At 43.9% G+C, this 1,041,396-nt stretch overlaps 2 protein-coding genes, 1 long non-coding RNA gene and 1 pseudogene across 3 annotated transcripts; 3 read left to right on the forward strand and 1 right to left on the reverse strand.

The window, feature by feature from the left end:
- Positions 1 to 37,636: 37,636 nt before the first annotated feature.
- LOC147711229 (uncharacterized) lies at positions 37,637 to 38,392 on the forward strand (annotated as a pseudogene).
- A 156,263-nt stretch (positions 38,393 to 194,655) lies between these two features.
- Positions 194,656 to 974,800, forward strand: LOC147711230 (synaptotagmin-15-like). The gene is made up of 8 exons (XM_086922014.1): positions 194,656 to 194,807; positions 315,734 to 315,944; positions 432,156 to 432,298; positions 533,960 to 534,252; positions 661,964 to 662,134; positions 883,949 to 884,069; positions 964,795 to 964,977; positions 974,136 to 974,800. The coding sequence occupies exons 1-8, from the start codon at positions 194,801 to 194,803 to the stop codon at positions 974,273 to 974,275; spliced, it is 1,269 nt and encodes a 422-aa protein (XP_086778140.1). The 5' UTR covers positions 194,656 to 194,800; the 3' UTR covers positions 974,276 to 974,800.
- Positions 427,788 to 428,099, forward strand: LOC147711231 (mitoregulin-like). The gene has a single exon (XM_086920125.1). It carries the CDS (start codon positions 427,894 to 427,896, stop codon positions 428,062 to 428,064), a length of 171 nt encoding a protein of 56 aa, XP_086776251.1. The 5' UTR covers positions 427,788 to 427,893; the 3' UTR covers positions 428,065 to 428,099.
- On the reverse strand, positions 556,843 to 605,303 carry LOC147711232 (uncharacterized). The gene is made up of 3 exons (XR_015295670.1): positions 605,174 to 605,303; positions 604,643 to 604,718; positions 556,843 to 556,938 (listed from the first exon to the last, which is right to left on the reverse strand). It is a non-coding gene; the product is annotated as an uncharacterized LOC147711232 (long non-coding RNA).
- Positions 974,801 to 1,041,396: the final 66,596 nt, after the last annotated feature.

The following is a 1,041,396-nucleotide window of genomic DNA, read 5'->3' on the forward strand; positions in this document are numbered from 1 at the left end:
CCTTCGACAATTTATCATCATCCGTACCTTCCCCTTTTGGCGGAACATACAAAGGTGCGGCTTCACGCATAGGCATAACATGCAATGCAAAACTCTTATCTGAACCACGGAGAGAACACTCTTTGGCCTGCCCATTTATCTCCAATTCGGCCTCCTTTTGGCTCTTTTTCCGTTCCTCCCTCAATCGGATTGTCTCATCCCGCAGCTTGATCAATTGCGTAAACAGGCCATCAACATCTGAAAGATCAAAATCACCTTTAGTCAAATTTTCACGATACACTGACAATGCTTTGGGCTCAAACGTATCAGAAAGGTCACGATATGCGCCTACAACTTCATCCGCCAGACTAGACAAAAAGTACATCAATTCAAGATCCGACCACCCTTTCTTTTCTGTTAACAATTGCTCCTGAGTAATACTACGCTTATTCACTTTACGAGCCCAACTGCGTAGGTGAGCGGACCTTTCCGCAGTGAACCTGAGAGCGGATATACCCTTCTTGTCCGACTTATCCCGTCCGTCGTCCCCTGAATCCTCATCCGGAGCCGTCGGCGAAACATAAGGAGGCGGTGACCATTCTAACAAAGAAAAATCATCAATTTCATTATTAAGGACAGGATAGAGTGGTCGACGAATAGGAAATTGACCAGTCATTTGCAATTTACGTTCCCGTTCCTCCCTTTCTTTCTTCTCCTGAGCCTCCTTTTCCTCAAGCTGTAAAGCCTTATCCCGAGCAGCCTTACGCTGCTCTTTGTCCGCCAAGGCAACTTCACGCTTCATTCGCTCACGCGCCGCTTTCTCCCACATTCGCACACAATCAAACATATTTTGTCTAGACCTACGTTGAAACAAACATTGCTCTACAAATTGTATTTTACTTAAATCAAACGACCCGTGTAGAGGCCATTGCAATTCAGGATCGGCCTTGGTGTACTTATGCCATAATTTACTGTACATAATAGGGGGAAGGCCAAATTTTATATACATGTCCCTATTTGGTGTTCCCTCTGGGGGAGCCGGCTGTGCTTCTGCTAATCTAATTGAGGTACCTTCTCCAAGACAACACATTCCTCGGAGTGTGCTGAAAACAGGCATGTTCAAAAAGTATCACGAAAACGTGACACTGCACAAAATGGCACTTACAGTTCTTCACACAAGTGTGCCGCTCAGGGGAAAAAACAAAGTTAGAGAAACATCTCTACATGCCTGCCTATGTGAAGTGCACTACACATATAAGTTCAAAGATCACAAATTCACAATGTTAGCTAACTCAAATCAAAGACGTAGATCGTAGGACTTCGGCAAGCGTCCAAGGACTGCCTTACCGATCACAAATCACAGAATTTCAGTAAGCGTCTGAAAACTACCTTACCGAACACAAAGCTTACCCAAATTCCCAAATGTCCAGATTCCAACTGCCAAGGTCTTGTAAGCCAAATCAGCCAAACAACACTTTCTCAGCGATGCAGACACTTCGGAAACTCAGTCGGAGACCGGCGCCACCTGGAAGGTCAGATCGGAAGGAAAGGAAAAGACACCGTGGCAGCCAAGACTCGGGTCACTCGTGGCAGCGCGCGTCCATGGCGAGTTTCCAAGCCTTCGTCACGACCTTTCCTTCGGGCATCCGAGTCGCCGATGAGTCCCTTCGTGGTCGCCAATTGAAGTAATTCGGGGTTCCCAAGGCCTACACACTCCAGAGATAACCCACTTACACTCAAGAACTGTTGGCACGGAAACTGTAAAAGGCAAAGAACAAATTTATTAAGACCCCATGGGGTGGTGGTACACTCAAACAGCACCCTTCGGTAATGCAAGAGGTATCACACCGAACACCGGTGTGACCCCGTTTATATACAGTTTTGGGGCAATAAAAGATAGGCGGCACAAGTTAAGACACATTTAAGGACATATATGGTCATGTTTTGGAATACTGCCAGCTCATTGGAGGGGGCACAACTCCGCTGGTCAGTTTGGTGCACATTCCAGAAGGTTTACGGGTCAGTGGGAACTGCGCATGTGCGGCTTGACCAGTACTAAAAATAGCCTGTTGCTGGGCAGATAGAAGTGGTCAGCGGAACGGACAACGGACTAAAGGGCACGCCAGCCACGAGGCCGCTCATGATCTAAGATGGCCACTGCAACATTCAAAATGGCGTTTTCTTATATAGCCAAGTTAAGGAGGACAACGTGTAGGTTCAGCTAATCGCTAATGCGGCCGGGCCAATTACAACACTGCCGAAAATGAAGTAGGGGCAGGTCAGGAAACAAAGCAGATAAAACACGAACCGCATAAAAGGTCCTTCACTATGAGCAGGTGCGTGGAGGAGTAATGAAAAGGTGGCACGAAGGAACGTTCCATAAATGTCAAAATTGTGGCTGGTGGGTGCTGGGAGCGCAGCTTCATACCCTTGTCGCCAAATGTAGTAAGAAGGCTCAGGATATCGTTGAAGTGAGTAAGCTGTTCTTTAATAATTATTCAACAGCACCCACAACCAGACATTCCCGCCACATACTAGGATCTCTGACAACCGATTAACGTTGTCAGAATCCTGGCACACCTCGTTCAGAATCAGATCATGGAACCATATTTAAAACACTACAATACAAGAGCAAGGCATCCTCGTACTCAGGTCCTGGCATGAGGATGCTCGCAATGGCAAAACACTACAGTTTACTAGCTAGGATGAGGTTATGTCACTTATGGCAACATTTATTTTCTCAAGTTATGATGGGTTAGAAACTCATCTAGTTGCGCACTGTGCACTTGGTGTTTTCCTGCGCCTTAATCGGTTGAACTCGTAAACCATTCGTATTCACAATTATTTATCAGTTATTTATTTTCATAATCTGAATACTCAACACACCATAACCATATTCATTGCTTGTACTTTTGTTCACATTCAATTACATGTATTCAGTACATTTTCTGTTTATGCCAACATTTTAAATTATAACCATTTGTTACATTTCACAGTATTCACTGCCATGCCCAATGCATTTTGGTACCACAAGGTACCTTCATCAGGGGATGATCTGCAAAGATATAAAATAAACATGTATGAGTGTTTTGTACGTTATTGCCCATGGGTGTGTCTTCTCTCAAATGTTGTAATGTCATACCTTTAAATTGTCAGGTCCTACCTGATCTTCAATGGTCGATGTAAAGCACCCTGTCAACACATAATAGGATACTTCAAACATAGCTCAAGGTCACATCATTAAACGTGTCCCAGCTTTTTGCTATCCCGACATACCTGTGAGATTATACTCTGTCAACCTAAAACGACAAAAACGTATAACATATGTTGAGTTATACCGTTCAAAACCCCTTAGTTCCACCTTCCAAGATTGAAATCATTCTGGCTAAATACCTGTCTGTTCCCCCGTCGATGCTCGTCCAAACCGCTACTTTGTGCATTCTCCGTGTTGAAAAACGCTGAACTGGCGCCATAATCAGTCTTTCCATTTACTCTCTACTGCTGTACGATAAACACAAACGACGCACTATTTCCCGAGTGTGCCTCTGTGAACAGCTTTTAACCGCCGCCATGTTATAATGTATACCGGTACTGTGATGTCTCATATGCTATAACAACTTGCCGACTTTATCAAGTTGTGTCAAAAGATATATTACGTAATTCTTCTGTTTTGCCTGCCAACTCATCACGACGAATATTACCTAGTTACGATAATTTTTAAAAACGGTATATCAACCATGTTGTTCTGATCTTTTCATTTGTGTTTTGCGCAAGCTGTCATTCACACCCATTGGCGCCCGACTTCCGGGCCCGATATATTAACTTTAAACAAGGTGCGCATGAAGGAAGCCAACCATATGATTTCCCAGTTACGTTTTCTGATCATTGAAAAAGTGGCGATAAAAGCAGGGATTGATAACCGACAGAGACTTCTACAGCGTGAGTTATATTGGATTAAATACCTCCACACAATGCACCCAACTGGGCTAAATGACAAATATGACCTCTCATGTTATCTATAGACTGTAGTAATTTAAGTTCCCTATTAAGTAGAGCGAGGCCATGACACATGAATAGTGTTGAGTTGACCTGGCAATGCAACATGATGGTTTAATACAGTGAGATGTTTCTGTTCCGTATCCTTTCTCTGTACAGCTTTTACCTGTAAGCTGTTCTCAGAAGCGCTATGGAGACCGCTTCTGGTGATGTTCCTCTTTTCTTTTTTACCCTGAATGCCTTCATGAGGGTGCACTTACATTGACTCAGGCACTTCAGTACTCGTGGCTTCTTGGGAGATGATGCCTTGTTGGAAAGCATTTTTTTGCAATGTTTTCCCCCCAGTTTCTGCTATAAATCGTCCGTCAGGGCTTCCCAGTATCCTATCACCCTTGGGTGGGCCTCCCCCAACAAGCATGCTTCCTACGTTGATGCCCACGCCTGTAATTTAGTTCTGAGCTTAGTTTTCCATTTTATTCTTTTATGTGCTCTCAAGCGTTCTTCTCCTGTGGGTTAGCCCACTACTTTCTGGAGGTCTGCAGATTCCATTCCCAAGAGGAAGGTAACACATAGAGGCTTATGGTCACTTTCCCCGCTGTCGTCAACCATGAAGTTACTCAAATTATTGGCCAACTTCTCATTAGTTAGAATATAGTCAATAGTGGATATTTTTTTAAAGGTTGGTTTAGGGCACCATGTGGGTGAGCGTAGTTTCTTCGTACGATAAGTCGAGTGGAGTTTAAAGCTTTTAAGAAGAGAGAGCAACAGGCCAGCCTTGTGCACCTCACTTAGCATGCATGAGGCCCTTTCCAGTCCTCTTGACTTGAAATCACCAGCGATGATCACATTGTGATGCTCATATTGAGTAATACTTCTTTCAGTTTGGTGATTAGGAATTCCATACTCGCTTGTGTCAGTGCCTGATTGATATAGCAGTTTATTAACAGCAGGCGAAGCGGCTGACGGCTCACCCTGAGCCCGTCAATTGTCATGGCTTGCAGGTCTGGAGAATTGACTCTTATTTCTGTTATTTTGGGCATGGCTTGAAAAGATTGAGAGACCCCCTGATGGCCGTGTTTATGGAAGCCGGATATGAGGGTTAGTGATATTGCCCAAGTTTCTCAGCAGTATGTGATGTTCCCTTTTGCAAGGTAGTCCAGTGTTTCCTTGATCCCTGCGCTTTTATGTAGCCCTGCAATGTGCCATGAAATAAGAGTTAATTCTTGGTGGAGGTCAGTGTTTAGTGGTTGATGTTGATCTTCTCGCCCCACTATTTTCCTTCCTACGCAGCCAAAGATTTGTCTCTGGCTAGGAATGCTGTTGCCAGTGATCCTCCCTTGTTGCCTGAGTAGTTTGGCCCATTAGCACTCTCCACTAATTATCTCTATGAGAGATAGAAATATGTTTATTGGTATACTTGGTCATTCTATAGTATGTTCCCTCTGCGGTCTGTTGTGGTTTGTGCCCTACAGAATTGATGCTGCACCTTCCCCTCATTATGAGGAATGAGGACGAGTGGGTATTTCAGTTGTTTAAGTTCTTTTGCATCTATGCACCAGCTAGCTAGTTGCTGGGCTACAAGAAGAACTGCCGATTGGAGATTTTGTTAACTAAATCCCAGGAGAGGTGAGTCGCTGTGACTATCTCCATATGTCCTTTTGAACTTTACCCACTCCAGGTTTTCCGATGTAATCTGAGACAAGGATGCGATATGTCCAAAATGTTGGAGGATGTTGGATCTGTTTAGAATGTCATAAAGGCCTTTCATGTGATACCTGTGGGTGAGTACCACCTCATGTATTGTGGGCATTTCCTTGGGACGTTGTGTGTCCCGTGTTCACGTGTTAACCCCCCCTCCCCAGTGCTCGGGCTACTTGGACCCAGACTTGGGGTGGGGGGATTGTTGGGAATTCGCCACTGTTGTTCGCCAACAGTCCAATTTGTGCTTCCAGCCCAGCTGTCTGTCTGCTTCTGCTCCGTCAAAGGGAGTATGCTGTACCCCTTCTGGCCTTTCTGATCCTCTGGTCTCAAAGGGTTAGGAGACCTTGTTTGTGTGGAGGCATCCTTCTTTCCCAGGCTAACCCTGTGTGTTGCCACCTGACCTGGGTCTGGTGTTTGCCTTATTGGTTGTTAGGCTGCCTGATGGCTGCTTTGTTGCATTGGAGCATCTGTTTCTTTGGCTTTATCTTCCAGAGATCCCCAGGTCCTGTTCTGCTGTTTAAAGTTAAGATTGGGTAAAGTGGCCTTGGGTTGCTTTTCCCCTCAGGTCTGTGGCTGTTCAGCATTGCCGGCATCATTGATCTTCTTTTCTTTTTCGATCTCTTCATCTGTTTTTTCATCTTTTTCTTTGCCCTCCTAGATAAGAAGGCATCTGTCCTTGCTCCGGCTGCCCCCACGATGGTCTCCTTCAACTCTGCTCCTTCTTTTGTGTCCGGGCTCACCAGGATTTCCTTGCTGTCACTCCTGATTGGGGATGCCGTAATCTTTGAGCTTCTTCTCTCATTCTTGGAGTCCTTTGATTCTGGGCTCATGGTTGGGCTATGTTCTCCTTTAAGTGCCATTGGGTGTTTGTCCCCTACCATTGGCTTGAGTGATCTGAGTGTTGTCAATGGGTCCACCTTGCTCTTGGCTAACGCTACTTTGTCCCACTATATTTCCAGCAGCTCTGCCTAGTTTTCTAGAATGTCGGCACATGAGCTTGTGTGTGCTATCATGGCCTGATTATGGATGAATGTTGCCTCCAGCTTTGCCAGCGTGTTGCCCTGGGTTCGCCAGGCATTGGGCTATTGGTTGAAGGAGATCAATTTGGACCGCCATTTTTGTTGATTGACAAAACAGAGTCTTTGCTATTGACTTTTGTGCTTCTCTGATGGTTTTCAAATGGCGGTCATCTTCTTGGTCTTTCTGGCCTGTTGGTAGCCGCCCCCGCTCCCAAGGTCTTTTGCCTCTTTCCTTCTCCCAATGGGATTTGGGTAAGGTCCAAGGCCCTTTCTGTTGTTAGTTCTAATTTTTGTAGAAAGGAGTTGGTGAGATCTTCTATCTCCGGTGAGTCGAACTGTCGGCAATGAATAGGTGAGGTGGTTGTAACTGCTCGTGGGGTGGTTCGCGCTGATTCTTTTCCATCGTTGTCCTCTGCCTTATTCTCATCCTGATGCCAGTGAATCAGGGCTTCAGTCAATAAGAGGTCGTTTGCTGTATCAGTTGGCTTCCTGACGATTTCTGCGGGTTTTATATGCTGCTGGGTACTCCTAGGCACAGTTTCATTGGCCCTTTCATAGACACCTTTGCTGTTCTTCAGCTCATTTGCCACTTGACACCCACAGAGAGGGGGCTGAGCAAGTGCTTTCTTTTCTTGTGCTTCCTGTTCCTGGTTCCCGTCTCCGGGAAGCGGGCAGGTTCCTTGCCCAAGAGTGGAGCTTCCAGTGAGAGACGGTTCCATATGCTCTGGGTTGGGCTCCAGTGCTTGGGGGTTGTGTAATGTAGCCTCATCTACACTTTCTGAGGACTTGTCCAGGATTGGTGGGCTGCCTGATGCTTGAAAGTAATGAGTTTTGAGCCCTTGATGTGGAGGATGTTTGTGGGAGCTCACTGTTGTTGGCTCCTGATTGAGGAACTGAGCCGTAATTCTTGTGACACTTGTTGTAGGACGTAATAGCGTGCTCTCTTCTGCTTTCATCCCTTTTTGACAGTTCGGTCTCCTTTTCAGCATTATTCTTCATCTCCTGAGTGGGCAGGGTATTGGGGTTTTGTCCCCCTTTCTTTTTAGCTCCCTTCTTTGTGCGCTACTAGCTCCCACCAACGTTGCTAAACAGCCCCTTCTGACCCTTCGGGTGAGACAGCACACATCGGTGTTTTCAACTGAAATTGAATCTGTTTGCCTGTTAGCGGTACGTTTGCTTTATGCTGCCACTGCTGAGATGCTGTGGAGGCTGGATAAAGGACTGACTGGCAGAAAGGATACCATGGAGCAGAAGCAGGGTGCCCCTGGCCCCTACAAGCCGCACCCAGACTGTCTGGGCCACCTCCATAGGGCTGCCAAAGGGCACCCTCTTGGGGCGCCTCTCTAAGGCCACCACACTCGCTCTGAGGCCCAGAGGATTATCCCAGGGTTGAGGCAGACAATGGGCAACAGGTAGGCGGGAGCAGTCTATGTCCAACTGACCGGACTGTGTACACTGGGAGAGATGGTGCGTAACTGGGCTGCGCCTGAGGGTAGCCCAGTGACAGGGTGCAACAATCCTCAAACTGCTCCCCCCACCACTGGTATCCCAACTCCTGCTCACCTGTGGTGGTGCTGGCCATGGTGCCTGCGATACAGTCGGGACCAACACTGTCACTGAACCGCCCGGAGCTCTCCCCCGCTGCTCCTCCACTACTGCCAATGACCCCCTGTGCTATCTCATTCTATCATCTACCGCTGTGTTTCCAAGGTGCTCTGGTCTGATCCGGTGGCTTTTGCATTTCTAAGTGCCTCGGCCCCTATGGTCTTCAACCTGCCCGCCCTTCCACCGAACTCCTCACTTTTCTGGGGGTGACTGCGGGAGTGGAGGCGGGTCGCAAGTCTCGGAAAGCGTGATTGTGTGGCGTTATCCGCAGTGTTCGCTCCCCGCCGGCTCAGCTCCCACATGCACTCTTCTGCAAATGTCAGTGACTGCTACTTTATTTATTTCTGTGGTTGAAGTTTTACATAAAACAGTGCATTTTGGATTGTTTCACTTTAGCGCCTTAAAATACATCAATGCTTTGAGTGGTCTTTATTAAAATTATTGAACCACACCCTTTCTGCTGTGGCAATTTTTATTAATGATTCCAGAGACAAATTAGTTGCCTTGTTTCACCCTACATAAGCGTTCTATCTTTTAGATGGAGCAACCTTATGGTCTATTAACCCATACACAAGAAAGGTAGCTTGACGGTACTTATCCTGAACTATTTCAAGGAGCTCTCAAATGTGGTAATCACGGAAAGGAAGGCACAGAGCAGAATTTTTTTTGCCTAGGGTCACGCTGTTAAGCCAAGCTTGGAAGCTGGGCTTGAAACCAGGTTTACTGATTAGACATTGTGCAATTCAGATCCTCGATGGACATCAAATTATTTTCCCCTTTTGACCAGATGAAAATGTTATTAGTGACCAAAGGGGCAAGTGAGTTGCCTTAAGCCTCCACAAGGAGGCCTTCTTTATTGTCATAGTTAGAGCAACATTATGCTCCATAAAACCATTTACAGTACACACCCTAAACTTAATTATTTCAAGTTGCTCTCAAATGTGATGCAACTCATTTTGTCCTAGGTCCTATCAAATCTGACTAGCCTGGGGATGTTATGAAAGGGCATTCAAATTGTCTTTTGTGTTTTTTTTTATAAGATGTAAAAACAGAAGTAGAAACATCTGTGTTAATAGAACAGCTACACCTTAGGCAGAAACACTTAAAGCATCCCTCCTTTAAAGAACTGGTACAGTTAGGGTAACAGCACAAGCAGGTACAAATCGGTAACAGCAGTGCAAGCTTTAGTTCCTCCCGAATAGAAACAGCATTGTAATAGCAAAGCAAGCTTCCCTCTCTCACAAAAGGCAATAGGTGCAATCTTCCATTTCTTCAGAACAGATCCAGCATTGCAGAGTTGTACAAACCCTTATCGATCACAGAATATGAACGGTTAAGGCACGAGTGACATGTAAATTACAGACAGATGTTTAGAATAGGTGCCTAGCTCACTTATAGGAATGTATAGGTGGATGAAGGAGTGACTATACAATTTCTGACACCATTCTCACTAGGTGATATTCCACATTCCGGTGGGGTCACTTCAAGTCCTGTTTTCATGGATTTTTTTGTTTCCATGTATTGAGAAATTGCAGTAACCTAGCAGGTCATTGTTGTTTGGAGCAACCTTGCAACACCTGTGGTTACTATGCACTAGACAGGCACACATATGTCAAACTTTTTGAAAACGTGCTGAATGTGTGTGCTTCAGGCAGTGTGTAATCCCAGTATTGGTGCTGTACCTGTTCAAAATGCTGAAAGCCACCAGTGGTTCCAGGCCTTGAACTGACAGTTAGTACTGAGGGGAAAATACGATTTGATCAAGCACATTTGATAGAGAATCGTGGTCTCCATATTTACTCCTGATTAATGAATGATGTTCATGGCATGCTTAACACCAAAAGGTGCAACAGTGTCAGGTGAAATAGCCTAATGTCTACATTTAACCCTCAAATCCATATAGATGGCCATTGATGATTGGAAAGTTCACCAATATAAAATGTGTCTGTTAGTGATTACATCCAAGCGTAGTGCAGCAAGGTCAGACACATTTTCACAAGATTTACATTAAAGAGACTAACAAAGCGTTTATGAGGTTTTCTAAAGAAACCTAATGTAACCTAGTTACACGTGTCCTGTCCTATATCTGATTTCGATATCTTACTTGGGGAACTGATTGGACACCAATTCCTTCTCCCTATCCTGATTAGAAGTACTTTAAAGATGGCCACCAAGATGTGCTCACTGACTACTCATACATCACATGCATCCAACGCTCAACTCTCTGCACTCCATAGTCTACAATACCACACTAATCTAGGAATTGTGTGTTCTAGCAGTGTTACGGTGTGTGCCTTCTGTGCAGGGTCTAGAGCAGAACCTTTGCGCCTGACTACCAGAGAAGAATAGTGGTACAGTGTTAGCTCCAAGAATACTGGTATTTTGTTCCATTGATAACACAGACGATATAGTATTAAGGACTGTTGTGCATCCATGTTTTGTGCATTATTTACAACATGAAGCATGTGGGTTTTCTCTCGATTATACATGTACAAACTGATATTGTATTGCTGTCTTTAAAAAAGATTTCTTATGATGCACAGAATGTGTGTTTTCCTGACCCTTGTTAAATAGACTCGATTTTGAGCCTAGTAGCTATGTTTTACAAAATGCATGTTGTGTTTGTTTGTTTCCATTGTCATATTTCAAGCTGTTCTTGAGGAATCTATCAAGGCCCAGTCACAAAACTGTAACTTTACTTCAAGGTTCTTCTACGAGCTCACTGTACCCTATTCATTCTTAATAGCTTGTTGTGTTCATGTATCTTGTTTGTTTTACCATCTGTAGATGGCATTAGCATAGAGGGGGCAGAATCAATATTCATGTTGTGGGATGGTCCTTAGGGGCTAAGGCAATAGGATGCTTAGTGAAATTCTGCTCTGATTTGCTGAGAATTTTACACATTTGATCACACCACGGAGATTCTGCATTTTTGGTGATTTCATATGAGAAAATAATGTATGAAAATCCTCAGTTTTTGCAGTGAGCCAGGCAACTTTGCTATGCTGCTAGGGATGCTATCCATTTCTCTCTTGATTTTGCTGCCCACTTGGGACTTAGAATATTTTTAATTTAGCATTTCTCTTTAATGTCCTTTTTGCTGAGAGCCTTCATGGCAATTTGTCAGTACTGCCTCTTTTGAATTTTTGTAATGAAACCGTATAACTTTTTTGCTGATCTAGACCTCAGTTATTGAGTTGGCCTTTTACTTAATTGACTGTGTTTTTGATATATTTGATGTGTTGGGAGTTGCCTTACCTCATGGACACATTGCCTCATGAAATTGAGGTTTAACACTATCCTGATTGATTAAGTTGTGGGCACTCTGTTGAGGTGAAGTTTTGACGTGTCAGAATTCTGGGGTCCCCTTCCCCTCAATAGTGAAGATAATTTTAAGTATTTATTGACGTAACAACACATGGCAGTAATCCCTAGTCCACCCAGCTCCCCAGCTGGCACCACGTAATCCTCATAACGTAATCCTCACTAGGCAAGATCATAGAACATACAACTTGGAACAACACAGGGTTCTATAACACATCAAACCAGAAGACATACCAAGTACAACATATTTCCAAGTGTAATCTTCTTGCTTATGTTTCCCTGATTTTATATTATTTAGGATCAGGGAATTACATTATTGTAATCTTAAATGTTTTTCAAGTAGAAGGAAATATCTAGTTCCTGAGTGACCAGTATATTTTCTTAGGCCTTCTGTCCATGTCCAGTCTATTTATCAGCTACATGCTTTCTGTGAACATTTGGTAGCCAAGAACATTCTGCTGCTTAGTTGATGCTAGGCATGGATCATATATTTTAAGATGTTTTAATGTCGTAGTTAGTGCTTAATATGTACCGCTGGTTACTGTCAATGGAGACTGGCACTCATTTTTGGGGACTTGTGTTTTTCCCATCAACACCATGCTTTGACCCAGAACAAACGAAAGGAAGGCAGAAAGGGAGAAAAAAAAGAGACGGTGTTAAAAGGAGAAAACATGGATTAAACAGAACCTTCTGGTGGGACATAAAAGGCTTAATTGTAGGGTGATGGAAGAAAGCAGAATAAGGTGGAATCCAGAAGATGCAGCGCTTGTATTTGGTTACCTCAGCATTTAGCAGCACTGGTGGTGAGCTCCTATGAACATTTGGCACTTCTTTTTACACTGCTTGAATTGTTTGAGAAAAAGTATGGAAGCGACGTCTTACATCGTGTCAGCTATAAGTCAATGCAAAAATAATTTGCGGAACGCTCTCTTCTATTAAAATGCTATGAAATTAAAAGTGTCATGAGTTCCCCATAAATTTTTAATCCTGTGGAAGTTTCTAGCCTCTCATCACTCCTTTTGCGAACTTGTTCTATAAATGAAATCCCAATCTTTACCAATGTACACCTACCCTGGCTCTCTAAACTTAAACGGAAGCCCTTCCCCACATCCGTCTTCAGTATAAAACTGGAATTAAAATCCCGCTCAGTTGAAAGTTTTTCTTGCTTTAACTCTAGAAAATGCTAGCAAATATATTGCCTACCTCTCTCTCTTGTTCTGGGTCAAAAATCTGATGATGGAAAATAAGGCCCGGTTCCAAAAAATGAGCACTGGTTCCTGTAACCACCTTGTTCATTTAAACACTCCATCATCAGAAGACAGGAATATAGAGCACAACTAATCATATCAATCGACATCTTGATACATTTTTACAAGTTTGCTTGCAAATTTGTCCCAGATCCTCTGGCAAACGTATATATGAACCAATTTACCAACACCAGCAGGAAAGTCAGACAGGCGCCTCTCATGACTTAAGTGGAGATGAGGCTTATTGGACAATATTAACTCCAGTCAGAGACTACATGATTACATGAGTGAGTTCTGGAGCCACTGTTCCCCACAATTAACACACACTAGATCCCACTCTGTATATTTTTAAAAGGCTTTATTAAATACTAGCTTACCCGTCGCGCGTCGCGCAGCAGAAAGGACATTTAAGGAAACTTGTTATGATAACATTCAATTTACAATGTGTCGTTTTTAGTGAAACTTATTCATTTTAATATGGAAAACATTTTAAAGTGTTGTTTTAATTCTGTTTATTCGAGTGCTTGTGGATACACAATATTTTTTGGTTTTCCGTCTGGTGCGTACACAAATAAATCAGAAGGTTTTCCGACGCGTGAGCTGGCCACATACAGTTGTCCATGTGAGAAGCACTGATTCTCCAAATCTAGTCCACACACTTGCAGCGATTGTCCTTGTACTTTCTTGATGGTCATTGCAAAAGCGAGTCGCACCGTAAACTGTAAACGTTCAGTATTGGAAAGATTATGAGGGCCCTAGGGGGCCGGGGGGGGCGATATTTACCACATTTTTCTTTTTTTTTTTTTTGCCAGAAACCTTTGCGGGAGTGTACTCAACAACTTTTAACATATTTTTTTTTTGCCAGAAACCTTCGCGGGAGTGTACTCAACAACTTCCCAAGGTTTCATGGCGATCGGATGAATGGTGTAGTAATGCATAAAGGACAAACAGACGTAGATTAGAACATTAGAATGTTCGGAGCTCCATTGAAAACAGTGGATTGCTCCGTGCTTCTAATGGCAGGTTGAAGCCTGGAGCTCCAACATTCCAAATGATTGTTCACAGCAGTTGCTGTGAACAAAAGCCCTCATGGAACCTGAGGAAATTTCAGTCCCCTCGGACTCTGTGAGGCCTTTGTTTTACAAATTATAACATTCTGCTCTCTAGTGGCGAATGTTCTAACCAGGCTCCAGTGCCAGCCTTAAAACTGTAACATGTTCAATTGTAATCCAATTGGCAAGGACTTTAGTGCCCCTGTAAATCCCTGGTAAATGGTACCTATGGTACGCAGGGCATGGGTACTAAAGATGGTCCATATGGGCTGCAGCATGTATTATGCCACCCAAAGAGACCCACACAAAAACAGAATTTAGACTGCCATTGTGCGATGCTTGAAATGGCGCAAGCTAATCTGAAAACACAGCATTGCACACCCCCTGTGTGCAATGCCCAAGTACACTGCATGTCTTATATGTAAGTTACCAATACACAAGGCCTTAGAGCACATAGTTTGGGTGCATCTTATTACATGTCAGGGCAAATCTGTATGAGCAGTTATGCCCCTGTGATTTATTCTTCCATTACTAAGACATTGCAAGTGGTTAGGAAGCCATGTCAAAGGTATGTACTGGACAATGATCAATACAAGTAACCCTCTACATAATGGCTTCACTGAAAATGAAGGTGTTTGCTATCAAACACCTCATCTCAATAACTGTATACTCATGCCGTTATCAGATTTATTGTGATATGCACCCAAAGGGCACATTAGAAGTGTTCCCTGTAAACCTACTAGTCCTCTAGTGTGTTGGCTGACTTGTATCATCTAGCCTACCACCACATACAAGTTTCTGACCCCTGTAGGAGCGAACCCGTGCACTCAGAGGCCAACAACAATGCTGCTCCGGCAGAAGGTGTTCACACCTCCTCCAGCAGGATTTCTAGTAATTTAGTATATCAGGGTGAATGGCTTCAAAGCCTCTGCCACTTTTGCTATGTGATCCCAGCCTTCCCCAGACCTTGAGAAATTCACTTCCTGCCCTGGGGCCCATTTAACACCAGAGCAGGTGGGAAATTAGCTAGTCAGTGTTACACTTGCAGGCTGGGCACACCCCTAAGTTGGGCCACCTGAAGTGGGCAGTCAAATAAGTGTTTTACCATCTTGGTTTTGGTGAAACTAGGAACTCTGGGTCAGGATTATGCCCACTCCTTGTAGGGAGTGATCATATCAGGGCAAGGTTGCCCATTGGCTACTACCCTACACTCCTGTAAACGACCCTAAATTCAGCATTTAGATGTCCCCTTATCACCAGACAGACAGATTCAACTAACTGTGAACAGAAGAAGGATGAAGAAGAGACAACATCGCAAGAACAGAGGGCCTCCTCTGAAATTGGTGCCAAACTTTGCCTGGCTGCTTGTACCTTGACAATTGCAAAGACCTGATTCATCCAAAAGCTGTCCATCCTTCCCTACACTTGGGGGACTGTTCAGCACTTTGCCAATCATTTAGTATCTCCCTTACAACGGAGGAGCCATCCTTCTGCATCTGCAGACTCCGACTGCAGCTGCCCGGTCCCATCGAGCCCACCGAGAGAGCAACACATCAGGAGGAGGTCTTTTTGGCCCTGTCTCTCCATTGAGTATTGAGATGCTAGACCCTCTTGGCGCCTCCCTGCACCAATACCCTGGGTTTCAGAGTATCTGCATCAACCAAGGCTTGTTTGTGTCCAAACTAGACACCATCACAGAGGAAGACTGATCTGCATGTCAAGGGACTTCAAGGACAGTGAGAACCACAAAAAGAGTGGCCCAGCTGCCATGTTTTCCCTTCCTCTGCAAAACCGACGACAACCGTGATGGTCCAAAACGCAAGTGGCCAGCTTGCCAAGTAGCTCTGCACTCAAGTCCCATAGCCCAAGTTCACGGAAACTAATTGCATCCCCTGGATCCAGAGACTCCGACGAGGAAAGACCTCTTTTGAGTTGTGCAAATACTTTTCCCCAGGTCCACACTTGCAGCCTTTATTTAACATGTGTCATTGACTTCCAGGGTGTAGCGCTCAAGGCTACCAATCCAGTCCTGTTTAAGGACAACAAGGGGCCCCAAGTGAATTAGCATCGGACCTCGGGGAACATATTTTGTGAAACAACAACGGTCCATGCAAAAGAATTATATGCAAAGCAATGAATATAGACTAAATCAGTTCTATATTTGGGGCGACATGTCCAGCCGGACAGAGGTCTTCAATTTTTTACTCAATTGAAAATTTATACACAGGAATACCTTCAACAAATCACCAGTGTGGGGCACAGCCTGTACCCAAACACAGTCAGATCAGTACAAAAGGTAAACAGAGGAAAAGAGCAGGGCTTTTCAAGGCAAAAAGCTGCGATTTCTGTAAAGTATTGGGTGTACAGAAATATTAGTTAGACACCATTACATATAACGTATAATTCAAGCATTTGTATATGGTGTACAAGAGTCAACGGCGTTTCGGTCCCACTACTTAGTCATGGGGACCATCATCAGGACATTTATATTTGCCTTTAAAATTATAAGCCTCTAATGCCGGGGGGGGGGGGGGGAGGTTACCCCGGTCGGCACGGGCTATGAAATTGAAAGCCTGGGGAAGCTGCCCAGAATATCCAGTCCAGCATCTCTGCACCCGGACACATCAAGTAAGCCCAAACTGTCGGTGGTTCTCTGGGCATTGCTCCCCTAGCACCGTAAGTCGAAAATGGAATCCCCATACTTCAACTGCCAGTACTATTTAGCTGTATATGTCTTTCCTCCAATAGGATATCTGTACAGCGTTTGAGGTTCATACCTCCAAAAACGTTATTTGACAATTTTACTGTGTTCTTGTAAAATTCCTAACTCTGAAAGTACTTACATGATATTGGTGTCTAAAACTACATAAAAGTATGTGTTATTTTTTAAAATTGATCTCATATTTGTTCTTGAGTGTGTGTCTCATTTAATGACTGTGTGTGCAACAAATGCTTAACAGTCCCCTCTGATAAGCATAAGCTGCTCGACCACACTACCACAAACAGAGCACTTGGGATTATTTAAGCAAGCCCCTGTAAACCAATGAGGGTGTCTGGACTTTTTGGAATGGTGTGCCCCTACTTTGGCCCACTACATAAAAAGGAAGGTTCCTACAGCTTACCCCATTTCAAGACTCCAATAGCATTTGATACCGCTTCTCACAGACAGTTTCTGATTTGCAGTTGATGTTTCAGTAAAGAATCATTCTATGTAAGTCAACCAGGGTCCTGTCCCTCCATCACTGAAAGACAATATCATCCTGAAACTGTCCACTTGACTAACATCAGGATTCAGGATCAAACAGTAGAGATGCTTGCTAATCTTGATGAGTGTCATCCTGTAGTTTTGTGACGATGAAAGGAAACCAACATCTACAGAGGTGTCCTGTGTAACTAACACCACTCCAGGAAAGAGCTAAAACAACACAGGTATTTCTATGGTGGGGGAGGTAGAAATTGCACCTTACACTGCTCCATCCTCCATGCCAAGCCCCCTATTCGCTAACAGGACCAACATGCAACATGCAACAATGCAGTGTGCCACCTGGGTAACAAAATAAGGTTGAATTCGAAACTAATTCTCTAAGATAAAGAAATCTGAACTGTCCATTTGTAGTGGGTAAAACATTTTTATGTGGCCTAAATACATACTCCATATGACTCTCAAGATTTGTATATGGCCCATTATTGTGATTGAAACCATCATGCAAATTCCTGAATTAAATCACACTATTTCCAAAATGATATTTCTTGGGTGCTGTTGATTTTTTTTAGCATTATTCAATGGGGATTGATATACCATTTTTTGCTGGAAGTCTGCATCCTTTACTTCAGTCTGGTGGCTAATTTCTTGTTACACATTGGTTGCGTCATGTTGACCGTACCGTGAAAGGCGCCTCTCTGGTAGTTTTTTAAATTAATTAATTAAGACACAATGTGGATTCCTTAGTAATTAAATACAATGACATTTTAATCAAACCATGTGACCCCCTCCCCACGGACCACTGCCGACTCTCAAAAAATGAAAAGGAAACTTTTTCTTTTTCTTTTTTAAATGCATCCCATTTTCCTTTAAGGAAAATGGGCTGCATTTCAAAATAAAAAACTGCTTTATTTAAAAAGCAGTCACAGACATGATGGTCTGCTGATCCAGCAGGCCATCATCATCCCCTTGAGTGTTAGCCATTCCCAATGGGCCGCAAATTAAGGCCTGCCTCATTAATATTAATGAGGCTGGTCCCGTCCGACCCATTGGGAATCCCGAATAGTGTAAAACACACTGTTGTACATACTTGTTTGCGATTTCCAAATTTGCTATTAGGAAATTGCCAAGCGTAGTCTTTGTACATCTGGCCCCAAATTACCAACAAGCTCCTCTTGTTTGTCCCCACCCCTTCCCTTTAGTAGAATGCAACAATGTGCTCGCCATTTTTCAGGCTGATGGATAGTTTTTTTCCTTATAATTGCTTGTTGAAAAACGATCTGAAATCCTTGATGGAGGGGAATGCATCATTGAGTTGACTGTCCGAGATGAGTGAGTACTTTCTTGTAGCCTTGGGGTCTGAGAGCATAGTCCATGGATCTTCCTTTTAGTTGCTGCTGAGTATGCAAGGCACCAAATTACCTACAAGCTCCACCCATTTGGTCCCACCTCTTCAACTGTAGCATTAAGTAATGGTGCTGGCTCTAGCTGGGTTTTCCACAGGGCCTGTCCCCAGGACAGGCCCTATTGCCAGTCCCTTGCTGTGCACGACCAAAGGTCATGCGCAGTGTGGGACTGGCTTCCTGTGTGGGTTTTGACTCAGGGCCTGCAGACACCCCCTTGGCGTGCACAGATGAAGGCCATGCGGGATGGGAGTTGGTTTTACGTATGGTAATATAATGTTACTTTATGTTAAAAAAAAAATACTAGAAATTCACTTAAAAACTCAAAGGTCAAAGTAACGTTATAAGTATATATGATAAGTAGATCCATTTTTTATTTAAAGAAACCTTAGATATTCACACAAAAAACAAAGGTTAAAATAATGTTATAGTTAGGTAAATAAATTAGTTACAACATTAACGATTTGAACTGCAAAAAAACCACAGAAATTCAGTAGTTATAATTATCAAAGCCAACTATAACTTGCGCACACGCCATGCACTTCCAATTGACCTCACATATTACATTACTCATGACATGTTCTTTGACATAGTTTATGACATCAGTGATGACATCTCAAATAAAATCATTGATGACATTACTGATGACATCACCGATGACATCATCCAAACTTCTTTTGTACACATTACTCTATAAACTAGAATGGCATTGGTGGCCTGAAAGTAAGTACAAAAAAGGTCAGAAAAATATGGATCATCATTAATACCATCACAGATAAGACTCCCTTAAGTGTAGCAAGCATGCGTTATGTGCAGAATTGGCCCTATGACATAAACTTCACGGGTAGCCAAGTTCACATTAGCAATCAACCAAAGATATAAGGGAAACCCTCATTGCAAACAGTGATCTATATGTATGCAACTATTCAGTGAAAGCCATGTTACTCAAGATACTCAATGTCTCCAACCCTACATTGAGAAATGAAGTTGATATGGGTAGACAAGTGGGTCATTTAAGCAGTGTTTACCAATGGAGAGAGTTTACTCTGTACCACACTGTTACAGACAGTGAAACTTTCATGAGAAATACACCACAGAGTATTAAAAGGTACTAAGAACAGTGTACACTGTATGCAACCCTTGTCAAAACAGACACTTTTCGCTTAAAATAACCAAGGTCTGAAGGGTCTAAAGATTATACTACCTTCAGTATTCATACTGTGGTGAAAACTTTACAGATAGCCCATCTTCCGAAGCAAATGAAGCACAGTTACATAGGTCAGCACTATTATGTAGGAATGTTCATGCTGTGACGATTCTGTCTAATACCTCAAGGCGGCTTACATTACATTACTTGGTACGTAGTACATAAACTTGTGTGGAATATACTGAACACACGTCGCCAACTGTCACCTGTACACAGAGTTACTCTTCAATGCAAAGATTATAACATGTTCAATAGCTCCACACACCAGAGACGTATTAGGAGCATATTTGTTTTATAAACAAAACACATACTGATCAGTTGGACACAAGTTGTACAAAAGTAGGTAGAAAGTAATATGGTAGCTACCAGTTACTGTGTAAACTATAAAACAAATAAGTACACTCTTTGGATGATTTTATTATTGATGTAATTTGAGATGTCATTAGTGATGTCATAAATTATGTCACAGAACATGTCACGAGTGATGTAATATATGAGTTCATAAACAGTGCATGGCGGAGGCGTAATTTATAGTTAGATATGTTAACTATGACTGGTGAATGTGTTGTTTTTGTTAAAAACATTAATGTTCTCAATGACATACTCACCTCACTAACATTACTTTAGCCTTTGTTTGTTTCAGTGAACACACACATATACATATATATGTTTGTGTATATATGTATATATATATATATATATATATATATATATATATATATATATATTTTTTTTTTTTTTTTCACAATGCGATCCCTTTGACTCCAGGTGCTCAATTACTGGTGTTCTGCATAGGGGCCGGATTCTGGCCCAATACGACAATTTTACATCAAGGGAAGCGGCACTCAAGATTTGGTTGTGGATTGTGTTTAAGGACTACTGTTAGTATGTGAGTTCAGAAAACATGTTCATCTACAGTTTTGTGAAAAGTGAGACTGTTACTTTTGTTATGCATACATTCATTTAAGTGGGCCCAGGCATTTTATACTACAGAGTAGCAGAGTCTGGTGAATTGACCTTACTGTTATCTCTGTTGTGCTTCTCTTTTCAGAAGTTGAAATGCTATTCAGGACAGTCTCAGCTGGACATGAAGTCTGCCAACTAGAACTAGTTCAGGATTCCAGACAGGCAGGATTCCAGGCAGAGTGCCAGGAGAATACAGGAACCGGGATCAATGCAGGTAAGAGTAAATCTAGATAGCAACCATGTTCCAGCATGGAGGTAAAATGACAAGCAAAAAGCTGAAGAATGGGTATGGTTTAAATACAGCAACTCCCAAGATGCCTGCCCAAGTTTTGCAAGACATTGCAATCTTACACAATCCTGTATAAAAGTCCTTTAGAAGTCTTACAATTGCAATTCCCATAAGAGGTTGAATCCTTACAAGACTTGAATAATGAAGACCACTAAAGGCCTGTGAGTGCACAAGCATCAGGTCAGGACTCCAGGTTACAAATTAAGGGCTCAGGAGTCAGGACAAATCTGGGTCCAGGGACACCAGGAAACACTACGATTGTCTAAGACTATCAGATGGATCCTCTTTTGCAGGCGGCGCGGGACACCGAGGCAGACCATGTAATAGGCTTTTTGGGGATGTGGTAGAGCTTTGGCCAAACAAAGTTATGAGGATGCGCATGGGCAGAATGGAGGCAGACTGCTCAGGCCATAACAGTCCCATCACGATTGCAAAACCATTGTTGCAGTCTGTCACTATCAAAATGTGCTCCCTTGGGCTACCAAATGCAAATAATCATTAGAATCCTTTAAGCATATTCTCCCTTGTACACTTTCCCATAGCAATAAGTGGGTTTTCTTCACCTTCCGAATGCATGGTTCCTTAATCTGAGCCTTTGCCTGTCAGTTCGAGTCCTGATCTCTCTCCCTTAACCCTTAGCAGTGCCTGCTCCTCCCTTTTGTTTGCCTTGCAGTTCTGATCAAAACAACTCTCCCAATGAATGTGGATTATTCCTTTTCTGCTCCCATAGTAAAAGGTTTATAGATATAGCTATTAATGTCTCATAAGCCTAGAGGATCTCTAACAGAGAAGGTCTGAAGGCAAAATTCCAGCCAGTTATCCTACTCCTGATCTAACAATGCTAGAAGGTCACTCTGTCATAATTTACCACTCCTCAATTTTGACACTTCTGATTCCCAGCTACCTGCTAACACAGAACACATATATTTCCATCAGCATTATCCGATCCAATTGTTTGGTGTCCATGCAATCTTAGTGCTAAGGGACTATGGTCAGGGTCCCCCAGAGGAACCACCTGCAGATCTGCTAACCTTCCTCAATAGTTTAACGAGGTGGAGGCAGAATCAATCATTTGAGTTTCAGTATTCATAATATACATCAGGTTCGAAAGAGTATCTCCTGTTAACTATTTTTTAACCAAAATGAATAAGCAGTGATATAACTACAAGAGTATCTCTATCTGTCTCAGATGCAAACAGTAATGAGAATGAAATTGCTAAATACTCCTCTACAGTCCCCATATTCCCTTCCAGAAAGTTGGCATTAAACATCACATCTCATTAATAGGTGTTATCTCACCTGAACGTATGTAGTTTTGCATGCCTGCATGAATGCAGGAATATTATTGCACATTGAAGACCAGATTTACTAAGAGTTTGCAGGTTCGCACCAGCAAAACGGTAAGAGGAATTTTATGCTGGAAATGTGCCCTTTTCTCAGATCAAGTAGTACTGTCCTTTTTGCACCTCTATGCATCAATGAGGCATTGCTTGGTGTAACCTCGGTAAATTAGAGTAAGCACCCACAGTTTTTCAGGCCAATGTACTAACCCTGCACATAGAGACGATGCTTTAGGCATTTTATTTCACTTTACTGGCATGCAAAGGTTGCACCTAAAATTTAGTTCTCCTGGTAGACAAAGCAGAAACCTAATCTAAACTTACAAGCTTTGCCTCTACCAAAGGAATTAGTTGAGTAAGATTCTTCTGCAAATTTAATGTACCAAACACTATTCCCAACTTTGTACACAAGGGCGGCTCCTCCTCAGGGGTGTAACACAGGCCCCCGCAGCCCCCGCGGTGTGGGGGGCCCCCTACGCTCCAAGAGCCCCCTCATTCATCGGAGCCAGCAAGCAAACCTCTTGACGGCTTCATGAATTAAATGGTGTGCAGTTGAACACGCCCGACTCCCCTTAAATTAAATGGTGCGAGCATGCTGCAAGTCCTCTGCCAGATCATCTGTGAATTTGGCTCCTCTAGCCCCCTGGATCAGCAGCCATGGCCCCCAGGCAGAAATCTCTGCCGCTCAGGCAGGACACTCATTTAACAACGTATCTGCCCTCCATGTGTGTTTGGAGGGCAGCGGGGGCACAGGCTTGTGTCTGGGGATGAGAGCTGCAATGCCCCTGTCTTTAAAAGACATAGCTGACAAGTTTATCAGACTCAGCTCACCGTTGACTGCAGCACCGTCTGTGCCACTCCCTCAGTCCAGAGAAAGAGGCTTGGAACCTGCCTACCTTTGTGATGCCAGCAGGGCCAAAGAGTCAAGCACTGCGCAGCATTGAGACACACGCAGTGTAGCATCCAAGATTTCCCATCAGTAAGTAAGTAGCAAGGCCAAAAGGGGCATCTAACTAGTTAGAGTGTCTCTTTTGAGAGGTGTAATTTGGTATTTACCTATGAAAAGGAAGAGTTTGGATTTATTTATAAGCCTTATGGTAAAGTGTATAGAGTCAAACATGGTCAGGCATTGTTATTTATCTGTAGTAGTGCAAGCAGGTGCAGTGGAGCAGGTGTAAAATTTAGGATGTGTATAGAGGCGTTTTCAAGGAGAGTCTATTAGTGACATTCCATTCGAGTTGTTTTGTAGCAGTTTCAAGATCTCTTTAAAGCTTCTCATTGCTCGTGTCATTTCTAATATTCCTTTACATACACTTTGCAGATTTCTTTTGATCGCGAAAAATGTCACTCATAGTCGTTGAATGTCCCTCATAATTACACTGAAATTATGAAAATGTCACACATGGCGATCTGAAACCTTGGCAGCTATGAAGGCTATTCATCTTGGCCGCTGGCTATGCTGGTGCTGGGCATGTAGCGGAGTACCAACTGGGCCCTGGACCACTTGCTTCAGGGTAAGAAGGTCTTGACTTCCTTGGTGTGCTATGCAGCAGCGTTCATGTGATGGGCAGGCTGCCTGTCGTCACCCCCTCATGAGTACATGCTCTGCTGCGGCGGGGGCACCGGCCGGTGCTGAGAGACTTCACAGAGGAGCCGTGCGGGCGGGGTGTAAAACTGGGGGAGTCCAGCTGGCACAAGGCAGTAAACGTGATTTCTCTTGCTTTGTTGTGAGTCACACGCGGGCTGGCACACAAACCAAGTGAAGGGAAACCCAGTGAAGCTCTCGCACTTTCACGCTCAAGCCTCTAGTCTAGGGTTTCTTTTGCACTGCAATGCACTTCTTAGCTGGAATTAATTGGGCAGAGGCCAGGGCAATGGAGTAGGTATCCTTACTGGGTTTTTGCAATGCCAATCCGCGCCCTTCCCTTTTTTCCAGTGCAGGGACATGCATGAACAGGGTGCCATGACAGCAGTGACGGGGACTCCCAGGCCTGGCACTGTGCTGATGCCCCTGCCGGTTCACAGCAGCTGACCCAGTGGTGGGGAGTGCAAAGATGCTGCACCAGTGATCCTTTGCACCAGCACAGGGTCGAGCATCGCCCAGCCCTTTCCTACCAAGCAAACACGTTGAAGCCTGCTCTGGTAGTTAAATGAGATTTTTGACTACTAGGCGCTCACACACAGCCCCATGTGGCAAAGTCACTCGTCCTTGAAAATGAAATTGGTGTGAAGTCATCGACTCTTACAAAACAAGCTGTTCGTTTCAAACCTGCGCTAGGCTAGATTTCGACTGTCATCCGCGTTGGACATGCAAAGCAAAGTCATCATGCCAAACTGTAAGGTGGCCCACCCAGGTATAGAATCCTTTGTTGTACTTTAGTGGGGAACAGAAACTCTCCAGAATTGAGGGGGAGGGGGTGCAAAGACTCTGTCCCCCGCTTCATACTAACAGTTCGAGTTCTTTGCAGTGTGAGTGGGAGTAAAAGTAGAACCGAATATTATATAGTAGGCCCAGGGCATAACACAGGCCTCGCCTTGCAGGGAGGAGGGGTGGGGCGTGCTCCTGGGAACCCCTCATCAGCGGAGCCAGGCCTCTTCATTAATTAAATGATGTGCGGCGTGCGGATATCTCCACAGTCTTCAGGGTGGGGGCTACAGATTAGCATGAAGGCGAGAATTGGGTCTGTAGTGAAATACAAATGTTATTGTGAAGGTGAGAATTCGATTATGATCAGGAAAAGCAGAAAAAGAAAATCTAAACCAAATGATTCAAACTACTGCTCAAATCAACACATAAAGACACTTTCAAACTATTTACAATCAAACCTTTTGATTTGAACGAGATGCTGTTCAAACTAATTGCTTCTACTAGTCACAGAATCATAAATGCACCAGAAGCTTTCGATCTTTTAAGTCTTTTTGTTGATGCAACTCAAATGAACTAACATTGTATATACACTATCAAGAGGTGCTTTACAAATAACACGTATACACACAGGCAGTAAGCGCAATGTAAACACCAAAAAAGCAGATGCACAATAGAGAAGCACGTCTGCAGTAACCCAAAAGGGCACTAAAAGGCTTTTTTTTTCTAGTTTTATATAACACCAACTCGACCTGAAGGTATCAGAGCGCTGTACATAAGCACTGGTTGCGTCACAGACAGACACCTTCATTTTTTGTTAGGCACATGGAAATGAAATTATTTATCCATATCAGGATGTTGAGCGTCCCAGCCGAGACTCGAACCCGGTTCCCCAGTTTCGAGGTCAACCGCTCTCTTTGATAACAATACACATACCCGAAAAGAATGATCACCAACCCTGCATACACTCTAGCACAAAGGCTCTATACCAACAATGCATGGACACTGTGTCATACACAAGCACGAAAACCCATCTAACAATGCAACACAAGCACTTAGAATCTATTTACTAAGGATGCTTATACCCATGGACACTAGAATAGTAAACCTATATAGGAAAACACTAAGAACATCTCTGCAAACACTGTATATATGAAAAGGTGCCCCATAATAGATACTAAATGCTCTGTCTGCCAGTAACGGGCATGCCAAAATGTAGACCTTTGCTTATAGCGCCATAGGTAGCGTAGAATGGATATTATCCTTTAGCAGTATATCTGTTCGAATGCGAAGGTCTATTCCTTCATACGCTCACGGTACATACAGAGGCCAGCTATCACTAAACACCACCTTCAAGAGACAATAGGGCTTTACACACTGCACATACTCACACACTAGAGACTTGTTCACTGCACAAAAACCATCACTGGGGGGAGAGAGGGTCATAATTGAAAACACCATGGGCTCTCACTTACTGCACACGAATAAACATATCGCGTACTGCAAGGAGGGAGCAACAGGACAGATGTCAAGGATTAGCTTTTAGCAGTTAAATTTGTTAATGACAAAAGTTTGCAACAACTTCGAATATTTTATGGGTTTGTACATCGTACTTGTCATAGCGTAAAGTACTTTAGGTAATGCATACAAATGTCTGTGTATATAACTCACACACTGGTATGTCAACAGATAATTATTACGTCATTGCTGTAACTCAGCACAACTTTGCTTCTTGCAATATGTTTTCAGCCTATATTTAACTGGCAAGTAAAAGTGACTTGTACATTTTAGTTAATCTTATAAACTAGGGTCCAGTTAGCAATTTCATTATGGCTGTCATTCTGAAAATGTTATACAATTTCAAACCCTAAAATCCCTTTGTGGCAGCATTCCTGCCCCGCCCTACATCCCTTCTGACTAACAATCTACACCTGTATTTCTGGGCCTCTTCTCTCAGCCCTGCATACAAGGTGCTCATGAATAACACTGTTAGGCAATATCCTGAGAGAGGGGTGTAGGTGGTAGACTGACATGGAGCAAGGAAATAGAGAAAGAGAAATTAGGGGGAACACCTTGATAAAGGGACAAATAGAAAAAGCGATTATGAGCGTAAGAAAAATTAAGGATGTGAAATAGCAGATGGGTATATAAAGGAAAGACAGAAAGAAAGACTGGAAGGAAAGAAACATGAAAGGAAATAAGTGAGAAAGGCAGGTTGGAAGGGTGAAAGGAATGATGAAAGAACTCCTGAATAGAGTAGTGGAAGAATTAATAGAGGGAATGTTGAAATGATGGATGGAAGAGTGAAATATCAATAGGTTAAAGGGTGAATAAATTGAAAGGTGAAGAATAGATAGATTGGGAAGAGTGAAGGATGAATAGTTTAAATAATGTGTATATTGTTCCCTGGATATAATGATTAATGGATGCATGAAAGAAAGGCTATAAATATGTATATATGAAATGACTACAGTCTTTCGATTGCATCTACCGGTCCGGGTTGCTGCACAGCAGTGGGAGCATGTCCCACTATAAAAATGCAAACAGCTCTGAGTCGTGGTCACACACTGATGAAAGCTCACATTCTGAGATACAGTTGCCATAGTAGTTTATTCAAAAGACTGACGTGTTTCTACCGGAATGGTCTTTGTGGTGTAATTTCTGATATTTATATGTGTTGATCGTTTTCATTGCTTAATTTTGCTCTCAAGAAAGTGTCACTCATAGTCGTTCAAATGTCACTCATAATTACACTGAAATTATGAAAATGTCACACATGGCAATGTAAAACCGTGGCAGCTATGTCCCCAGCAGCCCCCATTTTCCAGCCTCCAGGGGCCCGATCAGCGCTGTAACACACACAGGCAGCACTACACTCTCTTGCCGGTGGTGGTTGTACCAGGGAGTTGCCTCATAGCAGTCCTACCTCATAAATTAAATGATGCGTGCCAATTGCTGTGGGTGCAAGTGACCTGAGCTTCCAGGCCCTGAAACAAGGGTTATTGAAGGCAACTGCCTCGAGGCCAGAGACCATTTGCATATTTACAAACCTTTGTAAACTGGTTAAAGAGGCTTAGTTTTTTCTGGTTCCAGTACCCCCTGGACCCCCACTCTGCCTATTCCTTGCATTTGAAATTTACATTTACTGCTGTAGTGTGCGAATGCATTTCATGAAAAAGAATATAAAGTAGGGTTGCCAAAAGAAAAATGCCAGCCATCTGTTTAAAGAGCCTGCAAAGACCTCGTCTTGGCACTAAATAGGGTTATAAATGAAAAATTATGTTTTCATTTGGAATGTGACTCTTCTGTCTTTGTTCCCTTTAATTATCACTTTACACAAAAAAGGGGGGAGGGTCAGCTACTCATCTACCCCAAACCCCCTTGTTCAACATACTAAAACACAAAGAGGGGTAGAGAGGAAACAGAAGTGATTAACGTGCAGTGGCATAAGTTGTATTATTGAAACTGCCCTCACTCACACACAAATGTGTGTGACATGCTTCATCATCGAGTCTGCTTACTAAACCCCATGGCGTAGCCACGCACAGGATGGTGCATAGGGAGGGGGGAAAGACAAACAACATAAAAATAAATCAGAATGGTGTATATATGTGCTACAACCAGCGACTGGGAACAGTGATAGAGAAGTAAAGTGAAGAAAGTGGTTAAAACTGGCTCGTGGGTAACCTATAGTTCTCCAGTATTGGGGTGTCTTTCATTGATTCACATGCTTGGAATATTCTCTGTCGTCCAAGTGGGAGCCCCACGGTAAATAAAATAGCAATAAAAAAATGATATCTGTATATAAAAACATAATTACATACATTCCAAAACCATAAATACTTATAAGTACTAAGGTTAGCATTAACACATAGGAATACATAGAAGACAAGAAAACCTTTATAGCATATCCATGTCATAATGTTAGTCCAAAATACAGCCAATCAGGGGCAAGCACCCCTCTAGAACCTTCTCCTCAGAGGCTCAGGCCCTCAGATTTTCTTAGCACAAGAGTGACAAAAGAGTCTATGAATCTATGAAAGACACCAATTCTGGAGAACCACTGTTTACAGGAAAGTAACAATTGTTCTTCTCCAGTTTCGGGGTGTCTTTCATAGATTCACATGCTTGAATAGACTAGTAAGCAGTAATATCGGGCCGCAAGACAAAGTAACAGCGCATTAGCATGAAAATGCAATTAGATGATATAAACTGCCAGACCAATATTATTAAAAAGACTGTACAGGCGGAGGGAAGGTAAGAGGCTCACCTTATTAAAAAAGATTACGAAGCACCGTTTGGCCCACTGCTGTATCAGCTTTGTTGATCGTCTCAAGGCAATAGTGCTTCGTGAAAGTTTGCCTGCTGGACCCCGTGGCTGCTCAACATATTTGATGAAGCGGCACACAGGCAAACATGGCAGTAAAGGATGACATCGCCCTGGTGGAATGAGCCCTCACTGTAGACTGAAGAGGCTTGCCAGCCTTCTGATGACAGGAGGAAATAGTGGAAGAAATCCAACGTGCAATAGTTGGCTTGGTAACAGCATGCCCCTTACGCATGCGTCCATAAGCAGCAAAAAGTTGATCAGACCTACGAAAGGGTGCTGTCCTGTCGATGTAGAATGTAAGGCATTTTTTAACATCCAAAGAATGCAAACGCTGCTCCGCTGGAGATTGGGGATTAGCAAAGAAAGTCTTTAAGAACACTGGTTCATTGAGGTGAAAATCAGTTGGCACCTTAGGCATGAATGCCGAATTGGTGCAAAATACAACACAGTCCGATTTGAATTGAATGGTAAAGGCGTGGATATCACTCACGCGATGTGAGGAGGTCAAAGCAAGAAGAAGAGCCACCTTCCAGGTCAAAAATTTCAAATCCGCTTTGTGGATTGGCTCAAAAGGCGCCTTCATCAATTGCGCCAAAACAACAATGAGATGCCAGGATGGGCGGGAACATCCTGAACAGCCCCTTGAAGAACTGTTGAATGACTCTGGAAGAGTAGAGAGAGGAAGAACCATCCTGCTGGAAACGTGATATTGCCGCTAGGAAGACCTTCAAAGGTTCTAGATGGGTGCTGGTGCCTGATTGGCTGTAGTTTGCACTAACATAATGACATGGATATGCTATAAAGGTTTTCTTGTCTTCTATGTATTCCTATGTGTTAATGCTAACCTTAGTACTTATAAGTATTTAAGGTTTTGGAATGTATGTAATTATGTTTTTATATACATATATCATTGGTTTATTGCTATTTTATTTACTGTGGGGCTCCCGCTTCGACGGCGGGGAATATTCCAAGCATGTGAATCTATGAAAGACACCAAAACTGGAGAACCTCTGTTTACCGGTAAGTAACAATTGTTCTTCGCCTTTATTCCAGGGTCTCCCGCCAGGATAAAATAGTGCAGGATAGGCGTGTTATAGAGGTGAATAGGTACTCACAACACCCCTCCTTAAACTGCCAATGTCAACATGTTTCAACCATGTTGATATGCCCACAATGGAGGGTCACATCGGTCTTCCTCAGGACTTCTACCAGTCCCAGTTAAGCTACCCCCATTACCTTAGTCTGGTCAATTGCCGGGGTTCAAAGCCTAAAGATATCCAAGCGCGTGGAGGCAGTTCCCCTTACATGGGATACAAATACGAGTTTATCAATTTTGCGAACTCGAAATGGCAGAGGGCAGGGAGAACCCCTAAGAACACAACTGTTCCGAAGGTGGTTCACTCCAGTAGGGCCGTACTATGCGGCAGTGAAGAGGCAAGCCCTACTGGAGTGAACCACCTTCGGAACAGTTGTGTTCTTAGGAAGGGATGTATAGTGATGATGATCTAGGAAGGTCTGATGTACGATGGGACATTGAAATGGCTACTGTTGTATTGCATTTCAATACAGACAAGGTACACAAAGCCATCCTGGCCACAGCTGGTGGGAAAGCACCAGGTCCGGATTGCAATAAGGGAATTCTCTGTTCTGGCTAGTGCACAGGATAAGAGTGGCAATTCACCACAGGCTGCTCAGGACACTCCTAATCTGATTGATCTTGAAGAAAAAAGACTCTCCCTGACTGCTGGAAGAAGACCAATGGACTACTGTGTTGCGTAAACAAAGTCTCTGGCTAAGCACTTCAAAGTTTGTTTTCACACCCACGGGTGACAGAAGTGAACTTCGCTCAATGCACCAGTCCTTGCATGTGAAAGACAGGGTATTGTCGCCCTGAAGGAACCTACCCAATGCATAGCTGCATTGGGTCCACCGCTTTTCTGTTACTAACAGTCCCTAAGCAGGGATTCAGGGATGCACTGGGTATTTGAGAAGCCCAATTTCATTCTATACAATATCTTTCACACACTGCACTAAATAAAATACACTTTACCTAAAAAACATTTCTTTAAAAAGTCTCAACCAGTTGCTTTTACATCTAGAATAACCACTCTGAATATTATTAAAACAGCACAAAGGCATGTTGCGAAAAATTAGAAAAGAAATGACAATTTCTACCATAGTTAAAATGTCATCAGCAGCCTAACTCCCTAAAACCTAGTTCTGTGCTCTACACTGGAAGCGCAAGGAGCAGGGTAACTTGCGAGTTTCTTAGGAACTGCCCTGCATACCTGTTTACAGCAAAATACACTGTAGTTATCAGCCTTCAGAAGAGACTGTTCCTGAGGAAGGCAAACTCCTCACAGACTTGGCCTGGTATCAGGTTTCAATGCAGAACAAGTTGCAACAACATGATGGCAGTCTGCCAAGATCTTCTGGCAATATCTTGTGCGATAATGGCAGGTGAAGGACCTTCTTACCATGGGATCAGGCATCAGGTCTTTTAAATTGTATCTTATTTGACATTGGAATTTCTGACATAACCTTAGGAATTTCTGACATAATCTGTGTGCATCAAGAAGCTAGTCTTATATGCATTCTCATACAAAAAGGAGGTAAAAACATTAGGCAAAAATACTTCCATTCAGACTACACTGTTCATGTTATTTTTGTCTGACCTTGAAATAGATTGGTATTGTGGCCTGTGTTTTTTCGAGGTCATTGTCTGTGAATCAAGTGTTTTATCAATGTCATTGTCTGAATGACTTGACACTTTCTCAGGTTCTTGGAAAGTTAAGGACAGACAACATCTGCGTCAAAGGCAATCATGTTGATGATACTGCAAAAATAGAGAAAATGGGTTCTCGGCCTGCTCAAGATGGAGTCGGGCCTTATGAACTTTACGTCACCTAACTTCAGCTGGTAACCAGAGAATGAAATTCCTCTCCAAGAGTCAAGTGGTTGGCAGGAAGAGGGACACAAACTTAGAAAAACTCCTGATTCCAAGAAGGCCAACTGGCCAATGAGGACTGTACCCTACACAATTCTCAGCAGGTGAGAAACCTGGGGCATATTCATTAAGAAATCATGCAGCACAGCAAATCACCTCTCTGAACTGCGTGATAGGGACAGAGCAGGAATGCACCGTATCTAACATTATATGACACATTCCTGTATTTTCCCCACGCTGGGCACAATGTGCTGCCTAGCACCAATGCAGGCACCCTTTCACGGTGGTGCAAGGGTGCCAGTGTTGTAAACTGGATTTCTTGTGCTGGAAGGGACATCTTCCGGCACAAAAACAATCTTGAGAGGCATTTTCCTCTTTTATGTGTCCTGCAGAATTCAGCACAATTAGAAAGAGGCAGTAATCAGGAGAAATAAATAAAGATATTTCTCCTTGTTATGCCTCACCTGGGAAGGTGAATCATTTTGATGCATTCCCTGGTCTGCCACTAATGATAAATCTTGGAATGCTAGAAAATTCTTGTGTGGATGGAGGGAACACTCACGCTCCACGCATGGAATGCCTCTCGGGGGCAGAGTAATGCAACACAGCCATTTGCACTTTGTTGCATTACTCTACATGTATCAAGCCACGCAAGGCCATGCAAGGTGGCCTTGTGTGGGTTGATAAAAGTAACTTAAGAGTTGCGTCTCTCTTGAGCCCAATTGCATGGTGCAAAGGCGAAGCAAGTCTCAATAAATATGCCACATAGTACCTAAAAGGCTGCCCTAAAGACTTCAGCGCTGGAGGAGTAAGCAGGTAGAATTTTCCCAACAAGTGAAAAGCCGTGGGACATTTTTTCCACATCAAGAGGACTAAGATAAGAAGCTGAGGCTTCCCCAAGCAGGAAGCAGCCATGGCTGACAATAATGCCAAGTTAATCAAATTCTTAGCTTTTCACCCCTCTAGAAACTGGTTGAGTGGTACTTTGTGGTAAAGGTGTCCAACCTTGTGGATCGCTGCAAAAATACAACTTCTAGCCTTGCCTTGCTGGTAGTTTTTAGAAACAAAAAATGTTATTGAGGAGTAGGGCAATGCAGCAAATCTATCCGAGCTGGGAATCAGCATTTGGGGATAGGAAATACAGCTTTTTTCCACTCAGATTTCTGTGCCAAAATTAACAGCTCCAGAGGAAACTCAAGTTACACTGGGGCAAAATTACTAAGCACTTGCATTGCCCTTGCTGCACACAAGGCAATTGCAGGCAAGTTTTCTTGCTGCATTGCATGGCAATTTGATAAATCTGTCACCTGTATCTAACTTTGAGGGACCTTCACTGGAGTCAGCTTTAGATCTTGCCCTGCTGGAGGATGTTCTGCATCAAAACTTAGATTAAGACCCAAGGTAAAATCTTTTACTATTGTGTCCTGCTTGACCTATCCACCCATTGCTCCTTCATGCTTGTCCTGAAATCATGCCTAGATCCCAGTAAACTGAACATTTTAGTATGTTAGGGTATATAGTATATATGCAAAACAACATGCACATGCAGGTGTCTTAGGGCTATAAAAGTGAAATTCATGGGTGATGCTGAGATCCTTAGGAAGAGTGTAACAGGGAAGAGCAGCATTAAAGAAAATGATTACTTTCATATGAGGATTTTTTGATATGTGGAATATTTAGAATATTTGCAGAAGAGAAGCACACTTTACGATTGGACGTATATTTGAAGAATTTAGAAATTTAGAAACAAAGGGGCAGTTCTGGATAAACACTTGTAAACATGAGAGTTTTCAATTGGATGTTTTTGTGGATGAGCAACCAGTGAAGGCTGTATAAAATGGATTTTGCGGAAGAAAATGGAGGAGCTGGGAAGACAAATCTAGCTGCCTGGCTTTGAACAACTTGAAGTCTGTGCATTTGCTGAATAGGAATTTCAAGATTTAAAGAATTACAATAATCTATACTAGAGCCTATATTAGCTGAAATTGTAGGCCGTATACCTTCTTAAGAGAAAAAACATAGAATAGGTCTAAAGTTGCGAAAATCTCGTGAGCATGATGATACTACAGCTGAGATAAGGGTGTCCATTTTAAGTGTTAAATTAAGCTTGACCCCAATACCCTTGACTATTGACTTTGCATGAGGAAATGGACCTAAAGCCTAGGGCCAGGTAGAAGCAACCAACAGCTATTGCTTCAGTTTTATAAAGGTTTTTTAAGTCAGCATTGCAAAGGCACTCCATTAAGGCATCATGGCAAATGGTTAGGCCATTTAGATAGAAAGTTGGCTGTGTATCAGCTGCGTAGTGTAAAGAGAGCAACAACACTTCCTAACTAGTTGGGCAAAGAAGAATACACACATGTTAAATAGATAGGGTGATACTATGAAGCGCGGAGGGACTACACTTCAGCAAGGGGTTTGTGGAGAAAATAAGTTATTCAACATGACTCTTTGCCATGTTTCCTTAAGGAAATAAGAGAACCATTTAAAGACAGTTTCTTTAATATCACAATACTTCAGTCTGGAGAGCAGAATATCATGGTCTACTCTGGCGAACATAGTGGACGATTTTTCTTTGGTGCAGTGTGTTTTCTTAGCACGTCTTGATTCCAAACTTAAAAACTTAGGGGCATATTACCAACAACTAGCGATAATTATCGCTATGTTGGTTTAGCGGCGATATTTTTATCGCCGAGCTGCGGCGATTTTTATCGCTTAGGAACCTTGCTATTATCAAGGTTTATCTCCTAAGCGATAAAAATCGGCCGAAATGCATGAATATCGCTGAAAAGTCAGCGATATTCATGCATTACCGAGCTAATGCTCTTAGCCATGTTATCCACCTACCATTGGATAACATGGCTAAGAACTGCTCTGGGGCAGGTGTTAGCTTTTGGAGATATTCGCGCTTAGCGCGAATATCTCCAAAAGTTGGTAATAGGAGATAGCGATGTTAGCGACTGTTTCCAGTCGCTAACATCTTGGCACGCCCACTTTGCATGTCATTAGTGATAAATATCACTGACATGCAAAGCGGGGCCCAAGATGGTCGCTATCTCCTACTAGCTGTCGCTAACTGGTGTTACCGACAGCTAGGTAATAGAAAGATAATTTTATCTCCGCTTTCTTGGCTTTTAAAGCCAAAAAAGTGGAGATAAACCCCCTTGATAATATGCCCCTTAAATTGCTAGTGTCCTTTACACAATTTCGATAATTCTTATGTGTTTTTGAGTTTTACTATATTTGTTAGGTTTTGGAATTCAATAAAAAATTGCTAGTACTGCTCTAACTTAACACACATTTCTCTGAGTAACTGCCAGCTGTTTGTGAGATAGCCAGCAGGGTTTTCTCTTAGGAAGGTAGGGAGACCCGACTAGGATGTCTTTATTTAGTTGGTAATGGCATCCCCTTTCCAAATTGATAACCCACCTTCTGACATTGGGGATTGTATGGTGACAGCAAAGGGACAAAACTGCAACCATCTGCAGTTAATGTGAACTTGACTTGGGTAATAGAAGTCTTTTTTGGGCATACGGTCACAGAACACGCAGGGAAACCTACCAACTCAGCATTTCTGAAAATAGAGATAAAGGGTCATCAGGGAGAAAAATTTAAGGAGGCATTGCCTACTAACCTTTTGAAGCTGGGTGTTCTGTGATAGAAATATCATTGATTTTCACAGTTTTATGGCTTCCTGTTGTGAGTGTCCATAAATAAGCATTTTTGGGCAAAAATCCTTCCTAATCACTTAGCATTATAGATATTCCAGTAACATTTCTGGACACTAACATTCCTTTTTATTTTCATTGCCAAGCTATGCATGGTCATTAGAGATTGAAGCAGAGTGTCGACAACCCACCATAAAAACTCAGCAGCAAGGTTCACCCTCAACATCCTACCACGCACCCACATCACCTGGATCAATGACAGAATATCGACAGTCAGAATATCGAGGTACAAAAATATTGATGCAAAAATATTGATGTCCAGAATATCTAAGACCTATCTACATAATGGTAAGTACAAAAATATCAAATAAAAAATATCGTTGTGAAAAATATCGTTGTTAAAAATATCATTTTTGTTTAAGGTTTAAAAAAGAATGTAAAATAAAGTAAATAATACATATAAATAAAAAAACATAGTTAAACCTATTAGAAAATGTTTAAAATTATAAGTAATACATATAATGTAAAAAGAAATAAACATATATATGTATAAAATATTATATACATACTTACTTAATATTTATAAAAAATATTTGAATAACAAATTGTTAAAAAGCATATTAAAAATTATGAATACATATATACACATACATCAATAATATAAAGTAAAAACAAAAATCATTTATAACAAATTAATATATATATATATATATATATTTTTATCTTGCACACTAGGGAAAGTGTTGGATTGCAGGGGGGTAAACATTACTATTCCCACTCTAGTGAGTGCAACAGTAGGGAAAGTTTTGGATAGCATTGGAATAAAAATAACATATCCCACTCCAGTGAGTGCAACTGTAGGGTAAGTTTTAGATAGTGGAGGGTTAAGATTAACATATTTATCAATTAAATAATTATTAACCGCATGCATGCGGGCGTTATTTTGCTTGCACGCTGAGATTTTTAAAATCGCATGTTACGTGACGAGCTGGGCTCGTCATCAGCGTGCGAGCGGGCTACGCCATGACGAGCCCAGCTCGTCATCAGCATGCAAGGGGTTAAAATGAAATAACCAATTAATAATTAATTAATAATACAAACATTTACAAGTACTAATAAATACATATTAATAATTACTTTATTTTAATTAAATTACTTCCCACCCTATTCCCCTATAATCCCACAACCCTCTCCTAAAAAAGCACAATTCATATAATGAATACCCAAAATAAAAATAATGAAGTACATGTGCTATTCTTCTGCCCTGCCTACATCGGTTCTAGGAGCAAATGGATTAAACCCATGTGTTGATGTTGGGCATCAGATCTTGTAAAGAGGCGGAAAGAATACTTCAAACAGATACTGCACAATTAATTGCGTACAAAATACTGGAAAGATGTGTTCTACCACAGTTAACCCAACACTTGGAGAACATCAGGCTCCTTGACCCTCACCAATCAGGATGCAGCACTGAAACTGCAATCCTAAACGTCATAGACGATCTACACAAATCACTTGACTCAGACCAATGCTGCCTTCTCATTCTCCTAGACTTATCGGCCGCTTTCAATACAGGTGATCACACACTGCTCCTCAAAGTCCTTCAAGAAAGAGCAGGGATGGAAATGATGGTCCTAAACGGGTTCTCCTCCTTTCTACACAACCGCTCGCAAAGAATAACAATTAAAAACTTTTAATCCGACCCACTACCCGTCATCAGAGAAGACCCACAAGGGTCAGTACTCTCTCCCCAACTCTTCAATATCTACATAGAAGCCCTCACCACATTACTCAGGAATTCCAACATCCCCTTCCACCTTTACACAGATGACACACAGCTATATCTGGAAACCACCTCCATGGACGACATGCACAAACTAAATGGCACGCTCAAAGAGGTTCAACAATGGCTCTCACAGAACCACCTTAAGCTTAATCAAGAGAAAACTGAAGTTCTACTCATTTGCAACAGAGATGAAAACCCCCAAATCGAAGAATGGCTCAAAGCCGTCGATGCCCTCAATGGCACCCTCACGCCAACCGACTCGGTAAAGTCCCTAGGTATCACCCTAGACCCCAAACTAGACATGAAAAAACACATTTCTAGTTCCGCCAAAAGCGCGTTTCTCAATCTGAAATTTCTTTACAAAATAAAACCCTTCCTTCCTCCGAAAGACCTTCAACAGGCCACTCAAGCACTGGTGCTCTCCAGAATTGACTATGGAATCGCAGCCCTGACTGGGTCAGCCAAATCCCACCTAGGCCCCTTGAAAACCACCCTCAATGCCGCAGCTAGAATGGTCACAGGAACCAAGGAATTCGATCACATTTCTCCCGCACTCAAGGAGCTGAAATGGCTCCCAATTGAACAACGAGCCAACTTCGGAACAGCATGTCTTACGCACAAAGCCCTTCTCACAGGCAAACCAGAATACCTGGCCGCAAAACTCAAAAGGGCTGGCCAGTCAAGGAATCTCAGAAGCTCCAACACGCTCCTTCTCATTCCATTGAAATCTCAGAAACACAAAACCACAAGTAAATCCTTTGCGGGAAATGCACCCAAGATCTGGAACTCCACCCCCCCCCCACATTAGAACGACCTCCTATTTCCCGAAATTCAAGACCCTACTCAAAGCCCTCTTCCTTGAGCGCACCTGAACTTAACTGGAAGAACACAGGACACACCGGAAAAAACTCGACAACGCACCACATCCCAGTTGTGGTCAAAAGATCAGTTGTCTCAGAATTTTAATCACCGGGATTCTTCCACACCGTGTCCGACTTGATGGAATCTCCTCTCGCAATCAGCAAAGGAACTCCTCTGTTTTATACCCCGCAGCCGCAACCCTCCTGTTGACCACAAGAACTGTATGGTAATGGTATATGCAATGCTCTTAAGTTTACCAGATGTGTTTTCTGCCTTTGCCGTGAAGGCGCATTATTGTACCTGATGTGAAGCGCTCTGATACCCTTGGGTCCAGCTAGCGATATACAAAATTTATAATAAATAAATAAATAAATAAAAGCAGATACCTCTTTTCTGTAGACTTAATAGGAAAGAGAAGGGGACTGAGGCTTTAAATATTTCCCAAAATAAGTCCCAATTAAGTAGTAAACATAAAACCAGATGTAAAATATTTAGTTAAGTGGCATGGAACCTTGCTAAAAATGTAACACATACATTAAAAAAAGCTACAGTTATACCAAAAAATGGCATCACATACTTTTTTTTGCATAAATTTGTTTTTATTGATTTTAGTGACAATCATAAATACAGCACTGATTGATAAATTAACAAGTTACTCATACCATTGCATATTATACAGGGGTCTGTATCACACATATATTAATTGATAACATCTCTGTCTGTATATCTTCACATTTCCGGCTCCACCGTTGGGGATACGCATATGTCTCCACGATACACATTCCATTTGGACCATTTCCTGTCCCATTTTTTGGAGTATCCCCGGGCTATGATGACCTCCGTCTCCGCTATCATGCACCTATCCAAATCTTTCACCCATACGGAAGTGGAGGGTGGAGTTGTCCCCCCATCCCCTCGCCAGTTCCCACTTGACCATAGCGTACCCCAGTGTCACTAGCTTTTGTTCGATATCAGTAAGGTCAGTTGCGGCCCAGATGTTTAGTAGCCCCAAGTGCGGTGTCAGAACCACCTCCTTCCCCAATGCAGTCTGTATGTGGTGTGTGGCTCCTTCCCATAAATAACGGTAGTTCGGCAACCCCAGATAGTGTGGTAGAAGGTGGCTTGTTGCTTTCAACCCCTCAAACAGAGATCATAAGGTCTAGCTCCTATTTTAGCAAAGTTATCCCTGTCAAATATGACCGGTGTAGATTCTAAGCTGTATCAGTCTAAATCAAAATGTAATGGCTGCTTCTCTAGGGGACATAAGAGCCAGTCACCAGTCTTCATCATCAATCGGTCCCAAATCTCCCTGCCACTGCTCCCTAAGTTTACTAAAGATATCAGGCAGATTATTGCTGAGTTTTTTATATGTTAAAGATATGGCCTTGGAGTGTAGTGGACCATCTATCAAGCGATCTTCTAATGGCGATGATTCTGGTATGTCTGTGAAGTTTGGAAAGGCCGCCTGTAGGGCTTGTCGTATTTGCAGGTATCTGAATACTTCCCCTTGAGCCATTTGGTGGTGTCTCTGGAGTTCCTCAAACGTAAGTATCGAGCCTTTTTTTACCAAATCCTTTACTACTGAAATTCCAATCATGTCCCATTTGCCGAACCCAGGTTGGTAACACAGCATGCGCAGTTTCTGGGCGTACCACAGTTGCGTCACCTTGGTAAGGATGTTAGCCCAACCCAGTCAAGAGTTCACTTGATGCCAAATTCCCAGTGTGTGCGAGGTGGAATAGAATATCTATTTTTCCAATTGCATGAGTATAGAGCCCCTAAATAACTGGAGCGGTCTGTTTGGTACCTGTCCAGAGCCTAGGCAGGGTTGGTAGGGGGGTGATATATCCAATGATTTACAGCCACCAGTTGTGAGGCCCAATAGTAAAGTTGAAGGTCTGGTAATGCTATGCCTCCGTCATACCAATTTTTTGTTAGCTTCTTCATTGCCACCCTGGGGGCCCTACCATCCCACAGCAGCGTTCGGATCTCACTCTCCACTGCTGCAAAATTTGAATCTGAGACTCGGTTTGGACTGTTCTGAAGAATATACAAAAAGCTAAAGAATATACAAAAAGCGCAGAAAAGAGCTAACATTTTGAAGAGGGCAACATTGCCTACTGGGGAGAGAGGCAGGGACCGCCAGTGTTTCACATCTGTTCGTAGCCTAGCAAGCGGGGGTGCTAAGCTAAAATTATGAAAAAGAACCGGGTCTGGAGTGACAAAGACTCCCAAATACCGGAATCCTTCTCTAGCCACTTCTATTGTACAACTTACTGGAAAGCGAGGGGCCTGTCCCCGAAGCACAAACAACACTGACTTGCTCCAAATGATCGCATATGCAGAATATTCCCCAAAGTTTGTGAATATGTTTGGGACAGTATGTATGGATTTATAAGGGGAGGCGAGATATAATAGTATGTCGTCAGCATGTAAGGATAGTCGGTCTTCCTGGTCTTCTGCCCACCTCAGCCCTCGCACCATTACGTCCCGACGCACCTACACCGCCAGGGGCTCCAATATGTGGGAGAATATCAGTGGGGACAAAGGACACCCCTGTCTAGTGCCCCTTCTCAGTGTGAGCACGTGAGACATGTAGTTATTAACTCTCACTTGTCCCTGTATATCTTTTTATAGTAATTTTACCCAACCGATAAATTTGGGGCCCAATTCCACCCTGCTAAGAACTTCAAATAAGTATGGCCATTCTATAGAGTCGAATGCCATAGAGGCATCCGATGACAACACCACTGCGTCCTCCTTCAGGAATTCCCTGCGTGCCATCACATTATGGAGACGGCGTATGTTAAGAGCCGTATTTCTCCTAGGCATAAAACCGGTATGATCAGGGTGTGCTGAAGAGGAAATTACTTATTGAATGACAAGAACTTTGGCTAGGATTTTAGCTTCTACATTGAACAACAAAATAGACCTATACGAACCACAGATATCTGCAGGTTCCCTGCCTTACGGGTAACCGCAATGGTAGCCAGACGTTGATCTGCTGGCAACCGTCCCTTCTCGTAGCACATCACATACTTTTTACACACATACTAAAATACAGAACACTAATACAAATATCGATATTATTAACAACAATATTTTTACAAACGATATTACTGTATTCTGTGTACAAAAAACAATATTTCTTAACTTACTGTCGATATTCTTTTCAACTATATACTTGCTGTGGATATTCTTGTACCTTGATATTTCAAACTCTCTATTGTTGTAGTTCGAAATAAACAACTCAATATATTTTGTCTGTTCACCAATCACCTAACACCTCAAAAAGCTCCACTAGCTCCCTGTCTGCAATCACTCTTCAACTCCTCATGTGCACATACAAAGACTCACACAACATTGGCTTGATGTACCTTAAGTACTGCATAAGCTTCCGCAATCTTACCAGTCACCTCAGATCAGCCAGACTCCTACTCACACACATACCCACACATGCAGAACCAGAGACCGCAGTCGTGCCCTCCCCTATCTCTATCCCAAAGCCTTGAATGTACTACCCCTCAAATCAGAGCTACCTCCTCAGTTCTTGACTTCCACAGGAAACTGAAGACCTTGCTCTTCACCTAGCCACAACCCTGGCTCGGCCCAAACGTTCTAGTTGCAGCGCTAAGGTACCCTCCGTGGTAAATTGTGGGCTATACAATACAAGTAGAGATAACACACCCACTCTTCAGAAACAGTGAGCTTAAACATTTTATAACATTGTGCTTTGATCCTTGGGACAGACATTCCTAAGTTCCATAAAAATCATTTCAGAGCAGGCCATTCCGAATGCACTGCAAGTAGCGGTGTTTGCTGACAAAATTAAAGTGGTTGGATGATTATTTTGATCCACTGACAGGCACTGATAAAAAACCAGCATTGCCCTCGATGCCAAAACTCTCACTTGTGGTCCGTTTTAAACAGTGTTTGTAATGAGCCACGATTTAGAGCTCTGGAGTTGAGGCAGTGAGTCAAAGTTAACTTTAAAGAAAAATTAAAAAGTGTACTTATCCACTGTCTCGGTGTTCCTGTCTATCTACTCTTGGCAGTCTGTAGCTCCAGAACAGGCTCCCATAGCCTCAGGCAACTCTCCTCTACCAATACAGATGCTACTCTCAGGGTGTTCATAATGTTAAACAGCAGAAGAGAAGCACCAGGATTGGTTGGGGTTGGCTGCCTCAATGCTCCCTTATCCACTGGGGACCTATGCCTGCTCTCTACCCAGCTGTCCAAGACAGCTCGGGTTGGAGAAGTATAAAGTGTGCATGTCAGGCTTGCTGTCACATGACAACCAGCCATAGTAAAAGGAGCACTTTAAACTGAAGTGCCCATCACTCCTTCCTGCTGCTGCCAATCACCCTCCACCCGCAAACTGGGTTCGGGTTCCAGAACAAAAATGGTAATACATTAATTTCATTACCACTTAATTTTTCATGTTTGCTACGCTGAAAGCATGGGGTGGGGGCAACACTTCTCTGCCACAGTGGAGGAACCCCCACTGCCCACAAGACCAGTAACCAATGAGTTCCCACTATGTTCCTACTTATTTGTGTTAGCACAAAGGCATAGGCTCAAATATTATTGGTTAAGGAAAAATAATTGCTTTCAGATGGAAATGTTTCTGAAATAAATCAATGCCGGAGAAATGAATGCATCCATATATGAATGAAATGAAATTTGATTTGTAGAGCGCATGGCTGCCCGAAAGCGTCCCAGCGCTTGCTTAGGGAACCCGTCCTGGTATTTCCCTGCGAGATAACCCATTACTGGGCATCCCCAAGGTGAAAGCCAGGCACCCCGCTGCGAGGGGCCGTTGTGGAGATTAAGCAAGCTATTGCCCAGAGTTACAGAGTGGGACTCCATGATTGGAATAGGCACCGAGGCGAGAATTGTCAGGTCCGGGGAAATTTGAGCCCAAGACCCGCTGAGGCGGGGAATTGAACCCTGGTCCGGGCCAGACCTTTGCATCAGGGTCTGCCGCTCCAACCACTTGAGCCACACTTCTCCACTTATAATTTTTTGAAGTAGGATACAAATTCATGAACTGTTAAATTTTATTCTGAACTTCATTTTCACAAGGTACAAAGTGAAGCTAATGTGATGGACATGCTTTTGAGATTCCTGGAGCCTCATTGTAAAGTTCGAACATATGGGCAGTTTTTTTCACTCTGTGTTCTCGTTGTAGTCAAGAATACAGTTGGGCTTGTGTACCTCTGCCTATTGACCCCTAATGGTGACCAGAGAAGTCTTCTCATCATGAATTATAGTGAGAACATGGACTTCTTGTCCATCACAGAACTTCATAACAAGCTTTTGTTGGAACAGGAGGCACACTAATTAAGTGTTTCTGTGAAGAAATGATAAGTATAAAAAAATTTAACTTTTACGAAATGGGGAGCGGACGGAATCCCACACAATTTTCTCATTAATTTCCAAGAATGAAGGGTAATCCTCATGACTAAACTTACTGTTTTTTCCAGTGAACACTCTATGCCAACTTGTGTATGCAGTGGAACTTTTGCACAATGTACGTCTTAATGTCATACCAAGGTCTCGTACAGTGGCATAACGAACGTTTATGGCCCCCCCCTGCAATGTACAAAAAGGGCCCCCCGCTCTGGATTTTATCCGAGAGCTCAGACCTGAGTACTGTGCTGAGGGGGCCCCCTGCAGCATGGGGCCCCCCTGCACCACGGGGGAAACGGGGGGCCTGTGTTACGCCCCTGGTCTCATATAAGGTATATACTGTTTGCACAACAAGATTGAACAAGATCTAGGACTCATACACTGCTATGTCCTGCCCTGGAGTGTACACGTTCCCAGATTTCACAGAAAAAGACAAACCTTAAACAGCCTCTCAGAGCCAGGTTAAATACATGGCAATGCTGCAAAGTTATCTGTGTAAAGCAGCATAGGCTGCACACTAATAAAGGTCTCTCTATGTATCCTGTATAGGAAGGTAGGTTTTGCCACAAGTGGTCTAAAACACTAGTAGCAATGGATCTTTGGCTTATGTATTATTCCTTTGTTTATTGTTATGCACTAAAACGTTATCATCTCCCTAAATGAAGTGTGAGTCCACCAGTATACACTGATATGAGGTATAACGGTGGCTTTGAGGTCCTTCAAATACTGTTCATCAAACAAATTAGTATGCTCTAACATATCCTCCAGAAACCCATCATAAACAATAGGTTGAATATAGTTAATGGGCAAGTAATCTACAGCGTTTACTTTACATTCACCAACTCTAGAAAATGAGGGACATTTTGGCTGGAACCCTTTAGGGCCATGTCACATCAACTTACTAGCTGTGCGCTTTATAGCACTTTCATCAACTTAGATTGTTCCATAGTAGCACTTTCCCTCAAGAGAAGAGAGTGTGCTTGTGAAGGAATATCTCTGATAGCTTTTTCATGAAATACAGTGCGGGATGGTAACATGTGTTGGATTCCCTTGAGTTATCATCTGATGGAACTCTACCAAGGGCAAGTTCTCTTTTAGAATCTGAGCTATGATCCTCAACTTTGTGCGTGATCTAGGTATCCGGACCCTCTTCATAGGATTCATCCATTATTAGTCGTAAGAGCTGTGCATCACTAAATCTGCGACACAATCTTCTGAAGACAAGCTTTGGGAAAACTAGTAAGTCTGGCTCTCTCAAGTTGGTGCGATGCTTAACTTTATTATTTTGGCGAGCATTTATCTCAAAATTTAAAAAAATAAATAGTTCAAAACTGTCTTCTAAAAAATCCAGAATTCTGACAGGATACACATCCTCAACAGAAAACCCCTTTCCTAGACACGAACAAGAAAAATTGGTACATTGCTTGACATAAGCCTGCAAAGTAGAAGGACGCCGAGACTGTTGAATGAGTACAGCCACCACCTGGGAACATCAACCACTCATACGATTCTGCCATTCTAGAGCAAAGCCTGAAGATGCTTCAGCTTGAATACATGGAATGGAATCGGGGGACCCAACAATGGATAAGACCAATATGGAATCACCCAGCACAAGAGAACCGCCAACTCCAATAAGAGGGGAAACCAAGGGCACTGCCACCAACCTGGAACCACCAAAGCCTTGTCCCTCCTGATCTACTGCAACACAGACGAAATTAGGGGAACTCGGGTAAAAGCATTAAAAAGTCACAAAGGCCACGGGAAGTACATCACATCCGCCGTCAACTCCCCCAGGCAAGGCATAACGGTGTAAAAACAAGTGAGTTGGGCATCTTCCAGGGAAGCAAACAAGTCCACCTTCAGAGACCCAAACCTTCATCTGCAAACTCAGGAACACCTCCAGGGTCAAGAACAGGGAACTCATGGATGGAAAAACCCTTCTGAGACTGTCCGCAACCACATTCTCCCTGCCCAGCAAGTGAATAGCAGATAGGGTCCTCAATTCCTTCTCCGCTCAGGAGCAAATGACTGACTAAGACAACTGAGCAACTTCACCTTGCAACAGCCTTGATGATTCAAGTAACTCATTACAATCTGGTTGTCTGTCCTGACCTGCACATGTTGAGCTGCCAGGTGAGGCGCAAAAGCCAGGAGGCCCAAGTGAACTGCTTTCAGCTCCCTTTAATTGGAACGCAGAACCACTTGCCCTGAACCAACAATTCTCCCAAGGTAGCACCCCAGCCCAACAAATTGGCATCGGTCGTCACGACATGGGAAGGGACTATCTGGAACAGCAGACCCCGAGACAGTTTTCCCTCATCCAACCACCACCCCATATCCTCCCTGACCTGGTGAGTTACAGGCACCCCCTGGCAATAATCATGTCCACCTGGAACCCAGTGAGGCAAAACATGGTTGATAACTGGGTACATATACAAGCGGGCCCAGGGAAGAACCATCAGAGAGACAGCCATAAGTCCTTGTACCCTCAACAAATTGCTCACAGGAGGACAGGCCAAACACAACAATGATAGAATCTGAGACATCAGAGTCTTTTTCCTGGATTGGGGCAGGAACACTTTCCCCAACAGAGTCATGAACCTGGTTCTGATGAAAGTCTGATCCTGAGTCCGGGTGCGGCAGGACTTGTTCAGAGTCATCAGAATCCATGGTCTCCCAGCACCTTGCAGACCTCCATGACATTGCATTCCGCCTTGGGAGGTGAAGAGGCAGAAATCAAGAGATCATCCAAATACGGAAAAACCTTAATTCCCACAACAATGCAAAACTCCAATCAGGGGAGCTAACACCCTAGAAAAGACCCTAGGAGAGAAAGAAAGACCAAACAGCAATACCTTGAACTGGTAATGATGATCACGGACACAGAAGTGCAGAAAATGCTGGGACTCCAGATGGACCGGGACATGGTGATAAACATCCTGCAGGTCCAGGGAAGCCAGAAAGCCCCTCTGGTTGATCAACAGTAGAATGTGCGGAAGAGAGACAAGTTTGGACTTGACATTGGACATGAACTTATTACACCATTTCAGATCTAACACAGGACTGAGATTGCCTATATGTTTCTCGACTAGAAAGAGAACTGAATAAACTCCTGTTCGTTCCTGCAAAGGAGGCCCGGGAAAAAGCACCCCTTTGTCCAAGAGACTGCACACGCCATCCAAAAGCGCCTGTCTTTTCAACCCCTCTGGAGGACAAGGAATGACCTGAAAATTGTCTGTGGAGTACACCAAAAAAAATCCAAAACCCCTCTGTCAGCACTTGAAGCACCCACTGGTCAGGAACTGAGTGCTACCACAGACTCAAAAAGAGAGAAAGGCACCCCCCCCCCCACCTAAACTCGGTTTGCCGCTATATAGCCAGGGCTTTGAGACAGCGGAGGAAAAGGAAAAAGCTGTTGAGGGCCGGGACTTATCAGAGAAAGGAGCACTCTGGCCATGCCCCCTGCCACAAAAGGGGTGGTGAGACTTTCCCTGATGAGGTGGCCCAAAAGCCCGGTGGGAACTAAAGAATTTGGGACAGGTCTGTTTCTCCAGAGCTAGTAGTTTGCCATCCTCCGCACACTTCTTAACCATATCCTCCGAAGGTGGACCAAACAATTTCATCCCAGTAAAAGGGATATTCATCAGTAAACCCTTCTGGGCCGCATCCGCCTTCAAGACCTCAACCACATCTGGCAACGATCAGTGACAGAAGATCCAGCTGTAGTGGCAGCCGCTCCGAAAGAATAAAAAAAAATGTCAGATAAGAGCCAGACCTGCTGCTCTATCAAAGCCAAAGTCAGAGAAACGTCCTCCCCTTTGTCCATCAACTCTGCGAATGTCTGAAAGTCGTTAATCAAGGACTGGATAGCATTGTAGTGTAGGCCACCGCCCGGATAGCAAAATTGGCAGCAGAAAAAGAACGCCTAACAGCCACATCCACCCTTTTGTCAACTGGGTCCACAGGTGAGGCATCTTCAGAAATGCTCACCCCCTGGGAGGCCATCAAGGAATCCATCTTCAAAGAAGTAGGAAATTTTTCAGCAACGTCCTGCAAAAGATAAGGCTTTGCCAAGAAATGGGGAAACCCATGCTTATCAACATCTTACCACTCTGACTCTAACACCTTCAAAACAGAAGAATGGAGAGGCAGGTTCCCTCCTTTGGTACTGGGAAATAAATCTGTGTTCTGACTGACTTTAATAGTCCTCTATCTTCGTTATTCATTTTTAGAGCGGGCCTCCATACCTGAGTTGTTGCCAGGTGAGGTGAGGCATTCTCCCACGACAAGCTGTGTGAGTTACAACTATTAATATTTCTTTTACTGATCTGATGCGAAAGTAAGGTCCAATGAATGATCTACATATGATTAAAATATAATATATGTCTGTGGTTTATTGTTTGTATTTTTCTCTGTGTTTGTGTACTTCTGCAGGAAAGAATCCCCCTTTTTTTTGAGGACTTACTTCCTACCTTACGTCCTACCTTCCTGCGGATGGTAGGACGTATGGTACCCATTAATATATGTTTATATATGGTTTTTCACTTTAATATATATTGTTTTGCAGTAGTGTACCTTAGCGGTCCTGACGAAGGCCAATGGAGTAAATTTTTCCTAAGTTGGCTGAAACATGTAGACCCCTTTTGTCCAACTAATAACAGTTAATATTTCAAACTGTTTGCACCTGTTTTTAATCATTGACACCATGCATGATATTCTTCTAATAAATTCTTCCTCAATATTATGGTAGCCATTTTTAAATCACTTTTTCCTCTTTTCCACACTGTTTTTTCACTGCAAAACCAGTAGCCCACCACTATACACACACTTTTTTGGTGTGGTCCATCACTGGAGGTGTTGGATTAAGGTGACACACGACTAAAATTAGTGAGTCGCTTATACTTGGACCACCATCCTTTCCAAATCCCAGATGATGAAGCTCTGCCATTGGGTGGGCTGATGGGATTCATTACATTATGTCTTGCAGCACAACCAGATCCACCACAGACACATTTCTTATTCATATGTTTATGCACTAAAAGACCAGTGGTATTCTTTCTGTTGTGGTACATTGTTAGTGGGGGTTTGATACCATGAGGTCTTTAAAAATCCCTCCCCTGAGACCCCCTTTAAATACGTTGTTTCCTTGGTTTGATAGAGGAGGTAGCCATATCGGCAGGATAGGAAGCTAGTATGCTAACTTTAACTTTTCTGTGGGAGGTTAAAGCTCATGCGTGAATTACTGTGGCGAGAAAGACAGAGGAAGAGTTAATGTCTATAGTGTGAGAAGCTTGAAAATCCCCCAAAAATACACCCTTTCAATAACCTGTCACAAACATCCTTGTGGAATCTTTTTGAAACATGTAACATTCAAGGTTGCTTCTCAACCTTCAAGCATAACTCTGGATGTGTGCCTCACGTGAACGGCAACTTCGCAACAAAACATGCTCTTCCTGCAGTCTTCAAAATTAGAACGGGATGACAATGTGCTTAAAAGCAATTATGGGGAATATTTACAAGTCCCTATCACCACAGGCACGTCACTTATGACGACGTTCCTGTAGCGATCGGGGCTTTGCCTTATTTACAAGGCAGCGTTAAGCCACTTAACGGGGCTTAATGCCGCATTGTAAATAAGGCACCCTTTCACACTATGCTTAGCGTGAAAGGTGTGGGCAATGGGTGTTGTGGTGGGCGTTCCGCCACAACACCTATTGATTTGGGGACGCTACCCCATATTTACTAGGGGGGCGAAATATGGGGCACCACCAGGGAATACCTGGTCTTAACATGGTGAAACGAGGAGAAATGCTTTATTTCTCCTCGTTTTGGCTGTTTCTATGTGTGCTGCATTGTGCAGCACACATAGAAATAGCAAAAACCATGAATGATTGTTCATGTGCAGGAAGGTGTCCCTTCCTGCACATAAACAATCATTAAAAAAATGACGATTTGCAACTTCTGTGTGTGCTGCTCAATGCAGCCCATATAGGAGTTACAACTCACCATTTGTGATTGTTTATGTTCAGAAATGGGCACCTTCCTGCACATAAAACAATCGTTCCCCTAACGCCGGCAACCTAGCACCATGGTGTAATGGTGCCTGCGTTGGCGCTAGGCAGCTAAATCAGTGCCAGCGCTAGGGGAAACGTATAGGTGCACTGCATATTTGTAAATGCGGTGCATCCCTGCGTTTACAGAATGGCAGGGCGTGGCATTAGCAAGTTTTGCTTAACGTCAAGCTCCGTCATTCTGTTGTACATGTGTCCCTCAGTTTGCATTTTTGTGCTCTGAAAAAAGCACAGCAAATATAAATAGAGCATACACTAGGTCACTCCTCAGCCAGATCCAGTACCAGTGGAGGACAATGGTCAAGTCGAAAAACAATAATTAGTGGGGAAGGGACAGTCAATAGCTGAGTAGCAATAAACAATTAAGAAAGAACATAGTTTCAGAAGGTCCTATGAATAACAGGATCACATAAAAGTATCAAAGGCATAACAAAACGGAAATGAGTTACCCTTAGATAAAAAACAAGCAAGCCAACTAAAGCTTTGTTATTTTAGAACATGCATTTTACAGTGAGGCTCTGCACCCGTTCTATATATCGTAACACGTGCAGGCTGCTCAACGGTGAAGTATATTTTCTTCTTCAGAAGTGGATGTGCCATTACTGTTTTCGATGGCTTAGCACTAGGACTTAGTTGAATTGGCTCAGATCCTACAACAAACATGTCACTACAATGCTTTTTGGCAATATACAAACAAGCATATTACAAATCTTTGTTCATAAATAATTACTGTATAGCCGTAAATGAAAACTACACATGCATGAACAGGAGGGAAACTCTTCACACATTTCACACCTCACTATCAATTACGGATCTATCTGAAGACAGCTGCCACCCAACTCTATGAAGAAACAGGATGGGCCTGGGAGCAGAAGCGACAGCTAAGGTTCAAAAACAGCAGAAACTAATCATTGATAACATGAGAAGTTTGAAAAAGAAGAAGAAACTGTCTACTGGCCGATGGCTGGGATGTGGTGGTCCAATAGGAAATAATAACAGTGCCAGATTTTAATTTTTTTTCACAAAGTATCTTGTAGATGTGAAGTAGAAATGAAATGAAAATAGAAAGAAATATGGAAGTAAACTGGAAGAAAATGTCTTTCACTGCCAACAATTGCCACTTTACTCGAAATAACAAAAAGCAGCAAGCCCAACAGCAAGGCGGCATGAGGTGAGAGCAGCAGAGGCCTTTGCACCAGAGCGGGACCTGGGAGTGTGCTTTACATTGAGGTGGCAATAAACTGCTGTTCACAACCCGGGCGATGAGCAGGATCAACAAGAGAGCGCGGCTGCAATTACCGAGCATCCGGGCACCTCGATTGTAGCACCTCTGATCAAAGCACAACAGCTGGTCTTGTCTGGCTACGGCCAACGAGGAAATTAATGGAGGCAGAGTTAAAGGCAAAGTGGAATATGGGGTATGAGGATTGTTAAAGGGCAGGCACTGGACATTCAGAGGAGTAAGCCTGGAGCAAACTGACGAGACCCTGAACCATTTAAGAGCGTGTTTTTCTTAACCTGGAAACATGCTCTAATTAGAATCACATTTGCCGAGGGTGAATGTTTTAAAGATAATTGTTTCTTTACTTGTAATGCACTATGCTTCACAACCATCAGTTATAAAAAAAGAGTTGCAAGCACACACCAACTTTATAAGGTAAAGGACGAGGAACACAAAAAAACAGGCAACAGCAAACACATGAAAGAAATAAAGAAAATAATAGTGCTCCAAAATGAACAAATAGTCACTGAAAGAATAAACATACCAGTACTTGGCAGTGCTCTGTGGGAAGACACAAAACACAAAAAAGGGACAAAGAGGAAGGATTCACCACTAGCAAGCAAGCATTTTTAAAGGACAATCAAAAGGACGAATAAAAAGGCAATGGGCGGGCTGTAAGCCCACAAAGTTTATACAACATGTCTTGAAGAGACAGCACAAGCACTGCCTAGGCTCAACCTAAAAATTACAAATATATAGTGCCCCTTTGTAGGGTTTTGTGGCTGGGTCGCAGTAAGGGGTCGGAGACTGGATCTGGATAAATAAGGCTTTATTTTTGTAAAGGTTCTCTTGCTGCGTGAAGTAAGTCTTTCACTGGTATATATGGCTGTATCCGTTGTAACTGGTGCCCTCTGGGGAGTTTTGGCGTTCCTGCTTTTCTCCCTTCGACCAATGGGTACTGCTCCTCCTCGGTTTCGTCACCGCAGGGCATGCAGGAAATAAACATATAATGGCAGTCAGGACACAATTCTTTCTTTGTAATGCCCGTGGGGAACCAGGGAGTGATGGGAGCACCGCTGATAACATGTATTTACAACCAAGCTATATACACGGTGTGGCAGGTGAGCGGTTTGTGAGGATAGCGTGAAAGGGGTAACGGGAAAGAGGGGGTGGGACAGACTATGTACAAAGGGGACACAGGTAGTAGCAGGTCGGATGAGTTACTTTAGAGACAAGTCTCCCCGCCTCCCAACCCAGCCTGACACCCGCTGCCGTACCTGCTTAAGCCACACTCGTGGGGACGTTGGCCTCCAGGCACTGCAACTCCCTTGGGTGGATCTCCGCTCGCCTTCCTACTCCAGTACTCTCCTTCTTTTCCGCACGCTGCTCGTTCTTCACAACATACCGCAAACTCCTCCTGGTGATGTCACACGCCTTTCTCTGGACTTCCTCCCTTTTGGCCAATCCAATTGAACATGCGTCATCTGGGAGGGTGTCCTCTTCTCCCATATACGCCCAGTTAAAGGAGCCTTCCCACCTTTCTTCATCTTGTGAGGTCCATAGTGGCTGCTTGTCCGTATTCCACTCGTTCTGGTTTGGGTGGAGAGAGGGAGGGGTAGCAGAGTCAGCAACCCACCATTCTACAGATGGGGAAATCCCTTACACCCGCCTAGTTTCTACGTTACAGGCTTAGAACTACTCCAAAAACATGTAAACAACATGTGAACAAAATGAATGAAAAAAAGACCTTTACAAAGTTGACTGCACTTGGGGAGGGTGTGATAGCAAAATGAGCATAAATACATCAGGAAAAGCAAAACTCTGTACAGTGTCTGATTGCAGTAAACTTTTAAATTGATTTTAGAAGAGGAGCCACCCTAAACATTTCAAACTCTACAGTCTTCATAATTACACTTAGAAGAACAAAAATCACAATTAACAATAATTCACCTACCAATAAACAAACATCAAGATTGCTAATCCCGCAAACACTGCCAATGGTCAATTTCAGTCCTAAAAAATAGGTCAAAAAGCAGACAGCTGGGGTAACCATTGTCACACAAGTTTTTGTATTTATGAGGTATGCTCCTCCATTTTAACAGGGTTTGTAAATTGGAAAGCCAACAGATTCAGGAGTTACTTGACAAGATTAACTTTAGCAGACTCTAGAATGACCAAAGGGATAGGTGGATGACCCATTGACTAAGACATGTACTGGTTGAAAAGGAGGAAAACCCCAGATATTTATGAGTTCCTAGTAGATGTTATCATTCTTCACTAGAATTCCTTCTGAGAAATTCAGAGGTTTTCCAAGAAGTGTAAAAGGTAAATTTATTGCCACCCACTATAGGAGATGCACTCCTGATCCTGAAAACTGCCAAAAACCTAGCAGAATTTGGGTTATCTTGCCTATTATCTATGATTAATACAGATGTTAAAATTCTGAGGAAAAATCTGGCAAATACATGAATTAATGTGGGCAATGGAATATCTAGTCCACAAGAGGCACTATACATTATTTGAGACAGCTTGTCCATGACATGCTTAGCTTGAAATCAGAAGACGAATTTTGGTCCAGATGTATCAAGCTTTTTACCAGTCGCAAACGGGCCAATTCGCAGAATCGTCCTTTTTGTGAATGGTAATAAGCCTTTTGGGATGTATCATCCCAAAAGGTAATCACAAAATAGGGAATCGCAATTTGTGAGATTACCTATTTTGCGAAGGCATTTAGGGAATCTCAATTTGTAATTCCCTAAATGCAATGCAGGAAGCTGTTAAAAACTGTGGCCCTGCTTTAAAGAGTTGGAAATAACTACCAACTTCAAGTTGGTAATAATTTGCGAATCCTTAGAAAAATGCCAATTTTTGCATTTTTTCGAAGTGCCATGTGGCGCACACCCATGCCCTTATGGCATATATGTGCGCCACATGTGCACACTTACCTTTTTTGGGGATGCAGCAGGGTGGCCTTTTGACCCTCTATCACTCTTGAAAATTGCATTTGCAATTTGCGATTCCCAATTTGGGAATCGCAAATTGAGATTGTCTTCCTATTCATTCCTATGGGCCTCTAGGCCCATAGGAATAGATTTTCTTTTTTACCAGAGTTTTATATAGCGCGAACTTGACCCGAATCCAGTATGAGAGAGCTTTACATAGCACCAGTTGCATTACATGAGGACACATTCATTTTTGTTAGGCACTGGGAGATTTAGAGGCATATGTATGAAACAAATTTTTTATTGCAAACGCTGCGATTAGCAAAAAGCAACGTTTGCGGCAAAAAATTCTCAAAACGCGATGTATCAGGAAAATCGCATCGCAATATTAAGGCATCACAAAATTTGCGATTCCTTCATTTTGCGTAAGCATTTAAGAAATCGCAAATTGCAATTCCTTAAATGCTATGTATCAATCAGTGAAGTTGTGCGATTTCTCCTTAAGAAATTGCAAATTACCACCAACTTCAAGTTGGTGGTAATTTGTGATTTCTTTAACAAATGCACTTTTTGGCATTTGTGAAGGTGCCATGTGGCGCACATACATGCCCTTAGGGCATGTATGGGCGCCATATGCACACACATGTTCATTTCAGGGGTGCATCAGGGTGTTCCTATGACACCCTTGCACCCTTGAAATTATTCTCAATTTGAAATTCTAAAATTGCGAATCGCAAATTGAGAATGACTTCCCAGTCATTCCTATGGGCCTCCTGGCCCATAGGAATGAATGGGAAAGTATTCCTTAATTGCGATTTCGCAATTTGCTAATCGCAATTAAGGAATACTAAGAAATCGCAAAAAAATTGTGATTTTTTACATACATCCCTTTTTGCAATTCTCAAATAGCGATTCTCAAAAAAATCACTATTTGAGAATCTCAAACAGGGATTTTCATACATATGCCTCCCTGTGATTTGCCCAGAATCACAGGATGTTCAGCATTATTGCCGAGACTCGAACCCAGTTCCCCAGATTCGCGGTCGACTGCCCTAGCCGTTAGGCCAATTCCTCTCCCCAATTTGCGATTCGCTATTAAGGAATATGTAGGAATCGCAAAATTGTTTGCAAAACCGGCATACATTGCATTTTGCGATTCCATAATACTGAATCAGTAAAATTCGCTTTTATGGAATCACAAAATGTAATGTAGATACATCTGGCCCAATATGCCTTAGCTGTGTTAGCGATCGAACACACTTATGAACACGCTAGTTTTGGAGTACATATGTTTTTCTTGGAGAAGATGGGATTTGATCTGCTACATCTACAGCGTGTGAAATTGCTGTGTGCAACACCAACTAGAGTTTTGATGGCCTAGGAAGTATGGACAAGTCATGTGCTGAAGAGAGTTATGAATGTCCACATTCACAATGCTATGGCTGTGGAGCCAGTGTGGTGGCATTTGAGAGCTGCCTGGTGAGAGATTGTGCTATTACACAATTGGAGTCAATGCATGCAAATGATACAGTTATTAACTTTAGGAACACTGAGCAATTAGTGCTAATACATTAGTAGGAACTTACCCAGTTTGCAGAGATATTGGGACTAAATGTGAATTGTAAAAAAAACACGATTGTTTCCATTGGGAGGCTGAAGTGGCTTAAATAAAGACATAAATAAATAACTGTCTAGAAGTGAATCTGTGATGGAAAACTAAAGATAGTTATTGTGATGAGACGCAACGAAGAAACACCCTGCCCACTGTCGATGATGGCAAGGACTCTCTTGATAAAATGGTTTGTCTCGAGGGACCAGGCTCCAGGTCCTTGGTTCTACAGCGTCTATTCAAGGAACTGAACAATGCCTAACTTCTCTGGTATGTGTAGGTGAAGTATGGTGGAGTTTGATACTTTGATATTACTAGCAAAGTCTGGGTGCAGGGGTAGTTAAATAGCTAGATGAGAAAGAGAGTTGGAAGAAACAGTCGTTGAAGGGGTTACATGGTCAAGACTCGCTTAAATATATTCTTACGATGGAGAAGAACACTCCAGGTAACAGAGTGGTCAATGTAGTGGCAAAATGGCCCCCTTTTGTATTGGATGTGCAATTGCGATCGATAAGACCGTTCAGAAAGATTACAGAAGACGTGTCATAGCGAAATGGAGGGAGGGCAATTGCCAGATTAGTATGGAACACACTCCCTGAATCCACATAAGTTACACAGACAATGACAATGATGCTCAATTTAGTGGAAGAGGGAGATTGGTGTATATTCTATATTGAACCCTTAAACAAGACACAGTTGGTAGCAGTGTCATCATAAGGTTTTTGGGGGCCATGGGCAAGAAATATTTTCAGGGTCCCTCTTTGGAACAAATTAGAATTTTAATTATCCATTTTCTCCTACTTAAATCCCCATGATGCTAAATAATATTAAAGTATATGTTAATAACTTAGACAGAAGTATAAAAGAGGTGGGTGGCCCTGGGCAATTGTCCACTTTGCCTATGCTTTAAAACGTTTCTGATTGGTAGAGAAGGGTGTAGCCAAAGTCAAATTGATAGCGAATTGCCTAGAACCGATTTCAGAAAGTTAATGGGATAAAGCTTGCAAGTAAAAAAGTTATCAAGTAACACCAAGTTCAAATTTATTCAATGTAATTACTTGCATAGCACCTATTTAACTCTACAAAAGCTGAGTAAAATGTACCCTGAGTAAGCTCCCATGAGACAATCTTGGATTATCAAGGTCCAACGTTAACGTCCTGCAAATGACATAGAGCTGCCAGCGCATACAGGCCTTTTCATCAGAGGTTATTTTGAAGTTGTGCACAATTTCAGCTGAACTGGCACTGAAACAGTGCACATTAGGAATAGTCCATGAAAGGAACACGGAAAAAATACAATTGCGGCCTGGGGCTGTTCTGGCCAAAAGACGCATAGACAATCAATGGCTACTTTCTGAAGGACTAGTGCTTTGTAGCGCCTGGAGAAGGAACATGTTTAATGGGCTACAGCAGAAGAGAGCCAAATAAAAAAGTGATGAAAGATGAGAAATTAACCGAAGATGTGCTTGACTGGGTAGGATTTAGGAAATGTCAGATCCCCAGATACCTGTCAACTATGAGCTCAAGGGGAGCATCTGCTGAGTCAATAATGCCAGAAGAACAGGTGTTCTAACCATTATAGTTTGGTGCAGTGTAGGCGAAGGGAACGCTAGTAATACTCTTGAAAAACCTGGGGGCTTATTTATGAGTCCCTTGTGACACTTTTGCGCTGCGGTTGTGTCACTTTTCGTGACTCAGCGGCAGTGTAAATAATGCGCCATGTTGCACCATATTTACAAAGCGTCGCATCTAGGGAGATGCGTCACTTTGTAAAGACCTGCGCCACATTCTACCTGCTTCAGGTATAATGTATGTAGGGTGGGCATTCCCGCGCAAGAAAGCCTCATAGAAGTGGCGTAGTGAAATCTATCAGATTTGACTACGCCACTTCTAGTACTCAATGTTTCAAAATCGTATGCCTGCCTCAGAGCAGGCGTAAGGGTGACTCAGTGCAATAGGTATAGGCCTCCCTCATGCATTGCTGGAGTTGCGTCGTTCTCACGGCACAACTCCATTAATGCGTGAGTTTTGTACCAACAGATACGTCAAGATTCCTGACACCTCTGTCAATACTTGCAAAGCATCGTACAGTAAATACAGCGCATCCATGATGTCACAAGTAGGTCGCAGTGAAAAGTGTCACATCGCCGTTGTATCGCAGCTACGCAACACTTTTCTTAAATGAAGCCCCTGGGATAAAGTTGAGGGGAAAACATATGTTGTGGAGAGAACAATGTCATTGTTGGGAAACATATAACGGCTCAAAGAGTGGAAGGTGAAAGTCTGTCAGTCCTGTAGAATATGTAAATGTATACGAGATCAGTGGTTAAGGTGTTTGCTATACAAGCTACTGGTAGTTGAATTGACTTGTTAAACAAGTTGAAACAATCAAAATATTTTTTTTGAAGTGTCAAAAAGTGATTGCAAGGGTAAACCAAAAATGAAAAACGTCATATGTCCGTCTCAATTCACATACTGCGTAGTGCGTAAAGTAGCTCTGCAGTAGTACCTCCAAGTACTACAAAATGATATTCACAAACCGATATGCTCTGCCTGCACTATATTCCCTATGTGGAGGTCTCTGCCAAAGTGGCGGGAATCTCGGCACCAACAAGCCAGATTTAGGTGTAAATGGGAAAGGAACAAGTGGGAGTGGTTTGAAAATGAGTGACATTTTTTAAATGGGAGTGGTTTAGGGAGGAATAATGAGGGGTTTAGGGAGGAACATGCCAATACGCACACAGGTCCACAAAAGATTATGACCATTGCTATCCTTAGATCTATGGTGCGAGAACTGGTACCCAAAATCAAAACTAAGAAGAAAACTCAAGCCCCATTAAATGAAAACAAGATTGCAATGGGAAATAGGTCAACTTGGTTTCTTTAAAAACATTTGCCCTAGGAGAGCCTGTATTTGAGGTGAATCATCGTTCTCTGTGGTTATAATCAGACTCACCCACTCGCCGATATTTGAATCCTGAAATGATCACGAAATTTACTAGCTATGTTTGTGTCGTGCAGCTCAGCCATAGAGGAAATACCTCAGATAGTAGTTAGGGGTGGAAGAAAATCATAAATGGCCATAAAATTGCGTAATTTGGCTAATGAATGATAATGGTTTTGGACTAACCAAAATATTCACTATGCTTCATTTCTAGGTATAGATCCTGGATTTTGATGCCTGCAGGATGAGCGTGTGGAATCTGACAGTCTGTTTAACACTCCTGCTGGTGGGTGTGGTCCTGTGCAGTGCAGTAGATAGCCGGAAACACCGTGCAGCAGCACGCAAGACAGAACAACCTAAAACGCTAAATGGGAAGAGAACATTTTGGTACTACAGTATGCCTCCCTGGAGTCAACCCAGTACTCGCTGGGGTAGGACAACCACCTAAGGGCTTGCTGCACCTCTCTGGAATTACAGCGCCATCTCTTGTTGCCTTGAGGGCCTTTGTAATAGTAATAGTTAGAACTGGTGCTTCCTTTCAAGGGGCACAAGGCTGCTCCAGGTCTAGTCCTGGAGGATACTGGCAGACCTGAGCCACCTTTGCACCCACCTTCTTCCTCCTGCTCTCAATTGTTGATGCTCACCAACCACAATCCATCTCTGCTTCCATCCTCTCTCGCTCCTTTTCTGTTTTCTTTCCTACAACAATCTCTTGTAGCTGGAAAATGCAAAGGGACGTGCTCTGATAAAAGCATAGAATGAACTTGTAATAAATATTCTTAAAATATACTGATGTCAGGCCTTTGATATTGTTTAAAGAGAGTTTTTGTTTACTACTTAGCTGACAAGAACCCATTTTGAACGCTCCTCCTCTGAGCAATCAGCGGCCTCAGATCCTTTTGTGCTAATTCCAACAACAAAAAATCCCTACATTCACTTCTCTCCAACAGAGCACACATCACACAAACAAATCAGATTATGGGCTATGTTATAATATTGGAATTTGTTTAGTGCCTTACACCACTTTTTGCAGTCTTGTTAATGATCTAAAATGGCTCTTAAATTTTAATTGTTGACTGGAGTCTCACTTGGTTTGTAACGGTCTAAACACACAAAAATGCTGAAGTTGGGCTCTAATGGAGCTTCAGCAATATGTATCGCTATGCAAAACATACAAATTAAGTAATTATTAATTCATAAGTAGCCCTTGACCCCTGGTCACTGCACTACTCTCCCGCTGCTGCTGACATGTTAGTCAGCCCAGCATCTGTGCTTCCTGACACCACTGCCCCCAGTTAAAGTCCATCCTCCACAGGTCTGCTTTGCCTTCATTTCTGTGATTTACTTAGGTACTGGGGAGAACTGGATAATTTACTAGGTCATTTGCCTAATCTCTAATTTCAGGCTCTGTTATTCTATTGGTTATTTTTAGTTCAAGTAAAGAATTCCATTGGCCTAATTCAGCAGACCTTGTGGTATTACAAGTGGTATTAATATGGCTCACTTAGTCTGTCAGTGGGATTTCGCTCAATGTCACTGCCTCTGCTTGATCTTTGCCCTGCGCGTTCCTGCTGTTTTTTCATGCTCCGTCACTGATCCCGCCCCTGTCCTCCCACCTCCCCGACAGTCCTTCCCACTACCCAGGACTACTTATGAAGGCTGCTGTGTCGACGAGCCACCGGCATGCCAAAGGCAAGCCCATCTGCGCTTATCTGCGCCTGGACCACGCCCAGCTCCATGACCCCTGGTACTCCTGGTGCTCCACCCGGATCCAGCGGCGAGGGGTAGGTGCTAGCAACGCAGCTCAGGCATTCCCAACCTTGCGGTGGAAGATCTAACCTGAAGCTTTACCCGCTGGATACTGTTGTTATCTGACCATTATACTTTTTAGGTAATGACAGCTTAACACAGGTTTTCAATAGTAGAAGGGTAATATAGGGATAAATTTCCTTCATCCCAAGTTGTTGGTGTTCTGTACCCACACTATTGTACATACACTATGCATTAGGGAATTAGAGTAGACAGTTTCCCCCTATTTCAGATACTAGCTAAATAGTCCGATTGGTCCTGAAGAATCACTTGTTTAATTAACGCCAGCGAGAAACATGTTGACCGGACAGTAACACAATCTGGAGGATCTCTGGAAGCATAATATTCCAGCCCACTCCTCTAGAAACCCGTTTTTAATTAAAGCAGCGGACCACCTGAATAAATCATTCCCGGTACCCCTAGCTTTATTTTAATTCACCTGCCAACGTCTACTAATCCATTCTGGCCCCACACCCGCACTTCATCCATACAGCTGTTGGAAAAAGATCTCCGCCAAAGAGCCCCTCTTTGAGGTGTTGCCCGTTGGGTATTGCACCACCGACCCAACGAGGAGCAGGCCCAAATGATGAAGCATGACACCTGAAAGGGTGTGTGAGGGCATTAAATCCAACAAAATGGATTCCCAGGGTTAATTCCCCCTTACCCTAACAACATCTTTCACATCGTAAACTGTATTGGTTTCTTCCTCCTCCCTCTCACCAGGAACAGCACATCACTTTTGCATTAACCACTCCTTAGATACTACTACACCACGAGGAGCTCTCAGCCCTGAACCCCAAATGCTGCAACAACAACTGCATCACTTCCTCCCCAAGATCAACCAAGGTACCCTTCACATTCCATCACTGCTGCTTCTCTTGCAACACAGGACCACCTGCCTGAATAGGACACCGCACCACTTCCACACAGAACACCATCACCACCCTCTTCAGGACGTCGCCTTCAGCTACCCCTGCCCTCATCTCTTCAACCCTAACCACCCCAATAAGCTCACCACCTCACCAACATCTACAACATCTTCATCTCCACCAACACCTTCCTAGATAGCTAAAATACAGCAAAATCAAACCCCTCCTAAAGCAACTGTCAGACCTGACTTTTACCTCAGGTTTATACCCAGATTCTTTGCTTTGTGGCCTTTTGTTTCTGACCTGTTTTGTTGGTTTTATGACTCTGGGCACTTTACCACAGCTGGTCCGTGCTAAAGTGCATTTGCTATCCTTGTAAATTGTATGTATTGATTAGTGTTTCCATAATTGGTTGATTTGATTTACTAGTCAGTGCCTAGTACAGTGCCCTTTGTGTACCCAGGGCCTGTAAATCAAATGCTGCTAGTAGGCCTGCAGCACTGATTGTGCCACCCACATAGGCAGCCTGTAAATGTAACTCAGGCCTGCAATTGTAGAGCCTGTGTGCCATTTAGTACTGCCATGTCGACTTGGCAAGTGCACCCACTTGCCAGGCCTTAACTTTCCCTTTTCTTACGTGTTAGTAACCCCTAAGGAAGGACCAAGGTACCCCTGCGGGCAGGGCGCAGTGTATTTGAAAGGTAGGACATGCCCTGATGTGTGTGGTGTGTCCTGATAGTGAAGTACTGCCAATTTAATTTTCCACTAGTGTAAGGCTATCTGTTCCCATAGGATAGAATGGGGAGTTTGCTTATATTATCTTAGAAGCATGACTGTCCCTGGGAACCAGATGGGAGAATAACGTTTAGTATGCCTGAACTCAGAATGTTAAAATGCATCCATTAGAGAGAGTGATTTTTACATTCTGTGTTTGAAAATACCACTTTTAGAAAGTAGGTATTTTCTTGTTTAGCCACCAGTGTGCCTCTGCTAGAATGTGTATTGACTGTATGGCTTTGGAGTAACAGGGGCTAGGGATGTGCAGTGTCCCAAGAGAGTCTGGATGAGTTAGCGCTAGGCTAAATAGGCCTGGTCTGCATTTGGAGTGGTGGAAGGAGTAGCACCTGCAACTGAATAGGGATGTGCCTGCCTTTCACAATGATGGCTCCGCCCCCCTGTGGTGTGTCCAGAGCCAGCGCTCACACTGGCAATGGAGGTTGTTGTGCACTTGCAAAGTGCCCCCCAGAACTGGTTTGGACTGGGCACGGAGCCCAGGGCCAGAAGAGAACAATGAGATTTACTGTATAAAAAGAGGGGCCTAGACTTTTGGATCCCTGCTGAACTAAGTAACCTGCCAGGAAGAAGGACCGGGAAAGCTGGAGGAGGAGTACTGCCCCAATGCTGTGTGTTGTTGGGGTTGGCCTGCAGTGGTTGCTTCTGTCTTGGGTAGGGAAAGGACTGGGCTGTGCCTTCATCATCCTGCTGTTAGGGTTTTTTTCCAAAGGCTTGAAATAGAGCTCGGCTTCTGTTGAAAGTCTCAGGGATAGAAAATACTTCAAAGATCACTTCTGGGAATCAAGAGAAAACTTTGCCACGGAGAAGAGCCAGAGAAGCTGAGGAGGAATTCTGCCCCTGTGCTGTTTGCTGTCTGGGGTTGGCCTGCAGTGGCTACTTGCTGCCAAGGAAAGGAGAAAGTATTTTGCTGTTTGCTGTGTCCCCTGCTTGAGGAAGATCTCCAAGGGCTTGAAACTGTGTCCCTTAACTTCAGAACAGGAGGCAAGCTCAAAAACTTTACCACCAGCTCCCCTGAACTTCCTTGCTGAGAGTTCTGACCTGCTAAGTGGTGCCTGTTGTTGTTTTGGACCTCTAGAGGCTGTTGCCTACGGGGAGCTAGGAAAAGTAACGCAACTTCGATGCATCGCCAAAGAAATTGTGGCAGCACCTGGCCGCGGCTCGAGAAATCGCCGCACGGTGCATCAAAGCACCAATCTCCGGAGTACGAGATCACCACACCGATTCCGACGCAAGGCCTGCTGTGCGGCTGCAAGAACCATACAACATCACGGATCGTCTCATCACATTGCGGCGCCAAGTCTGTTGCATCATTGGGAGACGCTGTAAGAAACCGACGCTTCACCTCCCCACGTAGTAAGAAACTAACACATTACCTCCTCTCCATTGAGGAACCAACGCATCACCTCCCCTGCGCAGCAGTAAGGAACAGTTGCATCACCTCCCCCATAGCAAGGAACCGACGCATCACCTTCCCCAAGTGTAAGGAACAGACGCATCACCTTTCCTGCGACACTTTTTGTTTGTGTGCGCGGCGCGTCCAAGGTACTTTGTGTGAAAAGTGTTGCAACTGCAATTTGCTTTAAACTGAACTATTTCTACCATTTGAAAAATATTATGGATTTTTGTCATTTGGTCTTGCTTGGTTTAGATAAAGATGACTTATTTTTTTAAACTGGTGTGGTATCCATTTGTAGTGTTTTTACTATATTACTGAATGTTTTTACAAATGTTTTACACATTGCCTCTGAGATAAGTCGTCTGCTCATGCCAAGCTACCAAGGGGGCGAGCAGGGTTTATTTTAGGAGTGTATCCCCCTTACCCTGACTAGAAGGAAGGTTCCTTATTTTGACAACGGTGCCTACCTCGGCCAACTACAGACCCTCATTTCTAACAGAAACCATCCACCGAACCCAACAACCTCAAAAACTAGCGACCGGTCTCCATGCTCCCCTACCCAGCAAAAGTACTTGAGAAGGCCATGAGCCAACTGCTCACCAAACTCCTTGAGCATAGCCACCTACTCGAGATCTCACAGTCAGGATTCCACTACAATCACAGTACAGAGTGACCGAACTGATCACGGCCACAGACAACATCATAACCTTACTCGACTGTGGAGAAACTGTGGCCCTGATCCTCCTCTACAGCTCAGCGGCTTTTGACTCTGTCTTCCACCACACCTTCATTAAAAGCAAAGGCATCCAGCAGAATGCCCTCAAATGGCGGAGCACTTCTTGCACAAAGTGTTTGCGGTCAGCTATCGCATTAGTGTTGCTGTTCCTATTTTAACCGTCCTTTCTCTCACACAATATTTCATCTCCAGTTGGAAGGAGGGTGGGAGCACCCTGCCTCACATCCCAGCACTCAAGTTTCCCCAATACATCATTGTAAATGTAGTGCAAACTCGTACTTCAGAAGTAGTCTTTAATTTTTCACCCTTGGTGGTGCAGCCAGTTCTATGTAACTCTAGAAATGTGTTTCTGGATTAGTTCTTTCATCAGTAGAGATCAACAAGTCATTTTGGGGTGGCTGAAAATGCTGTCCAAAGTCTTCTCAGGTCTCTGTACCAGTCAGTGGGCGCAGGTGCATCAACACAAGCTCGTTAGCTCAGTAGTTCAAGGGAGCTTTTTCAAACAGAAAGAGGATAGGGGTACATTGTCCCACATCTCAGCCCTTAATGTGCTGCCTTCTGTTTGAAAAGGCTCCCTTGAGAAAGTTGCTTTCGCAATACATCAGTGCACAGCAGCCTCATCCCTCACAGGATGCACTCAAAGCATCCAACTGTCCCCTTCAACTCTGCCCCCAGTAACCTCATCTGTGGCATACCCCATTGATCATCCTTCAGACCCAACCTCTTGAACATCTGCATGATTCCCCTCAGAGAGGTCCTCAGATCCCACAGATTCAACATAATCTCCTATGCCAACGACACCCAACTAATCATCTCGCTCACCGAAGGCCCCGCCAACACCTGAATCAACTTCTGCAACACAATGACTAAAGTAGCTAATTGGATGAGAGACATCTGCCTCCAACTGAACTCGGACAAAACAGAAGTGTTGATATTCTGGAAGAACACCACTGCATGGGACCACACCTGGTGGCCAGTAGAACTCGGACCAACACCCACACCAACAGACCATGCGCACAACCTGGCCTTAATCTGTTTTATTCTCAGGGATTTAGATTAGTTTGCCCTATTGTGTGTTTTAATTTATTCAAAATAAATGAATTTTTAACTTTCATATGTTTCTGTTGTATGTAACTTTGACACTGTAAGGTTTAGCATTCTAAACCTCCACTTAGCTTTGTCTCAAGGGAATCCTCTTCTTCCTTGGCTTAATATTCCACATCCAACTGATCATGAAACACCAAATCAACGCAGTCACCTCCTCCTGCTGCCACACCCTTCGCGTGCTCTGGAAAATATTCAGATGGATCCCACTCGACACAAGAAGGACCGCCACTTAGACACTTGTCACCAGCCGCCTTGACTAGGGCAACACCCTCTATGCAGGAATTTCCACCCATCTCCCCAGAAGACTCCAGATCATACAGAACACCACAGCCAGACTGGACCCCCCAAACGGACCGACATCACCCCATACCTCAGAAACCTCCGCTGGCTCCCAGTTCAGAAGAGATACCAGTGCAAGATCCTCACACATGCCTACAAAGCCTTACACAAACAGGGTCGGTCCTACTTAAACCATTGACTGAAATTCCATCAGTCCACAAGAGTCATGGGTTCCACCTCACTCGCCCTTACCCACACCCCTCTGCCTTAACTGCAGTGGGGGGCCGCTCCTTCTCTTACAGCGCCGCCAAGACCTGGAATGGCCTACTCCTCTACCTCCGGACTGCACCCACCCTGGAGGATTTCAAATTGAAACTCAAGACTTGACTTTTTGACTAAGCTTCAGCAGCTTCAGTGTCCAAAAAGTCCCAGGGGTGACAGCGACGCACTGATTTATAAAAAATATTGCAATAAGATTACATGTCTAAGCTCTCCTCTGTTAGGGTTCTTGAGAATGGATAGATGCCAGGGCATGAGTCCTTGAAAAATAGGGTGCGCAGTCTAAATATCGACCTACAGTAATATTGAGTTGTAAATATCGTAGGGAAAGAATATCAAAATCAAGAATATTGACGACCAGAATATTGACCTGAAGGTAAGTCATATCGCTTTTGTTAATATCGAAGTTAGTAACATCAATAGCAAAAATATCAATGTTACTAATATCGATATTTATATTAGTGTTATGTATTTTATTATGTATTTTATATGTTTGTGTTTATATTTTTTGTTAAGTTTTGTACTGGTTTTTGAATATATGTATAACATTTTTAGAAGTTAGTAGTGTTTTTTAAAGTAAATTATGCGTGTTAGTACCGTAGCGGGTTGTGGGTTTATAGGGGAATAGGGTGGGAAGTAATTTAATCATAGTAAATTAATGAATTATTTTAGGAATTAGTAAATATTTTTAAGTAAATTTTGCATTTTAGTTCTGTAGTGGGTTGTGGGTTTATAAGGGAATAGGGTGGGAAGTAATTTAATAGTAATTAAGTAATTATTTATTTTAAATATTGTATTGATAATTAATTTATTGTTAAATAAATATTAACTGGTAATTAATTTTTATTAATTGGTAAATCATTTTTATTAATTGATTAATTGGTAATTATATTAAGTGTATTAATTTATTATTGAAGTGTGCTGTGAGTTTATAGGGGAATAGGGTAGGAAGTAATTTAATTCGAATTAATTTTATTGTTGGGTATTGATAATTAATTTATTGTTAATTAATTATTAATTGGTAATGCATTTTTATTAATTCATATTTTTTTGTTTTTGAAAAAAATGTATTGCTCATTATTAATAATTGGTAATTAATTCTTATTAAATATTATTTATTGGTATTTCTCAATAATGTATTGTTAATTAATTATTAATTGGTAAATACTTTTTGAGAGTTATTGTTTTTTAGTATTGAAAATTAATTTATTGTTAATTAATTTTTATTTGTTTATTCATTTTTAATCATGATTATTTATTGGTATTTATCAATAATGTATTGTTAATTAATTATTAATTGGTAAATACTTTTTGAGAGTTATTGTTTTTTAGTATTGAAAATTAATTTAATTGTTAATTAATTATTATTTGGTAATTATTCTTTATTATTTGTTTATTGTATTGCTAATTAATTTAATGGTATTTAATAACTAAATAATTATTTATTATTTATTTTTTTAATTATTTGTATGTTATTTTTACCCCTACGCTATCCAATATTTTCACCACTGTAGCACTCATTGGAGTGGGTATAGTACTTTTTACGTCTACGCTATCCAACACTTTCCCTACTGTTGCACTCACTGGAGTGGGAATAGTCATTTTACCACTACGCTATCGAACACCTTCCCTACTGATGCACTCATTGGAGTGGCAATAGTCATTTTAACCCCTACCCTATCCAAAAATGTACCTACTGTTGCACTCTCTGGAGTGGGGATAGTCATTTTTACCACTACACTATCCAACACTTTACCTACTGTTGCACTCTTGGAGTGGAATAGTAATTTTTACCCCTATGCTGTCCAACACTTTCCCTACTGTTGCACTCTCTGGAGTTGGAATAGCAATTTTTACCTCTACGCTATCCAACACTTTGTCCTACAGTTGCACTCTCTGGTCTGGGAATCGTAATTTTTACCCCTACTCTATCCGACACTTTCCCTACTTTTGCACTCTCTGGAGTTGGAATAGTAATTTGTATCCCTACGATATCCAATATTTACTGTTTTAGTTAATGTAGTGTATCATTTATTTTATATTTTTTTAATTTGTTATATATGTATTTTATATTTTATTTACAATATTGTTGTATGGTATCTATGTATTTATAATTTATAAAATGTATTTTAACAATGTATAAGTTATTACAATAAACATGTACCAATATTATTAAGTAAGTATATATATTATATTTTATATGTATATCTTTAATTCATTTTTACATTATATGTATTAGTTATAATTATTTTAAACATTGTAAAATATTTTCAACTATGTTTCTTGTATTTTATATGTATTATTTACTTTATTTTACTTTTTTGTAAAACATTTTTAAAAAAACGATATTTTTACAGAATATTTTTTTTTAATGATATTTTTGCACTTACCATAATGTAGATAGGACTTCGATATTGTTGACATCGATATTTTCCCTCTGATATTTTTGACGTCGAGAATTCTGTAGTCGATATTCTGTCAGTGATTTGAAAAATAGAAGTGGGGTTGGAAGGTGCACAAATTTCAAAGGTAATGTGCCATGAAGTGACTTCACAACTCTTTCATAACAATTAGTTGTATTAGACTATAGTATAGTCCTCACTAAGAATTGGTAATAGTGGCTCTGCAGGTTTGGTTAGGTATCTCATTTCATAACAAGAGTTTTTTTGGACTGCTTATAAATGTGACCCATTCAACAAATCTACAGGGAATTTGGCAAATAACTGACACACCTGGCTAAAATTTGGAATGGAATATGAAGTTTTCTGCAGATTTCCTCTAGCGGTGGGGGCTTCCGAGGGGAGGTAATAAGATTAAAATAGTTGTGCTTTACATTTTTGCTATCATAGGAATTGCAGTCTCCACTACAGAACGTAATTTCATGAAACATGACATGAAACTAGATATTTTATTTTTCATTTTTTTATTCAAAATATGAGTTTTACTCCTATTCATTCTGTAATTTTGACATATTTATGTTACAAAAAGGTCCTTGCACAATAGGGTTTTTCAGAATGGAGCGGCTGACGTGATCCACGCACGCCGCCGCTGTGCTTCCTGTTGTGCTGTAGCCCCGCCCTCAGAGGTGATGGTGGTGCCGAGACGCTGAGACGCTGAGAGACGCCGAGAAACGCAGAGAATTAGTCATTCTGCACCTAAAAGTTTGATGGTTCTGACGGAGCCCGGTGATTAACGGCCCTGTCCCTGCTCCGAGCCAGCTTCGGTCTTGAGATTGAATTCTCGGCAGACAAGACAAGACAGGTGGTGATTGATGTACACCGGAGAGGTATCGTGGGCCTTGCCCTGTCTCATTTTTCTTGACTCTTAGTGTCTGTATCTTGCTCTTGCTTAGTTCTGCAGCCCCTATTTACCAGTCTCTGCAGCTTTTCTGTGCTCGACCTCTGCCCTCTGACCTCCAGACCTCCAACCTTTGCTGCTCTGCAGTTCTGCGTGCAGCTCGCTGCTGGTTTGTCCTGTGTTGCCGTGGTTGTTATTTGCCCCTCTCATCTCCCTCTCTGCCCTTTAATTGATACTGAAGCTCTCCCGGGATCCAGCCTCAAGCAGGGGGTCTTTTTCACCGAGAGGTTGATGGTGATTTGAACCGACCTGTCCTGTCCCTGACTGCCATTTACACCCCTATTTTCGTCAACAACCATAAAAAGGGAGGAAGGGCATAGCGGCCACCGCCTGATTATGTCAGTAAGAGCGAGGGGTAAGCAGGCTAAGCAGGCTAAGCAGGACCTTGATCTGCTGAAATCAATTAACAAGACACTGCCTGCTGATAAAGGGGTAAAACAAAACAGGCAGAAAAATCAACAAAAGAACGCCCTAAGGCAGAAGACTGCTGAGATGCATTCAGACAGAAATAAATACGAAGTACTAAGAGATGAGAATGAGACTGAGGATAGCGAGGATATCGAAGTCAATGAGGCCGAGGTGGAGGTAGAGGTGGAGGTGGAGACAGGTGGAGATACGGGGACTCAGGACCGCCCCGACCATTCAAAGGAGCCAAGCTTGACAGTAGCTGCTGGGAAAAGTACAGTGAAAGGCAAAAAGGACGATCTGGAGACGGAGGAGAAAACCGTATGTGCTAAGATGACCTTGAGGGGCGCTGCAGTCAAAAAACCATCCACACCACAAGGCACTGGGAGCCAGTTAAAACAATATCCTCTTTTCTCAAAACCCCTTCTCCAACAGGGGCAACAGGGGCAGCTCTCAAGTACCCCGATGCGGGGTGGGCCAAAGTGGGAGGGGAAAAAAGATCCCCCGGGACAAAAGGCTCAAAGCACTGAAGGGGTACTAAACAACTCCACAATGCCTGAGATACCCGAGACAATTCCATCAAAGGGGGTAGATAAGGAGTTGGAGCATCCCGAGCACTCCGAGGACATCATATCTGCGGCTCCCCTAGCACTTACAACATCGGCTCTGGATACCAGCCAAAGCCCCGAGCTGATCATGAAAACCGCTAGCCAAGAGTTAAGCCAAGAGCTAAGCCTGCGGTCATCGCAAATATCAAAAGAGGATGACCTACTCTCCCTTCCTAACACCACAAAAACGAATTCCGTTGAATTTCTGCTTGCAACTATCCTTCAGGAACTAAGAGATTTTAAAGAATCTCAGGCACAGGAGATTGCGCAATTACACACTAGGCTCACAAAAATGGAAGAGTGCTTTGGGAATCTTCCTTCAAAGATCATTGAGGCTGAGACTCGGATCTCATCCCTGGAGGATTCACTGTCAACAATGCAGAAAGATCTATCAGCGGCCAATAGGGAAAGAGCCCAGTTAGTGGAAAAAATGCAGGACCTCGAAAACTACAATCGAAGATCAAATTTACGCCTGGTAGGCATACCAGAGGGGGTCGAAGATAAGGACGTAGTCAAGTGGTCGGAGTCTCTCCTGAAAACAGCCATACCGGAGCTCCAAGGCGACTTGACTATCACTAGGGCACACAGAGTCCCGGCATATAAACCCAATAACTTGAAATATCCGCGTACAATTCTACTTAACTTTTCAGATTTTAGGGTGAAGGAGAGAATTCTAAACACAGCATATTCCAAGAAATCATTCAATGCAGAAGGAATAAACAATTTTTGAATTTTCTCGGATATGTCCCACAGACGTCGAGACTTTGTCAAAATGATAGACTCTTTCAAAAGCAAGGGAGTCCAGGCTATGATTGTGCAACAGTCAAAACTCAAGGTCCTGGCTAAAGGGAGGTTCTTTATTTTTACAATTGTCCACGAAGCCCAGTCCTTCTTGGAAGGATTAGGAGGATAACCCAGCAGATCTCCAGCTGTATCATGCTCCTAACAGATTCAAGAGTTTAGTGTATAACAGCTCTGATCGTCATGGGGGGGGCTGCCCATAACAGGAAGCACAAAAAGGATGCAATGCAATGGCATCCAACAAGAAGAAACAGAAGGAAAGGACGGACGTGGAACACGGGGGGATGCGTCCAACTGAGGGGGGAGGAGGGGGGTCCGGGGTGGTGAAGGGAGGTGTTGCAAGGGGAAAAACGAGAGTTCAAATGCATTGTGTTTCTCTACATTTCTATGATTACAGTACGAGCAATGTTATTCTTTTTCATTTTTTATTTATTTTTTTATTATTTTTTTATTTTGCACAAATAATTATTGCACTTGCCATTTTTGCCCGTATGGATTATAATAAGTTGTCAAGTTTCTTCGAGTATATTTGCTTATTTTGCACTAGAGGGCTCTTAATCCTTCAAGCCTGTTCTGCTATTTGTATCAGCCTGCTGTTTAATTGCATATTTGCACAGTTGCTGCTCGTTTGCACATTTGTACATTGCAATTTAGATTTTTTTCTATCAATATCTGCTGCTGCTATTACATTTTTATGTATCACCTATCGGTTATATACGTCATTGTTGTTGTTTATATATTTATAGATTTGCACATTTGCACACTTCCTGAGGGCCTCGCCTATCATCTCGAGTATGCCCGTTTGCAGATTTGCACATCTAATCTCAGATTCTCTAGGAATATTTCTGTGAATATTTGCTGCTATTATGCTACCGGCCTATATTGTTATATACACTTATATTACCTATTGGTTATATTTGTTGCTGCTGTAGTTTTTTGTTCATTTGCAGATTTGCACACTTGCACATTGGCTGAGGGCCACGTTCAACATCTCGTATATGTTTGCTTGCATATTTCCACATTTAAATCCAGTCTCTTTACGAATACTCCTGTGAATATCCACTCCTATTATGCTATGGGTCTAGACTGCTATATATATATATATATATATAATTTATTGATTATACGTGTTGTTGCTGTTGACTCTATTTTTGTAAATTTGCACACTAGCGTATTAGTTGAGGGTCACGCCCGACATCTCGAACATGAAATAATATGGTGAAATTTATTTCTTTAAACGTTAACGGATTGAATAATGTTCGTAAAAGGAATGCTACTGAGTGCTGGCTGAAAAACCTTTCACCAGATGTCATCTTTTTACAAGAACCCATCATAAAGACCATGCAGAGTCAGCTAAACTCTTCAAAAGCTGGGTGGGCTATAATATATCTGCCCCTGCTGGGATGGCTCAGAGAGGAGTTTCCATACTAATAGGGAGACATGTAGGGTTTAATCTTGAAGGGTCTTGCACGGACATTAGAGGTAGATGGGCAGTTGCACACGGTAAATTAAATAACGTCAGTGTTATTCTTGCTACAGTTTATGCACCAATTCTTGACGACCCTCAAGTTATTCTACAAGTAAAACAGGCAATAACTGGTCTGCCCGGGCCAATAATCTGGGGGGGAGATTTTAATTTATTGCAAAACCCGCGATTGGACTCGACTAAGAAAGATCGTCGTCAGAATAAACCCCAAGTTGCCTTAGCAGTCCAAAGTTGTAAAATAGATCTTGATCTTATTGACCATTGGCGAAAGTTAAATCCTATCAAGCGCGAGTACTCATGCCACTCAGCAAAATACAATTCAGCGTCAAGGTTAGATTTTTTTCTGTCATCCCATGATTTAGTATTATACAATTATGCCCATCTACCTAATGCTTTCTCAGACCATGCAGCTCTTTGTATGGAGGTCAATCTGGGGAATCATGAAACTAGATCTAAAAGTAGATGGTTTTTTAATAAACTCAATCTTCTTGATCAACAATGGTGCACAGATATTGATGAAAGGATTGAGCAATTTTTTACACAGAATAGAGGTTCAGCCCCATTAAATATAATCTGGGATGCTTTTAAAGCAACTCTTCGTGGAATAATTACATCTAAAGAAATCCCTAAGTTGAGGGCAAAAAGGGAGGAGAAAATCAAACTCCAAACTGAACTCTCACAGGCAGCCCAAGAGCATTTTAGGGTCAGATCTAAGATCTCTGGTCACAAACTTAACATGGCAAAATGCAAAATGAAGAACTTTTATTATGAATTAGGCGAGACAAATAGCAACCTATATGCACAAAAAATATATGAAGAGAGTGAATATACAGGAAAGCTTCTGGCCTGGCAATCTAAAGAAAAGCAGGTTCACAATAGAATAGATCAGCTATTAGATCCTATTACTAAAATACAAGTTAAGACCACCACCTCTATTGGCGATCTGTTTTTAAAACACTATGAAGGAATTTATCAAGTATCTGAAGGGGCTACATCTGACTCTACCTTGGAAATTTTTTTAGAACAACTTGAAATACCTAAATTAGATCCTGAGGGCATTAATTATCTTACTCAAGACTTCACATTATTGGAATTAGAGGAAGTGATAGAGTCTTTCCCCAACGGCAAGGCCAACGGTGAGGATGGCCTTCCCATCGAATTTTTTAAAAGATTTGAGGGAACACTACGCAAAGAACTTCTGAAATTAGTTAATAACTTACTCCAAGGTGGTCCCCCACCGGATTCCTTCCATATAGCGGTGGTGGTCAGTATTTTAAAAAAGGGCAAGAACAAGGAAAATATAAATTCATACCCCCCGATTAGCCTTCTGAATACAGATTATAAAATTTTTACAAAACTTTTAGCAAACCGATTAAACAAAATAATAGGATCCCTGGTAGCTCATGACCAGTGCGGTTTCATCGCAGGCAGACATCTTCATTCCAACACTACATTTTTATTGGAGGCACTAGATTATTTTAAAACTAATAAGGTGAAGGCTCAAATTTGGTTTTTAGATGCGGAGAAAGCCTTCGATCTAGTCTCTTGGGATTGCCTGTTTGCAATTTTACGTAGTTTTAATTTCCCAAATGTTTTTATTTTTCTCTTACGACAATTGTATGTGAATTCTAGGGCACAAATTATCATTAATAATACAAATATTGGGTCCTGTAACGTCACTAGAGGTACGCGACAGGGATGTCCCCTGTCGCCAATTTTATTTGCATTATTTATCGAACCTCTTGCAATCGCCATCAGAAATATTAAAGCTGACACAGCCCCAATATTAGGAATGACAAATATAAAACTGTATGCAGATGATATTGCCCTTTTTATAGATTCTAAACCCTCTAGTCAACGGAGGATTTTAAAAACCTTCTCTGATTTTCAAAAGCTGGGGGGTTATAAAATTAATGTAAACAAAACGGAAATTATTCTGGTGAACTGCACTATAGACACTTTAGCTCCGGAATTCAGGCGGATATATAACACAAATCCCAAAAGATATCTTGGAATATTTGTATCAGATAGCCTAGACGACCTTTTTGCACTAAATTTTTTACCTTTATTAAAAAAGGTGGGCTCACTTTTAGACCGGTGGAATTTGTTACCCCTGTCTATTATAGGACGGGCATCGCTAATTCGTATGTCGGTATTACCCCTCTTTAATTTTCTTTTTTGTGCAATTCCCTGCGCAATCCAGGCCTCTTATTTTAAAAAAGTAGAAGCGCTGATTTCCTCTTTCCTATGGGCAAAAAAATCTCCCAGACTTGCACTGAGCACTTTGTATTTATCATCTACACAAGGAGGGTTGTCCCTCCCAAATATTAGAGAATATTATTTTGCGTCTTTTGCACATTATAGCCACAGGTTTTCTGTTTTAGATTTTCACGAGACGGATGATTTTTTTATCAAAAGGATGCTGCTGGAATTGAAAATTTATGACCCAGTAAGAATCACTAAAGATCCCAAAAAAGTACGCTATAAATCCCTGCAGTGGATCTTTAAGGTGAAAACTCAGTTTTTTAAGTTCTATGGATTACCTAATTTTAGCAGCAAGACAAATTTAATGAATTTTAGCTTAGGAGACGCTGGATGTATGGACAAATATATATTAACTATTTGGAAGGAGAATGGCTTCGAGAAAATTGAAGACTTCCTCTTGGGTAACAGATGGAAATCCTGGGATGAAATCAATAGTCAGTTAATCCATTCGCACTGCATGCTGAACTGGTCCTTCTTCAGGATAAATCCAAAATTTAGAGAACTCACTATAGGAAATCTATTTGTGAAAGAAAATATTTCCACTATCCTTAACAACAAAACACAAAAGAAAATGAGTATTTGGATTAAAACACTAAGAGAAGGTAAAGATCAGGACCTCTACAACAAGATTACTGAAAGATGGAAAAAGAAGGAAGATATTACAATTAATCAACATGTATGGGACAAAATAAATAAGTTTAATAAAACCATTTTTCGAGGAGCAAATTTTAAACGTATGCAATTCTTTAACAAATGGTTGATATATAGAACTCCGTCCTTTTTGCATAATATCTTCCCCCAAATAGCTGACAAATGTTTCCGATGTGAAGGAAAAGGCACGTGGAAACACATTGTTTGGGAATGCCCCAAAATCCAGGTATTATGGAAGGAAATAGAAAAATATCTCTCAATTGTCCTTAAAACTAATATTGTCCTGGATGAATTGACTTCCGTCCTAGGTTGCTCTTCTATTCACACCCAACACGATGAGTCCCTTTTTATAGCTTCTTTGATAGCTAAATCCCTTATATTACAGTCCTGGAAAACAGACCTTGTCCCATCTTTTCAAGCATGGAAGATAAAATTACTCCGAATCCAGGATAGGGAAAGAAAATATGCTTTAAGATCAGGGGCTCTGAAAAAATATGATACATTTTGGAGTGGGTTTGATCCTTAAATTTGCCTTGCTCCTATTCAATCGGATTTAAAATTGGTTTATTGAGTTTGTTATGCATATGCACGATGCCCTTTACAAATCTAGCTATGAAAAATTAATGGAGAAATCCCACAGGGAGTTTAAAGTTCCTATATTATCTTAATTCTAACAAAATCGTCTGATTATTAGTGAAAGTCTGTTGCCTGTTTGCTTTTACACAATTTTGCACTCTATAATTTAAATGTTATAACTAAAAACTGTATGGTTGTTTTCAAGATTTTTTTTTTCTTCTAGACTGTATTAATTGGATTTCAAATATGTTATGTCTCCTGTACTGTATTGTATTGTTATATATGAACTCTCAATAAAAAAATAATAATTAAAAAAAAAAGGTCCTTGAAGGGCTAAATTATACCTAGGAGTAAGAAACAAACAGTTCACCAGATTGCATGCAAAGGCATTGGCAAATAAACACTGGCTTTTCCTCCTTCAACGTTAACACCCCACTCCCCCTCCACTCCTTTTCCAATGAATCTACAGAACTTGTGAAAGACAGCAAAAAATGTAGGATCAGTTCCAGTACCTCAGATTTGGTACATGTCAATAAGGGTAATAGCAAATCAAGGACTGTATGACCCCGCCTTTTAGCTTTGAACATCCTTAAACTATCTGCAGAAAACATGACACACAAACAGCAAGCTGAACACACTAATGGGCATATTTACAGGGGGATTGCACCACCTGTACGTCACTTTTTTAAGTTCCGGTGGCGCAATGCCCTGCACCATATTTATAAAGTAGCGTTAAGCCACTTTCTGTGGCTTAACACAGCTTTGTAAATATAGTACCCTTTCATGCAGGTATTTGTGTTAAAGTGGTGTGCAATGGGTGTTGCTGTGGGGGTTCAACCGCAACACCCATTGCTTTTTGTGTCCCTTTCTGCACAGAAACAATCACTAAATAATGACAAGTTTGTTACTTCTATGAGCGTTGCAGAAACAGCATACATAGAAGGAGCAAATCGCCATTATTGATTGTTTACGGGCAGGAAAGGACACCTCCCTGCACATAAACAATCATTTCCTGCAATGCAGGCGCCCTTTCACTATGCTCCATATTGTTGTAAATAGGACACATCCCTGCGTACTGGAAACGGTGGAGTGTGACGCAATCAAAATTTGCCTCAGCTCCGTGCTCCATGGCCCTAAAACTATAAGCAAATATTAATGCAAATGTTCAATGTAATATATTAGACAGTGGTTGGTAGTGACTATGGGGTCCATTATGATGTTGCGCGGATTGCCTCCGCCAGGCTGGCGGTAGCCACCTCCGGCCTGGCGGAGGCAATCCGCCCGACACCTATGCCTAGATTCCCCCCCGCCGTATTAGGATGGCGGGGGGAGCGAGGCGGATGGAAAGACCGTCCGCCGCTTTACCGCCGCGGTCGCCTTGCGACCTCGGCGGTAATGGAATATTATGGTGGCGGCGTCCAATGGACACCGCCAGCCATATTACAATGGCCACATATAGGTGCCTTTCCGCGGCGGAAAGGCACCTATATGTGGCCATTGTAATATGGACACATATAGGTGCCTTTCTGCCACGGAGAGGCAGGCGGTGTTTGCTGCGGCTGCCCCCTGTGGGCCCCCAGGTGATGCCGGTTTAGGGGGAGGACAGGGGGGGTACCTTTGGTACCCCCCCACCTTTGCATGTGCAAAGTGGCAGGCACCGCACGGTGCCTGCCGCTTTGCACATGCAAATGCGTTCAGGAGTGTTTTGCATTATGGCGGGCGGTGCAGAGTGCACTGCCCGCCACAATGCAAAACATGGAGGATGTGCCCACCACAGTGGCAGGCACATCCTAATTCCCCCTACGGGACCCCCGCCCTTATGGCGGGCGGTCCCGTTCTCCGTTAGTTCTCCGTTAGTAGACTGTGGCAGTCTAAATTTAGTTGTGCACTTTAGTGAGGTTGTATAGGAGTGTTTTCGTTGTTTGACCTTGGTTTTGTGAGTTTGCCCCCTGGGTTTGTGGTCAATAAAAATTTTAGTGTGGCGTAACTAGACCGGACCTGGAGTGATGGATGGATGGTGTGAGTGGTTTGTGCAAGTGTTTGTGGAGTTTGTTTTCAGGTATGATTGAAGAGTTGCATTGAGTGTGTGTTTGTGTCTCCATAAGTTGTTGACTATTTTGAAATCTGTTTTTGTGTATATATCTTGTTGTATATATCTATGATGTACATATATAGAGCGTTGTTTGTAAGTAATTAAAAAAACGTTATGCCAAATAAAAAGATTGATGGCACTTTAAAAAGTGTGGAACTATATGTTTAGTTTCATGGGTCTAGATATCAAATAAGCGTATGAGTTGTGCTCAGTATTGGCACTTGTTTTGTTTTGTTCTTATTAGTAGTTTCAGCACTACCAGGTACTTGACTAGTTAGTTGTATGGTTGATGTGAGTGTGCAGCCACGTCACCATTTTAATTTTGAGTTGTCACTTGGCGAGAAACATTTTGATCTATCACTAATAAGAGCACTTAACCTGAGACATAACCTTAGCCCAGCGCCTTAATTATTGCTTTTACTTAGGGTAGGAGACCCATTGATTAAAGTTGTCTTCGTTGGTACTCCCAACCCTATTTTACATTCACTTACACACACTTTCATCTACACACACTAGGCCCCTCACCCCCACTTCACCTAAAGGCTGTTGGAAAAAGATCCACGCAAAAGTGCCCCTACTATAGGGACCCCGTCAGGTATTGCACCGCCGACCTTACGGGGAGCAGCCCGATGATGAAGCATGACACCCTACTGGGTGTGTGAGGGCATTATAATCCTATATAATGGATTTCCAACTTTGAACCACTCTGGTCGGGTTAGCTTGTACTCCCTTTGTCTGACTCTCACCTTATAGGAACAGTATAACCTTTTTCTCAAGTATATGAGAGGTCCCTGAAGGGCAGAAGCAGCCCTCCTTACAAGGCACACATTTTGATTTAGGTGGTGGTGATCAACCTACAGATTTACAAATCACGTAATCACTGTGTTAACTTGGATTCATAGCCATTACTTAACAACCTGGATCAGGTGAGGTTTAAAAAGAAATAAAATCCATGTTTTTTGAGGGGGAAGCAGATTTGTGAAATATGCAAGAATGCATGCAAGGCCCTGTGCCCTCAACCCTGTGCATACCTGCAGACATACCCAGCAGTTATACGCCCATGGGGTACACCGGAAGTGTAACAGGAACGCAATGCAAGCCAAACTCTACAACAACCCCCACTTTGTTTGGTCAAATGCCATGTGCACAGTGCATTATCACATTGGAGTTAGCATGCAGTATATCACAAAAACTGAAATAACTTTGTTAAAGGTAAGTTATGACGACCCTAGCTCATGAGTAACATTATTCTACAAACAGTCTCTAAAATTGACCAACAAAATACTGTTGAAATGAAGTTATGTTTACAATTTTCAGTCAAGTAACCACTGAAATTCACAAGTTATGGTTAGCTGTGCAACTATAACTCACACCCCTACCAAGGACAGCCTGCAAAATCACACACAACATTACTAATGACATATAAAATAACATCCTCAATTACATAAATGATAACATCTCAAATGACATAATTGAATACAACATTTATGAGTCAGTGATGTTGTCTTTGGGGATTTTATGTGTGATGTCATCAATATAGTCATTTGAGATATCATTGGTGATATCGTGTTAAGTTGTGTGTAGCTAGGAATAATTGGTGAAGTTCTGGTGTCATAATACACTGTCAGATGTTTACCAAGATAGCAATGTAAGACCATATCACACGTTATCTGTTATGTATTTTTATATTAAACATTTATTTTGGGATTGTTAGCTCGTGAAAGACATTTTTCAAACGCACAAATAATCATTGAAAAGAGTAAGTAAAATATTGGGCTATAATGTTAAGTTGTCTCCAATAAAAAGAGGAGAATAATAGTTATGGATTTACCACACTTGCCACATAATTTGCCCCTTCAATTGCAGATTTTAATAATAAATGTTCTTTTTAACTCAAATCAATCAAAACACTACTGCCTTCGAACGGTGCAGAATAATTTAGTAAACCCTGGCACATAATGTGGTCCTCTATTCCTAGTTAGCCCAACAATGGTAAAACTCTTCTAACCGATTTGAGGGTGGACATTAGGATGAAGAAATCCATTTGTCACAGGGACTCATGAAATATTTTCCATAAGTGTCTCTGTGAAATGTGGGGTTTTATATTACCATTTTGTGCAGTGCACAGTCTGTATTTGCAGTACATAATGTATGTCTATGGACACTAAGTGAGATAGTGTTTATATAGTCAGAGACCACAGGACTTGGTTTATATGAGCACAAAAACACTAAGACATCCCTAGGAGTCAGTAGACATACATTACATATCTAAATAGTGCAGTGCACATTTACTCAATGAGACCCCATATAATGTTAATTTTTCATGTCACAATGCATACACTCTGAAGTCTATGGATTATTGAAGTAAATGTCTGCTGCCTGCAAATTCATGTGTGGTCAAGATGGATAGATGATGCATAGAGTTAGTCGTTTCTTGTGTTGTGTTGTTGAGTTATTGCACTGTTTGTTGGTTTGGTTAAGGTATTGCCTTGAGCAGTTTTGGTTACTTTTGTAGTTATGAGTTGGAATATAATGTCGTTTTGTTTTCATAATGTGTTCATGCTTTCTTGTCCATTTTGTTGTTTGTGTTGTGCTGTTAAGTTGATTTTATTGTCCTCGTATTATATTATTGTGTAGTTGTGCTGTGTTTGTTCTATTTTCCCTCACTGTTAAGTAAAGTTATATAGTGGTGTTAAATTGGTCATATTGTTTTAATGAGTTGTGTGCATTTGCTGTGCTGTTATGATCCTTTTGTTTTGTTGGGTTTTTTGAGCTGTTAACATGTTCCGTTGAGGTAGGATGTGTTACTGTGGTATGTTTTTGTAGGATATAGGCTACGTTTTTTGCAGATACACATCATAGCATTGGTAACTGACGCTTATGTGGGTGTATGACAGTTGTCACTCTAGAATATGATGGTGCGTACACTAGAATATGATGGTGCGTGTGTTGTATTGCAGTCAATGCAAATGTGTAGCTTTGTGTGTGGATGGGTGCATGATGGTTGCCGTTTGGGCATATAATATGTCATAGGTATGGGTGGTGGCGGTGTAATGTTGGCTACACAGACCTATATTGCTGGCTTCATGGGCCTGCTGTACAAAAATAACCTTAACTCCAACTGTGTTGTCACTTAGGAATGCATAAATTGAGATGTGTTTGAAAGAATTGTTGATTATTCTTATACGTTTCTAAAAGGATACATGATGATGTGACTACAATCAAAGGGAGCCTGCCTTGTGTGTTTTTTAAACTTGCCATTTGTGCTGAGAATCCTTCCCCGTGAATACCTTGGTGGGACAGAAGTCCCAGAGATCTAGCGTACCTGTCCTGTACCTGCACCTGCACCAGTGATTGCCGCTACCACCCTGGGAAGGGACTGCAAGCCCCAGGGTGCAACTCTTTTTGTACAGGTGCCACGAGTGAGGGGGAGGCGCTTCTTTTTCCATCGCGCATAAAGTGCTGCCTCTCCCCCCACGGCACGGCCTGCGCTCGGTTGAAGCCCGGGCCAAGGGCGGGCCCGTCTGAGCCCGTCAGAGACCGAAAGAGTCCGGGCCGGGCCAGGTTATTTGACAGTTATCAGCTATATTTTTTTGTTAAGAACGTGTTGGCCTTACGCTGGTAATGGATTCAATTGTAATATAATCTTGTTCACATAGTGACTTGCGTTTACTCATAACAAAGCACCCTAACAGGCAGCGTCGGATTGGTAACGCGGGCACTCGGGCAATGCCCGAGGGGCCGGTGTCCGAGTCCCTGCTGAGGGCTGCTTTTTTTAGCAGTCTGGGGGGCGATTTGGGCGGTGTCCCTATTAGTGGAAAATCGCCAGCGGCCCAGTGGGTGTCTGAGTGGCCTTTCTAGAGGCAGATGGGCGCTCATTACCCCCGTTTAGCAACAGGAAGAGGTGTCACACTCCCTTTGTCTCGCTGGGTGAGGGGGGGGGGGGGCAGGGGCCCGAGTAGAAGTGGCCTCACTTGTTTTCAGGTGTGTTTCTCCAGTGTAAAATAAAGCGTGCATTTTTTTTACGCCTTCTTTTTAATGCAATTACACCGAAGCGTGATTTGAGGAAAGGCATTATGCAAATGGGGCCGAATTTTTGTGTGTGCCCGGGCCGATTTTCAATCCCAATCCGACCCTGCTAACAGGGAAGGGGGTGGTGGCAACATTGGATGCTTTCCTGACATTGGCAGAGCCTGCATTAATTCATCAAATTGCGCTAACTGAACGAAGCCTCTAGCTTGAGCCATTAACTGCCCCCCCACTTGCCATTGCTCACGCAGAAGCCAAACACAGCTCATGTGACAAATCCTGAGGTATCCACGTTGTTACGCTCCCCACAAACAGATCGAGAAAATCTTAAGACACCTGAGGCTTTGGAGACACTTCTCAAAGTAAATATACCCAATGTTACTACTAGAGGTCGAAATGCAAGAATCACTTAAGCTAAGAGCACTGCTCCTCATGTAAGGAAGAGAAAGGGATAGTGCTCCATTAGGCATAAAACACCTGAAGCCACGATGGGGGTGAGAGAGCTGAATCAGCATTCCGTACCCCCTACCAATGCTAGTGTAGGTAGTAGTGGCCAGACAGTTTTTGTGGGGCATGGTGGATAAAGATGGAGGAGATAGTTTCAAATTTCTTACAGCCTTTACTTATAAGGAAGGATTACTAGTATAGAAGGGAGGCTAATTAGCTTGGAAACCCGCTTAAACCTCCCACCTGTAGCAAGTGTTAATGGTCCTTTATGCAGTTTTAATGCCTCTCCTGCCATTATGACTGGTGATTGCGGCTTAAAACACCCCCAGGTTAATCTTCCAACTAGTGACCCATTATCCCATCAAGAATCGATCCATCAAGTTTCATCAGGCAATCCAGTACAAGCTAACTCTTGGAGCGCAGAAGGGGCTCATGCGCTAGCAACTCGTCAAAAGGGTTCTCACTACCGACAGGATGGATTTTGTGGTAATGATAATATCAGACCCGAACCCAGATGGTCAACAGTAGTCCAAGAGGGCTCTATAATGGGTTTGGGGATATGTGGTCAATCAAGGTTGGGTACTCAAAAGTCCATATGGTCCACAGAGCCCAAAGATATTACATCTGCCGTCGGAAGCTACCCCATACACAGTAGTGTTGGCAAATGTCCCCACGTTGACATCAGGAGATATCGAACAGTAGCCATTCTAGATAGGGTGGGAAATTGTCCAGTCAGAAGTAAAGGGATAAGTGTGGTTCCTTTGGGCTTCTTTTACCAAGCCCCCAGATTACCACAGAATCCCCCAGGGGAGGGTTTTTGCTTAGGGCAATCCCTGCATAGCTATACTGTACTAACTTACAATTATTTTGAACCCCTTAACAATCTGGAAGATATCGATTGACTGACTCCCTCTTCCTATGGTTTCCGGGAGCCGATTGCCCGCTCACCGCCTGGAGGATTTTTGCCACCGCGCCGTGTATTCAATGGATGGATGAAAATGGACTGATCTGACTTTGCGCTCGTGAGCACCCCGGCCTGCGGACCCTGGACCCGAGTGTCCCCTTATCTTATTTTTTTCTATTACTTATTGGAGCCTAAGGAGTCCTTTTGTGCATCAATTGCTTATTGCCTTTTTGATACCCTGTGTTGAGCTGGTCCCAACAGCTTCATTGTGTCCCACATATGCATCTGGTCAACCTGATGAAGGTGTGACCCACATTGGGTTAGACACCGAAACGCGCGTTGGCGCTGAATAACCTCTTGCTTCCGGATCTAGCTACAATCTCCGACCAAGAGAGCGCGCAAAAGTACTTTGTCAACTCTAACCTTTTGTATAGGACCCTCTAGCACTGTGGAATCTTTTTTATCTGTTTGTTGTTAAATTGTTTCTGACTGTTTTGGATGTATGAGTACGTATGTATTGCCAGATGAGTGCTTGCCATGAATGTTTGAATGTGGGACCATTTTATATGTTTTAATTGTATTATCATATTTCTGCCCTATGTCTCTGTTTTGCAAACTTTGGTCAACTATATAAATGCCAATATTAATAATATATTTTTTTATATATTGTGTAAAAGAAATCCTTTCCAACCTTTATTTTGAGAAATTATTGTATGTTAGCTTAGCGATGTTTTGACTAGTTAGTGACCCTTACGGGCACTGTTTATATTATCCGTAGACAGATTGATTGTTATTGGTCCCTCTTCCCAGCACTCAGATTCGAGTGTCAGATTGCAAACGAGCCATGAAGAGGGGTGTTCAGTTCAGGGCGCAAGCATGGGAAACATAAATGTGACGAAAAGAACACCCTATACTCAGAGGGAACCTGACTTTGTAGGGAGTAATAACGATCAAGTTTTGCAGGCTCAGTGTTCAGATCAAATGGCATATGGTATTAGCCCATGGGTGTTAAGTGGCATCAATCAGCATATTCCCATAGTTGCCCTGCCCAGAAGTCCCTTGTAATACCCTGTAGACCCTACATGAAGGATTACCTCATGGAATATCGCAGGGCTGCGCTCTAAAATCCAAGACCCGGCCTGGTGTGACGTTTTAGCATGTGTCGACATATTGGGGCTACAGGAAACATGGTGTTTAGACCTTATTCATATTAACAGTTTTAAGACGTTCAATACCTGTGCGGTTAAGGGTCTAGGAGGTAGACCAAAGGTTGGACTATGCACATATATTTCTAATACTTTGCTGACAGAAAGTATAGCCCTCTCGGCGGTGGGGGGGACGGTACTATCATATACTGGAACTCTCTTTGAGTCCAGTCCATTCTATGGTCCTGGTGAATTTTTATAATAATGCTCCACCGGGGGAGCTGGCCATGGTAACTAGGAAATGAATTGGGGTATTCACTGACATCCGTAATGTGGGTACCAAAGATTGTATGATAATTTTGATGAGGGCTTTCAACTCTACGTTGTGTAATCATGTTGATAGCAGAATATGTGGATTTGAGAACAATGCTGGGGATATAACTCACACTTTTGTCACACTCTGGCAGGCGATTTGTTTAATGAGCTCTTATTTTCTAACGATTTGGGCTTTTTAAATGATTTTCTAACTCCCCCTATACCTATGCCTAGTACTTTTAATGGCAGAGGGTTAACATCTACCATTGATTTTATGCTAGTTTCATGTACATTTGCACAGGGGGTGCTTTCCTTCACCGTCGGGGACAAAGCAATGAGCGACCACTTCCAGCTATGTCTTGAGGGTACGTTGCCTCCCCTTAGACATGGGAAGGTAAAAAAAATGACCCGGTACTAGGTAACTTTGAATTGAGCAGTGTAAATGGTTACCCCATACAGTGGTCTAAAGTCGATCCCGATGAGTTGGTTATGAAATTAATTAACAACTGCAAATTGGCTTTTGATAACTGTCTGTGTGAGACATCTTCTTCTGATATCTTTGTTCACTCTTTTGTTGCTATAGGTAGGGAGGTTAGGAATCTACTAACTGCTAAACATCGCAAAAAGCGCAAAGAGCATGGGTGGTTTGACAAAAAGTGCAGTCTAGCCCACTCAAATTTGAAATATGAGTTGCATAGGCAACCTAGATCCCCCAGTGGGGTTAAACAGGCCAACAGGCCAGGGCAGAGTATAAGCAGGCCATCTTGGATAAGAAATATATCCTTCGGCAGGAAGCTTGGGACACACTCCACACAGCGGCCTTACAAAAAGATAATGCGTGATTTGTGAGAGAAGTAAGGGCTCCCTTCTTACAAGAGGGAGATGGCCCATCTATTGAGATCGCGATATCTGAGGATTTTTGGATTAATCATTTCTCCAAGGTGTATTACGGGCAAGAACATTTAGATTCCCAATCACCCGTAACTCCTCCAGCTCAGCTTGATAAGATAGAGTTGCATGTTACCCTGGATGAAGTATTCAGAGCCCTTAGTCGTAGTCTCGGGGGCAATGCCCCAGGTCCAGATGGAGTGCCTGTTGACCTATTTAAATCTAACATGTCCCTTTGGGGTCCCATAATAACAGAAGTTATAAATGCTAATGTTAGGACATCGACACCATAAACCTGGATAGAATCTATCATCATTCCATTTTTAAAAAGGGGGACCGCCATGACCCGGGGTATTATAGGCCGATCTCTTTAATTGATTCAATGATAAAGGTGACAGGATGTGTGGTTCTGGATCGTCTGCAAGACTGGGCAGAAGACAATCAGGTAACTTCTGACTTACAGGATGACTTTCGAGAAGGTCTAGGCACTATAGAGCAAAGCTTAATCCTATCTATCTTTATAATTAAACATATACGAGCAAAAAAGGGCTGTACTTAGCGTTCGTGGACCTTACCGCAGCCTTCGATTCTGTACAGCATGGAAGATTGTGGGAGATCCTAGTAGATTTAGGGGTTGATTCAAATATCATAGCCCTTTTGCAAAGTTTATACAGGGGAGCCTCTGCTAGTCGCCAGGGTGGGGAACGTACTGGTTCATTCCCCATCAAGAGAGATGTCAGGCAGGGCTGTGTCCTGGCCCCCTTCCTTTTTAATCTATATATAAACGGCCTTGGCAAAGTATTGCTAAATGAGGGTATATATATCCCTCAAATATGAGGGTGATCTTTTCCAGCCCTCCTCTATGCGGACAATGCGGTCCTGATGGCACGTACACAAAATGGTTTGCAAAGGGCCCTGGATACCTTTAATGACTTTATGAAGGACCTGGGTTTAAGCATTAATGTCTCTAAGATATTTATTATGAGATGAGGTAAAGGGTTTCACAGGGTGAATGAAATTTTCCTGGATGGAAACAAGTTAGCCTCAACCAGGAATTTTACATACCTCGGCATCTTAGTAAATCAGAATGACACCTGGTCTCAGATGATAAACGCGAAACAACTACCGTTTACCAGAACAACGACAACCCTTGCCACCTGTGCCAGGAAACTAGGGAGGAAGCCGCCAGTGGAACTTTTGAAAATATATTAAGCAAAGTGCATTACTGCCACAATGTATGGGGCAGGAGTGTGGGGTTTTGTTAGCACCAAGCTGTTACAGCTGGTGGAGAATTCCTTTTTGCGATATATTTTGTCAGCTCCCCCATGCACGTCCTCATATATATGTCACGAGGAGCTGGGATTCCCTTATAGTTCAGACCTTATCAAAATGTAACCAATGTTGTTATGGCATAGGATTTGGACCAAGGAGCAGACTAAGTTGAATAGAGAGATTTTAAAGGACACATTGAGCTTGGAAGGGGCCATTAAGATTCCTTTGATTAAATACATATGTAACTTTATGAAGGATATAGGTCACCCGGAATACTTTGCTAACCCTTCTACCATGATGTCAGCATCGAGAAAGAGCATGTAGCTAAAAGGCCTTCAAATATTAAGTTCAATAATACTGGCAGATGAAAGGTTGAAACCTAGTGTAAGGCTGCATCAACTAACTCTCACCTGTTTGGGGATGTAGCCTTAATTGTTATTCGCTCCTGTAACTTTTGATAGGATGCTTTTAACGAGATTTAGACTGGGTGTCATTGATAGATTACTGTCAATACCAACTATGAACGACTGAACCCGAAATTTGATACCCTGCCTGTGTGATAACCACTCTGAGCAGTCTACGATTCATTTAGTTTTATTCTGTAAATCCTATACAGAGTTGAGGAGAGTGTGGTTACTTCTACACTTCTTTGGGCGTAAGGCAATGCTGCCCAGCTTTTATTAGGTTGCAATTTTTGGAAGATGAACATACTGTGTGGAGGGTGGCTCGGTTTTAAAAAAAGGCGCTTCAGCAGAGGAAAAGTATGGTATTTGATGTGTAAAGTAAGGGCAGTGTCCCTCCTGAAGGCGCCGGTTTTATTGTTGTTGTGTAAATTCATTTTAACCTGTTAACTTTATAATGACATTTTTATGTGTGTTATTGTATAGTGCTTTTATGGTTGGTATAACAACAATTGAATACAGCTTACAAAAGAAAAGAAAGACTACCATCTTGGAGAGGCATTAAACAGGTACATGCTGGTTGTGTGTGTGCATGATGGTTTGTATGCTGGAATATGATGGTGGGTATATTATGCTGGATGTGTGCAGGGAAAATGATGGTTGTTTGAGTGTATGATGTTGGCTGTGGATCTACAATTGTGGCTTTTCTGCATTTTCTGCTGGTGTATGTACGTACATATGATGTTAGGTGTGGGAATATGAAAGGGAGTGTACACTGCTGGTTGTGAGGTAATGTTTTTTTTTTTCTGCTAATGTACCCCTATTACATTTCATGTATTTTATACATTCGTTTATTTTAGAGCACATTTATTATGTATACATGCATACAGTATTTAATTTGCACATGTATATTTGGCTTATTATAGTTTGATTGTGCATCAACTGTTCAGAAACTTACTTTCGTATGATTTTTAATGCCTTATACAATTAAGTAAAAATGTAAAAAAGATTCTGAAAGGAGAATGTTTGACTTCTGAGGAGATTCAGTTCATGCAAGCAGAATTTAAATATCCCTAGAGAAGGCCAGGCTCATCAGAGACAGTTTGGCCTTATTGGCTTGCTGGAACACCATAACTAAACACAAAGACAGACAGCAACCTTCTAGAAGTATGGAACAATAGATCTATCGTTTGAGGAAGAGGCCATGGCAAGAAACTCAAATAGAGACTTTTAGTGCTTTAGCAGCTTAGATAGGGGCTAGAAAGGAGGGGAAAGTGAGCAAATATTGGTTCCATCATTCTATGAAATTAACTTCTGAAACAACTGTTACAGGGCATATTCTTAACACAGTAAGAACAATTTAATATATTAATGTATAGAGACATACCCCACATCTAAATATATTGTGAAACGTATACATACATACATACACATGTCAAGACAATATACTTATACAATTTTATATACAAGGAACAAATCCCACTATATGAACACCATTATGTACAAACATCTATTAATATTTACACATGCAAACATTCACATGTGTGTTGTACATACATAAATGGATAATTATTTTTATATCTAAATACGTTGTTAAGCACCTACATGTACCTTCCCTATAATCATATTGACATACAGTGATATGTATTATCTATATATATAAAAACGAAAATATGTCTGTCCTTTATGCATTATTACACCATTTATCCGATCGGCATGAAACTTTGGGAAGTTGTTGATTACACTCCCGCAAAGGTTTATGGCAACACAAAAAAAATAATTAATTTTTTTTTTAAATTGTTAAAAGTTGTTGAGTACACTCCCGCAAAGGTTTCTGTCAAACATTTCTTTTAAAATCGGCCCCAAGGGCCCTCATAATCTTTAGAATACTGAAATAGACAGCCAATTTGCGAGCATCGTCGACAGTTATGACCCCCAAACGGAAATCGATTGGTCAATCTACATCAGAAGCACAAAAGAAAAAGGCATTACGAGCTTCAGAAACAGACAAGCAACAGGAAGCAAGATTAGAAGCTGTTCAAATACAAACTGCTCAAGCCCGTAATTCTCAAACGAACGAGGAATGAGAATCAAGATTGGAAGCCGATCGAGTACGCACTGCTCAAGCCCGTTCTTCTCAAACGAACAAGCAACCAGAATCAAGATTGGAAGCCAATCGGGGACGCACTGCTCAAGAACACTTAGAAATGTTTTAAAAAATAAAATGAATACGTTTCAATAACAATGACACAATGTAAATGTAATGTTATCATAACGAGTTTCCTTGAATTTCCTTTCTTCTGAGATCGTAGCAACGTGCGACGGGTAAGCTAGTTTATCATATAAAAAACAGAACACACAAACCCATAAGCACCCATATGTTACCTTTATAATCTTTATATTATGACATACGTTTATATGTTAAGCATGAACATATAATTATCGAATCTTTTCAAATACATATGTCTTTTTTGAAGACCAAAAAAGATATATGTACCAGCATACACACATGTATACATTACACTTAATGTTATTTTTGTACAAATAATTGATCCTATATCTCTACAGCCATTTGTACCTGTAATATTTACATGGTCAAACATACACAGGTACCCTGGACTATGTTGAGCATAATTATACATTGTCAGGGACTGTCCGGGACTATGTGGGGGAACACAGTCAGGGACTTGGACAAGGACTAGGAACTGGGTAGAAGACGTACACAGAAAGGAGGAGTACAGTGCTGCCCAGGATCATACAGGGAGTCAGAGGAGAAAAGGGATCCAAAGGGGAAGCCTGTACAAGTGAACAAGATGGGTAAGACTCAGAAAGGAAGGGCACTCACAAGGCAATTTAGCATTCAGACTAACTACACCCAAGACGGACGTGCAAGCCATATATATAATACAACATTAACAATAAAGGGGGGTGTGGGGTAAAACACTCAGGAGCTCCACATGGTAAGACTGAAGCTCAGTAAGTTTCTTACCCGCAATTGCTGATACAGATACTGACTGCAAATACCCACATGTAGGATATGCATGCAAAGGCAGGGTCTGTGAAGCTTATACCTATAGTGATGTTATAAATGTAACTCAAAGACAAAACTCACAGTGAACAAGAAACACCACCTAGGTAGTCAGCTGAGCCCACACATCCTGGCGATCAAACAGGAACGCGCAAGGCAGTAACAGCAAAGGGGTAGAACTAAACACAAGCACAATAGAAAAGGAGCTAGCAAGGAGGAGTGCTTAACAGAAAAGGAAGGAAATGACAGGGCACACTTGGCAGAAAGCAGGTAACATACAAGGTAACAGAAGTAGGACAGCAGAATAGAAAGGCAGCAAACTAGAACTGGAACCAAGGAAATGGGAAGCAAGGCAGGGACTGGAAACGGATATACAGAAGGGGAGGCTACAAGGGTATACTAGAATAGTGCAGGTTAAGGAATCAAGAAAACAAAGTAGCAGAGAAGGCAGTGCTGGGGCAGGAACAAGAAGTGAGCTAAGGCTCAGGTGTCAAGGCAGCACAGCAGACAGTGCTGGTTCAGGAACTGGGAACTGCCAAAGCTTCAGGAGTCAAGGTAGCACTGCAGGCAGTGCTAGATCAAGAACAGGGAAATTACAAGAGCTTAGGAGTCAAGGTAGCACTGCAGGCAATACTGGTTCAATGAAACAGGACATAGCTGCATCTCAGGAAACAAGGAGTCAAGAGAGCACTACCAATAGTGCAAATCAGGAACAAGAAATAGCTAAGCCCAGGAACAAAGAATAACTATAGCTCAGGAACTCAGGAAACAAGGTAGCACTGCAGGCAGTGCTAATTCAGGTACAGGGAATAGCTATAGCTCGGGAACTCAGGAAACAAGGTAGCACTGCAAGCAGTGCTAATTCAGGAGAAGGGAAACTGCTGCAGTTCAGGAACAAGGAATAATAAGGCTATGGGATCAGGGTAGCACTGCAGGCAGTGCTAATTCAGGAACAGGGAAAACAGCAGCAGGCCAGGAACAAGGCATAATCAAAGCTCAGGAAACACTGGAAACAAGAATAGCAAAGGCTCAGGGAATTCTGGAACCAAGGATTGGTCTCACCGGTAAACAGCTACAATGACCAACCTTTGCCTGAAGGGAGCTGGGGCTTAAAAGAGCTCACAGTAATCACATGCAGCTGGTGTGAGCAGGCTAGCAGCAGCCAGCGACAGGTGAGCTGAATTCCTCCACCCATCCTTGGCCTGCAGGGGTGGAGACAAAGCAGTGAGCAAGGAATTCTGGGTAATGGAGTTTCAGGCATGAGTAGGTTGGCTTTAAGTCTAAGCAGGCTGGCTTTCACAAAACCCGGCATGGATTGGGAATGGATGTCAATTCCCAAATAGTGTCCAAATGGCTGGAAGTCAAGATATGCATGCAGGGGAGTGTTAGGATTTTTTTGAAAGAACAATGGTTCAAGGGTGGCCTAATAAGGTCCTGAGCGAAAGCATAGCGTAGGAATAATTCACGCTAGGGAGCTAAGGATGTAGGTACATATAGAATTATTTATTTTCTCTTTCAATATTTATCAAAAACGTTTCAGGTGCTCATATAAGTGACAAGGTGCATAACGTGACACAAGTGAACATAGTGAAAACGGAATGTCACACAACAACAAGGTAAAAGACCACATACATATATACAATGGGGGAGATATATTTCCTTGAGTAAGTCGACAACGTTTCGATCTGTATTATTTTAGATCATCATCAGGACTGGGGAGCTTCCTGAAACTGTGGAGAAGTAATTAAAATAAAAAAAGGAACCTACATTTACATTTTCTTAGCTTAGTGATTTTGGTGCTCCCAGTGGCAGGATACAATTCCATGCACAATACAATATAGTTGGGAAGGTGGCGCTTAGCAATAAACCAATGTGTGCTGTACTATTTTATTAATCAGGGGAAAGGGGGCGCTTAATGACATGTGAGCACTGATTTATTCTGACTTACTCTGTAGTTAGTATAGTCCTACAAGACCAAAAAACTCAATTCAGAATTGGTAAGGCATCAGCTGGTTGGCAGGCGTAATTTCTGGGGGATCAGAAAAAATTATGTCACATCGTAGTACTTATGGCGTAAGTTATTTGCGATAGTCATTGATGCCAGTGAATGCCTTTTATAATCGCTGTCTATTGCGAGTCGGTAGTGACTAAGAGCGGTGGCCCAAGGAAAGATCATTTCGTTAAACATGAATCTCATGGTTAGGTTATGCGATAATGATGGAGGAGCATCTATTAAATTATTTGGACTCGAGAGTCCAGTCATGTGAGCGGAAAAAGTAGTAGCATCACATACTTAAATTGATTAAAACCAACTAATCATAAGCTAAGAGACAGAGAAGTTGCCAACATTTTGGAAGTATAGACTCAACGCGCAATTGCAGGCAAGACTTACTAATTTCAAAGGTGTGTCAAAAAACAAAGTCTGGATAGTTCGGCAGAATAGTTTAAGGAGGGATCCTTGTGCCTAAAGGACAACATTTAAGGCATACATGTTATGATCTCAAGTTGGAGTATAAACAGCTAGAAGGAGGACAAAAACGCGGGCACTTACTACGTGATTTTTGCCTCTACGCTGTATTAGGGGTCCATTTAGTGATTTGGGAAACGTAACATCAATCGGCCAACTGCTTGCCAACTGCTTACCAGGAGCTGGGGCACATGAATGTGGTTGGGTGAGGAATGATTGCCGGGTAAAATTACTCAAAAAAGGGGCAGGGTCGCAAAGTCACTTACTTAATCAGGGCATGTAGGCTGCTGCGAAGGGGTCCGACTGCATGCCAATTGCTTGCCAGGAGCTGGGGCACAAGAATGAAGTCGGGTTAGGAATGGTTGCCGGGTAAAATTACTCAGAAACGGGGCAGGGTCGCGAAGTCACTTACTTAATCAGGGCATGTAGGCTGCTGCGAAGGGGGTCCGAGTACCTCGCTTCTAGGATTACTCACGCTCAATGCCCGATCGAGAGCGCGTTAAGAATACTTCCTGTTGGCACGCGCATGCATTCGGCTATATTCTATGCGCATGCGTGCTCGGGAGCACTATCTGAGCCGCGAGTATAGCGTGTCGAAAGCCGCGCATGGGCAGTGTAGTTTAGGTCATGACAGATTGTGGAGCATTAATGAATAAAGCACAAGCAGGAATTAGGAAATTGGAATAGAGTAATTGAGTGTTGCTATTAGGATCTTGCTTGAAATTGAAGTAATCAGGCAGATCGAATTTGCTGGGTGTAATGGAGTTAGGTGTGGGCGAATCAAGGTCATAGGTAGGGTGTGGAATAGTTTCTCAATAGTTATACTATTATCTGCATAAATGTATATCTTACAGAAATATTTAGAGCTTTACAGTATCAAAATTTTAAAAACATTTTGATGATAAGTAGTTTACTGCATGCAGCATGTTAGTAGAGATAATCAGGTAACCATATTCCATTCATCAAGGAAATTTAGTCCTTTCTCAATAGTCTTGCAATTGTAGATCCATTTGCACTCCAAGCGGTTCAGGATAGTTTGTTGATTACCACCCCTTGCATTGGGTGTTAGTTTGTCAATGACTTGCCACTTCAGGTCGTTTTCAGTGTGGCCAAATTGTATAGTTTTTCTAATTTTATTTCATTTTTGTAGTTAAAAAACTCTTTTTTTCTTTTTTTTATATCATGTTTGTCAGATTCATCAATTATAAAAATATATACATTTTACAGGGTGTTTGCAAAAATGTACAGTACATTTAGAGTTTGCAAATATATATCCTTAATACTTCAAATTCATATCCAACACAAGATCAATTAAATATGTACACCAGGTAAAGAGCCACACATACAACACATACATACTCCTAAACATCCATTCCATCACAAAAATAACAAAAAAAGGGGATTTCCTATAGTATTGGAACTGTAGTCCAATTAATGACCAAAGTCATTTAGATTTTAAAGGAAGAAGAAAGGTCGACGCGTTTCGGTGGAGATATCGCATTTGGGACCACCTTCATCAGGACCGCACAGAGACAATACAGCATAGGATCTCTGAACCTGGGGTGTAGATCTGGAACAATATGCACAAAAGAAATAATGTACCAATATGCCCTATAGTACATAATCTATTTTAATTTGCATTTGAGACAACAATATGGACCACAAACACACTCAAAGACCAATCAACTTTGCACCTACTTGTGAAACCTTATATCCCATAAAGCTCAGTGTGATACTACAGAATACAGGAAACAAGAGAAGGAAATTCATTTCTATGTTTTCTACTTCTCAAAAGGTGGTGGCATCTTATGGCACACTACTGGGACCCCTACTATGAGTACCTTTCCAGAGCATTTATAAACTATTGGGAATACACCTACTAAATTGCGCACATTTTAGCCCAATCTAATGTAAGGAAACCTCGACATTTACCATTTGTCAGTTGAACCTGGTCCCTAATGGTTACCTTAAGATTTGTAAAGGTCCACGAGGCCAGATTTGTATGTCTTTTATGGTGTTGAATAGAACAGCTGAATGCTGAAACGTATAATAATAACAGCAATTGTAGTTACACCCTCAACAAGTGTCAATATATACAGAAGCTACTAGCCTGTCTGCGAAGCCTTATTTTTACCTGTAGCAAATAAAAAGGAGCCGAATGCAGGAGACGGCTTATCAGTATCTCTAAACTTGATTTATTCTTCAGAAGGGTTGTGGAGTGGACGCCACATCTAAAATGAAGTAATTAAAAATATATGACATACATATTCCTACGGAAGAGGAAGCCATTGTTTAGAGAAATATATATAGGGCCTACTTACTTTAAAATGTTTTCCTCTTTTCCTCTTTTAAATGACACCTGATCCTCCTGGAACGATGTGTTTCAGTAATATGAATGCCTATAACGGGAACATTTGTAAAAAGATATATATAAAGAGGGAGGCCAACTATTGCGAGGACGGACTTTCAAAGTGGAGGGGAATACTATTAGTTCCATCTCCCTAACTATTTATTCATTGACCGACGTTATAAAACATGTACCTGATGAATGTACTTCCGAGCTGACGTCAAAAGAAGGTGCCGTCTGCCAATGTTAAATGCACCCCGCATAGATTGAACTAACTCTCCCCAAATGTTTGAGCATTATTACACGTTATAGAGCATGTAGCAGATGCATTTTAGAACTTGCATCAAAACGGCGGCCGTCTGTTAAACCTAGTTAATTACGGCTACATATCAAATTAAAGTATCACTAGCCCTTACTGAACGATACTATGATCCCTGTCTCCCATAAGGATACGACGTCTATTTTAGCAGCAATGCGACCTAGATATCCGCATCTACTTACATTTTATATCATCCAAAGATTCTCGTCCCCAAAACAAGCCGCCTCCGCCGACATCCGAGTTTAGCTCCGTGAGAGAGTGGATCACAAACCTCACTCTTAAATATCCCGCGGAAAGTCGGAAACACAATACAGCTGTGAGAGCTGCGTGCAATACACGGCCCTGGTAAAAACAAAAAAACGGACCAGACAGTATCGCCATCTTGGAGTGGTATCCACGAGATAGTGACATGCTGATGATCAATATTAAAACAACATACAATGGATATTGAACACAGAAAAAGGGATTAACCTGGTGTCAACATCTTAGATTGATATTGACAAGATGTTTTCTTAAATTCTTTGTTTGTAAAAAATAAAGTTAGAAATAAAGTTTGGAATAAACTAATAAATAAAAAACGGACTACCCTGCTGCCACCATCTTGGATTAGTATCGGCGAAATAATATCCTTGGGTCTGTATGAACTAGCAGAGAATTGAAACACGATTGTAAAAGTTTAAATGAGCCTCACTCATCCAAACCAATCGGTTACGGGAGATAGATACACCGGGCATGTATTATTTAATATCTACATTCGACACGGTGGTATATTGTCAATAAAGTATACACTTTTCACTAATGGCATAATGGGGTGCATACCCACTAGTTTTTATCTTTACAGTTACACAGTGGTGCAATGAGAGATTGATGGTAGCATCTCGGAAGTAAAAGCATGAAGCGGATATGGTATTAGTTTGACTACACATTACCCAAATTTCCACTAAAAGCCTACCCAAAAACTATTATATAATCCCTGTGACTATAAGTTGGCAATAGTCACCAAGGGTTAGTAATAATCCACTGGATTTCCTCATTCAACCCCTGTTTTACAGAGTCGAGGAAAAAATCCAGAAGCACTCACGTCGTTTGCGTGAGATATCCATCGAGATACCAACACTTCCCTTCACCTTTTCTAGAATGCACCAACGAACCTCATTTTCCAAGTGACCTTTTTCGTGGAAGTGTCTAACAAGAGGTGCTTCCATGCAATTGTTTTGGATTGCAGATTTGTGTTCGCTCAGACGGACACGAAATTCGCGTCCTGTTTCTCCAATATATACCATATTGCACGGGCAAGAAATACAATAAATTATATTTTTGCTTCGCAATTGGTAAAGTCCTTAAGTACAATCCGTTTATCCTTGTGTACAAAACAGTCTGTAACATGGGCTGTATCACATGTGTGGCAGCCGCCACATCTGTGATTTCCTACAACAAGTGGTAATCCTGTGATAGTACTTTGTCTCATCTTATTTGTACCTTCCACTCTTGTATGAACCAAAATATCATGTAGGTTGCGATTCCTACGGAATGCTACCATGGGTGGTTCTAAATTGGGCTCCTCATCTCCTACATTCAATATCTTCCAGTTTCGCTGGATGATGTTCTTTAGTTTAAAGTTAAATGGAGAGTGGTTCACCACACAGACCACTTGGTCTTTCTTAGTACGTTGATTAACTTCTAGTAGGGCCTCTCTATTATAATATTTCGCCCTCTTATAGGCATGGCGGACTAGACGATTAGGATAGCCTCTAATTAGGAGCCTGGATTTCAGGGCATCCCCATGTCTGTGAAATTCTGACATAGTACTACAGTTTCTTCGGATACGAAGAAATTCTCCGAAAGGAATAGAATCTTTTTGTATAGAAGGGTGGTAACTTTGATATTGGAGAATTGTGTTTTTGGCTGTAGGTTTTCGGAACAGGCTTACCTCCAAAACTGAATTAGTCCCAGATATGCAGATATCCAAGAATTCCACACTTTGTGAACTACTATTGGCAGTGAAAGTTAAATTACTGTCACTGGCATTAAGCCATAGCAGATATTCTTTTAGGGAATCTTCATCGCCTCTCCAGATCAGAAAAATATCATCAATGAAGCGCTTCCATATGACAACATTGTCAAAGAATGGAGCTACTTCATTGAACACATTCCTTCTCTCCCACTCCCCCATGCAGATGTTCGCTACACTGGGGGCACATGATGCCCCCATGCTGGTACCCTATATTTGTTGGAAGAGAGCCCCATTGAATTAAAAAAAGTTGTTAAATAAAACAACTTCCAAGCACTCAAGTATAAACCTATCAGGTCTGTCACCTGGGGTCCTGGAGAGGAGTTCGGCTACTGACTGTTACGCTTGACATTGAGGGATGTTAGTATATAACACCTCAATGTCAAGCGTTACAAGTATCTGGGTCTGAGGATCAAATATCATACCTTCCAATTTCGAGATAATATCGCCAGTATCACGAATAAATGAGGTGTAAGTCCGGGTCAATGGGCATATAAAGGAGTCCACAAATTTTGAAAGTGGCTCGGTGCTTGAGCCGATGGTTGAAATAATTGGCCGCATAAGGGGGTTGGTCACACATTTGTGAGTTTTTGGGAGATGTTGGTTGTGTTAATACTCTCTATTTATTTGGAGTATGATGGCTGTTGTGTTAGCAAATGATGGCCTACAGCTTTGGTTGCCTGGAAGTATGATGGCGGATATGTTGGTGCATGATGTTAGATGTGTGTATGGCCATTTGTTGGGTATAGTGATATATGATGAGTGTGTTGGAGTATGATGGTGGTGTGTTAGTTAGCATACGATGGTGGTGAGGTTGCCATATGATGTTGGTTGTGAGGCTATAAGATTGTGGGTGTGTTGGTGCATTGTGGGCTTGTGAACCTTTGATAGTGGGTATTTGAACCTAGAATGCTGCTTGTGTTGATGTCTGATGGTGAATGTCTCGGTGTAAAATGTTAGATGTATGGACAAATGGTTGTGGGTGTGCTGGCCCATGACTATAAGTGTGTTGACGTATTGCAATGAGTTTGTTAGCACATGACAGTAGGTGTGTTGACATAGGCTAGAGAGTGGGCTGGCTTATGATGTAGGAGGTGGGTCTGAATGGTGTACTGGCATATGTTGGTTAGTTGGATATATGGTGTGGGTATACTACATATGAAGGTGGTTGTGTGGATATATGAGGTAAATGGCAGGCTGTATGATGTTGGTGGTTGTGTGATAGTGGGTGTGCTGGTGTATGATGCTGGTTCGGTGGAGGTATCATGGTAAGTGTTTCCCCATCTTCCTTCACCTTCTTGGTGTACTAAACTACTTTGTCCCTGGATGTGGGCCCCATACCTTCTGCCACATGCCTGTGTGCTCTCCAACTCCTCTCTATGTGCCTCGCCTCTCTTCATTCCCTATATGCAGCCTGTGTATCCAGCCCTGTGTCAGCTCTTGAGCCCTTGGTGCCCCTCTGTGCGTCTCCATCACCACTGCAACTACTCTCCAGGAAATCTGCCTTTTATACATGGTCGCTCCAAATTGGTCACTTTAACTGGAGCCAATTTTTGTTTGCTGGCTTTAAAATTCTATGCATTTTACCCCTGCTAACCAGTAGTAAAGAGCATGTGCTCCTCCTTTAAACATGGTCAGAGATACTGGAATTATGCAATTGTGAGGCCGCAGCGATTTCTGCATAATCGTAGATTCACCACATTTGCCACATAATCCATCATCTGTCACATAATCTGCAGATTTTAACAAAAAAAACCTTTTTGTTCCAGTTCAAAAGTTACGAAAAATTGTAGCAACATGTGTTGCCGCACAGTGGAAAGCCCTTAGCAAAGCAGGACTGGTCACTTTTCTGTTGTTCAATAAGGGGTGTTTACAGTGGATCGATAGTGAGTGTGTACTTGCTAGGAAGGAGATAAGGAAAATAGGAAGTGCAAGGTGATCAGGCAGCCGTGTAAAGACAAATGATATCTACCGCTGTAAGAAAAGGGATTATGATGCTCTGGTGGTGAGACAGAAGCAGGCTTTATTTCAGTCGAATTAGGATCTGATGATTAGGACACTTCAGGAAAAGGCCATGAGGAAGTTCTGAAAGTTGGTCCAGAAGGGATGCGGTATGGCTGCCCCACTGGCAAGATGCATGGTGTCAGAATCAGATTGGGTAGCCTATTTAATTAATATTTAAAAGCCAAGGGAGTCAGTGGTGAGAAAGTGCTGGCCAATTCTTGGGGTGGAAGTTTTGAGGTCATTTTCGATTCAATCTATTGTCAAGTTGATAACCTCCCTAAATTTAACTAAGGCAGCTGGACCAGATAGCTTGCCAGCAATTGTTATTAAGTCAAAACCCTATGGTGGGCAGGATTCTTCTTCAAAGCTTTTATACACATAACCAAAACTGGGATAATTCCTCTGAGTTGGAAGGTCACTATAATTAAACCCATACACATAAAGGTGCTATGAACGATGAAGGTAATTATCGACTGATGAGTCTGTTAGATGTAGGTGCAAAATTGTACTCTAAAGTAATATCAAGGGCTTTAAAGAACTGGATAGAGGGAAACTGAATGAGTCCCATGGAGCAGGGAGGCTTTAAAGGTAGGCATTCAACAATAGATCATTGTTTCAATTTATGGGCTTTGGGGCAGAAGGCAACGGAAACAACTGGAAAATGATTCTTTTGTTTTGTAGATTTTAACTCAGCGTTCAAACTGCTTGATCGTAGTATACTTTGGACTGAAATAACACATCAGGGTATTCCAAATTGCTTAATAGCAATTATGCAGGAATTGCATACCAGGAACTGGGCCCAAGTGGAGCTTGATCTAGATGGGGCCCTCTCGGGGAGAATCCTGTTGGGAAATGGGTTAAGGCAGGGCTGTGTCCTAGAGTCCACATTGTTTTTTTTGTTCTTAGCTGACCTTCCGGGAGAGTTGGCAGCGGCTCATTAATTTTCCCCAAAAATGGGGTGTAGACATGTGTTGCACCTCTTCTACACAGATGATTTGGCAATTCTGGATGTGACTCAAGTAGGCCTGCAAAGAAAGTTGAATAAATGTAATCATTATTGTGAGGCTAATAAATTAAAAGTAAACATAGGAAAAATCTAAATAATCAGGATTGGGAAAAAAGTATGCATATAACTGCCAGTTAGGCAATAGTAGGGTAGAGGTTGTGTCCTCTTATAAGTATTTGGGTATGACATTTACTAGTCAGAGGAGTTGGACCTTGCATAAAGTTGGACCTTGCATAAAGAATTGGTGGAGACGAGGGCAATAGGGGGACTTGTTCATTTTAAAAAGACTTACGGTGGTCCTTCTTGGACCCCCCTTTTAACAGCTTATAACGCAATGGTCTCCACAGATTGCATCCACAGGGCTGAGTTACAAGACATGAGTATGGTGGGAAGTTGGAAGAGGTGTGAAAGTAAATGTTTGAAAAAACTGTTGGCTCTCCCCAAAGGTGCAATGTCCCAGGCGATAAGATTAGAAGGAAATTTGCAGACCTGGAACTTCTTAGCCAATAAAACAACTTTGTGTTTTGGTATAAACTCTGGGTCCCAATTGCACGGAAGATATCAGCCTTCTGTGGCATTGAAATAGGAAAGAGTGAATGACAGTGGGCTAAGAAGGTAAAGAAAAGATTAGAAGCCATCGCAGGAACCCTAAAATTAGAATTAAAAATAGCTGAGGACTCACAATTTTCTAAAGCAGAATTAAAAATTGCCTTTAAAAAAACAACTAGGTTGGATGATTTGAAGTATGTAAGGAACAAATCCTCTGCAAAGCATGTGCTAGATTCATGGGAAAATATGAATGCATTTCCGTATTTATCTGCACTTCCAGACACCCGGCTACGATTAGCACCATTGAAATTCCGAGTAGCATTAATTGTGCATTATATAGGAGCTGAGAAATGTGAATTTTTTTTTAGACCAAGAGAATAATTGCACATGTGGATTGCCTTCTAGAAACTTCAATGTTCATGTTTTAATTGATTGTTGTCATTTTTATAGGCTTTGTTCCTTGATTTTAAAACTTTTGTTTTTTAAATAATTGCTGCTACGATGCACTTGCACTTTTGTTAAAAATTGCATTTTTTTATGTGGCTTGTGCACTGGCAAAGGTTCTAAAAATATTTTTGGATTAGTGTCCCAATGTATTTAGGTGGTAAAGGTATGGAGATTTTAGCTTGAATAACAATGAATTGGTATTTAAACGGTTGTATATACACATGAAGGGGCCGGTTCCCATTCGGTAAAATCCAGTCCGAATCGCCGTACGGAGCATTTTTCATGTACGATTCGTACGCAGAACCGTACCCGTATGTATGATGTAGTAGGATGTGTACTCAATGCAGTTCTCCGTACGAATCGTACAAAAGACCATACGATTCAAGAAACCGTACGGATCGCACTCGGAACACACAGTACGCGACGTTCGTACGGATCGAGGCAGATTTTTACCAACCAGCAAGTACGATTCGTCAGGAAAACACTCCGTACGACTCTCTCTCTACGGGACTTTAAAACATCCATAAAAGCACATTTTGACTCTAAACGTGTGCGAAACGGACTCCCCCAGGTATGCAAGTGCACCCCATGATCGCAGGGGTACGGTGCGAACTAGTACGGTGCATCGGGGTATGGAGTGTAGGGGTACGGTACATCGGGGTACGGTACATCGGGGAGCGGTGCATGGGTGTACGTAGTGTAGGGGTACGGTGTGTAGGTGTACGGTCCTTAGGGGTGCTAACCTTATAGGTACAGTGCGTACCCCCATGATCGCAGGGGTATGGTGCGTATGTGTATATGTGGTTCTCTGTACGAATTGCTCATTTGCCGCTTTCCGTACGAATCGTGCTCTCGGTCCCTGGTCCGGATAGTACTTGGCGGGTCGTACTGCATGTTTACGATCCATACGGTTTACTGTGCGGTTCTATGTCGTATGGATTTAACCTCATTTTTCGTACGATTCACTGACATTCGTACGTATTCTTTTCCTACGGATCGTACTATGCGATTCGGATGGATTTGTACGATTCGTATGGAAACGGCTACGAATACGAATCGTCGTACGGATTTCTTTCGTGAATCGGAATCGACCCCAAAATGGTATCTGGTTTTAAAATGTATTTTTTAAAGACTGTGTCTAAACATGAATAAAAAGTATCCTCCACCTTTCTGTTGCTTATTACTATATTTGGGTATTAAACTGGTAGAAATGAGGTGCAACCAATGCCCAAACAATGTTATCAAATTTAAACATGCTGTAATAATGAATTATTACTATTGAAAAATGTGCCACATTATGCAGCATAATTTGCCTTTTCTTCCTGCATAATTTACTCAATCCTGCTGCATAATATGCCCTCTCCTGGCACATAATTCTAATGACCCTGAACAAGGTTGTGTTGGCATATTCATACATGGTATATTTGATGTGCCTATAAGTCCCTGGTATATGGTAAACAAAGTGCACCAACGGCTTGGATGTTAAGTGCCACTAGGGTACTGCAACACCTATTGCGCCACTCACTACAGTGGCAAAGAAAACATGGCTTCAGGCATACCCTATGTAGCTTGACCGCTGCAATTCAACCTGCCAAAATGACCCTTTTTGACAGGTATAAGCCTGCCTTATAAATATTAGTGAGTTACTCCTATGTAAGCCTTGTAGACCACATGGTATAGTGCATGATACTTAAATGTGGGGCGTGTAGAAAAAATCATTACCCTATCCAAGCAGTAAAATGGCCCACAAAGGTATTTTCACTGTGGCAGGTCTGGCTGTAATATGTACGAAACCAGACTATAACTTAAAATACTAATTCTGCATCTTGAAAATGGGGCCAGCAAAAAAAATCATTAAAATGCTATTTTTGAGAGTTATAAAAGCTCCAACTCAAAGATAAAGACAGATTTTTAATAAATGTTAAAGAAAAATAGCTGTTAGAAAGTTACCCTTTGCCTGCCTGAATTGTCAGAAGGCTAATTAGCATAAGCCTCTCTCAGCCTGTACACAGCCTTGAATTGCATTGAACAAAGTGTGAAATGCCTCCCAGGAGCAAACAATCAGCTGACTTGAATAGGCAGAGATGACTCATCTGAACTCAAAAGAATATTCAGAGTGGAAGTTATAGGCCTCCTTTTGATAGTACAGTGTCAAATCCTGCTTCACAGGCCTGTTGACCCATGTATAATACTCAGGGAGCACATGAAAGGGAAAGAACAAGATGCCAAGGCAATTCTTGTGGATCCTCAGTCTGGTTGCTAAAGGACTCTGTTTTGTCCTACCAGACTTCTGTCTCTGGCTTTGTTGTTGGGGGTACAGTGCCTGCCTCAAACTGGGTCTAATGTTAGATGTGGAAGGACACTCCCCAGACACACCCACTCCTTATAGCTCAGATTTACTGTGGCCAAAGACTTTGCCATCTTGGGAAATGCCCCACACATGGCATTTAAGGCCTGTTTGTAGTAAGGCAAACAGGAGCTACTGAAAGAAATGGGTAGGGTTGCCCCCGGGAAATTTACCCTATTGATTAAGGATCTATGAGTCACCCCCACCCACTAGCTTGTTCCAGGCATCAATGTGGCTTCTAAAGGCATCCTCTTCAGAACACTTTCTGGGCCTGCAGGAGGTCAGAAGAGAACTGGGCCTGTTGTGTATTGACCCGAACAGAGCCCCAAAGAACTGGACCTGCTTCCTTTTATACCCAGGAGAAAGAAGTGGTCTCCAAAAGTCAGTTGCTGACCTCCTCTGTGGCTATAGGGCGACAACAAGAAGCTGAAAAAGGCCTTTTCCTAGAAGTACCCAGCTGACTAGTGGCAACCGGACCTGGACTATACCCTGCTGTTGGACTCTGCCTGACACTGTGGTAGTCTCTAAGGGCCCTGCTGAGGTCCTGGATGGCTTTAGAAGTGTACTACTGTGGTTGATTGGGTCCTAAAAAACTAACGGCCTGATTAGAGTTCGGCGGGTAGGGTATTCCACCACAAACGTGAACGATATTCCACCTGCCGTATTGCAAGTATGTTATATCCAATGGCACTTGTAATACAGCAGACAGGATATGAATGTATGATGTTACAACACATAAATTTACAACGCATGCCTTTACAACGCAATTTTTACATCGCAACATCCTTTACAACGCACAACAATTTTTTTAAAACTACATTTACAACGCATTCCATTACATCCCATCATACCTTTATAATGCTTACCATTACATTGCATTTAAGGTAAGTGTTGGATAGTGCAGGGGAAAAAAATTACTATTCTAACTCGAGGGGGTGCAACAGTAGGGTAAGTGTTGGATAGAGTAAGGGTGCTATGCGTTGTAATGGTAAGTGTTGTAATGACATGTGATGTAATGCCTGCGTTTTAGTGACATGCATTGTAGTGTCATGCATTGTAGTGACATGCAATGTAATAGATGCGTTGTAGTGACATGCGTTGTAAAGGTTGTTGCGATGTAATGACTGCGTTGTAAATGTAGTGCAATGTAATGACTGCGTTGTAAAGGTTGTTTCCCACAGGATAGCCATCACGTTTGTTATGGAGTAATTCATCTGCTGAACTACAAATCAGCTGCAAAAACAACAGTTGATGGATCGAATGCAGAACAATGTCATACATTCACACCAGTACAGAGGTCTGGGCCTAAATCCATAGTTCTTTTGCTCACTATGCCATTCCAGTTTGAACACAGCCATATGCAAATCAGCCTTGACCCTGTGCCTCATGGGAATGGTCTAGCCCGAACTGCCAAGCCAGGTCGTCCCTGGACTGGAAACAAGCATCCTAGTACCGGTTTCAGGGTTTCACCCCTCTTCAGCCAGGATAGCTTGATTCCAGTGGCATGGAGAGCACAGGACCCACGACTAAGCATGCCCGGCCCACTCGGGTGACAAATGCAAAAACAACAGTTGATGGACAGAATGCAGACCAATGTCATACATTCACCTCAGAACAGAGATCTGGGTCTGAATCCAATTTTTTTTGCTCACCATGCCATTCCAGTTCGAATCCAGCCATATGCAAATAATCCTTGCCCCTGTGCCTCATGGAAACAGTCCAGCCCGAACTGCCAAGCCAGGTCCTCCCTGAATTGGAAACAAGCATCCTAGGACCGGTTTCGGGGTTTCACCCCTCTTACGCCAGGATAGCTTGATTCCAGTGGCATGGAGAGCACTGGTCCCACGTCTGGGCATACCCGTCGCACTCGGGGTGACAAATGCAAAAACAACAGTTGATGGACAAAATGCAGAACAATCATGCATTCACCCCAGTACAGAGATCTGGGCCTAAATCTATCGTTTTTTTGCTCACCCTGCCATTCCAGTTTGAACCCAGCCATATGCAAATCAACCTTGACCCTGTGCCTCATGGGGACAGTCCAGCCCAAACTGTCAAGCCAGGTCCTCTATGGACTGGAAGCAAGCATCCTAGGACCAGTTTCGGGGTTTCACCCCTCTTCAGCCTGTATAGCTTGATTCCAGTGGCATGGAGAGCTGGGGACCCACGTCTGGGCATACCCGTCCCACTTGGGGTGACAAATGCAAAAACAACAGTTGATGGACAGTATGCAGAACAATGTCATATATTCACCCCAGTACAGAGATCTGGACCTAAATCCATCGTTGTTTTGCTCAGCATGCCATTCCAGTTTGAACCCAGCCATATGCAAATCAGCCTTGACCCTGTGCCTCATGGGAACAGTCTGGCCCGAACTGCCAAGCCAGGTCCTCCTTGGACGGCAAACAAGCCTCCTAGGATCGGTTTGGGGGTTTCACCCCTCTTCAGCAAGGATAGCTTGATTCCAGTGGCATGGAGAGCACAGGACCCACGTCTGGGCATACCCGTCCCACTCGGTGTGACAAATGCAAAAACAACAGTTGATGGGCAGAATTCAAAACAATGTCATACATTCACCCCAGTACAGAGATCGGGGCCTAAATCTATTGTTTTTTTGCTCACCATGCCAGTCCAGTTTGAACCCAGCCATATGCAAACCAGCCTTGACCCTGTGCCTCATGGGAATAGTCCAGCCCCAACTGCACAGGGTCAAGACTGATTAGCATATGGCTGGGTCCAAACTGAGGTGGTGTAGTGGGCAAAAGAACGATGAATTTAACCCAGATCTTTTGACTGAGGGAGAATGTTTGCATTGTCAGCATTCCGTCCATCATTTGTTTGATGTAAGAACTAAAAATCAGGCCCTGAGTCAGAAGGTACCAGGATAAAACTGGTTGGTGTATACCACCCACTATCCATTATGGTCAGTTTGAAATTGAGCCTTAGTCCCAAAAAGTTACTCTGTTTTTCTAACTTATTAAGGGATTTTTATTGTTTTTATTGTGACTTTATTACTACTATTAGTACTGCAAAAATACTTTGCACATAGTCTTCAAGTTAAGCCTGCCTGCTCTTTACCATAGCTACCAAGGGGTTAAGCTCAAGTTAATTTAGTGGCTTTAGGGATTCACCCTGCCAAGGTCTGTGGTAATTAGGTACTCACCCCATCCACAATTCACCCCGTGACACAGTTACTACATTTTTAACCATCACAGGAAATAACAAGGGGAAATAAAGATATTTCTCCTTGTTATGCCTCACTGGAGAATCTGTAGCATTTTAATGTAGTCTCAGGTTTTCAAAACTTTGTTGATTTGAGAGGGCACCAAAATCTATGGGTGGATGTATGGGAACGCCCATGCTTCACATATGAAACGCCTCCCAAGTTGAAATGTAACGTAACGCAGTGCAAGCAGCTGCTTTGCGTTACATTTGCTTACAAAGCTACGCAATGTCACACAAATCAAACTCTGCATGGCTGGTAAATATTACCAAAGTCTTTGTGTTTTCAAAAAAAACACACATTCTTCATGAATATGGGCCGCAATTTCTTACAGTACTAAACAAAATGAGCTCTCCTTAGGAAGTTACATGAAAGTGAGGTAGGTATGAGAGGGAGCTAGATGATTGTGGGAGCCTGGGATGGATCTCTTTGTGGTCTATGACACTAGATCCATCTCCAGTTATAGGAGGAGTTGCTGGCAGCTCTGCCAGTGAGTGGTGTTTTAAGGATATGTATGTATGCTCCTGCTCTGTGATGACCTCACGCTTTATTGCTATTTCTGCTTCTATTGCGACTCATATCGAATTGCTGCAGATGGCTCAACTGTGAGAAGCTGGCCTGGTATATGATGTCCACTAATGTAAGTGGGCTTCTTGCACCAGTCCAGACAACCCTTATGGTGATTTAAGAGGTCTTAGACAACCTTAGAAAGCTCTCTAAGTAGTAACTGTGGAATGCAGCCTTCAGGCTTCGTCTTGAAGGAGTGTGGATCAGCTTGTTTTACCAGAAAGCAATCTTATAGTATAGATTAAATAAAAAAGAACCACACAAAGTATGTATAAAAATATGTATTTATTATATAACACTATCTAGTACGTTAAGGTATCTCCCACACGGAGATAGGCCCAAAGCATACAATACTTTAGCAAAGAAATCACACAGTAAATAGCAGTAAAACAAAGTGGACCCCAGGGGGGGACCAAACAATATACTTAGAAAGTAGTATAAGAACCACAAATTGAGTCAAGACAATGTCAAGAGGACGTTGAATTGCTGGGGTCCAACAGAACCACCCACGGTAAGCACCTAGGGACCCCACGGAGAGTGTGTGCAGTGTGTGAACAAGGCTGCATGCTCTGGTCAAGTCTATGTGCAAGTCGCCGTTGGATTTTTAAATATTAGGGACCCCTTCGGGGCGTGGCTAGCAGCCGATCATGGCGGCAGCATAAGGGACGAGCTCCGCGACTGAAGCGGCCTCTTCGTCGATCCGACATAAAATCCGTCACTTTTTCAAGCCCTACAGGAGGGTACCAGAACCCAGGACCGGGTGGAGTAAGCAGCGACAAGCGGCGACAAGATCCGACGTCTGCTGACCGAGATACATCGACGCATCGGATCGGCCTACCCCGACCTCCTGAACCGGGACCTCCCCTGGCTGTCGACCCGGCAGGAAGTGCATGCAGACCGGGAGACCTGGACCGGAAGGATCCGTGAGAAGATGGAGCCGACAGACCGAGTACACGCTGGAAGGCCGGAGGCACGGACCCACGCAGGCCAAGGGAGTGGTGATTAACGGCACAGTCGCTGGCACTCCGACCATCTCTGCGGTTGAAACGAGCGGTACCGAGAGTCAAAGAGACGGAGACGAAGAGGGCGTCCGCCATTTTCTGGATCGAAGAAGTCGCAACGCACCTGGTGATGATCGACGCCTCTCGCCTTCCGGAATTCACCACTGAGACCTGATCTTTGTCGAGCTGGACTGGGCAGGGTGTCCGCACCGCTTCACGCATCCTGGAGCGTAGGAACACGAGGAGCGCGGCAATCAGCGGTATGGCAGGAAAAGGCCCCAAGGGCGGCGTCACACAGACCCGCATCGAACGATATACCTCCGACAAGCCCACCGTCTCTCCAGCGGGGAAAAACCAAGGGGGGAAGACGGCTGACACTCCGGGAGGACAGAAGGCGACGCTAGACGATGTCATGCACGCTCTGGCCCAGTTGCAAACGACCATTGGTGCTATCTCCACGGATGTCACCCTACTCAGAGCGGACCTCCACAAGATGTCGGAGAAAGTTAAGAACATGGAGGTGGTCACAAAATCACTTGTGGAGGATGTCTCAGAACTTCAACGGGAAATGGGGAAGATGGCGCAGGACAATAGAATGCTTCGGGAGAAACTGGATGAGCAGGAGGGACGTTCTAGGCGAAACAACATCCGCATTATAGGGGTGCCGGAATCGGAAGGTGTAAAGGCCATGGATCTTTTCGTGGAAAGCCTAATCCCGGATGAACTGAAGCCAAAAGGGCTGTCAAATTTCTTTTCAGTGGAGAGGGCCCATCGGGTCCCAGGAGGTCAACCAAAACCGGGGGCAGCCCCACGACCCATAGTGGCCCGTTTGTTTAACTTCCGTGACCGGGACGCCGTCTTGCAGGCGACCAGAACCTCCCCTCCTCTTAAGATCCAAAACGCAACAGTCGCCATTTTCCCCGACTACACAGCGGAGGTCGCCCGTCGGCGACGAACGTTCTACGAGGTGAAAAAAGAACTGAGATCCAGAGAACTGCCATATTCCATGCTCTTTCCGGCGAGATTGCGGGTGGTGGCGGAGAACAAAACGTGGTTCTTCGATAACCCTGAAAACGTACAGGAGTGGTTGGAGGGCTGGAGACCAGGTCAACACCAGAGACGGACAAATCGTCCCAAGAAGGATCCAACTGGTTGTCACCGCCAGGACTCCCAGGCTTCGGGAGGGGGACCGGACAACAGTGATTCTTTGGGAGCAGAAGGCGGCAGGGAAGAGTTCGAGGAACAATGACCATCTGACATTCTTTTGATAATGAGACTTTAATGCTGCGTAAGCGCTTCCCGCCATTGGACACTGGGTGAAGGGCCTCCGAGGGTGTGAATGAGAGGCTGCCGGCAGCGGAGAGTCCCTCACCCCAGCGCGCAAGTACACTGTTTTGGGGATGGGGTATGCACTCTGCTCAGTTGGGGGGGCGGGCAGTTTTGAGTCCGTGCAGCAGGGGGGCAGGGAGGGGGGGGACGGGAGTTGGGTAAGTTTGCACTACGGGGCTTTTTGGTCCTGCAGGTTCATGTTCTAAGCACACGTATGTTTACTGGCATGTCTCATATAACTAAGAGCATCTGGTATATCCGGGGCAATGAGAGAATGGAATGTTGGATGAAGTCACACTTGCCCTACGCCTGCCTCCGCATGCCGCCTCGCCTTCGGCGGGAGGCTATCATGACGACTCACTGTTTTTCTTATGGCTGGAACAGATAGTCACACCGCACCACACCCTCTGCTTGTCATGTCATGGAACGTCAGAGGTCTAGGGGATAAGATTAAGAGGGGGCTGGTGCTGCAGGGAATTAGAAGACAAGGGCCTGCTCTCATTCTCCTACAGGAGACACACTTGACGGGGACGGCCGCGAAGGCTCTAGATAGGAGAGGCTATCACATGATAGTACACGCAGAGTTCACCTCGGGGTCCCGTGGTACAGATATCCTGCAGAAGAAATCGTCCCAATTTATTGTAAAGTCTACAGCAACTGATGCCCATGGCCGCTTCGCAGCAGTTCATGGGCAGTGGGAGGGAAAACTGTTAAACGTAGTCTCCGTGTACATACCACCTGCGCTACATTCTGAGGCTTTGCCGGACCTTGGTAGATTTTTGCTGACTCTTCCTGATGGGGACCTACTCATAGGTGGGGATTTCAACATGGCACTCACGAGCACCCTAGATCGGTTCCCCCCACGCACACACTCAGAAGGACACAGCAGGCTCCAGGCCTTTCTAGATGCACAGGGATTGGTGGACATATGGCGCACGCTACACCCTAATCAGCAGCAATACTCGTATTATTCGGCCACACACAACAGCCTCTCTAGGATAGACTATTTCTTCACATTGAGCAACGGACATCTTGCTGTGGCCGAGACAAACATACTACCGCGGGGCATCTCGGATCACTCTCCGCTCACTCTGACGATCACTACCACAGACACTAAACGACGAAGGCTATTCACAATCTTCCCTGTGTATCTTAAAGTTCCCCAGATCAACAAGGATCTGAAGAAGGCTACACGGCTTTACTTCGAGGAAAATAGGTCCTCGGTAGACTCCCCCTCTACGTTATGGGAAGCATACAAGACCGTGTTTAGGGGCCAGGCCATTGCCGTTGTTGCGAATCATAAAAAGACACACAGAAGAGAGGCCTTAGATTTAGAATTGGACCTCGAGAGGGCCAATACCGCACATATGGCAAGTCCTTCGGAAGACACGCTCCATGATCTCCAGGTCCATCAGCGTCGCCTTACTGATCACCTAAGGAGGATCACGGTGTCCGACATTGCGGTGACGCAACACAGGGTCTACGACATTGGGGACAAAGCCAGTAAACTTTTAGCGTGGTTGGACAAGAGGCAGGGGGGAGGGAGGAACATCCTACAACTTACTGACTCATGCGGCGTCGTCCACACCCACCCCAGCGAGATAGTGGAAGTCCTCGCGGATTATTTCACTGAAGTATATACCCCAGAGACAGTGGTGGGAGAGGGTGAGGTCCGGGTGGCCCTTGAGCACGTTCCCCTGCCGGAATTGACGGCGGAAGCGTCAAAGGACATAGATGCGCCCCTGACGATGGAAGAGATTCAGCTGGCCATCGGCGCCCTGCATCCGGGTAAGGCTATGGGCCCCAATGGGATTCCCATTGAATGGTTTAAAATCATGACAGAGTCACTGAGCACACCCCTACTTCATATGTATGAGGAATCTAGAGTGAAGGGTACGCTGCCGCCGGACCAACGGATGGCAACTATCGTAGCAATACCGAAACCGGGTAAACCCCCCAGCGAATGCTCGTCGTATAGACCTATTTCCCTGCTGAACCCAGAGGCCAAAATTATCGCTAAGGTGTTGGCGAACAGGCTATTGCCATGTCTACCTCAATTGATTCACCCAGACCAATCCGGCTTCATGCCACATCGCAGTACCGCCTTAAATCTCCGCAGGGTACATGGGGTAGTGGCGCGAATCCCGTTACTACGGGAACCGGCCACGATCCTTTCGCTAGACGCCAAGATGGCGTTCGACATGGTGGAGTGGAACTATCTTTTTGTAGTGCTCGCACGTATGGGTTTTGGCCCGGTATTTATCTCCTGGATACGCATGCTGTACAGAGACCCCATAGCCAAAGTAGTGGCTAATGGCCACATCTCCAGAACCATATCACTAGGCCGTGGCACGCGACAGGGGTGCCCGCTTTCACCCCTCCTTTTCGCCTTGGTTTTGGAGCTGTTGGCAGTTACGATTCGCACCACGCAACTCCTGAAAGGGATTCAATGGACCCCGCAATGGGAAGATAGAGTGTCCCTTTACGCGGACGATATGCTGATCTACCTTACAGATCTGGAAGAGAGCCTCCCTAATCTCCTGGCTCTCTGTACTGCACATGGGCGAGTCTCGCGCTACACCATTAACTGGGCGAAGTCCATAATTTTCGAGCTACGGGGACCACTTCCGCCACTCCCGGACTCCTGTCCACTAGAGCTGGCGCACACTTCTTTCAAGTATCTGGGGATTCATATCACCCGAGACGAGGCGGAGTTCACACGACTGAACTTACAGTCCCCCCTAATCCGTCTCCGTAGTGATGTACAACATTGGAAAGAACTCCCCTTAACGCTACTAGGAAGGGCAGCGCTCTTTAAAATGATGGCTCTGCCGCGCTTCCTATACGTCCTTGAAAACACTCCACATTTGGTGCCGGATAGCTTCCTCCAGAAAGTAACGGCGCAGATTTCAGGACTGCTCTGGGGCAACCAACCAGCCCGGATCTCACACACAAAATTGAATAGGGGGTGGTACGACGGAGGCATTGCGCTGCCCAACGTACAACTGTACTACTGGGCGGCTCAGCTTAAAATCCTTAATCAATGGTTACACGCCCCGCAAGAGGACCCAGCGTTTAAGGCGGACAGGGCACAACTGGGTACGAACAGTTTGTTGGCCCCACTATACCACCGTGGTGTAGCGGCAAAACTTGCTGGACCTACGAAACACACTGTTCGTCTATGGTACAAGGCACAGGCAAAGTTGAAATGGGATGGGACCATCACAAAACTTACACCTCTATGGGACGCAAAAGCATTGGGCCACCTGCGGCGCTACAAGGGCTTCACGCAGTGGGACAACATCGGAATCTCAACAGTAGGGGACATGTGGACGAGGGAAGGAGTAATTTCTTTTGCGACTCTACAAGATCAATATGAGTTGAGGGACTCGGAGCTCTACAGGTACATACAGGTCAGGCACGCACTGCAAGCGGCGATTCCGCCAGACACATCCCCACCAGAATCCTCCCCTTTAGAGGACCGCCTACTCACTGACTACTTACAGGAAGGGGCGACATCGATGACGTACCGTAAATTGGTTAATAATATGCCTGATCCACTGGGGAAACTGAAAGACAAATGGATGATGGAGGTGGGTGATCTAGATGAAACCGAATGGAACGCAGCCATGGCGTCCCCACGTGAAGCAGGCATATCCTCCAAATTCCGCCTGGTGCAGTTAAAGATTCTGCATAGGATTTACTACACTTGCACGACATTACATAAACTGCACAGGGCTGATCATCCTTATTGTCTCAGAGGTTGCGGGGGGGAAGGCTCGTTCATACACGCGATCTGGGAATGTCCACTGATTGTTAATTATTGGCGACGAGTTTTGCGCACCATAGCCCAAACACTACACACCTCACTTACTCTGGACTCGCGGCTGTGCCTCCTGAATGTCTGGGGGCCGACCGACCTCACCTTTTATGCAAAAACATGGACTACAGTGGGGTTGGTGATGGCGAAACGGGATATAGCACAGAAATGGGGGTCGGCTGATCTCCCCACACTGGCTCAGTGGATCCGCAACATGGACATGCTCATGCTGACTGAAAGGGCGGTGTATAAACTGAGGAATAACCCGCGTAAATGGAACGGGGTCTGGCAGCCCTGGAACTCCTACAGGGGGGACATATGTGAACCACTGGATGAGGACGATCTTCAGGGATCTGAGAACGAAGAAGACCAGTGACTGGGTATGAGGATGCCTGTTGGGCGGTATACACGGGGCGGGCGGGACTTGCATTTGGAGGTTGGTATGGGGAGGGTGGAATGGGACGGGGGGCATAGGAACGTCTGATTGGTCCCTTTAAAGATAGACTGTGATGCGAGATACTGAAGACACTACTTCATTCACATGCCGAGCTATGTGTGCACTGTTATTGGTTTAAGTTTCCTAATTGCAAATAACCAAACAAAAAAAAAAAAAACACAAAATGCAAACTGTAATTTGTACGATACATGTATATTCCTCTTCATCAAGTCACCCGAATCGCCGGGTCCACAACATGACTTCGAGGTGCTGTTACACCTTCAGCCGTTTCTCATGTACTCTGTAATGTGAAGAGACACTAAGAATGTATATGGATATGTGACTGATGAAGTCAATGGTAATATTTCTGTTTTGCAACAAAAATAAAAATTAAAAAAAAAATATTAGGGACCCTTCCCAGTGGACCCCGAAGAAACCCCGTGGATGACAGAAAGTTGGAGAGCCATCCCACCCATGGATACCGTGGTACCCAAGTTACCTATCCCAGGGAAGCCGGGTGCATAGGTGTGAACAAGTGTGGGAAACTGCAGTTGAACCCAATGGAGGACTTCAGGAAAGTGCTGCTGCTGCTGGAAGAGGAGAAAGTGTCCAGAGGAATCCAAATGTGGATTCTTGACGAGGCTTACCTGAAAGCAGAAGGAACAGAGTCTATCTTACTCAGGGGTGACCAGGAGACTTGATTTGATTTAAAAATGTGTAGAGCGCACGAATGCCCTGAGGCGTCTTGGCGCTGGGTCAGAAGCATAGACTCTAGGACTGCCCAAGTTGGAAATTGGGCTAAGCTGAGAAGAGCCAGGTTTTTACTGCTTTCCGGAATGAAAGTGATGGGCTACTTTTTATTTATAGTGGCAGCTGGTTCCAGGTCTTGGCTGTATGCTACAGGAAACTGCTCCCTCCCCATCTTAGTTGTTTAAATCTGGGGGTCCTGATCAGCTTCGCTTTGCTAGATATAAGATTCCTAATTGGTTCATATTGTTTTACGTTAGATTTAAAAAATTGGGAACCTGTAGTGTAGTTCCTATTTTCCCTATAGGCCCTGCGCATTGGAATAACATAAACAGCAGTTTAGACGTAGAAGTGCGGTCCTCCAGGTCTCTACTGACTATGCTAAACTTAATTGGGTTTGTACCAACTAGCTCAGAGGTCACTGGAAACTTTCTTGACTGAATAGGGAGTGATCAGCTCCCCTGGCTCAGACAAGAAGGGATTCAGTTTTCCAACAACCGCATAAACATGACAACTTTGCTCCTTAGAATAAGAGTCAATCTCTAGAGTTGTGTGAAACAATAGACAGTTATTTTACTCAGTCAGTTGTGCAGATTACTTTCACCATTATGCAGAGAATAGAGAGAAGGGCGTTTTCAATAAAAGGTATTATTTATTGAACAGTCTTTCTTCTCATGCAAGAGAAATGAATTGCCACAATTGCAAGACTTGTTATTATAAAAAGTGCGTACAGTAAAAGGAGGATGGCGAAATAATACTGTAAAAGCATTGATATGGTTTCTTAGCCATACAATGGTTAAAATGAATAAAATATATACATTCATATATACATTAGGCTAACGTACTCAACTGGTGCTTCTAACTACGCCTACCCCAATGTACCTGACCTAAGCCTAATGCTTGGAAGGGAGTAAGTAAGTAGCAGTTTAGTTAAGTTGGTTTTGCCAAGGATTTGCTTCAAGAATTCTCTCTAAGGGTTTAGTCAACACCATACCTCTGGAATAGAATGTTGGAGGTCTTGTATCTCCTTTCAGGACTCGATATCCCAGTCACTCGCAAGAGTAGGCGGGAAACGCCGGAGCTGGATTTTCTCGGCAGGAGAAAAGACAGCGTCTCTCTCAGCGCATCAAGGAGGAGGAGGGGCAGCGTCCGTGGGCTGCTTGCATCTGCTGGGCTCTGCAAGGGACAGCTGTTCTGCTCCTGTATTCACCACACCATCGTTATCGTAGTCGCGTTTGCTTAAGGCAACGTTGGTAATATTTATACCTGAAAGGTGCCTTGTTTGACGTAAGTTTTTGGACATAAGACGTCAATAAAGATGTCACTAGGAAGTGATCGTCCTTTCAGTGCTCATTAGAGTTCTATTACTAATCAAAACATAGCAAGCAGGGCTTTCCCAGGTTGCTGGGTTTTATCTTGTTGAAGAACTCGGAGTGTAATCTAGGAATCTAAGATAGTGGCTTCTGCTGTGTCATCTACTGTAATGAGCTGCAGAGGCGAGTTTCAGAAATATGGCTGAAAATATGGCTCCGATCGTTTATGCCATTATAGGGGTATGAATGGATTATAGCCTTATAGGGGCATAAGGTCACAGTATTGATCGGGGTCCTAGATTAGAACTCGACACCCACTCCATGAATTTATGTCCATCAAATTACTAAAAACTAAAGCAATAAGATGCATGTGTAACATTACCACCCCAAAATACATATTCGCATTTGAAATGGCGTATTCGAAATATATGGAAATATAGGTACTGTACGTCTTTAAGCATAGAAATCATTCAAAATTATAGCATATGTAATCAGTGAACGATTTTGCGAAAAAATTACACATGAAATATCTCTTTATACAGAAAAGAAGGGCGAGATAATTTCATCACATAGAAATGCAATTGCTGTAACATGTGCTAGAGGCTGAGGTAAAGTTATTTTGTCTCTAGATTTACCTAAAAATAGAAGTTCTGTTCTTTATGAATAGTTCTACTTTAAGCAAAGAATTTGTGCCAGAAAAAGGTAAATATTTAGAAAAATAGTTCAATTAAAAAAAAAATGTTGCTTGGTGAACGGGGGAATAGAGTTCCAACGCTTTTCAGTAGTTTCTGCTGATCAAAACTGAAGGCCGAATTCAGAGTTCATGGGAACGCTGTGTGTTGGAATGCTTTTCAAAAGTTATTGTTTCTGTTCAGGGGAGTACATCATATCAGACAGGCTCTCAAAGAATTGGTCTACAAAATCAGGTGACAGTTCGACCAAGTTCGATAATGCTGTAACTTGGCAGGTGTGAGAATGATTGCTATCATCGGTGTCTGGATCAGCAATGCTCACAGAAGGCCGTACCTGGGTGATGTTGCTTTTATTTCTTGCTCCACTGTCACCACCTAGTCATAGCACAGGAGTCTCAACGAATGCCGTCATCAGGATTGGTAGCCGCTGGGGACAACACAATGCGTGAGCCGTTACAGGACTTAGCAAAGTATCGATATCCATTGGTACTGCTGATGGAAGTGCAAGACAGGTGTCTAACACGCATTCTTCTCCGCATAGCATACATCGAAGCACAGGTAAGATGCAGGTCTGCCATATAGGTCTGAATGAAAGAAACCAGGTCATGTTCAGATCTCTCAGCCTGGCCAATCCAAGGACTCTAGTTATTCGGTCCCGGTAGCGTATTGCTAGGATCGTTTCTTCCATCCTTGCCGGAGTCATGTCTGTGTTTTGGCTTGCCATATCGGAGCAGGAGGTTCAAAAATAAAATACCTGCTACAAGTCCCAAAATCAGGGGTATGCCGCCAAAGACTGAATGGACAAAATTGGGAATGATTCCCAAAATTGCTTTGAATGGTGTTAACAGTCCCATAAAAATCGTCTTAAATATGCCTGGGATGCCTATGGCACTTGACATATTTAGAATTTGCCTAAGCATTTCTGTGAAATGCACGGGGCAATTTGTTGATAAAAAGGTCATGAATCTCCGAAGCCGTCCTTGCAACTTGGAGATCATACGTCTCTTTTGATGACGTGATGGGCACTGTTGTCTGCAAAAGCACAGACTTCATTCTGCTTAAAGTATCAATTTGTATAGAAGAGACATTCAAACAAGGCCATATGGGAGTCTCGGAGTCTCCAGGGCCGTTTGGAAACAATGCTTGCATACAGCATTTGACCATGGAAGTTACTTGTACGAGATATGCTTTCCCTGGCATAAGGCCACAACAGCTGTGATCCGTTATTAGAATGTAACTCCCGTTCGAGAGTTGCTTAAAGAAAGGCTCTATCTGCGTTGCAGGTGTGACATGTTGGTGGCATGAAAGGTTCTTTGAATTTCCTTCACAGGCCCCGTGTAAATTAATACCTTGGCACAAAAGTATACCGCTCAGTGAATGTTTGCAGTTATCACCACTAAGAAATACATTTTTGTTGCTGTCACTATAGCATGTGTGTGTATATGGTAATTTCCATCCTGACTTAATGTACCCTTTACCCAAACGTTCATACTGGCCAGTCGGTATGTATTCAAGGCAATTTTTAAATCGGAAAGTTGTTATCGGAATTGTGATAATCCCGTGTATTATCCATTCAATGACAGGACTTTCTGACATTGTCAATGGTAATCTCTCAAGTTTTTCGATGCTCAGGATTGTATAGTCTGCTCCTTTCTGTGCCAAGCTGATTTGTTTATCAGTAAGGTTAAAGATGGAAAATAATGACGTTGTGTTGATTAAACGCCAAGGCACATAGCCTGAATGAAGATTTTGCAGGGTCCAGCCTAACTGTACAATAGAACGCAATTGTGACTGGCCATGCTGTAACATTATCAAGTCTTTGTCTATTATATCTATGGCAGATGATACAATACTGTCCAGTGAATATATTCTGGAGGACAGAGTCATTAACCCATTGTCCACAACAGAAAGTGATTTTTTCCAAATTAATGCGATCAATTTCTCGTATTTTTTCTGCTGTTTCAATTTGTGTGGCTTTGCAAGCCTCGTTGTAAGCCGCATATATACTGGTCGCTCTGAAACGTTTTTGACGCTGTTTGCGAGGTCCCAGATCGAAATCGCGCAAATCAGCACCATCTTTAAGTAAAGATAAGTGTTGCTTAATTTCTGCCAGTGTGGATGATTCTAGCCATTCGAGGCACAGTTTCCCTACACTGTAAGTTGTTACTATCCCTGGATGTTGTCTCTGGGAGTATCTAGGGTCTGGTCTGGACATTGTTAACCCCTGTGTTTTGTTCAGGAATCTATCTTGACAGTTATTCGTGTCAGTGGGCCAGATTAACCACTTTTTCCAATCAGGATGTGTTCTGTTTAGATGTAAAATTTGAGATACGTCTATTTCAACCTCTGTTGTTGCATTATCAGGTATTGGCTTTGGAATAGACGGTTTGTTAAGTTCTTTAATCTTAGCTAAGCCAAGACAGGTTGTTTGGTGAATTGTGTCATTTAAGAACAATATTTGTTCTGGGATCATGCAGGCTCGAAATAATGCTTCTATGCCTTGTACCTGCCATTCTTTTGTACCCCAGATGGTTTTTGTTTCAATGTTATTTCGCCAAAAATCAAAACCAAATGTCATCATTTTTTCATAAAATGCTTCTGAATTTATCAATTTAGTATTTGTCAACATTGTTTTCAATCCTGTTTTATCTAATATTTTATAATAAAACGTTTCTGCATTACTTGTATTAAACCCTGAGAAGTACTGGTATTTCTCATAGAATGTTTTAGAACTACTTTTAGGTGGAGTAGCACAATGTTCCCATTGGTTATATTTAAAAACATTTCTAGGTTGTGCAGATTTATGTAAGTAATGGTCTCCGTAATGTGAGAAGCAGTACATCTGTTCATAATTGGACGAACCTTGTAAATAATCATGTTCTGTAAATTTTGCTGACAATACTAAATCAGACATCAAATTATTTATACTTTCAAAATCCCAATCATCAGAAAATGTACTTGGTTTTACAAAGTCACTTAATGAAACCTTGAACTGGTGAGGATATTTAAGGATTTCAACCCGACCATATACTTCATAGTCAGTTTTGTCCCATATTACCCTGCCGGGTATTGGAATGGCTGTGACATTTACTGTTGATAGTTCTCTTTTCTTCATGTGGGATGATTTGTGTGGTTTCAGGACTAAGTTGATGTTCTGACTTGCTGTGTCCATTAAACTGTAATAAACTTTCCTAAAATTAAAACTAAAATTAGGCATAGTAGGAGTATGAGTACCCCTGAGATAATCCAATGCTCAATCAATGGTGCATCCAGATATACTTCTTTGATTTGATGAAAGAGTTCTGTTGCTTTTTCTTTAAAAGTCTTTGTTTCTGGCGTTACTTCAGGGTTGCTTAGATCTTCAGAAAAGTTATCGAAATTGATGAAGTAGCCAGAGGCAGTTCTGTCAATTGTTGGAATTGTTTTCTCAATTTGTCTTTCGGTAGCACATTCTGATGCCACATCATTGTAGACTGGTGTTTCATGACGAACTGCTTCAATCTGTGTTTCAAGAGGCACGAGTTCCATGGCATTATTGCGTAGTCCCTCTCGGTGCACTGCAGGTTTATCAAATGTGATTAGTCTTTCAGTTTGGACCTCTTGGATTGTTGCAAATTTGGGTATTCTGTTGTTTCTTGGGAGTCCACTGAGCCTACTGTTGATTATAGGCCACATGCTTGTGGTTTTACCAGGTCGAATGATACAACTCTGTTCTCCTTTTTACCAGCAAGAGGCGGTAGTACTACTGATCTTGTTCGGTTGATTGCCAAGACAGGTACTGCTTTTCTGTAAGAAGGCCCAAATTCCTTCTTCACCGCTATTTTTTCTCTGACTAGATCCCCAATCTTTGGAATCCAGACAGGTCTTGCTGGGGCTGGTGGTGCCTCTTCAGTGGTAGTTGGCTGTTGTTTTAACTTTATGTTGCTTAAGGATTTTCTTGTTTCATTCAAGTCCTGTAAAACAGCCAAACGATCTTTGATGTCAAAGTCTGTATTCTTATTTTCTACCACTGATACCTGACTATCTAAGTCCTGAATGTGCATTCTAGTTCCGAACAATAGTTCGTACGGGTTGAAACCTTTTAGAGAATTACTTGGCAAATTGTTTAGACTAAGCTGGACACTTATTAAATGTTTGACCCACCCATCACCCAAACCTAATACCTTCGCTGTTATAGATTGCTTTATGTCCCGGTTTTTTCTTTCCACTACACTGTTCCATTCGGGGTGTGATGGACAAGAGTATCGCAACCCAACGCCCATACTGGCCATGCCTCCTTATAAGCTCGAGAGCTGAAAGCAGGACCCTGGTCAGAATGGAACATGGCAATTGCGTATGTGCCGATAAAGACTCGCAGATCTTTTATAACCGTTCTGGCGTTAGCCGAGCGCTGGGGCAACATTTTTTTAAGTGAGTTTTTAGTCTAAATGATATACAATGGGACGCATTTCTCTTTTTTGATTATGCGTATAGAGCGCCTTATGCTTTCTATTAGGGTTCCTGACACTACGCTGGCCGGTTCTCCACTGCGATCTCTGTTGCATTCTTCACAATTTTTTGCAAAATAATGAATATCTACGCTCATTCCCGGCCACCAGTACTCTGATTGTAATTCTTTCAGAGAGTCTCTGATTGTTTGGTGTCTCAGACCCAACCCCATATGTGCTTCCTGTAAGAGGAAGCTTCTCCTGTTCGTGTTTGGAATTACCCTATACCCACTCCAGGGATTCGAGCAAAAGGAACGGAGTTTGCATCAATTACGTATGCATAATTGAGTGGATACTTCACGGGTAGTGCTGCACAGTCGCCTTTTAAGGACGTCTGTACTGACAGCATGGTTTCCCCATCTATGTATTTTTCTGAACGCTTTTTTGTGGCTACGGAAGCCGGTTTACTTGCTTCCGCTATGGCTGTATTAGCCAATGAATTCCCTGCAACGTGAACGCCATCACGTTGATGACTCAGAGTGTGTATCACGTGAGTCTTTTGTAGTTGTTTTGTAAAAGAACTACCTGTTTCCAAAGCATTCTATGCTTGATTGTGGCACCTGTGTCATCTTTGTAATCATTTTTAACCCAGCTCTGCAACTTATTGTTATAAGAGTTGACGCAGAAATGCGAATCGCACACGATTAGTGTCGGGAATTCACGTTCCGCGCCATCTTTAAAGATCTGATTTCAGCTCTCTGAGCCGAACAGTTTCTCACTGATTCAGTTTTTGTTATTTTCGGTCTGAATTTACCGCACAGCCAGCGACCTTTAACAATCGCGCAGGCTGCATCGTAGGATTTGTTCTCTACGTTGTAATGCTGTACGAATCTGTCTGTGTAGATTATACAAGAGTATTGTTGGAGAGGCAGAATTTCGATTGGCAGAGGATATTCTTGTTCATAAGTCAAATCATTCAGTTTTTTCATGTGCGGGGCGAAATAGTATTTCACATCTTCCGCGCCAAGAGAATTTACACACTGTATCCATTTCGGATCCAGTGACACTGTAGACTGGTTTACTGGGCTGAATAGCGCCTCAAAGGCGGATTCCGCTGTGAGGACATTGATCCTCTTGCCATGTGCTAGTTCTCGTTCATTCGCTATTGCAGTTTGTACTGCTTTCACAGTATTTTCTGTGAGACTGAATGTTTTTTCTGCTTGTGTGTACAAGTGAGATTTGTAAGAAATTGTTACCGTTTCTCCCTCATTAGAGGTCAGGTACGTGAATCCGCATCTTCCTGGGATGACTCGGATTACAAGGTTGCGTGTATTGTCACGTGTATCTAATTTTGTTTTTGCTAACATGTCTGTTTGCAATGATCTCAAAATTTCTGTGTGTTTTTGAGTCCAGTTGATTGGTTTAAAATCAGGTTTAATTAGTTCATAGAGAGGTTTAACCCTCTCCGCATAATTTAGAATGTAAGTTCTTTCGAAATTCAGGAAGCCTAGAATCGATTGTAAGTTCTTCAGCGTTTTTGGTGCTTGGAGTACAGCGCACTTCTCTAAGAAGTTGTCCGCTAGGTATTTTCCTTCACTTGATAATTCGTATCCTAAAAATAATACTGTCAGATGGGCAATTCGAGACTTTTTAAAGTTGAATTTGTAACTCTCTGCTGCGAACCCAAGTATTATGGTGTTCACTCTTTTCAAGTGAGTCTCCAAGTCGTCGTCTGTGAGATAGATGTCATCGACATAAGATAATGCCTCATCATCATACATTTGTAGTAACTCTGTTACTCTGGCTGAGAATAGTCCTGGGCTATTCTTGAATCCCTGTGGGAGCCTACAGAAATTTACCTGTGACCCCATTACTGAGAAAGCGGTCAAGTACCTGCTTTCTGGTGCAATATTTTGACAAAAGAAACCATTTGATATGTCTAATGTCGTTTTACATTTTTTACGAACTATGTTATTCATTAGTGCAGCACTATGCGAATTTTGTACTGTAAATGTTTTGCAACATGAGTTAAGGTGTCTGTAGTCCAAGACTAGACGATATGAATCGTCCGGTTTGGAGACAGGAAACAAAGGATTGTTCATTTGAGAGGTGCATGTTTCAATCACCCCCTGATATTCAAGTTGATCTAAAATCTCCCTGACTTGTTTTTTAGCTTCTTGCTTAATGGGATACTGCCTTTGTGCCGTCGGTTGATTTTTTAACTGGATTTTGTCAGGAGGAGAGTCCTCATTGCATCCTACATGATTTTTATATAATGCTGGTGCCTGGGCTACTGCCCATTTCCTTGCATATATATATTTAGTGTGAATCGGAATGTGATTCGAGAAGGCAGGCATAATCATTTCTTCGCCACGAGGGCACTATGTAGTGTAGTTCCTATTTTCCCTATAGGCCCTGCGCATTGGAATAACATAAACAGCAGTTTAGACGTAGAAGTGCGGTCTTCCAGGTCTCTACTGACTATGCTAAACTTAATTGGGTTTGTACCAACTAGCTCAGAGGTCACTGGAAACTTTCTTGACTGAATAGGGAGTGATCAGCTCCCCTGGCTCAGACAAGAAGGGATTCAGTTTTCCAACAACCGCATAAACATGACAACTTTGCTCCTTAGAATAAGAGTCAATCTCTAGAGTCGTGTGAAACAATAGACAGTTATTTTACTCAGTCAGTTGTGCAGATTACTTTCACCATTATGCAGAGAATAGAGAGACGGGCGTTTTCAATAAAAGGTATTATTTATTGAACAGTCTTTCTTCTCATGCAAGAGAAATGAATTGCCACAATTGCAAGACTTGTTATTATAAAAAGTGCGTACAGTAAAAGGAGGATTGTGAAATAATACTGTAAAAGCATTGATATGGTTTCTTAGCCATACAATGGTTAAAATGAATAAAATATATACATTCATATATACATTAGGCTAACGTACTCAACTGGTGCTTCTAACTACGCCTACCCCAATGTACCTGACCTAAGCCTAATACTTGGAAGGGAGTAAGTAAGTAGCAGTTAAGTTAAGTTGGTTTTGCCAAGGATTTGCTTCAAGAATTCTCTCTAAGGGTTTAGTCAACACCATACCTCTGGAATAGAATGTTGGAGGTCTTGTATCTCCTTTCAGGACTCGATATCCCAGTCATTCGCAAGAGTAGGCTGGAAACGCTGGAGCTGGATTTCCTCGGCAGGAGAAAAGACAGCGTCTCTCTCAGCGCGTCAAGGAGGAGGAGGGGCAGCGTCCGTGGGCTGCTTGCATCTGCTGGGCTCTGCAAGGGACAGCTGTTCTGCTCCTGTATTCACCACACCATCGTTATCGTAGTCGTGTTTGCTTAAGGCAACATTGGTAATATTTATACCTGAAAGGTGCCTTGTTTGACGTAAGTTTTTGGACATAAGACGTCAATAAAGATGTCACTAGGAAGTGATCGTCCTTTCAGTGCTCATTAGAGGTCTATTACTAATCAAAACATAGCAAGTGGGGCATTCCCAGGTTGCTGGGTTTTATCTTGTTGAAGAACTCGGAGTGTAATCTAGGAATCTAAGATAGTGGCTTCTGCTGTGTCATCTACTGTAATGAGCTGCAGAGGGGAGTTTCAGAAATATGGCTGAAAATATGACTCTGATCGTGTATGCCATTATAGGGGTATGAATGGATTATAGCCGTATAGGGGCATAAGGTCACAGTATTGATCGGGGTCCTAGATTAGAACACGACAAACCAATCTCATGGAGAGCCTTGTATGCCAGGCAAGCTAACTTGAATTGCACCCTTTTCTCCATTGTAAGCCAATGCAGTTTCCTAAATCTGGTCTGTGGGCTTCCGGTTCGGACTTAGGGATGCCCAGAACTAGCCTAGCAGCAGCATTTTGTAGTTGTTGGAGTTTTAGCATCAGTTGATTTTGAAGCCCTGCATACAAAGCATTTCCATAATCCAGCCTCGAAAGGGCCAGCATGGTTACCAGGGTTTTGCATGTTTCTTCAGGGATAAACGGAAATAGCTTTTTTATCAGCTTCAAGATGTACCACACCGAGGAGGAAATTTTGTGTGTCTGGGCTAGAAATGTAAGTTTATCTTCAAATACAAAGCCCAGATTCTTAACTTCATCCACTGGTAATGGGCAATTGCCCAGGCTGTCAGGCCACCACTTCTGTGACCAGATATTGGGCGTTATCCCTAATAACATTACCTCGGATTTATCACCGTTTAATTTTAGACAGTTTAGTTGCATCCAGTGGTTGACTTGTTCCATGCATTTCCTAAACCTGTCCGCTGTTTCGTCTACGTTGTTGGAAATGGACACCATTATTTAGGTGTCATCAGCGTAGGAAACAGGGAGAAACCCACAGTTTCTGATGATAGCTGCTAGTGGGGCTACATATATATTGAAGAGGGTGGGGCTTATGGAGGAGCCCTGTGGCTCCCCCCACGGGGACTTAAAAGATCTGGATGTGCAATCCCCTATTTTGACTGTGAAGGTTTTATCTCTCAGGAATGATGCAAGCAATGCATGGGTTGAATCATGGACTCCCCGATCTGCGAGACAGGTCAGGAGTATATCATGGTTAACGGTATCGAAGGCTGCCGATAGGTCTAAAAGAATCAAGGCAGCCTTCCCGCCCGCATCCAGTACACACCTGAGCTCCTCTGCTGCCATGATCAGTGCTGTCTCGGTCCCGTGTTCTTCCCTGAACCCATACTGTGATTGGTCTAAGGCATGGGTGGATCTAAGGAACCCTGCCAGCTGTATGTTCAGAATCTTTTCCAGCACTTTTGCTGGAAAAGGTATTCTTGAGATCGGCCTGTAGTTTGCTGGGTCTAATGCATTAAGATTAGGCTTTTTCAGCAACGGTATAACAGATGCTGTTTTCTAGGCATCCAGGAAGCTGTTTGCCTGTATTATTTTATCAAAAGGTAGCTGGGGTTGTTTACTGAGTAACTCTGGGAACAGATGGAGGACCTTAGGTGGACAAGGGTCCGTAAGACCTTCTGACTTAGTTTTCAGTATTATTTGGTGTGTCTGTTCTACTGACGGGGTCACAAACCGGAACCCTGAGTCCCCAGCTTCTCTATACCCACAGAGGTTGGGATGTGCTTCTGTTTGTGACAATTTGGAGTGATTGGTGGTGCAAACAGATTTGTATACTGATTTCACTTTATTAACAAAGAATTGTCCCAGCGTGTTGCAGAATACAGTGCTCCCTTTTATTTGCTTGTTTGCATCGGAATTAGTCAATTTCTTAACTGTGTATAACGGTTCTTTACAAGAGTTTTTGGCCTCATTTATTTTCTTTATTAAATATGCAGATTTTTCTTTGAGAATTAATGTTTTATAGTTTGCCAATGTCCTACAGTAGGTTTCTTTAGCCCGTCCTTCATAGTTGGCCCTCTTTTTTCTTTCGGCCCTCCAACACATCTGCTTTTGTAGCCTTAATTTCTCAGAGAACCAAGGTTCTGAGACATTTTTTCTTCTTGAGTTTGTCTTTTTTATAGGAGCAGCTATTAGTACCTTGGATTTAATCCAGTTGTTTATTTGCTCGGTGGCTATGTTACAATAAGCGTTTAGTTCAGGGGTTGTCAGAAAAAGTTGTTCCTGTAGGTTGGGTGTGTTTATTTTAGGCAAGTCTCGGCATATATAGTGTCTTACTTGAGTAGGCCTTGTCATTATTGCCTGCTTTATCATCAAGGAGAATTTTATGACTTTGTGGCCTGACCAAGGAACAGGGATAATTTCACCAATCGTTAAGTTAGTGTTGGAAGAGAATATTCAATCCAGTGTGTGCCCGGCGGAATGGGTACCCTGTTGGACCACTTGTGTCAATGAGCAACTGGCCATGGTCTGCGAGATCAACAGCTTATTTTTGTCTGTGTCTTTTTCTAAGCGTAGATTGAAGTCCCCCAGTATAGTGTGGTCCGCCCCTCTTAAGCTGGATTCTAGGAAAGGGTCAAGTATTTGTGTCTGGGGGATTTTCGCTTTTGGTGGTCTGTATAGCCAAAGGCCTTTGAAGGTATAGTTTTTTTTAATAGAGATGTCAAAGGATAGAATCTCGTAGTCAGGGCTGCTACCTGTGGCCGATCCCCTAACTTGTAGGTCTTCTTTGTAAATGATGGCTAGCCCACCCCCTCTTTTTCCTATCTTATATACCTGCATTATGGAGTAGCCCCCCGGGTGAGCCAATGCCAGGTCTATATCTGAGGCTTCATCAGCCCAGGTATCTGTGATAAATAGTAAATCTAGATCGTGAGTTTCGATTAAGTTGGCTGCTTCAGTATTGTGCTTCACTAGGGACCGCGCATTAAGCAAGGCAGCTTTGATTAATTTATCTGTCTGCCGACTATCTTGTAGATATTGATGTGTTGATGCTCCACTCCAAGTGTGGTTAAAAGGGAGTAAACCCTTTAGTTTCAGTAATCAGGCATTTCCGGCCTTGAGCGGTCTATTCGCTCAGGCTGCACTTTCAAAGCCCAACTTAAATCGAAGGCAGAGCGGACGCGGAGTCTGATGATAAAGGACTGCTGCAGCTCTGCTGAAATCTATAATGCTATCTGATGCTGACAAAAACTGTGATTTTTTAAAAAAGGAAAATGTTTTTAAACTGTTTAATTGTTGTTAATTACCTTCTGCCCACTTGCACGAACTCACGCTGCACTTAAAACGTAACAGGCAGCTTGTCCCTAGTCACCCCGGTCTGTCACTGCAAGTGCCCTCTCGTACGGAGGGTGCGGAGGGGATTGAAACGGAGCACACTTCCGGAGCAGGGGCATTTCCGGCCTTGAGCGGACTAGTCGCTCAGGCCGCTCTTCCAAAGCCCTATTTAAATCCATGACAGGGCGGACGCCCTGTCGTGGACTTGGAAGACGAATGCTCTCCGATCTTGGGAGCTTCAGGAAAGATGAAGGTGACCTTGACTTTGCAGCTGCAAGGACCAGGCAAGACTGAGGACAACCAGAACCTGGATATGAGCTGTCCCACAAAGGATCTCGAGTGCTGATGGGTCGGAGTCCGGCGGGAGCACCAACAAGCCTTGGCAAATGCAACCCATGCCAGAAGTCAAGAAGGTACATAATTGGGACCAGCAAGTTCCAGGAGACTCACCACAAGCAGGGGTGCCAGGGGAGGCCCTAAGCAATCAGAGGAGCCTAAAAGAAACAAGTGTGACCCTCAAGTGGACCCACAGGCCAGAGGTACTGGAGTCATGAGAGGAACTCAAGCAGCTCACCTAAAAATGCAGGCCACAATGCACACGATGTGGTGTGGCTGAATAATCTGGACACTGGAGGTGCTCGAGGTTGGGGCTACTTGGAGCCCGAAGATCTTCTTGCAAAGAAGTCAACAAGCCTTTGCAACTACTCTCCTCAAACTTGGTGAAAGGGGTAAAGCAGGCCTTCGGGAGCGGGGGAAACCCACCACCTGTGTTGCAGAGCCCACGGCGTCCGGAGGAGCTCAGGATCTGCAGACCCAGTCAACTTAGATGTGGTGCATGCAAATGCAGGGGTGTGAGTCCTTCACTCCAAGGGACATTACGGTGTTAGTCCTTGATGAATCACAGGCCTTGGAAGGTTTCTGTATGATTCACAGGCACAGACGATGCAGCAGACTGGAAGGAGTTGAAGTCAGGCCCAAACAAAGTCCAGCAAAGTCCAGAGTGCCCAGACGGTAGAAGTACAGTGGTTTGAGTTCTGAATCTTATCCCACAATGAATCTACCGACCTACACCCAGGTAAGCCAATAAGTACCCTAAGGATGGGTTGGGGGGGAGATTCAGGGGGCCCTCCCAAGAGAAGGTCTGGACAGGGGGGAGGGTACTCTTATTGCCTTTGTTCAGTTTCGCACCAGAGCAGGGTCAACGGCTACCAGGACTGGTTTGAACTGGACTATGCACAGGGACACCAAATGTGCCCTTCAAGCAGACTTTCAGGTGCTGGCAAGCGTGCCCACCCAGTCCTAATACACTAAATACTATCTAGGAGGTGTTCACACCTCCCTGTGACAGTATGACTATTGTTCTACCTTATCCTGCTCAAGCTTGAAATGTGTCTCTGGTCAGCTGCAGCCATTTTGTGCTGTCCAGGACTAGTAGGCTGGTGCCAGGAACACTGAGAGAGAGCCTAATAGAGGGCTCTTCCAGTGCTTGGAATCATACCTCCCACACCATTTATGGTGTGGGGGTATGATTCCAACATGTTTAATACCAAACATGATAGGATTCGTTGCAGCCATTTTCGAGAAGGTCATCGCGCGATTACGCGGTGCCACTCTATATAGTATATGGCTGCTTCACTGACAACCCGGAAGAATGGACTCTGTAGGCTGCAGGGTTGTCCTGCTCATGCAGGTTCACCCTCTCACTTACACCAAGCACCCTGCCTTCAGGATTGTAAAGAAGTGTGGAGAAGTGTGGCTCAATGGTTAGAGCGGTAGACCCTGATGCAGAGGTCTAGCTGGGACCAGGGTTCAATTCCCCGCCTCGGCGGGTCTTGGGCTCAAAATTCCACGGACCTGATAATTCTCGCCTCGTGCCTATTCCAATCATGGAGTCCCACTCTGCAACTCTGGGCAATAGCTTTCTTAATCTCCACAACGGCCCCCACAACGCTAAGGATGCCTGGCCTCCACCTTGGGGGTGCCCAGGAGTGGACGCCTCACAAGGAAAGCCAGGATGGGTTCCACAGCGGTATTCGTACAAGCTCCTTGAGACCCTTGCGGGTGAGTAGTGCGCTATACAAGTATCAAATTTACATTTAAAGACCTGTTATAGGGGTGACTTATAGGTTTTAAGTACTGTGACCCTTAGATATAGTAAACCTATATCTTTAGTAAGTGATGCATGCACCAACTTACACAGGCTGCAATGCAGGCCTGTAGTTCCATTTTGAATTGTCGCTCATGGGTGGCATAATACATGCTGCAGCCCATGGGAGACCTCTGGGGTACCTATGCCCTGGGAACATGGTTACCATATACTAGGGACTGACAAGGGTACCCCAGTATCTAATCCGGGATGTTCCTAAGTACTGGACACAATAATTTAGGGAGAAAGCAGATAGACTGGGGTCCTGATTAGCAGGATCCCAGTCAGACTGGTCAAAAACAGCATCACATCAAGCAGAAAGTGGAGGTAACCATAAGAAACAGATCCTACTTTCCTACATCAAGTTTCTGGAATTACAGACCTCTTTACCTGAAATGGACTCCTTGCAAAGACTACTCATGATGAGAGTCACTGAATGACTAATATTGCGTGGACATATATGTATGTTTCTGAATGGTGGATTTTAAAAACCATAGGATCCTGCCATGTACACTGTAAATTGCAAATGTTACTTACAGGGGACTGATAAGCATTTCTGAAGGTGAAGCTGAAAGTCAGGCTTCATGTTAGCCAAGTTTAAGCATACAATAGAAACTAAATTACCTCTTCATGCTTCTCAGCATGTATGTGGCACTTTTCAACGACCTAACCAGCAGATCTAGACATGATTGACATACATATATAGAGAAAGTGAGAACAATGAAGTGCCATTGTTAGGAGTTTGCCAAAAAGCATTGTGATGGCAGTAACATCAGTCAGACTTCAATGAAACAACTTGCAGGGAATTTTCTGGGTCCTAGACTAGACAATTGTTAGAAAATGTGGGTAAAATTGTGCATCAAAAGCATATTTGAATGGAGTACCGACCAAAACCTCATAAGCTACAACTTTTTTCACTTTTTTTCCTTATCAACCCCATTGTTTGACTGATACTGATGGTTACTGATTCCTAATGTGCCCTGGGCTCTGGTAACCAAGCCCGAGCCAGTGCTCTGTTCAAAAGGTATATAGTAATTGGTGCCATTGCAGTTTGTTCAGAAAACCTACCTGTAAGTCCCGAGTATATGGTAGGGCATGTAGGTTTAGAGGGCTCAGTAAACTTTAAAATTTAAGTGTGCACTTCTGTGGTGTCTGGCATCATTTAAATGCCAGCCCTGCCTTTCAGACTGGTTTTCAAATAAAACTGTGTCCAAATTCGACTTTGGGATCAAAAGTACTTCCAAAGTCTAAAACTACCTTTTTATTACATATAAGTCACCCCTAAAGTCTGCCCTAGGTGCCCCAAGGGTAGGGTGCTTTGTAATAAAAAGCTGGGACATTATAAAAGATGTTTTAAAACCCTGGTGGGAAAAACAGCCAACATTGTTTTCCCCATTGTGGTGCTGCTGGCTCCATAGGCTAACGTGGGAAGGCTTTATTACATGTTTTTAAAGTCTGACCTTTGATAGGAGTGAGCTTCCAAAATAATTCAAAGTAACAAAATAATTGTTACAATAAATCCAACAACTTGCCAAGGTCAACTTTATTACAACTAATACAGGAACATCGTTTTGGGACTTGCTTTTCTGAATTTTCCTAAAACAGCCCTGATGCAGCCTCTTCTGATTAGCCAGCCTTTGACAACTTGAGCAAAGCTATTCCGTGATTAGATGTGAAGATGCCTGGGGCTAAAACAATGCAGCCATCTGGCGGGAGGAGATCTTCTGCCTGCAGATGCCAAGACAAGAAGGTGGCTGTGGAGATAAACTGTTCTTCAAAGGCAGATTCTCAGCTATTACAGGAGCCATGACTACCCCCACTTCCTTGATCCCAGCCCAGTTCAGAGCCCCTCTAATTAGATTAGGAGAGGGGCTAAGAGGGGAGTGTAGGGAAAAGTTAGCCATATTTGTGGGTTGGGTAAGCCAGACCTGAACTTCAAGGATAGATTTATTCCATTTAAATTTTTGTTGAGATGTGCAGTCTGGGACAGAACTATGCCAACCTTCCCCGGAAGTGGTCATAAAAGTGGGTGGCAACTTGAACCCCATTGGTTGGGGTGCCCCCCTCTTACCAGTCCAAAATATTGAATAAATATTGGAAAGCTACAATGCATCTCAGAACCCTTCCTGAAAACATCTGGAGAAGAATGCTAGCCATTCTGAACCTTTGGACTGCACAAGAGAGGACTGCACTCAGAAGGGCTTCGCCTGCTGCACTCTCAAGGATTCAGAAAAAGAGGACTTTGCCTGCCTTAAAAGTCAAAGGAGTGGACTTCCTGATAGCAACAGGTAGAAAAGAGCATGAAGAAGCTACCTGCAAAATCCAGAATAAGGCCAGCTCCAGCTAACCAGTTTCACCTGGATTTTACTTGGATTAACAAAGTGCATTGTAGGATTTATAGTCCCAGACCCCAAGAGGGAAACAGAGCTTCTGAACCCTTGGCTGGTGCTGTTGGAGCCCTCTGGACCCTTAAGGAACCTTTCAGAGAAAGATCTGAAAGTTTGGGAACTTTTTGTCACCTTTTGGGAAAATGCTCCATGAGAAAACCAGCATCAATGATGAGAGTCAAGCCGGCGACATAGAACCAGTACTCGGCCTGACAGGGCTGCTTTGCCATGCTGAAAGCTCCAGAGACCCTCGCTGTCAGCACTGAAGACAAAAACCTCCAGGGTTCACCGAGCATGGAGAAGTGCAGCCAGAGGCCTAAAATCAACAAGACCGAGATTGAGGCTCTGAGGGATATAGGATCCAGTGTTGCCATGGTGGTTTACAAACTGCTTTCCCCAGAGCAGATCCTAAATGATGTATTTCACCAGATTACCTATGCAGACAGCAGAACCAAGTTCCATCCCATGGAAATGGAGAGCTGGGAATGGGGGGTGTGACTGGCCCTGAGAAGATAGTTATACTATTCCCTATCCTACAGTGCCCTCCAGCGCAAGTCGTTGTAACAACTTGCATTGTAATTCCTGCGTTGTAAAGGTACTGTGTGGAAAAAGTTTCGTTGTAAAGGATGTTCCCCCCTGGAAGAGGGCCATTGTGTTTGGTGAGAGAAACTTGGGAAAAGCCTCTCGAGCAACCTAAACAGAATGTGCAGGACTATATGCCAGGCCTGTGGTCTCGCATGGCAGAGTATATGAGCAGAGCAAGCAGCAACCTGGAGGCCACCCAAGAGCTTGTGAAGCTCTGGTATCACCAGAAGGCTGCTATTCCTAATTATCAACCAAGACATTTGGTGTGGGTTTTGGAGCCTATGGCCCCTAGGACCCTCCAATACAAATGGACTGGGCCCTAGTCAATTTTGGTGAATAGGGATGGAGTCACCTGCTTGGTGGACTATGGAACTCACAGGAATCTCACAGGGTCCAGCATGTTAACAGACTGAAACCCCACCAAGACAGGGCAAAAAATTACCATGCAGATGGTCACTGATGAAAAAGCAGCGAAGGCGAGTGAGCCTTTGCCAGACCTCCTCTCCACCAATGTGTAAGATGGGTCAGTGAAGGGAGTTGTACTCTCTCCCAAGTTGACAGACCAGCAGCAACCATACTGCAGAAAAGTGTTAATGCAGTTTGTTAGGCTGTTTTCCTTGACCCCTGGGATCATTACTTGGTGTGTCCATTATGTTGACATTAGTGCCAGCCTACCAGTCAAAAACAAGCTGTACAGGTTGTCTGACCAGTTCAGAGCTAGCATTATGGCTGATGTCGCTAAGATGCTGGAGTTGGGGACAATTGAGACACCTGACATTCCATGGACCAGTCCAGTGGACTGGTACCTAAACCTAACCCCTAAGGGGGGGAGAAATAATGAAGGTTTTGTGTGGACTACAGATGTTTGAATGCAGTCATCAAGACTGACACTCACCCCATACCTAGAGCTGATGAGCTTATTGATGAATGGGGGCTGCATACTACCTGTGTACATTTAATCTGACCTTAGGTCAAAGGGAGTTTGCCCTAAATCCAGGAGCAAAGGAGAGTTCAGCATGTTCCACTCCAGATGGCCACTTCAGTTTAAGGTGATGCCTTTTGGTTTGAATAATGTCCCTGCCACTTTCCAAAGGTTGGTGAACAGAGTCCTGTCCGGGTTGGAAACAGTGGGCCCGATTCACAAAGCCAATCTGAGACAAAAGTCTAACTTTACGACTTTTGGTATTCACAGAGGTCATTTATGAGTGCTGTTTGGCTGGAATCTTTGGCTCAAGCCGTACTTTCAGGCTCGGGCCAGAATCTCTGGCTTGGGCCGGATGAAGTGTAATCAATTTTTACAAAAAGGAACATAGGGAGGTGAGATAAATTGCAGAGGAAGTCATGAAAATCAGATTGGGCAGGGAAAAGGGCAGTCAGACACTGCATTACATCCCAGAAAAGTTTGCTCCTTTGGATCATGGTACATGCAGTCCACAATGTGTGCTCCCCTCAGTGTTGGCTGTAGTGTTACACCACACTCAGTGTTGACTATAGTATTACACCAAACTATAGGAGATTTGTTTGGAACTATGGGACCATTGTGGCTCCCTGTCAGGACTCACCTCTAAAAAACAGCCCGAAAAGGTAATTTGGACGCTGGAGTGTCAGAAGGTCTATGACATTCTGAAAGGCGGTATGTGTTCAGGACCAGTGTTACTGGGCACCTGACTACACAAAGGAATTTGAGGTGCCAACAGATGCTTTAGAACAAGGGATTAGGGCAGTATTGGCAGACGTGAACGAGGAGGACCAGGATCAACCAATCATATTTATTAGCAGGCAACTACTCCCCAGAAAGAAAGGGTGGAGTGCCATTGAGAGGGAAGTCTTTGCTGTGGTCTGGTCTCTGAAGAAGCTGAGACCATTCCTGTGTGTTTCTCACTTTTGTGTTCAAACTGAACACAGACCTCTCAGATGGCTAATGCAGATGAGGGGACGAATCCTCAACTGTTGAGGTGGTCCATTTCACAGTGGAACACAGACCTGGAACTGCCCATGGCAATGCTGATGGACTTTCCAGGTTTTAACACTTAGTTGATGAGGACTACCAGGGTTTAGGTTAGTTACCCATCACCTTTTATCGGGGGTGTAGAAAAGTAATCCTTGTTACCTTGATCCCCCCATTTATTGCCCAATACTGGTGGATACTGACTCTGGATGTGCCCAAAGCTCTGCTAACCAGGCCCAAGGCCAGTGCTCTGTTTAAAAGGTATGAGGTAATTGGTGTCATTACAATTGGTAAAGACAACCTACCTGTAAGTCCCTAGTATATGTAGGACATGTCGGTTTATAGACCCAAGTGAACTTAATTCATGTACACCTGCACTTATATGGTGTCTGGTGTCATTTTAAAGCCAGTCCTGTCTTTCAGACTGGTTTTCAAATTAGACAGTGCCCAAAATCGACTTTAGGCTCAAAAATACTTCAAAGTCTAAAACAACCTTTTTTTTATATATGTCACTCCTAAGGTCTCCCCTAAGTGCCCCAAGGGTAGGGGGCCTTAATATTTAATAGCAGCAAGGATATTATAAAAGATGTGTTATATGCCTTTTTAAAGGAAAAACAGCCAAAGTCATTCCCCCATTGTAGTGCTGCTTCCTTCATAGGCAAACATGGGAAGGTTTTTATTAAACTTTAATAAAGTTTAACGTAAAAAAAGCAGCAGGTATATTATAAAAGATGTTTTATATGTCCTGGTAAGCGAAAAACAGCCAAAGTAATTCCCCCCCGTTATAGTGCTGCTTCCTCCGTAGCCTAACACGGGAAGGTTTCATTAAACTTTAATGAAGTCTAACTTTTGGCAGGAGTAAGCTAGCGACATAATTCAAAGAATCAAAATAATAGTTACAATAAATCCAACAACTTGCAATGGTTGAATTTATTATAACTCTTGCAGGAAAGAAGGTTTAAAACGTACTTTCTTGAAGTTATGTAAAACATCCGTGTAGCAGCATCTTCTGATTGGACAGCCTTTGACAGTCCGAGTGTGAGAAGTTGGCCTGGTATATGCTGTCCACTAGTTATAGTGGGCACCTTGTACCAGTCCAAACAGCCCCTTAGAGGTGATAGGTTAAAGAAAACCTTATTTGAAAGCTATCCTGTGGTAGCTATGGAGAGCAGCCTTCAGGCTAAGTCTTGAAGGAATGTGAAGCAGCTTGTTTTACCAGTCTTTAATCTCTTGAATGGCTAAATGAAAGGACAACCACACCAGGTATATATATATATCAAAGATATGTATTTATTCTAATTACACCCTACTAGTTTCTTTATGAGTCTATAGGTGAAAGAACATACATTACACTCAATATCACACAGTAAATTAGCACAGTATACATTGAGCCCTAGGGGTGTACCAAACCATATATTAAGAAAGTGGCATAAGAACTACGACTTGACTAGACACAAGGTCTAGAGCCTGTAGGTGGTGCTAGGTGGTGCACTAGCGAATGGCTGCCACTATGTGAGGCTCTCGCCGCCCGGCGACTCTACTCCTGCATTTCTCCTGGTAACTGGCACCCCCGGGGGCATCTGCATGCAGCGTTGACTCGGCGTGCCCCTCTAGCACCCGCCTACCAAACCTCCGCCCAATCGATGGCGAGCTGCACCTGTGGCCCGCCTGTGAATCCTCAGCGGGAGACGACTGCGGAGCTTGCCTTGCGCGGACGCCGGCTGTGGCGTTCACGCCAGTCCGTGGTGCCACACGATGGCGCAGGCCACAGGAAGAGAGGGCCTCTGCGCCCCGGACTGTGGCCGCTGGACACGAATTGGCCTGCGCGCTCGTGCCCAGTGCGGCATCGGCAGTGGACCCCCCCCTGTGCTCAAGGGGCAGAAGAAGATCTGCAGCAAACACCGGAGACCAGCGGTAAGCAGGGGGGCTCAGCTAACCCAAGAGGCTTTTAGGCCAGCATAACTGCGGTGGGCCCCGAGCCCTTGCATGCATGCCACACCGCCCCCCGTGCTTCCTCTCGCCGGGGGCCTGTGACTTCACAGCGGGTTCTGGGAGGCCAATGGTGGCCTGAATAGTTGGATCCTTTCGGTGGCGGTAGCGGGTCACAGGTACTGGCTAGGGCTGCTGCCTACATCTGTGGCCACTACCGGAACGTCTTGCTGGGGCCTGCCAGATTGCCCTGCCTGCCTTATAGCGAAGCATCCCTCAATAGAAGGCTCAGCTACCGGTTTGGATCGGGGGGGGGCCCTGAGCATGGACACTGCTCTTTCCTGTGACTGGGACCCCGGCTGGCCTAAATTAGTTCTGAGTCCTGCGAGGGCCTTCTGCATTGGAATACCATAGTGTGCCTGGTGCCCACTGAGTATACCGCCGCAAGGTATCGCCGCCATAATCCTGCGATTGCACTACCAGGGAGACACATCATAACGGAGCAGAGAAGCAGCTCTACAAGGTGCTGAGCAACTTCGCACCCATTTTCCTTATCTCAGGCGCCACTGCCATCCCGCATTAACTGCTACTCACTAGACCTCTGTGGACGGCTAACGGAGCAGGTTGCAGTTGCACCGGCTGACCGGGCGCCACCATGGGCAAGACTGATGCGCGCCAACCCAAACTCTTGTTTGGGACTCCCAGGAGACAAACCCATACGGGACAAGAGCCACCAGATCAAGTTGGCAGAAATGGGCCACTTGCTGCCCCATCAGAACAACCTACAGAAGTACAGGATATTTTGCGGGAGGTCCGCCAGCGCTTTGCAACGATAGCGGACAAGGTGGACAGGATGTCATCGTGAATGGGTGCCATAGTGCACAAAATGGACGTGCATGAAGAGCAGATTACAGAGGCGGAGCGGCGCATATCGGACTCGATGATGTGACTGCCAGGCATACCTCGCAGCTCTCTAGAATGGATAACCTGCTCAGAGTCATATCTTCCAAGAACGAGGATTTGGAAGTGAGAAGCAGGCGTAACAGCATATGCATTTTAGGAATTCCGGAGTTGACCATTACTGGCCGCATGGAGGAGTATGTTGAAAAAATGTTATTAGCTGCGATAGGAATGGAGGCCTTCTCTCCTGAATTTATTGCTGAGCAGGCGCACAGATCGCTGGGCCCTAGACCCAAGCCGGGAGACACTCCGAGACCCATAATTGCTAGACTCTTAAACTACAGATACTGAGATGTGGCGCTGAGGGCAGCGCGTAGCAAACAGTCACTGTCTTATGATGGCAACTCCTTTACTTTGTATCCTGATTTCACGCCTATGGTTCAAGAGGAGCGGTGGAAGTTCCTGGAGGTTAAAGCGATGTTGCGCAAAGCCCAAATTGACTATTCCCTCCTTTACCCGGCACGGCTGCGAGTAACTCATCAGGGGAGGCAACGGTTCTTCACAAAACCACAGCAAGTGGACACATTTCTCAAACACCTCAAACACTCAGCCAGACCTGGCCATGAAGAGGAAGAATCTCGGTGGTCACCATTGGCGGGAGCGGATGGAGAGGACCAGTAAATGTACCTTGGACTGTTGTAGACCTGAAAGCGGACTTTTGTAACTGTGAGTAGTATCATATATGCTAGGGATCATTGCCGTTGGACTATATGTAAACATTGACAGGTGTACCCCGGGTCACTAGAAGCTAGCTCGCGGTCCCCCTTTATGCTCGTTGGAGCCGCAGCATCTGCTGCGCATGCTCCGAGGGCGAGGGGTAGTTGTGTTGCCACCTAGATAGAGCCCCCACAGGGAATTTCCCCCGAATACCTTGCCACATAGTTATGGTAGGGGATGCTCTTTGTTTTTGGCTGGGTGAAAAGACAGGGAGGGTACATTATGCTGGCATGTTGGGGTTGCTTCAGTGGGAGGGATGGTAGGGTTGGAGGGGGACCGGACATTGAAAGTTTTGAGTATCGTTAGTACACACAGTTTTGAAGATAAGAGAATGCATATTACATTTGAAGATAATTAGAGCACAGAGCATGCCGCAATTGTTATTGGATATTGCATGGTGCGAGCTGGAAAGGCACTACACCGCATGACTAGTTTTTTTGTTATTATGTATTCATGGCCAATAACCCGGGAACGCAATTAAACATCCTCACGTTATGTCAGGGGGCTGGGAGACCCTAAAAAGAAAAGGCAAGTGTTAGCATACTTAGACAGGCACCACAAGCATATAGCGATGTTGCAAGAAACACACTTTTCACCTCAAAAAGCTACCACATTTGCATCCAGATGGGCCATGCACAGTGTTTTCTCCTCATACTCCACGTATGCTAGGGGCACAGCCATATTGATCAAGAAACAAGTGCCATTCCAACTGGTTGGGTCGTCCAGTGATGATCAGTGACGGTATTGCATGATTTGGGGGCGCCTGGGCCTAGAATCGGTCACATTAGTGTGTTGCTATGGACCTAATGTAGACGCCTCAGATTTATTTTTCTCCTTATGGGAGGCGGTGAGAAACGTTGGGTCCAACCATATCATATGGGGAGGAGATTTTAACGTTACGTATGCTCTGGATAGGTCACATCCCTCCCCTCATCATCGTACTAAAGCTAGCACCTTGCTCAAAAATATAATTGCGGACAATCACTTGTTGGATGCGTGGAGACACATACACCCCTCAAACAGGGAAGGTACACATTTTACGGCAAATGCTGCTACATGGGCACGGATGGACTTTTGGCTTATATCCCGGGGGCTTGGACCTGCAATTTGTAAAGTACAACACTTAGCTAGGACGTACTCCGATCATGGATCTGTTTGGCTTGCACTCTCTTCCACTGACTTCAGCCCACCACGTAGCGCATGGTGCCTTAATACACGCATGCTATTAGACACAGTCTTCCAAGAAGAATTACGGGATGAGGTACAAGATTTTTTCGCACGCAACAAAGGTTCGGTACAAAGTGAAGAGAACATATGGGAAGCCTTCAAGGTTACAATTAGAGGGTTCTGCATATCTAAAGGGTCTGCGTACTCAGGGACATTACCAATACACTTTGTAGGCTAGAGCGTGAACTGCAGACACTAGAGGCAACACTGTCGCGCACACCGGATTGTGACACACAGGAGAAATTCAGGACTAAGCTTAATGAGTTCATGGAAGAGGCGCAGAGAGAGACACACTTTAGGGGTAAACATTGGCAGGCTCGCCGCTATGGAGAGGGTGAGCGCCCTGGTAAAGCATTGGCGGACATAATCCGGAAACCGCCCTATTCTAACTACGTGGTAGAGATGGAAAGACCGGACGGAACGCGCTGCTGTGAAACCGCGAGTGTACTTGACGGCTTCACTAACCACTACGAAACCCTGTATACCCCCTCTGGCTCCCGAGACCTAGATTTAGATGCCTACCTAGGGGATGTTGCCCTTGGCAAGCTGAGTGACGTGCATTGTGCATTTCTGTGTGCACCGTTTGAACTGGATGAAGTTCGGGAGGCCATAATGGGCCTCCAATCCGGAAAAGCAACAGGAATGGATGGCATACCAGTGGAATTCTACAAAACGCATATAGATCTACTAGCCCCAATCCTTCAAGAAGTCTACGAGGAGTCTTTAGAGGTTGGCTCTCTTCCTCCATCAATGAGAGAAGCACTCATTATTTCATTATTGAAACCGGACGAAACAGCCCACTTATGCGGATCGTATCGGTCCCTCTCCCTTCCTTACTGTGATACCAAAATCTTAGCGAAGCTCATCGCTAATCGTTTGAGCCTTCTGTTGGAGCATCTGATACTCCCGGACCATTCAAGGTTTGTCCCAGGCAGGGCCACCTCCCATAATTTGAGAACCCTCTTTACGCTGTTGCATAACGTTGCCCCTGAGTTACCTTTGGCAGCAGTTTTTTTGGACGCCCCAAAGGGCTTTGACTCTATTGAATGGCAGTACATTTTTGGGATAATGACCCGCATGGGCTTCCCGCCTCTTTTTTTGTCTTGGATACGCCTCTTGTATCATCAACCGGGAGCAAAGGTGCTTATTAATGGACAGCTGTCACAGAGATTCTCGATTACTAGGGGTACACAGCAGGGGTGCCCACTGTCCCCATTGTTATTTATCTTGGCAACGGAACAACTGGCGGCGCGACTACGTCAGCACCACAACGACATGGCCCTGCAATGTAACATGAAACAGATATTAATCTCCATGTATGCTGATGATATTACCCTTTACGTGTGAGACCCGCAACATAACCTGAACACCCTTTTGAGAGAATTATTTGTCTTCGGTCGCCTATCCGGGGTTCAGATAAACTGGGGGAAATCTTGCCTCTTCCCACTGGCAGACTCGGTTGTGCGCTTTCCTTTAGACTATCCTCTGGAGTGGTGCGAGGATGAGCTCCGGTATTTGGGGATTGGAATTACCAGAAACAAGGAAGAGCTTATGAGACTCAACTACGGAGTAGCGCTGGCCCGCATAACTGACAAGTTAGATCGCTGGATAACGCTCCCGCTTTCTATGGCAGGAAGAGCATCGCTGATAAAGATGGTGATCTTGCCCCAGCTGCTCTATTTGTTTTTAAATATTCCATATTTTCCGGGGCGGCATTTTTTTAAATCCCTCAAATCTGAAATGATCCGATTAGTTTTGGGAGGCAAACAGGCCAGATTGAAAATGTCTGTCCTGACCAGGCCTTATGCGTCGGGTGGGTTTGGCATCCCAGATTTTGAGCTCTATTACATCAGCGCCCAGGCACACTATTTATACTTTTGGATTAGACAGCCCAAGTATATGCCGCAATTGACAGCTGAACATTGGCTGGTACATCCCATACGGATAGAGGGTGCCCTATATATGGTCTTGAATGCCCAAGAGTGCACACAGACCACAGTAAATGCCACGATCACAGCATGGCAGAGGATTGCACACTCTTTGACTCTCCCCCACTTTATTCACCGCTACTTCTATTGGCATATCATCCAGACATGCCCCTCTTAAAAGAAACCAACTTTCACAAACTACAGTTACCCACGTCCATCAAAACATGGGGGAACTTTATGAGAATGGTCAATTTTGTGACTCCGCTAGTGTGTTTCAGGGAACACTATGTACCCCACTGGACGTCTTTTTATATATACGCCTTAAACAGGGAGTAAGATCACTACATGCTGACTTTCCTGCTGAGCCTCCAATGCTCCTGCCGTTGCAGGTCCTGTTGCAACAGCCTTCACCTAGGCGTCTGGTTTCTCTGATTTACTGAGTACTACACACTCAACAATATGTAGAGGATTCACTGTCACGCTCTAAATGGGGAGCGGAGTTAGGAGTTGTGCTCACAGAGCAGCAATGGGAATATTGCTGTTCGCAACTGAACGCATATCAGCCAGCAGCCGGCTCAGAATCATACATTACAAATATCTACACCGATTGTTCCACACTCCGGTCAGTATGCATAGACACCAACTTCGCGATACAGATAGGAGCGATAGATGCCACGCGCCGCGAGCTGATTTCTTACATTTGTCCTGGGATTGCCCAGCAATACACGAATATTGGGGACTCGTTTTTACGGCACTCAATCAGATGACCAACACGCATATGGAAGCCACGCCATTGCTTTCTCTGCTGAGCTATGTCAAACAGGTCACATTAGCGCACCGCCGCTATACAGCCCTTGCATTATTGATGGCCAAGAGGCGTATAGCCTGTAGATGGAGCAGGGGAAGGGCGCCCAAATTTAAGGATTGGCTTAATGATATGGTTTATTGCCAAGAACAATCTGTTCTTTATGCTGAGCTTTTACCCAGTGCCTCTAGGCCCAGAGACATATGGTCCCCACTAACATCTTATTTGTTGTCCAGACCCAAAGAAAAGGCCCACTCACATGCTCCAATGTAGATAATTATGTATTCTTATTATTCACTTCAGCCCATAGGGTGCCTGACACTGGGGACAATGATTACATGATACTCTCGTCAGAAACCATGAACACGCTAGTGGGGCGCTGTGTCCTGTAAGGTCTCCTCGATGTTCCCTTCTTTCTCTCTTTATTTTGATCAGGCTTTCTTGTGGTTATACATGCCATGTAGCGTTGCTAAGTGTAAGGTGAAGTGCTGAACACTGAACGGTAACTACATGCTCCAAGTTTATGACTTATTATGCACTTTCTGGTCTTTCAGAGTTTTTTGTGCCTTGTTACCAATGCTGATAGCTGTCACATTGATACTCATTTAAACGCGGCCGGCCCGAAGTGGTTGTAGGCGGCTTGCTGTGTTAATACTCACTGCTTTATGGTTTATTGATTGATGCCTAATTATCACTCTAAAGCGCTGCCGGCCATACCATGTTTGTAGGCACTGAGCTGTGTTCACACTCTCAATTACCAATAAAGGTTTTTGAAAATTAAAAATAATAATATTAATAATTAAATAAAAATAAAAAAAGGTCTAGAGCCTGTAGAATTGCTGGGGCTACAAGGAAGCGCCCAAGGTAGTGACACAGGGGACCCACGGGAGATCCGTGCAGTGTGAGAACACAGCCGCGAATCACCATTAGCTTCTGTGCGGAAAGTCGCGTTTGGAAATTTAAAGATTAAGGACACTTAGGAGAGGACTTTGAGCAAATCCCTTTAGACTTAGGGGGTTCTAGGGCCAACACCAAAGGGAGCACCAGAGTACTCAAGTTACCTCACCCAGGGAAGCCGGGTGCATAGGTGTCTTTTGGTGTCGGGAATCGTAGTTGATTTCAATGTCGATCAGCTGCAAAGTGCTGCTGCCGTCGAAGTGGAAAGTGTCCGGTGTGATTCAAGCATGGGTTGAAGATGAGAAGCACCTGAAAGCAGAGGGGACAGAGTCTGGGTAACTTGCCAGTGGCCAGGGGCACAATAGACGAATGCCCACAGATGTTGGGTGTTCGGGGATTTCAGGTTGACGAGGTGAAGTTTGACTCTGCAGCCATGAGGACCAGGAGGCTTCAACGACAACCAGGACCTGGGTTCAAGCTTTCCCACAAAGGATATCGAGTGCTGCAGTGTCGGTGACCAAATGTGACCCAACAAGCCTTGACAACAGCAACCCATTAAGAGAGTGAAGAAATGCAGACCAGCAAGGTCTGAGGGACTCACCAAGTGGTGGAGAGTCAGGGCACATCTGGAGCAACTAGACAAAACCACAGAAAGTCAAAGTTGCCTTCTCAGGGGCCCACCAGTCAATGGACCAGGGATCGCAAAGGTACCTCAAGTGAAAACACAAAGGGCCAGATCACGGAACAATCGTAGAGTATAGGTCAGCAATCTTCTGCAGAAAAGGAGCTCAGGTCTGGGCTACAAGTAACACAATGAAGAGCCTCAAGGAATGGTAGAAGCTAATACACTTGCAAATGTGCATGGTGTCCAGGGGTTCCGGTTCCATGGTACTCATGGGGGCTGTGAGTCTCAGCTTTGCTGGGGACTCAGGTCGGCCTCAGAGAAGTCTGTAAATCTACCTCCTGGGCTGCAATTACTTTGGAGTCCGGCGGAAGCTTCAGAGATGCAGACCAGTCAGATGCGTCTTTGTTTGCTGCCAAGCAGGGGAGTAACTCCTTTACTCCAAGGGATATTCTTCAGTCATCTAGTCGTTTAGATCATCAAAGTTCTAGGAAATCTGTAGCAGAGTTTTGTACAGGTGTAATCTAAAGTCCTGTAGCCAGGGGTTACTTGCTTATACCCAAGGAAGGGGTTGGACATACTCTGGGGACCCACCTATGAGAGGGTTTGGAAAGAGGGGTGGCTATGCCCATTTCCTTTATCCAGTTTCACTCCAGAGCAGGGGCTGGTAGCCCCTGCAACTGGTTTGAACTGGGCTATGCACAGGGATACCAAATATGCCCCCAGTGCAGACTTCAAAGCACTCTTGGAGTGCACCCACCCAGCCCCAATACACTAAAGCCTGTCTGGGAGGTGGTTACACCTCCCTCTGACAGTAGACCTATTGTCCAGGCCTCCCCTGCCAGAGTTTCGTCCAACATCAGGAGGCCAGACTTGTGTCTGTGGCTGCAGCATCCCTTTTGTGATGCCAGGACTCTTTTAAACTGGTACCGGGTATACCAGTGTGTACATGTCGCTTCCTCTAGAAGGGTGGAGTTCTACCCCTGCCACCAGGGCTGGCGGGGAGGGGGGGGGGGGGGGGGTAGGATTCCAAAGTGTTTGACACCAAACACGACATGTTTCTGCGCAGCCATTCCAAAGTTAGCATTTACTGCGAGGTTATAAGGCACTTAAGAGTATATTGTCTGGCTACATCACAGAACAGCCCCAGAGAATAGGTTCAGAAGGCTGCAGAGGGGCCCTGCTCATGCATGGGCACCCTCTCACACAAAACCCAGCACCCTGCCTTCAGGATTGATAACGTTATATATAAAGGGTTGACCCATCGGCACTGGGACCTGGGTAATTCAATATTACATATATAGGGGTCCCAGTTGGAACAAATTCTAGAATTTGTTCCAACTGGGACCCCTATATATGTAATATATAATTCAGGATTGATAAGGCCTGCCACGAGGGTGATTGATAGGTTTATATGTGTTGTGATTTAAGGTAGATATAGGTAACCTATATCTAAGTAAGGGGTGCATGCACCACCTTACCCAGGCTGCAATAGCAGTCCTGAGGTGTCATTTTGGAAGGCTTCCCAGGGGTGGCATAATACATGCTGCAGCCCCTGGTAGGCCTCTGGGGTACCTATGCCCTAGGCACCTAAAGTATACTAGGGACCTCATAAGGGTACCCCAGTAACCAACCTGGAGTGTACCTAAAGTACTTGGAATCAATTTAGAGAGGAAGCAGCTAGGCTGGGGTCCTGGATAGCATGGCCCCAGCCAGACTAAAGTAAAAAAACAGTGAAACATCAGCAAAAAGGGGGGGGGGGTAACCATAAGAGCAGATCTTACTCTCCTATACTGATGCAAGCTACTTCCTGATTAGGTGTTAAGAGGCCAGGGACTGAAACAATGCAGCCATCTAGCGGGAGAAGATCTGCTGCCGGCAGATGCCAGGATAGGAAGGGGGCTGGGAGATAAACTGGTCTTCAAAGAGAGAAGCCCAGATAGCACAGGAACCTGGCACACCCCAGTTGCTTGACCCCGACCCCCAAGAACGAGTCCCTCTTATTCGATTAGGAAAGGGGCTGAAAGGGGAGGATAGGGAAACATCAGCCACACATATGGGTTGGGTTAGCCACACCTGAACTCCAAGGATAGATTTTCTCCATTTTTATTTTTATTGCGATGTGCATTCTGGGACAGAAATATGCCCCAATTCTCTGGAAGTATTCAGAACAGAGGATGGCAACTTTAACCCCATTAGTTGGAAGTGCTCCTTTCTTGCCAGCCCAAAATATGGAATAAATATGGGAGAGCTGCAATGCACCTCAGATCCCTGCCTGAAAACATCTGGAGAAGAAGGACTGCCCTGCTGGACCCTTGGATTGCACAGTAGAGGACTACACTCAAAAGGACTACCTCTTCTGCACTTTAAAGTTTTCACAACAAGAGGCCATTTCCTGTCTTAAAAGATAAAGGAGTTGACTCCCTGATAAGCAACAGGCAGAAAAGTGCTGGTAGAAGATATCTGCAACATCCACAATAAGGACAACTCCAGTTGACCAGCTTCACTTGGATTTTTCTTGAATTGACTATGTGCATTGTGGGACTTGGAGTCTCAGATCCCAGGAGGTAACCCAGAACTTCTGAGCCCTTGGCTGGTTCCGTTGGACCCTTCCCAACCGTTGAGAACCCTTCCAGAGGAAGATCTGAAAGTTTGGGAACTTTTGTCAATCTTTGGGAAAAATGCTCCATGAGAAGACGCATTGACGACGAGACTCAAGCCAGTGACATCAACTGGGACTCGACCTGACTGCGCACGTTTGCCACGCTGAAAGCTCCAGAGCTCCTCACTGTTGATGACAAAGACAAAGCTCACCAAGGTATCACGATTCAGCAGGCTGGTATCGTTGAATCAAAACCTCGATCTGAGGACCCAATTGCTTGACGTCAAGAGAAAAAGCTCCAAAAAAGTGACATAGTCAGAAGGTAAAAATCATAGCCGACTCAGGCTCCATCGCGGTCAGCCTGAATCTTTGACTTTGTCCCGATCCAGCATGACCAGTTTGCTGTGTGTGGCGCTTGTCACTTTTAGGTGCTAAAAAGCACATTTTCTTTATTTAAATTTAAAAAATCCTTATATATCCGGTTCCCTACATTGGCTTTTTGTCATGTTGGTGTCATTTTAAAGATAAGAATATTCTCTATAGTTCTAAAGTGGTGTTTGATTTTTATTTTATTGTGCCTTTTAACTTGGTGATATTAAATGACTTGCCAATGTCTCACCTCAGTTAAGCCTGACTGCTCATCAGCCAAGCTACCAAGGGTTGAGCAAGGATCAATTTATTGAAACTTGACTAGGACTTATTGGTGATTGTGGTGTCATTATTAGTTGTAGGCACCTACCTGCACTTACTAATATACCACCATCCAACATTACTTGAAAGCTACCTTCACCTTTCTGTTTGTTTCTCTAGCTCTCATTTTGCTTTTGTCTATCTCTCTTCTCTCTCATCTCCCTTTGTCTGATAATCTCTGTCCCCTCTGCATCTCTTACCCTTTTCCTCACGACCCCTTCCTGTTTTCTCCTGCACCTACAACTGTTCTCCTTGGTTTCTCTTTTATTTACTCTCCTTTTCTTTTCTTTACATTTCTTTCTCGCTCTCACTCTCTCATTCTTTGTTTTTCTTCCTCTTTATCAAGTCTCTTAGAACCTAGCACCACTTCTGTTTTGCCTTTAGTTTCCCTCGTAATATGATCATTCAATTCTTAGCCTCTCTGCTGTCATGGTTAACTAATGCTGGTAATGTGTAGTTTTCTGTGTAGTCTGTCGGACCAATCTGTTTCTAAGTACTCCAAGGATCCATTCTCAAACCAATTTGTGCATGCAAATTTAATTTGCAAATGGCTTGATTTACATGTACAAGGTATTCACAAAGAGTGACCTCACAACTGTTAATCCTTTTTCTTATGTGTAATATTTCTCTATAAATGTGTAATATTATGAATGAGTAAATCATATGATGGTGTATAAAATTGACGTTTGAGGGTGATGATTTTTGGAGCAAGATGGCGGCCGCTACTGCAGCCGAGTGAGGAACTGTGGCGTCCTACCCGAGGTCCGACCGGATCGCTGCTTGATGCTGCTGCTTTGTCTAAACCCCCTTTGAGCGGAGCCCCCTCGTTCTGCTGCTGGGTCGCTTCTGCAGCACCTGTCCGGGATTTGCTTGGTTCCGTGTGCTCTGTACGGTGCTCTGGACGGCGTGCACACTGCGGTCAGCTGAATGGTATCTGGAGCCGCGGAGCCGTGGAGAGCCGCGGAGTGTTGGTGAGAGGCGGGGAAAACGGTGAAAGCTGCAGGAGCCGTAGAGAGCCTCAGACCATAGTGGCGAGAGTGAAAGCCGTGGAGAGTCTCACTCCGGGGCAGAGGCAGAGGCGGAGGCGAAAGGCGGGGAGCGGTGGTGTGTGGTGAAGGCTGGAAAACGCTGAAGACATCGGTCTGCTGGAGTTTGCCTCTTAGAGCTGCAAGGCTGTGACGGGGGTGCAGAGAGTCTTTTCGTCGGCAGAAGTTGTAGCAGCTGCATGAAATGAATGAGGTCAAGACGGAGACGCCGGGATACATTGTTACAAATACCCAGGCGGTATCGTTACTCGAGCAGGATTGCTCTTATTTTCCGCATTGAAGGCATACCGGTTCAGGACCTTTCTAGTGGCATTAAGTAGTTGCAATAAGCCTCAAGGAATTTGCTGTTACTGCTCATTTCTTTGCTTGACTGTTTTTCGGTGCTGCCATATACTGTCATAAAGTGCTATATATATACTGCTAAATATTTAGACAGCCTTCTAAGCAGCAAGCAGGCAGCAAGAAACTTAAAACCCTTAAAGCCTCAAAGCTTATCGAAACAGCAATTTACAACAACTAATTCACTCTGGTTGCTGGCATCAGTATAAGGATATCTGATATAGCTACTTACCTGCCAACTACTAACTTATTTAGCTCTGCCATTGGATCATTATTTAAGCGACAATTATGGAGCCTAAAGGCAGAGGGACAAAAAAAGCTGTTATTAATTCAGCCAATGCCGCTAACATTACGTCCAGTGCTGCGGAAAATACTGTAATAGTGCCAACGTTAGAGCCTAATTCGCTTAATAGAGATATTTCTGAGACCCGAGCTCGTCAGCAGAATGGGGTCATTAAGGAGCCTGTAATACCCGATTTATTTAGGAAGAAGAATATAGCTGCTTCATCTAAGAATAGTACTCAGATGCCTGGAGGTCACATCCAAGGACCTGTCACTGATCCGCTTGGTGCTATTTCTAAGAACCATGGCGCAATTCTTTCAGTTCAGACTCCCTTAAATCTGATTTCGTCCACAGCTGGAGACGGAGTTGGAGGGTCTCCCTCCCTCGAAAAAGGCAACGACGATGACTTAGCCGAGCTCTGTCAAGCAGTGGAGGAAGTCAGGGTCTCACCACGGGTGAATGATCAACCTTCAAATGATGCAGAATCTATCGAATTTGGGGGTCAATTTTACTCCATGTCCGATGTGTCATTAACATCTGATGGGGAACTCGATGAGGAGTTGATTAACGAAGGTCATCTGCTTGTAAAAGACTGGGCTGATGACTGTAATCAAACTTCCGAGGAAGAACTTCTTGGCTCTGACTTCCTGGCGAACGAAAGAGCTCCTAACACAGTTCGCAGGGTTGTAGAGGTAAAAAATCCCGTCACAGGCGAAAACTCAGGTGTAATAGACCAACCGCAGTGGGAAGGGGCTGGAGCGGCATCAGAAACCCAGGCTGAATTCCCAGAATTATTGGAGGGAGATGAGGAGATTACATTAAAATCTATCTATAAGCTGCAGACCTCCATGTATAGATTAATCATGGCTCACAGAGAGGAGACCAAGGCAGAGGGGCTCCGCACACAAGGAGCTGTTCGTAAATTGCAGAATGTTGTTCGTCGCCTAGCTAAATCCAGCAATGAAACCAATTTGAGAGTACAGGACACCGAAGCTCGGATTTCTGTTGTGGAAGATGAACTCTCTACACAAAAAAACGTCAATTAAGGACTTGGAGAGTACTAGACAAGACATCGATTGGAAGCTGACCGACCTGGAGAACCGCGCATGGCGTAATAACTTACGCATATTGGGGATAGCTGAACAATCAGAGGGAAGAGATATCCGTCGCTTTGTTGTGGAGATGCTTTTCCAGATCTCAAAGGATGGGACTGGGATAAAGAAATTATAAGACCTCATCGCTTTCCCTTTAACCAAAAACGCGATTGGGGGGGTGGAAACAAGAACCTAAGAGCTATCCTCATATGCTTACAGAACTACTTACTTCGTGAGATTTTGTATGACTTTGCTAGACCCTCAAAGACTAATAATAATAATAACAATAATCATAATAATAAGGTAGTTTCTAAAGCGTCTGGTGACGCCTTCCCGGCGTGTCCCGCGCTGTGAAGAACAAGTAATCAGAAACAGACATCCCAGCTCCCACCGCCTATTCAGCTGCTTATAGATTATATAAGTATGTTTTTAGCAGAGTTCTAAATTTAGTTTCCGATTCTTCTAGTCTTAGGGATGTAGGGAGAGCGTTCCAGTTTTTTGCCACTACAGCTCTAAAAGAGCAGCCACCGAGTTTCGCTCTTTTTACACGGGGGATCGTCAGCAGACCCATCCCCTCTGAGCGTAAGGCTCTGGTCAGCTCATACCTAAGTACTAGATCCTGAAGATAGGGTGGAGCTTTATGTTGGAGTATTCTATGGCACATTAAGAGAGCTTTGAAGATCACTCTTTTTTTGACCGGTAGCTAGTGTAGGGCCGCTAATGCTGGTTTGGATGCTGATCTTCTGGGGAATCGTAGAACAAGATGAGCTGCTGTGTTTTGGAGGACTTGTAGGCGCTCTAGACTGTGTTCTGTGGCACCCAAGAACAAGACGTTCCCATAGTCCATCGGGATGTCACCAGCGCCTGAGTCATAGTGTGTCTGGCATCCAGCGGGAGTAAATCAAGGGTGCAATTTAGTGTTTTCAGAACCCCGAAACACTTTCCTACGAGGCGACGGATGTGGCCTTCGTAGGACAGAGTGGGATCAACCCATATTCCCAAGTTTTTGGCTTTCTTACAGGGAACAGACGTAGGACCCAGACTCATTGGCCACCAGTCTGGAGTCCAGCTCAGGTTGCTCCCACCCACAACCATTACCTCCGTTTTGGATCCATTTAGTTTCAAGCAATGTGCGTCCATCCATTCTGCTAGTGCTTGCATGCAAGCCTTAAAATTGGATGCCGCCGTTGATGGTGCTTGAGACAGAGAGATCAGCAGTTGGGTGTCATCTGCGTAGGAGACCAACTCTACCCCGTACGCTTGCACCACTTCGGCCAGGGGGGTCATGTACAGATTGAAAAGAGTTGGACTCAGGGCAGAGCCCTGAGGTACCCCCTGTTCTAAGGCCATCTCTGCTGATCTACAAGAGCCTCATTGTACCTGAAAGCTTCTGCCTGTGAGGAAGGACTTCAGCCACCCCAGTGTGGAGCTCGTGACACCCGCTTTGACTAGACACTGTAGTAAGATGGAGTGGGCTACAGTGTCGAAAGCCGCACTGAGGTCGAGCATCACCAAGGCCATGGTGTTGCCGGCATCCGCCCCCTGTCTTAGGATTTCAGTCGCTCTCAAGAGGGCCGTCTCCGTGGAGAAGCCCACCCGGAAGCCCGATTGAGAGGGGTGCAGGATATTAGTTTTCTCTAGATGTGTCATTAGTTGACAATTAGCCACTTTCTCCGCCACTTTGGCTAAATACGGGAGCAGAGAAATAGGTCTCAGATTCTCCAGTGTGTCATGGCTTATGTTGGCCTTTTTCTTTATGGGAAGCGCAGTTGCTTTTTTTCCAGTCCTCCGGGAGATATTCAGTGGAAAAAGAGATCTGGAGTATATGCCTGATGTACGGCTCCAGTACCGAGAGGCTTTCTCCCATTACCCTAGGAGGGGCCTGGTCTCGAGGGGAACCCGATTTGATTCCCTGATAGAGGCTACGGAGCATCTCTGGGGGAGGAACCGAGAAGAATCTCAATCCCCCTTTATGTGTTGTCTGCTACCCTGATTACTTCAAATTTAATTCCATCTTCAGGTTTATTGGAGAAGGTAGCATATATGTTCCTGACCTTTCCTGCAAAGTACGCAGCTATTTTGTTCGATTCAGCTACAAAGTCAGTGTCATGGGTGGTTGAAAGGGCTTGGAGCATGAGTTTTTTGTACGACTCGATTTTTGCCCGGTAACAGTGCAGCAACGCTGGAGGCTTAAACAGCTAATGGCACCAATTCAGTCTAAGGGGGGGCAAGTCTTTCTACTAAACCCTGCAAAACTTAAGGTTATGCATAAGGGGAAAACTATTTTTTTTGTATCTGAGGTCAAAGCACAGCAATTCTTAGATGCAATGTAGCAGAGATTGGATAAGGATTATACACTTATTCTACGCCCTTAGTGGATTGCCCCTTTTTCTTTCTTTCTTTTTTTTCTTCTTTTGCTGAGGGTAAGGTATTATTTGGGTCTGGTCGGCCCGGGCAGAATCACATAGTTCATACTCACTTTCCATCATTGAGGGCATTTGCCCTTAAGCTTCCGATAGGGGGGTTTTGGGAAGAGGGTGGGTTGGGGGGGGGGGGTGCTGGGGGGTTGTGGGTGGGTTGTGGGTGGGAGAGGGTTCATTTTTGGGTGCAAGGAAGTACAGCTGAAGGAAGGTCAGGATTTTTGTGTGGTTGGTGCCAATTTCTGGAATTTTCTGTTATTGCAAGCTTAATTGCAGAACTGTACTAATACAAGAAAATGGTTAAATTGATGATCTGCTCCATTAATGTTTGTGGTTTAAACGATAAAAGAAAAAGGGGTATAATGGCTCAGATGTTAAAAACTATGCGGACAGATTTAATCTGTATACAGGAGACCCATGTCTCTTGGGCAAATAGAGGATGGCTCGAGGATCTTGGATTGGAGGTTGTGGTGTGCTCTCGTCAAAGCTCCACAATAAGAGGGGTGGCCATTTTAAAGAGGTTTGGACTAGGTGAAGTTAAAAGAATTAAAGAAGATCCACTGGGACGATGGGTCATTGCCGAACTCAAACTTGGGGGATCGATCATTACTATTTGTTCGGTTTATGCCTCTACTGTTGACGACCCCACAGTATTACATCAATTAAGTGTGGAGTTAGCTTTATGGTCACCTCGGTTAATATTATGCGGGGACTTTAACTTGCATTTGGATGAAACATCTGATATTTGCGGAAATATTCCATATGCAGGGAGAAAGAAGAATGTATTTAAAGCAGTTAAGGGGATTGTTCAAGAACATAGATTGATAGATGTGGGGTATTGTTAGACCTGACATCATTGGCTTGAGTCTCTCCTCCATTTTTTCTGTTGGCCTCCACTGTTTTTCGATGTTTTGCTGGTATATGCTTTGGGCGCCGTGCCACTGCTGATCAGTGCCACAGCGCAAGGGCTCCCGATGTTAAATTGATGTGTTGATTGTATCCATGTTTGTCTTATTTGGTTTACTGTCAGTCCCTAGTCTAGTGCACCAGGAGTGCCGGGGCTTGTAAATACAAATGCCGCTCGTGGGCTTGCAGCACGTGTTGTGCCACCCACAAGAGCGGCCTCGTAAAAGAATCTCTACGGGTCGGTCATTGCGAGACCCACGTGCAGTCTTGTACTGTCACGCTGGCTGCGCAGGTATACCTACTTGCCAGCCCCTCAAACCTCCCCTTGACTTCATGTTAGTCACCCCTATGGTAGGCCTACGGGCAGGGTGCATTGTAGGTATAAGGTAGGACACGCCTGACCAAGTTGGCATGTCCTAATAGTGAACTACCGCCATCTTCGTTCTTCACTATTGCGAGGTAGCCTGCTCTCCAGTAGTTAGAATGGGCCGCCGAGATTATTAATGCTATGATCCTAGCTGGCTCGGGGAGCATGGTGCAATGTCGAGTTTGGTATCCCTGAACTCGGGGTTTAATTACGCATCCGTTGGTGTGGATGGTTTTTGGACTCTGGGTTCGAAAATAGCACTTTTAGAAAGTGTCTATTTTCTTGTCTAACTATTTCTGGTTTCTGCTGGTCTTGCGTGTGTGTGACAGGAGTTGGGTGGCTCCACAGGTCTGGATGAGTCAGTGTGGGATGAGTGGGACATTTGCGTTGAGAGTAGGGGGAGAGTAGTTGCTGATAGCCTGCCAAGCGGCTGATGGCTCTGAGCCTGCCGTGGACGATCGTAGCCCCACCTCCTGCCAGGCGGCCGATAGCTCTGCTCCTGCCAGTGTCAATGCTGGCTCCACCTCCTGCTGGGCGTCTGAGGACCCAGCCCTGCTCAGTGAATAAGCCAGGTGCGTCTGCCTGGCTCCACCCACAACAGACCCAGGATGTTGGGAAAGTCCCCGGCATGGACAAAGGGATCAAAGACGAAAAGGGGTATAAGAGGAGGACCCCTGAACCAAGAATTTAGATCACTTCTGACAAGGAACCCTGTAACCAAGGACAAGAGGCCTGCTGATCTGAGGACTTGCCTACCCCTTCTGCCAGTGTGCTGTTTGCTGGGGGGAATCCTGCAGTGCTTCTTTATTTTTGCCAAGGAACCAGGCGAGAGGAACTGTGTGTGTACTCTCACGCTTGCTAAGAAAATCTCCAAGGACTGGAAGAGTGCCAGTCTCCTGCTGAAGTCACAGGGCTAAAGGACTTCATCTGCTTAAAGTGCTATTTGCTGGAATCTGTGAACACAGCACCTCTGAAAGAACCAGCAATCGCAACACCGACGGACGTCGCCGAATCCAGCTCGACGTAGTGGGTAACGGCCCCAGTGTCCCGCTTCCTCGACGACCGGCCGCCGGGCCCGAACGACGCCAGCAGCAACACCAGTGAGTGGGAGTACGGCTCCAGCTCCAAGGGACCTCGTGTCTGCACCGCTGTTGATCGCATCGCCCTTGTGCCCTCTCTACGTCGTGAGCGCTGCTCACACTTTGCAACCGCATCATCGACAACGACGCCTGCTGAGACGTGATCGACACCGAAGACGCGACGCCGATTGCTCGACGCCGCTGATCATCGTGTGCTTCACTTTTCCAAAGGTACTGTGTTGTTGGGGGTCCGTGTGACTCCAGGGTCGACGTAGCGCTCCTCGCGGTCGACGCCGAACCTTTTGATTAACTTTGCCTCGACGTCGTGTAGCTCCCGTGTGAGTTACCTTGTTGCTAAGAACTGTGTTGCCAAGAAGAAGATTTGCTTTGATACTAAAGACTTTGTGCTAAAGAAGAAACTACCTTTGAACTATCCTTTTTCCTTCCCAAACGTATTTATTCCGATTGTGTACAGTTTTGTCGTTATTTGGTCTTGTGCTAAGCCTTATATAAAAATACTTATTTTTATAATACTACTGTGTCGTGTCCATTTGTAGTGCATTCACTTTATTACTGTATGTGGTCATAAATCCTTAACGCACAGCCTCCGAGATAAGCCTATCTGCTCTGCCAAGCTACCGAGGGGGTGAGCAGGGGTTTTCAAAGGGTGTGATCCCCTTGCCCTGACTAGAAAAGGTGTGTCCCTATTTGTCAGAAGTGTATACCTCTGCCAACTAGAGACAGCCGGTTCTAACATTGGTGGGTCAGCGGTGAGGATTTGAACTTTGCATTTATGACCCATGTCCAGTGATTAGTGAGCGCTACATAGTGAAAGCAGACCATAGCGCAGTCACAATCTAATTTGGAAGGATCCTGTTTTTGGTTCTCCGCTTTTCTGAAACTTGATTTTTTGAACACTGCCAGTTTTGACCATGAGTGACCCCGGAGTCACTACCCCTGTTGTTGTCGCTGAGGATTTCGACAGAGCGAAGATAAACGTCTACAGATTGGAGGAGTTGAAATTCTTTTGCAAGAAATTTAAAGTTCCTACCAAAGGTCTCAAGGCTAAGGAAACATATCTCAAAGCATTGCAGGCCTGGTTGGAGGCCAGAGATCCCACTGATTCGGTGGTGGTACCGCCAGTGGAAGGGGAAGAGGAGGCGCCAGTGAATGGGCCTGAGTCCTCTCCCGGAAGCAGTGTTTCCTCCAAAGGTCTTTCCCCTGAAGAACGAGAAGAAAGGGAAGGAGCGTGCATACAACATGGAAATGGCAAGGCTAAAGATAAATGGGCAGTTGGAATTAGAAAATGCAAGAGGTAGGAGAGAAGCTGATTTGAAGGCCAAAAGGTTAGATTTTGAAAGAGAGAAGTTAGCTTTGGAGCGTGATACCAAGTTGAGGGAGTTAGACATCCAAGCTAAGAAGTTGGAGTTGAATCCCTCTGGTGGCAGCATCCCATCTGGGCCTGCAGAAAGTAGGTTTTATTTCCCGAAAGATGTGATAAAAGATTATCATAAGAATGAAGACATTGGTCAATGGTTTAAAGCATATGAGTTAGCATTGTTGGCCCACCGGGTCCCTGAGAAGGATTGGGGAGCGGGGTTGTGGGGTCGCTTTGTGAATGAGGGGAGAGATACCCTGTTAGACATGCCTGTTGAGGATAGGATGTTGTATGCTCATATGAAAGATGCTTTAATGTTGCGGTATGGCCTAACCCCCGAGAAGTACAGGCAAGCTTTTAGAGAATGTAAGAAGTTGCCTGGTACAACGTGGGTTGAGTATGTGTCTTATTTTTGCAGAGCCATGGATGGTTGGGTAAAGGGCAGCAAAGTGGAAAGTTACGAAGCTCTTTACGATTTGTTTGCTTGGGAGCATTTGTCTAATAACTGTTTTCCAGAGCTGCGCCAGCACCTTATTGATAGCAAGATATCTAACCCTAGAAAACTTGCTGAGGAGGCGGACCGCTGGGTCAGTACCAGGGTCCACAAGGGTCCAGTGGGAGACTCAGCCAAAGGTGGGCAGGGTCCCCAGCAGAAGAGTGGGGGGGACAAGGGTAAACAGAAGGAGTCTCAGAAAGGGCCCCAAAGTAATCCCCAAGGGAACCAAGGGAAAGGTTCCCAGCCTCCCCCTGAGAAGAAGCCAGGGGCCCGACGGGTAAACCTGTTCATAGGGGCCCCCTAACCTGCTACGGTTGTGGGCAGGTGGGACACCGGTTTTATGACCCCCAGTGTCCCAAAAAGGATTCGAATGCACCGCCGCGTGCACCCCCCCATCAGTTGGCGAGTGTAGCCCTGGGAGGGGAGGAGATGGTTGTCCATGGTGGGAGGGGTCCCGCAGAAATGTCCCTGGTCTCGCTAGGAGACATGCAATTGGTCCCTCCACCCCCTCTGCCTAGTAACACTAGTAAATATAGGCAGTGGGTGACCATTAATGGCCATAGAGTGGAAGCTCTCAGAGACACCGGAGCGAGTGTGACAGCTATCAAGTGTCACTTGGTGTCCAGAGAGCAGGTGGTTCCCCACGCATTCTACCCTGTGATAGCTGCCGACAACTCCCAGAAAGAGTGTGAGGTAGCTCAGGTTTCCTTTGAATGGGGGGGAGTTTCAGGTACTCTTCAGGTTGCTGTGAGGCCCGCCATGCCTGTCGATTGTCTCCTGGGCAATGATTTAGAAGACTCCCCTTGGGCTAAGGTGGAGAGAGAGGCGCACTTGAAAATGTTGGGTGTGCCAGAGTGGGTGTGTGCAACCACTCGATCGATGACAGCGAGTAAGGGTGTTGATGGGGTCCCGGAGCCTGAAAGTACGGCCCAGGACCCAGCTGTGACGAGAAGAGGCAGGAGGCGCGGGAAACCGGCCCCCGTAGTTCCCGTGGTCCAGGAGGAGGTAGACCCTGAGGGGGATGCCCTGGAGCCCACAGGGGAACAAATTGTCGAACTGGGAGACCTGCCCGAGCTGACCCATTGGCAGCAGGATGGTGGTCCCTCCAGGGAGGAATTCTGTGCGGAACAGAAAGTGTGCCCTTCTCTTGTGGGCATGAGGCAGCAGGCCTCAGCCCAATCTTCAGGTGATCAGTCAGGGTCACATTTTGTGTACTGGGAGAACGACCTCCTGTATAGCGAGCCTAAGGCTGCTGAGCCTGGGTCAGCCCGTGTGCTGGTGGTACCCCAGTGCTTCAGAGCCTTCCTACTGGGTTTGGCTCATGACGTTCCGTTAGCTGGACATCTGGGGCAGGACAAGACCTATGACAGGCTTGTCACCCATTTTTATTGGCCTCAGATGCGTAGGGATGTAGACATCCATTGCAAAACATGTCACACTTGCCAGGCAAGTGGGAAAAGCGGAAGGAAGCAGAAGGCTCCCTTCGAACCTTTTCCAGTGGTCAGTACCCCCTTTGACCGGGTGGGCATTGACATTGTTGGGCCCCTGGACCCCAAGACAGCCCTAGGCAACAGGTTTATCCTGGTCTTGGTGGACCATGCCACGCGGTACCCGGAAGCCATCCCTCTCCGAACAGTGACGGCCCCCGTGGTGGGACGGGCACTGATGGGTGTTTTCTCCCGGATGGGGTTCCCCAGAGAGGTGGTGTCGGACCGAGGCACCGACTTCATTTCGAACTATATGAAGTCTCTGTGGAAGGAGTGTGGGGTAACCTACAAGTTCACCACTCCTTACCACCCTCAAGGAAATGGGCTGGTTGAGAGATTCAACCGGACCCTTAAAGGCATGATTATGGGTCTTGAAGAACCAATGAGGCTGAAATGGGACGTCCTCTTGCCATGCCTGTTGTTTGCTTACCGTGAGGTGCCACAGAAGTCTCTAGGGTTCAGCCCCTTTGAGCTCTTATACGGTCACCCGGTAAGAGGGCCTTTGAGTCTGGTCAAGGAAGGCTGGGAGCAATCTCCCAGGAAACCTCCCCAGGATGTATACAGCTACATGCTGGCCTTTCGGAACCAGACTCGGCGCTTCAGAGAACTTGCTCAGGCAAATCTGGAGGCCAGCCAGGAGGAGATGAAGCGTTGGTACGACCGGAATGCCACTCAGGTAGAGCTTCAGCCTGGTCAGGAAGTGTGGGTCATGTCCCCTGTGGAACCTTGTGCGCTCAAGGACAGGTGGACTGGACCGTTTAAGGTTGGGGAGAAGAAGAGCGATGTCACCTACTTGGTGGACTTGAAATCTCCAAGGAACCCCTTGGGGTCCTGCATGTCAACCGTTTGAAGCCCCACTTAGAAAGGTCCGAAGTGGGCATGCTCCTAGCTACGGATGCTGGAATGGAGGAGAGAGTGAGCCTCTTCCTGACCTCCTGTGTGCTAAAGAGCAAGACGGGTCAGTGGATGGTGTGGTCCTCTCTGACACACTGACCCTTGAGCAGAAACAGGATTGTCGCCACCTGTCGGGACAATTCCCGGATCTGTTTTCCTTGGTTCCGGGTGTCACTCATTGGTGCGTCCATGACGTTGACACCGGAGACAGCCCTCCTGTGAAGCACAGGGCTTACAGGGTGACTGACAAGGTCCGAGCATACATTAAGGAGGAAGTCTCCAAAATGTTTGCGTTAGGGGTGATTGAGTCCTCTAGCAGTCCTTGGGCCAGCCCAGTGGTCTTGGTCCGAAGGCTGCAGCGCCTGGTGCTTCACCGGAACTCCGGTTCTGCGTGGATTACCGAGGGCTCAATTCGGTCACGAAGACTGACGCGCACCCCATCCCCAGAGCTGATGAGCTCATCGATCGGTTGGGGGCTGCCCGGTACCTTAGTACGTTTGATTTGACGTCTGGGTCCTGGCAGATCGCCTTGACTGATGGGGCAAAGGAGAGGTCAGCATTCTCAACCCCAGAAGGGCTATACCAGTTCCGGGTGATGCCCTTTGGGATGAAGAATGCCCCTGCCACCTTCCAGAGGTTGGTCAACCAGGTCTTGGCTGGGCTGGAGGATTTTAGTGCCGCCTACCTGGACGACATCGCAGTGTTCAGCGCCAGCTGGGAAGAACCTTTGCGCCACCTCCAGGAAGTGTTGTTGGCCCTGCGCGGAGCAGGCCTCACAATCAAAGCCAGTAAGTGCCAGATTGGGCAGGGATCGGTGGTGTACTTGGGGCACCAAGTAGGGAGCGGCAAGGTTGCCCCCCTGCAACCCAAGATTGATACCATCCTGGCTTGGGCACCGCCCAAAACCCAAACTCAGGTGAGAGCCTTCTTAGGACTCACGGGTTATTACAAGAGGTTTGTCAAGGATTACGGTAACATTGTGCACCCCTTGACTTCGCTGACTTCTAGAAAGCAGCCACGAAACGTGATCTGGACTGATGCCTGTCAAACGGCCTTCGACACCCTGAAAACTGCAATGTGCACAGCACCTATACTCCAGGCACCCGACTTTTCGAAATAATGTATTGTCCAGACGGACGCTTCAGAGCATGGCGTGGGGGTTGTTCTAGCTCAGGTGAATGAAGAGGGCCGAGATTTGCCTGTAGCCTTCATCAGTAGGAGGTTACTTCCCAGGGAAACGAGGTGGAGTGCGATAGAGAGAGAAGCATTTGCTGTGGTCTGGGCGCTGAAGAAGCTAAGACCCTACCTGTTTGGGACTCACTTCCGGGTTCAGACAGACCACAGGCCCCTCAGATGGTTGATGCAGATGAGGGGTGAGAATCCGAAACTGTTGAGGTGGTCCATTTCCCTACAGGGGATGGACTTTACGGTGGAACACCGCCCTGGTACAGATCACGCCAATGCTGATGGTCTGTCCAGATTTTTCCGCCTTAGTGAAGAGTACTCCCTAGGTCAAGGGTAGTTCTCACAACATTTCAGCTGGAGGGGACACGTGTTAGACCTGACATCATTGGCTTGAGTCTCTCCTCCATTTTTTCTGTTGGCCTCCACTGTTTCTCGATGTTTTGCTGGTATATGCTTTGGGCGCCGTGCCACTGCTGATCAGTGCCACAGCGCAAGTGCTCCCGATGTTAAATTGATGTGTTGATTGTATCCATGTTTGGCTTATTTGGTTTACTGTCAGTCCCTAGTCTAGTGCACCAGGAGTGCCGGGGCTTGTAAATACAAATGCCGCTCGTGGGCTTGCAGCACCTGTTGTGCCTCCCACAAGAGCGGCCTCGTAAAAGAATGTCTACGGGTCGGTCATTGCGAGACCCACGTGCAGTCTTGTACTGTCACGCTGGCTGCGCAGGTATACCTACTTGCCAGCCACTCAAACCTCCCCTTGACTTCATGTTAGTCATCCCTATGGTAGGCCTACGGGCAGGGTGCATTGTAAGTATAAGGTAGGACATGCCTGACCAAGTTGGCATGTCCTAATAGTGAACTACCGCCATCTTCGTTCTTCACTATTGCGAGGTAGCCTGCTCTCCAGTAGTTAGAATGGGCCGCCGGGATTATTAATGCTATGATCCTAGCTGGCTCGGGGAGCATGGTGCAATGTCGAGTTTGGTATCCCTGAACTCGGGGTTTAATTACGCATCCGTTGGTGTGGATGGTTTTTGGACTCTGGGTTCGAAAATAGCACTTTTAGAAAGTGTCTATTTTCTTGTCTAACTATTTCTGGTTTCTGCTGGTCTTGCGTGTGTGTGACAGGAGTTGGGCGGCTCCACAGGTCTGGATGAGTCAGTGTGGGATGAGTGGGACATTTGCGTTGAGAGTAGGGGGAGAGTAGTTGCTGATAGCCTGCCAAGCGGCTGATGGCTCTGAGCCTGCCGTGGACGATCGTAGCCCCACCTCCTGCCAGGCGGCCGATAGCTCTGCTCCTGCCAGTGTCAATGCTGGCTCCACCTCCTGCTGGGCGTCTGAGGACCCAGCCCTGCTCAGTGAATAAGCCAGGTGCGTCTGCCTGGCTCCACCCACAACAGACCCAGGATGTTGGGAAAGTCCCCGGCATGGACAAAGGGATCAAAGACGAAAAGGGGGATAAGAGGAGGACCCCTGAACCAAGAATTTAGATCACTTCTGACAAGGAACCCTGTAACCAAGGACAAGAGGCCTGCTGATCTGAGGACTTGCCTACCCCTTCTGCCAGTGTGCTGTTTGCTGGGGGGAATCCTGCAGTGCTTCTTTATTTTTGCCAAGGAACCAGGAGAGAGGAACTGTGTGTGTACTCTCACGCTTGCTAGGAAAATCTCCAAGGACTGGAAGAGTGCCAGTCTCCAGCTGAAGTCACAGGGCTAAAGGACTTCATCTGCTTAAAGTGCTATTTGCTGGAACCTGTGAATCCAGCACCTCTGAAAGAACCAGCAATCGCGACGCCGACGGACGTCGTCAAATCCAGCTCGACGTAGTGGGTAACGGCCGCAGTGTCCTGCTTCCTCGACGACCGGCCGCCGGGCCCGAACGACGCCAGCAGCAACGCCAGTGAGTGGGAGTACGGCTCCAGCTCCAAGGGACCTCGTGTCTGCACCGCTGCTGATCGCATCGCCCTCGTGCCCTCTCGACGTCGTGAGCGCTGCTCACACTTTGCAAAAGCATCATCGACAACAACGCCTGCTGAGGCCTGATCGACACCGAAGACGCGACGCCGGATTGCTCGACGCCGCTGATCATCGTGTGCTTCACTTTTCCAAAGGTACTGTGTTGTTGGGGGTCCGTGTGACTCCGGGGTCGACGTAGCGCTCCTCGCGGTCGACGCCGAACCTTTTGATTAACTTTGCCTCGACGTCGTGTAGCTCCCGTGTGAGTTACCTTGTTGCTAAGAACTGTGTTGCCAAGAAGAAGATTTGCTTTGATACTAAAGACTTTGTGCTAAAGAAGAAACTACCTTTGAACTATCCTTTTTCCTTCCCAAACGTATTTATTCCGATTGTGTACAGTTTTGTCGTTATTTGGTCTTGTGCTAAGCCTTATATAAAAATACTTATTTTTATAATACTACTGTGTTGTGTCCATTTGTAGTGCATTCACTTTATTACTGTATGTGGTCATAAATCCTTAACGCACAGCCTCCGAGATAAGCCTATCTGCTCTGCCAAGCTACCGAGGGGGTGAGCAGGGGTTATCAAAGGGTGTGATCCCCTTGCCCTGACTAGAAAAGGTGTGTCGCTATTTGTCAGAAGTGTATACCTCTGCCAACTAGAGACAGCCGGTTCTAACATTGGTGGGTCAGCGGTGAGGATTTGAACTTTGCATTTATGACCCATGTCCAGTGATTAGTGAGCGCTACATAGTGAAAGCAGACCATAGCGCAGTCACAATCTAATTTGGAAGGATCCTATTTTTGGTTCTCCGCTTTTCTGAAACTTGATTTTTTGAACACTGCCAGTTTTGACCATGAGTGACCCCGGAGTCACTACCCCTGTTGTTGTCGCTGAGGATTTCGACAGAGCGAAGATAAACGTCTACAGATTGGAGGAATTGAAATTCTTTTGCAAGAAATTTAAAGTTCCTACCAAAGGTCTCAAGGCTAAGGAAACATATCTCAAAGCATTGCAGGCCTGGTTGGAGGCCAGAGATCCCACTGATTCGGTGTGGTACCGCCAGTGGAAGGGGAAGAGGAGGCGCCAGTGAATGGGCCTGAGTCCTCTCCCGGAAGCAGTGTTTCCTCCAAAGGACTTTCCCCTGAAGAACGAGAAGAAAGGGCGAAGGAGCGTGCATACAACATGGAAATGGCAAGGCTAAAGATAAATGGGCAGTTGGAATTAGAAAATGCAAGAGGTAGGAGAGAAGCTGATTTGAAGACCAAAAGGTTAGATTTTGAAAGAGAGAAGTTAGCTTTGGAGCGTGATACCAAGTTGAGGGAGTTGGACATCCAAGCTAAGAAGTTAGAGTTGAATCCCTCTGGTGGCAGCATCCCATCTGGGCCTGCAGAAAGTAGGTTTTATTTCCCGAAAGATGTGATAAAAGATTATCATAAGAATGAAGACATTGGTCAATGGTTTAAAGCATATGAGTTAGCATTGTTGGCCCACCGGGTCCCTGAGAAGGATTGGGGAGCGGGGTTGTGGGGTCGCTTTGTGAATGAGGGGAGAGATACCCTGTTAGACATGCCTGTTGAGGATAGGATGTTGTATGCTCATATGAAAGATGCTTTAATGTTGTGGTATGGCCTAACCCCCGAGAAGTACAGACAAGCTTTTAGAGAATGTAAGAAGTTGCCTGGTACGACGTGGGTTGAGTATGTGTCTTATTTTTGCAGAGCCATGGATGGTTGGGTAAAGGGCAGCAAAGTGGAAAGTTACGAAGCTCTTTACGATTTGTTTGCTTGGGAGCATTTGTCTAATAACTGTTTTCCAGAGCTGCGCCAGCACCTTATTGATAGCAAGATATCTAACCCTAGAAAACTTGCTGAGGAGGCGGACCGCTGGGTCAGTACCAGGGTCCACAAGGGTCCAGTGGGAGACTCAGCCAAAGGTGGGCAGGGTCCCCAGCAGAAGAGTGGGGGGGACAAGGGTAAACAGAAGGAGTCTCAGAAAGGGCCCCAAAGTAATCCCCAAGGGAACCAAGGGAAAGGTTCCCAGCCTCCCCCTGAGAAGAAGCCAGGGGCCCGACGGGTAAACCTGTTCATAGGGGCCCCCTAACCTGCTACGGTTGTGGGCAGGTGGGACACCGGTTTTATGACCCCCAGTGTCCCAAAAAGGATTCGAATGCACCGCCGCGTGCACCCCCCCCCCCCGTCAGTTGGCGAGTGTAGCCCTGGGAGGGGAGGAGATGGTTGTCCATGGTGGGAGGGGTCCCGCAGAAATGTCCCTGGTCTCGCTAGGAGACATGCAATTGGTCCCTCCACCCCCTCTGCCTAGTAACACTAGTAAATATAGGCAGTGGGTGACCATTAATGGCCATAGAGTGGAAGCTCTCAGAGACACCGGAGCGAGTGTGACAGCTGTCAAGTGTCACTTGGTGTCCAGAGAGCAGGTGGTTCCCCACGCATTCTACCCTGTGATAGCTGCCGACAACTCCCAGAAAGAGTGTGAGATAGCTCAGGTTTCCTTTGAATGGGGGGGAGTTTCAGGTACTCTTCAGGTTGCTGTGAGGCCCGCCATGCCTGTCGATTGTCTCCTGGGCAATGATTTAGAAGACTCCCCTTGGGCTAAGGTGGAGAGAGAGGCGCACTTGAAAATGTTGGGTGTGCCAGAGTGGGTGTGTGCAACCACTCGATCGATGACAGCGAGTAAGGGTGTTGATGGGGTCCCGGAGCCTGAAAGTACGGCCCAGGACCCAGCTGTGACGAGAAGAGGCAGGAGGGGTGGGAAACCGGCCCCCGTAGTTCCCGTGGTCCAGGAGGAGGTAGACCCTGAGGGGGATGCCCTGGAGCCCACAGGGGATCAAATTGCCGAACTGGGAGACCTGCCCGAGCTGACCCATTGGCAGCAGGATGGTGGTCCCTCCAGGGAGGAATTCTGTGCGGAACAGAAAGTGTGCCCTTCTCTTGTGGGCATGAGGCAGCAGGCCTCAGCCCAATCTTCAGGTGATCAGTCAGGGTCACATTTTGTGTGCTGGGAGAACGACCTCCTGTATAGCGAGCCTAAGGCTGCTGAGCCTGGGTCAGCCCGTGTGCTGGTGGTACCCCAGCGCTTCAGAGCCTTCCTACTGGGTTTGGCTCATGACGTTCCGTTAGCTGGACATCTGGGGCAGGACAAGACCTATGACAGGCTTGTCACCCATTTTTATTGGCCTCAGATGCGTAGGGATGTAGACATCCATTGCAAAACATGTCACACTTGCCAGGCAAGTGGGAAAAGCGGAAGGAAGCAGAAGGCTCCCCTCCAACCTTTTCCAGTGGTCAGTACCCCCTTTGACCGGGTGGGCATTGACATTGTTGGGCCCCTGGACCCCAAGACAGCCCTAGGCAACAGGTTTATCCTGGTCTTGGTGGACCATGCCACGCGGTACCCGGAAGCCATCCCTCTCCGAACAGTGACGGCCCCCGTGGTGGGACGGGCACTGATGGGTGTTTTCTCCCGGATGGGGTTCCCCAGAGAGGTGGTGTCGGACCGAGGTACCAACTTCATTTCGAACTTTATGAAGTCTCTGTGGAAGGAGTGTGGGGTAACCTACAAGTTCACCACTCCTTACCACCCTCAAGGAAATGGGCTGGTTGAGAGATTCAACCGGACCCTTAAAGGCATGATTATGGGTCTCAAAGAACCAATGAGGCGGAAATGGGACGTCCTCTTGCCATGCCTGTTGTTTGCTTACCGTGAGGTGCCGCAGAAGTCTCTAGGGTTCAGCCCCTATGAGCTCTTATACGGTCACCCGGTAAGAGGGCCTTTGAGTCTGGTCAAGGAAGGCTGGGAGCAATCTCCCAGGAAACCTCCCCAGGATGTATACAGCTACATGCTGCCTTTCGGAAGCAGACTCGGCGCTTCAGAGAACTTGCTCAGGCAAATCTGGAGGCCAGCCAGGAGGAGATGAAGCGTTGGTACGACCGGAATGCCACTCTGGTAGAGCTTCAGCCTGGTCAGGAAGTGTGGGTCATGTCCCCTGTGGAACCTTGTGGGCTCAAGGACAGGTGGACTGGACCGTTTAAGGTTGGGGAGAAGAAGAGCGATGTCACCTACTTGGTGGACTTGAAATCTCCAAGGAACCCCTTGCGGGTCCTGCATGTCAACCGTTTGAAGCCCCACTTAGAAAGGTCCGAAGTGGGCATGCTCCTAGCTACGGATGCTGGAATGGAGGAGGAGAGTGAGCCTCTTCCTGACCTCCTGTGTGCTAAAGAGCAAGACGGGTCAGTGGAGGGTGTGGTCCTCTCTGACACACTGACCCTTGAGCAGAAACAGGATTGTCGCCACCTGTTGGGACAATTCCCGGATCTGTTTTCCTTGGTTCCGGGTGTCACTCATTGGTGCGTCCATGACGTTGACACTGGAGACAGCCCTCCTGTGAAGCACAAGGCTTACAGGGTGACTGACAAGGTCCGAGCATACATTAAGGAGGAAGTCTCCAAAATGTTTGCGTTAGGGGTGATTGAGTCCTCTAGCAGTCCTTGGGCCAGCCCAGTGGTCTTGGTCCCGAAGGCTGCAGCGCCTGGTGCTTCACCGGAACTCCGGTTCTGCGTGGATTACCGAGGACTCAATTCGGTCACGAAGACTGACGCACACCCCATTCCCAGAGCTGATGAGCTCATCGATCGGTTGGGGGCTGCCCGGTACCTTAGTACGTTTGATTTGACGTCTGGGTACTGGCAGATCGCCTTGACTGATGGGGCAAAGGAGAGGTCAGCATTCTCAACCCCAGATGGGCTATACCAGTTCCGGGTGATGCCCTTTGGGATGAAGAATGCCCCTGCCACCTTCCAGAGGTTGGTCAGCCAGGTCTTGGCTGGGCTGGAGGATTTTAGTGCCGCCTACCTGGACGACATCGCAGTGTTCAGCGCCAGCTGGGAAGAACCTTTGCGCCACCTCCAGGAAGTGTTGTTGGCCCTGCGCGGAGCAGGCCTCACAATCAAAGCCAGTAAGTGCCAGATTGGGCAGGGATCGGTGGTGTACTTGGGGCACCAAGTAGGGAGCGGCAAGGTTGCCCCCCTGCAACCCAAGATTGATACCATCCTGGCTTGGGCACTGCCCAAAACCCAAACTCAGGTGAGAGCCTTCTTAGGACTCACAGGTTATTACAGGAGGTTTGTCAAGGATTACGGTAACATTGTGCACCCCTTGACTTCGCTGACTTCTAGGAAGCAGCCACGAAACGTGATCTGGACTGATGCCTGTCAAACGGCCTTCGACACCCTGAAAACTGCAATGTGCACAGCACCTATACTCCAGGCACCCGACTTTTCGAAAGAATTTATTGTCCAGACGGACGCTTCAGAGCATGGCGTGGGGGTTGTTCTAGCTCAGGTGAATGAAGAGGGCCGAGACTTGCCTGTAGCCTTCATCAGTAGGAGGTTACTTCAAGGGAAACGAGGTGGAGTGCGATAGAGAGAGAAGCATTTGCTGTGGTCTGGGCGCTGAAGAAGCTAAGACCCTACCTGTTTGGGACTCCCTTCCGGGTTCAGACAGACCACAGGCCCCTCAGATGGTTGATGCAGATGAGGGGTGAGAATCCGAAACTGTTGAGGTGGTCCATTTCCCTACAGGGGATGGACTTTACGGTGGAACACCGCCCTGGTACAGATCACGCCAATGCTGATGGTCTGTCCAGATTTTTCCGCCTTAGTGAAGAGGACTCCCTAGGTCAAGGGTAGTTCTCCCCACATTTCAGCTGGAGGGGACACGTGTTAGACCTGACATCATTGGCTTGAGTCTCTCCTCCATTTTTTCTGTTGGCCTCCACTGTTTTTCGATGTTTTGCTGGTATATGCTTTGGGCGCCGTGCCACTGCTGATCAGTGCCACAGCGCAAGTGCTCCCGGTGTTAAATTGATGTGTTGATTGTATCCATGTTTGGCTTATTTGGTTTACTGTCAGTCCCTAGTCTAGTGCACCAGGAGTGCCGGGGCTTGTAAATACAAATGCCGCTCGTGGGCTTGCAGCACGTGTTTTGCCACCCACAAGAGCGGCCTCGTAAAAGAATGTCTACGGGTCGGTCATTGCGAGACCCACGTGCAGTCTTGTACTGTCACGCTGGCTGCGCAGGTATACCTACTTGCCAGCCCCTCAAACCTCCCCTTGACTTCATGTTAGTCACCCCTATGGTAGGCCTACGGGCAGGGTGCATTGTAAGTATAAGGTAGGACACGCCTGACCAAGTTGGCATGTCCTAATAGTGAACTACCGCCATCTTCGTTCTTCACTATTGCGAGGTAGCCTGCTCTCCAGTAGTTAGAATGGGCCGCCGGGATTATTAATGCTATGATCCTAGCTGGCTCGGGGAGCATGGTGTAATGTCGAGTTTGGTATCCCTGAACTCGGGGTTTAATTACGCATCCGTTGGTGTGGATGGTTTTTCGACTCTGGGTTCGAAAATAGCACTTTTAGAAAGTGTCTATTTTCTTGTCTAACTATTTCTGGTTTCTGCTGGTCTTGCGTGTGTGTGACAGGAGTTGGGTGGCTCCACAGGTCTGGATGAGTCAGTGTGGGATGAGTGGGACATTTGCGTTGAGAGTAGGGGGAGAGTAGTTGCTGATAGCCTGCCATCCAGCTGATGGCTCTGAGCCTGCCGTGGACGATCGTAGCCCCACCTCCTGCCAGGCGGCCGATAGCTCTGCTCCTGCCAGTGTCAATGCTGGCTCCACCTCCTGCTGGGCGTCTGAGGACCCAGCCCTGCTCAGTGAATAAGCCAGGTGCGTCTGCCTGGCTCCACCCACAACAGACCCAGGATGTTGGGAAAGTCCCCGGCATGGACAAAGGGATCAAAGACGAAAAGGGGTATAAGAGGAGGACCCCTGAACCAAGAATTTAGATCACTTCTGACAAGGAACCCTGTAACCAAGGAAAAGAGGCCTGCTGATCTGAGGACTTGCCTACCCCTTCTGCCAGTGTGCTGTTTGCTGGGGGAATCCTGCAGTGCTTCTTTATTTTTGCCAAGGAACCAGGAGAGAGGAACTGTGTGTGTACTCTCACGCTTGCTAAGAAAAGCTCCAAGGACTGGAAGAGTGCCAGTCTCCTGCTGAAGTCACAGGGCTAAAGGACTTCATATGCTTAAAGTGCTATTTGCTGGAACCTGTGAATCCAGCACCTCTGAAAGAACCAGCAATCGCGACGCCGACGGACGTCGCCAAATCCAGCTCGACGTAGTGGGTAACGGCCCCAGTGTCCCGCTTCCTCGACGACCGGCCGCTGGGCCCGAACGACGCCAGCAGCAACGCCAGTGAGTGGGAGTACGGCTCCAGCTCCAAGGGACCTCGTGTCTGCACTGCTGCTGATCGCATCGCCCTTGTGCCCTCTCGACGTCATGAGCGCTGCTCACACTTTGCAACCGCATCATCGACAACGACGCCTGCTGAGGCCTGATCGACACCGAAGACGCGACGCCGGATTGCTCGACGCCGCTGATCATCGTGTGCTTCACTTTTCCAAAGGTACTGTGTTGTTGGGGGTTCGTGTGACTCCGGGGTCGACGTAGCGCTCCTCGCGGTCGACGCCGAACCTTTTGATTAACTTTGCCTCGACGTCGTGTAGCTCCCGTGTGAGTTACCTTGTTGCTAAGAACTGTGTTGCCAAGAAGAAGATTTGCTTTGATACTAAAGACTTTGTGCTAAAGAAGAAACTACCTTTGAACTATCCTTTTTCCTTCCCAAACGTATTTATTCCGATTGTGTACAGTTTTGTCGTTATTTGGTCTTGTGCTAAGCCTTATATAAAAATACTTATTTTTATAATACTACTGTGTCGTGTCCATTTGTAGTGCATTCACTTTATTACTGTATGTGGTCATAAATGTTTAACGCACAGCCTCCGAGATAAGCCTATCTGCTCTGCCAAGCTACCGAGGGGGTGAGCAGGGGTTATCAAAGGGTGTGATCCCCTTGCCCTGACTAGAAAAGGTTTGTCCCTATTTGTCAGAAGTGTATACCTCTGCCAACTAGAGAGAGCCGGTTCTAACAGGTATAAAAAAGGGGGGGAACTTTTGGCTGTACTTTTTTCTCTGCCCCCCCATCAAAGACACTTTAGGTTGGATTACTTCTTCGTTGCTAAGACTTTACATAACCAACTTGCTCAAATGGAATATGGGATGTTACTAAAAATGATGTCGGATCATAACCCCATCACTCTTAGTTTTGACTTAAACCTTCCACCCACCCCCCGGCCGTGGTCTTTTGATCCTAAGCTCCTGTCCGACTTATCCTACGTTGAGTATATGAATACTTGGATTCCTGAGTTTTTTTCTAATAACAAGGGATCCGCTTCTTCAGAGGTAGTTTGGGATACATTTAAGTGTGGGGTTCGAGGAGAAACTTTGAGCTATTCAATAGGAAAACAGAGGGAGACTCGAAAGAAAGAGGAAGCAGAAATGAATAATCTAAGACTGTTGGAGATTCGGTTTATGCAGGCTTGTAACAAGGGACTAGCCACAGATACTACTACTAAGGAGCTACTGGCTCTTATGGTTAAGATTCATCAAGGATTTGCTTTAAAGTTTGCTCAGCAAATTGCTGCTTTCCGAACGGAGGTTTACGAAGTAGGAGAAAATTCAGGAAAACATTTGGCCAAGAGGGCAAGGCAGAAAGTGGTGTTTGCTAGCATCGACAAAATTAATAATACTGCAGGGGCGATTGTTAACAAAACTGTTGATATACTTAAAGTGTTCTGTGACTTTTACTCTAAACTATACGCTGAGGATGTGGTGGGAGATTGTTCAGACCAGATTACTCAATTCACCGAATCTGTTCTGAATGATATCTTACCTACACAGGATAGTGAGAAGCTGGATCTGCCAATTACTTGGGAGGAGATTGAGCTGTCACTGCTGTCCTTAGTCTCTGGAAAAGCTGCAGGTCCTGATGCTATTCCCTTGGAGTTTTTTAAGCATTTTTGTGGTATTTTAAGATTAGAACTAGTGGATTTATGTTTAAGAGCCCAACAAGGTATCGCCCCTCCATCATTTCTCTAAAATTCTTGCCTCACATTATCCAATATTATTTCTCCGCTAGTTTCTAAATATCAACATGGTTTCATTCCTGCCCGTGACACAGCGGATCATATCCGACGGGTGATCACGTTTCTTGATTGGTCCCAGGCAACTCGGCCTAATGTTGGCCATGTATTTTTAGACGCTGAAAAAGCCTTTGACCGGGTTGCCTGGGGCTATCTGTGGGACGTGTTAGCCAGGAAGGGACTAGGTCCAGGTTTTCTAAAGGCACTTAAAACTATGTATACTGCTCCAAAAGCTTGTATCTGAATTAATGGCCAAGTTTCCCCTTTTTTTTTAATCACCAGGGGCACCCGCCAAGGATGTCCCTGTTCGCCTTTACTTTTTGCACTTTATATTGACCCTTTAATTAACCGCTTTATTTTGGAACAAAAGATTAGACCTATTTATTTGGCTAATACCAACTACCGAGCATTGGCTTACGCTGATGATATTATGATAACTACCACCGACGTCCAGACAGCTCTTCCGGCAATTAATGAACTTGCTAAACAATTTGGATCATTCTCCGGTTATAAACTTAACCTGGAGAAAACGCAGATCCTTTGCTCTGGGGATAACCCACCTCTGAATATTTCCACCACCCCAGAGGTCACATATTTGGGAATTAAGATTTCTTTGCCCATAGAGAAAATACCGGAACTTAATATATACCCGTGATAGCACAAATGAATACTATGTTACAGCGTTTAGATCACTTACACCTATCATTGTATGGTAGACTCAACATCTTAAAAATGCTGATCCTACCAAAAGTGCTGTATATGTACCGTACTATACCGTTGGAATTTCACTCTCTCTGTTTTAAAAACTTAGAAAGGACTACCTCCCGGTTTTTGTGGGGCTATAAACGCCATCGCAAAGCCCTCAAGAAAATGATACTTAGTAATGAGTGTGGGGGTTGAATGTCCCTTATTTCTTATTTTATTATTTAGCGGCTACACTACAATTTATTAGCCCTCTTATAATGGGAGATAGAGTAAATATACCCGTTTGTCAAACGCCAACGATATTCGAAATGATTATGGGAGGGAAAGTGAAAGGTAGTTTTCTTAAGGTTGTTGAGCCCAGTTACCATAAAATAACAAAGTATAAGACGCTGAAGGCAGCTTACGGAGCCTGGCAAAAAGTACGAAAGCATCTGGGCCTATCCAAATTAATTTTTTATACCCCATTAGTCTGGTCTTTTGCCAGCTATTTTCTGAGATTTAACGATGTATAGGTGGGAGCAGAAAGGACTACGATATTTGGGTGATTTATTTTTTAACGGCCAAATTGCTTCATTCCAGGAACTCGAGAACAACTTTTCTTTGGCAAGAAATGATTTTTTTTAATTTCTTCGGCTCCGAAGTTTTTTACAGAGTTATTTATCTACCACTTCAGCTAGAATGATAGAAATTCCTTTATTAGAACTTTTGCAGAAAAAAGCCCGTATAGGTTCTCTTTACTTAAGTCTGATTCAAGAATGTGGGGACGATATGGAACAGTGCCAGTCGAAATGGGCTAATAAATTAGGTATCCCTGGTATTGATGTTTTGTTTTCTATTAATTGTGCTTCAGACTGTTTGATTACAGGGATGATGAAATATCAGCATTTTATGTGCATACATAACCTTTATTATACTCCAAGAAAGGTTGCTAAGTGGAGTACGACCACTGGAACGAATTTCAGTCGTTGTGGGTTATATGCAGATGATGACTTGCACATGTTTTTTTCTTGCCCCAAACTTAGGGTGTTTTTTCAACAAATTGAAAGCTTTCTTTCTGTTGTTCTTAAATGTGATATTACGGTAACCACAGAGATGGTGTTATTGGGTATTGAGCATACTCCCTCTGGATTAAAGCCAGTATCTTATTTCTTATTTATATGTATGGCGGTAGCCAGAGCCTGTATTACCAGGGAGTGGATTAATCCAGATCCTCCTTAATTGTTTACTTGGCGTGAAAAACCATTGTTTATGTATAATATCGAGTCCGCTATTTATAAGTTAAAAGGGATCAAAAGAAGAGCTTTGGGGGAGAAAATTTGGGCACCTATTGTTGACTGGATCTAATCATATTGCTTTAATTTTTCAGTTTTGTATGCCGTATGTATTTAAGTTGGATTTCTTTCTATTTATGTATTGCTGTATTTCCTTGCAAGAAAACAATTTAAAACATTTTTTTTTAAAAGAGGGGGATGATTTTTAATGTTTACTAACTTTTTTCCAACCTATACCCACTCTAGAAACGGTCTAAGCATTTCTCATATAGGGTGCCAGGGAGAATTCTGTTTCAAATATGGGAACAGACCTGGAACACCTCCAAAGATAGGATGACATATAAAAACTGGTCTTTCCATTAGATAAATAATTTCCCTATGGACAAAAACACTACTGAAAAAAAGGAGAAAACAAAGTTAATAATTATTTTTAAAAGGCATTTATGTGTCTGTGCATTTTATTTTAACATGCTATTTCTCCTATTTCCTTGGTCAAAGATTAAATATGAGCAGGACATTGGTGGAGCTTTTAAAATGATATCCTGCTTAGAGGAAAAGATAGCAAAAGACACACAATTGATGGACGGAATGCAGAACAAATCAAAACATTCACCCCCTGTCAAGAGATCTGTGTTAAATCCATCATACTTTTGCTCAACATGCCACCCCTGTTTAGACCTGGCAATATTGTTGTTGTTGTTAAAGCTTTTATTCGACATTTTTGTCATAAAGCCAATACAAAATAAAATACATGTATTACACATAATATCATTAAAAACTGATTATAATAGATAAAACTTTACAGTCAATCATAGTGTGCAAATATGCGGGTAGGTGCAAAGTACGATTGTGCTATAGTACATCGTTCATATATTTTAAAGAAAAAAAAAAGGGGATGTATATGCCGGGTTTTTTTGACAAGACCAAGACAATTATTAAAAAACGGTTATATACATTTGGAAATAAATAATTAAAAGCCAGAAGATAAAATCAAAAACTTTTTCCCTAAGTTAACATTCCAAGTTTCTTTCTAATTATACAAACACCGTGAAGGTATCTACTCAACCCAAATACTATTAACCTACTGTTCGAGGATCTGAGTATGCGCTCTGCCTCTTTGTATGGGCGTACCCCCAAGTTTTTGCAAAGGGGTATAATCCATTTTTTTCGAGGTGCGACATATAGCGGGCAGAAAAAGAGGATGTGAGCCTCATCTTCTTTCAAATGCAAGTCACAACAGGTGCAATAAGGAACTTTACTTACACCTCCCCACCTATGAGTGTTTGCATTGATTTGTAGAACCCCGTACCTAAATTTGAGGAAGACAGATTTAGCCAGGGGGGGTTCAATTTCATCCATGAAACATTCAAATACGGGGTGGTCCTTAAATTGCAGGAATGTGCACGTTAGTGAACCAGTAGCATGATCATATATGTGTGTGTTCACATAGTTCCAGTAGGCGGATTTTACTTGGATTTTGCAGATATTTGGTGAAGTGATAGATATAGCTGGTGTTTCCCAGAAGTGTGATAAACCTATTTCTATGAGCCAATAAGATACATGTTTCAGCCACTTGATTGATTTAAAAGAGTCCAGCTCCCTGACTTCCAATAGACCTGCCCTATAGTCGGCTAGTTCCGGAGTTGACCATAGTCTCACCCAATAGAGCAGTGGTCGCAGCCAACATAGGAGGTTTGTACGTTTTATATTAATGTCTAAGTAGACCGGCACTATGGGTGTTCTTACAGGCAGTCTTAATATGCGTCTAAAGAACATATTTTCTTCAACATCAAACGTTTTTTTAGAGTATGGCCCCCAGATCTCAGCCCCGTACAAAGCAGCAGATTGAGCTTTAGCTTTGAACACCTCGATCGCAGGAGTTATGGCTTTGGATGTGCTCCCGCCGTGGATCTTTAGGATGGGGAATGAGTTCTGTTTGAGTATTAGCCTACTTTTGGCAAGTTGGTTTGACCAAGACATACTGCTGTCCAGCCTAATACCCAAATAGTCAAAAGAATCTACATATTCCAGTTTGGTGTTGTTTAGGGCCAGGTTTTTCTTAAATGATTTGGAGGGATTGATGGCCATATATTTTGTTTTGGACGAATTAATTTCCAACCCCTTCATCTCACAATAACTATTGAATTTATTTATTAAATTTTGCAGGCCTTTGGGAGTTTGGGATATTAGGATGGTATCATCCGCGAATAGTAGTGCTGTGACTGCCTCATTGCATAGTTTCGGTGAATCATGGTTGTATTGGGCTAGGTAGTGGGGAATGTCGTTTACAAACAGAGAAAATAGGGTTGGGGCCAGTACACACCCTTGTCTCACCCCCCTTTTTACTGGGATGGGTCGGGTGAGTTCTCCGTTTCTTCCCCACCTTACTTTGGCAAAGTTGTTAGTATGCAGTTTTATTATATTAACTAACAGTTCGTCCGGGACGCCCATCTTCTTTAAACATTCCCATAATAAGTGGCGTGGGACAAGATCAAACGCTGCGCGTAGATCCATGAATGCAACATAGATGCTACACTTCTTAATCTTAACGTATTTCCAGCATATACACATGAATCTATACACTTGATCCACTGTGCTGGTTTTGGATCTAAAACCTGCTTGGAATTTGGAGAGGATTTCAGAATCATCAATCCATATTAAAAGTCGATTTAAAATATGTCTGGCAAAAATTTTTTGTAAAATATCGATTAAACTGATCGGTCTATAATTACCCGGGTTATATCTATCCCCTTTTTTAAAGATGGTTACTATTTCAGCCCCTTTCCATGTTTCGGGGATCGGGGTTCCTAGTAAGATTGAATTACACAAATAGTTTATGTAGGGGCACCATACCTCGATATTGTGGGTGAATAAGTCACCAGGTAGTTTGTCCGGACCCGGAGCTTTACCCCCCTTAATTGCTTTTATTGCACACAAGGTTTCCTTAGTGCTAAATTGCACAGGATTAATACCCTGTACGGGAGTCTCAGTGTAACTATATTCGACCGGGTGCCCAACTTGGTCATACAAAGCCACAAAATGATCAAACCAGACCTTTTCATCCAGGAAGAAGTCCCTGTTGGAATTGCCTGTTTTGTTGTTTTTGGCTATTAAATTCCAAAAAGTGCATTGGTCATGTTGCTTAGCGGCACTCAAAAGGTCTTCCCATATTCGCTCATCCCATTCCCGTCTTGCAGTATACATAAGGTTTTTGTATGCTTTCCTACATTCTCTGACCCTCAACTGGTCTTTAGACTTCACGGCAATTATTAAATTAGTTTTGGCTAGATGACACTGTTTGTTGTACCATGGTGTCTCTAGTTCCAATTGCCTGTTTGTGTTGACTTTTTTATTTGTACAGTTTTTACTCAGGAGAGGTGTTAGTGATTCCACAAGGTGGTGATGCATTTTCAGGACCTCGTGGGATCCCAACCTTAAGTTTACATATTGGGGGATGATGTCTGAGAAGGTGTTGTAAATTCCACAGAGTGTCTCTTCCTTAGCTAGGATGTGAGGCCATTTAATTGCCTTCCTGTTGTTAGAGATGACTACCTCGGCTACCCCACTCTCACTTTCCATCCTGCTGTCATATTCCAAAAAGGGGTCAGGTGAAAGCCGTAACTGCAATGGAAAGTGGTCGCTCTCGGGTCTGTTCACGACCTTGAAAGCCAACAGTAAGTACCAAAGGCTAGTTGAAATTAGCATGAAGTCGATCAAGGAATTAGACGACCCCTTACTATAAGTATTGTTAGCCGGTTTATCCGGATCTAGTCGACCGTTACATGCCCGCAACCCATGGGAAACAGTCAAATCAAATATTTGCATGGCTGCCACTGTACATTGTGCATGCTTTCCATTGGCTAAGGGGGGAATTTCAAACGCTCTGTCTTCGTTTTCCAATAATTTTTCGAGCCCGTTTAGGGGCTCAAACTGGCAGTTGAAATCCCCACCTATGTATATTTTAGACTCGGGTTCTAGGTTAACCAGATAGGAACTGAGTTGTTCAATAACCAACGATAACTTATTTTTTGGAGAAGGTCTGTTATAGACATTTATCATATAAACATCTCCCAGGTTCCTGGTGGTTAACTTTACACCTAATAGGTCATTGGAGGCAAAATTTAAAGGTGATACCACAACGTCTAGGGATGTACTTATCCAGATTGTTAAGCCCCCAGAGGGCCTACCCCTTACTGATGCGGTTGCCCCCTTGAAAAACGTTTTGAAACCAAGCCTATGTACGATGTTAATAGCCCATGTTTCCTGCAAGAGAATAATTTCGTGCTCCTCCATAAAGGAGCTCCAGTTTCTATCCCCCAGATTTCTGGTCAGTCCTGCAATGTTCCATGACAGTATCTTAAAGTCTCGGATGGATTTGCAAGGATCTTGGTTGAATGGGTGGCTTCTAACCAAGGGTACACCCTCATTGGGATTATCCGGGGGTGCCAATAATGGCACCTGATTCCAATGTGTTTCGCTGGGCAATGGTGGTGTTTGAGGACTGTTACCCTCGGTGCTACCTTCTTCAATTGGGGCCCGCCCTTGTTGGTCAGTTGCGTTTTTTCCGGGTAATTCCCCTGGTTGCTTTGTTTTGTGGTTTCCGTTCCCAACATGCTGATCCTCAGAGAAGGAGTTAGTGATCGTGCTTGTAAGTACGACATCTTCGTGTGTTTGTCAGTTGCCCCACCATGACCAGTTGTTGTCAGACCCTGGGTTTGTCGGAGGTATCCTTCCGATTGGGGTCGGAGGGTCGAAGAAAGAATATTTGTTAGCCAACAGTCCTGGATGATATGGTACTCTGCTGTCTTGCTTCCATTGAATTGGGTAAAAATAACTAAGGTCGCAGGTCCCAATTCCACGATTGTTGCTTCGCGGCTGTTGACTATAAACAAGCTGGGCACCAGAGGGGTCTTTGAAGTTGACCAAAATGCAATCTCCTTCAATGTCTTTTGATCTTGTTCCTACCCAGCTAACTCTTCGAACCTGAATGACTTGGCAATTGACTGTGTAAGGTAAGGGTCTGTTTTCCTTGAGCCAATAAAGGGTCTTGTTTTTTAGCTCATCATATGTTTCTCTTTTGTTCGGTTTCAATGGTGGAACCCCAGTAAGAACTACCACGTATGGTTGGCATCCTGGTGGGAGATGGGCGTTAGGAACCCTTTTAGGCACTTGGGAGTCATTATTACAGTCAGATGTTTGGGCTCTAGTGTCGTTGCTAGTGCCCGCAGGTGACCTTACATTGGTTAATTTAGTGGGTACCCTGATTTCTGTGATACTTGTATTGGTTGGTTGTTTTGTTTTTCGTGGAGCTGGCTTTGGTGGAGCAGCCAGTTGCGTTCTATCGCTGGATGGTGGGTCTTTCCGGGGCACCTTACTAGATCCTCCCAGTACAGTGTTAGTCCTGTTTGAGTCCGATACCTTGTCCCTTTTTGCTTGGCGAGGAGGTGGGGCTGGTTTAGTTATAGTTGGGCTTGACTCAGTTCTTATAGATTCTTGACTAATCTTTGAGTTAAGTTTGATCAGTGATTTTAAAGCAAAGAAGTTATCCAGGGACATTTGTTCGAATTTGTCCAACCGGTCAAGTAGCCCTTTCAGTTTTTCTGTTACTGGCAACAATAAAGATGTCATGAGGGATTGAATCCGTTCTATCAGTATGTCAGGTACTGGTAAGTCTGCAGGGTTGTTGGGTGAATCAATAGTCATGATATTGTCGGCAGAATCTTTTAATTGATTACACTCAGGGTGGTCATTTTGTTCGATCCCGTTGCTAGTAGGGTCATTAGCTGCCGTTTTGCAGTGGGCTCCCACATTCATATAGTTTTTGCGAATTCTTTTTAGTGCTTTAATTCTGTAGGCTTTACGTGGCGTACCCGGTCTTTTCCGTTTTACTGCAGCCCTTCCTATCGTCTTGGGCGGTGATTGAATGGTGTGGTTTGAGGGGGTATCGTGTATCGTTATTATCGGCAGGACCGGCGGTACTGATGTTCCGCCATTTGTGGCCTTTCTTGTCCCGGTATCAGTTGATGCCTTACTTTGGGGTACCGGGTCGGGTGAATCTCGAAAAAATCGTTATTTGATCTCAAATCAATGACACAAGGTTGCATGTCGCCAGGGATGTGGGGAGCGGTCGTGGCAACTGGCAAGCCGTTGTTAGATGGAGATTTGGCCTGTGCAAGAGACCCCATAGAAGATCGTTTATGTGCCAAATATTCACGTGACAGTCTGCGTTCCGCTAGGATAATCTCCTTTTCAACTACTGATACAGCACGGGTAATGAAATTATCCATAGTCCCCAGCGTGGTGTTTCCCCCTCTCCGTGAACATCTACCTGAACGGGTAGTCATCGGAGAGTGTGTAGACATGTGCGGAAGCTTATTGCAGTTGGGTGTATTAGCGTCAGCCCTCCTTGCAATGGTCGACTTAGCTTACCGGAGAAGTCAGGGGGATGGCCCGTCCCGGCCCCTGCTGGCCCCGGACGGCCACAGACGGCCCGCCCTTTGCCCGGGCTTCGCCCGGCGTCCCGCTTGCGTCCCGCAAGACGGACCCACTTCTGATGATATAGGTTGGGCGGTGGGGGCGGGGCACGCAGGGGTGCGCTGACCGGATGTCTCGTGGTCAAGCAGGGACTCCTGGGATAGTGAGTCCCTGCCGCGCTACCCCTGCAGCCTCCACAGATGATTTCTTCTCACAGCGGCACCTCAGGCTCAGCAGGCTCGTCAGCGTTGGTGGGTCTCTGGTCTCCTCCCACAGCGAAGCGGCTCCCGCGCAGCGGGAGCGGCGAGCAGCAATCCTGGGCAAAACGAGGCTAACGGAGTAAGTGCTCTCCCACAGTGTCACCACGTTGCAGTACAGGGTCACACAGGGAAACGCTGATGCACGCTATTTACCAGGTATGCCGGTGGGGGCGGGGCACGCAGGGGTGCGCTGACCGGATGTCTCGTGGTCAAGCAGGGACTCCTGGGATAGTGAGTCCCTGCCGCGCTACCCCTGCAGCCTCCACAGATGATTTCTTCTCACAGCGGCACCTCAGGCTCAGCAGGCTCGTCAGCGTTGGTGGGTCTCTGGTCTCCTCCCACAGCGAAGCGGCTCCCGCGCAGCGGGAGCGGCGAGCAGCAATCCTGGGCAAAACGAGGCTAACGGAGTAAGTGCTCTCCCACAGTGTCACCACGTTGCAGTACAGGGTCACACAGGGAAACGCTGATGCACGCTATTTACCAGGTATGCCGGTGGGGGCGGGGCACGCAGGGGTGCGCTGACCGGATGTCTCGTGGTCAAGCAGGGACTCCTGGGATAGTGAGTCCCTGCCGCGCTACCCCTGCAGCCTCCACAGATGATTTCTTCTCACAGCGGCACCTCAGGCTCAGCAGGCTCGTCAGCGTTGGTGGGTCTCTGGTCTCCTCCCACAGCGAAGCGGCTCCCGCGCAGCGGGAGCGGCGAGCAGCAATCCTGGGCAAAACGAGGCTAACGGAGTAAGTGCTCTCCCACAGTGTCACCACGTTGCAGTACAGGGTCACACAGGGAAGCGCTGATGCACGCTATTTACCAGGTATGCCGGTGGGGGCGGGGCACGCAGGGGTGCGCTGACCGGATGTCTCGTGGTCAAGCAGGGACTCCTGGGATAGTGAGTCCCTGCCGCGCTACCCCTGCAGCCTCCACAGATGATTTCTTCTCACAGCGGCACCTCAGGCTCAGCAGGCTCGTCAGCGTTGGTGGGTCTCTGGTCTCCTCCCACAGCGAAGCGGCTCCCGCGCAGCGGGAGCGGCGAGCAGCAATCCTGGGCAAAACGAGGCTAACGGAGTAAGTGCTCTCCCACAGTGTCACCACGTTGCAGTACAGGGTCACCTGGCAATATGCAAATCAGTCTTGACCCATTGCCTCATGGGAACAGTCCAGCCCGAACTGCCAAGCCAGGTCCTCCCTGGACCGGAAACAAGCATCCTAGGACCGGTTTACTGGGGTGAATGCATGACATTGTTCTGCATTCTATCCATCAATTCTTCTTTTTGCATTTGGACCCCGAGTGGGACTGGTATGCCCAGACGTGGGTCCTGTGCTCTCCATCCACTGGAGTCAAGCTAACCTGGCTGATGATGGCTGAAAACCCGAAACTGGTCTTAGGATGCTTGTGTCCAGTCCAGGGAGGACCTTGCCTGGCAGTTTGGTCTGAACTGTTACCATTGGGACAGGGTTAAGACTGATTTGCATATGGCTGGGTCCAAACTGGAATGGCATGGTGAGCAAAAAACGATGGATTTAGGCCCAGATATGTGTACTGGGGTGAATGCATGACATTGTTCTGCATTTTGTCCATCATTTTTTCTTTTTGTAGATGAAAAGATAATCAGGAGCATTAGGGAAGTGCAATTCTTAATTTGTTGGTGTTTATCGTATGCTTTAAAAGGTTTCCACTGCCCCCTCCCTCTCGACCAACTGTGAACTGGCTTGTGTTGGCGTCTTTACCCTCATGCTTGGGAGGTACACGCGTTTGCACTGTGGGGAGGTACACATTCCTTTACTTTGACTGTTGCGCTAATCTCTTTTTCATTTATGTATTGTGATGTGCCTATTACCATCCTATGTGAAAGGTACGCCTAGTGACTTTGCACACAAACACTGTCTTCACTACCAGACACACCATACATCATCAGCATGTTATCTGCTTCCATATAATAGATACTGAGGAGCGACACCCTGGATTTTAATCTGAGTGTCTCTCAAACAATGTGTTTCATTTGATGCCAGTATATAATGTTTTTCTGACCAGTCCATCCTCGCTTTTTCCATCCTGCAAGTAAGGCACGCGCCGGCGTGTATATTTATTTGACCTTCACCTTTAAAATTAGCTTTAAACATTATCTTTTGACTCCAGATTCCTTTGCAGGTATAGACCACACTAGGGGGCATATTATCAAGCCAGGGTGATAAAATTATCGCCACTTTATCGGCAGGAAACTGCCGATAAAGTGGCGATAATGGGCTTGATAATATGCTCTACAGAATTCCAATGGAAGCTCATGTTAGATGTCTTCACATTTAACATGAGCTTCGATTGGAATTCCATAGAGCATATTATCAAGCCCATTATCGCCACTTTACCGGCAGTTTCCTGCCAATAAACCGGCGATAATTTTATCGCCCAGGCTTGATAATATGCCCCTAGGTTTTTTGCTCCTTTAACTACAGGACAGTCTCTAACGCACGTTAGACGTTTTTGGTCTTTTTTCCATTTTTTTGAGAACGCATCCAGCGTGAGACGGCGGGCGTGCGCGTCGGGTCCCTTGAGGATCGCTTTTTAAACTGCGCTGTCCGCTCCTAAAGCCGCTTCGACTTTCCAGACTTACGGCCCCCCGCCCCGGGACAACAGATGAATTGAGCCTGCAGGTATGTCATCTTTCTCCGTGATACACCCCGGAGTGTTACTCTACCCGTACCTAACTCCCTGTGCTCGGGTGGAGTGGTTGGCTAATCACGGGTCTCCTTTTGTATTCCCTAGGATTACGGCATGAATTATTGTGCTTAGGCAGGACAAAGTACAAAGCTTTATTTCAATATAATAATATCTTAAAAGCACATGACAGTTAAAATACAATTCATATTATTAAAAAACACTCAATAAATAGTTAAAAAGACAGTTTAAAACAGTATTAAACAATTTACAGCTTTGAGTTTAAAAGAAGTAAGGAACCAAGGATTGCATAGTAGAGGATTCGTCACATAGCTTTACATCTGATCACCCACGCCCAACTAAGGAATTTGGCTACCCCGCACGCCAGTAGTGTGTTAGGATCAGATTGTAAGATTCTTAATGCTGGGGCATAGCCTCTGGTCTCAAGAAGGCGACAGACAGGTTTTAGCCATTTGGATCTAGGCTTATTATGGGCACTGCAGACAAAGAAAACATGTGGGATAGTTTCCAGTTCGGTGCTGCAGTGCGGACAGGTGGCAGGCGTCTGGTGGGGGGGTTTCCATTTAGAGGTGCGTTCACGGACTAGTAGGGTTCCTATTCTAAACTGTACATATAATGCCCTATCTTTGGGTTTTCTAATAAAGTCCATGTAGGGTTCAAGTGAGGGTTCAGTTTTCTGCAGTCGAAACTCATCGGTGAGTCTGCCCAAGTTATCCGCTCTAGATTCCTGGGCGTCGACCCACCGCCAATAAGCCCGCTTGACTTCTAGTTTGGACAATGAAGCACCGGACTCCCATGCCACCCAAAGGCCGATGGCCGACAGAAGTTCCTTTATTTTGGAAAGCCAGGCTATTTTATGTGACCCTTGCAAGCTCATGATTTCTTTAAGGCCGTCTGCGTAGCTCTCTAGCGCTGGTGTACGCCACAGGCGAGCCCAATAAAGAAGCGGACGCAGAATTATAAGATCTTTGATAGATCTGCGTCCAAGATCGTATTGAATGGGCTTGCTAGGGGAACTCCTGGGGATGGACAACAGCTCCTTATAAAATTGGTTTTCAGCCATTACTAGCAGGTCAACATTACTAAAGCCCCAGAGCTCAGCCCCATACAGTGCGCTGCCTACTGCTTTTGCTGAATAGATCTCTAAAGCAGGGGCTATAGGTCTTGAAACTGAGGATCTATGCTCCCTCCTTATGGCGCCCACGACCCGTTTGTGGTTTAGGGCCATTTTTTCAATGTGGGGTTTCCACTTGAGTTGGTCGGATATCCTAATCCCAAGATAATCGAACGTTTTGACCCGCTCTAGCGGCTCTTCATTGAGAGTAAGCATGCGATTAGCTTTTCTACTGGGATTGAAATAAAGGAGCTTTCTTTTGGAAGTATTGATAACCAAGCCCCTTAAGTTACAGAAGACACAAAACCGGTCCAACAGTTTTTGAAGCCCCATGGGCGTTTTGGAAACTAGTAACGTGTCGTCGGCAAAGAGCATGGCGGGGACCTTCACGCCAGCCAGACTAGGGGCGTCAGCATCAATGTCAGTTAGAAAAGAAACCACCCCATTAACAAATAGGGAAAAGAGGGTCGGCGCCAGAACACATCCTTGATGGACGCCTCTGTTCACCGGAATTTTTTCTGTTAACTGCCCCTTCGTGCCCCCCCCCCGAATGCGTGCGTAGGTTCCATCGTGCATGCGAGCCAGCAGGTGCAGGATGGGCAGAGGGAACCCCATCTCGTGAAGGACCGCCCACAGCCGCCCTCGGGGGACCAGATCGAACGCGGTCTTTAGATCGATGAAGGCCAGGTACAGACCACCCTTGCTAATCGAGACTGTCTTCCAATGCAGTAGTAACAGCCTGAAAGCCTGGTCTACAGTACTTGTACAGGCCCTAAACCCCGCCTGGAAGGGGGAGATAATGTTGTTCTCCTCTGCCCAGGAGAGGATCCTTTCAAGGAGGACTCTGCCAACCACCTTCTGACCAGTGTCGATCAGGCTGATCGGACGATAGTTGGCAAGTCATGTCAAGTCAAGTCAAAGAATTTATATAGCGCACTACATACCCAGAGGGTTTCAAGGCGCTTGGGAAGGGGAGGAGGATTACTTGTCAAATATCCACGTTTTAAGTTGCTTTCTGAATGCTAAGTGGTTCTGGGTAAGGCGAAGGTAAGCGGGGAGTGAGTTCCATGTTTTAGCAGCCAGGTATGAAAAGGATCTGCCTCCCATGGTGGTCTTGTTGATGCGAGGTACAGTGGCGAGGGCTTGGCTGGAAGAACGTAGTTGGCGGGAGGGGGTGTAGAAGGACAGTCGAGAGCTGAGGCATTCTGGACCGATGTCGTAGAGTGATTTGTGTGCGTGGGTGAGCAGTCGGAAAGTGATCCTCTTATTGACGGGTAGCCAGTGGAGGTCTTTAAGGCGACCAGAGATGTGTTCGCTGCGTGGGATGTCTAATATGAGTCTGGCTGAGGCGTTTTGGATTCGTTGGAGTTTCTTCTGGAGTTTTGCGGTAGTACCTGCGTAGAGGGTGTTTCCGTAGTCCAGTCGGCTCGTGACCAGAGCGTGGGTGACTGTTTTCCTTGTTTCGGAGGGGATCCAACGAAATGTTTTTCTGAGCATGCGAAGAATGTTGAAGCAGGAAGAGGATACGGCGCTGACTTGTCTGTTCATTGAGAGTGAAGAGTCCAGGATGACGCCTAGGTTCCGTGCGTGGTCTGTCGGGATGGGTGCTTTTCCGAGGGCTTCCGGCCACCAGGAGTCGTCCCATGCGGAGGGGGATGTACCTAAGATGAGGACTTCTGTTTTGTCTGAGTTCAGTTTCAGACGGCTTTGTTTCATCCATTCGGCGACTTCTTTCATTCCTTCGTGTAGGTTAGTTTTGGCGGTGCTGGGGTCATTGGTGAGAGAAAGGATCAGTTGAGTGTCATCCGCGTAAGAGATGATGTTGAGGTTGTGTTGGCGTGCGATGGCCGCGAGGGGGCTCATGTATACGTTGAAGAGGGTGGGACTGAGAGAGGATCCTTGTGGTACGCCGCAGATGACTTCAGAGGCCTCGGACTTGAATGGTGGAAGGCGGACTCTCTGGGTTCTTCCAGTGAGGAACGAGGTGATCCAATCAAGAGCTTTTCCTTGGATTCCGATGTTATTGAGGCGTTGTAGAAGGGTGCTGTGGCAGACTGTGTCGAATGCTGCAGAGAGGTCAAGGAGGATGAGGGCGACTGTGTCTCCATTGTCCAGTAGAGTACGAATGTCGTCTGTTGCTGCGATGAGGGCGGTCTCAGTGCTGTGTTTTGCTCGGAAGCCAGATTGTGAGGGGTCGAGGGATTTGTTGGCTTCGAGAAAGGCGGCGAGCTGGTTGTTGACTGCTTTCTCGATGACTTTGGCCGGGAATGGAAGCAGCGAGATGGGGCGGTAATTTTTGAGTTCGGTGGGGTCCGCTGTGGGTTTTTTCAGAAGGGCGGTGAGTTCAGCGTGTTTCCAGTCTTCCGGGAAGGAGGCGGAGTTGAAGGAGCAGTTGATGACGTCTCGGAGGTGCGGTGCTATGACGGAGTCTGCTTTGTTGAAGATGTGGTGAGGGCATGGGTCTGTGGGGGATCCTGAGTGTATGGAATTCATCAGGCGGATGGTGTCCTCAGTGGAGATTGGGTTCCAGTCGTTGAGGGTGTTCACGGGGGGAAGATGATCAGCAAATGGTAGGGTGGGTTGGTTTCCGGGTTGGTTGTCAAAGCTGTTGTGGATGTCTGCAATCTTGTTGTGGAAAAATGAGGCTAGGGAGTCGCAGAGGGTTTGAGAGGGGGTGATGTCGTTGGAGTTGGCCGAGGGATTGGAAAATTCCTTGATGATGTTGAAAAGTTCCTTGCTGTTGTGAGCGTTGTTGTCAAGTCGATCCTTGAATGCTGTTTTCTTGGCTTTTCGGATTAGTTGGTGGTGAGAGCGGGTTGCGTTTTTGAAGGCGTCCTTGGTGTTGGTGGTTGGGTCTTTTTTCCAGGCCTTTTCAAGGGAACGGCAGAGTTTCTTGGACTTCTTGAGATCATCGTTGAACCATGAGGCCTTCTTGCTGCCAGGTTTGTTTTGACGTTTTTTCAGTGGTGCTAAGGTGTCAGCGGTGTTGGATAACCATAGGGTGAGGTTGGTGGCGGCTTCGTTAGCGTTAGAAGAGAGTGCTGGGGTGTTTTGAAGGAGCGATGCGGAGATTTGGTCCGTGGTGATTTTGTTCCAGTTTCTTTGCAGGGTAGGTTGGAGGTGGGTGCTGGGTTTTGGTTTGTTGTAGGTGAAGTGAACGCATCTGTGGTCAGTCCAGAGGAGGTCCGTAGTGTGGCTGAAGGAGACATGGTTGCTGGATGTGAAGATGGGGTCGAGTGTGTGACCTGCGATGTGAGTGGGGGAAGTGACTAGTTGTTTAAGTCCGAGGTTGGCGAGGTTGTCCACGAGGATGGCGGTGTTGCGGTCGTTGATCTTTTCGAGGTGAAAGTTGAGGTCTCCCAGAAGGATGTAGTCTTTGGAGGGGAGCGCGTGTGGAGTGATGAAGTCCGTGATGTCTTCACTGAATTTTGCTCGGGGTCCTGGTGGTCTGTAGAGGAGGGTGCCTCTGAGTGTGGTGTTGGGGTCGATGTGGATCTGGAAGTGAAGGTGTTCGGAGTTGGCGAGGTTGGCGTCAGAGCTGGTTGATATGCGGATTGATTTCTTATGGACGATAGCGATTCCTCCTCCTGTGTGGCTGGTACGGTCTTTGCGAGTGATCTTATAGTCTTCAGGGATGGCAATGGTGATGTCTGGTGCGGAGGAAGCATTCATCCATGTTTCCGTAAGGAAGGCGATGTCCGGAGAAATGGTGTCTAGTAGATTCCATAGGTCAATGGCGTGTCTGTGGACCGATCGGGTGTTGAGAAGGATGCATTGTAGGTGGTTGGGGTCGAGAATTTGAGGCGTGGTTGTAGCGGAGATGTTGTCGGTGCCGCTGAATTTGCAGGAGAAGCAAGAGAAAGGTCCATGGGTGTGTCCAGGAGCGGCTTGGACGCAGTTGGGGGCGCGACCGGGGTTAAGGGCTAGGAGGGTGGCGGCATCGTAGGTAATGCGGGGGGGCTGGGAGGGATGGGGGCCAGGGGGTATGGCGCTGGGCGCGGTCCAGGCGCGGACGGGCGTAGACGGGCTTACCTTTGGCGCTCCTTCGGCGCGGGTTGGGCGCGGACGCTGCGCGTGAACGCTGCGCGCATAGGCTTCTGTCATATATGGATGGTGGGAGGGGAGGGGCGAGGGAGGATCAGCTGGGAGGCGGGATCAGGTCGTAGGGGAAGGCTCCGAAGTACAACCACAACAACAACAAAATGGCGCGATGTTTAAATGGGGTCAGAGTCACAAACAGCGCGTATTCTACCTGCTCAGCGCACAACACTGTAAATAGTGACAAGCGGCAGCTAGAGGACTACAAGCGCGGTAATTAAATTTATTAAATTAAATGATATCCCCTCTAGCATTGAGTCGAGTGGCAGCTAGTGGAGTGCACAGCGCAATGGTTAATTGCTTCAACACAGGAGATCACAAGCGCGGTAATTAATTAATTAAATCCGCTTCTAGCGTTATCACAGGCAGCAGTAGCGAGAGGCACAGAGCAGTAAGCAGTAACGATACCAAAGCAGCAGCTTGGGGAGCGACCTTCTCTGAGCGCGTCAGGCAGACCCCTTGGCCCTTTCTTATAAAAAGGGATCACTTCTGCTCCCTTCCATGAGTTTGGGACTGGAGACCCTAGGAGGAGGGCATTGGTCAAAAAGGAGAAGAATTTGGACCATTGCATGGGGCTGGCACGGAACAGATCGGCAGGGATGCCATCCTGGCCCGGTGCCTTGCCTAGGACGATTTTACTGATTGCAGATTCTACCTCCCTCTGCCCTATTCGGTCCATGAATGGGGGTATATCATGGTGGGGTAGTGTGCATTCAGCTGTCGCTTCGGTATTCTCAGGGGCCCCTACCCCAGCATACAGTTTCCTAAAGTGGTCGAACAATTCCCCATCCGTGATGTGGTTAGGTGGTTGGTCTGATCCATCATCATTATTATTTCTCACTAGAGCCCAGAATCGTTCCCCATTCCTATTCTGGCTAGCCAATTTTAACTCTTCCCAGTGGGAATCATCCCAAGCCCTCTTTGCCGCTAGTATTGCGCGCCTGTACACGGCACGTGCTAGGCGAACCTCAGTTGGATCTCGGGTTTTGATAGCACAGACCAAATTAGACTTAGCCTCCCTGCAATCGTGGGTATACCACCTGGCAGCAGGCTTCCTACGTTTCAGGCTGCTTGTCCCACGTCCGTCATGGAAGAGGGCGGTCATCCTATCTATTGTCTCCTCATAGACCATATTGACCTGGACGGAGCCGGGATCATCGGCACAGAGTGTAGAAAGCTTCTCCGTCTGATCTTTAACGATTTCCCCCAGGGCATTGATCTTTTGCTCATTGATGGCAAATTTGTGCCATTTAATGAACCTTTTGCAGTTCGAAGGTACTATTTCTCTTGTCGCCATTGTTAGTCTATTGCTGGATGGGGGATTCCCCACATTTATCAGGTTGCACAGGCTAAGAGATAGGGGGTTGTGGTCACGATGGATAGAAGGGATAACCACCATATCCAACACTTGTTTCCACAGTCTCTTATCTACCAGAATGTAGTCGATTCTGCTGGGGCAACTAACTCTATTGTAGGTACACGCTCCGGAGAAGTCAGACGGAGTGCGTCCGTTCACTGCTACCAAAGCATGTTCCAACACCAAGGCATTTATTTGGATAGTGATAGGTGTCCACTTTTTGATCGGCGCGATTGTCAATTGCGGGATTCCCCATCTCGCGTCTTTCTCCAGTAGACCTGCCTCGCCGTCGACAGCCAACGGCTCAAATGTGCAGTTGAAGTCGCCAGCTATTAACGGCAGTGTATCCGGGGAACAGTTACAGAGTGAGTCTGCAAGTAGAGCTATGGTTGGAGATTTGCCCCCCCCGGTATACCTCTAGCATAGACGTTAAAGACTTCCAGAGTCCCTGGGGCTTGGGGAATCCGAATTGTTAACCTCATCATGCTGTGGGAGATGTTAGGGGATTGGGAGAACTTGCAGTTTAATGAGATTTTGACCCAAACAAGCAGACCTCCAGACGGGCGACCCCTTCTAGAGGGCGTTGCAGGGACATGGAAAGTGGAATAGCCGGGCTTATATACTGGTTCCAAGCACCATGTCTCTTGTAAAATACACAGGTCATACCTTTCTATCAATTCGTTTCAATCGGGGAGGGTTGTTTTATTCCCGAGACCTGCGACATTCCAAGAAACAACGCTCAAGTCTCTACTTTTACCATTGATGAGTAATGTGACAGGTTCAATCCCATGACCAACTGTGGGGATTGAAGTATTGGGACTGGCGGGAGCTATGAGCTCCTCGATCCCAGCATTACCTGTGTCCTGCGGTGTAGTACAATCTACCTCAATTCTTCTCTCACATAAGGAACAATCGTTGCCCTGTACTTTGTGGTTGTCATCCCCGGTTACCAAAAAGGTGGGCATTGGGTTGCCGCAGTCTAGGTTTAAGCTCTGTAAGTTACTAGTTTGGTTTTCTGTAGTTTCAGTTAAGGCTATAGGAGGGCAAGATATTACCGAAGGTTCCATGAGTCAATCAACAGCCTCCAGTGCACTGTACCTATTGTAACAGGGGATGGGAGGTTGGATGAACTGGGGGCCATACCATTCCTCGCTACGCAGACTACCTCCGTGGGTAGGCCAACCACCTCTGCGCTGTGACAAATTCCATCCTTCTGCTACACCACCACCTGGAATGAACCTGTTCAAGTCCCTACGGACCTCATTCCTCCTCCCTCCCCAGGTATGGTTGTTATCCCTCAGCCAGCTCCAGCCATTGTCCAACTGCTCCCCGGGCATATAAAAATAGGACAGCGGTCTAGCCACAATCGCAGTACCATTGGTTCCGGGTTTCCCCATGCATATGTGCTCGACAGTGCGAGGATCCTCGAAAGTCACTGCGACACAATCTCCCTGAAGGGCTTTTCTATTAGGACCCAACCAAGGGGCTCTCTCAACCATCAAGATGTTACTGTGGGTATTGGGTGGTAGTGGGTGGATGTTTGCTAGCCAGTGGCATACCTTATTTTTAAGCGCCCAAAAAGGTTCTAAAGATGTCGGGGCCAATTCCGGTACACCTGTCAAAACTATTACAAAGCGACAAGCTTCAGGAGGTAAGTTGATGTTTCGGCATTTCTGGCTCTTAGCGGGATGAGAAGAATCTGGTTTTGGGGTGGGGGCAGCGTGATTGTTTGCTTTAGTTTGGTTAGTGTGCTCAACTAATATGTGGGACCGGGCACCCCCTTTTTTGGACTCGGGGTTAGAAGTGGTCGGCAATGGAGTCTTAGGTGTGTTATTTTTTGCTACCACTGGGCGTTTATTGGCTGGTTGCGGGTTACTTGCTGGGATAGTGGCGTTAGTGGCGTTGGTTACCCTATTAGCACGGAGTGTGGCCTGGGGTCTTGGGTCCTTTTGTAATTCTTGTAGCAATTTTTCAATTCCTAGGAGCCTAGCCTCTAGGGGAGCTAGTAAGGTTTTAATGACATTGGTCAGGGCGTGGACTACAGGCTCATCCCCTCCGGCTGAACCTCCCGGTCTATAAGCTCCTGGCTCATCAGCTATAGAGCTGTCTTCAAGGATGACAGCCATGGTGTTGTCTAAGATGGTGTCATCTAGTATACTCAATGGTAAGCATAGAGCCTCGTTTCGTGGCTCTTCAATCCCCATATGGTTCCCGTTGGATACTCCATCTGGTTCCCTCTCCTCTTCTATTCTGTCTCTCTCGTTATTAGAGAGGCCAGTACTTCTGAGTTTTGTTCCGCTGGCTTTCTTGGTGTTGGGGATAATGGGCTTAGGTTGCCTACATTTCGGGATAGCCCCCTCCCGCTTCCCCCTCTTGCGAATGGAAGAATTATCGTGTTTGGGGTCAGCCAAAATGGCTGATGGGTTAGAATCAAGTTGAGTTTGGGACAGGGACGGAGAGAGGAACTGCGCATCAGGAGGTGTAAGGTCTAATACTGCTGACTGGCTGTTGGTATCATTATGGGTCTCAGCGTGGATCAGTAAAGGGTTATTAGTGCTTATGGAGGTGTTAGGTGTACGCACGGAACCGATATGGCCAAGAGATGACCTTTTGGCCGCTACTAGTTCTTGGGAAACTCTTCTTTCCATCAATACAATTCCTTGGTCTATTAAGGAGTTGGTGCGGGCGATAAAATCGTCAAGAGGTACAGTCAGTTTTTTCCTAGCGCCTGCCGCAGCCATGCTTCTAGTTTCCCGGCTTTCCATAAGCAATGAGAGATTCTGAAGGTGTTGGGTCTGTAAGCGGGAATAAGAAGGCAAAAAGGGTCCCACTTTCGAAACCCAATAAGGTATGTGCTTATCCCCGATCAGGCACTAGCAGAAGACACTATCAGAGGATAAATGTAACAAACGGGGGCTTACAGTTCTGTTGGATGTGGGTCCCTCTTCGGCCAGGGGCTCTGGCCCAGTCCAGTCTCTTCAGGCCTCTGAGGGCCACAGAGGGCCCGCCCTTTGCCCAGGCTTAGCCCGGCGCTGCCCGCGCGTGGTCCCGCGACGCGGGGGCTGTCGTTCTTTTTATGGCGCCTCCTGGCGCGGAACTTCACGTAGCGGCTTCCGCCACAAAGCCAGCTGGGAGTTGTAGTCTCCCTCCGCTCGGCGGCCGCTGATCACAAACTGCGGCCGCGGGAGGGAGACCGGGTGATGCCTTTGCTGTGTCCTGCCGCTACTTGACTTTCTCTGGCCCCAACTGCAAAGGTAAGACACTTGGCCCACTTGAAGCCCTGCGTGCATAGCAAGACTGCATCAAACGTATCCCATGACAGTTCTCCGATCATCACCCTGCCCCTATCCGGAGCCTTACTCCGAACTGTCACTATGTCGCCGAAGGACAGCACCACTTCTCCTACTCCAATCCGGGAGTGGGACTGGCAACCGTAGAACCTACCTAGGCCCCAAGGGGCAGTCGCAGCAGTTTTATGATCTTATGTCAAACGTTCCTAAGAAGTATTTCGACGTTGTTTATATAACGCAAAAGCACGTGCTGAATCCCCAGCCAATGAGAATGTCGGAAATCTGTGTGCTTAGGTAGCTATTTGAAATGAAGTCGCAATGAGGACGGTGACTTATTGAGCCCATCTCTCGTGAGTTGATTTTCACCTTTGGTTCTACCTCGGCCACTGTGCACTCCTAGTTGTTTTGATTTGTTTCTAATCGCTGCCTTACATTTCTGTTTATTACAATCCCCGCTACAGGCATTGATGTACTTTTTCTCCCGCAAATTATTTGAATTGATGTCCTTGCTCCAGGACCGGTGTGTGATTACATGACTCACTGCTTTTTAATTTAATTTTTCTCTTTCCACCACCACGTACTCTAGCTTTGTGGATCCTGTGTGACCAGTTTTTTAGTCTGATTTTTCTTTTTGAATGTTTCCGGCTCTAGGAAGTCTGCGCCCCCTCACCTGTCCTGAGGAAGACCCTCCTTTAAGGTCCTAACATTACCTATCTTGTTGTGGGGTTGAAATGTCCACAACCGGTCCACCTGCCAGCCTCTACCCTGAGCGTGATTTATACTGCAATCCTAGAAGCATGGCATAATGTGATTTATGTACATTCATAGTTTATGTGCCTGGCTCTGTTCGGAAGACAGGTTTAGAAACTGTTGCGATTAAGGTCGCCTGACCTTCACTATACCACTTCCCGAATCCTGCACTAATCTCCTCTCACAGATACCTCCCTTCCCTCACCCTATTAGGGCACTTTTAATTTTCTCAATAAACTGGGCTTCAGAGTAGCGTGCTTCTCGCCGAAAAAGCACTTCAATACCCCATCAGGGGTAGCAAGCGCTATATAAATGCAAACCTTTTTCCCCCTTCCATCCCTCCACTATCCTTCTCAATCTAAATAACTGACTAACATATCCACCACTCAAATTACTTTCATATTTCACTATACTAATTTACCACTTACCCTTTATGGGTTCCGAAGTAGCGTCCTACTCACTGAAAAAGCGCTTTGACACCACTTCAGGGGTAGTAAGCGCTATATAAATACAATTACATTACAATAAAATACCAGCTGACTAGGTGAGTTGGAAGGGGGAGGGCTGCCCAGAAAACAAGTGAGCGTGGGTCTGGATTTTGAGTAGAATGGATTGTCAAAAGAGAAACAATTGTGTTGCAGTGAGCCCGCTAGACGCCAGTGACCTGGTACCGCTTAATCTGCTGCACCAATGATAGTCATCCTTGTAGAAACGGTTTCGTACAATACAAGTTACGTTTTGAAGATAATGCATTGCAAAGGAGAACAGGACCAGGCACCAATTGCCTTTTCTAGCCACAAGAGGGAGACAGAGTTCGGCTGATCGGCGGGGGTGCACTCGCCCTACTTAGGTCCCAAGTCAGTAAAAGCACCTCATACTCTATGAGAAGCACACATCACATTACTCATGAGAGACAGAAGCCACAGGATGTGAGCGAGAACAGGGGAATAATTAACTATTAATTCTTCCTCTGACTGTTCTGGCCATCTCTCTCCTGCCACCGCATCTGAAGCCTAAGATGCTGGAAGGAGCAGGTGGCCCGAACAGGAAAGAGTATCAGCAGCCTATGGCCGCAAGAGAAACTCCTACGTCACAGAGCTGAGGGGGACTCTGCTGCCACCACCGCACACGGCTGCTTCCCTGCTCTGGAGGGCTGAGACAAGCGGCTCGCGGCTGTAAAATGGTGCAAGCTCGCCCTTCACGTTGAGGTCGACCAATTAGGGAGCAAAGGCACGCCATGGCTGGTAAGTCCCAAAGTTCCTATTTAGTTCAGCTCTGGGTATTTTCCTCCATGCTGTTGAATTGAGTGCACATCCGTTCCTCGGTGTGCATTATTGCAGGCAGTGCTTTAAACGGGCTGGTACTGATCGGTACTGAGTACCGGCACTTTTTTTTATTTTAAGAGGGAGAGCACTTGCCCTTCTCATGAGAGACATAATTCTTCTAATTGGAGAGGGGGTTTTGGGCTCTGGGTATTTGCACTTTTATTCTTAAAAGTCAGGTCTGCTCTACGATCGTGCAGTGAGTGTCCTTTGAACGGGCCTACTATGTTTTTAATGGGACAGTATTGGGAAGTTTCTGTAGAATTACCATCGGCGATGCAAGTAATAGAACAACAGTACCGGAACTTCTCTGTAGATCTGTCTGCTATATATCTAATGAGATGGCACTGGGACTTCTCTGCATATCGGCCGCCTGCTATTTTCTTTTGTAGATCTGTCGGGCTCTACACTCAGTGCGACAGTACTAAAACTTGTCTGTAGATCAACCGACAGCTATTTATTTAGTGAGACAGTACTGAAACAACTTTGTACATCTGCCATCTGCTATGCATTTAATGGGACAGTGCTGGGACTTCTCTGTGGATCCACCATCTGCTATACATTTATTGGGACAGTGCTGGGACTTCTCTGTGGATCCACCATCTGCTATACATTTAATGGGACAGTGTTGGGACTTCTCTGTGGATCCACCATCTGCTATACATTTATTGGGACAGTACTGAGACTTCTCTCTAGATCTACCGACTGCTGTGCCTTTAATGAGACAGCACTGACACAACTGTGTTGATCCGTCTGATTTACATTTAATGAGTCAGTACTGGGACTTCTATGTAGGTCTAGCGTCACCTGTACATTTAAAGGGACAATACTGGCACTTTTCTGAAGATCTTCTGGCTGCTATAGAGTTAATGGGACAGTATTGGAACATATCTGTAGATCTGCTGTCTGCTAAGCATTTAATGGGACAGTACTGTAATTTTTCTGCAGATCTGCTATACATTTAACAAGACAGTATTGGGACTTTTCTGCATATCTGTCATCTGTTAGCTATTTAATAGGTCAGTACTGGGCCTTCTCCATAGATCTAGTGTCTGCTGTACATGTAATGGGACAGTACAGCCATGTCTCCTTGGGTCTACCGTCTGCTATACATTTAATGGACAATACTGGAAAGTATCTCTAGATCTGCAGTCTGCTATATATTTAATGAGGCAGTACTGGCACTTACCCGTACATCTGCTGTTTGTGATATATATTTGATGAAACAGTAGTAGAATTATTTTGCAGATCTACCTCCTGCTATGCATTTAATGGGACATTAATGAGACTTCTCTGTAGATCCACCGTCTGCTATGCGTTTAATGGGACAGTACTGACACTTCTCTGTAGATATACTGTCTGCTATGCATATAATGGGACAGTGTTGGGACTTCTCTGTAGATACACCGTACGCTATGCATTTAATGTGACAGTACTGGAACTTACCCGTAGATCTAGTCTCTGCTATACATTTAATGGGACAGTACCAACACTACTCTGTAGATCTACTTTCAACTACTATTTAATGGGACAGTGTTGGGACTTCTCTGTAGATATTCCACCTGGTATACATTTAATGGGGCAGTACTGTCTGGAACTTCTCTGTAGATCTACCCTTTGGCGCGCATTTAATGGGACAGTAAGTACTGATGCTCCTCTGAAGATGTCAAATGTTTTTAAATGGGACCGGGCTGGCACTTCTTAACGAGGCTGTTTAATGGACCAGCACTGCCACTTCTTAGAAGGTCTCCGTGCAGTTCCTGTGACAGGACTGGCACAGCTCAGCAAAGCCGGGGGACTTTTAAATGACCTGTATCATCCTATGGAATCACAAGTCCATAGTAAACTTTCCAGAATTTGCTCTTAAACACGTTTGTGTATATTTAACGCCCAGATCAGGACTGCTGTAGGGTTAATTCGAGAAAACTGGTACTTCTGGGTAAAGATGAGGCAAGCAGTTCTCAGTGAGACTGCGATCTGCCAAATGTGACCCTCCCAGGGTCGGATTGGGAGAGTAAATAGGCCCCGGGACCAAAATAAAAGTGGCCCCCATTAGTAAATCAGATAGCTAAGATATGTTGCCCATGTTTACAAACTGGGGCAGTTTTCAACTCCTAAACACAGCCATAGAATTATTTTGCAGGTAATGGAAAACTGCATGGATTTGAGCTTGCTGATTGCAATGTTTGTGGTAATATCAGCGAAATAAACAGTAGAAACTGTCTCAGCAGACCTTAAAACAGACCAACAAACAGCCAGAAAACTGGCACACACACTGACCTTCCGACAATCCTCCTGGGACTGCCAGATTGCTCTATAGGCCAGTCCGACCCTGTTGCTTCTCCGCAGCGTAGATGTATGTTAGAACCAGTACTGCGCCTTAGGGGTGCTGTGCGCTGAATTGGGCGGTACTGGCCCTTTTCAGCATTGCTGGTGTTATACTTTTAAAAGTTTTATAGTGTCAATGCTGGCACTACTCAGTAAGGTTTCTATACGGTATCTTTAATACGGCAGCTCAGTGCATTCTGATCCTGGCTGTTACATGTCTATTAGTGCTGTACTGAGGCTTCTCAGTAGTGTTATCAAGTTTTTAATAGGGCGCTACTGACACTTCTGAGCATAATGTTGGAGTTGTGGGACAGAAAGTACGGTCAGAACTTTCAGGGGTAGCTGCTAGCCTTTGAGAGTGGTGGGGCAAGCGAAGTGCCCCACTGCTTCCCAAAAAACAAAATAAAACATCCCCTCCCTCCAAAAGCATAAATAAAAACAATTCAGCTGTGGTTTCTTCATGAGAGCGGGTGAGCGTCGCCCCCTCTCCCTGCTGCGAGCCGCACGTAGGTTCCAATTATGATGTTGGGCGGAAAGCCTCCTCCTGGCAGTCAGAATCTCCTCGACTGTGTCAGTACAATACGCTCAACAGATTACTATGCTCTCGTTTGGAAGGTAAACCGCACGGTCACTCTGAATCTGTTCTGACTGGCTCTCAAAGTATTCAAGTCAGTCGGAACCGCATCGTACACCCCTATGGCCAGCCTTTCCAACCTTGGGATTATGATGTCGGTTTCCAACAACCTTTCCGTGTTGGCCTATGTGACACAAAAAGGCAGTTGTGAAGTGGCTTTGGGGACCCCTAGCAGGGCCCCCTTCATCCTGCGGCCTCCAGTTGGGGGGTGAGGGGGTACCTAAGGGACCCCCTGTAAAACCCTACACTGTGGTGCAGGCCCAGTGGGGTGGCTACAACAGGGTGCAGGCTTTTACACACACTCCCCATAGGAACCTGTGTTGACAGGCAGAATACAAGCTCCCATAGGAAACAATAGGTATCCGACTGAATAGTCACATGATAATCAGATGGGCGGAACCACCGACCTAGAGTCGGTCGGTCCCAATTTAGAGTTGGCATCTGGCGGAAAGTTTTTGCTGACATTGTAATGGACCCCTAAATGTGATAAATAAAATAGTAATGAAATTATTTTGTTGTTGTTTTATTTTTCACTGAGGCATGCCACAGCTGCCAGCATGCACCTGAGCCGGGAGAAATGCGGGGCATGTCCTCTGCTGCCAATTGGCAGCATAGAGGACTAGAGCAGTGGCTGACTGGACATTCCAAAGTGAGCATGTCAGTTTGGCCAGCTGGCTTACGACGGCCAGCCTGACATGCACACTTTGGAGTTCTCCAACCCAGCTGTCTTAGACAGCTGGATGAAGAACAAGCACAGGTCCCCAGAAGGAGAGCAGTGTTTGCATTGGTTAGGGGAGTTCTTTGTGCATCTAACTAACTACAAAATAAAACATAACCACTACACCTACATTACAAATTTCTAATCAATAAAATAAAATAAAATGGTAACCACCGATGGGCTGCGCAATCCCCTCTGTGTTCTTCTGCAGTCTGATGCACAAAGAGCTCTCCTTAACCAATCCAGATGCTGCTCTCATGCTGTTAACCAACATGAGAGAAGAGTCAGGATTGGATGGAGCAGGTTTGCTGGGCGTTCTTTCTAGCCCTGAAGGTCTTTGCTTGCTCTCCACCCAGCTGTCTAAAACAGCTGGATTGGAGAGCTACAAAGTGCATTTGTCAGGCTGGCCGTCGTAATCCAGCAAGCCAAACTGAGAAGCTCACATTGGAACATCCAGTCAGCCACTGCTCTAGTTCTCTATGCTGCCGATCGGCAGCAGAGGATATTACTCACATTTCACCTGGCTCAGGGACAGATGGATGGCTGTGGCGCACTTCAGTGAAAAATACTATGCCAATGAAATATTTTCATTGACATTTTATTTTTCACATTTAGCGTTTGTTTGTACAAGCTTTATTCAAGATTATTTCTCATAAAAGCACAGCATAAAATTGAACATTACAGAATAAAAACATAACATTTACAGGTATAAATTCATATAGGCATTCTGTGCAGCTCATACAATATTAGCATAAAAAATTTACATGTGACAAAATAGTTTTACATTTTTAAACAGTTAAAATAAAAGGAAAACCTGATTAACTGATCCCCCCCAGAAATCGTCGCCTGATTGCCCAGGCCCATCCCAAGTATTTAGCTACCCCAATAACTATCGATTCCTGAGTTGTTGTACACAAAATTCTTAAAGCCACTGCACTGTCACGTGTCCCCAGGTTTTTGCATACAGGTGTAAGCCATACTCTCCTGGGTGATGAGTAGGCTTTACATACAAATAGAAAGTGGCCTACACTCTCCACAGCATTTTCACATACTGGGCATAACCTATTGGTCGACCTCTGCCAACCTGCCGTTAGTTTTTTTAGGGGAATAGATCCGGATCTTAGCTGGAAGACTAGCTTCCTATCCATTGGTACCGTAATAGTATCCCAATAATTTTCTAGGATAGGACAAATTTTTGTCTCCAGGAAGCGACCAGCCATAGAGTCAGACCTAACGTCTTTCAGCAGATTACCACCCACCCAATCCCAATATTGTGATTTGAGGGCTTCTTTGCTTGGGAAGACCTCTTCCACTGGGTTATTCCAAAGATTGGAAAACCCCAGGTTAGTTAACATGGCCCTTAGATTTTTAAGCCATTTTATCTTGTGGAAGATGTCTTCCTTAATTATCCAAAGAAAACCATCTGCATATTGTCTGATCTCTGGAGTTGTCCAAAGACGTCTCCAGTAGAGAACAGGGCGCAATCGCGCTCTATCGCTAATTGGGCGTCTACCCAACTCCAGGAACAGTGGTATTAGGGGGGTGCTCTGTGGAAGTCCTGTAATCCCTCTGAGGAACTTGTTCTCAGATGTCTGTAGGGCCGCAAGATTGTCCCAAGCCCATAACTCCGCACCATATAAGGTGGCACCTAAGACCTTTGCATCATACACTATAAGTGCGGGTTTAATCGGTTTTGTCTTGGATTTGCGGTGTTCTCCCCTCAAAGCACCTGAAAGCTGTTGATGTTTTATGGCCACTTTTTCCAAATGATGCGACCAGCCAGCGCCCTCTGCTATCTGTACCCCTAAATATGTGAACTCCTTAACAGTATCTAACTTGCTATTATTTAGAGTTACCTTGGGATAGATTCTATGGCGTGGGGTAAAGGCCATTAGTTTCGTTTTCCCCACGTTTACTTCTAGGCCGTGCTCTGTGCAAAAAATATCAAAAATATTTAATGCACGTTGCAGCCCTGCGGGGGTTTTTGACAAGATCAGGGTATCGTCAGCGAACATCAGGATCGGGACCCTGACGTCGGCTAACGAAGGAGCGTCTACGCTTGCTTCCAACATTCGCTTGACAATCCCATTAATAAATAATGAGAAGAGTAAGGGAGCCATGGAACAGCCTTGTCGGACACCCCTTTCCACGGGGAAGTCCGGAGTTGACTCGCCATTCCCACCCCACTGAACTCTTGCGAAATTGGATTCATGTAGACGCATAATTAGTGTGAGCAAATCAACAGGAATTCCCAGCTTTTGCAAGACCAACCATAGCTTAAACCTGGGGACTAGATCAAATGCCGCCCGCAGGTCGACAAACGCGACATACAGGCAGCCTCTTCCTAGTAAAACCGTCTTCCACCGCAGTATGGTAAAGCGGAAAACCTGGTCAATGGTGCTGGTTGCTCGCCTAAATCCAGCTTGGTATGGAGAAAGGGCGTTGTTGTCGTCAACCCAGTCCATAAGCTGGTTTGCAACCATTCTCCCCACTACTTTTTGCATGGTTGCTATTAGGCTTATGGGCCTATAGTTGGCAGGCAGTGAGCGATCTCCCTTCTTGTGAATGGGAATAATAATTGCACCTTTCCAAAGGTCGGGGACCACCCCCCCCTTGGCTAGGGCGTTTGCTACTAAAAAGATATACCTCACCCATCTCGTCATATCATACTTGAAGATATCCGGGGGTATCCCATCTAACCCTGGTGCTCTCCCACATTTCACGGAACTAATCGCGATTTCTACTTCTTTGGAGGAGAACAAATTGTCAATAGCATAGACTGGCGTTATGCCCTCACCTACCCCGGGGTGCATGACTTCGGCATATTGTGGTCTGAAGTAGTCAACCCAGGCATCTTCAGCTACATTATTTTCAGGCTTTGCTGGGCCACCTCCTCTACCCCATTTAATAATTTTCCAAAAGGTCCTGGAGTCCTTATTACTAGAAGCCTCTTTTAGCCCAGCCCAGTGGTCTTCGTCCCATTTCCTTTTGGCTTGAAAAATGGCCAATTTGTACAATTTCCTTGTCTCTTTTATTGCAGCACTGTCCCTGTTCCTAATAGCTTGTCCCAATTCCAGTCGTGCGGATCTACATTGGCGATTGAACCACCTTCCAACATCCTGGGTTTTCCTCCCTTTCTTACTCTTAGTCAAAAAACATGGTTTGAGGAGGGAAAATAACTTGTTGTGGATATCAGTGATATCCCTAGCCCCAGGAACTATTGGATCTGCCGCCTCCATTGCGGAAATTGCGCTATCCACCTCATGGTTGATATAGGTCATGGTTTCCTCATTAGCCAATACCCTTGGCCATTTTAGCCTACGTTCGTCGTTGCTCATGACTGGAATCTGATCATTCCTTAGGTGCAAGTTTCCCACTCCGACATTCCACCACCTATGGGTCACACAAAGGGGGTTATGATCACTTTCTACTCTAGGCCTAATGGCCATATCAATAACCCCCTGCCACAGCTGGAGACTACATATTATATAATCAATTCTGCTCCTGCTGTTACCGTTGTCAAAGGTACAACTACCCTCCTTGTCCCCTGGGGTTCTCCCGTTCAGTGCTCTTAGACCATGTTCCATACAAATAGCATTTAGTAATAGGATGTCTTTTGTCCACCGTGGGACGGGGTTTAAACATAAAGATGGTACTCCCCAAAGGTTGTCCTCATCCTTCCCTAAGGGATCATTTGTGCAGTCTAAAGGTTCAAAAGTCCTGTTAAGATCCCCGGCTATTATTACCCTACTATCTTGGGACTTGGTCTCTAAGGAGGCAGACAGCAGCTCTAGGGTGGAAGAATAGGTTGTATTACTGCCTCTTACATAAACGTTGTACAAATCCATTGACGAACCCTTATCTGTGGAGATTCTTAGCATTTGTAAATCGCTAGTTCCCAGGTCCAACATTTTGATAGTAATGTCCAAGTCCTGTTTTATCCATACAGTAAGGCCTCCCATAGGCCGACCCCTTCCACCTTTGGATGCTGGTATGGAAAAGTTTAAATAACCAAAACAAAAGAGGGGGTCACAAGCCCAGGTTTCTTGGAAACAACAAACATCAAACCCACTGATATATTCCACCCAAGATTGGGAGTCTAACTTACTACCCAACCCTGCAACATTCCAGGATAGAAGCGTACCAAAGCTAGACTCAGTCCCATCAGGATTGTTAATGTTGGAGCACACTTGGGAAATCATTGGGCTTTCGATGTTGTTGGTGACCTTCGCAGGATCATCAATGGTGTCAACTACCATGTTAGCTGTTGATAAGGGTAATTTCACAGCACCAGCATTTATATTTTCCATCCCAGTACCTCCCTCTGCAACAAAACTCCCCTTCTCTGTGTAACCAACAGTTAAGATTGTAACAGCAGTACCAACATGATCTTCACAGGCCCCCTTGGACTCATTGTTGTTCCCTCCATTACTACTACTCAGCTCTCTGGTGATTTGTCAACATCCCCATCCCGGGTCCTGCCATCCAGCATGAGTATTATAGTTTGTGCATGTGGTATAGTTTTGACCAAATAATGGAGCTGGTGTGGAAGTGATTGGCCATGGTACAGTGGGGGGATTTAGGGGTTCATTAAGCAGGCTAGTCAGTACACTGGTTGGGCGGGGGTAAAAAAAGGTAAGATCTACAATTCCAATACCTCCCTTGTTTGTACCCCATCCCTGCCTAGTTATCCATCCCGCCACCCTTGGGTCTTGGAAGTTGACCACAATACAGTCCCCACCCAGGCTATTCGGGGTATACCTTATCCAGTCTATTCTCCTTACCCCTATGATTAACCCATCAATGTCTCCTGGGAGAGGTCGATTCTCCCTTAACCAGTGCATGATCTTATTTTTGAGCATCTGGAAGGTTTCTCTCTGCCCTATAGGTAGCGGTGGAACATTTATAAGGACTGCTACATAGGGGAAGGAATCCGGAGTAAGATTCACTGGGGGTTTTCTGTGTGGTGGCTTTGTCAAGGGAGGTGGGATCGATTTGGAAACTGTAGGAACAGGGCGGGGTGCAGGTTTGTTCGACACCAACTGGTTATTAGTTGGTTGGGTTGGTACTAAAGCTTTACCCGCTGGAGGACATGCATTAGCCCCTTTCCCTCCACAGGATTGTTTGGAACTATCTGCTTATTGGTTACTTTTGTAGGTACTGGAGCTTTACCTGCTGGAGGACATACGGTAACCCCAGGAGATGGAATTTGTGACTGGAGTACCATAGACTGAGCTGGGTTTGTAGTGTTAGGCTGATGTTGAACAGGGCCTGAGTGTACCAAATCAGTAGATTTGGGAGTTGTGTTGACATTGGTGTTACTTGACTTGGAAAGTAATGGGGGGTTGGTTTGAGGCCTTCTTCCCTTGTCTTGGGTAACAAGGTTAATATTGCCCTGGTGCTTTGTACTTACATCCACCCTAGCATTAACTTTAATCAAAGATTTTGTGGAATAAAAGTCATCTAACGTTGCCTGCTCAAAGTGGTTTAACCTATCGGAAAGCTTGGCGATTTTATCCTCTATCGGGGTAAGTATTAGTCTAAGTAATTTTTCTAGCTCAGGGAGCAGATTTGCAAGTGATAACAACTTATCGTTAGTTGGTAAGGCAGTCTCAGGACAAATATTCTCTTCAGAGTCTGGGCTATCCAAAGGAGCAATGTTTGCGTTCGAAACACTTTCTATGCTATGGTTTTCTTCAATAACAGCCTCTCTAGTATTCACAGTTTTGTGTAGCTTCCTATGCTTTTGAGGGGGTTTGGCCACAATTTTACATTTTCTCAGTGGAGCAGTTCTTTTCCTTTTGGACCCATGCTTGGTTTGAGCCAGGATAGCCTGGGCACCAGAGTCAGGGAGCAATGTAGGGTGAATATGACTCCCACTGGAATTGTTCGATTCTGTAACAATTTCCTTATTTGTTACTTTTGCCTGTCCTTCAGATTGTTCGTTGGCAACTGGAAGATTTACAGAAGATAATGGTGTTACCAGGGCGGGATACGTTAGAGTTAGGTGCTTGTCCGTAGAATTTTTAAGTAGTTCAATTGATAGTCTGCGCTCTGCGCGCCTCTCGGCCAAGGATAACTCTTTGTCAATTGAAGATGAACGGTTAAAAAAGAATTTATCCAAAGGGCCAATTGCCAGTGGACCAATCTCAACCGGTGGAGTAGTCGAACGGGCGCTGGCAGTACTTGTTGAGGCAGACATTGCCCTACTTCACACCAATAGGATACAGTATATCAGATATCACTTACTGTAGAAGGAACTGTGGAGCACTTGTCAAGGGGATGGCCCAGCCCGGCCTCCTTCGGCCCCTGACGGCCACAGACGGTCCCGCCCTTGTCCCGGGCTTCTCCCGGCGCCCTCCCACACGCTCCCGCGCAGCGGTATTCACACGTTAATTTATGGCTCTTACGGTGATCACCCGGTCGTTGGGGGCGGGGCGGGGAGGGAGAGCAGCCCAGGTGGAACGGGCGGGGTTACTGGGACTCCTGGGAAATGTAGTCCCAGCCCTCTTGCTCGCAGCCCTCAGCCCCTGTCTTACCCCAGCAGCAGCTAACAGCCCACGAAGGAGAGCGCCCCTCTGCGAAGCGGGACCCGCGCAGCGGGTTCCGCGAGGCGTTGGTGGAGATGCAAGGAATCCACGGGCAATCCAAACAGCAAGGCAGGTTTGTCAAGGTGTCACATTTAGTGCAGATCGCAGTGGGTTTGGTGGAAGGCGACGCTCTCCCGCCCTCATGAAGAAACCGCCACTGACTGCATTTAGTGAACACCAGCTCTTCAAATGTTGTCCAAGCCAGTAGCGGCCGGCATTGCTCACAGGTGTAGAGGCGGCGCGAGGGGTCATGGGGGTGTCATGGGGGTTGTGTGGGGTGTCGCAGGAAAAAGAAATAAAATTAAACTTACCTTTCCGCCGGGTCCCAAGTCTTCTTTGCACCTGCTCTCCTGCCTCCGACAGGAACCGGAAGAAGACAGCCAGGCACCCTCCCCTAAGCCAATCACAACGCTGCAATTGCAGTGTTGTGATTGGTCGGGACAGCACCCAGCCAGGGGCTCGTGGGGTGGCCATGTTCTCTACGCAGGCTGCAATGCAGCCTGCATAGAGGAGGGCAGAGTGTGCATGACTTGTTTGGGCGGCCTGAGAGGGCCGACCAAACAGTCTTTGCACACTCAGGAGTGGGAAAACCACTCCTCCCCTGACCTGCTCAAAGAGCAGAGCAACACCACCCACCCGCCGGCCCAAAATTCCCAAAGTAAACATAAAATGGTAATAAGATATTAGCGAATGGAAAGGTGCATCTGCATAAGTCCAATAATGAGTCTGGAACCAGTACCGATAGTTACATCCAATATCAAAAAGATAAATCGAAAAGCCATTTTAAACTGTGTCATCAGTCTCCACAGTCGTGTTCATAGTATAAGGTAATGTGCAATTGCCACAGGAAGCTTGATAAGTGCCCTTGTCTGTAATCCCTATGGTCCCAATAAGTGAAAAGCCCCTGGTGCCATTGCTCTATTAAAAGGGGGCCGCCCGTGAGTATGAGAACAGATTATTGATTGAAATGGACCAGGTGATAGCAAACTATGTACCAAACTGCAGCCTTTTTTAAAACTAAGGTTTGGTACATCGTTTCCTATCACCTAGTCCATTTCAACCAATGATCTGATCTCATACTCATGGCAGGCCGCTTTTAATGGAGCAAATGCGCCCCGGGGCTTTTAACTTAATGGGACCATAGGGATTACAGACATGGACACTTATCAAGGTTCCTGTGGTGATTGCACATGACCTTATACTATGATCGCATGACAGTGGAGACTGATGAAGTTCATATTGACTTTTTGATTTATCTTTTTGATATTGGATGGAACTATCTGTACTTGTTCTATACATTATACGCTACACTTTCTATGCTCTGATGAAGTTCTAAACTCTGTTAGAACGTAACACGTTGGCCAGATTTTGTTATTTGGACCTGAGAAAATTTAAATAAACTTATGGGGCCAGATGTAGGAGAGAAAATACTGGTCGGTAAGGGCTGATTTCGGCCGTTATCGACCGGTATTCAGGATTTGGCATGTAGGGGCCATCATTTTACAGAATCGGTAAATTTACTGATTCGGTAAATTTACCGATTCTGTAAAATACCGAATCAGTATTTTTACTTATTCGGTAAATCCACATGTAGGTGACACTCCTAAGAGTGTCACAGGCCCTTAAGAATCAGTATTTTACCACCCAATCCAATTGGGTGGTAAAATACCGAATTCAGGTGTGCATGCACATCTGTGCATGCACACCTGTGCAATGTGACACACATACATGCCCTTAGGGCATGTCTGTGTGCCACATGGCAGACAAGTCCGGAATTGGGGTGCTAGAGGGTGTCAAAGTGATACCCCCTGCACCCTTGCAGGATTCGGTATTTACCGATTCGGTAAATACCGAATCGGTATTGCCCATTGATTCCTATGGGCTTTATGGCCCATAGGAATCAGTAAATACCGAATCCTACCGATTCGGTAATTCTAAAATTCGAATTACCTACATCTCCCCCCTTCATATTTACCGACTCTTAAATGCCGAATCGGTAAAATTCGGTATTTAAGAGTCGGTAAATATGAATTACCTACATCTAGCCCATGGTGTCTTGTTATACAAATTGGACTTTTTATTGGAAGTATGCAGGTGCACCTCTCCATTTGCTATTATCTTGGTATACTGCTGGCCATTGATACCTTACAGCTGCAGATACCGGATGAGTAGTGCACAGAACCCTATTGATCTTGTACACTGTGTTAACTAGGCGTTGTCTCTCCTGTCTACCGTTGTATAAAATGGTAATAACGAAAAATTATGACCATTTTATGTTTTGGCTTTCTCGCACTGAGAGAAATCAGTCGGACAACGCTCCTTTGCCCTAGTCGAGGAGCCGCCCCTGGTCCAAGCGCTTCTTTGGGGTTCCAGGCATTGTTTACAGACACCCGCATTATATGAGAAATAACAACCTAGGCAATTCATATTAACCTTGTCTGTACAATGATATGAAAGAGAGGTAACACATTAACAACTAAGGTTATGCTTTTTATTGACCTAGTTATATATGAAATACATGTTGCATTAAAAGATTTGTGTCAAAAGACCATTTAGACCAAATCACATTACTATATATAAAAAATAATATCACAAATTTATAAAGGAAATACAAAAAGTGGCATAACAATACAATCGACGCGCGTTTCGGCAAACCAGCGCCTTCTTCAGGAATTGCCACGTATTGCTAAAGAAGTAGATTTAGTAGATCCAATAACAAGAACACGACTTTTGTTGATAGAATGATAAAAAATATGTTTATATAATAATTTGATCTTTCATTTTCTTAATTTCCAAGTATAGTGGACTGCCTTTTAGTTGTTGAAACAGATTTGCTACAATGAGTCGAATAGTTACTTCTTCTAGCGATAATACATATGAAAACAGCGTCTTATCCCAAGCTGCGTTATCTAGAGCACTGTGATTGAATTAACTTATGCTCTTCAAACGCTGCTTTTGCTTTCTGGTGTATATGTTCCTACGATGAAAACACGACAGAACACAAAAGAGCACGAAGCGGGTAATCTGAATGACTGGATAGGCTTCGTAGATGAAAGTCAGATGTTAAGCATAAGACTGAGGTGTGTCTATAACTGATTTAACCTCCTGGTATATCGATAAGTTGACCGGCACGACGCTATGATGGTAATCGGCCAGAGATAAACAGGGGCAAACGGCGTCCCACGCGGAAAAAGAAAACGATAACGAGATAACGCTAGAAGAAGTAACTATTCGACTCATTGTAGCAAATCTGTTTCAACAATTAAAAGGCAGTCCACTATACTTGGAAATTAAGAAAATGAAAGATCAAATTATTATATAAACATATTTTTTATCATTCTATCAACAAAAGTCGTGTTCTTGTTATTGGATCTACTGAATCTACTAAATCTACTTCTTTAGCAATACGTGGCAATTCCTGAAGAAGGCGCTGGTTTGCCGAAACGCGCGTCGATTGTATTGTTATGCCACTTTTTGTATTTCCTTTATACATTTGTGATATTGTTTTTTATATATATTAATGTGATTTGGTCTAAATGGTCTTTTGACACAAATCTTTTAATGCAACATGTATTTTATATATAACTATGTCAATAAAAAGCATAACCTTAGTTGTTAATGTGTTACCTCTCTTTCATGTCATTGTACAGACAAAGTTAATATGAATTGCCTAGGTTGTTATTTCTCATATATTGTTCTGTCCCTGACCTAGGAATTTAAAGAATTTATGCTTCAGGGGGTCCTTTTTACATACACTACAGACACCCGCATTATTCATGGCAGCACATCTATTCCCTTATTGTGCACCCACATGTCTTTCTCACGGAGCGTGGGAAGTACAACTTCAATGAAATGCAGGCATCGTATAAGCAATACAGGCATTCAATGCAGGTTGGTCATTCTTGAAGAGTGGAGGGGTTGCTAAAGGTGTGCTGTTACTCCAAGTAAGAGCATCCACTCTTAGAGAGTACACAGACGGCTTAGGGAGCATAGGATTGTAAGGAGTCGGAGGATTCTTATGCTGTACGGACATTCCTAATGAATACAGTCATCATTACAAGTACAGGAATTCTTAAGGGATACTGGAATCCTAGGAAGATTAGGCTGCAGAGTACAAACATTCTTAGGAAGTACTGGCGTTGTTAGGGCGTGCAGACACAGTACAGTCCTCCAGTAGCACAAGCATCCATAGTGAGTACAAACATTTGAGGAGGTGCAGCTGTTATTCAGAACTGCAGTCATTCCTCTGCATCACATCTATTATGCATAAGTATTATTATGGGCATTTTAGTGCAAGTGGTTGGCGATGGTGGCCACTAGGAGTGATATGTATGGTTTGGCCACGCAGCTGTCACTAAATAATTATGAGAAAATCGCCAGGAGAAAGGCTTTGGCTCCACCAGCATGTGGGGATCAGGCGTACATGTTTTGATTGGGCAGAAGCTGTGTGCTTCCACAAAAAAAGTTATTGGACTCCACACAACTTTGACCATTTTGTTTATCTATCCAGCTGCATGAGCTTGAAATTTGAGTGGCACACCCATGATATTGTAATGCTAAAAAAGTGTCTTAGATAACTAGATAATATTTGGTGCTTTTCTTTGGCAGCAGCACAAACGGGAGGGCAGCAGTCTCCTTGTAATGCTTCCCACTGTCATACAACATTCCTATAAAGTCAGACCTATTGGCATTGCCAATGCTGGTTGAGGACTGGAGATTATTGTTTATCATCAGACTTTGACCCCAATCATGAACAAACTAGATAGAATGGTAGAGAAAAGGTAACAGAGGAACATGTACCAAAGGGAGAAAGTAGGGATGAGAAAGAATATGCAACAGTGAGATAAAGAGACATGTTATAAAGGAAAAAAGGGGAAAAAATTCCTTCAATAAAAATATTCAAAAAAAAAAAAAGAGATAAAGAGACAGAAAGTGAAGGATGGTTAAAGAGAGAGGCATGAGGAGGCAGAAAGAAAATGCAAACTGGTATTTGGCAGAGCTGGTTCTGGGCCCCTAAATAAAACGTTGGGCACCAGCCCTATTTTCTTTTTGTACAAATTATGTTTTGGCTTACTGGCATTCTGAGGAATTCCAGATATTTGCTATACATCTCTATATGAGGTCTAGGACTTCAGATATATTTAAAAAAATAATTTCTGCTCATGGTTTTGGTAATATTTCATTATTTGTTTCCTCTATAGCGCAGTTTGTAATGCACGTCTGAGGACTGCACAGTCATCAGCAGACCAAGAGGTCCAGTTGAATTAAAATAGTAAAGAAATGGGAAAAACAAAAACTTTTGCTGCATATATTTGTTTTATTTCATGTACTTAATTAACGCACAAATCTGTTCGGTGAGCACACAGAGTGCAGTGCACAATAACAGAGCAACTAATACAGTAGTCACTAACGCAGGTTTTAAAAGACAGAAGCACAAATGAGTATGAAGAAGAGAATTACGTGAAAATAAAACGTGGAAAACCCAAAGAAAACTCTCTTACCAAACCTGACTCTAACCCCGCCTCCACCCCATGCCATCCTTTTACGGAACAGCAAGTAACACAGCAGTGTAGAAAATACTCATGCCTTTCAGGCGCCACTTTTAGGTTTTCCATGGGAGGTGGCCTTGATGTGCCAGGTGTGTCCAGATGTAGGTTCCATACCCACTGTGCCACAGGAATCAGGCTACAATACACCTCAATGATGAGGCCCAGCAAGGCCTCACCAGTCAGGGGTTGCTTATGTTCCAGTCTAGAGGGTGCGTGACATGTCGGTTCCTGCTAGACTATTTAGGTCGAGCATTCGAGATCTCTAGTAATTACTTTAGTATATATTTATATGTGTATGTAGTTTGTGGGCTCTGGAGATCATCCCTAGGACTTGTCTGATTCCGTGTAGGGACTTTTTTTTCTGTTCAACTGCCTCTATATAAATGTCTTGATAGAAAACGACCAGTAGAGGTCAGTAAAATACCAGAATTGCTTTTTGCTGAGGGCCTATTTTTTATTATTCTGGCAACTGCCTCCACGTAACTTTCTTGATAGAAAACGACCAGCAGAGGTCAGTAAAATACCAGAATCACTTTAGCATTCTCTAGATTCCAGTCCATAGAAATTGTCTTCCACAAGCACCCGTAGAGAATAATATTTTTTTCAAATCTTGTATTTTCAGTGATATGACCACAGAAGGCCCTGATTTTATAATAAAAACAGAGCTTTGGGCAATGCCATTTCCAGCTGAAAGGCAATATTTCTATCCATGTGTTCCCATACCTAGTGTGTCACGCAGTTTGGTGCTTACTTTCCCTCCATGTTAAAGAACAGTAGATGTTTCAGCACCCAGGCTAATGTGCTGCATAGCTAAATACATATAAGGTCCCAAAGGCAAGACCGATTGCATTGCAAATGCTTTTTTACAGGAGAGGGAGCTAAGCTGCTTTGTTTTTTGTTTGCTCCTGTGTGAGGTGGCACTGTGCGGAAAAAAACATAAGGCCTGGAATGCACCCTTGAGTAATTACCAATGACTGTGATTAATTCACGTATTCCGTCTACCACTACTTTGTTGTTTTCAAGCAGTCCCTGTTTGGAAATAGAAAGGTCTTTATTTTATAATAGGGTAGGTGCAGTAGCGCTGGAAGACTATTCCAGAAATGCAGCTGCCCGGAAGAAACAGCCTTTCTTCGGTTTCAAAAAAGGTGTGATGATTTTCAGTTCTCCAGACAAAATATGACTGGTAAACACAGAGAAAAAAGTCAATTTCTCATGTCTTTTGTAGTGATTCAGTACCGACGCTAGGTAGTCATTTGTCACTCTTTATTGTTTCAGCTGTCGGTCTACAATTAATACATAAAATATTCACATAATGCAAAAACAATTAAAACTCATAAAACTACGGCCCCACACCCAATGTCTTCAGCCAATAAAATCTAGACTGGCATATAGTCAGTATACAACTCATTACCGCCAGCATATCACAGTGCAAATGCTTCATAAACATAAGAATACAACAGTATAATTTGATTTCCCTCTAAAAATTATTTCAATGGAATTTATCAACTAAAGTTACAAGCACGAGGCGAGATTCCCTCCCTTTTCATTGTTACATATCTCCACTGTCAATATGTGTACCTCAAATACATTACAATAGATGATGTAGTGTTCGTCCGGCAATAATCGGAGCATGGATTAACAAAGTTATGTACAAATTTAAAAGTATTTCTCCACTAATCGAGTATGCAGCTAGGTGACAATGTAGTGCCATGCAAGGTATACTCATACTGCTAAATGAGGAAATGGTACTTTATTAGAGTTATACTGTCGACTGCAGCCAATCAGATCTACTCATCACGGGTAACCGCAGTTCGCAACCTTGGGTTTCTCATCGATGAGAAACTTACAATGAGACAGCAGGCTGTAAAGGTGGCCTCCATCTGTTTTGCCACCTTGAGATGGCTACAGAAGATCCTGTGGATGTTGCCCCTTTCCACACGAAGAACGGTAGTCCAGGCGTTGGTTGTTTCCCGCCTGGACTATGGCAACGTCCTATATCTTGGATCCGACCAAACAACCATAAAAAGAACTCCAGGTTGTGCAGAACGCTGCTGCCCGACTACTCTGCAACGTTCCAAGAAGATCATCTGCTTCTACAGCACTTCGATACCTTCATTGGCTTAAAATCCCAAATAGAATTAAATTCAAAGCCCTGTGTCACGTTTTTAAAATCAAACACGGCTCAGCCCCAAAATACCTTCAGGACCTTATCCAGGCCTACAAACCCAGTCGAACTTTAAGATCATCACTTCACAGTGACTTTTCTGTCCTCAGATTTAGACTGGCTAAAATGGGAGGCCGTTCTTTCTCCCATCTAGGTCCTAAATTCTGGAATACTCTTCCTGTGTCCCTAAAGATAGAAACCAATTGTTGAAATCAATCAGGAAGCATTAGTAGAAAATGAGTAGTTTTAATGTCCAGCACAGCATCAGCAAGTACACAGATCAAAATCCACAGTACAACTGCTTCATGCACTTAAACCTTCTGGAATACAGGTGAGGTTGGAATCATAACATAACATGCAGGGAAGACATCAGTAGAACAGAGTGATGTCATACAAGCATAAATAAATAATTAATAATGAAAGGAAAGACAGGATGTAACACATCCCCCTTTTCCATAACAAAGATACACTAAACATAGTCTCTATATCTCAAAGGTCTGTTGGTAACCCGCACGTCACGTTTGATCCTTGAGGCGATGGTGTCTTGATTACCCTGCCCTGAAATATCAGAACACGGTAAATTCTTATCACAGGCACCATGAGCAGGATGGTTACATTTTGCAATTCTTTTAGTGTTCCATAACTTACCATCCTGAGTAATAACAGAATTAGAGAACACTTTCTTTACTTGTATGGGTCTACCGAACTTGGAGGAACCCTTAGTCATTAAACCAGGTTTCTTAATTCGTACCCAATCTCCTACAACAAAATCATGCATTTTGACATTCCATTTTTTGTTGTACCAACACATGGTCTTGTTCTGTTTCTCTTCGACCCTTTTTGCCGTATCATGTACACATTCCCTAGTTGATAATTTGTCTTGACATTTGTCCATAAGCCACCATGGACAAATTTTGGAGGCTGGATCTCTACCCTTCAATAATTTGAAAGGACTAATTCCAGTAGTAGAATGGGGCGTTATTCGATAAACCCACAACCTCTCTCTCAACTCACTCAACCATTCTCCACGTGTATTAATGACATCAGTGACATAAGATTTCAACACCCTATTGAACCTTTCTACTTGACCATTTTCATGTGGTTCATACAAAGATGTACATTTGTGCACAATACCATGTCCCTTCAGAAAGTTTTCCATCTCTAATGATTTCAACTGGACACCATTGTCCGTTACAAGAACAGAGGGGCAGCCTTCTCGAGCAAAAATCTCCTTGAAAAACAAAATAACAGCATTAGTGGTGGCAGAGGGAACAAACTTCACCTCTGGCCACTTAGAATGGAAATCAATTAACACCAATGCAAAACGTGAATTCTCTGGTAAGTTCTTGAAAGGTCCCGCAATATCAAAGGCTAATTTTTTCCAAGGCACCTCTGGCCATTTTGTAACCTTTAAAGGTGGAACATTAGTTCTAAGCATCTTTTCACTAGATATACACTCATCACATTCCCTTACAGTTCTGTCAATGAACGCATCCATTCCTGGCCACCGAAAAAAGGTCCTTATCAATCTCTTCATGGACGATATACCTGGGTGTGTCTTGTGAGCCAATTTAAGAATCATATCATGTATACCCTGCGGTGGAACACACTTGCCAGCTTTAAACAAAAAATCATTCTCCATTTCCAACTCATCAGCAACCTTAGCAAAAGGCAATAACTCCTCCCTAATCATATTTTTCCTGGGCCAACCCTCCATCACAAATTTTTTGAGAGCGCTCCACTTATCATCTTCACTAATGCACTTATTCCACATCTCCTCAGTAATCTCTTGAAACTGATCACCCAACACATCAGTAATAGATACAGAAAAATCAAACTCTCTAATCACATCAACACCATTTTGTCTACATGGAAGTCGAGAAAGAAAATCCGCTGTGACATTTCTTTTTCCTGGGACATATTCTGTACTGAAGTTATACTCCTGTAACTTGGATGATAATCTTGCAATCCTGGCAGTGGAATTCCATCCACCACCAGTGGATAGAATATTCACTAACGGCTTATAATCGGTTCGCAGAATAAATCTACAGCCCCAAACATACAAACGGAAATGTTCAACAGCCCACACACAGGCAAGAAGCTCCCTCTCGATCACTGCATACCTCCTTTCACAGTCATTTAGCGTCCGAGAAGCAAAGGCTACGTTCCACTCCTCTTTTCCTTCTCTCTGTGACAGAACACCTCCAAGACCATATAGACTCGCATCTACAGTTATAATGCATTCTTTCTTCATCCTGAAGGGTTTCAATGTGGGAGCATTTACAATATCCCTTTTTATTGACTCAAAAGCCTCCTGTTGTTCCTTAGACCATACATATGTCACATTTTGTCTCAACAAACTTCGCAACGGTTCCATTTTGGTAGCAAAACCTTGCACAAATTTGCTATAGTATTCACACATTCCTGTGAATGACAATAATTGATCTCTATTAACAGGTGATGGTGCTTTGAGTATAGCATCAACATTATTTTTCTTGGGAATAATGCCATCTCCAGATAAGGTATGTCCTAAATATTCAACTGAACGTTGGAACAGTTTACATTTGTGGGCTTTTAAGGTAAGGCCATGATCTTCTAACCTTTTGCAAACTTCATAGAGATGTCCTACATGGTCATTTTCATTCCTTGAAAAAATCAGAATATCGTCCTGAAAGCACTTAACATATTCATCTAAGTCTCTGAAAATCATAAACATGACTCTTTGGAAAACTGACGCAGCTGACGCCAACCCAAAAGGCATTCTAGTATATTGAAATAACCCAAATGGTGTAATGAATGCTGTCAATTTCTTAGATTCCTCTTTGAGTTCAATCTGATGGTACGCTGAACGCAAATCCAACGTTGAAAAATTTTTTGCACCTTCAAACATTGATACCACATATTGGGTAAAGGGTGACAGTCTATGACAATATTAGCATTTAGAGCTCTGAGGTCTACACACACTCTTAATTTTTGATCAGGCTTGCGGACCAAAACTATGGGGGAAACCCACTCCGCTGACTCAATAGTTTCAATTATTCCCTCATCTGACAATTCTTTTAACATGTCCTTTAGTTCTTGTCTCACACTGATAGGTACACCCCTTATTTTTTGCTTCACCGGTATAGCATTGTCTTTTAAGACTATTTTGTGTGAGAAACTCTTTAACCTCCCCAATTTGTCACAAAACACATTTTTAAAAGAATTGACAAGTTTTTGTTCTTCACCATCAACCTTAAAATTATCTTCCACTGTGGCTACTTCGTTATAAAGTGCATCATCACATAACATAACTGGTTCCTTAGCTCTCGGATTAAGTATAATGCCTAGCTTATATTGATCACGCCAACCAAGGACATTAACACCTTTTTTTGCAATGTAAAGCTTTATGTCAGCAGATCTGTGCTTAAAATGTATGGACACTTCAAAATAACCTTCAACTTCGATATGGTGTCCTTCAAAACTAACAGCCATGATGTCTGGTTGTTCCAACTTACTAATACTAAGATGGTCACTTAACTTTTCAAACAAATACTGTTCTGTCATAATAGTCCATGGTGAACCTGAGTCTACCATTAAGGATAACTTAACTTGACATATAATGAAGTCAGCATTAGGTGATTTTTTTATGTGCGCCGGAACCATATCAATTATTGATGTAAATGTAAATGTATTTGAGCTTATATAGCGCACAGCTACCCACAAAGGGTTTCCCGGCGCTTGCTTAGGGAACCCGTCCTGGTATTCCCCTGTGAGATAACCCCAGCAGGGTATCCACAAGGTGAAAGCCAGGCATCCCGCCGCAAGGGGCCGTTGTGGAGATTAAGCAAGCTATTGCCCAGAGTCGCAGAGTGTGAACCCGTGAGTTGAGAAGGCACCGGAGCGAGAATTATCAAGTCAGTGGAATATTTGAGCCCAAGACCCGCCGAGGCAGGGAATTGAACCCTGGTCCACGGCCGATCTCAGCTTCCGGGTCTGCCGCCTCTAACCCCTGAGCCACACTTCTCCAGACAACAAAACCCTTGTCTATTATGTCTGTAACCTGTAATGCATCTTGTGAATTGCTCTCATGAGTGGTTTCATTACTAGTGAGAACAGAAACTGATCCCTTAGAGGATGTGACATTTCGTTTGACATCTTTGCAAACACTGGTAAAATGTCCCATTCTACCACAATTTCTACATACCTTATTGAGAGCAGGACAACCAGGGAAGGAAGCTAAATGTGATCTATTTCCACATCTATAACACACAGACGTACTACCAAAAGTTCCCTGAAAATTCCTATTAGAACTTCCTCTGTAATTTTGTTGAAAACGTGAAAATTGAGGACGTTGATAGGTTTGTTGCATATAACTATCATTCTTGAGTTTAACATTACATATTTCCTCTTCAGTGGCCTTCTTATTAGCATTATCTTTAACAACCTCCATCCATTTCTCAGATTGTTCTAAAGCTTTGGCTTCTGAAATGGCCTCAGTTAACGTGGGATTACCCAACACCCACAATCTCTCCTGTATTTTTTTATTCTTAACATGCACTATGATTTGATCTCTGATCATTTCATCTGTTAACATCCCAAAATTGCAATGTATAGATAATGATCTCAAACCTGTAAGGAAATCATCAAAGTTTTCATCAGACTTTTGTTCTCTTGTATAAAATTTAAAACGATTAAGGGCGATACTGGTGACAGGTTTAAATCTTTTCTCTATACGTAATAAGGCCTCGTTATACACATTTAAATTGTCACCACTACCATCATTCTGTACTGTAACTTGAGGTAGAGACCTAAAGATATCCTGACCCTCTGATCCCAAGCAATGAAGGAAAATACTTTTCTTCCTTTCTGCTCCCATGCGTTCCCCATCAATTGCCTTCATATATGTAATGAACTCCTCTTTCCATCTTACCCATGGCATAGGAGGGTCACCTTTAGTTTGTAGAAATTTTGCCGGGGGGTCGAACTGCATATTTAATGATAACAATGGATGCTACAATACTGTATAAGGGCTAATCTAAGTACTTCAATAAATGATATCAGTTAAAATACCAGGTAAAATTGAACAAAAGGAGAAACACTGTAAGAAAACGATATATAACGAAAAGAAGTCTTGTTCCTATATAATAAACTAATATGGGTTAAATATGAATAAAATAGTAGTTAGTCAGCTTGCCGTGTGAAAATCTGTGTTCAAAATAAACGAAAAGGCAGTGAAATGTGACTCGTTTTCGGAGCTCCGTGAATAGTTGATTTCCGTAGTCTTGGCAACACAAAATGGCCGCCGACGTTATGACACGCAGCGTAAATGCGTGATGACGCGCTGATGTGCAGATACCAGATGATGAGAGCACTCGCGTAGGCAGGCGTCTTGGTAACTGGATACAAGGCAATGACGTGTCGTATCCTTGGCAACAAATAACAACAAAGCTCGAGGAGCTGCTAGCGAGCGATGGCAGAAGTTGCTCGTGTGCCGATCTCGTGTGCCAACTAAATGATGCAGATGGTGGTGTCCGTTTGAAATGGACGAAAGGTACAAAATTAATTATTTTGAAGTGGAAAAGTCACAGGAACACACGGTTTGAAGGAGAGCGAAGAGTACAGTTTAACACAGGCACGATGTGGTAAAAACGCTGTTTTTCCCCTTTTTTTTATCCTCAAGAAGAAACGACAAACACAGGAACAGCAGAAATAGGTGTAATCCAGGGTAATCCAAATTTATAATAAAAGAATACAGCCGCAGGTGCTATTAAGCACATATGAACAAATTTTGTAATTTAGAAACTGCCGCTGGTGCAATCAGAGCACATTTAGAAGAAAGTTTTTTTTTTTTTTTTTTAAATAGACACTCCGTACCTGTGCTGGTGAGATGACAGGAGTGTAGATAGGTTTTTTCCCTCGTCGCCAAAATATGTTGAAATCAATCAGGAAGCATTAGTAGAAAATGAGTAGTTTTAATGTCCAGCACAGCATCAGCAAGTACACAGATCAAAATCCACAGTACAACTGCTTCATGCACTTAAACCTTCTGGAATACAGGTGAGGTTGGAATCATAACATAACATGCAGGGAAGACATCAGTAGAACAGAGTGATGTCATACAAGCATAAATAAATAATTAATAATGAAAGGAAAGACAGGATGTAACACCAATCTTTTTCGTTTCCGTAAGGGACTTAAAACTTTGCTCTTCCAGCAGTAATATGTAGCCCTGTAAAATCTGCTCGCTAGTCTTTCTTCTTCAGTCTGTCCCTGAGCGCCGGGAAACCCACTGCGGGTAGCTGCGCGCTTTAGAAGTTTAAATAAATAAATAAAATCTCCCCTGCGTCAGTTTTTAATGGCGGATAATGTCTTTTTCATGCATGGCCAAACTGGCTATAAGAGCTAGGGCATTGAGTTAAAGTTAAGTTAATCATCTGTCCTAAAGCAGAACGATAATACAGACCTAATAGATAAAATTCTGCCCAATCTGAACAATGACTGAAGCCATCTTTTCCGTGCTTGTGCAGAAGAGGAAGAGGTGCAGTAAGTGATCCTACCCGCCAAACGTGCTGTCACAAACTTCCCTTTCCTTGGCACGCCATTCACATTTAACAAGCTATTCTGGTGGGCAGGATTCCCAATCTGAACTTGATGTACAACTTGTGTTTCTGTTCAGAATAAATCAAATCTAAATATAGCTTCCTACCCGGGCGCTGCCTACCTTCGAAATCAATAATAATCTAAAATGTTACCTGACTTTAATGGGGCGAGCTTCATTTTAGTGCAGAATAACGCTCCTTTAGAATTCCTGCAGTGTCCCAACCTACCGTGCTTGGATCAGTCCATAGATCCGCCACTTGCAGCGCATTCAGGGCCTCATTTATGAAAAGGGGGAAAGCAGCGATGCAACACTTTTCATAGTGCCATCCTTGCGACACCATAGATGCACCGTATTTACACTATGGCGCTCCATGTTACATGGATTACACAGATATTCCAGGAATCCTGACGTATCTGGTGGCGCAGTATTTGCGCATTGCTGGAGTGGGTCGGTAAACTGACGGAACTCCATCAATATGTCATTACACATTGGGCGAGTTCCATGTAAAAGGCCCTGCATCACTCCTTATGCCTCCTTGAAGCAGGCATAAGGATTGGGTTGGAGTCAAGTGGTGGGAGTGGCACAGTGAAATCTCATGGACTTTGTAAATAGGGCGCAGTGTGATGCAGCGGCGGCGCAAGCCCTCATAAAGGTTGGCACTATGAAAAGTGTTGCATCGCTGCTTTTTCTACAGCAATGCAACACTTTTCATAAATGAGGCCCTCAATGTCCTTTTCACACACACTGACCAACTCCTACGGCTTGAACTATGGAACATATCAAGCTCTTTCAAGGATTTTAGATACATTATTTCCATCAGATTCTCACTAACCTAATCCAGTATAACACTGGTTTTAAAGCTGCTTGTCAGTAATTGCCATAAACCTAAGCACTGCATAAAGTGCTAATAAAGGGGGTAACCAGACCCTAGTCTTAACAAAGCCCTCAAGAAGGTATTTTCTGCTGTTTGCAAATGGCGTAAACTTCGTATCCCCACAGCTCGGCCCCATAAATCGCAGCAGCTATTGATTTCTGTTAACAAATTTGAAGAATGGCGTTGATACTTTGTGCTCCTGCCTTGTGTCTGTATTTTAGAACTGCCTCAGAAGACTGTGTCAAAACTGTGCATGCTTCAGTATCTTGTCCCTCCAACCTAAGGACTCTGTAAACCATATCCCCATATAATCCTATTGTTTAACACACTCAAAATGCTTCTCTTAAGTCTGGGAAGAGTTCTCACACCAAGCTCTTCGTCTTATTGCAATTTTTCTTGCAATATATGCAATGCATTTTCCGTTTGGGCCAGTAGGACTGCATCATCAGTGAACAGCAAAATCAGGAACTTACGCCCAGCAATAATAGGGGCATCGAAAGGTTCCTCCATTAGTTTAACTACAACATAATTGAAAAAGAGACTAAAATGTTGGGTGGCTAACACACAGCCCTATTTACACCTTTTCCAACATGGAATAACCCACTGCAGGGGCCGTACCCGACTCTAGCTATTTTGTTATTATGGGGTATCATTAAAGCTCGCACAATATGGCCCCTTTTTCTGCCAGCTATCCCCATAACATTTTACGATCCACAAGGGTGAATGCTGATATCAGATCAATGCAAGGTAGTCGCGTAAGGGGGGGTGGTGATGGAGGGAGCATCTGAATCAATCAAACACTCACACTCAGTCAAAAGATCAGGGTTTAATCCATCACCGTTCTTTAGCCCACTCTGCCACCACAGTTCAGACATGGCTATATGCAAATCAGTCTGACCCTGTGCCTCATGGGAACAGTCCAGCCCGAACTGCCAAGCCATGTCTTCCTTGGACCGGAAACAAGCTTCCGAGGACCGGTTCCTGGCATTCCAGCCATCTTCAGCCCGGCTTGCTTGAATCCAGTGGCAAAGTGAGCAAGGGACTCACGTCTGAGCATACCCTGCCACACTTATGGCGGCCAAAGCAGTACAAAACGGGGTTATGATGGACGGAGCATCTGAATCAATCAAGCACTCACACCCAGTCAAAAGATCTGGGTTTAATCCATCACCGTTCTTTAGCCCACTCTGCCACCCCAGTTCAGACATGGATTTATGCAAATCAGTCTGACCCTGTGCCTCATGGGAACAGTCCAGCCCGAACTGCCAAGCCATGCCTTCCCTGGACCGGAAACAAGCTTCCGAGGACCGGTTTCTGGCATTCCAGTCGTCTTCAGCCTGGCTTGCTTGAATCCAGTGGCAAAGTGAGCAAGGGACTCCCGGGCTTAAGAACAGTGATGGATTAAACCCAGATCTTTTGACTGGGTTGGCTTCAACAATTCCTTTCGGTATCTAGGACCACATCTCTGGTTGTTTTTCTCGACTTCCGCACTGAACTTTGGTCTCGTGTGGTCTAGTTGTTGGATGTCAGCCGCTTGTTCCGGTTCGTGCTTCAAGTGGCTGGCGTTTTGAGTCGGCTCTTGAGAACGCAGATGTAATTTGTTTTTAGGATTCTGGATGCTGGACTAAGCTTCTCCCTCGCATATCTTTGGTTTTTTAGAAGGACGATACCGCAACTACTCCAGTCTGGTGCGCTGAAGGATTAAAGGTCAGTGCACTGACGAAGATATTATAAAGACACAAGGCTATCGTTTCTTTTTGTTCGTTTCTACAGTTGTGGACATATATCTACGACTACATATATAAGGGGACCCTTCTTGTTGGGGGAAATACTAGCGAAATCCTACCTGCGGGGGTCCCGCAAACATCCCCTGCCTCCTGCCTTCAAATGCTCCCCCCCGCCGCCGCTGCTGACATCACGGCCGCCGAGAGGGGAGAGCAACCACAACCAGAACTACAATACCCAGCGTCCCCTGCCTGCCTACGGGGGCACAGACTTGCCCCATCATACTGCTGCGCCCGGAGGCGCATAAGAACCAGTTGCTCCTGCGGCCGAGCGGGGGCCCTTCTTGTTGGGGGCAATACTAGCGAAATCCTACCTGCGGGGGTCCCGCAAACATCCCCTGCCTCCTGCCTTCAAACGCTATCCCCCGCCGCCGCTGCTGACATCGCGGCCGCCGAGAGGGGAGAGCAACCACAACCAGAACTACAATACACAGCGTCCCCTGCCTGCCTACGGGGGCGCAGACTTGCCGCATCATACTGCTGCGCCTGGAGGCGCATAAGAACCAGCTGCTCCCGCGGCCGAGCTGGGGCCCTTCTTGTTGGGGGCAATACTAGCGAAATCCTACCTGCGGGGGTCCCGCAAACATCCCCTGCCTCCTCCCTTCAAACGCTCTGCCCCGCCGCCGCTGCTGACCTCGCGGCCGCGGAGAGGGGAGAGCAACCACAACCAGAACTACAATACCCAGCGTCCCCTGCCTGCCTACGGGGGCGCAGACTTGCTGCATCATACTGCTACGCCCGGAGGCGCATAAGAACCAGCTGTTCCTCCCGCCTCGCGGGACACGCGCGGGCGAAGCCCGGGCAGGGGGCGGGCCGTCTGTGGCCATCAGGGGCTGGCAAAGGCTGGGCTGGGCCACCACCCTTGGCAGACCGTGTAACTACGTTACAAGTACCCTTATCCTCCTGGACTACTGTGAGTTTGTTATTTCCAATTGGGACACTTCTATCTTGTGGCTAAGGACCATACTGTGGCTAGACATCTAGGTACTGTGGGCTACGTATCCCTTGCGGACATATTACATCTGCTAAAACTTGGGGAAGAAAACACCTGCTGTGTCAGGACCAAGGTCCAAAGCGAACCCAACTACATCCAGCACTACTCCTCTCCCTAGTTTAACCGCCATTGACCGGATGCTGCAAAAGACCATAGGGGCTGTGGCCACGGCCATTGAAAACACAGAGAGACGTTTCTCGCTCCCCTCTAGTTTACCCACACTAATGCAACCAACCAATTTTAATCACCAGTTTTGGCCAACTCCCTTGATTCACTGCTCGCAGCCTCATATGCTGGGCTGCCCGGAGCAGAGAATCACGGGAACAGCCTAATTGAGGATCCGGTGTCACTAGATCATTCCCACATGGGCAGTAGGCTTTCATTCACCCCCAATATGAAGTCACAGAATACGAGTCAAGACCTTGCTTCCCTGGCTATTGATGATTCCATAATAATAGAAGGTCCAGAAGGTTTAGATGCTGATCCAAACACTGAATCATCTAACCTGGACAGGGTAATTATCGATAGTCTTCCAGCTAGAACAAGGGGGCAGAAAGCAAAGAAAAAATTAAAACACACAACCAGTGAGCAATATACAAGCAAACAAAAGGGCACAGGTAGTCTCACATGCAGGAAGGGGGTGAAAAACCAAGCAGGGCCGAGAAAAGATAAGGGTACCAGTCACTCCAACGACATTGACGCACCACCACCTGAGGATAAAACAGCGGGCTGTAGTGCAGGATTTTGGGTGAGAATGAGACTCTTGTTTCCACACTACTGAGTCCCATTTGTTTAAAGATAGTAAATATCGAAACAAAGATGTGCTCTTTAGAAGAGCAAGTAGTGAAACTTGTAGGATGCCAAAACACTTCTGGTGTTTTACCATGTTCATCACTACAAACATCAACTCTCAAAGGAGCATCATCTAAGCCCACCCAAAAGAAAGATGAGATAAAACTTAAAGAAGAAGTAGCAACAACACATCAGGGGCCTTCTAATATTGCAAGTAAAAATAAAACTATAGCACCCGCAAATGACAATTCTAACAAAAAGGTAAGTGCCCAGATTACCAGAAAGGGCACCACGCAAGGGAAACAGTCTGCTTCACCCAAAGAGAAAAGGGCAAACACCAGGGAGGGGAGGGGATACCAGTAAGGACTGGGCCCGAACAGCCGAAGGCTACAAGTCCCCCGGAAAAATCAAAGCGCTGTGACATACCATTGGTAATGAATTTACCACCTGAAAGTAGCCCCTATGTCACGGATCGTTGTAATGTACCCAAATTGCGGGAGGGACAAACGGAATCAACAGAAACCTTCAACAATAAAATTCTCTACTGGTTGACTTATAATTGTAGTTACCCCATCACAGGTATGGAACAGATATTACTTACCCAAAGAGTGGGATGGATAGGATCAGCACCGAAAACCTTTGAAGGAGATTGTGGTTATAAATTTTAGGTCACCGAACTGGGCGCATGCGGCTTTACTAAATGCCCCCCCACCGTCACGCAGAGAATTTAACATGACATTATTGCCTTTGGGGTATTTCTACAGACAATTAGGGACTAATCATCCAGTACCCGGACACAGACTTTTGGCCTCAAATACTTTAAAATGTGTACCCCCCCCATGAGTAGTATACCCATTACAAACCTGTATCCCGCTGTTTAATAGATATGAATGCCTATCCAGAATGGAGGAAAATGACTGACATACAATCATGGATAAGGCACCATCTGGGTTTGAGAAAGACGAGATGCACACATTTGGTAAGGGTTGCGGCAAAATAATTAGACAAAATCCCCAAATGGGGAATAACGGGGAGTGCAAAGCCGCTGGAATTAGCGAGAACAGTGTGACCTGCAAACCAGTTTTGGTTATCCTTGCTAAGCGGTTGGTAAAGGAGGGTGCTCTCATAAATGCTAACATAAACCCAAATCCTGATTTTAATCTAGAAGTGATACAGGGCATGGTCAGCGTAGAACAGGAGGGGTACACGTTAACCACCTGGAATATCGCAGGATTGAACAAAAAGTTAAACACCCCTTTTTGGAAGGAGTTTACTACCCATGGCAGAGACTTTGTCTGCCTACAAGAGACATGGTGCACCGAAGAGGTTATTGTAGAAGGATACACATCTTATTGTCTTAATGCTGTACCCTCTCGATTTGGAAGGTCTAAAGGGGGGCTGCTGTTACTTATATCAACTAAGCTGCTTGGTTGTAAAGTGATAAATTATACACCAATTGTTAATTATAGTCAAATCCTAAGACTAACGTTTGCGAAGGGTAGGGATCTGGTTTTAATAAACTATTATAATAATATTTTTAATAAGGAAAGAGAATCACCATTAGCACCACTTGAGAAGGAGTTAGACAGAGTACTGAATCTTCCTAAGAAACTTGTGGTTACTCTGTGGGCGGGTGATTTCAACATTCGGGTATGCCCAGCGACTTTGACTAATTCATGTGGTTTGATGAAGACCCATAGTACCACTATGGTAAAAGATGAGCATAACATACATTTTCCACACTGCAATTATGGTATGGCCCTAAATATACTCATGGCAAAATTTGATCTTGAGCTGTTGGATTGTTCAATGCAGAAAGGTCATATTAAATGCCCAACATTTACGGGGAGGACCGGGAATAGTAATATAGACCACATCGTAATTTCAGGTAACAGTTCCTTTAAAGATCTTTGGATAGAGGAGCAGGCGGTTAGTGACCATAATAGCATCTCCATAGTATTACTAGATTGGGGCAGAAAAATACCTAATACTGGAGACCGCCTTGTAGATATCATCCCTGTCCGTCCAAACGGGGCGAGAATAAAGTGGGATGGTGTAGATCCCCCGACGATTCAAAAAAAGGTGGTCACCAGATGTAGGGAAGCTATCGACTACTGCCTTAAAGAGGATGCTGTCTCTGAAATTTTATTAACAACTTTTTCAGAAATAATGAAATCACAAAACTGTTAACTAAAACCCCAAGAGCGAACAAACAGGGAGGTATGAGGTGGTTTAACCCAAAGTGCACGCAGGCATTACATCAGCTTAAAATAGCGTTAGGGTCTAAGCCCCGTAATCAATTGATCATCCAGGAGCTCAGAAAGGCCTATAAGCAAACCCTGCTGATGCATAAAAAAGAACTGCGGCAAGATGCCTGGGATAAGCTAAGCATGGCTGCCGATACTAAAAATAGCAAACTATTTTGGGACACTGTTAACAGTCCGTTTTTAAAGGAAAATTGCATTCCCGAATTGACATCTCATGTAAATTGCACTGAATGGGTCGAACATTTTTCTAAGAATTTTAATCCGGATAGGTTGGTTTTAACTTTACCTTTAGAAAATGATTTTACATGGCCAAGACTACCGTTATCAATTGGTGCTGAAGAGGTGAGGGAAGGGTTAATAAATAGTTAAGGGGGAAAAGCACCGGGCCCGGACGGTGTCCCGATAGATCTGTACAAGGACCTGATGGATTTATGGGCACCGATTCTGAAAACAATCTTTAACATTGCAGCTCTGGGAAATTTCCCTGTTACATGGGCACAATCACTCATTGTCCCACTTTTTAAAAAGGGTTCATGCTCGGAGGCACGTAACTACCGGCCAATCTCCTTGCTGGACTCCTCCATAAAAGTGATGAGCAGGGTTCTTTTGAAAAGACTGGAAACCTGGGCCGAAGAAAACAGGGCTTTAACACCGGTGCAATATGGTTTCCGCAAGGGTATGGGAACACTCGAACAATGCGTTAACTTAGATCTTCTCATTACCAAATACACCGTAGCCAAAGAGGGCAACATATTTATGTGTTTTGCTGATCTGAGTAGCGCGGTCGATTTAGTAGACCATTCCCTTCTGTGGAAAGTGTTGCTCGAATCTGGGGCCCCGGAGGAGATTGTATTTTTTCTGGTGAGAGTTTACGAGAGTTTGTCATGTAGTGTTAGATATGGGCCTACAGGAGAACGAACTCCCTTTTTTCCAGTTAAAAGAGGTATAAGACAGGGCTGGGTACTGGCCCCCTTTTATTCTCCCTTTTTATCAACCAATTAGCTACAGTTTTAAATAATACCCCAGCAGATGCCCCAATAATTGATGGTACAGTGGTGTCTGTTCTGCTTTATGCAGATGATGCTGTTTTAATTTCCCGCACCCCTTTAGGTCTTCAGCGGCTTATTGATGAATTTGCACATTTTATAAAAGAAAGGAAACTTTTAATTAACAAGTCAAAGACTTATACCATGGCCTGCGGGAGGTCAAAGAAGACATCAAGGCCTTTTTTTCTTGATGGTTCGAAAATACAAGCCGTTAAAACTTTTTGTTATTTAGGCATTACCTTTGACCAAGATGGAAAATGGGCAGGCGAGCAAGAAAATATTAAATAAAAATGATAAGGAATACTAATGGGATTTTTCGCTTTGCAAGTAAACTAGGGGACCGGAGGATAAAAGATATGCTGACCATCTATAACGCCAGATGTGTTTCGTCTGCTCTGTATGGAGCTGGAATATGGGGTCACTCCTCCACAGCCGAACTTCAAAAGAGCGAAAACTGTTTCTTAAAACGCCTTTTGAGTACTCCAGCGTCGGCCTCAGCCTATTTAATACACCAAGAAACTGGCCTCAATTATATAGCGGATTTAGCAGCTCTACGCCCATTGCTATTATGGCGTTCGATTTGGCATAAGAGTGAGACTGAGTTTACACAGAGAATAATCAGAGACTGCCTCAAACTATATTTTTGTTCTCGCATCCCTTGGTTGAGCTATATTATTTATTGGTGTAGTATTCTGTTTGATTTTAACATTCTAAAGGAGTCAGAATACACAATCCCCTTTACAAAGAAAGAAATCAAACACTCATTCTTATTATACAAAAGGGAAGAGCGATTAAAATTAATTAGGCATCAAAAAACGTTTATATTTTATACACAACTTGGACAAAAAAATGGGTTCCAGGCATACTTAATGGACGTGTCTAGATCTTCACACAGTTTTGTTTTGACACGCCTGAGGTTGGGGACCGCCCATCATTTAGTATCCTTCCCAGAAATGGGAGAAAGGTCCTCCACGAAATGTCCTTGTGACAATACTTCCAAGCAGAGTTGTCGCCATTTTTTAATATCTTGTAAATTTTATTCCTCCCTTAGGAAATTTTATCGGAAGTCTATTTTTCTGAAATATAATGTACGTAAAACAGTGGATGCAATGAATTTATTGTGTGCTCCCGAGAATACAGATATTTGTTTCCGGGTCACCTTATTTATACTAAAATGTAGAGCAGCCAGGAAATCAATAGTTTTGTAACAATTTGCAACTGGTATTTTCAGGAAAAGTATACGCTAGCCTTCATCCATGTGTATATAGTTGGTGCACCAAGTCTAGTTTTGACTTCAACATTATAGCAAAATTGGCTTTCACTTGCCTTTGTCTCTCTGTATGAGAAAATGATTATGCATACCATGCGTTGTACTGTTATAAATTTTAGCTTTCTTTTATGCACACGTCACTTTAGAAAATTCTTGGTAAACATGTTTAGCTAGAAAACTGTTTTAGTACAATCTTTTAATGAAATAGTTCTATTTTTATTCTCCTTTTAAATATTTATTAATAATGTTTCCCTTCAAGTGCTATCAATTGCTTGGAAATGAATGCTTAGATAAATATGCCATTAGTAAATAATAATAATAATTTTGTATTTTACAATTTTATGTAATTGCATGTATACCCTTTTCTGTCTATTGTCGCTTTTATGGTTGTACTACGCAAACCGAATAAAGCTTTCTGAACCTGAACCTGACTGGGTGTAAGTGTTTGATTGATTCAGACGCTCCGTCCATCACCACCCCCTTTTGTACTGCGGTGTTACTTAGGCACGCTCATTGCCCCTGGAGCCTTCCACAACTTCTTTCTCACTCAGCAAGCACTGACTGCAGACACCCTTTCACGCCGTATTGGGCAGCAGCAGTAAGTCACGTGACGTGCGGTGCTGATGCTCCGTCCATCACCACCCCCTTTTGTACCGCTTTTGGCCGCCATAAGTGTGGCAGGGTATGCTCAGACGTGAGTCCCTTGCTCACTTTGCCACTGGATTCAAGCAAGCCGGGCTGAAGATGGCTGGAATGCCAGAAACCGTCCTCGGAAGCTCGTTTCCGGTCCAGGGTAGACATGGCTTGGCAGTTCGGGCTGGACTGTTCCCATGAGGCACAGGGTCAGACTGATTTGCATATAGCCATGTCTGAACTGGGGTGGCAGAGTGGGCTAAAGAACGGTGATGGATTAAACCCAGATATTTTGACTGGGTGTGAGTGTTTGATTGATTCAGACGCTCCGTCCATCACCACCCCCTTTTGTACTGCGGTGTTACTTAGGCACGCTCATTGCCCCTGGAGCCTTCAACAACTTCTTTCTCACTCAGCAAGCACTGACTGCAGACACCCTTTCACGCCGTATCGGGCAGCAGCAGTAAGTTACGTGACGTGCGGTGCTGATGCTCCGTCCATCACCACCCCCTTTTGTACCGCTTTTGGCCGCCATAAGTGTGGCAGGGTATGCTCAGACGTGAGTCCCTTGCTCACTTTGCCACTGGATTCAAGCAAGCCGGGCTGAAGACGGCTGGAATGCCAGAAACCGGTACTCAGAAGCTTGTTTCCGGTCCAGGGAAGACATGGCTTGGCAGTTCAGGCTGGACTGTTCCCATGAGACACAGGGTCAGACTGATTTGCATATAGCCATGTCTGAACTGGGGTGGCAGAGTGGGCTAAAGAACGGCGATAGATTAAACCCAGATCTTTTGACTGGGTGTGAGTTTTTGATTGATTCAGATGCTCCGTCCATCACCACCCCCTTTTGTACTGCTTTTGGCCGCCATAAGTGCGGCAGGGTATGCTCAGAAGTGAGTCCCTTGCTCACTTTGCCACTGGATTCAAGCAAGCCGGGCTGAAGACGGCTGGAATGCCAGAAACCGGTCCTCGGAAGCTTGTTTCCGGTCCAGGGAAGACATGGCTTGGCAGTTCGGGCTGGACTGTTCCCATGAGGCACAGGGTCAGACTGATTTGCATATAACCATGTCTGAACTGGGGTGGCAGAGTGGGCTAAAGAACGGTGATGGATTAAACCCAGATCTTTTGACTGGGTGTGAGTGTTTGATTGATTCAGATGATCCGTCCATCACCACCCCCTTTTGTACCCCTTTATGGAAGCATCATCTCTGTTTGCATCTCAGCCTTTCTAAATCATGAAACATTCACTATTTAGGGAACATACAGAGTAGTAGACTCTCTGCGAGCCACGTATACTTGCAAAAAGATGCAATTTTGTTGTTAGATAAACAGTTTGATATCAAATCCCAGCCTTAAGTGGCAACCAACACAAATTGAACAAAAAATAAAGGGTTCAGATTGGAGCCTGGGATGCAAGGCAAGAAGTGAGAACCAACGGCTATATTTCTGATTCCCTAGCACCAATCAAGCAACTTTTATATTATGGGTTTAAAGGTTGAAACACACAATTACTGCTGCTGACTAACAGAACACTGTAAAGTTAAAACCATGGTACAAAACCAAAGCCTGCACAGCAGACTAGTGGGTGCCCCCAGACAAGAAAAGCTTAACTCGCATAGTAAAACACAATTAGAACAGTTCAAATGGATTGTGCTTGTCTAATGAGATCACAGTGAAAACTTATTACAGAAAAGAAAGCTGAGTGACTATGCATAAGAAACTACGGTGGAGCAAGTTTTTCCACTGTTAAACATAGCCGCAACTGAACATGGAAATAACAATCCTAGGCGCAAACACAAAAAAGTAAGTCGCGGTTGCACTATACCTAAAGCTAGTAGAAGCCACCCGGGCTTGAATATACAAAATAAACTTTTACCAAGGGGTGAGCATCATCTCTAAATCGCAGTTTTTAATTTACATGCAATGCCATCTGAATTGTAATGGATGGAGACATCACACCCTTCCACTGGATCGTTCAACAGTTCTATTAAAGATTGAAAACCATTAGCGACCAGATGCACCCCTGATGGACCCCACGATTAGGGGCAAAGAGGGCCATCTGGAGAACCCCAGCTGGGCAGATAAAATCTATCACAAAAGCCCTCATTACGAATTTCCAAGAGTGGTATCTAAAGTGGATAGGTCCGAACATGTACACATTTTCTGTCCTCCAGGGCCCAGAATTCCTAGGCCTGCAGACGATGAACACAGGGCCTTGTGAGGAGCTGCGAGAGTTTTGGTAGCTGCTTGGCCCGGACCTTTCCTGACCTTATCCTGTGGCATGGGGGAGCAGAAGAAGCTCCCCTCAGCTAAAGTGAAAGAAACTCTACCCTTCCCGCATCCCGCGTACCCTTTTACCATCGCTCACCAAGGAAAAACACTTCAACATTTACCACTTGTTTTAAGTGGGGGTAAATGTATATGGATTTAAGCCTCTTATTCCCCTGAAAGGTGAAAAACAGGTGGAATTGGACCTGGTATTCCCGGATCTGCATGTTATAACCAATCCGGGAGAATTACTTCTAATCCCAATTATCTCACAGGAAGATGCTGGTCAGCATCATACATTTTAGCAACTGTATCCCTTCATGAAGATAATTGGAAACTTAGAATTAGAGCTTTAAATCATTCTGAAACTGTGCTCCTTCAAACCCATAAGTGCATTGAATCCCCATTTGGACCAGTGTATTAAAAGATGCTGCGCGATGTAGCATAAGCAAGCAAACTCCTTCCCCAACATTATCCTGGAGGATGCTGCAGCCCATGATTTGGAAGCTGGCTGTCTTGGCACTGTAGAGGGGCTGAAGGGCAAACAATGTAGAGTTAAGTTCAGTCTTTGTAGGGTTGTGATGAGTAATCTGACTCTTTTGATTTCACTTTTCAGAATCACTCAGAACCGCCTTCTCAAAAACCTACCTGTTAGAAACATGGGACCTTGCTCAGGCAAATTTAGACCGGTCTAGGCTTAGCGAGATAATCAATATCATCGTGCTCAATCCTCTCAAACAATCCTTTGAGAAGGATATTTCTAAGTAAGGTATATCTAGATTAATTTAAGAAAATAGGATCAGGATGATGTTGTAACGTACAAGACTTTTCTGACAGCAAATTGTGGTGCATTAAGTTTGCATTCAGAGTTTGATTTAAGCTGTTACTGTTCCGCTACCTAGGGCTCTACAATCAAATATAAACTTCTTTTTTTATTCTCCCCTTTCCCTCACGTAGCCTTCCGCCTGTGTAAAGCCATAATTTATCTGGTTCACACCAGATGGACAGTTAGATGAATGTCCCCTTTCCTAAGTGTAGGTAAGTGTTTTAGGCTTTGTTCCTCAAAGAGAAGCAGCCTTTCTTTCTTTTAGATAAAATGGCTTAAGTTTATTTATAATACAATCCAGGAATGAGAAGGTTGCAGATCTCCCTTTCAGAAGATCCCCCAATCTTTGTTCTCCTTCCAAATCACATCAAAAGTTTCCATTCTGTTTATAACCATCACCTAGAATATGGAGCTCATGAAGAAAGTTGATGGTATTAGAGCAAGTGGCGAGGGGGCTTGCTTCTTCCCTAGCCAATAAGAGAAATGGGTGCATGCAGATAAAGCCAGATGATTCATTTGCATTTCTTGCGTTGTCCAAATAGTCATTTGAAGTTTGTTTTTTAAGCATAAATTATTAGATTCAGTGTGCATGTCTGTAGGAAGACTGTTTCAATGTTAAGCAATTAGGCAGAAAAAAGAGTGACCTCCCATAGGAGAATTTATGATTACAAGGATCTTTAGAATCTGCAATGACGATGGGAGTAGGGAGCTCAGAGGACATAGCTGGTGAGATAAGTTTAAATGAAGGCAGGGCAAGTGTCTAGAAGAACTTAATGAGCAATGCACAGGGATCTGAATAGGATACACATGTTTAAGGGCAGCCCTTTAAGGTTGGCCAAGTGGAGCGATCCAGAAGAAGTGAGGGCAGGAATAGCTGTTGCACTTAGAGTATGTTGTACATTGTGGTTGGAGGATTTAGGCAGGATTTAGGCAGACCTAGCTACAAGGAATTGCAGTAATGACTGATTGAACCGATGCCTTGTGGCAGTGAAGAGGGGGACATGGAATGACCCAGCCGCGCAACACCCATTGGACTCACCGGGCTTCATCTCCCCCCCGTCGTGTGTGGCAGCCCGGGATAAGACAGATCCCGGGCACATACGCAGCTGCACCCGATCGTTTAACAGGTCTTTAAAAGACCATTTGAATTCTAATTAGGCCTTGCTGTTGTTTCACCCTTTGTTGGAGGCCCTGCAGCTCCACTCTGCCTACTGATTAAAGGTTCAGCCCCCCCCCGAAATTTTTCCTTAGCCCCCCCCCCCCGAAATTCGGCTCTAGTTGCGACTCTGGAATGACCTACCTGAGGTAACATTTGAATTAGTCCGAGATTCCACCTAAATCGCCTGAAAGACAACTACAATCTGCATGTCATTGATGTAGGACATTAGCAGGAAACCAAAGAGGCAATGATGTCAGCTAACAGATGTTAAAAATATTTGGGCCTAGGGAAGATTCCTTGGGCAGCCACAGAAGGCAGGCTTTGCTTTATAAATAAAAGTGAGGAAGGTCCACTGACTCGACCAATCCTTAAAAAAAGATGGAGATTTATTGCAGAGCAATATCATGGATGCTGATAAAAGCAAATCATCGAGGATATGAAGGGAGACCCTGTTAAGTGCAGCACTTAAGTTAACAGGCAGTAGCTGCTCCTGGTGGGAGTGCTACTGGGTGGTGACGTGGGGCCGGGCAGGGGCAGGGTGGGCGGGGGGGGGGGGTAGTAAACACTGGAATAGGGATGAATGTAGGTAAGTTGACAAATCGCCAAATGCGATGCAGCGCGCACAACAAAATTCGTTTTATTGATTTAATTGTCAACTTACCTGCATTCATCCCTATTCCGATGTTTACTACCACCCACACTGCCCCTCCCCCGCCCCACGTCACCGCCCGGTAGCACTCCCACCAGGAGCCGCTACTGTAACAAGTATGACTGCTGCACATCCTTCTCTTTCCAGTATCCGGCGAAGGGAATAGGTCATTTATAAGGAAAATAAAGTAGCTTCTGTTTCATGCCAAAGTGTAAATCCAGCCTGGAGATTGAGCAGAAGGTTATCTAATTAAATGAATTTTAAAATTTGAGTATTGACATCCTTCTCTATGATTTTACAGGGAAAGTCAACAAGGAAATAAAGGGCATAAGTACAAGTTGTTAACGCCGCCTTAGAGTCACTTTTCCGATGGTTTTGCAGCAAGAATTTTATCGCCTTATGTACAAACTGCCGCTCACCTCTGTTAGCGGCAGTGTTCCTGCAAAATGTCAATTCTAAAGATCGCCACTTCCGTTAGCGATAATAACATGCAAAGGGGGCGTCCCTGTGCAAAATCGGCTGCTAACCCCACTTCGGGATATTTACAAGAGGATTCCTGAACTTTGGAGGAGCAAAAAAACTGCTGCTAACTGCAATTAGAGGCAGTTTTTAAGACCAGAAAATAGCGGGTCTTAGAAATGGAGATATCATTTGGGGCCTCTTTTCAGCAGGCTTTGGTATTGGGCAGCGCTGCAAGCAATGTTGCTGCGCTGCCCTGCAACAAAACTACAGGGCAGGAATGCGCACCATCAATAAGATAGTGCGCATTCCTGTGCTTCAGTCATGAAAGTGTTGAAGCGCTGCAACAATACAGTGTTGCAACACTTTTCATACCGCCTTCTTGCAACACTGTGGATGCGCTGTATTCACTGTACAACACTCCATGATGCAAGTAATGTCATATATCTGGAATCCTGACGTATCTGTCTGCGCTAAAGTCATGCATTGCTGCAGTCGTATCACAACCATGATGCAACTCCAGCAATGCATGGGGTCAGCCTTTCCTTGTGACACTGCATCACCCTTACGCCTGCCATCAGGCAGGCATAAGGTACTGACGCAGTGCCGTTCTTGAGGGGTGACACGGTGTCGGTGCAGTTGGAGATCTATCGGTGGCGATTGTGTGCTGCGGTGCCATCATCTGTAAGCGTTGGCGGAGTGGTGGTGCTGAGGGAGTTGATGAGACGTTCTTCGGTGGCCTTGATCCAGATGCGAGGGGGGCCGATGATGGCGGTGTGGTACGGTGGCCATGGTGAAGACGTGATTTATACAATGATGGACGGTCCAGGAAAGTCTGGTGATGTGGCTGAAGTTGAAGTTGCCACTGGCGGAGGAGACGTGCTCGATCATGTGTCCTGCTATGTGGCTTGCTGCGGTGACTTGCTACTTGAGTCTGATGTTGGAGAGCTTTCCCAGGAGGGGCTGGTGTTCTGGTCACTGGGGTTGTCCAGGTGGATCTTTAGTCCACCGAGTGGGATGTTGTTGGTTGATGGGAGAGCCTGGGGTGTAATGAGGTCAATAATGGTATTGGAGAATGAAGGTCCATGGCCCGGGGGGCCTGCAGATGAGGGCGCCGCAGAGGATGGGTTTGGGCCAGATCTAGAAATTGAGGTGTTCAATAGTCATCAGAGTGCATGGTCAGTTGGAGTGTGCTTCTATAGGTGATGGCAATGCCCCCTCCTGGACGGCCGGGGTGGTCCTTGCAGGTGATTTAGTAGCTGTCAGTGATGACAATGGTAATGTCCGGTCTGGAACAGAGGTTGGTCCTGGCAGGGAATGTGGTGTTCAGGGTAGATGGCGAGGAGGGTGCTGGCGCCGTAGCGGTGGGTGCTTTGTGCTGAGCATGTTCCAGGGGCAGACGGACGCAGTCGGGCTTGCCTATTTCTTGCCTTTGGCACGGGAAAAGTCCATTACAATGCCGGCATTAGATCATAATGCCTTTACAATGCAACCCCAACAACGCAAGTACAATTACATCGCATTCAATTACAACGCATTATGAGGTCAGTAAAGGAATATTTTTAAGTTTTAGGGTGGGTATGGGTTTTGGGTATCAGAGATTAAATTTGGGGTGTATTATAGGGTAAAGTTTGAAATTTGGGGTGCGTTTTGGGGTCAATTATGAAAATTGGGGTGTGCATTTGGGTCAAATATGATTTTTAGGGTGTGTTTTGGGGATCAAAGATGAAGAGAGGGAATAGTAATATTTAGATCTCCACTATCCAACACCTTCCCTACTGTTGAAATATGCCTAGTATTAGTATGCATTGTAAACTAGTGCGATGTAACTTCATATATACCTTAGGGACACCAGTGGTATGCCCGATGCGCATGGCCCCACAGCGGCTGGACAGCTGGAAGGTGGGAAACGCCGAAAAGGACACTGGATGGGGCGTGGATGCGGGGGTGTGTGTGAGCGGGTGCTGTAAATATTTAAATGAGAGAAATCTTACCTCAAGGCAGGGTCGTGTGTCTTTGCTGCTCCTGCTCTCCCTAGCCTGCTTCCAGGAACAGGAAGTAGGCAGCCAGACTCCCTCCCCTAAGCCAATCACAACGCTGCAATGCCGCATTGGGATTGGTCATTGGCGCTGGGACAAGGCGTTCAGCCAGGTGCTGGAGGGGTCGGCATGTTCTTCATGCAGACTGTAATGCAGCCTGCATTGGGAACACAACAGTTTGCATGACTGCTTTGAGCGGCCTGAGTGGGCCGACCAAACAGTCATTGCGCACCGAGTGGGCATGCCACTCCGCCCTTGCCCTGCTCCGTGAGTGCAGCAGCCCGATGCAAAGGAAACATAGTACGATTACATCAGGAAGTTATATAAATGTGAAGATTTTTCCTCTTCTTGCACTGCTTGAAACCAGTGGTGCGACACTGTTCTGCCATAGCGGATGAGCTGCCACTGGGGGTGAGTCATCTACAGTTGCTAGATCTGGGCAACTCGACCCCTGAGCCTTCTCAGTTACGGGTCCCACCTTCTACTTACCTCCTTACGTGGCGCAATCCACTGCACTCTCTCCAAACCTGTGACTTAGCCAGCAGGAGCCTCAGCCAAGTGGGATTTAACAAGCCTGGGTACAGCAGTTGCCAACAAGTCTGCTGGTGAACCTCCTGATGGAGTTGATGCAACACGGCCGCCTTAGGCTGGAAGTTGTAGCGCTCCCACCACACAAGTTCAGTGTAGCTCAGGGGCATCACCCTCCACAGTGTGTGGCCAGCGAAACATCATCCGTCCTGTGATGCAGAGAGGTGCCGTCCACGTCAGTAATCCCCTTCGTGCACCCCGGTGTAGTGGTGGACCGTAGTATATGAAGCACACCTCGCTACGTTGGTGTGCAGGAGCGCCTCTACCATTCACAGCTCCATATGGCTCAAGCCGGTCTTCTCACACAGGTCAGCAACGTGTCTCAATGCAACCTACCAGACTTCACCACCAGGTACGGGTGATCGCTGCACCTGAATGTCTACCGCCAAGGCTCATCGACTCCACAGCTCCTGCGCATCCCACTAAGGCTCCAGACGCAAGTCCAGCAAGGCACCCAGGCTCCAGACACAGGTCCAGCGAGGCATCCATGCTCCAGGCGCAGGTCGATCGAGGCATCCAGGCTCCAGACGCAAGTCCAGAGAGGCATCCAGGTTCTCGTCCTGGTCATCCTGGATGTTGGGTGCCTTGAGGGGGTTGTTGATGTGTTCTACACTTGGCCCTGGCTGCTCCATTCTGCATTTCATTTTTTTTGCCTATTTTCTATTGGAGGTCGACTGATAGGCTATTTTTTTTCAATAGAGGCAAAGAAAACTCACTTTGGGCTGACAAACGTTCTTTTTTTTGCTGCTAATGGTCCTTATGTTGGTTTTCGCCCGGTAACGCCGGAATTCCTATTGCCATCATGCTAATGTTAGCAGAAGTTTCCGCCCCCTATCCCTGGAGCTATCGCCATGTAGCGACGGCTTGTAAATACGTAGCTAACATGGCAATAGGTTTCAGCGGTACACATCGGTAAGAAAACTGCCACTAACTAACGTTAGCGATAGTTTCTCCAGTCCTTGTTCCTATGGCCCCTAAGTCTGTTATTATTCAGGGTTTTGGGCTTATTTTTATGACTTGTGACAGAGGGATAATTTGTGAAAAGGGACTTCCCAGTACAAGAAAAATCAAGGTGTGGTCCGGGATCAATAAGAATGTAAAAATTTTAAAATTACGAATAATGTCTAGAACCTTATTCAGGAAGCAATCTGAAGGCTGTATAGAGGGAAGCAGTTGAAGTAGGTTCCCTTTTTTCTTTTTTTTCTATGCTTAAAACTTTATGTAATGGTTTTTTGGTTTCTAAGTTGCAGGAGGAAAGAAGGTAGTTTTAGCTTTACTTATCATTTTTGTAGATTGTAATGTCAAACCATAGACTGCCCTAGCATTGGTATCAGCATTTTTTGGCATGTGCTTTCTAGAGGTTTGCAGTGTTGTTTAACGATAGTGAGTCTCTTGGTATATTAAGGAGCAGATGGGGAGGATTGAAAGGAGCATGATTTGGGCCAAAAAGGGGGGAAGCACATACCACAGACTAGCTTGTTGGTGTAAAAAAGGTCGCTTTATTGGAAAAAGGTGCACCTTACATACAAGTTCCCTTGACCATGCCATACAAAACTAAACCTCACTAAATATTGTCTTCCTACTTTACCCCCCCACCCCCTCCCCTAAACATGCTCCCCCTGCAACAATCATAAACACAACTTGCAATTTCCTAACCTTTCTACAACTACCTAACTAGGTTAACTTCTTATGTTCTTTCATAACTGTAATTAGACATCATTATACCACAACTGACCTAGGAAAAACGCCCCAAAGAAACACAGTGCACGACACCGGCACCTGTTTCAGCGACAACCCCAATACAAAATTCCCCCGATGTGCCTGCTCCCAAGAAAACTACCTACCTAAAAAAGTAATGAGCTATCCAACAGCAAACCCCGCAAAAACCAGTCGGAAGCTCGTTCCCTAGGGAGGGAGGGTGGGAAAAGCTAAACTGCCCAGTGTCCTCCCTGACCGGCTGTTGTGTCACAAACGGTATACACTCAAAATATTGAGTTTTTAATATCGAGTTACATTAATATCGAGTTAAAAATATAGAATGGACGCAATATCAAATGGACAGAATATAGACTACAAAAATATAGAATAGAATAGCATTAATATCGAATCAAAAATATAGAATGGACAAAATATCGAATGGACATATTATAGACAACAAAAATATAGAATGGACAGAATATAGACAACAAAAATATAGAATTTGGGGTAAGTAAGTTAATATAAATTTTTAATAGTATTCAATTTTTTAAAAGTATTATTTATGTTAGTATATGTGTGAAAAGTGTTTATTTATTTTATAATTAATTTTAATTAATTAATTTTATGGTATTCCATTTTTGCGTAATATAATTCCGTGGCGGGTTGTGGGTTTATAGGGAAATAGGGTGGAAAGTAATTTAATTATAATTAATTAAATATGTTAATTTATTTGTTGGTATTTATTTTGAATTAATTGTTAATTAATAATTAATTGGTAATTAATTAAAATATAATTGGTAATTATTTTCATTAATTGATAATTATGTTAATTTTATTAATGTATTTTCTGTAGCGGGTTGTGGGTTTATAGGGGCATAGGGTGGGAAGTAATTTAATTATAATTAATTACATTTTTACATTTGTTTATTGGTATTTATTTTGAATTAATTGATATTTAAATTTTTAATTGGTAATTAATGAAAATATAGAATAGGGTGGGAAGTAATTTAATTGTAAATAATTAAATTTTTTAATTTATTTATTGTTTTTTTGTTGTAATTTTTAATTATGTTTTAATTGTTAATAATTAAATGTTAATTGGTAAATAATTTGTATTACTAGGTAATTATTTGTAATATTTTTTGTTGGTATTTTTAATTGTTAATGACTTTTAAATTATTTGGATTTGGTATTAATATTTAATTTATTTTTATTCATATATGAAGTATTTATTTTCCCTACTGTGAATATTAATTTTTACCCCTACGCTATCCAACGCTTTCCCTACTGTTGCACTCACTGTAGTGGGAATAGTAGTTTTTACCCCAACGCTATCCAATGCTTTCCATACTGTTGCACTCTTTGGAGTGGGAATAGTAATTTTTACCCCTACGCTATCCAACACTTTCCCTACTGTTGCACTCTTTGGAGTGGGAATAGTAATTTTTACCCCTACGCTTTCCCTACTGTTGCACTCTTTGGAGAGGGAATAGTAATTTTTACCCCTACGCTATCCAACGCTTTCCCTACTGTTGCACTCTTTGGAGTGGGAATAGTAATTTTAACTCTCCCGCTATCTAACGCTTTCCCTACTGTTGCACTCTCTGGAGTGGGAATAGTAATTTTTACCCTCCCGCTATTCAACGCGTTCTCTACTGTTGCACTCTCTGGAGTGGGAATAGTAATTTTTACCCCTACGCTATCCAATGCTTTCTCTACTGTTGCATTTACTGGAGTGGTAATAGTAAATGTTACCCTCCTGCTATCCTATGGTAAAAATATATATTTTTATTAATATTATGTATGTCTATATATATATATATATATATATATATATATATATATATATATATATATATATATATATATATATATATATATATTATTTTTTTTCTTCTTTTTTTTTAAATGTATTTGTATGTTTATTTATTTTTAACTTAAATCAATTATTTATTAATTTTCAGGTTATTTAAGTATTTTAAGTATGTTTAAGTTAATTATATTTATTATTTCATTACTTTTAAGATATTTTAAAAATTCGATATTTTGACTAATTTTATTTTTTACATCAATATTTTTGATTCGATATTTTTGTACTTACCTGTTTGGAGATAGGAAGTCGATATTTTGGTATTCTATATTTTTTAATCGATATTTTGCTACATCGATATTTATGACCGATATTATGTCAGTGATCCGTCACAAACACAAGAATGGTGGTGGTGGCTAGTTATAAAAACCCCAAGCCCAATATTAGCCCAACCCAAGCCCAACAAGCCCAACACCAGCCCAATGTAGCCCAACCAGCCCAACCAGCCCACTAGGCTCTGGCTGCCAAGCCAAAAACTAGCCCAACCCCAAGCCCAACAAGCCCATAGCCAGTCCAATACCAGCCCAATGGAGCCCAACCAGTCCAATGGGCTCTGGCTGCCCCCAGCACAAAAACCCCTGGGGGGTAGGCCTCCCACTGGTCGCCCCCCAAATCCCTATTGGGTCAAAAAGGGGGGCAGCACAGACCACAGACTAGCTTGTTGGTGTGAAAAAGGCTGCTTTATTGGAAACAGGTGCACCTTACATACAAGTTCCCTTGGCCTGTGCCATACAAAACTAAACCTCACTAAATATTGTCTTCCTACTTTTACCCCCACCCCTCCCCTAAACATGTTCTCCCTTGCATCGATTATAAACACAGCTTGCAATTTCCTAACCTTTCTTCAACTGCCTAACTAGGTAAACATCTTAAGTTCTTTCATAACTGTAACTATACTTCTTTATACCACAACTGACCTAGGAAAAACGCCACTCAGAAAGTCGACCCCGGTGGCTTTGCGACCCACCCCACTAGGACTCCTGATGCTTCTGGTATCTGCACACCCCTATCGCCCTGTCCAAAGCCTCCTTCAACTGCACTATACAATTCCATACCAAAGCAGGACAGCTGCACCTCATCTTTCCTGAAGAAATACACTGCTGCATAGCGCTGCTCCGAATGTTCCATACTTCCAAACCCTTCTTTGTCGCAAAAAGTCTCATGACCCTATTAATTTTCCTCCACGCCCTATCTGTGGCCGCCGGCCGTTCAGCCCCTCTCCAACATCTCCTCGGTATAAACTCAGATCATATCAGATGACAACCAGACCATTGCCGCTGAATCTCCTGCAAATCCCACTTCATTTGTTTCAGCAACGCCAAGCCTTTGCATTGCACCAGATCATTTTCTCCTAAATGAATAACCAAAACATCTGGGCAAACTCCCCCTTTAACTACCTTACTCAGCACTGGAATTAACTCGTGCCACTTCATGCCCCCCTTCCCTTGCCAATAACAATGAAAAAGCCTAGGATTCAATTCTAGATTCAAAATTCTGGTCCTGTTCATATCGCTCCGCTCGTTTTACGAAAGAGTGTCCTAAGATGAAAATGGACAATCCTGCTACAGTCGGTCCTGCCACCTCACCTGAAAAGACACATATGTGAGACAAGCGACAAAAAATCAAGTGTCCTCCTCCCCGAAACCCCGCATCAAGATGTATGTCTTATAACAGTCCGATTTCCAGCGCCCCAGTCGCATCAAATCCTCCCTCCCCCACCCCTTCTTCACCGTGTTTGTTGCCACGCCTATACGAAAGCAGTGCGTCCCAAACAATCTGGGGTTCTCACACATAGCGCGAAGGGTGTACCGCAGAACCCAAAGTAGTTGTGCCACTGACACCCGGCTACCCTTGCCCGTCAAAAAAGCTCACCCGCCTCATCACTTGCCCTGGACGCCAGCATCTCACCCCACACCGTGGGGCACACTGCCCGATATGCCACGGTTCCCATGACAACCCACTTCCCCACTCCCTGTTGCTCAGTCTTTGAGCACCGCAAAAGAACCGCCACCTCCCTGGCCCGCAACTCCACCTCCCCCCACTGTACCCCCTGTTTTCCTCTTGTCCCCAGGAGCTCTGACACCCATAAAGCCCCGAAATACATCCACAACAGTAGCGTGTAAAACAGAATAGCTTCCTCTCTGTTGCGGCAAATCTTTGGCATGAACCATATGCCAAAAAAACAACTGATAAAGAAGGGTCTAGGGGACTATATTTATAGACCTATCAAGCTCATACCCCTCATGAACTATACTACTACAATAAGAAAACTTGAAGGTCTATAAGGTTGAGAAACAGAAAAATGTCGCCAGGAAACTTACACACCACTATCACGACTACCAGTGTAGGACCATCAGTTGTGAAAGAAGTCCTATCAGCCCACCCATATGGCGGAACATCGTCATTTAGGACTTTGTCAGCAGGATCTTATGTGGCCAAAGCCCAATGGTCTTTTGCTTGATGCCAGTAGATCCTATATGCTGAGAAAAAGATGGATCCTCACTGAAAGTGGTACTGATAGGGTGCAGTGCTATCACCGCGAAACCCACAACAGAACGCCCCCACACCCAACACAAAGCTAGACAAAGCTAAAGTCAACAAGTCAACAAAGCTAAACTGCCCAATGTCCTCCCTGTTGCGTCACAAACACCAAAATGGTGGCTTGTTACACAAGATGGCTGGTTATAAAAACCCCAAGCTCAAAACTAGCCCAACCCAAGCCCAACACCAGCCTAAAGGAGCCTAAAACCAGCCCAATGGGCTCTGGCTGCCAAGCCCAAAACTAGCCCAACCCCAAGCCCAACAAGCCCAACACCAGCCCAAAGGAGCCCAACCAGCCCAATGGGCTCTGGCTGCCCCCCCGGCCCAAAACCCCGGGGGGGCAGGCCTCCCGCTGGTCGTCCGCCTCCCCCAAAGCCCTAATTGAAAAGTTGCTACAGTGTTGAGAGTGGAATCTATTTAAGAGTGGTACATTTTGATGTTCACCTCCATCTCAATGTTGAAGCAATTATCAGGGAGGGAGAAAGAGTGTTTGTTAGTCTTGTAGCAAAAATTTTGCCCCATTGAAGATGCGTAGAAGTGGTGAAGTGGAATAGATTAATCCAATCTGAGGGAGTGAAGAGATTTTAAGGACCTCCTAGTCTGATCAGGGGAAAGCATAGGTGTAGAGCTATAAATTGGAGATTCTGGTACAAATATAGGATTGAGTATATGTCCTGACAGAAGAGTAGGAAGCTCAACAAATTGTTAAATGCCTGGAGAAGAAAACCCAAATAAGAGTAAGCTTGGTGTCAGGTTTGTGTGGTTGATCAACCCATATATTGAATTGCCTAAGAGGAAACTATGGCGAATCTGAAGAAAATAAGTGTTACATAAGCGGCTAAGGAACTACTAAAATTGGAGGCAGGGCTAAGAAAATGACGAATTGGGAGTCCTGAAATAGAGGAGGATGGATTGATTTTGGTATGAAGTAACAAAGATTTAGCAGATTTAAGAAGATCAACATCAAAAAGAGAGAGACATTTTTGGCCTGATTACGATGTCAGACGGACTGGAGTCGTCCGACATCGACCAGGAACTATAACCGAATGACCTCCTGCCGTCGGTTACAGACCTGCAAGTAGGATGCGACTGAACCCTGTTCGGTCGCATGCCTATACCATTCAATTGGAGCATGCTTTCCTAATGGAATGCATGCTCTCATTGAAAGAGCAGGGGTGCAGTTCATCCATGTACCTTGTGGCAGGCACCTCGATATGCCTGCAACCGGTTGCAGGGATCAACGGGAGGCATCACAGGTGCCTCCTTGGCCACCATTCAGCAGCCTCGCACCCATGGGGGCCCTGCTGGAGGCCCCCAAAGACAGTTTCCAACTGCCTTTTTGTGCCGGCAAGACCAGCACAAAAAGATAGTGGGAAATTGCCATCATACTACCTTGGCCGGAAAGAGCCGGCTGGGAAGTACTGAAGGGTATCCCGATTGCAGACGGGCTCTCCGAGCCGGTCGTAAGCCATCTGGAAAACCGAGTTGGATTCTTTTCCATCAGAAAGGCTTAGTCGTAAAGGAATCCAAACAGCACATTCCGATGCGGGCAGGAGTTCTCTGACTGACGGTTGGAGCACTTCCTGCCCGCATCGGAATAGGACCCTTAGAGTATCTTTAAAAACCAGAGTGAGGCAACCGCAAGGTTTGCAGCTGCGATACTGTCAGAGTATTATGTAACAAAGTGGCAGGATGATATCAATGGCAGGGCCAGAAAAATCACATAGCCATGTCACATTAAGAAAGACAAGCATTGGTAAAGCTGTTAGATAATGTTTCTTGTTTTGCCAATGTAGACATATTGGATTTTCCTTTGTATTTTGCTGATCTTGTTCTGCATCAGCAAAAAGAAAAAATGGTTATTGCCAATGCAGATTATCAGCAGCAAATACAAATTGCAGTGATTTATACAAGTGCATGCATCATCATGCAAGTGTATGCGTACATCATGGTGAAACAGCAGTTTGAGCGTAATGATGTATATAGGTGCATGCTTCTCCACTCATGTGCATGTACAGGTCATGACACTGTCATCCTTTTTTATGTTTACAGTTCAAAGTTTTGAAGGGGTAAGCTAATAAAAATAAATAAAATATGCACTAAACCGCATTTTCAGGAACAACTTGCCCAGAAGCAAACTGAACTTCTTGGGCCCTCCAAAAAGGTAAAATAAAATTGTGCGGGGAAGAACAATAGAGGAGAGGAAGGAAGGATCAAGTAAACGCCTCAGACAAGAGGTGACGAGGAATGGGCACGGGCAAGGGAGCAAATAGAAGGTAAATAAAAAGAAATCCAGATGAAGAAGCAAGAGACAAGTTGGGGCTGGGAAAACAACATGGAAGAGCCTGATTTGAAGGCAGAAGCAGCGTATGGGGTGTTGAAGAGAGAGCAAGAAAACACATGCATTTAGATGGAGTGCTAAAAGCAAAAGAAAAAAGTAGTTCTAATAGAAGCGGTGGAAGGATACAAGCCATCAAGTCAAGTGCTTGGTGAAGAAGCTAAGCACCAGGAGATGGAAAAACATAAGAAGCGGAGGGAAAACCATTGAATAACAGCAAGCAAATGCATAGTTGCCGAGACTGTCCCATTTTTGCAGGGACAGTCCCGGGAAGTTGGAAACTGTCCCGGGTAATATTGTTGCAGCAACTGTTCCTCTTTATTACACACAGGTACGCAAATAAGAACTTTGTATCTGCAGCAGCCCTGTGCTGCAAAGTGTCCTGGCAATTTAGAAGCGGAAAGAAAACCATTGAATAACAGCAAGCAAATGCATAGTTGCCGAGACTGTCCCATTTTTACAGGGACAGTCCCTCGAAGTTGGAAACTGTACCGGGTAATATTGTTGCAGCAACTGTTCCTCTTTATTACACAACTTTGTATCTGCAGCAGCCCTGTGCTGCAAAGTGTCCTGGCAATTTGTTTTCAAATGTTGACAACTATGCAAATGAAATTGACAGGAACACCAACCAATGGTCATGAATGGGATGACTAAAAGCCCACTGTACAATCTTGTATTGTCCACAGCAGGTCTTTCGACAACAGAGTGCTAAAGCTGGAACAATTATCTCCACAATATGTCTTTCCTAGACAGAGTTTGCCTTTCCTTGCCAGGTTTGAGGCAGCTGAGAAATGTTTGGCAACTTCAATTATCCTTGTTTTTTTATAGGACTGATGCCCCACCCCGTTAAACCTGTTGTGACCCTAGGGTACTGAGCAGCAGGTCCATTTATTGCAGTGGTACCCGGCTCTTATTGCGTTTGTCTTAATGTGTAGTGGGTGCTTACAAATGTGTGGGAATGCGTTAATATGTTTCTGCTCCTAGAAAGCTAATAGGCTAGGTCTTTATTAAGATGAATGAAGTTGTGCAGGTAAAGAAGTGTTCTCGGGTATTTAAAATTGATCTTTGAGTGATTTAAATATGCATATAGGTAAAAGAAGTAATAACCCAACTATAGAGGATTTGTAAGAGGATTGTGGATTCAATCAAATGTCATAAATTGTGGCCAGGTTAATGTCTTTACTTCCAATTGAAAGGTTAGCCTGCAAGTTACAGCTGAAACGGATAAATTATTGTGTAACATGTGGGGTCATCTATTAACATCACCTGCCATCTTATTGAGAACAGAACCACAAATTACAAATAGGCAACCTTAATTGACAAACGCGAGTTGGTGCGATGGGTGCCTGTGAGGGGCAGAAAGTGCAGCCAATTAATTAAAAAAAACTGTGGTCTGCACTTTCTCACATGAATCGCCATTTTAAGGGGGGGGGGGGTGCAGGTATTGTCTCTTTACATCCCTCTAATGAAAGTGGAAGGACCATAACCAGTTGTCCTACATGGTGTCCACCTGCTGGCAACTAGGTCACTCTGCATTTCAACACAAATCCTGCCACCCTTTTTAGGTTTGCCTCTTCCCGGTATTAAGGTAAAGGACGGCGTGTTCTTTTCTCCAGAGTAGTACCGATAAAGTATATGAATGTGGTTTAAAAATGTAGACTCTTCTAATCTAGAGTAAACTGGGTTGGGATTGTTTTGGCACTGATAATTGAGAAGTGAGACCGGTTTTGACCGAGATATATCTCCACCTGGCACATGGGACATTTGTCTGCTCCGATTCTCATTTTCAAAACAAGTTACAATGGTGAAACGATTGTGAGATTTGTTGTTCATTGGTGCAATCTGGAGAAGGCAAAAGAGAGAGAGGGGGACTGGCTTCTTGCTGTCTGTGGGCCAGTGAATGTCACACCTTTGTTGGAGCTCAGGAAATCATTAGCAGCTGTGACTCACAATCTTTACAAAGCTTGAAGGTCTGGCCTTAAAGCAGGCTATGAGCCCTCACATGATTCCAGCTTGATATTTCAGACCATGTCATTAAGTAGAGTTTCTCTTACTCATCACCTTACTTATCTAATGAGGTCTCCTGACCTCCAGTCAGGCGCCCTCAGAAAGCCACACGTGTATAATTTCGTTTTTTCGTTTTCTGTTAATTGGAACTCCACACCTGTTGTTATGGTGTAGATGAGTCCAGCTTCCCATCGAGCATTCTGACACATTTAAGTCAGAACGCAAGAAATAACCCACAGAGAGAAAGGCTGCAGAAGGACAGACAGAAGGTGGCAAGCAAGACAACTCAAATAATCCAAAGTAATCTTAACATTACTTCATTGCTTTCTTACTCAATATCTTTCTTTTCTAATCTGGATTGCTGCATGGGAATAGCCACAGGAAGGGTGCTTAGGGTGGGACCCCCCAAATTTCCGGCTTGATAGTTGGATCTGGGAAGCCTCGTCGGGTCTCCTATGACTTTTTTGTGTTTTTTTCTCACTATCTGATGCAAATAGGCAACATTTTACTCTTGTTCTCATTTCAAGTAGAGAAGAGGTTTTAACTTTTTCATTTTTAGTTCTGGGTTGACAGCAGAGCTGTCGCCGGACATTATTTGAACCGCCTGAAAAAGCTTTCAGGAGTACTAAAGAAATGTAGATGGACAGAAGTATATGTTTTAGTGGGCTGAAAGTGTGTGCTTCTACAGAAAAAGTGCTTACCCCAATCATTTGGTTATCAAGTCAGAGCTCTCTATCAAATCTAGCTGTTGTGCTGCATCAGAGCTTGGCCTTTCGGTAAAACACATGCCACCTCAATGATATATGTCTCCTAGATAATTAGATCATTATGGCTTTCTTTCTTGTCTGGGAGCAGCGCAGATGGGAGGACAGCCTCGGGTGCTGTGTTGCTGTAGTACAGTTCCAGCCACTTCACACTTCCTCTTCAACCATCATCGTCCGAGAAACCTTACTTAACATGGAACTCCTAGAGAGAATAGCGTTTTTTTCTTTCTAATACCTAGTTGAAAGATTTATGAGCTGCAGTGACTTTACCTAAGGTTCTTGTCTACCAAGAGTTAATATAATCATTGATTTTAATTTATAATATATTTTAAACAAATACATTACTTATATATTATATCGAATTTATGTCAAATGTAATATATTTACATCTTATATTAAGTTAGCTTAATTTAATTTATTATACTGCAATTTCAAACTACTCTTCCCTCAACGCTAAAACCCCTTACTGCTGCATAAGAATACCTTTCCCTGAACCCTACAACCTCCCAACCCTATCCTTCCCTAAACCCTACCAACCCCTTACTATCCGTTAATGCAATCTATCCCTGAAAACTCTAACTACCCCTAAAAGCTATCCTCCCGTGAGCCCTAAAAAACCCTGGAAACTCCTTAAAGGTACCCATTCCTGAACACTAAAAACCTGTTCCTACCACTTAATGCTACCCTTCCCAGAACCCTATAAACCCTTACTACTCCTTAACATTTCCTAATCCTGACCCCTAACGAACCGTACTGCCCCTTAACACCAGCCATCCATGAACCCTAAAAAAACACTATGGCACCTTAACCTCACCCTTTCCCAAACCATAACATCAATTTACTACACCTTGGTACTACCCGTCCCTGAACCATACAAATGCTTACTACCCTTTAACGCTAGCCTTCCCTAAACCCTAGAAACTCATTGCTGCCATTTAACACTACTTATCCCCAAACCCTAAAAAACCCTTACTAGCCATTAACGCTAATCTTCTGTGAACCCTAATAAACCCCTTACTTTTCCAAAATGATACCCTTCCCTGAAACCTACAAACCCCTCAGCTCTACCCTTCCATAAAGCCTTCAAGACCCTTACTATACCATTATGCTACTTAACCGTAAAAGATCTCACTATCCTTTAACGCTACCCTTCATTGCAGCTTAAAACCCTTTACTACCACTTAAATATGAATATATGACGTTATTCCGCAAACTATCACACCGCATACCAACACTCCGCATTCTTTACAACGCGGGTGCAATTACTCCGCAATACCATCACTCCGCAAATTTTTACCCCGCATATGACTTTACCACGCATGAAATTATAACGCAAATGCATGCATGGTGAAGGCATAAACTTAGTAAAAGAACTTACTACATATATATGTAGTAGTATATATATAGATATATATATTTTATTTAAATATATCTAAAAAAAAAATTTAATCTGTAATATATTTATAAATGTTCTCAAATATATATTTTATATATGAATATATTTTTAATTACACTTTGCACCCTAAAAACCAAACCCACCATGATCCCTTAAAGTACACCAGTACCCCAAAATCCTAAAACACCCTTACCCCTAAAAAATACTCCTGTACCCCAATACCCAAACAACCCTGAACCCTAAAAATACCCCTGCTCCACAAAACCTAAACCCACCCTGACCCCTAAAAATAACCCAGCACCCCAAAACCCACCCTAAAAATGGCCCTGTACCCCAAAACCTAAATACGCCCTAAACCCAAAAATACCTCTTGCACCCCAAAACCCAAACCCACCCTAAACCCTAAAAATGCCCCTGTATCCCAAAACCTAAATACCCCCTACACCCTAAAAATACCCCACCACCCCAAAACCCAAACTCACCCTAAACCCTCAAAATCCCCCTGTACCCCAATACCTAAACCCACCCTGAACCCTAAAATACCCCCCTGCACCCCAAAACCTAAATACCCCCGAACCCAAAAATTACCCCTTGTGCCCCAAAACACAAAACCCACCCTAAATCGTACAAATGCCCCTGTACCCCAAAATCTAAATACCCCAAACTATAAAAATACCCCAGCACCCCAAAACTCAAGCCCACCATTAACCCTTAAAATACCCCCTTCACCCCAAAACCTAAACACACCTGAACCCTAAAATTATCTCCTGCACCCCAAAACTAAAACCCACCCTAAAGCCTAAAAATGCCCCTGTACCCCAAAACCCAAACCCACCCTTAACCCTAAAAATACCCCACACCTCAAAACCTAAACTCGCCCTGAACCCTAAAAATACCTTTTGCACCCCAAAACAACCCTAAAAATGCCCCTGTAGCCCAAAACCTAAATACCCCTAAACAATAAAAAATACCCCAGCACCCCAAAACCCAAACCCACCCTTAACCCTTATAATACCCCCTTCACCCCAAAACCTAAACCCACGCTGAACCCTAAAATCATCTCCTGAACCTCAAAACCAAAACCCACCCTAAACCCTAAAAATGCCCCTGTACCCCAAAAGGCAAACCCACCCTTAATCCTAAAAATACCCCCTGCACCCCAAAACCAAAACTCACCCTGAACCCTAAAATTATCTCCTGCACCCCAACACCTAAATTCCACCTTAACCCTAAAAATACCCAAGCACCCCAAAACCAACCCTATTCTCTAAAAATACCCTGCGCATCCCATAACCCAAACCCACCCTCAACCTTTAAAATACCCCTGAACCCCAAAACCTATACCCCATCACCTCCGAAGTAAAACCATATACTTACCTTATACAAAAATATTAAAAACATATGCTTTTACCATTCATGCTTTTACAACAAATTTTGTTGTAAAACCATGTGTGGTAAAAGCATTTAAAATGTAATGGCATGCGTTATGATAGTATTGCGGAGTAATGGTACTATCGTGATAATGGTATGCGGAGTGAAGGTATGCGAAATGAAAGTTTTGTTGTGAAGATGGTTTACCCTTAAATATACCCATCCCTGAACTCTAAAATCCCTTACCACACCTTAATGCCACTCTGCCCTGAACCATAGAAAGCTATTACGACTCTTTTCTGAAACTTTCAAACACCTTACTACCCTTTAACGCTCACTTGTAGACTCTGCCTGCTGGAAGCAGGGGTACCTAAGGGTGAAATTCTGGGAAGAATTGGGACTACCCCTATAATTTCTCATTTATAAAGTGAACCGTTATTTCTAAGACCACTTCCCTCCCTCCAATTATCAGGGGCCCTGGTATCGAGAACTTTAGAAAGGAGTTACCCGTTAATATCAGAGACATTACTTTTAGGCCTGTCAAAACCCCTTTTGGAGGGCCACATGGTACGCAGGGTAACTGGGCCTAACTGTTTTAGTTGAGGCCTTTAACTCCTGATGCCCTGGAGCCCCACCTACTATGGATCCTGAGCGACTGCAGCAAGTATCTTTTCTGCACTGGACTCTCAGGAGTAGCTGTGGGTGAGCAGTCAACGGCTCCCTCAAGGGAAACTGTAGATACAGGTAAGTGAACAAAACTCATAACTCGAAGTGTCCACAGTACGAGCAATAAGAAGTATTTTTTTCATCTACACTTGCAAAGAAATAACGACATTCATGGACAGTAACACATTTTCCTTGAGGTCATGTCACTAGTCATTGTCAGGCAAATCACTGTCCAACCCTCCTTCTTGTAACGTGGTTGGGGTTATTCTCCATTCGCTGCTGGACGCACCCAGGGAATGCTTACTAGTAGGACGAACTAAAGAGTTCCCCTCCGACTCCTTTAGTAATTAGTCAAAAGTGTCTATGGTTCAGAAGCACCATTTGCTGCAAGTCCCCCAGGGCCCCAAAGGTCCAATTACAGTCTTACCCACTCTGGCAGTGAAGAAGCATTCAGCAGTGCAGTGAGGGCCCTCTCCATGGGTGGTCCCTAGTCCTCTTTGAGCACCGCTTCCGGTTCGTTCCATGATCTGAGCTGTTCCCGCTCAGCAAACATAAGGTAAGTCACCCTTCTCCTCACCTGGGTGGGGGGGGGGGGGTGAGGGGGGGTGAGGGGGAATATGATCTTTCAGCTTCCAACTGGACCCAGTGAGGGTTTGACTTCTCTGGCAGCAACCTTGCGATTCTCAGAAAATCTGTCAGATGCAGGACTCATTGTGCAGGCTTGGCATGCCAGTCTCAGCCGATATCCATCTGTCCAGGCAGCAACCAGACTCTTTCAGCGCTATCGCCCTCACCACGGCAGCACATCTTGGCATACGGGGCCACTGATAAAGGAAGACACAAGTCCTAAGGTTCCTGCTCCAATAAGTTCAATGGTGGCTCCCTTGGGCATAGATCACAGCAATGAGGAGGTACAAGCCTAACGCTCTATGCTCGTTTCACAGCTCAGATCACAGCAACCCTCTCCTGGAATATAGGGAACGCCGGACCATCCCTGACAGCGCACATAGGCAATGACCTTAACAGTGCGCAGCCATTCTTCTCACACCACACTCAGGGAGTCCTCTTGGTAGGACTCCCTTGTGGACTTTGCTCCCTTTAACGCCCTCATATTCCTCACAGGACACACAAGTCTTGGTAAACACCCAGGCACTGCTACTCCAGGTTCCAGGGCTAGTGGTCTTGGTTTCACTGGGTGATGTCCCCTAACCAAGCAGGAAAACTAGCAGGCCTTGGCCCCCAGTCCTGGTCACAGGCATTTTGCACTTTGCACTTTATATTGAAGTGCTCGATGAAAAGTAGATTCCTTTTTATTTATTTAACTGATTTTAAGATTAATGGTCAAAGGGTTCAAGTATTAATTGTGAAACTATATTAAGGCACTAGAGCACTTTATTATCTAAATTGTATACTGTATTCTGACTTTGATAAATATGCCTCTTGTATTTTGCACTTTAGTAAAGAATTTCATGCTTGTGTAACTGTAATTGTAACAGTCTATAAACCCATTTAGAGGTTTTTATCTAGGAGTTTTAGAGGGTCAACGTATTAGTTTGATATGATGCAACTACAGTATTGTTTGTTCTTTTATGATTCTATGAATCAAAAAAAGATGTTTTTGACTTGACTATACCTATTCAGCTCTATCCCCTTGGAACTGCCAGCTATACCTAGTTGGAAAATAGAGGCAATGTTCTCAAATGCAGTATCAAACAATTAGATGATCCTTAAAGTTTCCAACACTTCCACAAGACAGAGGTGGTTTGGCGGCTCCAAATCTGCTATTTTATTACTGGGCAGCGATCTTGCAACAGATGGGACCTCTCCTAATGGATAGGTCTAGAAGAGAAAATGATTTACCTTCAATCTATCATCTAGCTATAGACAATGAAGCCTTGGGTCTGTTTTTGAGGGAAATAGAACCTAGCTATTATAAAAAAAAAACAATTCAAATGCATGGAAGCTGCCTGGAGGGTGTGGATGAAAGTAAAAAAAAGTATTGAAAATCCCAAGATATAATAGATATACCCCGTTATGGTGATCATCACTGTTTCCAGTAGGATTGGATGATTATATGGCGAGAGGGTGGGAAAGTGCAGGTGTTGATAAAATTGGTCATTTATATAATGGGAAATCAGAGATTATAACATTTCCGGATTTGGTTAAACAAAAGGGGTTAGCTGAACGATCCCAATACAAATATATTCAAATTTGTAGCTGCTTTAAGACACTGCCACAAGGGACTTTTAATCATGATACTATTCCAGTATTAGGGATTACTATAATATTTTGTTGGGAAATCTTCTTGATGATATGGAAAACATCAAGACTAAATGGGCAGAAAAACTTGAAGAAGAAGAAATAGATTTGCATAGATCATTGGAACTGGCAATGTACGATGGGGGTACGGCTCGTACACCGATCGTACATGGGGTACGGCTCGTACTCTGATCGTACATGGGGTACGGCTCATACACCGATCGTACACCGATCGTACAATGGGGGTATGGCTCGTACACCGATCGTACATGGGGTACGGCTCATACACCGATCGTACATGGGGTACGGCTCGTACACCGATCGTACACTGATCGTACAATAGGGGTACGGCTTGTACACCCCATGATCTCAGGGGTACGGTGCGTACCCCTGCGATCATGGGGTGTACGGACCGTACGGTGTGTATGTGTTTGTGTGCTTTTCCGTACGACTCGCCCTTACCTGACGTGGACCGTACGAATAGCGTCCTTATACCCCGATCCGGATCGTACTCGTCGGGTCGTACGGCAGGTGTACAAGTCGTACGGTATGTGTACGAGTCGTACGGTTCATGGTTTCAGCCTTGCAATACGTACGGATCGTGACGATTCGGACGGATTCACGGAATACGGATCATACTTCACGACTCGGACGGACGGGTACGATTCGTACGGAGAGGGCTCCAGATACAAATCGTACGGACGGTTTTTTTCCCGAATCAGAATCGACCCCTAGGTGGCAATTAGCCCTTTGTGTGAGAAACAAGATATTGCATATTTAGGTGTGTCAGCTCCCCCTCCCTCTTCCTGCCCAAGAAGGACTGTCAGAATTCAAATGAATGCAATGAGTTCTCTGTCACACCTACCCTTCCTTTGTTTGCGGTTGCCTAGAGGGAATGCACAAAGTGTAGCTGTCACCCACCCCAGAAGAGCAGAGAATTGTCCACTTTCTAAAAGTGGCATTTCGAAAATAGTAATGTTAAATCCAACTTTCCCAGTAAAGAAGATTTATCATTACCATTTCAAAGATATGAAACATGATGCAGCTACTCCTTTCTAATCAGAAATGACAGCTTAAAAGTGTATCAAGGAATTCCCAATGCTAGCCTATGGGATGAGTAGGCTTACAGTAGAGAAAAATGAGTTTAGCTGTTTGTCACTACCAGGACATGTAAAACGTAATAGTAGTACATTGTCCTACCTTTTTCTTACACAGCACCCTGCCCTTAGGGCTATCTAGGGTCTACTTTAGTGGTGACATTTATTATAAAAGGGGAGTTTAAGGCTTGACAAGGAGTTTTAAACGCCAAGTCGAAGTGGCAGTAAACTCCACACTCAGGCCTTGAACTGACAGGCCTGAGAAAGGTATGAAAGGCCACTTGTATAAGGGGGCACAATCAGTGCTGCAAACCCACTAGTAGCATTTAGGTGGCAGGCCCTGGGAATGGGGTATGGGGGTCTTACAAATAAATGTGCTCATTGGGGATACACCAATGACACCAGGTTTAGGGGAGAAGCACATGCACTTTAGCACTGCTTAGCAGTCCTAAGGCCTAGAAAAAGATACAGCAAAAAGAGGAGGCCTGCAGGAAAACAGTTTGGGGGAAGACCACCTTAAGAATGATAGGTCTAGCATGTATACAAAGAGGTCCACATAGAGGTTACTAAAACCCTAGTAGATCATCTTTCAGGCCCTGCTGCATAGACAAGGGTTCTAAATCATTGGGATCTAGTGGCTCAGGTAATTTGACACAACATTGTCTGCACCTCTAATATAAGCAGCCCTCAGGACACCTGATAAATCTCTGCACATGCAGATATAATTTGAGCCAGAAACCCCAAAGGGTCTTGGAGCCTCACTGATTATTCACTTAGGCTTTGGTACTCTATTGCCTGTCCAGACAACCAAAGCCAAGCTGCACACAGAATCTGCAAACACCAACAAATCTTTCCAAACTACTTTGAGTTCCCTCAAGTTGAAGGACAAAATAAGATCCCCCAGAGTCTGATTTCAATCTGTAGCAACGGCATCCGTATTATGGATAGAAGGAGTTAGGTGGATTCAACTTCATCCCTTTCTTCTGGGTGTTTTTACACAACAACCACCAGAGACTATGGAAAATGGGCTGGCCACCAGGACAGGAAGAGAGAAACCCTAGGAAAGAGGAAAGCAGTGAGCCATGATGTGAAGAGAATTAGCTTCATGTGAAACCTCACCTGGGGAACCATGCAGATAGTGGTTGGTAATTGATGGTGAAGCCAGAGCCAGAAGGTCACAAGAACCTTTGCAGTCATAACCTGTAGGCAGCTGGACAAAACACCGACTCTCCAGTAGTCTTGAATGCGGCTGAGTGAAATCCACAGTCTGAAAGAAAGAAAGAAAGAGAGAGATAGAGACAGAAACAGAAAGATATAGAGAGAGAGGCACAGATGGAGGAAGAAAGAGAGAGAGAGTGTAGTGTAGTTCCTAGTTTCCCACTAGGCCCTGCGCATTGGAATAACATAAACAGTAGTATCGACGTGGAACTGCGGATATTCCAGGCCTCCACTGACTATGCTAAACTTAATTGGGTTGTGTTACCAACTAGCTCAGAGGTCACTGGAAACTTTCTTCTCTGCATAGGAAGTGATCAGCTTCCTTGGCACAGACAAGAAGGGATTCCGCTTTCCAACAAAAGTGCAACATGACAACTTTGCTCCTCAGATCAAGAGTCAATCTCTAGGGTCGTGTGAAACAATAGACCTGTATTTCACTCAGTCAGTCTAGTGCAGTTTACTTTCACGAGATGTAGAGAATAGAGAGACGGGCGTTTGTCAATAAAGGGTTAACATTTATTGCACAGTCTTTCTTCTCGTACAAGAGAAATGTATTGCCACAATTGCAATAATTGTTATTATAAAAAGTACGTACAGTAAGATAAGTATAGCGAAATAGAACTGTAAAAGCATTGATATGGTTTCTTAGCCATACAATGGTTTAAAAGTAATAAAACATATATACAGTCATATATACATTAGGCTAACATACTCAACTGGTGCTTCTAACTAAGCCTACCCCAGTGTGCCGGACCTAAGCCTAACACGTGAAATGAAATGAAATGAAATGAAAATGAAATGAAATGAAATGAAATGAAAAATTGCATTTGTATAGCGCATAACCGCCCTGGGGCCTCGCAGCGCTTGAAAAGGGGAGTAAGTAAGTAGCTTTAAGTTAAGTTGGTTTTGCCAAGGTTTGTTTCAAGAATTCTCATTTAAGGGTTTAGTCAACACCATACCTCTGAATAGAATGATGGAGGATTGGTATCTCCTTCAGGGGTCTCTCTCGATATCCCAGTCACCCGCGAGGGTAAACCGGAAGCGCCGGGACTGGATTTCTCTGCACGAGAAAGGCAGCGGCTTCTCTTCAGCGCGTCGAGGAAGGAGGGGGGACAGCGTCCGCGGGCAGCTGGAATCTGCTGGATGTCTTCGCAGAGGGACGGCTGTTCAGCTCCTTAAGCGTACTGCACCATAGTTCGCGCTGTAGCGGCGATAATGGTATCAGCAGCTTCACCACCACAGGATAGCAGGCTGCAGCGACAGAGTGCTAGATTTACCAACACAGGGTCATGCAGGCAGCCAGCATCAGCAACAGTAGCTTGCAGCTCACAGCTTACAGCTCTCATTGCTTAAGGCAACGTTGGTAATATTTATACCTGACAGGTGCCGTGTTTGACGCAAGTTTGCTGGACATAAGACGTCAATTAAAGATGTCACTAGGAAGTGATAGTTATCAGTTGCTCATTAGAGTTCCATTACTAATCAAAACATAGCAAGCGGGGATTTCCAGGTTTGCTAAGTTTTTATCTTGTTGAAGAACTCGGAGTGTTATCTAGGAATATCAGATAGTGACTACTGCTCTGTCATTGCACTAATTGGTCGCAAAGGAAGTGGCAGAGAGAACTATGCTGGAATGTGGCTCTGTTCGTGTGAGGCCAGAGATGACTTTTCAGAAAATCGCACTTGAACGGTTATGCCAATATAGGGAATAAATGGATTTATAGCCGAATAGGGGCATACGGTCACAGTATCGATCAGGAACCTAGATAAACAAGCAACAAGAGAGAGAGAGAGAGAAAGAGACAGGCAGAAATGCAAATGAGACTTGGCTTCTTTGATCAACAAGCCATGTGATCACAGTATATCTCTAAGGCTTTCTGTATCTCTGTTTTATGGCTCACAGTTGGGGCGTGAATCTGTTATTGATTGAAGTAGGTGTGGTCCTAAGTCCCCACCACATGAAGTGGACCTGAGGCTAAAGGGGAAATGCAGTTAACTCGAAATGCTGACCATGTACGTCAAATCTGAGATACCTCCAAAAATTGTGATAAATCAGTTCCATACAATGAGCATCTGGCAATTTGAGAATAGTCCTTGAATCTCTTAGATGGACTGTTGGGATTTCCTGCTAGAGAGTTTGCATCTTCAAGTGAATCCCTGGGATGAACCTGCTGTACCTCTTTGGACCCATCCCAAAGTAAAACCCACATATTCTTTTTATATAGCAGAAGACTTTAGAGAAAACCTTGATCCCAAATCCTCTCAAGACAGTGAAGTCAAGTCTAGAATCTCAGCTGCCAAGATCATTTCTTTAGATTCCCAGACCAAGGAGTTTGCAAAAAATACATAGTCCATAGACGGACACAGAAATTGATCCTGTATCTGTTGGAGGCAATATCTATCACCCACAAATCCATTGCTGTAGATTTTCAGACCTCTTCAAAACACCTGTTCAGGACCATCTTTAGGCTCTCTGAACACCGTATCGCCGCATAATTCAGGATGGAGAAGGATTATGCTGCACCACCTGCCACGAAAATTCTGACTTTCAATAGTAAGACTGGAAACCAGTTCAGGAAGCCATGTGAGGAAACCAGAGATAACATAAAGACACTGATTTCAACCTCGCTCTTCAGATTGCCAGGCATACATCCCAAAGTTGAAATCCTTCTTCACCATTTTTTCCAGCTCAGTGCAAAGGGAATATTAGGCAACAAATTCTTCTGTTCATCATCAGTGTGTCATTATCTTGCCCAGATGTTCTGATCACCAGGCAATCGTGGTACTACTTGTGAAGCTAGATCTTTATTAGTGTCAATCGCAATGTCAGGCATGTAATCCATCTTTTGCTCCATGACAGCTGGCAAGTCAGAGCAGGTTGCCTCCCCTGCATATCATCATACCATTGGAAAAAGTTCTGGTTCATCATCATGGTCAGGTACACAGAATGAATATAGATTCTGAGAAAACAATTCACCTTGTCATATGATCTCTTAAGAGTAGCCTCTCCCTAACTGATGCGCTGCACCCGTAGGAGTAAAATCTTCCACTGCCCTCTATGTCCTGTCACCAGGTTAGGAAGCATGGAATCCACAGACATAATATCTTCCATACAACTCTCAGGCCCCTGGTCTCTAACAGCACCACGCCCCTCATTGAATGATGAACAGGCAAAGAGAAGTTGACGCTGCATAATATTTATCAAACCTGCTGTGTCAAATAAAAAGAAAGTTAAAATGTTTTCTGTTTTCGACTAAAACCACTATTATAGGTCCTTAGACACACACCACTGCCTCGCAGCTTTTAGCATTCCTCAAGAAGAGAAGAGGAGCACATCCTCCTGCAATCCAGAGAAGTTGGAACAGCCTTATCAGCAACTGCCTTGAGTGCTTAAGACGAGGCAAGAAGAGCTGGGTCAGCAAAAGAATATCTTCTTCTGAAGAATTACCTCAGCTCGGAGAGGGGAGAGGTCTAACTGGAGACAGACTGTGCCCTTCATTGTCAACCCTTTACCATCTTACAAAACTTCAACACCTGAAAAGAAATGTCACAGCATGTAGCAAACCTTTGATTTAGAAATCAGGAAGACCATAGCATAAAGTAAGATGGGAAACATCTATTATAACGCAGGCATTACAACGTAGTGCCTTTACAATGCAGCCAGTACCGTTATGTTACCACGAGTTCCATTACAACGCAAGTCATCATTACAACGGCTTGTATAAGGAATACTGTGTTAGAATGGTGTTGGAATTTAAGTCCAGCATCTTCCCTACCGATACACTAACTGGAGTTGGAATAGTAATGAAAACTATTCCAAAGTCCAGCGCATCCCTAAAGCAAGCCGTTGTAATGACTTGCATTGTAATGGAACTCATGGTAACGACACAGTCGTGGTATTGACGACATTGTTAAGCCATGCGTTGTTTTAGAATGCATGGTAACAGATGCTTTTCAATTAAAATCAGTACAAGCTTTCAAAAGCACACTTATCCAACTCTCAATCACCTACATAACTGAAGCTCTAGAGCCAGTTGTTAGAAATGGGGGTCTCTAGCTGGCAGTGGTATGCATCCTCACCACGTAGGGACACTTCCTTCCAGTCAAGGTAAGGGAGTTACACCCCCAAGGTAACCCCTCGTTACTTATAGGTTTACTATATCTAAGGGTCACTGCACTTAAAACCTTTAAGTCACCCCTAGAGCAGGCCTTTACAATCCTGAAGGCAGGGTGCTTTGTTCTAAGTGAGTGGGTGCCTCTGGATGAGCAGGACACCCCTGCAGCCTACAGAGTCCATTCTCCCGAGTTGTCAGTGAAGCAGCCATATATAACTATAGAGGGCCATTATGCAACAGCGTGATGACCCACTCTAAAACAGCTGAAACAAACCTTATTGTGTGTAGTGTCAAACATGTTGGAATCCTACCCCCACACTGGTAACCGGTGTGGGAGGTATGATACCACCCCTCAGAAGCAACCTTCGTGGCGTTCCTGGTGTTCCCAGTGCCAGCCTTCTAGCTCCGGACATCACAAAATGGTTGCTGCCGACCAGAGACACATTTCCACCCTCCTGCTGCTGAGCCAAGCTCGAGCAGGGGAAGGCAGAACAATGGGCATCCTGTCACAGGGACGTGTGACCACCATCCAGATAGGATTTAGTGTATTAGGGCTGGTTGGGTGCTGAAAGTCTGCATGAGGGGCACATTTGGTGTCTCTGTGCCAGTTAAAACCAGTCCTGGGAGCCGTTGGTTTCCCCTATGGCACAAAACTGGACAAAGGACATCGGAGTAACTTCCCCCTGTCCAGACCCTCCCTTGGGAGGGTCCCCTGAATATTTCCAACCCTCTCCTGTGGGTACTTAAGGGCCTACCTGGCTGTAGGACCTTGGTTTAATTTTGGACAAGATTCAGAACTGAAATCACTGCACCATTTGGGCACTCTGGACTTTGCTGGAATTCGTTTGGGCCTGACTTCATATCCCTCTCAGTCTGCTGCATTGTCTGTGCGTGTGCACCATACATGATGAGTGTAGAACCTGTAGAGCAGCCAAGACACCTGGTGATAATCTCCCTTGAAGTGAAGGAGTCACTCCCCTGCATTCACGGGCACTGCAACGCTGCTGACTGGTATGCAGATCCCAAGCTTCTATGGACTCCGAAAGGCTCAGCAACACAGGAGATGGGTTTCTATGTCCCTTGAGGCCTGAGCTGCCCTCTCACTGAGTTTGAGGTCAGAATCCCACATGGGGGCTGCAATACCCAAACCACTGTGCACTGTGTACTTTTTCAAGTGCATGTACTTGTTGGCAATCCTGTGACAAGTACATTGGGCCCCAATCTCCAGCAACTTTTCCTACAAAGATCTTAAACCACCTCGCACTGTGTGCTCCGTGGCCTGTTGTTTTGTAAAGCTGCCCGAGGTCCTATCACGACTCCTGTGCCTCTGGCCTGTTGGTTCAATTGAGGGTCATCTTTAATTTCCTTGGGCTCTCCTGATTGCTCGGGCCTGCCCTAACTCTCCTGCTTATGGTGAGTCTCCTGGACATTGTCCTCACTCGAGTCGTGGTTCTTATACTACTTTTTAGTATATGGTTCTGTCCCCCCCTGGGGCCGCTGTGTATTAGAGCTATTTACTGTCATTCCTGTGCTTTAGTATTGTGTGCTTTGTGTCTAGCTCCATGTAGGAGATACTGTAACGTACTAGGTAGTGTTATATAATTATATAATATATAATAAATACATATTTTATATAACTACTGTGTGGTTTTCTTTTCATTTAATCTATACTATATCTATAAATCTATACTATAAATTTGCATTCTGGTAAATCAAGCTGCTTTACACTCCTTCAAGACTAAACCTGAAGGCTGCTCTCCACAGCTACCACTTGGATAGCTTTCTAAGGTTGTCAGAGACCTCTTAAATCGCCATAAGGTTTGTCTGGACTGGTGCAGGGTGACCACTTACATTAGTGGACAACATATACCAGGCCAGCCTCTCACAATAGCGGAATGAAGGTGACAGTTCTGCTGCACGCAGGACAAGTGTTGCATCGATTCCTTACTGCGAGGAGAAACAATGTGTTGATTTCCAGACATGGCTCCTTACTGCGGATCGATGCAGTGGAAACTTGGCACACAAGTGTGATGCTTGAGCAAATCCAGGTGCTGTGGGTTGATGAGGTGGCAATACAGGCGTTGTGTCGATTTCCACAGGCACAGAAAGGTGATGCGTCAATTCCTTCAGCTGCACAGCAGGGTATGCGGGGGTCTCGGATGTCAGATACTCGGATGCTCTGGAATCGGGCTGCAGCGGTTCATCTGGCTGTGAACAGGCGCTGCATCGATTTTTCAGCCGCATCGTGGCAATGCATCTGTATTTCAACAACACAGCAAGCTTGCGGCAGGAAAAATGACACTGGAAGGGCAATGCATGGATTTTAGGTTCTTGAAGCAGCAAAAAAAACGCCAAGGGCCCGAACTGGATTTGGCATCACTTGGCAGGTCAGAACTCCCAGCAGAGGAGTTCAGGGAGATGCAGCTGAAGTCGTTGATGGCCCTGAGGCTCCTAACAGGAGGCAAGCACCCACTGGCCCTTGGAAAATCTTGACAGGTTGACATGGCAGTTTAAAACTGCACTTGCAGGCACTGCAGTGGCAGGTATGAGACAGAGTTACAAGACTACTTCTGTGGGTGGCACAACCAGTGTTGCAAGCCCACTTGTAGCATTTAATTTACAGGCCCTGGGCACACACAGTGCACTTCACTAGGTACTTACTAGTAAATCAAATATGCCAATCATGGATAACCAATCATAATCACAGTTTACACAGGGAGCACTTGCACTTTAGCACTGATCAGCAGTGGTAACGTGCCCAGAGTTCTCAAACCAGCAAAACTGAAGTCCAGCACACAGTCAAAAATACAGGAGGTAGAGGCATAAAGACAGGGGAAACCACACCAAGGATGCCAGGTGCAACACCAATAGTATGCACTCTCTTGATGTTTTATGTGGATGACCTGTTAAATCCAAACGCTGTATGCCGGACTTCAAGTGTGGTGAACAGGAGTCCTCAAAAACATGTAAACAATGATGGTGACTGGCAATGGAAAAGTCCCTACCCAAGGTCATACCCTGGCCTTCTCATTAAGAACCTTGCATTATATGACAAAATGTGTGTTGAAGGACAAACAAAATATAACGCTGGGTGTGGTGGATTCTTCCATGCTTGTAGTAGCTATTTATTTATTAATGTATACATTTTTATATAGCACAGACATTACTTAAAGATGACAGAGCACTTTACAGTAGAACATAGATAAGGTCCAAAATTACAAAATAGCTCCAATAATTAGAAAAGCAGATAACAGAATTACAATTGTTCAAGGACGTAAGGAGTGTAGATTGTAGCAAAGAACAAGTTGCCCTCTTACACAGTCTAATGAAATGGAGATAGTGCAAAGGAGGGCAATGGCCCGGGGCTAAGCTATAGAGGTAGTAGAGCACGTTCCCACTGGAAATGTAATCTAAGATGTTATTTACTAAAATGTCTTGAAGGGGGAAGGTATTCCAGCTCTATTTTGAAGCGTATTTATCCTAATAGAAGTCGAAAAAGACTATAGAAGGAAGCCAGGCCACATTACATAAGCAAGGTTAAGAGGAGGAAACTAGGAACCACTGTACTTTCTGGACTGCCTATCTGGCATGCCATGCCATTCCATCCCTTCTCTTTCTGAACAAGCCTGATGGCTCGAGTCTAGCTCAAAATGCTACGTCCCAGCAGGTTCAATGCAAACTTACATCATTAAGAGGTTGAACAATTGAGTGTAATTATGATGGGTAATAGCTACTTCAGTTAGTAGTAGCAAAGGACAATTCAGTTTTCAAGATCTAAAAAAATGAGAAAGCATACATTAGAACTGCATGTTTGTGATGTATACATTCCACTTACAAGGTAAACAAAACAGCATTTCAGTATGTCTTTCAACGTTGCACATAATAGATTTGGCAACTCTCCAAGTCAAAGACTATTCTGAAAATAGATTTAATCTCTCCAGTGAACTCCAATTAAATACCTGTCAGGCCCACTGACCTTAACCTAACCATATCTTGGGGCACCAGTCCAACACGTGAATAGATTAATTCTTCAAGTTGTCTGAAGTCCTGCCCCATCAATCTCACTGGCTATTGCCCTTTTGCAAGTGTCTGTCTCAGACACAGACAAGCAAACAGGGACAAACATAAGCGACTTGGCAACTATAGTAAAAAAAATGGATTTTTTGTTGAAGTGGATGGAAGTAGTCTTCAAGTAATAATAGTACTACTTCTTACAACGTTGAGGTAGGTCTCAGTAATTTAAAACTGAACTCAAACCATGGTAGCTGTAGCACAGAGCAGACAGGCTTAACTTAGTAGAAATTTGTAAAGCATTTATCATAACCAAAATAATAAAAATGTTGAAGACAAAACACAATAAAAACCCCACTACAATTTATTAAAAAAACAGCTAGATTTAATGAGCAAATAGATACCAAAACAAAAAAAATCAGACATAAGAAATCAGAGATATGAATTTTCACAGTTTCAGATGTTTCTAGCACCAAAAAGCACAAAGGTGTGTATCTAGTCATGCTAGACCGGGTCAAAATCTAACGTTAATGCTGACGGCCATGGAGCATAGGTCAGATACAGGGGCCTTGTTAGGCCTGGTGAAAGTTGTACCTTCTGACTTAGAAACGTCTTTGAAAGTTGAAAATACTCTATGGGGAAAGGCAGTAGGTGGTGGCCAAGATCGGTTCCACAAGGCTGGATAGCCGTTGGACAAAGTCCTGGTGAAGCCATTTACTTTTTGTGGGGAAATTCAGAGTTGGAGAAATTCAAAATTTGCGTAGAAGGAGGAAGCCTCGGTGGGCCAATACTTTTGGCGCTGCCACTGGATGAGGATTTCTACCTTCAGACTTTGAAACTTTTTGAGAGGTCAGGATCCTTTCAGTGGGGCAAACCAGAAAGTTGAGTCCGATCCGCAGTGCAATGTCGGTAGCTGCAGCTCCGTGGAGATCGGTGGCTGCATCTAGTTCTTTTATTAAAAATGCTTAGAAATGTTTCCACGTCTCACTTTTAGAGTTAGGCTAGAGAAATACGCTCTGACACTTCTACAAGGGAAAATGACCTTAGGGACACCACTTGAGGCTCAGCACTCACTCCAGAGGAAGCTGTCAGGAGGATCCAGGGCAAGTCCAGTTGGAACTGGTCAGCTGGGCTGTTCAGGAAGGTGGGCATTGTGCAGCTTTTGAGTCCCTTGAGCTTAACAAGAGGCAGGCCAACTAGTTCTTGAAATACAATCTTCTGTCCTGGGTTCAAGTTGGAGTGGCATTTATCTCCACAGGTTACAGTATGGGAAGTCCTCTTTCTGAACTCCAAAAGAGGGTTTAGCAAGTGCGGTCTTTCTCCTGTCCTCCTCAGGTCCAGCAGTGTTCTGAAGAAGGTATTCAAGTGCGCCACTTTTATGCCTGCCTGACATTTATAGGTGGGGTAGTGGGGCGCTCGGAACAGAACACCTGGCTCTTTGAGCTGTAGCAGCACCCCACCCCCCTCCTCAGCGCCTTGGGACCCTCACGGGTAAGTAGCGCACTCTGCAAGTACTTTGATTGATTGATTGATTGATTGATTGATTGATTGATTGAACATGTAACCGGGCATCCAGCAGAAGTTGTGCTTTGTCTGCAATCAGCATACTATGAACTCCCTGGCTACCCGCTTAGGTCCGAACAATAGGACTTAAAGGTACTACTAGACCTCCCTCAAGACCCTATCCCTCAACGGTCTATAATTACAGAGACACATTAAGTCTATATCACATTTTCCATCCTTAATTCTTTTCACTCTAGGTCCTGAAGAAAGCCCACCTGACCCGCATGAGCAAATATTGAGGCTGAAACATGTCGACCTTTTCACGGACAATTTTAAGTGCGGGTGATTCCTAATTAATCCCCCTACGCACTGAACTGATTCTTAACCAACTTCGAACCCAGAGCCATTAAAAATTTTGAATCTGGCTATACGAGTCTTTTAAAGAAACTTTGCTGTGAGATTCACCACGAAAAACCCCTGTATTACTGATCTCTACTACTCTAACCAGGGGAATACCTCCGGGTGGAGGAAGCATAACTACTAACCCTATGATGATGCTGCACGTTTCTAAAGAGTAAGGCCGAGAATCAAGATATACCGCCTCCACCAATCTCTGTACGTGAATGAGGTTTTTTATCGGTACAGTGTACGAAAATTTTTAAAAACCCTGGTTACGCAGGACAAGTGATCCATTCCCCATTGGATTTTTTGACTTCTACTGTCTCTTAATCACCTGTTGTTATTACCTGTGTCTTTCCCTCACCTTTCTCAATCTCCCTTTCAGGTGTTGAAGTCTATTGCTAACACAATTGGTCTTCTCTTTGTCTGTCACCCGGCTCTTTACTGTCGCTCTTGCACTTACAAAAACACACAGCTACCTGTCTTTGTCTTTCTGTCAGTGATCTGCCACTCTACAGTGTCCTCCTCCTGTCTTCTTTCTGCTTCCCCTGGTCATCTTCTCCTATTTCACTCTCTCTCTCTCATTCTGTCTCTTCTTTCTCTCATCTGTCTCACACAGATTTTTTTCTCTCCCCGTACATGCTCAAGAAAAGCAAGAGACACGGAGACGCCATTTTACCTCGACCCTCTCCATTAAGAAAATAAATGAACTATATTTCAAAATCGTTGCTTTCTGGCATGAGGTTGTTTTTCATGCCTTCTTGAACTGCAACATAGCTAAAGTGCACGTCAGAGTAGAACGCCCAGCATACGAATGATGGTGCCATTGTCAAGTTTCGCATGGACACATTTTGATTCACAGTAGCTGAGTGTTGCACTCCTGAAAACATTTATTCTCCTAAACAGTCTATCTTAATAATTGCTGGTTAAACAATGCTCATGAGCTCCGTGTTTAATTCGTGTTGCTAACATTACTTTTTGGACATTGGATGTCAGGGGTCGCATAGGCAGTGCCAGAGGTAGCAGGGGGCAAGTCAGGGGTTGTAGCTGCGTTGGCGGCCCCTAAATGACATCCAGGCCCCCGGGCCATCCTGTCAGGCGGAGGACACTTTGTTCTCTTCCCTTAGAGCCATTCACACATTGCAGCAAGCTGTTAAGTGACAGGTGGGGATCAACTCTGAAAAGGCTACTAGAGGCTTTAGACAGGAAAATGGCAACCACCTGAAAGTGTCATTTTAAAAATAGTAGTTATTTAAAATCAAACTAGACCAACAGTATGAATTTTAAATTCCTAATAATTTGAGTCCTTTCTATGATTCTAACTATTCCCAAACTGAAGTTAGACATTAAAAGCTGTTATAATGTAACCTAGGGTCCGATGTAGGTAATTCCTATTTACCTACTCTTAAATACCGAATCATACCGATTCGGTATTTAAGAGTAGGTAAATAGGAAGGGGGCAGATGTAGGTAAATCTTATTTTAGAATTACAGAATCTGTAAGATTCGGTATTTACCGATTTGGTAAATATCGAATCGGTATTTCCTATTGATTCCTATGGGCCTTGAAGGCCGTAGGAATCAATGGGAAATACCGATTCGGTATTTACCGAATCTGTAAATACCGAATCCTGCAAGGGTGCAGGGGGTATCACCTTGACACCCTGTAGCACCCCAATTCCAGGCTTGTGTGCCATGTGGCACACATACATGCCCTAAGGGCATGTCTGTGTGTCACATGGCACAGGTGTACATGCACAGATGTGCATGTACACCTGAATTCGGTATTTTACCACCCAATTGTATTGGGTGATAAAATACCGAATTCTGAAGGCCTGTAGCACTGTAAACAGTGCTACCTACATCTGGAATTTACCGAATCAGTAAAATTACCGATTCGGGGCACGATGTAGGTAAATCTAATTTACCACTTCTAAAATACCGAATCATACCGATTCGGTATTTAAGAAGTGGTAAATTAGAGGGGGGGGGAAATGTAGGTATTTCAGATTCGGTAAATACCGAATCGTTCTGATTCGGTATTTACCGATTCTGTAAATACCGAATCGGTAATGCCGATTGATTCCTATGGGCATTGCAGCACATAGGAATGAATGGGCATTACCGAATCGGTATTTACCGATCCGGTAATTACCGAATGTGGCAAGGGTGTAGGGGGTGTCACTCTGACACCCTCTAGCACCCCCAATTCAGGCACGTGTGACATGTGGCACACAGACATGCCCTAAGGGCATGTCTGTTTGTCACATGGCACAGGTGTGCATGCACACATGTGCATGCACACCTGGATTCGGTATTTTACCACCCAATTGGATTGGGTGGTAAAATACCGATTCTGTAAGGCCTGTGGGACTCAGAAGAGTCCCACCTACATCTCCAAGTTACCGAATTGGTAAAAATACTGATTCGGTATTTTACCGATTCGGTAAATTTACCGATTCGGTAAATTAGGGCCCCTACATCAGGAATGACCATTTGTCGGGCGGTAACGGCCGAAATCGGCCGTTACCGGTCAGTAAATGGCCACCTACATCGGGCCCTCTGTATTTTATAGAATCGGTAAATTTACCGATTCTGTAAAATAATGGCCCATACATCTCAATCACCAAATACCGGTCGGTAACGGCCAAATTCACGACCGGTATTTGGTGACCTACATCGGGCCCCTAGTATCTTGCTCCAGGGAAAAACAACTGGAGATTTTTCACTGCCAGCACATGTAAAACGTACGTTTACACGTCCTATTTTTTATATACCATCCAGACAGCAGTATGGGCATTTAGGGAGGGCTTTAAATGTGACTTTGTAGTATAGAAAAGAAAGGTTTAAGCCTTTAAAAAGGGTGATTTTAAAATGTTGAAATGGCAGTTTTAAAACTGCCATGCTAGGCGGCTGTGGCAGGCCTAGAGTCATGGTTTATATGGTCACCTTAGTGGTGGCACATTAATTGCTGCAGGCCACTAATACTATTTAGCTTACAGACCCTGGGCACATAGGATACAATATACTAGAGACTTACAGGTAAGTTAAAATGCCAATCAGGGGTTGGCAGCCAATTGTGCACATGTTTTACTGGTCAGAGCACATGCACTGGGCAAGAGACCGCAGCGCCTCAGTGCTTAGAGACCATACACCTGCAAGAACGACTAGCAAAAAGTGGGTGGGTGAAAGCACAAAAAAGGCATTTTCTTACACATATGAACATGGTCTGTCTTTACAGTATTCCGGCATCAGGCCAACTATTAGCCGCTTTGTGCCACACACTTAAAACCTACACAACACGAATTTGAACTATCCAGATCACTGGTTGTACACTCAGAAACCACTGGTGAATACCCATGTACCCGGTCCCAAGGTCAAAGCTCACAGAGCGCATTCACTGAAGGAGCGCCTAAAGATTGCGCTACAATTTATTATTTAAAGAAATCAAGTATTCATTACACTTGCCTGCATCTCTCCACTGAAGGCTTTCTTTCTGGACAACTTGGAACTGGTACCTATAACAGAGACCTCAAAAAAATAAGGGTCAAGCAGCCAACAAGGGTCTTCCTTTATTTTGTCCATGACGACTTTTCTGTGAATGTAAGTGTTTTCCCACAGAAGGCCCCGACTCAACAATGTTTGCCTTTCTAAAATATTGAATCATTTATGGTTCGATGGCTCTGCCTATTCGTTCATTACTTGCTGCCCCGACCCGAAGAAAAACTCAAACCACAAATCGACCCAAATCCATACATAGATTTGGGACGCATTTAGAAGTATATGATCTGGCTCTCAGTATTGAAGGTTATGCTGATGAATATAGCCATAGCTGTTTGTTACAGGCAATATTGTCAAAGTTGTGAAGGCGCACGTTGAGTTATCTGTGTGGGTTGGGGTGTCCTTCAGCCTGGAGCACATGCTATAAACGTGGACAGCTGAACCTGTGCACACGGTGCAGCAAACCACTTGGGTAAACATCGTCCTTTCACAGGTGCAGGTAAAGGGCGCTGTTCCCACACACTCTTGGCAGATATGAACTGAAGTAAATAAGTGCGTCAATGAGCTGCGCAGAGTCCCCCATGCTTAGTAGCGTAGCAAATGTTCTCTTGCGCACTATCCTTCACTTGAGTCCCCCTATGCCCCGCCATTAACGGTATCGTCCCCCATATCTTCCCAGCAAAAGCTGTGCTCGTCGCATGCTTTGGCGTGAGGAGGGGCGAGTGTAAGGCAGAACCTGAAGGCATGCTGACCGTTGTGTATATTGCACCATATAGAATAACGTAGGCCAGGCAGGGGTTATTTTGTAAAAAAATATATATAATATATATAACGGCAGCGAACCAAACCCAGGAGCCTGCTGCCGGCTTTGCTAAATTCCAAGGTCACCCAATGTCAATGCTGCCTAGCCTTGTGTCCATCTCGTGACTTTGTCTTCCTCCACGCTAAACCACTTTCTCTTTTCCTCCTCATTGCATAATGATTTTATTATTCGCTTTCTGTCATTGTTTTCCTATCTTTCTCTTCATCCTTCTTTCATCCTTTACTGCCTTTCACTCTCTTGCTTTAGGTCAAAGTCAGATGATGAAAAAATAGATGACCAAATATAAATGCCAATCCCAAAACCGTTTTAACTGACAAATAAAGTTATTCTGACTGACAACCCAAATCAAGCAGCCCATAGTCTGTGTCACCAGTTAGGAGCCACATACCCTTCCGTCCAAGCAAGAGGGGGGACGGACCTCCTAGGAAAAGGGCTCCCCTGTCCTGTTCCTTTGAGCAATTCCTATCAAAGGGGGGGACTCTTTGTGGACCTTCAGGGGAGGGAAAACCAATAGAAAGAGTCATAGCCAGGGTTAGGTTTTCAGAAGCAGGAACAACCCTTATCTAGTCATTTCATTACTCATTTCTGGTGCCCAGTAGATGTCGCTTGCTCAAGGTGCAACTTTCCCACCCAAACCTTCCCCTATGTTTTCGGCTGTTAAGTGTGTGTTTTTGCAAAAATAAGAAAAAAAACAAAGGTTGTGGACAAAAATATGCCATCTTTTGTAGATATAAAATGTTGATTAAGTGACTTTTGATGTGAGTTTTGGACTGGCTCAAAGTGAAGGTGGGCCTGAGAGCAGCCATTACATGTTAGCTCCAGGGTTTGCCCACATCTTGGTGTCTTCAGTTGCTAGGAGGGTTGTTAGGCTTAATAACAAGGCGCTCTTCCTATTCTTTGGCTTTATAATATATAGTCCAGGATTTGACACAATGTAAGCAACTGCTAGCATACCGTTAATTATGTTTATTGTTTAGCTTGGGTCAGTGTTATGCGCCCCAGGTATTTGTACTCATACAGAGGTGGTCATTACATTTTCTGATATTCCTCAAAATCTGATTTTATGCAGTAAAAGAAGTCACCCCCAGTATACATTGCGACAGTGGTCTTGCCTTCATCTTCGAGGTGTGAAATCTCAGTGAAGGGAAACTTTTACTCACTCCCGTCTACCCTCTTCCTGTTTCCATCTGCCGAACATGAATGTGGTTTGTTGACCCTCCCATCTTCTTCTTGTACGTAATTATGGTGTGGTGTACACAGCTACATCTACTTTTGGAAGCCGTGGTAGACTACTGTCATTTTGCAGCAAATAGGGGAATAAATTGCCAAGTTGTCATACTTATTGCACCTTCATTGATATCACAATTGCATTTGTGCAGAGGATCAAACCCCTCATGAGAAGCGATAGCTCTCTTTTGGGCATGAAGAGGCTACACAATGGGAGAGTGCTTGCTTGGGAGAGAGTTGTATTTGGAGTGCTATATAAGCTGGAAGCAGTTTGGGGTTGTGCTTGGGTGACTAGAGTGGAGCTCTGATTCTGTCTTGGGGCACAGTGCTTAGAGTGGTGGTGGGAATATGTGTGAGAGAACGCAAGCACTTAACATTAGTCAGGTGGTGTGAGTTACTGCAAAGGTCCCTTATGATTTTTTAGTGTGACTGTTGAACCATCAGTACACATGCTGTGCTGGATAGAGCAGTAAAGACAGAGGCTCTGTAGGATCTTGGAGGAACTGTCATGGTGGGAAATGGAGCAAGAGGCCCACAGGAAGGTCTTATAAAATATCCCTGCGATAAGCTCTTTTGGTATCAAGAGTGTTTGATGCTTTAAAGTGTCCAACTGGGAAGCTCTTATGGGGATGAGAGATGGATGTGTAGAGTGGTACAGGGATTCTGCACATACACAGAACTATGCGTAGGATTATGGGACCTCGGTGTATAGGGACTGTGCCTTCCTACCGCCTTAGTGCCCGAGAGCCCAGAACCGACTAACTATAGTGCCTCACTCGCTCTCCTACTCACAAATGGAGAAACCAATGATTAGACACCCTCTAGAACACAACACTTCCGGATCTCTCAGGAATTGCAGTAACAAGACACTCCTTTTTGCTCACACTCTCGTACTTGTCCACAATAAGATCGGAAAGAGATGCTAAGATAGTTTAAAATATGTATTTTAACTAATGTGCTCTAAAATGCAGTATATGTGCCACATCAATATTTTTAGAACAAAAGGAGGCTATGGAAAAACCACAGCCTACGCGGAGCACAGCTAAGGACAAAATTGTCTCAAAAAATTACACAAACACTTGTGTGTTCTAATATACTCTATTAGAATAGACTTAATCAATAATACATTACTTCAGTACAAATTTGCACAATTAATTCCAGCAAAACAAAATCCTGTGTTAAAGAAGTAGATTTTCCTAGTATAAACAGAAAAACAATCATTGAATTTATCTTCACATATATACAATGGGTTTCCAATGACAATCCTTGTCAGCAATACATTAGCACAGACAATCCCAATGCATTTCGGGTTCAGTCGGAACCCTTCTTCAGGGGATTAAGAATCATCACAAGTAACTTTGTATAATCTGATGTGTCCTCCATGGGCATCTACAACACAACAATTATAAGCGTATCACGCATTATATCTTAAACTGTTCAGATGTGTGTTTTAAAATAATATATTAGGTGTATAGGATTTGCACTCAGAGGTGAAAGGAAGGAAGAAGGGTGGACAAACAATCAGGCGTGTGGGCATGCTGTCCTCTGTGTGGCAAAGAGTACACGTGAACTGAGATCCAATAACATAAACCAAGTAGTGCACCTGTTTCCAAACGCTGTCTAAAACTGCAGAATCTTATTGGGAGGGAGGGGTGAGGGGGGGTGAGCCGGCACCAGACAAAATTGAGAGTGTGTAAAAGGCCGCTTTTATTGAAACAGGTGCATATTCACAATAATACAACCCTGGCAAAACGCCTCACAAAACTAGACCTCACTAATTAAAATATTTCCTTACAACCCCAAACGTCAGGCCCGCCCCTAATACGTCACAAACCCCGCCCCCACCCAGTACAACATCATTACAATTCAAACAATACAAAAACCAGCATAATCATTTAAACGTCATCCCAACGCAAAACATAACGTTACATTCCAAAAATTGCCCACCAACAACTTACGTTACCCAAACCGTTTAACCACCCCACGAAACAACTATTTAAACTTTTCCATCCATCACCCAATTTACCAAAAACCCAACAACCTTCATGAACCGTCTGACAAAGAATCCCCAATTTCCGCACAGCACCTGTTCCAAGCGACAAGTAACAAATGACAAAACCCCATATCCACCTGTTCCGGAAAAACGACCCGAAAAAGAAATAAATAAATAAAAGAACCCGAGGAAAATGAAAAAAGATCAGGAAATGCTGGGGAGGGAGGGAGGGAAAATTTTTCCAATTAAACTAATGAGCTCCCGGCCACCAGGTCATTCAGCCTAAAATGGTGGCCGGGAGGAGGAGTCAGGGGAATATATAACTGGGCTCCTTCAGTAGGAACCAAGGGAGCCCAAAAGAAGCCCAAAAAGAGCCCAATGCTGGCGGTCCGCAGACCCCCCCCCCACTAGCCCCTCCCAATCAGCCCGGGGGGGGGGGGGACCTCCCTGCGGTCGGCTGCCCCCCCCCCCCAAGCCCCCCTTACTATTCCTACGGAGACCACGTGACTCCCCAGTGTACAATAGAATGGCAACAGTAAACTCTTATCCTTCGCATAGAGGAGGAATAGGGTATGTTACTATAAAGCAAATACAAACGTTTGTTATATTGAGCCCCAAGGAAAAATGTAATCAAAGTTATGAAATTACTGAGTCAGAAATGCGTCCACAGTGAGTCTTACCCGACACTGCGGCAAACTTGATGAAAACCAATGCTCCTGTTACTTAAATATGTTCAATCAGATGTCCAACAATGCAGCGTTACACTAAAAGACATTACACAATGAAATTAGCGCCAGGAAATCCCAGAGCGGAACATTAGAGTATTTCAACAAGAGGCAACCGGAAGAGGTCTTACTCGACTCCACGGCCAACAGATAGTACAGCAAAACTTCCCGTCTGCCCAATATGTACTGTCTGTAAAAACGTGAGGGAATTAGTATAAAGTCTTTTAGAAAGACATTACAAAAGCTGTGAAGTAAACGTGCGACGCCGCGATCCTTACCGTGGCTGCAAGTGCCTAATGAACACAAACTCCTCGCTCCTAGTTCGCAATCAATGCCGGTAGCCATGGTACGTAACAGTACCCAGCATGCTGAGCGTTTTTAAAGGGACAATATGTGGAACACGCTGAAAAAAATTAAAAAAGACATCCCAACACTGTCGTAGGGATTTGTGGTAACGCACTTGCGTTAGCGCACTAGTGTTCCGCTAGGCGGAACAGGAAACGCGTCACGCGAAGACGGAAGGCGGCCATTTCTATTCATTGGCGCCGACCGCTTCACGTAGAGCAGAAGTGTAACCCCGGCGCTCCGTCTGTAATAAAGAATCACTTAAATCCAATGAGCGTAGCACTTCATATAAGATTCTATAATGGCGACGAGGCACCGGAATTGACACAGAACCCCGGAAGCAAGCTGAAGGGCACTTGAGGTCAGAGGACGCTGATTCCACCGGCAGACTCGAATTCCACGTGCTACATATCACGACGGAGCGTGGCAGAGGCCTACACCTGGCTCCACACGGCGCTCAACCCTACCGAAGCACACAGGAAGGCCCAGCAGAGGAGGTAGGCCTGCAGACACTCAGGGCACCAAGCGCCGCGGAGGCTCAAACGAGCGAGCGAGCGTAGCGACTGTGCCCGTGCCAACAGAGGCGAACCCAGGGGCAGTGGGGAGCACCACCCCAGGGAGTGCAGGACTAGCCAAGCAAGCTGGCGGAACAGAGTGAGGGCAGGGGAGAGTCTTCAACCACTCGCCCTGAAGAGTCCACAGGAGTGCAAGCAGTAGGAGGGGCAGGGGCGCAAACACTACCCACCCCTTCCAACGCACAACTAAGGGAAGACAGCGAGAGTGACCCGGAAGAAGGGGACCCCACCAGGCATAACGCCCCGGGCAGCCCCCAAGGGAAGACAGTTTCTGTCCAACCCACCAGGAACAGAGAGGGCAGAATGGCGGTACACTCGTCGTCCCTCACGCAACTGGTGCCGTTCCTGACCAACCCAGGGGAACCGGAGAGACAATGGGAGGACTGGAAGAGGTACTTCCTCAACTACCTCGACGCTTTAGAGGAGGAGGCAGGCGCTCCATACTCAAGTAAACGCAGAAAGAAAATCTTGCTACACAACCTGGGCCCGGAGGGGATAAGAATTTACGACACCATCGTGAAAGTAGAAAGAGATGCCGCAGACACCGATGTTTTCAGCCACACTATTGCTGACCTAGACGCACACTTCCGGCCTGTGGTTTGTGTCGCGATTGACCGCTACAATTTTTTCCAAAGGAAACAAAAGAGTAGCGAAACTGTAGATGAATATGTTGTTGCCCTGCAGAAACTCGCCATCTCATGCAAATTCGGCGCTCTACACGACGAGCTCATCCGAGACCAAATTATCATGCACACGTCGAGCTCCCATGTCCAGGAGAAGCTATGGGTAAACGGAGATGCCCCACTCAAAGAAATTTGGGCCATGGTCAAGAAAGCCGAACTATCAAAACGCTGTGCCCAAGCAGCTAAAAAAGACTCAGGAGGCACGCAGTCAGTGTGCCAGATATCGACACAACAGAAAGGGGAACGCCCGAGGCAAAAGGAGCCACAGAAAAAAACGGAGGGCAGAAAGCAGAAGTCCACATATCCCGCCGACCAGAGAGGAGCTAAGGGAGGACGTCTGAGTTGCTACAGATGTGGGAGTGTCAATCATCTTGGAAATGATAAGGCGTGCCCGGCGTTCCGAGCAAAATGCTCGTTTTGCGGAATATTTGGCCATTACGAGAAAGTATGCCGCCGGAAACCGAAAGGGACAACAGTGAAATTCTTTGACCGAGAACAGCAAGACGATACCAACGAATCTGAGGGAACTGATGACCAGGAGGAAATACTGTACATTGATGTCCAAGTATTGGAGATGGACGACTCGGGTAACGACAAGCCCCGATTGGACATGCACATTGGAGGTATACCGTTAGAAATGATAGCGGACAGCGGAGCCCCCATCTCGATCATCCAAAGGAAGGTATGGGAAGACAAATTTGCGTCCACGCACGGTGAGAAACTACGTCCAATGGACTTGCGTCCTGTCACGTACACTGGGCAGAAGATCCCAATGTTGGGGTATTGTCCCCTGTCGTTCGAGTTCAGAGACCGCCAGGCAATATGCAAACTGTACGTAGCAGAGAAAGGCCCCTCAGTCCTGAGCTGGAGAGGCCAGGGAGCCTTAGGGATCCAGTTGAATCCGGGTGGTATCGAGAAAATCCTACTTATGGACTTGGAGAAAAGAGACGATGTGGAATCATGGAGGAGGGCGTACCCAAGAGTGTTCAATGGCCAAATTGGGGAGCTGGCGAAATACAAACACTTAATCAGACTAAAGGAAGGAGCAACGCCAGTGGTGCACAAAGTAAGGAACATCCCGTTCAGGAGCAGAGAGGCAGTACAACAAGAGTTGGACAGACTCGAGAAGGAAGGGGTGATCAGAGCCATAGAAAGTGCAGAGTGGCTCTCCCCCTTGGTGGTAGCTCAAAAACCCAACGGCAAAGTCAGGCTATGCGTGGACCTGAGAGAATTGAACAAAAACATACTTGTTGACAAGTTCCCCCTGCCACGCATAAACGAGATGTTGTCAAAGACCAAAAACATCAAATGGTTTTCGACAGTGGACCTGTCATCGGCATACCATCAGGTCAAGCTACACCCTTCCTGTACACACCTCACCTCCTTCATCACACCATTCGGCTGTTACGAATTCCTAAGGATGCCATTCGGCCTAGCTTCGGCAGCCGCAGTCTTTCAAAAGATGATGCACAAATTGCTGAGAGGAGTGGTCGACGTTCAATTCTTTCAGGATGACATCCTGGTAATGGGGAAGTCCATGCACGACCACAATGAGAAGCTCCACAAAGTGTTCAAGATCCTACAGGACAACGGACTGACAGCAGAATGGTCTAAATGCAGATTGGGAGTGAAATCAGTCACTTATTTAGGTCACGAAATAAGTGAAGAAGGGATCAGGCCCAAAGCCGCCAACATGAAGGCCATTCAAGACGCACCTACCCCGGGCAAAAAGGAGGACGTTCGGTCATTCTTAGGAATGGCCGAATACTACAGCAAGTTCGTGCCACAATTTGCCTCCAAGACGCACCACCTACGACAGCTGCTCAAGGAGAGGAACAGATTCCAGTGGGGTCAAGCGGAACAAGAAGAGTTCGAGACTTTAAAGAAAGAGATGAGCGCCACCATCCCGCTCAAAGGATTCGATCCCCAGGCAGAGACAATCCTCACGACAGACGCAAGTGACCGAGGACTGGGAGCAGTCTTAATGCAACGTACTGAGAAGGAGATTTGCACACCGTCAGCTTCGCATCCAGGTCTCTAGCCCCCAACGAAGAGAAGTTCAGCGTGGTGGAGAAAGAGATGCTGGCAGTGGTGTGGGCCATGGAGAGATTCCGCCAGTACCTGTGGGGAGCGCGATTCTTAGTAAAAACGGATCACAAACCCTTAGTCCGTGTGTTGACATCAAGTGGCCATGCGCATGCCACACCTAGGATCGCAAAGATGACCCTGCGCCTGTTAGACTTCCTCTACGACGTGGAACACATCCCTGGACCACAAAACAAAGTGGCGGACTTTCTCAGCAGGGCAGCTGCCATGGAAGCGAGGAGTGACCAAGAAGAACAGGAATGGGCAGGCTATGTGGTCGCCACGATCAAGGAGGCAGAGAAGGCGATAAGTATGCAAGAGTGGGAGGAAGCATACAAAGAGGATGTTGATCTGGAAGCTATCAAGGGGTATGTAGTCCACGGGTGGCCAGAAAAGAGGCACCTAAGAGAAGAACTCCGGAGGTACTGGGAGGTCAGAGAGGAACTATCGCTAGCCGAGGATTCTATCTTCCTGTTGAGAGGAGACAAGGTGATACCACCCAAGGGAGTACTGGAACGCCTGATGGGACTACTACATGAAGGACACCAGGGCATCACCAAAACCAAAGCCCTTGCCAGACAAGCTTACTGGTGGCCGGCTGTCGATGCGCAGATAGAAAGGCACGTGAGACAGTGCGAATCTTGTGCCAAAGCAGACAAATCCCAAAACCTGATCAGACCACCCCTGGGGAAATTCCCCATACCGGATGGCCCATGGGAAGTGCTGTCAGTAGACATCTTAGGACCAGTCCTAAACAAAACAGGGACTCAGAAATATGTAGTAGCGCTGGTGGACAAATACTCCAAATGGCCAGAAATCGAAGTAAGAGAGAACATGGACACGGAGGCGGTGGTGAACTTCTTGCAGTCCACATTCCTAAGAGAGGGCATTCCAAAGATCATCATTAGCGATAACGGCCCTCAGTTCACTTCGACAAGATGGACAACCTTCACCGAAAGGAATGGGATAGAAGTGAAGCACCCACCCATTTAACACCCCGCAGGGAATGGCCAAGTGGAGCAGTTTAACCGCGTGATCATGGGAACCATCCAAGCGGCCATCAACGATGGGTTGGATTGGGAGAAGGAACTGGAGAAGATGGTGTGGGCATACAGGATCACCCCGGGCAGCACCGGGTACAGCCCTTTCAAGATTTTGAGGGGGAGAGAAGCGTTCACCAAGGACAATCAGGCGTGGAGGAAGTTGGTGATACAGAGCAGATGGTCTCCGGCGATAGTGAAAAGGAACCTGGAAAGAGCACAGGAGATCTATACGACTCACTTCAATAAGAACCACAAAGTGAAGAAGGCAGAGCTGGAGAAAGGGGACTGGGTAAGAGTCAAACTAGCAGTCCACAAGAAGAAGGGTGAGAGCAAGTTCTCGCCGCCATTACAAGTCTTGGAACCGTATGACCGATCAGCCTTGCTAAGCGACGGAAAGGTATGGTCACAGGACAGGATGGCCAAGTGCAGCAGGACAATCAAAGAGGAAGGCGACGCGGAAGATGGTCCAGAGAATGTCGGAAGAGATGGAGAAGAGGAAAGTAACAGAGGAAGGAACGTGGACGTGGAAGAAGGACAGCAGGAAGTAGCCGAGGAGGAAAATGGTGCAGGAGAGCGAGAAGAACAGAGAAGCGAAAGGAATGGAGAGAAGGACAAGGACATGACAGACAAGAGTGGTACTCAAGGTAATGAAAGCATGGAACAGGAGTGCAGAGAGGGAACGATGAAGGTGAGAACCAGAGTGGGAAGAGAAGTGAAGACGCCAGAGAGATTCAAAGACTTTAACATGGACTGGAAGTAAGAACTTTTATTGTTGAGTTACTGTGTGTAAAGGGGGGAGATATGTGGTAACGCACTTGCGTTAGCGCACTAGTGTTCCGCTAGGCGGAACAGGAAACGCGTCACGCGAAGACGGAAGGCGGCCATTTCTATTCATTGGCGCCGACCGCTTCACGTAGAGCAGAAGTGTAACCCCGGCGCTCCGTCTGTAATAAAGAATCACTTAAATCCAATGAGCGTAGCACTTCATATAAGATTCTATAGGATTCAACAAACTTTAAAATGCCCTTAGTGCTTAACAATGAATCAAAAGATAACGTGCAACCTGAATTCAGGCTGCCAACTAGTACGGGAAGATGAACAGGCCACAAGAATAATTATAATAATGAAGTATTCTTTTATAAAAAAATGCCAATCTGTTATAAAAAGGGGTTAAACAAACGTGATACTGCCAATGTACATAACAAGAAGTAATGAAGATAGCGTGTGGGTTCAGTAGAGATCAAACGCACCCTGGGTTCAGTCTGCCAACAAGTAAACAAAAGCGATCGAACCTAGAGGCTTCAGCTTATGCCGATCTGTAAGTAAAATGGGTTGATCAGGCGTAATGATGCCAATATATATCACAAGAAATAATAAAGATAGCGTGCAGGTTCAGTAAAGAACAAACGCACCCTGGGTTCAGTCTGCCAACCGGTGGTCAAAAGCGATCGAGCTATATAAAAAATCATCGTAAGAACGCCAGTGTGGTAATATCCAGAAGTAAAAGAAGTGAGCCATCACCTAGAAAAATCAAAGCATTGCCAGGAGGCTACAGCTTGTGTAGAAGACAAAAAGGAGATGTAAAGTGAAAAAGATGTGTACTGTATCGTTGTAATACGAACATAATGAATGGGCAGAGAGAGGGAGTGCAAATCCTTTACAAAAGTCTGTAGATAGAAATGGAATTAATACAAATTCAAAGAAAACACAGTAGCTCATAGTGATCATTGAGCCCCCCAGGAATCACTGTACCCAATACTTTTATCCAGTGTGTCTCCCTACGCGCCAGAGCAGTGTTAGCATCTATTCCTGAACTCAAAGCTACCTGTTCCAAGATAGTAAACCTCAATTGTGTGATGGTGTGTGAGGCCTGCAACCAGTGGGCAACCAGTGAAGAGCTAATATTTTTATTCCGGATCCTACTCTTATGCTCTACCATGCGCGTTTTAACTTTGCGTCTCGTTCTACCCACATAAACCAATCCGCATGGGCACTTAATCGCTTATATCACTCTCTCTGTGTTGCAGTCTGAAGTATGATACAGTTTTATCTTTCTACCTGTATGTGGATGCGTAAATATATCTCCTACAATTACATTTTCACATTGTCCACAATTGTGGCATTTCCTCATTCCTTTTGTAATCTGTTTCTCAACACTAGCGGTGGGTTTCAACATTTCACGTAGATTTTTGGGTCTGTTATGTGCAAATATTGGAGGGCCATGAAAAAGATTAACAAAATCCGGTTCTTGATCTATGATTTCCCAACGTTTCTAATTATAGTTTTGATCTGAGAAGCTTGTGTCGAATGCTTTAAGACAAAGACTTCATGAGTTTTAGGTTTTTTCTCAGCTGAGTTTAACAAGTCTTCTTTTGTTCTTAAAGCTACCTTCTGCTCTGCCTTTATCAAAGTCTGATCCCGATAACCTGCAGTTTTATATCGCATCAGTTGGTCGCACATCAGGTTTGTACAAGCTTCAGCATCTGATGTAATCCTCTTAATTCTTGTGAGTTGGGACACTGGTAGATGTTGTTTAAGAGAATATGGATGTGCGCTTGAGAAATGCAGCGCATTATTAACATCTGTAGGTTTCCTGTAAACTGATGTCATCAGACCGGAATCTGTTTTGCAAATTTCTATATCCCAAAAATTAATTTTCTCATTTTGAATATCATAAATAAATTTAATTCTCAGATTGAAGCTGTTTAATTCAACAATACACTCCTCCAGTAGTGCCCTTGATCCCTTCCAGGTGACAAGCATGTCATCAATATATCACAAAAATACTACTGCGTTATCAATCCATTTCAAATTTGTCAGAATGTGGTTATGTTCAAAGTGAGCCATAAAAGTGTTGTTTTTAGCATTGCAGTAAGGCCATATATCATGAAGGGAGATGTCAGTATACAAAGACTATGGAGAAAGGACTACAGTGCCTATGCTCCCTCCCTTTGGTAAGAAGAAGCATTATTATAAAATAGAAGATCTCTGGAATGTGTTAGGCCATAGATCGTTTTTGTACATCACATGTGCATGTTGCTCTTCTCCCTGGAAAGGTCCCTCTCTGAGTGTGTGTTACCTAAGCATGCATTCCCATAATATCAAGGTATGACTCTCCAGCAAAAATAGCGGCATTGGAATGTTTTGTTTAGGTGCTAGGGCCTGATCAGAACAGAATAACATGGGGCAATGTTTATCGACCTTGCTCACAATGTTCAGACTAAACTCCAGGAACAAGCATAGAACAAGCACAGCAGGGAGTTCTCATGTGAAAGGCATAAACAGAGACTTGCAAAAATAAAGACTTGTAATAACGTGCGCAAAAGCAGCATCATGGCTACCGGGCTCATGCTAACTTAAAGATGTCGACAATGCCCCTAGCGACCATGTGACAAGAGGTGTTGTATCAAGTCATACAAGGTGCCAATCATTATTGGATGCATGAGATTCTAATGTTTTATGTTATCCTTTCAAGGTAATTTATGGTGGATTGTTGTGTGAACTGTCTATTAGTACAGAGCAGATTGGTTTAGGAGGGTTGATGGTGGCTCACTGAATGTATAGGCATTGTGTTTTTTTTTCTGATTTAGGTTTATCCAGACTCAAGAGTTCTATGGGTCGAATGTGGGTTGAGAGGCAATCATCCGTCCAGACTAATTATAGGTAGCCACGACCTAGGTTTTATCTGGACAGCCAGAAGTATAAATCCAGTCAAAGGGCTCCATTGATTACAGTCCACAGTGGGAGATCCTATTTTAGTGGTTCTGCTGCTCTCTTTGAAACTGACCTCTTTCCTGTGCCGGCCAAGAAGTCCTCTTGCGAAGAGTTTATTATTCAGACCTCATGTGTTCTCCGGTTTTGAGGTGTAAGTCACCAATTTTAATCTGCATCGTTAGTTCAGAAAAATCCAAGTGTTTATTTCCTTAAGGATCTTCAGACGGTCATGGGTGCTTTGTAGCTTGGCAGGTAAAGAGTTCCAAAATGTTCCCGCCTGCTCTAAGAATGATATCCCACCAATAGTCTATTTCTTCTAGGGGGGGGGTGGTTAGACACGGTGTGGGTCTTTAGCGGAGAAAATCAACATATTTCCCAACTAGTTATTAATTCTGAGCAATGGTGTATTGAAAAATTATGCCTTGCCCAAACCCCATCCTACCCCCTTCCCCCGACCTCCCTGTAGAACGTGGCAAGGGGCCCTCTGCGGCTCCCATACCTCACAGGTATTCAAAGCCTTGGGCTAAAAGACCCCATGCGCCGCAGGGGACAGTGTAACCCTTTTTCCTGATAGAGATGTGGTGCTGGTATTTGCATCTTGGCAAACTCACAAAAGGCGAGCACTTTGTGAGAGAGGCCGAAAGGGCTGGGGAATAGTCATCTGCTACCAGGAAATATCCCGATTGCCCAATCAACCAGTCCTCCTCCGCTGTAAATTAATTCTCTGCTAATTTGGGATATTACTGAGCAATGTGCTTTAAAGAATATGTGGAAGGAATGGACCAATGTTATTATCATTTTATAATCAGATTATCATGAGTCATGCCAGCGAGGAAGCCACGAACCCGAGGGACGCAAATTAAATGACTTTACGGAGGACCATGAAAATATGCTTTTCAAAACCTGGTGATTTCTTCATTAAGAAATACAAGGCTATATTTCCACAATTAGTTTTTGAGGGGTTCTCTCCACCTCATTCCTCTGTCTCTTGTGTTTTTCTTTTGTTCTTTTAGGGCTGGGCGTTTTTGTAGCAATTGTAAGGGAATGTTTGGATACATCCATGTTTTCTCGGGTGAACAACGGTAATTGCTGTGGTATCTTTCAGCCGTCCACAGGCCCCTGCGAGGCTATTCCCAGCCTGCACTGCCCTAGCTTTACCGGGGCTAGTCTGAGAAGCTGATGGGAGGTGCATGAGCAAAGGGGCGCAGGACAGGAGTGACACGAGCCTTAGGGATCTGTAGGAAGGACACGAGCAGGGCCAGAAGAAGACATGAGGAAGGAGACAAATCGGTGATCAAGAGAGTAGCTTGGAAGTTCAAATACTCTCCACTTGGACCCAAACCTCTAGAGACACTGTACGAGCAAGACAATCACCCGACCCTCCTAGAATTGTTCCTATCATCCTTACATCATCCATTTAATTCTCCCACCCTTCCCTCCAGAAGTACACCTTTCAGTCCTTCCATCCTTCATGCATCCTTTCAGAATCCCAACCACCATTGGGATTCCATCTATCGATCCGTTCACACATTCATCCCTTCTTTCAACCATCCACCCACTCTCTCACCTTTCCCTCGTTCCATCCATCCAGTGTCGTTTTTCGCAAATCATTCTATCCATTCATCCTTTTTCCATTTTGTCATTGCACCCAACCATTCACCAATCCATCCATCCATCCATCCATCCATCCATCCATCCACCCATCCTTTCACCCGTTCTGTCATACTTTCATCATTCCTGTGATCCAGAATTGTACAAACACGTTATTCGTTCTTTTTACCCTACTCTCCTTACTTTCATTTTTCAATTTGCCTTTCCTTACCATGACTCTTTATTCTTCTCCTTTTCTACGTACCATAATTCTTTCTTTTTTCGCATTATTTTTCTTTTTTACCTTCCTATTCCCCATATTTTCTATTTGTTGCTCTCTGTTCTTTTTGGAAGCTCCCACCATTTCCCCCACCTCCCAACCCTATAATTCTATTTAATTCGAGCCTTTTCTGAGCTTTGTCTGCAGCCTTCAGACAGAAGTGACCAATATATAACGAATCAACTTTCAGTACGACCCAAATCACCAGATGATCTGCAAAAACAGAATATAGCCAGGTTGTTTAGAGATCAGAAAAATAAAAAAATCATAGGCTCAATTGGGTGATATTTTCTTTATTAGCGGAAAGTCCTGTCTTTATCAACAGAAAAAAAAGTCAACAAGTGTTTCGCGACTAATATGTGATATAACTCTCGCTTCTTCAGGGCCAACTCATTAATTTTACAAAACGGCTAAACAAATGGCAACAGTTTGCGAACCAAAGGGACTGGAATTCAAGAAAAAGTGACAAAATAAATAACAACAAGCATTGGCATAGCCAATAGGTCTCGTATGTGGGACCTTATAAGTGTTTAGCAATGCAACAGTTGGTGTTGAGGCACCAAGGATATTCTGCTGCCTAACTAAATACCTATAGGGTCCAAAAAGCAAGACCTATTGGCTATGCCGGTGCTTGTTTGCTTTTTGTTGCTGTTTTGTTTAAGTTGCCAGATCTACAATAGCTGGACATGGTTTTTGTTAACAGTTCTTTGCATCAAATAAACTTGTTTTGATTGCTCTGAATGTTGTTTCCATTCTGATTGTAGGAAGCAGTCATTCCTGTGGGTGTGGGGGCTGCCTAGCTGTGAGCATGCGCCGAACTTTGCAAATGAGAAAAAGCCTGGTGCAGGCGCAATTTACAAATGTGGAGTGAGTGAGCCCCAGGCAACATGACTCACTCAAACAGGAGTTCATGCACTGCACCTGCATACTCAGCATGGTTTAAGGAAACTCGACTCACTCACTCCCAGGCATCAAACACATATTTACCAAGAAATTCTGAGAAGAGCCTACCTGCTGCACTGACGGTTGGTGGTGTGTGTGCCTGGTGAAAGCGTGCACTGACGGCTGGTGGTGTGTGTGCCCAGTGAATGCATGCACCGACTGCTGGTGGTGTGTTTGTGCCTGGTGAAAGCGTGCACTGACAGCTGGTGGTGTGTACCTGGTAGAAGCATGCACCGACGGCTGGTAGTGTGTGACGGCTGGTAGTGTGTGTGCCTGATGAAAGTGTGCACTGACGGCTGGTGGTGTGTGTGCCTGGTGGAAGCGTACACTGACAGCTGGTGGTATGTGTGCCTGGTGGAAGCGTGAACTAACGGCTGGTGGTGTGTGTGCCCTGTAAAAGCGCGCACTGACTGCTGGTGGTGTGTGTGTGCCTGGTGAAAGCATGCCCTGACGGCTGGTGGTGTGTGTGCCCGGTGAAAGCGTGCACTGACTGCAGGTGGTGTGTGTGCCTGGTGGAAGCGTGAACTGACGGCTGGCGGTTTGTGTGCCTGGTGGAAGCGTGCACTGATGGCTGGTGGTGTGTGCCTGGTGGAAGCGTGCACTGACGGTTGGTGGTGTGTGCGCCTGGTGGAAGCGTGCACTGATGGCTGGTGATGTGTGTGCCTGGTGGAAACGTGCACTGACGGCTGGTGGTGTGTGTGCCTGGTGAAAGCGTGCACTGATGGCTGGTGGTGTGTGTGCCCGGTGAAAGCGTGCCCTTATGGCTGGTGGTGTGTGTGCCTGGTGGAAGCATGCACTGACAGTTGGTGGTGTGTGTGCCTGGTGGAAGCATGCACTGACGGCTGGTGGTGTGTGTGCCTGGTGAAAGTGTGCACTGATGGCTGGTGGTGCATGTGCCCAGCAAAAGCGTGCACAGATGGCTGGTGGTGTGTGTGTGCTTGGTGAAAGCGTGCACTGATGACTGGTGGTGTGTGCATGGTGGAAGCGTGCACCGACAGCTGGTAGTGTGTGTCGGTTGGTAGTGTGTGTGCCTGGTGAAAGCGTGCACTGATGGCTGGTGGTGTGTGTGCCTGGTGGAAGGGTGCACTGATGGTTGGTGGTGTGTGTGCCTGGTGGAAGCGTGCACTGACAGCTAGTGGTGTGTGTGCCTGTGGAAGCGTGCACTGATGGCTGGTGATGTGTGCCTGGTGGAAGAGTGCACTGACTGCTGGTGGTGTGTCTGCCTGGTGGAAGCATGCACTGACGGCTGGTGGTATGTGTGCCTGGTAGAAGCGTGCACTGATGGCTGATGGTGTGTGTGCCTGGTGGAAGCGGGCACTGATGGCTGGTGGTGTGTGTGCCCAGTGAAAGTGTGCACTGATGGCTGGTAGTGTGTGTGCCCGGTGAAAGCATGCCCTGACGGCTAGTGGTATGTGTGCCCAGTGAAAGCGTGCACTGACGGCTGGTGGTGTGTGTGCCTGGTGGAAGCGTGCACTGATGGCTGGTGGTGTATGTGCTTGGTGGAAGCGTGCTTGACTGCTGGTGGTGTGTGTGCCTGGTGGAAGCGTGCACTGACTGCTGGTGGTGTGTGTGCCTGGTGGAAATGTGCATTGACAGCTGGTGGTGTGTGTGCCTGGTGGAAACATGCACTGAAGGCTGGTGGTGTATGTGCTTGGTGGAAGCGTGCACTGACGGCTGGTGGTGTGTGTGCCTGGTGGAAGCGTGCACTGACGGCTGGTTGTGTGTATGCCTGGTGGAAGCGTTGCCGGACGGCTGGTGGTGTGTGTGCCTGGTGAAAGCGTGCACTAACGACTGATGGTGTGTATGCCTGGTGGAAGCGTGCACTGACAGCTGGTGGTGTGTGTATGCCTTGTGGAAACGTGCTTATTATAAGAAACAAGGGTCCTAAGGAGTTACAATTTGACAAAAGATAACAATATAGACCACAATCAGTACTATATTTTTCCAAAGCCCAGCCGGACGAGGAGTGGTTTATTCATTTCCCCAACCACATTTACATTTCATGATTATTCAGGAATAACACAGAGTTTCATTGACCTGAAGAGGGTCAAATATGAACATCAAAATAGGGTACAATCCTGTACCTATCCCAAGAAGGTAGAAAAAACCAAAAGAATCAAGAAAGGTAGAAGTAAGGAAAGAGGTTTTGCAGGCAAGTAAAAAATTCTTTGGAGCCAAAGAGTGGCTTGCGATTTAAGTAAACAATTCCGCAAATCACACTCAACAGTGTCAACAACTGAGTATGTACAATAAATTACATGTTACACTGTTTTAAAGCGTCAACGTTTCGATCCCTAAAGGCTCATAGTGACACGGGATCATCATCAGGACAATTTTAAGATCACTGCCTGTTTACAATACGAACCCCTTCACGGGTCCTTGGTCAGGGTCGTGATGGCATGATTGTTCCTCGTTGGGGAAGGTGTTGATTACAATTCTCTTTCCGGCTCTGGGAGCTGGTTGCTGGCTACAATTGGAAGCAGCAGTGGGTGGAAAAATGGAACGCAAGGGTTTCTTCCCGTTTTGTGGAGTAAGTTACCTACTTTATTTGATCTTGCGGCTCAATGCTGACTTCTCAATGGAAGCGGCGGTGGGTGGAAGGAAGAAACACAATGGTCTTCTCCCCCTTCGGTGGCAGCGCGAATCCGCTGAAGCGTGCACTGATGGCTGGTTGTGTTTTTGCCTGGTGGAAGCGTGCACTGACGGCTGGTGGTGTGTGTGCCTGGTGAAAGCGTGCACTGACGACTGATGGTGTGTGTGCCTGGTGGAAGCAGGAGCATTCACAGTGATAGAAGACACAAATTAAACTGACGAAGAGGAGGGGAAGAAGAGAGGCAGAGTGCAAGCAGAGGAGTATGATTCACAGATAGAAGTCACAAATGAAGCTGACCAGGAGGGAGGGGGAAAAGGAGGGGGGTAGTGCAAGCAGAGGATCCTGATTACAGCAATTACAGCACAGATGGCAGCTGTGCATGCGCACAAGCTCGTGAAGGCAAGCTGTAGGCCAGCAAAAGCCTCCGGTGGCACTTTCTGAAAGCCACTTACTAAATGTCTCGAAGAGACAGTGCAGGTACTGTCTCAGGCGAGACCTAAAAAGGAAAAACATAAAATTACTCTCAATGTTTTCTTAGCGCCTGGGAAGTTGTGCGCTACAAATGTTTCTGGAAGTCCCATCAAGCTCTTTACTACCCTCTTTCTTCTTAGTTCACCAGATTAACTGGTCAATGGCTACACCCATTACGTTGCCAAGCAGTGGGTTTACAATGCCACTGGGAGTTGCACAAGCGGACACAGGTGGGGAATCAACACCTAGCTAATGAGGGGCATTCGTGGAGAGGGTAGCAGATTGAACACAAACATCAAGTCAGTCTGGGCGGCTGTCACACTGAAGGCATGGTTGGGGAGGCATAGGGTGGTCAATTCAACCTTCATGAGAGCAATGAAAAAGAGGTCCTGGAGGTAGAGACTGTAGGCTGAGAGGCAGAGGGGTTTGAATCACAGGGGGGCACAGAGTGCATGGGAGGCACAGTAGGGCACGAGTGTGCATTTGAAGTACTGTGGGGCACAGCAGATGCTAGCTCTAAGTGCAATAGGTATGATCAACCATGGGCCGTGTGCCCACTGTGCCCCGTCCATCAATTGTGTGTCTTCTGCCACTCGGTATAGGTATGGGGGCAAGAAGGCAGAGTGCTTGGGGCAATTTTGGAACAGCACAGCAATAGCTGTAGAGGTATGGCTAGAGAGGCACAGTGGCAGGGCGGCACAGGGGTTTTAATTATGTGTATTAATTTATTATTTTGACAGTTGTTCATAGCATGAGCTAGACCCATGGGGTATCAGAGTGCTTTATGCAACAAATTAGGAATTTTAGAAATACATAAAGACACAGATCTGTGGTTGAGAGTACACTGGGTCCAGGCTGACCGATCACACAAAATAGCCAATCAGATTGTAGGTGTACCACAGACTTTTACCGGATAGTATGACTGTGAGTAATTGTGGGAGGAGGGAGTAAGTTCCTCATAGAAGGAGGTGGCGTTCCAAGAGTAGGTTTCTGAGCTTCATTTTGGGCCAGTCATAGGAGATCTTGTCCTGGTGTCAGGTAGGCTGAAGTTCCAAAGTGTAGGATGTTTGGCCAAAAAAGATTGCTTAATCTTTTTGGATTTTTTCAGGTTTCTAATTTTGAGGAGGAGTGATATTGCGCTACTTAGACATTGCTCCCACCTGAGCTTTGTAGCTTCCTTGCTAGAGAGCTTGGGATGACCTTGTGAACGTCTGTGTTTGTGTGAGGCAGGCTAGTTTGATGGAAGCCGGTTCAGGGGTATTAGGATGGGACCTACATGGTCACATTTCCTAGCTCTAGAGACCAGCCTGGCAGCAGCATGTAATGTAGCTTTGAAGAGGGCGTGGTCTATTTTGGGGATTCTAACTAAGCGATTGATTCCGATGTAGTTTGGAAGGGCTCTGACTTGGATTTGGGTTTGCCAAAACCGATCCGGAGCTCTTGTTTCCGACAGATTCAGACACACTTCTGAACAGCCAAGTACGATGCCTGGAAACCATTTGGGCTGACCACATTGGTTACGAAAGGCATTCAAGCAGGTCGAACCAATCTGGAGCCAATTCGTACAGCTCTATGTACTCGGGTTCCGAGCAAGCGAGTACAATGACCGATTCGGTTTGCCCAGAACAAAAAGGCTGCCAGAATAAGTCTTTGGGGGCCCATAGCAGGTCCCACTTCACCCAGGGCCCTCCAAATCGGGCCTATGGGGATACCAATGGGTCCCCTCTCTCCCACCATGGACATTGTGGCAGGCACCATGGGGTGCCCGGTACCCGTGCACGTGTTTCCCCAGCCAACCCTTTCTTCAATAGGTGCCTCTGTTCGCGTTCGGAACACAGGCTCCTATAGAAGTTGATGGGAGTCAATCAGACTTTAGCCCAGGTCACTAGACTGGGGGTGAGTGTTTGAAAAGTTTCAGCACTCTGTCCATCATTTAGTTGTGTTTGCTATGTTATCCCTAAGTGGCCAAGGGTATGCCCAGACATGGGTCCCTTGCTTGCTGTGCCACTGGATTCAAGCTAGCCTGCCTGATGAGGGGTGATACCCTGAAACCGGTTCCAGGATGCTTGTCACTTGTCAAGGGAGAACCTGGCCTGGCAGTTTGGGCTGGACTATTCCCATGGGGAGCAGGTTCAAGACTGATTTGCATATGTCTGGGTCCAAACTGGGGTGGCATGGTGAGCAAAAGAACAATGGATTTAACCCAGATCTCTTGACTGGGGGGTGAGTGTTTGAATAGTTTCAGCACTCCATCCATCATCTTGTTGTGTTTCCTACATTTGATAGCATCTTTTATAATCACTGCTGCTCCTCCTTCTGTTCTGTTCTGTCTGTCCTGTCTTTTGGTACCAGTATGTCTATTGCTGGTTGAAAGGTTTCATTAAGCTAGCACTCATTAAGATGGTGATGTCTAGGTTGTGTTAAAAAATCAGATCTGCTATTTCTTAGTGGTTTTTACAGCCCTTATGTAGGAAGCATTGTAGTGAAGATTGCAGCAGATGTGTTTGGGAGCCTAGTAGGGTCAATCTCTAACAGTCTGTTCTGTTGTGGCTTATGACTTTAGTTAGGGTACACTGGTGTTTCTTCTTTCTGCTTCTGATAGTGGGGCACCTCCTTGGTTGTCACTGGCTATATTTGGTCTGTAATAAATAGTATGGAGTTCTTCATTGTTATTTATGAAGAGTGGAGGGTTGGTTCTCCTTAACTTGGGGCTCCTTGTTGCAAGCAGTCTTCGACATGTGTTCTGTGGGGTGCATTGTTTGCCTATGTGAATATTTTCTGCTGTTTGTCAGGAGTGATGCTGTGATTGGCAATTGTGTGCCTGTATTTTTTGCCCATGTGAGGTTGTTGGTTTTGAATTCAACCTATTCCAAGTGGTGAAAGTGTGTGGGGTCTCTACTATTTGGTGGTGAGGTTGCATGTTAGGGGTTAAAGTGGGAGAGGTGGGTTGGGGTGACTGAGGTCAGTGCATCATTGTGGGAGATAGGAGGAAGGAAGAGTTGTAGCGGGCGTTCTTTGAGATGTGTGTAAGGTTGATTGTGTTATTGCATCTTAGGGGCAGTGACTCCTGTTGGTATTACTAAGGTGATGTTAGACTAAGGGGGGCAGGATGAAAGAGACAGTTATTTTGAGCTGTTGATGAGTGACATTTGTGGGACTCTGGGTTATGGCTATTAAGAGCCAGTATCATGAAAGCTTCACCCTAGGGGAGACGTTCCCTCATTGCACAGCTTGTTTTCCAGATGAGTGGAGTGATCCCATTCAAAACGCTTTAAACCAAAAATGATCAGACAATTGAATGTATCATTTTTTCTTCATAAATTCTTTTCAAAAAGAAGAAATTATGGAACTGTTACAGGAGCCAGCTTGTACCCCTTGTGCTACCACTGGGGTTCCAAGGGACCAAAAACTGAAAATAAGAAGAATATGGGGGGTTTACAGGCAGTTGGCTGCTCACAGGGGTTGGTCCACCTGTAGGTGTTGGACACAGAGGCAATCCCATGGCTGTGCATGGCCGGGTTGGCTGCCAGTGCCCTCCATCCAAGCCAACGTGCGCAAAGCTGAACATGGGGGGTTGGGCACAGGATCTGGTCTGCCAGTTCTGCCTCCCGCACAACCAAAGGCCATGAGCAGAGAGTAGGTTGCCAGATGGGGGTTGGCCCAGTCCCTGTGGCAAACCCCTGCTAGCAGCCAACTCCCCAGCAGGTGCCAAACACCCAGTGTGCATGTCCTCCAGCTGTGTGCTACACGGGGTTAGCCTGTGCGACCGGCGAGCCAGCTCCTGACATGTGCAGCCGGTTGAGTTGCCCCTGTCTCAACCCCCATAGGTGGAAAAGCCTGGTTTTAAGGTCCCCCAAATCCAGTTTGTTTCAAAGTTGGTCTGTGGTTGCTAGTATAGTGAGTTTAGCTAGACTGAGTTGTTGTGTCTTGTCTTGGAAGGCCACTAGGTGGCTGGAGTGAAACTTTGGAACGTGACTAGGTGCGGGTTACTGAAAATGGCATCTAAGGTCCTGCAATGTGTCTGAGATTGGGGAAGAGCTGTTCTGGGTTGTGTGTGTCTAGGCCAGCAGGGATTGTTCTTGGGTGGGTGTACAACGTTCATCAAACCATGTAGCCAGGCCGCCAAGGAATGCCAAAAAAACTATTGATGATCAGAATGCTGAACAATATCAACCATTCAACTCAGTACAGAGCTCTAGGCCTAAATCCATTGTTTTTTGCTCTTCCATGGCATTCCAGCTTAAACCCGGACATATGCCAAATCAGTCCTGACTCTGCTCCCCATGGGAACAGTCCAGCCTGAACTGCCAGGCCGGGTCCTCCCTGGACCCGAAACAAGCATCCTGAGACTGGTTTCAGGGTAATACCCCTTGTAAGTCAGGCTGGGGTCACTTCAGTGGCATGGAGAGCTCTGGACCAACATCTGGGTTTACTCGTCCCACTCGAGGTGACAAATTCAAAAGAAAAGTTGATGAACAGAATGCAGAAAAATATCAAACATTTGCCCCAGTACATAGATATGGTCCTAAATCTATTTTGTTTTTGTTATCCATGCCTTCCAGCTTGAACCCAACCATATGCAAATCAGTCTTGACACTACTCCCTTTGGGAGCATTCCAGCCCGAACTGCCAGGCCCTAGCGGGTCCAGAAACAAGCATCCTGTGACCGATTTCAGGGTGTTACCCCTCATCAGCCGGGCTAGCTTAACTACAGTGGCATAGAGAGCATGGGACCTACGTCTGGGTATACCCTTCCCACTCAGGGTGACAAATGCAAAAAGAACAATTGATGGACAGAATGCTGAATGTCAAACATTCACCCCAGTATGAAGATCTGGGCCTAATTCCATCGTTGTGTTGTTTCCCATGCCATTACAGTCTAAACCAAGACATATGCAAATCAGTCTTGACCCTGCTCCTCATGGGGGCTTGCTGACTTGCAAACACAAGGAGATGACGGACGGAGTGCTGAAACCTTTCAGACACTCAACCACAGTCACAGATCTGGGTTGAATCCATCATCGTTCTTTAGCTTACTTTGCCCCCCAGTTTGGACCCAGCCATATGCAAATCAGCCTTAACCCTGTAACTCATGGGAACAGTCCAGTCTGAACTGCCAGGCCAGATCCTCCATGTACCGGAAACAAGAATCCTTGGACCTGTTTCAGGGTATTACCCCTCATCAGTCAGCAGGATAGCTTGACTCCAGTGGCATGGAGTGCACAGGACCCACGTCTGGGCATACGCGTTCCACTGTGGGCCACAAATGCAAAAAGGTGAACAACAGAACAATGGATTGAACCCAGATCTTCTGACTGGGGATGAATGTTTGATTTGTTCTGCATTCCGTCCATCATTTGCATGTCTTTTGCTTTCTTGCTCCAAGTGCACTAGGTATGCCCGAACGTGGGTCCCAGGCTCACTGTGCCACTGGATTCAAGCTAGCCTGGCTGATATGGGGTGATACTCCTAGACTGGTCCCAAGATGCTTGTTTCTGGTCCAGGGAGGACCAGCTTGGCAGGTCAGGCTGAACTGTTTCCATAAGGAGCAGGATCAAGAGTGATTTGCATATGGCTGGGTCTAAACTAGGGTGGCATGGTGAGCAAAAGAACAACAGGTTGAAACCAAATCTATTGCCTGGGGTTGAAGGTTTGATTTGTTCTGCATTCTGTCCATTGTTCTTTTGTCTGTTGCTAGGTCACCAAGGATGCATTGGTTGGAAAAATTGAGTAAGAAGGTTTGAAACTGATTCTAGGAAGGTGTTTGGGAACGTTTATTGCCAGGTTATCTCCTCCAAGCATACCAACAGCACCATTTTTTAACGAATTTGGAGAACCCAGCGTCCCATGGGAGGATTGGGAGAAAATATTTGAATCATACCTTGTAGCCATCGGAGGAGAAAAGTTTAGTGCTTTCAGGAAACAGCACATATTATTACACAATGTGGGTCATAATGGAAGGAAAACATTTGAATCATTACCAGAATCGGATGTTGAGGAAGATGATGAAGATATTTACAATATCACATTGATAAAACTACGTATTCATTTTGGGGACAAAGTAAACATAGTGTTAGGAAGACACAAGTACTTCAGTCGTTCACAAGGCAAACAAGAAAGTCCTTCTACTTACATTACAGTTCTTAGAGGTCTCAGCAAACTATGTGAATTCCAGGATCTTAATGACTCAATAATCAGAGACCAGTTGGTACGTTGTACAAATAACAAAGAAATTCAAAGAAAATTGTCAGAAAGACAACCTGATCTACAAGAGGCAATTAAAATAGCCAAATCCATTGAGCACACAGCAATGTGCATAAAAGAAATACATTCTTCAGAACCCAATGATAAAGTGGCAGAAATAAACAACGTAGAAATAGAGTCAGAGGTCTGCAAAATCAAGAATGGCCCACCTAAACCCAAGAATGATAATTGGCGTAACCAAACAGAAGGTTCAGAGAATTTTAAATGGAAATGCTATTGCTGTGGAAGCAACAATCATTTGGCCAATAACCCAAATTGTCAAGCCAGAGCTGCTTGGTTCAGGAAATGTAACAAAAGAGGGCACCTAGCAAGAGTTTGTGGATGCCTCCCAAAGAAAACTGGGGGAAATAGGTTCACAGATGACAAAGTCCAAGTCAAGAAAATCATTCTACAAATCAATGAAGTCGAAAATAATGACCAACATAAGTATCCTGAATGTTATGTTTCTATTGATGGAAAAAACTGTCAAAATGTTCTCAGACTCTTGTTCTCCCTTCACCCTTGTGAACTTCTCAGACTTTAAGCCTATCTTGGGCAAAGAACAAGATAAACTTTGTAAAGCAGACATAGCTCCCAGTGGTTACAATAGAAACCCCATACCCATGAAAGGAATGTTCAAGTCTCTCATTTCTTTTAAAGACCGTTCCACAGTAGGAAAAATATATGTTGTAGAGAATGGGTCTAACTTATTAGGATGGCAACATCAAAGGGAACTAGGGATTACACTAGACCCCAATGATCCAGAACAAGTTTTGACTATAAATCCTCCAAATAACAGTGAACACATTGCTAGCGGGTTCCCAAAAGTATTCTCAGAGGATTTAGGATTACTTAAAGACTTTCAACATAGAATCCAGTTAAAACAGAATGCAAAACCGGTAATTCACAAAACCAGACCTATTCTCATCTTATGTGGGAACCTTTAAAAAAAGAGCTATCTAGATTAGAAAAATTAAACATCATACAACCCGTCAATTGCTCTGAGTGTGTGGCCCCCATTATCATCGCTAAAAAGAATCTTAGCCAAGACCTCAGAATGTGCCTCGACTTACGGGACTTAAACAACAACATATTAGTGGAAAGGCACCCGTTACCCCGCATTCATGAGATGCTAAGCACTATGGGACTGGCCATTCATTTCAGTGTTCTGGATCTCTCCATGGCGTACCATCAAGTGGAGCTACACCCAGATTCTAGGAGACTCACCGCGTTCACTACACCTATGGGAACATTCATTTTCTGTCGCATGCCTTTCGGGTTGGCCTCTGCGGCAGCAGTATTTAAGAAAATTATGCAAAATGTCTTGGAAAAAGTACCCAAGACGTTATGCTTTCAAGATGATGTTCTAATTTACGGTGCTAACATTAATGAACATAATGATATTCTAAGACAAGTTCTTTCTAAATTCAGAAATGCAGGACTCACGTTTAAAAAAGAGAAATGCCAATTAGGTTTGGAATCCGTTGAATAATTAGGGCATTGCATTTCTAGGGAGGGATTCAAACATAAACATTGTCTTCTGGAAGTAGTGCAAGATGCTCCAGAACCTACCAACAAAGATGAACTTAAGTCATTCTTAGGGTTGGCAGAATATATGGCGAAGTATGTTAATCATTTTGCTGACTTAATTGCCAACCTCAGAGAACTCACAAAAAAACACACTCATTTTCAATAGTCAGACGAACATCACATGTCGTTTTCAAAAGTAAAAGAGGGCATACTATCAGCTCCGTACCTGTGTAACTTTGAACACAACCGTAAGATTATTCTTACTACAGATGCTAGCAGAAAAGGTTTAGGAGCTACCCTCTTACAAGTCATTGATAGCAAGGAAAGAATTGTAGCGTTTGCCTCACGATCTCTCACTAGAGCAGAAATGAGCTATTCGGTAGTGGAACGAGAAGCATTAGCTTGCTTTTGGGGTGTGAAACATTTTACATTCTTTCTTTGGGGCATCCAATTTTGTATACGTACAGACCACAAACCTCTGATTTTTATATTCAACTCTAAAAATAACTCTTGCAACACTCCTCGCATAGCTAAGTGGATACTGGGGTTAGAGGGTTTCTGCTTTAGAGTTTAATGTGTTCCAGGTATACAAAATTCTGCAGCAGATTTTCTTTCTAGGAGTCCCATTTATAAAGAAGAACAATTTGAAACCCCTGAATACCCCATCTTCCAACTCAATCTCACTACCATTACTTTTCAAGAATGGTCAGAATGCATGGACACAGATAACACCATGACACAACTCATTTCTTACACCATACATGGTTGGCCAAATTCTCCCGATCATATAGGTGCAGACATAAAGAAATTCTGGGAGGTACATCATGAACTCAACATGGATCAAGGTGTTTTATTTAGGAACCACAAAATAATCCCACCTGAAACTCTTAGACTCAAGATAATTGACCTTGTCCATGAGGGCCACTTAGGCAGGAGCTTAACCAAAGCTAGACTATGGGACCGTTACTGGTTCCCCAATATGGACTCGATGGTGAAAACCAAAGTGACGAATTGTCAAACATGCACCAGCAGTGAAAAATCTAAGGTAACCATGAAAACCCCCATCTCACCGGTATCTATACCAGAGAAACCATGGGAAAAGATCGCATTAGACATAATGGGTTCCTTCAACTTCAGGGGGATAGTAAAACAGTTTGCACTGGTCTTAGTAGACTACCATTCACATTGGACTGTGGTGAAGATGGTCCACCAAATAATAACTGTATCTGTCATTCAATTCCTTAAAGACACTTTTGTCCAAGAAGGTATACCATCCTCCATAATCACAGACAATGGAGTCCAATTTACTTCTCATGCCATGACAGAATTTCTTGGTAAACTGAATATATCCCATTTGAGAACACCTCTCTACTGTCCCAGAGCTAACGGTCTGGTAGAAAGGATGAACTGTACGGTCAAGGGTTGCATACAATTAGCAAGTGTCAACAGAATTCCCACAGAACAGGCAATACAAGAGATGTTATGGGATTATCACACCACTCCTAACCAAATTACGGGTATCTCCCCTTTTTCTGCTTTAAGGGGAAGGAAACCCTGTACCAAATTCTTTCCGAACTGGTTGGGAGGGGTATCCCATGTCAGTAATGACATGCAAGCTTTTAAAGACAAGATAAGTACTCACCAAACCAAATATAAAACTCACTATGACACCAGACATGGAACCACTATCCCAGAATGGAGAGTAGGAGACTGGGTATGTGTTAAGAACCCCAGAGGGGGCAATCCTGAAACAAAATTTTCCAAGCCCATGCGCATAACAGCGATCAGAAGCAACACAGCTATATTGGACAATGACCAAATGTGGAGTATGGACAGATTAACTAAATCACAACACACACACAGCGAGCCACCTGATCACAGTCTCACCATAGAGTCCCACAATCAAAACCATCAAAACCCACACAACTCACCTACAACTCAAAGAACCTGCAAGACTCCGGGTTGACACAAACACTTTGTTATGTCCAAATAACGTTTTATCTTATTGTATTTTGCATTAGGGGGAAGATGTGTTACAACATGTATTTTTACTCTCATTTATAAAATACTACTTATATCTGTAATTTACATGTATGATATGTTTCTCCATGCTCACCCCTGTTTTCCCCTCAATGGTACAACCCTTTTTTTCCCTGGAGGCTACCGTAGAATGTTCAGTGAGAGGGTTGCTGAATGCTGGTGGAGAGAGGAGTCATGACATAAATAGTTGTTCATACCTGAAGAAGATTCTTCGTTTTATCAGTTGGTATTTAAAAAGGTATGCTTGAATGGCAACCTGTTCATTTTAATTTGATAGGAACACCCAATAAAATTAATAAAGGATTGTTCTGTGGGTGCGGCTGTCAATTTTAAATATCATTTTGGGTCATCTCATTGGAAGTGACCCTTTTCACTTCACTGCACTTGATTTTTATAATAATTTTTGTTTGGACGAATGTTTTCTTTTGACAAAATGATCACCAATGATGATAAAAGTGGGCACAACTGGTGAGTACCAACCAGCTGTTCCATTGGTGGTGTACACGTGAGGGGTCATTTGGTCTTTTTCACATTTTTTCACACTGGTTGTCACTGTGGGGTTTACACTAAGTCATTTGGAGAAACCCTTCTGTTGTTATGTGTGGAGGATTGTTTGTTGCAAAATGGTTTTGTAAATAAAGAAAGGCAAGGGTACGTGATGTGACTCCCTTTAATAATAATAAAAAATAAGGGTAGTATAACTCAGCTAAAGGCTGATATTCACACAAGTTAACTAAAAATTGAAATTAGCCTTGGATACCTAGTCTTTTTGATATTGAAGCTTCACAATTAAGACCAGGGAAAACCTGGTCTTACCCTGGCACAACATGAAGAAATGTTTCATTTCTTCTTGTTTTTGCTGTTTTCATGTGTGCTGCATTGTGCAGCACACATGAAAACAGCAAAAGGCCAATGATTGTTTATGTTCTGGAAGGTCTCCCTTCCTGCACATAAATAATCTTTTTTTTTTTAATGCCATTTTGCAACTTCTGTGTGTGCTGAAATAAGCAGCACACATACAAGTTACAAAACGACATTTAAAGATTGTTTATGTGCGGGAAGGGAGACCTTCCTGCACATAAACAATCTTACTGTGCACGCAGACCAGTGCTTAATTTGTGCTGGTGCTTTCCGGTGCTTAGCACCGGCACTTAATTATCAGGGCCGTGTCTACACACAATGCAGCACATCATTGATTTTGATAGCGCTGCCCTGCACAGAGTGTTACTGGTATGGTTGCTTGTGTCATTTAACTTGAAGTAACGTAACAGTAACACTGACTAACTACATATCTGCCAGGAAGGGTCCGACTTGGAAAGCAGCCCTACTATCATCATCTTCATCATGAGACTCGGCCTCGGGGAAACTTAAAGACAGTGTGCTGCTCCTTGAGTTGAATGTGAAAGTGAAACAAACAGAATGGACTCCGGATCGTCGCGCAATGCTGGGGCGCGTGTGTGTGTGTGTGGGGGGGGGGGTTCTGTGAAATAGTGCCAGGAAGAGGGTACTGAGTGAGTGACATCACTGGCCGAGTGCCTTCTAAAGTACCACTGCCTCGCCTGGGACGGTGTGCTAGCCTAGAGAGTGTTCTTCTGCTGTGCCGCGGCAAAATTAAAAAAACGTCCGGGAAGGGTCCGGGAAGGCGCCAGGCAGGAAGCATCACGCGGGACCCAGTCCCGACTCCCGCCTAATGGTTACGGAATCACTGAGGCAGTCAATAAGGCAGTCAATGTACTGGCCTCACGAGTACAGCACAGGTAAATTAACTTAAGTACTATGTTAAGTAGTAGACAGTAGCCATAATGCCCAGAATATGATATGGGGTGGGTTTTGGTTCTGCGGGTGGGGTAGGGGCTGTGCGGCATCGTATGCAGATTTTTTCCAGATTGCTATGCTCCAGGATACCCGCACGCGCACCACACAGCGAGTCTCATCCGTTCAAGGCAAGCCACAGCCAGTCACTGAGCAATACCAGGCCCAGTCCTGCCTAACGGTTACGGAAGCAGTCGGTCAATAAAGGGAGGCAGTGAGTGCAGTGTGTTCCCCGGCCGGTGCCTGGCCCACCACGAGTACAGCAGGTAAATTAAGTACTGACTGAGCCTAAGTTAAGTCGATACCATGCCAAACCAACGCTGTTTTGTGTTTTTTAGCGTGGTGGCATGACCGTCGTCAGGTCAACGTTGTGGGGGTAGCTGAGTCTGGCTCCACAAAATTTGCTGATCATGGATATGATGCAGACTGATGCACTCTGTGCACTGCCTGGCCTGGCCTAGTAGCCACCACCGGCCGTGCACTTCATTCATGATAGGGGCTGGCCCTGCTTGCTCGGGTTAAGCTAAAGTCTTACCTGCCTGGCTCCTGCCCTTGAAGTTTTGTCCCTCCCCTGCTTCAGAGTACTGGCTGAATCTATGAAGGCTGGCAAAAAACGGGCTCGCAGTCCTGGAATGCCCACTCTCGGCCCAGGGATGGCAGCAGGGAAGCTGTAAATGAAATGTTTAAAAAGTAGCTAAAGTCTGTTTACTCGTGGGTTTGGGATTACCGATTACTTCAACTTCTAAATGTAACCCCGCCCCTGGCCTCAGCACGTAGGGTCTTGCAGACCATAAATGAACTACTAGTCCCATAATGCTTGGTGCAGTTGTCAGCAAGACCGAGTGTAGGAGCGTGGATGCCTGACTATGGTTACCCCAGATTTTTTTGCCTTGTGTTTAGCTGGTTTTCGACTTAGTTGGCCTGGGACCCTGCTAATCAGGGCCCCAGGCTATCTGCTCTCTCTGTAAAATGGACTCCATGCACCCTAGGTGCATAACCAATCTGGTACTGGACACCTTATCAGCCCCTGTACAGTGCACTATAGGTGTCCAGGGCATAGGTGCATCCAAGGCCTACCAGGGGCTGCAGCATATCTTTTGCCACCCCTGACTGGTCCTTAAATTGACACAACTGGCTGATCACTCAGCTGGGGCAAGGTGGTGTAATCACCCCTTGCTTAGATATAGTATACCTATATCTAAACCTATATCTGGACACATATATACCTAGAAGTTGCTCCTATGGCATGCCTTATCAATCCTGGAGTCAGAGTGCTTGGTTTTATGTGAGATGGTGCTCTAGCATGAGCTGAGCCTGTCTGCAGCTGTTGGGACTGACTCCCTTAGCTGCTCCGGGATATTGCCATACCATATACTCTTAAGTGCATTATAATCCTCGCGGTTATGTGCTAACTTTGGTTTGGCTTTATCAAAACATGTCGTGTAAGGTGTCATACGATTTGGAATACTACCCCCTCGCCAGTCCTGGTGACGGGGGTGACATTCCACCCTTCTAGAGGGAGAAGACATGTTACTTTGCTAAAACGTGGTTAATTCTAACCAGAGCCTTAGCATCACAAAATGGATGCTGCTGCCACCGACACGAGTCTGACCTCCTGATGCTGACCAAAACTTGGCAGAGGAGGCCTGGACAAAGGGTTCCTGTTGCAGGGAGGTGCTACACCTCCCCAGACAGGAGATAGTGTATTGGGGCAGGGTGGGTTGAATGAAACTAGACACTGCATGGGGAGCACAAGGCTTACCCTTGCATAATCCAGTCAAACCGGTTCTGGGGCTCTCCAGCCCCAGTCCTGGCACGAAACTGGACAAAGGGAAAGGTGTGTAACCACCCGCTTCCCTGGTCCCACCCATAGGAGGGACCTAGCAGGTAATCCAACCCACAGATTTGGTATAAGAGTGGGAGCAGTGCCAGCGCACATCAGATTATCCTGACTGAAACTTTGATTCAGAACTCTGGACCCTTCGATATCCCACTCGACGTGGAAGACTGAAGAATCTCCCTTGTGGTCAAGGAGTGACCACCCTGTGCAAACAGGCACCATCCAGCGACTCACTGTTTGCTTTGTTGCAGTTCCCGCTGGAACTCGAGCAACAGAGATCGACAAGACCCAGTTATCCTGCCTTCCAACAGCCCGATCCACAGTCCCAGCGAATCTGAGACCCGTGGAGGCGACCTGAAGCGTGGGGCCGGCCATCTTGGAAAAACCACAAAGTGCTGACCGTGCAGCTCCGAGGCTCCCTCGATGCTGTGCATTGGGGTTTGAGAAGCCCCAGCCCCGAGCACCTTTTGCACCAAAGCTACCCCCTCCACACTCTCCGAGTGCTGCATGGGGCCCTTCTGCATTTTGCTGCTCGAAGCGTTGGTCCGGTCGCTTGCCCGTTGGCTAGTGGCCCCAGTACTGATGAACCTTTGAATTTGCTCTGCCAGTCCGGTTGCTCTGGACTGGCCCTCGCTTCCCTGAAAAGGAGCACCCGCTCTGACCTTGCTGGTCCGAGTAAGAAGCGATCTTCGAATCCTGCATGGGTTGCGCTTGCCAAGTTTTGTTTGCTCCAATTCAGAAGCCGACACCACCGACAGTGAGAACCTTTGTGGGACAGCCGTGATCCACTCCTGGACATCCTCGGTGCCCCAGAGTCCACGTGGCAGCGGAGACAAGCTTCACTACAACCACCTGATTGCGCCCGACATTGCCTGGTTCCTTCCTGGTTCCACCCTGGTCATGCTGAGTGACCAAGACTCTGTCCCCTCTGCTTTCAGGTACTATACATCTTCGATCCACCCTTGGATCCAACCAGACACTTCTCTTCTGGACGCCTGCAGCATCTTCATCTCCAGGCACCATCAGACTGCGTGACGAAACCCGACACACTTTGGCACCTATGCACCCGCTTCCTGTGGGTGAGGTAACTCGTGAACGCCAGTGCTCCTGCATTGGTATACACCTCTAGTGCCTAAGTCTAAAGTTTGGTAATTCTAGTCCAGTCAGAAGACTCCTTTAACAGTAACTTTGTAGCTTATACGCACCATTGACTTTGCATTGGTGCATGCGTGTGCTTTAAGCGCTGCACACGAGTCCCGCCGGCTTTTCCCGACTTTACCACTACTAGTCCCGAATAGCCCCAGCGATTCCCAAGGCCTCAGGCCTTACCACTGTTCGATTAGTGATACTTGTACCACTATTTTAGTATATGGTTTGCGTGGCCCCTGGGCCTCATCCATAATTGTGCAACTTTCATATGTTTTACTGTGCTTTTGTTAAAACGCTTTTGCTTCTAGACTCATAAAGAGTATAGAGGATTATTCTGAGAATAAATACATATATTTTTATAATATATAACTTGTGTGGTGTCCTTTCATTTGATATTACAGGATTGTGATTGGTAAAGCAGCTGGCTTCACATGCCCTCTTGAGTTTAGCCTTTAAGGCTGCTTAGTCCATGCTACCATTAGGATAGCTTGTCTATAAGGTTGACTTACAACCATCACCATAAGGGATTGTTTGGACTGATACAAGTGCCCCCAGAATTGGAGACATCATATATCAGGCCAACTTCTCACACCGAGAAATAGCAAGCTGACGCTTACTTGTACCATTATTCCAAAAATCCATGAATATAATACATTGGTCACATGAGATGTCAGGCATAGAGGATGATTGTGTGGCGCAATGGTGCTGGGAAGAGAAGGAAGCACCATTTTGATACTGGCAAAGGATAGGATTGCAACTTATAGTGGATGCACAGCCAAAGGCATAGCAATATTGTCTCTATGGCCACGAATCCTTTGTGGATGCAAACGGGATTATAATTGTATGCAAATCGCAGGAGCTAATTGCACGTTCACTATTCGTTTTTTTCTATTTAATTCTGTCACAGCGCAATCTACTGAGCGTCCCTGCCGAGACTCGAACCTGGTGCCCCAGCGCCAATGTCGGCAGCCCTGGCCGTTATGGCTTTCATTTCTATTAGTGCAGCCGTGCACTGCACTTTTCACCTCTACACCTTCATGAATTGTGTGTTACTGTGAGCTTTGCAGAGCAGGAGAGGAACCACATGTTTGCATGGGGGTCTGGGTCTGGACTCTGTAGGGCAATGAGCTCCACCTTGCACACAAATGGCTTGTGTTCCTGTAAGCTCCAACGTGCAGAGCTAACTCCGAAATCTGTGCAATTGTCTTGTGTTACTAGCATATGTGCAATTTCCTCCCACAAAATGCAACATAATCATGATAAGGCCCGAAGACTGTCTGAATCTTCACTGTGCATTGCGTGTGCAACCCTCAGACATACGTTTTCATTTATGTAGTGCACACCACACACTAAAATGTCAGTTACTACTTTAATCATGGCCCCCTAGTACCACTCCATGGCACACTGCTGTTATGCACCTAGTTACCTGTTAATTTATCTCAGGATTAGCCTGTCAAAGGGAGAAGAATGGAACTTATACTGCAAATCATAACATAAAGTATACGTAAGAACTTGTAAAGCACACATTCACCCAAGGGTATCTTGGATTTGAACAACAGATCGTTATAGTTACCCAGCTCAATGGTACTCATTTTATCGACCTCAGAATGATGAAAGGCATGGGACCTGCAGGATTTAAACCTGTGACCACAAAGACAGGAAATTAGAACCTCTAACTGTGGTGGATGACTACGCCCATGGCTCTATTCATTGCCTGCCATTTGAGCAGTTGCAAGTTTTAGTATTAATACACATAATTAGGCTTGCATTAAAAGATCAGTGAGACTGAGGAATTATCTTCACTCTCTTTTGAATGAGAGATTAATCGCAGACCGCGGATTCAAAAATGGTCCATTTATGCCCCCACTTTCACCCAAATAAGGAGCTAAGCTGAGCTCTTGTTTCAGGTCTGACTGCAGATATTATTCATGGCTGTGTACCTTCTCTTTGCTGTCCTAGAAATCTTGTCTTCTGAACTGCTGATTCAGTTTATTTACTTGCTAACTCTTCTAATGATAAAATTCCACATTTTGTGTTATATGGCTGTGTTGGCACACACAGATGCCATTCAAAAACCTGACATGCCTCATGCCTGTTTTAATCTGCCAAAATAAAGAAACATTTTTTATAGCCAAGACATGATTCTAACTTAAAACGTACAGCTAAAAGTCAGCATGTTTCTGGTAACAGTTTCTCCAAAAGCCCACCTTTCTCTTTGCATAGCTTATTTGGAGCTCTCTCATCATGCCCTTTATACCTAAATCTAACTGCTCCCTTCAGGTCATACTTGCATCAAAGACTAGTAAAATGACGTCCACCCCAGGGCATTTCTATGACTGTGTGGTTTGTCACTTAATTCTGGTAATACTCCTGTCATTAGAAAAGCTAGATGACGCAATACAAATATTAGCATATCACTGATTTATTTATTTGAAGTACTAGCAGTATATTTTATAGGTTGTGAACACCATCATAAAGAAGCTTATTTTTTTTGAAGATGTGTAAAATAGCTGTCTTTAAAAGCATACGCTTATTTAGTACGGTAAAACAGAAAATGACAGTTTGTGATATGTGCTAAGCATTCTGATACCCCAGTATTGTCCTTTCCCCAAATCAGCACATAGAGCACTGAAATTGTCCCTTTTTAATGCATTCGTGATTTTAGCTAATTTATTCCCTAATTGTGCTTAAATGCACTTTTGATTCAATCTTTTAAAAAGTTTCACATGGCATGGGAACCTCCTACCAAAATCTTACTATGAGGATGGCTCCTTTGCTGAAATTCAGATCAGGTGTTACATCTGACTTTTAGCAGTATCAGTTGAAGATGGGGGTGAAGCTAATAGAGTAAGTGGATGGAGCCAGTTGAGGAAGTGGGTGGAGCCAGAGAAGCGTAGGTGTGGCCTCCGACAAACATTTGAGCACCTGCACTTCATATTTTACAAATTAAGCACTGACGCAGACACCCTTGCACTATGGTGCAAGGGTGCTTGCGCTGGTTCTAGGCTGCTAAGTGTAGCACCAGCACAGGAGGAAAAACAGGGCTGCGCCCTATTCTTGTAAATATGGTGCAGCATGCATTTCAGAAGTGTGCCACGGTGCGTCCATTGGGGCGTGGGGCGTAGCCCAGCCGCCCGCAGCTCCCTCGGCTTGTTTCAACTTAAGTAAACTGAATCAGTTTACTTAAGTTCAAAGACGACGCAGAGGGAGAACTGTCTGACAATCAATCATGTCAGTCAGCATGACGTCGGACTGCCCACCCCCTTCAGAGACTGAAAGGGGTGGGTGGTCTGGCGTCATGCTGACTGACATGATTGTCACCAGGGGCAGCAGGCAGCAACACAAGTGGGCATGAGTGGGGACGGAGGGTGAATTTTCGCACCGTGCCCACTCATGCGCACTTGTGTTTTTTCCCTGTTTGCGCATGCCCATTAGGAGCCCCTCTGCCTCCTAATGGGGGTGCTGCGGACGAAGATTAACAGCGCCCTTTGCCATGCCTGGCGCTGCAAAAGGGGGTGGTAATGGACGGAGCATATGAACCAATCAAACACTCACACCCAGTCAAAAGATCTGGGTTTAATCCATCACCGTTCTTTAGCCCACTCTGCCACCCCAGTTCAGACATGGCTATATGCAAATCAGTCTGACCCTGTGCCTCATGGGAACAGTCCAGCCCGAACTGCCAAGCCATGCCTTCCCTGGACCAGAAACAAGCTTCCGAGGACCGGTTTCTAGCATTCCAGCCGTCTTCAGCCCGGCTTGCTTGAATCCAGTGGCAAAGTGAGCAAGGGAGTGGCTGGGCGAGGCTGCACTCCACTCCAGTGCCGTTCGTGAACATGGCGCTAAGGGGAGCAGCAGAGGTGGAGCGGACCAGTTGAGGTAAGTTTTTTCCTTTGTATATATGATATTTAACTCCCTTCCGGCTGCGACCCATCCCCGCGCAAACAAACTCACCGCCCCCCCCGCTCCCCTCCCCACGCGCGCCACGACTATTCAACAAAAGGTCAACTTCTCCCCAAAATCGCATTGTTTTCCCCTGAATGGAAAAGATAAATGAGAGGTCAGTGGTTTGGGAGGGAAGGTTAAGGAATGCAGGAGAATGAGGAAAGCCGTCCAGCCCTACGGTGAAACGAAATTCTCATGTTCTGTTGTGAGGGTGGGGAATTTTTATATTGGGTATGTTGAGGTTAGGAATGGCCAAAATAGGTTTTATAATTTTCACAAATGCGTAAATCTGAGTTCAGCAAATACCGACAAAACTGAACTGAAGCAATGTGTTTGTGAAAATTGTGTTGTTTTGCCTTCATTTTATTTTTCACAAGTTGTTTTGTTCTCAAGAACGATTTGTTTCTCCACAAATCGATTCATTTGTGACATAATTTGATGAATGCGTGTAAGCTTGTTTTCTTATTTGATGTATTTTCAGGGAAACGTTTCTATGCAAATTAGTAGTAAACATGTTGCCTTACGATAAGGAGACATATCCGCCTTGATTAATAACATTGGTAATTATTTTATAAAATGTAAACAATGCACCTATTCGTCTATCTCACTTCATTTGAGCCTTTGGCCAGTAGGCGACTGCCGAGCTCTGCACCTTGTCCATATACCCACTCAGTTATCCTAGGGGGCATTTCTTGTGGTATGCAGGATAACCGCAGTCATCAGCAGTAGGTGCAGTCACCCAGAGGGCTATCTTAATCGAGCTGACATCTCCTGCCTGCGGGTTTTGTGTATTTCTATGCAGTTAGTACAGCACAAATATCTTTATGGGGTGCAGGCCGGACTGAGTGGAGACCCGTTTTGTATCAGTACAGTAATTTTGAAAGCATCCACTGCAGAGTTCTCCCCACATCCAGTAGTTTCAATATTACTCTAATGATTAATGTTCTTCCTGTAGAAAGATCACAGTTTTGACTTATTTAAGGTAGCATAGAGGGTTCATATGCCTGCTGGAAATAACATACTATGCAGATTACAGAACAGCATTGTATGTGCATAGCTTAGTGGGTTTGCTGCTTTTGTCACAGAGGCCCTTCTGTTACTGTGCAGTTCATAAATTACAATTGTATCTAACACAGTAGCTGCATGCAGGCTACCTGGTACAGGTTAGAAAGTTATGTTTTTTTCTAAGTCTTTCATTTTCCTAATGTTGCTAAAAAAGGGTTAGTTTGGATAGAAATAAATTCTTATTAGCAAAGCTAACACTAACCACTGTGTTACGTCTGAATCCTGAGTTTGTGTTTCTCCATATCACCAAGCTCTCTTAAAAAATATCTACTAATATAGATGACATGTATTCTACACCTTGTAGTCCCCTTTGTCTTATGTAATATGTTCTATACAATTATTTACACAAATATGATTCATTGTTATCTCAAGTCTGTTATGCAGTTCTATGGTTATACTGAATAAGCAGCTATCTACGTCATTATCATATGAAATCTCTTTATTGATGTCATAACTACTGTTTCGCAATTGTTCTATTAACCTTCTCACTTTCTCAAAATTGTGTGAAAATGCAACGTTTGCCCACTCATTTAAATATGCTCTTGTGGGGAGAAGCCTCCCGAACCACCCTTATGGCGATCAGGCTTGCTTGCTACTCTCACCACAGGGCACTCAGAACTTTTACGTCTCACTAGTTTCAAATGTCACCAGCCACCACTGCAGAAGAGGCAGAGAGAGGCATTAAGCCAGGAAGGCTAACGACTCACTCCACTACTTCCCTTGTACATATGCCCCAGAGTCTCTTCTCCTGAGAGATGGAGACCTTCAAGCCACTGCGCTAGGTTCATGTTGCTTTTTGTTGCTCGGCCGTGGTGCACAAAGCTCTTCTGGACTTTCCATTGTACATAACGTACACAAGAAGGGGACTGCGGACAAGCCCTATAGCAGACAAATGCTGCAAGGTGCTGAAGGATGACTCAAGCAAGGCACACTCTGTATTTCATCCTTCTGAGAAGGGTAAATGATGTACTATACTTTAGGTTATAGTAACGTCGGTTCATCACAGTGCTGGAAATGGAAGAAGTGTAGTATTTGATGCTAAAATAATCAAGTTATTACTTACTCTCATATAAGAAGGTGGCTACTGCCCCCATCACCAGGGTATAGGAAAACTGACAGCTAAGATTATGAACACTGACAGAAGCCTTTTTATTGATCCTCATGGGTGAGCAATCTGATGGGCCTCTGTTTAATGCACTCGTCCCCCAATACGTGGGTTCTTTGTTCTTAAGTGCTGGTGTTGAGGCTTATGTGTGGCATGCCTTAAGGTTTTCTGTGGTATGAACTGCCGGCAGAAGCAGATGGCGTGTCAACGTGCAGTGTGGGGCCATACTCACACTGGCTTGCCACCCCCCTCAGAGAGCCTGACTCACAAAGTATTCCTCCTCAGAAAAATCTTAATTAAACAGCCACGGGTTTAAGTCACTTATGCTCGGTCCAGTCACCATCCTTTGACCCTGTTAGCAGCTGTGTCGCGCGACTCTCGCCCCTGGCGTGCTCTGCCAAGAACAGTGACATTTAAGCCTAATGTAAGTATATTATTCTTTGAACATATTTGGCTCCTGTAATTAATAAACATGAATACGTTGTGATAGGTTTAACGAAATAGCTAGTTCAATCCATGTATATAAAATAGTGGTAACGTGCAGTATTTAAGTTCATTAAAAAATACTATTTGATTTAATGCAGGCTTTTTTAGCGTTCCAAGCAAACCTGTCTTTGTTGCATGACATAAAATTAAATTTGATTTGGTTAACAAATGTCATTGTGCTATGAACGTAAATAACTCGACCGTTTCCCTTCATGAAATTAAATAAGCGTGTGTTTCCAGAATATTATTTCATAACAGTTGTTTGCTCATGTAGAACATTTCTAGCAGAATTGCTTTGGAAAAATTAATGATTTGAGAGCGCAGACTTAGATGATTATCAGCTGCTCAGTAGAAACATTATGGGGCATATTATCAAGCAGAGCGTTAAAAATTATCGCTGTTTTAGCGGCAGAAAACTGATAAACGAAGATTTTAGAGGCATATTATCAAGCAGGGCGTTGAAATTATCGCTGTTTTAGCGGCAGAAAACTGCAGCTAAAGCGGCGATAGTGGGCTTGATAATAGGGTCTTGTGAATGCCAATAGAAACCCATGTTCTGGTGTAAACATGGGCCTCTTTTAGGATTCTCCAGGGCATATTATCAAGCCCATTATCGCCGCTTTAGCGGCAGTTTTCTGCCGCTAAAACGTCGATAATTTCAACGCCCTGCTTGATAATATGCCTCTAAAATCTTCGAGGCAGTGTTCAGAACCAATAATTGAAGACTGCACTTCCCTTTCACTGTGACACGAGCCTTATCAGCATGTGTGAGCTGTGGCTTCTTGACCCATGCTTGTGATTACAGCTCAATTAATCTTTACAACTTCTGAAATACCTTTCAAGTTTCTTGACACTTGTTCAAGTAGCATCAAATCACTTGTTAGTCAATACCTTTTAAGGTTACTAAAATTATATGCATGGGGATTTATACTTACAGGGCCTTTGAGCCTGCCAGTTCATCCATCGGTCTGTTGTGTTATTTACTTTTCCCATCCATCCACTATATCATACTGCATGGTGCAGTGGGCCTGACCAATGAAGCCATTGGCTAACTTCACTGTGAGTAAAAAGTTGGGACCTGAGTATTTGTCAACTTTCTCCGCCTTCAGTGGCTCTTCTTTCTGTCTCCCCACACCCAAATCTTCCTAGCTAAAATGCCAAGAGGACAATCCTACGTGACTAAGAACGCTTGAATCTTACCATAGCTAGAGGCCTAGTCAAAATTGAAACCAATCACGTCCCATATAAATGAACCTGTGAAACTTGGGCATTGATATGGCGATGCAAATTGTGCATTGAAAACTCATGTATCTCGGAAATGGCTGCTTGGAAAGTACACAGTTTTAGTTGGGAATCGTGCACAGCTTGAAAAGTTTTTTATCCGCACTATATGGAAGTTGTGGGTGCTCCGTAGGTGGTAACCGCGTCCCTGGGTACCAACAAAAATCACAACCAGTGTCTGTAGTGGTGCACTACAGACATCCCTTTGGGCACACCTTATCTCCTCCTTGTGAAAGAGGTGTTAGCGGTAACACATACACGGTTTTGTTATTATTTGTTCTGCGACTTATGCGTATCGTTGAATATTGGTTTTGATCTATTGGAGACACACACAGCACATTTATTTATGGTTTTCATTTTATTTTCATTTATAGAATTGATTCCCTGATGAAGGGCGGGACACACACGCCCGAAGTGCATTGGATTTTATTCACAATTGTGTCGTTGATGCAAATATGAAAAATTGAGTTCATCATCAAAATAATGTTCCATAAGATATAAAGAGACAAGAATCATTACAATAAAGGAAACAACTTTAAACGTTTTGCTTGGAAAGTACAACACAAATGTCCCTGTTCTCAGAATAGATTAAAGACCCCGAAAATATATATTAACAATCTCCCAAAATAATGTTTAAAACCAAATTTGAAACATAGACACACACTAATAAATTAGTTAGCATGGTCTATGCATTCCCATGCCAATGTACATATGTATTTACTCGTGCAAAGTAGTCATGTTGCACTCTCTCCTTTTTGAAACTCTTCCTTCCCTAAGGAATGTATAGGTGTATATACGGAAAGAGGCACAATTATGTCCATAAATCCCAGCAAGTGTCAATGTTAGGTTTGCAGCTTGCTTCTTGTGAGCCAGTTCGATTTTTACCCTCGCCATATTTTGTCAGTGCCTTTCATGGTGCTTTGCATTACATAAGAGTATTTTAACTCGGGTTATTGGTTTCCCCTCTTTCCCTAATCTTCTAAGTATTCGGAAAGCTCCTCTTCCAGTTTCACTGCCACTCAGAACCATGGGGCATATTACCAACACTAGCGATAATTATCGCTATGTTGGTTTAGCGGCGATATTTTTATCGCCGAGCTGCGGCGATTTTTATCGCTTAGGAACCTTGCTATTATCAATGTTTATCTCCTAAGCGATAAAAATCGTCCGAAATGCATGAATATCGCTGAAAAGTCATCGATATTCATGCATTATCGAGCTAATGCTCTTAGCCATGTTATCCACCTACCATTGGATAACATGGCTAAGAACTGCTCAGCGGCAGGTGTTAGCTTTTGGAGATATTTGCGCTTAGCACGAATATCTCCAAAAGTTGGTAATCGGAGATAGCGATGTTAGCGACTGTTTCCAGTCGCTAACATCTTGGCACGCCCACTTTGTATGTCATTAGCGATAAATATCACTGACATGCAAAGCAGGGCCCAAGATGGTCGCTATCTCCTACTAGCTGTCGCTAACTGGTGTTAGCGACAGCTAGGTAATAGGGAGATAATTTTATCTCCGCTTTCTTGGCTTTTAACGCCAAAAAAGCGGAGATAAACCCCCTTGATAGTATGCCCCCATGTTTTGTGCAGATCTATTTGTGCATTTCGTATTTGGAATAAAACAACAGCAATGGCTGCTCTTGAGTGGCTCACAGTACTCCCACAGGGCCATTTTGTCTCTTTACTAATTTTGTAATAGATTTAGGACCTGATTAGAGTTTGGCAGACCGGTACCCAGAGACAAACTTGATAGATATTCTGTCCGCCTTATTACAAGAGCATTAGGATAATAATGCACTTGTTATAAGGGGGACAGGGTATCCGTCACATTTGTGAAAGGTGTACCCGTCCGCCAAACTCTAAATCAGGCCCTTATTATTACCTAGCATCCTGGCTATTCTTTTTACATCCTCAAAAATGTGAGAAACTCAGTTCAGCATTTGTAATTCTAAGGGGTTAGACACATAGCAATGGGACAGATGCATTAATCCATGGAGTGATCTTGTTCAATGAGCATGAAATCTATACTAATTTAACCCTTCCACGCTGATGACGAGCTGGGCTCGTCATGGCGTAGCCTCCTCGCACGCTGATGACGAGCCCAGCTCGTCACGTAACATGTGCTTTTAAAAATCTCAGCGTACGAGCGGAATTCCGCTAGCGCGCATGAGGATAATAAAGAGAGAGCCCAAACCTTTTAGGCGAGTAATCTCAGGAACCATAGCACCAATCACAACACCCAATACAGCGTTGGAAAGGGCAGTTGCAGCAGAAGGACATAGGCTATGCAGACGCCCACCATATACATTTAAAAGGTAAAAGAACCGTGCCAGCAAAGTAGTCCCTTGTGGGCATATCTGCGTTGTGCTGTGGGCGTGTGCTGGGGGCGTGACAAACGCTGGGGGCGTGTGGTAGGTTCCGCCCTTCATGCCATATCTCATATCGTGTGCTAATCTCACCCTGCTCCCTTTAAATACCCCTGCACTCCATAATCCTAACCCACCCTTACTCCTTAAAATACCCCAACACCCTTAAACACTAATCCATCTTAACCCTATAAAGATACCCTGTACCCCAAAACCCAAACCTATCCCTAAACCCTAAAAATACCCCTGTACCCCAAAACCCAAACCTAGCCCTGAACCCTATAAATACCCCTGTACCTAAAAACCCAAACCTACACCTGAACCCTAAAATACCCCTGTACCCCAAAACCCAAACCTACTCCTGAACCCTAAAAATACCCCTGTACCCCAAAACCCAAACCTACCCCTGAACCCTAAAATACCCCTGTACCCCAAAACCCAAACCTAGGCCTGAACCCTACAAATAACCATGTACCCCAAATCCCAAACCTAACCCTGAACCCTAAAAATAACCCTGTACCCCAAAACCCAAACCTACCCCTGAACTCTAAAAATACCCCTGTACCCCAAAACCCAAACCTAGCCCTGAACCCTTAAAATACCCCTGTGCCCCCAAACCTAAACCTGAACCCTAAAAATACCCCTATACCCCAAAACCCAAACCTAGCCATGAACCCTAAAAATACCACTGTACCCAAAACCCAAACCTAGCCCTGAACCCTAAAATACCCCTATACCCCATAACCCAAAACTATATCAGAACCCTTAAAATACCCAAACACCCCAAAACATATACCTCAGTACCCCAAAACATATACCCCTACACCCATACTTACCTTATACAAACTTTTTTAAAAAACATGCTTTTACCATTCATGCATTTCCAAACGAATTTCGTTGTAAATGTATGCGTGGTAAAAGCATATAAAAGGTAATGCCATGAGTTATAATGGCATTGCGGAGTCATGGTACTTTCGTAATGAAAGTATGCAGAGTGATGGTATGCGGAAGGAAAGTTGTGGAATAATGGGTGTTTACCCTCCCCCGGTAAGTACATTGGTGGCACAGCGGCCCACATCTCCAGCAACATACTCATATTTTTTCACCACCCATTTGAAAAATGCACAGGTCTCTCTCATTGATGGCCAGCACCGACATACACTTTTAGACACACCTCCCGCCACAAGTTCTAGAATTGCGAACTTTAGAGCTAGGGAGCTACGTTTAAATCTTGGCATGAGCTCAACATCCTGTGATTCCAGGCAAATCGCTTTGTCTCCCAGTGCCTACCACAAATGAATGTGTTCTTCTGTAATGCAAATTGTGCTCATGCCATGTTGTCGAGTTCGCGCTATATAATATTGCAAGGAAAAATAAAGTAGGGACACTCGAGTTCACACACTACTGAACGCACACTCTTAAGTGTATCAGCAGTGCACTGTGAATCGGAGTGTTTCACAGGCCTGTGACAGATAAGAAATGCTATCAAAACGAAATCCTACAAAACAATATACTAATGGCCGGCAGCAATTCATACCCGGACAAGGTCGGGACGGGCTGCTAGTATTGATATATAGTGCTACATTACAATTTGCCTTACAAAGCTTGTTTGAAACTGAGGAAAACTGTGTGAAATGTCAGAAAGAAGGTTAAATAAGATAACTAAGGGCTTGATTTAGATCTCGGCGGACAAGTTACTCTGTCGCAATGGTGCTGGATATCCCGTCCGCCGAAGTATATATCCCCTATGATATAATGGGATTTATAAAATTCGGATTGAACAAATGTCCTGTTTTGGTTAAATAACATATAATGCTTCTATTGTGTTTTTATGGTTTTTTAATCAAAATCGAAAAAAGCAGTCTTTGAATTTGAATTTGAATTTGAATTTGCTTCTACTTGTTTTTAATTTTCTGTATAATCAGAACAGATGGTTGCCGTTGCTGGAGGAGTAATTGGTGGAGTCCTACTATTGGTCCTTGTAGGGGTTGCAGCATACATCATTTGGAAGAGGGTATGCACCTCACCTGCATACGAGGAACTCTTCAATGTGGTCTCTCCGGCTTACTCAGAAACCAGCATCATCGACCAGACAGTGACCCAACCCTCTTCAGCTGTTCAGCAACAGCAGTCCAGGTAATTATACTGCTAGTGGTATGGTCTTGTGTGGTATGGCCTGTCATTGCTTATTATGGTTTAGTATGATATAGTCTGGAATGGTATGGTATGGGGGAAAAAGCCATTAAAACAAAACTTTTAAAAAAGCCATTGCCATTACAACGCAAGTGCCATCACAATGCAATGCCATTAAAACGCATGTCATTACAACGCATATGCCTTTATCACGCATACCTTTACAACGAATGGTAAAGGCAAATGTGTTTTATCAGTAAGTACAATGTAAGTATTTAGGGGCAGATTTACAAGCCTCTTGAATCACTGGTGTGTCACTTTTTGTGATGCACCCGTGGCACATTTTACTGCCCCATATTTATAAGGACTGGAAAAGCCACCCTGCATGGCTTTTCCTGCCCTTGTAAATATGGCCCCTGTGCACACAGCACTTTGCGTGAAAGGGGAGCTGTGGGTGTTCCCACGCAACACCCATGGAACCAGACAAAATTCCATATTTATGAGAAATCGTAAATCTGGAAATGTGTCTGAATGCTACGCCTCCCCAGGGGTGGCATAGGGAGGCGCAATGAGGAGAAATGTATTCATTTCTCCTAGTTTTTCTCTCTTTCTATTGTAGTTCCGTAGTTTGAGGGTCTGAGGTTCGGTGGTTCCGAACCCGTTCAATAAAGGTCATCGGAAATAGACGATTTTGGTGTCAGCGGACCGCAAATCACGAGTGCGGTATGTATGAGTGTTTTCGCATTAATCGATCAATGGGAACAATATGTATTTAGGGATTTCGTTTGAACTCTCGGGTTCCATTTTGTGAACGGCAGCCATTTTGTGTGGTTGCCCTCACATAGGCCGATGACTACGGCCAAGCGAGTCCTTGAGACACGTACACCTTAGCTGACTTCTGAATGACCTGGCCCAACTGACTCCCTTGCCCGAGGCTGACCTCGCTGAGCCAGTTCCTTGTTAAGCAGCTGGTCAGATAAAGATCAAAGAGCAGGACGTGCCGAAGTTTACAGTACACTGCACCCACCTGTCTATCTTGCTTCCAATCTGTTTCTGCTCCTTCCTTTATGACATGTTCACTGATTTGGGTTGAGGTTTTATGATTGGTTTGTCCGGCCTGATCGAACAAGAAATTGGAATGTGCTTGGTCATTTCTGGTGGGCTGGACAACGGAAAGTGGGTTTGTCGTCATGCGATACGTTTGAAATGTCACCATGTGATTGGCCAATTTGTATGTAACTGATGCCACCTTTGGAATGTGATTTTTGGCATAAAAGACCATGCTCCGCTCGTTGACTTTGTGCAGTCTCTAGCGAACCACCCGTGTTGTGCTTCGTAGATCTCTGTTCCTGGTTGCAGCCACTAAACTTTGGTCTTTGACGTAATCAAGAAGCGTCCCGTGTCTCTGTTTGCAAAGGCAGGGGAACTCGAAGGCATCGGGCGTTTTCCCTGGCGCTGCTAGGTTCTAAAACCTGGTCCTTCATTATGAGTTCTGCATTCTGCAGCACACATAGTATGAGGAAATCACCTCTGGTGATTGTTTATGTACAGGAAGGTGTCCCCAGGATGGTGTCCCTTCCTGCACTTAGACAATCATTAAACAAATTACATTTTGCAAGTTCTATGTGTGCTAATGCAGCACACATAGAACATGTAAAAAGCAATTCTAGATTGTTTATGTGCAGGAAGGGTACCCTTCCTGCAAATAAACAATTATCCCAGTGATGCAAGCATCCTTGTACCATGGTGCAAGGGTGCCAATTGTGCGCCAGCGCAGGGGAAAGCACAGGGATGCGACATATTATCGTAAATATGTCCTGTGCTTTGAAAGTGCCGCAGATTGGCACAGCCGAAGGGCTTGCTGTGCCACGCTGCAGCACATTGTTGCCAATGAGGCCCATAGGGCTCAGGGTGGGTTTCGGTTTTAGAGTAGCAAGGGTAATTTTACGGTTTCTGGAGGGTAGATGATTCACATCAAATCAGATTTGTAATACATAACATTGAATGAACAAAGAATTGTTTAAAAAATGGATGTTGATGGCCCAATGCATTTCGGGACATAGATGTAGTCCCTTTGTCAGGGGCAACACTAAAAAAGAAATATATAACAGGCACATACGTAAGTCAGGGTCCACTAGCAACAAATATGATAGATACAAGTGATTCAAAATCAAGACATTTCTGGTAAAGGAATTGTAAACAAATGTAAAATGGTGAAAAAAGGTTACATAACTACAAGAAAATAGGGGGGATCCTAGGGGATGTTTAACGACCGGTCATTGCTACTGCCCCTATACATATGCAACTACCAACAACAATGTAGCAATGGGTCAAGAAGAGAACTCTATTGTATGTGTCTGTCAATGCGTGACCTCAACTGTGAATAGTAAACAGCGAAATCAAGCCTCGGGTACTTTCTCTATGCGAAGAAAATTCCCATCAGATTACCAACCTGTACGGCCCTACATCATCTGGGAGCCTTCACCATGAAGGTAGATAGTCGTACCTTTGAAAGATTTGGCCAGGCTCAGCCGAATCTCACCAGTATGTCCCAGTGTCAGTATGATTTTGCTGGGTATCAAGTGGTAACTGAATAGCAGTGCTAACTAGTGAAAATCATAAGTGATTAAAGTGAGATAAGTAAAATTGGGTAGTGAGGAGGAAAAAAAGTATTTTTAATAGGCACCTCCTTACTCCCAAGTTTTAAAAAACAGCGCAAGTCGGAACCTATGTCTAGTACGCTTACCTAAGAGCTGAGCAACTGCTCCCAAGTTATGGTGGCAGAACAGCAGCAACAATATATTGCAGAGATAGTCGCTCAGTACTACAGCTGAAAAAAAACAATAGCCAGAAGACTGCAGCCAATTGATCAGAGATTGGAGAATGATCTTGATCTAAATGAACCTATGATCTCACGCAAACTAAGCGCAGAAAATGCATGCTAGGAAGGTAAGGAAGAATCACCAATGCATTGTGAAAGAAGTGCCTGGCAGCAACAGACTAGTTTCCATCTTGGAGGATAGGTATGAAAAAAGAGCAGTGGCAATTGCAAACGCGTCAATACATTCTCACAAGGACATTGTTAGGGTTGAGAAGTTGTTAATTTCGGACTCATTAAATACATCGCAAACAACGGTAGACAGGAACGATAACATCTTTAAGACATCCCAAAACGACACAGCCCGAGCTGGGCATCACAAAAGAATGCAACATGATAAGAAGGTGAAGCATTCCCGCCAAAACATCCAAGGATCAGATCCAGAAAGGCGGGTGGCTCGAGAAAAACCGCAAGCTGAATCTAATTCTGTGCAGAATCATCATTCCTGCAAAACAATGGAAGACATAATGGAAGACATAACAGAAGACCTTTTTAAGCTGATTTTAATAGCTTTATTGGAAATGTCATTGTAATGTACTAATTTGCTCTGTGTACTGTGCTAAGGTTACTAGAGCTTCCTTACCTGTTATTCCATCGCTCTTGGCCCCGTTCCGCCCTGGCATTGTGCCGTTTGTGCGGAGGGTCGTCCTATTGAGCGCCATTTCTTGCTCCTGATACCACTTCCACCCTGCCCCTCCACATCGCAGGTTAGCGGTCTAGTGGCTACAGACTATTCTTCTATTTTAGGCGCGACTATTGCACCATTTCCTTGACAAACGCGGCGATTGAAGCTGCGGGTTTCTGCTGGTCTCGCTGACCTTTTTAAGCTGATTTTGATAGCTTTATTGGAAATGTCATTGTAATATACTAATTTGCTCTGTGTACTGTGCTAAGCTTACTAGAGCTTCCTTACCTGTTATTCCATCGCTCTTGGCCCCGTTCCACCCCGGCATTGTGCCGTTTGTGCGGAGGGTCGTCCTATTGAGCTCCATTTCCTGCTCCTGATACCACTTCCGCCCTGCCCCTCCACATCGCAGGTTAGCGGTCTAGTGGTTCCCTTCTGGCTAGGATATAATGGTGACCTGGCGGAAGCGCAGCGGACGAGCGCAGCGGGAGCGCCGACTTTGCGCCGAAGTTGCGCCTAAGTTAAGCCCGTCTGCGCCCGTCCGCCCGGATCCCGGGGCCAATTATAATGCCCAAATTATCACCTACTCTTCTGCTGACCTCTTAACGCTCCGCCACGTGGTGCCCCTACAGCCCCGTGCTGTTTAGGCTGCTCACGATTGTGGTATTTCTGTTTCCTTGGACACTCCTGTCCCTGAGAATCCTCCCCCACGCCCTGAGCTAATACCATCTCACCGCTCTACGTGAACATCATGGACTTCCCCATTGACCGTGATGTATCTCAATACCCGGTCTATGGTAAAACACCAGCTCGAAATTTTTCAGCTATTAGATGATAGACTGGGGATATTCTACTTTTATCAGAAACTTGGCTGACTGAGGACTCAGTCCCTGATATTCTTGCTGCCATCCCTGCTGGATATTACATGTTGCAATCTAATCGCCCAGCTGGGCAGGACGGGGGCGGGGTAGCAGCTATTATTCGTACCCAGTACATCTTTACAACTCTTGCCTGTGCTGCGATCGCCAAAACAGAAAGCCTCGTCATCAAATTTACTTCTACTAGGTCTTCTTTCATCTGTGTCCTTGTGTATAGACCCCCTGATCACATGCCCTCCTTCCCTCAACAGTTTGGTGACCTTATTTCTCAACTTATCATCAACCACGCTAAGGTTATCATTATTGGAGATTTTAATTACTGGCCCTCTGACCCCCGGGAGAGCCGTCTATCGGAGGAATTTTCGGACCTCTTATTAGGTATGAATTGTCGCCAATTTGTTAGAATACCTACTCACTGCAAAGGCCACATTTTAGATCAAGTTTGGACGGCCAACCTCGAAATTTTGCCTACCACAGTTACTCCTTGCTCCTGGTCAGATTATTGTTTTATTTCCTTCTCCCTTAATTTGTCCACCCCCAGTCGACCCACCCCCACGACCAACTTCACTGCCCAGAACTGGAAGAGAGCCAATTTGACGGAACTTCATTCCATACTGGAATACACTGCCCCTTTGCTCTCCGCTTCGGTGACTCGCTATTATCACTATCAAAAATAATAGTCCCTTGCCCTCATCTCCTTCTCCACTTCCCTCACCCCCCAGAAATCCCCACTACCTGAATGTCTTTCCCCCAATTTCTCTCACTGAGTTTCATTCGTTATTGCACAAAGTTAGTTCCGGCTCCCCCAATGACTGCTGCCTCCCCCCAAATCCTTAAAGAAATTTTTCTGGCCTGCCCTGACCCTCCACTGGCACTACTCAATAACTCGTTGGCTCCTGGAGTGGTTCCGGACTCCTTCAAACAGGCAGTTGTGATACCGATCCTAAAAAAAAACAATGCCGACCCTACGGTCCTGAGTAATTATAGGCCCATCTCCCTTCTCACCTATTTGGGAAAGATTTTAGAGACATACGTCACTCGCTGTCTGAGTGCCTTCATTGAGAGCTCGTCTTTCTGGATGCCCAACAAGCCGGTTTCCGCCCACTCCACTCTACTGAGGCGGTCATTGTGGCTGTTATGAACACCCTGAGAAAGGGCGCCGACAATAACATCTCTCAAGCTCTTGTCCTATTGGACCTGTCGGCGGCCTTTGACAAGGTCGATCATGCAATATTGATCGACCGTGTCAACAATGCCGGCATCCAGGGCGCAGCTCTCGATTGGGTCAGATTCTTCCTGGACAAGCGATCCCAGGCCATACACTTGTCTACCTTTTCTGCTTCCTACTCCACCCTCACCTGCGGAGTCCCTCAGGGCTCTGCCCTATCCCCTTTGTTATTTAATTTGTATCTGCAACCCCTAATAGCTTCCCTCCGCAAATCCTCTGCCACAATCTTTAATTATGCAGACGATTAGCAGTTAATATTCCCCATCAACACTTCCCCATCCTCCCGTACCAGCTTCCAAACCACCATGCTAGACATATCGGAATGGATGTATCATAGCCAGCTCAAATTAAATCCCACCAAGACTGAGCTTGTGCTGGTGGGCGGGTCAGCCAACCCATGGAATGACAGGTTCTGGCCTTCATCACTAGGGCTTCCTCCTCGCCCCGTCAATTCTGTGAATAGTCTTGGCGTAGTCATCTCTGGTGATTTATCCATGAGGCCTCAGATTAGTGCTGTGACATCATCCTGCTTCTTCCATCTGCGTAGGATAGGTAAAATCAGTAGATTCCTCACCAGAGACGCACTTATCCTTGTCATCATGGCTCTTGTTATGTCTAGAATTGACTTTGCCAACACTCTATACGTAGGAATCCCCGCATACCATCTCCAAAGGTTGCAGCTGGTGCAAATCAGGCAGCTCGCCTAGTATACCATCAGCCTAAACATCAGCACGTCTCACCGCTGTTGCGGAGCCTGCATTGGCTCCCGGTGGCTAAACGTTGTACCTTCAAACTTGGCTGTACGATATTCAAAGCACCCTCCGACCAGGCGCCTGTCTTCATCTCCTCTAGTTTGAAGTGATATGAACCCACGAGAGACCTCCGCTCCACCTCACCCAACCTTTTACTTACCCCGAAAATCAAACGTAAAAAACACGGTGGTCTTTGTTTTTCTTTTCTGGCCCCTAAATTCTGGAACTCCCTCCCGCCCTCTTTCCGACACTGTCCTACCTACGATTGCTTCCGTAGGACGCTGAAGACGTTCCTCTTCGTCAGCATTCGAGTAACTCCTGCCCTTGCCCTCCACTTTTGTTATGAGCGCCATGAAACCGTCCGGTGACCGAGCGTGGTATGAATAATTTTAACATAACATAACATAACAGAAGAGAATCCACCCAAGAAACCTCAGCCTGTGGGTGAGTAATCATGTCAGCAAGCAGTAATCATCATAAGAAATCACACGAAGTCACCCAACCGAGTGAGCAGGATGGTTACCAGGATGATAACATTCAGAGTAAAAGGATAGTCATTAACATCAAAATGCAAAGAGAGAACAGTCCTAGATATAGAGCAGTCCTAAAAACATGCAAGCACGAATCTGCCACTGAGACACATCTTGACCCTTCACTATCTACATGTTCTCTGCAAAAAGAGAGCCTAAATCAGCAAATTCTCCTAAAACTACTATATGTTTTACAAGGCCGGCAGGACATGCTCAATAGAGGAAATATAATGAGATTACTTGCTGAAATTCCCAGTCTGAAGCATCTTAAACCATCAGTTTTGTTGTCGGATACATTTCTTTCTAATGAGGATTATAAGCAACCTGAACAAATCCTCACCACATGGAGAACCAAAGTAATCGCCTTTTCCATTATGAATGTCAATCAACAATTTTAAACATGGGGCATGATAATATCAAAACACTCAAAGCCATGTTATCCTCTTCCTCCGTTGCTGCTGGCCAGGAGACCAAGCATAGAAAAGAGAACAACTCCTTTGTATTCAGTTCTACAGAGCGCCTGTGGTACAACAACAAAAAAAGAACAAGTAAACAGTTAAGTGTTGTGAACCTGGACCAGTGGAATTGGGTAGCTTCAGCCCTATGCGCCAAGAAAAGAGTGACTCTCCAAACAACGGTTTAGCGAGCTCCAGGATGTCTCAATAAACCTCCTCTTCTGGAACATCACAAAGGTAAAAGCTGTACTTCAAGACGGTGTCCCCCCACCAAATTGAGGGAAATATGAGATCATTACTCTACAGGAGACTTGGATAACTGAACCTATCCACTTGGTAGGCTACACACTTCATCATGTTAAGCCCACAAGATCACATCAATTTGGGAAACCAAAGGGGGCCTTACAGTTTATGCATCAATAGCATTAAACATCACCTCGGAGCAACTTTCTTCCTCAGTCTCCGGCTTCCAAATAATTAAGTTCAATATCTGGCATAAACAATGGACACCAACAGTATTTCTCTTGAATAGCTATGCATACCATAATGCACTGGGAAAGGCTGTTCTGTTCACATAACTGTGAGGGCGTGGCCAACAGCCATACATGGTGGACGCAGCTTGTTCGAGCTCCGGTGGCCCTCGGCCAACTTACGCCCATAAATCAGTTACTATATTCACAATGTGGCCGATGCAAGGCTCCTTGGAACAGTAAGAACTCCCTGAGTGGCCAGCGGAACCGGAGGACCAAGAATCCAGCAGCTCAAGTAAAAGATTAAAACTGTGGCCTGCTCGAGACGCAGCAGCCCCGGTCAGGAAGAGAGAGAAGCCAGCGGGCCGCAGAGGGGAAACGCTGTGTCTCGTCCCCCGTGTGTCACAGAAGCCCACATTACCCGGACTGGCAGCTCAGGAGGGACCAGAGTGGTCCACCCCCTCGGTCGAGGCAGAACCCAGGAACCCCGAGACAGCAGGAGAGGGGGAAGACATCGGTAGCCAGAGCAGGCGTGGATTGTGATGAGGCTCGAGTATGGCTTCAGAGTCCTGCAGTGGTGAGGTGCTGGCCAGCATGCCCCGGCCGTCCCCTAGGTCAGAAAATTGATGGAGAACATGGGGGACCAACTGGCACTGCAGGGCAAATACGCTCTTCCAGCAGAGAAATAGAAGCCCCGGGATTGACATCAGACTTGCCCCAGAGGAGCTGGTGAGTCTTGAAGCTTCTGGGGTGGGGGCGTCTGTCTGACAGGCAATATTGGGAGTGTCAGTCCAGTTAACGCTCCCCCGCCATAAACTTAAACCCTTCCCCCTGAGGGCGAACAAAGGAGACACCAGGGAAGAATCAATCCCCTACACAATACCTAGGCAGGGCCCCATCAAAATGGCTAGTTAAACTAGTAAGGTGATCCACAGACCCTGGTCTCACCGAAAGCATGAATGAAACAGTGCACAACTGAGCACCAGAGGAGCAACCAAAGGTAGTGGAAAACCCAACAGGCCACAGGAGTGGCCACCAACACACTGGTAGGCGGCGTGAGTACCATCCTCCATCCATCCACTACACGGCCAAACACGCGGTGCAACACCCCACTGAAGAGCAAGTCTTCACAAGCCACAGTGGTGATAGAATGTTCGAGGCCAAAGGCTCTAAATCAGCCCACCAGACCGAAACGGAGAGTACACCCACACCAGAACTGAGATGCCCGAGATTGGGTCAGAGACCAAACAGTCGGCAGAGGCTCAGCCCCCCTCTGTCGCTCATCACACCCCAACTCTACAAGACATCATGGCAGCTATACAGGGAATCCAGGTGGCTTTGAAGGGCAAAATAGACTCCATACCAACCAAAATGACATTAATGCACGCAGAACTGAGAAAGACGGCGCACGTATGAAAGATGCAGAAGACTACATAAACACGCTACAAACAGACGCCAATTCATTACAATGCCAAGTCTGGAAGCTGTTGGCGCTGTGACAACTTTGCAGACGAGGATGGAAGATTCTGTGGAGTGTTCTTGCCTCAATAATATTTGCATAATTGGAGTGCCAGAACCTGTGGAGGGCTCGGCGGTCGCCCTTTTCATGGAAGAATTTATACTAAGACACCTACAACCCAAGGGTCCGTCCAAGTACTTTTCAATAGAGTGTGCCCATTGAGTCCCGGGAGCCCCGCCATGCCCGGTTGCTCCCCTGTGCCTCATCATAGCTTGCATTTTCAATTACAGGGACCACAACGTAATTCTACAGATGGCGTGAAGTGTGCCACCAGTAGGATGAGTCAACAGTATCCTAACCTTCTTTCCGGACTTCACTCAACAAGTGCAACAAATGCGTCACTCCTTTATAGAAGTTTAAAAAGTCCTGAGAGATCGGAACATGACATATTCAATGCTTTTTCCAGCTAACTTCTGTGTGGTGGCGGAGGACAGGATGTGGTTTTTTCAACACCCCGGAAGAGGTATGACGGAGGTTAGACATGTGGACACCCATCACGTCAAGAAATCCCTTACGAAGAGTTAATATTGTCGGACCAGTCTAAACGCTAATGACAAGAGGGGAACACCACATGGAGACCGAAAGGAAGAGACGGAGCATCTGGAAGATGTGTCCTAGGTGTCCCCAGCAGGGTGCCGATAGACAGAAACCTCTGCAGTTTACCATGAAGAGCCTGGGCTGGCGGATCGCCTGGGGCGGACGGCCCTGCTGAACGGCCCCTCAGTGAGGAACAGCCCGGCAAAACTGGTAACAAGATTTGGACTGGAACTTTGTCCATTAATTATTGCAATATTAGTTATGTGACCAGGAAGGGGGTAGCAGCAGAGTGAGGCCTCTGTACCACACTTCCCACATATTAAGTTACACTTGGAGTCTTATAGGCACGCTGCATAGTTGGGGGGCGGGCAATTGAAAGTGCATTGATAATGTTTTTTGCAGCAGTGATGGTTCCTCCATTTTAATTGGTCCAATAGGGTCCCTGCCTAGGCATCAAGAAGATGGAACTATCGGGGAATTTGGGGGAGGCCACCCAAGTAGTTAGGATAAAGAGTCTCCATGGAATCCAAAAACAGTTTTAAACTCCTCTACTGGAATGTAAAAGGACTGGGAGATCAAATTAAAAGAGGACTGGTGCTGCAATAATTGAAAAGACACTCACCGGACGTGATCTTGCTTCAAGAGGCACACCTCAAAGATACTAAATATGGTGCCATGAATAGATGGGTGTGCAGGTTGGTAACTCATGCGCGACATATGCGAGGCTCTGGAGGGGTGGGAATTCTGCTCCAAAATTCATTCCCATTTATAATACAACAAATCACACACAACACACATTGGTGCTATGTGGCAGTCACAGGTCATTGAGAGGGACAAATATTTAACATACTCTCGTTGTATATACCCCCGAGACAGATTACCAACTGTGTACATTTAAATGATAGCAAAATGACTTCACTGCTTAGCAAAGGCAGAAAATCATTGGTGGGAGGGACTGTCAGAGGGACGTTAGATAATTTCATCACCAGGGCCGCCTCAGTGCTAGAACATGAGATTGCGATCACTGAGCGTCGCTTGTCCTCGGAATTGTTGTATAAACGCTCTTCCCTGGGCTCTATCCAGCTAGCAACCACACCGCCAAATCAAGGCACAGAAAAAGTTTTAACCACAGAGATTAGTATCCCTATACAGTTACAAGATCTAACAGAAGCTGTAGAGATAAGTAGGGAGTATAACTCCAATACTTATGAGCCCAATTCAGAACTCCCATTACAAATTACCTCTGAGGAGTCTAACTCAATCACACCTCCGAGGCCCATCCCCAAGAAGAAGATTATACAAAACAAAATTTTGGGGTCAGGACCTTCAGCAAAAAGAAAGTGTGGGGGAAATACACAAATGGGTAGATGTGCAAAAACACCTAAAACACTCCGGAGCCCCTCAAAGAGCCCAGGTTTAGCAGCAAGGAATATCGTGCCACACAATTTACCTATACATTCTCACTCTACTCAAGACCTAATGGGAAATATTGAACATTTGGTCAAATCACTACTACTTCCACTTGTGGAGAGAGTGAAAAGACTGGCCGACCAAGTGGGGTCCATTGAGGAAGCAACAGCGACTAACACCGAACTGCTAAGGGAACTGGCAGCCAATAGGCAGAACCAGATCTCATGTACACTTCCACAGGGCTTAAAACAACTAACCTTTTGAATAGCGTGGACACAATACCTTTATCTCATGATAATACATTAGTCCCCACAAATATAGTTGTTAACCAAAAAACACCTAGGGAAGAAAGAGCTGGGGAGCAAGTTACCAAATCAGATAATAATCAAGGAAACATTGTTAGGACGCACCACCCTGACACGATCTTAAGAGAAACCTCACATCAAATTGATCTTCCTCCGGAGGCGGTACCCTACGCAGTAGTACTCACTGGGGTCCCAAAATTGGCAGAGGGTAAAACCGAAGGTTACTTTGAACTTAAAAACAAAGTTGTACATTGGTTGAAAATGAACAGACCAATACCGCCTAACATAGATGGTGAGATCTTACATGTAAGAAGACTAGGATGGGTGGGGCACAGACCTAAAGATATACAGGGAGATGTCATCATTATTAATTTCAGGGACCGCAGGGTAACCACTCACATCAAAGACTGGTATCTTGAGAGTGGAGGGGGAGGAATATCGACACGAGACCTAAGTTATTTCTACCCCAGGCCCTACTTAATAATTCATCAAGACCTTGGAACCCATATATGCGTAACGTAGACGGCCCCATTTTTAACATCCCTACTTTTAACCGATTCACCTCCCTTTCTGGTTTGGAAGGGGTGGATTGACTTACTACTGATGCGCAGAGCGACCACAATGTCCCTGAACTTACTGCTGATGACATGATGTGTGATAAAGAAGGGACATGTGCCTCAAGAACTAAGGCTACGGTGGCTGTGGTTACAGACAGGATACCTCTTAGGGGCCAGTCAATCATATCCTGGAATATAGCAGGCTTAAAGGACAAAGTAGACCTCCAGGAATGGACAGATATAGTACACAAGTACAATATATTGTGCCTTCAAGAAACCTGGGTGGTCCAAGAAATTAGCCTGACAGGTTACCAAACCTTTAACACACCCGCTATTGTAAGCCAACGTGGTAGAAATAAAGGGGGCCTGTGTATCTACATCTCAAACACTGCAGGGATTTCAGTTGTTAAATTCATTTCAACTGATTTTTATCAGATTTTATTAGTTAACTGGCCGGGAATATCTAATTTGGCCATTGTTAATTTTTACAATAATGCTCATGCACCCTTGTTTAGGAAGAAATCATCAAAGGCCTCAGAAGCTCGCTACACCACCTAGAGGAAACAGCTGATGAAGATTTGGCATTGTCATGGGTGGGCGACTTTAATTGCACGTTCTGTGCGAATAGCACTACAGGTACCTGTGGCCTGGGGGAGAATAAGGAAGACACACCTACCCACTTCACCCATTCTCGATTAGGGGACTTGCTGAATACATTGCTGTTCCATTTTGATCTAATCTATGTTAATGAAAGATGTTCACCGGCAGTTGACTTCCAACCTACATTCAATGGGAGAGGGGTAAACTCCATAATCGATTTCACTCTCTTGTCCTCCAGATATTCGTCACTCGTCTTGTCATGGGAGACACTAGATAGTCCCATGAATGATCCCTATCCCATTTCTCTCTGCTTGAAACTCAAGGAGGCGGATTTAAAACCTAAAGTTATACATAATTCTCCAATTAACCTTGCAAGCTCCAATGGTTACAGTATTAAATGGGGCAAGGTCGATCCTGAAGCTTTTATTCGCAATTTGATATTAAATACTTTTGATCATGTTATAACATGTCTCTCTCAGTCAGAAGAGAATGATAAAGTTCTTGATTACTTTAGTAAAATCACGGATGAAATTAAAAAACAATTAACTAGGGAATACAAAAACAAATCCAAGAAATCTCAGGGTTGGTTTGATAAAGATTGCTCTAGGGATCATCGCACTCTGAAGCGTGCTCTTCACGAAACGCCTAGATCGACGGAGTTAGTAAGGCAGACAAGAAGATCTTATCGTGCTGCCTTAGCTAATAGGAGAAGAGAGATAAAGGGTGAAATTTGGTGGAATCTTCATGAGGCATGTTCAAGGAACGACAATGTCGCTTTTTGGAAAGCAGTCAACGCACCCTTTATGCAAGATAAGGAATCAGACATTATAGATCTAGCCATCCCAGGGGATATCTGGGCCACCCACTTTACTAACCTATATAAAAATCCTAATACACATGAGAGTGAGAAAGTTACGGATAACTACACTATACTTTACGATGGGGCTGGTTTAGTGGGTGTGTTCCCATTGGGGATCACATTTGATTGTGCAGAGGTGACTAGAGCAATAAAGGAAAGCGCTTCAGGGAAAGCTCCATGTCGAGACAGCGTCCCAATAGACATATACAAATCAGAGTTTGGTTTATGGGCCCCCCTGTTAACAAATGTCCTAAATTGCTCTATTGCTTCTGGGTTTATTTCAACCTGGCCGGAAGCGATTGTCATACCAATTTTTAAAAAAGGGGATAGGAACAACCCCACATGTTACCGTCCAATATCCCTACTAGACGCTTTAATGAAGGTGGCGGGTAGAATAATCCTCAACAGGTTGCAGGTTTGGGTGGAGGATAAAGATATTATTACTAATCTACTATAGGGATTCCGTACAGGCAAGGGCACCATTGAGCAGGGCCTCAACTTAGCGTTGTTGACAGCTAAATATACCCAAGAAGAATTTCAGTTTGCAAAGGGCCGTCGCTGATAGCGAAATTCGGCGGGACCGTGTAATACGGGCTGTATGCAGGGATCGGGTGCAATGCTCTTTACAAATTGAAATGCAACCTTCTAAAAAGGTTCCAGACTGTTGAAACCACTGGGTACTTGCCCAAAATTGACCTAAGAATGTCCGGTATAATTCGTTGCCAGACCCACACACTGTTTGAACCTGCACGCTATTGCTGGAAGTACAATTATACGGCCCTCCTGTTGCAATTCTTTTGCTCTAATACAGACATGTTCATATGTACTGTCCTAAAGATGATCCCATGCATTTGAGTTAAGTGATCAAAACGTCGACACTTATGTACCATATGGCACTTGATATTGTTAATGTAATGCACAATGGTACTAATGCACAATCGAGTCTGTTTACTGATCACTGAAAAACAGACTTTTCCTCTCCTTGCCTGAACCCCCTCCCTTCTATTTTGTTTCCTATTTTGTTTCCAGTTTTGTATGTGTGGGTCGCAGGTTGCGCTCCACTTAAATATTTCTCAAACTAAAAAGTATTGTTTCAATAAATTCTGTTCGGCTGGACAAAGAACATACTGTCTATTTAGCTTATGTTGATCACCCTACGTATAACCATTGTCTAGGGACCCCTGCCTTTAGTAACAATGCAATTGAGGGCAGCATCGACCCCTACACTTTGCGAATGGAAAACTGACATGGACTGGTGTATGGTGGAGGAACGGATGGTGTATGGGAGTCAAGGTAATCTCCATAAGTGGACCAAGGTTTGGGGAAATTGGAATGAGTACAGAAGGATGATTTGCATCCCATTTAGAACTGGGGGATAAGTGAGACAAAAGGGTGAGGCGTGTCTAAATGAAGATGACATGTTAGCTAAAGAGATGGGCCATAATAAGCGGGGAATGTAATTATTGTGGCAAATTCCTCATGTTCGGACTATGAACCTCAAATTATGCAATGTATCAGATTGTCACTGCTATGTTGTGTTTATGTTCTGTAATAAAAAGATTTATAAAATAAAATTAATAACTGTGATAACAGAAGTAAGGTTTACAAACCTAACATGGGAGATAAATGTGGCAGGGGAGTTAAATTCAAATCTAATTTACACTCCAGACCAAGAGGAGCATATAGCTACAGAAAACGAAATGTGTGCAGCTCATCCACAGTGTGGCCTTCCATAAAAATGCCCTGATCTCAATGGGCAAAGACTAGACACTGCCTTGGATTATCCAGGAATGAGAGTATTAAAAGGCAGATCCCAGGATGACATTCCCCCAAGGTACACATATTGTGGTACTAACTCATGTTCAGCAATGAACAATACAATTCTTTATTTACCACCATTTCCATACTTGAAGAAATATGCAGTCTAATAAACCACACAAACTGACCATTCTTAAGAGCAGCTTGAGTTGAGTACAATCCCTCTGAGGCACATGCGTGACCCAATAGTATTCAGTGAACACTCAGACACAACTATGTCTAGTGCAGGAATGCACTGTTCGAGCTTGCACAGGTGCAAACATTTTTTTTCCTCATTTACTTCATTTTTTCAAAATGTTTTCAACATCTAGAAGTGTAATATAGTACATACATTAATTCATGTTATACCATCGTTACTCTGGTGAACAACAAAAATAGTCAACAAAATTAAAGTTCATTGATTATTTACTATTGATTTTCAAAAGTGCATAGTGTTTTCAGCTTTTTTTGCAAACATATTCACAATTCATTTTCATTGAAAATATGATTCACTTTCTTCTAACAAATGCCAAACTAGTGCAGATATAGCAAAGTAATTTCATCAGAACTCGCGACGACTCCTAATGCATTTCGATGCTTCAGCATCCTCGTCAGGGGAAATGCTATGCAAAAAAATTACTGTATGAGAACAGGTAGCAATATATACATATTTCTCAATTATTGTCTTCACGTATCAGCTTGTGCTCATGCACTATATAATAAGTGAACACACACCCTAAGTAGTCATGCAAATGCATTATCTCATTTTATCCAAGCATGCCAGCAATCCAAGCAATTAAGTGCTACTATCATAGTGGTTATACCCTATACATGCCATCAAGTATGGTATAGTGCACCCAACGTGTGTATCACATGTACCAGTGCCATATGTAAAAAATGAAGAAAACGTACCCTCCAATCGGGTACTATGTCACCTTAACTGAATTTAGTAACAAAAACGACTGTGCCTGAAAACAAAACGGGACCAATATGAGTATAAAACGGGACCGATATAAATGTACCTAAATTAAACACCAGGTGTCTTCCTTTAACCTATGTGAGCCCGCTACTTACTTCCGATCGTCATTACTCGAAACTTGAAATTTTTGTGTTTTGATGTTCAGCCTGTGAGACAAAAATAACCCTTACCATTTGCGTTTAATCTGTACTAGCTTTTCATAAATACCATCCGGAACCCGCAATGAAGCTCACCCCGTTTAGTACCCTAAACTTCTTTACGGTCCGCGAACACTGCCTCCATCATCCGTTTCAGTTTACGAGAACACGCCGTGTATCGGCGCTGCATGCCGGGATGTAATATAACGCCCAACACCAACAACGGACTAGTGTCCCTACCCCCTTCCTCGTAAGTTCCAAAATTAATCGTACTGCCTCTCAAATCTTCAAAAATACGTAAATTCGAGGTATTCAAGATGTAAGAATTATTCACATCCAACAAAACAGTACTATTACATATCATCGTAAACGCTAACATCCAAAAGATAGTAATAGAAAGCAGACTATAGCTTTTCGGTAATTGTAAACGCTAACATCCAAACGATAGTAATAGAAAGCGGACTATAGCTTTCGGATACAACAACTTTATTAGGAGAACCCATTTACTCTGGTCTCATTGATCATGGTTGAAGCCGTGTCTCCAATTGTCATGTGTTAAATGTCCAACAGACAGAAAATAATAATGGCATGAAACCCTATGGCAAACGTATCAAAACATAATAATAATCAAAATCAAAAAAGAGTGAAGAGATATGAACAGATATAAACGTGTGTGTGTGCACAGGCGTTGGTGGCACTTTATCCAAACTTGATCCTGTATTAACAACTCATTTAAAACCACAATAACATGAGTATAGATTATTCATAAATAACAAGCAAATTCAATTTTGTCATTCAGCCCTCCCGGTTTAACGGTATTCAGGTACCTCATCCAGAATGTCTCTCTTTGGGCTATTCGTATGTTGGGATCCACATGGGGCTCGACCAACACCTGCTCTAGTACAGTGTATCTCAGTTGGGGAATGGTGTGTTGCCTCTCTTTCCAATGTTGCGTCAAACTCGATTTTTTCGTTTCCTAACCTTATATTTGATTTATGCTCAGTAAGCCTAACCTTGATTTTCCTTGTGGTGCGGCCTACATAAACTAAGCCACACGGACACTTGATGGCATATATCACTGAGCTTGTATTACAGTCAGAAGTGTGTCTGAGTTTGATCTGTTTACCTGTATGTGGATGTTTAAATGTGTCTCCCATTAATACATTTCCACAGTGTCCGCAGTTAAAACACTTGTGCATCCCTTTTGCCTTCTCCTGAAGTGCCTTCGTTTCTTTGTGCTTCAGCAGTTCTTTGAGATTTTTGGATCTTGACAGCACAAAAATAGGTTTATCGACAAATACTGTTTTGAAGTCTTCTTCCTGTTCAATTAACTCCCATCTCTGCAATATACACTTCTTGATCTTAGGAGTGAGCGTGGATTGCTTCAAAACACATACTTCTCTTCTTGCCAGTGCTTTCTGTGCTTTTTTTAGTAAAGCCTCCCGTGGTTTTGATAAAGCTTTCAATTTTGCCTCAGCTAGTACCTTATCTGGGTATCCTCTGTTGCTATATTGTTGCGCCATTTCTTCTATATCCACAGTGGCCTGTGTTTCATCGCTGCTGATCCTCTTGATTCTAATGAACTGCGAAAATGGCAAATGGTTCTTCAAATTCTGGGAGTGAAAACTGGAATAGTGCAGAGCATTGTTTCTGTCTGTCGGTTTCTTGAACGTTTCAGTTGTGATTAAATTTCCCAGTTTTGTTATGGTGATGTCTAAAAAGTTTATGGTGCTCAGGTCAATGTGATTGGTAAACTTGATCCTAGGGTGACATTCATTCAGAGCCTTAATGGCCTTTTCCAGTTGTATTTTGGTTCCTTGCCAGACTATCAAGATGTCATCTATGTAACGAACATATAGTTTTAGATGTTCTGTCCAATTCAAATCTTCCAAAATGTGAGAATGTTCAAACCTAGCCATAAAGATATCTGCGTACGCAGGCGCCCCCGTAAAACCCATGGAGGTTCCCGTCTTCTGTAGGTAGAATTTAGATTGCCATGAAAAATATCCGTGATAGAGACAGAATTGTAAAATCTCCAATAGAAAGATGTTCAATGATTCCTCATACTCACTCCTTAACAACATCCACTCCACTGACTCTATACCCTCCCCGTGGGGGATTGACGTATGCAGTGCGGTCACGTCGATTGTAGCCAACCATGTTTCACTCTCACTGGATATCGTTAGATTAGCTAGCTTGTTGAGACAATCTGTGGTGTCTTGTATGTATGATACCCACTGTTGCACCAGTGGTTGCAAATAGTAATCAAGAAATTTTCCAATTGGTTTGTGAAGAGAACCGCAGCCTGCCACAATAGGGCGGAAGGGAGGGTCTTGGGGATCTTTATGCAGTTTTGGTAGCATGTAGATATGAGGTCTTTTTGGATAATCGGTGATTAAGAACCTGAAAGTTTTGTCATTAATCCATCCTAGGTCTTTTGCTTTCTTAAGAATCTCAAGCAAAGTGGTTTGAAATGTGACAGTGGGGTCTGTATCCAGAGCAATATAGGTGTCAGTGTCGTCCACATGGGATGAGACTTTTTGGTTGTAGTAGGTGGTGTCCATCACCACAAGGGCGCCTCCCTTGTCTGCAGCTTGAAATGTTAAATCCTGGTTGTTGCTCAATGCCTTTAGAGTTGTCAATTCATTTTAATCAAATTCATGCTTTTAGGTGTTTTTTTATGCGTGTCCACCAGATCTTTCTTCACCAATAACTCAAATAAATCCAAAGTTTTATGTGATATAGGAGGAATAAAAGTGCTTTTTGGTTTGAACACCTTCACGGATGCGTCGGTGTCGGGCACTTGAGGTACTTGATGAAAAAACTATCTTAGACGGAGCTTCCTCATGAATTTATATAGAGCTATTTCTGTCTCTAGTGGTTTGGTATTGTATGTAGGTACGAAAGACATTCCTTTGTTAAGAACTCTCAATTGACTGTCCGTAAGTTCCGTACTTGAGATGTTTACCACCAGATCTCCTAGCGGTTTCTCCCCTTCGTCTTGGGCTTTTTTTGTTGTTGAGCCTTGTCCCCTTCTGACCCGTTTGTTTTGTTTGCTTCGTCTTCTTGCGGAGGATGATCGCTCCTCTGACCTGCCTCTAAAAAAGGCTCCCTAGTGGTTCCACTGGTGGATGCTCCCTCTCCGGCCATTGATGTTGTACTCATTGTTGATACTGGTGGTCTATTCAAGAGAGTGTCCTGTTCGGTAGCCACACTTTCCTCTGAGGAGGCCTGTGCTCTCTTAAATGGGCGTTTCTGGGCAGAGACTTCTGCCCACGTATAAACTTCGTCCAGTTTATAGTCTATCGTATGAAGACACCTGGTGTTTAATTTCGGTACATTTATATAGGTCCCGTTTTATACTCATATTGGTCCCGTTTTGTTTTTAGGCACAGTCGTTTTTGTTACTAAATTCAGTTAAGGTGACATAGTACCCGATTGGAGGGTACGTTTTCTTCATTTTTTACATATGGCACTGGTACATGTGATACACACGTTGGGTGCACTATACCATACTTGATGGCATGTATAGGGTATAACCACTATGATAGTAGCACTTAATTGCTTGTATTGCTGGCATGCTTGGATAAAATGAGATAATGCATTTGCATGACTACTTAGGGTGTGTGTTCACTTATTATATAGTGCATGAGCACAAGCTGATACGTGAAGACAATAATTGAGAAATATGTATATATTGCTACCTGTTCTCATACAGTAATTTTTTTGCATAGCATTTCCCCTGACAAAGATGCTGAAGCATCGAAATGCATTGGGAGTCGTCGCGAGTTCTGATGAAATTCCTTTGCTATCTCTGCACTAGTTTGGCATTTGTTAGAAGAAAGTGAATCATATTTTCAATGAAAATGAATTGTGAATATGTTTGCAAAAAAAGCTGAAAACACTATGCACTTTTGAAAATCAATAGTAAATAATCAATTAACTTTAATTTTGTTGACTATTTTTGTTGTTCACCAGAGTAACGATGGTATAACATGAATTAATGTATGTACTATATTACACTTCTAGATGTTGAAAAAATGTTGAAAAAATGAAGTAAATGAGGAAAAATCTTTTTTGCACCTGTGCAAGCTCGAACAGTTATGTTATGTTAACAAAAGCTTGTGTAGCGCACTGACACCGGTTGGTTTCCTGGCGCTGTGAGGACAGAGTGTGGTCAGAGATGGGAGCTTATGGGTTAGTGGTATGCTTGTAGAAAGAGCCATGTCTTTAGGAGTTTCCTGAATGACAAGAGGTCAGGACATAGCCTGATCTCGAGGGGAAGGGAGTTCCATAGGCGGGGTGCCAGGGTGCCAAATCTGCAACCACCAGACCGTTTGCGTCTGAAAGAGGGCGTTTGTAGGAGACAGTGGTGAGCAGAGCGAAGACTTCGAGGCGGAGAGTACTTTATGATCAGTTTAGAAATGAATTTGGGGCTTTTGCCGTGGAGTGCTTTAAACATCATGCAGCTGACTTTGAAAATGCATCGCTGGGTAACAGGGAGCCAGTGGAGTGATTTCAAAAGGGCGGTAGCTGGGTGCCATCTAGGCTGGCTTAAGATCAGTCTAGCTGCCTGGTTCTGCACCATCTGCAGGCGTTTTAGGAGAAATTGAGGAAGACCCAAGTAGATTGAATTGGCATAGTCTAAGTGGGAGATCACAGTGGCGATCACCACTTGTGTCAAGGCTTCGTGGGTCAGAAGGCGACGGACCTTCCGAATTTTCCTAAGTTGAAAGAGGCATTTGGAACTACCTGGCCAACTTGCGTTTTAAGCGAGAGGTCACTGTTTAAGGTGATGCCGAGTGTTTTTGCCAATGGTGAGGGGGACGGGGCAGGGCCCATGTCTGGTGGCCAATAGTGTGGGCCCCAGTATTTAACACTGTCCCCAGTCAGGACCAGCTCTGTTTTCCCAGGGTTCAGTTTTAGATGATTCTGGTTCATCCAAGTTTGGATGAACCTCATTGTAGACTTGAAAAAAGCAATGGACGTGTCTGAATTGTCGATTGTGAATAAGAGCTGTAGGTCGTCCGCATAGTTTAGTACCGTGACCTGTTTCTTCCTGAGGGCCTGGATTAAAGGGGAGATGTAAAGGTTGAACAGGTGAGGTGATAGGGACGAGCCCTGAGGTACACCTCAAGTGATGGCTTGTTTAGTGCCCACTAAGTTACCCAGTCGGACCGCTTGAGAGCGGTTCGACAAGAAGGACTTTAGCCAAGCCGCTGCCGAGCCCTGAATGCCAGCCTGTGTGACACGGTCGATCAGGATGGTATGGTCGACCGTGTCAAAGGCGGCTGACAAGTCTAGGAGCACTAAGGCCTGCGGGGTGCGGTTATCTGCACAGTCCCTGAGGGTGTCTATAACTGCCACAACCACAGCCTCAGTTAAATGCGCAGGGCGGATGCCCGCTTGATGGATGTCTAGGCAGTTGGATGTTTTGATGAAGTTAGACAGGCAGTTGGCCACATGTGCCTCCAAAACCTTCGCCAAGAAGGGGAGGAGGGAGATGGGTCGGTAGTTAAGGTTACAGGTGGGGTCTGCGCCCGGCTTTTTCAGAAGAGGTATTACTGTTGCCTCTTTGAAGGCACGTGGGACTAGTCCAGTGATCAATGAGCTATTCAAGAGAGAGCAGGCAGGTGCCGGAATCACTGAAACACATTCTTTTAAGATGTAAGGGGGTCATTTGTCAGAAGGAGCGCCTGATTTCACTCTTGTCAGTAATTCCTGGAATAGTTCTAGAGTGATAGGAGTGAATTCACACAGTGAGCCGATTACTTTGGGATCTGACACCGAAAGAGAGGGGTCTGAATCTAAGAGGGAAGGATTTGAGCATTGAGGGATACTGGATTTAATGGCGGCAATTTTCTCAGTAAAAAAAAGGTTCAGTGAGTCACACAAAGCCTGGGTTGGGGGCAGACTAGGCCGGACATTGTCCAAGTTAGTCAATTTGTCAAGGATTGATAATATATCCTTAGATTTATTGGTTGAATTAGTAATGCGAGCAGAGAAGTAGTTGGTTTTGGCTTCTAAAATGGATTTCATGTATTCTTTCCTGGCACTGGTGTATCGTATTTTAGCGTCAGAAGCGTAGTTACGACGCCATCGTCGTTCCAGTTGTCGAAGGGCTAATTTCTTTGCCTTCAAGTCGGAAGAGAACCATTTTTGGGCATCGGCTCTGTGAGCCAGTTTGATTGTTTTGAACGGGGCATGAACATCGCTGGCGTCTTGCAGCCAGTGAGCAAGATTACTTTCAGCGACGTTGACATCATGGTGGTGGAGGGGGATGGAAGCCGCCAAGGTTTGTATAAAGTCAGGTTTGACTACGGAGTTCCATTTTCTGGCACGTCCGCCCATTGCTATAGTGGCATTCTTTTTACAAGTGCATTCCTGCACTAGACATAGTTGTGTCTGAGTGTTCAGTTCATTTAGGGACCTGACAGGGGTTAGTCAGGTAGCAGGTCTGCACCGATTTTTTAAAATAAACCGCATTAAGGTTTAAAACAGTGGTGTGCAGGTTACACACATATCTTTGTCCAATAGTATTCAGCTCATTAAAATCAACCAATCTGGAGGAGAAGCTACGTTAGCAAACAAGATGGCTGCTTAGACTCCAGGCTCCGCCGATTTCCGTATCCTGCCAGATGATCCTGTTGATAATCCCGTTTTTACGCCCGACCTCCGTGTAGATGAACCGATCCACGCTCTGATGGTGCAATCCCGAAAACGTAATTGGCTTGATTGACGGAGTTGTGTCGAGTTGAAGTTTGTGGCCTAGTCCAGCAGGTGAGCCGGGGCCTCGAGTATTGGCTCTGCTGGGTTGCAGTTGAACAACATCAGCCGTGAGAATCAAGCAGGGTCCGGTCTACCGCAGTGGAGGTCTTTTTTGCCCGATTTTGATGGCGGTCATTCTGATTGACTAGCACCGAGGGAGGAGTGGCGTGGCACGACAGTGGCTGTGGGTGGAGGTCCATGCCCAGCGGACCCGGTTTGCCATCGCCGGGGTTCGGTGGGTCGGGGTCTTCGCTCGTGGCAGCGGAGTGCAGATTGCTGCCGCAGAAACCGATCAGTCCCCCTCCGAAGCTGTCCGTTCCGCTCCTGTCTATTCCCCCGGAGAAACCGGGCTCACAGGGGGAAGTGACTATGATCGGTACTGAGCAAGGAGAAATGGACCGGGCGGAGCGTGAGCCGTCGCTGAAGGCAGTATTGGCAGCTATTGGGGCATTTCATTTACATATGGATGCCCTGATTCACAAACTGATTACGGGCCTATCTGAGAAGGAGTATGTGGAACCAGACCCTGCTCCACTGCAGGTACTGCTGCCGGCTAAGATTTACACGAAGACCATTTTGATTCTGGACAAGGACCCAGTGCAACAAGAGGCGCCGAATCCCTCGATCGGTACTCTGGAGTTTCGAATGTATTACTACGCCTACCATCATTGCTGACTTTGGGAGAATCGATTGGCGTTCCCTTCCCCGAGACTCATGTTGGTGATTGTTCTTGGAGTTCTGTTTCAACCTTTCCCTCTTTGGTGACCGTACGATTGTGGAGAAAACAACATTGGGACTATCCGTCCATGAGGGAACGTTTCAGTGCGAATGGAGTTCTTGAGGAATTACTGACTTTGATTCGTTTTGGACTGAATTTTTTCGGACTCTTTCTGCACTTTGATTCTCCTGTAGAAGTAGTGGTCCTACCGGGAGGGATTCGCATGATGGTTCGGAAGGGCCAAGGCTGAGATCGATTGACCGGGGTTGTTACTGTGGCCTTAATAAATGGGGGATTCGTAACTGTTGGTCTAACAGGAGGCTGGGCGGTGTATCATGGCTCCCCCTAATTTACTTTTTCTGTGATCTCTGATAAAATTGTATATTCATCATCTGTCTCTGGCAGGGGGAAGGAGACCGGGAGCCCATACGGAAATGCCCTCCCCCATGTTTTCTCTTTTCTATCTTTAGAACTTAGTTAGTTTGGGCAACAGGCACACTGCTAGTTGGGGTTAGGCGATAGCCATATGCAGGGGTGCAGGGTGGGGGGATGGGTTTATTGTTTTATTGTTTGTTCTTGTTTCTTATTGTTTTCTTTTCTTCAATCTTCTCTTAGTCTTTCCCTTATTAGTAATGTTGGCGAAATATCCTGATTTTGTTTAAATTCCAGTGTCTGGTTGCCATGCTTTTTCTATTATTCTGATTTTATGGGTGGGCGGGCTCTGAGGGCCTGCACTTAAATTGTTTATCGATTGTAACGCTACTAATCCTGCTTCGTACATACTAGCGCAGGCGTCTCAGCGATTCTTCTGTTGTTTCATGTCTATCCTGTCATTGTACCTGTCCGCCCTATTATTACGTATGAATGTATGGCATCGGATATGTCTATTCCATTTTTCTTGTTTTAAAATAATAAAAAGATTTTTAAAAAAAAAAAAATCAACCAACTAATCTAAAACACTTAAGGTGGAGGCATGACTCTTTACCTTTCCTGGTCAGTTTGGCAAAAGAGATTCTAGGGGCATATTATCAAGCGCAGCGTTAACATTGTCTCCGCTTTAGCGGCAGAAAACTGCTGCTAAAGCGGCGGTAATGAGCTTGATAATACGCCGTAGAGAATTCCAATAGAAGCCCATGTTCACACCAGAACATGGGCTTCTATGGGAATTCACAATGGCATATTATCAAGCCCATTCTCGCCATTTTAGCTGCAGTTTTCTGCCGCTAAAGCGGCGACAAAGTTAAAGCTGTTTTTTGATAATATGCCCCCTAGAGTCTAGTATCATGCCTAAAAATAGTCAAATGGACGCATGGAGTGAATTTGCAGCGAGATTGCTTCTGCATGCTTTTCCAGTAAAAAGCCTTGGGTGAAAGCTATTAATCGGTAAGAAGGCATCTTAAACAAATGCCAAGCCTTAAAAAGAGAACTAAGAAAGGCTAATGCCCCTACAACTAACCCCCAATAAAAACAATATAAAAAACGACTTCTGGAAGGTCGGCAAACGAAAACAGAAATATTTTGGACCAAGCTGTGATTTAGTGCTAAGAAATCTAACCCTAGACCTTTTTGGGAGATTAGAAATGGTATTGGCAGGTCTATTAGTATAATAAACATCTCAAGTGTGTCGTATAAAGCTTGGGGTGTTCACCTAAGATGTTCACTGATGGAATACGCTTTGAGAATCTAGTGCAGGGTGAGCATAAACATCTTTCTACCAAGGAAAGGACCGCACACCTGACTGATACATGCATTGACAGTACTTATGCCCAGAACCTAGTTTTGGTCGAATGTATGTGACATTTTACTAAGGAAAGGTTCAAAATGGATGAGTCGATGAATAAAGAAAGCTGCTGCAATACTGAGCAAATTGCAATAGAGGATATTAACAGCAATAAAAGAATGGGTTATAGTAACCTGTTCATCACTTCGGTCAGTTCACCTGAGCTTGAAGCCCTGCACTTTTCAGCTAGTAGTGTAGTGAAAGTAATAATGGCAGGGCAAAGAGCTGGAGCACAGGGGCCAAATGGCATCCCACAGGCTATTTTTAAACTGAGGGGCATATTATCAAGAAACGGCGTTAGCATTATCCCCGCTTTAGCCGCAGAAAAATGCCACTTAAGCGGTGATAATGGGATTGTTAACATGCCCTTGTGAATTCCCATAGAAGCCCAGGTTCACACCAGAACATGGGCTTCTATGGGAATTCACAAGGGCATGTTAACAATCTACAGTCTACGGCGCATTATCAAGCCCATTATTGCTGCTTTAGCTGCAGTTTTCTGCCGCCAAAGCAGCTATAATGCTAACACCATGCTTGATAATATGCCCCATAATCCTGAATATTGGGCAAAGCCGCTATCAGTTCTATACAAGGAAGTCGCACTAAAAGGTTCATTCCCGATGAGTTGGAGAGGGTCGATAATAAATCTGGTCTATAAGGGAGAAGACCGATCTAACCCTGAAAACTATAGGTTCATAGCACTAATAGACTCAGAAGCAAAGTACTATGCGTCACTAGTTCTTGAGGAGCTTATAGAATGGTCAAACGCGAGCAACCTGGTTCCACCCAACCAAGCAGGGTTTTGAAGAGGGTTTGGAACAACAACAAACATCCTATCAATCTCCCTAAAATCAGACAAGTGCAAGCGTCTCCACAAAAAGCTGCTTCTTTGCTTAATAGACTTTAAAGCAGCATTCAACGAGTAGATTTAGGACTTTTGCGAAGAAAGCCAAGGGACTGGGGGGCATATTAGCAAGATCCTCATTAAAATGAATGCCGTTTTAGCGGCAGGAAACTGCTGCTAAAACAGCGACAATGGGCTTGCTAATATGCGTTATAGAGTTTCAATAGAAGCCAGGGTTAGATGTGCAGGACATCTACCCTGGGCTTCTATTAGAATTCTATAACGCATATTAGCAAGCCCATTGTCGCTGTTTTAGCAGCAGTTTCCTGCCGCTAAAACAGTGATATTTTAACGAGGTTCTTGCTAATATGCCCCCTGGGTCTCATGTATTGGTGATAAAAGCAGATTAACTAGCTGTGCCAATGCCTTGATTTTCCTTCATTCTTACGACAAACTGAAACCAGCCTCATATTTAACTGTGACATTTTCGGCACAATTAAAAAGAACATTTATGGCAATTCGATTTGGCACACTACCATCCTTGGCAGACCAACTATCCCGGCACTACTGTGGTCCTATATCCTGTAGACTGTGTGGCTCTGAGAAGGAGGATGTTATTCATTTAATTTGTGTATGCCACTTTTTTGGAGGAAAAATAGCATGTATTCTACTATTGAAAAATATATTTAATGCCAAGAGCATTCGATCCTGGAGGACGGTGATAATAAATGGACTCTATCCAACAGATCCTCTGCCCAACTGTAAGATGATGACATATTTGACTTTACATTAAAAAGCAATTCAGTCTACATTCAAATCATCTGTGAGGTAACTTCTAGCTGGGCGGTGGCGCACAAGACCACAGGCTGGTCTAGATATAAAGGCAGGAATATATAAAAAAAATGTTTACGGGCAAAATGGGTTGTGCATAATCATTTTTACTTATTTATTAATGATCTGGGCACTAAAGGCAATCAGGCACTTTACTGATGACTACTACTGACAAGTAAAGGGGATTTTACTGTCTGTTAATTGAAGCCCGTGTTATATGTGAAGGACATCTAACATGGGCTTCAATTTGAATTCCGTAGAGCATATTATCAAGCCCATTATCGCTGTTTTAGCGGCAGTTTTCTGCCGCTAAAGCGGCAATATTTGTATCACAAGTCTTGATAATATGCCCCTTGGGGTTTTAATCTTGCACTATATTTTATATGTTTCTGTATTTGTAGCAACATTGTTACAGTTTTTTTTTATTGAACTAAACAATAAAGATATTTGTCCTATGTTTTATCACATTTAGGGAGTGATCCTTGCTAGATTAACCTTTACCATTGACGAAGCTCCTCCAGCTAAATGTGGACCCAGAACTGTTGGTGGAGCTCCTAAATAAGACAAAACAATACAGTTACTGACTACTCTCCACGTACCTACAAACAAACAAAATATCAGAAGTAATATCAAAGCCCCCATTACTGATGGGCCAGGAATACTGATGCAATATTCCTGCACGCTGGAACCTCCGTATTTCAGGTCTCCCTCCCCCACAGGTGTACTGAGAAACGGTGAATTCATCAGGAATCTGGGAAACCGCAGCTGAATACTGTAGTAATTCCACATTTTCGGCCCATTCTAGATCAATACATTGATTAGCTTTTAGGTGATAAAAATGTCCATCGTGGCTTCTACCGGACATGGGGCCTTCCCGCAGTCCTTGGAATTTCTCGTTTGGCTAGAGACCAATGGTACCTTAGTTGAAATCTCACGGTAAGTAATCGGAGGTCAATAAAATGCCTTAGCGCACCAATAGCATCACCGGCAGAAATCAAGACTCATCTTTGCCACAGGAAAAGGGAACTTCTGGAATAAAACAAGTGCAATGGGATAAGCTGATTTTGATATTTTTGGCAGCAAGTGACGTGGCGATAAAGAGTGAGGCCTAAGCACAGGGGACATTTCCTGCTACCCCAGAGTGAGCTTTGTCTTAGAGAAAGAACTCTGGCAAGCTCAGACACTGAGAGAAGTGAAACTCAATTTATCTACGTCCGGGTACCTTTCCTCATTGTTTCCCATCCCCCATGTGTTTCACTCTGTACCATGTAAATATGCTCTTTATTTTCAATAAAAAAAAATTACTGAAATAAAAATTAAAAAAAATAAAAAAGAACGCTTGCCTTATATGTGGAAAAACATTTTACATGTGTTTGTTCAAGTTAGGTAGATGGTAAACAACGATTACCACAAATCTTTTATCTTGCATACCATAACAACGCAAATACCATTACTCCGCAATGCCATTACAACGCATGGTATTACATTTTATATGCTTTTACCACGCGTGCTTTTACAACGAGGGGAAATATTAGCAAGAACCGCGTTAAAATTATCGCAGTTTTAGCGGCAGGAAACTGCTGCTAAAACGGCGATAATGGGCTAGCTAATATGCGTTATAGAATTCCCAGGATAGATGTGCAGGACATCTAACCTGGGCTTCTATTGGAATTCCATAACGCATATTAGCAAGCCCATTATCGCAGTTTTAGCAGCAGTTTTGTGCCGCTTTAACGGCCATAATTTTAACGAGGGTCTTGCTAATATGCCCCGAAATCGTTATAAATGCATGAATGGTAAAAGCGCATGCTTTTTTTAAATGTAAGTATAGGGTTTGGGGTATAGGGGTATTTGTTATGGGGGGTCACGGGTAATTTTAGAGTTATGTGTATATTGGGGGTTTGGGGTACTGGGGTATTTTTAGAGTTTAGGGTGCATTTGAGGTTTTGGGGTGAGGGGTATTATTTGGGTTCAGGGTGCATTTAGGTTTTGGGGTGCAGGGGTATTTTTGGTGTTGAGGGTGCGTTTAAGGTTTTGGGGTGCAGGGGTAATTTGGGGGTTTAGGGTGCATTTAGGTTTTGGGGTGCAGGGGTAATTTTAGGGGTCAGGGTGGATTAGGGTGGAGGGGGAAATTTTAGGGTTCAGGATGCATTTAAGGATTTGGGGTGCATGGGTATTTTTGGGGTTCAGGGTGGGTTAGGGTTTTGGGGTGTAGTGGATAATTTTAAAGTTCAGGGTGCTTTATGGATTTGGGGTGCAGGGGTATTTTTTGGGTTAAGATGCGTTTAGGTTTTGGGGTGCAGGGGTCATTTTGGTGTTCAGAGTGTGTTTAGGTTTTGGGGTGCAGGGGTAATTTTGGGGTTCAGGGTGCATTTAAGGTTTTGGTGTGCAGGAGAGTTTTGGGGGTACAGGGTGCATTTAGGTTTTGGGGTGCTGGGGTAATTTTAGGGGTTCAGGGTGGGTTGGCGTAGTGGATAATTTCAAGGTTCGTGGTGTGTTTAAGAATTTGGGGTGCAGGGGTATTTTTGGGGTTCAGGGTAAGTTTAGGTTTTGGGGTGCAAGGGTAATTTTGGGACTCCGGGAGTGTTTAGGTTTTAAGGTGCAGGAATAATTTTGGGGTTCGGGGTATGTTTAGGTTTTGAGGTGCAGGGGTATTTTTGGGGTTCAGGGTGCTTTTAGGTTTTGGGGGCAGGGGTAATTTTGGGGATCAGGGTGCGTTTAAGGTTTTGGGGTGCAGAGGAATTTTTGGGGTACAGGGTGCGTTTAGGTTTTGGGGTGATGGGGTAATTTTAGGGGTTCAGGGTGGGTTGGTGTAGTGGATAATTTTAAGGTTCAGGGGGCGTTTAAGGATTTGGGGTGTAGGGGTATTTTTGGGGTTCAGGGTATGTTTAGGTTTTGGTGTGCTGGGGTAATTTGGGGATGCAGGGTGCATTTAGGTTTTGGGGTGCAGGAGTAATTTTGGGGTGAACAATATCTTTTGTTCACGTTGAGCTACTCATTATAATACAAAACGTTTACTCTGTCACTTTACATGGCTGGTAGTTTTGGCTGTGATGAAGGACGGTGTTCTATTTGGGGGCAACCTTAGAGCTATGATTCTGCCTTATGCTTTCTGCCTAGAGCCTATAAAGGACAGCATAGGCAGCATATATTGGCCTTACAGAGCTGGTGTCACACTGTGTTGAGGATACTGCTGCTTCTTTCTCCTTGCAGTAACAGTACGGGAAAGTGTATTTATTGATGGCTGAGATTGTTAACCGCATCGCTGCGGCGGCTTTTCCCGCTGTGTGTGGCAATTTTTAAAAAGCCGCGTTACATGACGAGCTCAGCTCGTCATCCGCACACGACCACCGTGGCTGATGACGAGCTGAGCTCGTCATCAGCAGCGAAGGGGTTAAGGTACCTTTCAGTTTTAAGGCTGGCTTCAAGGTAATTAGTTTCAAGGTTGTTTATTAGTTGGGTTGTATGTTTCCTACTGTAGCACAAGAAGGTGGCTTTGCACCTGAGTCATTGCAAGATGAGCCCCTGCCAAGTTAATTGGCTCCCATGCCCTCAAGCACAACTCATATGCCAACATCACTTCTTGGTGCTGAGCCGGCTCAGGTGACGGTTTGCCATTGGTTTCTTTGCAAGCAAGATCATCACACTCTATTACTTCCCCTTAACCCCAAACTCTATTACTTCTCCTTAATACCAACACCTCTTAATGTTTGATGATGAGGCTCTTATTTGACTTGCAGCTCTTCCAGGTAATCCCATACATCTGTTGTTACGTCTCAGTCTTCCACATTCACCCTTCCTCAGGCCATCTCTCTTGACTGACTCTCTCTGCAGCTCACCCCATTGTCAGTTCCCCTAGTCTCATGGTCTTTCTTCATAGTCCTCCTCACTTAACCTACCTTTATTCTCAGCTCTCTCCTTTAAACCTACCTCTTTTGTAAGTCCTCCTTTCATCATCTGTCTTTCTTCAATATCTCCCCTTCCTAGTGCATGACCTCACTGTCTTCTCTCTAATGTTCCTTGTGTCCTGTCTTTGTTTTATCCTCCTGTTCCACCGTGTCCACTTCCCTCCCACCAGTCTGTCTCTTAGTCATGCTCAGGTCCCCTATCATCTGTCCAAATTATTGGGCATGAGAACCACAACCTCTGGGGGCATGGTCTTCAGTGGAGGACACACTTAAAGCAAGTTTGGCATTGTGGTGGTGGATCGCGGAATTGGTTGATAGGGAAGAATGCAGAGAGTTGATGCTCATGGTATTTGTGTGATGCTGGTTAAATAGAGGTGAATTGGAGGGTAAGATGTGGGAATGTATCTGAGACATAGTCTCCAGGCAAGAGAAGTCCTTTCCTTCCCTGGGTACTCTTGGGCAAGCCGATTTGTGTAGATTATAGAGAAGATGGGTAGGTGTAGGCTATAGAGAACAATATATGATATGGAGTGTATCGTTTATAGAGGAGCTCAGGCCATGTCTCACTCACATTTCTCTTAGGTGACAGAGGTACCTAAATATTGTGGACCCAGACTATGTCCGAACCCATACATGGTCTTCTCCTGATCTGCATGGTGCATGATCCCACATCCTTCAAGGCCACTCCCTTTGGGAGACGTGTCAAAGTTCTAACTTCTGTAGAACAGAGATGGCCCGAATACAGAAACACCATTGCATCTGTAAAACTCTGACATGCTGTGATGAGGAACATTTTAAATGGTCTGACTACATACTGCAGACAGACAAGTATGAACCTCACCAAATCATTAATGTTATGTCATGTTATGTTTTACTGCACTTGATATGGTGCAGCAAATCACGCCCATAGGTATATCTCAGTGCTTCACTAGTACAGGGGCAGCAGATTGATTAAAATAGCTATGACTCCCCTAGCACTTACAGCGGCAACGACAGCCTCGCAACTCACGACAGCCTCGCAACTCACGACGTTTGCTTTGTGTTGGGAACTGCCTGTCCCATCTGCCCCAGTGGCCAGAGGCACCACCACCCTGCCACAGCTGAGAGGGGGAGCAGCAGGACTTCCTTAGTGCTCATATCAACAACGACGGCCTTGCAGCGAGGGATGCACATGGGCAGCGCACAAGCCAAGGGAGGGCCAGTCGGCGTCCATCAGAGCCCGGAGGAGGCTGGGCTGGGCCACCTCTCTTTGATTTTCCTTTTGGAAGTACCCTTTCTTCTCTTGTTCATATTGTACTGCGACTGACTGTCTCCTGTGATATTGGCAAAAGGAAAGCTGTAGCAGGCCCTTCAGGCTCCACTCTCTTGTAAAAGGCTCCTGTATTGACAGGACGTTGGGGGAGGTCATGGGAGTTATTAGCACCAAAATCGCTTAAACTGAAAGGACACTTTCTCTTAATTCTGGTGTGTCCCTAGTTGTTTATGCATTGACTACACCTTGCAATATAACAGCACTATTGCCCACCATTGTTCCTTCTGTGTTTACTAGGTTTGTATCTCACACCGTATCCATTGCTTCAGAAAACCCCCAGCCCTCTGCAAATGTTAACAGCATAACTGGCACCTCGAAATTAAACCGTGGAGGCAGCTAGCCAAACATGTTCGTCCATCTGGCCTCAAAGCAAGGTACGACCGCCATCATTGAGCATGTAAGGCAAAGAGGGCGCACCTGCATATCAACCCCTAGGATGTCACAATTATTGAAGGGCTGTATCACCAAAGTTAAGGAACTCCTTCTATCGCAGCTTTCTACTTTATCGACCGTCTAAATGTAATTGAGCATGTACTGACTGTTGTTACGTAGTTGCAGTTTTACCTGCGCAAGTTTCGCGCTCGGCACCTAAGGTAACTCAGGGCTAGGCTAATGGTCAAGTTAATTCTTCCAACACATTAGGTTCAATGATATCTCAGAGGCCTTCAGTGAGCAGATTGTGTCCTGACTCTATTATCCATACTTCTGAGTGGAATTCTGCTGTTGTCTCCCTCCTGCCTCCTCCCTTTCCTCAATCAGGCTAAACCCTGCATCATCCCTAGGGACTAAATTCCCCAGAAGGTTCCATCGTCAAATGAATTGAAAATGGTGGATCACCCTTTAAACTCAGCCAACCAGTGGTGAATCTCCCACCAGCCTCTTATCCCCCTGAGGTCCACTTAGTAACTGCCCCCCTTGTAGCAGATTAATCTTCTTTTAGTGATTTACCTAGGCAGCTTTGTACCCAACCAGAAGGTTCTTTTTCCATGGCGGTGGGAGCTGACCGCTGTTTTTCCTTGCTGAGCTGGAATGTTGAATGTATTAAAGATAAGATTATTCTGCATGGGTCGATTTCGTTGTGTCATGATTTTGTACTCTTGCAGGAAACTTGGGCTATTAACCCCATCTTATGCCCTGGGTTTACCTATTATTCATGCCCAACAATTCTCTCTTACTGTGGCAGAGTCAGTGGGGGACTTCCCATATGGGTCCAAGTTAATCTTAAAGTGGAAATCAGAGTGCTTAATACCAAGGGCTCTGCTTTTCAAGCACTGCTCATCAAGGATATGTTTAGTTCGTATCATTTCTATCTGATTACGTTTTATAATAATTCCTCTGTATGCTGTGACTGTGTTCATTATTTGCAGTTCTTTACTTTTCTTTCAGGTTTGAGGTCCTTTAGGGAGTGGGTTTACGCTCAGCCATTCCATCTCGTATGTGTGGATATCAATGCTAAGTTAACTGTCCTTTGTGAGGTTTTGGGATGTGACGATCAAGCTGTCCCTGTAGGACAGGTGGATGGTAGAGAAGGAACTTGGGCATTTTATTTTGGATTTTGATCTCGTCGATCTGATTTACCTGATCAATGGAGATGGTCCTCGAACGGCCTCCTTCAAGGGAGTGATGATGAGCCTCGATCATATTTTCTCTATCAGGACTTTTTCTTCATGGGTTACCCGGGGCTATATAAAGGAGATAAAGTGGGGGACCATAACACATTGATTGTTGAAGGTAATTTCCATGTGAGCAAGGCCAAAGCTCTAGCTCTCTCCATGGCGATCACCCAGCACTCTAATGATGGCCTGAGGCTAATCTGGGAGTTGAAGGATCCTGTACCTACACTTGGCCAACTTCTAAAGAACCATCAGAAATTATTTCAAGGTTGTTTGGGAGACTGGTGCATTGGTGTCCTGCTGGTCCATTAGGAAGCCCTTAGCTCTTGCAACAGAAACCATCTACTGAAGCCTAGTCAGAGTAAACAAGAGTGCCCGCGCTGACTCGATACTCACTACTCAGCGGCTATTCGTAACTTGAGGAAAGCGATCTTGGTTGTCTCTAGAGATGGTGAGGAGATTAGGGCACCAAATTTAAACTATAGCGAGGAATGTTTAAAAGGGAATGGGAAAAGCTGGAACAGGCACCTACCCAGCACAATAGTAACGTATTCTGGGTCCTGGTGAGTAGGATTAGATACAAGGATGCCCCAGCAAACTCCCTCTTATCTTATAATGTGTCTGGTTCCGACTGGGTCAAACATTTTTGTACCTTATTGCAGAGGATAAGGGATTGAAGGTCTGTCTAAGGGATAAAATGAGAAAATGCTGGGCCCTTGAGTCTTACTTTGCAGGAAGTGGTAACTGCCATAAAGCAAAGTCCTGGTAAATTTCTTCCGGACCAGATAGGATTTCCATGGACCTTAAAAAATGTAACGTCAACATCTGGGGCTCTTGCTCACCAATGCTTTCAACAATTCCTTTTGTCACCAGGTCCCTAATTCTTTGGGGGTGTCCACCATTGTCCTCACCTTCATAAAAGGTGATAGGAACTTGCCTAAGTGCTATTGTCCAATCTCCTTACTCAATAGGAGCACCTTAATACTAAGCCTGGCTGGAGTTCATGGAATACCGCTTTATGGAACTCCGCAAAGTGACAAAAATACTCAGTTACGCTGAGTTCCACTAATGGCAGAGTGCGTTTAGGTCATGCTGTTCGCAGTAATTTTGAGCACCAGATGTGTATCCCACGCTGTAAAATCATTGCAAATGGCACCATGTGCAGCGCAAGAGGGCTCAGCTTCCTTTCTGCTGCTCAAGTAGATTTTCCACTCGAGCAGCAGCTCTCCCATCGCGAACGGAAGGTTTCTCAACATGAGTCGTCGCGACCTGCCGCGACTACTCGCATTGAGAAACCCAACCGCCCACCTTGAGAAATCTGGCCAGGAGGTTGATTGTCCTTGCTGCTGCTCGCCAACTTGACCTTGGCGAGTGCAAGCATTGGAAATTCTAGCCAGGAACGCGACTGAGGACAAAACCTCGCTCCGCAGAGGTTTTACAATCTCTGCATGCTCCACAGATCGCGGAGTATGGAAAACTCAGCAAACTCCTCAAACGGAGCAGAGTTCGCCACCCAGGGTTACTTAAGACTCTCACGAGTGAGTTGCTGCGCTTCACAAGCCCCTGATTGACTGAATAATTGAATAGCACTGTCAAGATTGCGGTTACAGTGGTTTTTAGCCATCTAAGAGATTAGATTGTTCAGAACAAGGTCTTGTGTCCTTTCCCATTTGGTTTCCGTACAGCGCTGGGTACCATGGATTAGTGCCTCAATCCACATTTGATTCTTGGCAAATACACTGCTGCTAAGCACTGTCCTCTGTACCTGGCCTTTATGGACTTGTTCATACATTTGACTGTGTAAATAGAGCTAAATTGTGGTCAGTGCTGTTGGAAATGGGTTGGATATTGCTTTGGCAAATAATTTTTCTACTATGCATGAGGATCTTACAGCCAAGGTAAGATTTTTTTACGCTGGCCAGAGAGGTGCGCCAAGTAGGCATCCTAGCTACATTATTGTTTATTCTCTACATAAACAAACGGAGCTCACACTTGACAAGAGTAGCCATGAATTTGCTAAGAATACAGAATCTGCTGATACCTTCACTGTTATAAGTCCTTTTTGCCCAGACTCCAAGGGGCATATTACCAAGGGTGGCGATATTGAATTATCGCCGCATTAGCGGCCGTTTTCGGACGCTAAGCGACGATAATTCCATCGCCCTATTACCAAGGGATCACTGACATAATATAGAATGCCAAAATATCGACCTACCAAAATATCAAGGTAAAAATATAGAATGCCAAAATATCGACCTCCTATCTCCAAACAGGTAAGTACAAAAATATCGATTCAAAAATATCGATGTAGGGGGGAGGAGCTACGTCAGCAAGCAAGATGGCTGCTTAGGCTCCCGGCTCCGCCGACCTCCGTAACCCGCCAAGATATCCTGTACGCTATCCTGACTTTACGCCTAGTCTCTGTGTGCATGAACTGTTCCACAGTCCGATGGTGAAATCCAGATACTTTTATCGGCTTGTTTGATGAAGTTCCATCGAGTTGAAGTTTGCGGCCTACTCCAGCGGTGAAGCCGGGGCCTGGAGTACTTTCACAGCCGGGCTGTAGTGCAACAACATCGGCCAGGAGGATCGGGCTGGGTCCGGTCGACCGGAGTGGAGGCTTTAATTCAGCCCGAAATTGGCAGCGATCGTTTCCCTCGCTCAGCATCGACCGAGGGGTGAGTTAGCTTGCTGCCGGCTGCGGGTGGGGGCCCCCGTCCCGTGGCCCCGGTGTGGTATCTTCCACATATAATCTCCCCCGGCGCCTCGCATGTAATGGAGCTGCTCGCGGTGACATCACTTAGAATGTCACCGCGATCAGCATTCCAAGGCGAGCGCCGGGGACTCTGTGAGGCGGCTCGAGTAAGCGAGGCTGTGGCTGGGGTCACAGGAGTTGTGTCTTATCATTAAAGACTTCTTGAATTACATCCAGCTTTTTGGTCATGGTCATTTTATGGTGGTCACTACACTGGCGACGAGGGAAAACCTTCCTGTGACCTCAACACGCCCAGGGAACGTGAAGAAGCACAGCTGACCTAGAGAAAAGGAAGCGGGCGTTGCTGTGAGTTTCCGATTACAGCGGCAAGCAACGGAGACAGTCCCGAGGTCATCGAGCAACTGGCAGGGGTGAGCTGTGTGAGGCATGTAAAGAAGATAACTGTCATGATCTTCGAATAAAGTAAGGTGACTCCTGCCTGCCATCAGCGCGCCCCCTTCGCAGCACTCTGACAGACTTCCTCACGTAGGCGCTGGCATTCTTAGAGCGCTGGTATCTTCGTAATTTAGACAAGACGCAGGGGAGAAGAAAAGTGATGAAAAGGCCAATGTCAGTGAGGTGGTGACGGAATGCGAAGCAGTATCTGTAGTAAAAGGACAGAAAATAGTGAGCAAAGAACACAAAGAAGGCAGGCTAGGGGGAACGTTTAAAGGCACTTGCTATAGGTGTGGCAAGCAGGGGCACCTAGCCAACGACAGAGAATGCCCTGCTCTCAGATTCACGTGCAACAAGTGTGGGAAGAAAGGACATTTCAAGCAGTACTGCAAGAGTGGGCAGGGAGTCAGCAGACAGAGTAGAGACAGGACGAATGTGGTGTGCGACGAGATTGTTGTGCAGGTACAAGAGTTACTAGCCCCCAGTCCCAGCGACCTTGTGTGTGCGGAAATAGTGGTGCAGGTCGAGGGAGGACAAGTCAGCAGTCCCAAGGACACCATAAAGGTTGGGGAGGTTGAAGTGGAAGCATTATTTGACTCTTGTTCTAGAATTACCATCATCAATGCCAAAGAGTTCTCACGAGTGTCTAAGGGAACGATAACCTTGAAAAGAATGGACCTGAGGCCAGGGGGGTATGCCGGTCGTCCCATCTCTATGAAGGGGTATTTCCTGGGGAAAGTAGAATACTGCAACAGAACAACGGTCTCAAAGGTATATGTGTCCACGGTAGGAGACAACATCTTGGGGTGGCAGGCACAGAAAGAACTGGGGGTCTATTTGAATCCTAACTGTGATCCCCAGATCCTGGTACAAGAAATTGTAGAACACGAAGCAGACATTGTAACAGAGTTCCAAGAGGTGTTCAGGGAAGAATTAGGGTGTTTGAAAAACTACTGCCACAAAATAAGACTGAAGGAGAATGCCAGGCCAGTCGTGGCCAAAGTCAGGAAACTTCCCATTGCTATCCAGGAAGAGATGAAGGCTGAACTGGAGAAACTGTGCAAGGCCGGAGTAATCGAACCGGTGGAAGCAACAGAATGGTTGGCCCCCATTGTGGCAGCCAAGAAGAAGGACGGGTCGGTCCGGCTCTGCATTGATTTGAGGGCGCTAAACAAGGAGGTCTTGGTCGACCGTTACCCCTTACCCAACAGCACCCAGGTGATGAGCATGCTAGAAGGTGCCAAAGTCTTTTTTACCCTTGACCTCACCTCAGCCTATTTCCAAATAAAACTACACGAGGAGTCTCAGGAGCTCACGGCATTTGTGACACCCATGGGCACATACAAATTCAAAAGGATGCCATTTGGGCTAGTCTCGGCGGCCGCCGTGTTTCAGAGGATCATGGGCAACATGTTGAAGGACATCCCAGGCGTCATGTGCTACCAGGATGACGTGCTAATTTTTGCAAAGAACCATGAGGAGCACAATGGTAGGTTGAGAAGCGTGCTGGGGAGGTTTCTGTCACAAGGCCTCACAGTGAAAAGAGACAAGTGTGTGTTTGGCTGTGCTGAACTAGACTACCTGGGACACAAGGTGACTACTGAGGGCATATGTCCAAAAGCTGAATTACAAAACACCATCGTGAACCTGACACCCCCCAAGGGCAAGGACGAGATCAAGTCATTTATGGGGATGTTAGAGTTCTACGGAAAATTCATAAGGAACCTGGCGGGAAGGACATATGCCATCAGGCTACTGTTGAAGAAGGAGAATGAATTCCGGTGGAGTCAGGAGTGCCAGAGGGAGTTCGAGGACGTAAAGAAGGCACTCGCAGAAGCCCCCAGTTTGAAGTCGTATATACCCTACCGGGCGACCATAGTCACCACCGACGCAAGTGCGAAAGGCTTGGGAGCTGTCCTCACCCAAATTGGAGAAGAAGGGGAAGAAACCATAGCTTTTGCCTCGAGGTCACTCCAGAAGTCTGAGAACAACTACTCGGTGATCGAGAAAGAGGCTTTGGCTGTATTTTGGGCGCTAGGAAAATTCAGAGACTTCCTCTGGGGAACTCAGTTCACCCTCCGAACTGACCACAAGCCGTTGGTGGAGGTATTCAATAAGAAGGGTTTAGATGTCATCTCCAGCAGGATAAGACGGTGGGTAGTCGGCCTTCAAGAATACACCTTTGACGTTGAATACGTCCCCGGGACACAGAACCTCGCAGCTGATTGTCTATCTAGGCTCGTTGGTGATGAAGGAGAGAGAGAGAAGTTGGAGAAGGCGGATGAGGAAAAAGAGGACCTTCAGATGGAGGATGTCTGCACCATCCAGAGGGTGCTGGGAGAAGAAACATGGAGAAAGGCGCTAGAAGAAGACAAAATTTTGGAGGAGATTTACAAAAGAGTAAGAGGCGGTTGGAAGCACAGTGACAAACAGGATGAAAACCTGCGGCCATACATGGCCATTAAAGACGAGTTGTCCATAATAGACGGATGTTTATTCAGGGGCACAAGACTTGTCCCTCCTGCAACCGTGAGAAACAACCTGGTCGAACTAGCCCACGAAGGACATTTGGGCATCACCAAAACCAAGCAAAGACTCAGGGAGAGCTATTGGTGGCCGAGCATGGATCTGATCACTGAAAGGAGAATCAGAGAGTGCATTCCGTGCAGCAACAGCGACAAAGTCCTGAAGCAACAGACGCCCCCTATGGTGTGCAGGCCGTCCCCTTCAGGACCATGGGTCGAGCTGGCATTGGACATCGTGGGCCCCATGTCAGGAGAACAGCGGACACCCTACATTTTGGTGCTTGTGGATCTGTATTCCAGGTGGCCAGAGATAAAGTTTGTCAGCGAAGTCACTACAACAACTGTCTAGAGGAGGTGTTCATCCGAGAAGGACTACCTAGCGACATTCTGACCGATAACGGTGTACAACTGTTTTAGAAGGAGATGGAAGACTTCCTGGAGGAAAGAGGCATCAGACACAGGCGTTGCGCCCTTTACCACCCCAAAACCAATGGCATGGTCGAACGCTTTAATAAAACCCTCAAAGAAAGCATCCAATTGGCAAAAGCCAGCGGAATAAGTTGGAAGGAGGAGGCGTGGAGACGGCTAGAAGCATACAGGTTCACGCCACACCAGACGACGGGTGTCACCCCGTTTGAATTGCTCTGCGCCAGGATACCCAACACGAAGCTAACCCCAGGATGGATGGAATGGCACAAGGGGCGGTCAGACCGAAATAAAGAAGTAGAAAGCTTGAAGAAACAAAAGGAAGCCATGGAAAAGAGAAAGGAGGGATATGACCGGCACAAAGCCACAAAGGAAGTAGAATTCAAGGTGGGAGACAGTATCAAAATCAGAGCTCCAACAGGGAAGGCAAGTTGGTCGGAGTACACCAACCCCACCAAGATCACCAAACTATTCAAGAATGCAGTCAAGACACAAGAAGGAAAAATATGGAACCTTGGGAGGGTTGTAAAGTACCATCCACCTGAGAATTCAAGGGGACGGGAGGGAGACCCTAGGCGGGACCCTAGTTCCACCACGAAGAGGCAAACCATAATTCCTCACCCTACCATCAGGCCTAGCAAGAGGGTGACCAGACCACCTAGACATTTTGATCAGTATATAATGATGTAACGGGGTTTGCTTTGTCCACTCTGTCAAACCCTTCCACCAGGCCTAGGTAAATTTGACTGTCCCACACCCAGTTGGGTGTTCCTGTGCCACCTGGTGCAGTCTTCAGTTCTTGTTATGTTTTTGTTTTCTTTCCGCAGGGAAGGGGGATGTGTGGTATCTTCCACATATAATCTCCCCTGGCGCCTCGCATGTAATGGAGCTGCTCGCGGTGACATCACTTAGAATGTCACCACGATCAGCATTCCAAGGCGAGCGCCGGGGACTCTGTGAGGCGGCTCGAGTAAGCGAGGCTGTGGCTGGGGTCACAGGAGTTGTGTCTTATCATTAAAGACTTCTTGAATTACATCCAGCTTTTTGGTCATGGTCATTTTATGGTGGTCACTACACCCGGGGTTCGGGGTCTCTGGCCTGCGGCCTTCGAGTTGACCGTAGCTGCGGACGAAGACTGGTCACCCCTCGCAATTGCGCGTTCGTGGTCCTGTCTGTCCCCCCCCCCCCCGAGGATGCCAGATTCACCTGGGGAGGTGATTGTGACTGATTTCGGGCATAACACTATGAATCGAGCGGTGCATGAGCCATCACTGAGGTCAATACTGGCAGAACTGTGGGCATTTCGTTCACATGTGGATACTTTGGTGAGCAAATTGGACACGCGTTTAACTGCGATGCTCCGGGTGGAACCAGGCCCGGCCCTATCGTTGGAACCGGAATCTACAGCCATTCATAACGCGGCTATTTTGATTCCGTGCGAGAGCCCCGTGAGGAAACAAGTGTTGGATCCATCGGATGGTGCCCTGGGGGATTGTGTTCCCGAGGATGTCATGGTATCGCTGAACCGTCCACCACCACCGGCGTTGGAGATAACGTCAGGTGCGCCCCCCCCCCCCACCCCAGAGACTTTTGTTTGTGACTTTCTATTTCTTTTGTGTTCATCTTCTCCTTTCCTGGTGACGCTGCGACTCCTGTGCACAACACATTGGGACTGTTCAACTAGGAGGGAGAGTCCTTCTGCGTCTACAGTTCCTGTGGACTCACTGCCTGCCGGTAGCCATGGCCTGCTTTCTGATGACTCTCTGCCTCTTTATTGCTTCTTTGTGTGCCTTTGGGTCTCGCTAGAAGGGGTTTGTGTTCTTGTTCGGTAGGGCCAAGGTTGAGATCGACTGGGTCGGGAATGGTTGGCATGGCGTTTATAAATGTTGGCCTTGTAATTGTTTGCTCTGAGAGGCTCGGCGGTGTCACACGGTACCCTCTACTTTCATCTATATTGTTGTCTCAAACTTGTTTTTAATGATAGGGGGTAGCTGTTTCAGGCGGGGAGTCTAAAGGGGCCGGGAGCCCACACGGATATGCCCTCCTCCGTTCTTTCTCCTACCTTTGGGGTTTTAGTTATTAGGAACGACAGGCATGCTGCTAGTGGGGTTAGGCTATAGCCATTTGCAGGGGTGCAGGGTGGGGGATTGGAGGGTTTTTTGCCTTTTTTATTTTCTATGGCCTTTCTTTCTTTCTTCCTTCCTTTCCCCTTTTTAAGGATCAGTATAGCTATGAATCAACTGGACTCTTATTGTGTGCTCGTATTTCTTGCTTATGCTTTTATGATATCCTGATTCCTGGGTGGGCGGGCTCTGAGTGCCGGAGCAATATGGAATGTGTATTTTGTTTTCTTCGTACAGATCTCATTGCTCTGGCGACAATTTTCCATTATAGTGGTTCGCTTCATGCAAATCCTGTCTTTTACCCTGTCCCCCGCATTCTGTTTGATTGTATAGCACCTGATCCTCTCGTATAAAATATAAAATGAAACCTCTGTCTCATCCTGGAACCCATCTGTGCATTCTAAATACTAGCCTTATCCTGAATCGCTGCCGGACCTCGGGATTGTCGGCTGATGAGCCGTATTGTATGGTGATATTGAAGATTTTAATTTTCTTGGCGGCCGGCCCCCGCGGTTGTAGGCCCATACTTGTATTTTCACTGAATGCTACAATAAAGGTTTTTTTAAAAAAAAATATCGATGTGAAAAATATAGTTAGTCAAAATATCGAATTTTTTTAAATGCTTTAAATTAATTAAAAATTGATGAAATAATAAATATAATGCACTTAAACATACTTAAAATACTTAAATAACCTTAAAATTAATAAATAATTAATGTAAGTAATACAAATTGATTTGTTAATACATATATATATATATATATAAACGTAATATTAATAAAAAAATTACAACATTTTTACCGTAGGCTAGCGCAAAGGGTAAAATTTACTATTACCACTCCAGTGAGTGCAACAGTGGGGAAAGCGTTGGATAGCGTAGGGGTAAAAATTACTATTCCAACTCCAGACAGTGCAACAGCAGGGAAAGCGTTGGATAGCGTAGGGGTAAAAATTACTATTTCAACTCCAGAGAGTGCAACAGCAGGGAAAGCGCTGGATAGCATAGGGGTAAACATTACTATTCCCACTCCAGAGAGTGCAACAGTAGGGAAAGCGTTGGATAGGGTAGAGGTAAACATTACTATTCCCACTCCAGAGAGTGCAACAGTAGGGAAAGCGTTGGATAGCGTCGGGGTAAAAATTACTATTCCCACTCCAGAGAGTGCAACAGTAGGGAAAGCGTTGGATAGCGTAGGGGTAAAAATTACTATTCCCACTCCAGAGAGTGCAACAGTAGGGAAAGCATTGGATAGCGTAGGGGTAAAAATTACTATTCCAACTCCAGACAGTGCAACAGTAGGGAAAGCGTTGGATAGCGTAGGGGTAAAAATTACTATTTCAACTCCAGAGAGTGCAACAGTAGGGAAAGCGCTGAATAGCGTAGGGGTAAAAATTACTATTCCCACTCCAGAGAGTGCAACAGTAGGGAAAGCGTTGGATAGCGTAGAGGTAAAAATCACTATTCCCACTCCAGAGAGTGCAACAGTAGGGAAAGCATTGGATAGCGTAGGGGTAAAAATGACTATTCCAACTCCAGAGAGTGCAACAGTAGGGAAAGCACTGGATAGCGTAAGGGTAAAAATTATTATTCCCACTTCCCAGACTGCAACAGTAGGGAAAGCGTTGGATAGCGTAGGGGTAAAAATTAATATTCCCACTCCAGAGAGTGCATCAGTAGGGAAAGTGTTGGATAGCGTAGGGGTAAAAATTACTATTCCCCCTCCAGAGAGTGCAACAGTAGGGAAAGCATTGGATAGCGTAGGAATAAAAATTACTATTCCCACTCCAGAGAGTTCAACACTAGAGAAAGCGTTGGATAGCGTAGGGGTAAAAATTACTATTCCCACTCCAGTGAGTGCAACAGTAGGGAAAGCATTGGATAGCAGGAGGGTAAAAATTACTATTCCCACTCCAGTGAGTGCAACAGTAGGGAAAATAAATGCTTCATATATAAATAAAAATAAAATAAATAATAATACCAATTACAAATGAATTAAACTACTTAACACTTTTATATAATATATTAATTAATCAATTAAAAATGCAAATAAAAATTAATTAATAAGAAAAATTACCGACTAATACAAATTATTTACCAAATAACAATAAATTAATTAACAATTAGAAAATAATTAAAAATTTGATCAAATAAAAAAATAATTTCAAAATAGAATTACTTACAATTAAATTACTCCCCACCCTATTCCCCTATAAACCCACAACCCACTACATAAGCTAAATTAATAAAAGTAACATAATTATCAATTAATAAATCAATTAAAAATAATTTTCCATTATATTTTAATCAATTACCAATTAATAATTAATTAACTATTATTTCACAATAAATACAAATAAATAATATAACATATTTAATTATTTATAATTAAATAACTTCCCACCCTATTCCCATATAACCCACAACCCGCTACTGAAAATAAATTACTAAAATGAACATATTTATCAATTAATCTATTATTTTTAATTAATTCCAATTATATTTTAATGAATTACCAATTAATAATTAATTAATTAATAATTCAAAATAAATACCAATAAATAAATTAACATATTTAATTATATTTAAATTAATTCCCACCCTATTCCCCTATAAACCCACAACCCGCTACAGAAAATAAATTACTAAAATTAACATATTTATCAATTAATCTATTATTTTTAATTGATTACCAATTATACTTTAATTATTTACCAATTAATAATTAATTAATAATGAATTCAAAATAAATACCAATAAATAAATTAACATATTTGATTGATTATAATTAAACTACTTCCCACCCTATTCCCCTATAAACCCACAACAGAAAATAAATACTAAAATTAACATAATTATCAAGTAATCAAATAATTAGAAATAATTACCAATTATATTTTAATTAATTACCAATTAATAATTAATCAACAATTAATTCAAAATAAATACCAATAAATAAATTAACATATTTAATTAATTATTTATAAATTACTTCCCACCCTATTCTTCTATAAACCCACAACCCGCTAAAGAAAATAAATTACTAAAATCAACATAATTATCAATGAATCAATTAAAAATAATAACCAATTATATTTTAATTAATTACCAATTAATAATTAATTAACAATTAATTCTAAATAAATATCAATAAATAAATTAACATATTTAATTAATTATAATTAAATTACTTCCCACCCTATTCCCCTATAAACCCACAACCCGCTACAGAATTATATCACGCAAAAATGATGTACCATAAAAATAATTAAATATAAATAATAAAATAAATATACACTTTTCAAACTTATACTAACATAAAAAACACTTTAAAAATTGATATTAAATTACTGACTTCAAATTCGATATTTTTGTAGTCTATATTCTGTCCATTCTATATTTTGGTAGTCTATATTCTGTCCATTCGATATTATGTCCATTCTATATTTTTGAATTCAATATTAATGCTATCCTATTCAATATTTTTGTAGTCTATATTCTTTCCAGTCGATATTCTGTCCATTCTATATTTTTTAATCGATATTAATGCAAATCGATAATAAAAACTCGATATTTTGACTGTATACCATTACAAAGCTATCGCTAACACCAGTTAGCGACAGCTTGTAGGCGATAGCGAGCGGTTTGGGGCCTGATTTGCATGTCAGCGATATTTATCGCTAATGACATGCAAAGTGGGTGTACCCAACCTGTTAGCGACTGACAGCAGTCGCTAACATCGCTATCACCTATTACCAAGAAAGGCGAAGCGATGGAAAGCGCGAATATCGCCAAACGCAAATGCCTGCAAATACCAGTTCTTAGCCATGTTATCCAATGGGAGGTGGATAACATGGCTAACAGCATTTGCACGCTAATGCGTGAACACCGCTGGTTTTCCAGCGATATTCACGCTAACGCCTGCAATATTATCGCTTTTGAGATAAACGTTGGTAATAGGACGTTATCTCAGCGATAATATTGGGCGAAGCGCGGCGTTAAAAAAACTAACGCTAAGCTCAGTTAACGATAAATATCGCTAACTGTTGGTAATATGCCCCCCAGAGCTTTACGAATCCTCATCGAGGCTTTCGTGGCTTTTATGAGCAATCTTGGCTTAACCACCAACTTTGGGAAGTCGCACATTATGGTATCTGACACAGGTAAGAAGGGATTCTCTACACTCCATGTCAATAGGCAAATCTTGACAAGTGGTAGCAACTTTTTTTTACCTTGGAGGTGTTTTTGGCTCACAGGTTCGTGGCATTCTCAGGTTACATCAGCAAGACTGGTATTAAGTAGGTCGGCTGGGGCCCTTTTTAACTCCACTCGGAAGGGCTCAACATCACCATTTTTAACAATTTACAATGCACAATGCATTACTGCAGCTTTTTATGGAGCAGGAGTCTGGGGCTATTCAAATCCTCTAGCCATGAAATTAGAGAGGTACAGTATCTGCAGGCGCTTGCTTCATATTTCGCCTACTAGCTCTCATTTTAGCATCCATTCAAATCTTAATCTCAATTTTATCACAGATAAAATTCAATTGGCCTCGTTAATGCTCTGGGTCAATCTATAGACTAACGTGGAGGCCAGTTTATGTAGTGAAATAATACAGGACTATTTCAACCTTGCTCTATTCCTTGGTTGAGTTATGTTTTCAGAATCTTTAATGAGATAGGATTGTCCTCCATGTTCCACGCACTTTGCACATTATGTTAATCGATAAAATAAAGGTTAAGCTGAGATTCAATGAGTTCAGCCTTTTGTGAAGGCTGCACTCTGACGGCCTCATTTATGAGGTTTTGGCGTAGGGCAGCAAAAGAAAAGGGTAGGTATGCGCTGTATCTATCAGATACGGAGCATTCCTGTTCTTTTCCCCTGCACGAGCACAATGGGCTTGCCATGCACCAATGCAGGCACCTTTGCCCAATGCAAGGGTCTCTGCATTGCAGGAATTATTATTTTTGTGCAAGAAGGGAAACATTCTTGCAAAAAAACAATCACAAGAGGAAATCAAGATGTTTCTCCTTGTTCTGCCTCCCTTACGCCTCCCCTGGGGAGCTGTAAGCTTTTGGCACTGCCTCAGAGTTCTGATTTCTAGTAAATCTAGGCGGTGTCAAAAAGCCATGGATGTTGCTATGAATGACCCCAGCAACACCCATTGCATGCCCCTTTAATGCAGAAAACGGTGTTAAAGGGAATGATATTTACGAGTAAGCAATAAGACCTCGTAATTATGGAGCAGACTCTTGCACTACGGACCGTCACAAAAAGTGACGTACCGGCTGCACAAGGGGCATCATAAATGAGGGCCTGAGTCTACTAAAAACTCAGTCAGGGAATTTTTAGCACTTAGTCTGTCTGAGATACCAGTAATCTATCCCTACCTCTTTCAATATGGGGGAAGTCGCTCTAGTTTCGCTTCAAGGCAGGTTCGGTATGGCACCTTCTTTGTTTTTGGGTAAGTGCCCATAGGTTCGGAACGTGTGCTCAGGCCTGTCCTTGCGCGACAGGTCCTCAAACCAAACTTTGATGAACTTTTTGTGCTTCTGTAAATGTTATAGAGCTCCGTTTGTTATCTATCTGAAACCGGTTTTAAAGTTACTAGGTTTTAGGAGGTGTTGTGATGCATTATTCTATTTACAACTTTGGTGTTCTTCAGAGTTTCCTCTTTCCTTAAGGTGGCAGTCAGGTGCAGGACATCCATGAAAGGATGAGCTAGGAATGTATTATCAGTGGGCGTAGCTTGGATGCATAAAGTAGTTTAAAACGAGTCCTACCTGTTTACCTTCGATTGTGATCACATTTATATATCTAGTATAGTTACCTTGAAATAGTTGTCATTGATTTTTAAAATATTTTGCTGTGGTCCAGATTTTATTTTATTATCTTTCATGGTTCATGCAAAGCTGAATAAAGATGGCTTTGACTGACGAACCTTCCACCGAATCTTGAAGTGTGGATACAGTGAATATTTAGCAAGGCCTTGTCCTTGGATCTAAGATTTCTGACAGGAAGATAATAGCTCAGTTTCCTCTGCAGGTAATTAAGGCCTTTCCCCGTCAGTGAGAACCGTACAAAAAACAAAAGTCATGACATAACCCCAAAACTGCAATGTAGTGGGATAAAGAAATTACATAATTTCATGACTAAGGGCCTGATTTAGATCCAGGCGGACTGGTCACTCCGTCACAATGGTGACGGATATCCTTCCACCGAAATATGAATCTAATAGGGTGTAATGGGTTTTATATTTTGGTTGACGGGATATTTGTCACTGTCTATTCTGACCTAGCTAATGACATGAACCAGTGCTTAATTTGTAAAAGAATAAGTGGTAGTGCCCAAAGCTTTGGTCAGAAGCCGTGGCCGACACTGATGCACAGAATACCAACGTTGTATAGTCTGGAATCCACCTCTGGCCACTTTAACCGACTTCTAGAGACTCCCGGCCCCTTTATCTCTCTCTCTTGCAGGTAACTGCTTTCTCCCATTGTGACAATATTTCTGTCTTTCTTTTTCTCATTCTTTCTCACCTGTCTGTTTTCCTTCTCTTGCGGAAATGCTGGGTCAGGTCCCCACGGGAATTACTGGCTCAAATTAAGCACTGGCAGTAACTTTAACAAAGCCATTGGGGATGTGGGGGATAGATAGGCTTTCCTGTTTTCAGATTCTATTTTTGGTAAATTCTAGTGTTTTTTTTCTCAGTGTTTTCAAGTGATTTCAATACCTTAAAAAACTAAGGTTATCAGTGGTTGCACCATTTAAAACAACAGAAACAGTGTTTTTCCGGTGTTTATGGAATGTTTTGCTTTTATTCTTGCTTGCTTTATGCACTGATAGCACATGGTATATAGACACTGTATATATAGTGTATATGAGATCCAAATACATTTTAGCAAATTTAACTTGTTGTAGTACACCATACAGTACTTCTTCAGTAAGGTTTTGGTCATGTACGCTCGCTCTTTCCTTCCCATATCAACTTTTTTTCTGTGTAAAGGCCCTCTTAACATTGGTGTCAGAAGTTGGCCTGGCATATGCTGTCCACTATTCTAGTAGGCACCTTGCACCAGTCTAAACGATCCTTATTGATGGACGGTTTAAAAACATCCTATATAGAAAGCTATCCTAGTGGTAGCTGTGGAGAGCAGCCTTCAGGCTAAGTCTTGAAGGAATGTAAAGCAGCTTTTTTTTAACAGTCTATAATCTCATGAATGACCAAATGAAAGGAGAACCACACCAGGTATATATTTAAAATATATGTATTTATTATAAACACATCCCTCCAATCTCTTTATGAGGCTAGAGGCAAATGTACATTCAGTAAACTTATTTAGCACACAGTAAATTAGCACAGTACACATTGAGCCCTAGGGGCGTACCAAACCATATACTAAGAAAGTGGTATTAGAACCCCGACTGACATAGATACAAGGCCTAGAGCCTTTAGAACTGCTGGTGCCACCAGGAACCACCCAAGGTAGCGACACAGGGGACCCACGGGGGGCACGTGCAGTGTCTAAACACAGCCGTGAATCACCATTAACTACAATATGGGGAAAGTCGCGGTTGGAAAATTATAGATTAAGGACACTTAGAAGAGGACTTGGAGCAAACCCCTTTAGAACTAGGAGGTTCTAGAGTCAACACCCACGGGAGCACCGGAGTACCCAAGTTACCTCACCCAGGGAAGCCGGGTGCATAGGTGTTTTTTCGTGTCGGGTTTCGTCGTCGATTTCAATGGCGAACTGCTGAAAAGTGCTGCAGGCGACCAAGTGGAAAGTGTCTGGGTGGATCTAAGGGTGGATCGGAGATCCGAAGAACCTGAAAGCAGAGGGGACAGAGTCGGGGTCACTTGCCAGTGACCAGGGAGGCGATGAGAAGATGCCAACCAATGTTGGGTGATATCAGGTGAAGAAGGTGAAATTTGACTCTTCAGCCACGAGGACCAGGAGGCATTGGGGACAACCAGGAGCTGGATTCTAGCTGTCCCACAAAGGATGTCGAGTGCTGCGGTGTCTGTTTCCGGATTGGGCCCAACAAGCCTTGGCAACAGAAACCTCTGCAGAAAGCAAAGATTGGCTTTGGTGCAGACCAGCAACGTCTGAGGGACTAACCCTTTGGAGGGGAGTCCGGGCATATCTGGAGAAACCAGTAAAGCCCAAGAAACAGAAGAGTTACCTTTGTGAGGACCCACCAGTCAACAGACCAGGGATTGCAAAGGAGCCTCGAGCGGAAATGCTAGAAGGGGGTCCACGGAACACTCGTGGAGTGTAGGCCCACAATATTCGATGCAGATGGTGCTCGGGGCTTAGAGTATAAGTAGGCCACTGCACAACATCAGGAAAGCTCGGGAAGTTGATGTGCTTGCAAATGTGCATGGTGTATAGGAGTTCCGGTCCCACGTCACTCATGAGGGCAGCGGGTCTCAGCTTTGCTGGGATCTCGTATTCGCCTTTGAGAAGTCTGAAAGTCTATGTCCTGAGTCGCAAATCCTTTGGGATCCGGTGGGAGCCTTGGAAATGCAGACCTGCAAGATGCTTCTTTGGTGCCTGTTTGAACAAGGGAGTCACTCCTTGACCCCAAGGGAGATTCTTCAGTCTTCTAGTCAATGTAGAATGCCAAAGTTCCAGGATATATGTTGCAGAGTTTCGTCCAGGTGTAATCTGAAGTCTTAAGGACTGGGTTCCTATACTTACACTAAGATAGGGGGTTGGACATACTCTGGGGACCCATCTATGTGAGGATCTAGGTAGGGGGGTGGCTACACCTCTTTTCCTTTGTCCAGTTTCGTGCTAGGGCAGGGGCTGAGTGCCCCTGCAACTGGTTTGAACTGGGATCTGCACAGGGACACCAAGTGTGCCCCCAGCACTGTCTGAAAACCATTCTATGAATGCACCCACCCAGCCCCAATACACTAAAGCCTGTCTGGGAGGTGGTTACTCCACCCTGTGACAGGAACCCTATTGTCCAGGCCTTCCCTGCTAGAGTTTTGTCCAGCAGCAGGAGATCAGACCTGTGTCTGTGGCTGCAGCATCCATTTTGTGAAGCTGGGGCTCTTTTAAACTATTACCGGTTAGGTAAGTGTGTACATATCTTCTCTCTCTAGAAGGGTGGAATTCTACCCCCACCACCAGAACTGGCGGGGGCAGGATTCCAAAGTGTTTGACAACAAACACGACATGTTTCCATGCAGCTATTCCAAAGTTAGCATTGACCGCTAGGTTATAATGCACTTAAGAGTATATGGTCTGGCTGAATCACAGAACAGCTACTGAGAATAGATTTGGAAAGCTGCAGAGGGTCCTGCTCATGCATGGGCACCCTCCCACACAAACCCAAGCACTCTGCCTTCAGGATTGATAAGGCCTGTCATAGGAGTGACTTATAGGTTAATATGTGTCAGTGATATAATATAGATATAGGTAACCTATATCTTAGTAATGGGGGCACGCACCACCTTACCCAGGCTGCAGTAGCAGACCTGTGGTGCCATTTCGGAAGGCTTCCCAGGGGTGGCATAATACATGCTTCAGCCCCTGGTATTCCTCTGGGGTACCTATGCCCTTAGTACCTAAGGTACCATATACTAGGGGCTCACAAGAGTAACCCAGTAACCAATCTGGAGTGTACCTAATGATATGCTATCAATTTAGAGAGGAAGCAGCTAGGCTGGGGTCCTGGTTAGTAGGGTCACAGCCAGACTTAAGTCAAAAACAGTGAAACACCCACAAAAAGTGGGGGTAACCATAGTAAGCAGATCCTACTCTCCTACAATTGGCACTTGAGAAGGGCAACTGCAAAACTGCCAGTGCACAATTTGTTGACTCTGGCCATTTACATAGCTTTCCATGCCAATACTGGTGCACTTTAAGATTGCAATTCTCAGGGCAGACTCTAACATTTGCATTGAACTGGGCGCTTATGCTGTCAGAGTTATTTAAGCGGTCAAAAATGAAGCAGCACTTTTGAAACTACGTAGGAAATTCCCTTTATGGAAGGGATCTACAACGTGTACAGAGTACCACAGTAAAGGTTCATTGACTTCAAATGCCATGGTTGGCGAATGGACATTTCTATGCATCATTGCAAACCATTTATCATACAATGTAAAATTAAAGTTCTTGAATTGCTCTTTCACATTGCTTTACTTTCCAAGTGGCAAGCACTCTAACATAGAACATGTTGCAGTGCCAGAGTCACTAAAGGTGTCACCCAGCCTACTCTCAAATAGATGTTTCACATCTACACCAATTATGCTGAAGACTAGGCATACAAGGGTGTTTTCAGACTCTAGTTCTAGTTTTTTTTATTATGTCCACTACAGCAGTTATGTTTTCCATATAAAAATCTAAGAATGAGGTAGAGTGTACTTTTTTTCACATCAGTATTATTATGCAACCAAAGATCTTCACACTTCTTACCTTTGGCATCATCACTCAGCAAAAAGTCTGAAAACAACCACCCATGGATCATATAGCATTTATAGCCCCTTTGACTGAGAACCATCATCTAAGTGACACAATTGGGATGACTCTTTCTTTGATGCCACACAAAGCATGAAATGAGTAGTATTTGCATTTTAGTATCAAAATAATAAAACAGTGCACCTGAATGGACTAAAAAGTCAATAGCATTCTTCATCAACTCTGAAGATCGTAAAGATGCTTGCAGCCGACCATCTAACAAGCAGCAAGCATCTCTTACAGGGAAGAACTTCAGGTCAGGTATCGATTTTGACAGGTCGTCACACAACATTTTCAAATACGTAGCTGAATCACTGCAAATACAAAGAATATCACTCCAATCTTTGTTGAACTTGGAAAGAACCTTTTTTCAGTGCATTCCAAGTGACACTGCGTTCCATGTTTTCCAAAAGTCTGGTGTCATGTTTTCACCACTATCCCAGATGCTTGGTGATAGCACTCTTTTTACATATACTTTTCACTATACCTTGCATTGAATGTTTACAGCCTGAGGTGTTGGCAATTCACCTACTATCAATACTGACTCACTAGAAACTGGTGGCTGATTATCAAGAGTTTTTACCCATTCTCTGTGGGTAAATGTGATGACACATATTAGTAAATATTCCCAGCCATTTTTCCTACCAGTGAAAGAATCCAGCGCAGCCAAAATATCAAATATGATTTTGATATTTCCTGATTATGTGCAGTTTATAAAATAATTAAATAAGACCTACACCATGCTTCTAACCCCCTTTATCTTTAGACCAAAGACCACAAGACTGAAAACAGCAAAAGGAAGAAGAAACAATATTTTAGTGACAACCCTAAACAGCAAAACTCAAGCAGAATAATGTTCGCCCAGTCTTTATTGCTGCTAGTTTGTATAACAAAGTTATATTGTATTGGCCCCTTCAGGAAGTAAACAATGACTTTCACTTTCCTTTTTCTTTCTTTAAATGGCATTTTGTTTGTGGTTGTGCAGGTGTTTTTTCAGTGTTTATATGTTTTCACTGCTGATGGCTATTTTCCTTTCAGTGGTGTTTAATCAGTTATTATAGGTTTAATCCTAAAACCAGACAGCCTAGGTATACAAGAGCAGGGGCTTTGTGTGCATCTGCTAATAGATGCCAGGGCAATGGGGATCTACTTTGCAAGTGCACCCTACTAAGGTAGTGGCGTCTCTAGAAGTTAGTTTTAGGGAGAGCACAGATAAAACTAGTGCGTCTGACTACACACACATGCACACACACACACACACATGTATTATTGATACATATACATGCATACCAATACATAGTCATATGTAAACATTTTAAGTAACGAAAACACTGCTTGAAATAAAGGGTGGTGGAACAAATTGAGGTGTGTGGCAAGGTGCAGTGTCAGTTTGTTACAGCATCTCCTCCTGGTACATTATGCAGCTGTGGTGGGGCACAAGGGGCAGCGATTGGGGCCAGGACAAATTGAGCTAGGGCATGTGCCTCTTCTAGCCTAACCCTACAGACACCCTTAAGTAATTAGCTAAACATTGTTTTGCTTCCAAAGCAAAATCAGGCAGTGGTAAAGCCAATAGGTCTCTCCTTTGGAACATAATGGCTTTGCCAATAGGTTTCGCAATATGTTACTGTATATGAATTGAATATTTTAGGGAAGTAATTACTTTATACTTTTAACCTTTGTAAATTCTCTTTGCTTTAGTGCAGTTGTGTGTTGCAAGTGGATGTGATTTTACTAAGTATTGGCAAAACCATGACAGCTCGGCACTAAATGGCTGAGTTAATGGGGTTTCCAATGCTCGCATGGTACATGTGGGCTGAGTTGCATTTAGATGTTTGGGTGAGGTCTGGTTGTGGGAGGGTGCTCATAATGAGGCACGATCGAGAACTCTGTAGATGAGGCTGAAAGCAATGTGAGTTAATGCTAAGATTACATGCTCATCCAGTCAGTGGCCTCTCACCAGTGCACACAGAGTGATGGTCACATATTACTATTTGTAATGACAAATTCTAACTAAAGGGCAGGATCACATCTGATCTTATGTGCCAGAGGGGCGAATCATGCGCCTTAGTGAAATTAAGCCAAGGTCCTGATCTCTTTAAGACCCTAGGCCGTGACTGTAGGTTCAGGGCCTGTTGGTGCTACCTCGCCTCTTTAGAAGTGGAAGTACATCATTAGTTCCTTAGCAAAGATGATACGAAAGTTGTGCAGGTCATTTTGCTCCCTGCAAAAGAGATCCAAATATCCTCAGGTTCTGTGGGAGTCAAGCTCAAAAGGAGAAACACGGGTGACAGACAGCAACGTGGGTGGGATGCCAGGTGAGATAGAAGCAATTGAAAGGGTGGGTCCAAAATCGTTGCTGATGGGGTGAGGCAAGGGAAACAGAAGGCAAGGAAGCAAACTAACGAGCCAGCTACAGGGACAAATGCACAACAAGCACAGAGGGCGGGAGGGTGGGGAAAAAGATCAAATAACAAGGAGGGCGAGGGAAAGCAAATGGCAACAAAGGGCGAGAGCAAGGATGTAGGAAAGTACCCTTTTAGGATGGTCACCCCCACACACAGTTTTTGCTCTGGATGCTGGGGTTTTAGAGCTGAAAGTACACTGGGACATACTAACTATGCTCCAGTGCCAGTGCTCTTTCCCTCAAAAAAAGTAATGTGAATTGGTACATCCAATTGGCAAGATACTTTAACCTCCCTTATAAGTCGGCCCGGCGGCACAGACATTTTTATTTGGCCCCTGGGTTCCTCAGGGTCCTTCCGCTGACAGGTGCCAGGGTACCTTAAACTGTCCCCTTCAATGTTTTAAAAAAATACTTCAGGATATCAGGACACAGGGACCAAGTCTTTGTGTCCACTAATGGCATCCGCAATATTTTTCTTGAAGTTGGTCCCACTGTAATGTAAAGGTCGACAGGAAAAAATCTCTCTCAGGGAATCAGAGGCCCTTATTTTGAAATGTATGGTACTGTTGGACTCCCTTGGGACCAACTGTCCACATATCACTATTATTTTAACCACCTCATCACCACCTCAAGTATCTCTTTATACACAAATTTTTCGAAAACGCATAAATGTTTTTACACCAAATAAGGAAAAGCACTTTTGGAGTAATGTTTAACTTTCTGCCAAAATTTAAGTAGTTCTGTTCTGTCATTTTTTCTCTATCACTTCCCAAATTTTCCTATTGGAATCCACATGGGAAAATTATGCTTTGGTACCACCGCATTTTTCTTGGTCCTTGTTTGAAGGACCACTCCGAACCTTTCTATGAAGGAGCTGTGGTGAATTACTTTTTGGGGGGAAAATTTCCTAAAGATGCATCAAATGGTGCCAAAGATATTAAAGAAACAAACAAACGTTATTCCTATCTACACCTAACTATAACTATACAACAGCAACCCCCACCATATAATATATATTTATCAATTAATTTGAAGCTGTGCAGCCAGGTGCATCTTTATTTCACCTGATGTAATGCTGACTCAGGAAATGAGGTGTTACCATGTCCATCTGTGCTCCCTTCTTCCTCCCAGGTCCCAACAGGCGCGGTTCGTCCATTGGGGCGTGGGGGCGTAGCCCCCCTGCCCGAAGCCGCCCGTAGCTCCCTCGGCGTTTGTGACAATCATGCCAATGAATCAACATGACATCAGACCGCCCTGCCTGGCGGTCTGGCGTCATGTTGATTGATTGACATGATTGTACAGGCGGCAACACAAGTGCGCATGAGTGGGGACGGAGGGTGAATTTTTACCCGTGCCCACGCATGCGCACTTGTGTTTTTGCGATGTTGCGCATGCCCATTAGGAGCCCTAATGGGCATGCTGCGGGCGAGAAGGTACCTGTGCCCCTGGCGCCAGGATTGGCCAGGGACGCTGTGAGCCTGTGACGTGTGGGGAGCAGAGCCCAGAGGGGGCACGGACCAGGACCGGCAGCAAGGTAAGAGTGTGTGTTGTTCTTTTATTTTAAAGTGTTTGGTGCGAGCGTGCGTGTATGCATGAATGTTTGGTGGAGAGTGTTGCGAATGGATGTGTTTGTGTGTATGCATGTGTGAATACATTTCTTTGAGTGCTGTGTACATGGGGAGGGTCGCCGCCGGCCTGAGTGGCCTGGGGCCCTCACTCGCAAATCAGTTTGCGCCTTACCACTTTAAAATGTCACCAGCCGCCCCTGGGTCCCAACATCGACAAAAGTAATGCCCAATAGGAAGCATTATAGCTCAGAGCTTCAGACAGCGGTTGAGGTGATTATGAAGACTGAAGAGTTTTCACTGCACAGCACATGCTGAAAGGGCGCAAACTCTGTTGTATGTGTCCTGGTGCACAGAAAAATACTCAGGTAAATTTGTCAAAACCCAGTTACTGGAATAGAGTCCCACCCTATAAATATCTACCAGTACCAGAACAAGGCATGTCCTGCCGCTACTCCAGCGCTGATAAAAACCAAAACATTGATAGTATGGAAAGGTGCACATCAGGTAAAGCACTAAGGGGCATATTTATCTGAGAGTTGAGCTATCCTTGCACCATGCAATGGGGGCACCAGAGCGACGCAACTACTAAGTTAGATTTATTATGCAACACAAGGCCACCTTGCATGGCCCTGAGTGGCTTGATAGATCTATAGTAATGTAACGCAACACAAATCACTGCATTTCATTACTCTGCCCCAGGGAGTATTTCTGTGGGTAGAGCGTAGATGTTCCCACACATCCATCAATGGATTTTGGTGCTTTCCCAGATTTACAATTACTAGTACAACTGGGAATGTTTCAATATGCTACGTCTTCCTAGGTGAGGTGTAACGGGGAGAATGTCTTTATTTCTCCTTGTTTTTTTCTCTTTCTATGTGTGCTACATTCTGCAGGACACATAGAAAGAGAAAAAAACCTCAGGGGATTATTTTTGAGCCGGAAGGTATCTCTTCCTGCTCAAAAACAATCCTGCTTACAGCGCAGGCACCCTTGAAATAGGGTGCACAGGTGCCTGCATTGAAGCCAGGCAGCACATTGTGAGACAGTGCAAGGAAATGATAGGGATGAGCTGTATAATATTAAATATGGCGTAATCCTGCCATTTACCTATCATGCTGGGCATCAAGGTGGCTTGCTGCACTGCATGATTTCTTTTTTAAACAGACTGCGCGACGTTGGAAGCAGCTCACTTTGCACAACACTGCATACCAGTTTGTTAATGGTGCTTTCTGAAAATGTCATTATGAGGCTCTGCTTACATTCTAGTAGCGTTTTTAATGCTTGGCTTGACAGCGCAGTTCTTACCAAACAGTTACGTTAGCTCTGTCCACATGTTTGCAGTCAGGAGTATATGTTTTGACTGGGCAGGAGGTGGGTGCTTCCACATAAAAAGTGCTTGCCCTCCACACAGCTGTGATCATTTTGTTTATTTATCCAGCTGCTTTAGCTTGAACTTTCAGGGGCACCCACATGCCATTGGAAATCTATTAATGTGTATTATATAGGTAGATATTTTGTGTTATTTTTCTCTGGCAGCAGCACAGATGGGAGGAGGTCAGTCATTTGTTTAGATCAATGTTTAGGTCAAGCGAGACAGTGCACCTGTCTCCTGACCTTTTAACCTACACTAGTATTATTCTACAGCTCTTTGCTTCTACACAAATGCATATCTATTCTCATGCTATTTATTAATATTATGACTACTAATATTTATTAACCTCTTCCGTGCGTTGGACGCCCTCGTCCGTCTGACATCACAGTGGGCGTGTGTGGAGGACGGCAGGGGGCAGTCCGAACCGCACACGTGAGGAATTTTCCAGCACCGCAGGGGAATTTTGGCCACAACGAAGAGGTTAATGCTGCATCTTACCATAACATATTCTTTTAAAGCCAAACCTTTGGACACTGCCAATTTTTGTTTATATTTGTATTGTTCCCTTTGCGGTGGACGTCACTGGTGACTGGTCAAGCGACACAAAGACCTTCCTGTGCAGCTCCATATTTAGCATTTACTTTCTGGTTTTGTGAACTCGTTAAGAAAGGTTTCAGTAGGATTTTTAAATTTTCTTCCTGAATGAGGATGGATTTGAAAAAGATTTGCGGAAGTAATTGGCTGATGATTGTAGTCTTTAAAATGTAATATTAATAGAAGGGAATTGAGAAAACTGATACTGTCACAGTACATGTGAAAGAAGATTCTGATATTCATGTTGGAGAATAGGAGAGATTTGATGTTGTGATCCTGTTATCAGCATCTGATGAGAAAGACCCACCTCTTGGAAGGACAACATAAATGGTTCCGCCTCCAGTGAAACACTGAAGCCCTTGCTGTAAGTGATGCTGATCTGTGCCTCATGCAGGTCTCCAGAGACCTGATGGAGGCATTAGAACACTGACAGTGCTTCTCACTTGTCAACTGTGAATCTGCACAAAACCACAGTGACTGGGAAATGAAGGGTGCATTGACAAGCAGCTCCCACTGTACCCTTGTCACTGTGGCACTACTTCTCTGCACTCAACTGCATTATTTCCAATATCGAAACACAGTTAGGGAAAGAGTTGGTAGGGGAAATAGGGAGGATGGCCAAGTTGGTCTTTTTAGCTCTGTTGTCAGCCAAGATCTTTTAATTTTAATAAAAATATAAATATGCTATACTTACATATGAGGGTTTCAGCCAGCCCTCTTCATTCAATGTTGGTCTGTTCTTAACCGTGCATTAGCACTGCAGACATAACATCACCTTCACAGGTTAGCTCAGGTTCAACCGAACCCTCCTGCACTGAGTAATGCAATAGTTTCAGACAATACCCTTAGGATTATTTATAACATATTCCTGGTTACAGCAAACTGTTCATTACAGACAATTCCACAGAATGTATAGCCTTGAGAAAGCCCCAGGCCTGTACGGCAATAAAGAGATGAAACAAATGTTTGCAGACCTTTTTTGTTGTATATACCACACATATTGAACTAAAACTCATAAGAAATAAACTACCACTAATGTAATGTAGAACTTGATCATACTTGATCAATTGAATATTAGAAATTAATCTCAGAAATGTGGGGTTGTGGCCTGGGTCAAGATGGCGGACACGATTTAGGTTCGTTCCCAGACCTCCTCCACAATCCAGCTTAATCCTGGTGGTCGAGACTGCTGTACACGTCCTAACTGTGGTGGTTGATTTGTGGTGCTACCCTCTCCTGGGTCCTCGATTGCCGGTGCTCGCTCACAGCCCCTTGGTGATGACAGAGTATTGGCGGAGTCCGCTTAGATGAGCTGCGAAGCACCCGAACGGGGGTACAGCCGGCGGGCCTAGCGGCACCATCCCAGAGTTCCAGTACCCTTGGGTTGCATGAGCTCTGTAGCCCCCCGCATATTGTCTCCTCCTGCCACAGCAGGCTGTCGACAGCCACGGGCGGCATTGTGAAGATCTGGGTTTGTGGAACATCTTGAAAGCCGGGGGCGCCCAAACTCCATGAGTCCTGGATTGACGGTGCAGGTAAGCCCCTGACCAACTGCCAATATGGGGTAAGAAGTGGCACGGCAGGCGGTGTAGTCCCTTTATACAGAGGCCCCCAGAGCCTCAGTTAGAGGGGGGAGAGGTGCCCTTTCCCACAGTGCAGTGGGTGGAGGGCCATGTGGAAGTCAGGGGTCCTGTCTGACTCTGCTGGCTGGAAGGGGTAGGGGGGAATAGACTGCTCGGCTGCTTGTGCTTTTGGATTATGAGTGGGCAGGCCGAGAGAAGGCCTTTCTGAAGCCTCATGCTTCACGGGCACTGTAAATACTACTGGGCTCAACTGCAAAAAGAGCTGCACAGGGCATGGGCTGCGCCTCACATGCCCCTACATGGCTGTGGGGGCCGCCCGCTAAAACGGATAAAGGTGGAGCTTCATGGGCCCACGCTTACAGCCTTCCCATTATGGCCCTGTCTACCCGTGCCTCCTCTACAGATCCCCTGGCAAGTGGACCAGGGCTAGGACCTAGAATGAACATGCTCTTTTAACAAATATTCCCTCTGTAGAAGGGGTGCTCTAGATAATAAAACAAGGTCAAGCTTCTGCCAGCGAACTGACAGACTCTTCCATTGATGCCTCACAGTCCCTGTCCTAATCCTCTGGGCACGTTTATGCTGTCCTGGTTGAGGGGGGTACTTATATTGTATTCTCGGACTGGACTCTTGTGCCGAGTGGGGCTGTATCCCTGGTGTTCTGGCCAGCTGCTTGTCCTGCTCCTAAGGATCCCAGGGCAAGCGGTCCTGAGCGCAATCAGTTCTATTGAGAATCCTTGGGGGCCATTTCTACAGGCTGCAAACTGGTTGGCTGGTGTGAACATGCTGCCTTCCCGAACCTGGGAAATCCTCTTTCTGCTGTGGATGCTGGTGCCTGTGCCTTGCTGTGTATGGTTGCCATGGGGAAGGATAATGGTCCATCATCTGAGTCTCAACCAAAGATTGCCAGCTTCACCATGTTTCCCCAGACTCGGCTAGACAGCAGGCAGCTTGTCCCCCGGGTGCCAAGCCCTCTTCCACCACTGATATGGCCCAATTTCTTTAAGCTATCCAGACCTTCCATGAAGCGCTTGAAACAAAGATTGGTGAGGTAAGAGTAGACGTTGCCCTTCTTCGCCAGAATCTCCACAATGTAGCTGGGAGGGTCACCAAGGTGGAGGGCAGACTTTCGAATATTGAAGATGACTCAGACAACCTAAGGACAAAGGTGATCGCACTGACCACCACAATCCATGTCCTGGAGGCAAGGGCAGAGGATAGAGAAATCCTCTCTAGTCAGTACAACCTTTGCCTTGCGGGGTTCCAGTAAGGGGCTGAGTCCCCCTGCCCTGATTGATTCATAGAAACTTTTATCAAGTCCTGGCTACTGGAATGGGCTCTTTCCCCCTAGCTTGTGGTGGAGCGGGCTCACTGGGCCTTGGCTCAAAGACCTCAACTGGGTGCACCTCCACACCCCATCATTGACAGAATCCTAAACTAAGAGACAGAGATATTAGCCTGCGCCATGCAGGCACTCGGAAGCTCACCATCCAGTCAACCCATGTTCTGATCTTCCCGGATTACATGAGGGCAGTTCTGAAACAATGCAAATCCTTCGAGGAGATCAAGCTGAAACAGATAGCAATGGCTCTGCAATATATTCTGCTCTTTCCTTCGAAACTGAAGGTGATCTTTCACTCTAGTACATACTTATTTGACACACCGGAGGAGGCCTAGGAACGGTCGGCGGAAAAAAGGGCACTTAAATGTCACCCTCCTGGTGCATTTTCCAGAGATGGTCCAGAGCCATCTACTGTTGTGGCCATGCCGCCCTGACTGCACCAGCGTACCAGGTTCAGACCAGACAAAGTTCTCGCAAACTGTCACCTGCGTCCTTAGACACCGAGCCTGGAGGCTCCAGGGGGTAGGGAGAGATACCCTTCTGCTCCACATCCTGATGATGACTTGGAATCAATACGTGTCGTGCTGCTGTCGGCAAGAGCCCCAAAGGGGAAAGAGGTAACATGGCAGGGGTCTCCAAAGCGGTCCTGGAGGGCCGGATCCATGCCAGATTTTTTGGATATCCCCATTGAGATACATGTAGTTATTTTAAAAATCTGGCATGGACCTCCAGGACCGGTTTGGAGACCCCTGCTCTAGACCATCATCACATTTGACTGCTGGCCCAGGGTTTAGGGCATTTGATAACTGCTGATGTATGATCCTGCTTTGAGGAGGTCCACCTTGAATACACTACACTGTATATTGTGTTTTTTGTAGGAGGGATGGGGCGACAAGTGTGGGGTGGACGTTGTTATTGGTTGGGGAGATGTTTTTTTTGTTTTGTGTTAGTCTTTATTAGCTTATTGTGTACAGCAGTGCGAAATGCTGTGCCACCAATCAATATTCATGTCCACTTATGACTCTTCAACTCCTTTCCTGGAACGTTAGGGTCTTAACTGTGTAAAGAATAAGGCTGTGCTTCGCTTTATCAAGCCGCATTCACCAAATGTAGTACTCCTTTGCTCCTTTCTCTGGCAGTGTCCACCCCCTAGTATAGCCTTTAACAAAGACTGCAGGAGGGTCTATGATGGAGGGCTAGGCATGGTGGATATCCAATAAGTATGGGCGAATTTTGCGAATTCGCGCTACGCGAATTCACGCGAAAGCGTACTCGCGGTCCGCAAAATACAAAGAACTTTCGTGAGATTGCATTTTTTTTTATTTTTGCAAGCTTGCGTGATTTTTTTTGACCGCGGCTACCGCGAAGTTACCCATGCGGTCGTATATGGGCGCGGCTATCTTGTTTTAACTGTTCGCGTTGCATATTTCCGTTTCCGGACGCTAGTTGCATGCTCGCGTTGTGCATTTCCTGTTCCGGGTCGCAATTGCGTGTTCGCGTCTGTTTTTGCGTGCTCGCGAGGAAAATATTGTGCAAACTTACCCACGTGGTTGCAATGGGCGCGGCCATCTTGTTTTTCATTCATTGCTATGGTTTTGGGCATGCCTTTTCTATCCTGCTTCAATCTTTGTAATCCTATGTTTGTTTGAACTTTTTTTCATCTTTTTTACTCATTATCTATCTCTCTATTTTTGTACATCTATATTTTCTGTTTTTTTTCTACTTTTTGTTACTTTAATACCTGCTTTTTTTTTAGCTCTCTCTTTTCTTTTCTTTACTTTTTGTTCCCTAATCTTTCTTATTTTTCCTTTCTTTAACCCAGGACCATGGCAAAGGGAGCCGGCAAGTCCAAGGGGAGGAGTCCCGCACCCCGCAACCAGCTCCCATGTGGGCGTTTAAGGGGGGCATCTGTAAGTCCCAGGGAGATCTTCAGCACGGTGGAGGTGGTCGCACTGGTCTTCTTTGTGCAGCGCCACCTCCCCAAGACCATCTCAGCAGGCGGCAGGCCCGGTACTGGGTACGGCCTCCGGGAGCGTCGCCAGCTATAGAGTAAGGTGTGCTGGGACATGTATCGGGAGTCAGTGGTCCGGCGCACCTACAACCAGGTGACGCACTGGTGGTCCGACATACTGGACCGGGAACAAGACCTGCTCGACCTGCTAGGCGTCGAGATCACTGGGCTTGGTGAGTACTAGTAGCTATTTTATAACTACTTTGTTTTTGTTCTGCTCTGTGTTATATTTCAAATATAGGTTTTTTCCGAAGATCAAGAATGCTGCCGATTACATTGCAGGTAAATTATGTTTCAAAAGTTTCTGTGAATGCAGGTGCTCGCCTGCTCAGTGGCGTTGCTACTAGGCATACTTATTTTCAATTTTGTGCTCATTTGGCCTGAGTGATTATGTATGAGTGTACTTTACAGAACTGCGTAATGCTAGAGAGACTAGAGACTCAAGTCCAGTCCTTCCTTTGTACTCCTGCCACTAAGAAGAGATGGTGGTGGTGGATTGATAGGTTGAGTATATTATGACTTGTTATTTAGTAGGAAATTTTTTGTGATCTGCAATCATGACGGATTGTGTCTGTCACTTTGCGTGCTGCTGAGTGCTGCCAGTCCTAGTAGAACCTTTTTGTAGTTGGTTTAGTGAGTTACTTAATTTCCAAGTAGACGGTCCGCGAATCCAGCAATACTAATATCCTAGTAGACCACCTCAGATAGGTCAATAAATTCAGTGCAATTGTTGTTTATTTCCCCGAAATCATTTGTTATTGTTTTTTTGAAATGTTTGATTTCGTTGACAACAATCATCCATGTTTGTGTCTTTCTTTCATGTACATCAGCATCTCCCAGGGGCAATAGGACAGAGGTGGCGGCGCCGGCGGAGCAGGAAGGCCAGGATCGGTCCGCCGAGGGCTCTTCTGCTGACTCCAGTAAGTTTTCCTGTTAACATTAATAATTATACTTCCCTAACTTTTACAGCACCTATTTATTCCAAACGTTCATCATAATTCTATTTTTTCCTAAATCGTCTTTGATCTTCTTGTAGACTGTTTCTAAATTCTTATCCTGCCTCTACTATGACTCTCTGTGCTACTACTATTTATTATTATTAGTTTGTCTGTGTAGCTAGCTAAGCTTGCACAGTTGGCAAAAAGTGTTAAACAAAACTCCTATTCAGCAATAGCTCTAGGCACTGAGTGCAGTCCTCTGGGATGTCCATAATATCTATTGAAGTCTTCTTAATGTTTATGCTTTGACAATTCCCAACAATAAAATGTCAATGACCACCAAGAATAAGATACTAGTTTACTTTTTGATTGGATAGGAGGACATACTACTACTGTTGCAGGGACTATTCTGCACATACAGAACTATGGACAAGAAATAGGCAATTGATGATAATAGGCGCTGTTAGACTTTCCACATACCTCAGTCATAACATAAGTTGAACCCCCAATCTCCTTACTGACTAGCCAGTGTGTCAGAGTCATTATTTAGCTCACGAATGCAGTGATGATCCCCAATGATTATGCAACCCAGAACATAAGACTTCGGAGTCAGAGTCCCGACCTCTCAGAGTCAACGAATCATGCTTGCAAATTGCAAACCCTTTCGCTCACTCACTCATGACCAAAAACCACGGAGCCTATGTAAGTTTTAAAGCTTTATTAAAAGTAAAACAACTAGCTCTGTGTGTACTCTGTAAATTAATTTTCAATTGTGCATTATATAAAAACATTTATTAAAATCAACTTCATAGAAGAGAAACGGTGAACTCCTAAAAACTGAACAGTGGCTGATTTTACACATTAATTGTGGGAGACCCCTCACCTGGTTGGAACTTAAAGTACTGGTGGTGATTATGATGAGTAACATATTGCTCTTGTTCATAGAAGGGAAGCTTCTATCTGTTATGAGAAAAATGGTGCGTGTTAAAAAGCAAGCATTTATCAGTTGTGCCAAAAAGTGAAGCATGTTATGGCTAAGCATAAATAAAACACCCTCCCGTTCCGAAAGGGACATTTTTAGTTTAGACTAGAGAGTCACAAATAAATAAGTTTGTTTATGTAGTAACATTTTTTTCCATTCCTAGACAAACTAGGGAGTGGTGTATATGGCATCTAAAAATATGAAATTTATTTTTTAGGCTGAACACCATCGGCACAGACCACCACCAGTGCCGGGGCCTGCGCGGAGGTTGTCACTCCAGGGATGGATGCGGTGCCACCAGTGCCAGCAGGAACTGCTGTGGGGGATGCCTCGGTAACGGCGGGCAGTGGTAAGCTATTATATTCCTTACTTATTGAGATTGCAGAATAGGCTCACTGCAGGGGTGTATATGTTGTACAGTACAAGTACACTTTACTTTTAAGAAGACTTACAAATTTAGAACTAAGTTTTTGTCAACCAGGTAGAAGACAGTCACCCTTGACTTTGCATTAGCAATAGCATTAGCGGTGGGAGTTGACGAGTAACCAATGGCCTCCTCTAAATTTGACTTCAACTCAGCTGTGAAAGTTTTATCGAGAAGCCAAGTCAGATCAAAGATGAGCTTGATGGATGGGATGAACGAAAAGGGAAAGAAGGGTGTAAGGAAGGATGAGCTAGTTGAATTAATGACTGGCAAAGAATGATACGTGTTTTTGAATGCAGGCAGATGTGGCTGGTAGGAAACTGATGCATGGCCTGTTGAAGCAAGGATTGGTGGAAGGAGAAAGAAAAGAGGACTGCCTGGGTGGGTGAAACAGAAACTGTATGTGTTCGCAATTTATCCTTTGGGTCAAATTCAAATGCAAGTCAAGCACGGATCCATGGGTGGCGGTTTACAAAATAAAATTAAAAGGGTGTTTTTCGGTGAGAAAAAGTAAGGTTTGTCCAGTTGAGACATTAAGAAGAATGATTGACCTTTACTTTGAATGGATGGATGCCTGGCTGGTATCTTCCTCATAGATAGCATAGGTGTATGTAGAGTAGACAGAGTAGACGGTCACTGGATGAAAAGTGTTAGTTTGAAGAGCATGTAACACTGCACGTCCGTGCCAGAGTAGCAAAGCCGAGTAAAGTAGAAGTTGTAATTTTTCAGAATACTCCATTGACTAACAATAGTTTGCAAGCACAGCAAATATTGTGTATCTATATTGTATAGTTCACATTATCAAGTCAAGTCACAAGTGTCTTCTTCCGGCGATTACGGGAACCACTCACTACCTTTGTTAATAATTTTTTTTCAACTCAGTCATTCATGTGTGGCCTATCGGTGTTCACTCAATCAATAAAAACAAAGCACCTAAAGTCATCCCTTATATAAACAAATATCATATGAAGTGATAGATGATAATATTATCTTCTTCATTTTCCTTTTGTAGTAGTCAGGGGCAGGGCAGGGTGAACGTTAAATTAATTGAGCAGTAGCCCTTATAACAGAATATGGCCAGTGCCACCCGTAATAGAAAAGTAATAGCTTCCCCACCTGCATGTACTGGTAACAGTAACGCGAGTCTGCGTCATCATGGCTTGCGTCTGTTTTTCTTAGGTGCAAGCTGACTGCGCTGGCATTATGCCGGCTTCCACAAGTTTACGTACTAACTTCGCTAAACAAGAGAGAAGAAGAAGACTGGTGTACTGTCTGAGTATAGAGTAGTGAGTCCATAGTGCTAGTAGAATTTCTGAAACTCCCACTAATGTTAGAGCAGAGGCCGACGAAGTGGGAGGTTAGATAGATACATGCCACAAATGTTATGTACCTTGCTTGCAAGTTGTTAGTACTACTGTGACACAACTTTCTGTTGAATTATTTTGTTAATCTTAAAGAGTATTGGTTACAGTATTTTTTTTTCTTCATATAGATACTCCTTCTAAACTATCAAGGAAGGAGTTGGCTATGAAGCTGGAGGAAATTGTCGCCGAATATCGGCAGCTGGTGGCTCAGGAGAAGGAGGATGACTCTCAGTCAACAACAACAGCGGCATCCTCCTCCACTGCCCCTAGGTCATACAGCCAGCGCAATCCTCCAGCGGTACGGCGCCGTGGTCTGGCAGCCACCCGCCGCCGCTGAGCAGCGAAACCAACAGCGGCCCCCCATAGTACTTGCAAGGTGCGTGTGCACCGCCTAACCCTGCGAATGGCATACCTTGAGCAGGCGATGGAGAGGCAGAAAGTCCTGCTCAAGGCCCTCCGGAGAGAGCTGCGTGACCACCTGGCCTCAGGACACTGCCAGCCAAAGTAGAGACTGTCCCTTGCCCTTTTTTTAAAGACTTTTGGGGGGGTGGGAATTGGGCGTTGGGTTTTTGAACTTTTGGGGACTGTAGGAAGTCCGAGTGGCTGACACAAGAATGGGGTCACCTTTGGACTTTAACTAAGTTCCTTTATTTTCAGGACTTCAGTCTATTATAACTGAATGGGCAGTTTCACGAATGCAAGTTTTGTTTTGAAAAACAATAGAACAAAACAAGAAAATAAAGAGTGATCTCTAGCTGGGTTCAGGGTGTGCCGTCCTCTTCTAAGTCCTGGCTCCTGGGTGCGTCTTGTCGCTTTCCAGACTTTTCCCAGTGAGGCTCAAAGAAGGGAAGAAAGTAAAGGTACGGAATTAGTCACACCTGTCTTTCCTATAACTTTTTGTGTGCTACCATCACCAGGCGTATTGTGGGGGGACTGAGTGTGCAGGGATAGATGTCGACAGAATCAGTGACTTTTTTATGCTCCCTTAATCCCCCACCAACCCCACTAGAATGCACCCCTTAGAAGTACTTGCCTTGGGTCACTGCCTGTGAACAGGGCCGCGGCATCAGGACCCGGGGCATCCTCTCCCTTCCTTGGGCTGACAGGGTATGTACGCCTTGTCTGCTCTCGTGAGGCTTCTCTCACAGCTCTGCCCCTCCCGCAGCTGATCTCTGGTCCTCCGCTCCTCCCGCAGCTCGCCTCTGGTCCTCCGCTTCTCCCGCAGCTGGTCTCCGGTCCTCTGCTCCTCCCGCATCTGGTCTCCGGTCCTCCGCTCCTGCCGCAGCTGGTCTCCGGTCCTCCGCTCCCCCCTCAGCTCGTCGCCGTGGTTCTGCTCTTCCTTTAACTCTTTTTCTCCTTCTCGACACCTTGGCTCCTCGTCCTCCGTCACTCTCCGACTCTCCTCCTTCAGACTGTGCCACCCCTCCTTCGTTGTATGGCCGGGATGCCCGTCACCCCCTCCCAACACAATCCCCAAGGATGGGAAGACGGACGCAGTTCTGAACTTTTGGAAGGCGGGAGGGAGTCACCCTCCCGGCCGTATTTATTAAAATATGAAACAAAATTAAAACATTAAATAAAAGTTTCATAATCATGTACAATTTTCATTTATTACATTTCGATGAAGACATGTTATTTGGCTAACCTTAACAAATCTCTAATACAAAGGTTTCCTAGCCGAGTCTAACATCCTGCAAATGCATACTTTCTAGGAGGACTGTACCCTCATTGCCAACTGTAATTTCCCTTGTCTTGTTGGGGGCCCCTCTTTCCGCTCGACGCCATCTTAAAGGTCGTCCGAGCACCCGTGTGAGGTATCTGTAGGAAGGACAGCGTGGACTCCCCCCCACCCCCACACTCTCTATCACATCCGCCGTCGCGGATATCCGGGCCCCGGGAAATTCGTAGGAGGGGCATATAGCCGCCTCCTCCCCTGGGAGGGGCCTATGGCCGTCTCCCCTTAGGCGACCCATCCTTAGTGGGTGCCGCCTCCCAGTGGGAGGGGCCAATGGCCGCCTCCCCCCGGGCGCTCCCATCCATAGTGGGTGGCGCCCCCCCTCTAGGGACCTTGAAATTACTGCTCACCGATCATGACCTTACCGCCACAGGCCGGATAGTTGACCGGCTATCCGGCCCCCCCCAAACTCCTCCTAAAGGTCATGCTTCCTCAAACCCCTTAGCCATGCTATGAAGTCTCCTATGAGTAAAACATTCCCCTCCCGGGACAGGTGAACCCCATCATTCAGATACATGTGATCACCCCGAATACACCCATGAGGAATGCTATGCAACTGCGCCGAGCAAAACAATCTACCCATTTTGTTGTTAACCTTCTTCACCGAATGGTTCAGTGCTGACAATGAAAGGCCCCCCCGCCACACCTTTCTGGGAATCACGTGGGACCAGGCAATCGTGCACCCCGGGATTCTTTTTGCCAACCAGTTAACGGCCGAAAAAACTTGCTCGGGTAATACTCGTCTACCCAGTGTCACCAAGTCATTGCCCCCCAGGTGTACTATGACTACAGATGGCGGTGACCTCTGCCGCCCTAAGAGACCCTCACTAAATGATTCGAATTGGTCAATACAGAGCCCGCCCCTTCAATGGAAGGCCACTCTGTACCCGTATTCCCCAGCTGCTCGAGTCGCGTCACCTTCTTTGAATACGTCCCCAGCCCGCCTCACGTATGAGTGGCCCACGACCCAAACCACTCTCTCCTCAGACGGTGATCCATGACCGCTGGTCCCCTGGTACTGGGTCGACTGCAAATTCCGACCCGCATGACATGCTCGCGAAACTGTAAATCAAACAGAAGACAAGAAGCGTGAGTGCATGTAACTTGACTTCACAACATGTGCAATCGCACATACCTTTTAAAACAATTCGAGGACCATCGTCCTAACTGTTTCACTTCTTCTGCACTCTGACCCCTGGCTGTAGCCTCAGTAGCAGCCCCTATCCTAAAGGAGTGGGTCCCGAAATCGCACGGGTCCATGCCCGCCGCAGCGATTGTCAGTGCTAGCACCCTCTGGAACTGAAACCTCGTCAGTGGGGTGGCATCGATGTGCCTCAGCAAACTCCCCCCCATGTATCCGCCCTCAGTGCCAAGTATTCCTCTATACACATTATCGGGCACGTGGGGGACCCTCGCATGCGCTGGACAACAACACGTTTCCCATCGCTCCCTGGTCAGTTTTGGACCTAGTTATCGTGACTATCATCGAATCACCCCTAATTAGGATGTGATCCCTGCACAAGCCACCCTCCACATCTTTCTTATTCCTTGCGACCAGTTCGCTCACCCGCATAGCCCCATGGAACGCTAATGCGAAAGCTGCCCGGAACAGCACTGCTTCGAATTGGGAGGAGCATGTCGTGCCTAGTTTTGCCATGAGCAGGGACAACCTTTCTAAGCCAATCGGGCGCCTCTCGTCTTGCTTGTGACCCTCGAGGCGCTGCCAGCCGCGAAAGGCTTTTTTCGCCAAAAAGGAACCTGTTGGGTCTTTGATGCCATGCACCTGCGCCATGAATGAGATGGCCGCCTTGTGTCTATTGGCCGTAGCCGCTGATCGGCCTTCTCTGTGCAGTGCTACCAGGAACCCAAGGAAGGAATCCTCCTGACCCCAGTTCTGACTCCCTGTCGGACCCAAAAATGCACAATAGGAACGAAACGCTCCTTCGTATGCCTTCCTCGTCCTGGGGGCTAAGCTTGCTGCCACGAGGTCTTGTAATCCGGGACACCGATTAGCCAGAGTGCTTTGGGGAATGGTGCTTCCACTAGGTCCGCTGTAGGTAGATAAACCCTGAATGCCTGCATATGTGAACGAGAGAGTGCATCAGCCGCATGATTCAGTACACCCGGCACATGTTTCGCCCTGAACTGTACATTCAGTCTCATGCAAAGCAGCACAATGTCCTTCAACAATTTCAAGATCCATTTGCAGCGTGCTGCCTGTTGGTTAATGCATTCGACAACAGTCATATTATCAGACCAAAATACCACCGAGCGGTCTCGGAACTCGTTCGGCCATGCCATTAGAGCAACAAAAATAGGGAATAGCTCAAGGAACCCTATGTTACCTGTGAGACCGCTGGTGTGCCACCACGTAGGCCATGTTTGCGCCGACCATCGATTACCAAAGATGGCGCCAAATCCCACGCTCCCCGCCGAGTCGGTCCACAAACCCAGCTCGTCCGAGGACGCTGGAGGCTTGTTCCACACCACTCGACCGTTGAAGTCCGCCAGGAATGCCAACCAAATGCGCATGTCCTGGCGAACCTCTGCAGACAGTCTCGTGCGGTGGTGTCCTTCTTTGAGACCAACCATAGCTTGTGCAATAGAGCGTGAAAAGGGGCGGGCCATTGGTATCACTCTCAAGGCAAAGTTAAGCTGACCCACTGCTTGCTGTAACTGGTGCAGGGTCACTTTCGCCATACCAAGGCAAAGTTCCAGGGAAGCCCTAAATTTAGATACTTTTCCCACTGGCAAACGGAAACATCCCTCCACAGAATCGAGCTCAATTCCCAGAAACTCCAGTGAAGTAGATGGTCCAACCGTCTTACCTGGTGCCAATGGCACTCCAAACTCCCTCATGAGGATGCAAAAGTCCTGTAGCGCCTGCGCACATTTCGTGTCGCCGGCTGCTCCCAAGAACAGAAAGTCATCTAGGTAATGCATAACATGCCTATGCCCCGTGGGCTCGGTGAATGCCCACTCTAAAAAACAGCTGAATTTTTCAAAATAGGCACAAGAAATGGAGCAACCCATCGGCATGCATTTATCCATGTAATAACGTCCTTGGAACGCAAAACCTAGCAGACGCTGATCCTGTGGGTGTACCGGGAGCAACCGGAACGCTGATTCGATATCCGATTTCGCCATCAGCGCCCCGGGGCCCAGGCGATTTAACATGGTGACGGCATCACCGAACGATGCGTACCGCACCGAACAGACTTCTGGGTCAATAGCATCGTTTACTGAGAAACCCCTTGGAGCAGACAGATTATGGATCAGCCTAAACTCCCCCGGGTCCTTTTTGGGGACCACCCCTAACGGGGAACAGATGAAATTCGCCACTGGCGGGAGCCGAAAAGGCCCAGCCACTCGGCCTAGGCTCACCTCTTTAGCGATTTTTCTTTCCACCACACCTGGATTATGCGGTGCTGAAAGCTGGTTTTTGCAAAAAGGTTCCCCACGAAAATCCCCCGCCGGGATGTGGAAGCCATATATGAATCCCTTCCTCAACACCCCAGCGGAGACATAATCAGGGTATTTGTTTAACCAAGGAGTCATAGCCATGAGATCAACGGGAGTAGGCAATTGTACCCAACAATCCACCTCAGTCCTGCTTGGACCCTCCTTTACCTCCGGACCCGCTATTTTTCGATCTGCATGAACTCTCCGTGTGAGAGGAATTCCCACAACCCGCACACACGTGCTTGAACCTACATGTACCTTGTGGTCTGTTACAGTTGCCTCTATTGAAGCCCCAACAGACCCCCCGCTTTCCACCATTCCCGCCGGTTTTCGGCTGGTGATCGTCACCGGTGCCAGCTTGAAAGGGCACCGCGGGCTTCTGGCGGGAAACCCCTGACCCATTCCCACCTGGCGAGGAAGTTCTTGCCGCCCCAGGCAGGAACTGTTTATGCCAAGAAATTGAGTCGAGGCAATCCCATGTCAGAGAGGAATCATACTCTTTTGCTTTACGGAACTTCATGTCGTAACCTTTCCATTCACCCCCCTCATACGTTTCATAAAAATCCATTATACGTGCCTGATAACAAGACAGTTTGGGCAATACCTCGGGCTTACGTTCACCAATAATCGCAGTAAACATTGCAAAGGCCTTAGCCCAATACGTTATCGTCTCCTCAACCCTGAACTCCGCCATCTTGGCACGCCAGACGCTCGGGTGCCACAAATCTTTCTGTGTTTTAGCATACTCCATCTCGCGATGGTCGGTTAACAACGAAAACATATTGACATACTTGTCTGCCCAGATCAATTCTTTTGTGGCCATCGGGATATGTTGAACCACCCTCTCCTGCCTTGAGGTTAATGAGCCCTCCCCTGCCACTGGCAAGGCGAGCTTACCTGGTGCGGTCGTTGTTCCCGCCGTTTTCTCGAGACTAGCTGCCGGTCCTTCTGGTGTCGCCTGTGGGGAGACAAGAGGGAGATTCGCCTTCGCGGCATCTCGCGACTGCCGCAACTGCTGGATTAGTAATTTGGCCTCTTCGGCCGTGTCTCCTGGCGCCGTAGCACCTCCTGCCTTCTTATTGAGCCATGCGGCCAACTGGGTGGCCAATTCAGGAGGCATATCCTCATCGTTAGCGGGCGTAATCACAACCGGAATCGGTTGACCCGCGTCTGGGGTTGGTACTGGGTCATCAGCTGGTATGGCAGGGCTGACCGGGGGCACCTCAGGGACCGGAACCTCCCCTGCCGCCGCCCTCCTCTTGACCCGTTTCCCTCTACCCTCGGGGACGACTCCCGGCAATGCCGGGCCTATTACCTTCTTCGGGTTACCAGGCTTGTTCATTGCGGCCAGTTGCTTCTTAATGCCTGCCATATCCCGACCAAGCGCTGGGACTTGTCCGATGCTTCGTTCCATTCTCGCCATTCTGTTCACCAACATGCGAAGCATCTGGTCTGTCTCGGAACCCTTTCCTGCCTTCTTGCCAGACATGGTTTCGATTATCCACTCCGGGTCGATCAACATGGTCCTGGACCCTTCGCTGTAAAGTCACTGAAAGAGAAACACAAGAATTACAAGTTCTCAAAAATGGCTCCTTGTTCCGTCGAGGGCTCACGAGCAACGAGTGGGTGCAGCCTTCCAAGCACAGGAACAAGAGGACGCTTCTTCGGATTCCCGCTCTCTTTATTCTTCTTCGGGAGGGCGTGTACCCACCCCCAGGTACGCCTACTGGGCGTGGCCATCGGTGTAGGTGTCTAGGACAACCCCTCCTGGGCGGGAAAAGGCACGCCCCGGCTACGCCGCTTCGGGCATACCAGCCGAGACACGCCTCCCGCCCAAAATGGTTTCCCGGGAGGATCGGGGCACCCGACCATACGTTCGGGGGGACCGAGTGGTCGCCCCTTTCCATTCCTCTGTTTTTATCGTCCTTCCTCCGTTTCGTTGTTTCAAAGTCACCTCGCACAACTAGACTGCTGGTGGTTTCCGGTTTGTTTTGGGTGTCCTTGCCCGTTCTAATGCACTTCCGCCCAGCGGCTTCCTCGTCCCTCTCACAGGGACATTTCATGGACATTGGTTGGGGTTAGGGAGGGGGGGTGGGTTTGGGTCTTTTGGGATAGTTTATTTTTGTTAGAGTCGAAATAATTATTTATTTTACACTTACACATAGCATAGGCATTTTTACTGTTTTCTGGGGGAGGCGGGGGGGGGTTAACTGTATGTTTGTTTTCCAGAAACTTAACTGGCTGGTTGATTCAAATTGTCTACAAAAGTGCCCCTGACAGAGTTAGTAAATTAAATTGTCCTACTACTTTACTAGTACTACCGTCAGTCTCTCCTCTCCTCCTCCTCCATTTTTCTTCCTTGCCCAAAATGCGTATCTTACCTGTGATTCGTGTTTGAGAATAGGGCTCGGCACTGGGCTGGCTGCATGGCAAATGGCGATTAAGGTTGGCTATGGAATCCTGGACGGATGAAGTGGCATCGTTGTGGAGGTAGTAGTAGTGGTACACACTGGCAGTAGCAGCATATGGAAAAAAAAGAAAATGAAACATTGAGTGGCCTCAGAGGAGCATTAGAACAGTACGATAGTACAGTACACAAGAACAGTGCCATAAATTGTAGCATAAGCAATGCTAAAGTATTCAATCAAAAGTTAACTACTAGTTGCTTGGATTATGGCTACTACAAGAACTAGTACTGAAGGACACTGCAGCCTAAGCTTTCGTCACGTGTAGGAGGATGTTGTTGATGATCAATCCACTCGATGGCGGACATGAAATTCTGAATTGATTTGCAAATATTCATGGGTGTGTGTCAAGCAGAATAAGAATATATCCTCAGATTCCTTGACCTGCCTTGAAATTGATTTTCTGTGGCTTTTGACCTTATCCTCCCCAGCAAGCGTGTGGAATTATTGGTGTCATTTAGTCACAACTCAATGAAAACCACACAGCCCGGAGGAAGAGGGTTAGGGTTTGAAAAATGGATGGGAATGGGTGTTTTTTGGAAAGTTTTTTGGGTAGAGAAAAAAAAACACAGCATGGACAAACAACAAATGAAGAAAAACAAATCTTTGGATACGAAGATATCCATAAATCTTTTAAGGGACATAAAGGAAGTGCATGCATAAAGTTGTTTGCTACATGGGTGGTTAGGTTACTGAAAAGTAGTACTTACTACAACTTACTAACTAGTAATAAACAATTAGACAGTACAGGGCTGCAGTAATTACGCAATTTCACTTGCCTATCTGCCCTCAGAGAGAATAAACACTTAGTAGTACATTACATTAGTTTTAAAAATAGCAAAGAAACTTATCAAATAGCTGTAGGGATGAATTTGAAGCAGAGAGCAAACGCAAAGAGTCACACTCATAGAAGTTCACAACAATAACATTATTTAAAAGATGAAGACAAGTGAGGTGGATACTGTAACTGTATGTTGTAGTTGTCCTGGTCAAATTGGAAAGTTACATGCATCCAGACATTCCTCTTATTCGCGGTACTCGTCCATTCCATCGGGCGCTCCGTCGATCAATTTTGGTGACCACACTGTCCACTGCCTGCCTGGCGGTTGCAGAATTGCGGATTACTTTGGTAAGCCTGAGTTAATGTTTTTCCCATCACACAGGGTAAGTGCCTGTAATTGTCGATGGAAAAACAGAAAGGGATATTAAAACACCCAGGAGGAAAAATATAAGGTACAGTCTGTAGTGCAAAAATAATACTTCCACTTTCAGAGGCGACAGTATTACATACATGCATCATTGAGTCTCTGTTTCCAGGATAATAATTAGCACATAGCAGGCCAGGGCAATGCAGATGGTCAAGACAGGCACCACTGAGTGAACCAACCTCCATGTAGCATACCTCTTCAACACAGACAGACAAATCTGATCTAATTTTATACAGCAAGCCACAAAGCCGCAATTTTACATGAACTGCTGTCTGGACTCTGGCATAACACTACACTGGCTCGACCACTCCATACCACGACTAGACAGACATGTAGTTCTGCTGTGGTTGTTGTTGACTTGTTTACCTGTTTGCCACTCACAAAATGGACATAGTTCTTCCGTAAATCGACGATGATGATCCATCATCCCAGTGAGTGACTGTAAAGATATTATGTAACTTTGGTCATCATGACTCATCATCATCATGGTGTTGGCAAACTCAATGTTGTTCATGCAGTCACAGTCTACACACAGCGAGTCCTAGGACATTTTCCATATATAAAATGCAACGTAGTGGCCCCTGCAGTAGAAGTACAATTTGCATTAAACTAGGTAAATAGAGTAGACTTGAGTTACATTTAGTGTGTAAAAGATTAAATAATAACAGAAAACATAGGATTCATTTCATGCACAAAAACAAACAGCAATTGCTTTCATCAGAGCCAGACAGCCAGTGTTGTCCACTGCATGCCATCTGAAGAACCGGGCTTTTTAGAACCCAGCGGCGCCAGGGGCATGCCCAAAGTCTTCGGATTCACCTGTCTTGGTTTACATAGACACGAAATACTTCTGGGTGGCGTCAGAGACCAAGTTTATTAGCTGCAGCTAGTAACAGTGATCCTAAAAATACAGCATGGCAGTATTTAAGAAGACCGCTCAAATTTGTAGAGCAAGACATCCCTTTTTATACACAATAATCACATTTTATGAGGATACACTCCCACTGCGCCAAAAGTAAACCAATGAAATACATTCTCAAACAAAGTATCACATGACGAAAAGCTCAGTTTGCAATGCCCCAACCCAAAGTTAATCATTGGGAATGGCCCAAATCCAATTTCCACAAGCAGGACAAACCCATATTTGAAAATCACAATGCATATAATAAAGAACATAGTAAAGGAAACAATGTCTGATAGTGAGCAAGATAAAGCATGTGTAAGGAGACTAAAACTTAACGATGTCCTGAACAATGATTGGTAATCTCAGACAACGATCAAACCAGGGAAATTGACTCGGCAGGGTCAGATTCAGGCGAAAGAATCAGGTTCTTGCAATTCACCTCGAAGTCAAGAAAGACCCTGTTAATGTATAGCAATACGTGAAGGCCAGGTCGCTTCGTTCGTTCGACCACATTTGTCGGCCTGCGTGATGGCAAGACAAAATGGAGGCTTAAACAAAATGGAACCCATGTTCAAAACGAAATCTCCAAATACATGGTGGATTCGCTAGCTAACATGACAAATTCACTCCACATTAGCCGCATTCGCTAAATACGGTCCGACATCACCAAAATCGTGACGGAACCATGACCTTTCGTAATGAGGCCCATTTTCACAGAACCACAGGCCCTCCTTTTGCCATTACGTAGGCAAAAACCTAAACTCACGTCAATCTGAATCTAGGACTATCATCATCAGACCATCTAGGTGTTGCTGGAGCATCATCCTATTACTCTCTACTTCTCTCTTGGGACAGGTCTCCGCACACACATCATAGCACAAAGACCACAAACGGTGGGAGCACACTGGATGCAAACACAACAAGAGAAGAGAACAGCTAGAGCCATACCAAGAAAAATCAGCATTTTCCATCCCCATTTAGACAACAATTCTCAAAACCATCCAATCAACGACCAGTTTCCTTCGTCTACATGAATAGACTCAGAAACCTTATGCAATCTGGAAATGGCTTGGTACACTGTCGGGGCATTATCTGGTATATAAACGCAACAACTAGATTGGATCAATTTGCATGACCCTCCTCTATCTGCAAGCATAACATCCAACGCAACACGATTCTGCAATGTCATAACACGATCAGCCTGTAGCTCCACTGTAATATTACTAAGAGCACCTGCAGGTTCATTTATAGTAGCCTCAACCACTCTTGTAAGCTGTCGTATGTGTCTGTTATTGGCCATAGGACCCCAAAAGGGTAGGAAACCCTTAAAGAAATCTCCTACTTCCTGTGTTGCGGTATCTTCCTGATTAAAGACACCTCTAACATATCTCGTCCTGTGGTAATCCATAGCAGCCGTGTACGTAGGGGGAACCAAAAACGCTACATAACATGTGCCTGTGTAGGCTCTATCATAACATACAAAATATGTACCTTTAGCTGGCACAAACGGAGGAGAAGTCTGGGATGCATAAACGTAGGTTTGAGCACATACACTCTCACCTAGCTGAGCTCTCGGATTTCGCCCATTACCACGTAAACAAAAGTGGCCTCGATGGGGTACGATCCAAATCGGGGGAGACCTCTTTCGTCTCTCCTTCTCTGTCAAACTAATGCTATACCCAGTGACATTCCAACCAATATATGCCTGTGCTTCATCCTTAGGGATAGCATTGTATGCATTGATATCTCTGATCATATCTACTATTCCATTTATCAAAGCACTATTGCTCGGGTTGTCTCTCATGGAACGCATAGGGTATACCTCATTCGCATAAATAAACATTGTCTGCAAAGCCCATACAGACCCATTTGAAGAAAAAGGCAAAACCAGATATGGCATACCTCTATCCGTCGTATGGGGCATAAGACCACATACCCAGCAATTTGTGGTATTGACTACCAGCTGATGCTGATGCAAAGCTGTATGAATGAGTTGTTTACGAATTCCGATCTTCGTGTCTGTTCATGTTCAGGCAACTTATAGAATTTGTGCAAGGAAACAGTAGTAGAAGAAAGCATAGGTTGGATAGTGGGTGCAGAAATCAGTGGTGTAGCATATATGATCCAACCCACACAAGTCAATGTGATACTCAAAAACACAAAAGAACACAATATAATAAAACATTTGTTACCAGCCAATGTACATAATCTCATTCTAAAATTCATTTGCTCAACAACTCTATCTTTTACAAAAGACTCCATCCTCTAACCGTGCTGTTCGCGGCAGTTGTTTCTTTTCACTCAAGTGTGCATCTGTAAGTCCAGGGAACGCCCTAGAACAAACCTTGCATCCACACGGCTCACAGCCTTAAGTCTTTATACCGCGACCCTACAGCTGAACCCGGATGGTGGTTCGAAAAAGAAAAAGACAAAAAAAGTCTCTTGTATGATAGAGTATAGTCCATTCAAAAAAATATCAAAAACACTCGTAACCTTTATTAGTTCAATCTGCTTCGCAGATTATAGCGCTCTTTGGCAGAAAAGTCTAATCCCGAAATAATGTCTCTGGATTTGTAGTATCAAGTCTCATCGACGTAGGCACAGCTTCTTGCAAAACTTCATCATCCTCACGTTCAGACTAAGTCCATGTAAAATGCACATCACTATAAGGAACAAAATTCACTATTCTCTCGCTTTCTGAATCAGGAATACCATCAGCAATACTTCGATCATACGGCAAAGGAAGTGGAAGCTTCTTAGTGTGGGTGGCATGCACCCAATTTTTCTTCCCGCAAACTTTGACAGCCCTCCAAGTCACCAAAAGAGTTTGGTAGGGACCGGTCCACCTCGGCTCGAGATTCTTCGTCCGTTGAAAGTTCCGTACGAATAGCCAATCAACAGGTTGGATGGAGTGTCCTGCCTCCACAGAAGCTGAAGGTAAAGTATCGTAAACCTGTTGGTGAAGAACGCGCAATTTGGCAGTAAAATCATGTAAGTAGTCAACCAACATAGGGTACTCAATGTCACTATATTTCTTTGGCCGCGGCACACCCCAAACATTCGCCGGACGTCCAAACACAACTTCATACGGACTAAGTCTCATACGAGAATGCACTGTCGTCCTCGTTGACAAAAGTGACAACGACAAAGCATCGGGCCAAGCTAGGCCAGAGCTCGCTTGTATCTTAGCCAACTTCAACTTAAGGGTGCCATTGTAGCATTCAACCAAACCAGCTGACTGGGGGTGAATCGCAGCATGAAACTTCTGCCTTATTCCCAAACCTGCACACACTTTCTTCATAACCTGGCCCACAAATTCACTTGTAAATGTAAATGTGTGTATAGGCATTTATATAGCGCACTACTTACCCGTAGGGTCCCAAGGCGCTTCGACCGCTGCGAAACCCTTCCTGGCTTCCCTGAGAGATGGTCCCTTAATGGGTATCTCCAGGGTGAGACCAGGCATCCCCGGCGGTCTGGTGGGGCCGTTAGTGAAGATGAGGCAAGCTAATGCCCAGAGTTGCCGAGTGTGATCGCTGATCAGAGTGGGCCCCGAGGCGAGAGAATTATCGAGTCCACTGACCCTGGTCCAGAAACCTGCCGCGCCAGGAATCGAACCCTGGTCCTGGGCCGTCCTCTGCTCTCGGGTCTGCCGCCTCTAACCAGTGAGCCACACTACTTCACTTCTGTTGTCACTCCATACCATTCTCGGCAAACCATACCTAGGGAAAAACTCCTTCAGTAAAACTTTAGCTGTGGATAAGGCAGTATTATCCTTTAGAGGATAAGCCTCTACCCATCTTGAAAAGGCACAAACAACCACAAGGACATACTTTAGGTTGTTGCATCTCTCCATATGAATATAGTCCAACTGTAGAACCTCAAACGGATACGTCGGAGGAGCAAAATGGCCTACTGGAGTTGGAGTTCCCTTACCAGGATTGTGCATCAAGCAAACCATACAATTTTTCACCAGATTCTCAGCACATTTCGGAATTCCAGCATTCTGCCATACTGGAGCCAACAACTTACATATCCCCTTCACACTGATGTGAGCCAATCCATGTGCCGTCGTAACCACTGGAAGCACATACGCATCAGGCAACAACCATCGCTGGTGTTCTGACAACTCAATCCAACAACCAGTCGAGTCTAACATTCCTGTACTCTCTCTCCACACAATCAATTCTTTCTCAGTAGCTTCAGCCTGAATCGATTTCACACTTTCTATTGTATCTTCACACATTCCTCTACCGGAACCCATCTCGCAGGGCCTGCAACATACATTCGACTCGTCACGTCTTTCGCCGTTTCTCTCGCTACTTCATCTGCAAACGCATTACCACGACCAACATCATCCGTAACCTTCCTATGTGCACTGCATTTCACAATCGCAACTTGCATCAGCAACGTAAGTGATTCGAGAAGTTCATTCACCAACTGTCCATGCTGAATCTTCGTACCATCGGAAGTAAGGAATCCCCGTTCTCTCCGCAAGCGTCCAAAGCTATGGGCAACACCAAAGGCATATTGGCTATTAGTATACACAGTCACTCTCTTTCCTTTTGACAACACACATGCTCTCGTCAGTGCAATCAGCTCTGCTGCTTTAGCTGAATTCTGTGGAATACGTGCAGCTTCAACAATCGTGTGCAAAGTTGTAACCGCATACGCTGCAGTCGTATCGCCATTCGGAAGCTTAAAGCATGAACCGTCTACCCATAAGGTACCATCAGAATTCGAAAGGGGAGTATCTTTCAGATAAATTCTACCCTTCGTTTCTTCCTCTGTCCTGAGAAAGCAATCATGCTGTTCCTGAACATCTGTCTCTACATAAATCGGCAACAACATAGCTGGATTCAACATGTTGCATCGCTTTATGTGCACATGACTCGCCAAAAGCGTCAACTCCTAACCTGACAGACGTGCACTAGTCAAATGCTGAGTCTTAGTCTTATTCAATAAGGTATCCACTGCATGTGGGACCATCACAATCAACGTATTATGCAATACAAGACCAGCAGACTGTCGGATAGAAACAGCTGCTGCCGCTGTAGCTCTCAAACAACTCGGCAACGCTTTAGCTACTGGATCTAACGTAGCCGAAAAATACGCACATGGGCGTTGCTTGTCTCCAAACTGCTGTGTCAACACTGACATCGCACATCCTTCTCTCTCGCGCACATACAACATAAAAGGCTTACTGTAATGAAATGAAATTAGATTTGTAGAGCGCATGGCTGCCCGAAAGCGTCCCAGCGCTTGCTTAGGGAACCCGTCCTGGTATTCCCCTGCGAGATAACCCATTACTGGGCATCCCCAAGGTGAAAGCCAGGCATCCCGCTGCGAGGGGCCGTTGTGGAGATTAAGCAAGCTATTGCCCAGAGTTACAGAGTGGGACTCCATGATTGGAATAGGCACCGAGGCGAGAATTGTCAGGTCCGGGGAAATTTGAGCCCAAGACCCGCTGAGGCGGGGAATTGAACCCTGGTCCGGGCCAGACCTCTGCATCAGGGTCTGCCGCTCCAACCACTTGAGCCACACTTCTCCAAAGGTACCATACACCGGAGCCGAACACAATGCATCGCGCAATTCAGAAAAACTCTTCTGACATTCGTCAGACCAAGGAAGAGGATTCAGAGTATCCTTCAGAGTAAGTGCCAACAGAGGTTTCGCCAATGACGAAAAATTCGGAATCCACTGTCTACAATACGAGGTGATACCCAAGAAAGCATGCACTTCTCTTTGTGTAGATGGTACAGTCATTTGCGCAATCGCTTGTATACGCTCTGGGGTCAATCGTCTTCCCTCCTTCGACAAGAGATGACCTAAGTAGGTCACTTCTTGGCGACAATATTGCAACTTCAAAAGCGACACTTTATAATGGAGGTCAGACAAATGCCGTAACAAAGAAAGCGTAACGTCGTTACAAATCTCCTCATCATCAGCAGCAACCAACAGGTCATCTACATATTGGATAAGAGTCGCACCAGAAGGCAAAACAAAAGAATCAAGCTGAGTGTTTAAAGCTTGGCTATAGATTGATGGACTCTCACAATAACCTTGAGGAGCACGCTTAAACTGCACAATAACCTTGAGGAGCACGCTTAAACTGCAAGCTTCGGCCTCCTAAAGAGAAGCCAAAAATATCTCTACTCTCTTCAGCAATAGGAATACTAAACAAAGCGTTCTTCAGGTCTATCGCAGAAAACCAGGCAGCCGAAGCTGGAATTATAGTCTATAAAGCAGTAATGTCCGGGACAACAGGAAACTGCGGAACCAAAATCTTATTCACTTCTCGAAGATCGATCACAAACCGATACACATGTGGCTGAGAAGAGTCAGTACATTTAAGAACAGGCAAAACCGGACTGTTACACACATTACCTCTCGTTTCTTCAATCACATCTTTCTCAACCAAATCATAGATGATCGCTAAAAGAGCTCTCTCGCCATCACTCGAAATTCGATATTGCGGCATGCGAGGCAACTTAGCATTCGCCTTGAGGGTAACAACATATGGTGGAATCTGCAAAAGGCCAACATCATTTGGACCCGTAGTCCAAAGAGTATCAGGGAGAGAACGCAATTACAGTGGAAGCCGATCTTTGGACAAATACATCAGAGAAATCACTCTCTTACCCAATGTAAGATGTACTCCCGCAGGAGAACAATACAATGTCGCATTCAATCTTTTCAACAAGTCCAAACCCAGCAGATTCTCACCACAACCTGTCGTTAGAATCAGAGGTGCTTCCAATTCACGAGGTCCAACAGAAAGAGACAAAGGACAAGAAACCGGGTTATGAACTGGGGCACCAGAAAAACCTACCGAAACATTCGTCAAGCCAGACAAAGGAGCGCCAGGGAGTTTAGAGTGCATGATAGAACTCTTCACCGCACCAGTATCCAACAGAAAAGGTTCTGACACACTTGATGTAATCACTTCAACATAAGGTCCACTCTGGTCTACTGGAACTGACACTACTCCCTCTCTTTGTCTATGGCTGTCCTAGCAATCATTACAGTCAGCATTTTCACTCTCAACATAGTAATCATCAGCATAGTATTGAGTCGACTGACCAGACGCAACATTCTGTTGATCAAAACAGTTCATAGAATTCTGTGGGAGAAAGGAACGTCCATTCTGGGGGAACACACCACGTCCTCTACCCCTAGGTACTTGTTGAACACCTCGACCTCTCACACCAGATGCTCCATTCGCACGTTGTAGCAAAATCGACAACTATTCTTGAAGTGGCCCTCTTCCTTACAATACGCGCACTGATTAGGGCCTACTGGAATCCGCTGCTGAAAAGACTCAGGCTTATGCAACAATCTCTGAAACTGTTGAGGTTGCTGAAACTCACGCTGATTAAAACGAGGCGGATACGCCTGTGGCAAAAGAAGCTTCGTCTTCAATTCTTTAGTCTTTTTCTCTGCTTTATCTTTCTCATCTTTATCTCTAATCTCGTAATATTGTGCAGTAGCCAATATCTGGGCCAAAGAAGAAACAGCCCATGAACTCTCAGAATCCTTCAATTTCTTACAAAGTTCGGGAAGCAAATTATAGACAAACTTATCCACAAATTAACATTTGGCCACCTTCTGTACTCATATCTTGGCCACTGTGATCGATGAACGTCTCTTCGAACCTAGTGAAGAAATCAGACAAACTCTCGTCTTTCTTCTGCTTACATGCTGCTAACTTATCCCAATTCACTCGCATAGCAGGCATCAAAGTCTTCATTAAATTAATAATCCTTCCTGGGAGTTCCGTAACTAAAGGCTCAGGTTTAGCCCCTCCACCTTGACTACCATCTGCGGCAGTAATATTAGCCCACGTATCTCCTAACACTACTGCATGATCCTCGTGACGGATCTTTGCCAACAAGGGTTGAGGGACTACATTCCCCAACAACATATCTATATCAGCTAGATTCATCACACACGCATCAACTGTCTGGGACAACTCCTTATAATACCCTGCAGTATTCTTACGGGGGTCAGGTAGAGTCTGCTTAAGAGCCAGAACCTCAGCTCTCTTCCACGGAATATGCACCCAAACACGCTGAAAATGAGCCGGTACACCCTGAATATTATTAGCGGCATCGGCAGCAACTGCCTCTCTCCATACCAGAGGAACTTCTCTCATGGGATACTGCTTCACTTTTCTCCTAACAGAAGGATCAAGTTCAAACAACAACTGAGAAGGAAGTCTACACCTAAACGCAAGAAGCGTCTCTACTGCTTCTTCAACATCGGGACGCACTATTGTCCCTTTAACAAAGTCGGACTGGACATTTAGTAACTCCGATGGAATCAGACCCATTTTAGTATCGTCCCACTCTTCACGAAGAAAAGTACACATAACATCAAAAATATACCTTTGCTTTGGCGCTTCCCACTGTAGGAAAACAACCATAACCGCTTGCAGATCATACCTGGAAGCATTCAAAACCCATCTACGAGCAAGGAGATCTAACACTGCTCGTTCCTCGAAACTCGGGAGCTGACTACGCGTTTGTGACCTCACCGAAACTAGGGTCATATTAAGTGACCCAAAAAGAGGAGACAAAAGGCTAGTGACAGTTTAAACCATTCGTTGTCGAGAAGAAGGAGAAGAAGTCGACACGAGAACAGGAGACAAAGTATTCTGAGACGACAAAGACATAGGGTCAGTAGAAAAAGGAGTTAAAGGCAAAGGAGTTTGAGGCAAAGCTGGCGGCCCTAGAGTAGGCTGCGCCAGAGGTGGGAGAACCAACTGTGGAAGAACCGGTGGCTGAACAACAGCAGGAGGTGCAACAACTGGAGGTTGCACAACTGGGAGTTGCAGAGGTGCCATAGCGCTCTGCATATAAGGGGGTGGTGAACTCACCATCGCTGCTAGGGAGATTTTCCTCATGTGCTGAGTCTACTTTTTTCCCATTGTTCATGACGAGCTCAGCTCGTCATAAGCACACGACCAGTGTACTGCATGACGAGCTGAGCTCGTCATGAGCAGGGAAGGGGTTAGTCACGTTCGGGACAGGAGGTAGCAAAGCCGGATAACACTTATCAATGGCCATGCAACATTGCCTGTCTGACACTTCAATCGCACGATCTTCTTCATCTTCTTTAAACTGTCTAGCAGCTTGCATTATCGACATATTCTTATCTTTCCTATCTCTTTTAGCTTCCTTAATTTCTCTCTGTTTGGCTTCCTTACGCCAGAGGAGGAAAGAGTCCAACATCGCCGGCCGGGCTTTCTTCCTAAATAGTTCAACTTCCAAATTATCTAAAACATCTGATTCGAAACTACCATGTTGTGGCTATTTTATGACACCATCTTTACGTGTATAGCAGACCCATACTTCATTTTACGTAATGGGACCCACTCCATGCTTTGAATAGAGCTCATAAGTCGGAGTTCCAACCGGAGGTATCGGACACGAATCCTCCAATCGGGAATCCCTGTTGCAACTACAACAAAACAAATTCCTAAGTTTGCTAAGACCAGGCATCTTCGCTCACTAATCTAGTTTCAAACTTCAAGGGGTTATCTAACACAATATTCTCTCGCAAATGTACGAGCCCCTCGGCTTTGGTATTTGCAAAAACCAAATCAAAGAACCCAAGAAACAAAACCAAGTCGTGGTAGCGACCCACTTATACTTAACCAAAGTGTCTTGTCACGCCACCAGAAGAAATTAAATGAAATGAAATGAATGAAACTTATATAGCGCACGACTTACCCTGGGGCATCTCAGCGCTTGCTTAGGGAACCCGTCCTGGTATTCCCCTGTGAGATAACCCTGGCAGGGCATCCACAAGGTGAAAGCCAGGCATCCCACCGCGAGGGGCCGTTGTGGAGATTAAGCAAGCTATTGCCCAGAGTCGCAGAGTGTGAACCCGTGAGTCGAGAAGGCACCGGAGCGAGAATGAACGAGTCCGTGGAATTTTGAGCCCAAGACCCGCCGAGGCGGGGAATTGAACCCTGGTCACGGAACCACACATCTTATCATTCATTACCTGTTCCACTTTTTGTCAGCATCTTATTCTTAAGTGAAGGGCCACAGGGCAGCCTCTTGTGTCAATTTCAGAAGTAACAGTCAGCATAATCAGTCATTCCAGTCCCACTTCTTTTGAGGGGACTCGTCTACGGAGTGACAGTTTCTTGATTCTGCGTAATTCGGCCATCTACCTTGAGGGAAATGGATACGGGGAGTCTGGAGGAGGAGGATAGAGGAGCATGACTGAGTTGTGAACTTGTGAACTTCAGGAATGCAGACAGCGGTAGCTTCAATATGGAAATAAGATGAAGACAGTGCTGCTGATGGATTTGTTGTGATTAGAGTTTTGTTGTGCTAAAAGTTGCAAAACAAAGAAAGACACACAGAAATAAAAGTGAATAAGGATGAAAAAAAAAGTAAACATTTAAAGCCTAGGTGTCAGGGAAGTAGAGCTCGTCCTCAAACTCTGTGAATTGAAACAGGAGTAGGTCAGCTAACAGAGAAGAACCTCCGTCACATAAGTCGGTGTCCTCTTCCTTCTGCTGGATTCACGTATTTTGTAATCTGGTGGTATGAAGTGCTGATTCATCTTGATCATTTTTAACCTCTCTACATTTTTGGGCGAGAGGCGGTCCTTTTTTAAGTTACTATGGCACCAGCAGCACTGAAAACACGTTCAGAAGTTAAGCTTGCAAGCCAAATAATGTATAGCCAGCTTGGTGATCAGTGGCCATTGAGGCCTTTTCCCATACCAATACACCAATGGGTTCTGATCAAAGAAGACCTCTATTGGGTCATCCAGGTAGGCCTGCACCATCCACTCAAGGTCCTCCAGGGGTGCTCCACTTTGTGTACCATCTGTTGCCTTTGCATCAACACTGGAACGAGCAAACCCTTGATGAGTTATCCAAACCGCTTTCAACAATCTTATGGTTGGGCCTCGTGCAGGTGATAATGATACAGTTGCTGGTGTTGGTAAGGGCTCTGAGGGAAAGTGACTGCCTTCGACCACAGAAGTGGACCTTGAAGCCGGATGGCCTGCTGCTTCAGTAGTACTTGTGGTGGTTCCTTCAATTTCCTGCCGCTCTTTTTCGAACCAAGTGGCTGACAGAGCTAGCCAATGTTTGTACTTGGAAACATCTGCTTCAGAAAAAGGAATGAATGTATTGCTGGCCAGTGTCTTCTTGTACCATGGATCCAGAATAGTGGTACAAATGTAATGTTGTTCCGAATGTATTGCTTTCAGCCATGCATTGTCAACTAGGCGGCTTAATAAGCTCTCCGCCAACTGATATGCGTCTTGTTTTTTAGCATCAACTCGGAACGTTGAAGACACCGCCTTCAGTTGGTGCTCTAGCATGCGCAACAATGGGATAGCTTTGCCCAAAGTACAGTCCTGCCTGCTGACTTCACGCGTGAACACCTCAACAAGACGAAGCATGTCTGTCAGGCTTTTAACTAGGTCCCATTCCACCACCTCTAGCCTCATGTCTTTCATAGAAGCACCTTGTGGTGAAAGACATACTCATTAATTACCAAGTACTGCTCAAACAGACGCTCAAGCATGTAGAAGGTTGAGTTCCAATGTGTTGTCACCTCCTGGATGAGTCCTCTGACTGGCACTCTACGGTCACCTTGAATGATCCTCAGCTGCTTCCGGGCCTTAAAAGAATGGCTGGAATGTGTGCAGATTCTTCGGCAGGTGGTCAGTAACTTGCTGACAGTAATTTCTTTTTTCAAAAAATCTTGAATAATAATGTTAATGCTGTGCGCCAAACACGACACTCTGAAATAGCCACCATCAGCCATGGCCTTAACTATATTACTGCCATTATCCGTGGAAACATAACTGATCATGCGCTTTCTTGGCTGCAGCCATTCAAAGACCTTATTGTTAAACTCCTCCAAAATGTTTACTGCAGTATGAGATTTCTCCATGCCAAACATGGCTTCTGTTGCATGTTTCTGAGTAGCTTGAAAAATTGTGACACTGTCAACACCTGCAGCTATCTTCTCTCTAACCCCCGTAAAAGAGACCCAGTGTGCAGTGATGCACATGTAATCAAATGCTTGGCAACTGGTTCACATGTCTTTTGTCAGGTGGATAGTGTGAACAGCACTCTTCTGCAAAACTGCCCCAATCACGTCCAGCACATCTTGATGTAGTGCTGGAGCCGCAACTCTGAGCAAATAGGACCGGCTAGGAACCTTCCATTTAGGGCAGACTGTTGCCACAAATTGTAGAAAACTCACCCCTTCCACAAAAGAAAAAGGGAGAAGGTCCAGCGCTAACATTTTAGCCAGCATTGCATTATACAGACGTGCCGTTGGGTGGTTGCGTTCAAATGGCGCCTCGGACCAAAACATGCTTTTATTGCTGGTCTGGACCGTTTTCATATGTGATGATGATCCAGACTTCTTCAACCCAGTTAGGCTCATTGATGTACTTTTTCGCATTGGTGTCTCTACCAGACTCTTACTGTGCCACCTAGATGTTGCTGGGGTAGGGGGTGTGGGCGCTACCACTGCATTGCTGCTGCCAGGGGTACCGTGTGGACCAGAAAAAATGTCTCTCGTTTCTTCACCTCCTCCCTGCACGATCAGTTCCTTGTCATCAGATGCAATATCAATGGCTACATTTGGATTTCTACTTTTGGCTTTCCAGGTGTTACTTAGGTGCGCCTCCCACTGGATGCTATGGTGTTTTTGGAGATGACCTCTCTGGGCTTCGGTACCATAGTTGGTACCAAGCTTACCCCGACTAACTACTTGTTTACAAATCGACCAAATAACTTCGTTTTCTGCCTTTTTGCTAATACTAAAGAAGTCCCAAACTGGGGAATTGAGATTTCTGGTGGTGGTGGTGGAGGTGCCACTTTCAATGACAGATGAAGTGGAGGATGGGCGTGGTGGAATTTGACTCTGTTTTGCACTTACAGCACCACTACTTGAGGTAATGGAGATCGAGCTGGATGGAGGTCCCTGCCGTCCCTTCTGAAGAGAAAATATGGAAGCTGTAGGTCGTGTTGGTGTAGTAGTTAACTGTGTTGGTGGTTGTACCAGTGCCACGCCGCCCACATCCTGCGCAGCATTTCGGGATAGGGTACAAATGTCTTTCTGCTGCATGCCCGCTGGGGTTGGAGTGACGACTGTGATGACTGGGTCGTCATCGTCAGACTCTTCATCAGCAGCAGAATACACCACTTCTACTTCTTCTTCGTCATCACCCATAACTGAAAGCTTTGTGGGAACCTTCCTTTTACCTAGCTTTGTCGGCTCATGGCGTGCCTCCCTCTCAGACTGAATTGGTGGGTGCCAATCAAGATCTAGATCATCAGAAGGAAGGGGGCTTGAAGAAGAAGTTGTACTAGCCCTCCTTGACCCTTTCCTTGCTGGGGATCTGGAAGACAATGGATCATCAGGAGTGGCTTGCTCGGCTGATACCTCCGCATGAATCTCGATTTCCTGATGTGCCGCTACTTCTGGAGGAACAAGTATTGTGGGCAGTTGTGCCTCTCCTTGCGCCTCTCCTTGCACCCCTCCTTGCGCCTCTACTTGCGCCTCTACTTGCACCTCTCCTTGCGCCTCTCCTTGCGCCTCTCCTTGCGCCTCTCCTTGCGCCTCTCCTTTTTGCACCTGTGGTTGTATTTGCGGCTGTGGTTGAACACTTATCAGATGAGTTACACCCTGCGTTGATTGGATGCTACTTTGCGATGAGTCAACGGCAACATCACTGGTCGATGGTGAAAGAGCAATTAAAGTGGCTGCCTCTGCGGCACTCATCAATCAATCAATCAATCAATCATATCATTTGTAAAGCGCACTACTCACCTGTGAGGGTCTCAATGGGCTGGGGCAGGGAATGCTGCTACTGCTCGAAAAGCCAGGTCTTGAGGAGTTTTCTGATAATCAGCAGGTCTTGGGTCTGCCGTAGGTGGATGGGGAGGGTGTTCCTGGTCCTTGCGGCGAGGTGGGAGAATGATCTGCCGCCTGAGGTCGCTCTACGGAAGCGGGGGACTGTAGCGATGGCCAGGTCGGAGGAGCGGAGCTGGCGGGTGGGGGTGTAGAAGATGAGTCGTCTGTTGAGGTACGTTGGTCCGGTGTTGTGGAGTGCCTTGTGTGCGTTGGTGAGGAGCTTGAAGGTTATCCTCTTGTTTACCGGGAGCCAGTGCAGGTCTCTCAGGTGGGGTGTGATGTGGCTGCAGCGAGGGATGTCGAGGATCAGGTGTGCAGAGGCGTTCTGGATGCGTTGGAGCCGTCTCATGAGTTTGGCCGAGACTCCTGCGTAGAGGGCGTTTCCATAGTCCAACCAACTGCTGACAAGGGCCTGGGTGACTGTTCTACTCGTTTCAGTGGGGATCCACTTGTAGATCCTACGGAGCATGCGGAGGGTGTTGAAGCAGGAGGAGGAGACGGCGATGACCTGTTTAGTCATGGAGAGGGTGGAGTCGAAAATGACCCTAGGTTGCGTGCGTAGTCGGTGGGTGTTGGAGCAGTTCCCAATGCGGTCGGCCATTAGGAGTTGTCCCAGGCCGAAGGGTTGGATCCGAGGATGAGGACCTCCGTCTTGTCCGAGTTCAGCTTCAGTCGGCTGTTCCTCATCCGTTCAGCAACGGCCTTCATTCCTTCGTGAAGGTTGGTTTTGACGGTGTGGGGGTCCTTGGTGAGGGAGAGTATCAGATGGGTGTCATCAGCGTAGGGGAGGATGTTGAGGTCATGCCGATGGGCGACGTGGGTGAGCGGTGCCATGTAGATGTTAAACAGAGTTGGGCTGAGGGATGAGCCCTGGGGTACGCCGCAGATGATCTAGGTGGCTTTGGAGCGGATGGGGGGAAGGCGGACGCTCTGTGTTCTGCCGGAGAGGAAGGAGGTGGTCCAATCCAGGGCCTTCTCTTGGATCCCAGCATTGTAAAGGCATGTTCGTAGTATGTGGTGACAGACTGTGTCGAAGACGGCTGACAGGTCCAGGAGGATGAGGGCCGCCGTTTCTCCGTTGTCCAGCAGGGACTTGATGTCATCGGTGGCGGCAATGAGGGCAGTCTCGGTGCTGTGGTTGCTGCGGAACCCGGACTGGGAAGAGTCCAGGATGTTGTTCTCCTCGAGGTAGCGGGTCAGTTGTTCGTTGACGGTCTTCTCGATGACCTTTGCTGGGAACGGGAGCAGGGAGATGGGCCGGAAGTTCTTAAGGTCCTTGGGGTCCGCCTTGGGTTTCTTGAATAAGGCGTTGATCTCGGCGTGCTTCCAGCTCTCCGGGAAGGTTGCTGTCTCGAAGGAGGTGTTGATGACTTTCCGGAGATGGGGTGCAATGGATGTACTGGCTTTTTTGAAAATGTGGTGTGGGCATGGATCTGACGGAGATCCGGAGGCGATGGTGTTCATGATTTTGATGGTGTCATCGTCGTTGATGTTGGTTCAGTAGAGCAGGCGGTTGGTGCGGATGGTGGTCGTAGGGGCGGAGGTCTCAGTGGTTGTCGGGGTGGTCGTGGCGTTGAAAATGTTAAGGATGTCTGTGATCTTGCGGTGGAAGAAGGTGGCCAGTGAGTCGCACAGGTCTTGCAAGGGTGGGACATTGTTGGTATTGAAGCTGGGGTTGGAGAGTTCCTTCACGATGTTGAAGAGCTCTTTGCTGTTGTGCGCGTTGTTGTCTAGGCGGTCTTTGAAGGAGGCCCTTTTGGCGGATCTGTTGAGGTGATGGGGCCTGCGGGTGGCATTCTTGTGGGCAGCGTGGCTGTCCGGTGTTCGTTCACGGAGCCAGATCTTCTCCAGGTTTTGGCAGGTTTGCTTGGAGGCCCGGAGGTCTTCAGTGAACCAGCTGGCTTTCTTGTTGTTATGATTGTTGGAGGGTTTCTTGATCGGAGCGAGGGTGTTGGCGCAGTCGTTGATCCACAGTCTGAGGTTGCGGGCGGCGGTGTTGGGGTCGGTATGGTCGGCGGGTGGGCTCTGGGCAAGGGTGGTGGTTAGCTGGTCTTCAGTGACTTTGCTCCAGCAGCGGTGAGGCATCTGTTGGGTGCGGTGGTGCGTGGTGGGTTTCTTGAAGGTGAAGTGGATGCAGCGGTGGTCGGTCCAGTGGAGTTCGGTGGTATGGTTGAAGGAGACGTGGGGGCTTGCGGAGAAGATGGGGTCAAGCATGTGACCGGCGGAGTGGGTGGGTGTTGTGACGAGTTGTCTGAGTCCGAGGCTGGCTAGGTTATCGATCAGGGTGGTGGAGTTGGTGTCGTCATTGTTCTCGAGGTGGAAGTTCAGGTCCCCAAGGAGGATGTAGTCGGTGGAGGCGAGGGCGTGTGTGCATGGGCCTGGGCCTAACTTGGCGTGGTGGCACTGAGACCAATGAAGCGGAGGTGCTGCTCCCAGCTTGGTCCACTCCGTACACCGCTGCTGCAGGCGTAGTTTTTTTTCCCCCAAAAAAGTGCCGGTCGGCACACCAGTCTTCTTGGTAAGTGGCCCCACTTGCTTCTTCTGCTCCATCTTACTGGAAGTGGCACTGGCAACTTTCTTGGTAGAGGAGCTACGGCCACCTTTCTTTGGGCCCATCTTCTTCAGATGTCAGAACAGCGGGACGCAGTTGCACGAGCGGCAGAGTTGTCTGTGGCCACACGTGATGTCACGTGACATTGTGCACACACCGCAGCAGCACTTCTTCCTGGAACTACAACAAGTGATGATGATGAGGATGATTCCTGGTTCTCAGTCTTTGTGCACCTAAAAGCAAAGAAGCCAGAGGAACATCAGTTAAATAAATGTTGATTATGTCGTGCTTCAATTAATACTATTGCAACTAGGCATTTATTATTATTAACACAACACACCCAAAAACGGAAAGACCCAAAATAAAAATTGCAATTCTAATCAAAAATGGATGTTGAAATTAATAGAAGAGAGACCACACAAAGAGAGTTGTTTCATGCACCCATTCATAACCCTAGGCCTACTGGCCCACAAGCTTGCCGGCCTATGGACAAAAACTGCCTGGCCTCAATATGCCCCCCACCCACATGGCCAGGCCCTGGACCAGGCCCAAACAACACCCCAAAAAATCGAAATACACACAAAAATCACCCCAATCAAATGCCATCCATGCCCTAAATGATGTTTAAATTCAAGAGACCCCACTGAAAGACTTGGTCCATGCACCACTGAGTACCCCTGGGCATAATGGATGAAAGCAAGGCATACTGGGTGCAGGCCTATGGCACAAAGCACACTGCCTGGCTTCAAAATAGCCCCTAAACCCCCACCACATGGCCAGACCCTGGACCAGGTATCAAAATGGCCCCTACCCACATGGCCAGGTCCTGGACCAGGCCCCAACAACACCCAAAAAATCGAAACACACACAAAAAACACCTCAATTCAATGCCATCTATGCCCTAAATTATGTTTAAATTCATGAGACCCCCTAGAAAGACTTGGTCCATGCACCACTGACTACCTCTGGCCTACTGGCTAGTGTGGCTTTAACACGCACCCCAAAATTAAAAAAAAGTTCCACATATAACAGTGAGCAATTCAATTCCATGCCATCCATGCCGTAAATGATATTTAAGTTCAACAAAACTCACAGAAACAGTTGTATCATGCACCCATGACTGTCCCTGGGCCTACTAGATACTGTGGCTACCCACAATATATTTTTTTTAAAGTTGTGAAAAAGTTTATGAAATGTAGTTGCAGCAACTGCAATGCCCCAAACAAACAACACCAACTTACTTGTAAAATCTCAAATCCAAAAGTGATCCAAACAAAAAGTCCTCAAATACAAATATCTAGCAGCAGCTACAAAGAGTAATCCTTCCAGCACCAGATCCAAATGAAAAGTAACTATGGACTGAAAATCCGTTCCACTTGTGGAATTTGCAGATCTTCAGCAATTTTACGATCTGCAAATCTCGCAAAATTGCCGAAAAATCCGCAAATCCGCTTGCGGGCGGATTTCAGTTAAGGCAGGTGCTCGAGTTGAAGAAAGGTAACTTTGTAACCATTTTAGAATGGCGCCGGCAAGCTACCAGGGTTGCAACTTGCAAGTAAGCAACTCGGCAGCTTGCCGGCGCCATTCTAAAATGGTTACAAAGTTAGCTTCAACTCAGGCACCTGCCTTAACTCTGTAAGTGCTTCCTGTGGGCCAAACATTAAACCTCAACAGGAAGCACTTACAGATATAAATAAAGCAGGTGCCCGAGTTGAAGCTCAAATTCAGTAACGTTTTAATCAGCCCAAAACATTAGTGATTACGGTCGAGGCTGGGCAAGTGTGCTTTAACCCCATATCTGCCATCGAAAATTAACTGCAATACTCGAGGGAGGTCTTTGAATCCCTGAGTTTCTCGAGCGCAACCCCCATGTAGTTCCTGTGACCAGGAGGCTGCTTTCTCCTCACCTGCTGCCCTGCTTGCTCCCTGACCCTTTATACACAAGAGGCATGTGAACAACATGCATAGAAGCCCCGGGTCTTTGCATCCATGATTTTCTCGAGTGCAACCCGCATGTAGTTCCTGTGACCAGGAGGCTGCTTTCTCCTCACCTGCTGCCCTGCTCGCTCTCTGACCCTTTACACAAGAGGCATGTTGACATGCATAGAAGCCCCGCTTGTTTGGCCCTGCACCACACACTAGTGGTATCAAACGTATTCCCACCCTTTCCCAACTATGATGGACAACTCACTCAAGGGACCTCGGCGCCTTTTGGCGTGGTGGCAAAGTTACAGGCACACATGGTCAGTGGAGACAAATCTTCTGGCCCTTCACGCAGCTGCAGTGTAGGAAAAGCACTATACATTTACCCAAAGACGTAGCACTTATTGGATTAGCCAGTAGAAAGTACTCCAGTGCAAATCGCAAAAAAATCCATGATTTTGCGGGAAAATCCGCGAATTCGTGGATTTTTTTCGATTTCACATGAATTTGGGGGCCACAGATCCGCAAAATTCGCCCATACTTAATGAAAAGTGACCAGGACATGGACAGAGCACTGGGAGGAGCCTACTGGACAGGAACAGGAAGTTGGAGACTCTGGCGCACTTCCTTCCTACAACCCCCCTAAAAATTGACTCCTTGCACAAAAAAGTGCAGACAAATGTCAATCTGAGGAGGTATTCTGATACAAATCATCATTTTCAGAAGGTTTATGCTGCCAGCGATAGATTTCTTGTGCAGAATTGCAATTTTTGCGACTTCGGGAAAGCGAGCTGTTCAAATCTCCCGCCGGATGTCAGCTGCGTGTTGCATCTACGTATTCGCTATTCGCTATGCTGTTCGGGAAGGACCAAGATCTCTGGTCTGAACAGTGGTGGCCTGTCCACCTCAAACCAGCCCCTTTACCCAAGGAGGCTGTCAAGAACGTAGGCGTTTGGCTGGATAGTGGATTGACTTCCGAGAAACAGACAAGAGCGGTTGCCGCTGTTTGTTTCGGGCTCTTGAGAGGACTGAGACCCTTACTGGGTTTCTTTCCCCCCAAGGCGCGCCAGACCATTGTGCAGTCCTCTATACTGGCTAGACTGGATTATGGCAACTCTCTATACCTAGGTGCCAATAAAGCTAGCATCAAGTGCCTGCAGCGGGTCCAGAACGCGGCGGCGCGGATGTTAGTAGCCTTACCCAAATTCCATTCAGTGGCTCATGTGCTTCCTAAGTTGCACTGGCTGCCCACAGCAGAACGTATTCAGTTCAAAGTGCTGTGCATCTCTTATAAAATCTTGATGCAACAAGCCCCCACTGGATTATCTGGCTTATTGAAGCCTTATGTGCCTAGGCGCACTTTGCTTTCTGTCGATCAAGGGCTTGTCTGTGCCCCTCGGGTCTGGAGAGCGAGAGCCAGTGGCCGTTCATTCGGCCTCCTCGCGGCCAAGCTCTGGAATTCTCTCCCAGTGCAGTTTCGAGGTATTCCTAATCTTCTGATGTTTAGCAAGGCTATAAAGACCTGGCTCTTTCCTATTTCTTCTGCCAGTCAAGAAGTCTTTATTCGATTAGTTCATCATAAAAGACATAAAATACAGTTTATACATATAAAAACAGTTAAAACAAATATTAAATCATTGACAAGCTAATCAGCTTCTTGTACAATTTTACAAAAATTTACAGAGACGCACAAGTGCAACCATAATTCAGCAGAATACAGGCCTAGATGTAAAACAATCACATCATTTAAGTCCCCGTTAGATTACTTTTAATGAGCCTGCTTCTAAGCAACCAGGCCCACCCCAAGAATTTAGCAACCCCCACAACAATAAAAGGGTCCAAGTTGGTCTTTAACATTCTACTTGCTTCCCCAGCCGATCTGGTACCTAGATTTCTGCATACCGGCCTAAGCCATTTGGCTCTTGGGGCAGAGTATAGTGGACACACATACAAAAAGTGATTCAAGCTTTCCCCAATACCTTGGCACTTAGGACAGAGCCCCGTCCTTTCGGCTCCCCACTTTTTGGTAAAATCCCCGAGGGGAAGTGAACCGCATCTGAAATGAAAGAATAATTTGCGGTCCAGGGGTTTTGTTATAATATCCCAATACCTTTCCAACTTGGGCGTATCCTTGTATACAATAAACAGACCAGTAAGGCTACTCAAGCTCATTTTGGAATACCTGTTGTGTGACACCCATTCCCAATAACATTGTTTGAGATCCTTTTTTGAAGGGAAGTTGGCTGATTCGGGGGAGGACCACAGGTCATCATACCCCAGAGCTATTAGGGTGGCCTTTAGGTCTCTGAACCAGCCAATGTTTGTGGCACCAAAGCTATTTCTAACCTCCAAACAGGCTTTTGCATAATGATGGAGTTCCAGCGTTGTCCAAAGACGACGCCAGAATGTTAGAGGGCGAAGTCTTGCTTGGTCCTCCACCGGTTGGCACCCTAAGTCGTAGAGAAGGGGAATTAGTGGTGTTGACTGTGGCAGACCTGTTGCCATTCTTAAAAATGTATTTTGGGCATGTCTTAGCGGGTCCAAATTGCTACCACCCCAGAGTTCTGCTCCATATAGGACTGCTGATAGAACCTTACCGCCATAGATCTTAATAAGCGGGGGCATTGGCCTTGTAAATGACCCTTTATGTTCCTTAATCAGTGCCCCACCCAACTGCTGATGCTTCATGGTCATGAGCTCGATCTGATGGGTCCAGCTCAGGGTCTCACTAAAGGTAACTCCCAGGTAGGTGAAATGCTTTGTCTGCTCCAGGGGGAAATCCCCCATGGAAACCCTGGCATTTATTTGTTTGTGCCCTCTTAAAACCATAAATTTGGTTTTGGGCACGTTCACCTCCAGCTCATGTTCGCTGCAGAAACTCTCGAACCTCGACAGTGCTTTCTGAAAACCCTGCCTGGTTTGTGAAATCAAGAGAGTATCGTCAGCGAACATGAGCAGGGGGATTTTCATTCCAGCCAAACTTGGGGCATCCGTGGAAAAATTGTCATAATACTTGGTAACTCCATTAATATATAGAGAAAACAAGGTGGGTGCCAGCACACAACCTTGCCTGACACCTTTAGCCACTGGAAAATTCTCCGTCACCTCACCCGGTTTACCCCATCGCACAAAAGCAAAGGTCTGTGCATGAAGGTTCACTATGAGTCGTACCAAAATGGGGGGCATGCCCATATCTAATAGGCATTTCCATAACCCGGCCCTCGGGACAAGGTCAAATGCTGACCTTAAATCCACGAAGGCCGCGTATAGGTTGCCTTTGCCCAAGGTGACCGTCTTCCAATGCAAGAGCATGAACCGGAAAGCCTGATCTAGGGTACTCACGTGGGGTCTAAACCCAGCTTGAAGAGGAGTAAGGATGTCATGCTCCTCTATCCATGCCTGAATCCTGGAAAGAACAAGACGGGTTATGATCTTCTGTACTGCGTCAATTAGACTGATCGGCCGGTAGTTGGATGGAACCGACCGATCACCCTTCTTAAAAATAGGCAATATTTCTGCACCAGCCCAGGATTCAGGTACCCTAGCACCCATGGCCAGTGCATTTACCAATCGCACTAGGTATGGTACCCATAGATCAAGGTCCTGTTGAAATATGTCCGCTGGAATACAGTCAGGACCAGGCGCTTTTCCCCTAGGGATGGCTTTCAGGACTGCTTCGACTTCCTTAACCGAGAACACAAGTGTATCTAGCGATAGTGGCCAGCTGATGGAATCCTGCGTGTTACTGCGGCATCTAAATTGTTCCTCAAAGTGGGACACCCATTTCTGATGTTCAACCCATGCGGGGCTTGGGCGATCATCCTGTGACTGACCCCACCTGAGAAGGTGCCAAAACTGCTGTAGGTTCCTAGAGCCACAGGCCTCAGTTAATGATGTCCAACGCTCGTCATCCCAAGCGGCTTTGGCATGGCGTTTGGCTTCATTAAAGGCCTTCCTACTTGCTTTAATTAGGGCTGGGTTCTTTGATTTTAAAGCTTTAAACAGATCTGCATGGGTCTCTCGGCAAACATCGTTGTACCAATTAGCGGGTTTCCTAACCTTCCCTCTGCCCTTATTGGCAACAAACTTAACAAACAGTGATTTTAAGGACAAAAACAAGCTAGCATGAATGTCTGTGATATTTGTGATCATCATTTCCTGGTTTTCACACTCATCAACTTCTATCAATGAGTTGGAGACCAGGGCTCTGATCTTTTTACGTGCTTCCACATCTACAGAAACCTTTGGCCAGCGAACCCATCCTCATGTCGTTTGTGAGTACGACCGCCTCCTGTACAGGATTAGGCTGTCGTTCAACCGGCCCTGCAAAGCTAAAATCCTTCAGTTCCGCTATCAGAGGTTCGTGGTCACTTTCTGGACGTGGCTTAACTATCATATCCGATACCACAGGCCACATTTTGATATCTACTAGGATGTAGTCAATGCGACTGCTATGTCTGCCATTGAAAAATGTGTGATTACCCATCCTGTCCGAGCTTACTCGTCCGTTAAGGGCACGTAACCCCCAGTTCAGGCAGAGACCTATAATATATGTGGCTGCTTGGGACCACTTATTGATCGGGGGTATATCAAGTTGGGGAATCCCCCAGGTCAGATCCTCTGCTTCAGTTAATAAACCATCATCTTTGCTTAGTGGTTCAAAACAAGTATTAAGGTCACCCATAACAACCACATGACCAGCTTTTAAGGTAGAACTTAGGAAATCATCCAAACAAGTAAGGGTGGTTGAAACTCTGCCACCCGTGATTCCTCTAGCATATACATTGAACAGCAGTATATCCAACCCACTTTTTGTTTTAATACTAACTATCAATATATCTGGACAGTCAATAAAGATTTCCTTAACAGAAACACCTGCAGATTGGCGATCCCAGATTGTGAGGCCACCCATGGCCCGGCCTCTATGACCTCTAATGGCTAATTTGTTAAAGTTCAAGAAACCTGGAAGAAACACTGGTGAGGTTGCCCAGGTCTCCTGAAAAGACCAAACATCGCCTTGACAAATGAAATCAACCCAATCAGGAATGCACATACGAGATTCAATTCCCGCAACATTCCAACAACCCATAATAGTACCCTTTTTACATACTCGATCACACAATTTAGTTATGTCTAGGGGGTGGGATTCGTTGGACTGGGGAAGGGGTTCTTCAAGCACGGGGGCAACTGTATTCGTACCTTCCATTAGCATACATATTGACCCAGCCTGGGTAATTGGCTCTGGGTTTACGCCCACAGTGGTGACATCCATGGAGGACAATGAGATGGGTACCATAGCCAATAAATCTGGCTCTCCTGAGTAAACCATGCACCCTTCCACACAATAACGAGGTTGGTCTTCAAAACTTTCAACAATGCTTAGTGGGTTACTCAGGACATCTCCAACACCCATACAATCGGAATTAGGCTCATCATCCCTTGTCGAAAAAGCTGGTCAATCGTTAGTCGACAGCCCTGAAAGTGGGTCATAAAGGTTTCTCAGCGGGATATTCCAATACTCATTGGGCTGAGTGAACCTATTTGGATAATGATAAGCTGGGTGGAAACTTGGGGGCTGTTGAATCTGTGGGAAAACAGGGGTGGTGGGTACCAAGGAATACAGAGACTTATTATAGAGTGGAAGGTCCAATAAGGCTGGGGGACCAAGAGGCTGGGGCTTAATCTTAGCCCAACCCGGTGTTTGAAGGGAACAATTGTAGCTAGATTGTGTGTAGGAGCGGTACCGTGCCTCAGGGTTAAATTGGGGTCCATGAAAGCTAGGTGTAAAGTTGGACCATTTGAGGGAACTTTTAGTGTTTTTGACAGGAGGTTGATCTGTTGGATTAAACAGGGTCTCAGGATAGAAATAACTAAGGTTCCTCGTGGAGATCCCTCCCTCATTGTTTCCCACATACCAATCTGAGAGATGGGATACTACTCTGTGGTCCCTAAAGTTGATGATCACTATATCCCCCTCTATATCCTTGGGGCGTACCCCCACCCACTGACATCTTCTGACCGAAACAATATCCCCGTTAAGATGAACAGGAAGGGGTCTATTTGTTTTCAGCCAGAATATGACTTTGTTTTTTAGGCTTTCGTTATTTTCCCGATCCCCTTCCGAAACCGGTGGCACACCCGTCATTACAATAACATAGTTCATGGAATCCGGGGGCAAGTCTACATTGTTCCTCCGTGATAGGGATTTGTGAGATTTACTGTTAGAGATTGCGGGTTTACCCACCCCATTCTTTGCCTGTGGCACTATTCCCTTAGTAGGTGGTTTGTTAACGACCACCCTGGGATTCGCTTTAGCAGTGCTGGCTGCTCTGGGAGGTTTAACAGCCAAAACCGATGCTTTATTTGAGATAGTGGCTACATTAGTTGTACTTTTAGGTTGTAGGCTAGAGGTAGTATTTATATTGCCAGCAACGTGGGTTGTACCATGTGGTTTAATGGATGGACCCATGTCCTTATCAGAGCTAGAGGGATGTGTTGGCTCAATGGTCGCCAGTAGGCGATCCAGTTTGTCGCCCATTGTCCTAACACGCTCCAGTAGGGGTAACATGTATGATTTAATAAGCTTCTCTATAATGGCATAGGACACCTCATTAAACCCATCGATAACTGTCTCAGGGGTAACCAAATCGTGTGGGTCAGGCGACGGTAACTCTGCATTGGGTGGGATCAATAGCTCAGAGTTTGGTTTGGGTAGAGACTGGGGAGGTGACTGACAACTTTGGCCTTTCCTTTTTACCCCGCCCTTTCTCCTTTTTTTCCTAGGTGGAGAACGCACAACCCTTTTTGCCTTGTCAGGCTTGGTTCCAGCGTCACACACACTCATTGGATGTAGATTCTCGCCAGGATCTATGCAAACCAATGACTGGTTGGGCAGCGTAGGACGAGATTTGGAATCCGTGATTTGGATATCGGGGATGTTTATATCAACAAAGCTAGAATGATCAATAGGAGGACAATCTAAATGGCTTCCGCTGGTAGCACTAGCACACGGCGGGGAAATAATTGGAAACCTAAAAATACTGGGGATTTGATTAATATCAGTGACTTCATCCTCAATGGAGCTCAACCCTTGGGCAGCCGTTTCTTGGGTGAAGTTTGGGTCTGATAGGGTGGACAGTGGAATTTTCTTTAGTTGCTCAATTGAGCGTCGTCGCTCAGCTCTTCTCTCAGCAAGGAGTAGATCCATATCTACTTCCTTGGTAGATTTCTTAAAGAATTTATCGAGTGGGCCAAGTACAGAAATGCCCACACCTGGGGGAGCTGAATGACTCATATCCAGACAGGACAAGCTATGCTATCTAACCAAAATTACACACTTAAAATACTACTAACAGAGTGCAGAACGGTGGACAACAAAAGAAAATACAAATACAATTAACAATAACAGTAACCTGGCCCAGCCCGGCCTCCTACGGCCCCGGACGGCCACAGACGGTCCCGCCCTTGTCCCGGGCTTCTCCCGGGCTTCTCCCGGCGAGCTCCCGCGGAGCGGAAGTCGCAATCTCCTTTATGGCTGTAGCGAAGGTGGGAGGATTGTTGGGGGCGGGGCGATGAGGGAGAGCGGCCCAGGTGGAGCGGGCACGGGATGTCCTGAGACTCCTGGGAGATGGAGTCCCAGCCCTTGTGCTCGCAGCCCTCAGCCCCTGGTACACCCCAGCAGCAGCTCCCAGGTGAAAGAAAGTGCATCTCTGCGATGCGGGACCCGCGCAGCGGGTACCGCGAGGCGTGGAGTAAAATTCAGCAGTTATCCACAGGAATGCAGGAACGGCAAGAACAGGCTGAAATGAGGTCCCACGAAGCAATGAGCAGCCCGGAATTTATTCCGAGTTCAGTTCTGTTGGGGGCGGGGCGATGAGGGAGAGCGGCCCAGGTGGAGCGGGCGCGGGATGTCCTGAGACTCCTGGGAGATGGAGTCCCAGCCCTTGTGCTCGCAGCCCTCAGCCCCTGGTACACCCCAGCAGCAGCTCCCAGGTGAAAGAAAGTGCCTCTCTGCGATGCGGGACCCGCGCAGCGGGTACCGCGAGGCGTGGAGTAAAATTCAGCAGTTATCCACAGGAATGCAGGAACGGCAAAAACAGGCTGAAATGAGGTCCCACGAAGCAATGAGCAGTCCGGAATTTATTCCGAGTTCAGTTCTGTTGGGGGCGGGCGATGAGGGAGAGCGGCCCAGGTGGAGCGGGCACGGGATGTCCTGAGACTCCTGGGAGATGGAGTCCCAGCCCTTGTGCTCGCAGCCCTCAGCCCCTGGTACACCCCAGCAGCAGCTCCCAGGTGAAAGAAAGTGCCTCTCTGCGATGCGGGACCCGCGCAGCGGGTACCGCGAGGCGTGGCGTGAAGTAAAATTCAGCAGTTATCCACAGGAATGCAGGAACGGCAAGAACAGTCTGTTTAGGTGCATGTAGGCTTTGCCGCTCTTTCTCCGGTTTCTGGGTGCGCTGGGACGCCCCGTCAAAGTGGCAGTCATGCGCATTACAAATCCAAAAATAAATAAATATCGCTATTGTTTACTCTCGCAATGCGTGATCGCGGGCCCTTAAGAAGTATTTGCGTTCTCAAAGTCTCGCAGTGCAAGATGGCGGGACTCCATGACGTACTCGCGGTCGAAAAGTCTCGCGCGATCACGCAGCCAGATCCTAAATGGCGCACGCAAACCGAGAGGAAAACAATTCGGCGAACTCAGAATCACGGAAAGTCAACGCCGCGCGTGCAAGATTGTATTTTTGAAGCGCGACCAAGCAAAACAATTCGCCAATTGCGAATTGTTTGGCAATTTCACGCGATTCGCCGATTGCGAAATTGCCAAAAATTCGCAAATTCCGCGAGCGGAACAAATTTTCAACCCATGCTTAATATCCAACTATATTATTTGGCGTCCCAGCTTCTAGTGATAAATGACTGGATGAATGGTAGTCACAGTGTCCCAGCATACCAACTGGAGTTAGCCAATCTGGGACGTGATAATGTGATGCACATCCAATATGGCTGTCCCATCCCATCCCATCCCATCCCAGACTGTAGATATCACTAAAGTGATTTCCTCACCTGGAGGGTGGCCAATAGGTTTGTGGGCTTGGACAAGAAGTAAACCCAACACACACCTCTATGGAGGGGCCGTTGGCTTAGGCACACGGCACAGCTGATGGCCTTCTGGAGATGGGACTTGATCAGGTTCACAACACTTAGAGATAGATGGAGCACGCAACACTTACACTCCTTACAAGAACTACAGCTAACCTTTACATAAATATCTGCAACTCCAATACCATACTGAGCTCCATGACCCTGGCCAAAGGGGTATTTCCCATATCTACGGCTTTTGGTGAGTAATGTACCAGAGATCCTGAAATAATTCAACACCGAAGGACGCAGTGGCTGGGAGAATTTAAAGTCACAGGATAGCTGGAGGCCTGTATGGCCCCACCCAAGATTGTCATACCAGCGCACCTGTGGCTAATACAGTTACACTACCTACACATGACCTACTTTACACCACAACGGCTCTGTCGAGTTCAACACAGACTCTCACTGCACGGGAAACAGCCATCTCAACACAACTTTAACAACGCATTACCATTACAACAAAACTTTTACAACACAACATCTATTACAACGCATGTATTACAACACATGCCATTACATCCCAAATGCTATTACAACGCATGCCATTACAACATAAGTATGGGTGAGTATTTTAATTAATTAATATTAATTTACTTTAATTTTAATTAATTCAATTAATTATTTTAATAATTTATATATTTTTTTAATAATTTTAATATAAATGTATTTAATGTAGTCATTTTACCCCTTACTCTATCCAACACTTACCCTACTATTACACCCCCTGGAGTTAGAATAGTAATTTTAACTCCTACACTATCCAACACTTACCCTACTATTACACCCCCCTGGAGTTAGAATAGTAATTTTAACCCCTACACTATCCAACACTAACCCTACTATTACACCCCCCTGGAGTTAGAATAGTAATTTTAACCCCTACACTAGCCAACACTTACCCTACTATTACACCCCCCTGGAGTTAGAATAGTAATTTTAACCCCTACACTATCCAACACTTACCTTACTATTACACCCCCCTGGAGTTACAATAGTAATTTTAACCCCTACACTATCCAACACTTACCCCAATATTACACCCCCCAGGAGTTAGAATAGAAAATACAATTTTATTAAATAAAATTAATAATTAATTTAAATTAATTTTAAAAAATACAAATTATATTAAAAATATATTAATATTAATAAAATTAAATACTTACCTATACTTACGTTGTAATGGTATGCCTTGCCATAGCATCTGGGATGCAATGGAATGCGTTGTAAAAGCATGTGTTGTAATGGATGTTGCGTTGTAAAAGTTGCGTTGTGATGGTATGCGTTGTGAATGTATGTGTTGTAACGTCATACATTCCACTGCACCCAATGCTCGCTCCTTAATGCCGACTTCTTTCACATGGTGTGGCAGTGTCTGCCTGTGGCATACTATTGGGCAATCTGTAGCTCAGTCTTTATCCCAAGTGTAAGTTATGATATTGACCCCTAAACTGGCACTATTGGGTCTTTCGGATGAAATTGGGGTGCCCGGGGAGACCGAATGCTTGTGGGCCTAGAAACTGTGACATCGCATATAAGTGGAAATATCAACAATCCCTGACAGTCTTGGAATGGAGAACTGGTTTGGACTGGTGTGCCAAGCAGCAGGGCCGGCTCTAGGCTCATGGTGGCCCTGTGCAGGGAGCGTAGGTGGGGGCCCCGGAAGAGGGGGGCCTCAGGAAGGTGTTTTAATAATGCGTCCAGAAAAGTCGTTAGTGACCAGTACCTGCGGCTGCTCCTACCCTTCCGAATTCGTCTCACTGTGTGCATGCCTGGCGTGCCCAATCTAGGCTTAACCCTAGCTCTCTCCGGCAGTTGGTGGCAATTAAATTTAAAAAATACTCTATGGGATTTCCTTACTTCCTTACTTCACTTCACCCTCTCTCTTAACCTGACTCTAGTTCTACTTCTCCATGTACCTTTAACCTCCCTCCTTCTCTATGTATGTCACATGTGTTTACGGGACGCCCCAGCTGAGGAGTGAGGTGCTCTGGCAGAGCTGGGTGAGTCCCAGTAACGGACAGCAGGACTGCTAGAGAGAGAGAGATAGCAGCGAGTTCCTTCCCCTGGAGTAACCATAGGTGCTCTCCGCGCTCCACCGGGGCCCGCGCCTGGCTGTGTCAAACTGAAAGCACTGGGGTTGGCCCCGTCGCGCCCCTGCCCCCCGAGCTCTAGGGGCCCCCAGGAGTCGCTGGGACTTGGAGTTGGAGCCATATTTCAACTGTCTGCCACTTAATAGTGCAGAAATACCCTTTCTCTCCACCTCTATTGGCACAGGCGGAGCAGGGGGCCTAAAGAAATCAATCACCACCAGTTTACATGGGAGGCCGCTCCCACTGCCAGTGCCACTGACTGGAAGACAGACAGCGGCCTACGAGTCGATGGATGCGGCACCGGCAAATTGAATGCGGCGGGCCCCCTGCCCCTCGGAGAAAGTGTCAGTGATTCCGAAATGTAATACTCGGCAATGATTACGATTAGGCCTTCCGCTGGCTGGGACTCGAGCCATATACTGCCGCTTAATTTAATGCAAAATAGTACCCCCGACTCCACCTTTATTATAGGCCCTGCAGGCACGCAGGCGGAGAGAGGCCTAAAGGAAATCAGTGTCCGGCGCTGCCACTGGAAGACAGACAGCGGGCGGCCTACCTCGATGCGGCAAAACTCCTGGCTGCAGTAAATTCGCCCCTCCGACCTCAAGCATTAACAGCTACACTCACGCCCGGCTACCTATCTTCATAAGACTCCCTTGCTTGCCATGACACGTCGCGATAGTCAGTCAGTGTGCCACAAACAGTGTGCAGAAATATCATTATCAATCATCTGGGAGAATGGATCTATTCTGCCCTTACCCGGCAGGTGCGTTCACACTTCTTCACTTTATTCTCAGTCTGAGCTCAGGGGCCGCTCAGCTTTTGTCCGACTCTGACGTCGACGACCACCAAATGGCTGGGCTGTGCAGTGAGAGTCATACGCCACCAGTCCCACAAGTTAGTTACGCAAGGGGGAAGTCATGAAGCAGCAGGTTAGGTTGAGTCTGCGCGCTGCCGCAGATCACTCTATCCTGGCTTCCGGCGTCTGTGCCAGCCAGCCGGGTGACAGTCATGATGATTTGAAACACCCCGTCGCCCCTGCTGCCCAATCAGGAACGAGGTTGGTGCGGACTCGGAGCCAGAGGCCAGGGAAGTTAAAGGGAGGGAGGGGGGGTTACTCACTGTGTCAGGGCTTGGAACTGTGACTGTCGGACTCGGAACTTAGTATTGGAAGCCAGGGTCGGAGCCGGAGGCCGCCAAATCCTGCCAGGGGGCCGCCAGCCCAGTGCCACGATGTATCATTGATCCTTCCGATCCGATCCTCATCGTGGCAGCCCCTGGGGTTTGCCGGCCCTGTGCAGGTGCACACTTTGCACATGCCTAGGGCCGGCCCTGCAAGCAGGAGGAATTTATTTATGTTGCTAGGGGTTGTCCCCACAAATTCACCAAGATGTGAGGCAAATGGGTGGTCTACTATGAACTTTCGGTGCTATCTGAAGGCACAGCGCTTTTTGAAGATGATACCATCTAATTACATAGAGTGGTGGGCGGGAACAGTTCGGGTTCTTTCCTTTACCGTGTAACGTGAATGTCAAATACGAATAGCAAAAGAGTTATTATCCAGTTTAACTGCTGGCCCTGCCTGTTGATAAGCAATAACCGCGAGCCTTATCAACTGCTTATCTCTGTTTACTCCTAACCACAGATAGCAAACTACTTTTGACAGAAAACACGCACGAGGTCCAAGCAAGCTGTTGGTTTTGCAACAGAGTAGCAGAGGTAGGCAACGGTATTCTCTTCCGAGACGTCTAGGCTAAAACCTAAAAAATATGTCTATTCATTTTATCTAATTTCCTTTATGATATTCCTTCGACTTTTATTTTTCCTTTCTTTTCCTTTACTGTTTTCTAATTTCCTTTTTCTATGTGTTTTCTCATATTCATCATGTCTAATCTCATGTTTCTATTTGTGTTTTTTGTGTTGCTCTGGTTGGATGAATGCCTGTCTCAAAGTATAAATAAGCAATGATGTTTACACTATGTAAAATTAAATTCTAAAGCTTTAATGTACATTGACTATCCAAAAGAGCCTGAATAATAAGTACATTTCAAAAGAGCTTCTTAGTTAGAAATGTCCATGCTTAAGGGAATACATAGATCGCTAGAGGACATGACTAATCCTCTACAGAGAATTAAAGGTTCAAATCTTTAGAGGCCTTAAGACCTAAGGACCTACGATGTAGAGCCAAAAGGAATGCTCAGTGAGCCGAACACTCGCTGATGACAAATGCAGTGATCTGGAGGGCTTGAGTTTCAATCGCAGCAAGGCAGAATCACCTTCCATCCTTCAGAGCTCAGTAAACTGAGCTTGGTAATTGCATTATTTGGCAACAGTAGAAGTGCAGTGTAAAGCACTATTTAAACAAGCATTGATAATGCCAATGGGTCCCGCTTAGCTATGTTCAGCAAGCAACTCGATCCGCCTTTGCCAAACCCTGAGTGGCTATGTTAAAATGCTAGAAGCCAATGGAAAAATAGCTTTCTGTACTTTCAATATGGCCACTGCACTTTATGACGCAATGTGCATTGCATCACCACATGTGTTGGCACAGTAGAAAGACTATCATCGTGTGCATTGGCGCAGTTGATGCACGTAAAAAAGAAATGTTTTCTCTGCTTTCTAAGCTTTTAACATAGCTGCTGGCCGTCGGGGATCATCAAATCGATATATCCAAGGGATCCTGAAGAGCAACACTGGTTCATTGACTGGGTCACAGAGCACGCATGATGAAAGTTTGTTATAAAAAAAAAGGCACGCACGGCGATGATCATATTTTTAAAAAAAATAAAGTAGTTCCATATTTTCAAGAGTAGAAGGCTACAACACAGCAACCAATCACAAACATGGTGAAAAGACCAAGACTCCATGGTGAGGTACAAACATAGTAGAGACAAAAAAGAAAAAAATCACAATCACAGAATTGCAAGTGACAATATAGCTGTGCAACAGGATTGGAAAAATTGGCTAGCAAAGTATACAATACAATGTTGCCTGCAATGCACAGAAAAAGCTGTCATAGCGAGACTACAAAAACAAGCATTAGAAATGCAATAGGTCTCGCAGCATTAGAGTTAGTGCTTTTAGAATTGTTTATGGGTTTTTTTGTAAATCTTTAGCATGAGGTTGAGGGTGAGTGAGGGTGAGTGAGGGTGGGGGGTTTGAGGGTGAGTGAGGGTGAGGCTGAGGTGTTGAGGGTGAGGGTGAGTGAGGGTGAGTGAGGGTGAGGCTGAGGTGTTGAGGGTGAGGGTGAGTGAGGGTGAGTGAGGGGTTGAGGGTGAGGGGTTGAGGGTGAGGGGTTGAGGGTGAGTGAGGGTGAGGGGTTGAGGGTGGGTGAGGGGTTGAGGGTGAGTGAGGTGAGGGTGAGTGAGGGTGAGTGAGGGTGAGTGAGGGTGAGTGAGGGTGAGTGAGGGTGAGTGAGGGTGAGTGAGGGTGAGTGAGGGTGAGTGAGGGTGGGTGAGTGAGTGTGAGTGTGAGTGGGGGTGAGTGTGGGTGAGTGTGGGTGAGGGTGAGGGGTTGAGGGTGAGTGAGGGTGAGGGGTTGAGGGTGAGTGAGGGTGAGTGAGGGTGAGGGGTTGAGGGTGAGTGAGGGTGAGTGAGGGTGAGGGGTTGAGGGTGAGTGAGGGTGAGTGAGGGTGAGGGGTTGAGGGTGGGTGAGGGTGAGTGAGGATGAGTGAGAGTGAGTGAGGGTGAGGGTGAGTGAGGGTGGGTGAGGGTGAGTGAGGGTGAGTGAGGGTGAGTGAGGGTGAGGGTGAGGGTGAGTGAGTGCGGGTGAGTGCGGGTGAGTGCGGGTGGGTGAGTGTGAGTGAGGGTGAGGTGTTGAGGGTGAGTGAGGGTGAGGGGTTGAGGGTGAGTGAGGGTGAGTGAGGGTGAGGGGTTGAGGGTGAGTGAGGGTGAGTGAGGGTGAGGGGTTGAGGGTGAGTGAGGGTGAGTGAGGGTGAGGGGTTGAGGGTGGGTGAGGGTGAGTGAGGATGAGTGAGAGTGAGTGAGGGTGAGGGTGAGTGAGGGTGGGTGAGGGTGAGTGAGGGTGAGTGAGGGTGAGGGTGAGGGTGAGTGAGTGCGGGTGAGTGCAGGTGAGTGCGGGTGGGTGAGTGTGAGTGAGGGTGAGGTGTTGAGGGTGAGTGAGGGTGAGGGGTTGAGGGTGAGTGAGGGTGAGTGAGGGTGAGGGGTTGAGGGTGAGTGAGGGTGAGGGGTTGAGGGTGAGTGAGGGTGAGTGAGGGTGAGGGGTTGAGGGTGAGTGAGGGTGAGTGAGGGTGAGGGGTTGAGGGTGGGTGAGGGGTTGAGGGTGAGTGAGGTGCAGCCTGATAACACAGAGTGACCCGGCCCAGCAGGCTGCACTGCCAGCAGCAGCCCTCTGCTTCGAGGCTCTGGCTGCCTTTCTCTCCTGCTTCCCCCCTGCCATCGACAGGACCTTACCTCGTCAGCATCTCCTTGACCACATACAAAGAATTTATGAGGGGGAGGGGGGCTGAGGACAGCTCTCATCTGCTCGGTTAAAATGCCTGTCTGTCTTGATTTCTTTTCAACAGCCACCTTATTACCAGGCAGAGCGAATGGGGTGGAGGGGGGTTTGTTTGAAGAACGAGGGCGCTGCAAAAGAAATATCTGTTTGCGGGGTGATTTTTATCGCCACGGATAATATTGTGCCATGAGAGCGCGCATGAAGTCGCCAGGACAAGGCTGATTGCTTAATTCTTGAGCTGAAAAGGACTGCTTGCTGCTCCATAGCCCAGTTGCACGGGGTCTTTAAAGGGCGATGGGGGGTCCGGGGAATAAAATGTTCACTTTTTGGAGCAATTCATTACAAGGCTTCCGTTGCCACTGAAGTAAACGGCACCATTCCAAGATGGCGGTGAGTTCCGGGATGTCTTGTGCGCTGTGAGCTATTACTTTGTATACAAACAGCCGTTTGAGTAGAACCGTGTTCGGTGACCTTGGAGTCGGAGCTGCCGGGGCGCACGGCGCGACAGTAGGCGGGCTCATAGACAGAAGGGACCGCCATGGGTGATGTGTCGGAGCGTAGCCTGTATCTTGCCGTAACTCTCGCCTTTGCCTCAGGGGTGCTGGTGGGGTGGCAAGCTAACCGCCAGCGTAGAAGGTTCTTGGACTGGAAACGGAAGCGACTGCATGACAAACTCATCGAGACCCAGAAGAAGCTCGACCTTTCCTAAACATTGCTCAAACAGGCGAGTCTCCCCAAAGTAAATAAACCCTTAGTGTGCATCATGTGTGCAGGACAGAGGAGTGCAGTGTTTTTAAAGTGGCACGTGTTCTAATGCTTCCGGGCAGGTTTTGGTAACTTTTTGCGCCCATGAGTCACAGGTTTGGTCTGTGGTATATGACAAGGGTTTTCTAAAAAGTGAAACTCCCCGGTGGGAAAGATGACTGATAGAGGCACGGACTCTGTGATTTAAACAACAGATAGAGTGTTGGCAGGGAAATTTCCACTGTACTACAGTAACGAGAAATATGACGACTGCGCAGTAAACAAGTTTTCCAACTACTGCTTAGTTGGCAAAATCAGACATAACAACAAGACGGAGGGAAGAGAGGGGAGGGGGGAGGAGAGATGCGACACGGCGGGAGGGGGCGGAACGGGGGCGGAGAGGGGAGAGGGGCGAGTTAAATAAACAAAAAAAAAAAGAAGCCGGAGGGAAGAGAGGGGAGGGGGGAGGAGAGATGCGACACGGCGGGAAGGGGAGGGGGCGGAACGGGGGCGGAGAGGGGAGAGGGGCGAGTTAAATAAACAAAAAAAAAAGAAGCCGGAGGGAAGAGAGGGGAGGAGAAATGCGACACGGCGGGAAGGGGAGGGGGCGGAACGGGGGCGGAGAGGGGAGAGAGAGAGTAGGGTGCTGGTGGGGTGGCAAGCTAACCGCCAGCGTAGAAGGTTCTTGGACTGGAAACGGAAGCGACTTTTCCTAAACATTGCTCAAACAGGCGAGTCTCCCCAAAGTAAATACACCCTTAGTGTGCATCATGTGTGCAGGACAGAGGAGTGCAGTGTTTTTAAAGTGGCACGTGTTCTAATGCTTCCGGGCAGGTTTTGGTAACTTTTTGCGCCCATGAGTCACAGGTTTGGTCTGTGGTATATGACAATGGTTTTCTAAAAAGTGAAACTCCCCGGTGGGAAAGATGACTGATAGAGGCACGGACTCTGTGATTTAAACAACAGATAGAGTGTTGGCAGGGAAATTTCCACTGTACTACAGTAACGAGAAATATGACGACTGCGCAGTAAACAAGTTTTCCAACTACTGCTTAGTTGGCAAAATCAGACATAACAACAAGACGGAGGGAAGAGAGGGGAGGGGGGAGGAGAGATGCGACACGGCGGGAAGGGGAGGGGGCGGAACGGGGGCGGAGAGGGGAGAGGGGCGAGTTAAATAAACAAAAAAAAAAAGAAGCCGGAGGGAAGAGAGGGGAGGGGGAGGAGAAATGCGACACGGCGGGAAGGGGAGGGGGCGGAACGGGGGGCGGAGAGGGGAGAGAGAGAGTAGGCAAGGGTAAACAAACACGGACGTGCACGCGCCCGTGACTTTTAAGGTCAATGCGCATGCGCATAAGCTTAATGCGCATGCGCATTGACCTTAAAAGTCACGGGCACTGCAAGGAATCGCCACGATTCCTTGCAGTTGGATAAAGAGTGGATGAGCCCCTATAGTCTCGCTTGCTCGATGCGCATGCGCATCGACAGGCGAGACCTAACAAGCCATTATTATGTCTTTCATTTTTCCAAGTGACATAAAACAAACTTGGTTAATTATAAACCTTAACAGAGGTATGCAATAAGAAATCTGCATTTTTTACCTGTATTCAAAAGCAAAAATATACGATTACGATTATTATCATTCATATCATTGTTAATATTTTACCTTTAATATTATGAGTCTAACAGAAGCGAAACAATTTTTTTTAATTGTTCTAGTTATTTCCATGACTGGAAAAAATGTTGTTGGACGGTGCGGAAGTCATCAAACTCCTATCACGATTTTATCCACCACCTATGCAAAATAGGTGGTGGATAAGATTGCAATAGGAATTTGATGACTTCCACATCTTCCAAGTCCCATCGTTATAATTCCAGGTTTGTTTTCACTAGATGACAGAAGGCAAACACAAGGAGATGATGGACGGAGCACTGAAACTTTTCAGACACTTACCCCCAGTCACAGATCTGGGTTGAATCTGTCATCCTTGTTTAGCTCAATTCGCCACTCCAGTTCAGACCCAGCCGTTTGCAAATCAGTCTTGACTCTGCTCCTCATGGGACCAGTCCATCCCGAACTACCAAGGCAGGTCTTCCCTGGACCGGAAAAAAGCATCCTGAGACTGGAATCCAGTTGCAAAGTGAGCGAGGGGCACATGTCTGGGCATTCCCTAGATGGTACAAGCCCTGAATCTTAGTAAAGTTGTAAATACTGATAAATAGACAAATATTCCTTGCAGACCTTTACAACTGTTACCATTTCCAAAGGTGAGAAAAACTTAAAAATTGGAGGCCATATGTCTGTTTGCCCTGACCCTAATTTTGAGGATTGACTCTAGAGTGGACAATCAGCAGTCTTTTGGTTAGTGTAAATGTGCCCCTATACTCTATTCATTTTGTTTTTTAGGTCTGGCTTTAGCCAATACCTTTTGATTTTACTAAAACGTACTAAAATTATATGTATGATATACTTACCTAAAAGGACTTTCAGCAACCTCTGACCATCCATTGTTCTATACTTGTGACATTCACATTTGGATTCTGCCCACTACAGCATACAGCATAGGTCAGCCTACTTTAACTACTGGCTAACTTCACTTTGAGCGATTGCATGTTGTCCTTTCGCAAGGAGCACATCCGCACACAAGGTAGTTCCCTTCAGTGCCAGTGTTTTTGTTTTTACTTAATATTACTTTAGTATTGCCTTTGTTTGTACAGGCTAATGTGATAGCAGGATGCTTTCTACTAGATGACAGCACAGGGCACATTCCATCTTTATCAGTTCCTGCCTCCTGCCAATGCTGTTGTAAATTTTGTTTTGAAGTGCTCATTGTTTTTTCTGACTGCTCCTTTTTCACACCATCCCAGCAGCTCACTTTAACTCTGAATATTAGCTCATGAGGGTGCCCTATCTTTGCAACCCTGCATGTCAATCATTCTTTCCTTCTTTCCTTATTCCTTTCCTTTCTTCATTTATTTCATTCTATGCTTTTTTCTTATCTTCTTTTCTTTCTTTCATTCTTTCTTTCTTTCTTTCTTTCTTTCTTTCTTTCTTTCTTTCTTTCTTTCTTTCTTTCTTTTCTCTTCCTTTAATTCTTTGTTTGTTTCTTTCTTGTCTTCTATCTTTCTTCTATCCTCTTGCCTTCCATGTTTTCTCTTTCTTGTCCGAAGACATGAGCTGGCAACCAATGCCAGACTGACATGCTTTTTTAAGTCTGTGTTAGTCAACACTTTTTATTTAATTTTACTATAATTGTGTGTATAACAGTTACCTATAGGGGTTTTCAGACAGATTTAGTCTATTAGTCTAGGTTTCTGTCGTTCACATTTTTCTTCCACCCACACTAGCATGCATCAAGGGGCAATGTGTCAGCCCACTTCAGCCACTGGCTGACTTCACTATGAGTTCCAGTTCCAGAACAATGACGTTTTACAAAATAACACAAGAATTGTCAAATGTCTGGAGGTCAACACTAGACTATTGGCTTTGATGTGAAAAATCCCTTTGTGCATGCACATAGGCGGTGCGTATATTTGTAACTGTACACCTAATGGCTATCAGTCTGCAATAAAATACATATTAACCGTTACCGAATCGACACAAGTATCCCTAAAAGGTCTACTGTATTCTAAACTATAACAGCCACTGTGTGACATGCGATTCGTGACAAGGGCTATTGCCTGTGAAAAGAAAGAAAAGCAAAGGTATGAACTGTCACTGCAACTAATTCCCAGAGGCCTTGTGTCTTCAGACTATTGTCGAGCAAAAGCTAAGAATGTCTGACGGGTCTTGGTCAGACATGTTCTTATCTTTCCATGGGTTTGTGTGTGAAAGGTTATGCTGTCCCCCCCCCCCCCCCCCCCCACCCCCACACAACCCCTCAATAGGGCTAGCTACGCCACTGCTTTTTTTGCAGTTGTGGGACAAACAGTTTGAGTTTCCAGTTTGCAGCTCCTGGACATGTCCCTTCCGGATTTTTCTGAGTTGTGCTGACATGAATTAAACACATTCTTCTTCTAATAGTTTGTGCTGAACAGTTTTGTTTTTATTCTCAGGAATAAAAGTGTGCCCTTCATTGTACCCCCGAAATTTCACGGGAGAGACTGGGTGGATCTGAAGAACGGAGAGCGGATTCAAGATGACTGTGAGCCCTATGTCGCCCCCGAGATCATGCCACGGTCTTCCTTCCACGCTCTGGGTAAGTAATGTATGTGTGATGTGCCATGTACAAGGCTGTTAGGGTTTCATGACACAGTATAAACATGTGTTACTAAAGTTTTTGGGGCGCTGCAACATCCACCCACTGGTCTTGTAACACAAACTATGAACTTGTGTAATAAAAGAGCACAACAATTTTGCACTATTTTCCTGCTTGAGTATGGTGGATCAAACAGTTTTTCCTCAAGTCAAAACTACAGACAGGTGTTTGTCTTGGGGCAAAAACAAGAAAATGGGGTGTGGAACCATTATTAAACACGTATAACACATTTGTTGGTTGGTTATCATTTTTTTTTTGTAAATATATTTTTATTGCAGGAATTAGTTGTAATTACACATTGGTCAGCGTAAGGCAATCGGTGACAGTAACACCAACGATGAAGTAACAATGATACAAGGCCATTTAGCCCACAACCCGGAGGTCGGGTGGCATTTATGCTGAAACGATGCATGTGGGTCCAGCGGCCTTCTAACTATGACCATTTATAAATTAAAGTTTCACTTCTGCTTTTCTAAAAGAAAGAAAAACTCCCTCCCCCCCTTCCAACTAAACAAAACACTCACAGAGGTCTAATGTCCAGTCATCTAGTGCAATAATTAAACAGTGCATTAGGAAGCTTATGATGCTCTCTCCTCCCTCTGTCCCCCTCCCACCCCCGCCATCGGTGTCCTGGTAGATGTGCATAGAGCGTGTGGTAGGAGACATTTCGCATCCTGACGGGAATACCGTGCCTTTATTGCACTACGGAGACGTAGGCTGCCCATCGGCATCACTATCGGTGTCACTGGTTGTGTTATGATCGCGCAGGGCCTGCACCAATGTCTCCCACGCCTGTGCTGATTCTAGCGCCTTCTCATTCTGCTGCTGCCTCGCTAGCTGATACCGCAGGGTGCTCTCTCCCTCAGCCCATTTAAGAAATTCATTGCGCCATTTAATGCCCGTTGGACCAACTAGTGCCTTCCAGTGTCGAGTTATTTCTCGTTTCGCCAGGATTAGCTCCATGTCAATAAATTTACTGGTAACTTTGTTATTGGGGGTATGAGGAAACCAGTGCAAGATCCCCACCGCAATGTCAAACTGTAGGGACCGCTCTGTAACCCTGTTAAGGGTGTCCCCTATCAACGTCCAATATGAGGACAAAGCGGAGCAGGACCATAGCATGTGCATAAGGTCAGCCCCAATCGTCCGGCATCTTGGGCAGGCCGCCGTGTCAGAGGCGAAGTATTTTTGTATCTTCTCCGGGGTCAGGTAGGCGCGGTGCAATATGTAAAAGTGGACCAATTGGAACCGAGCGTTACGCGTGCTCTTCCAGGCCCGGCGCATCAGCTGGGCCCACGTGGTCTCCGGGATGTCCCTCCCTATGTCTGCCTCCCACCGGGTCATGAGTGTGTCCAATGGAGGCAACCGCTCGTTGATCATCCAGGAGTACAAGCACGTTACAGCTTTGATCGTTCCCGCCGCCATCATGACATGCCGCTGACGTCTGTGGTTCCTCAAAACCATTCTGCCAGTGCGCTTGGAGTGCCCTCGTGACCGCCGCATGGAGCAAGAAGTCACCCCGGGGGATGTCAAAGCGGTTCAGGAGCACCTGTAAAGGCAGCAGCACTCCATCCTCATAGAGGTCACCTATGATCTGTATGCCCGCGTCCTCCCAAACCCGTACTTGTGACCAATCGCCACCATGTGGCAATGCAGTGAGCATCCCAAGTGGGATTTCTGGGGCGTAGGGGTGTTTCATTACCGACTTGCGTTGCACCCGGTTCCAGCACGATCTAATAGTGCGTTCCTCCTGTGTGAGGTCCCTCAGAGCCAACCTCTGTTGCAGTGCAATATAGGATAGAACGTGTCTGGGTATGCCCAGCCCCCGCTCCTCCTCTGGGCCTCGAAACACCAGTGCTATCTCCTGGGTGTAGGTCTGCAGTTGGGCGGCCAAGTAATATGTTTCAAAGTCGGGTACAGCTAACCCCCCCTCCGCTTTAGGTCTCATTAGAGTCTTAAGCGCAACTCTACGGCGGCCCGATCCCCAGAGGAATGCAACGAGCAGTGAGCTCAAGTTCCGGAAGACGGCCGGTGGAATCCAGACCGGAAGCGTCCTGAAGTAATATAGTAGCCGAGGAAGCGCCACCATCTTCAGGAGTGCTATACGTCCTGCCACCGATAGCGGCAGGGTGGCCCAGAAGGACATGCTACCTTTTAGTGCCCGGACGCATCAGGAAATGTTGCCCTCTAGGATGTCAGCAGGGCTGTGATAGACGTAAACCCCCCAAATATTTGCCCTAGGACTGTCGGGTTGGGGCTCTCCCCCACGAACCAGGAACAAGCAAGTTTTCGCCCAGTTCACCCTGAGGCCCGATATCTCACCGAAAGCAGTGAGTACTGTGTAGGCACCGGCCAAGGCATCTCCAGCATCCTCTAGGAAAAGCAACAGGTCGTCAGCATAGAGGGAAATGTACTGTCGCCCTGACAAGGTCCACAATCCTCTTTAATAGGCCCCGGTGCGAATCGACAGCGCCAGGGGTTCCACCGCGAGCGCAAAGAGCAGCGGGGATAGTGAGCAGCCCTGCCTCGTACCTCGCTCCACTGGGTACTGTTGGGAAATCAGCGGGCCTGATCTTACCCTAGCCATCGCCGAGGAATATAGCACCTCAGTCCAGCGCAGGAACACCTCCCCCAGCTCAAAGCAACCAAGCACTCTACGGAGTTAGTCCCACTCTAAGCTGTCAAAAGTCTTCTCCAGGTCAATTGAGAGGATCATGGGTTGGGGGGCCTCGCCGTGGTCCTCCTCCAGCAGGTGGAGCAAACAACGGATGTTCATCGTAGTATTTCGCTTGGGGATGAAACCCGCCTGGTCTTTATGCACTAGGGAGCCCATGTGACCCAACAATCTCGAGGCCAGGATGCTGCTTAAAATCTTATAATCAACCGTAAGCATCGAGAGCGGCCTGTAAGACGCCGGGTTGTTGCTTTCCTTATTGGGTTTGAGCAGGGGGACCACCAGGGCCTCACGCATTGAACCCGGAAGGCGCCCCAGATGCTTCGCCTCCCTGTAGACTATCAAAAGCCGCGGGGCCAGGAGGTCAATGTAGGTGGAGTAGAACTCCACTGGAAGTCCGTCCAGGCCTGGGGTTTTGTTCCGTGCCATCTTTTTTATGGCGCTGCGGATCTCCCCCAGCTCCACGTCTCTCCCCAGTTCCTTCGCCTGTTCAGGCTCCAGAGCGGGGATAGGTAAATCCTGTAAGAAGTCATCAATGGGGGAAGTGTCCGGTGACATCCTACTTCGGTACAATTCTTCATAGTAGCTCAGAAAACAACTAAGGATTTCGGGTTGGGTATAAACCTCTATGCCCTCCGCATCCCGCATAACTACCGTGGGAGAGGTGCGCCTCGTAGGGTTAGCCAGCCAAGCCAGGAGCGCTCCCGATTTATCACCCTCAGCGAGCGACGTAGTCAGATAAGCCTTGTAGTCGAAACTACGTAGCCTTTCAACTTCAAAGGCTACAGCTTCCTTCGCCGCCGCAGTCTGTTGTTGAAGCTCCGGGCGGGCGGGACAGAGGAGCTCCATCTCGCGGAGTTTCCGATCTGCTTTACTAAGGTCTTCTAGAAGGACCGGTCGCATCCCCACCTTCTTCGTTATGCAATAGCCCCTAATTACCACTTTAAATGCATCCCATTCCGTGGCCCTTGCACCAGTCGTACCCTCGTTCTCCGCGAAATACGCGGCGATTCTGTCTTCCAGTTCACTCCGGAACACCAGATCTTCTAGTGTCTCGGGGCGTAGCCTCCAAGTCGGAACACAGGGGGTACCCGGGAGCCACCTAAAGTCGGCCAGTAGAGGGTTGTGGTCGGAGATAGTCCTCGCTAAATATTCAGACCTCGCGGCCATGGAAACTAGTTCCGCCGATCCCAAGAACCCATCCACCGCACATGCAGTTCGTGCATGCCGGAGAAGTGGGAGTAGTCTCGGGCATGCGGGTGCTGGGCTCGCCAGATGTCCGTCAGTCCCCATTTAGTCTGCCATTCCAGTCTACCCTTGGCTACCCGGTGGGTTGGTGAGTCCGGAAGGGGAGGGTGAGATCTGTCGAGATCAATGTCCACCACCGAGTTGAAATCCCCCCCGATCAAAAGAGGCCCGATCGATAGTGGGCCAGAGAGCCCGACAGTGCCGCAAAAAAGGCCAGCTGGTCCACGTTAGGCGCATAAATGCTGCATATGTTCAGATCCTTTCCCCCCAGTTTGCCAGCTATGGCCATAAACCTCCCCTCCGGATCCACAGTTTGTTTAGTTACCTTCACGAGAACCCCGGCCCGCACCCAGATCAACGCGCCCCTAGCATAAGCTGAGTATGTGGTGTTGTATAACTGCCCTCTCCACCTATGCTGCAACGCTAATCCCTCTGTCTTCGTGAGGTGTGTCTCTTGTAGGAGTGCAATCTGTACTCCCCTACGCACCAGGTAAGCGTGGACCTTATGTCGCCTGGACATGGAATGCAGCCGCGCACATTCCAGGTTATGCACTTCAAAGTGGATAGATCAGCCATTGTCCCATGGTACCTCTCCAAGTCTCCCCCAGCAATGCTCAAGTACAGGTAAACACAGCGAATGCCCCGCACCGATGGCGTGCCTCCCCCCAAACAATAACAAAACAACCCCGGATCACAACCCCCCCCACCCTCCCCAGAACAGGTCCCAAATAGTGCCATCTAGTTCCCATCCAAACTGCACCCGCAAAAGAACCCAAAACTATCCTGACGGTAGCCACTGCAGGTGTGCCTTAAGGGCAAAGTGGGGGTTGAGCGTCAATAGGGGGTCTCCGCACCTCAAAGCTACCGAAGTGCGATCGAGCCCTGAGTTATGAGGGCTGAAAATAGGCTTGCCCCCAACCCACCCCACATCCAGTCACCCAACAGTTCCCACAAAGACTCATCCCCCCCCACCGCCTCCCCCTCCATTGAAACCGGCTCACCCGAGATCACCCGTCCCATCGAGCAGGCCCTCTGCTGTCTCTGGGGTTATCACAGGGAGGTTCACACTATCAGTCTCAGAGTCCTCCGTGTCAGTGTGGCCCCCATCTCCGCCCAGCTCCGAGTCTTCAATTATAGGTCCGCCTTGGGAGCCTGACATACTGGATACCATCTCCAGCACCCCCCGCCGTTCCGCTGTAGTCTCCACTGTCGAGGGTCGGCCAAGTCTGCCTCGGCGATTCCGGATCCTCTTAGACCTCCGCTGTAGGCCTACCTCTGAGGTAGTCGAGAAGGAGGACCCAGGGCCATTCTTGCCAGCTCTGTACAGTTCAAGCCAACTGCACGCGTCATCCGGGATATCGAAGAATTTGGTTGTGCCATCCAGGATGATGCGGAGCCTCGCCGGAAATAGCAAAGAATACTGAATGCTCTCACTTCTCAGTTCTCGTTTGATCGCTAAGAAGGAGGCTCGCCTCCGCTGGGTCTCATAAGTGTAGTCTGAAAAATGTTCACCCTACTATTTGCCACCTGGTATGGTCCATTTTGTCTGGCGGCATTGAGGAGCAAATCTCTGTCGCAGAAATGTAGTTGCCGCGCCACCACCGGACGTGGGGGTCGGCCCAGTTGCGGCGGCCTAGATGGCACCCTGTGCGCCCGTTCTAGGGTGTAAAAGGAGGAAAGCCCCTCTGGTGCCACCACAGACCTGAGCCAGTCCTCCAAGTAGGCCACCATGTCACCACCTTCGATTTTTTTCCGGCAGGCCCACCACACAGATGTTGTTCCTTCTATTGCGCCCTTCCGCGTCCTCTGCTCTTCTCTCCAGAGCATCTATGCGGGTCAAAGCGTCCTTCATGGCGGCAGCTAAAGTTTTTTGCGCAGGTTACAAGATTCCCACCGAGCACTCCACTTCCTTGACTCTGTCCGAGAGCTTACCGCGGTCCGCCCTGAGCAGGCCCAGGCTCGTTGCGACCTGGGCAATGTCCTGTTGGTGGGCCGACAGCATATCAGTGATCGCCGCCAGGATCCTGTCGAGTTGTTGCTGGAGGTGTGGACTCCCCGACATCTCCGGATCCAAACGATCTTCTTTATCAGGCGCCTCCACGTCCGAGGCGGCCTGAGTGCCACCCTTAGCACTCTTCGGCTTCACCATGGCGGCCGCGGTTCAAGGACCCGTGTCGATGCGGACCACCAATCGGTCTCCGGTGTGGTGGCTGGAGATATCACGACTGCTCGTAAGCCAGGCGCACAGAACTGGGTGCTCGCCCAAGCGGGTTCATCCGACCACAGAGAGTATAGGAAGTCAGTGATAACTGCCAGTGGGTCTTCGCAGGCTCGGCGAGGTCGCCGGGATCAGGCAGCAATGGAGTCCGTCGTTGATGCCACTTGGCGCGGACACCAAACAAACCGTCTCCCCTGCCAGGCCGCAGTTGCAATGGGCCGGGCGAAGGCCGACAGCACTTCCCCTGGAAGCAAAAGGGCGGAAGGGGGTGGAGAAGGGTCACTATCAGGTAGTAGTGCACAGCCGGGGTCTTCGATCTCCTTGAGACACCGTCACCCAAAGCGGAAAACACACGCATGGTAGTGGTGTCCAAATATACCACTATAAGCAACCAATTTCGCAAAATGATTTTGAAACACTGGCCACTGTTAAGCACTGAACCTGACTTTCAGAACATTTTTTCACAAACTCCAATCTTTGCTTACACTCAAGGACGCAATCTGAAAGAAATACTCACAAAGCCTAGTGATCAAACAGATGCCCAAACATATAAATGTCTCATGCCATGTCACAATTGCAGTAACTGCAACAACGTCATAACTGGAAATTACACAAATCATCCCATGAAAGGAAATAAAGTGAAACTGAAGATTAATGCCACATGCAATTCTTCCAACGTAATCTACATGCTCAAATGCCCATGTGGTTCTTGTTACATAGGCCACATGGAAAGAAAAATACGCACACGCATTTTGGAGCACAAAAGCAACATCCGGACAAAAAACATTAAGTCAACAGTAGCAGCACACTTCACGGAAAACCATCACAGTGTGGCACAATTGAAATACTGGGTTTTGGAACAAGTGAAACCATCCAGACACAACAAAAACACCTTATTGAAACGAGAAAACTACTGGATCCGCTACATGGCGACGATGCAGCCGCATGGACTAAATGATAGGATGGAATTCCTATGTTATTTGTAATAATTCTCCTGAGATGAATTATATATTGGGACTGTAGCTCTTACATCGATATGTAAATACTATGAATGTTATATTTTTTTGTATATATTTTTGTATATATTTTGTTGTATATATATTCTTCCATCACCAGGCACCTTATTCTTCACACAGGTTGTAGTCCTTGTTTTATATTTCACGTATCACACATCATATTGCATCTATTTGCAGTCCGTCCTTTGAACACTCACTATTTCACCATTTCAAAATGGCGCCCGTAACCGCAGGCCAGTCCATCCTTTATGTTCACATTAACCAACACTCCGGGCTAACAGCGTTTACTTTCACCAGCACCCGGTAGTCCGACAATGCGGAACGTCTAACTACAACCTAGTAAGTACCTCTGAATGGGGGACACGTTATCCTCGGATCGTAAAGATTCATGTTTTAATCGGATGCGTGCACAATTCATATTTTCAGACTCACGGAAGATAAACGCTACAGAATGCAGTGAGTCTATGCGGACTTGGTTTCCGCCGGTCATACACGGGGATTATTGGTTTCATTCTGCTGCCTAACACTGTGGCTTTTTTACTATGGAAACACTCTTTTCTGACACCCTTGTTTTAACACGGGTCGGGCACTATCAGAATCAGAATATATCGGCACTACCGGCACAATTAGTCACATTTGGAATCTTATCTACTTTGAGCACTTCTTTCAGCGTAATCAATCACGTTTATCAGCGCCCACATCATTCAACCCCAGGCCCAATAACCATGATTGTTGTTTTTTATATGCATTTAAGTATCATGACACCTAGGTTAAGAGCCACTTCATTCTTTCTTTTTTCGTAGAGTTGTCCCCTGACGAATGGCTGAAGGATAGCCCGAAATGCATTGGGATACATAATTTGCCTTTTATGCATTGGACAGAGATGTAAACACGTTAATACATGAAAGCAATGTGTTGAAATTTGACACCGAACTTGCAACAAAAAAAGTGATTGAATTAACTTTATTAAAAACAGACAAATGAACAAGACTGTTTCAGTCTCTTGAGCAGTGCAAGGAGGAGTCTTCCCCATGGCGGGGACAGCATCATAATAGTCTACACCGTCACCTTTGTCACCAATTGCAGGCCTTTCCGACCACCAAGTTGGGCCTCCGTGGATACTGTGACTAGTCCGAGCTCCGTCAGCCACTCTCGCTGCCCCCGGGATCCGGTCAGGGCTCAGAACTCTTCCAGTGTGGTTCAAGTGGGCCCACACGCTGCCGATTCCAAGGACCAAGATGGTGGCGGTCAGTGTCGTCTTGGGTAGGACGAGGTGTCGGGCCTCTCCCCCTTTCCTCCACGGCTTCGCGGCCTGTTCAGGGCTCGGCTGTGCGGCGGTCTCGATGGACACCGCTTGGGAAGTTCACTGGGGTTTCCAGCCGCTCAGGCAATCGGCATTGGCGTCGTTCCTCCAGAAGGGGAAGGAAGAAGGAGGTGTCCCCGGAGTCGCCGGTCTCTCTGGGTCCACGGGCCGCTTCAGGACCACGGAGATGGATCGGGCGCCATCTTGAGCTCCGCGCCGCTCGCCCCGTGGGCTCTCGTTCACCTCGATCGGGTCTCGCTGCAGGACTCCAAAGTCGCCCCCCGCTTCAGCACCCGCAGCACTCAACGATCTGGGGGTCGGGGTGCCCGTATCGCCCGGGGATCAGGATTAATGGCGGCTCGATCGCGGAGCCGAGCGCTCAGGTGACCTCCACCATCGGAGCTCAAGCCACGCCCCCTGTTGCTTGATTATCATGTTACATATATCTGTAGAGTTGTTTTTTTTAATTTCTGTATGAGGGTGGATACCTGACTATGGTTACCCCAGATTATTTGCCTTGTGTTTAGCTGGTTTGCGACTTAGTTGGCCTGGAACCCTGCTAATCAGGGCCCCAGGCTATCTGCTCTCTCTGTAAAATGGATGCTGCTGCCACAGACACAAGTCTGACCTCCTACTGCTGACCGAAACTTGGCAGGGGAGGCCTGGACAAAAGGTTTCCTGTCACAGGGAGGTGCTACACCTCCCCAGACAGGAAATAGTGGATTGTAGCAGGGAGGGTTGAAAGAAACTAGACACTGCCTGGGGAGCAAAAGGCTTCCCATGCATAATCCAGTCAAACTGGTTCTGGGGAACTCCAGCCCCAGTCCTGCCGCGAAACTGGACAAAGGGAAAGGGGTGTAACCACCCCCTTCCTGGGTCCCACCCATAGGAGGGACCTAGCAGATAGTCCAGCCGACAGATTTGGAATAAAGGTGGGAGCAGTGCAAACGCACATCAGATTATTCTGACTGAAACTTTGATACATAACTCTGGACCCTTCAACATCCCACTCGACGTGGAAGACTGAAGAATCTCCCTCGTGGTCAAGGAGTGACCACCCTGTGTAAACAGGCACCATCCAGTGCCTCACTGTTTGCTTTGTTGCAGTTCCCGCCAGAACTCGAGCAACAGAGATAAACAAGACCCAGCGTTCCTGCCTTCCAACAGCCTGATCCACAGTCCCAGCAAGTCTGAGACCCGTGGAGGCGACCTGAAGCGTGGGGCCAGCCATCTTGGAAAACCACAAAGTGCTGACCGTGCAGCTCCCTCGACGCTGTGCATTGGGGTTTAAGAAGCCTCAGCCCCGAGCAGCTTTTGAACCAAAGCTCACCCCTCTACACTCAACGAGTGCTGCGTGGGGCCCTTTTGCATCTTTCTGCTTGACGCGTTGGTCCAGTCGGTTGCCCGTTGGCTAGCGGCCCCAGTACCGAGGAACCTTTGAATTTACACTGCTGGTCTGGTTGTTCCAGACTGGCCCTCGCTCCCCTGAAAAGGAGCATCCGCTCTGACCTTGCTGGTCCGAGTAAGAAGTGATCTTCGAATCCTGCGTGGGTTGCCTTTGCCAAGGCTTGTCAGCTCCTATCCGGAAGCCGACACCGCCGACAGCGAGAGCCTTTGTGGGACAACTTGTGATCCACTCCTGGATAGCCTCGGTGCCCCAGAGTCCACGTGGCAGCGGAGACAAGCTTCTCAACAACCACCTGATTGAGCCCGACATTGCCTGGTTCCTTCCTGGTTCCACCCTGGTCACTGCTGAGTGACCCAGACTCTGTCCCCTCTGCTTTCAGGTACTCTACATCTTCGATCCACCCTTGGATCCAACCGGACACTTCTCTTCTGGACGCCTGCAGCATCTTCATCTCCAGGCACTATCGAACTGCGTGACGAAACCCGACACACTTTGGCACCTATGCACCCGCTGCCTGTGGGTGAGGTAACTCATGAACGCCGGTGCTCCTGTATTGGTATACACCTCTAGTGTCTAAATCTAAAGTTTGGTAATTCTAGTCCAGTCGGAAGACTCCTAAAACTGTAACTCAATAACTTTTATGCATCATTGACTTTGCATTGGTGCATGCGTGTGCTTTTAGCGCTGCACCGAGTCCCGCAGGCTTTTCCCGACTTCATCACTGCAAGTCCAGAATAGCCCCAGCGATTCCCAAGGCCCCAGGCCTTACCACTGTTTGATTAGTGATACTTATACCACTATTTTAGTATATGGTTTGAGTGGCCCCCGAGCCTCATCCATAATTGTGCAACTTTCATATGTTTTACTGTGCTTTTGTTTAAATGATTGTGCTTCTAGACTCATAAAGAGTATAGAGGATTATTCAGAGAATAAATACATATATTTTTATAATATATAACTTGTGTGGTGTCCTTTCATTTGATATTACAGGATTGTATTTGGTAAAACAGCTGGCTTCACATGCCCTCTTGAGTTTAGCCTGAAGGCTGCTTAGTCCATGCTACCCCTAGGATAGCTTGTCTATAAGGTTGACTTACAACCACCACCATAAGGGATTGTTTGGACTGATACAAGGTGCCCCCAGAATTGGAGACATCATATATCAGGCCAACTTTCCACAATTTCCGAGAATTTTATTGAGATTTTTGCATGAAACAGACATAAACCAAACAAAGGATAAAACAACCAAATACAGAGAAGGCATACTTTGCACGAGGTGTCTGGAAAAACCCAAGATTGCACAAGAAAAAAGTAAATCATACATGAAACACACCTGGCAGAGGAGGATCAGTAGCGTAGGATTGTGATAAAACACTTGCATTACAAGTGACTATGTTATGACATTATAAAGAAATAACGTTCCTAATGTGAGATATACAGACATACTTAAGAACGTACCACAGTTGCATAAGAAAGCAGTTAAAGACACAATATAAAGAAAATGGCTCATAGATCGTGAATTATTGCAGGAGCGTGGGAGCAAGATGGACATGAGCGCACTGCTTAGAGTACCCTAAGGGGAGGTAGCAAATATTTGGCTGACAAGTGGAGGAGGTAGTATGGTGTATATTGAGGGTGCGGACTCATGGGAGTTTAATGTTAGGGAAGTAAGTGTTAAATTTCTCCCATAAAGGTCTATTTTGTGGTTTCCAGTGGGAGTACTGTAAGGTAACGTTGTCAGCGCCTCTTATATGTGTAATGCAGTTAAACCAGAACTTGAAGGAGGTGGCCGCAAAGGATTTCAACTTGGTAGGGATGGACCTACATACTGCTGTTAGTAGAATATCTAGTAGTAGAGCATCGTTAGGGCAGGTTAGGCAAGGATCAAGAAACCCCATACTGATAGTTTCGCGTTTAATCTGTAAGTCAAAGAGTGACAATAGAAACCCAAATACTCTGCCCTAAAATGTATTGATAGTGCTGCAGGAGGAGAGCATGTGGTAAATAGCCAGTTTCTCTATCACAATTCCAACAAGATGAGTCATCCTAAAGTCTAACTTTATGGAGGCGTGAAGATATCCTAAACATGTCTATGCAGGAGCCAGAACTTAGATTGGGAGAGTGCTGGTATTATATTATGAGTAACGACCGGTTTCCAAATAGAGTTCCAGTTCTCTTAGCATATAGAGTTATTTTTGTTTCTTTTTGTTGTATGCCCAGGTTTAAACGTGTGGAGGTTGGTTGTAATAATTTATAGAAGTGAAGACCTGGTGACCCAATCTGTTGGCAACAACAATCAATTTAGGAAGGGAGTGGTCTTGGGAAAGTGGATTGGCCTCAGATATACAGGATTAAAGTTTATAAAAATCGTAAAAATCCACGTTTTCTAGGTTGAATTGAATCAATAGTTCTCTAAAGGAAAGTGGGTTGGTTTTTGGGCCTTATTGTGACAAAGTGGATCCCTTTAGAGCAGAGGTCTTCAAAATTTTGGCTGCTGAGACCCCCCTGTCAAAATGTTGAGGTGTAAGGACCCCCTCCTGACAAACATTTCTAAACCTGTAGGCAGGGCTACTGGAATTATGAGGCAGTTGAGGACCAAATTAAGCGACAGGCTACACTAAATTGTGTGGGAAGAAAATGTAAATTATGTTATAAGATGAAGGGGGCGCTAGATGGTGCACAGCGGAATGGCTGCCTCCTGAGACAGCTCCGCCGGCCAGGTTACAGAAACTGCTGTAAATAGCGGATAGCGAGTACCTAACCGGCATCGGGAGGAATAAATAGGTGTCGGAAAGTGCAGCGGACATAATGAGCGGGCCCCGCTGGAAGTAAAACCCATGCTGTGTTTTAAAATCGGGTGAGAAATTCTGCAGGGCTGGAGATTTGTGCTTATCAAGATGGTGGAGACCCGAGGGGCAAACAGCTGAACGTACAGTTGTTCCAGAGAGGCTAAGGGCAAAGTCAGTGCACAGCGCGAGTAGCCCCACGTGCCTAACTGGCAACGAGATGCAATCTGCCTGACTAAAAAGGCTAGAAAGGGCGCTGAAGTTTGAATGGGACCGCAAACAGAAACGGCGCGAAATCGAGGTACAAGATGGCGGCGCCCATGGAAAGAAATGTGTGAAATGTGTGAATAAGTCAGAAGGATTAGAAGCGAGGTCCCGGCGCAACAACGTCCGAATTGCGGGACTTCCGGAGACAACAAATACTGGTAAGATGGAGAGCTATGTGGAAGATTTGATACAGAATATTTTTGGTACAGAGCACTTGTCCACAGTATTTATCGTCGAACGGACTCACAGATCCCTTGCGCCAAGACCAAAACCAAGGGCGACGCCACGACCTATAGTCGCATGCCTTCTAAACTATAGGGACAGAGATGTTATACTGAAACTAGCGAGAGAGAGAAGAAGACCATCGAATATCAGGGCAATAAACTGGAGTTCTATCCAGACTTCACAATGAATGTCCAAATAGCACGTAAGGAATTTGCACCTGCGAAACAGAAACTCCGAGAATTGGGAATTGAATATGCGATGCTGTGCCCTGCCCGACTGAGGATCTCAAAGGAGGGTAAAACTGTGATATGTCAGACACCAAAAGAAGCGCAGGACTACATTAAAAAACTTGGACAACGGCGACGAGACCAACGAAGGGTTGAACAACAGCGGTACTCGGATTGAGCACACACCGCTAAAAAGGGGAATATCAGTCATTCCTCCAGCTGCCACAACAAGATACTGAGATGCCTTATGGATAGTTCCCAAAAAGATGCAGAGGACACACACAAGGTGGTATATGGTGGATCATACCACGCATTATTGACTGCTGCATGATTCGGCAATGGCCCATCTGAAGTACAAGAGGAGGACATAGAAAGGCCACCATGGTTCCGGACAGTTACACACTGAGTGAGTAGTACTGGGATAAGGAGAAATGACTGTGGCCCGAAGGTCTTGTGTGTACAGACACACAGGTAATGCAGTTGGGCCTGCGTAGAACATATATATATCGGGCCACTAACTTGTTCCGGCGCTTTGTAAAAGTTTAAACAGACACCAGTACGCCTAAAAAGTTTGAGGTATGGGCACTGTTTGTTAGCCGGTGCTCCACTGAAACAGTAATACGGGGTCAAGTGAATTTTTTTTTCTTTGGAGTTTTGATTAAAAATAAGGTGTACTGGACACAGAATTAGGTGACCCGGTCCACTGAAAGTAACATTGTATCGCTATGTGAAATTTAGTTGGTTATGGCATTACTATTGTTAACCTGGCCACATCCAACATGTTGGATGAAGTTGTGTGACCTGGGTGGACCCCCCCAACAGGGTGTTCCCCTACCACAGTTATGACAAGTTGTATGTTCTCAGAAGGGAGTGTCTTTGGCATGATTGGGATGCTAAAGTGGGTGGGGGGTGGAAGGGGGGTATAGGGGGGTTTGTATTGAACTCCTGCATTTAAGAAACACTGCCATAATCCAAGGGGTGTGCAAACATGGTATTAATAATCTAATGCTATTGTGCATAAGTTGTAAAGGTTGTACGCAACACATAAAGGTGAACAGGTATGTGAGATGGCTCTGGAAATGCTGAGGAACTAATGTCAGACAAATTACGATTAATAACCTGGAATGTACGGGGTCTCAAAAATCCAAAGAAAATACGGCAAATACCGGCCTACTTCACGAGGCTCCACATTGACATTGCATTTATACAAGAGACGCATATTGACCCCAGTACATCGACTCATATAGGACATAGGTGGACGGAATCTGTACACGGGGCTGCATACTCATCATACTCGAGAGGGGTCCTTATACTAATCCGAAAAGGTTTAGACTTCAAAGTAGAACAAGGGGCGATATGTAGCAGTAACAGGCACACTTAGAGGGCAGAGACTTAAATTACTTAACATTTACGCACCAAACACGGACGACCCGGACTTCTATCATGCAATCTGGCTGAAAATAAACGACCTCCCGGAAGTCCCAGTAGTGTGGGGAGGTGACTTCAACATTGCACTGAATGATGTAATTGATCGATCACCATCGTCGGCAGAAACGCACAGACACGCTTTAAAAAAGCTGCAAGATAGTATGCAGGATAAACACCTAACAGACCTCTGGAGAATGAGACACCCGACGCAATTAGGGACAACAGCGGCACATGGCAGTTGGTCTAGAATAGATTACTGGTTAGGACCCTCAGATGTGTCACAGTGGGTAGATTCTATAACTCATCTACCCTGAACCCTATCGGATCATAACCTGGTGGTACTAACAATCAAACTACTGAATTATGTACCCCCTCTGTTTAGTTGGAGATTTAATGGGAAGGCATTACTAGACCCACGATACAAGGAGACGATTAGGAAAGCAATCATAGACTATTTTGAGCTAAATGCACCCACCACAGATGACCCCGGGCTACTATGGGAAGCTTTCAAAGCTACCATTAGGGGGATTTGCATAAGCATGAATGCGGGAATATTAAGTGACTTGCGACAACAACTAACACAACATGAAGCCAAAATACGAGATCTGGAACGCAAGTATGAACAAACACAAAATCCCACCATATTAGGGAAAATCAGGACAGTGATATTTGAATACCAAATAAGTGCAGACGAGGAACTTTGATACGTCACTAAACGCCATATAGCAAGAAGTTACGGAGAGGGAGGCAGGCCGGGTGCGGTGTTGGCACCCAAAATATGTGCGAAGAAGCCACCTCCAGTGGTACAAGCAGTTAGGGACGCGGGGGAGAGTTGAGACATGACACATAGGGAATACTGAGAGAATTTATGCACACATTTGGGAAGCTATACACAGCAGAGGTAACTGCGACAGCTGTGGAAATTGCGCAGTATTGCGACGACATAGCCATTGTTTGGCTCTCTGATGCACAGAGGAAGTTCCCCTCCTTGCCCATAATGGTGGAGGAGGTCACTGAGATTATTCAAACACTGCCCAATGGAAAAGCGCCAGGACCTGACAGGTACACTGGGGAGTTCTATAAAGCCTTCGTGGACCTACTAGCACCGCACATAGTAGCAATGCTAGGGGACGCTCATGAGAAAATGTTGTTGCCATAAACATTAAGAAAAGCTATGATCCTAGCGCTCCTAAAGCCGGACAAAGACCCGGAATATTGCGAATCATATAGGCCCCTATCTCTAATCAATGTAGACACTAAAATATTATCTAAATTATTGGCTAACAGGCTTCAGCACCTGATGACTAAATTAGTCCTACCCGATCAATCAGGTTTTATTCCAACGCGATCAACGTTTTCAAAACACCAGAACTCTATTTGCGGTATCGCACTACCTGACCCCCTCTACCAAGGCAGCAGCTGTATTGTTGGATGCTGCTAAAGCATTTGACACCATAGCGTGGACTTACCTACACACGATATTACATAGAATAGGTTTTCCTCCAGTGTTCCTCCAGTGGGTAAAACTACTGTACACTGCACCCACTGCACGCATACGAATAAGTAAATACATTTCAGAGGCAATTCCCATAGAAAGGGGCACTAGGCAGGGATGCCCTCTGTCCCCCCTACTATTTGCCATAGCGCTGGAGCGGCTGGCCTGTAAGTTAAGACAGGGACACCACTACTCAGTGTTACAATTGCCGCAGAGACCACTACACATATCATTGTATGCAGATGATATGTTGTTATACGTGAGAGACCCTGCGGTAAATCTAAACCCATTGCTGAGGGAATATGGTAAATTCGGACGACAATCAGGTCTCAGAATCAACTGGGCTAAATCATTGATTCTACCACTCACTGACTCTACACAACACTTTCAAACGGATTATCCGCTAGACTGGCAATCTAAACCTGTGAGATACTTAGGAGTGTGGTTCCATAGAGACCCCGAAGTAGATGTCCGCACAAATTATGGAAGAGTAGTCACAGCCCTAGAAGTGAAAATAGAAAGAGGGATCCAGCTGCCTCTCTCGTTGGCCGATCGGTTGGCGATCGTGAAAATGGTGATCCTGCCAAAAATACTGTATTTATTCAACAATATACCAATTAAACCCCCTATGGCAGTGTTCCGTAGATTAACTTCTATGACGCTGAAACTGATTTGGGCTGGAAAAACGGCTCAAATTGATCTACATACACTGACATTACCATTCGCATGTGGTGGTTTCAAGGTCCCTGATTTCTTCCTGTATTATTTATGCACATTACTGGTACCACAAAGTCCCTTTTCTCACACATGTGGCAATGGAAGAGGGTGATGCGTTGCCCATCCCATTAGATACAACAATAACGCACAAGCGACCCCCACTACATAAACAAGACATAAGAACCATAGACGCAATCAAAGAAGCTTGGAGACTGATGGGTCAAAAGACGAATAAGCTTCCAATATATGCCCCTGGACTACCGCTTCATTACCACCCGGACATCTCAGTAACGCAGGAAAAGGTGGGGATGGAGCTACTTAAGCAAGTGGGAATAGATTCGATGGGGGACCTGTATCAAGATGGTGTATTTAAGACACTAGAGGATATATCCTATGTGCATAATCAAACAATGCTTTTTAAATTCACATACTTCATATTGCAAAGGGCGATAAAGACACTTTACCCGACTTACCCAAACGAACCGCAAACATTGATGACCCTACAACTACTACTCACAACGCCCGAACCTAAACACTTAGTTTCCAAACTATATGTGGAACTGCAGGCCGAAATAGGGACCACAGCACACAAGGCAATACAGAGGCGGAACAGTTGTTTGGACACACCGCTAACTGAGGAAGAGTGGTCCACAGCGGGCATAATAACGGGGTTACTGACGCCAAATGGAAACTTACGCATGATACATATTAAATACTTGCACCAAACATACCACACGCCGAAGAGGTTACACAGATTTGGCCTACGAACTGACTCCAGATGCCAGAGGTGTGGAACTGAAGAGGCAGATTTTATACATCTTGCTTTATATTGTACAGGGGTAGCGGAGTATTGGCTAAAAGTGACGACCATGTTGGGAGATATGGTAGGAGCCCAGATAGAATGCAATATTCGAACATGTCTATTGGGGTTATTGCCAGAAATCTGTGCTTTAAAACGTAAATTTTGCGTGATAGCCCGCCTCATGGCTAAACGTAGAATATCGATAGGTTGGGGTAGTAAAATGGTGCCACAGGTCAAACAATGGATACAAGACTTGGTCTATTGCAAGGACACTTTGAAGACATATGAAGAGAAACTGCCAATGAGATCGCGCACCAGAGACTACTGGCAGTATCTAATAACCTATCTAACTGAAACCAGTGTTCAACTGTAACATACACCAGTTATAGCAAAAAATTTATTCATGATAATGTACAAGTGCATGCACTGATGTAGGAGGAGTGTTGTAATGCAGTGGAATTGTTAAAGTTTGTTTGTAACACATGTTTGACACAGGCTGTCATTGTTAAAATATTGAAATGCCAATAAAAAAAAATGATGTTATGTGATGCCGCGTATTTTGGATTAGCATTGCTTCATTAGTTTGAAATTAATTTATTACTACACACAGTAACACTGAGGAAAGATTTCACCCCATCAGTACTTGTTTATATCCAAAATACAACAATTAACGTCAGAAAGATTTCTAATCAACCTTGGTGAAGGGCCTTCCACTCTGCAGGAATACGTGCTGCCACATTAGAAGCTCACCTGGCCCTGGCCGGGAGCAGCAGGGGTCCCTTAAAAACCTGGCGGACTTGTGGAGAGTTAAGCAATTTACCCATGCCGCTTTCCTCTCACCCCCTCCCTTTCATCCCTCTCTCCTCTCCCAACCCTGGATCCCTCTCTCAATTTTCAGGCCATTTTCTATCACCCCTTTTTACAACTTGTGAACTCTCCCCATTCAACCTCTCACTTCACCTTTAATCACCTCTTGCCATTCTGTCTTTTCACTGCCCTCATCTCTAACGCTCTCTCGCATTTATCTCATGGCCTGTCTGGCCCGCCACCTCCCGTGCCCTTCAGCACTTCTCTTTCACCTCATCTCTCCATTCAACTTTTTGTCTATTTGTATCTTACACCTCTCCAGTCCCCCATTCATCTTTCACATCTCCCCTTTGTTCTAACAGAAGCCCTCACCTTTGGCTCACACTCACTTCTTGCGTGTCCACACTTCTCTTCTGCAATTTACATTTCTCCTCATCCCTGACCTCTTCAATCAAATTCTCTCACTCCCTTGCGGTCCTCTCTCATCATCTCATCACCAAGCATACGGGTTGGACCTGTATGCTCCTCTCAGCCTGTGCCACTCTGCTTTTTGTTCCCTAATTCAAGAAGGCATGAGTTGTCTGTTTCGCTGTTTTGGTGCAGGCCGTGCAGTTATGGGACTTGCACCCCCCTTTGCTTCACTCCACCAAGAATCTATTGTCCTTTAGGAAGATATAAAAACCTTTCTCTATGCTTTGTAGGTTACCCCATTTGGCTGGTTCTCCTTCTCCTTCTGTGTGTTTTTCATTTGCCTTCAGGCAGCAAATGGTTATTGGCCACAGGACATCTTTTGGTAACAGTAGCACACTACAAATGTAAATAATAATAATCGGCAGAAGTAGGGAAGCCACTAGGCCAGGACTTCTGAGGGGGCGGGGGAGGGGCTGGCTAACACTTCCAGCCAGGACTGGCCCTAACACTGGTTGCACACAGTGCAAACTAATTTTTGGGTGCCCCACCCCCGTTTCCTTCTTCTTCATGAATTCCCTCACTACCACTCACCAACAATGCACCTCATCTCTCTATAGCACCTTTCCATTTTTTTATATCGCTACTCATAGTTTACTCACACACATTTCTGGGATCTGCATGGTACATATTCTTTGTAGCAGATACATTAACCCTCTGCACTGTGTGGGTGACAAGAGTGCCCATGTGAGTGCACGGTGAGCTATGCAACAGTGTGAGAGTAGGGTGAGAGGAGTGACTGCAGGGTGAGTAAGGTGGCCGTACGAATTTGGGTGCGGGTGCAAGTTCAGAATAGGACAAATGAATGTATGATTCCTGGTGGGCTTGTTTGAGTGAGTTATATATTCAGCAGTGAGGGGGACAGGTGAGTGAAGTGTCACTTGAGTGCAGAATGAGTAATGAATGTGCTTGTGTGACTGCAGGGTGAGGTATAGGATGAACAGCGCAAGTGCATTGTGAGTGCCGAGAAATCACTGTGAGTGCAGGGTGAGCAGGTGAATGGTGTGAGTGCATGGTGATCAGTGTGAGTGCATTGTGATCGCTATGAGTGCAGGGTGAGCGTGAAAGCGAAGGGTGAGAATGAGGAGTGAGTTGTCTGAATGCAGGGTGCATTCCCAGACACTTGAAGCATGTTATTGACGGTGGCATAGGGTTTAAGATCTAAGTTAAACTATTGCTATTATGGCATTAATCGGGGATCGAGGGTGGAGGAAATAAATAATCTGCTGATGCTGCAACAAACTTCCAGTCCTATGGTTAGGGTTGTCAGCAGATTATTTTGTTGGCCCAGTTGGAACAAAAATAAGCAGACACCTAAAGCAGTATTTTAAGCACTTATATGTGCATACGTCGAACAGCAAATATAAATAGAAAACACTTTTAATTGTGTTCTAGGGATTCCTGAATGGTCAATGACTGATAATTAAAGAGAACAAAGACAGAAAAGTCACATAATGAATGAATACATCCTTTTTTTATATAAATCTATTTAGTGTCAAGAGGAGGTCTCTGCAGGCTCTTTAAACAACACACACAGGCATTTTACTTTTGGCAACCCTACTTTATATTCCTTTTCATGAAATGCATTCTCACACTACAGCAGTAAATGTGAAATACAAATGTAAGGAATAGGCAGAGTAGGACCCAGGGGGTACTGGAATCAGGAAAAAACACTAAGCCTCTGTAACCAGTTTACAAAGGCATGTAAATATGTAAATAGCCTTTAAAGTGCTGTGAAAAACTCTGACGGGTGTGCTGGAGATAAGACTCCTGACACTGCCCAGCTGAGGCCCCAGCAGCTCAAGTTACACTGCATCAGCCCGGGCTGAGACACAGGATGGGGGAAGAGGGGAGCTGAAGCCCTTATGCCTGAGCAGAAGTGTCAGTGGGAATGCGCGACCCCCTTTGCATCGCTCCACGGCCCCCCTGGGAGTCGCACCACCCAGTTTGAAGACCTCTGCTTTAGAGGAACAAGATTTCCAATAAAGTGGAGTGCCCTTAATCCCAAATAGCGTGATATTCCATAGAGAAACCATGTTAGAGTACTTTATCGGAACTTTCAGGTTTGCGTCTAGTTTTACCAAAGCCTTTTTGGTGTTTTGGAAAATTTGTTTAGCCGGTAACGAGGGTTTATGTTTAGTGGAGAGTAGCATAATGGGATGAGAATCTTCTAGAATTGCTCTTTCGACTAGAAGCCAAGCTGGAGTGTAGTCCTGTGGAGGATAAAACCACATGTAGCAGTTTAGCTTGAATGCTGTTTGGTAGGTTCTGAGGTTTTCAAGGTTTGCTCCTCTAGGGAGGTAGGGAGATGTAGGTATTTGAAGGAGGTCCTGGGACGTTTTTATTTGCCAGATAAAGGCATAGAAAACTTTGTTTAGTCTACTGTGGAAGTCATCTGAAAGGGATAGTAGGAGCATGGATCTAAGGTAATTTACTATAGGTGTGATTATCGTTTTTATGGTCTCGATGCATCCACTCTAGATGATGAATTTAGGATTCCAACCTTCGAAGATTTTGAACTATCTGTAGGGTCATTTTCTCATTGTGCCTATTGTATCCATTAGATCTGCATGCAATTCTATCCCTAGATATTTAGGTAGCCAGATTGCCATGCAAGGCTGGGGTTTCCTATGACTTCGTTAGAGCAGATTTTATTTAGGCCTTTCACTTCGGATTTGTGTATTGAGACTGTAGCGTATGCTATGCTAGGGATTTGTAAAGTGCATGGCTACCCAACGGCCTCCCAGCACTGAAGATCATGTCCGTCACAGAGGTTCAGGCAAGCCACTCATTCAAAAAGATAAGTTTTGAGCAGTTACCCAAATTTTGTTTCTTCCTTGGTCATCCTCAGTGATAAAGGCAGCAAGTTCGGGAGTCTTGGTGCCAGGTAGTTGAACGAACACCCTCCACTCCTGGATTTCTTTATTTTTGATAGTGAAGAGTATATGATCTGCAGAGCGTAATCATTTTTGGGGTTATAGGTAGTTAGCTGCCAGCTAATCAGAGAAGAACTTTTATTTTAAATCACTCGGTGGGCGAAACAGGGGGATTGAAATTTGATTCTCTTGAGAACCGTCAGTCAATGTAACCCTGCCAGAGAGGTCAAAATAGAGTGATGCTTTGGAATCTTTAACAGAATGAGGGCTGCAGCATTCTGAACAATTGGAAGGCACTTGATCACATATAGAGGACTTCCCAGGTAGACTGAGTTGGCATAATCAAGGCGGGAGAGCACTAGGCTCTAAACTATTGTTCTTTAAGTGGCCTGAGGTAGTCAGCTCAAAAGCTTCCTTAAGGTCCTGAGTGGACCAAAGCAGCTGGCAGCTAGTTTCTTAACTTGGACCTCCATGGTAAGATGGCAATTGATCCAAAAACACAGACTTTTTATTTCAGTTTCTTGGGGGGGAGGGGGGTTAATCTCCTAAATAGTTAGGCCATTGTAATTCTTTTCAGAGGGAGGGGTTGGCGCCACCCACCAACACCTTAGTCTTGTCTCCATTACGTTTAAGACTGTTACTGGATATCTAGTCTGTGACATCTCTGACATAACTGATAATCTGGGTGGTGTGAGCTGTTGTGTCAGGTGATAGTGAGATGGTAATTTGGTTATCATCTGCATGTGATACCATTGAAACACCATGTCCCATTATGATGTCTGCCAGTGGTTGAACATAAACATTAAAAACGGTGAGCTCTGTGGCACCCCATTATCCAAGGTGAGCCTTTTCAAGCAGAATATTTCCTCCCAAACCTGAAATCTTTTGTTCTGTAGAAACGAGTGTGAGAAGTTGCCCTGATATATAATGTTCACTATTCTAGTGAGCACTTTGTATCAGTCCAAACAACCCTTATTGATGATTGGTTGTAAGTCAACCTTATAGACCAGCTATCCTAGTAGCATGGATACGAGCAGTCTAAGGCTAAAGACTCGAGAGGGCGTGTTAAGCCAGCTGTTATACCACACATGTACCCCTTGAACACCCAGTGAAAGGACACCACACAAGTGTTATGAAAATAAACAGTGTATTTATTAAAATCACAACAGCCCTGTACTCTTTATGAGGACAGGGTACTAAGCACAAAACAAAACTCTTACGAAAATACTTAAGTTAGCACAGTATATACAAATGCCCGAGGGGCACGGAAAACCATATACTCTGAAAGTGGAATGCGAAATTACTAGCAGGTAAGTACAGTACTAATAGGCTTTGGAATCGCTAGGTCTTGACTATAGAATCTTCAGATTACTTCTAGGAGGCCTAGGGGACTCGGGTGCAGAGTGTGCACTCTCACGCGGGATGCGGGACAAAGTCTATGGTAGCTAGATTTCACAGAGTTAGTGTTCTCGGGCGAACCCGACCTGGTGGGAGGAAAACGAAAGTGGATTCTGACCCTTGGATAGTGAGGCTATGCTGGGGCACCGAAATGCCGAAGTTACCTAGCCCAGGGGCTGCAGCTGCATATGTCTCAAAAGACGTCGGGAATCCTCGTAGACGGACCAGGAGCCTGGAAGAAAGATGCTGGCAGGCGACCAGTGAAGAGAGTTCGAAGTGATCCAAGCCTGGATCTTGAAGATGGATGACACCTGAAAGCAGAGGGGACCAAGTTCGTGACTACTAGCCAGTAGTCAGGTGGCACCAGGAGGGCACCGGATGGTAGTCACCTCGACTAGGTGAGTGGGTGACGCTGTGCTCTGCAGATCTCACGGACCAGGAGGCGTTGTCGGCGACCAGGATGGAGAAGCGAGCTGTCCCACGATGGATGAAGCTGTCGGCGTCGCTGGACCCAGGATTGGGCAACAAAGCCTTGGCAAATTCAAGCCCACGCGGTGGACTCAAAATGGCGTCTGGAGTGGACCAGGAGGGTCCGGGGTGCTTCTCTTGAAGAAGGAAGCAAGGGCCAGTCTGGAGCAACCAGACCAGCAGCAGTGATGTCGTCGGGCGTCTTTAAGAAGGCCACAAGCCAGCCGGCTAGTAGCCAAACAACGCGGTGAGCAGCAAAAAGCAGAAGGGCCCCACGCAGATCGTGGAGATGCTGGAGGGCTGATCTTCGGTGCTGGAGCTGCTCAGTGTTGGGGCTTCTCGGACCCCAAAGCACTCACCAGTGGAAGACTCGGTGGGCTTGTTGCAAAGAAGTCGTGCAGTCTTGGCGATCGTCGGTCCCTCGAGGTCTCGTCGCACTCACAGTTCTCAGCTTTGCTGTAGAGGTGAGTAGAGGTCAGAGGTGCCAGGGAAGCCGGGTCTCGTCGAGCTGGGCAGTCGGATTCCGGAGGAAGGACTTGCAGCAGACCGCAGTGTTCTTAGGATGGTGCCCGCTTGATGCAGGGTGACTACTCCTTAGCCACAAGGGAGAATCTTGAAGAAGAAATCTTGATGTCCTTTCGCAGAAAGTCGTGTCTTGATTCCAAAGATGATCTAATTTGAACAGGGGGCCCGCTCCTATCTTTATACTAAGAAAAGGGGCTGACCCGGTGACTAGGTCCTGCCTATGGGTGGGACTAGGAGGGGGGTGGTTACACCCCTCTCCCATGCCGGACTTCCCCCAGGCCAGGGGCTGGTGTGCCCCTGGAACTGGTTCTGACCGGCCTATGCGTAGTGAGCACCGGGGTGCCACTCAGCAGTCACCTTCCTGTAAAGCCCTGCCTACCCAGGATGCACAAAACCCTGTCTGGGACGGTGCTAGCACCGCCCTCGACAGGAAACCCTTTGTCCAGGCTCCCCTCGCTGGAAGGACTCCCAGCTGCAGGGGGTCAGACTCGTGTCTGTGGTGGCAGCATCCATTTTGTGGAGCTGAGGCTTCAGTTAACTTTAACCGGGGTTCACAGTTACATACATGTCGTGTCCCTCTAGAAGGGTGGAATGCTAACCCCGTCGCCAGAATTGGCGAGGGGTTAGTATTCCAATTCGTATGACACCTTACTCGACATGTTTTGATAAAGCAATACCAAAGATAGAATTTAACCGCGAGGATTATAATGCACTTAAGAGTATATGGTATGCGATATAATGGAACAGCTATTAGGACTTGGTTCCGCAAGCTGCAGACAGGCTCAGCTCATGCCAGAGCACCATCTCACACGATTCCAAGCACTCTGCCTTCAGGATTGTCAAGGCCTGCCATAGGAGTGACTGATAGGAATCTGTGTGTCCATTTTAGGGTTAGATATAGGTATACTATATCTACAGCAAAGGGTGATTACACGACTTTGCCCCAGCTGTCATGCAGCCAGTTGTGTCGAATTTAGGAGGCCAGCCAGGGGTGGCATAATACATGCTTCAGCCCCTGGTAGGCCCTGGGTACACCTATGCCCTGAGTTACAGGGTCTGATAAGGTGGCCCAGTACCAATTGGTAAATGTACCTAGGGTACACGTTGTAATTTAGAGAGAGAACAGCCAGGCTGTGGGTCTGATTGGCAGGCCCACAGCCAGAGAAAGTCGTAAACCAGTGAAACAAAAGCAAAAAATCTGAGTGATCATAGGATTGCAGACCCTACTCTCCTACATGACCCCCCCCCCCCAAACTTTGGGACAATAAGCTAACCTTGACCAGGTGAGTCTTCTTGTTCTAAGTGGAAATATCTGGAGAGCCCATCAGCATTGCCATGATCAGTACCAGGTCTATGTTCCACTGTAAAGTCCATCCCCTGTAGGGAAATGGACCACCTAAGCAGTTTGGGGTTTTCACCCTTCATCTGATTTAGCCACAAGAGGGGCTTATGGTCGGTCTGAATCTTGAAGTGAGTGCCAAACAAGTATGGCCTCAGCTTCTTCAGGGCCCAAACCACAGCAAAGGCCTCCCTCTCAATAGCTGACCAATTCTTCTCTCTGGGGGTCAGCCTTCTGCTTATAAAAGCAATGGGCTGGTCTTGACCATCAAAATTCAGTTGAGATAGAACAGTTCCCACACCCAACTCAGAAGCATCTGTTTGGACAATGAATGGTTTGGAGTAGTCTGGACTCTTGAGGATAGGTGCTGTGCACATGGCCCGCTTTAGGTCATCGAATGCTTTTTGACAGCCTGCTGTCCACTGAAACTTTTTTGGCATTCTCTTACTTGTCAGTTCATTTAATGGAGTCACAATTGATCCATAGTTCCTGACAAACTTTCTGTAGTAACCAGTCAGGCCCAAGAAAGCTCGAACCTGAGTCTGGGTGGTTGGAGGAGCCCAGTCCCTGATTGACTGTATTTTGCTCTCCAGTGGCTGAACCTGGCCTCCACCTACAAGGTGGCCCAGGTATACAACCTGTGTCTGCCCTATCTGGCACTTGGTGGCCTTGATAGTGAGGCATGCTGCTTGCAGAGCCTCTAACACTTTCCTCAGGTGGACCAGGTGATCCTCCCAGGTCGAGCTAAAGACAGCAATATCATCTAGATATGCTGCACAGAAGTCATCCAGCCCAGTGAGAACATGATTCACCAACCTTTGGAAGGTGGCAGGTGCATTTTTCAGACCAAAGGGCATTACCACAAATTGATAATGCCCACCAGGGGTTGAAAATGCTGTTTTGGGCTTGGCATCCTCAGCTAACCTGATTTGCCAATACCCAGCTGTCAGGTCAAATGTGCTTAAGTAGTTGGCAGAAGCCAATCTATCTATAAGCTCATCTGCCCTTGGTATTGGGTGGGCATCAGTCTTAGTGACTGCATTGAGACCCCTGTAGTCTACGCAGAACCTCATCTCTCTCTTACCATCCTGGGTGTGAGGTTTTGGCACTAGAACTACTGGACTAGCCCAAGGGCTATCTGAGGGTTCAATGACCCCCAACTCCAACATTTTCTGCACTTCAGTTTTTATGCAGTCTCTAACATGATCAGGCTGCCTGTAGATTTTACTCTTAACTGGCAAGCTGTCACCAGTGTCAACCTCATGGGTACACCAATTGGTCTGACTGTGTGTCAGAGAGAACATATGTCTGAAAGACTGAAGAACCTGTTTACAGTCTTTCTGTTGATGTTCAGAGAGGCTGCCACAAAAGACAACACCATCTACTGACCCATCATCAGGATTCTGAGTGAGCAGGTCCGGGAGAGGGTCACTCTCTTCCTCCTGTCCCTCATCAATGGCCATGAGCAAGCTCATGTCCTTCCTGTCGACATATGCTTTGAGCCTGTTGACATGGAGTACCCTGTGGGGACTCCTGGGAGTTCCAAGGTCCACCAGGTAGGTGACCTCTCCCTTTTGCTCAAGAATTGTGTGGGGCCCAGACCATTTGTCTTTGAGTGCTGCTGGGGCCACTGGCTCCAACACCCACACCTTCTGTCCAGGCTGGTAAACAGTCAGGACAGCCTTTTGGTCATGCCAAGCTTTTTGAAGTTCCTGACTGGCCTTAAGGTTTTCAGATGCCTTCTCCATATACTCAGCCATCCTGGAGCGGAGACCAAGTACATAGTCCACTATGTTGGTTGCAGGCTTTTTGAGAGGTCTCTCCCATCCTTCCTTCACCAAACACAGGGGGCCTCTCACAGGATGCCCATACAAAAGTTCAAAAGGGCTGTAGCCAACCCTCTTTTGTGGGACCTCTCTGTAAGCAAACAGAAGGCAGGGTATCAGGACATCCCATCTACGCCTGAGCTTTTCAGGTAGTCCATGAATCATCCCTTTTAGGGTCCTGTTGAACCTTTCAACAAGCCCATTGCATTGTGGATGATAGGGTGTGGTGAACTTGTAGTTGACACCACATTCCTTCCACATAGCAGTTAAGTAGCTTGACATGAAGTTTGCACCTCTGTCAGAGACAACCTCCTTAGGGAAGCCCACTCTGGAGAACACTCCAACTAGGGCCCTTGCCACTACAGGTGCTGTAGTGGTCCTAAGTGGAATAGCTTCAGGATACCTGGTTTCGTTATGGTGGAAATAGATATCCACCCAATCGCGCACTGTTCACTTGGTGCTCTTGCACCTTTGTACTCTTATTTTTTCAAACTGTATTTAAACCACAAATATCTTTCATACCATTCAGAAGATTTGTTATTCTTTTTTATCTCATGCTTATATTCACCTCTTCATATAGGCTATGTATTTGTTAATAAAACATTTGCAAAACAATATGCTGACTGCCATATTCTTTTAGTACATTTTCATATCAAATCATACTTGTCAACATTTTACTTGGCACATATAGTATAATACATTTAATGAACATTTCTTAATTGAGCCCAATGCATTTTGGCACTCGTGAGTGCCTTCATCAGGGTCAATATCTGCAAAAAGAAAAGTAAGAAAACATGGTGTAAGTGTATTGAGTCTTTTAATTGTGGGGGGTTCTATATATGTGTAACTGTGCAATATGCGTACCTTCTTGTAGTAGATATCTACCGTGTAATAGCTGAACTCCAACTTGATCACTATACTTCTGTTCAAAACAAAATACAAACTCTTCTGTGAGTATCCATATTTCAGAATGTATGGTTAATAGTAACTTGCCAACGTCTTAATAACCTACATACCTTCAGCTCTAGTCTCATGTACTTCTGAAACAATAAGCAGAAAGAATCTTAACACCTTTTTCTTATTTGATTTGTGTGTTATGTCTGCCGCTAAATAAGCAACATACCTTATACTGTTGTGCCTCGAGAGTCTGTAATAAATAAACCAAAACTGTGTCTTAATCACCAATTTAACCAAGGTAAAGATTTGAAGTGAATCACTGTGTCAAGCCGTGTTTACCTTGTCTTGCGTTTATCAACTCGTATCTATAAAACCAAAATACATAGGTATGAATGAATCGCCCTCAATGTCTCATTGCTGCCAGAAGCTTTTAGCCACCAAAAATCTTATCAATACCGTGGTCACCGATCGTACCTGTACTGAAAACCTCCTGCCGTCCTCTGGAAAACCGCAATCTGGTGGATCGTAGTGTGATCACTGTTTCCGGATTTTAAAACTACTGCGCAAAACGATTGGTCACCTCCGCGAAGCTAATGACAAATAACGGACTACTAGCTGTTTCCATACTGCACTCGGTTCTGCATAGGCGCCATCTTATACGAGTGTAGTCCTGTTGGAATAAACCCATACTTACTATCCTTTACCCCCTCTTGTAAGTTCCTTCCTTGCCTTCTGATTGTGTTAAATCAGTGCTTATGTGTTAATAAATCGTTATTAAGCTATCTGGCATCTCAATTTGTGTTCGACATTACTCGGGTGCAAGTACCATCTGTGGATTCCAGTTGACTAGCGTGACACTGACCGACCAAAAACGGATCCATTGTAAATATTATGACTCATACGGTTGATAGCACACTCTTAAGAGCGGAACTCGCCCTGTTAATGGTAACCGGACCCAACCTAATAAAATGCTCAAAACTCAATTAGTCTCTCGTCTTAACTTATGCAATGTATGCCTCGCTATTATAAATGATATTTTTTCAGATGTTATGTGATCGACTATTGTTGCCATTGGTATGCGGTATATGAGTCGATGGGTGTTAATTATTAGGTAGGGAAATAAAAACACCTTGCATAAGAAAAAGTGTGTTTAAACTGTTGTTTTGTGTACTAGTTGTGACAAATTAAGTGATGTGAGGTGTTACTGCATAGCTCATATTACACATTTAGGTACCTTATACATACATTGCATCTCTAGAACGTTAATGCATAGAAACTAGGTTGTTAGTTGCAACTGCCTCTCTTCAATTGCTGTTGTTGATTATTATAAATCACAGTACATCAGAACATGGTTATAGAATACTTCTCCTTGTCTTAAAAGTATTCTATAACCATGTTCTGATGTACTGTGATTTATAACAATCAACAACAGCAATTGAAGAGAGGCAGTTGCAACTAACAACCTAGTTTCTATGCATTATGAAATTTATGTAACGTTCTAGAGGTGCAATGTATGTATAAGGTACCTAAATGTGCAATATGAGCTATGCAGTAACACCTCACATCACTTAATTTGTCACAACTAGTACACAAAACAACAGTTTAAACACACTTTTTCTTATGCAAGGTGTTTTTATTTCCCTACCTAATAATTAACACCCATCGACTCATATACCGCATACCAATGGCAACAATAGTTGATCACATAACATCTGAAAAAATATCGTTTATAATAGCGAGGCATACATTGCATAAGTTAAGACGAGAGACTGATTGAGTTTTGAGCATTTTATTAGGTTGGGTCCGGTTACCATTAACAGGGCGAGTTCCGCTCTTAAGAGTGTGCTATCAACCGTATGAGTCATAATATTTACAATGGATCCGTTTTTGGTCGGTCAGTGTCACGCTGGTCAACTGGAATCCACAGATGGTACTTGCACCCGAGTAATGTCGAACACAAATTGAGATGCCAGATAGCTTAATAACGATTTATTGACACATAAGCACTGATTTAACACAATCAGAAGGCAAGTAAGGAACTTACAAGAGGGGGTAAAGGATAGTAAGTATGGGTTTATTCCAACAGGACTACACTCTTATAAGATGGCGCCTATGCAGAACCGAGTGCAGTATGGAAACAGCTAGTAGTCCATTATTTGTCATTAGCTTCGCGGAGGTGACCAATCGTTTTGCGCAGTAGTTTTAAAATCCGGAAACAGTGATCACACTACGATCCACCAGATTGCGGTTTTCCAGAGGACGGCAGGAGGTTTTCAGTACAGGTACGATCGGTGACCACGGTATTGATAAGATTTTTGGTGGCTAAAAGCTTCTGGCAGCAATGAGACATTGAGGGCGATTCATTCATACCTATGTATTTTGGTTTTATAGATACGAGTTGATAAACGCAAGACAAGGTAAACACGGCTTGACACCGTGATTCACTTCAAATCTTTACCTTGGTTAAATTGGTGATTAAGACACAGTTTTGGTTTATTTATTACAGACTCTCGAGGCACAACAGTATAAGGTATGTTGCTTATTTAGCGGCAGACATAACACACGAATCAAATAAGAGAAAGGTGTTAAGATTCTTTCTGCTTATTGTTTCAGAAGTACATGAGACTAGAGCTGAAGGTATGTAGGTTATTAAGACGTTGGCAAGTTACTATTAACCATACATTCTGAAATATGGATACTCACAGAAGAGTTTGTATTTTGTTTTGAACAGAAGTATAGTGATCAAGTTGGAGTTCAGCTATTACACGGTAGATATCTACTACAAGAAGGTACGCATATTGCACAGTTACACATATATAGAACCCCCCACAATTAAAAGACTCAATACACTTACACCATGTTTTCTTACTTTTCTTTTTGCAGATATTGCCCCTGATGAAGGCACTCACGAGTGCCGAAATGCATTGGGCTCAATTAAGAAATGTTCATTAAATGTATTATACTATATGTGCCAAGTAAAATGTTGACAAGTATGATTTGATATGAAAATGTACTAAAAGAATATGGCAGTCAGCATATTGTTTTGCAAATGTTTTATAAACAAATACATAGCCTATATGAAGAGGTGAATATAAGCATGAGATAAAAAAGAATAAAAAATCTTCTGAATGGTATGAAAGATATTTGTGGTTTAAATACAGTTTGAAAAAATAAGAGTACAAAAGTGCAAGAGCACCAAGTGAACAGTGCGCAATTGGGTGGATATCTATTTCCACCATAACGAATCTTAGTACCAGGACTGACAACCCTTCACAGTCGCAGCACCATTGGATAAAACGGTTAAATTCAGTAAAATAACGGAGTGCTCCTACAACCCCCACAATTTCAGGATACCTGGTGGCATGATCCACTACCACCAGTATAAACTTGTGCCCTGATGCTGTCTGGGGTTCCATTGGACCAACAATGTCAATCCCCACTCTTTCAAAGGGCACCCCCACCACAGGCATTGGTATAAGGGGGGCCTTTGTTGTGCCACCTGACTTACCACTGGCTTGGCAAGTGACACAGGAGCGACAAAACTCCTTGGTATCCTCATTCATGTGAGGCCAGTGAAAGTGTGAGACAAGCCTGTCCCAAGTCTTTGTCTGGCCTAAGTGACCTGCTAAGGGAATCTCATGGGCCAAGGTGAGAAGGAAACCTCTCTGAGTCAAGGGTACAACCAGCCTCCTGGTCATGCCAGGCTTGGGGTCTCTTGCCTCAGTGTACAGGAGTCCATCATCCCAGTATACCTTGTGGGTACCTGTGGCGTTCCCAGCAGCCTCAGCAGCAGCCTGCTGTCTGAGGGGTTCAAGGGAAGGGCAGTCTAACTGTTCCTTCCCCAGGTCTTCTCTTGAGGGTCCCCCTGATCCCAGAAATTCAACTTGATCAAGTTCAAATTCTTTAGGCTCAGTTTCCCTCAATTCTCTTAGGTCAGCCTCCTCTGAGACTTGATCCTCAACCTGGGGCAAGGGGGAAGGCACAGCCTTAACCCTACTGCTCTTCTTCTTGGAAGGCGTCTGATCCATTGTTCCAGGATCCAGCACCTGTTCAGTGGGGCATCTTCTGGCCTGTGACCTAGTCACAGCAAACACATGTGCTGGCAAACCTAACATCTCCATGTGAGTCCTCTGCTCCACTTCTGACCATTGTGATGACTCCAAATCATTGCCCAACAAACAATCTACTGGGAGGTCTGAGTTAACAACAACCTTCTTTTGGCCATTTACCCCTCCCCAGGAGAAAGCAACAATTGCCATACTATGACTGGTAGTGACATTGCTTGCATTGGTCACCAGGAAATCTGTACCTGGCATGATCTGTCCAGGGTCCACAAAGTTAGGTGTCACCATTGTGACACTGGCACGAGTGTCCCTATAGGCCTGAGCCATTCTTCCATGTATTAAAGGTGTCTGTCTGTATTTGCCCAAAGTATTGGGACTGACATCAGGGGTTACATCTGCATCCCCTGTACAGACAAAGACAGCCTGAGTGAGTGTGCCAACTAAGTTGTCATATCCCTCAGAACCCAAGGTTAACCCAACTAAACCCTTGGCAGGTGTACTACCACTGCTGACTTAACTAGGGGGCACAGGTGCCTTAGGGGCTGCAGTGGCAGGAGTCTGCCCTCCTCCTTTCTTGGTGCACTCACTAAACCAGTGAGTTTTACTTTTGCAGTATTGGCACCACCTTTTGGACTGGCCATCTTTCTTCTTCTGGGGAGCCTGACCCCCACCCTCTTTGGGTTGTTGGGGACCTGTCGAAGACTTCTGGTCATTTTGTTCCCCTTTAGAATCTTTACCCTTCTGGTCTGCTTTCTTCTGACCACCTTGATTCTGGCCCTGGTTCTGCTTAACTCTTGTTCTAACCCATCTGTCTGCCTTCTTTCCCAATTCTTGGGGAGAGGTCAGATCTGAGTCAACAAGATGCTGATGCAACAACTGGTTCTGACAATTGTTTAAAATGTGTTCTCTCATCATCAAATTGTACAATCCTGTAAAATCAGTAACCTTACTGCCCAGCAACCAGCCCTCAAAAGCCTTAGTGGCACAATCTACAAAGTCAGACCAATCTTGAGACTGAGTTTTCTGGGTATCCCTGAACAGCACCCTGTACTGCTCAGTGGTTAGGCCAAACCCATCAACCAGTGTATTTTTCAAGACTTGGTAATTGTTAGCATCCTCCACCCTTGTAGTGAGGAGCTTATCTCTACCTTTACCTTCAAAGGAGAGCCACAAGATAGCTGCCCACTGACTCTGGGGAACACCTTGCACAGTGCAGGCCCTCTCCAAAGCAGTGATCCATTTGTGGATGTCATCCCCTTGCTTAAAGGGGGGCACTATCTTATTCAGGTGTTTTTTTATCAAAACTCCTTTCCCTATTGCTAGGTATAATGCTGCCACCAGTGGGTTTTGACCCACTCAATTCCTGCTCTCTAGCAAAGGCAAGTCTCTCTTTGGCCAGGGCAAGTTCTTCCCTGGCAATCCTCAGATTGACTTCCCTTTCCTTGGCTTCATAAACTCTCCTCTGAGGGGAGGTCATCCTCCTCAGAGCAGAGGCCTGAGAGCCATTGGTTCGAATGGATCTGTTAGAGCCTCTTGAGAGAGACCTAACTCGTCCATTCCCAACGTTCAGCTGGCCTTAGAGAATGCCTAGGGCTCTCCTAGTGTCACTCTCATGCCTGCTTAAGTTGTCCCTAGTTAGCTGACTAACTACTTCTGGACCTTTGTCTGCCTCATCCCCAGATGTCTCCTGATCATCATCCTCCTCACCTGAGAGATGGATGAGATCTGGGTCACCCCTGGTTCCTTCTAGGGCTGGCATGTCCCCTTCTGGATGAGAAGAGCTAAGAAGTTTCTCAGCCTTTCTAGCATCATAAGTCTCTAAGAGACCAATCAGAAATGGGATTGTGGGGTTAGACCCCTGTTTTAGCTTCCTGGAGGTACACACTTGTCTCATCTCCTGGAAACTAAGGGCTGCATATCTAGAAGAGGCCTGTGGAGGGTCCTCAACCATCAGAGGGGTCTTAGTAGACTCTCCGTGGTTAGACATGCTTCTAGTGTGGTGTAAGTGATGCACCTACCTACACTATGTGTTTACCTACTGATCCCTTGCTAAGAGTTGCAGCCAAGGTGTGCTAAGCCTTGAGGAGCTGCAACAGCTGGTTCAGTAGAACTCAGAGTATTCTAAGCTAAGTTATATGTACCTAACAGTACTTATGTGATCTTTCAACAAGATATTCTTAGGATATGTGTGGTAGAACAACAGCAAGCTCAAATCCCAACCGCTGCTCACCAATGTGAGAAGTTGGCCTGATATATAATGTTCACTATTCTAGTGAGCACTTTGTATCAGTCCAAACAACCCTTATTGATGATTGGTTGTAAGTCAACCTTATAGACCAGCTATCCTAGTAGCATGGATACGAGCAGTCTAAGGCTAAAGACTCGAGAGGGCGTGTTAAGCCAGCTGTTATACCACACATGTACCCCTTGAACACCCAGTGAAAGGACACCACACAAGTGTTATGAAAATAAACAGTGTATTTATTAAAATCACAACAGCCCTGTACTCTTTATGAGGACAGGGTACTAAGCGCAAAACAAAACTCTTACGAAAATACTTAAGTTAGCACAGTATATACAAATGCCCGAGGGGCACGGAAAACCATATACTCTGAAAGTGGAATGCGAAATTACTAGCAGGTAAGTACAGTACTAATAGGCTTTGGAATCGCTAGGCCTTGACTATAGAATCTTCAGATTACTTCTAGGAGGCCTAGGGGACTCGGGTGCAGAGTGTGCACTCTCACGCGGGATGCGGGACAAAGTCTATGGCAGCTAGATTTCACAGAGTTAGTGTTCTCGGGCAAACCCGACCTGGTGGGAGGAAAACGAAAGTGGATTCTGACCCTTGGATAGTGAGGCTATGCTGGGGCACCGAAATGCCGAAGTTACCTAGCCCAGGGGCTGCAGCTGCATATGTCTCAAAAGACGTCGAGAATCCTCGTAGACGGACCAGGAGCCTGGAAGAAAGATGCTGGCAGGCGACCAGTGAAGAGAGTTCGAAGTGATCCAAGCCTGGATCTTGAAGATGGATGACACCTGAAAGCAGAGGGGACCAAGTTCGTGACTACTAGCCAGTAGTCAGGTGGCACCAGGAGGGCACCGGATGGTAGTCACCTCGACTAGGTGAGTGGGTGACGCTATGCTCTGCATATCTCACGGACCAGGAGGCGTTGTCGGCGACCAGGATGGAGGAGCGAGCTGTCCCACGATGGATGAAGCTGTCGGCGTCGCTGGACCTAGGATTGGGCCACAAAGCCTTGGCAAATTCAAGCCCACGCGGTGGACTCAAAATGGCGTCTGGAGTGGACCAGGAGGGTCCGGGGTGCTTCTCTTGAAGAAGGAAGCAAGGGCCAGTCTGGAGCAACCAGACCAGCAGCAGTGATGTCGTCGGGCGTCGTTAAGAAGGCCACAAGCCAGCCGGCTAGTAGCCAAACAACGCGGTGAGCAGCAAAAAGCAGAAGGGCCCCACGCAGATCGTGGAGATGCTGGAGGGCTGATCTTTGGTGCTGGAGCTGCTCAGGGTTGGGGCTTCTCGGACCCCAAAGCACTCACCAGTGGAAGACTCGGTGGGCTTGTTGCAAAGAAGTCGTGCAGTCTTGGCGATCGTCGGTCCCTCGAGGTCTCGTCGCACTCACAGTTCTCAGCTTTGCTGTAGAGGTGAGTAGAGGTCAGAGGTGCCAGGGAAGCCGGGTCTCGTCGAGCTGGGCAGTCGGATTCCGGAGGAAGGACTTGCAGCAGACCGCAGTGTTCTTAGGATGGTGCCCGCTTGATGCAGGGTGACTACTCCTTAGCCACAAGGGAGAATCTTGAAGAAGAAATCTTGATGTCCTTTCGCAGAAAGTCGTGTCTTGATTCCAAAGATGATCTAATTTGAACAGGGGGCCCGCTCCTATCTTTATACTAAGAAAAGGGGCTGACCCGGTGACTAGGTCCTGCCTATGGGTGGGACTAGGAGGGGGGTGGTTACACCCCTCTCCCATGCCGGACTTCCCCCAGGCCAGGGGCTGGTGTGCCCCTGGAACTGGTTCTGACCGGCCTATGCATAGTGAGCACCGGGGTGCCACTCAGCAGTCACCTTCCTGTAAAGCCCTGCCTACCCAGGATACACAAAACCCTGTCTGGGACGGTGCTAGCACCGCCCTCGACAGGAAACCCTTTGTCCAGGCTCCCCTCGCTGGAAGGACTCCCAGCTGCAGGGGGTCAGACTCGTGTCTGTGGTGGCAGCATCCATTTTGTGGAGCTGAGGCTTCAGTTAACTTTAACCGGGGTTCACAGTTACATACATGTCGTGTCCCTCTAGAAGGGTGGAATGCTAACCCCGTCGCCAGAATTGGCGAGGGGTTAGTATTCCAATTCGTATGACACCTTACTCGACATGTTTTGATAAAGCAATACCAAAGATAGCATTTAACCGCGAGGATTATAATGCACTTAAGAGTATATGGTATGTGATATCATGGAACAGCTATTAGGACTTGGTTCCGCAAGCTGCAGACAGGCTCAGCTCATGCCAGAGCACCATCTCACACGATTCCAAGCACTCTGCCTTCAGGATTGTCAAGGCCTGCCATCGGAGTGACTGATAGGAATCTGTGTGTCCATTTTAGGGTTAGATATAGGTATACTATATCTACAGCAAAGGGTGATTACACGACTTTGCCCCAGCTGTCATGTAGCCAGTTGTGTCGAATTTAGGAGGCCAGCCAGGGGTGGCATAATACATGCTTCAGCCCCTGGTAGGCCCTGGGTACACCTATGCCCTGAGTTACAGGGTCTGATAAGGTGGCCCAGTACCAATTGGTAAATGCACCTAGGGTACACGTTGTAATTTAGAGAGAGAACAGCCAGGCTGTGGGTCTGATTGGCAGGCCCACAGCCAGAGAAAGTCGTAAACCAGTGAAACAAAAGCAAAAAAATCTGGGTGATCATAGGATTGCAGACCCTACTCTCCTACAACGAGGCTAACCATTTAAGGGCATTAACCGCTATACCAGCTTCTTCCAGTCTCCTGATAAATGTCTAATGAGACACTGTATTGAATGCAGCACTTAGATTGAGAAGTATAACTGCTGCTGACCCATTCACATCTAAAATCAATTTGAGTTCATCAGTAACAGCTAGCAGAGCCGTTTTAGCGCTGTTGCCTGCTCGGAAACCTATTTGGGTGTAATAGAGAATTCCTTAATTCCCCAAGAATGAGGATAGGTTTTTATTAATGAATTTATCTGAAATTTTTACTGATGTGGAAGCAGGGAGATTGGTCTGTAGCTTTCTGGAATTAATGGAGTGTTTTAGAAAAAGTGGTTTTAGCATTGCATGTTTCCATGCCTGCGGTACTTCACTGCTTTTGAAATTGTTGATTATGTTTGCCAGAACAGGACAAATTACTTTTCCTTCTTTCCGAAGCATACTGTGGGGTGTGGAGTCCAAAGGTTAGCCTGACTTAATTGATTTGTGTAAGCTTTCTATATCTTAGTTTTTAATTTTTGAGAAGGAGGTCAAATGCACCTTAACCTTCTCTCTCTGGGGAGAAGAGGTATCCTTAGGATTTTGAAATACTCTGTCAGATTTGCTCAATTTTTATTAACTTTCTACAAAAAGAAAGTGGCACAAATCTTGCATCTGGCTTCAGATGGTGTTGATCCTATTAACTAAGTGGGATGCTTCATAAATGAATTTACAATTTTAAAAAGTTATTTTACTGAGTTGACCGAATTACCAAACGTTGTACTATAAAAGCTATCCTAGATTTCCTGATAGCATAATGGTATTTTTTTTACTGTGTCCTTGTAAACTTTTTTACTGGCTGTGTCATAGTGTTTTCTCCCAATTATCTCCTTGCTCTTAGATTCTTTTTTTTAATGAGTAGCTCATTGGTGAACAAAGGGGCCCACGATGACATGCAATTGTTTTTCTGAATTATTTTAGGAATTATTTGCTCTAAAGAGTTTTCTATTCAATCTTTGCATATAGAATGTATCTAGTCCATATCTCATATTAACATAGGAACAGAGCTGGAAAGTAGGCAGTTCCAATTATACTAATCTGGTTTAGCTAAGCTTCGAAGGAGCCTAGTAGGTGTAGGTTTACTTCCGATTTTGTTGAGTTAAAAAGGGATAATGCAAAGATCCGACCAGTACAGAAGGATTGGGGTGCTTGTCCTTAACTCAGATGTGTTTGAAAATATACTATCCAGGATGTGCCCTTTTGATTGTGTGGGCTGCAGAACTCTCTAGTGAGCCGATTAGCCGCTAGGTTTTGAGTTAAATTGGTCCTGGTTGCCGCAAGTTTTAAATTCCAGCTCCTAACAATCATCCCCCCAAAAATAAGGACCGAAACTATTATTGGACGATAAATGGCCAAGATAATCATACAAACCAAAAACCGATTACCAGCAGACTGAACATCATGACCCTAGAACGTTGCAGGAATTACAAAGTTGCTCCAAAACCATGCCGCAGTCACATTTCTGGAAGAGGCGGCTATAATCTGCATACAAGAAACTTGGGTGACAAAACCGATATCAATAAGAGGATATGCAGAATACGGTAAACCAGCCACAAAGGCCAATATATTTGGAAGACCCTCAGGCGGGATATCCATTTACATCAACCATTCGCTGTACCTAGAATTTATAGAAATAAAAAAACTTATCAAATATGTTCCTGGCAGGCATTCTGAAAGGCCTTCATTCGATCAACGGGCCACTTTCAATACTGGTAATCAACATCTACCACAATCTGCATGGGTCTACAAGAACGCACTGAACGTCCTAATAAAAATGTATAACCTGGCTACAGCTCATTCTGTCCTCTTAAAGTACAAACCCGGGGCTTTCGTTGCCCCAACATATAACAATCAAACAACAATTGACTACATCATTTTAAGCGACAAACTACGGCCTTTGATGTCAAATTACAAAGTGCATCAGGAAAACGAAAGCGATCATGCTACCTTAACATTTACACTGAACCTGACAGCAGAAATTCGCCACAGGATACAATGAATTAGGGTCCCAACTGGTGATGAATTGACAAAGCTCCCTAGAAGGATCAAATGGGGGCCGGTATCAATTACCACGTTCGACAAATGGACAAAAACTTGGGCAGGCTGGCCACTGAGCACCCACAAGATGGGTGCAATTGAAGAATGGGGTAGAACAGCCGGGACCTTAGCATCTCTACTCCGAGGAGACACAGCAAGTACCAACCGCTGGTACCCACCATCTGTACTTGGATTTGTTTCAGCAATCAAAGAAAGCGCCAAACATCTGAACGCAAAACGAAAAGCATACTGGAAAAATGGCAAAAAACTTCTACAAGAAGCAGCAAAAAGCCATTCTAAGAATGTGTGGGCCGCGAAACGCGAGGATTCCGAGGGGCAATGGCTGAAAATGTATGATTTGCTGAGACCTTGCAAGTCGCAAGAGTTTTGGAGTTATTTAAACAACCTAACTCAAGGCAAAAACCACAGAGAAAACTCCCTCGATGCACACACCTGGGTCGCCCACGTTAAAGCTGTATACAAAGAAGATCTAACCAGACCTCACTCAAATAAAGCAGCCGCAGCAAGGGAAGAGCCAGACCTTACAGCACACACGAAGCCGCTCCTGGAAAATCCTCAGTATCCAAATTCCTAAAAAAAATCTGACAAAAGGGTGCATATGGCCCCAACGGCCTCCCGTGCTCATTGTTCAAGGTGAACATAGAATTTTGGTCTGAAAACCTGACCCAACTATATTCTGAATGCTGGCTTCTAGGGGACGTTCTAGATTCATGGAGAGGGTCGCTTCTGTACCCAATCCACGAGAAAGGGCCTAAATCAGAACCGTCCAACTATCGCATGATTGCCCTCCTGGACATCGAGGGCAAGGCCTACGCGAGTACCATCTTGGCAGATCTAGGAAATAGGGCAAGCACAGAAGGTCTTTTGCCCTTCTTCCAAACAGGATTCGGACCCGGGGCTTCAACCGTGGACAATATAACAGCACTTTCTTATTTAGTCCACCAAGCACGGCTGAGCAAAAGCCTTCCCCTTTTCGCCTGCTTTAAAGACTACTCTGCAGCATTCGATGGGGTAGACCGCGCAATACTTTGGAAGAAGCTGGCACTTTGGAACATCAACCCAGCCCTGCTGAAAGCAATTCAGTTGCTGTACCAAAATACGTGGGTCAGAATCAAACTTTCTAGCGACTTTGCATTAGAGAAAATCGAAACGGACCGAGGCTTAAAGCAAGGGTGCGTCCTAGCACCACTGCTGTTTAATCTATACACAGCAGATATGGACCAAGCCTTGACGGGTGCAGCCTTAGCCACACCAAGGATCCGGAAAACTAAAATCCAGTTTATGCAATACGCCGATGACTTGGTCCTTTTGGATCATACCAAAACAGGCCGACAAAAGGCGCTGTCAGCCCTGGCAATTTATAATGATAAAACAGGTTGGTGGCCAACCAATCCAAATCGAAAATAGTTATCTTCGGGCATTATCCGAAAAAAAAACTAGCCAAATGGAGGCTTGGTCACCTAATACTGGGATCTACGCAGCAATACAACTACCTGGGCATCTGGTACCAGAAATCGGGGTTACCTGGTGCTCATCTAAGGAAAATTCAATCCAAAGGGAAAACTATCACCTACGCCCTATGTAAACTACAAGCCACCTTACACAGCCCCACCACAATGGCAATCCAAAGAGTGCTAAAAGCTAAACTAATGCCAGCCCTTAGTTACGCCCTACAAGCGTTCCCCGGTAAACTAAACAACGACCTGGAAAAAATTAATTGCAGCGCATATAAGAGACTATTCCATCTACCAGCGTGCATTAGAAACACTCTTGTACGACTAGAATTCTCTCTGAACCAACAAAAGCTGGAAGAGATGGCTGCCTTGAGCAAATACTTCTACCTTACAACAGCGACATATGAGAATACATTAAAGGCAGTCTTAAAAAAACATCTTCCTGGAACCTGGGAACCCTTGGTCAGCAACCCTTACAGCGGCAAAGGATCTCCTCAATTTAGCAACAGAGAACTGGGACTCCGAGCTAATCAATTATCCTGCCATCAAAAATGCAATCAAGAAAAAAGTTCGCATTTGCTCTTGCGCATTGGACTTGGAGTCATTGGCAAAAAGAGGCCTCCATGAGTCTCTAAGTCTGCCGCATACAGTGCAAAACTCTAAACACCATCTCACACAGGCGGTGGACCATCGAGCATTACACAAGATTTTAGCCTACAGATTACATCCCTTTCCCCTCAAAGAACTATACACCACTGAAGGACAGGTTCAGCGACCAAGGAATACAGGCTCTAGAAATATAAACGGGAGTCTCTGGCCCACCTCCTATTCTGCTGCCCGGCCCTGCGTAGAGCTCGCAGCCTTTACCTTAGGCCCATCATCTTACAACTGGGGACGCGTACCGCAAAGGAGGTGGTTCATCAATTATACACACTGAACTCCATAAAACAGATGGCCACATTTGGTAAATTCATTCAACAGACTCGCACTAAGTTGATGGCCACCTCGAGTTAAAACGACCAGAGTCTCATCCGACGCTTGCTGGGCTGCAAGACTATGGACACTACCCCTTTCAACCCACAAGTACTCAGATTTTATTACACAGATCTGCCTTAAAGAAGATGACTTTCCTACCCTTTTTAACTTTCGGAATTTTTGTACTTTGGTATTAATGTAATGGTTTTGAGTAACCAAACAATACATTTTTCATTCATTCATTCATTCCTTTTGAGTTAGATTGTTTGCATTTGCCGGGAAACCAGAGCATAATTCTCAATTGTATCAATAAATGCTTCAATGGATGGGCTTGTATTATCTGTCATAATTAAAATTTTGTCCGTCTATGCCTCTACCTGTGGACCCACAGACTGAATTTCTCTTGGAGCGACTGAGCGACTCCCTCCACACGACGGGCTGCGGTTAAACCGTCTCCGCTTGCTGGCTTGAATTTGGTTCAGTGACCAGGCGCCCCCATTATCGTTTTTGAACTCAGCCAACAACACCTGCGCTACAAAATGTGAGTTTCCTTCCACCCCGAGTGTGCACCGCGCTGCGGGCATCACGTCTTCAGTCTACCACTGCGTGAATTACAGACCTTGACTTCGAACTATGATATACCTACACTACGGCAACTTCTGTGCCCCTGTGCAGACTTACCATCCCCAGTCCCTGTCCTGAAGAGAACCTACAACATCTAGGTTCGAAACGCGTCGACACTTCCACCCTGTGGCAAGATCAAAGGGCGCCGCTAGGACGTAAATTATACCACTACTTTGGACCCTAGCAGTGTAACCCTATAAAAATATTCGACCACAGGCCTTGGTAGATAGGCAGGCACCTTTTTCCATCTCAATCCCGCCTGTCTCCTGGTTTTTAGTTCTAAGGACTGGATTCCTCTTCTTTCATGCACTAATTATGCACTGTATATAATTGCAATTTATTTGGATTACTATGTGTTCTATTGTCTTTTGGTGTGTCAATATTTGCTTCATTTGATTCTTTGTTGTAAGTGCTTGTACATTTGTAAATTTGTATATTTGTAGATACTGTACACATGATTGCTGAACCTACTGTACTGACAGTTTCTTGTTTGTGCCTGTTGTTTTTTGAAATTTTGGAAATCCAAGTTTAAAAGAAAATAAATTTGCTTGGAATACAATTCCAGTGGTCACGTAGTACATATTGACTGCGTGATTTCAGAATTTTTTGTTAATTATCCTGTCCAGCCAAGCTGTTCTGTTTTCCCTCTACCTTAATTATGACATCATTTGAATTAACGCCCGATATTCTGGATGTTGTAGAGGAGCAGCTAGCTAAAGAGGGGAAGAGAGGACATCTCTGTCTAGTGCCCTTCACTATTTTTGAAAGATGAAGAGACAAGGCCTCCTGATCTCACTCTAGTGCTGGGGGTACTATACAGGGCCATAACTATTTTGTTAACGTCATTTCGAAGGTTGGATTTTGCTAAGGTTTCATTGAGAAAGACCTACAAGACTTTATCAAATGCCTTTTTGGCATTTATTGTGATGGACACCATTTCAGATGGCAATGTTTTGGCTCTTTCTAGTACATGACAAGGTAGTCGGGTATTATCATTGACATTTGACCTTTCAAAAAGCCTACCCGAGATCCACTAATTAGTTTAGGTAGGAGGAATCGTTCTAGGCGTTTGGATAAGATTTTGGTGTATATCTTGGCATCTAAATTAATTTGGGAGAGAGGCCTGTAGTTTTTGTGCTAGGTTTAGGTCTTTGGCATCCTTTTGGATTAAAATATTCTGGCTTCACTTACTGTTCCAGATGTGGAAATAAATTCAGCAAAATGGTGTAAAAGGTCCACAATTATGGGGATAAATGAGGGTGCAAATGTTTTGTAAAAAATGTCTCTTAAGCTAGCCGGGCCTCAGTCTTTGCTTCATTTAAGGAATTTAATTGCTAGTTGCATTTCTTCTACACTGAGGGAAGAGTTAAGTTTCACTCTGTCTGCGTAGGACAGTTGTGATAGATTTAGGTTATCTAGATAGTTCAATTCAAAAATTCTTTATTTCGACCATTCAGGCCAGAAAAGAGTACAAAGTAAACCATGATAAATGGAGATAAGATATAAAATTCATTACATAGACACCGAGAATTTCATTGTACACATATTCGATGTAATGCAGTAAAAAAGTTCAGAGTATTATGAACCTTAGCATTCAATATCAATTAATTGGCGTCGCTTGAACCAGATAGCTAACAAATACTTAGAAAGTGCAAATACGATAGAACTTGATGTGTCAGTCTTTAAAATTCTAAAAGCATGTAAAGAATTTTTGAAACCTATGTTTGTGCAGAGTGGTACCAGCCAATACTTCCTGGATTTAGTGTAAGCTGGACAGAAGAAGTGCAGATGACGTTCGTCCTCTACGTCACAGCTGCATCCTGGAAAAGACTTGTTAGTGGAGGCTGACCATTTGCATGTAAAAGCTTTTAGTGATAAAGTGCTGTATCTCCATTGAATAAAAAGTTTCCTAGCTAGAATCCGGAAAACAACATCCATAAAACAATTGAGTTCAATTTTTTTTCCTTGTAAATCCTGATAAGGGATTTGCGTGATACCTCGAGACAGCCCCTTTCCGGATTGTCCCACATATCAGGCAAACCTAAACTTAAAAATTCACGCTTTATGAACGACAGCCAGGGAATTTTACCTGCTCTATTATAACTTAATATCTGCTTCAGCTCTTGCCTATAGTTTATCAGATCTGTCGATACCCATAGCCTACGCCAAAACCAGAGCGGCTTTAATGCTAGCTCATCTTCTATAGATGACAGTCCCAAGTCTAGCCTTAGGTGGAGTAACGGGGTACTTTGAGGAAGTGTCAGCAACCGTCTAATAAATTTTGTTCCTATCCTAGCAATTTCTGACCCACATGAATGACCCCACAGCTCCCCCCCATAAAGAGCCACAGCCCTTGCTTGGGTCTTGTAGATCTCCAGGGCTGGGCTCACTGGCTTGAATGTCGATGTATTTGAGACTTTAAAAATACCACCCACCAATTGTGATAATTTCAGTTGGGTTTTAACTTGTTGAGGTCGCCAAGAGAGATTTTCATGGAGTGTGACCCCAAGATACTGGAATGTCATGACCCTTTCCAACCTCACACTACCCAGGGTCGGATTTGGTCGAGTGGAGGCCGGAGGATTAAATACCATGAATTTTGTTTTATCGGCATTTATCTCAAGACCACGGCATCAACAGAAGTCCCCAAAGCCATTCAATATCCGTTGGATCCCCATAGGGGACTTGGAAAGCAGGAGGGTATCATCGGCGAACATAATCGCCGGGACCCTCCTGTCTGCCAGCCTTGGCGCGTCATTATTGGGGACATTATCCAGATGTGAAATAACACCATTAACGTAGAGGCAAAACAGTGTCGGTGCCAAAACACAGCCCTGTCTCACCCCTCTGGCGACTGGGAACCTTGATGACAATGCCCCATTCCTCCCGCATCTGACCTGAGCAAAATTCCCCTCGTGTAGCCTCATCAACACATTCAATATTTGGGACGGAACACCCAAATCCTGAAGAACCCCCACAATTTTCCCAGTGGCACTAGGTGGAACGCGGACCGGAGGTCCACAAACACCATGTAAAGGCTGCCACCCTCGATCTTTGCCGTTTTCCAGTACAGAAGAATTAGGCGAAAGATCTGGTCCATGGTGGACGTGTTCCTCCTGAACCCCGCCTGGAAAGGACTTAAAACTTCATGTTCCTCCATCCATGCCAACAGGTGGTCCAGGACAAGCCGCGCAAAGTTTTTTTGCGGGACGTCAATGAGACTGATGGGCCTGTAGTTCGCTGGGAGCAGAGGAGAACCCTTCTTATAAATCGGGACTATCTCTGCTCCCAGCCAAGTACAGGGGACCTCCATGCCTCTCAGAAATGCGTTAAAAATGATGAGCAGGTAAGGACCCCAGATCCCTGGTTGATGCCTAAAAAGGTCCCCAGGGAGTTTATCAAGTCCTGGAGCCTTACCCACTGCAAGTTTCCCTATCGTGTGAGACACCTCCCCCAAGGTGAACTCTAGGGCCTCGTGCTGAGCATTTAAAAGTACGGGTGCCGCCATACTATCCTCAGCGGGTTCAGCTAAGTATAAAGCTTTAATGTGGGATTCCCACACTGATGCATCAATATTAGGTTCTATTGCTGATTTTGATTCCCCGAGCCTATGTTAACTAGTGACTAAAATCTGCGTGCATCCCTTGAATCCAAGGCAGAGGTTAGGTTAGACCACTTATCCAGGTCCCAATCACTCTTTGCATGAGCCATTACTTCATTATAGTGCAGTCTTAATTCACGAATTTTAGATTTATTAGTCCGAGACTTAACCGCTGCGATCAACTCGGACTTAGCCTTTCTACAAGTTGAGTTATACCAGGATGAAACTGGTGCTCTATTCTTCCTAATGGGGACCTGGGGATTAAAAACCTCTGCTAAATCAGAGACCAAATCCAGGTGGATATGCTGTAGTTCCCCATTAAAATCTGGGGGTGTCGGCTGGGTAATTAAAGTGTCGACCTCCAGAAGTCGAGGGAGGACTAAGTTATAAAATTTAGCATGTTCATCTTCGGATTCCACTATTTTCCCCCACTTTACCCTGCGTCTGTTATTTGAAAGTGTCATCCCTTCACCCGGATCATGCATTTCTGGCGTTGAAAATTCCTTTGGCCCTGGGAAGGTCATCTCCAGGCATAGTGCATTATGGTCGCTGTCGCCCCTGGGGATTATTCATAAATAAATGACCTTAGACCACATCCTTGTTTCCACCATGATGTAGTCAAGGCAAGATTCATGACCCCTTTTATTGAAAGTGCACATCGATGGAGTATCGGACGAAGTATGTCCATTACAGGCCGTTAAAGAATTATTTAAAATAAGGGCCATGATCTGAATCGCTAAGGGAAACCATGACTTAGGACGTGGAGATTGGCATGGTGGAATGGCCCAATAATCATCCTCGCCCATGAGGGTACCCTCACTCATTCCTAGAAGAGGCTCGTAGTGGCAGTTCACATCCCCAGCCATCAGAAGATGGCAGTCACTGGGCAATGTTCTCAAAAAATAAGAAAAGTCATCAATGGTGACTAATTCTGAAGCCAAACTAACTTGGCGCGAGTATACATTCACAATAGCTAGTTTGAAAGAATTTGGCCATTTCAGAAGTATGCACTGAACATCTTCGGAATATGTGGCCCTATTCTCTGCCGTACAACCCAAGTGAGTAGTGACCCAGATGGCAAGCCCACCTGACGGTCGTCCTTTCCCTCCCAACCTGGCAGGTACATGGAATGTGGCAAAACTCACTCTAAAGTGTTCGTCCCTAGCCCAAGTCTCTTGAAAGAGACAAATATCATTTTGGTCCACCAAGGATCCCCACTCTGTACAGTCTAATTTATGCAATAGACCCGCCACATTCCACGATAATACTGTCATCGACTTCAGTGTTGTAACAGAGTTTGAGGAGGCAACACTGCCCAGTGGCACTCCAACACCTAAGGTTGCATAAGGGGAAAGCACTACATGAGGCAGCACTGTACTCCCCAATCCATCAATACCCATTTCCGTGTTAAGCCCCTGAGTATGGGTATGAAGATCTATGGGAGAACTAGATGGACCCCTGTTGCACAGCTCCGCAACTCCGCTAGATTTGGCAGATAGTATCTGCAGGACTCGGATAAGATCTGAGAGTCATCCTGGTACAACAATTCGTAGGATTCTTTGAACTTGTCTAAAATCTTTAAGGGGTCTATTTGTATGTTACTCAGTTTATTTTTGATGCTGTTAATTTGCTTTTAGTTTTGTTTATGTTTCAGATAGGATGCACGCATTTTCCCTACACTATTTGCCTCACAGAGTTTCAGGCCCTTGAATTTGTTAATCCAGACCGCTGCCTTCTCAATTAATAGTCTGTTGTATTCATATTTTTTGTCCAAAAAAAGTGTTTCTTAATTTCATTTTCCAGGGTGCCTATCTTTTTGTTAGGTTATTTACTTAGTTTCACTTAAATATCTATTAATGTGCCCCTAATTGTGTTTTTTTTAAATTCTTTTCTATCAACAAAGACATCAGGTGACTTTGCCAATTTCACATTTGTCCAATATACAGGTCCATACTTCAGACAATACACACAAGATGATGGTAAAGGGATCATAGGGACTCATGCGCATCTGCTTCTTCCAGACGGATCGGGGGCATACAGATGTCTCCATGGTAGCGATTCCAGTCCATCCAGACCTTACCTCACTTTTGAGGACAATCTCTTGAAACGAAAACCGACCTTTTTCTGAACATGCACCAATCCATGTCCTTCACCCACTTTCCAACCCGGGGTGGCAACCTAGCTCCCCACAACTGAGCAATGTTACGCTTAGCTATCATACATGCTAACGTTACCCATTGTTTCTTATACACACTCAAATCCGTGGGTTCCCAAACATTTAAAATACACCTACGAGCCTCTTGCCGTAACTCCAGCCCCAGGACATCCAGGAGCCTATCGTGGATATCTACCCAATAAGCCTGTACCTCTCTACAGTGCCACAAAATGTGTATGAAGGTTCCAACCTCTCGGCACCCCCTGCGATATGAAGAACCGGGTTTTAGAACCCAGCGGCGCCAGGGGAAAACGCCCGATGTCTTCGGATTCACCTGTCTTAGAGTACAGAGACACGGGACACTTCTTGATGACGTCAAAGACCAAAGTTTATTGGCTGCAACCAGGAACAGAGATCTACGAAGCACGCACGGGTGGTTCGCTAGAGACTGCACAAATTCAATGAGCGGAGCATGGTCCTTTATGCCAAAAATCACATTCCAAAGGTAGCATCGGTTACATAAAAACTAGCCACTCACATAGTGACATTTTAAACATATCGCATAATGACAATCCCACGTTCCGTTGTCCAGCCCACCAGAAATGACCAAGCACATTCCAATTTCTTGTTCGATCAGGCCGGACAAACCCATCATAAAACCTCAACCCAAATCAGTGATTATGCCGTAAAGGAAGGAGCAAAAACAGATTGGAAGCAAGATAGAAAGGTGGATGCAGTGTACCGTGAACTTCGGCACGTCCTGCTCTTTGATCTTTATCTGACCAGCTGCTAACAAGGAACTAGCTTAGCGAGGTCAGGAGTCAGGAGTCAGTTTGGCCAGGTCATTCAGAAGTCAGCTAAGGTGTACGTGTCTCAAGGACTCGCTCGGCCGTAGTCATCGGCCTATGTGAGGGCAACCACACAAAATGGCTGCCACACACACAAAATGGAACCCTAAGGTTCAAACAAAATCCCTAAATACACAGTGTTCTCATTGATCGATGAATGTGAAAACACTCGTACGTACCGCATTCGTGATTTGCGGTCCGCTGACACCAAAATAAACTATTTCCGACGACCTTCATTGAACAGGTTCGGAACACCGAACCACAGACCCTCAAACTATGGAACTACAGACCCTCCTTTTGCCCTTACATAGGCAACAGACCCAAACCCATGTTAATCTGAATCTAGGTCTATCATCATCAGATCATCGATATGTTGCTGTAGCATCACCCTAGTACTTAATACCTCTCTCTGGACAGGTCTCCTTGCACACGAAGTAGCACAGAGGCCACAGATCGCAGGAGCACACTGTACACAGAGACAGAACAGGAAAAGGATAGCTAAGACCATCCCAATGACCATCAGAATCTTCCATCCCCATGTGGATATCAATCCCCATAACCATCGCCTTCAACGACCAATCCCCTTTATCCAAATGGACAGAATCGGAGATCTTATGTAATTTGGAAATGGCCTGGAAGACTGACGGAGCGTTGTCTGGGATGAAAACGCAGCAGCTCGATTGAATCAGTTTACATACTCCACCGCTGTCTGCTAGTATGACATCAAGAGCAACTCAATTCTGAAGTGTCATAAGTCTATCCGACTGGAGCTCAGCAGTCAAGTTACTAAGGGCACCAGCAGTTTCAACTATGGTGGACTCAACCACTCTCGTCAACTGGCGAAGGTTCCTGCTGTTAGCCATCGGTCCCCAGAACGGCAGAAAACCCTTAAAGAAATCTTCCAACTCTTGCCCTGCGGTATCTTCCTGACTGAAGACACCTCTAGCAACTCTTGTCTTATGGTAATCTGTAAAAGTGGGAGGCAACAGAAAGGAAACAAAACATGTGCCCGAAAAGTCAGGGGGCAACCATGTATATGCTTTATCATAGCAGACAAAATAAGTACCCTTAGCGGCTAGAAATGCTGGGGAAGACTGAGACGTAAATACATAGGTGTCAGTACAAACGCTCTTCCCTAGCTGAGCTCTCGGATTCTTGCCATTACCCTGCAGACAATAGCGACCCTGATGGGGCACTATCCAAATCGGTGGAGAACTTTTCGCTCGCTGGTTAACACTCAGACTAACTCCATATCCAGTAACGTCCCAACCACTATATGGTTGTCTCTCATCCTTCGGAATAGTCTCAATTGCATTAGTCCCTTTAACCATGTCGACTATGCCTCTAGCTAAAGCACTATTCTTTGGATTGTCTTTCGGTGAACGTAGGGGATAGACACTATGGGCATAGATGAACATCGTTCTGTAAGCCCAAATAGAACCATTTAAGCTAAAGGGCAAAACCAAATACGGAATACCTTTATCGGTCGTATGGAGCATTAGACCACAAATCCAACAATTTGTTGTGTTTATCACTAACTGGTGTTGGTGCAAAAGTTGAATAAAGGAATTATTGGCGAATTCCAGTCGTCTAACTACCTCGTGTTCAGGCAAAGGGTGAAAAGAATGAGAAGAAATAGTAGGTGGAAGTATAGGTTGCACAGTGGGAATAAACCTCACTTTAAAAGAGAATGTCACATAACCAATTATAAATATCATTAAACTCAATAACAAAAACAAGCACAATATTACAAATCTTTTCTGTGTGATTAGCTTTTGTATCTTATTCTTGAAACTCATTGTCCTTACAGGTCTCTCCAACTCGAAGAAATTCATCCTAACTAAATATGCTGCTCGCGATGGTAGGGTGTTCTATGCTAAGGAATGCCTCTGTCAACCCGGGGCAACTCCCTTAGGCCAACCAGAACCTTCGACCTAGTGTCTCAGGCTTGCACTCCAAAGACTTGGCACCGTGACCCTACAGCTGAACCCGGATGGCGGTTTGAAAAATAAAAATAAGTAGGTCGCAAATTATAACGATCTTTCCCAGGCAATGTCTGGTTTTGAAACAGGAGTTCAGGCTCAGTAGTGTTCAATCGATTCAAAGGAGGCACAGCTTTTTGCAAAAGATCGTCACTTTCTTTCTCAGAGTTTGTTCCAATCAGACGGGCATCGCTGAATGGCAAAAATCGTGGCACAATTTCTGTTTCAGAGTCTTTCCTGGACCCACCGGTCGTACGGTAAGGGCAACGGAGCCTGTTTGCAATGTACGCCGTGGATCCAGGGTTTCTTGCCTTGCCTGCAGAACGTGTAGACAGGAGGACTAAATGGGGTCATGTCCAACAGGGCTGCTCGTTCTTGCTTCGCTGTAAGTTTTTCGTGAAGATCCAGTCATCGGGTTGAATGGCGTGGCCCGGATCTTCAGAAGCCTGTGGCAAACTGTCATGCACCTGTTGATGTAAAACACGCAGTTTAGCCGTCAGTTCGTGCAAGTAATCAAGCAACACAGGATACTCAAGGTCACTAAACTTTGTTGGTCTTGGTACGCCCCAAATGGGCGACCAAACACAACCTCATACGGACTCAAACCCATTCGCGAATGCACAGTCATTCTAATGGACAAGAGCGCTAAAGGCAAAGCATCTGGCCATTGTAAACCAGTACTCGCTTGGATTTTGGCCAAATTTAACTTCAAAGTGCCGTTATAGCACTTGACTAAACCAGCTGATTGGGGGTGATTTGCAGCGTGGAACTTCTGCCGGATTCCTAATCCCTCGCATACTCTCTTCATTACTTGACCCACAAATTCACTCCCATTGTCACTCCAGATAATTCTCGGCAATCCAAACCTCGGGAAAAATTCTTTGATCAGGGCTTTAGCTGTGGACAAGGAAGTATTGTCCTTCAAAGGGTAAGCTTCCACCCATCTAGAAAAGGAGCAAACAACCACAAGAACATATTTCAGGTTGTTGCACCTCTCCATGTGGATGAAATCTAGCTGCAAAGCCTCGAACGGATACGTAGGGGGAGCAAAATGACCAGCTTGTGTTGGAGTTCCCTTACCAGGATTGTACATCAAACACACCATACAGTTCTTAACCAAATTCACTGCACATTTGGAAATTCCCACATTCTGCTAAACCGGAGCCAACAACTTACAAATCCCCTTCACGCTAATATGTGCCATCCCATGAGCCATTGTAACAACTGGAAGCACATACGCGTCAGGTAGCAACCATCTTTGATGCTCGGACAAATCAGTCCAACAACCATTCGAGTCCAATGTACCCTTACTTTCTCTCCATTCATTCAACTCTTTCTCTGTAGCTTCAGCTTGGATGGATTTCACACTCTCAATCGTATCTTCACACATACTTTTCTCTGGAACCCATCTCACCAGACCTGCAACATACATTCGACTCATCACATTTCTCGCAGTTTCTTTCGCGACTTCATCCGCAAACGCATTTCCGCGACCAACATCATCCGTAACTTTCTTATGGGCACTACATTTCACAATCGCTACTTGTAATGGCAAAGTAAGTGATTCATGGAGCTCATTTACCAACTGCCCATGTTGAATCTTCGTTCCATGCGAAGTCAAAAACCCATGTTCACGCCACAAACGTCCAAAACTATGAGCCGCACTGAACGCATACTGGCTGTCAGTGTACACATTCACTCGTTTTCCTTTTGCCAACATACATGCTCTTGTTAATGCAATCAACTCTGCTGCTTGCGCTGAATTATGTGGGATACGCGCAGCTTCAACAATCGTGTGTAAAGTCATAACAGCATATGCCGCAGTCGTATCACCATTCGGCAACTTAAAGAATGAACCATCAACCCACAAAGTACCATCACACTCTGGAAGAGGAGTATCCCTAAGGTCTATTCTCCCTTTCGTTTCTTCCTCAGTTCTCAGAAAACAATCATGTTGTTCTTCAATATCATTATCTGTCTCAACTGAAATTGGCAACAACGTGGCTGGATTCAACGTGTTGCATCGTTTAATGTGCACATGACTCACTAACAAGGTCAACTCGTAACCCGACAACCGAGCACTAGTTAAGTGCTGTGTCTTCGTGCGGTTCAACAAGGTATCCACTGCATGTGGAACCATTACGACTAATGTGTTGTCCATAACCAAACCAGCAGACTGTTGAATTGAACAGCCGCTGCCGCTGTAGCTCTCAAGCAACTCGGCAACGCTCTACCTACAGGATCTAAAGTCGACGAAAAGTAAGCACATGGACGCTGCTTATCGCAGAACTGTTGAGTCAACACTGACAATGCACATCCCTCTCTCTCGTGGACATACAATGTGAAAGGCTTACTGTAGTCGGGAGTACCCAACACAGGAGCCGAACACAACGCATTGCGTAATTCTGAAAAGCTCTTCTGACATTCGTCAGTCCAAGAAACAGGATTTGGAGTATCCTTAACAGTAAGAGCTATCAAAGGCTTCGCTAGCAAGGAAAAGTTAGGGATCCACTGTCTACAGTACGACGTAATACCCAAAAACGCACGTACTTCTCTCTGTGTTGTAGGAACACTTATTCTTGCAATAGCTTGAATTCTCTCTGGGGTCAGTTTCCTTCCCTCCTTCGATAAGAGGTGACCTAAATAGGTTACTTCTTGTCGACAATATTGCAACTTGGAGAGAGGAACTTTGTGATGAAAATCAGACAAGTGACGTAACAACGACAAAGTGGCTTCTCTACAAATCTCTTCATTGTCAGCAGCGACTAACAAGTCGTCAACATATTGAATAAGGGCAGCACCATCAGGTAAAACCAACAGATCAAGTTGTGTTTTCAAAGCTTGGCTATAGATCGATGGACTCTCGCAATAACCTAGAGGAGCGCGCTTAAAGTGGAAACTTCGTCCTCCTAAAGAGAATCCAAAGATATCTCTACTCTCTACGGCAATCGGGATGCTGAAGAAAGCATTCTTCAAGTCAATCACCGAAAACCATGTGGCTGTAGCCGGAATCAAGGTCAACAAAGCAGTGATGTCAGGTACAACAGGGAATTGTGGAACAACAATCTTGTTCACTTTGCGAAGGTCGATCACAAACCTATATACAGGAGGCTGTGAAGAATCAGTTCTCTTCAGAACAGGCAGAACGGGACTATTACACACATTACCTCTCGTTTCCTCAATCACACCCTTTTCGATCAAATCATAAATGATCGCTAAAAGTGCACGTTAACCATCGTTCGAGATACGGTACTGGGGAATGCGTGGTAACTTAGCATTCGCCTTCAGTGTCACAACATATGGAAGAATCTCTAAAAGACCTACATCGTTCGGACCAACAGCCCACAACGAATCTGGTAAAGAAGACAATTCAGGTGGAAGTCTGTCTTTCGATATGTATATCGGAGAGATCACTCTCTCACCCAACGTAAGATGTACTCCTGACGGAGAACAATACAACGTCGCATACAATCTCTTCAATAAATCCAATCCCAACAAGTTCTCACCACAACCTGTAGTCAAAATGAGGGGTGCTTCAAATTTACGAGGTCCAACAGAAAGAGACAACGGAGCAGAAATCGGATTTGTAACCGGGGCGCCTGTTAAACCTACAGAAACGTTCTCAAAGCCAGACAAAGGTGCGCCAGGGAGCTTAGAGTGTATTATAGAACTCTTCGTAGCACCAGTGTCTAACAGAAAAGGCTCTGACACACCTGATGCAATCACTTCAACATAGGGTCCACTCTGATTTACTGGAACTGAAACGACTCACTCTTTTTGTCCATGGCTGTCCTAACAATCATTACCATCCACTTCCTCACCTTCGATGTAATAATCATCCGTATAATACTGAGCTGTCCTACCAGACGAACCTTGCTGCTGATCAAAACTATTCATTGAGTTCTGTGGAGGCAAAGAACGTAGATTCTGTCCTCGACCTCTACCTCTAGGCGATTGTTGAGCACCTCGACCTCTTACACCAGAAGCACCATTCGTGCGTTGTAACAAAACCGGACAACTATTCTTGAAATGGCCTTCTTCTCTACAATACGCACACTGATTAGGCCCATACAGAAAACGCTGTTGAGAAGACTCGTTTCTTTGCGAGTTTCTCGAATACTGCTGATTCTGCTGATAATCGCGTCGATTATTAGTACGGGGTGGATAAGCTTGTTGTAGAAGCACTTTAGTCTTCAATTCCTTAGTCTTCTTATCCGCTTTCTCTAACTCATCTTTATGCCTATTTTCATAGTACTGGGCCGTAGCTAAAATCTGCGCTGACGTGGAAACAGCCCAAGCACTCTCGGAATCTTTCAGCTTATTACATCATTCGGGAAGCAGATTATGTACAAATTCTCTGACCACCCTCAGTAGCCATATCCTGACCACTATGATCTACAAACGTCCCTTCAAACCGTGTGAAAAAGTCAGACACCGTTTCATCTTTCTTTTTTTTTTTTTAAATATCTTTATTCAGACAAAAAATTTCCCCCCCCCCCCCACATTTTTCTTTTACATCCGGTGTGTTTACAACATTACACGGTCATTTACAACAAATACAGATTTGTATTAATAGACAAGTAAACAAAACAAAAAAATAAACAAAACAAAAGAGAAGAGAACCAAAATACATATTTAAGACAACCGTGAAGAGAGGCAACAAAAACCACTAAACTTCAGAATAATGCATCCTACGTTCTCTCCATAAAACTTATAAAGCTAACAAATTTCTCAACTACTATCAGAGACAGATTTCCTGCATTTCCATTCTCTATAGGTAGCCATATCTTACCCCCCAGATCTTTTGCCTTCCTTCCTCTTCTATCGTATATGGCCCTCTCCAGGTTGTATGTAGATAGAAGTCTTGCTACCCACGTCTGAAACGACGGTGCTGATTTCTCCTTCCATGCTTTAGCTACAATTATCCTAAATACTGCAGTGACCATGAATAAAAATTCTGGATAGGTTGTATTTACATCTAGGCTTACCCCCAGGATTATCAGCTCCTCAGTTAGTTTTGTTTGTATTCCCAGTGATTTATCCAGAAACTCTTCTATCGCCAGTTTTAGAGTATACAATTGTGGGCAGTTTGCAAACATATGTGTTATATTAGCCTGTGTAGAATTACACCTTGGGCACGTTATTCCAGAGGAGCCACCCCAGCTGGCTATTCTGGCCGGTGTAAAATATAATGAATAAACTGTTTTATAATGTTGAGTTTGAAGTGTCGCTGAGCAAAAGATAGTTCGACCATAATCTAAAGAAGTTTGTAAGTCTTCCGGTCGTGCCTTTACCTGTTCTCTCCATTTATTACTGTATTTTTCTCTATCGTCTATCTTATAAACTTGAAGCTCTGCATACAGCTGTCTTATTGAGGATGCCAGGCTGCTTCCCAGGTATTCCATTATCCTACAACTCTTCATCCCTCCTACACCCCCTGTTTTTGTGTGAAAGTAACTCCTCACTTGAAGGTATTTGAAAAAATTATTCCCAGCTATGTTATATCTTTGCTGTATATTTTGGAATGTTAAAATTGCCCCCTCTGCGTCCATTAGATCCCCCAGTTTCTTAATCCCTTTTACATCCCATTCCCTCATAACTGTGTCACGGAAGATTTCCATTGGAAGATCATTGTTCATATAAAGCCTTAAGTACCTGTTGTACCTTCCCAGTCCCAGTTTTTTCCTTATTGCTTTCCAAACTTTATAGATCGCACTCAGGGTCTTGAATCTTGTATGCTTAAAGTATGCGAAGTCCACTGTTGTTACTAAAGCATTTTCTGCCGCTTTACCTAAGAGGGCTTCATATACATTAGCCGGACCCTTTCTTCCCTCCTCCTCCTCCTGAACACTTCCACCTAATAGTCCTTTGGAGTATTGTAGAGCTGTTGCCCAGTAATAAAATCTAAAATCAGGTGCTCCCCAACCTCCCCTTTCTCGTGATAGAGTTAAAAAAACGGTATGCCCTACGTGTCTTCCCCTGTGCCCAAATTAGTTTATTAATTACTGATTCTATTTTATTAAACCATATCCCTTCAATAAAGAGTGGAATTGCCCTAAACAAATATAAAAATTTCGGAAAAGTAACCATTTTAACAAAATTAATTCTACCCATGAGAGTCAAGTGTAAGTTATTGACCCTCTCCAAATTGGTTTTGACTTTGGCTAGTAATGGTTCCATATTTATCTCTACTAACTTTTCCAAATCTGCTGTCACCTTAACACCCAAATATTTTGTGTCTGAGACAACTCTTGCATCTACGAATGTAGTATGTCTATTCTGAACTATTTGTGTTTTTCCCCTATTTATTAAATAGCCCGACACTTCTCCAAATTTTCTTGCCTCCTGTTCTATTTCGACCAGTGACTCCTCTGGGGTAGGTGTTATAACAGCCACGTCGTCTGCGTAGGCAAATATTTTATACTTCTTTCCATGCAAAAAAACTGGCTTAATCCACCTATTTTTTGTAAGCCTTCTCAAATAGGGATCTAAATAAATTGCGAATAATAAAGGTGAAGCTGGACATCCCTGCCTAGTTCCCCGTCTGATCTGTACTGCGTTGGAATATGATCTATTAATGCGTATCCTAGCACTAGGATGTTTATATAGTGCCTGGATTGCGGTTATATACCCTCGAACAATACCAGCCCACTCCATAGCCTTCCATAGGTAGACCCAAGAGACCCTGTCAAAAGCCTTCTCAGCATCCAAAAAGATAGCCGCGACAGGGTCCCCCAAGGCTGCTTCAGCATCCAGAATAGTAATCAGCTGTCTAATATGTTCGGTAGTTCCTTTGCCGGGTATAAACCCATGCTGTGTAGGGGACACCACCCTCTCTATCACCTTACTCAATCTATTAGCCAACGCCTTAGAGAATATTTTTGCATCGGCATTGAGCAGAGTGATAGGTCTGTAAGAACCCGGCTCAGTGGGGGGTTTATCTTTTTTTAATATGACAATTATATCAGCGCCCGCCCAAGATTGAGGAACTATTCTGCCTCCCTGTGCCAAGTAGCAGATTGACCAAATATCTTTAGCTAGTGCCTCCCAAAAAGTTTTGTAAAATTCTACCGGGATCAGATCCTGGCCTGTTGCTTTACCAGAGGGTAAGCTGCATATTGCATCCCTTATCTCCTGCACCGTTAGCTGCATATCCAATTTGTCCCTTTCTTCTATACTCAATCCCTCTTGTAAACCTTCCCTTAGATATTCCAGGCTTTTCAACTCTATCTCTCCATCATTTTTATCCTGCTCATAAAGCCTCTCATAAAATCTTCTGAACACCTCCTGTACCTCTTCAACTTTATTAACGATTACCCCATTGCCGTCCTTAATTTCTTTAATCTCGCCTGCAGCTAACGTTTGTCTAGTTCTTATTGATCCGACATTATTCTTGGGAGACATTCTATTTTAGCCCTGCTGACTAAAGAGCTAGAGATAAAGAAGTAGTCCAGTCGAGCTACTGTTTGATGTGGCGCTGAATAAAAAGTACTGCCAACGCCTAATGGATTAAATTCCAGCCATATATCCACCAGCGCATTATGTCTAGCGAGGTTTTGTACAGCTTTATGCACCTTTTTTTTCCTTCCCTGATATATACCTCCACTTGCATCTAATATTCCATTCAGTCCATTGATATTGAAATCCCCACAACAGATCACTGGCTCTGACCACAAGGCCAACTCTCTATCAATAAAATCTAATAATGCCGGGTCATCTTCGTTTGGACCATATAGCGAGACCAAAGTGCATCTTCCCATAGCTGTTTCTATGTCTAGTATCACCCATCTTCCATCAGAATCCTCTTTTTTCTTTTTAATTTGGACTACTCCTTTTCTGGCCAGAACTGCCACCCCCTTGTTTCTTCCCTCTTGACCTGTGCTAGCAAGAATCTCAAATCCCAGTAGGAACTTTTCTTCAGCTGCTATGTGTGTTTCCTGTATACAGGTTATATCTATTTTCCAGTATCGCAGCAATGAAGATAGCTTCTGTCTTTTTTCCATATTGTTCAGCCCACAGATATTGATCGACATTATCCTAACTGCCATAGTTCTAGCTTAGGATTTGCCAGCCCCACATCTACTTTTTTGTCTTTTTCTATGCATTCTTTAAGTGCTACACTCCAAACTTTACAAATCTGTATTATTTTACACCACCACCTTTCACCCATGACTTCTTCCCTTCCCTCTCCCCCCCCCTTTGAAGCCCCCCGCCCCGAAAGCTCCCCCCCCTGTGACAGGCAAATAGGTCATCCCTGACCTATGCGTGTCCGCTTAGCACTGTAGAGTCGCCCCCCTCCCCTGCCCTCTTATCACCTACTACATTATCCTAACAGGCGTAGTCAGGTATCCTTAATTATTTCTTTCTGGCCCCCCTTTGCTCTTTTAGTTCTGTCAAAAATTCTCCCGCTTTTATTTCAGAAAAGAACATTCTAGTACAGCCTGCTACTATGACCTTCAATTTCGCTGGAAACATTAAATATGCCTCTGCTCCATGGGACTGAAACTCATTAATCAGCTGTCTTAGCCTCCAACGCCTCTCCACTGTTATGTGACAAAAGTCAGGTCTCGCAAAGAAAGTTACCCCTTCCACCGATTTTTTGGCATCAGGCCTGGCTCTCTCCATAAGTTCTTGTCTTGCCAGGTAGTTTCCGAAAAATACTAGCATAGCCCTGGGTAGCATTCCTGAGCCTTCCTTATGATTTTTTCTTACAAAGAGTGGATACCTATGGGCCCTCTGCACCTCTTGTTCCCAGTTCCATGGTACCTCTGGGAATGCTCCCTTTAGCAACTTGACCACAAAGCCTCTGGGATCTTGGCCTTCAATCCCTTCCTCAATTCCCAGGAGTCTGGCATTATTGCGTCTCTGGCGATTCTCCAAATCCTCCACCTTCCACTGTAAATCTTCCATGGCCTTAGTCTGTCCCTCTTTAGATGCTTGCCACTCATTTACTTCGTCTTCTAAGCGGCCAGTTCTTTCTTCCACTTCGATGACTCTTTCCTCCACCTCTTCAAATTTTTTATTCATTTTCCTAATTGAGGCTTGGATTTTTTTTGTGTCATGCCTGGCCCTTCGGCTTTCAGCCCTTGCCTCCATTTGTATCTGTTTCAGTGTGGCAAACATTAAATCCAGCTTCCCTCCATCGTTTTGTGTCTCTTTTTCATCTTCCTTATATATACTAGAGGTAGCGGAATAGTCCCATACTAGCCTTTTAGTTGTTCCCCTATGCATGTTCTGGGGAGAGCCTGCTCTTCTAGCTGCTGTTTTGCGCTTCTTTTGCGTGCCTCTCCCTCTAGAAGTGTCACTTTCCTCAGAGCTTGAGAGTGATAAGTCTCTTTCCTCCTCGCTACTTGCTAATGTTGACTCTGATTCTGACTCTGTTTCCTCTGGGATAGAGAAGAACCCATCGCCATCAGCCCCTTCAGCCCCTTCAACCGCCCCTGCCATATTGCCATCGTATGTCCCCTGCGCAACATTCTCTTTGTCTTTGGCTTGTAGCTGCTCTTCCCGAATTTCATCTTCTACCTCTTTAAGGGCCTCGAGCATTTGCCCTGTATTTGATATCATGCCCCCACTGCTTGCCTCTCTCACCTCTTGAGCCGGGTCGTGGTCCTGTAGCTCCAGCGTCTGTTCTTGATCCAAAGCGCCGCCGTCTGACTGTGCCTGCGCTGCTGTCTGACGCTCCGCCGGAGGCTCCGCGGGAAGCGTGAGCACCGTAGATTCTGGTTGCTTGGCAACGCTTTGGCTTGCGTCCTCGAGGACGTTCTGAGCTGAGCCTGCGGGCGGCATGACTGGCGCGTCTTGCAAAGTCCCTGGCGATCCTAGGCTTCCCGATGCCTCCGCCCTCACCCTGGCACCAAAAGCCTCGGACACTGAAGGCTGCCGATACACGGTATCGTTTCTCTTTCTTTCCGCTGCATCCCGTGTCACTGGCGCATTGCTAGCGCTTCTCATGTCTTTATTTTGGTTCAGCATTTTCTCCTTTTCGCCGGCTTTCTCCAGTTTTCATAGCTGTGTCTTTGTTAAGGTGGAGACCGTGGGGGTTATCTTTTTGTTGTTAGGTGGCACTTTTGTTTTAGGAATAGCGCCCGATCTGCTCGATTCCTTTTGAGATGATTCCTTGCTTGTAGCGCTCGACATGGGTAATTGTTGCTGTGTTTTCTCTTTTCCTCGAGTGGCCATCTCTGCCATCAATACATTAAGGATTCTGAAATACCACAATTTTGTTTTCTTGAATAGATTAGCAAAGTTAGTAAAGCCTCCGCGGTAAATCAAAACTGCGGATTGCATACTGCTTGCAGTTCTCCATTAGCACCTGGAGTTTTACTCATCAGCAGGAGAGGGGTCTGAGTGCGACTTACTCCCACAGCGCCTCGGCGGCCATCTTGCCCCCCCACCGTTTCATCTTTCTTCTGTTTACACTCAGACAACTTGTCCCAATTAACACGCACTTCAGGCATCAAAGTCTTCATATAATTAATTATCCTACCAGGGAGTTGAGTAATGATATCTTCAGCACCTCCTACTTGTCTATCATTCGCAGCACAAAGATTAACCTATGTATCACCCAATTCTTGGTCATGATCCGTGTGATGAATCTTACTCCAAATAGGCTGTGGGACAACATTTCCAAACAACATATCTATACCTGCTAAATTCATGATGCATGAGCCCACAGTCTGAGTGAGCTCTTTATAATATCCTGCTGGATTTTTGCGCGGATCAGGCAAAGACTGCTTAATTGCCAAAACTTCAACACGCTTCCAAGGAACATGTACCCATACTCGTTGAAAGTGTGTAACAACAGGTGGTTGAGCATTAGGATCAGCAGGTCTCCAAACTGGAGAAACCTCACGCATTGGATATTGACGCGCTGCTCTCCTAACTGACGAATCAGATTCAAACAATCGCTCAGAAGGGGTGTCACTACGAAACAACAAAATAGTCGCAACTGCACTCCCAACGTCACGAGAACCCACAACGGTCCCTTTTGCGAACTCAGAACGTATTCGATACAACTCATCAGGAGCTTTACCTACTTCTTCAACCCATTGTTCATGGAGGAACCCACACATCATTTCAAAAATGTACCGTTGCTTTGGTTCTTCCCATTGAAGGAAAACAGCCATAATACCCTCAAGATCATACTGAGAAGCGTACGTAATCCACTTACGCGCCAAGTGATCCAAAACTGTACGTTCATCTGTATCAGGCAACTGACTACGTGATTGTCTACGCTCACTAACAGGAGACATACCCAATTGTCCCAACAAAGGAGAAAGGAAACCAGAAAAAGCAGCAGTCATTCTCTGTCTAGCAGAAGGAGAAGATGAAAGAATAAGAGAAGACGGAACAATAGTAGGAGAATCCAAAGTTGGAACAGAAGGAGTATTATACATAGGCGTTGAAGTAACAGACGAAGAAGGAAGCAAAGTTGGCGGCCCCTGAGGAGGCTACGCCAAAGGAATAGTAGCCAACGAAAGAGGAGCTGGCTGTGGAGGAATTGCAGGTGGCACTACAATCGAAGGTTGTGGAACTACAACTGGTAGTGGTGGTTCCGTAGCATCTTGTGCATAAGGGGGTGGCGAACTCAGTAAATGCGACATTAAAGGATCCTTCGCAAGATCTTTCTTTTCTTCCTGCTCTTTAAGCGGCAAAACTGGGTAGCATTTATCTACCGCTAACTTCCTAACCCTAAGCATCTGTTCGCTCTCTTGCTCTTCCTCATTATCCCTATACGCTATAGCAGCTTGCACCATTGACAAACCTCGTTCTCTCTTGTTTTTCTTCGCTAATTTAATTTCCTTCTGTTTGGCTTCTTTGTGCCATATGCGGATAGAGTCAAACATTGCTGGCCGGGCTTTCTTCTTGAACAGTTTAGCTTCGAGATTATCTAAAATCTCCGTTTCAAAACTACCATAACGGGGCCATTGTAGGACACCGTCTTTCTTCGTATATTTTACCCAGATGTCATTATAACTAATAGGACCTCCTCCATGCTTCACATAAAGATCATATGTAGGAGTTCCAATCGGAGGAACCAGACACGAATCCTCTAACCGGGAATCCTTAGAACAACCACAACCAAATATCTTTCTAAGACTGCTAAGACCAGGCATCTTCGCACACTAGTCTAGCTTCAAACTACAAGGGAACCTCGCAGCAAAGACTTTCGGACCACGACGACATACAGGGGTCGATGAAGTGGCAGGCCTTCCTCCAGAATTTCCACACGAAGCTCTCTACGGTCTTCGGGCTTGGACCGGTATCGCTGAAGTCGCCCCACGTGGGCGCCAGTTGAAGAACCGGGCTTTAGAACCCAGCGGCGCCAGGGGAAAACGCCCCATGTCTTCGGATTCACCTGTCTTAGAGTACAGAGACACTGGACACTTCTTGATGACGTCAAAGACCAAAGTTTATTGGCTACAACCAGGAACAGAGATCTACGAAGCACACACAGTGGTTCGCTAGAGACTGCACAAATTCAATGAGCGGAGCATGCTCTTTTATGCCAAAAAACACATTCCAAAGGTAGCATCAGTTACATAAAAACTAGCCAATCACATAGTGACATTTTAAACATATCGCATAACGACAATCCCACTTTCCGTTGTCCAGCCCACCAGAAATGACCAAGCACATTCCAATTTCTTGTTCGATCAGGCCGGACAAACCCATCATAAAACCTCAACCCAAATCAGTGATTATGCCGTAAAGGAAGGAGCAGAAACAGATTGGAAGCAAGATAGAAAGGTGGATGCAGTGTACCGTACACTTCGGCACGTCCTGCTCTTTGATCTTTATCTGACCAGCTGCTAACAAGGAACTAGCTTAGCGAGGTCAGCCTCGGGCATAGGAGTCAGTTTGGCCAGGTCATTCAGAAGTCAGCTAAGGTGTACGTGTCTCAAGGACTCGCTCGGCCGTAGTCATCGGCCTATGTGAGGGCAATCACACAAAATGGCTGCCACACACACAAAATGGAACCCGAAGGTTCAAACGAAATCCCTAAATACATAGTGTTCTCATTGATCGATGAATGCGAAAACACTCGTACGTACCGCATTCGTGATTTGCGGTCCGCTGACACCAAAATCGTCTATTTCCGACAACCTTTATTGAACAGGTTCGGAACACCGAACCACAGACCCTCAAACACGGAACTACAGATACTCCCCACTCTCTGCTCTACCCATTCAAACCAGACGAGGCCCTGTGACATACGACCTGTGAAGAATCTTTAGCTGCACTAATCTGAGCCTCATCCGTATGGCCACTAGACGTGGAGAGGAGACCGCCTCCTGTCAATACTCATCATCTAACTCCATCCCATCTGAACTCCCTTGTGTCCTAATTAGTACCAGCGGGTCCTCCATATTGTTGATGAGTTTTTTATATACTAAGGAGATGGTCTTCTCCGGGAGGTGACCGTCTAGCACTCAGTCTTCAAAGGGGGAAACGTCAGGGAGTGTCGTGCCTCTGGGGATGTGCATGAGAGGGCGTGCCTGATCTGGAGGTTACAGTAGTGCTCTCTATCGTGAAGGCGGTATTGCTGTTTGAGGAAATCAAACGTGTGAACTGTGTCTTTGCCCCAGACGTCTTTGTTCTGTGTGATCCCGATGAGTTCCCACTTGTCAAATCCCTTGGACTTCCATAAACTTCCTAATTTCTCTGAGCTCCATAATGAGGTAGAGAGTGTTAGTTTCCCCTCCCACTTGAAATGACTATTGGCTGCTTGCCATACCTGTACTGCATGAGCCATAGGTCCTGCGAGGGGAAACCAGCCAAGTCTGGCATACAGTGCCCTGGTGAAGTCACCCCCCGGCACCTGTCAGTGTGGTTCCATGAAAATGTACCTCGTTACGAAAGGTCATGGTTCCGTCACGATTTTGGTGATGTCGGACCGTATTTAGCATGTGCGGCTAATGTGGAGGGAATTTGTCACGTTAGCTAGCGAATTCACTGTGTATTTGGAGATTTCGTTTCGAACATGGGTTCCATTTTGTTTAGGCCTCCATTTTGTCTTGCCATCACGCAGGCCGACAAATGTGGTCGAACGAACGAAGCAACCTGGCCTTCACGTATTCCTACACATTAACAGGGTCTTTCTTGACTTCGAGGTGAATTGTAAGCCTTCGCCTGAAACTGATCCTGCCGAGTTGATTTCCCTGGTTTGATCGTAGTCTGAGATTACCAATCATTGTTCAGGACATCGTTAACTTTTAGACTCCTTACACATGCTTTATCTTGCTCACTATCAGACATTGTTTCCTTTCCTATGTTCTTTATTACATGCATTGTGCCTTTCAATTATGGGTTTGTCCTGCTTGTGGAAATTGGATTTGGGACATTCCCAATGATTAACTTTGGGTTGGGACATTGCAAACTGAGCTTTTCGTCATGTGATACTTTGTTTGAGAATGTATTTCATTGGTTAACTTTTGGCGCAGTGGGAGTGTAAGCTCATAAAATGTGATTATTGTGTATAAATAGGGATGTCTTGCTCTACGAATTTGAGCAGTCTCCTGAAATACTACCATGCTGTGTTTCTAGGATCACTGTTACTAGCTGCAGCTAATAAACTTGGTCTCTGATGCCACCCAGAAGTATTCCGTGTCTCTGTAAACCAAGACGGGTGAATCCGAAGACTTTGGACGTGCCCCTGGCGCCGCTGGGTTCTAAAAGCCCGGTTCTTCAACAGCGGTCCATAGCATACCCCGGGTCCACTGGGGGCCCGTACATGATGTGATTCACCGCTGCCAACTGGGAGACCCAGTAATATTTCGTAGGTCCGGCAACCTTATCCCCACATCATACCAGGGGAGGGTGAGCTTGGAGAAGGCTTTACGGGGCTTACCGTCCCAAAGAAGCTGTCTCTGGAGGGCCTCTATTTCCCTGAAGTAGGACGCCAGTACAGAGTCCATCGCGTTCTGGAGCGCGTATAGAAATCGGGGTAGAGCCATCATCTTAAAGAGCACTGCTCTGCCCAGGACGGTGCCCGTCATCACGCCACATCCCTCTTAAATCGTGCCATGGGGGGCCCAAGTTGTTAGCATATTGTAATTTCGGGTCAAGCATGACATACATACTGAGGTACCGAAACCATATTGGTTCAATTCGTATCGGACAGGTTCCCGGGATCGTCGGCGGTATCGCCTCTAAGGACAAAGAGCACTGATTTCGACCAGTTGATTGCAAACCCGGAGTACCTCCCGAATATGGCAAGCACATCCAGAAAATATATCAGTGAGACCCTTGGATTGGTGAGGTAAAGCAGGATATCATCATCGTATAATGAGATTTTATCCTCCCACTCCGGCATCCACCGCATTCTGCGGATCGACCGGTCCCACCGAACCCAAGCCGCCAACGGCCCTAACGCCAAAGCAAACAGGAGCGGGGACAAGGGGCACCCCTGCCTCATGCCTCTGCCAAGGAGAAATTCAGCTGACTTGTGATTATTTACAACCACTCTGGCGTGGGGGTTGGCATACAATAGACACACCTAATTAAAGAACTCTGGTCCAAAGCCCATCTTCCCAAATACTGCAAACAAATAGGCCACTCAACCCCATCAAATGCCATAGTGGCATCTAGCGACACCAGTTCCGCTGGTTCCTGGATCGTTGGGGTCCTGCCCAATACTCTTTGTACCCTGCACAGGTTTAGAGCCATATTCTGATGCGGCGTGAAGCCGGATTGGTCCGGATGTACCAAGGTGGTAATGACTTTAACAAGTCGCGTCACCAGCAACTTCGCCAGGACTTTAAGTTCAGCATTTAGCAACGAGATAGGCCAATAGGATGAGCAGAGTGTCCTGGGCTTACCTGCTTTGTGGATTTCCACAATATTCGCTACCCGCTGATCATGCGGGAGCTGACCCTCTCTATACTCTCAACAAACATGTACCGAACAAAGGGAGCTAGTTTGTTAGCACTCAGTTTATAAAGTTCTATAGGGATTCCGTTCCGGCCCATGGCCTTTCCCGAGTGCACTCCTCTGATGGCCTGTGCCACCTCATTATTAGTGAATGGGGAATCTAAGTATTCCCAGCTGTCATCTGACAGTGCGGGCATCTGAATGTCCTTAATCATCGCTATATTATCTGCTTCCAGGTATTGCCCGACTGAGGTGTATACCTCCCTATAGTATTCCGAGAATTCGCCCGCCACTGCCTGCAGGTCCCTTATCATATTGGAGTTTTCCCCCTGCAACTCTGGAACTAGCCGTAATGCCCACTCTCCCTTCTCGAGCCACGCTATTAGTTTGCCGGCTTTATCTCCATGTTCGTAGATCCTGCTTTGAATCTCATCGTTCTGCGTTCTTGCCCTATCCAGAGCGAGGTCCCTATATTCGTCCTGGCACAGCTTTTATCGGTGCACACCATCTGAGGTGGCTGTCCTGGACAACTCTGCTTCCAACCTCGTCACCGCCGCCACTACCCTCTCAATTTCCGCCTGCCGTTTCCTCTTTTTCTCAGCGACCAGAGATACTACCTCCCCACGAATAACAGTTTTATATGCTTCCCACAAGATCTGGACCGAGTCTACCGTATCACTATTCTCTTGGAAATATCTTTCCGTGATTTTAGTGACTTCCTTCTTGGTGGCAGGGTCTTTCAAGTGCCACACATTAATTGGGGCCAGTCTTCCTACATCAGGCTGGCCGGTTTCCAATCGGAGCCAAATCGGGGAGTGATCAGAAACTCCTCTTCCCAGGTGTCGCACCGCAGCGGCCTGAGCTGCTGGTAACAGTATATAATCTATTCTAGACAGGCTGTGATGCACGGCGGACACACAGGTATAGTGTACCACACTCAGGTTACTTATGCTCCATCCGTCGACAAGCCCCGTTGTTTCTAAGAAGTCGGGGAGCCATCTCTGCGCCAGCCTGAGTGTTTGGGCCGGGTGTCTGTCTACTTCCCCATCACAAGAAGGCCTAGCGGCAAGGTTAGGAAAATTGTTCCCAGGTCCCGGAAAGTACCTGCTTGAAGGCCAGGCGGAACATAGATGGACATAGATGGACATAAAAGTAACTAACTTTCCCTCCCACTGCCCTGATACCCCGATATAGCGGCCTCGCTGGTCTGACCATGTGGCCTGGATGCTGAGGGGAAAGGACTTTTTTACCAAAGTACCGACTCCCCTAGACCCCGTGGTAAACCCAGCATGTGCAACCAACTTATAACCCCCTATGTGTAGGGCCATGCAGGGGCTACCAATAAGATGAGTCTCCTGAATTAGCACTACATCTGGGGAGTGTCATCTAATTAACTGGTTCACCATTCCCATTTTTATTTTACCCCCAAGGCCGTTCACATTCCAACTAAGCACAGTTATCCCCGATCCCCTTCTAACACAAGGCATTTAAACAGTATGGATAAAATACTATCATAGCTTTATCTCCTGATGCGAGATAAACAGGGAAAAGGAAATAACACCCCTCACACAGCACTCCCAACCCCCCTCCCCCTCCCCCCTCCCTGCACCCATGCTCAAGGCTTCAGCCTAATCCCAACTGGCAGTGTGCCTGTCGCCCCATATTCTAAACTACTGACTAACTAAAAGTAGAACAAAGAAGGATGTCAGGACCCCGTATCCCCCACCCCCATCAGAATGAGCCTGCCCTGCGCCTAAGGCTGCTCTCTCTCTCTCAAGGATCAGATCGTAAGGAAGCACGTGGGTAAAACCCACTACCTGACAGTCTCAAATATCACAAACAACTGCAACGTCCGTCATTACTGCTCCTGTGGGCCGCCACCACCATCTCAATCTTGTCCATAAGGCCCTGCCGGGGGAAGTCTCTCCAACCAGTCCGAAGCCACTTCCGGATGGTCAAAGAACCAGGCTGGCCCCTCAACCTAGACCCTCAGCTGGGCCGTGAACATCATAGAATACTTCAACCCTCTGACTCCGAGTCTCCTCTTCACCCCGAGGAACCCCTGGTGCTGCCTCTGGACCTCTTACGTGAAGTCCGGAAAGAATGTAAGAGTGGTGTTTTCATATTTCAGGGGGCCCCCCGATCTGGAAGCCTGCAGGATATCGTCCCTGTCCCTGTAGTTCAACACCCTCGCAATCATCGGACGAGGGGGGGGGGGCTCCAGGTTTTGGCCTCCCTCCCGGCACCCTATGTGCCCGCTCTATCATGAAATTACCCAGTCCCTTGGGCTTAAGATGATTAAGGATGATGTCTTTGACAAACAGGTCCAGGGCCCGGCCTTTGGCCTTCTCCGGGACACCAATGATGCGAACGTTGTTTCGCCAAGCTCTCCCTTTGTACTCACCCAGTTTCCGATTTGTAAGGTCATTAGAAGTCTTGAGATCCGGCACCTCCTGTTGGAGCAATGCCACATCGTCTGTTAAGCTGGTGGTTTTAATGTCCAGTGACTTAACTTTTTCACTGGCCTTGGTGAGGTAGGCCCGGATGAGATTGACCTAGATGGTTACGGTATCTAGTTTATTGCCCAGCGATTCCATTTTTTGTCCAAGGGATGACTTGACACTATCGATGGCCGCAATCACGTCAAGCAGTGTTGGCTCCTGCGGAGGACCATTGCAATCTCCTTCTGTCGCTTGAACTCTACTCGACTCCGGCGGAGACCCTCTAGGCATCGTGTAGCAGTCCAGCTTGTTGGTCTGAATGTGTTGAGACCCCTTGGAGGATCTGGAATGCTGCTTATCAACATCAAGTTTAGTTGCCATCTGCAAATCTTCTCTCCGGCCTCCGGGCCTCTTCACTCCACCGGGCTCAGGACTGACGCACCAATCAACACTGGATGACCCTAAGTGACCTGTCCGCACACCCACTCAGTCGGATCCCCAGGATGTGGCTCGGAAGAAGCTCAACACAGAAGTCGCGGTCACATGAGAGCGAAGGACCGTCAAGAAATAGCCGGGCTCGCCGCAGGATAGCCACAGGGCCATGAGTTCCCAGTCATATCCTCACCAGATAGGCACTCCGAAGGAAAGGGGTAGAAATGCCGGCTCAACAGCTCATATCCCTCTTGCATGGGCCTCCCGGGGTCAACCTCAGGCCCCCCTCCAGCATCGGGTCAACAATCGATTCAGGATCACACACAGGGGTCCCCAGCAGCTCCAACTGATGATGTAGTCGTACCCCTGCAGTATGCCCCCCACCGGAGGAGCAAATTGTGCCATTCAAGGTTCCAACACAGTGTTGCCGCAGGGGTCCCATCCATGAAGAGCTGGCCGCCGGGAGGACCTTGCTCCACCGCCGCCACCACCTGCAGTAATCCTCAGCCGCCTCCAATGCCGCTCTCACATGGGTGCCCTTGTGAGTATGCGGCCTAGAAGCTGGGAGCTCCAGGTCCCACCAGACAAGAGGCGGTCAATATCTGCCTCCGTATTGCCACCACTCAGTCCGGGTACTCTATTTTGCACTACGCACCCTCCGCCTCCACGCAGAGTCCTTCAGCAAAATCTAGGGGGGGGGGGGGTTAGAAAGGCAGGATGGCACTCGGCCGTCGGGGCGCCCTCAGGACAATGCAGGCTGGTCTCGCCGGTAGTCAGATGCTATCAGGGGCAATCCACACAACGGTGCTCTCGGCCGCCCCCTGGACCGTAATCTCTCCTCCGCCCCAATACGGCTCCGTCACCGCAGCGCCTGTTGGTTATCGAGGCGGGAAGCCCTTGCGTCAGCCCACTCCCCCTCCACACCACCTCCTCTCACGCCACGATTGCCGGCTTGTTGACACCCGGGCCCAACCAGAGATTTCCCGTTTCGGCCCTGGGTGTTGTTCACTTTGCGGCCGGCCCCTCAGTGAAATCGAGCCCCAGGCTCCAGGAAGCAAACAGGCTCAGATTATCGAGAGGTGTATCTCCGGCCCCCGATGTCACAGCAGGGTTGGGGTCACCTCGATGGACGTTGCGCACCTTCCGCAGGGTCAGCGCCCCAGGATGAAGGTCAGGATGTCAGGGTAGGGGGTCAGGTCCGGCGGAGCTGATCACTCATGCGGCCATCTCGGTCTCGCGCGTAGCTCATCCTTTAATTGTAGGTTTTAATGTATTCCAAAAGGTAGGTATCGCAATATCAGGTGAGTTATTTTCTTTGATATAATTAAGGATAGTCATTTCTATGTACAATGTGTGGCCGTCATCTTATATTGACTCTTCATTAAAACGTCAAATGTTGTTTTTGGTTTGGTGTTAGTCCCTGTGATTGTCAAAGATAAACAAGAATGGTCTGATATTAGTCAGGAGAGTATGTCAGTCTGGTCAATGAGGTGAGTGTGGGCATTCGATGTGAGTAAGTAGTCAATTCTCGAATATGAGGAGTGTTGGAGTGAGAAGAAGGTGTAATCCTTGATGTCAGGGTGTTGCAGTCTTTAATAGTCCTTCAGAATGAATCTGGTGCAGCTATTTAACAAGGACTTGTGAGATTTTGAAGAGTGGCAAAGGAATTTCGATTGTCTTTCTAGAGGTAAGTTAAAGGGGAGATTTTAATCTCCAGCCACTTTCACTAGTTTATCACCAGGAATATTTTTAGGGAGTCCCAGAAGTCTGGCACATCAGCGTTTGGGACATAAAGGTAGAGGAGGTGAATGTATTTTCAGTTCTGGCTGAGTTTTGTGTAAGCTAGTCTACCCTCCTCATCAGTTTACTGAGATATTAGAGTGAGATTAGAGTTCTTTGAGATAATCGTTATGACCCCATTATTTATAGAGGGGAAACAAATGCCTTCACTTGTCCATCTATTGTTAAGTGAGGCAGCTTCTCTCTGGCCAACTTTAGTTTCTTGGAGTGGTATAGGATCTCCCTTAAGGTTAAAAGGGTAGTTCTCAATTTGTTTATTCGGGACTGGGTGTTTGAAGCCTTAACCATTCAGTGAGGCAATTTTCTGATTTTTTACTAAGGTTGGGTTAGTTATCATGCGATTGACAGTGACTGATTAAGTTTAGCGTGTCGAGATCATCAAGTTGTGGGGAGACTGAGATGCAGTGCGTCCCAAGAGGTGAGCGGTGTATAGCCTGTGTCCTACGCTCACTATTGCATTGAACATTGTTTAAACAAGGTTTGAGTGGTGCATACTTAGAGGAAATTAGGTTTAAAATGAGCCATACTTCACTGTCTACATAATCCTTGCTGCAGTAAAAATAATCTAAGAAACCAATACAGATATTAAACATACGGAAACATCAGAAAACAAATGGAAGACAAACCCACAAAAAAGACCCCAAACTTCCCCCTACCCTTCCCACTGACAAGAGGTAAATTGGAGGAGACAACAGAAAGATTTCAGCCCATGGCCTTGAGACCAATGAATACATATCAACTTGAAAGGTAATCAAAAGGAGAACCTTTGGTCATAAGTGAATTCGGTATGAATAACACTCTTGCATATGAGCATCCTTTGAAGGCACTACAGGTAACATGTAGGGTAGACTTACATGTTGAGTTGGACTATGTTGCATAGCGGAAAAACCGGTGTGAGGAAACAAGTGATTTGTAAGAACATGACATTAGGTGCATTCTCTGGAATGTAATGTGGTGCAGGTGTAGGTCTAGGTATGGGTGTGTGTCACAGGCTTATGAAAAGATTTGATATAAGCATGAGCAGTTTGGGACAGAGGTTCTGTGTTAAGAAGTTCTGAAGTAAACAACCTGAGTGATCAGAAGGATCAGTGAACAGTGAAAGGTAATATGGAAAATAGAGATATAAAGTTTGTAACTAAGCTACTAACAGTCAACAATAGAGAGTGTGTTAACCTCCAATCGACCTGTTGTCATATAGACAAGATAAGACAAATAGATCAGACTCTTATCCATAGAAAGAATGGAAAAAGTTCCAGCTAGAGTTGTGTGTCCATAGTAATCTCCAGAACATCAGATTTTTCTTTTATTAGAACATGAGAGTTGGGTTTCCATATCATGATCAGCCCGTTCTTCTAAGAATGTAGAGATGTCATTTGCATCTGCGAAGATATGGTGTCTACCATCCACCTGAACACTGAATCTTTCTGGGCCAGCAAATGGGAATAGGAGGTTCAACTTTCTAAGACGAGGATGTAAAGACAAGAAACCTTTCCTCCCGTCGACTGTTGACTTTAAATAGTCCTGGAAAATGTATATTTTACGGCCATTCCAGAAGATATATTTATGCTTGCTCATGTAGCCGAAGATCAGTTCTGTGTACTGGAAGCTGAGCAGTTTGCCGACAATCTGACAAATTGTTGATTTGTTTGCTGGTTTGAATGAAGGAAAACAGTGGGCAGATTCAAGTTCAAATTCTTTGGTGAAGGCTAAGCCGGTGGCTTGTGGAAGCCACTTTTCCAGGAATGTGATGCAGAAGGTTTCAGAGTCCTCCCAACCCTCCGAGACACCAAAGATTTGCAGGTTGCCTCTGCTGTTCATGTCTTCCACCTCCGCAACCTCTTTGTGAAGGGTTGTCATGAACGTTCTGAGTATTTTGAGTTCTTTTTCTGATTTGGATGATGCGTTTTTACAATGTTGATTCGTTGTTCTGCATCTGAGAGCTTGCTGCTAATGTTACTGATGTTCGCTCTTACAGTACTTGGTTCTAGTTGCATCGCATCCGTATTTGTTTTATGGATATTGTTCGATTATGGACTTCAGCCAGTTTTTTTAGAATCATGGTAGTGTTAATGCCCGTTGTTCCTTTTATCAGCGAATCTGGTGGTTGGTTATCAACCTTGGATCATTTTTATGATGATTTGAGGTATTTTTCTGCCATAATTTAGGCCTCAGCAGTTTCACAACTGTAAAAAGTGGTAGAGAGGCTCAGGGTTACCAGACTATTGTGCCAAATCATTCTGAAAAGAGGTTAGGAGTGTGTAGAGTGAGGCAAAGTGGCCAGCAAGAGAAGTGATCTGCTGTCTAAGTTTAGCCTCACTGTGTCTGAGAAGGCTCAGTGAGATTTGATTGTCTTTGCTTCGCCACTTGTTGTTCTGCATAGCTGCATGGTTTATCTACAAGATTTCAAAGTTACTGAAGTGTGAAACTATTGCTCACACATCCTTTTATAAACATGTCAACAACCGTGGCGGATTCGAACCCTGCATTAACGTCCCTGGTACAAGAACAGTGTCAACAGTGTCAACAGTGTCAGCGGTTGGAATTGCACTATGGGAGTAGGGTAGTAATTGTTTTAGGCCTTCATGCTGAAAATCAGACTAGGGTGACTAAAGATAATGCTCTCTGCTGTGCCATATTAGCGTCATGCGTATCGGCATCTCAAAATGGCAGGTTACAGCTGTGTAGTTGCGTCGCCGGTGCCAGGACGATGCTGGTGCGTGTGATACGCTGAACAGTGCCGCAGTAAGGGAGTTAAAAAAGTTGACAGATAAAAATAAACCATTTTAGCTTTAAAAATCATGTGTCTGCCCATTATAAAATCTACTTGCAGGCCTGTAACTATGGAGCAGGAGTTTCTGTGGCAGCAGACAGAATGATATCCAGATCACTAAAATAATGGTTATATTTTGAAGGTAAACCTGCCTAGGGAGACCAGGAGTGTTTTTTCCTTTTTTGAAATAGGGTCCATGGGACCCATATTATTCTACTGTCTGGCTGCATTGACAGTGTTTAGCGATCTGTCTGTCTGTAAATGAACACAAGCTTACTTTAATTTCCCTATGACCATTTATATTCTGCAACTGGAGGGCCATTTGGTTTGAGATTTCATCAGCTTAGTAATCAGCTATTCCTTTCAATTCAGATTGCCCTACTCGTCTTTGCTTGTCAGTATCAATTTTGAATAAATTCCCACTTCATCCTCTTTGTTCAAATGGTGCATACTCCAATCTATTTCAGAGACTCATCCCTCAAATTCCTCCTTATTATACCAGCCAGAAGCAAATTCCACACCAATCCCACTTTCAAAAAATACCACCTACATCTTCTTTCTTCCTTCCACTTTTCCCTCTCATGTATGGGATGTTTTGTTCCCATGTTTCTGCCTTTAGTTTCTATTGTACTCTTATTTTATTACACAGCATTTCCTCCTGCTTCCCGTAGTTGCTTTCCCTCCCCACTGCCATCTTTGTTACCACTTTTAGAAGTTCTCAAAATTAAAGTCTTTGCACTTTCCCACCACAATTAGGCTGTACAGCTCCATAAGTGCTTCTTTGCACCTTTCTCAGGAATCCCTGTTAACTGGTCGCATGTTTACTGTTTTGCCACTTTGGGTTGTCTTGAAATTCTCAGTGCTTTCACTCAGTCAATCATTAATGTTTAGAGTGACTTATCATCCTTGAGGGTGTCCAGGCTCTGGGTTGCTAGGCTTAGTCAAAGAGCCAGGTCTTGAGTTTCTTCCTGAATTCCAGCAGCAAGGGTGATTTTGGGATGTGAAGGGCACTCTAGGACTTGGCAGCGAGGTGAGAAAAGGAGAGTCCTCCACTGCAGCTTCAGCAGATGTGCAGTGTCTGCGCTAGGGCAAGGGAGGTGGAGCGAAGGTTTCTGGATGGTTGGTGGAAGTTCAGGCAGTGGTTCATGTAATCTGGTCTTTTGTCATTTAGGGCATTGTAGGTAGCTTGAATTGGCATCTTTTCTGAATGGTGAGCCAGTTGAGGATTCTCAGGGTCTGGGTGATGTGGGCCTGTTTGTTCAGGTTCAGGATCAGTCTGGAGCCTTCTTATGAGTTTGATGGTGGTGTGTGCATACAATGCGTTGCCGTATTTGAGATGGACGGTGATTAGGGCTTGCGTGGCTGTTTCCCTCATGCTTGTGGGGATCCATTTGAAGATTCTTCAGATCATGCAGAGAGCGTTGAAGGCCGAGGAGACAGTGTAGATCTGTGTTTTAATGGTGAGTTTGCTGTCCAGGATGAGGACAAGGTTGTGGGCGTAGTCTTTTGGAGTGGGGGTTGGTTCGAGTCCCACATGCCACCAGGTTTCATTCCAGAGGGAGGTATGGTTGCCAGAGATCAGCAATTCGGTATTGTAGATGTTGAGCTTCAGGCAGTTGTCCTTCATCCAGACTACAACATTCTTCATGCAGTTGCGGAAGTTGGTCTTCATTGTGGTGGGGTCTGCTGAGAGCGAGAGGATGAGCACGGTGTCATCAGTGTAGGATATGATGCTGATGTCAGGGGTTCTGATGATGTTGGTTAGCAGCGTCATGTAGATGTTGAAGGGGCGGCTGACGGATGAACCTTTGGAGGATGCCACACATGGTGCTCTTGGGTTGCAAGGTTAAGTGGGGAAGCGGATTCTCTGCATGCGTTCCAGGAGGAATTTTGCCATCCATTTTAGTGTGTCTCTTTTGATTCCAATCTGGTGCAGTCATTTGATGAGTGTGGGGTGAGAAATGGTGTTGAAGGATTTAGAGAGGTTGAGAAGTATCAGAGTGGCCAATAATCCTCTGTAGAGTAGGTTGCGGATGTCATCAGTGAAGACAATCAGGGCAGTCTCGATGCTGTGGTTGGCTCTGAAACCTGATTGGGAGGTGTCTAGCAGGTTGTTTCTCTCCAGATGTTCGGTGAGCAGACGGTTGATGGCCTGCTGCAGGACTTTGGCGTGAGACAAGAGTAGCACGATGGGGCGGTAATTCTGAAGCTAACTGGGGTCTGCAGAGGGTTTTTTGAGGAGAGGTCTGACAGCGGGTGTGAGAAGTTGGCCTGGTATATGCAGTCCACTAATTAAAGTGGGCACCTTGCACAAAGCCAAACAATCCTTGTGTGAATTTCAGAGGTCAAAGATAACCTTATAAAGCTATCCAAGTGGTAGCTGTGGAGAGCAGCCTTCAGGCTTAGTCTTGAAGGAATGATAAGCAGCTTGTTTTTATCAGAATGCAACCTTATAGTATTGGTTAAATTAAAGTAGAACTACACAGTAGTTATAAAAATAAGTATTTATTAATATAACACTCTCACGTATGACACAGTATCTCCTACACGGAGATAATCATAAAGCACACAATACTTAAGCACAGAAATGATTGGAAATAGCATGAATACACAGTGGTCCCCGGGGGGGGGGGGGGTATATACTAAAATGGTGGTATAAGAACCACAACTCAGGTCAAGACAGTATCTAGAGTACGTAGAATCACTGGGACCCCAAAGAACCACTCAAGGTGAGTAAGTAGGGACCCCATGGAGGAAGGGTGCAGTGTGGGAACATGACTGCATGCTCCGTACAATTCTATGGGGAAATCGCGGTTGAAGTTCTACAGTTTAAGGACCCTTCCCAGTGGACTTTGAAAAAATGTTGCGGAAGTTAGGAGGTTGGAGAGCCACCCCACCCGTGGATACCGATGTACCCAAGTTACCTATCCCAGGGGAGCTGAGTGCATAGGTCTGAAGTGGCGTCGGAAACCGCAGTCGAACCCAATGGCGGTCTTAGAAGAAGAGCCGCTGCTGGAAGGAAGAAAAGTCTCCATTGGAATCCAAAGGTGGATTCTTGTTGAAAAGTATCTGAAAGCAGAGGAGGCAGAGTCTGGGTCACTCAAGAGTGACCAGGGGCTAGGTAGACGAATGACCACCAATGTTGGATGCTTCAGGTGTGTTGATGGAGGTCTTCACTCTGCAGCTACGGGGACCAGAAGATGTCGAGGACAACCAGGAGCTGGCTATGAGCTGTCCCAAAAAGGATGTCAGGTGCTGAGGGGTCGGTGTCTAGTGGGAGCACCAAAAAGCCCTGGCAAATGCAACCCAAGCAGAAGGTCAAGGATCAATACGGTTTGGAACAGCAAGGTCCAGGAGACTCACTAAAGCGAGGGGAGTAAGGGCACACATGGAAAAATCAGGGGGGCCCAAGAAAAGTAAAGTTGACCCTCAAATGAACCCACAGGCCGGATGCACAGGAGTCGTGAGAGGACCTCAAGCGATTTCACCAAACACCAGCCCACGGTGCACTCGGTGCAAGGAGGCCAGAGTTCTTGGTAGAAAATGGTTCCAGAAGTTGGGCCTACCCAGAGCTCTATGCACTTGTTCTGGAAACGCCAACAAGCATATGCACTTGCAAATGTATGCAGTGCACAGGGATTTGGGTATTGCAGCCCCCACAAGGGAATCTGACCTCAAACTTGGTGAGAAGGTAGCTAGGACCTCGAAGGATATAGAATCTCATGATCTGTGTTGCTGAAGCCTCAGGACTCTGTAGGAGCTCAGGGTCAGCAGACCGGACAGCAGTGTTACAGTACCTGCGAAAGCAGGGGAGTGACTCCTTCACTCCAAGCGAGATATTTTCAGTTGTCCTTAATGCTCCACAGGTCCTGCACAGAGCCTGTGTGGTGCATGGGCACAGACGATGCTTCAGACTGAGAGGGAGATGAAGTCAGGCCCAAAGAAAGTCCAGAGTGTCCAGAAAGTCGAAGTTCAGTGGTTTCTGGTCAAGAATTGTGCCCAACTCAAATCTAGCGAGCTCAGGGTCAGCAGACCGGGCAGCAGTGTTACCGTGCCTGCGAATGCAGCGGAGTGACTCCTTCACTCCAAGGGAGGTATCTTCATCTGTCCTCAATGCTCCACAGGTCCTTCACAATGCCTGTGTGTTGCACAGGCACAGATGATGCTTCAGCCTGAGAGGGAGACGAAGTCGGGCCCAAACGAAGTCCAGCAAAGTCCAGAGTGTCCAGACAGTCGAAGTTCAGTGGTTTCTGGTTCTGAATCTTATCCATGTCGAATCTAGGGTCCTACAGCCAGGTAAGCCCTTTTGTACCCACTGGAGAGGGTTGGACACATTCAGGGGACCCTCCCAGGGGAGAGTCGGTACAGTGGGGTGGTTATTCTCGTGTTCTTTGTCCAGTTTCACACCAGAGCTGGAGCCAATGGGACTATGCTCAGGGATGCCAAATGTGCTCCTCATGCAGACTTTCAGTCACTTGTAAGCGCACTCACCCAGGCCTAATGCACTAAATCTTGTCTGGGAGGTGGTCACACCTCCCTGTGACAGGATGCCTATTGTTCTGCCTTCCCCTGCTTTGGCTTGGCTCAGCAGCAGGAGGGCATAAATGTGTCTCTGGTCGGCAGCAACCATATTGTTCTGTCCGGGACTAGAAGGCTGGTACCGGGAACAACAGGGACCCAACAAAGCTCGCTTCTGAAAGGTAGGATCATACCTCCCACAACGGTTACCAGTGTGGGGGTAGGATTCCAGCATGTTTGATACCAAACACAATAGGGTATGTTTCAGCTGTTTTACAGTTGGTCATCACGTGGTCGCATAATGCCACTCTATATGTTGTAAATGGTTGCTTTACTAACATCCCGGCAGAATGGACTCCGTAGGCTGCAGGGTGTTCTGCTCCTGCAGTGGCACCCTCTCACTTAGCACTTACAAAAGGCTTGGGAACAACCCGAGATTAGAGACAATGAAGACGTAGCATACAAGCTAACTAGGTTTCAACAATCTCTTACTACTGCCATAGATAAAATTGCTCCCATGAAGACATTTAAACAACTCCCTGTAGCTAAGCAGGAGAAATGGTACACTGAGGCCCTCAGGAAAGAGAAACAAGAGTGCAGGAGGATAGAAAAAAGGTGGAGGAAATCACACTCCGAGGAGAACGAAAAGGCACACCGTGCAGCACAAAATAACTACTACAAACATATTAAAGCTGCTCGTAAAAACACTATCGCTCTACAACTAATAGAAGCAGGCAATTCTCCTAAAGAATTGTATAGGATTTTGGAAACTTTCACCAAACCCACGGCCTGCATAAGTCCAGATGACTTCTCACAAAACCTATGTGAAGAGGTCTCACTATACTTCGAAAATAAAATAGAGGCAATCTATGAAAAAATTCTGGCATCCCAACCTAATAGTGATATCATGAACATCCCCTCCCCTAACAACAATACCAACCTCACACTAACTACATTTCCTCCTGTCAACAACGAAGAGCTTCATACAATTATGTCCCAAGTAAAATCTGGCTCACCGAATGATCTCATTCCCGCTAAAACCCTGGCCTCTCTCCGTACCCTGTTAGCCCCCCACATTCAGGATGTAATAAATCAGTCTTTGAAAGAGGGAAAAGTACCAGCTGAGTGGAAAAATGCAGTGGTGAACCCCATCCGCAAGAATGCGGCACTCCCGTGGACGGAGCTTTCCAACCTCCGTCCCATCTCCCTCCTGCCCTACTACAGCAAGATGGCCGAGAAACATGTCAATGCACACCTGTCTAGCTACATCGAGGCAGCGGGCGGCCTAGACCACTCGCAATCTGGTTTCAGGCCTAACCATAGCACCGAATCTGCTCTCCTCTCAGTGACAGATAACATCAGAATGTCACTTGATAGGGGGAGCTCAGTGATTCTGGTGCTATTGGATTTGTCCGCTGCCTTCGACACGGTGTCGCATGAGATTCTTCTCGACCGTCTAAAGGCAGTGGGAGTAAAAGGGACCGCTCTTGCATGGCTTAAAAGCTTTCTTGTGGATAGACAACAAGGGGTCAAACTTGGCTCCCACAAATCTGTCTGCAGGAAGCTTACCAAGGGTGTGCCACAGGGCTCATGCCTGAGCCCCACGTTATTTAACGTATATGTGGCCCCCTTGGCAGAGATTATAAGATCTTACGGGTTCTCTCCAATCTCCTACGCTGACGACACTCAGCTGCTGTTTCCCTTTCAGACCATCACTCCTGCTGTCATGGAATCCTTTCAAGATGGCATGAGAGCAGTGGCGGGTTGGATGGCCCAGAACTTCCTCCAGTGCAACGTGTCCAAAACAGAGGTCATGTTGTTTGGAGGGGCCACTCTGCTCTGGTCACCAGATTGGTGGCCACTTGAGCTAGGACCTGTTCCAGCGCCTAAAACCACCATCAAAAATTTGGGAGTACGCCTAGACCAAACCCTGATTATGAAAGATCACGTTAGTCAGGTCACGGGAACATGTTTCCGCACAATTGGTCTTCTACGGCGTATTTTCCCCTACCTACCTAACATCTATAGGAAAACGCTGGTACAGGCACTTATCCTTGGACGAGTGGACTATTGCAATAGTCTTCTCATCTCCGCCAACCAGGAACAACTACGCAGACTGCAGGTGGTGCAGAATACTGCGGCAAGACTCATCCTGAATGCCCCTCCCCGCACTCCTTCCCGCCCTCTTCTTTTCCATCTCCATTGGCTTCCAGTGCAACAGCGTATAAACTTCAAAATCTGCTGCATTATTCACAAGTGCATATATGGATCTGGCCCCAAATATCTTAGAGGAATTTTTTTCCCGTATTCTCCTGGACGGGCTCTACGCTCCAGCAACGCCATGCTGCTGCATGTTCCTAAAATCTCCAGAGCTAGACAGGGGGGGCGTGCACCCTCCTATAAAGGCCCCTTGCTGTGGAACTCTCTTCCACCTCAGTTGAGGTTGACTCCCAATCTGTTTTCTTTTAGAAAAAAATTAAAAACCCATCTGTTCTCACAGTAATAACTAGGCCACTCTCTCTGTTTCCATTTTACTCTAGTCCGCCCAATTCTTGCAAGCTAAGCGCAGAGATACCCCTTCGGGGCTGATTCAGGCGCTATACAAGAATTTAAATAAATAAATAAATAAATAAATAAGCACCCTGCCTTCAGGATTGTTTTTTTAAATGTATTTTTAGGTTTTTTTCCATAACAGCACACAAAGCATACAGTCGTACAGAGCAAGACACCTGAAAATATGTGGCAGCGCACCTCCTTCCTATAAATTACACAGCCATAATGCCAACCCAGCATGGGGCAGGTGGCACATTGTACAAATAGGAGGAGTCCTCTTGAATAGAGCTGCATGGATCTCAGCAGTGTTCCTGCTACTCTCTATCTAGTGATATTTCAGTACACCCTCCGTCTAGTCCCCCCGCATCAACCTCCATAGTCAAGGCTCCCACTCCAGTCCTTTCTCTCCATCTGTCGCCGTTCCATGTGCTCGCCTTCTCTGATTTTACAAGTTACATGTAGGACCTTCCCCAAATTCCTCACTCAGTTCCAGACTTATCTGCCTAATCGTATTCATTCATTGTGTGTTACACTGTGTTGTGTTGCAGCCTCCCCTTGGGGGTTCAGCTCCGCCGGTATTGCATCCTTTATTCCCACTGGGTAGCTGTGCCATAAAGAGCCCCCAGAAATGTTTTGGTCTGCTACGTGGGGGAAGCAGTTTGTTGTAGTGTTCGGATTGCATACAGCAGTACAGCACATCATGCGTCCATCGCCTCACTGTGGGCGTCGGCCCCCTCATCCAGCACAGGGCCACCCCCTGTTTAGCTTTAAGCATGCCCATGTCCACCTATCTGCGCTTCGCCCTAGGCAGCTTTTTAGAGTATCCCAGGAGGGCCACCGCGGGATCTGGGTCCAGCGATACTTCTACTATTCTACTCAATTCCCTAAAAATCTCTACCCAATATGCATATATTCCCGGGCATAGCCATACCAAATGTAAGAAATCTGCTGTTGACGCATGGCATCTCTCGCATGTCGCTTCCTCCCGCAGCCCATATCGACATAAACGTTCTGGGGTATAGTACACCCTATTAATGTATTTAAAGTGTATAAGCCGGTGTTAACCATGCAGAGAGACTCTCCTTGTATTCGTACAGCAGTATCGCCACATATCATCGTCTATTGTTGTTTGCAGGTCTCCTTGCCATGCCAGCCTCGCAACAGTGTACCTGTTCTGAAGGACCGGGTTTTAGAACCCAACGGCGTCAGGGAGAACGCCCGATGCCTTCGAGTTCCCCTGCCTTGGCAAACAGAGTCACGGGATACTTCTTGATGACGTCAAAGACCAAAGTTTATTGGCTGCAACTAGGAACAGAGGTCTACGAAGCACACACGGGTGGTTCGCTAGAGACTGCATAAATTCAATGAGCGGAGCATGGTCTTTTATGCCAAAAATCAAGCCTCAGGCAACATTCAAAATTAGCATTGGGTACATACAAACTGACCAATGGAAATGTGACAATTCAAAAGTAGCATATGACGACAATCCTACTTTCGGTTGTCCAGCCCACCTGAAATGACCAAGCAAAATCCAACATTCCTGTTCGAACGGGCCGGACAAACCCATCATAAAACCCTAAACCCAAATCAGTGATTATGCCGTAAAGGAAGGAACAGAAACAGATTGGAAGCAAGATAGAAAGTGGGAGCGGTGTACCATAAACTCGGGCCTGCCCTACTCTTTGATCTTTATCTGACCAGCTGCTTAACAAGGAACTGGCTCAGCGAGGTCAGCCTCGGGCAAGGAGTCAGTTTGGCCAGGTCATTCAGAAGTCAGCTAAGGCATACGTGTCTTTAGGACTCGTTCGGCCGCAATCATCGGCCTAGGTGAGGGCAACCATACAAAATGGCTGCCGCACACAAAATGGAACCCGAAGGTTCAAACGAAATCCCCAAATACGTAGTGTTCTCATAGATCGATTCATGCGAAAACACTCGTACATGCTACACTCGCCATTTGCGGTCTGCTGACACCTAAATCGTCTATTTCCGACGACCTTTATTGAACGGGTTCGAAACCACCGAACCAGACCCACAAACTCACGGAACCACAGACCCTCCTTTTGCCCTTACATAGGCAACAGACCCAAACCCATGTCAATCTGAATCCGGATCTATATTCATCAGATCATCAATGTGTTGCTGTAGCATCATCCTATTACTTAGTACCTCTCTTTAGACAGGTCTCTTTGCACACACAGTAGCACAGAGTCCACAAATAGCAGGAGCACACTGTACACAGAGACAGAACAGGAAAAGGATAGCTAAGACCATCCAAATGACCATCAGAATCTTCCAACCCCAAGTGGATATCAATCCCCATAACCATCCCATCAACGACCAATCTCCTTTGTCCAAATGGACAGAATCGGAGATCTTATGTAGCTTGGAAATGGCCTGGAAGACTGACGGAGCGTTGTCTGGAATGAAAACGCAGCAGCTTGATTGAATCAGTTTACAAACTCCACCCCGATCTGCTAGTATGACATCAAGGGCAACTCTATTTTGGAGTGTCATAAGTCTATCCGACTGGAGCTCAGCAGTCAAGTTACTTAGGGCACCAGCAGTTTCGACTATGGTGGACTCAACCACTCTCGTCAACTGGCGAATATTCCTGCTATTAGCCATCGGTCCCCAGAACGGCAGAAAACCCTCAAAGAAATCTCCCAACTCTTGCCCTGCAGTGTCTTCTTGGCTAAAGACACCTCTAGCAACTCTTGTCTTATGGTAATCTGCTGCAGCTGTAAAAGTGGGAGGCAACAGGAAAGAAACAAAACATGTGCCCGAAAAATCAGGGGGCAACCATGTATACGCTTTGTCATAGCAAACAAAGTAGGTACCCTTAGCAGCTAAAAATGCAGGGGAAGACTGAGACGTAAATACGTAAGTATCAGTACAAACGCTCTTCCCTAACTGAGCTCTCGGATTCTTGCCATTACCCTGCAGACAATAGCGCCCCTGATGGGGCACTATCCAAATCGGTGGAGAACTCTTTTCTCGCTGGTTAACACTCAGACTAACTCCATATCCAGTAATGTCCCAACCACTATAGGGTTGCTTCTCATCATTCGGAATAGTTTCAACGGCATTAGTCCCTTTAACCATGTCGACTATGCCTCTTGCAACAGCACTATTCTTCTGTTTGTCTTTCCGTGAACCTAAGGGATAAACACTATGGGCATAGATAAACATCGTTCTGTAAGCCCAAATTGAACCATTTAAACTAAAAGGCAAAACCAAGTACGGAATACCCTTATCAGTCGTATGGGGCATTACACCTCAGATCCAACAGTTTGTTGTGTTCATCACTAACTGGTGTTGGTGCAAAAGTTGAATAAAGGAATTATTAGCAAATTCCAATCGTCTAACTACCTCATGTTCAGGCAAAGGGTGAAAAGAATGAGAAGAAATAGTGGGTGGAGGTGTAGGTTGCACAGTGGGAACAAACGTTACTTTAAAAGAGAATGTCACATAACCGATTATGAATGTCATTAAACTCAATAGCAAAAATACACACGGTATTAGAAAACGCTTCTTTGAGATCAATTTACATATCTTCTTTCTAAAAATCATTGTCCGTGCAGGTCTCTCCAACTCGAAGAAATCCATCCTAAACTAAATATGCTGCTCGCGATGGTAGGGTGTTCTATGCTAAGGAATGCCTCTGTCAACCCAGGGCAACTCCCTTAGGCCAACCAGAACCCTCGACCTAGTGTCTCAGGCTTGCACTCCAAAGACTTTCAGCAACTGCGACCCTACAGCTGAACCCGAATGGCGGTTCGAAAAACAAAAATGAGTAGATCCTCAGTGGAGAGTTAACCTACAAACAGAAAAATCATAAAAACTTTATTTGTGTTTTATTTGTCCATGTCTCTCGGTCGCAAATTATAGCGGCTTCTTCCAGGCAATTCTTGATCTTTAAACAACAAATCAGGCTCAGTAGTGTTCAATCGATTCGAAGGAGGCACAGCTTCTTGTAAAAGATCGTCACTTTGTCTATCAGAGTTCGTACCAATCAGTCGAGCATCGCTGAATGGCAAAAATCGTGGAACAGTTTCTGTTTCAGAGTCTGGAAGTCCTTCCTGGACCCTCTTATCATACGGTAAGGGCAAAGGTGCTCACTTACAGTGCACGCCGTGGATCCAGTTTCTTTTGCCTTGGACTCGAACCGCGGAGCGTGTCGACAGGAGCACTTGAAAGGGTCCGGTCCAGCGGGGCTGATCGTTCTTGCTCCGCTGAAAATTCTTCACGAAGACCCAGGCTCCAGGTTCAATAACGTGTCCTGCATCTTCTGAAGCTTGTGGTAGGCTTTCATGCACCTGTTGGTGTAAAACACGCATTTTAGTCGTCAATTCGCGCAAATAGTCAAGCAACACAGGATACTCGATTTCGCTAAACTTGGTTGGTCTCGGCACACCCCAAATATTCGCTGGGCGACCAAGACCACCTCATACGGACTCAGACCCATTCTCGAATGCACAGTCATTCTTGTGGACAAAAGCGCTAAAGGCAAAGCATCTGGCCATTGTAAACCTGATTGTGTTGACATACCTCCTGAGGCACAGCCGGGAGCACTTCATTTTATCGCTTTCACTTGTTTTTAAAAATATTTCTGTGTGATAACTTGCTCACTTGATTCTGCTCTTTGCCCACTTGCTCGAGGCTCAGGACTTCCCCGCGCAGCTGATTGAGCGCTGCAGCGGGTCCTAATCTGCCGCCATTTCGCCAGCAGGCGACGCCCATCGCTCTAGACACGCCCCCGCCGACACCTGATATAAGCGCTGAATGCGAGCGCGAATAGATTGTGTTGACATACCTCCTGAGGCACAGCCGGGAGCACTTCATTTTATCGCTTTCACTTGTTTTTAAAAATATTTCTGTGTGATAACTTGCTCACTTGATTCTGCTCTTTGCCCACTTGCTCGAGGCTCAGGACTTCCCCGCGCAGCTGATTGAGCGCTGCAGCGGGTCCTAATCTGCCGCCATTTCGCCAGCAGGCGACGCCCATCGCTCTAGACACGCCCCCCGCCAACACCTGATATAAGAGCTGAATGCGAGCGCGAATAGATTGTGTTGACATACCTCCTGAGGCACAGCCGGGAGCACTTCATTTTATCGCTTTCACTTGTTTTTAAAAATATTTCTGTGTGATAACTTGCTCACTTGATTCTGCTCTTTGCCCACTTGCTCGAGGCTCAGGACTTCCCCGCGCAGCTGATTGAGCGCTGCAGCGGGTCCTAATCTGCCGCCATTTCGCCAGCAGGCGACGCCCATCGCTCTAGACACGCCCCCTCGCCTCCTCTATATATTATGTGTAATCCCCGACCGCGCAGCGGACGAGCGCAGCGGGCGCGCCGTCAGCGCGCCGAAGGCGCGCCTAAGGCAAGCCCATCTGCGCCCGTCCGCGCCTGGACCGGGCCCAGGGCCACCCCCCCTGCTCGTTTCACCACTACCAAGCCTGCAACTACCATTAGGTACAACTCCGATTACCTGTATTCGCTAAACTCCACCGCTCATCAATGCCAGCGTCTTAATCTAGCAAAACAACCACGCCACCTTCCTTATATCTGCCCAAAATGCTCCTTTATCACTAACAACTACCGACCCTCACCAACAACGATCTCAAACAAAAAGGCACTGCCTAAATCATGCATAGCCGCACTGATAAATGTGCGCTCCCTCCCTAAGCACAAATATGAAATCTCCAATTTCATTGAGAGCCACAACATCGACCTCCTCTTCATTACCGAAACGTGGGGCGATCTCTCCTCTGGACCAGATTTTGCTACTGCTACCCCTGAAGGATACTCTAATGTCAGACTGGACAGACCTCCTCCAAAAAAAGGAGGCGGACTAGCCATCATATACCGTGGGAACCTAACAGTACGTACAGAAACTATCCCCACCCCTTGCTGTGAAGCATTGTCTTTCTCTATCTCTATCCCAAATGCGCCCCCTTTCAAAGGTACACTTATCTACCGCCCTCCTGGACCTAGCAGTCCTTTCCTCGCTAGTTTACCCATGCTTCTTGAACCACTGGCAGGTGAAAGTCAGTACACCTTTTTGGGTGATTTTAACTTCCATCTTGAGCTATTGGACAATCCTGATACCTCTGCCCTGTTATCTGAATTAAATACTATAGGACTCCCACAATTGGTCACTGGATCCTCGCATACTGCGGGCCATCTCCTAGACGGTCTATTCTCTAGCGAGAATTCCCTAGTGATAAAGGATCTCCTTCCCTTCACCTGGACGGACCATTCTGCTATTCTTTTTGATTTTACACTACAACCTTCCCCCCTCCGAGTTCACACTTCCCCACCCTTGAATAAATTTAGAGCCTGGAAAAGCATCGACATTCCTGCTTCCCAATCCTCACTTTTGACCTCCCTACCACCCATTGAGGCTGACCCTGAACTAGCGGCCAATAACTATACCACTTGGATCCGAAACACAGTTGATCATACAGTCCCACTTAAGAAACAATCCTCCAACAGAATCATCAAGTCCTCCCCCTGGTTCAATGATAATCTTAGACTTGAAAGACAACACTGTAGGCGCCAAGAACGCAAATGGAGACGTGACTACGGCCCAGAGCAAAAAGTCCTCTATAAAACCATGCTGCTTAACTACAAACAACTAATCATCAAGGAGAAAAGTAAGTTCTATAGCAGTCAAATTAATCTTGCTCAAGACTCGACCAAACAACTCTTCCAGGTAGTGACGCGTCTCTCTGGACAAACAGCATCCACCCCTATTACATATACCCAAGAATTATGTAACTCTTTGGCAAATCATTTCCAAAAAAAAGTCACGGACATCTTCTCCCAATTCAAAGCTCATGCTAAAGGCACTGGAAACCCTCACTCCGTCTCTAATGACCAAACTCCGTCGGACATGAACTTTACCAACCGCCCTCGAACAAACCCTCCCAGTTCCTTCCAGGAATTTTCTCAGATCTCCTCTGAACTGGTGTCTCATCTCTTATGCACCACGAATTCCGGATCTCCGGAAGACCCATGTCCCCCCACCATTCTCAAAAACGTCCCCGAAATTATAAGCCCTAAACTCACCGATATTTTTAATGCCATGTTCTTGTCCACTACTTTTCCTTCCATCTGGAAAAAAGCCATCGTCAAACCACTTATCAAAAAAAGCTCACTTGATCCGACGATAGTTGCCAATTATCGTCCAATCGCCTGCCTCCCACTCCCTGCCAAAATTGTGGAAAAAATAATGAACACACAAATATCAGATTTCATAGATCAAAACAACTGCCTGGACGAAACACAATTTGGCTTCTGGAAGGGACACGGGACGGAAACTGCGCTTATTAAAGCCACAGAGGAAATCAGGAAGTCTCTAGATAATGGGGGATCAGCAGTGCTCATTCTACTGGGCCTGTCTGCGGCCTTCGACACGGTCGATCACTCCACCTTGATCGACTGTGTCGAAACGGCAGGCATCACTGGTACAGCGAAGGAACTCATTGCCTCATTCCTCACCGATCGAGTTCAATCCGTTGCCTTCGGCAACTACAACTCACCTCCCTTCACTCTTCCTTGTGGTGTTCCCCAGGGGTCCTCGCTAAGTCCCACATTATTCAACATCTATGTGTCAGACTTAGCGAGGACCATAAAAATCCATCACCTGGCGGTTACATCCTATGCCGACGACACCCAGATCGTCCTAGCCAGAAACAAAAACGGAGATGAAGTGGCCGCCAACTTTAATCTGGGAATGTTGGCAATAAGTAATTGGATGGCAAGAAACTGCCTCAAATTAAACTCCGATAAAACGGAAGTGATGCTGTTTGGCAATCTCTCCCCTGCCTGGTCTCCCACATGGTGGCCTGATGCCCTGGGACCACCCCCTTCCCCTGTGACCAAGGCAAGAAATCTCGGAGTTATACTGGACACTAAACTTACCTTCATGCACCACGTCAACGCGGTAGTATCCTCCTCATTCTATACCTTGAGAATGATAAAAAAACTTCTACCTTATCTTCCCATGAATATGACAAAAACGCTGATCAGCGCACTCATCATGGCCCGCATTGACTATTGTAATGGTCTGCTAGTCAACGCTCAAGAAGGTGTTTTAAAGAAATTACAACTGGTGAAAAATGCGGCGGCCAGATTGATTACTGGATGTCCTAAGTATGCCTCCCTTTCTGGGACACTCCGAGAGCTTCACTGGCTGCCTGTAAAGAAGAGAACTACGTTCAAGGCTCTCTGTATTGCCTATAAAGCAATTCATGGGCAAGGTTCAGCGTATTTGAAAGATTCCTTCTGTCCTTACAAACCTGCCAGATCCCTAAGATCCTCAACCGCTGGACTCATGCAGGTTCCCAGGACCAAGAAAGTCTCCTGGGGAGACAGATCCTTCATAGTTACCACTACTAAACTATGGAACAGTCTTCCACATCACATTAAAGCCTCCACATCTCTTCTCTCTTTCCGCAGGCAGATAAAATCCTGGCTGTTCACGCAATAACTCCTCATGGACCAGTTCTCTCACTCAGCGCCGAGACACCCACGGGTAATTGAGCGCTTAACAAATCGCCTAAATAAATAAATAAAATAAATAAATACTCGCTTGGATTTTGGCTAATTTAGCTTTAAAGTGCCATTGTAGCAGTCAACTAAATAGCTGATTGGGGGTGATTTGCAGCATGGAACTTCTGCCGGATTCCTAGTCCCTCACACACTCTCCTCATGACTTGACCCACAAATTCACTCCCATTGTCACTCCAGATAATTTTCGGCATTCCGAACCTAGGGAAAAACTCTTTTATCAACACTTTCGCTGTGCACAAGGCAGTATTGTCCTTAAGGGGATAAGCTTCAACCCATCTAGAGAAGGAGCGAACAACCACTAAAACATATTTCAAGTTGTTGCATCTCTCCATATGGATAAAATCTAGCTGCAAAGCCTCGAACGGATACGTAGGAGGAGCAAAATGACCAGCTGGTGTTGGAGTCCCCTTACCAGGATTGTACATCAAGCACACTATACAGTTTCCAACCAAGTTCTCTGCACATTTTGGAATTCCCGCATTCTGCCAAACCGGAGCCAACAACTTGCAAATCCCTTTTACGCTAATATGTGCCATTCCATGAGCCATTGTAACAACCGGAAACACATACGCGTTAGGCAACAACCATCTTTGATGCTCAGACAAATCAGTCCAACAACCATCCGAATCCAATCTACCCTTGCTTTCTCTCCATTCATTTAACTCTTTCTCTGTAGCTTCAGCTTGAATGGATTTCACACTCTCAATCGTATCTTCACACATACTCTTCTCTGGAACCCATCTCGCCGGACCCGCAACATACATTCGGCTCATCACATTTCTCGCAGTTTCTTTCGCAACTTCATCTGCAAACGCATTTCCGCGACCAACATCATCCGTAACTTTCTTATCGGCACTGCATTTCACGATCGCTACTTGTATTGGCAAAGTAAGAGATTCAAGAAGTTCATTCACCAACTGTCCATGCTGGATCTTCGTCCCATGTGAAGTCAAGAACCCACGTTCATGCCACAAACGTCCAAAGCTATGAGCCACGCCAAAGGCATATTGGCTATCAGTATACACATTCACTCGTTTTCCTTTCGCCAACACACATGCTCTCGTTAATGCAATCAACTCTACTGCTTGTGCTGAATTATGTGGAATACGTGCAGTTTCAACAATCGTATGCAAAGTCGTAACAGCATATGCCACAGTCGTATCACCATTCGGCAACTCAAAACACGAACCATCAACCCACAAAGTACCATCACATTCTGGAAGAGGAGTGTCTCTAAGGTCTACTCTCCCTTTCGTTTCTTCTTCAGTTCTCAGAAAACAATCATGTTCATCTTCAATATCATCATCTGTCTCAACTGAAATTGGCAACAGCGTGGCTGGATTCAACGTGTTGCATCGTTTAATGTGCACATGACTCGCTAACAACGTCAATTCGTAACCCGACAACCGAGCACTAGTTAAATGCTGTGTCTTCGTACGGTTCAACAAGGTATCCACTGCATGTGGAACCATAACCACTAACGTGTTGTCCATCACTAAACCAGCAGACTGTTGAATTGAAACAGCCGCTGCCGCTGTGGCTCTCAAGCAACTCGGCAACGCTCTAGCTACCGGATCTAAAGTCAACGAAAAGTACGCACATGGGCGTTGCTTATCGCCAAACTGTTGAGTCAAGACTGACAATGCACATCCCTCTCTCTCGTGGACATACAATGTGAAAGGCTTACTGTAGTCGGGAGTCCCCAACACAGGAGCCGAACACAATGCCTTGCGTAATTCAGAAAAGCTCTTCTGACATTCATCAGTCCAAGGAATAGGATTCGGAGTATCCTTAACAGTAAGAGCTATCAAAGGCTTCGCTAACAAAGAAAAATTAGGGATCCACTGTCTACAGTACGACGTAATACTCAAAAACGCACGTACTTCTCTCTGGTTTGTAGGAACACTCATTTTCGCAATAGCTTGAATTCTCTCTGGGGTCAGTTTCCTTCCCTCCTTCGATAAGAGGTGACCTAAGTAGGTTACTTCTTGTCGGCAATATTGCAACTTGGAGAGAGAAACTTTGTGATGACAATCAGACAAGTGGCGTAGTTATGACAAAGTGACTTCCCTACAAATCTCTTCAGTATCAGGGGCCACTAGCAAATCATCAACGTATTGAATAAGGGCTGCACCATCAGGTAAAACCAACAGATCAAGTTGTGTTTTCAAAGCTTGACTATAAATCGATGGACTCTCACAATAGCCTTGAGGAGCGCGCTTAAAGCGGAAACTTCGTCCTCCTAAAGAGAATCCAAAAATATCCCTACTCTCTATGGCAATCGGGATGCTGAAGAAAGCATTCTTCAAGTCGATCACCGAAAACCACGTGGATGTCGCCGGGATCAAAGTCAACAAAGCGGTGATATCAGGCACAACAGGAAATTGTGGAACAACAATTTTGTTCACTTCGCGAAGATCGATGACAAACCTATATACAGGAGGCTGTGAAGAATCAGTTCTCTTCAGAACAGGCAAAACAGGACTATTGCACACATTACCTCTCGTTTCTTCAATGACACCCTTTTAGATCAGATCATAAATAATCGCTAAAAGTGTACGCTCACCATCACTCGAGATTCTGTATTGTGGAATGCGCGGTAACTTAGCATTCGCCTTCAGTGTCACAACATATGGGGGAATTTCCAGTAGGCCTACATCATTTGGACCAGTAGCCCACAATAAATCTGGTAAAGAAGACAATTCAGACGGAAGACTATCTTTCGATATATACATCCGAGAGATCACTCTCTCACCCAAAGTAAGATGTACTCCTTACGGAGAACAATACAGTGTCACATACAATCTCTTCAATAAATCCAATCCCAACAGATTCTCATTACAACCTGTAGTCAAAAGAAGGGGTGCTTCGATCTTACACGGTCCAACAGAAAGAGACAATGGAGCAGAAATCGGATTCATAACGGGGGCGCCGGAAAAACCTACAGACACATTATCAAAGCCAGACAAAGGTGCGCCAGGGAGTTTAGAGTGCATAATAAAACTCTTTGTAGCACCAGTATCTAGCAGAAAAGGTTCTGACACACCTGATGCAATCACTTCAACATAGGGTCCACTCTGATCTACTGGAACTGAAACAACTCCCTCTCTTTGTCCATGGCTGTCCTAACAATCATTACTATTTACTTCGTCACCTACAACATAGTAATCATCCATATAGTACTGAGCTGTCCTACCAGACGAACCTTGCTGCTGATCAAAACTATTCATCGAGTTCTGTGGAGGCAAAGGACGTACGTTCTGTCCGCGACCTCTACCTCTAGGCACTTGTTGAGCACCTCGACCTCGTACACCAGAAACACCATTCGTGCGCTGTAACAAAACTGGACAACTATTCTTGTAATGACCTTCTTCTTTGCATTACGCACACTGATTAGGCCCATACGGAAAACGCTGTTGAGAAGACTCGTTTCTTTGCGAGTTTCTCGAATATTGCTGAGGTTGTTGATAATCGCCCTGATTATTTGTACGGAGTGGATAAGCTTGTTGTAGAAGAACTTTAGTCTTCAATTCCTTAGTCTTCTTATCCGCTTTCTCTAACTCATCTTTGCGCCTATTTTCATAGTACTGGGCCGTACCTAAAATCTGTGCTGACGTGGAAACAGCCCAAGCACTCTCGGAATCCTTCAACTTAGTGCACAACTCGGGAAGCAAATTATGCACGAATTTGTCAACAAACAATCTCTGGCCACCCTCGGTAGCCATATCCTGACCACTATGATCTACAAAAGTTTCTTCAAACCGCGTGAAGAAATCTGACACAGTCTCGTCTTTCTTCTGCTTACATGCAGACAACTTGTCCCAATTAACACGCGCTTTGGGCATCAAAGTCTTCATATAGTTTATAATCCTACCAGGGAGTTGAGCAATTAGATCTTCAGGCTTAGCACCTCCAACTTGTCTATCATTCGCAGCAACAATATTAACCGATGGTATCACCCAATTCTTGATCATGATCCGTATGTCGAATCACATTCCAAATAGGCTGTGGAACAACATTCCCAAACAACATGTCTATGTCCGCTAAATTCATGATGCACGAACCCACAGTTTGAGAGAGCTCTTTATAATATCCCGCCGTATTTTTGCGCGGATCAGGTAAAGTCTGCTTAAGTGCTAGGACTTCAGCACGTTTCCAAGGAACATGTACCCATACTCGCTGAAAGTGCGCATCAACAGGTGAAACAGCATTTGCATCAGCAGATCTCCAAACTGGAGGAACCTCACGCATCGGATACTGACGCGCTTTTCTCCTAACTGACGAATCAGACTCAAACAATCGCTCGGGATGAGCATTATTACGAAACGACAACAACGTCGACACCGCTCTCTCAATGTCGAGAAGACTCACAATCGTCCCTTTCGCAAACTCGGAACGCACTCAATATAATTCTTCAGACGCTTTACCCACTTCGTCCATCCATTGTTCATGGAGGAACACACACATCATTTCAAAAACGTATCGTTGCTTTGGTGCTTTCTATTGTCGGAAAACATCCATAATACCTTCAAGATCATACTGGGAAGTGTACGTAACCCATCTACGTGTCATGTGATCCAAAACTACACGCTCATCTGTGTCAGGCAATTGACTACGTGATTGTCTATCCTCATGCACTGGAGACATACCCAATTGTCCCAACAAAGGAGTCAGAAAACCAGAAAAAGCAGCAGTCATTCTCTGCCTAGTAGAAGGAGAAGATGGAAGAATAAGGGAAGACGGAACAATAGTAGAAGAATCCAGAGTCGGAGCAGAAGGAGTATTAGAAACAGGCGAAACAGACGAAGGGGAAGGCAAAGTTGGCGGCCCCAGAGGAGGCTGCGCCAAAGGAACAGTAGCCAACGGAAGATGGCTGTGGAGGAATTACGGGTGGCACAACAATCGGATGTTACACACCACAACTGGTGGCGGTGGTGCCGTAGCACTCTGTGCATAAGGGGTGGCGAACTCAATAGATGCGACATCAAAGGATCTTTAGCAAGATCTTTCTTTTCTTCCTGCTCTTTAGGTGGCAAAACTGGGTAGCATCTATCTACCGCTAACTTCTTAACCCTAAGCATCTGTTCGCTCTCTCGCTCTTCCTCATTATCCGTAAACGCAACAGCAGCTTCTACCATTGACATACCTCGTTCTCGTTTATTCTTCTTAGCTAATTTAATTTCTTTCTGTTTGGCTTCTTTGCGCCATATGCGGAAAGAGTCAAACATTGCCGGCCGGACTTTCTTCTTGAACAGCTTCGCTTCGAAATTATCTAAAATCTCACTTTCAAAGCTACCGTAACGGGGCCACTGTAGGACACCGTCTTTTCTCGTATACTTTACCCAGATCTCATTGTAACTAAAGGGGCCCACACCATGCTTCACGTATAATTCATATGTAGGAGTTCCAATTGGAGGAACCGGACACGAATCCTCTAACCGGAAATCCTTAGAACAACCACAACCAAATATCCTTCCAAGTCTGCTAAGACCAGGCATCTTGCTCACTAGTCTAGCTTCAAACAACAAGGGAAATCTCAAAACGATAGTCTCGCGAATACACGAGTCCCTTGGCTTTGGGGCCTGTAGGTACCAAATCAAAGCGATCCACTAAAGGGATACCAAAAACAAACTAAGGACTAGGAGACGCTCCACTCATACTTAACTGAAATGTCGATGGCGTCACCAGAAGACCCGTCAATCGTCTCGCTCTACAAACGTCTAAGGCTCCAAGACAGGGCGACAGTCAGGGCAGCAGTCCTTCGTAGCCGTCGGAAAGCGGGAAACATCGCAGCAAAGACTTTCGGACCACGCCGACATACAGGGGTCGATGAAGTGGTAGGCCTTCCTCCAGAATTTTCACACGAAGCTCCTCACGATCTTCGGGCTTGGACCGGTACCGCTGAAGTCACCCCACGTTGGGCGCCAACTGAAGGACCGGGTTTTAGAACCCAGCGGCGTCAGGGAGAACACCCGATGCCTTCGAGTTCCCCTGCCTTGGCAAACAGAGACACTGGATACTTCTTGATGACGTCAAAGACCAAAGTTTATTGGCTGCAACCAGGAACAGAGGTCTACGAAGCACACACGGGTGGTTCGTTAGAGACTGCACAAATTCAATGAGCGGAGCATGGTCTTTTATACCAAAAATCAAGCCTCAGGCAACATTCAAAATTAGCATTGGGTACATACAAACTGACCAATGGAAATGTGACAATTCAAAAGTAGAGCATGACGACAATCCTACTTTCCGTTGTCCAGCCCACCAGAAATGACCAAGCAAAATCCAACATTCCCGTTCGAACGGGCCGGACAAACCCATCATAAAACCCTAAACCCAAATCAGTGATTATGTCGTAAAGGAAGGAACAGAAACAGATTGGAAGCAAGATAGAAAGTGGGAGCGGTGTACCATCAACTCGGGCCTGCCCTACTCTTTGATCTTTATCTGACCAGCTGCTTAACAAGGAACTGGCTCAGCGAGGTCAGCCTCGGGCAAGGAGTCAGTTCGGCCAGGTCATTCAGAAGGCAGCTAAGGCATACCTGTCTCAAGGACTCGTTCGGCCGCAATCATCGGCCTATGTGAGGGCAACCATACAAAATGGCTGCCGCACACAAAATGGAACCCGAAGGTTCAAACGAAATCCCCAAATACGTAGTGTTCTCATAGATCGATTCATGCGAAAACACTCATACACGCTACACTCGCCATTTGCGGTCTGCTGACACCTAAATCGTCTATTTCCGACGACCTTTATTGAACGGGTTCGGAACCACTGAACCAGACCCACAAACTCACGGAACCACAGTTCTCCCTGTGGGTCATTGCTATTTTATAGATATTGGTAACTATCTGACGTGGAGATTCAGCCCTAATCACATAGGTAAGTTCGGGCACTTCTGGTGGCTCATCCAGGTCCTCTCCTAACTGTTTCAGCAGGGTCCTGCGTACCCTGTAGAACTGAAAACGCTGAAGTACTGTGCTTGCTCCCGCAGTCTTGGACACCTCTTCCCAGGTCTTTACTTTCAAATCCTGAAACAAGTCCCCTGCAGTCAGAACTTTCAGTTGGTGCAGTGCCCTCATCACCCCTTTGTCTCTGCAGGGAGCCAACCAGAGGGCCCACTCCACCGGCATATTAGGCGAGTACAACAGTGCACCCCCCTGCTGCTGCAGCAAGCAGTGCCATGCATCACTGGTAGCAGTTATTGAATCTAGTATTCCAGTTCGGCGGTGAACTAGTTTGAATATCGTCGCCGTTAAGGGTAGAGGTTCCGCAAAAAGATTTTCCATCGGGACAAATGGGATATTCAAGTCACCCTGAATCCAGGTATACATGTGGGCTCCCTGTGCGACTCAGTAGTACAACTCAAAGTCTGGAGCACCCAGGCCTCCCATACGTGCCTTCGGGATTGTTAAGGCTTGCTATAGGGGTGTCGGATAGGTTTTAAGTGTAGTGACCCTTAGATATAGTAAACCTATATCTTAAGTTAGTGGTGCATGCACCAACTTACACATGCTGCAAAGGCAGGCCTGTAGTTCCATTTTGTATGGCCTCTCATGGGTGGCATAATACATGCTTCAGCCCATGGGACTCCTGTGGGATATCTATGCCCTGGGTACATGGGTACAATTTACTAGGGACTGACAAGGGTACCACAGTATCCAATCTGGAGTGTACCTAAGTACATAACATAGCAGTGTAGAAAGAAAGCAGATTGACTGGGGTCCTGATTAGCAGGTTCCCAGTCGGACTAGTCAATAACAGTATTACATTCAACAAAGAGTGGGGGTAACAATAAGAAGAAGATCCTACTTTCTTACAGCGTGTTTCCATGTGTCTGAAAAGGTGGCTGTGGCAATGGATGTGTTGAGGATGGTGGTGAGTTGTTGGCTGATCTCATCACTTCCTAGGTTGAAAAAGCGATGGGAGCATGGGTAAGTGCGTACTTCTGAGTGGATGGAGTTCATTCTGGCTGTTGTTTCCCGTATGTTGAGTTGTTCCCATACAATGAGATGGTGGTCGGGGGGGCTTCTGTAGGAGGTGAGGCCGAGGAAGTGGGGGGGTGAGGGGTGGGGTCGATGTTCCTGTAGATGGTGAATAGCTTGTTGTAGAAGTGATTTGCTAGAGCGTCACAGAGTTCCTGTGACAGAGGGATTGAGTTCTCAGTGGCTGCTGAGAAGCAGAACTCTCTGACGATGATAAAGAATTCCTTGGTGTAGTTGGCGCTAGACTTGATCCGCTCTGTAAGGGCCTCCTTTTTCGCTTCTTTGAGTTGGTGGTGGTATTTGTGAGGGCTGACTTGAAGGTGACTTGCTCTATGTCATCTCTGCAGGGTGATGGGGGATGGACTCAGGAGAGCAACTGTTGACTCATACTATGAGTAGCAGGGTGATACGTGAAGTGCATTGTGGGATTTGGAGGCAGAGACCGGGACAGGAACAAGAGCAGCGATTGGGTTACGTAATGCGAGAGGGCTAACGTGGAACAGGTGAATGGGAGGGGAGGAAACAACCAAGTGGAAAAAGGTCAAAAGTTAGAGGGTTGAGCATCAGGACGATTCCAGCAGAGCAGTGAAGACGGCGGGAAGAAGGTTGCACTTTTTGATTGAAAGGTATGGTTTTAGGAGCAGGATAATTCAATGGGGAATAATATGTTGCTTTTCACTAAACATTGTGGGTTTGTTAGTGAGGTGGGGCAGGACAATGTCGAATTTGTACCTGTCAAAGAGAATAAGGGGAGACGGGTAGAAAGCAGGGGTACTCATTTAAAATGGCAACAAGAGGTTGCATTTCTAGCAGGAAAACGTTGATATGGGGAGTTAGCAACAACTTATGTGTAATCATTAATGAATGGCATTGGGTCATGCATAGAGTCTAACAGATGTGTTTTGCATTTATAGAATTTAACCCCTGAGGAAGAGCAAGAGTTGTGGCTCGAAATGCATTGGGTGTATAAGTATGACGTTTGTGGATGAACTTATGCACACTGTCATTGCGCAGGAGAAGGCCTGGATGGGCATTCCTGCCCCATTAAGAATATAGTGAAAGTTTAAGTGTCTCTTTTGTGACATGGAAAAACTTGAAGAAATGATTAATATTGGATTACGTTTGCAAAATAAAACAACTGAAAAACATGGTGAAGTTTGTGGCATTTTATTATGCAAGTGAATTAAGGCTGTGCACCTGGATGGGGGCGGACCCGCTACCAACTTTCTTGGTATCTCTGCAGGTGCGCCATCTTGTGTCTAGTTGTTTGCAACTGTGGTTTATTGCTCTGAGTTAGGGCATGTACCAGCTGGCTTGTTGGGTGGATCTACGAGTTTTGGCTGGCTTGATTGGGGCGACCCAGTCAGTGGCATTGGTGATCGAGGTGTTAAAGTTCTCGACTGCCTGTTTTAGGATGGTTGCACCATTGGGCTGGGTGGTGTTGAGGCCGTCCATCACTTTACACCAGCTGTGGAAGGAGGTGCTGGGAGAGTTAGGGGTGCTGCGAGGTGGTCCTGTGATGTTAAAATTGACAATGGAGTGATTGGTCCAGGATGATTCCATGATATGGTGGTATTTGACTCTTTTGCTGGACATGAAAATAGGGTCAAGTGTGTTCCTGCTCTGTATGTGGAGTATGTGACCAGCTGGGTGAGCCTGATGTTGTCCATTCATTCCAGGAGGTTGGTAGAGTTCGTGTCTGTGGGGTTGTCCAGGTGAAAGTTGAGATCTCAGAGGAAGATGTTGTGTTTGGCTTCAATGGCGAGTTGGGCTATGAAGTCTGTGAGGGTGTTACAGAGGCCGGTTTGTGGTCCTAGGGGTCTGTAGGCAAGGGCGCCTTTGATGATAGTTTTGTTGTCAGTGTGGAGTTGGAAATTCAGGAGTTCCATGATCGGTGTGGTTTTGTCTTCGCTGGTGGTGCAGCGGTTTGGTTCTTTTGGATGATGGCAATGCCACCTCTGTGTTAGTTGGTGCAGTACCAAAGTTTTATCTTGTAGCTGTTGGGTGCACAGTGACAATGTAGGGGGCCGAAGCGTGTTGAGCCATATCTCTGTGATGAAGATCTTGTCAGGGGCGAGGGTGGAGATGTGTCCCAGACTATAATGGAGTGTTTTCAGAGCAATCTGACGCTGATCAGGAGGCATCGAGAGGTTCTGGGGAGGTGTTGTCCGGCAAGTTGGCGGTGGTGCAGGTTTCTGCTATGGCGGACGGTCCTAGGTTGCAGGTGAACTGGCATTGGTGGCAGGTGAACGGTCCTGCTGTGGAGCAAGGAGATGCGAGGCATCAGTTGTGATGTACAGGGTCCAAGGCTCGGAGATTTGTTGTGGAGTATCTGTGGGTGTCCGGAGGGCCAGGGTGCAGGAGCAGACAGGCTTCCTTTGGCATGCCTTCAGAACTTCGCCAATGCGGTCGTGCTGCAGCCTCCATTAAGTTGCCCGTGGGAGGGGTGCTGGGGAGGCTGGCAGCAGGAAGCAGGTGCCGGGAAGTGGGTGGCGGGAAAAGCAGGAGACAAAACAATGTTGTTGTGCCAAGGGCTGCGGGAGCCCAAAAACTGAAGAAATGCTGGAAAAAAGAATTATCAGAGCTCACTGACTGGCAGGCTGCCTAGGACTGGCCTGCACTGGGCAGGAACAGCCTTAGCAGCGGTGCAGGAGAAGACGGCACTGACTATAGCAAGGGGGTGCTATTGAGGGCCTGCTCAATTTTGCCATGCTGCGGCTTCCACAAAGTAGGGCCTGGGAGTGGTACTGGGGAGGCTGGTGGTGGGAAGCAGGTGGTGGGAAAAATGAGAGGCAAAACAGCACTGTAGTGCAAAGGTCTGCGAGAACCCAAAACTGAAGAAATGCGGGGAAAAAGAATGATCAGAGCTCACTGACTGGCAAGCTGCCTAGGACTGACCCGCATTGGGCAGGAACAGCCTTAGCAGCAGTCCAGGAGGAGGCGGCACTGATTGTAGCGAGCGGAGCAGGTGAAGGTCTGCTCTCATCTCTTTCTGCTTGACCCTTCCCAGATATTTGTATTTGCTTTTCATTTTTTTATTGATATTGTCTGTGTTATGATGATTTGGGGCATGCACTAGGCTCCTTCATAATTCTTTGGTAGGTGATCTCTCCTCTAATGAGGCCAGTCCAAACCAGACCTTTCGACCTCCATACAACCTTTTATTTGGTAAGCAATAATAACAGACATTTTGCATTCGTAGCCCGCAGGTGTATGATGATTTCTTCAAAGAACCATCTTTGTTATTGGACGATTAACAAATATCCCATTAAAGGTTGTGTTTCCTATGTAGAACTGGCTTTCTCCTGGACTAGCAGAGGGTTGAAAACCTTATCCAAAACTAGTTTTAAAAAGTCTACATGTTTCATGTACTTGCAAATGGTTTAGTATTCCTTGAACAGTGAATTGAGGTTACTACTAACACTCACTTTTGCTCCCTTGAAACGTTCTCTCTTAGGCTCTTTTGTCTTGGGCGCCGTCAACCCGGATTTGTACAAATTTACCGAAGACAGCAACGAGGGGGACTTTCCAGAGGGCAATGTAGGCCGGCTGTGGTTCGCCCTGGAGTATGAGCAGGAAGCTGAAAGGTTGCTGGTATCCTTAATCAAGGCGAGGAACTTGCACCCTCCCTCGGACACCTGCAGCCCCCTGGTGAAACTCTACCTGCTGCCCGATGAACGGCGGTACCTGCAGTCTAAGGTCCGGCGCAAAACCCTCAACCCACAGTTTGATGAGAACTTCGTTTTCCAGGTAAAGCGCTACATGGGTGCAGTGAAGACCAAGGGAAGGCTAAGAGGAACATGTTACCTGTGGTTATGAGATGGGATTTATGTCAACAAATATTTTTAAAGTGGGGTTAGGGACCATAATGTTCAGATGACCTAAGGCATGCAGACAAATCATATAAAACACACCCTGAAACCACAATGGAGAGTAGTGCATGAGCAGATGATTAGAAAGCCATGGTTAATTACCCTGAACAGCAACCGAAAATACTTAGTTATTCAGAGGGAAATGTAGTGAAAAACAGAAATGAGAGTAAATATGGGACAGCCTATCAAAGCTGTTCAGAGCCACAGCACTGGAAGTCTCACTCATTGGAGTTACTCACTTTCGGACAGTTTCACTTTAGGTTGCTTCAGAAGCTCTTTGATTTTAATTGTTTTTCACAGATTGATGACAGCATCTCTTAGTTTAAAGCTCTAGGCTGTGGTAGAAAATAGTCCAGCTGTAGGTATCCTTAATCCTGTGATTGTTTGACCATAATGTCTCTGTGCTTGTGGTTTTGAAGTCATGATGGTTGCCGAGTATTCCCCTACATACGATTTGGTTTTTTAAACCAGCCATAACCTACCAAAACAGGTTTTGCTAGTTTTTCTGGCAATTGATGCATCCTCTCACCTGCATACTGCCTGTAGGAAAGGTTTGTGGTTGCATCATTGAGAGAGAGAGAAAACAATGTTTATTTAGACCATAGTCTTTAACCCCTTGGCTGCGGCAGTAATTCCGCCGCAGTGCTAGGGGGAAGGGGGGGCCGCGCAGCGCCGCCATGCTCGTGACGGAACCACTCCGTCACGAGCCGCGGTGGCGCTGTGCTTGTGACGGAATGGTTCCGTCACAGCCCCGCCCGCCTAATAGAATGCTCTGCGCAGGTGCAAAATCAGCACCTCAGAGGCACGGCGGCCGGGCCGTGACGGAACCTTTCCGTCACCAGCACAGCACCACCGTGGCTCGTGACGGAATGGTTCCGTCATGAGCATGCAAGGGGTTAAAACCATAGACAAACTTTGGAATCCACATAGCGATAACATACGTAAAACACAATCCATTTTAACTCAATTTACAAAATTATAAACCTGTAAAATTCTCAATGTTAACAGTACTTCAAAAACGTTTTAAAATCAGCTTCCTTCTTTTAGTTTCTCCTTTACAAAGTCCTGTGTCGCTTGCAAGAACTTCCCCAAAGCAATTGTAATTTCTAGGGAGGACATATCGGCCAGGAGATTAGCCGCTTGAGCACATGAGTGCACCTTATATTTTAAAAATATTGGACATAAAAATACTTTCCGTATTGCTAAAATCAATGTGCAATCAAGCAATATATGCAGAATGTCATTTCTTACTCCTAGGCCACATGTACAAATACCGTCCGCTTGGAACAGTGTTGCATTTATTTTCCCTTCCATCTTCCAAGGGTTAATACCCACACGGGCCCGTAGGATTTCATGTCTTAGCCATTTATTCTGTAAAAAATCCAAATATAGAAACCGGGCCTCCTTTTCCCATGCACTCCTTACTCAGTTTACCGATTTTTTCACCCTCAAATAATCAAGATCCTGTGATCTAGAGTATTGGAGCCCTTGATCCCTAAGCATTTTCTTTGTAAATACTATGTCCAGGGATGGGTGCAAAAGGCTCAACTCTAGGTGCCCCGCTACAGTCTAGAGGGTTTTCCTGACATCCCGTGCCCAACCAAGACTACTAGTTTGGATTTCCTCTCTGCACCATGTTGAGACCTTTTGTACGCCGCCTAGATCCTGGCATTTCCAAAATCCTAATAAAGACATTTGGGTCTTTATATTCCAGGATGTTAGCCCTGCCTCTATCCTCATAGCTTGGATCATGGTACTATTTGGTAAAGACAGCAGCATTTTAAAAATCTTTCCTTCACAATCCCACCCTCTCTTTCCACTCAAATACAACACTTCTGGACCATACAGAACTTGCGGGGGGATCATAGCTTAAAATGCATTTAACATGGATCTCTGTGACTTATCGCCATATTCTTTGTTAAATATTTTCAGGCCATAAACTGACGAGAAGGCTTTTGCAGCTTGTGCCGCCAAATGGGTACCCAACTTCGATGCACTATCAAACCAAAGGCCTAGATATTTATATTCATTTACTATTTCTAATTTATCTTGTGTAGAAACCAATTAAAAATTTTATTTTGCAAACTCTTCCCAAATTTTAACACCTTTGTTTTTTCCATATTAACAATTAAAAACCTTTTATCACAGTAATTTTCAAGCACATTAAATTTTTTTTGGAGTCCCATTTTCGTTTGGTCAAGGATCACCAGATCATCAGCGTATAAAAGACAAGGCACTTTATTTCTATTCATACGCGGACTCGCACTTCTTTCTATTTCTAGCACTGCAGGAAGATCTGCTAGAAAGAGCTGGGGTGCCAAAACGCACCCCTGTCTAAGGCCATTCTTTATCGGTATTTCGTGAGTTAGTGACCCCTTTGTATTCTTATTACTTGGGCCCAGTTGCTACTGTGTAACTCTTATAAAATATTCAAAATGCCCTCCGGAATTTTATATTTTTCCAGGACTTCCCAGAGGCTATTACAGTCCACAGAATCAAAAGCCGCCCGGAAATCGACAAAGCAGCAGAACAGTTTACCATTTTGCTCTATCGATTTCCTGGCCAATGCCCACAGGGCAAAGCGATGATCTATAGTGGAGTGACCTTCTTTAAACCCTCCTTGTTCGACTGGCACAATAGATTGCTGCTCCACCCAATCTTTTAATTGACTTAATATTATATTCGCAAAGATCTTTTCTCCTATATCTAACAGGTTAATAAGTCTGTAATTCTTTGGGGCATGTACATCCCCTTTCTTATGAATCGGCCTAATTATTGCACCCTTCCAATTTATGGGAATCTTTCCTTTTTCTAAGATTACTAGAAACATCTTAGAGAAGAATTCTACCCACCAGGTCTGATTTGAGTTTATTATTAGGGCTGGTAGGTTGTCTGGGCCTGCTGCTCTTGTTAAGTTCAAAGTGCTTATTGTACTAAGCACATTAACTGTAGAGCAATCTAATTTTAGATTCTCCACTAGGCCTCTCCAGCCCCTGGATCTCTCCTCTCCAATTTCCCTCCTTGGGGAAAATAGTTCCTGTAGGTAGTCTACTCAAGCCCCCTCTTCCACTACACAATTCATTTGGGCAATAGAAGGTTCTGTAGCTGATTTAATTAGCATCCAGAACTGATGGGTATTCTTAGATTCTATTGCCTCCAATAATTTTCCCTAGCATGTTTCTTTCTAAATCCTTTTAGCATTACGAAGTAGTGAGATATATTCTCTCTTTATTTTGGCGCGATTTTCGGCCCTGCCGGGTCAAAATGTTTACGTAGGCTACACTCTTCTCTCCTTAGTTCTCTTTTCTTATTTAGACAATCAATATTAAACCAATTTCCCTGTTTGGACTGCATCTTTTCTTTATCCTTGGGTGCCCTTCTATACATTCTTAATTATATACTTATAGATTTGACTACTTGATCTAATTTACCAACATACCATGATAAATTGTGGCCGCTCACACATCCTAACTTAACGTTACGTTGCATTCTAGTTAACCTTTCTATAAATATATCCTATAACCGGGTAGTTATCCGCTTCGCATAATCCATCTCTTGTGGAATGACTGTCGCAGTCAGCCTGTGGGGATATTATCAACTCTAATTTTATTAAATTATGGTCATTACATTCGGATGGGCTAATCCTAAAATCTGTTACTAGTTCAAAGTTCCATGCCAGCATGAAAACATAATCAATAGGGCAATTTTGAGTCCCATATTTGAAGGTTTTCTTCGCCGGATGGTCTTGAGCTAGCCTGCGGTTCAAGCAAAAAAGTCTTTTTGATGCTAGAAAATGTCCCAGCTTAGCAGCATCAGTCGGTATTATATTTTCAGAAAACTCTGCTCTTTTATGTTATATGAATCCAAAATTTCTGTGTACCAAAGATCTAACCATTTGGGGTTTAATTTGTGGTCAAAATCTCCCACCAACAAAATTCAATCAGTCCCATACTTATCGCAAAATAAAATAAAATCATTCTTAAAATGTCCCAATTCGACCCCATATTCTTCCTGTGAGCCCCATTGCATATAAACATTTAGGATCAACATATTTTCATATTTTTTATCAGCAAATGTTGTAGATATCCTACAGCCCACAAGACACTTACACGTAACAAGTACCTGGGATAACCTACTCACTATTTTTGTAGATAGTAAACTCAATAAGCCACCTGCAGCACGACCAGATCTAGATTTTATTGCTGGACGGTGGATTTGTCGGAACCCTTCAACTACAGGGGGCTCGCCACTAAGCCAGGTCTCTTGTATACAGATAATCTCGTTGTTTTCCGTGAGCTCTATTAAAAAATCATGCTTTAACTGTTTTTCCCAGACCATTTATATTCCAAGAGACCAATTTTATGTCATGTGGCTGCCCCGCTACCTATTCCACATAACTCAGTTCCCCGATAAGTTTGGTTCCCTCCATATAACCCTGAGAAGGGCCTGCAGGGCTTATGCTATAACACCAGTTCTTCCAGGCGTTCGTCAGGTCTGAGTTATTTATTACTATATTAAAGTTTTCCAACCCTTGGTCCACTTCCCTTCCTGGTAGCTTCACTTGGCTCTTTCCTAGGCCGGCATGGAAACGTAGGAAGGTTTTCTGTTGCAGAACTCTATATTCTAACGCAACCTCTTCTTTGGGCGCGAGTCTGATCCCTTCTTTACGTATCTCCTTCTCTGCCTTTATTATTGACAGTTGGGAACAAAAGGGGTTAGGTCCTTTATGTGGTGAGGGCTAGACCTAATATCAATAGTGAGCAACACAAAGTACCCAAACCACAGTGACTCAATACGTTTTTTTGATACAGGGTAAGAAACCAATTTATTGTCGCTTCCCTAGACACCATTATTTTGTGTCAATCATTTTGTATTTTTTATATTTTCAAAGAATTGCTGACAGAAAAAGACATTGATTGCAAATATTTAAAAGGCTAAACAAACTTTAACAAACATTAAAGGCAAAGACTATTTACACATTTAGAAACCATTATGTCACACATTAGAAAGTATTCTCACATCAGACATTAAATAAAACAATTATTGAAAAAATAATACAAACATTTTTATCACAAACAACAAAAAAATTGCAAACACTGAATGAGAGAAACGAGGGGTTGGGAGGATAGAATATAAGTATTTTGGGGCCAGATGTAGGTGGGAGATTTTGGCCATTTATCGGCCGGTAACGGCCGAATTCGGCCGTTACCGACCGGTAAATAGCCATGGAGATGTAGGGGGATAAAAAACATGCATTTTCGGTAAAATTACCGATTCTGTATATTTTACCGAATCGGTAAATATACCGGTCGGTAAAATTACCGAAAATGCATGTTTGGTAAGTAGGTGCCAATTTTAACATTGACACAGGGCTTTGAAAATTGGTATTTTACCATGCAATACAATTGCATGGTAAAATACCGATTCAGGTGTACATGCACATCTGTGCATGTACACCTGTGCCATGTTGGCACACATACATGCCCTTAGGGCATGTATGTGTGCCACATAGCACACAAGCCTAAAACAGGGGTGCTAGAGGGTGTCAAAGTGACACCCCCTGCACCCTTGCAAAATTCGGTATTTAGCGATACCGTAAATACCGAATCGGTATTTGCTATTGAATCCTATGGGCCTCAAGGCCCATAGGATTCAATAGCAAATACCGATTCGGTATTTACCGAATCGGTAAATACCGATTTTTACCGATTCGGTAAAATTTACCCGAATTGGTACCTACATTAGAAATACCTACTCTTAATTACCGAATCGGTAAAATTCGGTAATTAAGAGTCGGTATTTCTGATTTTGCTACATCTGGCCCTAAATGACTTATATATATTTTAATGCTGGACCAGCCGGTCCTAGCTTTTGTACAACAATGATACTTTGTATCTCCCAAACAACACTGCCGACGCATTTCTAGACCAGACTGGAGTCACTGGTCTGTCATCCGGGCTGTATGTGTCTTGTATCTGTAGGATACAAAAGCAATGTTTTGCTTAGTCTAGTGTGTGGGCTCCTTATTACCATGAAGTAGCTATAATGACGGTGTGCGCTACATACCAAGGCTGCTCAATGTAGAATTTCAGAGGGGGTCTTTTGGAGGTCCGTTTAAATGAATAGCGTGGCCGAACAGAGAAGCCTAGAAAGATTTTAAGGATGTTTTTTAATTACATGATTGATTCATTCATTATGCTAGTTGCTGAGTCAGTTTGGGGTAGTGTCGAGTGCTGGCAGCGCGACCAGATCTAGATTTTATCGCTGGACGGTGGATTTGTCGGAACCCTTCAACTACAGGGGGCTCGCCACTAAGCCAGGTCTCTTGTATACAGATAATCTCGTTGTTTTCCGCGAGCTCAATTAAAAATTCATGCTTTAACTGTGTTCCGAGACCATTTATATTCCAAGAGACCAATTTTATGCCATGTGGCTGCCCCGCTACCTATTCCACATCACTCAGTTCCCCGTTAAGTTTGGTTCCCTACATATAACCCTGAGAAGGGCCTGCAGGGCTTATGCTGTAACACCAGTTCTTCTAGGCGTTCGTCAGGTCTGAGTTATTTATTACTATATTAAAGTTTTCCAACCCTTGGTCCACTTCCCTTCCTGGTAGCTTCAATTGGCTCTTTCCTAGGCTGGCATGGAAATGTAGGAAGGTTTTCTGTTGCAGAACTCTATATTCTAACGCAACCTCTTCTTTGGGCACGAGTCTGATCCCTTCTTTACGTATCTCCTTCTCTGCCTTTATTATTGCCAGGTCAGAGTAGAGCTGTACCCTAGTAAACTCCTTACCATCACAGGATGTTTGAAATCCCACCTGCCGAAGATCTTTAGATCCTATTCCTTTTAGGTTTGGGCAGTGGCAAATGAGTTAAGTAAGTGAGATCTATTTAAATAAGAACTCCTCTTCATTTTTCCCCCACCCCTTCCAATTTTCACTTGTTCAAAGTAAAGCCACTAATTCCCTTTATCTTCCTCTCCTTCCAGTCTAGGTCCCTTCAATTGCAATTGAGTATTAGTTCTAGCCCCTTCCTCTGAGGTAATACCCCGGTACAACTTATCTTTAGCGGAAACCATTAGACCAGGTGTTCTTGCTACCTTGGGAGGCATATAGTTGACATTTTTTAGCTCCTTATCCTCGTGGTTTTGCTTCCTATCACAAGTCTCCTTTTTTACTAGCAACCTTGTTGATTTCTCTGCACTTATTCTTGTTATTCTTGATTCTCACTCTGCTTTAGGGGGTTCAAACTTAGGTACTTGTTCAAGTACTCCTATTCGTTCCTTTGCTCCCTTCTCTTTTTCATTGCTTTTGATTTACCATTTCTTTGTACATTACTTCCTACCAATCCCACCTGTTTTGACAAACCATAGCTTTTATAATCACCCCTTCTTTTTACCAGCATCGGCCACCTTGAGATATAAACTTCATGATTAGTAGCTGGTAATTCAGCGTCATGGTTAACCATTGGGGGTCAACATTTCCAACATTCTCATCTCCCTCCTTCACCGGGCCTATAGATACAGAGTCAGAGACAGGTCTTAACGGTAAAGGAATTTGCCCCCTAATGCAATGTAATTCTCCCTCAATTTTGAAGAGATGCATTTTCTGTGCTTTTAAAATGTCATGGTTTAACATAGTTACTTCCAACAAGCCTTGGAGTGATTTTTGCAGCATTAACATTAGCTCCATCACAGAGAAAACGGGAGATTCCGAAGATTCCATATTCATATCCAAGGATTGATTTTCACCATTAGTATTGCCAATATTACCCACATATGCTGGTCCCTTGGCTCCGTGTAAAGCCGGACTTTTTATTCCATTTAAGCTTCCATCTGGTGTTTGGGCTACTTCTTCATTTTGCCTTAAATCTGAGCTTTCTGCATCATCAGACATCTGTAATAGCAGTCACGGAGATGAGGAAAGTCGAGGTAACATTATTGCTCCCTTTTGGCCTATCAACGACTGTACCAATTGATTGGCCTGGTTTACAGAGTCTACCGTGCATTCACAAAGATTAAGGAGGAGCCCCCTTTCCATGAGTCATCCCCTTCTTCAGTAGCCGGGGATTTAGCAAGGGAAAATACCCTTTTAAAGTGCTTTCCCACAAAGTCTTTAAGGGAGTTTGATGCTATACCTCCCTTACTTCCTCCTTGTTGTGGTTCTTTAATGGCATTCCCTTTTTTCCTTAGAACACTTTTAGATTTTGGCCCTACCCCAGGGCAATTCAAATTCTCCCCAGATATTTTTTGGTCTCCTGTAGAAGTCTTTTATTTCTGTACTGGTCCCAATGCGCTTTTATTTCTCCGAGGGGCCATTTAAACACTTCAGATTATACTTTTCCTACGATATTAATAATCCACGCTGTATTTTCCCCAAAGCCAGACCCCGGTTTATTAAACACAGTCCTCAGGACGCGGGGCGGGGATGGTACATGATACTGTTAACAAATAAAAACTTTTTTGTCACTTACCTCTGTTGTGCCTTTAGCTTGTACTTGTGCCCTGCTTGACCCTAATTTTCAGTACAGCAAACAACAATGGTGAGCAGAGTTTCTCCTTAAGCACCCTCATCAGATAGCTACTGTGAAGTTGGTGCAGGCATAGATTTTATCTGGAGTTAAATCTGGAGTTGAATGGATTATATTGGGCCCAAGAGAGCCTCTTCCTCTTACTGGCTCTGTCTCGCTGAACTTACTTTTTCTCTGCAGCACTTGAGCCACACACTCTCCTCGCCCCTCCCACCTTACTTCATGCCCGCCGAACCTCTCTGGGCAGGAGCTCAGGCGGGGGCTCCCACTGCGCTTGAATAGCACGAAGTTTAACTTCTTTAGGGAGAGAGAGTTACTGGCTGCGACAGATGAGGAATAAATACACCCGCCGATTTTCTTTCATGAATAAACGTGGCGGCTCCAGGCTCAGGCTCGCTCGCTCTCGCCTTGCCTCGTCGGTCCGTTCAATCCACAGCACGTCACGGGTCATGGGGTCACGCACAAAATGCGGCAGCAGTACGGCAACAACAGAGTGGGCACTTGGTTGCATCATTGTTTAACTGAAAAATGAAACGTTGCGCAATCGTTATTTCTCTAAATTGTTTTTCAAAAATGCATTTATTTCTTTCGTGCCACTTTTTTTGGTAAGACAATTAGGATAGATAAGTTAAGATAGGCGAATTTGATAGACATTAGTCAATTATGTCAATTATGTTTTCCTCCCATTGCCTTTTTTGAATTAAGAGAGAGGACTGGAATGCATGCCGGATTTCTTGACACTGAAGGTTTGACGCCTTAACAATTTTGGACTAGATAGAGTAACTTGTCACTCCTTGGCTCCCGCCTCCAGAAACCTCCAACTACCTGAGTAAAAGCGGATATACGGCCTTTTATGGTTACCCTTGTCTTGTACAGGACCAAAGGCATTAGAGAATTTTTCAACGAGTCAATTATTGTAACAAAGTGCACATGAATGTCGCAGAGGTAACCAGTATCAAAACTAAAATAATAAAGAACAAAGGAGTTCAGGCATAATATTTATACTCAGTATATACATAGTAAATACGTAAACACTGTTATACAGGCACAAAGGAAAAGAAGCGTTGTTGATATGCAAGGCTTTAAATGGGATGAAAAAGGAGTGGAGCTCTAAAACGGCTTGGCCTTAGAACAATATCTAAGAAGCCTCCAATAGAGGCTGCCCTCTGTAACCAATGGCATGGCCTAATTGGCTAATATAATCCTGCTCTTCATAGATTCACAAATAGATTCTTACTGGACAACCAGTAGGCAACAAGATATTTATTTAGCAGTTTACATAGCTCGAATACATTGGGCCACAAGCGATAAAACACTTGACAAGTTTCATTTAAACTTTAAGACTGTTTGCTTGACTACCCTTAGCAAACTAAATGTCCACAAGGCATAAATTGCTATTTTGATTGGAATGACAGAGTATCCTAAGCTCCGGTACACTAATTGTAAACAACAGTATTCTCAGTAGGGCTTGATTGCTGTGTCAGAAAGGACTCTTCGGGTGGTGATGTTTGGCAGCTCGAGCGCATGACTGGCAAGCAGATACAGTTTTCTTCAGCCAGCAAACTACAGAAAAAGGTTTCATATAGTGTCCTGGCACAATGTCTTTTTAGGTCTCGCCTAGCGAATGCAGCGCATGCGCTGCATCGCCTTGGCGATACTCTTTTGTTGTGGCTTTTGCTAGCAAAAAGAGAGAAACCATGTGCGCGCACGGACATCCGATGTGCACGCGCATGGCATCTCCTCTGCTTCACACGCTCCCACTGCGTGCTCACACGCGCATCCTGCGCTTCCACTTTCTGTCCTCCGTCGGCTCCACAGGGACAGCTTGTTTGAGCTCCTGCTGAGACTTTCACTTTTCTTCAGAGCGAGTGGCGGTGGGGGCATCATACACTTTATCCTTTGTGAGCACACTAAGGGCATGCTCAGAACTCACTTCTGGGGCAGTCACCACTGATCACTGACTTTGGGGGCTGTTGTGTTTTCTTCTGCAAACTCATTACAAGGACGTCAATTTTTGTGCCAACTAACTGCAAGAGAGGTCACTTTTCCACCACTGGCCAGAGTGCCTTACCCGCTTCTATTACCCTGGTGTGGGACTGGCTGTCACTCTCACATATGAGTGATGCCATGAGTTGACGACTACCACGTAGAGGAAAGGGTGATGCATGCTGTATTTATCTTCCGGCATAGTCATGAGATGCTGAGTGTAAACGGCCAGAGGTGCGTTTGTTAGACTATAGTGCCTTATTTCTGTTCTACTGCCCTGTACATTGGGCCCATCTCTGCCTCTCTTTTCTAGATGTGGTGATTTCTTGCGACCATGGCTCTCTCTCTCCTTCATGCGGGTTCTTCAACCATCTGTCGCCCCTCTCAACAATCTATTTTATTTACAGAACGCTTGATTACAGGAAGTCTTTGTGGTGCTCTTCTCCTTAGGCACACCTGTTCTTCTTAGCAATATGACTCGGGTATGTTTTTCTCCTCCCGACCTGTGACAGTCCCTGCACTTCCAATAATACTCTTTCCTCTTAGTCTGTTCCCTTGTCATGCACCTGTGCAAAGACAAATAATTCCAAATAACATTCATTATTAAAAAGATGTCCCTTCCATATGAATGGAAATCAAGAATAATGAAAAATATCACCAGCAACTATAAATAGTAAAAAGTGTTCACATCAGCGATCAAGAGAAAGTTAAACCTTTCATATAAAAGACTAATAGTAAAAATTTAACTTTTTAAATAAAGGGAATTACCCAAAGAAAAAATATAGAAAAATAAAATACTACCTACTATTTTACCTTGACAAAGGGGAAAATGAAAATTTAATAAAAATTGACACCAGTGAGAATTTATAATGATGAATCCTTTTTAAAAACTATTGGGTAACAAAATCATTGAAATAGCCATTATGAAGAACAAAAACAATACATCGTAAAACTTTGTGTGTATTGCATCTGTGGGATGTGATTAAAACTTGAATCTAGCAGGTTTTAGGGGGATGGGTACACCTGTCAAGAAAGTCTCACTGGACAGCAGCCAGCACCTCACAACTCTGTGCAGCAATGCAAAAAATGCTTCGCACGAATGGTGAACACTCTCAAAGGGTCACAGTTTACAGATTAGGTTTTATGTGAGCGTAACAAACTGTGGGGGCAAGTGTCCCAACTTGTATCTCATGCGCCCAGGCACCAGCTTTACATTCATAGGAGAGCTCTCTGTCACCTCCCTTCCTGCTCCTGGTTTCTTACTTAATTAGTCCACCTCTATTTCCGGGCTATGTGGAGCAGGACCTTTAACCTTATTAAGAACTACCTTAAATCTGCAAAGCCTGCATTAGTGCACTATAGGTTCCATAAGTGTATTAGCTTTAACGTTCAGTGTTCGTGGGCAGCTTGACTGTCCAGCAAAGGAGTATGTACTTCATCAGACTCCTTTCTTGTCCTATTTACTGCTCCAGGAGTTGTGAGGTGCTGGCTGCTGTCCAGTGAGACTTTCTTGAATCTCTTGAAAGTAAGGCTATGAATGTAAAGCTGGTGCCTGTGCGCATGAGACACGAGTTGGGACACTTGCCCCCACAGTTTGTTACACTCACATAAAACCTGATCTGTAAACTATGATCCTTTGAGAGTGTGCACCATTTGTGCGAAGCAATTTTTGCATTGCTGCACAGGTCTGAACACAACTCTGAGCCTCTGGAACAGGATAACCACCAGCTCAATGCCAGCCATTTGATTCAACATTTAGTAGGTCAGATTAAAAAATTGGTCATGCACAAACCAGCCAGTGTTTTGCAACTGAACTGCTAAAATAAACAGTATTATCCCATATCTGGAACCTGTTGACCTCCCTCTTTATATCTGCATTGTAAGGTGCTCAGTGTGACACCTCATTCTCCTACTGCCCATAGTAGGAGGCTACGCGACTCTCCCTAAATTTTCTCAGTATTAAACACAAGCAGCACTGAAAGAGATGAAAAAACCTCAATAGCAGATTTATCGTGGATACTGCCCTTTTGCCTGCCACCACAGTCTTACAACATTTTATCACCCACAATAATATTACCCCTTGGGTGATTTCATCCCACCATCTCCTTGTTTATCAAAGGGCTGTGACATGGAGGTGACCGGTTCAATTACTGAACGCTACAAATAAGAATTTCCAAAGTTTTCAAGTTTCCCATCTCCATGTATAAGTAGCTCAACTAGTTTTAGTTAGAATTTTTGAACTTGTAGTCCTAGGTTTATAATGAATTAGAACAATCCCAGCATGCAATGAAAAATCCTGGATGAGATGAGCTACTCACACATAAAAATGGATAACTTGAAACCTCTGCCATTTCATTCTGTCAGTTTTTACGTCTCAGCTACACAGCGCATGCAATGTCTCGAAGAGATGTGTTGTGTTCTATCTGTAAGCTTACAGGCTGCACATCTCCTACCATTGGTAAACTTCAGCGTTGCTCTCATTTTCTTTGATGCCATTTGTTTGGCCCTCCCACAGCTCATGGACCAAGTACATGTCTCCTTACACTGCTCACGGTTTGCGGAGCTATTTTTTTCTTTGTTTTTAATCAATCAATCAATCAATCAATCAAGAAATTCACCCAGAGGGTCTCAAGGTGCTTGGGGGGGGAGGGGTCCTCTACTGCTCGAAAAGCCAGGTCTTGAGTTGTTTCCTGAAGGAGAGGTGGTCTTGGGTGCGGCAGAGGTGGATGGGAAGGGAGTTCCAAGTCTTGGCTGCCAGGTAGGAGAAGAATCTTCCTCCCATGGTGGCTCTTCGAATGCGTGGAACCGTGGCGAGGGCTTGGTTGGTCGATCGCAGTTGGCGGTTGGGAGTGTAGAAGGTCAGGCGGTTGTTCAGGTACCTGGGTCCCAGGTCGTGGAGGGCCTTGTGTGCGTGGGTGAGGAGGCGGAACAAGATTCTCTTGCTGACGGAGAGCCAGTGCAGGTCTCTCAGGTGTCCGGAGATGTGGCTGTGTCGGGGGATGTCTAGGATGAGTCGTGCGGAGGCGTTCTGGATGCGTTGGAGTCTTTTCTGCAGCTTGGCTGTGGTTCCGGTGCAGAGGGTGTTTCCGTAGTCCAGTCGGCTGGTGACGAGTGCTTGGTTGACCGTCTTCCTGGTTTCGGTGGGGATCCATCGGAAGATCTTCCGGAGCATTCGTAGGATGTTGAAACACGATGATGAGACGGCATTGACTTGTCTGGTCATCGAGAGAGAGGAGTCAAGGATGAAGCCCAGGTTGCGTGCATGGTCCGTAGGTTTGTGTGCGCTGCCTAGGGCCGGGGGGCACCAGGAGTCGTCCCAGGCGGAGGGTGATGATCCAAGGATGAGGACTTCCGTCTTGTCTGAGTTCAGTTTCAGGCGGCTGTTCTTTATCCACTCGGCTACATCTTTCATCCCTTCGTGTAGGTTGGTTCTGGCGGTGGCAGGGTCGTTGGTGAGGGAGAGGATCAGCTGAGTGCCGTCGGCGTAGGAGATAATGCTGAAGTTGTGTTGGCGTGCGATGGCTGGTAGGGGGCTCATGTAGACGTTGAAGAGGGTGGGTCTGAGTGATGATCCTTGCGGTACGCCGCTGATGACTTCGGTGGCCTCGGATCTGAACGGGGGGAGGCGGACTCTCTGGGTTCTTCCGGCGAGGAACGAGATGATCCACTCCAGTGCCTTCTCTTGGATACCGACGTTGCTGAGGCGTTGTACTAGGGTGCGTTGGCAGACAGTATCGAACGCTGCGGAGAGGTCCAGGACGATGAGGGTCGCTGTTTCCCCGTTGTCGAGCAGGGTTCGAATGTCGTCCGTGGCAGCGATGAGGGCGGTCTCGGTGCTGTGGTTGGCTCGGAAGCGGGACTGTGAGTGGTTGAGGGATCCGTTCGTCTCGAAGAAGGTGGCAAGCTGTCAGTGGATGGTCTTCTCGATGACTTTGGCGGGAAACGGAAGGAGCGAGATGGGGCGGTAGTTCTTGAGGTCGGTGGGGTCTGCTGATGGTTTTTTCAGGAGGGCGCTGAGTTCGGCATGCTTCCAGCTCTCCGGGAAGGTGGCGGTGTTGAAGTAGCAGTTGATGATGTCCCGGAGTTGGGGTGCGATGACGGAGTTGGCCTTGTTGAAGATGTGGTGGGGGCATGGGTCGGTTGGTGATCCGGAGTGGATGGTGTTCATCGTGTGGATGGTGTCTTTGGTGCGGACCGGGGTCCAGGCGCGGAGGGTGGTGGTGGGGGGCGTTGGTTCTGTGGTTGGGTGCGTGGACTTTTTGCCGAAGCTGTTGTGTATTTCTGCAATCTTGCTGTGGAAGTACGAGGCGAGTGAGTCGCAGAGGTCTTGTGAGGGGGTGATGTCGTTGTTTCCGGCGCTGGGGTTGGAGAGCTCCTTGACGATGCTGAAGAGTTCCTTGCTGTTGTGTGCGTTGTTGTCTAGTCGATCCTTGTATGCTGACTTCTTGGTGGTATGTATCAGCTGGTGGTGTTTGCGGGTGGCGTTCTTGAGGGTGGTCATGTTGTCTGTGGTGGGGGTTTTTCGCTAGGCTTTCTCGAGGGTGCGGCAGTTCTTCTTGGAGTTCTTGAGGTTGTCGCTGAACCAGGAGGCTCTCTTGCTTCCGGGCTTGCTGGGATGGTTTTTCAGGGGTGCGAGGTCATCAGCGCAGTTGGTGATCCACTGTGTGAGGTTGTTGGCTGCTTGGTTGGGGTCCGTAGATCTGGTGAGAGGGTTCTGGTTCAGTGATGTGGTGAGCTGGTCCGTGGTGATCTTGTTCCAGCTCCTGCGGGGAACCTGTTGCGGGAAGTGGTGAGTTGTGGTCTTTCTGAAGCTGAAGTGGATGCAGCTGTGGTCTGTCCAGTGGAGTCCGGTGGAGTGGCTGAAGGAGATGTACTTGCTGGAGGAGAAGATTGGGTCGAGCGTGTGTCCGTCGTAGTGGGTGGGGGTGTTTACCAGTTGCATGAGTCCGAGGTTGGCGAGGTTGTCCAGCAGGGTGGTGGTGTCGTTGTCGTTGTTGTTTTCCAGATGGAAGTTGAGGTCCCCTAGGAGAATGGAGTCAGCGGAGGGGAGGGCGTGTGGGCTGATGAAGTCTGCGATGTCTTCGCTGAATTGTGTGCGGGGTCCTGGGGGTCTGTAGATGAGGGTTCCTCTGAGTGTGGTCTTGGGGTCCAGAAGTGAAGATGTTAGGCGGCTGTGAGGGTGTCGTCGGAGTTGGTCGTGATGCGGATGGTGTTCTTGTGGACGATGGCGATGCCTCCTCCTGTCTGGTTGACGCGGTCCCTCCAGGTGATCTTGTATCCGTCCGGGATGGCGATGGCGATGTCAGGCGCTGAGAACGCGTTCATCCAAGTTTCCGTGAGGAAGGTGACGTCTGGAGATGTGGTGGCGAGCAGGTTCCATAGTTCCACGGCGTGTCTGTGGATGGAGCGGGTGTTGAGCAGGATGCACCTCAGGTGGTTGTTGTTGGTGGTCGGCTTGGCGGGAGTGGGTGCGGTGCAGGTCCGGATGCAGGAGAACTTGCAGGATTGACAGGTGAAGGGTCCGTGGGTGCGTCCTGGGGTGGCTCGGTGGCAGCCGGGGGTCCGGCCGGTGTTGAGTGCGTTGAGGGTGGCGGCGCTGTACGTCCGGCGGGTGGGGTGGCTTCTGCGGGGGCCAGGGGGTCTGCCGCTGGGCACGGGCCAGGTGTGCACGGGCGTAGACGGCTTGCCTTTGGTGCGCCTTCAGCGCACAATCGGCGCGCCCGCTGGGCGTGGACGCTGCGCGCGGACTCTGCCATAAATGGAGAGTTGTGGGGCGGAGCGAGGGAGGAGCAGCTGGAAGGCGGGAGCGGGGTGGCGAGTGGGGAGGGGAGTGGTGATGCTGGAGGGAGGGGGGTGGGGCCGCGGGGGAGCAGGGGCAGGGAGCGGTGTGAGTCGGCGGTGGAGGCACAGGAGCGATCAGGGGCACAGCAGAGGACGATCCAAAAACAACACAGGCACAATACGATCAGGGGCACAGAGGACGATGTTAAAAAACAATTACAGGCACAATACGATCAGGGGCACAGAGGGCGATGCTAAAAAACAATCACATGCACAATACTATCAGAGGACGATGCAAAAACGAAAACTGGCACAATACAGTGTATAGGAGTACTTGTGTTTTCAGACCGTCTCCCTTGTACACATAGACACCTACCACTAAAATGCATACTTATGTACATAAACAAATGCATCCGAACAGCTTTTTTTTTCATGATCCGATGATAATAGAGCGCTCGCTTCGTTGTCCATCTTGCCATAGGGCAAACACAAGCCAATGGTATTGGAGTGCTGTAAGTGCTCACCAGTTACATTACACAATGACACATTCATTGTCATAGGCAGGGGGAAGCATAAACGATTTGACCAGAATCACAAATTGTTTTGCCAACCCAGAGATCTGAACCTGGTTTTCCGGTTCCCCCGTCGGCAGCTCTCTCTGTTGCCCCATATCCTCACTTCACTTCAAAGCTCTTCAATTATTTCTCACTACCACTTCCACATTTGTTCAGCAAGACCTCGTCAACATCAAACAAGCATTGGCAACGCCAGCAGATCTCGCCAATGCCCAAGCTATTGGTCTTGTCAATGTGAATGTCTTTTAGCCATGTTGTCTAGCAACACATCTGCTATACTTCCAAGGGTCCAAGACTAGGGTGGCACCGCTTGGGGCTACAAGACTTACAGCAAACTAAGTCCAGGTGCTGGGTTCAACGATGGTTGGAGCTTGTTCTGTCTTTGAGGCTTTTGATTAGAAGGCCATCCAACTGGCCTTGGAATCACTCTGGTGGACCTGGGTTCGAGATGCCAGTCTAGTTCTCCACTCAGGCAGCAGGCCAACAGAGAAGCAACCCTTCTGGCAGAGCGGCACAGCAGACTTTCTGAGTCTTCCACAGGTCTAGAGGTGTACTTCAGAGTTGGGTTTCAGGGTTCAATATTTATAGCTGGTACCCACTGTGAAGTAGGAGAAGATTCCGGAGGTTTCCACCCCAAAGGTGTTTTAAATTTCTTTCCTTCCTGCCCTGGCCCCAAATTGTCTGGGGTCAGATTAGACTAGTGTCAAACTCTTTTGTGAGTGTGCCCAGGCAGAGCCTTTGTCATATGCAAGTGTGGTAGGTGACAGCTCCTCCCCCTCATTAACTCAGAGATTGCCCATCCCTACCGACACCTATAATTACTTTATCTCACTGTCTGGGAGCAATACACAAAGACCAACTATCAGCTACACCTAGTCATGTGACTCAGGATACAGGCAGAAGACACCAAATGGTAATGAGAATAAAATGTTAACTTTCTAAAAGTGGCATTTTCAGAACATTGATTTAAAATATGACTTTACCATTAAAGAGAGTTTTAAATTACAATTCTTTAGACACCAAACTTGAAATTACTACCAGCTCCCAGTTGAAAGCTATCATTTAATAATTGTAATATGTTAACTCAATGTTTTCCCATGGGAAAGGCAGGCCTTGCAGGAGTGAAAAATAAATGTAGGAGTTTTTCACCCCCAGGACATGCAAAAATTAAAAGTACATATCCCATGCATGGCTAACAATCATGGCTGCAAGCTCCACAACATTTGCCTATAAAATGGAGGTAACAGGTGTCTATTTACAAATTCATCCTGCCCTCGTCAACAGCAGAAGATGCAGAGTGGGGGGAGATGAGTGAGCAGTAAATTAACCCTCTTCGGTGGTGCTGAGGAGTGACTGTACAGCAGCTGATACTGCGGGGCTGCCACTTGCCGCGCGACCTGTGTGAATGCAGAGGCCTGCCGTACCTGAATGAGCCATCAGACGCAGCCCCTCCTATGCTGTGGACCACAGTGGGCTCCTGACTCCATTGCCAACTCGAGTAAGTAACGCTCTTCCCCCTCCTCTGATACAAGGTTGCACTGTGGAGCCGGACACCCATGACTCTGACATGGGCACGGAGCAGCCGGAGATCTGCGGGCTCTCCTTCGTTCTCACCCACCACCTCCTGCATGATTTAGGCTACTGAGGAGGGAGCTGACATGGCCCTGATGGGGTCCGCACTGCAACCCATGGAAAGACTGGGAACCCTGAATGGGCTTGAAGCCAAAACTCAAAATGACGGCCGCGCCTTGCTGTTCTCGGGAGCAGCGGTACTTCATCATGACGAGAGTGCTATAACACCAAAGACAATCCTCACTAGGATACATTCAGGATGTTTGTAGAGGTTATCACTTGAGCGGATTTATTATACAGTATTGTGTACACCCCATATGTAGGACTGAGTGTTGCCACATCAGGCCAGAATGGACCATTAGTTTCATAGGCTCCTTTCTGGGCATCACCTTGAGACACTTTCAAAGATCGGGAAGTAGCACATACAGCGGGCCCAGGAGGAGTGAGGAGATCTGTTGCGCCTAGGCATAATGTCTGAAACAATCCCTGCCTTGCCACAGACCATGGAGGAAGCCATTTAGTTCATACATTAGAACCCAGCGTACTCCCTTGGGTGCCCTCAAACGTCACTGACAAATAGCACCGCAGATCCAGTATCTTAGCTGCGAGAAAATTTTCGTGTGGCTCCGGGGGAGTGGGGAGCCTCTGGGGACCTGCAGACCTTCCACCGCTCACACCAGCGTTCACCAGACTGTATGCCGCATTACAAAGGGAGGCGGTCAAACCCCAAGGAAATCCATGCTGCAGTTCCAGAATGCCCTGTGATGTCAGGAGGGGCCCACTAGTCAGACACAATGCCAGCCACAGCATGCAATTCTATGAGATGCCAGAGCTCCCCTTGGCAGGGATCATCTGGAAACACTAGTGGTATGATTGGTGGCAAGGCGCAGTATTCCCTACATCCTAGGGACAGTCCAAGAAGGTGCTAGAGCCATATTAAAACTCCACTAGCAGATGCTTTGCCTGTGACTGCCTGCTCACTCCCTGCAAACTAAAAGCTCTTCAACAAAGCCCAATATGCCAGTGATAGCCCTCAAATTGGTTGCCTCCCGTTGCCACTTTCACCACCATCGTCACAAACACTTAGTGCCTTCCATCCTGGGGGTCCCACCCGTGGGTAATATTGGCAGCCTGAGATCGCTTAACCACTTTATTATCACCTAACGTTGGGTAAGTAAGAATTGCAGACCCAGGCCTAGTCTTGACTCTCTGGGAGCCACTTGAAAGTACCTTGGAGTCCTCATTTGCCAATCTTCCCCTCCCATTATCACCCACACTTTTCATGACTCTCAAAAAGCCTCAAACCAATAGAGTGTCGAGCAATTTCCAACAGACAGAAGCCCAAGACTTACGCCCACCACATCCTCAGAAGGCAAAATAGATTTACCTAAGGTGGATCTCCTATCCTCCCTTTAGGACTTTACCAATGAATTATTCGAAGAACTTAAAGCCTACCTTGCTACTTTTCTGGAAGCTGTCTATTCTGATTTCACCTTAAAGTTCACCATTTCTCAAAAAGACATGGATTCCATTAGGGCAAGGACCCTAGACCTCGATATCACCTGCCAAACCCTGACACCATGAATGGACACCTCAGAGAGCAACTTCATGCTGTGCTTCTAAAGTACAAGGCCCTTGAGAACCAGTCCCGCCCGGACAACATAAGGCTAAGGAACTTGGACGAGGGAGCTGAGGGCCCAGATTTGGAGGCATATGTAACAAGGCTTTCTCTGAACTGCTAATAGAAAGTGGCCCTAGAGTCAAATTGGATTGGGTCCACAGAGTAGGCCTCGTGAGCCATGGCAAGAGGAAACAAATGGAAACGCTTGGCAAAGCTGCACTCTTTAAGGTAAAAGAGGCTATCCTGCAGGTGGCAAGGAAGGTGGAAGAGGAATGTCATGCTCGGTGTTCCAGGACATCACCATGGCAACAATTGCCCAGAGACGACACTTCAGACCAGTTACTGACAAATTGCGACATGACAACATCAAGTACAGATGGACTTACGCCTTTGGCCTGGCTTTCACCTACCAAAACAAAGCTCACCAATTCACTGCTCTTCCGGACACAGCAGGCCTGTCCAGGGTGAAGATATCCGACAGACCACCCTCAAGACCCTAAGGAGAAGCAATCCACAAGCTCTGGGACTGGGAAAGATCTTGTACAGTGGCTCCCACAACGATGTCCCCAGTGGCAGGGGAGGCATGGGCCACCTAGCTGAGAGGGATATCTCAACCTATGCCCTAACAGGACGATTGTGCTGATGCAATGACCTACTCCTATGCACTGTATTATCCTAATTCTGCCTGTTATTCATTCATTTTTACAGCAGGCCCCACTAGGAAAAATGTTATTTTTTGACTTATACTATATCTGCTACACTAAGATTTAACATTTTCTACACATTGAGCATCTGCTAACTATTCTCTGTTTCTGTTGTATCTCTAGTTATCTTGGCTATAAAATGCTTTTGCTCGAATGTTTTATGTAGTTCTTGACTTACACTCGTATTAATGCCATACACTGGATTGTTATTCGAGTATGGGAAACCACGCCCCCACATGTCTTTATTCTGTTTTTATTGAGGTATTAGGAGGGGGACAGGGGTACTGGGGGGACACTAGGGAAGTAGCTACCCCGGAAGATGCTGCATAGCTGGGGGGGGGGGGACACACCTTGGAAAGCGACTGACCACCTATCACTACAGTGGTGTTGACTACACTGATGTGGAACATCAAAGGGCTATATCTCCAGCCAAAAGGCATACATTGTGGAAATACTTGTTAGATAAGAGACACAACATAGTGGCACTGCAAGAGACCCACCTCAAATGCAGTGGCCAACGAAGGCTGCACCATAAAGCATACCCTGTGATTTACCACTCCTCTGCACCCACCAAACAAAACAGGGGTGGCCTTTCCCTTCCACTCCTTCTCAAATTCCAACCCCTGGGAAGTAAAACAGACAATGAGGGCAGAAAACTACTAGTGAAAGGGAAAATCTTGGGCAAGATGTGCATCATGGATACCGTTTATGCCCCGAATTCTTTGCAGACCACTTTTCTCCAATCGTTTTTCACTCTTTTGTTTTTTTTGCAAAAGGTGACATTTATGCTAATGGGGGACTTTAATCTTACCTCGGACCCATTTCTTGATAGTAAACCCCCACAACGGGCTGACACAGGGAGTTTCACAAAATCGCCCAAACACTCAGATCATTGATTGATGTTTGGCGTACAACGCACCCTTTATTAACAAAAAATAACTGTGGGTCTAAAGTGATCTACTTGTGTTCTCTGTGTATGAGAAACCTATACTATGTGTATCCTATGTGCGATATGGAATACAACAGGATGTTTTATAATGTGAAAAAAATTCCATCAGTTATCTTTCTGTGCCGCCCTTTTCATCATCTGGGCCCCTTCACACAATGAAGAGTCCATGTTGTAACCACTTCTTAAAATTTTGGAAATGAAGTGTGTAACCCAATGTGGAGCAAACATATGTCAATTTAAAGATGGCATGTACTGGTAACTGAAAAGCAGTGCATAAAAAAGAAGTGAAAATGACAAGAGTGAACTGTTTAAAATTGGAGAGTCAAGGGGAAAAACACTTTATTAGATGACCCTCAACTTCAATGGCTAAAAAATAAGTGCAAAATATATATATCAGTAGTTTAAACAAATAGCTACTGGTTGGAATATTTAGGTCAACATGTTTCTGCAGTTTTCAAGATCCAACTAGGTATCTACTGCTTTCATCAGGACCGTGATTTTTTGCTACTGCTTTATATATCAAGGTGTAAAACAACAAGAAATATTTTCTATATCACCTGAGTTTTTATTATTGTCCTCCTTCGTACTGATGAAATATCCGTAACGGGAGGAGTCAGGTAAAACAGGACACAGGGAACACAAAAGTAGAAAAAACATGGCATTAAGAGACATTATTCATCTAATAGAATGCCATCAAGGAGCCGTTCACATAATAACAGCTCATGTGTTAATTTTAATGTACACTACCCATCCACATCTGTTAGGCTACCCTCCTGCTCACCTTTAGTGTAGGAGGAACGTGCTTCTCCTCGCCTGGCCATGGCTCAGGGATATGGAGCACCGCTCTGTTTTCAAAGAAAAAGCATACATAAGGAACAAACCAACGATAACTGAGTTCTAATTGCTCTCATTGCGCAGTTCTTTTTAGAGATGATATTCGAGAGTAAACCTTTGTTATACACTTTGCCTAATGATTATTCATACAGGACTTCAAACACATTCCTTATTAAGGAGGAGTTCTTATCGTTAGTACGTGTACCCGTGAGATCTCTAGGGTGATACACATACATACATGTACACAGCCAGCTCTATTTATACAGCAACAGGCATCAGAGCGGTCGATTAAACAGTGCCCTTCGAGTGACGACAGACCGCTCTTGCTGTCGTAATGGCCAGATTATTAAGCCCCAGACACCGACGCACCCACAGATATACCTAAGTGTGTTGCGATGCCTTAGAGCGAACAAAAAAAAAAAAAAACGCCCGTCTCATCAATGGACGTGCAAGCCGGAATTTGTGGCCAAAAGAACAAATTAGGTCAAGAATGGGGCGGCAAGACTCACCTATTCGTCGGTACTCCTCGCGTCGATCTAGGCCGTCTCGCGTATAGCCCTAAATAACTTGAACGTAAAATTGTACACTAAGATCATAGCCACCAGACTCGAGGGCATTCTCTCTTTTTTGATTAACCAGGGCTAATCGGACTTCATCCAAGGGAGACAAACATATGATAACCTGAGAAGAGTGGTCCATCTGGGCGAAAAGGCAACCAGAAAACGGATCCCAGCCATTCTTGTGGTATTTGATGCTGAAAAGGCCTTTGACCGGGTAGACTGATCCTTTCTTTTTCCTACATTGCCCAAGTTTGGCATTAGTGAATGTTTCATAGCCATGGTCCAAGTGAACTTTGTTAAACCTCTATCTCAAGTGGTGGTTAATGGGGTGGGCTAAGATTTCTTTACAGTAGAATACGGTACACGCCAGGGATGCCCGCACTCCCCACTTTTATTTGCGCTCAGTATAGAACCACTAGCTGCCAAAATAAGGGCCACAGCAGTGATCCCAGGTATTCCCATTAACTCCATGGACAACAAAATATTGCTTGTTGCAGATGATGTGTTGCTCTCTTTTACTTCCCTTTCCACATCAATGATGGCCCTACAACACCAATTGGCCCGCTATAAATCTATGGCAGACTATCGCAAAAATCTACACAAATCCTTCCTCCTCTACCCCTGCCTGCGCCAGAGATGGAGGCACTAGTAACCATAACCCCCTTTTCAGTGGGTGAAAAAAACATAAGTTATTTGGGGATCAAAATCACCCATAGGATCTCTGATCTATATCACTCTCACGTTCCCCTACTTCTTCACCAGCTTATAATAAACCTTAAAAACCTTAAACTCTGGGCCCCCATGTACCTCTCGTGGCTGCATCACATTAATGCAGTCAAAATGATGGACTTGCCATGAATATTATACCTCTTTCAAGGCCTTCCGATCGACTTGCCTTAGAAATCGTCTCAGAATTCCATTCTCTAGTAATCTGTATTCATTTGGCAAGAACATAGGACCTGCTTCCCCTATAAACAACTGAGATTACCAAGAGAGGCACATGGACTGGCCCTTCCAGATTTCCATCTGTATTACAAGGCAGTGCATCTGCGGGTAATCTCTGAGAGGGCTCTGAGGCAATCTGACAAATATTGGCTCTATATGAACAGAGCAATAGTTGGCCGAAATGTGTGGGATGTCTTATGGAAACCAAAACCTGACAGACCCCTCTGATGCTTACCTACGCACGCCTACCTGAAACACCCTTAAAGTATGGGACACTGTGACAAGGGTACCGGGATGGACTACTTTCCCCTCTCCTTACACTCCCATTCACTTTAACCCTGCCTTCCCACTTGCCTTAACACCAGGCCCCTTTGATCGATGGAGAGAGGGAGTTTGCCTCACTGTCTCCCACCTATTCCATGGATGGAACATTCTGACCTTTAACCACTGCCAACGTGATTTTGCTTTACCGGAGGCAGAACAATATCACTATACTCAACTGAAACACTGGGTCCTCCACCCTGAAATGCATTTAGATGCCACTAGAGATCTTTCCCCCATCGAAACATTTGTACGGCATGAGGGCAGCACCAAGGGCTCTATCTCTTTCCTTTATGTTCACCTACTTGAGACCCTTCCCTCAGCCATGCCACAACGTGTACAATTTTGGAATAATATCCTTGACGATCCCATATTAGCGAAACAATGGCAGAAACTTTGGAAAAACATCCCCAGGTTTAATCACTCTCTTGGGCTCAGAGAAGCCCATTATAAACTTCTGTTTGATTGGTACCTCCGCCCAACCAAATTAAAAAAAATCTACCCTAATACATCTGATCTGTGCTGGCAGGTATATGGGCTTCCTGGTAACATCAGACACATTTGTTGGGATTGTCTAATCATCCGGCTCTTTTGGGAAGAAATCCTCATGCAAATTAAAACTATATTGGGCTATCCCACCCAATCTACACTGTGCTTTGCTCTGTTGAGTTTACGGGGAAATATCCTGCAATGCCAAACCTCGTGTGGCTGCTCTATTAAGTGGCTCTGTTTGGGGGCTGCCAAGAAGGTCTTGGCGGCAGCCTGGAACACTCCCATTGCACCCTCACTATCACAATGTCATGCCAGACTTTGGCAAGCGATAACAATGAAAAGAATGGCAGACATTCTGCAAGATAAATACAATCATTTTAAATATCAGTGGGGTCCATTTGTCGCATTCCTGTCAGAGGGTCTGCACAAAAGCACTTCACCTCTTTTAATTCTGATCCTCCTGGGAGGCTTGAGGGTCCTACCCTGGTGCCAAAGGCTTCACCAACCCGCTCCCATCTAAAGGCATGCTTTGCGATCTTACTTCACTCACTCATGAATTATTGTTTAAGGTTTTTATCGTTTGTCCTTTTCTTTTTTGGGGGGAGGGAAATGTTGGTCACTGTTGTAGCTTCTTGTAATGTCAGTCTATTGACATTGTTGTATTTCACCATGACTATTAGATTAATGAATTCATGATTATCTAGCAACTGTTTATATGATTAGCCTCCTGATTTATTGCTTGATGACTTCTTCCAACTGCAGTATGTGTGTATGATACTGAGCTTTATAAATATTCAATAAATAAAGTTTGACAAAAAAAAGTACATGCCCAACTTTTTAAATACACTTCACCCTGTCCTTAGGACTATTTAGGGCCTACCCTAAGGGTGAAATATATATTACAAAGGAACGTTTAAGCCTGGCAAAAGGGTCATTTTGACATGTCAAAACGGCTATTTAAACTGCACCCGCAATGACATGCCAGAGACATATTGAAAAGGTAACTTAAGTGGGGGCACAATCAGTGCTGCAGGCCCACTAGTAGCATTTAATTTACAGGCCGTGGGTACATGTAGTACCACTTTAGCAGGGGCTTATAAGTAAATTAAATGTGCCAATTGGGTGTAAGCCAATTTTACAATTGTTAAAGAAGAGAGCACACACGCCTTAGCACTGGCTAGCTGTGGTAAAGTACAAAGAGTCGTAATGTCAACCAAAATGAGATCAGCAAACATGGAGGAGGTAGGCAAAAAGTTTGGGGAAGACCACTCAAAGGCTATCAGGTCTAACAATACCTTAATAAAGTAGCACAAAATGTTTGGACAATATTGCTACTGAGATGCAGGGTGAAAACACCATTAGTACCGAATGTCCCCTTATGGGTACTTTCTGTAGTTTGACAAGCAACATAAAATATAGAGGGCATCATTTTGTTGGCTTTAGGACTCTGTGCACTTTACATCTGAAAACCAGTGCTAAGGTGTTTGTACTATCTTCTTTCAACATAGTAAAGTTGGCTTACACCTAATTGGCACATTTAATTTACTTGTAAATCCCTAGTAAAGTGGCACTACATCTACCCAGGGCCAGGAAATGAATTGCTACTACTGGGTCTGCAGCACTTACTGGTCCTCCCTGTCCTGCAAAATAAGCAACCCAAGACAGGTTCTTATGGGCTTATCAGTCGGGTATAGTTTGATACCAGTGGCGCAGTGAGCACTGATACAGGTCTGGGCATACCGGTCACACTTAGAATGTCAAGTACAAAAGCAACAACCTGGCCTGCCAGTTCGGGCTGGTATGCTTCCATTGGCTGATTTACATATGGCCTGGTACAAACTGAGGTGGCACTGTGAGCGAAAAAAGATGGATTAGGATGTGGCCCGAGCGATTGCCAGTGGGTGAGATGAATTCAAGCATTCCATCCATCACCCCCACGGACCACGCCCGGAACCTCAGCATCATACTCGACTCCTCCTTCACCATGACCTGACAGATCAACGCTGTTGCCACTACTAGTTTCAACACCCTCCGCATCCTCCGCAAGACCTTCAAGTGGATCCCCCCAAAGCCAGAAAGATCGTCACCCACGCACTCATAAATAGCAGACTGGCTACGGAAACACCCTCTACACTGGAATCAACAAATCCCTGCTACACAAACACCAGACCATCCAGAACACCGCAGTCAGACTAGTCTTCGGCATCCCACGACATGAGCACATCACCTAACACCTGCGAGACCTCCACTGGCTCCCCTTCGAGTAGAGAGTAACCGTCACGCAACTCACCCATGCCTACAAATCCCTCCACAACATCAGACCCAAATAGCTCAATGAAAGAGGCTTCTTTCACTACCCAAAAGGAACCTCCACTCCCCCAACCTCGCCCTGGCAGAAACCTTGCGCATTTGCAGAACCAGAGCAGGTGGAAGACCCTTCTCCTACATAAAGGCCAAGGACTGGAATGAGCTCCCAGTCAACATCAGATGCTTCCCCACTCTGCACACCTTCAGGAAGAGCCTCAAGATCTGGATCTTCGGCGGAACCAGAGCTGCACGCCCTTGCCCCCAGCGCCTTGAGACCGTCACGGGTGAGTAGCGCGCTTTTAAACCCCATATTATTTGATTGATTGTTTTGGTAAGCAGTTAGCCAGCATAAAAAGGAGGCTTTTCTCTTGAAGTTACCAGATAATCCCAAGTCACCCAGGATGCAGTACTCCAGTCTTGGGATTTAGATTTCAACCTAATGCATTCGGGGGTTTGTAGGCCTGGTTCAGTTCAGCTGATCACACAACTGAAAGAAATTATTTGTCAAAGAAAAGTTCATGGCTGGAGAGTTGCGTTTCTCGTGCAATGGAATCGCATACAAATCTTACACTTGCGTAACATCTTACAGCCGAAGGTGGCAGGCGTTTGTAGAATGACAATTCTTTGAAAATGGCGCTAGAAGATTCTAGAAAGTGCCTGCCCTGTATAGATTTTGTTTCACATTGACAACAATGAGTGAAATACTCCGAGTGATAGATGAATCAGTAGAATAGCAGTAAGATGTGTTTTTTCCACAAATTAGAAGAAAATGTAAGTTAAATTCATCAAATGGAAAAGATTTATCAGGAATCTATAGTACGCGTAAGTGGCCTGTGTTTTCTGCGTAGTAACCTAAAAGTTGTTTTTTTAAAAAGGGCATAATCCGAGCAGGAATGCAATAAGTTAGTGATAATAGTTGCATATTTTGCGGAGGAGCTTTAAAGGAACTCGTTTTACTGGTTTCCGCAGATTTTAAACATGAAAGAAATACTCTGACAAGTTTTGAAATAACTATCCTTCAGGCTAACCCCAGATTTTGGGGACTTTGTATTCACCTGTCACAAATCTTACAAACAGGTTTTTCAGCTAAGAGGTTTAACGTTTTGCATTTTTAAGAATGTTCTTCCAGCTGGGCCCTTAAGGTATCATTGACCCCTTTGTCTTATTTGAACTGCAGCAGGGTCTGTTGTAAGGAGTCCAGCTCTTCAGCAGAGAACTATTTCCCTACATACATAAGGTACACTAGAAAATAAGTAATTTTTGAAACGATTCCATGTTTGCCGTAAGAAGATTCTGTTTTCGAAGAATGGGGAGCAGACCAAAGGGGACAGATCCCACGATCTCAGAGCCCAGAACGGAATCTGTAAGGAAACAAAATATTACTTCGCAAACCTCAAATCAAACCACTTATTCCCGTTAGAAAAAAAACTGAAAAATATCTTGAAATACACAATTACAGACAAGCACCTCAGATATCTCTCCATATATAAATAATGTCTATTTCTGAAACCAAAACTTTATTAATAAGTCAAAACGATTAATTCAAATATCAGGCCACATTTGTCAGGTAGTATTTTTCTCTATGTAACTGAAATATTAAAACCAAAGATCAGGCGGTTTTGCATGGCCGTTAATTCACCAAAATGCCATGGGTAGGAAGTGGCATCGCACACCAGTTGACCTTTACTTTGACTCACAAACACATGCTTAAACGTACACACACATTCACGCAATCTCTCTCAGATAAACACACTCCCCTGCAAGCATGCATATAACATACATTTGAATTCATTTTGTACTCATCGTAACCGTCAGATAGGGTCATATTTCAGCGAATTAATCTGCACTGTTTTTTAACACTAATAGTGAATAATCTTATTCACCATTTGTGTAATAACATTTTAACAGGAAAAAAAGGAGCACCAATCGAGGTGCATTAGGGTGAGCTGCTCCTGTGTTACAGGCACTGATTTTGCCACCTATATGGCCAGGAGTGCCAGGGGTAGCAAGGGACGAGCCATGGGCTATAGGTGCAATCCCTAAATGACGTCCATACGGTTTTGTGGGCACAACAAATAACAAACCGTTCAAGGGTATAGCGAGTCTAGCACACAGGGCCGGACTGGCCATTGCGGGCACCAGGCATTTCCCCAGTAGGCCGCTAGGGTGGGGGCTAGTTTTGGGCCCCCTGGGTGGCCGTTTTTGTTACCGGGGGTTGGCAATATCGGCCCCCTGTAACCAGCCGCGGCCCGTGGAGGGAGTTACAGTGGGGCAGGAAGGCGGGGCGGGGGACGGCAGGGTGGGGGGTGCTAAAAACCGGAATATGGATAATTGAAGGTAAGCAAACAATTAGATTAATAAAACGAATTTCGTAGTGCGCACTGCATCGCAAGATGCGATGCAGTGCGCGCTACAAAATTCGTTTTATTAATTAAATTGTTTACTTACCTCCAATTATCCATATTCCGGTTTTTAGCACCCCCACCTTGCCCCTAACCCGTCCCGCCTTCCTGCCCCACCGGAACTCCCTTCACGGCCGTGGCTGACTGGATGAAGAGCCTAATTTATTAAACCCTTTCAGTAGCTCTAGGGAAATGCATTCACACATAAGAGCCATGTGCCCACAATTGAGCGACTGGCATTAGGATATTGACGCTATGTGCTAGCAGGGCTGTACTGGGAACAGAAACCAGCCCTGGCAAACTACTCAGCCCCCCCCCCTTTGGGGTGAGGGGGAGTGCAGCTGAGCAGTTTGCAAGGGCCGATTTCGGCCGATTTTTTGTTACAGGCAGTAGCGGCTCGTGGAGGGAGTGCCGTGGGGCAGGGTGGGGGAAGGGCAGGGTGGGGGTAGTAAACCAGAGTAATATAAATAAATAAAATACATTTCATTGCCCGCGCTGCACCGCCAAATGCGTAGATCATCCACGGAGTTTCCTATGATGACGCAGGAAGTTCATCCGATCTATCTCACATGTAGGGGGATGACTGGTCACCTTCCAATGCTTCAGTCGGGGCTCAGGTACTTCAGGTTCACCACGGCGGCGTTTCCTCTTTGCATAAGTGAAACCAGGTGACTATCCTTGCTCATCACAGCAAGCCCCACTTCTGACATATGGGGTAGCTAGTTAACTTACTGCACACACAGATTATAGCCCAATCGTTACAGCAGTGATGCACTCCTCAGGACGGCCTCCTATGGTATCTGGGGTCGCCAACATTATTCTTCACATGGGCTGTCGCCCGATTGGCACCGTGATGCAGTTATTCACAGTGGCCCCCCTTACATGCATTCTTCACAGTGGCCCCCTTTGGCTGCGGCCCCATGGTTGGAGGAATAGCTAACTTCATAGCAGCCCCTGTCTGGCATACGGGCTCACCGACTTGTATCTCCACACAGATGCCGCCGCCATTGGTGCAGCAGCCACTTCCTCACCCCTGGGTAGAGGTATCCACTTGCCAGAATCTCTTAACTAGACCTCACTCCCTCTAAGCATTCTTCTTTTCCCAACAGGGCACACTGATCTTTGCAAGCAGGCAGGCACCGGTGTTTATGGCCCCGGGGCAGGTGGTCTTGGATTTCCCTGTGTGATTTCACCTCACCCAGCTGGGAGTCCGGCAGACCTTCGGCCGCAGTCCTGGTCACAGTATTAATGATAATAATAATAATAACAATAATAATATTATTAATGAGTGTCCATGAAAGTGTTAAAGGACTTTATATAGAATTGCGATAATATAGTACTCATCTGTCATCTCACTGATCCATTGGTTTGGATAACCCTCTGACATCATAGTGCTCCTTTAGATTACTTAATCCAGTGACACCACAAAGCATACTTTGTTTTACACAATCTTATTTGTATTTACAGGCATAGTGGACAGTGTAAATAAAGGTAAATACTGACTCATACTTTGTTTTAACACGTTCCATCCCAAATGGCCGGCATTTCTAAAGGCAAGTTATCTGTGTGTGTGTGTGTGTGTGTGTGTGTGTGTGTGTGTGTGTGTGGGTGTGTGTGTGTGTGTGTGTGTGTGTGTGTCTGTGTGTATGAGGTTAATGGTATCAGGCAGGACGTGGCCAGTGACCTTGTTCTCTGTGTTATCACAGAACTCTGTAGTAGCTTGCTACAACTGATACAGCTACAGTTGTATTTATAGTGAAACTTAAAACACAGCTGTTGGCAAGTTTAACAATCTCATGGAAGGGAGTACAAAGAAGGCAAACAATGTTCAACATTGGCCCCAGAGAGCTTGAATCCCCAGCTGTACCTGTTTAGCAATTGCAAGCCAATGCAGAGTAACAGATGGCAGCATGACAGTCTTTTATTCCCAAACTTCAAAACTTCAAAAGGAGCAACCTAGAGAAGGAAGAATCCAGCTAAGCTGTTTTGCTCCCTCAATGCCCCTGCTCTACTCTGCTGTGCAACTCACCCAAATTATGGTTCTCCTACTTCCTTACACCTTTCTCTCTTTCATGTGCTTCTTCTACTGAAGAAGTGGTAAAGAGTACTACAAGGGACAGAGATAGATGCCAGGGAGAAGTACAGTAGTTATATTGGAATTCTGAGCAAAATGCATACACTGGGTGCAAGAAATTGGGTTACTGGTTAAGGAGGGGTGAAACCCTTCTCAAGCAGCAACCAAAATTCAACTATGCATAACCCTCTGTAGACATGGTACAAAAGCTGTCAGGTTTTACCTAGAGCCAATATATAAAGTATTATTCAGCACAAAACAGTAATGAAGTGAATACATAACACAAGGAAAATCCCATTTTGATTTACAAAACTCTAGTAAAATGTAATAAATTATTTGACTCCAAAATGACACAAATCAAGTCAGTAGAACTGGAGTTATTCAGCTTTAAAGTTTTTGTAGAAATGAAATTGTTCAATTAATCAAAGTCTGCCCATGCCTTCTTAATCACAGGGTCCATAATAGTGTCAAGCAATCTTTCTAGGTCCGCGGTGATCCGTATGCCAAGATATACTGCTGAAACAGCTGCACGAGGATCTTCACATCTAGCCCACCGATTCCTAATTACTTGAGTCTTAGACCTATTGAGTGCATGCCCTGAGAATGACCCATAGTCTGCAGCAATTGACTCAACCGATTCCGGCGCCACATGTGGATTAGTAGTAATGATAGCCAAATCATCGGCGTTGACAAGGACTTTGGTCTCAAACCCCTGACTTATAACTGGGCTAATTCCATTGTTAGTCTCAAATAGCCGTAGAAGGGGGTCCATGTAAATGGCAAATAGCAAAGGGGAGGAGGGGCACCCCTGCTGTGTCCCCCTCTGTATATTAAAATAAAGAGAATAGTTGCCATTTACTTTCAGCCGAGCAGTGGGGGCCCTATATACCACTTGGACATATTTAATAAAGCCCTCCCCCAGCCCAAACCATCTCATTGTCCCCCAAAGGAAATCCCAGGAGACCCTATCAAATGGTTTTTCGGCATCTAGTAATAAAACAGCCATAGGGTCTCCTGATATCTCCATCGCTTCAAAGAGAGTGAACACCCTCCGTACATGTTGGGTTGTACCACGCCCCCTAATAAACCCATGCTGAGTCGGATGTATGGTCTTCCATAAGATAGCATTTAGCCGAGTGGCCAGAGCTTTAGAAAAGATTTTGACATCACTGTTCATAAGGGTGATCGGGCGGTATGACCCTGGTTCTCTGGCTGGTTTATCTCTTTTTAAAAATACAATGTCAGCACATGCTCAAGATACAGGAGTTGGTCCACCCTTCTGGGCTAACATCATTACCTCTATTAGATCTGTTTCGATGGAATCTCCAACGGGATCTGGTCCGGACCAGCAGCTTTCCCAGAGGGCGGCTCCCGCAAGGCCCCCATAATCTTTTCTTGAGTAAAGGCCCTCTCAAGTTCCTCCCTATCTATAGGGTCTACTTTCTTATTAGGTACCATATCCAGGTAATCACCAACCCCACCTAATGCTAAAGCTGAGCCTACAGCATATAGCTGTTGGTAAAAAAGCCTGAAGGTTTCTCGTATTTCTGAAGCTTCTGTCATAACTTTCCTTCCAGCATCATACATTTCAGTGATTTCCCCAGCTGATGTTTTTTGCATGGCTCTTACGGCTAAGGTGTGCTCCTCCCGCTCATTAAATTCATAACAGTGCTCTCTTTTGGATAGATATATCTCAGCAGCCTTTTTAGCAAAATGATCTACTGGCTCCACTTTTTTCAGAGCCAGCTGCATCAATATCCCATCTACTTCTCCCCCAGCGCCCACCTCCCTGGCGAGCGTTTCTTCCAGATAATTTAGTTCCTCTCTGGCTTGCTGTTCCTTCACTCGCTCCCTCTTTTGACTTCGCAAGCTATAGCTTAATGTCTCCACTCTCACCCCGCCTTAAAAGCATCCCAAACAATTCCCAACCTGGTACTCCCCCGATTAAAATCCCGAAATTCCTTAATCCATCCCTTCATGTGTGTCACATAGTCAGGGTCAAACAACAGCCTTCTTTCAAACGTCCAACCAATATTCCTTCTTTCCATCCTTTGAAAATTAACAGTCAAGGGTAAAGGGTTATGGTCAGAATGGATGCGCCGATGTATCTCAATACCTAGATTGTTATTGAATTCCTTGGAGACAAAAAAATTGTCTAAACGAGACACAATCTTATGTGGAGCAGAAAAGAAAGTACTACCTTCTTTCACAGGTTTCAGGTGAGCCCAAACATCCATCAATCCATTATTACGGACTAAATTAGAAAGGGCGAATCCCACCTTGCTTTTATTTCCTAAATAATTCCTTCCCGAAACACCCCATTGTACCCCTAGTCCATTAACAAAAAAATCCCCACATGGAATTATTGGAGTCGGCCAGATTGCTAAGGTGGAATCTAGATATTCTAACAACTCTGGTGCATCCTGTGTTGAGCCGTACACTGTACAAATTGTAAACGTCTAGAGATTTACCCGACACTCAATCAAGGCACATCGCCCCCATTGATCAACTGATTTTTTTAAAACCTTAACATCATTCCTCCTAGTAAGAATTGCCACCCCCGATTACGGGAACCCTGTGTTGGATATGCCAAGAGTTTGAACTCAAGGTGTTCTATAATACGTGCACTGCAGCCCTCGACAAGTGTCTCTTGGATACAGAGGAAATCTAGGCGAAGAGTTTTCAACCAAACTGCTACCTTATTTCTCTTATGCAGATCATTGAGCCCACATATATGAACTGTCAAGATCCGTAGGTTCATGTTACACACTTATTAAATTCCCCATGCTCAAACCTATCCAATGCTGATTTCTCACCCCTCAGATTTTCCTTCGTTCTAGTAGAACAAAACACTTTAAACAAAAAGTTAGAACAGACTTGAACCCATAAGAAACATTCCTCCAGTAGCGCCGCAATTTGATATATTTCTTGCTGTGCTGATGCCATAATAAATTGAATAACCTCCACCTCTCCCTTGTCGACAGGTGTAATATTGTCAAGATGTTGTTTTTACCAAAGATTTTGTATTTTTTCAGGGCAGTCCCATTGGAATTCCTGAGACCTTGGTTTGTTAAGTTGGAGGGCTTAGTTAATCGGTTTATTTGGGCACAGGGGAAAACAAGGCGGGCACTTAGGTTTATGTCATTACCATGAGAAAGAGGGGGATTTTCGGTTCCTGACTTTCAAAGTTATTATTATGCAGCAGCCTTACAATATATGGGGATACTCGTAGGCTCACGCCCAGGGGATATGGGTGAAGTAGGACAAACTGACCTGCCGGATGTTTATAAATTATTAATGGACGAAAATGAGGTAAATTGATTTTTTTAAGTTTACTGAGCCAAGCTATTATAAAAGAACAACATTTAAGACTTTAATTGCGGCCTTTAAGATTTGGGGGGGTGTTAAAAAGGAAGATTGGCTTGGGGAGATTAAAATATTATACATGTCTTTATATTAACCTTACACTTCCAGGAATTATTTCCGATGAGATCATGGCAGGCTGTGAAACCAAGGTGATTCAAAAGGCTGGAGATTTAATTAATAGTGCAGGGTTTCGTCAATTTAGTGATTTACTGTTGGAGTTTGGGTTAGATGAGCCAATTTTTTTAAATATCTACAACTCCGTAGCTTTCCTACCAAAAAGGCTGGGGGGATGAGCGGGTTTTGCAGAAATGTCATAATTGATATTATTAAAGATCGCACCAAGGGGGCTGTTAAGGTGTTATACGGAGAATTAATAAATGTAAAATCTGATGATTTGCAGAAACGCGAGGCCAAATGGGTGGAATGGTTGGGCGCTGCACCTAATGCAGTCTCAAAATCTTTGGAGTTGTCTCAATTGGTCTTATGCTCTGCCGGTCTCCAGGCTCAACATTATAGAACGGTTTTCTCCCTATACTATACTCGGCTAGAATAGCACAGTGGGGCGGAGAATCCGGTATTACATGCCCCAGATGTGGGGAGTTGGAGGCAGGTTTGGTCCATATGTTCGCCTCTTGCCCGCGGCTAAAGGGAGTTCTGGATTCAATTACTGAATATTTTGATCGCTCTCTTGGGGAAAAAGTTATACTAACAACTGAATGAATTCTGTTAGAAATAAGTAGTGAGAGTCAGATAGAGCCTGCTTACTACTTCCTATTTGTCTCTATGGCAGTGTTAAGAATTAATTGTCCAATATGGAAAAGCACAGCTCTACAAGTTGGTCTCATCCAGTTGTAAGAGACTATACAACTTTTCTAGTGTCCTCTTATATAAACGCTGAGTCATGATGTATGGTTGTAATACTCATTTAATAATCCATTTTAGGAAAAACACCAGCCAACGCGTTTCGTTCTGAAACCAGAACTTCATCAGGGCTGTAAGTTTAAATACATACAAAATGACAGTATAAGTGCTAAACAAGACAACACACTAAATATAAAAAATGACATTACAGTGCCCACATAAAAAAACACAACTTGTAGTAAAAAATCATAGCATCTCATTAATAGTTAAAAAGATACACATATACAATGTTTGTGGGAATTTTGGTAAAGACATTTTAGTGCTATACATTTTTAATTACATAGGCTATTAGATATTTATACTATTTTTAGATCACACTCATTTGCGGCCCTCGCAGGCAGCAAATTTGTGAGGTCCTGCGTCCTCTTCGAAAAAGCCAGTGGGGCTTTAGGAGACTTGTGCTGCGATGCGTCGGCACAGGGGGCGAGATGCATCGATGTGGACCGGTGTCAGTGTCAGGCTGTGTCAATGTCAATGAAGCTATTGGGGCTTGTGAGGATATTTGCTGAGCTAAGATACATCAGTGTCGAAGGTAAGCTGCTACGGGTTGGGGCGGAGTTGATTGCGGACTGTGTTGTGCTACGTCGAGATGCGTAAAGTTGTGTCAACATCGAAGAAGACTTTTACATCCCTGTCTCTTGAACATGGGGTTAGCTGATTGAACATTGGAGGTTCCGTGGAGTATTGGGTCCACACGGGTAGACTCGGTTCACAGCAGGAGACAAATCCTGGCACGGCAACCGCAGGCCTTGTGCAACAAAGCAGTCCTTGGTCAACAAGCAGGTCAGTAGGGCAGACTTCAAAGCTGGGCAGTCCTTCTTCCTGGCAGAGGTGCAGAAGTGATTAGAAAAGTTGGATCGAAGAGCCCACTATTTATACCTGATGTTCACTTTGAAATATGAAAATCTTCTAGAGTCCTTCCTCTACCCAAGTGTCTCGAATTTCCTGCCTCCCTTCCCTCATCTTGTCTGAGGACACAAATGACTAATGTGAAACTCTTTGTGAGAGTGCTGAGGCAGAGTCTTTGTGATATACAAGTGTTGTAGTGACATCTACGCCTCCTCATCCTGAGAGTGATAGCCCATCCTGACAATGCCTATTCCCCCCTTAATCTCACTGTCTGGAAGTAATACACAATGACCAACAGCCAGTTATGCCTAGTCATGTGACTCAGGACACAAGCTGCAGGTACCAAATGGCTAGGACAAGAAAATGCCTGCTTTCTAAGAGTAAAACCAAAGGAGATGATGGATGGAACATTGCATGCACTCATCCCCAGTCAACTTATCTGGGTTTAATCCATCATCATTCTTTAGCTCACTCCGCCACCCCAGTTCAGACATGGCCATATGCAAATCAGTCTGACTCTGTGCCTCATGGGAACAGTCCAACCCGAGCTGCCAAGCTATGTCTTCCCTGAACCGGAAACAAGCACCCTGGGACCGGTTCCTGGCTAATCAGCCATCATCAGCCAGGCTAGCTTTAATCCAGTGGCAAAGTAAGCAAGGGACCCTGTCTGGGCATACCCTGCCAACTTAGGGCGAACAAAGCAAACCCAAAGGGGATGAGGCACAGGGTCATACTGATTTGCATATGGCCATGTCTGAACTGCGGTGGCGGAGTGAGCTAAAGAATGATGATGGATTAAATCAGTTGACTGGGGGTGAGTGTTTGCATCCCCTTTGGTTTAGCTTTCTAAGAGTGGCATTTTCAGAACTGTGATTTAGGGCATGATTTAGATATTGGCAGACAGGTTACTCTGTCACAGCGATGACGGATATCCCATCCACCAAAATCTAAATCCAATAGAATATTATGGGATTTTTATTTGGATGGATGGGATATCAGTCACCATTGTGGAGGAGTAACCTGTCTGCCAATATCTAAATCAGGCCCTTAATATTTGACTTTACCATTAAAGAGGATTTTAAATTACAATTCTTTAGAGTCCAAGCATGACATTTGTACCTACTCCCAAGCAACAGCTGTCACTAATGAAATGTAATGAGGTAACCTACTGTTATCTTACGGGAGAGGTAGACCATTCAGCAGTGAAAAACAAATGTCATGTTTTTTCACTACCAGGACACGTAAAAGTAAAAAAAAAAAAGCCCAATTTTTTAAATACACTTCACCCTGCTCTGTGGGCTGTTTAGGACCGACCCTAGGGGTGACTTATACGTATTAAAAATGAAGGTTTGTACCAGACAAAAGGTTTATTTTATCAAGTAAAAATAGCAGTTTAAAACTGCACACAGGCAGCAATGGCAGGCTGCTCAGGTGGGTGGCACAATAACTGATGCAGAGCCACTAGTAGCAATTATTTCCTGGCCCTAGGTACATAGAGTGCCATTATACTTGGAGCTTACAAGTAAATGAAATGTGCCAATTCGGTGTAAGCCAGATTTACCATGTTTAAAGGAGAGAGCCAAGCACCTTAGCACTGGTTTGCATTGGTAAAGTGCACATTGTCCTAAAGCCGTCAAAAGCAGGTTCTGAAAACAGGAGGGGAGAAGGCAACACGTTTTGGGGGTGACTCTGCTAGGATTCCCAAGTCTAAAAACTGCCTTCAAACATACTTATCAATGGTTTTCCAAAGAGCCTGGCCTAGATTCTAGTTGAGTGTTTTTTTTAATATTATTTAATAATTCACGGGCCCTGTTTTAAGGGTTTTGGCAACTAAACTCTGGTACTTCATGGACAACAGGAACTCAAAGCCTATTAGTCCAACTGCGGGCTTTCATTTTAAAATCTAGACCCATGTGCAGTCTGCAAAACTCGATTCTAACATTGGAAGCATATATGTTTAACTTTGAATCCTTTTCAGAGTACTTTTTAAAAATATATATTTTTATTGACTTTTTTTAACAGTAGACAGACAGGAGAGAGATACGCAAATAAGTACATTATATTTACAGAGACCATAACAGAAATTTGAATGACACAGAGCAGCTGGATCAAGTACTTCATAACAATACTAAAAAAAGAGAAACCAATGGGGGCAAAAGCAAAGACAGATACATACCCAGAGAAGCATACCTCTATAAACCTTAAAGACCCATCCAATTGGCAGCCGTAATTTATACCCAAACATTTTCCGCCTTATGCCCTTAAATTTGTACAATAAGGATTCGAGGTGATATATTGACAGTAAATTTTCTTGCCATTTTATAAAGTTTGGTGGTTCTGAGTCAATCCACTGCGATGTAATGCAAAATCTATATACAGATATACATATGAAGATGAAGGATTCCTCTGCAGGTGACCATTTATACAACATATTTTCTTCCACACCAAATATAACCAGTTGTGTGGTTAGTCTAACATAGATGCCCAAGCTTTCCGTGATATAAAGCTCAACATCCCCAATGAACTGAGAGAGTTTTGGGCATAAAAAAAATACACGAGCAGCATCAGCGGCATATAAATTACATCAACTGCAATGATTCCCCCGTCCCGACTTCCATTTTGCAAATTTACCTGGTGTATAATATAAATCAAACACCGACATATATACCCATTTGATAATACAGTAGTAGCTATCTCCAAGCTTCTTTCCAAATTGACTCATTCTACACCCAACTTGTCTTGCCATTTCTCTTCATTTGCCCGGACATCATCTTCTACCGTTGCAAGAAGCAATTGATACAGAAGGCCCATTTTATACCTACCCTTAATTGCTTCGATAATCTCTATCTTTCCTAATAAAACCATATTTCCTAACAGCTTCTGCTCACAAAAACTCCGAAGCTGAAGATATTTTTAAAAATCAACACATTGCAGCTTATACTTCCTCATAAGGTAATCAAAGGAAGCAAAACTATTCCCTTGAAACAGATCTCCCAGATCACGCACTCCCCGATCTTTCCATCTTAACATCACCTGATCATTGAAAATTTCAGGAAGGAGAGAGCACTTCTGAAGAGGTGTATATAATATTAAATTGCGGGTAATTCCAAGTTTTTTCTTAATTATCCACCATACCAGATAGGCTGTATGGATTATTTTAAATTTTGTCTTCTTATAGTAACTTGTTTCCACAATTCTATTTAAACATTGTTTAGCCTATTCCCCCAGAAGCATCTCATAGATAGATGGGGCGGAAAAATCTTCAGTAGGATCATCTGATAAGACCAGCACCCCCATATGCTGTAGTATTGCTATCCAGTGATAAAACTGAAAAATGGGAATGCCCCAGCCGCCTCTATCTCTTGGTAAAGTGAATTTTTTAAGAGATCTCCGAGCCCGATGATACTCCCATAAGAATCTAGAACACATTCTATCTATTCGGGCGAAATAATGGGAAAATATTAAAAAAGGAATAGCCCGAAATATATACAAAAATTTGGGGAAAATAAGTATTTTCAATGCGTTACTACGCCCAGCAAGTGAGAGTTTTAGATTATCTAATCTCTCTAATGTTTTATTGGAGGCAGCTATTATTGGATCCAGATTGGCGGGGATAACATTTTCGACATTAGCCATAAGTTTAATACCCAGGTATGTGGCCTCGTGTTCGAGTTTAATATTTCCTGGTCGGCCGGCTTCCGAATGTATAAATTGAGTCTTTGCTACGTTTAGTTTATAGCCGGAGAGCCGGACGAATGCCTCTGCAGCCTCTATAATATTAGGTAATGCGCTGGCAATGTCAGATGATACCACAGCGATATCATCTGCATATGCACAGACTTTGAACTCACTATTTTGGATCTGAACAGATTTAATAGCCCGATTTTTCTCTATTGTCAAAATAAAAAGATCAATATATAAAGCAAAAAGAAGGGGGAGCAGGGGCAACCCTGCCTCGTCCCTCTTTCTATCAACACCTTCCCTGATAATTTCCCTGCGATCCGAATGAATGCAGCTGGTTCTTTATATAACACTTTAATTGCTCTAATTAAGGCCTCAGGAAGCCCCTTCCTCGCCAAGACTAGCCACAAAAAGCTCCACGAGACCCTGTCAAACGCTTTTTCAGCGTCCAACAGGGCCACGCCTACCGGAGAATTCTTCCCCTGTGCCCAGTCCAGCATTGAAATAATCCACCTTATATGATCAGTGGTTTCCCTATGTTGTATAAAGCCATGTTGCCTTAACGAAACCAGGCCCGGCATCATATCATTCAACCTGTTGGCTATCAACTTCGAATAAATTTTACTATCCGAGTTTAGTATGGATATTGGTCTGTAAGACCCCATTTCAGTGTCTTTTTTACCCTCCTTTTTAAAAACCACTATCGTGGCATTAGCCCAGACCTGGGGGTATTCCCCAGAAAGGCTTCTTAGCAAACTTCAACCAATTCCGCTCTCAAGCTATCCCTAAAAAGCGGATACAATTCCAAGGGGATATTATCTGGACCCATTGCTTTCCCCTGGGCAAGTCCTAGTATTGCCGTCTCTATTTCCCCCCATTCTGGTGGCTCTTGTAGAATAGTTATTTGCATTTCGGACAGTGTTGCTGGGATTACTTCATTTAAATCCTCATCGGAAGAAATCTCCCCAATATCATCAGTATATAAATCCTGGTCAAATCCTTGAAAGGCGGTCAGAATGCCTTCATTACTCTCTTGTAGCACCCCCTGCAGATCTCTTACTTTAGGAATGTCATTAAAGGCAGCTTTTTCCCTAACCCTTTTGGCCAATACTCTGCCCGTTTTCTCACCGAATTCATACACTTCTTCTTTGTATTGAACATATTGTGCTGCTATATTGTCAGCTATATTGGCTTAAGCCCTAGACCTTAAGATGGTGAGTTCCTTCTGAATTAGGTTAAGTACATCTGCTTCCAAGCCAACCCATAACGCCTCTGCCAGCTTCTTCTCGGCCAATAGCGTCTGATCAAAATCCTGCCGGTGCTTAAGCAGGCTCCTTTTACGCTTGAATTTAGAGAAGCTTAGGGTTTCGCCCCGGACCACTGATTTAAATGCGTCCGAAACTGTTGCTATAGGGGCAGAACCTTTATTGAACTCGAAATATTCCGGTATCTTTTTATCCATAAACTGACAATATTTTCCATCCACCAGCAATTTTCTATCAAACGACCACTGTTGAGGCTCTACCCTCTCTTCCTGATCAACATCAAGCTCCAGTATCACCGGATTATGATCAGAGACCAACTTAGGATGAGTCTCAATTTTAACACCTGCCATAAGTGTGGTTGTAATAAAAAAGTAATCTAAATGCACGAATTTAGCATGAGGAGCAGAATAAAATGTAAATCCATCATCTTCTGAATGCTTTAGATTCCAGACATCATATAAACCATGATCCAAAATCAAAGCCCGAAGTGACTTAAAAACCAACCTCTTTCTTCCATTATAAGCATAATTAGATCTAACATCCACAGTTGCTTCCAGATTTATATTCATATCGCCACACAGTACCGTAGGCAAGGTCCATTGAGCTAATTCTAGATTTAAAAGGTTAAATAGCTTGGCGTCATCTAAATTTGGTCCGTAAACATTACACAATGTAAACCTCATTTGTCCCAGTTTAATCACTGAAATGGCCCAACGACCCCATTTGTCAGCCGCAGCATTAAGACTGGTTCCAACCCCTCTTCTTTTCAGAATCGCAACTCCTCTTTTCATACCCGTTTGTTTGGAGCAAACTACCAGTTCCATGCCCATTGTTTTTAAATACCCTCTATTATGCCATGGCACGTGTGTTTCTTGCAAACACAGTATGTCTATCTGTAGTATCTGCACTAGTTTTCCCAGGACCTGTCGCTTCCTAGGATCATTAAGGCCACAGACATTTAGAGAGCAGATCTTAATTTTCCTAGGTGATGCCATTTTTCTACCTTATGGCTATTTCCACTATGAGCTGCCACCACTTACAATAATTAACAAAAACATAAAGGAAACTACTAGTTATTTGTACTTCTTTTGTGAGTATGTCTAATATTATTTCCTGCTGCTTAGTATCTTTCTGTGTCAACTCCCTCCGGTCTGCTGATGTTTTTCTACCCCCCACCACCAGAACGCTGTGACCCCCCTCCACCCCCTAACTAGGACCCCCCTTCCCACCCTCTCCCCCCCACCAACCCTTCCTATGAGGCCTAGGGACCATAAGCCCCTGCTTTGTATGGATTGCCGCACTCCTCCCCCCTAGCCCCAAAGACCAAGAACATACAAACATACTTATTACACAGCCACTGGAGAGACAGAAAATAAGACAGAACGCTAGGACCCCAGAAAAAATCTCAGCAAATTTTCACAATAGGGTATTAAACACGGGGCCCGTCCCATAGAAGAGCAAAACAAAAACAAAAAATCAAGCCAAATGATTTATCCCAAATTGGAGTGACTGCATCTCAGCCCTATATCACTCCAATGTATCCAAGAACTCTTTGGCTTGTATTTCAGACCAAAAAGAATTTCGAATGACCCTTAAACATAACCTTCAGTTTTGCTGGGTACTGTAAATACACCACTGCCCCCTGTTTCTGAAAATCTGGGATCAATTGACGAAGATGTCATTGTTTTGAGACAGTGGCCTGACAAAAATCAGGTCTAACAAAAAAACTGTAGTCCTTGGCTAGTGCTTTCTTGTCTGGTCGCGCAAGTGCAAAGATATCCTCACGTGCGCGAAAGTTATTGAAGCAGACTAATATAGCCCTGGGGAGAATCTGTTCTCCTTGACGGGGTTTTTTTAGCAATAAATGGGAACCGATGGGCCCTTTGGATCTCCTTAGACCAGTCCCAACAGACAGTTCAGGGAATGCTTCTTCCAACAGTTCTGCAATGAACTTGCGCACATCGGGCCCTTCTTTCTTTTCCGGGACCCACAAAAATCGTAAATTGTTCCTGCGGGCCTGGTTTTCCATCTCTGACAGCTTGTGGCTCAGATCATCCCGATGAGCCTTAATGGACTCCAACTCGCTTTTTTGTACGGCAGCTTGCTCTTCGAGGGCTGATATTCGAGCCTCTGCTTCCGTAACTCTATCGGTTGTTTCAGCCCCGATTTTAATTGCTCGTCTCACGGCATTTTTCACCTTGCTGCATGTGGCCTGCATTCGAGCATTCTCCGCTTCACTCTTGCTTCTATGGCCCATCATAGTCTCATATATAGTGGCCAAGGTGATCTCCTGCGGGGGTCCAGATACAGGCAGTGTTTGTGTGTGAATACCATTAGCCTCTTTTTCACCCTCAGTTGTAACTGGAGCTTCTGCTCCCTTCACATTCTCCACGGGGGAAGTAGCATTTCCATCCCGAGACCTTTTTTTCTTCCGCCGCTTAACGGTAGTGACAGTTAGATTTGGAGAATTCATGCTATGTCTTGAGTCACCTTCAGAACTACTCACTTCACTGTAGTCATCCCAATTTTGGCTAACGTTTGACCCCTCTTCCTGAGATGCCTCAGACAGCGAATAAAAATGCTCGCCAGTTTCAAATACCACTGCACCTCCCTGTGTTTGGTCGCATATAGCTAGTGAGTCCATTTCAACAACTAAGTTATTCTGGTCGCCCCTTGTAGTTTCGTCTGTGCACGGCTGAGCTCCATCTTCCATACACCTCTCAGGTTCACACTCGCTCCAGTTAGGGCAGCATTGCTCCAAATCTATATTTAAATCTGCAATTTGCACTACCTCTTTTAATGTTTCCTCAATGGTCACCTTTGTTGACAGCTGAGCTCTAGAAGGCACCTCTGTTACAGTTACAGTGCTTTTTTATCTCCCTCGGGCAATCCCATCAAAGATACAATGTTGCGGGCATTCTGCCGTCCAAACATAGCAGGGAGAGTCTGAGCTCCTTGCCTGACTGCACCCGTTGCCGGTCCTGCTTTCCCCCGGCTGTCCCCACCCTTTTTAGAATTTGTTGTTGTGATACCATTAAGTTCTGCATTTTCAAAAACATTCTCACCAGCCAAAGTAGAGTCCAAGGGTGTGGTACCAGCCAGGTTCTCGGAGCCTTCACTAACCGGTTGTTCTTTGCTCTTCCCGCTGCGGGGAGTAACCGTCAGCGTCTCGTTGGGCTTGACAGGACACTTCGGAGGCATTTTTTTCCCTCTTTGTGGTTCCCCCTCGACCGCGGATTACCCCAAATCGGTGGCAAAACATAAATATGGGCAGCCACCGAAAAGTGGCTTTGTTATGCGCTAGAAACAATGGTCCAAACATTAGCACCCACTCGCCACAAACTGGGTCTGCTGAACGCCGCTGAATGCCGCTCTCACACTCCTCTCTCCGGAGTCAGTCGGGTCACGCCCTCCGTTCAGGTGCATCCAAGTCCGAAACAAACCTTCGTTGCTCCACGTAAACAGCCTGGCGACACAGTGGTACGTCCTTCTAACTTTCTTTTTCATCCAGATCAGCAAAAACGCATAGCAGGATTTCCACAGCCCTACCAAGACACAGCGTTTCCATTTCCGTGTCCATTTGAAGAAATAAGAGGTTACGCTGCGCTCCGCTCCAGTAGCACCGCTTGGTCGAAGAGACTAGGAGAGAGGACAGAGCTTCTCACACAGCCCACTCCACGGCCGCCATCGTGCCTCTATAAAGTCCTTTTCAGAGTACTGACGCATTATTGTGATGCTAATTTCTTGAAAACGAAACCAAACCAAGACACAGCACTTCTCTGAGTAAAGTTTTACTTTAATTCCTTGATTGCTATATTTCCATTCAGGATTTCTATTTGTAGCACAGAGAAAAGATTCCTATGGGAGTTAAAATAGGGACTGCTGCTTTTTAACCACCTGTTTCAGATGGATGATGGTAAATGCTGCAATGTCACTTTTTGTGAAGATGGATGATGGGAAAGGAAATCCTCCTGTCTGAATTCTTTTTTTTAAAGATGGTTATGTCAGGAAAGCCCAGATCTCACTTCCTGTGGAGGTGGCTAATGGATGATGAAGTCCTATTTCCTTGCTTCTCATTTACAGGGGTGTTTTGTTTGAATTCAGTCACCATTTTCCTTTCTGCTTTAATTCATAATTCCAGAACATTATTTACTCATTTTTGCAGCAACATAAGGCAATTAATAACATGCTATTTTCGCAGTACACATGGTTTGCAATCAGTCCTTAAAAAGTGGTGATGCCCAAGTGGACTCCACAAAATATTCAAAAGGAGAACATATTGTCAAAAATATTTGTTGCCCTTTAAGTAATTTCAACCTTAAAACATTAACATTTGTTCAGTCTCTTCTGTTCCAAATCTGAAAGAAATATATATAAAGAAAAATAATATGTACACAAATTTAAAAACACTAAAAGGCATCATTTGCTAAGAGAACACAACATAGGGGTTGATTCCGATGTCGTTCGGAAGGGCTCTGTAGGGGAGTAGGGTCTTCTTCCTATGATTACCCCCACTTTTTCGCTATGATTCTCTGGTTTTTCGACTTTAGTGTGGCTGTGGGCCTGCCAATCAAACCCACAGCACAGCTGTTCTCTCTCTAAATTGATACCCTGTACTTTAGTTACAAACCAGATTGGTTACTGGGTCGCCCTTGTGAGCCCCTGTATAGTGTGCCATAGGTACACAGGGCATAGGTGCACCTTAGGCCTATCAGGGGCTGCAGCATGTATTGTGCCACCCCTGGTTTGCCTTCCAAACTGACACCACAGGTCTGTTCACACAGCCTGGGTAAGGTGATGTAATCACCCCTTACTTGGATATAGTATACCGATATCTATATATATACATTCAGTGCCTGATTCACAGAACTAACTTAAGACAAAATCCTAAACTTACTACCATTTTGGTATTCACAGAAGGCACTTACTCATTTTGGTATTCACAGAAGGCACTTACTCATTTCGGTATTCACAGAAGGGAGGCTTGGACAATAGGTCTCCTGTCCAGGGAGGTGCCAGCACCTCCCCAGACAGGCTTTTGTGTATTTGGGCAGGGAGGGCTGCATTCAGTGAATGCTTTCCAGACACTGCCTGGGGCACGCAAGGTGCTCAATGCATTTCCCAGTTTAAAATGGTTGCCGGGGCACTCTGCCCCTGCTCTGGCGCGAAACTGGACAAAGGAGGGACCTTAAGAGTAGTCCAGCCCCTAAGCTCAGTATAAGTATTGGAGTTGTGTTCCTAGGACTTTAGATTACCCTGGACGAATCTTTGAAAGACATATCCTGGACCTTGGACGTTCCATTTCGACTGGAAGACATCTCCCTTGTGGTCAAGGAGTGACCACCATGTTCAAACAACTTTGCCGGCCTGCATTGTTGAGGCTCCTACCAGATTCCGAAGACTCTGCGACATAGGACATAGACTTACAGACATCTCTGGCACTGCTCGACGTTCCCAGCAAAGCTGAGACCTGTGGCGGACATGAGAGACGTGGGACTGGAACTCCTAGACATCCTGCATTTTGCTAACTGCATCGACTCTCGAGGTATCTCATAGTTTTGCATTGAGGTAGGAGAAGCCCAAGCCCGAGCACTATTTGCACCGAAGCTCAGGCCTCCACCTTCCACGAGTGTCCCGTGGGGCCCGCTCTTGCATTTGAGCTTGACACTTCCTCCCCGTTCCTAGTCCATTGGCTAGTGAGCCCCTGGAAGAATCCATTTTGAATCTAACTTGCTTTCCTGGTTGCTCCAGGCTTTTTCCAGCTTCCCTACAAAGGAGAAGCACCACAGACCTTGCTTTTCTGCACCAAAGCCAATCTCGATATCCTGTGTGGATTGCGTTTGCCAAGGCTTGTTGGGTCCAATCCGGATATCGACACCGCAGTCAACTAGATCCTTTGTGGGACAGCTCGAACCCAGCTCCCGGTTGTTGTTGACACCACCTGGACCTCGTGGCTGAAGAGACAAACTTCAACTTTTCACCTGAATCACCCAACATCACCTGGTTCCTTCCTGGTTCCATCCTGGTCCCTTGCAAGTGACCCAGACTCTGTCCCTTCTGCTTTCAGGTTCTATTCAGATCCACACTTGGATCCACCTGGACACCTTTCCTCTAATCGCCTGCAGCACTTCTTTGCAGCTCTCCATTGAAAACGATGACGAAACCCGACACGAAAAGACACCTATGCACCCGGCTTCCCTGGGTGAGGTAACACAAGTACTCTGGTGCTCCCATGGGTCTTGACTCTCGAAGTGTCCTAGTTTAAAAGGGTTCCATCGTAGTCCATCCGGAAGTGTCCTAAAATTGTATATTTGTAACTCCTACGTTTCCCATAGAAAGTCAATGGTAACCTGAGCCTGAGTTTAGACACTGCACTCGTCTCCTGTGGGACTCCTACTTCCTAACCTTTGGTTGTTTAGAGTAGCCCCAGCAATTTCACAGGCCCCAGTTCTGCTTTCTAATTCTCTTGTGGTTCTTATACCACTATTTTAGTATATGGTTTGTGAGGCCCCTAAGGCATAACGTATACTGTGCAACTTATCTTATATTAACTCAGTGACTTGTATTGTATTTTTACCTCTGACCTCATAAAGCGTGCAGAGGGGTTGTGTTTAGAATAAATACATATATATTTGATATATACCTTGTGTAGTGTCCCTTCATTTGGTACTCAAGGGATTATAATTGGTAAAACAACTAGCTTAATACGCTCTCTGAAGTCTTAGCCTGATGACTGCTGGTCCATGCTACCACTAGGAAAGCTTTCTATAAGGTTGACTGTGAGGCGGGAGACGATGTGGGGTACAATAAAACGACAACAGAGTGGACCCCTTACCTGCCACGTGATGAAGACAGGCTCCCTAATACCACCATAATGGAGGCTCTTTTCCCTGCCCCACAACATGACCACGGTGACCAGGAAGACAATTGTTCTGGGAAATCCTACAAGTCAAACCTGAACCAATCAGGAGGCAGTCTGTCAGGTCACGAGGCACAGAAAAAGCAGGAAGCAGAAGACCACAGTGCGCCAGCTCGAGAGAAGAAGGAGGAAGACGCCGACTGAGTGGAGGAAGCCGCGACGTGTGGAGACCAACCCGAGGAGACCGGACCCGAGTGTCCTGAAGAACCTGACATCTGGACCGAAGATTGGTGGAGCCTGGGGGTCACACAGGAGCCGCCACAACTCAGGAAAGTTGTGGCATACACGGGTACGTGAACCAGTACCACAGGAGCAGTGTGGGGGAGGGGGGAGCGAGAAGGTTTTAAACAGGAAGCAGCACTGGCATTGATGTTTTAATTATCACTCCTCGATAAAACAAGCTGCATGTCCAGTTGTAGGAATTCCTTGAGCACTTCCCCACCTTTTTTGTCGCGCAATAAGAGTAAAGGAAACCCTTTTCCCTCTCCCATCTTCACACAACCCCAAATGCACATGGTGTGGTGAAGGTAGGTACAATAAGACAAGCAGGACATAGGCAGTGACCCCTGTGATTTTTTTCTATTTTCGAGCTGAACCCCTGGGGAAGCCATAACTCCAAGAGAGGACAAAGTCACCTACAGAACCCCTTTTGATGACACCAGCCAAGAGACTCTTTTCCCTCTGTTCTAAGACCCTAGACTACAATTTCCAAGACTCTATCAATTTTTGTTCCGTTTAAGATCCTGCTACAGGTTTGACCTAATTCAATAAAACCCTACAATATTCAGCCCATACGGCCTCCTCGCTTCTGTTTCCGACCGTCCATCCGACATTGACTTTACAACCACCATCAATAAGGGTCGATTAAACTGGTGCAAGGTGCCCTCTAGAACTAGTGGACATCATATGTCAGGCTAACGTCTCGCATTGGTGTGCAGCAGATGGGATAAGAGCTTGCATTGTTTTACCAAATAATCTTGAGAATATCATTTGAAAGATCATATCAAGGTCGCTGTAGGTACATATGAATCAAGTCTTATATACATAAGTTCTACTGAACTTAGCAGTTGTAGGTGGTAAGGGCTTTGCACACCCTGACTACAAATCCTAGAGAGGTTTTAGCAGGAAACAAGTAGTGTAGGTAGGTGCACACACCACACCACACTAGCCATGTCCTTGGAAGTAGGGCCTAGTGGGCCTCTGCCAGAAGTTAAGACAAGGACAGAGTCCAACCTTTAACCACCTGGTAGATATCTTGGTGGCAGATGATGTAGAGAAAGCATCAGACCCAGGTAGCCAGGTTAGTAAAGAGGGGGGTCATCCCTCATCAGAAGAGAATACTAATGGGGATGCCCCACTGGTCTCTGAGGATGATGAGGATGCTGACCAGGAAAGGTTAATGAACATGACCTGGGCAACGCAGGACTAACTGGAGGGGGAGAAGGCAGAGGAAGGCCTCCCTCTAACCTTCCAGGTATGCCTACTGGTGTGAACAGAAGGTGCTGATCCTTTTCCAGTGGGTCTGACCATTCTGTCTCATCAATAGGGTCCAATGCCTCTGCTCAGAGGAGAATGACTTCCCCTCAGAGAAGAGATCATAAAGCTAGGATGAGAGAAGTCAAGCTCAGGATCAAGAGACAAGAAGTTGTCCTTGCAAAAGAGACACTGGCTCTTGAAAGAGAGAAGAAATTGTGTGGGCTAGAGCTCACTGGTGGCAGCAACAACCCTAGTGGTAGGGAAAGGTCACATGACCATAGAAATCTGAACAAGATTGTCCCTCCCTATCAGATTGGGGATGACATCCACAAGTGGATAACTGCTTTGCAGAGTGCTTGCAAAGTAAGGCAGGTACCCCAAAGTCAGTGGTCAGCAATCTTGTGGCTCTCCTTTGCAGACAAAGGAAGAGACAAGCTCCTCACTATTAGAGAAGAGGAGGCTTACAACTACAATGTCCTGAAGAGTGCTCTGATAGATGGGTTTGGCCTAACCACTGAGCAGTACAGGTTGCTGTTCAGAGATGCCCAAAAGACACAGACTCAGGACTGGACTGATTTTGCAGATTGTGCTGCTAAGGCTCTGTAAGGCTGGATGCTGGGCAGTAAAGTAAGTGACTATACAGGTTTGTATAACCTTATTATGAGAGAACAGATTCTTAATAACTGTCAAAACCAGCTATTGCATCACCACCTGGTTGACTCTGATTTGACCTCTCCTTAAGAATTGGGTAAGAAGGCAGACAAATGGGTCAGAACCAGGGTGAAGCAGAAGGTACAGAGCCAAGGTGGTGATCAGAAGAAGCAAGACCAAAAGGGTGGGGAGAAAGCAAAAGACCAGAAGTCTTCTCAAGGTCCCAAAAAAGCTTCTAATTGTGGGGGTTCCCAACAATCTAAAAAGAAAGAAGGCCCAAAGAAACCATGGAGCAAATTTTGTAAAGTAAATACTCACTGGACCAGTAATGGCACCAAGAAGGATTCAGCTCCAGCCACCATTGCCCCTAAGGCAACTGTTCCCCCTAGTTCAGCTCCAAGTGGTGGTTCTCAACAGAAGTGTATAGTAGGGTTAAGACAAAAAGGTTGCAGTGCTGTTACTCTGAAGGAGAAATGTATGAGTCAAACAGGTGTAGTGGTGCCACTGGTTTTACTGAGGTCACAGGTGGGCATCTATTTTGTTGGATATAATGCCCTCGCACACCTTTGCAGGTGTCATGCTTCATCATCTGGGCTGCTCCTCGTTGGGTCGGCGCTGCAATACCCGATGGGCTCACCTCTAAGAGGGGCACTTTATCGGAGATCTATAATCCAATAGCCGTTTTGTAAAGTGCGGGTGTGGGGCCAGGGTTGTGTAGACAAAAAAAGTGTGAAGTTAAAATAAGGCTGGGAGTACCTATGAGAAACTTTTATTCTAGGGGTCTCCTGTCTTAGTTAAAAAGTATAATGACAAGCACTAGGTGGAATGTAATGTCCCTTTTCCAGTGCCTGTCAGTGTGTGTTTGTACTGGTCAGCATGTTTCTCGCGTCTATGTTTGATTAAACTCGGGATTCTTCAGGACCTTGAGTATTAATGTGTCTACACTGGAGGACCTAGTCAGTATCCAATAGGTTACTCTTAATATCACAAGAAGGAGGTACTTCCTATGTCCATGTAATTGTGAAGCTCTGGATCTACCTGTATTGATGAGAAAAAGGGGTATAAAAAGCAGATGTTGATTTCCAGGCTGTTTAAAGTAGTGGCGTGTTACATTTCTCCCGTACACGTTACATGTGTGCTGCTAGCGCTTTCAGTGGTAAAAGGGTGGTTTAAAAACATTTAAGACAACATATCAACAGTGAGCAAGTCGTGTACAGCATGTCCCTGTGGATAAAGAAGCAGAGAAAAAAAGGGGGTGGTCAAGATACATATAGGACTCACCTAATCTGCAAAGAACCCAGGCACCAACAGTACCCGGCGGTCTGCACAACGATTAATAACGTGTCCATGTAGTTATGGCTGTGTGTAGAGGGAGAGAGTGCAATGTGCTCTAACTATTCCAGTAAGTGTTCAGTAGTTCATGGCATTTTACAAAACAGTCCATGCTTCGGTTAATGGTTGTTCTATCTGTGCCTGGTTTGTCTTAGTGTCTACTCTCGGTAGTATAATCAATGGCTCTGCTCCTCAAGATCTAAGGTTTTTTGATTATTATCGCTTATTTTACCGACCCCTAGAGGATTTTGGCATTTAATTGGATTTTGGTGTGGATTCTGTGCTAGCTTGGTAAACAGGGTTGGCGTTTTAGTGCTTACTTTATTAATTAATTAGAGAGGTTTTATGGCATCTGCTTTTATTCATTATGTGGAGCATACATAGGGTGAGTTCCCCTCTCCTTGATAAGTGTATCGCGCTGTTTATACAAAGAGCGCATTGTGGTTTAACTCACTTGGTCTACTGTTGCGAGTTTTGCTCTATTTACTCGTGTTCTTGCGCCATGAAGCTAAGTGCCAAAAAGCAGCTGGGACATAACTATGCCCATCGCATCAATATCGCAACCTTTAAAAATCGCACTCTTTAAAAACTTTTGTGTGCATGTATAGCGGTGGAAAATAGACGGTGGGGTCTCTCGCTATTTCCCTCTGTTACCGCGCTTGTTGTACCAACACCCGATCAAGCGGAGACCAACATCTCCCCATCGTCAGAGTTTCGCGCTATCTAGTGCGCGTATGTATTGCAGTGGCAATAACGATTGGGTTCCTCAGTTACCTTGCGTTGTCGTGCTCTTATTAATCCAACACACAATTAAGCCGAGATCTACTAAGGCAAACCTGAACTGAGTGATGCGCCGCTAACTAGGCAGTCCCTAGCTATGTACTTACATTTTACTGCCTTGTGCGATGTCAGTCCGACCTACCCACGCCGCCGAGTCTGGGAGGTAACCGCTTGTAGGCGGCCATGCTTTTTCTCTTGGACTCGGAATCACGTAACCATGGATAGGTTTGCTAATAAGGTCACGTGATTGCCTTGGTGAGGTAAGTGGCCATGATAGTGTGGATTAATACTAAGACAGGGTCGACTCTTTGCCATTATTTGAGTCTTTTCATAGGTTCATTACACAAATTTATTGTGGTTCACTTGGTTTAGCTAACCCAAGATGTACTCCCATGAAAGTTATCTCTCTGTTTCTTTGAAATGAGGAAATAATAGTCTTCTGTCACGGACAGTGTTGTAGCAATGGTAATAATCTTACTCATGTTATACACCTTAATGGGGCGTTTCGGTGTCTCGTGCATCTAGTTATACATGGACGAGCCGGCGCGTGTGGTGGTTGAAATTACGTAATAGTATGTGCGTGTGTAGTCCTGTAGTTGGGGCAGTAATTTTGGCAGCCACATCACAGTGGTATTGATGGACACGTGGTTGTATTAACCTCTGCACAGTCGTGTGCTTGTAGGGTTGCACCTTTATGGGGTGTTCTAGGTGTCGCATGCATTTAGTTGAAATGGGGGGACTGGCCCATCCGGTCGGCAAACTGTCACCTGACAGTGTGTGTAGTCTTGTATCGGGTACAATTGTTTTGGCGGTCATGACACAGTGGAATTAGTGGATTCATGGCTGCATTCACCGCTGTGTAGAAGTTCGTTCGTGGGGTTTCTGGTGCTGATTTAGTCCTCTTCCTTCTCAATGAACGCAACCTACAACTGCTACAATATAGTTCCCTGGGTGTGTCTTATGTCTAGGCAGTGCGCCCCCTGCAACCATCAAGACCGCAGGACAGGGTCAGTTTTGAGCCCGATTGGCCAGGAATTATATCGCACTCCATGGTATTTCCTCGTTCAGTCCCGCATTGTCTGATGATAGGCGGTGTATTATTAACATTGCTACAACACTGTCCCTGACAGAAGACTATTATTTCCTCATTTCAAAGAAACTGAGAGATAACTTTCATGGGAGTACATCTTGGGTTAGCTAAACCAAGTAAACCACAATAAATTTGTGTAATGAACCTATGAAAAGACTCAAACAATGGCAAAGAGTCGACCCTGGCTTAGTATTAATCCACTCTGTCATGGCCGCTTACCTCACCAAGGCAATCACATGACCTTGTTAGCAAACTTATCCGAGGTCACGTGATTCCGAGTCCAAGAGAAAAACCATGGCCGCCCACAAGCGGTCACCTCCCGGACTCGGCGGCGTGGGTAGGTCGGACTGACATCGCACAAGGCAGCAAAATGTAAGTACATAGCTAGGGACTGACTAGTAAGCGGCGCAACACTCAGTTCAGGGTTGCCTTAGTGGATCTCGGCTTAATTGTGTGTTGGATTAATAAGAGCACGACAACGCAAGGTAACTGAGGAACCCAACCGTTATTGCCACTGCAATACATACGCGCACTAGAGAGCGCGATACTCTGACGATGGGGAGATGTTGGTCTCCGCTTAATCGGGTGTTGGTACAACAAGCGCAGTAACAGATTGAAATAGTGAGAGACCCCACCGTCTATTTTCCACCGCTATACATGCACGAAAAAGTTTTTAAAGAGTGTGATTTTTAAAGGTTGCGATGTTGATGCGATGGGCATAGTTATGTCCCAGCTGCTTTTTGTCACTTAGCTTCATGGCGCAAGAACACGAGTAAATAGAGCAAAACTCGCAACAGTAGACCAAGTGAGTTAAACTACAATGCGCTCTTTGTATAAACAGGGCGATACACTTATCAAGGAGAAAGGAACTCACCCTATATATGCTCCACATAATGAATAAAAGCAGATGCCATAACACCTCTCTAATTAATCAATAAAGTAAGCACTAAAACGCCAACCCTGTTTACTAAGCTAACACAGAATCCACACCAAAATCCAATTAAATGCCGAAATCCTCTCGGGGTCGGTAAAATAAGGGATAATAATAAAAAAACCTTACATCTTGAGGAGCGCCGCCATTGATTATACTACAGAGAGTAGACACTACGACAAACCAGGCACAGATAGAACTACCATTAACCGAAGCATAGATGGTTTTGTAAAATGCCATGAACTACTGAACTCTTACTGGAATAGTTAGAACACATTGCACTCTCTCCCTCTACATACTGGAATAACTACATGGAAACCTTATTAACCGTTGTGCAGACCGCCAGGTACTATTGATGCCAGGGTTCTTCGCAGATTAGGTGAGTCCTATATGTATCTTGACCACCCCCTTTTTTCTCTGCTTCTTTATCCACAGGGGTATGCTGTACACAACTTGCTCACTGTTGATATGTTGTCTTAAATGTTTTTAAACCACCCTTTTACCACTGAATGCGCTAGCAGCACACATGTAACGTTTTCGGGAGAAATGTATCACGTCACTACTTTAAAAAGCCTGAAAACCAACAACTGCTTTTTATACCCCTTTTTCTCATCAATACAAGTAGATCTAGAGCTTCACAATTACATGGACATAGGAAGTACCTCCTTCTTGTGATATTAAGAGTAACCTATTGGATACTGACTAGGTCCTCCAGTGTAGACACATTAATACTCAAGGTCCTGAAGAATCGCGAGTTTAATCAAACATAGACACGAGAAACATGTTGTCCAGTACAAACACACACTGACAGGCACTGGAAAAGGGACATCACATTCCACCTAGTGCTTGTCATTATACTTTTTAACTAAGACAGGAGACCCCTAGAATACAAGTTTCTCATAGGTACTCCGGCCTTATTTTAACTTCACACTTTTTTTGTCTACACAACCCTGGCCCCACACCTGCACTTCACAAAACGGCTGTTGGCTAAAAGGTCTCCGATAAAGTGCCTCTCTTAGAGGTGAGCCCATTGGGTATTGCAGCGCCGACCCAACGAGGAGCAGCCCAGATGATGAAGCGTGACACCTGCAAAGGTGTGTGAGGGCATTACATCCAACAAAATGGATGCCCAACTGTGACCTCAGTAAAACCAGTGGCACCACTACACCTGTTTGACTCATACATTTTTCCTTCAGAGGAATAGCACAGCAACCTTCTTGTCTTGACTCTGGGGGCTCATGCTGGCCCTCCCGCTCTTAACAAGTGGAAATCGCCTCTCTCCCCATGTTGAATTTGTAGTAGGGTTAACCCTGGGAACTGAGATGGAATCTGGACTAGTCAGAATACCAACTCAAGCTGTTTTGATCTGTGATGGGGACATAAGTATGTCCTCTACTGTGAGTCCCAATAACTTGGTCAAGTACAGACAAACTCCTTTAATTAATGATAAAATGGCTAAGGCCTACAGGGGCACCTGCTAGTGTCACAATGGTGACGCCCAGCTTTGTGGACCCTGAGCAGATCATACTAGATGAAAATTACCTAGTGACCAATGCTAGCAATGTCACTACCACTCACAGTATGGCAATTGTTAATTTCTCCTAGGGATGGGTAACTGGCCTCAAGAAGATTGTGGTTAGCTCAGACCTCCCTGTAGAATGTTTGCTTGGTAATGACCTGGAGACTTCAGCCTCGTCTGAAGTGGAGTATAGTACCCATGCAGAAATGTTTGGAATCCCCGCACTTGTCCTTGCTGTGACTAGGTCACAGGTCAGAAATTGCAACACTGAACAGGCACTGAATTCTGGAATAATGGACCAGTTGCCTACCAGGAGGGGAAGCAGTAGGGTTAAGGCAGTGCCTTCCCCCCTGCCTCAGGAAGAGGATCGGCCTTCTGAGGAAGCTGATTGTGAGACCCAGGAAGGAACTGTCCTAAAAGAGCTTGAGCCTGATCAGGTTGCGTTTCTAGGGACAGGGGGACCTTCCAGGACAGATCTGAGGCAGGCGCAGTTGGACTGCCCTTCTCTTGAACCCCTCAGACAGCAAGCTGCTGCTGAGGCTGCAGGGAATGCTAGTGGGACCCATAAGGTTTATTGGGCTAAAGGGCTCCTGTATTCAGAGGCTAGAGACGCCAAGCCTGGAGCTTCCAGGAGGTTGGTCATACCTTTGGCATGCAGGGGCTTCCTTTTACCACTAGCCCATGATATTCCCCTAGCAGGACATCTTGGCCAGAACAAGACTTGGGACAGGCTTGTCCCTCACTTTCACTGACCTCACATGTCAGAAGACACCAAGGAGTTTTTGTCGCTCCTGTGTCAACTGCCAAGCCAGTGGCAAATCAGGTGGCACCACAAAGGCCCCCCTTATACCACTACCTGTGGTGGGGGTTCCCTTTGAATGTGTAGGGATTGACATTGTTGGACCAATGGATCCCCAAACATCCTTGGGCACAGATTTATTCTGGTGGTAGTGGATCATGCCACCAGATACCCAGAAGCTATTCCCCTTAGGACCACAACAGCACCTGTTGTGGCAAGAGCCCTTCTGGGAGTTTTCTCAAGAGTGGGTTTCCCTAAGGAGGTTGTCTCAGCAGAGGTGCAAACTTCATGTCTGGATACCTGACTGTAATGTGGAAGGAGTGTGGAGTGAACTACAAGTTCACCACACCCTATCACCCACAATGCAATGGTCTAGTTGAGAGATTCAACAAGACCTTAAAGGGCATGATTAAGGGTCTCCCTGAAAAGCTCAGGTGGAGATTGGACATCCTACTGCCTTGCCTTTTGTTTGCTTATAGAGAGGTCCCACAAAAGGGGGTTGGCTACTGCCCATTTGAACTTTTGTTTGGGCATTCTGTAAGAGGACCCCTTTGTCTGGTAAAGGGAAGGATGGGAGTTACCTCTCAAACTTCTCAAACAAGACATTGTGGACTATGTACTTGGTCTCTGCTCCAGTACATGAAAAAAGCATCCAAAAACCTTGAGGCTAGTCAGGAATTGCAAAGGCCTGGCATGACCAAAAGGCTGTACTGACTGTTTACCAGCCAGGATAGAAAGTGTGGGTGTTGGAGCCTGTGGCCCCAGCAGCTCTCAAAGACAAGTAGAGTGGACCCCACACTATTGTTGAACAGAAGGGAGAAGTCACCTATTTGGTTGACCTTTGAACTCCCAGGAGCCCCCACAGGGTGCTTCATGTCAACAGACTGAAACCTTATGTTGACAGGGCAGACATGGGCTTGCTCATGGCTACTGATGAAGGACAGGAGGAAGATAGTGACCCTTTCCCAGACCTGCTCTCTCAGAACCCTAATAATGGTTCAGTTGAGGGTATAGCCTCGGCAGGCAGCCCCACTGACCAACTGCAACAGGACTGCAGACAAGTTCTGCAGGCCTACAGACATATGTTTTCTCTGACTCCAAGTCAGACTACCTGGTGCACTCATGAAGTGGATACTGGGGACAATCTGCCTGTTAAAAGTAAGATTTACAGGGGAGGAGGAGCTTAGCGCGCATCCAAGATGGTCGCGTGAGCACAGGGCTCCCGAGACCCTCGCCGCCTCCCGCATCTATCCTGTCACAGATCCTGATATAAACGACGGGTCCTTTTAGATATCACCCTGCTGACATAGAAGCTTTTTCCAGAAATCGATTTGGCTGCCGGGATCTGGACTTACTCCACCTCAAAACTTTGTGGCCTACACTGATGAGCAGCCCGGGACTTGAGTCCCCGAGGTACCCAGGTGGCAATTGAACTACAACGGCCAGTGGAAACCGACCAATGCCCCTGCAGTACTTTCGGTTTCGTTTTTTGTCTTTGTCTGCTGTAACCTGCTGCCGTTTGGCTTTGCTGGCCCGTGGTCCACCACTGGTCGAACGCTTGCCTTCTGGCCCTCGTCCCTGGACTCTACAGGTCAGCTTTGTGAGGAGCCCTTCAAACCAGGTCCTAAAGGCCCCGTCGGGGCGCGTTGCTCAATATGGCGAGCAAACCAGAAAGTGAGAAGCGGACCACCAAGGTTACGCACCGAGGGGGCACCACCAATCCAACACTATGGACCGCTTCACCCGCCCAAAAGGATCCCCCAGAGGTGTGGGTAAAGCTCTGGATGAGACTGGGGATGGCTTCCCTGCGACTAAAGAACTGACATTGAGGGACGTCATGGGCGCCATTGGAAGCATGAAGACGTCCATGGGCCAGCAGACATTGGCTTCAAAGATTGACACGGTAGCAATCGATGTCAACTTGATCAGGACTGATCTGGCGAAGACCAACGAGCGGGTCAAGTCTCTGGATAGTAAGACCGCCAGTCTTACAACCGACGTGTCCGATCTTCAGACAGAAGTTCGTAATCTGCGGTCTTCTAATGACTTGTTCGCCCGTCGGCTGGATGACTTCGAAAGTCGGGCTAGACGCAACAATGTGCGTATCATCGGGGTTCCGGAGAAGCCCACTGAACTATCGATGGATCTCCTTGTAGAGGACCTAATACTGAACCATTTGGCCTCCAAGGGCCTCAGTAACTTTTTTGCAGTGGAGCGCTCGCAGAGTCCCTGGTGGGAAACATAAACCGGGCGCCCCTCCACGACCCATCATAGCCAGGATTTTCAATTTTCGGGGCAGGGACGCTATCCTGCAGGCGTCACGGGCCAATGGTCACACGAAATTCGAAAATGCGACCATTGGTTTCTACCCGGATTTCGCGCAGGCTGTACAAAAACAGCGGATGTAATTCATGGGGTTGAAACGGCGACTTAGGGACATGGGGTTGAAATATGCTATGCTCTTCCCTGCCAGACTACGCGTCGAATATAAGGAATGTGCGCTCTTCTTTGACCGACCTGAGGTCGTCAGTGACTGGCTTGACACTCTGCCAACGCATCGAGATCACCCGGAACAATCGAGGGACGCTTTAGGCGGCTAAGCTGAGCAGGAGGAGTGAGAACTGGCCGGCATGCGTGCTCTATAGACATTGCAGCAGTGGTTTGATGACTTTTTGTGTTTGTATGTATATTGGTAAATACCCGGGGGCAGTGGGGAATCGGGACTCTTCCTCCTCTGGGGGTTTCTTCTCTCTTTTTGTAGATTAGTTTGATACTGGGGCGACAGGCACATTGCAAGTTGGGGTGCAGGGTGGAGGGGAGTGTTTGGGGAATCTCTTTGGGGGTGGTAGGGGGGACTTTGTTTTTTATTTATTTATTCCGAGGCTGCATATTACTGCATATTCTGATTTTGGTGCCTGTTTCATTATGGGAGGGGCTCTGTCTTCATTTCCGGGATGGGGGTAGGGAGCTGAGGGTGCTAAGCTGGAATGTTAACGGTCTGGGCGACAGGATAAAGCGAGGGATAGTATTGCAGTATTTGAAACGTCTTTCCCTGGATGTAGTGTTGCTACAAGAAACACACTTGATAGGAAACACATGCCATGCACTGAATAGGTGGGTCTATCGTCTGGTGGCACACTCTGGATTCACTACTGGGTCGAGGGGGGCTGGCGTGCTTGTCAGGAACTCCCTCCCCCTGGAAATAGACGACACTATACTCGACGATAGGGGACGATATGCTGTTATCATGGGCAGGTGGGAGGGGAAGATGGTTTCCATACTCTCTGTGTATGTCCCGCCAGGTTTGTAGTCCACGACGTTCTCTGATTTGGGAAAAGTGGTGTTGGGGCTCCCTGAAGGTATTTTGGTTGTGGGTGGTGATTTCAATTCTGTTGTCTGTGGTAGGGAGGACCGCAGCCCCCCCCAGGGATCTTGCGAGATCGCAATCTTGGCTGGGTAACTTCCTGGAAACACTGGGTCTGGTGGACTGTTGGAGGCTGCTGCACCCCGGACAGGCTCAATATACCTTTTATTCGGGCGCGCATGGGAGCCTCTCTAGGCTTGATTATATCCTTGTGCCGGCGGTGCAGGCGGTCTCGGTGAGAGAAATTAGACACTTAGCCAGGGGCATTTCGGACCACTCCCCTCTTTGGCTTTCTATTGATATACAGCTGGGAGCGGAGGGTCGAGTGGCTCCGATTAACCCCTGGCACCTCCGCAATCCTAAAACCAGGACTGGGGTGGTTAAGTCTATGGACTACTATTTCGCTAAAAATGTGGGGTCGGTGTCTTCCTCCATCTCACTATGGGAGGCTTTCAAGACGGTAATCCGTGGCCAAACCTTATCATTGATCGCTAGTGCAAAGAAAAGTAGGAATGAGGAGGTGGTACGACTGGAGAACGAAATCACTGACTTGGAGGAAGAACTGCAATCTGGGGTTACACAGGAGGGGCTGCACGCTTTGGCCCTTAAACAGTCTGATTATAGGGCTCTGGTGACTGATGCGGCCAAGGCAATGAGTCGTGAGCAACAGGGACGTTTGTATGATGTTGGAGACAAAGCGGGGAAATTGATTGCTTGGTTGGATAAAAGGGATAGACTGAATCGTGTTGTGCCTGTTGTTGAGAGAGAGGATGGGGTGCAGGTTGTGGATCCGGTTGAGATAGTGGAGGTCTTCGCACACCACTTCCAAAAGGTGTACGCGCCGGTTTCAGACGGACTGGAGGAGGACTCGCACTTGTTGCTTAGAGATATCGCATTGCCTAGCTTGTCTGATTCGACAAAGAGCTTATGGAAGCGGAATTTTCCAACGATGAAATAGCGCTCGCTATCCGCTCCATTCGCTCGGGGAAAGCAACGGGCCCGAATGGCATCCCCATCGAACTGTATAAGTTGTGTCCCGACAAAATGGTGACACACCTTCGTCAGATGTTTCTAGAATCGCGAGATGTCGGATCCCTTCCCCGAGATCAGAGACTAGCGTCCATTGTTGTCATTCATAAAGAAGGGAAACCCCGAGACCAATGCACATCGTATAGACCGATATCACTTTTGAATGCCGAACCCAAGATCTTGGCAAAACTTCTGGCAAACCAGCTGATAAAGCTGGTTTGCCAGAAGTTGGCAATCTGGCCAATCGGCGATCTGATACACCCAGATCAGTCCGGGTTTATTCCCCACCGAAACACCGCGCTCAACCTGCGCTGTCTTCATGGCGTCTTGGCAAGGGCAGAGTCACTGCGCGAGCCGGCCATCTTGGCCTCCTTGGATGCCTCGATGGCCTTTGACACAGTGGAATTGCCATATTTATGTGCGGCCCTTGTGAAATTTGGTTTCGGCCCCGGGTTCATCGGTTGGGTTAAACTCCTGTATGAGGAACCGTTGGCCCAGGTGGTGGTCAACGGCAGGGTCTCGGAATCCTTTGTTCTTGGGAGGGGTACGCGAGAGGGGTGCCCTCTATCTCCATTGCTCTTCGCGCTTGCTTTAGAACCCCTCGCTGCGTGGCTGCGATGGGAACTGTCGCTTAAAGGCATTAGGTGGTCCCCTGATTTTGAGGACCGCATATCGCTATACGCGGACGACATTCTGCTATATCTCACTTCTCCCCGGAAGTCACTGGGGGTACTGTTTGACGTACTGAGTTCGTTCGGAAAGAACTCTGGTCTGGTAATTAATTGGGCTTAGTCTTGTATTTATTCGCTCAACGGAGAGGTACCCCCCTTGCCGCCCGTCTGCCCGATTTCACACGTTGGTTTTAAATATTTGGGGATCTTTATATCTCTAGACCCCGCAGCACGATATGAGCGGAACTTGCTTCCCCCGCTTCTCCGGTTTAAATCCGACGTGACGGCTTGGTGCGGCCTGCCTCTGTCCCCAGTGGGAAGGGCTGCTCTTTTTAAGATGATGTCCCTTCCCCCATTCCCGTATGCCGTCCAAAATATGCTTGATCTTGTACCCGCCAGTTACTTTTGCGAGATTGAGAGCCTACAGAGGAAGCTGATATGGAGAGGGAGCTCTCGCATTGCCTTGGCGAAGCTGACTTTGCCCTGGTACGATGGGGGCATCGCATTGCCCGACATCAAACGTTACTATTGGGCATCCCAACTAAGTGCAATTAATCATGCAATGTACGGCCCCGTCCCAAATCCTGCATTTGAAATGGATAAATGGCAGCTGCCGGGAGGTAACTATAATAGGGCGCTGTACTCCAGATCGACGGGAAAGAAATTGACTGGGCCCACCTGGGTCGCGGTACGGGTGTGATGTAGTGCAATCACTGCCATGGGGTGGTTAGACAGATTGAATAGAGCGACCCCACTCTACGCGGCGGAGAGATTGAGCTACCTTTGGGCTACGAAAGGCTTCGAGAAGTGGGATCTTATCGGCATTAGCAAGGTCAGGGATCTCTGGGTTAAGAACAGGGTCAAGACTTTTGACGAACTCAAATCAGAATACGCGCTAAGTGATAGGGAGCACTATCGTTACATGCAGATCCGTCATGCGCTTGGGTCGGTTTTCCCGGTCGGGACCGTTATCCCGGAGTCTTCTCCTCTTGAAGATAGAGTGCTTGACGGACACGTCCCTGATAGCACTATTTCACTAATATACAAAAAACTTATTAACGATCGATCGGACTTGCTTTCACAGCTTCGGGGTGCTTGGACCGGCGATGGACTGGGGTTGGACAATGAAGATTGGCAGGCTGCGATATCTTCTCCTAAAGAGGTCGCGATTCCGGCCCGTCTCCGGCTGGTGCAATTAAAAATCCTACACCGTATCTATATCACGGGTCCACGACTGCTGCGTATGGGTTATTCAGTGGACGGGCTGTGCAAGCGCGGGTGTGGTATGATTGCTACCTTCCTTCCTATCATATGGGAGTGTCCGGATGTTGTGGCGTTTTGGAATCATGTGCATGCTGTTATGGACGAGGTTACAGGTGTTCCGTTGTTGCCAGAGGCCAGACGCTGTTTACTGAATGTATGGGAGCCAAACGACTATAATGTGGCGCAGACGCAATGGGCTACCCTTGGTAATATGGTAGCTAAAAGGGACATAGCCCAACTATGGAGATCCCAAAGAGCACCTCTGGTTTCAGCCTGGAAAGAAAACATGGATTGGTGCATGTTCAGGGAAAAAACTGTGTATGCCGCTCGGGGTAGACCCAAGAAATGGGGGAGGATATGGAACCAATGGAACTTATACCGTGGGGAGATTTGCCCTCCTCCTCTTGTAGACGTACTTGAAATACCTCTGTCCCCGTGACCGCACATTCCTCGTATGGTACATACTACTGCCTATGATGTGTTCGCCCGCTCCCTGCCCCCCCTCCTGAGATTTTATCTCCTTACATCGCATACATCCTTTCTGATGTGACACTCTCCCCCCCCGAGACTCTCACTGTATAGTTTTGTTGCCTCGCTAGTTTTTCTGTTTGTGTTCATTGTTTATTTATAAACTGTAAAATGTGAAACCTTTAATCTATCCTGCTTACCACCACAGGACCTCTCAGGATGATGATTGTAATCGCTGCCGGGCCCTCAGGTTGTCGGCTGAAGAGCTGTGTAATGATGCAATTTTGGGCTTTTATTACTAACGGCCGGCCCCTGAGGTTGTAGGTCTGTAACTGTATTGCTTTGATTGAAATAAAGGTTTTCAAAAAAAAAAGTAAGATTTACAGGCAACCTGATCATGTCAGGGACTGTATCAGGACAGAGGTCCAAAAGATGTTGGAATTGGGAGTCAATGAACCCTCAGAGAGCCCTTGGGCCAGTCCAGTAGTCCTGGTGCCTAATCCTCACACCCAAGATGGTAAGAGAGAGATGAGGTTTTGTGTGGATTACAGAGGTCTCAATTCTGGCACTAGGACAGATGCCCATCCAATACCCAGGGCGGATGAGCTCATAGACAGATTGGCATCTGCCAAGTTTCTGAGCACATTTGACCTGGCATCTGGCTACTGGCAGATCAGACTAGCTGATGATGCTAAGCCATTTTCAACCCCTGGTGGACATTATCAGTGTGTGGTAAAGCCCTTTGGTCTGTAAAATGCCCCTGCCACATTTCAAAGGTTGCTGAACCAAGTCCTCTCAGGCCTGGATGACTATTGTGTAGCTTATCTAGATGGTATTGCTGCCTTTAGCTCCACCTGGGAAGATCACCTGATCCACCTGAACAATGTTTTGGAGGCCCTGCAAAAGGCAGGCCTAATAATCAAGGCTACCAAGGGCCAGATAGGGCAGAGTCAGGTTGTATACTTGGGCCTCCTTGTAGGTGGAGGGCAGGTTCAACCATTGCAGAGCAAGATCCAGACCATAATGAACTGGACTGCTCCTACCACCCAGATTCAGGTCAGAGATTTCTTGGGCCTGACTTGGTATTACAGGATATTTGTCAAGGGGTATGGTTCCATAGTGACACCCTTTAATGACTTAACTTCCAAGAAAATGCCTAAGAAAGTTCAGTGGACAGTCAGCTGTCAAAAGGCATTTGAAGACCTGAAGCAGGCCATGTGCACTGCACCAATTCTGCAAAGTCCAGACTACTCCAAAGAATTCATTGTTCAAACAGATGCTTCTGAGTTGGGGGGTAGTGGCTGTGCTATCACAATTGAATAAAGATGGTCAAGACCAGCCAGTAGGTTTTATAAGCAGAAGGCTGACCTCTAGAGAGAAACGTTGGTCAGCTATTGAGAAGGAGGCCTTTGCTGTGGTTTCGGCACTGAAGAAGCTGATGCCATACTTGTTTGGTACTCACTTCAAAGTTCAGGCACACCATAAGCCCCTCTTGTGGCTAAAACAGATGAAGGGTGAAAACCCAAAATTGCTCAGGTGGTCCATTTCCCTAGAGGGTATGGACTTTACAGTGGAACATAGACCTGGGAGTAACCATGCCAATGCATATGGGGTCTCCAGATATTTCAACGTAGAACATGAAGACTCAACTGGTCGAGGTTAGTTTAATGTCCCTGCGGTTTTGGGGGGGGGGGGGGGGGGGGGGGATGTGTAGGCGAATAGGGTCTGCTTCCTATGGTTACTCCCACTTTTTGCTATGATTCTATGGTTTTTCAACTTTAGTGTGGCTGTGGGCCTCCAATCAGACCAACAGCCCAGCTTTTCTCTCTCTAAATTGATACCATGGCCCTTATTTATGAGGCCTTGCGTCATTTTTGCGCCGCCGGTGCGTCACTTTTTGTGACGCACCAGCAGCGTAAAATATGCGCCTTGTTGCGCATTATTTAAAAAGTGACGCATCTAGGTAGATGCGTCACTTTTTAAACCCCTGCGCCACATTATACCTGCGTCAGGTATAATGTATGCAGAGGGGGCGTTCCCCCGCAAAAAGCCTCGTAATAGTGACGCTGTGAAATATATGAGATTTCACTGCGTCACTTTGAGGATGGTGTTGTGTCAAAATCTTGCGCCTGCCTCACAGCAGGCGTAAGACTGACGCAAGCCCTTTCACATGGGGCTTTCCCCATGTGAAAGGACGCATTGCTGGAGTTGCGCCACTTTTGTGACACACTCCAGCAATGCGTCACTTTTACGCTTACAGATACGTCAGAAATACTGACGTATCTGTAAGTCCTTGCGACATGATGCGTCATACATTAAATATGACGCATCATTGGTGTCGCAAGGAGTGCGCAGTGAAAAGTGACGCATCGCTGTTTTCACGCAGCGATGCGTCACTTTTCATAAATGAGGCCCCATGTACTTTAGGTACATAGCAGATTGGTTACTGGGTCACCTTTGTGAGACCCTGTATATTGTACCATAGGTACCCAGGGCATAGGTGCACCTCAGGCCTACCAGGGGCTGCAAAATGTATTGTGCCACCCCTGGTTTGCCTTGCAAACTGACACCACAGGTCTGTTCACACAGCCTGGGTAAGGTGGTGTAATCACCCTTTACTTAGATATAATATACCTATATCTATATATACATATAGGCACATATACACCTATAAGTCACTCCTATGGCAGGCCTTACCAATCCTGGAGGCAGAGTGCTTGTGTTTATGTTAGAGGGTGCCCTAGCATGAGCTGAGCCCCTCTGCAGCTTTCAGAACCATCTCCTTATATCTGTTCTATTATATAGCCTTACCATATACTCTTAAGTGCATTATAATCCTCGCGGTTAATGCTAACTTTGGTTTGGCTTTATCAAAACATGTTGTGTAAGGTGTCAAACACTTTGGAATACTACCACCCCCGCCAGTTCTGGCGGCAGGGGTAGCACCCCACCCATGAGTCTTGTAGATACTGGTTAACCCGGTTAAAGTTAAACAGAGACTCAGCATCACAAAATGGATGCTGCTGCCACAGTCACGAGTCTGACCTCCTGTTGCTGGATGAAACTCTGGCAGGGTAAGCCTGGACAATAGGTTTCCTGTCCAGGGAGGTGCCAGCCCCTCCCCAGACAGGCGTTTGTGTATTGGGGCAGGGAGGGCTGCATTCAGTGAATGCTTTTCAGACACTGCCTGGGCACACAAGGTGCTCCATGCATTTCACAGTTCAAACTGGTTGCTGGGGCACTCTGCCCCAGCTCTGGAATGAAACTGGACAAAGGGAAAAGGATGTAACCACCCCCTTCCCAGGTCCACCCATAGGAGGGACCTTAAGGGTAGTCCAGCCCCTAAACTCAGTATAAGTATAGGAGCTGTGTCCCTAGGACTTTAGATTACCCTGGACGAATCTTTGAAAGACATATCTTCGACCTTCGATATTCCATTTCGACTGGAAGATGGAAGACATCTCCCTTGTGGTCAAGGAGTGACCACCCTGTTCAAACAGGCACCAACAGCAACTTTGCCGGTATGCATTGTCGAGGCTCCCGCCGGATCCCGGAGACTCTGTGACACAGAATACAGACTTCCAGACATCTCTGATGCTGCTCGACGTTCCCAGCAAAGCTGAGACCTGTGGCAGACATGAAAGACGTGGGACATCCTGCATTTTGCTAACTGAATAGACTCCTGAGGTATCTCGCAGTTGTGCATTGCAGTACGAGAAGCCCAAGCCCCAAGCACCATTTGCACCAAAGCTCAGGCCTCCATACTCCACGAGTGTTCTGTGGGCCCCACTCTTGCATTTGAGCTTGATGCATCTTCCCGGTTCCTTGTCCATTGGCTAGTGAGCCCCTGGAAGACTCCATTTTGAATGTAACTTGCTTTCCTTGTTGCCCCAGGCTTGCTCCAGCTTCCCTACAAAGGAGAAGCGCCACCGATCTTGCTGGTCTGCACCGAATCAATCTTGATATCCTGCATGGATTGCGTTTGACAAGGCTTGTTGGGTCCAATCCGGATACCGACACTGTAGACAACTAGATCCTTTGAGGGACAGCTCTAATCCAGCTCCTGGTTGTCATTGACAACTCTTGGACCTTGTGGCTGTAGAGACAAACTTCACCTTTTTACCTGAAATCACCCGACATCGCCTGGTTCCTTCCAGATATCATCCTGGTCACTGGCAAGTGACCCAGCATCTGTCTCTTCTGCTTTCAGGTTCATCAGATCTTAAATCCCCCCTTGGATCCACCGGGACACTTTTCCTCTGGTTGCCTGCAGCACTTCTTTGCTGCTCTCCACTGAAAACGACGATGAAACCCGACCCGAAAAGACACCTATGCACCCGGCTTCCCTGGGTGAGGTAACACAAGTACTCCAGTGCTCCCGTGGGTCTTGACTCTCGAAGTGTCCTAGTTTAAAAGGGTTCCATCGTAGTCCATCCGGAAGTGTCCTTAAATTGTATATTTGTAACTTCTACGTTTCCCTTAGAAAGTCATTGGTAACCCGTGCCTGTGGTTAGACACTGCACGCGTCTTCCGTGGGCCTCCTACTTCCTAACCTTTGGTTGTTTAGAGTAGCCCCAGTGAATTCACAGGCCCCAGGCCTGCTTTCTAATTATATCTTGGTTCTTATACCAGTATTTTAGTAAATGGTTTGTGAGGCCCCTAGGGCATAACGTATACTGTGCAACTTATTGCACATTAACTCAGTGACTTGTATTGTATTTTTACCTCTGACCTCATAAAGAGTGCAGAGGGGTTGTGTTTAGAATAAATACATATATATTTGATTTATACCTTGTGCGGTGTCCTTTCATTTGGTACTCAAGGGATTATAATTGGTAAAACAACCTGCTTAATACCCTCTCTGAAGTCTTAGCCTGATGACTGCTTGTCCATGCTACCACTAGGATAGCTTTCTATAAGGTTGACTTTACAACCACCATCAATAAGGGTTGATTAGACTGGTGCAAGGTGCCCACTAGAACTAGTGGACATCATATGCCAGGCTAACTTCTCACAGGCGTAACCACAGAATCCCAGAGTGTATCTAGGATGGGGGAACTAGAGGCACGGGGTACCGGGAGCTAGCAGCCTCCAACAGAAATGTTTAAACACAACAGAGCTGCTCGCAGCGGGAAAGAAGGGCTCAATGCAAATGTTTCTTAGTTTGTGAGTGCAGGCATCTCACAAAAAGTGTAGGACTGGTCTCACACATCACCTTGTGTCATGCTTATCATTGAAGCAAGGAAAGGTTTTGATGTCAGTAAAAAACGGGCGCACAGCTAGAGATCAAAAGCGCATGAGTATGCAAACTAGCAACTATAAATTGGTGGTGCAACTGGGTGAATGGAAAACCTAAAAAGCCACTCTGTAGTCCAACCAGCAAGCCGGTGAGACCCAAACTAATTAAAATAAATCCCCTATGCACACACACTAGAGAGTACAAATGATAGTCATATCATTGGATAAGTACAAAGTCACAAAAGGTAAGATGACAGAGAGACGAAAGAGTCTTGTGTGGACTGAAATCTTCAGTTCTTTATTTCCATGACAGAGAAACAGCAGCCAGCCGACACGTGTTTCATCGCTCTCGCGAATCTTCAGGGCTGGGAATAACAGAAAAATCACTTACAGAAAAATCACTACCAATATGGAGTGTCTACATTAAATGCACTAAAACCGTGCAACCAGTAGTAAAATTGCTAAATTATTGACAAGTTCATTCATATGGTGATACTCATATTTAGGCGGTGAATAACCGTGATTAGCTGGTGTACCACAGGTCGCCATGATTGCTCCGAAATCACATGCCAAAAGATAACAGCCATGTGGTGTTAATTTAAAAAAAAAAGGGGGGATAGAGAGTGAGAGTGAGTTTACGTGCTCATATGGTAGATGGCATATAGCAAGAGTGACAAAGGTGAATAGAAAGAGCCAAATTAAGGCTTGCCCTAGGCATGGTGTATGAATAGGAGAATTCATGTGATGAAAAAGAGAGTGGTACAAGCCCAGTGAGTGCCACTTCAAACCTGTGATATTATCTGACACATACCTCGGACGCTACTGTATACGCAAAAGAGGTCTAAGGGTACAAAATCATAAAGTTTGGGAAAAGGAAGAAAGACAAAGAGAGCGGAGAAAAGGGGAAGAAAATCGAGAGTAACGTTGATATGATAATTGTCTGATTGCAGATCACAACTCCATATAATTATATTTTTGGTATATGGATTACGCAATGCTCACCGCTCTGCCGGTGATACTTCCGACCCGGTGGGGCCCTTGACCAATATGAGTGATATCAAAATTGTGAGGAAGGTCACTGAAATTCAATTGAAAGAAAAGGAGGAAGTAAATTGAAGAGCGCTGTAACCTCTTTCAGGACAATATGTAAATACACTATAAGTAAGACATTTTAAATCACTTTGTTACAGCAACTATTTCAAAGGGAGAAAATTTATTCAGAGGAACAAAGAAAATTGATGCTCCAATTGTTTATATGGATTAGACACAGTCACTGTTGCAGACTGTCCAATCTACTGAAGACGTCATGGTTAAGGTTAAAAACGGCAAATAAATGGTATCAGTTGTCAATTTCATCATCAGACGAAATACTCAAATGTCGTGACAGGTAAATGACTAAGGGACAAGAATGCGCCGGTCATTTCTCGAGTCTAATAGTTATCATCGAGAAAGACTAAAAACAGTACAATCTTACTTAATGGAAACCTTAATAAATCACTGTGCATTTAAACATATAATAAACAAGAATCTTACCCTCCGACTGAGTTGCATCGGACAGGACTGGTGAGAATTGTTATGTAGTGACGATCGGGATGCCAATTACGGAAACGTGAACCCACTATCTGTAATGTAATGTACTGGTGTTATAAAGGGTATTATGGCCGTCAGTTCCATGACTTACATAACGATCATATTATGAGTATATACTAGATCTAGAAACTCACCAAATATCGTGAGTATTATCCGACCGATTTCTTCCTTTAGATAGGAGAGTCCCCAAATAATCTATAGAAGACGCGTTAGAAACTAGAAGAAATGAAGAGGAGAGCGTTTCATATTAAGACGCATCCACTCAAATTCATTGTAAACAGCCTTACATTAAGTTTGTAGTTAAGAATCACTACCGGGGGGCCGTAAGGTTAGCTGTTCATCATCTAGAATAAAAACTTACGGATAGACGTGAAGTGCGCGACCGCATTCAAAGATCACGGGTCACAGTGTTCCTAGTATCGGACACGTGACCCGGAAGTAACGTGAGTTAAATAGTGGATACAGGTTGCTTAGCATCTCGATCTCGTACCACTAGACTGCTGACTCGAATAATGTCGGCCGCATGTTTGTGCAAAAAAGAAGAAACGCTATACGTCGTGACGTCTTTCTTTGTGAGATGTAAAATCTAGACGTGGTGTTCACATTACGGGCACGTAAAAGATGGATATCGTAAGGATTAACTAAATACTGAAAGAATATAATAACGTCTCTGAGAGACAGCCTACCAGCTACAAAATAAAATATTGCTGCTGTTAGATGTTGAACACAGTCTCTGATGGCTAGGGTGTCGCCTCCGAATCCCAATCTGAAATTCTCACGTTAATGCCTATGAAAATCCGACCACAGTGAAATATGTCCGAAATTTCGCACTGTTCACAACAGAAAAACTCGTACTGAAAGTAGAGTGGTCATGCTCTCACTTCGTGTGTAGAAGTGGTCATGCACGTGCAAACAGATATATTGTGCTTATGTTTTTAGTGACAGTGACCATAAGACATTATATACTCTGTATCCTTATATGAAAAACTACCCAAAATTTCATAGTGCCAATTTGACCTTACAATACATCACTGTATAGTTTTTATGCGTGGTGCCTAGTTAATTAGTATAATTATTCGTTCAATTCAAAATTAAGATGTACATTAATGGATAACCAACCATCATGATTACATGATACACTTTTTCACAATGTTGCTTACTCAGGTCCATAACAGATATCTCATATGTAATTGATTTACAAACACAACATAGGTGGATTGTCGACAATAGAGTATGTATCACTGAATGACAGACATAACAATATAGAACCTGTTATTTTATAACAAAAATTCTGGGTAATAGATGGAAGCACCAGAAATGTTCTAATGCCTGTTAACTTGGAGACATTCTAATATAGAACAACATCAGACTGTAGTCAATGAACATTGTCATTCATATGTATTACATGTATTGATTGTGAGAGGTTCTGAATCATTTCTATAGGGTCAACCACGTGGCAAAAACCCATTGCCACTGAGACCCATGTGGAGTGTCAAGAAGAGGATACTATATTCAACATAGTTAGTCTCCCTGAAAAAACTGTAGTTCTAAATCATAATTAAAACCCTGGCCCACAGCATGCAAACACATAATCCACATTGCCTCTGCCCTTCTTAATTTCAGTTCTCTGATGCCACCTCTGACTTCCATCGCAATCAGGTCTATGCCCAAAAAGTTTGTACCTTGCGGTCTGATTCGTCATTTTGGCAACTTGCGACATGTAGTGCTACAGGAAATCTTGGGTCTTGCTTATTAATGGCCCGCATGTGTTCGCTCATTCTGTCCTTCAAAGGTCGAATAGTGCTGCCTACATATTGTTTCCCGCAGTTGCATTCTATAATGTAGACAACAAATCTCGTAGTACGGTTGATGTTTGACTTAATCTTGTATTGATCACCTTTAGGACTAGTGAAGGTCTTGGTGCCATGTTTTGCCCATCTGCACATTGCGCACAGTCCGCATCTGTAAAAGCCATTACTATGTTGGGTCAGCCATGTTGTTGAAGTAGTGCTGTGAGGTACTGTGGGACTTAATCTGTTTCTAAGTGTGTTCCCCTTTCTGAATGTGATTTGGGGTCTCTCAGTAATGTTTTCTAGGATCGTTTTTTCAGTTCTTAGAATCCCCCAGTGTTTAGTAGGCTTTTTGCGCAGAGCCTGGTGTAAAGAATTATAATCTGTAACCAACCTGACAGTGTTATCAATGGGTTTCTTGGGTGTACCACTAATTAGTGTATTGGGTCTTTTGACTTTAACAATTCGTCTGATGATGAAATTGACAACTGATACCATTTATTTGCCGTTTTTAACCTTAACCATGACGTCTTCAGTAGATTGGACAGTCTGCAACAGTGACTGTGTCTAATCCTTATAGACAATTGGAGCATAGATTTTCTTTGTTCCTCTGAATACATTTTCTCCCTTTGAAATAGTTTCTGCAACGAGATGATTTAAAATGTCTTACCTATAGTGTATTTACATATTGTCCTGAAAGAGGTTACAGTGCTCTTCAATTTACTTCCTCCTTTTCTTTCAATTGAATTTCAGTGACCTTCCTCACAATTTTGCTATCACTCATATTGTTCAAGGCCCCACCGGGTCGGAAGTATCACCGGCAGAGAGGTGAGCATTGCGTAATCCATATACCAAAAATATAATTATATGGAGTTGTGATCTGTAATCAGATAATTATCTTATCAACTTTACTCTCGCTTTTCTTCCCCTTTTCTCCGCTCCGTTTGTCTTTCTTCCTTTTTCCAAACTTTATGATTTTGTACCCTTAGACCTCTTTTGCGTATACAGTAGCGTCCGAGGTATGTGTCAGATAATATCACAGGTCTGAAGTGGCACTCACTGGGCTTGTACCACTCTCTTTTTCATCACGTGAATTCTCCTATTCATACACCATGCCTAGGGCAAGCCTTAATTTGGCTCTTTCTATTCACCTTTGTCACTCTTGCTATATGCCATCTACCCTATGAGCACGTAAACTCACTCTCACTCTCTATCCCCCCTTTTTTTTTAAATTGACACCACATGGCTGTTATCTTTTGGCATGTGATTTCGGAGCAATCATGGCGACCTGTGGTACACCAGCTAATCACGGTTATTCACCGCCGAAATATGAGTATCACCATATGAATGAACTTGTCAATAATTTAGAAATTTTACTACCGGTTGCACGGTTATAGTGCATGTAATGTAGACACTCCATATTAGTAGTGATTTTTCTGTTATTCCCAGCTCTGAAGATTCGCGCGAGCGATGAAACACGTGTCGGCTGGCTCGCCCTCCAGAAACTTGGTTTGGTGGAGGGCGGGCATACACCTGACGACAGGGATGCACTTCTAAACTAAGTGGGGGCCCATATAAAGAAAAAGTGTGTTAAAAATTCATTACAGGTGTCACATTAACTTTAATACTGCTGGCATCTGTATGGTATTTTAAAAAATGTGGGCCGTGTGTTGGGGAAATAAGTGTCCCCTCACCGATATCATAGGGTCGACATGTTTCTGCCTGGTGGCCCAGTAGGGTCCGCGGCATTCATCAGGACCTGGGTGAAAAAGTGAAAGGGGGGCTCCACTCTTACCACACTAGGATAGGAGGGCATCCACTGAGTGGGGTGAAGAGGAACACACTCCACTGCGTGATGGCCTTGAAATCTAAAGGCTGAAACGAGATATAAACATTGTGTAGCGAAACAGTTGCACAAAGCAAACAAACACCATATTGCCTAATGCAGAAACATTCTATGCGATAGGCTTTAAGTGCAAAAAATGTATTGGCATCTGCGCACTAGGAAATACATTAATCATGCTTACCCTACAAAATGGAACTCAAGGCCCCATAGGAGGGTGAAGACCACAGACCATTTTGGTACAGAGCTAGACTGCAAGTAAAATGAGGAGAAAAACAAAACAGAAATGCCATGTTTTTTGGAAAGACGTTTCAGGGTAGACAGAGAACATATGGTTCTTTCTGTATCTGAATACAACAAGTACCTGAACTATATCACACTCTCTCCCACATTCACACTCATACTGTGACTTGAGATGTTCTCCACTGCTCCACTTATTATTATTATTATTATATTCTTATATAGCGCCAGATTCGACCCCCGAAGGGTTATCTCCGCGCTTGCCTTGGGAACCCGTCCTGGCTTTTCCCTGTGAGATAGCCCCTACAGGGCATCCCCAAGGTGAAAGCCAGGGATCCCGCCGCGGGGGGGGGCCGTTGTGGAGATTAAGCAAGCTTAATGCCCAGAGTTGCAGAGTGTGAACCCATGATTAGGTCAGGCACCGAAGCGAGAATTATCGAGTCCATGGACATTTGAGCTCAAGACCCTGCCGCGTCGGGAATTGAACCCTGGTCCCGGGTCTGACCTCTGCTTCAGGGTCTGCCTGCTCTAACAAGTGAGCCACTCTTCCTCCTCTGCTCGATACAGCCTGCTTTCTTAACAAGTGGCCCTATATATAGTGGCTCAGCGTGAGTTAATTGGCCCCATGTGATAGAATTAAATCCCGATGTGGGCGGTTGTCTGTCCCAATCGGAACTATGTTAAAAGCAGCCACAGAGGTTGCCTGGCCCGCCCGCTTCCTTCAAAAAGGTCTAAATTTGCCTGATTCGCCTAATATGGGTCCGGTGGCGGGCTTCCGATAAAGATCACCTGTGTATTTAGCAGAGCAGGAGCCGCGGTAATCAATGCCCGATCCCCATCTATGTATAGAATGGGTAGTGTTTCCGGAACCGCGCATGTGCGGTGTGTCATAGAGCGGTGCATGCGCCCTACTGTCAGTCCAGATTGCCGGCACTTAACAGAATGCACATGCGCGTATTTGTGTGGAATCTATCGCAAATACCGTTGGAACAGATGTAGTGAAATATTCAACGTTTCTGGGCACATATTGATAATAGAGGCAGGACTGGGAGGTTTTAAAGAGGGAACACAGGTATCTGCAAGTGTACATCATTTGCGTAACATATTAATAATTTGTGCTCCCTGGTACCGGGATGTCCATAGGTTTTATAAAAGCATATGCATGAGTATCACTATATCTATTTTTTTACATACATATTGTACTGAATACTCAGAGGGGGCACGCACCGGAAAATAGTGACAGTCGCTAATGAGCACATTACCAAGGATGATACATGTGTATGAAGTACAGGTCTATGTGTAGATGGAAAATCCAAATAAAGTAAATGAGGTGGGAAAACAAATTATGCAAGTTATATGTAATCCTTGGTGTAGACACATGTAATTCAGTTTCCCGAGGCTAGCTGTAGCCACGGTATGTCATCATTGAGACCATCAATCCATGTGCGTAAGCGGTAGACCCACCTCTGTCTTTAATGTGTAATGGTTTTGTTAGATCATTCTTCTGTTTCTTCATTACTTCAAGAACAACCCATTTAAGGTCAGTGTCTTTATGATTGCGTTCAAGGAAGTGTTTTGTGAGTTTGGTGTTGTTTTGTTTTACATCTTATGGTACTATGGTGTTTGTTGATTCGGGTTTTTATTCTCCGTGTGTCATACCCACATATTTCAGGTTGTAGGGACACGTCAAAAGGTACACCACATTTTCTGTGTTACAATTGGAGAAGGTGTTCAGCTTCCATGCGCGTGTAGTGCCAATATCCACCTCTTTTGTTGATAAAGTATAGAGGCACGCCACACAGTTACCACAGGCATAATGTCCTTTCGGTTTCGGGGTAGTCCAACAGACAGAAAGCCCTTCGAAACAATCTACCAGTGGGCCAATTCCTTCGGGTCGGAAGGAACTGTACAGAGAAGAAAACCTTTCTGGAATAAGCAGACGCATTGGTAACAAAACTCCTTGAACGGCATTACCCAAGGAAAATGATCAGACAAGCAATGATAAGAGCAAAAAATAACTATCGAGAAGCCATGCTCCAACACTGTCCCAAAAATTGTGAGAAAGAATTGGCACATTCTCCAGAGTGCTGGGAAACTGTGGGAACCCCCACTCTTTGCGTTCAAACGCAGCACAAACTTACGAGATGAATTGGTACATGCGAAGGATCCAAAAGTGGTGACAGATGACCAGATCACCCTTTGGAATACCACGAAACCGAAAGGACATTATGCCTGTGGTAACTGCGTGGCGTGCCCCTTTACTTTAACAACAAAAGAGGTGGATATTGGCACTACACGCCCACGGAAGCTGAGCACCTTCTCCAATTGTAACACAAAAAATGTGGTGTACCTTTTGATGTGTCCCTGCAACCTGAAATATGTGGGTATGACCACACGGAGAATAAAAGCCCGAATCAATGAACACTGTAGTACCATAAGGTGTAAAAAAACACCAAACTCACAAAACACTTCCTTGGACGCAATCATAAAGACACTGACCTTAAATGGGTGGCTCATGAAGTAATGAAGAAACAGAAGAATGATCTAACAAAACCATCACACATTAGAGAATAGGGGTGGGCCTACCGCCTAGGCACGTGGATTGATGGTCTCAATGCGACATATCGTGGCTACAACTAGCCTCGTGAAACTGAATTACATGTGTCTACACCAAGGATTACATATAACATGCATAATTTGTTTTTCCACGTCATTTACTTTATTTGGTTTTTCCATCTACACATAGACCTGTACTTCATACTCATGTACCATCCTTGGTAATGTGCTCATTAGCGGCCGTCACCATTTTCCGGTGCGTGCCCCCTCTGAGTATTCAGTACAATATGTATACAAAAAAAAATATATAGTGATACTCACGCACATGTTTTTATAAAACCCTATGGACATCCTGGTACTAGGGAGCACAAATTATTAACACATCATGCAAATGATGTACACTTGCAGATACCTGTTTTCCCCCTTTAAAACCTCCCAGACCACCTGCCTCTATTATCAATATGTGCCCAGAAACGTGGAATATTTCACTAAATATGTTAGAATGGTATTTGCGATAGATTCCACACAATACGCGCATGCGCATACTGTTAAGTGCAGGCAATCTGGACTGACACTAGGGCGCATGCGCGACTCTATGACACACCGTGCATGCGCAATTCCGGAAACACTACCCATTCTATACATAGATGGAGATTGGGCATTGATTACCCTGGCTCCCCCTCTGCTAAATACACAGGTGATCTTTATCGGAAGCCCGCCACCGGAAAGCCCATATTAGGCAAATCAGGCAAATTTAACCTTTTTGAAGGAAGTGGGCGGGCCAGGCAACCTCTGTGCCTGCTTTTACCATAGTTCCGAATGGGACAGACAACCGCCCACATCAGGATTTAATTCTATCACATGGGGCCAATTAACTCCCGCTGACACACTATATATATAGGGCCATTTGCTAAACAAGCAGTCTGAATCGAGGAGAGGAGGAAGACACACCTAGGTGGAACAGTGGAGAACATCTCAAGTCACCGTACGAGTGTGAATGTGGGAGAGAGTGTGATAAAATCCAGGTACATGTTGTATTCAGATACAGAAAGAACTATATGTACTCTGTCTACCCTGAGACGTCTTTCCAAAAAACATTGCATTTTTGTTTTGTTTTTCTCCTCATTTTACTTGCAGTCTAGCTCTGGACCAAAGGGATCCGTGGTCTTCACCCTCCTATGGGGCCTTGAGTTCCATTTTGTAGGGTAAACATGATTAATGTATTTCCTAGTGCGCAGATGCAAATAAATTTTTCACACTTAAAGCCTATCACATGGAATGTTTATGCGTGAGGCAATATGGTTTTTGTTTGCTTTGTGCAACTGTTTCGCTACACAATGTTTATATCTCACTTCAGGCTTTAGATATCAAGGCCATCACGCAGTGGATACCCTCCTACCCTAGTGTGGTAAGAGTGGAGCCCCCCATTCACTTTTTCACCCAGGTCCTGATGAATGCCGCAGACCGTACTGGACCACCAGGCACAAACAGGTCGACCTTATGATATCGGTGAGGGGACACTTATTTCCCCAACACACCGACCACATTTTTTAAAATAGCATACAGATGCCAGCAATATTAAAGTTAATGTGGCACCTGTAATGGATTTTTAACACACTTTTTCTTTATATCGGCCCCCACTTAGTTTAGAAGTGCATCCCTCTGAATTGACGAGACCGAAGAAAACAAAAAAGAGGTGGAAGCCTAGAAGGCTGATGACGGCAAAAGATGACCCAAAAAGAGGTAGAAGCCTAGAAGGCGCACAAGTTTTGAATACATTGCTGACCCCCACTCAGAAGCCCATAAAGGGTTCCAGGTGAGGGAACAGGACACACGTAGACGGCGAGCCAGTCGTCCGTGATCCCGTTGACACACACCAGTGTCGAAGCGTTTGGACTTTTCAATCTACATGTGAATACTGAATGACAAGCAGGGGCAGCGTTTCACAACTTAATGTCTCTGAATTGACGAGACCGAAGAATACAAAAAAGAGGTGGAAGCCTAGAAGGCTGATGACGGCAAAAGATGACCCAAAAAGAGGTAGAAGCCTAGAAGGCGCACAAGTTTTGAATAAATTGCTGCCCCCCGCACAGAAGCCCATAAAGGGTTCCAGGCGAGGGAACGGGACACACGTCAACTGCGAGCCAGTCGTCCATGATCTCGTTGACACACACCAGTGTCGAAGCGTTTGGACTTTTCAATCTACATGTGAATACTGAATGACAAGCAGGGGCAGCGTTTCACAACTTAATGTCTCTGAATTGACGAGACCGAAGAAAACAAAAAAGAGGTGGCAACCTAGAAGGCTGATGACGGCACAAGATGACCCAAAAAGAGGTAGAAGCCTAGAAGGCGCACAAGTTTTGAATAAATTGCTGCCCCCCGCCCAGAAGCCCATAAAGGGTTTCAGGCGAGGGAATGGGACACACGTCGACGGCGAGCCAGTCGTCCGTGATCCCGTTGACACACACCAGTGTCGAGCCATGTTAGTGACCGTGACAAGACGTGACCTAACAGTAAAATTAACCATTAAAGTACTGTAAGTATCATACCAGATTATCCACAATCAGAAGTTGGTGGCGATCACCTAGACTACCATCGGTGGAGATCGTGTCGACAACTATCCCGTCAACACACGTCGACGGCAATAAAGTCAACATCCATTTTACACATTGGTAGCATTTACCATCATGTAAAAAGGAAACAATCATTTCCAATTCTCAAAAGAGACAGCAACCTAGCTCACTATGGAAATATCTGCACAATGAGTAACCCTTACTTTAGGCAGCATTGAGCTTTAATTATTAATGAATGTAACTCAGTCAAACACTACTGGCAAACTGAAAGCAATGCAAAAGCAAGTTTAGAGAGATACTAAACAGCTTGCTTAACATTCCTAATAGCCCAGAGGGCCTACTGTCCATAACGGGTGTTGGTTTGAACTTTTGAAATGTGGATTAAAATGTATTATTTAAGTGAAAAAGTATTATCAACTGTATGTTAAAATGTACTCTCACCATTATCCAGTCATGGAAATAGAATGTAACTATAGCTAATGCCGAAGCACAATAAAGAACAAAAGGAGTCACCTTACTTGCAACTGAAGAGAATTGGAACGACATATAAATTGCCATAATGAAGACACAATAGTACATGCCATGACATTACAGACCTGTGCTAATGTATAGCGGACATGCAATAACATGATAAATAAAATAAGTACCCTGCTCTTTCAAACACATTTGCTACATTTGAAGCCTTGTGAAGGTAACAAGGTAGATGTGTTGAATGGGATACATTCCAAATGTATCCATCTGCAGCATTCTTGGCATAGAACTGTAAAACTATGCAGAACACCTGGCTTTGTACAATTGCACACGCCATAGAATTCTTGGACCAAATCTAGATGTAAGAGAAAGTAACATTAGCGCATTCAAGGAGCAACTGTAAAAACTGTATGAAATTGAAAGTTATCTTATGGAAATATGTTCAAACCGGATAACAGTGAAGACCATAGGACAATGAGAACAGGTCAAAACTTTCAAATGGCAACAAAATAAAACAGCATTTAAATCCACAAATATAATTGTCATACATTACTTCATTGAATATAAAGAACAACAATCAGTCTCTGCTTGATTGAGAATTGAAGAAACCACACATAGATAGCAAATGTAAACTAAAAAAAACAACTAGGGCACTTTGATTGTCAAAAGAAATTTAGAAAAAAAATTCACTCTAACCTGAGTACTGCATGAGCTTCATTGCAATAAACATTCTATATTCGTTCAGAAATGTAGCATCAATTATATTTGGGTCTGGGACGGGAAATTCAGTTATGTACGATTCTGCAAACTAAATAGACAGTTTAAAAAAAGTCTATGTTATACAAGTAACCAAATATAAAGAAAATGTTCTTAAAAACAAAAATTAACAATGTTTACTTTGGAAAAAATTAATCCAAGGTCCGACACTAGCAACTTTTGTCCCATCTTACTGGTCAGATAAAATGGCAGCCAAAAACCAACCACCTCAGACAGCCAGTAGCACCAGAGTAAGTTCAGAGTTCCATACAAATAAACAATTGCTCCACATAAAAAACCATATCGACAACAACAGTCAAATTATAATTCCATTATATAGAAATTACCAGCATGCAAAAAACACCACAATTGTAGCTGTCCTGTTGTTTGGCGTTACATTCTACCACTAACTGCCATAGGTCATTGTCTTGACAACCGATTGCCTCTAGGAAAGCCCTTTTGAAACATACAAACAGTTACCTTTCATATTTGTTCGATATGTATGCAGTATTACAGAATAGAAACATTTAAGGTACATTGTAAATAAAGTGGAACCTCCAATTTGTTAAAAACTTCTGGTACTTGACATCATTGCCAACCAGTGAATCGTATACTAATAATTTTTTGGTAAAAGGTTTAACTACCTGCAACAAAAAGGACAACACTGACAATTAATATTGCAAACTTTACATTTTCACATACAGTTGTGTCTTCAAACCATGTGGAAGGGAAATACAAGCAAGGGAGTAATATATTGAACTAAACTCTTTGAGGCTAACAAAACTTAAACTATCATTATCCTGAGAATCAACTCATAAAATGTTGCACTTACCAATAGTATCCAATGCATTCCGGTATTGGTCGGACACAGGACATTCTTATTTTCCAAAAAAGGCAGCTATGTTGATCAGGATTTAAAGATGAAAAGATACAAGTCACATACAACATCCATACTAAACTAATTAACAAAAAACTAAAAAGCCGTTAACAATGCAATGAAAATGTAAAAAATATAAGACAAATCCAAAGAACAACAAAGCATCCAAACTTGCAATAGCTAATATTAAAAAAGTTAATAAAATGATGTATGCGGTAAAAATTCTTACCAAATAGTACTACAAGGAATACCAAAAGAAAAAAATAATAAAGTGCAGTAAGAGAACGTTAATATTTACCCGGCAAGAAGATGAGCGATAATTGCCACAGAATGCAGAGGTAGCCACTGTGGCAGACATCAAGAAACACTGAATTCAAGAAAAAAGATATAAAGAAGTTAAAAAGCTGTAATGAAGTTAAATTTAATACATATTTAAAATAAAAAGTAGATCGATTAGTTATTGATCAAAATATACGTGCATTTGGTCTTAGCAAACATATTCTGGACAGATACGCATCTATGAACTTTCAATAAAACCAAGGAAAAAAACATGTCTTTTACTACAAGAACCAGCATGAACATCATACAACATTACACTAAGTACAGTAACAAAAGATTTCAAGTACACATACCTCATCAGATATCCATTCTTTATCTTTCAAGGTACTAAACGAAGAATCGTACAATTTGAAGTTCGAAACAATTGCTTCCAACCTTCCTGTAAGAGGTTTCTTCCACACATCCAAAAATGTTTTCATGAAAATAGACTCAGATCATGTGGTGGGTAGAACCCGTGATTGAGACGGTGTAAGCTGTTCTGGAGACGGTGAAAGCCGTGCAGGAGACGGTGAGAGCTCTGAACACGTGATAGTGACAGTGGAAGAAGTACAGGACATGATGGAAGCACAGATGAGCAAGTGTCACTGGTCATGTTGCCTGCAAAAAAAAATTTCAAATTTAACTTCATTAATAAGTTCATAGAAAAAACACAGTACTATAACATACAACCAGAACCAATAATGAAACAAAAGTACATATTCTTTTGTCCGGATTGTCAATTAGTGTTCTTTACAAACCATCATGTTCATAACAACTAAGTTTGCACCGATGAAAGAGAAAATTAAACAGGCAGAGGAAACACCATGACAAAACGCATGCAAAATATTATGCCAAGTCTTCATGGTAGGTAGCCCTCAATAAATAACCTTGCTCGCTCACTTTATAAGGCCTCAACATGTCCACATTGAAAGTTCTACGTAATAGTATGTTGCTAGCATTAATCAACTTTACACGCTTCCCTGCCATTTCAGCTACATGGTAGGGTCCGAAAAATGTATGCTCCAAAATGCCGCCTTTTCTTGTTGAACGCCTGCTATTTTGCAAAAGTACTAACTCTCCTTCGCTGAACATGTAGGGCTTATATTTCTTCTAAAGTCGATTTTTAAAATTTTATTTCTGCTTTTCCTGGGAAAACTCAATATTCTGCTTTGTCTGCTTCTGCAACTCTGATGCTCTAATTTTCCTTTCTGCAACAAGTGAGGAATATTCGCTTTCTGTTGGTAATACAAACTCAAGATAATAAAGGAAACATAAAAATCAATAAATAATTTTTAATTGTTTAGAAGTGAAATAATTCTTTAAAGGTATTTATCGAATAAGACTTAACAAATGGATAATTGGTTTGTAAAGATAATAAAATAACCTGACATAAAATGTAGGTCACATAACATTAATTGGCAGATACAAATATACATTGAAATACTGTAAATCTCATACCAGTTCCTCCTCCACCTCAATAGGGAATCTTGCTTCACGGCCATACATAAGTAGAAATGGGGAAACGTTTGTGGTGGAATGCGGCTTCGATCGTAAAGCAAACAAAGCATGGTCCAAATAAAGATCCCAGTCAGTCTGATGCTCATTCACGTACTTTGACAATGTGCTGTGTAATGAAAAAAGATGTTGCATATGCCATTTTTAATACTAACAGATCGTTACTGACCGCTGATTTCAACATACTATTGCAGTGCAGCAAAACATAAATGTGAGAGCACATTACAGAAATAAAAAAAATAAAAAAATGCGACATGACATCAACGTATGCAGTAGTTACAAAAACAACAAGAAAAAATCACAGTACCTTTTAATGTTAGCATTTGTACACTCATCTAACTCATTTGTCTGTGGATGATAGGCTGAAATTACAGAACGTTCTATATTTAACAGCTTAGATAAATTTGAATTAACCTGAAAAAAAATCAGTATATTACTCAAAAAAAAGAAAAAAAAATTAGATATGAGAATGAATAAAAAAAATTACAAAAACATACATTAAAAAGACAAAGTCAATAACACAATATGAAAGCATTAAAAAAATGGTACACTCACTTCATTCACAAACTCCCGCCCTTGATCAGAGAGGACCCTTTTCGGACTGCCATGGCAGAGATACATTTCCAACAGTCTTGAAGCTACCTCAGATGCAGCCTTGGATTTTAAAGGGAATGCCTGTACCCATTTCGAAAAATAATCGGTTGCTGTCAAAATATATTTGTATCCTGCAAGAGTTGTAGGTAAGGGTCCCATCAAATCCACTCCTAGAAGTTCCCAAACGTGATCCACCTATGATTAAACACAATCGCACGAATAAAAAACATTTTAACTCACCCATTCTTCAATTTGAATCGACATATTTGGCCAAAAAAAACGTGAGGAAATGCTTTTCTGTGTTTTATTGATACCGGAATGGCCACCAAGAGTAGAAGAATGAAATTGTTGAAAAAATTTTCAAGCACATTCAGCACCAACAACAACTTTACTCTTCCTATCTTTAACTGTATAGAACAAACGTCCATCTATTAACATAAAAGACAAAAAAGGAAGAAGGATTTAGCAAAGGAGGAAGGTCCAAAAACACGACATCAACAAGCAATGTCTAAGAAACAAAAAACACATGCCAATGACAAAAAAATATATATATTCTACCGTCTACACTGTAGTTTTTCGACACTCTACGAAATCCATGCTTCTCAACTTTTATAAAACCTTCAAGATACACATTACGGCTCACATAATCCACAAGCTGATGGTACTTTATAGCATCCATTTGTATTCCCACTAAAAACACCTGAAAAACAAAAACATGACCAGGAATTTGGTAATTTGCATATTGTACACGGGGGTCATGTGATGATTTAGCAAAACAAAAAATCAGTAAAAATGGAATTATACCCTAATAACATAACTATCACCACCTTCTACAACAATGAAACTATTACATAAATGCCATACACTGTAACCACAAGAACACACTAGGAAGTCACTGACACATTCCTGAGGAATGGACAAATGGCTTCAGAACACATGGCAGCTGACATTGGAGTACAACACAAGGTAGCAAACAGAATTACAGGTAATATATTTAAGATTGAAAAGGGGCCTCCAAAATTACTAAGACTGACTTTTAGGAACATTGACCATCAATTCACGATTTATTTAATTCGCAAAAATAAAACTTTCGATCACATTGTAAGGGCACAACATAATTGGATTTTGGCATGCCTCTATGGACATGGCTACAAATAAGTAGGCAACATTGTTCTTTTTTTGACTATTGAGTAAATTCACAGGCTTCATTAAACCATTAATGACATTCACAGAGAGAGACGTCAAAGACTACTCACCAACTCATGGCTCACAAACACTTTCAGCAACATTGGGGTTTAATGACATTTGCAGACAGCAGGGCAAAAAATACTCACAAACTTGAAGCGATACAAGGGTTGCAGCAGACAGTGAAGTCGAATTGAAAAGAAGCAAGGGTTGGACTACACACTGAAGTGGAACAGACGCGATGCAAAGGTTGGACTGAACACTGTCGGCAGGGCTGTGACTGCGACCTAGGAAAACCTCGAGAAAGTTGGTAAAAAAACATATGACTCTTAATATTGAAGATTGAATGTGCACACAAAGAACATTGATGGTGTCTTGGTCACCAGCATTTTAAATGGCATTAGTGTGTTGGCCAACAGAATTTTAAATGGCAATACAAAAAGTTGGAAAACCATAAAAGGGATCAGGCACAGGGCTCCAAATACTTTGGGTGATACAAGACAGGACTGCATTGACTCAACATTTTGCGCACAGAAACATGATGGCAAATACATCTTAACTTAGCACCAACAACAACCTTCACTAACTGTGTTAAAGTACCGAAAGCGGAAACGAGTACATTACATTCGCACATACCGTTGACAAAAGTTAATTTGAGGCCATTTGACATTGGGTGGCTTACCACCTGGACACCATTGGCCTGAGAAAGGTTATAACAAAGTGCGTAGGAAAAGAAAAAACGCACATGGAGCCCTTTAGACGACATAACATTCGATTAGATCATAAATGAATTGAACACTATTTGCCACAATGCCTGAATGCATAGCACATTTCAAAACGCACATGGGTGCGTTTCAATTACATTACATTTCAGTCAAACGTACCATTAATGAAAAATATGTAGACGAGATTTGGCAGACTGTATGAGTGCTTAACAGATAACAAAATGCACATGGCTGGATTTCATTCCAAGTCGACGCCCTTTGGCAAACCAAGTTACAAAAAGAGACATAGCTGCGTTTTCCCGTGGAGATGCATTGGCAGAGTACTCGCCACATTACATTACATTCGCGCATACCATTGTGAAAAGTGAATTTGAGGCCTTTGGACACAGGGACTGACTGAGTAGCACATTTTAAAACACACATGGTTGGGTTTACACGTGGACGCCATTGGGCTTGCAGAGAGGTGTTAACAAAGTGCGTACGAAAAGAAAAAACACACATGGCGGCCTTTAGACAACATAACAATTGATCATAAGTGAATTTAACGCCATTTGCCACAGTGCCTGAATGCGTAGCACATTAGAAAACGCACATGGGTGGCTTGCAATTACATAACATTTTATTAAAACGTACCATTAATGCGAAAAATTACACAATTTGGCTGACTGTATGAGTGCATAATAGATTAGAAAACGCACAGGGCTGGCTTTCATTAGACGTCGACACCCTTTGGCGAAGCAAGTTAAAAAAAAAGAGACATACCTGGGTTTTCCAGTGGACATGCATTGGCAGACTACTAGCCACATTACATTACATTCGCTCATACCATAGTGAAAAGTGAATTTGAGGCCATTGGACATTGGGACTGAGTGCGTAGCACATTGTAAAAGGCACATGGGTGGGTTTCCACGTGGAAGCCATTGGGCCTACAGAGAGGTGTTAACAAAGTGCATAGGAACAAAAACAACGCACATGGCGCCCTTTAGGCGACATAACATTAGATTTGATCATAATGTATTTTACCGCCATTTGCCACAGTGCCTGAATGTGGAGCATATTAGAAAACACACATGGGTGGCTTTCTATTACATTCAAACTTACCATAAATGGAAAAAAATAGACGCCATTAGGCAGACTGTATGAGTGCATAACAGATTAGAAAACGCACATGGCTGGCTTTCATTACACGTCGATGCCCTTTCACCAAGCAAGTTAAAAAAAGACACATGCTGGTTTTTGGCGTGGACATGCATTGGCAGAGTACTCGCCACATTACATTACATTTGCGCATACCATTGTGAAAAGTGAATTTGAGGCCAATGGACATAGGGACTGACTGCGTAGCACATTTTAAAACGCACTTGGTTGGGTTTACACGTGGATGCCATTGGGCTTGCAGAGAGGTGTTAACAAAGTGCGTAGGAAAAGAAAAACGCACATGGCGGCCTTTAGACGACATAACAATCCATCATAAGTGAATTTAACGCCATTTGCCACAGTGCCTGAATGCGCAGCACATTAGAAAACGAACATGGGTGGCTTGCAATTACATCAGTCAGTCAGTCAAATATCTTTATTTCGGTTAGTTAAAACCATAAAAGCAATACACAATTCATTATTTAAAAGATCCATACAACATACAAGGATAAAATTACAATTAAGCAAATATACACCTGATTGCAGTTCCTATGTACATTCTTAAAAAACAATTAAAAAAGATTAAATACAGAGGATGGATACTAAACAGCATAGAATCACAAAAGGCGCCATTTCCCAGTATACTTGGCACGTTTCCCCAGAACGTAATTGACAGAATATCAACCTAGATGATTATTTGCCTGGGAAAGTCTTATTTTATTTAATCGAGCTGCTGCTACCAGAAAACTAGCTACACCATATGTGACCTGCACGGAGTTAAGCATTTGCAGGTGTAAAAGTGCAGGCCTCACCTGAACAAAGTTTAGATCTTTCAAGATTGGAAGCAAAAAAAATTTTCGGGCCACCAAATAATGTTCGCAAAACATCACTAAATGAAGCGTGTCCTGTGAAGAAAAGCTGTCACAAGTACAGGGTGGGGTATTTTCTGGAGTCCCCCACTTTGTATAGGCTCCAAGCACAAGATGAATAAGATTGAACCTAAACCTAAGTAGAAGAAAACGATGGTATGGTTTAGTTACAAATTTTAAATAAGGTTCCATGGCTGGGGAGATAGAAAGTTGATATATTGTTCTCACCATTGGTTTGCTGAGTTCAACCTCTTCCCTCTCTGTCTCCAACACATTTCGGAAGTGCAACTTGACCCACCCTACATCCTCTTTCTTGAGGCCCTGTGGTGAAGAATACATGTCCGGACGCCCTAGCCTCGCGCATGCCGCTCTAACATACGCCAGCCAGGGTATGCTGTGCGCTTTATCCAGGGCCATACAATCTTTGAGTATGCGGTGATTCAACGTAATCTCCTCATTTATCCAAGTTTTAACCCAGCATAACAGCGGGCCATTTTTAGGAGAACGGTGATGTAACCCAAGCCCACTTCAATTACATAACATTTTATTAAAACGTACCATTAAAGCGAAAAATTTACACAATTTGGCTGACTGTATGAGTGCATAACAGATTAGAAAACGCACATGGCTGTCACGCCTGCCAGCTCTTTAGAGAACATGCAGACAACGCGAGGCCAATCCAGGATTGCCGCGCTATACTGCGCATGTGCGAGGGGATCGGGCAGGATACTAAAGCCTGACCTCCCCGCTACTCTGAACTTCGCGCTCTAGTTTCTCGTCGCTCCTAGCGGTGCATCACTTCCACCTCGCCCCGTCTCGCTCAACTTGTTTCCTGTGGTGGTTCCTGATTGTTTGGACTCTCCTCGTAGCCTAATTACCAAGTTGGCCTTCGCTGCTAGAAGTCCTCTTAGTATGCCTTTGAGGAAGCGCTGCTGTGCTTCCCTGAACCTCGATGTTTAGAGGTTAACCTTCGGTATTCCGCTTTGCCCGTTTTGCGGTATATTACCGAGTCCCCCCTTTTTTTGGATACAGTCATTGTCCCCGGTGCCGGCTGTCTCCTCTCTGAGTTCTTGTGGGGGCCCCCCTACCTACACACTCACGGATCCACTTTTTTGCTGGACTACAGTTCCGTCAAACGGCCGGCCTTGCGGGGTGTGGGTTGAAGGTGCATACTACTGGATTCTGGGAGTTGTGGTCCGCCTGGTGGTACTTTCCTTTTTTGTTGTTTGATTCCCATTCCTATATTGAGTCTGCTGAACTTCCTGGATGCTGTCATTCGTCACAGTGCTGGGGAAAAGACGACCTGGTAACGCGCTTGTAGCGCACTCTTATCATTGAAACATTTCCTTTGTGAGGTTTCTATTGATTCTTATGCATACGCTCACTACTCTTCCAGACATACTATTGCTGTGATCCTAGATAGTCATAGCCGGTCGCTCTTCCCGCTGCCACTGCATTCATCAGATAAGTACTGAGAACGCATATTGTGCCTTCGTGCCCCTGCATTTGTAGTAGTCCTTGAGCCTGCATATTGAGCCTGTATCGATTGAGCCTGTATCGCTTTTAACCGTGACTCCGTGCCCCTGTGTTGATTATCCTGCTTTTTAGCCCGTATTTGTTCCTCCGTGCCCTGTGCTGATTGTGCCGCATATTTAGATTGTCTCCCTGCCTCCGTGCCCCTGTATTTATTTACTGTGCCTCCATTTGTTTGTGTTTGGATTCTTCCTCGATCCCTGCTGCTCCGGCCCCATCCCCGCTCCCTCCAGCTACACCGCTCTCCTCCCCACTCACCACCCCACTCCCGCCTCCCAGCTGCTCCTCCCTCCCACTGGAACCTAAAGGAGAGGTCCGCAGAACGGGGAGCTGTGACTCGACCTGACCTGGTCAGAGCCGGTCGCTCCTCCCGCTGCCACTGCATTCATCAGATAAGTACTGAGAACGCATATCGTGCCTTTGTGCCCCTGCATTTGTAGTAGTCCTTGAGCCTGCATATTGAGCCTGTATCGATTGAGCCTGTATAGATTTTAACCGTAACTCCGTGCCCCTGTGTTGATTATCCTGCTTTTTAGCCCGTATTTGTGCCTCCGTGCCCTGTGCTGATTGTGCCGCATATTTAGATTGTCTCCCTGCTCCGTGCCCCTGTATTTATTTATTGTGCCTCCATTGGTTTGTGTTTGGATTCTTCCTCGATCCCAGCTGCTCCGGCCCCACCCCCACTCCCTCCAGCTTCACCGCTCCCCTCTCCACTCACCACCCCGCTCCCGCCTCCCAGCTGCTCCTCCCTCCCTCCGCCCCCTTCCACTCTCCACTTATGACAGATGCACTTAGGCGCAAAGTTCACGCTCAGCGGACGTGCCCTATGCGCGCCGAAGGCACGCCAAAGGTAAGCCCGTCTATGCCCGTCCACGCCTGGCCCTTGCCGAGCGCCAGAACCCCTGAATCCCGCAAAGACCATCCCTCCCACCGTGCCTACGACGCCGCAACCCTCATTGCACTCAACCCCAGCCGCCTCCACGACTGCCACCAAGCCGCCCCAGGACATACCCATGGACCCTTCACCTGCCAATCCTGCAAGTTCTCCTGCATCAAGACCCACTCTACACCCACAAATGCCAACCAGAGCTCCGACAATAACCACCTAAAGGGCATCCTGCTCAACACCCGCTCAGTCCACAGACACGCCATTGAACTATGGAACTTACTCGACACCACATCGCCGGACGTCGCCTTCCTTACGGAAACCTGGATGAACGCCTCATCAGCGCCCGGCATCGCCATAGCCATCCCGGATGGTTTCAAGATCATCCGAAGAGACCGCATCAACCTAACAGGAGGAGACATCGCCATCGTCCACAAGAACACCATTCGCATCTCGACCAGCTCCGAAGACACCCTCATAGCCACCGAACACCTCCACTTCCAGATACACAACGACTTAAGACCACACTCAGGGGCACCCTCATTTACAGACCCCCTGGACCCCGCACACAATTCGGTGAAGACATCGCTGACTTTTATCAGCCCACACGCCCTCCCCTCCAAAGACTACATTCTCCGAGGAGACCTCAACTTCCACCTAGAGAACAACAACGACAACAACACCACCACCCTGCTGGACAATCTCACAAATCTCGGACTCAAACAACTGGTGAGTACCCCCACCCACCTAGCCGGACACACGCTTGACCCAATCTTCTCCTCCAGCAAGCACATCTCCTTTAATCACGCCACAGGACTCCACTGGACAGATCACAGCTGCGTCCACTTCAGCTTCAAAAAGACCACGACCCACCACCAACCACATCAAGCTCCCCGCAGAAACTGGAACAAAGTTACCACCGACCAGCTCACCACATCTCTGAAACAAAACCTTCCCACCATATCAACGGACTCAAATCAAGCAGCCATCAATCTCGCACAGTGGATCACCCACTGCGCCGCTGAATTAGCATCCTTGAAAAACCATCACAACAAACCAGGGAACAAAAAAGCCTCCAGGTTCAACGACGACCTCAAGAACTCCAAAAAGAACTGCCGCACCCTCGAGAAAGCCTGGCGAAAAAACCCAACCACAGACAACATGACCGCCCTCAAGGACGCAACCCGCAAACACCACCAACTGATCCGCTCCACCAAGAAAACAGCATTCAAGGATCGACTAGACAACAATGCCCACAACAGCAAGGAACTCTTCAGCATTGTCAAAGAGCTCACCAACCCCAACGCCGGCACCAATGACATCACTCCCTCTCAAGACCTCTGCGACTCTCTAGCCTCGTTCTTCCACAGCAAGATCGCTGACATACATAACAGCTTCGGCAACCAGACCACTCCCGTCACCACCAAACTGAAGCCCACCTCCACCACCCTTCGCGCCTGGAACCCGATTAGCACCGAAGACACCATCCGCTTGATGAACTCAATCCACTCCGGATCTCCAACCGACCCATGCCCCCACCACATCTTCAACAAAGCCGACTCCATCATCGCACCCCAACTCCGGTATATCATCAACTGCTCCCTCAACACAGCTACCTTCCCGGAAAACTGGAAACACGCCGAACTCAGTGCCCTCCTGAAGAAACTTACTGCAGACCCCATCGAACTTAAAAACTACCGCCCATCTCACTCCTCCCTTTCCCCGCCAAAGTCATAGAGAAGACCATCAACAGTCAGCTCGCCGCCTTCCTCGAGTCTAACGGCTCCCTCGACCCCTCACAGTCCAGCTTCCGAGCCAACCACAGCACCGAGACCGCCCTCATCGCAGCCACAGACGACATCCGGTCACTACTTGACAACGGGGAAACAGTTGCCATCATTCTCCTGGACCTCTCTGCAGTATTTGAAACGGTCTGGTGTAAAGAATTATAATCTGAAACCTCCCAGTCCTGCCTCTATTATCAATATGTGCCCAGAAACGTTGAATATTTCACTACATCTGTTCCAACGGTATTTGCGATAGATTCCACACAAATACGCGCATGTGCATTCTGTTAAGTGCCAGAAATCTGGACTGACACTAGGGCGCATGCGCGGCTCTATGACACACCGTGCATGCGCAATTCCGGAAACACTACCCATTCTATACATAGATGGGGATCGGGCATTGATTACCGCGGCTCCTGCTCTGCTAAATACACAGGTGATCTTTATCGGAAGCCCGCCACCGGAAAGCCCATATTAGGCAAATCAGGCAAATTTTGACCTTTTTGAAGGAAGTGGGCGGGCCAGGCAACCTCTGTGCCTGCTTTTAACATAGTTCCGAATGGGACAGACAACCGCCCACATCAGGATTTAATTCTATCACATGGGGCCAATTAACTCCCGCTGACACACTATATATATAGGGCCATTTGCTAAACAAGCAGTCTGAATCGAGGAGAGGAGGAAGACACACCTAGGTGGAACAGTGGAGAACATCTCAAGTCACCGTACGAGTGTGAATGTGGGAGAGAGTGTGATAAAATCCAGGTACATGTTGTATTCAGATACAGAAAGAACTATATGTACTCTGTCTACCCTGAGACGTCTTTCCAAAAAACATGGCATTTCTGTTTTGTTTTTCTCCTTGTAGGAGAGTAGGGTCTGCAATCCTATGATCACCCGGACTTTTTGCTTTTGTTTCACTGGTTTACGACTTTCTCGGGCTGTGAGCCTGCTAATCAGACCCACAGCCTAGCTGTTCTCTCTCTAAATTGATGCATGTACCTTAGGTGCATTACCCAATTGGAACTGGGCCACCCTGTCAGACCCTGTAACTCAGGGCATCGGTGTACCCAGGGCCTACCAGGGGCTGAAGCATGTATTATGCCACCCCTGGATGGCCATCTAAATCTGACACAACTGGCTGCACGACAGCTGGGGCAACGTAGCGTACCCGCTCGTTGCTTTAGGTATAGTAGCCCTATATCTAACCACACAATGGACACCCGAGTTCCTATCAGACACTCCTATGGCAGGCCTTGACAATCCTGAAGGCAGAGTGCTCGGAATCGTGTGAATTGGGTTCTGGCCCGAGCCGAGCCCGGTTGCAGCTGGCGGAACCAAGACCCAATGGCTGTTCCATGATAACGCGTGCCATCACGGTAACTTCGGTATTGCGTTATCCAGACATGTCGAGTAAGGTGTCATACGAATCGGGATGCTACCCCCTCACCAATTCTGGCGACGAGGTTAGCATTCCGCCCTTCTAGAGGGACACGACATGTATGTAACTGTGAACCCCGGTTAAAGTTAACTAAAGCCTCAGCTCCACAAAATGGATGCTGCCACCACAGACACGAGTCTGACCTCCTGCTGCTGGGAGTCCTTCCAGCGAGGAGAGCTTGGACAAAGCGTTCCTGTCAAGGGCGGTGTTCGCACCGTCCCAGACAGGGTTTGTGTATTCTGGGTAGGTAGGGCTTTTGCGAGAAGGTGACTGCGGAGTGGCACCCCGGTGCTCACTACGCATCTGCCGGTCAGAACCAGTTCCAGGGGCGCCAGCCCCTGACCTGGGGACAGTCCGGCAGGGGAGAGGGGTGTAACTACCCCCCTTCCTGGTCCCACCCTTAGGGCAGGACCTAGTCATGGACCCACCCCTTTCTTTAGGATAAAGGCCGGAGCGGGGACCCTTCCAAATTAGATCATCTTTGAATCAAGAATACTTTCTACGAAAGGACTTCGAGACTCTTCTCAAGATTTCTCCCTTGTGGCTAAGGAGTAGTCACCCTGCACCAGCGGGCACCATCTAAGAACTCTGCGGTTTGCTGCAAGTCCTTCCTCAAGGAATCCGACAGCCCAGCTCGACGAGAACCGGCTTGCCTGGCACCTCTGACCTCTACCCACGTCATCAGCTCAGCTGTGATCTGTGGGTGCGACGAGACCTCGAGGGACCCGCCATCATCAAAACCGGCACACTTTCTTAATCAGCACGACCATCGAAGCAATTCTCTGGTGAGTGCTCTGGGGTCCGAGAAGCCCCGACCCTGAGCTGCTCCAGCACCGAAGTGCAGTCTCCCAGCATCTCCACGATCTGCGTGGGGCCCTTCTGCTCGCCGCTCAGTACGTTGTCTGGTCACTAGCCGCTGGCTTGTGCCCTTCTTTGACGACATCCGACAACCAACGCTGCTGGTCTGGTTGCTCCAGACTGGCCTTTGCTTCCATCTTTGAGAGAAGCACCCCGGACCCTCCTGGTCCACTCAAGACGCCATTTTTAGGCCCACCCCGTAGCCCTGAAATCTGCCAAGGCTTGTTGCCCCAATTCTGGGCCCAGCGACGCCGACAGCATCAACCTCCGTGGGACAGCTCGCACCTCCATCCTGGTCGCCGACAACGCCTCCGGGTCCGTGAGACTGCAGAGCCTAGCGTCGCCCACTCACCTAGTCGAGGTGACGGTCAACCGGTGCCTTCCTGGTACCCTCTGACTACTGGCTAGTAGTACGAACTTGGTCCCCTCTGCTTTCAGGTATCAACGATCTCTGATCCAGGCTTGGATCTCTACGAACTATTCAGCACTGGTCGCCGGCCAGCAACTCCTTTTCTTCCGGCTCCTGGCTCGTCAGCGAAGACCCCGACGCCTGTAAGAATTGTGCAGCCGCAGCCCTCGTGGCTAGGTAACTTCGGCATTTCGGTGCCTGCATAGCCTCCTTACTCTAGGGTCCCGAGTCCCTCGCTTCCGACTTGCCTTATCGGGTCCGCCCGAGACCACTAAACTTCCCGTGTCCCCGGACACTTGTTTAAATTGTGCACTTGAAGTATTCTCCTAAGAGTTTTGGTTTGTGCTTAGTACCCTGTCCTCATAAAGAGTCCAGGGCTGTTGTGATTCATAATAAATATGCTGTTTATTTTCATAACACTTGTGTGGTGTCCTTTCACTTGGGGTTCAAGGGGTATGTGATGGTATAACAGCTGGCTTAACACGCCCTCTAGAGTTTAGCCCGAAGACTGCTCGTATCCACGCTACTAGGATAGCTGGTCTAAGGTTGACTTACAACCAATCACCATAAGGGTAGTTGGAACGATACATAGCGGTCGCTAGAATAGCGAACGCTGCATATCGGGCCAACTTCTCACATTGGCGGCAGCGGTGGGATTTGAGCTTGCTGTTGTTTTACCACGCGTATCCTAAGAACATCTTGTGAAAGATCGCATAAGTACTCCAGGTACATATAACCTAGCTTAGAATACTCTGAGTTCTACTGAACCAGCTGTTGTTGCTCTTCAAGGCTTAGCACACCTTGGCTACAACTCTTAGCAAGGGCTCAGTAGGTAAACCCATAGTGTAGGTAGGTACATCACTTACACCACACTAGAAACAGCATGTCGGACAAAGGCGGAAACTCTGAGTCTCCCCTCGTGTCAGTCGACCTTCCACAGGTCACCTCCAGATATGCTGCGCTTAGCTTTCATGAGATGCGACAGATCTGTACGTCTCGAAAGATTAAGCAGGGTGCAAACCCTACCATTCCATTTCTGATTGGTCTCTTGGAGACTTATGATGCCAAGAAGGCGGGTAACACCGACCCTTCTCATCCCGAAATGGAAATGCCTCCCCTCGAGGGAACCCGAGGTGACCCTGACCTTATCCATCTCTCTGCCGAGGGCGAAGAGGAGGACGAGGAACCAGAGACATCTGGGGACGAGGCAGACAAAGGTCCAGTCATAGTTAGTCAGCTAACTCAGGACAACTTAAGCCGGCACGAGTTTGGTACTAGGAGACCCCTGGGGCCTCTCTCGGGCCAGCTTAACATTGGGAACGGACGAGTTAGGTCTCTGTCGAGAGGCTATAACAGATCTGTTCGAACCAATGGCTCTCGAGGTTCTGCTCGAAGAGGGATGACATCACCTCAGAGGAGAATGTACGAAGCAAAGGAGCGGGAAGTCAATCTGCGGATCGAAAGGGAAGAACTTGCCCTAGCCAAAGAAAGACTCGCCTTTGCTCGAGAGCAAGAGTTGAGTGGGACGATTCCCACTGGTGGCAGCATTCCCCCATGGGAACCCAGGAGTTTAGACACTAAGCACCTGAATAAGATAGTGCCCCCCTTTAAGCAAGGGGACGACATCCACAAGTGGATTACTGCTTTGGAGCGGGCCTGCACTGTACAGTGCGTCCCCCAGAGTCAGTGGGCAGCTATCTTGTGGCTCTCCTTTGAAGGTAAAGGTAGAGATAAGCTCCTCACCACAAGGGTCGAGGACGCTAACAATTACCAGATCCTGAAGAACACACTGATTGATGGGTTCGGCCTAACCACTGAGCAGTACAGGTTGCTGTTCAGGGATACCTCAGGACTGGTCTGATTTCGTTGATTGTGCCACTGAAGCTTTTGAGGGCTGGTTGCTGGGCAGTAAGGTTACTGATTACCAAGGATTGTATAATTTGATCATGCGAGAACAGATTTTAAACAATTGTCAGAACCAGTTGTTGCATCAGCACCTTGTCGACTCGGATCTGACCTCTCCCCAAGAATTGGGAAAGAAGGCAGACAGATGGGTCAGAACAAGGGTTAAGCAAAACCAGGGCCAGAACCAGGGTGGTCAGAAGAAAGCAGACCAGAAGGGTAAAGATTCGAAAGGGGAACAAACTGACCAGAAGTCTTCGACAGGTCCCCAACAACCCAAAGAGGGGGGGGGTCAGGCTTCCCAGAAAAAGAAGAATCAAGAAGGTCAATCGAAAAGGTGGTGCCAATACTGTAAAAGTAAAACTCACTGGTTTAGTGAGTGCACCAAGAAAGGAGGGCAGACTCCTGCTACTGCAGCCCCTACGGCACCTGTGCCCCCTAGTACAGCCAGCAGTAGTAGTGCGCCTCCCAAGGGACTAGTTGGGTTAACCTTGGATTCTGAGGGGTGTGACGGCTTAGCTGGTACACTCACTCAGGCTGTCCTTGTCTGTACAGGGGATGTGGATATATCCCCTGATATCAGTCCCAATACTTTGGGCAAATACCGACAGACGCCTTTAATAAATGGAAGAATGGCTCAGGCCTATAGGGACACTTGTGCCAGCGTCACTATGGTGACGCCTAACTTTGTGGATCCTGGACAGATCATGCCAGGTACAGAATTCCTGGTGACCAATGCCAGCAACGCCACTACCCGTCATAGTATGGCGATTGTTGCTTTCTCCTGGGGAGGGGTAAATGGCCAGAAAAAGGTTGTTGTTAGTTCAGACCTCCCAGTGGATTGTTTGTTGGGCAATGATTTGGAGTCATCACGATGGTCAGAAGTGGAGCAACGGACTCACATGGAGATGTTAGGCTTGCCAGCACACGTGTTTGCTGTGACCAGGTCACAGGTCAGACGATGCCCCACTGAGCAGGTGCTGGATCCTGGAACAACGGACCAGACACCTCCCAAGAAGAGGAGCAGTCGGGTTAAGGCTTCGCCTTCCCCCTTGCCCCAGGTCGAGGATCAGGACTCAGAGGAGGCTGACCTCCAAGAATTGCGGGAAACTGAACCTAAAGAACTCGAACTTGATCAAGTTGAGTTTCTGGGCTCAGGGGGACCCACACGAGAGGACCTGGGGAAGGACCAGTTAGGCTGCCCTTCTCTTGAACCCCTCAGACAGCAGGCTGCTGCTGAGGCTGCTGGGAACGCCACAGGTACCCACAAGGTATACTGGGAAGATGGACTCCTGTACACTGAGGCAAGAGACCCCAAGCCTGGCATGACCAGGAGGCTGGTCGTCCCCTTGTCTCAGCGTGGTTTCCTCCTTACCTTGGCCCACGAGATTCCCTTAGCAGGACACTTAGGCCAGACGAAGACGTGGGACAGGCTTGTATCACACTTTCACTGGCCTCACATGAACGAAGATACCAAGGAGTTTTGCCGCTCCTGTGTCACTTGCCAAGCCAGTGGTAAGGCAGGAAGCACGACAAAGGCCCCCCTTATACCAATGCCTGTGGTAGGGGTGCCCTTTGAACGGGTGGGGATTGACATCGTCGGTCCCATGGAACCACCAACAGCATCAGGGCACAAGTTTATACTGGTGGTAGTGGATCATGCCACCAGGTATCCTGAAGCTATTCCCCTTAGGACCACTACAGCGCCTGTTGTGGCAAGAGCCCTAGTTGGAGTATTCTCCAGAGTGGGCTTCCCTAAGGAGGTCGTCTCCGACAGAGGTGCAAACTTTATGTCGAGCTACTTAACTGCTATGTGGAAGGAGTGTGGTGTCAACTACAAATTCACTACACCCTATCATCCACAATGCAATGGGCTTGTTGAGAGATTCAGCAGGACCCTGAAAGGGATGATTCACGGACTACCTGAAAAGCTTCGGCGTAGATGGGACGTCCTGATCCCCTGCCTTTTATTCGCTTACAGAGAAGTCCCACAGAAGGGGGTTGGCTACAGCCCTTTTGAACTTTTGTACGGGCATCCTGTGAGAGGACCCCTGTGTTTGGTGAAGGAAGGATGGGAGAGACCTCTCAAAAAGCCTGCAACCAGCATAGTGGACTATGTGCTGGGCCTCTGCTCGCGGATGGCTGAGTACATGGAGAAGGCATCCGAAAACCTTAAGGCCAGCCAGGAACTCCAAAAAACTTGGCATGACCAAAAGGCTGTCTTGACTGTTTATCAGTCCGGACAGAAGGTGTGGGTGCTGGAGCCAGTGGCCCCGGCAGCACTCAAGGACAAATGGTCCGGGCCCTACACCATCCTGGAGAAAAAGGGAGAGGTCACCTACCTGGTAGACCTGGGAACTCCCCGGAGCCCCCACAGGGTGCTCCATGTCAACAGGCTCAAGGCATATGTCGACAGGAAGGACATGAGTTTGCTCATGGCCATGGATGAGGGACAGGAGGAGGAGAGTGACCCTCTCCCCGACCTGCTCACTCAGAATCCTGACGATGGATCGGTAGATGGTGTTGTCTTTTGTGGCAGCCTCTCCAAACAGCAACAGGAGGATTGTAAACAGGTTCTTCAATCCTTCCGGCATATGTTCTCTCTAACACCCAGTCAGACCAATTGGTGCACCCATGAGGTTGACACTGGTGACAGCTTGCCCGTGAAGAGTAAAATCTAACGGCAGCCAGATCACGTTAGAGACTGCATCAAGAGCGAAGTACAGAAAATGTTGGAGCTGGGAGTCATTGAACCCTCGGACAGCCCCTGGGCTAGTCCCGTAGTTCTAGTGCCGAAACCTCACACCCCGGGCGGTAAGAAAGAGATGAGGTTCTGCGTAGACTACCGGGGTCTCAATGCAGTCACTAAGACTGATGCCCACCCAATACCAAGGGCAGACGAGCTTATCGATAGATTGGCTTCGGCCAACTACTTAAGTACGTTTGACCTGACAGCTGGGTATTGGCAAATCAGGTTAGCTGAGGACGCCAAGCCCAAGACAGCATTTTCTACCCCTGGTGGGCACTACCAGTTTGTGGTGATGCCCTTTGGTTTGAAAAATGCACCTGCCACCTTCCAACGGTTGGTGAATCACATTCTCACTGGGCTGGACGACTTCTGTGCGGCGTATCTTGACGATATTGCTGTCTTTAGCTCCACCTGGGAGGATCACCTGGTCCACCTGCGGAAAGTGTTAGAGGCTCTGCAAGCGGCAGGTCTCACTATCAAGGCTACCAAGTGCCAGATAGGGCAGACACAGGTTGTATACTTGGGCCACCTCGTCGGGGGAGGTCAAGTTCAGCCACTGGAGAGCAAGATACAGTCAATCAGGGACTGGGCTCCTCCAACCACCCAGACTCAGGTTCGAGCTTTCTTGGGCCTGACTGGTTACTACCGGAAGTTCGTCAGAAATTACGGATCGATTGTGACTCCGCTCAATGAACTGACGAGTAAGAAAATGCCAAAAAAGGTTCAGTGGACAGCGAGCTGTCAAAAAGCATTCGATGACCTAAAACAGGCCATGTGCACGGCACCTATCCTCAAGAGTCCAGACTACTCCAAACCATTCATTGTCCAAACAGATGCTTCTGAGTTGGGTGTGGGAGCTGTTCTATCTCAACTGAATTTTGATGGTAATGACCAGCCCATTGCTTTTATAAGCAGACGGCTGACCCTCAGAGAGAAAAATTGGTCAGCTATAGAGAGGGAGGCCTTTGCTGTGGTGTGGGCCCTGAAGAAACTGAGGCCATACTTGTTTGGCACTCATTTCAGAATTCAGACCGACCATAAGCCCCTCTTATGGCTAAATCAGATGAAGGGTGAAAACCCCAAACTGCTTAGGTGGTCCATTTCCCTACAGGGGATGGACTTCACAGTGGAGCATAGACCTGGCACTGATCATGGCAATGCAGATGGGCTCTCCAGGTATTTCCACTTAGAACAAGAAGACTCACCTGGTCAAGGTTAGCTTATTGTCCCAACGTTTGAGGGGGGGTCATGTAGGAGAGTAGGGTCTAAGGTTGACTTACAACCAATCACCATAAGGGTCGTTGGAACGATACATAGCGGTCGCTAGAATAGCGAACGCTGCATATCGGGCCAACTTCTCACACTCCTCATTTTACTTGCAGTCTAGCTCTGGACCAAAGGGATCCGTGGTCTTCACCCTCCTATGGGGCCTTGAGTTCCATTTTGTAGGGTAAACATGATTAATGTATTTCCTAGTGCGCAGATGCAAATACATTTTTCGCACTTAAAGCCTATCACATGGAATGTTTATGCATGAGGCAATATGGTTTTTGTTTGCTTTGTGCAACTGTTTCGCTACACAATGTTAATATCTCACTTCAGGCTTTAGATATCAAGGCCATTACGCAGTGGATACCCTCCTACCCTAGTGTGGTAAGAGTGGAGCCCCCCTTTCACTTTTTCACCCAGGTCCTGATGAATGCCGCAGACCATACTGGACCACCAGGCACAAACAGGTCGACCTTATGATATCGGTGAGGGGACACTTATTTCCCCAACACACCGACCACATTTTTTAAAATAGCATACAGATGCCAGCAATATTAAAGTTAATGTGGCACCTGTAATGGATTTTTAACACACTTTTTCTTTATATCGGCCCCCACTTAGTTTAGAAGTGCATCCCTCTGAATTGACGAGACCGAAGAAAACAAAAAAGAGGTGGAAGCCTAGAAGGCTGATGACGGCAAAAGATGACCCAAAAAGAGGTAGAAGCCTAGAAGGCGCACAAGTTTTGAATACATTGCTGACCCCCACTCAGAAGCCCATAAAGGGTTCCAGGTGAGGGAACAGGACACACGTAGACGGCGAGCCAGTCGTCCGTGATCCCGTTGACACACACCAGTGTCGAAGCGTTTGGACTTTTCAATCTACATGTGAATACTGAATGACAAGCAGGGGCAGCGTTTCACAACTTAATGTCTCTGAATTGAGGAGACCGAAGAAAACAAAAAAGAGGTGGAAGCCTAGAAGGCCGATGACGGCAAAAGATGACCCAAAAAGAGGTAGAAGCCTAGAAGGCGCACAAGTTTTGAATAAATTGCTGCCCCCCGCACAGAAGCCCATAAAGGGTTCCAGGCGAGGGAACGGGACACACGTCAACTGCGAGCCAGACGTCCGTGATCCCGTTGACACACACCAGTGTCGAAGCGTTTGGACTTTTCAATCTACATGTGAATACTGAATGACAAGCAGGGGCAGCGTTTCACAACTTAATGTCTCTGAATTGACGAGACCGAAGAAAACAAAAAAGAGGTGGAAGCCTAGAAGGCCGATGACGGCAAAAGATGACCCAAAAAGAGGTAGAAGCCAAGAAGGCGCACAAGTTTTGAATAAATTGCTGCCCCCCGCACAGAAGCCCATAAAGGGTTCCAGGCGAGGGAACGGGACACACGTCAACTGCGAGCCAGACGTCCGTGATCCCGTTGACACACACCAGTGTCGAAGCGTTTGGACTTTTCAATCTACATGTGAATACTGAATGACAAGCAGGGGCAGCGTTTCACAACTTAATGTCTCTGAATTGACGAGACCGAAGAAAACAAAAAAGAGGTGGCAACCTAGAAGGCTGATGACGGCACAAGATGACCCAAAAAGAGGTAGAAGCCTAGAAGGTGCACAAGTTTTGAATAAATTGCTGCCCCCCGCCCAGAAGCCCATAAAGGGTTTTCAGGCGAGGGAATGGGACACACGTCGACGGCGAGCCAGTCGTCCGTGATCCCGTTGACACACACCAGTGTCGAGCCATGTTAGTGACCGTGACAAGACGTGACCTAACAGTAAAATTAACCATTAAAGTACTGTAAGTATCATACCAGATTATCCACAATCAGAAGTTGGTGGCGATCACCTAGACTACCATCGGTGGAGATCGTGTCGACAACTATCCCGTCAACACACGTCGACGGCAATAAAGTCAACATCCATTTTACACATTGGTAGCATTTACCATCATGTAAAAAGGAAACAATCATTTCCAATTCTCAAAAGAGACAGCAACCTAGCTCACTATGGAAATATCTGCACAATGAGTAACCCTTACTTTAGGCAGCATTGAGCTTTAATTATTAATTAATGTAACTCAGTCAAACACTACTGGCAAACTGAAAGCAATGCAAAAGCAAGTTGAGAGAGATACTAAACAGCTTGCTTAACATTCCTAATAGCCCAGAGGGCCTACCGTCCATAACGGGTGTTGGTTTGAACTTTTGAAATGTGGATTAAAATGTATTATTTAAGTGAAAAAGTATTATCAACTGTATGTTAAAATGTACTCTCACCATTATCCAGTCATGGAAATAGAATGTAACTATAGCTAATGCCGAAGCACAATAAAGAACAAAAGGAGTCACCTTACTTGCAACTGAAGAGAATTGGAACGACATATAAATTGCCATAATGAAGACACAATAGTACATGCCATGACATTACAGACCTGTGCTAATGTATAGCTGACATGCAATAACATGATAAATAAAATAAGTACCCTGCTCTTTCAAACACATTTGCTACATTTGAAGCCTTGTGAAGGTAACAAGGTAGATGTGTTGAATGGGATACATTCCAAATGTATCCATCTGCAGCATTCTTGGCATAGAACTGTAAAACTATGCAGAACACCTGGCTTTGTACAATTGCACACGCCATAGAATTCTTGGACCAAATCTAGATATAAGAGAGAGTAACATTAGCGCATTCAAGGAGCAACTGTAAAAACTGTAAGAAATTGAAAGTTATCTTATGGAAATGTGTTCAAACCGGATAAAAGTGAAGACCATAAGACAATGAGAACAGGTCAAAACTTTCAAATGGCAACAAAATAAAACAGCATTTAAATCCACAAATATAATTGTCATACATTACTTCATTGAATATAAAGAACAACAATCAGTCTCTGCTTGATTGAGAATTGAAGAAACCACACATAGATAGCAAATGTAAACTAAAAAACACAACTAGGGCACTTCGATTGTCAAAAGAAATTTAGAAAAAAAATTCACTCTAACCTGAGTACTGCATGAGCTTCATTGCAATAAACATTCTATATTCGTTCAGAAATGTAGCATCAATTATATTTGGGTCTGGGACGGGAAATTCAGTTATGTACGATTCTGCAAACTAAATAGACAGTTTAAAAAAAAGTCTATGTTATACAAGTAACCAAATATAAATAAAATGTTCTTAAAACAAAAATTAACAATGTTTACTTTGGAAAAAATTAATCCAAGGTCCGACACTAGCAACTTTTGTCCCATCTTACTGGTCAGATAAAATGGCAGCCAAAAACCAACCACCTCAGACAGCCAGTAGCACCAGAGTAAGTTCAGAGTTCCATACAAATAAACAATCGCTCCACATAAAAAACCATATCGACAACAACAGTCAAATTATAATTCCATTATATAGAAATTACCAGCATGCAAAAAACACCACAATTGTAGCTGTCCTGTTGTTTGGCGTTACATTCTACCACTTACTGCCATAGGTCATTGTCTTGACAACCGATTGCCTCTAGGAAAGCCCTTTTGAAACATACAAACAGTTACCTTTCATATTTGTTCGATATGTATGCAGTATTACAGAATAGAAACATTTAAGGTACATTGTAAATAAAGTGGAACCTCCAATTTGTTAAAAACTTCTGGTACTTGACATCATTGCCAACCAGTGAATCGTATACTAATAATTTTTTGGTAAAAGGTTTAACTACCTGCAATAAAAAGGACAACACTGACAATTAATATTGCAAACTTTAAATTTTTACATACAGTTGTGTCTTCAAACCATGTGGAAGGGAAATACAAGCAAGGGAGTAATATATTGAACTAAACTCTTTGAGGCTAACAAAACTTAAACTATCATTATCCTGAGAATCAACTCATAAAATGTTGCACTTACCAATAGTATCCAATGCATTCCGGTATTGGTCGGACACAGGACATTCTTATTTTCCAAAAAAGGCAGCTATGTGACACAGGATTTAAAGATGAAAAGCTACAAGTCACATACAACATCCATACTAAACTAATTAACAAAAAACTAAAAAGCCGTTAACAATGCAATGAAAATGTAAAAAATATAAGACAAATCCAAAGAACAACAAAGCATCCAAACTTGCAATAGCTAATATTAAAAAAGTTAATACAATGATGTATACGGTAAAAATTCTTACCAAATAGTACTACAAGGAATACCAAAAGAAAAAAATAATAAAGTGCAGTAAGAGAACGTTAATATTTACCCGGCAAGAAGATGAGCGATAATTGCCACAGAATGCAGAGGTAGCCACTGTGGCAGACATCAAGAAACACTGAATTCAAGAAAAAAGATATAAAGATGTTAAAAAGCTGTAATGAAGTTAAATTTAATACATATTTAAAATAAAAAGTAGATCGATTAGTTATTGATCAAAATATACGTACATTTGGTCTTAGCAAACATATTCTGGACAGATACGCATCTATGAACTTTCAATAAAACCAAGGAAAAAAACATGTCTTTTACTACAAGAACCAGCATGAACATCATACAACATTACACTAAGTACAGTAACAAAGGATTTCAAGTACACATACCTCATCAGATATCCATTCTTTATCTTTCAAGGTACTAAACGAAGAATCGTACAATTTGAAGTTCGAAACAATTGCTTCCAACCTTCCTGTAAGAGGTTTCTTCCACACATCCAAAAATGTTTTCATGAAAATAGACTCAGATCATGTGGTGGGTAGAACCCGTGATTGAGACGGTGTAAGCTGTTCTGGAGACGGTGAAAGCCGTGCTGGAGACGGTGAGAGCTCTGAACTCTGAACACGTAATAGTGACAGTGGAAGAAGTGCAGGACATGATGGAAGCACAGATGAGCAAGTGTCACTGGTCATGTTGCCTGCAAAAAAAAATTTCAAATTTAACTTCATTAATAAGTTCATAGAAAAAACACAGTACTATAACATACAACCAGAACCAATAATGAAACAAAAGTACATATTCTTTTTTCTGGATTGTCAATTAGTGTTCTTTACAAACCATCATGTTCATAACAACTAAGTTTGCACCGATGAAAGAGAAAATTAAACAGGAGAGGAAACACCATGACAAAACGCATGCAAAATATTATGCCAAGTCTTCATGGTAGGTAGCCCTCAATAAATAACCTTGCTCGCTCACTTTATAAGGCCTCAACATGTCCACATTGAAAGTTCTACGTAATAGTATGTTGCTAGCATTAATCAACTTTACACGCTTCCCTGCCATTTCAGCTACATGGTAGGGTCCCAAAAAGGTATGCTCCAAAATGCCGCCTTTTCTTGTTGAACGCCTGCTATTTTGCAAAAGTACTAACTCTCCTTCGCTTAACATGTAGGGCTTATATTTCTTCTAAAGTCGATTTTTAAAATTTTATTTCTGCTTTTCCTAGGAAAACTCAATATTCTGCGTTGTCTGCTTCTGCAACTCTGATGCTCTAATTTTCCTTTCTGCAACAAGTGAGGAATATTCGCTTTCTGTTGGTAATACAAACTCAAGCTAATAAAGGAAACATAAAAATCAATAAATAATTTTTAATTGTTTAGAAGTGAAATAATTCTTTAAAGGTATTTATCGAATAAGACTTAACAAATGGATAATTGGTTTGTAAAGATAATAAAATAACAGGACATAAAATGTAGGTCACATAACATTAATTGGCAGATACAAATATACATTGAAGTACTGTAAATCTCATACCAGTTCCTCCTCCACCTCAATAGGGAATCTTGCTTCACGGCCATACATAAGTAGAAATGGGGAAACGTTTGTGGTGGAATGCGGCTTCGATCGTAAAGCAAACAAAGCATGGTCCAAATAAAGATCCCAGTCAGTCTGATGCTCATTCACGTACTTTGACAATGTGCTGTGTAATGAAAAAAGATGTTGCATATGCCATTTTTAATACTAACAGATCGTTACTGACCGCTGATTTCAACATACTATTGCAGTGCAGCAAAACATAAACGTGAGAGCACATTACAGAAATCAAAAAGAAACAAAAAATGCGACATGACATCAACGTATGCAGTAGTTACAAAAACAACAAGAAAAAATCACATTACCTTTTAATGTTAGCATTTGTACACTCATCTAACCCATTTGTCTGTGGATGATAGGCTGAACTTACAGAACGTTCTATATTTAACAGCTTAGATAAATTTGAATTAACCTGAAAAAAAATCAGTATATTACTCAAAAAAAGAAAAAAAAATTAAATATGAGAATGAATAAAAAAAATTAAAAAACATACATTAAAAAAGACAAAGTCAATAACACAATATGAAAGCATTAAAAAAATGGTACACTCACTTCATTCACAAACTCCCACCCTTGATCAGAGAGGACCCTTTTCGGACTGCCATGGCAGAGATACATTTCCAACAGTCTTGAAGCTACCTCAGATGCAGCCTTGGATTTTAAAAGGAATGCCTGTACCCATTTCGAAAAATAATCGGTTGCTGTCAAAATATATTTGTATCCTGCAAGAGTTGTAGGTAAGGGTCCCATCAAATCCACTCCTAGAAGTTCCCAAACGTGATCCACCTATGATTAAACACAATCGCACGAATAAAAGATAGGAAATCACAGCAAGTTATTGTGGTGCAACTCTTTATAAGGAAAAGTACGGAAATGTACAACATACTTTGATTGGTTTTAAATCTGGGCACTTCTTGAGAGCTGGTTGTTCCTTTTGACAAACATCACACTGTTTGATCTGCAAATAGATAAGTGCAAAGCTGTCAAGGAAAAATTATAACCATGTCTGAAAGTACACAAAGTCCAAAAATGTGCGACTTCTATGACAACAGAATCACAAATAAAAGTCATAAAAAACATGTCAATTGTACACTATCACAAAGGGAACAAAGTTTTTTAAAACTATTTGAATAGGCAAAAAACATTTTAACTCACCCATTCTTCAATTTGAATTGACATATTTGGCCCAAAAAAACCTGAGGAAATGCTTTTCTGTGTTTTATTGATACCGGAATGGCCACCAAGAGTAGAAGAATGAAATTGTTGAAAATATTTTCAAGCACATTCAGCACCAACAACAACTTTACTCTTCCTATCTTTAACTGTATAGAACAAACGTCCATCTATTAACATAAAAGACAAAAAAGGAAGAAGGATTTAGGAAAGGAGGAAGGTCCAAAAACACGACATCAACAAACAATGTCTAAGAAACAAAAAACACATGCCAATGACAAAAAAATATATATATTCTACCGTCTACACTGTAGTTTTTCGACACTCTACGCAATCCATGCTTCTCAACTTTTATAAAACCTTCAAGATACACATTACGGCTCACATAATCCACAAGCTGATGGTACTTTATAGCATCCATTTGTATTCCCACTAAAAACACCTGAACAACAAAAACATGACCAGGAATTTGGTAATTTGCATATTGTACACGGGGGTCATGTGATGATTTAGCAAAACAAAAAATCAGTAAAAATGCAATTATACCCTAATAACATAACTATCACCACCTTCTACAACAATGAAACTATTACATAAATGCCATACACTGTAACCACAAGAACACACTAGGAAGTCACTGACATATTCCTGAGGAATGGACAAATGGCTTCAGAACACATGGCAGCTGACATTGGAGTACAACACAAGGTAGCAAACAGAATTACAGGTAATATATTTAAGATTGAAAAGGGGCCTCCAAAATTACTAAGACTGACTTTTAGGAACATTGACCATCAATTCACGATTTATTTAATTCGCAAAAATAAAACTTTCGATCACATTGTAAGGGCACAACATAATTGGATTTTGGCATGCCTCTATGGACATGGCTACAAATGAGTAGGCAACATTGTTCTTTTTTTGACTATTGAGTAAATTCACAGGCTTCATTAAACCATTAATGACATTCACAGAGAGAGACGTCAAAGACTACTCACCAACTCATGGCTCACAAACACTTTCAGCAACATTGGGGTTTAATGACATTTGCAGACAGCAGGGCAAAAAATACTCACAAACTTGAAGCGATACAAGGGTTGCAGCAGACAGTGAAGTCGAATTGAAAAGAAGCAAGGGTTGGACTACACACTGAAGTGGAACAGACGCGATGCAAAGGTTGGACTGAACACTGTCGGCAGGGCTGTGACTGCGACCTAGGAAAACCTCGAGAAAGTTGGGAAAAAAACATATGACTCTTAATATTGAAGATTGAATGTGCACACGAAGAACATTGATGGTGTCTTGGTCACCAGCATTTTAAATGGCATTAGTGTGTTGGCCAACAGAATTTTAAATGTCAATACAAAAAGTTGGAAAGCCATAAAAGGGATCAGGCACAGGGCTCCAAATACTTTGGGTGATACAAGACAGGACTGCATTGACTCAACATTTTGCGCACAGAAACATGATGGCAAATACATCTTAACTTAGCACCAACAACAACCTTCACTAACCGTTGACAAAAGTTAATTTGAGGCCATTTGACATTGGGTGGCTTACCACCTGGACACCATTGGCCTGAGAAAGGTTATAACAAAGTGCGTAGGAAAAGAAAAAACGCACATGGAGCTCTTTAGACGACATAACATTCGATTAGATCATAAATGAATAGAACGCCATTTGCCACAGTGCCTGAATGCCTGAATGCATAGCACATTTCAAAACGCACATGGGTGCGTTTCAATGACATTACATTTCAGTCAAACGTACCATTAATAAAAAATATGTAGACGAGATTTGGCAGACTGTATGAGTGCTTAACAGATAACAAAATGCACATGGCTGGATTTCATTCCAAGTCGACGCCCTTTGGCAAACCAAGTTACAAAAAGAGACATAGCTGCGTTTTCCCGTGGAGATGCATTGGCAGAGTACTTGCCACATTACATTACATTCGCGCATACCATTGTGAAAAGTGAATTTGAGGCCATTGGACACAGGGACTGACTGAGTAGCACATTTTAAAACACACATGGTTGGGTTTACACGTGGACGCCATTGGGCTTGCAGAGAGGTGTTAACAAAGTGCGTACGAAAAGAAAAAACGCACATGGCGGCCTTTAGACAACATAACAATTGATCATAAGTGAATTTAACGCCATTTGCCACAGTGCCTGAATGCGTAGCACATTAGAAAACGCACATGGGTGGCTTGCAATTACATAACATTTTATTAAAACGTACCATTAATGCGAAAAATTAAACAATTTGGCTGACTGTATGAGTGCATAACAGATTAGAAAACGCACATGGCTGGCTTTCATTAGACGTCGACACCCTTTGGCGAAGCAAGTTAAAAAAAAAGAGACATACCTGGGTTTTCCAGTGGACATGCATTGGCAGACTACTAGCCACATTACATTACATTCGCTCATACCATAGTGAAAAGTGAATTTGAGGCCATTGGACATTGGGACTGAGTGCGTAGCACATTGTAAAAGGCACATGGGTGGGTTTCCACGTGGACGCCATTGGGCCAACAGAGAGGTGTTAACAAAGTGCATAGGAACAAAAACAACGCACATGGCGCCCTTTAGGCGACATAACATTAGATTCGATCATAATGTATTTTACCGCCATTTGCCACAGTGCCTGAATGTGGAGCATATTAGAAAACACACATGGGTGGCTTTCTATTACATTCAAACTTACCATAAATGGAAAAAAAATAGACGCCATTAGGCAGACTGTATGAGTGCATAACAGATTAGAAAACGCACATGGCTGGCTTTCATTACACGTCGATGCCCTTTCACCAAGCAAGTTAAAAAAAGACACATGCTGGTTTTTGGCGTGGACATGCATTGGCAGAGTACTCGCCACATTACATTACATTTGCGCATACCATTGTGAAAAGTGAATTTGAGGCCATTGGACAAAGGGACTGACTGCGTAGCACATTTTAAAACGCACTTGGTTGGGTTTACACGTGGATGCCATTGTGCTTGCAGAGAGGTGTTAACAAAGTGCGTAGGAAAAGAAAAACGCACATGGCGGCCTTTAGACGACATAACAATCGATCATAAGTGAATTTAACGCCATTTGCCACAGTGCCTGAATGCGTAGCACATTAGAAAACGCACATGGGTGGCTTGCAATTACATCAGTCAGTCAGTCAAATATCTTTATTTCGGTTAGTTAAAACCATAAAAGCAATACACAATTCATTATTTAAAAGATCCATACAACATACAAGGATAAAATTACAATTAAACAAATATACACCTGATTGCAGTTCCTATGTACATTCTTAAAAAACAATTAAAAAGGATTAAATACAGAGGATGGATACTAAACAGCATAGAATCACAAAAGGCGCCATTTCCCAGTATACTTGGCACGTTTCCCCAGAACGTAATTGACAGAATATCAACCTAGATGATTATTTGCCTGGGAAAGTCTTATTTTATTTAATCGAGCTGCTGCTACCAGAAAACTAGCTACACCATATGTGACCTGCACGGAGTTAAGCATTTGCAGGTGTAAAAGTGCAGGCCTCACCTGAACAAAGTTTAGATCTTTCAAGATTGGAAGCAAAATTTTTTTTCGGGCCACCAAATAATGTTCGCAAAACATCACTAAATGAAGCGTGTCCTGTGAAGAAAAGCTGTCACAAGTACAGGGTGGGGTATTTTCTGGAGTCCCCCACTTTGTATAGGCTCCAAGCACAAGATGAATAAGATTGAACCTAAACCTAAGTAGAAGAAAACGATGGTATGGTTTAGTTACAAATTTTAAATAAGGTTCCATGGCTGGGGAGATAGAAAGTTGATATATTGTTCTCACCATTGGTTTGCTGAGTTCAACCTCTTCCCTCTCTGTCTCCAACACATTTCGGAAGTGCAACTTGACCCACCCTACATCCTCTTTCTTGAGGCCCTGTGGTGAAGAATACATGTCCGGACGCCCTAGCCTCGCGCATGCCGCTCTAACATACGCCAGCCAGGGTATGCTGTGCGCTTTATCCAGGGCCATACAATCTTTGAGTATGCGGTGATTCAACGTAATCTCCTCATTTATCCAAGTATTAACCCAGCATAACAGCGGGGCCATTTTTAGGAGAACGGTGATGTAACCCAAGCCCACTTCAATTACATAACATTTTATTAAAACGTACCATTAATGCGAAAAATTTACACAATTTGGCTGACTGTATGAGTGCATAACAGATTAGAAAACGCACATGGCTGTCACGCCTGCCAGCTCTTTAGAGAACATGCAGACAACACGAGGCCAATCCAGGATTGCCGCGCTATACTGCGCATGTGCGAGGGGATCGGGCAGGATACTAAAGCCTGACCTCCCCGCTACTCTGAGCTTCGCGCTCTAGTTTCTCGTCGCTCCTAGCGGTGCATCACTTCCACCTCGCCCCGTCTCGCTCACCTTGTTTCCTGTGGTGGTTCCTGATTGTTTGGACTCTCCTCGTAGCCTAATTACCAAGTTGGCCTTCGCTGCTAGAAGTCCTCTTAGTATGCCTTTGATGAAGTGCTGCTGTGCTTCCCTGAACCTCGATGTTTAGAGGTTAACCTTCGGTATTCCGCTTTGCCCGTTTTGCGGTATATTACCGAGTCTCCCCTTTTTTTGGATACAGTCATTGTCCCCGGTGCCGGCTGTCTCCTCTCCGAGTTCTTGTGGGGGCCCCCCTACCTACACACTCACTGATCCACTTTTTTGCTGGACTACGGTTCCGTCAAACGGCATGCCTTGCGGGGTGTGGGTTGAAGGTGCCTACTACTGGATTCTGGGAGTTGTGGTCCGCCTGGTGGTACTTTCCTTTTTTGTTGTTTGATTCCCATTCCTATATTGAGTCTGCTGAACTTCCTGGATGCTGTCATTCGTCACAGTGCTGGGGAAAAGACGACCTGGTAACGCACTTGTAGCGCACTCTTATCACTGAAACATTTCCTTTGTGAGGTTTCTATTGATTCTTATGCATACGCTCACTACTCTTCCAGACATACTATTGCTGTGATCCTAGATAGTCAGAGCCGGTCGCTCTTCCTGCTGCCACTGCATTTATCAGATAAGTACTGAGAACGCATATCGTGCCTTCGTGCCCCTGCATTTGTAGTAGTCCTTGAGCCTGCATATTGAGCCTGTATCGATTGAGCCTGTATCGATTTTAACCGTGACTCCGTGCCCCTGTGTTGATTATCCTGCTTTTTAGCCCGTATTTGTTCCTCCGTGCCCTGTGCTGATTGTGCCGCATATTTAGATTGTCTCCCTGCCTCCGTGCCCCCGTATTTATTTACTGTGCCTCCATTTTGTTTGTGTTTGGATTCTTCCTCGATCCCTGCTGCTCCGGCCCCACCCCCGCTCCCTCCAGCTACACCGCTCCCCTCCCCACTCACCACCCCACTCCCGCCTCCCAGCTGCTCCTCCCTCCCACTGGAACCTAAAGGAGAGGTCCGCAGAACGGGGAGCTCTGACTCGACCTGACCTGGTCAGAGCCGGTCGCTCCTCCCGCTGCCACTGCATTCATCAGATAAGTACTGAGAACGCATATCGTGCCTTTGTGCCCCTGCATTTGTAGTAGTCCTTGAGCCTGCATATTGAGCCTGTATCGATTGAGCCTGTATAGATTTTAACCGTAACTCCGTGCCCCTGTGTTGATTATCCTGCTTTTTAGCCCGTCTTTGTGCCTCCGTGCCCTGTGCTGATTGTGCCGCATATTTAGATTGTCTCCCTGCTCCGTGCCCCTGTATTTATTTACTGTGCCTCCATTTGTTTGTGTTTGGATTCTTCCTCGATCCCAGCTGCTCCAGCCCCACCCCCACTCCCTCCAGCTTCACCGCTCCCCTCTCCACTCACCACCCCGCTCCCGCCTCCCAGCTGCTCCTCCCTCCCTCTGCCCCCTCCACTCTCCACTTATGACAGATGCACTTACGCGCAGCGTTCACGCTCAGCGGACGCGCCCTATGCGCGCCGAAGGCACGCCAAAGGTAAGCCCGTCTATGCCCGTCCACGCCTGGCCCTTGCCCAGCGCCAGAACCCCTGAATCCCGCAAAGACCATCCCTCCCACCGTGCCTACGACGCCGCAACCCTCATTGCACTCAACCCCAGCCGCCTCCACGACTGCCACCAAGCCGCCCCAGGACATACCCATGGACCCTTCACCTGCCAATCCTGCAAGTTCTCCTGCATCAAGACCCACTCTACACCCACAAATGCCAAACAGAGCTCCGACAATAACCACCTAAAGGGCATCCTGCTCCACACCCGCTCAGTCCACAGACACACCATTGAACTATGGAACTTACTCGACACCACATCGCCGGACGTCGCCTTCCTTACGGAAACCTGGATGAACGCCTCATCAGCGCCCGGCATCGCCATAGCCATCCCGGACGGTTACAAGATCATCCGAAGAGACCGTATCAACCTAACAGGAGGAGACATCGCCATCATCCACAAGAACACCATTCGCATCTCGACCAGCTCCGAAGACACCCTCATAGCCACCGAACACCTCCACTTCCAGATACACACCGACTTAAAACCACACTCAGGGGCACCCTCATTTACAGACCCCCTGGACCCCGCACACAATTCAGTGAAGACATCGCTGACTTTTATCAGCCCACACACCCTCCCCTCCAAAGACTACATTCTCCGAGGAGACCTCAACTTCCACCTAGAGAACAACAACGACAACAACACCACCACCCTGCTGGACAATCTCACCAATCTCGGACTCAAACAACTGGTGAGTACCCCCACCCACCTAGCCGGACACACGCTTGACCCAATCTTCTCCTCCAGCAAGCACATCTCCTTTAATCACGCCACAGGACTCCACTGGACAGATCACAGCTGCGTCCACTTCAGCTTCAAAAAGACCACGACCCACCACCAACCACAACAAGCTCCCCGCAGAAACTGGAACAAAGTTACCACCGACCAGCTCACCACATCTCTGAAACAAAACCTTCCCACCATATCAACGGACTCAAATCAAGCAGCCATCAATCTCGCACAGTGGATCACCCACTGTGCCGACGAATTAGCATCCTTGAAAAACCATCACAACAAACCAGGGAACAAAAAAGCCTCCAGGTTCAACGACGACCTCAAGAACTCCAAAAAGAACTGCCGGACCCTCGAGAAAGCCTGGCGAAAAAACCCAACCACAGACAACATGACTGCCCTCAAGGACACAACCCTCAAACACCACCAACTGATCCGCTCCACCAAGAAAACAGCATTCAAGGATCGACTAGACAACAATGCCCACAACAGCAAGGAACTCTTCAGCATTGTCAAAGAGCTCACCAACCCCAACGACGGCACCAATGACATCACTCCCTCTCAAGACCTCTGCCACTCTCTAGCCTCGTTCTTCCACAGCAAGATCGCTGACATACATAACAGCTTCGGCGACCAGACCACTCCCGTCACCACCAAACTGAAGCCCCCCTCCACCACCCTTTGCGCCTGGAACCCGATTAGCACCGAAGACACCATCCGCTTGATAAACTCAATCCACTCCGGATCTCCAACCGACCCATGCCCCCACCACATCTTCAACAAAGCCGACTCCATCATCGCACCCCAACTCCGGGATATCATCAACTGCTCCCTCAACATGGCTACCTTCCCGGAAAACTGGAAACACGCCGAACTCAGTGCCCTCCTGAAGAAACTTACTGCAGACCCCATCGAACTTAAAAACTACCGCCCATCTCACTCCTCCCTTTCCCCGCCAAAGTCATAGAGAAGACCATCAACAGTCAGCTCGCCGCCTTCCTCGAGTCTAACGGCTCCCTCGACCCCTCACAGTCCGGCTTCCGAGCCAACCACAGCACCGAGACCGCCCTCATCGCAGCCACAGACGACATCCGGTCACTACTTGACAACGGGGAAACAGTTGCCCTCATTCTCCTGGACCTCTCTGCAGCATTTGAAACGGTCTGCCACCGCACACTTGTACAATGCCTCAGCAACGTCGGGATACAAGATAAGGCTTTGGATTGGATCATCTCGTTCCTCGCCGGAAGAACCCAAAGAGTCCGCCTCCCCCCTTTCAGATCAGAGGCCACCGAAGTCATCTGTGGCGTACCACAAGGATCATCGCTCAGCCCCACCCCTTCAACGTCTACATGAGCCCCCTCGCAACCATCGCTCACCAGCACAACCTCAATATCATCTCATACGCTGACGACACACAGCTGATCCTCTCCCTCACGAAAGACCCAAACACCGCCAAAACCAACCTACACGAAGAAATGAAGGACGTAGCCGAGTGGATGAAGAACAGCCGCCTAAAACTGAATTCAGACAAAACAGAAGTCCTCATCCTAGGATCATCCCCCTCTGCATGGGACGACTCTTGGCGGCCACTGGCCCTAGTAAGCACACCCAAACCTACAGACCATGCTCGCAACCTGGGATTCATCCTAGACTCCGCCCTCTCGATGACCAGACAGATCAACGCCGTCTCATCGTCATGCTTTAACATCCTACGTATGCTCCGAAAAATCTTCCGATGGATCCCAACCGAAACAAGGAAGATGGTCACCCAAGCACTGGTCACAAGCCGACTGGACTACCGAAACACCCTCTACACCGGAACCACAGCCAAATTGCAGAAGAGACTTCAACTCATTCAAAACGCCTCCGCTCGACTCATCCTAGACATACCCCGCCACAATCACATATCTGGCCACCTGAGAGACCTTCACTGGCTCCCCGTCAACAAGAGAATAACGTTCTGTCTTCTCACTCACGCACACAAGGCCCTCCACGACCTAGGACCCAAATACCTCAACACTCGCCTGACCTTTTACACCCCCACCCGCCAACTACGATCATCCAACCAAGCCCTCGCCAGTATTCCACGCATCCGAAGAACCACCATGGGAGCAAGATCATTTTCCTACTTAGCGGCCAAAACCTGGAACTCCCTCCCCACTCACCTCCGTCTCACACAGAACCACCTCTCCTTCAGAAAACAACTCAAAACTTGGCTGTTTGATAAGTAGTGAACCCCTCTCCCCCAAGCGCCTTGAGACCCTCTGGGTGAGTAGTGCGCTATACAAATTTTCACTTGCCTTGACTTGACGCAGTTTCAGCCCGTTGCTTTCCAGGGGTAAGATAAGTGCAGTGCTATATCATTCCTTATTGGCGTGTAGCATACCCCATTGTTACATGCTTTTATCCATGATAGGCATCCCGTGGCACTTAGACACTGTGAACGTTTAGGAATACAGATTGATCCCTAGAATCCCAGGTCACACCTTGTCTTTACCAGGTAATAGGCAATATATATGCAGAGTAATATAAGAAATATTGTTGTTTGTTGTTGTACTAATTAACCATTCCTTTTAGCACCAGCTTCACCCAGAGGGAGAGAGCCCTCCAAGAAGTCCAGTGTCTCTTCCCTTCTTACCTTGTTTTGTTCCCTCCTTTCCCTCCTGATCACCATAGCGTTCTAGTATTTGATAGCCGCAATTGGTGTAGGGGGGACGGGTTGGGTTGGACTTTGGTTCCTGGCACTCCTGCGGAAACTGCCTTGGCTCCTTACAATGGCTGGCTTTCATTAGACGTCGACGCCCTTTGGCGAAGCAAGTTAAAAAAAAAGAGACATACCTGGGTTTTCCAGTGGACATGCATTGGCAGACTACTGGCCACATTACATTACATTTGCTCATACCATAGTGAAAAGTGAATTTGAGGCCATTGGACATAGGGACAGAGTGTGTAGCACATTATAAAAGGCACATGGGTGGGTTTCCACGTGGACGCCATTGGGCCTACAGAGAGGTGTTAACAAAGTGCGTAGGAAAAACAACAACGCACATGGCGCCCTTTAGGCGACATAACATTAGATTCGATCATAATGTATTTTACCGCCATTTGCCACAGTGCCTGAATGCGGAGCACAGTGGAAAACACACATGGGTGGCTTTCTATTACATTCAAACTCACCATTAATGCAAAAAAAATAGACGCCATTAGGTAGACTGTATGAGTGCATAACAGATTAGAAAGCGCACATGGCTGGCTTTCATTACACGTCAACGCCCTTTCACCAAGCAAGTTAAAAAAATACACATGCTGGTTTTTGGCGTGGACATGCATTGGCAGAGTACTCGCCACATTACATTACATTCGCGCATACCATTGTGAAAAGTGAATTTAGTCCATTGGACATAGGGACTGAGTGCGTAGCACATTGTAAAAGGCACCTGGGTGGGTTTCCACGTGGACGCCATTGGGCCTACAGAGCGGTGTTAACAAAGTGCGTAGGAAAAGAAAACAACGCACATGGCACCCTTTTGGCGACATAACATTAGATTCGATCATAATGTATTTTACCGCCATTTGCCACAGTGCCTGAATGCGGAGCACATTAGAAAACACACATGGGTGGCTTTCTATTACATTCAAGCTTTCCATTAATGGAAAAAAAATAGACGCCATTAGGCAGACTGTATGAGCGCATAACAGATTAGAAAACGCACATGGCTGGCTTTCATTACACGTCGACACCCTTTCACCAAGCAAGTTAAAAAAAGACACATGCTGGTTTTTGACGTGGACATGCATTGGCAGAGTACTCGCCACATTACATTACATTCGCGCATACCATTGAGAAAAGTGAATTTGAGGCCATTGGACATAGGGACTGACTGCGTAGCACATTTTAAAACGCACTTGGTTGGGTTTACACGTGGACGCCATTGGGCTTGCAGAGAGGTGTTAACAAAGTGCGTAGGAAAAGAAAAAGTGCACATGGCGGCTTTTAGAACATAACAATCGATCATAAGTGAATTTAACGCCATTTGCCACAGTGCCTGGATGCGTAGCACATTAGAAAACGCACATGGGTGGCTTGCAACTACATAACATTTCATTAAAACGTACCATTAATGCGAAACAATTACACAATTTGGCTGACTGTATGAGTGCATAACAGATTAGAAAACGCACATGGCTGGCTTTCCTTAGACGTCGACGCCCTTTGGCGAAGCAAGTTAAAAAAAAAGAGACATACCTGGGTTTTCCAGTGGACATGCATTGGCAGACTACTAGCCACATTACATTACATTCGCTCATACCATAGTGAAAAGTGAATTTGAGGCCATTGGACATAGGGACTGAGTGTGTAGCACATTATAAAAGGCACATCGGTGGGTTTCCACGTGGACGCCATTGGGCCTACAGAGAGGTGTTAACAAAGTGCGTAAGAAAATAAACAACGCACATGGCGCCCTTTAGGCGACATAACATTAGATTCGATCATAATGTATTTTACCGCCATTTGCCACAGTGCCTGAATGCGGAGCACATTAGAAAACATACATGGGTGGCTTTCTATTACATTCAAACTTACCATTAATAGAAAAAAAATAGACGCCATTAGGCAGACTGTATGAGTGCATGACAGATTAGAAAACGCACATGGCTGGCTTTCATTAAACGTCGACGCCCTTTCACCAAGCACGTTAAAAAAAGACACATGCTGGTTTTTGACGTGGACATGCATTGGCACACTACTCGCCACATTACATTACATTCGCACATACCATTGTGAAAAGTGAATTTGAGGCCATTGGACATAGAGACTGACTGCGTAGCACATTATAAAATGCACATGGTTGGGTTTCCACGTGGACGCCATTGGGCTGGCAAAGAGGTTATAACAAAGTGTGTAGGAAAAGAAAAACGCAAATGGCGGAGTTTAGACGACATAATATTCGATCATAAGTTAATTTAGCGCTATATGCATCTGTGCAAGAAGGAGTAGCACATTAGAAAACGCACATGGGTGGTTTGCAATTACATAACATTTCATTCAAACGTACCATTAATGCAAAAAAAATGAGACACAATTTTGGTTGACTGTATGAGTGCATAACAGATTAGAAAACGCACATGGCTGGCTTTCATTACACGTCGATGCCCTTTCACCAAGCAAGTTAAAAAAAGACGCATGCTGGTTTTTGGCGTGGACAGGCATTGGCAGAGTACTCGCCACATTACATTACATTCGCGCATACCATTGTGAAAAGTGAATTTGAGGCCATTGGACATAGGGACTGACTGCGCAGCATATTTTAAAACGCACTTGGTTGGGTTTACACGTGGACGCCATTGGGCTTGCAGAGAGGTGTTAACAAACTGCGTGGGAAAAGAAAAACTGCACATGGCGGCCTTTAGACGTCATAACAATCGATCATAAGTGAATTTAACGCCATTTGCCACAGTGCCTGGATGCGTAGCACATTAGAAAACGCACATGGGTGGTTGCAATTACATAACATTTCATTAAAACGTACCATTATTGCGAAAAAATTACACAATTTGGCTGACTGTATGAGTGCATAACAGATTCGAAGACGCACATGGCTGGGTTTCATTAGACTTAGACGCCCTTTGATGAAGAAAGTTAAAAAAAGAGACATAGCAGGGTTTTCCAGTGGACAGGCATTGGCAGATTACTCCCCACATTATATTACATTCACGGATTCCATTGTGAAAAGTGAATTTTAGGCCATTGCACATAGAGACTGAGTGCATAGCACATTATAAAATGCACATGGGTGGGTTTTCCACGAGGACGCCATTGGCCTTAGAGATAGGTTAGAACAAAATGCGTAGGAAAAGAAACAACAGACATGGCGGCCTTACAACGACATAACATTTGATTGGATCATAAGTGAATTACATTACATTTCAGTGAAAAGTAGCATTGATGAAAAAAAATTATGCGAAATTTAGACTACATTTGGCAAAATTAGGCGACATTTATACTACATTTGGCAAACTGTAAGAGTGCATGGCAGAAAAAAATTAGACGAAATTTGGCAGACAGTATGAGTGCATAGGCAGAGTACTCACCGACTAGAAAAGATGCAAGAATTTATAGAAGACATTTGGCAGACAGTATGAATGCAGGCTGTGGCACCGCAATAGTAAAAGTTCTAGAACGTTGTGGGACAATATACACATCAAAATGCGACGATTGGTTCCATGAAACAGAAACAAAATGGAAGAAAGCGATGATTGGATGAACTGTGAACGACACTTCTGATTGGTCTGCGCCGAATGTGCGCCGAAAGGGGGTACACGGAATTATATACTACGTAGTGAAACGTCATGAAAAGTCAAATGCGCATGTTCTCTACTCTATGACTGAATACAGTGTGCACTGTACTTCAACAACAATGGAAGAATTGTTAGCCATATACTGGATTGTACATAAGTGCTCACCATTGTATTTCCCATGTTCTAATGATCTGCTAAATAGGTTTGACAGATTCTTGAATGAAGACATACATACTGCAGTTTCCAGTAAGAAGAAAGTAAGGATATCTTTATTAGAGAAAATCTGGTGTTATCATTGCACAACTCACTCTACTCCAGGATTTTCTCCATTTGCTCTGCATAGATCCCACATTCATTGATCTAAGTTAAACCCTAGTTATTAATCCAAGTATCATTTGCAGCAAATTCAGGATGACATGCATGACATTACAAATAAACATTTTAAGCCAAGAAAAGATGAAAGTTAGTATAATTCTGAACATAGTACCAGAAAATCCAAGATTGAGGTTGAACAGTTCACACTTTGCTGCTCAGGGGGATTCCAAGTTTTCCAATTCATATAGGGTGATTTGTTGGTCTGCAAAACTGGAAGATGGTTGAACCTGAACAGATATTTCCATTATTCGTTGTGTGGGGAAGGTGAGTTTTGGGTGATATTTGGGTGGATATTCGGTTGTCTAAGGCTGTAATTGATTCTGCATTGGAATCCAGTGGTTCTTACAGAAACATAAGGTTGGATTATGTGGAAATCTAAGTGGGTGATGGAGTAAGCAAAAGTGGAAGGGTTATTAGAAAACCTTTGCATCAAAAGGATTATAACATGAAACACTCATTTTAAGGGTTCTGCTGTAGCAGCTTCGTTCTATTCCTTCCATTTTTTTGGTTTGCTGCAAAATATGTGTTGAGTTTGTCTGTTTTTCCTTGTGTTTATTATTGTTTATGACATCACTGAATCAAAGGAGAGAGGGAGGACTAGGTAAGCTAGTCTGAATCCCCGCTTTTATATATCAAAAATCAAGAAAGACTAGCTAGGTTTTTTACAGGGAAGACTCAATGGAGTACGTATGTCAAGGAAAACCAGTAGGTTTTTTGAAAGCCCTCACCCACCAACCTAGTTGGTGGCATGCTTCATCATCGGGCCCACCACAGTGGCACCTAGCGTGCCCCGGGTGTGCTTCGACGCCAGATTACTGCGGAGCTGGTATATTTACTGAGTGTGCAGTGTGGTGAGTGTGAAGGTGAAGATTAAAAAGCCATACAAAAATCCCAGCACCCGAGGGTAAAAAAACACTATTTTAATAAACTGGGTCTCTGTTGGCATATTAAAAGGCAGACGGACACGGTGGAGTATGGATTATGACCTCCAGTGTCCTGTGTGGTCTACATGTTTCAGCCTGGCCTTTCTTAATTTAAAACAGGCTTTCCTCAGGACCAAGTGAGTATGTGTGGAGTTGAAAAGGTTAATTTACAGTGAGTGTTTTTTGTTTTTATGTGTAGCACTCCCTAAGGTGCTATATGGGTGAGAAGGGGATTCCCTCTCGCTTTGCTACATATAACATAAAAGGGGAGACAGACAGACGTACAGGGTAGAGTCATATTAGCATATTATTGCAAAAACAGTCGTCATTCCACCGTCTTATAAGGTGAGTGAACGAACTATGCATGGCTAAAGTGTGGTCTTGTCAGTGGCAAGACTCATGTGATAGTTATCTAGAAGCCGGTTGTTGTGGTGAGCTAGAAAACGGGAATGCCAATGTGAGGTTCAGGTAAGTGAAAGAAAATTATCCTCACACAGTATTTTGCTGTTCAAAGCCTCCTTGGGTCGCCTGGCAGAGAAAAAGACCCTAAAAGAAGGTTGTATTGGTTTATAAAATTATCCGACTTGTAAGGGAAGACCTCAACACCTTACCCCAACAGTAGCTGTAGTGCGCAGCCTCATTACTCACGAAACTGTCGATCTGGTTCCTCCTTGGACCTGTCGTCCTTCTGCGGCGCCCGGTTGTGAAAGGAGGGCCTGGCCGAGCATGTTTTTAAAGCCTCCGTGATTGCCTGCACCTGGGTGAGGGTAGAAATAGAGGGAGGGGTGCTCTTGCGCGAAAAGCGCCATGTCATCTATGGTCTGCACATGCTTGGGGGGGTAGTGGTCCCTATTCCGCGCGCGAGCCTTTGGTTATGGTGCTCCGCGCATGCGCGGAGGAGCAAAGGCTGTGTACAGCTGCCGCGCATGTGTGGGAGAGCGTAGGAGCGCTCGCAGTTACCAAGGACGCGCTTGGGGGCATAAAGAGTATATTATTGCTCATGGAGAAAACAGGCAAAGTGAATAAATAATATAGTATAGATGTGCTTGGGAGGAATTAGGATGGGAGGAATAAAAATAGTTTGTTGGTAGCTCATAGGGAGACAGATTGGGTTAATGCACAGCATTGTTAAGAGAAGAAAAGGAAACATCATACATCAGGTAGTGAGGGAATTCCACGGTATGGAGTCGTTCAGCCCCCCAGTATGAGTGGATAGACGGTAAATCCAACGTTGTTCTTTTTGGAGGAGATATCTTTCATTATTTTCAGTTATGGCAAATTGTTCAATCACAGTCCAAGTGAAGTCATTTGGGGTGTGGTTGTGGGACAGGAAGTGGTCTGTAAGTTTACTTATATTTTTGCCACATCGGATGGTACTACGGTGTTCCGTCATTCTTGTCCGTACTTTGCGGGTGGTCATCCCCACATACCGTAGGCCACATCTACATGTCATAAGGTACACCAGGTTTGATGAATTACAGTTAGTGAACTGACGTTGTGTCCATACTCTGCCTGGTTCTAAATCCAGGGTTTTGGATGAGGATGTAAGGTGGCATACACTGCAATTATTGCACGGCTGGTGTCCTGTAAGTTTTGGTAAGCCCCAGGCATTGAGGACAGTGTTGTCTTTTGTGGCTTGGTTGGGCCTGGGTCTGGTGTGTACTAGGGAGTCTTTCAGATTCTTCGCCCTTTTATATGCGAATCTAGGTTTTTCCCAGTTTCGGTTGCCCGAATTAATAATCTTCCAGTTCCTGTTGATTATGCTGGAAACCTGGTTTGATACGGTATTGTAAGTGGTGACGCATGTCAGAGTAGGTTCCTCAGGAGGCCTTGTTGTTACCTCAAGTAGCGCCTCCCTATTTTGGTTTCGCGCCCTCTTGCAGGTGGTGTTCAGGATCCTTGTGGGGTATCCCCTGTCTTCCAATTTATGGACTAGGCTGGCTGATTGTTGTTTGAAATCCTGGATCCGGCTGCAATTGCGTCTGAGTCGCAAAAACTGACCATAAGGGAGATTTTCCCGTAGAGGTCTAGGGTGGAAGCTGTCAAACCTCAGAAGGGAATTCCTTGATGTAGGTTTGTGGTAGGTCGTAGTTGTCAGGCCATCCATGTCTGCTTTGATGTTGAGGTCCAGGAAGGCCAATTCCGAGGCACTGCTCGTACAGGTAAATCTCAGGTAGTTGTCGCAGGTATTGATCCACACGAGGAATTGATCCAGGGATTCCTGGTTCCCTTCCCAGATAACCAGGATGTCGTCGATATAGCGACGCCACATGCTGATGTTAGCTGAGTAGGGATTGTTCACAGATTGTATGTGTGTTTTTTCAAAATGGGCTACATAGAGACCAGCTATGCTGGGAGCGAAAACGCTCCCCATGCTAGTCCCATTGGTCTGTAGGTACAGCTTGCCCTCGTACTCGAAGTAGTTGTCCTTTAATGCAAGGGTGGCACATTCCATTATGAAGCTGCGTGGAGTGTGATGGTTCCAGGCAGTTCCCATTAGGACTTCCTCCAGTACTTTCAGTGTTGCGTCCTGCGGTAGGCTAGTGTATAGGCTCTCAATGTCTAATCCGACAAGGAGTTGGGTTTCTGGGTTGTAGTTGATTTCTTTAATCACATTGAGAAGATGTTTCGTGTCCTTAATGTACGATGGTGTTAGTTGCACTAGTGGGTTTAGGAAGAAATCGCAGAAGCGTGACAGGGGCTCTAAGAGTGATTGATTTCCTGACACAATTGGTCTTCCCGGTGGTGGGGTTACCCCTTTGTGTACCTTTGGTAGTGTGTAGAAATATGGGGTTTTAGCATTTTTGCTGCACAGGTAGTCAGCCTCCTGTTTGGAGATATGTTCGGCATCTCGGGCATTTTTTACCAAGGTCAGTATCCTCTTACCTAGTTCTTCGGTAGGGTCCTTCTTGAGTGGTCTGTAATTCCTGGTGTCGCTTAGGAGTCTGCGACATTCAGTGTCATAATCCGTTTTGTCCATGAGCACGATACCTCCGCCCTTGTCGGCGGGTTTTATGACAAGGGTAGGGTTAGCCTGCAGGCGTCTTATTGTTTCACGCTCCCGATGGGACAGGTTGTTGAAGGTGTTTTTCTCCTGTATATTCTCCACCTCAGTGTAGACCGCCTGTTCAAAGGCAGCAATCTCGACAGGTGTACTGGCGGGTGGTGGGACGAAAGTGGATTTTAGTCTGAGGCCTGTCTCGTTGGGGATCTCCTCTTGAGGGTCGTTAGACTCTGTTTTCTTTTCAAAGAAGGCTTTTAATTTTAATTTTCTAAAGAACTCTGCTAGTTCCATGTGTAATTTGAAGTGATCCAGTTTGGCTGTAGGGACGAAAGATAGGCCCTTGTTCAGGACAGTTATTTCTTCCTCTGTCAGTTGTGTGCTGGAAATATTGAACACCAGTTGGTCTTTGGTTCTCACTGCTGTTGTTATTTGCTTGGTCCTGCCTGTTCCTTGGTTTTGTTCCTCGTGTTCGAGCTCACTGGTTCCGCCTCTGGTGTCCAGTGGACCTGTGGTGTATTTCTTCTCTTTCCGCGATTCCTTCGGCCCTGTGATAAAAAAGGATATCTTTGATTCTGATTCACATGCTCGGCCAGGCCCTCCTTTCACAACCGGGCGCCGCAGAAGGACTACAGGTCCAAGGAGGAACCAGATCGACAGTTTCGTGAGTAATGAGGCTGCGCACTACAGCTACTGTTGGGGTAAGGTGTTGAGGTCTTCCCTTACAGGTCGGATAATTTTATAAACCAATACAACCTTCTTTTAGGGTCTTTTTCTCTGCCAGGCGACCCAAGGAGGCTTTGAACAGCAAAATACTGTGTGAGCATAATTTTCTTTCACTTACCTGAACCTCACATTGGCATTCCCGTTTTCTAGCTCACCACAACAACCGGCTTCTAGATAACTATCACATGAGTCTTGCCACTGACAAGACCACACTTTAGCCATGCATAGTTCGTTCACTCACCTTATAAGACGGTGGAATGACGACTGTTTTTGCAATAATATGCTAATATGACTCTACCCTGTACGTCTGTCTGTCTCCCCTTTTATGTTATATGTAGCAAAGCGAGAGGGAATCCCCTTCTCACCCATATAGCACCTTAGGGAGTGCTACACATAAAAACAAAAAACACTCACTGTAAATTAACCTTTTCAACTCCACACATACTCACTTGGTCCTGAGGAAAGCCTGTTTTAAATTAAGAAAGGCCAGGCTGAAACATGTAGACCACACAGGACACTGGAGGTCATAATCCATACTCCACCGTGTCCGTCTGCCTTTTAATATGCCAACAGAGACCCAGTTTATTAAAATAGTGTTTTTTTACCCTCGGGTGCTGGGATTTTTGTATGGCTTTTTAATCTTCACCTTCACACTCACCACACTGCACACTCAGTAAATATACCAGCTCCGCAGTAATCTGGCGTCGAAGCACACCCGGGGCACGCTAGGTGCCACTGTGGTGGGCCCGATGATGAAGCATGCCACCAACTAGGTTGGTGGGTGAGGGCTTTCAAAAAACCTACTGGTTTTCCTTGACATACGTACTCCATTGAGTCTTCCCTGTAAAAAACCTAGCTAGTCTTTCTTGATTTTTGATATTATTGTTTATGGACATTATCTTTCCCTCCCCACATGTCCCCATCATGTTTCCGCTGTCTCATCCCAGCATGCGCCCACAGACGGATCTTCCATGAAGGCATCTGTATAGAAATGATCTTTGGCAGTTTTTGTGGTTACGCAACTCTTTTGGGTTCGCCGTCTGGGTGCTGTGGAGCTGCAATAAAGAGCAGAACCTACAACTCGTCTCTGACCATCATGTATACTGAAAGCGGTACTGTGGGTCATATTGTGATATCAAAGTGAGTCTGATATGTTATTTCAGGCTCGCTCTAATAAATCGGATAACGGTACTGGACTGACATCAACAGTGTCTGGAGTCAGATGTTATTAGGGTGAAGAATATATGGAAATTCCAGTCAGTGTTTTATTATAACTGCATATTATTCACCTAATTTCTACAAACGGTGATATAATTGGAAATGCATGCTCTTTCTTCTCTAGGTCTCTAGCAAAACGCTACATCAACGAACGCTAAAGTTCTCATTCTTCCATGTGGACAAAATGAAGAAGCATCATCCCCTGGGACATGTCATATTCCCGCTGAAGAATGAAACTCTCATTGGAGACAGCAGACTGATGCTCTGGAGGGACTTAGAAACAGAAAACCTTGAGGTGAGAAGCCAGCCCATCAGAGGAAGCATCCAAAATGATATAGCGAGTAGAGCACATAGAAACGTAGTGACTCATAGTGATTTAAGAGTGGAGGCGGCTTAAAGGGTTGCCATCTTTTCTGAATCGCAATACAATCAATTGTTTGCGACTGCAGCCACGGTCGCAAACAATTGATAGGGTACCACCACCTCAAAGGACATTGCATCCTTTCTTAGCTTTCATTTTGTGAATGTGGGCTGTTGGCATTTTAAGGCGTAGCAATCAGTAGAGACAACCTGTGAATGTCAGTAACTTAATGCATATGCAATTGTTTTCTAATTTCAGCTCCCTGTCCCCTGGAATAAAAACAAAACAACTCTAGACATTCTGTGAGTGTGAGTGCAGAGATGGGGGTCGGCTGTCCCTCACGTTCTCACAGTTCTGCATTTGCAGCTAATTCACTATGATACACACTTCGATATCTGCTTACTTTATAGTAATGTGACAAGATTTATTAAATAATACTAAATGGTCATCTTGCACCTCAACAGTTTTTAATACCCTTTACCATAAAATGCAGCTGCTGTTCAAAAACACAACTGGCTTGCGACACAATCTTTGTACATGGAGCCCTTAGTCACAGACGACACCTTGGCTGACTGCAGAATCAAAATGGCAAATTCATAAAGGTATTGCACAAAAATCAGACTTAAACTAAACAGTAGTTTCTTTTAGACATAGATAATTGACCAGATTTTACTGTTCATTTCTATACAATTCTATTTCTATACAATTTCGGAGTAAGTAAACATTGATTGAGACACTAGTATGTCGAATGACGGTGTATACCCTTTCCTGAAACCTTCATGGGCATAATGCACTCAATGTGTACTTCAGCCAGCAAATATTGTATTTTTTTTTATGAAATCAAATAAAAGTATTTATTCATATTGTATCACGGTACAATTGTTTAATCTCTCCTATTTTCTCCTTACAAATAATATTTTTTTAAACTATGTTGCACCCTTTCCTAAATATTGTTGTAATTCGTAATTAGCACTTCCTATTGGATGTCATGGTCCGTAAGCCATATTTCACAGAGAGCACACTGCCTCATTCTGCTACTACACCTCCTTAACTAGGTGCACTAGTTATAGATTCAGAGATAATAGCACCCTACTACAGTTAATGCACTGCTCACAGCGCAGGTGCAAACTTGTGCCTACACTGTGAATAGCGTGTTAACGAAAGGTGAACTGACCGTGCCACCAGTCTGCCTTTCAAAGCATGTGGAGACGCAGCCGCACTTTCGAAGGAGAGCAGTTAAGCCCTGCAGTCATGTCAGTGAGCGCCTACTTTCATGTGCAGAGAATGCCTGGGGTGCGGATGTCAGTGCCACCTTTTCTAAAGTGGCTCTCTCTAGGGGATGCACGGATTGTGTTCCAACTCTTTTATGGCTCACAATCAGTGCACCCTGTTACAGACTCTTGGTCACCGACAGCACCTTTGCAATTGCAGAGGAGCAGTGCACCACTGGCTCAGAGCCAGCAGCTGAAAAATAAACCAATATTTTATTTTCAATTTATTTTTCAGCTGGCCGCTGAGCCAGTGTAGGGAGGGGCGAAGCTGGGCCATGGGAGGAAAGAGTGGAATGCACTTCTAAGTGTGCATGTCTGTTTGGCCAGCCGTCTTAGGCCGGTCAAACAAACATGCGCAGTTAGGTTTCTCCAACCCACTGTATTGCACAGCCAGGTTGAAGAAACAGCACAGACTCCGCGTGTTTGAGCGAGTGTTAAACCAGCCCACTCAGGTCATTCCCTGTGCTGCTCTTATAGCATGAGAGCAGCACAGGGATTGCAGTCTCTGATGCTGTCCTAATGCCTATTGGGACCAGGAAGTAAAGGAACACTGAGGCGTGAGGAGGCGCAAGGCAGCTTAAGATACGACTTTTGTTTATTAGTATAACCTCCTGCGATACTGCATCCGTGCTCCCCCCTCCACCCACCTACCACTTTTTGTTTTATGTCGGCCATCACTGCTCTTGGTATTGCACCCAAGTAGTGGAATGGTCGTTCTAGGCACTTATCGTAGCTCCTAGATCTAGGGATAGCACCTAGAAGCAGGGGAAACACCCTGTAACAGCCAAAGGTAGCTAGTTTCCTAGTATATATCTCAAACGTAATTATCAATCTCACTGCCTCGAAAAGTTAACAGTGTTATAAGAAGGTGTTTTGAATGACGTCTCAGCAAAGCATACCTAAGACACACAGGCCCAGATACTCAAAGGTCCCTTTTTTAATGCAAACCCAACTCTGAATCTGTTTTGGGATTAACAAACCATATCAGACAAAGATGTATTTGGCCAAAATGGCCACAAACATCAAAAAAAATACAATGGTTTTAAAAACTCTTAAATAAATATTCATTTAAATGTACCTACAATTAGCTATATAATTCAATATCATGAACGAGCTGAGTTTCATTCTATGCCATAAAATAAATCGGTTAATGTTGAGAAGCAAACCAACGCAAGTTGGCATTTGTGTTGGCTTATATGAAAAAGTAAAGCCAAGCAGAGCGAAATGCTGCTTTGCATTACTTTGCGTCACATGGAGGTTACAGGGGTGGTACTGGGTGTTTCCATGCAATCAACTATGCCTTTTGTTGCTAAATCCTCTCTACTAACATTAGCAGACAGGGTTTAGTGCCTAAACTTAACGTTGCCGGCAATCAGGCGTTAAAAGGGGAAAAGTTGTAATTTTGAATTGCTTTTCTGACTTTTCATGCATGCTGTATTGTGCAACACACATACAAAGTACGAAAAGCTTTGACATGTGTCTACACATCAAGAAACTTACCCTTTCAGTACAAAACCTGTGGTAGACTCAGGCACACACCCTAGTGATATGGAGCTAAGGTGTGTGCCTGGCTCACGGCAGCTCAAAGCTGCACCAGTGCTATGGAGTGAGGAGGAGAGTGCCATATCTCTATGAATATGGCACTCTCCTACTCTCTCACTGTCATGGAAGGCAGTACAGCCTCTTTGGGTGCTGCGCGGAGTTGCCTGACAGCTATGAGAATCTGGGCCACAGAGCTGTTTGGTACTGTGCCCTTAGATAACCTTAGATAGGATGGACCACGGGAGTGGCAGGGACTAGGAAAATATTCTAGTTTCATAAACATAACTTTCATGTGTCCATGCAATGCTGAAGCTTCAATGGTCACAAGGTCACAGGATGGCGGTTTCCATTCTCTGGATGCTACACTGCTGGAGACAGTGTTGGTAACCAGAACGAGAAAGTATGCATTGCAAATAAGGGCAAAAACACCTTCAAGGATATGTTATGAATGAAAAAGTTCAGTGAAGTGATAGAAAGTTCCTGAAATGACACTTGACAGATTATTATCTATAGAAGACAGGGGAACTCACACTTAGGGCCTCAATCCTCATGGTGAAAGGGACCGCCCACCGTAAGGGCAGGGGTCCCGTGGGGGCAATTAGGACGCTTTTATTATAAATCAAAAAGAGAGAGTAAGGGTGTTTCCACAACTATGTGAGGTGGGAACTCCTGGTCCCCTATATAGTTTACAACAACAAATGGAGGAGTACCCCCTATCGGAATCACAGAGAGATCTCTGTTAACAGAGCGTATAGCTCTGAGAAGCACAGCGTGCCCCAACTTTACGTAGGACAAGGCATGTCCTTTTAGAAGACCCCACACTCACCAACCTAGTTGGTGACATGCTTCATCATCGGGGTCCCACCCTGAAGGCCGAGTGCCAACAGGGTGTGCTGCGACACCTGACTACAGTGGAGTGGGTTACTTTTTTCTTTTATATGTGCAATAATTATGAGGTGATGTGTGAGTTAAAAAGGAGCCAAAACTACTCACTACAAGACTATTCTTGAGTGCTTGGTCCCCCATAAAAACAATTGTGGCACCTATGCCTAATTAAGTAGGCTGCGGTGTCTCAGACGTGTAGTGTGTTTAAAAATAGCGAAGTGTGCTATGTGAATTATTAGAAAAGAGAAAAATATGGTCTACATGTTTCAACCTTGAAGGCAATTGTAAGGTTTTCTTCAGGACCAGTGGTTTTGGACCTGGGTGGTACGCACACGCTAAGGCGCGCCCTGCCCTCGGTCAAGTTTTAAGAACCACAAACTTGTGGCCTTTTACAAAAAACTGTGATGAGTCTTTTCCTCAATCTGGAAAAAACCTGTCAAGAAAATACAGGGAAAAAGGGGTTGGGATCACGTACAAAAAGGACACACATTGGTTGACACAAAACATATATAGTGCTCATAGCCGTCGCTGGTGGGATAGGTAGCTACGATCATTACCCACGCAAAATTGCATCCTGGTACTAGGACCCACCTAACTCGGATAGTAGGTGCTTTTGTGCACACTAGCGATAAGTGCATAGGTAAATCTAGCACCCAGCGCCAGGTGAGGTGATAGTCTGGAATGGCAGCTGGGTTGTGAGGAGGAAAAAGGGTGACGTATACCGTGCCTAAACATGTCAAGAAATGCGGGGCAACGAGGTAGATGTGGGGAAGGAATGTCTCACATATACCCTGCCGGCTACATGACATAATCAACACTGCAACTGTAGCCCATTTATGCCCAGAATTTATGTAAAACATTAGCTACTGAGTTAGCGGTGTCGACCGCTTCATGGGCAACCGCGGACCAGAGGCGAAGTATTCACGAAAAAACAACAACAAGAGTGCAAAGAATGATGAGCAGGGTTCCGTCTGAAATCCGTTCGTGGCCGGGATGGCAGAACATTGGCAAGTAACTTACTTGTGGCTTCTGCTCGTCTGTTTGAAAACCTACTTGGTTCCAAAGCGGTGCCCCGAGGAATCGGCTGGCTACCGCCACCGTGGTAAGAGATATACTGACTCCGCACTTCCTGGAAAAGGCGTGGTCCATACGCGCCATCTCACGTGGTAAGATGACAGCCAATCAATTAGGATGCCATTCCCAGAGGGATCGGAATTGGGCGCGTCTCCCTGACACGTCATGTATTGGGGTAGGGCGCAGATTCTGACGGGGGCCGAGAGAGGTTACCGTGGTAACCGCTCATGTTGTCACTTTGCACGAACAAATAAGGTTAGTCCGGTGACAATAAAAGATACGAGGAGATAACGTATGTGTTCCCGGATCTTAAGAGTTTACAATGCACAAGAAACAAACACACACAGGTGGGAGAGGGCGGAACGCCATCAGAACTGAACTATTTTTGCAAAAAAGTACCAGAACATCACAATAACCACTCGTGCACCAGGAGAAATGCACAATCATGTGGCAAAGGGTGTCTGACTTCGGGCTCGTGGTGGCAGAGCCCCAGTTTTCGTAACATCTATGTCGACCACATAGTGGGACATCTGTTGGTTGTTGTCAAGAAAGGGACCTCAAGGCAGGCTGTAGGACAATGTCCCATGTGGTGGCTGCAAAGTAGAACAGCCGGTGGTTGGTTAAAACTGGGTTATGTTTTGCAGGCGACAGTGAACAGAACCATTAGTTAAACACAGGGGGTGACTTGTATATACTGCAAGTACTTATTGTTGTGCCAGTACTGAATTCCAGGGAGTGTTATCATTCAGTCCTGATCTATGTGTGGACAGTCTGTACACCCACCTCTGCTCCTTTTTGAACAAACGTTGGCTCAAATTGTTACTAGGACTAATCTGTTCAATCACTGTCTATTGTAACTCGTCGGGGTGTGCCCAGCTGATAAATAGTGTTCTGTGAGCTTTGTAGTTGCTTTTTTGCACCTGATTGTGCTCCTATGCTCCCCGATACGTAGTTTCACCTTTCTATTGGTCATCCCTACATAATGTAGATTACAGGGGCATGTTATCCTGTATACTAAATTTTCACTATTGCAGTTAGTGTGCCCTCTGATGGTCCAGGTCTTCCCTGGTTCCAGCTGTAGGATAGTGGCGGGCGCATCCCGTATTTTTAACATGTCAGCGGGCGGTGCTGAAAGCACCGCCCGTCGCAATGCTAAAAATACATGTTGTGCTTTTCAAAGCACAACGTGACAGGCACGTCGCGGTGCCTGCCACGTTGTTCTTTGAAAGTCAGGGGGGTACCATAGGTACCCCTCATGTGCACCCCCCCCCCCCCCCCCGGAGTCCATGGGGGCCCGCAACGGTCCCCCAAAGCAGACCCGGCATGCCTTTCCGTGTCGGCAATGCTGCCACGGAAAGGCATTGAAAAATGCACAATCTAATATGGCTGGCGGTGTCTTTCAGGCACCGCCACCATATTGAACCCTTTTCTGCCCGGTCGACATGTCGACCGGGCGAAAAGCGGCGGACGTTCAATCCGTCCACCACGGAACCCTCAGCCATTTTAATATGGTGGGGGGTCTTTTCTACAGGGATCGCTGACTATCGCTGGCCCGGCGGGGGCAATCCGCCCGCCATCCTAATGGGGCCCTTAGTTGAGATTCAGACCTGGTCTAATCAATGTATAGTTCTTCTTTCACCAACACAACATAGCTGCAAAGAGAAGTGTATAGGTTTTTTTTCTCCCCGGAGTGTTATATAGCGCAAACTTAACCCGAAGGTATCAGGTATCAGGTATCAGAGCGCTTTACATGAGCGTCAGTTGCGTTACACAAGGACACATTCTTTTTTGTTAGGCATGGGGAGATTAAGTGATTTGCCCAGAATAGCAGGATGTTGAGCTTCATTGCCGAGACTCGAACCTGGTTCCTCAGATTTTAGGCCAACCACACTAGCTGTTAGACTACATCCTCTCCGGGTTGCTTCGGTGTTAGAGATTTCTCTGTATTCCTTATGTAATATGTTGTGGAACGTGCCTTATTTCATCAGTATCCTTTCTGTGATAATAAAATGCATGCTAAAACCTCAATCACAGGGCTTTTCATAGTTTCCTTAGGTGGAACAGAGTTGCACAATCACACATTATCCTAAAGAACTCTGGGGCATAGTTACGAAAGGCTTGCATCACGTTTGCAGCAAGCAATGGGGTGCATGCATGACACAAACCTCTACAAAAGATTTATGAAGCTATGCAAAGCCACTTTGCGTGGCTCTGAGTGGCTTTATAAACCTGTAGTAGTACAACGTAAATCCCTGCATTGCACTACTTTGCCCTGGATGGGTATTCCATGGCATGTGCTCCCACAAAACTCACATGGATTTCGACGCACTCCCAGAATTACAAGAACTTGTAACCCTGCAAATTCACCAAAATCGCACGCCTTCCCTGAGGAGGTGTAACAAAGAGAAATATCTTTATTTTTCCTTGTTACGTCCTTTTTCTGTGTGGGCTGCAATCTGCAGCACACATAGAAAGATGAATTTGCCTCCCAGAATTGTTTTTGTGTAGGAAGGTGGCCCTTCCTGCACAAAAACAATCCTGTCTGCAACGCAGGTGCCTGAGTTGGCGCCAGGATGCCAAAAAAGGCTTCAGCACAGGGACAAGGACAGGAATGTGTTGTATTCTTTTAAATACGGCACATTCCTGCTTTTTCCCTGTGGCAAGGTGAGTTTCTGCGCAGTGCTCCATCTCTTTTTGTAAATATGTCCCATTGTGTCTGGGCTTTGAAACTCCAGCAAATGGACAGAAATCGCCCGCCTGTCCAAGACCTGCAGCGCCTGTAATACAATGCCGATTCAAAGGCATAGAGTTCCCTCTTTTGCATGTGGCCACTCACCCATGCGATTAACGGAATGCCATATTGTGAGAGCACCGGTGCACATCTCACACCCGCGCAATCCTTAAGTCAGGAGGGCCCTTTCTGTAATACTAAATTGCTATGGGGAGCACAATCAATAGGCGTACAGACGTGTTGCACCCTGGGGGAAGCCCCAGGTATTTAATTGTAACCATACATTTCGTAAATGTTTGTGAATTATTAGAAATGTAACTACTTCTGTAGGGATAAAATTTGCATGACATGTCTTTTTTCAGTCTTCATATATTGTGCTAGTAAATCCTTTTTATCATTCTCAGTAGAAATTTACTCCTATTGCACTTTTATGTAGTAGTACAACCCTTTGGTGTTACACCTGTTTTCTGGCATACCTTTTTTTCTTCGCTACCAAAAGATCAAGAGGTGCTGTCCATACTCTCCTGCTATGATAGACTTTGAACTGCTCAGATATAGCAGTGGTACTATTCATGGTGTCAATGAGCTTCTCACTTTGCCAGAAGGTTCCTGCTTAGATTGCCTGGGCGGCAGATGCAGTCTATTGATTGCTGTTAGATTACTTATGTTAACTCTCAACAGTTCTATCCACCACTGTTTCATTATTATAGACAGAGTTGAACTGGGGCAGAAAATAGGACCCGGAACCAAATTAAAAGGTGCCCACAATAGTGAATGCGATACTAAAAACGTGGCCACTGTTTGAAAATTGGGGTGGTTTTGAATTTATAACGGCATGTTGTGTAAATATTTGGCAAGGTATGTTAGGCTACATGCATTTGTGCTGTCTACTGGCAATCTATGTTTTAATATCAGGGAAATCAACTGCAAAAACTGAACCACAGACCATAAAGCAGGCCCACAAACTGACCTTGCAGATCAGCCCATCATACACTGCCTAATTGCCCTATTAGCCAGTCCGACCCTGCTTATGGACTGTGCTATCAATTGCTATTTAGTATCTTAAGATGCACGACTCACCACTGTGGTTTACAGAATGGGGTGGAGGCTCATTAGGACTGGGCAGGACAGGACCTTGGAGACAGATCCAATGAACCTTTGATGAAATGAAAATGTTTTTGCTATTTTGTCAGTGCATTGTTCCTCAAAAGTTAGCATTCGTGGAACCCTTTTATGTTTAGTCGCCATTTTGAATCATGCTCTTGATGGCTTCTTGTCTCCTCGAGACCATGGGTTGTGGAAGGTTTCATTTCTCCAAGGTTGGGCCTTGCTTTGCTAATGAATACATTGTTCTTATTAGTGCATACCGTTCCCACTAGATAGAGGCCTTCTCCCACCATTCTAGTGGCAGGCACAGACAGAGTGACCTTGGGTATAAGATACTGTGTGCCCGGGCTCAGAGTCGAAACTCATCCTACTGTACCTCTTTGTTTAGCTGCACATGCTTGGAAAATTCCATTATGGCCATGTCTTCCTTGGTTCTGAAATGTACATAATGAATCTCAATGTTGGCTGAAGTGAGTCCTCTCTGCAGCACCTTTAAGTGACTGGGCAGACGGGGCTCCACTCGAGTGCATCTGAATAAACATATACTTGGTTTGTATTCTCTACTGTCTGACCGACTCTTCATTTGGTATGGAAGGCTGAGAGGTGGACGCAAGTGACCCTGGTGACCCTAAACAAGCCACTGCCTTCAGCTGGTGCCTGAACAGGGACTCCTTCAGATAAGTGACTCATCCCCTCTCGTGGACGGGTGGGGAGGTCGGGGCCATCGTTGGGTTAGACGGATGGATCAGGATGCATGAGCAGAATCATTATACTCGCAGCTGCCCCTTCTGTCCCACCGGACGGAGTCTCGCCCAGTGGTCATCCCAACTGGAGTCCTGAACGGTGAAACCCTTGAATCTGACCGTTTGGTCTGAAGAGTCGGCAGTGGAGAATAACATTGTTTGACCTGCATATGTCAGGTAAGAATGTTTGTCTTTGGTTTCAATCTTCGGATTATAAAGAAAAAAGGTCTAACTATGAATTATTTCCCATAATTTATAGTTATGAAATCATTTGCAGGATATTTAGCTTCCTTAAACAAACAAAAAGTTAAACACAACATTTTATCTCAGAACTGGTAAAAACACTTTCACAATGACACTGCTATTCTTAGACCATTAATCAGCACACCTGAAAAGCTCACCCTTTCAGGCCTATCCCTGTTGAAAGCCTTTGCCAATTAAAAAAAACAATACAAAATCAGAATCTGTCAGAAAAAAGTTACACCAACCATCATTTTACTTTATTTCCTTTCTTTATATGTCTTTGTAAACCTACCCTATTGTGTCAATGTACTCTATATTAAAAGCATATTTTAAAATGCATGTTTTTAATTTTCTTACAATACCCTTTGCATTTAAAATTTGATTTATAACACATTGTTTATGCATTTATAATACACTCCAGCACATTACATTTTAGCACAGTATCACAAAATAAAACAGTTGTATTTCTAAAAACATTAATAGACCTAAAAATCTATTAAAAAAATAATCCTCTAAATAAAAAAATCATAATTATATATTGGCATATATATAAAAGCTTTGGCACTTTCTGGCACTGTGCTAATCCTATGTTGAAAAACTCTGTTAGATAAACAGACATTTGAACTGATTTAGAGTGTCCTGAAACGCGTCTGGCATTATTTTAAAGATGTTATCACTGCGCCGAGGGCTGGTTTGTTGCTTGCAAGATGCCAATAAAGGAAAGAGCAGATGAAAGTGTTTGTGTGGTTCCTTTCAAAATTTGGGTTCTGCAATGAGTTGATATATATATCTATATTTACTTAAAAAACCATAGGTTATAGACCATATATAGTTAGGAATTAGCATTTACAAAACCTTGAAAATTCACTGAAAAAACCATAGGTTATAGACCATATATAGTTAGGAATTAGCATTTACAAAACCTTATTTTACTCACACAAAACCATTGAAATTCCATATATAGTTAGTTGCACTAACTATATATCGCACACCCGCAATCCACTGCTGATGATGTCACATATTACATCATTCATGACATGGTCAGTGACATCACTGATGACATCACTGATGACAGCATCCAGTGACTGTATGTTTCTGTAAAGTTAAAATATGTCTTACATATTGAAGAATGAGTGGATGTATAAGTGTCTGGATGAAGGATTTAGTAGGTGCATGACTGACTGTATGAGTGAGTGATTAAATGTGTCTCACTGAGTGCATGGGTTAGTGACTAAACTGTCTTAATTTGTGCATCATTATGTCTGTTGTTCTGTAAACTGCTGCATGTGTTGATAAGTAGCTATATGAGTAACTATATGGGTTATTGATAGGTTGCTCAAGTATTTCTTTGGGAGACTGAGTGTGTGTGTGGGTGGCTGGGAGGTGTATGACTCTGTGCATAGATGTGTGAGCAGTTGATTCACTAGATGTATGGGTTCAAAAGAGCATGTGGAAATAGCTGTATGGGCGGTTGACTGTGTGCATGAGTGTATTGGTGAGTGAATGGATGTCTCAGTGCTACATGTCAAAGTAAGTACATATGTAAAACACAGTACATGTGAGAGTTGACATATATAAATAACTGTGCATAAGAGCCAGTGAATGTGTGAGTGGCTGTATGGATCATTGTGAACTTGTATCAGGGATTGTATAAGAGAGTAAATATGTGTTAGTATATGTTTGAATAAGTAGGGTGTGTATAACTGTATAGTTGAGGAAATGGAGGTGTGATTGATTCTTTGCATGACTGACTAGGTGTGTGAGTAACTCCATGGATGAGTGACAGTCTGTGAGTGTCTGTTTACACTGATTGTATCTAAGGTTATATTAGAGTCGGAAGAGGTTCATCGTATTATCACATGAATGATATCATCAGTGATGTCACCAGTGATGTCATTTGAGATGTCATCAGTGATGTCATCAGTGATGTCATTTGATATGTCATCAGTGATGTCATTTTAGATGTCATCAGTGATGTCATCAGTGATGTCACTGACCATGTCATGAATGATGTAATATGTGACATCATCAGCAGTGGATTGCGGGTGCGCGATATATAGTTAGTGCAACTAACTATATATGGAATTTCAATGGTTTTGTGTGAGTAAAATAAGGTTTTGTAAATGCTAATTCCTAACTATATATGGTCTATAACCTATGGTTTTTTCAGTGAATTTTCAAGGTTTTGTAAATGCTAATTCCTAACTATATATGGTCTATAACCTATGGTTTTTTAAGTGAATTTCAATGGTTTTTTAAAAGCTAATATCTGTAGCTGTAAAAAGTATTCTTCTATAAATCTTAAAATATATTTTACATGTTTTTTATACAATTTTTTAAAAAAAAATTTTTTTGTTACGCTCCCAGTCCGCGAACCGGTCAGCTTCCCGTTAGCTCAATTTAAAGCCGCGACTCGGTCCGCGAACCGGTAAACGTTCCTTTAGCGTAACTGTTACGATAGAATGACATTTTGCATTGTCGCGTAATACGTCATTTGACGCGCCAAGTTAGCGGACCCGGAAGCGGACCGGAAAGCGGAGCAAAGCGCGAAACGTAAACACAGCAGGTCACGTGACTCGGTAATAACACTTTTCATTGGTTCATTTCACTTTTGGTTTCCGAATGATGTAATACTAGGTCATGTGATCTAAAATTAACACTTTTCATTGGTTTAGAACTTATACTTTTCCCAAATGATGAAAACCCCTCCTTCTTTCCTCACTCTGACTTTCATCTTGGTGAGAGAAAGACCCTTTATTAACATTGTGATATGGCTTCATTAGTAGCTTCAGCTGGTTCTAACCCACCACCTCCACCAGATCCAAGGAAGAGAGGACCACCTGCTGAAGTAATCATACAACAAGAAGAGGAAGATCAGGAAGAGGAGGAAGAGCAGGAAGAGCCAGAGTTTTTGCCAGAGGAGCCCAGGAGGTATAATCGAAAAGAAAACTACATTTGGCAATTTTTTTAATTTCCTGAGGGGCAAAAAAAAGTGAATGCAAGATATGTGTTTTGCCGTATATGCGATGATAGACTGTCAAGGGGGACTGATAAAAAATACAGCTACGGCAATGACACTATGCATAGGCATATGAGTAGGTGGCACCCAAACAACTATAGTGCTGCCCAGCTTCGTGATGAGCATCAAAATCCCCCTGCGATGGCAAGAAGATCGGTTGTTCAAGAAGTGTCAGGACCAGAGGCGAGGGAGATGGTCCCAAACATTCAAATGAACTTTGGGGAAGTGAAGCAAGTGTGCGTGCGCTGTAACCAAATCATTTGCTACAGAGAAAGTAGCATTACTCTAATTATGAAAGCTATTAATAATCATGTTTGCCCGAAACGCCCCAAACAATAAATTCTTCTTTTTTTCGTTGCTCCTGTTGAGCCCTTTTCAATGAATCGTTTTTGTTTCCCCCCTCCCCCCAAAAAAACAAAAAAATATCAAAATGTTCAGAAAATACCAAAAAAATAAAAAAAATGTTCAGAAAAATAATAAAAAAAATTTAAAACAACAAAAACAAAAACAAAAAGTTCTTTTCAGAACTACCTCCCCATTATAAAAAAATTGGTAGAATTTTTGAAACTCTGCCAACCTCTATTTCTTTTAGTTCGCTTCCCGGTTCGCACTCCGGTACGCGAACCGGGAGCGAACCAAAAAAAATTTTTCAAAAAAAGAACAGTAAGTATAAGGGAAGGAAACAGACAGTTATGTTACAAGAAAGACAGCTATAGGGAGTAAACAAAAGATACTGTTACCCGCAATCCACTGCTGATCATGTCACATATTACATCATTCTTGACATGGTCAGTGACATCATCAGCAGTGGATTGCGAGTAACAGTATCTTTTGTTTACTTCCTATAGCTGTCTTTCTTGTAACATAAATGTCTGTTTCCTTCCCTTATACTTACTGTTCTTGTTTTAAAAACTTTTTTGAGATCATTCAGAAACAGTAACATTAATAGAGACAGAATGAGTGAATAAGAATGAAGAAGTATGAGAAGAGAGGGACTGAGAAAAATACTTGAAGGAGTAGAATAATTAAGTAATAGAGAAAGGAATGAGGGAAGTAGCAAACGCAGGAAAGTAAGGATTAAAGAAATGAAGCAGTAGAACTAATAGATGTTAAATGTGATAGATTAAATGATTGATTCAGGATGACGATAAGGTGTGTCCTCTCCAAAAGTTTGTTTACGGTGATGCCTACTCAGGGTTGCATATCAAATTTATGCTTGTTGAAGAATACAGAGGAGATAATACATGTGAAGGCCTACCATTGAAGTAAAACATGTCCACTTCACTCTTGAACAACGGCCAGACCTCTTCTGTGTCCATAGACAGACCTAAACTTCATCTGCACAATGTCATTCGTAAACTTAGAAAACACAAGTAATGTAATTGAAAAATGTGGAGTTTCTTTTGCTCATTTCACAATCACATCACCTGTGTTGCCTTTGCTTAGGTATCTCATGGTGCAGATGTAGTCCAGCATATGAAACAGTACGCAGAAGTGCAGCAGTGTATGCATTAATACATGTGAAGGCCTACCAATGTAGTAAGTCATGTCCACTTATTACATCATTCATGACATGGTCAGTGACATAATCAGCAGTGGATTGCGGGTAGAAAGAGTAGAAAACATTTACCTTATAATTCTTGTTAACTTTTTCAATTCTTTTTTCATACTTTCAATCTGTAAAAGAGAGAACAAACATTTCAAAAATATTAAAACATGTATTTAAAAATTGGAAAAGACAAGGGAAAAGGTTCAAGAACAAACAGTTTTTCAACAACTTTGACACTTACAGAAGCCTCTGCTTCTCTACGTCCCCTACACAATCCTAAAGATATATATTTTAAACAAACAGTATCTTGATGCTGAAAAACTGAGGCCTATTTTGGAACATGGTGCATCTTTTGCACTGCTGATGTCAAACAATAGTGATGCAATAGCAGCGCAAAAAAGATGTAAAGCCATCATAAAATTGTGTCTAACATTTTAAATGATTGTTTCAGGATGCAAATAAGATGTGTCCTTTCAAGAGGTTTCTTTGAGGTGAGGCCTATTCAGTTTTCAAAAAAACAGTACCCAGAAGTACAGCACTGTATGCATTAACTTTGACACTTATAGAAGCCTCAGTTTCTCCATATCTACCTCACATTTCTAAATGTATATCATAAGTACAAAAAGTAGAACATTAATTATACATGTTAAATGGTTTATTTTTGCTGTTCTCAGAATGTATCAAATTTCACTTAAATCAGTGACTTGAAGGTATTCATCATGTAACAGCGGGGAAAAAAAAAACACAATCAAAATGATTGTGTTTAAAAAACCCATACAACCTAAGAAATCTGAATTCAAAACTCCTTAAAATTAACTTACTTTCCATAACGTCGAAGGATGTCCTATGAACAGCGTACACTCTGTTGTGCTATAAATATTTTCAGCCCGCCACTTTCTGAAAGAAAACCTCCATCGTTTTGAAAAATATGTTACATACAATAAAAGACTTCTCACATTCTACCACATGTTTCCACTTGGCCAAATCATGTTGCAGCGTTTTTCAACTCTTGTAATTCTTATAATGAAATCCCGTCATTTTCTATTTTCGCAACTTTCAAAAAGAAAACATTTAAGATTACTTTCACAATCCTGGACTACTAATATCTTACCCTTCTTTCTCACTCATGTTCTACTTTTCCTATGACACTGATACTGCTTACTATGAAGCAGACGTACTTGCATCAGGTTTATATAGTTGGATTTTTAAATTGACATTATAATGAAAAGTTTTGGACCAATAATCTAGACAGCATTGCAGACTTACATTCCCTCTACTTCATGAACCTTTTGCAATTCCTCAGAGGAAATCCCGAGATTCTTTCCTTAAAATTTTGGTTTTAAAAACACCAGGTAAGAATTTTTAAGGTCAAACGGCAATTTTTTTTTGAAAGTTACAACAGAATCGTTGCAGAATGACCAGCCGTTTCTAGACTTTAAATAAGCTGTGTAATGTCCTGATGTTGTTGAAGGACCATCGTGATAGATAATTGCTACAGTTACAAAAGTCCTTCCTGATATTGACAGCTGAGAAGCAACAATTTTTTTTATTAAAGTTGACAATTTTGATCCATCAGGCCTACATCGTTGGATCATTAAAATGACATACTGGCCATATCTTCGTATAAATAATGTTGACATCATTTCAGATTTACATTGGCTACACTCCATGTTGTGATCAGCTGCATTTACTAGCTTATTAAAAGAGACTGATTTACTGTCTGGCAAAGTTAAATATATAAATCTTTCTGAGTCTACACTAGTAGTACTTGATACCATACAGTTCTCGCAGTCATGCTGCCATTGATAAGAAAGCCCAAACAGGTGATCTACATCTACACCCTCATCTTGCAATATATCAAGCATATACATTAAAAACTCCTGACAACCCTGCTGATTATTTTCAGAGAAGTCTGTTTGACCTGAACATTCATCTAACAGATAATGAACTTCAGACACACTTTCTACTTTTGTTCGATCAGTGCTACATTTCTCTAACACAGAATTCAACAAACAGCATAAACTTTGTTCCGAATTGAACACAATCTGTTCTTTTAAAGTCTCTAGTGAAAAGAGAACATTAACCACTACATTTGCATAGCAGTTGACACCAGAACTGTTTTCAAATTGAAAACCGACAACATCTTCAACAGAATCCGTTTTCTTTCTGCTTACAATTTTCGGTTCATTGACTTTTCGGCTTTTTGCTACAACCTCCCTACTATTAGTGATATTTCTTCGTTTACGGCCTACCACACGTTTCTCAAACAAAGGATATTGAGGCAAATGTGGCGCATACTCTCTTCTTAACCTATTGTATTCCTTAACACAATCTAGATCCGCACAAATGTTTGTGACATCACAATCAATCAAGTACAATCCCGATAAAGTTCTAACTCGTGACAATGCCACATATGCCATACCCTTTTTGAACACAGAACTGCCAATATTCACCAATGCATTATCTACACTTAAACCTTGCGATTTATGGATTGTCACCGCATATGCCAAGCAAACAGGATACTGTTTACGGCGAACATATAAGTCTTTAACAAGCAAAAACCTAGCAGAACAACGACCAATTAGCTGTACTTCCTCAATGCCATCAAATTTAATTTTTAAAAATGCAATACCATCTCTACTTCTGTATTTCTCAAAATCAACAACATTACCCATTGATCCATTTACCAGACCTCTTTCAACATGTAAATTCCTTCTCAAAATGATTCGGCAATTTAAACACACATTCAAAGTCTTTTCAAAACCCGCTGTTTTAGATATAGTCTTCTCTAATGAATCCAATTTTGATTTCAAATTCTCAGACAAAATAATTGTCGATCCCATATGCTCAATTCTGTCAATAGCTTCAAGTTTCACAATCTCTTGCTTTTCTAAATTCAACATTTTGTTGTTGAAGATGGCACATTCTGCAAGAGTTGGCATCAAACATATTCCGGATTTTTTCTCAGTAATTTTCTGAAAAATATTCTCAGGCACAATGTCTTGTTCTGGATAGAAATTTGACAGTAATCGTGCATTCAAAGCTTCTTTCTCATGCTCGGTCACTTTTCCAATTCTAATATCTTGTAGAATATTCTTGTAATCTTCATCCTTTGCCTGACGCATATTTTCATGCAGTTCAGCATAATTGAAGTTTAACCATATATTGACGTTGCCAATGCTCCCTAGGCCCTTCCTGGTATCTTCATGCCTGAGTATTTTGAACACAGGTTGTCCTTTTACTGGTGTCAGCTCCAGAAGATCTCCGAAAACAATGATGTGTTTGCCACCAAATAACACATCATACTCAGTTTTAAGAACTTCTTGCATTCTCAAATGCACAAAGGCAAGCATGACATTGGAAACCATGCTTACTTCGTCAATGATAAGAAGTTTCATTTTCCTCAAGACTCTTGAAACTTCACAACAAGCATCCCCAGATAACTTGTGGTATTGTAATTTGTTGTCATGCTCTACTGGCAGCATCAGTAGACGATGCAAAGTAATACCTTTAATGTTATGTGCTGCCAGTCCAGTAGGAGTGGTAACAATACAAGACAGAGATGACTCAGTCCTTTCCTGCAAATAACAAGAAATTGCTTTAATAAGGAAACTTTTTCCAGTTCCCGCTTCTCCACTCACGTACAGTCGGACAGGCTTCAACGACGTACATGAGCACTCTTTCTTCTCATGACTTAATCCATGATCAATTTGCTTGGTAACTTCATCATATATTTTCCTCTGCTCAACGTTGAGTTGTTTTTCCAAGTCTTCTAAGTTAACCGCATCTTCCTGAGCATGTGCCATGGCTCTTTCCACTTCATTCATAGCAGTGGCAGCTTCATTTTCGATAATAGGTCCTCCTAGTGGATCCTGACTCAATGAAACAGAACTCTGACTGTCCTGAGAACTGTCTCTGGCAATCTCGGCTGCAATCGTTGCTTCCTGCTCAATTTCCAAAGTCAACATTTCTTGATATTTGGGAAAAGCAGGACATTCTATGGTCTCCTTAGCAGCAGTGAAAGAGTCTTCGTAACAGAGGAAATCTCCAAGCAGTTCCTCTTCTGCACGCCAAGGCTTGAAAAGTTGCAAAAGTGCTAAATAGAAAAACTCCTTTTTTTCTGGAGATTCGCCACTCAATTTTCGATGGTTTACTAATTGGCATTTTCTTTGCTTGACCAGACATCCCTCACTTCCAATTACAGCATACACTCCTTTCTCAATATCTTCTTTGATGTTCCTCTTGAATATATAATTTTGTAGAACCTCATATAGACAAACATTCTCAAGGTGACTGCTTCGATTTGGATAATATGTATCCAACATGTTGGTCTTCAAAATGTCGGTACTGTTTGGTTCCTTTTCTGCCAAATACTCAATTTCCCGGACAGGTTTTAGAACTCGATTTCGCGTTGCAGCAAGACCAAGACTCGCCCAAACGATACTCCTGGATTTGGCATAGAGACTTGCTGAAGACAACCGGTCAGAACATTCGTAAGCTCCGATTTCTCGATGCGACAACATCTTCAGACTGAAACTGTACAACTTCTTGCTGAGGCTCTTTTCATGGGAAATGTCCTCCCACATATCCTTCAATTCTGTCTTTTCTTTTTTGGTGATGTAAGATGTCACATACCGAGCCACAGCCATACAGTTGTCAGCCACAAACTGTATATCCATGTTAGCATTCCACATGGACAAAATCACTGGGTTGTAGTCGTTGATGTACTTGGACTCTTCGTTCCTTTTCAAATTGTATGTATTTTTGGGTGATTTCCTCGTCACATTATGTTGCAGCGAAGACATCAAACTGTTCACTCTTCCTTTAGAAATCACCGGTCGTGGAAAGTTGAAACGACATTTGGTGTAGAACTTGTCCTTGTTTCTGAATTTACGATGACAGTACTTTCCACAACGATGGCTTTGGAAACGTAGAACTTGTTCTCTTAGGCTTTTCTTCTCCGTTGCGTTTGGAACAGCACACGTAGAATACTGTTCTATGAAATTCATCACTAAGTCATCCGGATCTGTTCCAAATGTAGGTGCATCCTTGATCCACAGCAACATATGTATATGAGGAGCACCTCTTGCTTGGTACTCCTTTCTCCAGAAGAAATCCAACACCTCTCCAAGAGGTGGATTCTTCTTATTTGTGATGAAAGACATCATAGCTTCAAATCTATGATTGAAGTACCTGCATACATTCACTGGATCCAAAGAACACAGTTCTCCAGGTGTCTTGAATTCAATGTTTTCAATATTTCCATTTGCCTCTCGTAGAAATTCAAGTAAGTCTTCCCAGCCATACTCGGCACAGCTCAGAGTGAGGAACCATGTTGGAGTTCCTAAGTTCCTCAGCATACATTTTAAATCACCATGACGACCGTACCAGTACTCATTAGTACCACGCTGACACGCCATGAGATTAATTAGGTGAGAATCCAAAATACTGTCTTGGACATTGACTTTATGCATAAAGTCACTTGCCGAGATGTTTCGCATCTGTATACCACTTTTTAAGATGTGGTTCACTGCATATGACAGTACAGACAGATCGCTTTCAAACAGGAGATGAAACAAATAGGGAATGCATTGACGAAACCTAGAATCTTCTGCATACAATCGTAAAGTCCGGTATTCAGACGCAGGAATTTGATGAGGTCGCTCATCATATCTTCCTCCTTGACCTGTTGGAAATAGCTGTGGGAAACACCGAGCTTCCAAACTTTCCTCCCAAACACTAATGGGACTCCCTTTGGCTTGTTTCATTTGAAACAACTCAATTGCATTCCCCATGACTTCCTTGGAATGCAAAGGATGAACACTATAATGTTCATATATTTCTTCACTTTTAGAGGCCTCTACTTTCTCAATTTGGCCAGCACACAAATCGCTATCCTCTTCATCACTTACTTCCTCTTCTGCAACATATACATTCTTATAGTACTTATTATTTTTCTTCAAATACAATGTTGCCTTTTTGACTTTCCTAACATCCACTAAATCTTGCCATATTTTCTTATTCTTTGTCGGAACCCCATTAACCAAGACAACCAGAGGTTCCTCTTCCACTTTTTCTACTCCAATTGTGTTAATGTTTTTGTTCAAATCTAGAGGCAAATAAACAACTCTTCCCTTTAATCCTCTCTGTAAATCTGATGGAGGCAACTTCCCTGTCTTTGGCTCCATTCTTACAATAGCCTGAAAGGGATGGATACTTTGAATCAAAATAGATTCATAAGTATTTAAATCCTTCAATTCAGAAGGAACCTCAACCAATTCCAGATTATTATGAACCGCCCTAGCAGGCATCTGGTTTTGGTTTAATTTGTTACAACAATAAGTACACACACGTTGATCCGATCCCAAATCAAAATAATTTTCTACCATCAAGTATGTGGCAAAATCCTTCCATTCACTATTATTTTCCCTTTCACTTTTTGCATATAAATCCACTAACTTAGTCTGATTCTTATAATAAGTGCGTCGACAACACACACAAGTAAAATTAGGCCTCTCACTTGATTTCATCTGAAACGTGGCAATTTCCTTCTGAAATTTATCTGTACTAGAAACCTGTACATTATCTTCAACATTACCCTCTACTTCTGGGTCAATTTGAACATTCTCATCTTTACTTCCAAAGTAACAAAACTCAATTTCTTCACAAATATTCTTGACATCTATTTCAGAACCATGCAAAAGAGCAGCACATAATTGTTTAAGCATAATTGCTGGACTCTTAGCATGATACAACATTCTCACTAATTTTCTCACTTTATTATGATGCACTGCTAGCATCCTGAAATGATGAAAAACACTCTGGCATACTCTCCTGGAAAGACAAGCCAGTGAATGACCACGCAAACATGTCATTTGTCTCACTCTGCAAGGATCTAATTCTTGCAACAACTTCATTTTCTGCTTCAAACTTTTCTTATTAAATGTCCGTACAAAATCACAAAGCAAATTGATGGAATCCTGTCGCACACTGCAAATAGAACTACACTTCCAAATGTACACAGGACCCTTAGGACGTCTTCCTAAAACCTCATTACCTAACACCTCGTCTGTCTCTGTTGTCACAAGTTTTTCTTTTTCAACTGGACAACCATCCTTCCCTTCATAAGCTCGACCACTGGTGTCAACTGCAAACACCAAATCATTATCCTGAAAATAACTCTCCTCATTAAAAAATGCCTCACAACTTGAACTATGCATCCATTCTCCGGAAAAAACTTCACAAAAGTTACTACGATTTACTACTCTCTTCCATCTACTATTTGATTTGAAATCAGAAATTACCTTGTTTAGTTTCCTAATTCTATTGATTACCAAAATAAATAACTTTCGCTTAATTTCGAAAGCATGATCAATAATTTTCTCTACATTTTTCTTCTTCTTATAAAATGCCACTTTCTGTTGGCCTTTCTTAATATTTTTTAATAAATTAACTATTATCCTGTTGCGGAACATTCGTTTTCGAATGTCCCTAAACTGTTGTTTCCTTCTACTATCATGCACAGAGTTATCTCTTGCTCTAGCAGTAACATTTTTGATTGGTCTTTCCTTTCCATTTAAATTGCTTTTCTTTTTCTGGACTGAAACATTTTTTGGAGAAATACTTTTTTTACTACAAACATTTCGTATGAATGATTTCGTGCTCTTACCCGGAGCTTTCTTGGTGATTTCACAAGTTTTTTGGGGAGAGGACTGCTGCAATAATAGATGATCTTGCTGTCTTTGACGTTTTCTAGCCTTTCTAATTCGATTCTTAGTTGGCATTTTTCAAATTTTGAAATGATCTGCAGTTGAATCTGTGGAAAAATATAATAATAAATGTTATTAACCACTATTACCAAACAGTAAATGAATAACAGTCATCAAAAACTTAACACCCTACTTATTATTTAACATAGCAAATCTTTTGCACCACCACTGCGTCACAAAAGTGACACACAGTGGTACAAAACAGGCATACACCTATCATAAATCTTTCCCTAACATTTTAAATGATTGATTCAGGATGACGATAAGGTGTGGCCTATCTAGAGGTTTGTTTGGGCCCAGATCTTTGGACTGGGGTGAATGTGTGTCATTGATCCACATTCGGTCCATCATCTGTTTTGTTTGTTTGAGGTGAGGCCAACACATGGTTGCAGATGAGATTTTCGCTTGTTGAAGAAAACAACGGAGATAATACATGTGAAGGCCTACCAATGAAGTAAGTCATGTCCACTTCACTCTTGAACAAAGGGCAGACCTCTTTTGAATCTGTGGTCACACCTAAACTTCATCTGCACAATGTCATTCATAAACTTAGGAAACACTAGTGATGTAATTGAAAAATGTGAAGTTTCTTTTCCTCATTTCAGAATTACATCACCTGTGTTTCCTCATTGACTTAAATGTCCTTAATACACATGAAAGCGTTTTTTTGATTGCCCTTGCACCATTTTTGGGTCATTTTGAACATGGCTATGTTACTCCCATAATCAAAATCTAAATTTGCCAAGCACAGGTGGGAGCGTATTTACAAGAAACTTGCCCCATGAAGAACGCTTTCCATTTAAAAAGGGAAAAATAACATCATAGACACTCAAATGCTTTATAAATATGACCCAAACAACCTATGAAGCTCTAGCAGTACATATACAGAAATGTAATTGATTTCAAAAAATCGTTTTTAAACACAGCATATAAATCAATTGTATACCTACATTCAAGAGGAAATGACTGAAAATGTCCTTGAGACACATGAAAGCGTTTTTTTGAATGCCCTTGCACCATTTTTGGGACATTATTAACATGGCTATGTAACTCCCATAATCAAAATCTAAATTTGCCAAGCACAGTTGGGTACGTATTTACAAGAAACTTGCCCCATGAAGAACGCTTTCCATTTAAAAAGGGAAAAATAACATCATAGACACTCAAATGCTTTATAAATATGACCCAAACAACCTATGAAGCTCTAGCAGTACATATCCAGAAATGTAATTGATTTCAAAAAATCGTTTTTAAATACAGCATATAAATCAATTGTATACCTACATTCACTTTTTTATAGTCCTATTTCCACTCTGATACTATACACTGCCAAAAGATAAATTCACTGATAAAAACTGCCTATCTAAAATTAATCCCAACAGTGCCCTATCTCTACTAATATATATTTTTTTAATCCAAATTTCAGGCAAAATGGAAGGCGAGCAGCAAGTTCAATTTAAAATTGTACTGCAAGAGAGCAGCCAAGGAAACATTGATGAAAATCAAAATGAATTTATGGATGAAAGTAGGGACCAGGAACTACTACAATGTGTGGAAGCAGTGGATAACCTGCTTAAAAATGAGGAAATTTTACACCCTCATACACTACAAAATATATTCAATGACAATTTTGAAATTTCTGACAATGAAATGTTAGAAAGTTTAATGAATTATGAAACACAATCAAAATAAAAAAAATGCTTTAAAAATAAAGAAAACAAAAAAAATCAACAAAAACAACAAACAATTAACATACAGTATTTGAAAAGTCTATCATTCTTTTATCCTTATAGTACGCTGCCCAGAACGCTTTCCGGTTCGCGGACTAGGCGCTCACCACGCAAAAAAAAAAAATATTTTTTTTTTTTGCCCTGCTGGGCCCTTTTAAAACCTCCACATAAAACCTAGGGGGTCAACGAGGATCTACTATGCCCCCTTATGGTAATTTCCCCCTTTGTTTTGGCCTCCTCTTGTCTCTCGATCCTACCGAGAGACAAGATGGCGGCCGCTCCGGACTGTTTAGAATGTTGACAGACACCAGAGAGCCAATCAGCTTCGCATCGCAAAGTTCCGTTACGCGAAAAGTACGCGAACCGGAGCGCTACCCGGAGCGCTGTTACAGATATATATCTTTTTTTGAACGTTAATTTCTCAAAATCCACTGGAGCACATATATTGAGACCTAGCAAAGGCACATCGGGCTAACAGTCACTACAATTTTGCCAAGTTTTGTGCAAATCCATTCAGCCGTTCGGGCTAAAAGTGAGGCCAACCGCCCTATGGAAATTAACATGGGAAAAACGCGTTATGGGGTCCCCCTTTTTTCTCGGCCCCCCCTTGCCGAACTCCCCCAAATTTTCAGGGGCTGCTCAGAAACACAATGTGCCATTTTCCTGAAAATTTCAGCCGATTCCGTCCACAAACGCCAAAGTTATTAGACATAGAATTTTCAGAAATCCCATAGGCAAAAAATCCTAACTATATATACCTACTGGCGACCGCCAGTAGGTAATATATATATATATTCACTGAAAAAACCATAGGTTTCACACCAGTTATAGTTAGCTGGAAATTTTACTGATATAAAACCATTGAAATTCCCACGTTATAGTTAGTTGGACTCACTATAACTTGCGCGTGCAATGCACTGCTGATGACGTCACATATTACATCACTCATGACATGGTCAGTGACATCACTCATGACATCACTGATGACACCATCCAGTGAATATGTGTCTTTCTGAAAAATAAATATTAGTGAGTTATGTTTAAATATTTAAATACATATATTAGTGTTTCACTTTGTGTATAAGTGGCTACATGTGTTGATAAGTAGCTACATGCGTATGTATATGGGTTATTTGATATTTTTATTAGTATTAGTATGAGTGTCTATATGGTTTGGTGGAGGTATTACTTAGCACATAGATGCATGAGTGACTGACTCTTTGTTTGTATGTGTTTTGAAGACAGCATATGTACAGGACTGTATGGGTGGATGAGTGTCTATATGTGTTTGTTAGTGAGTGAATGACTGTCTCACTAGTGTCTTTATCAGTAACTACATATGTTTTAATCTAGTATATATGAATATTGATGTATATAACTGAGTATATGTGGGAGTAAGAGATTGTAAGATTTCCTGTTTAAATAAGTATGTGTTTCTATAAGTGATTGTTTAAGAGAATAAATATGTGTAATTTTCAATAGAAGTAAGGTGGAAGTGTGTGTATAACTCTATTTTCAAATAAATGGTTGTTCAATAGTTTATTTGCACGTGTGAATATGTGTGTGAGTAACTTTTGGATGAATGTCGGTGTGTAACAGAATGTATAGGTGTATCTCTTCATATGATGAGTGAGTATATGTATGAGTGACTATATAGAACTGTTGGTGAATGAGTGGATGAGTATATAGATAGTGGAAGTACAGAATTGCTTGTTGTAACTGATATAGGTATGTCCATTTTTTAAAAATTTCAGTTTCTATTTTTGAATATGTGTCTCAAGGGTTACTTTACACTGAGAGGAGGTCTGTCACTATGTCACAAGGATGGTGTCATCAGTGATGTCATGAGTGATGTCACTGACCATGTCATGAGTGATGTAATATGTGACGTCATCAGCAGTGCATTGCACGCGCAAGTTATAGTGAGTCCAACTAACTATAACGTGGGAATTTCAATGGTTTTATATCAGTAAAATTTCCAGCTAACTATAACTGGTGTGAAACCTATGGTTTTTTCAGTGAATTTAATAGGTTTTTTAAATGCTAATTCCTAACTATAACTGGTGTGAAACCTATGGTTTTTTCAGTGAATTTCAAAGGTTTTTTAAATGCTAATACCTAACTATAACTGGTGTGAAACCTATGGTTTTTTCAGTGAATTTCAAAGGTTTTTTAAATGCTAATTCCTAACTATAACTGGTGTGAAACCTATGGTTTTTTCAGTGTATTTCATAGGTTTTTTAAATGCTAATTCCTTTGTATATCGAGTTTCTAACCTTTTTTTTTTTACAATTTGCTGTTTTTTTTAAGTATTCATTTTTTTTATAATTTTTTTTTTTTGCGCTCTGGGTGCGCGCACGGGGAAGCTTTCAGCTAAGCTCTCCTGTAAGCTTCTCCGTGCGCTCATCTGAAAGCGCACCCAGAGCGCAACTGTCGTTCGTGAAAAAAAAATATGAATGAAAAGTTAATAATAATGCAAAACATTTCGTACCATACAAATAAAATTTGTTTTTTTTAATATGGAAAATGATTATGCATTTCTATTAAAGATTGATGACGTCACTTCGGCGCGCAACGTACGTGCCCTCGGAAGCGCATACGTGCGCGGCGCCTAAACGCACGCAAAAGCGCCTACGGTCGCGCCACGTGTGCGCCCCGGAAGCGCCTACGATCGCGCTGCGTAAACGCACCCGGAAGTGCACCCGAGCGCGCATCGTAAGCGCGTCAGGTCATGTGACCCTAAAATAACACTTTTCATTGGTTGCTAACAGTTTTTTGTTACAATGAATGAAATCCCCACCCATTTCCTTCACTTCTTCTTTCACTTTTGTGACTGAAAGACCTGCCTTTTTTGCTGCTCCATATTCCTGGATTCATCATGGCTGCCAGATCATCCAGCAGTGAAGATGACTTCATTGATGAAGAGCCACCTACCCCAAAGAAGAAGGGACATTTCATCTGGAAATTCTTTAAATTTCCAGCAGACCAGAAAAAGGTGAATGCACCAAAAGTAGAGTGCAGGATCTGCAAAAAGGTCCTGTCACGGGGTAACCCCCCAAAAAAGTACTCTTTTGGGAACTTTACGATGATCAGACATGTGGAGACCAGGCACCCCCAGAATTTTGCCCGGGAAAGTGTCAGGGCTCTGGCACAGGAGGTTCCTAGAGATGGGGCCTCTACATCTACAGGAGGAGCAACTTCTTCCGGAAGAGATCAATCTCAGGGGCAGGTAGCAAACATCCAACCTGCATTCAACCATGGGGTCGTCAGATGCAGATACTGCAATCAACTCCTCACCTATGGGGAGCAAAGTGTCCTGCTCATGGTTCGGGCATTAGAGAACCATCACTGCCCTTCCCACCCCTAATTTTTTTCTTTTCTTTTTGCTCCTGTTGAGCAGTTTCTATTCCCTGTTTTTGTTCCTCTTCAGTTAAAAGAAGAAAACCAAAAGTTCTTTTCAGAACTACCTCCAATTCTCATCAAAGAGCTATAATCTTAAAAAATGAAGAGTAAGTGAAATATAGTGCATTGATAATTGAAAGGAGAATGAGTAAGAAAGAACAGAAAGGTATGAGAGGTGAAAGGAAGTGAAGTAGGAGGACTGAAAGAAGGTGAGTGTTAGAAAAGAAATTTATGACACAGTGAATAAACTGGAGGCCTCATTTCTGAAAAGTGACGCATCGCTACGTGAAAATAGCGATGCGTCACTTATCTGGACGCACTCCTTATGACATTCCACATATGTCATATTTAATATATGACTAATCAATTCGCAAGGAGTTACAGATATGTCAGTATTTCTGACATATCTCTAAACACAAAAGTAACGCATTGCAGGAGTGCGTCACAAAAGTGACGCAACTCCAGTAATGTGTCCTTTCACATGGAAAAAGCACCATGTGAAAGGTTTGCTGTGAAGCAGGCGCAAGATTTTGGCGCAACTGCATCCTAAAAGTGACGCACTGCGTCATTATTACCAAGCTTTTTGCAAGGAACACCCCCTCTGCATGCATTATACCTGACACTATTTTTAAAAAAGTGACGCATGTAGGTACATGGGTCACTTTTTAAAACTCTGCGCCATATTGTATCTGCATCAGGTATAATGTATGCAGAGGGGGCAATCCCTCGCAAAAAGCTTGGTAATAACAACGTACTGAAATCTATGAGATTTCCCTGCGTCACTTTTAGGATGCTATTGCGTCAAAATTTTGCGCCGGCCTTTCACTGCGTCGCTATTACAAAGCTTTTTGCGGGAGAACACCCCCTCTGCATACATTATACCTGACGCTATTTTTAAAAAGTGACGCATCTAGGTACATGGGTCACTTTTTAAAACTCTGCGCCATATTGTATCTGCAACATGATTCGTCATACATTAAATATGACACATCTGGAACGTCATAAGGAGTGCGCACAGAAAAGTGACGCATAACACCAGCAGTGTAATAAAATGTACCTCGTTGCACTATATTTAAAAAGTGACGCATCTAGATAGATGCGTCACTTTTTAAATATTGCATAACAATGCGCATTTTTTTACACCGCTGGTGCGTCACAAAAATTGACGCACAGGAAGCGCAAAACTAACAGCGCAAGGCCTTCATAAATATAGTCCTGGATTTAGGGGGTCAGAGGGGGTCTACTCTTCCCCCTTATGATCCAATCAGCTTCCTGCGCGCATCACACCAGCAGTGTAATAAAATGTGCCTCGTTGCACTATATTTAAAGGATGCAACAGCATCCTAAAAGTGACGCAGTGAAATCTCAAACATTTCACTGCGTCGCTATTACAAAGCTTTTTGTGGGGGAACACCCCCTCTGCATGCATTATACCTCACGCAGATATAATGTGGCGCTTGATTTTAAAAAGTGACCCATCTACCTAGATACCTCACTTTTTAAATATAACGCAACGCAACACATTTTTTTACACTACTGGTGCAATGCGTCACTTTTCTGTGCGCACTCCTTATGACATTCCAAGTAACGCATTGCTGGAGTGCGTCACAAAAGTGACGCAACTCCAGTAATGTGTCCTTTCACATGGAAAAAGCACCATGTGAAAGGTTTGCTGTGAAGCAGGCGCAAGATTTTGGCGCAACTGCATCCTAAAAGTGACGCACTGCGTCATTATTACCAAGCTTTTTGAAAGGAACACCCCCTCTGCATGCATTATACCTGACACTATTTTTAAAAAAGTGACGCATGTAGGTACATGGGTCACTTTTTAAAACTCTGCGCCATATTGTATCTGCATCAGGTATAATGTATGCAGAGGGGGCAATCCCTCGCAAAAAGCTTGGTAATAACAACGTACTGAAATCTATGAGATTTCCCTGCGTCACTTTTAGGATGCTATTGCGTCAAAATTTTGCGCCGGCCTTTCACTGCGTCGCTATTACAAAGCTTTTTGCAGGAGAACACCCCCTCTGCATACATTATACCTGACGCTATTTTTAAAAAGTGACGCATCTAGGTACATGGGTCACTTTTTAAAACTCTGCGCCATATTGTATCTGCAACATGATTCGTCATACATTAAATATGACACATCTGGAACGTCATAAGGAGTGCGCACAGAAAAGTGACGCATAACACCAGCAGTGTAATAAAATGTACCTCGTTGCACTATATTTAAAAAGTGACGCATCTAGATAGATGCGTCACTTTTTAAATATTGCATAACAATGCGCATTTTTTTACACCGCTGGTGCGTCACAAAAATTGACGCACAGGAAGCGCAAAACTAACAGCGCAAGGCCTTCATAAATATAGTCCTGGATTTAGGGGGTCAGAGGGGGTCTACTCTTCCCCCTTATGATCCAATCAGCTTCCTGCGCGCAAGTCGCGTGTCGCGCCTGGAGCGCACTCCCGTGCGCGCACGGGAGCGCGGCTATCCCCGCGCAAAACGAAAAAAAAATTTTAATGCCCTGCAGGACCCTATTTTAGTCCCTACATCAAACCTAGGGGGTCAGAGGGGGTCTACTCTTCCCCCTTATGGTCATTTGCCCCTTTTTTTTTCAAACTCCTTGTGTCTCGATTTTACCGAGACACAAGATGGCGGCCGCTCCGCACTGTTTAGAATGTTTACAGACAACTGAGATCCAATCAGCTTCCTGCGCGCAAGTCGCGTGTCGCGCCTGGAGCGCACTCCCGTGCGCGCACGGGAGCGCGGCTATAGATATATATATTTTTTTGAACCTAAATTACTCAAAATCCACTGGAGCACATATCTTGAGACATAGCAAAGGCACATCGGGCTACCAGTCCCTACAATTTTGCCAAGTTTGGTGGAAATCCATTCAGCCGTTCGGGCTAAAAGTGAAATCGACCGCCCTATGGAAATTAACATGGGGAAAACGCGTTTTGGGACCCCCCTTTTATCTCGGCCCCCGCTTGACGAATCCCCCCCAAACTTTCAGGGAAGGACCGGACCGCCATGAGACCATTTTCCTGAAAATTTCAGGCAGATTCGTCAACCGGCGCCAAAGTTATTCAAAATAGAATGTTGAGATTTAACATTGAAAATTATCCTAACTATAACTACCTACTGGCGACCGCCAGTAGGTAATATATATATATATATATATATATATATATATATATATATATATATATATATATATATATATATATATATATATATATATATATATATATTACCTACTGGCGATAGCCAGTAGGTATATATAGTTAGGATTTTTTTCCTATGGGATTTTTGAAAATTCTATGTCGAATAACTTTGGCGTTTGAGGACAGAATTGGCTGAAATTTTCAGGAAAATGGAACATTTTGTTTCTGAGCAGCCCCTGAAAATTTGGGGGGGTTTCGTCAAGGGGGGGCCGAGAAAAAAGGGGGGTCCCAAAACGTGTTTTTCCCATGCAATTTTCCATAGGGCGGTTGGCCTCACTTTTAGCCTGAATGGCTGAATGGATTTACACCAAACTTGGCAAAATTGTAGGGACTGGTAGCCCGATGTGCCTTTGCTATGTCTCAAGATATAGGCTCCAGTGGTTTTTACGAAAATTAACTTTGAAAAATATATATTGGGCTACATTGGGCTATATATATGTTGGAGCCCAAATGTAGCCCAATGTAGCCCAATGTAGCCCAATGTAGCCCAAAGATGGCCACCAGAGACAAAAAAACAAATGTAGCCCAAATATCAGCCAGATGTAGCCCAACTATAGCCCAATGACAGAATGTCCCAGAGTGTTCTAAAGAACAACTAGAGTGCTAACAGTCCTACTTATTACAAAGGTATGGCACACCTGAAGCCATCTTGATTGGAATAAAGTGGTAACTCTTAAAACATTTAATTTAAAAAGGAACAAAATGAGGGGGTTCATTTTGCCATAGAAAGTATGATTAGCGAATATATGACGAAATCCCGCATACCATCAGTCCGCAAAAAAAATCCCGCATGTACTATTAGGCCGCAAATTAAAATAACGAAAACTTTTAGAACGAATATGCCTTTAGCATACACTAAACAACAAAACTACCCTAAACCCTAAAACACTACCCCCAGCATGACCCTACACTACACAAACAGTACAACACTACCCTAAACCCTAAAACACTACCCCCAGCATGACCCTACACTACGCAAACACTACAACACTACCCAAAACCCTAAAACACTACACCCCAGCATGACCCTACACTACGCAAACACTACAACACTACCCTAAACCCTAAAACACTACCCCCAGCATGACCCTACACTACACAAACACTACAACACAACCCTAAACCCTAAAACACTACCCCCAGCATGACCCTACACTACGCAAACACTACAACACAACCCTAAACCCTAAAACACTACCCCCAGCATGACCCTACACTACGCAAACACTACAACACTACCCTAAACCCTAAAACACTACCCCCAGCATGACCCTACACTACGCAAACACTACAACACTACCCAAAACCCTAAAACACTACACCCCAGCATGACCCTACACTACGCAAACACTACAACACTACCCTAAACCCTAAAACACTACCCCCAGCATGACCCTACACTACGCAAACACTACAACACTACCCAAAACCCTAAAACACTACACCCCAGCATGACCCTACACTACGCAAACACTGCAACACTACCCTAAACCCTAAAGCACTACCCCCAGCATGACCCTACACTACGCAAACACTACAACACTACCCTAAACCCTAAAACACTACCCCCAGTATGACCCTACACTACGCCAACACTACCCTAAACCCTAAAACACTACCCCCAGCATGACCCTACACTACGCAAACACTACAACACTACCCTAAACCCTAAAACACTACCCCCCAGCATGACCCTACACTACGCAAACACTACAACACTACCCAAAACCCTAAAACACTACCCCCAGCATGACCCTACACTACGCAAACACTACAACACTACCCAAAACCCTAAAACACTACCCCCAGCATGACCCTTCACTACGCAAACGCTACAACACTACCCAAAACCCTAAAACACTACACCCCAGCATGACCCTACACTACGCAAACACTACAACACTACCCAAAACCCTAAAAGACTACACCCCAGCATGACCCTACACTACGCAAACACCACAACACTACCCAAAACCCTAAAACACTACCCCCAGCATGACCCTACACTACGCAAACACTACAACACTACCCAAAACCCTAAAACACTACCCCCAGCATGACCCTACAATACACAAACACTACAACACTACCCTAAACCCTAAAATACTACACCCCAGCATGACCCTACACTACGCAAACACTACAACACTACCCAAAACCCTAAAACACTACCCCCAGCATGACCCTACACTACGCAAACACTACAACACTATCCTAAACCCTAAAACACTACGCCCAGCATGACCCTACACTACGCAAACACTACAACACTACCCTAAACCCTAAAACACTAGCCCCAGCATGACCCTACACTACGCAAACACTACAACACAACCCTAAACCCTAAAACACTACCCCCAGCATGACCCTACACTACGCAAACACTACAACACTACCCTAAACCCTAAAACACTAACCTCAGCATGACCCTACACTACGCAAACACTACAACACAACCCTAAACCCTAAAACACTACCCCCAGCATGACCCTACACTAAACAACCACCACAACTCTACACTACACTAACACAACACTACACTACACAACACTACACTACACTACACAATCACTAACCCACGAAAAAATTAACAGAAACCCACTTACCTCTCTCGTCATCTTGGTTTTCACAACGCAAATGCATTTACCATACATGCCTTTAAAACGTAATTCTTTGTAAAGGCATGCGCGATAAATGCACATGCGTTTTGAAAAAATGCGGGATAATGGTATGCAAGGTCAATGACCTTGCGGGATAATGGTATGCGGACTGAAAGTCTGCGGGATAAAAAATGCGGGAAAATGGCTGCAAACCATGATTAGCAGCAGACTTCCCTGGTGAGCACTAGCTTTACTACAGTGATCTAATGAGCAACTAGAGTGCTAACATTCAGAATTTATGGCAAATGTGTGAAACATCTGAATGCCTTCTTGATAGAACCAAAGTAAACAAGCATTGAAAATGCAATAGATCTCGCCCTCGTTTAAGTTAAAGCCATTCTGTTTGTAATGAGGTGGCTTTTTAGCTTTGCTTTTATTAGTGTTTTTAAAACTTTCATGTAAATAACATGCATATGTATGCATATATGTATATGTATGCATGCATTTATATTTATATAGATATGCAGATTATATATGTTTATATATGTATATTACCTACTGGCGATAGCCAGTGGGTATATATAGTTAGGATTTTTTCTCTATGGGATTTCTGAAAATTCTATGTCTAATAACTTTGGCGTTTGTGGACGGAATTGGCTGAAATTTCAGGAAAATGGCACATTTCGTTTCTGAGCAGCCCCTGAAAATTTGGGGGGGTTTCGTCAAGGGGGGGGCCGAGAAACAAGGGGGGTCCCAAAACACGTTTTTCCCATTCATTTTTCCATAGGGCGGTTGGACTCACTTTTAGCTCGAACGGCTGAATAGATTTACATGAAACTTGGCAAAATTGTAGATATGGTTTGCCCGACGTGCCTTTGCTATGTCTCAATATATGTGCTCCAGTGGATTTTGAGAAATTAACGTTTAAAAAAAAATATATATCTGTGACAGCGCTCCGGTTAGCGCCCCGGTTAGCGCCCCGGTTTGCGTACCTGACGTGTAACGGAACTTCGCGAAGCGAAGCTGATTGGCTCTCCGGTGTCTGTCAACATTCTAAACAGTCCGGAGCGGCCGCCATCTTGTCTCTCGGTACGATCGAGAGACAAGATGTGGTGAAAAACGAAGGGGGAAATGAAGGAAAGGGGGCAAGGTAGACCACTCCTGACCCCCTAGGATTGATGAGGGGGATATTAAAGTGCCCCGCGGGGCAAAAAAATAAAAATATTTTTTTTGCGATTTTACGCCGTAGAGGCGCATCCCGGTACGCGAACCGGGCAGCTCACCGGGCAGCTAACCGGGCAGCAAACCGGCAGCGTAGCTGTCAACATTGTAAACAGTCCAGAGCGGCCGCCATCTTGTCTCTCGGTAGGTTCGAGAGACAAGATGTGGTGAAAAAAGAAGGGGGAAATGAAGGAAAGGGGGCAAGGTAAACCCCTCCTGACCCCCTAGGATTGATATGGGGGATATTAAAGTCCCCCGCGATTTTTCGCGGTAGAGGCGCTTCCCGGTACGCGAACCGGGCAGCTAACCGGCAGCGTAACGGGAGTCCGCCATCTTGTGTTTTTGGAGCGTCCGGTTCGCGTACCGGGTAGCGTCCCGGTAAGCGTAACAAGGGGAAAACCAAGAGAAACAGTAAAAAAAAAATTAAGGGAATAGATTTCCAGCAAACTTGACAAAATTGTAGGGACTGTTTGTTTGATGTGCCTTTGCAAGGCCTCAAGATATGTGCACGTGTGGATTTTGTCTAATTAAGGTTAAAAAAAATATATATATCTGTAAGCGTGCTCCGGCACGCTTACGTTACGGGTTTTGTTTGCGCTGCAGAGCCGATACGTCACGGTTATGCGACGCGTCATGAGGCGTCTCACGTGGCTACGTGATACGTCACGTAATAAAGAATATATTTTACAGCTATAGATATTAGCTTTTAAAAAACCAATGAAATTCACTGAAAAAACCATAGGTTATAGACTAAATATAGTTAGGAATTTGCATTTACAAAACCTTGAAAATTCACTGAAAAAACCATAGGTTAGAGACCATATATAGTTAGCTGGACATTTTATTGACATAAAACCAATGAAATTCCATATATAGTTAGTTGCACTAACTATATATCGCGCACCCGCAATCCACTGCTGATGATGTCACATATTACATCATTCATGACATGGTCAGTGACATCACTGATGACATCACTGATGACATCTCAAATGACATCACTGATGACATCACTGATGACATCTCAAATGACATCACTGATGACATCATGACACACCAATACCAGTTACTACATACGCACTCACTGATTCCTACGTCTACACACACATTCACTCATTCACCCATACAATCACTCATACATACAGTCACTCATTATTACAAGACTATCATATGCACTCATACACCTAGTCAGTCCTGTGAAGAATCAATCACACTTCGATTTCCTCATCTATACAGTTAAACACAGAACACCATACTTTTCACACATATACTAACACATACTTACTCTCTTATACAATCACTGATACAAGTACACATAGATATGCACCTCCCAGCCAGCCACACACACACTCAGTCTTCCATACATCCACTCATTCTTCAATATGTAAAACATATTTAAACTTTACAAAAACACACAGACACTAGATGATGTCATCAGTGATGTCATTTGAGATGTCATCAGTGATGTCATCAGTGATGTCACTGACCATGTCATGAATGATGTAATATGTGACATCATCAGCAGTGGATTGCGGGTGCGCGATATATAGTTAGTGCAACTAACTATATATGGAATTTCATTGGTTTTATGTCAATAAAATGTCCAGCTAACTATATATGGTCTCTAACCTATGGTTTTTTCAGTGAATATATATATATATATATTACCTACTGGCTATCGCCAGTAGGTATATATAGTTAGGATTTATTCCCTATGGGATTTTTGAAAATTCTATGTCTAATAACTTTGGCGTTTGTGGACGGAATCGGCTGAAATTTTCAGGAAAATGGCACATTTTGTTTCTGAGCAGCCCTTGAAAATTTGGGGGGGTTTTGTCGAGGGGGGGCCGAGAAAAAAGGGGGGTCCCAAAACGCGTTTTTCCCATGTTAATTTCCATAGGGCGGTTGGACTCACTTTTAGCTCGAACGGCTGAATGGATTTGCACGAAACTTGGCAAAATTGTAGGGACTGTTAGCCCGATGTGCCTTTGCTAGGTCTCAATATATGTGCTCCAGTAGTTTTTGAGAAATTAACGTTCAAAACAAGATATATATCTGTAACAGCGCTCCGGGCTGCGCTCCGGTTCGCTTACTTTTCGCGAAACTGAACTTTGCGTGCAGAAAGCTGATTGGCTCTCCGGTGTCTGTCAACATTCCAAACAGTCCGGTGCGGCCGCCATTTTGTCTCTCGGTAGGATCGAGAGAGAAGAAGAGGTGAAAAACGAAGGGGGAATTTAATGAAAGGGGGCAAGGTATACCTCTCTTGACCCCCTAGGAATGTTGTTGGGGTTATTAAAGGGTCCCGTGGGGAAAATTTTAAAAAAATGATTTTTCACGGTAGAAGCGCTTCACGGGCCGCGAACTGGGCCGCAAACTGGTAGCGAAACGGGAATTCGCCATTTTGTGTTTCGTTTTAATTAAATTACTAGGTATAAGGGGGTGCGGGAGACGTATCCTGACCCCTTATGTTTTCTGAGGGTGGCTGAGGAGGCTCATATATGTTGATACATGTCTTCCAGCGGCTGTGCGTGAGCTTTTTTTTTTTTTTTGCTGCGTGACGTCTGTTAACGTTCGATTCGATGGAAATCAGGAAGTGTTGACCGCCATTTTGACACTGCGAGTAAATATTTTGTTATAAATGAATCCTTATTGATAAACATTGTCTGCGCCATCTTGCCTTTTTGTCCAATGCCACAATTTTGTCGTGCACGGCAGCCATTTTAGATGCCTTGACCAGACCCAGTCTCTGCACGCTGTCGATTCTCAGCACGGCTCCCCACCCTCGCAAGCATCTCCCCCACGCACTGGTCACCCCCGCTCTCTCTCTCATGCATGGGTCATATACTTCTCCCCATCTGCGCTGCTCTTCCCTGAGAATCACACCCTGTGCCCGCCCGACACCTCCCTTTCACCCTATTCACTACCGCACCCTCTGACACTCCTCTTCCTCTGTGTCCGATTGTCCAGGCCGGACCCAGGCTATCACCTAGCCCTGCGGATGTAGTTTATGGCCCCAGCTGTAGAGAATCCAGACATACCAACCCTCCCGATTCAGGCGTGAGACTACTGATTTCAGTGCTAGTCTCCCGCCTCCCGATTTCTGCAAGCAAAAACCCGGGGCATATTACCAACAACTAGCGATAATTTTTGTCTCTAACTTGTTTAGAGACAAAAATTATCGCCGCACATCGGCGATTTTTATCGCAGATAAACCTTGCTATAGCAAGGTTTATCGCAAATGCGATAAAAAACGGCCGCAATGCATGAATATCGCTGAAAAGTCAGCGATATTCATGCATTATCGAGCAAATGCTCTTAGCCATGTTATCCACCTCCCATTGGATAACATGGCTAAGAACTGCTCAGGGCAGGTGTTAGCTTTTGGAGATATTCGCGCTTAGCGCGAATATCTCCAAAAGTTGGTAATAGGAGATAGCGATGTTAGGGACTGTTTCCAGTCGGTAACATCTTGGCACGCCCACTTTGCATGTCATTAGTGATAAATATCACTGACATGCAAAGCGGGGCCCAAGATGGTCGCTATCTCCTTTTAGCTGTCACTAACTGGTGTTAGCGACAGCTTGGTAATAGGGAGATAATTTTATCTCCGCTTTCTTGGCTTTTAAAGCCAAAAAAGCGGGGATAAACCCCCTTGATAATATGCCCCACGATTCCTCGGGGGTTTCAGCTGACAGGGCTTGGTATTGTGTTACGTGGTAATTTTTCCAGGAAACGTCAGAGGGTCGATGCAGGGGTTCTAGAAGGGGTGATAAACCATTTAAGCCTCATGAACAAGCGCATGGTCTTTTAATGATCTGTGAAGTACTCGGGGCGGCGGTGTGTGTGTGTCCTCTTTCAGGAGCGGGCGGGGGGGGGGGGCACTGCCAGCAACTTGCCAGGCCAGGCAGTGTTCAACACTTGCATCACCCTTTCTCTGCCTGCTATTGCGCTCCATGCTTCGGAAAGGTAAGAAAAAGAACGTGCATTTGAGTTTGAAATGTCCGATCCTGTAGCAGTACACTTGCAAAGCCCACACATGACAATAACCCGATTCAAGGCCCCATTCACCCGATTTTTTAAAAATATATAGCACTCCAATAAAGTGGGATTATAAAACTTTATTAACTTTTAAATATAACGAACGGAACAAAAACTGTAACAAACATTTAAACATTTTTGACAAAAAAAGCAACAATGGTCAGAAGCTGTCTTTTGTGCGATTAGTCCCAAGGCAGCACAACGTGCTGAGTTCTGGACGGCACCCAGGTGATGTCACCTGGGTGCCGCACAGGTTTTTGGGATCCTACAATGCAGCAAAGAAAAACAGCGTGGGGCGTCCCGGGTGGTGCGGAGGAGGCCTCGTCAGTAGCGGTCTGTTGTGCGAATAGTTCCAAGGCAGCAGAACGCGCTGAGATGTTGATGGCACCCAGGTGATGTCCAGTAAACTGCTGCACTGGTTTTGGTATCCTACAATGCTGCTCCGAAAATTGGCGTGGGGCGGCCCGGGGGGGGCGTGGGGGAGGCGGCGTGAACGGGCCTCCCCAGGTGGCGGCCATCCAGCTGAGTTGCGCCCGCTCTTGCGGCTACAGCGTCTCGCTCACCATGTTGTTGATTTGCTCCCGCTCTTGCAGTGCAGCGATAGGCGGCTGCCACATGACTCTTAAAATGGCGGACGGCTCTTCGGTTTTGGGCCTGGTCCACTAAAATGGCCCTGGGACACCTTGGAACTCGGACGCTTGCCTGCTAGGGCTTGGGCTCCATTCTCGAAAGCGTCCCCTCAGCCGTGAAGATTCTACAAAAGTCTTGGGGGCCCTCGACTCCTGCAGGCTTCCGGTGGGGAGCGGCTGCCATGATTGCTCGCGGAATGACCACGACGGAGCCACGAGATGGTGGTGCTCTCATGCTGACGCCAGCTTCAGTCTGAATCATCCAGAAACAAGGTGGGGCTTTCATCGTTTGGGAAAAAAAAATGTTCTAAACCAATGAAAAGTGTTATTTTTGGGTCATATGACCAAGCCTTCCATCTTTAGGAAACCAAAAGTAAAATGAACCAATGAAAAGTTTTATAAACAAGTCACATGACCTGTTATAAGGCATAGAGCTACAAAAAGCGTAGAAAATCCGTTGGCACGTGAGGCGGCGTCAGTAGCGGACCGATGTGCGAATAGGCCGAAGGCAGCACAACGCGCCGAGATCCGGATGGCACCGAGTTAGTGTCCAGCAAGTTGCTGCACTGGTGTGGCTATCCTACAATGCTGCGCCGAAAGTCGGCGTGGGGCGCCCCATTGGCCTGTGAGGTCGCGTCAGTCAGTGGGGGCTGTGCGTCTCCCCCAAGATGGAGGCTCCTCGGCTGCAGTGCGGCGCCCCTTAGCGTTTCACTCGCCGTCCAACTGAGTTGCGTCCGCACTTGCGGCTACAGTAGGCCAAAGGCAGCACAACGCGCCGAGATCCGGATGGCACCGAGGTGGTGTCCAGCAAATTGCCGCACTGGTGTGGCCATCCTACAATGCTGCGCCGAAAGACGGCGTGTCCAGCTGAGTTGCGGTCACTCTTGCGGTACAGTGACTCGAACGCGCAGAGATCCGGATGGCACCGAGGTGGTGTCCAGCAAATTGCCGCACTGGTGTGGCCATCCTACAATGCTGCGCCGAAAGACGGCGTGTCCAGCTGAGTTGCGGTCACTCTTGCGGTACAGTGACTCGAACGCGCCGAGATCCGGATTGCACCGAGGTGGTGTCCAGCAAGTTGCCGCACTGGTGTGGCCATCCTACAATGCTGCGCCGAAAGTCAAATGAATTCAAGTGAGAGGCCTAATTTCACTTGTGTGTGTTGTCGACGCACTTATTATAAGAATCAGACTAAGTTGAAGAGTGTCTGAAGCTTATTTGCACCTGCTGCAGCTTCACTATTGCCCTGGTGTGGCCAAAGGTCGCACATGACATAGGCGGCCGGCTCCCGAGGTCCGACGGAACTTTTTTCCTTTTCCTTTTTGCTTCTTGTCCCACAATCCGTTTCATCTGAAGACATGACCAGGTCCCTGAATGTGTGCAGGGGGACGTTATTGATTGAATCAAAATGGCGGCTTGACACAAAGCTGACTCAAGCGTTGCTGTTGATGCTATACAGACAAAAATTGGTTTTCAGTTTGTACATTCTTCAGGATTTTTTTTTCCATCCAAGGCTGATTGAGAGTTTGTAGAAAAATGGCTTCAGATTTTCCACATACTACTCTTCAACATTCTTCCTAAATGTAACAATGTGAGACTCACTAGGAGAACGGCTGTTTATGTTTCCTTTCAAAATGCTGCCAACAATATTTTCTGAATGGAAGACACCATCTTGTAGCATAAAGGGCCGAAAGGGGTTCTGGTCTGGCCGATTGTTGGTGGAGACATTTTGACTATATCTTGGGCCTGCCCGGCCTCGTCCAAAATGGCGCCGGTATAAATGGGACTCGTAACTCATTGTTGTGTACTGGTTGAACAACCTTGATATCACGAGATATGAATGCAGTTTTGATGCTCATGGCGGGCGGGGACGAGAATTGATTGAATATTTCGACATCCCTATTGATATTAAGTTCTGATGTGTTATTGATTACTGTACTATTGAAAGTTCGAATTTCAGTTTGCTCCGTGGCCGGCCCACGTGGTTATAGGCCCGTATTTGTATGCTGACATTTTCACAATAAAGGTTTTTAAAACAAAACATGGTAGTAGTATTTACATTGGTAAAGTTTTTACTTTTAGTCACTGTTTTCGAATCAGTAAAAGGCAAGTGAAATAAAGCAGTCCGATTACATGACGGATAAAAGGTATAATATGTAGGAACGCAGTAAAGATAAATTGTCAAGGGCAGTTGTGTTTTCCTCTCCTGCAACATAAAGTGATCGATAAGAATCTGATAATCAGGCGTATCGGCGACTAAGACAGCAGGCCGAGTCTCTTTTACTCAACGGCTCCGTCATGGAACGAAGAAACGCCCTTTTTCTCGAAAAAGGAATATATTTTACTTGCAGGACAGTTGTAAATTTTCGGGGAAAGTACATTAGCCTGGAATATTATAACATATATGTTTTTTTAAAAAAAGTTCGAAATCAATAAAAAGCGTATTTTGTAGGTCATATGACCAAGCTTTTCATTATTAAAAAAACAAAAGTAAAATGAACCAATAAAAAGTTTTATTAACAAGTCACATGACCTGTTATGCTTACGTTACGCGCTGTGCCCCGGATTACTTCCGGGTGCGCTAACGGGCATGTCATATAACGCATTACCCGACAACGTAGGTCAAGAATATAGTCAAAATGTCTCCACCAACCAGCGTTCGGAACACAACCCCTTTCAGCAGTCCAAAAAGTTCTGTAAAATGACAACAGAGGGGACAGGCAACAAGAACCATCAGTCAAAGAGGGGAGGGCAAGTTCTTCTCTACCGGGTCATGTTGGGGCGCTACCGGAACTGATCGAATTGGTAGTCTACAGTGTTTCTGGATGTTTCAGACTAAAGCTGGCGTCAGCATGAGAGCACTACCATCTCGTAGGTCCGTCGTGGCCATTCCACGAGCAAACATGGCAGCCGCTCCCCACCAGAAGCCTGCGGGAGTCGGGGGCCCCCAAGACTTTTGTAGAATCTTCACGGCTGAGGGGACGCTTTCGAGAATGGGACCCAAGCCCTATCAGGGAAGCGTCCGAGTTCCAAGGTGTCCCAGGGCCATTTTAGTGGACCACGCCCAAATCTGAAGAGCCGGCCGCCATTTTGAGAGTCCTGTGGCAGTCGCTTATCGTTGCATCGCAAGAGCGGGAGCAACTCAACTACATGGTGAGCGAGACGCTGTAGTTGCAAGAGCGGGCGGTAAACAGCTGAATGGCGGAAGAGGAACAGTGTAGCAAAAGCGGGCGGAATGGCAACTAAAACGGTAAAGGGGCGCCCCACTACAGCGTGTGTTCAGGTCAAACGGATTGTGGGACAAGGTCCAGAATAGAAGAGTCATCAAAAGGCAAAAAGTTCCGCCGGACCCCGGGAGCCGGCCGCCTATGTCGGGGGCGATCTCAGGCTACACCGGTGCTATAAGACTTGGGGAGGGGGTCGGAGCCAAGCGTCTTCTCCGAGTCCATGGCCATCACACCGCCCCTCGGGGGCCTCCGTCAAGCGGTTTAGGAAGGTAACATATCACATTGTTTTCAAATGCAGTCAGGTCCACAAACGACACTCACTTACTTTGAGAATAGTGAAGCTGCAGTAGGTGGAAATAAGCTTCAGACAGTGTTACAAGCGCTGCTCAGAACTCTGAACTATGGCACCCAACATCAAGAACTTATGCCATTTGAGAATGGCAGTGACATTGAAGCAACTCAGGGACCAAAACCATTAACGTACTTTCACGTATGAAAATCTTACTTGGGGAGGGGGCAGGAGCGAAGCGCCCCCTCCCAGTCCGTGCCACCACACCGTATGTTGAAAATCTGAAGCCATCGTTCTACAAAGTCAACCAACCTTGGATGGAAAAATCTAGAAAAATGTACAAACTGAAAACCAGTTTTGGTCTGCATAGCATCAGTAGCAACGCTTGGTTTCAGAGTGCATGAGTTTCATGCTCGATCGATTGAGCTAGCTGGATCGGGCAATAAAAAGTATAAAATAGTTATGTAAATAGTTATTTAATAAAATGTTTTACCCTGTTTCTTTGCTGGTGTGTTGTCTATATTTTTAATATTTGCATAGGGTTTGTCGTTATTTTGGGCGGGGTGGGTGGCGGAGCCGAGCTGTCTTGCAGCCCTCATGGTGTGGAGCTCAGTTCATCTCACTATTTTCGTATTTCTCATGAAGGGTTGTTCCTAATATTTCTATTTTAGCGAGGTCAAAAAGAGATCCAATTAGTGGCCTACTGCTTTTGCTCGATTACTTTTATTTTTTTACACGCTTTTTCACGATTTTTCACTATCTGCAAAGACTAAACAGAGTATTGCAACTTTGTGCTTGTTTGTAAATAGAGAATGAACCAAAGAGAATCAATTGTAAAACAGTAAATGCTTGGATAACAATCAATCAAATGGAGAGACAAGCAGGCACGACGGATTACAACGGGGGTAAAGGCCTGCGTTAACTACTCTTCACTATCTGCAAAGAGAGAGTACTTCTAAGAGAAAAGAGGGGAGGGGGGCAGCGTTCAAAGCACATCAGCGTGCATAAACACGAAAACGTTTTTACCTATCACGTACTTGACATTTTACAGCTTTTGATATTTGCTATTAAAAAACCAATGAAATTCACTGAAAAAATCATAGGTTATAGGCCATATATAGTTAGGAATTTGCATTTACAAAACCTTGAAAATTCAATGAAAAAACCATTGGTTATAGAACATATATAGTTAGGAATTTGCATTTACAAAACCTTATTTTACTCGCATAAAACCATTGAAATTCCATATATAGTTAGATGCGCTAACTATATATCGCGCACCCGCAATCCACTGCTGATGATGTCACATATTACATCATTCATGACATGGTCAGTGACATCACTGATGACATCACTGATGACATCTCAAATGACATCACTGATGACATCACTGATGACATATCAAATGACATCACTGATGATATCATTCATGTGATAATACGATGAACCTCTTCAGACTCTAATATAACCTTAGATACAATCAGTGTAAACAGACACTCACAGACTGTCACTCATTCATGGAGTTACTCACACAACTAGTCAGTCATGCAAACAATCAATCACACCTCCATTTCCTCAACTATACAGTTATACAAACTTTACTTATTCAAACATATACTAACACATATTTTCTCTCTTATACAATCACTGATACAAGTTGTCAATGATCCATGCAACCACTGACACATTCACTAGCTCTTATACAGTTATTTATATATGTCAACTCTCACATGTACTGTGTTTTACATATGTACTTACTTTGACATGTAGCACTGAGATATCCTTTCACTCACCAATACACTCATGCACACAGTAAACCGCCCATACAGCTGTTTCCACATGCACTTTTGAAACCATACATCTAGTGAATCAACTGCTCACACATCTATGCACAGAGTCACACACCTCCCAGCCACTCACACACATACTCAGTCTCCCATACAAATACTTGAGCAACCAATCAATAACCCATATAGTTATTCATATAGCTACTGATCAACACATGCAGCAGTTTACAGAACAACAGATATAATGATGCACAAATTAATACAGTTTAATCACTAACCCATGCACTCAGTGAGACACATTTAATCACTCCCTCATACAATCAGTCATGCACCTACTAAATCCTTCATCCAGACATTTATACATCCACTCATTCTTCAATATGTAAGACATATTTTAACTTTACAGAAACATACAGTCACTGGATGTTGTGATCAGTGATGTCATCAGTGATGTCACTGACCATGTCATGAATGATGTAATATGTGACATCATCAGCAGTGGATTGCGGGTGCGCGATATATAGTTAGCGCATCTAACTATATATGGAATTTCAATGGTTTTATGCGAGTAAAATAAGGTTTTGTAAATGCAAATTCCTAACTATATATGTTCTATAACCAATGGTTTTTTCATTGAATATATATATATATATATATATATATATATTCAATGAAAAAACCATAGGTTATAGACCATATATAGTTAGGAATTCGCATTTACAAAACCATATTTTACTCGCACAAAACCATTGAAATTCCATATATAGTTAGTTGCACTAACTATATATCGCGCACCCGCAATCCACTGCTGATGATGTCACATATTACATCATTCATGACATGGTCAGTGACATCACTGATGACATCACTGATGACATCTCAAATGACATCACTGATGACATCACTGATCACAACATCCAGTGATTGTATGTGTCTGTAAAGTTTAAATATGTTTTACATATTGAAGAATGAGTGGATGTGTAAGTGTCTGGATGAAGAATTTAGTAGGTGCATGACTGACTGTATGAGTGAGTGATTAAATGTGTCTCACTGAGTGCATGGGTTAGTGACTAAACTGTCTTAATTTGTGCATCATTATGTCTGTTGTTCTGTAAACTGTTGCATGTGTTGATAAGTAGCTATATGAGTAACTATATGGGTTATTGATTGGTTGCCCAAGTATTTGTATGGGAGACTGAGTGTGTGTGTGGGTGGCTGGGAGGTGTATGACTCTGTGCATAGATGTGTGAGCAGTTGATTCACTAGATGTATGGTTTCAAAAGTGCATGTGGAAACAGCTGTATGGGCGGTTGACTGTGTGCATGAGTGTATTGGTGAGTGAATGGATATCTCAGTGCTACATGTCAAAGTAAGTACATATGTAAAACACAGTACATGTGAGAGTTGACATATATAAATAACTGTGCATAAGAGCCAGTGAATGTGTGAGTGGCTGTGTGGATCATTGTGAACTTGTATCAGGGATTGTATAAGAGAGTAAATATGTGTTAGTATATGTTTGAATAAGTAAAGTTTGTATAACTGTATAGTTGAGGAAATGGAGGTGTGATTGATTCTTTGCATGACTGACTAGGTGTGTGAGTAACTCCATGGATGAGTGACAGTCTGTGAGTGTCTGTTTACACTGATTGTATCTAAGGTTATATTAGAGTCTGAAGAGGTTCATCGTATTATCACATGAATGATATCATCAGTGATGTGATCAGTAATGTAAAATGAGATGTCATCAGTGATGTCATCAGTGATGTCATTTGAGATGTCATCAGTGATGTCATTTGAGATGTCATCAGTGATGTCATCAGTGATGTCACTGACCATGTCATGAATGATGTAATATGTGACATCATCAGCAGTGGATTGCGGGTGCGCGATATATAGTTAGTGCAACTAACTATATATGGAATTTCAATGGTTTTGTGCGAGTAAAATATGGTTTTGTAAATGCGAATTCCTAACTATATATGGTCTATAACCTATGGTTTTTTCATTGAATTTCAATGGTTTTTTAAATGCAAATTTCTAACTATATATGGTCTATAACCTATGGTTTTTTCAGTGAATTTCATTGGTTTTTTAAAAGCTAACATCTGTAGCTGTAAAATGTATTATTCTTTAAATCCCAAAATATATTTAGATATTTATTGATAATTTTTTTTAAATATTTTTTTCTTCGCTTCTAGTTCGCGAACCGGGAAGCTTTCCGTTAGCTCATCTTGATGCCGCGATCTAGTCCGCGAACCGGTCAACGTTACGTTAGCGGAACAGTGACGCGTCGCGGAAGCGCGACGTATCACGTTATCGCGTAATGCGTCTAATGACGCGTCGCGTTAGCGCTCCCGGAAGTGCTCCGGACCGCGAACCGGAAGCGATCTGGGACGCGGCGCGCGCCGCGTAACGTAAGCGGAACAGGTCATGTGACTTGTTTATCAAACTCCTCATTGGTTCATTTCACTTTTGGTTTCCAAATGATGTATGACTAGGTCATGTGACCTAAAAATAACACTTTTCATTGGCTCAGAACTTTTGTTTTCCCCAAATCATGTAAACCCCTCCTTATTTCCTCACTCTGACTTTCATCTTGGTGAGAGAAAGACCATTTATCTGAAGTTCCACAATGGCTTCCATTCTTGCTGCAGCTGGTGCACCCCCACCACCACCTCCACCTCCTCATAAGAAGAGAGGACCACCTAGTCAAATTATGACTAACAGAGAGGAGGAAGATGAGGAAGAAGAAGAAGAGGAGAGAGAGGAACAACAATTTGTCAAAGAGTTGCCCCGGGTTTCTAAACGAAAAACCAGTTTCATCTGGCAGTTTTTCACCATCCCTCCTGGATCAAAGAAAGTGAATGCAAAATATGCCACCTGCCTCATCTGTGATTACAGATTGTCGAGAGGCACAGAAAAGAAGTACAGTATGGGGAACTATACAATGCATCGTCACATGAGCAGGTGGCATCCCTTGAACTACAGCCGGGCTGAGTTAAGGGATCTTGAAGACAATCCGACGGCAACTCCTGTGGCAAGATCTACATCCACATTGTCTTTGACGGGAAGAGAGGCACAAGAGACTGTGCCAAACATCCAACCCAACTTCCAGCATATGAAGTTATCTTGTATTTACTGTGGTGCTATGCTGTCATATGGCAACATGAGTGTCAACCTGATGAACATTGCATTTGAAAATCATAAATGCCCTAATGCACCCAAAAAGTAATTTTTTTTTTTTGCTCCAGTTGAGCCGTTTTGAAAGCCTGTTTTTTGTTGTCTCCCCTCCATAAAAAACACAAAAAAAACATAAAACAGTTCTAAAAATACAAAAAAATCAAAAAATGTTCAAAAAATAAAAAAAAAATATAAAACAACAAAAACAAAAAAAAACAGTTCTTTTCAGAACTACCTCCCCTTTCAAACAAAATTGCTAGAATGTTTATCACTCTGGCAAGCTCTATTTCTTTTGGTTCGCTTCAAGTTCGCTGACCGGTTCGCGAACTTTAAGCGAACTAAAAAAATATTTTTTTTAAAAAAAGAAGAGTTAGTATAAGGGAAGTAAACAGAGAATAATGTAAAAAGAAAGACAGCTAGAGAGAGTAAATGAGAGATAGTGTCAATGACATCATCAGCAGTGCATTGCGGGTAAAAAGAGTGGAAAACATTTACCTTATAATTCTTGTTACCTTTTTTAAATATTTTTTCATACTTTCAATCTGTAAAACAAAGAACAAACATTTCAAAAAATATTAAAACATGTATTTAAAAATTAGAAAAGACAAGGGAAAAGGTTCAAAAACAAACAGTTTTTCAACAACTTTGACATTTACAGAAGTCTCTGCTTCTCTACGTCCCCTACACAATCCTAAAGATATATATTCGAAAGAAACTGTATCTTGATGTTGCTGAACTGAGGCCTATTTTGGAACATGATGTTTTTCTTGCACTGCTAATGTCTCACAATAGTGATGCAATAGCAGCGCAAAAAAGATATAAAGCCATAATAAAATTGTGTCTAACATTGTAAATGATTGTTTTAGGATGCAAATAAGATGTGTGCTTTCAAGAGCTTTCTTTGAGGTGAGGCCTCTTTTTTTTAAAAAAAAAAACACTACCCAGAAGTACAGCACTCTAAGCATTAAAATTGATATTTACAGAACTCAGCTTACCCATATGTACCACACATTTCTAAATGTATATCATAAGGACAAAAAGCATAACATTAATTATACATGTTAAATGGTTTATTTTTGCTGTTCTCAGAATGTATCAAATTTCACTTAAATCAGTGACTTGAAGGTATTCATCATGTAACAGCGGGAAAAAAAAACACAATCAAAATGACTGTGTTTAAAAAACCCATACAACCTTCGAAATCTGATTTCAAAACTCCTTAAAATTAACTTACTTTCAATGACGTCGAACGATCTCCTATGAACAGCATCCACTCTGTTGTGCTACAAATATTTTCAGCCCGCCACATTCTGAAAGAAAACCTCCATCGATACGTAAAATATGTTACATAGAAAAAAAGACTTCTCTCATTATATCACATGTTTCCACTAGGCCAAATCATGTTGCCGCGATTCGCAAGTCTTGTTATTCTTCCAATCAAATCCCGACATTTTCTATTTTCGCAACTTTCAAAAATAAAATATTTGAGATTATTTTCACAATCCTGGACTACTAATAACTTACTCTTCTTTGTCACTCATGTTCTCCTTTTCCTATGACACTGATACTGCTTACTATGAAGCAGACTTACTTGCATTAGGTTTATATAGTTGGATTTTTAATCTAGACAGCATTGCAGACTTACATTCCCTCTACTTAAAATTTTGGTTTTAAAAACACCAGGTAAGAATTTTTAAGGTCAAACGGCAATTTTTTTTTGAACGTTACAACGGAATCATTACAGAATGACCAGCCGTTTCCAGACTTTAAGTAAGCTGTATAATGTCCTGATGTTGTTGATGGACCATCGTGATAGATAATTGCTACAGTAACAAAAGTCCTCCCTGATATTGACACCTGAGAAGCCACAAAATTTTTTATTAAAGTTGACAATTTTGATCCATCAGGCCTACAACGTTGGATCATTAAAATGACATACTGGCCATATCTACGTATAAATAATGTTGACATCATATCACATTTACATTGGCTACACTCCATGTTGTGATCCGCTGCATTTACTAGCTTATTAAAGGAGACTGATTTACTGTCTGGCAAAGTTAAATATATAAATCTTTCTGAGTCTACACTAGTAGTACTTGATACCATACAGTTCTCGCAGTCATGCTGCCATTGATAAGAAAGCCGAAACAGGTGATCTACATCTACACCCTCAACTTGCAATATATCAAGCATATACATTAAAAACTCCTGACAATCTTGCTGATTATTTTCAGAGAAGTCTGTTTGACCTGAACATTCATCTAACAGATAACGAAGTTCAGACACACTTTCTACTTTTGTTCGATCAGTGCTACATTTCTCGAAAACAGAATTCAACAAACAGCATAAAATTTGTTCAGAATTCAACAGAATCTGTTCTTTTAAACTCTCTAGTGAAAAGAGAACATTAACCACTACATTTGCATAGCAGTTGACACCAGAACTGTTTTCAAATTGAAAACCGACAACATCTTCAACAGAATCCACTTTCTTTCTGCTAACAATTTTCGGTTCATTGACTTTTAGTCTTTTTGCAACAACCTCCCTACTATTACTGCTATGTCTACGTTTGCGGCCTACCACACGTTTCTCAAACAAAGGATATTGAGGCAAATGTGGCGCATACTCTCTTCTTAACCTATTGTATTCCTTAACACAATCTAGATCCGCACAAATGTTTGTGACATCACAGTCAATCAAGTACAATCCCGATAAAGTTCTAACTCGTGACAATGCCACATATGCCATACCCTCCTTGAACACAGAACTGCCAATATTCACCAATGCACAGTCTACACTTAAACCTTGCGATTTATGGATTGTCACCGCATATGCCAAGCAAACAGGAAACTGTTTACGGCGAACATATAAATCTTTAACAAGCAAAAACCTAGCAGAACAACGACCAATTTGCTGTACTTCCTCAATGCCATCAAATTTAATTTTTAAAAATTCTATTCCATCTCTATTTCTGTATTTCTCAAAATCAACAACATTACCCATTGATCCATTTACCAGACCTCTTTCTACATGTAAATTCCTTCTCAAAATAATTCGGCAATTTAAACACACATTCAAAGTCTTTTCAAAACCCGCTGTTTTAGATATAGTCTTCTCTAATGAATCCAATTTTGATTTCAAATTGTCTGACAAAATAATTGTTGATCCCATATGCTCTAATTTGTCGATAGCTTCAAGTTTCACAATCTCTTGCTTTTCTAAATTCAACATTTTGTTGTTGAAGATGGCACATTCTGCAAGAGTTGGCATGAGACATATCCCGGATTTCTTCTCAGTAATTTTCTGAAAAATATTCTCAGGCACAATCTCTTGTTTGGGATATAAATTTGACAGTAATCGTGCATTTAAAGCTTCTTTCCCATGCTCGGTCACTTTTCCAATTCTAATATCTTGTAGAATATTCTTGTAATCTTCATCCTTTGCCTGACGCATATTTTGATGCAGTTCTGCATAATTGAAGTTTAACCATATATTGACGTTGCCAATGCTCCCTAGGCACTTCCTGGTATCTTCATGCGTGAGTATTTTGAACACAGGTTGACCTTTTACTGGTGTCAGCTGCAGAAGATCTCCGAAAACAATGATGTGTTTCCCACCAAATAACACATCATATTCAGTTTTAAGTACTTCTTGCATTCTCAAATGCACAAAGGCAAGCATGACATTGGAAACCATGCTTACTTCGTCAATGATAAGTAGTTTCATTTTCCTCAAGACTCTTGAAACTTCACAGCAAGCATCTCCAGATAACTTGTTGTATTGTAATTTGTTGTCATGCTCCACCGGCAGCATCAGTAGACGATGCAAAGTAATACCTTTAATGTTATGTGCTGCCAGTCCAGTAGGAGCGGTGACAACACAAGACAGCGATGACTCAGTCCTTTCCTGCAAATAACAAGAGATTGCTTTAATGAGGAAACTTTTTCCAGTTCCCGCTTCTCCACTCACGTACAGTCGGACAGGCTTCAACGATGTACATGAGCACTTGTTCTTCTCATGACTTAATCCGTGCTCAATTTCCGTGGTAACTTCATCATATATTTTCCTCTGCTCAACGTTGAGTTGTTTTTCCAAGTCTTCTAACTTAACTGAATCCTCCTGAGCATGTGCCATGGCTCTTTCCACTTCATTCATAGCAGTGGCAGCTTCATTTTCGACAATAGGTCCTCCAAGTGGATCTTGACTCAATGAAACAGAACTCTGACTGTCCTGAGAACTGTCTCTGGCAATCTCGGCTGCAATCGTTGCTTCCTGCTCAATTTCCAAAGTTAGCATTTCTTGATATTTAGAAAAAGCAGGACATTCTATGGACTCCTTGGCTGCATTGAAAGAGTCTTCGTAACAGAGGAAATCTCCAAGCAGTTCCTCTTCTGCACGCCAAGGCTTGAAAAGTTGCAAAAGTGCTAAATAAAAAAACTCCTTTTTTTCTGGAGATTCACCACTCAATTTTCGATGGTTTACTAATTGGCATTTTCTTTGCTTGACCAGGCATCCCTCACTTCCAATTACAGCATACACTCCTTTCTCAATATCTTCTTTGATGTTCCTCTTGAATATATAATTTTGGAGAACCTCATATAGACAAACATTCTCAAGGTGACTGCTTCGATTTGGATAATATGTATCCAACATGTTGGTCTTCAAAATGTCGGTACTGTTTGGTTCCTTTTCTGCCAAATACTCAATTTCCCGGACAGGTTTTAGAACTCGATTTCGCGTTGCAGCAAGACCAAGACTCGCCCAAACGAGACTCCTGGATTTGGCATAGAGACTTGCTGAAGACAACCGGTCAGAACATTCGTAAGCTCCGATTTCTCGATGCGACAACATCTTCAGACTGAAACTGTACAACTTCTTGCTGAGGCTCTTTTCATGAGAAATGTCCTCCCACATATCCTTCAGTTCGGTCTTTTCTTTTTTGGTGATGTAAGAAGTCACATACCGAGCCACAGCCATACAGTTGTCAGCCACAAACTGTATATCCATGTTAGCATTCCACATGGACAAAATCACTGGGTTGTAGTCATTGATGTACTTGGACTCTTCGTTCCTTTTCAAATTGTATGTATTCTTGGGTGATTTCCTCGTCACATTATGTCGCAGCGAAGACATCAAACTGTTCACTCTTCCTTTAGAAATCACCGGTCGTGGAAAGTTGAAACGACATTTGGTGTAGAACTTGTCCTTGTTTCTGAATTTACGACGACAGTACTTTCCACAACGATGGCTTTGGAAACGTAGAACTTGTTCTCTTAGACTTTTCTTATCCGTTGCGTTTGGAACAGCACACGTAGAATACTGTTCGATGAAATTCATCACTAAGTCATCCGGATCTGTTCCAAATTTAGGTGCATCCTTGATCCACAACAACATATGTATATGAGGGGCACCTCTTGCTTGGTACTCCTTTCTCCAAAAGAAATCCAACACCTGTCCAAGAGGTGGATTCTTTTTATTTGTGATGAAAGACATCATAGCTTCAAATCTATGATTGAAGTACCTGCATACATTGACTGGATCCAAAGAGCACAGTTCTCCGGGTGTCTTGAATTCGATGTTTTCAATGTTACCATTTGCCTCTCGTAAAAATTCAAGTAAGTCTTCCCAGCCATACTCGGCACAGCTCAGAGTGAGGAACCATGTTGGAGTTCCTAAGTTCCTCAGCATACATTTTAAATCACCATGACGACGGTACCAGTACTCATTAGTACCACGCTGACACGCCATGAGATTAATTAAGTGAGAATCCAAAATACTGTCTTGGACATTGACTTTATGCATAAAGTCACTTGCCGAGATGTTTCGCATCTGTATACCACTTTTTAAGATGTGGTTCACTGCATATGACAGTCCAGACAGATCGCTTTCAAACAGGAGATGAAACAAATAGGGAATGCATTGCCGAAACCTAGGATCTGCTGCATACAATCGTAAAGTCCGGTATTCAAACGCAGGAATTTGATGAGGTCGCTCATCATATCTTCCTCCTTGACCTGTGGGAAATAGCTGTGGGAAACACCGAGCTTCCAAACTTTCCTCCCAAACACTAATGGGACTCCCTTTGGCTTGTTTCATTTGAAACAACTCAATAGCATTCCCCATGACTTCCTTGGAATGCAAAGGATGAACACTATAATGTTCATATATTTCTTCACTTTTAGAGGCCTCTACTTTCTCAATTTGGCCAGCACACAAATCGCTATCCTCTTCATCACTTACTTCCTCTTCTGCAACATATACATTCTTATAGTACTTATTATTTTTCTTCAAATACACTGTTGCCTTTTTGACTTTCCTAACATCCACTAAATCTTGCCATATTTTCTTATTCTTTGTCGGAACCCCATTAACCAAGATAACCAGAGGTTCCTCTTCCACTTTTTCTATTCCAATTGTGTTAATGTTTTTCTTCAAATCTAGAGGCAAATAAACAACTCTTCCCTTTAATCCTCTCTGTAAATCTGCTGGAGGCAACTTCCCTGTCTTTGGCTCCATTCTTACAATAGCCTGAAAGGGATGGATACTTTGAATCAAAATAGATTCATAAGTATTTAAATCCTTCAATTCAGAAGGAATCTCAACCAATTCCAGATTATTATGAACTGCCCTAGCAGGCATCTGGTTTTGGTTTAATTTATTACAACAATAAGTACACACACGTTGATCCGATCCCAAATCAAAAGAATTTTCTACCATCAAGTATGTGGCAAAATCCTTCCATTCACTATTATTTTCCCTTTCACTTTTTGCATATAAATCCACTACCTTAGTCTGATTCTTATAATAAGTGCGTCGACAACATACACAAGTGAAATTAGGCCTCTCACTTGATTTCATCTGAAACGTGGCAATTTCCTTCTGAAAATTATCTGTACTGGACACCTGTACATTATCTTCAACATTACCCTCTACTTCAGGGTCAATTTGAACATTCTCATCTTTACTACCAAAGTAACAAAACTCAATTTCTTCACAAATATTCTTCACATCTATTTCAGAACCATGCAAAAGAGCAGCACATAATTGTTTAAGCATAATTGCTGGACTCTTAGCATAATACAACATTCTCACTAATTTTCTCACTTTATTATGATGCACTGCTAGCATCCTGAAATGATGAAAAACACTCTGGCATACTCTCCTGGAAAGACAAGCCAGTGAATGACCACGCAAACCTGTCATTTGTCTCACTCTGCAAGGATCTAAATCTTGCAACAACTTCATTTTCTGCTTCAAACTTTTCTTATTAAATGTCCGTATAAAATCACAAAGCAAATTGATGGAAACCTGTCGCACATTGCAAATAGAACTACACTTCCAAATGTACACAGGACCCTTAGGACGTCTTCCTAAAACCTCATCACTTAGCGCCTCTTCTGCCTCTGTTGTCACAAGTTGTTCTTTTTCAACTGGACAACCATCCTTCACTTCATAAGCTCGACCACTGGTGTCAACTGCAAACACCAAATCATTATCCTGAAAATAACTCTCCTCATTAAAAAATGCCTCACAACTAGAACTATGCATCCATTCTCCGGAAAAAACTTCACAAAAGTTAGTACGATTTACTACTCTCTTCCATCTACTTTTAGTTTTGAAATCAGAAATTACCTTGCTTAGTTTCCTAATTCTATTGATTACCAAAATAAACAACTTTCGCTTAATTTCAAAAGCATGATCAATAATTTTCTCTACATTTTTCTTCTTCTTAAAAAAAGCCGCTTTCTGTTGGCCTTTTTTTTTTATATTTTTCAATAAATTAACTATTATCCTATTACGGAACATTCGATGTCGAATGTCCCTAAACTGTTGTTTCCTTCTACTATCATGCACAGAGTTATCTCTTCCTCTACCAGTAACATTTTTGATGGGTCTCTCCTTTCCATTTAAATTGCTTTTCTTTTTGAGGACTGAAACATTTTTTGGAGAAATACTTTTTTTATGACAAATATTTCTTAAGAATGATTTCGTGCTCTTACCCGGACCTTTCTTGGTGTTTTGACAAGTATTTGGGGAAGAGGACTGCTGCAATAAAACATCATCCTCCTGTCTTTGACGTTTTCTAGCCTTTCGTATTCGACTTTTGGAAGGCATTTTCCAAACTATGAAAGAATCTGCAGTTGAATCTGTGGAAAAATATAATATAAAATGTTATTAACCAATATTACCAAACAGTAAATAAATAACAGTCATCTAAAACTTAATGCCGTACTAATTATTTAACATAGCAAATGTTTTCCACCAGCACTGCATCACAAAAATGACACTCAATGGTGCAAAAAAGGCATACAACACTCATAAATCACTCCCTAATATTTTAAATCATTAATTCAGGATGACGATAAGATGTAGCCTATCTAAAGATTTGTTTAGGCCCTGATCTTTAGACTGGGGTAAATGTGTGTCATTGATCCACATTCAGTCCATCACATGTTTTGTTTATTTGAGGTGAGGCCAACACATGGTTGCAGATAAGATTTTCACTGAAAAATATCAAAATAAAAAAACATGTGAAGGCCTACCAATGAAGTAAATCATTAAATGAAAACCAATACATTTCTGGAAATATGCACTACTAGTGCTTCATAAGATGTTTTGGGTCATATTTATAAGGCATTTGAGTATCTAGTATGCTATTTTTCGTTCTTCCTGGTGCAAATTTATTGTAAATATGCTCCCACCTGCGGTTGGCAAATTTAGATTTTGATTATGGGAGTTAGATAGGCATGTTAATAATTTCCCAAAAATGGTGTATAACCCCAAACAACCTTTGAAGCAAATGCTCTTAGCCATGTTATCCACCTCCCATTGGATAACATGGCTAAGAAGTGCTCAGGGCCCCATGAGGAACGCTTTCCATTTAAAAAGGGAAAAATAACATCAAAGACACTAAAATGCCTTCTGAATATGACCCCAAACAACCTATGAAGCTCTAACAGAACATATCCTGAAATGTAATTGATTTCAAAATTCGTTTTTAAACACAGCATATAAATCAATTGTATACCTGCATTCATGGAGAAATGACTAAAAATGTCCTTGAGACACATGAAAGTGTTTTCTGGAATGCCCTAGCACCATTTTTGGGACACTATTAACATGGCTACGTAACTCCCATAATCAAAATCTAAATTTGCCAAGCGCAAGTGGGAGCGTATTTACAAGACACTTGCCCCAAGAGGAACACTTTCCATTTAAAAAGGGAAAAATAACATCGCAGAAAAGTCAGCAATATTCATGCACTTTCCAGCAAATGCTCTTAGCCATGTTATCCACTTCCTATTAAATAACATGGCTAAGAACTGCTCAGGGCCCCATGAGGAACGCTTTCCATTTAAAAAGGGAAAAATAACATCAAAGACACTAAAATGCCTTCTAAATATGACCCCAAACAACCTATGAAGCTCTAACAGTACATATCCTGAAATGTAATTGATTTCAAAATTCGTTTTTAAACACAGCAAATAAATCAATTGTATACCTGCATTCATGGAGAAATGACTAAAAATGTCCTTGAGACACATGAAAGTGTTTTCTGCAATTCACTAGCACCATTTTTGGGACACTATTAACATGGCTAGGTAACTCCCATAATCAAAATCTAAATTTGCCAAGCACAAGTGGGAGCGTATTTACAAGACACTTGCCCCATGAGGAACACTTTACATTTTAAAAGGAAAACATAACATCTTAGACACTCAAATACCTTATAAATATGGCTCAAAACAACCTATGAAGCTCTAGCAGTACATATCCAGAAATGAAATTGATTTCTTAAATCGATTTTAAAAGCAACATCTCTGTTTCAGCTTACATAACAGACCATAAAATGGGCTCGATGTACCACAATAACTTGTGTTACTGCATGCCAGAATGTTACACCAAATATGCAATTACAATTTCTCTATGAAACTAATTCTATTAGTATATCACTAGAGACAAAACCACATTTTATAAACACAGCTTTCTTCATCATTTTCTCCTTAAATCATACTATTCTCTATCTAAATTAAATAAATGTTTTCTCACCTTAGCAAATATTTTTTGAGTTTTGAAAACAGTCTGAGAAATACACCAAATTGTCTTCAGCAGAAGAAAAAGGATGCACTCCAAAGGCTGCAGCTATTGAAAGCACAGAAATACAGATATTCTTTTCACATATCTCTCATATTAGCCAATCATACCTCTTCCCTCACTTTTTTCAAATCAAAACCCTTCCCCCCTCTGCCCTGTCTGCCTTGTATCCATAGCAACCACCTCCTGGAAGACCTCTCATGTTTGCAAATTCACACAACAATGTTTCAATTGAACTCTGAACTCTCAGTGCACCTGCGTATCCAGTGCAATCTTTCATTAAATGTTTCTTCCTTGACCATTCAAATTACATCTTTCAAAGAACACATCCATGCACCCTAACTTTCTGTTTTCAGAAATGGAAATGCACCAATCACTGCTAATGAATCATTAGCATTGTAAATCCACAGTTTTTTTTCTTTAGAAACTCCTACTGTTTCAACTGCCCTTTCATTACCACACTTCATCTGACTACAGAACAACCTTCAGCCACCATGTTTAACGTCTGGATTGTTGGACATAGTTACATCCACTGGGCTCAAAGGTATGCTGAGAACAGAAATTTACCTAACCTCAATTTACAAGATGTGGAAATTAAGTGGTTGGGCCAAAGAGGATTAAAATGTCACCAATTGATACCATTGGTGAAAACCTTTATGCATTTGCCAAAACCTGACCTGTTAATAGTGCACTGTGGAGGTAATGATTTGGGCACTTTGACAGGGGTAGGTCTGGAAATGCTTTTAAAGGACACCTTTGAGCAATTAATGGCACTTTTTCCTCAAACTGCCTTGGTATATTCCAATATATGCCAAAGACAGAAATGGAGGTGGTCCAACCAATTTTGTCCACAAATTGAGAAAGCGAGGAAGCATGTAAACAAATCTGTGTCAGCTTTCATGAGAGACCATGGAATGGGCTCTCTATACAACAATAACTTACGTTACTACATGCAAGATATCTACAGAGGAGATGGAGTTCACTTCTCAGATGAGGGCAACAGAATTTTCATTCTGAATTTAAGACTGTGCATTGGTACCTACTTATAAGTACCTAAATGTACCATAAACCCAAAAGCTCTTCTCAGAGCTACCCTTCATCTGATCACACACTTTTATTATTTTTCTCTAACTTTTTTCACTAATTTTCCACAAAATTCGCTCCCCGGAGCGCTACCCGGTTCGCTAACCGAAAGCTAACCTCGCGGAATTTTTTAAAAAAAAGTTTTTTTTTCCGCACATATAAGCCTCCTCAGCCACGCTCAGAAAACCTAGGGGGTCAAGATAAGTCTACCATGACCCCTTCTACCCATTCTAAACATTATTTGCCCTCCATCTTGTATCTTAATGCGACCGATACACAAAATGGTGGACTCCCGTGACGCTTAAGGTTCGCTAACCGGGCCGCTTCCCGGAAAGCGGTCCAAAAAAAAGGTGGGAAAGTAATTTACAGAAAAACGACTAGAGACACTCTCACCAAATATACATTAGCTCATACTACATAACAATCCCTTCCATTCTCACAAATTTCATTGAAATATCATTTAGCCATTTAGCCTGTAGACCTCTCCAAGTACCGTGAGGTAAATTACTTCACAAAACACATCTGAAGTGTTGGAATTGACAACCAATGAAAATGTTACTTTCATTTTCTACTTTTATTACCTGACATTTGATTGGTTATATACCTGTATATATATAAAGGGAGAGAAGGAAACACAGCCATTTTGACTACTACTTGTTGTTGTATATATCATTTAGAATATCAATAATAACATCAACTTGTTTCTAAAGGTAAGTTGTTATTTTTAAAACTGAAGTATATTGTGCACTATAAGTAAATATGGTAAACTTTTTCAGATAGTTTTATACTATCCCTCTGTAAGAGTTAGACATTGAGAAAGGCTTCTTTATTATAATTATGGACTGATTTAGGTTTCTGTGGTATAATTATAAATTTACTTAGGCTTCTTCACAGGCACTTTTTAATAGTACTAATTCACGCCTGAAACCATACAGTGCCCATAGATTACTTCTCTGGTATAAACTCACAAGTGCCTGTCTGAACTTAAACCCAACAGTGCCCTATCTCTACTTATATATTTATTTTTTATGCAAATTACAGCAAAAAAATGGAAGGTGAGCAGAATGTTTCCTTCGAAATTGTTCTGGAGACCAACACACAAAAAGAAATTGAGGACAATGAAGACTCTGATTTCATGGATCAATCACGGGACCATGAATTAGTTCAATGTGTGGAATCAGTGGATCATTTACTTCATTATGATGACGGTCAAATGTTTGAACTTATGTTCACTGAACAAGAACACATATCAGACAGTGAAATGCTAGACGTTCTATTAAATTTCGAAAAACAATCCGAAAAATAAAATTATATGTAATATTAAAAAATTGTTTGAGTCTTTAATCATTTTTATATGTAATTCATAAAGTAGTTAAATGTAAGAAATGTTATTAAATTTTGAAACACAATCACAACAATAAAAAATTGCTGAAAAAATAAAAATATTAAAAAAAAATCAACAAAACCAACAAATAATTAACATACAGTATTAGAAAAGTCTTTCATTCTTTTATCCATAAAGTTCGCTGCCCAGAACGCTTTCCGGTTCGCGAACTTGGCGCTTACCACGCAAAAAAAAAAATTTTAATTTTTTTTTTTGGACCCTCCTAGGCCCTTTTAAAACCTCCACATAAAACCTAGGGGGTCAACGAGGATCTACTATGCCCCCTTATGGTAATTTCCCCCTTTGTTTTGGCCTCCTCTTGTCTCTCGATCCTACCGAGAGACAAGATGGCGGCCGCTCCGGACTGTTTAGAATGTTGACAGACACCGGAGGGCCAATCAGCTTCGCATCGCAAAGTTCCGATACGCGAAAGGTTCGCTAACCGGATCGCTGCCCGGAGCGCTGTTACAGATATATATCTTGATTTAAACGTTAATTTCTCAAAATCCACTGAAGCACATATATTGAGACCTAGCAAAGGCACATCGGGCTAACAGTCCCTACAATTTTGCCAAGTTTCGTGAAAATCCATTCAGCCGTTCGGGCTAAAAGTGAGTCCAACCGCCCTATGGAAATTAACATGGGAAAAAGGCGTTTTGGGACCCCCCTTTTTTCACGGCCCCCCCTTGATGAACCCCCCCCAAATTTCCAGGAGCTGCTCAGAAACAAAATGTGCCATTTTCCTGAAAATTTCAGCCAATTCCGTCCACAAACGCAAACGTTATTAGGCATAGAATTTTCAGAAATCCCATAGGGAAAAAATCCTAACTATATATTACCTACTGGCGCCAGTAGGTAATATATAGTTAGGATTTTTTCCCTATGGGATTTCTGAAAATTCTATGCCTAATAACGTTTGCGTTTGTGGACGGAATTGGCTGAAATTTTCAGGAAAATGGCACATTTTGTTTCTGAGCAGCTCCTGGAAATTTGGGGGGGGTTCATCAAGGGGGGGCCGTGAAAAAAGGGGGGTCCCAAAACGCCTTTTTCCCATGTTAATTTCCATAGGGCGGTTGGACTCACTTTTAGCCCGAACGGCTGAATGGATTTTCACGAAACTTGGCAAAATTGTAGGGACTGTTAGCCCGATGTGCCTTTGCTAGGTCTCAATATATGTGCTTCAGTGGATTTTGAGAAATTAACGTTTAAATCAAGATATATATCTGTAACAGCGCTCCGGGCAGCGATCCGGTTAGCGAACCTTTCGCGTATCGGAACTTTGCGATGCGAAGCTGATTGGCCCTCCGGTGTCTGTCAACATTCTAAACAGTCCGGAGCGGCCGCCATCTTGTCTCTCGGTTGGATCGAGAGACAAGAGGAGGCCAAAACAAAGGGGGAAATTACCATAAGGGGGCATAGTAGATCCTCGTTGACCCCCTAGGTTTTATGTGGAGGTTTTAAAAGGGCCTAGGAGGGTCCAAAAAAAAAAAATTAAAAATTTTTTTTTTGCGTGGTAAGCGCCAAGTTCGCGAACCGGAAAGCGTTCTGGGCAGCGAACTTTATGGATAAAAGAATGAAAGACTTTTCTAATACTGTATGTTAATTATTTGTTGGTTTTGTTGATTTTTTTTTAATATTTTTATTTTTTCAGCAATTTTTTATTGTTGTGATTGTGTTTCAAAATTTAATAACATTTCTTACATTTAACTACTTTATGAATTACATATAAAAATGATTAAAGACTCAAAAATTTTTTAATATTACATATAATTTTATTTTTCGGATTGTTTTTCGAAATTTAATAGAACGTCTAGCATTTCACTGTCTGATATGTGTTCTTGTTCAGTGAACATAAGTTCAAACATTTGACCGTCATCATAATGAAGTAAATGATCCACTGATTCCACACATTGAACTAATTCATGGTCCCGTGATTGATCCATGAAATCAGAGTCTTCATTGTCCTCAATTTCTTTTTGTGTGTTGGTCTCCAGAACAATTTCGAAGGAAACATTCTGCTCACCTTCCATTTTTTTGCTGTAATTTGCATAAAAAATAAATATATAAGTAGAGATAGGGCACTGTTGGGTTTAAGTTCAGACAGGCACTTGTGAGTTTATACCAGAGAAGTAATCTATGGGCACTGTATGGTTTCAGGCGTGAATTAGTACTATTAAAAAGTGCCTGTGAAGAAGCCTAAGTAAATTTATAATTATACCACAGAAACCTAAATCAGTCCATAATTATAATAAAGAAGCCTTTCTCAATGTCTAACTCTTACAGAGGGATAGTATAAAACTATCTGAAAAAGTTTACCATATTTACTTATAGTGCACAATATACTTCAGTTTTAAAAATAACAACTTACCTTTAGAAACAAGTTGATGTTATTATTGATATTCTAAATGATATATACAACAACAAGTAGTAGTCAAAATGGCTGTGTTTCCTTCTCTCCCTTTATATATATACAGGTATATAACCAATCAAATGTCAGGTAATAAAAGTAGAAAATGAAAGTAACATTTTCATTGGTTGTCAATTCCAACACTTCAGATGTGTTTTGTGAAGTAATTTACCTCACGGTACTTGGAGAGGTCTACAGGCTAAATGGCTAAATGATATTTCAATGAAATTTGTGAGAATGGAAGGGATTGTTATGTAGTATGAGCTAATGTATATTTGGTGAGAGTGTCTCTAGTCGTTTTTCTGTAAATTACTTTCCCACCTTTTTTTTGGACCGCTTTCCGGGAAGCGGCCCGGTTAGCGAACCTTAAGCGTCACGGGAGTCCACCATTTTGTGTATCGGTCGCATTAAGATACAAGATGGAGGGCAAATAATGTTTAGAATGGGTAGAAGGGGTCATGGTAGACTTATCTTGACCCCCTAGGTTTTCTGAGCGTGGCTGAGGAGGCTTATATGTGCGGAAAAAAAAACTTTTTTTTAAAAAACTCCGCGAGGTTAGCTTTCGGTTAGCGAACCGGGTAGCGCTCCGGGGAGCGAATTTTGTGGAAAATTAGTGAAAAAAGTTAGAGAAAAATAATAAAAGTGTGTGATCAGATGAAGGGTAGCTCTGAGAAGAGCTTTTGGGTTTATGGTACATTTAGGTACTTATAAGTAGGTACCAATGCACAGTCTTAAATTCAGAATGAAAATTCTGTTGCCCTCATCTGAGAAGTGAACTCCATCTCCTCTGTAGATATCTTGCATGTAGTAACGTAAGTTATTGTTGTATAGAGAGCCCATTCCATGGTCTCTCATGAAAGCTGACACAGATTTGTTTACATGCTTCCTCGCTTTCTCAATTTGTGGACAAAATTGGTTGGACCACCTCCATTTCTGTCTTTGGCATATATTGGAATATACCAAGGCAGTTTGAGGAAAAAGTGCCATTAATTGCTCAAAGGTGTCCTTTAAAAGCATTTCCAGACCTACCCCTGTCAAAGTGCCCAAATCATTACCTCCACAGTGCACTATTAACAGGTCAGGTTTTGGCAAATGCATAAAGGTTTTCACCAATGGTATCAATTGGTGACATTTTAATCCTCTTTGGCCCAACCACTTAATTTCCACATCTTGTAAATTGAGGTTAGGTAAATTTCTGTTCTCAGCATACCTTTGAGCCCAGTGGATGTAACTATGTCCAACAATCCAGACGTTAAACATGGTGGCTGAAGGTTGTTCTGTAGTCAGATGAAGTGTGGTAATGAAAGGGCAGTTGAAACAGTAGGAGTTTCTAAAGAAAAAAAACTGTGGATTTACAATGCTAATGATTCATTAGCAGTGATTGGTGCATTTCCATTTCTGAAAACAGAAAGTTAGGGTGCATGGATGTGTTCTTTGAAAGATGTAATTTGAATGGTCAAGGAAGAAACATTTAATGAAAGATTGCACTGGATACGCAGGTGCACTGAGAGTTCAGAGTTCAATTGAAACATTGTTGTGTGAATTTGCAAACATGAGAGGTCTTCCAGGAGGTGGTTGCTATGGATACAAGGCAGACAGGGCAGAGGGGGGAAGGGTTTTGATTTGAAAAAAGTGAGGGAAGAGGTATGATTGGCTAATATGAGAGATATGTGAAAAGAATATCTGTATTTCTGTGCTTTCAATAGCTGCAGCCTTTGGAGTGCATCCTTTTTCTTCTGCTGAAGACAATTTGGTGTATTTCTCAGACTGTTTTCAAAACTCAAAAAATATTTGCTAAGGTGAGAAAACATTTATTTAATTTAGATAGAGAATAGTATGATTTAAGGAGAAAATGATGAAGAAAGCTGTGTTTATAAAATGTGGTTTTGTCTCTAGTGATATACTAATAGAATTAGTTTCATAGAGAAATTGTAATTGCATATTTGGTGTAACATTCTGGCATGCAGTAACACAAGTTATTGTGGTACATCGAGACCATTTTATGGTCTGTTATGTAAGCTGAAACAGAGATGTTGCTTTTAAAATCGATTTAAGAAATCAATTTCATTTCTGGATATGTACTGCTAGAGCTTCATAGGTTGTTTTGAGCCATATTTATAAGGTATTTGAGTGTCTAAGATGTTATGTTTTCCTTTTAAAATGTAAAGTGTTCCTCATGGGGCAAGTGTCTTGTAAATACGCTCCCACTTGTGCTTGGCAAATTTAGATTTTGATTATGGGAGTTACCTAGCCATGTTAATAGTGTCCCAAAAATGGTGCTAGTGAATTGCAGAAAACACTTTCATGTGTCTCAAGGACATTTTTAGTCATTTCTCCATGAATGCAGGTATACAATTGATTTATTTGCTGTGTTTAAAAACGAATTTTGAAATCAATTACATTTCAGGATATGTACTGTTAGAGCTTCATAGGTTGTTTGGGGTCATATTTAGAAGGCATTTTAGTGTCTTTGATGTTATTTTTCCCTTTTTAAATGGAAAGCGTTCCTCATGGGGCCCTGAGCAGTTCTTAGCCATGTTATTTAATAGGAAGTGGATAACATGGCTAAGAGCATTTGCTGGAAAGTGCATGAATATTGCTGACTTTTCTGCGATGTTATTTTTCCCTTTTTAAATGGAAAGTGTTCCTCTTGGGGCAAGTGTCTTGTAAATACGCTCCCACTTGCGCTTGGCAAATTTAGATTTTGATTATGGGAGTTACGTAGCCATGTTAATAGTGTCCCAAAAATGGTGCTAGGGCATTCCAGAAAACACTTTCATGTGTCTCAAGGACATTTTTAGTCATTTCTCCATGAATGCAGGTATACAATTGATTTATATGCTGTGTTTAAAAACGAATTTTGAAATCAATTACATTTCAGGATATGTTCTGTTAGAGCTTCATAGGTTGTTTGGGGTCATATTTAGAAGGCATTTTAGTGTCTTTGATGTTATTTTTTCCTTTTTAAATGGAAAGCGTTCCTCATGGGGCCCTGAGCACTTCTTAGCCATGTTATCCAATGGGAGGTGGATAACATGGCTAAGAGCATTTGCTTCAAAGGTTGTTTGGGGTTATACACCATTTTTGGGAAATTATTAACATGCCTATCTAACTCCCATAATCAAAATCTAAATTTGCCAACCGCAGGTGGGAGCATATTTACAATAAATTTGCACCAGGAAGAACGAAAAATAGCATACTAGATACTCAAATGCCTTATAAATATGACCCAAAACATCTTATGAAGCACTAGTAGTGCATATTTCCAGAAATGTATTGGTTTTCATTTAATGATTTACTTCATTGGTAGGCCTTCACATGTTTTTTTATTTTGATATTTTTCAGTGAAAATCTTATCTGCAACCATGTGTTGGCCTCACCTCAAATAAACAAAACATGTGATGGACTGAATGTGGATCAATGACACACATTTACCCCAGTCTAAAGATCAGGGCCTAAACAAATCTTTAGATAGGCTACATCTTATCGTCATCCTGAATTAATGATTTAAAATATTAGGGAGTGATTTATGAGTGTTGTATGCCTTTTTTGCACCATTGAGTGTCATTTTTGTGATGCAGTGCTGGTGGAAAACATTTGCTATGTTAAATAATTAGTACGGCATTAAGTTTTAGATGACTGTTATTTATTTACTGTTTGGTAATAGTGGTTAATAACATTTTATATTATATTTTTCCACAGATTCAACTGCAGATTCTTTCATAGTTTGGAAAATGCCTTCCAAAAGTCGAATACGAAAGGCTAGAAAACGTCAAAGACAGCAGGATGATGTTTTATTGCAGCAGTCCTCTTCCCCAAATACTTGTCAAAACACCAAGAAAGGTCCGGGTAAGAGCACGAAATCATTCTTAAGAAATATTTGTCATAAAAAAAGTATTTCTCCAAAAAATGGAAAGGAGAGACCCATCAAAAATGTTACTGGTAGAGGAAGAGATAACTCTGTGCATGATAGTAGAAGGAAACAACAGTTTAGGGACATTCGACATCGAATGTTCCGTAATAGGATAATAGTTAATTTATTGAAAAATATTTAAAAAAAAGGCCAACAGAAAGCGGCTTTTTTTAAGAAGAAGAAAAATGTAGAGAAAATTATTGATCATGCTTTTGAAATTAAGCGAAAGTTGTTTATTTTGGTAATCAATAGAATTAGGAAACTAAGCAAGGTAATTTCTGATTTCAAAACTAAAAGTAGATGGAAGAGAGTAGTAAATCGTACTAACTTTTGTGAAGTTTTTTCCGGAGAATGGATGCATAGTTCTAGTTGTGAGGCATTTTTTAATGAGGAGAGTTATTTTCAGGATAATGATTTGGTGTTTGCAGTTGACACCAGTGGTCGAGCTTATGAAGTGAAGGATGGTTGTCCAGTTGAAAAAGAACAACTTGTGACAACAGAGGCAGAAGAGGCGCTAAGTGATGAGGTTTTAGGAAGACGTCCTAAGGGTCCTGTGTACATTTGGAAGTGTAGTTCTATTTGCAGTGTGCGACAGGTTTCCATCAATTTGCTTTGTGATTTTATACGGACATTTAATAAGAAAAGTTTGAAGCAGAAAATGAAGTTGTTGCAAGATTTAGATCCTTGCAGAGTGAGACAAATGACAGGTTTGCGTGGTCATTCACTGGCTTGTCTTTCCAGGAGAGTATGCCAGAGTGTTTTTCATCATTTCAGGATGCTAGCAGTGCATCATAATAAAGTGAGAAAATTAGTGAGAATGTTGTATTATGCTAAGAGTCCAGCAATTATGCTTAAACAATTATGTGCTGCTCTTTTGCATGGTTCTGAAATAGATGTGAAGAATATTTGTGAAGAAATTGAGTTTTGTTACTTTGGTAGTAAAGATGAGAATGTTCAAATTGACCCTGAAGTAGAGGGTAATGTTGAAGATAATGTACAGGTGTCCAGTACAGATAATTTTCAGAAGGAAATTGCCACGTTTCAGATGAAATCAAGTGAGAGGCCTAATTTCACTTGTGTATGTTGTCGACGCACTTATTATAAGAATCAGACTAAGGTAGTGGATTTATATGCAAAAAGTGAAAGGGAAAATAATAGTGAATGGAAGGATTTTGCCACATACTTGATGGTAGAAAATTCTTTTGATTTGGGATCGGATCAACGTGTGTGTACTTATTGTTGTAATAAATTAAACCAAAACCAGATGCCTGCTAGGGCAGTTCATAATAATCTGGAATTGGTTGAGATTCCTTCTGAATTGAAGGATTTAAATACTTATGAATCTATTTTGATTCAAAGTATCCATCCCTTTCAGGCTATTGTAAGAATGGAGCCAAAGACAGGGAAGTTGCCTCCAGCAGATTTACAGAGAGGATTAAAGGGAAGAGTTGTTTATTTGCCTCTAGATTTGAAGAAAAACATTAACACAATTGGAATAGAAAAAGTGGAAGAGGAACCTCTGGTTATCTTGGTTAATGGGGTTCCGACAAAGAATAAGAAAATATGGCAAGATTTAGTGGATGTTAGGAAAGTCAAAAAGGCAACAGTGTATTTGAAGAAAAATAATAAGTACTATAAGAATGTATATGTTGCAGAAGAGGAAGTAAGTGATGAAGAGGATAGCGATTTGTGTGCTGGCCAAATTGAGAAAGTAGAGGCCTCTAAAAGTGAAGAAATATATGAACATTATAGTGTTCATCCTTTGCATTCCAAGGAAGTCATGGGGAATGCTATTGAGTTGTTTCAAATGAAACAAGCCAAAGGGAGTCCCATTAGTGTTTGGGAGGAAAGTTTGGAAGCTCGGTGTTTCCCACAGCTATTTCCCACAGGTCAAGGAGGAAGATATGATGAGCGACCTCATCAAATTCCTGCGTCTGAATACCGGACTTTACGATTGTATGCAGCAGATCCTAGGTTTCGGCAATGCATTCCCTATTTGTTTCATCTCCTGTTTGAAAGCGATCTGTCTGGACTGTCATATGCAGTGAACCACATCTTAAAAAGTGGTATACAGATGCGAAACATCTCGGCAAGTGACTTTATGCATAAAGTCAATGTCCAAGACAGTATTTTGGATTCTCACTTAATTAATCTCATGGCGTGTCAGCGTGGTACTAATGAGTACTGGTACCGTCGTCATGGTGATTTAAAATGTATGCTGAGGAACTTAGGAACTCCAACATGGTTCCTCACTCTGAGCTGTGCCGAGTATGGCTGGGAAGACTTACTTGAATTTTTACGAGAGGCAAATGGTAACATTGAAAACATCGAATTCAAGACACCCGGAGAACTGTGCTCTTTGGATCCAGTCAATGTATGCAGGTACTTCAATCATAGATTTGAAGCTATGATGTCTTTCATCACAAATAAAAAGAATCCACCTCTTGGACAGGTGTTGGATTTCTTTTGGAGAAAGGAGTACCAAGCAAGAGGTGCCCCTCATATACATATGTTGTTGTGGATCAAGGATGCACCTAAATTTGGAACAGATCCGGATGACTTAGTGATGAATTTCATCGAACAGTATTCTACGTGTGCTGTTCCAAACGCAACGGATAAGAAAAGTCTAAGAGAACAAGTTCTACGTTTCCAAAGCCATCGTTGTGGAAAGTACTGTCGTCGTAAATTCAGAAACAAGGACAAGTTCTACACCAAATGTCGTTTCAACTTTCCACGACCGGTGATTTCTAAAGGAAGAGTGAACAGTTTGATGTCTTCGCTGCGACATAATGTGACGAGGAAATCACCCAAGAATACATACAATTTGAAAAGGAACGAAGAGTCCAAGTACATCAATGACTACAACCCAGTGATTTTGTCCATGTGGAATGCTAACATGGATATACAGTTTGTGGCTGACAACTGTATGGCTGTGGCTCGGTATGTGACTTCTTACATCACCAAAAAAGAAAAGACCGAACTGAAGGATATGTGGGAGGACATTTCTCATGAAAAGAGCCTCAGCAAGAAGTTGTACAGTTTCAGTCTGAAGATGTTGTCGCATCGAGAAATCGGAGCTTACGAATGTTCTGACCGGTTGTCTTCAGCAAGTCTCTATGCCAAATCCAGGAGTCTCGTTTGGGCGAGTCTTGGTCTTGCTGCAACGCGAAATCGAGTTCTAAAACCTGTCCGGGAAATTGAGTATTTGGCAGAAAAGGAACCAAACAGTACCGACATTTTGAAGACCAACATGTTGGATACATATTATCCAAATCGAAGCAGTCACCTTGAGAATGTTTGTCTATATGAGGTTCTCCAAAATTATATATTCAAGAGGAACATCAAAGAAGATATTGAGAAAGGAGTGTATGCTGTAATTGGAAGTGAGGGATGCCTGGTCAAGCAAAGAAAATGCCAATTAGTAAACCATCGAAAATTGAGTGGTGAATCTCCAGAAAAAAAGGAGTTTTTTTATTTAGCACTTTTGCAACTTTTCAAGCCTTGGCGTGCAGAAGAGGAACTGCTTGGAGATTTCCTCTGTTACGAAGACTCTTTCAATGCAGCCAAGGAGTCCATAGAATGTCCTGCTTTTTCTAAATATCAAGAAATGCTAACTTTGGAAATTGAGCAGGAAGCAACGATTGCAGCCGAGATTGCCAGAGACAGTTCTCAGGACAGTCAGAGTTCTGTTTCATTGAGTCAAGATCCACTTGGAGGACCTATTGTCGAAAATGAAGCTGCCACTGCTATGAATGAAGTGGAAAGAGCCATGGCACATGCTCAGGAGGATTCAGTTAAGTTAGAAGACTTGGAAAAACAACTCAACGTTGAGCAGAGGAAAATATATGATGAAGTTACCACGGAAATTGAGCACGGATTAAGTCATGAGAAGAACAAGTGCTCATGTACATCGTTGAAGCCTGTCCGACTGTACGTGAGTGGAGAAGCGGGAACTGGAAAAAGTTTCCTCATTAAAGCAATCTCTTGTTATTTGCAGGAAAGGACTGAGTCATCGCTGTCTTGTGTTGTCACCGCTCCTACTGGACTGGCAGCACATAACATTAAAGGTATTACTTTGCATCGTCTACTGATGCTGCCGGTGGAGCATGACAACAAATTACAATACAACAAGTTATCTGGAGATGCTTGCTGTGAAGTTTCAAGAGTCTTGAGGAAAATGAAACTACTTATCATTGACGAAGTAAGCATGGTTTCCAATGTCATGCTTGCCTTTGTGCATTTGAGAATGCAAGAAGTACTTAAAACTGAATATGATGTGTTATTTGGTGGGAAACACATCATTGTTTTCGGAGATCTTCTGCAGCTGACACCAGTAAAAGGTCAACCTGTGTTCAAAATACTCACGCATGAAGATACCAGGAAGTGCCTAGGGAGCATTGGCAACGTCAATATATGGTTAAACTTCAATTATGCAGAACTGCATCAAAATATGCGTCAGGCAAAGGATGAAGATTACAAGAATATTCTACAAGATATTAGAATTGGAAAAGTGACCGAGCATGGGAAAGAAGCTTTAAATGCACGATTACTGTCAAATTTATATCCCAAACAAGAGATTGTGCCTGAGAATATTTTTCAGAAAATTACTGAGAAGAAATCCGGGATATGTCTCATGCCAACTCTTGCAGAATGTGCCATCTTCAACAACAAAATGTTGAATTTAGAAAAGCAAGAGATTGTGAAACTTGAAGCTATCAACAAATTAGAGCATATGGGATCAACAATTATTTTGTCAGACAATTTGAAATCAAAATTGGATTCATTAGAGAAGACTATATCTAAAACAGCGGGTTTTGAAAAGACTTTGAATGTGTGTTTAAATTGCCGAATTATTTTGAGAAGGAATTTACATGTAGAAAGAGGTCTGGTAAATGGATCAATGGGTAATGTTGTTGATTTTGAGAAATACAGAAATAGAGATGGAATAGAATTTTTAAAAATTAAATTTGATGGCATTGAGGAAGTACAGCAAATTGGTCGTTGTTCTGCTAGGTTTTTGCTTGTTAAAGATTTATATGTTCGCCGTAAACAGTTTCCTGTTTGCTTGGCATATGCGGTGACAATCCATAAATCGCAAGGTTTAAGTGTAGACTGTGCATTGGTGAATATTGGCAGTTCTGTGTTCAAGGAGGGTATGGCATATGTGGCATTGTCACGAGTTAGAACTTTATCGGGATTGTACTTGATTGACTGTGATGTCACAAACATTTGTGCGGATCTAGATTGTGTTAAGGAATACAATAGGTTAAGAAGAGAGTATGCGCCACATTTGCCTCAATATCCTTTGTTTGAGAAACGTGTGGTAGGCCGCAAACGTAGAAATAGCAGTAATAGTAGGGAGGTTGTTGCAAAAAGACTAAAAGTCAATGAACCGAAAATTGTTAGCAGAAAGAAAGTGGATTCTGTTGAAGATGTTGTCGGTTTTCAATTTGAAAACAGTTCTGGTGTCAACTGCTATGCAAATGTAGTGGTTAATGTTCTCTTTTCACTAGAGAGTTTAAAAGAACAGATTCTGTTGAATTCTGAACAAATTTTATGCTGTTTGTTGAATTCTGTTTTCGAGAAATGTAGCACTGATCGAACAAAAGTAGAAAGTGTGTCTGAACTTCGTTATCTGTTAGATGAATGTTCAGGTCAAACAGACTTCTCTGAAAATAATCAGTAAGATTGTCAGGAGTTTTTAATGTATATGCTTGATATATTGCAAGTTGAGGGTGTAGATGTAGATCACCTGTTTCGGCTTTCTTATCAATGGCAGCATGACTGCGAGAACTGTATGGTATCAAGTACTACTAGTGTAGACTCAGAAAGATTTATATATTTAACTTTGCCAGACAGTAAATCAGTCTCCTTTAATAAGCTAGTAAATGCAGCGGATCACAACATGGAGTGTAGCCAATGTAAATGTGATATGATGTCAACATTATTTATACGTAGATATGGCCAGTATGTCATTTTAATGATCCAACGTTGTAGGCCTGATGGATCAAAATTGTCAACTTTAATAAAAAAATTTGTGGCTTCTCAGGTGTCAATATCAGGGAGGACTTTTGTTACTGTAGCAATTATCTATCACGATGGTCCATCAACAACATCAGGACATTATACAGCTTACTTAAAGTCTGGAAACGGCTGGTCATTCTGTAATGATTCCGTTGTAACGTTCAAAAAAAAATTGCCGTTTGACCTTAAAAATTCTTACCTGGTGTTTTTAAAACCAAAATTTTAAGTAGAGGGAATGTAAGTCTGCAATGCTGTCTAGATTAAAAATCCAACTATATAAACCTAATGCAAGTAAGTCTGCTTCATAGTAAGCAGTATCAGTGTCATAGGAAAAGGAGAACATGAGTGACAAAGAAGAGTAAGTTATTAGTAGTCCAGGATTGTGAAAATAATCTCAAATATTTTATTTTTGAAAGTTGCGAAAATAGAAAATGTCGGGATTTGATTGGAAGAATAACAAGACTTGCGAATCGCGGCAACATGATTTGGCCTAGTGGAAACATGTGATATAATGAGAGAAGTCTTTTTTTCTATGTAACATATTTTACGTATCGATGGAGGTTTTCTTTCAGAATGTGGCGGGCTGAAAATATTTGTAGCACAACAGAGTGGATGCTGTTCATAGGAGATCGTTCGACGTCATTGAAAGTAAGTTAATTTTAAGGAGTTTTGAAATCAGATTTCGAAGGTTGCATGGGTTTTTTAAACACAGTCATTTTGATTGTGTTTTTTTTTCCCGCTGTTACATGATGAATACCTTCAAGTCACTGATTTAAGTGAAATTTGATACATTCTGAGAACAGCAAAAATAAACCATTTAACATGTATAATTAATGTTATGCTTTTTGTCCTTATGATATACATTTAGAAATGTGTGGTACATATGGGTAAGCTGAGTTCTGTTAATATCAATTTTAATGCTTAGAGTGCTGTACTTCTGGGTAGTGTTTTTTTTTTTAAAAAAAAAGAGGCCTCACCTCAAAGAAAGCTCTTGAAAGCACACATCTTATTTGCATCCTAAAACAATCATTTACAATGTTAGACACAATTTTATTATGGCTTTATATCTTTTTTGCGCTGCTATTGCATCACTATTGTGAGACATTAGCAGTGCAAGAAAAACATCATGTTCCAAAATAGGCCTCAGTTCAGCAACATCAAGATACAGTTTCTTTCGAATATATATCTTTAGGATTGTGTAGGGGACGTAGAGAAGCAGAGACTTCTGTAAATGTCAAAGTTGTTGAAAAACTGTTTGTTTTTGAACCTTTTCCCTTGTCTTTTCTAATTTTTAAATACATGTTTTAATATTTTTTGAAATGTTTGTTCTTTGTTTTACAGATTGAAAGTATGAAAAAATATTTAAAAAAGGTAACAAGAATTATAAGGTAAATGTTTTCCACTCTTTTTACCCGCAATGCACTGCTGATGATGTCATTGACACTATCTCTCATTTACTCTCTCTAGCTGTCTTTCTTTTTACATTATTCTCTGTTTACTTCCCTTATACTAACTCTTCTTTTTTTTAAAAAAATATTTTTTTAGTTCGCTTAAAGTTCGCGAACCGGTCAGCGAACTTGAAGCGAACCAAAAGAAATAGAGCTTGCCAGAGTGATAAACATTCTAGCAATTTTGTTTGAAAGGGGAGGTAGTTCTGAAAAGAACTGTTTTTTTTTGTTTTTGTTGTTTTATATATTTTTTTTTTTTTGAACATTTTTTGATTTTTTTGTATTTTTAGAACTGTTTTATGTTTTTTTTGTGTTTTTTATGGAGGGGAGACAACAAAAAACAGGCTTTCAAAACGGCTCAACTGGAGCAAAAAAAAAAAATTACTTTTTGGGTGCATTAGGGCATTTATGATTTTCAAATGCAATGTTCATCAGGTTGACACTCATGTTGCCATATGACAGCATAGCACCACAGTAAATACAAGATAACTTCATATGCTGGAAGTTGGGTTGGATGTTTGGCACAGTCTCTTGTGCCTCTCTTCCCGTCAAAGACAATGTGGATGTAGATCTTGCCACAGGAGTTGCCGTCGGATTGTCTTCAAGATCCCTTAACTCAGCCCGGCTGTAGTTCAAGGGATGCCACCTGCTCATGTGACGATGCATTGTATAGTTCCCCATACTGTACTTCTTTTCTGTGCCTCTCGACAATCTGTAATCACAGATGAGGCAGGTGGCATATTTTGCATTCACTTTCTTTGATCCAGGAGGGATGGTGAAAAACTGCCAGATGAAACTGGTTTTTCGTTTAGAAACCCGGGGCAACTCTTTGACAAATTGTTGTTCCTCTCTCTCCTCTTCTTCTTCTTCCTCATCTTCCTCCTCTCTGTTAGTCATAATTTGACTAGGTGGTCCTCTCTTCTTATGAGGAGGTGGAGGTGGTGGTGGGGGTGCACCAGCTGCAGCAAGAATGGAAGCCATTGTGGAACTTCAGATAAATGGTCTTTCTCTCACCAAGATGAAAGTCAGAGTGAGGAAATAAGGAGGGGTTTACATGATTTGGGGAAAACAAAAGTTCTGAGCCAATGAAAAGTGTTATTTTTAGGTCACATGACCTAGTCATACATCATTTGGAAACCAAAAGTGAAATGAACCAATGAGGAGTTTGATAAACAAGTCACATGACCTGTTCCGCTTACGTTACGCGGCGCGCGCCGCGTCCCAGATCGCTTCCGGTTCGCGGTCCGGAGCACTTCCGGGAGCGCTAACGCGACGCGTCATTAGACGCATTACGCGATAACGTGATACGTCGCGCTTCCGCGACGCGTCACTGTTCCGCTAACGTAACGTTGACCGGTTCGCGGACTAGATCGCGGCATCAAGATGAGCTAACGGAAAGCTTCCCGGTTCGCGAACTAGAAGCGAAGAAAAAAATATTTAAAAAAAATTATCAATAAATATCTAAATATATTTTGGGATTTAAAGAATAATACATTTTACAGCTACAGATGTTAGCTTTTAAAAAACCAATGAAATTCACTGAAAAAACCATAGGTTATAGACCATATATAGTTAGAAATTTGCATTTAAAAAACCATTGAAATTCAATGAAAAAACCATAGGTTATAGACCATATATAGTTAGGAATTCGCATTTACAAAACCATATTTTACTCGCACAAAACCATTGAAATTCCATATATAGTTAGTTGCACTAACTATATATCGCGCACCCGCAATCCACTGCTGATGATGTCACATATTACATCATTCATGACATGGTCAGTGACATCACTGATGACATCACTGATGACATCTCAAATGACATCACTGATGACATCTCAAATGACATCACTGATGACATCACTGATGACATCTCATTTTACATTACTGATCACATCACTGATGATATCATTCATGTGATAATACGATGAACCTCTTCAGACTCTAATATAACCTTAGATACAATCAGTGTAAACAGACACTCACAGACTGTCACTCATCCATGGAGTTACTCACACACCTAGTCAGTCATGCAAAGAATCAATCACACCTCCATTTCCTCAACTATACAGTTATACAAACTTTACTTATTCAAACATATACTAACACATATTTACTCTCTTATACAATCCCTGATACAAGTTCACAATGATCCACACAGCCACTCACACATTCACTGGCTCTTATGCACAGTTATTTATATATGTCAACTCTCACATGTACTGTGTTTTACATATGTACTCACTTTGACATGTAGCACTGAGATATCCATTCACTCACCAATACACTCATGCACACAGTCAACCGCCCATACAGCTGTTTCCACATGCACTTTTGAAACCATACATCTAGTGAATCAACTGCTCACACATCTATGCACAGAGTCATACACCTCCCAGCCACCCACACACACACTCAGTCTCCCATACAAATACTTGGGCAACCAATCAATAACCCATATAGTTACTCATATAGCTACTTATCAACACATGCAACAGTTTACAGAACAACAGACATAATGATGCACAAATTAAGACAGTTTAGTCACTAACCCATGCACTCAGTGAGACACATTTAATCACTCACTCATACAGTCAGTCATGCACCTACTAAATTCTTCATCCAGACACTTACACATCCACTCATTCTTCAATATGTAAAACATATTTAAACTTTACAGACACATACAATCACTGGATGTTGTGATCAGTGATGTCATCAGTGATGTCATTTGAGATGTCATCAGTGATGTCATCAGTGATGTCACTGACCATGTCATGAATGATGTAATATGTGACATCATCAGCAGTGGATTGCGGGTGCGCGATATATAGTTAGTGCAACTAACTATATATGGAATTTCAATGGTTTTGTGCGAGTAAAATATGGTTTTGTAAATGCGAATTCCTAACTATATATGGTCTATAACCTAGGGTTTTTTCATTGAATATATATATATATATATATATATATATATATATATATATATATATATATATATATATATATATATTCACTGAAAAAACCCTAGGTTATAGACCATATATAGTTAGGAATTAGCATTTACAAAACCTTGAAAATTCACTGAAAAAAACATAGGTTATAGACCATATATAGTTAGGGATTAGCATTTACAAAACCTTAATTTACTCGCACAAAACCATAGAAATTCGCATATATAGTTAGTTGCAATAACTATATATCGCGCACCCGCAATCCACTGCTGATAATGTCACATTTTACATCATTCATGACATGGTCAGTGACATCACTGATGACATCACTGATGACAACATCCAGTAACTGTATGTTTCTGTAAAGTTAAAATATGTCTTACATATTGAAGAATGAGTGGATGTATAAGTGTCTGGATGAAGGATTTAGTAGGTGCATGACTGACTGTATGAGTGAGTGATTAAATGTGTCTCACTGAGAGCATGAGCTGGTGACTAAACTGTCTTAATTTGTGCATCATTATGTCTGTTGTTCTGTAAACTGCTGCATGTGTTGATCAGTAGCTATATGAGTAACTATATGGGTTATTGATTGGTTGCCCAAGTATTTGTATGGGATACTGAGTGTGTGTGTGGTTGGCTGGGAGGCGTATGACTCTGTGCATAGATGTGTGAGCAGTTGATTCACTAGATGTATGGGTTCAAAAGTGCATGTGGAAACAGCTGTATGGGCGGTTAACTGTGTGCATGAGTGTATTGGTGAGCGAATGGATATCTCAGTGCTACCATGTCAAAGTAAGTACATATGTAAAACACAGTACATGTGAGAGTTGACATATATAAATAACTGTGCATAAGAGCCAATGAATGTGTGAGTGGCTGTGTGGATCATTGTGAACTTGTATCAGGGATTGTATAAGAGAGTAAATATGTGTTAGTATATGTTTGAATAAGTAAGGTTTGTATAACTGTATAGTTGAGGAAATGGAGGTGTGATTGATTCTTTGCATGACTGACTAGGTGTGTGAGTAACTCCATGGATGAGTGACAGTCTGTGAGTGTCTGTAGACACTGAGTGGATCTAAGGTTATATTAGAGTCTGAAGAGCTTCATCGTATTATCACATGAATGATGTCATCAGTGATGTCATCAGTGATGTCATTTGACATGTCATCAGTGATGTCATTTGAGATGTCATCAGTGATGCCATCACTGATGTCATTTGAGTTGTCATCAGTGATGTCACTGACCATGTCATGAATGATGTAATATGTGACATCATCAGCAGTGGATTGCGGGTGCGCGATATATAGTTATTGCAACTAACTATATATGCGAATTTCTATGGTTTTGTGCGAGTAAATTAAGGTTTTGTAAATGCTAATCCCTAACTATATATGGTCTATAATCTATGGTTTTATCAGTGAATTTTCAAGGTTTTGTAAATGCTAATTCCTAACTATATATGGTCTATAACCTATGTTTTTTTCAGTGAATTTAAATGTTTTTTTAATAGCAAATATAAAAAGCTGTCAAATGTCAAGTACGTGGTAGGTAAAAACATTTTCGTGTTTATGCACGCTGATGTGCTTTGAACGCTGCCCCCCCTCCTCTTTTCTCTTAGGAGTACTCTCTCTTTGCAGATAGTGAAGGCTAGTTAACGCAGGCCTTTGCCCCCGTTGTAATCCGTCGTGCCTGCTTCTCTCTCCATTTGATTGATTGTTATCCAAGCATTTACTGTTTTAGAATTGGTTCTCTTTGGTTCATTCTCTATTTACAAACAAGCACAGAGTCGCAATACTCTGTTTAGTCTTTGCAGATAGTGAAAAATCGTTAAAAAAAACAAAAGGAATCGAGCAAAATCAGTAGGCCACTAATGGGATCTCTTTTTGACTTCGCTAAAATAGAAACATTAACAACAACCCCTCATGAGAAATACGAAACTAGTGAGATGAACTGAGCTCCACACCATGATGGCTGCAAGACAGCTCGGCTCCGCCACCCACCCCACCCAAAATAACGACAAACCCTATGCAAATATTATAAATATATACAACACACCAGCAAAGTAACAGGGTAAAACATTTTATTAAATAACTATTTACATAACTATTTTATACTTTTTGTTGCCCGATCCGGCTAGCTCAATCGATCGAGCATGAGACTCATGCACTCTGATCTCCTTGGCCTCAGTCAAGCATCAATTGTAAGATTTTCATACATGAGTGTACGTTCATGGTTTTGGTCCCTGAGTTGCTTCGATGTCACTGCCTTCCACAAATGTCATAAGTCCTGGATGTTGGGTGCCAAAGTTCTGAGCAGCGCTTGTAACACTGTCTGAAGCTTATTTGCACCTGCTGCAGCTTCACTATTCTCAAAGTAAGTGGGGGGCGTTTGTGGACCTGACTGCATTTGAAAACAATGTGATGCGGTGCCTTCCTAAACCGCTTGACGGAGGCCCCCGAGGGGCGGTGTGATGGCGCAGACTTGGAGGGGGCGCTTGGCTCCAACCCCCTCCCCAAGTCTTGCTGCCCTGGTGTGGCCTGAGATCGCCCCCGACATAGGCGGCCGGCTCCCGGGGTCAAGCGGAACTTTTTGCCTTTTGGTGACTTTCCATTCTGGACCTTGTCCCACAATCCGTTCGACCTGAAGACACGTCCTGCGGTGCCCTAGTCCGACCATCACATATTCCTGCGCCAGGAAACGGCGTGGGATGCACTAGAAGGGAGAGGCGGCGCGAACGAGCCTCCCCCACCTCCCCAGGTGGAGGTTTTTCAGGTACACCCCAGCGCTTTACGCAACCAGCTGAGTTGCGCCCGCTTTTGCGGCTACAGCGTCTCGCCCACCATCCACTTGAATTGCGCCCACTCTTGCAGTGCAGCGATAGGCGGCTGCCACAGGACTCTCAAAATGGCGGCCGGCTCTTCGGATTTAGGCCTGGTCCACTAAAATGGCCCTGGGACACCTTGGAACTCGGACGCTTGACTGCTAGGGCATGGACCCCATTCCCAAAAGCGTCCCCTCAGACTTGAAGATTCTACAAAAGTCACCGGGGCCCCCGACTCCCGCAGGCTTCCGGTGGTGAGCGACTGCCATGATTGCTCGCGGAATGGCCACGACGTAGCCACGGGGTGCTCTCATGCTGACGCCAGCTTCAATCTGAAACATCCAGAAACACTGTAGACTACCAATTCGATCAGTTCCGGTGGAGCCCCAACGTGACCCGGTAGAAAAGAACTTGCCCTCCCCTTTTTTGAGTGATAGTTCCAGTGTACCAAAAGCGGGCGGAATGGCAACTGAAACTGTAAAGGGGCGCCCCACTACAGCAGACGAGCCTCCACCTGGGGAGGCCCGTTCACGCCGCCTCCCCCCCCCCCCTCCCCGGGGCGCCCCACGCCGTTTTTCGGAGCAGCATTGTAGGATAACAAAACCAGTGCGGCAACTTACTGGACATCACCTGGATGCCATCCACATCTCAGCGCGTTCTGCTGCCTTGGGACTATTCGCACAACAGACCGCTTCTGACAAGGCCTCCCCCCCCCCCGGGGCGCCCCACGCCATTTTTCGGAGCAGCATTGTAGGATACCAAAAACCAGTGCGGCACCCAGGTGACATCACCTGGGTGCCGTCCAGAACTCAGCACGTTGTGCTGCCTTGGGACTATTCGCACAAAAGACAGCTACTGACCATTGTTGCTTCTTTTTTCAAAATTATTTTTAAATGTGTTTACTGTTTTTGTTGCGTTGTATATATTTATAAGTTATTAAAGTTTTATAATCCTACTACTTTGTTGGAGTGCTATATATTTTTAATGTGACACATAATTGTAAAAACTTTGATGTACAAAGAGGCATCCCTGGAATCTTCCGCTTCAGGCTCGGTCCCACACACCCTCACAGTGAGAATCCCCTCCCCAATCACAATACAGGATGGTTATCAGATAGTAGGAACGCGTTTGCTGTGACGGATCTCATGAGGTGGGGTCCTTGATCTACTGTAACTCCTTTGAACAGGGGTGATTCTTTAAAGTTGGGGCCATAAACTACATCCGCACGGCTAGGTGATAGCCTAGGACCGGCCTGGACAATTAGACACAGAGGAAGAGGAGTGTCAAAGGGTGCGGTACTGAATAGGGTGAAAGGGAGGTGTCGGGCGGGCACAGGGTGTGATTCTCAGGGAAGAACAGCGCAGATGGGGGGAGGTTTATGGCCCATGCATGAGAGAGAGAGCGGGGGTGACCAGTGCGTGGGGGAGATGCTTGCGAGGGTGGGGAGCCATGCTGAGGATCGGCGACGTGCAGAGAGTGGGTCAGATTCGTCAACCGGCGCCAAAGTTATTCCAAATAGAATTTTGAGATTTAACATTGAAAATAATCCTAACTAAAACTACCTACTGGCGACCGCAGTAGGATATATATATATATATATATATATATATATATATATATATATATATATATATATATATATATATATATATATATATATATATATATATATTACCTACTGGCGGTCGCCAGTAGGTAGTTATAGTTAGGATTTTTTTCAATGTTAAATCTCAAAATTCTATTTGGAATAACTTTTGCGCCGGTTGACGAATCTGCCTGAAAATTTCCTGAAAATGGCCTCGCGGCGTTCCGGTCCTTCCCTGAAAGTTTGGGGGGGATTCGTCAAGCGGGGGCCGAGATAAAAGGGGGGTCCCAAAACGCGTTTTCCCCATGTTAATTTCCATAGGGCGGTCGATTTCACTTTTAGCCCGAACGGCTGAATGGATTTCCACCAAACTTGGCAAAATTGTAGGGACTGGTAGCCCGATGTGCCTTTGCTATGTCTCAAGATATGTGCTCCAGTCGATTTTGAGTAATTAAGGTTCAAAAAAATATATATATCTGTAGCCGCGCTCCGGTACGCGCTCCGGTACGCGCACCGGGCGCGCCACGCGACTTGCGCGCAGAAAGCTGATTGGCTCTTAGTTGTCTGTAAACATTCTAAACAGTCCGGAGCGGCCGCCATCTTGTCTATCGGTAAAATCTAGTCATAAGAGGTGGCAAAAACAAAGGGGGGAATTGACCATAAGGGGGTTGGGTAGACCCCCGCTGACCCCCTAGGTTTGATATGGGGGCCATTAAAGGGCCCCGCGGGGCCTCAAAAAATGTTTTTTTTTTTTGCGTTTTTCGCGGGGGAAGCGCCCGGTACGCGCACCGGGGAGCGCACCGGGGAGCGCTCCAAGGAGGGTACTTTGGAAAAATAATCACTTTTAAAAATTGTATGTTTATTAATTGTTTTTTTTATTTTTTGTAAGTACCTACATGTAGGTACCAATGCAGAGACTTTAATTTAATGTACACCATCTCCTCTGTAGATATCTTGCATGTTGTTATTGTATTTCTTGTGGTATATGGAAGTTATAACATAGTCTGTCTGGAAAGCAGAAACAGATCTTTTAAGCACTCCCTGAGAATTTCTCGGGGATCATGAGTAGTCTATCCTGCTCCCTTATGAAAAAGAGGTGTAAAATATACATAGGAGATACTATAGTGTGAGAAAGGTAGTAACTATGAGTAAACTTACTATGTAATAATAGAAAAATAGTTGAACAGTATACTATAAGTCTCACTTTATATTTTAAAAAATTTTCGTAATACTTTATGAATTACATATAAAAATGAATATTGTCTCAAACAATTTGAAATTATTAAATATAAATTTATTCCTCTGATTCTTTTTCATAATTTAATAAAATTTCTAACATAATATTGTCCGGAATTTCCTCATAATTATAAGTACATGATTCCATTTGTTCCAAACATTCTATAAACTGTTCATCCAAAGAGTCATCCATGAAATCAACTTCTTTTTTTTGCTCTTCTGCTTTTTCCACCTTTACTTTGATAGAAGTATCATTTGTCTTATTTTCTCCTTCCATTTTCTTTCTGAAAATTGCATAGAAATTAACTATATTAGTAGAGTTAGGGTACTGTATACCAGAGAAGCCTAACTCAATCCATAACTATTACAGAGAAGTCTATCTCTATCTCTAAGTATTAAAGAGGGATAGCATATAACTAACAGAATATTTTTTCAGAAATTAACTTAAAGGGTACAATATACTTCCATAATAACAATTTACCTTAGAGAAATCAGTTGAAGTTGTCAGTGATATTTGTTTTCAAATGTACTTCTGGAAGCAGTAGTCAAAATGGCTGTGTTTCCCTCTCTTCTTTTATATATATTCTTGTACTTAACCAATCAAACGTCAGGAAATAATCGTAGAAAATGAAAGATACTTTTTAATTGGTTGTAAATTCTAACATTACAAGTGTGTTTTTGTCATGTAATTTACCTCAGGATATTTAGACAGGCCTGTAGCCTAAATGTCTCAATGGAATTTCACCAAATTTGGGCAAATGGTAGGGACTGCTATGTAGTAGGGCGTATTCTATATTTGATGAAAGTGTCTCCATTGGGTTTTCCGTTAATTACTTTCCCACCTTTTTTTATTGTGCGCTTACTGGTGCGCGCTCCGGTGCGCGCACCGGCAGCGTAACGGGAGTCCTCCATTTTGTGTTTCGGTACAATCGAGACACAAGATGGAGGGTAAACAATGTTCGGTATGGGTAGAAGGGGGCACTGTAGAGACTTCTTGACCCTCTACGTTTTCTGAGGGGGTCTTAGGAGGCTCATAAAGGTGAAAACAAAAAAAAAATATGTGATATTTTTCGCGGGGGAAGCGCCCGGTACGCGCACCGGGGAGCGTACCGGGAAGCGTACTTTGGTGAAAAATAGTGAAAAAAGTTAAAAAAAATAAACGTTTTGAATGATCAGAGGTAGGGTAGCTCTGAAAAGAGCTTTTGGGTTCTGTGGTTGATTTAGGTACCTACAAGTAGGTTCCAATGCACATTCTTAAATTCAGGAGGAATACTCTATTCCCTTCATCTGAGAAGTGCACTCCATCTCCTCTGTAGATGTCTTGCATGTTGTAACGCAAGTTATTATTGTATATTGAACCCATTCCATAGTCTCTCATGTAAGCAGAAACAGATTTATTCACATGTTTCCGTGCTTTCTCAAATTGTGGACAAAATTGGTTGGACCAGTTCCATTTCTGTCTTTGGCATATATTGGAATATACCAAGGCAGTGTGGGGAAAAAGTATCATCAATTGATGAAAGGTGTCCTTTAAAAGCATTTCCAGACCTACCCCAGTCAATGTGCCTAGATCGTTCCCACCACAGTGCACAATTATAAGGTCAGGTTCTGGCAGATGCAAAAAGGTTTTCACCAATGGTATCAATTGGTGACATTTTAATCCTCTGTGGCCAATCCACTTGATTTCCACATTTGATAAATCAAGGTTATGAAAATTTCTGCTAGCTGCATACCTTTGAGCCCAGTGGATGTAGCTATGTCCAATAATCCAGACAGAGTACATGATGTGAGAAGGTTCTGGTCCAGTCAGATGAAGTGTGGGAATGAAATGGTAGTTGGAACAGTAGGAGTTTACAAAAAAATAATTGTGGAGTTTCTCTGCTCTTGAATCACAAGCAATGATTGGTGGATTCAGATAGTTGAAAACTGAAAGTTAGGGTGCATGGTTATGTTGTGTGAAAGAAGCAATTTGAATGGTTCAAAAAAAGTCACCAAAAGCAAAAATACCCTGTATAGGCTGCTGTATTGAGAGGTCAAACATCCTTGCTGAGTTAATTTGCAACATTGTAAGATAAACTTTTGAACCTTACAGTTCAGTTAGGAGGGAGTTGCTATGGTAACAGATAGAAAGGTTTGAGAGGGGGATGGGTTTTGGTTTGAAAATAGTGAGGGAAGAGTTTTCATTGGTTGAATTAAGGCATATGTGTACAAAGATAGAGATTTTCTATGCCAGTCTTGGTTTCAGTGTATTGAGAGCACACCTTTTCCTCTGCTAAAGAAAAATTGGTGTGTGTGTCTGACACTGTTTTCAATCTCCAAAAGCATTTGTAAAGGTAAGTAATGATTCATTTAATTTAGATAAAGATTTATTTGCTCTATGGAGAATATTTGGAAGCAGATAGTTATGTTTTAGAAGTGAAATTGTATGTTACTATATAAGTCCTGCGCAGTGCTTCTTACATGTTATTTAAAAATCGATTTTTGGGTGCAATTGATTGGTATGTGCATTTGGTTCTTTTTTATGATTGCCATGTGCAGCTGATGCATGACTTTAAACATGGGTAATAAGTGACGCACTGGTGGCGCAAGGCTTTCATAAATAAGGCCCTGACTTTCTTTGATGATATTGAGTGGTTGTACATAGGTTCTGCCCAGTGTTTCTTACATGTTATTCAAAAATCGATTTTTGGGTGCAATTGATTGGTATATGCATTTGGCCCTTATTTATGAATGCCATGTGCAGCTGATGCATCAGTTTAAACATGGGTAATAAGTGATGCACTGGTGGCGCAAGCCTTTCATAAATAAGGCCCTGACTTTCTTTGATGATATTGAGTGGTTGTACATAGGTTCTGCCCAGTGTTTCTTATATGTTATTCAAAAATCGATTTTTGGGTGCAATTGATTGGTATATGCATTTGGCCCTTATTTATGAATGCCATGTGGAGCTGATGCATCACTTTAAACATGGGTAATAAGTGATGCACTGGTGGCGCAAGGCCTTTATAAATCAGACCCTGACTTTGTTTGATGATATTGAGTAGTTGTACATAGGTTCTGCCCAGTGTTTCTTACATGTTATTCAAAAATCGATTTTTGGGTGCAATTGATTGGTATATGCATTTGGCCCTTATTTATGAATGCCATGTGGAGCTGATGTATCACTTTAAACATGGGTAATAAGTGATGCACTGGTGGCGCAAGGCCTTTATAAATCAGACCCTGACTTTGTTTGATGATATTGAGTAGTTGTACATAGGTTCTGCCCAGTGTTTCTTACATGTTATTCAAAAATCGATTTTTGGGTGCAATTGATTGGTATATGCATTTGGCCCTTATTTATGAATGCCATGTGGAGCTGATGTATCACTTTAAACATGGGTAATAAGTGATGCACTGGTGGCGCAAGGCCTTTATAAATCAGACCCTGACTTTGTTTGATGATATTGAGTGGTTGTACATAGGTTCTGCCCAGTGTTTCTTACATGTTATTCAAAAATCGATTTTTGGGTGCAATTGATTGGTATATGCATTTGGCCCTTATTTATGAATGCCATGTGGAGCTGATGTATCACTTTAAACATGGGTAATAAGTGATGCACTGGTGGCGCAAGGCCTTTATAAATCAGACCCTGACTTTGTTTGATGATATTGAGTAGTTGTACATAGGTTCTGCCCAGTGTTTCTTATATGTTATTCAAAAATCGATTTTTGGGTGCAATTGATTGGTATATGCATTTGGCCCTTATTTATGAATGCCATGTGGAGCTGATGTATTACTTTAAACATGGGTAATAAGTGATGCACTGGTGGCGCAAGGCCTTTATAAATCAGACCCTGACTTTGTTTGATGATATTGAGTGGTTGTACATAGGTTCTGCCCAGTGTTTCTTACATGTTATTCAAAAATCGATTTTTGGGTGCAATTGATTGGTATATGCATTTGGCCCTTATTTATGAATGCCATGTGCAGCTGATGCATCACTTTAAACATGGGTAATAAGTGATGCACTGGTGGTGCAAGGCCTTTATAAATCAGGCCCTGACTTTGTTTGATGATATTGAGTGGTTGTACATAGGTTCTGCGCAGTGTTTCTTACATGTTATTCAAAAATCGATTTTTTGGTGCAATTGATTGGTATATGCATTTGGCCCTTATTTATGAATGCCATGTGCAGCTGATGCATCACTTTAAACATGGGTAATAAGTGATGCACTGGTGGCGCAAGGCTTTCATAAATAAGGCCCTGACTTTCTTTGATGATATTGAGTGGTTGTACATAGGTTCTGCCCAGTGTTTCTTATATGTTATTCAAAAATCGATTTTTGGGTGCAATTGATTGGTATATGCATTTGGCCCTTATTTATGAATGCCATGTGGAGCTGATGTATCACTTTAAACATGGGTAATAAGTGATGCACTGGTGGCGCAAGGCCTTTATAAATCAGACCCTGACTTTGTTTGATGATATTGAGTAGTTGTACATAGGTTCTGCCCAGTGTTTCTTATATGTTATTCAAAAATCGATTTTTGGGTGCAATTGATTGGTATATGCATTTGGCCCTTATTTATGAATGCCATGTGGAGCTGATGTATCACTTTAAACATGGGTAATAAGTGATGCACTGGTGGCGCAAGGCCTTTATAAATCAGACCCTGACTTTGTTTGATGATATTGAGTAGTTGTACATAGGTTCTGCCCAGTGTTTCTTACATGTTATTCAAAAATCGATTTTTGGGTGCAATTGATTGGTATATGCATTTGGCCCTTATTTATGAATGCCATGTGGAGCTGATGTATCACTTTAAACATGGGTAATAAGTGATGCACTGGTGGCGCAAGGCCTTTATAAATCAGACCCTGAATTTGTTTGATGATATTGAGTAGTTGTACATAGGTTCTGCCCAGTGTTTCTTACATGTTATTCAAAAATCGATTTTTGGGTGCAATTGATTGGTATATGCATTTGGCCCTTATTTATGAATGCCATGTGCAGCTGATGCATCAGTTTAAACATGGGTAATAAGTGATGCACTGGTGGCGCAAGGCTTTCATAAATAAGGCCCTGATTTTGTTTGATGATATTGAGTGGTTGTACATAGGTTCTGCCCAGTGTTTCTTACATGTTATTCAAAAATCGATTTTTGGGTGCAATTGATTGGTATATGCATTTGGCCCTTATTTATGAATGCCATGTGCAGCTGATGCATCACTTTAAACATGGGTAATAAGTGATGCACTGGTGGCGCAAGGCTTTCATAAATAAGGCCCTGACTTTCTTTGATGATATTGAGTGGTTGTACATAGGTTCTGCCCAGTGTTTCTTATATGTTATTCAAAAATCGATTTTTGGGTGCAATTGATTGGTATATGCATTTGGCCCTTATTTATGAATGCCATGTGGAGCTGATGTATCACTTTAAACATGGGTAATAAGTGATGCACTGGTGGCGCAAGGCCTTTATAAATCAGACCCTGACTTTGTTTGATGATATTGAGTAGTTGTACATAGGTTCTGCCCAGTGTTTCTTATATGTTATTCAAAAATCGATTTTTGGGTGCAATTGATTAGTATATGCATTTGGCCCTTATTTATGAATGCCATGTGGAGCTGATGTATCACTTTAAACATGGGTAATAAGTGATGCACTGGTGGCGCAAGGCCTTTATAAATCAGACCCTGACTTTGTTTGATGATATTGAGTAGTTGTACATAGGTTCTGCCCAGTGTTTCTTATATGTTATTCAAAAATCGATTTTTGGGTGCAATTGATTGGTATATGCATTTGGCCCTTATTTATGAATGCCATGTGGAGCTGATGTATCACTTTAAACATGGGTAATAAGTGATGCACTGGTGGCGCAAGGCCTTTATAAATCAGACCCTGACTTTGTTTGATGATATTGAGTAGTTGTACATAGGTTCTGCCCAGTGTTTCTTATATGTTATTCAAAAATCGATTTTTGGGTGCAATTGATTGGTATATGCATTTGGCCCTTATTTATGAATGCCATGTGGAGCTGATGTATCACTTTAAACATGGGTAATAAGTGATGCACTGGTGGCGCAAGGCCTTTATAAATCAGACCCTGACTTTGTTTGATGATATTGAGTGGTTGTACATAGGTTCTGCCCAGTGTTTCTTACATGTTATTCAAAAATCGATTTTTGGGTGCAATTGATTGGTATATGCATTTGGCCCTTATTTATGAATGCCATGTGCAGCTGATGCATCACTTTAAACATGGGTAATAAGTGATGTACTGGTGGCGCAAGGCCTTTATAAATCAGGCCCTGACTTTGTTTGATGATATTGAGTGGTTGTACATAGGTTCTGCCCAGTGTTTCTTATATGTTATTCAAAAATCGATGTTTGGGTGCAATTGATTGGTATATGCATTTGGCCCTTATTTATGAATGCCATGTGCAGCTGATGCATCACTTTAAACATGGGTAATAAGTGATGCACTGGTGGTGCAAGGCCTTTATAAATCAGGCCCTGACTTTGTTTGATGATATTGAGTGGTTGTACATAGGTTCTGCGCAGTGTTTCTTACATGTTATTCAAAAATCGATTTTTTGGTGCAATTGATTGGTATATGCATTTCGCCCTTATTTATGAATGCCATGTGCAGCTGATGCATCACTTTAAACATGGGTAATAAGTGACGCACTGGTGGCGCAAGGCCTTTAAAAATAAAGCCATGAGTTGCTATTGTATAAACTTAAATATGTTGCAATTTATTGTTTATATTGTTTGCTTTTTAACATTACTTTGTTGTTTGCTAATAGTGGTCTTTAATTTGTTTTTTTAACAGAACAACAGATTCAAATCAACTTCTGAAAAGGAAGCAAAAATGCCTTCAAGGCAAAGAAATATCAAAAATACCATACGGAAAAGGAGAACATCAACAACAGACTTTATGGAATCCTCTTCAACAAGTACTTCAAAAAACACCAGAAAAGCTTCTGGTAAGCCAATTAAGTCCTTTCTTCGCAACATATGTCGTAGGAAAAAAAATGAAATTGCTAATGTGAATATACAGAAAAAGTCAACAAATCTAAAAAGGAAAGAGAAGCCCACAAAAAATGTTTCCATTGGACCAGGAGAGAAGAGAATGGTTAGCAATAGAAGGGTAAATGTTTTTAGGGACATTCGTAGGCGAATGTTCCGCAATAGGGTAGTTTTAAATTTGCTAAAAAATGATAAGAAAAGTAAACTAAAAGCTGCTTTTTACAAGAAAAAGAAAAGTGTAGAAAAGATTGTTGATCAGGCTTTTGAAGTTAAGAAAAAATTATTTATTTTAATAATCAAAAGAATTAGGATACTTAATAAGGCAATGGATGTTTTCAAATCGAACAGTAGATGGAAAAGAATTATTAATCGGAGTAATTTTTGTGAAGTATTTTCTGGTGAATGGATGCATAGTTCAAGTTCTGAGCCTTTTTTTAATGAGGAGAGTTACTTTCAGGAAAATGATTTGGTGCATGCAGTTGACACCAGTGGTCGTGCATATGAGGTGAAAGATAGTTGTGTGATGGAAAAAGAGAAACTTGTATCTAGAGATGCAGAAGAGGTGTTAGCTGATGAAGTTTTAGGGAGACGTACTAAGGGTCCAGTGTACACATGGAAATGCAGTAGTATTTGTAGTGTGCGACAGGAATCAATTGATTTGCTTCGAAATTTCTTACGTACATATAGTAAAAAAAGTCTCAAACAAAAAATGAAGATCCTGCAAGAGTTAGATCCTTGCAGAGTGAGAGAAAGCACAGGTTTGCAAGGGCATTCACTAGCATGTCTTTCTAGAAAAGTTTGTCGGAGTGTTTTTCATCATTTTAGGATGTTAGCAGTGCATCATAATAACGTAAGGAAATTAGTGAGGAAGTTGTATTATGCAAAAAGTCCTGCACTTAAGCTTAAACAGTTAAATAGTGCTCTTTTGCATGGATCTGAAGTGGATGTGAAGACTATTTGTGAAGAAATTGAGTTTTGTTATTTTGGGAACAAAGAGGACAGTGTAGAAATAGATATAGTAATGGATGGTAATGCAGAAGATAATGGACAAATTTCAAGTATTGAAAAGTTTGATGAGGAAATTATCAAGTTTAAGGTGAAATCAAGTGAGAGGCCTAATGTAACTTGTGTGTGTTGTCGACGGACTCATTATAAAATTCAGACTAGGCTAGTTGATTTATATGCAAAAAGTGAATTGGAAAATAATAGTGAATGGGAGGATTTTGTAAGTTATTTGTTGGTGGAGAATTCTTTTGATTTGAGTTTGGATCAGCGTATTTGCAATTATTGTTTGAAAAAATTAAATGAAAATAGAATGCCTGCAAGAGCAGTTTATAATAATCTTCAGTTGATAGATATCCCTTCTGAATTGATGGATCTAAATACTTATGAATCTATTTTGATTCAATGTGTCCATCCTTTTCAGGCTATTGTACGCATGGAGCCTAAGACAGGGAAATTGCCTCCATCAGATTTACTGAGAGGATTAAAGGGAAGAGTTGTTTATTTGCCTCTAGATGTAAAGAAAAATATTAATACAATTGGTGTAGAAAGAGTAGAAGAAGATCCTTTAGTTATTCTAGTTAATGGGGTTCCAACAAAGAGTAAGAAAATTTGGCAAGATTTAGTGGATGTTAAAAAAGTCAAGAAGGCAACGTTGTATTTAGTTAAAAACAATGAGTACTACAAAAATGTAAGTGTTGGAGTAGAGGAAACAGCTACAGAAGAAGATAGTGATTCTTCAGTTGGTCAAATTGAAAAAGTTGATGTGTCTAGAACTGAAGAAATATATGAACATTATACTGTTCATCCTTTGCATTCCAAAGAAGTAATGGGAAATGCAATTGACTTATTTCAAATGAAAGCAGCAAAAGGAAGTCCCATTAGTGTATGGGAAGAAAGTTTGGAAGCTCGTTGTTTTCCACAATTATTTCCAACAGGTTGTGGTGGACGATATGATGATCGACCAGTTCAAATTCCTGCAGCTGAATACCGGACTCTAAGATTATATGCAGAAGATCCAAGGTTTCGTCAATGCATTCCTTATTTATTTCATCTACTGTTTGAAAGTGATTTGTCTGGGCTTTCTTATGCAGTTAATCATATATTAAAAAGTGGACCTCATTTGCAGAATGTTTGTGCGAGGGACTTTATGGAGAAAGTTAATCTGCAAGACAGTATTTTGGAATCTCAGCTAATCAATCTCATGGCATGTCAACGTGGAACCAACGAGTATTGGTTTCGTCGTCATGGAGAATTGAAATGTATGCTAAGAAACTTAGGAACTCCTACATGGTTCCTCACTCTTAGCTGTGCTGAGTATGCATGGGACGATTTACTTCAATTTCTACGAGAGGCAAATGAAAACATACCAAATATAGAATTGAAAACACCAGGAGAACTGTGTTCTTTAGATCCAGTGAATGTTTGCAGATATTTTAATCATAGATTTGAAGCTATGATGTCTTTTATTACCAACAAAAAAAATCCTCCCCTTGGAGAGGTTTTGGATTTCTTTTGGAGGAAGGAATATCAAGCGAGAGGTGCTCCTCATATACATATGTTGTTGTGGATTAAAGATGCACCCAAATTTGGATCAGATTCAGATGAAACAGTGATGAGTTTCATTGAAGAGTATTCAACATGTGCTGTTCCAAAATCTACTGAAGAAAACAATTTAAGGCAACAAGTTTTACGTTTTCAATCTCATCGTTGTGGAAAGTACTGTCGTCGAAAATTTAAAAACAAGGAAAAGTACTACACGAAATGTCGTTTTGCATTTCCTCGACCAGTGATTTCTAAGGGAAGAGTAAATAATTTGATGTCATCTCTACGACATACTGTGACGAGAAAATCTCCTAAAAACACATATAATTTGAAAAGAAATGAAGAATCTAAGTATATCAACGATTACAACCCAGTGATTTTGTCCATGTGGAATGCTAACATGGATATTCAGTTCGTTGCTGACAACTCTATTGCTGTGGCTCGATATGTGACATCTTACATCACCAAAAAAGAAAAGACAGAACTGAAGGAAATGTGGGAGGACATTTCACATGAAAAGAGTCTAAGCAAGAAATTATACAGTTTCAGTCTGAAGATGTTGTCGCATCGAGAAATCGGAGCATATGAATGTTCTGATCGGTTATCATCAGCAAGTCTCTATGCCAAATCAAGAACAATCATTTGGGTGAGTCTTGGTCTTGCTGCAACACGAAACCGAGTTTTGAAATCTGTACAAGAAATTGAATATTTGGCGGAAAAAGAACCAAACAGTACAGATATTTTGAAGACAAATATGTTGGATACATACTATCCAAATAGAAGTACTCACCTTGAGAACACATGTTTGTATGAAGTTCTTCAAAACTACAGTTATAAGAGGAACATCACAGAAGATATCAATAATGGAAAATATGCACTCATTGGCAATGAAGGATGTCTAGTGAAGCAGAAAAAAGGCCATTTGATTAATCATCGAAAATTGAGTTGTGAAGTTCCAGACAAAAGAGAATTTTACTATTTAGCTCTTTTGCAACTCTTTAAGCCATGGCGTACAGAAGAGGAACTACTTGGAGATTTTCTGTGTTATGAAGACTCTTTTAATGCAACTAAGGATACCATAGAATGTCCTATTTTTCTAAATTATCTGCAAATGTTGAATGAAGAAATGGAGCAAGAAACCACAATTGCTGAAGAGATAGCTAGAAACAGTTCTCAAGATAGTCAGAGTTCTACTTCATTGAGCCAGGATCCACTAGGAGGACCAATTATCCAAAATGAAGCTGCCACTGCCATGGATGAGGTGGAAAGAGCTATGGAACAAGCTCAAGAAGATGGAGTTAACTTAGAAGATTTGGTAAAGCAACTAAACATTGAGCAGAAAAAGATATATGATGAAGTCACAGAGCAGATTGAACATGGATTCAGACATGAGAAAAAAGAGTGCTCATGTATATTATTTGACCCTGTCCGACTGTATGTAAGTGGAGAAGCGGGGACAGGAAAAAGTTTTCTAATTAAAGCCGTTGCAAGTTATCTGCAGAAAAGGACTGATTCACCACTGTCTTGTGTTGTAACTGCTCCAACTGGTCTGGCAGCACATAATATTAAAGGGATTACTCTACATCGTTTATTGATGCTGCCAGTTGAACATGATAATAAATTGCATTACAACAAGCTATCTGGAGATGCGTGTTCTGAAGTTTCAAGAGTCTTGAAGAAAATGAAACTTCTTATCATAGATGAAGTAAGCATGGTCTCAAATCTAATGCTTGCTTTTGTGCATTTGAGAATGCAAGAAATTCTTAAAACAGACTATGATGTGTTATTTGGAGGAAAACACATTATTGTTTTTGGAGATCTATTGCAGTTGACTCCAGTAAAAGGACAACCAGTGTTTAAAATGCTCACGCATGAAGATACCAGGAAGTCCCTTGGAAGCATTGGAAATGTTAATATATGGCTAAATTTTAAATATGCTGAACTGCTTCAAAATATGCGACAGGCTAAGGATGAAGATTATAAAAATATTCTACAAGATGTAAGAATTGGAAAAATGACTGAGAAAGGGAAAAAAGCTTTGCATAGTCGATTAATTTCAAATTTGTATGCAAATGAAAACATTCTTCCAGAAAATATTTTTAAAAAAATGACTGAGAAGAAATCTGGGATATGTTTGATGCCAACTCTGCAAGAATGTTCCATCTTCAATCAAAAAATGTTAGACTTAGAAAATGAAGAGATTGTGAAACTGGAAGCAATAGATAAAATAGAGCATATGGGTGCAACAATTGTTTTGTCAGAAAATTTGAAAACTAAATTGCATTCATTGGAGAAAAGTATTTCAAAAACAGCTGGTTTTGAAAAGACTCTGAATGTGTGTTTAAATTGTCGTATCATTTTGAGAAGGAATTTAAATGTTGAAAGCGGTCTGGTAAATGGAGCAATGGGTTATGTTGTTGATTTTGTGAATTACAGAAATAGAGATGGAATTGAATTTTTAAAAATAAAATTTGATGGCATTGAAGAAGTACAACAAATAAGTCGTTGTTCTGCTAGATTTTTACTTGTAAAAGACTTATATGTTCGCCGAAAACAGTTTCCTGTTTGTTTAGCGTATGCGGTGACAATTCATAAATCTCAAGGTTTAAGTGTAGATAGTGCATTGGTGAACATTGGAAGATCTGTGTTTAAAGAGGGTATGGCATATGTGGCATTATCTCGAGTCAGAACTTTATCAGGATTGTACTTGATTGCGTGTGATGAGACAAAGATTTCTGCCGATCTAGATTGTGTTAAAGAATACAATAGGTTAAGAAGAGAGTATGCTCCACATTTGCCTCAATATCCTCTGTTTGAAAAACGTGTGGTAGGCCGAAAAAGAAGAAATGAGGATAATTGTAGTGAGGTAGTTGCAAAAAGACAAAAAGTAGAGAAAACTGTAATTGAAAACAGGAAGAAAAAGAATTGTGGAGAAAATGTTGTTGGATTTCAGTTTGAAAATAGTTCTGGTGTCAACTGCTATGCTAATGTAGTGGTTAATGTTGTTTTTTTTCTTAAAAGTTTACAAGAACAGATTGTTGAAAATCGGGATCAAAGATTGTGTGGTTTATTGAATTCTGTGTTTCAGAAATGTAGCAGTGGTACACCACAAATAGAAAGTGTAACGGAAATTCGAAATATTTTAGATTTGTGTTCTGGTCAAGATAAATTTTCACAAAACATTCAGCAGGATTGTCAGGAATTTTTAATGTATATGTTTGGTGTTTTGGAAGATGAAGGAGTAGATGTAGATAATCTTTTCAGTCTTTCTTATCAATGGCAGCATGACTGCCACAATTGTAGTTTATCAAGTACTACTAGAATAGACACTGAAAGATTTATATATTTGACTTTACCAGACTGTAAATCAGTGTCTTTTAAAAATCTAGTTAAAGCAGCAGATCATAATATGGTGTGTACCCAATGTAACTGTACAATGCTGTCCACATTATTTATACAAAGGTATGGGCAGTATATCATTTTAGTTTTCCAACGATGTAGACCTGATGGAACTAAATTGACAACTTCTATAAAAAATTTTGTGGCTTCTCAGTTATCAATTTCTGGAAGGACCTTTACAACTGAAGCTATTATTTATCATGATGGACCTTCGACCACCTCAGGACATTATACATGCTACTTAAAATCTGAAAATGGATGGAGTTACTGCAATGATTCTCATTTAACTTATAAACAACGTTTGCCTTATGACTCTACAAATTCTTATCTAGTGTTTTTAAAACCAAAGTTTTAGTAAGGGGAATTGGCCTTTGAAGACGGGAATAGTTAATAAAAGTTAGTTAGTTAGTTAGTTAATCTAATATTTTAAATTATTTATCTCATGTAGATACTTTAAGTGGATCTCAAAGTAAAAAATACCGATATATCAGACACAAATTGGCCGTGAGGATTGTGTATGGTATGATGTTTTTAGATCTTTTTTCATAGGAAGTCGATGAAATGGAACTTATAAGGAACAGCAGACTTTTTTTCTACCAAAAGGACCTTCACTATCTTCTACTTGGCCTCATGGAAAAGTAAGTGAATCAAAGATTAGTGTACATATATGAGATGTATGTTTGAATGGGTTTTTTTAAACACAATCTTTTAGATTGTGTTTTTTTTTTCCCGCTGTTATATGATGAAGACTTTGAACTCACTAATTTAAGTGGAATTCAATATATTCTGAGAACAGCAAAAATAAATAATGTAACATATTGTAGAAGTTATTGTGTAGTTTGCATTATGTAATTTATATTGTGTTCACATTGTTATGCACTCATTTTCTTCTTCACCCTTATTTACCTCTCTTTACTAATTTACACTCTTTTTTCATTGCTGTTTCTTTACTGTACTTCATTCACAACTTCTTAATGTAATAAGAACTATCTGCATTTCCTCAGTTCCTTCCACCACTTTTTATCTTTTTTATATTCTCTTAGTACCACTGCTTTAGTTTCCTAACCCTCTTTCTCTTTCTCCATTTTTTTTTCTTTCACACTCATTGTACTGTAGTTCAGTTAGTTCTTCCTTTTGGAAAGGGGCGACCAACTTGGTCCCCCCGAACTTATGGCTGAGTGCCTCGATCCCCCCGGGAAGCCATTTTTGGGGCGGGAGGCGCGTCTCGGCTGGTATGCCCGAAGCGGCGTAGCCGGGGCGCGCCTGTTCCCGCCCTAGAGTGGGCTGGCCTAGACACTGACGCAGCCAGCCACGCCCTCGGGGCAGGCAGGGGCGGGTATACGCCCGCCCTGAAGACGGATAAAAAGGGACGCAAGACCAGAAGACATCCTCTTGTTCTTGTGCTCTGAAGCTGCACCTCCTCGCTGCACGTGAGCTCGGGACAGAACGAAGAGCCAATTTTGAGCATTTTAATCTCTCTCTTTGTCTTTTAGATACTTCGGCTGAAAAGATGCCCAAGAAAGGCGCGAAGAGAATGTCGACTGACCAGTTGGTTCGGGCCCTCATGAAGGACATGTCCGAAATTAAGAAGCGGTTGGCGGAGCGAGACGGCGAGGAGGGATCGGGGCGTCCACCGGCCGGAGGGAAGCCAAAGAGGCCGAGAAAGGGGCCGGTCGGGGGAGACGTCCCGGTTCCCCGTTCCCCGCTCGAGGCGCCAGCCCCGGTACCGGCCCCGGTACCGGAGGAGGGGAATCCGATTCCCGTAGTAGTCACCCCGACATCTGCCGAGGATATGCCTCCCGAGTTGGCGGCACAGTTAGCAGCATGGTTGGGGGACAGTAATGGGGGCGCCATGGCTACCGAAGCGCAAGCACTCATAAAGCAGTTGCGCGAGAAACGTGATACAGCCAAGGTGCCCGCGCCGGATGCGGCGATAGACAAGCCACGAGGGACGGAAGCAGCGTCCGGTGCAGGTAAGCGGCCATTGCCGATCGCGAGGGATGAGTCAACACCCTCTCGTAGAGAGAAATTGGGGCAACATGTTCCTTTGGCTATAAAGGAAAAGATTTGGGCTGGGGAATACGTAAACATTTTCTCCTTGCTTGTTGATCACTATGAAGTTGAAACTGTTAAGAGTCAGAAGGATCTGATGCATCCGAGTGTTTGGCGCGCAAAAATGGCCGCCTTTAAAGTGAATGAGAATATTGGCAATTGGGGCAATGCATGGGGAATCTTTACGTCAATTTTGGGGGAACGTAGGCCTGAATTGCTCCCCGAGTTTCCAGTATATCAGTCACGAATTATGGGGTACTCGATATCGCACCAAGGTAACCAATGGTTCTGTTATGACAACCTGTTCAGGAAAGCAATGGAGCATAACAAAAGTTTAACCTGGGATTGTTACGATTCTTTGACATGGGATAAAATGAAAGAGTCCGGGATGTTGAAAATACCGTTGGTGGGGAGTACTGTGGGTGAGTTCTCCCGCCAATATGGGGGGACGCCCTTTCGGTCGGGTACGGGTACCGACGATTATCCGAGACCCGCTGGCAACACAGGGAAGAGGGGTTTCTGTTTCAATTTCAACAAAGGTAAATGTACTAGGCCCCCGGGATCCTGTAAATTCAAGCACGAATGTAGTGGTTGTGGGGCCCCCCATCCTGAGTCATCGTGCAGAGCCAAAACGGGTGAAAATGGGGGTAGAGGAGGCGCCAAACAGGTCTAATGTAGTCCGAGGGGCGCCCTTACCAACCCCGATTGATACCTTGGCGATGATTCCTTGGCTCAGCGAATACCCAGACCGTACTTCTGCCGGGGTGCTGCGAAACGGTTTTTCATATGGTTTCCGCATCCCGGTGGGGGACTTTCAAGGTGTCGGGACGTGTAAGAACCAACTTTCTGTCTTACAGCATACGAATGTAGTTCAGGAAAAAATCCTGAAAGAGGTTATCCGAGGTCGGGTTGCCGGCCCGTTTAGGGTTCCCCCGGTACAGAAGTTTGTCTGTTCTCCTTTAGGGGTGGTCCCCAAAAAGGACCCAGGTGAGTTTCGATTGATCCACAATTTATCAGCTCCTCATGGCCTTTCGGTGAACGAGGCAATTGATCCAGGGGTATGTTCGGTGCGGTACGCATCATTCGATGAGGCCGTAGCCATTTTGAATCGCCTGGGGCCCGGGACGCTGATGGCGAAATCGGATATCGAGTCAGCGTTCCGTTTGCTCCCGGTACACCCGGACGACCAACGTCTTCTGGGATTTGTGTTTCAAGGTTCATATTACATGGATAGGTGTATGCCGATGGGGTGCTCTATATCTTGTGCATATTTCGAGAAATTCAGTAGTTTCTTACAATGGGCTTACACGAAGCAAACGGGTTTTCGAAATGTGATGCATTACCTTGATGATTTTCTGTTCCTTGGGGCCGCTGGGGATGACGAATGTGCCCGGGCTCTGACTGAATTTTGTGTGTTAATGGATCGATTTGGCGTGCCATTGGCACCAGGTAAGACTGTGGGTCCCACGACTTGCCTCGAGTTTCTGGGGATCGAGTTGGACTCTAGTGAGGGTTGTTTTCGTTTACCAGCCCCCAAGGTATCGAAATTCAGGGCAGCCCTGCAAATATGTATAAATGCTTCTAAAGTTACGCTGCATCAATTGCAGCAATTAGTTGGAAAGTTGAACTTTGCTCTAAGGGTAATCCCGATGGCCCGCCCTTTTTCCCGTTCAATTGCCCAGGCGATGGTCGGCCTAAAAGAGGGTCATCATCGCACGAGATTATCGGCTGAGGTCCGCCAAGACATGCGTATTTGGTTAGCATTTTTGGCGGATTTCAATGGTCGAGTCGTCTGGAACAAACCGGCCTTGTCCTCTGAAGAACTTGGTCTATGGACGGATTCAGCGGGAAGCATAGGTTTCGGCGCCATCTTCGGCACAAAATGGTCGGCACAAAGGTGGCCAACATGGTGGCATGATGAGGGGCTGACGAGTAATATTGCTTTCCTTGAACTGTTTCCCATTTTGGTGGCCCTCAGAACCTGGCCCGAGGGATTCAAAAATCATTCTGTCATATTTTGGTCTGACAATATGACCGTTGTAGAATGCATCAATAGTCAGGCAGCACGTTGTAAAATGATTTTAAGGCTGCTTAAAGAAATTGTCTTACTGTGTATGCAATTGAACGTGGTATTCAGAGCAAAGCATGTCCCAGGGGTGATGAATCAGGCTGCTGATGCACTGTCTCGTTTTCAAATGCAGGCTTTCTCGGGTTTCCTTCCCTCAGCGGACCCAGAGCCAGCACCCTTTCCCGAAGCTCTCTGGTCTCTCGGTGCCCCGAACTTCGTTACCTCGTGGGAGAGAGTCTAGCACCAAGGACGAGGAAGGCATACGAAGGGGCGTTTCGGGCTTATTTAGCCTTTTTGGGGACTGAGAGAGGGGGACTTTGGGGGCATGAGGATTGGGTAGTACATTTTCTGATGTCCTTGCGTAAGGCTGGGAAGTCGGTGGCTACAGCCCAGAGGCATCGTGCTGCCATTTCCTTTGTTGCCAGGGCTCATAATATCCAGGACCCGACAGCGTCTTTTGTGGTACAGAAAGCGCTGCGTGGGTGGCAACGCCTTGAGGGTCGCAAAGTAGATGAGAGGCGCCCGATAGGTCTGGATAGGTTGTCCCAGTTGCTGGCCACACTCCCCGCCACATGCTCGTCTCAGTTCGAGGCCTGTTTGTTCCGAGCTGCTTTTACGCTTGCATTTCACGGGGCAATGAGGATAAGTGAGCTGGTAGCAAGGAGCAAGCGGGATGTGGTGGGGGGTTTGTGCCGGGAACACGTTCAGATCAGGGGTGAGACGATGACTGTATCCTTTGTCAAGTCAAAAACCGATCAAAGTGGGGTGGGAGACTGCATAGTCATTCGCAGGATCCCAGGGTCTTCCATGTGTCCGGTGAAGTGTTTAGAGGATTACCTAGCACGAAGGGTGGCATCATGGGGGGGGACATTGTTGAGACACGCGGACGCCACCCCACTGACGAAGTTTCAGTTTCAGCGGGTGCTCGCGATGTCAATTACCGCAGCGGGCCTGGACCCGGGTGAGTTTGGGACCCATTCCTTTCGGATAGGGGCTGCCACTGAAGCTACAGCCAGGGGTCTTAATGTGGAACAAGTAAAACGAGTGGGGCGTTGGTCCTCCAATTGTTATAAGAGGTATGTGCGGTTGCACATGTTGTGAAGCTGTAAGAATGTACTCACGCTTCTTGTCTTTTGTTTGGTTTTCAGTTACGCAAGCCTTCGAGGCGGGGCGGACTATACAGTCGACCCAACACCAGGCCAGCGGTCAGACATCACCGGCTGTGAGAAAGGAGGTGTGGGTCGTGGGCCACTCATACGTGAGGCGTGCCGCAGACGTATTCGAAGCAGGTGACATGATTCACGTAGCTGGGGAATACGGGTACAGAATGTCCTTCTACGGAAGGGGCGGTCTCTGTATTGACCAGTTTCAGGCATTCTTTGAGGGTTTGTTAGGGCGGATGAGGTCACCGCCGTCTATAGTCATAGTACATTTAGGGGGCAATGATTTGGTCACCACCGGTAGACGACTTCTCCTGGAGGCAATGCTTTCCACTGTAAGTTGGTTGGCGAGGAAAGTTCCGGGGTGCATAATTGGGTGGTCTCATATGATCCCACGAAAAGTGTGGCGGGGGGCTGTTTCGATTCCTGCTTTGAACCATTCTGTTAGAAAACTTAATAACAAAGTGAGTAGGTTGTTTCGTTCCAGGACATTGCATTCTATCTCGCACGGTTGTATTAATGATGACAGTATGTATCTAGGGGATGGTGTGCATTTGTCTCGGGTGGGGAATGAGTTACTCATAGGAGACTTCTTAGCATGGTTAAAAACGTTGAAACATGACCTTTAGCTAGGAGTTTTGTGGGGGGCCCGTATAGCCGGTCAACTATCCGGGCCTGTGGCGGTAAGGTCATGATCGGTGAGCACTAATTAGTAGATCCCTATGAGTGGGCGTCACCCAACACGGATGGGAGCGCTCGGGAGAGGTGGCCATTGGCCCCTCAATGGGGAGGCGGTCCCTTCTAAGGATGGGTCGCCGGAAGTAAAGGAAAGGCGGTCAAGGCCCCTTCCTTTGTAGGAGGGGTTACAGCCCCCTCCTGGGGAATTTCCCGGGGCCAGTGACATCTGCGACGGCAGATGCGGTAAGTTGTGTGGGGTTGGGATAAGGTCTACGGTACCTTCTAGATACCTCACACGAGTATTCGAACGACCTTTAACTGGCGTCGAGTCTTTAGGTGCCCCCGTCAAGTCAAGGGAAATTGGTAATAGTTGCACTTGAGGTACGCCTCCGTGCTGTTGCCCAGCCCAAGTGGGAGGGGTAAGTCTGGTTAGGGATCTTGACACCGGTTATGACCTTGCCGTTGGCCCTTAAACGTTAGGTGTACAATTTCAATATGTCAAGAAATGTTTTGTAGGATGCTAGTTCGGCTAGGAGAACCTCTGTATTAGAGAATCTGTTAAGGTTAGCCAAACATCGCAATATGGTAATGAAATTGTACATAACATGAAACGTTTAATGTTTTAATTTTTGTTTTAATAAATACGGCCGGGATGGTCACTCCATCCCACTTCCAAAAACTCAAGAACTGTTTCCGGTTTCCCTCCTTTGGGGATTGTGTTGAGAGGGGGTGGCGGGTATCTCGGCCATATGTCTTTCTTTTACTCTCTGTCTTCTTTCTCTCTATTACTCCCCATGTGTTGCCCTTATTCACTTATATGTACCCTCTTTCACCCCTCTTTACTTATATTCACTGATATTTACTTTCCCTCAATCACTGCTATTCTTTTCCTCTGATTACGTCACTACCTGTCATTCTCATACTTATCTGTCCTTCTTTTTACTTTCAATATCCATTTATATTCTCCCTTAACCTCTACTTTAGTGTTCTTCCTATTTCTTCTTTCTTTTGCTCCCTTATTCATTTTTCTTTTCTCAGTTACTTCCTTTTAAACTTTTTATCTGTCTTACTATCTATTACACAGTCACTCCTTCATTTTTTTTTTCTTTTTTTTTTGTTAGTGCGCTGACGGTACGCGCACCGGTGCGCGCACCGGAAGCGCACCAAAGTGAAATATAAAAAAAAAATATTTTAAATTAAAAATATTATCTCAATATACATTATAGTGTTCATTTTTACAAAAACATACTTTAGCAATTCACTAAAAAACACATAGGTATGAGTCTGTATAAAAAGTTAGGAATTAGCATTAAAAAAACCTATGAAATTCACTGAAAAAACCATAGGTTTCACACCAGTTATAGTTAGGAATTAGCATTTAAAAAACCTATGAAATTCACTGAAAAAACCATAGGTTTCACACCAGTTATAGTTAGGAATTAGCATTTAAAAAACCTATTAAATTCACTGAAAAAACCATAGGTTTCACACCAGTTATAGTTAGCTGGAAATTTTACTGATATAAAACCATTGAAATTCCCACGTTATAGTTAGTCGGACTCACTATAACTTGCGCGTGCAATGCACTGCTGATGACATCACATATTACATCACTCATGACATGGTCAGTGACATCACTCATGACATCACTGATGACAACATCCTTGTGACACAGTGACAGACCTCCTTTCACTGTAAAGTAACCTTTGAAACACATATTCAAAAATAGAAACTAACATTAACAAAAAAGTGGATATACCCATACCAGTTACAACAACCAATTCAGTAATTTCACCATCTATATACAAATTCACACATTCACCAACAGTTTTATGTATTCACTCATACATATACTCACTCATCATATGTAGTGATAACCCTATTCATTCTGTTACACACCGACAGTCACCAAAAACTTACTCATACATATACTCACACATGCAAATAAACTAATAAACATCCATTTATTTGCATATACAACTATACACACATTAGCACATTACTTCTAAGGAAACGTACACATACTTACTCTCTTAAACAATCACTTATAGAAACACATACTTATTTAAACAGGAACTCTTTCAATCTCTCACTCTCACATATACTCACTTATATACATCAATTCTCATATATACAAGATTAAAACATATGTAGTTACTCATAAAGACACTAGTGAGAGAGGCATTCACTCTCTAACACACACATATACACACTCATCCACCCATACAATCCTACACAAATGCTGTCTTCAAAACACATACAAACAGTGAGTCAGTCATTGATGCATCTATGTGCTAAGTAACAGCCCCACCAAACCATACAGACACTCATACTGATACTAAAAATACATCTAATAACCCATATACACACACATGTAGCTACTCACCAACCCATGCAGCCACTTATACACAAAGTAAAACACTGCTACATATATTTAAATATTTAAACATTACTCGCTAATATATGTATTCACTAAGATACACTTAATAAGCCAGTTAACCAATCAATTTTAAAAAAAAACATCCATTTAGACACTTATTTAAACATTTATTCTTCCATCGACCTTAACATATACATATATAAAATATATTTATTTATTTTTCAGAAAGACACACATTCACTGGACGATGTCATCAGTGATGTCATTTGAGATATCATCAGTGATGTCATGAGTGATGTCACTGACCATGTCATGAGTGATGTAATATGTGATGTCATCAGCAGTGCATTGCACGCGCAAGTTATAGTGAGTCCGACTAACTATAACGTGGGAATTTCAATGGTTTTATATCAGTAAAATTTCCAGCTAACTATAACTGGTGTGAAACCTATGGTTTTTTCAGTGAATATATATATATATATTCACTGAAAAAACCATAGGTTTCACACCAGTTATAGTTAGGAATTAGCATTTAAAAAACCTATTAAATTCACTGAAAAAACCATAGGTTTCACACCAGTTATAGTTAGCTGGAAATTTTACTGATATAAAACCATTGAAATTCCCACGTTATAGTTAGTCGGACTCACTATAACTTGCGCGTGCAATGCACTGCTGATGACATCACATATTACATCACTCATGACATGGTCAGTGACATCACTCATGACATCACTGATGACACCATCCAGTGAATATGTGTCTTTCTGAAAAATAAATATTAGTGAGTTATGTTTAAATATTTAAATACATATATTAGTGTTTCACTTTGTGTATAAGTGGCTACATGTGTTGATAAGTAGCTACATGCGTATGTATATGGGTTATTTGATATTTTTATTAGTATCAGTATGAGTGTCTATATGGTTTGGTGGGGGTATTACTTAGCACATAGATGCATGAGTGACTGACTCTTTGTTTGTATGTGTTTTGAAGACAGCATATGTACAGGACTGTATGGGTGGATGAGTGTCTATATGTGTTTGTTAGTGAGTGAATGACTGTCTCACTAGTGTCTTTATCAGTAACTACATATGTTTTAATCTAAAATATATGAATATTGATGTATATAAGTGAGTATATGTGAGAGTAAGAGATTGTAAGATTTCCTGTTTAAATAAGTATGTGTTTCTATAAGTGATTGTTTAAGGGAATAAAGATGTGTAATTTTCAATAGAAGTAAGGTGGAAGTGTGTGTATAACTCTATATTCAAATAAATGGTTGTTCAATAGTTTATTTGCACGTGTGAATATGTGTGTGAGTAACTTTTGGATGAATGTCGGTGTGTAACAGGATGTATAGGTGTATCTCTTCATATGATGAGTGAGTATATGTATGACTGACTATATAGAACTGTTGGAGAATGAGTGGATGTGTATATAGATAGTGGAAGTGCTTGTTGTAACTGATATAGGTATGTCCAATTTTTAAAAATTTCGGTTTCTATTTTTGAATATGTGTCTCAAGGGTTACTTTACACTGAGAGGAGGTCTGTGACTGTGTCACAAGGATGGTGTCATCAGTGATGTCATGAGTGATGTCACTGACCATGTCATGAGTGATGTAATATGTGATGTCATCAGCAGTGCATTGCACGCGCAAGTTATAGTGAGTCCGACTAACTATAACGTGGGAATTTCAATGGTTTTATATCAGTAAAATTTCCAGCTAACTATAACTGGTGTGAAACCTATGGTTTTTTCAGTGAATTTAATAGGTTTTTTTAAATGCTAATTCCTAACTATAACTGGTGTGAAACCTATGGTTTTTTCAGTGAATTTCATAGGTTTTTTAAATGCTAATTCCTAACTATAACTGGTGTGAAACCTATGGTTTTTTCAGTGAATTTCATAGGTTTTTTTAATGCTAATTCCTAACTTTTTATACAGACTCATACCTATGTGTTTTTTAGTGAATTGCTAAAGTATGTTTTTGTAAAAATGAACACTATAATGTATATTGAGATAATATTTTTAATTTAAAATATTTTTTTTTTATATTTCACTTTGCTGCGCTTCCGGTGCGCACACCGGTGCGCGTACCGTCAGCGCACTTATAAAAAAAAAGAAAAAAAAAATAATGAAGGAGGGACTGTGTAATAGATAGTAAGACAGATAAAAAGTGTAAAAGGAAGTAACTAAGAAAAGAAAAATGAATAAGGGAGCAAAAGAAAGAAGAAATAGGAAGAAGACTAAAGTAGAGGTTAAGGGAGAATGTAAATGGATGTTGAAAGTAAAAAGAAGGACAGTTAAGTATGAGAATGACAGGTAGTGACGGAATCAGAGGAAAAGAATAGCAGTGATTGAGGGAAAGTAAATATCAGTGAATATAAGTAAAGAGGGGTGAAAGAGGGTACATATAAGTGAATAAGGGCAACACATGGGGAGTAATAGAGAGAAAGAAGAGAGAGAGTAAAAGAAAGACAAAAGGAAGAACTAACTGAACTACAGTACAATGAGTGTGAAAGAAAAAAAAATGGAGAAAGAGAAAGAGGGTTAGGAAACTAAAGCAGTGGTACTAAGAGAATATAAAAAAGATAAAAAGTGGTGGAAGGAACTGAGGAAATGCAGATAGTTCCTATTAGATTAAGAAGTTGTGAATGAAGTGCAGTAAAGAAACAGCGATGAAAAAAGAGTGTAAATTAGTAAAGAGAGGTAAATAAGGGTGAAAAAGAAAATGAGTGCATAACAATGTGAACACAATATAAATTACATAATGCAAACTACACAATAACTTCTACAATATGTTACATTATTTATTTTTGCTGTTCTCAGAATATATTGAATTCCACTTAAATTAGTGAGTTCAAAGTCTTCATCATATAACAGCGGGAAAAAAAAAACACAATCTAAAAGATTGTGTTTAAAAAAAACCATTCAAACATACATCTCATATATGTACACTAATCTTTGATTCACTTACTTTTCCATGAGGCCAAATAGAAGATAGTGAAGGTCCTTTTGGTGGAAAAAAAGTCTGCTGTTCCTTATAAGTTCCATTTCATCGACTTCCTATGAAAAAAGATCTAAAAACATCATACCATACACAATCCTCACGGCCAATTTGTGTCTGATATATCGGTATTTTTTACTTTGAGATCCACTTAAAGTATCTACATGAGATAAATAATTTAAAATATTAGATTAACTAACTAACTAACTAACTTTTATTAACTATTCCCGTCTTCAAAGGCCAATTCCCTTTACTAAAACTTTGGTTTTAAAAACACTAGATAAGAATTTGTAGAGTCATAAGGCAAACGTTGTTTATAAGTTAAATGAGAATCATTGCAGTAACTCCATCCATTTTCAGATTTTAAGTAGCATGTATAATGTCCTGAGGTGGTCGAAGGTCCATCATGATAAATAATAGCTTCAGTTGTAAAGGTCCTTCCAGAAATTGATAACTGAGAAGCCACAAAATTTTTGATAGAAGTTGTCAATTTAGTTCCATCAGGTCTACATTGTTGGAAAACTAAAATGATATACTGCCCATACCTTTGTATAAATAATGTGGACAGCATTGTACAGTTACATTGGGTACACACCATATTATGATCTGCTGCTTTAACTAGATTTTTAAAAGACACTGATTTACAGTCTGGTAAAGTCAAATATATAAATCTTTCAGTGTCTATTCTAGTAGTACTTGATAAACTACAATTGTGGCAGTCATGCTGCCATTGATAAGAAAGACTGAAAAGATTATCTACATCTACACCTTCATCTTCCAAAACACCAAACATATACATTAAAAATTCCTGACAATCCTGCTGAATGTTCTGTGAAAATTTATCTTGACCAGAACACAAATCTAAAATATTTTGAATTTCCGTTACACTTTCTATTTGTGGTGTACCACTGCTACATTTCTGAAACACAGAATTCAATAAACCACACAATCTTTGATCCCGATTTTCAACAATCTGTTCTTGTAAACTTTTAAGAAAAAAAACAACATTAACCACTACATTAGCATAGCAGTTGACACCAGAACTATTTTCAAACTGAAATCCAACAACATTTTCTCCACAATTCTTTTTCTTCCTGTTTTCAATTACAGTTTTCTCTACTTTTTGTCTTTTTGCAACTACCTCACTACAATTATCCTCATTTCTTCTTTTTCGGCCTACCACACGTTTTTCAAACAGAGGATATTGAGGCAAATGTGGAGCATACTCTCTTCTTAACCTATTGTATTCTTTAACACAATCTAGATCGGCAGAAATCTTTGTCTCATCACACGCAATCAAGTACAATCCTGATAAAGTTCTGACTCGAGATAATGCCACATATGCCATACCCTCTTTAAACACAGATCTTCCAATGTTCACCAATGCACTATCTACACTTAAACCTTGAGATTTATGAATTGTCACCGCATACGCCAAACAAACAGGAAACTGTTTTCGGCGAACATATAAGTCTTTTACAAGTAAAAATCTAGCAGAACAACGACTTATTTGTTGTACTTGTTCAATGCCATCAAATTTTATTTTTAAAAATTCAATTCCATCTCTATTTCTGTAATTCACAAAATCAACAACATAACCCATTGCTCCATTTACCAGACCGCTTTCAACATTTAAATTCCTTCTCAAAATGATACGACAATTTAAACACACATTCAGAGTCTTTTCAAAACCAGCTGTTTTTGAAATACTTTTCTCCAATGAATGCAATTTAGTTTTCAAATTTTCTGACAAAACAATTGTTGCACCCATATGCTCTATTTTATCTATTGCTTCCAGTTTCACAATCTCTTCATTTTCTAAGTCTAACATTTTTTGGTTGAAGATGGAACATTCTTGCAGAGTTGGCATCAAACATATCCCAGATTTCTTCTCAGTCATTTTTTTAAAAATATTCTCTGGAAGAATGTTTTCATTTGCATACAAATTTGAAATTAATCGACTATGCAAAGCTTTTTTCCCTTTCTCAGTCATTTTTCCAATTCTTACATCTTGTAGAATATTTTTATAATCTTCATCCTTGGCCTGTCGCATATTTTGAAGCAGTTCAGCATATTTAAAATTTAGCCATATATTAACATTTCCAATGCTTCCAAGGGACTTCCTGGTATCTTCATGCGTGAGCATTTTAAACACTGGTTGTCCTTTTACTGGAGTCAACTGCAATAGATCTCCAAAAACAATAATGTGTTTTCCTCCAAATAACACATCATAGTCTGTTTTAAGAATTTCTTGCATTCTCAAATGCACAAAAGCAAGCATTAGATTTGAGACCATGCTTACTTCATCTATGATAAGAAGTTTCATTTTCTTCAAGACTCTTGAAACTTCAGAACACGCATCTCCAGATAGCTTGTTGTAATGCAATTTATTATCATGTTCAACTGGCAGCATCAATAAACGATGTAGAGTAATCCCTTTAATATTATGTGCTGCCAGACCAGTTGGAGCAGTTACAACACAAGACAGTGGTGAATCAGTCCTTTTCTGCAGATAACTTGCAACGGCTTTAATTAGAAAACTTTTTCCTGTCCCCGCTTCTCCACTTACATACAGTCGGACAGGGTCAAATAATATACATGAGCACTCTTTTTTCTCATGTCTGAATCCATGTCCAATCTGCTCTGTGACTTCATCATATATCTTTTTCTGCTCAATGTTTAGTTGCTTTACCAAATCTTCTAAGTTAACTCCATCCTCTTGAGCTTGTTCCATAGCTCTTTCCACCTCATCCATGGCAGTGGCAGCTTCATTTTGGATAATTGGTCCTCCTAGTGGATCCTGGCTCAATGAAGTAGAACTCTGACTATCTTGAGAACTGTTTCTAGCTATCTCTTCAGCAATTGTGGTTTCTTGCTCCATTTCTTCATTCAACATTTGCAGATAATTTAGAAAAATAGGACATTCTATGGTATCCTTAGTTGCATTAAAAGAGTCTTCATAACAGAGAAAATCTCCAAGTAGTTCCTCTTCTGTACGCCATGGCTTAAAGAGTTGCAAAAGAGCTAAATAGTAAAATTCTCTTTTGTCTACAACTTCACAACTCAATTTTCGATGATTAATCAAATGGCCTTTTTTCTGCTTCACTAGACATCCTTCATAGCCAATGAGTGCATATTTTCCATTATTGATATCTTCTGTGATGTTCCTCTTATAACTGTAGTTTTGAAGAACTTCATACAAACATGTGTTCTCAAGGTGAGTACTTCTATTTGGATAGTATGTATCCAACATATTTGTCTTCAAAATATCTGTACTGTTTGGTTCTTTTTCCGCCAAATATTCAATTTCTTGTACAGATTTCAAAACTCGGTTTCGTGTTGCAGCAAGACCAAGACTCACCCAAATGATTGTTCTTGATTTGGCATAGAGACTTGCTGATGATAACCGATCAGAACATTCATATGCTCCAATTTCTCGATGCGACAACATCTTCAGACTGAAACTGTATAATTTCTTGCTTAGACTCTTTTCATGTGAAATGTCCTCCCACATTTCCTTCAGTTCTGTCTTTTCTTTTTTGGTGATGTAAGATGTCACATATCGAGCCACAGCAATAGAGTTGTCAGCAACGAACTGAATATCCATGTTAGCATTCCACATGGACAAAATCACTGGGTTGTAATCGTTGATGTACTTAGATTCTTCATTTCTTTTCAAATTATATGTGTTTTTGGGAGATTTTCTCGTCACAGTATGTCGTAGAGATGACATCAAATTATTTACTCTTCCCTTAGAAATCACTGGTCGAGGAAATGCAAAACGACATTTCGTGTAGTACTTTTCCTTGTTTTTAAATTTTCGACGACAGTACTTTCCACAACGATGAGATTGAAAACGTAAAACTTGTTGCCTTAAATTGTTTTCTTCAGTAGATTTTGGAACAGCACATGTTGAATACTCTTCAATGAAACTCATCACTGTTTCATCTGAATCTGATCCAAATTTGGGTGCATCTTTAATCCACAACAACATATGTATATGAGGAGCACCTCTCGCTTGATATTCCTTCCTCCAAAAGAAATCCAAAACCTCTCCAAGGGGAGGATTTTTTTTGTTGGTAATAAAAGACATCATAGCTTCAAATCTATGATTAAAATATCTGCAAACATTCACTGGATCTAAAGAACACAGTTCTCCTGGTGTTTTCAATTCTATATTTGGTATGTTTTCATTTGCCTCTCGTAGAAATTGAAGTAAATCGTCCCATGCATACTCAGCACAGCTAAGAGTGAGGAACCATGTAGGAGTTCCTAAGTTTCTTAGCATACATTTCAATTCTCCATGACGACGAAACCAATACTCGTTGGTTCCACGTTGACATGCCATGAGATTGATTAGCTGAGATTCCAAAATACTGTCTTGCAGATTAACTTTCTCCATAAAGTCCCTTGCACAAACATTCTGCAAATGAGGTCCACTTTTTAATATATGATTAACTGCATAAGAAAGCCCAGACAAATCACTTTCAAACAGTAGATGAAATAAATATGGAATGCATTGACGAAACCTTGGATCTTCTGCATATAATCTTAGAGTCCGGTATTCAGCTGCAGGAATTTGAACTGGTCGATCATCATATCGTCCACCACAACCTGTTGGAAATAATTGTGGAAAACAACGAGCTTCCAAACTTTCTTCCCATACACTAATGGGACTTCCTTTTGCTGCTTTCATTTGAAACAAGTCAATTGCATTTCCCATTACTTCTTTGGAATGCAAAGGATGAACAGTATAATGTTCATATATTTCTTCAGTTCTAGACACATCAACTTTTTCAATTTGACCAACTGAAGAATCACTATCTTCTTCTGTAGCTGTTTCCTCTACTCCAACACTTACATTTTTGTAGTACTCATTGTTTTTAACTAAATACAACGTTGCCTTCTTGACTTTTTTAACATCCACTAAATCTTGCCAAATTTTCTTACTCTTTGTTGGAACCCCATTAACTAGAATAACTAAAGGATCTTCTTCTACTCTTTCTACACCAATTGTATTAATATTTTTCTTTACATCTAGAGGCAAATAAACAACTCTTCCCTTTAATCCTCTCAGTAAATCTGATGGAGGCAATTTCCCTGTCTTAGGCTCCATGCGTACAATAGCCTGAAAAGGATGGACACATTGAATCAAAATAGATTCATAAGTATTTAGATCCATCAATTCAGAAGGAATATCTATCAACTGAAGATTATTATAAACTGCTCTTGCAGGCATTCTATTTTCATTTAATTTTTTCAAACAATAATTGCAAATACGCTGATTCAAACTCAAATCAAAAGAATTCTCCACCAACAAATAACTTACAAAATCCTCCCATTCACTATTATTTTCCAATTCACTTTTTGCATATAAATCAACTAACCTAGTCTGAATTTTATAATGAGTCCGTCGACAACACACACAAGTTACATTAGGCCTCTCACTTGATTTCACCTTAAACTTGATAATTTCCTCATCAAACTTTTCAATACTTGAAATTTGTCCATTATCTTCTGCATTAACATCCATTACTATATCTATTTCTACACTGTCCTCTTTGTTCCCAAAATAACAAAACTCAATTTCTTCACAAATAGTCTTCACATCCACTTCAGATCCATGCAAAAGAGCACTATTTAACTGTTTAAGCTTAAGTGCAGGACTTTTTGCATAATACAACTTCCTCACTAATTTCCTTACGTTATTATGATGCACTGCTAACATCCTAAAATGATGAAAAACACTCCGACAAACTTTTCTAGAAAGACATGCTAGTGAATGCCCTTGCAAACCTGTGCTTTCTCTCACTCTGCAAGGATCTAACTCTTGCAGGATCTTCATTTTTTGTTTGAGACTTTTTTTACTATATGTACGTAAGAAATTTCGAAGCAAATCAATTGATTCCTGTCGCACACTACAAATACTACTGCATTTCCATGTGTACACTGGACCCTTAGTACGTCTCCCTAAAACTTCATCAGCTAACACCTCTTCTGCATCTCTAGATACAAGTTTCTCTTTTTCCATCACACAACTATCTTTCACCTCATATGCACGACCACTGGTGTCAACTGCATGCACCAAATCATTTTCCTGAAAGTAACTCTCCTCATTAAAAAAAGGCTCAGAACTTGAACTATGCATCCATTCACCAGAAAATACTTCACAAAAATTACTCCGATTAATAATTCTTTTCCATCTACTGTTCGATTTGAAAACATCCATTGCCTTATTAAGTATCCTAATTCTATTGATTATTAAAATAAATAATTTTTTCTTAACTTCAAAAGCCTGATCAACAATCTTTTCTACACTTTTCTTTTTCTTGTAAAAAGCAGCTTTTAGTTTACTTTTCTTATCATTTTTTAGCAAATTTAAAACTACCCTATTGCGAAACATTCGCCTACGAATGTCCCTAAAAACATTTACCCTTCTATTGCTAACCATTCTCTTCTCTCCTGGTCCAATGGAAACATTTTTTGTGGGCTTCTCTTTCCTTTTTAGATTTGTTGACTTTTTCTGTATATTCACATTAGCAATTTCATTTTTTTTCCTACGACATATGTTGCGAAGAAAAGACTTAATTGGCTTACCAGAAGCTTTTCTGGTGTTTTTTGAAGTACTTGTTGAAGAGGATTCCATAAAGTCTGTTGTTGATGTTCTCCTTTTCCGTATGGTATTTTTGATATTTCTTTGCCTTGAAGGCATTTTTGCTTCCTTTTCAGAAGTTGATTTGAATCTGTTGTTCTGTTAAAAAAACACATGAAAGACCACTATTAGCAAACAACAAAGTAATGTTAAAAAGCAAACAATATAAACAATAAATTGCAACATATTTAAGTTTATACAATAGCAACTCATGGCTTTATTTTTAAAGGCCTTGCGCCACCAGTGCGTCACGTATTACCCATGTTTAAAGTGATGCATCAGCTGCACATGGCATTCATAAATAAGGGCCAAATACATATACCAATCAATTGCACCCAAAAATCGATTTTTGAATAACATGTAAGAAACACTGCGCAAAACCTAAGTACAACCACTCAATATCATCAAACAAAGTCAGGGTCTGATTTATGAAAGCCTTGCGCCACCAGTGCGTCACTTATTACCCATGTTTAAAGTCATGCATCGGCTGCACATGGCATTCATAAATAAGGGCCAAATACATATACCAATCAATTGCACCCAAAAATCGATTTTTGAATAACATGTAAGAAACACAGCGCAGAACCTAAGTACAACCACTCAATATCATCAAACAAAGTCAGGGCCTTATTTATGAAAGCCTTGCGCCACCAGTGCGTCACTTATTACCCATGTTTAAAGTCATGCATCAGCTGCACATGACAATCATAAATAAGGGCCAAATACATATACCAATCAATTGCACCCAAAAATCGATTTTTCAATAACATGTAAGAAACACTGCGCAGAACCTATGTACAACCAATCAATATCATCAAACAAAGTCAGGGCCTTATTTATGAAAGCCTTGCGCCAGCAGTGCGTCACTTATTACCCATGTTTAAAGTCATGCATCAGCTGCACATGGCAATCATAAATAAGGGCCAAATACATATACCAATCAATTGCACCCAAAAATAGATTTTTCAATAACATATAAGAAACACTGCGCAGAACCTATGTACAACCAATCAATATCATCAAACTAAGTCAGGGCCTTATATATAAAGGCCTTGCGCCACCAGTGCGTCACTTATTACCCATGTTTAAAGTGATGCATCAGCTGCACATGGCATTCATAAATAAGGGCCAAATACATATACCAATCAATTGCACCCAAAAATAGATTTTTCAATAACATATAAGAAACACTGCGCAGAACCTATGTACAACCAATCAATATCATCAAACAAAGTCAGGGCCTTATTTATGAAAGCCTTGCGCCAGCAGTGCGTCACTTATTACCCATGTTTAAAGTCATGCATCAGCTGCACATGGCAATCATAAATAAGGGCCAAATACATATACCAATCAATTGCACCCAAAAATCGATTTTTGAATAACATATAAGAAACACTGCGCAGAACCTATGTACAACCAATCAATATCATCAAACAAAGTCAGGGCCTTATTTATGAAAGCCTTGCGCCACCAGTGCGTCACTTATTACCCATGTTTAAAGTGATGCATCAGCTGCACATGGCATTCATAAATAAGGGCCAAATACATATACCAATCAATTGCACCCAAAAATCGATTTTTCAATAACATATAAGAAACACTGCGCAGAACCTATGTACAACCAACCAATATCATCAAACTAAGTCAGGGCCTTATTTATGAAAGCCTTGCGCCACCAGTGCGTCACTTATTACCCATGTTTAAAGTCATGCATCAGCTGCACATGGCATTCATAAATAAGGGCCAAATACATATACCAATCAATTGCACCCAAAAATCGATTTTTCAATAACATATAAGAAACACTGCGCAGAACCTATGTACAACCAATCAATATCATCAAACAAAGTCAGGGCCTTATTTATAAAGGCCTTGCGCCACCAGTGCGTCACTTATTACCCATGTTTAAAGTCATGCATCGGCTGCACATGGCATTCATAAATAAGGGCCAAATACATATACCAATCAATTGCACCCAAAAATCGATTTTTGAATAACATATAAGAAACACTGCGCAGAACCTATGTACAACCAATCAATATCATCAAACAAAGTCAGGGCCTTATTTATAAAGGCCTTGCGCCACCAGTGCGTCACTTATTACCCATGTTTAAAGTCATGCATCGGCTGCACATGGCATTCATAAATAAGGGCCAAATACATATACCAATCAATTGCACCCAAAAATCGATTTTTCAATAACATATAAGAAACACTGCGCAGAACCTAAGTACAACCAATCAATATCATCAAACAAAGTCAGGGCCTTATTTATAAAGGCCTTGCGCCACCAGTGCGTCACTTATTACCCATGTTTAAAGTCATGCATCAGCTGCACATGGCATTCATAAATAAGGGCCAAATACATATACCAATCAATTGCACCCAAAAATCGATTTTTCAATAACATATAAGAAACACTGCGCAGAACCTATGTACAACCAATCAATATCATCAAACAAAGTCAGGGCCTTATTTATAAAGGCCTTGCGCCACCAGTGCGTCACTTATTACCCATGTTTAAAGTCATGCATCGGCTGCACATGGCATTCATAAATAAGGGCCAAATACATATACCAATCAATTGCACCCAAAAATCGATTTTTGAATAACATGTAAGAAACACAGCGCAGAACCTAAGTACAACCACTCAATATCATCAAACAAAGTCAGGGCCTTATTTATGAAAGCCTTGCGCCAGCAGTGCGTCACTTATTACCCATGTTTAAAGTCATGCATCAGCTGCACATGGCATTCATAAATAAGGGCCAAATACATATACCAATCAATTGCACCCAAAAATAGATTTTTCAATAACATATAAGAAACACTGCGCAGAACCTATGTACAACCAATCAATATCATCAAACTAAGTCAGGGCCTTATTTATGAAAGCCTTGCGCCAGCAGTGCGTCACTTATTACCCATGTTTAAAGTCATGCATCAGCTGCACGTGGCATTCATAAATAAGGGCCAAATACATATACCAATCAATTGCACCCAAAAATCGATTTTTAAATAACATGTAAGAAACACTGCGCAGAACCTAAGTACAACCACTCAATATCATCAAACAAAGTCAGGGCCTTATTTATGAAAGCTTTGCGCCACCAGTGCGTCACTTATTACCCATGTTTAAAGTGATGCATCAGCTGCACATGGCATTCATAAATAAGGGCCAAATACATATACCAATCAATTGCACCCAAAAATCGATTTTTGAATAACATGTAAGAAACACAGCGCAGAACCTAAGTACAACCACTCAATATCATCAAACAAAGTCAGGGCCTTATTTATGAAAGCCTTGCGCCAGCAGTGCGTCACTTATTACCCATGTTTAAAGTCATGCATCAGCTGCACATGGCAATCATAAATAAGGGCCAAATACATATACCAATCAATTGCACCCAAAAATCGATTTTTCAATAACATGTAAGAAACACTGCGCAGAACCTAAGTACAACCACTCAATATCATCAAACAAAGTCAGGGCCTCATTTATAAAGGCCTTGCGCCACCAGTGCATCACTTATTACCCATGTTTAAAGTGATGCATCAACTGCACATGGCAATCATAAAAAAAGGCCAAATAAAAATACCATTCATTTGCACCCAAAATCGATTTTTAAATAACATGTAAGAAACACTGCGCAGGACTTATATACTAACATACAATTTCACTTCTAAAACAAAACTATCTGCTTCCAAATATTCTCCATAGAGCAAATAAATCTCTATCTAAATTAAATGAATCATTACTTACCTTTACAAATGCTTTTGGAGATTGAAAACAGTGTCAGACACACACACCAATTTTTCTTTAGCAGAGGAAAAGGTGTGCTCTCAATACACTGAAACCAAGACTGGCATAGAAAATCTCTATCTTTGTACACATATGCCTTAATTCAACCAATGAAAACTCTTCCCTCACTATTTTCAAACCAACACCCATCCCCCTCTCAAACCTTTCTATCTGTTACCATAGCAACTCCCTCCTAACTGAACTGTAAGGTTCAAAAGTTTATCTTACAATGTTGCAAATTAACTCAGCAAGGATGTTTGACCTGTCAATACAGCAGCCTATACAGGGTATTTTTGCTTTTGGTGACTTTTTTTAAACCATTCAAATTGCTCCTTTCACACAACATAACCATGCACCCTAACTTTCAGTTTTCAACTATCTGAATCCACCAATCATTGCTTGTGATTCAAGAGCAGAGAAACTCCACAATTATTTTTTTGTAAACTCCTACTGTTCCAACTGCCATTTCATTCCCACACTTCATCTGACTGGACCAGAACCTTCTCACATCATGTACTCTGTTTGGATTATTGGACATAGCTACATCCACTGGGCTCAAAGGTATGCAGCTAGCAGAAATTTTCATAACCTTGATTTATCAAATGTGGAAATCAAGTGGATTGGCCACAGAGGATTAAAATGTCACCAATTGATACCATTGGTGAAAACCTTTTTGCATCTGCCAGAACCTGACCTTATAATTGTGCACTGTGGTGGAAACGATCTAGGCACATTAACTGGGGTAGGTCTGGAAATGCTATTAAAGGACACCTTTCATCAATTGATGATACTTTTTCCCCACACTGCCTTGGTATATTCCAATATATGCCAAAGACAGAAATGGAACTGGTCCAACCAATTTGGTCCACAATTTGAGAAAGCACGGAAACATGTAAATAAATCTGTTTCTGCTTACATGAGAGACTATGGAATGGGTTCAATATACAATAATAACTTGCGTTACAACATGCAAGACATCTACAGAGGAGATGGAGTGCACTTCTCAGATGAGGGGAATAGAATATTCCTCCTAAATTTAAGAATGTGTATTGGAACCTACTTGTAGGTACCTAAATCAACCACAGAACCCAAAAGCTCTTTTCAGAGCTACCCTAACTCTGATCATTCAAAGCGTTTATTTTTTTCTAACTTTTTTCACTATTTTTCACCAAAGTACGCTTTCGGGTACGCTTAAAGGTGCGCGCACCAGGCGCTACCCCCGTGGAAAATTAAAGAATTATTTTTTTTTTTTTACGTTTATGAGCCTCCTAAGCCCCCCTCAGAAAACCTAGAGGGTCAAGAAGTCTCTACAGTTCCCCCTTCTATCCATTCCGAACATTGTTTACCCTCCATCTTGTGTCTCGATTGTTCCGAAACACAAAATGGAGGACTCCCGTAACGCTGCCAGTGCGCGTAAAGGAGCGCGCACCGCTAAGCGCTCGATAAAAAAAGGTGGGAAAGCAATTTACAAAAAAACCACTGGAGACACTTTCATCAAATATAGAATAGGCCCTACTACATAGCAGTCCCTACCATTTGCCCAAATTTGGTGAAATTCCATTGAGACATTTAGGCTACAGGCCTGTCTAAATATCCTGAGGTAAATTACATGACAAAAACACACTTGTAATGTTAGAATTTACAACCAATTAAAAAGTATCTTTCATTTTCTACGATTATTTCCTGACGTTTGATTGGTTAAGTACAAGAATATATATAAAAGAAGAGAGGGAAACACAGCCATTTTGACTACTGCTTCCAGAAGTACACTTGAAAACAAATTTCACTGACAACTTCAACTAATTTCTCTAAGGTAACTTCTAATTATGGAAGTATATTGTACACTTTAAGTTTATTTCTGAAAAAATATTCTGTTAGTGATATGCTATCCCTCTTTAATAGTTAGAGATAGAGATAGACTTCTCTGTAATAGTTATGGATTGAGTTAGGCTTCTCTGGTATACAGTACCCTAGCTCTACTAATATAGTTAATTTGTATGCAATTTTCAGAAAGAAAATGGAAGGAGAAAATAAGGCAAATGATACTTCTATCAAAGTAAAGGTGGAAAAACCAGAAGATGAAAAAAAAAGAAGTTGATTTCATGGATGACTCTTTGGATGAACAGTTTATAGAATGTTTGGAAGAAATTGAATCATGTACATATAATTATGAGGAAATTCCGGACAATATTATGTTAGAAATTTTATTAAATTATGAAAAAGAATCAGAGGAATAAATTTATCTTTAATAATTTCAATTGTTTCAGACAATATTCTTTTTTATATGTAATTCATAAAGTATTACCAAAAATGTTTAAAATATAAAGTGAGACCTATAGTATACTGTTCAACTATTTTTCTGTTACATAGTAAGTTTACTCATAGTTACTACCTTTCTCCCACTATATTATCTCATATGAATATTTTACACCTCATTTTCATAAGTGAGCAGGATAGACTACTCATGATCCCCTAGAAATTCTCAGGGAGTGCTTAAAAGATCTGTTTCTCCTTTCCAGACAGACTATGTTATGAATTCCATATACCACAAAAAATACAATAACAACATGCAAGATGTCTACAAAGAAGATGGTGAACATTAAATTTAAGTCTCTTCATTAGTACCTACATGTAGGTACTTACATAAAATAAAAAAATAAAAAAAAAACAATTAATAAACATACAATGTTTTAAAGTGATTATTTTTCCATAGTACCCTCCTCGATACGCTCCCCCGTGCGCGCACCAGGCGCTTCCCCCGCGAAAATCGAAAAAAAAAAAAAAAGGGGGTGAGACCCCGCGGGGCCCTTTAATGGCCCCCACATCAAACCTAGGGGTACAGGGAGTGTCTACTCTGCCCCCTTATGGTCATTTCCCCCTTTGTTTTGGCCACCTCTCGTGTCTCGATCCTACCGAGACACAAAATGACGGCCGCTCCGGACTGTTTAGAATGTTTACAGTCACCAGGGAGCCAATCAGCTTTCTGCGCGCAAGTCGCGTGTCGCGCCTGGAGCGCTCTCCGGTGCGCGCACCGGAGAGCGCCTATAGATATATATATTTTTTTGAACCTAAATTACTCAAAATCCACTGGAGCACATATCTTGAGACATAGCAAAGGCACATCGGGCTACCAGTCCCTACAATTTTGCCAAGTTTCGTGGAAATCCATTCAGCCGTTCGGGCTAAAAGTGAAATCGACCGCCCTATGGAAATTAACATGGGGAAAATGCGTTTTGGGACCCCCTTTTATCTCGGCCCCCGCTTAACGTATCCCCCCCAAACTTTCAGGGAAGGACCGGAACCCCGCGAGGCCATTTTCAGGAAATTTTCAGGCAGATTCGTCAACCGGCGCCAAAGTTATTCCAAATAGAATTTTGAGATTTAACATTGAAAAAAATCCTAACTATAACTACCTACTGGCAACCGCCAGTAGGTAATATATATATATATATATATATATATATATATATATATATATATATATATATATATATATGTGTGTGCCCTAAGGGGGTCATTGTCTTGTACTGAATGATTATTCTTGACTCTAGCCTCCTTAGGTTTTGGACTCTATTCCCACCTCTTTCATCAAACTTAATTGTGTCCAACACACAGAAGCTTAGTAATGATGTTTCCTGTTTATGCTGGCTTTGAAAATGTCTGGCGATCGGGTATGACTTATCGCCATTCTTTATTGCTCGTAAATGTTCCAGGACTCTGAGCTTAGCCTTTTTGATGGTACTGCCCACATAACTCATGTTGCATGGACAGAATGGAGCATAAACCGCAAATTCTGTGTTGCAGGATGTGTGTTCTTTTATTTGGAATTTTTCAGCTTCTCGAGATAGAGTTACCTCTTTCTTATTGCGACTGTTCTTGCAAGCTTTACAGCTTCTGCAGGTGTAGAAGCCTTGTATTCCAACTATTTTGGGGTTTTTGGTTTCCACTGCTTTGCAGATTTGATCTTTTAATGATTTTGTCCTTTTGAAAGTCAATTGCGGGAATAGATCAACATAATCTGTGATGTCTGGGTCAGTTTTCAGAATTGGCCAAAATGTAGTCAGACTTTTTCTGATCATGTATGATTGATTACTATATGTAGTAATAAATCGGATAGTATTCTCTTCCTTATCCTTATTCGTTCTTTCTAAGAGCAAAGTCTCTCTGTCCTTTCCTGCCACTGCTCTCTTTGCTCTGTTGATGATCTTTTCTGAATAACCCTAATTTCTGAATCCGTCAGACATCTGTTTTTCCTCTTCTATGTAACCTTGCGGTGTACTGCAATTTCTCTTTGCCCTTAATAGTTCTCCCATCGGGATAATTCTGATGAGCGCGCTAGGGTGACAACTCTGGGCATGAAGTAAGCTATTCCCTGCCGTGCTCTTTCTGTACAAGGTGCTCTCTAGTTTGTTATTGGTGACTCTTAGCTTCAAATCGAGAAATTCCGTACTGTCTTTTCCCCAATGACTCATAAATTTCAAGTTATATTGATTTTTATTTAGGGTTTCAACGAAGGTAACTGCTTCTGACTCTGTTCCTCTCCATATGACAAAAATGTTGCCGATGTATCTTAACCATCGGCCGACTTTCTCAGTGTATATGGGCATTCTGTGCACCACTTCTTTTTCCCACAGGCCCATGAACAGCCCCGCAAAAGATGGTGCAAAACATGTTCCCAATCAAGTACACAGGTTTAGACTATACATTTTATTGTCGAACAGGAAGAAGTTTTGGGTAAGGCAGGTTCTCATTATTTCTAGCAGCATCTGTGTGTGTTCCGCATAAGAGATGGATCTTTCTGATAGAAAGTGTTCACATGCATCTAACCCCTGTTGGTGTGGGATGCATGTGTATAATCCCACTACATCTAATGTTAACAGTGAGTAGGTTGGTTCCCAGTCTGAATTTCCTATTTTTCTCAGCAAATCCCCTGAATCTTTTAAATATGCCGGTAGTTTTTGAACTGGTCCCTGGAGGAAGTGGTCTACATATCTAGACACATTTTCTAGATTACTTCCTCGTGAGGAAACTATCGGTCTCCCTGGGGGATTATTGGCGTCCTTGTGAATCTTCGGAAGAAGATACAAGGCTGGCAATTTAGGATATGTACAGTCTAAAAACCTAAATTCTTCACTTTCGATCAAACCTCTTGTTTTCCACTCATTTAACTGAGTGTTAAAATTTTTCAAAGATTGTTCGTATTCCATACGATTGCTTCTACTATAATTGGTGGTGTCTCTTAGATGTCTTAAACCCTCTTCTATATACTTGGTTTTTGACATAACAACTACGTTTCCCCCTTTGTCCGATTTTTTTATGACAATGGAATTGTCATTTCTTAAGTTTTCTAGGGCCTTTCTTTGTGCGGGTGTTGTATTGTTCCAGCCTTTTCTTTTTGTATGGCTGGCTATGTGTTGTAGCTCTTTATTCATGCCTTTCTCAAAGACGTCAATTACATCAATTTTTATTTGTGGCAGAAAAATAGACTTAGGTTTGAAACCGCTTTCTACGCTCATTGGTAATGGGATATTATTCTCATGAAATTGGTCATAGGGACTGCTGTTCTCATCTCTCTCACCATTTAACACTTGTAGTGTGTGTGCTAATTTTGCTTCTGCTATTGTAATAGGGCATGGATTATCTTTTTTAGCATGACCCTCTGTATTCACTTTAGTTGCGTACCACTTGTGAATTCTAGCCAGGGATCCCCAGTATTCAAGGGGAATTAGTTCCCCCTCTGCAAACGTGCCAGGGGGCTGCCTTGCAGAGACGTGTAAAGAGACCACACCCCTTTTTACACCTCTCTACAAGGCTGCCCCCTGGTGCATACTGGAGGTTCTTGGTGGGCTAGTTGGCCTCCAGGGACCCCCAGTATTCAAGGGGAATTAGCTCCCCCTCTGCAAACACGCCAGGGGGCGCGTTTGCAGAGTGGTGCAATCCTTCACCTCAAGCCTTGCCCCCTTCCTGCACCACTCTGCAAATGCGCCCCTGGCACGTTTGCAGAGGAGGGAAGTAATTTCCCTTGAATAATGGGGGTCCCTGGGGGTCATCTAGCTCAGCAGGTACCCCCAGTAAGCTCCACGGGGCTGCTTTGCGGAGTGTTGTAAAAAGGGGCGTGGCCTCATTACACCGCTCTGCAATGCAGCTCCTTGGCGCATACTGGAGTTTCCTGGTGGGCTAGTTGGCCCCCAGGGACCCCCAATATGCAAGGGGAATTAGTTTCCCCTCTGTAAACGCGCCAGGGGGCTGGTTGCAGAGCTGTAAAAAGGGGCATGGCCTCAGAACACCTCTCTGCAACGTAGCCCCCTGGCGCATACTGGAGGTTCCTGCTGGGCTAGTTGACCCCCAGGTCTACCAGTATGCAAGGGGAATTAGTTCCCCCTCTGCAAATGCACCAGGGGGCTGCCTTGCAGAGAGGTGTAAAAAGGGGCGAGCCTCATTACACCTCTCTGCAACGCAGCGCCCTGGCACATACTGGAGGTTCCTGGTGGGCTAGTTGGCCCCCAGGGACCACCAATATGCAAGGGGAATTAGTTCCCCCTCTGTAAACACACCAGGGGGCTGCGTTGCAGAGAGGTGTAATGAGGCCCCGCCCCTTTTTACACCTCTCTGCAAGGCAGCCCCCTGGTGCATTTGCAGAGGGGGAACTAATTCCCCTTGAATACTGGGGTCCCTGGGGGCCAAGTAGCCCACCAACAACCTCCAGTATGCGCCAGGGGGCTGCCTTGCAGAGACGTGTAAAGAGGACATGCCCCTTTTTACACCTCTCTGCAATGCAGCCCCCTGGCGCATATTGAAGGTTCCTGGTGGGCTAGGTGGCCCCCAGGGATCCCCAGTATTCAAGGGGAATTAGTTCCCCCTCTGCAAATGCGCCAGAGGTGTGCCTTGCAGAGACATGTAAAGAGGCCCCACCCCTTTTTACACCTCTCTGCGAGTCAGCCCCCTGGCACATACTGGAGGTTCCTGACCCCCTAGGCCTGCTCATAGGATCCCACAAGGACCCCCAAGGCCACAAATTATTATTATTTTTTTTAAATCCCGGTATACGCGCAGGGTACGCGTACCCTGCCGATCCCAACAAAAAACTTTAAGGCACCACTCTGCAAACGCGCCCTCTGGCCCATTTGCAGAGGGGGAAATAATTCCCTTGAATACTGGGGGTCCCTGGGGGTCAAGAAGCCTATCAGGAACCTTCTGTATGCGCTAGGGGGCTGCCTTGCAGAGATGTGTAAAGAGGCTACGCCCCTTTTTACACCTATCTGCAACGCAGCCCCCTGGTGCATACTGGAGGTTCCTGGTGGGCTAGTTGGCCCCCAGAGACTCCCAGTTTTCAAGTTGTTCCGCCTCTGCAAACGCGCCTGGGGGCTGCCTTACAGAGACGTGTAAAGAGACCATGCCCCTTTTTACACCTCTCTGCAACGCAGCCCCCTGGTGCATACTGGAGGTTCCTGGTGGGCTAGTTGGCCCCCAGTGAACCCAGTATTCAAGGGGAATTAGTTACCCCTCTGCAAACGCGCCAGGGGGCTGCCTTGCAGAGACGTGTAAAGAGGCCACACCCCTTTTTACACCTCTCTGCAAGGCAGCCCCCTGGTGCATACTGGAGGTTCCTGGTGGGCTAGTGGCCTCCAGGGACCCCCAGTATTCAAGGGGAATTAGTTCCCCCTCTGCAAACGCTTGGGGGCACATTTGCAGAGTGCTGCAATCCCTCACCTCAAGCCCTGCACCACTCTGCAAACGCGCCCCCTGGCGCATTTGCAGAGGGGGAAGTAATTCCCCTTGAATACTGGGGGTCCCTAGGAGCCAACTAGCTCACCAGGTACCTCCAGTAAGCGCCACGGAGCTGCTTTGCAGTGTGTTGTAAAAAGAGGCATGGCCTCATTACACCTCTCTGCAATGCAGCTCCCTGGCGCATACTGGAGGTTCCTGGTGGGCTAGTTGGCCCTAGGGACCCTCAATATGCAAGGGGAATTAGTTCCCCCTCTGTAAACGCGCCAGGGGGGCTTCGTTGCAGAGAGGTGTAAAAAGTGGCATGGCCTCAGAACACCTCTCTGCAATGCAGCCCCCTGGCGCATACTGGAGGCTCCTACTGGGCTAGTTGGCCCCCAGGGACCACCAATATGCAAGGGGAATTAGTTCCCCCTCTGTAAACGCGCCAGGGGGCTGCCTTGCAGAGAGGTGTAAACGGGCATGGCCTCAGAACACCTCTCTGCAACGCAGCCCCCTGGCGCATACTGGAGGTTCCTGGTGGGCTAGTTGGCTTCCAGGGACCCCCAGTTTGCAAGGGGACATATTCCCCCAACTTAGAACGCGCTACGGGCACATTTGCACAGTGGTGAAGGTAGGGGGCGGGGCTTGCGGTGATATGTGACTTAAACACATTCTTTCAACTGTTTACAGGAGATGCACCAGTGCTGGAACCAGGATCCACCACTGAGCAAGAAAAAGTAATGATAACACTACTTACCTGCAAAGTGAATTTCTTCCCATAGGATAACATTGGTGATTCTATGTGAAATAATTTCTGTGTCAACTATTAAAATACAATAATATTCCCTAAAAATCACTACTGTAACTAAAACGCTTTTATGCAACCGTTTACAGAAGATGTCCAATGACTGAATCTAGGATCCAATCCTGTGGTTAGAAAAGTAATCCATAAAGTAACTAATTGCATTTAGCTAGAAAAAGACATTGAGTTTAATGTTGCATTGTGTTTGAAATTGTGTTGCCCATTGCAATAACTGTAACTACTGTACTTAAAAGTCTATTGCCTATTTGCAAAGTATTTAAACTAAAGTAATTCAATCTGAGAAAGTATATTTTGTAATGTAATGTATAATGTAATTACAATGTAATTTAAAATATAAAATATCTAAAAATAAATAGTTTAAAACATGTTGTAAATCAGTATCCAAAAAATATATAACAATTCATACATTTAAAAATTTTCATTTACAAAACCTTCGAAATTCACTGAAAAAACATAGGTTTCAGGCCTGATGTAGTTAGGAATTAGTATTTAAAAAACCTTTGAAATTCACTAAAAAAAACATAGGTTTCAGGCCTGATATAGTTAGGAATTAGCATTGAAAAAACCTTAGAATTCCACTGAAAAAACTGTAGGTTTTAGAGGTGTTATAGTTAGCTGGACATTTCACTCGTACGAAACCATTGAAATTCCTCCGATATAATTAGTTGTACTAACTATATCTCGAGCGCCCGAAATCCACTGCTGATGATGTCACATATTACATCATTCATGACATGGTCACTGACATCACTTATGACATCACTGATTACATCACTGATTACATCACTGATGACATAATCCAGTGAATGTGGTTTGCTTCGTTATTTAAATATGTATTATATATATAGCAATTTGCATATAAGAATGAGTGGACATATAAATATAAATATCTGGATGGAGGATTTAGTAGCAGTGTGATTGACTGTTTACTTGACTAATTTAAAGTGTCTCTCTAAATATAATGGATAGTGAATAAACTGTGTGAACATCTGTATCACTTTGTCAGTTGTTGTAAAAATGACTTCTCCAGTTGGGTACTAGCTATTTGAAAGTCTATATGAGTTATTGATGAGTATTTGTATGGGAGAGTGAATGTGTATGTGGTTCGGTGGGAGGTGTGTGACTGCCCAAAGATGTGTGAATAGTTGATTTAGTAGGTATATGACGTTAAGACTACATGTTATAACAGTTGTTTGGGTGAGTGAATATCTTTATGGGTGTGGTGATGAGCAAATATCTCTCTTAATGGTACATGTCCAACAAAGTAGAAAAATAAAAGGCAATGTATGTGTCAGTTGTTTATAAAAAAGTATACATAAGACTCAGTGATTGTATGCGTGACTGTGTGGATAACTGTATACTTGTAATAGTGATTTTATAAGACACTAAGTATAATTTAGTATCTAGATGAATAGATAAAGTGGTGTTTGTATAAGCGTATAGCTAAGTAAATGTAAGAATGATCCATTGCTTGCATAAGTGAATAGGATGACTTTATAAGTGAATAGGATGTGTGCTGGTGTGTAATGTCGATATAGGTGTATAAGTATATTTGATAGTGTTCTATTGATCATTGACTGCATGTATGAGTGAATCTGTAGTTAAGTGATTAGATGTGTGTATAGATCTAGGAATCACTGAGTGGGTTCTTAGAAACTTGTATTGGTGTGTCAATGGAGTCAAATATGGTACTCTGTATTTTGCTGTGAGTGATGTAAGGTTATACTAGTGTATGATGAGGTGTATCATCATGTGGATGATGTCATCAGTGATGTCATCAGTGATGTCATTTGAGATGTCATCAGTGATGTCACTGACCATGTCATGAATGATGTAATATGTGACATCATCAGCAGTGGATTGCGGGCGCGCGAGATATAGGTTTTTTTTAAACTTTATTTGTAGTTTTTGCAAAACAAGAAAAACAGAGGTTAGCAGTGTGGAGCGTTACAGCAATGTCTACATCACATCATTCAGATAATTCATGGCAGCACATTAGTATGATCTACTTAGGGACAGGTACCTGATTGGACACTATGCATGTTCAACAGGGGTGAGTTCCAGAGGACATTTACAACACATAAGTATTGTAGTTCGGTTCAAGCCAAAAAATTACGGTAATCAGTAATCAGGATTTCGTGCAAAGTAACAATGATTGGTAACATATGGTGCAGGATACATAGCTATGCAGTCGCATATATAGAAAATTTGCAACAGTAAACCCCATCAATAGATAGCATCATGACATGGGTAGGGCATCAGCTACACGTGTTTCATCTTCGGTCTGCATAACCCCCCCGGGTACGTCCTCCTCCCCATATGTCTGGGTAAGTAAGTATGTGGTCAAAGGGCCCCAAACATCTCTAGGCCTACAAGAGATCCGGAGCGTCTCAGCAAAAATAGTGAACTGTTCCTGGCAGTAGGTTAGATCAGCTAGCCAGTCCTTGAACTTCGGTGCCCTGCCACGGCCCCATCGACATGCCACACGGCGCTCAGCAAGGAGGAGAGCAATGTCTAAGAATTTTCTACAGGACCTAGAGATGTGCGGTGTGTGCCCCAGTGGCGCGCGAGATATAGTTAGTACAACTAACTATATCGGAGGAATTTCAATGGTTTTGTACGAGTGAAATGTCCAGCCAACTATAACACCACTAAAACCTACAGTTTTTGAGTGAATTTCTAAGGTTTTTAAATGCTAATTCCTAACTATATCAGGCCTGAAACCTATAGTTTTTTCAGTGAATATATTGATATATATATATATATACACACACACCAAGGTGTATTGAAGAATGAATGGGAGTATTAGTGTCTGAATGTATGATTTAGCAGGTGTGTGACTGACTGTATAAGTGAGTAATTAAATGTGTCTTACCTAAAGCATGGGTTAGTGACTAGACTGTGTGAATGTCTGTATCAGTCTGTCAGTTGGTATGTAAGCGGCTGCATGGGTTCGTGAGTAGCTACATGAGTGTCTATATGGGTTAATGATTGGTTGTCTCAGTATCTGTATGGGTGCCTGAGTGTCTGTGTCTGTCAGGTGGGGGGTGTGTGACTCTGTACATAGATGTGTGAGTAGGTGATTCACTGGGTGTATGGCTTTAAGAGTGCATCTGTGAAGGGCTGTATGTGTGGGCGAGTGCTTGTTTGGGTGTGTTGGTGAGTGAATAGATATCTCAGTGGTACATGTGTGAGTAACTACATATGTCAAAGGCAGCATATGTGAGTGTTGGGCTATATAAATGACTATATGTCAGAGTGAGTGTTTATGAGAGTGGCTGTATGAATGAGTGTGTGCGTGGGTCAGTAATTGTATAAGAGAGTAAGTATGTGTTAGTGTCTGTATGAAAATGTGAGGTGGTGTGTGTTTAGCTATATAGGTGAGTAAATGGGAGTGTGATTGATTTTTTGCAAGACTTACTAGGTGTGTGAGTAACCATGGGTGAGTGACAGTGTGTGAGTATCTGTACAGGTGTTTGAGTGCATATTTCAGTGGCTTTATTGATGAGTGACTATGTGTATGAGTGACTATAGGTGAGTAGATGTGTGTGTAGACCTATGAATCAGTGAGTGGGCATGTACTAACTGGTATTGGTGTGCCTATGGTTTCGAGAGTGGTAGTCTATATTATAGAGGGGGTGTATCAAATGTTATATTAATGTGTGAGGAGGTGCATCAGATGATCACGTGGATGATGTCATCAGTGATATCATTTGAGATGTCATCACATCAGTCATGTCACTGACCATGTCATGAGTGATGTAATATGTGACTTCATCAGCAGTGCATTGCGGGGACGCGAGTTATAGTTAGCACAACTAACCATAAAGCCCAAATTTCTCTGGTTTTGTAGGAGTTAAATGTCCAACTAACTATAACGTCCCTGAAACCTATTGTTTATTCAGTGAATTTCAAAGATTTTTTTTTTATGATAATTCCTAACTGTAACGCCCCTGAAACCTATGGTGTAAATATACACACAAGTTCAAGTTCAAGTTCAATTTATTTATGATTTTGGAACTCTGATGAGATCCACATAAGAAGAAACACAAAGGATAAAACATACATTTTTGAACAATAAAATAAGATATACAAATATACATAATCTTATAAATCACTGATGATAGTCATAACATCCTTTAGAAATTTTAATATATATCTAAAAAACATTTTAAAAAGTTAAAAATCCTGTGGCAAAACATTTCATTAGGAGGATTATAAATGGCATCTATAAATGCGGTGGCAGACAAAATGGATAGTTGCAGGCAAATTGGCCTCATCCACTTGTGTCGATACAATAAAAGAGCCGGACAAACAAAGAGCACATGGGTAACATCCTGGGTGGAATTATTGCACAGATTACACACAGGGGAGGAACCGTACCATTTGGACAATACATTGTCAAGTGGAAGAGAACCCTGCCTCAATAAAAGCCAAAAACGACATACTCCATGAGGTAGGTTCCAAGTAAAATAAGATTGTACTTTGTTTATCAGGCAAGAATCATTAGCTGGATGAATGCCTCTCTTTAAAATACGTGCTTCCCTGTCCATAGTAAAACTTAATTTCCAGGTGGCCTGCTTCAAGGTTGCCTTAAGCTGATATGATGATAAAGTAAAAAGTACTGATTTGTCCAATTGAAGCAAGTCCACGCAGTTCTAAAAATTTTTACAACTAATGATTGCTCATTTAAGGTTCCTAATAACTCTTTCTGAATAAAGGATCTTAATGTACCAGGCCCACCCTTTACAAGGCTTGTAACCCAGCGCACTATCCCTGCGAGACCCTGTACCCAACTACTGTGCAGCCCAAATTCCAACCTAAGAGCCGCAACAGCACAGGCAGAGTTAACTGAGGCTAGATTCCGCAACATTTTGCCTTCTGTTGTATTTGAAAAGCCCCATTTTCTTAAGTCGAGTAGTTCGATACCATACAACAAGGACGCTGGGATTTTAGCACGGAAAACCTCTAGTAGGATTGCGAAGTGTCTTCAGCCTGTGGATCTGTAAAGGGAGATTAAACTTTTACCTTGTACCATTGCTTTCCTAATATTGTTTCCTATATGAGCATTTTCACTTGAGTTTCCACACACAATTTTTCCTAGGAAGACATATGAATTTACCACTTCCAATTTTTGTCCACTAACAGACCAAACATAATTCCCGAACTTCAACTTTTTCCTTCCCCGCATGCACATTATTTTACTTTTAGACACATTTATCTTTAAGTGATGGGCCTCTGCATATTCATGTTATACCTGCAGATGACTATTTAATCCCCTCGGTGTTAAATCCAGTATTAATATGTCGTCGGCATATAGCAAACAAACTATCAATAGATCAGATATATCAGATCAGATATATATAAGGAAAATAATAGGGGAGCCAACAAGCAACCTTGTTTTAGGCCGTTTAATGTAGTAATAACTTGGGATAGACCTCTTTCCCCTCCCATCAAGACTCTACACCAAGTATCAGTGTGGAGAGCTCGAACCAACTCCAGAAGGGTGGCCGGCATGCCCAGATCCTATAGTTTTCTCCACAGCAAAGGACGATCTACTTTGTCGAATGCTGTGGAGAAATCTATGAAAGCTGCGTACACTTTTCCTCCTCAGACCTTAACATATTTTTCAGTTATTACTTGCAATGCCTTTAGATTATCCATGGTTCCATGCCTTCCCCTAAATCCGGTCTGTTCAAATGGAAGAATTTCACCCGAGTCCACCCAGACATTGATTTGCATCAGGAGGCATTTGGCGAAGACTTTACCCACGGCATCTAAAAGTGCAATTTGTCGGTAATTGTGTGGGGCATCACGGTCTCCCTTCTTGAAGAGGGGAACTAAAATACTCCCTTTCCAAGATGGGAGAACGGTTTTATTTGCAAAGCAGAATCTGAAGACTCCACATTGCACTATTTTGTTTCAAAACTGAAATTGGGAGTTCATCCGGGCCCATTGTCCCCGAGGAGCGCATATCCTTAATGGCCAGTTCAATATCTTTTTCAGAAGGTGGTCCATATGGAGAGGGGTCTTTATTTACTCTACTACAATCAATCACATTCCAGTTTCTTGCATAAAGGTTCTGGATATTGCCAACCTATAAATGCTCTTCAATAGGAAGTGGTTTTGATCTAACTCCACAGCCCTCCCCGATAAGAGACCAGAATGTTCTTGTTTGACCTTCCAACTCAGCTTCCCTCAATTTAATCCATATACTATCCTCCCTTTCTTTTCTCATCTTAACCTTCACCCTAGTCCTCCTTCTCTTGAGTAGTAAAATTCTACGATATCTTTCGGCGGAGTTGGTCAGATACTGTTCCCTAATCAATTTATTTATTTCAATATTAAGTAGACGTAGAGATCTGGGAATCATTCTAATGTTACTACTTTGGATCGACTTTTTTGCAACTGCAATCACTGTTTCCATAAAGTCGGCAAAACATGCTATTTCAGAGCCGTTCCAGTTACCCACAGTGGCCTCTAGAATACTTTCCAAACCCCTAATAGCCCTGATATCCCAGTGGCACCTTCCTGTTTTCTTACCAAAGCCGACCAAATCACTATTTAATGACCATGGATCCGTCTGAATTGGGTTTAAATTTACAGTGAGAGTTAGCACTTTATGGTCGCTATGGTGAGTATTAGAGACCTTAAGATCTTTCAAGAGGAAGAAGGAGGTACTTCCCACTATCACGTAGTCTAAGATGGATTCACTGTTATTTGATTTACAGGTAAAGTTTGCCGGTGTATCTGAGGGGAGCCTTCCATTTGCTATAATGCAATCAACTTTGATCAATTCATCGAGAAGCATTGTCCCTCTCGTATTTGTCCTGATGTTTTGTGGAAAGATCGCTTGAGGAATCTGCAAGGATTCTTCTTTATCCTTATTTCTGAAAATCTCTAGATTAAAATTGGAGATCTTACAATTAAGATCCCCTAGCAAAATTATATGAGGGGTAGGTTCTGCTTCAGTGACTTTATGTATGAAAGGACATTTTTTAAAAGAACATTGTGGCAGGCATCTGGAGGAATGTAAGCATTTATCACAATTAATGGTTTACCTTTTCCAGCGTTGCCCACGTTGAACAATGTTATTGCCTGAAAAAGGTTTCTAGGGTCTATGTAATAAGCATAGCTCCATTTTATCTTATTAGACAACAGGCAAGCCACCCGGCCCCTTGCATGTCCTCTCCTGGATGGGATTGCTCTGCCATCCAACGTAAAGTAATCTTTGCCCAGTAATAATTTCTCTGTGCACCAAGTCTCTTGGAGACAGATCACGTTTGCATCTAGTGTGAGTAGAAATTGCAGCTTTTCCCTACTATTCTTTATTCCTGCAGCATTCCACAATAATATTTTTAGTTCATTGCTAAAAGAATGGATGCAGGGGGAGATTATTACAGGATCTACTCGACAGGACGCCAGGTAGCCAATTCCATTGTAGGCTCTCCTCTATGGAGTTCCGTTGGGATGGGAGAGAGATTGGGTCTATAAGTCTCACTTGTCTTCCCTTTTTTGAAATACAGATTTTTAAGTCCTTGGATTCTAGAGGGCGAGCTCTAGTGACAGAGTCCGCCTGAGTTATCGGGGTTTTGTTATCTGGAACTCTATTTCATGGTTTCTCTACAGAAGGGATGACATTGATCCCCCTACTTTGCAGGCCTTCTGACCATTGGAGTATAAGATTTACAATGATTTTAGAATTAAACCTTACCCTCGTTATATACCCAACTTCTATTTTAAAGATAGAGACTAAACTTAAGTCGCTACTTTGAATGAGTTTCAAACTTTCGATCTCCAAAAGACATTTGAGGAGAGAAGACCTATTCAATACAAGATCCCTATCAAACAGGGGCAAGAAGTCTAAATGAAATGTATCTATCATTTCCCTTACGCGACCGTCATTAGGCAACTTCGATTCTCCTTTTCTTTCTACCATTTCCGGGAATGGCATAGCCATGGGATTAAGTGCTGAAGAAACTAGGCTAGCAGGCGTCTGCTGTACCGCCATTTTAACACTTGGAAGTCCCTCTGCTACAATAGTATAGGGAGCTAACTGGGGGTGTATAGTATTTAGGGGGGAGGCATTATAAGTCAACGATGGCCCTATTGCCAGATCTTTGGGCTCTGTGATCACTTGATCTGCTTCGACATGCTGTTTCATATCTTGTGATACATTGTGCAATAACCCCTGGGAAAGATCATTTCCCATGGAGGTTTCTACGTCTTCCTTAAAACAAATTTTCCTTTCCCTCTTTTTTGCAAATCTTCGTTTAGATTTCATCTTTTTCCCTCTGTTCTTTTTAAGTTTCCCATTTTTTTCCTTTTTTCTCAGACATGATGAATCCAGGACACACTCTCTCTCCTCATTTGTTTGGGTCTTAAAGATAGGAAATAGCTCCTTATCTACCCTTTTTTCTGAGACCACCTCGATTTTATCTTCCTGAACACACTCATGAGTGCAATCAACTGATAGTGGGTGTAATGAGGAATCAAGAGTCTTCTCTATCGTAACCACTATATTCTTTTGCTCAACGGTTTGGGGTATACCATTGTGGTCAATTAAGATTGAATCACAATTAGCATTCTCAAAACTGCTCTCCACCACCTTATCATTCTTCGCTTCCAATCCTACTTTAATAGAGCCCGTTTCTAAACTAAGTTCCCTCCTCTGTTTGCTGTTTAATAATACCTTTAGTATTTGTGTTACGGTTTCCAGCACACTGTCTGACCCTCCAACAAATTTTTCAAGTAACTTTAAAATGGAGGATAACAGATGTTCTAACGATGACAAAGAGTCTGAAACAAATATATCCTTTCTGGTGGTTTGACTGGGTTGGATATCAGTAATATTTAAATCAGGGCTCGTGGAGGTGCGGGACTGTGATAGAGAGTAATTAGATTTATTAGATGGAGTACTACAGAATAATTGAAGTCCTATAGGGGCTGTTACTACTGGCGTGTTTGCCAATTCTATAATCTTGCTGGTATCACAGGCGATATATCTCCTACAAAGCTCTAGATCTAGATCCGGGAGGGTGAAATCATCACTTCGTACCTCCGCAACTGGAGAAGGACCAAGAGGGTCTTCTATGATTCCACCAGGGGCAAGTATGGGTCTGTGCACAATCACCTCTACTATTTTAGAAGTAGGTCCAGAGGATACATGGAGGGTTTGAGAACCATTTTGAACCCCAGGGATTTGGATCAAATGGCTCAGGGGTTCCAGGGGACATTGGGACCTACCCTCTCCGACAGTATGTGCTTCTTTATCGTCTGCCATATCTAATGATTCAACTATTTCAACATAGTTGCTGTTCCCACTCACAATTACTCCTCCATCTCCATCTCCCTCCCCCTTACTGTTTACAATATTTGGTCCCACTTGGGGGCCTCTGTCCTTTCCCCTTTCCCATAAGCTATAAAGTTGACACTGTCCTTTTAACAACATACCAGGAACATCCTTGTTGCGTAGGGGATTAGATTTAGTTTTTGAACAAGTCCTTCCTACCAGTAACCGCCCAGACCTTAGCTTTTTCGCTGTCATTATATTTAGTGGTTACTTAAGATAAGAACACCAGATACTAGAATAGAATACTAGAATAAGTGTCACAAACGAGAATACAATAAAAAAGAACAGATGAAATAGACAATTGGACGTAAAGAGTACCCAAAAACTACGATAAACAAATACCACCGCCTTGTAGAATGGCAGCTCACAACTGCTTTACCCCGTACACCACGCCACCACGCCCCGGGCCTGGGCGATTCAGTGGCGATTCAGACAAGAACCACACACTGACCCCTGTCCGGCAACCGGGACTATGACGGCTGAGGAAATACAGGAAATACAGGTGAACCGATAAACCAACAACAGCAGTGAATGAGAGGAGACTGGGGCAGGGGGGCATAGGACTAACCCCCCTTCACACTCAGTTACTACTACTACAGAGGGTCCCACCCGTGACCCACTCCCCCTCTCTCTCTTTCTCTCTTTCTCAGCACTCAGATAACTGCAACACGGAGATGGGTTACAGTACACAATTGGTGATGCTGCTACTGCTCGTCGTCTCTCTGACTCCCTGCGTCACCGATACAGTATAGCACAGTATAGTACAGTATAGTACTGTTCAGAGCAGTTTAGTTTTTCTCCTTTCAGACCCTCCTGTTCAACTCTTCTCCTGTTAGACCCAATAGGATCCTCCCCTGATTCGACCACGAAACAAATGCACCGTGGGGGGACACCACAGAGGCGCTTGAAAGCAGGAAAGCAGGAACTGGCCATTTTATATCAGGACAAATTTCACTGCCACACGATACCCCTTTCTGACCCTAAGGACACATTCCAGGTCTTATACTTTTCCGTCTGATTCTGCTAACCCAGCATTTAATGGAATCTTGGTATACCGCCCTCCTGGCCCAAGAGCAGGATTTGGGCTGAAACTGATGCAGGTTCTGGAACCCTATTTTGGCCGACAAAATCTGACCATTCTAGGTGATTTCAATTTTCATCTCGAGCTATTGGAGGCTCACGACACGATCTCCCTGGTAGAAATAATGTCAGCCTGCGGACTCACCCAGCTGGTGAACGGTCCCACCCACCGAGCGGGGCATACGCTCGACGGTATTTTCTCCAACGACCATAGGCTGACAGTTGCCAGCCCCTTCCATCTTTCCTGGTCGGACCATCTGGCCGTTCCCTTCAACATGCTGTATCCCGCACGGGGCTATACTAGAAGGGCCTCGAGCACCTTGGAAGTGCGAAGGAACCTCAAAAAGATCAGGGAATACTCCTTCCTTCCATGGACAACTAGTTTGTCCATTCCTCGGGAGGCAGATACCTCCACTGCGGTCGCCTTATTTGAAAATACCATTGCTGAGGCCATGGAGGAGCTTGCTCCCGCAAGGTCTTGCTATTCTGCAAGGAAAAGACCCTCCGCTCCCTGGTTCTCCGAACAGCTCCGGCTTCGGAGACAGGAAGTAAGAAGGCAGGAGCGCCTATGGCACTCTAGCTGGGCCTCTAAGGACAGAGAAGCCCATAGGGTCCTGCTTAAAAACTACAAACTAGAAGTTATTAAGACCAAGCAGGAATACTTTACGGCACTCACCTCCTCATTGTCATCTCCTAGAGAACTCTTCAGGATTGTCGACTCCCTTACGACCCTTCAGACACCGGATCCTGTGGTTGCTTCTCAGGACCTGTGCAACAAGATAGCTGCCTTTTTTCAGTCAAAAATCGCTGACATCTATGCTGCATTGGAGGTCCAAAAATCCCTGACCGCCGTCCCTCTGCTGCCTGCTCTCCCTGAGCCCAGTGTTGCGGAATCCTCTCAACATCAGGAATTGATTTCCTTTCCTCCCCTTTCCTGTCAGGATCTTGAAATCCTGCTTGATAAAACCAAATCTGGTTCTCCGCTGGATGTCTGCCCGCTAAAGATCCTCAAGCAGTGCAGAGAATCTCTCCTTCCTCCTCTGGTTGACATCATGAACAGAGCGATGAAGGAAGGCATTTTTCCCCAACAGTGGAAAAATGCTGTTGTAAAACCCTTGCTCAAAAAGCCTTCTCTGGACCCTGGGGTGTTAAAGAACTTTCGCCCCATTTCACTGCTCCCGGCCCCCGCAAAGATGCTCGAAGCCTATCTTAATAAACATCTGGCTGCATTTGTGGAGAGCTCGGGTTGTTTGGATCTTTCCCAGCATGGGTTCAGGAGGGAACACATCACCGAGTCTGCCCTCACCATAGTGTTGGATACCATCCGCACCAGAGTTGATGAGGGTCAGACCTCCCTCCTGATCCTTCTAGACCTCACAGCGGCCTTCGATACCCTTTCTCCTGTGGTGTTAACATCTCGCCTGAGGGAGATTGGGGTCCGCGGGTCTGCTCTGGAACTCCTTTCCTCTTTTCTCGACCATAGAGAACAAAGGATAATGCTGGGTTCATTTCTATCTCCATCCCTGTCTGTGCAATGTGGGGTCCCCCAAGGGTCAGCGCTTAGTCCTACCCTTTTTAATATCTACGTGTCCCCCCTTGCCAGACTTATCAGATCTTTTGGGATGGAGGTAGTTTCCTACGCGGACGACACCCAGATCCTAGTCTCTCTCTCCCAGCCAGCTACGTCAACTGCCGCCAATTTTAGATCGTGCATGGAGGCAGTTGGCCAGTGGATGATCCACAATTCACTAAAGCTGAATGGGGAGAAGACGGAGGTGATGGTTTTTGGAGGAAAGGAATCGATCTGGTCGGCGGAGTGGTGGCCGAACTCGTTGGGCGCATGTCCAGAGCCCACCCTGTCAGCAAAAAACTTGGGAGTTATGATCGACCCCAACCTTAGTATGTGCCAACAGGTCAACAGGACTGTTTCGACCTGCTGGGGGATTATCCACACACTGAGGAAAATTAGGCACTTCCTGTCACCCCAGGCAAGAAAGCAACTTGCTGTCGCTTTTCTGGGCTCGCGACTGGACTACTGCAATGCGCTGTATGCAGGGCTGAACAAGAGTCACCTACAGCGCTTGCAGGTGGTCCAGAACGCGGCAGCGAGATTTGCTCTTGACCTACCGAAACGTGCCTCTGCCACTGATGCCCGAAAACAACTGCACTGGCTCCCAGTTGAATACCGGATCCTTTTCAAATCCATGTGCCTGGTGTATAAAGCTCTTGCTAAACCCAGCCCTACAAGCATGGGATCCATTCTTTCTCGGCACAACCCTAGTAGGAATCTTCGCTCCAGTCACAAACTCCTCCTCTCTGTACCCCGTGTCAGAAAAGTAAGATGGGGAGGTAAGGCCTTTTCCTTTCTGGCACCCAAGTGGTGGAATGCCCTCCCTCTGGAAGTAAGTTCTAGCCCCTCTTTGCAAACTTTTAGATCCGCGCTTAAAACTCATCTTTTTACACTTGCATACCCGTAGTGGTTTTCTGTATTTTCTGTTTACTGACTTTGGTAGGCGCCTTGATACCTTCGGGTTTAGTCTGCGCGATACAAGTTGCTTAATAAATAAATAGAGAGCAGGAGCTGGTGCCAGTGCCAATACCGCCACTTCTTCTCTCTCCTCGTATCGTTGTTGGCACTTCCCCTCGATTGTAGGACCTAGTGCCTGGTGTCCGGTACCTGGCAAAAAAGGGGGGGTAGGGCGAGGAGAGCAAGCAAAGCTCTGGAGGCAGCACGCTCACCACTCACCGCGTGGCAAAGCTTGTGTCTCAGGATGTTGTAGTATGGAGGAGTCAAGGCTACGGAGGACCTTCTGGTCGCTCGCTCCTCCTCCGCTTGCTCCTCAGGCGTGCCCTCTCATAAGCCCACCTCTCACAGAAGCAGAACTCCGGCGCACAAGATTCTGCACCAGTTTCTGTAAGTGCCATAGGCTAAGTGTAGGCTAAGTGTGATGCGTGATGTCCCACCTGTGGGGGCCGGGGGTCGTGTACCGAAACACCTTGCAGCAGCCTCTCTCGTAGTTCACTCAGGAGCTCAGAGCAGGGGGCAGGTGCTCGGAGCTCAGGGCTCAAGCTCAGGCTCAGGCTCGGGGCACAGGACTCAGCCTGGATTCATGCACCCGCCCACCGGCCAACTCCGTATGCACCGTGTGCACCGTATGCCCCGGCTCTCCAACTCACCGAGTAGTCTCGAGTAATCCCAGCTTGCAGCTAGCGGTGGTAGTATTCTCCCTACTCCGCGGCTTTCCTGGTGCTGGTGGTAGTAGTCTCTGGGGTTACGGCCTGCGGCGGCGTTGTTCTCTCAGCGCTAACTCATCCCTCACGCCTGCACGCAGCCTGTCTCCTCTGGTCTCCTCTGACCTCCTCTCGCGAACGGCTAAGCGAACTGCAAACGTGGACTGGACTAACAGCGCAGCGTTTCCTCACGAAACCTCAATTACGTTGTACTTTGTGGACAAATAGCTCACTCTATTACTGCATAGAGCGATATAATCAATCCATCAGAAAATGACATACATTTTTGAATTCCTTGGTACTCACGTGAGTCAACCTTTGTGGAGTCTCAATATAAAACAGAAAATTAGCTCAGCGTAGGTTCACTCTTTACTTCCAATTTCCTTGGGTAATTTAAGGCAGCGGTGTGTGAGAGCGTGTAAGAGCAACCTTGCTCTTTTCAGGGTTGAAGGGAAAACATACTGCCTGTGCTTCCTCACGCTCTAGGGAAAAGAGCCAACAAAATTAAGAAGCAGTGCGTCCTCGGGCTTACAGGTCGTGGCAACCAAAGACCAGGGAGCAGCGCGCCCTCTCGCATGCAGGCAGAAAGGGCTTGAAAGGAAACAGCGCGCCCCTGCGCTTGCTGGTGAAACTGATCAAACACTGTACATGGGCATTGGCATTGGCTCAGGCTTGGTCCCCTCGTGGCTTCTGCGGTTTCTCCCAGCTGCACCCGACTCCTCTCGGTTTCGCAGCCACGGCTTTCGTAGTAACCGCAGCTTCTGCGGCTTTTCTCTTTCGCTGCTTTGCTGCTTCACTAGCAACGCTGGCTCTCTCCTTCACAGCCGCTCTAGCCGCTCTAGCCGCTCTGGCTGCTCTCTGGCTGCTCTCTGCTCTCTAGCGCCACCGCCACAGTCAACTGTGTCTGCTCTTGCAAATGAGAAAGGTTCGTATTCCCTGTAGAACTCAATTGGCTTAGAAGCAAACAGGTACAAACCAACAAACTTTGTGGAACTCAATTTGCTTATTAGCAACCTGGTACAAACCAACAAACCTTAGGGAATCATCAAGTTCTAAAGCCTCTATATTAACAGAGCACCTTGTGAGACTAGAAACGACTGCAGAATCACACACTATCCCTAAATAAAGTTCTAGTGATTATAGCTCCTTTCATTTAACAGCTCATTTGAGATGTCATGAGTGATGTCATGAGTGATGTAACTGACTATGTCATGAATTATGTAATGTCTGAGGTCATAAGCAGTACATTGCAGGGGCATAAGTTATAGTTAGCTCAGGTAACTATAACTGTTGAATTTCACTATTGTGTATGAGTGAAATCTGAGTCTAACTATAATGTCCCTGTAATCTTTGTTTTTTTCAGCAAATTTCTATTTTGTTTAACGTTAAGTAAGATGCATATCACAATGGATGGTGGGGGGTTGGAAGCAGAGCCTGGCCTGGCATTGTGCTGCCCCCACCCAAGCTTGTTGCTCCCACCTCCCCTCCTCCTAGCCATCCATTGTCCAAGTCCATGTCCCTGCTCCATTATTACAACCCTGTGTGGCCATTGTTCTACCACTGGCCTTCCCTCCGTCTCTGAACAGTTAGCTTGCTGCCCCATCAATACCTCTATATCCTCCATTGTCAGAATCCATCCACTAGCCTCCTCCCTCGGGCCATGCATGGTCTGATGTGCTGCCACTGCCCTCCATTTAGCATGAATTCCCAGTCCACTCCTCCTGTCCTCCATTGCCCAATTCTATGCCCTGTCATTGCCCTCCTGCTTAGCCTATGTGCCTAGCTTGCTGTCCCTGCTCCATCCATTTTGCCCACCCTGTTCCATGGACCTTCCGCTCCTTTCTACTCTGAGTGTTCTATTGAGCTGCCACTCCCCTCCCACCTGCCTGGCATTGTCAGATGACTGTAACCTGTCCCTGCAACCTCTACCCTGCCTGTCCATGTCCCATGCCCCTATCCCCTTCCTCCTGTCCTCCATGGTCCATTTCACTGCCACACCCTTCTGCCCCCCCTGGTGTGTTGTGATGCAAGTGCTCCTCCTGCCTTCCCCTTGTGACCTGTTGTGAGGCCCCTTCCCCTGAACTCTCTTGTCTGTGCTCAGTTCCTTCCCCTCCCTTCTATCCTTCATTGTCCTTTGTCCATGCCCCTGCCCCCTTCTTCTTGCCCATCATGGCCATTGTGATGCCATTAACCCGCCTGCTTGCCATGCATGGTTTTCTGTGTTGCCACGCCCCTCCCACCTTGCCTGTGTGGTCGGCTAGCTGCCCCTGACCACCTCCCACCTTCCCTCCATGGTCTGTGTGTATGCCATTATAGTCTCACTGTTGCTCTTCATGGTGTGTCTTGCTTCCAGTACCCATCCTGCCTGACCTCCATGGTCAGCTTGCTGCTCCTGCCCTGCCCCCTTGCCCCCTGCCCTCTGTTTTCTATGTGCAGCCGCCATTCCCTCCCTGCTGGCTTGCCTGTTCCATTGTAATGCCCCTGATCCATCCCTCCTGCCCTTTATGGTCCGTTATGCTACAGCTTTCTCTCCTGTATGTTCATTATGGTTAGCTAGCTGCCATTGCCTCTTTCCCCTCTGTTCTCTGTTGTCCATGTGCATGGTCCTGTCCCCTCCCTATTGCTTTCTATGGATTGTTGTGCTGCATTCCCCTCCTGCATGCCCTGTGTGGTGTATTGTGCTGCTGCAGACCCTGATGCCGTCCCTGCATAGTCAGGTTGGTGCACCTCTCCATGTCCCTCCTGTCCACTGTTATCCGAGTCCATGTCCCTACCCCAATTCCTCCTGCCTTCCATGTCCAATGTACCATACTTGAAAACATTTTGAACTTGGTAAGAGGGAAATTTTGAAAAAAAAACTGGGGTATTGATTTTCCCCTTTGACTTACATTCAAAAAGAGGAGATTGTAGACAGGAGACAGATCAAATAAAGCCCATTTGGTGTTAAAAAAGTGGGCTTTTCCTGGCTGAATCAGGTATGTTGGCATGTATGGTTGTAGTACCACTGCCTCTTCCTTCTGCCCACAATAGTCTATTATATTGCCACAGCCTCTCATGCCTGCCCTGTATTGCTGGCTTGATGCCCCTGCTCCCCTTTACACTGCCCTCCATAGTCTGTTGTGCTGCCACTGCCTTTCCTGCCTGCCCAGTGTGGTCAAATTGTTGCCTCTGCACCCTCCTACTTGCCTTTAAATGTCTGAGTCTGTGCCCCTGGCCTCTGCCTCTCAACAGTATCCTAATGAACAACTAGATTGCTAACATTCTATATTCATTACAAAGGTGTGGCACGCCTTATGGCATCTTGATGTAATCAAAACTGTAATATCTAGAGCATTTCCTTTAACAATTACAAAGATGAGAGGGTATTATTTGCACCAAAATTATGGTTAGTGGACACACAGGGATGGCTGCGGAGTACCACGACTCCGCTTAGCCACGGGTGATCACGGCCCCGCCTCCTAGTAATGGCGGATGATACTCGCGGCAAGTAAGTCAGCGTTTTTCTGCACCAGCGTCCTCTTGCCCCGGAAAGAGAGGGGATGAAATTCCGGCGGCGAAGCGGAATCAGAGCGTTATTGAAGTGGAGCGGAATTGGAGTCGGAATCGGTATCAGAGTCACTTTTGAATGAAAAGAGTGCTCTGCAGCAGGTCGCGGTGTTTCTCTCAAGCGGCTATTCTTTCCTGGCGATCGGCGTGGATAAAAGAGTCAGTGGGAGATTGGCAGCTTGGTTTGGCAATTTGGCAGTTGTGGCAGCACCCGCAGTCGAGGGAGTGAGACAGGACATTTGAGGACTACGCTATTATATTGTGGGTAAGCTCGCACCCTCCAGCGATTTTTAGCGGTCACCGAAAATCTCTTCAACTAGGGCTGCCAGAGTTCTTAATTAAATTCCAACTGCATTCTGGGGGATAGAGTCCAAGAGAGGGAAATATTGGCCAGGATGGGGAAAATATTGAATACTCTACCCCTAAGGTTAAAACGCGGCGACTTCAAGCTAAAGAGGTGAAAGAGGCGAAAGAGGCTGCTCGCCTGGCGGGGATAGAAAATGCCCCTTCCCCACATGGCTTTGACTCTACATTTGAAAGCTCTGAGGGGGAGGATGGATTCTCTGCAGTAGCAATAGCTGCTAGAGTGCAGTTAAACCAAGTAGTGGGGGTATCCAGTAAGGAACAAACAACTCCAGGTTCTGCACTGCGGTTACGAGAAGGAGAATTGGCTGTGCAAAGAAAAGCAGGCATCATGAAAGAGGTTAAACAATTCTCACTGTTTACAAAAAAAAACGCCGTAATCTACCTCTCCTGGTTCTGGCTCTGGCCTGAATGTGCAGAACATTAAAGAATTTTCTGGAATGATAGGACCCACAGAGGGGGCTGGAGAACCCGAAACAGGATTTTCTCAACCTACAGCGGGTAATGAACAAGCTGTTCTAAACTCTGACGCCACTATTGACTTAGAAAGCATGCCAGGATTGCCAGGATTGATTCTCCATCATGACGAAGTGACTGCTTTGCTTTCAGTCCAGAGTGCGACGCCTGTAACAAATTTGAAGATTTCCAAAAACGTACTAGTTTCAGATTAGGCTATAAATGTCAATGCTCCTCATAGTACATTGATACTCTTGGCTACGACTTTGGCTCAGTTGTCACCCCTCCAACAGAAGGAGCCTGGGCATGGAGTTTTTTCTCCAGCTGCAAAATCTGCCAGCTCCTTTTTTAATTTAGATCCAGAGTCCGAGTCAGTGGGGGGTTTTCAAATGAGCATGAGCATTAAAGATATGCTGAATCTAATCCTGGAGGAGGTACGAGATCTAAAAATAACTCAGAAAGCGGAACTGGCCTCGCTGAAGCTACGATTGGAGAAGATCGAAACTACAATGACAAGCCTCCCAGTAAAGCTCCAGGAGGCAGAAGAAAGGATTTCAGTCCTTGAGGATCAGTTATCAACGGTTATGCAAGAAGTTAAAGCAGTAGCTAAAAGCAAGCATGCGCTTGAGAATAAAATGGAAAAGTTGGAGAACCACTCCCGCAGATCTAACCTTCGCATAGTAGGTGTTCCAGAAGGACTGGAAGGTTCCCTACCCCTGCAATGGGTGAACACTTTCATTAAACAAAAGGTATCCCCGAATTCCAAGGCGATCTTACGATCACAAGGGCTTATCGTGTGCCAGCTCATCCATTTCCAAACTCTACACTGCCTCGCGCCATTCTGATTAATTTCGCTGACAATTCTAACGAAAGCGATCCAACAGCGACAGTTGGCAGTAAATGATACAACTAAGTGTCGAATTTTTACAGATATGACGGCTGCAGCGGCACGTCGAAGAAAAGAGTTCGTTAAAATTCTTCATTTCTTTAAAGCGAATGGGGCACAAGCTACAATTGCTCAGCAATATAAGTTGAGAGTCCTTGTAAAGGGGAAATTGTTTATGTTTACTGACGTAATTGAGGCTCAAGAGTTTCTAAAAGAGATTTCACAAGTTCCGAAGGCTTAAAAAAGATATGCTGCTTGAATTATAAGGGGTATTAGGACACTGAGGACAAAATAGAGATCTACAGGGGAAAAAAGTGTTAGATTATTAAGGTAAAAGAAATGTTGTACTTTCCGTTGTTGGTAGGTAGATAAATAGGAGACTAAAAAAGGAGAAAAAAAGGGAGAAGGTTAGGTTTAATCACTGTCAAAGTGTCATGAAATATGTTATATTACTGGGTAGGTGGGGGCAGGATCACTGGGGTGGAATTACATGACACCCAGGATTAATAAGGGGAGGGAGAAGTGGTGGGTGTGGTGGAGGGAGGAAGGTCCACTTTTCGGGGGAGGAGGGTCACAACATAAAAAGGGGGAAAATGAAGCCAGTTTTTTTCGAGTTTGTGTTGATTATATGCATCTATTGACTAAGATGACTCTAGGCAAGATGGTGGGTAGGTTAAAGTGTTGTTTTTTTTGCTTATGGCTAATAAGCAATTATTGAAAATGATGTCATTCAATGTTAACGGTCTGAATAATCACAAAAAAATGCATGCAATTGAAATGTGGTGAAATGTGGCTAAAAACTGAAAATCCAGGGGTGATTCTTTTGCAAGATACCCATATTCCGACTGTAAAACTTCCAGAATTCCCCATGTTTAGCAAAACTATGGAGCAATTTTAGATCTGCACGACCCCTGGTGAGCAGCGTTCCCTTTGAAAGGGAAGTACACGTGTTGGTCAGGTAGGTTTCGCTCTTCATCGCGCATTGATTTATTTTGGGTCTCTCAGTATTTACCTTTTTTTCAGCAAAATTTTATTTTATAATGGATTTTCTGATCACGCAATGCTTGCACTGGAGATAGACTTCGGAGTTGGTGTTAGGCTCCCGAAACGCTGGATATTAAATAAACAATATTTCAATGATGAGGATTGGGTGAAAACTAGGGGGTCAGAGATCGAAGAATTCCGAATTCGGAATAATCAATCTGCTTCTATAAATGTAGTCTGGGACTCACTCAAGGCTTTTATTCATGGGTTAATTATTTGAAAGGATGAAGCTAGTTCAAAGAAAGCTAGGGCGGATAAGAGAAAGTTGGAAGATAGGATTCAAGTACTCCATGAGGCCTTTTTGCACAATCCCTCTGTCTCTAACAAAAGCCAGCTTGATCAGGCTAAACATGAACTAAGTTCTGCATAATATACTCAAAGTGAAACTGTTTATCAACAGACTCGTCAGAAGGTATATGAGGAGAGCTATTTCACGGGTAGACTCCTGGTGTGGCAGGCCAGGGAGCAGGCAGCAAAGAATCAAATTAAAGCATTAACCTGCCCCTTGACTATCTCGTGTATAGATGACCCAGTGAAAATTGTGTAAATAATGCACAATCACTTTGGCCCACATGCATCATTGTAGGAATTTGCGATTCCTAAATTGCGAAAATTAAGGAATCGCAATTTAGGAATCGCAAATTCCTATGCATCAAAAAATCGCAAAAGTTTTTGCGATTTCCGAATTTTCCTTATTTGCGATTCCTTAATTGCGAATCGCAAATAAGGAATCGCTTTACATTGATTCCTATGGGCCTCTATGAAAATGAAAAGAGTCTTATAATGCACAACCAAGCCTGAGGGCGTCAAGGCGCCTAAACAAAAAGTATAAACAAATGAAAGGTATCTACGGGTACGCCTTCGCGAACAACCAGGTTTTCAGTGTTTTTCGAAAAGCGGGGACGGAAGCCTGATATTTTATGTCGCATGGCAGAGTATTCCATAACTTAGGGGCAATTGAAGAAAAGGCCTTTCTACCCCATCTAATCTTGCGGAAGCGAGGGACCACCAGCAGGTTCTTAGTGGAGGAGCGTAGAGGTCTGCTTGAGACATAAGGTAGCAGAAGTTTCTTGACCCCCCCCCGCACCCATCCCAGGGAGTGCACTGTGGGTCAGGCAGAGCGTTTTGAAAGTGATCCTCGCTTCAATGGGAAGCCAATGTAAGGCCTTCCTGGCTGCTGTTGATGAGGCCAATCTAGGAGCGTCAAGAACAAATTTGTCTGCCGCATTTTGAGCGGTCTGAAGACATTGGATTAGGCTCTTATTCAAGCCGATGTATAGGGCATTACAATAATCAAGTCGCGATGCGACAAGTGCTACCACCACTTGTTTCCGCGCCGGAGGGGACAGATAGTGTTTTATTTTGCGGAGCATTTTAATAATGCCCCAGCAGGTGGCGACAGTTCTATTAACCTGCAGGGTCATGGAGAGGGCAGGTTCAAACAGCACCCCCAAGTTCTGCGCTGATCCTGAAGGAGTGGGACATGACCCCAACGAGGACGGCCACCATTCAGGTGACCAGATGTTATTGTTAGAGCCAAACACCAAGATCTCAGACTTTTCCCCATTCACCTTTAGAGAATTGTAAATCATCCACTGGGACACTGCTTGCATACAGTTCCTAAAGTTGGCCGGGGACGGGTCACCAGAGTGGGAGAGGGACACCAAGATCTGTGTGTCGTCCGCATAGGAGACTACCTCTATCCCGAACGATCTAATTAGCCTGGCAAGTGGAGTCACATAGATGTTGAACAGGGTCGGACTTAATGCCGACCCCTGTGGGATCCCACATTGCACAGTTAGGGATGGAGATAGAAACTCTCCCAGCTTGACCCTCTGTACCCTCTGGTCTAAGAAGGAGGCCAGCAGATTCAAAGCCGCCCCTTCCACCCCTATCTCCCTCAGACGAGATGTTAAAACCGAGGGAGATAGGGTATCGAAGGCGGCTGTGAGGTCTAGAAGGACCAGGACGGTGGAATGTCCCTGGTCTACCTCCATACGGATGTTATTCAGTACGACCGTGAGGGCTGACTCGGTGCTATGGTGTCTCCTGAAGCCATGTTGGGATTGGTCTAAGAGACCCGAGGAGTCAAGAAATGCCGCCAGATGATGATTCAGATGCGTCTCAAGCATCTTTGCCGGCGCAGGAAGCAAAGAAATAGGGCGGTAGTTCTTAAACACCTCGGGATCTAGAGTAGGCTTCTTTAGAAGTGGCTTAACCACCGCACTCTTCCATTGGGATGGAAAGATGCCCTCTCTCATGGCCCTATTCATGATATCAAGCAGGGGGGGGGAGAAGGGGGTCTCTGCACTCCTTCAGGACTTTCAAGGGGCAGGGATCTAATGGAGATCCCGACCTCGTCTTATTTAAGAGCAGGTCAAGCTCCTGATGGGACAGCAGTGGAAACTCTGACAGACTTTTAGAGGTGTTGGAAGAGATCTCCTCCATAATAGGAGAAATAGGGACAGGCGGAGGCGGGGTAGCAGATCTTTGTAATTCAAGATCCCTATATATGTCCGCAATCTTAGAATGAAAGAATCCTGCGATACCATCGCAGAATTCCTGGGTGCTTACTACGGGGTCCTGCGTCTGTAGCGTACAAAGCGAGTCCACTATTTTAAAGAGATCCCTGGGAGAGGAGAGAGCCATTGTCAGGTTGGCAAAGTACTCTTGCTTAACTCTGATGATCTCAATGGGAAGGCATTCTCATTTTGCGAATTCACAATTAAGGAATCGCAAAATGAGAATGCAATTTCAAGGGTGCAGGGCGGGGTCCAAAGGACCTCCCCCTGCACCCCTGGAATGTCATGTAAGTACATTTTACTCACACACATCCCAAGGGCAAGTGTGTGTGTAAAATGTAAGTTTCAAAAATGCACTTTTTTTGCATTTTTGAAACTTTTCGCAAATTACCATGAAGGTTCACTTCATGGTAATTTTCCCCTTCCTAATTGCGAATTCGCAAATTAAAATTAATCATGCATAGCATTTAAGCAATCGCAAAATTTGAGATTTCTTAAATGCTATCGTAATTTGAGAAATCGCAAAAAAATGCGATTTCTTAAATTGCGACAAATGAAAAATAAATGATGCATCCCAAAAAGTGATTTTGGAATCGCAAACGGCCGAATTTTGCGATTCGCACCATTTGCGATTCCAAAATCGCTTGATGCATGTGCCCCTATGAGTCTATTTATGGTAAGCTCCAGATAGTGGATGGTTCATCATTAGAAACATTTCTCCATGATAATCAATCACCGATACTCTCGGAAATAGAGAAATTATCAATGGCTAGTCCATTCTGTATGAAAGAGTTGGAGGATGTTGTTACGAATTTACCTCATGGTAAGGCCTGTGTTCCGGATGGGCTTCCATCGGAATTTTATAAAGTTTTTTTTGGTTCATTTTCAGATTTTTTTCTTCAAATGGTAAACTCAATGTTAGAAGGAGGAGTAGTTCCAGAATCTTTTAGACAGGGGAATATAGTGAGTTTTGTGAAAAAGGGCAAGAATAGTAGGGATCCTAATTCCTATTGCCCATTAATGCAGCTTAATTCTGACTACAAAATTGTCACCAAACTTTTGTCACTCAGGTTAAATCAGCATGCTGTAAAACTGATCCATTCGGACCAAATGGTTTTATCGCAGGCAGACAATTATTTACTAATACTCACTTTTTGGTAGAGGCGTTAGATTATTTTGATACACAGAGGATACCAGCTTTAGTTTTATTATTGGATGCCAAGAAGGCTTTTGACCTCGTGGTATGGGAGACATTGTTTACAATTTTGCAGCATTTTGGTATTCCATTGCAGATTATATCTTTGATTTGTAATCTTTATGCTGACGCTGTAGCCAATGTAGTTATTAATACGACTGTGGCAGGGACACTTAAAATTAAACGAGGCACAAGGCAAGAGTGCCCTTTATCGCCAGTCCTATTTGCCTTTTTCATCGAGCCATTGGCGATAGCAATTAGGAACTGTGCTGTTATTTGTCCACCAGTTCCATTAATGCCAAAATTGAAATTGTATGCGGATGACATCATGCTCCTATTTAAACCAAAAATAGAGGTCCAAGCCAAAGTGTTTCAGCTTTTTGAAGACTTTGAGGCCTTAGGCGGCTACCGCATTAATAAAGGGAAGACTGAAGTTCTGCAATGCGGGTGGGTAGCTTTAGATCTGCACACTGATATTCATACCTCTGTCAACGCTAATCCAAAGAGATATCTTGGGGTATTTTTTACTGAATCTGTTAGTGATCTATATCAATTGAATTTTACTCCTCTGCTTAGGAAAGTTCAGGGTTTGTTTTCTCGGTGGAGCTTGCTCCATCTTTCTATTCTGGGGCAAGTGGCTTTAATTAAAATGTCTGTTCTTCCGTTATTTAATTATCTTTTTTCAACTATTCTATGCACTTTATTAGGTTCCTTTTTCACTCAGGTAGAGTCTATGTTTACAGCCTTCCTTTGGGCAAAAAAACCACCTCGTATAGCACTCAGCACTTTATAGGAAGATCTGGATCAGGGAGGGCTAGCTCTTCCAAATCTCAGGGATTATTACCATGCGTATTTTGCACAATATTTATCTAAATTTAAATTTTTTCCGCAATCCAATGTATTTTGCAATAGTTTTATTAATTTAATGTGTAAAGACAGCCAAATTCGTTCTCCCTTGTTGATTTTTAGATCCCCAAAACTTGTTCGCTATAAGTGCCTTCACTGTTTTTTTAAAAAATGGCAGGCTTTGTTTTGAAGATATTCTATTCCTGCAATTATTCAGCTACATTGTTAGAAGAGATCCTGCCTCTGGCTGGGGTTAAACAATCAGTACATTTTGCATCAAAATGGGCAGCGTCCGGATTCGGAAAAGCTTCGTATTTTTTGAGAAATGGGAAATGGCTAACTGTAGCTGAAATGTCGCAATTGCTTTTTAATGATTTTATTTTGCTAAGTTCATATAGCATATTGTATACATTTTCTGCAGAAATAGATGTCTCTCATTTAGTTGAAAGGAGCCAGTTGGTTGATGAATTGCTTGTCAGGACTTCAGAAAAAAAGCCAGGCGCCTGGAAGAAATACCTAGCATCAGTCAAGAGAGTGGATCTTGAGTTGAAGGCAATTAAAAAATGGTTGGACCATGAAAATCTAGAGATGTCATCTCAAATTTGGTCAACTATTAATAAACTCAGTTTTAGCACATTGAGAGGGGCGAATTGGAGAAGGATGTTCTTTTTTAGCAAATGGTTGTACCGAACCTCTTACTCTTTATCAAAAATGTATGCCAACCAATCTTCTCAATGTTTTCGGTTTCTGAATTTTCCATTAGCTAATTGGTCTCATATTATGTTGAGTTGTACCAAAATGTATACGTTTTGGATAGATCTATTTAGCTATTTGGAGTAAGAATGTGACATCCAATTGCCTGTGAATGATAAATTAATTCTTTTTGGCTTTGATCCTGATCTTCCTTTTAGGGATCCAATGATAAAATTCTTATATTTAGCAATGGCAGTAGCTAGGTCGCTTTTATTGCAAAAATGGCGAACAGATTTGACTCCCTCAGTTTTGGAATGGGGTCATAAGATGAAAATAATTAAGAAAAGTCAATGCATTTTCTCATTACGGGTGGGTGGGATTAAGAAATTTAACAAGGTATGAGGTACTTTTTTTGATTAAATTGAGGTTTGGAGACTGTGTTTATGATGTTTAAGTAGGCAGGGTTGTGGTTTTGGATTTTACTATTGTGTAAATGTTTCTGATCCTTGCTGTGTGTATTATTAATGTATTATTAATTTTTTGTGTATTTGTCCCAAGGGAGGGGTTTCTTTTAAAGGTTTAATGATGCATTGATCTTATGTCTATGTTAAAAATGTCTGGCTTCAATAAAAAAATGTATTAAAAAATTGAAATTATGGTTAGTGCTCTAAAAAACTAAATTGAGGACATATTTTCTGAGTTTTCAAATAGCGACAAAGCACTTTTAAATTATTTATCATCTCTTTTTTCAGTTGACCACTTGAATAAATGTTGCACTTAGGGGAGAGGATATGGTGTTACTTCCAGAGCTGCAGACTTTGTAACTGGGGAACCAGGTTGGAGTTTCTGCTTCAGCTCAACATTCTGTGATTCTGGTCAAATCACTTAATCTCCCCATGTTTACAACCAAAATAAATTTTTCCTTGTGTGATGTAACCAATGCTCATGTAAAGCACTCCAATACCTGACCAGTCTACACTATATAAAACTGCAAAAATACAAATTATAAAACATGTTTTGCACACTTCTGTCATTGGCCTACACGTGGGCTACATCTGGGTGATATTTGTGCTACATTTGGGCTCTTTTGTCTCTGGTGGCCATCCTGGGAGACTTATTTGTTAAGGTTCCTAATTTCCTCATTTACTGCAGTCTCCTCAGTAGGAAATGTTTCCAGTTTTTTCCTTGGTTCCATCAAGAAGGCATTCAGATTGTCACACATTTTTATTAGAGCACTGTAGTAAAGCTACTGCTAACCAGGGAAGTCTGCTGCTGGTATTGAAAGTGCATGTTTCAGTCTGCATGTCAGAATTCTTTAATGAAATAGAAGAGCATTTGAGAAGTCACTTAAAATGTGCCCTCATTTTTCTTTCTTCAGCACTAATTATAATTTCTATGTCAAAATGAACCCCCTCATTGTGTTCCTTTTTAAATTAAATGTTTTAAGTGTTACCAGTTTATTCCAATCAAGATGGCTTCAGATGTACCAATGTTAGTGCTCTAGTTGTTCTTTAGAACACTCTGGGACATTCTGTCATTGGGCTGTGTGTGGGCTGCATCTGGATGATATCTGTGCTACATTTGAGCTATTTAGTTTCTGGTGGCCATCCTGGGAGATTTATTTGTTATGAAGTTTCTGAATTTCCTCATTTACTGCAGTCTCCTCAGTAGGAAATAATCAAGAAGGCATTCAGATGTGTCACATATTTGCCATAATTTCAGAATGTCAGCACTCTAGTTGCTCATTAGATCACTGTAGTAAAGCTACTGCTCACCAGGGAAGTCTACTGCTGGTATTCAAAGTGCATATTTCAGTCTGCATGTCAGAATTTTTTAATGAAATGGAAGAGGATTTGAGAAATCAAAATGTGCCCTAATTTTTCTTTCTGCAGCACTAATCATAATTTCTATGGCAAAATGAACCTCCTCATTTTTTTCCTTTGCAGATTAAATGTTTTAAGTATTACCACTTTATTTCAATCAAGATGGCTTCAGGTGTGCCATACTTTTGACATAAGTAAGACTGTTAGCGCTCTAGTTGTTCTTTAGAACACTCTGGGACATACTGTCATTGGGCTATACGTGGGCTACATCTGGGTGATATTTGTGCTACATTTGGGCTCATTTGTCTCGGGTGGCCATCTTGGGAGACATTTGCTATGAAGGTTCCTAATTTCCTCATTTACTACAGTCTCCTCAGTAGGCAATACTTTCAGTTTTTTACTTTGATTCCATCAAGAAGGCAATCAAATGTGTCACACATTTGCCATCATTTCAGAATGTTAGCAATCTAGTTGCTCATTAGATCACTGTAGTAAGGCTACTGCTCACCAGGGACGTCTGGTGCTGGTATTGAAAGTTCATGTTTCAGTCTGCATGTCAGAAATTTTTAATGAAATAGAAGAATATTTGAGAAGTCACTCAACATCTGCCCTAATTTTTCTATGATTCAGAAAAGGGGGTGGTGATGAACAGGGTGTCTAAATTAAGCAGACCACTCTTACCCAGTCCAAAGATCAGGGCTTGATCCATAACCGTTTTTTAGCTCACTGCACCATCCCAGCTCAGAACTTGGCTATATGCAAATTAGTCTGACCCTGGCCCAGTGCATCATGGGAACAGGGCAGACCAAACTACCAAGCCAATTCTTATACTGGGAAGGAAACAAGCTTCCGGGGACCGGTTTCTGGCATTTCAGCCGTCTTCGGCCCGGCTTGCTTGAATCCTGATGGTGCAATGAGCAAGGCACTCACATCTGAGTATACCCTTCCACGCTTATGGTGGACAGGGTATACTCAGACATGAGTCCCTTTCTCACTGCACCATCAGGATTCAAGCAAGCCGGGCCGACGACGGCTGAAATGCCAGAAACCGGTCCCCGGTAGCTTGTCTCCTTTCTGGTGAAGAATTGGCTTGGTAGTTTAGTCTGCCCTATTCCCATGATGCACTGGGCCAGGGACAGACTGATTTGCATATAGCCAGGTTCTGAACTGGGATGGTGCAGTGAGATAAATAACGGTGATGGATCAAGCCCTGATCTTTGGACTGGGTAAGAGTGGTCTGCTTAATTCAGACACTCTGTTCATCACCACCCCCTTTTCTGAATCGGTTTTGGCCACTATAGGTGTGGCAGGGTATACTCAGACATGAGTCCCGTTCTCACTGCACCATCAGGATTCAAGCAAGCCGGGCCGACGACGGCTGAAATGCCAGAAACCGGTCCCCGGTAGCTTGTCTCCTTTCTGGTGAAGAATTGGCTTGGTAGTTTAGTCTGCCCTGTTCCCATGATGCACTGGGCCAGGGACAGACTGATTTGCATATAGCCAGGTTCTGAACTGGGATGGTGCAGTGAGATAAATAACGGTGATGGATCAAGCCCTGATCTTTGGACTGGGTAGGAGTGGTCTGCTTAATTCAGACACTCTGTTCATCACCACCCCCTTTTCTGAATCGTTTTTGGCCACTATAGGTGTGGCAGGGTATACTCAGACATGAGTCCCTTTCTCACTGCACCATCAGGATTCAAGCAAGCCGGGCCGACGACGGCTGAAATGCCAGAAACCGGTCCCCGGTAGCTTGTCTCCTTTCTGGTGAAGAATTGGCTTGGTAGTTTAGTCTGCCCTGTTCCCATGATGCACTGGGCCAGGGACAGACTGATTTGCATATAGCCAGGTTCTGAACTGGGATGGTGCAGTGAGATAAATAACGGTGATGGATCAAGCCCTGATCTTTGGACTGGGTAAGAGTGGTCTGCTTAATTCAGACACTCTGTTCATCACCATCCCCTTTTCTGAATCATTTTTGGCCACTATGGGTGTGGCAGGGTATACTCAGACATGAGTCCCTTTCTCACTGCACTATCAGGATTCAAGCAAGCCGGGCCGACGACGGCTGAAATGCCAGAAACCGGTCCCCAGTAGCTTGTCGCCTTTCTGGTGAAGAATTGGCTTGGTAGTTTAGTCTGCCCTGTTCCTATGATGCACTGGGCCAGGGATAGAGTGATTTGCATATAGCCAGGTTCTGAAATGGGATGGTGCAGTGAGATAAATAACGGAGATGGATCAAGCCCTGATCTTTGGACTGGGTAAGAGCGGTCTGCTTAATTCAGACACTCTGTTCATCACCACCCCCTTTTCTGAATCGTTTTTGGCCACTATCGGTGTGGCAGAGTATACTCAGACATGAGTCCCTTTCTCACTGCACCATCAGGATTCAAGCAAGCCGGGCCGACGATGGCTGAAATGCCAGAAACCGGTCCCCGGTAGCTGGTCTCCTTTCTGGTGAAGAATTGGCTTGGTAGTTTAGTCTGCCCTGTTCCCATGATGCACTGGGCCAGGGACAGACTGATTTGCATATAGCCAGGTTGTGAAATGGGATGGTGCAGTGAGATAAATAACGGTGATGGATCAAGCCCTGATCTTTGGACTGGGTAAAAGTGGTCTGCTTAATTCAGACACTCTGTTCATCACCACCCCCTTTTCTGAATCGTTTTTGGCCACTATAGGTGTGGCAGGGTATACTCAGACATGAGTCCCTTTCTCACTGCACCATCAGGATTCAAGCAAGCCGGGCCAACGACGGCTGAAATGCCAGAAACCGGTCCCCGGTAGCTTGTCTCCTTTCTGGTGAAGAATTGGCTTGGTAGTTTAGTCTGCCCTGTTCCCATGATGCACTGGGCCAGGGACAGACTGATTTGCATATAGCCAGGTTCTGAACTGGGATGGTGCAGTGAGATAAATAATGGTGATGGATCAAGCCCTGATCTTTGGACTGGGTAAGAGTGGTCTGCTTAATTCAGACACTCGGTTCATCACCACCCCCTTTTCTGAATCCTAATTTTTCTATGGCAAAATGAACCCCCTCATTTTGTTCCTTTTTAAATTAAATGTTTTAAGAGCTACTTCTTTATTCCAATCAAGATGGCTTCAGGTGTGCAATATTTTTGTCATAAGTAAGACTGTTAGCATTCTAGTTGTTGTTTAAAATACGCTGGGAAGCTGCAGTAGAACAGAAAGGAATCAACTGACAGCCTCTGCTCTTGTTGGATGTACATGTTTTACTGAGAATGCCAGACTTCATTCTCACATGACTGAGAAAGATAATGTCGGGATTGGCAGCAGCGCAAGAATAAAGAACGCCACTAACCTTGTTCTTGTGCCAAGCGGAGACGATGTCTGAAGCTAAACCCCCCAATCCCTCTCGACACGACTCCCAACAGAGAAGAATATACTCTCTGCGTGAATTCGTGCCCCGGCGGAAAAGGGGAAGTGGATAAAATAATAAAGAGGCTGTGGTTTCTGTGTTCCTCTCAAGGGCGTGGTATACACTCTGCGCTGTGTCAGAAAGGCCTTCAACGCTGCATAAAAGGGCGACAAAGCAGAATATTACTCTCTGTTCACTTGTACTATCTATACAAAGTATGTTCGTCCCCTCCTCCAACTCACCAAAGTCCCACAGCCAGCTGCAATAATTCGTATTCTGTAAGTAATTTCTAATCAAGAGATCAGAGATAGCTTCTGCCCAATTTCCGAGGGTTAATGTCAGCAAACAATACTTCCCCAAAAGGTGCACAGTCTTATAATGCTGCCAAACACCTAAACAATAAAAAGTCACTAGAAAAAGGGTTTTCGTCTTCCCCTTTAACAAGGCGTACTACTTCGTGTCCGTAATTCAGAGCAATCGCTTTGCTCTTTCAAAACATGCTCCAAAGGAAACGAAAATAAGCTGTGACCAAAAAAAAGACAAAGGAATTCCTCAGCAATAATCCCTCCACTAATACTGAAAGCAAATGCACCGGACGCGTCTTGCTCTCAGACGCTGTACTCAGTAAAATGCTTTCTTTTTTTCACTCACGTGCCATTGAAACGCGTCTCCGCACGTTTAAATGCATCGCAGCTTCTCTTTCCACAGGAATTTACAAATCTCCAGGAAAAGGAGTGATGTGAGGGAGGCGAGCCCGCTCTCCTTCCACAGTAATACGTGACGATTGTCTTGAACACGCTCCGATTACCGGAGGTCAGGGTTTCACCAGGTCCAGAACAAGAAAGCTGGAATTCTTTAACGAGGCTTGAATCTTCACGCTGGAATCCGGCGGGGATCACCATCCGCCATTCCTCTCTGGAAGCAGGTTAATTGACAAGCACCTTTCCCCTGTAAAGGAGGGGCTTATGTCGGTTGAAAAGGCCCCAAGGCATTCTGGTAGCTGTAGTCTTAGGGACGCTTCCCGTTTTTCCAGGCTGAAATGACTTACAGTGCACTTTTCGTGCATGATAGGGCATCAGCCCCCTTTACCACGTAATCGCTACAGATAATCTAAATTTACAGAAAATATGCTCTCATTTTAGCTTCTTGTTCACCTTCCAAACCTCTGTGGAAAAAAGTATGAGAAAATAGTTTTATCTCAAACATGATTCATGACATCCCAGCAGAAGGCTTTTTCACAGGACAAAATCACCTTCGAACACAGCACAATTCCTAAAATTAGTATGGTACCATCAACAAATTATTTTTAATGTAACTAAAGTCTTATCACCCTTTATATGCTTATACGCAGCCCCCCTCCCCAATAATACATTTTTTTTAAATCAATAAAATCAAGCAAAGGCCGGCCCGGGGGATGGGGTCCCTGGGGCCTAATATGGCCTTGGGAGGGGGGGCTACGCCCCCCCCCCTTTGATTTTTTAAATAAATAAAAAAATAGGGGTCAGGCCCGGGGGGGATGGGGTCCCTAGGGCCCATAAAATAGGAAAGGAAGGGGGGGCCACACAGCTCCCCTTCTTTACAAATAAAAAAGACTGGCATCGTTTAGGCCCCGCCCCCTCCCAGCAACACTCTGCAAACACGCCCTGTAGCGCGTTTTAAGTTGGGGAAATAATTCCCCTTCAATACTAGGGGTTCCCTGGGGGACAACTATCCTACCAGGTACCTCCAGTAAGCGCCATAGGGCTGCGTTGCAGAGAGGTGGTCCAGGCCACACCCCTTTTTACACCTCTCTGCAACGCAGCTCTGTGGCACTTACTGGAGGTACCTGGTGGTCTAGTTGGACCCCAGGGACACCAGGAGCTGTCCCACTGCGTGGGACAGCTCCTGGTGGCCCCCTGCCCTTGGAAACCCACCCACCCGGACGGACCACACCCGGAACCTCTGCATCATTCTAAACTCTTCCCTCACCATGACCCGCCAGATCAAAGCCGTCGCATCTACCTGCTTCAACTCCGTCCGCTTCCTCCGCAAGAACTTCAAGTGGATCCCCCACAAATACAGAAAGACCATCACCCAGGCACCCGTTATTAGCAGACTAGACTACGGTAACGCCCTCTACTCCGGAATCAACAAAAACCTGCAACACAAGCTCCAAACCATCCATAGCACTGCAGCCAGACTCGTATTCGGAACCCACGACACGAGTATATGACCAAGCACCTATGAGACCTCCACTGGCTCGCCATCAAGAAGAGAGTGACCTTCAAGCTACTCACCCATGCCTACAAATCCCATCACATCGGATCAAATACCTCACTGAAAGAGTCTCCTTCCACATACCCAGATGGAACCTCCGCTCCGCCGACCTCACCCTGACAGAGACCCCATGCATCTGCAGAACTAGAGCAGGCGGAAGAGCCTTCTCCTACGTCGCAGCAAAGACTTGGAACGATCTTCCAGTCAACATCAGATGCTCCCCCTCTCTGCACTCCTTCAGGAAGAACCTCAAAACTTGGCTTTTCGAATGATCTAGTGCTGCACCCCCCCAGCACCTTGAGAACCAATTGGGTAAGAAGCGTACTTTATAAACCCCCTGATTGATTGATTATAGAACTTGCAGGACCCCACCCAAATTTTTCATTCTTTCAACAACATCTGCAGAGACACAGCTCTTGTGTTTTCTTTCTTCTTTTCTGTATTTTTTTGTGTTTTTTTGACATCAACAGAAAATGGCTACTTCTGATCCTGCAGAAGAAGAAGAGTTGGAAGTACCAGTAAAGGAAAGATACAAGAGTATTGTGTGGTCCTTTTTCTCCATTCCTGCTGGTGACTAGAAAGTGAACGCATGTAAGGTGATGTGCACAATCTGCGACAAGGTCCTCTCACGTCGATTAGAAAAGAAATACTCATGTGGGACATTTTCAATGCTAAAACACCTCCAAACGATACATCCACAGTGTATTGCGAGAGAACAACATGGTTGAGGCCTTCAAAAACAGGCATCTCAAGACAACCAAGTTGCAGGGCCAAGTATGTCATCTGGTTCTTTCACTACTGCAAAACCCCACTTTGCACCTGAATTCGCTGGACTGGAGCAGCGTTGTATAAAATGTAAAAACGTTCTTTCCTATGGAGGGCAATCAGTGGCTGCTATCGTGGTTGCTGTTAAAAACTACCATTGTTACATTTTTTAATTTTTTTATTTTAACAATGACTTCCTAATTGCAAAATGTTTTAAACGTTTTGGCCTTTCATTCTGTTGATTTTTTCATTTTTTTTTAAAAACCACCCAAAAAATACAAAAAAGAGTTGAAAAAAGAAAAAATGGTTCTTAATTGAACCGCGGATTTGGTTGAAAATAGACAAATTTGTATGTGTTTTATGAATTACGGCAAGTGTAATATATGGAGAAGTGCATGTGTGGTTGTATGAGTGCATGTGTAGTGCCTGGGTGATTGGAAAAGTGCATGGGTACTGACTGGGTGATTGCATGAGTACAAGGGTAGTGCCTGGGTGATCAGAGCAGTGCAAGGGTAGTGCCTGGGTGATTATATAAGTGCATGGGTAGTGGCTGGGTGATTGAAGGAGTGCATGGGTAATGTCTATGTGATTGCATGAGTTGAAGGGATAATGTGTGGGTGATTAGGGAAGTACATGGGTACTGCCTGAGTGATTGAAGGAGTGCATGAGTATTGCTTGGGTGATTGAATGTGTACATGGTTAATGTCTGGATGATTGGAGGAGGGGATGGGTACTGCCTGGGTGATTGAATGAGTACATGGGTAATGCCTGGGTGATTGCATGAGTGCAGGGGTAGTGCCAGGGTGATTAGAAGAGTGTATAGGTAGAACCTGGATGATTGGAAGACAGACTGCATGGTTAGTGCTTCGGTGATTGCATGAGTGCAGGGGTAGTGCCTGGGTGATTAAAGGAGTGCATAGGTAGTACCTGGGTGATTTTATGAGTGCATGGGTACTACCTGAGTGATTGAAGGAGTGCATGGGTAATGCCTAGGTGATTGCATGAGTACAGGGGTAATGTCTGTGTGATTGCATGAGTGCCGGGTAATGTCTGGGTAGTTGCATGAGTGTAGGGGTAGTGTCTGGGTGATTGGAGGAGTGCATAGGTAGGCCCTGGGTAATTTTATAAGTGCATGAGTACTGGCTGGCTGATTGGAGGAGTGCACTGATAGTGTTTCTGTGATTGCATGAGTGTATGGGGGTAGTGTCTGGGTGATTGGAGGAGTGCATAGGTAGTGCCTGGGTGATTAAAGAGTGCAAGAGTAGTGCCTGGGTTATTGCATGAGTGTATAGCAGGTGCCTGGGTGACTGCATGAGTGCTGGGGTATTGCCTGGGCTATTGCATGAGTGGATAGGAAGTGCCTGGGTGATTGCATGAGTGCAGGAGTAGGGCCTGGGTGATTGCATGAGGCACAGGTAGAGCCTGTGTGATTTTATAACAGTTTGGGTACTGGCTGGGTGATTGGAGTAGTGTGTGGGTAATGTCTGTGTACACGGAAGATTGCAGGAGTAGTGCCTGGGTGATTGCATGAGTGCATAGGTAGTGCCTGGGTGATTTTATAAGTGCATGGGTACTGGCTGGGTGATTGGAAGAGTGCTTAGATAATGCCATCAGGAAAGTCTACAGACATTATAGCATATGTAGGTAGGGGAAACTACCTTAGGAAAGGTGTCCGTCCGGAGAGCAAGAGAGTTTTCTTCTCTGCCTTAACGAACCCGAATTCTGCTGAGCATCAGTTCCAGGAGACTGATAAAAGGCTTCGAGATCGAGTTGGGTACCATGTACTCAATTCTATGGATGAACAAGAACTAGCCCGATCAGCTGTATCATGGGCCGAGAATGCAGACATATATAATGATGATACCGTAGCACAGACATTTTTGAACCTCTCCCCCGACGAACAGAAATTAGCAGGTGTATACATGATTCAGCACCTTCTCATTAAATACAGAAAACATTATTCCGATCCAGGTCCCTTACACGAGACACTAGAAGCACTACTGATGGATAGATGGAGAGGCTTAAGTACCAAATTAATTCAAATAATTCTAGAACAACGACGCAGATATGATACCTTTGTAAGCTCTGAATATGTTCCCGCCCCACCTCCAGAGAGGAAAATGTACCATATGCAGTGCGGGGGTGGTATTGAAAGTCAGAACCCCTTACGAGAAGTACACCCTGTTATGGGTGAGGACAAGGTTTTGAAACGCGTGTATGTACACACGCCTCTGACTAAATTAGAACTGTTAGAAATGAAGAAATTAGTCCCGTGCCATGATAAAGACCCTGCAGGTTTTCATAGAGAGCTTAAAGATATGTTACTGATGGGAGACTACACGTATGATGATATCATGAAAATGTTGAAAGTATTACTGCCTACGGGTATATTCGAGAAACTGAAGGAAAAGGAATGGGAGGTGGGAGACACAAAGATTGCCTGGGCAGAAATAGAAGAAGAAGAGAAAAAACGGGTTCCAGGGTTAGGCCTTGGGGACAAAACTAGAGCATTACCAGGTTTGATAGTACAGGTCCTGCCCAGATTATTGACAACTAGAAAAGAAGATTGGGACGCAATCTCGTCCTGTAAACAGAAACAAGATGAAGATACTAGCGACTTTTATTCAAGATTCGAGAAATGTTTTATTATCAATAGTGGCCTCCAGCCAAGTAGCGAGTCGTACCCACATCTTTTTGTATCAAAGTTAGTCGAGAATTCCCTACCGTTAGTTAAAAATAGAGTGTATAAAGTCGAAAGTACATGGCAAGCAAATACGCCATCCCAGATGTTACAAATGTTACAATATCACCAGAATAGAATTAGGGAAGAACAAGATCAGGAACAGAAACGTATGAAAGACACGAAAATGAAAATGTTAGTAGCTCAGACGGTCCCATCCGACAGTCACAGAAAAGGTACGACCCAGACAAGTCACACTGCAGCTCCTGTTAAAGGGACATGCAATTATTGTAAGCAGCCAGGTCACTACATACACGAATGTCCAGTTCTGAAACATAACATAGCGACGGGTAAAACTAAAGAAAGACCGCATCCGCCTAGACAAGACCATAACCAGCATCAGTCTACACAGAATACACAGCCTATGCATGCATCCGCACAGACAGCACAGACCGTAGCAGTACCACAGCCACAGCCCATTGCTGCAACTCAACAAGTCTCACAACAGATGTACCAGTATGCCCAGTCTGCTTACCCCGAATATTCCCGATATACATGAAACAGCCTAGAGAGGGAAGGTGGCCTGCCTCTTATTGAGATTCCTGTAGATCAAGAAGGTCCTTATGTACACAGTCAAGTATTGGGGAAAGACAGAAAGTTTCTAATTGACACAGGGGCAAGTCGCACTACAATAAGTCATGACGAAGTTCCAGGGGCACCCCTCTCAGGCTCACAAAATGTTTCCCTTGGTTTTTCAGGACAGCCTATTGTAAATGAAGTATCAGAACCAGTTCCCCTGGCTGTGGGTCCATTATCACGTGTTACAGACCTGTTACTAACAAAATCATGTCCGGAAAATCTGTTAGGAATTAAAACACTGAAGGCTCTAGGAGCCATAATTTGTTGTTCCCCGGAGGGAGTCAGACTCTTTCTGCGGGATTTCAAGGGTCATTACGTTCTTCGTGAGTTTGACGGCAGATTGAAAAATGTACCTGATTACCTATGGGCAAAAGGCCCAACTGATGTAGGATGTATGCACATTACACCATACCGCGTTACACTCAAGGCAGGTGTTGTATTACCTAGAATCAGACAATACAAGTTACCACCCGATGCTGTAGTGGCTTTACTGAAAATCATTGAAGAGCTCATTGCTCAAGGAGTGGTCGTCGAGACCGACTCCAATATCTGTAATTCACCCATCATTCCAATTCTTAAACGTACTGATCCCAATGCCCCGCCAGTATATCGGCTGGTGATTGATCTTCGAGAATTGAATAAATGCATTATCCCCCAGTATCCTGTGGTCCCCGATATATCATCTCTATTGACTGCTATTGATTCAGAAGCAACGTTCTTTACTGTAATTGATCTCAAGAACGCCTTCTTCAGCGTGCCTATTGATCCAGAGAGCCAATATCTCTTCGGATTCTGTTTAAATGGACGCAGTTTCAAATTTTCGCGCGCACCTCAAGGATTCACAGAAAGCCCCAGCATCTATAGTCAAGCACTGAAGAGACAACTAGATTGTATTCAAATGCCAGTTAACACCGCTTTACTACAATACGTCGATGATCTGCTGATCACCGCGCGAAGTGAGCCCGAATGTGAAAAAGCATCACTGACAGTTTTACATTTCCTGGCCGACAAGGGACACAAGGTGTCTCCTTCGAAGCTACAATTCTGTGTTCAGCAAGTTGTGTACTTGGGTCACTTGCTGTCCAAAGTGGGGAGACAGCTCACTCCCGATCGCATTCAGTTAATTGCAAATATGCCACAACCCCAGACACAAAAAGAAGTGCGGGCCTTCATAGGCCTCACCTCGTACTGCAGACAATGGATTCCCCAGTATGCATTTCTAGCTAAACCACTCATCCAGTTAACGACACAGGAGGCAGCGACTTCGAATGCCCTCCCTTGGACTCAGGAACATACACAAGCTTTTGAAGACTTAAAGAAAGCCTTATGCCAAGCACCAGTTTTAGCAACACCATGTTACAACAAACCGTTTACACTTTTTGTTACAGAACGTGATGGTACAGCGTTGTCTGTCCTCACTCAAGATCAAGCAGGTTCACATAAGCCTTGTGCTTATTTTTCTAGTACATTGGATTCAGTAGCTCAAGCACTCCCTGCGTGCTTAAAGTCAGTAGCAGCAACAGCGTTAGCAATCAGACAGAGCGATTCAATTGTTCTGGGTCATCAGTTAACAGTACAAGTTCCACATTCTGTAGAGGTTTTGTTAAACAGAACCCAGACTCAACACTTAACTATAGCACGACTGACAGGTTATGAATTAACACTATTCCAGCCACACATAGAAATCAGGCGTTGCAGCATCCTGAATCCAGCAACACTGTTACCTACAGTTATGACAGATCCAGCTCCACATGATTGTATAGAAATAATTAATGCAGTAACTAAGCCTAGACGAGACTTAACAGATGTCCCATTGACAAATCCAGACCTGACACTTTATGTGGACGGTTCATGCATGAGAACAAGTACAGGAGAATTAGTGGCCGCGTATGCCGTGACCACTGAAACTGAAATTAAAGAAACACATCGTATTGACACACTGTCTGCTCAAGCAGCAGAGCTCATCGCTCTGACCCGAGCTTGCATTCTAGCCAAGAACAGAAATGTTAACATATACACAGATTCCCGCTATGCCTTCGGAGTTGTACACGACTTCGGAGTCCTCTGGCAAGAACGAGGGTTTCTGACTTCCCATGGGGCCAAGATACAACATGGCCCCCTCATTCAAGCACTGTTAGAAGCAATACATTTGCCCTCGGGCATATCAGTCATGAAGTGTAAGGCACATACTAAAGTCACAGATTCTGTTTCTCAGGGTAACGACCTGGCAGACCAGACAGCAAAACATACAGCACTGACTCACACCCAGACTACTGATGTGACAAAAACAATAGTACAGACACAGTGTATGGCAGTTAGAGATCCCGCCCTAGACGTAATTGATATCCAGACACATGCTACTCCAGATGAAATAAAGAAATGGACTGAACTTGGAGGGATTCAGACAGATCAAGGTTGGGTGACGAAGGGAAAATCTATATGGTTTCTCCCCGACTCAATGGTTCAGGTCATGATAAATACAGCACATAGCCCGGCCCATCTAGGAGAGAAGGCGATGTTAGACAGTTTACAGAATCTCTGGTACAACAAACACTTACGAGCAGCAGCAAAACAGAAAGTGCGTACTTGCATGATCTGTTGTCAGTTCAATCCAGGTAAAAGCGTCCCTGTTGAGCAAGGTGGATTCCATCCTCCCGATCACCCTTTTGAAGTCCTCCAGATGGATTATATCCAGATGAATAGCTGTAGAGGATTTAAGTATGTCCTTGTAATTGTTTGTGCTCTGTCCCGCTGGACCGAAGCATACCCAGTCCCAGACTACACTGCTCCGACCACTGCCAGACAGTTGGTTCGTGAATTCTTCCCACGGTACGGCTTGCCCCGTGTCGTGTATTCAGATAACGGACAGCCGTTCTCGTCCGAGCTGATGAGACAAGTTTCCCTCTTGCTAGGATATCAGTGGAAGTTCCACTGTGTCCGACATCCCGAAGCAGCTGGCCTTGTAGAAAGGCATAATCAGACACTAAAAATCCGTCTTGCCAAGATCTGTCAGGAAAAAGGAGTCGACTGGATAGTCGCCCTGCCCGTGGCACTATTCTACATGAGAATGGTCGCCCACTCAAGATCAGGGCTATCCCCGTACGAAGTGGTCTTTGGCAGACCACCGAATATGTGGGGGACGCCCATTCCGAAAAAGATCACTGATGTTGATTGTAACATGTTGACAGATTACCTTGCCTCCTTGATGTCTGCACTCCAATCATGTCGTTCACAGGTTGCCGCAGCTTTCCCTGACAATACCGATGTAAAGGCGCATGAGGTCCGTCCAGGGGACCTGGTACTCGTCCGGAATTTCGACCGGAAAAGTCCGCTGGAGCCCCGTTGGAAATCCCCGAAGACCGTTCTGCTTACCACCAGGACCGCTGTGAAAATCGAGGGGAGAAAGGGGTAGGTCCACACGAGTCACATCAAACTATGCAATGAACTAAAAAACGGACTGAAACAGGACTCTGACTCGTCCGCCCCCTCCAAAGACTGCGTTGAGACGAAGGATTTTACCGTTGCCGAACGAGAAAAGACTCCTCAAGAACTTTACCGTATGAAGCTCCGATCTAGCAAGTCAGACAGTTTAATTGTTTAAGTCCTCCCCTAGGTGAATCGGTTAAATAGTTTCTGACATGTATCCCCTAGATCGAGATAGAGAGAGAGAGAGAGAAGAAAAGAAACGTACCTACTGTAAATCACTGCGTAGTCACTGTATAGTGACGTTGTTAATAATGTTTTTTCTAAGTATTTTAATTATTATTGCCAGCATTCTGCTACCTATATATTGGCCTATTTTCAGGCGTGAACAATCTGCTTACAATGTCTCTGCTGAACACACTTTTAGTGAACTTCCTGCACATGAACTCTCTTACAGACTTGCGCTGCGCAACAATACATTCATTAGTATGTTACACCATTCCCATCAGACAAATAATGCTACAGACTGTTGGATATGTGGCCGACTCCCTCCCTACCAGAATTACAAGGGAGCTCTGCCCCTCTTTCCGTACCCATTCACTCACAATGGCTCCTGTGGAGCATGGTTTAAAATAATTAATTCCTTAGATCCCGATATTGCTGTTTTTGATGGGGGCTGGGTTTGGGGAAACTTGAACTTAGTCCTGCTCAACGTCTGTTATCCTGATAAAGAGGGACTTCCCACTCGAATAGGAACTGACCTAGAAAATGAAGTATATGGATTAGGTAATTATACAATTAGCCTTATGATCCTTACTGTTGAATCCGAAACTGCTCCAGTTCTGCCCCATATGTTAGTATTACCAGTCACAGGTGAATTATGTGTTAGCAAGAAAGGTTCAGTACACGTAGGCCATAGCAAATGCACTACTGTGGTCGAGTTCAGTGACCATGGTAAATAGTCCTTTAAAGCTACCAGTCATTCTTACTTTGTTTGTGGTCATACCGCATACATTAGCCTACCTCCAGATTGGGATGGTACCTGTTACATTGCATTCCTTCTGCCACCTGTTTTTCTAGCTCCCCCTGATTACCATAGAAATACGAATCTAGCACCGAATAGACCCAAAAGAGATATTCCCCTTGTCGACTACACAGAAACGGCATGGGAACAGTACACTGATTTTAATAAAGGATTCTTTTTCTTCCTAGGACCTGTCCAAAACAGTAAATTGATACGCAGATTAACAAGAACTCTTGAAGCAGTAGTGAATGAAACTGCCTCCGCTCTAGGTAACTTAACAGAGGAGCAGTCTGCTATACGGACTGTTGTCCTTCAAAATCGTCTTGTAATTGACGTCATCTTGGCAGATAGAGGTGGAGCCTGTAAGGTCATCGGGTCAAGTTGCTGTGTTTTCATTCCACAAAATGCACCATCTGTCTATCAAGCTATCACCCGTCTACATAAAATTGCAAATCAGATACATCAGAATCCAGGCACCTGGACTTGGTCCGGTTGGTTCTGGACTACGTTAACAGCTTGGGGATGGAAGATCTTATCCTTCCTAGGCATTGGCCTTGTTATAGTATTCAGCTGCTGCCTGTGCCTGCAGTGTGGGCCAGCGATATGTGGACTGTGTGCCACATCCTGCATTGAGCATTCCAGTTGCCTCTCAAACAGTCAAAGAAAGAAAGACGAACATATAATGTTACAAGAACAAACCGATCGATTTATGAGGATCGATATATCATGAAGGGTCCGTAGGGAACAAGGAGGGAATGAGGTAATATAAATTTTGGCCATGTTGTGTTCCCTAGCGAGTACCCCACCGACTCCATGTACGAGTTAAAAGTGCATGTAACTTCCCTCCTGTACCAGCTATGAAGACGCAAATACATTTGCGTCCAACGTTAACTTGTCCTCTTTCAGACCCACCATGAATGGGTTAGATGGTCCGTTCCTAAGTATGCTATGCCAACGTCTTTTTGAAGTGTACTCCTACGTTTTTCAGCCTGGCTGAAAGTAGGCCCTGAATCTCTGCCACCGAGCCTCTTTTCTGGCTTCTGACTGCGAGGGCCCCTGCCCAAGCAGCCCCCGTACCCGTGAACTCTGACTTACTTCTAGCGCGGCCCTCCGTGCTCAGCTCAGCCTGCTGCCTGCCAAGATTGACTATAACCTTCGAGTTATCTGTTTTCCTCCCCGAAGATACATTCCAGCCTGCTAGCTTCAGTAAACATCCTTCCTCAGCTGCAGGGCTAAAGGGCCGACCTGTCTCTATGCAAGTAATTCATAGCCTCTGTTGCCATGCTTCCATGGAAGGCCCCATGCCCCCACGCTTCTCATACAGACACTCAGGCGCTTATACACGCACTCACAGCAAGTATAGAATAGCTTCTGCTCTAGAGACCTTTCTGCCCAGATAGCTTAGTTCCCAAACATCAGATATCAGATATGATAGAAGCACAAGTTGATCTGACATGCCAGACTTCTGTCTCTTTCCGTCAGTGTAAATGTCAAGTCCCCTGCACCCCGTCAATCACACGTCATGCAGCTGCGCGCGCATCCAAGCTTCCGATTTCTGCTGACATTGCAACATTCTGTTAGCACCACCCCTTGGTGCCACCCATTTGCGTCACCTATCAGTGACGTTTCTAGCACACACCTCTAGTTTACGCCTAGTTTACGCCTCTTGATGATGTACTAATACCACGTGTATACTGTTATCTTGTTTTCTCTCAGCTGTTACGCCTCTTACATTGAATGTTATGATGTAAATCAAGTATATAAGCTATGTATTGTCAATAAACGAGAGCGCGCTCATCTATCCCTTCTGACACCCTGTGTGGTGGTCAGAACATGATATCCTGATTCCTTTATGAGGAATAAAACCCTTAGAAACTCTTACACCACGGACTCTGTTTTCCTTCATTCTGATTGAGTTATTATTAATTAAGTACTTACCTGCATAGAAATTAAGAGAGTAAATTAATTATTTACGTCAGGAGGAGTGCACGAGTAGTGCCTTGGTGATTTTATAAGTGTATAAGTACTGGCTGTGTGATTAGAGAAGTGCATGGGTAATGCCTGGGTGCATGGAGGAGTGAAGGAGTAGTGTCTGGTCGATTGCATGAGTGCATAGGTAGTGTCTGGTTGATTTTATAATTGTGTGGGTACTGGCTGGGTGATTGGAGTAGTGCCTGGGTGATTTTATAAGTGCATGGGTAGTGGCTTGGTAATTGGAAGAGTGCAAGGGTAGTGCCTGGGTTATTGCATTAGTGCATAGGTAGTGCCTGGGTGATTGTATGACTTCAGGTGTAGTGCCTGGCTGATTAGAGGAGTGCAAGGATAGTACGTGGGTGAATATATAAGTGCACGGGTAGTGGCTGGGTGATTGAAGTAGTGCATGGGTATACCTGAGTGATTGCATGAGTGTAGGGGTAGGCCCTGTGTTATTGCATGAGTGGATAGTTAGTGCCTGGGTGATTGCTTGAGTGCAGGAATAGTGCATGGGTGATTGTATGAGTGCATGGGTAGCACCTGTGTGATTTTATAACTGTATGGGTACTGGCTGGGACATTAGAAGAATGCTGGGCAATGCCTGGGTGCATGGGGGAGTGCATGAGTAGTACCTGGGTGGTTTATTAAGTGTATGGGTACTGGTTGGGTGAATGGCGGATTGCATGGATAATATCTAGGTACATGGAGGAATGCAGGAGTAGTGCCTAGGTGATTGCATAAGTGCATAGGTAGTGTCTGGGTACTTTTATAAGTGTATGGGTAATGGCTGGGTTATTGGAAATATGCTTGGGTAATGCCTAGGTGCATGGAGAAGTGCATGAATAGTGCCTGGGTAATTTTATAAGTGCATGGTTAGTGGCTAGGTGATTGGAGGAGTGCAAGGGTAGTGACTGGGTTATTGCATGAGTGTGTAGGTAGTGCCTGGGTGATTGCATGAGTGTGTAGGTAGTGCCTGGGTGATTTAATAAGTGGATGGGTATTGGCTGGGTAAGTTGTGGAATGCATGTGTAATGCTTGGGTGATTGCATGAGTGCAGGGGTAGTGCATGGGTGATTATAGGAGTGCATAGGCAGTGCCTAGGTGATTTTATAAGTGCATGGGTACTGCCTGAGTGGTTGAAGGAGTGTATGGGTAATGCCTAGGTGATTGCATGAGTGCAAGGGTTGTGCCTGGGTTACTACATGACTGCATAGGTAGGGCCTGGGTGATTGCATGATTGCAGCAGAAGTGCCTGAGTGCATGTATGAGCGCATGGGTAGTGTGTGAGTGATTGCATGAGTACATGGGTAGTGCCTGGGTGATTATACCAATATATGGATAGTGTCTAGCTAAATTGAATGAGTGTGGGATTAGTGCCTTACTGCATAGATGAGTACATGGGTAGTGTTTTAAGGAATGGATGCGTGCAGTAAAAGTGTCTCTAAACATTATTTCACATTATCATGCTTATCAAAATTATTTTTTCTTACCTTTTTTACTAATGTAGATACAAAGCTCAGTAGATCTATTTTACAGTAGTTTTGTTGCAAACTGAATTTCAAATCTATTCAAACTTCACCATTACCTTCTGTAAAAAATAAGAAAAACTGTAATGAATATAATATTATCGTTTTAAGAACACAACATAATTTTTGAATTACATAGCATTTTCAGTTTCCCTTTTTTGCTGTTCTAAGATTCTACTGAAATTCACCAGGGTGGTTTGTGTAGATCATCATACAACAGTGGGGAACAAAACAATCAACAAGATTGTAAAAATAAAACAAATCAGCATTGAGCATTATTTAGATCATATGTAACTATGTGTTTACCTATCTACAGTTTCTAAATGACATTCTTCAACTACATTTCTCTCAAGTACATTGTGTAAAATGTAAACTCTAATTTACATTTCGTATAATATAAAGAAGAAATATATAAACTATTTGTTTCTAAACACAATTTTCCAAATGCAATATGAATTACCACAAACAATAATCCAAACAATAATTGTTCACATCTTCCCAAAAGGCCGAATAATGTTTCCAAATCTTTTGCAATGAAAATATCCAAAATGAACTTGTTAATTTGTGTTCACATCTTCCCAATGGGCCTAATGATGTTTTCAAAACTTTGGCTTCAATAATATCAGATATGAATTTGGTAATTCGTAAGGCAACCTAAATTTGAATTCCAAATGTGCATCATTGCTCTGTGTTCATCCTTTATTGCACTTTAAATACACAGTATAGTGTCCAAATGTTGTAGTAGGTCCATCATGGAAAATAGTAGCCACTGCTTTAAAAGTTCTTCCTGAAAATTGATACTTGCCTTGCCACAACATTTTGCTTTCCAATTTTCTTCCATTTACCTACAACATTGTTGCATTAAATGACATGTTTTCCAAATGTTTCTATATATAATGTTGACAACATTTTTGATTTAGAATGAGAGCATTTCATATCTTGATTTGCTGTGTTTACTAATTTGTTAAAATACACTGATTTACAATCTGGTATCGCCAAGTATATGAATCATCCAGTGTCTATTTCAGTGGTAGAAGAAAATGAACACTCTTCACTTTTATGATACCATCTGTAAATCAGTTCAAATACATTTTCAATTTCTATTCCTTTATTTTCCAAGACTCCAAGCATAAACATAAGAAATTCTTGTGCATCTTGTATATTCAATGTAAATTTCAATGAACCAGTACATACAGCTAAAAGATTTTGAATGCCAGAAGCAGTAGGGATTTTAGTTCCATCAGTTACCAACTTAAAAAAATATAATGTAGTAAAGAACAGAATCTTTTTTCTCAATTTTCCATAATTTTATGATGAAGATCTCCTAAATAAGGACAACATTCACAGTTACATTAGCATAGCAGTTGATACCTGTACTATTTTCTAACTGGTATCCTACAATATCATCAACAGTGTCCATTTTTATTTCCTTTGTAGCTTCATTATTCTCTTGAATTGTTTTCTTTTTTGAATCTCAATAGAATGTTTGTCATATTTCCATTTTGGACACACTACACATTTATCATATACAGGATATTCACCTAAGTTAGGAGCATAAAGTTTTCTTATCCGATTGTACTCTCTTACACAATTTGCATCAGCACTAATCTTTTTCTCATCAAAATCAATCAAATACAAACCAGCTAATGTTCTTACTCGAGACAATGCAACATATGCAGTATCTTTAAATACTGTACTTCCAATATTTACCAAAACACTGTCGACACTTAAACCTTCGAGATTTATGAATGGTTACTGCATATGCTAAAGAAAGAGGAAACTGTTTTCTATGAATATACAAATCTTTTACAAGCAAAAAATGAACAGCACAATGTCCAATCTGTTTTTCCTCTTCAATCTGATCAAATGTAATCTTAAAAAATTCAAATTCATCTCTGTTTTGAAAATGTACAAAATCAACAACTTTTCCCATTGCTCCATTTACTACACCCTCTTCTACATTCAAATGATGCTGTAAAATTACCTGTCAGTTTACACATACATATAAAGTCTTTTCTAAACCTGCTTTCCTAGACACTAACATTTCCAAAGAATCCGATTTTGACTGTAATTTCTCTGAGAGAAGAATAGTAACTCCTTTGTGTTCCATTTTATCTATAGCTCCCATTTTCACTATTGGTTGTTTTTCCAATTTCAAAAGTATTTGATTGAATGTAGAACACTCTTGCAGTGTAGGCATTAGGCAAACTATGGACTATTTTCTCCATTTTTTTTGTTAATTATTTCAGGTGCTATGTTTTCATTTGCAAACAAGTTAGTTAAAAGCCGACTTTGTAAAGCTTCTTTGCCTTGTTTTTTCAAAACACCAAGTCTTATATCTTGAAGAATGTTTCCAAAATCTTCACCATTTAATTGTGGCATATTCTTAATAAGTTCTTTATAATCAAAATGAGACCAAATGTTGACATTTTTCCAATGCTTTCCAAAGATTTCCTAGTGTCTTCATGGACAAGTGTTTTCAAAAACAGGTTCTCCTTTTACAGGAGTAAGTTGTTGTAGGTCGCCGAATACAATTACATATTTTCCCCCAAATAGAACATCATAATCTGTATTTAAAATCTGTAGCATTCTTATGTGTACAAACAGAAGCATTAAGTTTGAGACCATGCTCACCTCATCAATGATTAGAAGTTTAATTTTCTTTAGGACTCTTGAAACTCCCCAGATAGCTTGTGATATTCCAATTTATTTTCATGTTCAACTGGTATCATGATTAATCAATGTAACGTTAATGTTGTGTGCTTCCAATCCAGTCAGAGCTGTTACAACACAGGATAAATGTGATTCAGTAGTTTTGTGTAGATAACTGGTCAAAACTTTTTCCTGTCCCATCTCGACCACTGATGTACATTCAAATAAGTTTGAATGATGTGCATTGGCATTCTTTTTTTCATGCCGTAAACCATCCTGTATCTGTTGTGTCGCTTGCTGACATATTTCTTTTGTTCAATATTTAGTTCTTCGAAGTTTCCCAACTCAATAATATCCTGTTGTGCTTGTTGCATTGCCGTTTCTACTTCATTCATGGCTATTTCTTCATTTTCAATAATTGGTTGTCTAGTGGATCTTTTCTTAGCGGAGCAGAACTTTGACTATCTTGAGAACTGTCTCTAGCTATTTCAGCTGCCATAGTAGTTTCTTGTTCAATCTCTTCATTTAATATTTGTAGATAAGTAGGGAAAATTGTGCATTGAATGGTATCTTTATCTACATTAAAAGAATCTTCAAAGCAGTCAAAATATCCAAGTAATTCCATTTCACTATGCTAAGGCTTGAAGAGTTGCAGAAGTGCTAAATAGAACAATTCCCTTTTATCTAGAGTTTTGCAACTGAGTTTTCTGTGGTTGATAAGATTTCCTTTTCTAATGTTTTACCAAACATCCATCACATCCAATGACGGCATATTTTTCTTCATTTATATTTTCTGTAACATTTCTCTTAAAGCCGTAATGTTGCAGTACTTCATAGAGACATATGTATTCCAGATGTGGACTCCTTTTTGGATAATACGTATCCAACATATTTGTTTTAACAATATCTGTACTTTCTGGTTCACTCAATGCTAAGTATTTTTGTAGTGATTTCAATACTTAATTTCGTGTTGCAGCAGAGAGTCAGAGTCAAAAATACTTTATTCGATTATTTTAAAATCATAAAAGTATACTACACACATATTTATGAAATATATACATACATTCACAAATGATACAATATAATTACAAGCAATTGTTAAAAAACAATTTAAAAACGGTTAAAAACAATTGTGTGGGAAATAGTCAGGAACAATTAAAGCGTTTGGAAATAATTCATATACCCTATAAACCATCAGATTGATTATATAGGTATTTTCATTAACTTATTACTTCTTACTGAGAGCCTGAACACAACAGGGAGCAAATGAACAACAAATGATGGCAAAAGTTAGTCTAAACCTTGGCTATTCCAAAATACATTCCGTCAATGAAGTATTCAGTAATCTATGCCGTTTGGCGCGCATCGCTGCTACCAAAAAATTGTTGCAGCAAGACCTAATGATTCCTCTTGACTTTGATTATAAACTGGCAGAGCTCAACCGATCCGAACATTCATAGGATCTAATCTCTCGATGGGAAAGCATTTTCAAACTAAAGCTGTACAATTTGTTACCAAGGGCCATATGTATCAAGCCTTATTCCCATTTGCAAACGGGCAGATTCTCAGAATCAGCCAGTTTGCGAATTGGAAAAAGCCTTTTGGGATGTATCATCCCAACAGGCCATCGCAAAATAGAGATTTGCAAAATTTACGATTTTCTAAATTGCGATTCCTTAAATGCAATTCTGGGAGCACCTGAAATTTGCTATTTGGCCTTAAAAATTGCAAATTACCATCAACTTCAAGTTGGTGGTTATTTGCGATTTTCTTTAAAAAAGCACTTTTTTGATTTTTTTTAAAGTGCTGTATGGGCATGTATGTGCACAAGATGTGCACACATGCATATTTCAGGGGTGCAACAGGGTATCCGTTTGGCACCCTTGCAACCTTGAAATTGCATTCTCATTTTGTGATTCTCTAATTGGTAATCGCAAAGTGAGAATGTCTTCCCATTCATTCCCATGGGCCTCCTAGCCCATAGGAATGAATGGGAAGGTATTCCTTAATTGCGAGTCTCAATTTGCAGTTCGCAAATAAGGAATATGTAGGATTAGAATTTTTTTTAGCAAATACTACATACATTGCATTTTGCAATTCTCATTGCGATTCTCTAAAAATTGTAATTTGTGAATTGTAAAACATTTTTTTGATACATATGGCCCTAAGACTCTACTCTTGTGAAATTTCTTCTCACATTTCTTTCAACTCTGTCTTTTCAGATTTTGTTATATATGACGTAACATAATGTTCAACAGCAATTGAATTATCTGCAACATACTGGATATCCATCTTTGCATTCCACATTGTCAAAATCACTGAATTGTAGTCATTAATACACTTTGAATCTCCAGTTCTTTTTATGTTGTATGTATTCTTCTGAGTTCTTTGAGTTATAGAATGCCTTACTGCTGACATAAAATTATTGACTCTTCCCTTTGAAATTATTAGACTTTGGGAATCCAAAACAACATTTTGTATAACATTTTCCCTTTGACTTGCATTTTCGTCGATATTATTTTCCACATTGATGACTTTGAAACCGTAAAACTTGTTGTCTCAAGCTGTTTTCCCCTCCTTTTTTTGGAATGGAACAGGTAGCATAGTCTTCAATGAAAGACAAAACAGTTTCATCAGAATCAGTTCGAAATGTAGGTACATTCTTGATCCACAATAGCATGTGTATATTAGGAGCACCTCTGGCTAGGTACTCCATACTCCCAAAAAAAACAGTAACTTCTCGAAGAGGTGGAATATTTTTATTGCAGATAAAAGACATCATAGCTTGAAACCTATGATTAAAATATCTGCACACATTTACAGGACCCAAGGAACACAGTTCTCCAGCTGTCTTCAAATCAATGTTTTTTTGCATTTTAATTTAATTGTTGTAGAAATTCAAGTAAATCGTCCCATGCATATTCAGTACAGTTAAGCATAACAAACCACATAGGCGTACCTATGTTTCTTAACATACATTTAAGTTCTCTGTGATGACGATACCAATACTCATTAGTACCACGTTGACACACCATCAAATTCTTTACCTGAGATTTTAAATGACTGTCTCTTTGTTGAACTTTGTCCAAGAATTCCTTTGCAGAAACATGTGTAAGATGAACTCTGGTTTTTAATATGTGGTTCACTGAATATAAAAGTCCAGACAAATTACTTTCACTCAGAAGATGAAATATATAAGGAATACACTGTCAAAATATTGGATCTTCTGAGTACAATCTTGTTGAAGGGTATTCTGAAGCTTGAATCTGTAGTGGTCGTTCATCATATGGTCCACCTTTTCCAGTGGGGAAGAGCTGTGGATAACAACGAGCTTCTAAACTTTTTTCCCATACACTCATGGGAGTTCCCTTTGCTTTCTTCATTTGAGATATTTCAATGGTGTTTCCAATCACACTTTTGAATGTAGATGATATATGCTGTCATGTTCTTAAACCTCTTCACTCCTGGACTTGTCCACTTTTTCTATTTGACCAGTTGAAATTTCTGCATCATTTTGTAAACATATTTCCACATTTACAGTTTTATAATAAATATTGTTCTGTACAAGATAAAATTTCGATTTTTGAAGTTTGGGGGCATCTACTGACTCAAGCCATATTTTCAGACTCTTTGTTGGTACACTATTAACTAGAATAACTACAGGCTCAGTTTCCTCTCTCTCTATACCAACAATTTCAATATTTTTCTTCAAATCTAAAGGTAAATACACAACTCTTCCTTTCAGACCACTTTGTAAATCTGTTGGAGGCAGCTTGCCTGTTTTAGGCTCCATGCGAACTATAGCATGAAAAGGGTGCACAGATTGAATAGGAATGGACTCATATGTCTTTAAATCTGCCAGTTCTGGAGAAATAGCTATCAACTCTCGGTTGTTATGTACTGCTCTAGCTGGCATTTTGTTCTCTTCTTATATGTGGTAACAATATTTACAAATACATTGATCAGTACCCAATTCAAAATGACCTTCTACCAACAAAGAGGCACCAAATTGCTCCCACTTATCATTGTTTCCCTTTTCACTTTTTAAATAAACATCAACATTGCTAGGTTGACTTTTAGAGTGAGTACATCAACAACAAATACAAACATAGGGCCTCATTAGGATGGCGGACGGACCTGCGTCCATCCGCCACACCCGAGGCGGAGGGACCGTCCGCAGGGGCAGCGGCGGTCCCTCAGGTACAATTAGGATGTGAAGCAGCAGCCGCCGCAAGGTTAAAAATGCATGTTTAACATTTACATGAACAAAGCGGCAGGCACTGCGCGGTGCCTGCCGCTTTGTGCATGTAAATGCTGGGGGGTACCATAGGTACCCCCCATGTGCACCCCCCACCCCCCGACACCCTGGGGGCCAGCAACCAGCCCCCAAACACCAAAGACCACATGGTTTTCCATGGCAGAAAAGCCGTGTGGAAAAGCATGTGACGATGCACATCCTAATTTGGCTGACGGTGTCTTGCAGACACCGCCAACAAATGTCCCTCCACACCCTGCGGATCAGCGGCAGACGGACCTGCCGTCCACCGCTGGTCCCACCAGAATTCCACCGCCATCCTAATCTGGCGGTGGGTGTATCTTGTGGCCGCAGCGGTGAATCTGCATCCTCCGGGCCGGCGGTGGCTTCCGCCGGCCCGGAGGATGCGGATTCACCGCCATCCTAATGAGGCCCATAGTTTGGTTTGTCACATGAAAGTATCTTAAACTTTGTAATTTCTTCTGCAAACTTCTCAGTACTAATATCTTCCACCTGTTCTTCAACACCTACACTTATCAAGCTCTCACTTTCTCTACGCTTCTCTTGTGAACTAAAAAAACAAAACTGTATACCATCACAAACTTTTTTTACATCAGATACTGAACAATGCAAAAGAGCTGTGTTCATTTCACTTAAACATAATGCAGGACTTATTACATAGTGGAGTCTCCTTACTAACTTCCGCATTTCTGAGTGGTGTACTGCTAACATTTTTAAATGTTGGAAAGTACTTTGACACATATTTCTTGAAAGACATGCCAGAGAATGACCTTGCAAGTCAGTATATTTTCTTACTCTACATTGATCTAGTCCTTGTAACATCTTAATCTTCTGTTTAAGACTTTTTTTGGCATATTCACGTAAAGAAACTCGTAATATGTCAATAGATTCCTGTTGAATGCTACAAATACTACTACAATCCCACCTATACACTGGAGCTTGTGTACGTCTCCCTTGAACTTCTTCGGATATTACTTCTTCTACATTTTTAGGAACCATCTTTTCTTTTTCTATTATACAACCATCCTTTATCTCGTAACAACGAACACTGGTATCAACTACATGAACTAATGTATTTTGTTAAAAATAGCTCCCTTCATTTAAAAAGGCTCAGCACTAGAAGCGTGCTTCCATTCATTCGCAAATATTTTGCAAAAGCTACTTCTATTAACCAGTCTTTTTCTTCTGCTTTTCTCTTTCATAAAGTGCATTGTTTTATTCAATGTTTTCATTCTCTTTAATACATATAGAACATAAAGAATGTTCTTTTCAATTCAAAAGCTTTTTCTACTATACTTTCAATCTGTTGCTTTTTCTTGTAAACTGCTGATCTTTTTTAAATAAATTTTACAATCTTTCAATACATTTTGTAGTACTCTACTTTTATACGTTCTCTTCCTAATATCTTTATATTCTTTCATCCTTCTTTCAACATGGATTATTTTCCTATAACTTGATTTTACTTTAATATGTAATTTTTTCATTTCTTTCCGATTGGTTGTACAGCTTTTCTTTCTCTTTTCCACATTTGGAAAATTCATTACATTGTTTAAAAGCCTTTTAACAAATTCCTTAGTTCTCTTACCAGAAGTCTTTTTCTTCAATGTCACATTTTGTACTTTCTTGCCATACTCTATCTTTATTACTAATAATGGTGAATATCTGAAAAAAAGAGAAGTTTAAATAATTTCTAAAAATAATTTTATATTATTAAAATAATTATATTCAAATATTCTCATCTATAAATAAAGAACTATTTTAATTGCATTGCAAAGCTATGTCAGATACTGCACAGTTCCTACAATTAGAAGACATCACAACCTTCACAATAGAATCACAGAGCACAACTTAAGGATTTCTCTACTGCTACCCAAATCCAATGTAATGTGCAGTCTGTCAAGTTTTAAGGCATGCATGGTCTTTTGATTGAGGTATATCTCTACTTGCACATGTATTCTCATATGTGGCATACATTTGAGGATGCTTTACATATAAAACAGAAGTATACATATATTTGTATGCTTTTATATATGGTGCACTAGCAAAAGGTACAGACTCATGCATGCATGGTTTCAGGAAGATGGTGAGACTTACAGCAGAAACATGTGAAAGGTTGTTGTTTTGCTTTCGGCTATACTCAATACCTAACTATTGGCTCTTTCTGTATCCTTCTTCCCTCTTTCCGCACTTCTCTTCCCTATTTCTGCACCCCTGTTCCCACTTTCTCCACTCCTCTTGCCCCTTTCTGTACCCCTCTTGAATGTTTCTGTACCTCTTTTGTCTGTTTCTGCAACTCTCTTGCCCCTTTTTGTACCTCTATTGCTTCTTTCTGTACTCCTGTTGCCTCTTTCTGCATCCTTCGTCCTTCTTTCTGTACCTCTGTTGTCTCTTTCTGTACCCCTCTTGCCTCTTTCTGCACGTCTTTTGCTTCTTTCTGCCCTACTCTTGCCTCTTTCTACAGTCTTCTTGCCTCTTTCTGCAGCTGTGTTGCTTCTTTCTGCACCTCTCTTGCCTCTTTCTGTACCCCTCTTGCATCTTTCTGCACCTCTGTTGCTTGTTTGTGTACTTCTCTTGCTTCTCTCTGTATCTCTCTTGCTTCTTTCTGTACCTCTGTTGCCTCTTTGTGTAACTCTGTTGCCTCTTTATACACTCCTTTTGCCTCTTTCTGCACTTATTTCGCTTCTTTCTGCCCTACTCTTGCCTATTTCTACAACATTCTTGTTTCTTTTTGCAGCTCTGTTGCTTCTTTCTGTACCTCTCTTGCCTCTTTCTGTACCCCACTTGCCTCTTTCTGAACCTCTGTTGCTTGTGTGTGTACTTCTCTTGCTTCTCCGTACCTCTCTTGCTTCTTTCTGTACTCCTGTTGCCTCTTCCTGCACCATTCTTCCCTCTTTGTGTACCTCTGTTGCCTCTTTCTGCACCCCTCTTTCCTCTTTCTTTTCTTCTTTTGCTTCTTTCTGCCATACTCTTGCCTCTTTCTACAGCCTCCTTGCCTCTTTCTGCATCTCTGTTGTTTCTTTTGCAGTGCTCTTGCTTCTTTCTGCACATCTCATGTACATTTCTGCACCCCGCTTGCCTACTTCTGTGCCTCTGTTGGTTCTTTCTGTACTGCTCCTTCTTCTTTATGCACCTCTTTTGCCTGTATCTGCAACGCTCTTGCCTCTTTCTGCATCCCTCTTGCCTCTTTCTGCACCTCTGTTGCTTCTTTTTGTACTTCTCTTGCTTTTTTCTGCACTTCTCTTGCTTCTTTTTGCACCCCTCTTGCCTCTTTCTGCACCTTTCTTCTTCTTTTTCTACATCTCTTGTCTCTTTCTGTAACCCTGCTCCTATTTTCTGCACCTCTCTTGCCTGTTTCCGCAACTCTCATGCCTGTTTCTGTAGTTCTCTTCCCTCCTATTGCACCTCTGTTGCTTCTTTCTGCACATCTCTTGCAAATTTCTGTACCCCTCTTGCCTACGTCTGTACCTCAATTGGTTCTTTCTGCAATGCTCTTGCTTTTTTATGTACCTCTTGTGCCTGTTTCTACAACTGGCTTGCTTCTTTCTGCACTGCACTAAATAAATCTAAGTGTCTCTTTGAAATATGAAGTGCACTCTCTCACATTTTAAAGTTTTCATGGTCTTCTGATTGAGATATGTATGAACTTGCACATGTATTGTGATATGTCTTATACATCTGAACATACTACACATATAAAACACAGGTATATATCTGTTTATATATTTCTTTGCTATACAATGCTACTAACAAAAGGTACAGACATATGCCTGCATGCTTTTAGGAAGATGGCGAGACTTACAGCAGATACATGTGGAGAATTGCTGCTTTATGTTTGGCTAGGCCCAACACCCTATGTAGTCATAGAATAATGAAGCAGCAGCACAACAGTGAGGTTTAAGGCATATTAGGAGAAGAATTAGTTATACCGCTACTTTGTATGAGTCTGTGGAAAGCTACACTTCAAGGGTACCACATAATTTTCTATCTGCTTCAAATGTGGAGAGCAATTTTCAAGTTTTCAAGGAAGGCATTTTTCCCCAACAGTGGAAGAATGCTGTAGTAAAACCCTTGCTTAAAAAGCCTTCTCTGGACCCCGGGGTGTTAAAGAACTTTCGCCCCATTTCACTGCTCCCGGCTCCCGCAAAGATGCTCGAAGCCCATCTAAATAAACATCTGGCTGCATTTGTGGAGAGCTCGGGCTGTTTGGATCTCTCCCAGCATGGCTTCAGGAGGGAACATAGCACCGAGTCTGCCCTCACCATAGTGCTGGATACCATCTGCACCAGAGTTGATGAGGGTCAGACCTCCCTCCTGATCCTTCTAGACCTCACAGCGGCCTTCGATACCCTGTCTCCTGTGGTGTTAACATCTCGCCTGAGGGAGATTGGGGTCCGCGGGTCTGCTCTGGGACTCCTTTCCTCTTTTCTCGACCTTAGAGAACAAAGGATAATGCTGGGATCGTTTCTATCTCCATCCCTCTCTGTGCAATGTGGGGTCCCTCAAGGGTCAGCGCTTAGTCCTACCCTTTTTAATATCTATGTGACCCCCCTTGCCAGACTTATTAGATCTTTTGGGATGGAGGTAGTTTCCTACGCGGACGACACTCAGATCTTAGTCTCTCTCTCCCAGCCAGCTACGTCAACTGCCGCCAATTTTAGATCTTGCATGGAGGCAGTTGGCCAGTGGATGATCCACAATTCACTAAAGCTGAATGGGGAGAAGACGGAGGTGATGGTTTTTGGAGGAAAGGAATCGATCTGGTCGGCGGAGTGGTGGCCGAACTCGCTGGGCGTATGTCCCGAGCCCACCTTGTCAGCAAAAAACCTGGGAGTTATGATCGACCCCAACCTTAGTATGTGCCAACAGGTCAACAGGACTGTTTCGACCTGCTGGGGGATTATCCACATACTGAGGAAAATCAGGCACTTCTTGTCACCCCAGGCAAGAAAGCAACTTGCTGTCGCTCTTTTGGGCTCGCGACTAGACTACTGCAATGCGCTGTATGCAGGGCTGAACAAGAGTCACCTACAGCGCTTGCAGGTGGTCCAGAACGCGGCAGCGAGATTTGCTCTTGACCTACCAAAACGTGCCTCTGCCACTGAAGCCCGAAAACAACTGCACTGGCTCCCCGTTGAATACCGGATCCTTTTCAAATCCATGTGCCTGGTGTATAAAGCACTTGCTAAACCCAGCCCTACAAGCATGGGATCCATTCTTTCTCGGCATAACCCTAGTAGGAATCTTCGCTCCAGTCACAAACTTCTCCTCTCTGTACCCCGTGTTAGAAAAGCAAGATGGGGAGGTAAGGCCTTTTCCTTTCTAGCACCCAAGTGGTGGAATGCCCTCCCTTTGGAAGTAAGATCCAGTCCCTCTTTGCAAACTTTTAGATCCGCGCTTAAAACTCATCTTTTCACACATGCATACCCGTAGTGGTACTTTGTATTTTCTGTATATTGATTTTGATAGGCGCCTTGATACCTTCGGGTTTAGTCTGCGCGTTATAAGTTGCATAATAAATAAATAAATAAATAAATAAGTTTTAAGGTCTGAATGGTGTTGTGACTAAGATATGTCTCTACTTGCACATGTATTCTAATATGTATTATTCAGCTAAAGATGCTAGACGTATAAAATAGAAGTATACATCTGTTTGGATATTTCTTTTATATATGATGCTACTATCAAAAGGTACAGACATATGCATGCATGCTTTCAGGAATATGGAGAGACTTACAGCTGAGTCATGTGATACATTGCTACTTTATATTCGGCTAGGCCCAACACCATAATTAGTCACAGAATAGTGAAGCTCCAGCACATGAGTGAGGGTTAAGACATGTTAGGAAACAGATTAGTTATTAACCTAGTTTGTATGAGTGTGTGGAAAGCTACACTTAAAGTAAACCACATAAACATAGTTGTCTTTTTCAAATATGAACTGCAGTCTCTCAAGTTTTAAGGTCTCCATGGTGTTCTGACTGAAGTATATCTCTGTTTACACATATATTCAGATATGTATTATCCATCTGAAGATGATAGATGTGTGAAACACAGGTATACATCCATTTCCACAGTTTTATATATGATGTCACTAGCAAAAGGTACAGATACATACATGCATGCCTTTAGAAGTATGAGGAGACTTACAGCAGAAACATGTGAAGGGTTGCTGCTTTCCTTTTAGCTATCCTCAATACCCGAGTAGTAGTACAATAGTGAAGCAGCAGCAGTGGAAAAGTGATATTTAAGATAAGTTGGGTGAGAAATTAGTGATTATTGTACTTTGTAAAAGACTGTGGAAAAGCTCACTTAGAGTATGCCACATAAATCTAGATGTGTGTTTGAAATGTGAAGTGCAGTCTCTCAAGTTGTAAACCCTTTAGCCACTTCCATGCGTCCCATCCGACGTAACGGTGGGCCTGTGCGTCGGACGGCCGGGGGCTGTTTGATCTGCGCACAAGTGAAATTCGCCCGCACCGTGGTGGAATGTGCGCCGCAGTGAAGCGGTTAAAATTTTGAGACTGCGGTATTTCTTAATTTGCACATGCATTTCGATACATGTTATACATGTGAAGTTGATAGACATATGAAAAACAACTATACATCTATTTGTATATTACTTTTAGATGTGAAGTTGCTAGCAATAGGTACAGACATATGTATACATCATTTCAGGAATTTGTTGAAATAACAGCTGACACATGTGATGGGTGTGCCCGAGTGATTGCATGACTCCATGGGTAGTGCCTGAGTGATTGTATGAGTGCAAGATTAAAAGGTAGGTATTTGAAGGAGATGATGGATAGTAACTGGCTAATTGCATGAGTGCAGAGGTAGAACATGAGTGCATGGATAAGTGAACGAATAGTGCGTGAATGCCTAGATGAGGGCATGAGTAGTGTGTAGGTGAATAGATGAGTGCAACAGTAGTGTCTGGATGATTTTATGAGTGCAAGGGTAATGCCTAGGTGATTGCATGAGTGCAGGAGCAGTGCCTGGGTTATTGGAATAGTGCATAGATAGTACCTGGGTGGTTTTATAAATGCATGGCTACTGCCTGGGTAATTGAAGGAGTGCATGGGTAATGACTGGGTGACTGCATAAGTGCAGAGGTAATGTGTGGGGGATTGAAGGAGTACATGGGTAGTGCCTGGATGCATGGAGAGGAGGAGTGCATGGGTAGTACCTGGGTGCATGGAAGAGTTTATAAGTAAGCAGTGCCTGGGTGATTGTGGGAGTGCATCAGTAGTACCTGGGTGATTGCACAAGTGCACGGATAGTACCTGGATGATCAGAAGAAGAAGACTGCATGGGTAGTGCTTGGGTGTTTGCATGAGTACTGGGGTAATGCGTGGGTGATTGGAGGAGTGCATGGGTAGTGCCTGAGTGATTAAAGGAGTGTATGGGTAATGCCTGGGTGACTGCATGAGTGCAGGGGTAATGGTTGGGTGATTAAAGGAGTGGATGGGTACTGCCTGAGTGATTGAAGGAGTACATGGATAATACCTGGGTGATTGTGTGAGTGCAGGGATAGTGCCTGGGCGATTGGAAAAATGCATGAGTAGTGCTTGAGTGATTGTATGAGTGCATGAGTAGTGTTTGGGTGATTAGAGGAGTACATTAGTATTTCCTGGGGTATTGGATGAGTACATAGGTAGTGCCTGGGTGATTGCATGAGTGAAAGGTAGTACCTGGGTGATTCCATGAGTGCATAGGTAGTGTCTGGGTGATTTTATAAGTGTATGGGTACTGGCTGGGTGATTGGGGGAGTGCATGAGTAATACCTGGGTGATTGCATGAGTACAGGGGTAGTGCCTGGGTGATTAGAGGAGTACATAGGTAGTGCCAGGGTGATTTTATAAGTGCTTGGGTACTGCTTGGGTGATTCATTGAGTGCATGGATAATGCCTGGGTGATTGCATGAGTGCAGGGAGAATGCCTGGGTGATTGGAGGACTGCGTAGGTAGTGCCTGGATCATTTTATAAGTGCCTGGGAGATTGAAGGAGTGCATGGGTACTGCCTGGGTGATTGGAGGAGTGCAAGGGCAGTGCCTGAGTTATTGCATAACTGCATAGGTAGTGCGTGGGTGATTGGAGGAGTGTATAGGTAGTGCTTGGGTGATTTTAAACCTGCATGGATAGTGCCTGGGTTATTGAAGGAGTGCATGCGTAGAGGATGCATGTTTGCATAAGTGCAAGGGTAGTGGCTGGCTGGATGAAGGACTGCATACATAGTACCTCAGTGCATGGATGAGTGCATCAGTAGTGCCTGAGTGATTGGTGACTTACAGCTGAGACATGTGATGGGCTGCTGCTCTATATTTGACTACGCCCAACATCCTGAGTAGTAGACGAATAGTGAGGTTAATGACAGGGTATACACATTTGCACTATAGGGTGTACACATTTGCACTATAGCTTCACCATTCTGTAACTACTCAGGGTGTTGGACCTACCCAAATATAAAGTTTCAAACCTACACATGAGTCTGTTATAAATCTCACCATATTCCTGAAAGCATGTATGCATGTGTATGTACCTTTTACTAGTACTACCATATTTAAAAGAAACATACAAATAGAGATATATCTACGCTTTTTACATCTACCATCTTCAGAGCCATTACACATATAAGAATACATATGCAAGTAGAAACATACACCAATCACAAGAACATGCATACCTTAAAATTTGAGAAACCACACTTCACATTTCAAACAGACACCTACATTTATGCTTCATAATTTAAATGTACCTTTTCACACACTCATACAAAGTGGCCTAATCACTAATCTGTTTCCTAAAATGCCTTAAAGCCAACTTTTGTGCTGCTGCTTCAGCATTCTGCAACTACTGAGGATGTTGGGCCTAGACAAATATAAAGCAGCAGTCTATTACATGACTCAGCTATAAGTCCCACCATATTCCTGAAAGAATGTATGGATATGTGTCTACCTTTTGAAATCATCATCATATATGAAAGAAAAAAACAAATAGACTGTACTTTACATTTGAAATAGACACCTACATTTCATCGGGGTATTTAAAGTCTACCTTTCCCCAGACTCATAGAAAATAGCCTAATCATAATCCCTCTAGCAACATGTCTTAAAACTCACTTTTGTGCTGCTGCTTCACCATTCTATGAATATTGGGCCTAGCTAAATATAAAGCAGCAACCTATAACATGTCTCTACCATAAATCTAACCATATTCCTAAAAGCATGCATGCTTGTATCTGTACCTATTGCCAAAAGCATAAAACATATCAGAATACATTTGCAAGTAGAAACATAACCACTCTCACAAGACCATAAAGGCCTTAAAACTTGACAGACCACACTAATCATTTCTAACACACACTTAGATTTATGCAGCATAGTTCAAGAGAAGTTTTACTCAAACTCTTATAAAGTACCATAATCACTAATTCCTCTCCCAACATATCTTAAACATCACTTTTCTACTGCTGCTGCTTCACTATTCTACTAATAATCAGGTATTGAGCATTGCTAACAGTATAGCCACCCTTCACTTATCTTTTTTTAAAGTCTCCCCATATTTTTAAAAGCATGTATGTATAATTCTGTACCTTTTCCTAGAATCAGCATATGTAAAAGAAAGATACAAATAGATCTATACCTGTATTTTTATAAATCTAGCATCTTCACAGGTATAACACAAGTGAAAATACATCTGCAAGTACAGACATAGCTCAGTCCCTAAACCATGCAGATCTTAAAACTTAAGTGGCTGCAGTTATCATGTCAAATAGATACCTAAACTCTTGTGATATATTTCAACCACACCTTTCAACAGACTCATGCTAAATAGCCTAATCACTAATTCCTCTGCCAACATGTTTTAAACCACAGTTTGGAGCTGCAGCTGCACCATTCTGCAACTACTTATGGAATTGGACCTGGACAAATATAAACTAGCAACCCTTCTCATGTCGCTGAAGTAAATCTCACCATATTCCTAAAAGTGTACATGCATATGTCTGTACCTTTTTCTAGCAGCATCATATATAAAAGAAATATACAGATAGATGTGGACCTGTGCTTTATTCTTCTATCATCTTCAGACGCATAACACGTACCATAATACATGTGCAAGTAGAGACATACCTCAGTCACAACACCATCCATAGTTTAAAACTTCACAGAGTACACTTCCACTTTCAAACAGACACTGAAAATTAAGCAGTATATTTTTAACTCAGCTTTCCACACACTTATAAAATTACTTTAATAACTAATCTGTCTTCGAACATGTCTTAAACCTCACTTTTGTGCTGCAGCTTTACCATTCTACAACAACTTAGTATGTTACATCTAGCCAAATACAAAGCAGGAACCCTTCATAGGTCTCTGATGTAAGTCTCACCATATTTCTGAAAGCATGCATGCATATGTCTGTACCTTTTTCTAGCAGCAGCATATATGAAAGAAATATACAAATAGATGCAAACATGTGTTTTATACATCTAGCATCTTCAGATACATAACACATATCAGAATATATCTCCTAGTAGAGACTTTCCTAAACCACAACACTATGCACACCGGAAAAATTCACGGAACAAACTTCCAATTTCAAGCAAAAACTAAAAACTATGTGGCATATTTCAACTGTACCTCTCTAGAGACTTATAAAAAGTAGCCTAATCACTAATACCTTATGTCAACATCTTCTTAACCAAACTTTTGTGCTGCATCTTCACCATTGTACTACTACTCACAGTCTTGAGCCTACCACATACAAAGCAACACCTCCTCTTTGCTATACATCATGCACCTTAAAATGTATAAGGTATATGAAAATACATATACAAGTAGAGACATACTTCAGTCACAAGTCCATGCACACCTTAAAACTTGACAGACTCCACTTCCAGTTTGAAAGTGACACCTAAAATCATGCGGTATACTTCAATTGTACATTTCCACCCACTAAAACAAACTAAAATAATCACTAATCCATCTTCCAATATACACATATAACTATACAGAATCTATTTCAAACAACATTTATGTCCAATAAGACAAACTATAATACACATCTCTACATTTAATAATATATTTCAAACATCACGTTCTTGAATAATTTTAAAAGTTTAAAAATAAAGCTAATACATAATACATCTCACCAATTTATAACTCACCTTCCAAATAGATTTGTAAAATATGAAATATTAGAAACTCATAAAAGATTTTGTTATGCACACAATCAATGTAATGCACCGCTCTCAACAAGATATAACCAGTAACGGCAAACTTTCCGTCTCTTTCTCCACACAAATAAATGTAAGTAACAAATCACATTACTTCCTATATAATTTCAAATTGTACAACACATTTCTATTGGTTAGACATACTATCCCTTACCAACTAACTTCTAAAAGTGCCCAAACTGGTTCTGCAGTTTTCTAGAGGCGTGACTCCACTGTGCGCCATCGCGATGTACCCGAGAATCCATACGGGAGTTCAGACATATATTACTAATAACAATAGCACTATTTTTAAGAACTCACCACTTCTAAACATAGTACTGACTTAGAAAATCTTACTTTAATACCATATCACTTATATATAAATTATAATTCCATATTTTAAAACTAAAAAGATAAGATTCAACCCTTCCCCTGTTCTTCTTAATCCCAGTTTCCATAGTAACAGTTTCTGCAACATTCAACTGAAGGGGCAGGTCACAAGTTTACCATATTTTCAAGTTCAGCACACAAGGTTACAAATGCAAACAGCAGGTGTGGTTGACTTTTGCTAAACATTGCCTTATGCTATCTACTGTACCTTTCAAACATTTTTTAATAACCAATAAGAAACATGCTGTTTAAGGAAAGTAACATGCACCCTATTTTTGAGTGTACAATGTTCATTAACAGCCAATCAATTCTCTACTTTTTTTAAAACAGCATCATGTCCACCATTTTAGATACCTCTCATTCTACCAACTGAGTACCGCAGCTACAGACATCTTTTCATTACTTCCAGACATCCCTTCAAGATGCTTACAGTATGGATTTTTTGGGCACAGCTATGTTTTCTGGTTAAAAAGGTATGGTGAAAGCAGAGGTATTGACAAAGACCTAGCTTTGCAAAATATGGATATTAAATGGATTGCACAGAGAGGATTACAGTGGCACCAATTGCTGCCTTTGGTTAAATCCTTTTTGTATCTCCAACTCCCTGACCTCATGATTGTGCACTGAGGTGGCAATGACCTAGGCACATTGATTGACTGGGGTAGGTCTGGAAATGTTAATGAAACACACCTTTGCACAATTGATATTGCTTTTACCTCAAACAGTCTTTGTATACTCTAATATATGCCAAAGACAGAAATGGAAGGGGTCAAGTCAATTCTGTCCACAGATTGAGAAATCTCGAAAGAATGCCAATAAAGCTGTTTCTGCATAACTCAGAGGGCTCCATCTATAACGACAATATATGTTTGGATATGGATGACATCTACAGAAGTGATGGAGTACACTTCACAGATCATGGGAACGGAGTCTTTCTCAACAACCTAAAGCTGTACATCCGCACTTACATGTAGCTACAACAAACTCATAATGAAAACAAGGGATCTTTTTAGAGCCACCCTATAACACAATAGTGAATCTTTTTCTTATTTAAACATACATACTTAAAAAAAATGAAGGATTCACGAATCTGTCACGTATCTGCCAAAGCATGAATTCAATGTACTACAACACAATACACTTTTCAGGTTTAACTATACATTTTTAATTGTATATATTTTCACTAACTCTATCAATTTTAATCTTATCATTAACTTCAATCACACTACCTCTTTAAAACAACTTCACAAATGCAACACTACCTTCTAAATGATATACTAGAAAATCCTTTATTTGAGGTGGATTTGTAAATCCAATGCAATGTTACACGAGGGGGCCACGCTGAGAGTCGTATTGGGGTCGCAAATCCAAAATAGAAAGAAAAAATATGCCCCACTTCCATTATTTGGTATTCCCCCAGGGACCCCATCCCCGGGGCATTACCTCTGTTATCTTTTTTAATAATAAGAGATAGGGCCACGTGCTTCTCTTCTCTATGCCATTATTGGCCCCTGGGCCCCCACCCCCAGAGCCTTGCCAGCATTCATTTATTTATTTATTTTGGAGGGGGTCTTTGGTCCCCCCTCCTGAGGCCAATAATGGCCCCAAGAACCCCATCCCCCGGGCATTGCCCGTGCTTCATTTTTTTTATTTTCTTGGTGGGATTCATGTACCCAGTGCGACTTCTGGCCAATCATTTTAAAAGCATGCTTTTTCTGGCCCTGGGTGTCCCTGTGGGACAACCTAACCAGGCCTGGGGGTCAGGGTGTTTCTACCCTGCTCCCTTTCCTTCATGTATAACCTTTTTAGGTCTCGTGACCTACAATGCGCGCAAGCGCATTGAGGGAGCGAGAATTCAAGTGCTCAAAATCCTCGTGAAACCACGGGCTTTTTGCTGCGGTTTTCATTAAGTTCACGTGGCCACAGGCACGCGCTTTTGGGCCATAAACTTGAATTTCTCCTCCCCCTCCCCAGCCAGCTTCCCCCAGGCCGTAGCAGCACTCCTCCCACACCTTTGAAGTGAAGCTTAGCTTCACTTCAAAGGCCCCTGCTGCTTCACACCGTATCGCATTTCTCCTCCCCCCTCCCCTTCTCTGCCTTCCCTCCGTCTTGTTTCATCATTTCCACTGACACTCGGACGTGGTCTCACTGGTGTGCTGAACTGGTTACCGCAGGTCTTTTTTTCTATCTCAGTTGATGTTATTTGCACCCTGTTATTGTCCGACGCCCATCTGTCCATTGCCTTGAAGGTCTTAATGCACTAGAGCAGGTTGTTTATGTAGTGCGGGTGTTTCACTGCAGACAAGATTGTCGAGAAGACACCTACTGTGGCGTGGGTTTGTGGGTTTCATCTATTGCGCAGTATAGAACACAGCGTACTAGCCAAAACTCTTCTGTTATACATTCCGCAATCCTGCCGCAAACATGCACAGTGTAATGCCACAGTCCACTCAAGTGCGAATTTAGGAATGCCATGTGCGTGCGAAAGAAACACATACATCCGTAAATAAAACATGCTCATATTCAAGGGGAAAACCCTCTCTTCCTCTGTCAATAGACAGGCACACACGCCGAATCATACAGCCACAGAAAAAAGAATCCGTTCCCTCACATTCTACCCATACTGAGACGCATGCAAAGGCAAGAAACAAACACATGCATAGAACAATAAAGACTGAGAAGTGAGCAGTACATATACACACAGTCCCACGCAACCACGTACAGGTTCACAGGCACTTAACACAGATGCGCAGGGACACTGACAGACACACATACACATACAATAGCGCATGCGCAGAGGTGAGCGCCTGCACACAGTATTACACTCACAAGTGCACACACAGATATCAAACTCACACACAAGCACACAAACACCCGAACGCAAACACATGCATAGAACAATAAAACGAATAGGTGAGCACTAGCCTTATACATAAACACAAACGCCGCCACCCACATGCTCACAGGCATTAACATAGATGTGCAATGACACACCTTCAACACGCACGCACACATAGAAAAAATGCATGCGCACAGGCGAACACCAATACAGAGATACACTCACAAGCACACACACATATTGAACTTTAGCGAGCAAACGTGGGCGCGCGCACACACACATATAAACATAGGAAGGGGAATCACCTCCAGGCCGTTGTCTCTGCCACAGCCGAGTTCAGATCCCAAATGAGCTCCTGGTGCCCAAGCCCGGGGCTTCCACAGAGAACAAAATGTGACCCCCATGTACCTTCACTTTCTGCGTTCCATTTCTATTTTACATTGATATATTTTTGAAGTATTTTTTGGTATGCTGGAAATCGCAGCTCTCAATGCATGAGTATTTCTGCCAACTTTATAATTGTACAGTTTTGTATATTACACGTTTTTGAAGTTATTAATTTAAAAACAGATCATTTAGTTTACCCATTTAGTAACTGATGTATAATAAACGCTATTTTCATTAAAGGTTGCTTTTTCAACTATTTTATTCAAATTGCCTATTGCAGTCGCCAGCAATTATTTATTTTCAATAAATTCCGCTTTATGTTAAAAATGTCTTAAAATGAAATGGGTGTCCAACAATAATTCTCTGTAATGTTTGATTGTTGAGGAGTTTTAGTTAAGGGATTTATATTGGCATACTATTTTATTTGTTGTTAAGAAAATAATTAAAATAAACTTTTTTCTAAAAAGTAAAATAAAAGCCTTCAAGAAGTTTGTGGTGTATACTTAGACAAAAGAAATAAATATAAACATACATCCGTTGTATATACCAGAAGCTCCTCTATGACGATTTTCCTTCTAGATTTGCCGTTCTTTCAAATAGATTAGTCTTGCGGTTTCTTCCCGTTCCCCTATAGGTTTAAGGATATACCAGGTATTCGAGATTACTCCTAATAAGAAATACTCAACCCCGTTCTCTGATCGCGTGGATTTTGCAAACTTTTTTGCATCCTCTGTCTTTTTAGGTCTCGCGACCTATCAATGCGCGCAAGCGCATTGAGCGTAGCGAGAATTCAACTTAATCTTTTTTTATATAGTTCTTTCCACAGGGGTTAAGCCTCACGTGGGCATAGAGGATTTTCCGTCAATGTCAATATGATGTAAACACTGCTTGTAAATGTTAGTAGTTACTCATTCCGGGCAATCTCCAAATGCACTGAGTGCTTGCTCCAGGGTTCCTGTAGCCGCACAGCAGCCCTCACGGCGCGGAGGCTGACACGCCCGATCAGGGTCGCCCCTCGAGTTTCATATAATGTTCTCGGGTGGTGCAGATCTATGATTTCTCATCTACGCCTCAGCAAACGGTCTCCCTCTGCTTCCTCAATAAAATATCTACAGCGCGGCAAAACTGCAGGCGAGCGGCGATGTAAGAGAAGGCGTGCGATGACAAAAGACATTCAACACTCATAAGATGCGCCCATTTCTCTGGATAACCTTTATCCCTGTAGCATACAGGGGAGGCCTGATTCCTAGATTTTGCTGCGATTTACTCTTGCAGTATTGCTGCAGGCATGGAGTAAGCCAGGAGCACTCCCAGTGTACTCCTGGAATTCAGGACTACGGCAGCAGTCATTAGATCACTCTTATGGCAGAATGTTTGTGAATCAGGCCAGTGATCTCCAAGGACCACTCTTACTTCTTTACTTATTGCTCGTGCTGGTCTGTAGGCCTTTCAGATGCAACCTCCCCCCACCCTGTCTGGTGAGAGGCTGCTCCATTCATTACTACCCTGGCTGCCAATGGGGTTTTATAACATTGCTTGTGGCTTTCACCCCTCCTGTAGTATGCACTTAGTTAGACATGCCAACACTTTTCTCTTCTGCAGTATATCCTATTCATTATTGAGCGCCTTATATGACACCTCTCTTGAGCCATGCACCGCACTGACCGCCCCTCTCTAGACTGTCTGTGTTCTTTGCCCTTCGACATACGTGACCTCCGGTACTGGACCCAGTAATACGCCTCATGAGGCCAGTAGGAGCGCTCAGGAGTAGCGCAGCATCCTTTTCTTCAGGTGACCATCTCACCAGGTTAAACATAGTAACCGCAACATCACTCTCAGTTTGGTGGCTTTGGAGACCTTACTTCTCTTGCTCCAGCACGCTATAATGTTTACCCCTCACGCATTCAGATTTCCAGTTCTATAAGGTTTTGTAATCACTTACTCTTGTAGTACTTATGGCTTACTCCTTACAGGAGTAAGGCACACAATGCAAGTTATTTTTTGTTAGGCCCATACAAGGGTTTCTTTCGTGCAGTTTTGTTTAAGTTCACGTGAATCACGTGAACAAACAAACACGCGCATTCACGGCCGCACAGCACATCAAAGGGCTTCTCCTCCCCAAATTGGCCGGCCGTACTTTCAGTTTCCCGGCCGCTCTGCATTATCAGGTACGTGTTGTTTTTCACTTTGTCTCCGTGCGTGCGTCTCCCTCGTGGTTTTCCCCCACCACTCGTGTTGTTCTCTCCCTTGTGAACCCAACCCACCCCCCTTGCATTTCCCGTACTTGTCTTTATTTTTTTCCTTTCAATTCTTTTTTTCTCACGTATATTTTTGCTTCTTTTTCGTTACATTCCTTTATTTTCCTTTGTGTCTCCCTTTTTCATAGCTAATGTTTCCTATCCCACTGTTCTGTTGTTCCTTTTCTCTTTCTTTTGTGTGTCGTGTTGGTGACGCATTATTTAACTTTGTCTCCGTGCATGCGTCTCCCTCGTGGTTTTCACCCACCACTCGTGTTGTTCTCTCCGTTGCCAATAGGTTTTGCAGTAGGAAAGTTGGAGCTATTACAATTGCAAATAACAATGCCTTTTATTTTTGTTTTCATTTTAAAAACATAAAGGGATTTGTCATTCACATAACTAATAGCTCCAATTTTCTTGTGACTGAGTTCAACCGAGTCACAAAATGGCTGCCAACACATTTGGTTTGGAGTGTTGGCAGCCAACCAGAATGATTGCTCAGGAGGGTTCACAAATCCTCCTTGGCCACCAGATATCGATATTTATTATTTTTTAATTTCTCATGAAATACTGAAACTTTTGGTAAATTTGGTGTAATTCAGTTCAGCAGTACGGGTTGTAGCTTTGTCTACAGTTTCTTATGGAAATTAACATGGAGTAAACGCATTTTGGGACTCCGCCTTTTTTCTCGGCCCCCGCTTGACAAATCACACAGAAACTTTCAAGACCGGAGCTGAGTGGAGCGCACATTAGTTTTGAACATTTTAACATTTTGCGAAGATTCATCAAACGGCGCCAAGGATATTGGCAAATCAAAATTTCCTTTGGAAACTAGGTCCTAACTATAATTACCTACTGGCGGTCGCCAGTAGGTAGTTATACTTAGGATTTTTTTCAATGCAAAATCTCAACATTCTATTGGGAATAACTTTGGCGCCGGTTGAGGAATCTGCCTGAAAATTTCCTCAAATTTGCCTCGCGGTGCTCCGGTCCTTCCCTGAAAGTTTTAGGGGGATTCGTCAAGCGGGGGCCGAGATAAAAGGGGGGTCCCAAAACGTGTTTTCCCCATGTTAATTTCCATAGGGCGGTCAACCTCACTTTTAGCCCGAACGGCTGAATGGATTTCCACCAAACTTGGCAAAATTGTAGGGACTAGTAGCCCGATGTGCCTTTGCTATGTCTCAAGATATGTGCTCCAGTGGTTTTTGAGTAATTTAGGTTCAAAAAAATATATATATCTATAGGCGCGCACCGGTACGCGCACCGGGGAGCGCATCAGGCGTGCTACGCGACTTGCACGTGGACAACTGATTGGCTCTCAGGTGTCTGTAAACATTCGAAACAGTCCGGAGCGGCCGCCATCTTGTGTCTCGGTAAGATCGAGACACAAGAAGTGGCAAAAACAAAGGGGGAAATGACCATAAGGGGGCAGAGTAGACCCCCCCTGACCCCCTAGGTTTGATGTGGAGGCTATAAAGGGGCCCGCGCGAAAAAAAAATCGATTTGCGTGGGGGGAGCGCCTGGTACGCGCACCGCGGAGCGGACCGGGGAGCGTAGCATGGGGAAAACCCAGTTTATTCACTGTGTCATCTCTACGACCCTTTCTTGCAACAATATGGCCCTTTTGCATACATTACACCTGACGTAGGTATAATGTGGCGCAGGGGGTTACAAAGTGACGCATCTACCTAGATGCGTCACTTTGTAAATATAACTCAATAAGGTGCATGTTTCACGCTGCTGATACGTCACAAAAAGTGACGTACCGGTGGCGTAAAAGTGACGCATGGCCTTATAAATGAGGCCTTCAGTCTTCTACTCATGCGTCATATTAAATATATGACGTATTATGTCGCAAGTACTTACAGATACGTCAGTATTTCAGACGTATCTGTAAGCAAAAAAGTGATGCATTGCTGGAGTGTGTCACAAAAATTATGCAACTCCAGCAATGCATCCTTTCACATGGGGCCAGGCCCCATGTGAAAGGGCCTGCATCAGTCTTACGCCTTCTGTGATACAGGCGCAAGATTTGGACGCAACAGCGTCATAAAAGTGACGCAGTGATATCTCATAGATTTCACTGCGTCACCTCTACGACCCTTTCTTGTGTCAATACGTCCCTTTTGCATACATTACACCTGACGTAGGTATAATGTGGCGCAGGGGCTTACAAAGTGACGCATCTACCTAGATGCGTCACTTTGTAAATATGACTGAATAAGGTGCATTTTGTACAGCACTGGTGCGTCATAAAAAGTGACGCAGCAGTGGCGTTAAAGTAACGCATGGCCTCATGAATGAGGCCTTCAGTCTTCTAGTCATGAGTCATATTAAATATATGACGTATTACGTCAGAAGTACTTACAGATACGTCAGTATTTCAGACGTATCTGTAAGCGCAAAAGTGATGCATTGCTGGAGTGTGTCACAAAAATGCTGCAACTCCAGCAATGCATCCTTTCACATGGGGCCAGGCCCCATGTGAAAGGGCCTGCATCAGTCTTTTGCCTGCTGTGATACAGGCGCAAGATTTGGACGCAACAGCGTCATAAGAGTGACGCAGTGATATCTCATAGATTTCACTGCATCACCTCTACGACCCTTTCTTGCGTCAATACGTCCCTTTTGCATACATTACACCTGACGTAGGTATAATGTGGCGCAGGGGCTTACAAAGTGACGCATCTACCTAAATGCGTCACTTTGTAAATATGACTGAATAAGGTGCATTTTTTACAGCACTGGCGCGTCACAAAAAGTGACGCACCGGTGGCGTTAAAGTGACGCATGGCCTCATAAATGAGGCCTTCAGTCTTCTAGTCATGCGTCATATTAAATTTATGACGTATTATGTCGGAAATACTTACAGATACGTCAGTATTTCAGACGTATTTGTAAGCGCAAAAGTGATGCATTGCTGGAGTGTGTCACAAAAATTATGCAACTCCAGCAATGCATCTTTTCTTACCCTTCCACACCCCCGTTCATTTTCAACATTTTCTTTGAATATCCGCATTCCCCATGTTCCCTCTCCTTCTCCTTACTTTCCTTCCCAACACTCACCTTCTTTCAGTCCCACTACTTCACTTCCTTTCTCCTCTCATACCTTTCTGTTCTTTCTTACTCATTTTCCTTTCCATTATCAATGCACTCCACTTCACTTACTCTTTTTCATTTTTTTAAGAATATAGCTCTTTGATGAGAATTTGAGGTAGTTCTGAAAAGAACTTTTTTTTCTTCTTTTTTCTTTTTTTAGAACAAAAACAAAAACAGGGAATGGAAACTGCTCAACAGGAGCAAAAAAAAAACAAAAACAATTTGGGCTGGGAACGGCAGCGATGGTTCTCCAATGCTCGAACCATGAGCAGAACACTATGCTCCCCAAAGGTAAGTAGCTGATCACAGTATCTGCATTTCAGGACGCCTTTGTTACATGCAGGCTGAATGTTTGGAAACAGCTCTTGCGATCGCCCCCTCACTGAAGTAGTTGCTCCTCCAGTTGATGTAGAGGCCCCATCACGGGGAACCTCTTGTGCCAGAGCCCTGACACTTTCCTGGGCAAAATTCTGGGGGTGCCTCCTCTCCACATGGCGAAGCATCGTGGAGTTCCCAAAAGAATATTTCTTAGTGGGGTCACCCCGTGACAGGACTGTGTGACAGATCCTGCACTCCACTTTTGGAGCATTGACCTTCTACTGGTCATCAGGTATGGAAAAAAAATTCCAGATGAAATGCTCTTTGACCTTCGGCTGAGGAGGCTCTTCATCAATGAATTCGGAGTCATCTTCACTGCTGGATGGTCTGGCAGCCATGATTATCCAAGATATCCTACAAAGAACCGAGTGCAAAAAGGCAAGTGAAGGAAATGGGTGGGGATTTCATTCTTTGTAAAAAAAACTGTTAGCAACCAATAAAAAGTGTTATTTTAAGGTCACATGACTTGATGCGCTGACGCTGCGCGCACCGGAGCGCTTCCGGAGGCGCATACGCGGCGCAAACGTAGGCGCTTCTGGGGGCGCATACGCGGCGCAAATGTAGGTGCTTCCGGGGGCGCTTACGCGGCGCGCCTAAGTGACGTTTTGATAGTTTCACGGAAATGCAAAATTATTTTCATTTCCTTATTCAAAAAAACTGCTTTTATATGTATGGTACTAAATGTCTTGCGTTATTGTTTACTTTTCATTCATATTTTTTTACACGAATGCAAGTAGCGCTCTGGGTGCGCTTTCCAGAGAGCTTACCGGTGCGTGCACCCAGAGCGCCCCAGGAAAAAATGATAAAAAAAATATATATATATTATTAAAAAAAATAATACTAATTAATACTCACACAAAACAGCAGATTAAAAAAAAATCGTAGGTTACAAACTCGATATAGAAAGGAATTAGCATTTAAAAATCCTATGAAAGTCACTGAAAAAACCATAGGTTTCAGCCACGTTATAGTTAGGAATTAGCATTTAAAATTCACTGAAAAACCATAGGTTTCACACCAGTTATAGTAAGGAATTAGCATTTTAAAAACCTATGAAATTCAATGAAAAAACCATAGGTTTCACACCAGTTATAGTTAGGAATTAGCATTTAAAAAACCTATTAAATTCACTGAAAAAACCATAGGTTTCACACCAGTTATAGTTAGCTGGAGATTTTACTGACATAAAACCATTGAAATTCCCACGTTATAGTTAGTTGGACTCACTATAACTTGCGCGCCTGCAATGCACTGCTGATGACGTCACATATTACATCACTCATGACATGGTCAATGACATTACTCAAGACATCACTGATGACACCGTCCTTGTGACAGACTGACAGACATCCTTTCAGTGTAATGTAACCTTTGAAACACATATTCAAAAATAGAAACTAACATTTTCAAAAAAATAGAGATACCCATACCAGTTACAATAACCAATTCAGTAATTTCACCATCTATATACACATCCACTCATTCACCAACAGTTCTATATAGTCATTCATACATATACTCCCTCATCATATGTAGTGATACACCTATACATCCTGTTACAGACCCACAGTCATCTAAAAGTTACTCACACACATACTCACACATGCAAATAAACTATTGAACATCCATTTAATTGTATATACAGCTATACACACACTACCACCTTACTTCTAAGGAAACTTACACATACTTACTCTCTTAAACAATCACTTATAGAAACACATACTTATTTAAACAGGAACTCTTACAATCTGTCACTCTCGCATATACTCACTTATATACATCAATACTCACATATACTAGATTAAAACATATGTCGTTACTGATAAAGACACTAGTGAGACAGTCATTCACTCAGTAACACACATGTACACACTCATCCACCCATACAGTCCTGCACATATGCTGTCTTCAAAACACATACAAACAGTGAGTCAGTCACCAACCCATGCAGCCACTTATACACAAAGTGAAACACTGATACATATATTTCAATATTTAAAAGTTACTCGCTAATATATGTTTTCACTAAGATACACTTAATAAGCCAGTTAACCAATCATTTTTTTAAAAATCCTTTTACATATACAAATATAAAACATATTTATTTTTAAAAAAGACACACATTCACTGGATGGTGTCATCAGTGATGTCATGAGTGATGTCACTGACCATGTCATGAGTGATGTTATATGTGACGTCATCAGCAGTGCATTGCAGGCGCGCAAGTTATAGTGAGTCCAACTAACTATAACGTGGGAATTTCAATGGTTTTATGTCAGTACAATTTCCAGCTAACTATAACTGGTGTGAAACCTATGGTTTTTTCAGTGAATTTAATAGGTTTTTTAAATGCTAATTCCTAACTATAACTGGTGTGAAACCTATGGTTTTTTCATTGAATTTCATAGGTTTTTAAAATGCTAATTCCTTACTATAACTGGTGTGAAACCTATGTTTTTTTTATATATATCATTAACACCTCTTCCTCTGCTTGAAGAATTGGAGTCACACTTCACTAGGCTAACGCACACTTATTTATTTAATTACAGATTCGGCAGTCTTGACGCGTTTCGTTGATCACTCAACTTTTTCAAAGGTGTGCCGCACACTGTCTCTCAGTTACGGTCCTACAACAACTGCCAATTTCAAAACCTTTGGTGGGCTGTCCCTCTGGTAGGTGGGTTCTAATCCCGGCATGCTGGAACCTGTAGTCCTCGTAAGTGGGGAGTTTCAGACCCTCTGGCGGGAGGTGCATTTTTAAAATGTTATTTTCAGTGTCTCTGTGTTGTTAAGCCGATGTGCCCCGTTTTTAGCCCCTTTGCAGGATGAATCAGGAGTCATACCTTCCCAAATGGTCTAAATACTGAAGAAGAATTTGCAATTAATTTGGGATAAGTGCTGATGTCTCTATGCATTGCTAATTACCTGTGCAACTGCCATACAATCATTCTGGTATCCTATATAGTTTTGATGGGAAGACTGTATGAATCGGACCCACTGAGCAGGCCTAGGGGATCAGAGTGTTTCTACCCTGCCCCCTTTTCTTATTTTTTGCATTTGTTTTTCTCTTTTTCTTCTGCCTCGGTTACCAAGGCACAAGATGGCTGCCAACACTTCCTGGTTTGGAGTGTTAACAGCCAATTAGAATACAGCTCGTGGTCGGGAGGGTGCGTGGATCCTCTGTGCCTCCAAATATTAAAATGTTTATTTTTGGTTTTCTCAGCAACTACTGAAAGGATTTACACCATTTCAAAAAAGCATGCTTTCTGAAGCAAGCACTACCTTTTTGCCAAATTTGGTGTAATTCCATTCAGCAGTTCCAGCTGTAGCCTTGTCTAAAGTTTCCGAAGTGAAATGCATTTTTTTACCTCTTTTTTTTAAATTTCTCAGGAACTACTGAACGGATTTACACCATTTAACAAAAAGAGTTCTTTCTGAAACAAGGGCTACCTTTTTGTAAAATTTGGTGTTATTCCGTTCAGCAGTTCAAGCTGGAGAAGTGGAGAAGTGTGGCTCAATGGTTAGAGCGGCAGACCCTGATGCAGAGGTCTATCCCGGGACCAGGGTTCAATTCCCCGCCTCAGCGGGTTTTGGGCTCAAAATTCCACGGACCTGATAATTCTCGCCTCGGTGCCTATTCCAATCATGGAGTCCCACTCTGCAACTCTGGGCAATAGCTTGCTTAATCTCCACAACGGCCCCCACAATGCTAAGGATGCCTGGCCTCCACCTTGGGGGTGCCCAGGAGTGGACGCCTCACAGGGAAAGCCAGGATGGGTTCCACAGTGGTATTCGTACAAGCGCCTTGAGACCCTCGTGTGTGAGTAGTACGCTATACAATTATCAATTTACATTTAAGCAGTAGCTGTGTCTAAAGTTTCCTATGAGAATGAACATAGAGAAGACACATTTTGGGACCTCCCTTTTTTCTCGGCCCGCTTGCCGAATCACCCCGAAACTTTCAAGATAGAACCTGATCGGAGCGGGCCATAAGTCTTGAAAATTTTGCGGAGACTGATCAACCGGCACCAAAGTTATTGGGAAAAGAAAAAATGTTTTTTGAATAGAAACAAGGTCCTAATTATAACCACCTACTGGCGACCGCCAGTAGGTAATATATATCCAAGTGGTCAAGGTCACAGGAGGTGACCGAAACGTGTAATGACTTGTTTGTGCGGGTAAGAAAAAAGATTTTCGCACATATTTTACCGAAGTCCGTACCCATTTATCAGAAGAAAGTGGATGTACTTGAGAAGTTTTGTGGCATATATATATACATCAATGAAAAAACAAACGTTAAAGTAAAGCTATAGTTTGGTGAATATGTCATTGATAAAAAAAATAGTTTTCAACAAAAAAAAACGGTTATGGCTAGCAGTGCTAACTATAGCTTGCGGCCCTGCCGTGTACTGCTTATGACCTCTCATATGACATCACTCATGACATGTTCTATGACATCATTTAAGACATCTCAAATGACATCTTTGATGACATCACTGATGACATCATCCAATTCGTGTGCAAGTTTGTTTTATGGTTTATATATTGACGGGTATGTACCATATTACTTGTCTACCAAATTTTGTACAGCTTGGGTCCAGCTAATGGGTGTGTTTACAAAACACATCTGTTCCTAATGCAGCCTAGGTGTGTAGAGGTATTGAACATGTTATACATTTTTGTATTTAAGAGTAACTGTGTGTGGGTGCCAGTTGACTTGTGTTCATTATGTTCCACACAAGTATTTTGGTTCTACAAAAAATGTTTTAAACAGGAGAAAGATTTACATAGTAAATAATATTTGTAAGTAGCCTTGAGTTATTAGACAGATTTGTGTCAGCATGACAGTTTCTACAAAGCTTAGAAGACTGTGTGAACCAGTTCCTAACCAATATTTTTTTTCTTTCCTGGGCCCCTCTCTTGAATAACTCAGATGAATCACCACCAACATCCACCTATATCATGGGGGATAGAGCTTCACGATGTACGGCCACATAGCCACTCCCCATAACCTGCCCCGCGCAAGCACTAGACGCCACCCTGCCACCTACACCCTCTTGTTGGGTATTTATTGGGATATGGGAAACATTTACATCAACAATTAATCTCACTGTAGCTACTCGTGAGCCCTGGCCGTCAGTCGTTGGAAGTGTAGGCAATCGGCTCCCAAGCCGTCAATCTACTTGTTCTAGGGTACTGAATCTATTGCTTTGAGGAAACGTTGCAAGTATAGGGGTAAGTATATTTGCACCCTTCCAGTTTGCTGCCCCCCCTTGGTCTCTATGGCAAAACATGTCCTAGGCCCCCCAGAACTGTCCACCTCGATTTCGACTGGGATCAGGCTGAGGAGAAGGATAAAAGTAGGATAGGAGTCGGGATTCAATTTGCGTTTCAGACCGTGCTGGTGCCCAGTTGCAAATATATTCCACAGCACGATTATTCCTGAAATGAATTATTACGCAATCTCCCACAATAGTTTTTTGCCTTGACCCCACCCAGTCTACTCGTCTTGCAAACAAAATTTCGCCAGAAACCTGTAAGGGAAAAGGCCTATTGCGGTTGAGCCACTGCATGCATTTATTTTTAAGCTCATTATAACCCTCTTTTTTCCCCTGGCTCAAAGCTGGGACCCCTGCTAGCACCACCACATATGATAATGACTCTGGGGGAAGAGCTATATGTGGTAGAGCTTTTATTGGACCTTCTTGGGGTATTTTTCCGCTTGCTCTGGGTTGTTGAGTCTCAGACCCCCTCACCCCTCCCAGTCACCCCCCTTCTAATCAAATCACTGTTAATAATTACAGCATTGTCCCTAGGTCAGGATAGGGGGTCATTAGGTGCTGCCACCAAAAAAGATGGATCAGGTATATTATTACTAGTAGGCAGGGCGGGTTGGTTACTATCTCCATTATGTTGCAACCTATCAAGGTTTCCATTTGCCCCTGTATCCTGTAAACCATCCCGTACCTGGGCGGATTCATGCAATGATTCTAGGTGCAAGAGTCTGTTTTCTATCATAGTGAGTCTTTCATAGATAGGGAGACAAGTCTTTGTAATAATAAGTTCCAATTTGGCCCAAAGGACAGCTCCCAGCTCAGTAAAACCCACCTCATTGAAGCTCATTGTAGGTATAGCCACTTGAACAGTGAGCGGGCTTGCGACTGGGCTGTTTAGAGTTCTTATACTTTGTCCTTCCCCCTCATTATTCCGTTTTTGGATGTTCGCTTTCCTATTGTTCAGAGGGGCGCCCCACGCTTCCTTTTAACAACCGGATCTACTACAGGATTTGTAGCCTCCGGTTTGGAACTCTGTGTAGATCGTGTTTTTGGCCAGGAAATCTGCGATCCTGAATGTTCGTGGTTGGGGTCAGATGTGCTTTGATAGGCCGGGGCAGCATCCGTAATATCGGAGGATATGCACGAATCTTTAATGACATGTAATGGAATTATCCCCTCGCCATTAACTCTTATCAAGTCAGTTTCAGTCTCATGTTGGTTATTAGGTGACACTGCATGTACCAACATACCCAAAGATGACCGTTTGTCAAAGGCAGGCTCCAACGAAAGCCTTCTTTCAGTCAATTCTATTTCGCGGGCCAGCACGGATGATGCCCTCGTAAGGAATTGGTCCAGGGTGCCCACTGATGACCCGCAGGAATGGACTTCCTCCCCTTAGCTGCCTTGGTGGTACTCATGACAGTGTTGGGGAAGGAAGGCAGCTTCTTCAGTACTTACTTATAAAATGTATAACTTATAGACTATCAGTTTATCGAGCTGCCAATAAGGATATTCGTGCACTAACCTTAATTTGCAGATGAAAGGGGGTGTCCCCGTCCCGTCCTCAACCGGCCTCTAACGGGCTCAAACGGGCCCGCCCTCAGAACGGGCTTTGCCCGGCGCGTGCCCGCAAGTCCGGCGAAGCGGGAGGCGTGAGGCGCTATGTAGCACGGGGAGGCGGGGGTAGTAAATGCGCAGGTGAGCGTTGTTCCAAGGCGCCTGGTCGATGTAGTTCTTCTCCCTCCTCGGTAACAGGCAAAAATTTCCCCACACACAGTCTGCGGCTTCGCGGGTGCCGCGAGGCGCTATGTAGCATGGGGAGGCGGGGCTAGTAAATGCACAGGTAAGCGTTGTCCCACACACAGTTTGCGGCTAAGAGCGGCACCCAACCAATATATATATGATTGTTTTTGCGGAAAAGATATGCTATCTGAAAAGTTTTCTCAACAGTATGAAGGATGCAGGTAGTAGGATGTTTAACACCATCAGAACTTGGGTATTTTTTATCAAATAGTGTGTTTTGGACAACTGTTGCATAGAGTGTACACTGTCCTAGGTATACACTTTTTAATACTCTGCGGTTTGTTTCATATGAAAGTTTCACTGTTTCCAAACAGTGAGGTATAAAGTAAACTCTCTATAAGGTAACCACTGTTTACAGTACCCTTTAGTCAACTAAAAACAACTTGATTTCTCAATGTAGGTTCGATGAGTTTAAGAGTTTGAGACAGATAAACGCAGTCTGGAGAAGGTAATTTGTTTTTGAACTGACACTTACTATGTTTTAGAACTTGGCTTTCTCTGAACAGTTGTATACTGATTGAACACCGTACTTAGAGGTCGATTAGGATGGCGGTGAATCCGCATCCTCCGGGCCGGCGGAAGCCACCGCCGGCCCGGAGGATGTGGATTCACCGCTGCGGACCTCCAAAACACCACCAGCCACATTAGGATGGCGGCGAGATCAGCGCCGCTGATCCGCGGGATGTTGTCCGCAATTTGGTGGCGGTGTCTGCAAGACACCGCCAGCCAAATTACGAAGGGTGAGGAAACATGCTTTTCCACCGTGGATATTCCGCTGTGGAAAAGAATGTGGACCAATGCTTCTGGGGGCCCGTTGCGGGCCCCCAGGGTGTTGTGGGGTGGGGGTGCACATGAGGGGTACCTATGGTACCCCCCTGCATATGCATGCACAAAGCAGCAGGCACCGCACGCATGCATGTGCAAAGCATGCAATTTTAACCTTGCGGCGGGCGCTGCTTCAAGCAGCACCCACCGCAAGGTTACAGATACGGGATGTGACCGCCAGGGTGGCGGTCACATCCTAATTTGCACGGAGGGACCGCTGCTGCCCCTGCGGACGGTCCCTCCACCTCAGGGGTGGCGGAAGGACGCAGATCCGTCCGCCATCCTAATGAGGCCCTTAATGAGGATTTCCTATATATCTGTGGTTGATTGTTAATGTGAACTATGCTAGCTGTATGGTATATATTTAATATTGCACATAATGCTGCTTTCTACACCAAGGGAGTTGAATCTGTAATGGCAGTAATGATGGCTGATATTCTCCTGAACTATTTCGTACTTACTGTGAGGCCTCTAATGCCATAGTAATTTAGAGAGCAATATGGGGGAAAACAAAGCTTGGATGATGTCATCACTGATGTAATTAGTGATGTCATATTAGAGGCCGTAAGCAGCGCATGGCAAAATGCAAGTTATAGTTAGCCTGCTAACTATAACTGGTGCATTTCTGTGTTTTTTAGGTCACAGTGTTAATGCTATCACTGTCATATTCACCTAACTATAACATTACTTTAACCTTTGTTTTTTTTCAGTGAATTTCTAGGTTTAAAGAAAAAGATCCTTTTATCATACATAACTATACTGTTACTTTAACTTTTGTTTTCAGTGAATTTTTAACGTAAAGTAATACTAAATTATCATTCGTAAATACTACCCCCCACTGTGTACAGACTTCCGCTGTGCATGGAACGGGGTTGACCATACAGCCAACCCCAAGCTGCGGACAGCCTTTGGCCTTGCGCATTAGGTGGTTGGCCAGTGGCCCTGGTGCTGGGGACTCCATCCCCAAGGGCCTTTTTTTTAAGTAAAGGGGAAGGGGGAGCCACATTGTCTACCTCCCCATGCTGGTATTTGCCCCAGGGACCCATCCTCCAAGTCCACTCAATTAAATGAAGGGGCAGGGGGCTGTGTGGCCCACCTCCCCAAGGCTTCTTAGGCCCTGGTGACCCCACCCCACACAGCCACTCTTTTAAAAACGGGGAAGGGCGCAAGTGGCCCCCTCACAATTACTATTTTGCCCCGGGGGACCTATCTTCCTGGGGCCTGGTGTAATTTTTATGGAGCGAGATCCACGCTGGCCACTTATTTCAACCACAGGGACCCCATCCCCGGGTCCACTTATTTAAATAAAGGGCCGGGCTGAGTGGCCTACCTTCTCAAGCCTTCCTAGGCCCTGGTGACCCCATCCCACACAGCCACTCTAAAAATAGGGAAGAGGCACATGTGGCCCCCTACCAAGGACTATTTTGGCCCTAGGGACCCCATCCCCTGGAGCCTGGTGTAATTCATATGGGGAGAAGGCCACTTTTCCTTGACCAACTTTGTCTCTGGTGCCCCATCCCCCAGGCCCAGTGCACTTTTCAGGCGGAAGGAGTCATGAGCCAATTTTGGCCCGGGGGACCCCATCCCCTGGGTCCCAACAGCATATTTAGGGGGTAGGAGCGCACGTCTCCCCTCCTCAGCAGGTATAACAGTGTGGCTTATTTTTACATTCTGGGAGTTAAATATTCTGGATTTATAATGAAATGATCATCAAGACTATAAATTAGAGAATGCATAGCACTTATCAAGACTTCCAGTATGACTTACACTTGGCCCAGGGAAACTTGAGCCCTGTCTATCTGTTGTCCTCTCCTGCATGCACTCCCCTTACCCTCTCAGCTCTATCCTGTTCTTTTTCTCTGCCCGTAATTTTCTGTCCCCCTTGCGCTCTTCATCTATCTCTTTTTTTATTTACTCTTCCCTTCTCTATTTACTCTTGGCTGCACCTGCAGTCAGTGTTGTAGGCAGAGGCCTAGCCACATATTGCCAGCTTTAGAAGTGACTTTCTTTTCTTGGGTCTATGAGGGAGGGAGAATAGATACCTAATCTCATGCTATCCATACCTAGTACCCACATGTGCAAGAGGTGTGTGCAGCACTGCGGTCAAATGGCTGTACAGTTAGACATGCACAGTAAGGCACTTTATCATGTGCGCTGTCACTGGAGGAATGGAACGGAGACAGCGTTGTCATGTTATTCTATTTAATTTATACCTCGTGGCGTGGCCAAGCAACATGGCCACCAGGACGTGAGCTGGGTAGCATCCAGCTGGCCTGCCGTATAATCCTTAAATGATCCTGAAGCCTGGAACCACCACTTAACCCGGAACGCAGCATTGCGACCAGCGGCTCTCCATACGATGGGGTGGCTGCTATGGGCCTAGAAAACCGAGAATTATTGACTTCTAGAGCGGGGCTCAACTAGGCCCTGGAAAAGTTTGGGCCTTGTGATGCAGCGACAGCCCGGGAATCGGGTGACAGTGATCCAGGTAGCTGGGGAGCCCTGAGGCGATCTGTGTCCTTGTGATCCTGCTGACATTCTTCCCTCCCATCCCCCTGAGGTGTGGAGGAAACGGTTGTGGCAGGTGTGTGCTCACTGCTTAGGTGATGACTCGATACACCGGTGCGGCTGCAGTCGATTGGTGCTGGGCTTCGGATTCAATGGGAGTGGGCACTGCCCTGTTGGAAAGAGTTCTGCCCAGGAGATTTGGCGGCAAGCTGATGCTGTCTGACGGAGCAGAGATTGCAGTCCTGTCGGCAAGATCAATATCACTGGGTGTTTCCTGTGAAGCGGCTTGACCTAACAACGCACCAGGAGCTCTGTGTGGCCTAGTTGGGTGCACACTCTGTTTGTGGGGAGCCGTCCGTTGTGTTGCCGACTGGGAACTGGGGGTTTGGGCTCCGTGGCTCCTGGAGCGCTGCTGCAGTTGGTGGGACTGGCACCTGAGGGACCTCTCTGCAGCTACATCGGCTAGTCTGTCGAGCCATTGCTGACTGCCCTCCCCCAAATTAATGAGCCACTGGGGCACCTGGGGCCCCTATAAAGAATTAGCTGGGCCTCATCAGGAGCAGTGAGGTATTGCTCCGCTGTCCTGGGGATTTTTGTCGACTCTGTGATTGGACCCACTGGCCCTTGTGTGTGTGCTGGCCCATGGCAACAGGCTGTGGCCTCTCTCTGTGATAACTAATTGGGGTGGAGGGGAGTACACCCCTTATTGACCCCTGCTTTGCAGAGGTGGACTGACAACAGGGTGCAGAATCCGTAGCAGAGGTGGTGAGCTTGGATTGCTCCCCTGCGTCATGAGGCAGGTGGTGCACCGGGCGTTTGGAGTGGTGGGTGCACAGTCCAAATATTGAGTTGTATATATCGACCTACAAAAATATCGAGCTGGAAACATCGAAGGTATAGAATATCGAGGTCAAGAATATAGTTGGACAGAATATCGACCCTAAGGTAAGTAATATTGATTTTTTTTATATGGATGTAAGTAATATCGAAGTTAGTAATATTGATAGCATATATATCGATGTAACTAATCTCGATGTCACTAATATCAATATTTGTATTATTGGTACGTATTTTATTATGTATGTGTAATATGTTTTTGTTAAATATTTTAATTGTTTTAAATAACATGTGTACTATTTTTATATATTAATAATGTTATTTTTAAGTAAATTGTATGTTTAAGTAACTGAGTGGGTTGTGGGTTTATAGGGGAATAGGGTGGGAAGTAATTTAAATATACTAAATTAATTATTCATTTTTAGGATTCATAAATTAATTTTAATTAATTTTAGTTTTTATTTCTGTAGTGGGTGTGGGTTTATAGGGGAATTGGGTGAGAAGTAATTTAATTGTAATTAGTTAATGATTTATATTTATTTATTGGTATTGACAATTTTTTTATTTATAATTAAGTGTTAATTGGCAATTCATTTATTTTAATTTATAATTACTTTTTTAATTGGTAATTGTTTTAAATGTTTAATACATTTTTTAATTGGTAATTAATGTTTTTAATTGGTAAATAATTGCTTTTATTGGTAATTAATGGTTTTAATTGATTTTGAATTTTTTTATTGTAATTAATGTTTTTAATTGGTAAATCATTTTTTATTTTGGTAATTCATTTTTTAATTGGTAAATAATTTTGTTAATTGGCAATTAATATTTTTTTGTGATAATTAATTTTCATTATTTGGAAATTATTTTTAATAAATTGGTAATCAATGTTTCATAAAAAGTATTATTTGGCATGAAAAATAATGTTATTGTTAAATCATTTATAATTGTGAATTAATTTTAAATAATTCATCTTTTTTTGTAATGAAAAATATTGTATTTTAATATTTATTATTTGGTGACTAATAATTATAAATTCATATTTATTGGTATTTATTGTTAATTTATTGTTAGTTAATTATTCAATTGTAATTGATTTCAATAATTATTAATTATTTGTAAATGATGTAATTTTATTTAAAATTTTAAATTATTCATTATTTTAAATACAAAAATTATTTATAAGTATGTTATATTTAAATTCTACGCTATCCAATGTTTTCCTTACTGTTTCACTCCCTGGAGTTGGAATAGTAATTTTTATCCGTACGCTATCCAATGCTTTCCCTACTGTAGCACCCTCTGGAGTTGGAATAGTAATTTTTACCCCTACGCTATCCAATGCTTTCCTTACTGTTGCACCCTCTGGAGTTGGAATAGTAATTTTTACCCCTGCACTATCCAACGCTTTCCCTACTGTTACACTCTCTGGAGTTGGAATAGTAATTTTTACCCCTACGCTATCCAATGCTTTCCCTACGGTTACACCCTCTGGAGTTGGAATAATAATTTTTACCCCTACGCTATCCAACGCTTTCCCTACTATTCCACCCTCTGGACTTGGAATAGTAATTTTTATCCCTAACCTATCTAACGCTTTCCCTACTGTTACACCCTCTGGAGTTGGAATAGTAATTTTTACCCCTACGCTAGCCAACGCTTTCCCTACTGTTGCCCCCTCTGGAGTTGGAATAGTAATTTTTACCTCTACAATATCTAACGCTTTCCCTACTGTAGCACCCTCTGGAGTTGGAATAGTAATTTTCACCCCTCCGCTATCCATTGTTTTCCCTACTTTTGTCCCCTCTGGAGTTGGAATAGTTATTTTTACCTCTACGCTATCCAACACTTTTCTTATTGTAGCACCCTTTGGAGCTGGAATAGTAATTTTTACCCCTTCGCTATCAAATGCTTTGCTAAATGTTGCACCCTCTGGAGTTGCAATAGTAAGTTTTACCCCTACGCTATCCAATGTTTTCTCTACTGTTGCCCCCTCTGGAGTTGGAATAAGAATTTTTACCCCTAGGCTATCCAACGCTTTCCCTACTGTAGCACCCAATGTTATCATTACTGTAGGTTTTTTGGGACTTTGAATAGTACTTTTATTTATTTAGCTATTTAATATTTTTATTATTATTTTTGATAATGTAGTATAATAATAATAATTTTAAAAATATTAAAAGTATATTTAATTTTCTTAAAGTATTAAATATAATTATGTACTTTTTATTTATGTTATTGTTTTATGTTTAGATGTATTTGTAATTTATAATATTTTTTAAATAATTTATGAGTTATTAAAATAATTATTAAAACGTATTATTAAGTAAGTATATATTATATATTTTATGTATATGTTTAATTAATGTTATATTATTGTATATGGATTATTTATTAATTTTAAACATTATTACATATTTTTAACTATGTTACTTTGCTTTATAAGTATTATTTACTTTATTTTACAATTTTTTTAATTACAAAAAAACCCGATATTTTTATTTACGATATTTTTAATATCAATATTTTTTTCTGAAATGTTTGTACTTACCATGTTGTAGATAGGATGTCGATATTCTTGCCTTCGATATTCCAGCATCGATTTTTCAGTAGGTCGATATTTTGTTTGTCGATATTTTGTCAGTGATTCGGAGTGGTATGCCAAGAAGACGAGCAATGAACACCTGTGCTTTGCTCAGTGAGTAATATGCACAGGAGTGCCCCGCCCTGACCATCAGCGAAAACATTTATCACCCCTGCTGAATTGTAAGTTTGTTTATTAATTGGTGTGGTGTTGGATGCAATTTGGTGTGCACTTGGAATGAGCTGAGACTCTGGCCAACTGCGGCTTTCTGCACATTGAGGGTTTGTGGCTTTAGGCCAGTATAGGAGGGTGGACATTAAGAAGTACAGCAGTCAGTACCTGCGAGGCCCACCATGCTATATTGGAATTCTCGCTGGAAATAAGTTGTGCGGCCTGATCAGAGGCTGCACACGCGGGGGAGTATAGACATAGCGAGAGCCGTGCACAGACTGGCATCGGGTCGTTGCCCAACCAATACAAAAATGGGCAAGGTTAAAGGCCTCTTGTGCAGGGGCATCTAACACTATCACACAGTACACCACCCCGTGCAATCCGCCATAGCGAATCACGCGCCAAATAACATGAACAGATGAGGAAGAAGCGGCGGTGAAGCGGAACCGAAGAGGTCACGGTGGTAGAGGATGACGTATCAGGTCTCAAGGGAGGGGTCTCTACCCTGAAAAAACAAGTAGCACATCTAACCTCTACTATGAAAGCTCTTGAATGCCGTGCCGAAGATGCAGAGGGGCACGCTAGGCGCAGTAACCTTCGTGCACTGGGATTTCCGGAGAGAGTTGACGGCAGGTAGGCTGAGAGGTTTTTGGAACAGTGGATAATAACACAGCTGTGTCCCTCGGGCCTATCTGATGTGTTTGCCATGGAGAGGGCCCACAGGGCACTGGTCCCCCTGCCACCACCGGGGGCACCCCCAAATGCCTTCATCGCAAAAATTTTAAACTATAGAGACAGAGATTGTATCCTGAGGGTCGCCAGAGAGCAACCGGATATCCAGTTTGAAAATAGCAAGATTTCAATTTATCGTGATTTTACCAACCAAGTGCAGGTACAAAGGAAATTGTTTATAGGTGCAAAAAGAAAATAGATGCTGCTATACCCTGCTATACTGATGGTTGTGGTGCAGGGCAAGGCCCACGTCTTCGAGAGTCCTGGGGAGGTATGGGAATGGCTTGAGATTAGGGGAGGTGCGCTTCCACAGCGAGAACCTAGGGCCTGGACCAAGAAATGGGGAACTGTACTGCTCTGAGAGACTCGGACTGGGGAGGGGAGCAGAGGGCCCTTCAGCAGTGGGCACTGCACGGACAAATGGATTACAGTTGGGAGTGATGTAACGCTCCAAGTGAATACAGATGTCGTGCCCGCCTTGGATCTGGGGGTTGATGATCAGTCACAGTGGCCAAGTGTGTCCTCAAATATGGTCCCGGAAACCCTACTTGGACGGGAGCGGGAGTTTCTGAGGAGCATTGTATTTGGAGAACTCATAACGACCTTTAAACTGTAACGTTTGTGAGGTTCCGCTGTCTAACTCTACACTGCACACAGGCCTAAATCCACTAATAGGGCAAGACCTGTTTAGCGTGTACAGATGGGGGCACAAAAATATAAAGTACTACTGGTCACATGAAGATCTTAACATGGGGCATTGTCACCTGCTCAGACTGTATTGTTAGGGTTCGGGTTGGTGGATCCAGATGCTGACCTTTTGGGAGGCATGTGAGTGTTTAGCCCCAGTTGGGCGATATAGTGCGATGTGTGTGACCTGGTACAACATAGGGGTAGGCATTTTGGATGATAACTGTTCTATAAATGTCCGTGGGTGGGGGGAAGGGAGTTGTTGTTTTTTTACAAATTCTTAGACTAGGTTTGTTACAATGGTTTTCATACCAGTGGTTTTCACATGGGTGGTCAGGGCTTGGGATTGATCTAATGGCGATACCAACTTGCTGTGGGAGCTGAGTATAGGTTTCTGACCTGGAAAGTCTGGGGGCTAGGCATGTGCACCAAAAGACACAGGGTTTTAACTTTTCTTAAGCGCCATCACATAGCTATCGCTTGCCTTCAGGAAACACACTTAGTTGATAACGGCGCTGATAGGATAGCTTAGAAGTGGCTGGCCAGATTCATCATGCCTCCTTTTCTACATACGCAAGGGGCACCATGATATGGGGGGCAACTTGAATTCCCTTCACACCAATGTATAGCAAATCTGATGTGAACAGGCGTTATGTTATATTGCGAGGTTTGTTAGATGGCAGGGAAATTGTTATCATAAATGTATATGCACCAAACAAGGATGACCTTGCGTTCTTTCAGGCCATTCAGGAACTCTTGTCTATCAAAGTAAACATCCCATACACATGAACGGGAGATTTCAATTGTGTCCTAGAGTCAACCCTCAAAAGATATCTCCCCAAGGCAGGAAAAACACCCAGAATGTCTCAGATGCTTAGAAAGGTCATGCTGGACCTGGGTTCCCATGACGTGTGGAGCGAGACAACACTACGCTGCCACTCTTCATGTGCCATTCACACACCCATGGAACACAAAGTAGACTTGATAGGGTTCTGGTGTCAAGAGAGCCAGCCTTTCTGGATGTAGAGGTGACCCACTTGGTGCGCCTTCTGTCTGATCATTCGCCAGTGCGATGTTTGACTAGGTGGGGGGTCGCCCATATTAAGCCCGAGGCGTTGGCGATTTCCGGCCGATCTACTTCAGGATGAGTTGGGGAGAACTGCAATATCTAAAAGAGTAACATACTATTTGTCAATAAATTGCGGGGATCCCTCTGGGAGGGCTACCGAGTGGGAGGCTTTAAAGGCTGTAACTCATGAGCGAGCATGGGATTGGTCTGTGCGGTGCGGCGGCAGCTGCTTGGAGAGCTGCTTAGAGAGGAGAAAGCTTTCAACAACATACAGGCGGGGAACCTGACGGACATAGAGTTAGGCACAAAGGAAAGGATGCAGCTAAAGTGCATTGCTGTCATTTGGGATAGGCTGGGCAAGTACACATTGATGAGTTATCGCCAACGTCTACATTCCGAGGGTGACAAATCAGGCCGTCTCTTGGCATGGATACTCTGTAGAGAGCGAGCTCCTCCATCTGTTACCACACTGAGCACTGGAGAGGAAACCTGGTGCACACCAGAGCTGGTATCCTAGAGGTATTTCAGCACCATCTACAGAAGATATACACTGCTGATCCTGGTGTGACAACCGAGGGGTATGCCCCAGTTGTTGGGTGTTTGGCCCTCCCACAGCTCTCACCCTCCGTGGTCAAGGAACTGTTATATTCCATATAGGTACTATAATATGGGCATCAGTAAACTCGTTACCCTTCACCTACATTTTCTCCCTACATTACACTTGTCACGGTTTACAGGGACTGACCTTTTACCTAGATATTTCACTGCATTTAGAACACAGGTTTTCCCTAGTTCGAAATCCCATACACAGCAGGACTACCATCTCCTATATATAATCTATGTACAAAGTTCAGGCCCAACGTCATCCTTAGTCGGACACAGTAACACAGTAACACAGCAAGGTAGGACCCCTGGGGAGACCTATCGGTATATATACGATAGCTAGAGGAGACCGAGACTTCCAGGTCGACACACTGATCAGAGACGCTGAGGTTCCTGCAAGCAGATGCTCCAGCTCGCAGTGGTCTCACATCCCTCGCGGGTGTCCAGCTCGAGACCAGGACGGGGTCCCACAGTCTCACTTAATATAATCGGGTTGACTAGATCCTAGAGGAATTGTTGGCTTAACACCTACACCCATGCTAAGTACATTTAGGTACATCTAGATAGGGAGGCATCATAGGAGTAAGCATCTTTTATCATGTGTTTTATATACTTGAATGTATTCATGATTTTAGTAAGATGGTAGAACTATACCATTGTTTACTTTTATAGTGCTCTTAATCATTTATATCTTATACTGTCTAACGGTTGTTGCAGCACATCAATTCTACACCAGAATACCAACTGTTCAATAAATGATTATTGAAAACACCCAGCTTGTTTTATTCAGTGTATCTCTCTGAGAGAAACTAAGTAAGCATGAGTGACTGACCAAAAAGTAGTATATTGGTTCCACGGTCCTGAGGAATCAGGGTTGTCATGTTATGAAGTTGCCAGAAACTATTCTCTCCTTGGTAAGAGGAGATTATAGTGGCACTGTGAGCTAGCTGATACAGAAAGGCTAACATACCCGGTGGGGATGATCAGAGTTGGTCTGACACCAATCCTACAGTGTATGTTATCTAAATGTGCAGATCCTGTATATTTTCTATAGGAACTACACAATAGAACTGCTGAAGAAGTTCAGGAAGAACTATGAGCTATGCCCGGAACTAAGGCTCCAGGGGCCAATGGGTTTCCAGTGGCCTTTTTACAGGCCTATTCTTGTCAGCTTGTTCAACCCTTACCGCAAGTGTATGAAAAGGCTTTTGAAGCAGGGGTATTGTCCGAAGAGGAAATTGTTATGCTTCTCAAGTCAGGTTGGAATGACCAGGACTGATCATCATACCCCCCTGACGATGATAAATTCAGATGTAAAATTCTGTCTTGCATGCTAAATTGGCCCCCCACATGGTGCACTTGGTTCATGAAGACCAATGTGGTTTTATACCAACACGTAATACAGGTATGATTATTAGGAGGCTAACACATGTTTTGCATGAAGTACGGCATAGGACCGATGATCTGGCTCTGGTCTCCATAGACTTGGAGAAGGTATTTGATTCTGTGTATTGGGGGTACCTCTTGGAGGTGCTTAGGGTGGCTAGAACACCGCAGACTATTAGCCCAAAACGCTATTGGCAGCACGCTTTTTTTTATTGGGAAAGCAGTTTCTTTAAAACGTTTTCTCTCTCTGCATGCTAGTGTTACATGGGGCTTGGGTATAGGGGGATTGTGACGCAGTATTTTATCGCTGAAACCAGTTTTTTGCCTTTTTAAAATAAACAATAATAAGCCCCCTCACTTGCACCTTAAAACAATTTTGCATCTCGCTGTTAAGCTGGGATTATCCTGCCGATATCTGCACTTCCTAGTCGTCGCCATCTTGGTTTGGAGCTAGTGGTTGGCTGCTAAGCATACGTCTCCCTATTTAGGAAGGGTGATGCAAGTGTGCAGCGGGCGCGCCGATTACACGCTGGAGGCACGCCAGAGGCAAGCCTATCTGCGCCCGCCCGTGCTCCGATCGCGCTCAGAGCCAGCAACACTGCTAGTTCCACTCAATGTCACGACAGAATATGCTACTCCGAGGAACAACTTGTTAATATAGGTAAGAGGGATGCTAGAGGGACACAAGCTGCTATGGTCAATAATGATATTGACATTGCCATTGACATTGTTATCAATCTAGCCATCTGGGAGGGGAAAAAGAAAGAAAGAAAAATGGGATTTTACTTCATTACATGTGAATGATTTCGAAGGCATTGAATTATTCGGCTTTTCACTGCAAGAGGCAAGAGGGAAACTACTACCAGGAATAGTATGTTACAGACCACCGGGTCTAAACACCCGTTATAAAGTCCTGTTTGACACCCTCGCTAACCTGACTTTAACACACTCATGGATGGTGATATTGGGGGGACTAAAATCTCTGGGATAATGTGAAACTAGGACCCCCTCTGAGAGATTTGAGGCAAACTTGTGAAAGCCTTAATCTACACCAACTGGTACAACAGCCAACCCGCCAGGGAGGACATGTCTTAGACCTTCTTTTTGCTAACCGGAGCGAGACAGAGGTGATTGATGTACTGCCCCAAAGTTGGACCGATCATTCTTAATTCCACTTTAGGATAACACTGCCCAGACTAGATAATAACACACATCGGTTAGTAACTTACCAAAAGGGAAGAGAATGAGTCAAGCTAATAAAAAATAGATAATACTCGACATTTCCAAAACAGAATCTTTTTGCCTCTAGCAATTCAGTAGAAGAAATCTATCAAATCTTCTGCAACTATATAAATTGTACTTTGGATCAGACTGTCCTGGTAAAAAGACTGAAGATCAGAAAGAAACCCTCAGCCCCTTGGTATAGCGAGGAGCTAAAATCTATGCGGAAAAAATGCAAACAGGCTGAAAGGAAATAGAGAAGGTCGTATGCAGACTCAGGTAAAAAAGAACTGAAATTGTTGCAGGCTTAGTATAAGGAAGCTATATCTAAAGCCAAAACAGAGTATTACGCTAAAACCATCCTGCAAGCACCTAATAGTACTAAAGTGCTTTTTAATATTAATAAGGACCTATTCAATCCAGCCTGTATGGGCAATAAGGTGAATGCAACGCAGAAGCTCTACGATGATATTGCTGCCCACTTTTAAGAGAAAATTATTAAAATTGTGGGGGGTTTAACCCCAAATAACAGTTGCCTGGATGAGGAAGATGAACCATCTCAGATACTAGCAGAAGAGCCACAGATAAAAATACCTCATAGTTGTCAGCCATCTTTTCTAGAATGTTTTCAATCCCTCACATAGGATCCATTTAACAGCCTTGCTCAAAGCGTATCCTCGGGCTCCCCCCTGGACCCTCTTCCACATGGGATATGGAAGGAGTTTTGACTAGAATTATTCCCTTGGTTGCCGCAGATCTGCTGTCAGTCATTGGAAGAAGGAATGGTTCCAGAAGACTGGAAGCATGCAGTGGTGACCCCGCTGCTTAAGAAACCATCTCTGGATCCTAAACGTGCAACGAGTTTTAGACCAATCTCTCTCCTGCCATGCCCAGTAAAAATCCTGGAAAGGGCCGTTAGAAAATCCCTGTCCCTATATCTGAAGAAAACCATCTGCTAGATAAAGACCAGTTTGGGTTCCGACCAGGTCATGGAACTGAAACGGCCCTAGTGTCCGTATTGGACAACCTGAGAATGCGATCCGACAATGTCAATCCATCTGTACTAGTGTTGGTAGACATGTTGGCCGCATTCGACACGGTGAATCACATAATACTTCTGAAAAGACTGGCGAATATACGAGTGAAAGGACGGGCACTGAAGTGGCTGCAATCATACTTAACGGGTAGACAACAGGTAGTGACCATTTCACAGTTCACTTCCACATAGACCCCGGTGCCACAGGGCTCTTCAATAAGCCCCATTCTATTCAACATATACTTGCGCCCTTTGATCCCTATTATTAAGTCTTTTGAAATTGATTGTCAATTATGCGGACGACACCCAACAGGTGTTTTCCATGGAAGGAAATCAAACAGTAACCATGGACACGTTTCTGGAGTCTATGCAACAGACCTCTAATTGGCTTAGGACAAACTCCCTGCAATTTAATGTAGAAAAAACAGAGGTTGTATACTGCTCCATGACTAAAATGTCTCGGCACCTGCCGTTGGAGTTCAGGCTCACCCCTAAGGATAAACCACTTGTTCCAGTAAGAACAGTGTGTAACCTAGGGGTCTTAGTGGACGATAATCTTCAATTGGAGTCACAAGCCAATAAAACGGCCAGTATTTGTTTCTCCTTGCTAAGAGCGCAACGGCAGATCCTTCCACTACTGCCTAGTGCCACCAGACCTCTCGTAGTGAGGAGTATAAGCCTGAGCAGACTGGACTTCTGCAACTCTGTGTATCTGGGAGCACCTCATTCAGTATTGCAGAAGCTGCAGAGAATCCAGTCCGTAGCAGCAAAACTGGTGTTAAATCGGCAGCGTAGGTCTTCTATGTTGGCGGCTTTAAAAGATGTACATTGGCTGCCCATCAAGGAGAGAATTTTATTCAAGTCTCTGCATTGCGAATGCAAAATACATCCTGAGCTAACAAACTTAAAGAGTATATATCAACAAATGACGAGTCGTGTGTCTCTTCTCTTCTTCTTTTATTTTCCAGTGATCCCTCTTAATGTAATCTAGCTGTTGCCAACACGTGTTTCGTCTTTGGTGGTTGTATACCACAGACTTCTTCAGGGCTAAGATTAGGCTCTCAGTTCTTATTCCTATAACCCAGCTAATAATAAGCTGGAAAATGCAATCCTAATAACTCACAAACTTGTGTTTCCTAGCTCCATGTAACCGCAAATCAAAATTATACTCCAAGTGTAAGGAGAGACCCTGTGTTCTACCAAAGACGGAGTAACGTCTTATTTGGAGAAGGATAACTGGCGTTTAGGCTAAACTGGAATATCGAAAAGCAACAAGAGCATGTGGGCACTAGGGTCCAGGGTCCATGGGCCAATGTGCACATCAGCACTTTGTCAGGTAAATCCATTTAAATCAATGATGGAGACAAACAGCGCATGGCAAAGGTTCTCCAGATGGCGGGCAGGGCAGTCGGCTCCCTGATTCCTTTAGCTAATTCTGTTAGATATTCTTTCGAGCCTAAGGAGCCAGTTTATGCACCCTTTTTGGGTTATTTATTGATACCTTTGTTGAGCTGGTCTCAACATTTTGTGGCTTTTTCTATTTATCTGGTTGGACAATCTATTTTTGGTGCTTGTTAGAGAACAACAAATGGGTAAAGAAAACTTTTTTTTAATGTAGCCTAGATGGCCTCTACATACTACATATACATACACTACTTTTCAAATACCTTATAGACAACGCTCCTTAACATATGGTGAGTGTAGAAGGGATCACCGTGGTCCTGAAGAGGAAGCCAGGGGAGGGCTTTGAAACATGTAGACAGACATAGGAGGGACAGCTCCTTACAGGCAATATACCTCCCACCTTATTTCCCCACTTTTAATAATACCAGCTCAAAGGAATATTAAAGGTTTTTAGTCCAAAGATCCAGGTATTTTTAATTCACTCTCTCATTCACTCCTGACCCTCCCACTCACGCTCCTACATGACACATAGTTTTGTCTTTTTAAAAATTGTGCTCCCGCGTAGTCGTAGCGGGGCGGGAAGACCCCTATGATGAAGCATGACACCAAGGGTCCTTTTGGTGTGTGAGGGATATTTTAACAAAACTGTGTGCTTTTCCCACCAATGTAGGAAACACACTTAGTCAGAGAAGACACGACTCTAGAACTATCTGAGGGTGGAGCTCTATGTTTAGTACCTGTTGACTTGAGGAGGACGTATCCACCTCCACTGAAAATTCAGAGCCAAGAGTAGAACCAGGAGGTCTTTTTCTTTGTGAAGCAGACGTTCTGACAAAGGTATGAATAATTCTTCTCTTGAGAATAGAATAAATACTTTTGTGACTAATGCAATGGAGGTAGTGAGGGAAAAGAAGAAGAATAAATAAACGTCATCACCACAAAAGAGTGATTATTTTTTCTAATCACACTTCTCTTCTCCCGATAAAGCTGGTCCATCTTCGAAAAGGAAATATATCAGTAGAAGAAGTGAAGCAAATTCTTGATCACCTACCTGTGGGAGAATTTGAGATTTCCACAAGTTGACAAAAGAGAAAAAGATGTTTTGGTCCATTTTCTCAGAGTGAAAGACCATTTTCTACAGCTCTTCCATAACAAAATACTTTCGCCGAGCCTCCCATTGAAAGGGCAATTAAAGGCCAGGAAGGTATGCTTGTTAAATACAGGATTTCCTATTAATGGGTAGGGAACTTTCAGTTTCTGCATCTAAAAAAGAGAAGTAGCACAAAATGTTCTGTCTGAAGAGATGGACACTCCTCAAAGCGTGATGACTCTAACGAGGAACAAAGGACTTAGAGTAATGGAATTACCAGTAAATTACTTGAGCATTCCACTTCCTCAGTCCATAAGCAACCTACCTGCCACCACACAACAATGGTATCCCCTAATATCCATGCTCACCCGATCAACTGGATGTTTTATAATCTCAATTTTGTTTGTGCTGTATCCTATCTTTGTCTGGAACACACTCACTGCATCTTAGAAAAGCCTCAGGTTTTTCAAACTGTAACACACTTTAAGAAACTCAAGCTTTCAACCAGAATTGAAACAAAAATCTGTCTTTCATGTTCCGACCTTCAATGCTACCATATTTTAAGGTCCTCCGCTTGCAGGACGGCAGCCTCACCTTTATGCCACCCTTTGATAGCGTAAGCGCTGTATACATAACATGCTATATGACATCATTATTGAAAATATACACATTTTAATTTAAAAATTTATTGATAGCTGCATTAAGACACATACTTGATGAAGTATGCAATGATATCTTATGTTATGTTCTGTTAATTGTGTGGCATCATGACTGTAACTGTAAGTAACACTCTTATTTCAGCCACCATCTGAGTTCGGAGATGTCCAGTTTTCTTTGAGCTACAATGATTACCTTGGACGCCTCACCGTGGTTGTACTTCGAGCAAAGGGGCTGCAGCTCCAGGAGGAAAGAAATGCTGTCAGTGAGTGTAAACGTACTCTTCTGAGATAAAACTGTGATCCTTGTCTAAACGAAAAGATGCTAATTCGTGCCATGTTATCTTTTTGTATGAGGTACGAGGGAGATGGGGGGCTGAGCTTCCTACCTTACTGCCCATATGCTCTGAGTGCTCTGTACCCTTGACCCTCACTGCGAGCCCAAGTCTTTTGCTCTGGTTCATATAGGAGAGCCTGGCGATTAGCAGCTGATAATGCCCTTACCTGATAAATACCCGTCAGCAAGAGAAAGCACAAGTGTCTGCAATCACCTCTGAGATAAAAGAAAACGTGAACTCAAAGCTCTTTACTTGAGTTATCACATGTGGACTTCGATACAGCCCTAGTAAATAGTATGGCGGAAGTTGACTACCAAATATTGGACTTGAGAGGAGTGAAGGTCCCATCTGTTGATGTGGCTAAACATCATTAACAAACTACTGTAGAAAGGTGAAAAAGGAGACCAGTAATTGAATGTGGGCAGGCATAACCATGCAAAAGTAACTGTGGTTAGGCCTGGACCCCTATGACTTCTAAGTCGTTTTTACTTGTCAAGGTCCTTGTGCTTTGGGTCCAATTGAGGCTTAGTCTGTGGCCCACAATTCCCAAACAGATTTCAGCAGTCAGCAATGAATCCACTGTCCTCTATTAAAGCATGTATGCAGGATTTCAAGAGGCATGAAGAAAACAGTTATGAGATTTATACTATAATCTAGAAGCCTAGACAATGCACCCTACATGAACACACTGAAAAACAAACCCTGTACTATGAAGAGTTACATTAGGGTCATGCAATCACTCCGAATGACGTACCTTCCTCTGAATTCATGGAATATTCTAATTAGCTCTTCCCACTTATTTTTGTAGGTATTGTGACCAACCTTAACAATCCAGATTACTTCATCACAGGCCCAAGTTTTAGTATGACGAGATCTAAAGACTCTTTGCACCACGTAAGTCTGAGAGGTGTGTTGAAGCAAAAGTGTAAGGGGGCAGTGGCCGTTTTCTACCAGTTGCCTTTCTATGGGACTGTATCCACCACTCCTTAAACTGGGCCTGATTGCTGCAGATTTGTATAAATGCACCATTAGAGAGCTCTACAGATGACTTTAAAGGCTAAGAGCAGGAGATGGACAGCCCTGACTGTATGGCTATGTCCAGGACTTGTAAACAACGGCATTCTTGGCCACTTATGTTTAAAAACTCAGCTCTTGGGCACTGTCATTTTATAAGCGTAGACCTCTTAGTGATACTCCTCTTTGTGTCTGTTTGGTTCTCTTTATATTTTGGCCCCTTCTCTAGCTGCTTGTCTGAGGTACTGAACCAATGAAGGCTGCAACTCGGATGAGTAACCAGCGTGGTGTTGAGGATGGTGGTGCTGCAGTAAAGAAGGAATTGACAACTACATCAAGGAAGTGCCTTATTGTTGCTTAAGTGATCTCACTCTGGCTGTGAGTGAAACAGCAACATTAGACACCATGCAGGCAGGACTACAATTGAGTGGGTTATCCAAGACTTTTCATCAAATTTGTGTGGCATGGTTTCACAGGCTTTTCTGGGAGAAGCCAATTTTTATAGGCATGCATCCTTTCAGATGAGCATGGGCCATGCCTGCCTACATTATCCTTGATGTCCATGGCCACATCTTCTTTATCCAAAAGTGTATACAGTCCTGTTCCCCCTACGTTTATCTGCAATTTTACAGGAGTGGCAGAATTTCAACTCAGAGAAGTATTTGTTCCAGTGACTTTTTTCCTAATGTGTATGAGGGGGCGCCGGCAGGAAAGAAAAGTTGTTATGGTTTTGGCATGTGTATGCTGCACATTCCACAAGTGGAATTGCTTCCTAGCACTTTCAGGAGTCCAGTAACTTTTCATTGTTATGTGTCTATTTAGATACCGTATATAGGTTTTCGATTTATGCCCTTATATAGGCACAATTCACATTGCCCTTATTTAGGCATAGAAATCCAACCCTTATTCAGGCATTACCCATGCTAACCAAATATAGGCATGGTCACCTACATCCGTCCTTACACGTCACAACCAGTTCTTGGAAAACCAGACTCTTTAGCCTTTAGGGCTTCCCCTGTTTGGATTATTGATTTCTGCAAGAACTCATTTGTTATGCATGAACATGTATTCCTTAGGGGTTAATTTATGACGTTCCTCTGCCCGACTTTTACATCAATACTGTCATACCTAAACACCTTCAAGGTATAAATATACCTTCACTTGCCATGGTAAGGCACGGTTCGGCTGCATACTCTGCTACGCGGCTCGCCACGGCAAGTTCAGAAGGAATTTGAGTCCCCTCCTGACGCACTGACTAGGCGCTGTCATCCTCTTCGCAGAGAATCCAGCTCCAGTGTTTCTGACTCCTCTTGCAGGGTGTTAGAGATCGAGACCCGGAAAGAGAGTCCAACCTCTCTCATTCTAAGGTATGGAGCAGACTAGAACCTAGAGGGACTCTTGGCAAAACTAAACTATAGCTATGATTTCTACAAATGGGCAGTGAGGTCTCTAATGCGCAAGTTCTGATGGATTAGGTATCTCTATTTGTTATTCTTTATGGTTTGCATCAAGGGAATCTAAACAGCCACTACCCCCAGCTGTCATTTCGCAACTGCTACCAGTTGCCTAAAGTACAAATTTAGTTAAGATTCCCTGAGCAGATTGTGTATCGCTATATTATACAACAAATTTCCGGTCATGAATTTAAAAAAAGAAGTTGAATAGCATTCAATATGAGTCTGTGGTTTTTTATTTTCGTATTTCTGTGACTTTCCACGAAGACTTGTTAAACATATTCTCCACTTCTGAATAATGCAATCAATACAGCCAACACGCGTGTTTCGTCTATGGAAAATTGTCCAAAAGACTTTATCAGGGCTAAAGTAACTAATTTCTTACAACCTTCTCACTAGTATTCACTGTTGTCAAAAAACTAATCCAAATTAAATCAGATCTCCAATAATTCTCGTAATCCCAAACTCAATTTATTGTATAATGTAGCGATACACAATCTGCTCAGGGAATCTTAACTAAATTTGTACTAAACTATAGCTAGCTATACTTTAGAAAACAGCACCTACTTCTTACCTCGTGGGTCAAACATATTTATAGGGTCCAACGCTCATTAAATAATTTGCCAAGAAGTTCTCTAGGGCGTGTCACACTGTATGAGGTCCTATTTGGGACTAGAATGTTTGTACCAAACCTTGACATGCAAGGCACAGTGGTGGAAAATAAGAAATTTGATATCAAAGATCGTTTGGTTGTTTTACAAGACTTAAATGAACTAAGATTGAAACAAAGCAACGTGTTCCTGAAGCCAAGCATCACTGGGGAAAATCCGGCAGTCCCAGCAAGGCCTGTCTGGATCCCAAAGCTTGGGGATCTAGTCAGAGAAAAGATCGCGGACAAGAAGGAATTTGGGCCTTCTTACAGACAAACAGTACCTGTCCTATCCATCCACGGATCAAGAACAGTACTATTGCCGCCCCTTGCTGGTAAAAAGGAGAAAATATTTGTGCCCATTGACCTGATCAAACCACACTATGTGGCCAATAATAAGCAGTAGGCCAAGTGGACTCTGACAATGTAGCAGACGCACTCCTCTAGCTACTATCCTAGAGGTTCAAACTGAGAGACTCATCACCTTTGAAGATTCTACAGTGAAAAATGAAGGACTAAGCAACAATCCTATGGTACTCGCTCCTCTTGAGACCCAAATAACAGTTCGTCCTGATACACCTATCTACAACGAAGTAACAAGTGATCAACTGGCTCCAGTGATTTAAGCTAATCCTGCTGCAATTCCAACCATTCAAAGAACTGCCTCTGGCTATTTCATTAACTTTGATACATTTTCTGAGGATCCCAGTGAACCTGAAATGACGCCAGCACAAAGAACTTTCAAAGAACATGCAACATACTTTTTTCATCACCTGAAAAAGACTTACCTGGTTTCACCATGGATTGAACTATGAATTGTTTTGGAAATATTTTTCTTTCTACTTTGGCTAGCTCTGGTAGTAAATCTGGGTATGCTGATAAATGGAAAATATGTTTAAATGGACACAGCAAGTAAAAGAGTGAACTTACTTCTCCAGCCACACAAATCATTCCATCGTGAAGCAAGAGACTTGCAAGTAGTGAACATCACAGCCGTTCCTATACCATATGGCACAGTTCGGGACAAAACCGAATATGACATTTTTGGCCCATAAGAACTTTTGAATATTCCACACTTGTTTAAAATTTCATTAAGTGACTTTATTACCTCTAGTATCTTTTCTGATGATTGGGACTTCGAGACTGTTAATAACATGATGTCTGATCTGAAAATGTCTGCAGTATTCACAAATCATGAATATTTAGAGGGTTAATCAGATTATGAACAGCTATATTGTTACAACCACAATGGTCATCATTTCTTGCATAAAACTTCATCACCTAGAAATATATTTATGTATAACCAATGGGAACATTGTCCTACACTTCCAAAGAGTAGCTCAAAACCTTTTGCAAAGAAGTTTCCATATTTTTCAAGGTTCAAGTTCTCAAATCCAGAATCGTTTTATTTTAGAAATGTTAACAAGACAGGAACGAAAAATATGTTAACCAATACAAAACATATTTATTCTGCAGCCTTTATTGCCCAACTGTCTAGACAGGGTTTCGACTTATGGAAAGAAAACATTGACAAAAAATGTGTGTGGGATAAAAAAGATTGGCAAGTGCAGGGGGTAGAAGCTTTGTTTAGAACCTGTATCATCCCTGAGCAAATATTGTTTTTGAATGACACTGTCCAACAAACGCCTTGCCTTGGGATAGCCACGATCAAAGACATGAACACTCCTTCCATACCTGCACCTGCAAACAATAGCGCTACACAGGGGGAGGTCGACATACATACTATTTTACATCACAACAGATCAGATCCTGAATGGAAGAAATGGTTGCTCTGGCCCACAGACACAAACAACTGTCAAGATCGATTCCTGAACAAAACACAGGGTTTCACTATCAATAGGCCAGACCCACAATATGCATCAGGGTTATTAACAACATACAGTGTAGGGAAACTATGCCTTGATTGGTTACAGAAAGCTACACTAGAGGGTGTAAAACAACCCTTATCTTTACTTAAAGAAGGCGCAGACCTTAGGGAATTCTTTCTAGGACCAAAACAACCACGTCAATAACGTTTCATATATGCCGGTATCTATGCTGCTTATAATGAAATATGGAAGGTTACCCAAGCAGGGTATTAGAGATCGAGACCCAGAAAGAGATTCCAACCTCTCTCATTCTAAGGTATGGAGCAGACTAGAACCTAGAGGGACTCTTCGTTATAGGAAACAATGGCGCCTAGCTTATTCAACATATGTGCAATGTAGTATAGGAACACAATGGAAACTATACGGCTTAAGATATCCTGAACCAGCCGGGACAGGAATTTATTCTCAAAAATCAATGTCAAATATACAATACAATAATAACATGACACAAGCCTGTGCCGTACCGACAGAGGAAAGGGAAGATAGAGGTAGGGTGAAAAAAGGGGTGTTTTTCAGGCAAGGAAAGAGAGCAAGGAAAGGGCACTGCAGAAAATTCAAAGATCAGTAGCAGTGTCGCCTGGAGTGGAATGTACACAAGCTTATTAAACAATAATGTAAGTGTCAAACCACTCTTGGGTGTCGACGTTTCGATCCCTATAGCTCAACTAGATGCATGGGATCATCATCAGGACTTATGCAATAACAAAACATGCCTGAATGAGAGAAGCCTCTATGGTGCGAGGGGAAGCCTCACAATGGAGGTTTCTTTAACTTCTAGGAATAGGCGGAAGTGGTAGCGCCAGGCAAGCGGTTGTGTGTCCACGAGGTCTTAGGTGGGGTTCAGTCAATGTGTTATTTCGGTGGTTTAAAATCTCAGTGCCCGTCTGTGTTTGAGTCGGGTGGCCGCACTTTCACCCTCTGTATGCGAGCGAGGGCCGGAATTCAAAATTAAAGGCATCTGTGGCCATATACTCCGGGAGTCAACAATGTGACAAGTGTGCGGAAGTCACAAATGTGGCTTGCCTCGCCCTGGGGTCCAACAATGTGGAAATCACGCGTTAGTCATGATGTGACTCGCCTCTCCCGGGGGTACTCCGACAATGCCGGTTTCACATTGAAACCGGCATTGTCGGAGTGAAACTGTTATCTATCTATTGTTTCCATGATTCTGAGAAGAACTGTTCCGAATCTAAGGGAAACAAAGTTGTCATGTTTTTGCGGTTCTCATCTCTTCTTGTTCATTCGAGAAGTTTCTAGTAACTTCTGAGCTAGCTGGCACACACAAGTAATTAAGTTTAATGTACTCGATGGGGACATACTGACCTCAGTTCTATGTCAAAACTATAGCGTATATTATTCCAATGCGCAAGGCCTATAAGGGGTATAGGAACTACACTACATCATATTTCCAGGGAAACCACTGTACACCGGTGTTATTAAGCTTATTATGCTGGGCCTTGACTATTATGTTCATGTAATACTCTTGGTTAGGTTGCTATGCAATTGACCCATTCATGCATCAGTGTGGTGTTTATGAGTGAAGACTAGAGAGGTTTGCAACTTCTTCGGTATCTCATAAAGCAATAGATATGTAGCTAACCTGAATATAGGGGATATGTGTGTATGTATGTGTTTTGTTCCTTGGCAGCAAGTGCTTTGGGCTATGGTCAGTGTATGATAATAGTTCCATAAGGGGGGAGGGTGCACACTCTATCTCATCCCAGCACAGTTCACTGCATTGCATTCAAATTAAAGTAGTACGGTTACTTCAAAGTTACTGCAGTGCTGGTATCTCTAGATATGTATTTTCTGGGTTTAACCCTTCATCAGTAGTGAGCAGAAGTGGTAGCAAGCAGAGAAAAGTCATCTGGGGTTGCTGAAATAGGTTTTCTGGTTTGTCTAGGGTATGCATCTAAGTCAAGCAGAACCCACCACTCTAGTTCCAGCAAGGGAGTTACACACCCAAGATAGCCACAGCTCATCCCCTTGGTAGCTTGGCATGAGCAGTCAGGCTTATCCCAGAGGCAATCTGTAAAGCGTTTGTGTAACATACTAACACCAGTGACACAATAAATTCTCCACAAAAGAGACACCAGACAGGATTATATAAAAATGCTGTATATATTGTGCACATAACATATACCCAAACAACATGACCCAATAACCACTTAGCCATCTAGGCAATTGTCAAAACATCACAATTAGTGCAACATGATAAAGGCTTATATGGTGTACACGTCATGAAAACACCATTACCTTACATAGTAAGCCGATCCTGAACCAGTACTCATTATCCTGACAAACCAGGCATCCAAGTTACATACATCTTATAATATCAGGGTATAAAAATGCAGTAGCTAGGTTAGGGCTAAAACACATAAATCACCCAATATCACCAGTAATTCAGGGATTGCTAACTAATACCTTAAGCATAAGGTGTAGCTCATCTGCACTCCTATTAAACTTTAGAGGGTCAGAAAATGTCTCAACGCTGGCACAGAAGTACCTGTGTTTCTCCTATTGGAAATACAGTAATTTTTGTAATGTTCCTGTGATAGAAACCACATGCAGCAATTTCCAAGTGCAGGAGAAAACCTTGTGATCTCAACAAAGCACTTCTACCACACTAGTCACAGTAAGTTTCAGTCCTCTCCTCTGGAATTCGGCAAGTTCCTAACAGGGGGGCTTTGTGGAGGTCTTTCCTTGTACTGCCGAAGATCAAGAAATACCCCCAGGTATATGAAGACATGGGGGGATGGTAACTACTACCACCTTCTGTGGGGCAACCTCGCTAGGTCCCCGTGTGTGTCAACCTATGGCAGCTGCTCACTAGCAGCTGCACAGTACCTTTCGTGGTTCTCTCTCTGGGGCCCTTGAGACTCCTGCGGGCCAGACAGGCATCTGGAAGGTCTCAGGATGTTTCATAAGGGCTACCGGTGGTGACCAGCTGATCTCCCTACGGGTAGGTTGAGTGCAGCACCTCTGACACTCCGATCTTGGGATTGCCGATGTCGGGTAAGGGTGATCTCCTTAAGGACAGTGGCAATTTGCGGCCTCGCTTCCTGAGAGTCTGTGCTGAGAGAATTCCTTTTGTGGCTGTGAAGCATCTGGCAGGCCTCAAAGATGTTCAGTGCATCTTAAAGCAGGACAACGGGACGGACTGAGAAACCCAGAGGCTCCTATGCTGGTGCAGAGAAGCAGTACAGCGCTACACACATTCTGGAGTGAGGGACGCAGCAGTTTTTCCTCCCTGTCTCTTGGCTGCACTCTTGAGAAATGGTGCTCGTGTTGAAATCCAGCCCTGTGGTCTCCCTTTAGACCTTCTGGCAGGCTGCATGTGAAGGCAGAAGGCCAGGGTCACAAAGGTGCCGATGTACACAAAGCACCACACTCATAGGGGGAATTCAGCAAGCCAGGATGACAATAGTGCGAGAATTGCCCATATTTACCACTCTCAGGCACCAACTGTTAACTAGAAGGGCCCCCAAAGTAGAGAGCTGGTGCTTGATGACCAGTGTGGGGGAGTTTGATCCAGGTAACTCATAAGGTCTTTCATGTTCCTGTAACCTCTGGAAAGGACAGGGCATCAAGACCTTGGAGACACTCTAGGGATGTAGTAGTCCCTGCAGCAGGGCAGAGGTCAGCGGGTAGCAGGGTGGCTCACACATGCAGAGCAGCAGTTTCCTGGAAATAGTCAGCACAGTAAGATGGCAATCATTTAACACAGCAACTTTACTCCAGCTCAGATTCTTTCAGGTCAAGTAGTGTACTCTAAATGTGGGGTCAGAGCCCCTGTACTCATACAAAAAATGTATTTGATGTGGAGGAAACTTCAAAACAACTTTTGAGGTGCACACTACCCCTTTTCAATCCCAGCCCTGGTTCCAGACACACTACAGGGGGGTGGAGACAGCACTGTGAGAGGACAGGCACAGCCCTATTCAGGCATAAGTGACAACTCCTCACACCACTCAAGCTCAGGAAGACCCATCAGCCTGGTGATGGGTCTTCAGGATATGGGGGAGCACACTTCATCTCCCTTTTTGTAAATGTCTAGAATGAATGCACAGACAGCCCCTGTCACTGTAAACCAGACGTTGATTGGAGTCAGGCTGCAAAGCACAAAGAGTCATAAGCACATAGAAATGTCCACTTTCGGAAAGTGGCATTTCTAAAATAGTAAGGAAAAATCCACGTGCACCAATACGCCAGATTTATCCCTACTATTACAAACATACCAAACATGGCAATGCTACTTCTTTCAGATCAGGAGTTACCACTGAAAAACATATCTTGAAATTCATAACGCAAACCTATGAGAGGAACAGGTCTCAGAGCAGTGACAAACCAAATAGGCTGTTTGTCACTAACAGGACATGCCACATAATAAAGACATATCCTATATTTTACCTACAAAGCACCCTGCCCGTTGTGCTACCTAGGGCCTACCTTAGGGGTGCTCTATATGTAGTAAAAGGGGAGTTAAGGCTTGCCAAGTAGTCTTAATTGCAAACTCAATTCAGGAATAAACAGCAAACACAGGCCCTGCAACAGCAGAGGCATGAGCCAGTTTGAAAGAATATTTCTGTGGGTGGCACAATCTGTGCTGCAGGCCCACTAGTAGCATTTAATTTACATGCCCTGGGAATGTAGGATACCACTATACAAGGGACTTACAGGTAATTTGAATATGCCAAACAGGTGTAAGCCAATCATCCCAAGTTAAAAGGAGAGAGCACATGCACTTTAGCACTGGTTAGCAGTAGTTGGGTGCCCAAAGTCCTAAATCAACAAAAAGAGGGTCATAAAAACAGGAGGAAGAAGGCAAAAGGTTTGGGCATAACCCTGCAAAAAGAGTCAGCTCCGACAAAGAATAATAATATTGTGCTTGTTTACACAACCATTGTGATGAGTAAATATGTCTAATATTAAGTGGCGTCCTTGGCTAATACAAACATAATTTTGGGTGTGAAACATCATCCATGCAAATACCACAGGGCATTTCAGTACTAACTCAGGCTGTGTCACATAAGCCAAACAAATGCTAAAGCAACAGCATATTGTGATGTGAGACTCATGTAGAACAATACTAATGACAGCCACATATCAAGTTAAAGGCAGTGTGATTACAGAGTTAGCGGGCAAGATGTGCCTTTTTCAAGCATAGTGACTTCTAAATGATCTATGTGTATGAAGTCGGCGTTCATGTACCATAATGCATTTCAATGGTAACTCACATTGGAGCTCTGACAACTTAATGAGCTAGAATGTATCAGAAGTTCGCGCTAAGGCACAAAATGAATGTAGTGCGGGCGCCTCACAGTATTTATATAGAGAGACAGCCCTCTTCATTCAGTGGTTTGTTGTTGTGTCATCAGGGACGGCATTAACACTGATGTGACAATGTTTGCTGGCACCCCCCAATGACCTTCTCTGCCACAGATTCCCTCACTTGCACACTTTAACTGTGCCCCTCAAGTCTCCATAACCACTGTCTCTCAGATTCAATTAGTTTTATATCATCACTCATACCAGTGAAAGGTGTCTGAGCACTTTACATCACATACATATTGCACAGAGACAATCATATGAGTGTAAATCAGAGTATAGAAAATGTTACATCAGGAATCACTGACAGAATTTCGATTACACAAAAATCGACCTACTATAACATCGAGTCTCAAACATCGATATCACTAATATCGACACCCTATACTTAACATGAAAACGACAAAATTATCGAGCAAACTACATCGATGTACAAAAATATCGTCGACACAAATATCGTTAAGAGTATTTTCGACTACCATAATATCGACACTCAATACTACATATAGCACACTACAATAATATCGAATACTAAAAAATCGATAACACTATTTTCGTCTATATAAAAATATCGATTGCTAAATAAAATTCAATTTTTCTTATATAACACCAATAAATCTATTCTCTTAGTAATACACACATTTTAAAAGACTTCACTATTTTCTTTTTCAAATTATTAAGTAAGATAAACTGTAAACAATTGTGTTTTCGCACACTAACGATATTTGGATATAAAGTCATTGTAAACATACATTTTTTAGACTTAGTACTCATTGTACATATTCTATATTAATTACAAGAGTTTTTTATTACATAAATATATCATTTCAGTTCCTCTACATAAACAATATAAGAAGATATATCTTAAATGTTTAAGTTAAAAAAATTCAAACTAACCAATAGTAACTCGTCTTTACATATCTGACCAATCAGATAGCAAACTTAATTACACATACACTATATAAACCAGTCACAAACAGCCATACAACTTGCAGGGAATATTCTTCGTGACCACATACTGCCAATTTTGGGAGCACCATCTATATTCTTCTGTGCAAGAAAATTCGTCCTGAAACTACAAGTAAGTAATAATATAACTCTGTTAATAAATGCTAATCTTTTTTACTATTACTTATAGACCAAGATTTGTAACCTAAATTGTTGTTTCTTTATGTACTTTGCCTTTAAACAGACTCTACAAACAAATAAAGTTATACTTCAACTTCAAGATACTGGACACTTTACATTTAAAAAAGGTATCTACATATTTTTAGTATTTACTTAACGTTATTTGCCAATTAGTGTCCTAATTTCTAACTCTCTAATTTGTTTCTTCGGCTGTAACTCTTAATACATATTGTGAAGCCAGAATGTTTTGGGGAAAAAACGTTACAATGCTGTGTGAAAAATTATTTAATCCTGTTCTTAAATATGTTTCTTTTGCTTTAACTCATAATACATGTGTCATCCCAGGTTCTTTTCAGCAAATAAGTAACAATGCTTTATAACAAGTGTGTATTGTTTATAGGACATATAAACGCATTGGTAATTTTCAAAAACTTTCTCTCTAAACAGACCTCAAAACTACAGAAAACAGATACTTCACATCAAAGAACAAACATTCTGCTACTACTCTAATTCTCTAGGTAAGTTCAGAAATATAACATAACTAGTCCGTATAAACTCTATAGAATATACTTGAACAAAAAATGACTCTTTGTATACTTCTGTTAATAATATCTTGGAAATGTCTCTTTTAAAATCCAATTAAACTAAAGTATTTTTAGAGACGTTATAAACTACCAAAAATGTAACCAAAAAACTAATTGTAACTTTTACTATAACAAACTTAATTTTTTTTCAACAGCCCGTGGCAATAGAACAACAACATCGGACTCAACAAGCACCTACTTTCGATACATAGAACATTACTACTGGTAAGTAAATTACTATAAAAGTACTTGCTTTATTTAAAATCTTTTATACATTTCACATTTAATTAATATTTATATATTAACTTTTCTAGATACCAGAACTCAAGAATGACTGATGATGCAAGATTTATTACATCTCAGAAAGGCAAATTTTTGTTATGCTATATGGGCTACATTTATACTCAGGATAAACAAAAAGACCTAAAAGTAAATTGGAAGTGTACGAAATATTACTCCAATAAATGCTATGGCCGTGCTACAACAAGGGAAACTAGTGTTCTTAATACCACTGAACATAATCACCCACCAAACATCTTGGAAATCGAAGTGAGATCCACTCTCGAGAATATCAAAGAATTAAGTAGCAGATCAGAACTACCTACCAACGTAATTCTGAAAGAATTACTACCTAAAGTTCCCAGAGAAGCAAGAGGTCAGCTACCATCTATTGCTTCCATTAAAAGAACAATAGCAAGGACAAAGAAAGCAAGTAGACCCAATATACCAACTCCTAAAACTTTTGAGGAAGTCATAATTCCGCCTGAGCTTGTAATCACTCATAATGACGAGCCATTTATTTTGTATGATAATCATAGCAAGGACAAAAGAATAATAATGTTTGCAACTAATAACAATATGAAAAAATTAACTGAAAGTGCTACTTGGATGATGGATGGAACTTTTTCTATATGCCCAAAACCTTTCTACCAATTATACACAATTCATGGGCAATATCATAATACCTGTATCCCCTTCATATACTGTTTATTACCGAACAAACAAGCCACAACTTACTCAGAAATTTTGCAAAAAATAAAAGAACAAACTTCTGACTACTTCCCAATGAAAATCATCATAGACTTTGAACAAGCTATGATTAATTCTATTTTGAAAAGTTACCCACACACATCCATTCAAGGATGTTATTTTCATTTCAATCAATGTCTCTGGAGACATTTACAAAAATCTGCCCTTAGTGTTGAGTATGCAACAAATATCACTTTTGCATACCAAATCAAACATCTCATTGCTCTGGCATATGTACCAGTAACTGATGTGGCAGAACATTACAATCTATTAATTGAAAGTCCTTTCTACACCCAAAATGAGCAAAGACTCGCCCCACTTTTAGATTACTTTGAGGACAACTGGGTAGGAAGACTACATAGGTCAGGCTACAGACGCCAGCCTAAATTTTTAATTCCCTGGTGGAATGTGTATCTACCAACGCTGAACCAAGAGGCAAAAACGAACAATGCTGTTGAAGGTTGGCACAATGCCTTCCTCTCTTCTACTGGACGTACAACACCCACATTACACAAGCTACTCACAGCTATACAAAAAGAGCAAAGCTTTCAGGAATTACGTATAGAGCAATCTGTCATACAACTAAAACCAAAAATCTCTAGACAAACTGCTCAAATGTATCTATATCTTCAACAGCAAGTCCAACTATATCCTACAACAAGAGGACTGGAATATTTAAAAATGATAGCCAAAACATTAAACTAATTGCAATAAGTAAATCAATGGATAAACATCAAACAATTTCCTGAATATGATCACACACATATTCTAATATAATAAATCTATATTTATTTAGTCAAAAATAATTTTTTACACTATTATAAAAAGACTAAATAAATATATCATTATATGAATTTTTTTTTTTTAAATACTGTTTCCATCAAAACAAAATAATAAAAATGAATAACTTACCTTTAAAATAACATCATAAAGATTAATCCTTTAATCCAACAAATCATTAAATATTTTTCTATTAACTGTGCTAAAACTATCCATCATCCAAATAAAACGACTATTTAAATGCCATTGAAAATGACGACAGTTATCTAAAACTGTGATAAATATTTCAAAGAACTCAAAATATGAAGGAAGAATGTTATACATCTCCGTTCTAACAACTGAAACACACTTCCTTTCCCAAAAAAAAGAGTAATCGGAAACGGAAATAGCTATTTCAAAATACGAAAAAAAAAATGAAAACAATCCCACCGACATAACACTAAGGATTATACCATAATATATAAACATAACATTCCGATTTGTTTTAATTTTAATTAAATGATACCACATACTCATTAACTCCAACTATTTCAAATGGCCCAAAAACTCGTTAACGAAAATACGTATTGAGTGCACTCCATTATATCATACTTTATTTACCAACCCCAAAATAACAAAGGAGTACCTTTAATTTTTAATTACAATACTTTAAAAAGATAAAAGTAGAATCGTACGTACTCAAACGTGAACCTGCTTCCAACCGCGACTTTCCCTTTCCCAAAATAACGCAAAAAGACAAAGAGTGGTTACAAAATAACAGAACCGAATTATATGTAACTGTGAAAAGTACTACTATAAATGTCCATTATTGTTATAAAAATGGTTCGAAATTATGTGTAATGTACAAAATATTGCATAGTACATTGTGAAATGTACATATTTTTTGCTCTATATTAATTATATTTTACATACTTTTAATATTTATTACATTAAGTATAAAAATGTAGAAATATTTAATGTAATATTTATTAAAATTATTATATAACTAAATGTGTAATATTGTATTTTTTTTCCTGATTTACTTCTTTACAATATGACGAATATGTGAATATTATTATTATTAAAACGTATTTATGAATAATAATAATTATACATAACAATATTGTATTGTTAAAAAAATCATTGATGATGATGTAAATGTTCCAATAAAGATATTTATATTATATTATACATTTAAAAGTGTTCATATATTAATATCATCATCTGTATATCACTATATTTTTTTTCACAACAAGTTTATTGATAAAGATGAGCACATGTGATAGAGTGGCCCCCTACAATCAGGATGGCACCACCAAACATACCGAGACAATCATGAAGATAGGACTAAGCGTCCAGTCAAGAAATCAATGTAATACAAGGATACAGGAAACATTAACCCCGTCTTTATCTTTTCATCTACCCATCAACCCAACTCCCAGAACCCTCCCCTGGATCCCACCCTAACCCCAGGCATGTGCGCATATACAGTATCGACGTAAGTTCCTAGTGCGGCAAGTGTAGGTGTGGGGGAGCGGGGTCACCAGGCCACATGGGGCTAAAGATCTTCCTCCGGTTCAGCAGGGGGGTCCAGTTGCAAGCCCCTGTGGTCTGCCCACCTTTTCCATATTTTAAAGTGTTTACGGGGGCATCCCCGAGCCTCGAAGATCGGGCGTTCCAAACCCATACAGAAGTCAATGCCAGCCTTCCACGCACTCATGGGGGGGGGCCTCACATCCTTCCATGCTCGGGCCAGATCCCTCTTGGCCACCACCAGCCCCAGGAGGAGCAGGTGCCTCTTGTAGATATTTCCACCCACCCCCTCTTTAGTATGTGCAGCAGGCCCAAATGGTGGGTACGGGGGAGGGTCCAGCCCAATACCTCTGACAAACAGCCCCATACACCTCTCCAGAAGCCAATCAGTCTGGGGCACGACCATACTGTGTGGAGTAACGTACCTATCTCCGACCCACACCGCAGGCAGTCCGGGGTCTCAATCAGTCCCGCCTTCCGCAGACGCTCACGCGTATAGTAGGCCCTATGGAGAATTTTGAATTGTATGAGTCGAAAACGCATCGCAATAGCCGCACCCCTCGGGGACTCCAGGGCCTCTCGCCAATCATCCTCATCCAACTGACCGACGTCGGCCTCCCAGGCCGCCTTCAGCGGGAGGAGGGTGGAGGAGCAATGGATGACCATAGTCTGGTAGATGCGCGAAAGTTTTCTATCTCCAAGGTCGCCCATGAAGACTTTCGCTTCGATCGGGCTGAAATCAGGGAGTGAGTCAAGGTTGGTAAGACTGGGCAGCAGCGCATGCCGGAGTTGTAGATATCGAAAGAATTGAGTTTGGGGCATATCAAATTCGGTGCGAAGGGCCTGGAAGGATTTGAGCGTCGTGCCGGACAGCACATGGCCTAATTGCGAGATACCAATCGCGTCCCAGCCGTCGAAGCCCGATAGCTTAGACAGTTCCGGCAGCATACCGTTATGCCACAGGGGCGTCTCCGCGGTCAGTCTGCCCCACCAGCCCATGCGACGCAAGGCCTGTCGCCACACCGCAAAAACAAGTCGCGTAACCCTCGGCAACGAGCGACGCAGTCTGGGTGAATAGAGGATGGTGTGAAGCGAGTTGTCACCCATCAAGGCACGCTCCAGGGCATAAGCTGGGTCTCCACCATCGCCATACCACCAGTCATTCAGGATGAGAAGATGCGCGGCTTGATAGTATGACAGTAAATCTGAAGTGGCCAAACCCCCACAGTAGGTGGACAAAAAACAAGTACGCAACGCAACTCTGGCAGCACCTCCAGCCCACAGAAAGCGGCCCAGCACCGAGTTGACCTGCCTAAACCACTGAGGCGGGATGGGATACGGATGGTTCTGTAATTGGTATAATAGGCGCGGTAGCGCCACCATTTTAAATATAGCGGAGCGGCCAAAGATTGATAGGGGCATCCGAGACCAGGTTTTAACATCTGACTGTACCCGCTCCCAGACTGGTATGAGATTACGGTCCCATGCAATGTCCGCCGAGTCTGAGAGAAACACGCCCAGGTATTTCAGCCCGGTCGTGGCCACTCGCAGCCCCGAAGCCCAGGGGTCCGTCACCTCGCCCCCCTCCAACACCCACAGCGTGGATTTATGGAGGTTCAGAAACAGGCCTGAAGCCTCCCCAAACAGTTGCATAACCTCTAGGACACGCGGGCCTGAGCGCCGCAGGTCGGTAAGGAAGAAGAGGACGTCATCGGCGTACAGTGCGATTTTGTCGGACAGGGTGGCAGTCCACTGGAAGGGCTCTTTGGCGGAGATCTTTTTTCCAACTGCCTATAGGTGAAGTGGGGGTATGTGGGCAGGGAGGTGTGTACCTATGGTAAGGTGGCTTAAAATGTAACAAGGGGTACCGGAATGGACTTTATTCTGGGGGTCCCCTAGCTACGGTTAAAAGGTGAAGCTAGTTCCCTAGGTGTCAACCTATTATGTTGTGTTACCCTAGAAGATACTAGTGGTGCATGTGGTCAACATGTTTCTCGCTATTGGTATATTTACCGCGATTCTTCAGGACCAAAGTGAAGACAACAACATGCTCGTGTCATATGTGTTGTAATTTTACCTTAGTGGATCCTCCTATGCCTATGTCTAATGATCATGACCTAGAGGCCACATGAGTGTTCGGCATCTACTCGAGCTCGGCGGGGATGGGTAGGTCACTACACCCGGACACAGCAGACTTCAGCCACACCCTGGGCTCAGCGCTGTAGTTCAGCCCTGCCCTCCTGAAGAATCGCGGTAAATATACCAATAGCGAGAAACATGTTGACCACATACACCACTAGTATCTTCTAGGGTAACACAACATAATAGGTTGACACCTAGGGAACTAGCTTCACCTTTTAACCGTAGCTAGGGGACCCCCAGAATAAAGTCCATTCCGGTACCCCTTGTTACATTTTAAGCCACCTTACCATAGGTACACAACTCCCTGCCCACATACCCCCACTTCACCTATAGGCAGTTGGAAAAAAGATCTCCGCCAAAGAGCCCCTCTCTGAGGTGTGCCCGTCGGGGATTGCACCGCCTCCCCGACGAGGAGCAACCGCCGATGATGAAGCATGACACTCCTCGGGGTGTGTGAGGCAAATATATCCAACATAATGGATGCCCCAGGGTATCAGTAATATCCTTTCCCCCCCCCTTGGTCACGCCAGCAAGAATTTTCCTACCTCTTCTTTCTTTAGGAACAGTACAGCAACCCCCCTTTTTGGTTTGACTCTCTAGTACTCTGTACGGACACTAAGCTGTTACTGGACCTTCCACCATCTTGAGTGGTAAATAGTGTCCTTTGCCTCCCCCCCTTTTTTTGAAACCAGTCCACTGGAAGCCCCGTATCAGCGCGTCCTGGCGCACCCTGGCAGCCAAAGGCTCCATGGCGAGTGCAAATAAATAAGGGGAAAGAGGGCACCCCTGTCTGGTCCCGCGGCCGATACGGAACATCCCCGATACTGCCCCGGCGACCCGCACCGAGGCCGTGATATCTGTATAGAGGAGCCGGACATACGACAGAAAGACCGGGCCCAGGTTGAGACAGCGCAGCAAGGCAAATAGGAACGACCAGCTGACGGAGTCAAACGCCTTATCAATGTCGGCCAGTAACAGTGCCGCCTGGTCCCCTAAGGTCCCAATGGCGTCGATCGCCGCCTGTGCGCGACGGATATTATGCCGCGTCGCCCTGCGAGGCATGAAGCCTGCCTGGTCAGGATGGACCAAGTCTGTGATATGCGGAGCGAGCCTGTTCGCCAGGGCCTTGGCCAAGACCTTGGCCTCAACATTAATCAACGAGATGGGCCTATAAGAGTCATGGCGATCCGGGGGTCTGCCCGGTTTCAAGAAGACCACTATTTCGGCGTGGCGCCAGTCCGGGGGCAACACCCCTCGCTCACGCGCCACCTCAAGCGCCCGACGATACGGAGAACCAAGCTGTACATGAAATTTCTTGAAAAATTCACTCGGGTAGCCGTTAGGGCCAGGGGCCCTGCCAGTGCTGAGCTGCCCCAGTGCATCACCCAACTCCTCTGCTGTGAGGGGCGCCTCTAGGGCCGTCTTGGTCTCATCCGATAACGGCACCGGTGGCAGCTCTGCGAGAAAGCGAGCCAGCTCACTGTCAGACAGGTGGTCGCGCGGGGAGTACTGGGTTGAATAGTACGTAGCAAAGCTCGTCGCCAGTTCGTGCGGGTCGGTCAAGACCTCTCCCTCACCATTTGTAAGGCCTGGCAGCAGGAGGGGTTGGAAAGTTTGGTGGCACAGTCGATGGAGCATGGAACATGACTTGTCCCCCCATTGATACACCCTACTTCTGGTGGCCAGCCATGCCTGTTTGGCTTCATCCATCAGGAGGGACCCGTATGTTTGCTGTGCCTGTAACAGCAGACGTATCCCGACTTCATCGTCACCTTCGCGGCTTTCCTGTTCCAGGGTCGCCACTCGTGCGGCCGCTTCGGTAGTTTGCTCCTGACGCTTCCGCCGAGCTGCCGAGCACCATGCAATATCTATTCCCCGTATGGTAGGCTTCATGGCTTCCCATACCGTTCCTACATCGGCATCCCCAACTAGGTTTTCCCGCCAGTAGTGGTCAATGGATTCGCGCAGGTGATTAGCATACTCCGGTTGCAGGAGATGCCAAGAGGACATCCTCCAACGGAACGGCTGCCTCTTCCGGGTGAGTTCCACATCAACAGAGACAGGGGAGTGGTCGGACAGGCCCCTAGGCAGGATGTCAGCGCCCTTTACTCTACACAAACATTCCCCAGGCACAAACACACAGTCAAGCCTCGAGAACGAGCCGTGCACAGCCGAGACATAAGTATATTCCCGGGCTGCGGGGTGTATGTGTCGCCAAGCATCCACCCAGCCCAAACCCTCACTCATTGCACGCAGTCTGGTGGGTGAAGGGGACGGGGGCTGAACCTCGATCCCCTCTCGGCGCCTATGGCGATCCACGCATATATTCATCACATCGTTCCAATCTCCCCCAATCACAGCCAACGACCCAGCAATGTCCTCCCATACTGCAAACAACCTCTCAGCCAGGGCCCATTGGAGGGGGGGAGGGGCGTAAACACTGCCAAACACCACTGAGTCCGTGCCCACCATGCCTTTAACAAACAAGTAGCGACCCTGGGGATCAGCCCACTGCTTCTCATGGGTGTACGCCACTCTACGGTGGATCAAAATGGCCACACCCCTGGATCCCCTGGAGAAACCCGCATGGAAAACTTGTTGATAACCAAATCTCTGTAGGCCCAGAGCCTTTGTGCCCATCATGTGGGTTTCTTGTAGCAATAGAACATCTGCAACCTCTTTTTTCCCCCAGCGTAGCACAGCCCCGCGTTTAATTTTGTCTAATAAGCCCCTGACATTCCACGTAATCACCCGCATAGAGTCTTCAGGGAGTCTATGAGTCAGTTCAGCCATGGTCCATGAAGGTATATCACTATATTTACACAAAAGTTGTGATTTATGTTTTTCATTACACATGTTTAATGTTGTATTAAGAAATAATATTTATATTATGTATGTATAATATCATATATTGCATTATGTAAACTAACCACTTTTTCTCTACAAATTAAAAGTACTTTTCAAGAAAACTACTCAAAAATGTGATTATTAAAAGAACATTGTCCTTCTTTTTTTTAAATATTTATACCAAACATAGCTTGATAAAATGTATATGTGATGGTATTTTTCAATTGTTCAATAAAAAAAATTATAGTCAACAAAAATTGTGTAATTATTTTATATTACCTATTACAAAAGCATTTTTATATATTTTTGCAAATGTATTATAACTGTAATGTTCTATCTATTTCTATATACCACATGTAATTAGAGTACATACTATACACTGAACCTATAACAGTTATTAATCATACACCCATATACATATAATATCAATATTTGAAGGACACAGAATTAATAAATATAATATTCCGACTCCAATCACCTTTTACTTTAGGTAATAGCTTGTCAAAAATCTGTAATAATTTACTATTACAACTGCAATCACCATTTAATTAGGGTAAGTGCAGGACACAGAACCTATTTAATTTACTATTCTAACTCCAATCACCAATTAATTTGAGTAAGTGCTGGACATTAATTCAATGTAAATTACTATCGTAAATTAAATGAATTAAAAAAAAGTAATGTAATATATAATTTTTTAATTTCATTTAAATAATTTAGTTTAAATTTAATCTTAATTTATTTGTTTCCCTGTACCCCTGTACCCCAAAAACTAAAAACTGACCCAGAACACCATAATACCCCTTTACCAAAAAACTAACAACTGACCCTGAAACCTGAAAATACCCCTTTACCCACAAACTAAAAACTGACCCTGAAACCTAAAAATACCCCTTTACCCACAAACTAAAAACTGACCCTGAAACCTAAAAATACCCCTTTACCCACAAACTAAAAACTGACCCTGAAACCTAAAAATACCCCTTTACCGACAAACTAAAAACTGACCCTGAACCCAAAAAAAAACCCTTTACCCACAAACTAAAAACTGACCCTGAAACCTAAAAATACCCCTTTACCCACAAACTAAAAACTGACCCTGAAACCTAAAAATACCCCTTTACCCACAAACTAAAAACTGACCCTGAAACCTAAAAATACCCCTTTACCGACAAACTAAAAACTGACCCTGAACCCCAAAAAAAACCCTTTACCCACAAACTAAAAACTGACCCTGAAACCTAAAAATACCCCTTTACCCACAAACTAAAAACTGACCCTGAAACCTAAAAATACCCCTTTACCCACAAACTAAAAACTGACCCTGTAACCTAAAAATACACCTTTACCCACAAACTAAAAACTGACCCTGAACTAAAAAAAAACACCTTTACCCACAAACTAAAAACTGACCCTGAAACCTAAAAATACCCCTTTACCCACAAACTAAAAACTGACCCTGAACACTAACTAAACCCCTTTACCCACAAACTAAAAACTGACCCTGAACTCTAAAAAAAACCCTTTACCCACAAACTAAAAACTGACCCTGAAACCTAAAAATACCCCTTTACCCACAAACTAAAAACTGACCCTGAACACTAAAAAAACACCTTTACCCACAAACTAAAAACTGACCCTGAAACATAAAAATACCCCTTTACCCACAAACTAAAAACTGACCCTGAAACCTAAAAATACCCCTTTACCCACAAACTAAAAACTGACCCTGAAACCTAAAATACCCCTTTACCCACAAACTAAAAACTGACCCTTAACCCTTAAAATTTCCCTAGAAAAACACTACCCACCCTTATTCACTATAAACTCGACATCCCGCTCCTAAAATTATGATACATTTCTTTATTAAATATCTAAGAAAATATATATTTATTATACTTTTTACTACATACACAAAATCACAAAATTAAAAAAACATCACATAATTGTGTATAAAATTACGCATTTAACAAATATGTTTTTAAAATTTCGAAATATAGAAATAATTTAATAAAATACGAAATTTATTATTGTTGATTACAGTATACTTTTTTTATACACTACCCACCCTTATCCCCTTGAAACTCTACATCCCACTCCTAAAATAATTATACAAATATATGTTAAACATATATAAAAAGTTTATATTTACAATTATTTTTAGTACATACACAAAATCACACAAAAAAATGTTGTACTATACTCCATAAATTTCGATATAATTTCCAATTGTTCAAATATTTATTTCAAATTTCTAAATTTAGAAATTTTAATTAAAAAGCGAAATTTTAATTTCTATAATTAAAATATATATTTTAAAACACTACCCACCCTTATCCCCTATAAACTCTACATCCCGCTCCAAAAATTATTTTACAAATATTTATAAAATTTTAAAAAAAATCTAATATTTTCAAAACTTTGTAGTACATACACAAAAGAACATGTAAATATTAATTTATATACTGCCAAAATTTCTAAAAAATTTCGAAAAGTTCTAAAATTTATTTCAATAATCGAAATTTAAAAATGTTATTGAAATTTCGAAATTTTAAATTGTATAATTACACTATACTTTTTTAAAACACTACCCACCCTTATCCCCTATAAACTCTACATCCCGCTCCAAAAATTATTATACAATTATTTCGTATATAATTAAATATCAATATATATTTTCAAAAATGTGTACTACATACACAAAATCAAACTACAATTAATTTAACAATACTCCATAAATTTATATAAAATTTCGCCTTTTACGAATATTTAATTCAAATTTCGAAAATGTACAATTTTACTTAAATTTCGAAATTTAATGTTCAATAATTACAATATACTTTTTTAAAACACTACCCACCCTTATCCCCTATAAACTCTACGTCCCGCTCCTACACTTATAACTAAAATTATTGGAATTATATATATAAATTACCTTATATATAGACAACATTTTACTATATCATTACTTAACTTACTTTAAAACATCACTTTTACATATCGATATTTTTAACTATCGATATTTTAAGCTTCGATATTACTGATTTCGAAATTCATGTCTTCGATAATATTGACACACACATAAATCGATATTTTCTACAACGATATTTTGGTTCTCGATATTTCTAACCATCGACTTTTGGAACTCGATAATATGGTACTTCGACATTAACAACTCGATATTTAGACTGCCTACCTTACATCAGACAGGACTACATGGTGTAGTGTAGGAGTGACTTGTCATTGATACTGGTAGGCAATATAGTTTAATAGTCCTTATTCTGAAAAAGCACAAATTAAGAATTTAAAATGTAACACCATTGTTAGGGGTTCTCTTTAATAATAAGAATTATTCTCTATCCAAATGTACCATTTTGGGAAGATTAGGATAATGAAATACTATGTAAAAAACCATACCGCTCTAACATATACCTTGCAGTTTGCATGCAGCTCTTTGATGACAGTCAATAGCTCAATAGCTCAATGTTCTATATCAGGATTTTGAATTATAAACAACATATAAACAACATGTAACAAGAGAAGCTCTCTTACAGAAGACAAACCGCTGGTCTCTTTCAAGGAAGACGATTAATCACCGGAGCTATCTTGACATTTTAATGGATTCCTGAAAATTGCTGGAGGCCATAAACGCAGCAGTGGGTTCTTTTAAAATGTTAATATACTTGCAAAAAAGACGCCCCCACCCCAAGTCAGCGCCTGTTGCGGTGGCACCGGTCGCTCACATTTTACACTTTTATTTCCGCTCAATATAGCATGCAGAATGGACCAGTGGGTCAGCCCAGTTCAGCCACTGACAAACTTTATTGTTATTGTTAATTGATATTTAGATAGCGCTAAATCACAGACAGGTCTCTTAGCGCTCGGGAAGGGTGGGGGTGGCGGCGTACCTACATAGACGGTAATCGGGTCAGACATGAAAAAAGGGTTAAGCTGTGCTTAGTGCTTCCCTAAACAGAATAGTTTTGAGTTGTTTCCGAAAATGGAGCAGGTTAGGTTCTTTACGGAGCTGTTCAGGTAACTTGTTCCAGACCTGGGGGACAAGTACTGAAAAGGATCTACCCCCCTTTTGAGGAAAGTTTGTACCGAGGACAGGACAAGAGGTACGCCTCAGAGGATTCCAATGAGCGTCCCGGGGTGTGGAACTCAAGGCGTTCTTTTATGTAGGTGGGAGCTAGGCCATATATTGCTTTGTGGGCGATGCAGAGGCTCTTGAATTTCACTCTTTGTTTTATAGGGAGCCAATGCAATTTGCAGAGAAGCGGGGTGGCATGGGATCTTCTAGGGAGTCTAAAGATCAATCTAGCTGCATCATTTAGGACCACCTGTAATCTGTTTGCCAGTGTCTGGGGAAGACCGAGGTATAGGGCATCGCGTAATCTAACCTCGAGATGATGGTAGCTGAAACGATCGTATGGAGTGTGGAGGTAGAGAGAAGCTGGACCACTTTTCGGAGTTGCCTAATTAGGCCCGTGCAGGTACCAACCACGGAGGAGATTTGATTGGCCATTGAAAGTTCGACATCAATTTTTATGCCAAGGCTCTTTACAGCTGGCCTAGGTCTGGGGGTGGGACCTAGTTCTTGGGCCAGAACTGGTCACTCCAGGGGGAATCTGTTGTAGGGATGACCAGGATCTCTGTTTTGTCAGGGTTGCTTTTTAGTGAGTTAGCTGTCATCCAACTCATGGTGAATCTGAGGATATTTTGTGCCTAGGTCTGAGCAGATGCGGTATTATCGATGCTGAGAAGCAGCTGGGTATCATCCGCATAATTAAAGATTTTGCAACCATCTTGGCTAAGGCTGTTACCAGTGGTTGCAGGTAAACATTAAAGAGGAGTGGGGATAGGGCTGAGCCCTGGGGGACTCCGTAGCTAAGCGAACCTATGTCGGATACTGCCTCTCCTAGTTGGAGCCTTTGGGACCAACCAGAAAGGAAAGATTCAAGCCATCGGTGGGCCTGATCCTGGATGCCTAGGGTGGTAAGTCTATCGAGTAGTAGAGCATGGCTGACAGTATCAAATGCCGCAGGTAGATCTAATAGTACCACAGGGTCTTTTAATGTCAGCCATAGCTCTAAGCTCATCAAGCACTGATAACATAACCAGCTCAGTGCTGTGATGTGCTCTAAACCCCGCTTGGCGTCCCTGGATGAGGTGGTGGTCCTCCAGGCAGGGTGAGAGTGTTTTCAGAACATGTTGTTCTAGGACTTTAGCCAAGAAGGGTAGCTGGGAGATTGGTCTATAGTTTTTTGGATTGGTCACATCGGCCCCTGGCTTCTTTAGTAGGGGTTTGACTCTCGCCTCCTTGAGACAAGTTGGCAGATACCCGCTCTCTAAGGAGTTATTTAGCATGAAAATGATTTGTCTGTCTAGACCCGGAAGTGCCATTCAAAAAATTCTAGGGGGACATGGGTCTGAGGGAGAGCCTGTTTTTATCCGGTTCGTGAGCAGCCTGAGGGAAACTATGGCCAGTTTGGGAAAACTGGAGAGTATATGATCAGGAGGTGGGGTTTGGGAAAGGGGTAGTAAATTGCAATTAGTAGGAGTATTGTCAATATCAGAAAGAATAACCCTCACTTTTTCCAGGAAGAAGGATTGGAATGCATTACAATCGATTGAGGCATCAGCTGGTTTTTTGTTCTGTTTCTTGGCTGAGTTCTTTTAGAATTCTAAAGATTTCTTTCTGTTTGTTATCTGCTGTATTGATTCTGGTTTCGTAATATTCAGCTTTAGTTGCCGTGATGCATTTTTTGTAGGAGTTGAGTAGTGACTTGTATTTCTCTTGCTCGGCTGGATCATTAGTTTTGCGCCAACGTCTTTCCGTGTGGCGAAGCTTTATTTTAGTTTCTCTTAGCGAGCGGTTAAACCAGGGGGCACCTTTTACCTTGTCCTTGGTCTTTAGCTTCCGCTCGGGTGCTACCTGATCTATGGCTGTGCGTAAACTTTTTGTAAGAGCTTCGCATTCCTGATCTAAATTTCCTTGTCTGACGGAAGGAAGAGTGGAAGAAAGAAGAAAATCTACCATGGTTGCAGGCTCGATTTTTTTCCATTGACGCACCATTTTCCATATTTGGGGTGGGTTGGTTAGGTGGCTATCTATTGGGACACAACACCTGATTAGGGAGTGATCTGACCACATACACGGGGCAATCTCTGTAAGGATGGCCCGTGGTTGGGAGGTCCAGACAATGTCCAGAGTGTGACCTTTAATGTGTGTAGGGACATCAACTAGTTGTTGGAGGTCCAGTGTGGTCATGAGAGTCTCAAGATGGAGGGCTGACGGGTCTTTGGGTGTTTTATCCCAGTGTAGGTTGAAGTCTCCCACTACTAGCATTCTTTGGTATCGTGTGCAGATGTCAGAGATTATTTCGGAAAAGAGATCGTTAAACTGCGGGGTTGATCTCGGGGGACAATATACCGTCAGGAGGGCGAGGCAGGAGTTTAAAAAAAATGATTTTTACACCGAGTATATCAACCAAGTCGATATTCTCTGCCATTATTTTGGTGACTGTAAGTTGTTTTTTAAAGAAAATTGCCCCCCCCCTCTGATGTTTCCATTGCGATTGTGCCACAGGACGTCGTATTCACTTGGAAGGGAGGCAATAATATCTGGCACAGATGTATCACCCAACCAAGTTTCGGTGAGCGCCAGAACATCAGTGTTCCCATCCTGGAGAAGTGTGAAAATTTCCAGGTGATGTTTTTGTAGGGATCGTGTATTCAGGGTTGTTACTTTCAGTTCAGTCTGGATTTTGGCGGCTGGGATTATTTTGTGTATGGGCGGGTCTTGGAAGGGTGGGAGAGGGCTGTTTCCTATAGTGTTTTTTGGGATGTTTACTGTGAGTGAAGGCATTCTGCTCATTTACACAGAGCATATCCGCACACAATGTAGTTTCAATCAGTGCCAGGAACTACTATGACAATTCTCACTTCTTTAGACCAAAGATTTTTTTTTCCTTTTAGCCCATGTTGGTATATTTGTTTTTATAAGAGCTAGAGCCTAGCAGCCTCTCCAGCTTTAACGTTTTATTTAAAAAAAGTGGGGAAAAACACATCTATTGGTTTTGCCAATGTTTGTTTAATCTATAGAAACAGATCATACTATTGAGAGCATCTTGGTATTTTAATACCAGTTTCAAAGTTCCAAGCTGTAGCAACGACAACAGGCTGAAAAAAGGTTGCCCATTGCATTTTTTGTATTAATTGCAGCTTGATCCCGTGCACCATTATGTCAGTTGCACACCCAAGGGATGTGGTAACGTCTGCAGAAGGAAGGAAAGAAGATACCAGATGTTATTCACATTTCCTCAGGCCAAGAACCTGGACTTTAATTTAATTAAAGCTAATCGCCACTGTTTCATGTCATGCTACCAGCTGCACGGTCTCTGTCAAAGACGGCTTGAAGCATGAAGAGTCTGGACTTTCTCAGTCATCACAGTCTGCTCGGCAGACGACATTCATATTGAAAGTAGTCGACGGGGACCCTCAGATGCAATTAATACACGATTTAGATGCTGTGTTTTTTACCTGTTTGTCCCCTGCATTCATTTGAGCTCTCTAGGATGCCATGTTATCTGAACATTGTTGTGTATCAGTGGGTGCACGAGGGCACACGCCGGCCGCTATTGATGTGGGTGCCGTTTCAAATTTACCAACTTGTGCAGTAGCCACCTCACTGATCTGTGTTTGGGTATCAGTGGCAGACAATCGTTTGGTTTATTTTATGCTTTCCTTCTTCGTATTTTTCCAAGCAATGAAGGAAAACGTTGTCTCTCACAATGTACTTCAAGCCCCGCCACCGCTTTAGCAGCTGCAGTAGTGGTGAGTTTTTTATGGGCGTCTTTTCTGCAACTTGGCAAGTCAGAGATCCTAATTAACTTAAAGGAAGAAATTAGGGTGACTTGCTAGAAAAGGGAGAGAAAGATGGACGAGTGGATGCATGAGTGGGTAAAAGGATGGGTGAGTGGGTGAATGTATGGGCTGAAAGTGTGGGTGGGTGAAAGAATGTGTAGAAGGATGGATGAGTGGTTGAAAGGATGGATGAGTGGGTGAAAGGATTGCTGGATGAGTGGGTGAAAGGATGTGCGGATAAGTAAGTGGGTGAAAAGATATATGGGTGAGAGAATGGATGGCTGTGTGTGTATGAGTGGGTGCAGCAATGTGTAGATAGGTGGATGAAAGGATGGCAGAGTAAATGAAATCTGAGAGGAGGGATGGATCAGTGGGTAAAAGTATAGTAGAGTAAATAATATAAATGTGAGTGAATAGATGGCTAGCATTGCAAATGAAAATCTGAGAGGATGGATGAATGAATGGACAAAAGGAACATGTGATGGCTGTAAGGCTTTATTGATTGATAGGTAAGTCAAATGATGTTTCTTTTTTATAACTTTATTGCGACTAGTTATAGCCATAAAAGCACATTCACAACAATACAAATCATATTACCAATCCAAGGTCACAATAGGCCATTCAGTTAACACATAGTGGTAAAGTAAGATGAATAAAATTCAGTCTTAATAAAAGATCATAATTATAAAATACAATATAAAAATATAATTTAACATCATGCATCTAAAATATAAAAACTATTAAAACTACCCCGCTAGCCCTCCCTGTCACTCTATTCCCTAGCTGTAGCCCACCAAACCTCCCTCTTCAGCTTATAAATAAGTAAATATATATGATGCAGAAGCGAAACAGGGTATTCTGTGTAACAGTCCATGACCCACTAGTCGTTAGCCTTAGATAGTTCAGAATTTAACAGATGGCTACGGGTCAGCCACATAGAAAACAAGAATTTTGATACTGCGACCACATAAAGTGGGTCAGTATGAGTCCTTAAGATCCTGAAGAAATCAAGGTAGTTTCTAACCCTCAAATTCCTGCAAAGCTGTATAATCTATTTACTCCTTCGGAGTTTATAAGCTTCACACAAATAGAGGGAGAGGTCCATATCTGAACTGCAAAAACAGTTTCTTAGCTAAGGTCGGTTGAATGGCATCCAAAGCCATTTCAAATTCATAATTACTCTTAAAATCTAAAAATCTGTATGTTAAGCTATAGGGGTTTGCTAACTAGTATAACTGTGTCAATTTGTGTTCCTTTAGCACCTTCATCAGTGATTTCTGAGATGTAGCAGGGCAAGATGTTTCAGGATCGGTCCATAAATTTTCCATTATAATGGTCATAAATGAAGATTTTATATAAGAGAGCCACGGTAAATTTCGCGCCCCCAAAATGGACAGTACCATTTTAAGCTCCTCTATATAACTGGACAACTCGGGAGTACTCCACAATCGCTGCCAGTATAAAAGTGGACTGTTGGAGATAATATCCGCAACAGGAATAATATTTAAGTCCAGCCTTAATGGAACAAGGGGTGTGTTTTTAGGCAGAGTCTTGAGCTGCCTTAGGAAATTATTTTCAGTGACTGTGAGGTCCTTATGAAACTTATGCCCCCACAATTCTGCCCCATAAAGGGAGGCTGACCTTGCTTGGACCCTATATATTTCCAATGGGAGGGCTAATAGTTTTTAAAACAAAGCTCTTGTGGACTTTTAAAATACCCCCAACTGACTGGGTAAGTCTAAGATTGGCCTTAACCATCTGAGGGTCCCAACCCATTTTTTCTGTCAATGTAAGGCCGAGATAATCAAAGGTCACAACCCTTTCAAGGACTCCCTCATCTAGCAAGGGTTGTGGACAATTAATGGATCTAGCATTAAAAATCATATATTTCGTTTTTTTAATGTTGATCACGAGATTCCGTTTCTGGCAGAACTGTGTAAATTGATTAAGAACACGCTGCATTCCACGCGCAGACTTTGACAACAGCAGAGTGTCGTCGGCAAACATCAGAGCGGGAAAGCGGGTTTGGGACAGTTTGGGGGAGTCTATATCCTTGATTGCTAGTAGGTCATCTATCAGAGCGTTTAAAAACAGGGAGAACAGGGTGGGCGCCAGCACACATCCCTGCCTCACCCCCTTTTCCACGGGGAACGGATCTGACAGTTGACCGTTCCTACCCTATCTTACTTTGGCAAAGGTACCTTCGTGAAGTTGTTTAAGTAAATAGCATAAATACAGTGGGACCCCCATAGCCAGCAAGATGGTCCATAGCTGGCTACGGTCCACCGTATCGAATGCCGATTTTAAATCAACTAAGGTTAAATATAGGCTCCCGCCTTCCAACACAACGTGCTTCCAGTAAATTAACTGGAGCCGAAAGAGTTAGTCTAGCGTAGAAATTTTGGCCCTAAAACCAGCTTGCAGGGGAGTGAGAATTTCGTGATCGCTAATCCAATCCAGCAAACGCTGCAAAAGTACCCTGGCGTAGAGTATTTGGTAAACATCAATGAGGCTAATTGGCCTATAGTTTGCTGGGTCCATATGCGAGCCTTTTTTAAAGATGGGAATGATCTCTGCCCCGAACCAGGTACTAGGTATTTCGAGTCCCTGGAAAATTGCGTTGAAAAAGGGAGTAGAGATGGGGAACCCACACTCCTAGTTCACTTTTGTACAGGTCGCCTGGGATCCTATCTAGGCCTGGGGCTTTATTCAGTTGGAGCTTATTCAGTGCCAACTTTACCTCATCTGCTGTACAAGGAGGGATCATCCAAGTAGGGTCGGGTGATGAAAGTATTACAGGCGGCACATGCTTCTCGTTTTGGGATACAGTATAAAGATCTTTAAAATAAAGGCACCAGGATTCCTCCGAGATATTCGGTTCCACACCAGTCTTGCCTTCCATATTCCCTGTTTGAACCAAATTCCAGAAGGCCCTGGTATTTTTTTTGTCAAGCGCAATTTTAATATCTAACCATCAATGTCAAGCGCCGGGACGCCCCTTTGCTGGGGCAGCCATGCGCTATACAAGCACATATAACATTACCATTAACATTAACATATGTGTTTCCCATTCCGATTTAGCAATGGTAGTGACTTTTTTAAAATCATCCCTAGCTGCCTTAATAGTTACGGGGTTCCCGCCCTTCAAAGATACTAAGAGTGATTGCTTGGCAACCCTACAGCCCTTGCTGAACCATGGGTTTTTGTCGCCTCGTGGTTTCAAGTTGTTTAATTGGGGGCGATAAAAAAAATCGGCGAGGGTTGCTACCAACTCTCGATGGATACTACCCAAATCGTGGCTAACCATATTATCTCGAATAGGCTTTTGCACAAGGGACACTTTTTCCAGGAGGGGGATGATGGTGTTTTACATATTTGCCACTGAGTCAGGAGATTGGACAATTTTTGCCCAGCGGACACTCCTCCCTCCATTGACTATTCTTAGGTCAGGCCCGAGTGAAATAAAAGGACCTTGGTCAGAATTACCTAGTTGAAAGTCCAGCATAATAGTGAGTGGATTATGATCGCTTTCCAAGCACTTCAACACCTTAAAATCCATCACTCTATGCCAAATTTTCAAACTAATTAAAAAATAATCAATTACAGTCGCTTGGTTTAATCTTTTAAAAGTTGAAAACCCTGGGTTATCATTCTTAAAACGCCCATAACACACCCCTACAGAGGAGGATAGTGTAAGGGAGGTCAATTGGAGCACTAATGGAGTACATCTCTTTACCACATAGGTGTTAGGAGGTGGGATTCCCCAGATTTCATCTTCTTCTGCGGTGATAGGTTTCAAAAGTCAGTGAAATGGTTCGTAGTGGCAATTAAAGTCCCCACCAATGGCATAGGGCATATCTCAGATAGTGATTTAATGAGAATATCTAATTTAGCCAAAGTCGGGGATGTGCCACTATACTGGACAGGTCTAGAATATATATTGATTAAAGCCAATTTTTGGCGGTTTTTAAAAGTCAGGAGGATACAAATTATATCTGGTAAGAAAGTATTAATTCTTTTTACCTCTCATTCAAGGTGGATTCCAACCCAGATGCACATACCCCCTGAAGGTCTACCTCTAGGGCTCTTTGTGGCAGGTTCAAAATAAGTCATAAAGCCCACCCGATGGATAGGGTAAGGTGCCCAAGTTTCTTGAAAGAGGCAGATCCCAAAAGAATCTATGAGAGCTCCCCAGTCAGGCAAATCTAATTTAGTCATTAAGCCTGCAATATTCCATGACAGTAAACTAAGACTCCCGATGTTCCCAGCCATCCCTCTATTTATCTCTACAATGGCGGGGCAGATCTTCCTGTAAATCTGGGTTCACCAGACCCTGATCTTGGGTTTTATTTTCACGCATTCTGGTCAACATGTAGTGGGATTGAGGATAAACAGGTTTGTGACAGTCAATCCACCAGGTCAAGTGAGTTAAACTTGTTACTAACTGGAAAACCCCATAAAGATTGGTTCCCACCCCCATTTTCCACAGAGTCCAATTGTACATGTTGGTCTACCTATCCCCAGTAGTGGTCATTTGTGCTAGTTGCAGGAGGGGGATAAAAAAAGTTTAAACTCAGAGGGCGGATTTTAGAGGGGGCCGATGTAACAGGGCACATACATATGTGTTCCACCACCCTTCTATCTTTAAAATTGATGACAATACAATCCCCCTCTATTTCTTTGGCTCTACTTCCGACCCATCTCACTCTCCTAGCAAATAAAATCTGGCAGTGCACATTCCTAGGTAGCGGTCTAAAAGTGTTCAACCAATGAATACATTTGTTTTTTAACTCAAGGTAGGTTTCAGACACTTGTGCAGCCAATTGAGGGACTCCAGTCAGGATGACGACGTAAGGCACACTTTCCGGAGGGAGATCGATAAAGGGTGCGCTACAGTGTGGGCCATCGACTGTCGTCTTCTTTGATGATAGACCACTAGCAGATTTCCGAACTTCTCCTCCCAAATGTTTATAATCATTTACATTTTGGGTAGCAGCTGCTGGCCTTGAGGAATCCTTAGTTAGATCGGTATCTGATATAGCAATGGGCCTTCTCTCGAGGGGGGGGGGAGAATTGATTGATGGTAGATTAGAGCTTAACAAAGTCCCTTCCACCGAATCCATAACTCTAGATAAAACAGTTTGGTCCTTATTGGCCTTCAAGACCTCAATACACCCTTCGATTTTTGTCAGCCTCTGCTCGATCTGTAATAGTCTCCCCTCCAGAGGCTGCAGGAGTGCACCCAGTTTTGTTAACAAGGCATCCTCAATTGGGCGTAAAACCTGAAAGTTTTTTGGCTCGATACAATCCGATACTGCTACTTGCGTAGGTTGGCCACTTATTTGATTGTTCAGAGCCGGCGTATTTGCGATAGTGGTTTCAGTCAATTTAGGGAACTTGGACTTGATCCGCCACCACGCTTCCTTTTGGGGACTGCTCCTTCCCGGCGCCCACGTGAATGTCTAGAGTTCAGCGTTTCCGCACCAGGTGCCGTAATAATAGAATCATGTAGTGACACTGAATCATCACTCCTATCATTACTCCTATCTTCCTGGGGTGGATGCTCCCCGATTGGGGGTAATTTCCCCCCTCCCTCAACAGTCTGCAGACACTGGGCATTCATACTCCCTTCAGAGATGGTAATTTGTGGGGTGGATAGAATGTGCTCAGGAGTGCGAGCACTGGCCAAATCCCTCAGAGATGATCTTTTGCCAAATGCAGTATCCAAGGAGAGCCGTCGGTCCGTAAGAATAATTTCTTTTTCCAAGACACTTGTGGCCCTAGTAATACATTTGTCCAATGTCCCGGCCGCATATCCCCCTGTAATAGATTTCTTACTTTTGCATTTTACATCCCGCCATTATCCCACACAATTTAAATAGTCAGTAGGTACTCACAAAATTGGGAGATGGACTCCGTAGTGCCTAGTTGTAACTATAAGGGGTGTAGCCCGGTCCGGTCTCCTCCGGGCTACAACGGGCTTAAACGGGCCAGCGAAGCGTGGGTGGGGGACTGGTTAAATACAAACCAGAGCGGTCCTCCAAGGGGCGTCTCACAGCCCCGCTGGCTTATGGGGAGTGCGGTTCTCCTCCACCGCGTATCCCCCTCGGCTGCTGCTGCCGCCGCAGGTAAAGTTTTCCAAAAGATGCGAGCGTTTCCTGCGAAGCGGGAAACGCGAGAAGTATTTATTTGCTGCTGGACAGTGCGGGCCTCCAAGGGCGCGTCTCGCAGCCCCGTTGGCTTATGGGGAGCGTGGTTCTCCTCCACCACGTATCCCCCTCTGCTGCTGCTGCCGCCGCCAGTAAAGTTTTCTAAAAGATGCAAGCATTTCCTGCGAAGCGGGAAATGCGTGAAGTATTTAATTGCTGCTGGACAGGGCGGGCAACCAAGGGGCATCTCGCAGCCCCGCTGGCTTATGGGGAGCGTGGTACTCCTCAAATGATGTAGGTATGAGTGAATAAATGTATGAATGCATGCATAGATACTGGATGTGTGAACAGATGGATTGGTGCAATGGATGGATGGAATGGTGAAAGGTTGAATGAATGATGGATAGAAGAATGAATGCATGACAGCATGTAAAGCTGTAGTGGTGGATTTGAGCAGGTAGAGGAAGGATGAAAGGATGATGGATAGGTGCTTGGATGGAAGTGATAAGGGATTCCTTCTAGGGAGGTTCGGGCTCACTTGCATCGCATGCTTTATGGTCCAAGTGGGGAGAATTTAAATGTTCTGGCTATTCCCTTGCCAGTGATTCTCGTTTTCTAAGCCCAACTCATTAAATATTTTCAGTGCCTGTTACAAGCATTTTAAACAGGCATTGGGAAAGCACATTTATTTTTATTTATGAATTCATTAACATCAACGTAACAGTTCCATCGTAAAAGTGGTACATCGCATCTGTGACAGTACATAAGTAAATGAATATTACATTATTTATTTTTAAAGTTAATTTTACAGATTGATCATGCTAAAATATGCTTAAGTCTGGATAAAACTGGCAAGGACAACATGCTGTACACATGTACAACATTTGAAGAGCCCATGGGGACCAGTGCACAATTGTCACTTTGCAGCATGTAACCTAGTACTAGTTGTACTGGTGTAAATTTCCATATCCACCGCTCCTGTCTTTTCCATGGGTAGATTTCCATACATATATGTTTATTACTTAGTAAATGTGGGAGGTGTCGGGAGAGTGTCTGTAAAATGAAGAACAATTGCTACAAAATAAGAGGTGTATAGGGAGGGTTAGGAGGGGATAAAGGCAGGACCTGGTAATCAAAGCACCTACTAACAAAAGATTAAGACCACTGACACTCTCAAACTACCCATCTACAGTTACTACAGCTCAAAAGGCAACAAAGTCGATGTAAATGTCCTCTAGCCTTCCTTTAGAATAAGTCAAGCAATACGTCCAGCGCAACACATGGTAACTCATTGGTACCGCAATACATTCCTATTGAAGATAATGGATACAGAGACTTAAAATAACACCCCAGAAGAACTAATGTTAACATAATAACATTATTTTTACTTTTAAACTATATACCCACACATACATATATGTGTTATTGTTTTCAGTGTTAAAGTTATATTACATTTCATTTTAAATATATTTAATTAAAGAAATTACTTAAAGATAAAGTTTGAGGCTTTTAATAAAAACAAAATAATTTTTAATTAATAAAAACTTACTAAAATTCACTAAATATTGCACAAAATTAAAATTGGAGTAATGCTAGGATTTTTTAAAATGTTAAAAAAATAATATTTATTCATTAATATATTGAAATCAATCAATTATTTAATGAACACTTAATTTGTTGAGTTAAACTGCTGTAACATTTTATTTTATTAGTTCTGTCATTAATAATGCATGTAAGTAATTTACTTACATTTAATTGTATTGTACAAAAAAATGATAAAAATATTTTTTAAGAATTAATACATTTGATGATTTTTTCTTCTATAATAGACTCAAATGCAGATGTCTCCACTCCTGGCCACAGGGATGGAGACTTTTAGGTTTACACTTAGGCATACATGTAGAAATATTGAATAGCAAAAGAATGAGTAAGCCTACATGTCCAAAGATGTTTTGTGAATAGGGCAATGGTGTTTAGGAGTGGACAGAAAGTCAGAAAGAAGTGGATCAAATGTTGCAGGATGCTGTGCAGCATCATACGGTGTTGAAAATACAGCTGAGGGCTAGATTGTGTATTGACTTTTACCATTCATTTATATAATTTTTTTTTTCGTGTTTAGCTATCCTACTTGATGGAAATAGAGGTGAAAAGTGCCAAGGGAGATTAAATAAAGTTTGAGCTGCAAAGTTCAGAACCTGATCTAGTGGAGTCTAGCAGTGATTAGGTAAACCAAGCAGGAGAGTATTGCAGTAATCCGTTCAGCTGAAAACAGCAAGTTGGCGAGAGGGCTTTTACCTGAAAGTGCCTGGATTCTTCTATCCATTAAGTCACTCATCCGTTCCACCCGTGCACTCAATTGTGGAGATTCTCATATAGCGTGAACTCGACCCAGAGGTATCAGAGCTCTTTAGATGAGCATAAGTTACGTTACAGACAGACACATTCATTTTTGTTAGGCACAGGGAGATTAAGTGATTTGCCAAGAATCGCAGAATGTTGAGCATCCCTGCTGAGACGCGAACCTGGTTCCCCAACTCCGAGGTTGACTACCCTTGCCGTTAGGCCACATTCTCTCCCAATATCCTCAATCACTCATCATTCATCATTGATGCACTCACTGATTCATTCTTTCACCATGGATCCATTCAGAATCCCATTGAATTATTATTTCATTTACCAAATCACAGATTGGCAATACCATACACAAAAACTCCACAATCAATGAAGAGGCACTTTAACAGACAGACCTTCATGATTTGCTGAACATTTGTGAGAGATTTGAGAGGACTTTTGGTGTAAGGGGTGGTAACTGCTTCCAAAAATGTGTGACTGCTAGTCTGTGAGAGTACCTCCGGTGTACATAAATGTAGTCTGTGAAATATGTTGTAGTGTAGTTCCTATATTCCCATTAGGCCCTGCGCATTGGAATAACATAAACAATAGTTTAGACGTAGGACTGAAGTCGACTAGGTCTCTATTGAATATGTTAGACTTAATTGTGAATGCCAGCTACCTCATAGGTCACTAGAAACTTTCTCGAATATACAAGAATGGATTCATTTCTGACAACCATATAACATGACAACTTTGTTCCTCAAGAATAAGGAATATATCTCCAGTCGCGGAAACAATAGATGGCTATTTCACTCAGTCAATCTTGCATGCTTCGTTTCACCAGAAGTGCAGAGAAATAGAGAGTCAGGCGTTTTCAATAAAAAGGTTATTTATTGAGCAGTCTTCTTTCTCATGCAAGAGAAGTGAATTGCTACAATTGTAATACTTGCTATGAAGTAAAGTGCGTACAGTAAAAGGAGTATTATGAAATAATACTGTAAAAGCTTTTTTATGGTTTCTAACCCATAGGATACATAAAATAGATAAAGTACATACAATGATCAATAATGACTAAAAGTACTCAATTGGTGCATCTAAAATACGCCTACCCCGGTGTACCTAACCTAAGTCTAGTACAAGGGAAGAAGTAAGTGAGGTGTAGCTTGAGTTAAATAGTTTCTGCCAAGAATCTATCCAAGAATTCTTAAAGGGTCTAATTAGCTCCGTACCTTGGCTATGGAATGAAGGAGGTCTTGTATCTCTCTCTCAGGACTCGAACTCCCAGTAACCCGCAAGGGTAGCAGGGAAACACTGGAGCTGGATTTCTCGGCAGGAGAAAAGACAGCGTCTCTCTCAGTGTGTCAGCAGGGAGGGTCCGCTTCCTTTGACACTCGCATACAGCAGGGCGTCGGGCAAGTAGTTAGTCGATCTGCTCCAAAACCACTGTGTGGTTGTTAGGGCAGATGTGGACATATTTATATCTGGAAGGTGCCGAGTCTGACGTAAGGGTGGAAATATTAACGTCACTAAGACCTCGAAGTTCTTTACACGCTCCAGGAGTTCTGGGAAAAATCAATACAGAAGCAGGGGGAATTCCCGTACTGCTGAAGGCTGGCTGTCTTCAAGAACCTATTGTACTCTGGGAGCTTAGTGGAAGTAGGTAAACAATGAAGAGAGAAAGGGTATTAGCCAGTATAGGCAGGATTGGGACTCCCTGTCCCCTAAATATATAGATAAACAACAATAAGGGAGTTGAACCTTATGAGTAAGTCCCAGCCTCAGTAGAGGGAAGGAAGGTAAGTTTGTTAACCACAAATCAAGAGGACGTCCTTTGTCCTTGAGAAGACCCCTCACTCACCAACCTAGTTGGTGACATGCTTCGTCATCGGGGTTCCACCCGGATAGCCGAATGCCATCCAGGTGTGCTGCGACACCTGATTACAGTGGAGCTGGTTTTATTCTTTTATATGTGCAAAGAGGGAAAGAGTGTGTATTAAAAAGTATCCGATACTACCCACTCACTGAGTTTATTCTGGAGTGTCTCGGGTACTATTAAAATAAGAGGCACCTGTTGCCCTGTTAGGTGGGCTGTCGGTGTAAAAACTAAAGGGATGTGAGTTAAAAAGGTCTACATGTTTCAACCTATGTGTAAATTTACAGGTTTTCGTCAGGACCAAGTGGAGTACCTGCGGGACGGTGTGCCCACGCTAATGCGCACCCTATCCTCGTAGGTAACAGATGTAGAGTCTCAAAATGAGTCTCCAATCAAAAACGTAGGTTTCTTCCTGTGATTCCTGGAAAAAAACCTGTGAAAAGAAAATGAGGGAAAAGGGTTGTGGATAACAAACATACATGTATACTAGACATACACGTAACAAACACATTAAATCACACCATGATGAGTGCACCTCAATTCCAAGATGCTTTCCCAAAAAGACTAATTAAAGTCGTCCTAGGGGTCCAGGACCATGTGATAGAAGTGAGTCCACCCACTGTATCATTGATACTCTAACCATCTCTGACTAGTGCCAAGCCGACCTAGTGAGATGGTACTTGCCACGCGTTAGCAAATAAATGTGGGTGTTGTGCCTCGGAAGCAAGGTAAAAGCAAGGTCGCTGTGAGCGTGATGGCGATCCTTGCGTGATTAAAAATGCAAGTAGCATTATTCTTGACGTGTTGCACTGTTCAAGGAGACAAAACGAAGTAAAAACAAGTTCGCTGTGAGCGTGATGGCGAGCCTTGCGTGATTAAAATACAGATAGCATTATTCTGGACTTGTTGCACCATTCAAACTGACGAATAGAGCACAGGTGCCATGTACAGTGAACATGCAAGCGTAAAGACACGTGTCAAACAAAAAGCCAATCTTACTGGGAGCGCTAATATTTACGACTCCATGAGCAACCCCGGACTGGCCAAATCCTCGCTACGATCGAAATAAAGGAAGAACACATTAAGTGTCAAATCGTGGCGAGAAACGGTTCGGGGGCTTAGGTGGCCCCAATGCAACAATCTTACTTGTGGCGGGAGAGACGGGCGCCGTTAGTGCCAATGCCGTCCTGGCGGGTGCTCCGTAGTGTTACTGAGTCGGATCGTCGGCTCGGTAAAGAGGAGTCTCCTGTTTCCGTGTATGGGCGTGGCTACCAGTCATGTGTCACCGTATGTGTGACCAATGGGCATACGAGCAGGTAGAGGCTCGACTAGGGAGCTCATTGGCAGGTTTTTAGTGGGAAGAAATGCTTTACTGTCTTGTCAGCTCAAGGCAGTAGCCGAAAAGCATAGACTAAGCGAGGTAGTGATAAACTTGCTGATATCTTATGTGTGAAGAAAAGCTTAAGTCTTGAAACGGGACATTTGGTTTCGGCAAAGATTAGTGAATTATCAGTTAGGTGCCGTAAATGTGTCAGAGGGAGTCAGAGACGCAATTACAGCGATCAGAACTGAGGGGGAGACAGAGTGCAGGAGAGTTATTGAACTTATGTACAGATCAATTATCTGCCTGAGGAGAGGCAGGTAGCGGAAAAAGACTGCAGGATGGTATAAGGGGATATAGTCATTAATTCAGTACAGCGTTCCAAGGAATATTGTCATTCAGGCCGGTCTTGTGTGTTGAAAGCCTGTATATCCAACGCTGCTCTTTTTCAAAAAGTCTTTGGGAGAGGTTAGTTTCTCTCTCAACCTGTTCTATGATAGTCCATTTGAGGTCATTTGGGCTGTGCTTCATGGACAAAAAATGTTCCGTTAACTTGGTCATTGTTTTCTGGCAGCGGATAGTGCTCCTGTGTTCGCATATGCGTTGTTTTATTTTTCTTCCAGTCATGCCTACATACCGTAGGTTGCAGGGGCAAGTGATCAGATACACTTAAAAAGATTCTCTTTTGTAAAAACCTACCCATACTCAGACCCAGAGTATACAGCTCCTACGAAAGCTGACCAAACTCCAGAACGCCCGAGCAACAGCTCAGTGAGCAGTAATTCAAGTAACTCCAGTACTGGCAGCTACAAACAGAGGGGAAGAGGAAGGGGGAGAACAACACAACAAGGCAATTGGCCCCAGTTCAACCCGATGATGCAAGGATTTCAACCACCATTCCACCACCCTCCACAATTCCAAATGTATGGTTGACAACTTCCCCTTTTATCATCCACCACCTCCGCCCAACACCTATAGGCCACCTTTTTTATGGAGGGGCGGAAGAGGCAAAGGAAACAGCAGAGGAGGGACCCAAGTACATTGGGGAACGGAGGATCCAATTGTGAACCACACCCGGAGCAAGAATCAACAAGCGGGACTGAGCAGCACCTAGAACTAGTGACAAATCTTGCTACTAGACCGCTATCACCAATTGAAGCACAGGTTCTGAACAAAGGACTAGGCTTTGTCCCTACACAACGACTAGATAAATTCCAACTTCATTGCGAGTTAGCTGGTTTCTTTAGGAAACTAAAACTAAAAGCTTTCTTCGAAAATAACAGCGAGAACAATGAAAATCCAGACCCGATTGAGACTGGACTCCGGACAAAATCGACCTTCAATCCTCCTCCACACTCAATCCCGGTGGAAATATCTACCTTTGAACAAGCTGTGTTCAATGACATTGAAGCCTTTCAACCCAATGAACCATTCACTAACCTCACTGGGTTGGAAAGACATGCGTTGGATAATTTGAAAAATTGTGAAACCATCACAATCAAACCGACGGAAAAAGGAGGTGGGGTGGTAGTACTTGATACAACTATGTACAGAGCAGAGTGCCTCCGTCTATTAGAGGATGTGCATAACTATCGATAACTGACCTATGATCCAACTTCCGAACTGAGGAATGAAATAAAGTCATTGGTGGACCATGGTGAGGAAAGACTCTAAACAAGAGGCGAGTTTCCTATGCAACAGTGAGGGGAAGATACCATACTTCTATATACTTCCCAAAATGCATAAGAACAAGCACCCGCCACCTGGCAGACCAATTGTATCAGGGATTGGATCAGTCTTGGAGCCACTGTCAAAATGTTGTGATGTGTTTCTCAGACCCCTGGTTCAAAAAACTTCCACATACCTGAAAGACACCAAGAACGTCCTACAGCTGCTAGATCAATTGATGATTGACGAGGACACAATACTAGTCAGTCTTGACATAGAAAGCCTCTATACAAGCATACCTCAGGACGACACTCTACGAGTACTACTAAGAGCCCTGGAAAAAGAGGTTTGGACACACAGAACACCGAGAAACTTCATCCTGGAATGTGCAAGACTGGCACTCAAAAAGAACTATTTCGAGTTTGAGGGGACCCTATACCTGCAAATAGGTGGAACTTCTATGGGGAGTACCTTTGCTCCTAGTGTGGCAGGTTTATATGTACACGATTTTGAGGAGAGATTTATTTTGAGTGACCAAAATCCCTTTGCATCACATATCCTCCTCTGGAAGCGTTACATAGACGACGTGCTAACGATATGGCAAGGTCCAGGACAAATGCTCTTGGCTTTTTTGGATTGGATTAATACCCTTGATACCAACTTGAAATTCACCCTTACTAAAGACCCAACAATGATGACCTTCTTAGATTTGACAATCACCAAAGAAGGTGAACACTTAGAAAGAAGACTCACTTTAAATCCACTGCAAAGAACAATCTCCTGAAATTTGAGAGCTTTCACCCGAGACCCCTTAGAGAAAACTTGCCCTACGGGCAGTATCTAAGATTCAGGAGGAACTGCAGTAAAATCATCTACTACCGCAAACAAGCTGGTGACCTAACCACCAAACTCCAAGCAAGAGGTTATCCGGACAGGCTTCTGAATAAATGCCAAAAGTGTGCGAGGAATCAACCACGTGAAGCCCTTTTGGAAGAAATTGCCAAAGAAAAAGAAGCTACCCCACTTACCTGTGTGACGACCTATAGCATAGCGTCCACACTGGTGTCAAAGTCTATTAATAAACACTGGAAAATAATGAACACAGGCAATTTGAAATGGGACAAGGCTTTATTCTCCTACAAACGAGCACGAAGTATACGTGACAGTATAGTCAACACCAGACCTAGGAAGAGAAATGAAGAACAACCCACGGTACTCAACGCATGGGGCCTCTCTAAAGTCACGGGGCACTACAAGTGTGGCAATTGTAGTGTCTGTCCCTTAACTGAAAACACCAAGACACTGACCTTGGAAGAAGGGAAGATTTGGACAATTAGAGCACACACCAACTGTAACAGCTCTAATGTGGTGTATCTGATCACTTGCCCCTGCAACCTACGGTATGTAGGCATGACTGGAAGAAAAATAAAACAACGCATATGCGAACACAGGAGCACTATCCGCTGCCAGAAAACAATGACCAAGTTAATGGAACATTTTTTGTCCATGAAGCACAGCCCGAATGACATCAAATGGACTATCATAGAACAGGTTGAGAGAGAAACTAACCTCTCCCAAAGACTTTTTGAAAAAGAACAGAGTTGTATATACTGGCTTTCAACACACAAGACCGGCCTGAATGACAATATTCCTTGGAACTTTGTACTGAATTAATGACTATATCCCCTTATACCATCCTGCAGTCTTTTTCCGCTACCTGCCTCTCATCATATAGATAATTGATCTGTACATAAGTTCAATAACTCTCCTGCACTCTGTCTCCCCCTCAGTTCCGATCGCTGTAATTTTGTCTCTGTCTCCCTCTGACACATTTACGGCACCTAACTGATAATTCACTAATCTTTGCCGAAACCAAATGTCCCGTTTCAAGACTTAAGCTTTTCTTCACACATAAGATATCGGCAAGTTTATCACTACCTCGCTTAGTCTATGCTTATTGGCTACTGCCTTGAGCTGACAAGACAGTAAAGCATTTCTTCCCACTAAAAACCTGCCAACGAGCTCCCTAGTCGAGCCTCTACCTGCTCGTATGCCCATTGGTCACACGTACGGTGACACATGACTGGTAGCCACGCCCATACCCGGAAACGGGAGACTCCTCTTTACCGAGCCGACGATGGAACTCAGTAACACTACGGAGCACCGGCCAGGACGGCATAGGCACTAACGGCGCCCGTCTCTCCCGCCACAAGTAAGATTGTTGCATTGGGGCCACCTAAGCCCCCCGAACCGTTTCTCGCCACGATTCGACACTTACTGTGTTCTTCCTTTATTTAGATCGTAGCGAGGATTTGGCCAGTCCGAGGTTGCTCATGGAGCCGTAAATATTAGCGGTCCCAGTAAGATTGGCTTTTTGTTTGACACGTGTCTTTACGCTTGCATGTTCACTGTACAAGGCACCTGCGCTCTATTCATCTGTTTGAATGGTGCAACAAGTCCAGAATAATGCTATCTGTATTTTAATCACGCAAGGCTCGCCATCACGCTCACAGCGAACTTGCTTTTACTTCGTTTCGTCTCCTTGAATGGTGCAACACGTCAAGAATAATGCTACTTGTATTTTTAATCACGCAATGATCGCCATCACGCTCACAGCGACCTTGCTTTTACCTCGCTTCCGAGGCCCAATGCCCACATTTATTTGCTACCGCGTGGCAAGTACCATCTCACTAGGTCGGCTTGGCACTAGGCAGAGATGGTTAGAGTATCAATGATACAGTGGGTGGATTCACTTCAATCACATGGTCCTGGACCCCTAGGACGACTTTAATTAGTCTTTTTGAGAAAGCATCTTGGAATTGAGGTGCACTCATCATGGTGTGATTTAATGTGTTTGTTACGTGTATGTCTAGAATACATGTATGTTTGTTATCCACAACCCCTTTCCCTCATTTTCTTTTCACAGGTTTTTTTCCAGGAATCACAATAAGAAACCTACGTTTTTGATTGGAGACTCATTTTGAGACTCTACATCTGTTACCTACGAGGATAGGGTGCGCCTTAGCGTGCGCACACCGTCCCGCAGGTACTCCACTTGGTCCTGATTAAAACCTGTAAATTTACACATAGGTTGAAACATGTAGACCTTTTTAACTCACATTCCTTTAGTTTTTACACCGACAGCCCACCTAACAGGGCAACAGCTGCCTCCTATTTTAATAGTACCCGAGACACTCCAGAATAAACTCCGTGAGTGGGTGGTATCGGATACTTTTTAATACACACTCTTTCCCTCTTTGCACATATAAAAGAATAAAACCAGCTCCACTGTAATCAGGTGTCGCAGCACACCTGGATGGCATTCGGCTATCCGGGTGGGACCCCGATGATGAAGCATGTCACCAACTAGGTTGGTGAGTGAGGGGTCTTCTCAAGGACAAAGGACGTCCTCTTGATTTGTGGTTAACTAACTTACCTTCCTTCCCTCTACTGAGGCTGGGACTTACTCATAAGGTTCAACTCCCTTATTGTTGTTTAGCTTAGTGGAAGTAGCCATGCCGTATTTGGACTGTATTGGCTGTGTCTAAATATGGTTATGATTCTTATGCCTATATAAGGATATGATAAGTTATATCTATATAAGGGCATGAATCGGGAAAATTACACTAGAGCCCTAGACACGTTACAAAACCCACTCCACGTAGAATGTCCATCTTACTAAATAGTAATATAACATTTCTAAGCATGTGTTTACAATCCGACCCCAAAAATACAAAAAATGCATTTAAAATGGTTTGTACATGAAAAATGAGTATTGTACTGTACGTTTTCTAAGCAGAGTTATCATTCAAATAATGCATATATAGTTTTTACATTTGAAATGCTGGTTGAATGATTCACGAAATTTACATTTATGAAATGACTCTTAATACAGAAGAGAAGGTCAAGACCATTTCATCACAGATTTATATAATACTGTACATGTGCTAGAGGCTAAGTTTAAATATTGACTCTAGGTATCAAAAATAGAAATCTTGTTCTCTAAGAATAGTTCTACATTAAGCAGATTACTCTGTGCCAAAAAAGTAAATATTTTGATATTTGAGAAAAAATAATTTCGTGTAGTAAAAATTAGTTCCAAATTTTAGAAGTTCTGTTTATCAAAACTGAAGGTTGAAATCAAAGTTCACAGAATGCTGTGTGCTTGTTTCTCAAGAACTATTCTCGTTGTTAGGCGAAAACATTAACTCAGATAGGCTGTCAAAGAATTTGTCTACCACAGTAGGTGAAAGTTGGGCCAATTCCCAAGAAAGTAGAAATAGTGCATATGTGAGATGCATTACCGTTAGCGTTATCTGGATCAGCAATATTCACAGAAGGTTGTACCTGTGTGCCACTTTCCTCTCGTACCTCACCGCCACCTAGTCGTAATGGTGAGGTCTCAACGAATGCCGTCATCAGAATTGGTAGCCGCTGGGGACAACACGTTGCATGAGCCGTTACCGAACCAAGCAAAGTATCGACATCCATAGGTACTGCTGATGGAAGTGAGAGACAGATTTCTAACACACATTTTTCTCCGCAGAGCAGGCATCGTAGAACAGGTAAGATGCAATCTTGCCAGATTGGTCTGAATGATAGAAACCATGTGGTATTCAGATCTCTTAGACGAGCCAAGCCGAGAACCTGTGTTATCCTATTTCGGTACCGCAGTGCCTGGATCGCTTGTTCCATGGTAACCTGGGTATCGCTGGTGACTGGACTTGCCATATCGGAGCAGAAGGAACAAAAATAGAATTCCTGCTACGAGTCCCAAAATGAGAGGCAGGCCGCCGAACACAGAGTGCACGAAATTCGGGAAAATGCTCAGGACTGCTTCAAAGGGTGCTAACAGTCCCGAGAAAAGTGTCTTAAATACATGTGTGATGCCACTGGTATCTGACATGTTTAAAATTTGACCTAACATTTCTACAAAATGTACGGGGCAGTTTGTTGATAATAATGTATGTATCTCTGCTGAGGTCCTTGCAACTTGCAGATCATGCGTTTCTCTAGGCAAGGTCAAAGGCACAGTTTTTTGTAAAAGAATGGCTTTCATTCTGCTTAATGTATCAATTCCAATAGAAGAGATGTTCAATGAAGGCCAAATTGTTGCCTCCTTGTCTGGCTTGCAGTTTGGATACAATACTTGCATACAACAAGTGACCCTGGATGTAACACTGACGAGATAGGGCGTTCCAGGCAACATGCCACAACAGCTGTGGTCACTTAACATAACGTAGCTATCGTTGGAAAGCTGCCTGAAAACAGGTTCTATTTGTGTTGCTGGAGTGCCGTGCAAGTGGCAAGAAAGATCATTAGATGAACCCTCACAGGCTCCATGTAAATTAATTTCTTGACTTAGAAGTGTACCACTTAGTGATTTTTCACAATTTTTTCCACTAAGAAATACCTCTTTGTTACCCCCACTCCAACATCTATGTGTGTAAGGTATGTTCCAGGTCGACTTAATGTATCCTTTACCCAACCTTTCATACAGGCCCGCTGGTATATGCTGTAGGCAGTATTGAAACTGGAATCTCGTTATTAGTATTGTTATGGTACCATGCATTATCCATTCAATGACAGGTTTCTCGGAAACTGGTAATGGTGATCTTTCTAGTTTTTCAATCTTCAGCACAGTATAGTCTGCTCCTTGTTGTGCCAGAGAGATTTGTTTCTCTGTAAGGTTAAAGATAGAAAATAATGACGTTGTGCTGATTAGACGCCAAGGCACGTAGCCTGAACGCAGATTTTGTAACGTCCTGCCTAACTGTACAATAGAACGTAATTGTGACTGGCCATGTTGTAACATTTATCTCAATGGGGGTTGAGAAGTGCACTCCTTTGTCAGTATCTTGAAATTTTCAAATTATACTACGCAATGTTTGAACTGGTGTGCAAAGAGGGAAGGAGGAGCCACCCTCCACGAACATGAGATACAAAAATGTACTAGTGACACAAGTCATTAGACCCGCTTGCACTCCCTGTGGCAGATATCCATCTGCTTCTGTAAACACACACTTCTTAAAACTTAATATATTTCACAAGAATTTTTTAATCTTGGCTTTAGTCAATTCCTTAACGACAAATTATCTGAGCATATACATTTTGCAAAAAGCAATCAATGTTCTTTGGTTGTAAATAATAACTTATAGCTTTGACAATCCAAACAGAGGGTGTTTTCAAACTAAAAAATAATCAATTCCCAATGCATTTCGGGAGAGTATCCCTTCGTCAGGGGAAGCTGAAAAAAACAGAATGAAGCCCTTTTTTAGCAAATGTCATACAGCACTGACGATATCATTTTAAATTTGTTACATCATATCATGCTTAATTAATCACTAGATTCTGGCGGATCATGGAATTTCAAACAATACGTACTTATGTTGAAATGCACATAAAGTTACAGTGTTACAAGGATTTCCTAGACAGTCAAACTGCAAAAAACTTCAATTATGGTTCACGTGAATACTGTAGAAGGGTAGTGCATGCTTGCACTGTTTATGATCATGTATGGGTTAATGAAAGATAGACTAACATATTGGGGCTTGAAGATGTAAACACGCACCTCTTACCATACATGTTAACTGAACCAGGCTAATCAAATGAACTGGCTGGCGTTTGCGTAGCTTGATTTCTATATATAAAAAAACAAACAATGACAAATGTTTAAGCATATGTTGCGGAATTCTGAGACCGATTATAATATAACCCGTAAATGGCATACCTTAAATGTTTGGTGAAGATGGCTAAACATTAACCAGAGACTATAAACCCGTTTTGAAAAAGCGATCTTTTATTCAACCTCTGATCTGTTCATGAATAAACAGAAAAAGGGAGGTCAACCAATGTTTACTATTGATGGTTGTTTGTGTGATAGAGGAAATGAGTTTACACCTACCAATTGTATGGTGTTCCGGGTTGTAGCTCGAGGTGTTTTCAAGCGGTACAGAAAACATCAATGTGAAGAAGGATTATATGCGGGTAACGGGTAGAGCAGACGCTCTCCATCGCTTGTACTTAGAGCTGAATAAAAACGGAAAAGCATCCTAAATATACGTTGACTCAACGATAAATGTCAAAATATGTTTAATTGACAAGATTCAGTACCTGCGCCATGCAGAAAACATTGAAAAAATGTGCCGCTGTGTTTTGAAAATAGGATCCCTTGACTCGTAAGCTGTTTAATCAAACACGGTGTTTAAAGCGCTGTGCTGCGTAAAAAATAAAAGAGCAGAAAAACGGTTTAGAATGGAACTCAGAATCTCGAGTTTGCCTGGTTCCGAAGTTAGTTATAGAGGTTTACCTGTAGCCAGCTATCATGCAGCCTAGATTCTGGAGTCTGGTGATATTCGATGTAGTTCTCAAAGTCGAGTAAGTGACCCGCATCGGAACGCGGGAGAACATTAAACGACGGACTGCGGAAGCGGTTAATATAAGCCAAATGTCGCGAGAGTGGTGAAAACCACAGTGCGTGTATATTTACGGATAATAAAATTTCGGGAATGTCTATAAAAAAAGCCGTTAACTGTGAAAATGAGATAAAGCCTCGAGTTTATGAAAAAATAACGGTTACCTGCATAATGTTGCAATAAACATAAAAGACAGACTGATATGTGATGACTCCATAGTTGTGGAATTTAAAACGTCCGCCATTTTATAGAGGAGTAAGTTGAAGTAGAAAATAATAAAGATCAAAAAATTAGATAGATAAAAAATAGATCTAGAACGTGCATGATTGATCTAGGTATACTATTTTATGAAAATAGCTTGTTTCTAAGCAAAAACTAATAGATAAGCAAAGAACCACTATATTGGTTTACAGCAAAATGTGAAGTTTAAACTGATAGTTCTCTAATGAAGAGCCTACAAAGAAATCCTCGTGTTCTGTATAACATCAACCTATGCGTATAAATTAAAGAAGTTACCTAATCATAAATTTTGAGTTCGTGTAAACTGATGTTGTTACAAGTGTAACCATTATTGTGAGATCTGTGTATATCTTGTGATTAGTGAAGCTGTAACCTTGATACTATTCTTTAAACATTTTTGAAACAGGAAGTAAAAAAAACATTATAGAAAACATGCCATATCTATTTTATCATTGAGACCCTTCGGCGTGAGAGTTTGAAGGAAATCTATCCACCATATCTCTCTCTGAGATAACCATTTTTCATTGTTCCGGTCTGGCAAAATTTGAATCTGTTCTAACACTTGAAATCTCAGTTGTGGAATTGAGTGTTTCATTTCAGTCTAATGTGAGAGCAAGCTTGATGTTAGTGTTTTATTCCTTATTCGACTCTTGTGTTCTGTAATTCTTACTTTGATTTTCCGCTCGGTTTTCCCTACATAAAGTTTGCCACATGGGCATTTGATCGTGTAGATGACCTGAGCTGAGTTGCAGTCTGTTCGTTGTCTTAATTTAATTTTTTTACCACTTTGCGGATGAACTATAAACGTTCCTTCCATGACATTGTTACAGTGGGTACAATTGTAACATTTTTTCATTCCTGGATTGACTTGAGATATTCCTAATTCTTTCTTTGGTCTGGTGACTAATTCATGAAGGTTATTATTTCTGGTGTGGGCAAAGAGTGGTTTGTTTGCAAATATGCCATGAAAGTCTTCTTCATTTTGTAGTAACTCCCATCTTGTGTTGATGATTTTTTTGATTTGTTTAGATTGCAATGAAAACTTGCTTACAAATACTTGTCTGTCTTTTTTTGTCTTGGCTTTTGTTTGTATCAAATCTTGTCTTTGTAAACATGCCACTTTGTTTTCCGCTGTTTGTACAACTTCTTTGGGATATCCCCGTTCTGTAAACCTTTTTCTTTGTAATTCCATTTCTTGATTGAGCGCAGCTTCATTAGACGCTATTCGTTTAATTCTTACTAGTTGAGAGTAAGGTAGATTGCGTAATAAATTCCCTGGATGGAAACTGTTGAAAGCCAAAGTGTTGTTTCTATCAGTTGGTTTGTGATAAACTGTGGTACTTGTACAACTACAAAACAACAAAATTGAAACCACAGTTTATCACAAACCAACTGATAGAAACAACACTTTGGCTTTCAACAGTTTCCATCCAGGGAATTTATTACGCAATCTACCTTACTCTCAACTCTCAAATCTCACAATAATGGTTACACTTGTAACAACATCAGTTTACACGAACTCAAAATTTATGATTAGGTAACTTCTTTAATTTATACGCATAGGTTGATGTTATACAGAACACAAGGATTTCTTTGTAGGCTCTTCATTAGAGACCTATCAGGTTAAACTTCACATTTTGCTGTAAACCACTATAGTGGTTCTTTGCTTATCTATTAGTTTTTGCTTAGAAACAAGCTATTTTCATAAAATAGTATACCTAGATCAATCATGCACGTTCTAGATCTATTTTTTATCTATCTAATTTTTTGATCTTTATTATTTTCTACTTCAACTTACTCCTCTATAAAATGGCGGACGTTTTAAACTCCACAACTATGGAGTCATCACATCTCAGTCTGTCTTTTATGTTTATTGCAACATTATGCAGGTAACCGTTATTTTTTCATAAACTCGAGGCTTTATCTCATTTTCACAGTTAACAGCTTTTTTTATAGACATTCCCGAAATTTTATTATCCGTAAATATACACGCACTGTGGTTTTCACCACTCTCGCGACATTTGGGTTATATTAACCGCTTCCGCAGTCCGTCGTTTAATGTTCTCCCGCGTTCCGATGCGGGTCACTTACTCGACTTTGAGAACTACATCGAATATCACCAGACTCCAGAATCTAGGCTACATGATAGCTGGCTACAGGTAAACCTCTATAACTAACTTCGGAACCAGGCGAACTCGAGATTCTGGGTTCCATTCTAAACCGTTTTTCTGCTCTTTTATTTTTTACGCAGCACAGCGCTTTAAACACCGTGTTTGATTAAACAGCTTACGAGTCAAGGGATCCTATTTTCAAAACACAGCGGCACGTTTGTTCAATGTTTTCTGCATGGCGCAGGTACTGAATCTTGTCAATTAAACATATTTTGACATTTATCGTTGAGTCAACGTATATTTAGGATGCTTTTCCGTTTTTATTCAGCTCTAAGTACAAGCGATGGAGAGCGCCTGCTCTACCCGTTACCCGCATATAATCCTTCTTCACATTGATGTTTTCTGTACCGCTTGAAAACACCTCGAGCTACAACCCGGAACACCATACAATTGGTAGGTGTAAACTCATTTCCTCTATCACACAAACAACCATCAATAGTAAACATTGGTTGACCTCCCTTTTTCTGTTTATTCATGAACAGATCAGAGGTTGGATAAAAGATCGCTTTTTCAAAACGGGTTTATAGTCTCTGGTTAATGTTTAGCCATCTTCACCAAACATTTAAGGTATGCCATTTACGGGTTATATTATAATCGGTCTCAGAATTCCGCAACATATGCTTAAACATTTGTCATTGTTTGTTTTTTTATATATAGAAATCAAGCTACGCAAACGCCAGCCAGTTCATTTGATTAGCCTGGTTCAGTTAACATGTATGGTAAGAGGTGCGTGTTTACATCTTCAAGCCCCAATATGTTAGTCTATCTTTCATTAACCCATACATGATCATAAACAGTGCAAGCATGCACTACCCTTCTACAGTATTCAAGTGAACCATAATTGAAGTTATTTGCAGTTTGACTGTCTAGGAAATCCTTGTAACACTGTAACTTTATGTGCATTTCAACATAAGTACGTATTGTTTGAAATTCCATGATCCGCCAGAATCTAGTGATTAATTAAGCATGATATGATGTAACAAATTTAAAATTGTATCGTCAGTGCTGTATGACATTTGCTAAAAAAGGGCTTCATTCTGTTTTTTTCAGCTTCCCCTGACGAAGGGATACTCTCCCGAAATGCATTGGGAATTGATTATTTTTTAGTTTAAAAACACCCTCTGTTTGGATTGCCAAAGCTATAAGTTATTATTTACAACCAAAGAACATTGATTGTTTTTTTGCAAAATGTATATGCTCAGATAATTTGTCGTTAAGGAATTGACTAAAGCTAAGATTAAAAAATTCTTGTGAAATATATTAAGTTTTAAGAAGTGTGTGTTTACAGAAGCAGATGGATATCTGCCACAGGGAGTGCAAGCGGGTCTAATGACTTGTGTCACTAGTACATTTTTGTATCTCATGTTGTAACATTAGCATATCCTGTTCTATTATATCACTAGCAGATGATACAATGCTGCCCAAAGAATAAATTCTGGAGGAAAGAGTTGTTAACCCATCGTCCACTACAGACAGTGATTTTTCGAAATAAATACGATCAATTTCTCGTATATTTTCAGCAGTTTCAATTTGCGTTACTTTCCAAGCTTTGTTGTAAGCAGCATATATACCGGCGTATATGAAACGATTTTGACGCTATTTGCGAGGTCCCAATAAGAAATCCCGCAAGTCAGCACCTTCTTTAAGTAAAGTCAAGTGTTGCTTAATTTCAGGTAGTGTGGATTTCTGTAGCCATTCGAGGCATAGTTTTCCTACACTGTATGTTGTTATTATCCCTGGATGTTGTCTCTGGGAATCTCTTGGGTCTGGCCTGTTCTGTTTGAACCCCTGTGTTTTGTCCAGGAATCTATCTTGACAGTTATTAGTGTCTGTGGGCTAGATCAACCATTTTTTCCAATCAGGATTAGTTCTGTTTTGGTGTAAAACATGGGACACGTCTAACCCCTCATCTGAAGTCCTATTTCTATCAGGCATAGGCTTTGGTATAGACGGGTTGTTTAAATCTTTTATCTTAGCTAGGCCAAGACAGGTTGTTTGTTGAATGGTGTAATTCAGGAACATTATTTGTTCTGGGATGATGCAGGCTCTGAATAATGATTCTAATCCCTGTATTTGCCAATCTTTTGAACCCCAGATTGTTTTTGTTTCAATGTTGTCTTTCCAGAATTTAAAACCAAATGTAGACAATTGTTCATAGAATTTTGCAGAATATATCTGTTTTGTATTGGTTAACATATTTTTCATTCCAGTCTTTTTCACATTTTTTAAATAAAATGTTTCTGGATCTGTGACATTAAACCCTGAGAAGTATGGAAATTTCTCAAAAAATGTTTTCGAGCTGCCTTTTGGCGGTGTTGGACAATTTTCCCATTGATTATAAGTTAGAACATTTCTAGGTTTTGCAGATTTATGCAAATAGTGGTGCCCAAAATGATTAAAGCAATACATTTCTTCATAATCATATGAACCTTCTAAATAATCATTATTTGTAAACTTTGCTGACATTTCTAAAGCAGACATCATATTATTAATAGACTCAAAGTCCCAATCATCAGAGAAACTGCTCTGTGAGACGAAGTCACTTAATGAAACCTTAAACTGATGTGGATACTTCAAGAGTTCAACCGGGTCATAGATGTCGTAATCAGTAGCGTCCCATGCTACACCTCCAGGTATAGGAATAGCTGTGATGTTTACTGATGACTGGTCTCTTTTTTCAACATGAGATGACTTGTGTGGCTTTAGGACCAAGTTGATGTTCTGGCTTGCTGTGTCCATTGTACTGTATTTTCCATCAATCATTCTTCCCAAGCTTGAAACCAAAATGAGCCAGAGCAGGAGGAAAAGTACACCTAACACAATCCACAATTCAATCCATGGTGAAATCAGATATATTTCTCCAAGTTGATGAAAGAGTTCTGTTATTTTTTCTTTGAGTGTCTTGTTTGTTGTCTTTTCTTCATGTTCACTAGGATCTTCAGAAAAGTCATTGAAATTGATGAAATAGCCAGAGGCAGTTCGGTCAATTGTTGGAATTGCATCAGGATTGTCATTAATCTTTGTAGTTGCTTCTTCCTTTTTCATATTGGTATAGTCAGAGGCAACATCATTGTAGACAGGTGTCTCTTGACGAACTGTTATTTGGGTTTCAAGAGGCATAAGTTCCATGGCTTTCTTGCACAGTCCTTTTTTATTCACTGCAGGTTTATCAAATGTTATTAGTCTCTCAGTTTTAACCTCTTGAATTGTAGAAGGTTTGGTCTTCTTCTACATCTTGGGAGTCCACTGGGCCTACTACTTATTATTGGCCACATGGTTGTGGTTTTACCAGTCGATTGATACAACTCTGTTCTCCTTTTTACCAGCAAGGAGCGGTAGTACTACTGATCTTGTTCCGTTGATTGCTAAGACAAGTACTGCTTTTCTGTAAGAAGGCCCAAATTCCTTCTTCCCACGATCTTTTCTCTGACCAGATCCCCAATCTTTGGAATCCAGACAGGTCTTGCTGGGACAGGTGGTTTTTCTTCAGTGGCCGTTGGCTTTAGTTTTGGGTTACTCAGACTTCTTCTTGTTTCATTTAAGTCCTGTAAAACAGCCAAACGATCTTTGATATCAAAGTTTTTTGTTCTACCACTGAAGTTTGACTATCAAGGTCTTCAATTATCATTCTAGTACCAAACAAAAGTTCATACGGAGTGATTCCACCCAGAGAATTTCTTGGCAGATTATTTAGACTACGTTGGACACTTATTAGATGTTTGACCCACCCATCACCCAAACCTAATACCTTCGCTGTTATAGATTGCTTTATGTCATGGTTTTTTCTTTCCACTACCGCATTACCCTCAGGATGGAAGGTACTAGAGTACCCAATGCAACGCCCAAGCTGGCCATGGCCTCCTTGTAAGCCCAAGAGCTAAACGCAGGACCCTGGTCAGAATGTAGAGTGCCAATTGCGTATGTGCAGTCTAATGCTATCTAACAGAGGTGTCTGGGCTAGACTCACTGTGCTATTGTCAGTCACCTGGTCTGGTTCATAACTGCGATCTCTGCTACAGTTCTGACAATCCATTGCAAAGTTATAAATTTGCACGCTCATTCTCGGCCACCAGTACTTTAGTTGTAATTCTATTAGGGAAGTTAAAATCCCTTGGTGCCTCAGACCCACTCCCACGTGTGCTTCTTGAATCAAGAAAACTCTCCGCTTCCTGTTTGGAATTAATCTGTCCCCCACTCCAGGGATTTGAGCAAAGGGAACGGAGTTTGCATCAATTATGTATGTATTTCCGAGTGGATAATTTAGAGGTAACGCCGCATTATTGCCTTCCATTGAGGCTTTTAGTGCTAGTAGCGTTTCACCGTCTATTCTTTTTTTAGAACGCTTAATTGTAGCTACGGAAGCCGTGTGGACGGCTGCCTTTTCGGCTTCATCATCCAATGAATTCCCTGCAACGTGAACGCCATCATGTTGATGACTCAGTGTATGGATCATGTGAGTCTTTTGTAGTTCTTTCTGTAAAAGATCTACTTGTTCCCAAAGCTTTTTATGCTTGATTGTGCCACCTTTCGCATCTTTGAAACCGTTTTGAACCCAGTTCTGCAAGTATTCATTGTAAGACTGGACGCAGTAATACGAATCGCACACTATGAGTTTGGGGAATTCTCGATCGGCATTTTCAAGCACCATCTTTAATGCCTGTAGTTCAGCTCGCTGAGCTGTGCAGTTTCTGAGTGATTGAGTTTTAGTGACCATTGGTCTGAATTTACCTATGCCCCAGCGACCTTTTACAATTGCGCAAGCATTGTATACTTGTTTTTCCACAATCCAGTGTTGCGCAGATCCGTCTGTGTAAATTACGCAGACGTACTGTTCTTGAGGCAGAATTTCGGTCGGCAGAGGAAATACGTGTTCATATTCTAGATATTTTAGTTTTTTCCTATTGAAATCAAAAGCATGTTCAACGTCTGTTGCAGCAAGAGAATTAACCTATTGTATCCATCGTGGATGTAAAGCTTTAGCATTTTGAATGCTCGCTCTTGTCACTGCCTCTAGGGCAGGTATAGGTGTAACGACTGATATGCGTTTTCCCTGTGCGAGGGCTCTTTCTTTTGCTATAGCAGTTTGAACCGCTGTCAGAATTTTCTCAGTTGAAGTGAATTTTATTTCAGCTTGCGTGTACAAGTGTGATTTGTAAGCTATTGTTACCGTTTCACCTCCGTTATAGGTCAGGTACGTGAATTTGCATCTTCCTGGGATGACTCGGATTATAAGGTTGCGTTCGTTTAAGCGTGTTTGCAGCTTTGTTTTAGCTAACATGTCTGTTTGTATTGAACGTAAAATTTCTGTGTGTTTCTGAGTCCAATTAGATTGTTTAAAATCAGGTTTTATTAATTCGTAGAGAGGTTTAACCCTCTCTGCGTAATTCAGAACGTAAGTTCTTCCAAAATTCAGGAAACCTAGAATTGATTGTAAGTTTTTCAGCGTTTTTGGTGCTTGGAGCAGCGGACATTTTTCTAAGAAATTGGCTGCCAGGCTTTTCCCTTCACTTGATAACTCATATCCTATAAATTGGACAGTGAGGTGGGCAATCCGTGATTTTTTAAAGTTGAATTTGTACCCTTCAGATGCGAACCCAAGTATAATGGTGTTCACTCTTTTCAAGTGCCTGTCCAAATCATCGTCTGTTAGATAGATGTCATCGACATAAGATAATGCCTCATCATCATACATTTGTATTAATTCTGTTACTCTGGCTAAAAAGAATCCTGGGCTATTCTTGAATCCCTGGGGGAGACGGCAAAATTGCCTCTGTGCCCCCATGCTTGAGAAAGCGGTCACATACCTGCTTTCTGGTGCAATGTTTTGACAGAAGAAAACATTTGAAATATCTAATGTTGTTTTTTTTGTGCACTATGTTATTCATCAGTGCTGCACTGTGTGAAGTTTGTACTGCAAATGTTATGCAACAAGAGTTTAAGTGTCTGTAGTCCAATACTAGACAATATGAATTATCTGGTTTGGAGGCAGGAAACAAAGGATTGTTAATTTGTGAGGTGCATGTTTCAATCACCCCCTGGTACTCAAGTTGATCTAAGATCTCCCTGACATGTTTTTATCTCCTTGCTTAACAGGATACTGCCTTTGTGCAGTGGGTTGATTTTTTAACTGGATTTTATTTTGAGGGTATTCCTCATCCCATCCTACATGATTTTTATATAATGCATTTTCTTGCATATGTGTATTTTATATGAATTGGAATATGATTTGAGAAGGCAGGCATAATCATTTCTTCGCCATGTGGGCACTCCCTAACAAATTCTGGTGGCCGGTCTTTCTCAGCTGGAAGAATATCATAGCCTTTAGATAGCTTCTCCCAAAATAGAGTTCTTATTTTCCTAACTATGTCCCCTTCTATACGCAATGTTATTTCATATAATTTATGGGGTACACTAACTCTGGTGTCTGCAGTTTCCACCTGAATGTACTCATTCGTGTCCACTGTCTCCAGAAGATTCATCAGGATCTTGCGAACTATGTTCACTTCTGCTGCGCTGTCTATCATTGTTTGGGCCCACTCCCCGTTCTTGAGTTGTGTCCTCAGGATCCTCTGCATGTTTTATCTTTATGCTTGCTACCTTCTTTTTGAAAAATGGAGAGTTTTTACTTTGGTGAGCGGGTTCCTTGTCTTTGGACTTGACGCGCTCTTCTTTATGTTCTGACCGTCCTCTTCTTTCCGATTTCTGCGAGGAAGTCTGAAAAGATCGAGAGGGACGAGTATCAATATCTTGATATCTGTCATGTTTTTTTCAAATTATCCCTGTTTCTGAGGTTATATCTTTTCTCAGAGGGCTCCCGTTGTGGAGACCTACCCTCCCGTTCTGGAGATCTAGCTCTCAGATGGGGAGACCTTCCCATGGACTGAAACTGTTTTGCTCTGGGAGGGGTCTGTTTATTACCCTCCCACCTCTTTTTAGGAGTAATTAAATTATTTTTAATTAAAGTCTTTTCAGGATTTTCTGTTAGTTGTGGTTTTAGTGGTTTCCCAACCAAACTATCTCTACCTAATTCTTCATAGGATTTTTCAATTATTCTGGCAAGTTCAAAAGGCTGGTCTTCTATTTCTGTTTCTTTTAATTTTTGGCGGATCGCCACAGATGCTGCTTCTCCTTTTATGTTGGCTAGTAATATAGCCAAGACTTGCTTAAAGTCTTTCAGTAATTTCATACCTAGATTTAAAGCAGGCTCAGGACCGTATTCATTTTGAATCTGCCTTAGTACGTCTGGTATAACTGCCATATACAGAACACCATGTGTTTTTGTGTAGATTGAAGCAAAGACTGTTCCCCAAGTGTCACAGTCCTCCACATGTGGTGTGATCCCCATTGGTAAACAGATTGTCAGAATTCTGAATTTTTCATGAGGTGTACTATCAGGGAATACTGCCACTATTTGAGTAATCTTTTGAGCCAACCAGAACGGAATTTGTTCCCATTTTGCGGGTAATTTACCAATGACTGATTGTATAGTCTGTGGTGTAATTTTATTTGTGTTCCCCTGGTGAGGGGTGTGTTGTGGAATTTTTATAGCAGGTTGGACTGTTAAAGTCTGCATGACATATTGGGACAATTGCCTATGTATTTTAATTAATTATTTTGATTGAAGTAAAAGTTCTCTGTCTGACATTTCTTGAATGTCAGGATGTGGTGTATAGCTGGCTAGAACCGTCCATGTTGATCCTGGTCTACCTAGTGGACTGAGCCTGGTAATGTGATTTTGATGTTTTAGGGCGCCATTAAACCAGAGCTGATGCTCCTGGTAAGTTAGTGGAATTTCAACGTCCTCGAAAGGAACGTTTTGCGCTGGAGGTTCCTCTGCTTTGTAGTAGTGGAACTCGTGTGTTATTGCATTTGCTGCTGGAAAAGTTATCCATGAATAGAATACCTCTGTCTGCCGATACTCATGTGCCTCTACCACAAATATGACTGTACCACTTCTTGATGGTACACCACTATTTATTAGTCTGTAAGTTACACTCTTTCTTACAGTTACCGGGATGATTACTGCATCCGGGTTGTTTTGCTGAAGACTTGTATCCTCTGCTAATAGTTCAGTTGCTATTCTAGCTCTCTCCCTTTCATCGTCACTTTCCGTTATTTTGCTGACAGAAAGTTTGCAGAGCAAATTTCAAGGAAACAAAGATTAGGTGAACAATATTTTGGAACACTGTATCCTTCAACGTTGAATAAACCAAAAAACGAATACATAGGATTCTCGTCCTACTTAGTTCTGGCGGATATTAACCTTTTACCCACTCCAGACGTCTATTGGAGTTTTTACGGTAAAAGGGGTCTGTGTGAAAAGCACGACTGAGTTACTCTAGCATCTAGCGTTAAATTATCGCCTTACCAAACGTTGGGTGCCATATAGTGTAGTTCCTATATTTTCAATAGGCCCTGTGCATTGGAATAACATAAACGATAGTTTAGACGTAGGACAGAAGTCAACTAGGTCTCTATTGAATATGTTAGACTTAATTGTGAGTGCCAGCTAGCTCAGAGGTCACTAGAAACTTTCTCGAATACACAAGAAGGGATTCGTTTCTGACAACCATATAACATGACAACTTTGATCCCAAAGAATAAGGAATATATTTCCAGAGTCGCTGAAACAATAGATGGCTATTTCACTCAGTCAATCGTGCATGCTTCGTTTCACCAGAAGTGCAGAGAAATAGAGAGACGGGTGTTTTCAATAAAAAGGTTATTTATTGAGCAGTGTTCTTTCTCATGCTAGAGAAGTGAATTGCTACAATCGTAATACTTGCTATGAAGTAAAGTGCGTACAGTAAAAGGAGTATTATGAAATAATACTGTAAAAGCATTTATATGGTTTCTAAGCCATAAGATACATAAAATAGATAAAATACATACAATGATAAATAATGACTAAAAGTACTCAACTGGTGCATCCTAAATATGCCTACCCCGGTGTACCTAACCTAAGTCTAGTACAAGGGAAGAAGTAAGTGAGGTGTAATAGTTTCTACAAAGAATCTATCCAAGAATTCTCTAAGGATCTAATCAGCTCCGTACCTTGGTTATAGAATAAAGGAGGTCTTGTATCTCTCGTCTTGTATCTCTCTCTCAGGACTCTATCCCCCAATAACCCGCAAGGGTAGCAGGGAAACACTGGAGATGGATTTCTGGGCAGGAGAAGAGACAGCGTCTCTCTCAGTGTGTCAGCAGGGAGGGTCGGCTTCCTTCGGCACTCGCATACAGCAGGGCGTCGGGCAAGTAGTTAGTCGATCTGCTCCAAAACCACTGTGTGTTTGTTAGGGCACATGTGGGCATATTTATACTTGGAAGGTGCCGAGTTTGAGGGTGGACATATTAACTTCACTAAAAACTTCACTAAAAACTCGAAGTTCTTTACACGCTCCAGGAGTTCTGGGACAAAACAATACTGAAGCAGGGGGAATTTCCATACTGCTGAAGGCTGGCTGTCTTCAAGAACTCGTTTTACTCTAGGAGCTTAGTTGAAGTAGCCATGCCGTATTTGGACTGTATAGGCTGTGTCTAAATATGGTTATGATTCTTATGCCTATATAAGGATATGATAAGTTATATCTATATAAGGGCATGAATCGGGAAAATTACACTAGAGCCCTAGATACGGTACAACAATGTCAGAGTGCTGTTGGTGGTTTGAGACTTCTGCTGTCAGTGGGCTATGAGTATGCTGTCAGGAGTGTAACTGCTAGTCGGAGTCAGTGAGATAGGTCTGCCGGAGCGGAGATTCCTGTATCTCAATCATCGAGTATAATCTTTAAATACCCCTACCATTAGTAATATGGAACCTTTGCAAGTTAACAAGGAAAGATGATGAGCAATTATTTACATCAGACACCATAAACAGTGATGTCCAATTGGGGCTTCACAAGATCGATTAAGAGATTTGGTATGGATTTAAAGGTGTTTATTACCAAATTAAATCAAGTCAAATTGTTTATTTAGTATTTATTAAGTATTAATATTGGTCATCATTGTTACAAATTCAAATAATTCAAATAATCCTTTAGTCAAAATTTCAAAACAAGATAAAATAATTCATTAGTAATAATTACAAGTAAAATAGAAAAAACTAAATTAGTGTATTCCTTAAAGCGAAATCACGAATTTATATTATTGGGGTTCTAGGCATAAATGGCACTTATCTTCAAGAGGCAAGGTAAAATGTCACTTCCAGAAACCCAAAGAAAAGGCTCTGATTAGAGAATAAGAATGCATAGCCAAGAAACCTTAGCACTCATCAATGAATTTTTCAAACGCTGGAAAATAGTCTGTTGCGGGCGGAAATAAGGGGTTGAAAACAATAATGTTATAACGAAGGGTTTATTGTTCCCAAAACACGTCTCCTATGGGAAGCCAGTCTATCAGCGTGAAAGAGAGGTGTGTCAGTCTTGAATCCAATGCCCGGACCTCCTCTCACTCCACCGGATCTTCGACTCATCGCAGACCAGGTAGGCTCCCAGGATTCGAGGAAAAAAAAGAAAGAAAAATAGGGGTAAGGGTGCTGAACTGACTGTGTTGATGGGAGGGAAGTGAAGGGACACCACAAACGTGACACATGTCTAAGGAAAAATTGTGAAGGTGCTTAGTGCAGGGTGCAAGCAAGGGATACATTGAGGGACCCTGTTTAATCCACGGGGTTCTCTCGACCCAACCCAAAAACCGTTCCCATACCTGGGATAACCACGCTCCTCCATGAGCGTGACCGGGCGAAGCGCAATTCCGTTGGCCTCCTGGCTTTCCTGGGGCTCCTTATGACTCCTCAGCACAGCTCTGCTCTCTTTTCAGTGACTTTCTTCCTCCTCTGTACGTGGCATTTTCCAGTTCTCCTCCTTCCTCCTCACTGGTGATTCCACACACCATCGTTAAGGATTCTCTCCTCCTTATTGGGCCTGGTGCGTAGACATCATCAGTGGGTTCGGTTTCTCCAGGAGGGCTTCCCCAGTTAAAGGCGCGGCCTTGGAAATATGTTGTTGCCTCCAGCATGGGATAGGTGGGAACGTTCCAATCATCCTGCTATAAGGAGACAAGAGGGGCAGTGCAGGGTGTCAGAGTCCACCAGTCTGTATTCTCTTCGTTTTCAGCTCCTGGCGACCCCGCCTCGTCACACACCTCCCCACCAGGATTCTCCCGATCGGGGAGAGGAAAAACCCAGGACAGGTAATTAGCACTCCCGTTGTCCCTTCCTTTCTGGTGTTTCACTTCAAACAAAAATGGCTGCAGGGATAACAACCAACGTGGGACCCTCGGGGTATGTGTCATGTTCCTACACATCCGTTGTAGAGGAGCATGGTCTGTATACAGTGTGAAACGACGTCCCGCAAGGTAATATATGAGTTTGTCTATGGCCCACTTTACAGCTAAACACTCCTTCTCTATGGTGGGGTACTTGATTTCTCTGGGGAATAGCTTCCTACTTATGTATAGAACCGGGTGTTCTACCCCATCATCTGTAAGCTGGGACAATACGGCCCAACCCCTTAATTCGACGGATCAGTGTGCAGTATGAATGTTTTACTGAAATCTGATGAAGACATCACTAGGCTAGTCATGATGGTCTTGTTAAGGGTCTGGAAGGCTTCCAACATCTGTTTAGTCGGGTGTAGCAAGCTTTGGGGTCTCACGTTATTACCTAGGGTGTCTGTTAAAGGGGATACTATCTCTGAAAACTGAGGTATGAAGCCGCGGTAATACCCTATTAAGCCTACAAAAGCCCTAATTTCCCTCGATTGGTGGGTAAGGGAGTCTCTGGAATGGCCAGCATTTTCTCTGTAAAGGGGGCTATCACTCCATGTCCCAACACATTACCAAGGTATTTGACTTTTTGGTACGCAACCCCAGACTTCTTTGAGTTTATGTGTAACCCGGCATTGTAGGATGGTCTCTATATGTTCCAGGCGGGCGCCCTATGTACTGCTGTATATCACAATGTCATCAAGGTATGCAGAACAAAAAACTTGATGGTTTTGGAGTTTGAATGTGGTGGGTGCTCCATGCAAGCCGAAGGGGAGTACTGTAAACTCATTGAGACCCTTGGAGGTGGAAAAAGCATTTTTCTTGCAGTCTTCCCCAAGCAGGGGTACCTGCCAGTAACCTTTGGTAAGGTCTAGAGTTGTTATATACCTGGCATCACCCAACTTTTGAATTAACACATCTATCCTGGGGATAGGATAGGCATCAAAAGAAGAAATGGCACTCAGGGCCCTGAAGTCTATGCAGAATTGTGTAGAGCCATCTGGTTTGGGAACCATCACAATTGGGGGTGACCAATCGCTTTTTGATGGTCTAATAACCCCCAGTTGCAGCATGTCCTGTACTTCCTTCCTGACGGCCACCGTTTTTGCGGCCGGGATCCTGTCCGGTCTTTGTTTTATAATTTCTCCAGCAGGTGTCTCTATGCAATGTTCGGCCAAAGTTGTGTTTCCGGGGGTGACGGAGAACAGGGAAGAAAAGGGAGCCAAGGTTTTAAAGAGGGCGGGCCGATCTCCTACTGACAGGTCTTCCTTGACAACGAGTTTGTCTAACGTGGTTAGGCTGGGTGAGGTAGAGGGCAAGGTTAGGAGTGCGGTTTTGGGTAACGGACCCAGCCACTTCTTTAGAAGGTTTACGTGATACGATTGTTTCCGGGGAGGCGTTATCTGCACCTTTTTCGTGGAGGAGGGAAGAAGTACCAGGACCCAGTTGTCCAGGGACAAAGTCCTCCATTTCTTTCCCCTGTCGTAAAAGGATTTTTGTTTTTCTCTACTACGTTCTAAATGGGAATGGCAACATGGAAGAAACAACCTAGGCTGAAGTTTAAAATTGCCTACACAATGGTTACAGGACAAAAAGAGGGGAGAGGCAGTTTCCAATGAAAATTATACTATTTTTATATGTACTAAATAAATTTTATTTTTAAACAAAACAAGATAAAAAATGCACATATTTCAACACCAAATAAAATTACATTTCAGAGACATAAGTCACAGTAAAAAACACATAAAAATTTCTTCTACAGAATACGGAAGGATAATGTGTCAAGTTGTATGTCAACGCGTTTCGGCGGCCAGCACCTTTATCAAGACAGAAGACAACTCTCTACAGCTGCGAGCAGCTTGTGAAGCCGATAAGTTTTAATTCTATTTAAATCCTTAATTGATACAAGGACTCACGCAACATTGACAGCGGAACTCTAAATTCAAATTTATTTTATATCTTATATGCTGCAGGTCATTGATACATAATCCATTCCTTGGTTAAAAGCTTTGGCTCAGTACTTGATATTTCGATGAACCTGATATCTAAAAACAGAATTGTACCGCCTCCACGGAAAGCAACGAGTCGCAACGGATAAAAAAAGGCTTTTCAGATGCACCTAATATTTGGATTCCTAATCTTTAAACAGCGATAAACGAGGACTTCTCAAGTCAAAAGGATTGTTTTAGTTGACGAGGCGAGTAGATTAGCTCACAGTCATGCGAAAGGGCCAGCACTAAACTCGCAAGCAAGGTTATTATTGCTTATGGGTCCAAGGCATAGTCTTGATATTGACAAGCGCGGCGGGAACGGGTCTTTGGTTTCTACCGATGTTTGTTTTCTGGTCCTGGCGCGTGGAGGCGATCGTCAGTGTCAAACAGATTTCAAAAATGGGAATGGGCCAGGTCTCTCAGCTTCCCTATATTTGTCTTGAATTGCTGGGTATATTCCAACCCCCCTCAGGTTTTATCTAGTTCTTCCTTCTCCCACAAGTCCTTTGTCATTTCGAGCAACGAGCGTGGGTGTCTCCAGTAAAGCATTTCAAGAGATGAACAGCCCAAACTACTCTGGACCTGGGATAGGATTATATAGAGGGCAAGGGGTAGAGTCAGTCCCATTCTTTGCCCTTTACTGCGAGCATCTTCTTCAGGGTGGTCTTCAGGGTCCCGTTGTACCTCTTGACGAGGCCATCCATTTGAGGATGGTAAACGGAGGTCATTATATGCCGGAGATCCAAGGTATGACATACTTCCTTCATAAGTCGAGAGACGAACGGGTTGCCTTGATCTGCTAATATTTCCTTCAGGAAACCTACCCTGGAAAAGAGTCTATGAATCTGTCAGTGATGTTACGGGTAGTGGGGGCTATACAGGGGAAGGCCTCTGGGTACCTTGTTGCATAGTCTACAATCACAAGGGCACATTGGTTCCCTATTTGTGTTTTGGGTAGGTGACCTATTAAGTCCATCCCTACCCTCTCAAATGGGTTACCTACTACAGGCAAAGGCTGTAAAGGGACTGCTGGGGGCCGGTGTATATTTTATTTCTGGCAAACCTCACAGGTTTGACAGTGGGGCTTGATTTCCTTGTACAGCCCAGGCCAATAAAAGTGTCTCAACCCATTCTGTGTTGTCTTTTTTCGGCCCCTGTGTGCCCCGCGGTCAGGTGGGAGTGGGAGAAAACAATATTTGTTCCCTAAAAGTCATGGAGACGAGTAGTTGCGTGGGTCTTCTAAGTTGCCCTTACGGTACAGTAATCCTTCCTTGATAAAGAAATGGGGATAGGTGGGAGATGGGTTGTCTTGGTTTTGGTGGGCGTGTTCCCAAGCATTGTCTAAGGTTCTATCATTGGCTTGAGCAAACCTAAAGCTTCAGTCTAGAAGCCATAGTTCCGGGGTTATGAGGTCAGGCATTTTCTACGCCCGTTCTAAGTAACAAGTTAAAAAATTATGGGTTGTGAGTCTCAATTATTAATTCTTCAGGCAGGGAATTCAGAACCCCCACCCGGACTTCACAGGGAGACCCTTGAGGGGGGTGAAGAATCACAGATGAGGGCTCCTAGTATAACTGACTGTCTGCAACCCGAGTCTAACAGTGCCTTTACTGCCCTCCCATTCAACTGTATACTTACATAAAATGTGCTTCCCATCTCGGCAGTGTATAAAATGGATTTTGGGACATAACCCACTTCAATGGGTTCCACTGTTGGTTTGCATCTTGGGCACAGGCGAGCGATATGGCCCCAGTCCCCATTGTCAAAACACTGCGGGCCCCTGAAGGTCGGATTCTCGGGTTTTTGTGGCTTCACTTTAGCCGGTTCGGTTAAGGGGCGTTGTTTCCTCTCCAACTTCAAGGTGGTGGCTCGGCTTGTTTTTTCGACCTCCCAAACGGGGTTTTGGGGTTGGGCTTTGGAAAAGGTCGTAGCCATGTCGATGGCTTGTTCTGCAGTGAGGTGGGGGTGCCGTTTTAACCATCTCTGTGTAGTGAAGGGAAGTGCATCAAGGAATTGTTCAATATATATACAGTTCATGATCTCTTCCATCGTGCTTACATTGGGCTTCAACAACTTGTCGGCGGTCATTTTGAGACGAAAAAACAATGTTTTGTGGTTTTCCCCTGGTGCGCCTTTTTCCCTCCTGAACCGTACCGTGTATGCCTCCGCATCAAGGCCCCAATGATCAAAAATGATGTCTTTTATTTCTGCGTATGGTGTGTCTCCGGTAGCGTTTGCCACCTGATACTCTGCCTGGGCCTGCACTGTCAACAGGGGGGCCAAAAAGAATGGCCACTTCTCTTCAGGCCACCCACATGCTCGAGCAGCATATTCAAAATTTTGCAAAAACGCATCAGGGTCCTCCCCTGCCACGTACTTCTGTAGGGAGACCCCGGTAGGACCGTGGGGTGTGCCTTGGGTTTCTCTCTGAACATGGGCTGCTGGCTCTGTTATAAGGTTTTGTAGTCCCTCTATTTGGGCGGAAATCATGTCTTTAAAGATGTCCCGGTCGGCCTGGGCTGATGTCATCTGCCATTCCAACTTGTCTTGGCCTTTCACGAGGTGATGACTGTGTACATCCATCATGTGAGTACTGACGGACGTTGTTATGTTATGTTATGTTATGTTAGCTACATTTATTTTGCGCACAGCTGCTCCAGCGAAGGAGCGTCCTGGCGCATGGAAAAGGTGAACATAACACAACGCGAGGAAGAAAGTGAAAATCAACCTAAAAAGTTTAAAACAGGTAGGTTTTCACGGCCCTGTGGAATGCTAGTAGATCCTCTAAAAGGCGGATTTCCAAAGGAAGAGAATTCCAGAGAGCCGCAGCTCTCACACGGAAGGAGCGCCCGCCCATCCGGCTAAGCCTGAAACGCGGGGTAACCGCAAGGGATTGCCCAAGAGATCTGAGGGAGCGAGTCGGGACATAAGGGGACAGAAGATTACTGAGGATCTCAGGCGCCGATCCTTTTAAAATTTTAAAAGCGAGGCTGAGTACCTTAAAATGGATTCGGCTTTTCACTGGTAACCAGTGTAGGGACCGCAGAGTGTTGGACGTGGGACAGGACCTCGGCAGGCCCACCACTGCTCTCGCAGCCGCGTTCTGGACGCGCTGCAGGCGAACGATCTCAGCTTGGTTAGCTCCCAGCAGGAGCGAACTGGCGTAGTCCAGCCGGGAGATGATCGTAGCTTGGATGACCAACTGTCTCGTCGGGGCATCGAAAAATTTAAGCACCGGCCTCAGTCCGCGCAGAACACCAAAGCAGCATGCTGCCACTCGCTTGGTGTGGGTGGTAAAGCATAAGGTGTGGTCGAGCCATACTCCCAGGTTTCTGAGCTCCATTACCGGTATGGGGGCAGGCCCGAGCTCCTGTGGCCACCAATTGTCCCCCCAGCAGTCCGTTCCTCTTCCCACGATCATCACCTCGGTTTTTTTCGCGTTCAGCTGGAGACAGTTGTTATTCATCCAGCTGGCCACCTCTCTCAGCCCGTCTCGGAACCTGGGGGCATCCAGTTTGGCGTCCCCGCTGATCGTGACCGCTAGCTGTGTGTCGTCGGCATATGAGACCATAGTAAGGCCCCACTGCCTGGCGACATCAGCCAGCGGCCGCACGTAGAGATTGAAAAGTGTGGGACTCAGCGAGGAGCCCTGGGGAACCCCCAGGTCCAACTGATGGAATTTGGACTGAAAAGGAGGGGTGGCAACGCAGAAGGAGCGATCGCTGAGGAAGGAACGGAACCACTGCAGAGCGGGGCCACAAATGCCAATGTCCTCCAGGCGGTGTAGGAGGATGCGATGGGACACTGTGTCAAAGGCAGCGCTAAGATCTAATAAAATAAGCGCTGCCGTTTGACCTGCATCCAACACACTCCGCAGATGTTCTACCATTGCCAGAAAGCCGGTCTCCGTGCTGTGCCCAGCACGGAACCCATTCTGCGTAGGATCGAGGACATTGGCCAGGGCCAGGTGCTCAGATAAAGCTAGGTTAACATGGGCCTCCATGACTTTGGCCGGCCAGGGAAGCAAAGAGATCGGGCGATAGTTTTCCGGTTTTAGAGGATCCAATGATGGTTTTTTCAGGATCGGGGAAACCACCGCCTGCTTCCACTTGGCAGGAACAGTGACTGAAGTCAGGGAAAGATTGATTAATGAACACACTACCGTGCGCCCCTGAAAAGACGGATCTCTGAAGAGAGCAGGTCTGAGTGGGTCCGCCGGGGAGCCGGACTTGACACGTTGTGCCAGCTTGACAAACCCATCCCAAGAGAGAGTAGGGAGAGAATGTAATACCGGGCGGCTGCAGAGGTCGTTCCGAGGAGAAAGTGGTAATGTCGTGCTGGGAAATGACAGATAGATGTTCTTAACTTTCTCCAAAAAGAAAGCGGCCAAAATCTCACACTGTGAGGTGGAGCCATCCACAGGCAGAGCCGCTCTCTTAGCCATCAAATCTTTTAAAGCTTTAAAGATGGTCTTCGAGGGGTTATGGCTATTACGGAATTCCATTGCGTAGAACGCCGCGCGGGCTCTACAAATAGCTCGATGGTAGAGCTTAACAGCGGCCAAGTACGCGGTTTTTTTAACGGCATCGTACGCCTTCCGCCACTCCCTTTTCTGTTGTTGCGGGTGGAAATAAAGGGTCGAAAACTATGCTGTGATAACAAAGGTTTTATTGTTCCCAAAACATGTCTCCTACGGGAAGCCAGTTAATCAGCGTGAAAGGGATGTGTGTCTGTCTCGAATCCAAAGCCCAGACCTCATCTCACTCTATCGGATCTTCTACTCGTCGCAGACCAGGTAGGCTCCCAGGATTCGGGGAAAAAAAAGAAATAAAAAATGGGGGTAAGGGTGCTGAACTGACTGTGTTGATGGGAGGGAAGTGAAGGGACACCCCAAACCATGACGCACGTCTAAGGAAAAAATGTGAAGGTGCTTAGGCTGGATGCAAGCAGGGGATGGAGTGAGGAACCCAGTTTAATCCACGGGGTTCTCCCTCCTCTCAACCCAACACAATACCTGGGATGGCCGGGCGAAGTGTGGTGCCGTTGGCCTCCTGGCTTTCCTGGGGCTCCTTATGACTCCTCAGCACGGCTCTGCTCTCTTTCCAGCGACAATCTTCCTCCTCAGTAAGTGGCGTTTTCCGGTTCTCCTCCTTCCTCCTCACTGGTGATTCTGCACACCGGCGTTAGGGATTCTCTCCTCCTTATTGAGCCTGGTGCATAGACGTCATCAGTGGGTTGGGTTTCTCCAGGAGGGCTTCCCCAGTTAAAGGCGCCACTTTGGAAATACGTTGGTGCCTTCGACATGGAATAGGTCGGAATGTTCCAATCATCCTGCTGTAAGGAGACAAGAGGGGCAGTGTGTGGTGTCACAGTCCAACAGTCTGTATTGTGTTTGTTTTCAGCCCTTGACACCCCCCTTGTCACATAGCCTCACTTCAAAATCAACTGACATCTCAAAGTGTACTTCCTAAGTATTACAGCAATCTCTTCATGCCTATTCTCGGGATGAGTGAGAAAGGGAAGCCCTCAGAAAAATGGAGGTCTCTCTGGTAAGGGCTTTAAAAGTGCTCTCTCTAATTAATCTAAGGAACACACACTAACATAATTCTACCAGATATCAATAGCAGCAAATCTTGCATTCCACACAAACCAATCAGTTTCCAGCAAATTCTGGGATAGTGAGTTTCTCACATCTCCTCAACGGATCACTGACATAATGTAGAATGACAAAATATAGACTTACCAAAATATAGTCACCAAAATATAGAATGCCAAAATATCGAATTCCTATCTACAAACAGGTAAGTACAAAAATATCGAATCCAAAATATAGTCTGTAAAAAATATAGTCAGTCAAAATATCGATTTTTTTTAAATGTCTTAAAAGTAATTTAAAATTAGTGAAATGATAAATATAATTAACTAAAACATACTTAGAAAATACTCATATAACCTTAAAATTAAGATATAATTAATTTAAGTTATTAATACAAAATGTACAATATTTTACCGTAGGATAGCAGGAAGGTAACATTTAATATTACCACTCCAGTGAGTGCAACAGTAGGGAAAGCGTTGGATAGCGTAGGGGTAAAAAATACTATTCCCACTCCAGTGAGTGCAACAGTAGGGAAAGCGTTGGATAGCGTAGGGGTAAAAAATACTATTCCCACTCCAGAGAGTGCAACAGTAGGGAAAGCGTTGGATAGCCTGGGGTAAAAATTACTATTCCCACTCAAGAGAGTGCAACAGTAGGGAAAGCGTTGGATAGCGTAGGGGTAAAAAATACTATTCCCACTCCAGTGAGTGCAACAGTAGGGAAAGCGTTGGATAGCGTAAGGGTAAAAATTACTATTCCCACTCCAGAGAGTGCAACAGTAGGGAAAGCATTGGATAGTGGGAGGGTAAAAAATACTATTCCGACTCCAGTGAGTGCAACAGTAGGGAAAGCGTTGGATAGCGTAGGGGTAAAAAATACTATTACCACTCCAGAAAGTGCAACAGTAGGGAATGCGTTGGATAGCGTAGGGGTAAAAATGAATATTCCCACTCCAGAGAGTGCAACAGTAGGGAAAGCGTAGGATAGCGTAGGGGTAAAAATTACTATTCCAACTCCAGAGCGTGCAACAGTAGGGAAAGCGTTGGATAGCGTATGGGTAAAAATTGCTATTCCCACTCCAGAGAGTGCAACAGTAGGGAAAGCATTGGATATTCAAAGGGTAAAAATTACTATTTCCACTCCAGAGAGTACAACAGTAGGGAAAGCATTGGATAGCGTAGGGGTAAAAATTACTATTCCCACTCCAGAGAGTGCAACAGTAGGGAAAGCGTTGGATAGCGTAGGGGTAAAAAATACTATTCCCACTCCAGAGAGTGCAGCAGTAGGGAAAGCGTTGGATAGCGGGAGTGTGAAAATTACTATTCCCACTCCAGATAGTGCAACAGTAGGGAAAGCTTTGGATAGCGTAGGGGTAAAAATTACTATTCCCACTCCAGTGCGTTTAACAGTAGGGAAAGTAATGATTTAATATATTATTAAAAAGAAATTAAATATCAATCCCAATAAAACATTAATTGAAATTAATAACCAATTTAATATTATGTAATAATTAATTAGAAATACAACAACATATTAGTTATTAAAAATTAATAACCTATTCATAATTATTTAACAACTAATTAATTTTCAATAACAAAAACTAATTAATACAAATTAATACCAATTAAAAATTAACAGTAAACTAATTATCAATACACAAAAAGTATTTTTAACATGTAATTACTTACAACTACATTACTTCCCACCCTATTCCCCTATAAACCCACATCCCACTACAGAAAATACATTAATACAATTATCCTAATTATCAAATATTTAATTAATACAAAATAATTACCAATTAATAAAAATTCATTGCCAATTAATAGAAATTAATTACCAATTAAAAATTAATTAACAATAAATTTAAAATCAATACCAATGAATGAAAAAAAATATTTACTTAATTACAATTAAATTACTTCCCACCCTATTCCCCTATAAACCCACAACCCGCTACAGAAAATAAATTTAGAAAATTAACATAATTAACAATTAATCAATTAATACAAATTAATTGGGAATTAATAAAAATTAATTACCAATTAAAAAATAACAATAAATTCAAAATGAATACCAATAAATAAATAAAAATATTTAATTATTTACAATTAAATTACTTCCCACCCTATTCCTCTATAAACCCACAACCCGCTACAGAACTAAAAAGCTAAATTTAATTAAAAAATACAATAATTGCTAAAAATTAATATTTAATTTAATATAATTAAATTACTTCCCACCCTATTCCCCTATAAACCCACAACCCGCTACAGAATTAAATCACGCAAAAATTAAATAACATAAAATTCATTACTTAAAATACATTAAACATACATTACAAAAATTAATATACACTTTTCACACATATACTTACATACAAAACACTTTAAAAAATTGATATTATTAAAAAATTGATATATTTAATGCCTATATTGTATACTTCGATATTTTGACTTCTATATTTTGAAAATCGATATTACTTACCTTAAATTCGATATTTTTAACCACTATATTGTGTCCATTCGATATTTTGTCCATTCTATATTTTTACTTCGATATTATGTCCATTCTATATTTTGGAATCGATATTATGACTGTTTACCGTCCTCAACTCAATATGCAATCATGTCCATGTTTGGTTACTTTGATCAAATCTTGTGGCTCAGACTGTTATTTCCATTTCCTCTCCTAGAGTGAGAGCCTCACTATCAGTTGTCCACTACATAACAATTGCCTATTAACAGAAGGTTTCTGGAAAATGTCAGCATCTGCAATAAAAACAGAAAAACATCTAGTGCAAAAAACAATAGTTTAATGTGAAAACCAAGCCTCTTATCCCTAATGTGTAAACTCAACATTTAACATGGCATCAGTGATCAGGCTAACTTAAACCGATACATTATGTTTCTTCATTTGTGTGTTTTTAATGCCTACATGTGATAACCCACTACAAATTTTTCATTATCTGTGCGTGTATTATTCAGCATTGAAGTATTGCACTGTTCAGTAAAACTAGCAAATAAGGAAATTCGCTCTATCAATCCCCCCTGCTGATGGCTAGAATAGCCATCACATTTTATTGCAAACTAATTTTTAAGATGCTCCTCCTTCCTTTGCAGAATAATCTATATTATCCTTCAAATGTATTTTCACAGCTACTTATGCCCTTGTGCCTTTTTCTAATGCAGTTTCTTCTCTAGTAAATGCATTACATTTTCCCTCCGTCATTGGTCTAATTTGACTCTGGGATATGCCATTTTCTTTTTATACTCCTTTTCCTCCTTTTTCCATGCATTCTTCAAAACATCTTCCTGATTCTTATTTTATGAAACATAAAAGTTTTCCTTTCCTCTAAAACTTGGATATATTTATTTTCTAATGGTTTCATTGAGCACATCACATTTAATTCATATGCCTTAACTGTGGCTATCTTCGGAGGGGACCTAAAAGCTGTCTCCTCCTCTTTAGATTGTTGGTGAGGATTCATTGTTTTGTGAAGAGGGAAATCAGAATGGATGAAATCATAATTGGAAAAATAATAATCAAAATTATTCTTTCTATGAAATAAACTAAGCAATATACTACATGTAACTGCACATGAAAATGGAATACGGTGGTAGGTCACATCCTCAGTTGCTGAAGCAGGCAAGTGTGCACAAATATAACAATCTTTAGCATCTAAAGCATGTGTGTATTCTTGAAAAAATCTACAATAAACATTTAAAGTGAATCCCCCCTGAAGAATATATAAATGAAGCATTTAATTTTCTATCATCTACTGTATGTTTCAGGTGATATAGGTGCAGGTATTGATCTAAGTATTTCTATCTTGGGGTGATACTCATACCAATTAACAGGACTATGAATACTAACATAATAATGGATAATGTAACAACAATCACTACTATACATCTAGCTTTGGTAAGGAAACACTTTTTTCTACAGTCAGAACCTCAGTAGAAAGTAGCAGTAGGCAAACCACATTTTCTGCGTTTGTTTCTACTTGTACAAAATGTTCAAAACTTTTGGTTGTTATTCTTTGGTTAATATACTCCGATTATATACAACAGTCTTCATGAGGCATCCCTAGCCCTACTCTCTCTTCTTCTAAAGAAATGGCAGCCCTACTCTTCTACTGCAGCCTTGGCTTTAGGAAATTCATCTTAATTAGTTTTATTGTTTTTTTCTTAAGCAATGATAGTTATGTTCATTTGTCAGTTGTCATAGTCTTATTCAGTAGTTCGGTTCAAACACAGTTCATAGTAAAAAGGATCAATTATTGCTGAATCAAATCAGACAGTTCTCAAACGTTGATCTTAATTAGGATTTTATTTCAAAAGTTTGAATCATATGCTAGGATAACATGGCATTTCATGAAGATTCAGTGATTCTGCTTTCAGGTCATTCTGATCATATGCCGCCATATTAGGCGCACTATCTGTATAATATGTCCGTTCAGGTGGTGAATAGCTATGACAAGGTACTCTTGCTCTTGTATATCTCCTAGGTGTCTGTTGATCTTCTTCTTCATCACTCATACCACTAAATTCTGTTTCTTTAATGACGCTTTGTGGTATACGTTTAACTGGCACACTAGAATTTAATGGTCTCCTACTCCTAGGCCATTCCTTCTTCATTTGAAATCTCTCACTCCTCACACTTGTACCTTCACCAGGGTCATTCAGTTGCACCAGTGGTGATTCTGCAGCTACGCCTCTCTCAGGTCTCAAATCTCCATCTTCAGGGGATACCTCCTCACTACTTTGCAGTATATCAGGAGCCTTAACAGGTAAGGAATTCTGGTGGATGTCACCCCCTGTGGTCTTTCAGGGTATACAGACCCAAGAGGTTGCGGATGTGTCTCAAATGTCACTACCTCTTCAAGTGTGTACCTCACCTTCTGGGTGTATGAGGCATGAATCCATTTTCACAGCAGTGTTGGTAATCTGGATCACCTTTTAGGGCCCCTTCCACCTTGGCTCTAAACTGGATTTTTGAATTTGCATTTTTATTAGGACCCAATCTCCTGGGCTAAGATCATGCCACTTCTCTTGACTTAGGATGGGAGAAGCAACTCCAACCTTGAGGGAGACAAAATGCACCACATCAGCCAATCCCTTGCAGTAGTCGAGAATCATGTTTTCTGTGATATTTAGAAGCACTTTTGCAAGCACAGCAGGTACTTGCATGACAAGTCCCATGAGTATTCTGTGTGGTGATAATCCTGTTCTTCTATATATATTCTGCACGCCGATGGTGGGAGTTGGGGGCGGGGGGTTACTGTTAGCATTTATTGAATAATTGGGCAGGACAGGATAAGAATACCCTTTATGGAGACTTCCTATATCTGATCCTGTTTATTCCTAGGTCCACTACCTATGGTCACATAGTAAAGGGTTATTTTAAGTGAAATTGAATAACATGGAAAATGTAATTAATGATGCAAATAAAATTTGTTTAAGAAAAAAATAATAATAATCCTGTTCTTCTATCAGGAGTGCTTCAGAGACTCATCAACACTAAGGGCAAAGCTTCTGGCTATTTTAGAGAAGTAGATGAGCATATCTTGACTAAACAAGATTTCCGCAAGCCATTAAGTTGCTTGACAATTCCTGAAGCTTCTGGTCGGTAACAACCATGCAATTTCTGTTCCACATGTAGGGCCATGCACAGCATTCTAAGGATCTCATTACTATGAGATCCTCGGTCTGACTCCATAGAAACTGGGGATCTGAACCTCGGTATGAGTTCTTGCAACAGCAATTTGACTACAATGAGACTGTCATTCCTCCATGTTGTGTAGGCTTCCACCCACGGGAGAAAATGCACTTTTTGACCAGTTAAATGGTCTTCCTTATCTAGCGATAAGACTGTGCCAAGTAAGTAATTTCCTCACCCCTAAGGCACCCTCATTGCGAATTGTCAGAAGCAAAGCTCTCATTCTCAAACATAGGGAATTGTTAAATGGTTTCTGATTCAGGAAAGAATTCAGGTTTCCTCTAAGTGCTTGCTTGATTCATATTAAATCTGGCATCACCATTGTTCTGTGGAGCACCAGAGCTTGCAAGATCTGCATAATTAGGGTTTGTAACTGATTTGGTGTTTGCATTCAGTGTACTTGGACCTGACCTAGGACATTCTGCATTTGAGTTGGATTCACGATTTGCATTTGCCCATTACCACTTACTCTGTTAGGGTTCTGTTAGCATTCCTGCTCGCAATGCTGAAGCTTGTTACAGTAGTGACAAGAAGTCGATCTCTACAATGCCGCAATATCTACCCCTGAATTTGGATCAACCAGAACACCTCTACCTCTTGATTGTGGAACAACAACTCCACCTTGCACCATATGATTTCCACTCTGTTAACTGACACCTTATATTCAACCAACATTCCCTACATGAGGCTGATTTTGAAACCCTTTCTGTGCCATCTTTGTCTGCGCTAGGGTATATTTCTTTTTAAGCCTTGTCAGCTTCATCTCCTGTTCATCGCTAAAGTACTTAGCATACATTAGGATCTCATCTTAAGGTTTTATATTTCATGAAATCACAATCTGTTGTATGTGCATAGTGATCTCTAGGTGCAACCCATAAATGAACTGAGACACAAAACTTATCATAGCTCCCATTTTGGAATATTCTTGTCCACTGTAATGTTCAAATATCTGTAACAACTGTTAATAAAGAGCATGAACTGATTCTTTATCTTTCTTAGTTGTTCTATTGATTTTCAACCAATCAATGCCCCTTGCTGGAAACTTTTTCTTCAAGAAAGTATTCATCTCATTGTACTTTACTATCAATAAAGGCGAAGGTACATGGGTATGTTAATCCCATGGAGGCTCTGTACGTGGCGATTGTATGGCTATCTTACAATCAGCTGATGTATCACTCTGTACCCCAATGTTGAAATGGTTAGCCAGATCTGTCCACAAAACCTTCATAATTTTCATAAATGTATAAACATGTCTACACCATTGAGCAGGATTCTCTCGTAGTTTAGGTAAGTTGTTCATGAACAAGATCACCTAGACTCCATAGCACATGAACATACCCCCCATCTGGTATCTCCCGAATAGGGAACAATAAAGCCTGATCCTCATCTGAGGGTACTGTAGGCAGTTTACCATTTACCTCTACAGTGTCTGGTTGCTTCTTTTTCTTTTCCTGCTTTTTTGCCAATTTGCTCTCTAATATCGAAAACTCGCTCCACTTCCAAAACCTTTTAACCAGTCCATTCCTGATGATTGCATAGTGACAGTCACCTCATCATCTAAATGTGCCATGAAACTTTTCAGTAAGGGAATGCTCTTAGAGAGATCTACTTTGTATTTCTCTGCAAGTTCTGATAATTTTTTCATGTGTAGTAGCTGCATGCCTAGTAATTTCCTTACTCAGAGATATCAGTTCATTTTCCTGGTATTAATTTAAATGTGAAATGTCTAAACATCTCCTAATGATTTCCTCAAGTTCCACCTCCAATTTCCGTACACCTAGGGTTCTTGCCTTTTCTTGATTTTGGGCAGGTGTTTCTGTATCTCCTGTTTCCCCTATTCATAGGAGTTCCTTCAAATCAAGAAGACAACAACTGATTATCGAATGGTCCCATTTCCCCCTCAGCAATTGGAGTTGTAAAGTAGGAACTTTATGAGGTGGGGTGCAGGCAACATTCTGTGAGTTTTGCAATGTCCGCATAAACCCTATTGCAGCTACTCCACCTACAGCTCCTGGAATAGCAGGATTAGGAGCAATGTTTTTTGGTGCGGGTATAACAGGAACTGCTAATGTAAGAGCTGATATAAATTTGTGACATTAGTGCAGGAACCATCCCAATAGAAGTTGAAATACCTGGAGCAATTACAGTAGGAGCTGTTTCAGTAGGTGCAGTTACAGCGAAAGGAGTTGGGCATTATCCCCCAATCTGAACAACATTCATATCAATGGGAGCTGTGGCACTGGACCATTAGATATTGTAGCACTAGCTTAATCTGATGATGGAGTAATATAAGGCGGTGGATGTGAGGATAACATAGTATTTAAAATATCAACCCTGATATCACTATCAGTATCAATTTTCCTGGCAGTATCATAATCTTCATTTTCCTGCTTTCAGTTCTTTTTAGGCTTTTCTGTTGTCAATGCTGGACACGTTTTATCTCACTTAACTATGCATTTCCTTTCTTTGTCTTTGGTATGCGCTGCATGTTCCCAAGCATTTAATGCTTGATATTGTGCAGGTCTAAGGAGTGGCTTCATCTCATTTAATAGTCTCCTGAAATTTTCAATAACTTTTAAATCAAAAGTATCATATTGTAGAAATCTTAATGCTCCTTTCTTTTCAGTGATCTTGTGCCATTTACAAAGCTATAAACATATATGAAGCCCTATGCTTCTCACATTTAATTACCTGGAATTCCTTCTAGTGGAGCTTCCTCGACCTTATGGAAGGAACTCGCTCTTCACCTCTCATTAGATCTCAAAGGGCTCTAAAACACTTCTTGATTACAGCAATCAAACAATAAAATGAGCAATGTCAATTCAATTCTTTTTCAATTATTTTGTTCAAATCACAATCTCCATACATATCAATATGCGCACCGAGTCTCAGCACAATCCTTTCTTTCGTACACCTATCACAACGACACACCTACCATCCCCAGCGGGGCTATGTGCACCAATTGACCTATACCAGCACTGTACTCTCTTACGCAATTCTCACTCTTCGCGGCAGTTCACACTCCTTCACATTTTTTAGACACTAAATTTCACAACTTTAGGCAAGCGCAACAAACAAAAAATCCATGTCTGCTCTACTGTAGAATTCAAATTAGTTCATTCCAACATATGTTGGCCAAAAATAACACTTTCAAATATCATACACACAGATGAAATCTTGACAGTTCAGACTGTTCTTCCCACTAGTCACTTTTCCTGCTATTTCCTTTCCTCCTGGTGAGAACATCACTATCAGCTTTCTATTATATAACAAATGCCTATTCACTAGCTAACAGAAGGCTTCTGGAAAACAACAGCATCTGCAGTGCAAAGAGAAAATCATCTTACGCAACAAACAACAGTTTAATGTGAAAAACAAGCCATTTATCCCTAATGTGGAAAGTCAACATTTAACATGACATCAACTTTAGTCAATAGATTATGTTACTTCATTTGTGTGTTTGTAATGCCTAAGTTTACGACCTAGTACAAATGTTTGCATTATTTGTGCGTGTATTATTCTCCATTTAAGTTTTGCTCTTTTCCGTTGAATGAGTTACATTTACAGATAAGGATACTCACTCCATCAGAGTTGTCAATAGTGTGGCATTCCTAGTGTGTTTGGTGTGTGGGAGTGCCGTCAGTGGTTTCAAATAGGTAATAGGTGAGGGTTGGGTGAGCAGATAGTCGTGTTTGACTTCTAATCTGTTAGGAGTTTAAGAAGGCTTCTGCTGTGTTACTACTACTCTCTGGGAGTGTTTTGAGTAGTTAAAGACTCCTTCTATTTTAGGGGAGTTTCTAAGTGGGGCCTTCATCTTCTAGTTGTGAGACTTGATGGTCTCCTATTCACCAAGCCATGCACAAATCACAGACTCCTACATCATGTGCATAACTGTGTGAGTTTACTGTCATCACTAAGCCCAGTTACACCAGGGAACAAAATCTCAGGCCCTTCCACCAACCCCCCATTAATCCTAGACACTCACCCTTTGCTCAGGGACCATGCCTCTAACCTCACATAAACAGCTTTCCAACTGTCTCTAGCATCTGCACTCCCCAGCTGATGCTGGGCCCAGTGCACCAACACTGTGCAGGGCTTATGTGAGGTACAGCGAGCTTGACAGGAAACAGCTAATTCAGCATCAGGTAGGATCACTGTACCTCAAATGTGCTGATGGAGTGGCATAATGTAAATTGAGAAGCCCCCCTGCAGAATGTATTGAGCCTCGAATATGGAGACCACTTGGTTAACAATGTAAAAACTCCATTCTACTGTATTTGCCAGAGGGTTCACAACATAAAGCACACCCTTTAATATTTTCAGAGTTCACAGTGTAAAGCCACTTTCCATTGTCTTTGTCAGCAACATCACAATGTAAAAACACTATCTAGTTGTGAATGTCATGGGTGTACACCTTGTAAAGCCATTGTCAAGTGTATTTGACATGAGTTCTGCATTAACAATGTTCCTATGAGTAATGAGCAGAGACAACTTCATTGGTGGGGGGGATGTTTAACATAAGAACGGAGTCAAATCTTCTTCTCTGTATTTGTTGATGGAATTACACAGTGTTTAGTAATCATAAAGATGTCTCCTGCCAGACCTAAGAATGCCACCTTTGGTGAGCTGCAACATATTTTGCCTGTTTTATAACACTATCTTGGGGATTTTCTGCCTGCAGGTGCTGTGTATGTCAAAGCATCCCTAATGAATCACAACAAATTCATCAAATGCAAAAGGACAACAGAGGTGCTCGGCACTCCTAACCCAGTTTACAATGAGACCTTCAGCTTCAAGATGGACCCTGTGGAGCTAGATACAGCGAGCCTCAGTCTGTCACTCCTACAAAACACAGAGGGAGATAGTAGGTGTCAAGGATTTTTTTTATAAAACGACATAATGCCTTAACCTATATTGTGTATATTGTTTCAGCTCCCTGATGTCATGAGGGTGAAATTCGGAAGGCCTTATTTTTCAGACTACAGCACCTGGAATGGCAGGACGTGAAGTTTCAGTTTTACCACTATATTATACTACAAGTATACATGTCCTATTCTGCTAGGCATCAGTGAAGGTCACCCTAATGATAACTTGACAAGGAACCAACTTACAGCTATGGGCACTATAAGTGATGGTTTATTTTCTATGTATCACACTGTCTCTTACATGCAATCATGCCTACACATCACTACTCAAAGGCAACGGCGGCCGGCACAGGTAAGCTTGGTGGGGCGGGGTAGGGAGCGGTGGAGGGGAAGCTGAAAGACGATGGAATAGGTATTTTTTATTTATTTAATTATACCTATTCCATTGTTTGTTGACTTCCCGCACTCCCACCCGCCCCTGCCCCTGCCCCTGCCCCAACGTGTTTACTCGTGCTTGCCACCGCTGCAAATGAAAGTGTTATGCCAGGTACATAATTCAGAAGGTCCAAAGACAGGTCAAGACTTCACTTGGCCTTCCATTACTGTGTGTCTCTGCAGGACCGATTCACAAAAGTAATCTGAGTAAAGTTAGGATTCCTAACTTTACTATTCCTAAATGCCTTTTGTGAATACCGAAAGTCGTAAAGTTTGGATTTTGTCTCAGATTACTTTTGTGAATCGGGTCCTCCATTTTTACAAATTGTCTTTGGACAAAATATGCTCTGCACTTGTTTATTCCAGTTTTCAAAGAATTTTTTTTTACCACATAAGACTTCAAAGACATGGAACTTTATTGCATTAAAATTTGACTATGCCCTCCATTTGTGAAGATTTCTAGTTTGTGTGAGAAACTTAGTCAGTTTTGATCTTTGCTTCATCGAAATTCAGCATGGCATAGGATCAAACATTCTAAGATTACAAAAAAAGAAAGACCAAACGTCAAATGCATACCACAAACATAGGGTCCATGGGGAACATAATTATGATCAGTTTAATACTCAGTGGTGGATTTAGAGTCAAATGGGAAAGAAAGATAAAGAAAGAAAGAAAGAAAGAAAGAAAGAAAGAAAGAAAGAAAGAAAGAAAGAAAGAAAGAAAGAAAGAAAGAAAGAAAGAAAGAAAGGAAGGAAGAAAGGAAGAAAGAAAGAAAGAAAGAAAGAAAGAAAGAAAGAAAGAACAATTTTGTTATAAAATAAAGGAGAACCAGAATTTGGTATGTACAATCAATGCGCTAATGGAGAGCACTAAATACAATTAGTTAAGCATCAAAGGCGGCTGTAGGACCACCAAGTGAAACAAAGGATATTTAAAAAATAAAGTTAAAGGCTCATCCAAATTTCTAAAATTTGAAATGGTATGGAGGGATAAACAAATATATCACAGACTTTTATTTTGCATAAGGAGATCATGAGTCCTTTTTTTAATAGAATGGTAGGAGTGGCAGGGGTTGGTGGGGAGGGGGATAGGATCCCAATATAATTATCAGGTGTGAGCTTTTATTGTACGGGAATAATCCAGTATGTGTCCTTCCCCACATTCCAGGTATCTCAGAATCTGTTGTGGCTTTCTATTCTGAAAGGCAGCACCATTTAGCTTGCTAAAATAATGGATCCTGCACTTCTTGGCCATCTTGGATAAAAGCCAGGTTAAAGTCGTATCCCTGATTGCCTCTCCAGGATTGCATATTTCAGCCTTGAGCACTATGGAAATAAGGACACTATCCTTGTTGCATCCAGTAAAGGTTTCAGTAATGTAAAATTGAGCTCAACCCCCTGAGCTATGGCAGAGAGCAGACAGGCTTACCTTAAGGAAATGTGTAAAGCATTCTGAAGTACTAAAACACAACACAATAAAAATCCCACCGCAATACAAACAGAAAATATTTTAATGAACTAGATGACATCAAATGACAAAAATCCAATAAGGGGAACAGTAGCTATACATTTTTCAAGTTGTAGATAAACATATTGCTATAAAGCGCAAAGTGCCAACAAATAGTCGTGCTAGACGGGGACACGGGTAAAGTTTAAGCCCGACCTTGATGGAGCGTGGATCAAATATATATACCAGGTTCGTCCCATTCACAAATTTTAATTTCTAACTTAGTCTCTGAAATGGAAGTAAAAAATCTTCAGCGGGACAAGGCAGCAGACTGTTGCCAAGATGGGTGAGAAGGATTAGCCATCAGGAAAATTCCCAGGTAAACAGAATAAAGTTTAATCTGCAGTGGGTTGTAAACAAAGAGGGACTGCTCCCTCTTCCCATCCTGTTTGAAAATCTCTGCAGTGCATATCCCTCGGTGTCCCTACATACTCTACAGTAATTACTGCAGAGTATGTAAAGGTGCCCAGGGTGTGTACTTTAGTGGTTGTTACAAGAGTAGCGGAGAATCTACAGATTCTTCTGATTCCACCGGCATAATTCATTATTCCACCTAGGCCTATTTATGTGCTGCATAAATACTTTACACATTACCTCTAAGTTAAACCTGACTGCTGTTGTGCCAAGCTACCAAAAGGTTAAACACAAGTTAATTCAGTGACTTTTTGTATATCACCCTGATGAGGATTGTGGTGGTTGTATTAAGTAGGGTTTCACCCCCTCAACCAGCAACCCAATTGCTCACAAGAAGCCATTGTAGAATGTTGTAGCAGACTTTGTTTGGATGACAGGTATTTTTAAAATATTTCCAGTTGTATAATCACCGAGCATATCCAATATTAAGAATAGTTACATTTCAATATTAAAAAAGTATCAAGCAGTTTGAGGGAAGAATGTGGATTTTTGAATGTGGAACAAAAATCAGCTGCAAACTTGGCAAATAAAATATGATTTTTGCAAAGCAAGACTACCCTTACAAGTGGAAAGTGTAAGGCACTCAGTGACAATCTAGAATAGGTATTTCCACAAATAAAAAATGAGAGCATTCACTCATTCGTTTATTACATAAAAAAATTCTTACAAAAGACAGGGGAAAGCTGAAAACAGAAATTAAACAATGATAAAGCCAACATTTTTACCAAAGCCACACGATTCATGATTAGCAGGAGAAAGTAGTACGTAACCATCTTTCACACAGGGACTTCGTTTGTATTCAACAGAGGCACATAATTAAAATGCTCATGACTCATATATACCTAAATAGTGTTGGGGATTAACATTATGCACTGTCCTATTTCACCCGGAACGGGACAATTGAAAAGAAGAGTGAGAATTTTTTACTGATTTATTTTATATTTTGCCATTCTGAAACATATAAAAAAAATCTAGACTATTGTAAAAATTTCACCTCTCGAGTTTCACACATAAAATCACGTCATCTGCGCAAAGCTTCACCTATGACATTCTCTATAGGAGGAAGCAGGTTCTTTTTTTTATAATAATTTTTTTGGGATCAGGATTTTGCAATATCAGAGATATAAATTGCAGTGAGAATTCATCATAAATTACGTATAAAAGTTTTCAATACAGATATGATTTCATAATATATAAATACATTAAATACACAGGGCATTACATCTTATGATGAAAAAATATAATCAAAACAGAGAATATTATAAATGCAGTTGACTTAAAACCAGATACAAAAAAGATGAGTGGAATAGTTCATATAGTGCCTGCAATAGGGTAATGGGAAAGCTTAACTTATTTGATCATTTCCCTTTCAAACTACCCCTACATCTTCAGATTGAAAATATTGTCTCCAGGGTTTTTCAAATTTCCTGGCTCCCCCGGTTCGCATTGCATAAAGCTGTTCACTAGTTCTAACTTGTCTCATTTTTTCTAGGCAACCCTGCATTGGGGTATTATCTGTGTTCACCAACTTTGGGATCGAGCTACGGCTGTTGCAATATATACTAATTTTACCCATTTGTTGGGCAGGCCCAGTCCCGGGTCATACCCAAAGACTCTGAGCCAGGTAGTTGGAGCCAGATTGACCTTCCACACAGCTAAAAAATACTGAAATATTTCAGTCCAGAATCCCTGTACAGATGAGCAGTGGCTGAGCACATGCGTCCAGTTTGCTAGGGAGTGCCCTATACACCGGGGACAATAACCTGGGAGGGCAGGGTTAATAAATGTTAACAAGGCTGGGGTTCTATACAAAATCCATTTAGAAAAGAAAAGCATCCGTCGCCAATTGGCCCCTCTTAACACACTAAAGTTTAATATATTGAATTCTTTCCACATTTTGTCTGTTATTTCAAGATGATCCATGTTCATCCCCTTTTTAATCCGTTTTTGGGTGGATTCAGGGCCATTACACACTAAAAGCATTTTTTCAAAACCCCTTCATCATTTAAACCAGACGCCACCTCTCTGCTGCAAAAGTTCTTATCATTTAAAATGCCAATTAGCACTTTCTCCAGAAACTGAAGAAAGTTTAGTAATCACACAACTGCAAATACATGTTCATGCTCTATTTAATTCAACACTCTACTTTCTCCTTCCCAATGGTAAATATATTAGTTAGCACAAATGAATGCCCTTGTGTATATACATGGCTTTACATTTCCAAATAAGCATTTTAGGAGGCCGTTCTTAAAATGGTGCTTGATATGCGTGTCTTTCCATTTCTCAAATATACCTGAGTCCAGTCACAGTGCAAATGACCAGACTCAACATCCGCTGCCAAGCTTTAATTGTAATGTAGCTTCAGAATCCTTGCCTTTGTAAGTCTTTTGGTGAGATTGCACCGTGCCCTAGCATCTGAACCAACAAAACGTAATGAGAAACTGATATTAGAGAAGAGTCATGCAGTATAATGGAAGTAAGTGTCTAGGAGTGCGGCTGAAGGGCCGTGCCTTTGACACTTGCTTGTTTGAGCTTCATTGGCCATGTTGTGGAAAATGGCTGTTATTCTTAGTCTTTGGGACAGGTTTTAGCTCAGAAAGATATTTTAAAAAAGGTGCTGCTTTGTGCATGTGTTTCATTTTTAGGTCGAGCCTCAGGCATTGCTTTAGCAATGCTTGTTTGGCGAGATTATAGTAAGGCTTTCAAAAGTGTACCCAAACTGCAGATTAGGTACAGTTCATGTGAGCTGGGTGCATGCACATCACACACCATTTGGGATCCTGCGCACCTCGGCATTAGACTTCAAACGAATTTGCTCCTCCGCCCCCGCATCAGACTTCAAAAGAATGCGCTCCCCCGCCACAGCAAAGCCGAGAGCTTGTTTTTCTTGTGGCACTCGTGCTTTCACTCTCTCCCTTTCTACTCCCACCCAGCATGTCTCTGTCTTGCTGCCCCGCCCCACACCCCTCCATACCGTCAACACTGGACTTGTGCTTTTACTCGCTCCCTTTCTCCTCCCACCCAGCATGTCTCTGTCTTACTGCCCCCACCCCACACCCCTCCATATCGTCACCACTGGACTCGTGCTTTCACTTGCTCCGTTTCTCCTCCCACCCAGCATGTCTCTGTCTTGCTGCCCCCGCCCTACACCTCTTCCCACCATCACCGTTGGTTTAAAAAGTAGGCTCCTTTCAGCGTTTTATAAAAGTTTTAAATCTGTGCTTCAGCAAACCTGCATCAATGACAATCAGTTGTGTACCTTGGCTGTAATATCTCTTGCTGTAATTCTGATGCCCCTTTCAATTGTGGGCTTTGCGGACATATATTTTAAGGCTCATTTTACAGCACAGAGGCACTTTACAAAAGTTCTTACGCTCATGCTCCAGTGCAGTATCGTCATTGTATTTATTCATGTGCCAAACATTATTTCCATTTTGCTACGTTGCAACTGCCTCTATGTATTTACTTCTATATGGGGCACATCCCAAGAATATAGCAAGCAATGCTTGTTTGCAAGCAGTAACATAATAACTCACAGCAGTAAACACCCCAGCCAGCCAGTATGTAGCTACTAGCTCCAGAAAGTACAGACCTGAATCCAAAAAACTTGAGGTGTAAGCAGGCGTACTCCAGCATGAACAACAAATTTAGGGCATATACAGTATCTGGTATTGCATAAATCAAGTTCTAGTCCTGACCGGTCTGATCCCACTGAGTGATACTGGGCAAATGAACAACAATTGTCGTGCTTTCACTCGCTCCCTTTCTCCTCCCACCCAGCATGTCTCTGTCTTGTTGCCCCGCCTCACACCTCTCCCCACCGTCACCGCTGGTTTAAAAAGTAGGCTCATTTCAGCGTTTTATAAAAGTTTTGAATCTGTGCTTCAGCAAACCTGCATCAATGACAATCAGTTGTGTACCATGGCTGTAATATCTCTTGCTATTGTTCTGATGCCCCTTTCAATTGTGGGCTTTGCAGACATATATTTTAATGCTCATATTTACAGCACAGAGGCACTTTACAAAAGTACTTACGCTCATGCTCCAGTGCAGTATCGTCATTGTATTTATTCATGTGCCAAACATTATTCCCATTTTGCTACATTGCAACTGCCTCTATGTATTTACTTTTATATGGGGCGCACCCCAAGAATATAGCAAGCAATGCTCATTTGCAAGCAGTAACACATTCACTCACAGCAGTAAACACCCCAGCCAGCCAGTATGTAGCTAACCAGCTCTAGAAAGTACAGACCTGAATCCAAAAAACTTGAGGTGTAAGCAGGCGTACTCCAGCATGAACAACAAATTTAGGGCATACACAGTATCTGGTATTGCATAAATCAAGTTCTTGTCCTGACCGGTCTGATCACACTGAATGATTCTAGGCAAATGCACAACAATTGTTGTGCTTTCACTCGCTCCCTTTCTCCTCCCACCCAGCATGTTTCTGTCTTGCTGCCCCCGCCCCACACCTGTCCCAACCCCCAACCGTCACCGCTGGTTTAACAAGCATTGGCACAGCCAATAGGTCTCGCATTTACGTGAGTATGAGCTATTGGCATTGTATATGACAATGGCTTTTAGTTTTGTTTTCGTATTTATGTTTGAAACAAAAACAAAAACTAAAAGCCATTGTCATTTACAATGCCAATAGCTCAAACTCGCGTAAATGCGAGACCTATTGGCTATGCCAATGCTTGTTTTTCTTTTTGTCGTGAAAGACATGGCTTGAATATGACACATACACATAATGAATGTGGATCAATGCAATACTATTTTCTTTACATATTTTCACAGAACATGTATACGCCAGGAAGATACAACACAGAGAATTGTGGCATCCAAGAAATTCCTGTACAGCATATTTCCTGCAAGACTATAGACTCAACTTCTCCATCATGAGCTCTTAAGTTACGCTCAATATATCCACCTATATCAATTCTGCAAATTCCACAATCGATAATTCCAGGCCTGTACCTGGGTCGTAACGCAGGCCTCTGCAGCCCCTATGGAGCAGGGGGGGCCCCAACCCATCAGTAGGACCCCTAATCCTATAGGTTGATCCAATCTGCCCAAGGCCAATGAATATCTGTCATATATTGGGGACTAAGGGGCCCCTTATCACATTCTGCAAGGGGACTCATCTTTTTGCATTATGTCACTGCGCTGGACTTTCCAGACTTGTCTTTGTTGCTGCAGGAGTAGGGGCTTCAGGCCTCACTGCAGGCCAGTCCTTCCTGACCCCTGTAACACCAGAGGGAGAGTAGAAAAAGCTTCCCCCTGGCAGGTAAAAGCACCCTCACTCCAGTCTCACACCTCTCCTGCTACGTTCATGGTTTTGAAACCCTACTAAGCTTTCATGCCATTCCAAAGCTGGTGGTCAATAAATGATCCTCATAATGGCAATTGAACTTGCAGTGCCATAGTATAAAATATTTTAATTAATCAGTAAGTGTTAAAAATTGGGTTCTTGGTTGACTAGGGTGTGAGCTCTGAGCCATGCATTAACCACAATCCTAATCAGAGTAAGGCTCCAGCAAACCCCAAATTAAAAGAATTCTCAATCTCTGGTAGGTTGTTCAGAGCAGTCAGGCTTAACTTGAAGGCAATGTGCAAACTATTTGTGCAACACGTAAAACAGTAAAATCAGTGAGAATGCCACCCAAAAAATTCCCACATCAGTTTTGAAACATAGAGAACATTTTAATTAAAAAAAAGACCAAAACATAAAAAATCAATAAGTAGAACTTGAGTCATGAATTTTCAAAGAAAAACTGCAAAATAGCTCTTAGAAGCAATAAGCACTTACTTGAGATATCTGGATGCGCTGGACTGGGACAGTCAAAAGTTCAGGCCGACCACGATGAAGTGTGGGCTGTGTACAGGGACAGGGACCAAGGCTGGCCCGCTGAACAAAAGTACCTTGATCGTGAATGCCTCTACGTCAAGGGATGCGTGGTGCAGTCAAAGCAATGTGTTATATATGGGATCCCAGCAGTAATTGGGAGCACTTTTTACTCTTTTGTTTTAGGGCAGATACCCTTACACTTTTATCATGTTTACCAGTTGGGTTCTAACATTACCTCAAACTAAGAATATTACTGGACAACGGTACATCAAAACAATCAATTATGCATTTTTTATTCTTCTGTGGTTTTTATAAACTTTTTTCCCCAAAAGTCTTTAGTAAACTTGTTGAAAGCAAGAAATTTTAGACACTGTAGTAGAACCTATCATTATCTTAAACAACTACAGGACTAAAAAACACGTCTGTGTGTGGGGCTTAATCTTCGTACAGTCATCTGCTCACGTTAATCAATGCTCTTTTAAGATAATTTGGCTACATCATTTATCCCACAATGTGGAAAGGAGGTTTTATAAATTGCTGCTCATGCCTCATTCAGGCCTATTAATATTTTTATGTAAAGTGAATTAATGTATTTTATCAACTTGTATTGTACTGTTTCTGTTGTTTGTGTGCTTTTATGGTTGTTCGCAGCCAAATAAAGATTTTAAGATGACATGATTGAAAATCAAGATCGTGTATAGTTAGTGTTTATTATATTCCTTCTCACCATCCCCCCAGTAAATCTGTACTCATTAGTTATTCAGCATATTAAGTGAGCTGCAATCAAATTCTGCCCAGTTGCTGTTTTGAGTTGATTAATTACTTTCGGCCTAGCAAAAATATTTTTTACACACATGGAACTTTAAGATAACTGTATTTGGTAATCATAACTTTCACATTGCTGCCATGCTGATCATCATTTATTTCTTTACCTTCCTTTGTTCTTCTCAGAAAGCCATCTGCTTGGTCGTGTCGTTGTAGGCCCATTCATGTACACCCGTGGAAAAGAGCTGGAACATTGGAATGAAATGCTCAATAAGCCCAAAGAACTGGTGAAGAGGTGGCATGCCCTCAGCCGCATTAACACCTGAATCAAGGAACCAATATCTGGTTGCACATCTTTGGGTGGAACTTTGACTGTACATCTGATACACTGGTCTACTAACGCCATTTTATTTTTCATTTAGGGCAGATGTGACACATTGAGTGCCTTGGAGAGTCTATTTGCTTCTGGTTCTTCATCTAATGTTTCCAGAATGAATCCAGACAATGTGCCATAGTTCATGTGGCAAATAAATTGTGAGATCCAAAACTTATCTGTTGGTTAAAAATATCTTTATTAAGATAAGATGTATTAACGGCACCATCATATTAGTGAGTAGCCACAAAGAACAACTGCACAGACAGGCTTCATATGATGACATCCATACATTGTCTTTCTCTTATTCAAGAACAAGTGCCAATAAATTGAATGTTTTATTATCAAACATGCTCAGAAATGTACAACATAACAAACGTATCTTTCATAGGACAGGCGTAAAGTAATCATCAACAAGAGAAGCAGGTCCATATGTTAATGATAGAAAGTTAAGTGTTATAAATAAAGATCTGTATTTTAAGTCTTTTCTATTGATAGACCTAAAAAGCTGATTGTTATTGCTTTTTGAATGTACTTCACTAAGAACAAATATTAAGCATGAGTCTTCCGACACAGAGGACAAGCGTATAACAAGCTATTGGCTATCGCTACCCTCCTCCACCAATGCTAAGCCCTTTACCTGCACCTTTCCTTAAGAGTATTCAAAGAAAAGATTCACAGGGTTTGGTACCAGCTAAGACTTTAACACAGGTTCAAACCCTTCTCCTTTAAGGCAACTGCTGCCACACTTTTCAAGCTCTGATTCTCTGAAACATGAGCTAAAACAGTGTCTGTCTCATAGGGCTCCTTAACTCCACACTAGCCCCATAAAGTATATCCTTATTCTGCCACATCACCCAAGACTGGGCAACTGAAGCTACCACATTACAAGCCTAGTCTCCCTGCTTATCTCTAGTTCAAACCAGTTTGCATTATATATTAGGCTATTCCCATCAGCTACGAACTATCACCTATGGAACAGCATAACTCTCCCTTTTTGACAGAAAACGTACCAAGATCTAACAAAAACCAATGAGACTGGAGATCCAAAAGCTTCAAATTAAAACAGAGAAATTAATCCTTCAAAGGGTATGCCTCCATTTTCAGAAGCAACCTGCTCAATGATCTGACACTGTCCACTACAATCCTTTCCTTCACAAAAGAACAAAGACATTCTTCTTCCTCGATAACTGCGTAACTCGGCTTACCCCACTGCCCTGACTTTTCTCCTTGGCACTGTGACCTACACTGACTCTCATCAAATTCTAGCCCTCTATTCTATGTTTAAGTTTGTATGCATCTTGTACTTGCAATCCTATCTTACTCCGTGTTGTCATGTGATCATCCATCTCTGCTTCTGAAAACGTAATGTACGGGCATGGAACCCTTTCGCTATGAAAAATGTCTCGCTGTCCCTCAGTGTTAGTCTTGTGGTTGGGTAATACCATAAAAAAGGAAAAGAAATTAAATGCTGTTTGTTTTTTCTCATCATCTCATTATTTCCCTTATTGATTAACAAGCTTTTTCTGGCGTATACTTCCCTAAGTTACATCCCATGTGTTTTTATTTTCAATATATTTAATTGGGTGCCTGTTTGTATAGTTAACTATGTGTGAATTAAGAATTAACTAATCAGAAACAAGTAAGTCGAGGACAAAATTATAAATATGTATTTAGCTCAGAAATGGTTAAAATTAATTTTTGGTCCTTATTGTACTACGTAGTCGAGCATTTGATCTCAAAATATAAGGTCAATGGTGTGAAGGGATCACTGACACAATATCAACGTAAACAACATAGTTTGACACAAATATTGTGTTAACAATATGAATTTGAATTTGAATTTAAAATATTTATATAGCGCAGCGTACACCATGCGGTTTCTTGGCGCTTTGGAGGCTCAGTTAGCAGTAAAAATCCAGGACTGATAAAGCGTAAAAAGATCAATCTACATTAAGAAAGGCCTGGGTAAAAAGGAGGGTCTTAAGATCTTTACGAAAGGAGGAGTAATGTGTGGCCAGGCGCAAGTGATCGGGAAGGGAATTCCAAAAGGAGGGTGCCAAAAAAGAAAAGTTGGCTCCACCCCATTTCTTGCGTCTGTACCGGGGAACCTGAAGGAGTGATTGTGTGGATGAACGAAGCTCGCGGACTGGGATGTACTCTTTAAGTAAGGAGGAGATGAAGGCCGGGGCAGTCCCTTGGCGCGCCTGAAAGACCATACATCCGGTTTTAAAGAGGGAACGCTCCCTCACAGGTAGCCAATGTAGTGCTTTCAACAGGGGAGTAGAGTGGTGGGATCGGGGGAGGCCATACACCAATCTGGCCGCCTGGTTTTGAACCAGCTGGAGCTTCCGCAGGCTATACGCTGGGATGCCGTTGTAGAGGGCATTGGCGTAGTCCAGCCGGGAAATAACCAGAGCGGACATGATTAGCTTAAGTGCAAGAGGAGAGAAAAAGCGAGAGACAGAGCGGATAGTTCGGAGAATAAAGAAGCAAGAAGAAACCACAGAAGTAATTTGAGAATGAAGATTGAGGTGGTTATTAAGTTTAATGCCCAGAGTTTTAACTGAGGAAGAAGGTGCAGGAGGGGAACCCAAAGAAGAAGGCCAGAAGGAAGAGTTCCAGGGACTAGAGGAACCACCCGTAAGGACCAATTCTGTTTTATCTGGATTCAACTTCAGATGGTTGTGGTTCATCCAGTCTCTGATGAAAATCATAATTGACTGAAAATTGGAGATAGAATGAGGGGAAGAAGACAGATTAAAGATAAGCTGGAGGTCATCTGCGTAATTAAACACAGTGACCTCCAGTTGTTGAAGCGCAGCAATCAAAGGATAGATGTAGAGATTAAACAAGAGGGGGGAAAGAGAAGAGCCCTGAGGGACACCACAAGTGACCTTGAGTTGGTATGGTTTCCAAAATATCATGTCCCTATATTTAGAATTGTAAGTACAAAAATATCGGGAAAAACATATCGCTAACATTAATGTTGTCCAAAAAAATATATGTTTTAAATCGATTTTGTTTACTATAGTTTCAAGTAGTAAATGTTGAATGCTTTAATATACAGATTTAATATAAAGTAAATTAAATAGATTCCACTAATATTCAATACAATTATAAATATATAATCATACAAACACATATAAATGCATACATTTATATATATGTGTTTATATAACTATATATCGATATAGTTATTGCAACATAATAATAAAATTATTTAATCTACATTCTCATTATGGTAATAATAAAATAAGTATATATATATATATATATATATATATATATATATATATATATATATATATATATATATATATATATATATATAATGCATCAACAACGAAGCCATAAATAATCACATTAATTCAATAGCAATATATAGATAGATATATTAATTAATGTAGATGATAAATTAAATATTACAAATTTAAAACCCCAAGAAACACATTTGCAAAAAATACTTTAAAGAGTAGGGAAAGTGTTGGACTTTGGTGGAATTCAATTTACTATTCCCAATCCAGTCTGTACAACAGTAGGAAAAGCATTGGACTTCGGTGAGGTTAAATTTAAATGTAAAATGTAAATGTATAGGCATTTATATAGCGCACTACTTACCCGGAGGGTCCCAAGGCGCTTCGACCGCTGCGAAACCCTTCCTGGCTTCCCTGAGAGATGGTCCCTTAATGGGTATCTCCAGGGTGAGACCAGGCATCCCCGGCGGTCTGGTGGGGCCGTTAGTGAGGATGAGGCAAGCTAATGCCCAGAGTTGCCGAGTGTGATCGCTGATCAGAGTGGGCACCGAGGCGAGAGAATTATCGAGTCCGCTGACCCTGGTCCAGAAACCTGCCACGCCGGGAATCGAACCCTGGTCCCGGGCCGTCCTCTGTTCTCGGGTCTGCCGCCTCTAACTAGTGAGCCACACTACCTCACTACTATTTACTATTCATCACTCCAGTCTGTATAACAGTAAGGAATGCGTTGGCCTTCAAAGGGATAAGATTTACTGTTCCCACTCCATGCTGTGCAACAGTAGGGAAAGCATAGGACTTCAGAGGTGTTTAATTTACTATTCCCACTCCATTCTAAGCAACAGTAGGCAAAACATCCGACTTTGGAGTGGTGAGATTTGCCATTTTCACTAGAGTTTGTACAACAGTAGGAGAAGCGCTGGAGCTCAGGGGGATAAAATGTACTATTCCACTCCAGTCTGTGCAACAGTAGGGAAAGCGTTGGACTTCAGGGGGGGGGGGGTGATTTACTATTCCCACTCCAGTCTAGACAACAGTAGGGAAAGTATGGGATTTCAAAGAGGCGAACATGTACTATTTCCACTCCTGGCTGTACAACAGTATGGAATGCGTTGGACTTCAGAGGGGTAAGATTTACTATTCCCAGTCCAGTCTATGCAACAGTAAGGAAAGTGTTGGAATACAGAGGGGTTAAATGTACTATTCTCACTCCAATCTGTACTACGGCGGTGAAAGCGTTGGACTTCAGAGGGGTAAAATTCACTATTCTCACTTATGACTGGCTACAGGAGGGAATGTTTTGGACACCGGAGGGGTAAGTTATGCTATTCCCACTGCAGTGTGTGCTACAATAGGGAAAGTGTTGCACATTGGGGGGGGGAGGGGTGGGATGGGTTACATTTACTATTCCCAGTCCGGTCCATGCAACAGTAGGAAAAATGGACTTAGGAGAGGTAATACTTAGTATTTCCAATCAAGTCTTTAAAGCAGTAGGGAAAAGCATTGGAGTTTCGAGGGGTACAATTTACTATTCCCACTCTAGTCTGTACATCAGTAGGGTAAGCATTAGACTTCAGAAAGAGAAGATTTGCTATTCCCACTGCAGTCTATGCAACAGTAGGGAAAACGTTGGACTTTGGAGGGGTATGATATACTATTCCCACTCCAGTCTGTGCTACAGTATGGAAAGTGTTGGAATTCAGTTGGGTAAGCTTTACTATTGCCACTCCAGTCTGTGCTACAGTAGGGAAAGTGTTGGACATCGGAAGGGTTACATTTATTATTCCCACCCCAGTCTGAGCAAGAGTAGGATAAGTACTTCACTTTAAGCACATACATATTAGAATAATCCTAATAATGTATTTGAAGAAAATACAACTCTTAATTTCAAACAATATTAATTTACATAAAAGTATCTATGTTAAAACCTAAGGACCAACGATTAAACAATTTACATAATTAATAAGCAATTTAATAATGAATTATTATTTAAAAATATTTTTATGTAATTATTACTTCATTAAATTTCCACCCTATATCCCTACAAACCTAGCAGCCCACACCTAAAATATATCTCAACAAATAAGCATAACACACTGTAAGTAATTAATAACCAATTAAATAATTAATTAAGATTTTTAAATTAATTATTACTTAATAAACTTCCCACCCTATACCTAGAAAGCCAGCAGCACACACCTTAAACATGACAAGAACATATAAATATTACAAAATATACATAATTAATTGATTCAAATATTAATAAAAATGACTAATGACATGTAATTATTACTTAACTCCCTCCGTATTCCCATACAAACCTAGCAACCTGCACCTAAAATGAAGCTAAAATAATTCAATATGACAATATACAAAATTAATATCAATCAAATAATTACTTAAAAATGATTAATTAATCATAATTAATTATTACTTAATTCACTACCCACCCTATCCCCACACAAATCCAACAACACACTACAATACTAGAAATTATTATTAGCAATGAAATAAAAAAAATTAAGTCACTTAAGACTGCAATCTAAATTTTAAAAAAACTATTAACAATTATACAAACAATAATAACACATAAAATTGATATGTGTACTAAGACACATAAAAATAATTTAAAAAACTATATTATTGAAAATAATATTAAAAACAACAACAAACTTAACAACGATCTTACTTCCCTTAAAAATTTATATTCTTGACAATGATATTTCTGTAGCACAATATTTTTTCCAATTTTTCCATCTCCCAAAATTGAAAACTCAATATTTTTTCCAAATACTGCTGTGAAGATCTTTAGTTAACCTTGCCCACTCTCTATGACCACACAAAATATCTCTACCCATATTTTGCAGCACCTAGATTACTCCATACTGGTCCACCATAGCAAAAGATTCACTGATCCCTCTCATCAATATCTAATGACTGTTGTAGGGCAATTGCTTGATCATGGAACACTTAAATCCAGTGTAAATATAGTGCCCAACAACCTCACTAAATGATGTTATGTTGAAAATATAACTCAACACTATGGGGCTAATTACAATGTCAGTCGGAAAGGCTCTAGACGTAATTCAGTTAGTCTGAATCCGCTTCAGCAGCCTTGTTTCCGACTGACTCAGAAACATTTCTGACTGCCCGATTGCGATGGTCGGAAACTGTTCGGACCGTCCGACTTGCGTCTGAACTGCATTTGGAGACACCAAGTCGGTCAGAGCCAACTCGTGTTTCCGACCGAGCAAATATGATGTCGGATGGATCTGTCCGACAGGATCAGCTGTCAGAATCCCACTTTGGTAGACTGTATCAGGCCCCCCTTCACCCGGACGCCTCTTGTTGGGGCCCTGTGGGGGTACCCATGGGCCCCCTCTTTACAACCATGCACAGAGTGGCAGGCATCATGGGGTGCCCACCACAGGGTGCAACGTTTTCCGCGCCCACCCCTTTTTTCAATGGGAGCCTGTGCAGTAAACGGAACACAGGCTCCCATTGGAGTCAATGGGAGTACGACCGAATGGTGTTCAGAACCATCTTAATTGGTCGGTCGGACTGCCCGAACTGAGTCCGTTGGAAACCATTCCAAAATCGAGTTGGTCGAAATACTTTCCGATCGACATTGTAATCGCCCCCTAATGTCAATTGTCAAAAATTCACAATATATCAATCAACCTAATGGTGCATTATTTGAAATCAAAGCATATTTTGAAGGCCAAGCATACATCATCAACTGCAGTCAATGCGTTTCATTCCTAGGAAACTTCTTCAGAGCAACAATAAAGATACAAACAACAAACAATTCATAAACAAGGCATACACCATCAATTAAAAACATATAAAGGTTTTACCTTAAATTACTAATTTAAAAAAGTACCCAATCATTGGTTATAATGATTCCACTGCATTAAGCAAGCAATACTAATCTCATATTATCAGGCAACAGAATATCCCAGTTTATTTTCATCAATTCGATATAGTAATCCAACAACACTGGAGAAAATACAAAGCAAGAAGCTGGAAAGATCCAATTCAAACCTTGATTCACAATCTTAATGTGAGATAACTGTTGTTCCTAAAAAGGTTAGGGGTTCATTACGATGACGGATGGACTGAAGTCTGTCCGCCATTGTATCGGGGACTGCGACCGCCTGCCTACAAGGCGGCAAGGTCCCACATTGCGACTGCCTCAACGGCGGTCGCAATGCCCATACTTTACATTGCCGCGAGTGCTGCTTGCTGCAGCACCTGCCGCAGTGTCAAAACGAGACATTTTCAATATCCCTGCACTACGTGGTAGGCACCATGCGGTGCCTGCCACATGGTGCAGGGATATGTGAGGGGACACCATAGGGGCCCCCACCACCCAAAGAAATGTGCCAGGGGTGCAGGGGGGTCCACTACAGGCCCCCAATGTCCAACCCTGCCAGCCTTTCCATTGAGAGTGAAACTCCATGGAAAGGCTGGCAGGGAGGGGCATCCTAATACCTACGGCAGGCACCGCCACCAATGGAGGCATTGGGAAGCACTCTGCCACACCGGCAGGTTCAAGGAGCTCGTTCGATGCGTGGTGGTCGGAGTTTCCCACCTCCATGGAACCGCCAGCCACCGTAATGATGGTGGGCGGGAAATGGCCTTCCGATGGCAGTGAGACGGCCACCAACAGCCTGTTGGTGGTGGTGTCACCATCATCGTAATGACCCCCTTAGTTATATATTCATTTTATTTGTAATAATAACAATCAAACAATACACCATTACTTAATTTGTAAATGAATTCCATGCAGCACCACAGCACCACATCACCTGATTTGCACATACTGCAGTATTTGTTCATGTAGAAAGTTACTCCTGAAACCAGAGCCATACACAGAAAAAAGAAAGTCACATAATATAATACAGTGAAACTTAACATGTTATAATTCATATTATTGTCAATTTGTTTCACATCAAATGTACTCCTTAGAGGATCAGAAGTCCTAAGCTCCCTGAAGTATATGTCTAATTTGCAAGTGTTGGTCATGATCATCGAAACTATCTTCACCTCACAATCCCAATAAACCTAAAATTTAAAGTTGGTATTAAATGAACTAGTCATTTTGTGCAATGAATAAAACATCTTACATTTATATTACCTCTTTTGTAGCACCCTTATCATATATAATTTATTTACATGCATAGTTAAGTCAAACCATTGCATGGCATGAACCATAAATGTGAAAATGTGACCTTATACCATTGTGGGAACTGTACCTAGTTCCTAAACACCACACATGTATGCAAATAACATTAAAATCTCAAACAAAAAGTTCAGTGTAGCAAAGTGTGTGTGCTAATAAATGTGGTGCATACTGTACAAAGGAGCAACACATAAATTGGTGACTTTCAATCTGAAGTTTATAGGCCACTGTACACATTCCATTTGCTGAAAAGTAAAACTTGTAAGTTAATGATAAAAAATTAATATACTTAAAGTCATTACATTTTCCAACAGTAAAAAAGAGATAAGTGGGTTTCCAGCTATTCATTACACTAAGACCTAATGTTACAGCAGTTTGGATTGTAATCAATTTCAAGGATGTGCAACAATATGCTGTAAGGCACATCCATTTCAGTGAACAAAAGAAAAACAGTGACTGTAAAGGCATACAATGATGTTCCCAATTTTGTAAAAGGTAATGAGAAATGGGGGCCTTCATCATTTCAAACATGTTTAATCTGCTCCAACTTCACCCTATGAAAGCACAGTGGCAGGAAAAGCAAAACCATAAAAGGGTTTTGTACCGATATTATGATTGGGGGAGACCATTATACTGTTTGAAATGTAATGTCATTCATAAACTAACACTTTCAAACATAAACATAAATTTAGGCGCCCAACTATGGGTGTTCAATGGAGTATATATTTGCCAATGGAAAGAAGTCGCTATTAAGACGCCAAGTACCCTGAACCAAAGGCTGTAGAAATGAATCCATAAATTGGTCGATATATTCTATTTGTGAGCCATTTCCAGAAATATAGGGCCTTCCAGGCAGAAGTCTCCCTCATTAATGGAACCTTAGTAAAACTTGCTATGAGGATATCGGCTTGAGGGAAATTTCTGAAAGGCACATTCCATATTGTAAAGTAAGTCATAGCCCTACCATTCAGTTCCCTAGCATTGCTTATCCTTTACACATTAGGTATATGTTTTTGCTGCTATTTTTCATAGAGCCGTTTCAAGAGTGATCTTGGAGCTGTCTGAATATTTCTGGAAATGGCTCCCCAACAGAAATTCTGGCACAAATGTGGATACATTTATACAGTCTTTGGTTCAAAATCTTCTAACATGTTTTTGTAACTTTAGATGCCATCTGGCTGTATACCTGTATAAAGTTATAGTGTGAAATTTAGGCAAAGAGACATTATTTTACAAACATGATTGAAGTCCCAATCATCACTCAGGGCAGGATTATGAGTCTGGCGGTTCATGGAACTCCAGACTCGCGGGAGCGCACCAGTGGCGGTGTTCCGACTGGGCCCTATTACAATTAGGGTAGTCGGACTGCCATTGGTGCGCCACAGCCGCCAGGGAACCTGGTGGCGTTCCGGCAGTTTTGAAGCCGCAATATGCATCATGGGAGCTGGAATTACGAGTTTCCTGCAATGACAGACCTGTAGTTCCAATTTTGCATGACCTCTCATGGGTGGCATAATGCATGCTTTAGCCCATGGGAGGCCTCTGGGGTACCTATGCCCTAGGTACATGGGTACCATATACAAGGGACTGACAAGGGCACCCCAGTATCCAATCTGGAGTGTACCTAAGTACATGACATACATTTTAGGGAGAAAGCAGATAGACTGGGGTCCTGATTGGCAGGATCCCAGTCAGACTAGTAAAAAACAGTGTAACATGAAGCAAAAAGTGGGGGTAACCATAAGAAGCAGATCCTACTTTCCTACACAGCCCCCCCCCCCCCATGTAAGGAGATGACAGTAACGTTGCTCAGTTGAGTCTTCATTTTCCATGTGGAAATATCTGGAGAATCCATCTGCATTGGCATGGTTACTCCCAGGTCTATGTTCCACTCTATAGTCCATTAACTCAAAAGTTTGGGGTTTTCACCCTTCATCTCTTTTAGCCATAGGAGGGGTTTATGGTCTATCTGAACAATGAAGTGAGTGCCAAACAGGTGTGGCCTCAGCATCTTCAGGGCCAAGACCACAGCAAAGGCTTCCCTCTCTATACCTGACCAAAGTTTCTCTCTGGGGGTCAACCTTCTGCTGATAAAAGCTACTGGTTGTTCCTGGCCCTCTGCCTTAAGTTGTGACAACACAGCCCCTATTCCTACTCAGATGCATGTGTTTGGACAATAAATTGCTTGGAGTAGTCTGGACTGTGCAGAATGGGAGCAGTGCACATGGACTGCTTGAGATCATCAAATGCCTTCTGACAGCTAATTGTCCATTACACTTTCTTGGGCATTCTCTTTCATGCTGGATCATTCAAGGGAGTCACTATAGACCCATATTGTTTAACAAATCTCCTTTAATAACCAGTCAGGCCCCGAAAGCTCTGATCTGAGTCTGGGTAGTGGGAGCAACCCAGTCCATATGGTTTGGATTTTGCTCTGTAAAGGTTGAACCTGACCTCCACCCACAAGGTGGGCCAGGTACACAACCTTGCTCTGCCCTATCTGGCACTTAGTGGCCTTGATAGTGAGGCCTGGTCTTTACAGATCCTCCAAAACATTCATAAGAGAGACCAGGTGATCCTCCCAGGTGGAGCTAAATACAACTATATTATCAAGATATGCTGCACTGCTGCACTATAGGCTTCCAGGCCTGTAAGGACTTTTTTCACCAGCCTCCTTTGGAATGTGTCAGGTGCATTCTTCAAAACCAAAGGGCATTACCATAAATTGTAATGCCCACTAGGGGTTGAAAATACTGTTTATGGTTTGGCATCCTCAGCTAGTCTGATTTGCCAATAGCCAGCAGTGAGGTCAAATATGCTCAAGAACGTGGCTGAGGCAAAAGTGTCAATAAGCTCATCTGCCCTAGGAATTGGATGAAGATCAGTCCTAGTGACTGCATTGAGTTCCCTGTAGTCAACACACAACCTCATCTCTCTCTTACCACCCTGGGTGCGAGGTTTTTGTACCAAGACCATTGGACTACCCCAAGGGCTATCTGAGGGCTCAATTACTCTCGACTCTAGCATCTTTTGGACCTCAGTCCTGATGCAATCTCTGACATGGTCAGGCTGCCTCTTAATCTTTTTTTTAACAGGTTTAATAGACTTTCACCTGTGTCCAATTCATGGGTACACCAGATGGTCTGACTAGGAGTCAGAGAGAACATGTGTACATGTGTCTGTATTGATTGAGGACCTTCCTACAATCAATTTGAAAGTGAGGCTGGCTGCCAAAGCTACACAATCAACAGATCCATCAACAGGGTTCTGTGAGAGTAGTTCAGGGAGTGAGTCGCTCTCTTCCTCCTGTCCCACATCAGTTACCATGAGCAAGCCCATCTCAGCCCTGTCAATGTATGGCCTGAGCCTGTTCATATGGAGCACCCTGTGGGGGCTACTGGGAGAACCAAGGTCCACCAAGGTAGGTGACCTATCCCTTCTGCTCAAGAATGGTATGGGGTCCACTCCACCTATCTTGGAGAGCTGCTGGGGCCACAGGCTCCAACACCCACACATTCAGTCCTGGCTGATAAACAGTCAGTACAGCCTTTTGGTCATGCCAAGCTTTTTGCAATTCTTGACTTGCTTCAAGGTTTTTACTTGCTTCCTTCATGTACTCAGCCATCCTCGAGCAGAGACCAAGTACATAGTCCACTACATCTTGTTAGGGAGGTTTGACAGGTAACTCCCACCTGTCCAAACACAAGGGACCCCTAACCGGATGCCCAAACAAAAGTTCAAAAGGACTGTATCCAACCCCCTTTTTTGGGTCATCTCTGTAGGAAAAGAGAAGCCTGGGCAACAGGATATCCCATTTCCTCCTAAGCTTTTCTGGGAAGTCCATGATCATGCCCTTGAGGGTCTTGTTGAACCTGTCAACTAACCCATTGCATTATGGGTGATAGGGTGTGGTGAACTTGTAGTTCACTCCATACTCCTTCCACATTGCAGTGATATAACTTAACATGAAGTTTGTACCTCTGTCAGTCAAGACCTCCTGAGGGAAACCCACTCTGGAAAAAATTCCTAGGAGGGCCCTGGCCACCACAGGAGCTGTGGTAGATCTAAGGAATATAGTCGCTGGATACATAGTGGCATGGTCCACCACCATTAGAATGTAACTGTGTCCAGATGCAGTAGGAGGGTTCATGGGACCAATGATATCAACTCCAACCCTCTCAAAGGGAACCCCCACCACAGGTAGAGGTATGAGGGTGACCTTTGTGCTACCACCTGACTTACCAATGGCTTGACAGGTGGTACAAGAGCGACAAAACTCCTTGGTGTCTACTGACATGTGAAGCCGGTGAAAGTGAGGGGCAAGCCTCTCCCAAGTCTTACTTTGGCCTAGGTGTCCTGCTAAGGGGATATCATGTGCTAGGGTGAGTAGGAAGCCCCTAAACCTCAGAGGTATGACCAACCTCCAGGTGGCACCAGGCTTGGGGTCTGTACACACTGAGTCTATCATCCCAAAAAATCTTGTGATTTTTTGGGATGATGGAAGACCTAACTTAGGACCTAGCTTAGGACACCCCCCGCGCCGCACGGCCACCAGCTACTGCGTGTGCCTCCCGCCTGCCTCGCTGCCCCTGCCGCCGCCGTGTGACCACGCCCCCTGCCACCGAGCGGCGTGGTCTCCTGAGGTCTAGCGCTGTGCTCGCCTGATACTGAAGGCTCCTGTACCCCGTTTTCATTGCTGTGTGCCCCTCTGCCTGTTTAACTTTTATTTTGTATATTTGTATTGTGCTTGCTGTATTTTTTCTCACCTGTCCCCCTGTTTTCGCTCCCCCCGGTCTCCTCCCTCCCCGCTCCCCGCTTCCCGCCTCCGTCGCTAACCACGCCCCCTTTTCTTTCTGTGCCCTCGCCACTCCCGCCTCCCAGCTGCTCCGCCCTCCCTCGCACTTGGCCATATATGGTGACCGTGCGACGCAGGTGAGTGTGACCTAGCTTAGGACACCCCCCGTGCCGCACGGCCACCAGCTGCTGCGTGTGCCTCCCGCCTGCCTCGCTGCCCCTGCCGCCGCCGTGTGACCACGCCCCCTGCCACCGAGCGGCGTGGTCTCCTGAGGTCTAGCGCTGTGCTCGCCTGATACTGAAGGCTCCTGTACCCCGTTTTCATTGCTGTGTGCCCCTCTGCCTGTTTAACTTTTATTTTGTATATTTGTATTGTGCTTGCTGTAGTTTTTCTCGCCTGTCCCCCTGTTTTCGCTCCCCCCGGTCTCCTCCCTCCCCGCTCCCCGCTTCCCGCCTCCATCGCTAACCACGCCCCCTTTTCTTTCTGTGCCCTCCCCGCTCCCGCCTCCCAGCTGCTCCGCCCTCCCTCGCACTTCACCATATATGTGGTGACCGTGCGAACGCGCAGCGGGCGCGCCGATTGTGCGCCGAAGGCGCGCCAAAGGTAAGCCCGTCTGCGCCCGTCTGCGCCCGTCCGCGCCTGGACCGCGCCCTGCGCCCGAACCCCTGGCCCCCGCAGAGGCCAGCCCACCCGCCGGATGTACACCGCCGCCACCCTCAACGCACTCAACACCGGCCGAGTCCCGGGATGCCACGAGCCACCCCGAGACGCACCCACGGACCCTTCAGCTGCCACGCCTGCAAGTTCACCTGCATCCGGACCTGCCTCGCACCAGCACCCGCCAAGCCGAACACCAGCAGCAACCACCTCAAGTGCATCCTGCTCAACACCCGCTCCGTCCACAGACACGCCATCGAACTCTGGAACCTCCTCGACACCACAGCTCCTGACGTTGCCTTCCTCACGGAAACCTGGATGAACGACTCCTCAGCACCCGACATCGCCATCGCCATCCCAGAAGGATACAAGATCTCCTGAAGAGACCGCGTCAAACAGACGGGAGGAGGCATCGCCATCATCCACAGGAACACCATCCACATCACGACCAACACTGACGACACCCTGACTACCGCCGAACACCTACACTTCCAGATCCGCACAGACCCGAAGACCACCCTCAGAGGCACCCTGATCTACCGACCCCCGGGACCACGCACACAATTCAGCGAGGACATCGCCGACTTCCTCAGCCCGCATGCCCTCCCCTCCGCTGACTACATCCTCCTGGGGGACCTCAACTTCCACCTGGAGAACAACAACGACCGCAACACCATCACCCTGCTCGACAACCTCGACAACCTCGGACTCAAGCAGCTGGTATCCACCCCCACCCACCTCGCCGGACACACACTCAACGCCGTCTTCTCATCCAGCAAAGACATCGCCTTCAGCCACGCCACTGGACTCCACTGGACGGACCACAGCTGCGTCCACTTCACCTTCAGAAAAACGACGATCCACCACCACCAGCAACAGGTTGCTCGAAGAAGCTGGAACAAGATCACAGCCGACCAGCTCGCCGCCTCCCTGAGCCAGCACCCTCCCGCCAGCTCAGCGAACGCCAGCCAGGCCGCCGACAACCTCACGAAGTGGATCAGCAACTGCGCGGACGAACTCGCCCCACTGAGGACCCCGCCCAGCAGACCCGGCAGCAAGAAGGCCCCATGGTTCACCGACGAACTCAAGAGCTCCAAGAAGAACTACCGAGCCCTCGAGAAAGCCTGGAGAAGGGAACCAACACCGGACAACATGACCGCCCTCAAGCTTGCCACCCGGAAGCACCACCAACTGATCCGCGCCACCAAGAAAACTGCATTCAAGGACCGGCTGGACAACAACGCACACAACTGCAAGGAACTCTTCAACATCATGAAAGAGCTCTCCAACCCCAACGCCGGAAACAAAGACATCACCCCATCGCAAGACCTCTGCAATTCCCTCGCCTCCTACTTCCACAACAAGATCGTGGACATACACAACAGCTTCAGCACTCAACCGACGCACGCCACGACTGAACCACCGCCCCCCACCACCACCCTCCGCGCCTGGACTCCGATTAGCACCGAAGACACCGTCCGCATGATGAACTCCATCCACTCCGGATCTCCGACCGACCCCTGCCCTCACCACGTCTTCAACAAGGCCGACGCTGTCATCGCACCCCACCTGCGGGACATCATCAACACCTCCTTCGACACCGCCACCTTCCCGGAGAGCTGGATGCACGCCGAACTCAGCGCCCTACTAAAGAAACCTACAGCGGACCCCACCGAACTCAAGAATTACCGCCCCATCTCGCTCCTCCCGTTTCCAGCCAAAGTCATTGAGAAGACCGTCAACAAACAGCTGGCCGCCTTCCTCGAGACGAATGGATCCCTCGGCCCCTCACAGTCTGGCTTCCGAGCCAACCACAGCACCAAGACCGCCCTCATCGCTGCCACCGATGACATCCGAGCCCTGATGGACAACAGAGAAACAGCAGCCCTCATCCTACTAGACCTCTCCGCGACATTCGACACTGTCTGCCACCGCACCCTAGTGCAGCGCCTCAGCAACGTTGGAATCCAGGAGAAGGCACTGGAATGGATCATCTCCTTCCTCGACGGAAGAACACAGAGAGTCCGTCTACCACCGTACAAGTCAGAGGCCACCGAAGTCATCTGCGGCGTCCCTCAAGGATCCTCGCTGAGCCCCACCCTCTTCAACGTCTACATGAGCCCCCTCGCGGCCATCGCACGCCAACACAACCTCAACATCATCTCCTACGCTGACGACACCCAGCTGATCCTCTCCCTGACCAACGACCCCGCCGCCGCCAGAGCCAACCTTCACGAAGGGATGAAAGACGTAGCCAAGTGGATGACGACCAGCCGCCTGAAACTGAACTCAGACAAGACGGAAGTCCTCATCCTGGGCCCCTCGCCCTCCGCCTGGGAGGACTCCTGGTGGCCCCCCGCCCTGGGCACCGCACCCAAACCGACAGACTACGCACGCAACCTGGGCTTCATCCTGGACTCCTCCCTCACCATGACCAGACAAGTCAACGCCGTCTCCTCGTCTGCTTCAACATCCTGCGCATGCTACGGAAGATCTTCCGGTGGATCCCCACCGAGACCAGGAAGACGGTCACCCAGGCCCTCGTCACCAGCCGACTGGACTACGGCAACGCCCTCTACGCCGGAACCACCGCCAAGCTCCAGAAGAGACTCCAGCGGATCCAGAACGCCTCAGCCAGACTCATCCTCGACATCCCACGACACAGCCACATCTCCGGACATCTGAGAGACCTGCACTGGCTCCCCGTCAACAAAAGAATCACCTTCCGTTTCCTCACCCACGCACACAAAGCCCTACACGATCAAGGCCAGAGCTACCTCAACAACCGCATCAACTTCTACGCTCCCAAACGCCATCTCCGATCAGCCAGTCACGCCCTCGCCGCCGTCCCCCGCATCCGAAGAACGACAACAGGAGGAAGGTCCTTCTCCTACCTGGCCGCCAAGACCTGGAACTCCCTCCCGACCGACCTGCGCCTGACCCAGGACCACCTCTCCTTCAGGAAGAAGCTCAAGACCTGGCTGTTCGAGCAGTAGCAGCACCCCCCCCCCCCCCAAGCGCCTTGAGACCCTCCGGGTAAGTAGTGCGCTCTATAAATGTCTTTGATTGATTGATTGATTGATTGATTGATTGTGATATCCACTGACATTTCCAGCAGCCTCAGCACCAGCTTGCTGTCTGAGGGGTTCAAGAGAGGGGCAGATTTGCTGCTCCAAACTCAAGTCTGCCCTGAAAGGCCCCCTGTCCCCAAGAACTCAATTTGATCAGGTTCCAGTTCATCTGAGACAGTTCCTTCACAGGGACTGAGGTCAATTCCCTCAAGAGACTGATCCTCACACTGAGTCTGGGGGAAGACTTATCCTTACCCCTCCTTCTCCTTCTCTTGGAAGGCCTTCAGTCCATTGTTCCAGGATCCAATGCCTGTTCAGTGTTAGCCAGCGTGGCCTGTGACCTGGTCACATCAAACACATCTGCAGTGATATCCAGTATTGCTGCATGAGTCCGTAACTATACCTCAGCCCAGGCTGAGGTTTCCAAATCATTTCACAACAAACCCTCTACTGGAAGGTCTGAGCTAACCACAACTGTCTGAGGCCCAGGTACCCCTCCCCAGCTGAAATTAACAACTGCCAAGGAATGATCAGTCCTGGCATTGTTAGCATTGGTATCTTGGTACATTTCTTCAAGTATGATTTGGTCAGGGCCCACAAGATTATTTGTCAGCACAGTAACACTTGCACATGTGTCCCTGTATGCCATGGCCTTCTTACCATTGATCAAAGGCTGTTGTCTGTATTTGCCCAGGTTCCTGGGACTGATGAATAAGGTGGCAAGATCCATGCCACCATCACAAACTAGCCAGAATCCATCTCAGACCCCAAGGTCAACCCTACTAATCTCTTGTTCCCTGTACCACCACCTGTACTTGGGCTAGGGGATGCAGTTGCCTTAGGGGCAGTTGTGGTGGGAGGATATTCCTTGGCTTTTGGACCATCAGCTTCTCTTGTCTAATGTGTCTTCTGTTTACAAAGATAACACTAAGGTTTTATTTTGCCTTTACCTTTGTTTGATTGTGACTTGACACCCAGAGGCAGGTTTTTGGGGCCCTGATGAAGAATTTTGATCTTTACCCTTGTCCCCACCCTTATCAGGAGTTTTAGCATCTTCCTTCTTCTGGTCACCACCATTGTTCTGGTGGTTCTGCTTCACCCTGGTTCTGACCCAGTTATTTGCCTTCTTTCCCAGTTCTTGGGGAGAAGTCAGATCAGAGTCAACCAGGTACTGATGCAACAACTGATTTTGGCAATTATTGAGGATCTGCTCCCTCATAAACAAATTGTACAACCCCTTCAAATCATTCACTTTGCTGCCAAGGAAGCAGCCTCCCAGAGCCCTAATGTCACTATCCACTAAGTCCATCCAATCCTGATGCTGTGTCTTCTGGGTATCTCTGAACTTAATCCTATACTGTATAGTAGTTATGCCAAACCCATCAATGAGAGCACTCTTCAAGATTGAATAGTTGTCAGCATCCTCTTCTCTAATAGTGAGGAGCGTATCTCTACCTTTGTCAGCAAAGGAAGGCCACAATATAGCTGCCCATTGCTCCTGAGGGACCCTCTGAACTTTACAGGCCCTCTCCAAAGCAGTTATCCATTTACGGATGTCACCCCAACATGGTAGGGAGGGACAATCTTGCTCAGGTTCCTATTGTCAAAATAATGTTCTTTAACTCTAGGGAAGCTGTTTCTGACACCATGGGACTCTAGTCCCAACTTTTTTCTAGCTCTCTGGACTTCTATGGACTCTTTATCAAGGACCAATTGCTCTTGCCTGATCTTAAGCCTAGCTTTCTCAAATTAAAGAAATTGGTATTCCCTATCAAAAGAGTGGTCCCTCTTGCTAGATACAGCGGTCCAAAAACACTCTCCTGAGTGATCTGACTCTGCAGAGGGCTATCTAGATGCCCTTGGTAAACTCTGTACTCTTCCAGGAGGGGTGCCTTCTTGGCCTTCTCCATCACCTCCCTGAAGATCTGAGCAATCCAGGTGGCACCCATCTTGGTTCTCCTGGCCACGGTTTGAGTCTAGGTTATAAAAGGTGTCACATCCGGACCAGTCTTCATTCCCAGCCTCACCCACTCTGTCCTGTTTATCTGACACAGGGGCCTTCCTAAGGTCATCTAACAGTAACATCTCAATTAGACGTTGACTGTTGCCACTTCTCTATGTCTTCAGTTTTGTAGAGGCAGACAGGGCATACGATTCTTGGAACGAAAACTCACTGTATATAGAGGGCAGAGAGCCACTGGCATTTCCTTTAGTCGACATTCTAAGTGTGGTGAGGTGTTGCACCTACCTAACCTAGTGGGAACTAAACTCTCTGAGGTTGGAGGAAGGGTGTGTTATACCCTTGAGTTTTTTAAATTCATATTTTCTTTATTTTACATATTAAAGATGAAACCAGAAGATATTATGTTGTACGCATACATGTCATCATATAAACGTTCACAAGATTAATGGTGCAGTCTGATAGCAAAGCAGTGCTCATATACAGAAGTAATCAGCATTTAACATCAAAACAGGTGTAGAGAACCCCATTTCTAGAGTGATTTGCAGACGGTTGTCTATATGATCCAACCTTTGTGGGCTGCTTCATATTATACAAGTAAGTAATATAACAATCCCTGGTGATTACGTTTCTTTTTCCAAAAAACTAACTAACTACCTCTATGCCCACCCCTGCAGGCTCAGCCAAAGTACCACGCCCTCAGTGGGCCCATTGTAATATCCTATGTCCACAGAAACCCAAACCTCTCCATAATAACAGTAAATTACTTTGTATAATAAAGGCATACATACTTTGCATAATAAAGACATATTACAGCCCATCCTGTTGCCAGTGGTTCATTGAAAGACTTGAGGGGGTAAATAAGTAGTCCGTTAGTACCTTTGCATATCAACAGCAACAAATTCTTCTAACAACATAGTCCAGTCCATGGAAATTGGCTTTTTACGCATTCCCTGTGTTCTCTCTGCAGCTCAGCACCCTCCACCCTGCCCCATCTGACCATTTCATTGTGCCATTCCTGTAACAATGGTGTTTTAGCAGTCTTCCACCGCATGGTAATGTTGCGCTTAGTTAGTAAAAGAAAAAGATTAGCAAATGTGTTAATCAGGTTTCCCTTCCTCCCTTTGGTACCAAACCCTAATAGACAGTACTTCATCAAGTAATTGTTCCGTATTGGGGCAATATCCTGCAGTATTGTATTTACGGACACCCAATAGTGTCGTAGTTTTGGGCAGCTCCATATCATATGGAGCAGACCTGCATCCGGTGAAAGACAGCAGGGGCAACTATCAGCTACGTCTGGAAACATGGAACTCAGTCTGCATGGAGTCAAATAAGCCCCAGGGAAGAGCATAAACTGTATAAATGTGAATTTAGGGTTTCTAGATACCTTTTTCGGGTATCCCAACATGGCGTCCCACTCTTTATCAGTAAGCGCTCACCCCAAATCCCGGTCTCATTTGCTACGGAGATGTTGAAGCGGCACCGCTGCTATCATACAAATGCCTCTATAAAGCCACTTCGTCAAGTGACTCCTATTTCCCAATAAATATTGCATAGTGAGCAGGGCATGCATTTCTGGTTCTGGTCTCCCAGTGTATGTATCGAGAAATACTACCTTGTAAAAGGAACAATGTAGGCTTCACTCCATGTTCTTGAACAAAGATGTCATGGGCATTAGGGTACCATCTAAAAAGAACATATCAATAGTTTTCACTTCCGCCTCTCCCCAAGCCAACAGTCGTCGACTAGTAACTGTACCCATCTGAGAGGGGATTCCCAAAAGGGGAATTGTAGGGGCATAAGTGAGGCACCGTCAGAGGGCTCTTGCTATTGGGCAATAAGAATGTATGTAAGTCTCCTCTTTCCCATGCCTGGCTAGTCATATCTATCTCCTGAATATTACGTCTTGCCACCCAGTACACCAGCCACTGCAGTTGGCTTGCATAACAATACGCCGTCAGATCCGGGGCCCTCATTCCCCCTTGTTGTATGCCCAATTGCATTTTCGTAATTCCAATATGCCTACGGCCAGTTCCCCAGATCAGTTCAATTAATAAGGAGGTCAACAATTCAAATAGCTGTGCTGGGACAATTATGGGCAAGTTAGCAAAATAATAGAACATCCTAGGGAGCATTACCATTTTGGCAATAGCCACCCTGCCAGCCACAGATATGGGCAGGGAAGTCCAGAATCTTATTTGGGGTTTGAGAGCGGTTATAGCACGGTTTAAGTTATCATCGAGCAAGTCTATTGTGTCCCTATATAATTGGATTCCTAGATACCGGAAAGTATCAGGTGCTATCTGAAATTTCTACTTTCCAAAGCATAGGGAATCACTACGTGTAATATCCGTAAAAAAATAGGCATAGTATTTGTTTTCATTGATCAAGAGATCTGATAATCTCTGGAACGTGTCAAAGGTAGAGGGAATGGGTTCCGAATCCTCATTCAAGTTTTTGGAATATATTATTTGGTCATCCGCATATGCAGAGACGATGTGTGTACCATGCCCCATTACAATTCCCTTGTGACCCATCGCATTCTGGAGTTTATGTAAGAGGGGCTTCAAAGCTAAAATAAATAATAATGGCGAAAGCGGACATCTCAGTCTGGTACCCCGAGCACACTGTACTGCTGTGAGATGTGCTGTCCTATACGTGCTCGTGCTGTGGGGTTCAAATACAGCAGTCGCATCCACTGTGTATATGTTGCTTATATGCCAAACCTGGAAAGGGTATAAAACATATAATGCCAGTGCAGGGAGTCAAAAGCTTGTCGTAAATCAAGCAAAATGCATCCCCTTGCCTTGTCTGTTGTTGGTGTACCTGTCATGATTTGGTGCAAACTCCTAATATTAAGCGCTGTGCTTCTGCCCGGCACAAATCTGCATTGATCAGTATGTATCAACTGTGGAAGCGCATCAGCATCAATGATGTATGATATAGCCGTTCTAAATGAGGTACCAGCAAATAGAGTAGGTTGCATAAAAATCAACAGGCAGGCCATCACTGCCTGGTGCTTTATTGCGAGGCAGATCTTTGATCGCCCGTCGTATTTCCATGCTAGTTATCGGCAGTTCTACTTTCTCTTTGTGATTTCTCAATAATTGTGGGAGCTGCAGATTGTCAAAGAAGGGCTCAAAATCTACATTGTTAAAGTCTGCCGGTTTCTCATAGAATTTCTCATGGTAGCTTTTGAAAGCTGTGTTTATTTCCAGTTGGGTACTAACTGTGTCTCCCTCCATATTCAGAATTTCTAGAATAGGGGATACCGCTGAGGCGTCTTTAATAATTTTAGAAAGATGGGGGCCAGCTCTATCCGCTGTGGCATGTTGTTTCTGAGTGTAAAGATGATAGTCTAGTATATGTAGGTCTTCTAAAAGTTCTGCATATTTTATATGTGTTTCTTGTAATTGTGCCTGTTGTGTATCGTCATGTGCAGTTTCCTGTTCTATTTTTTTATTTTTTTTTATTTGCAAAGTTTTATATAGCGCAGGCTAGACTCAGAGGTTTTTTCTAATCAATTAGGGGAAAGGATCACTAGTCCTGCATGAACCAAGGTCTGCAGGTAGGTAGCTGGGTGTCTCCCAATAAAAAGACCCTCATACACGTGTTTTTTTTGGGATTTTCTCGTAGCGGTATATGATGTGTCCCCGCTTCTTTTAACACGTGAGTGCGTAATCCATGGGTCAGTTCTCTTGTGTGCACCCTCCGCCAGGAAGCTTTAACTTTGGTTAAGGCAGTAGTGAACGTGGAAAAGTGAAAAAGTGGGTGGGAAGGTGGTGATATATTAAAAATTGCCCGGACAGCCAGTAAATGGACTTTAATGAATCTGGATTCGGACAATTATAAAATTGGTTCGTGCAGCTGTGGAATGGATTATGAATTCTAGCGCACTAAAATAGTTTATAAAAAACGGTCGACATGTTTCAGTCTCAGTTGACAGTTGGTCAGTAGGCTTTCTTCAGGACCAGTAAGTGGTAATGTGAACAAAAGTGAAAGAATAGGTAAATTTATAACCTGATTCTTTGGGTGGTAGAAGGTCGCATTGTACCTGTAAGGAGAGAAAAATGTACACACAACAACAAAAAGAAAAGGGATGGGGGGGGGGGGGCGAAGACACACGATTATGTTCAATTTGTACAATCTCAAAATCACTAGATTTTGAAAAGAAACTAAAAAATGGCAATACTTTGCGCAGAATCACGTGTATAGTACAGCTTCACCGGTCATCAGCCAAGGTTGCTCGGACTCCGCAGTAGGTAAAAACAGTTTTGGGGTCCGCCCAGGGGGCGTCATCATAGTTCCATCAAAAGCACCGGTGATTCTGACTGCTGGGTTGGAGTTTGAGATGGGCGGTAAAAGCATAGACTGATCCACATAGAGGCCTGTTTTGCTGCACCCAATGCTTAGGCGCCATCATAGAAACAGCTTAACAATAATACCAAAATACCTTTTTTGATGGCATATATTCAGCTCAATGAGTTTTCTTCGCTGGGGCAGTGTACTCCCCCTCCGGTAAGTGTTCTAATCTACCCAGGCAGTTTTCGACCTCTGTAAGTTGTTCAATGAGAGCGAGCCGTGCTCCCGTTTTGATACTAATTGCTACCCCCTTATTAAGGTCTTAAAGGCATCCCATTCATTCTGACGCATGCACTCTGTATCCACATTATCAGAAAAATAATTGTCTATGGCTGTGTATAGTGTGCTATGAAAGACCGAGTCTTCTAACAATAGGGCTTGCCGCCTCCATGTCGGTACTAGAGTAGGAATCCTGTCCCATCTTAAGGTAAGTTCTACGGGATTGTGATCCGATAATGTTTTGCCCAGGTGTGTTGAACCACTTACTAAGTCAAGTAAAGTCAAGGAGCAAAATATTCTGTCAATGCGGGTATGTAACCTATGAGGTGATGACTGAAAGGAGTATTCCCTGCTATTGGGATGTGCCATACTCCATGCATCCCCAATCTATCTGCCCACCCTTTGCGTGCTTCCGCCAAATGTTGTACTTCCTGTTTTGTGTAAAGGGGGGTGCGACCAGTCTAAATCAACATCAAGCACTGCATTGAAATCTCCACACAACACCCAGGGATATTCTTCCCATCCCGTTAAAACTGTGCTAAAGGCTCCCAGAAATTTGTCTGATCGGTGTTTGAAGCATATATGCTTCCCATCACAATGTGTTCCCTATCTAGAAACCCATGTATTAAGACATACCTGCCATTTAAATTGACCTTTTGCTCCAATAAATTAAAAGGGGTGCTACTTCTAACCCAGATCGCAGCCCCACGTGCAAAGGCCGAGTAGGATGTGAAAACAATTGTCCCCTCCATTTCTTTTGTAGTTTAATTGCTTCAGCATGACTTAAGTGGGTTTCCTGAAGGAATACAATATTAATGTTCCTTCTGTTAAGCTGCGCCGGTAATCTATGCCTTCTGATATTCCATGAACTATATATACCTGTTAGGGGATGCCATCAGATCCATCTCAAGTGGAGTGCTCGACCCTGAGCATATCGGATTCTCGGACTATCTAGTAACATGTAATCTGTAGCCGAGCAAGAAGAACTATCTGAACTCCCCAATACTAGGATCCCCTGGAAAACAGCAGAGAACCAAAGCATAAAAGCAAGTTCAAAAGGAACTCGAAACTGAAAATACCATAGTCCAGTCACCAAGGGGGGGGCGGCAACTACCCCAGTCGTAACACACATTACCCTGTGTGTAGTGACCTTGTTTACATTGTTCCAACATTAGCCCCATCCTCCTATAATGGTAACTGGACCTTCCATCTTCACGTTGTACAGTGAAACACCCTGAGTAACACCTCATACATCACCAATTTCGGGATGGCCCATCACACCACTCTAATAATCATTCACAGTCTGAGCAGTAACTGATGGAAACAATGTCAAACAGGTGTCTGAATCAGAACGAACTGTGGCAGAATCAGAGTATTGTGTAGACAACACTCGGTTCTGGGCATCGTGCTCCGCCAGGGCCGCCGCTGTCAGAAGGGCATCTCTTTGGCTATTCGAGATATGCTCCAAGGATGGGCTCACACTAGTAGCACCTGCTTTGCGCCGATGCTCATCCAGGCTGGCTGCATCTTCACGTTGCGACAAGGGCCTTGTTGGCTGACCCGACGGAAGTGAGTTCTGGGACATGGTAGGCGTAAAGGTAATTTCCAACCAGTCTGCCGCCTCCTCTGGATTATAAAAATAATAGAGATTTTTGGCCCGCATTTGGTGATTTGCTTTGCTTCAGCCTGGAGTTGTGGGGGAAGAGGAGCACAGGACTACTTGTCCCAGCCCCCCTTGCGGCCCTAGCCGTCGCTGCCACCAGCACCATCACGCAGTCAGCGCCGTGAGGCGCTTAAGAAGGAGAGCAGGCTCCTGCAGCGCTGGGAGCCCGCATTTGGTGATTTGCTTTGCTTCAGACTGGACTTGTGGGGGGATAGGAGCACAAGACTACCTGTTCCAGCCCCCCTTGCGAGTGTTGCTGTTGCCGCCACCACGACCGTCAGGCAGTCAGCACCCGGAGGCGCTTAAGGAGAGCAGGCTCCCGCAGCGCGGGAAGCCTGCATTTGGTGATTTGCTTTGATTCAGCCTGAAGTTGTGGGGGGAGAGGAGCACAGGACTACCTGACCTAGCCCTGTTGCGGCCAAAGCCATCGCCGCCACCACCACCATCACGCAGTCACGCCCGGAGGAGCTTAAGAAGGAGAGCGGGCTCCAGCAGCGCGGGAAGCCAGCATTTAGTGATTTGCTTTGCTTCAGCCTGGAGTTGTGGGGGGAGAGGAGCACAAGACTACCTGTCCCAGCCCCCCTTGCGGACGTTGCAGGCGCCGCCTCCACCACCGTCACGCTGTCAGCACCCAGAGGCGCTTAGGAAGGAGAGCGGGCTCCCGCAGCATGGGAAGCCTGCATTTGGTTATATGCTTTGCTTCCGCCTGGAATTGTGGGGGAAGAGGAGCAAGGCCTACCTATCCCAGCTCCCATTGAGGCCGTTGCCATTTCCGCCACCACCACCGCCACGCACTCAGCACCCAGAGGCGCTTAAGAAGGAGAATTGGGCTCCCGCAGCATGGGAAGCCTGCATTTTTGTGATTTGCTTTGCTTCAGCCTGGAGTTGTGGGGGAAGAGGAGCACGGGACTACCTGTCTCGGCCCCCCTTGCGGCTGTTGCCATCACTGCCACCAACACGGTCACGCAGTCAGTGCCCGGAGGCGCTTAAGAAGAAGAGAGGACTAGCGCAGCGCGGGAAGACCGCATTTGGTGATTTGCTTTGCTTCAGCCTGGAGTTGTTGGCGGAGTGGAGCACTGGACTACTTTCTCCCAGCCCCCCTTGCGGACACCACAGCAAGGGGGGCCGGCCACAACCACTGTCAAGCAGTCAGCCCCCGGAGGCGCTTAAGAAGGAGAGCAGACTCCCACAGCGCGGGACACCATGGGCAGGCCCGTCTGCGCCTGTCAGTGCCCTGAGGAGGCTGGGCCAGACACTCTAGCCGTTTTAGATAGAAACTTGTAAAGATTGGCTAAACGTCTTGAAGTCTAAGTCCCGGTATGACATTCATCCAAAAGTAGCAAGGTAACTTTTAATAACTTTGTTTCTTTGAGCTTTTAAGTACCCCCACAAAAGACTTTGAACAGAGACAGTGGACCTTTGATGACAAATGCCGATATTGGCAAAAGGAAAACACTCGCTATACAGTGGGGTCCCGAGGGGGGATGCATGGTGAGTAAAATCGATTCCTTCTTGACCAAAGCTGCGCACGCAATTATGAAGCAAATAGCCCTGACTGAGCGTAGGCTATACATAGAGGCTAGTAAATGTCTCCAAAGCCAAATCACTAGTGAGGAGGTTAAACAAGGGAACCCTGCGGCCAATATGGCCCCTCCTGAATGCCCAGCAGTTCCAACAACCTCTGCACCGCCAAGCGAGATACTCATCTCTGGCAAGTCGGATGTGTGTTCCAAAATCGATAGAATAACAGAGGGAATTGAAGTGGCCCCGGACTTACAACCACCGAAGAGAAAACAAACTGTCTATAATGAGCCTATAAGGAGGTCCCCACGGCTACAAATTCGGACTCAGTTATTTTCACAATCTGATCTGGGCCAAGGGCAGTTATCGAATTCCTTACTTATAAAGATGAAAGTAATGATAAAGACACTCTTAGTACCTATAATACAAAAAATGATAAAGTAGAGGAACTGGTGCATAATTGGATTACTAACTGTAATAAATGCCTTATGTCCTTTGTGCCAAACCTATTAGTGGCAGAGGGTGGAACTGTATTGCAAAATAAGACACAAACTCAAACCAAACTGGACCTACACGGTCGAAACTTAGGTGGCCCTATTGCTTCAGGAAGTAGTGGTAGTGGTATATCCAGAGGACGAAGTCAGTTAAAGGTACCTGAAGCTATGGGACTCGTAGCTCAAAACGCCGAGCCAGCTCAGGATGGAGGACCCCGGGATTATCATAGGGTACCCACATTTACATATAGTCAGTCTAATCATGGCGTATCTAAATCAGTGAACCGAAATATGGAGAAGTGGAAATATGGAAATGTGGAGAAGTGTGGCTCAGGGGTTAGAGGCGGCAGACCCGGAAGCTGAGATCGGTCCTGGACCAGGGTTCAATTCCCCGCCTCGGCGAGTCTTGGGCTCAAAAATTCCACGGACTCGATAATTCTCGTTCCGGTGCCTACTCGACTCACGGGTTCACAGTCTGTGACTCTGGGCAATAGATTGCTTAATCTCCACTACGGCCCCTCGCGGCGGGATGCCTGGCTTTCACCTTGTGGATACCCTGCTGGGGTTATCTCACAGGGGAATACCAGGACGGGTTCCCAAGGCAAGCTCCTTGATGCCTTCGGGTGATACGTGCGCTATATAAATCGCAATACATTTACATTTACATTCTTGACTTACCCCCTGCATCTGCACCGTCAGTAGCAGTCCTACTAGACGTCCCCCCCTCTCTTTCAAGAAACTAGGGAAACCACCCAGGACTTAATTCATAAAGTGACCCACTGGTGCACCAATAAGGTAATACATGGCCAGTATATATCATCTGACCTTATAATGGCCAGAAGAGTGGGTGGATAGGCCACCAAACTAACAAGATCGGTGAAGGAGATTGTATAGTTGTTAATTTTAAGGACCCAGAGAAAGCTAATATCTTGATATACAGTGCATACCAGAATCATTTAAATTCTGAAATAGGGGTAGTTCCTTTGCAATACTTCTACCCTCAAAGACAGCGTGGAGATTTTATCCAAGGGCAATGGCAAATACCATAGTAAAGTCAAGGAACCCGGCGGGTATAAGTAAGATAGGAAATAATTTGCCAATGTATAATAGATTTCAAGCTTTGACAGACTGACAAAACTTGGAAGAAAATGACTGACTAGAGCGAGGTGATAAATCCGAACAGGGTTCCTCCCCACTTTGCAGGACCCAAAGGCACAAACAACAGAGCTTGAGGTTCATGTTGAAATAACCACTGCAGTCCCAGAATTACTCCAGATCCAAAATACCATGCGGGCCAAGTATGGAAAAGCTCTTTCATGGAACATAGCGGGTATAATGGCTAAAAGAGGGAATTTATGCTGGGAACATTTTCTAGCATTACATCATATCATCGCCCTCCAGGAAACTTGGGAAGCAAACAATTGTTTTTATTTACACAGTTACACCTCTTTTCATAAATGTGCCATTCCATCAAACATAAGCAAAGCAAGAGGATGTTTACTGTTAATATTTTCACTGAAACTTTCTTTTAAGATCTGTTTGGTTGACTGTAATTCTCAGAATGTTTTGGCAGTGGAACTGGCTTTTAAGGATCGGCCCACTGTGTTAGTGATACATTTTTATAATTATTTTACCAGAGGGCACAAGCTGGAACATTTGCAAGAATTAAAAAACTTCCTGGAATACTATGAGGAGGCAAAGTCATCTTATTTTGAAATAATAATTTTTGAGGATTTTAATATTCACCAAATTTCATTTAAGCTGTTTTTCAAACCAGGATCAGGGAAATTTTAATTATTCATTAGACCATTTTGAGCATGCATCTTTAGGTAATCTCCTTGAGAGTATTTTAGCAAATCAAAACTTACGTTGTCTCTCACAGTTGGTTAATATGGCCCCAGTATCTACTTACATAGGAAATGGTAGAGCTAGCACTATTGATCACATTTTAATGTCTGCTTCATTAGTCCCTCTTACTGAGGATCTATTGGTCACTTGGTCAAGTCTTAGTGATCATAATCCACTTACGGTTGATATATTACTCCCTATCACCAAAGTGGGAGAATCAGCTACCGTTTTGACAAACACGAACATCAGTACTAAAGATCAGGCTTGCAGACTAAAGTGGGCAAGGATAGCTCCAGAACTTTTTTAAAGCAACTTATATACAGTATGTGCCACTGAAATCGAGTTTTGTTTAGATCCTGACACTCAGGATAGTTCTACTTTAAAAGACTTTGAGAAAATAGTAAAAACAGATTCAATCAGACCTCACAAATACGGGTGGGCCTAGACATCCGAAGGCTGTAAGATTGTTTAATGGAGCGTGCTCAGCAAACCATACGGGGCTTATACCAGCCCCAAAAAAGATCCCCAGAGATAAAATAGAAATTAGGGACAAAAGGAAAGCTTATCAAATTGCAGTTGTTAACAGGAAGAAGGAGCTAAAAGAACTAGCCTGGGATGCTTTACAACAAGCTAGCATATTGAAATATAGTGCGAACTTCTGGTTGGTAGTTAATAGCCCTTTCCTCTCTGATACTACCAATTCTAATACCGACTGATTAGTCCCAGCAAATAAATGGGTATCGCATTTTGGAAACATTTATAGAGATGCCAATCTGGTAGTTATAGAGGAGCGAAGGGAAGGGGGACAACCGAGTACATTACTTCATGTCAGGGTGGAGGAGGTTTATGATGCCATAGTAACGACAGCTGGCGGAATGGCCCTAGGCCCGATGGGGTACCGGCCGATTTATACAAATCTGATCCAAATGTATGGGCAAGCATTTTAACTAATGTTTTTAATGCAGGGTGCTCACAGGGATATCCAATATCTTGGGGGAAAGCAGGCATTGTTCCTATTTTTAAAAAGGGCAATAGGGATGAGCCCATATGTTATAGGCCAATCTCTCTTTTAGATTCTGCTGCCAAAATCATGGGAAAAGTCATATTAAATCGTCTAACGACATAACTGGATGACCGAAACGTCATTTCTGACTTGCAATATGGCTTCAGGCCTGGCAAAGGGACCCTGGACAAATGCTTAAACTTACATTTAACTGTAGGTAAGTACACCATTGCCAAAAAAAGGAACAATCCACTTGTCTTTCATGGATTTGACGCAAGCATTTGACTGTGTTAACAGATCAAAGTTGTGGTCTATCCTAGGTGACATGGGTCTCGAACCAGAGCTGGTGGATTTTTCATATGCCATCCACAAGAACAACATTACGGCTGTTAGATATAATAACAATGGGGATCTGACGTCGTCCTGGGATGTGAAAAGAGGGGTACACCAAGGTTGAATCCTGCCCCCCCCTCTTATTCACATTATACATAAATAATCTGGTAGACTCTCTAATAGCCAGCTGTAAAGATATCCCTAGATTCGGCGATAAGATGATTCCCTCATTATTATTTGCGGATGATTCAGTTATTTTGGCAAGAACGGTAATGGGCCTCCAATCACTTTTAAATGCTTTTACAGTTTTTATGGATTCCTTAGATTTATCAATACATTTAAACAAATTGCATAATATGTCCATTGGCCCCGAAAAGTCCCAAAAAAAAACAACATTATTTTGTAAAGGGACAGGGCTTACAAAGGTCCCAACTTTCCCTTACCTTGAGGTACTTTTTGACAAAAATGCGTCATGGTGCCCACAAATTATACACAAAAAGAATATCCTTGCAAGGGTCACAGGGGCTACATTGAATTTTGCTAACAAATTGGGAACTAAACCCATTGCGGCCCTGTTGAAGATACACAAGGGAAAATGCATCCCGATGGCAACCTATGGCAGCGACTTCTGGGGATACAAAGAAGGGAAGGGTATCCAGCAGGAGGAAAAACATTTTTTATGTCAGGTTTTGGCAATCCCGCACTCCACCGCCACATACACAATACATGAAGAATTAGGGATGGGATATACAGCAGATCAGATTGCAGTGGCTCCTTTGAAGCGTTGGCTGAGAATTTGGGCAAGTCCCACTATAACTTTAAACCAAATATTAATTACTGATTGCCTAGCATTAGAAAGAGCCAATTACATTCCCTGGCTCAGGTATCTAAAGGAATTGACAGCTTGGTTAGGTCGTCCTCACTTATTTTTAAGCCCTAAACCCAGGGACAACCCTACAATTAAAAACATTAGACTTCAGTTTTTGTCAAAGCACCAAGGACTAAGGGAAGAAGAGGAGCTGCAGAAACCATCTGTAAGAAGTTACATCACATTATCCACGAATAATCAAGTCCAACCTTACTTATTAAGCTTTGGCAAACCTTTCCATCGTTTTCTTTTAGCAAGATTTCTTCTATCTGTACCTCAAGGTTTCTACAAATCTGGCACTCTAAAACCGTGCCAGTGTGACAATTTTTCTGAACAGGACATTCCTCATTTTGTCTTTTTTTTGTGATTATTATGTCCCCTTACGTAAAAAAATGATATTACCACTGCTCAGAGATTGTCACTTTGTACAAGTCAGGCCAGCCGTACTGTACCTAAAGATGCTAGCATCCCCCATGGTTTGTTTTGGGGTAGCAAGTTTCTTAACTGGAGCCATTAGGCGTAGGAAAAAATGGTCTTTTAATAGTCATCATGGTTCTTAACATGTTTTATTTGGAAGCCCATTATGTGTTATAATTGGGGATTGACCTAACATGTGAGTTTGCCCTATCACACTTAGCACTTTATATAATGTTTTTCTACTGTATGTGGAGCAAGACCTGGTACTCTGTATGGTCGCCAGGAAAAATATGACTGTGGTTTGCCCTGTTTTGGAGCATATCCTTTTAGCACCTCACTCTTTATGAAAGTTTTGCACTGTAAGATGGATTATACGGAAAGTAATTGAAGTTTCGTATTTTAATATGTTTGCCAATTTGCACTTTGAATCTTATCCAAAAGTTTTTAATGTGTACCTTTCCTGAGGCCAATAATGAGCTATGAATAGGGATTATCCTAATATATGATTATGCACAACTTTATGATATGAACAGCTTTAGACCGGTATTGAACCTTCCTCTTTTATCCAAAACTCGAGAAAGATGTGTTCTTCCACAGCTAACCCAACACCTAGAGATATATGAAGCTGCTAGACCCACACCAATCGGGATTCAGAAAGGGGTGCAGCACAGAAACCTCAATATTAAATGTCATAGACGATCTACACAAGTCACTTGACTCTGACCAATGCAGCCTTCTCATTCTCCTAGACTTATCTGCCGCTTTCGATACAGTTGATCACACCCTGCTCCTCAAAGTCCTCCATGAAAGAGAGGGCATTGAAATGACGGTACTAAACTGGTTCTCCTCTTTTCTTCACAACCACACACAAAAAATAAAAATCAATAACTTTGAGTCTGACCCCCTTCCCGTCAACAGAGGAGTTCCACAAGGGTCAGTACTCTCTCCCCAACTTTTCAACATTTACATGGAACCTGTCACCACACTTCTCAGGAACTCCAACATCCCCTTCCACTTCTATGAGGATGACACACAACTTTATCTGGAAACCACCTCGATTAAAGACATACATAGACTAAGGGGCCGATTATGATCGCGGACGGACTTGCGTCCGTCCGCGATCATTGAGGAGGAGGGGACGTCCGCATGGGCTGCGGAGTCCCCTCCTGTGCGATTAGGATGTGACCGCCAGGGTGGCGGTCACATCCTCTATTTTTACCATTGCGGCGGGTGCGGCTTCAAGCTGCACCCGCAATGTTAAAAATGCACGCATTGCATTTGCATGCAGAAAGAGGCAGGCACCGCGCGGTGCCTGCCGCTTTCTGCATACAAATGCAGGGGGGTACCATAGGTACCCCCCATGTGCACCCCCCACCCCCCCTTCACCTAGGGGCCCGCAACGGGCCCCCACAGTGAAGTTACACATGCTTTTCCACGGCGGAAAAGCCGCCGCGGAAAAAGCATGTTTGCAGGCACATACTAATCTGGCGGACGGTGTCTGAGAGACACCGTCACCAGATTAGTGCGTTTCCTCCGCGATTGTGAGCCAACCGCGGAGGAAAAGCTGCGGACGGAAACCGGGACCCACCAGCCATCCTAATGTGGCGGTGGGTCTTTGGTGGGTCCGCTGCGGATTTTCCGCATCCTCCGGGCCGGCGGTGGCTTCCGCCGGCCCGGAGGATGCGGAAAATCCGCAATCATAATGAGCCCCCAAATGTCATGCTCAAAGAGGTCCAACATTGGCTCACAGTGAACCACCTTAAACTCAACCAAGAGAAAACAGAAGTTCTCCTCATCTTCAACAGAGACGAAAACCCCTAAATCGAGGAATGGCTCAAAGCCATTGACGCCCTCAATGGTGCCCTTGCGCCAATGGACTCGGTGAAATCCCTAGGTATTGCCCTTAACCGCAAATTGGACATAAAAAAATACATCTCAAAATCCGCCAAAAGTGCGTTCCTAAATCTGAAACTGCTATACAAAATAAAACGCTTCCTCCCCCCGAAAGATCTTAAACAGGCCACCCAGGTACTGGTGCGCTTCAAAATTGATTATGGAATCGCACCTCTGACCGGGACAGCAAACTCTCACCTAGGTCCCCCGACTACTACCCTCAATGCCGCAGCAAGAATGGTCACAGGAACTAAGAAATTCAAACACATTTCTCCGGCACTCAAGGAACTTAAGTGGCTCCCTATTGATCAACGAGCCAGCTTCCTTACAGCCTGTCTCATGCACAAAGCCCTGCACACAGGTAAACCAGAATACCTGTCCGCCAAACTCAAAAGGGCCGGCCAGTCCAGGAACCTCAGAAGTTCCAACACGCTTCTACTCATCCCACTAAAATCACGGAAACACAAAACCATAAAAAAATTATTCGCAGGAAATGCACCTAAGACCTGGAACTCCATCCCCCCCACATCAGAACGACCACCTCCTTCCCGATATTCAAGATCCTACTCAAAGCCCTCTTCCTAGAGCGCTCTCGAACGTAACGAGAAATCCACAAGATACTTTGGAAAGTGCAACTAACTCCTCTTCTTGAAACCCCTCAGCCTTAAGATCTGTATTGTAACTATCAGCCTGATTCATGAAGCGAAATAGCGCCCGCAATGGCTGCGAAAACGCAATTGCGGGTGCAAAACACGGAATCGGCATTCAAGTACGAAATAGCGAAATCGCTAAAAAATAATAGCGATTGGAATAGCGATTACGCAGTAATAGTCGCAGACTCCGGGAAGTCGAGCATTAGTGATACGGAAATAGCGACCAACCACGGAATCTGCGAAATGATTAGCGAAACGCAATATTGTCTCAATCGGCATTCATGAAAGAAATACATTAGCGAAAAAGCGCTAAATCGCACGTTTGCGCGGCGCAATTTAAGGACAACTCAAAGCAGGTGGTAACCATAAAAGCCATGATGAAGCCAAATTTGAAAAACTGTTAGCCAATCACCAACAGGTCCAGGCCTGACCAATCACACATAAGGACATTCAGCAGCAGCATTAGGCGTTCCACAATGCCTGGGATGTACATGGTGGTGAGGCGGCGAAGGCTACAGCGAGCAGCACGGAGGAGACGCATGAGGCAGGCAAGGATTTACCGGCAGCGGGTCACCTTGCTGGGCCAAACCAGAGAACAGATTTATGCAAAATACAGGCTGAATGGGGAAATGATCACCTGGCTGATACAAGAACTCGACCCCATCATGCAGCACCCAACAAGGCGAAACAATTCTGTGCCCACACATGTGCAGGTATTGTGCAGCCTGCACCTCCTGGCCTCCGGCAGTTTCCAGGGCATAGTAGCCGCTGCTGGGGGGATATCCCAGCCCACCATGTCACGCTACCTCCACACTTTTGTTGACGCCATGCTCAGCCAGCTCCACCGGCACATCACATTTCCCACGAGCCAACAGGAATTGGACCTCACTAAACTACAATTTTATAATGTTGCCCATTTTCCCCATGTCCTCGGCTGCATAGACTGTACCCACGTCGCCATCTGCCCACCAGCTGGCACGGAGTATATGTACCGCAACAGAAAGTCCTACCACTCCCTCAAAATACAGATGGTCTGCAATGCCAAGAGCATCATCACTGACATTGTGGCCCAGTACCCAGGGAGTACCCATGACTCCTTTATCTTCAGGCACAGCGGACTCCACACACGACTGATCAGGGGAGAGTTTGGGGAAGGACACCTACTTGGTAAGTACACTTTGTCGACAATGTCACATTGCTATGAAGTAACTGCGCTGCACAGGCAATCAACATCTGCTCCTCTCATTCAGGTGACAGTGGCTACGCCCTACGGGAATACCTCCTGACCCCTTACCTCAACCCTGCCACACCTCAGCAACGGCGCTACAATGCTGCGCACATCCGGACAAGGAACTGTATTGAAAGGACATTTGGCCTGCTCAAGAGCAGGTTCCGTATACTGCACAAGACAGGTGGGGCCATGTATTACAGTCCTGCAGCGTGCTGCCGCATTGTGGCTGTCTGTGCAATGCTTCATAACATTGCAACCAAGCGCCGGATACCAGTTGACATCTCAGGCAGTGAATCTGAGGGGGACGACCGGCCACCAGCAAATGCGCACCATGCACGCGGGGAGAACCCAGCTGAAGGCCACAGACGTCGCAACCACATCACAGCTAACAATTTCTAGCCCACCCCCTTCCCCCACCCCACATATCACAATTACATGCAAAATGTAATGATTACACAAGGCGAATGTGTGCAGCAAAATAAATGTATTTGTTTGAATCACAAGATAAAAGGGTCATGGTAACAACTATTTACAAAATCCAGTATTCCAGCATACTGCATGTAAAGGTTCATGGCAGGCTTAGCTTCAGCCTGCGCCTGTGTCCCTGACACAATGTCATTGGTGCTTCCGGCGCACATTTCCCAGGCGCCTGTGAGGCTCTTCCTCATCCTGGGCAGCTGGACCAGGCGTAGCCCTGGTGCTGCGCCTAGGTGGGGGGGCCTGCGTGGCAGAGTTGCTGCTCACGCTGGAGGCAGCCTCACTCGCATCATCTCCCCCTACGATGGCCGGTAGCACAGGTGTAAGCAGTGGGATCACGGCGGTCGTCAAGTGCTCCAGCACCCGGGTAATCTCCTTGCAGCACTGGACCAGTTGGTGCTGCTGGGTCATAGAGCGCCGCGACAGCTGGGTGGTGGCATTTGCTGCCACATAATTTGAGCGACTATAGGTCGACAGCTGGCTCAACAGCTGGTGGTGGCGCCTGCGTGCAACACTGCGCTGCTTCCCCAGCGCTGCAGTATTGGCCTCCATTGCCGCCGTCATGCGCTCCATGGCCGCTGTCATGCGGTCCATCCGCTGGCCGACTCCCGCCACATTGCGGCCGATCTTATGCAGCTGGAGCTGGATGGCTCCTTGCTGCTGCGACTGGCGCTGGTGTAAACGGAGCATTCGCCGCTCCACGCTCATGCAGGCATGGAGATGCCCATTGCCCCTCCTGCTGTTCGGCCGCTGTGTAGCGGATGTGGCTGGCCCAGATCGTGTTGGACGAGCTGCAGGTGTTGTAGCAGCTGGTGTCGCAGGTGCGGCAGGCACTGGAGGCACATTGGTGGGGGGCCTGGCCTTGGCAGCCGGTGGGCCTGCAGATGTTGCAGCAGGTAAGGTGGGGGGCCTGGCCTTGGCAGCCAGTGGGCCTGCAGATGTTGCAGCAGGTAAGGTGGGGGGCCTGGCTGCTGATGTTGGCGCAGCGGCAGGGGCTGGTGGCTGGGTAGCGGGTAGGGATTCCTCCTCCTGGGCCTCCTCGACGATCACCAGCCTCTCGCTGTCACTGCTATCATCCGCACCTGTGAGGGTAAGTGGATACTCATTAGGTGCATGTGACTGTCAGACGTGCAGATGTTACATGCATGCTGGATGACATTCCCTGGATGGCTGTGGATTTGTGCGCTTAGGAACCTTTCTGGCCACATTGTGGTACTACTACATTGTGGACATACTACGTCTCCCACAATGCCTCAGGGCATTTCCTGATGCACAACATAGGCATGATTAAGGGCCAATGAGTGAGCCTATTTGGGCAGGGACGGTCATAGGGGACAGGGTCGCAGTCGCATGCCACTTACCTTGGGTGTTTTGGGTGGGGCGGGAGGAGTCCAGAGTGGTCACACCAACACACGCCTCCCTCTCCAAGGTGTCCTCTACCTGGTCCTCCAGGGGGGTGTTGGGTGGGACAGTCGGTCCACCACCTCCAGTGCCTGATGACTCACCGAGGCGCGCCGCCACCCTCTCCTTGGCACGCCCTCGGAGGTCGTACCAGCGCTTTTTCAGCTCCTCCACCGACCTGTCCGCAACGCCCACAGAGTTGACGCTGGAGGCAATCCCCACCCAGATCCTCCGCTTCTCCTGTTCTGGGACCCTCCTGGAGTTGGCACCAAAGAGCTGGTCGTGTTTGGCCACCACCCCTTCTATGAGGTTCTCCAGCTCCTGCTCGGAGAACTTTAGTTTGCGCTTGCGGCCAGCGCTGTTGCTGGGGCCAGGCAGAGGTTCGTCGGACATGGCGGTCGCTATTTCGGCGGGTCGGGAGTTGCTAACGGAGGTTTAGCGGCAGCTTTCCGTCGTGTACACTCGAATGATAGCGTCACTGTGGTGTTTGGGGGTGGGATTTGGCTGCTTCCTGGTTGTGATGTCATCACGGTGCTCGGAATGCGTCTTCCCGTATTTCCAGATCCCGCGAGAATGCGACTCGCAATCCCGATCGCACGGGATTGCGAGTCGCAATCCCGTGCGATCGGGATTGCGAGTCGCTATCCCGTGCGATCGGGATTGCGAGTCGCAATCCCGATCGCTGGTGGCCAGAAATAGCGATTATTCTGCGTTTTTTGTAGGTCGCTAACGGCTTTAGCGCCCGCGTGCGAGTCGCTATTTTTTCCCCGAAAAGTACATGAATGCCGTTTTGCGTTTTCTCAATAGCGAGTCGCTATTATTCGCTATTAGGGACACGCAAAACGGCATGTACATGAATCAGGCTGTAAGTCTATAATGCTCTTGAGTTGGAAAATTGCAGATTTTGTCTTTGCCAAAAATTGCTCTTTATTGTACCTGTTGTGAAGCGCTCTGATACCCTCGGGTCCAGCTAGCGCTATACAAAACTTCTAAATAAATAAATAAATATAATGATTCTTTACTGTATGTATAGCAAACTTTAGCTTTGCAAGATGGATTATAGTGAAAGAAACTGAAGTTTTGTATTTTAATATGTTTTTGTCCACTTTCACTCTGAGTTGTGCTCAAAAGTTTTCAGTTTGTATGGATTTTTATGAGTTGGTTATTCAGCTAACATCAGGAAGGCTTTTTTTATTAATGAAATTTAGTATTGTATGTTATGTTTACTTTTATGACATTAAGTTGTCGAATACATTTTTACTGACTTTCAGCCGGGCCGGAAAAAGCAGAGCATATCTCAGGTTGCGTGCTCTCAATTTTTTTTTAACATCCTGAAAAGTGGCCCTTGCTTTCGACACCGCAACTGTGAAATCTGGATATAGGGAAATTGTATTGTTTTCAAAGTGGATGGGAGCGTTCTCTCTTGGATCGTGTCCCGGTCCTTGTAATTCAGGATGCGTGCTATCACTGGTCTGGGTGGCGCCCCTTGATGGGGAGGTCTGCGCTGTAAAGATCTGTAAGGCCCTCTCTCACAACATGTTCATGCAGCCATCGTTCCATAAACTGGGTGGGGTTAGGCCCCTCGCTTCTCTCCGGTATTCCGAGTGAGCAAACATTATTTCGACGGGATCGCCCTTCTGCATTGTCCACTCGATCCTGCAAGCCTCGGAGCAGTTGTTCCATTTGAGAGGTTTGTATAGTTTGTTGCGGGATCAGATCATCTAAGACAAGTTTAGGCTTGTAGATAGTGACCCTATTTGCGCCTCAATCGCCACTCATGAGTCCCTGATTTATTTTAATATTAAGTCCAATATGTCAGGTTGTTGTTCTGCCCCAGGTGGCGGCACCACATCAGTGCCAGAACTCTGCGACAGTACACCACCCGTCGTTGAATGCATGTCATCAACGGCAGCTAGATCAGGTTGCTTAGTCTTGAAATGACCCATGATGTAGAGGAGCAGCGGTCACACACACTAACCTGCTCCAATTTCACGAGTTGGGAAGCTCACCACACGCCCCTCTCTTTGGTATATTACTGGGATAAATTTCCAATGGTCTAGTATCTTCCTCACATGTATTGGCGCAGGCAGAGAAGACGATATCACCGACGTGTCCTAGGGCAGGACACCAGGGGGGCCTCATGTGTCCGACGTTTATGTGCTCGGGGATCGTACCATTCCTCAGTATGTAGACTTTACTATGAGAATAACATTGCCGCGCATGGGTGGTGACGTGATTTGCACCCACTGTATCTTATTGTATCTAGTTCGCCTCTGCCACCATTCAGTACCTCAGACCACAGTATCCCCCACTGGCTGGCTCCTCACTGTGTCTGGCAATGAATACAAGTATGGGCTTGTGTCGCAGTTATGGCGTGGTACTATATGCTCCCGCAGTTGTCACCATAAGGGGCCCACGCCGTGGTCCCACCCTCGATCCATCGCAGCGAGACCCTTTAGTGCCAGTCGTGCCTCCTTATATTCCTCCTCCGTTATAATGCATGCGTTCTGCAGCCACTCCCTGTGCCAGTGCGACTGTGCCTCCGCCTCCTTGTCCCAGCCACAAGCAGTGGAAATGTCAGGGGCTACCTGCCGAAAGTGGCGACCTGTGTCCCTGACAAAAAGGTCAGTCAGACAGCTCTGTGTATTTCTCCACTCTTGTCCCCTCGTTTAGATCTTGTCTATGGCGCAGCAGAAATGAGCCCTGTCGAGTGCATTCCCAGCTCGTCGATATTGAACAATTCCCCAACCGCAGTCCTCACCGTGTGCCTTTTGTAATTACTTGCAATGAGGTAGGGGGTCCACGCTAGGCGTGGGCGGAAAATCCGTTCCGCTCGCGGATTTTGCGGATTTTCGGGAAATCCGCAATCCGCGAGATTTGCGAATTTCCCGCAAAATCCGCAAATCCGCGAGCAGCGGATTTTGCTCGCACTGCTCGCACTGTTAGCGTGAGTTCGCGCCCCGCGAATAAGTGCGAAATTGCAGAAATACGATCTTGGCAAAACTGAAAGTAACTACTTACCAGGTTCAAAAGTTCAGGCACATCATTAGTAGCCATTTCCTGCAGTGCTTCCTGAGGGGCCCCTCCAGAGTTCAGTTGCCAGTTGAAACTATTATGTGACCCTGCTCTGAACCTCAGAATAGTTACACATATGCCACAAAGGTCCTGAATTACAGCTAAGGGAGACAAGCAGGAGCCAGGCTGGAAGTTAAAATCCATTAATCAGCCCCTAATTCATTATTGTCAGTTGGGGCAGGGCAGGTGTTGTAACTAATTTTGCAACAATGAAAGCACTTAGCAAGTGCAAAAGATCACTAATCAGGGCGCACTAAGGAAGCAGGTGCCAGCTAAAAAAATATTCTGTGACACATTAATCAGCCCCAAATTAATTCAGGTCACTTGAGGCAGGGAAGGTGTGCTTTGCTTTGCCGAAAATAATGTACACTGGACAACCAGAGGGTGTAGTGATGAAACAGAGGGTGGCATGGGTGGGCCAGAGGGTGGCATGAGTAGTCAGAGAGTGGCAGTGGTGACAGAGAGTGGCAGTGATGAAGAAGAGTGTCCCAAACAGGCTGGACACGTAGAAACAACAAGTTCGCAAAACTTGCGACCCGACAGGTAAGTTCGCAAATTGCGAAATTGTAAAAACCCTCGCGAACTGGCAGAAACACGGGCGAACACAAAAAAAAAAAAAATCCGCAAATTCGCGGGAATTCGCGGATTTTGCGGATTGCGAATCCGCAAATCCGCAAAATTCGCGGATTGCCAATCCGCAAAATCCGCTCATGCTTAGTCCACGCACCACATCGACGGATTCCCAGAGTCCGGTAATGAACTGCTGCAATCAAGCACTTCCCTCCGCCATCTTGTTTCTACCTCGCCAGGCAGACATGCATCGCTAAGCCGGGTATTCACCATGTTCACGCCGTGACTCTCACACTCAGTGCGGCTGTTTTGTTGTTTTAAAGAATCAGCTGATTAACGCAAGCACAAGTCGAGTGTGTCCTCTCACCGTCACATTACACCGTGCCCTCAGGTCGCATTCAGCATTCCACCCATATCCTCTTCGAGCATTCCACCCATATCCTCTTCGCATCAGGAGTGGCTGCTTTCAGTTGCTCTAAAGAGGAGCTGGACACTCTTTTCAGGCTTGCCGGTGCCACAGGTGTTCCGCTGCCCACAGTGTTGTGTTCGAACCCAGTCAATCCAGTTATTGACAGGATTCTTGGCGCAGTATCGCTTGGCACAGAGCACCTTCAGCAGATGTCTGCCATGCTCGGCAGTCGGCCACGCCCCGTGTTATACCCTTGGCTTACCAAAACCTAAGTTCAGTAGAACTTATTCATTCTAAGCTAGTATTATATGTACCTAGTACTTAGTGGTTTTCAGTTAATCAATACAAAGATTTATCTGGTAAAACAAAGCAGGCTTGAATCCCAACAGCTGCACACCAATGTGAGAAGTTGTCCTGGTATATGATGTCCACAAGTTAAAGTGAAAGACACACAATTGATGGACAGAATGCAGAACAAATCAAAACATTCACCCCAGTCAAGAGATCTGGATTAAATCCAACATTCTTTTGCTCACCATGCCACCCCAGTTTAGACCTGGCCATATGCAAATCAGTCTTGACTCTGTACCTCAAGGGAACAGTTGAGCCCAAACTGCCAAGCCAGGTCCTTCCTGGACCGGAAACAAGTATCCTAGGCTCCCCACAAGGAACAAGGTCAGGACTAATTTGCATATGGCTGGATCCAAACTTGGGTGGTGTGGTGAGCAAAAGAATGATGGATTTAACCCAGATCCTTGTGACTGGGGATGAACGTTTGCATTGTCCAGCATTCCGTCCATCAACTTGTTTCTTTTGCCTATGTCGCCTTTAAGTATGAAGGGTATGCCCAGACATGGGTCCTGGGCTCACTACACCACTGGATTCAAGCTAGCTATGCTGATGAAGGGTGATGCCCTGAAACCAGTCCCAGGATGCTTGTTTCCTGTCCAGGGAGGACCTGGCTTGGCAGTTTGGGCAAGACTGTTCCCACCAGGAACAGGGTCAAGACTGATTTGCATATGGCTGGGTCCAAACTGGGGTGGTGTGGTGAGCAAAAGCATGATGGCTTTAACCCAGATCCTTGTGATGGGGGTGAATGTTTGTATTGTCCAGCATTCCGTCCATCAACTTGTTCCTTTTGCATATGTCGCCCTAAGTGGGAAGGGTATGCAGAGAAGTGGGTCTCGTGCTCACTACACCTCTGGATTCAAGCTAGCCTGGCTGATGAAGGGTGATGCCCAGAAAACGGTCCCAGGATGCTTTTTTCCCATCCAAATAGGACCTGGCTTGGCAGTTCAGGCTGGACTGTTTCCACAAGAAACAGGGTCAAGAGTGATTTGCATATGGCTGGGTCAAAACTGTGGTGGTGTGGTGTGCAAAAGAATGATGGATTTAACCCAGATCCTTGTGACTGGGGGTGAATGTTTGTATTGTCCAGCATTCCGTTCATCAACGTGTTTCTTTTGCTAAGTTAAAGTGGGCACCTTGTACCAGTCCAAACAACCCTTATGGTCAAAGATAACCTTGGAAAGCTATCCAAGTGGTAGCTGTGGAGAGCAGCCTTCAGGCTTAGTCATGAAGGAATGTTAACCAGCTTGTTTTGCCAGAATGCAACCTTACTGTGTTGGTTAAATGAAAGAAGAACCGCACAGTAGTTATAAAAATATGTACGTATTATTATAACACACTCTACATACTTCACAGTATCTGCTACACGCAAATAAACACAAAGCACACAATACTGCAGCGCAGAAACAATAATAAGTAGCACTAAGACACAGTGGGCTCTAGGAAGTGACTAAACCATATACTAAAATAGTAATATAAGAACCACAACTCGAATCAAGACAGTGTCTAGAGGATGTAGAATCGCTTGGACCCCAAGGAACCACCCAAGGTGAGTAAGTCAGGACCCCACGGTCGACGGGTGCAGTGTCGGAACACGACTGCGTGTTCCGTAAAAAATTCTATGGGAGAGTAACAGTTGCAGTTTTAACGTTTAAGGACGCTTCCCAGTGGATTACGAGGAAGTCCTTTGGATCATAAGAGGTTGAAGAGCCACCCCACCCGTGGATACCGTAGTACCAAAGTTATTTATCCCAGGGAAGCCGGGTGCATAGGGCGGAAGTGGTGTCAGAAACTGTCATCAATCTCAATGGAGGACTTCAAGAAAGTGCCACTGCTGGGAAGAGGAAAAGTGTTCATTGGAATCCAAAGGTGGATTCTTGATGAAGAGTACCTGAAAGAAGAGGGGATAGAGTCTGGGTCACTCAGGAGTGACCAGGGGCTCTCTAGACGAATGCCCATCAATGTCCCTGCTTCAGGTGCAATGAGGGGTTTCTTGACTCTGCAGCCACAGGGACCAGGAGATGTTGAGGATGACCAGGAGCTGGATAGGACCTGTCCCACAAAGGCTGTTGAGTGCTGAGGGGTCGGTTTCTGGCTGGAGCACCAACAAGCTTTGGCAGCGGCAACCCACAAAGACGATCAAGAAAGGTTATGGTTCGGACCAGCAAGGTCCAGGAGACTCACCAAGCACAGGGGAGTCAGGGCAAGCCAGGAGCAACCAGAGGAGCCCAAGAAAAGCAGTGTTGACCCTCAAGAGGATGCACAGGTTGGAGGCACAGGAGTCACAAGGGAACCTCAAGCAGTTTCTCAAAGCAGCAGCCCATGGAGCACTCGGTGTGAGGAGGCTGGAGTTCTTTGGTGGAAATGGTGCTAGAGGTTGGGGCTACTCGGAGCACAGTGCCATTGTTTTGGGAACACTAACAAGCCTATGCACTTGCAGAGGTATGGGGGTTGCAGCCCCCACAAGGGATTCTGACCTCAAACTTGGTGAGAGGGCAGCTCGGACCTCAAGGGATTTGGAAACCCACCGCCTGGGTTGCTGATGCCTTCAGAGTCCGTAAGAGCTCAGGAGCAGTAGACCGGTCAGTTGAAATGTGGTGCATGCGGTTGCAGGGGAGTGACTCCTTCACTCCAAGGGAGATATCTTCAGTTGTCCTTAATGCTTTACAGGTACTGCACGGAGCTTGTATGGTGCACGGGCACAGACGATGCTTCAGACTGAGAGGGGGACAAAGTCGGGCCTAAACAAAGTCCAGAGTGTCCAGACGGTCGAAGTTCAGTGGTTTCTGGTTCTGAATCTTGTCCACAGCGAATCTAGGGCCCTACAGGGACAGGAGAGGGTTGGACAGATTCAGGGGAGCCTCCCAGGGAAGGGTCTGGACAGTGGGGAGGTTACTCCCATGTCCTTTGTCAAGTTTTGTGCGAGAGCAGGAGCCAACGGTTCCAAGGACTGGTTTCAACTGGACTATGCATAGGGACACCAAATGTGCCCCTCATGCAGACTTTCGGTCTCTGGCAAGCGCACCCACCCAGGCCTATTCTACTAAATCCTGTATGGGAGGTGGTTACACCTTCCTATGACTGGATGCCTAATGCTCTGCCTTCCTCGGCTCGAGCTTGGCTCAGCAGCAGGAGGGCAGAAATGTGTCTCTGGCTGGCAGCAACCCTTTTGGGCTGCCCAGGACTAGAAGGCTGGTCCCGGGAACACCAGGGACCTCACAAAGCTCATTTCTGAGGGGTGGAATCATGGGGTTATGATTCCACGATGTTTGATACCAAACGGGTCACTTTCGGCGTTTTAGAGTTGGTCATCACGCAGTTGCATAATGCCACTCTATATGTCGTAAATGGCTGATGTACTGACAACCCGGGAGAATGAACTCCGTAGCCTGCAGGGGGGTCCTGCTCAATTAGCGGCACCCTCTCACTTAGAACCAAGCACCCTGCCTTTAGGATTGTTAAGGCCTGCTACAGGGGTGACTTATAGGTTGTAAGTGAAGGGACCCTTAGATATAGGAAATCTCCAAAGTAAGAGGTGCATGCGCCATCTTACACAGGCTGCAATGGCAGGCCTGTAGTTCCATTTTGCATGACCTCTTATGGGTGGCATAATACATTCTTCAGCCCATGGGAGGCCTCTGCGTTACCTATGCCCTGGGTACATGGGTACCATATACTGGGCAATGACAAGGGTACCCCAGTATCCAATATGGAGTGTACCTAAGTACATGACATAACATTTAGGGAGAAACATAGAGACTTTGGTCCTGATTAGCAGTCTAGTAAAAAACAGTGTAACATGAAGCAAGAAGTAAGGGTAACAATAAGAAGCAGATCCTTCTTTCCTACAGCTACAATGCTAAAAAAAAGTATCAGAGTCAACAGTTTTATTAATTGCAACATTACCTATACACTATATATAATGAGGGTGTAGATATGATTACATTTATTTGGGGAGCAGCATTCCCTTTGAAAAATTGTATTAAAAAACATTTAGGGGCAATCAAAATGGAGATACAGCCTAACCAGTGGTGTTGCATTATTGGGAGGTACACTCGGGTGATTCCATTTGATTCCACATTTTGGCGCATATTAAGGAGACATGAGAGGGGCTGTGATAGAGAAGTTCATCTGAGACAAGCGGAGGTCAAATGGGTCAATAAATGAGAGAGTGTTAAATATGGACATAAGGCAGTGAATTAATAACATTATTTGTATAGTAATATGAGCTTTTCTGACCCCCTTATTGTTTCTGCCAATTATAGTGCGCCTACACAACACTAGCTGTTAGGAGCGATTAATGAATATGGTGCACCCTCGCAGACTTTGATGTTGTTTTGCCCCTGTGCCTTATGGAATTGGACAGGGTTTATGGAACTACACAGTAACAATATATTTAGCTTACAATTCATTTGACTGCTCTGCCAGTATGCATCATTCAGAATAAGGTACTTTTTAATGTATTAAAGGATCAATGTTGTGAACAGCAGCGTTCAGGTTTAATTTGATTGTGGTTGCGCCACTATATACTGTGCAAAGACGGAGCATATATACTATATATTTGTTTTAGATCAAAGCATCAGTGACAAGTAATGTATGACTCTGATTATTGTGTTCTTTCTGTGGTAATGGAATGGCAAACTACGCTTTTCAAATGGTTATCGGGTTTGTGGATTAGACCTAAATATTAGTGACATATATGAATGTTACATTGATCATCAAGTATAAGATGTTGGCCTTCATGTTGTTTTGATGGGCAATCGTTTGTATTAAAACAGTGTGTAGACAAATCAATGCTTTGTAGTGGTTAAGCGGAGGCTCTCTCATATTACAAATGCTATATAATATTAAACAACCATTTTGAACGTGTATAGATCAAACGTGCTAATGTGGTGTAATGGTTTAACAGAGTTCTCTCTTAGTACAAGGGCAATTTAATATTAAACAATAACAACTAAATGCATTTACTTATGGGCTCCGCCAGAAGGCTCAGCTTATTAATTGCATCAAATACGTAATGGGATAAGGGCAATATGGCATCTTAACAGCAATTCCTTTTGTATTTTAGATATATACGCCATTGGACAGTTATATTTGGATGCCTTCTGTTGTACCCTGAACATAGAGACACTGGAAACCATGTTGCATATTTCAAGCCTCCTTTATTGGGTCCAAGTCAGGGTAGCATTAATCATAGTCCTTCCAGCTCTGGTCAGGTACTAGCCATGTACCAGCCCCACCAGGAGCAGCATGACTAGCTGCTCAGCCCATCTCCAACTGTGACCACTCATCCACACACACACCCAGGCATTCCATTCATCACAGTCACACCAACATTCTGTTACCATCTCACACTCTGGCTGAGCAGCTAGGAGGACCACGGCTGATTACATGTAAATGTAATACTTAGGATATAACATTACCCTCTTCCTTTAAATAGAAACAAAAATTACAATTCTAAAGGAGAGAACTATACACAAGAAAGAGGTAATGTTCGAAACTCAGGGATGCAACTCAAATGAAAACATCACAAGTGTGTGAACAATAAAAATCAAGAAAAAATGGGTAAAATACAACATCAAAATATATGAGCATCAATATCCCCCATCAGCCCCCATGAAAATTATCAAAACATTATGAAGCGTAAACTTGTAGAAATACAAGTACAAATAGTAATAATTTGTAACAAAGAATAACACACCCCACATCCAATCACAAAGAGAAATGTGGAGTGACGCAAAGGGAAAACACCCCGTGACACCAATCCCAACTGCAAGGGAACTAACAAGATATGGGACAATGATCCCATAACACCCATAGCACCCATAACACTCACTCTATGTAGGGTTGTACCTTAATACTGTACAACATGGGAATGGGATCTAAACGCATATCCTAACCATGTGTAGGGTTTATACTAATTAACAGTTATATATATTGGAACTAACCTATGACCCAAACCTCATGTAGAGGTCACTAACTGAGACTCAACCCCAACCCAATCCCTGACAAAAGTGTGTTGGGCATATTACCCAAACCCATCCCTCATGTGAGGATATACTATGGCCAAAACCTATCCCTCACTTAAGGGATCAACTGTGATGTCCACCCACTAGGAGACTAGGACGTCCCATACATAAATAAACCAAAACTGTGTCATTATTACATACAAGTATGCTGTAACTAAGATCTCCAAATTGAGCGCTAGCCCATGCAAAGTACATTGCACCTACTGTGAGTAAATAGGCTCATTTATAACCTCATAAGTGCTGCGCCTAGTCCAACGGCCGACAGCACCACTACCTTAGGAGTGCTGCCGTCGGCCGTTGGACGTTCCAGCTGCACCTGCGCAATGGAACGTTCAGCACTGGAGCTGGACGTTCCATAGCAGCTAAGGTGTTAAAGCAGAATCGTACACAGTAGAAGTTGGTGGAACCTGTAAAATCACGCCAGTGAGCGATCTATCACCCGAGTTATTTTAGGTCAGAACTTTCCCTGCGTAAGGGAACCAAAATATCAACCACACTAACCAAATTGCTAGACCTCATACTAAATATTTGGAGACAATAAGCATTTGAAAAACATAAAATGACCACCAGAGTTGTGCTACACAGTGGAGACAAAGGTACTGTGTACACCACCTGAAACACAACATGGTACAGAAGGAAAATGTAGAGCGAAGGCTCGAACAATAATAACGCAACTAAAAGACACATTAAAGATTTGGAAGCTAACACAAGTAAACCCCAAAGCAATGACAAAAGAAATATTCAATACACAGGGCCATATGTAGGTGGACAAATACCGGTCGGTAACGGCCGATTTCGGCCGTTACCGACCGGTATTTGTATTTTCAGATGTAGGGGGCCTGAAAATTACCGATTCTGTATATTTACCGAATCAGTAAATTTACCGAATCGGTAAATTACCGAATCGGTAAATGTGCAGAATCGGTAATATGGGATGTAGGTGGCACTGGAAACAGTGCCACAGGCCCTTAGAAATTCGTTATTTACCATGAAATACAATGGCATGGTAGATAACGAATTTCTGTGTACATGCACATTTGTGCATGTACACATGTGCCATGTGGCACACAAGCCAGAATCAGGGGTGTAACAGGGTGTCAAAGTGACACCCTGTCCCCCTTGACAAATCGGTAAATTTACCGAATCGGCCTCAGGGCCCATAGGAATCAATGGCACTTACCTAATCAGTAAATACCGATTCGGTAATTACCGAATATTACCGATTCGGTAATTGTTAAAGAATTATTACCTACATGGCATTTACCGAATTGTAAATACCGAATCGGTAAAATTCGGAATTTACCTACATATGGCCCCTAATCTGTAAGAGTCATAGGGCACCACAGTACCCCTAGCTTAGAAAGATAAACCACAGACAAACTGTGTGCACCAAAAGTGGATCTTCAAAAAAAAAACATAGCGAGTGTAACAAACGATATCCATTGTCCTTCAAACGATATCCATTGTCCTTGCGAGTTACATGTTCTTCAAATGCTCCATTGCTCCGTTGTGAAATGAAATGGACATAACAGGACAACCTTCCTCAGCTCTTCAAGAAGCGCAAGTCAAACAGGACACACCTCACGCTGGATTCAGGCACTACAGAGATTACCGCCGAGAGATTAGAAAAGGAAAGAACCCTTACTTCGGTGGAAAACTCTTCTGCCACATTGTTCAGTAATAAGAAAAAAAACGCAGTGACCACTACACTGCAGACAGACGAGAAGACTTCGGCACCGGAAGTCAAAGCTGTAATTCACCCAAACCATTAAAAAACGTGGTTGTCAGAATGAAGGAAAACACCATGAAGTAATAAGTGCCATGGCAACAAGCTTTGGACGTTGCTGCATAGTGGCTTACAGTGCGTACATGCACCAAATCGTGAAAGGAATACCCTGTCTTAGAGACCACATCAGACGTCACACATGAAGGCTCGATGAAAATGGAGACACCTCACTAGAGGTGCAGCGCGAGACAACCAAGGAGAAGGTAAGCATGCTCATGACTCGTGCCTCAGTTTTCAATCATGCGCATCAGTTAAACTGTCATAGCTGCGAGGAGGCCGCAAGAGAAAATAAAAATAAAAGACAAAATATGCCTCACCAGCAATGTGGTGCTCCTTCTGATGACACTCCTGGGAAAATAAATATGTTTCAGTAACACACCATGTAAGCAAGTCCCCAAACTCTCCTCCGTAAGGCTCTTCACGGCCAGATTGTAAGAGCATATTAAAGGTAGAAATAACCTTTTCTCCCTGAAGTAAAACAGCACCTCTGTTCATGTGGCAATGGGCAAACATTGCGCAGAATCCTAGATGACCACATCTGTCGCTGCGCTTGTGAATTACACAGGTCCGTTTAGTATTTCTTTGATGTAAATAGATCCCCCAGGTACATTACTTCGACAGTGTTAAATGGTCATACTTGTACTTTCTAAGTGCCACCAAAACACCAATCTTTGCAAAACCACACTGCTCCTGTGTGACACCTGTGAATTACCTTCACTGAGTTAGTCCATAACTCACATCTGTACAGCCACAATTCCTTTACGCCATAAAAACATCCATGCGGCTTATACAAAAGGATGTGGTAGGGTGAAACATAGACCAGACATACCCTAACGTACAGACCATACCTGTGGTCAAATACATGGAGCAAGTTCAGGCTGGACAAACACGCTGGTAGGGGCTGTCTGATTACACGGACACTGGTGGGGTTGGCTTGCATGTTGCTCCAAACAAGACGCTCTTCCCTTTTTTTCCGTTAAATTTCTTCCGTCAAGGTTCTCAAGTTTCGTTTGATCTCTTGGTTTCTGTAGTCTTTAGTTTCTCTTTGTTTCTGTTACATCCTTAAAGACGCTTGAGTCCAGGTCCGCTCGTTGCCAAATAATTGTTGTACCCTGCACATAGAGACACTCGAAACCATGTTTATTTCAAGTCTTCTTTATTGCTTCCAAGTTAGGGTAGCATCAATCATAGTCCAGCCAGCTCTGGTCAGTTACTAGCCATGTACCAGCCCCACCAGGAGCAGCCTGACTAGCTGCTCAGCCCATCTCCAACTGTCACCATTCATCCACACAGGTACCCAGGCATTCCATTCATCACAGTCACACCAACATTCTGTTACCATCTCACACTCTGACTGAGCTGCTAGGAGGACCTAGGTTGATTACATGTAAATGTAATACTTAGGATATAACACCTTCTTTTACAATTCTGCTTGAAAGTATCAGTTTATGAATGACAAACTTCAAATATTTTCATGGACTCCTCAAACCATAATATCGATAATATGGATTTTATATGATAAAGCTGGGTCAGATCAAACATATTTGAAAGGGTGATGGTCCCTATCTCTCATCCCCTTTTTTTAAAAATTGGAAACGTTATTTTATGTCTCTACAGTGACTGTTTTTCCTAGTATTCACTAGGATAGATGTGCCTTACAGCGTATTGCCCCACCACCTTGAAACTGATTATAATCTACAATAGGGCTTAGTATTATGAATGTAAGGTGTTTTATACATTATACAAAATGGCCAGTTCAGCTAATATCACATTTTAATTATAGGATCATTGGGACTGTGAGGTGATAACCGTTTCAAATATTATAACCAAAAATTACGAATTTTACATGTAATTTGTGGAGCTTGATGTGAATCAAACTGGCAATGATGATATGAATTTTAATATGTTACTTTTCACTGTATTGTATTATGTGACTGTCTTTTTTCTGTGTATGGATTTGGTTATAGGAGCAACTTTCTACATGTAAAAAAATATTGAAGTCTGCGGGCATTGGGAGATGTGGTCCTATAAGGGATTTTTTGCAAAGAAGGTAATGGTGTATTTCTTGGTTGCTCTGATTATGAATGACATGAATGTATAACCAACTATTTAGAAACAACAGGATTCACACATTGGGGTTGTGAATCGATGTTTTGGATTGGATCTTTCCAGCTTCTTGCTTTGAATATTGTCTATTGCTGTTGGATTAGTACCACAAATTCAAGAAAATTAACTGGAATGTTCTGTTGTCTGATAATATGAAATAGGTGCTGTTTACTTAATGAGGTGGTCATTATAACCAATGATTGGTTATATTTGTGATTTTGTATTTTAATGTAAAAATCTAAAACTTTAGGTGTTTTGAATCGATGGTTTATGTATTAATCATTCATTGCTTGTTATTTGTATGTTTATTGTAGCCCTGAAGATGCTCCATGGGAACGAAACACATTGGCTGCACTTAATGATTTATTCTTGGTCTTCAAATATAGCTTTGATTTCAAAACATAAGAATGGATCATCTAATTAATTGATTTATTGTGAATTTTTGGCAATGAACATTTTTTTTGTTTCCTTCCTCAATGACCAGATATTTTAAGACCTGAGGAGTTATACATTCAACATTTCTAGTTGTAGGACAGTTTGTGTTCTCATTGAGTGGATTGTAGTAGTTAGCTTCTCTAACTCGGGCATTGGTATATTGAAACAATTGTGGACTTTGACAATTTTGGTGATAGCGGTATGTGCAGTCTTAAGTGTTTTCACTATCATATGCAAAGCATTGTTAAACTATGTTATGTACATTAGACGTTATGTAAAATATGTTATGTTATGTACACACTAATCAGGTTTCAGGACCTACCTTGACAGTGAAATTGCTTGGTGCCCTAATATTGTAGGTCTCCATAACTATGCTAATTCTTCCAGTATACTTCTTTTTAATGACACTTGTAATGACATTTGTACCTCATGCCCAATTTCGGAATAGCTGCAGTCCTTTCTCACAGGGAGAGAATATAGAGCTCAAATGGTAGCTTTCATACAAGAAACTGATGTGGTTATTGGTGATTTCCTTTACCCCAGTGTTTTACTGTAATGCTTTTAAGTTACAATTAAGTATTTTTTCATGACAACACCTCATTAGGAGCAATTACATTGATGTGGATTTACCACCATGCCAGGGTAACTCTTGGAGTATCCTGATGATATCACAGGAAGTTATATCACATTCTGTTTGACTCTGACATCACATGAAGTGATGTCCTTTGTCCCTAACAGCATCAAAGGTAATAACAACATGACTAAAGGTAAACAAACACAGCTACAATGTGTGTACAACATGGATTTAATTAAATGGTTTTAAGGCAGATAGAAATATTTCAGTTGTTGCTACTATATTTACGACTGTTCAGGAGTACAGTTCTGATATACTAGGCGTATAGCCAATGTGAGTTAGATTTTGTCCCCGTCACATACTCAAGCACCCTGATCTTAAGCCTCCTACAGTCATTATGTGTTCAAGATGAGCAGGATATGCAAATAACAACCTCCAATACCAATATAACATCCCCACTTCAAACAATCAGGCACTGCCTTAAATGATCAGACTTGACCGTAATTAATATGCAAAACTATCACTAAAGGTTACACACAGATACACCACATGGTCAGCAGAACTGCAAGCTTCTTTCAAGTGTATAGTACACATAAAGTACAGACAGCAACATTAAAGTTTTCATGGTGGGCCTTAGGCTAGGCATATTTGACTATAGAGGGCCACTCTGGCTTCCAACTCTTGAAGAAAACATATCAAACAAACCCTAGTTTCCTTATGACAATGGAGTATCTGAATGTGCATGGCAAACCATGCAAAAGATCAGTATTTATCATGTTCAACTAACATATCACAGACAGCTTTTCATCTGATACACTCCCAGCATTAATTTAAGTGTTTTTTTACAAGTCTTTTTTGATATTTACATTTTGTGTTTTACTTCCAGACCGTGAGATGCAAAAATGTGTTCCTTATTTGACTTTTTTTTGTTTTTGTTTTGTTTTATATAGCGCTAACTAGACCCGAGACATTGGGTATCAGAATGCTTTACATGAGCACCAGATTTGTTACATATGGACACATTCATTTTTGCTAGGCACGGGGAGATTAAGTGATTTGCCCAGAATAACAGGATGTTGAGCGTCGTTGCCGAGGCTCGAACCCGGTTCCCCAGCTTCAAGGTCAACTCCTCTCCCATTACTCGGTTTTGCCTACTTTACACTAGAATTATATTTTTTTTGTTCGAGTGAGATAATGATTTCTGGTCATAGCCAAATGCTGATCTTATAAAAGTTAGTCTGCAAAAACAGTGTAGTTTGGCTGACATTTTGGTTGTTGGAAATTGCTTTGTAATTCCATGAGCTGACATTTACTTGCTTCGTTGAGCTCTAATGAAGACCAGCAGCAAGCCTTCTGAATTGCTGCAACATATACTATGGAAGATCAGGAGAGGGGGAAACACATGTAAATAAAAATCATATCAAAGAATACGTCGATGAGTAGTGGAAAATCATACATGTTCAAGCAAAGCATCAAAAGTCAAGAATGGTTGACTTCATTTCACAGCTAAACACAGTACATTCCAAATGTCAAAAGGCAAAATTGTTTCCACCTTTACTTGCCCCTGGGAAGGAAAGCATAAATAATAAAGTCCTGGAAAAGGAGGGCAAGAGGCAAGAAGCAGAACAAATATGCTACACCCACCACTAGCTGCAGTAAATATCCTAGTGACCAATCAAAAACAGTCATAACCTACCCACAATGCCAACAATGTTCAGCCATGTTGGGGACAAGCTTTGTATTACTACCCCCCAACTGGTTGAGGAGAGGATATATACAAATAAAGGTCCTTACTCTTTTCTTTGGCTGCCTCAGAAGCAATGGAAGATAATGCTTCCCTCCAGATATGGACATGGTTAGGATGAATGTCAGTTGTTACATCTGAGACCAATGCATTGTGAATCATTACATATTAGTTTTTACATCAGGAGTGCCATTACATCACATGTGATTACATCAGGAATACCTTTACAGCGCATGCCATTATATCTCTAGTAGGTAAGAATTAATTATAGCCCCTTATAATATCATTTGTCTAACTTAATAATATTTTTTATATCTATAGTAAATAATTTACATTACATGTATTATATGTTTATGTTTATATTTATGTTTACGTAATTTGTATAGCGCAACAAATACCCTGGGGTGTCTCTGCGCTTTTGAACTTCAGGGGACAAGGGCCAGCAGATGGAATTATTGATCAAATAACCAGGTCTTCAAGGATCTTCAGAATGAGATGAGCGTGGGACTGGTTTTGATCGACAAGGGTAGAGAATTCCAAAGTTTGGGGGTCGCCACCAGAAAACGTCTATCTCCCCAATTTGAGGTTCTGGTGCGGGGAACAGGTAGCAGGAAAGTGGAGGCTGAACGCAGAGATCTTTTTGGGGCATAGATCTGGAATGCATTCCTAAGGAAGCGAGGCCCAGTCTCATGTATGGCTTTATAGGCGATACAGAGTGCCTTAAATTTGATCCTGTTCCTGACTCGTAGTCAATGGAGATGACGTATTGCCAAGAGGTAGAGTGATGTTTGGGAATGCCGAGCAAGACTCTGGTTGCCGCGTTTTGAATGGACTGCAGTTTATTTAAAACTTGTTCTTGTGCATTAAGAAATAGCGCATTACTGTAGTCTATTTTTGAGAAGACCAGGGTGGTAATCAGGGTTTTTCCTGCTGAGGCTGGCAGGTATGGAAGTCGTTTTTTAATTTTCCTCAGTATAAAAAAGGAGGAAGAGACTACTGAATTCACGTGGTGTTTAAATGACAGCTTGTCATCAAAAATGACTCCCAGGTTTCTGACCTTGGTCACCAGGCTCGGTGGGGGCCCCATTTGCTTGGGCCACCAGATGGGAGACCAATCTGGTAAGAGGGTGCCAAAGGTCATAACCTCGGTTTTGTCCGAGTTGAGTTTCAAGCAGTTCCTCGATATCCAGGAGCAGATGGCTAACATCCCCTCCTGGAATCTCGAGGCAACTGCCGGTCCGTCCCTGTGTACCACGAGCACCAGCTGTGTGTCATCAGCGTAGGTGGTTAAGGATAATCCGTGCGTTTTTATGACTCTCTCTAAATCCGCTACATATATATTAAATAATGTAGGGCTTAACGATGAGCCCTGGGGTACCCCGCAGGGTAAGGTGAAAAAGGGTGAGTAGAACTCCCCTAACCTCACCGCCTGCGTGCGGTTGGCCAAAGAGGAGGTGAGCAAGTCTTTGGCCAGGTGGTTGACCCCCAAGGCTGCGACACGGTTGATCAAGATGGAGTGATCAACCGTGTCGAAGGCGGCGGATAGGTCTAGAAGTATAAGGACCGCCGCCCCGCCGTGGTCTAAGATGTTCCTGATTTCATCGGAGGCCTTTATCAGGGCGGTTTCTGTTCCGTGGCCCTTCCTGAAACCAAACTGCGTGTCATCCAAAAGCTGATGAGTATCAATGAACTCTGATAGCTGTTGGTTCATCAGAGATTCGAAGATTTTAGCGGGGAAAGGGAGGCAAGCAATTGGTCTATAATTGGCTGACTCACCAGGGTCAAGGGAGGGTTTTTTGAGCAATGGTTTGATAATTGCCTTTTTCCATATTTCCGGGTAGACTCCTGTTTGGAAAATGGAATTGCAAATGTCTGTCAAAGGGAGGGTAGTAGCCTCCATAATGGAGTTAGATACAGAAGGTGGGCAAGGGTCTAAGGGGATCCTGACTTTATGGATGTGGTGAGTTTACTGATTTGTTGAGATGAAACCAGGTGAAAAGCAGAGAAGGTAGGTCTGGGGGCAGGGGGCTGAAGGTAAGACAACAAAATTTCTGGAGAGTTAGGGGTGGTGAAAGTGGAGTATATGTTGGTGACTTTGGTTGCGAAAAATGTAGCTACAGAGTTGCAGAGGTCTTGAGATGCCTCAATGGGAGGGCCTGTTGGAGGATTAGCGAGGGAATCAACAAATTGGAGCTTTCCAGAGTCCTGGCTGAGTTCTGAGCCAGGTCGATCTGGGATGAAAAGTACTCCCTTTTGGTTTTCAGGATAGCTCTTTTATATATTGCTAAGGCATTTTTATAAGTTAGTTTGTCTTCGGCGCTGTAATGTTTGCGCCAGTGTCTCTCGAGGTTCCTACAGTGCTGTCGTGGAGTCTAAGGTCCTCGGAAAACCATGGCGCAGAAGGCGCAGCACGGTTGGGAAAGATGCATTTGGTCGGGACTAATTGGTCAACAGCCTCCTGAATCCAATCCTGGTACCTATTTGAGGCCAGGATTGGGTCTGGTCAGGTCTCAAATGGGGAATTTATAAGTGTAGCAGATAGGAGTGGGATGTCAAGATTCTCCCAGACTTTCGTACTTTTGGGCATGTGGGTTCTGGTCTGTGGAGGGTTAGGGTTATGGGCTGGTAATGTAAAAATGACTGCGCAATGGTCTGACCATGCCAGAGGGAGAATAGTGGCTAGTGAGAGGTGGTGATTGTTTGTGAATAATCCGTCAAGCGTATGACCTGCTTGATGGGTAGAGCCCGTGACTAATTGTTGTAGTCCAGCTGACTGTAAGTCGGAGATTAACTGAATGGTGTCCTTGTCACCAGTGGCTTCTAAATGAAAATTAAAATCTCCCAGAATGGTGTAGTCGAGAGGTTCTAGTGAGAGTTCTGTAAGTTGGTCTAAAGAGGAAAGAAAACGTGTGCGGGGTCCGGGAGCGATATAGCAAGATGCCTTTAAAGGCTTGGTTGTGATTGAGGGAGATGGAGTAAGCCAAGGCCTCACATTCTGATCCTGGTATGAGTTCTGTTTTTACAAGGTTGTTAGCTTTATGGATAATGGCTAAGCCACCACCCTTACCCTTGGTTCTATCCAGTCTAGCCACACAATAGCCGTCGGGAGTGGCGGCGCAAAAATCAGGGCCAGAGGCCGCATCTCCCCACGATTCCGTGACAAAGAGAATGTCGAGTTCCTGATCAATGATACACTCATTGATTTCTAGGTGGTGTTTGGGGAGGGAGCGAGCGTTGATTAGTGCCATACGATATGTGGGCCTGGAGTCGTGGATTTTAGTCCGGGGGCTCATTGTTCTCAGGGAAGAGGGAATTCTAAAGTTACAGCCCGGGCAGGTTTCCGGAGCTGTAATACTGTGGGTGAGTAGTGACAGTGTCTGGCAACACGGGTAGATCTTATTAGTATTAAGATCCCTTTGGTGTTTTGAGGAATATCGCAGAGGGGCACCGGAAAGATGGATGGTTTCAGAGCCAGGGGGTATGGCCCTGGGCCCGGGACAGGCGCGGACGGGTGCAGACGGGCTTGCCTTAGGCGCGCCTTCGGCGCACCCGCGGCGCGCCCGCTGCGCTTGTCCGCTGCGCGTCCGGGGAGGCATCCGTGTATTTATATTTTATATGTATACATGTGTTATTAATATACCTATATACATTTATGCATACATTTATGACTAACATTTTTATGTTTTAAAATTTATTTTATTAAAAAAATATATATTTTTTGAATAAAATATTTTATTTATTTAAATAATAACTTAAAATATGCAATAATACATTTATTCTAAGGTAAATTATTTACACTAAATATAAATACCACTACCTATACATTTAAATTCCTCTACTACCGCTATAAACAACGCATCCCTGAACCCTAAAAAGTGATTACTTACCCTACACATACCCCATCCCAAGCCCTAAAAAATATTTACTATCATTTTACACAACCAACTCCATAGCCTTAATAAATCCTTACTGTTATAAGGATTACATTTAGACTTCATTTTAGTTTTCCTTTTAACCTTAGCATCTTTTTAAGATGATGGTTTGAACAAGTAACACAAGTGCATTTATTTTGGGGTAGACATTGCAGTTCTGTAGTCTGCACTGTTAGTTCCAAGTACACACATACTAGAATGTGATGGCCTTGGTGTATTTGTTTTATGAGACAACTCCTTTCTCCTTCTAGCAGAATGAAATTTGGCAGGTGTTTTATTATTTAAACAGCATCTGTTTTGAATTTGTGAAAGCCACTTCCTAGCAGATTTATAATAGAAGCTGCTGAGCACTGTGACTGGGGTACAGCTCTGAAAGCACCAACATACATCCTAAGGAGACAGATAGTTGTGCAGTCAGATGTGGTAGGCTGGCACACTCAGACGGAGTGCATTTGTGAATGCACTGATGTCAGCATCCTGAGACTTTACACCTAGGTATGGGGTTAGATCATCCCAACTGTGTCTCTGGGTCTGACAGAAGGGTGCTTTTGCCATGCTCTTGCTGGTTTAGGGGTATTAGTGATAGAAAGGAACAATTAACATGGTTGCATTATTTGTGTTTTTCACCGTTCTAATAATGCTTTTAACAATGATATGTTGCATCTGTCTAATAATCACAGTTCATGTTTTATATACAAATATTAGATCTTTTAAATAAACATTTGAAAATGTATTTCTGTCTCTTCTCTTTGTAAAACTTTGGGCATGCAAAAGTGACAAATTAAAAGGTTAGATCTGTTTCCATACATTTCTTGTGAATAAGAGTGGTCATGTTTGAAGTTGCATACAGCATTTACAAGTCTGGGAGTTTGGGAATTTAGATGTGGTACTGCATGCTAGCTGAACCAACATTTACTGATGATAAAAGAAGACTTAGTCCCTATATTATGAAGTTTTGTTGATCTAATACACAATCCTACTAATTTCGTAGGAACCATATAATATTACTACCCCAGTGCACTACTCATCCCATAACCTAAAACACCTCCCTAGAAATCCTCACTTCACACATACACTACCTATTCCTCACCTTAAAACTCATTACAACGCTTGTGATCTACCCAGCCCCGAGCTCTAACAACCTCTTAATGCCCCTATGCATTACCCGTCCCTAAGCCCTAAATCTTTTTACTACTGCAAAAACTACTCATCTCTAAGCCCTACAACTCCTTACTACCCCTATACACAACCATGGGCCAGATGTATCAAAGGGTTTTGCCCATTCTGTGTCTATGGAGAAATGTGTTGATACATATGGCCCCATATCAATAAGCCCTAAGAACAGCTTACTACCCCTACACACTACCCATCCCTTAGCCCTACAACAACCTGTACACTAGTCACAAAATAATAATTACGTGTCATTTACTACATTTGTACATTAAATAACTTAAAAATAAATACTTGTTATATTTATTTTAAATATCATTACTTTATAATAATTAACTATACTTTACTCGTATATCAATATATATACATATTCACTGAAAATACCATAGGTTTCACACCAGTTCTAGTTAGCTGGAAATTTTATTGACATAAAACCATTGAAATTCCCACGTTATAGTTAGTTGGACTCACTATAACTTGCGCGCCTGCAATGCACTGCTGATGACGTCACATATTACATCACTCATGACATGGTCAGTGACATCACTCATGACATCACTGATGACACCATCCAGTGAATGTGTGTCTTTCTGAAAAATATTTTTTTTTATATGTATTTGTAAAGTACGATGGAAGAATAAATGGTTAAATAAGTGTGTAAATGTATGTTTGTTTTTAAAAGAATTGATTGGTTAACTGCCTTATTAAGTGTATCTTAGTGTAACAAGTAACTTTTATATATTGAAATGTATGTATCAGTGTTTCACTTTGTGTATAAGTGGCTGTATGGGTTGGTGACTGACTCACTGTTTGTATGTGTTTTGAAGACAGCATATGTACAGGACTGTATGGATGGATGAGTGTGTATATGTGTATGTTATTGAGTAAACGACTGTCTCACTATTGTCTTTTTCAGTAACGACATATGTTTTAATCTAGTATATGTGAGTATTGATTTATAAAACTGAGTATATGTGAGAGTGAGAGATTATAAGAGTTCCTGTTTAAATTAGTATGTGTTTATATAAGTGATTGTTTAAGAGAGTAAGTATGTGTAAGTATTCTTAGAAGTAAAGTGGTAGTGTGTGTATAGCTGTATATGCAAATAAATGAATGTTCATTACTTTTTTTGCATGTGTGAATATGTGTGTGAGTAACTTTTGGATGACTGTCGGTGTGTAACAGGATGTATAGGTGTATCACTACATATAATGAGTGAGTATATGTATGAGTGACTATATAGAACTGTTTGTGAATGAGTGGATGTGTATATAGATGGTGTAATTACTGAATTGTTTATTGTAACTGGTATGGGTATCTCCACTTTTTTGAAAATGTTAAATACTATTCTTGAATATGTGTTTCATGGCTCACTTTACACTGAAAGGAGTCTGTCACTCTGTCACAAGGATAGTGTCATCAGTGATGTCATGAGTGATGTCACTGACCATGTCATGAGTGATGTAATATGTGACGTCATCAGCAGTGCATTGCAGGCGCGCAAGTTATAGTGAGTCCAACTAACTATAACGTGGGAAATTCAATGGTTTTATGTCAATAAAATTTCCAGCTAACTATAACTGGTGTGAAACCTATGGTTTTTTCAGTGAATTTAATAGGTTTTTTAAATGCTAATTCCTAACTATAACTGGTGTGAAACCTATGGTTTTTTCAGTGAATTTCATAGGTTTTTTAAATGCTAATTCCTTTCTATATCAAGTTTCTAACCTATGTTTTTTTTTACAATTTGCTGTTTTGTGTAAGTATTAATTTTTGAGTTTTTTTTATATCATTTTTTCCTGCGGCGCTCTGGGTGCGCGCTCCGGTAAGCTCTCCGGTAAGCTCTCCGATAAGCTTTCCGGTAAGCTCACCGGTAAGCTCTCCGGAAAGCGCACCCAGAGCGCTACTTTCGTTCGTGAAAAAAATAAGAATGAAAAGTTAATAATAATGCAAAACATTTCGTACTATACAAATAAAAGCAGTTTTTTATGAGGAAAATGATTATGCATTTCCGAAAAAGTATGATGACGTCACTTCGGCGCGCAACGTAAGCGCCCTCGGACGCGCCTACGTTCGCGCCGCGTGTACCCCCCGGAAGCGCCTACGTTCGCGCCGCGTATGCGCCCCGGAAGCGCCTACGTTCGCGCCGCGTACCGGGCGCTCCCCCCGCACAAATCTAAAAAAAATATTTTTTTTAATGCCCCGCGGGACCCTATTTTAGCCCCCACATTAAACCTAGGGGGTCAGTAGGGGGTCTACCCTGCCCCCTTATAGTCATTTCTCCCTTTTTTTATGTCACCTCTTGTGTCTCGATCCTACCGAGACACAAGATGGCGGCCGCTCCGGACTGTTTTGAATGTTTACAGACACCCGTGAGCCAATCAGCTTTCCGCGCGCAAGTCGCGTGTCGCACCTGGTGCGCTCCCCGGTGCGCGTACCGGAGCGCACCTATAGATATATATATTTTTTTGAACCTAAATTACTCAAAGTCCACTGGAGCACATATCTTGAGACATAGCAAAGGCACATCGGGCTACCAGTCCCTACAATTTTGCCAAATTTGGTGGAAATCCATTCAGCCGTTCGGCCTAAAAGTGAAATCGACCGCCCTATGGAAATTAACATGGGGAAAACGCGTTTTGGGACCCCCCTTTTATCTCGGCCCCCGCTTGACGAATCCCCCCCAAACTTTCAGGGAAGGACCGGAGCTCGACGAGGCCATTTTTGAGGAAATTTTCAGGCAGATTCGTCAACCGGTGCCAAAGTTATTCCAAATAGAATTTTGAGATTTAACATAAAAAAATCCTAACTATAACTACTTACTGGCGACCGCCAGTAGGTAATATACATATATATATATATTGCAAAAACAGTTTACCAAAAGCTTGGAGTCACCCACACGTCGTTTCTATTCACCTTTATTGTTCTGGTGACGGCAGGAGATTAACATCAGCTTTCAGCAGCGTAAGTTTGCGCCAAATATGCCACACGTGTTTCGGATATTTCCTTGTTCACTGGCTTGGCGGTTTGGGTGGGGAGAGTCAGTATGCAGGTATTTGTAGAGTTTTTTACGCCCATCAGTGTTCCGCCTACTGGCAGGTGCTCGCTAGGCATTCTGGTGTTTATAGTTCTTTAGCGTTCTTTGTAAGTCGTAGTGACAGTTACTGTTTCTCCCTCTTCCCGCATTGCATCCCGTTGGGTCGCTCACATCGGGCCATGCCAATCCCCCGCTCAGTGATGCCAGCCAGAACGGGTACAAGGTTCCGTCTTCAGTGCCTCATTACAAAGCACACGGACCAGCGGATGCCGGGGGGGTTGACTCCGTGACCGAAGCAGGCCACTTAATGTTGCAAAAACAGTTTACCAAAAGCTTGGAGTCACCCACACGTCGTTTCTATTCACCTTTATTGTTCTGGTGACGGCAGGAGATTAACATCAGCTTTCAGCAGCGTAAGTTTGCGCCATATATGCCACACGCGTTTCGGATATTTCCTTGTTCACTGGCTTGGCGGTTTGGGTGGGGAGAGTCAGTATGCAGGTATTTGTAGAGTTTTTTACGCCCATCAGATAAGAGTAGTGGTATCTCACCGGCGGGCCTCCCACTTATCCTACACCTCTCATATCTCTTCACAGTGCTGACTGGAGTCAAGCTCAACATTCCCTCTTTCCCCGCTGATTCTGCCAAGCCCGTTCCCTTGGCTGTGGTTTCGCTAGATAGTAGGTAGGGACAGTGGGAATCTCGTTCATCCATTCATGCGCGTCACTAATTAGATGACGAGGCATTTGGCTATTCTGTACCACCTCGCGGTGGCTCATTCTGGGTTATTATGCTGCCCATCAGCGTCAAATCGGTTTTGCTTCCAACAATACAACATTCTTTCGCTCCGGAGTACAGCCACACTGAACGCTGTCCTCACTGGAACTGGGATCACGTTTAGGCCAGAGATAGTACACATTGCAGTACTATTCCAACAATTTAAGATTGTCTACGAACAGTTCTGAGAATTCAAATATAGTTAGCAGGACATCAATAAACAGTGTACGATAAGTATGTGAGTGCGATTATGTGAGACCTATTCAACATTCAAGACATTTCAGAGAGTACGATGTACACACTATATCTATATTGTTATGAGCACACATATATATATAAACCCAAAGAACATATCTATAAATTTAACATCTAAGATAAAGCACATCTAGAAGAAATAACATCTATAAAATTTACATCTATATTAACTCTTATATAAACCTATGTAGTAAAACTTATGTTCTATGAGGGTGACATGTGTACTTCAATTGTCCATGAATACTTGGCACATTTTAAGAGTGTCCATTAAAGTAGTCAGGCAAACGTTTTTCTTGAATGGATATGCCATTTGCAGACCTAGATCAGTCAGAACAACATCGTTACATTGAGGCCAGATACCACGACATCCTACGATAAAGCCATGAAATTTAACATTTTTGCATTTCGTGAGATCTTTGATTTGCTGTGACGGATCCTGATAGTATTTCACCTTACTCTCAAACGCTAATTCAAGGGAATTCTGAGAGTTTTCATATCGAATTGATACATCAATCACTACTGCTGTGCCATTTTTGGTAAACACTACATCTGGTTTTCGTAGCTCTCCTTGATTGTTCTTAACATGAGGTTCCCTATATGCCAACCAACCACACCTTTTTGCTCTGTCAATGAGCAGTTCCAAAATGTTGTTATGTCTTTTTATCCTAATGTCCTTTGTTTTAGGACATGCACCTGAAATATGAGAAATTGTTTCACAAACATTATTACAATACCTGCATGTGGCAAATGTACAATTTCTCCCCCTGGTAATGGTTTCTCTGGTATATAACACATTTGCTCTTAACATCAGCGCAGCTATGTACTGGTTTTCTTTCATTTTATTATGCCTGCTGATCCAGAAGTTTGAGGTTGGATTACTCGATAAGTATTTTACACCATCACCTTGGACAGGGAGATTTGCCCATCTCTCAAACTCTTCTTTTCTCCAGTCATATGTTGCTGGCAAATTCAATTCATAACTCAGATAACAACTATCCATAATGTTGAGTTTGTGTGTTTTTATTATGTTGTCAATCTTTTCATTTATATTTTCTCCTACATACATGAATGATCGCGCTATGTACTGGTCTGGAGCATCTCTGAGATACAAAAAGCTATTGACTTTATTGAGAGCAATTTGTGTACATAGTTTTGGAATACTGAGGCCCCCAAATGATTTTTTCGAATTTAGGAGACCATCACTTGTGTATGCAGGAAGGTGTAGAAAGCGTTTGACATACCTTTTTATTGTTTGATCAAAAACATTCAACGTTTTTGCTTCAGTTCCCGTCATTTCTAGTTTGAATGATAGCTTAGGTATCAAGTATTGGCACAGTATTTCAATTTTCTGCGTGGGCTTAAGTGGTAAATTATCAAGATTTTGAGCCCATTTAACAAGAACCTCATTAATTCCGTTGTTGCTTGTATGACCAGTGTGTGGATCAAAGTTCAAACCGAGATATCTCTCACTTTCTCCTGGATGAATATTTTCAATATTTTGTTTCTCAAATTGCCATAGTTTACATTTGTTAACCAGTATTTTGTCTTTATGGTGACTGATATAAAATCCATGTGTTTTTTTCACATTCAGTTTTAGACCTGTATCTTTACTGAACTTTTCAATGATCTTCAGATTTGTATTCATTCCTTCCCATGTATTGCTTAGTACTGCGATGTCATCGGCAAAGGCAAGAGCAGTGATTTGTTCATCAAGATCATCTGATCCAAATGTGAAACCTTTGCCGTTTTTTTGAAGATCACAGATTAGAGGATCCATGGCAATGTTAAATAGTAGTGGGGATAAAGAGTCACCTTGTTTGACCCCAGATTTCATTATTAATTCAGGAGTTTCTTCGTTGTTCTTTTCCTTGAAAGATGTTGTTGAGTCGGTATATAAGTCTTTTATTATTTCTCTGATGTTTGGTGGAACTCTTTGCCTTGCGAGACTCTGTATAATGTGACCATGGCTGACAGAGTCGAAAGCTTTTGAAATATCAACGAACACAACCGCTAATGAGTCACTGTTTTTTCGTGCTCCTTTTATAACGTTTTGCAGGAGAGTCAGATTCTCGAGACAACCTCTCACCTTCATGAAGCCTTTTTATCTCGTATTCAATTCAACAAAGAATGAGAGTCTTCTAGTTAATATTTTTGTGAATAACTTCATGAATGCAGTACCAATGGTAATTGGACGCCAGTTACTGATTTTTGTAAGTTCATTAATCGGTACATTCTTGGGTATCAAAATTGACCGGTTCTTTTTGATAATTTCTGGTACTCTTCTCATTGACAACCAAGATGATAGAACTCTGGGCAGCAGTCTTGGTTGCTTGCTGTGCACTTTATTTAGTTCATTCAGACCTATCTTGTCAGGCCCCACTGCTTTTTTCAGATTGGAACTTTCAAAAGCAAGAGTTACCTCGATCAGTGTTATTTCTTTGCACAAACTCTCAATTTCATAGTCCTCTGGTATTCGATCTATCGGTATGAATTTTGGGTTCTTTTTGTTTTCTTTTTCAATTATGCTTTTGTAGTATTGAAAGATTTCATCAGCACTGATTTGGCATGTGGCATCTTCTGCCCCATCAGTGATAATCCTGGCAATTTTCTTTTTATCTTTCTTAAACATTGCCTGGTATTCTTTATAGCTGCCCTTTGCTTTTGCATATTTTTTCTTGTGCGTCCGATTAAGCTTTTCATTTTTCTTGTCTTTTTTTGTTATTTTGTTTCCTGCTGAGGCATTCTGGTGTTCGTCTTGAGCAGAGTCACAGGCTCATTATTGATTTCACTTGTTGGTTCATTTGTTATCACTCTTGCTAGATGAGGACTTATATCAGTGGTGTTTTCTGTGATATAAGTCACTACTTCTTCCATCAGATCCATAGCAGCATCGTGCTGTTTTACGTTTTGAGTATATTTCTCGATTTCTGACATTCTGTCTTCCAGTTCATCAAAGTTCTTGATTTTTTGCGCACGTTTTCGATTGATAAAGTCTTTGCGCTTTTCTGTTGTTAATCCACTGTAACTTCTGGCTCATCGCAAGAGTCATTTTCAGAAATATTTGATGCTTGCAGTACATCTTTTGCGGATTTTTTGCTTTTATCTCTTCTATTTCTTCTTTTTTCTGCAATTTGTTTACTGTTCTTGTTGTCAAAATGTGGAACCATCAGCGCATTGATATTCCTCTTATTTTCATATATTTTTTCCAATTCTGCTAATAGCAGTATTTCTTCCTGTGACCATAATTTTGACGGTTTGCTGCTTGCTAGACCTGCTAGTCTAGCCTCATTTTGCGCTCTTGGATGCGCATGTCGAGAATGTTGAGACACACCAATTTGTGTTCCAAATCTGAGATCACACCAGCTGCACAGGAATGGCAGCACTCCTTTTTGAGGTCTTCCTTTACATTTGGCATAATGACATGCAATATTGTGATATTCGGCTTCTTTGTCACATTTCGAACAGTATGCGTGAGATAGAAGCCTTTGTGCTTGTTGGATACATGTTTTCTCAGTTCTG

Source organism: Lissotriton vulgaris, chromosome 5 (genome assembly GCF_964263255.1).
Source record: "Lissotriton vulgaris chromosome 5, aLisVul1.2, whole genome shotgun sequence".
In the NCBI taxonomy this organism is placed as follows: domain Eukaryota; kingdom Metazoa; phylum Chordata; class Amphibia; order Caudata; family Salamandridae; genus Lissotriton; species Lissotriton vulgaris.

What these genes read in the sequence shown, in the direction of transcription:
- LOC147711230 (XM_086922014.1), top strand. An exon ending in GTTCAGCAACAGCAGTCCAG is followed by an intron (nt 315,945 to 432,155) that starts GTAATTATACTG and finishes TTTTATTCTCAG; the next exon opens with GAATAAAAGTGTGCCCTTCA. An exon ending in TAGAAACAGAAAACCTTGAG is followed by an intron (nt 662,135 to 883,948) that starts GTGAGAAGCCAG and finishes CTCTTATTTCAG; the next exon opens with CCACCATCTGAGTTCGGAGA.
- LOC147711231 (XM_086920125.1), top strand. Translation starts at nt 427,894, where the DNA reads ATGGGTGATGTGTCGGAGCGTAGCCTGTATCTTGCCGTAACTCTCGCC.